Source organism: Scyliorhinus canicula, chromosome 17 (genome assembly GCF_902713615.1).
Source record: "Scyliorhinus canicula chromosome 17, sScyCan1.1, whole genome shotgun sequence".
Lineage (NCBI taxonomy): Eukaryota > Metazoa > Chordata > Chondrichthyes > Carcharhiniformes > Scyliorhinidae > Scyliorhinus > Scyliorhinus canicula.
Window position 1 is genome coordinate 94,108,373 of NC_052162.1, and position 1,153,433 is coordinate 95,261,805.

The window sequence follows — 1,153,433 nt, forward strand, 5'->3', positions numbered from 1 at the left end:
AAGGATAGAGATGGGTTAGGAGTGGACAAATATTTTGCAGATGGAGCCTAGAAGAATAGAAAAGCAGATTCGCAGAGAGATTGCAGAATGCTGCAGCATAAAAGGGGTTTGGGTATCAAAATGTTCACATACAGCAATGAGGAATTATCATTAGCCTTTGTTGCAAAGGGGATGGAGTAAAAATAAAAGTAGAGACATCTTACTCAACTGTACGAGTAATTGGTGAGACTGTAAGTCTCAGTGTACAGTTTTGATCTCCTTACTTAAAGGACAGATTTGCATTGGGAAAAGGTCAGAGAAGGTTCACGTGGCTGAATCCTGGGATTAAGGGGTTGCCTTAAAGTAAAGGCTGAGTAGGTTGCACCTGTACTCATTAGTGTTTAGAAGAATGAGAGGTGAAATACATAAGATTCTGAGGAGCTTGACAAGCCAGATGCTGTTTCCTCACGTGGGGGAATCTAAGGCGAGGCAGCACAGTTGAAAAATAAGGGGGCGCCCACTTAGGATGACCTCCTGCACTGGAGGAGGCATTTCTTCTCAGAGGGTCGTCAGTCTTTGGAACTCTCGTCCCCAAAGAGGCTAATGGGCCATTGACTATATTCTAGGCTGAGTTAGTCAGGTTGTTGGTTGACAAGGGAGTAAAGGGTTATGGGCAACAGGTAAGTAAGTACTGTTAAGTACACGGTCAGATCGATCATTATCTTATTGAATGGAGGAGCATGTTTGATGGGCCAAATAGCCTACTCCTGCTCCTATTTTTAAAAATGATTTTCTGACCTTATGGAACAGCTTGACGAGGGCACAGCTCATTCTGCAGCACCATTTTTCAGCTGGGGTAATGTGGGGGATCTACCAGCCTTTGGTTTATGCCCAGTGAACACATCTGCTCCTCAATTTCTCGTGAAGTGAATTGAATTGGCTGAAGGCTGGCATCTCCGATGCAGTGGATCTTGGGGGAAGGCCAAGATTGATCATCCACTTGGCACCTGTCACTGAAGATGTTCCCTTCGAGCTTCTTCCAAATGATGCTCAAATACAGAGGAGGACTATTTGTTGGGGAAGTGCATTCAGTGGTAAGCAGCACGTTTCCTTGTTCACATTTGACCATCAGACTTCACGGGATCTGGAGTCAATACTAAGAGCTCCCAAATCTACTCACTAACGTGAACCACTGTGTCATCACCTCTGGCTGGTGAGTCCTGCAACAATTTCTTCAGATCTGGTAGAGGACATACGCAGGGGATGGTGATGGAGGAATCTGGGGAATTGATTGAAAGTTATAAAGTCTGTAGCCACACAATATAAGAGGCATATGTGAATCATAGAATTTACAGTCATTTGGCCCATCAAGTCTGCTCCGGCATTTGGAAAGAGAACTCCACTTAAGCCCACGCCTCCACCCTCTCCCATAAACCCTCTTAACCTTTTAGGCACTAAGGGCAATTTAACACGGCCAATCCAGCTAGCCTGCACATCTTTGGACTGTGGGAGCACTCGGAGGAAACCCATGTAGACAAGGGGAGAAAGTGTAAACTCCACTCAGTCACCCGAGGCCAGAATTAAACCCGGGTCCGTGGAGCTGTGAGGCAGCAGTGCGAACCACTGTGCCATCGTGTCGCCCTGTGTGTAGAAAATCGCACACAGGAACATATGGTATTAGAGGAATATGGTGAAATCTATTGAACAGCAGTTTTGCAGCTTTAGTATCGAGAGACTGCCAGTGACTAATATCATTTACAAATCTAATTATCCTCAGTGTGATCTACCAGGCATTGTTTTTCACACTGAGGTTAAGAAGGTTAAATTAGGAGGACAGGTTGATGATGTGTTCCAATGAGAGTAGAATATTGAGCAATGATCTGGTTGAGGAATTCAAAATGTTAAATGGATTTAATGGAATAAACATGGGGAAAGTTCAGGCTCTGGTAGAAGTCAAGAAGGGGACACAATTCCAAATTCTGACTCTCCTCGCCCACGATCTACAAGGCACAAGCCAGGAGCATGATAGACTCCCCACTTGCCTGGATGAGTGCAGCTCCAACACTCCAGAAGCTCAACACGACTCAGGACAAAGCCACGCACTTGACTGGCACCCATTCACAAACATTAATGAAATAAAAAATGAAAATCGCTTATTGTCTCGAGTAGGCTTCAATGAAGTTACTGCGAAAAGCCCCTAGTCGCCACATTCCGGCGCCTGTTCGGGGAGGCTGTTACGGGAACCCCCAACACCACCAATGCTCAGTTTCAGCATTGTGTACCATCTACAAGATGCACTGCAGCAACACGTCAAGTCTTCTGAGACAGAACCGTGTAAACCCACAACCACTACCATCTAGTAGGGCAAGGACAGCAGATGCACGAGAACCCCACCATCTGCAAGTTCCCCTCCAAGCCACACACCATCCTGACTTGGAGATATATTGGCTGTCCCTTCAGTGTTGTGGGATCAAAAGCCTGGAACTCCCGACAGCACTGTGGGTGTACCAATGCCACCTGGACTGGTGGTTTCAGGCGGCAGCTTGCCACCACCTTTCAAGGGCAATTAGGGATGGACAATAAATGTTGGCCTAGCCAATGACCCCACACCCCTTGAATGAATAAAAAGGGTAGGCTATTCAAGCGTAATAGAAACCCGGAAAACAGTTCTGTCAGAAGACTGTGGAAGCTGGGACAATGGATTTTTCATGACCAAGGTCGATAGATTTCTGATGGGTAAGGGTATTGAGGGATATGGAACAAAGTTGGAACAATTGAGTCGAGGTGTAGATCAACCATGATTGAATCAATTGGTAAGGCAAGCTCAAGGGGTTGATTATTCTCGATAGTGTTCCTACATATCCTTTTATCAACAGAGCCCTTCATAATATTGCGACTTCTTCCCCCCTTTCTAGTCCCATATTATTAACAGGAGTTTAAAGTAGATTGGAGGCTCAAGAACAATTGACTGTACATTTATATTTCAATGGGGTAATTTAAAAATGAAATTCTCTAGTTAATCTTGTCAAAACCTAACAATGGACTGATGGGAATTATTGGTACATCATATAGCTCCCCGTCATGATCAATTCTGATAATGGCTCAACATCTGTACCCCTTATATATACCCTCGGTCCCTCTGTATAATATACTGAGACATTTCTTAAGTTGAAGGTGCATGAGAAATATTAATGTGATAAGGACAAAACTCAATCTAAGGGATGAAAGTATTTATTCTAATTCATATTTTTGAGCAGCTCCACAAAATTTTGCAGCAAAGATTGTAAAACTGATTTTCTAATTTTCATTTTCCGCTTGGCTGAAAATATATGGGAATAACTATTATGCTAATGGTATAGCCATGTATAAAGACTGGCTGATCTGATTTGTGGAGCATTTTAATGTCAAAAGTACCTCCAGGATCTGTTGAATTCTTCCGAAGATATCAAGACACGAGAAGGAGCACGATTAAACCTACGGGATGGATTTTCACTAATGCCAGGTAGAATCCGGAAATGTTTTTTTTAAGGTGAGGACCCAGGATGGAAAACTACCCTGTCGACAAAGATTCAGGCAGACATTAAGACAATCACAGAATTCTCTGAAAAAGTCTGAACCACGAAAGTGGACTTCACCATCCAGTGCTTCACATTAAAAAGTGCTAATTGTGGACCCCATCAGGATACACTGTGATATTAATTGCTCCAAGGGAGTGTAGCTATGGTGGGAACCTTTAAGAAAATGAAAAGAGAGCAAGTACCATCAACAGACTGCATCAGAGTGGCCGATAGAGTTGTCAACTTGATTGAATGTATTTCTGGAGGTTTCATCACACTATTTGCCCACACGTTCCAGCTATTCGTCGGCCAACACAACCATCCTTGTGCTGCACTGCCTTCCTGCCCCAATTGGAAAGCAGAAAGACTCTCTGGCCTATTGGATGGTGCTCATCTGTCAGCCAAACAGCCTCTTTCTCGCCCATTTTCAACATTTCCCCATTAAAGAGAAGGGTTCAAAATGACCATAAAAAAACCCAATCATTTTTAACGTCCCAATGATTTTTCTTCAGGTTGGCACACAGCAGTGTCTTTGAGAAATTCCAGGCCAATCCTGGAGGGTTGGCAACTCCAGTAGTCAGCCTCAACATATTCACAGCATAGATTTCCATGCTGCTGCCAGGAGCAAATGGTTGAGTGAGAGAGTATGGGCTGGATTGTCCGTTTGGGATGCAAGATTGTGATGGCGAGGAATTTCTTCACTCAGATGGTGGTGATCTTTGGAATTCTCCACCCCAGAAGGCTGTTGAAGCTCAATAATTGGGCACTTTCAAGACAGAAATCGATAGACATTTGGAGACTAATGACATCAAGTGATATGGCAATAGTGCAGAAAAGTGGCTTTGAGGTAGATGATGGGCCATGATTTAGTTGAATGGCAAAGCAGGCTCAATGGGCTGAATGGCTCCCTCCTGTTCCTATGTGCTAAAAAAGTGATACTCGGATTTTCAGCTGTTAACTGGCTTTATTGAATCCTTAGGAAAAGCAGTTGAATGGCAGATATTTAGTTAAGTCAGGAGTAAGACTGGTACATTCAGTAGAGTATGCGTTGAGAGTAGTAGTGAAATGGAGATTTTGTTCCTGCACTTTGAACAGCAAAATAATAGTACTCAAAGAATCACAGTACAGTACAGAAGAGCTCATAGTGCCTATGCCATCTCTTTGAAAGAGCTATTCCATTAAGCCCTCCGCCGACTCCTTTCCCGTTGTCCTGCAAAGTTTTCCCTTTCAGCGATGGAGTCCCAATTTCCTTTTGAAAGATCCAATTAAATTTGCTTCCAATCAATCACTCTTTCCATTATGCAACTTGCTGCATAACATCCCTGTTCCTCATTATCCCCAACACAAACCCTCTTCGCCTCCCCCCTCCCCATCCCAACTCCCATTCTTTTGGTAATTATCTTAGATTAGGGTCCTTTTAATTACTGACCCCAAAGGAAACGGATTAAATAGCAATATAAAGTTGACACCATTAACACCCCCTCCCCCCCCCCCCACCCCTCATAAACCAATTCTTCCTCAAGGAGAACAATTCTGGTTTCTCTTGTCTCTTCATGTAACTGAAGTTCCTCACCCGAGTCCCGTTCACGAAAATATCCACTGGAACCTCTCCCAAGGCCATGACATTCCTTCTAAAATGTAGTCTCCATAATTGTTTAGAATGTTCCAGCAGATGCCTAACCAATGATACTAGTCGCTTGTTAAACATTGATAAATGCCTCATTTTTTAAAGCCGCGTGCATTATTACCTGCAGCAGCAACTTATTGTGTCATCTTTAAAGATTTGGAGATGGTTGTGAATTTGAGATCCTTTATACACTGATGCTTTCGAGCTAGTTTCTAAAATTGCCACCTTAAATCACCAAGAAGCTTCTAAGTTCTTGCAAAATTTGCAAGGAATGAATCCCATTCTCCAACCAATTCAATTGCCATTCTCAATCTCACAGATGCATAAAGCAGGTTTAAATTTTCAAATGAACACAACGTGGGTCCAATGTTTTATCCTCACTCATTGTTCATAGAATCATAGAATTTACAGTGCAGAAGGAGGCCATTCGGTCCATTGGGCCTGCATCGGCTTTTGGAAAGGGCACCCTACTTAAGCCCACACCTCCACGCCATCCCCGTTAACCTGTAACCCAACCTAACCATTTTGGACACGAAGGGCAATTTATCATGGCCAATCCATCTAACCTGCACGTCTTTGGACTGTGGGAGGAAACCGGAGCACCTGGAGGAAACCCACGCAGACACGGGGAGGACGTGCAGACTCCGCACAGTGACCCAAGCTGAGAATCGAACCTGGGACCCTGGAGCTGTGAAGCAACAGTGCTAACCACTGTGCTACCGTGCCGCCCTATTGTTGAGTGGCAAGAAGAGAGTAAACGGTCTAGGGAGAAAGTGACAATGCAGTCAATCCGGCCAGCATTACTATTATTCACTCAACATGGGCTCCAGTGTGCTATTGATCACGGGCCCAGACAACCTGAATTGAAAAGAGAATGTGTCCTATTTGGAGGCAGCAGTGATAAATTATGAATGTCGTATTGTGGTCCATGACTAAAACAGCCCAACAGCAGCATCAATATATTGATGCTAGTGTGGTGTATTAAAGAAATGCAACAGAGATGCCTGATGATCAGGAAAGCAAATATTTTCACAGCAGGGAAATAGTTCTAGATGGGGCCGGGAGGTGGGAGGAATACTACCAACAGAATTTAATCATGCATGGTCTCCTATTGATATGGTTGGAGTTGATATGGTGCTGTTAGCTCTATGAGTTAACTCTCTCTCAGCCCCATGGACTACAGTGATTCAGTACGTCTGACCACAAGGTTGTGGGTTCAAATCTTACTCTACGAGCACTCAGACTGGGAAATAAGGTAGAAAAAGGGGGTCAATGCAGTGGAAGATAAAGTTGCGAGAGCCTGATGTCAGGTTGAGTTAGCAAAATTAAGTCAGTGGCATTTTTGCAGCAGATCAGACCGCATGCCATCTGAAGGTGAACTTATTTTCCATGAAATTGGCATATCATAGTCATTAAATCAAAAATGATTCAAATTAAATTCTCGTTTTAAATCAGCAAAGCACTCATTCCTCACGTTTTGCAGCTTAAACGTTGCGCGTACTAGCCAATGTTGTTCAATCTTTGGATTTTTAACATTTATTCATGCAAGGAATGCAAGCTTTGCTGTCTGTCCCAGCACTTACTGCCCATCCCTAATAGCCCTTCAGAAGGCGGTGGTGTGCTGCCTTCTTGGACTGCTGCAGACCCTGGGATGTAGGCACACCCACAGTGCTGTTCGGGAGGAAGTTCCAGGATTTTGACCTAGCGACAGTGAAGGAGCGGCGATATATTTCCAAGTCACGATGGTGAGTGACTTGAAGGGGAACTTGTAGGTGGTGGTGTTCCCAGGTACTAGCTGTCCTTGTCCAACGAGATGGCAGAGAGTATGAAAAAGGTGCTGTCGAAGTACCTTTACATGGTACACATTGCTGCTGCTGTGTGTTGGTAGTGCAGGGAATGAATGTTGAAGGTGATGATGGGGTGACAACTCAGCATAACGCTTTGTCCTGGATGGTGTTGAGCTTCTTGAGTGTTGTCAGAGCTGTACTCATCCAAGTAAAGCATTCCATTACACTCCTGACTTGCTCCTTGCAGATGGGCTTTGGGGAGTCAGGCGGTTAGTTACTCGCCATAGGATTCCTAGCCTCTGACCTGCTCCGGCAACCACAGCATTATATGGCTAGTCCAGTTCAGTTTCTGGTCAATGGTAACCTATGGATATTGATAAGTGGGGGATACAGCGATGGTAATGCCATGGGAAGGTAAAGAATAAAGAACAACCCTCCAAGCCTGTCATGATAACAACCTTGGCCAAAATCCTCAGCACTTCCTTGTGCATATCCCTCTATACCCAAAGAACAAAGATGGTTAGATTCAGGTCATTGCTTGGCCCTTGTGTGGCGTGAACGTTACTTGCTACTTTTCAGCCCAAGACTGGGTATTGTCCATGTCTTACTGCATATGGACGTGGACTGCTTCATTATCTGGGGAGTTGTGCCTGGTGCTGAACATGGGGCAGTCATCATCAAACTTAGGGCAGCACGGTAGCATTCTGGATAGCACAATCACTTCACAGCTCCAGGGTCCCAGGTTCAATTCCGGCTTGGGTCACTGTCTGTGCGGAGTCTGCACATCCTCCCAGCGTGCGCGTGGGTTTCTTCCGGGTGCTCCGGTTTCCTCCCACAGTCCAAAGATGTGCGGGTTAGGTGGATTGGCCATGATAAATTGCCCTTAGTGTCCAGAATTGCCCTTAGCGTTGGGTGGGGTTACTGAGTTATTGGGATAGGGTAGAGGTGTTGACCTTGGTTAGGGGGTAGGGTGCTCTTTCCAAGAGCCGGTGCAGACTTGATGGGCCGAATGGCCTCCTTCTGCACTGTAAATTCTATATCTATATAAAACTGTGCAGTCATCAGCGAACATCCTCACTTCTGACTTTATGGTGGAGGGAAGATCACTGATGAAGCCATTTAATGGTTGGGCCGAGGACACTACCCTGAGCAACTCCAGCAGAGATGTCCCAGGGATGAAGTTATTGACCTTTAACAACCAAAACCATTTTCCTTTGTGCCAGGTATAACTCCAACCAGCAGAGAGCTTTCCCCGATTCCCATTGACTCCGGTTTTCCCAGGGCTCCTTAATGTCACATTCGGTCAAAATGCGTCACATTGTAACTGGTACCTGTGGTGAATGTATAAATACTGTTAATTCACCAGTATACTGTGTTGCAATATACCATGCTAGTAACCGTGTGGGCTCCATCTTTGGGCCAGTGTGGCTTCACTCACAGGGGGAGATGAGGAGCAGGCACGGGTTCCGCCCATGGTTCCACCCTTTGGAGGAAGTATAAGAGCAGCAGACTTGCGGGACCGCCTTCAGTAATGTACCGGTCGCAGGCAGGCAAAGTTGGAAGCTGATTAAAACCACTGTTTACTTCGACTCGAGTCTCCGAGTGAATTTATGGTCGCATCAGTACCCAATTGTTTTTGCATGCAAAACTGACTGATCCCAAGTGCCACTTGGTACCGAGGATAACCACACATCCTCTCACCTGGTCCCTCCCCCATTTGAACAGATCTATTGCTAGATGCTCTCAAGAGAGCCACTTTCCTGCAACATCACAGTACTGCTTACCCTGCTGGTGGGAGGAGGATTTGCGACGCTGGACTCAATGCCATTGCTGATCCCCACAGCTGCTCACCATCACTGTGATTTCTGCCTCAGCCTCCTTAGTCAAGCAGAAGGTCTTTTGTTGCTGTTGCATGAGAAGATGGAGAACTTGCTGAGAGGCATTGCTAAACTATGGGGCCATGCTTCATCTTCCAACCAGCATGGTGTGGACCAGTGTGGGTGGGGATGGTGTGATGGGGTCCCAGAAAATGATTCTAATGTAGGGGATTGGGGGTGATGAAGATCCGATGGTTCCTATGCAGTGGAGTGGGAAGGGGGAGTGAAGAGACTTAAAGGCAACAAATGGGCAGAGGGTCCATAAAGAATGCTTCCATTGGCTTGAAGAGAAAGGAGCTTACTCCCCGGTTCCTTCTCATTCTCCCTGGCGGCAGAGCCAAAGTGGGTTTTATAATCCACCATCACCTTCAACTCAGCTGACGGCAGGTTTGAGTACCCTTTCCCCGCCTCCACTGTGTGATGTCACATGATCCAAGTGGCCACCACTTGCAAATCATATAAATTCTGGATGCACTGACTCCCAGCACCCTAGTGAAAGTGACGACCACTTCCTGCTTATTTTCGGGAGCCTCGCACATATCAAATTTCCTGCTGTAGACTTCGGCACTGATTCCAGGTTGGCACTTTTATTCTGCACTGAGGGGATGCTGCATTGTTGGATGTGTGCGCGACCCCCGGATAGGTGCATAAGATCCCCTAACATCATTAAGAAAAAAATGCAGGGGGCATTTTGCATTGTCTGGTGGATATTGCTCTCAAAAAAAATAATTAACCGGTCAATTGATGTTTGTGAAACCATACTGGGTTTCTGATATTACAAAGGTGTCCACGTTTCATTGGCTGAGGTTCTGAATGAAGTTGTATAAATGCAAGGGGCAGCACAGAGACACAGAGATTAGCACTGCTGCCTCACAATGCCAGGGATCCCAATTCCAGCCTTAGTAACTGTGTGTGCAGAGTTTTCACTTTCGCCCCGTGTCTGGTAGGGTTTCCTCCCACTGGAAAAGATGTGCAGGTTAAGTGGATTGGGCTATGCCAAATTGCCCGAGTGTCCAAAAATGTGTCGGTTAGGTTAAGGGGTTATTGGGATAGGGCGGGAGAGGGGGCTTGGGTGGAGTGCTCTTTCAGAGGGTTGGTGCAGACTCGGTGGGCTGAACGGCTTCTTTCTGCACTGTTGGGGTTCTATGATTCGAAGTGTTTCCTTAGCAGTATTAATGATGAATCGTTTACTATTTTGTTAGTGGACTGTAGGTTCACAATACCTTACACCCCGAGACTTCCCTCTGCGAGTCAGTGGTGACTGTTCTCTACAATGGCTAATGTCACCAATCTCATGAAATTATGAGTCACGCTCTGACCAGACTGTTCACAGAATGACAAAGTGCGTACCAGGGCCGAATGTGCACCTTCGCAAGCCTGGGGGAGTAAGAAAAACGTCGGCAGAGCAAAGAACTGGACTAGGCGAGCTTGCAGTTAACAGAATCTGCTGAATTGACATTCAGTGATTGTCTTCATGTTTAATCCTTTATGAACTGGTCGCAGTCCTTCATCCCGAAACCCCTTCCAATTCCGCCGCCCCCCCCCCCCCCCCCCCCCCCCCCCCCCCCCCCGCCCCAGTTACCATTTCTCAGACTCTAGCCTCTTACGAATTCAGTTGGAGGAAAATCCGGTGTAAGGTGTCACCAGAACGTGATCCTTCCGACTGCATTTAGAGGAACAGGGCTATTTTGTTCATCAGTCTGCAAGAAATTGGTAATTGTTCAGTTTTCCAAAAAAATCAAAATACAATGTATTTTAGTTGAATAAATTTTACAAATCCTACTTCAGATTATTTCATTAATTTTGCATCATTATCCTGTACTATTATATCACTGATGTATTGTTATTCAGTGCAGGTTGCCTGTTCTGACCTTACGTTTAGTAGGCTGTCGGCCTTACCTCAGTGATGGCACTTTGGCTCGAGTCAGAAGGTTGTTTATAGGAATCTCACTCCAAAGACATGATCATAGGTTGGCACTTCAGCGAGGGTCTGAGGGAGAGCTGTACTGGTTATCACCCAAGGTCCTGTCTGCATGTTCAACTCGTTCAGATAGGTGCGAGGCATGTCTTGGTGTTGTATAAATGAAATTATATGGTCCTTCAGTGTCCTGGTTACCTTCCCTGACCAACACCATCAAACACGGATCAACTGATGGTTGATTTTTGAGGGGCTCGGCCCACACATTGGCTGCAATGTTTTCCGACTGCAATGTTTTCCGACTCAACAACACTGACCACACATGTGGTGATGTTACTGGTGGTGATTAAAACTTTGTTTAATTGCTATGTAAACAAGTCTATATAACAGGTCGACTGTGGTGAACGTACTGCAGTAACCATTCACCATATGTAACTCTACCATGCTGTTGCCCATGAGGGCTCCACCTATGGACCATTCTAAGGTATTACCTGTGATGTATCATGTTGGTGTCTTTGTGGGCTCCGCCCCTGGCTCCTCCCCTTGAGGGGAGGTATAAAGAGCAGTTGCCGTGTAGGCAGCTCTCAGCAGCAGAGAAATCGCAGGCAGGCACTGTTCTGGTCGATTAAAGCCACAGTTTACATCGACTGCAACACCACTATGGAATCTGCCCTCAAACCTGACCGACTGGAACTCGACCCACAGGCCGGGGAGGGCAAAGGGATTTTTGCGCACTGGCTCCGCTGTTTCGAGGCCTACCTCGCTGCCTCCTCCTCACCTTCCATCTCCGACGATCAGAGGCTGAGCCTCCTCCACTCCCGGGTGAGCCATCGAATCTCTGTACAACTCAAGGAAGCCTCCACTTACACAGACGCTCTCGCGATGCTGAAGCGCCAAAACGCAAGACCCATGAATGAGGTGTACGCGTGGCATCTACTCACTATTCGCTGCCAACGCCACGGGGAATCACTGGAGGAGTACCTACGCGACCTCAAAGTCCTTGCACGAAGTTGCAACTACCAGGCCGTTACGGCCACTCAACATATAGACCTCGCAGTCCGGGACGCTTATGTGGCTGGAGTCAAGTCCAACTACGTGAGACAGCGCCTACTTGAGAAGGGTGCCCTGGACCTGGAAGAGACGGTAAAGCTAGCCTTCTCCCTAGACGTAGCGTTCCAAAGCCTCAACGCATTCCTTTCCGATCACTCGGCCCCCACCCAAGAGTACCCCCAGGTCTGCGCCGCGCGGTTGCCCGCCCAACACGGGGGGGGGGGGGGGGGGGGGGGGGCGACCCTGCTATTTCTGCGGCAAGCACCAGCACCCCAGGCAGCGCTTCCGGCCCGGAACGTGAATTGCAGCAACTGCAAAAAAAAAGGTTTGCCTGTCCAGGTCCAAACCCTCAAAATGGCAGCCCCGACACCCAGACTCACAGGCCCACAGATCCTGCAGTGTAGCAGCTTGCCTGCCGGCTCCACCCACGGACGCGTCATCGGCCTTGTGCTGTCCGTGGGGGCAGCCATCTCCAAGCCCACACAACATGTACGACTCACGGGGGCCACCATCTTGGTAATTCCCGCCCACGCAGCCCGCCACATGCGACTCGTGGGGGCCGCCATCTTGGACGCCATCTTCCTCGCCGCCCGACACGTGCGACTGACGGGGGGCACCATCTTGGCCGCCATCTGCAACGCCGCCCGACATGTGTGACCGATGGGGGCAGCCATCTTGGGACCACCCCAGCGCCTCCGACCACGCTGGCTACCCGCAACGCAGCACGGTCACCCTGGACTAGTCACGACCCAAGCACCTCCGGAGCTCCATGATGACCGTCCGGGTAAATGGACACGAAACAACTTGCCTGTTCGACTCCGGGAGCACGGAGAGCTTTATTCATCCAGACATGGTAAGACGCTGCTCGCTCCTAATCTTCCCGGTGCACCAAACCATCTTACTCGCTTCTGGGTCGCACTCGGTGCAGATCCGGGGGTGTACTACCGCAACCCTAGTAATACAGGGCACCGAGTACGCCGATTTTAAGCTATATGTCTTCCCCGATCTCTGCGCTCCTTTCCTGTTGGGACTGGATTTCCAGTGTAACCTCAAGAGCCTAACTCTGAAATTCGGTGGGCCCCTACCCTCACTCACCGTATGTAGCCTCGCGACATTAAAAGTCAACCCTCCCCCGCTCTTCGCAAATCTCACCGCCGACTGTAAGCCAGTCGTCATCAGAATCAGGCGGTATAGCATTCAGGACAGGACTTTCATCAGGTCCGAGGTCCAGCGACTCTTGCGGGAGGGGATCATCGAGGCCAGTAATAGCCCCTGGAGAACTCAGGTGGTGGTTGTCAGGACCGGGGAAAAGAACCGGATGGTTGTAGATTACAGCCAAACCATAAACCGGTACACGCACCTCGATGCGTACCCCCTCCCCGGATAGCGGACATGGTTAACCAGATCGCTCACTATCGGGTGATCTCCACGGTGGACCACCAGCTCCCAATCTGCCCAGGGGACCGCCACTACACGGCCTTTGAGGCAGACGGCCGCCTCTTCCACTTCCTCCGGGTCCCCTTCGGCATCACAAACGGGGTCTCGGCCTTTCAAAGAACCATGGACCGAATGGTGGAGCAGTACGGGTTGTGGGCCACATTTCCGTACTTGGACAACCTCACCATCTGCAGCCATGATCAGCAGGACAATGATGCCAACCTCCAGAGATTTCTCCAAACCGCCCAAACCCTTAACCTCACTTACAACAAGGAGAAATGCATTTTCCGCACAACCAGACTAGCCATCCTCGGCTACGTCGTAGAAAACGGGGTTCTGGGATACGGCCCTGACCGTATGCGCCCCCCTCTTGCAACTCTCCCTTTCCCACTGCCCCAAGGCCCTGAAAAGGTGCCTCGGGCTCTTTTCCTATTACGCCCAGTGGGTCCCCAACTATGCAAAGCCTGCCCACTAATCAAGGCCACCACCTTCCCACTGGCGGCCGAGGACCGCCAGGCCTTCGGCTGCATCAATGCAGACATCGGCAAAGCCGCAATGCGCGTGGTGGACGAGTCCGTCCCCTTCCAGGTGGAGAGCGACGCCTCAGAGGTCGCCCTCGCTGCTACCTTCAATCAGGCAGGCAGGCCAGTAGCATTTTATTCATGCACCCTCACCGCCTTTGAAATTCGACACTCCTCGGTCGAAAAAGAAGCCCAAGCCATCGTGGAAGCCGTGCGGTACTGGAGGCACTACCTCAGTGGTAGGAGGTTTACCCTCGTCACCGACCAACGATCGGTAGCCTTTATGTTCGATAATACGCAGCGCGGCAAAATCAAGAATAATAACATCTTGAGGTGGAGGATCGAACTCTCCACCTATAATTACGATATAGTATATTGTCCCGAGAAGCTCAACGAGACCCCAGATGCCCTGTCCCGCGGCACGTGAACCAGCGCGCAAGATGACCGACTCCAGGCTATCCACGATGAAATGAAATGAAAATCGCTTATTGTCACGAGTAGGCTTCAATGAAGTTACTGTGAAAAGCCCCTAGTCGCCACATTCCGGTGCCTGTTCGGGGAGGCTGTTACGGGAATCGAACCGTGCTGCTGGCCTGCTTGGTCTGCTTTCAAAGCCAGCGATTTAGCTCTGTGCTAAACAGCCCCTCTGCCACCCGGGGGTCACCCGGCTTCTCCACTACATCAAGGCCCGCAACCTGCCCTATTCCACTGAGGAGGTCAGAGTCATGACCAGGGACTTCCCGATCTGCGCGGAGTGCAAGCCGCACTTCTATCGACCGGATAAGGCCCACCTGGTAAAGGCATCCCGGCCCTTTGAACGCCTCAGTATCGATTTCAAAAGCCATGCTTCTTGGATCCCAACATCACAAAGTGAGTAATTCGCAGTGTGCTAATATTTAATGTAAGAAATAGGAATAGACGGTATGGCCATTGAGCCTGCTCCGCCATACAGTATTATCATAGAGTCATAGAATTTACAGTACAGAAGGAGGCCATTCAGCCCATCGAGTCTGCACCGGCCCTTGGAAAGAGCACCCTAGTCAATCCCATGCCTCCACTCTATCCCTGTTACCCAGTAACCCCACTTAGTCTTTTTGGACACTAAGGGCGATTTAGCATGGCCAATCCATCTAACCCGCACATCTTTGGACTGTGGGAGGAAACCGGAGCACCCGGAGGAAACCCATGCAGATACTGGGAGAACGTACAGACCCAAGCCGGGAATCGAACCTGCGACCCTGGAGCTGTGAAACAAATGTGCTAACTACTGCGCTTCCATGCTCCCCACATCATGGCTGATCCACTGCCCGTGCCCACCCCAAATTGCAGAATCTCCTGAGATACCAAAGATCGATCTCAGCTTTAAATATATTCATAGTGGAGAATTTACAACTCTGAGCTAGAGAATTCCTAAGATTCACAACACTTTTTGAGTGAAGAGATTTTTCACCTCAGTCCTTAAGGATCAGCTCCTTATCCTGAGACTGTGTCACTGTGTTTCAGATTTTCCAGCCAGGCGGAACGATCTTTCAGTATCGACCCTGCCAAGCCATTCGTAATCGTGGAACGTTTCAATTTAGTCATCTCTCATTTTTCTAAACTTTAATAATAATAATCTGCATCAGTGTCACAAGTAGGCTTCTATTAACACAATGAAGTTACTGTGAAAACCCCCTAGTCGCCACACTCCGGCGCCTGTTCGGGTTCACAGAGGGAGAATTCACCAAACAAACACAACTTTCAGGACTTGTAGGAGGAAACCGGAGCACCCGGAGGAAAAAACGCAGACACAGGGAGAACATGCAAACTCTGCACAGACAGTGACCCAAGCTGGGAATCGATCCCGGGTCCCTGGTGCTGTGAAGCAACAGTGCTAACCACTGTGCTACCATGCAGAATATAGATCCAATTTACTCAGCCTCTCATCCCAAGGACCAATCTATTGAACATTCGTTGTACTGCTTTCAATGCAAGTACATCCTTCCAAAATATGTAGACCAAAACTGCATACAGTACTCCAGATGTGGTCTCACCAAAACCCTGTAACAACTGTAGCAAGTCTTCTTTATTCCCATACTCCAATCCCTTTACAATAAAGACCAACATGCCATTTGCCTTCCCAATTGCTTGCTGCACTTGTATACTAACTTTCTGTTCCTCGTAAGCACACCCAAGGCTCTCCGAATATAAACACTGACAAGATTCATGTCTTTTAAAAAGAAAATCTGTTTTCTATTCTTACAAAGTGAATGACCCTCACACGTCCCCACATTATACTCCATCTACCATCTTGTTCCCCACTCACTTAAACTGTCTATATGTCTTTGCAGTTTCTTTTGTGTCCTCCTTGTAGTGATCTGGATATCTGCTGGTATATAAAGGGTTAACACTATGTAGTGCTAGACAACCACTAGACGGCAGCACCAGATCCATGTATATAAACTGCACTCAGAGGAGATTCCAGCCTCTTTGTATCAGGAATGACTAGAGAACAGAGTGCTAGAGATATAGCTTAGGTGACACGTGCCGTTAAACCTTAGAATTCTTCTTAGTTACTTAATCATCAGTTATAGTTGTAGAAGAGTGAATGAACACCAGAATATTTATATTCGTTCTTCAATAAATGTTATTTGCTTAATTTGAAGACTGATAGTTTTACTGAACTACAACCATCAGACCATTCTGGAAGTAAGCAACGTATTAACGACGTATTGCAATCACGTAATATAACATGGTACCAGGGCTTACCGTCGAAAAACTAGCTTGTTAGATTAAGAAAGAAAAGAAAAAGAAGAAATTAGTAACAGCTATTCAACTGGGGAAGGGTTGCAGCCAACTGATCCTTTGAAGAAAACCACCTCGATGGACCACGCACAAACTCCACGTCACCTCAAGACAACTGGTAATTTAAAATCTAATTGGAAACTGTTTAAGCAACAATTTCAAATATACTTAGAAGCTACTGATTTAACTACCGCAACTGATGCTCGAAAAATTGCATTGCTTCAATCAATGGCAGGACAGCATGCAATCGAAATATACAATTCAGTCCAATATTCTGCTGGTCAGGACAAAGCTAAATTCAACGCAATATAAAGTAAATTTTATAACCACTGCAAGATTCAAACAAATGAAACATTTGAATGTTTCATATTCAACAAAAGATTGCAGAAAACAGGGGAATCATTTACTAGCTTTGTTACAGACTTAAAACTCCTAGCTCAATCTTGCAACTTTGCAGCACTGCATGACTCGTTAATCCGTGATTGTCTAAGTCATTAAATAAGATTCTAAATAGTTGAGGGCCCAGCTCTGACTAGTCACAGCTCACTGTTTCATTGTGTGGTCATGTTTAGATGGGGGTTTTGGGGATTGTCTAGTCTCCCAGTGTATGCTGTTCAATTTTGGATCTAAAATCTTTCTCAAGACCATTGTTCTTTGTTGACAGCATTTACACATTTGGACCAGTAAAGGTTGGAGCTGTGCCTCCTTCCAGATTTCACTTACTTCTCACTTATGTCATCTGATATCATAATTACATCAGCATCATATACGTTTCTGATGTTAGCCCTTCACTCTACATCGCCCAAGTTTTTATTCCCATATTTACATCCCCCTACAACTGCCCCCAAAGTCTGAAGGCTCATCGTGTTAGCCTCAGAGGTACCTTGGCCAGTCTCCCTGATCTTGTTCTGATTTCCATTTGTGGTTGAGAATATTCTGTACTCTCCCTTCTGTCAGTGTGAGTGACCAGCTCCTGAATGGCTGTCGAGCTTGTAGTAAAACTTTTTTCTTCATTAGGATCCGAGCAGAAATCCATTGAGCCATAGAATCATACAGCACAGAACGGGCCCTTCGGCCCATCGTGTCTGCGTTGATCAAAAACCACCTAACTATTCTCATCCCATTTTCCAGCACTTGGCTCATAGTCGTGTATGCCTTGGAATTGCAAGTGCACATCTAAATGCTTCTTAAATGTTATGTTTCTTAAATCACCCTTTCAGGCAGAAGTTCCAAACTCCCTCCACCCACTTGGTAAAAACGATTTTCCTCACATCCCCCCTAAACCTCCTGCCTCTTAGCTTAAATCTATGCCCCTGGTCATTGACCCTTCCACCAAGGGGAAACGTTGGTTCCTGCCTACTCTAACCCTACCTACATCCTCCTGCTCCTCACACAAATTACAGCTCTGGTCCTTACTGGACCCTATTCTTTCCCTCATTATAGAACATAGAACAGTACAGCACAGTACAGGCCCTTCAGCCCACGATGTGACGACCATTTATCCTAATCTAAGATCAACCTAACCTACACCCCTTCAATTTACTGCTGTCCATGTGCCAAAGCGTCGCTTAAATGTCCCTATTGACTGACTCCACCATCTCTGCTGGCAGTGCATTCAACACACCCACCACTCTGTGTAAAGAACCTACCTCTCACATTTCCCCTATACCTTCCTCCAATCACAAATTTATGTCCCCTCGTGAAAGCCATTTCCACCCTGGAGAAAAGTCTCTGGCTATCCACGCCTCTTCTCACCTTTTTACACCTCTATCAAGTCACCTCTCTGCCTTCTTCACTCCAGTGAGAAAAGCCCTAGCTCCCTCAAGCTTTCTTCATATGACATGCCCTTCCAGTCCAGGCAGCATCCTGGTAAATCTCCTCTGTACCCTCTCCAAAGCATCCACATCCTTCCCAATAATGAGGCAACCAGAACTGGACAAATGATTCCAAGTGTGGTCTAAGTGTGAGTTTTATAAAGCTGCAGCAAAACCTCGCGGCTCTTAAACTCATTCCCCATGTTAATGAAAGCCAACACACCATACACCTTCTTAACAACCCTATCAACCTGGGTGGCAACTTTGAGGGATCTATGTACGTGGACCCCAAGATCCCTCTGTTCCTCCACACTTCCAAGAATCCTGCCTTTAACCCAGTATTCTGCATTCAAATTCGATCTTCCAAAATGAATCACTGCACATTTATCAAGGTTGAACTCCATCTGCCACTTCTCAGCCCAGCTCTGCATCCTGTCAATGTACTGCTGTAACAGCCTCAATAACCCTCAACACTATCTACAACTCCCCCAACAGTAATGCACATCAGCAACTTCATCCACTTCCTAGATTAAATTCATTTTTAAGCACACCTTTCTGCTTAGTAGAAACACACTTGATTTTGAATGACAGGTTTGGTGATTTCTTTATCTTTAACTTTCAGATTTTCCATGAGTTGACCTTTCACTTTTAAAGTTGCCGACCAGGACCTTGTTATTTGATAGATGATGGTTACAATATAATCTGTTTGAGCAATTTGACTTCATCTGATAAAACATCTGCTCCTTTATCCAGTTTAAACTTTTTAAAAAATTCTCGTTATGGGATGTGGGCTTCGCAGGCTAGGACAGCACGTGTTGCCTATCTGTAATTGTCCTCTAGAAGGTGGTGGTTAGCCTTCTTGAACCGCTGTGTAAGTACGCATACTGTGCTATAAGGGAGGCAGTTCCAGGATTTTGACCCAGGGACAATGAAGGAACAGCGATATATTTCCAAGTCAGGATGGTGAGTGACTTGGAGGGGAACTTCCAGGTGGTGATGTCCCATGGGTCTGTTGCCCTTATCCTTCCAGATGATAGTGGCCTTGGGTTTGAAAGGTGCTGCCTAAGGAGACTTAGTAAGTCGTTGCAGTGCATCTTGTTGATGGAAATACTGCTGCTACTGTGCGTCAGCGGAGGAGGGAGTGAACTTTTGTAGAAGGGGTGCCAATCAAGCGGGTTGCTTTGCCCTAGATTGTGTTGAGCTTTTGGAGTGCTGTTGGAGCTGGCAGTGGCAGTGGGCATGCTTTGAGGGGCGGGAAGAGGGGGTGGCGTCAGGAGGTGAGTTACCCGCCGTAGGATTCCTAGCCTTCGGCTTGCCTTGGTAGCCACAGTATTAATATGGCTAGTTCAGTTCAGTTTCTGATCAATGGTAACCCCCAGAATTTTAATTGTGCAGGATTCAGTGATGGATATTGTACAGGTCTTGCTGCATTTGCACGTGGACTGCTTTAGGTGTCTGAGGAGTCACGAATGGTGAATCTGTGCAACATCCCCACGTGCAATCATAAGGCATTGGAGAAGAATTAGGCCATTTGACCCATCGCGTCTGCTCTGCCATTCAGTCATGGCTGATAAGTTTCTCATCACCGTTCTCCTGCTTTTTCCTCATAACCCCTGATCCCTCAGTGAACATCCATGAACATCCTCACATTTGACCTTATGTTGGAAGGAAGGTTATTGATGAAGCAGCTAAAGATATTTGGGCCGAAGACACTACCCTTAAAGAACTCCTGCAGCGATGTCCTGGAACTGAGATGACTGACCTCAACAACCACAACCATCTTCCTTTGTGCTGGGTATGACACCAACAAGCGAAGAGTTTTCCCACTGATTACCATTTTGCTCGGCCTCCTTGATGCCATCCTTGGTCAAATGCTGCCTTGATGTCAAGGGCAGTCAGTCACTCTCACCTCACTTGTGGAGTTCAGCTCTTTTGTCCATGTTTGAACCAAGGCTGTAATGAGGTCAGGAACCGAGTGACTCTGGCGGAACCCAAACTGAGCATCCATGAGCAGGTTATTACTATGCAAGTGCTGCTACACCTTCCATCACTTTACTGACGATTGTGAGATTGGTAATTCGACAGCTTGGATTGGCCTGCCCTGTGGGATGTCCATTCACAGAGTTGAATACTTTTTTTCAGTCTCATTTACCTCCTCCAGGAAGGTTGAATCCTTTGCTTGTGGTTCTTCCACTTGTTTAACGAGTTGTTTTGAAATTTTCCTCCTTTTTTAAGAACAGGTTGTCAGTGTGTTGGAAATGGCCAATTTTTCCACAGTTGCGGCACTCCCCCCCCCCCCCCAAAAAAACCCTGACATTCCCCTTTTTTGTGTGGTATGTTTCTACCGTACCAAAGCTATTTCAAAACGGTGGTCGGTGAGCTTCACCTCATTTTGGCAGATTTAGAAGTTGGTGCTCTCTCTCTCTTTTATGGCCGACAATAGATCTTCTCCACAGGATCCTTCCCCATGAACCCCCAAAACTATTTCCCAAGTTCAGTTTGGGTTGCAATCCGCAGTTTCACATGAGATCAGGTAAATCTTTGTCTAGCACTCCAACTATTATTCTGACATGCAACTCATCCTTTAAAACTTGGGAACCACAGATCCCTGCCAGCTGATGGATATCTTTGATGAACGACTTCATGCTCTTGCCTGGTCTTAGGCTTTCTTTTATTAAAGTTAGTTTTCTGTATTATTAAATTTTGATGGACCCTGATAAAAGAGTAAGAAGTCTTACAACACCAGGTTAAAGTCCAACAGGTTTGTTTCAAACACGAGCTTTCGGAGCACGGCTCCTTCTTCAGGTGAAGGAGCCGTGCTCCGAAAGCTCGTGTTTGAAACAAACCTGTTGGACTTTAACCTGGTGTTGTAAGACTTCTTACTGTGCTCACCCCAGTCCAACGCCGGCATCTCCACATCCTGATAAAAGAGACAAAGGTTTGCAGAGCCTCTCATGAAGTCTCATCAATTCCTGCCTGCCTGGCATGGCTTTGGTGATAGACCCTACTGCATAAAGTAGTGTACTGACCTAATCTTGTGTAATCCTGAAGCAGTCTGTTCCTTGTGCAGTTGACGCAATTCTGGATCTGTTGCAAGCCCTTTTCACTATGAAGTGATTCGGTTAGTGGTAGTGTGGGTTACATGCTTCTGCTGAGCCCTGGAATTGTTCCTTCTGTGCTGATGCTTCAGGCTAGGTCTTTGTCACAAGATCTGTGTCTCGCCTTGTGTCTGTTGCTCCCAGGATGTTCTGACATCTTTGAGAGTCTGAATTTGTTCTTTTTGTTTTGTCCTTCCTTCGAGGATCTCTTTCTTGGCAGTGCTGCAGGTTTTCTGGGTCTTTTATTTGCTGCCACCATGTTTTATTGCATGGGCAGAGTCCAGACAGGGGTTTGAGGGATTGTCTATTCACCCAAAGTATACTGTTCGGGTCTATCGTTCCTCCAAACCGTGACTCTTTATTTCCAGCATATATTTACACATTCCTTTCTGCATTCCTTCCAGGTCTTACTTCTCCAGTCAGGTGATCTGACAGTGTTATTACATCAGCATCCCATAAGCTTCTGATGTAACTTGACAATTCCCTATTTATCCCTAATTTGCTCCCTGTCCATCAACCAATCCTCTATCATGTTAATATATAATCCCATCTCTTCTGTGTGGCACCATATCAAATGCCTTTCAGAAATCCAAGTGCCCGACTAGTTACATCCTCAAAACTCTAATAATTTTGATACATGAGATTTTCCTTTCATAAAACCATGCTGACATGCCCTGCACCGTACAATAACATGCTCTGTAATTTCTCTTTTCTGTTCCAGTGGAGGAGTTGAACCCTTTAAGCTAAAAAGATAGATGTCTTCATTAAAATAACCAATAGAAAATTCCAGATGAACTTGCTTGTTCAGCTCTATTCCACCCAACTGTATAATTGCCTGTCTACAACTGTATAAATGCCTGCCTTTTGAGTTTGGGAGTGAAATCCTGGCTCCAAATATTTATATTTTGCATGAAGATATCACTGAAGAAACTCTGGAGATTTCTGGAATATTCTGCACAGATGATTTGCACGAGCCCTAGGTAATTAGTAATCATCAGATGGAACAAGAAAGTAGGTATTTCAATACCGGTGGGAGGGATGCACACATCACCGAAGCAAGCAATTTATCAACAGCAGCCGCAAGTGTACAATTGTAAAATGCACACGTCGAGCTCATTTGTTAAGCCCAGAGGCAAGACTCATTCATCAGTAAAAGTTATCTGCAACCAGCAACTCAAAGCAAAGCACTCATACTTACCCAAATGGATTTCGTTAATTTAAAAGGTATTTGCTGCTGGATTTACCAAACAAGAACATTCAATATTTTATGTACCTATTATATAGTTTAAGATTTATAAAATAGAGCAGCTTTTAAAAATCAAACATCAGGCTATAATTTACTTCCCTCTCCTTTTTGGATGGCAAATATACTATATTATCACAGTTCTTTAACACTGATGCAGAAGCCATGATGAAAGAAACACTGAATGAAGTACAGGAAGGCAAAGGATGAGGTAAATTGGTAAAGGTACCGAGATTTGTAGATGACCAGGCCAGCGTGGTCAGCACAGATGATAGCGAAGATCCACAGATACAAATGAATAGAACAAATGAAGCGGTGAAACCTAATAGAATGAAAATTGATATCAAATAATGAGTTTTGGAATTTGGAAAAAATAATAATCAGATCGACCATGAATCTTTCCGAATGGTGGATCAGGCTCGAAGGGCAAAGTGGCCTCCCTTTGCTCCTAATTCATACGGTGGAAATGCAGAAGTCAAGATAAATGGTAAAAGCTAGAACAGGTATCCCAATTCTAGTACCTGGGAAGCATCTTGTCAGAAGATGGTAACTCCATAAAGAAATCAGAGCTAGAATAGCAACGAAGTGTTCATTCAGCAAACTTTAAGAATTGCTCAGCATAGGAATGAACAGGGATCTTAAGAAAATAATTAGCAAGACAGCACTTTGCAAATGTCTTGTTGACATTGCAGATGTTTGAAAAAAAAAAGACAGCCAGAAAGTAGAAAGTTGCAACACGAGGTTCTGGAGAAGGATGGGTCAATTAGAGAGAACACAAGAGCAATGAAGACGTTTGGAGGATGGTGTTTCGCGAATATCAGGAAAAGGCAACATGGTTCAGATAGGTCATATCCTAAAGCATGTGAAATTGAGGAAGATGAGAGAGCAGTACACCAAAGTGGGAGAAAGAGAATGATGTTAGACAAATTGAATATGAAGTGTGGGCAAGACCGCGCGATGTGGGGAACTGAACAGGTCTGATCTTCGGCAGATCATGACCACTACCATACTGCAAGCCCCCAACTTCTCTGCAAGAATCAGCAAAAGGGGTATCTTGGAAAGATTTGCAAGTCAGCACAGCAACTAGAGAGATAATCAGTTAGTGTTTCAAGCGTTAATCCTTCATCAGAAAGTTAAGATGTCAGGAGCAGAGGAACATACACACAAGAGAAACAAAGACATTACAAATCTTTAGCATGACTGTTGTTGGCGGGGGGGGGGGGGGGGGGGGGGGGGGGGGGAATGTCATTGAATTCTATAATTAAGAACAGAATGACTAATCACTAAAGAGGAATTTCGGTTGATTGGGAAGAGAAGACATGATTTTATAAAGGGTAGGAAATTTAATTTTCTGAGAAAGTAATCAAAATGGAAGACAGGGGAATGTCTATGGATGCAGAATATGTGGACTTCCAAAGCCATGTGATGACGTTCTACTATCATGGAATTAAACTGAAATGGTCAGGAGACTGGTTAGGTGGTAGAAGGCAGAGAGGAGGGGATAATGGGTTGCTACTCAAATTGAAACAAAAAAATATAACCAATGGCATACAAGGATTTGATTTGCCTCTTCAATTATATAATATTCATTCTATTGTTAGTGAGTTAGGTAACACAAAAGAGAGCCATGAAGCCAAAATTGCCAATGAGATAGATTGGTGTATGCGTGGAGTGAAAATTTTAAAAGAGAAATAAACGAAGGCATGCATTTATCAAACCAGTTCCCAACCACCAGATATCCCAAAAATGTGGACACAGCTAATGAAGTGATTTCTGTCACTGTTGTAACATAGGAAACGCAACAGCCACTTTACACACAGAAAACCCTCACAAACAGCAATGTGAGAATGACCAAATCATCTGTTTCGGAGGGGCTGATTGAGAGATAAATATTGGCCAGGGGTAACTCCCCTGCTCTTCTCTGAATAGCACCCATGAGATTCCTTACACTGCCCGAAGGAGTAGACGGGGATTCAGTTTAATATTTCATCCAAAGGGAGGCACTGCTGACAGTGGAGGACTCGGTGTGCTGGAGTGGGAGCATTGATTCTGGGACTTGAAAGCACAACCATTTGACACACACACATTGACATATTAATTAAGAGGGTGCAACTTGTCAGATGGATCTCAACGCAGGTACAAGTGGGCAACATTCTAAGTTGGGCAAATGGTAGCCTTGTGTATTCTTTTAACAGTGAAAAGCTAAGAACAGTGAAGATCCATGTAAAAAAACTGTAATCATCAAGTACAGAACAGAAATCAAAAGGCTAATGCAATGTTTGTTGGCTTGATCAACTAGAGTTAGAATATCAGAATATAACAGTGGAAAAAGTGGTGCTATAGCTATACAGACCTCATATCTGGAGTATGGTGTACATTTCCGGGGCAACACACCTTCAAAGGAATACACTGGCCTTGGAACAGTGTAGAGCAGATTCGCCACTGTTAAACACACTCTGAAGGAGAGATTACACAAAACTAATCATGCAGCTTTGACAAAGGGTCACCTGGACTCGAAACGTTAGCTCTTTTCTCTCCCTACATATCTGTTTGAGATTTTCCAGCATTTTCTCTTTGGGTTTCAGATTCCAGCATCCGCAGTAATTTGCTTTAAATTAATCATTTATTCAGTTGAAACAATCAAATACCGGCGCAGGCCGGCAGTTCCTGCGTACTGGCGCAGGCCGGCAACCTCCGTGCACACACCCTGCATGCTGGCAGATTCCGTTTCAAACATTGGCGCCCAGGGATTTCCAGCAAATGCTGGTGGGCCAATCCATCTAACCTGCACATAATTGGACTGTAGGAGGAAACCGGAGCATTCAGAGGAAACCCAATCAGACACGGAGGTGGAATTGAACGCAGATCGCTGGAGCTGTGAGGCAACAGTGCTAACCACTGTGCCATCGTGCCGCCCACCATGACTATGATTGGGGAGTGTGCCTGAAAATGCTGGTACACTCCCCGGGGGACACCCTGCAAACACTGACCCAGGCTCGGAGACACCCCGTAAACACTGCCGCAGGCCCGGAGACACCCTGCAAACACACGCGCAGGCCCGGAGACACTGCAAACACTGGCGCAGGCCCGGAGACACGCTGCAAACACTGGCGCAGGCCCGGAGACACGCTGCAAACACTGGCGCAGGCCCGGAGACACGCTGCAAACACTGGCGCAGGCCCGGAGACACGCTGTAAACACTGGCGCAGGCCCGGAGACACGCTGCAAACACTGGCGCAGGCCCGGAGACACGCTGCAAGCACACGCGCAGGCCCGGAGACACTCTGCAAACACTCGCGCAGGCCCGGAGACACTCTGCAAACACTGGCGCAGGCTCGGAGACACTCTGCAAACACTGGCGCAGGCCCGGAGACACGCTGCAAACACGCGCAGGCCCGGAGACACGCTGCAAACACTCGCGCAGGCCCGGAGACACTCTGCAAACACTGGCGCAGGCCCGGAGACACGCTGCAAACACTCGCGCAGGCCCGGAGACACTGCAAACACTGGCGCAGGCCCGGAGACACGCTGTAAACACTGGCGCAGGCCCGGAGACACGCTGCAAACACTGGCGCAGGCCCGGAGACACGCTGCAAACACTGGCGCAGGCCCGTAGAGACGCTGCAAACACTGGCGCAGGCTCGGAGACGCGCTGCAAACACTGGCGCAGGCCCGGAGACACGCTGCAAACACTGGCGCAAGCCCGGAGACACGCTGCAAACACTGGCGCAGGCCCGGAGACACTCTGCAAACACTGGCGCAGGCCCGGAGACACGCTGCAAACACTGGCGCAGGCTCGGAGACACGCTGCAAACACTGGCGCAGGCCCGGAGACACGCTGCAAACACTGGCGCAGGCCCGGAGACGCTCTGCAAACACTGGCGCAGGCCCGGAGACACGCTGCAAACACTGGCGCAGGCTCGGAGACACGCTGCAAACACTGGCGCATGCCCGGAGACACGCTGCAAACACTGGCGCAGGCCCGGAGACACGCTGCAAACACTGGCGCAGGCCCGGAGACACGCTGCAAACACTGGCGCAGGCCTGGAGACACGCTGCAAACACTGGCGCAGGCCCGGAGACACGCTGCAAACACTGGCGCGGGGTGGAGACACGCTGCAAACACTGGCGCGGGGTGGAGACACTCTGCAAACACACGCGCAGGGCTGGAGACACGCTGCAAACACTGGCGCAGGCCCGGAGACACGCTGCAAACACACGCGCAGGCCCGGAGACACGCTGCAAACACTGGCGCAGGCCCGGAGACACGCTGCAAACCCTGGCGCAGGCCCGGAGACACGCTGCAAACACTGGCGCAGGCCCGGAGACACGCTGCAAACACTGGCGCAGGCCCGGAGACACGCTGCAAACACGCGCAGGCCCGGAGACACTGCAAACACTGGCGCAGGCCCGGAGACACTCTGCAAACACTGGCGCAGGCCCGGAGACACGCTGCAAACACTGGCGCAGGCCCGGAGGCACTGCAAACACTGGCGCAGGCCCGGAGACACGCTGCAAACACTGGCGCAGGCCCGGAGGCACTGCAAACACTGGCGCAGGCCCGGAGACACGCTGCAAACACTGGCGCAGGCCCGGAGACACGCTGCAAACACTGGAGCAGGCCCGGAGACACTCTGCAAACACTGGCGCAGGCCCGGAGACACGCTGCAAACACTGGCGCAGGCCCGGAGACACGCTGCAAACACTGGCGCAGGCCTGGAGACACGCTGCAAACACTGGCGCAGGCCCGGAGACACGCTGCAAACACTGGCGCAGGCCCGGAGGCACTGCAAACACTGGCGCAGGCCCGGAGACACGCTGCAAACACTGGCGCAGGCCCGGAGGCACTGCAAACACTGGCGCAGGCCCGGAGACACTGCAAACACTGGCGCAGGCCCGGAGACACGCTGCAAACACTGGAGCAGGCCCGGAGACACTCTGCAAACACTGGCGCAGGCCCGGAGACACGCTGCAAACACTGGAGCAGGCCCGGAGACACTCTGCAAACACACGCGCAGGCCCGGAGACACACTGCAAACACTGGAGCAGGCCCGGAGACACTCTGCAAACACACGCGCAGGCCCGGAGACACCCTGCAAACACTGGCGCAGGCCCGGAGGCACTGCAAACACTGGTGCAGGCCCGGAGACACGCTGCAAACACTGGCGCAGGCCTGGAGACACTCTGCAAACACTGGCGCAGGCCCGGAGACACTCTGCAAACACACGCGCAGGGCTGGAGACACGCTACAAACACTGGCGCAGGGGTGGAGACACGCTGCAAACACGTGCAGGCCCGGAGACACTCTGCAAACACGCGCAGGCCCGGAGACACTCTGCAAACACTGGCGCAGGGCTGGAGACACGCTGCAAACACTGGCGCAGGGCTGGAGACACGCTGCAAACACTGGCGCAGGCCCGGAGGCATGCTGCAAACCCTGGCGCAGGCCCGGAGACACGCTGCAAACCCTGGCGCAGGCCGTGAGACACACTGCAAACACTGGCGCAGACCCGGAGACACTCTGCAAACACCCGCACAGGCCCGGAGACACTCTGCAAACACCCGCACAGGCCCGGAGACACTCTGCAAACACCCGCACAGGCCCGGAGACACGCTGCAAACACCGGCGCAGGCCCGGAGACACGCTGCAAACACTGGCGCAGGCCCGGAGACACGCTGCAAACACTGGCGCAGGCCCGGAGACACGCTGCAAACACTGGCGCAGGGCTGGAGACACGCTGCAAACACTGGCGCAGGCCCGGAGACACGCTGCAAACACTGGCGCAGACCCGGAGACACGCTGCAAACACTGGCGCAGGCCCGGAGACACGCTGCAAACACACGCGCAGGCCCGGAGACACGCTGCAAACACACGCGCAGGCCCGGAGACACGCTGCAAACACACGCGCAGGCCCGGAGACACGCTGCAAACACTGGCGCAGGCCCGGAGACACGCTGCAAACACTGGCGCAGGCCCGGAGACACGCTGCAAACACTGGCGCAGGCCCGGAGACACGCTGCAAACACTGGCGCAAGCCCGGAGACACCCTGCAATCATTGGCGCAGGCCCGGAGACATGCTGCAAACACTCGCGCAGGCCCGGAGACACTCTGCAAACACTGGCGCAGGCCCGGAGACACGCTGCAAACACTGGCGCAGGGCCGGAGACATGCTGCAAACACTCGCGCAGGCCCGAAGACACTCTGCAAACACTGGCGCAGGCCCGGAGACACACTGCAAACACTGACGCATACTGAAAAAATCTCCGCAAACTCTGCTTCATGATGGCGCTGTGGTGACTCTCTGCAAGCTCTCCACCACAGATCCTCTTCCTCCATCTCTTATAACCGTACTAGTCTTTTAAAACGTAATTCTAACAACAATATTAAGTATAACTATGTTTTTTATATTTACTTACCGTTCTGGAGACGTCAGTGGACCGACCTACATGACCCAGCAGGATTGGTCTAGTGTCTCCACCTTGACCTCGACCTGGAAGCGGAAGAGGCCTGACCCCAACCTTGCCTGCAACTCGTCTCGGCTCCTGGAGTGCCCAACCTGGCCTATGAAACCCCTGAGGCACCCAACCTGGCCCTCGACCACGAGGCCCATCCTGGAGTACCAGATCGATGAATCGACTCAACCAGGCCGAGATCGAGGCCTAACCTTAGGAACGGCCGGACCCAACCACTGACGCTGAAACCGACCACATGATCTGGTCCATCCTGACCCAGGAAGATGCTGCCAGTGACCCGAACCCGGCCTAAACAATCCCAAAACAGTGAAGACGCCACACGAGCACCTGTCCCCGCGGAATCCCGGAGCCCGCCCAGATCGTGAACATGCCCCCTAGGTGACCCACGAAACCAGAGCTCAGGACTCCTCCAGTCGCAACCACTTACCCTTCAGACGGTCAGGCTTCTTCCTATCAGACACCAGGACCATCCAGTGGCAGCTGCTGACCTAGGAAACGAAGAAAACGCACCGGTCTGCAGATCAGACTAAAACAACACGGTTTCAAGTCTCCACTCCACAGCATGCACCTGCCAAACGTCCAAGCAATCTTAACAAACTTAACTCTAGACTTACCTCTCAGAGGGAAGTGAGTGACTGCTGTGTTCTCTGTTTCACAGAGACATGGCTCACCGGACTGTGCCATATAACCTGACAGCTTCTCAATACAGCACATGGACCGCACAGTGTCCTCGGGCAATGCAAAGGATGTAAGGTTTTGCCTCCTCATCAACCCCTCGGGCATGGAAACTCTGGCGAACTACTGCACCCCAGACCTGGAATACCTGACTGAATTGTCACCCTACTACCTTGCACTGCAGTTCACTTCCATCATCACAGCGGTCTACATCCCACCCCTGACAGAAGTGAAGAAGGTGCTTGATGAATTGGGGCTTCTTCTCCCGGCATATAAGCCGAAACTTATGTGGGAGAATCTGGTTAAGAAGGTCGTGCAATGCTGGTCCAAGATAATGGAAGAACTATGCAACTGCTTGGAGTAAGTGGACAGGCCCATATTTAAGAACTCAGCAGCCAACCCAAGACATGTATGCCACCACCGTCACAGACTGCAAAAGTTATGTCAAAGATTGCGCGCCAAAGGTGGTAGTACGTGCGTTCCCCAAAAGGAAACCATCCACTCCCTACTGAGGTTCAGGTCTGAGGCATTCCAAGACGGGTCACACTGACTCCTACAGAAATGTAGGTACTACCTCTGCAAAGCCATCGGGAACAATAGCAGACTAAGTCCCAGACTAACGACATGGACTCTCGTCAGTTGTGGCAAGGCTGAAACAATATAACGGGCTACAAAGCAAAGCCAAGTAGAATCTCTGGCAACAGCGCATCACTCCCTGAAGAACTCAATGCATTCCATGCTCCTTTCAAGCAGGGAACCTTTGTCAAGTGTCCCAACAGCCACGGACACACATACATATCGCCACAGCCTCAGAAGTCAGATTGGCTTTCTTGATATCGAACCCACGGAAAGCAATGGGTCCTGACAAGTTTCTGGTCATGCACGCAGATCCTGCGCGAATAAACTGCTGGTGTGCTCGCAGACATCTTCCACCTCTCCCTACTCCATTCCAAGGTACCCACCTGCTTCAAGAAACCGACTATCATATTGGTGCCAAAGAAGAACCAGGTAACGTGGCCCAGACATTTAGCATTATGAAGTGCTCCGAGAGATTGGTCACGAGACACATCAACTCCATATTATCAGACTTGATCCACTGAAGTTCCCATACCACCACAATCGGTCCACAGCAGATGCTATCTCCCCGGCCCTACACTCATCCCTGGGGCATCTCAACAAGTAGTCCTATTCATTGACTGCAGGTCTGCAGTCAACACCATAATTCCAGCTGAGATCATATCCAAATTCTAAAACCTAGGACTTGGCTCCTCCCGCTACAACTGGATCCTCGACTTCCTGACCCAAGACCACAATCAGTAAGGATAAACGACACGTCGAATACCGGAACCCCGCTATTCTGCATATTTAGCCCCCGACTATACTCCTTATACAGGACTGTGTGCAAAATTTGGCTCCAATTCCAACGACAAGTTTGCTGACGACACGACCATAGTGGGTCAGAACATGAACAACGATGAGTCAGAATGCAGGAGGGAAATAGAGAATCTAGCAGAGCGGTGCAGCGAAAACAATCTCGCCATCAATGTCAGCAAAACTAAGGAGCTGGTCATCAACTTCAGGAAGCAAAGTACTGTACACACCCCTGTTTGCATCAACGGGGCTGAGGTGGAGATGGTGGACAGCTTCAAATTCCTAGGTGTGCACATCACTAACGAGCTGTCCTGGTCCACCCACGCTGATACTACCACAAAGCACAACAGCGCCTGTACTTTATCAGGAAACAAAGACATTTGGCATGTCCACATTGACTCTTAACCAATTTTTACAGATGCACCAAGACAACATCCTACCTGGGTGCTCAGCCCAAGACCATAAGAACGACAAGAGTTGTGAACACAGCCCAGTCCATCACACGAACACTAGTCCCATCCATCAACTCTGACTACACCTCCCGCTGCCTTGGTAAAGCGGGCAGCATAATCAAAGACCCATCCAAATGGGTCATTCTCTTTTCCAACCTCTTCCATCAGGCAGAAGATGCAAAAGTCTGAGAAAACGCACCAACAGATTCAAAACAGCTTCTTCCCCACTGTTACCAGACTCCTGAATTACCCTCTTATGGTCTGATCTCTCCATGCATCTTCTCTAGTGTGTAGCACCATACAGTGTTTGTTTCACCCATTGTCGAGCATTGTGTATATATCATATGCCCTATGTTTTTCATTTATGGAACAATTTGCCTGGATTGTATGCAGAACAATAATTGTCACATGTACCTCGGTACGTGACAATAAATCTAAATATAAAATCTCAATTTAATCCAAAATCTGGCAGACGCCAGGAGACTCACTGCAAACACTGGTGCACTCCGGAGACTCCCTGCAAACACTGGTGCACTCCGGAGACTCCCTGCAAACACTGGTGCACTCCGCAGACTCTCTGCAAACACTGGTGCACTCCGCAGACTCTCTGCAAACACTGGTGCACTCCGCAGACTCTCTGCAAACACTGGTGCACTCCGCAGACTCTCTGCAAACACTGGCGCACTCTGCAGACTCCCTGCAAACACTGGCGCACTCTGGAGACGCCCTGCAAACACTGGCACACTCCACAGACTCCTTGCAAACACTGGCGCACTCCACAGACACCCTGCAAACACTGGCGCACTCCACAGACTCCCTGCAAACACTGGCGCACGCCAGAGACTCCCTGCAAACACTGGCGCACTCCGCAGACTCCCTGCAAACACTGGCGCACGCCAGAGACTCCCTGCAAACACTGGCGCACTCCGCAGACTCCCTGCAAACACTGGCGCACTCCGCAGACTCCCTGCAAACACTGGCGCACTCCGGAGACTCCCTGCAAACACTGGCGCACTCCGCAGACTCCCTGCAAACACTGCTGCACTCCGGAGACTCCCTGCAAATACTGGGGCACTCTGCAGACTTCCTGCAAACTCTGGTGCACACCAGGCATCATTCCCCGTAACTCCTTTGGTACGTGTGTCCTCGTCATTCAAGTTCAAGTTAATTTTCATAGCCACATATGCACTGACCTTTGCTCAGCTGGGAACATTGTTCCAACAATTTCCTCCAAATACTGACACACTTACTTGAACCCACTGAATATTAGCGTACCCCCATCAAATACCTGCAAATACTGACACACTCCGAGGCCTCCCTGTAAATACTGAACCACTCCCGTGCTGTCTTCCGATAATGTAGTGTTTTTCAAACGTTTTAAGCTCGGGACCATTTTTACCAATCAGTCACGCCGGCCAACCTTGGCGACCCACGCGGCTGACCTTGGCTACCCATCACCTTTGCTTTAATCTTTCATTTTCCAGTGCTTCCCTGCATTTAACACATATGAACTTTTTGAGCCCTGATTTGAAATGGCTCAATTAATAACCTGTAGCTCAAGTAATCATCTTTGAGCTGCCTTGTTCCCATTTTCATCTTCTTCATGGGTTGTTCACCAGAGGCCCTGAGTTCACACCAGTATTGCTGGCAGCTTCAGAATGGAGGAATCCCTCGTGCCCAGAACACATGACGTCAGTACACAGGGTGCAAGACCTGCTCTCTGCCACCTCTCCAGGCAGGAGGACTCCATCGATTTAAAATAAAAATCTGCTCCTGGGTCAATGGGCTGATGTCAGTAGGAGGCATTCTGCCCGGTTGGGCTCCGGGCCTGCACATGGCCTCCCTGTAAAGTGCTGACACACTCCCGGAGTTGTCTCCTGTAAATACTGACCCACTCTCGGTGTCTCCCTCTGAAGTACAGACACACTCCCAAAGTCTCTGTGAAGTACTGACCCACTCTTCGGGCCTCCCTGTGAATACCGACCCTCCTGCAAATATTGACCCACTCCCGCAACCTCCATATGAATACTAATCCACTATTGGAAACATCCTGTCAACACAGACATTCTCTGATCCTATCAATCACGACACACATTATGCAAATAGGGATAAAAAGCAGAACCCTCAAGACAGACTAAAAATCTGATAATCTTGCAAACTCCTTTGTTTCTTCTGAGAGAACACTGACAAGATGCTAGACCAGTAATTTCAGTTGGAAGCTACCCTTATTGCCTCCAGATCCCTCGTTTGCCCATTCCTTGACACTGCTTGTCAAAGAAACTTACTCTTCCTCGGTTCCTTATATCTCAATGCCCTTCTTCTCGCAGGAATCCATTATTGTCACGACTTAGCAGATGGTCAAAATAACTCAATTCTTTACGTCTATCATGCCTCTTCTGTATTTCATTCTCCCTGGAACGTTCTCATGTTTACTCTTTCCAGCATAATCCAAGCATTCTTCGATGTGCCCACATGTCAAAACCTTAGTCTTTTGATCATTTTGCTGCTGACATTCCAAGTTCAGAGTATTCCCCACCGAGTTAGAAAACAGTCCTACAGGATCTCTTATTAATGGGTTTACAGTTTCTCTTGCATTGCCCCAGCAGAAAACCTACCAATTCTCAAGGGGGGCTTCTTTCGATCAGTTTCAGTGCTAACGTGGTTTTGCAAAGCCAGAAAAAAATGGAGAAGAGTAAGAAAACAAAATAATTTTCATTAAAATGTACAAATATGAACTTGCTTTGAACAGCAGAATGTCAGAGGGACATACGTGGTATCGCTCTCACAATACTGCAATATAAATACCGGTAGGATCTCAGGCTGAAACAGAAACACAAGCTTTTATATAAAAATTTACACCCAAGCATGAGCATCGTCCTTTTGTTTTACAGCTATTGTCTGCCTTGCTGTGTTAGAATAATTAAAACGGTGGAGCTGTTGGCGTGATCCTTCAAAACCAGGTTTGTGAAACTAAATTCCACTAATCAGCTTAATGGCATAAAAACAGCAAGAGATTAAAGCTGGCAGATACCATAATTTTCATTCAGCATGTTTCGCGAAGGATGCAAGTTAGGAAGTACGAGGCCTGTTGATTTCAGTTAAATCTTTATTCAACAAAAAAAATTGTCTTGAGCGCCATAGTTCACGTTCACTGATCTCAGCAACGCTCCTACTGTCGCCACACGGTGTGCGAAATAATCTCATCAACCAAGATGTGCAGGGGAGAGATATGGCACAGTCATGACCTGTACAACAAATAAAAGGGAAGGCTTTGAAAGCTGATCAGCTCACGATCAAACTGGTCAGCTCTCCAAATTCAGCAGGGGTGAAACGATGGTTGCACAAATACTGCGTACTGGAGTTCAAAACCATCAGCACTGCATTTTAACTTAATACCAAAAGACAAAATGTGTGTCCCATAATTTCAGAGAGATGGGGCAACCAATTAACTGGGGTCAACATTTTCATGGAAACAGCCACTTGACAGGCTGTCCTCCCAAATCTATATGAACCGAATGAAACTATTTTTGAAATCTTGGGGAGCCCATGACAATGAAGATGCACCCATAGTTTAGTTAATAATCTGTTTTAAATTAACTCTAGTGAGCGAACCTCAGCACTGCGCTGTTCAACCCCCCCCACCCAAACCCCGCTGCAGAAAATCACACTGTATAACAGTAAAATCGCTAAACTTTTTCAGAGTTCAATCCTGGACATATTATATATATTGTGTCTCTCTTGTAACAGGCAGACAATCCGATGTCAACAGTACTGCACAAATAACTCAATCCACTGCTTCTGTAATTATACTCGTGTCACTGTCTACCATAGTTACTACCGAGCAAAATAGGCAGAAAATCTTTGATATTAATAATGATGCTGTGCAAATGAGTTCTTTGTAAGAGCTGAAGTTAGAGCAGTCCTGTTGTTTTGCTAAGGTGCAGAGAGAGGTGACTCCCGGGACGGTGATCCAGTATTTTCCTCTGGTGGAAAGACTGTGAGAGTGCATGCTCGAATTCCTCCCAGTGACTCGGGAAGATCAAAGACCTTCTGCCATTCATCCTTTTCTGGGTCATATTTCTGAACGATCTCCACCATGCAGCGATTATTCCAAGAATATCCTCCCACCACGTAGATCTTGTTTTCAAAGACAGCCACGCCGACGTCGCTTTGCCCGCGCAGCATGGCTGCAATTGGGGTCCAGTGGTCCAGGGCCGGTGTGTAGAATTCACAGCTCAAGACATCGTCATAATCACTGGTGCCTCTGAAGTGGTTCCCTCCAATGACATAAAGGCGATCTCCAACTGTGCACATGCAATGGAGGCCCCGAACCGTGGTCATCGGAGCTTTCTGGGTCCATTTGTCTGTGTCAGGGTCAAAGCACATGAGTTCTTTCTGGAAGGTGTCGTGGGTAATCCCACCTGCAGAGCAAGAAAAAAATTCAGGAGAGAGAGTTAGGAAAAAATTATTTATGACGTTTATTTTCTGCAAAAAAATTAAAGTGGCAATGAGTTAAATTCTATTAGCAGAGAGAGGAAGATCTGCAACAATTTAAGAATATGCTTCTTGGAACAAGAGGCATCCACTGAGCTCCTCAAGCCTGTGCTATCAGTCAAATAGATCGTACTTAATCTACATCGTAACTTAATTTACCTACCTTTGTTCTGTAACTCTTAATATAACCGTACAGAAGAAAAAACTATCAAGCTCAGTTTTGATTTTATTAATTTTAAGAGGAAAGAGTTCCAGGATTCCATCGCTGTTTATGTGACATGCTTCCTGACATCACCCTGAATGACTGAACTATTCTTATTTTACACACCACCCCTGTTCTTGACTCACCCACGAGAGGAAACGTCTTTTCATCTACTGTATCAAACAGTCTCAACACCTCAATTATATCAAACCTTAACCTTCTACACGTTACAGGGAATAGAAATCTAATCGATGCAACCTATCCCCATCATTTAAAGCTTTTTGCCCTTGTGTAATTCCTTTGATCTGGAAGCTCAATTTGCAAGAAAACTCTCTGAAATTGCATTGCATACAAGCCTGTTCACCGAGCATTCCTCACATCCTTCCTTTGACACCGGCATTAATTACATTACAAATGAAAACACACACTCTTAAAGAATATAACACAACAGTGACAACAGAATAAATTCCAGTTTAGGTAAGGATGGGACTTGGAACTTACAATTTATGGCCTTTTCAGGACTGGGAAATGAAAGAGGCACCAGCAGTGTTAGCTATCCACATGCATACAGCCTAATTCATGAGAATGAAAATAGAATTACAGGCCACCAACCAAAAAGTGTAGATAAAAGGAGGTGGATATTTGCTGACAGTTCAGATATATTAGAACAGCAATATGAGTTGAATTTAGTGATTCGAAAGATAGACTGGGATTCAGGTAATGGGGTGGACCTCAGTGTGCCAATGGAGTTACCCACGAAGTCCAGACAGGGGTCTCAACCAGGGGGTCTATTTATTTAGGGGGTCTCTGTGGGGGGTTCTTTTTTATTTAGGGGGGGGGGGGGGGGTCTCAGGTCACCCCCACGTTGGGGAGGGTGTGGGGTGACCAAGAAAATCCCGGGAGGGTGGGGTGAATTGGGTTCCAGCCGAGCTTTTTGGGTGGGGGGGGGGGGGGGGGGGGGAAAGAGAGAAGAGATAAGAATCCCGCACAAAGCTGCAGCCTGTTAGCGGGATTCCCTACGGAAGTGCAAATCAGGTGCAATTCAGCTCTGGCGGGAGAATAGTCTCCCAAATGGAGAATATTACCCAATGCATGTGATTAAAGTGGGGAAAGGAGGAACAAAAACGAACAAACTTGCATTCACAAAGCGCCTTTCATAATCTCCCAAAGGGCTTCACGGCTATGATGTACGTTTAAAGTGTCGTCACTGTTGCAATCTAGGCAATGTAGCAGCTGATTTGTGCATACTGAGCTTCCACAATCAGCAAGGTGATGATGATCATTACAAGATAAATACTGGTCAGGACACGAGTGCAGGCAATCAGAAGCAGTAAGTCCAAAAAAAAAACCCTGAGAGATAGGGTAGCATTCCAATTCTTCTTGGCCCAAATGCAATGCTGGAAAAGATACTTGCGTTGAGAAACTACATAGCTCTTGGCTTCCTCTACATGCTGAGTTTTCTGAAACCCACGCCAGCAGTTGATTTTTTTTATTCGTTTACAGGATGTGGGCATTGCTGGCTCGGCGAACATTTATTGCTCATCCCTAATTGTCCTTGAGCAGGTGGTGGTGAGCCACAGCTGTCCATGTGGTGAGTTACACCCACTCTGCTGGCACAAGAAGGGACCTCCAGAATTTTGACTCAGTTACAGGAATGATGATATAGTTCCAAGTCAGGATGACATAAGGCCTGGAAGAAACTCTCCACGAGGTGGTGTTCCCTGTATCTCTTGCCCTTTCCCTTCGAGCTGGTAGAGGTCACAGCTTCGGAAAGTCGAAGGTTGTTGCAGCGCATCGTGTAGAATGGTACACACTGTTGCCACTGTGCATTGGTAGTGGAGGGCATGGATGTTGAAGGTGATGGATGGGGTGCCAGTCAAGTGGGCTGCTTTGTCCTGGATGGTGGTCAAGGATTCCTAGCCTTTGACCTGCTCCAATGGTGAGCCTCTGGAATCAGCCCCAAGAGAAATGTTAGTGATGCAGAGACAGGCAGACATACATCAGACAGAGCTGTCAGGGGCCATCATCAGACTGGAGCAAAGGTTGGAAGAGTGTATCCATGTTCTGCCTTATGTCATGGCTCCAGCGTTCTCGCACATCAATCTCTCCATGGGAAGTGGGTTGGTCACCATGGAGACCCAGGTCCAACAATATGAAGTTTATTCTGTATTTGCGTTCAGACCTGCACTCCAATGCTCCAGCCATAGACGTGTTCCAGAAGTAGCTAGGAGAGAGGGAGATGGGCACCTTGGTCTCCCTCAAGTCAGTGGGGGGACTGAGGACGGTGCCCTCAGGCACCCAATTGGAAGAGGAGGACCACAGTCACCCAGGGGCATCCGCCCAAGAGTCTCCAAGGAGGGCCAGCCACTTCACACCCCCTCTGCTCATGTCCCCAGCAACTCCATCAGGTCACACAGAGCGCACTGCCCTGAAGCAGGCGATCCTTAGCAAGCCAGGGTCATCCATGCTTAATGCCTCCAGAGGACGCCCACCAAAGTCATCTCAGAAAACAGGCCATAGCATTCAACTCGATGCCTCCACCTCTGCTGTGGATGTCGGTGCTACACCTAGATATAGTAATAAGGTAAGAAAAACCAAAAGGCTTAGAGTACATAATGGTGGCACAGGTATTTATTCAGTGTATACAACCTGCACTACTTTAAACATATTTTGTATTTATCCCTCTCTAAGCCCCAGGTATTCATTAGTTAATTGATGTGATGTGATAAGGTATTATTCATTATCACAGACACAGAGACTTTCAAGCCTCCCCAAAGCCTTATTTTGTCTCCACTTTTAAGGCTGGAAATTTCTCCTTTATTAGCTCCCGCTGTCCTCATGCAGGACTCTGGGCGATGCAAGTTGGTTCTATTTGGTGACATTTCTAACGTGTACTGGACGGTAATGAGTATGTGATGTCAGAGTGGCCTCTGAATGGCAGCCGAGTGTTGCTCGACTGAATCCCTCTTTGAGATCACAGAACACCAATCAATATGGAATTCACTACATGATTGCGTGATCAAAAACATAGGGTTCATAGGAAGGATTGACCTTTGTGGGATGGACGATGTCGAGGATTATAATGGTATGAAAGCCATAACCGGCATACCTCTGTGTGCCTATGATGGGAATAAATTATTAACCTCTTGCCTAAATACCAAGGTAATGGAAGACATAAACTTGACAAGCTTCCAATGAATGCAGGGCAATGAGTGTCTGACAATGATTACATAATGGTCCTTCTGAACCATTCCATGAAGACAATACCAACATAACTCGTAACTTTGCATCCATGCTGTTGCGTGACAGATCTATATCCTGATTTCTGATGGCATCCTGGGACTCGTCAAAATGCGGTCTTTGCATTAATCATGCATGGCCTTTGAAGAGATGGTGTTGTCTGGAAGAAGCTCCATCTTCAGGCAGTCAAGTGCTAACTACTGATGTATGTGTTAAATCGACCCAGAGGGACACGGTAGCACAACTGTTAGCACTGTTGCATCACAGCGCCAAGTTCCTGGGTTCGATTCCCGGCTTAGGTCACTGTCTGTGTGGAGTCTGCACGTTTTCCCAGTGTCTGCGTGGGTTTCCTCTGGGTGCTTCGTTTCCTCCCACAAGTCCTTTAAGACGTGCTGTTAGGTGAATTGGACATTCCGAATTCTCCCTCTGTGTACCCGAACAGGCGCCATAGTGTGGCAGCTAGGAGATTTTCACAGTAACTTCGTTGCAGTGTTAATGTAAACCAACTTGTGACTCTAAGAAAGATAATTATGTTTTTCCTCTTAAATTCAGCTTGTTAAGCTGCTGTTACATGATTGCATGTGTGCGTGCAATAGCATTTCTGCCTATTGAAGGATGTCGTAGCCACCAGCATGTTCATGCCTTGCTTGAAAGGACTGCACTAATGTAGTTCCTGAAGGATGCGTGCCAGTGGAGTGCTTATCCCATTCTACAGCATCCACATGGTCCCTAGGCTACTGTGTCTTCCAAGGATGGCCCCAACATTGGGGTTGGAGGTAACTTACGCTTCCTCAGTGATCACTATGAAATAGTTGATCGTTCGTAAAGTGAAGATGATAATGTCAAAGCGCGAACAGAAACAACTTGTCTTCACCTTGTTAGAGAACCCAGACTTGGGGTCTACGCTTAAATATAAGTCGATTTAAAACAGAGACAGCGATATTTTTCTTCCAGAGGGTTGAGTGCCTTTGGACCTCTCTTCCTGAAAAGGCCGTGAGTCTTTGAATATTTTTAAGACACAAGTAGACAGATTCTTGTTAAACAAGAGGGTTATAGGTTATTGGGACAGGTGGGATGAAGATTTGAGGTTTGGCGGAGCGGGCTCATGGGCCAAATGGCCTACTCTGTTCCTTGTCTGTATTCCTCCTGGAGATTATCACAGGTGCATCTGCCACGCCATGCCCATGCAATGGCATCTTTGTGTGGTTCATCCGAATCCTCGCCCTCTTGAGATGCAGCCCCTTCAACATCCTCCTTGTCTGAGGTGATGTGTTGTTCTTGCATGTCTCCCTGTGGTAAAGCATTTCCCCCCTCCCCACCCCCTTTGCAGCACTAGGTTGTGCAGAACGCAGCAAGCAATGATAGTATAGGACATGAAAATAAAAGCAAGATGACACAGGACAGCCGCTTGTGGTGAGTACTGGAAAGCCCTGCCTGATCAGTCCAAACACCTGAAACGTATTGAAGGCCAATAGTCTGTCAATTAATGATCTTGTGGTTGAATGTACAACATTGCTTGTCTACTCAGTTGTATTCTGTGGACAAACGGGCATCATTAGCCATGTCTTTAGGGATACCCCTCATCACCAAGGAGCCAATCCTCTAAACGCTGAGGGTCCTCAAAAAGGGCTCACGATGAATGAGTTGCAAAAGTTCCCGGAATACCGAGCACCAACACGCACAATCACAAAGACTGAACATTGAGCGTGAAATCCGTTTTTATTGATGCAACTCACAAGCTGCTGCAAGGGAACTCTCAAGATTTCAGGCGTGCAGTCATTGGCATTTGCAGAAAGCCTGAGATTGCAGTGAATTCACAGCTAGAACAAAGAACAAAGAAAAATACAGCACAGGAACAGGCCCTTCGGCCCTCCAAGCCCGTGCCGACCATGCTGCCCAACTAAACTACAATCTTCTACACTTCCTGGGTCCGTATCCCTCTATTCCCATCCTATTCATGTATTTGTCAAGATGCCCCTTAAATGTCACTGTCGTCCCTGCTTCTCCCACCTCCTCCGGAATCATGGCTTGCCTCATCCATGTGGAACCACATGTAATGATGAGCTTTATTGAAAAGGGCATTGGTTACCTCCCTTATGCATTTTAGGGTTACTTATTGTGAGATTGAACAAAGGTCTCCAGTGGTGACCAGGAAGGATCCCTGGCAAAAACGGAGTGGTAACATCAAGAACTTACGATATTAGATGCCCTCCAAGCCTGCGCCTCGAGTTCCTCACAATGTGTGTGGGAAAGATAAGCCAGCACATCCCCGGACAAGTGAAGGCATCTGTGCCACTGTCTTTCCCTCATCTCCATGTATAAGCTGCCTCTTCTGTAGACCCCCTTGGTCATGCCAAACGACTTGTGGACTTAGTCCCTGATCGTCAGCATCTAGATACTCCTGGGGCTCCGGTGGCCTTTGTTTCCCGGGATGGCCCAAACAGCGATAGCCCTTCCTTTCCTTATTCATATCAAAGCTATGAAGAAGGCAGCACTGACTTCAGCCTGCATTTCCCACTCCTCTGGCTTTTGTGAACGGGTACAAATGAGCAATCAATGGGAGTTCCCATATATTTGTCTTCCTCCATTTTTGTTTTACGGGATGTGGACATTGATGGCTCAGTCAGCATTTATTGCCTATCCCTAATTGTCCTTCAGAAGGTGGTGGTCAACTGCCTTCCTGAGCCGCTGCAGCTCCCGGGATGCAGGTACACCCACAGTGCTGTTCGGGAGAACATTCCAGGACTATGACTGAGCGACGGTGAAGGATCGGCGATATATTTCCAAGTCAGGCCAGTGAGTGACTTGGAGGGCAAGTGCACCCCGGGTACATACAGCCAGGAAACAGACCATTCTAATTATCCACTGGGGGCACTTCTTTGGGGGGGGATGTAATTCCAGCGAGTTGGCCTTTTAATAAGCATTCGTGAGATGCAAATGTGGTTCCCGACATAGATTAGTGAGAAACAGTCTGGCCTTTTTTACCTGCTATCAAAGTCAGGAGGAAAAGAAATTCCAAACTAATCTCCCGCCAGAGGGAAACTGATTTTTCCATCACGCCAATTTTCAAGTCCCTGCCTGCTATGATTCCTGTTGCTGAAGGGAGCAGAAAATTCCACCCCATGTTTAAGTTAAGCAATTCCAAAGTAACATTAGCTTAATGAATATTACACTATTCTCCAAACAAGATGTTTTGTCAGGGTGAAGGCAGAGGGATTGTTTAATCCTGTGGAAAAATAAAGAACAAAGAGGAATAATTTTAACACTGGAGCCAGGCCATTCAGGAGTGGAAGCAGGTCAGGGCCTTTCACACAAAGGATAGTATAAACTGCAATTCTCTCTTCTAAAAGGCTGTGACTGTGGGGCGAATTGGAGCTGTCAAGACTGAGATCGATAGATACCCTTAGCTAACACAATCTAAGGTAATTAAGTTTAAGGTAAATGGAGTTAAGAGTACATATCGACCGATGTGATTGAACAGCTGGAGTGCCTCGAGGGGCTGAATAGCCTTCTCTTGTCCGGGTAAAAAGCAGAAATACCCAAGTAGGTTGGAAAGATCGAAAAACGGAAAGGAGGAAATCATAACAATATAGCAGTGTGAAATGAATCTGTCCTCATGAATGACAAGTCTGAAATCAGCTTCAATCCACATTTGGCGGAAATCTCGAAAGACAGATGTAAAATAGTCAAAATCAACATCAGGCCCATCCCTAATTATTTTTTCCAATTAAGGGACATTTATGCATGTTAGCATGGATTGAAAGCTGGCTGTCACATAAAAAACAGAGTTGGAAAAAAATGGGTCCTTTTCAGAGTGGAAAGATGTAACTAGTTGAGTACCACAGGGATCAGTTCTGGGCCTGCAATTGTCACTATTTACATTAATAACCTGGAGGAAAGAACAGAACGTAAGGTTTCTAAATTTGCCGATGATACGATAATAGATGAAAGGGCATGTAGTGATGAGGGTATGGCGATTCTGCAATGGGATAGATTGGGAGACTGAGCGAATATCTGGCAAACGGAGTTTAATGTGGGAAAGTGCGAGGTCTTGCACATCAGTCGGAGGAATCAAAAGACAGCTTATTAACTAAATGGAAAGAGACTGCAGGTGAGTGAGGTACAAAGGTATCTAGGTGTTGGGAGTGCATGAATAACAAAAAGCTGACAGGCAGGTCCAACAAGTAGCCAAGAGGGCAAACGGCGTTTTGGCCTTTATTGCAAAGGCATTGGGAGTTTAAAAGTAGGGAGGTTTGGTTGCAATTTCTTTATCAATTTTGAGTACTCGATTTCCCCCCCCCCCCCAATTAACGGGCAATTTAGTGTGGCCAATCCACCTTCACGCAGACATGGGGAGAATGTGCATAATCCACATGGACATTTTGTTACAATTGTGCAGGGTGCTGGTGAGGCCTTACCTGGAATACTGTGTACAGTTTTGGCCCCTCAGCTACTAAAGGATATATATAGTAACATTGGAGGTAGTCCAAAGGTGATTCACCAGGCTAATTCCTGGGATGAGGGTTGTCCTATCAACAGTGACTAAACCGTCTGGGTCTGTATTCCTTGGAGTTTAGAAGAGTGAGGGGTGACCTTATTCAAACACATTAGACCCTGAAGGGGCTCGACAGGGTAGATGGTGAGATGTTTTCACTAGTGGAAGAGTCTCGAACAAGGGAATAGCTACACGATAAAGGGATGGTCATTTAAAACTGAGGTGCATAGAAATTTCTTCTCACAGAGGGCGGTGAATCTCTGGAATTCTCTGGCCCGGCGGGTGGAGGAGGCTGGATCATTAGAAGTATTTAAAGTGGAGGTGGATAAATATTTGACAGGTGGAAGAATAGAGAGAGGGCTATGGTGAATTGGAACAGAAAAGGAGTTGACGACAGCATAGATCAGTCATGATTGTATTGAATCACGCTGCAGGCTTGACGTGCCCAGTGGCCTACTCCTGCTTCTATTTCTTTGTTGTGTTGCAGTGCCTTGACTTGACATTTCACATGCGTTAACAGAGTTCAAAACTATATCAGCCGAGGATAAGAAAGGGAAAAGCTAATGCACAATTGACCTTAGGAGGACCGAAACACCTAATGCATAATGGCACAATGTTTTAATCCAATCATAGTGCTTTTCAGATGGAATAACATTCATTAATTAGAAAATTATTTTAAGAAAGAAATGGTTGGAATCGCTCATGGCAACGGGGAATAAACGTGTAATGTTATACAGCAAGACCCTTATTCCACAAGACACACAAGGAATCCTTAACTAAGGATGTAGATACATCTTCATATATCTTTAATAAATTCAGATGGACCACCTTGAGGAAAGCAAGCTGCTGGAAATGTGCAGCTGTGTTTAAATATGTCTATTTCGAAAAGGAAAGAGACTTGTATTTAAATAGCACATTTTGCAATCTTGGGACATCCCAAAGCACTTTACAGTCAATAAGATTCCTTTGAAATGAAACGTCTTAAAACGCAGGTACCATGGCTGTCCCCTTGCATGCAACTGGTTCCCATAAACAGCAAGAAATAATGACCAGATAATATGTTTTTGATAGCGGTTGAGGATAGGGCGACGTGGTTGGCACTGTTGTCTCACAGCGCCAGGGACCCGGGTTTAATTCCAGTCTTGGGTGACTGTGTGTGCAGCTTGCACTTTCTACCCGTGTCTGTGTGGGTGTCCTCCGGGTGCTCCAGTTTCCTCTCACAGTCGAAAAATATGCAAGTGAGGTGGATTGGCCAAATTGAATTTCCCCTTCGTGTCCAAAAGGTCAGGCGGGGCTACTGGGTTGGTGTGAGGGCCTAGATGAGATGTCCTTTCGGAGGGTCGGCGCAGACTCGATGGGCCGAATGTCTCCTTCTGCACTGTAGGGATTCTATGATAAATAGTGCCCAGGAGGTAGGACTTGGTTCCTATTGAACGATGGTGAGTTTAACACGACAAAACGAACAGTCAAGGTGTTCTGGCAAATATTTTGTCCAAATATCAACATAACTTAAACAGACACCTTACTTAAGAAAGGATACAACTGTATTAAGCAGTTCACTCACAACAGGTTATCTTGTGAGGAAAGATTGAGCTGGTTAGGCCTATACCTATTAGAATTTACCAAATGTTCTTGAAAGATACAAGATCCTGAGGGACTTCATTGGGTGGGTGTGGAAAGGATGTTTTTCCTTGTGGAGGAGACCCGGGACTAGCAGACAATCTAAAAATTAGAAGTCTCCCATTTAAGATGGAGAAGAGGAATTGTTTTCTTCTTTCGGAGGGTCATTAGTTTTTGGAATTCCCTTCCCAGATATCACTGGAGGCTGGGCCAATCACTATACTCAGGGCTGAGTTCGATAGATCTTTGAGGGAGAGATCACAATCGGATCAGCCATGATCCTGTCATGGTAGGTTTTCGATGGGCCAAATGGAACCTTAATTATTTTGTCCTTGTGGTCATTTACCTTACTGCTGTATAGGGGACCTTATTGTGCACAAATTGATATCGACTTTTTCTACACTAGCCTGCAATTCAAATGTACTTAATTGGCTGTGAAATGCTTTTGAGATGTCCTGTATTATATTTAAAAAATTATAAAATACAAGACTTTCTTTCATTAATTAAATAACGCCCCAGCTATCTTGACAAGGAAGTCACTTGGTGCAATACTCTAATAAGCTGGAGTACAGCGGCAAGAGTCCTCGGCTCTGTCCTGAGAGCTTGTTACATTGGGCAGGTATAAGGGTGCTTTTAAATTAGGGAACCCGAGGCTAATTTCCATCAGCACTCAAAATGTTGCACCATCCAAATGTGGTCTCTCATGCCAGAACCCAAAAACATAACTTGTTACACCACAGAGGACAAGCTTGTGTTCAATACCGACTCATTTCAACATTCAAGAAACGTGATCATGTTTTGTTTCAATAGCTTTCAGATTAATTTAATGAAACAATGTTGAAGGGATAGCCAGAGTTGAGAATTACCTGAAATGTACATGAAACCACCATAAACAGTGCCAGCATGTCCGTAATGCGGTTCATTCATTTTAGCCACGTAGTTCCATTCATTGGTTCTCGGGTTGTAGCACTCAACAGTAGCTATTGTAAAGAAATGAGAAATGACGATGAAATACATTAAATGCCACAAAACATGGCAAAAACCCTTTTGTTTTAAAGCATCACTGAGCACTGCCATGCCTATATCAGGACTATGGAGCTATTCTTGGTTTCCAACAGCTAATGACTATACAGAAAACCCTTACCGTTAATATTACGGTGATAAATGTGTCCATTACACTTTGCAAAAGAATACTGTACTGCATCCATTGGGAATTGTCAATGGTTCCCACATGTATTGCATATTTCTCTGGGCCATGAGGGTGCATTGCACTACAGTCATTCACATCAATCACAGCTGTGCCTTCAAATTAGAAAGTGATAAATTAATGTTCAAACACCCATCATGCTCTTGTGAATTTCTAGTAATATGATAATTGCTGTTAAAACAGAAATCAGATGTATGATTTACTCCATTTAAGTTTTTCAAATCTTTCTATTCGATGATTAATTCTGCTCAACAAGCCAAAGAAAAAGTTCACTGCCAAGTTTTCCAGCTAATATTTTATCTGTTCCAATTCAATACGCTACATATTCAATCCTAAACTCCCAAAGTAATAATGGATTCAATGGGTTTGTTTAAAGATTATGATCATTTAGGGAAGTGACAATGGAGGTTAAGAATGATGGAACTTACATTAGCTTGTCGTACAAAATTACGGAACAGAAATTAACTTTGACAATACCAGGGGGTGAATGCTCAATACATTTGCGCCAGATACCAACAGTGGCTAGGATACTGGACAGTAACTCCAATATTTTATTTTAATTTTGTAAGACTGAGGGGAAAGGAGACCTAGCTCCAAGAGTGATTTCACACAAAAAAAGGATATTAAATATTAAAATTTTAATATAAATATTAAAACAAAATTTCAATACTAACAGTACTAAAATATCTTTAATGTCACACCATAAAAAAAGCTTATAATTACACCTCAAACAATGCCAATCAATACAGTGAATACAGTAACACTCCACTCAAACAATAAGGAAATATCTCAGCTCTCAATCCACTGTTAACTGCAGTTAGCCCTCAGGAATACCCGCTTTACAAGGATGTACTTTGAGAAAGAGAGATATTATGCACTGCTTTAAATAAAAGACCTGAATCCTGTCAGAACCATGCAGAAACTCTGGCTGTATTTCTTCAGAAGCTGCTTCAGCTTGTTTCCCCTCACCTTCTAATTCCACTCTTATGAATTGTTTGGAAAGAAACTGCTAATCTAGCTAAATATATCTTTTAACTGAACTGAGATGCTTGACTTCTGCTCCCATCACCAACTAACACTCAACTAACTCTGCTTTTCTGAAAAATGTCTGAAACCTTCGCACACTCGTTACATAACCTTACTAAGCCAAAATCTAATCAACTCCACAGGGAATCCCCTTAATTCAAACAATATTCCATTAGCCCAGGCTTTTACAATGGCCTAGTTACACTTCTGGCTCCCAAAATCTTTCAACTCAGGATTCTTGAAAAACACTAACCTCGGCTTTTAACCCTTATTGCACCAAATATCTATAACAAATCTGAAATTCCTACATTCATCGCATCAAACAAGTTGCGCTCACGTATTCACCCCGAGATGCCCTACAGAAATTTGAGTGGTAAGGTGGATGAAAGGTGGCATGGGGTCGAGGAGCACTTGCACAAAAAAAAATTTTTAAACATGGAAGGGTGATATTGCTGAAATATTCTGGAGTTTAATGTATTTATGAAAAATGTTCACAGCACACTGTCTGTGCGGAGTCTGCACGTCCTCCCCGTGTGTGCGTGGGTTTCCTCCGGGTGCTCCGGTTTCCTCCCACAGTCCAAAGATGTGCGGGTTAGGTGGATTGGCTATGCTAAATTGCCCGTAGTGTCCTAAAAAAAGTAAGGTTAAGGGGGGTGTTCTTGGGTTACGGGTATAGGGTGGATACGTGGGTTTGAGTAGGGTGATCATTGCTCGGCACAACATTGAGGGCCGAAGGGCCTGTTCTGTGCTGTACTGTTCTATGTACATTATTTCAACTCACTTATGTGAAAGCTACAGAAAAGAGAGACAGACTTCTTTTACCCCTTTAAGGATATATTCAATTCCACTTTGAAAGTTACTATGGAACCTGCTTTGAGAGAGAGAGAGAGAGAAAGAAAGAAACTGGAATGCGAAGGGAGGACTGCAAGGTAAGATTGGGGAGATGGCGCAAGGTCGGGGAGGTGCTGTGAGAAGAGGATGGCGCAACAGGAAGAAAATTATAAGTAAGCAGTTTGAGTTAGTTGCTGTCTCTTAACAATTAACTGAGGCGGTTTCCACAAGTTTACAACACTATTTTTGTAAGTCATTAAATTAATTTCAAACTCATTTTCACTTCACGGGTACAGGAAAGACAAACTCTTTGTTTACAAATTTAGCAGGATTTCATGAAGGAAGGTCATTTTCAAAGAATCAATGCTCATAGTTTTCCACTAGGCCAGGCTACAGTGGGGAAAGCAGTACACTGTAAGGGAGAATGATTTATGGGCTCCTACTGCACTTTCAACAGCTTAATAATTTGCGCACTGAGAGTGATATTGTGCTACCCCGCTGCCTTAACAAATATAGAAACGAAACTGCATATCCATTCAGTTACTTGCTGACCCCTTACATTTTACAAGTTCAAGTTATTATGCAATTATGCTGGCAGCATACGTGCACGCGACTTGTGTGCTGGAATATCTCCTGGCTGCAGTATGCCAAGAAGCAATATGGCAAATCACTGCCTGCAATGCCAGCCTCCTGACTCCCCCATTCAATTCCCCCAAAGTACTGAACTTTTTTTTGTATGAATTGTAAAAAGTGAAAATAAAATTGAACGATCTGTCAAAATAACCGATTGGTTTTCACATTTGTGTATACAAATATCAAGAATTTATTTTTAAGGATTATTTCACAAAATATTCTACATCTGAGTATTTCTAGTAAGGCATGCAAAATCCTATTTGAGTTGGGCAAATATTTCCAAGTCTTATTTTCCACTTTTGAATTTAACAAGCTGATGAATAAAAATAATAGTATGCATTTGTAAATATTTCTGCTCGCTGTTTTGTACCGCATAGCAATTCTCCCTCAGAATTGAATTCACCGTGATCTCTTAAATTGTTCTTATAAAACGGCAGACGATAACAGATCCAAACAGGGCTGCTGTGACTGTACCTGAAGGTTTATAATTAATATGCTTAGAATGTAACAAAGTTTAATGTCCATCACAAACTCCGAATGCCAGCTTAAAGATCTCGGTCTCTTGGAATCCATATCTCCTGCATTTTGAAGTATTTGGCAACTTTGCATGAAAATGCTGATCGTATACCCAAGTACCATTCATTATGGTCGGTTTGACTAATTGTTAATCAATAACTAAGTGTCTTTAATTGTTCATGAAAGTCTTGTACAATCCAAGGCTTAATGCACCACTCCTAGCAGGAAGCCGACCTCGGTGGAAGTCAGGGAAGTTAAAATTATAATACTATAGCCTTGCCACACAGTAGCAGTGCCACCACACACAGTCATTTCAGCTCTGAACTACCAATGTACTTCATTAAGAGTCACCCATTAAAGCCAATTAAACTTGTAAACTAAGTTGCTTCTACACAATTTAATAACAAGATGGCTTGTTTCCAAGATTTGCATTGTAGGAAAATAAATCCATTGAAAGCATCTACTGCTGTCAATGCAGTAACTTGTGCTATCTTTGGTACAATGATTAAAAGGTTTTCTTTCAAACTAAGTGATGGAGTTTCTTATGAAATATTGGTCAGTCTTAAAGCCACCTTGGAGCTTCATATGGCATTTAAGTAAAAATACTGAGAGTGTAGTGATTTGAAAAACTCCTCCCATGCTCGGGATATAGGACAATTTTTCTCTTTCCCACTCCCTCTTTCTAATCGTATTTAATGGACTTTGGGGAGCAACTCACCAATTACTGTTTTAAAAAAACAAATTTAAAGTACCCAATTCAATTTTTTCTAATTAAGGGCAATTTAACATGGCCAATCCACCCACCCTGCACATCTTTGGGTTGCGGAGGTGGGACCCATGCAGACATGGGAGAATGTGCAAACTCCACAAGGACAGTGACCCAAAGGCGGGGATCGAACTCGGGTCCTCGGTACCATGAGGCAGCAATGCGAACCACTCGAATTACGAATGTATGTATGCAGGTTTGTTCTCAAAATTTTGACAAGGGACAAATAAAATCATGGTTATTTTGAAAAAATTGGCACAAAATTAAACTACTTCAGTATACAGATATTCACGTCATTTTTTAGGAACACAGGAATTCTAGGTCAAAAACAGATCACAATCTATCTAGTTCACTTTCCACCATCCTGGTGGACATGATACACTGATAATGAGTTATTGACTAATCATAGTGACCAGCTCTTCTTATTAATCGATAATAGAACCAGACATGATTCAAGGACAGCCCCAGTGGTGCATAACTTTAGCAACCAGAGGTACCAAGCCACTCACTCCAAAAATGCTATTTTCTGAAAGCTGTCTATCTAATTTCTATTTGATTGAACCAATACTAGCTGCTTCGACCATCTCCCGAGGGAGGCTGTTCCACACACTCATTCATTGAAATGCTGTTTTACCTAGATTGCATTTGAATTCACCTTCCTGCTAATGCAAGCCATACCCTCTGGGTCTACTGTCCTAGAGAAGGTGAAACAGCTCGTCGTAGTCGACATTACCTGGACGCTTTTGAATCCTTAAAGCAACGTTCACATCGCCTCTTCACTGTACCAGTGTAGATCATGAACAATTTACAACATCAGGTCTTCTCTGACTCCAATCCCTCCATCTCCCCAATCATTCCGGTTTCTCTCCTCGGTATCCTTTCAAGTTGCCTATATTTCCTGCATGGTTCCTCAACTTCTGACAATGGCTGGCCACCCTGCAGAAACCGCACAAGTTGTCCTTAAATTTTCTCTCCTCCCTCTGAAGCAGTGTTGGTTGTTTCCAATAACTTTAGCTGTGGATCACATTTGGAAGAAACGCAGCAAACACTGCAGAGTAGAGACCATCCAACATGGTGAAAAAGAACCTTGGCTACAGTTCATAAACCCATGGAAATAAATCGGTATTTGTTTTTTTTGTGTCCCCAAAATCTGTGGCCTCTATCACAAATCACATATTTTAAAGTGAGCGTGTGGGTGTGCACACGTGTGGTGGTGTGGGGGGGGGGGGCTCAGTTCTTCTGTGCTAAATTGTGGTTGGTTTCTATGAGGTTACTGCACTACAATCAGAGTCGCCAACAGCTGCACAACTGCATGGTAAATGTAACACTGCAGCTTTAGTCCAGGAAATGCATTGGAGGTACTTATCAAGACACCAGCATTCTTGTTAAATTAAAATGTTTCGAAGTATCAATACCAAGCACTTGCAGAGCGATGCCTGCAGGGCGGTTGGGAAATCATCGGCCTTCATCTTGTGTTTATAGCTATTAAAAGTAAATGGGCTGGAATATTATAGTCTGCGCTCCTGCGATTTCCCCGATGAAGCTCCCTGCAATCACCATTCCTCAATGGGACTGCCCGATCAGCCTTTATAGTTCAATTGTGGCTGCACTAATGGCATTTTAAAGATAACATACACGTTATACTCAAAAAGCCCGCATGTAGTACCAGCCCACAAATTCCATGCAGCAGGCAATAGTGATACCGTTAATAATACTGCAATAGCACAAACAGAAAAGTGGACTACGACCGATGAAATTAAAAGTCCCTTGTGTTGGTTTAACTTGCAATCACATAACACGACAACTATCTTGTTGCATACTGTGTGCAAAATCAACGGTAGAGAAAAAGCGTTTGAGTGGGTTTCACAATCTGAATTCAATCACAAAGTGAATGATCTTGCCTTTAAACATTTTTTCTCAATGATTTGCATACAGATTGCTGTCACATTAGAAACACTTATGAGAAAGGCTCCCTTGTCTAAATACAGCAAAGTGCATGCACTAAAATAAAAAAAGTACGTCTAAAATATATGTTTCTTGCAACTGTGTCCACAAGCTAATGGAGACATCAGTATTTTTATCTGAGCTATGGATGGCTGTAATTAAATTCACCAGCAATGCCAAAAATCAGCCAAGAAGGAATGGTACTTTCCAAAACAAAAAGGCAAGAAAAGTAACCGTGGACGGACTTGCACGTATTTAGTTTCAAACCAATATCACATAACATAAGGTGTCAAGATCCAAGATGACTTCAAAACAAAGCACTTCACATGAGTGCCCCAACTGTTACATAGAACAGTACAGCACAGAACAGGCCCTTCGGCCCTCGATGTTGTGCCGAGCAATGATCACCCTACTTAAACCCACATACCCGTAACCCGACAATCCCCCCATTAACATTACACTACGGGCAATTTAGCATGGCCAATCCACCTAACCCGCACATCTTTGGACTGTGGGAGGAAACCGGAGCACCCGGAGGAAACCCACGCACACACGGGGAGGACGTGCAGACTCCACACAGACAGTGACCCAGCCGGGAATCGAACCTGGGACCCTGGAGCTGTGAAGCATTGATGCTAACCACCATGCTACCGTGAGGCCGTAAATAACCGTGAGGTGTAAATAAACGCAAGGGAACAGCAAATATAAAATTATTTTTGTTAAGTTTGATCCATTATCCTGCACTTACTGGAGTAGAATAATTTCCAGTCTCCTAAACATGGGCAGCTGAGGTCAAAACATCGGCCAAAGATGAGCCAGGATTAAATTTCTACACTAACTGCAGCCAGAGAATTAAGGGGTTAAGACGGAACCACCGCATGGGGTTTTCTTTGTGCTTATCCCCACAAGGGGCCTTGGATAAGTGAGATGGCAGCTTTAATAAAGCACATTCTCAATGTTTCTCTGGCTGACATTTCCAAGCAAAGTTAGAGGAAACCAATTAAATGGAGTTTGAAGCTCATGATACATCCTGGACAGTGCTGCAGCAAGGGTGTTTCTACAACAGCCTCCCATCAATGTTAGCAAAAAAACACTGAACTAAACTCTGAAATCAGCATGACTCTTGACTTTCCAGCTAATAACAAACATAGAACGCAACAAAGTCTCTAAGTACACTCCAGGGAGAAACTGTTCAAGCAAAAGTGGATACAAAAATAGCAACTAAAAAGTAGTCTTACTGACTTAAGGTTAACACCAGAGTATGATCCATAGAAACTCTACACAGCAGGAGGCCATTTGGCCCACCGAGTTTGCACCGACCCTCTTGAAAGAAAACCCTTCCGAGGCCCATTCCCCATCCTGTCTTCTTAACCCCACCTAACCTGCACATCTTGAACTGTGGGAGGAAACTGCAGCACCCGGAGAAAACCCATGCAGGCACGGATGAATACGCAAACTCCATACAGACAGGCACCCAAGGCGGAAATTGAACCCGGGTTTCTGGCGCTGTGAGGCGGCAGCAGCGCTAACACAGTGCCATTCATGAACGACAACGGTGGTAAAATGCAACCGAGGAAATAACCAACATGGTACTTAGCGGGGACCAAGGATCTCTCTCTCAGAGTATGGTAAACCTTCTTTATGGTGTTACCCAATTGTAATAAACAGAGCAAAATATCCTCAATGGCATTCAAATTATCACCTTGTCAAAGTATCATTTTATCTTCCAACATTGTGGGGAATGGAACCACAGTACGATCACAGCATTGGAAAAGGCCACGTGGCCTGTTGGGTCCGTGCTGGCACTATGCAAGAGCAAATATAGTTAGTCTCACATCCTTTCCCTGTAGCCCTGCAATGTTTTTCTTACCCCTTCAGGTGCTTATCCAATTCCTTTTTGAAAGCTACGATTGAATCGGCTTCCGTGACAATCTCAGAGATTACATTCCAGATCCTAAGTGCTCACTGCTCAACTCTTTTCCTCCAGTGACCTTTGGCCTTTTTGCCAATCACCTTAAATCAGTGTCTGCTGGTTCTTGACCCTTCGGCAATGGGAACAATTTCCCTTTATGTCTCGGCCCGTAATGATTTTGAACATCATCAAATCTCCTCTAAGCTTTCTCTTCTTTCGGGAGACTGAACCCAGTCCCTCATCCCTACAACCATTCTCGCAAACCTTTACAGTGCACTCTCTAAAGCCTTCACATCCTCCCAAAAGAGCAGCATCCAGAGTTAAGCAAAACACTCCAGTTGAGGTTGAACCAGTGTTTTATAAAGTTTCACCATAATTTCCATGCTTCTGTACTTGATTTTATAAAGCTCTGGATCCCACATGCCTCCATTGCTTTCTCAAACTGCTCCACCACCTTCATTGTTTTGTGTACACTCACCCTCAGGTTCCTCTGCTCCTGCATATCCCTTATTTTATATTACTTCTCCTCATTCTTCTTACTAAAACATATTACTTCACACTTCTCAGCATTAAAGTTCATCTGCTATGTGTTGCCCATTTCGCCAGCCTGTTTGTGTTCTCTTGAAGTCTCGTCACCATCTTCTTTGCTTCTCACAATACTCCGAAGTTTGGTGTCATCCACAAATACTGAAATTGTGCCTTTTCACCCAAGTCTTCCCTACAGATTAGGAAAAGCAGGGACTCATGGAGCCCCACTGTACATTTTCCTCCAATCTGAAAAAACAACCATTCACCGCTACCCTCTGCTTCCCTTCACTTAACCAAATTTGTATCCTTTGCTGCCACTGTCCCTTTTAATCCATATGTTTCAACTTTGCTGGCAAGCCTATCATGTGGCACTTTATTAAATAACTCTTGGAAGTCCATCAACACCAAATTACCCTCATCAACCTTCTCCATTACCTCATGAGAAGATGATTTGCCTGCAAAAAATCCATGCTGGTTTTCTTTAATTAAACCACATTTGTCTAAGCGAATTTTAATGTTGTCCTGAATTATCATTTCTCAAAGCTTTCCCACCACCAAGGTTAAACTGATTGGCTTGTAGTTGCTGAATTTATTCTTTTTTGAACAAGAGTGCAACATTTACATTTCTCCAGTCCATATGGAACCACCATGGTCTACGGAGGTTTGGAAGATGGTGGCCAGTGCCCCCGCAATCTCAGCCTGCACTTCTCGAAGCCAGGTTGGATGTATCCCAGCTGGTCCTGGTGACTCATTAACTTCGAGTACAGGCAGCCTTTCTTAACACCTCCGCTTTATCAGTTTTTATCCCATCCTGTATCTCACCCACCTCCTCATTTAAATGACTTTGGCAGCATCTTCTTCCTTGGTAAAGACAGATGTAAAGTGCTCATTTAAGACCTCAGCCAGATCCTCAATCCCCATGGAAAGATCCCCTTTTTGATCCCAAATCCTGCCCCACCTCTGCTCTTATGAACTTAAATCACAAAATACTTGTGGATAAGGCGACCCTTTGGTCTACCTTACTTAATTTTATCCAGAAAGATCCTACAATACCTAATTACTGCTCAATTGTTTCTTAAATAATTCCATGGTTTTCACCTGCACCATGCTATCTAAAAGCCCACTATGAGTGCCAGACTATTTCTTTCTCCCTATTTTAAAACCCTGACATATTCTTTCCTTCCCACAATACTCGGTTTCCCTTGCCTCATCCGTCAATATTCCTTTCCCATCCCACTGACGTCCCAGGCTTCAAATTCTCTTGGAAAGGTTCACAGTTACTCCTGCGTTCAGTATTTTGCCAAAGGGCCCTTGAGGCAAAATTAGTTGCTTCATTATGAGCAGCAGCTTTAACCGTCCTATTCCATTCGCTCACTAACCTTCCAACTCAATGCATGCATTGAGGACTAATCCTGCCAACATCCTTCTCACCCTACTCATGCTAGCTACCATTATCCCCACCAGTGAATTAACTCCAACTCCCTGCAGAATGCCCATTTACTTCTGAACAAGGTTCTTCTTGCCATGTTTATTCAGATTAGTACTGCCATCATGACTAGGATGGAAACTTGCCTGTGTCCATTAACAAAGCCTCTCCACATATTTAGCATTTTCATTATTTACTTTCGATTAAACATTGTGGTGGTGGTGTCACCTTTATTACCCTCCATGCTGGTAAACTATGACACGTCTCCAAAGTCCTTAAATCCATTACCATGACTCAACCTCCATGCTCATTGTCACCACTACTTTAAAGCTGTCATTTTGTAAACTCCACACCCTCATGCCTGACTCCAAACCTTGCTCGTCCATCTTCTCAAGTTGAACCACCGTTCACATGCTTTGCAAACTATTAGATCCTCAGGTTACCTCCATGCCATATCCTCTCCATTACAGAGAACAACCACATCCACTCATGTCACAATGCCCAGTTCTGCCCTTGCCAGAGCCCATCCACTGTTGAAACTCTCATCCATGTTTTTGTTACCTTTAGACTAGATTAATACATCCAAGCCCTCCTCCAGACAGAAGGTTAACCCACTTCAAACTCTGCTGTCTCCAAAATCTATCCCATACCAAGTTCTTCTTCCCCATCATCTTGTGCATGCTAAATTTACTTACTTAAAGAATACTGGGAGGTACTTTTTCGCAAAGGGTGACGGACGCTTGGGCTTTTGTGATGCCAAATGATCTGGAACAGTTTAAAGTTCTGCCATTTGGAATGAGGAATGCCCCAGCAACATTCCAAAGACTAACCAATAAGGTCATTTCTGGACTAAAGAGTTGTGCTGTGTACATAAATAATGTGGAGGAAAATGTAGCTGGTCTGATTAGCGGATGACACCAAGGTTGGTGGAGTTGCAGATAGTGTTGAGGATTGTCAGAGGATACAGCAGGACATTTAGATAGGTTGGAGACTTGGGCAGAGAAATGGTAAATGCAGTTGAATCTGGACAAATGCGAGGTAATGCATTTTATTAGGTCAAACATAGAGGGGAAATATACAGTAAATGGCAAAACTCTTAGGAATATAGAAAGAGAGAGAGATATGGGCTTGCAGGTCCACAGATCTTTGAGGGTGGCAACACAAGTGGACAAGGTAGTCAAGAAAGCATACAGAATGCTTGCCTTCATTGGTCGGGGCATTCAGTATAAAAACTGGCAAGTCATGCTACAGTTGTACAGAACCTTGGTAAGGCGTACTTGGGAGTATTGCGCACAATACCGACCGCCACACTACCAGAGGGATGTGGGGGCTTTGGGGAGGGTGCAGGGGAGGTTTGCCGGCGAGTTGCCTGGTCTGGAGAGTGTTAGCTATGTGGAGAGACTGAATAGACCTGGACTGTTTTTGTTGGAAAGACAGAGGTTGAGGGTGACCTGATAGAGGTCTACAGGATTATGAGGGGCATGGATAGAGTGGATTTCCAAGGGTGGAGGGGTCAGTCACCAGGGGGCATACGTTTAACGTCTGTGGGGCAAAGTTTAGAGGAGATGTGCGAGGCAGGTTTCTTTACGCAGAGGGTGGCGAGTGCCTGGAACACGTTGCCAGGGGAGGTTGTGGAAGCAGATACATTAACGGTATTCAAAAGGCATCTTGACAAATACATGGGTAGAGAAGGACACGGCACAAGGAAGTGCTGAGGGTTTTGGCCAAGGTTGATATCATGACTGGTACAGGTTTGGAGGGCCGAAGGACCAGTTCCAGTGCTGTACTGTTCTTTGTTCTTGTTCTAATCTACTTTAGTTCTCAGTTCCACAGGTTCCACAGAAGTCTCACCTTTGTGCTTAAAGCTCTACATAGCCTCACAACTCTCTGGTTCTGCAGCCACAGAAACCTTAAAATACCTAAAGCGCAGAAGGAAGCTATTCGGCCCATCGCATCTGCACCAACCCTCCAAAGGAGCACCCTGTCTAGACCCACTCCCCCAACCGATCCCTATAACCCCACCTAACATACACATCTTTGAACTAAGGGCCAATTTCCAAGGGTGGAGGGGTCAGTCACCAGGAGGCATACGTTTAGCTCACCAGGCTAAATCGCTGGCTTTTAACGCAGACCAAGCAGGCCAGCAGCACGGTTCGATTCCCGTACCAGCCTCCCCGGACAGGCGCCGGAATGTGGCGACTAGGGGCTTTTCACAGTAACTTCATTGAAGCCTACTCGTGACAATAAGCGATTTTCATTTTCATTTCATTTACCATGGCCAATCCACCAAACCTGCACCCAGAGGAAACCCACGCAGAAAGAGGAGAGCGGGCAAACTCAAACCAGACGATTAACACTGGTTCCCTTGCGCTGTGAGGCAACATTACTAATCACTGTGCCACCATGCCGGCTTCCTAGAATCCCACGTTCTTCCAATTTTGGCTTATTGCGCACCCGTCACTCTTTTCACCTCAGCATTGATGGCCAAGTCTTTAACTGTTGAGGCTCTACCCCATGGAATTTACTTTCAAACTCTTCTGCTCTCGAGCTCACTGTCCTTTGCTAAAATCCCATTTAAAACACATCCAGCTGACCAACGATTTATAATCACTTTTCCCCAATATCTCCGCCTTTTGTTTGGCATCCATTTCTGTCTGATTACACTTTTGTAAAACACTTTAATCTACCGTTCTATATTAAACGTGCTGTATAAATGCAGGTTCTTTCTGTTATTGTTGGTCAGTTTCTGAATTTTATGCAATCAATCCTAAATTGACTGTTTATCAGCTTGAACCGGTGTTCCTTTTTCTTCAGCACATAGCTTAGTTCGAAGTAGCATCTTGGATTTACTGTTTTTTGTACCACTTACACTCTTCACTGCCTCCAAAGCTCAAATCTTGCAACTCAGTGACTAGAACTGGCCACAGTACCTGAGGAGTGGTCTGACTACAGCATAGTAATTTGATCAGGACTTCCCCCTAACTTTCCTTGTGCGAGTTCAGCAATGTAGTTTACTATTCTATTGTCTTTGTTAGTGATTCATGTGTGCAGGCTGAAATAGAAGATTATGACGTAAAGTTAAAGCGAATGGGTAGTGTCTCAAGATGGATAGAAAGCTGGTTAGCAGACAGGAGACAAAATGTTGGAATAAATGGGTCTTTTTCCGATTGGATGGTAGTGACTTGTGGGGTACCGCAGGGATCTGTGCTCGGACCCCAACTGTTCACATTACATATTAATGATTTGGACGAGGGATCTAAATGTATTATCTCCAAATTTGCAGATGATACAGAATTGGGCGGGAGGGTGAGCTGTGGGGAGGATTCAGAGATGCTTTGGACAAGCTGAGTGGACATGCGCATGGTAGATGCAGTATAATATTGATAAATGTGAGGTTATCCACTTGAAGGCAGATTATTTGAATGGCTGTAATTTGAGGAGTGGATACGCAGCAAGATGTGTTCTTGTGCGTCAGTCGCTGAAATTAAGTGCACAGGTACAGCAGAGAGCAAAGAAGGCAAATGGTATGTTGGCCTTCTTGAGAGTAGGTTTGAGTATAGGAATAGCATTGTTTTACTACAATTGTATAGGGCGTTAGTGAGGTCACACCGGGGGTACTGTGTGCAGTTTTGGTGTCCTTATCAAAGGAATAATGTAATAGGTATGGAGGGAGTGCAGCAAAAGGTTTACTAGGCTAATTCCTGGGATGACAGGACTGACATATGAAGTGAGACTAAATTTGTTAGGATTATATCCAAATAGAGTTTAGAAGAGGGAGAATGGATCTCACAGAAATGTATAAAATTCTAACAGGATTAGAAAGTGTAGATTAAGAAAGAATGTTCCCGATGGTGGAGAGTCCAGAACTAGGGGTCAGAGTTTGAGGATAAGGGGTAAATCTGTGGAATTCACTGCCAAAGAAAGTAATTGAGGCCAAAACGTTATGTGGCTTCAAGAAATAATTAGATATAGCTCTTGGGGCTAAAGGGACAAGGGATCTGGGGAAGGTGGGGGTGGGGATCAGGGTATCAATTTGATGATCAGCCAAGATTATAATGAGTGGTGGGGCAGGCCTGAAGGGATAAATGGTCGACTTCTGCTTCTATTCTCTATGGATTGATGTATGTTTTATCGGCAGTAAGTGGTTCTGGTCTGGAATGCACTGCCTGGAAGTACAGTGGAGGCAGGTTCAAGCGAGGCATTCAAGAGAGCATTGTTTCTATTCAAATAATTATCCAATGTGCAAGGGTATGAGAGAAAAGGCAGGCAATTGGCACCAAGTCCCAATGCTCATTTGGGGAGACATTGGAGACATGATGGGCCGAATGGCCTATCTCTGCACCAAAACAGGGTAGCATGGTAGCACAGTGGTTAGCACTGTTGCTTCACCGCAGCAGGGTCCCAGGTTCAATTCCTGGCTTGGGTCACTGTCTATGCAGAGTTTGCACATTCTCCCCGTGTCTGTGTGGGTTTCCTCCGGGTGCTCCCATTTCCTCCCACAAGTCTCGAAAGATGTGCTTGTTAGGTAATTTGGACATTCTGAATTCCCCCTCTGTATAACCGAACAGGCGCTGGAGTGTGGTAACTAGGGGCTTTTCACAGTAACTTCATTGCAGTGTTAATATAAGCCTACTTGTGACTATAAAGATTATTATTAAAACAATTCTGTGATTCTGGATGGACATAGAACATAGAACAGTACAGCACAGAACAGGCCCTTCGGCCCTCAATGTTGTGCCGAGCAATGATCACCCCACTTAAACCCACGTAACCCGTAACCCAACAATCCCCCCATTAACCTTACACTACGGGCAATTTAGCATGGCCAATCCACCTAACCCGCACATCTTTGGACTGTGGGAGGAAACCGGAGCACCCGGAGGAAACCCACGCACACACGGGGAGGACGTGCAGACTCCACACAGACAGTGACCCAGCCGGGAATCGAACCTGGGACCCTGGAGCTGTGAAGCATTGATGCTAACCACCATGCTACCGTGAGGCCCAAAGTTGAATGCCAAGTCAATTAACTCCATTAAATAAATCTCTACACTGCATTCAGCTAAATGCCTCACTGTGTTTAAGGTCATGGGGACTATTGCAGGATCGTAATGACCTAACTGGTTGTGAGTGGACACAAGTTCAAAAATGGTGCCATTCATGTCACTAAAGGACTGTGTGGTAAGCTAGCTACAGGGTTTATGGTTACACATTGGTTCCATTTTGAACAAGACTTTAGTCATTGCTGTGCAGAACCATTACACTGACACACAATGGAGCATATTTTGCTGTTCCTGGACATACTGGATCAGACTTATGGTCACATGCTACCTAAACTCAATGTAGCCCCCATTTGTTATACATTTGTGTTTTCTAAAGGCGGTCACCAACATTGGGCAAATGGCACCAGCTATTTGACATTAATGTTGAATTCAAATACAAAGGTTTTACAAAGGCATGTCAACTATGTCAGGCAATTCATTGAAGTATTCGCACCTCATTAAAGTATGACGCAGTTAACTATTTGCCCAACCCTTTTAATGGCTTATAATGCTGGAGCAACAGCTGACTGGCTGTCGGAAGTGTCTATTTTCTGGACGCCACAAGGGCGAGCATGTTTCGAACTGCGGATGGAGGCTTCAGCCAGGTGATCACTTATACAAGAAAAATCTGTCCATTTCATTTAAATAAATTATCTAAATTTTAGATCAATTTAGCATTGTGCAATTTAGTTCCCAAGTTTTGTTAACTAGATTAGGAATCCTAGATTTGTATCACATTTGGCAGTCCAATGGGTTTAGTACCCACCCTGTATACTCGGCAAATCACATCAGTAAGAACTCAGTCTCGATATGCGGTGGAAACTGTACCTGCTTTGTCTCGCAGTCTCCTACTTCAAAAGGGCAGGCAAGGATCGTCATAATCAGGCACTTCATATGGAAATTCCTGCCTATTTGGGTGTAACAATCCTGATTAGGATTACCGTTGAGAAAAAAACAATACCTACCCAATTCTCCAGCTGCATTTCTACCACCAACTGCATAAAGGTGACCTTTCAGGGCACTTAAGTGGAAGAAAGTACGTTTTTCATTCAAAGATGCTACTTGCATCCATTTGTTGTACCGAGGGTCGTATCTGAACACGGTGTCAACAGCAGTCTTTCCTTTTGTATCATAATTGCTCTGCCCACCTACAACATAAAGGAAGTTTCCAATCACTGCAATGCCGTGCTGGTACCTCGGTGCGTCCATTGGAGCAAGCGATTTCCACTCGTGGGCCTTTTCATCATATAACCTTAGTTCTTTGCTCACAACCAGCTGCTGCCTTAGCACTCCGCCTAAGGTTACTAAGTGAGTGTTATCTGAACGGATACAGGTTCTTTCAGACTGCATGACAGGCTGCATGTAGGGCATCATCTGATAGTTACTGGCTTCCAGTAATAGATTGACACAAACGTTGTCCGTTCTCATGAAGTCCACCGTTTGAACATGATTAATTAATTCCTGTGGTGACATCAGCGGAAACCTAATGTTCTTCATTATCTTGGAGGCAAAATCCATGCGCGCGTCCTCATATCTCAACCAACGACAGGCGGACTTAAAAAGTTCAAGTTCTGTGCAGTTTTTGAGACTGTTGTTCGAGAGCACAAAGGAAAGTCGCTCAAATGGGAGTTTCACAAATTCCCCAGTACTTAGCAGTGCAGGAAAATTCTTCAGAATGAAGTTATTTACGTATTTATCAACTTCTGTCAAGTTGTAGGTATTAGCAATTCGTCCCACCTCAACACAGTTTTCAAGAGAAACCTAAAAAGCGTCAGAAATAAGAGGTTAAATATTACTCAAAGGTTATTCCTTCAATGTTCATCAGTGTGAGGGATGTTGCCTCTGAGGAATGGAACACATTTCTAATTCAGCCACCCGCTGTCACTCCCAAATAGAGAGAGCAGAGTAATGCTCTTTCTATTTTTAAAGGGGGCATGCCATCTGGAAGTTCCCCTCCAAGCCACAAATCAACCTGACTTGGGAAATATATCGCCTTTCCTTCACTGCCGCTTGGTCAAAATCTTGGACTAAAAAATAAGTTAATCAAACTGCAGGTACTATTAATTAATGTCCACTTTTCCCAGCAAAGGAAGAATATCTAATAATAGAAAAAAATGACGGAAAAGCAAATTACTTTAAAAGAATGATATGTAAAGCCCACTTGGATTCTATATCTAATTTGCCAAAAGAAAACTGTGACAAAGTACTTGTGCTTGCAATATATAAATGCTGATAGCAAAAATATCAGTGTCTATTTTCCGAATTGAACAAAGACAACACAGCTGCCAGAAATATCATGGGAATTAATCTGGTTACAGAATGTTTCAACACTAAACATTGATACATCGGCATACTGGAAGACTCCATATTAAAAAAAGTGCAAAGAAAAATCTTACCCCAGATATAAGAAATACTTTACAGAAGTCCAGGACAGGCAAAATCTGCAGAAAGCTGGCAGCTTCCAAGGTATCCTGAAGGTTGTCCATGTTCAAGGAAAGTTTGGCAGTATAAATGAAATCAATGATTTTCTTAAGTCCTATTCGGTTCACCCCATGAAGTTTAATGCACATTAGATCTTGTTCCTTCATTCCACCTGATCACAAGAAAAGAACTTGCATTGGTATTACTTTTTAAAAAATCAATAAGCATCAATGTCTTAGCTGATCGACGGGCCGGAATTAAATGATCAGCCCATTTTAAAAATTGCACGAAATATAAATATTGAAACATTATCACTCTAAGTTAGATTATGAAGCAAGTTATTAACAATAAAGTTGTTAACAACAAAGTAATAATAATTATGGTCTGCAAGTCCTTAGTACTGTGACCATATTTTGCATTATAGATCAGGAAATAATTTGATACTGCAAGAGATACAGATAAATACAGATTTGCTCCTCCAGTGATTCAGTGGATATAGAGCGCTGCCTAAACAACAATAATTTATATTTACCCAAAGTGCTAGTGTCTCAAGGTACTGTAAAGTAGGCAGGGGTGGTTGGGGTAAAATTAAAGTTGGTACATCGATGAGTTTTAGTGCCGCTTCATGTTCCCACCTGGACCTGGAAAGATGAATTCATTTTGCTTCCAATTTCCATCCCTCTATCACCTTCACATTGTCCATCTCCTACACTTCCCTTTCTTGACCTTTCGGTTTCAATTTCTGGGGATAGACTGTCCACTAATATCGATAACAGCCACCAACTCCCACAGCTACCTCGACGACAGCTCTCCACACCCTACATCCTGCAAGGACTCTATCCCATTCTCCCAGATCCTTCACCTCTATCGTATCTGTTCCGATTATGCCACTTTCCAAAACGCTGCTGCAGACATATCTTCATTCTTCCTTAATCATGGTTTCCCACCCACTGTGGTGACAGAACTCTCAACAGTGTCCGACTCATCTCCTGCACTTCTGCCCTCACCACTTCCCCTCCCTCCCAGAACCATGATAGGGCCCCATATCCTCAATTTTCACCCCACCAGCCTCTGCTGCCAAAAGAATCATCCTCCGCCAGTTCTGGCAACTCCAGCATGATGCCACCACCAAATACATCTTCCTCTCACTCCCCACTCCCCCCGCCCCCCCCCCCCCCCCCATCAGCATTTCGCAGGGACAATTCCCTTCAGGATACCTACTCCACTCCTCCATCACCCCTAACACATCACCCTCTTCCCACGGCACTTCCCATGCAATCGGAGAAGGTGTGACATCTGACCCTTTACCTCCTCCTTGATCACCATCCCAGGCCCGAAACATTCTTTTCAAGTGAGAGTTTCACGTGCACCTCCCAATCTGGTCTCTTGTATTTGCTACTTCCAATGCAGTCTACTCTACATTGGAGAGACAAATGCAGACTGGGTGACCGCTTTGCAGAACACCTTTGGTCTGTCCGCAAGCAGGACCCAGACCTTCCTGTTGCTTTCCATTTCAACTCACCGTCCTGCTCTCATGTCCACGTGTCCATCCTTGGCCTGCTGCAGTGTTCCAGTGAAGCCCAGCGCAAACTGGAGGAACAGCATCTCATCTTCCGATGAGGCATGTTACAGCCTTCCAGCCTTAATTCAAAAACTTCAAACTGAACTCTCTCCTCCACCTTCACACCATTTTTATTTCTATCAATTTATTTTCATATCTGCCATTGATCTGTTTCTCCCTCCCCCCACCCCACTTGGCCAATTGTTCCTAGTTGCCCTTTAACACACTGCTCACCTTTGTTCTGCCATTCACAAATTATAATCTATTTGTGTGCCACTATCAGCATGCTTCTTAGCCTTAATCATCCCCATTTACATTCCCTTCACCTTGAGATAAATCATTTGGTTGCATAGTGTACCGAAAATAACCTCTCTCTAAATGTCAGAAAGACCAAGGAACTGATCATCGACTTCAGGAAGCGTAGCACGACACACACTCCTGTCTGTCTCAATGGCTCCGAAGTGGAAATGGCCGATAGCTTAAAGTTCCTGGGGGTCACCATCACCAACAGTCTGCCCTGGTCCACTCACATTGATGCAGCAGTCAAGAAAGCCCAACAACATCTCTACTTCCTACGGAAGCTAAAGAAATTTGGCATGTCTGCATCGACTCTCACAAACTTCTACAGATGTGCGTTAGAGAGCATCCTATCCAGCTGCATCACAAGCTTGGTATGGCAACTGCTCGGTCCAAGATCGCAAGAAACTGCAGAGTGTGGTGAACTCAGCCCAGTGCATCACACAAGCTTGTCACCCCCACATTGATTCTGTATACACCTCAATGCTGTGGCAGGCAGCATTATCAGAGGCCCCTCCTACCCAGGCATTGCATTCTTCCAGACCCTTCCATCAGGCAGAAGGTACAGAAGTCTGAAGACCCGCACATCCAAACATAGGAACAGATTCTTCCCCACACATACAAGACTCCTCAATTACTCTCCCTCGGACTGGTCTGTTCTGTCAGAACACTATTCACCACGCCCTATGCAGCTCTTGCTCATGTATTTGCTTTGGTTGGCCCATTGTTCTGCACTGTAACCAATCACAGTTTGTCAATGTACCATTTGTCAAATGTTCTCTGTTGATTATTCTCTTTGTCTATGTACATACTGTGTACGTTCTCTCGGCCGCAGAAAAATACTTTTCACTGTACTTCAGTACATGACAATAAATCAAATCAAAATCAAATCTTTCTGTCCATGACATTTGTCAATCTCCACCTAGCGCTGGTCCTCTATTCAGCCCCACTGCTCCATCCCACCCTCCCCCACCCCCCTCTCACCACAGTATAAATCTCACCCTTTTTCCATTTCTCTCCAGCTTTGATCAAGGGTCATCCAGACTCAAAACGTTAGCTTCCTTCTCTCTCCACAGATGCTGTCAGACCTGCTGAGACGGTCCAGTACTTTCTGTTTTTGTCCAGTGTCTGAACTCTATCATGTGATGGGACTGTCCGGTATGTATAAGCTCCCTTTCTCTCTCCACAGATGCTATCAAACCTACTGAGATTGTCTAGTATTTTCTGGTTTTGTGTACAGAACAAATTTTGGGGTTAGAAGAGGCAGATGAAAGCTTGCCCCAAAACATGGATATTAAGTTTTTTTTCAGATGGTTGAAAGAGAGCCAAATGCCTGATTGGGGGTTTGGGCAAAGGGGGTTGATCAATAAGCTGATAATGGGTGAAGGCTTAGGAATCCATTTGCTGTCATCCATGATTTAGATTCAGAATGAGCCATGCTTGTCCTCAGTTTGTTTTGGTTACCAATATCAGATGGAATAACTGTAGCAGTCCTACAGTTGCCAAAAATATCCGCCAAGGACTCCGATACCGACTGTTGTCCAGTAACCACAACCCAATCTAGGCATGTGGGCAAATTTCCCCGATGACCCACTGCAGGCCACGTGTTGAAGGGAATTCTGGGATTTTGACACATCGGTAAAGGAACGGCAATATAGTTCCAAGTTAGGATGGTTGATAACATAGAAAGGAACTTGCAGGTGGTGCTGGTTCCATGCATCTGCCACCCTCGTTCTTCTAGGTGGTAAATCTCACAGGTTTGGGAGGTGCTGTCAAAGAAGCATTGGAGAGTTGTTGCGGTGCATCTTCGGGATGTTACACCATGAAGTTACAGTGTACCCGCGACAGGAGAGTGAATGTTTAAGGTGCCAATTAAAAGGGTTGCTTTATTCTGGATGGTGTTGAGCTTATTAACTGTTGTTGGGAGCTGTACTCATTGCAATCAGTGGCAAGTACTGCATTATACTGCAAACTTGTGCTTTGTAAATGGTTGACAACTTCTGAGAAGTCAGGACATGAGCCACCGGATACAATATACTCAATCTTGAGCTGTTCTTGTAGCCACAATATCAGTGTCAAGTTTCTGGTCAACAGTGACCCCCAAGTGTTGATGGTGGGTGATTTAGGGGATGGCAATGCCATGAATGCCAAGTAAAGGTGTTTAGACTTTCCCTTTCTGGAGTTGCTTATTGCCTGGCACTTGTGTTGTGTGAATCTTCTTGTCACTCATCAACCCATGTCTGAATGTAGCTCAGCTCCTTGGGCATGGACTGCTTCAATATCTGAAGAGTTGCGATTGGAACTGAAGGCTGCAATTATCAGCCTGGATATCAGCCCTGAAGAGCTCCTGCAATACTGTCCTGCGAGCAACATTATTGGCCTCTAACAACCACAAACATCTTCCTTTTCGCTAGGTACATTCAGCTCGTTGAGTGTTTCCCTACTGATTCCCATGGAGTTCAATTTTGTTTGAGTTCTTTGATACCACATACAATCAAATAGTTAAGAGACAAATATTATGAGGTTTAAAAATTAACCACATAAACCATCCATCTGTCCCCACATGGTCATGGAGCAACCAAACTCTGGTTTACCTATCTGCTTGTTAATATCATTATGAAGAAATTGTACAATTATCGTTATGCAAATGCTGCCTTGATGTCAAGCCTCATCTCTCGAGTACAACTTTTGCCCAATTTTGGACCAAAGCTGCAATGAGACCTGGAGTCGAGTGGCCTTTGCAGAACCTAAACTGAGCGTCAGTGAACAGGCGATTTCTGTGCAGGTGCCACTTGATGGCACCCATCAATGACACCTACCATTACTTTGCTGTTTATTGATGGACAGGGCTGAAATTAGCTGGGTTGGATTTGTCCTCTTTGTAAGCAGCCCACACCTAGGTAATTATTCACATTGTTGGGTAGATTCCAGTGTTGTAGTAGTACTGGAACAGCTTGGCTCAGGTTGCAATTGGGTCCAGAAAACAAGACAAGAAAACAAGGTGCCAAAACATTGTCAGGACCTTTAGCCTTTGCTGTAGCCAGCGTACTCAACCATTTATTGATATTAAGTGGAGTGAATTGGATTTTTATTATTTGTTCAGAAGATGTGGGCATCACTAGCTGGGCAAGAATTTGTTTATTTCGAATTGCCATTTAAGAGTCAGCCACAAAAAAGTCAACCACATTGCTGTGGGTCTGGAGTCACATGTCGGCCAGACCAGGTAAGGGTCGGCAGATTTCCTTCCGTAAAATGGCATTAGTGAACCAGATGGGTTTTTCTGGCAATTGACAATGGTTTCATGTTGATCATTAGACTTTTAATTCCAGACTTCATATTGAATTCAAATTCTACCATCTGCCGCAGTGGGATTCAAACCCGGGAGCTTTACCCTGGGTCTCTGGAATACTATTCCAATTACATCACTACGTGACCATCTCCCCCATTGGTTGATGACTGGGTCCTCAGGAGGCAGCTGAGATGGATAATTTACTTGGCATGTCTGGCTGAAGGTGGCTGCAGATGCTTGAGTTTTGTCTTTTGCACTGATGTGCTGGGCTCCCCCAACATAAAGAAAGTTTATATTTGTGGAGTCGCTTCCTCCATCCATCACCACTGACAACTAGATCCGGCAAGACTGCAGAGTCTGGACCATACCAGCTAGTTGTGGGGTTGATGGATGCGCCTAAAGGATGCGTGGGGTTCTGTACTGTAGCTTCACCCAGTTGGCACTTCATTTTTTGGTACAGGCTCTTCTATATCACTTATTAAACCAGGCTCGACGGTAGCGGTAGTGTGAGGCAGACATTGGGCCTCGAGGTTACAGAGTGTGGTGGTGTAAAATTCTGTTGCTGATGCCCTGCAGCCACGCATGGATGCCCAGTTTTCATCAGCTAGACCTGTCTGAACTAATCCCATTCAGCCTACTGGCAGTGCCAGAAAACAGCGGACACCTCAGTGCGAAGGTGGGACTTGGTTTCCCCCTATTAATTCTCTATTGGACAGAGGCACATGCAATACGTAGATTAGAATATAATTCCTACAGTGAAGGCCATTCAGCCCATTAAGACTGCACCAACCCATAGAATTCCTACAGTGAAGGCCATTCAGCCCACTGAGACTGCACCGACCCTCTGAAAGAGCCTCCCAGCTAGGCTCACTCCCCACCCTATCACCCACCTGAGCCCCATAATCCCACCTACCGTGCACATCTTTGGACTGTGGGAGGAAACTGGAGCCCCTGGAGGAAAGCCATGCAGACACAGGGGGAAAGTGCAAACTCCACACAAAACAGACTCCCAAGGTCGGAATTTAACTCGGGTCTCTGGCGCCGAGGCAGCAGTGCTGACCACTGTGCCACCATGCTGCCCATGTTGAGGAGGAGGTCAAGACGGTTTTTCCTCACATTGGTTCTCACACCACTCCACCTATAACAGATCCAGTCAGGCATAGACTCAGCCAACCTGGTCAGTAATGGTGCTATCAAGTTACTCTCAGTGAAGAAGATTGAAGTCACACACCCAGAGAACATGATGTGCCCTTGATATCCGGTTGTATTCAATATGGAGGAGTGTTAAATTATCAGTTGAGGAGGACAGGAGGTGTTAAATTTGCAGACAGTTTTCTTGCCCATGTTTGACCTGATGCCATGAGAGTTTCTGGGGTCCAGAGTCAAAGTAGAAAATTTGTTGGATAACAAAACTCCCGACTATACCATTGTGCTGCCACCTCTGGTGACCTGTCCTGCCATGGAAAAGGACATACACAAGCACATTATTCAATGTGTATAACTATGTCAGACAGTTGCTTGATTATCTGTTGTACAGCTTCCCTCATTTTGGCAGAAGTTCCCAGATTTCAGGAAGGAGGACTTTGCAGAGTTGACCTGCATGGTTTTGCTCTTCTTATAGCTTTTCATGGAGCAGCAACACCGAGCTTTGCTACGCTTTTTTGAGATGCCAGTTAAGAGTCAACCGTAATGCTGTAGGTCTGGATCGGCATGTCAGCAAGAGGGGTAAGGCCAGCACATATTCGTCCCAAAAGGACATTAGTGACTTTAGATGGGTTTTCGTGACACGTGGTAGTTTTGTGATCACCATGTCAGATTAAAATTCCTCCAGCTGCTGTTGTGGGATTTGAACTCATGTCTCTGGGCTATTAATCCATGTCTCCAAAAACCTAGTTATCTCGAGCTAGCTTGCTACTTTTACAGTGAAAGATATCAAGAAAGAGCTATGGTGTCCTATTGCAGAAAATGCAACAGGGTACTTGTGATTCAGCTCAATAACGATGATTTTCAGCAGCTTGTTTAACGATGGTTTTTATTTAAGTGATCAAACAAAAAATCTGAACCTATCTAAACACATCACCATAAAAATTATGCAAGAATCCATGCTCAGTCCCATAACTGATATGTAAATTTTATCCAGTAAAACGTTACAACTTTCTTTTGATGTTTGCATGCGTGAACTGATTTTGGTTTTGTAAATAGGAGCATGAAATACCAACAGTGCCATCATCATCTTGTGCTCTGCCTGAAGGCAAGTCCTTAGCTCACAGTAATCTTTCCATGTCCGTACACAAACAGTTCACAGAAGCAATGCTACCTTTACACATGGGTCACTAAGACAGTAGCAAAATATGGCAAAATTTTGGAAATCTGAAATAAAAACAGGAAGTGCTGGAAAAACTCAGATCTAGCATCATCTGTGGACAGAGTTGATGCTTAGAGTCCCACGTGGCTCTGCTTCAGAACAGTTGGGTCACAGCTGGAGCAATGTGTGGTATTTTGGGGACCCACTTTCATCTGAGTGCAAGTTTCAAGGGTTCACCAGGATGGCATCAGTGATAAGAAAATGAATTTAAAATGAGGCTGGGGACATTATTCCCGCTGAAGCAGGGAAGACCAAAAGTAATTTCCTGAATGTTTTTTGACACGTGCTAAAGAAAGGCCGTTTCCGCTGGCTGGGCAGTCAGTGATGAGTCAACAATGTAAAATCGCCGCTAAGCCAACAGATCAGCTGGCCTCTGAGGCCCAGTTCATGTGTCATCAAACTTGAACCCTGTGGGGTTGTGCAGTAGGTAGTTGTTGCTGTGTTCAGTGCTCCTGGGCCAGGTCCATCCTCGTTGCCCACTGACTGCATAAGCTAATTGGAAAGCTAGCAGGCTCTTCATTATCCAGATTAATTGGTTCTCAGTTTAAGGTAAACAGCCCTTTTGCCATCTCCCAATTATTTTTTATAGCAGTAACTTGAAAAAGTGTTAAAATAAAAGTTTGAAGGACGCTTTTGAAAATATCCCAATAAATTCTCTCCCAGAATTTCTTGTAGCACTGTCCCGGAGATCAATCTTCAATTCCTGGAGACTGCAGAACAATCCTGTTATGTTTGAGGGCTCAACAGGCAAAAGTGCTTGTAGAGAGCAGTGTACACTGCGACATCAGTATCTAGGTCATAATTGTAGTAGAAGGGTATGGTATGTACAGAGTTGATGTGTGACGCAGCACTTGACTGCCCAAAGAGTGATGCAAGAAGACATGACCCAGACCGAGGCTCAGTGTGGTGTTGGTCAGTGACGTGCAAGGATCTAGAGCGGAGATAACTCCTCGTCTGGTCTTTACTGCATATTTGTATATGGTTACAACAGACTTAACACAGACTTGCTGTTAACATACAGATGACTACAAAGAACTCTTTAACATTCATGTTCTGCAACCAACAGCATCCCTAGTGGGCAACAGCTCTCGATCAAAGACCCTCGTCATCAAGTAAACGCTGAAAGGCAAAGAAAAAGGGTATCTTCAATGGATTCTGAACTGAAAGAGGCTCCCAACTAGAGCTACAAACACAGAAAATTTGCCACAAAAAGTTTGAGAGAAGAGCCTGGGAGCCAATGGCAGACGTTTTACTACAGCGGAAGACTCCACACAATTTGCCTTGGAAATCCAGCTTCAGCAGACTTCATAGCCTCGAAGGGTGAGCTAAATCCGTTTCACTTCCAGGCTGCAGCCAGTCCTAAGAATCCCTTTGGTTAATTCAGTCAGAAGAGTAGTTTGAACGAAACCCATCACTAATCCCGAATTCAAGCCTCAACATGTGGTCTCCGAGTTGAACAGAAACTAACAAAAGAAGAATTAACTTGCTTAACTCTCGTCAACCTTGCTTAAACAGCAAGTCTGCGGTGTATTTAAATGCCTCGTACAGCAACACTACATCTCTGATTAAATAAAGTCGGCAGACTGTGGGCCCACACAGGCTGTGTTAAAAATTCTTCTTCACAAAGCGATCGCCGCCATTTTGCGAAGCCTTCCAAAACCAGCAAGTGCAGGAAATTTGCAGTGCTGCAGTGAATGGAGATGTAACCTTGGAAGCCTAAAACTGAACACACTTTTTAAAAAAAAAAAATGATTTTATTAAGTTTTTTTCCCATTTAAAAAAAAATAAATGCAACAGATAATGGAAGAAATGATACAAAATGGGAACAGGAAGAACAGCAGCTATTGCCATCATAAATACAGGCAAAACAGTACTAAATAAATTTGGCACAGATCAGTTGAGGAACCAGAGTCTCCAGCTTAAATGGATCAATCCAACAATGTGATGCCTCAGTGAGCGGGGAAGAGAGGGCAAGATCATGAATACAGAAGAATAATAATAGTAGTTATGCAGCCTGTTATAATATTTTAAATTGAACAGCAATTTTGCTAAATGCTGCTAGGTTGAGCAAAAGTACTGGATCTGCTCTTGAAATGAACTCTCTTCAAAGTCTCTACACAGCTGAGCAAGTAACCTCACCCCACAATCCAGAGATTCTGCTAATCAAAATAAACTACACTCTAACCACGACCTACAACGCCTCCCACAAAGTAGCCACAGAGACCTCCCCCGTCTTATTATGCTCTACATAGTTCCGGATAGCCACAACTATCTTTTCAGGCCCCCCTTTTCAGCCAATACCCCATATCCAACCTCCACTGCAGCGTCTGGGAGCTCACCCCCTCCACCCGCGAGTCCACCCAACATGGCACGTGATCAGACACCATGACCGTCAAATACCCAGTCCCAACCACCCCCGCCAACAGTGCCTTGTCCAGGACAAAAAAAAACAAATCAATCTGACAGTAGCCCCATGAACATGCGAAAAGAACAAAGATTCCTTGGCCCTTGGCCTCTTACACTGCCACGGGTCAACCGTCCCTATTTTCTCCATAAATCCCAACAACTCCTTCGCCATTGCCGACACCCTCATAGATCTGGGGCATGACCCGTCCAGCTAGGATCCAGCACCATATTACAATCCCCCCCCCACCACATGATCAGCCAGTGCATGTCCAGGCCCGGAATCTTTGCCAGGACTCGCCTCTACTCCACAGTCCCAATTTGGGGCATAAGTCAGAGTGTCTTGGAAAAACAATGTCTGCCTTCAGATTCCTCAAATGTGAGAGCATGCGCAACCTCTTACCCAGCCCATTTAATACAAACATTCCATGAAATCAGCTGGGTTAGGGGTCCCCCCCAACCCGGTCATCTACCTCTTTGTTTTAACCAACTCCCACAGGTCCATATTCTGCATAACCCAGGGCCTCCCCAAGATGTCTGTGCCATTATCTCCTAAGCAACTGCGCCACACCAACTCAGTCCACGTTAGCAAACCCACCACCACCAGAGAAAATAAAACAGAAAAAGAACCCCCCCCTGCCCACCCAACAGACTTAACTCCCGTTAACTAGCCTATCCACTAACATCGTAGGCAACTGCCTTCAACCCAATCCCTTGTACCCGCTCCTCCACATTCCCACTTAAACCTACAATCCCAATAACCCACATGATATAAAACATGATACACCATTCAACCCAGCCAAAAAGCAGCAACACTCAGCGTGCTTATGTAGAACTTCTGGCTCTGGTTTGTGACCCACAACTGGGCTAGGTGCAGCACCCCAAACTTCATTCCTTCATTGAACAGGACCACTTTGACCCTGCTGAACCCAACCTGGCGCTTAACCAGCTCCGCACTCAGATCCTGGTAGACCCAAATCATGTTCCCTTCCCAGGTACATTTCCTCTTCCGCTTTGCCCACCGCAATAACCTTCTCCTTGTCTAGATATCTGTGCAATCGTTCCACCCTCGGCTCTCAGTATCTGTGCAATCGCACCATCACCCTCAGCTGGTCCCCTGCCTTTGGCCTCCTCAGTCAAAGGCCCCCTCACTCACCAGCTTCCTCAGCATGCTTGTTACATACTTAGTGGCCTTTGTTCCCTCAATGCATCTGGGCAACCCCACAATCCGGAGATTCTGCATTTTCAACCGATTCTTCAAATCGGCCACTTTCTCCCAAAACTTCCTTTGGCCCTCCTCCACCAGTGTAATGTCCATCGCCAACGAGGTCAGCTGGTTCTCATGTCTGCCACTGATGCCTTCACTTTTTGAAGTGAAGCACTATGTGCCTCCAATCTCTGCTCCACTCTCTCGATGGCTGCCCGAATTGGGCCTGCCACTTCAGTCAGGTCCTCTGAATTGTGGCTGTCCAAAACTCCTCCAACTGTTTTGTGGACCACTGAGCGGATGCCATCTTTCCTTCTGTCACACTTTGCGAAAGCTACTGGCCTGACTGTTGCCCCTTTAGTTGCACTACTTGTTTAATAGGACTGAGACATGCCTCTCCTCAGAAGAGCACAGTACCTGGGCAGCACAAGTGGATAGCACTGTGGCTTCACAGTGCCAGAGTCCCAGGTTCGATTCCCTGCTATGTCACTGTCTTTGTGGAGTCTGCACGTTCTCCCAGTGTCTGTGTGGGTTTACTCCGGGTGCTCCGGTTTCCTCCCACAGTCCAAAGACGTGCAAGTTAGGTGGATTGGCCAGGCTAAATTGCCCTTAGTGTCCAAAAGGATTGGGAGGGGTTATTGGGTTACGGGGATAGGGTGGAAGTGAGGGCTTAAGTGGGTTGGTGCAGACTCGATGGGCCAAATGGCCTCCTTCTGCACTGTTTGTTCTACGTTCTAAGAGAATCCTTAGCTCCACCTGTTGCTGTAATTTAAAACAGCAACAGCCCCATGAATGGGACAAGGACCAAACAATTCCACCTCAAGCAGGAGCCACCAAATGTTCGATTACTCGCTCCATTGCCACCACCAGAAGCTACATATTCCTTCATAACTGTTTCCTGCACGCTTGCTTTCAGTGACTGGAAACAAGGACACCCAGGTCCCTTTGTACATCAACATTTCCTAATCTCTCACTATTTAAATAATACTCCATCACTCTGTTTTTCCACAAAAGTGATAACTTCCATAATATTGCATCTGCCATGCATTTTTCAACTCAATCAACTTGTCCAAATTGCTTATTTACATTCTCCTTTCCACTCCCATGCCCAGCTAGTTTTGGGACAAGCTTTGAAATATTACATTTTGTTCCCTCATCCAAATCATTGATCTATAAATGTGAATAGCCAGGGCCCAAGCACTTATCTCACGGGACTCGACCTCACTAGTAGGACCAGTAGTTGAAGGGCTGGTTTAGCTCAGTGGGCTAGACAGCTGGTTTGTGATGCAAAACAAGGCCAGGAGCACGGGTTCAATTCCCGTACCAGCTTACCCAACAGGCGCGGAACGTGGCGACGAGGGGCTTTTCACAGTAACTTCATACTTGTGACAATAAAAGCTTATTATTATTAGTAGTAGTAACTGTCTGCCACTGCGAAAAAGATCCATTTATTCCTGGTTTCCTGTCTGCTAACCAACTCTCAATTTGTGCCAATATTACCCACAACCCCACATGCTTTAATTTTGCACACCAATCCCTTATGTGGGACTTCATTTAAAAGCTATCTGAAAATCCAAATACATCACATTCACTGGTTCTCCAGTTAGAAGTAGTTAAAATAAAGTCTTACTATAAACATACAGATGGCTACGAAGACCTCTTTAACAGAAACGTTCTGTAATCAACACCAATCCAACATTTGAAGGCAGACAAGAGTAGAGATGCCAACCACAGTCATTAAAGGACAAAATGATCCGAGCACCAGCACGTTGTCATCCCTTTATGCAATTCCTTACACTTTACAAGTGCTGTAGCATCTTACCTGTGAACATAGCCTTAAAATAGTCACTAGCTGAGGCCATCATTGCTCTATGGACTGGAAATGCTTCATCACCGTCTCCTGGCACCAGAGTGACATCACAAAGTAACCCTTCAATTCGGAGCTGGTCAAACCCCTACGAAATTTAGATATTACAAGATCAGGTTATGAGCTGTGAAATGGAAGTGCAAAGACACTTTGTTCATTAACACTTGCAGCATTTACCTACATGCCGCTCTACAATAAGCATTACAGATATACAAACCCACTTGCTCAGCACGCAGCACTCTCACCTCTAGGCAGCAAGTTGTGTGTTTATATCTCACAACAGAACTTTGACACAGAATCCATTCTGACACTTGGGTGTGGCAATTCCAGATGATAAACATAAGCCCCTGCTGTTGTCAGTTCAGATGGACACGAGGCATGACACTATTTGAACAGGAAGTACTTGACATAGACATAGAAATTACAGTGCAGAAGGAGGCCATTCAGCCCATCGAGACTGCACCGGCCCTTGGAAAGAGCACCCTACCCAAGCCCACACTTCTCCTGGTGTGATGGCCTACAATCTCCTCCAACCAGCGGCAGAAAGATTAACCGGGGTTCACAAACGGAGCAGGAGGGAGTGCGAGAGAGTGAATGAGAGTGAGTGAGAGTGCGAGAGTGAGAACGCGTGTGTGTGTGTGACAGAGCAAGAAAGCAAGAATGTGTGAGTGAGTGAGACGGAGATGAGCATGTTCGATATGAACTTTAGATTACCCACTCCTAAACGGAGTATTACTTCCAGCTTTTAATGTTAAAGTGCTATGAGAGGGTGGTTCTTCAATCAGCAACAAGGTGGGAAATCAACCCTGGTTCAATGAGGGCATACCAGAAGCAGCACCAGACGTGCTTTGGATTGAGGTACCAAGCTGATGAGGCTTGGTACCTCAATCCAATGCACAGGTTTAACAGGATTAAGATCAAAAGCAGCAAGCCACAGGAAAAACAAAAGTTATCCCAAAATAGTGAAGACCTACAACCCTCCTAACACATCCAGTTAAGAATTGTCATGGTCAATCAGACATTTAACTAGAAGCATCAGTTCTGTGAATATCACGATCCACAACAATGAAAGCAGCTCAATATAAGAGAGCGCAAGAACAAGACCAAAGTTTGCAACTGCCTTCAGCCAAAGTACTGATGATCTCAATTGCTTTGCTCCCAAAGTCTCCAGGATCATTGATGCCAATAGCCAATAAATCCCCAAGGGATATTATGCAGGGAAAATCTATCACCCCAACAATCTCCTCCCAATCATCAACTCAGTGATGGAAGTAGTCACCAGATGTGCCCTCAAGTGACACCTATTCAACAATCTGCTCAGCTGAGCTCAGAACCAGTTCCACCAGCTCATCTCAGCCTGGATCCAGACATTGACTTATCAGCTGAAGGCACAAGAAAATGAGAGAGCTGTTTCCCGTATCAACACGGTTTTCAATGAGTTGTGGCACCAAGGCATCCGAGCAAAATTGATATCACTGGGGAATGGAGAGCAAGGAAAACCTCTCCAGTGGCTGCAATCGTCTGATGAAAACAAAAATGGTTGCGCCTTTTTGAGGCCAATCAACACTGGTCAAGGACATTGCTGCAGAAGCTCCATCAATCTCCTTCCCGCGCAGAGATTGCAGCAACTTACCAAGCTCACTTCGACAGCCCTCCGAGTACCTTGATACACGTCACACTCGAGCACCTTTTCAAGGCACACCATGTCCAGATCTGAACATAGAGCAATCTTTTCTTCATCCATAACTAATACCATTGAGAGATGACCATCAGCATAAACGGTTCAAGAAAAAGGCTCACCACCGCCTTTCTGGTGCAACTTTGCCAGCAAGCATTGCCATGGTTCTTTGTGAATTACATTGGCCCATAACTTCCTGGTTCCCCAGAGTTGCATTTAGAGGGAAGGCCAGTGAGGCGCTAAAGAATCTCTCTTGGCAGTTCCAAGTAAGGGCTTACTTGGCAATTGTCCAGAAGTGGTGCTAACTTCGGCTGGACAATTGTGTGCGGAACATCCGACAGAAGCAATTTAAATAATTAACGTTGGATGGTTCTGTCAGTTTTGCCCCGATAGAAGGAAAACCACACACACACACACCTTTCCGTCTTTTGACCACCACCCCCTCAGCAGAATTCAGACAAGCTCATGTGCCTCACCCCATCAATATGTCCTTCCAAGTCTATCTTGCTCAGGTACTTATTTAGCTTTTGCATTTATGCTCGTCACGGGCAGAACATTTGCGCTCTTTGACTTCTTGTAATTAGTATGGAAAGAGGTGTGTCTTTTTAAACCTTGGAGAGAATATTCCAATTGAATAATTCAGCAGCAAGCTCCCCTCAGTTGACAAATAAAGGTTACTTATTCTCACACACTTAACAGGGCATCAGACAGGGAGCAGCTCTCCAGAAAGATTTAAGTGTGGCAGCGACCGGGAACTGCCGCAGGCTTCCCGGCATTCGGCCCATCGAGGCCGGCAACGCTATTCAACATTAATTGGTCCACTTAACGAGGCCCCATGGGGTTGTGGCCACAAATCAAGGCTGGCCAGCTGATCGCTGGGGCCATGCTCGCCAGCTCCACTAAGCGTCACTTAACAGCACTTGTACAGCCAGCCCCACTCAGCTCCCAGCCATGGCGCCGAGATGACCGGAGCAATATTTGGGAATTCAGACGGGGGGGGGGGGGCTCCTCGTTGCGGTGGAGACCAGGAAGGTGAACCACAGGGCAGCCAGTACTGCCTGGGATGAAGTGACGGCTGTCAACTCGGGAAATATGATGAGGAGAACTGGCCTCCGGTGTCGTAAAAAGGTTGATGACCTACATCAGGCAACACGGGTGAGTTGACACCAATGCCCGACAACCCGCCACCCCTTTCCAGCCTCGCGCTCCATTCGGCCCCTAACCTGTCTTCATCACCCCCCTTCAACCCTTACTTCATATCCACCCCCCTCCTGCTACCGTGAACCATGCATGTGGCTAATGATGCCCTCTCTGTGTCTCCACAGGAGGAGGTCTCCCACAATCACAGAAGAGAGCCCAAACTGGTGCAGGGGTGCCAGACACAAAAATCCTCACCACTCCGAGAAAGGGGCCCTGGAGGTGTCAGGGGTCTCCAAGGACAGAGCAGTCACCAATGCCGAGATTGGCAGATACCTCAGAGGTGAGGATCCACTGGGTCCCAGAGGACCTGCCACAAATGAGTTGTTATCGCCATTCTGACTAACCCATCCATCCCACTGATGACATGTCCATTCTCCCGCAGAACCTCCAGCTGACGGCACCGTCCCATCCCGGGTGACCCCCTCTCCTGCCTCCCAGGAAAATGTCACGGAGAGCGCTCCGAGGATGCCACGATTGACGCTTCATAGCTGTCACCCCTCACCCTCTACCAGAATAGAGACACGTACCTCGGTGGGAAACGTTAGTGGACATGGTTCTCGGGCACAATTTGGTGAGCAGCATTTAGTTGTTGATGTACATCAGGTGGAGGCAGGAACCCCCAGGCAAGACAGCAGTTGGAGGTCTGCTGGATCCAAGGTCCCAGCTGGGTCCCAGCCTGATGCTCAGCCTCTGGGACAGGGTTACCCGGAGCTGATGAGACTTTAGGGTGCGGCCTGAACATTCAGAGGGAGATGTCAGTGACACTCCAGCAGGCCCATAGCCATTTGGCGTTCCAGAGGCTACGGGCGCAGGACATGCAACCGGCAATGTGTGGCACCAGGGTCAACACTCCTAGGGTTGCGACCGCAGTGGAGAGCCTGGTGTGGGATGTCAGCATGAGTGAAGGTATCCAAGGCGTGGCCAACCGCTTGTATTCTTCTCTACACCATCTGTTCATCTGTCTATCTAGATAAGTCTTAAAAGTCGCCAACGTATCTGCCTCTTCTACCTCACTTGGCAGTGCATTCCAGGCCACCACCACCCTCTTGTGTAAAGAACTTCCCCCGCACATCTCCACTGAACCTATTCCTCCCCCTAACCTTGAACTTGTGCTCCCTTGTAATTGTCATTTCCACCCTGGGAAAAAGCCTCCAACTGTTCACCCGATCTATACCCCTCATAATTTTATAAACTTCTATCAGGTCCCTCCTCAGCCTCTGGCTCTCCAGGGAGAACAATCCCAGTTTATTCAATCTCTCCTCATAGTTAATACTTTCCATATTAGACAACATCCTGGTAAACTTTTTCTGTACTCTCTCTAAAGTCTCCACATCCTTCTGGTAGTGTGGTGTGGTGACCAGAATTGGACCATTTTCCAAATGTGGCCTAATTAACATTCTATATAACTCGAACGTAATTTGCAAGCTTTTATACTCGATACCCTGTCCAACGAAGGCAAGCATGCATGCTTTCCTTACCACCATTTCCACCTGTGCTGTCATTTTTAAGGATCTGTGGACCTGCACGCCCAGATCTGTGGACCTGCACGCCCAGATCTGTGTGTCTCTATGCTGATGGTTCTGCCATTTAGCTCCCACCCGAATTACATCTATCAAAATGCATCACCTCGTATTTGTCTGGGTTAAATTCCATCTGCCATTTCTCCGCCCACTTTTGCAGCCTATCTCCTGCTGTATTCTCTGACAAGTTTCATCACTATCCACAACTGCTACAATCTATCTTCGTAACGTCCGCAAACTTACTAATCAGACCAGCTACGTTTTATTCTGTTATTTATATATATTAAAAAGAGCAGAGGTCCCAGTACTGATCCCTGGAGAACAACACTAATTACAGACCTTCATTTGGAAAAACACGCTTCCACTGCTACCTTCCGTCTTCTATGGCCAAGCCAGTTCAGAATCCATCTAGCTAGCTGACCCCTGACCCCGTATGATTTAATCTTTTTCACCAGCCTGCCATGAAGAACCTTGTCAAATGCTTTTACGAAAGTCCATGTTGAGAACATCCACAGCCTTTCCCTCGTCAATCATTTTTATCACCTCCTCAAAAAATTCAATCAAATTAGTGAGACATGACCTCCCTCCTACAATGCTGCCTGTCACTAATAAGACCATTCTCTTCCAAATGTGCATAGATCCTATCTTGGAGAAACTTTTCCAACAATTTCACTATCATTGACATCAAGCTCAGTGGCCTATCATTATTCGGGTTATCCTTGCAACCCTTCTTAAATAAAAGTACAACATTGGCTACCCTCCAATCGCCGGGACCTCAAGAGGAAACAAAGATTTCTGTTAGAGGCTCAGCGATTTCATCTCGTCTCCCTCAGTAATCTGGGATAGATGCCATCTAGCCCTGGGGATTTATCTACTGTAATGCTTTTTAACACACCTAATACTTCCTCGTAATAATTACTTGTTACACGCAGGTTTGAGGATGTGAGGCCTCATCTCTGCTTGCAGTGCAGCGATGACATTTTCGCCTCTGTGTCAAAGCAGTGTCCGGTATTCTTGGCCTCCAGCTTTGGCCACTAAATATCGCCACCCTAAATATCCTATCCACTGCAAAGAGATCAAGTTTCAATTTCAGATACCACAACTCAAGTGAAGATATTGAAAAAAACCTTTGAATAAAAACAGCACAGCACAGCAGTATCCTGTCTATAAAATACAGGCTTATACCTAATCTAGGCTCTACATATCCATTAGTGGACTCGGTATTAGATTAACACGCATCAAAGTTATTGCATCCTTGTTTATCCGCAAAACTAAAAACTTGAACTTCCAAAGATTGTACTACCTACGTTATGCAGCTGGACAAGAACATGGTGCTGCAATGGGGGGAACAAACAGTTGGTTCAGTCCACGACAGAACTAACGAGGTAGAATGAGATTCTGCTGAGCAAGTTTGTGTTGACAGGATCCAAATTAAAAAGCAGAACCTCAAAGTAATGATCTCTGGATACCACCAGAGCCAAGCACAAACTGACATACAAAGAAAAAAAGTCCTAACTTTGAGAGTGCCTTTCACAACCTGTACATGTCACAAAATGCTTTACAGCCAATGAGTTCAGGTGAAAATTCATTGACCTGAAACGTTAACACCATTTATCTCTAAAGATGCTCGGATCCCGGCCCTGGGTCACTGTCCGTGTGGAGTTTGCACATTCTCCCTGTGTCTGCGTGGGTTTCACCCCCACAACCCAAAAGATGTGCAGGATAGGTAGATTGGCCACTCTAAATTGCCCCTTAATTGGAAAAAATAATTGGGTACTCTAAATTTATAAAAAAAAAAAAAAAAAATCTCTAAAGATGCTGCCTGACCTGCAGAGTATTTCCAGAATGTATTGCTTTTAAATCAGATTTTCAAAATCTGCAGTATTTTTGCTTTTCTAAGTATTTTTGAAAGGGAGTAACTGTGGCAACCAACTCATGCATAGCAAACTCCCACAAATAGCAATGTGATAACGACTGGATAATCTTTTCTTTAGCATTTTAACGATCCTCCTATTTAAACCTGTGTATTCCCTTTATTTTATTCTGATTTGGCTTTTATCATTTTTGCACCTGGACAGTTAATGGAACCATACGTTTAAGATGAACTTCACCTTTAATTTAACAAAACTGCATTGTCTGGTCTCTCATTAGTAATAATACATCTTTTTAAAAAAAATTTGAATTCTCCTTTTTCACATTTTCTCCCGAATTTACACCCACAAACAATAAATAATAATCAGCAACAGATATGTCAATCCCCATAACAATAACAACAATCCCATCCTCTCACCAACCCCCAAACATCAGCCCGCATGTTTACATAAACAAATTACAAAAAAGGAATCAGGGATTACCCATAGTCATCCTTAAGATACACAGCCCCCTCCCCCCAATCTGCCCCCCCCCCCCAATTAATGTTCGATGTTATTCAGTTCTTGAAAGTGCTTAATTAATAATGCCCATGAATTGTAGAACCCCTCCGTCCTTCCCCTCAGTTCAAACTTAACCTTCTCAAGGGTCAAGTATTCCAACAGGTCCCCCAGCCACGCCAGGGAACAGGGTGGAGAGGCTGCTCTCCATCCCAGCAGGATCTGCCTTCGGGTGATCAACGAGGCGAAGGCTACGATATCTGCCTCCACACCCGTTTCCAACCCTGGCTGGTCTGACACCCCGAATATGGCCACCCGGTGACCCGGGTCGTTTCACGTGCACCACCTTGGAAATTACCCTAAAAACCTCCTTCCAGTACTCCTCTAGCTTTGGACAGGACCAATACATAAGTAATGATACATTTTGATGGACTTGGCTGTTGGCCAATGGACTGTTTGAGATTGCTCGGCCTCGTCAATGGATCGTGCTGGCTGGTCAGGCTTTTCTCTGTGAGACTGCGTTTCCAGTTTTGTTTTGAACTAAATACCTGAAGGAGGTTCTTTGGAGTTTCTCTATTCCTGAAAGGCTAAATCTCTCTCAAACACACGGTTGGACACTCTTGTTTTCTCCTCAGTAAAACTGGAGGACATTCTAGTGAGATTGTAAACCAATAGGCGTAAAACCCAAGCTGAGAACTGGGTTTGAGGGGAGACAAAGAAAGTCTTCAGGAAATTCAGACAACACACCAGTTGAAGGCAGGGCCAGTTTAAGAACCTTTTTAAAAATCTCATGTGGGGAACTTTGTTCTGATCTCAGAAAAGCTGTGGGTCATTCTGGTGGAGCTGGTGATTTCCCCAGAGGGAATCCTACAGCTGGGAGTTCCGACTGAATGCTCTAACAGAAGATCCTCGTTAGCAAACATTCATCTTCCATTTCATATTAATCCTCTTATTATTTTACCCCTCCCCCTCCCTCTGGGTGTGTTTAGGTAGAGTGGAATGGTAAAAGGGGGAGTGGTAGATTATTGGCCATTATTCTATTATAAATATTGCACGCTGTAGTTCTATTTTTGTTAGAAATAAGCAGTTGTTGTGTTTCACTTATAAAGCTGGTGCCTATAACCCATTGGAGAAGTCAAGGGCCAAAGATCTCAAACGTTATACAACTTATTGGTTAATTAATTTGCGTTGGGACTCTGGGGTCTGTGGGGCTGGAATCGACTGAACACTAGCACAGTGTGTCGTAACAGCTTTTGATGGAGGTACTGTTGATAAGAGGGATAAATATTGGATTGGACACTAGAGATAACTCTCTAATTTAAGTAATGCCAGAGGATCTTTTATTGCCCATCTCTCGTCACCCTTGGCAAGGTGGTGATGCACCACTTCCTTGAACCTCTGCTGTCCGAGTGGTGGACATATAGTTAGATATAGAGTTCAGCCATATTGACTGATCAAAAATGGAGGAACAGTGATATATTTCCAAGTCAGGATGATGAGAGTCTTGAAGAACTTACAGGTGGTGGTGGTACCTTGGGCTTGCTGTCCTTCCTTCTAGATAGTTGAAGTCATGAGTTTGGGAGGTGCTACCAAATAAGCACAGAGAGATGACAGTGGTTAGCACTGTTGCTTCACAGCATCAGGGTCCCAGGGTTGATTGCCAGCTTGGGTCACTATCTGTGCGGAGTCTGCCCGTGTCTGCATGGGCTTTCTCTGGGTGCTCTGGTTTCCTCCCACAACCCCCAAAAGGTGTGCCGTTAGGTAATTTGGACAATCTGAATTCTCCCTCAGTGCATCCAAACAGGCGGCAGGGTGTGGTGACTAGGGAATTTTCACGGTAACTTCATTGCAGTGTTAATGTAAGCCTACCTGTGACACTAATAAAGATTATGAGATTATTATATGAGAAAAACGATGTTGAAGGTTTGGTGATTCTGTGAGGGAAAAGAGTCACTAATTGTTGTTCTTCAAACATGATGGTGTTTGCGTACGAGTTTCTACAGTCACCACAGTAACTCCTATCCCCAATATTATTCTGTGTTGCGGTGTATAACAAAGTGAGAGCTGTTTACTAAATGTAGAAAATACTGGTTTGAGGGTTAATACAAGACAGGGTAAATACAATATTTGGTTCGATACAACTGGAAACCTATTTGCTTGTATCATTTATACTTTAACAATGAAAAATCCACAACAATATACAGACCGTCAATAAAGAATGCCAAGCGGATGCTTTGTCGAGACTATGTTTAATTTTTTTTAAAACGAGATTGCCCAGTCACGCCAGTAGTTCATGTAATAGAGGTGCCCAGAATTTTGTTTTCAGTGCAGCAACTGTAAAATGCAATTTGGATCCACGACATGCAAAACCAAAAAAAATGTATGTTGCTCCACATTCAAAAAACAATCTCGCTCACACAAGGGGAACTGATTTTGGTCCTGTTGTGGTCTGACACAGGGACTGCACTGGAGTATGATTTTACAAAGACAAAATAATCCTGATTCAAACCAGGAATGTTTGAAGCAGTTTTATGATGCGTGGCAATGATAGTGTTGAACTCCTGAAAATTCATTTTCCAATAAAAAAAGTGTTTTCCATGTGCACAGGTGGCAGTGCCAGTGCTCTTACTGTCTTGCAATATTGTTTATGGCTTCTAATAAACGGACCTAAGCTAGGAGAGAGCTGAGATATTTGTTTCCTTCCCCTAAATTAAAAGTATTCCATAGCGCCCAGTCATCCCACAGTTGTAATTCAGTTATTAAAAAGCACACAATGCATTGAGGGGCACAAACCAATGTGAGCAGACAAGTTTGCTGTCTCAAGTTGCCCCTGACCTCCCAAGAATCAACAAGGCCCAGCAACTTTCAGAGTCTAAACTGACTGTACTCTCGATCATAGAGCAGCGAAAACAGCAAATGACAGCATGAACAACACTTCAAGGAAATTCAAGACCTGACCAGGTTTTCACAAGAACAACTGAGAAGAACAACTTTGTGTTAAATTATGTAATATGTTGCCTTCATTAAAAGTGGCTTTTTTTTTTTGAAAGATCAAATCTGGACTGCATGTAAAATGTACACACACCTTGCTATTCAAATCTGGTTAAGCAGAAGTTGTATTATCTAATGGCACATAATGATTATCAAGTTCAGTATCTGGAAGGCGAGCAAATACTGAACAGCAACCATTGATGTGAACTATGAACAAACGTACCTGTAACACTGCTGAACTGTGGGTGTTGCTGGTGAAGAAGCGAGTGTTGCCCGTCTTTGAAGACTGCAAATGGGTTGCCACACCCATGTCGCCACTTGCCAAGGACACTTTCAGATGAGGATCGTCCTCTTCCACCAACGATCTGCAGAAATAGTAAAGGTTAAATTGATGAAAACAGTGATGTACACCACAGACCATATTATTTAGGAAGTGGCAAAACAGCCTGGCACATTTGTGCAGCTCATAGATGTTACTCCATTTTAATTTTTAACATTAAACATCTGTCACTTCAAATTATTACAGTAAAACTATAAGCTAGCTAGTGTGACTGATTTGAGAATACAAGGTTTGATACAATCAATCAGAAAGAAAACTGTTGAATGGTCAGAATATATTTGAATTAAAGAGTGTGAGAAAAAATATATATATTTTGAAAATTCATTGCATTCGGTCATTGGAAGCTCACTGGGCTTCCATCTGAGAAACTGTAATCTTATAGGGAATGTCTAAACAACGCCCAAGATCTGCTTGCAGCCTGAGACACCTTAGAGCTGATCAAAGTTCTGAAATAAATATTTGCATTGGCTTCTCGTAGGGTTATCCTGTCTCAATTTTGTCATGAGCCATGAGCTTCAAAGGGGTCTGGAGACACTGTCAAGGATTCCCAGGGACACTCCATCCAATGTTACATGAGGAGCGGTTGAAGACACTGGGTCTGTACTCGGAGTTTAGAAGGATGGGGGGGGGGGGATCTTATTGAAACTTAAAGGATACTGAGAAGGCCGAGATATGGAGTGGATGTAGAGAGGATGCTTCCACTTGTAGGAAAAACTAGAACCAGAGGGCACAACCTCAGACTAAAGGGATGATCCTTTAAAACTGAGAGGAGGAGGAATTTCTTCAGAAGAAGGCTGTGGAGGCCAAATCACCGAGTGTCTTTAAGACAAAGATAGATAGGTGCTTGCTCAAAAAAGGGTTCAGGGATAATGGGGAGAAGGCAGCAGAAATGGGATGTGAAACATGTCAGCCATGATTGAAAGGCGGTGAAAACTCGATGGACACAATGGCCTAATTTTGCTCCTATGTCTTATGGTATATCCACTGTACTGCCACCTCTGGTGTGGATCTCCTGCCAGTGGGACAGGACATACGCAGGGATGGTGATGGTGGAATTCTGGGCATGGGCTGGAAGGAAAGCATTTTCAAAGCGGGGGTCTCGAACCGGGTGTCGGGAGGGTCACGGTGCCATCCATCGCAGCGTTCCCGATCGTGGGAATTCAGGCGCAACAGCAGCAGCAACCAGCTTTCAAAAAAGCCGGCTTTGACTGGCCTTAGAAATGCGGACATGCTGCGCATGCTTGCTCGCTCATCAGTGCACATGCCCGAAGCCCAGAGAGAAACACCGCCGCCTCCTGACGTCAGTGCGCTGACCTAGGAGAAGATTTTTTTTTTTTTAATTCAATTCGGTCTTCATGCAACTGCCTTGAATATGTTCAATTGCTAAGCTTGCAGAACTCTTTTTGATAGTGAATTTTAGAGATTAAAAAGATTCACATTACTTTTGAGTTAAGTAATTTCTCCTCTGGGCAGAATAGTGGCGGTGGTTGGCACTGCTGCCTCACGGTGCCGAGGTCCCAGGTTCAATCTTGGCCCTGGGTCACTGTCCGTGGTGGAGTTTGCACATTCTCCCATCTTTGCCTGGGTTTCGCCCCCACAATCCAAAGCTGTGCAGAGTAGGTGGATTGGCCACGCTAAATTGCCTCTGACTTGGAAAAAATTAATTGAGTACTCTAAATTTAAAAAAAAAAGTAATTCCTTCTGATCAATGTCTACAATTGTTGCATTGTAATTTGCCGACTATATCCCCAGGCTGTAAACCACTCTTCGGAGGAAAACTTAAATTCTGCACCTGCTTTGTAGAGTCCGAAGAGAATAATACCTGTTTCAATGAGGTAATTTCTCATTCTTCGCTACTCTAGGCTATAGAACATAAGCCCAGGTTCACTTCTCGCATTAAAGTTAAGAGAAAATGGTGGGTTGCGAATGTCGTCCAGCGTGGGTCGCACGGTCGGAAGCCATGGGTTACGAAGGTCGGCTGACCAGTGTGGGTCGCAAGGTCGGCAGCCGTGGGTTACAAAAGTCGACCAGCCAGCGTGGGTTGCAAAGGGTCCTGAAGGATGGCCGGTTGGTAAAAAAGGGTCCAAAGTAAAAAAAGTTTGAAAAACACTGCTGTAAAGTATTATTCGGTCAGTATGCCTATGTCAGTCTGTTGCTGGACTCATTTGTGGAGTAGTTTTCTAAATTTTGACACAAGTACCGAGGTGTTAGGAAGACTTTTCAAGGTCAATTGGGTTAGATGTGCCTTTGTTGCTGATGGCGCCTCGGTTGACAATGAGTCCAGAATACCTCAAGTCAGCGATATGCTTCAGTCTGTGCTGTCACGATTCTTTGACTCCCAATTCTCACCTTTTGAGCCAGGTCTTCCAGGCTTTACTTTGAACAGTGCCATAGGCTCTTTTACATCCACCTGAACAAGTGGATAGGTTTAAAGTTTGGTCTGTCAGATCACACCATGAGCAATGCAGCACTCCTTCAGTACTGCACTGAAATGTCAATTTAGCATTAAAGTCCTGTAGTAGAACCTAACCCACAGCTAAGGTGGCTCAAAAACCATAAACAGTGTTGGAACAGCATTTTGTTTATGTTCTGTCTGTTTAACTGGCCTAGATGTAACATTTAGCAATGTTCCATTCCCTTCCTCTCGCCATTATTTTGAATTCCTACAGCTTATTAGGCTCGTAATTAGCACCCAGTATCCTCGGGCCTCGGAACGGAAGCAAAAATTACAGCAATGCAACATTAAATCTGCACATGTTCCCAAATTTTCAACTAAAAATATTTAGATTTTAACTGATCATTTCATGACAAAGATATTAAATTAGACTGAAATGTGATCAGCAAGTGAACTATATGTAAGCAAAAGGAACATGCAAGGCATTATGTATGCACATGGAGTCAATGTGACTCAGTTGATGGCGCTGCTGCCTTTCAAACAGAAAGTTTAGAGTTCAAGTTCTGTTCCAGGATGTGAAAACATGAACTAAACCCACACACCAGCGTACACCAGGAAATGCTGCATCGTCAGTCCTTTGAGTTGAGGAAAAGCCCAGCTGCCTATATTGATCGACCGCGAAAGCCTAATGAGCGAAATAGATCTCCACAGCCCCCTTAACCATCTGCATTGATGGGATCTTGGGGGCAAAATGGTGACTTAATTTGCCTTCTGCACATCAAAATAGTCACCAATACAAGCATGTGACACTGTTGTATTGATGCAAATCTTTGCTCTTTTTATACAGCAGGAGATTATGAAGTACAGATAAGGTTCAGCAACTGTTTTGACACATGGCAAAGTTTTGTGTTAACCTAATTGCTGGCATGATGAAAAATCCTCAAATCAGCACAGCTTGAACTTCATTCCATCTTCATGATTTTTTGTGTTACATTTTTCAAAAAAACAAACAAACAAATTAAATAAACCAAAAACGACAGTTGGAACAGCATAAGGAATGAAAGGCGTGAGGCAGGGCCTATTTGAATTACAAATGAACAATCTGATTATACCTTTAGATATTCTGATATCCGCTCACAGCTGTGGCACTGCCTCAGCAGTGAATTGATGGAAATCCGTTTACTCACAAACGGTTTCCAAGTGCTCTGAACCATATGTTCCTTCATGCAATGTGTTCTAGGCGAGATTACATCAGCGGAGTCAGTTTGCCCTCTGTGGCACTTGCCATTCATTGATGGAAAATTTCCAGACAATTTTGGCTTTCAAGTTAAGAGAGATTTTCTTTTCTCATTTTTGTATTTGAAAACACAGCAATATTTAAAAGTTTCTATAATGCTAGTTTTTCCTTTTATATAAAGAGCAAAGTCCATTCACCTTGAGACCATCCTTCCCAGAACGTTCTTCGGGAACAGAAATTAAGATTCCTGATGGGGAAATAATATCCCGAGCTTGAATTTTCCACAGCTCTGAGAACAAGGGCGGGATTTACCACGTCCCTCCTGCATGTTTCCCGGCGATAGGAGGCCTGCCTGTGGCCAGCAGATGGATTTTCTGGTCCCGCCATTGTCAATAGGATTTCCCATTGAATGCACCCTTTGCTGCTGCGAAACCTATGGCAGGGTACACTGTACAGAATGGATGATTCCACCGGCGTGAACGGACGGAAAGTTCCAGCCCACTAAGTGTCTGAAGAACTACATGTCTGAATGGATTACAGACGTTGTTTTTGTAAATATACAGGGCGAAAGTTTGAACGGTAGTTTATACATAAGCAGGCACTGGCCAGGTTCTGTAATTAGCTTTTCATTTGATATGTACATAAGCCTAACTAAGCAGACGCCAGAATCTCCCATATGTTTTTGACATAACTCCCATGAATCACATACAAGCACTCTAAAATACTGATAAATTTGTTGAGGCAGATGAACTCTGCAGTTGGCAAAACGCATGTATTTTTGAGCTTAAACTAAAGTGAAACAAAACTAAGCTACTTTAGGGAAAGTAATTTGGAATTGGAATTTCTGGCTGGGGGTTCATTTCTGAGAAGAACCTGGCGAATTTGCTGTGAAGATGAGAGTTGGGTTGCAAAAAGAAGCTAATGAAGGGCTCGGGTTTCAGTCTGTTGTGTTATTGGAGGACTCACACAGAAGTTCTGATGTTCAGGGACATCAAGCACAGTTTTCGACAAAGGTCTAGACATAGCTAGAGTATGTTGTGCAGTTTTGGATACTGTATTAAATATATCAGAGCGCACATTCACCAGGATGAAATCAGGAGAAACTGGAGAAACTATCAATATTTCCACTGAAGCAAAACAAATTGTTAGCAGCACTGTATCCCATCTCTCAGGAAATCACAAAGTATTTCAAAATATAGTGAAGTAGTTTTGAAGCGGTGGGAGTTGTTAGGCAATAATTTGTGCACAGTGACAATGCTGGTTGAGGGAGGAACGCCGACAAAGACAAGGAAGCATTAATAAATAGTTTTACAGGGAAAACCCTCATCTGATGTTTGGGACCTCCAAAATACAGCAGTCCACCCGGGGAATGGAACCGTAAATGATGTGCTCCAGACCTGAATAAATCTCAGAAAGAAATTCACTGAGATGCTGTGACTAACATTCGCTCCGCCTCTCCAGCGATCCTAACAGCTAATTCATCCAATCACACCACTCTACCTCTATTCACAGAGCACTAACTGGATTGAGTGGCAGATGCTAGGGCCAGGGAGGCTGGGAAGGGGAAGACAATTTTGACCAGCCCATTTAGTTAATTTCTGCCTCGCAAATAATCAGGCAGATAGCTCAAATCATGGTACACCATGATAAAGACCTTGGTACTTTATGCAATGTAGATGAGGATACAAGGCTGGAGGAAAATCATCTTTCACAACTTTGGTGCGTCCCTAAGCATTTTACAGCCTATTAAGTCAATTTGAAGTTTTGAGACACTGTCGTAGTGTTGGAAAGCACAGCAGCTAATGTGCACACAGTGAGATCCTGCAAATGGCAATGACCAGATAACCTGCTTCAGTGAGGAGTATATACTGGCCAAGAGGAGGTCTTAAAATAGATCCTTTTGCATTCACTTGAAAAGACAGATGGGGCCTCAGTTTGACATCCCTTCAGAAAGAGACCTCCGACAATGCAGTATTGCGGGGATGCTGCATTGAAGCATCAGCCTGGGATGACAGATTTGATGCCAGAATGAGACTTGAACACAAAATTCTGACTCAATAGGCAAACCTGCTACCATCTGAGCTACGGCTGATGCAAAGTAGATGTAGCCTATTTTTGTGATCATTGACCTTCGGCAGGACTTGGTGATCCCGGCCAAGTGTGGGTAAGTTCAACTCCTTGACTGTTTATTTTGGCAGCAAATGAAAACTCTGCCATCATGTTTGGCGATGATCAGGAAGTTTCCAAATGTCCTGTCCAAATTTCTGCCATAAGACATAGGAGCAGAATTAGACCACTCTGCCCTTCGAGTCTGTTCCGCCATTCAATCATGGCTGATATTTTTCTCGTCCCCATTCTCCTGCGTTCTTCCCATAACCCCTGATCCCCTTATTAATTAAGAACCTATCTATCTCTGTCTTAACAACACTCAGTGATTTGGTCTCCTGCGGCAAAGGGTTCCACAGATTCACCACCCTCTGGCTGAAGAAATTCCTCCTCATCTCTGTTTTAAAGGATTGTCCCTTTAGTCTGAGATTGTATCCTCTGCTTCTAGTTTTTCCTACAAGTGTAAACATCCTCTCCACGTCCACTCTATCCAGGCCTCGCAGTATCCTCTAAGTTTCAATAAAATCCCCCCTCATCCTTCTGAACTCCAACGAGTACTGATCCAGCATCCTCAACCCTTCCTCATACGACAAGCTCTTCATTCCAGGGATCATTCTTGTGAACTTCCTCTGAACCCTTTCCATGACCAGCACACCCTTCCTTAGATACAGGGCCCAAACTGCTCACAATACTCCAAGTGGGGTCTGACCAGAGCCTGAAACAGCCTCAGAAGTACAAACACTGGTCTTGCATTCTAGCCCTCTCGACATGAATGCTAACAGTGCATTTGCCTTCCTAACTTCTGACTGAACCTGCATGTTAACCCCCAATCAACATCTTCAAAATCAGGCTAGCCTGTAATTTATCTGACTGCAGTTTGGAGGATCCTGAAGTACATTACAGGTACATAATAATTGACTGCACCTCAAAGTAGTTCGCATAAAGTACTAGAGGATAGTTCTGTAAAACTTAATAAAAGCATTGATTCTAAAAAGTATATTCTGGTTTCAAAATTCCTGGATGGTCAGGTTATCCCTATCTTTGTAACCTCCTCTGGCTCTACAACCCTCCAGTTCGAGCCTCTTATGTATCCTCGATTTTACCAATCCACCAGCGGCAGCCATGGCTTCAGCTGCCCCGGCTCTAAGCTCTGGAAGTTCTTGCCAAAACCTCCACACTTTATTCTCGTTTAAGTTGCTCCCAAAAACCTATCTCTGATCAAGCTTCTGGTCACCTATCCCTGTCCTAGTAACCCCTTCCACGGCTCAGCTAGAGATGGGTTTTAAATGGTGTTTCATAATTGTTTCTGTGAAGTGTCTTGAGACATTGAGCAGTGTTAAGTCACTTCATAATTACGAGTTATAATTGTTAAACTAATGCAGGTCTTTTGCAAATGAGGAATATCTGATACTGAAGTCGAGTGCTCTTGCAATATGCTTCAATCAAAATGTTAAAAGGATCTATTACCTTGCACTGTGCACCAAGGGCCAATAATTCCCATTTTGTGTCCGGGTGTTTGGTAGTTTTTATTTGCTGTCGATGGAGTTTGCTGAGTGGTGGCGTTGCCAACATTTCATGCAGATGGTCCAAGTTCAAAAGTTCAAATTACGCAAATCACAATTTACACTAAAAGCATGTACATCTTTAACAAATCCCTGAACATTGGTGTTCATTAATGCCAGGTGCGTGTGTAGTTTTTCCATCACTTCCCAGCCATTTTCACGCACTTCTCCGACCAGGAATCTGCTCTACAATCTGCCAGACTTCCTTTATCCTGTATGCTTACTCCAGGGAACCCCACCCATCCACATAACTGATTCTATCTTTCCCCCTTTGCCATCCTGTTCCCATCATTTATTTCAAACATGGGAACACAACTTCAGTTTTTTTCCCAAGCTTTCATTGGCTGTAAAGTGTCATGTGAGAGTACCTTTAAGAAAGTTCAAGCAATGTACCTTTAAGAAATGGATGTTTAAGCAATGTACATTTAAGAAATGAAGCAGCTCATATTACTGAAGTGATGTCAGAGGGTGGGGGGAGCTGAGCTGAACTGAACTCACTTCTGTTTTGGGTTTCAGTTTTGAGGAAAAGAGCTTGGGTGTTTCTGTGTTTGCAGTGAGCTGGATCTGCTGTGATCTCTGCCATGAAAGACTATCTCTGAATCATTTGGGTGATTTAAACTCATAATGGTAATGTCTTTAACCTGATGTGTTTCTGTTTAAAGGTGTTAAGTCTTTTGGAGGTTTGAAGGAACATTTTGAGGGATTATTTAGTGTTGTATTATTTTCGGGGTTATCTTTGAAGTAAGGGGTGTTAAGTGATCCAATGTTTATTTAAAAGGTTAAGTTGAGTTCATGGAATAAACATTGTTTTGTGTTTAAAAACCCACGTGTCCATAATTGTAATACCACACCTGGAGAACAAGCCGTGTGCTTCAGAGGCAACAATACATTAAGGGGGAGAGGTTGGTTGAACTCCATGATACATTTCGGGGTTCTGAAAACGCCTCTCCCATTACAAAAGCCACCCAACTAAAAACTAGGTTCTGAAAACTAATTTATGCACAAGTATCTGTGATGCTCCAATATCTGTGATGTGTCAAAAACACAATGTTTTTCCAGTGACCCTGGAAATCAGAACTGTCAGTCAGGCAAGGTTTAACACTGCTTACATGAACATTTTTCCAATTATATCAGGTTACAAATAATATAGTGCTAAAGATATATTTATAATGTGAGGTTACCCACTTTGATAGCAAAAACAGGAAGGCAGATTATCTGAATGGCTATATATTGAGAGAGGTGAATGCGCAACGAGACTTGGGTGTACACCAGTTGCTGAAAGCAAGTATGCAGGTGCAGAATGCATTGAAGAAGGTAAATGGTTATATTGGCCTTCATAGCAAGAGGATGAGAGTACAGGAGCAAGGTTGCCTGACTGCAATTGCACAGGGCCTTGATGAGATCACATCAGGAATAGTGTGCAGAGTTTTGGTCTCCTGATCAGAGGAAAGATATTCTTGCTACAGCCTGAGTGTAGCAAAGGTTTACCAGGCTGATTCCTGGGATGGCGGGACTGTTGAGAGATTGAGACAGTTAGGATTATATTCATTGGAGTTTCGAAGAATGAGGGGTATCTCAGAAAGGATGTTCCCGATGGTTGGGGGTCCAGAACCAGGGGTCACAGTCCAAGGATCCAGTCCAAGTGGTAAACCATTTAGGACAGATATAGAACATAGAACAGTACAGCACAGAACAGGCCCTTCGGCCCTCGATGTTGTGCCGAGCAATGATCACCCTACTCAAACCCACGTATCCACCCTATACCCGTAACCCAACAACCCCCCCCCTTAACCTTACTTTTTAGGACACTACGGGCAATTTAGCATGGCCAATCCACCTAACCCGCACATCTTTGGACTGTGGGAGGAAACCGGAGCACCCGGAGGAAACCCACGCACACACGGGGAGGACGTGCAGACTCCACACAGACAGTGACCCAGACGGGAATTGAACCTGGGACCATGGAGCTGTGAAGCATTTATGCTAACCACCATGCTACCGTGCTGCCCAAGGCGGTGAGGAGAAATTTCTTCACCATGAGAGAGTGGCGAGTCTGTGGAATTTGCTACCACAGAATATAGTTGAGGCCAAAACATTGGATGTTTTGAAGAAGTAGTTAGATATAGCTCTTGGGCAAGGGGATCAATGGATATGGGTGGAAAGAGGAAACGGGTTATTGAATTGGATGATCAGCCATGATCATAATGAATGACGGAGGAGGTTCGAAGGGGCAAATGGCCTACTCCTATTTCTTATGTTTATCTGCATTTGGTAATGAATTCAGCACATCTAGAGGACATTTTAATTTGACTGAATGGATAGATGTTTAACCAATTTTATGGTCTCACTATGATAATCTACCATCATTCAGTTGTCCGGTTCTTGGAGGGTCTTCCAATGCATGATTGTAGACATTTAATCCTTTCATGAGGCAAGTCAGCACGGAAGATTGCTGGAAGGCCATATTGGAAGAGGTAGCTGCTTTAGTGAGGAAGATGAAATTTTACACTGCACAGCAATTCCAATTCGCTGTGCGACAGATAAAGCCCCAAGGATACACAAGAGGGAAGCACAGGCCTTTCATAGAATCCCTACAGTGCCGAGGGTAATTTGACCAATCGAGTTTGCACCAACCCTTCAAAAGAGCACTCTACCCATGTCCACTACTCTCATCGACTCTACCCTATCCCCATAACCACACAACCTAACCTGCACATCCTGAAAACCATGGCCAATTTAGAATGGCCAATCCACCTAACCTGCACATCTTTGGACAGTGGGAGGAAACCGGAGCACCCAGAGGAAACCCACGCAGACACGGGGAGAACGTACAAACTGTACAGAGACAGCCACCCAAGGCCAGAATTGAACCCAGGTCCCTGGTGCTGTGATGCAGCAGTGCTATCCATTGTATCAGCCTGCTGCTTTCAAAGGATCCCCCGCATATGACAAGCCTCAGCTACTACATAGTAAAGAAACTTACAAAATTATTTTCAACACAAACTGAAAATTTCCCAAGGATGTTCATTCCCAGTGACATTGTAATCACTCATAACTGCAGGTCGTTCATCCTCAGATCTTCATGGGAGGGGGCTGACAGTACAGAAATGTCTATTTACATACTTCCTTCTACAAAGTGAATGTACTTCTCAAGCACATTTCAAAGTTGCCTTGAATTTTCAACATGCAAGTTTCCATTGCGTTTTTCAAAAATATTCGTTCATGGGACGTGGGCGTTGCTGGCTGGTCTGGCATATATTGTCCATTCCTAATTGGGGGGCAGTGAATTGTTGTTGGATCTGGAGTCATATGTAGGCCAGACCAGGTAAGGATGGCAGATTGCCTTCCCTAAAAAGACAATAATGAATCAGATGGGTTTTTACAACAAAATGGTTTCATGATCATCATTAGACTTGTAATTCCACATTTTTTTTTCATGAATTCAAATTTTACCATCTGCAGTGGCAGGATTTGAACCCAGGTCCCCAGAGCATTTCCCTGGGTTTCTAGTCCAGTGACAATAGCACTACGCCACTGCCTCCCCTCATTAGCAACAAAAAAAACCGCTGAAATCATTGGCTCAAATCTTCCAATCAGGACCAGAGTCCGTTTCTGACCTAGATCAAGCAAAATAACTACTCACTTACCTTTCTCCAATTTCTCGTGGCTAATCATCCCATGGAGGATCCTACAGAACTCAGTCAAGGAAACCTCGGAGGGAGCAGCTGAGGAAATCCATGTAGAAACTATGCCACCTTAAGGTACTAGATGCTATATTCTGGAAGCAAAAATGCGCATTCCCTAATCTTCTCAATGTGTTAAATGTGTACAAGAGGGGCAGCATGGCGGTGCAGTGGTTAGCACTGCTGCCTCACAGCGTCGAGGACCCGGGTTTGATTCCAGACCCGGTTCACTGTCCATGTGGAGTTTGCACATTCTCACCGTGGCTGCATGCGTCTTACCCCCACAACCCAAAGATGTGCAGGGCAGGTAGATTGGTCACACTAAATGGCCCCTTAAAATGGCCCCTTAATTGGAAAAGTTTGAAAAACTTTTATTTTTCTTAAAAGTGTATGAGTAAATGAGTGAAAGGGTGAATGGGTAGATGTGTAAGGGGGTAAGGTGGGTGAACTAAGTGGGTAAGGAGATAGGGTGGGCAATTCCCTACGTATTTATCCAGCTAAGTACTGTGGAGCTGTCCAAAGTGCCTGACTCAAAGTTGGAGTCTTTTTCAGAGGATTGGGAGGGAGCAGGGGAATTTTCCCATTGAAAGTTCAAACTTCCAACATAACTCCCACAGAATCGATGCATTGGGCCTCCTGACGGGTCCTGTAGTGCATCTTGGGGGTACATATATGGTCTCCAATGATCTGGACACCGGAAATTCCAGGCCATTGTTTCAGAAGAGTCAATAACTCACTCCAATCTAGAATAGATTATTTTGGTGCTGTGAGTTTCGATCTCCACTTGCACTGCATTGCACATTCAGGTGGCATCAGTCATGCTTGCGTCAAAAACCTTACTATACACTCTCTGATATGGCTACGTCATAGCTACTGTCACGAAATTGCAGAATATTTTATTCACGCTGCTGGGAAGAGAGAGAAAACTCAGGAATGACATGACCTGCTTCAGGATAATATTACAGCAGAAACTATTATGAAATTGCATTTGCCTACATAGAGATAGGGAGAATCTCAATCAGGTCAGTCCCAGGACGTCAGTGCAGGAGTTCCTCAGGGTAGTGACCTCAGCCCAAACATCTTCAGCCTCTTCGTCAATTGCCTTCCCTCCATCTTAAGTACAGAAGTCAGGGCAGCACGGTGGCGCAGTGGGTTAGCCCTGCTGCCTCACGGCGCCGAGGTCCCAGGTTCGATCCCAGCTCTGGGTCCCTGTCCGTGTAGAGTTTGCCATTCACCCCATGTTTGCGTGGGTTTCGCCCCGACAATCCAAAGATATGCAGGCTAGGTGGACTAGCCACGCTAAATTGCCCCTTAATTGGAAAAAATGAACTGGGTACTCTAAATTTAATTTAAAAAATAAGTACAGATGTCAGGATGTTCTCTGATGACTGCACAATACTCAGAACCATTTGCGACTTATCAGATGCTGAAAAGTCGTGCCCATATGCGGCAGGATATGAATAACGTTTTGGCATGGCAAGTAACATTTGTGCCAGCAAGTGGCAATTACCATTGCCAGCAAGAGAGAATCCAACTAGTTCCCATGACAGAACAGTATTACATGCCCAGAAACCCCCACATCAAACATGCTGGGGGTTATCATTGACCAGAAACTGAATTGGACTAGTCATCTAAATACTGTGGCTGAAAGAGATCAGAGGCTGAAATTCTGGAGCAAGTAACTCAGTTCCTGACTCCCCAAAGTCGGTCCACCAACCACAAGGCACAAGTCAGGAGGGTGATGGAATATTCTATTTGCCTGGATGAGGTGTGCAGCTCCAAAAAGAAGCTTAACACCTCCCAGGACAAAGTAGCCCGCTTGATTGACACATGATCCACTACCTTAAACATTCACTCCTTCCACCAACGATGAAACAATCTCATCCATGTGCAGCATCCACAAGATGCACTGCAGCAACTCACCAAAGCTCCTGTGATAGCACCTTCCAAACCTGCAACCACTACCATCGAGAATGACACGGGTAGCATAGACATGTGGGCATCATCTACAAGTTCCCCTCCTAGCCAGGCATCAACCTGACTTGGAACCATTTTGCTGCTTGTTCACAGTCACTGGGTCCACACTTCCAAACAGCACTGTGGGTGTAAATACACAACATGAACTTTGGCATTTCAGAAGTAAGCTCACGACCAGCTCTAGGTAAATTAGGGATGGGCAATAAATGATGGCCTAGCCCCAGCAAAGCACACTTTCTGTGATTGAAGAAAGAAAAATAAAGTGCATTTATCTGAAAAGCAAGAATACGCAGGGCTACGGGGAATAGTCCAGTGAGTGGCAATATATAAATTGCTCCCTTGGAGAGCCAGCACAGAGAATGGGCTGAAAATGGTCAGAGCACATGGGCAGCACAGTAGCATAGTGGTTAGCATTGTGGCTTCACAGTGCCAGGGTCCCAGGTTTGATTCCCTGCTGGGTCACTGTCTGTGCGGAGTCTGCACTTTCTCCATGTATCTGCGTGGGTTTCTTCCGGGTGCCTCAGTTTCCTCCCACAGTCCAAAGACGTGCAGGTTAGGTGGATTGACCATGCTAAATTTCCCTTGGTGTCTAGGAAGAGTTATTGGGTTGGGGTGGAAGTGACAGCTTAAGTGGGTTGGTGCAGACTCGATGGAAAGAATGGCCACTTTCTGCACTGTATGTTCTATGTTCAGCACATGCGGAGGCTATTGCGTGATTCTGCCCTGTCAGGAAGTCAAAATGCAAACAATGATAGCTTTGTTATTATACAACAGGATATGTAGGAATTCTCTGCGGGTTAACAGTCGGAGGCCTGCAATTGACCACATTCAGATGGCTTTGTACCCAACAGAATCCTAAAATACATTGCTGTCTTGCAGGAAACTATCTACAGTGTTCCATATGGAAGATACATATTTCAATACATCTGACTCACCCATCCAATTAGTCCTGCAGAGAAAAATGCATTTATATTGCACATTATCCTCAATCTGACTCATCTCTCTAATCTGACTAAGGAATCTAAGACAGGACTATGACCGCATGTTAAAGGTACTCTGTCTTGTGCTCCTTTGAGGGGAGACTCCACCGCAAGTGCGTGATGGGTGAATTCACCCTGATGTTTCTAGCTGTAGTGTCGGCGAATTCACCGACCTTTCTGCCTGCAGAGTCGGCAAATTCACCGACTTTTCTGCCTGCAGCGTCGGCAAATTCACCCTGACTTTTCTGCCTGTAGAGTCAGCGAATTCACCCTTGACGTTTCTGCCTGCAGAGTAAGCAAATGCACCCTGACGTTTTTACCTCTGGATTGGCGAATTCACCCTGACTTTACTGCCTGCAGTCAGCGAATTCATCCTGACTTTTCTACCTGTCGGATTGGTGAATTCACCGACATTACTCCCTGCAAAGTTGCATAATTATGAAACTCTCCATCCATGTTTAGATCCACAACGAAAAATACAGAACTATGGAGGTGAAACAGGTAAAGACTGAAGGCAGCACAGTGCCAACACCTATCCCTAAACTCTTGAATACTGATCCCCTAAAAAATCTATTCTCAATGTTAAATCACAAAATACATGTTATTCATTTCTTCATGCAAGTTTCACTTTCAGCAAAATCAGAGACCATCATACAGACACAGACGGGCATACAGAAAGCCTCATGTCATACAAGTATAGCTGCCATCTCAAAATCAACATAACGTTTCCCACACTCTTCTCATTTTTAAAGACACAGAACCCTGACCTCATTTATACAGAAAAGATAGGTGTGCCCTGAGATTTTTCTCTCTTCAGCTTTTACTGCCCCAACTCAGCCCGCACGAAAGAATTATAAATACCATGAATTAAAATATTACGTTAAATTATTACAAACTTCCACACTGTTGATTACCAAATTTGTGATCGCCATCACCCATCCCAACATCTCTATCCCGGGTTCGATCCTGACCCTGGACCACTGTCTGCGTGGAGTTTACACATTCTCCCCATGTCTGTGTGGGTCACTCCTACAACCCAAAGATATGCAGCGCGGGCCAAGCTAAATTGCCCCTGACTTGGAAAAAAAAGAATTGGTTACTCTAAATTTATTTAAAAGAGAGAGAAAAAATAAAAGTAAATAAAAGTAATCTTGTATCAGGTTCAAATTAACAGCAGCAAGTAACATTGGTTGACCTATTTTTACAGGAACTAAAATGTTCATTCTTATGTTTTTCACATGGGTCAAACTTCTCAAGTTGAGGCTGTCTAATGTCTTCCAAAGAAATCTTTATTCGTCATGTGTACATCTATTTCTCAAGCACGGTAACAATGTGGAATATCACAGTGACTATCTTTGTTCACATCTCCTTCAAATAATCAAACACATTCCTTCGTCACTTGTTCACACAAGACTAGCAGCCATGAGTTAATTACTTGTGATGAAAATCGGACAACACACAAATGTACTTATACAAAGGAAAGTGGAGAATAGTGCGATAATATACTACCATATTCTGCTGCATAATGGTACCTGCTGGCTAGATTTTTATTATAGATTGTGATAATTGCTACGTAGGTGTATCCTTTCTGAGAAATGGTGCTTCAGATTCCATAGTAACAGTCCCTGTAAAACTGAAGGACAAATGTGATGAAGTGGCATATAATTTATCTCACTTATGTCAGTGAGCATTGCCAGGGAATAACAAGATGCAGATAATGTGTTAACTTGGTTAAAATGAACTGATCATTAATTCAGGTCACAATCAAGTGAATAGGGAGCTCTAACAATATTCTAGAATACAAGAGCGCGCAGAAGAGAACACAACTTCTTACTTTGAAGGTCTCAAGTCTTCTGATGGGCACTCTCCAAAAAAAAACCCAGCTGGCAGGAACCAATTGCTATCCGTTGCCATGCAGAACACGACCCCCGGCCATCCCATTGGACGGCAGCTAACCAATCGAACCAAATCTCTCCAATCTGCTGGGTGCTATAAAGTTTGGGATTTTGTTTCCCAAATACAAAACTTGAGGACAGAATTTTCCTGTTGTCAAGCTATTTGTAACTTGGAATTCTACACTTCCTCCGCTCAACTTAAAAACTTAAAAAAAAGGTATATCTCAATTAACAATCCTCGGATCAAAAAAACAATAAAAGAAATGGGAACACTGCTGCAATGTCAGAAATGCAGAAACAAATTTGCACACAGCAAGCTCCCAAGAACAGTAATGCGATAACGATCTGTTTTGGTAATTGAGGGATAAATATTGGCACATTCACCAAACTCCCCCGTTCTTCATTGAATGGTGCCAGGAGTCTTTTATGCCCATTTGTGAAGGGAGACACGACCTTGTTTATCACCTCGTCTGAAAGATGGCATCTCCAATAGGACAACATTCCCTCAGTGTGTCACCTTTAATTTTGTTTGTGCCAAGTCCTGGAGTGGGACTTCAGCTTGGAATCTTGCTATTCAGAACCTGAAACAGGTTCTCTAATATTATTTCAGGTTCCTGCATCCGCAGTAATTTGCTTTTAACTCTAAAACTATGGTTCACCTCTGTATTAACCCTAAAATTTGAACACATTGGGGAAAGCAGCTAAATCACAGCTCCTGGGTGGGTTCAGGAAGAATGGAGGACAACAATCTCTTTCTATACAAGAGGGCAACCTCTGATTTCTTTACAGAATGGTAGGAGCACGCTTTTAATTCGGCATTGGCAGGAGTGTCTTTAGCATATCTAGGAAGGTGGGTACAATGCGATCTACCAGAATAAATAAGTACATTTCGATTTTAAAGTGTCTTCGTAATATACCCTCTGCTCAAGATCACACTTAAACAACTGCCAACTCACTCTGGCTCCAATTGAGTTACAAATCTCCCACATTCATCTGTTAATGTGGAGTTTGCTAAAGCCATATCTAGAAGTGTTGCATAAACTTAAAAATAAGCACCTACAAATACTAAATAACAAATCGTTCACTTTTTTTGAAAAGGCAAGGTTCCTCAGCGGAAATATTTGCAGTATATGAGATAACTGGTGTCAGCTTGGGAGGGGAGGGAGTTGCAGGATTTTGACCCAGTGACAGAGAAGGAATGCCAGTATATTCCCATGTCAGGATAGTGAATGGCAGTGGTGTTCCCATGCATCTGCTGCCCTTGTCTTTCTAGCTGGTAGTGGTTTTGAAGGAACTTTTAAGAACTGCTGGCCAACATCCAATTCAGTTTTTTTAAATGTTAGACTTGAAGCATTTGCTGTTTCTACATGTCCCTACAATAAGAGCAAATAATAACCAAGGAATACATCTTCAATAACATTTGCACCACTGAAATGCCAGATAATGACCATCTGTCCAACTATCTCCCTTTGTCTGCTGAATGGGATTTGGTGGCTTGCTACAAGCAGGAACCAAGTCACACACCTCTTTTAAAAATAAATTTATAAATAGACTGGCAACAACAATCCGGGAACAACAGAAAAGGAAAACCCAGAGCTTGAAGATCTGGAAACCGTATGCGGAAGTCCAGAGACCGCAGCAATGGGAGTCGACCCCTGTTAGCACCAGCGTGGCTCGGATCTGACTCACTGATCTCATTTGGGAAGATAAATATCGCTTATTTGGGAAGGATAGTGCTGCAAGATCACATAATAGTTATTTGAGCTTGTCAAATATTGATTGAACAAATTCTGGAGATCTTGTGAGTTTGTCTTCACCAAATAGATCCAGCAGCAGAGCCTCGGTAAACAATATGTACAGTAGAGACTTTATTGCAGAGATGCCAATGAGAATCTTGTCGGCCAGAACAAATAACTTTACACAGGTGTTGGAACCTGCATTTTGGTTATGTATTTCAATATGATCGATTGCTGCTGTGTATTGGATGGAGATGCTGAGCGTCAAATCTATTACAATAGCTGAGTTTCACCCTTAGTTGCTTTAACACCAGTTAAGTGTTAAGTATAAAACATGCCCCTTCTTCTCCTTACACTCTTCCCACCCCTCCTCACACACGCACATCTGCATAAATCTACCATTTTTCTACCCAGGCCTTTGCCCAACTCTGCCTGTAATTTCTCAGGTACTGCTATCTGAATCGACAGCCTCTCATATTTGGTTTCCTCTGCAAATATGTTCAACTTGATGTGTTCAATGTGAGCTTCTGACTCCAAGTCATGAAGGTAAATTAAACAGTTCTGGTTCAGCACTAATCCAGAGGGCACCTTAATTAGAGCTTAACCCACCACCTTGCCCCATCTACCATCCCAACATAGGCCTCTGATTTTGTTTTCTAACCCTTTAGCCAATATTTTATGTATTCCCAAGATTTATTCTGAATCCCCAGTGCTTAGAGTTTAACTGATAGCCCTGTGTGTGGAAATTTCAAAATTGAAACCCATCAAGTCTAGTTCGATTGTGATTTCCTCAAAGTCAAGGGTCCTGTCCAGGCATTTTATTTTTAAATGGCCTCTTTTTCAGTTCTCAAAAGGAAAAAGGGCTGTGATTAAAAGAGACAGAGCAATCAGCAAGCTACGGCAGTGCTCAAACTTATCGGCAAGCATCATTTCTGGTTCACTTACAAAAGCCACTGTGCTAAATATATCCCACTGGCATTTTCAAACCTGTAGATGTTGTGGCCCACTGAAACACATGATGCAGCACTGCAGAGAGCTCTTTGGCATATTGAAGAACTGAAGTGCTGTGTTGCTCAGAAGCTATGTCAAAATTTAAGATGCATTTTTCATCACCTTGCTCATTCTTACTGTGACAAAACACGAGCAGGCTATGGGACTGCAGTTACTGACTACGTTCATGCCTACATTATTGAACCCCCCCATATTTTCTCACTTCCGAGAAGATTGCACAGGTTAAAATACTTCTGGTTGCTGAGAATTCCATTAAATTGTTAGAGTTGCACTCAAACTTGGTAAAGAGAGGAACAGGAATGATAAGTTGCCATTAACTGGTAGTGCTCAACATCATTCGTCAATGAATCATTTCATTTATGCAAAGGTTAAGCCAGTAAACCCAAATGTCCATATACGTGCAACCTTTTGCAGGAAGTACATCTTCTCATCTCATACTGTGAAATTTACTCTGCTCCAAGTTTCGCTCTTCATTTATATTTTTGGATTTATTACATCTTAAAAGGAACAGCAGCTGCATGGGCATGGCCAATCCACCTACCTTGCACATCTTTGGGTTGTGGGGGTGAGACCCACGCAGGCACGGGGAGAATGTGTACATTCCACACGAACGGTGACCCGGGGCTGTGATTGAACCCGGATCCTCAGCGCCTTGAAGCAGTAGTGTTAACCACTGCGCCACCGTGCTGCCCTAGCTACATTTCTTAAAGATATTCCAATTGGCTGCCTCCTTGGCCGAGGATATATTGTCACATGATGCAGAGCACAACTATGACTACATGAGCTAAAAAGGGTCGTATTGAAGATATGTCAAGGCAAGACAGTAAACCATGGAACACCGTTCAAGTGAGATGGTGGTGCATGTTCACAGCTAGCACAAACATCTGAGTTTTATATCAGTCCGCCAACTGTATGTCATGCTCTTGTGGAGTAGGATACTTACCCAAACAGCTCTCTGACATCCATAATTTTCCACATTATTTGACAGTAATAGCACATGTGCATGCAAGATTCCACTCACCTTGCAACATGGTATATAGACAGAGAACACAGGAGGTGGTCAAGAAGCCCATCCTGCCCACTCTGGCTCTTTCAGAAGAGCTACCCAATTATTCCTGCTCCCCTGCTCTTTCCCCACAATCCTGCAAAGCTTTCCTTTTCAAATAGTTATGAAATTTTCTTTTGCAAGCAACTTCCAACATGGTTTCACAGGCAATGCATTTCAGATGACAACTCACCGAGTAAAACATTTCACCTCCACTCATTTCATACCTCATTAACAAAATGCTGGCTCTACTTAAAAGCTTTCAGGTATTTGATTCCAATCAAAATTAATTCTGTCCTTGCATCAAGCAAAAACGAACCACACAATATTGTGAAACCTTATCCTTTGTTCAAACAGTTCTGGTATATCACACGTCGAATATGCACTTAGGAATAGGTACTGGTGAAAATCTATTCAAATTGAAATGCAATCTTTAAAATTTCTGCTTGATTGACTTTCAATTGGAAAGAAATTGCCACAGAGCTAAGATTGCTAGGATGCCAGAGCACAAAACTCCAACATATCAAAGATCGTCATCACACAGCAGTTCAGCACTTACGTTCCCAGCTTCACATGCTAACTTGTGACTCCAAACTGCCATCTATCTGTCTTTCCCACAGATTAGATCCAGGTTATGAACAATAAGCATTTGAATTATCACCTCACTCAAACCTATGGCATAGTACACCAAAATGTTTCACAATACCAACGAGAACTGTCAGAAGTAAAATACTGCAACCAGACATTTCTTTTAGAAATCTGTTACTGGTGGATTTCATGCGGTGTGTTATTCAGGAATGAGAGAAACAAGATTTTGGGCTGGGGGAGCAAGGAGGTAGACTTATTCATTCTCGGACGAGGTCAGGGATCATTCGCTTTTTATTTAAAATCAGAGAATTTTCTAATTAGTCTCATTTAGAGCCAAAGGCACACTGTTCCACTTCCCAAACTCGCTATTTTTGCCTCCCCAGCACCCCTCGGCCCTGGATCCGCCTGGTTCCTCCAAACTGCAGTTCCTGCCACACATTCATTACTGAGCAACAATTCATCAACCCGTGAAATCCCTACATCTGTCACATTGTCAATCAAATCCAATCGGCCATAGGCCCATTATGGATCACTAAACCCACCATAAAACAGCACAAATATTTAAGTCACAGGATCGTGATTAGCCAATGAGATTCCTGTAAAGAAGCAGCAATATTCCAATTATCCAGTGAGATTGCTTCAAATTATCCTGAATATTTGAATGGCCATATGGTCAACTCTTCCAGATACAATCCCTAGGAAGTAGCTGGAACTGTAAAGGCCTACGATGAGCAATGGTCAATGTCACTGCTCAAAAGCAGCACATTGTTATTCTTTAAATTGCAGATAATCAAGACAACTGGAAAGAAAGTGGATTTCTAGAGCAGTGGGTAACACCCTCAGGAGATGTCAAAGCACTTCATATTCAATAATGCATTAATTATGTTAGCATTTAGCTCACTGGGCTAAATCGCTGGCTTTTAAAGCAGACCAAGCAGGCCAGCAGCACGGTTCGATTCCCGTATCAGCCTTCCCGGACAGGCGCTGGAATGTGGCGACTAGGGGCTTTTCACAGTAACTTCATTGAAGCCTACTCGTGACAATAAGCGATTTTCATTTCATTTCATTATGTGGATAGACCGACAAAATCATGCAGAAAGGAGGCATGGCATAGAGGGAAATTTGGCCGAGTGGATCAGTAACTGGCTATCACATAGAAGACAGAGGGTGGTGGCAGATGGTAAATTTTCATCCTGGAGCCCAGTCACCAGCGGTGTACCACAGGGATCAGTGCTGGGTTGTTTATTATTTGTGATTTTTATCAATGACTTGGATGATGGAGTTGTTTGGGTTAGTAAATTTGCTGATGACACCAAGATTGGTGGAGTAGTGGATAATGTGGAGGGCTGTTAGGCTGCAAAGAGACATTGACAGGATGCAGAGCTGGGCTGAAAAGTGGCAGATGGAGTTTAACCCTGATAAGTGTGAGGTGATTCATTTTGGTAGGACAAATTTGAATGTGGATTACAGGGTTAACAGCAGGGTTCTGAAGAATGTGGAGGAGCAGAGAGATCTCGGAGTTCATGTCCATAGATCTCTCAAAGTTGCCACCCACGTGGATAGAGCCATGAAGAAAGCCTATGGTGTGTTAGCATTTATTAACAGGGAGATTGAGTTTAAGAGCTGTGAGGTTATGCTGCAACTGGACAAGATCTTGGTTAGACCACATTTGGAGTATTGTGTGCAGTTCTGGTCACCTCATTATAGGAAGGATGTGGAAGCATTGGAAAAGGGTGCAAAGGAGATTTACCAGGATGCTGCCTGGATTCTTATGAGGAAAGGTTGAAGGAGCTAGGGCTTTTCTCATTGGAGGGAAGGTGGATGAGAAGTGACTTAATTGAGGTGTACAAGATGATGAGAGGGATAGATTGAGTGGACATTCAGCGACTTTTTCCTCGGGTAGATGTAGCTGTTACAAGGGGACATAACTATAAGGTTCATGGTGGAAGATATAGGAGGGATGTCAGAGGTAGGTTCTTTACTCAGAGTGGTTGGGGCGTGGAACGCACTCCCAGCTATGGTCATGGAGTCAGTCACTTTAGGAACTTTCAAGCGGTTATTGGATAGGCATATGGAGTGCAATAGAATGATTGGAAGTAGGGTGATTTGACCTTAGTTTCAGACTAGTTCGGCACAACATAGTGGGCTGAAGGGCCTGTACTGTGCTGTACAGTTCTATGTTCTATTAAGTGTCATCGCTAGTATCACATTGATCAAAGCACTGGCTAATTTCCACACAGCAAGATCCCACATGCAACACATGAATTTGAATGATCAGATCATATACTTTAATGGTAGGAGGTGGAACACTGGGACACATCTGTGCTCTTATACCGCAAGATCTTATGATGTCCACTCGAACACATACAAAGGGTAGAATTTTATAATCCGTGCCGTCAAGAGTCCCTCAAAAATCAATGGAGCTTTGGACGGCTCGCTAGATTTTCCGCCCTTTCCCCCGACGCAATGGGACTGTAAAATTCCATCCATAGTCTCAGTTTAGCATCCCATCCTACATTGCGACAACCAAGGTGCAGTCTTGTGTTGCTCATTAATACGTTGTGATAAATATATTTAAATATTTGTTTTACTGCTCAATTTACCTGGCTTTAACACAAAATGACATGCACCAATTTTGACTTTGCAACAAGAAGAATATTCAGTTAGCGTATAATATATAATAAATACATAACGTATAATAAATATCTTGGCTTCTACTTGTTGCAATGTACTGGAGAGAACAGCCAGCCACTTTAGCCATATTTTAGCTTTGTAATATTAATGACAGATATTCATTTCATAGCACAGTCAAATATGAAGGGCAATAGATTAAATTTCATTTTCTCCAGAAAATGAGTGGGAATAAATATCCGATTCCCTGTCCTGATTCCAATAATCATGTGGCATTAGGATTAATTATAAAGATAGAAAATGTTTGGGCAAGAATTCAACAAAGTTTGCATTTATTTGTATCTTATTACTTCCCGCCAAACATTTCATACACAATTAACTGGTGGTAAAATGGCGAACGGCCTGAATTTTAGGACACTTTAAATTAAACCAGTCAGAACCACAGACAGCTGATGGGAATTCGAACTCGGTGAACAGACTGAAGGGACATGCCTGGACCTGCCCTATCAATAACACATCAAGAGATAATCGGTCCCATTCATATGGATCAATTGATTTGGGTTGACCAGATAAAATTTTACTTTCTGGCACCCAGTTACCAGACATGGAATAAGGTTACATGCGAACAATACACTGAGAGATGGACCCTGAGGGTGGGTTCCTGGTCTCCTGCAGAGCTGCATTGGCAACTCCATTGGGTGTTGCGACCCCTGTCCCGGGACCGATTGGACGATCGACCGGAGACGGAAGGAAGCAGTGTGCAAGACCCACCTTAGCGGATGAAAGCCCAGGGACAACCGAGACTCCGGGAACTCAATCCACAGCTCGACTGAGTTCATTAGCACGGGTAGTACTGAGATTCTTGGGAGCTTTATTGTTTGGGATAATTTAAGGAGGGGGTGACTGTTTACTGTGTTTAATAATAAATATGGTTGAATCATACTTATATTTGTCCTTTGTTCATCTCGCAAAGGACCTGGGTAAAACGTTTGAGTAATAAACTGGTCGAAGTCTCTGAGGTTATACAAACATACAAACTACTAAAACCATGATACCCAATACACACAACCTGCACATCTTCGGCCTGTGTGGAGGAGGAAACCAGAGCACATGAGGAAACCCACGCAGACACAGGGAGAAAGTGCAACTCCACACAGACAGTGCCCCGTGGCCGGAATTGAGACTGGGTCCCTGGCACTGTGAAGCAGCAGTGCTAACCACTGTGCCATCCCTGTGAGTACAGAGCAGCAAGAACTCACTGAAATGAATGGTCACTTGCAATGCTGAGAGGTTAATGTGGAAGGTGAATACAGCTCACTTTGACAGGTTGCCCAGTACATCACTGCTCAATGTTACAGACCACTGCTCAGCGAGGGATTTGTACCAACAATCCTACCTCTATTAAGTATCTTGTATCACATCTGGGGAGGTGCCAAAGACATCTGGACTGCCCAGCCTCTGGCATTCTGGTGAAATTTCATGGGTATTATGTCAAAACCACACAAGTTGGCTGCAATCTACTTGCTTGCCAATTCTGGAGTGTGGGTACCCAGTGCAAGAAGATTATTCCATCCAGTGGTGTAGAAAGTCCTCTCCCCACTTCATTACATTGCTCGTCACCTTTTTCTGTCGGAAATCTGCCTCAATAAGAATTGAGGGTTTAAATGTAGAGATATTTCCTGCTCAATTAAGGCTTTTTTTGCGCTGTGAAATGATAAAATCCTAGAAAGGTTCACCAGTTCCATTCTGCGTAGGCAGTGCTTACTGTCATGCAGAACTCTTGACGCAACCAACAGAAAAATGCTGTCCAATAGAGCATTGCATGGAGGTAATGGGGTAACACTGATTGATAGTATCTTTTAAAGCTCTATACTATTACACATACCAGTGTTAGTGCTTTTTCAATGAACCCAGTCAGCAAAACAATAATAAAACATTATTTTGGCTATTGTTGTTTAGCACCGTTTGTTCCAGTCATTTTATATGTTGAGCATTATGTTGACAGGCTTCGATTTTGAACACTCTGCATTGTTCTAAAGTTTTAGTCATGCATTAGCCTTGGCTTATAGGTAGCACTCTCATCTGAATCTGAAGGTTTTGGGGTCAAGTCCCACTCCAGAGACTTGAGCAGCTAGTTCAGGCTGACACTCCAGTGCAGTGTTGACTTTGCACCATCAAGAGCTGTTCTCTTTCGGATCCAATATTAAACCGAGGCTTTGTCTCTTCTTGCAGGTCGATGCAAGGTTCCAAAACACTACTTCAAAGTTGTGTATGGAAGTACTCTCCAACATCTTGGCTAATATTTATTCCTCAGCAAACATCTGAAACAATTCATCTGTCATTGCTGTGTATGGGAGCTTGCTGTGTGCAAAATGGCTGCTGTATTTCTTACATTGCAACTGCAACAGTGACTTCACTTCAGCAGTGAAGTGCTTGGGGAAATCCTGAGGTCATCCAAGTAGCTAAAGCAATGCAAGTCTTTTTATTCTACTGGGCAGTTTTGATCGATTGAATTCCATTATTCAATTAATTTTTACTTTTGCTTTATGGCTTAAAATGTTGAGCACAAAAATCAGCTCCTATGGGACCCAAGATGAGCTGATTAAATTTTCAATGTAAATGAAGCATGAATTTTGAAGATCAACTTCCCTAAAGTGAAAGGCAGTTTTACGCTACACTAATTGGATTGCTTATGATGTGGAAACAAAGGAGAGAAGACATCAACTTAATTTGAAATGCGGCAGTAAGCTACCAAGAATGCAGGATGCGAGGAACTAGGATATCAGTTTCAAAACAGTCAAATATAGTATTTGCTTCCTTTTTATTATTGTAAATGCGAATGGAATTACTGAAGAAGTGATTCTTGTTATTGTGGTCATATACCAATTTATTACTTGCAGCAGTGCTGTGCAGTTTACGAGCGCCAGCGTGAACGTAGCACAAGAGCACGTCACCACAAGAACATCTCAGGTAGCAACTACATGGCATGGGTTCAGACTAATAATTTAGCGGTCATGAGTTCAAATTATGGTAAATTGCTAAGTCAATAAATTTGATCTCTTAGCTTAGCTGCAAAAAAAAAAGGACTTTAAAAGTTCCCAGATTTAAACCAACTGGCTCATGAATGCGCTTCAGGTAAGGAAACCAGCCACCCCAAGCTGGCCTGGCCAAATGTGCAATCGCTGTGCCACCACTTGAGTAAAGGACTTCAGGTTAAATAGGGAATTGCAATAAATCTTTCCCTACCATTATTGCTCAAGGGCAAATGAAAAAAAAATCCACTGCAAAATCATTCTCTGTCTATCACTTGGCAGGTGATTATGAAACCAACAATCTACACCAAGTTTTTAACCTGGTAAAATGTCCATGGAATGCAAAAAAATGGCCTTATGGCCTTAAAGTGGCACTGTCTGGACCATATTTTCTACTAATTTAGAAAATAAACCTCATGTCTGAAATTCTGCACTCTTGGCTGGAACACACGCCACACCCTATAAACTTATAACAGCCCCACTTCTCAATAGCCCAGTCCCTAGTTAACTTAAAACATCACCAACCGCAACCAGGCAACCCACCCAAGTGGGGAAGTCCCAGATTTCAACCTCCCACAGAAAATCTGTACAATCCTCAATCGATGGAGGGCGGGCCAGGAAGATGCTCAATCTGTGACTGGCCACCCAAGTCAGACCATCACCCATATACTCTCCATAGGTGATCCATCCCTGGTGGAATCACAACCGTTCACAGATGAAGCTGTTGAATGGATTGTTACCCTCGACATTGAATTCTTAACTGCTTCCCTACCTAGACAAATACAAACTGTAATTCAGCAAACTGGTTATTATATATTTGAATGAGCAGAATGCATTCTTGTAAATAAATACGATTTAAGTCATGGCACTCCGAATAAGGAAAATAAATAATTCTGTTCCATTCCTTAGCAGGCGAAACTTACTTTGCAGGCTTGCATTCCCACAAACAAAGTCAGTGAACATATTTTGAAATGAAATGAAATGAAAATCGCTTATTGTCACGAGTAGGCTTCAATGAAGTTACTGTGAAAAGCCCTAGTCGCCACATTCCGGCGCCTGTCCGGGGAGGCTGGTACGGGAATCGAACCGTGCTGCTGCCTGCTTGGTCTGCTTTAAAAGCAAGCGATTTAGCCAAGTGGGCTAACCCAGCCCCTGCCCCTGGAATATTTTCTATTCCATGCTACAATTTGAGTCTTTAACTACCTTCCTCTGGCTACATAGCAAGTGTAGCCTCATTGCCCATTTAAATTCCGACAGTAGTTATGTAGCGAGGCAGAAACAAAAGTTTACATCTAACTATAGGGGCCTCACGGTAGCATGGTGGTTAGCATCAATGCTTCACAGCTCCAGGGTCCCAGGTTCGATTCCCGGCTGGGTCACTGTCTGTGTGGACTCTGCACGTCCTCCCTGTGTGTGCGTGGGTTTCCTCCGGGTGCTCCGGTTTCCTCCCACAGTCCAAAGATGTGCGGGTTAGGTGGATTGGCCATGCTAAATTGCCCGTAGTGTAAGGTTAATGGGGGGATTGTTGGGTTACGGGTATACGGGTTACGTGGGTTTAGGTAGGGTGATCATTGCTCGGCACAACATCGAGGGCCGAAGGGCCTGTTCTGTGCTGTACTGTTCTATGTTCTATGTTCTAACTCGTAGCAAACAATTTTCTTCATTATCTCAAATCTGATAGCCAGCTGTGCTGCCTTATCTAACAAGACACTAAAAGAACTAATTCTTCCTTGAATAGTGACATGGGATCTTTTACATGCACCATCATAGGTAGATGGGGCTTCAGTTTAGCGCTTCCGAAGCCACAATGAAACGTCAGCAGATATTACATACTCAATCCAGATGGGAATCGGGGGAAGGAAGACTCAAATACATACTGAAGGATATTACAAGACAACACTTCCACAACAGTCCTCAACACCGGGGCCCCGCAAGGATGTGTGCTCAGCCTCTACTATACTCCCGAGACACAAACGACTGTGTGGCAAGATTTAACTCTGACTCAAATCTATAAGTTTGCGGATGATACAACTGTCGTGGGTCGTATCTCAAACAAGACAAATCAGACTACAGAAGGGAGATAAATCACTTGGTTGCATGGTGTACCAAAAACAACCTCGCTCTGAATGTCGGAAAGATCAAGAGGCTGATCATCAACGTCAGGAAGCGTAGCACGACACCTCCTCCACCCCCCCCCCCCCCCCCCCCCCCCCCGCATCAATGGCTCCGAAGTGGAGATGGTCGATAGCTTAAAGTTCCTGGGGGTCACCACCACCAACAATCTGTTCTGGTCCACTCACTTTGATGCACCAGTCAAGAAAGCCCAACAGCATCTCTACTTCCTACGGAAGCTAAAGAAATTCGGCGTGTCTGCATCAACTCTCTCAAACATCTACAGATGTGCCATAGAGAGCATCCTATCCAGCTGCACCACAGCTTGGTATGGCAACTGCTCGGCCCAAGATCATAAGAAACTGCAGAGTGTGGTGAACTCAGCCCAACACATCACACAAGCTTGCCACCCGCATATTGACTCAGTCTACAAACTCCTGCTGCCTCAGGAAGGCAGACAGCATTATCAGAGACCCTTCCCACTCAGGCTTTGCCTTCTTCCAGACCCTTCCATCAGGAGATACAGAAGTCTGAAGACCCGCATATCCAGACATAGGAACAGCTTCTTCCCCACATTATTAGACTCCTCAACGACTCTCCCTCGGACTGATCTGTTCCCTGTAAGAACACGATTCACGGCGTCCTGTGCTGCTCTTGCTCATATTTGCTTTGTTCGGCCCCTTGTTCCTCACTGTAACCAATCACTGTTTGTCGATGTACCATTTGTCAATGTACTCTGACAATTATTCTTTTTTTGTCTACTATGTACGTACTGTGTACGTTCCCTTGGCCGCAGAAAAATATTTTTTACTGTACTTCGGTACATGCGGCAATAAATCAAATCAAATCAACAAAAGCCAGTGCTGTGCTTCATGTCCGCATGCCAACAATGGAAATACAAAAGCAAAAATCCTACAAATGCTGGAAACCTGAAATAAAACAGAAAACAGGAAATGCACGGGCCTTGTGGAGGGAGAAAGAGAATTAACAATTCAGGGCTTATGACTGTTCTGAAGAAGAGGCTAAGACCAAGGTGCTGTGTTAAACTTGTGCAAAAAGTCCAACAACCATACCAACAAAATGTACAACTCCATTAATACAGAAACCACAGTTCCACCTCTCTTTGATTGGTTATATTGTGAATTGTTACATTTGACTGTTCATCCATCCTATTTCTTCCTGGCTCAGCAACCGTATTCGATTTGTTAGGACTATATGAAGGGAAGTTTTGTTGAGAAAGCTTTATGCGCTGAAGCGAGGTAGGACTTTTGGGAAATAGATAAATACTTGGAGGAGAGGAAGATAGGAACTAGAGTTGCTCTTTGCAAAGCTTGCAAAAAGCCAAACTTTCTTCCTTGTGCCAAAAACACTGAGGATTCTATTTGTATTCCAAATTTATTTAAAGGTCTTGTCGCATTGGAGTAACCATATTAAGCATTTAAAGATCACTAACTCTAAATGGCACTGTCAGTCAAATTAATATAAATCTACAGGCTACTGAAATCTAACTCCATAGCGACAAATGCTCTTTCCACTTTGATACTCTTCCCCTGAACAATGCTATTCCAACAATTTTAAACAAACTATATAGAGCCAATGTCCAAGATGATGCAGGATTGCAAATGTCCCTGGATTTTGGATTGCCCACTGTGTGCTTCGATAATGGAGAAGGGGTGGGGAAGGTAGATCAGAAAGTGCTGCGACGGACTTGGGTCCCGAGTATGCACATAGAACAGTACAGCACAGAACAGGCCCTTCGGCCCTCAATGTTGTGCCGAGCAATGATCACCCTACTCAAACCCACGTATCCACCCTATACCCGTAACCCAACAACCCCCCCTTAACCTTACTTTTTACTAGGACACTACGGGCAATTTAGCATGGCCAATCCACCTAACCCGCACATCTTTGGACTGTGGGAGGAAACCGGAGCACCAGGAGGAAACCCACGCACACAGGGGGAGGACGTGCAGACTCCACACAGACAGTGACCCAGCCGGGAATTGAACCTGGGACCCTGCTGCCCCAACTTTTGCCCCATCTTTTGCGGATTCTGTCCTCTGGTATCAGCCAAGAATCGATTATTCATTCCTGTGCCTACTGTTGCAGGAGCAGCACCCAGACCTCCAGAGAGAAAAATCTCAGTGTTTAGAACAATTCTGAGGTATTTACGCTGCTGGATTTGGAACATCCGGCCTTATGTGTATAAAGGTTTTAAAATTAAAACACTGCTGTTTGTTCTTCCTTTTATTAAGTTTTATGTTTTATTAAACAGGTCTGCTTCATCAAGACAAAGCAATTTTTGAATAAACAGAAGCTTGAATTCATTCAGATGAGTGTTAACGAGCTCTCCTGTTCTTCAGTGCCTCATGAAATCTCTACCACACCCCGCTAAACACCTTGAACAGAGAATTAAGTCTTTAAGGCAGTCAGAGATTTTTGCTTGATGATTATTGCAGGTGCAAAGCAAATTTATATCATGAAAGAAAATGCAATTTCCAGAACTTTCACATCTGCTCCATGAATGATGCAATTTGATTTCCTTACTTCCCAAATTACCATGCTGTGCAATACCATTAAGCAATCAAGCAATGTTTCAGATTTTACATCTGTGCTCAGTATGATGGCATTTGTGCCTTCAAATCTATCATTTAAATTTCTAACGTTCTTTCGCTTGCTACAGCATTTTTATAAAATATAGCAACTCCTGCCAAGCTTGCCTGCTGGTACAGCAGCAAACAAGCCTATCCTTGCCCGAGGAAGCTGTACTGGGAGGTGATAGAACAAAGGCTCGATACAGTGATTCCTGGGATGAGAAGGTTCATCTATGAGTAGAGCACAAGGAAATTGGCCCCATGCTTTCTGGAGTTCAGAATGAGAGGTGATCTCATTTAAAAGAATAAAATTCTACAGGGTCAATGCTGAAAGATTGGAGAGTCTAGAAATACGTATCGTAACGCCAAGCTTAAGAAGTCAGCCATTCTGGATTCAGATGAGGAGAAACGTCCCCATTCAGAGGGCTGTGAATCTTAATAATTCTCTACCCCAAGAGGGCAATGGATGCGCAGTTGATGAAAACATCCAAGACTCAAACGGATAGGCTTTTGGGCATGAAGAATATCAAAGGATATGGGGAGTGAGGAGGAAAGGGGAGCTGCGGCAGAGGTTCAGCCACAATCTTGTTGAATGGCAGTGCACGCTCGATGGGTCAAAGGACAATACACCACATGAACAGGCCTTTCAGCCCTCTAAGCCTGCACCGATCATGATACCACCCTTGGCCAAAACCCTCAGCACTTCCTAGTACCCATCCTACCCATGCGTTTGTCAAGATGCCTTTTGAACAACGTTAATGTATCTGCTTTCACAACCTCCCCTGGCAGCGTGTTCCAGGCACTCACCACCATCTGTGTAAAAAACCAGCCTTGCACATCTCCTCTAAAACTTTGCCCCACAGACCTTAAACCTATGCCCCCTGGTGACTGACCCCTCCAACCTGGGAAAGAGTGCCTGCCCAGTCACCCCTCAAACTCTGTTGTTCTAATAAAAACAGTCCAAGTCTATTCAGCCTCTCCGCAGAGCTAACACCCTCCAGGCCAGGCAACATCCTGGTAAACCTCCTCTGCAAAGCCTCCACATCCTTCTGGTTGTGTGGCGACCAGTCTTGTGTGCAATATTCCAAGTGTGGCTTACCAAGGATGCATACAACTATAACATGACTTGCCAGTTTTTATACTCGATGCCCCGTCCGATGAATGCAAGCATTCCATAAGCTTTCTTGACTACCTTATCCACTTGCATTGTCATTTTCAAAGATCTGTAAACCTATATGCCCAGATCTCTCTGACTTTCTATATTCCTAAGAGTTTTGTCATTTACTGTATATTCCCCCTCTATGTTAGACCTACCAAAATACATTACCTCACATTTGTCCAGATTAAACTCCATTTGCTATTTTTCTGCCCAAGTCTTCAACCTAAACCCTGTTGGAACCTCTGACAATCCTCAACACAATCTGCCACTCCAACAACCTTGGGTGTCATCGTCAAAGATACTCATCAGACCGGCTACATTTTCCTCCAAATCGTTTATGTATACTACAAACAACAGAGGCCCCTGCACCAGTCCCTGTGGAACACCACTAGTCACAACCTTCCAGAAAAACATCTTTCTACTGCTACCCTCTGCCTTCTGCAACCGAGCCAGTTCTGTCGAATGGCTGACTCAGATTGCAGATTACACACATTAGTCCTGATCAAAAACGGGTTTGGGGAAAAAGGAGTGTGGGGGCAGGTTCCACTCTTCTATCATTTTTCTCCAGAGATGCTTTTCTTCCTCGAGGATCAGCAACCGATAACCACCCCAATAATCATTTACTTCAGGATTTGTCATCCAGCACAGCAAATGCCCTGGCCAAAATATCAATACATAATTTTGTCATGGTTCAAAATTGTCTGGTCATTTCACCACGGAAAGAACTTTGGTTTCAGCCAAATGCTTGTCATGAAAGGGTCAACTGTTTAAGATAGCACATTGCTGGGTTGTGGACCCCAGGCACACCAAGAGGTAGTAAATGAAAACTTCTCATAAGAAAATCCCTCCGTACCTAGGATCAACCTAGCAAACCTTCTCTGGACTGCCTCCAATCCAGCTTGTCTTTTCTCAGATAACGGGAGCCAAACTGTTCAGTATTCCGGATGTGGTCTGGCTCATGGTGCCTTGTATAGTTTTAGCAGGACTTCTCTATTTTTATACTTCATTCGCTTTAAAATAAAGGCCACCATTCCATTTGCCTTGCCAATTGCCTGCTGAACCTGCACGTTAGCTTTTTTAGTGATTTACGCACAAGAGTCCCCCAAATCCTGACAAAAGACAACTAGTTTTATCTGCAGGTTTGGGGGAGGGGTTTTTACAAGTCAGGAAACAAATACAAAAAAAAGGAGCCAGTCATGAATAGGGAGTCAAATGGTCTATTTCTGTCCCATGTACTCAAGCAGTAGTGGCAAACCAAGCAAAGGGCCTTGGCCCTGGACAGTCGGGACAGCATGCAGAGCGTTTGTTCCTCGTTTAGATAATGATATACACAAGTTTCCCTTGCAGGAAATGAAAGTTTGCAGTGTTCAGCGTAAGCTTTACTTACCACTTACTAATTTGGTTACTGTTTGACAGTGACTGATTAGTCAAATTTAATTTGCCTTACATAGCAATTCAAGGTTGTTTAACCGACAATTCTTCAATTCGGTACCTTTATAATTAGATCCACCAGTGGGTGGTGATCAAATAAATTCTATTTTTTTATTCCAATGTAGCACATTGAAGATCATACACCATCTTGAGCTGCTTCACACAAGTGCACTCAGACATTTGACACTGAGCCACAGAGATATTCGGATAGGCGACCAAACATTTGATCAAAGTTATGGGAGCATCTTAAAAATAGAGGGATAGAGAGGCAAAGAGATTCAGGGAAGGGATTCCAGGGCCGAGGTACCAAGACATCAAGACTGCCAATGGTGGGGCAAAGAGCAGAATGCATTTTCCAGGATTTATACTCCTCTTTAAATGCTCATATTCCAGAATTAATTCGGACACAAATCAGCGGTAGCTCATTATTTTTTAAACATCTAACTGTATCTATTTGTAAAGCTATGACTGTGAAGTTGGTGGGTGGGAGAAAGAACAGCTCTCTGTCAATACCAGAAGCAGAAACTCAACTTCAGTCAGCGCAGTGAGAATTTCACATTGCTTACAAACTCCTGTTCAATTCGCTCCAACCAATCGAACAAAATGCTGTCAACATTTCCATGCTGTAAACATCTAGGACTCTGACTGTAAAAATAATTTGAACTTCCAGTTGAGATGAGCAAGATATGAACAGACTCCAAGGCCTGGGGATAGACTGTGACTTTTGGTTGGCTATCCATTCTGGTGGAGAAGAGACATGACTCCATGTGTATTCATCAGGCGAGCAGCATGACGCATTCTAAAACAGCTCACCATACATTAAAAATCAGGTAGAGCTGCAACCAGCAAAACAACTGGAAAGGTCAGGGTCATGATCGGGAGGGAAAAGTGGTCCCCAAAAGCAGCAGCACAGATTTTCCAGTGCCTTGGGATAGGAATTATTTTGGGGCTGTTTCTGTACTCTTCCCGTGCCCCCCACCCCCCAAACGTCAATGAATTCATAGATTTCAAAGAATCCCTACAATGCAGGAGGCCACTTGGACCTGTCGAGTCAGCACCAACCCTCTAAAAAGTACCTTACTTATGCCCACTCCCGCATCCTATCCTCAAACTCCACCTAACCTGCACATCTTGGACTGTGGGAGTAAACCAGAGCACCCAGAGGGAACCCACGCGGACACGGGTAGAATGCGCAAACCCCACACAGACGGTCAGCCGAGGTGGGAATTGAACCCGAGCCCCTGCCACTGTGAGGCAGCAGTGCTAACCACTGTGCCACCTTGCAAAAATCATTCAAGATGATTTGTCAGAGATCTACTGGTTGGAGAACTATGGCAAAATGTGGATTATCAGAGGGACTCCCCAACACTTCAGCGCGTTGGAGCACAAAATCTACAGGAGTAACAAAAGAATCGAGGCGACTGCACAGATGGTTCAAGATATTGCTTTGTCCAATGCACAGACATTGCATTGCTGCAAGACAGAGCAGCAATCCTGGAGAGCGCATATTCAATCTTGACAGGTTGGAAATTGGTTCTGGGTTGCAAAGGGAAAGCCATTATGGTTCCAAGATTGAGTGTACACATCTTAAAAATGTGCAAGCTGCCACTTCATTTCTCAAAAAATGTGCATTATGCAAATGAACAAGAGATACATAAAAGCAACTATCACAACAGTCAAGTGGACATTGTCCTTATAGGATTACAACACTTGATAGTTATCGCATCGAGCTCAAGATGTTGCTGAAACTTAATTATCCGTTCAATAATGCAGGGAATCTTGCTGGAGAAGAATGGAAATTCACAGATAATCCAACATCTTTCCACTTAAATTGGTTTGATAGCTGAAAATAGGCAGGCTGTTGTGTTCACCGACAGAGCAAGTTACTCTATGCGGTATATTTTGGAATCCCAAGAATGTGGAAACGCTCTGTAGAAAAGAAAGTCTCTTTCCGATATTGCCCTACAATTTTGTTCATGGACAGAAGATAAATTGTAACTCACCCCCCAGAATGCCTCCATCTCATCTTTTGGCTCCCTTTACCCTCTGGCCACTCAAACATTCCCTGATTGCCAGCCAGGAATCTCCATGTTTTCCTCTTTCTTCCTTTGTAGGACTTTCTATGATTTGGTTATATTTGCTGTAGCAATGGCTCGGAGCTTTGCTCTGAAGGTCTTTTCAGCAAAGATCAAATGTTGGACCTCATCCTAACACTACCGTATGCTACCATTTGAGCAATCAGAGGAGCTACCATTTTGCTTTGTTTTTCCACAAGAATTTCCCGAGGCAAGCGGCAAGGGGCCAGGTTTGCCTGCCACACCGAGATGGACTGAACCAGCTAGCATCATATATACCAGATAGGAGCACTGACTATTTGAAAAGGAATATAGAAATTACTGATGCCAATATTAATGCACATACACACAAGTCTCACACCTTCGCAGTGTGGTACTATATCAGGCTACTTTTGACATCAAGAAAGCGGGACAGTGAGATGGGTCACCCTGGCAAACTATGCGGCAATTCTGCTTCTAGAGACCTGGAAACAGGGATCTTTCTATGCTGAGAAAATCTGACAAGTGCATATGTTCATGCTAGTTTTACATATAGCTATAAACAAGGTAACACGATGAAACATTCTCTCACGGATATAAGTGGTTTCAACATCATTTATCCTCCATCCAACAGGCCAATGAACTTGGTCAGCAACACTTGCTCTAGATATGGGATTATTTTTAATAACAGTGATGACTGTTCATCTACACGCTGGCAGCCTGGACTCCCAATAGTCCTCACATGAAACATCTGGGCTTTCCACACAAAAGTTAAAAATACTCCAGTGTCATATGTCGCCTTTAGAAGATTAAATAAAGATCCTCAGTCACGAGGTGACTAAATGATTCAGCCCTGATATACCCATGAGGAATATTCAGTCAGTGGGTTTACTTTACTGGTTCGAGTTCACTGGAAGATTGTTTTCTCTGCCTGATCATAACAGAGTTTGTATCCCTTACAATACTGGCTAACATTCATAATTGTTACTGTTCTCCTAACATGATCCCAATTCCTGAAAATCTCTCCATGCAGAATCAGGTACAAAGACAACTGGAGCATGGATGATTTAAGTCATACACCTTCCGTCTCTCCACCTCTACTCCTTGATCATAGTCCATAAATGCCAATTTTAAAAAACATGTTTATGAAAGTCATCCCTCCCAAGATCATCTTCTTTGGGTGGATGTTCATTTTAGTCTGATATTCGTGAACACGGCAGGAAGATTTTTTTCAATCAAAGGCGCTATATAAATGCAAATTATTTTTGCGAAATATATTGTTAGGCAAGGCACATTAATCAAGCATTATTGAGAACAGTACACAGCGAGAGAGAGAAAAAAAAAGTAGTTCATCGCTTTCACTAAATCTTGTAAATCATCATGTTTTGTCAATTTCAAATCAGTTGGTTGTGAAAGTTCCTAGGCACAGACAGACTGTGAAGGTGCAAACTGCAGTAAATCCTGTAAATTTAGGGCCTTGCGCACCTTTACCGCTTTGTAACGCACAGCGGGATTAATTCCGTTGCCGACGTGTTGGTTTCAGGATCCTTTAAACACAAGCTCACAACCATTTCATCCGATTACATTCTACCGCCTTCATTTTTGATTTGTTACACTCGGGCGGTCAGGCAAAGTTGCAAAATATGCTGTAATCATTCCCCTTAAATAATGCAGTGATTTTCAAACATTGTAGAACTGGAGGGTAAAATAACAAGATTGGAAATTTTGAAGAAGGAACCAAAAGCGTAAACAATTTCCTCCCCAAAAAACTAAAACAATGTCTGAGGGGAGGCAGGCCATGATTGAATTAAGAAAATAATAGAAGAATTAGAGAAAGGATACAGCTGGGACAAATATAAAATTAGGTTTTAAATTACGCTGAAAATTTAAAAAATAACATTGCAAGGGAATGTGACTTATCAGAAACAGATGGGGAAAGCTCCACTTATCTAATGAATGAAGATAAAACAATTGCAATGAAATTGGATAATTTGGAAACCAAGGTGAGACAAATCTCAGCAACTTTAGTTCACTGGCTGCTGTAAGCCGTAGACACAAAGACCCTGAGGGCTTGTCACCAACTAAGAGCCGCATGAAACAAATGCATGGCTTTGGAACTAAATTACTGCACTGTCAAGACAAAAAAATTAATGGATGAATTACAAAGATAAGAAAGACTATAATTTAGATAGTGCTTTTAATGACCACTAGATGTCTCCTGGGCTTTACAGCCAATTAAGTACTTCTTGAAGTGTGGTCACTGACGTAATGTAGGAAATGTGGCAACTGATTTGCACACAGCCTCTCACACATATCAATGTCATAGTTTTTTTCAGGGGGCGTGGTGAGGGTGGCAAGGAGTACCGCCGGGATGAAAGGGAGCTCACGTACAGCAGATGAGACACAGGGATTCGGGTCCCTGGCATTGTGATGCAGCAGTGCTAACCACTGTGCTACCATGCCGCCAACGAGAGATTAGCATTGGCCAGGACACCAGGGATAACTCCAGTGCTGTTTTTCTTCAAAATAGCGTCATGGGATATTTTAAATCCTCTTGATTAAGCAGATGGGGACCTGGTTTAATGCCTCCTCTGAAAGGGGGCATCTTGGACTGCAATGGATTGTCAGCATTGATTACACCCCAAGAGGCAGCACATGCAAGTACAGTGATTCTGGCAAGCAAATAGTCATTCTGCACAAAAGGATGGTCATTCCGCACAGAAGGATCTGCTGGGCTTTGTAATGCAATCGAGATGAAGAAACAAAGAGATGATTTCCTCAGGCCTTTGTCATTAGTCCAAATCACTCCTGAAAAATAACACCTATTTGCCACTGCCTTTAGCATTGCTTGAATAGATACTCAGTAGAGAAATCTATGCTATATTAGCAAATTCATTAATAAGGTTATGGAACATTAATCGAGGCAGAGAGTACAGACCCAAGACTTTTGCCGTAATACATCAAGGAGACTACTTTAAATGCATGATTCAAATAGCTAGCATACAGGTGATTTGTTGTCCAACTGTCACATCTCTTACTTGGGAACAGAGGGAAATTCAGTCCCTCGGTTTTGAGCACCATTCAATTAAGTCATGGCTGATCTATAATCAGATTCAATTGCCAGCTTTTTGATCCAGATTTCTTGATATCCTCACACAACAAAGCATTGTTCATCTCTGTCTTGGAAATTTCTATTGATCCAGCATCTACAACAATTTGTGGTAACCAGCTCCGGGTGTGTGTGAAATGGTGCTTCCTTATTTAACTCCTTCCTCGTCTCCTTGTTCTGCAGTTCCTCAGAGGAAACAGAGCAGATGCAGACTGTTTCTCACTTTAAAGGTCTTGATTAGATCACACTTCAACCCTCTAAATTGAAGAGAACAAACCTGTTCAATAACTCAGTCTTGTGAATCTGCCCTACACCCCATTCAAGGCAAGCATAGCTTTCTGGTAAAGGCAAAATTCAAGACCAGCATCACTTTCTCACATTTGTATTCCAACTCTCGTCCAATTGTGTTCGCCTTTTGGATTATCTTCTGTACGTGCCCACTGTGACAAGTGATTTGTTTATGCGGACATATAAATCCTCCAATTATCTTGATCCGCCAGTAATAAAACAAAAATTACACTTAACAAATATCCACACTGAACACCATCTGCAAAAACTTTGCTCACTCAACTCAGCCCATGCCCCCTTTGTAACTTCTTGCTCACAGCTACACAACGTACTGTGCAAATTGCCAATACATAGAACAAAATAAAAATATTACAGACAATTCTTTGCATAATATATCACATTTTTATACTTGTATCTGAGCTGCAACAGCGTTCAGAGTTATTGACTTGTGGCACTATACTGATCGGATGATAGAGAGCCTACAAATGTTAGTCTTGCACGCATTGAACAGTATTGACCAAAATTGGTCTGCATGTTTAACGTAAAGACCTAAGAGAGCAAACTGAATTCATGAGCTGTGAGTTACTGTAACAGAATGCACAATTTTGTTGTAATCAAGTTATCAGTCTGTTAAGATTTTGTTCCACAAGTGTTTCAGTGGATGTCAGAAAAACAGAAAATTGGAACTTGGATAATTAGAGTTCTAATGTGCAAATGGTGAGTTAAAGGATTTCCCTGCAATCTCCTTAGTTACTAATGATGGATACACTCCATAATGTAGTATTGAGACTGACAGACCAGGAGGTTTTCCAAGCTTGAGAAAAATAAGAGTTTCTACTCCCTTCCCATAGCCTGTCAAAGAATATTAGCTCCTACTCTTTGTCTCCTAGCTCACAATCAGATATTGTCAACCCACACCACAACTTTCTCTCTCTCCTCCTCCTTTCAGCCCTTCCTTAAACCTCAACTCTTGTGGATCACTCATCTGGATAACTGCTTGTATGGCTCCTATGAATTACCTGGGACTTCTTTTTATGTTAAAGGAGCTGTATAACTGGAAGTTTAGTTACTGTATGGGATGTTGGACTGAATTTGAGAGGTGGATCAGAGGCAAGGCAGTAGAATTTGTTGAAAAAGTCGAAGAATTTGAATGAAATGCAGTGGGGAAGACAGCCAATGAAATAATCATAATTATGTATCATCGGGTAGGTTAGTGAATCCCGTTAGTCTCATTGGCTAAGGTAGTAAGCATCACTGTGCAATTAAATCAGCATTCCCAGAAGATCAATATGAATAGCTCAATAGTCAGATTACCTCCATTTGATTAAAGCACTTTGAACCAACCTCGTCTTCTAGACTAGCATAACATAAACCAGATGCAGATGTTAGGCCCCAGAAGATTGCTGCAGAGCTAAGAATTTGGCAATTGAAACTGTATTACGTATTTAAGAGGGTGATTGAAATTCATTCCGATTAGAATATATCCATCTTTGAAGGTAGTTTCTTGCACAATTTTGCTGAAAATTGAAGCCCCTCTTAATTTGGTATTCTCTGCCTCCAATGCTGTTACCCCTCAGTTGGGAATGAAGAATGCACAGTTGGTCATAAATTTCTGCACAATTTGGCAAACACAAACCTCCTCCTGGCTCTCAACCTTAAACCCAAATCCTTAAATGTGGCAGCCTGGCAAATCTACTCCTGGGGGCCCTGCCCACACAATCTAGTTAGCTTAGGACTTCCAAAGTGTACAATATATTGAGCTTTTCAATAAAACTAAAACAGCAAAGGCACTTTGGCCCAGACATCAGCATCTTCTGCATCGTGTCAGCCATGGTTCGGTTGGCAGCCTTCTCATCCAAGTCACAGGGTTCTGGTTTAAGTCCCACTTGAGCGCAAGTATCAAGGCTGACCCTTTTCAGTGCAGTACTGAGAGTGCACTGCATTTAGTGCGTACAATTCTGGTCGCCACACTACCAGAAGGATGTGGAGGCTTTGGAGACGGTACAGAAGTGGTATACCAGGATGTTATCTAGTCTGGAAGGTATTAGCTACGAGGAGAGGTTGGATAAACTCAAGATTGTTTTCATTGGAATGACGGAGCTTGAGGGGCGACCTGATAGAAGTATACAAAATTATAAGTGGCATGGACAGAGTAGATAGTCAGGAGCTTTTTCCCCCAAGGTGGAAAAGTCAATTACATGAGGACATAGGTTTAAGGTGCAAGGAGCAAAGGTAAGAGATGTGCAAGGAAAGGCATTTTTTTTTTTTACACAAGAGGGTGGTGAGTGCCTGGAACTCGCTGCCCGGGGAGGTGCTGGAAGCAGGTTGTTTATGCGCCATCGTGACAAATACATGAATAGGGCGGAAATAGGGGGTTACGGACCCAGAAAGTGCAGTAGGTTTTAGTTTCGACGGGCATCATTATCGGCGCAGGCTTGGAGGGCAAAGAGCCTGTTTCTCTGCTGTTCTTTGATGAAAGTGCCACCAAGGCCCACTTTGCCCTCTCACGTGAACACAAGAGGCCCCATGGTACAACAGGAGGATTATCCTTGGAGTCCTGGTTAATATTTATCCCTCACCAACATCACAAAAGCAGATTAGCTGGTCATTATCACATGGCTGTTTGTCAGAGCTTGCAGTGGAGACTTGGTTGTGGTTTTTCCTTCATCACCACAGGAATTACACTTCTGAAGTAAACATATACTGCTTCTTCTGGTATAATGTTTTACAATGTAAAGTATGAAAATTCAATTAATTCCTAAAAATTGTGGAGGAAAATTATGCCAACTTAACAGGGCAAGCATTGATTTCTTTCTCCTACTTGCTGCAGGGTTCTTTGACTCCTTGCTCAAACCATCCAACCTTCACTGCTCCGCATGCTTTGGAATTCCTCATCCATTCACCAATGGCCGCCAGCAATGCCCAAGACTGAGACAGGGTGAAACAGTTAGGAGCTGTCAAAGTACCCTCTGCAAATTCTAGAAACTGCAGTCAGCCATTCACCCACTTCAGTTTGTTGTCGTTCCATTAGCTGAGTGATATTTACCTGCCTAGAAGTCTCAGATTTTCCCAAAGCACTTGCAGCTAATTAAATACAATGGAAGCATAATTGTTGTATTGTCGGAAACGCAATAAGTCAACTTACACGCAATGCCCCATTAACAGCAGCAATTAAATAATGACCAGACCTTACAGCAATATTGGTTACTATAAGTGGGAGACTGAAGGGGAAATTGCAACACAGGAAGAGCAGGCAGGCAAAGGGCATGAGTAAGCTGAAGCTGTCTTCCATCCAAAACAAAGTTACTCTAGCTGATGATTTTCAACATGTACCATATAAAATGTGATGATGGAAATTTATGAATAATCCACTGGACACTTTTGCTCCAGTCCTTCTGATTCTATATCTTGTAGCTTCTGCTATCACTATCCTTTATGGCATAGCAATGTTATTCCAGAGCTGATAGTTAAGAGTTATCAAATATTAATACTGACATGAATGGGTAATTTTGGAGACTTGATAGTACAACCAACTTCTTTTGTGAACTTCTGAATAATGAAGCCGGGCAGAGGACATGGTGTGGATACCACTCAAATATCCTAACTGCGCAGAAACCCATCCAAAACAATTACAGTTCATTAAATGCACCACCCATACAACAGCAGTGTCTTTTTTTTTAATCAATTTTATTCCTTTGAGATAAGGACTTGAACTGTCTCTAAACATACATCCTACTTTGTTTCCAATAGAATCCCTACATGCAGGAGGACGACATTCAGCCCATCGAATCTGCACCGACCCTCTGAAAGAGTACTCCACCGAAGCCCACTCTCCCATCCTATGCCTGTAACCCCCATGCATTGATCCTGTCCAATCCACCTAACCTGCGCATCTTTGGACGGTGGCAGGAAACAAGAGCATCCGGAGGAACCCAGGCAGATGGTAGATATGGTGAGAACGTGTAAACTCCACACAGGCAGTCACCAACGGCCAGAATCGAAGCCAGGTCCCTGGCGCTATGAGGCAGCAGTGCTAATCACCCGATAGATCTCTTAATGGTTCAGTGGTTAGCACTGCTGCCTCACAGCACCAAGGATCCAGGTTTGATGCCGGCCCAGGGTCACTGACCATGTGGAGTTTGCACCGTGTCTGTGTGGGTCTCACCCCGATAACGCAAAAGATTTACAGGGTAGGAGGATTGGCCACATTAAATTGCCCCTAATTGGAAAAGTTATAAGAACTTATAATGGCTTTTCATTGCACCAAAATTTTAATTTCAGCTTCGCTTTCATCATGATAAATTTTTTTTATCAGTGACACTTTGACCCTTAAAATAATATCTCCCGGGTTTCCCGCCTGCCCTCTCAACTATCAACTCTAATGCCTTGTTTCCTGCAATGCTGCTATGGTCATAAAAAACTGGTCAGAGGAAAATCAGGTTCTGCACGTTCCTGTCAACGTGGCCGGAGTAGCCAATAATTGCTGGATGGATGACAACGGCACTCAATTCTTCTTCCTTTCCATAAAGCTGTGGGTCCCAATTGGATCGAAGGAAAAGAAGCAAATGGTAGTGGCGTCAGACACGAAGCAAGTTGCATGGAGCTACACGGTCATGACACCTGGCAGCGGTGAGAAAAATACCAGCCACATAACATTTTATAGCTTCTGATTTTTGCCTTGCAGGGACTTCAACAGTGTGACTGAAATGCACGCAGGTGACAATTTTTATTGCTTTGACCAGGCAACATCAGTCAAATCCCCAAATTCCCCAGCATATTCAGAAATACCCACTGCACTAAAAATTCTAGCTCTGAACTGTCCGAATGAGTCAGTTAGTTCAGCATACAAATTCCTACATAGAAACACAAACATGTCCAAAACAATAAATTCATGCATAAATTACTAGAAAAAATAAGATTTAAGGAAAGGATGTATTGGACAAAATCCTAATCATCAAGGTCAGAGACATTTTCTTAAACATTAAAAAAGAGCTAATAAAGGCAATTTGTTTTAAGTCAATTATGCAGCTGAAGTTAACAAAACCTGACCGGTATCAAACCGTATCCAAGCACAAAAGTTGTAGACAACTAATATTTAGAAAGCCAGCCTCACTATCTCAAACACAATGTCTAAACCAAATTCAGCAAGCGGAGCTTTCATATTAAAAGCCAGAAAAGAAAGCCGTGCCACAACATGACAAAGCATTACCTGACACTCATTAGTGACCCCATGAAACCTTTTAACCCTTAAATATGCAAATAATTTATGGTACTGTTTTTTAAAAATGTATCTAGTTCGATTTTTAAAAAGCCACAGAACCAACCACCTTTACAACAGGGAACATTTTTCAAACTGAAAAAAAAAGTGTTTAATGGAAGCTCACTTCGGGGCTTTAACTCTTGTTTTTTGCGCACGCACGTGCCAAGGCAGCACTGCACAACGTGTCAGAAGATGAGCAAAGGATAAAAGAGAGGATTCAACAATTCAACCAGGACACCTGGTGGCATGCGGCGGTAGAGTGAAAAGAAAAAAAGTAAAAAAAATAGTGCAGGGATTGAGGCGGATAACAATAAGACCGAGGCATCATTGTAATAAACGATCAAGTGTCAAATACTGCACCATGCAGCACGAATCAAATGCAGCTATTTAGTGCACTCAGCCTTAACCTTAAATGGCAAACGGCAGTATAAATCCTTACAAAAAAAGTATTCAGCGCGTGCAGTACACACCATTTAATACATTTTGGCTGTCAGTCCTGAAACATCAGCTCAGTAATTAATGCTAGAAAGTACATCAATGAATATGCTACATTACCAGGGTACTGACATGCAAAAAAAAATCACAGCGTTTTAGCAAACTGGCATCTGCAAACTTACATGTATGCTGGAGTCAGTGTTGCTGTCCTAGATGGCTTCAGCACAGAAACTGGGAATTTCCAGTTAGTGGGGTTGCTGGTTTTCCATTTCAATGGCATGTTGTTATAAAGGTACTATCATACCAGCGACAAGCATTTCCAAAATAGACTTCCAGCTAGGAGCTCCATACCAGATAAGACTATTCACAGTGGCTGCTGCTCGGAACACGTGAATGATTCTGGCACTGCTCTTAAGCTAATGTTTTCCATTGCCGTATTTCGTGGAACAGATCTGAAAGGCATTCTCTGTTCCCCAAATCCTTTGTCTGCCTTAAAGCAGAGAGATGTGGTTTCGCTATCGTGCTAACTCAACAATAGTGCCTGCCACCTTATTTCAGAGCAGCTCCGACTGCAACATGCAGACCGATTCTCAGCAGCAGCACATTAGGGCTTTGTTTACCAGCACACTGCTAGAACACGATAAGGACTGCAAGAGCAGTGCTACCTGTACGGAGCTCTGCAATGAAGCAGTAAATTATTCACAGTTTCCACCCTTCATTTCAGTAAGATTTGAACAGCACTGTAGAAGGAAAAAAAACACACACAAAAGGATCATGTGATATATCTGAGTCATCAACATACCTACTCAAAATACACTTGTCATCCTCTGTAAATTCTTCTTTTGGGCTGCAACAATACAAATGGGATATAAATTTCAGCATAGCCCTGGGCCACTGCTAATAGACATCAGGGAACAAATTCAGCAGCCTGATTTTCTCCTGTAAAAGCTCCAACCAAACATAGCACCAATGCTATTATGATAAAACCCTTTTCCCATTCTAACAGTCCATCACAGCCATAATGCAGAGTCCAAGATGTCAAAAAAAATCAGAAATGATGCAATTTCCTGGATGCCCGTCTACTGTCTGCTGTCAGTGTGCTTTTATTTTCCCCCATACTCCTTCTGAGCACCACACTCAAAGACCCGAGTATTTTGCAACATGCTGTATTGCATGCGTCTCATTCTGTATCTTCTGCGGGGAACCGGGACTTTGCTTGCAGTATGATCCAGCAGTCACAATCAGCCAGTGCTGTTAACGATCCAATTCAACGGCTCTCAAATAGCTCATCAACCACTTGAAGTTGTGTCGGAGCAGTTGGTCAAGCAGGTGGCCACCTGGGACCACTCTGCTGTTCTGCGATGATCCCAGGTGCTGGCAACAGATAAGAATCTCGACACAAGAGCATGTGGTTTCATAAGCAAGAGCTCGGAGAGCAACATATTAATATTTGACTAGCCTCTTTCTTTTAAAGAAAAAATGATTACTGAACGCGTTGCTTTGCAAGAGACTGCAACCTACCTCAGAATATTTTATGCCAAATTTTCAAAACCTTCATAGTCGTTTGATCTTTAAATAGTCAGAATATGTTTATTAATATCTGGTCACATATAACTAATTTGAAACACTACGCTTCCATATCTGCAGTGGAATGAAACCTACAAATAACAGGCACATTTTAATCTGCAACTTACCCCAAGAGAAATGTTTTCTCATCCAGAACAAACACAAGACATACAATTATGTGACAGTTTTAGCAAACCATTACAAAGTTAAAATGTCCATAGCCTTGAACAGGAGGTGCGTTTACACGTTAATTGTGGTATTGGAGAACAGCGTTATTTGCTCTATACAAACACTGCAGCTATCGTGTAAATAGACCTAAAATTTTGACATTGAAGTCAATTCAGGCCTGAACAGGAGATTTACAGTGCATGAGTTCAATGTTGGTGCATGGTTGAAGCCACTTGGTATGGACACTAAATGGGGTGTAAATGCACTCACTCCATCAGCCATGGAAAGCAGCAATAACACATTTCTGCAATAGCTTTTTCTCATCTAAACTGACAGCCTAAAAGACCCCGACAGAGATTACAACTGTAATGATACATCATTACAGTGACTACTCCATGCAATTTTACTTGTGTATTTAATTGAGGTGATGCCAGTTTAAAAGCAGTAGCACGGGGGAAACTAAACAAAATATTCCAGGAGCGAGACACAAATCCCCTAATGGTGACACTCGGTGAATGTGGCTTCATGAATAAAATGGGTTACAATAATCTGGAGAGACTGAAGAAGTGTAGCATTGTTCGACTCACAACAGAGGTTAAGGGGAGATCAAGTAGAGGTGTTCAAAATATATGTTCAGTTTGAGAGAGTCAGCAAAGTTGCCAAGCAGAGGACAGAGCTTCAAACTAATCGGCAATAATGCCAAGGGGAACAGAGGAGAATCTTTTTTTAAAGAAAGGAGCTGTAACATGTCACCTGAAAGGATGATGGAAGCAAAGTAAATACAACTTCTCAAAAGGAATTGGATCTCAACCTACACAGGAAAAATATGGGGTAAAAGCAGGGCTTGGAACTAATTTATAGCTTGTTTAGAGATGCCTAGACAGGCACAATGAGTTGGATGGACTCCGATGCTGCAATTCTAATAGATCTCAGCTGTGGATCTTGTTCCCATGGTTTTCTGAATCAGAGATGAGACTATTGCAATTGATCCAACGCTGGTTCTAATAGAGGCATTGTTACAGTTAATGAAAACAAGACACTGCACATCTGTCAACTAATACACCTAAAGTGATTAAAATTGAGGAAGGGAGGATTAAATCCCAAAATTTGGTAGATTACTTCACTCTAATCTATACAAATTTTATCAAAGTTTAATATATGCTATTGCCTTTCACTTTCTACCAAGCTGTTTTGTAAATTCAATTCCATTTCTGGGTGATTTAGAGATGTGGATCAGAAATTGGCTAGTTGAAAGAAGACAGAGAGTGGTGGTTGATGGGAAATGTTCAGAATGGAGTTCAGTTACGAGTGGCGTACCACAAGGATCTGTTCTGGGGCCGTTGCTGTTTGTCATTTTTATAAATGACCTAGAGGAGGGAGCAGAAGGATGGGTGAGTAAATTTGCAGACGACACTAAAGTCGGTGGAGTTGTAGACATTGCGGAAGGATGTTGCAGGTTACAGAGGGACATAGATAAGCTGCAGAGCTGGGCTGAGAGGTGGCAAATGGAGTTTAATGCGGAGAAGTGCGAGGTGATTCACTTTGGAAAGAATAACAGGAATGCGGAATATTTGGCTAATGGTAAAATTCTTGGTAGTGTGGATGAGCAGAGGGATCTCGGTGTCCATGTATATAGATCCCTGAAAGTTGCCACCCAGGTTGATAGGGTTGTGAAGAAGGCCTATGGTGTGATGGCCTTTATTGGTAGAGGGATTGAGTTCCGGAGCCATGAGGTCATGTTGCAGTTGTACAAAACTCTAGTACGGCCGCATTTGGAGTATTGCGTACAGTTCTGGTCGCCTCATTATAGGAAGGACGTGGAAGCTTTGGAACGGGTGCAGAGGAGATTTACCAGGATGTTGCCTGGTATGGAGGGAAAATCTTATGAGGAAAGGCTGATGGACTTGAGGTTGTTTTCGTTAGAGAGAAGAAGGTTAAGAGGTGACCTAATAGAGGCATACAAAATGATCAGAGGGTTAGATAGGGTGGACAGCGAGAGCCTTCTCCCGCGGATGGAGGTGGCTATCACGAGGGGACATAGCCTTAAATTGAGGGGTAATAGATATAGGACAGAGGTCAGAGGTGGGTTTTTTACGCAAAGAGTGGTGAGGCCGTGGAATGCCCTACCTGCAACAGTAGTGAACTCGCCAACATTGAGGGCATTTAAAAGTTTATTGGATAAGCATATGGATGATAAGGGCATAGTGTAGGTTAGATGGCCTTTAGTTTTTTTCCATGTCGGTGCAACATTGAGGGCCGAAGGGCCTGTACTGCGCTGTATCGTTCTATGTTCTATTCACATTGCAAAATTATGCCAATGTGTTACGGTTCCTGAGACTACAGCCACAGCTCATAGAATCAGAGAATCCCTACAGTGCAGAAGGAGGCCATTCAGCCCATCGAATCTGCACCGAACATTTGACAGACCACCCTACACAATCCCAATCCCCGCCCTATCCCTGAAACCCTACCTAACCTTTGCAAACTTGGGGGCAATTTAGCATGGCCAATCCACCTAACCTACACATCTTTGTAGTGTGGAAGGAAACCGTGCACCCGGAGAAAACCCATGCAGACACTATGAAGTGCCTTCCTCAAAGTACAAAAAAAAGACAAAACAAGTGTGTGCGAATGTAGCACTGTCAACTGAATCATCGTAAACCCATTATATAAGGAACAATTTCACAATTCATATCTCTGCAGTGGAGCTCTGGCCCCCCACATGTAAATAATTGGGAACTCAGATACGAGCCTCCCTCGATTGTGGCCAGAAAATTCCTGATATCTGCTCCCATTGAAGTTCCGCAGTCAGGAGCATAAACCACAACACCACCCTGAAATAAGTCAGTTTAGAATTTTTTAAAATCCCTGAAATCAGAATTATATTTGCAAACAATAGTCTATGTATACGTAAAGCGATATGAAATTGGGGGGGGGGGGGGGGGGGGGGGGGGGGGGGGAGGAGGAATCAAAACTAAGGGGAACTGAGTCTTTTTACATCTAGCGATTCTTATATAGGTTGAGTATCCTTTATCTGTATATCTGAAAATCGAATACATCTGAAAACCGGAATGTTTTTTTGAAGTGCTATGCAATTGATTTGTATGTGAATAAAGCAATGTAAATTATATTACAAGTGTAATAAGTGTCAACAGGTAAGAAGTAGGGTGAGAGAGTTGGGAAATGGAGGAACAACCTAGCATTTGTTGATGTAGCTAACCCAGGTGATTGTAACACAAATAGCCCCCAGCCTACTATATGCATGGTAGATCAGAAAATATCTGAATACTGAAATGCAGTTGGTCCCCAAGGGTTTTGGATGAAGAATATTTGACCTGTACTCCCATCTCCAAAGGAATTGTACACCCTCATTCCAAAACAGCAATGAAATCAATCCAGTTTCACATACTGGTCCTTTGGGGTTGTTTTTAAACCTAAATATAATTTTGAAAGAATCAAATTGCAGTTTATACTCATTTATTAAAACTTAGATTTTAAGAAATTATTTCATGGATCTTAGGACAACCCATTGGAACTTTGAGATAACACGGTGTATAGTTTAAGCTTTAACTACACATTTTGGATGAGGTTGACTGACATTCATAAATCTGATTCTACAATTTTACAGCTAGCTCATTATTTCTTGTCTGAGATTAGTACACCTGCATCAGCCTCCTGCGCTGGCTTCTTTCACCACTTGCTCTAAAACATGGAAAGATACGGTTAAATACCCACTGCAAGGAAAACATGAAGGGGCAACCAAGGGCCAATTCTATAGTCATACTTAGGGCAGACTGGGAAGGTTAGAACGTTCCCTTTCCTGAACGATATTAGTTACCAAATCCGGTTTCTGGAGTAAACACCACTTTATCTGTCTGGTACTGGTCCTTAAATTACAAGCTTTATTGAATTTAACTAAAGAACTTGCAATTCTGGGTTCTGAATCCATGACTTTGGAATTGCTAGCCCAGTATCATAACTACTAGGCTACATAATCGGCATAAAAACTGAAAGGATGTAGCTGCACTAGAATATTTGATGCCAAAGTTAATTCTCTTGAAGAACAAGGGAGTCCCTACTGCAAAAAATTATTTGTCTAAATCTAAAACCTCTTCTCTAAAGGTTCTTTCGTGTTCTTCTAAGTAGTTTGTTAATAAGCTATTCCTGCTCAGATATAATTTGTTGATTGCAACATACTGTTTGAGCAGGAGAGGTTGTTGTCTGCAGCCCAGTTTAAAGTTGGGCCTGTTTCCCTCAGAGAAGGCCGAGAGGAAATTTGATCGAGGCGTTCAAGATCATGGGGAGTCAGGACAGAGTAGATGGGAAAAAATTGTTCACCACTTTGAAAAGATGGACAATAAGAGGGTACAGATTTAAAGTAATTGGCAAAAGAAGCAAAAACAACCCGAGGGAAAACTTATTCATGCAGCGAGTGGTTGAATCGGAAATACGCTGCTTTAGAGAGCGTGGTAGAGGAAGTTTCAGTTGAAGCACTCAATTATTTGGAGAGCTGGTATGATGAGAAGAATGGCCTCCTTCTATGCTGAAACAATTCTGTGATAGGTTTCAACAGTATGATCTATGGGCGCGATCCATGGCTGCATTGTGGTCTTGCTCGAGCGCGGTATGGCCAGGGGACATCAGGCGAGGTTTCCTGGCAGCCTTCATTCCTCGCGGGATCTACCCAACTCACCTAGGATCTACCGGCCTCCCCAACAAGGTCGCAACCGGGTGCTGTTCAGCATGGTCCAGGCAGAACAGCACCCTTGGTGCCCGAGTGGCACTGCCAAGCTGGGAGGAGCACTGCCCGGTTGCCAGTGCAAGGGTGCCAAGCTGACACTGCCAAGGCTCAGGGGCCAAGCCCATGGAAGGAGAGTGGAGGCGGAGGGGTTTGAATGGTAGGGAGGTGCATGGCAAATAGGGGCCTCTGGGAGATTGGGGAGGGTGACGGTGGGGGTCCTGGAGTGGGAGGGGTGCTGTAAGGGGATGTGGGATGAGCCCCCAGGACCCCATAGAGGTGTGTCCTTACCTGGGGGTTGTGGGGGTAATGCCCATGTGTATTGGGGGGGGGGAAGAGGTGAGATTGCCCATAGGTTGGGGGGGGGGGGGGGACACCCAAAAGCTCACTTAGAGATTGGGACACCCTTTCAAAATGGCGGCCCATGGGCGAGTTTAGTTTCCCGGTGCTGAAAAAATTTCCAGTGTGGGCTGAACCGGTGAGAAACTCCCCAGGGCCTAAAAAAGTGAATAAGTGTCACTGGGTAGCGGTGGGGAACTCCCCGGCAGAGCTGACGGAAAACTCCCTGAAAAAAATGCCAAAATTTAATATTTTCCATTAAATTCCACCCTACGAGGTCAAAGACCGAACACGTGAAGAAAACCATGAACACTGCGGCTTCTCCCCACACCAGCTCAACTTTTAACGACTGACCAGCAGCTCAGAGTAGTCAGGGGCCTCGCATAAGCCACCAATTAATATGTAGAGTTCATAATGAAACTAACCTTGCATAATGTTTTACGTAAGAAAATATTTTAATACTACGTGATGTTTGATTTATTACTATTCTGTTTTAATGCTTTTAGATAGTACGAGCCGAGTTATTTGTTCAAACTATGGAGTCTGAGGCATGTGGTGTGTTCAAGGGAACGGGGGGGGGGGGGGGGGGGGGGGGGGGAGTGAGGGGTTTGCATTGTGGCAAGTGTCTGCAGATCAATGTTTCCTATGTTTTGTATATAAATTGAAAATGGCTTGAATAAAAAAAAAATTTTTTAAACGGGGCCCATTCTCCCAAGCAGCAGGCCTCTTTGCTCTTCTGGGCTTTTGGGTTCTGCTTTTGCCAAGCTTGTATCTCGAGAGGAATCGATTCTGCAGGCTCTTCACACCATCTACTTTCCTCTCCCCTCTGCCAAAATAGTTCCCATCCAGATTTTGGTTGGGGCGACAAGCTCTGGGTTTCAATACTCGGAGCTTCCTTCTTCACCAAATGGCTTTATAATTATAATGTAAAACAAAGATAACCCATAACAAATAAGAAAACACTCCCTCTTTCCACCCACCGACGTCAACCACTTCTTAAAGAAGATGATGAACAACCTCCACCACGAGAGGAACCCCTCCTCTGACTCCAAATGGCAAATCTTGGGCGGGATTCTCCTGCAATTGGCAGGATGGCCCAACGCTGGCGCAAACCACTCCGGCATCGGGCCTACCCGAAGTTGCGGAATCCTCCGCATTTCCGGGGACTAGGCCGGCACCGGAGAGGTTGGTGCCGCGCCAACCGACGCTGAAGGGCCAGCGCGAGTTGACGCATGCGCAGAACCGCCGCCGTGGTTCCGTGCACCTGCAGACCGGCCGGCGTATTCCTGCGCATACGCAGGGGGTTCTTCTCTGCGCCGGTCATGGCAGATCCCTACAGAGGCCGGCGTGAAAGGAAGGAGTGCCCTCACGTTACAGGCCCACCCACCCCCCGAGCTAGATCCCCCTGCCCCTCAGGACTCCACTAGATGGCCTACCAGCCAGGTCCCGCCGTGTGGGACCATGTCCATTCCACACCGGCGGGACTGGCCAGGAACTGACGGCCGCTCGGCCCATCGGGGCCAGGAGATCTGCGGGAGGGAGGGGGGGCGCGGGCGCTGCCAACGGCCACCGACCAGCATGGCATAAACCCCGCCCGAAAACCGGCGTCGGAGCGGCAGGGCAGGATTCACACCGCCCCCCGCCGGGGGTTCCCCAACTCACAGGGGGGGTCGGAGAATCCCGCCCCTTATCTTTTCCAGATGTTGGAATTCCTCCATGCCACTCACCCACCCTCCTGCCTTGGGCAGCTCTGGAGCCCACCACCCTAACAGGATCCACCTCTGGGCTCTCAGGGAGGGAAAGGTCAACACCTCAGCCTCTCTCCCCTCCTGCACTCCCAGATCCTGCAACACCTTGGTCCTGTTTTTTTTCAAATAACAAAGCAACAAATTAACTTTAATCTGGGCAGAGGCTCTCCATATCGGTCACGTGCTTCCGGCAGCCTTGTACAATCCGTAGTTAATGATCAAATGTATCCAAGAAGGGACAGCGATGCTATTTTAGTTTATATTTGGAAAAGAACAGAGAAATAATTGGATAATTAGTAACTAGCTGTAGGCTGACTCAGGCAGCCAGGCTTTCCATCATATTTTGTACAGAATGGGTTGACAGGGTCAGTGTTGATTTGCCTGTGCAAGGAGGAGGAAGCAGAAATGGGAAGTAAATGGGGAAGGGTCCTCATTGGAGAAGTTGTTCCATGATTGCGCTTTGCTGGGCGTCTTCTTCGGGGCTGAGATTGACCAGTTCCGTCATGATAGCCGGAGTGTCGTAGTCACCATCCTCTGAGCTCTCATCCCTGGATGGCTTGTCCGGGTGGCAGCCATTTGCCAGGGTCGGCAACGATTTGGCTTTTGAGCCACTGTAGGGACAGGGCTCCAGTTCCTGGAGAACTTCAATCAGGGTCTCCTTGCTGACCCCAGAATCCAACAAGCATTCATCAGCTCCTGCTGCAAGGCTGTCAAACTGAACACCATCTTCCTTTCCCCGCACCCCTCAAAATAAAACAAATGTAACTCATCCATTTTTCCCACCAGATTTCCTTTCAGTTCCAATTTATTTACCCCTCATCACAATAAGCTCCCTGATGATATTGAACTTACCCCCACATGGTCCAACAAGCTAAAATAGAAACTCACTCTTACAAATTGGCAAAACCATTACTTCTGCACAAGAAAGTCGCCCTGGTCCTAAATGTAGCGTCGGCCCATTTATTTACATTTGAACTGGGTACTTTTTCCAGGGTTCACATTAACTGCGTGTGTAGAATAGGTTTGTGACTGGAGTTTCTATAAACGGACAGAAATATGTAAGGGGGTGTGGCAAAAACCGTCCACAGAAATCAGTCGCCCAGAAAAAAGCTGTTCATTTACCTGAACATGGAAAGAGAAGAAACTGAGGCACGAGAAGGTAAATGATGAGCGTTTGCACCAAACCTGTTTGGGGGTTCTGGAGGGAGATAGTGCAGGAGCTGCCTAAACAGCGCTGCTGTAAGCACAGGTATGGAAATCTACAGCTTGTGGCGTTCCAAGTGGCGACAGGTAGCTTAATAGATACTCAGGTGACGGAAACAGATCGAACAGGAGGTTTCAAAAGTGGACTTGATGCATACTCTTCAGGAGAAAAAAAAAATTGGAGGAATGTAGGCGAGGGCGCCAGGCAAAGAGAGATCAAGGCGACGAGTGGCAAGGCAGGCCAGGGCACCGGCTGCGTGTGCACAGATAAATTTAGTGCTGCTTTCCTCAGCATTGAAAATATTGATTCTACTTAGTACCATCTACTTAGAAGAAACTGGGTTTTTTTCAGTAACTACAACAATGAAAACAAAGTACTGAACTGGAATGAACACTGACCATGTCATCCACGTGTGCTAGTCAAAGATTCTTTCAGATCTCGACAATGTCCCAGCAGCAGCAAAATAATTCCACACCAAGTGAAACAAATTATAAACATAGTTAATTGTATAACGTTTATCTTGAAAAGTACTGATGTTCCAGGGACTCGGATTTTTTTGATAATACTGGAGGGGGACCCTGGAAACATAAAAAGGTAGAAAGTCCCTGCTGCAGAGGAGATAGGAAGTTTAATTCTCATACTTTTTAAAAAATAAATTTAGAGTACCCAATAATTTTTTCCAATTAAGGGGCAATTTAGAGTGGCCAATCTACCTATCCTGCACATCTTTGGGTTGTGGGGTGAAACCCACGCAGACACGGAGAGAATGTGCAAATTCCACACGGACAGTGACCCAGGGCCGGGATTCGAACCCGGGTCCTCAGCGCGGCAGCAATGCTAACCACTGCGACACCGTGCTTAATTCTCATACTTGAGGATTAGAATGAGTGACGGTAGAAGAGGATGCTAATTGTCTATCCTACCATATCAAGCTGGAATTGATCTGAAATCTCTGGGTTCTGATAAGGGGATGACAGATATGGAATATTAACCCTGCCTTCCTCTATCTCCAGATCTCTGTTGAATCTTCCAACTTTTGCTGCTTTTATTTCAAATTTTTTTTTAAAATTCTCGATTTATAATAAAAAAATGTATAATTACATCTCCTCACAGTTCAAATTGGGCATTAACGAAATTAATTTCCATATAACATGTGGCACACTGAAATGCCTTGAGACACACAGTTACACATGGTATTTACAATACATGTTCCATGACAAAGATACCGTCTGAAGGTTTTTATAGTTTACAGCCCCTTGCTGTAACATAGTCTGTGGACTATTAGCAGCGTCTTTTCTGCAATAGGGCTGCCTCTGCAACCTATACAGCGTGTCCCCTCAGCTGGACCTTGGAACATGCCAGGGTGCAACACTCAGTCGGGACAACTCTTTTCACTGGAAAGCCAGCAATTTTCTGGCAGACCAAAGAGCTGGTGGCCATGCAGCCACAATTGATGTCTATCTTAGTGTGCGGCCCTGGGAACACCTCGTAGACCACAGTACTGCGTGTCACGGAGCTACTCGTGATGAATCTTGACGAAAAACGACTGCATCTTTTTCCAGATCGGCTTTGCAAAGACGTATTTCAGGAGGTGGGCGACTGTCTCTTCCCCACCGCTGTCACCTCGAGGGCAGTGTGCAGCTGTGCTAAGACCCCAGGTGCATATGAAGGACCAGACACGGGGGGACACTCAGCACCACCAGCCAAGCATCAAATGAATCTCACAGTCGACTCAAGGAACCACCCGAAAGGATCCACCATAATCTTTTTTTCCCCGCAGGCCACTGCTTGATGGTGGACTTGCTTTTACTAGAGATGTACAGCATCTGCAGTATTATGCTTTCTGATATATAATCTACTAGTCACGTAGTATGTATTAAAAGGAACAATACTACACTGCACATTGAAAGTGAACAACTGAACAGAATACTAATGAACCACACAAAATGCTGAATACACAAAGGTCTGTCAGTATTTGCAAAGAGGGCGGCATGGTGGTGTAGTGGCTAGCACTGCTGTCTCACAGCGCCAAGGACCTGGGTTCAATCCCGCCCCAGGTTACTGTCCGTGTGGAATATGCACATTCTCCCCGTGTCTGCATTGATTTCATCCCCCACAACCCAAAGATGTGCAGGGTAGGTAGAACGGCCATGCTAAATTGCCCTGAATTTCTTTTTAAAATTGCATACTTCAAATTTATATATAAAAAATATTTGCTCAGAAAATCAAATTCATGTTTCGCTCAAACATAATTGAGAATGCGTTACATGAAAATAATTGCCACAAAGCATGCAAATTCAAAATTTATTGCCACAGTATGCAACTTTAGGTGGCACACTGTGAGGCAAGGCAGTAGAACGCTAAAAAATAATTGCCTGAAAATTAATTTGTGTTAATTTGTGAACGTAATCATTAATGTTGACTTATGAGTCACAATGTTGCTTTTCAATGCAAAATAGTATAAAAATGAACGAAACATATGGGGATACTATTTCACAGCCTCACTGCAAATTGGCATGAAATAAGCTTATTCAACAGCCCTTCCCAAGCCCTACAGCTTCTATCACCCCGAAGGACAAGTGCAGCAAAATCATGACGACATTATTCAAATCACACACCATCTGGACTTGGGCATATGTCCTGGGACCTTATCACTGGGTCAAAATCCTGCAATTCTCTACCCATCATCTTGCTGGAATCACTACAAGGGTTCAAGAGGAAGGCTTCCCAGGGAAACAAGGGATAGCAATAAATGCTGCTCTGCCCACAATCCCAAGAACAAATAATTAATATATTACCAACACCCCGATTCACATTCCCTCGGAGTATGGCTCTCTACCAGCAGTGCAGGATCAGTGAACTTACTCTTCCGTGATATTCGGGGGAAGCCCTAAGGAGGTGATGTCTGCTTGGAGTTAATTTTTTTTTGGAAGTAAAGGTAATTGGAAGAGTTGAAAGCATTTCAGGACATTTTCAGCACATATTCCTATGGCTGAAGATGTGTTTTATCTGATAATACGGCCGTAACAAAGAGAAAACCTGTGCTTGATTCACAATGGTTTAGTAGGTTAACTCCAAAACCAATCATATTTGCTGACTAAATTTCGTCCCCTTACTATTGTATTCCGGTTGTCATTTTTAACCGACAGGTGGGCCAAATACAGCAGACCCCCCCCCCCCCCCCCCCCCCCCCCCAGCTTCCTGACGTAGCCCCTTCTCTCTTATGTTTACTTTTGTATTCCCGAATTATGTCCCCATTGTTCTCAGGGTTATCCTGCCAATGGACATCTCCACATCCTGTACCAGCCTCCCCGAACAGACGCTGGAATGTGGCGACAAGGGGCTTTTCACTGTAACTTCATTTGAAGCCTACTATTGACAATAAGCGATTTTCATTTCATTTCACATCCTTGGAAGGAAATCAACAAAAAATCATGAGGGACCCTTCCCTAGAAAAACATTTCGCCTTTGGAAATCCCAGCATTATAATCAATTTGTAACGTAATACAGGTATTTGCTGTTGCCCAAATAAACAGAACTCACAATGGGTGTCGACATGGATTTCATTCCTAAATGGGATCGGACTTGCTGCTTCTTAACACCATAAAGCTTCAAGCTGATTTATGAGAACATCTCGACAGCCTTGTGTACTTCAGAATCCAAACTGTTGAAGACCAGGTTAACATTTAACCAGGGTGTAAATGTGAAGTCCCAGCTGTTTGGCATGTCACTTCCAATTTGCCAGTGCAATCTATATTCAAATCACTATCGTGCATTCATGCTTACAGTTTATCTTTAGCATTGCTGCAATGGAAACTCACCTCGATATACAAATTGCATGAGAACAGAAGCTCAGGGCAGTCGGCAGATAGTGTATTAATTTTTAATATATTTCACTTCAAACAGGTGCTGGCAGGCTACAAGTTCTTGAAGGTCAATCTAACCCCTTGAGCACCAAAACCTCTATCAAGCCAATTTCTCCAAGAGTCCTCAAGACTATTCTAGAGGGCGTGGTGTGTTAACATATTTTTCAATCTCTCAGGCAAAGAGAGCAAGTGGGTTTTACTCTGCTTTCTGACACTGCTAATGGTATCACCTCTGACACTCTCCCTCTCCTTTGCAAACCTGCCGTCATTGTATTCTACCCCAAAAACACTCCACCCTCGAGCCCTGTCCATGCTGACGATTGCTTCCACTGCCAACTTCTATTCCCTCGTCAAAGTTCTTGCACATGTTACCACCTCCAATATCTGATCTTACTTTTCCTGCAATTCCACTTTTGAATAATTCAAATGAGGTTTCCGCCCCTGCCACTGTACCAAAATGATCCTCAAAATCAAGATGAAATGCAATGTGGCTGTGACCATGGCAAACTCACCCTCCTTCTCTTTCTTGACCAACCTGCAGTTTTTGGCACAGTGGACAACGCCAACCTCGTCTGATGCCCCTCCTCCATCTTCCAACACTACGGGCCAGCTTCCCATATTCTATCTCCTGCTGATCACAGCTCATTCAAAATTCTGCTGCCCGCATCCTAATTTGCACAAAGACCTTTTCAGCCCTCCTGTGCTCGCTGACCAACATTGGCTTCCAGTCTAGGAATGCTCCGAATTCAAAAGTCTCCATGTGTTTAAAGCCTTGCCTCTCCCTATCTCTGATCTTCTCATGCCCTACAGCCCTTAAAGATCCCTGCACAGGGAGGGGCAGCATGGTGGCGCAGTAGCTAACATTGCTGCCCCACGGCACTGAGGTCCCAGATTCAATCGCGGCCCTGGGTCACTGTCCGTGTAGAGTTTGCACATTCTCCCCACGTTTGCATGGGTTTTGCCCCCACAACCCAAAGATGTGCAGTGTAGGTGGATTGGCCAGGCTAAATTGCCCCTTAATTGGAAAAAATAAATTGGGTACTCTAAATTGTTTTTTAAAAAGATCCCTGCACTTCTCCCGTTTAAGGCCCTTATATATCCTTCGCCACAGAATTGATGATGATGTCTCAGCTATCTTGGCTCCATGCTACAGATTTCCTTCCCTCAACCTCCCTTGCTGCATCTCTGTCTTCCCTTAACACTCTGTTCAATCTATAACTTCGACCAGCTCCACAATTCCCTTGGTCAAGCTAGACTGCTAAGTTTTGCGTGCTGCTAGTTAAGGAGTTTAATCCATGTGGATACTTAAAACTGAAATAAGATTTTCATGGAACCCAAATTAAAATAATAGCAATAAAAAGGCAGGCTTAATTTATTCTTTCATGGGATGAGGGACGAGCCGGCATTTGTTGCCAATTCCGAACTGCTCTTTAACCGAGTGGCTTGCAGGGCAATTTCAGAGAGCAGTTGATTCAACCTCATTGATGAAGGTTTGGAGTCACACGTGGGCCAGACCAGGAGAGGATGGCAGATTTTCTTCTCTGAAGGCCATCAGTGAATCAGATGGAATTTTACAACAATTGTTGACGGTTTCATTATTATTCCCCAGTACCGAGACCAGCATTCATAAATCAGATTTTTTTGTTAATTGAATTTCAATTGCACCAAATTGCGATGGTGGAAATTGAACCTGTGTCCTCAGAGATATTCGCCTGGGTTCTGGGTTGCCACAAGACCATAAGGCATAGGAGAATTAGGCCATTCGGCCCATCAAGACTGCTCCACCATTCAATCATGGCTGATATGTTTCTCATCCCCATTCTCCTGCCTTCTCTCCATAACCGCTGATCCACCTATTAATCAAGAACCTATCTATCTCTGTCTTAAAGACACTCAGCGATCTGGCCTCCACAGCCTTCTGCGGCAAAGAGTTCTACAGATGCACCACCCTCAGCCTGAAGAAATTCCTCCTCATCTGTTTTAAAGGTTCGTCCCTTCAGTCTGAGGCTGTGTTGTCAGATTCTAGTTTTTCCTACTAGTGGAACCATCCTCTCTGCATCCACTTTATCCAGGCCTCTCCGTATCCTGTAGCCCAGGGGTGGGCAAACATTTCCGTGCAAGGGCCACATTCAGAAATTCACAATTTTAAAGGGCCGCATAGTATATTAAGTAAAATAATTACTTCACCCGGTTATGATTCTGGGCGCCTCATATAGAACATAGAACAGTACAGCACAGAACAGGCCCTTCGGCCCTCGACGTTGTGCCGAGCAATAATCACCCTACTCAAGTCAACGTATCCACCCTATACCATAAGTAACCCAACAGCCCCCCCCCATTAACCTTAAAAAAAATAATTAAAAATTATTTTTTTTTAAATTTCTTTTTTTTCATGACTTGGTGGGCCGCATAAAGACCTTTGGCGGGCCGCATGCGGCCCGCGGGCCGTAGTTTGCCCACCCCTGCTGTAGCCAGTCTAGTCACATGTCCTCTACTCTACACCGCCGACTCCCCCTTCAAATCAAATAATGAGTCTCAAAGCAGACCATCTCCATTGACACCTCAGTTCGGTGACTTTTGTGAGGGCCACGAAGAATCCAGCACGAGTTTTCATGATACAAAGAAATAACATTTATTTACAAATTAACATATATATATATATATACAACAGCAGCAACAACTTCTCTTGCTGCCAAACTCCTCTGGTTCCAAACTGGCCAGCTCTATTTATGCAGGGAGTCTGCTAATGATTTCTCCGCCCCCCTCATTGGGGAAGCTCATACTCCCATAGGATTGTGGGATTGTCATTAGTCCCCAGCCAATGGTAAGCAGGCAGGTTATAACAGTGACCCACAGGAAAAATCCTCAATTTGTCTGTATTAGAACTGCGTGGACACAGAGCAACAAGGTAGCTAATTTGTACAAACATCAATCAGATTAATGACTAGTTCATTTGTACTACTGGTATTAATTTAAAAATGAATGTTATCCAGGATATCAAGATAATTCTCCAGTGCAATGGGATTTATTTCTACGCCCACCCAAACAAAAAAAAACAAAGCCTCGGTTTAAAATCTTGGACAAAAGATACGCTTCCATTACGAGACTGAAATGTCAGCCTGGATTAATTGCTCAAAGTCCCTGGAGGGGGGAGTGAACCACTAACCTTCTGACTCAGAGGCAAGAGTGATACCATTGATCCAGGCTTACAGAATGATTACATTGCTCATGATAAATTGCTATTGTTCCAATAAAAAACACTGATATATCTTCATCTGCTCAAATGAAAATTGGCACCGTGTTCAGAGTGTGAGAGAGGGATAAGACCCATGATTGAATGGGTTCCATTTTCATCACAGCGACAATGTCACTCAGAAACCTTTGCACCGTAAAATTAGTTCAGCTCCAGGAATTCCTCTCCTGAAGTCTCGTCTTCCTTTCACGTGCTCACTAAACCCAACTCCGTCTGACCACGCTTTTGCCCACACTTTCGTGCCCCTGCCCAGCCCCCCAGCCAGGCCTGTTTCTTTAGCTCTGTCTTTTTTTAAAATTAAATTAGATCCCTGTGAATCCTGTTTCTTTCTATGTTAAAGGTAATGCATAACTGCATAAATGCAAATTAGTGTTGCTGTAGTGTTAATCCACAATCAGTAACAATCCCCTTCACACTGGAGCCAGGTTAGCAGTTACAACTTCTTTGTGTCGGTGTAAAGTGAATCACACACAGCAGTGACACTGTATATTCCCAATCTTCAGTAAGGTGCACTGAGCCATCTTTCTATCTGAGGTGCACTGCAGAAAATATAGGGTGTGGTTAAGTGAGGTGGAATTTTGCAGTGAGAACCTGAATAATGATCAACTCTTTATTTAATGTGATAGTCGACTTAACTTTACACCCAGGAAGCTGGGATAGCAGGCACATGGTGGAGAGGTTATTTTTTTAAAACAATCATTGCAAGTACTTTTAAGTTATGGTAATTAACCATAAGGGTGGAAAGCTTATGGCTCTATCTCCACCCTCAGGCCGTCAGATGAAATGCATGTGCCAAACACACAAAAAAACTGCACTGTTTGAGCATAAATTGGACTTGTGACAATTTTTAATAAATCGAGGGAATGTTTGTTCATGAATTGAAGTGAACAATTGTTTAGAATTGGGATGAAACAGTTTTTCTACAAACCAGCAGTGACTACACTTCAAAAGCAATTCATTGGCTGTCCGATGTCTTGGCGGATGTGAAATGCAAGTTCTTTATTCTAGGATCTTAATTATGTGATACCGGATGAATTGCAATTTGCCCCCCCCCCCTCCCCCCTCACAGTTCCCCCCCCACACACGACACATTAGAACAAAGAGGCAGAAACAAATAAAAATAAAGTAGTAAAGTCAATACAAGTTGTTTCAATGTAATATTTGCTATTACTTTATTATGAACAGTGTGGCGACATGTAGGTGGACATCGCACATTGGGTAGATCCTGCTCGGGCTATCGTTCTTTTTGTCTCCAGAAAAGTTGTGGTAATTAGAGGTTGTCAAAAACCCAACAGAAGAATACGGGACGAAAAGGCACAAGTGCTTGTCCGCCTAAGAGCACGAGTTCGGTGCCAAGTTCTGCACGAGGAAAGATGGTGGGAGCAAGCTCTCAGGGTGGGGCTGCGCCCATTACAGTGGACATGCTGGCCGAGGTGATGCAGTGGAGTTTGAGCGCCAGTTTTTTTGAGCGGCATGGACAGGAGATGGAAGGGGACTCTTAAACAGTTGGCGGACGATAAGTTAGCCCGATAAAGGAAGCTCTTGACAAAGATGCTTAAACACTTTGTGGACGATAAGCTGGTCCGATAAAGGAAGCTCTTGACAAGATTTTGATGGCGGTACAGGAGCAAGGAGAGGTGTTGATTGGGGTAGAGGAGGCACTGTTTCGGCACAGTGACCAGCTTACCTCGATGGGAGATGTTGAAGGTGGAGGAAAGTAATAAAGGGCCGGGAGCCAAAGTGGAAGACCTGGAGAACAGGTCATGGCCGGAGAATTTGGAGATCGTGGGTCTGCCCAAGGAGCTGGAGGGCCGGGAGCCGCCGGAATACTTTTCGGAGATGTTCACAAATTTGTTCCAGGAGGAGGAGAACACTCCCCTATTGGAGCTGGATAGGGCTCAATTGCTCTGGCCAAAGCCAAAGGCGAATGAGACACTGAAAACTGTGATCGTGTGTTTCCACTGCTATCAGATGAAGGAGACGGTGCTGTGATGGGCCAAGCAGGTGGGAAGGCAGTGGTATTCGAATATACCAGGACGCAACGGTGGACCTGGCAAGAAGGCGGCAGCCTTTAATAGGGCGAAGGCAGCACTTTACAAGAGTAATGTGCAGTTCAGGGTGGTCTACCCGGTGAAGTTGAGAGTTATACATAACTCCAAGGACTTTTACTTTGAGATCATAGAGATCATAGAATTTCCAGTGCAGAAGAAGGCCATTCGGCCCATCAAGTTTGCACCGGCTCTTGGAAAGAGCACCCAACTTAAGGCCACACCTCCACCCTATCCCCGTAAACACCCCTAACCCAAGGACAATTTAATATGGCCAATCCACCTAACCCTGCACATCTTTGGACCGTGGGAGGAAACTGGAGCACCCGGAGGAAACCCACGCAGACACGGGGAGAACGGGCAGACTCTGCACATGACCCAAGCCAGGTATCGAACCTGGGAGCCTGGAGCTGTGAAGCAACTGAGCTAACCACTATGTTACCATGCTGCGCAGGTGGTGGAGGAGGAGGCGGAGGCTTTCGTGAGAGCTGAAGGATTGGGACTGAGTGGAGTTTGGACTTTGTTTTCTTGTGTTATAGTTGGGGGGGATAGTTTGGGGACGTTGGTCCCCCCCCCCCCCCCCTCCTCCTTTTGTTTGGGGTTTATGTTTGGCTGTTTGGAGTGTTTAAACTAATGTGGCAGGGGGCTGGGAACCAATGTAGGAAGTCACAAGGCAGTAAAACAGGGACAGAAACAAAAGGCAGTAAGGGGCAAAGTGTAAGGCAGAGAAGCCATAGTCAAAAATCAACAAGGGTGACAGTACAAGGTACAGTGACTGAGGGGAGCTCAGTGAATTGGCCCAGTAACACTACAAAGGAATAAAACTAGAAGTAAAAACGTAAATGGAAAGCAACGCGGCGAGGTATAAAAGCCAACAACTTTACCTGAATGCTCGTAGTATTCGGAATAAGGTAAATGAGTTGATGGCGCAAATCATCATGAATGACTATGATTGGGCAGCACGGTGGCGCAGTGGGTTAGCCCTGCAGCCTCACAGCGCCGAGGTCTCAGGTTCGATCCCGGCTCTGGGTCACTGTCCGTGTGGAGTTTGCACATTCTCCCTGTGTTCGCGTGGGTTTCACAGCCCAAAGATGTGCAAAATAGGTGGATTGGCCACGCTAAATTTCCCCTTAATTGGAAAAAATGAATTGGGTACTCAAAATTAATTTTTAAAAATTTTTAAATGAATGACTATGATTTAGTGGCCATTACTGAAACATGGTTAAAAGGATGGTCACGACTGGGAGTTAAATATCCACGGGTATCAAATTATTCGGAAGGACAGAGTGGATGGTAAGGGTAAGGGATGGTAAGGTGGAGCTCTGTTATTTAAGGATGATATCCGGGCAATAGTAAGGGATGACATCGGTGCTATGGAGGATAAGGTTGAATCCATTTGGGTGGAAATCAGGAATAGTAAGGTGAAAAAGTCACTGATAGGAGTGGTCTATAGGCCACCAAATGGTAACATTATGGTGGGGCAGGCGATAAACAAAGAAATAACGGATGCATGTAGAAATGGTACAGTAGTTACCATGGGGGATTTTAATCTACATGTCGATTGGTTTAACCAGGTCGATCAAGGCAGCCTTGAGGAGCAGTTTATAGAATGTATCCGCGATAGTTTCCAAGAACAGTATGTAATGGAATCTAGGAGGGAACAAGCGGTCCTACGTCTGGTGATCTCATAGTTAGGGATCCTCTTGGAAGGAGTGATCACAATATGGTGGAATTTAAAATACAGATGGCGGGCGAGAAGATAAAATCAAGCACTTGTGTTTTGTGCTTAAATAAAGGGGATTAAAATGTGATGAGAGAAGAGCTAGCTAAATTAGACTGGGAGCAAAGACTTTATGATGAAACAGTTGAGGAACAGTGGAGAACCTTCCAAGCTATTTTTCACAGTGCTCAGCAAAGGTGTATACCAACAAAAAGGAAGGACGGTAGAAAGAGGGAAAATCGACCGTGGATATCTAAGGAAATAAGGGAGAGTATCAAATTGAAGGAAAAAGCATATAAAGTGGCAAAGATTGCTGGGAGATTAGAGGACTGGGAAAGCTTTAGGGGGCAACAGAAAGCCACTATAAAAGTTATAAAGAAGAGTAAGATAGATTATGAGAGTAAACTTGCTCAGAATATAAAAACAGATAGTAAAAGTTTCTACAAATATACAACACAAAAAAAGAGTGGCTAAGGTAAATATTGGTCCTTTAGAGGATGAGAAGGGATATTTAGTAATGGGAGATGAAATGGCTGAGGAACTGAACAGGTTTTTTGGGTCGGTCTTCACAGTGGAAGATGCAAATAACATGCCAGTGACTGATGGAAATGAGGCAATGACAGGTGAAAACCTTGAGATGTTTGTTATCACTAAGGAGGTAGTCATGGGCAAGCTAATGGGGCTGAAGGTAGACAAGTCTCCTGGCCCTGATAGAATGCATCCCAGTGCCAAAAGAGTTGGCTAGGGAAATTGATAATGCACTAGTGTTAATTTTCTAAGTCACTAGACTCTGGGGTGGTCCAGGCGGATTGGAAATTAGCAAACGTGACACCACTGTTTAAAAAAGGAGGTAGGCAGAAAGTGGGTAATTATAGGACAGTGAGCTTAACTTCAGTAGTAGGGAAGATGCTGGAATCTATCATCAAGGAAGAAATAGCAAGACATCTGGATGGAAATTGTCCCATTCCACAGATGCAGCAGGGGTTCATAAAGGGCACGTCGTGCCTAACTAATTTAGTGGAATTTTTTTTAAGGACATTACCAGTGCGGTAGATAACGGGGAGCCAATGGATATGGTATATCTGGATTTCCAGAAAGCCTTTGACAAGGTGCCACACAAAAGGTTGCTGCATAAGATAAAGATGCATGGCGTTAAAGGTAAAGTAGTAGCATGGATAGAGGATTGGTTAATTAATAGAAAGCAAAGAGTGGGGATCAATGGATGTTTCTCTGGTTGGCAATCAGTAGCTAGTGGTGTCCCTCAGGGATCAGTGTTGGGCCCACAATTGTTCACAATTTACATAATGATTTGGAGTTGGGGACCAAGGGCAATGTGTCCAAGTTTGCAGACGACACTAAGATGAGTGGTGAAGCGAAAAGTGCAGAGGATACCGGAAATCTGCAGAGGGATTTGGATAGGTTAAGTGAATGGGCTAGAGTCTGGCAGATGGAATACAATGTTGACAAATGTGAGGTTATCCATTTTGCCAGGAATAACAGCAAAAGGGATTATTATTTAAATGACAAAATATTAAAACATACTGCTGTGCAGAGAGATCTGGGTGTGCTCATGCATGAGTCGCAACAAGTTGGTTTACAGGTGCAACAGGTGATTAAGAAGACTAATGAAATGTTGTCCTTCATTGCGAGAGGGATGGAGTTTAAGACTAGGGAGGTTATCCTGCAATTGTATAAGGTGTTAGTGAGGCTAGTGAGGCCACACCTGGAGTATTGTATTCAGTTTTGGTCTCCTTACCCGAGAAAGGACGTACTGGCATTGGAGGGTGTGCAGAGGAGATTCACTAGGTTAATCCCAGAGCTGAAGGGGTTGGATTACGAGGAGAGGTTGAATAGACTGGGACTGTACTCGTTGGAATTTAGAAGGATGAGGGTGGGATCTTATAGAAACATATATAATTATGAAAGGAATAGATAGGATAGATGCAGGCAGGTTGTTTCCGCTGGCGGGTGAAAGCAGAACTAGGGGGCATAGCCTCAAAATAAGGGGAAGTAGATTTAGGACTGAGTTTAGGAGGAACTTCTTCAGCCAAAGGGTTGTGAATCTATGGAATTCCTTGCCCAGTGAAGGAGTTGAGGCTCCTTCATTAAAATGTTTTTAAGGTAACGATAGATAGTTTTTTGAAGAATAAAGGGAGAAGCGTTATGGTGTTCGGGCCGGAAAGTGGAACTGAGTCCACAAAGGATCAGCCATGATCTCACTGAATGGCGGAGCAGGCTCAATGACCTACTCCTGCTCCTAGTTCTTATGTTTAGAAGCACTGGGTGTGTGGGAAGGTCTCTGTTGGTTCTTCTACTAGGTAAATGGATGTGTGGGGGGGGGGGGGGGGGGCTCTCTGGCAGGGTGGCCACGTCGCTAGCAGCGGGAGCAACATGGGGAGGGGCCGAAGGGCCTAGACTGTGTGGATAGGTTTCAATGGGCCTGGGAGGAGTGAATGGAGGGGGGGGGGGGGGGGGGGGGGGGGGAATGTGCGTGGGTTGGTTGGATCGGTGAGGCGGGCGAGAGCTTTCTCGGACTTGGGAGAGCTTGGAAGCTTTGCCTACATGAGGGCAAAGGACCAGGTTAGGCTTCGGAAGAGGTGGGTGAGTCAGATGTTCCACTCTGACTTTGAAAGCAGAATACCCGGCAATTGCCATCTCGAGAAGGGACCTGCAGAGGCTGGCATGGATGTGGGATGTAGGCCTGCATCCGGATTAGAGTTGTTATATGAGGATGGGGAAAGGTGATTGATGATTATGTGGGGTCCAAGAGGAATGGAGGTGTCCCCCCTCTTGTTTGCGCCGGCAACATAGAGCCCTTCGCCATTGCACTGAGCTGCTCGGAGGGGGATAGTGAGAGCGGGGTAGAGCATTTCTAACCCGGGTCCCACGGTGAGGGCTTCAATGGGGCTGCTCAAGACGTTTTGGGCTTTTACGGGTTATAAACTGACTTGGAAAAGAGCAAGTGCTTTTTGGCTGCTTCGGGTACGAGCGATAGCTTGGCCGGGGGGGGGGGGGGGGGGGGGGGTAGGATTACCGTTTTGTTTGGCGACTACTCACTTCAGGTACTTGGGGGTGCAAGTGCCTCGAGACAGCACGGTAGCATTGTGGATAGCACAATCGCTTCACAGCTCCAGGGTCCCAGGTTCGATTCCGGATTGGGTCACTGTCTGTGCGGAGTCTGCACTTCCTCCCAGTGTCTGCGTGGGTTTCCTCCGGGAGCTCCGGTTTCCTCCCACAGTTCAAACATGTGCAGGTTAGGTGGATTGGCCATGATAAATTGCCCTTAGTGTCCAAAATTGCCCTTAGTGTTGGGTGGGGTTACTGGGTTATGGGGATATGGTGGAGGTGTTAACCTTGGGTAGGGTGCTCTTTCCAGGAGCTGGTGCAGACTCGATGGGCCGAATGGCCTCCTTCTGCACTGTAAATTCTATGTAAATTCTATGAGACTGGGCCCGGCTCCCCCAGTGGGGATGGAACGGTTGATTTTGTTGTTTGTCTGGGCAGGTAAGGTGGTGAGGATTCGGAAGACGGTGCTTCAGAGTGGGCGACAGTCAGGGGATTTGGCTCTTCCAAATCTATTGTATTACTATTGGGTGGCTAACACCTCCGAGAAGGTGGGGCTGGGGTAGGGAGCTGGAGGATAGAGGCAGGTTCCTGAAGACCACACTGAAGATATGGAGGCAATTTCAGCAGCACTTCAGGTTGGGGGCGGGTTCAAAGTTGATGACGATCCGAGAGAATCACGTGTTTTAAGCCGGCAAGACTGGATGCTAGATTTTGGGGGCGGGAGGAGCAGTAATGATGGAAATGTAGGACCTATTTTTGGAAGAGCGGTTTGCGAATTTGGATGAGTTAACAAAGGAGGTTGGGATTCCACGGGGGGGATGGGGGAATCCTTTAAGTATATGCAGGTGTGGGACTTCGCAAAGGTTTTCCGAACATTTCCGGTGTTACCGCCCTCCTTGTTGTTAGATGGGGTGTGGTCGGTGATGTTCTTTGGGGAGGGGGGGGGATCATCTCGGCAATTTATGGGAAGTTTTTGGAGGAGGGTTATGGCATCGCTGGAGGGCTGGAGGGAGTAAGGCCAAATGGAAGGACGAGCTGGGAGTGACACTGGAGGAGGGGTGTGCTGTGAGGTATTGCAGAGAGTGAATGCCTCAACCTCATGTGCAAAGCTGGGGGTTAATACAGTTACGGGTGGTGCACAAGGCCTACCTGATGAGGTTGAGGATGAGCCGGCTGTTTGAGGGGGTGGAGGACGCGATGAATGTGGGAGGGCCTGACTACACTTGTACATATGTTCTGGTCCTGCCCGATGTTGGAGAAATTTTGGAGGTCGTTTAGGGCCACGTCGGCGATCCTGCACCTGAATTTGGAGCCTTCCCCTGGGGCCATATATGCGGCGTCAGATTTGCCAGAACTGCAGACGTTTTAGCCTTCACCTCGCTGATTGTTAATTGTCCTGTTGGGGTGGAGGTCAGCTTCTCCGCCTATACTTCAGTGTTAAAAAAGCATTACAACTGTGAAATGGCAAATTAATAACAGCAATCGAATACTGACAACTATCTATTGTCCAACTGCAACTAAGTACAAAATGTTTAGCCAACACAAAAGTACTGAACAAAAACATTTTTATGGGCAGGAGTATATTGAAAAGCTTACGTTTTACATTTGAACAGTGCTTTCTTTATTTCCTGCCATGTCAAATATTTTGATGGATTTAAAGCTAAAATGTGCCATACTTAAAACAAACACTTGAATGTCTGATAATTCAGAGGGCAGGGAATAACTACCGTATATGTTTGCATAAAATCAATCTTTGAAACCTCAAAAAATCCATCCAAACAGCAAAAACAACAGAAAGACTTCTACAGTATAAAGAATTGCCAGAAGTGTGGGTGGTCCCCATTTTGAAATGCCATCAGCATTTGACGCAAAGAGTGAGTGTGTCATAAACGCCCGCGCATCTTCACAACACAGCCCGTATCACCTGCTCAATCCCTTGCATCCAGTTAAGAGGTACCGCAAAGTAAAACAGGCACTAATGAGATGACAAATTGAGGCTAATGACTAATGTGAGCATTGCATGTCTTGGCTGAAAGGCAGGGAGGGGGGGGGGGGGGGGGGGGGGGGGAGGTTGACTTCTATGCCACACATGTGCAAAAATGAGATTTCTGGGGTCAGAAAATTGTGGTCGTCTTAAATACTGGATCAACTTGAATGGTGCTGAAGATCTGATCATTCCAAGAGTGTTTCCAAATAAATGCATTATGAAATGAAAATCGCATGTAAGAATTGCCTTCAGCAATCTCAAAAACAAATGCAGGTTTTTTTTCACAACTTTCAATCAGCATTTTCCTTCCTAAACAATCTTCATTCGTGTCACAAGCAGGCTTACATTAACACTGCAATGAAGATACTGTGAAAATCTCCAAGTCGCCACACTTGGCGCATGTTCAGGTTCACAGCACGTCTTTTGGGATTTGTGGGAGGAAACCGGAGCACCCGGAGGAAACCCACACAGACACGGGGAGAACATGCAGACTCTGCAGAGACAGATAGTGACCCAAGCCGCAAATCAATCCAGAGTGCCTGGCTCTGTGAAGCAACAGTGCTAACCACTGTGCTGCCATGCTGCTCATCAGGTTACTGAAGCAGCTGCTGGCTGCTACAGAAACCTGACCAACAGGACTTCTTTGTATGCATCCTGTGAATCCACTAGCTATCTACATAGCCGAGACCTTAGACCCGCTGCCGCTGTCCAACCCTGCCAACTGGAGTACAGGTTTCTCAGCTAGCAGCAGGTTTCCTGGGGTCCAACAGTTCTCGAACAATATTACAAAATTATTTTTCCCTTTTATTTGGATTATCACTAATCATTTTTCAGTAAATTAAGGCAATTCTGCAGCCACCTACTCTATGAAAACTATCAATCTCACTTTCATAGAAACATGGAAAATAGGAGGAGACGGACATTCGGCCCTTTAAGCCTGCTCCGCCATTCATTGTAATCATGGCTGATCACCAAACTCAATGGCCTCTCACCTTTCACCCAAATCCTTTTCACCCATTATCCCCACGAGCTACATCTAATTCCTTCTTGACAACATACAATGTTTTGGCCTTAACTGCTTTCTGTGGTAGCAAATTCCATAGGCTCACTACTCTCTGGGTGAAGACATTTCTACTCATCTCAGTCCAAAATGGATTATCCCAGATTCTTAGACTGTGACCCCTGGTTCTGGACTCTCCCACCATCAGGATCTTCCTTCCTGCGTCTACTCTATCTAGTCCTGTCAGAATGTTATAGGCTTCTATGAGATCTTCCCTCATTAGTCTAAACTCCAGAGAATATCTTAACAGACTCAACCTCTCAATAGGTGTGCCCCGGTCGGCCGGCGTGTGCCCTGAAGGTCAGCCGGCGTGTGCTCCGAAGGTCGGCCGGCGTGTGCTCCGAAGGTCGGCCGGCGTATGCTCCGAAGGTCGGCCGGCGTATGCTCCGAAGGTCGGCCGGCGTGTGCTCCGAAGGTCAGCCGGCGTGTGCTCCGAAGGTCGGCCGGCGTGTGCCTCGAAGGTCAGCTGTTGGTAAAAGTGTGTCCAGGGGAAAAAAGTTTGAAAAACACTGCTCTATCTGGTTCCTCCACATATTGTCCAGAAAGCCATCCGTTATATTCTCCAGGATTTCCTCCTCTACGGTATTATTATTAATTTGATTTGCCCAATGCAAATTAAAATTACCCATTATTAGATGTTCCTTTATCGTATGCGTCTCTAATTTCCTGTTCAATACCATTCCGAACATCACCACTACCATTTCGGGGATCAATATACAACCCCTACAAACGGTTCTTTAAAACATAATTTAGAGTACCCAATTCATTTTTTCCAATTAAGGGGCAATTTAGCGTGGCCAATCCACCTACCCTGCACAACTCTGGGTTGTGGGGGCGAAATCCATGCAGACATGGGGAAAATGTGCAGACTCCACATGGACAGTGACCCAGAGCCGGGATCGAACCTGGGACCTCAGCGCTGTGAGGCAACTGGGCTAACCCACTGCGCCACAGTGCTGCCCCCCCCAACCCCCACTAACGTTTTTGCTCCTCGATGTTTCAGTTCTACCCATACAGATTGCACATCATCGGAGCGAATATCCTTCCTCACTGTTGCGTTAATTTTCTTTCTACCAGCAATGCAACTCCACCACCTTTTGCCTGTCCTTCCTAAATTCTGAAAAGCCTGGATGTTCAATTTCCACCCCGCAGCCGTGCCTCCATAATCTCAACTATATTATATCCATTTATATCTATTTATGCGATTAATTCAACCACTTTATTATGAATGCTCCACGCATTAAGGCACAAAGCTTCTCTTTTTAACATTCCTTGTCCCTTTCCCATTACTTTTCACTGTGGGCCTGTTTGAATCTGGCCTTTTATTTCTCTACCCAACACTTTTCTTATTCACCTTTGTCTTTTGGTCTTACCTTTGCTTCTCTCTCCTCTGGTTCCCATGCCCCTGCCATTTTAATTCAAACCCTCCCCAACCACTCTAGCACAAAGTCCTCCGAGGACATCAGTCCCAGTCCTGCCCAGGTGTAACCCATCCAGTTTATTTTCATCCCACCTCCCCCAGAACCGGTCCCAGGAATTTGAAAACCTTCCCCTTACCATGTCTTCAGCCATGTATTCATCAGATATATCCTGCTATTTTCACTCTGACTAGCACGTGGCACTGGTAGTAATCCGGAGATCACTATCTTCGAGGTCCTACATTCTCGCTCTCTAAATTCTGTTTTTAGGACCTCATCCCTTTTTTTAAACCCATGTCATTTGTACCAATGTGTACCACATTCTTGCATTTTCAAAAAACTGTCTATTCTTGCCTTTCCTTTGAAATGAAATGAAATGAAAATCGCTTATTGTCACAAGTAGGCTGCAAATGAAGTTACTGTGAAAAGCCCCTAGTCGGCACGTTCCGGCGCCTGTTCGGGGAGGCTGGTACGGGAATTGAACCGTGCTGCTGGCCTGCCCTGGTCTGCTTTCAAAGCCAGCGATTTAGCCGTGTGCTTTGGATCCATTCATTTGTTAAATTTTCGTGCTCATCAATCTTCATGTGTTTTATCTCTGGGGACCAGCCAGCTTCTTTTCACATATTGTTGCACACAAGGTGAAGTAACCTCAGTGTCTCTGAATCAAATTCTTTCACCTCAAGTGTTGGTTGGTCAGTCAATCTTGTAACATCATTGTTACCAATTTCTTAACATTCACTTGAAATGTACCATGAGAGAAAATTGGCAGGAAAAAATAAATAAAATTCCGTCTTTCAGTATATTGTCAAGACTTCTGCTTTCCCCTGCAGCACCTGTTCCCCCCTCCCTTCAAAATGAAACTGAATGAGATTGAAGAGGAAGTGGAGATGGAGAAAGGAAGAACGTTATTTTTCAATGCCCTTCTTTCCCAGATTGTCTCCCTCCAATTACGTTTCTGCCCCTGCCACAGCACCAAAAAGCTCTCACCAAAGTCACAAATGGCAAAGGTAAAGCTTCACTCCTCATCTTTCCTGATTTATTCACAGCCTTTGAAATGGTTGATCGCACTATACTCCTCCAACACATCTTCACTGTCACCCAGCCAACTGGACTGCTCTCATCTGGTTCCATTCTTATCTAATCATAGCGAGAGAAAAACATGCAATGGTTTTCTTCTTGTTCCTCCACTGTTACATCAGGTGTCCCCAAAGGATGTATCCTTGGTCCCCCTCCTACTTCTTATACTGCTACATACTACCACTCGACAACATAATCCAAAGACACAGTGTTATTTTCCACATACACGCTGACCACACCCAACTCCACTTCATTGCCACCTCTCTCCACTCTTCCACTTTTGTAAAAATGATCCGACTGCTTAGCCGACATCCAATTCTGGGTGAACAGAAATTCTCTCCAGTGTCTTCAGGCTCCACTCCAAACGCTGTTCCCAAGCTGTCAAATTCATCCCTCTCCCTTGCAAACAGTCTGAGATTAAAACACTCTGTTCACAACCTTATCATCGCCACATTTAATCCCGACGTGAGCTTCCGGAGACTGCTTATTTCTATCTTTTTAATATCCCCCAACTGGGGATGTTTTATTCTGTTAAAGGCGCTATATAAGTTGCTGTTCTTATTCAAACAAATGCCTCCAACCAGAGGACATCAAGAAGCTGCTATTTCCTACGGTTATGGCAGGATTAGAATGTTGTGTGTGTTATATTTGACCCGCTCCAGAAAACAGCAGATTCAGGTACATAGGTTGGATTGGATAGAAGGGCAGATCAGGGATCAGGATCTCAAGTTATTTAAGATATGAACCAGGATCGATGTGCTTATTCCCCAAAGAACACTGGACCTGTGGAAAAAGGGTGAATACTGATTCATTGATTTCCTTTAACCAAGGAAACCCATTTCTGGCTTACCAAAAATGTAGCTTCTGCAAAATATTAATCACGGTCAGAGTGGATCTCTCGGGCTAGATTTGATCAACTCAAAATAGTTAGTGAGGAATGTCCTGGATATTTTCCTCACTTTGGTCTGTTTTTTGGCTCTTCGCCCAGGAGATCATGGCTTTTGGACTTGGTCGGAAATGTCTAAATTGTGCAACATCAAAGTTTTGTAGCTGTGTGGAGAGGATAGTTTCCGATCAGTCATAGTCTGCTTGTTCATTATTCGCAAATTCGTGCAACCGCCAGTTCAAGCTGCTAGGATTTGCTACGATCTATTGCTGTGAATTTGGAACAATGACCACTAACAGTTACCCATCTGTAGATACTCAGAGGAAGAGAGCACAGAATGATACTAAATAATAGTTCATCTCTGAGGCACATCCCCCGTAACTTTCGTGGAGTAGCAACCAGAGTCAGATTGCCACTCGGTTCCTGCTTAGTAGTTACCTGGAAACGAAAGCGCTCCTTTCTTGTCCGACCTTCCAACTGGGTGAGAACGGTGTTGTGCAGCGGGTTCCTGGCGTTAGTGTCTAGGGCTGGTGAATCGGAGGCAAGGAAGCCACAACCTCTTTTTTATGACACCAGTTGTCATAAAGGGGTTACAAGGTTGCGGGGGGGTTTCTAGGTCGGGTGCTCTTTCAGAGGGTCAGTACAAACTCGATGGGCCAAATGGCCTCCTTCTGCACTGTTGGGATTCTATGAAGGCAGCTGTTTAAAGCCTGGTGCAGCTCAGTTGGTTGGACAGCTGGTTTGTGATGCAGAACAGGCCAACAGTGCGGGTTCAATTCACGTACCGGCTTAGGTTATTCATGAAGGCCCTGCCTTCTCAACCTTCCCTCGACTGAGGTGTGGTGATCCCTCAGGTTAAATCACCACCAGTCAGCTTTCCCCCTCAAAGGGGAAAGCAGCCTATGGTCATCTGGGACTATGGAGACTTTACATTATTTACTTAAAGGTCCAGCCACTTTGAGAAGTCAGGAAGAAGGTAATTTTGAAAGATAAATGGGAAGGTAGCCGTGTGTTGGTCAGTGAGGTGGGTGGTGAGGGTAGTCAGTTGGGGGAGGCGGGGGGGGCGGTTGGAATGGGGAGTTAACACTATAGTTACCCAGAGGTTAGAGGTGTTTTTAATTCTTCTAACTTTTTCCACGCAACATTTACTGTCAGGCAGTTGGAACCATCTGAAGTTTGCGACTTATATCATACTTTCAGACGTATCCAATTGCAGGGCAAACGCTCAAAGGAAAATTGAACTTCCAGATAATTGCCATGCAATCCTTAGATGGGGACCTGTGGGGATGGGGGTTCCTCAGTACATCTCTGGGTACCGCCACCCCACCCCAGAGTTCGAAAGGTACAGCCATACCTTTTTTAATTTGATATATTACATTTCAAGAAGCCCTGTGCTCCATTGCTCACCTGCCTGTACTACAGTACATTTATTTCTAACAATTTTAGTTAGGAAATGTTGAAACTCTCATAGTACCTCTTCAACACATCACCCAACTACCTTTTGTTTTTAAATGGTAACATTTTCTGCAAGCCCAAGAAAACTCACATCAAATTTGCTGACAATGTTTTTCCTCGCGATATCATTCACTATTGACACATATGATATACTGGGATCTACAAGCGGTCATCATAAATCAGAAACAATGACCAGTATTGTGGAAGTGCTCTCAATCTGTGCATACCAATCGGTGGGCAGCACGGTAGCACAGTGGTTAACATTGTTGCTTCACAGCGTCAGGGCCCCAGGTTCGATTCCCGCTTGGGTCACTGTCTGTGCGGAGTTTGCACGTTCTCCCCGTGTCTGCGTATGTTTCCTCCGGTTTCTTCCCACAAGTCCCGAAAGACATGCTTGTTAGGTGAATTGGACATTCTGGGTTCTCCCTCTGAACAGGGTGTGGCAACTAGGGGCTTTTAACAGTGGCTTCATTGCTGTGTTAATGTAAGCCTACATGTGACAATAATAAAGATTATTATTTTCCACTCAACTGGTTCACAACATATTGTTTGAGAGCCCTGCCTAACCTTCAGGTCAAACACATGACGACAAGAGAGCAGGAGCATGATTCCACAGGAATTGCAGATTCATTAAATAGAGGAGCACAAGATCTGCCGCCCGCGATAGCTGAAATCTTATGACTCATAGCAGCACCCATTACAATTTTTGTAGAGCAGAAACCATGCACACCCTCCATTCAAGATTTGGAAGTTTAGGTGCAATTTAGTAACCGGCATACTTCAAAATAAGCTATTAATTGCTATGACAGCTAGGCTAAATAAAGATCATTAACAAGTAAAGCTGGTAACGTATGTTTTTTCTGTACCATACAGAAGAGAGACTAGAGTTACACACTGTACAAAAATATATTACAAGTCATCACTGGAATTGAAGAATACCACTGTACTGTGCATTAAACATACCAGTTGCATTAAACTACCATACATAAAGCATTTTTAGGCAATATCTAGTTTACGGGAGAGGCTGACTGGTGGGTGAAAGTACACTAGATTGTGAAATATCGAGTAATCTTGACAGAATTGCTACATCTGATAGATTAAGATTAATGTTTTGTTTGAAAAATGAAAATCGCTTATTGTCACAAGTAGGCTTCAAATGAAGTTACTGTGTAAAGCCCCTAGTTGCCACATTCCGGCGCCTGTTCGGGGAGACTGATACGGGAATTGAACCGTGCTGCTGGTCTGCCTTGGTCTGCTTTAAAAGCCAGTTCTTTAGTCCTGTGCTAAACCAGCCCCTTGTTTATTCTATTACTGGTTCCCAATCTCTTAATTCCCGTAACAGCCTCCCCGAACAGGCGCCGGAATGTGGCGACTAGGGGCTTTTCACAGTAACTTCATCGTGACAATAAGCAATTTTCATTTCATTTCTTATTTGTTAAACTAAACCACTTCTGTTGCTATTTTCCCGTCGGAAATATAATTCCACTGCTTGTAGCCTCACATCATCCATTTTCTTCAGTTTACAACTATTCTGGTTTACAATTAATCTCTTGGGATACATCAGCTTCCAAACCACAATCAATCCCTGAAATTTGTACTGTGGAACAAAGCCAATGCCAAATGACAGTGAAGTTTCCAGATTTAAGTTTTCTTAATGAAAAAGTACGTGATGACTTGAGGAAAAGCACACTATTAGAAAAGACACAAAGATATTTATTGCAACCAAATTGCACAAGAATGAATAAATTCACATTTGAGTGCTGAGCATATTCTTTGAGAGCTCAAACTGAAGACCATTATCCTTTCCACACAAGTCATCTTCAAATAGTTAATATCTCAAACGCAAAGTTGCAATGCCAGGAAAAGACTACAAATAATCAAAAACATCTGCTTTACTTCTTTCATCTCTGCATCTGGCAGACCAGTAAGTTATTCAAGAAAAGCGCGAACTTTAAATTGCACGTCAAACTGGCATTCCAAATGAGTGAATAAAGTCAGTTTTGACTCGATGGTAGCGCACTGGACTCCAGTTCAGAGGGCTGGGTTCAATCCCTGCTCCAGGCCCAAAACTCTCAATAATGGCTGACGTCACAGTGCGGTGCAAAGGCAACACTACACGATTGGGGGTGGCATTGTTCCGATGATTCATTAAACTGCGGTCCTGTCTGCCTCACAGACGTACAAGAAAAAAATCCCATGGCATTGTTCCAAGAATTTTCTCTTCATGTCCTAGCCAATATTTATACCTCAAACAACACGACCAATAAACAGATTAAGTGCGATTGTTTGCTGCTTATTGTTGTGCCAAATCGTCCAACAGTAATTGCACTATTACATTGGGTCATGAAGAGTTTTGGGACATCAGGATAATGTGATGTAAATGGTCATTTTCCTTTATAATAGAAGCTCAACACGAGGTGGAACTTCCATCACAAAAGTCAGAACACATGATGCCCTAAACAGAAGCTTCATAGTGACTCCAAATTAATATTTGTCTGTATGTTGCTGAACTTTTAACCAGATTACTTTCTTCTAACTTATATCATTACTCTTCGCTTCTCCCGCAGTTTTGCTGCATGATTTCTCCGGGCCCTGCAACCTAAAACAAAAAGCGGCAAAACTAGTGTGCGACTTTTCATTGTTTCAGAGAAGTGAATAGAAGCAACAGTGAACAGTCATTTAGTTTAGAACAATGCTATATTATGGTCCAATCTCATTGTTTAACTTCACACTTTAAAATTTAGCCAGTGACTCAAAATTGTTATTCCAGTTCTAAACAGAACACATCCTTGGTGATAAAGAAAATCACCACTCATCAGTATTGATCATATATGTTTGCTTATACTGGTGATTTTTCATTTATGAAGGTCCAACAAAAGCTAGTGCTGAATGCAGATAGGCGAGGAGGCTCATCACTTTGATTTGGTTCACCAGGCCCAGCTCAGGAGAGGACAAAAATCTTCACTCGAGTGCAATACGGGCTGGGGAACAGGTGCAGGAGGATGTGGGGAGTAAAGAGGGCTTTATTGAGCTTAAAATACATGAGCAGCTAAACATCGCAGCCAGTTCCAGACTCCTGGTGAGCAACTCTTAATAAATAATTACACTAGCAGCGAGTATTTTTTCTAATTATTCTGGATGAGGCATATGATAATTAGAAATTTAAACAGTTGGGTTTTTTCAGTAATCGTTCATTTTATTAAAGAAAAACAATGCTTTACTATTTTCAGTCAGCTGCTTTGATCTCAACAAAGCTAGAAAGGCAAAAGAAAACAGTGTTTTAGGAACTATATAACAGCTGCGAAAAGTCCATGATGGATGGCAGTATCATGTCTTAAACTGTAATAGGCCCTCGCTGTTGATTCCCTTATTTCCCATTTCTTTTATTTTTCCGTTATCATTTTTTGCACCCGAGAACTCGGAGGGTCTCGGTTCGGTTGGTTGGCCGTTGGCCAAAGAATTAGCCAAAAGGCCACATTCTGCTCGACGACAGGCAGTGATTGGGTCCTACCCGAGTGGAATGATTTTCAGAGAACCTAGGAAAGGACAGTCGGGTCCTGGATGCTCAGAGAAGAAGCTGTATGAGTCGCTCTCTCTCTCTCTCTTTCTCCAGAAAAGCTGCATAGCTGCTGTATTTCTTTGTTTTTGAAGATGTTTTTATTGAAGGTTTTTATTTTGTCCACTGTACAATAGACAAGGGTATGTGGATCGGGTACAATATACAAAAACTCTCCATTGGCATCGGTCCATCCTCATACCCCCTCCTTGGTCCCCCCCCCCCCGCCCCAACTTTTTGGTGTTTTAGAATACTTTATTAGATCACATATTTGACAATAGGTGATTGTCATCTATTTACATACATGCAGCTCTTCCCCTTTCCCTCCCTTCCTTCCTCTGTTGACCGACTCCGCCCCCTCTCTCCTCCACCTTCCCCATTCCGCCCATCCTCCCATCCCATTTTAGGTGTTTCTTTAAGGTCCTGTTCATTGTGGCCTTGCTCCAGGCCCCTAATATCTTTTCTGGCCATTCTCAAACCACCTCCCCTCCTCTCTCTCTGTCTCCCCCCCCCTCCCCTCCTCCATAACTGTTCCCTACTGTCTTGTAGGCTCCCATGTGCCCCCCCCTCTCGCTCTGTTGGCTGCTGTCATAGAACAGGATCTGGAACAAGTTGGTGAATGGCCTCCACCTTTTGTGGAAGCTCTCCTCTGACCCTCAGATGGCGAATTTGATTTTCTCCAGGTGGAGGAATTCCGACAGTCTGCAGCTGTTGGTGATGCTGCCGATTGCCAACCGAGCAAGATTTTTCTGCGGGCGATTAGGGCAACAAAAGCAAGGGCGTTAGCCCCGTTCCCCATTGATAGTTCTGGGTGGTCCGATACCCCGAATATTACCACTCTTGGGTACGGCTCCACCCTCAACCCCACAACTATCGACATTGCCCCGAAGCCCCGAAGAAGGCTGTCCAGAACCCAACAAGTCTTGGGCATGCCCAGAACTTGTGGGGGGAACTTGCCGGGCCTCCCTGGCACCGTTCACATTTGTCCTTCACCTCTGGGAAGAACCTGTTCATTTGGATCATTGTCAGGTATGCTCTGTGCACCACTTTCAGCTGCATGAGGCTTAGCCTTACACAAGTGGAGGTGGACTTGAGCCCTGTTCAGTGCTTCGCTCCAGAGTCCCCACCCTATTTCCATCCCTAGATCTTCCTCCCATTTTTGCAGTGTTTTGTCCAGTTCAGTGGGGAGCGTGCCCCAGCTGCTGTATTTCTGAACCTACAGAGAACTTGGATGAATCTACAGTGAAAACCATTACAGGCTGAAAGCAGAAACCTCGAGCAGAAAGTTTAAACTAAAGGAAGGTGTGCTGGAAGACAACCATCTGAAACAAAGACTTATCCTTTTTATTTTCAGCATTATGTTTACACCCCTCTTCTCCCTTCTGTGTTTGTTTGTCTGGTGTGTGTGTGTGTGTGTGCGTGAATGAATGAGGGTGGGGGCAAGTTAAAGAGGGGGGGGGGGTTAGGAATTAGATAATAGTTAACCAGTTGTTGTCATTAATAAAACTGTGTTTGAATTTGCAATCCTGGTGATTGTAGTTATTGGGCAGCCAATGGCCAAAGACTTTGGGTGTTTTTCTAAGAATTATTTGTTAATTTCAAGTGTGCAAAATTCCTTGTCAAGTGGGCTGGAATTGACTGCACATCAGCCCAGGGGGTCATAACAACTTGAAGCAAATATCTAGAATTCACTGTGTGCAATATCCAGCCTACATGTGGTTATCGTCATTATGGTATTATACCTCCGTACCAATAATGTATGTAAAGTAACACGATTATTCAATGAGAATTTTGGTGTAAAATTATGACGCCTACAGCATACGCTTACGTTTCCAACCTTGATGGGGTTAGATTTTCAACTTGATTTCAATAGAAATGGAAGGTGGGTAGTTTGTATAAGAGGTGGTCTGCATATGATTCACAATGCCAGTTTTACAGCAGAGCAGCTATCTACCAATTCAGCAGAATCCTGTAAAGAGTCCACGCCCAAAACGCCAGCTCCTCTGCTCTCTCCACAGATTCTGCCTGACCTGCTGCTTCTGGCTGTCTCTGTTTAGTCTCAGATTTATAACATCAAATAGATTTTTTTTAAACTGATCGAAATCTGGAGCTGGTTTCCATCATTCTGAGAGCAAAGATGATCAGACGCAGTGTTTTACAATGCTGTATGGAAATGGGAGGTGGTGGGTGGTTTCGGAATAATTATTAAAATTTTCAGTCAAATTATAGAGACAATCTCATGAAGCTCTAATGCTCAATGAATACAATTATATATAGCTTTCAATGAGTGTAAGAGAGTAAGAGAGAGGTGTAAGAAAAAAAATTACATGGAGACAGTTTACATGGGGAAAAGAAGCACAGGCTATCTTTGTTTTCCAGGGTGATACTGGGAATAGACTGTAAAGGTTTTTTGGGGAACAAGGGCATCAAAGGCAGAGCAGAGAGGGCTTATGGCTTAACAAACAAAGAATCTACTTGTATCACTCAACATAACCGATGCATAAATATTGTGTATTATCTCCAGCAGCTTGTCCAAATATAGATTGAGTTGCTATTTGTGGTTAGTAAGAGGAGGCTTGGAATGGACATGCAGCAACAGAGTTCAGTTAATTCATACAATCCAATTAATAACAAGCAGCCATTTTAAAATATAGTCAAAAAAAATAAGAGTTGCAATGCTGTTACTCAATTTTCAATAATAATAAAGACAGGACATGTTTCAACATTTAAAAAAATATCCAAAATGTTGCTAGTCGAATGATACTTTTTCCTCACAAAAATATGTTAATTAAAGTTTTTTAAAAACCTCAAAACAAGTCATTTAATTACCAGGCTAAGTTTGGTCGATCAAGATTGGTAGCCACAAATGAGTCCAAAACTTGTTTTACTGATTCCTATCACAAGGGACATTTAAAATCTCATTTTTAGTTGTACTGAATATTTGTAAAGCACCAGACTTTTACCTTTAGGCATCCAGTCCTAAGTAACTCAAAATATAGCCTTGGAGCATACCATTATTTTATGCAGCAAGTAATCATTCTGCTGTAGCATTGGTCTCAAGTTGGGTGTATTGGAGGATTCATTAACATACAAAATATAATTAGGTTGTTCATATTTCAGCGAGCTTCAGATGAAGGTTCATTTCACTCAATATCTATGCTATGGATTTCATTTCCTAGTCAATCCCCACCTTGGATCTACGCTGAGTTCGGACTACTGATAAAACTGGGAACTGGCAGTCTCCATTTTGGGAACATCCCTGTCTCAGATGAGGCCTCATGCGAGTTCTCACAAATTCAAAAGTCCAACACAATTCTGTGTGTTTGGCCTTCTAAAATTAGCCTGCAGTTCAAAACTTTATCTGAACTACTAAAGATCAAGAGAGACAGAGAGTGAGATAGAAAGAACACACAAGAGCGAGAGTACACATACTTGAGATGGAGAGTTACCGCTATCAATTAAAGTTTTAAATTGTAGATTTGGGGACTTGGGGCCAAACTATACTTTGGGGAGAAAAGTATTGTGGAAATTTTAGTAATCCGACAATGTGTGATGACCAAACTGTCAAAATTTCCACAATACTTCCCCCCCCCACAGTGTAGCTTGCCCCCAAACAGGTAAAGAATAATTGGAATAATGACGTTATCAGGGTTTTAAATCATTTGGATACTGTGTTTCATAAAATCAGATAGGCTGTACTGGTGATGTTTGAATTAAAGTATTGTAAAACTGCTTGGTGTTTCCCGCCTCAAATTTGCGGGTTAGGAATTGGTATTCTACAGGTGTGTTGTCAAATCAGATACAATCACAATTTTATAAATGCGTTGCGAGTTTTTTTGTGCCACCCAAAGTGCCCTCTAATGGTCGTCCCCTCTAATGGTCGTCCTATCTAATGGTCTGTCATTTCAGTGCATACACAGGATCTGCAGGCATCATAATCACATTTAATAGTAAAACGTTGATACAACTACTTTGCGGTGTGCTTTCATGTCACATTGCGGAAAAAGGTGCCCGCAAATCCATGATTTCAACTCAACCTGATTTGATACAAATAGCAGCACAGTTTTCCCAGGACTGCTCACTGTAATAGACAAAATGATTAAAGATCCAGGGAATGAAGAGGCAGTCTCTGCATATTCCCATGTGAGGATGGCAACAGATGCATGAGTTCTGCAGAGCTGCTGCTTCATGTCAGTATGAAGCTCAGCAGAAAGTGATTTGATGAAAAAGTAGATGCAGTAAGAAGGCGTTCGCCACTGAGACAGCCTGGTTAAGCTGTACCTTTTCACTCCAAAAGTAATGGTCCCTCTAATCTGCTGGAAGTTACCCTGCCTGCCGCCCCTCTCACCAGTCATCACTTTTAAGAAATTGCACTTGTGCAGTCGCCAAAACAAAATGGTAGCATGCACCGAACTGAACAGAGGGGACTTCGACTAGCATTTGTTTTTTAAATCATACGTTTGTAAACTTGTGATGATTGTATCTGATTTTACAACACATCTGCAGAAAGCTTTTTCCTCTATATATATATATATATATGAACTTTAAGGCAAAAAACAACTAGCATGTTTATGTTGATTTAATTCAACAAATATCATTCATACAGCTTACCAGATTTGATGAAACACAAGACAGGATTTTCTAGCCATTCCCGCCAGCTGAATCTTCCAGTGCCGCTGAAAGCAGCCCCCAAGCGATGGGGTCTCCAGCAGTGGGATGTGCAAGCCGCACAAAACACTGCGGACATCGTGCAGGACCGGAAGATACTGCCAGTGACCATTGCCGAGCTGCCTCAGTCGTCGGAAAACACGCCGCATGCGGGAGTTGGGAAATCTTGTCCTCGTGTCCGAACGATTTTAAATCGTTCCAATTATTCATTTTGTGCAAAATTGAAATAAATTAAAAATTAAAAAGCATCACCACTGTCGCTTTAAATTGTAGATTTGAGTGTTTTTGGACAAACTGTACTATGGGGGTGGGAGGAATGTATTGTGGAAATTTCAGTAACCCAGCAATGTGTGACAGCCAAACTGTCAAGAGCTGGTGGCTATTAAAAATTACACAGGCTTTGCATGCATCATAATCACACTTAACAATCAAATGTTGATACTACACATAGGACAGATGTGGCCAATCACATCTTGAAACCGTGATTGGAATTAAAATATTCAATTTTAAAATAATTTGATTTACTCGGATTGCTTCTTTGTGTACCGTTAACATACAGTCAGTTGATAAGGCACAAAATAAGTCACTTCTAACCAACAAGAATGCAGGCTTGTTGAGATCTATATTCTCGAAAGTGACAGCTTTACCCACACACTACCGGGTCAATGAATTATGAGACACACAACTGAGATGTGGTTAGAAGGCCTCATCTGAAGCGGAGAGATCAAGCTTTGAGCTTTTGACTAATTGTGCCCTCTAAATTTAAGCCTTTTTGTGCTGGGACTGAAGATGTCTACTATAAACATCTGTAATAAAGCATGCTGACCTAATAAATACAGAACTGAAGTTTCCCATTTAACTTTTCTGACATGGCAAGTGGTAATTGTCAGGCTGACCCAATCCCAAAGGAAAACTTGATCAGGCGATCAAACAATTTGTAATCTGTATTTTAACAATAATAATAATCTTTATTGCCACCAGTAGGTTTACATTAACACTGCAATTAAGTTACTGTGAAAAGCCCCGAGTTGCCACATTCCGGCACCTGTTCGGGTACACAGAAGGAGAATTCAGATTGTCCCGATTGCCTAACAGCACGTATTTTGAGACTTGTGGGAGGAAACCGGATCACCCGGAGGAAACCCACAGACACAGGGAGAACGTGCAGACACCGCACAGACAGTGACCCAAGCCGGGAACCGAGCCTGGGACCCTGGCGCTGTGAAGCAACAGTGCTAACCACTGTGCTACTATGCCGCCCACGGTAATATCAGAAGGACAGGAGTAAGAAATCAAATATCACTTTCAAGTTTTGAAATTAAAACATGAACCAAAGAAAACTTAAAACATACAAGATTACAATTACAAAGTTAAGGTTTGTCCCACATTTCCCAAAATATCTACTTAACTAGATTCACAAATATACACCATTTTCCAGTCAACAGCTACGCTTACCTTTTTATGGAGTATGTGGAATATTCCTTATTCAAGGCCTATCCGGGCCCCCTGCCACAACTCCTTTACCGATACATTGATGACTATTTTGGTGTCATGCTCTCGCCCGGACCTGGAAAAATTCATCAACTTCGCTTCCAGTTTACACCCCTCCATCACTTTCACCTGGTCCATCTCAGACACTTCCCTTCCTTGATCTGTCTGTCTCCATTTCCGACAACAGACTATCCACTAATATCCACTACTAGCCCACTGACTCCCACAGCTATCTGGACTACAGCTCTTCGCACCCTACACCCTGTAAGGACTCCATCCCTTTTTCTCAACTCCTTCGACTCCATTGCAATTGTTCCGATGATGCCACTTTCCAAAATGGTGCTTCGAAAATGTGTTCGTTCTTCCTCGACCGTGATTTCCCGCCTACAGTTGTGGACAGGGCCCTCAACAGTGTGCGGTCCATCTCCCGCGCCACTACCCTCGCCCCCCTCCAAGAACAAGGATAGTGTCCCCCTCGTTCTCACATTTCATCCCACCAGCCTCCGTATGCAAAGCATAATCCTCCGCCATTTTCGCCAACTCCAGCGTGATGCCACCACCAAACACACCTTCCCTTCATTCCCTCTGTCAGCATTCCGCAGAGACCGTCCACTCCTCCACCATCCCAGTACCTCTCTCATCACCCATGGCATCTTCCCATGCAATCGCAGAAGGTGTAACACCCTTTACCTCTTCCATGCTTAACATCCCAGGTCCAAAACACTTATTCCAGGTTAAGCAGCATTTCACTTGCATCTCTTCCAATTTGGTCTACTGCATTCGCTGCTCCCAATGTGGTCTCCTCTATATCGGAGAGACCAAACACAGACTGGGTGATCGCTTTGCTGAGCATCCTCGGTCTGTGCGCATTCAGGACCCCAACCTTCCTGTTGCTTGCCATTTTAACAAAAGACCGTGCTCCCATGTCCACATGTCTGTTCTTGGCCTGCTGCAATGTTCCAGTGAAGCGCAACACAAACTGGAAGAACAACATCTCATCTTCCGGTTAGGTGCGATATGGTACGAATTAAGTAATGGCATGATGGGAAAACTGGTCAATGGGAAGACCGGTCAAAATGTTTGATACAATGTAAGAAAAGCTGCCCTAACCATTTCAGACTAAGACTGATAAGGCCAACTCTGCATAACTTGAAGTCTGAATAAGATCAGAGAAGGTCAAGCCATTCCAAAATACTGGACCTCGGCAACTCCTGATAAAACTAACTCGTCATAACCCAGGGCCGTAGGAATAAAACAAGATAAGTTCAGGAAGAAATAAATCTCCCTTGACATTTCAATGTTCCCTCCAAGGACAAGATAATGATATGAGTGATGCGACAAAAAAGGTCTGTTTTATGACATTGCTTCCGTTTCTATTTCTGCTCGAATTCCTGACTAAACTGTTGTCACGCAATCTTGATAATGATAATGTATAAATATTGAGCTGATTCTCTGTGAAAGCGCGGACTTGAGTAGGAATCAGCAGAGACATTCTGCTCTCCGACCTCACCTTTCAGCCTGTAGTCTGTTTGGAAATAAAATCTAGTTATGTTTTCTTAATGAGCGTTGTTGAATCTTTCTACCACAGTCCAGAAGCAGGAAAAATATTGACTTCAACATAGGCACGCTACACCCTTCCGGCCTGAACATCGAATTCAACTACTTCAGATGCTCAGCCCCACCTCGACCCATTTGTTTTCATTTCATTTTAACTGTCTTTTACTATTTCTTTCTTTATATACATTTACTTTTTCCCCCCAATCTTATCCACCTTTCCTGCACCTTTCTCCTCTTTGCTTCCCCCTTCCCCTCCCCCACACCTACAGTTCATCCTCTGATGTTAGTTTCCCTGCTGTTTGACCTTTCACATCTTTTGTCCCCTTGGTTTCTGTGGCCATTAGCAGCCGGTTTCCCTAGGTTTCTGTGGCTATGACTCATCTTTCATTCTCACTCCACAGTATAAATATTTCCCACTTTCTCTGTCTGTTAGCTTTGACAAAGAGTCATCAGACTCAAAACGTTATCTCTTTTCTCTCCCTACAGATGCTGCCAGACTTGCTGAGATTTTCCAGCATTTCTCTTTCATTCCAGCCCTTAGATTCTTAATCTATAAAATTCCAGTAATGTTACCACAAGGCACCCAACGTTCCTATAGAGGAGATATTTCGCAGGGCTTCTCTCTCCCTCTTACTTAACAATGAAAGTACAAGGCTTGGGTTAAAACTTTGCTTTCTGGAACAAAGAAACTCATCTGTGGATGGCTAGGGGCTGCTTACGTTACAGGTCACCCACACACTCTTTAGGATATTACATTTCAGGATATAACATGGCCTCTTCTAGTTTTCAAGCTTCCCTTGAATATGTTCTTTTCCTATCATCATGTCGTAACTTTTCTTTGAATGTTGCATTTCCCAGAATATAAAAATTGTTCATAGTGTCTTTCTGGCACTACTTTCGGAGAAAAATGAATGCCTACAGCCTGTGGTATTTAGTTTATGATCTTTACTAGTTTTAACCCTTCCTTTGAAATTCAACAAGCAAACACAAACCTCGTGCAATTTTCAATCCATGTTGTTTATTTATTCCATCCTAGCTTTACTCATCTTCATATCAAAATGCCTGCTTTTACACCTAACCTTTCTATAATTTAAACCCTGCAGTCTAGTCTGACTGTCTTTCATTCAATTAACTTAAGTCATGCACACACAAACATATACACACAACCCCCACAGCCTACTTCACAGTATCCCACATTAATACTGGAACAATACCTCATATTTCTTTACAATATCCCATAATTAAGCAACAGACAGTGACAATGCTGCTGCACACTGCTTAGCCTTGTGCAATTCAGAGTTTCTGGAGCCAATCTTGAAGTGTTTATAATTTATAGTTTTAGTGAAATGAATCCCACTAAGTTGATTAAAAATGCTAGCATCGCTCAGGCCAGAACAATTTAGCTGTTATATATTTTAAATTATTCTTGCATAGATTTGGGTTCATCAGACAGCACCAAACAGCAATAATTATTCATCGAACAGAACCCGACTGCTGCAGAAAAAAATAATTATAGGTTATGCTGACAGACATCACATATTGTGTGTGCACAATGGTTCATGCAGCACTCGGCACTTCAATCAATACAAATGCTAATGTCTAAACACAACTGGATCATGACAATGCTTAGTTCAGAGAGGGAATATTTAATACTGCCTAGACCAAAATTCCAGGAACCCTGAACCAAAATTATTTCATGTTTCTGTTTAAATAACTTGGCCTCAAGTCATGCAACAAAGTCATCGATCACAGAAAGTGATCAAATCCACAATCTGACCCCCATGTGTGTTTGTAGCTATGGCGCTTCCTCTCATCCTGCACGTTTCCGGTTCTGTGCCCACCTATTTCTCTCAGTTTCTCTGTATCCCCATGTCCATTTCCAATTATCTCACTGTATTTCTTTGATTTCCTGTTTGTCCCTCTGTCTTCGGGGTACTCTCTACCTTCCACTGTTTCTGTGTAGCTCCCTGTCCAAGTGTGTATCAAATACGCACCCCCCCAGCCTTTTAACATCTGTGGTTCACTGTCCTTTTATTGGTGTATATTTATTTCTCATCAACTATTTGTATTATTGGTTTAGGCTCTGTACATTTAGGCCTTTGTACATCGATGGTACTCTCTCATGTTGTGGATATGTGTGCCTGTATACATCTGGCAGGTCGGAGTGTCTTACATGAAAGGATGATTTGGAATACCAAAGCCATCTCTCAGAAGGGGGCCTGAAAACAACACAGCATTCCAATTAAAAATCTACCTGGCCAATCTTTCTATTGTTGCCAAAATGTTTAGCAGGAATCAGCTGGAGAAGCAAAAACTGTAACTTTGGCATTATACCTATTTGTGATTCATGTGATACCTGCTGCTCGCTAGCGTGGGTGCACAGTTGGTGGTGCAAGATTATACATCAGCAATCCCACTGATTTGTAACAAATGAATGAACCGAATTCCATGGTTATCACATTGAATTTTTGCTGCTTTATTAGGGATTGCTAAAAACAACTGCCAGTTTTACAACTTGATGCCCAGGGTTAAGTCAAATTTTAAAGTAATGTTTAAGGGGTCTGATTTTGTGTTCCATCTATTTATCACTCCATGGGAAAAGCAAATCACTGGGTTACAAGCTAGGAAACTTCAGGTAACCGGGATAGCACAGGACAGCACCATACCCTGTCCAATATGCTGTGTCTTGCAGAGATTCCAAGACACATTAAATTAACCTGTTACTGGTAAGATACTGTTATATTCAAGATCCTACAAACATAGGCAGCGACACTATTTCACCGGGGAGTAACCAATCATGGAAGACAGCTCATGCAAATTAAATGCTGTGTTTGTCAGTCTCATGTTTAAGTTTTTGCAATCTCTGATCTCAGATATAGGAAGCAGACAACTTGCTCACCGTTAGCTCTTGGCTCTGCTCAAGTGCAGAACTATCTTTCTTTGTTCATTGGATGTGGGGATCGATGGAAAGGCCAATATTGATGACCTATCCCTGATTGCCATAGTGGTGGTGGGGAGGCGCCTTCTTGAACCTCTGCTGTAGATGCTCTGAAGGTTCTCCCACAATGCCATTAGGTGGGAAGTTGAGGATTTTTATAGTGATGATGGAGAAATAATTATATATTTTAATAGGATGGTGATATTCCCTCTCTGCCCTTGCTTTTAGGGCGGTAGACTCTGTCCACACCTCCTACTGCTTGGGGAAAGCAGGACGCATAATCAAAGACTCCTCCCATCCGGCTTGCTCACTCTTTCAACTTCTTCTATCGGGCACGAGATACAAAGTCTGAGAACACGCACTAACAGATTCAAAAACAGCTTATTTCCTGCTGTTACCAGACTCCTAAACCACCCTCTTATGGACTGATGGACTTACGGACTGATCTGATCTCTTCACACATCTTCTCTATTAAGTAGTGCTATATGCCTGTATGTTTCACCCAATGCCTGTGTCTATGCATTTACATTGTGCATTTTATGTTTGCCCCATTATGTATCTTCTTCCATTGTATGGAATGATCTGTTTGAGCGGCATGCAGAACAATATTTTCCTGATAACTGAAAGTAGACTGAAGGGGTAGTAAAGAGTTTGATCGGATTTGGCCTACTTTTTGACGACAAATGAGATCTGGACAATTTCCCACGTTGTTGGATTGATGCCAGCCATAGCTATACTGGAACAGCTTGGTTAGAGACATGGCTAATTCTGCCCAGGTCTTCAGTACCGCAGCTGGGATGTTGCCAGAAGAATAGTTTTTGCTGTCTCCTTTGCTGCCTTCATTGAATTGAATTGGCTGAAGACTGGCACCTATGATGGCTTCAGGAGGGGCCTGAGATGGCTCATGCACTCAACACTTCAGGCTGAAGATGGTTGCAAATGTTTCAGTCGTCTTTTGCTCCGATTCGGGCTCTGCCATCATTGATGGAAAATGGGGATGTTTGGGGGGCCTCCTCCTCCCGTTCGTTTTTAATTGTTCACCACCATACGCACCTGAATTTGACGGGAATGCAGAGCTTTAATCGGATTCATTGTTTGCGAACCATTTAGCTCTGTCTATCGCACGCTGCTTCTGCTGTTCAGCATGATTATCGTCTTGTAATGTAACTTCACCAGGTTAGTTTCTCATTTTCAGGCACATCCGATGTTACTTCAGATACATTCTCCTCCACATTTTGGTTCCCTCACTTGATGGTAATGGAAGAACGAGGGATGCACGAGGCTGTGGCTTTAAGGACTGTGATGGAGTACAATTCAGCTGCTGGTGATGACCCACAGCACTTTGGATAACATGTTCTGAGCTGCTTGATTCGTTCTGAATCTGTACCATTCAGCATAGAGGTCATTTTTTAAAACCTGCATCGATAAAATTTCTTTCACAGCTACTGAGCATTATAAACAGAACAATGAAGTACTTGTGAAGCGTAGTCACTGCTCTGACTTAGGAAACATGGCAACCACTTTACACACAGCAAACACTCACAAACAGCAATGTGATAATAAACCAGATAATCTGTTTTGATTATTTCGATGGAGGGATAAATATTGGGCAGGGCAATTTCCCTCTCTAATTCAAAGTGGTGCCACATAATCTTTTACATCCAGCCAAGAGGGTAGATGGAGCCTTGATGTAACATCTCATCCGAAAGTGCAGCACTCCCTCAGTATTGAAGGAGTAGCTGAATCGCTTGTGTCCGGGGATAGGACTTGAACGCAACACCTTCTGACTCAGAAACAAAGTACACCAACAACTGAGCCATGGCCAGCACAATGCCAAATAACACAATGGTGGGATGATGAATGTCCTCAGTGTAAAGATAGGCTCTCTCTCCATAGAAACCATCTGACGTTCACGCCTATCAATGCTGTCATGGACAGAGGAACCTGTGACCAATGGGGTTGGTGAGGAAAAGCTGTGCTGTTACCAAACCACTCTTGATGCTTTCCCGTTTATTATGTTTTTAAAGAACTGGTCACCAATAGTTGCTAAAGGGCGGTGGCGGGGAAGAGAAGATGGGTTTAAGGGTGTTTGGGGTTCACGGGAGGTGGAGGAGGGGGCTGTGTTGTTTTAGCGTTAGGTATAAAATGGGAAACTTTGGAAAAAAAAAAAAATTTTTTTTTTAAAAGTTAAAAACATTTGTTCCAGGTGAAACACCAGATACACAGGTAGGCATGAACAAATTCCTATCTTCAATACTTGCAGGGTGCAAAAAGGAATTGACAATGATAACAATGTTAACATTACCTAACTCCATCCTGCCTTATCTCCTCTGTTGCTGGATCTCTTATTTATGTCTTTGTTATATCTAGATTTCATTATTTTAACAACAACCTGATCTCGAAAAATCATCCAAAGCTTCACCGACTGAGTTCCAACTTGCATTAAGTCTTCCGCTTCTGTCTTTCTGGTGCTCACCCACAGGTCCATCGTGGCGGCACTCGTACGCCTGTCCAACCCGGGGGCGCTCGCTCACCCTCCCATCCGGCAGCACTCATTCATCTGTCCTTCCAGCGGCACTTGCATGTCCACCTGGTTGGTGCGTCGCTCACCCGTCCACCCCGGCAACATACATACATCCATTCATTCTGGTGGCGATCACTCATCCGGTGCCACTTATTCATCCAACCCAGCTGCGCAGGCTATGCTTTTTAGCACGGCGGCACTTGCTCGCCCATCCATTCCGGCGGCGCTGGCTCAGCCGTCTATCTGGGCGGTGCTTCCTCACCCGTCCACCCCAGTGGCACACTCACCTGCCCATCCAATTGCCACTCACTCACTCGTCCATCCCGGTAGCGTTTGCTCGTCATCACTTACTTATATAAATAATAAATCTGAACTTGTTCCCGAATAAGATTCCATCCAACATATAACTGGTTATGAGCATCACTCCTTTATTTAATGTGGTTCACAATTACCCGAGTACAAAGACTTGCTGAGAAATCCAGTTTGATTACAGTGTTTTTGGAGTGCTTTACAGTATCCGGACCAGACACCAATTTAGATTAGGAAACCAAACGAGACCCCAACAATCTTTCAATTTGTAAGTTGTGAGGGAAGGACACTTGGCTCCAGGAGTGATTCAACTGACAGATAGCGATATATGTGTCTGAACTCACACCAGACCCTGTTCATCCATCAGTTCTTTGCATGCTGACTAACAGTGGCTCCTGGTGAAGCAACATCTCAATTTTAAAAGTTGCATCCTTGATTACAATCCCCCCACCATCCGCCCCCCCCCCCCAATCCACAGCAACCACCCCCCCATTGGTGACACAGATATATTTAAAACAAATGCTTTTATTAACACAGAATTTATCCCATTAACATCCAAGAAAAAAGTTTTTCAATCCAGTTGAACAGTTCTAAAAATAAAAAAGATAATTGAGCTTACTTGTCCATCTGCTTCTAAAATTTCAATTAAGCAATATCCAAACAGACTGGTCAAATGCCCACACACACAGGTCAAATATCCATACACACAGGTCAAATGCCACTTATTAATACAGTTAACACTCAATGGCTTACAGATTTATTCACAAAGTCCTTGGCAGAGAAGCTTTCAGAAGTCAGTCTGAGAAACACACCATATTTCCTCAGAAACCAGAGCAGGACTCAAAAAATGAATCTAAAAACAACAGACACAGGGCAGGGCTGAAAATGATACTAAAACAGACCCAGCCCCTCCTCTGAGTGGCATCACAGCCTGCCGAGTTCTTAACCCCTTAATCATAGCTTTAGCAGACATGTAATCTGTATACCTTGGCCCAAGTTATTTTAATAACATTACAGCAGATACATAATACAATGTATGTAAATAGTTCCTACATTCTTTACAAGTGGGATATTCCAACATTCAATTATAAACTTTGCAGTCGCTCACAAAGTCCTTCATTTTTCATCCAAGTCAGCATTCACAACACAAACGCAGTTACATGGAACCTTTAGCAAAGTAAATGTCTGTACCTACCCTGCACATTTTGGGGCATGCAGACACGGGGAGAATGTGCAAACCCCACACTACAGTGACCGGGGGCCGGTATTGAACCCGGGCCCTCGGCACAGTGATGCAGCAGTGCTAACCACAGCACCAAATTAAATGTCCTAAGGCCGTTCAGAGGATCATTATCAAACAAAATTTAGCACCAAGACAAGCAAGGAGATACTGAAGCAACTGAATCAGAGACAATACAAGGAAAAAAGCTTTTTACCCAAGGAGTGATTAGGATTTGGAATGTCTTACCAAATAGGGAAGATAATACAAAGTAAACTTTAAAAAGGCATTGGAAACTTCTATAAGGAGCAAACAACCGAGAGAAATGGGAAAAGAACAGGGGAACGGGACTAACTAGATTGCTCTTCAAAAGCGCTGTAAAGTACTGGGTGGGCTGGATGGTCTCGTTCATGCTGTATTCTTTGACCAAATGTTAGGTTTCAAGGACTACCAAAGAAGAAAGATTGGTAGAGGGCAGAGAGATTTATGGGAGAGAGCAGCCAGTGCCAATGATCCAGTCGCCAGAAAGCCTGGCCACCAATGGGGGGGTGGTTGCTGTGGATTGGGGGGGGGGGGGGGGGGGGGGCGGATGGTGGGGGGATTGTAATCAAGGATGCAACTTTTAAAATTGAGATGTTGCTTCACCAGGAGCCACTGTTAGTCAGCATGCAAAGAACTGATGGATGAACAGGGTCTGGTGTGAGTTCAGACACAGGCAGCAGAGGTTCAGATGACTTCATGTTTACAAAGGGCAGGATATAGGAGGCCAGCCAGGAATGCATTAGGATAGTCAAATTTGGAAAGCAGTGCACCAACACCGCCAGGCCGGTTCCTTGATGGACTGGACATTCCAGTCGTGGGGGAGGGCAGAAAACGGTGCCTAGAAGCACCACTATCACTGGGAGAGATCATGGACAGCATTAGCTCCATGCAGGTGGGGAAGGCGCCGGGACCGGATGGATTCCCGGCGAACTTCTACAAAATAATTCGTGACAGCTCTGGCCCCGCACCTGCGGGAGATGTTCACAGACTCGCTAGCTAGGGGCACACTGCCACCCACGCTAGCACAGGCCTCAATCTCGCTGATACCTAAGAAAGACAAAGACCCAACGGAATGTGGGTCATACAGACCCATCTCACTGCTGAATGCAGACGTCAAAATACTGGCCAAAATCCTAGCCAAAAGGCTAGAAGACTGTGTACCTGAGGTGGTCACAAAGGATCAGATGGGCTTCGTCAAAGGTAGACAGCTTACCTCTAACATCAGGACGGCAGGGTCGCAACACTGGACGAACTGACAGAGAAATTTCAGCTAGCCAAGGGGAACAAGCTAAGGCATCTGCAGTTTAAAAACTTCCTACGAAAGGAGACAAGGGCGTACCCACAACAGCCGCGACAGACACTACTGGAAGAACTACTGGACGCAAGCATACTAGACAAGGGAAACTGTAGGGACATGTACGACCGACTGACAGAAAGGGCCAACACCGTACTGGACGCAACAAGAAAGAAATGGGAGGAGGACCTGGGGATTGAGATAGGGTGGGGACTCTGGAGCAAAGCACTGCATAGGGTCAACTCCACCGCCACGTGTGCAAGGCTCAGCCTGATGCAGCTAAAAGTGGTACATTGAGCCCACTTAACAAGAACCTGTTATGAGTAGGTTCTTCCCGGAGGTGGAGGATAGATGTGAACGGTGCCAAGGAGGCCCGGCCAACCACGCCCACGTGTTCTGGTCTTGCCCCAGACTTGTGGAGTACTAGACAGCCTTCTTTGAGGCAATGTCCAAAGTGGTGGGGGTGAGGGTGGAGCCATGCCCGAAAGTGCGGTCTTCGGGGTCTCGGACCAGCCAGATCTATTCCTGGGGAGGAGGGCGGATGCCCTTGCCTTTGCCTCCCTGATCACCCGCCTTAGAATCCTGTTTGGCTGGCGGTCATCAGCACCACCCAGAGCTGCAGACTGGCTGTCCGACCTCTCGGAATCTCTCCAAATGGAGAAAATCAAATTCGCCATTCGAGGGTCAGACGACGGCTTCCACAGAACGTGGGAGCCATTTACGCGAATGTTCCAGGACCTGTTTGTGGCCAACGAACAAGAGGAAGAATAGCCAGGTAGCCAAGAATCAGGGGAAATTAGTCAAGAATCGGGGGAAGGTAGCCAAGGCATGAAAGGGAGAGATAGACTGGGAGGGAGGGAGGGGGGGGGGACGGACGGCTAAACCTGAGGAAAGAAAGGTGAACCACAGGGGCAGGTGGGGGGGAAACAAGAGAGGAGAACCAGCTGGGTGGGGCGGGGAAACGGGAGCCGGAAGGAAGGCACGGGATGCCAAAACGTGCATGACATCTCCAGGAGCGGGGAACGAGGAAAATAAAGATGGAGGACTGGAGGAGCAGCAGAAGCGGAGGTGAGCGCGGGACAGCAGCGAGACCCGTCCGGGAGAAGCAGGCGACAACAACACAAAACACAGCCAAGTATCGCACACTGTAATTATCTCCCCGGCACCCAAAAGTATATTTGCCTCCCCAATCCCCCCCCCACCCCACCCCCCCATAAACAGTCGCCTACTTACGTGGTGTAAATAATTTTGCCAGGTGTACAGAGCTGCCGCTGTCAAGCTGGTGCACAATACCCTACCAGTTATTCTATTTCATATTTTATTGTATTTTATGTTGGGGTGTGCCTTTCTCTTCTAAATATGTGTGTATATGTTTCTTATTCTGTGTACAGAACGGTAATTATACCTTGTTCAAAAACCCAATAAAAAAACATTTATAACAGGATAGTCAAATTGAGAAGTCATGAGGAGCTCAGCTGTAAGTTAATCAGGAGGGCCAAAGCACTCTTGTACCCATGGCAACCATGACATTCACTCCCGTTGTGCATCCCCGATACTGCTCCTCACCCCCATCACCTCTCATCACTGCTCAATAACCCCCCCCCCCCCTCCACCATCCCCAGTACGCTGGCACAGCTCACTCTCGCGCCGCTTACCTGGGTTTTGATCAGAAACATGGAAAGGCAACTTTTTATCTAAATGGAGACAAACTTCAGAGTGCTTCAGTGCAGAGGGATCTAGGTGCCTTCATGCATGAACCACGGACAACGAGCATGCAGGTACAACAGGTAATAAGGAAGGCAGATGGAATTTTGGTCTTTATAGCTAAAGGAAGAAAGTATAAAAGTTAAGGACCAAATAAGGGCAAACGTATTTGCGGTTGATTGGCGACAGTTCAGTGGAGGTTCACTGGATTGATTCCAGAGATAAGACTTATAATTATGAAGATAGATTGAGCAGTTTAGGCTTATACTCAAATTTAGAAAAACGAGAGATCTAATAGAGGTGTACAAGATGATAAAGGGTATTGACAAAACTAGACGCAGAGCAGATGATTCCTCTTATGGAGCAATCTAAAATGGGAGATCAGTTTTAGGGAAAGGGCTAGCAGATTTAAAACAGAGAAGAGATGAAATTCCTTCTCTAAAAGGATTGCAAATCTGTGGAATTCACTACTAAAGTGGATGCCAGGCACTAAGTAAATTTAAGGAGGTAGACAGATAATTAGTAATGGGTTGAAGGGCTGTCCTATGTTTTTTATGTATGGAACGATCTGCCTGGATAGTACGCAGAACAATACTTTTCACTGTACCTCGGTACATGTGACAATAAATGTAAATCTATGGAGAACTGACAGGAAAGAGGAGTTGAGGTCTAAAGCAGATCAGCCTGCATCACAGCCTGGTACGGCAACTGCTCCGCCCAAGACCACAAGAAACCTCAGAGTTGTGAACACAGCCCAGTCAATCACGCAAACCTGCCTGCCATTGACTCCATCTACACCTCCCGCTGCCTGTGAAAAGCAGGCAGCATAATCAAAGACCCCCCAACCCGGCTTACTCACTCTTCAAACTTCTTCCATCGGGCAGGGGATACTAAATTCTGAGAGCACGCACGAACAGACTTAAAACCAGCTTCTTTCTTCCCCGTTGTTACCAGACTCCTCAACGATCCTCTTTTTTTAAATATAAATGTAAAAAATTTATACCCAATTATAAATTGTACCCAATTATTTTTTTCCAATTAAGGGGCAATTTAGCGTGTTCAATCCACCTACCCTGCACATTTTTGTGTTGCGGGGGCGAAACCCACGCAAACACGGGGAGAATGTGCAAACTCCACACGGACAGTGACGCAGAGCCGGGATCGAACCTGGGACCTCAGCGTCGTGAGGCTGCAGGGCTAACCCACTGCGCCACCGTGCTGTTCCTTCAACGACCCTCTTATGGACTGACCTCATTAACACTACACCCGTGTTTGCTTCACCCGATGCCCGTGTTATGTTGTTACATTGTGTTGCCCTATTATGTATTTTCTTTTATTTCCTTTTCTTTTCACGTACTTAATAATCTGTTGAGCTGCTCGCAGAAAAATACTTTTCACTGTACCTTGGCACACGTGACAATAAACAAAATCCAAATCCATGATCGTATTGAATCAGGCTTGAGGGGCTGAATTGACTACTCCTACTCCTGCTGCTAGTTCTTATGTTATTGTTTATTTCACGGTACAATGTTCCTGTTTAATCGGTGACATATTAATCTGTTGACAGCAATGCTGCAGTAGAGTCATCAACAAATAATTAACATTCCTAGACAATACAACTACAGAATCTACAGCACAGAATCAGGCATTCAGCCCTACTGATCTCTGCTGACACTCACACTCCACTCAAACCTCCTTGTGCTCAAATTAGCTCTTCCCACTCCAATTCAATTTCCTGTTACCTTCCCACCATATACAAATCAAGCTTCCCAATGAATAGGTCAAAGCTATCTGTTTCAAATACTCCATGCAGCAGCAAGTTCCAAAATTTCACCCTGGTGTATGTCATTCATTATTTGATCTATTTTACATCTGTGCCCTTTGTTCTGGGCGCAGCCACAAAAGGAAACCGTGTCTCCCCCTGCACCTTATTAAATGCCTTCATAACTTTAAAGACATCTACTGTTCTCCTCAGTATCTTCTATTTTCCAATCTTCCCTGATATCTCTTCTGCACTTTCTCCAATGCTTCAATATTTTCTGTCGTTTGGAGACCAGTACAGGAACCGTAATCCTTTTCATTTCACTGACAAGGGCTAATAATAATAGTCACCAGCTGTACTAATAATATAGGTATTAGATCATAGGCCATAAATACAGTGAAAGGGTTACATGATGCAACTTAACACTATTTCTCTTTGCGTCTCTCTGTCCTGTTGTCTGGCATAAATGCTAGGTATCCACTCATGTAACTAGTGATTTGAGCTAACAACTTGCCCACAAAGAACCAGACCATGACTCGAGCACTCCATTAAATACGAACTGGCAGCTGGTAATATGGAACTAAACTCCATGTCCATTTCACACACAAGTGTGGACAGAAATCCCAAGAAAACTAAACGTTCATAGTGTTGAGCAGAAAAGAATTTCTCCCATCCTGTGAGTACTTTTGCTCATTTCACTTGAGGTTGAGACAAGTAACACCGATTTGTTATGTCACTCAAACTAAATATACCCCAGTGAGTTGAAGCATTGTCCGAGACTGAGGTTTGGATGAAGCATAGCAGAGTGGGTTGAAAATCTTTTGTCTTCTATTACGAGAGTTCTATTGTAAATGAGTTCCTTGTGGGCAGATTTTTCAATGTGAAAACCAGCGGTAAATCAACAACAATGGAGTTGGCAAACTGGGGGAGGTTGATTTTGTGTCACAAGAGCCACAAAATGCCAAATGACGAGGGATGAGCAATAGGTGCTGACTTTGCGGAGAATGCTCACGACCCAGGAACAAATATATAAAGCACAAAACCTACACACTTACAAAATGGAGTCAGTAGAGATCAGCTTCTTGAAAGTCGTGTCAATATTCTGCTACACTTCAGTGTTGCTTTTTCTCCTTCATGTTATTTTTAGCATAAACATCAGATACTGTACATTAAATAAGGGTCTTTTCTGAGTGTATTGTGGTCTAATTACTGTAAACAGAAGACTCGGGGGGCCTTCTCGCAGTCAAGTTCATGTTCTATGTGTAGCATTGATTTTCCCAGAAAGCTTAAGGGTTGATGCTATTCTCGTTTGAAAAATCGTTTGATTTAAAAGCTGGGATTAGTAAATTAGATTATTTTATCATCAAAGACACTGTTTTTCTAGTATTTGACTGCATCTCGGAAAATAAAATAAAAACTTGTTGCATTAACCTAAATTATATCTCGCTTCGTTCTGGTTTGAATCAACATGCTTTCCAAAAGTATCCTTTTTATACACTCAACTGCCCCAAGACCTCACTAAAATCTAGATTTCTGAGGTGTCAATTTATGAGGAATATTTCCCACTCATTGCAAATAAAAAATCTCTGCCACATTTCTCAGAGATTTTATTGAATGACAATCAAAGTGGCTGATGTGTGTGATTGAAAAATGACTACCACACACACTTCAACAACAAGAATGATGAATTATTTTGATAGGTGGCCAATCAGATGAGTACCGAGGTACACCGAGGATGGGAAACGCAAGTTGTATTGTTCCAGCAACCTTCGCAGGTAGCTAATAGTGACTTCACAGCTATAAACCCCAGAAGTTTCCATAGCAATGAGACAATGCCGTAATTCCACCAAATGCAGTAAATGCCAGTTTATTCACAAGGTTCAATTGAAGGAGATGCTCTTTACGGAACACAATCGATTGCAACAATTGATTACAGCGGTCCAATTTTATAACTTCAAATCTATAGTAATATTTATAAAAGTCTTTGAAAATGATTAGAAGCAACCAACACAGTTCTGAGAAAGAACGACTACGATTTCTGACAAAAGATCTTTGCAGAGAATGATATAACTGTACAGTAGGGAAACAAGCCCATAAGTGAGAGACATGGAGCGGGATTCTCCATCCCGCCGCACCAGATTTCTAGTTCAGCAGGCTGGCGGGATTCTCCATTTCGCCGGCTAGTCATTAGGTTTCCCATTGTGGGGCAGCCCCAGGCCGTGGGGAAACCCCCGGGCTGCCAGCAAAGCGAAGAATCCCGATGGCAGAGAATTCTGCTCATGGTGGGTGGGTGAAATGCAATGGGTGCGTTGTACATGAACTTTCAGAAAGTCTTTGATAATGTACCACACAGCGAATTATTGGAAAAGGTCAAGATGAGTGGAGTTAAGGTGAGGTTAGCAAATTCTATGAAACTGGATTAGCAGGGAGGAAATACAGCGGATGTAAAGACAGTTTCTCAGAATACATGTAACTGGGCAGCAATGTGTGAACAGCACTCAGACCACTTCAGTTAACAATGTATATCAATGACAGAGCAGACCTTTTCAGGTACAGCTCTGCTCACCCCAAAACTAACGATGTGACACGCATCCTTTCAGCAGATGGCAATCACTTCCTAATAAATAAGCACGAGTACCTCTCTCATTGGGACGAGCACTTCAGCAATCTCATACTCCAACATTTCTTATTGTGCAACAACACTAAATGACTTGCACAGAGCCATATTGGAAGAGTTTGCTCTTGATCCTCTCAAGTCATGAAGGTCATAAGGCCACTTGGGCGGCATAGTGGTACATTAGTTAGCATTGCTGCCTCACTGCACCAGGGACCCAGGTTCAATTCTGGCCTTGGATAACTGTATGTATGAGTTTGACCTTTCTGCCCTATGTGGGTTTCATTCGGGTGCTCCATTTTCCTCTCAGTCCAAACATGTGCAGGTTGGGTTGGCCATGCTGAATTGCCTTAGTGTCCAAATATTGGGTGGGATTACGGGTTGGGGGAGGGTTGGTGCAGACTAGATAGGCCAAATTACCATCTTCTGCAATGAGGATTCTACGATTCTAGGAGCTTTCTAAGGGCACGTCACCTGGAACTGATGGAATCAGATGTGTTTCAGCACAGAGACACTCAAATGTTTAGAAAAGCCACTCATCTCTTCTGCCTAATCTGCAACTAGGGTACTGTGCCCAAGACTACAAGAATGCCTTCCTAACTCATCTCTACAAATGGAAAGGGGGAAGTCTGTCCGTGACAATCACCGTGGAATATCACTTCTTTCAATAGCAGGGAAAAGTCTTGCAAGGGTTATTCTTAATCAAATGTCACCCCCTCCCCCCCCCCCCCCCCCCCCCCCCCCCCTCATTGGCTCTGTGTACCCAGAATCACTGTGTGGTTTCCGTGCGGGATGGGGAACCATGGACATGATCTTTGCACACTTCCAATTCAGCAAAAGTCCCAATGACCTGACTTAAGGTTTTTGCCACAGTAAACTAGAAGGCCTATGGAGGGTTCTATACAAATATAGTTGCCCTGATAAGACAGTCAGTGCCAATCACTCGCTTCATGGTGACATGATGGCCAGTTATGCAAAATTATCTGCTGTTGGACGTCTCTCCTGTCACTAATAGCACCAAGCAGGAAGCTCTGTTCACCATATACTTTTCAGCCATGCTATAGTACTCACTCAAAGATCTTGACACAGAGGTACACATTAAATTTAGGACAGACGGCAACCGTTCCCACTTGCAAAGGCTCTAAACTCAAAGGTTATTGAACAGCTGCTGAGTGAACTATTGTTTGCAGATGACTGCGCTCTTATAACACATACTCCAGAGGACATTAGCTGCGATAGATCACTTTTCCTTAACCTTTAAGCAGCGGCGATTTTATCGTGAAACAAATGGTGCCGTGGCACGGGGCCCCTAACAGCGGGGGCCTCAAAATGCAGGATGTAGCTGACAAATTTGCAGCTCCTTTAACAAAAGGCACAGTGGCTTTTTACTGCAATGGAGGAGAGATAATGCGCCACTTCTTGCTTTAAATTTAAGATAATGATCTCTTCTTTTTAATTTTTCCATATAAGGAGCAACTTAGCATAGCCAATCCTCGTACCCTGCACATCTTTGGATTGTGGGAGGGAAACCCATGCGGACATGGGGAAAATGTGCAAACTCCACATGAAAAGAACAATAACCTGGGGACTGGATCGAACCCGGGTCCTCGGCGCTGTGAGGCAGCAGTGCTAACCACTGCACCACCGTGCCGTGCCGCCCCATAATCTCTTTAGATCAACAAAACCCACAATCGGCTAGTCAGCATGGTTTGAATTGCATCCCTCAAAAACAAATTTTGGCCATTTTAACTTAAAAAGAGGTGCTGCACCATTTCCTCAATAGCTTGCAGTTATAGCAGGGAATGCAGAGCTGAGTGGGACTCTTGCCTCTTGCAGACCGAATATTAATAAAAATCACTCACTGCCATTGTTCCTGGAGGTGTACAGCAACACCGTTTCAGTTGGGGAAAAAATGTGACCATGAAGGACAGGAGACTGCTTATCACATTGGGTGGGAGTCAGTTCAGAAATTAACAGGTTTCCCTTTTTTTTTTTAGCCTATATTCATACTTCACTCCTGTGAACGTTCTGCTCCGGAAACCATCTACTCAGATACGTTAACCTTTTGGACACTGCACCAGCAGCCAGCTTGGAAAATGCTATATGGTCAGTGCACAATCTATCCTACCATTATATACGGGAGTCATTCTTGCTAATTTTCTGAAAATGACAAGACAAGCAGGTTATGGTCTCTCAGTACACGATATGGCCTGGGTAGAAGTAAATGTGAAATCAGACATATACAAGGTTACGGTGATGAGATTTGCAACTGAAGCGAGCAAAAACCTTTGCTTTTTCAAAAAAATTCATTTATTGGAGCAAATGCGAAACAAAATCACCCTTCTATCCTCTACTGAAAGGCATAATTCGGCCTTATTATCCAAACTCTCTCCACCACCACGGAGTTTGTCCTCCTTCTTCCGGAAGGTAGCTTAATAAAAGCAACCAAACTACCTCTGCTATCTCGATTCTCAGGCTCAGTATTTTTGGAACCCAATCAAGTGCATTACATTTCTTATGACTGTTACTGCTTTTTGAATGTTTTGTATTGAATTGCAATTGTTAAGGAATATCTATTTTAAAAATTGCCGATATAATGGGAAATAAGTTATGCTTACTCATAGTTTAAGAATTATGTAATAATGCGTGTTTTAGTTATTTATTTTGTGTATGCCAGATGCAATGACTCAATTTATCGCCCAATAAAATTCACAAATCACCTGCGGATCTCTTCAAAGCACATTCTTTTTAGAAAAAAATCACTGTTGTAAACAAACTCCATCTGCACCTTCACGAGATGCTGCATTGTGCAGCGTAATAACATGATTAGGAACTGGATATTGTTACTCAAATGGCAAACAATATATTTGGGCCATAGTTCCTGAATACAACATGAATCATTTGTGGCTCGGTATGATTGGCTTCTTCCAAGAGATTTAACAAGTTGCCTTTTGTGGTTTCACTGCACGATTAGTGATTATCATTTTAGTTGATTAGATTGTTTCTGATAAATTCTGTAATGAATGTGGAGTTTACATGATGTCTTCGAGTTGGGCTGATGGAAATCCCCTTCTGTCTTAGATTTTGAATTTAAAATCTTTCCTCTAGTCTAATGGAATGAGTTGCACTTTCCCACATAAAATAATAATATTTATTGTCACAAATAGGTTTACATTAACACTGCAATGAAGTTTCTGTGAAAAGCCCCTTGTTGCTACATTCTGGCACCTGTTCAGGTACACAGAGAATTCAGAATGTCTAAATTACCCAACAACACATCTTTCGGGACTTGTGGGAGAAAATCGGAGCGCCCGGAGGAAACCCACGCAGACACAGGGACAATGTGCAGACCCCGTACAGACAATGACCCAAGCCGGGAATCAAACCGGAGACCCTGGAATTGTGAAACAACAGTGCTACCCACTGTGGTACCGTGCCGCCTACCATACCATTCCATCTAATCTGGCTCTGTGGTTTCCTTGGTTACTTGATTTCCCAATTTGTTTTTAATTATTGATACGGATGACTGTTTTGCTTCCCTTTTGTGTTTATTTTCTCTTTTTGTTTAATGAAGTAAAACCTAAAGTGGTCGTTAAGTGAGAGAGCAAAATAACCTCAACGTTCTTTCAGAAATGTCCATTATTTTTAAACAAAAGAAGTGAGACTCTTCTTTTTCTTGGCTGCACTACAAGATGGGGGGTGTAAATGAGGCTGAGCACAGGGCACCATCACTAAATCCATCACTGGTCTCAAGACACATTGGCCTGACAATGAGTCTGAAAAAGAGAGATCTTTTATCAGCCTGCCCCAGGCCACATAAGACCCAACAGTTACAATCAAGGAAACACCTTCCCAGACTTACGGTGACAGCTATGAAGGAGTAAGTCGCACATTTGGTGGATACCACTCATGTCTGACTTTTGGACCTTTTCCCCCAATTTTCTACCGGACTTGAATTGTAAAACTGGTGACAGAGGCAATTGTGTACTGAATTCCCACATCGGTGCATTGGAGAGAAGGACGTGAAGTGCTCGTAAAGGCAGAAACAGAAAGACAGAGAAGGCTTGGGCTGAAGCTGCAGCAGGAGACAGCATGGCGGAGGACCGGACCTCTGGTTTGTCGACCCAGCGGTCAACGGAGTAGCTGATGCAAGTTATCCAGGAACACTTTGCGAAGCAGAAACGGGAATGCTTGGACCCGATAAAAAGAGTCAATTGAGCAGCTGTAGCTTAGATTGTACGGCCAAGATCGGGCGATCCAGAAGGTAGAGAAGGCGCTGGCTGAGCAGGAGGAACATCAAACTGCGGTGGAGTTGGAGGTGGGGATGCTGAGAGACCAACAGAAGAAGCTCCTGGAGAAGGTGGAGGACCTAGAGAATAGGTACCACCGGCAAAACTTGAGAATCGTTGGGCTCCCGGAGGGGTCCGAAGGAGCGGACGCTGGGGCATACATCCCAGCCCTTGGAGGTGGACAGGGCTCACAGAGCACTCGCGAGGAAGCTGCAAATGGGAGACTCCGACCCGACCCCCCCCCCCCCCGAGGACAATGGTGGTGAGATTCCACAGGTACTTGGACAAGGAGCGTATTCTACAGTGGGCGAAGCACACACTGAGCTGGAACCGGGATAACAGTATCCTGCAGGTTTTCTAAGACCAGAGTGTGAAAGGGGGCCAGGAGAAGAGCAGGCTTCAACCAGATTAGGTTGATTCTTTTTAGGAAAAAGGTGAAGTTCGGACTGTTGTATCCAGCCCATCTCTGGGTCACACACGTGGAACAGCACTTTTATTTCGAGTCGCCTGAGGACGTGATGGGGCTGTGTGCACATGTTCGGTTTATTAAAGGGGTTGGGTTACAGAGTGTTGTTACTTGGGGGGGGGGGGGGGGGGGGGGGGTAAATGTTCTGCTGGCAAGGGAGAGACTTGGGCTAAGGGACAGCGAGGAGGTTGGGGGCGGAGGCTGCCTGGGGGCGGGCTGGTGGAGGCGCGGAGCATGGGCTGCAGGCGGGCCCAAACAAGGGGATGGCTCATCGGCAACGGGGGAGGGCAACGAGCCCCCCAACTAGGCTGATCACCTGGAATTTTGAGGATTAAATGGGCCGGTCAAGAGGGCACGTGTGTCGCGCATTTTAGGGGACTGAAGGCAGACGTGGTAATGATGCAGGAGACGCACCTCAGATTAACTGACCAGATTAGATTGAGGAAAGGCTGGGTCAGTCAGGTCTTTCCCTCAGGACTAGACTCAAAGACTAGAGAGGTTGCGATCCTGACCAATAAGCGGGTGGTGTTTCAGGCGGGTAGAATAGTCTTTGATGTGGGAGGTCAGTACATTATGGTCAGTGGGAAACTGGAGGGGGTGCAGGTAGTATTAGTAAATGTGTATGCACCAAATTGGGATGATGTGGAGTTTATAAAGAGGATGCTGGGGAAGATACCGGACCTGGACTCGCACAGGTTGGTCATGGGAGGGGATTTCAACACAGTTATTGACTCTGGCTTGGACCGGTCAAGCTCGAAAAGAGTGGGGGGGGTTAATAAAGGTGGGACCTGTAAGGGAGGGGGACGTCTTTTGCACTATGTTTATACTTTCATGTACATTGTTTATTTGGTTGTTGTTATAACACCAAAGTTACCTCAACAAAATGTTAATTTAAAAAAAAGAACACACCCTCCCCATCCTTGAAGTTTTGCTATCTTCTAAGTAGGAGTCACGGTGGCACAGTGTTTAGCACAGCTGCCTCACAGCGCCAGGGATCCTGGTTCAATTCCAGCCTTGGGCGAGTGCCTGTGTCGAATTTGTACGTTCTCCCCGTGTCGGAGTGTGTTTCCTCCAGGTGCTCCGGTTTCCTCCCACAGTCCATAGATGTGCAGGTTTGGTGGATTGGCCATGCTAAATAAATTGCCTCGAGTGTCCAAAAGGTTAGGTGTGGTTTCTGGGTTACGGTGATCGGGTGAATGAAAATGAAAATCGCTTGTCACGAGTAGGCTTCAATGAAGTTACTGTGAAAAGCCCCTAGTCGCCACATTCCGGCGCCTGTCCGGGGATGCTGGTACGGGAATCGAACCGTGCTGCTGGCCTGCTTGATCTGCTTTAAAAGCCAGCGATTTAGCCTTGTGAGCGCGTGTCTAGATAGGGTGTTCTTTCCAAGGGCCGGTTCAGACTTGATGGGCCAAATGGCCTCCTTCTGCACTGTAGGGATTCTATAATTCTATAAAGTATGCGCTCCAATGACATAATGCTGCATGAAGAAATGAGCCATTTCCTGGCAAAAGTAAGCTCGGTGTTTGGCAGGCTCACTCATACTTTGGAAAAAACATGGCATTCGTCGCATAACAAAAGGTCAAAGTTTACCAGGCAGTAAACTTCTTACATCACTTTGGATTTGGACAACCTACCGGCATCATATAAAGCTACTGGAAGCATTCCATCTCCTCTTTATGGAACAGGAGGTGGCCGGACAAATCCCCCAACACTGTGGTCCTTGCAAAGTGCTGCGTCGCTGGCATTGAGAGCATTCTCATTGGAGGTCAGCTTTGCTGGGTCGGTCATGTAATATGAAGACAATCTGAAAGACAACCTCAGAGGTTGCAAACTGGATTCCACTAAATTGGAGGAAAAAAAAACTTGGACAGACCCAAATGGAGAAGTCTCTGTCATCAACCCATTTCAACATTTGAGGAGAACAGAACCAAGTGCCTTCAGGACAAGCGAGCTTGGTGCAAAGCCAATGTCTCCATCCATCTCTCCAACACGGACTTCAAATCAAAACTTGGCTGAATGTCACATGAGACATCAACCTAGACCATAAAGACTCTCCCCCCCTCCACTGTCTCCTGCCAATGCAAGATGGCCACCATTACCAGACTATGCAAAAACAAATGTCATTTTCAGGAGACACCAGAGTAAACCAGCATTTCAAGCAGTTGTGTTTAAAAAAGCTTCATAAATTAGGAATGAACAACCAAATTTCTCTGCTGTCGGCTGTTATGAATTGTCTGACTTGACCACCAATTTTCCGTCAAATCAAGATGGCCACTGTAACTTGATCAGTTGGAGGTTCTTCGTAGTGAGACTTTAGCCCCACATCTTCGATCACCTCACATTAGCTGTAACCCCACCTTATTCTTTATATTAACGCCACCAGTGCAGTTCTTTCATCTGGAGTAAATCAGGAACCTGTGTCAAAATTGGCCCTGAACTAGGCAGTCATCGATACCACCTGTGTGAGGATTAATTCCGAGCAAAGAGTTGAAAATGTAAACTGCATGGAATGGATTGAGGGAAAGAAAGGAGGAGACGATGAGTTTGTCTTCGTAGCCGAAGAATCATATTAGACTCAAAACGTTAACTCAATTTGTCTCCCTGTAGATGCTGCGAGGCCGGCTGAGTTTTTCCAGCACTTTCTATTTTTATTTCAGGTCTCCAACATCCACAGTATTTTGCTTTCACCGACATGGACTGGGTTAGGCTGAACAAGCTGTTTTCCTTGTTAGAATTTTGCCCAATAGTGGGGAGATCCTAGAGTTGGTATAGAAATGTGATTTCAGGAGAGGCTTGCAAATGGGACAGGCAATTCGCAAATGGGTCAGGCAGTTAACAGCCAGCAAGGGGACACAAACAATTGGTATCAAATTAGTCAATCGGTTTCTGTTAGAACTTCCATGCCCGTTGGGCCCCGCAGGGGCTGGGGTGCATTACTGGCCCCTTTAATCACATTTTTGTTTGATGATTTATGTCTCATTTGTGATTCGCCTTTTGTTTAAGGCAGTTTTCCTTTAAGGGACTGTCCCTTCAATTTGTCCCTCAGTCCATTTGATTTTGTTTACTTTATTATTTACGTTAATCAAAATAGTTGTGGTACTGTGGCTAAGGTTTCAAATGCGCATCCAACAGCGCAACACTCTCAGCTGAGATTGCTTATGGGTTAGGGTGCATCTTGAACAGAATACATGCCCCTTCCCGCCCCAACCACCTACCGACCAGAGAGGAGAGTGAGTGCAGCCAACAAAACGATTTATTGGAGATTAAATATTGCAAGGCAATCAGAATTTTGGCTTTCAAATTTCAAACGAAAATGTGATGAACAAAACCGCGAGCTGTTAATGAAATAGTCAAAGTGAGCAAATCCTCTTTTGTTTTTATATTTGGTTGCTGGTGCTGACCTGTTCTATAGTTTCATCCGAGTTATGATTGAAAAATGCTGATAGCAATGTGCGAGGAAGAGAATGGGTTGGCAGGCAGCACCCTCTGCTGCTGCAGTGTATCTGCCCAGTTGATAGCTTGTGAAACCCCAGTTTTGAGCATCGAAGGCAAGTACGTCCTGATGCGGTTAAAAATATTTACAGCGAAATAAAATTCTCAAGAGTTGAAACACAGTCTTGATGCTGACAGATGGTAGCAGGAAACAGAACTGATTCCACCTGGGCAATCACCAGCGTCTGAGGACAGCATCAAACTGGCACTGTATAAAGTCCTGCAGCCACCTGCTCTTCCATCATATGATCAGATGCCGTACTTATTAATTCACCTCAAAGTATGAAAGCCTTAGTTCAAACACCAGTAGAGCTCAAGACTTCAGCCAAATGAGCTGACAATGTTTAAAAAGAGAATGTGTAAAAATTAAAACAGAAAATGCTGAAAGCATTCTACACGTCAACAGGGTCTTTAGAAAGGGAAACAAGAGTTTCCCCATTAACTTAACAGAAACATGTTTCAGCATTGGTGCAAGACTCAGATAGCAGCAGGAAGGAAAACAGGAAATGACTCTGTTCATGCTATTTCATGCTATTTTCCTTTAATTCTTTCTCTGGGCATGGGCATCATTGGCTAGGACAGCATTTATTGTCCATCCCTAATTGTCCTCAAGAAGGTGGTGGTGGTGGTGGTGAGATAGCTTCTTGAACCACTGCAGTTTATGTGGTGGAGGTACACCTAAAGTGCTGTTGGGAAGGGTGTTCCAGTATTTTGATCCAGTGACAGTGAAGGAACAGCAATATGGTTCCAAGTCAGGATGGTGGATGGCTTGGAGGGGGACTTGTTATTCCCACACTTGTGTTGACCTTGCCCTTCTAGGTGACAGCGGTCAAGGGTTTGGAAGATTCTGTCGAAGGAGCCTTGGTGAGATGATGCAGTGCATCTTACAGATAGTCATGATGTGGAGATGCCGGCGTTGGACTGGGGTAGCACAGTAAGTAGTCTTACAACACCAGGTTAAAGTCCAACATGTTTGTTTCAAACACTAGCTTTCAGAGCACTGCTCCTTCCTCAGATGGTACACACAGATCGTACACACTGTCTCTACACTGAGTCAGTAGGCTGGTTAGCACAGTGGGCTAAGACAGCTGGCTTGTAATGCAGAACAAGACCAGCAGCACAGGTTCAATTCCCGTACCGGCCTCCATGAACAGGCGCCGGAATGTGGCAACTAGGGGCTGTTCACAGTAACTTAATTTAAGCCTAACTTGTGACAATAAGTGATTATTATTATTAGTGGAGGAAGTGAATGTTGAAGGCGATATATAGGGTGCCAATCAGTGGGCCACTTTGTCTTGGACAGTCGAGCTCAGAGTGTTGTTGGAGCTGCACACATCCAGGCAAGTGGAGAGTATTCCATCACACCTCTGACTGGTGCCTTGTAGATGGTTGACAGACTGTGAGGATTCAGGAGTATTGCCTGCCTCAGAGTTCCCAACCTGCTCTTGTAGACACTGCTATATGCCTCGTTGAGTTCAGTTTCTGATCAATGATAAACCCCAGGATCCTGATTTCTTTACCTGTTCACACATTTCATTAACTTGTAAAACTATCAAGAAGAGGAAAGCCACACAACCAATTTGTTAGAGCTCTGATAAACAGAGCAACTCACTGGAGGGGCAGCACGGTGGCACAGTGATTAGCACTGCTGTCTCCCGGGTCCAGGGTTTGATTGCGGGACCGAGTCACTGTCTGTGCGGAGTTTGCATATTCTCCCCATGTCTGCATGGGTATGAGCCTCACAACCCCAAAAGATATGCAGAGCAGGTGGATTGGCCACACTAAATTGCCCCTAAATTGGAAAAAAAGAATTGGGTACTCTAAATTTATAAAAAAAAACAACAGATCAACTCATGAGACAGGCATCAGATAAATAAACATCCTTCAACATAACTACTCTCATGAGTTAGTTTTCTCCCAAATTGGACATTTTATCCTAGCAAAGAATTGCAGCGCAGTGTTCAACAACTTTTTTTTTTAAGGCTCATCCAATTATTTAATTAATTGTTTTTCCACACAATTGCAGGACACCATCCCCTCATTGGAAAATTCTGAAACACCATAGATCACTACTCATAAGTGGGCCGACATACAAGATGACCCATTTTTGCTGTACCAAAATTCTCAAGATTATACTTGGTGTGCAAGTCGACCTCCCTTTCCAGCTATGAAAAGTTACATACACGAGTCGTGCATATTGCACCACAGAAATGCATGTTTTACTTATCTTTGACTGCAAGTCGGCACATGGAACCAAGCAGACGATTTGGGCTTGTTGCGAAGAAGATGCACCTACACAGAACGGACAGTGTATGGACAGTTCCCGTACCAGCCTCCCCGGACAGGCGCCGGAATGTGGCGGCTAAGGGCTTTTCACAGTAACTTCATCGAAGCCTACTCGTGACAATAAGCGATTTTCATTTCATTTCATGAGACAGCGAGTGACAAACAGAAATGGGCCTTCCAACAAAAAAAAAGCATTTGCTAACTCGTCAAATAACTGAGTTGCAGCGAGGGAGTTTAGTGTTTGTGAAAAAATGTTGCAAGAATGAAAGACGAGGCAATCTGTCCTGAAGAAGATGGACAAGATCAAATGTGCCTCAAGAACAGGGACAAAACGTAGGCCTGATCATGAGAAGCATGTATTGGGAGGGGTTCAATGAAGGCCATCAGAATTGTCACCAGATATCTAATAAACTCACTGAAGGGAATTAAACCTTGAATCCAGAAATTATTTCAGAGTCATAGCTCGCTGGTGTAGCTGGTTTTATTGAACAAAACAGTCTAATATTGCGACAGAAGACCAATATCACTCAGGGGTTACAAAGAGTGTTCAATGACAAAATGACCATTTTCCAGAGATTCATCATCAGATGATGACAAAATATATGGGCATCCATCAAGTCACGTCAGTAGCATGGATGAAGTGCCCACCTATTTCAATATGTCCAGCAGCTGAAAAGTGGGGGGCAGGGAGGGGGTGGGGGAGGGCGTTCAAAGACAGTTTAGTGAAAATGACAGGATGTGAGAAGACAAAATTCTGTGGTACTGGTCTGAATGGTCAATGGAACAAAATTAGAGCCAATGATAATTTTCAGACCATGTCAAACATCCTAAGTTCCCTGCAACAGTTTTTGTGAATATCTATGACAATAGTTTGATGAATGAGGATGGGGTGAAATTTTAGACCAATAATGTATGAAATAGGTGCCTCAGTACTGTGCCTACCTAAAGAATGCAGCTTATTAGTTTTGGACATGCTCATATCCAAGAAATCAACGCGACCAAGTGATGCCTCGAAGAAATAACATCCATGTTGCAGTTGTGCCAGGAGTCTAAAGTTCACACATTAGCCTTTGGATCCATTTCTCAACAAGTCATTCAAGGATTGTGTTCACGCTGAATAGAATAGATGGTTAGTTGGAGAAAAAAACTTTCACAACGTGTGGAAATGTGTTTGCTACTCTGCTTGATGTTTTATGTGGTTTCATCACCAAATTGTGGGATGTTATTAGTGCACAGGTCAACAGGTCATTCAACAAATACAGGATAATTAATTATGGAAGAATAATTCAGAGCAGAAGTGCCAAGTCTGATCCTGGGTGGGATCCTTACCATGATACCATAGCCAAAATGTTTCGGACTGAATGAGACAAGGAGTTTTAAAGCATTTTGATTGTAGTTAATGTTGCCTTTGTACAATTAATTCATCCAATACATCATGCCACGTTAAATATACAAGTGTTTTTTGTTCTGATTTTAAAATGACGACCGCTCACACGAGGGGTTCTTTAATATTCAAGCGTGTAACTCAACCCCCATATTTGGAATTATTTCTGAAGGCTTCAAATGCTGACTTTTCTGCTGCAATTAAGGGGACTTCTGAAAACAGACTCTACTCCACCTCTTGAAGAGTGAAATCCAATCATTACCAGTAAATTAAACATGCTCTTTGACACCACACAAAAATGGAAACTGTTTTAAAAAGGGGAAGATGGTTCTGGCAGGCATGGTAACCTTTTTGCAACCTTTCTTTTAATTCTTCCATGGGACAAAAATGTCACTGGCAAGGCCAGTATTTGTTGCTCATCCTCGAGGGACAAAATGATCTTTCAATAGTACTGAACTGTAAGCATCTATGATTTATGATGGGGTATCAAGAGTAAAATATACAATCAGCAACATTAATAGTTGCAAATTATTCTGGCCATTAACTTTAAGCAGATCCAGGCAGCATAGTTGGTGTCACTCAAGAGTGCCTCTGAACAAAATGTCTCCAAATATTAAGCAGAACTTTGTGGTTCAGTGCGAACCTCAGACTTTGGGGCAGATTTGGTTTGTTTGAAGAAGCTGATTTAGTGAGATTCATTGTTCTTGATGAGGTTTGTACAGAAATCAGATGTCCCAGAGGCTTCACTAATCATGTTGAACATAGAGGTTTGCACAATTGTGCTTCACAGCTGTCATTCTGGTCCACTTCTGCTTTCTGTTGCTTCATATCTGTTCCGCAAAGCAACAGAAATCCTGAAGTTCCATTCTCTTGGGCATCAAAGCTAAAAATTCTAAAATGACAATTTTTGATGACATGAAACTTGGGATAAAACAATGTCTAATTTTGTGGAATTTAACAATTGTCATCGTTAATTAAGTTATGGGTTACTCATTTCACTACAACTGTCTTAACTCTTTCTGGTGAGTTTTTATCATAATTATTCTAGATTGGAAATCCTAGATTGATTTTGCTCACCTATGGGGGAAGAGAGTGGAACTTCCTCTCTAATTACATCTCCTCTCTCCCTCACAATCTCAGCCGTGGGCTTGGTGGTGGGGAGAGGTGGAGTGGAAATTGTATTTAGACACGATGGTCCAGCCCTCAGAGTATAATGAAGCCTTGATGGACCAGCTGGACTTTCCTGCCCCTCATTATTGTATGGTCATATCTCAGAAAACTTAAATCTGCAAGAATATGTATTCATCACGACAGTCTTGGCATCATTAGATTACTACGAATCAGTTATCTCTTCATTAAACCATTTGGGAAACTAGATAGATCTGATAAACCCAGAGATCACACTATCTAATATGATCAAGGAAGTTTGGATCACTTGATCCCACTCTCGCTCTGAGGCACAGTACATAACACCGGATTACTTAATTCAGGTAGCACTGAGTGCTATGTTGTCAAATGTACTGCTTTTCAAATAAAATAGTAAACCAAGGCCCATTCTCCCCTGCTTAGCCAAAGATGAAAGGCTATTTCAAGTGGACTGAATTCTCCTGGTGTACTCATCCATGTGTTTCCCTCAAACAAAATTGTCAGAGATATAACTGGTTAAATTTATCATTCACTGCTGGTGAAACTTTGACCACGATGCACAGTGTGAGATGTGGTAAAAGTAGAATTTCATATATAAACCATTATTACTAAATATCTATTCAAATCTGCCAATTTAGTGCCGTTTAATGGCAAGTTTGGGGCAATTTTCCTGCTCTAGATTTATGCGGATTACGAACTAGATTAAGAGTGCCCACATTGAGCCGTCACGGCCACAGACTGAGGAGACTTTAACCCTATTAGTTGGGACTAGATTCAAACACAGGGCCTGGAAGTGAAAAACTAAACAAGCATCTAATGCACTCAGCTCTACCAACCATGAGCTTTTTAGTAACTGCAATTTTGTGCAGCAATATTTCAACAAGTAGGTGTGGGGTTCAGAGCTGCACGGTGGCACAGTGGTTAGCACTGCTGCCTTCGGCACCAAGGTCGCAGGTTCGATCCTGCTCTGAAGCACTGTGTGTGGAGTTTGCACATTCTCCCAGTGTCTGCTTGGATTTCGCCCCCACAAACTAAAGATGTGCAGGGTAGGTGAATTGGCCACGCTAAATTGCCCCTTAATTGGAAATAATTAATTGGGTACTCTAAAATTATAAAATAAAAAGGTGTGAGGTTTGAACTATATGACAAAGGAAATGCAAAACTTTTCTAATTCGCAAGTTTGATATCACTGTACATCCCTCAATATTAATGCAGGTTAACCTGTTATTTCCTCTATTTTGAACAGACCTTTTGATTTACAGTCAGCTGTTAAATATGCAGAACCTAAATGAAGCTTAAAGCAAGACCTGGCACTTCCTCTTTCAAGCTGAGTTTGATTGTTGTCATGCAAAATAGTGGATCACTTCTGCTCCATTTCCTTAATTTGCCTATTCCTACAGTCTCAAAGGAGGATAAACCGGAGGTAGAGGTGGGGGCGAAGGTGGATCAGCACTGGACAGAAATGTGTGAGGTTGGGTGCATTCTCTAACCTGTCTGTCCAACATAGTGGTCTTTGCACGAACAGCACGACTGTTTGAAGCAGCAGGAGCATGAATTTAAGAAAGCAGCTTAAACCTCATTAAACCCAATCTCATTAACATTGCCAGCTCCAGCCGCCCTCCCTCGAATTGCCTATGGATCACCAGAAATAGAAAACAGTAAACAACTCTGGAGGAAAATTTGCAGAGACCCGCGAGCGGACATTCAATTACAGGGTAGCAACATTGGCGAACGGCGAGCAAATGTCATCTGATCAAACCTCCAGCAATGCATCCAAAGAGGAATGGTAACCCAACTTTGCATGTATCAAACAGGACGAGAATGACAAAAGGCACAGATACAAGGGAGGGCCAATTCAACACTAAAGCAGATAAAGCAGCCAAAGTGATGATCAAAACTGTCCAATTCCTTGCTGAAGACAGCAAGGCTGCTGCCCTCCTCTTCATACATTGTATCTCATAACATCTTGCTAGCACGCATTTTACAAAGATGTGAGCAGAGCTGTATCATTAGCAGCATGAGATTAATTAAAATAGTTGCTTGGCCAAAGATTTGAAACGGTGACAATTTCTAAATGGGTCTACAGCCATTCTTGATGGCCATCTGCCTCAGTGTTGAACAAGTCCAAGTGCATCATGTATGTTAAGTTTGCAACTGTTAATTGTGGATTGGGGAGGCCGGTGGGGGGGGGGGGGGGGGGGGGGGGGGGAATCAGTATTTCCACACAAACGTAGACAAACCTTATCATGCATATCTTATTAATTTACGCTGAGATTCATTCAGTGCGCCACACCATTCATTAGGAACCAGACAGCCCAGTCAGAGAATTACATCACATTAAGATGACCAACTTCCTGCAGCTGGATATTCTTCCACTATGGAGAGCCACTGAAAATCTGATGCCAATTTAATAGATTTTGATGCAGTGTGCTACTGCTCTGGGGTGCGGTCAATTCCACCCACCCTTGACCCGGAGTTGCAACACAATCGAATTAGCAAATCATTCTTCGAAAAATACCCCAAGTCTTTGGCTGCCCAATAATTACAGTCACCAGGTTTGTCAATTTAAACACAATTTCCTTTCATTTATAATAAGAATGATAATGAATTATGCAGCAAATACAACTGGTTAACTGTTATCTAATTCCTAATCCCCCACTTTAACTTGCCCCCCATCCTCTACACACACGCACGCACAAGACAGACAAGTGAAAGGAAAAAGAGTACTCGTTTCAGATGGTTATCTTTAATCAGACCTTCCTTCAAAGTAAGCTTTCAGATCCAGGTCTCTGTTTGCAGCCTGTAACGGTTTCACTGTAGATTCATTCAAGTCTCTGCAGTAGGATTGCAACGGCATCTTGGGCCAGAGTGCTGATGAATGGCAGATGGAGTTTAATTTAGATAAATGCGAGATGATGCATTTTGGTAGATCAAATCGGGGCAGGTCCGATTCAATTAATGGTACGGTGTTGGGGAGAGTTACGGAACAAAGAGAGATAGGAGTTCAGTTTCATAGACCCCTGATGGTGGAGTCACACGTGGACAGGGTGGTGAAGAAGCCATTTGGCATGCTTGGTTTCATTGGTCAAAACTTTGAATACAGGAGTTGTGACACCTTTTGAAGTTGTACAAGGCATTAGAAAGGCCACACTTGGAATACTGTATACAGTTCTGGTCATGGTCACCCTATTACAAACAGAATATTATTAAACGAGAGAGAGTGCAAAAAGGATTCATTAAGATGCTACCGGAACTGATGGTTTGAGTTATAAGGATAGAGTGGGCCTGTTTTCCTTGGAGCATAGGAGGTTTAGGGGTGATCTTACAGAGGTCTACAAAATAATGAGAAGCATCGATAAGGTAGATCAGGAATTGTCAAACTCGGGGGCATGACCTGCGGGTGGGTCGTGGGCGGGTGGCGGAGTCGTCCGTCGCGGCACTTCCGATCGCGCAAATCCGCGTGCAACAGCCGGCTTTTAGTAATGCCGGCTGCAAGCGGCCTTCAAAATGGCCCGGAACAGAAAAAAAATTTGGCCGCACTGCGTATGCTTTCCCGATCATCGGTGCAGATACATGCGCACCGATGATCGGGCACGCATGCGCAATGCGGCCACATTTCTTTTTATATGGCCGTAGCCTTTTTTTCCCCAAGTTCGGGGGGCCAAAGGGACCCAAAACTATTTCCTCCCTTTTTGTCAGCAACAAACAAGGTAAGAGAAAATGGTGGGTCGCACAGCCTGGCATTGGTCGCAAAGGTCAGCCGGCCTGGATCGCGAAGGTCGGCCGGCGTAGGTCACGAAGGTTGGCAAAAATGGGTCCCCGGAAGAAAAGTTTGAGAAACATTGAGGTAGATAGTCAACATCTTTTCCCAAAGGTAGGGGAGTCTAAAACTAGAGGGCATAGGTTTATGCTGAGAGGGGAGAGGTACAAAAGGCTCCAGAGGGGCAATATTTTCACACAGAGGATGGTGAGCGTCTGAAACGATCTGCCAGAGACAGTAGTCGAGCCAGTTACAATTTAGTCTTTTAAAAATTATTTAGACAATCATATGGGTAAGATGGGCAGAGAGGGATATGGGCCAAATGCGGGGAATTGGGACTAGCTATGGTTAAAACTGGGCGGCATGGACAAGTTGGGCCGGAGGGCCTGTTTCCATGCTGTAAAACTCTAGGACTCGATCAGAAATAGAGAAAAAAAAGAGCAGGTGCTTCCCCAGAGGGTCCAGGATGCAAACTGAGCTCCTTGGCTCTCTGAAAATCATTCCACTCAAGTAGGACCCAATCAACGCCTGTTACCAGGCAGAACCCAGTCCTCTGGCCAATTCATTGCCCATGAGCCAACCAATTGAGCCGAGTCCAACCCTATCTCTCGGATGCCGAAAAGTCTGCGTTTTTCTATCCAAAGCTGGCAGGGTGTTCTTTGTTGTAACTTTTGAATTCCTCATTCTCTCAGCTGCTTGACTTAAAGATACACGTTCATTAAGCATCCATGGATCAAAAATTATAACTGCAAAAATAAAGAAAGGGGAAATAAGGGAATCAACGGGGAGGACCCTTACTGGCTCATACAAAATACTGATCCAGCTTCCGTTCTCCAATGTCAGCTAACATACTGTGGATTTAATCCAGCCCTTCAATTTGGGCAGGGTTATCTTTGAAACTCCAGAAAGAAATTTGCTCCAAAGTCACTGCATGTCTTTAATCTACAAAGTCTACTTTGCCACATTTCATAATTTGCACTGTCGATGTACAGTCAGTTACCAAGCAGTTCCATTCACAACTTGTCAGTAAATGAAGAAATCCATGCCCACATTCATCAAGATCTGGATAGCATTCTGGCTTGGGCAAGAAACAGTCTCCACACCATTTCCACAAGAAAATACAACTATTTCCATAAAATTTGACAGCATTACAATCACGAAAACCCCCACCCGTGACATCTTGGGAGGTCACCAATGGTCAAAACTTTAACTGGGTAGCCATATAAATACTGTGGCTCCAAGAGCAGGTCAGAGGCTGGGCAGTTGACACCAAGTAACTCGTGTCCTGACTCCCCAAAGCCATCTAGAATGCACAAGTCAGGAGTGGGATGGAATATTCTCTGCTTCGCTGAATAAGTCCAGCTCCAACACTTAATAAGTTCAGCACTGTCAAGGACAAAGCAACCCATTTGATTGGCACCCATCCACGTCATTAATCGTTCGCTCCTTCCACCACCCCTTCCAAGCCTGCAACCTCTACCAGCTAGAAGGAAAAGGGCAGCAGATTCTGGGAAACACCACCACCTGTAAGCATTCCCACAAGCCACACGCCATTCATAATTAATATCGCCATTCCTTCACTGTCGCTGGGTCAAAATCCTAGAACTCCATCCCTAACAGCACTGTGGGTGTACCTACACCACATGGACTGCAGCAGTTCAAGGCGATGGCTCACCACCACTTTTCCAAGCGAAATTAGGGAGGGGTAATAAAATGCTGGCCTTACCAATGATGCACATATCCCATGAGTGAATAAGAAGGGACAAATAAAGTGGTTTGTGCCAGCCTTTCAAACAGTCTGTACAGAAAGAGCAATTCCTGAAAATGAACCACCCCACATGGGATGTTAAATGAGGAGCCTCTGCCTACGACTGAAATTGACCCTTCAGAGCAGGGAATCATTTTCTGATTAAAACATGACTAAACTGTTTGAAAGATCTCAAATTCCTCATCACAATGCACTAAATGACAGTGCCAGGACTCTGGAACGTAGAAGGATTTGATCATTTCATATTCGGCACACACCACTTCATGCACCTGGACAGCCTGAGCTGGACATATCATTTCAAAGTTTGAAAGTTCTGCTTGTATAAATATTTCATGGGAAACTGGGGGCTGGAACAAAGCAAGATGATGCACAAATCCATTTGTTTAGTGATGCTTTCAGTCGCACAACTCGACTTTTGATGCGAGCTATTAATATTTTGGTAGATTACGAATACGTTTTAAGTTAAGGTTCACTTCGAAGAGCTTTCAGCAACACACCAAACCTAAACATGGAGGATAACTCACGTTAACATGAACTAGCTCTAAAGTGAAGTGGAGTCAGATTCACTCCTTCGTCAATTTCAATTCATTTCATTTTGGGGCCAGTTAGCCCCCTGACTCCAGTTTCAGGTTGCAATGGAACTGTCAAACCGCTTTGCACGGATGCTACCTTTCTCTAGGCATACCCTTAAAGGACTTGCGCTACCTAATTAAACTGCACAGATCATACTTCAAATTATGCACACAGAACTCAAGCAGATTCCCTTTATCCAAAGTGACAGATGGGACAGGCAGCCATCTGCTGATAAAGACATGTAACCTTTGAAAGAACAGATTTATCATCAAATTAAATCTGCATGGTTTTCATCCAGCCTTACCAGGGCATGTAAAGCTTGAAGCATTTTTAAAAATATAATCAGCCTGATTCTGAGCCTTCCCTTCCTCAGCCTCCTTTTCCAAAGCTTCTTGCCTCAAACTAAGTACTTCAGGTGGGATGTTACACTGACTCAACTCACAAACTAACCCCCCAACCTCAAAACTTATCTCAGAGGGTAGGCCCGTATTTGAGAAAGGCAGACACAGTCATAATCTCCTATTATCTCCCCCGCGGATGGACATGCCTGGCCTATGATATAGTTCAGAACCTGCCCTGCAACAATTCAGGTAGTGACAAGCTAAATGCTGGTCAATTCTCAACAGAGAACAGTTTCCGGTCTTCAACGACTTGTAACAACACAGCATCTATGTAATCTCATGAAATGTCCCAAGGCGTTTCACACCCGGATGCTGTAAGACCAGTCAATGATCAGGTGTCCAAGCTGTTCAGGAAGTTAGCAAAGGCATGGGCAGACAGATAAGCAGCACTCTGGTAATGGTGCAACGAGTGCAATGAGTTTTGATAAAATGTAGCAAAAGGAGGAAAGGGCAGAGAGAGTGAGGTAGGAGGGTTCGCAGGGTAAGGGGACAGCTAGCAGAGCAGAGAGAGTGGAGGGCGGACAGAGCGGGGAGGTGTGGGGAGCCCAGCAGAGCACTGGGGGGGGGGGGGGGGGGGGAGAAGAGAGAGGTCCAGCAGAGCACGGGGGGGGGGGGGGGGGGGGAGGTCTAGCAGAGTGCGGGGGGGGGGGGGGCTCCAGCAGAGCGCGGGGGGCTCCAGCAGAGCGCGGGGGGTGGGGGGGGGGGGGGGGGAGAGAGAGGTCCAGCAAGGGGGGGGGTGGGGGGGGGGGGAGAGAGCGAGGGCAGGGCCAGCAGAGCGAGGGCAGGGCCAGCAGAGCGAGGGCAGGGCCAGCAGAGGGAGGGGAGAGACAGCGAGCAGAGCGAGAGGATGGCAGAGGTGGTGTCGACAGGATGGGATGGCAAGGGCGGAGGCGAGGGTGCTGGCAGGGGTGATGGCGAGTGAGCTGGGTGCAAGAGTGATGGGGTGGTGGCAAGGGAGCTGGCAGGTGGGACGGCGAGCTGGCAGTGGCAAGAGAACTAACATGGGTGGCGGCAAGAGAGCTGGGAGTAGGTGTGGCATGAGAGCTGGCAAGGTGTGACGGCATGGGAACTGGTGTATGTACAAAGGAGAGCAGAAAAGAGAGGGAGTGGGTCTCCAAACTTCAGAGGAGATGCAGTGTACGTAAAAGAATTACCGCTCTGATTCACAACATCGATACCAAGACTCACATGGTTAGATTATGATGAAAGGTCCCATAAACATGAATTATATCCTCTTGAGTTTCGAATTGGAGTGATGATTTAATTAGTTTGTTGATAATAAAAATGACAGAACATTCTCAAGGGGCCAAATGGCCTCCTCTCCTGGCAGCTTGAGCGGTGGCACGGGCGGCGGTGAGAGTGCTGACAAAATAGCAGTACAAGAGCAAGGTCATTCTTTCATGCAGCCTGCACACTTACATTGTGGGCTTTTTGGAAAAAGCTCACACAAGCACAAATGCTTATGCACACGTACTTCAGAAAAGTTCATCAGTTCTGTTAACACACCAAATAATGTCAGCATTTTTACAAGTAATGGGACCAAGCACTCTTCATTAATGAAACCGTGCTCCGATCAATATCAAATCATGGATCTACAATCCATAATACCACATGTTAAATTTACTGCACCATGGATTTTTGGTTGCCATTCATAATTAGTGTCAGGTTTTTCTTATTGAAACTTTGCAGCATTTCTATTTATAATATAAGATACACAGCAAAGTGTCGCTCAATACTTCCACCCCACGATGCAGACTGAAGTAGTTTATGTACAATATATAAACTGTGACGAAGAGATAAATCATCTGGCTACGGTTACCGAGTCCACTGAGTCAGCATATTGATAAATACTAAATAAGTGTCAATTCACTGACAGTAGAGGAATAAGAGCTGACAGACGTCAGCGCCATGTTGCAACAGGAAATGTGGCAAGTTAAACACATCAGCAAGTGTTCTGGTAGCAGGATAAAGCAGCAAAAAAAGTCAGGGAGATTGCTGGAGGAGACACTTCTCAACCTCCAAAATTGTTGCCCCCAGTGGCAACTCCAGAGCAAAATTATTCTTTGCTCACGCGCTAAGTATGCAAAAACAGATCCAGCACGAAACACAAAGATCTGCAGGCTGCGCCAAGAAAACGAACCAAATGGACATTAGGACAGGTGAGCAAAATGTTAGTGAGCAAAATTAGGCAGATTTTAAAGGAAGGGAAAGATCGAGAGGTTTAATGAGGGAATACCCGCGATGAGGAGCCCAGACAGCCAACGGCTCAGTTGCCAATTGTAGGATGAAGAAAATGGGGAATGGGCAAGAAGCCAGAGTTTCAGCAATGCAAGAGACCTGGTAAATTTGCATGGCTAAAGGTGGGGAAGGTAGTGAGGGATGAGGGATTTGAACAGAAGGGAGGAGAATTTTAAATTTAAGGCTGGACTGGCGGCCAACGCAAGCCATCAAGCACAGGGTGACAGGTGGACAGAGCTCGGCGTGCAAGAGTTTTGGATGAGTTAGCAAAGTTTAGTTCAAGGAATTAATTTTTGCTCATCGACTACACTACCAGCTATGCCTAGTCAAATTCTCCTGCATACTGCTGCAGGTTGAATGATGCAGTACAAAAAACAATTACAGCATAGGAACAGGTCCTTCGGCCCTCTAAGCCTGCGCCGATCCAGATCCTCTATCTAAAACTATTGCCCATTTTCCAAGGATCTGTGTCCCTCTGCTCCCTGCCCATTCATGTGTCTGTCGAGATACATCTTAAATGACACTATCGTGCCCGCCTCTACCACCTTCGCCAGCAATGCGTTCCAGGCACCCGCCATCCTCTGCGTGAAGAACTTTCCATGTATATCTCCCTTAAACTTTTCCCCTCTCACCTTGAACTCATGACCCCTAGTAATCGAGTCCCCCACTCTGGGAAAAAGGTTCTTGCTATCCACCCTGTCTATACCTCTCATGATTTTGTAGACCTTAATGAGGTCCCCCCTCAACCTCCGTCTTTCTAATGAAAATAATCCTAATCTACTCAACCTCTCTTCATAGCTAGCGCCCTCCATACCAGGCAACATCCTGGTGAACCTCCTCTGCACCTTCTCCAAAGCATCCACAAGCTGTTGGTAATGTGGCGACCACAACTGTACGCAGTATTCCAAATGTGGCCAAACCAAAGTCTTATACAACTGTAACATGACCTGCCAACTCTTGTACTCAATACCCCTTCCGATGAAGGAAAGCATGCCATATGCCTTCTTGACCAATCGACCTGCGCAGCAACCTTCAGGGTACAATGGACCTGAACACCCAGATTTCTCTGTACATCAATTTTCCCCAGGGCTTTTTTGATTTACCTTCTAGTTCGCTCTTGAATTGGATCTTCCAAAATGCATCACCTCGCATTTGCTCGATTGAACTCCATCTGCCATTTATCCGCCCAACTCTCCAATCTATCTATATTCTGCTGTATTTTCTGACAGTCCCTTTCACTATCTGCTACTCCACCAATCTTAGTGTCATCGGCAAACTTGCTAAGCAGACCACCTATACCTTCCTCCAGATCATTTATGTATATCACAAACAACAGTGGTCCCAGCACGGATCCGTGGAACACACCACTGGGCACAGTTCTCCATTTTGAGAAACTCCCTTCTACTACTACTCTCTGTCTCCTGTTATCCAGCCTGTTCTTTATCCATCTAGCTAGGACACCCTGGACCCCATGAGACTTCACTTTCTCTATCAGCCTACCATGGGGAACCTTATCAAATGCCTTACTGAAGTCCATGTATATGACATCTACAACCCTTCCCTCATAAATCAACTTTGTCACTTCCTCAAAGAATTCTATTAAGCTGGTAAGACATGACCTTCCCTGCACAAAACCATGTTGCCTATCACTGATAAGCCCATTTTCATCCAAATGAGAATAGATCCTATCCCTCAATATCTTCTCCAGCAGCTTCCCTACCACTGACGTCAGGGTCACCGGTCTATAATTATCTGGATTATCCCTGCTACCCTTCTTAAACAAGGCAACAACATTAGCAATTCTCCAGTCCGCCGGTACCTCACCGTGTTCAAGGATGCTGCAAAGATATCTGTTAAGGCCCCAGCTATTTCCTCTCTCACTTCCCTTAGTAACCTGGGATAGATCCCATTCGGACCTGGGGACTTGTCCACCTTAATGCCTTTTAGAGTACCCAACACATCCTCCCTCCTTATGCCGACTTGACCTAGAGTAATCAAACATCTATCCCTAACCTCAACATCCGTCATATCCCTCTCCTCGGTGAATACCGATGCAAATTACTCATTAAGAATCTCACCCATTTCGGGCAGCACGGTGGCACAGTGGTTAGCATCGCTGCCTACGGCGCTGAGGACCTGGGTTCGAATCCCGGCCCTGGGTCACTGTCTGTGAGGAGTTTCTCCCCGTGTCTGCGTGGGTTTCGCCCCCACAACCGAAAGATGTGCAGGTTAGGTGGATTGGCCACGTTAAATTGCCCATTAATTGGAAAAAATCTCACCCATTCTCTGACTCCACGCATAATTTTCCTCCTCGAGTGGGCCAGCCCTTTCTCTAGTTACCCTCTTGCTCCTTATATAAGAAAAGGCTTTGGGATTTTCCTTCACCCTGTGTGCTAAAGATATTTCATGACCCTTTTAGCCCTCTTGATTCCTCGTTTCAGATTGGTCCTAAATTCCCGATATTCTTCCAAAGCTTTGTCTGTCTTCAGTCGCCTAGACCTTATGTATGCTTCCTTTTTCCCTCTTAGCTAGTCTCACAATTTCACCCGTCATCCATGGTTCCCTAATCTTGCCATTTCTCTCCCTCATTTTCACAGGGACATGTCTGTCCTGCACTCTAATCAACCCCTCTTTAAAAGCCTCCCGCATATCAAATGTGAATTTACCTTCAAACAGCTGCTCCCAATCCACATGCCCCAGCTCCTGCCGAATTTTGGGATAGTTGGCCTTTCCCCAATTTAGCACTCTTCCTTTAGGACCACTCTCGTCTTTGTCCATGAGTATTCTAAACTTACGGAATTGTGATCGCTATTCCCAAAGTAATCCCCAACTGAAACTTCAGCTACCTGGCCGGGCTTATTCCCCAATACCAGGTCCAGTATGGTCCCTTCCCGAGTTGGACTATTTACATACTGCCCTAGAAAACCCTCCTGGATGCTCCTTACAAATTCTGCTCCATCTAGACATCTGACACTAAGTATATCCCAGTCAATGTTGGGAAAATTAAAATCTCCTATCACCACCACCCTGTTGCTCCTGCATCTTTCCATAATCTGTTTACATATTTGTACCTCTATCTCACGCTCGCTGTTGGGAGGCCTGTTGTGCAACCCCAACATTGTTAACGCACCCTTCCTATTTCTGAGCTTTGCCCATATCGCCTCACTGCTAGAATCCTCCATAGTGCCCTCCTTCAGCACAGCTGCGATATCCTCTCTCATCAGTAATGCAACTCCTCCATCCCTTTTACCTCCCTCTCTATCCCGCCTGAAGCATCGATATCCTCGGATATTTAGTTGCCAATCATGCCCTTCCCTCAACCAGTAAGTGGGCACGAGGTCTGAAAACATTAACTCCCCATTTTGAGCCCAAACCATTGGTTACCAACCACAATAACTAGATAGAGATGTTAAAAACATTCTCCCTATGATTCTGGTTGGTGGGGCACTGGCAGCAGTACTGGGGAAAGTGGGAGCTGTATCACTGGGACGGGGTACACCTGAACCATGCTGGGACCAATGTTCTTGTGAATTAGGGAAGCGGAGAGTTTTGCACTAAATAGTGAGGGCAAGGGGTCAAACATCGAAAGATGTGGTAATTGAAAGAGTAGAGACAAGGTTAGAGAGGAAAATAGTAAAATGGCGAATGAAGGTAAGAGAATGGCAGGGAAGGGCAGAGAGAAAACTCTAATCATGCACCAACAATGAAGACCAGCCGATACAAAGAAAAAGAAGGACAAAACAAAGGCTCTGTAACCGAGTGCACGCTGCATTCATAACAAAGTAAATTAATTGATAGAGCGAATTGAATTAAATAAATCTATCTGATAGCCATTACGGAGATGTGGCTGCAGGATGGCAAGGGTTGGGGTCCTGAATATTATGGGGTTCATGACTTTCAGGAAGAACAGTAAGCTAGGCAGAGGTTGGGGGGGAGGAAGGCAGCACGGTGGCGCAGTGGGTTAGCCCTGCAGCCTCACGGCACCGAGGTCCCAGGTTCGATCCCTGCTCTGGGTCACTGTCCGTGTGGAGTTTGCACATTCTCCCCGTGTTTGTGTGGGTTTCGCCCCCACAACCCAAAAATGTGCAGACTGGGTGGATTGGCCACGCCAAATTGCCCCTTAATTGGAAAAAATGAATTATCATTGAATTTACAGTGCAGGAGGCCATTCAGCCCATCAAGTCTGCACTGGCTCTTGGAAAGAGCACCCTACCCAAGGTCAACACCTCCACCCTATCCTCATAACCCAGTAACCCCACCCAACAGTAAGGGCAATTTTAGACACTAAGGGCAATTTATCATGGCCAATCCACCTAACCTGCACATCTTTGGACTGTGGGAAGAAACCGGAGCACCCGGAGGAAACCCACGCACACATGGGGAGGATGTGCAGACTCCGCACAGACAGTGACCCAAGCCGGAATCGAACCTGGGACACTGGAGCTGTGAAGCAATTGTGCTATCCACAATGCTACCGTGCTGCCCTAATTGGGTCCTCTAAATTTATTTTTAAAAAACGTTGAGGGGTAACACTATCAATCAAGGGTGGCATTCGTGCAATAATTAGAGATGACCTTGGTTCAGGAGATCAGGATATAGAGTCAGCTTGGGTGGAGGTGAGGAATAGTAGGGGAAAGAGGTCAGCATGGGGAATGATCTACAGACCCCCATCAGTAACCACAATATAGGAAGAATTTTACGAGAATAAAGATTGAGTGAATGTGATAAAGGAATGGCAATAATATAGTGATTTTAATCTTCATATTCCCTAGATTCTGGAAAGGTTCCATCAAACTGGAAAGTAGCAAATATAACCCTTCTATTCAAGAAGGGAGGGAGACAGAAAACAGGAAACCATAGGCCAATTAGCTTGACGTCAGTTGTGGGGAAGGTGTTACAATCAACTGTGAAAACTATTTCAGCTAGGCAATTGAAAAAACGTAAGGTAGTTGGCAAGAGTCAGGATGGTTTTGTCAATGGGAAATCACATTTAACCAAATTGCCAGAATTCTCTGAAGGAGTAACATTTGCTGTGCATAAAAGAGAGCCAGTGTATGTACTCTACTTGGATTTCCTGAAGGCGCCACATCAGTAAGATGCCACATCAAAGATTACTGTTGAAAATAAATGCTCATGGTGTGTAGGGTGTGTCATATTAGCATGGAGAGATGATTGGCTGTCTGGCTGAAAACAGAGTTTGCATAAATGGGTCTTTTTCTGATTGGCAGGATGTGATAAATGGGAGTCCTGCAGGCATCTGTCCTGGAGCCTCAATGTTTTACAATTTACAGGTCTTGGATCTTAGATGAGAAGAGTGAAGGCATTGTAGTTAAGTCTGCAGATAACACAAAGATAGGTAGGAAAGTATGTTGCAAAGGAGACTTTTCAGACAGATACAGATAGGTTGAGTGAGTGGGCAAACATCTGGCATATGAAGTATAAGGTGGGAAAATGTAAAGCTGTTCACTTTGGCAGGAAGAGCAGAGTATTAATACTTAAACGGAGAACACCTGCAGAATTCGGAGTCGAGGAGGGATCTAGGTGCATGATTCACAAAATGTTGGCAGCAGGTCCAGCAGGCAATCAAGAAGGCTAATGGAATGCTATCTTTTACTGCAGGAGGAATTAAACATAAAAGTAATGAAGTTGTGCTTCATTTATACAAGGCAATGGTGAGATTACTTCTCGAATACTGTGTGCAGTTTTAGTCTCCATATTTAAGCAACGATGCAAATGTATTAGAAGCGGTTCAGAGGAAGTTTACTAGATTGACCATCAGAATGAGCATGTTGTCTTTTGAGGATAGGTTGGACATGCCGGGCTCGTTTCCGCTGAAGTTTAGAAGAGTGACGGGGTGACTTGATTAAAGTATATCAGATCTATTGCCAAGTTGGATGCGGAAGGAACATTTCCTCTTGTGTGTGAGATCATTTGAAAATCTGATGGAAGTCTATTACACTTTGTTGGATTCAGTTTAAAAGGAACAAGCAAGGACCACTGAACCAAATTTGCTTCTGAGACTTGGTTCAGTGAACTATTACCCCTGCCCACTCTCATGAACTTCCAAGTAGCCAGCCAGAGCCGACGGCTCTCCAGTACTTTGGGACAGAGGTGTGTGGCATTGGATCCAGGATTTGGGAATGGGTTTCAGGGATTGACAGGGTGGCAAGCCGGTAAGCCCCAGCAAATGTTGTAGGGGCAGGGATTTGAGAGGTCTTTGAGGGGAGGGAAACCTGGCGAGCTAAACGAGTGGGTGAGGGGGGGGGGGGGGGGGGGGGGTTGCCTGCCTTTTACCCCTCCCATAGCACTGTCAACAACCTACACACCTTCTTGATTTTTCCTGTTGCTGAGAGAGAAATGCGGTTTTACCATACTCCTGTTCCACAATTTCCTACTGCTCGACGCCCTGTTCATGGTACACCACTTTGAAATGAAATGAAAATCGCTTATTGTCACAAGTAGGCCTCAGATGAAGTTACTGCGAAAAGCCCCTAGTCACCACATTCCAGCACCTGTTCAGGGAGTAGGTACAAAATTTAACACTGCATACTAATGCATATTGGATTAATTTGAATCTCTGTCACACATGCAGTGCATTGTTCCCTATTGCCTTACAGGAAACTTAAGGTTATGAGACACAGTTGGAAAACTGAAGGAGCCAACAGGAAATGAGACACTTTTGTAATTCCGGTGGTGGCTCCATCATTTTCTAGTTATCAATTTTCCTGCCTTATCTATTGATAAAATCTTTGATTGATGCAGAATGCTCCGAAGAGGTAACTTCTTAAAGATAAGTATTTCCAAACAAAATGTTAAAAAAAAGTTTTGCTAAATTAGGGTAATTGCAATTAACCATCATCATGCACATGTTTAAGTTCTTGGAACCAAATTGCCATTTCCACCATCACTACTTCCATAACTTTGAGGTGTTCATCTATTTAAAATAAATGGGTTGACTTCACTGATCAAATAGCAGAAAAATTAAGACAAGTAAGTTGCCAGAGTTGTAATGTGAATGCTCAGCTCTTTTTACCCCGTGAGGCCTTAAATAGATCACGCTGAAAGGCACTAAATAAGCATTGCAGTGAAAATGGCACCTGACTTCCCGTGACCTCTCTCTCTCTCTCCGTCCAAGATCTTTGCCCAATCAAAAGTCATTCTAGGAGATGTTGATCTTCATCTCCAGGATTCATTGCAAGTGTCAGAATTATAGATATGTACATTAATATACAGGAGAGACATGAGTTTTGGACCTCTTAAAACTGGTTAGAATATAAATGCAATGTTCTCAGAATACACATATTTGAAGAAAGTTATGCAATTAGTCAATTCCAAGGGGCATAAGGTAGGTCTTGGTACTGGAAGAGGGGTTCTCACCAATTAGACACAGGAGATAATAAAGTGTGACATCCTAATCGTGAGTGTAGCTCAGTCCCTGAAGCCTCGTCTTCACTGCAGATCTTAACGCAAGTCAAAATAACAAAGCCCGTTATGATTCAAACTCAAGGTTCAGTGTCATGCTTTGCTTATTCATTGATCTTTCAATGTCCTTTGGCCGCTTTATTAGTACTTCAGCGATGAACCTCATTTATTCCATAGCTGATAGACTGTGCACCAATATGGACCAGAAGTAGCCACACTTGGATGTTCAACGGAACACAGCAATAAAATGCATCACTGGAGCCCTCAAGTCGACCACGCCACCCTGGCTACCCATGCTGGCACATAACGTAATTCCCACTCACCCCTCACTGATCCAGCGCAACACAAGAGAACCTCCACGAATTGAGGAAAACAAACCCCATTGTGGTGATGTGCATTACTGTAAATACAAAAGGGGTTAATGTAAATACATGTAGACTAGCTCGACACTAGAGGGAGCACCAGAGACATCACACACACACTCAACCAATAGATCAGTTAGATAGGACACGACCAATGGGCATTCACGATACACACAGGTGACACGACCACAGGAGGGCATTACACCAACTCGTATATAAAGGACACCACACACATGATCTGCCTCTTTCCAGTGGTGACAGTCAGTGAGGAGAGACACAGGGTTGATTTGATATCACTCCCACCACGTGGATTGTAGCAGTCTAGTTAGTCAGTCTGAGTAGCTATAGTAGGATTAATAGTAAGTGGCGAACCCAAGTTATAGAAGTGTATATAGTTTAATAAACGTGTTGCAGTTATCTCCACGTCTGATCCTTCCTCTGTCAAGTGCACCACAAGGAACCCGCTTATGCTACACCTAGAGCATAACAATACACCCATGTCCATCAGGACCTCATCCCTCATTTCGGCTTGAAGACATGAAAGCCTTTTAGGAGCCTTGCTCGCAATGCAATTTCAACCCTGACAAAGCTCGAAAAAATGATGGTCCTCACAGGAAGTTACAAACAGACCTCAAAGTCCTAGCACAGAAGCTCACTGATTCTAAAGAGCTCCCAGACATCCTTCATAGAATTTACAGTACAGGAGGCCAATCAGTCCATCGAGACTGCACCAGCCCTTAGAAAGAGCACCCCACTTAAGCCCACACCTCCACCCTGTACAGTAATCCAGGAACCTCGCCTAACCTTTTTGGACACCAAGGTCAATTTAGCATGGCCAATCCACCTAGCCTGCACATCTTTGGACTGTGGGAGGAAACCCACACGGAGACAGGGAGAACGTGCAGACTCTGCAGAGTGACCCAAGCCGGGAATCGAACCTGGGACTGTAGCCACCTGGGGTGGCCACATCCCGATTTCAAAATGGACACTTGCAAAGAGTACAGGGAAAATTGGACAGTGCGAGGAAAACAAGCAGGTGCAAGGTTTGCCTGTGGATTGGAACTTGCAGCTCCCAGACAGAACTGATACTACAAGCCAGCAGCATAGTAATGAGCTATCTCCGGGGACAAAAGAGAAATATTTCAGTAATCGGTACCAGGGCAGACTCCCCGGCGCCAGTGGAAACTAAAACAAAGGCAGGCCAACGGTCACCTCGGGCCCACCCCTTGATCAAGCAACGACCCCTTTATTGGAGAGAATTAATACAAATGATTGGGACATGGTCCAATTAATTGGGGCCAAGTTCAGGAACCGCCCAAAAGGGCGCGAAAACCTTTGGGGTGTAAAGAGGAGTCCCCAAAGACAGATCGCTCTCTTCTTTTTCACCTTCATCTTGGCCTTGGCTCTCAGCGACGAGAGACCTGCCAAGCACCAGCCAAATAAGTCTAAGGTCAACGCACGCTACGAGATAGGCGTTCCTAGCTACTATTCTATACCAGTTCGAAGCCAGCAGCCTCAGAATCGGACAACGGCCATTGTTCCTCTGACTGAGTGGGCACCCAAAGCCAAGTATAGGCTTTTAATAGTAGTTGTAGTTTAGTGAGTAGAGTTTGTGCATGAGTAATAATTGACTGTGTGTAAATAAATGCGCATTTATTTCAAACTTACTAACTGGTGTATCGAGTCTTTGATCAGTATTCGGTTTTGAACCTTGTGGTGGTATCAAAAGATACCTGGTGACTCTTGAGCAAAAGGTAATTAAAACAGAGCAAATTAAGGAAAGCATAACGAGCAACAGGACCCTGGAGCTGTGCAGCAACTGTGCTAACCACTGTGTTACCATGCCACTCCCCAGAAAAGTTAATTTTAAAATCCTTAAACTGCATCTGTACAAACTTGCCGATTGAAAGTACTTGATGCACAAATAGAAATTAAAAACTCTCCCATGTACGATTGTGGTCGCCCAGAACAGGCCACAGTACACAGCATCTCAATGCCTGACTCATAAATACAAAGGAAGTTTTGTAGCCATTCACACCACCAGCCTGACCACCTTGATGTAAAATTATAGCTGCTGCTTTACACAAAATATGGTGATGTACAAATATATGTTGTTGTTTTCATCCGCGGTTAAATAACTGAGCTCCACAAACCCATGAATAGGCAGAAGAACCATGTGCTCAGCTTCTTCCTTGTACTTATCCATATGAAGGTTCAAAGCTAAGGGCAGGCATGCCGATGTGAGGGACAGAATATTAAAATTAGAGCTTGGTTAATTAAGAGGGCAAGTAGGAAATTTTTTTTCACTCAATCAGTAGTTTAAATAGACAAATTTTCTCAGAATTAGCTGTGTAATGCCAAAGGCCGACTGAAATATTCAAGTCTGTTCTGGTCTTCCCCAAGCAGAGGCAGTTATTTTCCTGTATGTACCATATCAAATCTTTTTATTGTTTAACATCGGTAGTAGGGAAGATAAATACTAAGATAATACTCAGGGGGAAAAGAAGAAATAACACATGGAAGTCAAATATATAATATTTTCTTGTTGGGGCAAAAGCGGGTAAGTGGAGTTTTGGTGCAGATCAGCCACGATTTAACTGAATAGTGGGATAGACTGTGGCTGAATGTGCCTCTGCATTTCTCGTAATGCCCCGGTTAGGCGCCGAATGTGGCGACTAGGGGCTTTTCACATTAACTTCATTGAAGCCTACTTGTGACAATAAGCGATTTTCATTTAGGGGCTGGTTTAGCTCACTCGGCTAAATCGCTGGCTTTTAAAGCAGACCAAGCAGGCCAGCAGCACGGTTCAATTCCCGTACCAGCCTCCCTGGACAGGCGCCGGAAAGTGGCGACTAGGGGATTTTCACAGTAACTTAATTGAAGCGTACTCATGACAATAAGCGATTTTCATTTTCAATTATACCTGGATGGTCAGATAAATATCTGAAGGAGCCAGGTGGTATTTGTTGCATCTCACACCTCACCCTCCCCCAACTCTCAAGATAGATAACTTTAAATAGGTGCACAGAAATCTACTCGTTGACATGAATGGCTTTGCCCAGTACCTTGCAAATGCAGTGTCCTGTCCCTCTTGAATGCTGACAGAAGAATTTGATTAACCACAATTAACCCCGATAAGGGCACAGACATTCAAGTCCAGAATTTTAATTTACAAATGCGTGTCTCATAACAGATGTCAGGCAAACAAAAGCCTGTACATCAAAAAAGTGGATGCTATTTCAACCTATGCTGCTCCTTTGTGCGAACCTTTTTAGTTTTCACTTTGGGTGCATGGTAGTCAGCAAGACAAAACCCATGAAATCAATCCATCTTGGGCAGTTCTTTTGCACCAGAATAGGTACGTTGGTATATTTATGCACTTATCAAACTGTAGTGAACATAAACATATTGGTGAAAGGTCTCAACTTGTATGTATTTTTGGGATGATTCTTGAATTTTGTGATAAGTTAATAAAGTCTTAAAGTTGCCATCTTTAAGTTCAAATTCTGTGTTACAGATTGAAGAAAAAACATGCGAGTTATTTGGGAGGTGAAATTAAGTTATAACGAGGACACATTTGCACATTTGGGCTTCAGTGAGTCCAGCCTAGCATTAAAGAAAGCAGTAGCCACAATGCTCTTTGGCCTGAAAGGTTTGGCCTGAGAACTAGATGTTCCAGGAACAGCCAAAGATACAAGTTATACATTGGCAGTTAGGAGGGATTTCAAGTCTACAAAGCTGCCTGGCCAGAGAAATGGTCTTGGGCATAGAATGTTGCAAGAACTTCCAGTTGGGTTAAAAATTAAGGTTAGTTATTGTTGAGACATTAGGAGCCCTCTTCCCAATGGCCAAGAGTCACAAATATTGGGCTCGAAGTCATGAGTTGTGTTGATCTAGGTGCACATATTCGGGCTAATTGTTGCAAAGCTGCCTGTAAAAAGGGGATAAAATAGGGGTGCCTCACTGAGGTCTTTGCACTCGTCACAGGACACTTGCTCGGGGTCAATTATCAAGAGAGAAAATTAGGAGGAGGGCACTTGCGCATTGCCAACCGATGACTATTTGTTGTTGGCTGAAGGGTTGTAATTAGGACAGAGTACAAGGCTTAGTTAATGTCAAACGTAGCTGTTATAGGATTGAGGATTGCTGTAAAAATCCACTATTAAAAATCAGTGGACCCAGTACAGACTGAGTGCCAGAACGAAAGAAATTGCCTCCAGAGAATGTGAATAGGAAGTATAGATGAATCGTTCAGTCAGTTAAACTGTAGCCAGATAATCAGTAGTACATGTGGTCATTTTGGGCAAGCCAAAGTCTTTGTTAATAAGATATAGAGACAGTACGAGGGAGTGAACCCACAAGAGAGAACACCCAGCAAGCAGCTGTAAAGTGTGTAGCTTCAGCGGTTAAGGTGGACTGGAACACCCAGCAGTTAAGATAGACTGAGGTTGTAGGTTAGTAAAGAGACCTCGAAAGTTGAAATCCTAAAGTTGAAGGGATTTGTGTGTCAGAGTTAAGTTAGTTAACAGACCACATTCTCGGAACCAAGAAAAGAACACCTGCGACCCACGGGAAAGGCAAATGGTACTGGTTGAACGTGTGCATTGTGCCATGCCTTTATCGTCCCATAAACCTTGGTTAGTTTGCTTTGTAAATCAGTGATTGTCCCTTTTGCCAATATCGTTATTCCATGACAAGAATTCTCTTACTCTGGGGTTTTGTATGGAGCTCAAAGCCCTACAATTCTGTCACAGTTACTTCACTGCAGCTTCAAAACATGCACATTCTAGGAAAAAGCAGCTGACCGTACAGCCACATTTTATCTGTTCTGCAAATAAATGCATTTGTGTTTTGTTCTCGTCACGCCAACTCCTAGCTCAGTTGTATCACTCTCGCCTGGTCTTGGACTCGAGTCTTAAACCAGGCACTTGAGCACATAATCCACGGAATCACTTCAGCACAGTACTGAGACAGCACTGCACTGCTGGAACAGTCACTTTTGAGATGGGATGTTAAACTCTCAAGTCAATGCACATTCACCCGTGTTTGCTTGGGTCTCACTCCCACAACCCCAACAGCTGAAGGGCAGGGTAATTGGCCACGCTAAATTGCCCCCAAATTGGAAAATAAAAAAGAATTGGGTACTTGAAATTTATTTTTATAAAATCTCAAGTTAAAAATCCCATGGCATTATTTTTGAAGAGAAGCAGGGGGATTCACCCAGTGCACCTTGGACAACATTCATCCCTCAACCAACAAGAGATTAGCTGATTATCACATTTGTTGCACAAATTAGCTATCGCATTTCCTATATTATTAGTGTCAATGCTTCAAAAAGTACTTCACTGGCTGTAAAGTGCTTTGGGACATCCTGAGATCACGAAAGGCACTACAGAAAAGCAGGCTCATTCCTTTCCCTTGATAAAGTTTTGCCAGATTCCATGAGAGAACAAACTGAGGAAAGCTTTATTTAATATTACAAATGGCCATATTCAAGCAGGGGCTGCTGCATTCATCATAAGATTCACTGCTAACAATAATGACTATTTATGTGACACTCCGATTGCAAAACATCTTTTTCAGCCAACAGAGAGACCATACACTGGCAGCAAAGGACACATCCAAGAAATATAGAGGCCCAGCTGTCTTTACCACAAGGGAGTTTTTGTTATTTTAACCCACTGCATTATGGCATGAAGAGATCTTTTGTATCACAAATGCATTTAACTGAAAGACTATTATGCACATTATATATTAGAATGCGTTTTTAAAACTATTTTTATAAAATATATAAAAGCATTTAATATTAAATATATGCATTCATGGAATACTCCAAAGTGGCTCAAGAACTTTTCACCTTATGTATCCCTCCTCATTGTTGTGCACAACTAAACACGGAGGTATTCCAGTCTCTCAGAAGCTTTTGCTTAAGCTGTCAAGGGAAATCAAGTGCAGATGGTAACCTGTGTGGGGTAAATTTAACCTGCTGTATGCTGTAGGTTGAAATTACTGGAGTATTCTACTTCTGCGCGCACGCACACAGGACAAGAAGTGACAGCAAAACTGCCACTGACAGCCGTGGTTTGTGAAGAGCAGCAACTTTCACACTTATACAAAACCAAAGAAACTAGGCCCCATTGCCACCTTCCTTCATGTATACACACAAAATTAATGCAAACTTAGTCATGGATAAAACCTTCTGTCTCAAAAAAGCAAAATCACCTTCAGAACATTTATGTAAATACACATTTAGCAAAAGTAAAGATCAAGGTGCGGTCAGTTCTCAACAGATATTTGCTTGGAGCAAAGAATAAGAGAAGTTGTACTGAGGAACCAACAGCCAAGTTCCCAAAACCTTGCACAATAATTTTAAAGCTGCAATTGATTATTAATTCTATCTTTGAACTTCTGATCAAAATCCTGGCTGGGGATCACTTGATGTGAGCACAGAAACGGTAGCATTTTTGCAAGCTGGGCAGCACGGTAGCCCAGTGGGTAGCAGTGTTGCTTCACAGCTCCAGGGACCCAGGTTCGATTCCTGCCTTGGGTCACTGTCTGTGCAGTGTCTGCACGTTCTCCCAGTGTCTGCATGGGTTTTCATCTGGGTGCTCTGGTTTCCTCCCACAAGTCCCAAAAGACGTGCTGTTAGGCAAATTGGATATTCTGAATTCTCCCTCAGTGTACCCGAACAGGTGCCGGAATGTGATGACTAGGGGCTTTTCACAGTAACTTCACTGCACTGTTAATGTAAGCCTACTTGTGATAATAAAGATTATTATTAAAGCTCTGGTTCTGCTCAGCTTCTAATCCTTTTATTTCATCCTGGTGCACATTTCACATTTGCTTTTTCTTGGGTTATATGGCTTGTACTGTGATCCTTGAGGTTCCTGATTGGTGATTTGTGAAGAAGAGCGGAGATAAATCCTAAAAATCTTCATCTGTAATGGAGATCTGAGTGGGACATGGTGGGGCCCAGCCTGCAGTGGCGCAGTTATTCATGAGCAGGCTCTCGCTTTGGTGTAATGTGTGCATCCAGATGATGGCAGCCATCAAAAGTGATGTTCTGGTTGAAGATCTTGGCTGAGCAGTGCAGGTCGCTGGGCTCACTTTAAAGAATTGCAAGGTATCTTTGGGAGAATGGTGGAGGCGAAGGGTTCTTCCTGTTTGTTTCCTGTTTATTCCCTTTTTTATTTTGCCGTTACATTTTTGACTCATGGATGATTAATGGAGATGTGACTTTAAGGCAAGCAGCCTGTACCTTCAATACAAACAGAATAATCCAGAAGCCAGTGCTGGTTTAAACTGGTGATTGCAAACTGGCCGGCATCAGTAAGGACTTGGTTTGATTTATTAGCTGGTGGCCAATGAATTGGTCCAGAAGGCGTTGCTCTGGCCGGTAACAGGTGATGATTGGATCTGATCCCACTGGAATGTTTTTCAGAGCTTCAAGGGTTGAATTTGGTTTCAATGTCACCCCTGACAGCCCCGAGGAAGGTCTGCTATCCTCGCCTCTCCATTTTTCTCCAGAAAGGCTGTATTTCTGAAACACAGTTTCCTACGCGTCGTGATGTGCTGGGCTAAGCCCAGTGCAGTGGGTAGTATCCTATTCCGCCTAGGGGCATGGGATGTCCCTTCTCGAAGGCACTTATCCATGACATCCTGAGAGGCTGGATTTTGCTTCTTTAGTGCACAGAGGATGAGCCAGTTCTTGCTCGTTGGTGGATATCCTGCTGTCCCACGTGTGTGTGTGTGTGTGTCGGGGGGGGGGGGGGGGGGGGGGGGGGGTACACTTTCTTGGTTGAATGAGCAGCCTGCTCCCTTCCTCACTGGTGGATGCCAGGGAAATATAGAGCCTGGGTTGGGCCCTGAGCCCTTGTTATCCTGTAGGTTAATTCTAGGGCTGGTTTAGCACAGTGGGCTAAACAGCTGACTTGTAATGCAGAACAAGGCCAGCAGAGTGGGTTCAATTCCCGTACCAGCCTCCCCGAACAGGCGACGGAATGTGGTGACTGGGAGCTTTTCACAGTAGCTTCATTGAAGCCTACTTGTGACAAAAAGTGATGATTATTATTAGCTCTTTCTCTCTTTTTTTTCCTTCTTGGCTGGCCTTGAAACTTAAATCATAATCCGAACATGATATTCCTGGTCCTCTCTGCATAACTGTGATGTTGGTTCTGCACTGAGCTTGAGATTGGGGTTAAGTTGCATTGTGTGGTATAAATGTAACTCCCCTTAGAACTGGGGCTTTTGCATATTTTCTTTGTTTCTTGTAAGGATGGATATGAAGAATCCATGCTTGGCTCCTGCATGGGTGCAGATGGGTCTGGTATTCGAGAGGCTGTGATGGGTCTTTGATGCCTTGGTGCTGCTAGAGTGGAGGGCGGGGGGTGTATTTTGGTGCGCGCCTGAACAAGCTGCACCGTGATGTACCGTGGGAGGTTGTGCACCATTTTATCATGTTTTCATGGCCTCATCCTGTTTCTCCCTTGATCTCAGGTGGGGCTGTTTAATTATGTCTAATGATGAAATTGAGCCTGTTGTGATCTTGTTCTCCTGTCCCTCTCTGTACTCACATATGTTGAGCCTTTTTTTCCTTGCTTATGGTGATGTATTATTTTGTTGTATATACACACACACATTTAAACCTGGCTGGTCACTCAGTATAGCTGTATCTAGCTCAGTGGGCTAGACAGCTGTTTATGATGCAGAACAAGGCCAGCAGCGCAGGTTCAATTCGCCTAATGGCTGAGAATTCTGAATTCTCCCTCTGTGGACCAAACAGGCGCCGGAATGTGGCAGAGGCTTTTCACAGTAACTTCATTGCAGTGTTAATGTAAGCCTACTTGTGATAATAAAGATTATTAAAGATTTAAAATATTAATCTTCGACTGAAGCCCACCAAACTGAAACATGGCCACTTTGGTGCTGTCAGAAAATGTCACAGTCACAAGGGGTAGTGTAAATCTGGAACTCCCTGCCTCAAAAGTGAAATTAAAATTTCAACGCTGAAATTGATATATTTTTGTTCGGAAATTGATACAGATCAGCCACAATCTATCTGAATGGTAAAACAGGCTCGAGGGACTGAATGGCTAAACCCTGCTCTGATAAAAAGTCTGAAAATGCTGTAAAAAAGTTTTTATATTCGTACTTGGATCTCTCCATAAATGTTGTTTAAAAATTATTAATCGTGCATGCTAGATCATACCAGGAAACGCATTCCATGGTTTCCTGTCACTGACGGCACAGTGACAAACTTATCAAAATGCGACAAAACGTGCCCAGAAATGTTGTGGGGACTCAGAACTACAGAATTCTAAACTGAATCCTGATTGTATCCCCAAGGATATGAAAGGATTCTGGTTTAGTTCACATGTAGTACTACCCAAGAATACCACCTATCATTAAAAGTACTTATCATTGAATATTTAGTTGCAGACTTCATCGAATTAAAACCTAAAGCCTTGACCAAGCTTTTGGTCATCTGTGCAGTGCTTTATGGCAGTATGGAATTTTGTTTGATAATTGTTTTTGTGAAGCAACTTGGAAATATGACATTTAATGCACAATACAAATGAAATCTAAAATAGTTACAACCCAAACCAGATGTCTCAATTAGATTAAAAAGGGAAATGCAAAAATAGATGGAAAGCTGGCAATTGGTTCAAATTAGATCCAGTTGATGAACTCCTTCTACAAGGTGGTTCTTACGTGATTCTGACTTTACCAAAATCAGGGCAGCACGGTGCCGCAGTGGTTAGCACTGCTGCTTGATGGCACCGACGACCGGGATTCGATCCTGGCCCGGGGTCACTGTCCATGTGGAGTTTTGAACATTCTCCCCATGTCTGTGAGGGTCTCACCCCCACAACCCAAAGATGTGCAGGACACGTGTATTGGCCACGCTAAATAAATTGCCCCTTAATTGGAAAAAAAATGAATCTTAAATCTATTTTGAAAAAGACGTTACCAAAATCTATGTAAAAAGGTCCATCAGTCCATCATGCAAGGCCAAATCAGCCTGAAGTATTTGACACTGATGACCAACACAGCAGACAGGAATTCAAGATGCTGAATAATATGGCAATTAAGGATACTCCCCAGAACTAGGGCCCAAAAATAGCAGTGAAACTTAGCACAGGCAACTAATTACTGCACAAATGAAAATAAAGGCATGAACACTTCATGAATGACATTTAAAATTGTTACAACCCAAACCAGATGTCTCAATTAGATTAAAAAGGAAATGCAAAAAAGGATGGAAAGATGGAAATTGGTTCAAATCAGATCCAGTTGGTGTACAAGGTGGTTCTTACGTGATTCCGACTTTACCAAAATCAGGGCAGCAATAGGTGACATTGCGAGAGATTTGGCTTTTCATAAACTTAACACTCGCGTTTGATATTAAAATGATCAAATAAGCACCGCTCTGGTCACACCAAAGCATGAATATTTTGGGAAGTCTAGAGACAGTTCAGGAAACAACCATAAGCCTTACAACTAACATCAGAGGGACGGAGTTGAAAAGATGGCCTTATGGAAGTGTACAAGATGATAAACGATAGAACATAAATCAGGAACACTACTTCAAACTAAACAGTGAGAATAGGATGTAGGGCACAGGTTCAATCTAGTCAATGGCAAACGGACAAGTGAAGTAGCTCCTCATATAAACAGAGATCAATTCAAGAATGGAATACCAGACATAGTAACAGAGACAAAACACCTAGAACATAGAACAGTACAGCACAGAACAGGCCCTTCGGCCCTCGATGTTGTGCCGAGCAATGATCACCCTACTTAAACCCACATAACCCGTATACCCGTAACCCAACAATCCCCCCATTAACCTTCCTTTTATTAGGACACTACGGGCAATTTAGCATGGCCAATCCACCTAACCTGCACATCTTTGGACTGTGGGAGGAAACCGGAGCACCCGGAGGAAACCCACGCACACACGGGGAGGACGTGCAAACTCCACACAGACAGTGACCCAGCCGGGAATCGAACCTGGGACCCTGGAGCTGTGAAGCATTGATGCTAACCACCATGCTACCATGAGGCCCCATCAGTTGGACCTGACATCAGTTGGATAATGGTAGAGTCTAGGATTTTATGAATGGGTGAGTTAGGATGGGCTGTACTTCCTTAGTAATCTCCCATAATAGGCCAGATGTACCATTGTAGCTGATGTAGAAGCTGTTGTACAATGCTATTCCAAGCCAGATAGGGTTGTAAAACTTTAACTAACAGTGAGAAGCTGTTGTATTTTCTTGGTAGCAACCACGAGTTGTGGAAAAAAATGACACAACTACCTAAGAACCTAGTTCAAAGTTTTTCGAATCTGTTACCCATACCATTTTTATTCAGTGAAGCAATTGGAAGCCTAAGACACCCACAGTGGTAGTGATGATTCTGCATGTTGAAACTTCGAACCAACAACATTCCTCCTTTTGAGAAAATAACAGAGCCCAGCCCAAAATCAGAGAACTATGACATTCACCATTCGATTAAGTAGCATCAAAGCACCAAAATGCAAGAAAATTTCACAAGGCTTTCTACCTGTGCACTCTTGGTCTACTTGCTATTGTATAGGTAGTGCGACTTGGAAGACACATTTAATTCAGATTCTTCTCTGAACCATTAATGAGCTTGGTAAGAAATAATGTTATCAAGTCAGTTAACTGCAATATCCTTCAATGGAGATAATACATCAACCTGATTTTAGCACCAGTCCTTCATCCAGAAATGCAAACTACTATCACAAAGAGTTCATCATGGATGCAGTGTCTCTGACACAGTAATTTGTTTCCATTTCAGTTTAGAGGCACACGAATGAGCCTATTTCGGCAAACAGGAATTTTCAAGTTCATAATTTCTACAGGCGAAACAACAGTAGCTTGGACTGTCGAGCTCTGCTTATCCAATCTCAAGTTTCCAGTGTCAAGTGCCAACCTAGAAAAGCACACTGCATGACTGAAACACTTTGCCCATCAGAAGAACAGAGGAAATATACTCAGAAACACTGAAACTATCAAAAAAGTTGAACCAAATGAGTGTAAATATTTTTAGAACCATTTTAATAACTGGTTCATCCCTTTATGTCATTCTTTTACTGTTAAGACTGCATTGCCAATAAAAAATTTGTTGAAATTTAATGGTGATTAAACATTTTAAGGTTTGAATTGAAGTGATTACGAGTAAGTTTTACTGAAACTGACTGAAGAAAAACAACTTGTCAAGGCTAATGGCAGATAGGATTTTGTTAAGTTTGGAAGGCCTTAGACTATACCTATTCTGGTTTACCATGTTAAATCCATTGCAAGAGTTATTTGCATTGGCACAAATAATCCAAGTCTCATGGCTTGCTTGCACAGTTGATTCCCAAGTGACACTATGCATGTGCGGAGTCTCCAGCAACAGGAACTGCTGCTGCCGCAAGCACAAAAGCATGGCAACAGTCTGCTGCCCATTTTAGATTCTCCAAAGTTTTGAATTGATTGCCCATATTCTACGGTGGCACATTGGTTAGCACTGCTGCCTCAGAGCTCCAGGCTCGATTCCGGCCTCGGGTGACTGCGTAGGTTTCTTCCGGGTGCTCCAGTTTCCTCCCGCAGTCAAAAGATGTGCAGGTTAATCAGGTTGGCCATGCTAAATTTCCCCTTGTGTCCAAAAGGTTAGGTGGGGTTACAGGGATAGCCTCGTGAGTCCAAGTAGGTTGCTTTTTCTGAGGGGATCGCCTCCTTCTGCACTGTAGTGGTTCTATGATTTTAGCACAAAAAGCTCAGAGGTGATTTGTTCTCTGGGAATGCTTTAGCTACAGCAACTGAGCTGGCTGAGGAAGTTTGAGCTCATGCTAACTTCACTCATGGAATATAGTGATCAGAAAATGAAGTAAAAGCCCATCCCACTACCAGTTTTTGGAGATGTGTTGAATGCTTAAATTCAGGTATCCTGTCATCCTCTCATTTGCTGTGGGTATTAGGAGCCAAGTCAATAAAACTGTTAACACCTCAAAAAGTAGAGACAGCCGCCAAAAGTTTACATTTTCACAGATTTGAACTCAATAGCATACTAGTAATATTAGTTAAGCAAGAACAGTATAGACACAGCTTGCATTAGCCTTGACTCAGAAGTATCACTCACCTGAGAATAAGGAGGTTATAGAGTCACAATGGGACCCACTGAATAGATTGCAGATTCAATTCCCATTCCAGGACTTGACACAATATGGGCTGATAGCAATACTGAGGGACGGATGCCAAAGGTGCGTTTTTCCAGATGAAATGCTAAAACTGGTCCTGTCTTCTCTCTTACATCAAGGAATTTTATTTCTCCGATCCACTTCCACAGTAACTGCTCACAGTTATCTATACTGTGCCAATGATGCTCAATGTAAGCTTAAGGAACAACACTGTTCGACCAGCTTTCCAGACTCAAAATTGAGTTCACCAAGTTCAAATCATAACCTCTGCCCCTTTTATTTCTCTGACAGGAGCTGTTGGTAGGATTCTGAAAATTCTCCTTACACCTCAACAAGACCCATATTTTCTTCCTTTCCTTGCCCCATTACCATCCCTTTCATTATTTAATCTTCCCTGAATGCCGTTGTCACAGACTTTCTCTTCTGTTCTCTTCTCCCTTCTCAGCCTCTGAACAGGCTTGAATTCTGGTGCATCTCCAACTTTTTCAGTTCTGACAAAACGTCGTCAATCTGTGACATTAACTCTGTTTCTCTCCACAAGTGCAGCTTGATCGGCTGGGGTATTCCCAGCTCTTTTTTATTGAAGCAAATAGACTAACTTCTCATATTCTTCATTCCTGTTTGTTGGGCCTTGCTATTTGCAAAGGGACAGAATATTTGCCTATAAAAACAAGGCTACTCGAAATGATGTAAAGCATTTTAGGCAAACTTTGTTATGCAAGTTAATAAACACCCTGGAGAACTCCAATTTGTATATTATCTCCAACATCCAAGAAGGTCATCAGTGCCCAACTGTTCCCTACTAAGGCACCTGATTCACTGTGCAGTATTGCATAAAAATATCAATCAAATAGAAACAAAACCTGCAGTCACAAATGAATATTTTTTTTGCAGATAAGATAAGAATCGACAAAATTCTCCAATTGTTTCCTGTTCCTGAATAACCCAGCCTGCATCTCCAGTGACACCTGACAAAGAACTGGTGTGTGGGCTGATGAACCAAAGTGCTCCATTGGCTAGCTATTGCATAACAATGAAAGCATACACTAAATGTGTCATCAGCAAATGGACAATTAATTGTTCTTGTTCCGGGAGGCAACATGAGATGGGTGGGCATCTGAACATTAGGGGAAGGTAAGGAAACGTGTTTGAAGACCACACTGTAAATAAATTACTTTCAAGCGATAACAATTGTTTTCTGAGTTGGTAATTGTGTGAACAGTACCTCTCGTGCAGACCCGCCGCGATGAGATCCCCCCGGAGGAGAGAGTTGTCCATTTTCTCGCCACCAGCACCACCACTGTAAAAATAAGATGGGAAAATGTGTTAGACCTGGAAGTACATTTTCCTTTTCTTTTAGTAAAGTTTGTTTTTTAAATAAACAAGTCCTATTTCTTACGTTACCATTCCTGGAATGAATCGATCTTTCCTCACCGCCTTAAAAATTTAATATTATGGTTCCGGTCCAGTATCTAAGCACTGATGTGTCCAACAGGTTGAGAGAGTTTGTTTTCTGCTAATTTGCTTATTTTCAGTCCACATCGCTGGCTAGCAGGAATGTAAAAAAGTGCTAAATTTGCAATGCTGTCCCTCTCAGTGCACACAACCTCTCCTTTGGTAAGTACTCAGCTATGCTCCCTCATGTCAACACACTAAAACCAGCTCCCTTGCCACCCCAAGCTGAAGCTTCAGATGAACCTGGAGGAGGTTTTGCCACTGAGCATGCAGGGCGGGGGGGGCGGGCCCACGGTCATGTGGTCATGCTCTGCCACTCATGAGCCAAACTCCCAGCTATGGGCAAAGAGCTCCACTGCCTTGTGGGTATCTGAAGAGAGTTGGGCTAAGGAAGTAAATCCTGATGAGGAAATCTGAAGTCGAGCCCAAAGGCAGACTGATGTCTAATTCCTGCAGTGCCAAACATGGTGTTTTGCATTCCTTTAGACTCAACTGAGGTTATTGAGAGGGGTCCATGATGTTTACAGCCCAGGGTCTCCATACATTTTGGTCAAGCTTCCACCCTGGAAAGGACACTCCAGTGCCTCTGCAGAGCATTAGGACAACAGGAGAGATATGAGTTAATACAGATTGATCATCACAGCGCTAATCATTATCTTATGAGGTGAAGACTGCCACTGCACATTTGCTGATATTTGCATTAGAAATTCTGAAATCTGCTCCAATATGGTTTCACATGCAATGTTTCATAAATCATATCATAGAATTTACAGTGAAGGAAGCCATTCGGCCCATCGAGTCTGCACCAGCCCTTTAAAAGAGCACCCTATCCAAGCCAACATCTCCACCCTGTCCCCATAACCCCACCTACCCACCTAGTCACGAAGTTATGCCCATTCAATCACAACTTGTATGTATGAGTGCCACTGATTTCTGTTCAGCATTTAAGCCTTGGCGCACTGGCTTCTAAAATCGATGACTCCCCTGATGTGACTATACTATTCCCGCGCTAGGCATGCAACTATATCCCCTCAGAAAGTTGGAATTGGCATATTGCATGAGAAGAGCGCTCCTAATCCTTGGCTGCGTGCTGAGATGCGTATTGACAAGTGCTCCCCCATAGATCAGATTGATCAAGGTTCCTAAATTTGGATTATACTTCTCTCTTGTTCTCGTTTCTCCAAATTTCCTTTAATTTTTCATTACATCCATTCTCTTTTATTCCCTAACACACATTCTCTGAACCTCTCCCTTACCCATGGTAATTTCCCATATCTTGTATTCACTTTATCACGTTGCCACTCTGACCTTTTCTTTCCAATTTCTCCCCCTCTCCAGCGCACTTTCCTTCTTAGACACACTAGTCACACTTTCTAATTTTCAAACCTGAGATCAGACAGTTAAATCCATGTGAAAAGTGACTGCAAAGAGTGTTTCCCGGTCTCAATATTTATGACCTTTGTGGTTTCAGGCCACTTCAAATTGTTCAGTAACTGAGTATGCTCAGCATAATGCTCAATCACAAATTAATCCACAAAGAGACAAATAAACTTGTCAGGCTGGTCCATACGAGAATGGTTGGTAAAAATCTTCAGAACTTTCCTGTTCATCACAAGACAGATATGGACAAGAAAGTCCATCCAGCCCATCATGGCTGATCATCCAGAAACGCTCTACCCTTTCCCTTCCCCAAATACAGCACTTAAGTAATTTGGTTGATTTTAACCTCTACCACACTTGTGGGAGTCAATTTTGTGTGTTAATCACTCAATGTGAAGAATTTCCTATGTCTACTTCATCACTTCTTTCCACTGTTTAACAGTCTCCATGCTAAGCTTGTCTGACATCAGAAATTGACTATAAACCTCTTTTTTCATCCTCAATTACCTATCCATCTCCCTTTTAAAGCTATTTATAGAATCAGCTTCCACCACCTTTTTTAGGTAGATATTTATTTATTATTTCACGGGTTGAGAGGGTCACTGGCAAGGCCAACATTTGGGCAGCACGGTAGCATAGTGGTTAGCACAATGGCTTCACAGCGCCAGGGTCCCAGGTTCGATTCCCAGCTTGGGTGACTGTGTGGAGTCTGCACGTTCTCCCCGTGTCTGCGTGGGTTTCCTCCGGGTGCTCTGGTTTCCTCCCACAGTCCAAAGATGTGCAGGGGTAGGTGGATTAACTATGCTCAATTGCCCTTGGTGTCCAAAAAAGGTAAGATGGGGTTACGGGGATAGGGTGGAAGTGTGGGGATAGAGTGGAGGTATGGGCTTAGGTAGAGTGCTCTTTCCAAGGGCCGGTGCAGACTTGATGGGCAGAATGGCCTCCTTCTGCACTGTAAATTCTGTGATTCTGTGAATTGCCCTCGAGAAGGTAGAGTGAGCCGTTTTCTTGGCCTGCTGTAGATACACTTACTGTGCTATTAGGAAAGTAGTTCCATGATGTTGGCACAGTGACAGTGAAGGAACAGTGATACAGTTGGCAGCAGTGTGTAATGTGTACAAGAGACACTGCAGCAACTCACTAGTGCTTCTTCCAAACCGGCGGCCTCTCCCTCTTAAAACGGATGAGGCAGCAGATGCATGGGAACACCACTACCTGCAGGCTCTGCTGTAAGTCACACATATCATCCTAACGTGGAACTAACATCTATAAATTAGGCTGTTCATATGTATGTTAGTTCCACGTCAAGATGGCAAGTGGCTTGCAGGAGAACTTGCAGGTGCAGTGTTCCCATACACCTGCTGCCCTTGTACTGCTAGATGATAGAGTTTGAGTGTTTGGATGGTGCTGTCTAAGGAGCCCTCCTAAGTTGCTGCTGTGCATTTTGTAGATGCTACATCCTGTTGCGAACATACAATCAATGCTGGAGGGAATTACTTCTTAATTTGGTGTAAAGGGTGCCAATCGAGCAGACTGCTTCTTCCTGGATGGAGTCAAGCTTTTTGAATGTTGTTGGAGCCTCATTTATCGAGGCAAGTGGAAAGCATTCCATTGTGCTCCTGACTGCCTTGGTAGATGGTAGAGAGGCTTTGGGGAGTCAGGAGGCAAGTTACTTGCCGCGGAACTCCCAACCTCTGGCCTGCTCTTGTAGCTAGAGTATTTATATGGCTAGTTCAGTTCAATTTCTGGTCAATGGTAACCCCTATGATGCTAATAGTACAGGGTTCAGCGATGGTCATGCCATTCAATGTCAAGGGACGATGGTTATATTATCTCTTGTTGGAGATGGTCATTGCCTGGCACTTGCGTGGTGTGAATTTTACTGGCCACTTGTAAACACAAGTCTGAATTTTATCCAGGTCTTGCTACATATGGACATGCTTCACTCTGAGGAGATGAAAATGGTGCTGAATACTGTGCAATCGGCATTGAACATCTCCACTTCTGACCGTATGGTGGGAAGGTCATTGATGAAGCTGCCAAAGATGGTTGGACCTCGGACACTACCCCGAGGAATTCCTGCAATGAAATGAAAATCGCTTGTCACGAGTAGGCTTCAGATGAAGTTACTGTGAAAAGCCCCTAGTCACCACATTCCGGCACCTGTTCAGGGAGGCTGTTACGGGAATCGAACCGTGCTGCTGGCCTGCTTGGTCTGCTTTCAAAGCCAGCGATTTAGCCCTGTGCTAAACAGCCCCTGGACAATGATGTCCTGGGACTAAGGATTTTGGTTCAACAATCACAACCTTATCACTGCTAGGTGCAACTCCAACCAGTAGAGAATTATCTCCCAATTCTTACTGACTTCAATTTGTCAGACCACCTTGATGCCACACTCGCTCAAATGCTCCTTGATATAAAGGGCAGTAATTTTCCTGAGTTCAGATCTTTGTCCATGCCTGGAAAAAGGTTTCAACAAGGTCAGAAGTGGAGAGGCCCTGGCAGAATCCAAACTGAATATCACTGAACTGGTTATTGCAGTCTATGTGCATTGCCAAGTTCACAGAGTTGTGACTGATGTAGTGGTAAATAGCCAGATTGGGTTTATCCTGTTTGCGTTGGACATTCATGAGAAATTTTCCATAGCATCTGGTAGGTGTCAGTTTGTAGCTGTACCAGAATAGCTTGGCAGTTTGTAGCTGTACCAGAATAGCTTGTTTCGGGCGTTGCTTGCTCTAGAAGACAAGTCTTCAGTACTATTGCCACAATGGTGTCAGAGCTCCATAGCCTTTTCAATATCCAGTGCTTTCAGCCAATTATTGATAGCACATGGAGTGACTGCATTGACTGAAGGTGTGCAACTGTGATGCTGGGGACCTCAGGAGGAGACCAACATGGATCAACCACTTGACGCTTCTTGGAGATGGTTGCGAATGCTTCAGGCTCGTCTCTTTGCACTGATGTGCTGTGCTCCCTCCACTATTGAGGATGGAAATCTTTTGAAACCCCCTCTTCTTACTTGTTGAACTGAGCACCACCCTTCATGACTGGATGTGGCAGGACTGCTGAATGAGCAATCCAGAGTGTGAGACTAATAATCAAGAGAATCCGCCCAAATCCCACCATGGTAATTTTAGAATTTAAGTTTTTTAATGAAGTGTTCATGAAGGTATAAGTTTGTCATGGAAATCCATTTTAAGGAAGGACAGCTGCTGTCCTCACCCAGTCTGGCCAACATATGATTTCACTCTCACATGGACACTACTACCTTCTCCTGGCAGCTCAAGATGGGCAATTAATGCCAGTCTGATTGAAAAAAACTGCGCCACTCACTTCGTTCAGGAACAGTAAAGAAGCTCAACATTGCAACAGTTGAAAAAATACTACGCATATAAACACTCCACTCAGCAAAGTGAGGGGACAGGCAATAACTTCTGAGATAAAAGGGCCACATCAAATGGAACAGTAAAATAATCAACTCCATTTTCTTTGTTAAGAACCCTGCTTATGCAAAATTCGAGAGTATCCCAAAACCCAAAAGGTGAACTTGAAACACCGGTTCTTGTGGTGGATACTTTCAATTTGGTATATTGCGAGAAAAAATTGCGAATCTGGGAGGAATAGTCCAGTCGTTGTGTGAACAAAGAATATTTATTAACTTAAAACACTACAAGAAGGACGATAAGATATTACAATACTTAAATACACTAATGGCTAAATATACACACACAGTATTACAGGAAACTACCCCTTGGTCCCAACTATCTATGTTCCCTGAACGAGGAGATGCCCCAAGAACATCCAATATTATATAACTCTACAAGCTAAATCCAGCAAATAATTACCATGCACAGGCTACCTGCCCAAGTTTGGGAAAACGGTCTTCAGCTTCACCGAAGGCAAAATCTGCTTGTTTCAAGTTCTGATCTTAACCAGCTGCCTGTTTAGTAACAACTTGGTTTCAGGAGACTTTCCGTCTCTGTGGCTGGAGGCTGTTGTGTGTGTGTTTGTCTGTCTTACTTTCTCTCCCCCCCCCCCCAGTCATTGTACTATGGATATACCATTTTTCTCTTTGATGTTATCCACCCTGTCAAGTCGGCTTTTTGCACATATGTGTCAAGTTCCTTATCTCTCCACTTCAAAGTTGTCTTTTCTACACCCCCCATTGTTTTCCTATAGTCACCTCAGGACACATCGTTTTTTTCTCACTGATATGCTAATTCGCATTTCATCTCTTCAGACATCTCCCTGGTTTATTTTCTTTTATCACAATTTTGTTTTCTTAAATCTTTATTTTCCCCAATTCTTAGCATCAACTGTCAGTTTCTTCTTGCCAAGTCATCAGGCCACATTTTTTGTTGAAACTCTCATTTTTCCTGTCAATTGACAGCAAAACACTCTTGCTGTAGAACAGTAAAAGTGCCAGAAAACAACCCTCCCCTTTCCGGAAGAGTATATAAGCAAGGTCCAGTCAGTCACTGGGTATATTATGACCTTAGCTTTCTGATAATCACAGATCCAATTTCAGTTCATAATAGTATTGAAAAATCAAAGATAGCTTATCCAGGAAACCCAAAAGGAGCAAGAGACAGGGACAGTGGATTAGAACATCTAACCTGCCAATTATTTTCTATTAGTTAGCCACACAGAAACATCTTTTAAAACATCTGGACCACAAAGGGCTCATAGAATTTACAGTGCAGAAGGAGGCCATTTGGCCAATCGAGTCTGTGCTGGCCCTTGGAAAGAGCACCTTACCTAAGCCCATACCTCCACCCTATCCCCACACCTCTACCCTATCCTCATAGCCCCACCTAACCTTTTTGGACACCACGGGCAATTTAGCATAGCCGATCCACCTAAACCTGCACATCTTTAGACTGCGGGAGGAAACCGGAGCACCCGGACGGAACCCACGCAGACACGGGGAGAACATGCAGACAGTGACCCAAGCTGGGAATTGAACCTGGGACCGCACGGTAGCATTGTGGATAGCACAATCGCTTAACAGCTCCAGGGTCCCAGGTTCGATTCCGGCTTGGGTCACTGTCTGTGCGGAGTCTGCACATCCTCCCCGTGTGTGCGTGGGTTTCCTCCGGGTACTCCGGTTTCCTCCCACAGTCCAAAGATGTGCAGGTTAGGTGGACTGGCCATGATAAATTGCCCGTAGTGTCCAAAATTGCCCTTAGTGTTGGGTGGTGTTACTGGGTTATGGGGATAGGGTGGAGGTGTTGACCTTGGGTAGAGTGCTCTTTCCAAGAGCCGGTACAGACTCGATGGGCTGAATGGCCTCCTTCTGCACTGTAAATTCTATGACTTTGGAGCTGTGAAGCAACTGTGCTGCCCCAGTCTTTGCCTGATGTGGTGTGAATATCTCAGATAACCAAGGAGCGAAGGATAGAATTGGAGCCGCCTTATCCTTACACACCTCTAAAGTTCAGTTCACATAAACACATATTACAGACCTCTAAACTGACTCCTAAACTCATGCAACACAGTTTCTCTCTGCTTCTAGATACAAGTGAATCTCCACTTGATGCCCACCACCTGACTACAATTAAATACTCAATTAATAAATAAATTAATGCACTTAATTTAGATCCGGGGCAATTTGGCCATTGCCAAGGCTGAGGAACCATCAATTATACTGATGGTGTTTGACCAGCTTAAACCCTGGCAATTACCCTCCCACTGCTTTTCCAATTTAAAAGCAGCATGAGCTTTCATGGACACATCACTTAGGGGTTACTGGAGAACTGACATAGGTTAAGTCCATTCAAGGGAAGTAAGTCACTAAAAGATCCTCTTAGTGGCATGCAACTCGGAAAATGCAGAAGCACATTAGCTCCACAATTTATTGTAGATTGTGCACGCAACAAACAATGTAATTCAAATATCGGTCATTTTACTTCTCATGCAGCTCAATTAATGCTTCGTGAATCATTGTCAGCTTGGCTCAGTCTTGAGTGTGCTATCCTGTGCCATGAAGCTAGCAGTTCAAGCACCACCTCAGCACATTGTTCAGAGGCACAGTCGTTTAGATTAGATGCCAACCCGAGGTTAAAAACAGAAATGCTGAAAATATTCAGCAGATCAAGCAGCATTGGTGGAGAGAGAAACAGATTTAATGTTTCAGATCAATGAGCTTTCATCATCAGGACATCAGTTCAAAACACTCACCTCTGTTTCTCCACAGCTGCTGTCAGACTTGCAAAGTACTTCCAAGCAGTCTGTTTTTATTTCCGATTCCCAGCATTAGCAGTATTTTGCTTTTGCACCAATGTTAAAATGAGGCCATCGGTCAATATTAAAGATCTCATGGCACTTTTCAAAGATTAAAAGAGCTCTCCTGGTCTTTGTGGCTAATGTTCCTCTCTAAACTAACACTGGTGCTTGTGGAATCCTGCTGTGTACAAAAAAACGACAAGTTCACCCACGTAAAAACACCCATGGAGTTTGGCAGATGTGCTACATAAATGCAAGTCTTGACCTATCCTGTCGTCTTTCTTCCGTGAAAAGCAAAAATCAACAACCTCAGCCACTTTATACAATAACACAAAATAACCACAGATTTAAACCATGTTGTGTCGGCAACTACAATGGGAACAGATAAAAAACAAATCTGAGCTTGTGCTTATAACTGCATTCTTACAGCTTCATTCTGCAGGGTGTTTATTTAATGAAAGTCACTGTAGCCTTGCAGCAAAGCGAGAAAAATACAAATAATATTACTTGAAAGCAAACTGCTTTGACCATTATAGTAAACAATCAGTGAGGTGGTGTTGAGTTCAATGTGCACTAGAAGCTGGAAGACTGAATGGAAATAGCAATCAATCATAACACAAGATCAGGTCAGTCTATCTATTGTCATAAACACTTGGAATGTGTCTGTCACTGCAGACACGACACTATGTAAAAGAAAAAAATAAACAAATCATAGTTCAGCAACCTTTTAAAAAAAAACACAACTGGAAAAGGAGAATTGAAGAGTCGCGTCCTGCCGATTTTTCTAACCCCGAGATAAGATGCAGAGCCAACCCCGCTGCTAATCTGAAGAAACTGCTATCAGTTTCTGATTAACTTCACTATATATTTAGAACAAATCCCACTGTGACTGTCCGAGGTACAAGTTAGCAGGCAAGCATCGCAACCGTACTCTAGACCAGTGTCAGGTTTGTCACAGACACATTAGTTGGATGTCTTAAAGCTTCAGATATGAACCAACACCCTATGATGCAGTTTGCATCTAAATAGAAATGGGCGGGGGCGGGGGGGGGGGGGGGGGGGGGAAAGAGGAGGAGGAGGCAAGGTTTAATCAAATAGAAGTGCTTGGTTTGCAACCATGGAGTCATCAGCAGGTGTAACAATGCTTGCCAACACGGTTAGAGGTGTTTTTGCTTATTGGGAGCGAGCCTTGCAGGCAAGCCCAGCATCCACTTGTTAAAGTTTTTCCAATTAAGGGGCGATTTAGCGTGGCCAATCCCTGGGGTTGTGGGGGTGAGACCCACACAGACACTGGAAGAATGTGCAAACTCCACACGGGTAGTGACCCGGGCTGGGATCGAACCCAAGTCCTCTGCGCAGTGAGGCAGCTGTGCTGGCCACTGCACCACCATGCTGCCCAAGGGAAGCATCCATTAACCATCCCTTACTTACCTTTGAGGTGGTGGCGAGCTGCCTTTTTGAACCATTTCGGTCCACACAGTGTAGGCACACTGATAAGTGTTTTTATTCTGTGGTGGTTTGATATTGGGAGGCTAGCTCAGCCATTTCAGAGGGCAGTTAAGAGTCAACCACATTGCTGTGGATCTGGAGTGACATGAACGCCAGACCAGCTAAGGATAGCAGCTTTCGTCCTCTGAAGGATATCAGTGAACCAGGTGGGATACTACCACATTTCCAGAGTTTCATGATCATTATGAAACTTGCATTTCATCCGGGATTTTTAAATTCCGGGATTTTTAAATTCTGGAATTTAAATTCTCCCAGCTTCCGTGTGGGGAATTGAACTCTTATCACCAAAGCATTAGTCCAGGCCTATGGATTACTCGCTCAGTAACATTACCACTATGCTACCATCCGATCAGGGCATGCTATCTATTGATTATCCAGACCTCCTTCTACCATGTACCATTTAAAAGCATGAGGAGCATGTTCAGTATGTTAGGCAGGCATTCCGATATCTTAGTAATGTCAACAAATCTGCTGTCCCACCTGCAAGCAAGGTCTGCCCCCCAAATCTTCAACTACAGGTGTCAGTGCCCATGAGCGATCTGACCACCTCTGTGCATTGCTCAATTGGCCCTCCACCACTTCTCAATTGGAACCATTCCCATAGGTAAACCCATTGGTGCCAATAATGAAGCAAGGATAACAATTTTTTTTTAAATGAATAACTGGCACAAAGCATCAAAAATGTCAACAGAATAAATAAAGACATGACTGAAAAATGGCCAAGTTCGTTGACTTGCTCATTCTCTTTCAATCAACTGGGTCTCCAGCAGCTCTGAATGCCCATTTCACATGGACGTGCTTAAAATATCAACATGCTTTAAAGTTGGGAGCAGTGTGCAGAAATTCAAATTGCCCCACTTTAATATCAAAACGAAGCTCCTTCCCAAATGGAGCTTGAAGCGCCACTGGCCCCAAACGGAGAAATTCAGAATCAGCGCACAGAGAGTGAAAGCTCCATTCTTGCCCCCTCAATGAACTCCGAGAACAAAAGGTCAAGTGGAAAATCTACGCTTGTGATCCTGAATAACTGATTTAGCAAAGCCAGCCACGCCCCTCACCTCAAAATATTTTTAATAGTCATGACAAATGTTTTTTTTATAAATTTAGAGTACCCAATTATTTTTTCCAATTAAGGGGCAATTTAGCGTAGCCAATCCACCTACTCTGCACATTTTTGGGTTGTGAGGGAGAAACCCACGCAGATACGGGGAGAATGTGCAAACTCCACACGGACAGTGACCCAGAGCCGGGATCGAACCTGGGCTTCAGCGCCGTGAGGCAGCTGAGCTAACCACTAGGCCACCGTGCTGCCCTGTCATGAGAAATGTTAACTTTAAAGTCATGCAGACTTAATTTGGGAATGGGCAAACCAAAAAAAACCAGGACTGCTCCCCTGGGAGGCCTCACATAAATCTTGCCCATTGTTTCCAAGATTCCCAACCCCGCACTTGCCTCGATGGTGGCCAAGGCAGGCGATATTGGCCTGCATTAAACGGGTGAACTGCATGAAGGTGCCCGTTTGGTGCCCCACAGCCTGCTGATACTCAGGGTAAGTGAAACTGATGTCTACAAATCATGGCTGTCTCTTCTCTGTTGGTACATGCAAGCTCCTGGTGCATATGCCCCGCCTGTTGGTTGCCCAAAAGTCAAACTTGACCTCATTAAATCTAGTCTTTCACACCTTGCCTCAGCTCCTATGCTAACAAGTCTCTCATTGAGCAATTTCCAATCACTGTCCTTCTCCAACTTTCAAATCTTTAAAATATTGCTAATTTTACAATATCCTCAACAATCTGCAAATAAATGACTCATCTTATATGAAATAAAACAGCGGAACTTCAGTGTTTATTCCACATGCAAGAGCAATTTGTACTGTGAATGTGAATTTACTCCAGCTCTACAGCATTACCTGCTCTTTCTTAAGCTCCTTCTTCAGTGATCGAGAATCTCAGTGTTACTGGTCAAGGGTTCTGTGGTTGATGAGCCCGAACCTGGAGCCGCATCTTCAACAGCACACTTAGCAAGTTTTGAGGAGGTGGAATTGGTCTTTGGACTTTAGATCGCAGGTATTCATTTCTCAAGGGCCTTTTCCGGGCCTCCTCTTGCTGTCGGGTGTCTTCGAAGAATGCTATCCCTTCAGTCAGGAGGTTCCTCCAAGTCGCTCTCTTCTGAGAAAAGGTGTCCCTAGGCATTGACATCAAAGTTGCATTTCTCAAGGTAAGCCTTTCAGGGTGTCTTTGAGGTGCTTCTTTTATCCTACTCTTGTTCAGGCCGCCTCCCATGAGATGGGCGAAGATAATTTTCTTTGGCAGTCGGGACTCTGACACCCAAGCACTTGGCCGGTCCAGCGGTGTTGGTTTCAGATGAGCATGGCCTCGATGCTGGTGCTCTTGGCTCCTTCAAGGGTACTGATGTTAGTACACTGTCCTCCCAGCTGGGCCGTCAAAGACTCCCGTCCTTAGGTGTCCACAGGAGGCACACGCGGCTTGAGTACAAATTTTAGATCTCCACATAGATTAGCCTTAGATTAGGAGGTGGCTTCCAAGGTAGGGGAAATGTTTCCCTGTTGATCTTGCTGGAAAGAGTGCCTGGATCTTCCCCTGGGGCATGGAGGTAAAGGACTTGAGTCATCATGAGGTTGAGGCTGAGATCAATTCTTCGGTATGCTCCTGCGAAAGTTGGTATGCTCCTGCAAAAGTGTCAAGCATGGCTTGGAGATTCTCTTCTGAGAGTGGAGATGGCGACGAAGTTCCATGAGTGGTGTCAGTGTCATTTCTTCTTGGATTTCAACCTGTTGCGGTTGAAAGGTTTCCATCCATTCTGTAGATGGTGTCCACTCCACTGGTGCCAAGGACAGAACCCTCTTGAACGACAGAGAAAACAACAGCCTTTGGCAGAAGCAACACTTCAAAGAATTCCTAAACCATAATACAATCATAAATGAAGACAGGCTTGAGGAAATCCCCCAACTACTCCCTATCAAAGCTGATCTTGGACTCCCACCACAGGCCAATGAAGTTGAAGCTACCATTAATCACATGAAGAATGGAAAAGCCATAGGAGTGGGCAGGATTCTAACCGGGAGATTTTCAAACTTGTATAAGAGATCATTCATCATCTCCATCAGCTGTTCTTGAAAATCTTGGTCAGAGACAAAATTCCCGTCGACCTCAGGGATGCTGTCATCACCATCATCTTCAAGAAAGGAAACAAAGCGGATTGTAGGAACGACCGAGGAATCACCCTGCTCTCCATCACCCAGAAGGACATCGCCCGAATCCTCGCTAGCCGCCTTCTCCCAGTCTCTGAAGAAATCTTTCCGGAAAGCCAGTGTGGTTCCGACCAAACCTTGGAATAGCGGACATGATTTTCACTGCTCGGAGAAATGCCAGGGGCAACATCAAACACTCTACATGCCCTTTATCCATTTGGCCAAGGCTTTTGACTCAGTCAATCGGGAAGAGTTATGGAAGAGCCTGTCAAAGACCAGCTGTCCAAAGAAATTCAAGATCATCTGACTCCTCTGTGACAAGATGTTGGCGATACCCTGGAAATAAGATGTAAACTTTTGAGATCAAGACTGGAGTCAAGCAGGGATGTGCCATTGCCCCCATCCTTCTCTTCATCTTCAGTGCCACTATCCTTCACCTTTCTTAAGCTAATGCCATATCTCCAAACCATAAACAAATTAAAAGTAAGTGAATAAGGTTAAGAATTCTATACCAAGTTTTATTTAACATGCTATTTATGGGCTTCGGTGGGGAAAAGGAATAATTCCAATTTAAAACAAAATTGTGTGCTTAGTTTTTGAGATGCTTCATGGGCTGAATGGTGGATTAGTTTGAAACTACTGAGCTAAAAAGCAGGTTTGAATTTCCAAGAAAAAGTGCTTTCATTCAGCTCTACAGTGTGAAGAAATTCAAGGTGCATAGACACTAGAGTTAGCTTTGTTCTTCGAATTGCAAGCTTTTAATTTGTCCACCCGAGTTAAATGGTTTGTTTATTGTTAATCAAAGCCAAGATTATATGAACATCGCTATTACGATCGCAGACCAGACCCGAACAGTGGCTAGGATACTGGACAGAAACCAGAATATTTTATTTTAGTTTGGAAGACTGTGACGAAAGGAAACCTCGCTCCAGGAGTGATTTCATTCAGAAACAACCTTTATTACTAACAAGTGTGAAAAGATCTTTAAAATCATGCAAGGTGGTGAATTGGCTACTGTAAATTGCCCCTGAATTGGAAGAAGTTTATTTTTAAGTAAATGTTGAAGAATTCGCACACACGCACACAGTCGGCTGGGGCCAGAGGGCACCCCGGTGGGGTCACCTTTACGACCCAGGGTACCAGGTTTAAATTGGGCAGTCAGCTGCATATGCAGCCACATGGCTGTCTTACCAGCTGTCTCTCAGACCTGCCAGAAGCCCCCCGGCCAGCGGCACAGCTGTTGGCGAAGTATGGTGATGCTGGGCACTGTCTCCGTGCCCCCCCCCCCCCTCCCTCTCTCTCTCAACAGCCATCGCAGCAGGTTCACTATTTGTGAGAGCATACGTGCACCATACTGTTGGGGACTCGGCCCATTGGAGGTGGAGTATCATGGGTGGGCCCACTAATGACATGCAAACAATGTTGCAACTACACGTGGCATGCGTTGCACTGACGTCGTTTTCGAGGAGGCAGAGCATTACGATTTGGAGTCAAACTAGCGTCTGCCACGATTTCGGCGTCAGGAGGTATTCTCCACCCAATCACACACCCTGATTTCGGTGTCAGCCAACGGAGAATCCTGACCAATGTATCTCATTAACTCCACAGGGAATCCCCTTAATCTAAAAGTAACTCCATTAGTCCAAGCTTTGCTTAATAAACTTGCTTAATACGACTTAAAATAAGATCCGAGTGGCACTGTGTCCCCACTCCTGAAGGTCAGAGTCTGTTCCCAAAGGTCAGAATGAGAGTTTGTGAAGTACGAGACGAGTTTAGTAGTTAAACTCAAAAATCATCTGTGTTTATTTTCCTGGGCACATTACCAAAAGGGTGCCTAGATTTCCTGGCATCAATAGAAATTGGTGGAGAAATGAGTTGAGATATACCCACAAAAGACAGCCAAACAACCTTGGGCAAAGTTAGCAAAGAGCCCAAATTGTAACTTTGCAAGGATCTGTGGCTTGCATGGAGCAGAGGTAAGGCTCTAATTTTCTTCTAATAAATTTAGAGTATACTATTATTTCTTTTCCAATTAAGGGGCAATTTAGGATGGCCAATCCACCTAACCTGCACATCTTTTGGGTTGTGCGGGTGAGACCACCCCCATGCAGACATGGGGAGAATGTGTAACTCCACACGCACAGTGACCCAGGGCTGGGATTGAACCTGGGAGCTCGGCGCCGTGAAGCAGCAGTGCTAATCACTGTGCCAGCATGCCGCCCACACAGAGAGAAGGCTCTAATATTGTAGTCCTGATATCTCAATAAATGCTTTCAGCAAGCAAAGCTCTGCACAATGAATGGAACCTTCAAATTCAGTCCACCATACGTCACACTAATGGCAGAGAGATTTCTGTGAGACAGAAACTGATTTATGATCACGACTGATCAGAGTTTCTCACCCAGCGGGAGAGTTACATTCAGCCTCCATTACTAAGCAACTGATCCTTTTCATCCCTTAGTTGGAGCAGTGTACCAATGTTCACGCACATTAGATGTTGACTGCAGCGGGACCCAACTCAAGCTGCTTAATGAGCCTTGGTGCTGTACCACTAATTCCAGAATGAGTCTTTTCAATTGAGGGTTACAGGAAATTAATTGTGGAGACAAATGGAACAATTTCTGACATGCAGAGCAGTGTGCTGCAGACTCAGAGGGTTAGTAATGGGATGTACAATTAATGTAAAACTCGAAGTTCATTTTGTTGCATGAAGAGAAGTAATGCTGATTTGTCATCACTGTCCTCTTGCTGAATTCATTACTTGTTTCAAGAGGTTCTTGTCCATTGACCTTTCAATTTTGGGAATAAACTACGTATGTATGCTCAAACCAGTAAATATCGGAGAAGGAAAAGGCATAGAACCCAAGTGTCACATGATAGGGGATGCAGATGATCTGCAAATTCCACAAGTCTAGATACCATTAAAAAAAAAGACTCGCATTTCTGCAAGGTCTTTCATGAGTCCAGGGGTGGTCATTGAATCCATCTTTCTGACTCGAGAAACAACAGTGTAAACACTGAGCCAGGGAATCTTGGAATCCACTTTACAGCACAGACGCCGGCCAGGCGGACCATCTGTGTTTCCAATTCGTCCCAGCTCTAGTTTCTGCCCCACCTTCCTGGAAATTTCACCTTTCAACAACATATCGAATTCCCTTTTGAAAGTAGAATTTGCATCCACCATCTTTTCGAGAGGTTCATTCCAAATTGTAACAGCTTGCTATGTCAGGAGATTCCTCCCAAGGCTCCCAATATTTCTGTTCCAATTATCTTAAATCGGTATTCCCCAGTTATCGATCCATCAAAACCCTTCATAATTATGAACACCGATATCAAATCCCTCATCATCTTTCTCTTTCGGAGAACAACCCCATCTTCTCCAGTATCGCCACAGAACTGAACTCCCACATCCTTGATCAGGAAATCTCTTCTGCAACTGCTCCTCGGCCCAGACAGTCACACTAAAGTAAAGAGCATCCACTGACAGTTATCAGCTTTGGCTTAGCTAGCAGCACTCTGAATCAAAAGGTTGTGGGTTTAAGTCCCACTGCAGGACTTGAGCACAAAATCAAGGCTGACACGGAGGGCATGTTCATGCTGTTAGAGATGCCATGTTTCAGACGAAATGGTGAACCGAGGCCCCATCTGCCCTCTTGAGTGAGTGGCATCTTTTCCACTTTTTTTCATCTTTTCCATCAGGCTCACTTGAGGAAAGCTGCGCTCCAAAAGCTCATGATTCCAAACAAACCTGTTGGACTCGAATCTGGTGTTGTAGAACATTTGTGGTCAAGTGTTTGTTGCAAGGGGCTTTTCACAGTAACTTCATTGCAGTGTTAATGCAAGCCTACTTGTGACAATAATAAAGACTATTATTACGTACTTCTTTAAATATAGGATTTCTTGTTATTCTTCCATGAATAAGCTCAACAGCACCTAATCCCACACTGAAAAAAGCTACATAAAACACAAAACAGGACGAGGAATACAAATACAAATTTTGTGAAGAGTCTTGCAATTAATTCCAAAGATTGACCACCATCAGAGTGAAGAAATTCTTTCTCATCTCAGTCTTAAATGTCCTAACACTTGCCTGGATGAGTACAGCTCAAACAACACTCAAGAAGCTCGGCACCATCCAGAACAAAGCAGCCCACTTAATGGGCACCCCTTCCACAAATATTCAATCCCTTCACCACCAAAGCACAGTGGCAGCCGTGTTTACCATCTACAAGATGCACTGCAGGAACTCACCAAAGTTCCTTAGGCAGCACTGACCAAACTCACAACCACTCCCATCTAGAAAGACAGGAGCAGCAGATACCTGGGAACTCCATAACCTGTTTGTTCCTCTCCAAGTCACTCACCACCCTGACTTGGAAATGTATCACCATTCCATCACTGCCACTGGTCAAAATTCTGGAATTAGGGCAACGTGCGGCGCAGTGGTTAGCACTGGGGACCCGGGTTCGAATCCCGGCCCTAGGTCACTGTCCGTGTGGAGTTTGCACATTCTCCCCATATCGGTGTGGGTTTCACTCCTACAACCCAAAGATGTTCAGGTTAGGTCGATTGGCCACGTGCTAAATTGTCCCTTAATTGGAAAAATAATTGCGTACTCTAAATTTGTTAAAAGGAAAAGAAGAAAAATCTTGGAATTGCCTCTCTAACAGCACAGTGGGTGTACCTACACCCCAGAGACTGGAGCGGTTCAAGAAGGCAACTCACCTAACTGTTTTCTCCCGAGTTAAAAAAGGAAACTATATAGGAGCTCAAATTTGAGAAATAAACTCTATTTCCTCAAAATCTAATGTTACAATTTCAGCATCTATCTTTGAAAAAAACAGCTTCCTCACTGAGCAATCTCGTTCTGACAAAGTCACTGTTTTGGATTCAAGTTGCATTAGAACATTCTAACTGCTTCCTTGTGAGGTGACATGTCCATTGGAAATAGGCAATGTAGAAGCTCTGGAGGGGGTATACTATAGATTGTTAAAGTCTTCATCTCAAGAATCAATAATAATTGCATTCGGGTAGAATTCACCCGACAGTTGTTTGGAAAATTTTTCATTCAAATCTAATGAATCTTCATTTTTAGTGCAAAGAATAGCTTTTAAATAACAAGCTGTACCAAATAATTGTTCCTGCCATTTTGACACATTTAACCAATTCCATCATCTCATTCACCCCTCTCCCAAACCATCCCGTCTCTCCTCCCTCCCATGTTATCCCCATGTTATTCCTTCGATCCGAATCTTGCCATTTCATTCCTCATGGGGTAACTGGATGTCTCCCCCCCACTTTTGGTCTCTACAAAGCCCCCTCCACCCACCTCACCCCACCTCTCCCTTTTTCTCGCCGGCACAAACCACTGCCAGTCAAATAACAATCACATATTCCAGTCCTCCAAGTGTAACATGTGCGGCAAGGCATCGCCCAAGTAAACCCACCAACCAATCAATACAGTCCAGACAAACACCGAGCATTATTACAGATTGATGGGAAACTGTGCATATTCACTGGAACGATCTTCTAAAACAAAATCAAGTTAAGTTTGATACTTACTCCCCAGAGTTACCTGCCATTTTTGACAAAAACGGAAAATTCTTGAACACATAAACTGGTATCATACAGTCAGGCACGCATGGTTGCCGAGTGACAGCTCGCAATACATATATATTGACATTGAGATATAAAAAGCCTGCTGCAGTATGAGCTCAGCAAGTCATTTTCTGTTGCTAATCTATGAGGTCACAATGGATGTTACTGGTTTTAAGCTGGTTGTCCTGCTGGCACCATATCTACCACTGCACTGCACGGGTATAGCTCATCCTTGCTGCCCGTTAATTGATACGGCAGTTCACAATTATGGCAGCAGAACACACGATCCATAATAAAACTACGATTCCAATTTGCTGCAAAAACTTGTAAATACATGGATTTTCTTTTTCAGGATTCCTGCACACAAAACAAAGAAATGAACACGGTGATCAATTTCAAAAAGGAGCTTGCATTCATATGGTGCCACACACAACCTCAGCACATCCAAAAGCCCTTCACAGTCTAGATGAAGCAGGAGTACTTTGTTTTAAGTGCAGTTGCTGTTGTGATCCAGTCAAACATTGTAGCCGACTACACAAGCTCCCACATACAATGAGATAACCGAACGGATCATCTGCTTTTTCTCAAGTGATATTTGGCAGTGTTTGTGACCGTATATTTACACTGGAGGAACCTACTGATTTACAGGCCACACCAGTATTGACAATGATGCATCAGCACTATCCTGCTCAACTTAAACCATGCAAATATATGGGGAGTTTGGGGATGCTACCAGTGTCCTAAACGGTGTGGTAAAATGGCCAATGGCCTGAATCTTAGGCCCGATACAGAATTGGACACTTTATATTAAAGCCGCAGTCAAAACCACACACAGGCCTGATAGAAAGTCAAACAGCCACACTCGAAACCACTGGACAGAAACAGGTAGCTAGGGCTGTAAACAGGACATCGGAAGACAACCGGCCCCACTCTAATGGATCAATTTTTGTGGACTGCCCAGATGAAGCCTGACTTTCTGGCACCTAGATTTCCCCTATATGGGATAAGGTTACATGCAGACAATGCACCCAAGGGTAGACCACTGGAGAGGGGTGGTGGGGGGGGGGGGGGGGGGGGGAAAGAGTTCCTGATGCCCTGCAGAGGTGCCAGTCGCGTGTTGCGATCCCCACCCAGCGACGTCATTGGCTGAGGGCCAGAGAAACCTCTAGAAGAACGCAAAGAGGGCAATAAGGACAGCTGGGCACCCTCCCCAGGTAAGACGACGCAGAGGCAGCAGAGAAGACCCGACGGCACACCAGAAAATGAACGGAAATGGCGTGCGAGATACACCTTCGCAGACATGGGCCTCGAGACAACGGAGGTTTAGAGGATTGGACCGGCAGCTCGATCCAGTTCATCGGCACAGGTAGTATTAGAATCTTGAGCGGATTACATTTGGTATAATTTGGGAGAACAACTGTTTTATTGTGTTTGTGAATAAATTTGGGTTGAATCATGGACCTGTGATTTTCCATGGTTCATTTTGCAAATAAGGGCACCTGGGTAAAAGGCTTTAATAATAAACTGGTCGAAGTGTCTGATAATTGACAGAGAACACCGACCAAAGGGACAGTAAGTGTTACCAGTTGCAGAAACTGGAGTTCAAGGTATTGGAGCTCGAGCAGCGGCTGGAGTTAATGTGATGCATCCGCAAAGCTCAGAGCTACGAGGATAGCACATTCAAAGAGTGGCCACACCACAGCTGAAGAGCCCAGAGGCAGCAAACGAATGGCTGATCACCAGGCAGTCCAAGAGAAATAGGCAGGTAGTACAAGAATCCCCTTGGGTCTTGCTCACAATTCAGATTACAGCTTTGGATACTGGTTGGTCCCTTGGAGGAGTGAAGTCAGAGCCCAGTTTATGGCACTACAGGTTAACACCTCCACCCTAACCCCATAACCCAGTAACCCCACCCACAGGAGGGGCAGGAAGAAGAAGAGATAGTGAAAGGATATGAGATTCGGTGGATGTGCGTGTGTGTGTGTGTGTGGGGGTGGGGGGGGGCGGGAAGAGTTAGATCAGACAGATGTCGTGGTCTACCTTGGTACCAGTGCCTTCGGCAGGAAAGGGGAAGAGGCCCTGAAAGCAGATTTTATGAAGCAAGGAAGAAAATTGAAAAGCAGTCAAAGGTTGTAATCTCTGGATTACTTCCAGTGTCATGTGCCAGTGAGCATAGAAATAGTTGAGTGATTGAACAAATGGCTGAAAAGCTGGTGAAAGAGGAGGGCACCAGATTTCTGAAGCATTGGGACTGGTTCTGGGACTGATGTAGGAAGGGAAGCATTAGAATTCTGAGGCTTTGGGACCAGTTCCAAGGACAGTGAGACGAATAATCTTCACCTGAACAGGACTGGGACAAATATCCCAGGGGGGGGACCTCGTGTGGGAACCTGAAGGCAAATTCACAACAGGGAACAGGAGATAGAAAATGAGAGAGTTATTCTGAAAGACAGAAGTAGCACATGTTAAAAAAGGTGTTCAGCACAGAAATTGAAAGTGTTAAAAGGTATACAATGGGGCAGCACGGTGGCACAGTGGTTAGCATTGCTGCCTACAGCACTGAGGACCCGGGTTTGAATCCCGGCCCTGGGTCACTGTCCGTGTGGAGTTTGCACATTCTCCCCATTACTACGTGGGTTCCACCCCCACAACCCAAATGATGTGCAGGATAGTTTTAATAATGGGAAATGAGGAAATGGCTGAGGAACTGAACAGGTTTTTTGGGTCGGTCTTCACAGTGGAAGACACAAATAAAATGCCAGCGACTGATAGAAATGAGGCTATGACAGGTGAGGACCTTGAGAGGATTGTTATCACTAAGGAGGGAGTGATGGGCAAGCTAATGGGGCTAAAGGTAGACAAGTCTCCTGGCCCTGATGGAATGCATCCCAGAGCGCTAAAAGAGACGGCTAGGGAAATTGCAGATGCACTAATGATGATTTACCAAAATTCACTAGACTCTGGGGTGGTCCCGGTGGATTGGAAATTAGCAAACGTGACACCACTGTTTAAAAAAGGATGCAGACAGAGAGCAGGAAATTATAGGCCAGTGAGCTTAACTTCGGTAGTAGGGAAGATGCTGGAATCTATCACCAAGGAAGAAATAGCGAGGCATCTGGAAAGAAATTGTCCCATTGAGCAGACGTAGCATGGGTTCATAAAGGGAAGGTCGTGCCTAACTAATTTAGTGCAATTTTTTGAGGACATTACCAGTGCAGTAGATAACGGAGAGCCAATGGATGTGGTATATCTGGATTTCCAGAAAGCCTTTGACAAGGTGCCACACAAAAGGTTGCTGCATAAGATAAAGATGCATGGCATTAAGGGTAAAGTAGTAGCATGGATAGAGGATTGGCCCACAATTGTTCACAATTTACATAGATGATTTGGAGTTGGGGACCAAGGGCAATGTGTCCAAGTTTGCAGATGGCACTAAGATGAGTGGTAAAGCAAAAAGTGCAGAGGGTACCGGAACTCTACAAAGGGATTTGGATAGGTTAAGTGAATGGGCTAGGGTCTGGCAGATGGAATACAATGTTGACAAATGAGAGGTTATCCATTTCAGTAGGAATAACAGCAAACGGGACTATTATTTAAACGATACAATATTAAAGCATGCCGCTGTGCAGAGAGAACTGGGTGTGTTAGTGCACGAGTCACAGAAAGTTGGTTTACAGGTGATTAAGAAGGCAAATGGAATTGTGTCCTTCATTGCTAGAGGGATGGAGTTTAAGACTAGGGAGGTTATGTTGCAATTGTATAAGGTGTTAGTGAGGCTAGTGAGGCCACACCTGGAGTAGTGTGTTCAGTTTTGGTCTCCTTACTTGAGAAAGGACATACTGGCGCTGGAGGGTGTGCAGAGGAGATTCACTAGGTTAATCCCAGAGCTGAAGAGGTTGGATTATGAGGATAGGTCGAGTAGACTGGGACTGTACTCGTTGGAATTTAGAAGGATGAGGGGGGATCTTTTCGAAACATTTAAAATTATGAAGGGAATAGATAGGATAGATGCCGGCAGGTTGTTTCCACTGGCGGGTGAAAGCAGTACTAGGGGGCATAGCCTCAAAATGAGGGGAAGTAGATTTAGGACTGAGTTTAGGAGGAACTTCTTCACCCAAAGGGTTGTGAATCTATGGAATTCCTTGCCCAGTGAAGCAGTAGAGGCTCCTTCATTAAATGTTTTTAAGATAAAGATAGATAGTTTTTTCAAGAATAAAGGGATTAAGGGTTATGGTGTTCGGGCCGGAAAGTGGAGCTGAGTCCACAAAAGATCAGCCATGATCTCATTGAATGGCGGAGCAGGCTCGAGGGGCCAGATGGCCTACTCCTGCTCCTAGTTCTTATGTTCTTATGTTCTTGTAGGTAGATTGGCCACCCTAAATTGCCCCTTAATTAGAAAAAATAATTGGGTACTCTAAATTTATTTTTTAAAAAGGTATACAAGAAGAAATAAGAAATTTACATATGGATTGCTGAGTGGGCCAAAATTCAGAACTTAACTTCAACTTTGGTTGGAGGAATAAAAAGGCAAATGATCTAAACGGAGAGGAACTTTAAATGCTTTGGTGCACAAAGTTGCAGAAAGTCAGTATGCAGGTGCACCATGGAATAAGGTAGGCAAACAGAATTTTGGCACTCATTGCTAATGGAATAGAGTATAAAAGTAGGGAAGCTGGAATATAGAGGCAAGGGAGGGATGTTTCCATGAACAAAACTTGCTCAGACCCCAGTGAAGCTCTTTGGCCAAGTTTTGGTAACCACTCTACAGAAAAGATACACCTGACTTTGGACGAGGTGTAACACAGATTTACTAAAATGATTTTGGGGTTTAAAGGACAAGGGCAGCAGACTGGGAACACCACCACCTGCAAGTTCTCCTCCATCCTGACTTGGAACTATGCTGCCGTTCCTTCACTGTCACTGGGTCAAAATCCTGGAACTCCCTCCCTAACAGCAACTAAAAGAATTAGGGATGGGCAATGATAATAACCACAATGGCCGAGCCAGTGGCGTGCCACATCCCATGAAAGAAACAAAAACTAAAATCGTGAAAACAGATTATATAAACCTGGCTTATATTTCTGTCAGTGTCACAAGGTTGATAAATGATCCAATCAAGATGTTTAAAACGATAAAAGGATTCAACAGAAAATTCAGGTGATAAAGGGTTATGGAACCATGGTGTGCAAATGAAGCCGGGGTGTATTTCAATCACCATCAAAACGAATGGTCAAACAGACTGCAGATGCTGCTTTTGCAAGGTTCAAGACAATCCCACAATCAGTTCAACAACATCAGCAGCAGAGTAGTAATAGGATCATATCACTGAGGAGCAGACTGTACTTCACTGAATTTTGCAGTCAGTATACTGTCATCTTTTACTGCTGTAACTTAATTATTACCCTCACTCCAAGGAGCCATAAGGTCATCTCAAATAGGGAATGAAAAGAATTTCACACTGGTGGAACTAAAGGGGGGGTGGTTGACAATGAGGAGGAAGAGCAGGTGCAGAAGCTTTGTTCTACAGTTTCACTATTCTGTACACAGAGGTTGGAGGCATTTGATTTTGACAATGGTGGAAACACAAATAAATTGCTCCCCTTTTACCTTCATCTACCAAATGACCCAAGATCGTGCAGTTAAAAATAAAGGTGTTTGCACTCCCAGGCAAGTGACTGGTTTACGTTTTAATAGATAAATATCTGTTGTTCAACACCCAAATATACATTGATAGCCAAGCTCACAATAGAACGATACAGCGCAGTACAGGCCCTTCGGCCCACGATGTTGCACCAACATGGGAAGTCAAAAACTAAAGGCCATCTAACCTACACTATGCTATTATCATCCATATGCTTATCCAATAAACTTTTAAATGCCCTCAATGTTGGCGAGTTCACTACTGTTGCAGGTAGGGCATTCCACGGCCTCACCACTCTTTGCGTAAAAAACCCACCTCTGACCTCTGTCCTATATATATTACCCCTCAATTTAAGGCTATGTCCCCTCGTGCTAGCCACCTCCATCCGCGGGAGACGGCTCTCACTGTCCACCCTATCTAACCCTCTGATCATTTTGTATGCCTCTATTAAGTCACCTCTTAACCTTCTTCTCTCTAACGAAAAAAACCTCAAGTCCATCAGCCTTTCCTCATCCGATTTTCCCTCCATACCAGGCAACATCCTGGTAAATCTCCTCTGCACCCGTTCCAAAGCTTCCACGTCCTTCCCATAATGAGGCGACCAGAACTGTACGCAATACTCCAAATGCGGCCGTACCAGAGTTTTGTACAACTGCAACATGACCTCATGGCTCCGGAACTCAATCCCTCTACCAATAAAGGCCAACACACCATGGGCCTTCTTCACAACCCTATCAACCTGGGTGGCAACTTTCAGGGATCTATGTACATGGACACCGAGATCCCTCTGCTCATCCACACTGCCAAGAATTTTACCATTAGCCAAATATTCCGCATTCCTGTTTTTCTTTCCAAAGTGAATCACCTCACACTTCTCTCCATTAAACTCAATTTGCCACCTCTCAGCCCAGCTCTGCAGCTTATCTATGTCCCTCTGTAACCTGCAACATCCTTCCACACTGTCTACAACCCCACCGACTTTAGTGTCGTCTGCAAATTTACTCACCCAACCTTCTGTGCCCTCCTCTAGGTCATTTATAAAATGACAAACAGCAACGGCCCAGAACAGATCCTTGTGGTACGCCACTCGTAACTGAACTCCATTCTGAACATTTCCCATCAACCACCACTCTGTCTTCTTTCAACTAGCCAATTTCTGATCCACATCTCTAAATCACCCTCAATCCCCAGCCTCCGTATTTTCTGCAATAGCCGACTGTGGGAACCTTATCAAACGCTTTACTGAAATCCATATACACCACATCAACTGCTCTACCCTCGTCTACCTGTTCAGTCACCGTCTCAAAGAACTCGATAAGGTTTGTGAGGCATGACCTGCCCTTCACAAAACCATGCTGACTACCCCTAATCATATTATTCCTATCTCGATGATTATAAATCGTATCTCTTATAATCCTCTCCAAGACTTTACCCACAACAGACGTGAGGCTCACCGGCCTATAGTTACCGGGGTTATCTCTACTCCCCTTCTTGAACAAAGGGTTCAAGAAGTCCTCTGGCACTATTCCTGTAGCCAATGATGACATAAAAATCAAAGCCAAAGGCTCAGTAATCTCTTCCCTGGCTTCCCAGAGAATCCTAGGATAAATCCCATCAGGCCCCGGGGACTTATCTATTTTCACCTTGTCCAGAATTGCCAACACTTCTTCCCTACGCACCTCAATGCCATCTATTCTGATAGCCTGGGTCTCAGCATTCTCCTCCACAACATTATCTTTTTCCTGAGTGAATACTGACGAAAAGTATTCATTTAGTATCTCGCTTATCTCCTCAGCCTCCACACACAACTTCCCACCACTGTCCTTGACTGGCCCTACTCTTACCCTAGTCATTCTTTTATTCCTGACATACCTATAGAAAGCTTTTGGGTTTTCCTTGATCCTACCTGCCAAAGACTTCTCATGTCCCCTCCTTGCTCGTCTCAGCTCTCTCTTTAGATCCTTCCTCGCTTCCTTGTAACTATCAAGCGCCCCAACTGAAACTTCACGCCTCATCTTCACATAGGCCTCCTTCTTCCTCTTAACAAGAGATTCCACTTCTTTGGTAAACCACGGTTCCCTCGCTCTACCCCTTCCTCCCTGCCTGACTGGTACGTACTTATCAAGAACACGCAATAGCTGTTCCTTGAACAAGCTCCACATATCCAGTGTGCCCAACCCTTGCAGCCTACTTCTCCAACCTACACATCCTAAGTCATGTCTAATGGCATCATAATTGCCCTTCCCCCAGCTATAACTCTTGCCCTGCGGGGTATACTTATCCCTTTCCCATCACTAACGTAAAGGTCACCGAATTGTGGTCACTGTTTCCAAAGTGCTCACCTACCTCCAGATCTAACACCTGGCCTGGTTCATTACCCAAAACCAAATCCAATGTGGCCTCGCCTCTTGTTGGCCTGTCAACATATTGTGTCAGGAAACCCTCCTGCACACATTGTACAAAGAACGACCCATCTAATGTACTCGAACTATATCTTTTCCAGTCAATATTTGGAAAGTTAAAAGTCTCCCATAACAACTACCCTGTTACTTTCGCTCTTTTCCAGAATCATCTTCACCATCCTTTCCTCTACACCCCTAGAACTATTAGGTGGCCTATAGAAAACTCCCAACAGGGTGACCTCTCCTTTCCTGTTTCTAACCTCAGCCCATACTACCTCGGAAGAAGAGTCTCCATCTAGCATCCTTTCCGCCACCGTAATACTGTCCTTGACTAGCAGCGCCACACCTCCCCCTCTTTTGCTCCCTTCTCTGACCTTACTAAAACACCTAAACCCCGGAACCTGCAACAACCATTCCTGTCCCTGCTCTATCCATGTCTCTGAAATGGCCACAACATCGAAGTCCCAGGTACCAACCCATGCTGCCAGTTCCCCTACCTTATTTCGTATACTCCTGGCATTGAAGTAGACACACTTCAAACCATCTACCGGAACACTGGCACCCTCCTGCGAAGTCAAATCTGTGCTCCTGACCTCTATACTCTCAATCTCCCGTACCCCAAAACTACAATCCAGGTTCCCATGCCCCTGCTGAATTAGTTTAAACCCCCCCCCAAAGAGCACTAACAAATCTCCCCCCCCAGGATATTGATGCCCCTCAGGTTCAGATGACAATCATACAAATACACACACACACACTAAAGACAAGGGGCAGCACAATAGCACAGTGGTTTGCACTGTTGCTTCACAGGACCAAGGTCCCAGGTTCGATTCCTAGCCTGGGTCACTGTGTGGAGTCTGCACCTTCGCCCCGTGTCTTGCGTGTGTTTCCTCCTGGTGCTCCAGTTTCCTCCCACAAGTTCCGAACGACGTTCTTGTTAGGTGAATTGGACATTTTGAATTCTCCCTCAGTGTAGAGGTCTAGAGGTCTACAAGGTTATGAGTGGCATGGATGGAGAGGATAGTCAGATGCTCTTTCCTAGGGTAGAAGAGTCACATACTAAGGTACATAGGTTTAAAGTGTGTGGGGAAAATTTTAGAACAGATGTGCAAGGCAAGTGTTTTTACACAGAGGGTGGTAAATATATGGAATGCACTGCCTGGGGAGGTGGTGGGAGTAGGTACGATAGCAGCATTTAAAGGGACATTTAGACAAATATATGAATAGGGTGGGAATGGAAGGATACGGACTCCGTAAGTGCAGACAGCTTTACTTTAGGCAGATGCCATGGTCGGCGCAGGCTTGGAGGGCAGGAGGACCTGTTCCTGTGTTGTATTGTTCTTTGTTCCCAAACAGGCACTGGAGTGTGGCGACTAGGGGCTTTTCACAGTGTTAATGCAAGCCTACTTGTGACAATAAAGGTTATTATTATTATTAAGATGCTGATTACAAAAGTAGGATGTGCTTATGTTTTAGGATTACAAGAGTTCTTTGTTCCATTTGCTCTACACCTGGGGTGAAGACTTGCCCATATTCCTTACTGCCTACTGAAGAAAATCTCTGGTAATTTAGAAGGACAGATTTACTGTTGTTTTATATTTGCAGTAGCAGGTTTCTTGTTACACTCCAATTAAGGTGCAATACCAGAGAGCTGGTACAGTTCCTCAGGTAGAGAGTTCAAGGGCAAGTCAAGCCTCTGCCTACAAGTGACTGAAGAACAGATATTTTTAGAAAGGGATTTTTCCCTTTATTGGCATAGATTAGGGTTCTTCAAACTTTTTTTCCCGGGGTCCCATTTTTACCAACCGGCCAACCTTCAGGACTCAATCCAGCCGACCGGAGTGACCCACGCCGGCCGACCGGAGCGACCTACGCCGGCCGACCGGAGCGACCCACCATTTTCTCTTACCTTGTTTGCTGCTGATAAAAATGGAGGAAATGGTTTTGGGTCCCTTTGGCCCTCGTACACGCTCCTCCAATGGAACCTGTTGGATGAAGGTGAAGCCTTCCTGTGTCGGAAAGTATGGAGTCTCCTTCTGTCCAAAGTTCTGCATTTTTCCTGTAAAATTTTATCAAATAAAGCCCCCCCCCCGAACTTGTAAAAAAAAAAATGAATAAAATAAATGAAATAAATAAAAATAAATGAAATAAATAAAAATTAAATGAATAAAATGAATAAACTCCCCCTCAAACGTGAAACAAAAAGCTTCGACAGTTTAAAAAAATAGCGGCAGCACCGCGCATGTGCGCCGATGATTGTGCATGCATGCGCAATGCGACCAAATTTTTTTTACATGTTCTCCGCCATTTTAAAGGCCGTTTGCAGCCGGCGTTATTAAAAGCCACCTGCTGCGCGGGTATCTGCGCGATCAGAAGCGCCGCGAAGGACGGCTCCGCGACCCTCCCACGACCCACCCAAGGGTCGTGCCCCCGACTTTGAAGAACACTGGCATAGATGTTTCTGCCTGTCTGACCAAAACATGCCTTATTAAAATCTTTAGCAGAAACCCTTCCCTGTCATGTGACCAGAGCATTTCTCCTCTTTGTCCTCAGTTTCTAATGGTTAGGTCATTGTCAGACAATACAGTTCAGATATCACCTGTTCACAGACCAACTTTATAAAATAGAGCTTTTTGCAACCATTGTTTCTGGATTTCAAGTTTGGCGTCAAAAAGGCTGCATTGAATATTGTCTTTTAAATTAGTTGGAGAAATGAGCGGCACTGTGGTACAATGGTTAGCACTACTGTCTCACGGCACTGAGGACCCAAGTTCGATCCTGGCTCCGGGTCACTGTCCGTGTGGAGCTTGCATGTTCTACCCATGTTTGCATGGGTCCATCACCGCAACCCAAAAAGGTGTGCAGGGTAGGTAGATTGGCCACGTTAAATTGCCCCTTAATTGGAAAAAGATAATTGGGCACTCTAAATTTATTTTAAATAAGTAAATAAATAAATTAGATGGAGAAACGCAGCTATTACCACAATCGTCTTTGCCATCACTTGCCAGCCATGAAAATTAGCTTAGTGTTCTTACAGTTCCACAAACCTTGGCAATGAAGAAAAGGTCACCTGACCCCTCAACTCCATTTTGGGCGACAGGGAAGTGTCCATTTCAGGATTATACTTCATAAGTTATGTTTATGTTTACTACAATTTACATCGGTGATTTGGAGTTGGGGACCAAATGTAATGTGTCAAGGTTCGCAGACAACACTAAGGTAGGGCAAAAGTGTGCAGAGGACACTGAAAGTCTGCAGAGGGATATAGATAGTTTAAGTGAGTGGGCAAGGGTCTGGCAGATGGAGTACAATGTTGGTAACTGTGAGGTCACACATTTTGGTCGGAACAACAGCAAAATGTACTTTTACTTAAATGGTAAAAAAAGATTGCAGTATGCTGCTGTGCAGAGGGACCTGGCTGTCTTTGTGGATGAATTGGTTGGCAGGTGCAGCAAATAATTGAGAAGGCAAATGGAATTTTCTCCTTCATTGACGGATGGAATTTAAAAAGAGGGAGATTATGTTGCAGCTGTATAGGGTGCTGGTGAGACCACACCTGGGGTACAGTGTACAGTTTTGGTCTCCTTACGTGAGAAAGGATGAGCCGGCACTGGAGGGGATGCAGAGGAGATTCACTAGGTTGATTCCGGAGTTGAGAGGATTGGCTTATGAGAGACCGAGTAGACTGGGACTATATTCATTGGAATTTAGAAGAATAAGAGGGGGGGGGGGGGGATCTTATAGAAATCTATAAAATTATGAAGGGAATAAATAAGATAAAAGCAGGGAGGTTGTTTCCACTGGCGTGTGAAACTAGAACTCGGGGGCATCGCCTCAAAATAAGGGGGAGCAGATTTAAGACTGAGTTCAGGATGAACTTCTTCACTCGAAGGGTTGGAAATCTGTGGAATTCCCTGCCCAGTGAAGCAGTTGAGGCTACCTCGTTGAATATTTTTAATGCAAAGATAGATAGATTTCTGAACAGGAAAGGAATTAAGGGTTATGGTGAGTGGGCAGATAAGTGGAGCTGAGACTTCAAAAAGATCAGCCATGATCTGAGTGAATTGCAGAGCAGGCTCAAGGGGCCAGATGGCCGACTCCTGCTCCTAGTTCTTATGATTCATAAGTTTGTCCTGTGTGACAAATGTGTTTCACCTCTAGCACTGTAAACATGAAAAAGACTCCCTTTAATTCAAATTAAATTACCGACTAAACTTCCTCACCCCCACTTGCCTGGTTTTATTCATAGCCTCCCAGAATTGTTGGCCAGTACCACAGCCTGTTGGGGAGAGATTTCCAGATTTCCACCACCCTTTCTGTAGACCCACCACGCGCATCCCCAAAGGAGTATACCATCTTCCATGCCGAATTTGGCGATCTCCATTGTAAATGTCTTCAGTTCACTGGGAGGGGCGCGACACTGGGCTCCATACAAGATAATATGATGAACTCTGGATAATGGGGGGTTGGTCTGGGTCCACACACGGATCTGGGCTGCCATAACTGGCAACGTGTCCATAAAATGCATCGGAGCGATGGCCTTGTCAGCCCTTTGGGGGGGGCATCGGCAGCATCGGCAAGAGTGGAACCCTGCTCAAAACGCCTGCTATCTGCATCCCCAGTGTTTCAGCAGGTATTCATAAGCCACCAGGATGAGGGCCCACCGTTGAATTCTGGCCAAAGCGATGGGAGGATTGGCTCTCTCCTCCTTGAGCAAGTCTAGCAATGCCTTGTGATCAGTCAACACTGAACTGTGCCTGCCTGTAGGCGTACTGGTGGAATATTTTAATGACAAATACAACGGTGAGACCATCCTTCTCTATTTGGGCATAGCTGCGGCACGGCAAGTGTCCTCGAGGCAAAGCATTGTGCGCACCTGAACGTCATTCACCTGATGAGACAATACGGCGCCAATGCCGTATGTTGAGGCATCACTGGTGAGCAAAAGCAGTTTGCGGGGTAGAAATCAGACAGCAGCTGAGGAGTGATCTGCAGCTTCACCGTTTCACCTCCTGAATCTGTCCCCATGCCCATATTTGGTTCTTGTTGAGGAGGTTGTGCAAAAAAGGGGGGGGGGGGGGGGAGAAAGAGAAGAGAGAGAGAGAGAGAGAGAGAGAGAGAGAGAGAGAGAGAGAGAGAGAGAGAGAGAGAGAGAGAGAGAGAGAGAGAGAGAGAGAGAGAAAACAAAATAGTTGCAAGGCCTTGGATGAACTTGACAATAATAATTATCGAGCCCCAGGAACGAACAGAGTTCCATCGCCCCTTCTAGCACGGGGGCCTGTCAGATGGCCCGCACTTTACCTGAAACCAGGTGGAGGCCTTCCCAGTTCACGCGATACCCCAGATAGGTCACCTTATGGGTGTAAAAAACATATTTTTCTCAGAAGCGAACACTAGACTCAGCGAAGCTACGGAGCACATCGTCCAGACGCCTCTGTGGCCAACACGTCATCTAGATAAACCGCTATGCGCGTCTCGGCCCCACAAAAGATTTTCCATCACACGCTGGAAAATGGCGCAGGCCAACGACACACTGGGTGTGAAAACGCAGTTCAGTTGTAGGCAATCATCCGTGGGCTACTCCACGAATAAGGTGCATCACCATGGTGGGCTTAGCGAGGCAACGGATGGACGGGCCATCTCGCGGATGCTGCTCTTTGCAATCACGCTGACCCACAAAGCAATATTTTGGAGAAGGTGGCGCCATATTCGCAGAATTCTGCAAGCTCGCTGAGACGCACCGAAAACTCTTATGGTTCCCCAGGGGTCCATTCAGCCGTATTGAAATGGTAGCGCTGGATGATGACTGAAGATTTGAGGTTGGAGTAATAAACTACAAGCGCAACCAGGTCTATGAATGACTACAAGTTCTTTATCACACTAAGTTAAGTTCTTTTAACATAGACATGGAACATCCAGTGCAGAAAGAAGTCATTCGGCCCATTGCGTCTGCACCGACCCACTTAAGCCCTCACTTCCACCCTACCCCCGTAACCCAATAACCCCTCCTAACCTTTTTGGTCACCAAGGGCAATTTATCACAGCCAATCCACCTAACCTGCCCGTCTTTGGACTGCGGGAGGAAACCAGAGCACCCGGAGGAAACCCATGCAGACACGGGGAGAACGTGCAGATTCCGCACAGTGACCCAGCGGGGAATCGAACCTGGGACCCTGACACGGTGAAGCCACAGTGCTAACCACTTGTGCTACCGTGCTGCCCATTTCTTTATCACACTAAAGGTGGCCACACCACAAGCCGTTAAGTGAACCGCAGTCTGGCGCTCATCGCCGATAATGACGTTGGCCCAAAACAAAAACGCACCGTTTACAAACTGCGGCTAGTCCTCAATACTTGCGCCAAACATCTCTAGCTTCCCATAATGCGGCATCGCTACAGCAGGATAAATGACCTGCAAAGGCCTGAGAGGCGGCCGGGTACCATGAAAATTAATCTGTCTGCAGCTCTACTAACCCTCATCGCCAGTGTTGAGCTCAAGGAGCGGCCACATAGGAAGCGTGAGGAATGAAAGATTTATGAACAACAGAGCGAAGAGTATGTTCACTGCGACTACCCCACCCAGTCCACACTCTGGGATGGGATTTTTATAGCCTGATTTGCTCTCCCACTGATGAGGGAGCTCCGCCCCCTCAACAGGGTAGCCTGTATTCCATGAGACTCACGGGGAGCCTAATCAGCCCGGAACCATGGGTCTCGTGAAGGTTACAACACAGAGAAGCAGAGACAGACAGATGCACGGGCAGAGGGAGGCCGACAGAGTCCGAAATGGGCAGGCAGGCCGAGACCATGATAGAGTGAGAGAGAGACACGTACACACACACACGCACACACACACACACACACACACACACACACACACAGAGAGACAGAGACACACACAGAGACAGAGACACACACAGAGACAGACACACACACAGAGACAGACACACACACAGAGACAGAGACACACACACAGAGACAGACACACACACAGAGACAGACACACACACAGAGAGAGAGACACACACAGAGAGAGAGACACACACAGAGAGAGAGACACACACAGAGAGAGAGACACACACAGAGAGAGAGACACACACACACAGAGAGAGACACACACACACAGAGAGAGACACACACACACACACAGAGAGACACACACACACAGAGAGAGACACACACACACAGAGAGAGAGACACACACACAGAGAGAGAGACACACACACAGAGAGAGAGACACACACACAGAGAGAGAGACACACACACAGAGAGAGAGACACACAGAGAGAGACACACACAGAGAGAGACACACACAGAGAGAGACACACACAGAGAGAGACACACACAGAGAGAGACACACACAGAGAGAGACACACACAGAGAGAGACACACACAGAGAGAGACACACACAGAGAGAGACACACACAGAGAGAGAGACACACACAGAGAGAGAGACACACAGAGAGAGAGACACACAGAGAGAGAGACACACACAGAGAGAGAGACACACACAGAGAGAGACAGAGAGACAGAGAGACAGAGAGACAGAGAGAGAAAGCGCGAGAGAGAGAGAAAGCGCGAGAGAGAGAGAGAAAGCGCGAGAGAGAGAGAGAGAGAGCGAGAAAGTGCGAGAGAGAGCGAGAAAGCGCGAGAGCGAGAAAGCGCGAGAGAGAGAGAAAGCGCGAGAGAGAGAAAGCGCGAGAGAGAGCAAGAGAGAGAAAGCGCGAGAGAGAGAAAGCGCAAGAGAGAGAAAGCGCGAGAGAGAGAGAGCGCGAGAGAGAGAAAGCGCGAGAGAGAGAAAGCGCGAGAGAGAGAAAGCGCGAGAGAGAGAAAGCGCGAGAGAGAGAGAGAAAGCGCGAGAGAGAGAAAGCGCGAGAGAGAGAGAGAGAAAGCGCGAGAGCGAGAGAGAAAGCGCGAGAGCAAGAGAGAAAGCGCGAGAGCAAGAGAGAAAGCGCGAGAGCGAAAGCGCGAGAAAAGCGCGAGAGAGCGAGAAAGCGCGAGAGAGCGAGAGAGAAAGCGCGAGAGAGCGAGAGAGAAAGCGCGAGAGAGCGAGAGAGAAAGCGCGAGAGAGCGAGAGAGAAAGCGCGAGAGAGCGAGAGAGAAAGCGCGAGAGAGCGAGAGAGAAAGCGCGAGAGAGCGAGAGAGAAAGCGCGAGAGAGCGAGAGAGAAAGCGCGAGAGAGCGAGAGAGAAAGCGCGAGAGAGCGAGAGAGAAAGCGCGAGAGAGCGAGAGAGAAAGCGCGAGAGAGAAAGCGCGAGAGAGCGAGAGAGAAAGCGCGAGAGAGCGAGAGAGAAAGCGCGAGAGAGCGAGAGAGAAAGCGCGAGAGAGCGAGAGAGAAAGCGCGAGAGAGCGAGAGAGAAAGCGCGAGAGAGCGAGAGAGAAAGCGCGAGAGAGCAAGAGAGAAAGCGCGAGAGAGCGAGAGAGAAAGCGCGAGAGAGCGAGAGAGAAAGCGCGAGAGAGCGAAAGCGCGAAAGCGAGAGAGGAGAGAAAGCGAAAGAAAGAGAGAGAGAGAAAGCGAGAGAGAGAAAGCGAGAGAGAGAAAGCGAGAGAGAGAAAGCGAGAGAGAGAAAGCGAGAGAGAGAGAGTGAGAGAGCCACACAGACCGAGAGAAAAAGGAGAGAGAGAGAGAGAGAGAAAGCGAGAGAGAAAGAAAGCGAGAGAGAGAGAAAGCGAGAGAGAGAGAAAGCGAGAGAGAGAGAAAGCGAGAGAGAGAGAAAGCGAGAGAGAGAGAGAAAGCGAGAGAGAGAGAAAGCGAAAGAGAGAGAAAGCGAGAGAGAGAGACACACCGAGAGAGACACCACACCGAGAGAGAGAGAGACACCACACCGAGAGAGAGAGAGAGAGAGACACCACACCGAGAGAGAGAGAGAGACACCACACCGAGAGAGAGAGAGAGAGAGAGAGAGACACCACACCGAGAGAGAGACACCACACCGAGAGAGAGAGACACCGCACAGAGAGAGAGAGAGAGAGAGAGACCACACCGAGAGAGACACCACAACGAGAGAGAGCGAGAGAGAGAGACACCACACCGAGAGAGAGAGAGAGACACCACACCGAGAGAGGGAGAGAGACAGAGACACACACTGAGAGAGAGAGAGAGAGACACACACACTGAGAGAGACACGCCGAGAGAGACACAGACACACCAAGAGAGAGACAGAGAGGTGAGAGTGAGAGTGAGCGAAAGCGACACACACACACACCTAGAGTGAGACACACACACACACCTAGAGTGAGACACACACACACAGACAGAGTGAGACACACACACACACACAGACAGAGTGAGACACACACACACACACAGACAGAGTGAGACACACACACACAGACAGAGTGAGACACACACACACAGACAGAGTGAGACACACACACACAGACAGAGTGAGACACACACACACAGACAGAGTGAGACACACACACACACAGACAGAGTGAGACACACACACACACACACACACACAGAGTGAGACACACACACACACACACACACACCGACAGAGTGAGACACACACACACACACCGACAGAGTGAGAGAGAGCGAGCGAGAGACACACACATCCCGAGAGAATGAGAGAGACACACACATCCCGAGAAAATGAGAGAGACACACACACAGCCCGAGAGAATGAGACACACACATCCCGAGAGAATGAGAGACACACACACATCCTGACAGAGTGAGAGAGACACACACACCGACAGAGTGAGAGAGACACACACCCGAGAGAATGAGAGAGGCACACACTCACACATCAGAGAGAATGAGAGAGGGGCACACACACACACATCCGAGAGAATGAGAGGGGCACACATACACATCCGAGAGAATGCGAGAGGCACACACACACATCCGAGAGAATGAGAGAGACACACACACACCAACAGAGAGAGTGAGTCAGTGTTAGAAAGCGACAGAGAAGCACACACAGAGAGAAGCAACAACTGATAAATCCAGGCCGCAGAGCAGAATTGCAGAAGAGAGAAAAAGGAGCAGAGAGTGTAAAACTGGGCCCTGGAACAGTGAGAGATTCAAAATCAATAAAACAGAAACACGGGTGACATTGCAGAAATACGATTGGCAGGATAGTTTTGCCACTTTACTTTTGCTCCTTACATAGGGTAATTGTGTTAAATTCAGCTAAGAATCTGGAACTGGCTAGCACTTAAATTAGTAAACTAGATAAAGACTTGTTCATAAAAAAAATTTCCATATGTAGTTAATTACTGTTAAGTTTAGTTTGTTAATAAAGGCAATGCAGGCATCTCATTCAACTTGCGGAATCTGGGACACTTCCCATGCCCTGGACAGCCACATGTTCAGATAGTTGCTCCTCAGCTGCCTAAATCATCACAAAGGAGGAAGTAACAGAGATGCTGGATGTGCAAAAAACTAAAAAGAGGTATTAGAAAGTCTAGCTGCAGTTAACGTTGCTAAGTCATCAGGATTGAATCAGGTGCATGCGAGGATGCAGAGGGACACAGGGTCATAAATTTCGCAAGTGAAGGTCACAAAATTCCAATACTCTTTTGCACTGATGTACTGGGCTCTCCCATCATTGAGGATGGGGATATTTGTGGAACCTCCTCCTCCAGCGAGATAGTTAATTGTCCATTACCATTCCTGACTGGATGTGACAGGACTGCAGAGCTTAGATCTTGGCTCTAGTCTACCGCATATTTAACATACAAGTAACTCTGTATAGTAGCTTCACCAGATTGACACCGCATGTTTAGCTGTGCCTGGTGTTACACCTGGCATTCCCTCCTGCACACTTCATCAAGTTGATCTGCTGGCTTTACAGTAATGGTAGAGTAAGGGAAATGCCGGGCCAGGTTAATGATTGTGGTCGACTAGAATTCTGCTGCTGATGGCCCACAGCACCTCTTGGATGCCCAGTTTTGAGTTGGTGGGTTTGTTTGAAATCTATCCCATTTAGCAGAGTGGTAGCTACACACAGCACAATGGAGAGTATCCTCGATCTGAAGATGGGACTTCATCTCCACAAGGATCGTGAAACAGTTACTACTAAAAGTTTTATCATGGACATGCATCTGCAACAGGTAGACTGGTGAGGAAAATGTCAGCTTAGTTTCTCTCTCTTGTTGGTTTCCTCACCACCTACTGCAGACCCAGTCCAATAATGGCAACAATGTGGCATAGTGGTTAGCACTGCTGCCTCACAGCCCCAGGTTCAATTCTGGCCTTGGGTGACTGTCGATGTGGAGTTTGCACTTTCTCCCCTTATCCGCATAGGTTTCCTCGGGGTGCTTCAGTTTCCTCTCAGTCCAGTGAAGGATAGGTGGGTGTATGGGGATAGAGGAGGGGAGTGGGCTTAGGTAGGATGCTCTTTCAGAGGGTCGGTGCAGACTCGATGGACTGAATGGCCTCTCTTTTACTGTAGGAATTCTATGGTTCTAATAGCTACAACCAGCTTGGTCAGTGGTACTGTTACCAAGCCACTCTTGGTGATGGACAATGAAGTCCCTCACCCAGAGTACAATCTTTGCCCTTGCCACCCTCAATGCTTCCTCCAATTCCTGTTTGGCGTGGAAGAGAACTGACTGGTCAGATGAGGGGGAGGTAATCATTTGAAGGTTTACTTGCTCACCTTTGACTTGAAGATGTAGACAAATTTGGATTCTCTTGTTTAAAGCCCGTTTGTTCCGTTTCCCGTCTTTTTTTTTTGCTGTTAATATTTTACATTTTGATCAATGGAGGGTGGATGGCAACTTGTATTTTTAACTCAAGCAGAAGCAGAGGACTATGTCTATAACCAGCTTGGTCAGTAGTGGACTGTGAGCAGTCGACATGAAGCAGCCTTAAATTCAAACAAGCAGATGCCAGAACCATTTGACTGGTGGCCAATGAACTGGCTCGAGTTGCTGGGCTTTGCCGACAGCCGGTTGTGATTGGTTCCGATTTCTATTGAATGTCTCCCACCCCAGTAAGGCTGGGTGGTAGTTTTGCTTTCAGTTCAGAAGCATCTAAGTTTTACTCTCTAATATGATGAGTGTAAGAGCTCTTTTCGTTCCTCAGTTAGGCTCAAGGTCATTTTATTGAAACTGTAAAGGATGGAGATTAAAATCTCAAGTAAATAGTTGGGTTTAATGCAAGACCAAGAGTCTTATGAAAGATATAGTCTCAAAAGGTGGACCTCGAGTGGAAGGTCCAGTTTAATAAAGCCAATGGGTCTCTGCAGAAGTAATCCTACTGCCTGTGAAGATTTAGAATTTAGAACAGTACAGCACAGAACAGGCCCTTCGGCCCTCGATGTTGTGCCGAGCAATGATCAAACTACTCAAGCCCACGTATCCACCCTATACCAGTAACTCTACAACCCCCATTAACCTTTTTTTTTTTTCGGACACGAAGGGCAATTTAGCCTGGCCAATCCACCTAACCCGCACATCTTTGGACTGAGGGAGGAAACCGGAGCACCCGGAGGAAACCCACGCACACACGGGGAGGACGTGCAGATTCCGCACAGACAGTGACCCAACTGGGAATTGAACCTGGGACCCTGGAGCTGTGAAGCATTTATGCTAACCACCATGCTACCGTGCTGCCCTGAGTACTGAATGAATGTTCCTGCGAGAAGACCATCACCAACTGTACACCGGTGGCTTGAATTACTCTGTGCTGGGAGGGCAGCCTGCTGCAAATGATTTAACATTGAAAGCAAGGACTTTTATCTTTCTTTTTATCTTAATCCTTATTATTTTTACTCCTTTCCACCAGTGTTTGTTTGTCTTCTGTGTGTGTGGGTAGAGGGTGGGATGGTTAAAAAGGTTGTAGTAGGTTAGCTTGCTGTTACTCCATAGCAATTATTGCATATTTCATCCTTATTTGTTATAAATAAACAGTAATTATGTTTCACTTACACACTGATGACTGTAATTTATAGGGTAGCCAAGGGCCAAAGACTTCAGGAATTTTATACAAATATTAGTTAATTCATTTGTGTTGGGACTCTGGGTCTGTAGGGCGTGGGGACTGTAGGGCTGGAATTGACTGCACACTAGCAGGGTATCAGAACAGAAATGACACAGTGAGGAAGAATGAGGAGAGACATTGTTTACAAAAATAATCTGCAACGCACGACCTGACAGGGTGATAGATTCAATTGTCCCTTTCAAAAGGGAATTAGATGAGCCCTTTAAGTAATGAAAAATCGTCAGGCATATAGGGAAAGGACAGAGCAAGCGGAACGAGCTGAAGTGCTCTTGCAGAGAGCTGGCACAGATCCGACGGATTGAATGGCTTCCTTCTGTGCTGTAGCCATTCATAGATTAATTCTATGAGTCAAGGCAGCACGGTGGCGCAGTGGGTTAGCACTGCGGCCTCACGGCGCTGAGGTCCCAGGTTCGATCCCGGCTCTGGGTCACTGTCCGTGTGGAGTTTGCACATTCTCCCCGTGTTTGCGTGGGTTTCACCCCCACAACCCAAAAACGTGCCAGCTAGGTGGATTGGCCACTCTAAATTGCCCCTTAATTGGAAAAATGATTGGGTACACTAAATTTTTTATTTTTTTTTAATTCTATGAGTCAATGAGATTCACCATTTTTGGGCCGGAGCACATGAACTAGACAGAAATGCAAGTGGACTACCATTGGAAAAAAGTGCCGGAAATCTCCTGGCTTCCCAGCCAACAATTATCCTTCCACCGGTACAACAAAAAACTGATAGTCTGATCATTAATGTATTGCGGTTTGCGAAACCTTGCAGTGTGCAACTTGGATTCTGCATTCGCCTACAGGCACAACACTTCAAACTCAAGTTACCAGCAATGGAACAAATTTTTAATCTTTCTAAAATCATTAATATCAGTAGAGAACTGGATTTCTGATAGGTTAGTGACACTGGTGCTCTTTACTGACAACCTTTCCACAAATTACAGCCCCTCAGGTTACAGATTTGAGCTCAAATTCCAATGCTGCTTTGATGGGCTGCCAGACAGAAGTGTTGTACAAATAGTGCAGTGTTTGAGGTCAGCAAGAGAAAAGTCTGCTTGGTCTGGTCAGCAGATTATGGAGGGCCTTGGATGTTTGCTGCAATTACAGTCATAAGTTCTTGTCCAAATTCAGTTAATCATGAGCACTGGTTATTGTTCATTCCAAGACACAGAAATCTCAGGACTTTTAACAAGTGTTTTGTCGCCTGCTAAAATGACTGCCATGATTAAAATACAACATGTTGCATGGACAAGACTTTTGCCACCAACTATACTTAGATCAACTGATTTCATTCGCATTACATTCAGTAAATCTGAGAACACAACCACATTTACCTGCCTCAGCTATCTTTGTCTTGCTAACACACTCACCGACTTCTGTCTTTCTCTCTTCTCCCTCACCTCAAATCTTTTTGTCCGTCTGATTTTTCTTTCATTTTAAGTGGGAGGTGATACACAGTATAGCGGGGAAGCACTCGCCGACATCAACAGGCTTAGGGCAGATGTTGCAGAGTAAACTCTTTCCTTTCCTTAGCCTCCCTCATATAATTTGTTCACCGTCAGCTCCAGCACTAGCCTTACATTTTCCCCTTGCTATCACCACACCTCTTCCTACCACCCCCTCATTTCTATCACGAGCCAACCTTCTCCTGAGATACCAGAATTCCAGTGCTCTTACCACCTGCATTCTTCATATTCACTCACCAACACAACTCTTAACCACTCTTCGCCATCCACAATAATGGAGGCTTCCTCACCCTCACCTCTGTGCTCCTTTCTGTTTCCTTTCAAAGCTCGAGTTATTTCTTCCATAAATTTTAAAGAGGGAGAAATATTGGTCTGTTTGCATTCTGTTTGTTCCTCTCTCAAAAACTAGGTATTGGAATCCCTGTCTCACAGGTTAATATTGCCCTTTTCAAAATGTCAAGATGAGATACTCAATTGACTTCAATGTTCAACTTTCTTTTGAAAATAGAATTAAGTTTAAAAGAAGGCACTCGTCATTGAATTATTTTTTTTTTAAATGCCAACACAAACCAACAGCTACATTTGTGGATTTTTTTCCACACTGACAGACTGTCTCTGTCCTTTTACTGTTTACCCAGTAATGTTATCTCAGGAAAAACTCTTGGGATTTGACTTTTTTTTTAAACGGGAAGAGAAGTTATTAAGCATAATGTGCAAACAGATAAATGAAAATAGCCAATTGTTACAGCTGATTGAATGTGAAAGGTGCACCGTGGGAAATTAGGTCCACCACACATGCTCAGTCTGCACAATCTAAATAATTCAACTCGCCGGCTTGGGAGGGGGGGGAGAGAGTGAGAGAGAGAGAGCGAGCGAGCGAGAGAGCGAGAGGGAGGAGGAGAAGAAAAAGGGAATTGTCAAGTCTAAGCCCAGGCTTTTGGGACAGGCTTAGGCCATCAATAAAAAATTTCAATTAGGTCATCAATGGATAAATGCAATCACATTTATTTTGAGATCTTCTTAAATTTAAGCCACCATTTTAGATACGGAGAAAACTGAAAATATTTCAGAAAATATTTTGAGCTCATAGAAACTCAGCAACGTACTCATTGCCAAACAGCACTGCCTCGCAGAACATACCCACTCAGACTTGCATTGTTAAGGAGTGTAGCCCATATGCCAAATTGTATACACAGCAGATGGTGCTGTATCCAGTGCACATCTTGTCACACCTCGAAGAATGACGCTGAGCCTAAATTACTGTCTTATGATATTTCAGCCAACCAATAAGCCATTCTAGGTTGTTCACTTCCAAATTAACTGCAACATTATATACACACACACACACACATTTTTAAATTCTGTTTATTTTATATTACATTGACTTCAATTCATTATTTTACTATTTCCAATGTCAAAATACACTGCAATTGTCCGATAACATATTGGTCCGATAACATATTATTGGAGCACTATTTAGTCTACGTCACTCATTCCACTTGCAGACTTTGTTTCGTGCTACACACAAATTTCAAACCACTAGATAAAGGCTTCAAAAGGACACTTAAAAGTTGGATGTAACTTAAGTGTGACAGACTGAAATGTTATTACATTTGGGCGTAAGAATAAAGCATTTGCAGCAAAGAACTTTATCTGTTCTGGCCAAGGTCAGACAACCAAACAGTCGCTTTCTCTGAGCCAGTACCTACACATCACCCATCTGCAAGCAGTTCTTGCCTCTGTAAAATCAATACATTTGTAATTGCCTACCTTATTACATCGTTGGTACCAGTTACTGATGCAGATGCATTTTCATTCAAGCGGCAAAAAAAGGGCTTGCATCTATCTATACAGCATTTGTCACAAGCACAGGATAGGCAAAACACTTCTCAGCCATTTAACTGCTTTTTAAATGCAGCTAATCTTACAGTGCAGAAAATGTGGCAACAGAAAACTCCCACAGACAGCAATGTGATCATGGCCAGGTAATCTAATTCAGTGATGTTGATTGAGGCATAAATAACTTCCCTGTTCTTTGTAAAGTGGCATGGGGTCTTATACTTTCACCCGAGAAGGTAAAGGCGGCCTTGGTTTAACATTCAGATTGCTCCTCCCCTCCCCCCCAAGTAATTATTGAAGGGGAGTCGAGCATGTCATTTAGCATAGATGCTGGGTCAAAATCCTGGAACTCCCTTCCCATCACATGTGGGTGCATCTCCACCACACGGACTGCGGCAGTTCAAGAAGGAGGCTCATTGCCACCTTCTCCAGGTCAATTAGGGATGGTCATCCCATGACAAAGTAAAAAGATGAGATGAACACTTGAACGAAGGAAACACTAAAGCTCGAGGAGGAAAGAGCAGAGAGGTGAGAGTAGAGCACCTCTGGTGGAAAGGCCAGTGCTCTCTTTGGTTTGGCCGGCCTCCTTCAGCGCTGAAATTTATACGATTTCTATTAAAATAGAGTATTTGTTTTAAAAATGAGGCAAAGCCAGCTGGTTTCTCCTGACCCTATTAACTTGGCCCAACTCCCAGTTGAAGAGCCAGGAATCTGCAAGCAGCTGCCAACCACAAGAACCTCTCAGCAGCAGCAATTAGTCGACAACTGATTTTAGTATAGACCTAATTAGGACACTATCCCACGGGGAATAGAGGGCCAGTGGCCTTAAAGGGCCAGCAAAGCGAAACACAAATTTCAACCAAGCAGTGAAAAACATGACAGCTGTGCCACTTAAAAGTCTGCTGTTATATTGGAAAGTAATGAGGAAAAAAACTCTAGAAATAGATGAATTAAGAATACTGATGCAGCAGGAGTTGTTTCATTCAAATCAAAGGCAGCATTATAAATCAAACGCATCTAGTGGCCAAACACGTCAGCACTACTCTGGAATCACGGTCAGGTGGTTTTTTTTTTGTAGGCAACCTCCTTCCGCTCCGAGGTACAGTTAGGCCTACTCTTGACATTCCTAATGCAGGAGCCCAAGGCAGCGAGTGGCAAGCATTCTCAGTCACTGATAGGAGGGATTTTTCTGGCATGCTGCCATGCTTTGCTGACTGAGGGTGAACCAAATTGCACAAAGCAACATGATAACAGGGACATTTCTTGGTCGGTATGGGCCAGCTAATCACGCTAAATCCAGGGGTGGAGCTCAAACATATAATTATCTGGTCTCAATCGCTTGCATTGATTGACTAGTGTTCCAAAAGCAGGCAAAACACAGCCTGTGCTTGCTGCAAAAGTCTCAATTCTCTTCATTTAGGGTCAATTCTATTTGTATTCTTACTAGCTTAGTTTCTCTTTACCTGTTATCTCCCTGCGTCTCAATTTAAGTATTTTGTGCCCATTCCTCTCTCAACAACTGTCAATCGCTGTCGCTATAGAAACCCCTCTGCAGCAGGAAGCAGTGTGCAGCCAGCCCTCAATAGCATGCTATATTGTCAAGGGTCCTCCAGGCTGTCACTTCGAAGGAATTCTATTCTTCACAGGGACAGAGGTAAACAGCAATCAATGACTTTTAAGCTGTTAATGCTGGAAATGCACACAAGGTCCTTCAACAATCAGTGCATATGATGTGAACACCAATCAATCCCAAATTGGTAAATCCCCCTGTATCTGTTTTAATGTTAGCACCAGAGGGGTGTTCAGAATTCAAATTAAATTGAGGATTAAGCACTGGCTGCTTGTCACCATTTTCACCAGGACTTTCACGCGACCTTGAACTTTAAAGACCAAATGCTCTATTTACAGCTTTGAACAGCCATATGTTCTAATTAAATTGTGCAAATGTCCACATTGTTCTCGTACTAGCAAGGTAAACCACTGTATAAAATGTGTGATGGGTGTGCAAAAGTTTTATGGATCGACAGTAAACGTTCGGCCAGATGCAGCATGACCTGTTATTCCTGCAAGTGTCCTCATATCCACAATAATAAAGGATGCAACTTTATTGCTCGACATCGAGTGAAATAACACAGGAACAGAAACAAACCGGAGCTCCTCAAACCTCTCACCTACAATTCAATTAGATCAACTTTATTTCCCCATCTTTGATCCATATCACCTTATCGAACAAGTGCTTCCAGGCCTTACACTGAAACTGGCTGGCTCTAAATTTTAAATTTGCGTCCCCTTGTTCTTGCCAAAAAAAACTCGACAACAGTAGCGACATTCCTTATATCTGCCAATACAAAATATGAACAGTCAACTCTCAATCTCATGTAACACGAACTGCAGTTCTACAGTAATCGACCAGTTTTAAAATCCTCTGGGTGAATGTAAAAATGCAATTAATATGTTCAGTCAGAAACATTGTTCTGTTATAGCTTAAATTGAGCTGCAAACCACATCCTTGCCATCGCAAACAAATACTAAACCATTACCTCTATTCTAACCAACCTTTCGTAGCTCCATGCCGCTTAATATATGCCTGTAGATTATATCACCAAAGGCAGTGTGTACATCAGGATTAATTGGGAGGATGGGGGTCCTTGGGAGTCTCCAGAGGTAAAAGTGCAGAGGCAGGAAAAAATCCCATTGCTCCGACTACCTCTGAAAAGATGAGAATAAAACCGGGCGGTCAACCGCACAAAGCTGGAAAATGGAGTAGAGGTGTTGCAGGATAGTGTGCTAAATTGTAACAATACTACGCAGACAGATTTAGGTATGATAAAAGGACATTTGTAACTTTGGTTAGGGCTATTTCAGTGCTTTGAACATGCTTTCAACAATAGAATGGAAAGTTACAAACAGAAAATTACAGACTTCTGGTGGCAGTATATGCAAGGGGAAGACGAGGTGGCTCCGGCTAAGGCAGTCAATTTGAAACCCAGGGTCATGACCCACGGGCGGGGGTCGGGAGGGTCGCAGGGCCACGCGTCGTGGCGTTCCCGATCGGGAGACCTAGTGCCCAACCGCGACCGGCTTCTAAAAATGCTGCCCGCAACCAGCTTTCAGAATGCCGGCCATCCCGCGCATGCGTGCCCCCTCAGCAGCGCGCAGGCCCAGAGCCCAGAGGGGCAGAACGTCTCCTCATGACATCAGCGCGCTGACCCAGGAACAGATTTTAATATAAATCAATGAGAGTCTTCCTGCGTGGAGCGGCGGCAGAAAGCAGATCATGCACCCCATACCCGAACGTCACATGCCCTGGGCTGAAGAGAGATTTTTCTATTTTGTTAGCAACAAAGAAGCAACAGGACTGAAGAATTTAAAATTGATTGTTTTGTAATAAGGAAGAGAGGGCCAAAGACACAAACAGGCCAGAAAATCACAACTCAATCTGCTGGAGAGAGCAGCTCAGAAGAATCTACAGCAGGACAAAGCAGTGGTGGTGTGAGCTGTTCAGGAGAATCCACAGCAGGACAAAGCAGTACTGGTGTGAGCTCCAGGGCCTCTGGTGAACAACCCATTAAGAAGAAGCTGCAATCAGGGCCAAAGCAGCATAAAGATGATTTTTTAAAGTATAGCTTTATTAATTGTATCAATGCAAATCAAGATGTGAAGCCCTTGTGTGATATAAGTAGGGAAGTGTGGGCAAATTAAAGTTTAAAACCCTCAAAACTTCAAAGGCAATTGAAGGCAAAGTACGACGAGTTTGAGGATAAACCTCTTGATTTTTTTCAAAGGATGCAGCGAGAGCTTAAATTGTCAGATGAAGTCCTCAGCAGTAATGTTACACTGAATGACAAAGTACAATTAGCCTCTTACATGGTAGCTTACCATGTAACTGAAGAGAAAATGCCCCACACTGTAGCAGAGAGATTAATTCTCCCTGCAGCAATCAACATAGTTCATACAGTCCAAGAGGAGAGGTTAGCTGAAAAAGTGAAATGCACAGTGGCTCGCCAAATTTGTGATATTGCTGAGTATTTAGAAGCCCAGCTTATTTCGAGTTTAAAATCAGCACAGGAGTTCTCAATACAACTGGGTGAAAGTACAGACATTTCAGATTGTGCAACCTTGCTAGTTTACATTAGTATTGATTGGCACAATTAACTTGTTGAGGATTTGCTGTGGTGCCTGACATCACCAACACACATGACCGACGTAGAGAATTATGAAGCATAGAATAGCGCAAGCGTTTTCAAACTCAGGGTCGCGACCCGCAGGGTGCAGGCAGGTTTCGATGGGTCGCGGCCAAGGAGGAATGCCCAAAGTCCACGACCGGCTTTTAAAAATGCCTGCTGTGACAGGCTTTTGAGATTGCCGGCCATCCCCCGCATGCGTGTCGGATCAAGCAGTGTGCAGGTTCAGATGCCAGCGGGGTGGACCGTCTCCTCCTGGCATTAGCACACTGTGCAGGGTCAGTTTTTTTCAGCAAACAACCAACTCCTTCCATCAGAAGCTATGGCAGAGTGCTGGTGTGAACTCCAGAGCCTCTGGTGAACAATCCATGAAGAAAAAGCTGAAAACAGGAACAAAGCAGCATAAAAATGATTACTTGAGGTATGGGTTATTAATTGTGCCACTGAAAATCAGAATTCAAAGTTCATGTGTGTTATGTGCAGGGAAGCACTGGCAAATGAAAGTTTAAAGCCCTCAAAACCTCAGACATTTGAAGACCAAACATGGGTTCGAGGACAAACACGAGGACAAACTAGGGGCTGGTTTAGCTCACAAGGCTAAATCGCTGGCTTTTAAAGCAGACCAAGCAGGCCAGCAGCACGGTTCGATTCCCGTACCAGCCTCTACGGCGCCGGAATGTGGCGACTAGGGGCTTTTCACAGTAACTTCATCGAAGCCTTCTTGTGACAATAAGCGATTTTCATTTTCAACCTCTAGTTTTTTCAACGGATACAGTGAGATCTTAAATCATCAGCTGAAACCATTATCAGAAATGTACCATTGAATAACGAAGCAAGTGAGATCGTAAGGACCAAGCAAGCTCACCAGTCACATTAAAAGGTAGGTGAAATGGTGGGTTGTGAAGGTCGGCCGGCATGGGTCGCGAAAGTCGGCAGTTTGTTAAAAATGGAACCCGGGCAATCAGTTTGAAAAACATTGGAATAGCAGTTAGAAAGTGCGGGCTCAAATGGGTTCATTGCAGAGGAATCACAAGCGATGGAGCAGCCAACATGACTGGTAAAGCAGTGGAGTTATAATAAGGATTGTGGAGGCAGCTGGTCGGGACATTGTTTGGAATCATTGTTTTATTCACAGCAGCAGGGGCAGCAGGGTAGCATGGTGGTTAGCATAAATGCTTCACAGCTCCAGGGTCCCAGGTTCGATTCCCGGCTGGGTCACTGTCTGTGTGGAGTCTGCACGTCCTCCCCCTGTGTGCGTGGGTTTCCTCCGGGTGCTCCGGTTTCCTCCCACAGTCCAAAGATGTGCGGGTTAGGTGGATTGGCCATGCTAAATTGCCCGTAGTGTCCTAATAAAAAGTAAGGTTAAGGGGGGGGTTGTTGGGTTATGGGTATAGGGTGGATACGTGGGTTTGAGTAGGGTGATCATGGCTCGGCACAACATTGAGGGCCGAAGGGCCTGTTCTGTGCTGTACTGTTCTATGTTCTATGTTCACCATGAGGCATTCCATCTGAACTTGAAGTGGTGTTGAAAGGAATTGTGAAAGTTGTGAATTAAACACAATGCACTCAATAACCAGGGTTTTTGAGACTTTGTGTCCCAATATTGGGGCCGAGCACGCACACCTCAGAGTTTATGAACTGAGGTTCCAAATCCACACTTTCCTCCTTGAGAAATAGTTGCCTCTGTCTGATTCGTTTGTTGATGAAACTTGGATGCTAACTAGGTCTTATCTTGCAGGCTTCTTTTCAATTCTAGATGAACTCAAATTGCAAGGGAAGGATGATTATTGTTTCCAGAAGTCATTGAAAGTTTAGCAAGTGCAGGTACAAAGCCAAAGCTACTACATGTTCCCCACGCTGCAAAGAAAATTTGTGTTAGTAAGGGAACTGTCAATAGACTGGCAAGCCTTATTCAGTGGCATCTGGGTACATTGAAGAACAGTTTTTGCCGCTACTTTTCAGAGGAGAAGTTTGAGAGAGAAGAGGTGGGTAAAAAATCCCTTGGGAGTGTCAGACCCCAAGAGTCAATTATTAACTTGCAGCTGACTTTCTGAAGTTCTGCACCTCTCCTGTGACAGCACATTAAAAACATGCCACAAGTCAATTAGGTTGTCAGCACTCGGGAGTCGAGTCTCCGAGGAGTATCCGTGGTGCTGAGTAAAGCATTTTGTTGCCTTTGCCCTTCAGAAAGATCTACATGTGCGAAGTTGGATTTTCCACCCTCACAAAGCTGAAGACAGCACAATGGAACCGGCTTAACTCTGTGCCCAACATATGCATAGCCCTCTCCTCCTTTGGACCTGACTGGAGTGAGAGCGTGAGGACGAAGCAGTCTCATTTGTCACATTAAAGTTAAGAGAAAATGGTGGTGACACGAAGGGTGGCCAGTTAGAAAAAATGGATCCCGGGCAAAAAAAGTTTGAAAAACACTGCGCTAGAGTGTGGTGTTCTTTAGCCCTTTTCAGCCAGTCACTGGGAGTATTTCTGTTTAAAAACCCAATGGGGGGGGGGGATATGTCCAGCAAGACCAGGGTGAAGAACCCGGATAGCGATAATTCACCGACTGAATCAGAGGCTTCTCGGAGCTTGTCTGTGGAGAAAATGGCAGCCGCAGCTTGTGACTCCGGCCACTCTCTTAACAGCCAAGATGTTGACCGGCATCTTGGCAGTGGAATTTGCAAAGCAAAGATGGGCAGTGTTGGGGAACCTCCACAAGTCGATAGAAATGGCCCTGGCTCCCATTTGGTTGGCGTCAAGAAGACCAATGAGACGATACAAGACATGGAGGTGGTCCTTTTGAGGCACAGCGACCAGGTTGCCTCTCAGGAAGCCAAGGTGTCACTGATGGCTTAAGCGAATAATGTGCTGAAGGCCAAGTTGAATGATCCGAAGAATCGTTCCAGGAGGCAAAATATCTGTGCTGTGGGGTTGCCAGTGGGAATGGAAGGCCCAACACTCAACAAGTATTTTGTCAAGATGCTTGGAAATATGGTGGGGGAGGGTGGGATCATATCCCCTCCCGTGCTGAATGTGCCCACCGGACATTGACAGAGGTCCCGTCTTAAAGAAACCAACGCGAGCAGTTAGGAACGTGCCCACCCCATTGGAGTGTATATTAAGTTTAATGAAAGTGAGTTTTCTTGCCTTCTACACTGTGGGAAGCCCTTAAAGGTAGTTATTCGGAGTAAGATAGTTTCCTACAATTCCCATAAAGGAAAGGACTATGAAGGTGGAATGGCAGAGACAGGTGGACTCTATCCTTGAAGTCAACCATCAATGCTTACTTACCCCTACTCTGGAGTTCGTGAGCATGAAAAATTTGCAGGCACAGGATGATGTACTATCGATGGATAAGGTGGTGAGCCAGCTGCGATGATCGAGGGGGGTATTTTATTAACACGGGGAGAAAGCTTTAGCTCATCAGTTAAGACGGCAGGCAGCTTCCCAGGAGATTGAGCGCATAAAGGACTAAGTAGCAGCCTGGTTCCCACCCCGCTTAAGGTTAATTTGGCTTTTTGGGATCTTTATAGATCGGAGTCCCCGGTGGAGAGGTCGGCCATCACGGACATTTTGGGTGGGATAGCCATCCCAGTGGGGAGAGGGAAAGGCAGGCAGAGTTTGAGTTCCCATTGGGCCCAGAGACGATGAGGAAATGTACTGAGTTGATGCTGTTGGGTAAAGCCCCTGATATCTTCTCCATTGAAGAGAAACAATTGATCTTTCTAATTTTAGATGTGTTTAATGACTCCTTGTACCAGGGTTCTCACTTGTGGTTGCACAGGCCTCCATGTTCCTGATCCTGAAGGACAAGGACCAAATGGAATGTGGGTCATATCAATCCATTTCATTTTTAAATGCACATGCCAAGTTACTTGCAACGGTGCTGGCACTGCAATTTGATTCTTGCCTCCCAGTCCTCTCTTCTTCAAAAATAGTCAGCCAACACACATCGGCAGATAAAGGTCATCCTCTTCAGTACATGAACCGGAGGCAATTGTTTCCCTGCACGCAGAGAAGGCATTTAACGGGGTGGAGTGAGGATATCTCAGATTCATTTGGACAAATGTTTGTATCCTGAGTTCATTTACTGTATAGACCACACTGCAAGTGTTCACACCAATGTGGTGAACTCGGGCTACTTTCTGCTGAATAGAGGCATGAGGCAGGTTGTCCGTTGTCTCTGCTCCTATTTGTTTTTGCAATAGAATGGCTAGCCCTGGCACAGAGTTCTTCCAATGGGTTGAGGGGGTGAAATCGGGCTACTTCCCACTGAATATAAGCATGAGGCAAGGTTGTCCGTTGTCTCTGCTCCGAACCGCTAGCCCAGGCACTGAGGTCTTCTAGTGGGTTGAGGGGGTTACATCGGGTGGGGGGGCAACACAGAGTGTCCTTGTACAGACAATTTGATTCTTTATATTGCAGATCCAGTATCCACATTGGATGAGATAAGAAGCGATTTAGGAGTTTGGGCTCCTTCCCTGGGAAATTTGGTTGTGTGAATGCTTTCCAGTCCCCGCACCCCCTTCCCCCATGAGGAGGGGAGCCCATCTGGGGATATTATCTTGTTGCCTTGCCAGATTCTGCTTTCGTTACCTGGGTGCCCCATGAGTGGGCCCCACTTCATAAACTAAATTATACTAGTCTGGTTGATGAGGTCAAAGTGACAAAGATGGTGGGATACAGGAGGACTGGGAAATCTTTAGGGGACAACAGAAAGCTACTAAAAAAAGCTATAAAGAAGAGCAAGATAGATTAGGAGTGTAAACTTGCTCTGAATATAAAAACAGATAGTAAAAGTTTCTACAAATATATAACACAAAAAAAGAGTGGCTAAGGTAAATATTGGTCCTTTAGAGGATGAGAAGGGAGTTTTAATAATGGGAGATGAGGAAATGGCTGAGGAACTGAACAGGTTTTTTGGGCTGGTCTTCACAGTGGAAGACATAAATAACATGCCAGTGACAGTTGAAATGAGACAATGACACGTGAGGACCTCGAGATGATTGTTATCACTGAGGAGGTAGTGATGGGCCAGCTAATGGGGTTAAAGGTAGACAAGTCTCCTGGCCCTGATGGAATGCATCCCAGAGTGCCAAAAGAGACGGCTAGGGAAATTGCAAATGCACTAGTGATAATTTACCAAAATTCACTAGACTCTGAGGTGGTCCCGGCGGATTGGAAATGAGCAAATGTGACACCACTGTTTAAAAAAGGAGGTAGGCAGAAAGCGGGTAATTATAGGCCAGTGAGCTTAACTTCGTTAGTAGGGAAGATGCTGGAATCTATCATCAAAGAAGAAATAGCGAGGCATCTAGATGGAAATTGTCCCATTGGGGAGACGCAGCATGGGTTCATAAAGGGCAGGTCGTGCCTAACTAATTTAGTGCAATTTTTTGAGGACATTACCAGAGCGGTAGATAACGGGGAGCCAACGGATGTGGTATATCTGGATTTCCAGAAAGCCTTTGACAAGGTGCCACACAAAAGGTTGCTGCATAAGATAAAAATGCAAGGCGTTAAAGGTAAAGTTGTACCGTGGATAGAGGATTGGTTAATTAATAGAAAGCAAAGAGCGGGGATTAATGGATGTTTCTCTGGTTGGCAATCAGTAGCTAGTGATGTCCCTCAGGGATCCGTGTTGGGCCCACAATTGTTCACAATTTACATAGATGATTTGGAGTTGGGGACCAAAGGCAATGTGTCCAAGTTTGCAGACGACACTAAGATGAGTGGCAAAGCAAAAAGTGCAGAGGATACCGGAACTCTACAAAGGGATTTGGATAGGTTAAGTGAATGGGCTAGGGTCTGGCAGATGGAATACAATGTTGACAAATGAGAGGTTATCCATTTTGGTAGGAATAACAGCAAAAGGGATTATTATTTAAATGATAATATTAAAACATGCTGCTGTGCAGAGACACCTGGGTGTGCTCGTGCACGAGTTGTAAAAAGTTGGTTTACCGTTGCAACAGGTGATTAAGAGAGCGAATGGAATTTTGTCCTTCATTGCTAGTGGGATGGAGTTTAAGACTAGGGAGGTTATGTTGTAATTGTATAAGGTGTTAGTGAGGTCACACCTGGAGTAGTGTGTTCAGTTTTGGTCTCCTTACCGGAAAAAGGGCGTACTGGCGCTCGGGGCTGTGCTGAGGAGATTCACTAGGTTAATCCCAGAGCTGAAGGGGTTGGATTACGAGGAGAGGTTGAGTAGACTGGGACTGTACTCATTGGAATTTAGAAGGATGAGGGGGGATCTTATAGAAACATTTAAATTATGAAGGGAATAGATAGGATAGATGCGGGCAGGTTGTTTCCACTGGTGGGTGAAAGCAGAACTAGGGGGCATAGCCTCAAAATAAGGGGAAGTAGATTTAGGACTGAGTTTAGGAGGAACATCTTCACCCAAAGTGTTGTGAATCTATGGAATTCCTTGCCCAGTGAAGCAGTTGAGGCTCCTTCATTACATGTTTTTAAGGTAAAGATAGATAGTTTTTTGAAGAATAAAGGGATTAAGGGTTATGGTGTTCGGGCCGGAAAGTGGAGCTGAGTCCACAAAAGATCAGCCATGATCTCATTGAATGGCGGAGCAGGCTCGAGGGGCCATATGGCCTAATCCTGCTGCTAGTTCTTATGTTCTAAATCTGACTTACAGAAGTGGGATAACCTCCCTCTGTCTTTGGCAGACAGGGTCTAGACTATTGAGAGGCATGTGCTCCGAGATTTTTATTTCTTTTTCAATTTCTCCCCATTTATCTCAAGTCTTCCTTCATCAGAATTAACAAATTTGGGTCATTTTTCATTTGGGTGACAAGACCCCAAATATCCACTGGGCGTTCCTTCAGATGGATAGACAGTTAGGAGGTTAAGCTTTACCCAATTTATTATTGGACAGCTAATAGAGAAAATATTGGGGTGGTTTAGCGATCCGGGTCCCATATGGGGCAAATGGAGATGAGCTCTTGTAAGTGTTCAAGCCTCAGTGCCTTAGTAATTCCATTATTGCCATTTTCTTTGTCAAGATATTCTTCAAACCTGGTGGTGGTATACACCCAGAGAGTTTGTAAGCAGTTTAGACAGCATTTTAAACTTAGCTCCTTCACTTTGCTCACCCCTATCCTCAGTAATCACTCTTTTTGCCAGCAGGTTTAGATTCAACGTTTATGTCATGAGACATTTGGGACTAGTTCATGGAGGGAAGGTTTGCCAGCTTTAAAAGGAGCTGCCGGAAAAATTTCAATTTCTGGTTCCAATCGGTTATCAGTCGAGACCTTTCCCTCAGCACCACGTACCACAGAATCTAGTCCTCGGCCTGATTGGGAGGGGGGAAAAGCATCTCAGGTATTTACAATCAGATCCTGTCAGTGGAGTCCGCTCCATTGAATAAGGTAAAGGTGAAATTGGGTCCTATTCTGGGTGATGAGGTGTGGAGTGAGGCTTTTCGCAGGGTCAATTCCATGTTCTCTTGCACTTGGCTTAGTCTGATCCAGTTCAAGGTGGTGCAAGGGCTAATTTGATGAAGGCAAGGATGAGCGTTTTTATTCCTTTGGTGTGGAGGACAGGTGTGAGCGTTGATCTCACGGGCTGGCTAACCACATGCATATGTTGTGGTCTTAGTCGCAAGTTGGTGAGCTTCTGGGTCTCTTTCTTCAGCACCATGTCAGAGATTCTTAATGTTGATCTGAGGCCATGTCCGTTGGTGGCCATTTTCTGGTTTTCAGACCTGCCTTGGCTTGGTTGGGTGACCCTTATGTCATTCTTGCATTTGGAGAAGTACACCATTCAGGGGTCAGGGAAAGAATTTTACCTAAGATTGCAGCCATTCATTTCCTTTTAGTTTTTAAGGGATTTGGTTTAATGTTGGGGAGTTAAGTTAGTGTGGGTTCTTGTTGCATTGTAAATTGTTTTAACTGTTTCATATTATTGTTTATAATAAAAATATTTTTTTGAAGCAGAAAATTGCAGTACGGTTGGGCACAAAATGAAATTTGAACTAACTATAATTTTTCTATGCATGGTGTATAATTTCTCAGAAACCTCGCCACCCATAAAAGATCCTTCAGTGGATTTTGTTGGTTCCTCCTTCAGCTGGGACAACTTTTCATGGTACTGCAGCGCTTCTATATATTTGTCTCTGTTCAAGGATATTCCTTGTTGCATTCAAATTGGCTCCTATGTCTTTCCCAGTTATCACTGAGCTTGCGCACATGCACATTCCATTATTGAACACTTCTACTAAGCAGGCAATTTGCTGGCATAAACAAAGCACCTTTTTTGTTATTTCATGGGATGTGGGCTTCGCTGGCTAGGCCAGCATTTGTTGTCCATCCTTAATTGTCCTTGAAGCGAATGGTGAGCAGCCTTTTTGAACCGTCACATTCCATATAGTGTCAGAACACAAGGGAGTTCCAAGATTTTCACCCAACGGCAGTGAAAGAACAGCAAAACAATTTGAAGTCAGGCTGTTACATGGCTTGGAGGGAACAGTATATTAATAAGACTAGTCCAGTTCAATTTCTGGTTAATGATAAGCCCCAGAATGTTGATAGTTGGGTTGTCAGTGATGATAATCTCATTGAATATTAAAGAAAGATGGGATTCTCTCTTCTTGGGAGATGGCCATTGCCCGGCATTTGTGAGGCACAATTGTCACTTGCCACTTATCAGCCCAAGCCCGAATGCTGTCCAGGTCTTGCAGCACATAAGCATGGACTGCTTCAGTATTTGATGTCTGTCACAAACAGTGCTGAACGTTGTGCAATCAGCGAACATCCCCGCTTCTGAGAAGAGAACATTGGTAAAGCAGTTGAAGATAGCCGTGCTTAGGACTCTATACCGAGGAGCTTATGCAGTGATGTTCTGGGGCTGAAATTACAGACCTTCAACAACCACAGAATCCCTAGTGTAGAAGGAGGCCATTTGGCCCATTTAGTCTGTACCAACCCTATCAAGAGCACTATAACTAGGTCCATTGCCACCTGTACCCCATACGCTCACCTAACCTGTACATATTTGGACAGTGGGAGGAAACTGGAGCATCTGGAGAAAACCCACATAGACACAGGTAGAAAGTGCAAACTCCACACACTAGGCCAGATTTGAACTCTGGTCACTGGCGCTGTGAGGCAGTAGTGCTAACTACTGTGCCATCCCATCTTCCTTTGTACTAGGTATGCCTCCAACCAATGGAGTCTTCCCCCCCTCCTTTGACGATTCCCATTGACTTCAGTTTCTATTAGGTCAAAGAACATGCAAGACAAGAAACTTATTTGACCAATGGAATTGATAATGGCTACTTTATCAGCTAACACTCAGTGTACTGAAAAAGTATATTGTTATCAATTTATACAAACTTGTTTTTCTCTTAGAGACAGCACAATAGCATACTGGTTAGCACAATTGCTTCACAGCTCCAGGGTCCCAGGTTCGATTCCCGGCTTAGGTCACTGTCTGTACGGAGTCTGCACATTCTCCCCGCGTGTGCGTGGGTTTCCTCCGGGTGCTCCGGTTTCCTCCCACAATCCAAAGATGTGCATGTTAGGTGGATTGGCCATGCTAAATTGCCCTCAGTGTCCAAAATTGCCCTTAGTGGTGGGTGGGGTTACTGGGTTATGGGGATAGGGCGGGGGTGTGGGCTTGGGTAGGGTGCTCTTTCCAAGAGTCGGTGCAGATGTGATGGGCCGAATGGCCTCCTTCTGCACTGTAAATTCTATGATTCTTTGAAACAGCAGAATTCTGCAAAACTACAGAGTATTGTAAGAAGAATAGTCCATAATAGGTGTTTGCAAGCAGTGGACTAGATTGCTCCATGAAATCGTACAAAGGTTAATGCCTGGGTGGTCATCCCAAGTTAATTTATTTTGTTGTGATCGTGAAGATCCACCTGCCTCTCAATGAAGGTTTAGGAAATTCATTGTGTATGGTTGGCAGAGTTTCTTAACAATGTGAAATGGGAACCGGAGACCAAGATGTTATCGGGTAAACTACAGTGTGGAAACCGACCACTCAAAAGCATGCAAAAATCTGTTTAAAACAAAACTTGTGCAGTGTAAATGCAAATATTCTAGTTTCTGCCTACCACAGCAAGATTTCCTCCAAGTTACGTCAAAGCCCAGAATCACTGGATACAGGTTTATTGCCTGTGAACCCTGCAGCTATTGGAGATTCAATTTGCTGCTGTACAATTAAAAAATGATGAAAAGATAGAGTTGACTCTAATAAGCGGCAAATTTGGGACTGCCCACATTGAATGAAGAATGAACACTGGAATCACAATGCAGAAACAGGCCATTCAGCCCAACCAGTTGATGTGGTGTTTAACCACATGGGGAGTACCTAAATCCTATGCGTCCACTCTGTTACTCAAGCACTTGCATAAAAACACCTGCAATTCTTCATCATACAAAGAGTGATCAGCATGGAGATGGACATCTGGGTACAAACATTAAAAAAAACAGAATTGTTTCATTAAGGTGTTAGATGGTATCTCAGGGACAGTAGAGCCTTTCCAGATGGATAAGTCAGGCTAATGGTCTTCATCATCTGCCTCTATCTTGTGAAGTGCAATTTCCAGTCTGTGTTAAAAGAGCCCTAATCCTATGCGGTTTAATTTTACACGCTAATCTCTTATGTAGGACCGTCTTGAAATTCTTCTGAAAGTCCAAATAAACCATATCCACTGGCTCCCCCTCGTCAACTCTATTAGTTATATGCTCGAAGAATTCAGGTCGATTTGTCAAGCACAATTTCCCTTTCGTAAACCCATGTTGACTCTGTCCGAACCTGCTGCTGTTAGTGCTCTGCTATTAAATCTTATTCATAGAATTCATAGAGTATATAGTGCAGGAAACCATTCGGCCCATCGGGTCTGCACCAGCCCTTGGAAAGAGCATCCAACTGACACCCACACATGCACCCTATCCCCGTAACCCAGTAACCCCACCTAACCTTTATGGGCACTGAGGGCAATTTAGCATGGTCAATCCACCTAACCAGCACATCTTTGGACTGTGGGAGGAAACCAGAACACCCGGAGGAAACCCATGCTGATATAGGGAGAACACGCAGACTCTGCATAGACAGTGACCCAAGCCAGGAATTAAAACTGGGACCCTGGAGCTGTGAAGCAACAGTGCTAACCACTGTCAGCTATTGTGCCACCCATTAAAATAGAATCTAGCAATTTTCCCACTAGCGACAACAGGTTGGCTGATCTATCATTCCCTGTATTCTCTCTACCCCCCCTTATCAAATAGTGGGGTTACATTAGCGACCCTCCAATCTGTGAGAACTGTTCCAGAGTCTATAGAATCTTGGAAGATGACCACCAATGCATCCACTATTTCTCAAGTCACTTCTGGGATGTAGATAATCAGGCCCTGGGGCTTATCAACCTTCAATCCCATCAATTTCCCCAACACCATTTATCTATTAATACTGATTCTTGATGAATACTGATTTCCTTCAGTTCCTCCCTCTCACTAAGCCGTGTGTTCCAACAATATTGTGTTCTCCTCAGTAAAAACAGAAAGTATGCATTTAGCTGGTCAGCCATTTATTTTTTCCCCATTAATATCAACTGTTTCTGACTTTTTTTCCCACATATCCATAGAAGCTTTTACATACAGTTTTTATGTTCCCCGCAGGTTTATTCTCATACTCTATTTTCCTTTGTCAATTGATCCCTTTGCCCCACTTTGCTTAATTCCAAACTGTCCCCAATCCTGTTTGTTTTTTTCTGGCCAATTTGTACACCTCTTCCTTGGATCTAATACTATCTCTACTTTCTCTTGTAAGTGATGGGGTGGCCACCTTTCCCATCTTATTTTTGTGCCAGATAGAACTTGTTGCAGAACCATGCGCTCTTTTAATTGTTTGCATTACCCATTCAATGTCATCCCTTCATGTAACGTTCCCCAATCCATCAGAGCCTACTCGCACCTCATACTATCGTAGTTTCTTTTATTTAGATTCAGGACCCTAGAATATAATGCTCCCATGCGTTCATCGACACCCTCAGTTCATCTGCTTTACCCCAAGATTCTGTGTGTTAAAATGCCATCCAGCTTTGCAATATTACCTTGTGCCTTAACATGTCTATCTTTACTCTGCCTTCCAGACATCGGCTGGAAATAGGTGTGTAGGTAGGATCCCAAGGGAATTAGCCAATGAACATTTTCCATCCATCAAGGATCATTTAAATATTCTAGATTTCTCCAGCATGTAAACAGTCTTGCATTGAAAACAGTCGCCTGCGTTGAGATTAATCCTAATGAGTTAACGTTGATGGCAGCTCTCTTGAAAGTTATATGTTTCAATCTGGGGAATAAACATTTATTGAAACCTAAAATATTTATGGCAACAGCTTTTTTTTTAAAAAAGGTAGATCATCCTCACTCAAGTACAAAAGGAAGATAACTCAGCCTACCCTACAGGTAGCACTGTCAAACGTCTGCTTGTTTCCACTGCTGGAATCACCAGCAGTGAGCAGAACAGCCAGTGAGGGTGAACGTCAATACAAGGACAATGTGGGTTCAACAGGTCCTCCCTCCAACTCCAGGCAATACACGGATTGTAACTTTAGTGGTCTAACAAATGGAGGGGAAAAAAAAAATCATAAACTATTCCCATCCATGGTTGCACAGTCTATGAGCCAAAACGGGAGGAGCCCAAGACTAATTTATCAAGACCTGGTCATTTTAATAAGTGCAAAACACCAAACAATTCAATAGGTTGTAGAACTTCGTATTTAACACACCTACAGCCCAAAAAATTTAAAACTTAATTTATGGCGGGTTTTTCAGGGAGTTTCCCGCTGGCTCAACCAGCATGTTCCCCACCGCTATTCAAATGACACTTGGGCCCTGGGGAGTTTCTCACTGGTTTGACCCCACTTAAATTTTTTTTAGCACTGGGATGCTGAACTCCAAGCCATTTTGAAAGGGTGCCCCGATCCCCAATAAGCTTGTGGGTACCCCCACCCCACCCACCCCCCACCCACTCATAGGCAATGCCACCTCCTACACACAAGATACTCCTCCACATCCCGCTAAGGGCTCTCCAAGTCCCCTTTCAGCACCCCCTTCTTTCTAGGACCCCCAACCATTACCCACCTTACCTGCCCTGCACTCCCCCACCCTTAAAGCCCCAACTCAACCCTCATTTTATTGGCATGGCCCCTCGCGCCCCCCCCCCCCCCCCCCCCCAGGACTTTGGCAATATCACCCTGGCATTCAGGCACCCTTGCACTGCTCCTACTGGCTTGACAGTGCCATCCAGGCACCTTTGTAGTGCCAGTGGAGCAGTGCCAAGGTGCCAACTGGTAGTGCCAAGGTGCCCACATTGCAGGGGACAGGCCAGGAAGCCATACTGCACTTACCCTGACTACCCAGGGGTCTCCAATGGCCGGGGAGACCCCGCCCCACCCCCGGATTGCCGTTCCGCCTGGTCCACGTTTGTGTGGACCAGCACTGATCGATGCGTGGCTGCAGCCTCCCAGGTTAGGCCGGAGAATCGAGAGACGCCAGTGGATCCTGCGCAGGTAGGTTGTAAGTTCCGCACGCATCATTCGGTCCCCTCAACGTGGGGCATGGTTCCAACTCCGATGTCTTGCGGGACTTCAAAGAATTTAGTGCGGCGCTGAGCCTGTCGGAGGCTTGCTGGAGGCCTCTCCCGCCATTCTCCGGCCACATTGCGCTCAAGCAAGAGCCTTGCGTGGCCGGAGATTCGCCCCCCCCCCCCTAATTTTTAAAAAAGCAGAATTTAATGGGTCATTGGAGGGGCCCTCAAGTATTGAACTGAACTGCACAGATCAAACAGCTGGCATCTTCTTCTCCTGATCGGAATTAGTGCCATGTTAGCTAGAGATTGGGCAACAACATAACTGGCCTCAGCAGCAGCAGTCCCGGGAGTGGGTAAATGGAGTCAGCTGGGGTCATAATCTGTGGTGCATTATTAGACATCTCAGTGCCAACGAGGGTGCAGCCACTTACATAAAAGCCCCTGAGCATAGATCAATGTCCTCTGGAGAGGAGTAAAGAAACAAAACTAACAAACTACGTGTTAATGGCAAGATAAGAGACAGACATGCACAGGGACAACGCAAGGACAGAACTGATGAAAGCTTTCTTGTTCTAAATTTTCCACAATGAGTACAGCCCCAGCAGAGAAATAAATTGCCATTTCTGTAAACTGTGGCCGTCACAGATCTCTCAGCAAATCACAATCAAGGAGAATAATGCCCTCGAGCATTAATTCATTTCAAGGGGAGAACCAACAAAATTTGTTACAAACATCCTCTGCTCAGGATTGTCTTTTCATTGAAATGTTACAATCCGAAGAAATACAAATTTCCCAGCGTTCGACGCAGAATTGCACAAGCAAGTTTCACAATTTAAAACTTTTGGGATAGGAAGTGAACCAAAATCAATATAGATGAATTATCACATAATAAGCAATACACCTAAAAAGCTTTGTACATTACGCCATTCTCCCAGTGGAAACCCCTCCAAACCTCTCATGGCATTTCAGCACACCCCTCTCTCCCTGCCACATCGGAGTGAGCCTTCCAGTGTTTGGGAAAGTTGCTTCACTCAGGCTTTTGAGTGTCCCTGAAGTGACTTTCAGCAGCAAGGCCCAATCCAGCAATTCCCTGGACCTTGACTTCTTCCCGAGTCACACCAGAAGTTTAGTCCCCTCAGCATCCTGCTCGTGACTAACACCAAAAAAAATCTTCCCCTCCACTTTGCACAGCAGCAATCATTTTGATCTCTCTCTGCAGCTTTTGGAGTCTGAGGCTTTGTGTCCTGAAAGATCCCGGTGTCAAGGCGTGAAAACTGGCCACTGAATTGCTCCAGATTTCAGCCTAGGTCTTTCCCAAACAAAATCACTTGTGCCTTGCTTTTCTCCAGCCAGAATTTACCGGTAGTATGATTTCACCATTCTTTTTCTCTCCTCTCCTCTCCTCCCCTCCCCCCCCCCCCTCCCCCAACCCCACCCCACACCCCCAAATCCTCAAGACATTCTACTTTTACCTTAAGTCAAATGAAAGTTTTTGAAACAACCACCATGTAAAAACCTCAGTAATGATGTGTTTGATGATGTTTTGTTGTACGGATGCAAGATCTGCAGAGGCTCAACATAGGTTGCTAAAGTCAGATATCCAAATACATTTGAGTTAGAATGTCTGACCAAATATCACAAATGCAAAAATTGTAAAAACCATACCAACATGTATTTATATGCGGTAAATCATCCCAAGCTGCTTACTCAGAGAATTATCAACCAAAATTTGACACAGTTGCTTAAGCTGTTGAGGAGAGCTGGCCAAACGCTTGGTCCGGATAGGTTTAGAAAGTGCTTCAGAAGGAAAAGAGAGAGGTGGACTGGCTGAGGTGCACCAATGGAGGAATTCCAGAGCGCAAATCCTAGATAAGTGAAGGTACAGTTGACGATGGTTGGGTAAGAAAATGGCATATGGAGTATATCTAGGGTAGGCAGTGGCATATTCATATTGTCACTGGTCTAGTAAGTCAGAGACCCAGCACAAATTCAGGGATACGGGTTCAAATCCTACCATGGCAGATAAAAATCTGGAATTGAAAGTCTAATGTTTATTATTGGAAAAAACCCTAACTGGTTCACTAATGTTCTTAGGGATATTAGTTTCTTTAGACTCAAGCAGTGGCGTAACAAGGGGATGGAATCAGTGGTGAGGGAACATCATTTTCAGTGAGCGGATATGGCTTCAATATTTGAAAAAAAATAGTGCTCATCCAATATTGTAATCAGGTACGAGGTAGAGCTCTATTATGTTGATGAATGTTATAAACAATGACATCATGCATATGAGATATAGGAAGGGGCCAAGGGTCAGAGTTTGGAGGACATCAGAAGTAACAGTGTGTAAGCGGGAAGAGAAACAGGATTTGAAGTAATTTCCCTTCAGCCGCATTGCTAAGTTTCACAATGACTGCCATGATCCCAACCGGTGACAGCCTCAGGAATGCTGCACCACAAATGATGAGACATGGGTAGGTACCAGTTAGTCTTCAGGCAAACAGTCCCTGGTTTGAATCAGGACACTCTGGACAGTTACCAAATGGAGTTGGTAGTACCCCATCGTGGGGGGAAAATAAATTGAAAGATATATTTTCTACTGTTTCAATTGGCCACTTCCGCTTTGATTCCTGATACCAGTCCCAATGATTCCCAATTGATTCCAGTCCCTTGGACTGGACAGCAAGCGAAGAACTGAATTTCATTCTGGTGAATATCGCCTAGCTACTGGAAAAGCCTACCTGGAGCAGCAAGCAGACCACAGATGAAGACAAAAAGGCAGGCTGATTGTAAATATCTCATGGTCGTTACAGGTATTTTTGAGCCTATACAGTGAAATTTCCAATATCTGCTCCAAGAGAGGGAACGTCCCTTCCTCTCATAGATAATGGAAGTTGGCAAGTAACAGAGAATAACAAAATAACAGCATAGGATTGAAGACTGCAGCATAACAAATAATAAAAGCAGCATTATGTCACGTTATGCAACTAAAAAAGATTAAATACAAACAATAGGAAGGGGTGGGGAGCTGCGCTATGGGGCAATAGCTCACAAAAACCTTTTCCCAGAAAGATTGTGACAATGAATCAAGACAATGGCAATCGGACTGCTGATAATAGAAGTTCTATTGTAGCTCTAATATTTAACAATATTTCTATTTCTGCCATGTTGTGGCATTTTCCTGTCAAATGTCACACTCTAAACGTAGCAAAAGTGATGCTCTGTGTTTCTGGTGGGGTTGAAGTGTGATTTGTATTTAACTTTTGTGAAAGCAAGGTCACAAAGCAAACAGCAGAATGTAGAAACAAATAGGAGCTGTCAAAAATAAAAACACATTCGGTGCCACAATCCTGCTCTACATCAGATGCGTTCAGTGTGATGCTTGGTCGCAAGGGGAGCTCAAGGTTGTTGTCTGTCAGTAATCAGATTTCGGCACATTCTTTCTACTGGAGCACACCAATAGAATAGGTTTTCTATGAGGACGACTATACGGTTTTTCTTTAGACGGCCAGCACCTGCTTTTGGAAAATAGGATGGGGTCCCCAAAAGTTGATCAATATTTTCAGAGGGATTTCTTACCGCAAGTCAAATGCCTTTTACTTAAAGCAAAGCACCTTGAGCAAGAGCAAAAACAGCCTACCCTAAGGAACAAAATCAAGTTGGAACAATGGGATTGCAACCAATGCAATAAATACCAGCCATCAAAGTGTTCAGTTCATCTCATGATCATGGACGACAACAATTTGTATTCACAGTATCTTTAACATTGGGAAACAAAGTGTTATCAAAAATAGAAAAATTGTTGAAAATAGTCAGCATCTGTGGAGAAACTAAACTTCAGACAATGACTTTCCTTAAGAACACGGATGCTGTGCTTACAGATGATGTCGCTTCAGGGCAGCATGTTGATGAGAAACAGGAGGGGACCTCGGATTGATCTTTGGGGGACATCAGGGACAACCATCAAGGAGTGGGAAGAGAAGCCATTGCAAATGATCCTCTAACTGCAATAAAATAGATAAGAATGAAGCTGGTAGATGCAGTCCCACTCTGCACAATGGTGGAGCGGCATTATTGAAGGCGGACGGTACAGTCAACCGTATCAAAGGATGCAGACAGATCAGAAAGTGTGAGAAGCGTTACTTTTGTCACTTGGGGTATCATTTTAAGCTTTGAGAGCCATTTCAACACCGTGGCAAGGATTGCAGCATTCAAGCAGAGTTACTGGAAAGTAGCGACAGATTTAAGAGGTGCCAATGATTTAAAAGATGCTTGGAAACAAACACGAGAGAGGATATGGATGGTTATTTGCAAGGGCAGAGGGGTAAAGGGTTGGTTTTTTGAAGAAAGGTATCGAAGATGGCTGATTTGAAAAAGAGGACAGAGTGTCATTAACACCATCAGCTAACATGTGGACCAAGATACGATTCGTACAGGGATTAATGAAGATCCTCATATTGTTACATAACTGCTGGATGAGTGAATTAATTCGTCATTTGAGTTTTCAGATATCTTGACCTGATCTGGCCTTTTTCAGTTTGATGAGTCACACAGAAAACAAAGTATGACATGGAGTTCGACAGAGAAATGTACATTCTCTATCACCAAACCAAATACATCTTGGGCTCATTTGATTATTCGTTCATCAAGGATCAAATCATAAAGGCAAAACAAAACCCCAAACAGATTGTCAATCTTTATACTATTTTTTTTTAAATTTAGCGTACGCAATTAATTTTTCCAATTGAGGGACAATTTAGCGTGGCCAATTCACCTACCCTGCACATCCATGAAAGGAGGAAAAAAATGGTGACTAATCATGGCAATCAATCTTTTTAGCCCACAATAGACCCAGACATATGGCGAGGAAATCAGAGAGGGGGAGAGCTTTGGGAATATGGGTTCAAATCACCAGCCCCTTCCCAGCCTGCTACACCCAGCACACGTCATGTCTCAAATCATGCTTACTGTGCTCAAAATGCTACTTTTCAAAATAAATGCATCTAATTTATATTTGATAAAATTAATATCAACATGCTTCCACAGGCTGACCATTCATTCACTGAAGTACTGTTTCCACAGATTAGCGGAGCACATTGCTTTCTCCCATTCTACCATCCTGCAGAGGGCAAAACAGTTTGTTGTGGTCGGTGTAACCTAATCCCTTTTGAAAAATAGCATTCACATCACCTCTGCTTTTCCAGTGAGATCAAGACCAACTTACATCATCGCTTCTCATAATCCAATCCCACCTCGTCCCCTCAATTATTCTTAGCTCGCCTTTCTATCATCTCAATAACTAATATCCCTTGTTGCACTAAAGTGCAGAACTCTACACATTATTTAAAAAGTGTGGTTGCAACAATGATTTATAATCGCACATCACTATTTCAGCTCAATGTTTCAACATTTTAGTGCATAGCAACCTCAGCTTTGCTTTATCTTAATTGACACAATTCATCTGATCTGCAATTGAAATTGAGATTCATGCCTGAAAGGGACTGGGCTGATATTTCTGGTCTCAGGTTAACTTAACCCCTGCACCCTAACTGTGATTCAATTATTATAAAAAGCCACGTTCACTGGGCTTTTGCGCCTCTGTTGTTGTCCCTAACCTCACATGCTGCCAACTTTGTTTTTGCCTCAACCTCTTCCACATAGCCCCTCGTTTTGGGGACACTCCCATGCCCTTGCTCCTTTCTATATACTAGCAGGAAAAAGAACCCTCGAATTACAATTATCGTGCACTCATACAACACACTGGCTTTAGTTGGACCGGACTATATGGGAGAACTGAAGCACCGTGACGTGCCCTCAAAGCTGCTCTGAGTGCTGTTTATAACTGCCACACATTTTACTGCAGCCTACAAAAATCAAGTCAGTCTCTTCTCCAGTTATTAACATTTGGAATCTGACTAAAAGAATAGGCTTTGAAATTTGAATAGGCTTTGAAATTGCATCTTTACACTAGCAAACTCAGACTGAATCAGACCTTGCTTATTAATGTAAACAAGGTTATTTTGCACTCAGCATTATTCCTGTCATACACACTGCCCCATCCAGTGCCGTATCTGCATTAACTGGCATAAAGTTCAGCAAAAGAAGATTGATACACCCAAAATTACTCTACCTGGGTCTAACAAGGCAACTGTTAGACACGCCACCACTGTGCCACTGCACTGGCAGTCATGCTGCAACAACTTTTAAAAGGCACACGTCCCTCGATCTCCAGGCTTTCATTGGCAAGTACACATTTCTAACACTTGCAGCTTAACAGGAAGTCTTAACATTATCCAATAAAAGTTGCAGCTGTTGAGAATATTTCATTCTGCCTGATTATTACAAAGCTCAGAGGTTACAGACAACATCGCAAGTACGTTTCAGGAAATGCAATCTGAGCTAAGGAAGGATGTAAATTGCCCCTAACTTATGGTGATGCTGACATGCAAGCAAAGATAAAGCAAAACCTTTATTTTCTCTTGGAAGAGTCTCAACTAAAACAGAACTGGAAAAACGAAGCACAATTAAAATCTGTAGTGAACGTTGTGCTATTTAGCAGGTAGCAAGCAGGCTGCTCCAATTGCTGAACCGAGGCCGGTTCATGTCAATGAATGTTTTAAATTGCCGTGTTGGACTCAAGTCGCCAAGCTAACGTAAGCCCGTACCAGCATTAGAATTTAAAATACTGTTGCATTGTAGCGTTTTGAAGCAGGATAATCATGTTGAATCTCCAATCAGTCTACATAGAAGGTTAAGCGGCGAACCTACTTTACTCGATGAAGGGTAAAGAGATATGTAGCCACCTGGGGTGGCCACGTCCCGATTCCAAAATGGACACTCGCAAAGAGTACAGGGAAAATTGGACAGTACTAGGAAAACATGCAAGGTTGCCTGTGGATTGGAACTTGCAGATCCCAGACAGAACTGATACTACAAGCCATTAGCATAGTAATGAGCTATCTCCGGGGACAAAAGAAAAACATTTAAACAATCGGTACCGGGGCAGACTCCCCGGCGCCACTGGAGACGAAAACAAAGGCAGGCCAATGGTTGCCCAGCGATCGAGAAACGACCCCTTTACTGGAGAGAATCGATACAAATGATTGGGACATGGTCCAATTAATTGGGACCAAGTTTGGAACTGCCCAGAAGGGCGCTAAACCCTTTGGGGTATAAAGAAGAGTCCCCAAGGTCAGCTCTTCCTCTTCTTCTTCATCTTGGCTTTTAGCTCTCAGCGACAAGAGGCCCGCCAAGCACCAGCCAAATAAGTCAAAGATCAACACACGCTACGAGATAGACGCTCCTAGCTACTATTCGGTACTCGTTCGAAGCCAGCAGTATCAGAAACAGACAACGGCCATTATTCCTCTGACTGAGTGGGCGCCCGAAGCCAAGTATAGGCTTTTAGTAGTAGTTGTAGTTTAGTGAGTAGAGTTTGTGCATGAGTAATAATTGACTGTGTGTGTAAATAAATGTGCATTGATTTCAAACTTACTAACTGGTGTATCGAGTCATTGATCAGTATTCGGTTTTGAACCTTGTGGTGGTATCAGAAAGATACCTGGCGACTCTTGAGCAAAGGTAATTAAAGCAGAGCAAATTAAGGAAAAGCATAACGAGCAACAGATATATTTTCACTAGCCATTCCGATTGTAAGCATGCAATGCCAAAGGCATTATTAAACCTTCGATACGTTTTTAATGTCACTGACAATCTCTGAAACTTAATTGCTCATCACTTCAACACGTAATTATCTTGGAATTTACCAAATAGTTGCAACCTCCAAGCGGTTCCATTTTCTCTACAACTTCTGCTTTACTTACACTGTCAGAACCCCATGACACTTATTCCGTTCTAATTTAAAACAAGAACTGACTGAAAACACTTCTCATGTTGCTGCAGATAGTAATGGGTTGAGTCCACAACAGGCAAAACACAGAGTCCACACCACAACTCCAGCAAATGCCTTGAAATGCCTTGGTGTTATATTTTTTAAATATTTCGTACTTTGAACTAAATAAAACCGGGAGGACTTTTGTTCACACAAAAAAAATCCACCTTAAATTACTTCACCAACTTGGAAACTCTTATTTAGAATTTGGAAATTCTTATTTAGTGAAAATAAACACCCAAGATGGGGGGGGCAAGAACAAAGAGTAAAGGACGGTAGGAAGGAGGGTGCCTTCATGTATGTCTTCAAAGTCACGCAGCAGGTTCACGACCGACGCCATATATCTCCTCCCGATGCGCAAGGCATCGTGAGTTTGCAAATATCGTTCACAAAAGGAGCTCGAAAACGTGAAATTTCCTGTCTGGCTCATTGCAACAAGAGCTCGACCACCAACTCCCAAAGAGACAGACCTAAACCCACTGCGGTTCGAGAGTTCAAGTGTACTCTGGGAAGGAAGGCTGTGACCAGGTACCCCAGCTCGAAACTAATGTACACAGTTCTACTGAAAAGTAAACAGGAGACTACTTCAGAAGCCTCCAAGTCACTGACTACTTCAAAAGGTGTCTAACTCGTGTATGTTTTGGAGGTTGTGAATTCCTGACACTTAACCTCCTTCTGCAATATCTCTAATGTCAAGCGAATCTGGGAACTCAGTTGTAGGACAAAGTTCTGACAATCAGTTAACTGTCATTTCAGTAGCTGTTGAAACTTGCACCTCACTTGACTGGGACTTTGTTCAACCCCAACAAGATGGATATACTTCAGAAATGAGAGGAAACATTACACACAGTATCAAATTTGTTGCTGAAAACAAATTAATAAGATTAAATAATACACGTCATCAGTGTATTTCATGCAAGAGTGATAGGCTAATCCGTAACATTGGAATTGGTACTGTGGTTCAAAAGTGCGTAAACAGCAAAATCTGTTGATTGCAAAGAAAAGAAACAATATTCAACAATTATATCATTGTCCTAACTGATTAAGCAATAAAGAATAACAACCACACACTATCCCAGGAGAACTCAATAATTCAAGATACAAGCGCTGCATATAAAAATCATCAAAGTAAAATATTTTCTTACATTCTGCCATATACTTTCTTCATAAGCTGCATCAAGTCCCACTCACCCACCCTTAGTAGCATTAAAAAACTTGGCTCTTTTCACAGCCTCAGGATTCCAAATGTTAAATGTTTTTGAAGTTTTATCACAATAGTAATGTAGAAAATGCAGAAGCCCATTTCTACACGCTAAGCTCCCTAATCTATTTTAGGTGTTGGTTAAGGCATAGATGTCAGCCAGGACATCAGGGAGAACGCATCTTCAAACAGTGCTGCACGGTCTTCTACAGGCAGACAGGCTCCAGTTTACTGTCTCACTTGAACCATGGAACCCCTGATGGTACAGCACTCCCCTCAGTTCTTTGTTCTCTGGAGTGGTGACTGCGCTATCACTGAGCCAGTGGTGACACTGACATTGATACTAACATTCCCCAATGTCTTAAATTTAAAATTTGCACCCTCATGGCCTATCTCCTCCCTTGCTCTAATCATCCCTTACCACTAACCCACACCCAAACTCAGTTTCTCTGAGTCTGGCCTCGAGTACATCACCGCCATCCTTCCTTGGTAGCTAAATCTATTCTCTATAAATGACTCCCTACATCTCCACTTCCCTTCTTAGATCCACCTTAAAATCCACGTCTTTGACCAAACCTTTGTTCACCCTTCTTAATATCGAATTGCTCCTTAAGCTCAACATTTTCTTTTTAAATTTACTTCTGGCAAGAGACATTTTCCTATATTGAAGGTTCTGTATAAATGAAAGTCGTTCAGGCTCACTGGAAACTTATATCAATACCTGAAATAAATTAGCCCAACTTGTGATTGGGCATATTTTTCTTTTGCCATGGGGTGTTGGGGAGGGCTCGGGAGTCTGAGCATGTTTGACATTCCCCCAAATCTCCTTCAATTTTTGATTCTCTAAACCAGAGATACAGGAAATAAATTATTTCACAACTGGAACTACTACAGATTTCAGAACAATGCTGAAACTGAAGACATCTGCTGCTTCTGCTAACACAATGCGAGTCACACTTCAAATTTTTAAACCGCAAGAAAGGTATTAATCCGGTAAGTGCCTCAGCAGTTGTGCTTTAAGGCACAAAACCAAAAATTAGATGCATACAATCAAAGGGATAAACCTGTCATTAATTCACTGAGAACTGACAATTATTGAGGCAGACTCCTGATTACAGCCCTTTTTTTTAAAAAAGGTAAAAAGACTGCAAAATAATAGTTTGGCTTAAAACGGATATAAAAAGATGCAAGTCTGATGACTGTACAAAAACTGCCTTTCCTGGTTTGATAGGTTTGAGGAACGAGAGACACCAGAATATCACGGAAATTGTTTCTACAAAAGAAGTTCAAATTGTCTGTATAAAGTTATCAACCCTGAATTATTCAATTTTGGTTGTTCAGAGTCACCGTTGTCACAGAGGACAATAGCCTGCTCTCTTTTTAGAGAGAAAATTGACTTGCTGGTGATTTAACCTCGAGAGGCACCACACCTCAGACAAGGTTAAGGAGGGCCCTCGCGAATAACATTAGCTGGTACAGGAATTGAACCCGCAATGTTGGCATTGCTCCACATCACAAATCAGCCATTCAACCAACTGAGCTAACCGACCCCCTGTTCAAACTATATATTTCACTTACATGGTACAATTTTTAAACAAAGATCCCAGTATGTAGGACTTCCAGTGACAGCGGGCAGGACGCAGCTGCAAACTGGAGGGCTCCCGCTCAGGAATAGGAATTTCAGAGTTTTAACGCCCGGTTCCAGGGGCAACGGAGGCTGAAAAAGCCGTAAGAAGGCACAGGGAGGAGAAATGTCCAAGTTTGGGAGAAAAACGGGCGTGAAAAAGGCGGTTAACGGAAGTCCGCTGGGGATTGAAAAAGTTAGCGCAGGAACTGTAAGGAAAGCGGAGGCTGGAGCACCAGGGGAGGCCGCATCGCTTACAGCAGAAGAAATAACCAAGGTGATGGCTGTGGAACTTAAAAGAGTTCACAAAACACATGGAAGCGATGAAGGAGGAAATGGGGGTGGCATTGAAAGTGCTGCTGGAGGAGGCGATTGCCCCGGTGAGGGCGGCAGTATCAAGCGTAGCGGCGGAGGTGCGGGAGCAAGGTGGGACATTGAAGGAAGTGGAAGAGGCATTATCGCAGCACAGTGATCAACTCGCCTCGATGGGGAAGGTGTTGCGGAGGCTGATAGAGACCAACGAGGGTCTGCTAGCCAAATTGGAAGACCTGGAAAACAGATCTGAGGATTGTAGGTCTGCCCGAAGGGGTGGAAGGCCCGAGGCCAACGGAGTATTTTGCCACGATTTTGGCGAAGCTATTGGGGTAGGGGGACGATCCCTCCCGATGTGAACTGGATTGGGCACCGGTCGTGGAGGCCAATACCAAAGGTGAGTGAGCTGCCAAGAGTAGTAACTCTGTGTTTCCATAGGTATAGCGTGAGGGAGAAAGTCCTGGGCTGGGCAAAGCAGAAGCAGGTGGTGCAGTAGGCTGGAGCTCGCATACGCATATACCAGGACTTTACGATAGAGCTGGCGTGAAGGCAGGTTGCCTTCAGCTGGGTGAAGAAGGCACTGTACATCAGTAAGGTGCAGTGCAGCATAGTATATCCAGCTAAATTGAGGGTGACCTACAAATCCAAGGACTTTTATTTTGGGATGGTGGAAGCAGCAGAGGAGTTTGCAAAGGCAGAAGGACTGTGGCAGAATTGAGAAATGGTCGTGTACCGATGTAGCCTCATGTAACTTTATTTTTTCACTGCGTGTTGATGTATGTACTAAATGAGTCAACGCTGTATATATTTGGACAAGGGAAGAGATGGGACTTTCATTTGCAATGATGGTTCTTTGGGGCTTGGGTATGTATGCGGGGGTTGTGGTGCTCAAGGGGATTTCTTGGTTTTCCTGGGACCGTGCAAGGGGGAAGGAGACCCGGGCAAGGGCCTCCACGCTGGCCAGTTTAAGCTGGCCAGTGAACAGGAGTGAGGTGGGGTGAGGGGCTGCAGCCATCGGAGCCTGGTAGAACAGGTTTCGGTGAGTCCAGCCGGGATGAAAAGTTGGGGGAAGAAACCGAGGTTCGGGGGAGGAGTTTACAAGAGGAAGTGGAGGGGAGGAAGGGGGGGCGGTGCCTACAATTCATGGGTGTCATTCACGGTACTCTTTCAGGGATTGGATGGTATTGAATATTGGGGGGTTGGGGTGGACTGTATATGTCAATGGTGATTCCTTTTCTGATTCCTTTTTCTTTTTTCCTTTTTTATCCACCTTGGGACGGTTTGTTTCATTTGCTGCTTATATTGTCAGGTGGGTCTTTGTTTGGGGGGGTGGTGGGAGGATGGGATCGTTGTTGTTGATACGGGGATTGACATTGTATTTGTTACCGTTTACGGTTTGTTGTTGGGGTGTAAATTCTGAAGAAAATGTGGAGAATAAAAATATTTATTAAAAATAAATCCCAGTACGTGTTTAGCTGGTTCCACCAGGGCGTTGCACCTAATCAGTGCCTCCAGGCTGCCGAGGACAAACGACACAAATTCCAGCTCCCTGTTCCAACTTATAGAACCATAAAATTCCTACAATGCAGATGTAGGCCATTCGGCCCATCAAGTCAGCCATTCCCCCCACCAAGTCAGCCATTCGCCCCACCAACCCTCTGAAAGAGCAACCTACCTTCACCCACTCCCTCACCCTGCAACCTAATCTGCACATCTTTACAAATTAAGGGACAATTTAGCATGTCCAATTACCTAATCTGCACATCTTTGGACTGTGAGAAGAAACCGGATCACCTGGAGGAAACGCACACAGCCACAGGGTGAACAAGCAAACTCCACAAAGACAGTCATCCAAGGACGGAAATGAACCAGAGTTCTTGTGAGGTACACTGTACCGCTGTGACATTTTATTCTCTGACCTGCGGTTTTCCCTCAATACGGGGAAAAGTTTCATAGGCACCAGCTACCCTGTAGGTGGGAGAAATCAGGTAGAGTTTCCAATCTCTGGTCCCGCTCCACTGACCCCTGGTGCAGAGTGCATGTATGCAGAGTCCTGGTGAGCACATGGGCAGATACCAAGGATGCAGAGGGAAGCTAGGATATAAATTGGGGAGGCACAGTCATTACCTTCCAATCATCCTTAGATATGATGGGGGGGTGGGGGCGGGAGGGCAAAGGACTAGTGAATTACCACTGTTAGACCTTCATTCACAATAAGGAGTGAAGATAAACCCAGCAAATACAGATCAGTAAGTTTAACCTCAATGCTGGGAAAGCTTTCAGAAATGATAATCTGAAAGTTTGGAGAAAACGTGTACATCTATAGATCTATAGCGCCTTTCCTGTAACAAGGCACTTCATGAAAGCATTATAAAACAAGACTTGATCACCAAACCATTTAGAGTCAAATGTCCAAAAGCTTGGTTAAAGCAGTAGGTTTTACTGAGTATCATAGAGGAAAGTGGGGTAGAGAGGAGAGGTTTCAGAGAATTCCTGGAGGTCTCAGCACTGGCATGAATTAGGGGCTAGTTTAGCACACGGCTAAATCACTGGCTTTGAAAGCAGACCAGGGCAGGCCAGCAGCATGGTTCAATTCCCGTACCAGCCTCCCCGAGCAGGCGCCGGAATGTGGCGACTAGGGGCTTTTCACAGTAACTTTATTTGAAGCCTACTTGTGACAATAAACTATTTTCAATTCAAGATAGGTCAGAAGCTCCTCACGGGAGCAAATATGAGACCACATTTGTGAACAGTCTGGTTTAGTCTCAGACAGCTACAAGAGCGAAAAATTGAGTCAGTAGCTAGGGAACAGATTTTGGGGTAAGAAAACAGCAGCATCTGTTTTCCCAACATGGAACAACAGGAATTTTTCTGCTTGTTGGGGATTAAGTATAGATTAATTAAGAAAAGCCAGGCAAATTGTTTTTAACTAACTGGACTGAATTTTTTGACGAAGTTACAGTGAGGATTGTTGAGGGTAATGTGGTAGATATTCAAATAAGTGTTTGATTAAGTGCCACATAATGGGCATGGGAGCAAAGCTGAAGTCCATAGTATAAAAAGGGAGTACAGTGGCAGCATGGATATCAGGCTGGCTAAGTGGTAGGAAACAGCATTGGCAATAGATGTTATTCAGGCTAAAGGAAGGCATACAGTGGTGTTCCCCAAGGGCTAGTACTAGAACCACTGCTTGTCTTGACATATTTTGACTACTCAGACTTGGGTGTACAGGACACAATTTTAAAATTTGCAGATGACACACAACACAGCATCTTGAACAGCAGTTGACTTCAAGATGATATAAACAGGCAGGCGGAACGAGTAGTCACTTGCAGTTGAAATTTAACACAGAGGTATGAAACAATTCATTTTGATAGCAAGAACAAGGAGAGGCAATGTGGATATAATTCAGAAGGGGATGCAACAACAAAGTAAGGAACCTATGGGGGTCTAGGCACACAAATCTTTGATGGTGCCAAGTCAGTTGAGAAAGTTCTTCAAAAGAAATGCAGGATTATTGGCTTTATTAATGGAGACATTGCTGTTTTTATTTATTAATGGGGGATTGCTGACTGATCTCCCCGTGGGCTTCATAGAGTATCAGCTCCCGCGTTGAGCAGGCGGAGGCCCGCCCAATGGGGGCTCACCAGCGGGGCCTTAAATATCAACTCCCAGACAAGGGCCAGGGGTTCCCACCAATCCCGAGCTGGGACATTTATTTTGTACACCATGGCTGCGGCTTTATTTGTGCTGGAGAATAAACCTGCTTTTCCTTTTAGCCTGCGCCTTCTGGAATTGTTTGAGAAAGGTGCAGAAATAGAATTTACACAGATAGATAGAATTTACAGTGCAGAAGGAGGCCATTTGGCCCATCGAGTCAGCACTGGCTCTTGGAAAGAGCACCCTACCCAAGGTCAACACCTCTACCCTATCCCCATAACCCAGAGACCCCACCCAACACTAAGGGCAATTTTGGACACTAAGGGCAATTTATCATGGCCAATGCACCTAACCTGCACATCTTTGGACTGTGGGAGGAAACCGGAGCACCCGGAGGAAACCCACGCACACACGGGGAGGATGCGCAGACTCCGCACAGACAGTGACCCAAGCCAGAATCGAACCTGGGACCCTGGAGCTGTGAAGCAATTATGCTATCCACAATGCTACCATGCTGCCCTTAATAATTCACGAAAATGATTCCAGGATGAGGGACTTCAGGAGATTTAATAGAGATGTTCAAAATCATGAGCAGTCTGGACAAAGTAGATGGAGAGATACTATTCCTGTTGGAAGGGCCGAGAGCCAGAGGGCACTGATCTATGGTGACTGGCAAAAGACGAATAGCAACATTAAAAAACTTTTTTGCGCAGCGAGTGGTTAGAATCTGCAATGCACTGCTTGAGAGTGTGGTGGAGGCAAGTTCAATCAAAGCTTTTTTTAAAAAGCAAGTGAATACACACCCAAAGAGAAAAGCTTTGCAGGCGACAGGGAAAGGGCAGGTTAGTGGAACATGTTAAATTGCTCTGACTCCGTGTCAGCACAGCCTCAATGGGCCAAATGGACTCTGTCTGTGCTGTAATCATTCTATAATTCAATAAAGGGGGAAAAAAATCATTCCAGAAATTATTTAGGGTGAAACAACACCAATTAAAATGGTTCCATAACAATGCAATGCGTGGTGTAAATCTCTTGAAAAAATGCATTTGTGAAAGCTTTGAATGGAGAGCTTTTTGGACAGGCTGCAATTTCCAAGGGTGCAGGAGGAGCAGGTGGAGGGACTGGGGGCGCCGATCGAGTTGGAGGAGCTGGTCAGAGGGATTGGCCACATGCAGTCGGGGAAGGCGTCGGGACCGGATGGGTTCCCGGTTGAATTTTATAAGAAATACACGGACCTGTTGGGCCCCTGTTGGTTAGGACCCTTAACGAGGCATGGGAGGGGGGTGTTTTGCCCCCGACGATGTCTCGGGCGCTGATTTCCCTGATCCTGAAGCATGATAAGGACCCCTTGCAGTGCGGATCATACAGGCCAATTTCACTGCTGAATGTGGACGCCAAGTTGCTGGCGAAGATCTTGGCCACTAGAATAGAGGACTGGGTGCCGGGGATCAGACGGGTTTTGTGAAGGGGAGGCAGCTGAACACTAACGTGCTAAGGCTGCTAAATGTGATAATGATGCCGGCAGCAGAAGGAGAGGCGGAGATTGTGGTGGCATTGGATGCAGAGAAGGCCTTTGATAGGGTTGAGTGGGGGTACTTGTGGGAGGTGTTGGAGAGGTTCGGGTTTGGGGTGGGGTTTATTAAATGGGTGAGGTTGCTGTACGAGGCCCCGTTGGAGAGTGTAGCGACAAATGGGAGGAGGTCCGAGTACTTCAGGCTCCACCGTGGGACGAGGCAGGGGTGCCCCCTGTCCCCCTTGCTTTTTGCGTTGGCAATTGAACCTCTTGCCATGGCTCTCAGGGAGTCGAGGAGGTGGAGGGGTTTGGTGCGAGGTGGGGATGAGCACTGAATGTCGCTGTATGCAGACGACTTGCTGCTGTATGTAGCAGACCCGGTGGGTGGAATGCCGGAGGTGATGGAGATTCTTGCTGAGTTCAGGAGTTTCTCGGGCTATAAATTGAACCTGGGCAAGAGTGAGCTGTTTGTCGTACACCCGGGAGATCAGGAGGAGGGGATTGGTCGGCTCCCACTAAAGAGGGCAGTGAGGAGTTTTAGGTACCTGGGGGTTCAGGTGGCTAGGAGCTGGGGGACTCTGCACAAGCTCAATTTTACTAGGTTGGTGGAGCAGATGGAGGAGGAATTTAAAAGGTGGGACATGCTGCCGTTGTCGTTGGCGGGTAGAGTACAGTCCGTAAAAATGACGGTGCTCCCGAGGTTTTTGTTTTTGTTTCAGTGCCTCCCCATTTTCGTTCCAAAGGCCTTTTTTAGGAGGGTGAACAGCCAAATTCTGGGATTTGTTTGGGCGCACGGGACTCCGAGGGTAAGGAGGGTGTTTTTGGAGCAGGGCAGGGATAGAGAGGGGCTGGCGCTGCCCAACCTCTCTGGGTACTATTGGGCGGCTAACGTCTCGATGGTATGCAAGTGGGTAATGGATGGGGAGGGGCCAGCATGGAAACGGATGGAGATGGCATCCTGTGGAGGCACGAGCCTGAAGGCACTGGTAACGGCGCCGCTGCCGCTCCCTCCAACGAGGTACACTACGAGCCCGGTGGTGGCGGCTACCCTCAAAATTTGGGGGCAGTGGAGGCGACACAGGGGGGAAGTGGGGGGCTCGGTGGAGGCCCCGCTGCGGGGGAACCACCGGTTTGTCCCAGGGAACATGGATGGCGGGTCCCTGGGGTGGCACAGGGCAGGCATTAGGAAGTTGGGAGACCTGTTCATTGACGGGAGGTTCACGAGCCTTGGTGAACTGGAGGAGAAGTTTGAGCTCCCCTCGGGGAATATGTTCAGGTACCTTCAGGCCAAGGCGTTTGCTAGGCGGCAGGTGGAGGGGTTCCCTCTGTTGCCCCCACGGGAGGTAAGGGATAGGGTGCTTTCGGGGGTGTGGGTCGGAGATGGGAAGGTGTCTGACATCTACCAGGTGATGCAGGAGGTGGGGGAGGCGTCGGTAGAGGAGCTGAAGGCTAAGTGGGAGGTGGAGCTGGGGGAGCAGATTGAGGAGGGGACATGGGCGGACGCCCTGGAGAGGGTGAACTCCTCCTCTTCATGTGCGGGGCTTAGTCTCATCCAGTTCAAGGTGCTGCACCGGGCCCACATGTCCGGGTCTAGGATGTGTAGGTTCTTTGGGGGCGAAGACAGGTCTGTCAGGTGTTCGGGGAGTCCAGCGAACCATGCCCATATGTTCTGGGCATGCCCGGCACTGGAGGAGTTCTGGAAGGGGGTTGCGAGGACGGTGTCGAGGGTGGTGGGATCCAGGGTCAAGCCAGGCTGGGGACACGCGATATTTGGGGTTGGGGTGGAGCCGGGAGCGCAAGAGACGAAAGAGGCCGATGTTTTGGCCTTTGCGTCCCCAGTAGCCCGGCGGAGGATCTTGCTGCAGTGGAAAGATGCGAGACATCCGAGCGTGGAGACCTGGATTAATGACATGGCGGGATTCATTCAGCTGGAGAGGGTCAAATTTGCCCTGAGGGGGTCGGTACAAGGGTTCTTTAGGAGGTGGCAGCCTTTCCTCGACTTTCTGGCTCAACGATAAGGAACTAGGTCAGCAGCAGCAGCAACCCGGGGGGGGACGGGGGGAAAGTGGGAGGGGTTAAGGGGGATAGTGTTTAAGTTAATTTGCTTATTGTTAATTTATTTTGTTGTTTATTGGGTTTGGGGGGGGGGGGGGGTTGTTATATGCGTTGTTATGGGTGCCGGGGAGTGTTTATTATTGTTATTGTTATTATTGTTCTGTTGATATATATTTTTCAAAAAATTCCAATAAAGATTTTTTTTTTTTTAAAAGATAGTAGTGGGAACTTGTGCATGGAGTCAGAAGAAATAGGAGAGGCGTTGAATGAATACTTTTCTTCGGGGTTCACCAAGGAGAGGGGCCATGTTTTTGAGGAGGAGAGTGTGATACAGGCATGTAGGCTGGAGGAGGTAGATGTTCTGAGGAAGGGTATATCAGCAATTTTGAAAAACCCGAGGGTCAACATGTCCCCTGGGCCAGATGGGATATATCCAAGTATTCTTTGGGAGACAAGGGATGAGATTGCAGAGCCTTTGGCGTTGATCTTTGGGTCCTCACTGTCCACGGGGATAGTGCCAGGGGACTGGAGAGTGGTGAATGTTGTTTATCTGTTCAAGAAAGGGAATAGGAATGACCCTGGTAATTATAGGCCAGTTAGTCTTACTTCGGTGGTCGGTAAGTTAATGGAAAAGGTCCTGAAGGATAGGATTAATGACCATTTGGAAAGATGCAGCTTAATCCAGGATAGTCAACACGGATTCGTGAAGGGCAAGTCTTGCCTCACAAACTTGATTGAATTCTTTGAGGAGGTAACTAAGTGTGTAGATGAAGGTAGAGCAGTTGATGTCGTATAGATGGATTTTAGTAAGGCGTTTAATAAGGTTCTCTATGGTCGGCTCATGAAGAAAGTAAGGAGGTGTGGGATAGAGGGAAATGTGGCCAATTGGATAAGTAACTGGCTATCACATAGAAAACAGAGGGTGGTGGTGGATGGAAAATTTTCAGACGAGACCAGTTACCAGCGGTGTACCACAGGGATCAGTGCTGGGTCCTCTGCTATTTGTGATTTTTATCAATGACTTGGAGGAGGGGGCTGAAGGATGGGTCAGTAAATTTGCTGATGACACCAAGATTGGTGGAGTAGTGGATGAGGTGGAGGGCTGTTGTAGGCTGCAAAGAGACATTGATAGGATGCAGAGCTGGGCCGAAAAATGGCAGATGGAGTTTAACCCTGATAAGCGCAAGTGCTTCATTTTGGTAGAAAAAATTTGAATGCGGATTACAGGGTCAACGACAGGGTTCTGAGGAATGTGGAGGAACAGAGAGATCTTGGGGTTCATGTCCACAGATCTCTGAAGGTTGCCACTCAAGTGGATAGAGCCGTGAAGAAGGCTTATCGTGTGTTAGCGTTTATTAACGGAGGCTTGGGTTTAAGAGCCGCGGGGTTATGCTTCAACTATACATGACCCTGGTGAGACCACATTTGGAGTATTGTGTGCAGTTCTGGTCACCTCGTTATAGGAAGGATGTGGAAGCATTGGAAAGGGTGCAAAGGAGATTTACCAGGATGCTGCCTGGTTTGCAGGATAGGTCTTATGAGGAAAGGCTGAGGGAGCTAGGGCTTTTCTCGTTGGAGCGGAGGAGGATGAGAGGCGACTTAATAGAGGATTATAAGATGATGAGGGGGATAGATAGAATGGATGTTCAGAGACTATTTCCTCGGGTGGATGTAGCTGTTACAAGGGGGCATAACTAAGATTCAGAGTGGGAGATATAGGAGGGATGTCAGAGGTACGTTCTTTACTCAGAGAGTGGTTAGGATGTGGAATGGACTGCCTGCTGTGATAGTGGAGTCGGGCACTTTAGGAACTTTCAAGCGGTTATTGGATAGGCACATGGAGCACACCAAAACGACAGGGAGTGGGATAGCTTCATCTTGGTTTCGGACAATGCTCGGCACAACATCGAGGGCCTGTTCTGTGCTGTACTGTTCTATGTTCTATTAACTTCAGATATTAAGTTTGTATCACACTTAATCCTAGGATATTACACAAAAAAAACAAAGTATTGTCAGGGTTTACAATAATTTATCCCCGTACAAAATAATAGAATCAAAATTCAATAGGCTGATGTTAAATAAAACTATTGCTTCTGTAAACAGCAATTTAGCCACCAACTGGGGAAAACCTTGAACTTTAACACCCAGATTCTCAAGCAATAAACTATCTGATACCATCATTGACAGGAAGTGGCAGACGTGTATGTAAAGTGCTTGGCCCTGAAAATTGCCCTCATCAAGATGTCTTTTGGAGTTTAGATGGAGGCATAAAAACAAGATCCTGTTCATCCTCTTTAAAGAGAAAGGTTGGATTAGATAACAACTTTTACACCCTCAGGATAACACAAAGCAGTTTATGTGTGTTATAATGTAGGAAGGGCAGGCAGTAGTGGTTCAGTGCTTAGCACTGCTGCCTCATAGTGCCGCAGACCCAGGTTCAATCCCAGCCCCGGGTCACTGTCCGTGTGGAGTTTGCACGTTCTCCCCATGTCTGCATGGGTCCAACCCCCACAACCCAAAAAGATGTGAGTAGGTGAACTGGCCACGTTAAATTGACCCTTAATTGGAAAAAAAGAATTGGGTAACCTGAATTGGGGCTGGTTTAGCTCAGTAGGCTAGACAGATGGTTTGTGATGCAGAACAAGGCCAGCAGCGCAGGTTCAATTCCCATATACCAGCTGTGATTTCTGAATTCTCCCTCCATGTACACAAACAGGCGCTGGAATGTGGCTTTTGACAGTAACTTCATTGCAGTGTTAATGTAAGTCTACTTGTGACAATAAAAGATGATTATTATTATATTTTTTTTAAATTTAAATTATGTAGTAAGAGATCACTTATCAGTGTACGCCATCACAATTTACCACAAACACAAGTGCTCCAAGATCACATATATTTCAACAAGAATCACTGAATAGACATCAGCAACAGAAACCCTTGCTAACCAAATTAAATCTACTCTTGGAGATCAATTTATTACTGACTGGAAATACAGACCTTCGTAATCTGTATGCTTCAGTGGAGGAGGCACATAATGTCTACTTGTCTGCACCTCTTCTAAAAATCATATATTCCCTGAAGTCCATCCTAGCTTAAAATAATTTGCATTACGATCCACACTAAACTTGACGAGATGCTACATAACATGCACTAGAAATCGATCAAGTTAGAGACTTTGAAATGCCTTCAACTATTCCACACAAATATATTATTCTTGAAACTACAGGACAAATTGGGTCCATAGTTTTTTATTTCTCGTTTGCATCACAGTGCTGACTGACCACTTCACGTACAAAATATTACCAGGTTCCAGAATGTAAACAGAGGCTGTCACAGAAACAACTCACTGGGATCCCTTACACAGCAGTTGCTCTATCACTAAATTTGACAGGGTAATGAAATCCACTCACTTAAAATCAGTTTGTTGTGAATTATAGACCGTGTGTGTTAACTTTACACTTGTAGTTGAGGTGGCCCTGTCACGCCTCTGCTGGAAGGATGGTGTAACTACAGCGTGACATGTTTACACAGGGAATCTCCGTTATAAATGCCTTGAGTAAAAAGCATCATTGAAATAAACGGTAGAATCATGGTAAGTGAAGCCTGGGCCCCAAGAACTTCCTCAGGGCCACAGCGGGAAAGACAAGTGAGAGATTAAGTGATCCCCGGGGAGGCCCTGAGGGCAATCCCAGCCGGAGTTCCGCTCGCGCTCTCACCCGCTCCCTGTCAAACTCCCGCTTGTGAAGAACGAGGAAGCCCGGATCCCTCCCGGGCCAAACGCTCATTCCCTCCCTTCCTTCCACAACCCGCCCAGTCCAATCCAATCCCGGCCTGGCCGCTCCTTTACCTCACCGAGACCCGGCCGTCCTGCCGACGCCTCCCTCTCCTTCCCTCGCCGCCTGCCTGGAGCCTCCACCCGCCCGCCCACCGACCACCTTATTGGTCCGCCTGCCTCAAGCCCCCGCCCACGCGCACTGCCGTTGGCCCCCTGGCTGAACCGCCCGCCCACTCATATTCGCATTGGTCCACTCGCCGCGGGGGCCGCGCCCACCGTCGCTTCCATTGGTCTATCCACCGAGCAGCCGCGCCTCCCACGTCCAATCGCTGCGCGGCCACGCCCATCACGATTCCTATTGGTTTACTCCCCACCGCCGCCCCGCCCACCTTCTCTCATTGGTTCATCCAACCCAGAGGACCCGCCCACCCCGGTTCACATTGGTCTAACCTGCGCGAGGCCCCGCCCATCCCGATTATCATTGGGTGGCCGCCGCGCCCACGTGCGATGTATGGTGATGTCACTTCCACCTTTTCGGGCGTTCTTTCTGTCGACAATCCCGGGAATCTCGAACTGGGGCTTTTAAAGGTGTGGCGGGGGAGGGGGCTTGGGTGCTTGGGTGGGTAAAGGGTTATGGTGTACAGGGATAGGGGTGAGCTGTAGGGTGGGATAGGTATACAGGGTGTTGATGTACAAGGGTTTGGGTACATGGGTAGAGTAGCACAGGGGTTGGGACTAGGTGGGTAATTGGGATGAATATGGGGATATGGTATACAGGGATAGGAATATTGGGGTCGGATAGGTGTTCAAGGCTTCGGAAGGGCTACAGGATGGGATAGGTGTACAGGGGTGTTGGTATACGGGGTGGGGTTGATGTACAGAGGTAGGATAGCACGGGGGTTGGGGTATTGGTGGATAATAGGGATGGGTAAGGGGGTATGGTGAAAAAGGATAGGAGTGTAGGGGTGGGATATGTGTTCAAGGGTTGGGAAGGGCTACAGGATGGGATAGGTGTACAGGGGTGTTGTGGGTGTATGGGGTGGGGTTGATGTCCAGGGATTTGGGTACAGGGGTGGGGTTGGGGTTTAGGGGTGTGGGAAGGGGTATAGGGATGGAGTGGGGATGTTGATACTGTCTTGCTGCACTTATCTAGGACACCATTAGCTGGATTCTTTGCCGGTGGGATGCCCCATTTTGCTGGCAGCCCGGAGGTTTCTGGATGGCGTGGGGCTGCTCGATAATGGAAAACCCCATTGACCAGCTAGCGTAACGGAGCATACTGCCGGCGGGGTGAAACAGAAATGCAGCGGGGCAGACAATCCAGCCCCATGGTAATCTGAATAAGCAACATATCTCTGGGTAAACACTTGGTAATATTATCTCTCAGTCATAACATCATTGTCTTCACTCACTTAAAAAGTTTAGTAGGGCAAATTGTGACGGGCCATCTTCATTGTTCTGGGGTAAACAACTGTAGTGGGTCGTATCTCCAACAACGATGAATCAGACTACAAAAGGGAGATAGATCACTTGGTTGCATGGCGTACCATAAACAACTTCTCTCTATATGTCAGAAAGACCAAGGAACTGATCATTGACTTCAGGAAGCGTAGCACGACACACACTCCCGTCTGCATCAATGGCTCCGAAGTGGAGATGGTCGATAGCTTTAAGTTCCTGGGGGTCATCATCACCAACAGTCTGTCCTGGCCCATTCACATTGATGCAACAGTCAAGAAAGCCCAACAACGTCTCTACTTCCTACAGAAGCTAAAGAAATTCGGCGTGTCTGCATCGACTCTCACAAACATCTACAGATGTGCCATCAAGAGCATCCTATCCGGCTGCATCACAGCCTGGTATGGCAACTGCTCGGTCCAAGACCGCAAGAAACTGCAGAGTGTGGTGAACTCAGCCCAATGCATCACACAGGTTGCCACCCTCTACACCTCCCACTGCCTCAGGAAAGCAGACAGCATTGTCAGAGACCCCTCCCACATCCAGACATAGGAACAGCTTCTTCCCCACAGCTACTACACTCCTTAACGACTTTCCCTCGGACTGATCTGTTCCCTGTAAGAACACTATTCATGACGCCATATGCTGCTCATGTTCAAATTGTTTAATTCAGGCCCTGGTGATGTAGTTCAGATTTCATTGGGAAAGAGTTCAAAGACCGTTTTAAAATTTATTCTTTCATCAGATGTATGTGTTGCTGGCAAGGCCAATATTAATTGCTGTTCCCTAATTGCCCTTGAACTGAGTGATTTGCTTGACCATTTCAGAGAGAAGTTAAGAGTCAACCACTTGTTCTGGATATGGAGTCACATGTAGGCCAGACTAGGTAAGCCCAGTAAGAAGTCTTACAACACCAGGTTAAAGTCCAACAGGTTTGTTTCAAACACGAGCTTTTGGAGCACGGCTCCTTCCTCAGGTGAATCCAGGTAAGTACGGTAGATTTCCTTCCCTGAATGACATGAGTGAACAAGGTGGATTTTTATGACAGTTACTGGTAGTTTTATAGCCGTCATTATCAGCTTGATATTGTTACTTAATTAGTTGAAATCCTGCATCACATGAAATGCACCCTGGTGCAGTCTTGGGCCACCTGAGGAATCTTGTATTTGAAGATTGCGACATCAAAATTGAATCCAAGCTCGTGGTCTTACTGTATGTGGCTGAAATATGGACAATGTTCAGGAACTATTTCAAAGCACTGAGTCACACAATCAATGCTGCCTGCAATTAAACTTACATATTATTTGGGAGGACAGATGCACCAACGTCAGTGTTCTCTCACAAGCAGGCACCACAAATATTAAAATCATGATCGTCTGTTCTCAGCTCCTTTGGGCAGGTCATGATTTGGATGTCAGATACCAATTTCCAAAAGCAGGTCTTCTCCCAGCTCAGTCAGGGTAGATGCACCAAGAAAGACCGAAGAAGCACATAAAGTATGTTTGAAACCCAACATTAAGGACTGTTGGAAGACCATTGCCTTGGACCAAACCAGATGGTGGTCGGGTCTGACTCGGATCCCAGCATTTTGAGACCGAACAGTAACAAAATGAAGACCAAAAGCAAAAGTGGTAAAAAGAACACTTCGTAATGTGAATTGTTAATATACAACCAAACATCCCATGTGCTGACAAATCCTTGCATGCCACAAGTTCTACAGATCCACAATTGACCTCATTCCCCCATCTTCAGACTCATGGAATACAATCATCCTCCCTAGCGAGGGATAGAGAATAATAATAATACCTCATACTTGATTATTCCAACACACTCCTGGCTGGTCTTCCACATTCTACCCTTTGTAAACTTGAGGTTATCCAAAGTTCTGCTGCCTATGCTTTAACTTGCATCAAGTTCCCCTATCAGTGGGAGATCTGAACAGGAACAAGAATGAATCAACTCCATGCTATTATAAAGCTAAACTGACCATCGTGGACACGTACATGATCTATGGTTTGCTGATGACTGCAGTGACATTGCCCACTCTGCACCAGATTTGTGAGCCACTTTAGATTTCTTACGTTCTGCATACAAGAAACTTGGTCTGACCTTGAATGTTGTCAGCCAAATATTTCACCTCGCATTTGTGCGTTTTTATACTCTTTCATGGAGTGTGGGTGTTGCTAGCTAGGCCAACATTTATTGCTCATCCCTTATTGCATGTGTGAAAGTGGCCGTGAGTCACCTTCTTGAACGTTTGCAGTCCATGTGGTGTTGATCTACCCAGTGCTGTTAGGAAGGGAGTTACAGGATTCTGACCCAGTGACAGTGAAGGAACAGTGATATAGTTTAAATCAGGATGGAGTGCGTGACTTGGAGGCAAACCTCCAGGTGATGGTGTTTCCATGTATCTGTTGCCTTGGTCCTAGATGGAGGAGGTGATGCTGAAGGAGAGACTGGAATATGTTGAAAACTTCTCATACCTTGGCAGCCAGCTCTTTCAAAAGGCCTCCATTGACAAGGAGATCCAACAGTGGATCAATTGTGTCAGCACAACCTCTACAAACTATTGTAGCAAATGATTGACAATAAAAACCTCCACAAGTCAACAAAAGTCTCCAGTGTGCAGAGCAGTTGTTACGACCACATGCAGCGAAACCTAGACTGTGTATCAATGACACATAACACCAGAGAGATTCCATCAGCAGTGCATCCACCGTATCCTCCAGATTCAATCGGAGGATTATCGCACAGCATCCTTGAAACTAGCTCCACAAGCATTCCGACAAAACTCTTGTAAAATTAACTGTGATACCCTGGACACTGACCTGATGGCTGCAAAGTGTCAGCCAGGTCCTGTTTTCTCAAGTCAAATGGCCAGCATTCTGGGAATGGCAAAGGAAATGCTTCATAGACACTCTGAAGCTCTCCTTGAAGCACTTCAGCATTTCCATTATTGACTTGGGAGGAGGTTGCTATCACCAAAAGAGAAAATGCTGGAAAATCTCAGCAGGCCTGGCAGCATCTGTTGGGAGAGAAAAGAACTAATGTTTCGAGTCCAGGTGACACTTTGTCAAAGCTTTGGGATGAATCAAGGGATAGCTGTTGCCTTTTCTGTGGCTCTGCTGTAACTATGGCAATCAGTGAGGTTGCCCTCCTTTCTTTTGATATGTATATTCTAATGCTCAGAGTCACCAGGTATCAAATGATACCACCACAAGGTTCAACCGGCTATCGATCAAAGAGCCAAACACCAGTTAGTTAGTTCAAGGTCACGGGTACTTTATTTATGCACACAATTAGTCATGCAACATACACTACTAGTTAACTACACCTATCGACTAAGACAAGCTGTACTTGACTTCAGGTACTCGGCTTAGGTCAGAGGAACAGTGGCCGTTGTTCAATTCTGGATCTATCGAGTCTGGAGAAGTAACTGCTGCTCAGCTAGGCTTGTCTGTCTGATAGTCGGCGTTGAACTTGGACTTGCTTCTGGTGTTGCTGCGGTTGGAGATTGCCGGGGCGCCAGGTCCAAAAGAGGACGAACGCATGGTGGACTCTGTTCTTATGCTTGGGGGTTTTCATGCTCTTTTGGGCGGTCCTTCAGTTTGGACCCCACTAATTGGGTGATCCCTGATCACTCTGTTCGATTTCGAACCAATAAATGGGTGGGTGCCTGGATGGCTGGGCGTGTCCCAAGCGGTCACTAACCCTGTTGTTTACGCTTCCCTAGTACAGGGAGTGGCGCCGAAATGTCTGGGACTGTACCGGTTGCTCAAGTACCAGTCCTTTGTCTTGGTGGAGATGGGCCATCAAATGCTAATCGGTCCATCAAAATGCTAATTGGTCAGGGTTTCGATACTGCGTGGATTCCTCACTTGCAAATATACATTTCAGGCTCTGAGCCAGCCTGAAACTTGCTTTGTCCATTTTGCCCGCTATGCTTTGCGAGTTTCTCTGTCCCTGGTTGTAAGTGGCCATCCCAGATGGCTACACTCCGTCCTCTTGATCCTCTTGAAGTAACTTTATTAAAGAAACAACAACCGCGGAATTTATTAGGGAGGAAGGTTCAGAAAGAGTGTGGGGTTTGCTGGAGGCCGAGGAAAGGGGCTCTAAGTGTGTGTACTGGAGGGTGGGAAGTCTGATTGGTTGGATGACACTGCACAATATATCTATCACCAGTAAGGCTTCTACTGGGTATGACGGGGAGTACCATTTAATGAGATTCTCTCACCATGTGGGGGTATCAGTGGCTGTGTCTATGTGTGGTGTATTTTCCGGGCTGGGGGTGTTGTGTTGGGTAGTCGTGTTCGGGGCCGGCGTGGTGAGGAAGGTAGAGGTGGGTAACGTGCACAACTGTATTGTTCCAGCGACGATCATGATGCAGATCATCAGGTTTGTGTTCATCTTGTTCGTGCTTTTCTCCGTCTTTAGATATCTTCGGATCATCCTAGGGGTACAAGCATAATATCTGTTATTATCTTGTTGCTTAATATCTTGTTTGTCTGTCTGTTTCTCCTTATCATCAGTTTCCCATTTAGAATCGTCACCATATGTGACTCCCTCAATTTTTTTTAAAACAACCATTTGGGAGACAATACATCCGAGAAAAAGAATTCTGTCACAGTGCGAGCACTCTCGCAGCCAGTGTCTGATGGGCTGAGTGGGTGGACAATTTCTCCGTCCTCTGCAAACTCGTGTTTCAACCAAGTGATTCGAACCATGTAAATAGCAGGTGGGGGAATAGCAACGGAAGGGTCGCCGGAAAGGGGCAAAGGTTGTGGCAAAAGTGCATTCTTTAAACCACAGACGTGAAAAAGAACAGCAAAAGAGTTTCGAAAACATTCTCCGAATGGGGTGCGTATGATCGCGGCAGGACAAAAATGGGTGGAATCTCCAGGTAGGGCGGTGACCAGTGCTGTTGCTCCACTACCCGAGCTTGGCTGACCAAATGTATAGGGGTCCTCAGGCAGGGCGGGGATAAGTGCCGTTACTCCACTGCCTGAGTGACCTTCCAAGAGTGGTAAGAATTTGGGGATACATGGGCTCCAACAAACTTTAACTGCCATGTGGCGTCAGAAGAGTAGTTATTACTGTATCAAGAAATTATTCGTGAGGCCGACACACAAAATCGTACAAGAGAGAACGTACAACATTTAAAAACAGACTAAAGAAGAAAAGCTGGCAAGTTCCATCAGAATATAGGACACCGTAAATCTCAATCGGTTCCTTTCATCATCTGGGCACCTCAAGGTTCCATTCCAAAAAGGGTCTCAAAGGGGTTACCATGGTGGGAGTCAGACTCAAAGTCATCACCATCTCCCGGGTGCCAAACTTGTGCCTGGAGTTTTAGTGCCAATGTGACGTGTGCCCTGTTATTTACGCTTCCCTAGTACAGGGAGTGGCGGCGAAATGTCTGGGACTGTACCGGTCGCTCAATTACCAGTCCTTTGTCTTGGTGGAGATCATAGAATTTACAATGCAGAAGGAGGCCATTCGGCCCATCGAGTCTGCACCAGCTCTTGGAAAGAGCACCCTACCCAAGGTCAACACCTCCACCCTATCCCCATAACCCAGTAACCCCACCCAACACTAAGGGTAATTTTGGACACTAAGGGCAATTTAGCACGGCCAATCCACCTAACCTGCACATCTTTGGACTGTGGAAGGAAACCGGAGCACCCGGAGGAAATCCACGCACACACGGGGAGGATGTGCAGACTCCGCACAGACAGTGACCCAAGCCGGGTTCGAACCTGGGACCCTGGAGCTGTGAAGCAATTGTGCTATCCACAATGCGACCGTGCTGCCCCGAGATGGGCCATCAAATGCCAGTGGGTCCACCAAAATGTTAATTGTTCGGGGTTTCGATACCGTCTGGATTCCTCACTTGCAAATATACGTTTCAGGCTCTGAGCCTGCCTGAATCTTGCTTTGTCCATTTTACCCCCTATGCTTTGCGAGTTTCTCTGTCCCTGGTTGTGTGGCCATCACAGATGGCTACACAGCCAACGATGACACCGACTGCCAATCAAGCAATTTTCACATTTTCAGTCTTGTTTTTAAATCTCTCCGTAGCCTCACAGCCCTCCCTATGTAATCCTCTCCAGTCCCACAGCCCTCCAAGATATCTACACTCATCCAACTCTGGCCTTTGGCGCGATCCCAATTTTAATTACTCTACTGCTGGTAACCCTGTTCCAAAACTCAAATTGCCTCCCAGAACCTCTCCACCTCACTTTCTTCCTTAGAGGTTTTAAAAACAAAATGTTTGTTAATTTGCCTGAATATCTCCTGATTTGGGGTCATATATGCATTATAATGCTCCCACAAGCACCTTGGAATGTTCTTCTACATTCAAGGTGGTGTCTGCGTGCATTTCCTCCGGGTGCTCTGGTTTCCTCCCACAAGTCCCGAAAGACATGCTTGTTCTGTGAATTGGACGTTCTGAATTCTCCCTCAGTGTAGCCGAATAGGTGCCGAAATATGGCGATGATGGAATTTTCACAGTAACTTCATTACAGTGTTAATGTAAGCCTACTTGTGACACTAAGAAAGATTATACCAATGCAAGTTGTTGCACAGTTTATTTTGGAATACTGTCTGGTCTCAGCTTTGTGGGAACATTGCTCCAATTGCTCATGTTTCGAAGGGCCCTCTGAGATAAGGCATTTGCCTTGTATACCTTCCTTGGTTTTCTCTGCAGTTACAGGAATATCTCACAATGTCCTGCACCCTTCTCAGCACAGTCCATGCTGCAGGGGGAATCCATTGGGATTCCCAAATACAGATGTGAAGATTCAATAACACATGAAAAAAAAATAACCAATCTAAATTTCTTTCACAGATGGATGGATCAACAGAACTAATAAATAGTTCAATTTTGGTACCAGTTATAGCCAAATTATTACACCCTAGTTTTCCCTGGAAATTGACTGAAGAAACTGATTCGGCGTGTTCAAACACTGAGTTTGTAAATTTTGCCAATGTATTACTGAGATTGCAATCAATAAACCTGAGCCATGACTTTCTGCCTCTCATTGCCCAATTCCAACAGCTTGCACAAAATTGGGTGCTGCACTTTGAGTTGACGGCAAGACTGGTGCACATTGACTGCATTACGTATATAAAAAACAAATTTGCATTTATCTAAGCACTTTTTGCAAACTCAGGTTACCCAGAAGTATTTCGCAGCCAATTAAGTACTTTTAACCTGCAGCCTCTGTTGAAATGTAGGGAAAAACAACCAAATTGTGCAAAGCAGGATCCCCAAAACAGCAGTGGTACATAATGGACTGTGTGCCACAATACTGGAAAGATGTGAACCAGTGGAGAAAGTGCAGAAGAGGTTTACAAGAATGGTTGGAGGGATAAAAAACTTCAGTTATGAGGGTAGATTGGAGAGGTTGGGTCTGTTCTCCTTCGAGAGAAGGCCTGAAAGGAGATTTGTTGAGATGTTCAAAATCATGAGGGAGCTGGACAAAGTAAATAGGACAGTAAGATGTCTTACAACACCAGGTTAAAGTCCAACAGGTTTGATTCAAACACAAGCTTTCGGAGCGCAGCTCCTTCCTCAAGTAAATAGGGACATACTTCCCGCTCGTAAAAGGATCAAAAACAAGAGGGCACAGATTTAAAATGACTTGCAAAAGAGAGAAATGTGATGTGAGGAAAAGCTTTTGCAAGTGCTTGGGGACTGGAATGCACTGGAAATGTGGTGGAGATAGGTTCAACTGAGGCATTCAAGAATTATTTGAAGAGTAACAATGTGCAGAGCAGTACGGGGAAAAGGCAGAGGAATGGCACTCAGTTATGATGCTTATTTGGAGAGCTGGTGCAGACATATTGGGCGGAATCGCCTCCTTCAGCATCGTAATAATTCGGTGATATAAACCAGGCAAATATGGGTAGGGTTCTCCCATCGGCTGACACCGAAAATGCGATTGGGCAGAGAATCGGTTGTGCCGCCAAAATCATGAAAGGCACCGGGTTCATGGCAAATCGCAATTCTCCGGTGCCTTGACAACGAGGTCAATGCGTTCCACTCCACACGTACAGTAAACACCATTGGCATGTCATTAGCGGGCCTGACCCGGTATTCTCCGGGTCCTCTGTCTCCACCAGTGGAAATTCCCGATGGCGAGGTACATTGTGAAACAGGCTGATGGGTGGGATGGAAGGGGTCCGGAAAGTGTCTAACATCGCCATAGTGTTCTGACAGTTGTGCCACTAACCAGGGGGAGTGCCGGGGGGTGGCCAGGAGGTGGGCCGTGAGGTCGGGGTGGATCGGCACGGAAAATCAATGCCATAGCCTGCAAGACAGCCATGCTGACTGCCCACTGTGAACTTAGTTCCACGGGTTGTATGGTTGTCCCCCCAGGTCACTCCTCCTAGATTCCCTCTGGCCCCAGCCAAACCATCAACGGGATGGGCGTGCTCCAGCTCAACTGGTGCCATCTTGTTGGCTGGGATGACTGCGTGTTGGGAGCAGAGTGCTCATATGAGGCTGCAGCATGTCAGCCTCTTGAGTGCCAATCCCGACCCTGGCGAATCCAACACCGTTTTTCATTGGAATCAGTCGTGTTCTACGTGGCACCAGTGCTAACCCCTTAACAGCCCAGGTGAATTGGTCCAGGTGCGCCGCTAGTTTTGCTGTCATAGAACTCCAGTAATCCTGCCCCAGCGTCAACACTTCATCTCAGGAACAGAGAATTCTGCCCCATGTCTCAATTGGCCCTCCAAAGTAAGAACATGCATCTTGCTTTCAGCTCCTTGAGCCTGCACTGACATTCAATTATATCAAGGCTCACCTGAACCTCAATCCCATGTGTCAGCCTTGCTTCCATATCCATTGATAACATTACCTGACAAGAACCTATTGACCTCATTCTTGAAGACTCCGATTGTTTTCCAGCATCCACAGCTTTTCTTTGTGCTGAGGTTTTGTGGGGGAGGATTTCAGATTCCTGTTACCCTTCAGGGGGGAAAAAACTTCCCTAATTTTGCTCCTCAACGGCCGAGCTCTCATTTGACGATCATGTCCCCTTATTCCTGAATCCACTGTCAGGAAGGAACCGTAAATCTGTCTACTCCATCAAGTCTTTTCAACATTTTCAGGACCTCAATCAGATCATCTTTCAAAGGTAATAAGAACAATAGTCATTTTGTGCTGGGTTCCTCTGAAATGGAGAAATGAATTTTATACACAGCTTCAACTGTCCTTTGTGTGACCTTGAGTTCAAGGGAAATAATTATCTGCCAGCAGAACAGGGCAGTGCTGCTAGATCAGGAAATGTTGATCTCTATCTAGTCTGAGGCTTAATCTCAAGCACTCCAAGAGGGAACCTGCCAGGAAATAGCTGATTTTGTGACAAGACTATTTTGATATCAATCATGTTGAGTGTTTTGTAAACAAAATATTTGACACAGACCCTTCAAAGAGGACTGCTCTGTAAAGTCTGGATTGCAGGTGAAAACTGAATCGCTCATTGGTGACATCTGTACCGGCAACTCTTAATATTTGCACATGCTCATTTGGGTTCTGACATATTGCCTTTAAAACCATATTTTAGATATATTCCTGGCACCTTAACTCTTCTTATCAAAGAACAAAACTATTTCTGCGAAGTGTGACCGTTCTGCTGTTGCAGAAGCAAATTGATAAGTTGGTGCTCCATCTAACTACTGCAGATTCACTCTTATGTGCCTTTTTTTTTAACCGTTCGTGTCCATGCTCGAGTTTAACTTCAAGTTTTAAGAAATAGCAGATGCTAATCTTGCATGATAGCAAACAGAACATTAAAATCACCAGGTAGACATGCCTTGATACTTCCGAGGACAATCACTGACTGGGTATAGGCATCAGCACAAGCCCAAGGTGGGTGGAGAATTGAATCACTTTGGGCATTATAAACCATGGCCAGTTTATTCTTCAAAGGATCTCCCTATTGACCACTACATTCAGTTCAAGGTGAAGTAGATAGAATCCTCCTGAGTTTAATGGTAAAGATAAGATTTAAGGCACTTGCAGATTGATAAGCCACATACCTAAGGCTAACGGAGAAGAAAGTTAAAATGAATGTCGAACAGAACCAAAAACATTTGAACAGCTCAACAGAGGCCATGATTAAACCTCAAATTTTAAAGAAAGGAAAAAGCCATTTGGGAGCCTTGTGGTGCAGTGAGTAGTGTCCTGACTCTGAACCAGAAGCTCTGCGGATATGCCCCACTGCCATGACTTGATAGCCAAGGAAGGTGTGTGCATAATGCAACTAACAGATTCAGTATCAACTTGTAAATCTTTCCAACATATGCGAGAGATAAGAGTGATTTCTGGTCAGCCTTGTGATGGAAATAAATTGCATTATCCATAGCTCCAGGCTACAACAGGCATATAAAGGTGTTTGCTGCCACAGTAACTCAGACTCCTCGGTGTGTGTGTGTGTGGGGGGGGGGGGGGGGGGGGGTCCATTAAGTACAGCCAACTAGGACTTGCTAATATCAGGTTGTGTTTGACAATAGACTTCTCTGAAACAACAGGAGTGCATTGATAAAGGATGGGCAGAGCTTGACTAAATGCTTGGTACGCAGTCGGAGAATGTTTCCCCCAGCTGGTGAGTTTAAAATGAGGGGTCACCATTTCAGAATATGGGTCAGCCACTTAGAACCGAGATGTTCAGAAAGCCTTTTCACTTACAGGGTTGTGGATTTTGGAATTGTTCGCCCCAGTGAGCTGTGGATGCCAAATCATTATATTCACAACAGAGAACAAGGGAATTAAGGGATATGGAGATGGAGGCAGAAGATCAGCCATGATCATATTGAATGGCACAACAGGCTCAAAAGAGTGACTGACTCCACTTCCATCTCTTACATTCTTATATGCTCCAATGCAGAAAGTATGTCAATAATATTAAGATAAAAAGGGACTGACTGAATGATTAGGAGGTTGATTAAAGGGCAGCTTTTGGACAATAGTGGATGTTTCTCAATCTGGAGGTATGTAAAGGGATCAGTGTTTGGAGCATTGCTGTCCTATATATATTTAAACCACCTAGATTTGGGTAGAAAGCACGGTTGCACAGTGGCTAGCGCTGTTGCCTCACAGCGCCAGGGTCCCAGGTTCGATCCTGACCTCGGGTGACTGTTCTTCCTGTATCTGCGTGGGTTTCCACGTCCCATGCGTATTAAGACTGTGCAATGGTGCAACCCCTTTTTGACTATCTAAAGGGGCTGCACAGCGTTCTCATGCTCCTGATCTTTGGCCACTCTGGTGGGTAGAACAAAGGACCTCCTTGTGGATCTCCATCTGGGCCAGGCCAAGGTGACCATTATGGGTCCAGACAGCAGGCAGTTGAAGGGGTTGTTCGACCTGACTGCTCCCTCTTCCACGATTATGTTCAGGCTCAGGTGTCCACCAGGATGCTTGAGGTTCTCCATGACTGGTAGGCAATGCAGGAGCAAGAGTGCGTGGTCAGGCCTGGGAACACCACTTGAATTTAATTAGCTAAGGTTCCCATGGCTTTTTCCCAGAGCGGAATTGAAAATTACAAGGGGGCACAAGTTCAAGGTGAGGGGGGAAAGGTTCAGTGGAAATGTGCGGGAGAAGTTTATTACACACAGGGTGGTGGTGGCTGGAATGCACTGCCAAGTGAGGTGGTTGAGGTAGATACGTTAGATAGATAGATAGATAGAGAAATACAGCACAGAACAGGCCGTTCGGCCCATGATGTTGTGCCGAACTTTTGTCCTCGATTAATCATAGATCATAGAATTTTGGACACTAAGGGCAATTTAGCACGGCCAATCCACCTAACCTGCACATCTTTGGACTGTGGAAGGAAACCGGAGCACCCGGAGGAAATCCACGCACACACGGGGAGGATGTGCAGACTCCGCACAGACAGTGACCCAAGCCGGGATCGAACCTGGGACCCTGGAGCTGTGAAGCAATTGTGCTACCCACAATGCTACCGTGCTGCCCTTAAGAACAAATTAATCAACACTCCATTACTCTACCATAATCCATGTACCTATCCAATAGCCGCTTGAAGGTCCCTAACGTTTCCGACTCAACTACTTCCACAGGCAGTGCATTTCATGCCCCCAGTACTCTCTGGGTAAAGAACTTACCTCTGACATCCCACCTGTATCTTCCACCATTTACCTTAAATTTATGTCCCCTTGTAATGGTTTGTTCCACCCGGGGAAAAAGTCTCTGACTGTCTACTCTATCTATTCCCCTGATCATCTTATAAACCTCTATCAAGCCACCCCTCACCCTTCTCCGTTCTAATGAGAAAAGGCCTAGCACCCTCAACCTTTCCTCATAAGACCTACTCTCCATTCCAGGCAACATCCTGGTAAATCCCCTTTGCACCTTTTCCAAAGCTTCCACATCCTTCCTAAAATGAGGTGACCAGAACTGCACACAGTATACCAAATGTGACCTTACCAAGGTTTTGTACAGCTGCATCATCCCCTCACGGCTCTTAAATTCAATCCCTTTGCTAATGAACGCTAGCACACCATAGGCCTTCTTCACAGCTCTATCCACTTGAGTGGCAACTTTCAAAGATCTATGGACCCCAAGATCTCTCTGCTCCTCTACATTGCCAATAACCCTACCGTTAACCCTGTATTCCGCATTTATATTTGCCCTTCCAAAATGGACAACCTCACACTTGTCAGGGTTAAACTCCATCTGCCACTTCTCAGCCCAGTTCTGCATCCTATCTATGTCTCTTTGCAGCTGACAACAGCCCTCCTCACTATCCACAACTCCACCAATCTTCGTGTCATCTGCAAATTTACTGACCCACCCTTTAACTCCCTCATCCAAGTCATTAATGAAAATCACAAACAGCAGAGGACCCAGAACTGATCCCTGCGGTCCGCTACTGGTAACTGGGCTCCAAGCTGAATATTTGCCATCCACCACCACTCTGACTTCTACCAGTTAGCCAGTTCGTTATCCAACTAGCCAAATTTCCCACTATCCCATGCCTCCTTAATTTCTGCATAAGCCTACCATGGGGAACCTTATCAAATGCCTTACTAAAATCCATGTACACTACATCCACTGCTTTACCTTCATCCACATGCTTGGTCACCTCCTCAAAGAAGTCAATAAGACTTGTAAGGCAAGACCTACCCCTCACAAATCCGTGCTGACTATCCTTAATCAAGCAGTGTCTTTCCAGATGCTCAGAAATCCTATCCCTCAGTACCCTTTCCATTACTTTGCCTATCACCGAAGTAAGACTAACTGGCCTGTAATTCCCAGGGTTGTCCCTATTCCCTTTCTTGAACAGGGGCACGACATTCGCCCCTCTCCAATCCCCTGGTACCACCCCTATCGACAGTGAGGACGAAAAGATCATTGCCAACGGCTCTGCAATTTCATTTCTTGCTTCCCATAAAATCCTTGGATATATCCCGTCAGGCCCAGGGAATTTGTCTATCCTCAAGTTTTTCAAAACGCCCAACACATCTTCCTTCCAAACAAATATCTCCTCGAGCTTACCAGTCTGTTTCACACTGTCCTCTTCAACAATATGGCCCCTCTCATTTGTAAACACTGAAGAAAAGTACTCGTTCAAGACCTCTCTGATCTCTTCAGACTCAATACATAATCTCCCGCTACTGTCCTTGTTTGGACCTACCCTCGCTCGAGTCATTCTCATATTTCTCACATATGTGTAAAAGTCCTTGGGGTTTTCCTTGATCCTACCCGCCAAAGATTTTTCATGCCCTCTCTTAGCTCTCCTAATCCCTTTCTTCAGTTCCCTCCTGGCTATCTTGTATCCCTCCGGCGCCCTGTCTGAACCTTGTTTCCTCAGCCTTACATAAGTCTCCTTCTTCCTCTTAAGACATTCAACCTCTCTTGTCAACCATGGTTCTCTCACTCGACCTTCTCTTCCCTGCCTGACATGGACATACTTATCAAAGTCACGCAGTACCTGTTCCTTGAACAAGTTCCACATTTCACTTGTGTCCTTCCCTGACAGCCTATGTTCCCAACTTATGCACTTCAATTCTTGTCTGACAGCATTGTATTTACCCTTCCCCCAATTGTAAACCTTGCCCTGTTGCACGCACCTATCCCTCTCCATTACTAAAGTGAAAGTCACAGAATTGTGATCACTACCTCCAAAATGCTCCCCCACTAACAAATCTATCACGTGCCCTGGTTCATTACCAAGTACCAAATCCAATATGGCCTCCCCCCTGGTCGGACAATCTACATACTGTGTTAGAAAAGCTTCCTCGACACACTGCACAAACACCACCCCATCCAAGCTATTTGATCGAAAGAGTTTCCACTCAATGTTTGGGAAGTTGGAGTCACCCATGACTACTACCCTGTGACTTCTGCACCTTTCCAAAATCTGTTTCCCAATCTGCTCCTCCACATCACTGCTGCTATTGGGGGGCCTATAGAAAATTTCCAAGAAGGTGACTGCTCCATTCCTATTTCTGACTTCAATCCATACTACCTCAGTAGGCAGATCCTCCTCAAACTGCCTTTCTGCAGCTGTTATACTATCTCTAATTAACAATGCCACCCCCCCCCCCCCCACCTCTTTTGCCATCCTCCCTAATCTTGTTGAAACATCTATAAACCAGGGACCTCCAACAACCATTTCTGCCCCTCTTCTATCCAAGTTTGCGTGATGGCCACCACATCGTAGTCCCAAGTACCGATCCATGCCTTAAGTTCACCCACCTTATTCCTGATGCTTCTTGCATTGAAGTATACACACCAGCCCATCTCCTTGCCTGCAAGTACTCTCCTTTGTCAGTGTTACCTTCCCCACTGCGTCACTACACGTTAGCGACCTTTAAGACTTATCTGGATAGCCACATGAACAGACGGGGTATAGAAGGATACAGGAGGTGTTTTTGTTCTTTAAGGGGCTGTCACCCCTTTTGTTAATTTGTTCACTTTTATTTGTTCAAAAGTGTAAATCAAAGTTTGTTTTTTTAATGTACATAATGCAGTCAATGTGTATCAGTTTTTCCGTCATTTCAAAGTGCAGCACAATGTTGTGCAAGCGGTTGGATCTGGGCTATGAAAAGTACTCGAAAGTCAGAAACACATGGCTCAGTTTTACTGACTGCAATCTCAGTAATAGGTTGGCAACATTTGCAAATCCAGTGTTTGAGTACTGCTGATCAGCTTCTTCAGTCTATATTTAGGAAAACTGGAGTGCGATAATATGACCATATTGGTACCAAATTGAACTATTTGTTAGCTCCATTGATCCATGCGTATGTGAAGGAAAACCATAGGTCAGATTAGTCACTTTTTGTTCATGTTAATTAATCTTCACATCTGTACTCAGGAATCCCAGTGGATTCCACCTGCCTAATTAACTGGGCTGGGTTGGGAAGGATGCAGGACACAATGGGATGCAGTGATATCGGATGACCTGTGCAACAACTTCCATTTATGTTGCACCTTTAATGTAATAAAACATTCCAAAGTGCTTCACATGAGTTATAAAGTACATATGACAACTTGTTTGGTCACGTTATGAACAAACATTGGATTGCCACTAATAATTCCAGGAGGCCGGAGTGAAAGGCCAAACTGGTTTATTTTACACTAAAAATAAAGCTGCTACTGCGGCACACAAAACAAACTTCCCAGCCCAGGACCATCAGGAACTGCCGGTCCAGGTCCGGGAGCTACATTTAAAGGTCCCACGACCGAGCGTCAGCCCGCTTACCATGGAAACTCAGAATCTACAAAGCCCCCAGGGAGATCCGGCAGCGGGACCAAGTTGTGGGCAGCGGGAGTCGACTCAGGACATTCGCATTGGCAATGTGTGTTCCTGGACAGTGCTCGAGAGAGAGTAGGCCGCTAACAAATGTTGGATTCGAGCTGCGGCAATGGGGAAATCGCTTTATCCTCTTTGAAAAGGCCCATCAGGGGTTTATGGACTGTAGAATTGTGAAATGTCGGCCGTAGATATGTGGGTGGAATTGCTACAACATAAAAATAACAGCTCATCCTTCCTTTCTGATCTGAGAATGGCATCTTTCCACATCTTGTCATGTGAGAGTGCCTTTAAGAATTGGATGTTTCAGAAATGTATCTTTCAGAAATGAAACTGATCATATTACTAAAGTGATGTCACGGGGGGGGGGAGCTGAGCTCACTTCTGCTTTTTGGGAGTTTTAGTTTCAGTTTGAAGAAAGCTTGGGTGTGGCTGTGAGCTGCATTGCTGGTGATCTCTGCTATGAAGGACTATCTCTTAATCTTTTGGTGAAATCGGAATTGTAAAAAGGTCTCAGTGTTGAATATAAATCTAATGTGCTTCTGTTTGAAGGATCTGTTAAGTCTTTTAGATGTGTAAAGGAACAGTGTGCAGGATTGGGTAGTGTTGTATTATTTTTGGGGTTATCTTTGAAGTAAGGGGTGTTAAGAGATCCAATGTTTATTTAAAAGGTTAATTTGAGTTCATGGAATAAACATTGTTTTGTTTTAAAAACCACGTGCCCATAATTGTAATACTACACCTGGACCTGGCTATCTTATTGCAAACTTACAGGATACTGCGAGGCCTGGAAGTAACAAGGAGGATTGATGAGGGCAGTGCAGTGGACGCTGTCTACCTGGATCTTAGTAAGGTATTTGACAAGGTTCCACAGGGCAGACTGTCAAATAAGTAAAAGCCCTGGAGAGTGTGGCAAGTTGGATGGAAAGACACCGAGTGATTCTGGTGGAACCCACAAACATGCACAAAATAAGATGAGTGAAGGTTTCCCCTTCTGGAGATGGGAATGTCTTCAGAAAGTATTGAGCATTACCTTTTCCAGGTGACAAATCAGGTACCTTTTTTTACAAATACATGCCTGAAGGCAAAGTGAAATGAAATGCTTTGATCTCTTTACATTCCATTTGAAGATGATATACAGTCCTGAAAATTCATGATATGAGGCACAATCGAGCTATGTTTCCACATTAAGCATTCTTTGAAGTTTTTTTTTGCCGCACTACTTATTTGAAAAGATGCAAAACATTGAGCTCCGCCTAAACCTATTATGGAATGAACAATGCATACTGAGAGTCTAAACAGAATTGACACGGCAATGTTCAAACTAACATAAGCAACCAAAGAAACAAAGGGAATATTTTGTCATATAAAGATGTTTTGAAGTACTCCTACGTTTACAGTATTGTTATGGTGCAGAAAGAGGCCATTCAGCCCATTGTGACTGCACCGGCTCGCCAAGTGAGCATTCTGACTTTGTGCCATTCTCCTGCCTTTGCCCCGTACCCTTGCATACTGCAGTTATGTAGGTACACAGGGTGGACATGTGTACAAGTTCTAAAAACAGGAAGGAAATATGACCAGTTCAATTTTTTTTAAACGATTTTGATTGAAAGAATACTAACGGGATCTCTAAATCTGCTGTAGCCGCTGAAGTGGGGAGATAGGGTTTCAGTTTAATATCTGTCTAAAAGGATGCACCTGCAACAACACAGCATTATTTCAGTACTCTCAGCCTAGATTGCTCAAGTCTATGAGTGGGGCTTGAATCCACAACCTTCTGACTTAGAGGCTTAAGTGCTATTGACTGAGTTAACTGGATATCAGGGTAGTTCCTCGGCACATGACAGGGAGCAACATTGATCCTGAACTGAAAGGTGGTACAGTGCAACAGAATGAACACTCAAAGTAATCCTTTAACTGCATGACAGTCGCAGTTGCCCATTTTTGTAGCCTGCACTGATACAGTTTGATTTTTCAAATGCACCTGGAAATGGAATCAAACTAGTGTGTGCAAAATAGGGGCAGTGCTGCACACAGTGTGCCTGTCTCTCATGAAAGCACCACCTCCCGAACCTACAGTTCTAATACTGGGCGGTCACCGCAGAAAGAGTTTGGGGATGTGTTAAGGAACCGGGAGCAGTGTGGGTGAAGATGGAAGATCCTGCATAGGAACATTGCTCTGAGCCTTAGCCACAACCGCTCTCCCTTTGCATTCTACCCCCCCCCCCCCCACTCCCCCCAGCCAAATACTCAAGCCCAGTGGTAGTAGCCACACTCCAGATGTGGTACCAAATGAGGCAGCAATTCGACCTAACCAAAATGTCCACCATGGCCCCCATCCGCAACAATCACAGGTTCAATCCCGCTACAATGGAAGCCACCTTAAAAAGGTGGAGACAGAACAAAGGGACTCTGACGGTTAGGGACATGTACACGGATGATAGAATAGCGACCCTGGAGGAATTTCCAGAGAGGTTCCAGTTAGGAAGAGGAAACAACCTGAGATACATTCAGGTCAAAAACTTCCTCCGCAAAGAAACAATGACGTGAATCCAGATACAGGATGCTGGCAACCTAAGGAAGGGAAATTGTGTGGACATGTACGGGCGACTGTTGGAGGAGGTAAGCTCCCCATTGGACGAGATGAGGAAAAAAATGGGAGGAGGAACTAGGCTTAGCGATAGGGGGAGGACTCAGGGTCGAAAGGATGCAAACTTCATGCCCCCATGTACATGGTTGAGCCTAACTGAGCTATTGGTGGTGCACAGAGTGCACCTAACCAAAACTCGAATAAGTGGTTTCTTTCCGTAGGTGGAGGACAAATGTGAATGGTGCTAGGGTGGCCCGGCCAACCACACCCACATGTCCCCATCTTGAGGCCATCCCCAGGGTTGTGGGAGTGAGGGTGCAGTCATACCCAAAAGTGACGGTCTTTGGGGTATCAGAGCAGCCAGAATCTTCACGGTGAGGGGAGCCAATGCCCTACCCTTTTGTTAGACATTTAGCCGCTGTTGTATAAAGAGTCAAAGGTTCTGCTCCTTTCACAAATACTTTTATTTTACTTTAACAGACTCTGCACAAAACTCTAGCATCACATCACCTGACACAAAGGCCACCTGAAGCCTCTTTACATAAGCAGTGTCAATTATTGGATACTTAACATAAATGAGACAACTAATTGGAATATCTCTTAACACCTTTGACTCCCTGATCGCCTGCCGGAGAATCCTGCTTGGTTGGCGACCGGCAGCACCACCCGATGCTGAAGACTGCCTGTCCGACCTGCCGTAATTTCTCAGGCCGGAGAAAATACAATTCATCATCCATGGGTCGAAAGGAGGCTCCCACAGGAAGCAGTTCACCAACTTGTTTCAAAACCTGTTCGTAACCAGCAGCCAGTAGAGTAAGCCGGGAAGAAGGGGTGGGGTGACACAGATGAGCCATGGGACAGAGAGGAAAAGGAAGGAATGGGGAGGGAAGCGCACAAAAAGAACATGAGGGATAAGGGACGAAGCTGCAGGGGAATGGTCCGAGGGCAAGTAAAGGTCCAAACCAAACTAAATAGACACTTGTTAATACGTGCTTTGGTCATACTCGGGAATATAAAATATATATGTCGACAAAAGGGGGATCACAGTTGCAGTGAAGACACTTGATTGTAAATATATGTGTTGGGTTTTATTTGCTGCGGTGTTATAATTTATGAATTATTGGAGATAAATTCTGAAAATTCAATAAAAATATTTACAAAAAAATCAAAGCCACTTTGAGCCAGTGTGACAGAGATAGAAATTTCCGTCTTAACTGATCATTTAAAAATAGCTAAGTTACAAAATGAAACACAGATACTCAGTCAGCAGGAACACAGATAGCTGGTAAAAGCATTGCCACCTGAGAAAACACTTCCAATAAGTCAATGAACACAGCTTTCCTGACAAATTTCCGTAATCGCAAGCATTTGTACAATGACTACCGGAGTCGGAGGACTGTCTCTCTCAAAAAATAGATGTCAACCTTGTTTCATAATCATTATTGTTATCAAGAGGTGAAGTGTCACCGCTATATTGAATCAAAGCTGTTGGAAAATGCCATTGGCACAGTTGTGCATCTACATAAAAGAGAAAGGGACTTTCATAATTCAGGACCTTCTTCAGCTTTTGATTTATTATGGGGCTGTGAACTATAGGCATTCCATTAAAATTATTTTCATGTCATCACTAGCCAGCTGCTTACACAAATTTTAGAGGGAGGGACTAAAGATTTTGACAGCCTTTTAGCTTTCTATGATCAAATGAGTTAATCATAGAATGTGTTGGAATTAATCATAGAATCCTTCTAATGCAGAAAGAGGCCATTCAGCCCATCAAGTCTGCACTAGTCCATGAATCCAGATTCTCAAATGGTGAAACACCAGGTATCATTGAGGAGCATCAGTGAAGCAGGGAGGGATAATTGAAACAGCTCGCACTGATAATCTTCCTCATTGAACAGAACAGACAGGGCGATCCTCTCACCACCTTGTGCCCTTCCCAGATTCCACTATGTCAGAGGAATTCTGGGAGAGGCTCAAAACAGGATGTGCGCCAGACGTCAAAGAGTGCGTGATGCACCCATCTTGCTCCAGCTGACGTCATCTGGTTCACACCTTCATTGGGAATGAAACAGATTAGCACATTAAAAGTAGAATTTAAATATTCAAAACCTATTTGAAGCCTCATTCTCCCGGCTCCTACTGCTCTCCCACCTGCTGGCAGGAGGTAAAGCCGGCACAAATCACTACTGGGGAGGGATTCTCTGATAATGGGGCTAAGTGTTGACGCCGTTGTCATCTTGCCCCTAGGAGCAGCGATCCTGCGCCGCACAGGGGGTCAGCATGGTACTGGAGCGCTTCACGCAGCTCCAGCTGCCGATATGGGTGCAGGCACGGGTGGCGCAGGTCCGCACATGCGTACCACGGCCAGCGCGCGTCCACTCATGTGCGTGAGTTGCCTTCTTCGCGCCGGCATCCGGGCAACAGGGCCCGGTGCGGAGGAACATAGCCCCCCCCCCCCCCCCCCCCCGGTTTAACCTGCCTGCTGATAGGTAGGCCCCGACCGCCGGCCAGGCCACCGTGGAGGCCCCCCACTGAGTCAGATCCCCCCCCTTCCCCTACACCAGGATGGCCCCCGCAGTATGAACGCGAGGTCCCGCTGGGAAGGAGCACACGCGACAGCACCATTGGCACCAATTCTCCAGTCGCCGGAGAATCGGCGGCCCGGCATCGGAGCGGCATTGTGGGATTCACGCCCCCCCCCCCCCCCCCCCCCCCGCCCCGGCAATTCTCTGTTTTTGGGACTATGTCCCCACACCATTATCAGACTGAGTCCTCAGCCGCCACGCTGGTATCCAAGCCGGCCGGACCATATTAGATCCACACTGTCGGGACTTCCGGCCGGTCGGGGGATGGAGAATGAGGGGGCGAGCCTCCAGCAATGGCTGCAGGTGGGTGCTTTGCGGCGCCCGGAGAATCGGTGAGCTGGCACTGGCCTCAATTTTGTGCACCATATTGGATTCTCCGCCCCGGAGGGGGCCGCGATTTTGGAGTGCGGAGAATCCAGCCCCAGGTGCGATGACCATGCCAGGTTGTTGGAGACCATTGTAGCCCCCAAGTGGTCTTGGACATGGCAGGGAAGTGCCCTGGCAATTCTCCATAGTACCCAGTGCCGTTGGCACTGCCAATGGGTGGGTGAACCTGAACCGCACAGGGCCTGAATAGGGGCGGGACTTGTACGGGGGGGAGTCCAGAAGTGGGTATGAAGTGGGGCCATAAAGGCAGGTCATGAATTGAGGGGGTCATCTGGTGAATCCATAATGGGGTGTCACTCACCTGGGTTTCACCTGATTTCTTGTGATGTCACATTTTGATTTCAGTCAGAAAGGTGGTTGATCCGTGGACAGACCAGTCAGTTCGTCGAACTAATTTTACCCATCTCCCTGCAAGGATATTCGTCCCAGTCCTGTTCAGGTGTAGGTCATCCAGCTTGTACAGATCCCACCTTCCCCATAACCAGGCCCAATGCCTCAGAAACCCGATGCTTTCCTGCCCAGTCCAGCTTTTCAGCCATTATTCAATCACCCAATTCTCCTATTTCTCTGCTCACGGGCACAGGGGATTGGGTGTAATCAAGAGATTGCAGCTTTAGAAATCTTGCTTTTCAATCTGCTTCCTAGTTCTCTAAAATCTGCTTTCAGGACCCCTTCCCCTTACCTGCCTAAGTTGTTCCTCCAATATGGACCATGAGCTCTGGTTGTTCACCAGATGTCCTGCAGCCGTTCTGTGATATCCTTGAACCTGGCATCAGTTAGGCAACATAACATCAGAGTCAGGTCGATGGGCACATAAAACCTTTCTGTTCCTATAACTAACAAGTCCCTTTTCACTACCGCTCTTCCTTTCCTCTTCCTCCTTTCCTGTACAGCTGAACCACCCGTGGTACCACAAATCTGGCTCTGACTGCATCCTTCAAGGAACTAATATCCTCACCATTATCCAAAATGGAAAACCAATTAGTGAGTAGGACCCTCTGTGATTCCTGCACTACCTGTCTGATTCCCTCTGCTTGGAAATCACCCATTCTCTTTTTTCCTTCATGCTCCCAAACTTCAGTGTGACCGCCTCTCTGACTGTGCAATCCAAATAGCTCTCAACTGCACAGAGGTGCCACAGTGATTCTCGCTGTTGCTCAAGCTCTGAAAGCCAGAGCTGGTTTCGTTTCCTGCACATGTGGCCGTCTATGTCAACAGTCGTGCCCATTTCTTCCCACATACTACAGGACGTGCATTCCACATGTCCTACCATGCCTAAACCTTCCTTCACTTACATTAACTTTATTTTACTTTTGTTTAGTTATATTACTTGTTTTACTTGGCCTTGACTTAACTTCACTTCCCTCTTGCTTGTGATTCTTATTTAAACCTAGGATTAAAATTTAAGACTTAAATCTTAATTTTCAAAATTTTCAAATTTTCAGCGATTTAAAGATAAACCCTAGCAGCCATTTCTCATCAATCAATAAACTTATGGTTCTCATATGACGCCCCTCTGATTTGTTTTTAAACTCAGCCAGCTCCAGAGTAGGGCAAGTCTGGTTCTATCTGCAGGCAAACCTATGTTAAAGCCCAAGCCTCATCCTTTCTTTCATTTGTTCCTGAGTAGGTGCGACACCCGCAAGTCCCATTCTCTCTGCTCCCTGAAAGATGTGTTTTAAAGATAATTGAGCAAAATATCTAACTGACCAACTGCCTTTCTGAGTTCCCATTAAATGTATTCCTGCTTAAGGATTATCAGTTAATTAATGCTTAGAAATCTTGTCTGAACACTACATTGCTCGATTGTATAATTCAGGCTAAAACTATTAACTGAATTTATTTGCACAATTTTACATTGCAGTTTACTCCCATTAATTCAAAGTCCTTCATGCTTGAACAAAATTCAAATGATTCAGTTTTTCAAATTAAGCAACTTAATTAAAATGTCATAAAAAGTCCGTTCTTTGCTCAAAATATTGAATTGACAATTAATTCAAATGAAGTAATTTAAAATTCAGAGGAGCAAGAATACAGCATAAAACAGCAGTCTTTGCACTTTCACAGTTTGGATTGAACTACAAGACTAAAGTTGCCATAGTCCCAGGCGACCATAGGCTGCTCTCTGCTTTGAGGGGGAGTGCTGACTGGTGGTGATTTAACTTGAGGTTTACCACACCTCAGGCGACAGGCAAGGCTTAGAATATGGGGCCTGCATGAATAGCCTCAGCCGGTACGGGAATTGAGTCCGTGCTGTTGGCCTTGCTATCCGGTCTAGCTGTCTGGTCAACCGAGCTGAGTAATTTATTGTAGACAAGCCAATGTGTTTGCAATGGCTGACTTACACTTTGTGGGACCCCATGCTCACATTCATTTCTGCTCCACTCAGTGACATCACAACCTTCCCACAATTATGTCCCACACCTTCCTCCGTGTAGTTGTGTTTTCTCTTTTACGTTCATTTTGATAGCAGAAGGAGAAGACTCACAGCTCTGATCTCTCGCTCCGCGAATTGATTATTTCTTTTTTTTAATATAATTTTTATTGGAATTTTTTACAGAAAATATAAAACATAACGACAAACAATGAAATGCAACAAAATAACCCATAATAACTGTGACACCCCCAGACCGTATCGGCGCATGTATCACATCCCCCCACCCCCCCCAACCCTAATGAACAGCAAAAGAACTTTAAAAATATTAAAATTAAATAAACAAACATAGTCATTGTCGGCCCCCCCCCCTTTTCCCCCCTTCCCCCTTTTCCCTCCCCGGGTTGCTGCTGCTGCTGTCCCCGTACCCTATCGTTGAGCCAGAAAGTCGAGAAAAGGCTGCCACCGCCTAAAGAACCCTTGTACCGACCCTCTCAGGGCGAATTTGACCTTCTCTAGCTTAATGAAACCCGCCATGTCATTGATCCAGGTCTCCACGCTTGGGGGCCTCGCATCCTTCCATTGTAGCAAGATCCTTCGCCGGGCTACTAGGGACGCAAAGGCCAGCACACCGGCCTCTTTCGCCTCCTGCACTCCCGGCTCCACCCCAACCCCAAAAATCGCGAGTCCCCATCCTGGCTTGACCCGAATTGATTATTTCTAAAGATCCAAAGTAAAACCCTCTCTGCACAGCCAGTCCAGCCACCAGCTGCAGGCAGAGTTCAGATGATTAAAACTTTTCTAAAAATCTTGTGTGTGTAACTGTGTTTATACCTCAGGAAGGCTGTTGGCCATTCTGGCGGAGTTGGAAATGAGTAAGAATTTTTTTTTTAATAAATGTTTTTTATTGGATTTTTGAACAAAGTATATTTGCCTTTATGTACACAGGATATGATATCTATATATATATATATATATATAAGTAGGCATCTGTTTGTGCTGGAGAGACAATTCCTGAGGGCAATCCTCGAATGGTTCTGGTGCCGGTGTTGCCCCTTGCTTCTCCCGGATGGATTTTGCTGCCGTTGTCTTCTCGTGCACACTACTGCTTCAGCCGGCCCTCCCGTCTTCCACCTGTATTCTCCTTTTTCTCTGTTCCTGTGGATGTCGTTAGTTAACGTTTCCCTGCCTCCCTGGCTCTCCTCCATTGTTCCCTGTCTCTTCCCTCCCCCCCCCCCTCCCTCCCCCATGGTTCGCCGTTACTCCTTGGCACCGTTCTCATCTATCCTCCACCTCAGGGAAGAATCTACTCATACGAGGTCTTGTTAAGTGGGCTCTATGTACCACTTTTAGTTGCGTCAGGCTGAGCCTTGCGCACGTGGCATGTGGAATTGACCCTATGCAGTGCTTCGCTCCAGAGTCCCCACCCTATTTCGATCCCCAGGTCCTCCTCCCATTTCATTCTTGTTGCATCCAGTAGGGAGTCGGCCCCTTCTACCAGTCGGTCATACATGTCGCTCCAGTTTCCTTTATCTAATATGCTTGCATCCAGTAGCTCTTCCAGTAATGTCTGTCATGGCAGTTGTGGGTAAGTCCTTGTCTTGAAATGAGTAAGAATTAAACAGACTTGAGGCTGGTCCTTTGAATGAAGGCCCGGGTTGATAAAAATTAAATTGCCTCTCAAGAGGAATTCCTAATCTCTGGGAGCACTGACTGAATGCTACTGCCAGAAGAACATCACTCACCATGCACTGGTGGCTTTGATCTCTGAGTATCCCACAAGGACAGCCTGCTGCAACAATTTCAAAACCGGAAGCAAGGACACTCCTCTTTCAGTTCATATTAATCCCCATTTTTTTCCACAATTTTCCCTCCCTCTGTGTATGTCCGTCTTATGTGTGTTTGGGTAGCAGGTGGGATGGTAAAAAGGGGAAGTAATAAATTAGCTGGCCATTATAATTACTGCATATTTCAACTTTATTTCAGTTTAAAAAAAAGTTATGTTCAACTTACAAACTTGGTGACTGCAACTTATTGAGCATTCAAAGGGCCAAGGATTATGTGAATTATATACAGGGATCTGTGCGGCTGGAATCCACTGCATAGTAGCCCAGAGTGTTATAACAACAACAGTCTCAATGATGAACTTCTCATTCCCCTTTAAAGTAATTTCATTGTCTCTCGTTTATTGAAAACTAACTTCCTGCATCTTGTATGCTTTTCAACATTAGAGGGACTTGTATTTTTTGCGAATGTTAGTGACTCTGCTACCATCAAGCTATAGTCATTTTGAACTTCCATGAGTTATGGACGCCTGGTCAGATCCCAACAGTGGTCAGATACTGGACCAGAATGCCAATGTTTTTTTAGATTTGTAAGACTGCAGAAAGATTGATTCATTCCAGGAGTGATTGTCTAAGAAATAGGGCTCGGTTATTTTTACAAACAAAACTTTATTGAAATAAAAGAAAAACAATATTTAAACTTTTCAACTTCAAACTTCACAAGAATAGCTCACATGTATCTTTTAACCCTAACACACGATTTCCCAATATAAGACATGTAAAATGAACATACAGCTCTCATCTCCACTTAGGCAGCAGGCAACAATGATACTTGCATTTATCAAATATATTCAGATCCCTTTTTGAAAGCCAATCTCTGTGTCAGATTTTCATGACCTCTCTTGTGGCTCTGTCCCCACCTGTTCAAACAGCATTCTTTTCTCTCTGAGCTCTGCCAAGCCCCATAAACAATGGTTCTGTCCCGGGTTGTGCAGAGTTGAACTCATTAATGGTGTCTAGGCTTTTGATTGCCGCTTACATTTACAGTGTGCCATTCAGACGTAAACATGGGTGGCACGGTTTCTTCCCACAAGTCCCGAAAGACATGCTGTTAGGTAATTTGGACATTCTGAATTCTCCCTCAGTGTACCTGAACAGGTGCCGGAGTGTGATGATTAGGGGCTGTTCAAGGTAACTTCATTGCAGTGTAAGCAATCTAGGTAGGCAATCTCTACTGGACCGACGAAGGATTTCAGGTTTTCAGACATTTACTGTTACAAACAAATTAACAGCAACACTGACTGAACATTTGTCAGTCGGAAACTAATACTCTAAGCGACAGAGAAGATATCCTCCCCTTCAGCTTTTTGACACAAGCAAAAACTCTGAGCCACAGTTTTACTTCATGGCCAGCTCTCTGCAGAACTGTGTTTTTTTGGAGGAACCAGTCCAATATTACTCCAGCTTCCAACAGATTTGTTTCACCCTGCTTCGCTGACTTGTACCATCGCGAGACCGTCAAGGTGCTTTTTCCTGAAAATGTCCAACAATTTCCATTCATTTGCCAAGGTGGATTTGCGTTGAAGTCCTGTGTGGGAGTGAGTTTCCACATCTGTCTTCTGGATGGGAGTTATACTTTGGGCAAGCTGAATAGATCATCATGAAGTGGCAGATGACGGGGGGGAGGGGCATTGCAAACTTTTTAAAATCATTTTGTTGGTAGTTGCAAGTTGACGGATTCAGGAAGATGACTTCACATGGAAACTCGAAATGGGAAATAAATATCAGCCTTACCAGTGACACACTTATTCCGAGAATTTATATATATATATATATCTTATACCCCCCCCCCGCTGCCGTTGCTCCATGTGCCGGGAGTCGGGCGCTGTTGGCCGGGAAGATGCTGGCGGCGGTAGGGAGAGGGGCCAGGCCCACCCGGGGCCTGCTCAGGTAGCTGTCCCCGCCCGGACCGCGTGGTGATGTAGGTTGGCCGAGTCAGGAACCTGGGACTCGGGTGTGGACCAGACCCCCTCCCCCGGGGAAGCTGCCCAGCCTCCTGACTCTCCCTCAGCTTCTATTAACGGTTTGTGATCTGAGTATCCCGCCCCCCCCCCCTCCCTCACCCAGGCTCAGAGCTGGGTGCTAGTCCGGTGGGTGCCTGTCTGGTGCCTGGTGGGTGCTGGTCCGGTGCCCGGTGGGTGCTGGTCCGGTGGCGGGGGTTGCCTGTCCCGGTGCCCGGGGGGTACAGGTCCAGTGCCCGGGGGCGGTGCCTGTCCTGATGCCCGGTGGGTGCCTGTCCCAGTGCCCAGGGGTGCTGGTCGGGTGGGTGCCTGTCCCAGTGACCAGGGGTGCTGGTCTGGTGGGTGCCTGTCTCGGTGCCCGGTGGGTACTGGTCCGGTGCCCGGGAGTGCCTGTCCTGGTGCCCGGTGGGTGCTGGTCTGGTGGGTGCCTGTCCCAGTGGTGGCCTAGCCCGGTTCCCGGGGGGGGGGGGGGGTGCCTGTCTTTCTGATCTGGTTTTCTGCGCAGGTTTCTTGCTGCCTCTTGGGCAGGGTGCCATGCCCGCGCGCTCCAGTCACCCGGAGTGAAGACGGTGGCTGAGACCCAGCAATGAGGGGGCATCACCACCCGTGCTTGATTCCAGCGCGGTTCATGGGAATGGTGACCTGCAGGATAGAAGCATTTAGATGAACATTTGAAATGCCACAGCAAATAAGGCTACGGACCAAGTGCTAACAAATGGGATTAGAATAGATAGGTGCTTGATGGCTGGTGCAGACATGAAGGACTGAAGGGCCTCTTTTGTGCTGTATGATGCTATGACAGGAGAAGCTGCCCCGTCACATCTGCCCCATCGCCCCTGTGCTCTGACCTGCATTGATTAAGCATCTTCTCGACTGTAAAATTCTCATCCTTGTTTTCAAATCCTGCCCCCCCCCCCCCAAACCCCCTGTGACCTTGCACTCCCTATCTCTGCAATCTCTTCCAGCCCTAATCTGCAGCCGTGTGTTTGTTACCTCTCAGGATGTGCAGACTCCAAACTGGGAAGTAAACTGACAGGTTGAATAAACGTGGTTTGTTCTCACCGGAACGACGGAGGTTGAGGGACGACCTGATAGAGGTCTACAAAATTATGAGGGGCATAGAAAGAGTGGATAGTCAGAGACTTTTTCCCAGGGTAGAGGGGTCAACTACGAGGGGGCATAGGTTCAAGGTGCTAAGGGCAAGGTTGAGAGGAGATGTACGAGGCAAGTTTTTTACACAGAGGGTAGTGGGTGCCTGGAACTCGCTGCCGGAGGAGGTGGTGGAAGCAGGGACGATAGTGACGTTTAAGCGGCATCTTGACAAATACATGAATAGGATGGGAATAGAGAGATACGGACCCCAGAAGTGTAGAAGATTTTAGTTTAGACGGGCAGCATGGTCGGCGCCGGCTTGGAGGCCCGAAGGGCCTGTCCCTGTGCTGTACTTTTCTTTGTTCTTTGTTCTGCCTCTGTGCAACAAACCAATGAAAAAGTGTCTTTTTTTGGAGATTTTTTCAATCGTATTTTAAATTGAATTTAATTTGTTAATGAAGAATGTTTCGTTAATGCAAAAATGAATTAAAAAACGACGTGACTTGGTAAAATATCGGAGGGATCTTCTGGTCCTGCCGACGCTGCACACCGCTGCGGACTTCCCAGCAGTGAGGGGTGCATTCAACAGAAGGTCCCGCCACTGGCCAATGACAGGACGCCTTGCAGCAGGAAAATCCCACCCATGGACCAACACCTAGACCGATAATGAACAGAACCCATCTTAAAGAAAACATTTTAACAAGACCCTGGTTGAAAATCAGGTAAACGAGGGAGGGAGGTGCATTTGTGCACTAAGCACCGATTTGGACTTGGATTTGGATTCGGGTTTATTGTCACGTGTACCGAGGTACAGTGAGAAGTATTTTTCTGCGTCCAGTCCAGACAGATCGTTCCATGCATGAAACAAACATAGAACATACGATAAATACACAATTTAAATACACAGACAGATACATTGGGTGAAGCATACAGGAGTGCAGTACTACTGAGTAGAGAAGATATGTGGAGAGATCAGTCCAGTCCATAAGAGTGTCATTTAGCACTCTGGCAACAGCGGGGTAAAGCTGTTTTTGAATCTGTTTGTGCGTGTTCTCAGACTTTTGTATCTACTGCCTGATGGAAGAGGTTGGAAGAGAGAATAACCCGGGAAGGAGGGGCCTTTGGTTATGCTGCCCACTTTCCGAAGGTAGAGGGAGGTGCAAACAGAATCAATGGATGGGAGGCAGGTTTGCGTGATGGACTGGGCAGTGTTCATGACTGTCTGTAGTCTCTTACGGTCTTCGGCCGAGCAGTTGCCATACCAGGCTGTGATGCAGCCAGATAGGATGCTTTCTATGGTACATCTGTAAAAGCTGTTGAGTCAATGTGCACATGCCGAACTTCCTTTTTTCCTCGGCGTTATTGTACTTTCTTGGTTGTAGTGTTAACGTGTGTGGACCAGGACAGATTGTTGATGATGTTTACACCTAGGAATTTGAAGCTGTCAACCATCTCCACCTCGGCACCATTGATGTTGACAGGTGTGTGTACGATACTTTGCTTCTTGAAGTCAATAATAATAATCTTTACTAGTGTCACAAATTTCTAATTTCTTCCCACAAGTCCCGAAAGACGTGCTGTTCGGTGAATTGGATATTTTGAATTCTCCCTCTGTGTACCTGATGTGCCATCAATTGCACGAGAGACGAGTTGCTTTACAAAAGTTAGGCTTTAATAAACTAGAACTTAGCCCTGCGGTTGTCTACAATAAAATGGACGACCGCCGGGCGTTTGACTATTTATACCTTGGCAAGGAGGCGTGGTTAACTCAGCCTCTCGACCAATCGGTCGAGAGGCACATGACCGACCAGGGCCAATGGTAAGCCGGCGTTCTGCCCCAATGGCAGACAGGTATGCAAATCATATCACCACAGTACCCAAAGAGGCGTCGGAATGTGGCGACTAGGGGCTTTTCACAGTAACTTAATTGCAGTGTTAATGTAAGCCTACTTGTGACAATAAAGATTATTATTATGAAGTTACTGTGAAAATCCCCAACTCCTTAGTTTTGCTGACGTTGAGGGAGAGATTGCTGTTGTTGCACCATGCTACTAGGGTCTCTATCACCTTCCTGTACTCTGACTCATCATTGTTCGCGATCCAACCACTACAGACATGTCATCAGCAAACTTGTAAATGGAGTTGGAGACAAATTTTGCCACACTGTCGTGTGTGAATAGGGAGTATAGTAGGGGGCTAAGTACGGAGCCTTGCTAGGTCCTGGTATTGAGGGCTATTGTGGAGGACATGTTGTTTATTCTGACTGATTATGGGTCAGGAAGTCAGGGTTCCAGTTGCAGAGGGAGGAGCCAAGTCCTAGGTTTTTGAGTTTGTCGTTTAACACTCGGGTGGTGAATCAATTATATCCAAAACGTGCCTAACCTTGAAATCACATTAAGGTCCTTAGTTCCTCTTCACTATTCACAACCTGTTCTGTGTTGGCGCCGGGAGTAATGGACTTCTACGATAACGCAGGTGGAACAATACATTGACCATTAATGTGCTAGCACCAGCACCAGCAGCAGGTCCGGAGATGTGGAGTGGTAAAGAGATTTTTTTCTTCTTCATGGAACACGATCAATTCCCATGAAAAATGGAGTTGGATTCGTCGGGGTCAGGCTTGCTACTTGAGAGGCGAACAAACTGCAACTGTATATGAGCATTCCACGCCCCACACACACTCATCCCAGCAAACAAGATGGCACTGGTTGCGTTGAAGCACGCCCATCCTGTTGATGGGTACCTAGGGGTGGGTGGGCTGGGGGGACACTCAAACGACCTGTGGCGCTAGGTTCACAGTGGGCAGTCAGCGGCATGCACAGCCATGAGGCTGACTTGCAGGCTGTGGCATTGGTGTTCCATGTCCGTCCACCCCAACCTCACAGCCCACCTCCTGGCCACCCTCCACTACTCCCCAACCCTAGCAGAAGCCTCCCGGCCAGCAGCACAACTGCCAGCACACTATGGCCCCCGCTCTCTCCTGTTTGCCGATCTTTAAAAGCACAAGTGAACCTCGCCGGCAGGGATTCCCCCCGGCGGAGGCGGAGGATCGCGGAGGCCCTGGAGAATACCCGCTAATGATATGCGAACGGCGTTTACTGTACGTGCGAAGTGGGACGCATTGATGCCGCTGTCAAGGTACCGGAGAATTACAATTTGGTGTGAACCTGGCACTGGTCACAATTTCAGCGTCAGGACTGATTCTCCGCCCAATCACCTTTTCCGATTTTGGTGTCGGCCGACGGAGAATCCTGACAAAAACGGAGGAAATGGTTTTGGGTTCCTTTGGCCCTCGTACACGCTCCTCCAATGGAACCTGTTGGATGAAGGTGAAGCCTTCCGGTGTCGGAAAGTATGGAGTCTCCATCTATCCAACGTTCTGCATTTTTTCCTGTAATATTTTATCAAATAAACCCCCCTCCCCACCGAACTTGTAAATCAATAAAAATAAAATGAATAAAATAAATAAAAAAATAAAAATAAAATGAATAAAATAAATGAATAAAACCCCCCATGAACTTGTAAAACAAAAAGCTGCGACCGTTTTTTTAAAAAGCGGCCGCACTGCACATGTGTGCCCGATCATCGGCACGCATGCGCATAGTTTTGCACATGTGCGCCAATGATCTGGCAAGCATGCACAGTGCGACCGCATTTTTTTTACATGTTCGTGGCCATTTTGAAGGCCGCTTGCAGCCGGCGTTATTAACAGCCGGCTGCTGCGGCTGTTGCGCGATCAGGAGCGCCGCGACGGACAGCTCCTCGATCCTCCTGACACCCATCCACGAGTCACGCCCCCAAGTTTGACAATGCCTGCCCTATCACCTAGTTAAATGATTATGATGTTGTTTTTCTTTCAAATAACATTGAAACAAATAGATAGGAAATCTGAACATTTTCGTGATATCAGTGCCTGGAAAACATTCTAAATGTCCTTTTGAACCACAGGGAGAAGTGAAGCGAATTCATCGGCTCAATATTCTTTTTGATCTAAACTTAAAATCCATTTTAGCTTAAAGGTTGGGGGAAACAATAAGGATGCCTTAGTGTCGGAAGTGAAGCATCATCAGAGTCTCAAACCATGAGTGATATTTGACTCTTGAAAGTCTTCAGCAGAGTGATCCACAATCAGGCAAGTAAGCCACAATTCCTGCACTTTGTTGGCAGGTTTTAGATCAGCTTCAGATATCAGGTGAAGAAAATAGAATTCTTGTGTCTGAGGAGTCATCAGAAGATATGGTGGTCAGCTTTCTGACTCTGAGACACCAGGATCCAACAACAGAGACAACATAAGGACATGAGGAGGAAGGAAAGTCAAACAGAAGTGATCCACTCTTCATTTCCTGGTAGTTGGAGAAACAAAGTGACAATGTTCATCTTTTCTAACCAATTTACCCAGGTCATCCTCTCAAATGGGGCAGAGTGTGCATTGCAGAGACTTATTGGATGTCAGGCTAGATTTAGTGGTTGTGCCCTCATCTCCAAGGCAGTAGATTTTTAAAACATTCACCTTTATGGCACATGGGCTTTGCTGGCTAGGCCCGCATTTGTTGCTCACCCCTAATTTCCATTGAGAAGGTGGTGGTAAGCTGCCTTCTTGAACCCCTGCAATCCCGACGTATAGGTACAGCCACAGTGCTGTTCGACAAGGAGTTCCAGGATTTTGACCCAGCGACAGTGAAGGAACAGCGATATATTTCCAAGTCAGGATGGTGAGTGACTTGGCGGGAACTTGCCATGAATGCTGGTGTTTCCAGGTATCTGCTGCCTTGTCCTTCTAGATGGTAGTGGTGGTGGGTTTGGAAGTTCCTATCTCGGGAGTCTTGGTGAGTTCCTGCTGAGAGATGCTGCAATAAATTCAGCCAAGCCCAGATTCCATGAACAGATGAAAAACAAATCAGTGCAGACCAAAACCCCAGTGATCAACTCTGACACTGATTTTGCCAGTTAAGTCCCAGAATTATCCTAGCACACACTGGAAGCAGATGGGTCTCATAGCCTCAGCTCTGATGCCTTGATCAGAAGTACTTACATAAATGGGATTACGTTGCTATGGAGAGAGGAAGAATTCTGTGGCAGAAAAGCTGAGGACTTGACCTGTTTCTGATTGCTGCAAACCCATAAAATAGCTCATTTAAAACACTCAACTACACTCAACAAAGGATATTTCCTAAAATTACCAACCTGACTTTTAAACAACACTGATATGAGCCTTAGGCCATTACTTTACCTATGTAAAAAAAACATCTGCAGTTTGGCTTGTGAGAGAAGTACATTTTTTAGTTAACTATAATAGTTAAAAAATTATTAATGTGACCTGCCATCCATCAATTACATGTTCTCAATTTTATTAAGTTAAGACTTGGGTTTTTTTTGAGGAAAATCTATTTTCTAATTAACTCAACAGTTGCATGTAAAATACATCTCCTCGACAAAATTTACGCATATATTATTCCTCTCCCTTTAATCAGCATTTCATTAAGGTGGACCATTATATATAAATCAGAACCCAAAATCGTTATTTTTAATTGAATTGATCTGCATGTAGAAGGCACATCATAAATTAATTAATTAATACTTCACCCTCTCCCATAATTAATGCATTTCAGCATCTTGTAGTTAGTATTTTAAATCTTAATGGATGGAAAGACTTAAATCACCTGCTTCTGTCTTGCAAGGTTGTAATGTTTGATGACATGCTCTATCTTTATCAGCATAAATCATTACATCTTCTCCTTCTAACCACACTGTCAACACATCCCTCATTTCTGTCGCAGGTTCTCCATATCTAATATCTTGAGTTGTCTGTGACAATTTAAATTTAGATCTATGTGTTTCTGAAATGAGATACGAGGCAGAAAGAATGGCTTTTCATGGCAATCTGCGCAGCACGTCAGAAATTCACAGAAGGGATCAAGCCCTCAAAGATCACTTTGAGACCAAAGTGACTGAGAGTGAGAAAGTGCTGGTGGTGCTGAATAAACATTTTGCATCCATTTTTAAGGCCAAGTGCATGTGAAAGTATGGGGGAACCCAGAGAGGGAGGATGACTGTGAAGAGAAATACTCAAGCAAGTTGTATAAAAATGTTTAAGATAGACAATTAAAGATTTTCAGTCAAGCTCATGATATGTCTCATTTATGACTGCATGAAGTGATCTACGTTCATACACAGGTACTCATTCTCTGCAAACAAAAGGAACATGTTCAAGTCTTGCACCTTTTTTGAATTACCCGGGACTTTGGGGAACCTGTAGTTCGCCATTGCTTTATTCATGTCAACGCCTTGGCCAGAGTCTTGCCATCCAGTCTTTTCTCCTGCAGTATAAATTGTGATCATTTCAAATTTTGTATTCATGTATTTGTCCTGATGAGTGCGAGGTGAAAAGCTTCAACAACATTTCTCTTTTTTCAGCAAATTCAAGCTTTGTACCAATAAGCAAGTGTTTATTAAAAAAAAGTTTTTGCAACTGAAAATAGTGAGTTACTAGCTTACAATTGTTTACATTGCAGATTACTGAGGGTGATTGGGGAGTATACAGTGAGACTTCCTCTCATGAAAAAGAGAGAACTTTGGATGTAAAATATTCCCTTTAGGCTTCCGTTATCCTTTGCATCTGTTTCATGTCAGTCTAAAGTGCGACCTTTTTAAAGTAATCGAGTTCCTAATGTGCATGAATATTGTGAGGTCACACTGATAATCCAGTAACTAGAGATATAATAATGATGTCAAATTTACATATTTAAAATAAAGTTGGAAATATCCAGTATTTAAAATACAAACCAGTACTTACTCAATATTTGCAGCTGCAAATAAAAGCAAACTCCGGTAGCTGATTCTGTGGCATTGATGGGTCCATTTGTTCTACAGATCATTGTTTCACTGTTGATGTTTTGAGGAAGAAAGCGCTCTGCAACCAATAAAGGACTTTTGAAATTCAGTCACAGATGTGATGTGTAACGCCGATCATTCATCTTTGTCCTTTTCCACTGAGATTGTTCAGTTGTTTGCTTCCCTCCCTTTCCATAGAACCATAGAAAAGTTACAGCACAGAAGGAGACCATGTGGCCCATTTTGTCCATACTAGCCCAAGGACACCCAGGTGCCCTTTCTAATCCCACCTTCCTGCACCTGGTCCATTGCCCTGTAGGTTACAGCACTTAAGGTGCAGACCAGGTACTAGATCTTCCCCTGTATTCTTCTAGATAAACGGGTGGGGGAGGGGGGGTCTAGATTTGGCAGTACCACTCATAGTTTTGATGGGGACATGTTTACTTTGTTCATTTAGGATCTCGCTTTTTAGTGCTTCTCACTGGTTTCCCATTGATTTATCCTCTAGCAGTGTTGGCAAGTCTACTTCATCCAAGTCCCTTCTCATTTCTGCAAAATTTGCCTTCCCTTCCCCCAGTTCAAATTTTTTTACTCCTGCTTTATCCCTGTCCTTTTCCATGATAACACTGAATCTAACTGATTTGCAATCGCTATACCCAAAATGGTCGCCAACTGTCACTTCACCCACTTGCCTTCTTAGTTCCCCAAGAATAGGTCTAAAATTGTATCTCCTCTTGTTGGGTTTGTCACTAATAATAATATTCTTTCTTATTGTCACAAGTAGACTTACATTAACACTGCAATGAAGTTACAGTGAAAATCCCCCAGATTGCCACACTTCAGTGCCTGTTTGAGCACACAGAGGGAGAATTCAGAATGTCCAAATTACTTGACAAGCACATCTTTCGGGACTTATGGGAGGAAACTGGAGCACCCGGAGGAAACGCACGCCGACACAGGGAGAACGTGCACACTCCACACAGACAGTGACCGAAGCAGGAATCGAACCTGCGCAGTGAAGCAACAATGCTAACCACTGTGCTACCATGCCACCTCTGCCACCGTGCCACCTATAAGTGGTTGAAAAGGTTTTCCTGGACAAACTGCATGAATTTTTCTCCCTCAGTTCCCCTTATATTGTTTGAATCCCAGTTGATGTTGGGATAGTTAAAGTCTCCTACTTTTATTGCCTTCCTGTTCTTAAAGGTAGAATTTTGCCTGCATATTTGATCTTCTATCTCCCTTTCACTATTAGGGAGTCTGGAGTATACTCCCAATAGTGTGACTGCCCCTTTTTCTATTTCTAAGTTAAACCCACAATGCCCCGTTTGTTGACCCATTTGGTATACATCCCTCCTCACAACTGGAATTGATTCTTTCGCCATTAATGCTACCTCTCCTCCTTTTTCATCTTTCATTCTGAAGATTCTAAAACCGGGATATTGAGCTGCCAATTTTGTGCCTCCTCTAGCCAGGTTTCCGTTACAGCCATGATATCCTGCTGCCATGTGTCCACCTGTGATCTTAACTCATCTACCTTGGTCTTTTTCAATACCCTGCATCAAAACCAGCTCGGAGGACTGGGTTATGGGGACAGGGTGGAGCCATGGGCTTACGTAGGGTGCTCTTTCCAAGGGCTGGTGCAGACTTGATGGGCCAAATGGCCTCCTTCTGCACTGTAAATTCTATGATGATAAATTGCAGGGAGGGTGAACACCAGGTCAGAGCTCACTCACAGCTTCGGAGAAAGGGAAAATCAAAACATCACAAACTAATACAACCAATTTTATTGAAGGAGCCAGCCAAAGGGAGATTGCATTCAGGGGACAGGTTTTCTTTATTCTTTCACAGGTCATGAATGTCACTGGCTAAGTCAGCACTTATTGCCCATCCCTAGTTGTCCTTGAGAAGGTGGTGGTGAGCTGCCTTCTTGAACTGCTGCAGTCACTGAGGTCTAAGTACACCCACAGTGCTGTTAGGGAGGGAGTGCCAGGATTTTGGCCCAGTGACAGTGAAAGAACGATGGTCTCTGATTGATTGATTGAGATTCAATGTCACATGTACCGAAGTACAGTGAAAAGTATTTTTCTGCGGCCAACAGAACATACACAGTACGTACATAGTAGACAAAAGGATAATCGAGAGTACATTGACAAATGGTACATCGACAAATATTGATTGGTTACAGTGTGGAACAAGGGCCAAACAAGCAATATATGAGTAAGCTCATATTTCCAAGTCAGGAAGTCGAGAGGCTTGGATGGGAACCTCCAGGTGGTGGGGTTCCCAGATATCTGCTACTCTTGACTTTCTAGATGGTAGTAGGTTTGGAAGGTGCTGTCTCAGGAACCTTGGTGAATTGCTGCAGTGCATCTTGTCGATGGTACACAAGGCTGCTACTATTCGTCAGTGGTGGAGGGATTGAATGTTTGTCAAAGGGGTGCCAATCATCAGACTGCTTTTTCCTAAATGTTGTCAAGTTTCTGTTGGAGTGCTGTTGGAGCTGCACTCATCCAAGCAAATCTGGTGAATCCCATCACACTCTTGACTTGTGCCTTGTAGGTTTTGGAGAGTCAGGAGGTAAATTACTCACCACATGATTCCGCGCCTCTGACCTCTTTTAGCCATGAATGCCATTGAATGTCAATAGGTGATCATTCGATTCTCTCTTATTGCAGATGGTCATTGCCTGGCATTGTGTGGCACGAATATTATTTGTCACTTGTGAACCCACTTCTGACCTTATGATGAAGCGGCTGAAGATGGTTGGGTCTGGGACAATACCCAGAGGTACTCCAGCAGTGATGTCCTGGAACAGAGATGTCTACTTCCGACAACCACAACTATCTTCTTTTGTGCCAGGTATGAAAAATAGAGGTGGGCGAGGGATAAACTATCAGTAAACAAGCTGTCTTCTATCTCATCCATGAGTATGAAGGAGGTGTTGGGAGAAGTGCCGATTGTAGCTCAGTAGGTAGTACTCTCGCCTGTGAATCAAAGGTCCAAATCTCATTCCAGGACTGTAACCATGTGCCAGCGATGAGCTGGTATTAGGTGCCAATCAGGCAGTTGACAAGCCTATCCCCAGGATCAGGGCCCTGGAGGAGAATGTCCTGGCGAGAGATGCCGTCCAATCAATCTGGCAGCTTTTTTCAATGGTAGCACCACCAGGGAATCTGTGGCTGTTGCCTTAGCGAGGACCTCCCAAGGCCCAGGCTTCAGGTGAGTTTGGCAGGAGGGGTTTTGTAGGGTGGGAGCTGCTGGAAAAGGAGTGTAGATGAGGTGGCATCATTCAGTGGGCAACCCTACCTGATACCAGGCCCCTCGATCTCGCAGTGAGTGCCTTTGAAAGGGCGGCCCCTCCCATACTCGCCATCCTGCCACCCCACCCAGGAATTTGTCACCAATCGCCACCCTTCCTCCTGATTAAATGCCCCACTATCACCACACCCGTCAAGGCAGAGGGCACAAGATTTAATCCCACCACTCTCTAGACCTCCTGCCTTTCACCGTAAAATTATGCCCCCCTCATTATTGCCCCTTCTACTGAGGGGAACACCTGCTTCCTATCCACCCTGTCCATACCCCTCATAATATTATACACCTACATCCAGTCCCCCCTCCCTCAGTCTTCTCTGCTCTAAAGGAAACAACCTGAGCCTATCTAGCCTCTCTTCATAGCTCAAATGCTCCATCCCAGGTAACACCTGGTGAATCTCCCCTGCACCCTTCCAGCGCAATCACATCCTCCCGATAGTGAGACGACCAGAGCTGTGCACAATACTCCAGCCCTGGCCTAACCAAAGTCCTGTGCAGCTCCAACGTAACCTCCCTACTCTAGAAGTGTCCCATATGCTTTCTTAACAAACTTATTAACCTGTCCTGCCACCTTCAGGGATCTGTGGGCAAGCACCCCGAGATTCTTCTGTTCCTCTGAGCTTCCTTGTGTCCTGCCATTCATTGAGTACTTCCTAGTCATGTTACTACTTTCAAAGTGCATCACCTTGTGCTTTTCAGGGTTAAATTTCATCTGCCACTGATCTGCCCATCTGTCTATATCTTCCTGCAGCCTGAGGTCTTCTTCCTCACTATTAACCACTCTACACAAATTTTGTGTCATCTGCAAACATACTTTACCATCTGCCCGCCGCCCCCCCAAACCAGCCCCCCCCCCCACACATTCTCACCTCTATCGTTAACATATATCATGAACAACAAAGGATCTCGCACTGAAACCTATGGTAGGCCACTGGGCACCGGCCTCCAGTCACAAAAACATCTTCTACCACCACCCTCTGTCTCCAAACACTAAGCCAGTTTTGGATCCAACTTGCCAAGTTACCCTGGATCCCATGTGCAATTAACTTTTTTATCAGTCTCGCATGTGGGACCTAGTCAAAGGCCTTGATGAAATCCACATATAAACTACATTAACTGAACTACTCTCAAAGAACAAAGAAAAGTACAGCACAGGAACAGGACCTTCGGCCCTCCAAGCCTGTGCCGACCATGCTGCCCGTCAAAACTAAAATCTTCTGCACTTCCGGGGTCCATATCCCTCTATTCCCATCCTATTCATGTATTTGTCAAGATGCCCCTTAAACGTCACTATCGTCCCTGCTTCCACCACCTCCTCCGGCAGCAAGTTCCAGGCACCCATTACCCTCTGTGTAAAAAAACTTGCATCGACAAGAAGGGTTGATGTAAATAGTGCAATGGATGTTGTGTACATGGGATACAGGGTAATGTGGCGAACTGGATATAAAAGTTGGCTTAGCAACGGGAAACAAAGGATAATGTCGATGATGCCCTTGTGAATGGAGAGTTGTTTCAAGTGGTGTTAAATCCTTACAGAGCGACACAGGAAGTGATGAAGGAGGCAAAACAAAAAGGTTTAACTTCACACACAACATAGCGGTAAAGAGGGTCGCCTTTCCACTCCAAGGGTGGAGGGGCGCCGCCAGCGGAAATCGCTCGTGTTCCTGGCACTGCCCGTACCACTGAGGTAGCTTCTCGATGTCGGTATCAATGCCAGGCCACTGTACATAGCTGCGGGCCAGCATTTTCATTTTCGAGACCACTGGTTGGCCATCAATGAGATCCTTCAAAATGGTGCTACAACCTTTCGTTGGGACCATGACATGCGTCCCACAGAGGAGGATTCCGTCCTCAGACCTGAGCTCTGCTATCTTCATTGTGAAGACCCTCAAGTCATCTGGCAAAGCGTGGTGCTGAGCCCGGATAAGATGATGTGCCGGACACGGGCTAACTAGGGATTCGTCTGGGTCCAGGACCTGATGGGATGCCATGATGGACAACATATCCATAAAGTGGCGATGACTTTGCTGGTGCAAGTGGGCATCGGCAATCTAGTCAAGAGGGGAGGACAAATCAAGATGTTTGCATGAGGGATGGCGTTCTAATATGTACTCATCAATCACCAATGGCAAGGCCCATCGCTGAATCCATGTGATCGCGACGCGGGAAACTGCCCTGTCCTCTTTGAAAAATCCCTGCAAGGGTTTGGGGCGGCATGGCGGCATAGCGGTTAGCACTGCTGCCTCACAGCGCCAGGGACCTGGGTTCAATTCCGGCCTTGGGTCACTGTCTGTGTGGAGTTTGTACATTCTTCCCATGTCTGCATGGGGTTCCTCCAGGTCCTCCGGTTTCCTCCCACACTTCGAAGATTTATGGAGTAGCTGGATTGACCATGATAAATTGTCCCTTAGTGTCCAGGGATGTGCAGGTTAGGTTATGTGGTTGTAGGGATAGGGCAGGGAAGGGTGGGTAGGCGTGAGTAGAGTGCCTATTTGAAGGGTCACAGTAAGAAGTCTTACAACACCAGGTTAAAGTCCAACAGGTTTGTTTCAAACACGAGCTTTCGGAGCACGGCTCCTTCTTCAGGTGAATGGAAAGGCTTGTTCCAGAAATGTTTATATAGACACAGTCAGAGATGCCCCGGAATGCGAGCACCTGCAGGCAATCAAATCATCAAAGATGCAGAGAGAGAGGTAACTCCAGGTTAAAGAGGTGTGAATTGTCCCAAGCCAGTTCAGTCGGTAGGCCTCTGCAAGTCCAGGCTTGTTGGTGGGGGCCGAATGTAATGCGACATGAATCCCAGATCCCGGTTGAGTCCGCATTCATGCGTGCGGAACTTAGCTATAAGTTTTTGCTCAGCAATTTTGCGTTGTCGCGTCTCCTGAAGGCCTCCTTGTAGAATGCTGACCCGGAGATCAGAGGCTGAATGTCCTTGACTGCTGGTATTTGAAGGGTCAGTGAGACTTAATGGGGCCGATTGACCTCCTTCTATACTGTAGGAATTATATGATTCTATAATCCGTCAGCACCGCAAAATCGTGGACAGAGATGTTTTGATGGAATTTCTTTACTGCGAATACGGCCAATCCTTCCTTTTCAATCTGTGCATAATTTGGCTTGGCTGCGGCGAGAGTCCAAGAAGTGAATGCGATGGGCCTTCGTCCATTCAATGGGCCAAAGCCACCCTGACGCCTTAAGGTAAGGGGTTGCAGGTGAGTATCAGTGGCTTGGCGGCGTGGAAGTGGGTAAGCAGCCGCGAGGACGAGAGCTACCTTTTGTACCTCGGCAAAGGCTGCCCACTGCGGTTGACCCCATGTCCATGCCCTTTTTCAGCAACTGATGCAACGGGGCCAGCAGGGTTGCGCCGTTTGGAGTGAGCATCCCATAATAGTTGACCCGCTGGAGAAAAGAACGGAGCTCCGTTGGTCCATCTGGAACAGGGGCCTGCTGGATCGCCGGCACCTTGCCTTCAATCAGGTGAAGGCCATTATGGTCCACATGGTAACCAAGGTACGTAACGTCCTGGGCGTGGAGCTCGCGCTTCTCCCTGCAAAGCCCAACACCAGCAGCCACAAAACTTTGGAGCACCTCGTCGAGATTTCTTAAATCCTCCTGGTCCGATGTAAGCAGCGTGCCGTCAAGGTAAACCACGACGCACGGTAACCCCTCATCTAGTATGTTCTCTATGAACCGCTGGAATATAGCACAAGCTGATGACACCCCAAAAAGCAACCAGGTATATTCATACAACCTGCGGTGCATACTCACCGTCAGGAATTCCGGGATAATGGGTCCAAAATCAGCCGAAGGTACGCATAGCTCAGGTCGAGCTTCATGAAGGTGCGACCTCCGTTGATTTTTGGCAGGAAGGTCCTCGATCCAAAGTGTGGGGGTAGCAGTCCAAACGGGAAACTTGGTTGACCGTCACATTGTAGTTTCCGCAAAGGCACACGGTGCCACTGGGTTTCAGCATGGGTATGACTGGTGCCGTCAAGGCACACGGTGCCATTGGGTTTCAGCATGGGTATGGCTGGTGCCGTCAAGGCACACGGTGCCATTGGGTTTCAGCATGGGTATGACTGGTGCCGTCAAGGCACACGGTGCCACTGGGTTTCAGCATGGGTATGACTGGTGCCGTCAAGGCACACGGTGCCACTGGGTTTCAGCATGGGTATGACTGGTGTCGTCAAGTCTGCGAATTGCAGGGGTGGATGATATCAAAGTTGTCCAAACAGTTGAGCTCAGCATCTAGCTTTGGCTGTAGGGCATATGGACTGGCCGGGCACAGAAATAACATAGCTGCGCCGGTGGGTCAATGTGTAGCTTGACTGTTCCCCCCCCCCCCCCCCCCCCCCCCCCCCCACCCCGGATCGCGCCCAAACTTTTCTGGAAGATCTCTTGGACTTCGGCCAGGAAGGCGCCTGGCCCATCCTGGCATTTTGGCAAACCTGCTGCCAGTCAAGGCAGAGGGGCTTCAACCAGTCTTGTCCTTGCAACCCATGGCCACCTCCACTTACCACCACCAGTGCTAAACAAGCAGATTGCTTGTCCGTATTCGACAGGAACCACTGAGGTACCAGCAATTGCTAACGGCTCTCCTGTATTTGTGGCCAAACGAGCGTCTGTATCCTGTAACCCCAAAACTTGGATCCCGGAACTGATGCAGTCGAAAGTGCGCTGGCTGATGACAGAGACGACAGCCCCAGGATCTAACTCCATCAGGATTGGGCGGCCATTTATACAGAGCATGATGTGCATCGGCTCCACCTTCGGCACATGAATTTAGTTGGTAGTGGTCGTCAACATCTTCGCCTAAAAAATGCGTCTGTTCCCGGGACGGAGGGTGTTGGGTGGGTGGGGTCGTGCTTGGCTGAATGGAGGGTGGGCCCACTCTCGGGTTCAGTTCAGCCATATGTGTACCAGTTCCTGTGATCCAGGTTGGGGTAAAATGCCTATCAGGGCTCCTGATCCCACCGACGTCAGCCTGGCTCTTGTCAGTAGTGCCCCAAGGGTCGGGGGCCATAATCATCAGGTCTAGAGAGGGATGTGCAGTGGGTGGTCAGGTGTCTCCGGCTGAGGACCTCCATGCCTTGCAGCTCCTGCACCCCTTGTTCCGCTCTCCCATGGGATATGGCTATTTCGTCGGCTCTTTGGAGGTCAAAACACGGTTTGACTAACAGTTTTCTCTGCATTGCCGCATCGCGGATACTGCAAACCAGCCTGTCTCGCAATGTTTCAGACAACGATGCCCCGAATTCACAGAACTGCGCGAGTTTCCCATGGCAAACCAAAAATTCAGTCACGGACTCCCCTTGTATTTGGGTGGCGGTACCGCCTAACTATGATAAGCGGTTTGAGATTGAAATGTTCGCCGACCAGTGCGACCAAGTCAGCCAAGGGCCGCGTATCAGATGTGTATGCTCTTGGTTATGCTGTATGTAGCGACTTGCAAACCCTGAGAAAGATGACCGTCTGGCACTCGTCCTGATAATGGCATTAGAATGAGAAAAATACTGCATTTGTTCCACGTATTGGGACCTTGTCAACGGTACCTGCAGCAAAGATTCTTAGCTTCCCTACGTGCGGCATGTGTGTCAGTAAAACGGCCTCCTGAGGCCTTTGAAAAGTGGCCCGTGTTTGCATAGAGCGACACCGGCTGTATGGGTTCACCCACACCACCTCCCCACTCCCAACCCCTGCCTCCACCACCTCCATTACTCCAGCAACACGACCCCCACCACAGACCACAGGACGCCACCCACCAGCAGGACGTCATGCAGCCCACCCATGGGAATGCCCACTGTAGCCCCTACAGGAGGGCGCCAGACTTGGGCCGCGGAGTGTACCCTTGGCATGGGTAGCGCAAGCCACCAGTAATACTTCCGCAGGGGCTAGTGCCAGGGCCAGAGGCCCTCCTGTGCCGGGTACCAACAGGGCCAGGAGTGCAGTCCGGAGGGCAGAGTTGCAGAGGGAACGGCCGGATGTGGGAATGGGGGAGGAGGGAAGGGGGTTGGGGACTTACGGAGGTAGGGGCTGCAGTACAGGCCGGGGCCACCATGTAGCCCGTTGAAATTGGTTGGGAATGGGGGTACGCAAGTCTGCCTTTCACCCCTGCAGACATGTCTGCATTTCACCCCCAGCAGGAATGGTCTCCCTAGCCGCCGCAGCCCTGGGGGATGCAGTGAGGTTGCACGAGCAGGATCTGCGCGAGGAGGTCCCTGCAGCAGCGGAGCCTGCCCCAAAGGAACAGGAGCCAGCCTGAGGGTGGAGAACCGGCCTCCCAACAGGCCGGGGAGGAGGTGGGAAGGAGACGCCACATCAGGCCTTGTGTATTGTGGTAGTATGACTGGAGGTACTACGGTACCTGGGAGTGTGAGCTACCAATGGTGGAGAAGGCTCGCTGCTCATTGGCCCAAGTGTTTGCATTTCATTGGTCGGAACGTAAGGTAGCTCCGCCCAGTGAGGCAGGGTATAAGAATCCGTGTTTCCCAGCAGCCGGTCTCTTTCTGTACTTGAGCTGCTGGGGAAACATCTTGTTGATTAAAGCCTTCAATTCGGACTACATCCTCGTTTCAGTAGTTATTGGACCTGCCGGACTGGGCACGCCGCTGACGACTCTGGCTAAGCAGGGGAACTGTATGGCATATCTGGCGGATCATGGCACACATGGCAGTGCGGGGGTATGGGGGAGGACACCCCCCCCCCCCCCCCCCCCCCAGGGTGTCTAATCTCAGAACACCCACATCAGGTTGACGGCCACCCTGAACATTTTCGCCATGGGGTCCTTCCAGGCACCAAGTTGGGACCTGTCTGGGATCTCGCAGACCTATGTCCGGTTGGCACAATATATCAGCTTCAACGTAGACCGAGCCCACCAGGATGCCCGGGCAGCGGGGTTCACCGCTATCGCCAGGATGCACCAGGTTCAGGGGGTGATCAAAAGGGACGCAGTCCTCCTATGGGCACTGGTGCATGAGGGGATGGCCTTCAAAAATTGAAAGGGATTCCACTCGATGAACGTGCAGCTGGTGTGTAACAACGAGATGCACGCATGCATGCAGGGGCTGATTTAGCTCACTGGGCTAAATCGCTGGCTTTTAAAGCAGGCCAGCAGCACGGTTCGATTCCCGTATCAGCCTCCCCGGACAGGCGCCGGAATGTGGCGACTAGGGGCTTTTCACAGTAACTTCATTGAAGCCTACTCGTGACAATAAGCGATTTTCATTTCATTTCATTTTCATGTCTGCAGCTGATACGCGGCAGTGTGCATGACGTTTCCACCCTGTCATACTTGACGGTTCCCTGTACATTCGAGGCACTGCGGTTGTGGCTGATGACGCCTATTCGGAGGCCACAGACCAACACAGTTACAACAACGCCTATGCCGCGATCACGGCCATGGTCTAGTGGTGCATGTGGGAGGTGGGGGATGGGTTAGAGTGGAGAGGGATAGGGGTGATGCCATGTACCGGGGTGGTGAGCGATGGCTGACCTGGGGATCCAGGCCTGTTTCCACCTCCGACAGCCGCACATCCCCGCCCGCCCAGCCCCTCTCTCACAGAGCACCGGGGCAGGTTGGAACTTTTGTGAACAGGTGTTTATTGTGAACAGGTAAACATGTTTCTATCGGTTTGTGCCCAGTCCCTAATGCTATCCTGTGTGCTGCACTCATGCCAACTCAACGGGTGTCTTAGTTTCTGGCCTTATGAGCCCTAAAACTACATGTAGGTGGATCCCCAGGCGGTACGTCAGGGTGGAGGCGGTCTGCTCCGATTTCCACCCTGTGACCCTCTGTCCCCTTTGGCGGCTGTCCTTTGGAGTGACCAGGCCTGGATGGGCCAGCAGTCTCTCGGGTGTCCCAGGCGGCATGGTGCCACCCTGTTTTGCCTGCTTCCCATTGGAGGCGCCAGGATATTACCAGGTTCTCCCTGTGTCTGTGTGGGTTTCCTCCGGTGCTCCGGTTTCCTCCACAAGTCTCTAAAGATGTGCTATTAGGAAAGATGGAAATTCCGAATTCTCCCTCCGTGTACCCGAACAGGAGGGGAGGGAGCCTGAGGTGCTGTGGTGTTCCGGTGGAGCCATCTGGGATTGCCACTTCCAGAATACAAAATGGATGCTCGCAATGACTGTAGGGAAATATGGACAATGTTAAGAAAGCAAGCAGGCACAGAGCCTGCATGCGTATTGAGAAGGCAACTCCCAGACGAGACTGAAACTGTAGGTCAATTAACATATTGATGACCCATCTCAGGGAAAAAAGGAAAGACACTCAAGCAACTGATCTAACTCCAGACACCCCGGCACCAGTTCCCCAAACCAAAAGCATAAACAAAGCAAGACCAACGACCACCTAGGACACGCCCAGCCATCAGGGCACCCACCCCTTTATTGGTCAAGATCAATACGAGTGATCAAGATACGGCCCAATTAATTGGGGCCAAGTTCAAGACCTGCCCAAAAGCGGGCGAAGCCCCTTTGGGTATAAGAAGAAGGTCCCGAGAGAGAATCGCTCTCTTGGACTCGGCTCTCAAAGCGGAGAGACCCGTCCACCAGCTGCACCAGAAGCAAGTAAGTCCAAGGTCAACGCTCGCTATCAGACAGTCGACCTTAGCTGTTCTCCTGTACCTCTTCGAACCCAACAACCTCAGATCCAAACAACGGCCATTGTTCCTCTGACTGGGTGGGCACCCGAAGTTAAGTATGGGCGTTAACGTTAGAAATAGTTTAGTTTCCCGGCTCTGGGTCACTGTCCGTGTGGAGTTTGCACATTCTCCCCGTGTTTGCGTGGGTTTCGCCCCCACAACCCAAAGATGTGCAGGTAGGTGGATTGACCACACTAAATTGCCCCTTAATTGGAAAAAATGAATTGGGTACTCTAAATTTATAAAAAAAAAAAAATAGTTTAGTTTGTGGTATTTTGTGCATGAGTAGATATTACTGTGCGTAAATAAATAATATTGACTTTGAACTAACTAACTGGTGCATTGGTTCTTTGATCAGTATTCGGGTTTGAACCTTGTGGCGGTACAGAAAGATACCTGGTGACTCTAGAGCAAACATAATTAGGATTAAGGAAGGCGACCGTATTGACTGCCATATTTATAACCAGATAAATATAGCAACACCGGCACCTCCCCTGGGGAAGTCACCGGCATGGGCCCTACCACCACCTCCTCTCGGAGATAGGTCCCGATTGCCCCCATCCTTGGGACATGGGTGTATCCGATTGCAGCAAGACTTTCACAAAAGTCATTGATTGGGACTGAGGCTTGGATTTGGACGCTGGGAAAATGTTGGTCTAGTGGTAATATCATTGGACCAGTAATCCAGAGGCCTCGGCTAATGGTCTGGGGACCATGGCAGCTGGTGGAAATTAAATTCAATGAATATAATCTAATCTTTGCAATGGCAACCATGAAAGTATCATTGATTGTTCTAAAAACCCTATTTGACACACTCATGTTCTTTCGGAAAGGAAATGTGCCATCCTTACTGAACTCCCCTCTGAAACGGCTGAGCAAGTCACTCAGTTCAAGGGAAATTAGGATGGGCAACAAATGCTGGCTTTGCAAGTAATGCGCACACCCCATCAATGAATAGGAAAAATTGGCGCTGGCTTCTCTTGGCGAGGGAGGATGTTGCTGCGTGGGCATGTCACAGTGGTTAGCACTCTTGCTTCACAGCGCCAGGGTCCCAGGTTCGATTCCCAGCAGGGTGACTGTCTGCGTGGAGTCTGCACGTTCTCCCCGTGTCTGCGTGGGGTTCTTCCGGTGCTCGGGAACTGGGAACAGGAAATTGGATCAGGGAACCCGACAATTTTAATTTAACAATTTTAATTTTAACAATTTTAACCCAACCTGCGGATTGCCTCACATTGCATAAAAAGTATCTGGATGAGCACTTGACAGGTCAGAACATTCAAGGCTATATAGGCCAAGTGCTGGCAAATGGAATTAGGTAGGCAGGCTAGGTGTTTTTGATGCGTCGGTGCAGACTCGATGGGCTGAAGGGCTTCTGCACTGCATTATTCTGTGATTCTGTGGCCCACATCTATTCACACATGGCAAGTAGGGGAGGAGTGGTCAATGGTGAGCCTGGCAGTGCTAATGAACCTTGGGATTACCCCAAAGTGCTTTACAGCATTGTGGCCTTTAGTGATGGTGGTCGAGGAATAGTTTTTTTATTATTGATTTACGGGATGTGGGCATCACTGGTTAGGCCAGCATTTATTGCCCATCCCTAATTGCCCTTCAGAAGATGCCCTTCTTGAACTGCTGCAGTCCTTCAGGTACAGGTACACCCACTGTGCTGTTAGGGAGGGAGTTCCAGGATTTTGCCTAAGCGATAGTGAAAGAACCCTGGTGAATTGCTGCAGTGCATCCTGTAGATGGTACACATGGCTGCCACTGTTCGTTGGTGGTGGAGGGTTTGAATGTTTGTCGAAGGAGGAGCAATCAAGAGGGCTGCTTTGTCCTGGATGGCGTCGAGCTTCTTGAGTGTTGTTGGAGCTGGACTCATCCAGGCAAGTGGAGAGTATTTTATTACACTCCAGACTTCTGCCTTGTAGATGATGGACAGGCTTTGAGGGGTCAGGAGGTGAGTGACCAGAATACCAGGGTCAACTGCCGTTCTCTAATGTTTCCAAGAAGGCGCCGGAGCGAGGCGACTCTCTGCGAGCTTTCCCCAACAGATCCACTTTTTGCTCAACTTATACTCGTTCTAATCTTTTAAAAATTAATTCTAAAACTAACATTATTACTAACCTCTCTTTTATCTTCTCGTGCAGGCTTGAACGTTCTCCGAGGCCCTTGGAGACCTTTTGACCCGACCCGACCTGATCTCCGCGATCTGGAAGAAGATCGGGCCCAAACCGGAAGTGAAGCCCCGACCTCGATTTGGAGCCGACCCGGACCTCGGAACTCCCAACCCGGCCTAACTACTGATGCCAGCTCCCGGATCACCTGGCCCAGTCCCCGGAGTCCCGACCCGACCCCCGATGGCAAGACCCGGCCCAACGCGACACCAAGAGACCCGCCCAGCGTCCCGACCCGGAGAGGCCTGACCAACAACCCGACCTGCCTGGTGATGGAAGAAAGGAAAATCCACGTAGAGGTCCGACCGGGCCTACTTCAAGATCCGACCCCAGGAACGCCCAGGGAGGGAACAGACCACGGGATCCAGCCCAACTTGCCTCAGAAAGCCCCTGCACACATCTCAGGACCCCAGAAACAGCGGAGAACCTGCGCGAGGACCCGAACGCAATGCAAGGTATCCCCACACCCGCAGAATGCCGGGACCCATCCTCATCGCAAACATGCCCCCCTAGCAACCCTCTACCTCAACTAGCGCTCGGGACCCTGCCAGACGCAACCCCAGATATGTAAACAGTGCCCTGGGCCCGCCAGCGCCCTGGATCCTGCGAGACACAACCACCTACCTTCCACAAGGGCTGACATATCCCATGGTATCCCAGGATCATCTAGCAGCAGCCGCTGACCAAGGAAGTGAGGGAAACGCGGAGGTCTGCAGGTTAGACTGAAGCAACGTGGTTTCTGTGGTGAATGTGATTCACACCGGATTATAATCTGTATATACATGTGTCTATATTGTAAGGGCAATTGCACTACCTGACCACCAGGGGGAGTAGCTCTGGGAATGCTCGAGAATTGTACTGGGCTTCTCCCTTGGTTCCGCCCAGGACTCCTCCCCCTGGAGCTGCTGTATAAAGATCAGTGCCACATGGTCAGCCGGCCAGTTCACCGAAAGTTCAATGGCTAATAGGCTGGCTCTGTTGTGAGTATATTAAAAATGCTATTCTAATCCTATAAGCACGTGTCCGTAGAATTGTTGGTTCCAACAGTTTCAAGACCCCCCTCCCCAGCATACTCCTGGCAAACGTCCAAGCGATCGAAAATAAGCTGGATGAATTTAACACCAGACTTACCTCTCAGAGGGATGTAAGAGACTACTGTGTACTCTGTTTCACAGAGACATGGCTCACCCCTGCCTCACCGGACTGTGCCATACAACCTGAAGGCTTCTTAATTCACCGGGCGGACCGCACGGCATCATCAGGCAAAGCAAAGGGTGGAGGGGTGTGCCTCCTCATCAACTCCGCCTGGTGCTTGGATGTGGCTACCCTGACAACCTACTGCTCCCCAGACCTGGAATACCTGACCTTGAAGTGCCGCCCATATTATCTTCCACGTGGGTTCACTTCAGCCATTATCACAGCGGTCTACATCCCACCCCAGGCAGAAGTGAGGAAGGCGCTGGACGAACTATACACAGTTAGAAACAACTACAAAATAGAACACCCGGAGGCCTTGTTCATCGTGGCCGGAGACTTCAACAAGGCCAACCTCAAGAGTGTACTGCCTAAATTCCACCAACACATCTCCTGTCCCACCAGGGGCGACAACACTCTTGACCACTGCTACTCAAAAATCAAGGGCGCCTACCGTTCCATCCCCCGACCGCACTTTGGGAAATCAGACCATAAGACTGTGCTCCTTCTCCCGGCATACAAGCAGAAACTCAAGCGGGAGAATCCAGCTAAGAAGGTTGTGCAGTGCTGGTCCGAGGAGACAGAAGAGCTCTTACGTGACTGCTTAGAGACGGTGGACTGTTCCATATTTAAGAACTCAGCGACCAACTTAAGTGAGTATGCCACCACCGTCACAGACTTCATCAACAAATGTGTGGACGACTGCGTGCCAAAGAAAGCAGTACGTACGTTCCCCAACTGGAAATCATGGCTCAATCGCGAGATTGACTCTCTACTGAAGGACAGATTTGAGGCTTTCAAGGCAGACGACCCTGATCTATACAAGAAATCCAGGTACGTCCTCCGCAAAGCCATCTGAGATGCCAAGAGAGAATATCAAACCAAGCTAGAGTCACAGACAGACTCTCGGCGGTTGTGGCAAGGACTAAACAACATAACGGGCCACAAAGCGAAGCCGAGCAGTATCTCTGGCAGCAGCACACCCCTCCCCGATGAACTCAATGCATTCTATGTTCGGTTCGAGCAGGTAACCAACAATCCGCTGTTGAGTGCCCCAGCAGCCCATAATTCACCCATAATCACCATCACAGCTTACGAAGTCAGATCGGCCTTCCTGAAAGTGAACCCTCGGAAGGCGACGGGCCAGGACGGGATCCCTGGCCGTGCACTCAGAGCCTGCGCGGACCAGCTGGCAGAGATATTCACGGACATCTTTAACATGCCCCTACTCCACTCCATGGTCCCCACCTGCTTCAAGAAGAACCAGGCAACATGCCTCAATGACTACCGTCTGTGGCCCTGACTTCAGTCGTAATAAAGTACTTTGAGAGGTTGATCATGAGGCGCATCATCTCCATACTCCCAGAACGCCTTGATCTACTGCAATTCGCATACAGTTGCAACTGGTCCACATCAGATGCCATTTCCCTGGCCCTACACTCATCGCTAGAGCATCTCGAAAACAAGGACTCCTACATCAGACTCCTATTTATTGACTACAGCTCCGCCTTCAACACCATAATCCCAGCCAAGCTCATATCAAAGCTCCAAAACCGAGGACTTAGCTCCCCACTCTGCAACTGGATCCTCGATTTTCTGACCAACAGACCACAATCAGTAAGAATGAACAGCAACACCTCCTCCACAATAGTCCTCAGCACCGGGGCCCCGCAAGGCTGCGTATTTACCCCCTACTCTACTCCCTGTACACACATGACTGCGTGGCAAAACTTGGTTCCAACTCCATCTACAAGTTTGCTGACGATACGATCATAGTGGGCCAGATCTCGAATAACGATGAGTCAGAATACAGGAGGGAGTTAGAGAACCTAGTGGAGTGGTGTAAGGACAACAATCTCTCCCTCAATGCCAGCAAAACTAAAGAGCTGGTCATTGACTTCAGGAAGCAAAGTACTGTACACACCCCTGTCAGCATCAACGGGGCCAAGGTGGAGATGGTTAGCAGTTTCAAATTCCTAGGGGTGCACATCTCTAAAAATCTGTCCTGGTCCACCCACGTCGACGCTACCACCAAGAAAGCACAACAGCGCCTGTACTTCCTCAGGAAACTAAGGAAATTTGGCATGTCCACATTAACCCTTACCAACTTTTACAGATGCACCATAGAAAGCATCCTATTGGGCTGCATCACAGCCTGGTATGGCAACTGCTCGGCCCAGGACCGCAAGAAACTTCAGAGAGTCGTGAACACAGTCCATCACATGAACCTGCCTCCCATCCATTGACTCCATCTACAACTCCTGCTGCCTGGGGAAAGCGGGCAGCATAATCAAAGATCCCTCCCACCCGGCTTACTCACTCTTCCAACTTCTTCCATTGGGCAGGAGAAACAGAAGTCTGAGAACACGCACGAACAGACTCAAAAAACAGCTTCTTCCCCACTGTCACCAGACTCCTAAATGACCCTCTTATGTACTGACCTCATTAACACTGCACCCTGTATGCTTCATCCGATGCCAGTGCTTTCCCGTACCAGCCTCGCCGAACAGGCGCCGGAATGTGGCGACTAGGGGCTTTTCACAGTAACTTCATTTGAAGCCTACTTGTGACAATAAGCGATTTGCATTTCATTTCATTATGTAGTTACATTGTATATCTTGTGTTGCCCTATTATGTATTTTCTTTTATTCCCTTTTCTTCCCATGTACTAAATGATCTGTTGAGCTGCTCGCAGAAAAATACTTTTCACCGTACCTCGGTACACGTGACAATAAACAAATCCAAATCCAATCCAATCCAATCTTCTTGCAGTAGTACCAGGGTTTTGTTTTACATCTGCCTGATGGAAGAGAGGACTTTGGTTTCCTCTGAAAGAAGGCACCTCCGACAGTTCATCGCACAGTACTGCACTGAAGTGTCAGCCTGGATTATGTGCTCAAGTCTCTGAAGCCAGACCCGCAGTCCATGACCTTGAAGTAAAGCTGAGAGCTCAGCCACTGAGCAATGCTGACACCAGGAAACACAGGGTCAGCGCTAAAGCTGAGACAGACCACATCCCCTGCATTACAAATACTGAAGTGCTGTTTCCCTTCATGGGGGAGTCCAGAGCTAGAGGGCACTGATTCAAAATAAGAGGTCCCCCAGTTTAGAGGGAGGTAAGGAAGAATTTATTCTCTTAGAAGATCATGTATGTTTGAAATTCTCATCTGCTGTGAGCAGTGAAGGCTGTATGAGACAGATTTTTGATCGACAAGCATGTTGATGGTTATGGGCAAATGGGCAAAAATGTAGAGTTGAGGCCACAGTCAAATCAGCCATGGTCTTGCTGAATGGCGCAGCAGGCATGAGGGATCAAATTGCCTACTCATGCCCCCATTTTATAATGCTCCTCTGTTTCTGGAGGAGTTTCCCGTGCCACCATAGATTGTGTTCAATTCCCAAATAAACATGTTTCTGTAAACCAATAGAATGTAGACATAAATGTGATCTGTGTGATATCAACATACAGTGCCAAGGGCAGCACGGTGGTGCAGTGGTTAGCGTTGATGCCTCACGACGCTGAGGTCCCAGGTTCGATCCCTGCTCTGGTGCACTATCCGTGTGGAGTTTGCACACTCTCCTCAAGTTTGCGTGGGTTTCGCCCCCACAACCCAAAGATGTGCAGGTTAGGTGGATTGGCCAGACTAAATTGCCCCTTAATTGGAAAAAATGAATTGGGTACTCTAAATTTATAAAAAAAAACAAAAAAGAACATACAATGCCGAACAAAATGTTCCAGCTCGCGAGAAGAGCAATTTGTCAATAGAATTCGCCCTCTGTCATCCACTTCAGTTCCAAACATAATTTAACACAATGCTTCTCTGGGGCAGTCACTGTTTCCTGTCATGTGACATGTTTAAAAATAGCTGCACCAGAGGCGGTTATTTATGGTGACAACATCTTGTGGTAACATTACAGCAAGGAGTATTGCAAGAAGAGTAAACTGAACTACATTGTAAAAGTATCCACATTAACAGAGTGTGTTCAATGCACAGAATGTTTCAAAAAGGTGCGACGGAGGAACTCTACTGACTTGCTGGACCGTCTGAGAAAAAGTGTTTTTTATTTGTTCACAGAATGCGGTCATCACTTGCAATGCTACCATCCCTAATTGCCCATCAAGGTGGTGGTGAGGTGCCTTATTCAACCACTGCAGTCCCTGTGATGTAGGTGCAGCCACAGTGCTGTTAGGGAGGGAGTTCCAGGATTGTGACCTAGAAACGGTGAAAGAACGACAATATATTTACAAGTCAGGGTAGTGAGTGAATTGGAGTGCTTCCATACATTTGCTACCCTTGTTCTTCGAGGTGGTCACAGATTTGGAAGGTGATGTCACTACTCACTACTCTGTGTGTCGGTGGTGGAGGGATAGAATGTTGAAGATTTTGGACGGGTGCCAATAACGTGGCCTACTTTGCCTTGGATGGTATATTATTCTCTAAGTCTGAATGAAGATTAGACTTCCAGTTAACACAAATACTTTATTCAGGAGGTTTTTTCTGTCTCCACAGCTCAATCAGGCGTGCACATCTCTAAAAATCTGTCCTGGTCCATGCACGTCGACGCTACCATCAAGAAAACACAACACGCCTATACTTCCTCAGGAAACAAAGTAAATTCGGTTTATCCACATTAACCCTTACCAACTTTTACAGATGCACCATAGAAAGCATCCTATCTGGCTGCATCACAGCCTGGTATGGCAACTGCTCGGCCCAGGACCGCAAGAAACTTCAGAGAGTCACCGCCCAGTCCATCACACGTACCTGCCTCCCATCCATGGACTCCATCTACACCTCCCGCTGCGTGGGGAAAGCGGGCAGCATAATCAAAGACCCCTCCTACCCAGCTTACTCACTCTTCCAACTTCTTCCATCGGGCAGGAGATACAAAAGTCTGAGAACACGCACGAATAGACTCAAAAACAAGCTTCTTCCCCACTGTCACCAGACTCCTAAATGACCCTCTTATTGACTGACCTCATTAACACTACACCCTGTATGCTTCATCCGATTCCAATGCTTATGTAGTTACATTGTATATCTTGTGTTGCCCTATTATGTATTTTCTTTTATTCCCTTTTCTTCCTATGTACTTAATGATCTGTTGAGCTGCTTGCAGAAAAATACTTTTAACTGTACCTCGGTACAAGTAACAATAAACAAATCCAATCCAACCAGATGTTATACAGTCAAGAGGCAAAACAAGACAAGCTAAGGTAAGCTGCCTGTACTGAGCTGTCTCTGTGTGCTGCTGCTTACTAGCCCTGTACTTCTAAAAGAGGCAGATCCTCCCTTGGGTCGGACCCTTTATATCCGCCTCTCATGTTGCCCTCTAGTGATGCTGTGGCTGTTACATCTGTGCTGTAGTCCCTGATGTATGTGCAGATGTACAGATCATTACATCACCCCTTTTTGTTTTACAATTTTTCTGTGCTGGTCTCAAGAAAACTGTACATAGAACATACAATGCAGGAGGTCATTCAACTCATTGAGTCTGCACCGACCCACTTCCATCTATCCCCATAACCCAAAAACCCCTCCTAACCTTTTTTGGTGACTAAGGGCAATTTAGCATGGCCAATCCACCTCACCTGCATGTCTTTGGACTGTGGGAGGAAACCGAAGCACCCGGAGGAAACCCACGCAGACACGGTGAGAACGTGCAGACTCCGCACAGACAGTGACCGCGTGGGGAATCAAACCTGGGACCCACAGTGCTCATCACTTGTTCTACCGTGCTGCCACGTAACAGGTGGTTGAATGGAAATATGCATATTTGTACATTTTGTGAAAATAATAATGCTTGTACAGAGCCAATTAACTGTTTTATGAGTCCATCGTGAGAAATATCCTTTGTTGTCTTGTTTTTGTTTTGCATTTTCTTTATAAATCGAGTCGGTTGGGTGGCTTTCGGCTTCTGTTGGAGCGTCTTAACGGTTGGAGTGGTGATGATGGTTTGATGTCATCGAGAGTGTTATCTGGCGTTGTGTGGTGAGGGACGTCCTGTTGATGAATGGACTCGTTCAGGTCCAGTGTAGGAAACACCGGTGTTTGGGGTCGCATCTTTAATAGATCCGGGCAGTTGCGTCAAAAGAGTATTCCCGCTGCCGACATGACAATGTAGAACCGCAGTGCCGCCTGTTTGATCACCGTGGCTGGATCAGACCATTCTCCTTCTGGGTCCCCGACACCAATAGGTGTCACCTATTGTCAGTGGCTTGAGTGGGACCGCGTGTTGATCGTAGTATTGTTTTTGTTTGGAGCGTAGTTCCCGCCTTTTGTCGAGAACCGGTGCATTGTCAGGGTCTTGCAATTGCTTTGCCGGTAGGGTTGTCCGGATGTCTCTGCCGAAGAGCATTTGCACTGGCGACAGTTCTGAGCTCAATGGTGCGACCGCAAAGCTAGGTTGATGTCGGAGCGTGACTCGGCTGCCTTGCTGATGAGTCGTTTAATGATGTGGACACCTTTTTCCACTTTCCCATTTGATTGTGGGTAGCGTGGACTGGATGTCACATGCCGAAAGTTGTAGCTGTCTGAGAACTCGTTCCGTTCCCAGCTCGTGAAGCAGGGACCATTATCGGACATCATCGTGTGTAGGATTCCATGTTGCAAGAACGTCTCCTTGCACACTTTGATTACAGATGAGGACGTGAGATCACCTGCAGATAGTTTGAGTAATAATCCATGATCAGAACGTAATCACGACCTGTGGCATGAAATAGATCGATGCCCACTTTTGTATATGGCGCCATTGTGAGTACGTGTTGCTGCAGTGGTTCTTTGCACTGCGCAGATTGATGCCGTTGATAGGTGTCACATGTCATGACCATGTCAGTGATGTCTTGGTTCATGCCGGGCCAGTACACAGCCTGTCATGCTCGCCGTTTGCATTTTTTGATCCCGAGATGGCCTTCATGAAACTTGCGTAGTGTCTCGGAGCGTAGAATGGACGGAATGACAATCTGCGCATTGCGTAGCAGGAGGCCATATACCTCAGTCAGTTCTGACTTGACATTTTGATATTGTGGACCTTGTCCAACCATGCTGGATTAGGTGCAGCACTCTCCGTAAGGTTGTGTCTTTCTGGGTCTCCTGTCGAATTTGTCGGAGCTTCTCATCAGAAGAGGGAAGATTTTCCATGCAGAGCTGTGTTTGGGCCTTGATTTCTCCGATGAATGCTGGTGGTGAGCTGTCCGCGTCGATTGATCAGGACAGTGTGTCGGCAATGGCGAGGTCTTTTACCGGGGTGTATACGAGGGTGAAGTCATACCTTCGCAGCTTCATCATAATGCTTCAGATCCTTGTCTATGATGTGGACTAATGGTCTGTGATCTGTTTCCACTATGAATGTGGGAAGGCCGTATACATAGTCATGGAACATTAGAATCCCCGTGAGGAGTCCAAAACATTCTTTCTCGATTTGTGCGTATCTGCACTCTGTTGCAGTCATGGCCCTGGATGCGTATGCCACCGGGACCCAGTCAGATTGGTCGTTCTGTTGGAGAAGAACGGCGCCAATCCCGTCCTGGCTGGCGTCAGTCGAGATCTTGGTGGGCCTGGTTGTATCGAAGAAGGCAAGGGCCGGTGCCTTTGTCAGTTGCTATTTGAGATCCACCCATTCATTCTGGTGATGTTGCGTCCACTCAAAATCAGTGGTCTTTCGTATTAGGTTGCACAAGGCTGCTGTCCTTGTGGACAGATTTGGGATGAACTTGTCCAGGAAACTGACCAAGCCCAGAATTGGTAGCATCGCCTTTTTGTCGTGTGGCGTCTTCATGTTCTGTGCCGCAGTGATCTTCCCCTCATCTGGTCAGCCACCCTGAGGTGATATGGTGTCGCCCAAGAAGGTTACAGCCTTAGAACATAGAACATAGAACAGTACAGCACAGAACAGGCCCTTCGGCCCTCGATGTTGTGCCGAGCAATGATCACCCTACTTAAACCCACGTAACCCGTATACCCGTAACCCAACAATCCCCCCATTAACCTTACACTACGGGAAATTTAGCATAGCCAATCCACCTAACCCGCACATCTTTGGACTGTGGGAGGAAACCGGAGCACCCGGAGGAAACCCACGCACACACGGGGAGGACATGCAGACTCCACACAGACAATGACCCAGCCGGGAATCGAACCTGGGACACTGGAGCTGTGAAGCATTGATGCTAACCACCATGCTACCGTGAGGCCCCTTCTGTGCAAATGTGCTCTTTGTTCGGTTCAGTTTCAGACCGTATTGATTAATCCTTTGAAACAGCTTCTTCAGGCGACAGATGAGGTCTTCTGTGGTGGACCATATGATTACGTCGTCCACATAGACTCTGACACCATCACCCTCTGCCATTTGCTCCATTATCCTGTGGAATATTTCTGACGCAGAGATTATGCCAAAGTGCATGTGATTGAAGCAGAAACGTCCAAATGGCGTGTTGAATGTGCACAGCAATCTGCTCGAGTCATCTAGCTGTATCTGCCAAAATCCCTGTGAGGCTTCGATTTTGGTGAAGATGCGAGCATTCGCCATCTCGGACGTGATCGCTTCACGCTTCGGTGGCCGAAAGTAGTGGTCAGGCCTCTGGGGCATGTTCTGGTGACAGTACACAGCTGCTGATGCACATCAGGTGAAGGCAGGAACGTCCAAGAGAGACCACACTCAGAGGTCTGCTGGATTCCAGGACCCAGGTGAGTCCCAGTCAGACACTGAATCTCTGGACCAGGCTATCCCAGAGCTGATGCAGTCGATAAGGTGCAACCGTGAGATTCAGAGAGGGCTATCAACGACACTCCAGTGGGTCGATTGGAGGCGTCCCAAAGGCTACAGACGCAGGAGATTGCACTGGCAATATGTGGCGCTGAGGCCAACACTGATGGGGTGGCAACTAGAATGAAGAGCCCGGAGCCCGGTGGAGCGGTGGGTGGCACTATCAGGAGCTAGGGATAGTTAGCTTCATGATTGTACACCACTAAACATACCACTAAACCTGAGACATGTCACATTATTCCACATTGCCGGCCAGTCTGTCTTCCCATCCCCAATTTGCTCCCCGCCCTCCCCCGGACCCCAGGACTTGGCTCTTCCCCTCAAAGGCATACCAACTGTAGGTGATGGGTGTGAGCATGCACTCAGCAGACTGACAGGAGTTAGATTACGGCATAGATTGAGAAGCATCAGAGCTCAGCTCTCAGCAGGTTATCATCAACGCCGCGCGCTTCCCACGAGCATACCCATGCGTCCGCACTTCCGGGTTGTTGCGCCGTGCATGTGCGGTGGTTCAGCAACTGAAGTTGAGACCCAAAAGGAAGTTACAGGCTAATGCTTTCACTTGGACATCTTAAACAAGGATCCACCTCCTGGGTTTCAACCTCCCCTTCTGATGTTCCTTCCCCATGGATCTCTACATGCATTCAGACTTCACCTCTCCCATATCCTCTCAGGTATTCAGCTGTGCAAAGCAGGATATCACTGCTCTAAAGACCCGTCGTAAGCCTTGGCTGGCTCTTCAAACCTGACTTCTTCCGAGCCCACTTTCTTTTACGATCCATGCAGATCTGTCTTTTAATTTGGAGCCTTTTCCTCTGCTCCTCACTCTTTATTTCACATAACAGGATCTTTCCTTAACTCCTGCTCTACCCTTTTGACTAAAGGACCTTCCTGCCTTTGGCCCATTCCCTAGTTTTGGGCCCTTTTTGTTCTAATGAGAACTCTGCTTCCTGCAGACCCTTAACCTGTGTCCAGCTTCTCCTTAAAACTCTCTCTAGTTCCTAATATTAATGACCAGTTAACCTGTTTTGATGGGGAGATCTTGTGGTGCAGTGAGTACTGTCCTAACTCTGGGTCAGAAGCTCGGAGGTCAACTGGAAGTATGGGACTTGATGGTCAGCTATGCTCATAATATGGCCAACAAACAGATTTTATTATCAGCCTATTCCAATTCACTTGATAGCAGGGCCTCAGAGTCTTTTTAAGGTACTTTAAGGAGAAGGAACCTGTGCTGAAACTATTCATTAAAGGATATATTTTGACCAGGAAACTGAAGAGAATGCTCTTGCTTTTCTTCAAAATGGTATTATAGGGTTGTTTATATCCATGTGAGAGGACAGCCATGGCCTTGTTTTGCCAGTGTAATGCATTAGAGTGCCAGTCTGGATTTCAAGCTCAAATTGCTGAATATTGAGGTAATGTTGAACAGAAGAGTAAGGCAGAGAAGCCATAGTCAAAAATCAAAAAGGGCGACAGTACAAGGTACAGTGACTGAGGGGAGCTCAGTGAATAGGCCCAGTAATACTAAAAGGAATAATAATAATGTTAAGATTCAAAACAGAGTTTAAAAACCAACATAAGTGTACTTTACCTGAATGCTCGTAGTATTCAGAGTAAAGTAAATGAGTTGATGGCGCAAATCATCGTGAATGACTATGATTTCGTGGCCATTACTGAAACATGGTTAAAGGATGGTCACGACTGGGAGTTAAATATCCGAGGGTATCAAACTATTCGGAAGGATAGAGTGGATGGTAAGGGAGGTGCTGTAGCTCTGTTATTTAAGGATGACATCCGGGCAATAGTAAGGGATGACATCGGTGCTATGGAGGATAAGGTTCAATCCATTTGGGTGGAAATCAGGAATAGTAAGGTGAAAAAGTCACTGATAGGAGTAGTCTATAGGTCACCAAATAGTAACAATATGGTGGGGCAGGCAATAAACAAAGAAATAACTGATGCATGTAGAAATGGTACAGCAGTTATCATGGGGGATTTTAATCTACATGTCGATTGGTTTAACCAGGTCGGTCAAGGCAGCCTTGAGGAGGAGTTTATAGAATGTATCCACGACAGTTTCCTAGAACAGTATGTAATGGAACCTACGAGGGAACAAGTGGTCCTAGATTTTGTCTTGTGTAATGAGACAGGATTGATTCATGATCTCATAGTTAGGGATCATCTCGGAAGGAGCGATATGGTGGAATTTAAAATACAGATGGAGGGTGAGAAGGTAAAATCAAATACTAGTGTTTTGTGCTTAAACAAAGGAGATTACAATGGGATGAGAGAAGAACTAGCGAAGGTAGACTGGAAGCAAAGACTTTATGATGGAACAGTGGAGAACCTTCCAAGCGATTTTTCACAGTGCTCAGCAAAGGTTTATACCAACAAAAAGGAAGGACGGTAGAAAGAGGGATAATCGACCGTGGATATCTAGGAAATAAGGGAGAGTATCAAATTGAAGGTAAAAGCATACAAAGTAGCAAAGATTGGTGGGAGACTAGAGGACTGGGAAATCTTTAGGGGGCAACAGAAAGCTACTAAAAATGCTATAAAGAAGAGTAAGATAGATTATGAGTAAACTTGCTCAGAATATAAAAACAGACAGTAAAAGTTTCTACAAATATATAAAACATAAAAGAGTGGCTAAGGTAAATATTGGTCCTTTAGAGGATGAGAAGGGAGTTTTAATAATGGGAGATGAGGAAATGGCTGAGGAACTGAACAGGTTTTTTGGGTCGATCTTTACAGTGGAAGATACAAATAACATGCCAGTGACTGATAGGAATGAGGCGATGACAGGTGAGGACCTTGAGAGGATTGTTGTCACGAAGGAGGTAGTGATGGGCAAGCTAATCGGGCTAAAGGTAGATAAATCTCCTGGCCCTGATGGAATGCATCCCAGAGTGCTAAAAGAGATGGCTAGGGAAATTGCAAATTCACTAGTGATAATTTACCAAAATTCACTAGACTCTGGGGTGGTCCCAGTGGATTGGAAATTAGCTAACGTGACACCACTGTTTAAAAAAGGAGGTAGGCAGAGAGCGGGTAATTATAGGCCAGTGAGCTTAACTTCGTTAGTAGGGAAGATGCTGGAATCTATTATCAAGGAAGAAATAGCGAGGCATCTGGATAGAAATTGTCCCATTGGGCAGACACAGCATAAAGGGCAGGTTGTGCCTAACTAATTTAGTGGAATTTTTTGAGGACATTACCAGTGCAGTAGATAACGGGGAGCCAATGGATGTGGTATATCTGGATTTCCAGAAAGCCTTTGACAAGTTGCCACACAAAAGGTTGCTGCATAAGATAAAGATGCATGGCATTAAGGGTAAAGTAGTAGCATGGATAGAGGATTGGTTAATTAATAGAAAGCAAAGAGTGGGGCTTAATGGGTGTTTCTATGGTTGGCAATCAGTAGCTAGTGGTGTCCCTCAGGGATCCGTGTTGGGCCCACAATTGTTCACAATTTACATAGATAATTTGGAGTTGGGGACCAAGGGTCATGTGTCCAAGTCAGCAGACGACACTAAGATGAGTGGTAAAGCGAAAAGTGCAAAGGATATTGGAAGTCTGCAGAGGCATTTGGATAGGTTAAGTGAATTGGCTAGGGTCTGGCAGATGGAATACAATGTTGACAAATGTGAGGTTATCCATTTTGGTAGGAATAACAGCAAACGGGATTATTATTTAAACGATAAAATATTAAAGCAGCTGTTGTGCAGAGAGACCTGGGTGTGCTAGTGCATGAGTCACAGAAAGTTGGTTTACAGGTGGAACAGGTGATTAAGAAGGCAAATGGAATTTTGTCCTTCATTGCTAGAGGGATGGAGTTTAAGACTAGGGAGGTTATGCTGCAATTGTATAAGGTGTTAGTGAGGCCACAACTGGAGTATTGTGTTCAGTTTTGGTCTCCTTACTTGAGAAAGGACATACTGGCACTGGAGGGTGTGCAGAGGAGATTTACTAGGTTAATCCCAGAGTTGAAGGGGTTGGATTACGAGGAGAGGTTGAGTAGACTGGGACTGTACTTGTTGGAATTTAGAAGGATGAAGGGGGATCTTATAGAAACATATAAAATTATGAAGGGAATAGATAGGATAGATGCGGGCAGGTTGTTTCCACTGGTGGGTGAAAGCAGAACTAGGGGGCATAGCCTCAAAATAAGGGGAAGTAGATTTAGGACTGAGTTTAGGAGGAGCTTCTTCACCCAAAGGGTTGTGAATCTATGGAATTCCTTGCCCAGTGAAGCAGTTGAGACTCCTTCATTAAATGTTTTTAAGGTAAAGATAGATAGTTTTTTGAAGAATAAAGGGATTAAGGGTTATGGGCTGGAAAGTGGAGCTGAGTCCACAAAAGATCAGCCATGATCTCATTGAATGGCGGAGCAGGCTCGAGGGGCCAGATGGCCTACTCCTGCTCCTAGTTCTTATGTTCTAATTGCTTAGAGGCAATTGAGCTCAATTTTCTCCTCCCATATGTCTCCCTTCTTCATCTCCTATCGTGTGCCTATGAACTTACCCCATTTATGCTGGGTTGGATTCCCCGGTTCCTCTGCTGCGTGTTACTCGGCGGCATGCTGTTCATTGATGGCGGGATTTTATACTCCTGCCGCTTGTCAATGGGGATTTCCCATTGACGCCATCCCGCGCCGCAGTGGGGCAGGGATGCGCCAGCAGCGATAAGAATGAATCCCAATGGCCGGAGAATTCCGTCCGCTGTTTCCAGCTGCTTTACTCCATGGTTATAGCCCACTCTGGGTCGCAGTCGCTCATAAAATGTCCCTGGCTGGCTGAAAATTATATTGCCAAATGGGTTAGCAAAGCATGAGAAGAGAATAAAGTCACCAGCTGTGCTGATAAAGGGAATCTAGATGTAAACAATCTGTGACCAGGTCCAGAAGCAGGCTGCATTTTTAGGTAAAATCATCAAATCCCACAGAACAGAAGGATACCATTTATCCCATCTTGCTCGTGTCAGCTATCCAATTCATTCTTCGCTCCTGTTCTTCCCTCACAGCTCTGGCAATCGTCCTCTTCAACAATATAGCCAAATTTATTGAGGTGCTTCGAGGAAATCAGCCTTCATTTGTTTTTGACGGGGAAAGAGGGTTTTGGCTCCAAAACGTACTGCAGAAAAAATATTGTGAGCAGCTTGATAGATAACGAGATCAAGTCAGCCTAATCTGGACCTTGAACTGATGAAAAACAAAACAAACTATTTACCAGCTCTGAATCATTTGCATTCCATTTGGAGATGGAATATTTATTCATGATGGGAACTGCTGATCTGCCATCTGATATTGAATAAAATGCAAGCCATTATGCCTCAAACACTTCATTAATACCTCTCCCTCCCCTCTTTATCATGACAGTATAAATTAAACATGCCAAGGCTGATGTGGGTGAAATAAAGTTCACTGTGAAATGAGCAGCAAGCCCACTCATGCTACTGCACAAACTGAATGAAATTCAGGATAATAAGAGGCACGCTCACATGATAAAGACTAGCACCATTTGTGTACTGAAATTGTGCCAGTATTGTGACTAAATATCCTGGTCAACTGGGAATTATATATGTGTCCCCCGACCCCGCGCCAAGGTTAGTAACATAGAAACATAGATGGGATGAGGGCAGTGGCGAATGTCTCAAAGATAAATCTGTCAATAACAAGTGAACTTCTGACACAAGTGTTACATGGGCCATATGTACCTATTCAGATGCAGTAGGGGAAAAGACAATGAAGATGTTTCATACACCTTGACATAAAAGAGGTGAAAAAAATGGTGGATGCCAGACAGAAACAAAAATGGAGATGATTGGAGGCAGGAATTTGAAGGAGGTAACAGAACCTAATGAGGGAATTCTGAAGACAGGATGCAAAAGCAATGGGGAAGCGGGATAAACAAAGACTAGCTCAGTGTCAGAGGTATTTTTAGGTGGAAAAGATTGGTAAGAATGGCTGTGGTGGGTTAGGAGCCAAGAGCTGAGGGAGAGGGTCAGTGGAATGATGCCGCAGAGAGATTTCATGGTGGGAATCAGGGAATCTTCAAATGAAGTCATTGGATGCAGAAGGATGGAAACACTGGTGAATGAACAATGACTTACCATGAGGCTAGACAAGGAGGTCAGCAATTGTTGAGGAAGTTGACTGAGCCTTGTGAGGTTATAGGCATGGAGGAGAGTTTTGTTGGCAGTGGGGAGATTTGGAATCATGACAGACAATGTTGCGATGATGGGAAGGGGCACGCAACTGCCGGCAGGAGAATTACATTTTGGGGAAAGCTGGAGAAAATAGGACAAAAGTCATAGGAGTAGGCCGGCCAGCCATTTTGAACCTGGAACTTGACTTCTTTCTGTCCATGTGGATTCCATATCACAATTCGCTTCTCTCACTGTCAATCTCAGTTTTGACGTTTTCCATTCAGCTGGTTCTACATCCGTTTCGGCGGAAGAGTTCTACATTTCTGCTTCTCTTTTTACACAGAAGCACTTCCTGACACGACCCCTAAACAGCCTGGATCTAATGCCTCTTTCTTCTGGACTACTCCAGGGGAAATAATTTCTACCCTATCAGACCCTTGAATGTCTGCTTATCCATGTTAGATTTCCAGGTGCAGCAACAGCGTTTAAGTTGATGGAGTTGTACAGCAGGTGTTCTGTGAACACGATCGTGCAAATGCTATTGATGAGCCAATGATCGTGGTGTACAAATGACAAATGAAATGCGACTATGGGTCAAGCCTCGGGACACATAGGAAGGCCTGAGACAGGTTTGCAGGACATGTATGTAAAGTGTAGTCAACGAGGTCAATGAGTTGTAAGAGCAAATAGCCATGTGAGAACATGACGTCACGATGATAACTGGGATCGGGTATTACATTTTCCTGGATGTTCCTGGGTGGACATTTTAACTCATTCAAAACTCATCCATTGCACAAAGTTAAAATCAGGCCCAAATGTTCTAGAAAAATAGGGGATGAAAGAAAGGAAGTTTGGGGGTGGTAGATTTGATTAATAAGAATATTATAATACTGGAGATAGAGAGAGAGAGGAGATCCTAAAATGGGACAGCATCTATTTTGTTGGAACTCAGTAACAATAGAGGTACTATTCCACCACAGGGTGTTTTCTCTCAGCCATCAACTGATCAGAAAGATTTTGAAGAGCAAAAATGCAGGAACATGAATAGAGAAGTGTAAATAATAATAATCTTTATTATTGTCACAAGTAGGCTGACATTAACACTGCAAGGAAGTTATTGTGAAAATCCCCTCGTCGCCACATGCCGGCGCCTATTCAGGTACACAGAGGGAGAATTCAGAATGTCCAAAATACCTGACAGCACGTCTTTCTGGACTTGGGGTGGGAAACCGGAGCGCCTGAAGCCCCAAAGCCAAAGAACCATCATTGCAAGTGAAAGTCCCATCTCTTCCCTTATCCAGATATATACAAGCATATTGAGCACATACACCAGCACGCAGTGAAAAAATACAGTTACATGAGGCTACATCGGTACATGAACATTTCTCAATTCAGCCACAGTCCTTCTGCATTCGCAAACTTCGTTGCCTCCGCCGTCCCAAAATAAAAGTCCTTGGATTTGTAGATCACCCTCAACTTAGCTGGATATACTATGCCGCACTGCACCTTACGATGTACAGTGCCTTCTTCACCCGGCTGAAGGCAGCCCGCCTCCTCGCCAGCTCCACCGTAAAGTCCTGATATATGCGTATACCAGCTCCACCAGCGTGCACCACCCGTGTCTGCTTTGCCCAGCGCAGGACCTTCTCCTTCACCCTGTACCTACGAAATCACAGAGTCACTTCCATTAGCGGCTCACTGTCCTCAGGCCTCCACGACTGATGTGCCCAATCCAGTTCATATTGGGAGGGATCATCCCCCTCCCCCAATAGTTTCGCCAACATCGTGGCAAAATACTCAGTCGGCCTCGGGCTAGATATACTATGCCGCTCCTTCGGGCAGACCCACAATCCTCAGATTCTGTCGCCTGGATCTGTTTTCCAAGTCATCCATTTTGGCTCGTAGACCCTTGTTGATCTCTATCACCTTCTGCATCTCCTTGCCCATCGAGGTAAGTTGATCACTGTCCATAATAATGTCTCTTCCACTTCCTTCAGCGCCTCACCCTGCTCCCACAGCTCCGCCACTGCGCTCAATACCGCCGCCCTCACCGGGGCAATTGCCTCCTCCACCAGCACTTTCAATACCGTCCCCATCTCTTTCTTCATCGCCGCCACGTGTTTTGTGAACTGCCTTTCGAGTTCCACGGCCATCACCTTAGTCATTTCTTCAGCCGTAGGCAATGCAGCCTCCCCTGGTGCCCCAGCCTCCACTTTTCTTGCCATCCCCATGATGACCTTTCCCCTCCCCGACAGACTTGCAGCCGCTTTTTTCACGGCGGTTTTTAAACTTATTTTTGACATTTCCCTTCACTGTGCCTTCTCCCTGCTTTTGCCGCCTCCCTTGCCCCTGGGACCGGGCGTTAAACCCCGAAAATGCCGTTCCCGAACGGGAGCCCTCCAATGTGTGGCTGCCTCCCGCCTGCTGTCACTGGAAGTTGGTAGTCCCATTTCTATGGTAACAGCTAGAATAGGGTGATAATGCCTTAATGAATACTGTGTTTTTCTAATCAATATTAGATGCAGGTGTGGAAACTTTGGAAAATTGGCAAGCGATGGAATGGGAAACTTGTACTAATACATTTAAATACTCTTAATATATCTTAAATTGGTAGATAGACATTTTGGTCGCATTGAGTAAATTATAAATTAGTAGGGCAGCACAGTGGTGCAGTGGGTTAGCCCTGCTGCCTCACGGCGCCGAGGTTCCAGGTTCGATCCCGGCTCTGGGTCTCTGTCCGTGTGGAGTTTGCACATCCTCCCCGTGTTTGCGTGGGTTTCACCCCCACAACCCAAAGATGTGCAGGATAGCTGGATTGAACACGCTAAATTGCCCCTTAATTGGAAAAAAAATGAATTGAGTACTCTAAATTTAAAAAAAAAACACAAAAGAAATTATAAATTAGTTAAAGCAAATCAGAAGTAAAAAGTAGGCTGGACCTTAAGATAATAATCTCCTTAAGAATCACTTACCGGGATGTAAAAACTCGCCCCAGGATCAACCCATCTATATTTCTGAAATGTATTTCCTTTGCTGCTTGCTTTTGCTAATCAACATCTTTCTTTTGTTTAAATTACTTACTGATTTTATCCTGTGTATTATGATTTGAAGAATTACTACGATCTATAATTGAATGAAAACTCAACTACTGTATTCGCTCAAGACAATCAATCTGACTAGCTTGCTGCTAGAAAGTTGCAACTTTCTAAATTTTGTATAGAAAATAAGTTTACCAGTGGCACAGCTGACAAATAAAGTACAAGTGGACTTTGCCAAAAAGCACAGACTTGACCTCTGTTATTTAGGAACCGAGAAGGGATAACGGATATCCAGGGTTCCGAATAGACACAGAGATCCTTCAGTATATTAAAACAAACTTTATTACTAATACAGTATTAAAATATCTTTAATATTACAAAAGAAAATAGCTTGCAATTACCCCTTAAACAATGCTGATCAATACAGCGACACAGTAACTCTTAACTCAAACAGCAAAATTACCTCAGATCCCAATCCACTTTTAAATGCAGTTAGCACTCAGCATACTTGCTGTACAGACAGTTTTTTTGAGACTGTTTGAAAAGATAAACCTGAAGCCTGTAGAATAATGCAGAATCTCTGGCTGTATTTCTTCAGAATACCTTCTCAGCTTGCCTTCCAGCCATAAACTGAAACGAAACCTCAACACCAGACTGCTCAAACTCCCTGGCTCCTTCCATTATGTACATCATCATGCTAAGATTAACACGATTGGTGCGATTTAATGGCCACGCTGCACCTGAAAAGCAGCTCGATGTGTTGTAGTGTAGCTAATAGAAGCTGGGAGACCTTGCTCCCGGGATCGACCCGGCTTGCAACGCCTTGCGAGATCTAAAGAGATCTCACAAGACTTTGCAAAGTCAACCCTGCCCATTGTAGGTGGGATCATGTTTTCTCAAATCTGCATATTAAAGCAAGATGGCTAGTCTCACTTTAATGTGCAGATTCCCAAGTTACTGGAGCGTGGGATCAATCTCCCTCACCTCGGAGACTTTGGCCAAGGTGCCAAGCTGGCAATTTTTTCGGGGGTGTGATTGGGTTGGTGATGTCCTCTGCGGGTGTTGGGTGTGGTGCGGGGCAGGCCGGGGAACCTCTCACAGTGTGCTGGGCTTGGGACGTTGGGGGATATTTTGTTGCTTCAATGATCAATACGCTACTTAAAAATGACATTTCAATCTCTCGCTACACTGAGCAGTTCCGGTGAGCGAAGCTCCTCAGTGTGCAAAAGGGGCAGTGTACAAAATGGGGCTATGTGTGGCCTGAGCCGTGCGTTCCCCTTTGAGGCCCGTTATCAGACAATAGTCTCATTTTATAGCCTTGCGAGCGCCAGAAACGCAAGGTTAAACTTGCTCACATGGGACGTCTTTCCATTTAGTTAAATTGTGCCCAATATCTCTCATTAACTACTTCACAGGAAACCCTCTTGATGTAAGCAAAAAGCCATTAACGCAAACCTTTACGATGCTTTAATTGCACATCTGCCTCCAAAAAGCTAAGCTGTCGTGCAAACCAGGATTTTAAAATCACTACTGCAGAGGTCATACACACACTAACCCAGGCTTTTAACACTTACTGCACTAAAAACCTATAATACAATATATCTGAAATTCCTATATTCATCACACCTCCTCCCTTAAAAATAAAGAACCAGCAATATAACAAGATGGCTTCATTTTTCAAAGCCTTTCAACTCTACACATTTCTCATTACCAAATACAAGAATAATCTTAAAAATACATATATTACATTTGAGCTGCAAATTTAAACAAAAGTATAAAGCATTTAGCCTTTATTCTCCACCTTCAAACGTTCCAGTCATCTCATATTTCGAAGTTGTGATAAAGCATTGGCAATCACTTTTTCAATCCTGCTACAAGTATAAGTTTTAAGATAAACGGCTGTAGACATAAACTTCATCTAAAGAGTGAGCATTTTGATCATTAGTCTTATCCAAAAACTTTAATGGATTATGATCGGAACAAACAATTGTCTCCGATGAATAGTTAGCAAAATAAATGTCAAAATACTGTAACACCAATGCCAAACCCAATGTTTCCTTCTCCATGGTTGAATATTTATTTTGTTGAATGTTTAGTTTCCAAGAACAATAACCAACAGGCCATTCAATTCTTTTGTCATCTTCCTGCAACAGTACAGCACCAATGCCCACGTCACTCGCATCAATTGCCACCTTAAATTGCTTGGCATAATTCGGTGTTGCTAACACTGGTGTAGTGGTCAATGCAGTTTTCCGATTGTCGGATACCTCTTGACATTCAGATGCCCACTGAAATTTCCTGTGCTTTTTCAAAAGTTCAGTCAGTGGAGCACCCATTTTGGCAATTGAAAATCTTAGAACTTCTCTCCTCATTAATGGTATTAATAACTCCCTGATACATTTTGTTTTCACATCCTGTGGGACCATTTGGCCATGCCCAATTATATGGCCTAAGAATGTGACTTGAGCTTTTGTAAATTCACTTGCAGCCAAGTTTACCACCAATCCAGCCTCCTGTATCGATCAAATAATTTATTTAAATGTTCCAAATGCGCCTTCCACATTTGACCGAATACCATCAAATTGTCAATGTAAACGGAACAATTCTTTAGCCCAGAAATGACCTTGTTAGTTAATCTTTTGAATATTTTGGTGCATTCTTCATTCCAAATATCATGGGCCGATTCTCCTACCGGGCAGCTAAGTGCCGACGCCGGCGTAAAAACGGGAGTGTTTTACTCCGGCATGGTGCCCGTTCTGAGACCCGATTCACCAGGCCACAGTGGGATAGCACGGCGCTGGAGTGGCCCACGCCGCTCCAGCTGCCGATCCTGGTGTGAACCCGCCGCCGCGGGGTCCATGCATGCTCAGTTGGGCCGGCGCCAAATTTTAGTGCCTCAGTCGACATACACACGCCCCCTGTAACTAATGTGAATTATCTCCTAAATTACCCTCTTCTGGACTGACCTCATTAACACTGCACCCCTGTATGTTTCATCCGATGCCGGTGCTTATGTAGTTACATTGTATAACTTGTGTTGCCCTATTATGTATTTTCTTTTATTCCCTTTCCTTTCCATGTACTTAATGATCTGTTGAGCTGCTCGCAGAAAAATACTTTTCACCAAACCTCGGTACACGTGACAATAAACAAATCCAATCCAATCCAAGTCCAATCTCTGACAGGTATTGCAGAATCCACTGCAAGTTCAAAATCTGGAGTCAGGCTATATGTCTGGCTGGTGAGGAAGTGAATCAATTACCCACTCCTTGGAGTGTACAGGCAATCGACATCATATCAAATTATGTCAGAGGAGATGTGCGCCATGAGACTTGGCCTCAGCAAGGAAGCAATGGGATGTCTTTGTGAAATGTTGAAGGAAGACCGGAAGCCGAACTCTAACAGACTCAATGCCTTAGCAGTGAAGGTGAAACTCACGACAATTTCATCTCGAATTCACCGAGAAGATGACTTGCCACCAAAAGTGGAGGAGCTGGGGGAGGGCAATATGGAGCCTGATGCAGACAAATCTCCTGATGCAGGTGTGAAAGCCCAGATGCTAGGTGATGTAAGAGCAGTTGAGTTCACCTGGCAGCTGCTACATTTGGACATTGAACCTCCCATCTTCCCCCCTCATCTCCCCCTACTCCCTCCTTCCTCCACTCCCTTCCCTCCCCTACTTACAGAAGGACAAAAGAACCGTTATGTTCAAGTTTTAAAAAAAAATTTCATTGGTTGTGTTAAAGTGAAAAAATAAATTTTATAACAAGGAATTTGGAAACATTGTGGTAGTTATTAAATGAAAGGTCAGGCAGCAGCTGCTAATGTTAAACTATAAGTTACATGTTAACATGGCATCAACATTTTGTATTTATAACATTATTCTTATTAATAAATTTTTTCCATTAAAGTTTACAAACTTTCACAAATGTCTTTTTGAAACATTCAACACACATTTAGTTATGAGATGATTAGAAATGAATAAGATAATTGAAGCAAACAAGATAGAAATATAATAATGATAAGCACAAATCAAAACAAAATCAGATATTACAAAGACAGTGACAAAATAAAAAGTCTGGGGTGGCACAGTGGCACAGTGGTTAGCACTGCTGCCACACAGCGGCAAGAACCAAGGTCACTGTCCATGTGGAGTTTGCACATTCTCCCCATGTCTCCGTGGATCTCACCCCAACAACCAAAAGATGGTGGATTGGGTAGGTGGATTGGCCACACTAAATTAATTATTTTTAAAAATAATCTTCATTGTCACAAGTAGGCTTACATTACAATGAAGTTATTGTGAAATCCCCTAATTGCCACATTCCAGCGCCTGTTCGGGTACACAGCGGGAGAATTCAGAATGTCCAATTCACCTAACAGCACTTCTTTCGGAACTTGTGGGAGGAAACCGGAGCACCTGGAGGAAACCCACGCAGACACGGGTAGAACATGCAAATTAATTGGGGGAAAAATAAATTGGGTACTTTAAATTTTTAAAAAACCCAAAATGCCTGGATGGCACTTTTAAATATTATGACTAGATCAGAACCATGCTGCAACAACATATTATGACTCCTTCTGCAGATCTGTAAGGAGATGGTGTTATTTACATATTTTCTTGCTTCAAGAATCTCCACTATTAATGGTCTGAGATGTTCTGACTTCTCGGGCTGATCCTCCGATTTTGAGGCTATGTCCCCATGCCGGCGTGGGAATGGTGGTGTTTTACGACCGAACATTCGATGTAAAATGGTCACTGATCCTCCGCGTGGCTGGGGGCTAGCAGCCGATCAGCATAGAGCACCCGGCTCTAGCTGCCAATACAGCTCAGTCTGCGAAATAAGTCCCCACTTTGGCCGGCCCGCGGGCTCTGGAACACCCCCAGTCCCTGACAAAGTTCCCCTGGCTGTGGATCGGCCCTCCCCCGATTGTGGCGGCATTGGACTGAGCCTGCAATGCCACGCCGAGTTCCCGACAGATGATACTACACGCGACCAACACCGTCGGGAACTCAGCCAGTCGGTGGCGGAACATTGGGAGGTGGGCCTCAGGCAACATCCTGCGCCGTCGATACGGCATGCTCCATACTCTCCGAGTACGCCTCTTTGCAGGGGTCGGAGCATCGCGAAAGCAGCACCGCCCCCGATTTGGTTGTAAACGGGTATTCTCCAGCTGATCACCGAACACGATTTCGGCGTCGGCGACTGGAGAATCCCGTCCCTCACCTTCCCAACTAGATTTTCAGTTTCCATATTCTAAATTAAAACATATGAACACTTTTAAGCATGCCATGCCTAAAGGTATATAATAACATAGTGCAGATTTAAATAGTAGTTTCACAGATTTAATACTTATGTTTTAACTTATGATAGCAAAACTTATGTTCACTTAGAAATATCAAATAATCACCATAAATCATAAAAATAAAATTACCTTAAAGGAACCAATAACAATAACATTACCTATCTAAAAGAAAGAACAAACTAATAACTGTTTAAAAAAACTTCAACATACCTTGTAAAACCTGTTGCTTGTTGTCTTCAATACAAACCTGGGACTGGATTCGCCGCAGCCCCACGCCAAGATCACGATTTCGACGCGGGTGCGGAGAATCCAATTTCACACTGAAATCGGGCTCAGCGCCGGTCTGGTGTTTCTCCGGGACCCGAGAATCGGCGTGTTCGCGGAGTACGCCGTGTGACTGGGGGCCCATTGATAGAGGCCAGCCCAGCAATCCTCCATGCCCGACTGGCCGAGTTCCCGACGGCGTGGAACTAACCTCCTATTGCCGGTCGGGATGCTCGCATGGCGACTGCGGACTTAGTCCGCAGCCGTCCTGGTGGGGGGGAGGGGGGCGGCGGATCGGACACCGGGGGGGGTCCCGGGGTTAATATCCGCGCGGTCAGATCCTCGGGCGCCCGGCTGATCGGGGGTCTCTGATTTCCACGTCTGCCTCCGCGGTCCGGGTCCGCATTGACGCTCGTTGTGGCCGCTGGAGGCCGCCGCCGTGCGCATGCGCAGACTGAAAACCGGAAGTGCGGGGGCCCGTATCCGCAGCTAAAGCTGCGTGAATTACTCTAGGTCCCTGCTAGCCCCCTGCAGGTGAGTGAATTGGCTGATCTTTTTTATGAGAAACTCCATAGTAAAAAGCCAGCGTTTTTACTCCAGCGTGGGGACATAGTCCCATTTTGGGAGAATCCAGCCCATGCAGTTTAAATCCCTGTCACCGGAATGGGTGTTCCCTTAGTTTCTCTGTCACAAGCGGGCATGGCTACATTCAAACTGCGCTGCGCTGGGGCCTGGGCAGAGTGTCCTGTTGCAGACCCACGGCTGCGGCTGGAACCGGAAAGTTTGCGTGATTTTTGAACCCAGGTAGGTGCGCACTTTTCTCTCTCCCATTAGCTGTTGTTGATATTTGTTTGTATAGTGGCTGTTGCCGGGACAATCAGCTTTGATGGTCTCCCAGTCTCTTTAATTGGATTGTCTGGTGGTCACTATTTTGGCTTTGAGATGATAATGTCTTGGTTTTGGTATTGACGTATTTGGAAGATTAATCCCTGACAGTATAGGTGAGGTCCAGCCTGTTTGTTTCCAGTGTCTCTGTCTATGAAGCTGTCATAATATCCACTCATGTATATCATGAGATGCAGACAGGCAGTGATCGACACACAGGATAACGAATGAATACACACGACACAGAACAACCAATCACCAGACAGGACACCACCACTATAAAGCCCACAGGGCATTAAGGCTCTCCCTCTCTCACAGGACACGGCTAGGGAGATAGTCACAGAGCACAGGCCAATGAACATCATCACCATGTGGTAGAGAGCTAGTCTGGTCAAGCCAGTAGGAGGTTATCAGTTAGGTTAATAGAGTGTCAACCCACAGAAGATTAGGTACAGCAATCAACAGGTTCAATAAAACAGTGTTGGACCATCTCCTGTGTCGGAAGCCTGTTTCTCGTTTTACTGCATCCAGTTGCAGTCGATGTTAGACCAACACAGATAACACATCAGAAGTAATTGGGGTTTTATGTTTGGAGGAGATTTCAATCCGACAAAAAGGAGATAGTTTGATTGATTGATTGATATTAATTGTCACATGTACCGAAGTACAGTGAAAAGTATTTTTCTGCGGCCAAGGGAACGTACACAGTATGTACATAGTAGACAAAAGAATAATCGACAGAGTACATTGACAGTGGTGCATCAACAAATAGTGATTGGTTACAGTGCGGAACAAGGCCAGACAAGAGCAGCATTCGGGCATTGTGAATAGTGTTCTTACAGGGAACAGATCAGTCCGAGGGAGAGTCGTTGAGGAGTCTCGTAGCTGTGGGGAAGCTGTTCCTATGTCTGCATGTGCGGGTTTTCAGACTTCTGTACCTTCTGCCTGATGGAAGGGTCTGGAAGAGGGCAAAGCCTGGCTGAGTGGGGTCTCTGACAATGCTGTCTGCCTTCCTGAGGCAGCGGGAGGTGTATAGAGAATCAGTGGGAGGATGACAAGCTTGTGTGATGTGTTGTGGTGAGTTCACCACACTCTGCAGTTTCTTGCGATCTTGAGATACTTGATGGACTAAATATTGCTCAAGAGGGGTAACAGAAATGATGGCTGTACGTGGAGATGATAGGTCACCAGGTCCAGTGGAGTAGACTCTAACTTGAGGGAAGTTAGGGTGGGAAGTATGGAGTTACTGGCTGCAATCTTCCAAATCTTTCTTCGATATTGTAGTGGTGCCCGAGGAATGAGAACCGCCAGTGCTCAAAAAAGGGTGAAAGGATAGACCCAGCAAAAGGTTAATAACAATAATATTAATATTTTTATTGTCATAAGTATGAAGTTACTGTGAAAAGCCCCAAGTCGCCAAATTCATGGCGCCTGTCTGGGTAAACTGGGACGGGAATTGAACCCGCGCTGCTGGCCTTGTTCTGCATAGCCCACTGAGCTAAACCAGCTTTAGGTGGGGTTACTGGGTGACGGGGATAGAGATTAAGTGGGGTTCTCTTTCCAAGGGCCGGTGCAGACTCGATGGGCGGAATGGCCTCCTTCTGCACTGTAAATTCTATGATTCTCTCGGAGGGGCTTGGCCTTTTTCTTGGAAAGCATCGTATGCTTGGTGATGATGCCCACCCGGAATGGGGATGTGAGATCCTCGGCGTCAGGGTCTGGAACCATGTCTGAGTCGGAATCTGTAACTGGTTGTTGCACGGACCGGACATTCCTGCGCTGCTGCTGGGAGCGATGTGAGGTGGGTAGTTGAGCAGATCTGCACGGGGCTGCGTAGTGTCCAAGCTTGCCTCACTGGAGAGAGCCACGGTTGTTGCATGTCGTGGTGCCAACGTCAGGACGCTCAGTGTGCCACTGCGCATGCGCGGTGCGGTCGAACGTTGTGCGCACCTGCGCAGTTCCGTCCTTGGCCTCGCCGTCCTCTCGGTCGTTGTGCGTATGCGCAGGAGCCCGGGAAAAACGCGAGAAATGGCTGCCCTCATCCAGACTGAGGCCCTGGAGCTGCTTTACGGCCTGCACCCGCTCCGCATCATGGGGCCTTGCCGCGCCGTCTCTGCCTCTTTAATGTGTGAGTACCGTATAGTAGAGTGCTCATGCAGGACGCAGGTTTTGAGGCTATAGCGAGGGTGACGCTGCTTCAAGGTCGGTGGCTTCGAGCTACAGCTGAAACTTCTGCTTAAAAATCTTCCAGTTGGCACCGAGGTTGCCGGCGACGCGGAGCGGCGGGGGAGGGCGGACGCTGTCCATATTACCGGATGGCTGATCGCTGGTCAAAGGCAGACTATCTCAGGGTAGGTCCGTCAAACTCTAACATACGCACTGGTACCATGATGTGTTGTGTATGCTGGATCTGCGAGGACTGCGTTTACCATAGCAGTGAGAGAGACAGGCTGCCAACACTTGTAGAAATGCAACTCTATTTTATTGAACTATGAACTGTTAAACATACTTGAACTGTGGGTTGACACTGTGCTGAGTTAACTGGAGACCTGAGGCTAACCTGACCAGACCGTCCTGCTACCACATGGTGGATGTTCATGTTGCTGCTCACAGGCTCTGGCTGTCTCAGAGGCTGCATCCCCCGAGAGAGCGGGAAAACGAGGGCCCTCTGGCTTTATAGGGCTGTGTCCTGTCTGGTGATTGGCTGCTGTGTTCTGTGTGTCAATTGGTCATTCAGTGTGTCAGTCAGTGTCTGTCTGTGCACCATCATATACTTGTGTGTATATTATGACAGCGCGGAGTAAAGTAGGCCCCACCGAATACGGCAGCCGTTCTACGCATGTGCAAAAATACGCTGGTCATTCTGCGCATGCGCAAACTCGCGCAGGCCGTTCCGCGCTGGCTGGAGCTGAGGGGACGACTCCGGCTGCAACCTAGCCCGCTAGAACTCACTTTCGGGGGACATTGACGCCGGAGTCATTGGCGCCGGTTTTCATGCTGGCGTGGGGGCATCGCCCCATTATTAGAGAATCCCGGCCACTGTATCTGCTGGAAATTCGAAATGCAAAACAAATGCTGGAAAAACTCAATGGGCGGATTCTCCATCAGCCGACACCAAAATCGGGAAAGGCAATTGGGCGGAGAATTGGTCGTGAGGCCAAAATTGTGGCTAGAACGGGGTGCCCGTCAGAATCTCATGCTCCGGTGCCTCGACATTGCGTCAATGCGTTCTACTCCGCCATATCGTAACGCTGTTCGCATATCATTAGCAGGCCTGACCCAGTATTCCCCAGGCCTCCGCGATGCTCCGCCTCCACCAGCAGGAATTACCGATGGCAAGTTTCAGTTGTAGTTTCAGAAATCGGGAAACAGGTGCCATGGCTGCTGAGGGGGGAGAGAGTGGGTATAGCAAGTATCCAACATTGCCAGAGCATGCTGACAGTTGTGCTGCTTGCCAGGGAGCTTCAGCCAGGGCCAGGGGGACAGTGGGGGGAGGTCAGGAGGTGAGCCATGTTGTCAGGATGGACGGGCACAGAACACCATTACAGCAGCCTGCAAGGCATGCGCACGCCGCTGACTTCCCACAGTGAACTTAATGCCATGGGTCGTATGGGTGTCCCCCCAGGCCACCCCGCCAGGTGCCCTCTGGCCCCAGCCGACCCATCAATGGGATGGGCCTGCTCCACTGCAACCAGTGCCATTTTGTTCACTGGGATGAGCGTGTGCGGGGAGTGGAGTGCAAACATGTGGCTGTAGCTTGTCAGCCTCTCGAGTGTCAATCCTCACTCTGGCATATCTGACACCGTTTTTCATTGGAATCAATCATGTTCCACGTGGCACCAGTGCTAACCCATTAACGGTTGATGAATTGCTATGGGACTGGGGCTAGTATTACTGTTGTAGACGTTCACCGATTCTGTCCTGGTGTCAATACACAGGGGTGGATTCTCCGCTCCCTGACACCAAAATCGTGCTCGGCGATGGGGCGGAGAATCCGTTTTGACGGCCATATCAGGAGTGGCGTGGGTTTTTGTATTCTCCGCCCCCTGAAATGCGGCGTACTCTAGGACTATGCCATGCCGATTATCCACGGCCTCAGGCCATTGCCTGAGGCCCGCCCCGCGATGCTCCTTCGCCGACCGGCTGAGTTCCCGACAGCTCAGACCATCTGCAGCCCCTGGACCCCCCCCCCCCCCCCCCCCCCCCCCCCCCCCCCCCCACCCACCCAAAATCCCAAGTTAACTATAATTTGGGTCCTCAGGTCCCCTGCACTCCACCTCACACTGGCAGGGCATGGCAGCCCCAGGCACGATTCTCAGTGTGGGCAAAAAGCCAGCCTGGCACCTTGGCACTGCCATCTTGGCACCCTGGCAGTGCCCTTGCCAGCATGGCGGTGCTACCTGGGCATCCTGGCAGTGCCAGGCTGGTTGTGTTAAGATTGCCATCGTTTCAATAGGCCAACCAGCCAGGGCCTCCAATTGCCTGGGAGAACCCCATCCAGTGCCATTCCACCTGGCCCCCGTTTGTGAGGATTAGTGCTAAATGGCACCTGGCTGGGGTGACCGCAGCAAGGTTGATAGATGCCAGGTGGCTGTTCGATTCGGCGGCAGCGGAGTTATGTGGATTTCCAAACTCACTTTACTCTGCGAGACTGGGTACCGCCCACAATGGGTGGGACACAGATCATGACGTCTTGCGAGATCTGCATAGACCTCACGAGAGGTAACGACCGTCAGGAATATGGAATTATTGGGGAGAAGGCAGGAGAATGGGGATGAGCAAAATATCAGCCATGATTGAATGGCAGAGCAGACTCGATGGGCCAAGTGGCCTAATTCTGCTCCTATGTCTTATGGTCTTATGGTCTTTTGGAGAGGCCAGAGAAGGTGCGGAAGAGATTTATTAGAACGGTTCCAGGAAGGAGGTATTTCAGAAATGTGGAGATTAGAGAAGCTGATGTTCTTCTCCTCACAGCAGAGAAGGTTGAGGGGAAATTTGATCGAGGTGCACAACATCTTGAGTGGTTTAAATAGAGTCGATAGAGAGATGGCAGAAGGTTGAGAAATAAAAGAGACTGACTTAAAGTTATTAGCGAGAAAAATGCAAAGGCAACATCAGAAAAAATATTTTCACACGGTGCATGGTTAGGATCTGAAATGCATTGCCTGGTAGTGTGATGGAGTGTGGTTTGACAAATCTATTAGAATTCTTTAAATATGTAACAAGCAGGGTGGATAAAGGGGAACAGGTAAATGAAGTGTATTAAGATTTTAAAAAGACATTCGACATGTTGTGATATAAAAGGTTACTCCACAAGATTAGAGTTCATTCGTTGCAATATTAACATGGATAGAAGATTAGCTAGCTGACAGGAAACAAGCCCGGATAAACAAGTCACTTTCAGGTTGTCGAACTGTAACTAAGAGAATGCTGCAGGGATCAGTGCTGGGGCCTCAAATATTTATAATCAATATTGGATGAAGAGATCAAATGTGTTGTGATCAAATTTACTGGCAAAATAAAGATAGGTAGGAAAGTAAGTTGTGAGAAGGATACAAATCTGCAAAGGGATATAGATAGGTTAAATGAGCGAGCAGAGGGAGTGTAATGTGGGAAAATATGAGGTTGTTCACTTTGATAGATAGAATAGAAATATTATTTCAATGTGGAGAGACAACAGAATGCTGAGATACAGAGGGATCTGGGTATCCGTGTACATGAATGACAAAAGGTTAACAAATAATTAAATGAAAAGTTATCCTTTATTGCCAGGCAAATTAAGTGTAAAAGAAGGGAAGTCTTGCTGTGACTGTACAGGGCATTGGTAAGACTGCACCTGGAGCATTGTGTACAGTTTTGGTCTCTCATGCTAAAGGATAGATATACTTGCATTGGTGCTGTAAAGAAAAGGTTCCGAGATTGATTCATGGATAAAGAGGTGGTGTTGATGTGACCATCAATTCACACGACACGTGGTTAGAAGTGAATAGTGGTTTTAATAGTCTTACAACAGAGCCTGCCTGCGACGAGATGAACTGGCAGGCAGGCTCCCGACTGCCAAGCTTTATACTTCTGGTTAGTGGGAGGAGCCATGGCCGGAGCCATGGGCGGAGCCAAGCGTGGAGCCCAGTACAAACTCCTCATCTCCCCCTATGGACAGAGCTGCGCAACTGCTTGTATACCGAGCTTACATAGACACAGTACATCATATATAATAACAGTGTGAATTACACGGACTGTGATTCACCACAGGTATCATGAGGAAACTTGAGCAGGTTGGGCCTACAGTCATCGGAGTTTAGAAGAATGATAGGTGATCTTATTGAATTGAAGATTCTGAAGAGGTTTAACAGGATAAGACACTGAAAGGTTTCTCCTCATGGGGAATCCAGAACTTGATACAGTTTGAAAATAATGAACTGGGGCCACTTAAGGGCCTCAATGATGAGTAGGCCTCCAACGCAGTCTCCACCATTGGAAAAATCACAGTAGGGTTATTTTAGTATTATTATTCGTTCGGAGGATGTGGGCATCGCTGGCTGGCCAGCATTTATTGCCCATCCCTAATTGCCCTTCAACTGAGTTTGCTGGGTCATTTCAGAGGGCATTTAAAAGTCAACCACATCGCTATGGGTCTGGAGTCACATGTAGGGTAGACCAGGTAAGGACGGCAGATTGCCTGCCCTCAAGAGACATGAACGAAGCAGATGGGTTTTTACAGAAATCAACAATGGTTTCATGATCATCATTCGACTTTTAATTCCAGATTTGTATTGAATTCAAAAGTCAACATCTGCCGTGGCAGGATTCAAACCCAGAGCATTACCCTGGGTCTCTGCGTAACTAGTCCAGTAACATTAGCACTGCAACATTTCCTTCCCATTGGGTAGGTGGTGGGCACCATGCCCCTACTGTGGCACCCAACTTTACATCCCCCCCCCCACCCAACCTGCTATTCTGCCCCTGGGGCCGAGGGGGAGGGCAAATAATTGTAGCTATTGATTCTACAGCCAACCTTTTGGCATATTTCCTATCATGCCTCCACCATTCCACCCCACAAACCATAAGAACTAGAAGCAGGAGTAGGCCATCTGGCCCCTCGAGCCTGCTCCGCCATTCAATGAGATCATGGCTGACCTTTTGTTGATACATTTTCATTATTGTTACATTTTCATTTTTGCTTTTCTCTGACAAATTCCAAAACCCATTGACATAAAAGTAAACTGCAAAACCCACGTCAATGTTGCTCTCAAGTTGCAATGAACATATTTCAATAGACTTCCTACCTCTTTTGAGGGGGTTGTGCAAACACCGCCCAACATGCTGAAACGGCCAAGTTGGCATTTTTCCAGGACTACCACCCCACCCCCGCCACACCTACGCACAAACCCACAGAATCGCTCGTGTTAAAACCCATCTGTCCAACAGTGGCTCCTGCTAGATGAATTATGCAGTCATTAAATTCTGTTGAATTGCAGTTAGGATGTAAATTTACACTGAGAAAAACTGCGTTTGGTACATCAGTTTGAATTACTCCTGAGTTAATAAAATGCTTCACAGGCAGAGAGCCCAAAGTGTTTAAACAAAATTGATGCTTGAATACAAGACATAAAAGTTATCTTGCCTTTTAATTTATATCAGTAACCAATTCATTGAGTGAATTCATTTCTTTTTCATTTCATTATGTTAACACCACTGCAAACATTTCTCTGTCAGCTCACTTGCTCGATATTTATGATATAGCTTCAGGATTCTGTAGGTTTGCACAACTTGTATTGCAGCATTTTGTTTGCAACCAGCTATCACATTCAGCATTTTAAGAGCTGTTAAAGAACACTGCATTGTGCTCACATTAGCTTCATAGAGCAAGGCCGAAGACCACATGTTACAAGAGCAAATTTGTGCAATGACTGCAGACTGCTGCACGATGATGAAAACCAAGATCCCTGATCAGAGCTAAACCTTCTTTGGTGATCAAGATTTGAGGAGTGAGAAGCAGTGTGTGCAAAGATTGCCAATTGCATGTACCCTGGTTTCATTGGGAAAAGACAGGCGAAGAAGGAGTTTTCAGCAGGGTTCCTTCCATCCAATCAATTTCCCACTTGCTACCGAGGTTTCACCTTTGATTCATTGGTAGCCTTCTTGTTCCTGCATCAGAAAATTGTGGGTTCGTCTTTCAGGATCTATGGGCATCGGCATCAGGGTCCCTCTGTCCCAACAGACACTTTAGGAACTGGCCCATTTAGTCCATGGGGAAAATGTCCGCCGCCTGCCTCTGGTAACAGAGGCCGTGATTCTCCAATAATGGGGCTATGTCCCCACGCCCGCAAAAAAAACGTGCGCGAGTCACTCTGGACTTACCTGGAGAAAGTCCAGGTCGATTCTCCAATTTGCAGGGCCCCGGAGTAGTCCTCGCAGCTTTAGTTGCTGATACGGGGCCCTGCAGGTCCGGTCGGGGTCCGCGCACGCCCAAGGCGGCGGCCTGCGTCGGAAGAGACCCCTGTCAAGAGGCCCCCCAGAAATGAGACTCCTATCAGGAAGCCCCCATAAAAGCGACGCCTGTAGGGAAGGCCTCCCCCAGAAAAGAGACACCAAACGGAATCCCCCAGAAACGAGCCTCCTGTCTGGAAACCCCCCAGAAAAGATAAACTTGTCAGGTCCAGCCCCCCCCCCCCCAGAAAAGAGACCCCTATCCGGAAGCCCCCCCTCCCCCCCCCAGAAAAGAGACCCCTATCCGGAAGCCCCCCCCCCCCCAGAAAAGAGACCCCTATCAGGAAGCTCCCCAGAAATGAGAAACCTGTCAGGAAGACCTCAGAAAAGGAACCCCTGTTTGGAAGCCCTTTAGAACAGAGACCCCTGTTTGGAAATCCCCCAGTAAGCTGGAGAGCAGTCCAGGCAGAGGCAGTGAATAAAAATACAGGCATACACCTGCTAGCTTAGACGCAGGAAGCACAACATGTCAATTCCTGGAAAGAGAAAACAGTGACCTGTGTTTAAACCCCTCAGATTCTTGAGCTGCAAACCATTCATTAATTTCCCTCACTTGGCTGTGATTGATAGCTTACACACAGACACACACAGCTCTGCTTCACTCATCTTCTTTCATGGTTCAGTAACTGTCAAGTGCTCTGACCACAATGTTTACAAACATCAACCACTTCAAATAGAGTTTTGCAATCACTCCCCCCCCCCCCCCACCCCCCTTGATGCTTGAGTGACTTTGAAGTGCTCAGCTGGAAATTGACAATTGAGGGAACTTCCATAAATACTCAAGAAGCCTGACAGCATCTAGGAAACAGCAGCCTGCTCAATTGCCACTCCTTCCACAAACATTCACTCCCTCCACCACCGATGTACAGTGATAGCGTGTGCACCATCTACAAGATGTACTGAAGGAACTTACCAAGGTTCCTTAGGCAGCACCTTCCAAACCCATGGCCACTATCATCTAGAAAGCCAAGAGCAGATATCTGGGAACACTACCACCTGGACGTTCCCCTCCAAGTCATTAACCATCATGACTGGGAAATATATCATGCGCCATTCCTTCACTGTCGCTGAGTCCAAATTCTGGAATGACCTCCCTTACGCACCAGTGGGTGTAGCCACACCGCAGGGACTGCCTCGATTCAAGAGGTAGCTCACCACCACCTTCTGAAGGGCAACTAGAGATAGGCAACAAATGCTGACAAAGGTGGCTACATCCCGTAAATTAATTAAAATAATCGTAATTGGAAGACTTTGAAATGGAGTTGAAAACATTTGCATTTCCAACAATCTAATAGAACTGGCACTCAAGCAAATTTCATAATGGAAGAAAATCTTCGACCCAATGAAAAAATTAACCCCCTTCAATTTTGTTGAAAAAAACAGTTAACTATTCAGCAACTACATCAAAGCCAGTTAATCGTTTAATAACCTGTCATGCAATATGTATAAATAACCGCTGCTGAGATAAGTGATATATTTGTTTTGAAATGCAGCCAAGCACTCATAGTGGGTTTAGCTGTTAAGACAAACCACCATAGCTGCAATGAAGTTGACTGAAACTGAAGGAACATATTCTTTTTCTACTTCAAAGGAAATGGCCTCCGAAGCAAAGAATTCCAGGAGGAGGTGGCTATATTTTGTTTCATTCCCAACTGACGATCACCCCTGGTTAATAACTCCTCTGAGGTGCCATAGACTTGCCTACTTATGGAAGGAGCCCAACTCCACAAAAATTGCCGGGAGCAAGGGGGTTGTTGAACGGCACATCCCAGAAATGGAACCAGGAAGGGCAGAAATTCTGAGCGAGATTCTCTTGCCGTATTGCACTCAAGCGAGAGCACAATGCCGCTGGAGAATCCCGGGAGAGGCCTCCAGTGGATCGCCCGACAGGCTCCGCACCTCACGAGGTTCACCGACGTCTCGGGAGACGTCGGATTCGGAGCTCTGCCCAAAATGGGCGGGACCAAATAGACACTCGTGGAAGTAGTTCGTAAACCTACTTACAATCTACCTGCCCGGGATCCAAGGGGCTCCCTCAATTCTCTGGCCTCCCCATGGAGGTTGCAGCCAAGCGGCAATCAGCGATGGTCCCACAAACATGGACCAGGCAGAACGGCACCTGGGGGTCTTCCAGGCCATTGGAGACCCCTGGGTGGTCAGGGTTAGAGCAGGGTGGTTCTCTGGCCTTCCCCCTGGAATGTGGACACCATGGCACTGCCCAGCTGGCACCTTGGCACTGCCACCCTGGCACGCTGTCAGGGGCATTGTCTGGGTGCCAGGGTGGCATTGCCAAGGGTCAGGACCTGAGATGGGTCATGTCCATGAAATGAGGGTGAAACCCCCCGATGTATGGGGGGTTTGAAGGATGGGGGAGTGCTGGGCAGGTAAGTAGGGGCCTCCGGGAGGTTGGGGGGGGGGGGGTGATGGGTGGGTCTTCTGGAAGGGAGGGGGTGCTGTAAGGAGGCTTGAGGGTGGGCACAGGAAACCCATTGTGGGTGTCCTCACTTGGAGAGTGTGAGCTAGTGTCCATGTGTGTGGGGGGTGACTGCCCATGGGTGGGGGGTGCGCGGGACCCACAAGCTTATTTAGCGATTGGGGCACCCTTTCAAAATGGTGGCCCGATCTCTCAGTTCAGGTCCCCAGTGTTAAAAAAAATTCTAATTGTGGGTGAAACCGGTGAGAAACTCCCCAGGATCCAAAAAAGGGACTAAGTGTCATGGAATAGCGGTGGGGAATGTGCCGGGCCGGCGGAAGCTCCGTGAAAAACTCACCAAAAATAACTTGTAATATTTTTTGGGAGAATCGCACCCATCAAGTGTGGGCTTGCTATCTGTGGTATTAAGCGTCGCCTGCAAAAATTGCCATCGTTTAAGGTTATCCCACTTCCAACCCTGACCTTATTAGGTAAAAATATGCCACTCGTTGAGCAGCAATTACTTTAGCTCTGCTTATCAGCTTCTCAATCAGATGACTCTATTATCTTGCATTTAAAATCTCAGTTCCCAAGCTGAAGTTATACTCTTAAAACGTATGAGCTGAGGAATTATTTTTTGTAACAATTTAATTGAACATTGTTAAGGTGGGCAATTTGGCTAAAATAAATTGGAAAATTAGATTAAAATGTAAACAGCAGGTAAGCAATGGAATATTTGAAATATTTTATAATTCTCCCCAAATCTATATTCCATTGAGAAATAAAAACTCGGTGGGAAAATGTATCCATCCATGGCTCACCAGGAACATTGGAGCAGGAGTAGGCTATTTAGCCTCTCATGCCTGTTTCACGAGAGTGAGAGTGGCTTATCTGTGACATAATTCCACAGACCTCTTTGTCCCTTCATCCAGTCATAATATACATCCATGTATATGATGGAGTGCAGACAGGCAGTGATTGACACACAGGATGACCAGTGAGCACACAGAATGCAGCAGCCAATCACCAGACAGGACACGACCACTATAAAGCCAGAGGGCACCAGTTTTCCCGCTCTCTTGCGATCCAGCCTCTGAGACAGTCAGAGCTTGTGAGCAGCAGCTAGTACAAACACCATGTGGTAGTCAGTTAGTCTGGTCAGGCCAGCCTCAGGTCTCCAATCAAGTCAGCATAGTGTCAACCCACAGTTGACATGCATTATTGTTAGATATTAAATAAAATCTTGTTGCACCTCATCAAGTGTTGGAAGCCTGTCTCTCTCTACACTGCTTCAAACGCCGTCCACATAGACCCAGCTTACCCAACATATCACATCCCTCAACAGAAATCTATCAAATCCAGTTTTAAAATTAACAATTAATCTCATGTCAATTGTTGCTTGTGGAAAAGAATTCCAAACTTCTATCACACTTTGCCCGAACAAAAGTTTCCTAATTTCACTCCTGAAGGGTCTGGCATAATCTTTTTTCACTGTGCTGGCGCTATTTTTTTTCACTACGTTCCCAACCCCCCTCCCCTCCCCTACCCACCCACCCCATAAACTTGCCAATGAGCAGAAATAGTTTCTACCAATATGCCTTAACCTGTAATATCTCAAAAACGTTAATCAAATGACTCCTTAAACTTCTAAATTCCAGGCAACATAATGAAACCTTGGGAGTCCAGGCATCATTCTAGTAAAGGCTATCCCCTGCACACGACTGCCCTTTATAATACACACTTACCTGTGCAACTCTATTCCTATCAAATCCATGGGTTAGTCCTCATTGAGCACACCACTCGAATCCTCAAGCAACAGGGGTCTTCACAGGTCCAGTGACTTCTTGCAGCACACAAGTGTGTCCTATATGGTTGTAGCTTGTTGCATGCTGCCTAATCTTGCTCTGTAGCCGAGGCAACACATAAAGCCACAATTGAAGGGAGGCTTTTAGTAGAAGACTGGTGATATCGAGGGTTTTGAAGAAACAGGAAGGGTCCAATAATTTGCCTGCTGCTCGTGTTGTTGGGTGGCAGTTTAATGATCAGCATTTCAGTGGGATGATAACCTGAATGAACTGTCAGATTCCAGTCCTTCCACCATAAAGTATCTGCCCAGACATGAAATGAAAAAATGAAATGAAATGAAAATCGCTTATTGTTAAGAGTAGGCTTCAATGAAGTTACTGTGAAAAGCCCCTAGTCGCCACATTCCGGCGCCTGCCGGGGGAGGCTGGTACGGGAATCGAACCGTGCTGCTGGCCTGCTTGGTCTGCTTTAAAAGCCAGCGATTTAGCTCAGTGAGCTAAACCAGCCCCTAATTCAGCTCTTTTACTGGTGGGAAGGGCGAACAACTGGCAGACAAAATTGAATACAGAGCAGTGCAAAGTGATACATTTTGGGAGAAAGAATGAGGATAGGCATGTAAAACTAAGGTGCAATTCTAAAGGAGGAGTGGGAACTCTCAGGGAGGTTGGACGGGCATATGTATATACAATTGTTATAGGAGGCAGGGCAGGTTGAGAAAATGGTTCAAAAGGCATATGGGATCCTGGGTTTTATAAATAGAGCCACAGAGTACAAAAGGAAGGGTGGACGGCACAGTAGCACAGTGGTTAGCACTGTTGCTTCACAGCGCCAGGGTCCCATGGTCGATTCCCAGCTTTTGTCACTGAATGTGTTCTGCATGTTCTCCCTGTGTCTGCGTGGGTTTCCTCTGGGTGCTCCGGTTTCCTCCCACAAGTCCCAAAAGACGTGCTGTTTTATAATTTGGCCATTCTGAATTCTCCCTCAGTGTACCCGCACAGGCGCCGGAATATGGCGGCTGGGGACTTTTCACAGTAACTCCATGCCAGTGTTAATGTAAGCCTACTTGTGACAATAAAGATTATTATCATGATAGACTTGTATAAAACATTATTTTGGCCTCAACTGGAGAATGCTGTCCAATTCTGGGCACCATACTTTAGAAAAGATGTGAAGGTTTTAGAGAGAGTGCAGTTAAGATTTATGAGAATGATTGAAGGAGAAGTTAATATTGGCAGGCTGTAAAATTGGGTGGTTCTTCTCAGAAAAGGGAACTTTGAGAGGCATTCAAAATCATGAGGGGTGCAGAATGAGTAGATAGAGAGAAATGATTCCCATTGGCAGAAGGGTCAAGAACCAGAAAACACAGATTCCAGGTGGGTTAAAGAACCAAGGGCAATATGAGGAAAAACATTTTGACGCAGCAAGTAGTTAGCATTGGGAATGGTGGCTCGAGGGTGTGGTGAAGGCAGATTCAACTGTGGCTTCCAAAGGTAACCACCTGAAGACTACGAGGAAAGTGCGAGGGTGTGGGACTCGCTGAATTACTTTTGCAGAGGACTGGCATGGACATAACTGACCAAGTGTCGCTCTTCTGCGTTGGAACCATTCTTAGATTTTGAATCTATGCGAGATGCCCTCAAAGGTCTATGTATCCTTCCTGTGGTGTTGTTTCCAGAACTGTTCACAGAGCTCCAGCTGTGGTCGAGTCAAGAGTTTGTACAGTTTTTTTGTATCCTTTTCCTCTTGGAGGCTAATCATCTCAGCTTTCAGACATTGAAGTTCCTCAAAGTATTGTCCTCAGCCCAAACATTTTCAGCTGCTTCAGCAATAATTTTTCCTCCTTCATAAGGTCAGAGGGAGGGAAGTTCGCACACGATTACAATGTTCAGTACCATTCTCAGTTGCTTTGGTGCTGAAGTAGTCCATGTCCACATGCAGCAAGACTTGTACAACTACTATTATTATTATTAATAATGACAAGTAACATTTGCACGACACAAGCGTCAAACAATGACCATTCCAACAAAAGAGATTCTAACCATCTTCTCTTCCTTTTCAATGGCAGTACCATTGCCAAATCCCTAGGGATTACCATTGACCAGAAACTTAACTGGACCAGCTATACAAATAATGTGGCTACAAGAGCAGGTCAGAGATGGGAAATTCTGGGGTTCCCCAAAACCTATCCACCATCTACAAGGCACGAGTGAGGAGTGCGATGGACTACTTTCCACTTGCCTGGATGCAAGTGTTGCTCGTTCTGGGTGAGTGTGCTTAACACTCAATTTGGCTCTGTTTCGTTACTTAGCTCTGGAGTCGCCAGGTACCGTTAAGATACCGCCACAAGCTTCAAGGTCAAGTTCAAAGCAATAAAACCATGCACCAATTTATAAGTTCAAACAAATGAGTTTATTATAATACAATTATAAACTACTCGTGCACACGCTAAGATGATTAAACCATTCCTACCACTAAATAAACCGATACTTATCTTAAAGGAACTGCCGGATCAGGGGACAAGGCCTCTTGCTCTGCGCTGGGTCCGCAGACTTCAGGTTGGTACGGGTTAAAAAGGGGTCAGGAGTGTCTATCTCTGGTAGCGATCGTTATGAGACACTTACTTGCTGGCGGCTGCTGTCCCAAACCTCTCCTCTCTCTCGGTCAAGGTCTTCTTCGGTAAAAGGCTGGTCGAGAGGGCTGGTCAAGAGAGGAGGGCTGGTCAAGAAGAACAAACTAAGTTTGGGACCTGTCTTTTATAGGTCCTAGGGCTTCGCGCCCTTTTGGGCGGACCCGCTATCTGCTGGGGATCGATTGGGTCTCTTCCCAATCGATTTGTTTGAATCTCCCCAATACTGAGGCTGTCCCTCGGCTACTGGGCGGGCCTTCAGGTGCTTTGTCTTCGAACCCCGCTGGTGCCTGGGTGTCTGGTATCCTATACAATGTTGCAATCACTTCCCTATTTGTGTCCATTGGCCCTGGGATCGTTCCATTACCATGTTAACTGTCCCGGAGATTGCCTCATTAGTATGCGGAATGTTTGTTTCGGTGCTGTCTGCTTAGCAGACCGAATACACAGTGGCTTGGTGCAGCCTGCTTGTGCTGCAAACTTTGTCCATTTTAACCTGCAAGCTTTGCGTTCCTCCATTTTGTATTGAGGGAAATGGCCAACTTCGGTGGGGACACAAGTAACACCCAAGAAGCTCAACACCATCCAGGTCAAAACGCTATGCCATATTGGGACCCAATTCACCACCTTAAACACTCACTCCTTCCACCACCGGTGCACAGTAGTGGTAGTGTGGCCTGTACAAGATGCATTGCAGCAACTTACCAATGCCCCTTCAACAGCAAATTCTAAAACCTCCACCACCTAGAAGATCAGGGTAACAGACGCATGCAAACGGCACCACGTCAAAGTTCCCTTCCAGACAACATACCACCTTGCCATGGAACTATCTTGCCACTCCTTCACTGTTTGGTCAAAAATATGGAACTCAGTCCCTAACATCACAATGACTGCTGCAGTCCAAAGAGGCAGCGAGCTCACTGCTGTCTTCTCAAGGGCAATTGGTGATGCGCAGTCCTTGCCAGTGACATTCATTCCTTCCAGCTTTTCACCAGTTGGAAAATGCCCTGTTCTATTCTTTTAGGTTCAAAGTAGATGATCTCACATTTGCCTACACTGAAATCCATTTTTCACAACTTCCGCAGTCACTTAATCTATAAATATCACTTTGTAATCTTGGGCTGGATTCTCTATTGTGCCCATGGCCAGGGGTGGCCACAATGGGAAATCTTATTGGGAGGTGGCGGGAGTGGAGAATCCTGCTGCAGGCGAGGGCAAGCCACCCAGGAATACATGGCTGCCGGACTAGGGAATTCAGCCCCTTATGTTTTCATCTACATGACTTACAATGCCTATCTTTGTGTTTTCAGAAAACTTGGATGTGTGGCTTTCTAACCATTCATCTAAGTCGTTAATGAATGTAGGAATAGTTAATTTAATTAATAATCTTTATTGTCACAAGTAGGCTTACATTAACACTGCAATATTCAGGCGCATGCTTGGGTACACGGAGGGAGAATTTAGAATGTCCGAATTACCTAACAAGCACGTCTTTCGTGACTTGTGGGAGGAAACTGGAGCGCCCGGAGGAAACCCATGCAGACACGGAGAGAATGTGCAGACTCCGCAAATAAATTGATCCAAGCCGGGAATCGAACCTGGGTCTCTGGAGCTGTGAAGTAACACTGCTAACCACTGTGCTACTGTGCCAATACTGAGGTCCCAATAAAGTTCCGTGCAGCACACCACAAGTTACATTCTGCCAATTAAAGTACTTCCCCATTATCCCAACTTTCTGTCTCCTTCCATTCAGCCAATTCCCTCACCATGTCAATAATTTGCCTTCAACAATGTGAGCTTCAACTTTATCAAAAAGCCTCCTATGCGGGATTTTATCAAATGCTTCCTGGAAGTCTATTTAAAGAATGGCTGCAGCTAAAGAAATTAAGGATAATATTAGATGACAAGAAATCTTGTTAAGTCTGAGTATTGGTGGAGTTTTATGTATCAGCGAAGGTTGGCCAAAAGTTGGAGGGAAAATAACAGATTCCAAGAGTTGCGACAAGTACCAAGAAAGGGTGTAGTGAAAGCTACCATTGGTTCCCCAAAGGCTGAGACAGGCAAAGTTACAATGAGTAATCAGGAAATGGCAGAGAAGTTAAACAAATGGTTTGCATCTATCTGGAACAAAACACACAGTAGATACAGTAACACACCAAGTTCCTCATCAGAATGAGGAACCTAAAGTAATTAATATAAATAGTAAAGAAAAAGTAGCTTCAGAAATTAATATGAGTAAATAAACTGCACTGGAGAAATTAATGGATCTGGAACCTCAAACCTGACAGCCTACATGCTTTGGCCCAAATGAAATGCTGAAGCAAAAGTGGATGCACTGGTTGCGATGTTCCAAAATCCATTCGAATGGCCCATGTGGATTGGTAGGTGACAAATAAAACTCTGCTATTCAAGGAAGGAAGGAGGGAAAAAAACAGACCAGTTAACCTGACAACAGTTGTTGGGAAAATATAGTACTCAGAAAATCACAATATAGAGTCGATGTGTTTTTAATAAAAGGGAAATTCTGTTTGGTAAATCTTTGATTTTTGAGCATGCACTCAGTAGAGATAAAGGGGAACCAGTGGATGTGGTAAATTTTTATTTTAAAAAGGCATTCATTGAGGCTTCACAGGAAAGGTTGTTGCTCAAGGTGAGGTGTTCATGGGGTTAAGAGTTGTGGTGTTCTCTGCTATGCTACACCCTCATGGCTTGATCCGTAGTGTGGATCAAAAAACAAGTCTTGTTGACAAACAAAATTACTTTATTTAACACTGCTTAACTACGTTCAACCCTTATCCCTAAGAAACAAACATTGATTAATAACACATACACTATTCTTCTCCACATCTAACTCACTGTCAGATTAAACTATCATTTATCTCGCTGTCTTCAGTTTCTCTCGCTAATTCCTCACTCCTGCTGCTACCACCTTCTCCAACCTTCTGTACCACAAGGCTCAGCGCGATCCCTTATATACTTATGGGTCTAGCTCCCTCTAGTGGCTGTCTGGATTCATTTCATTAACTCTCGCATTATCTTCTCGGATGATAATACAACAAGAGTGTGTACATTAACAATGAAAGAGGATTATTTGAATGACAGAAAACCAGGTAGGAATAAGTGAGTCATTTTTAAGTTCACAGGCTGTTACTGAGGGGGTGCCGTGAGAATCTGTGCTTGTGTTTCAACTAATTACAATCTATATGAATGACTTGGATCAAGGCACCGAGAGTAATATATCACATTGCACTCTTTGCCTTTATCCAAGTCTGCTGGTGATACCAATATAGGTGGGAAGGCTGGGAGGGGAACACAGAGATGGGATATACATAGTTTGAGCGATTGGGCAAGAAGGTGCCAATTGGAGTATAATGTGGGGAAATGTGAGGTGATTCACTTTGGTAGAATATAAAAACCAAATTATTTTAAATGGTAAGAAATATGAAATCTTGGTGTTCAGAGAGACTTGAGTGTTCTTTTACACGAAACACAAAAAGTTAATATGCCATTATGAAGGCAACAGGCATGTTGACCTTCATTGCATGGGGATTTTCGGACAAGAATAGGGGGCGAGATTCTCCGAAATCATGTTTGGCATGGGGTGGAGAATCAACTTTCCTACCGGAATCAGGTCTGGCGTCATTCCAGCGATTCCACGGGCCCTGAATATCAGCGCGTCAGTGAATTACCCTGCGCGACTGGGGGGCCATTGCCAGAGGCCCGTCCAGCGATACTCCAATCCCGACTGGCCGAGTTCCCGACGGCATGGAACTAACATGGTATGGCCGGTCGGGACTCTTGCATGGCGGCTGCAGTCTCAGTCCGCGGGCGCCCTGGTGGGAGCAGGGGGATCGGGCACCGGGTTGGGGCCTTATGGGCAGCCGGGGCACAGATCGGGCCGGTCTGATGCAGTGGCGCGGCCGATCAGGGGGGCCTACATTACGGCGCTGCCCCCACGGTCGGTGTCCGCCATGATATTCACGCGGCTGCTAGAGGCTGGCGTCGTATGCATGCGCGGACTCGAAACTGGAAGTGGGGGTCCTATCCACAGCTAAAGCTACGTGAATTACTCCGGGTCCCTGCATGCCCCCTGAAAATAAGTGAATCGTTCTATCTTTTCTTGAGGAAACTCGGGAGTTCAACGGCAGCGTTTTTACCCCAGCATGGGGATATAGTCCCATTTCGGGAGAATCCAGCCAAGGAAGTCTTCCTGCAATCATGAAGGGCTTTGGTGAGACCACATTTGGAGTACTGTGCACAATTTTGACCTCTATACGTAAAGAAGGATATACTTGTCTTGCAGTGAGGGTGATAAGATGGCTCACTGGATTTATCCCTGGGTTGTCCCATGAAGAGAGACTGAGCAGAAGAGTCCTGTAACCTTTGGAGTTTAGAAGAATGAAAGGTGATCACATTGAATTGTAAGACTCGGATTGAGCTGAGAGGCTGTTTTGCCTGACTGAAGAGTCTATTAGGTGGGGACAGTGTCAGGATAAGGGGTCGATCATCTCGCACTGAGATGAGAAGAAATTTCTTAACTCAAGAGGTTGTGAATCTTTGGAATTCTATACCCCAGATCATTATGGATGCTCTATTGTTGTATATATATGCAAGTTTGTGTGGAGAGAATTTGCTCTCTCGGCCCATCAAGGGAAATGGGGCAAGGGCGGGAAAATGGACATGAGGCAGATGGCCAGCCATAACCATATTGAATGGTGAAGCAGGTTTCAAAGGCCAACTCCTAAGCTGAATTAACATCTCCCTGTGAACTCGCCGGACTCCCCTAATCCCTACTATAGAATGGTTCTGTTTATTTTTATTAAAAATATTTGAGATAGGGAAAAAGGCTGTTTCACTGGGTGGGCAATTCAAGGTGAGTGGTCTTGTGATGAATCCTTCAGGACTATGTTCAAGCAGAATATGTTATCAACTTTTTTTGAAACACATGCTGCAGTTGAAAGTGTCTGGACGCCATTGAACTTTGATGCGCTGCACCTGCTGACTGGCATCACTTATAACTGGACAGGCCGGGGTTCCATTTTGTTAGGTATCTGGGAATACATTCCTGTTGGTTCTGTGTCACGTGAAGTGTAGTGATGGCAGCTGAATGTTTGCATGGGCTTCGAGCAGATCGCCACCTTGATTGTATTGAGCAACTCCCTCATCGTATTTGGTGAGTGGTGTTATGGGCCAGGGTTTAGAGAACCCCAAAGTGTATCATGGAGTTCACCTGACCCACAACTTTGAATAGGTTGTGGTATGGGGAGCACACGGCCCACTCTGCAGTGGTGGTGCAGCAGAAATGGAAAAGTATTTTTTAAAGCAAAACAATGTTTATTCTCTGAACTCAAGTTAAACTTTTAAAAACATACAGTGAACATCTTAGCAACCATTAATTCAAATATAACCCCCAAAGACTACAACACTAAGAAAACCTTTAAGCTTTCCTTTTTAACATCCATACAACTTAAAAACACAACCTTTATCAGAAGCACATCAGGCTTAAAGTCACTACAGAAAACATTTATAATTCTGAATACACCAAATGATCAAAAGATAGTCTTTTGATGGCAGAAAGAACAAGAAGTACACCTGATTGGTCTGGCTTCAGCTACAACACTGAAAATGAAACTAAAACACACCCTGCAATAAAAAGCTGACAGACAGCCCTGCTCCACCCACTCTCTGACATCACTGCAGTAATAAACACCCATTTCTTAAAGGTACTCTCACTACAGATACTTATATACACACCCATTTACAAACACTTATACAAACACCCATTTTCCCTCTGTGGCAACAAAGAAATATAAATCTGGCAACAAGGATGGAGGCAGAAAAATCGCTGAAAAGAAGATTTTGCTGGACTAACTGTGGGACGGCATCAGGAGCAACAGAAGATTGTCAGGAGCAGATTTGCACACATACACACACACACACACAGACGTCGGGCAAAGCACTACCGCCCATGTGAAGATTTAACAAAATCTTTGACAGCAACTGTAAGAAGACTGACAATTGGGGAAGACTTTTTTGTGTTGATCTGAGTGGGGTCTGAGCTGCAGGGACCACAGACCTAGTGAAGCTACACAGGTTATGGGGAACGGGGATTTTGAAGTCTGTTGGCTCTACATGGGTCATGATTCGGGTGTAAAGTCAAAATATACTCAGGCAAAAAGGGGAAAGAATTCCTACTTGCTTGTTCAAGGGATTGTTTGTACTTTGCTTTCCAACACACTCAGAAGGGAAGGTGTGTAGACTCTAGGAAAAGGATCCAAAAATTGCAGGAAAAATGGGCAACATGGTCACGTTTGATGAGATTATGAAACATAGAGCTCAGACGTGGAAAGATTCCAATTACTTTTAAAAGCTAATCATACACCGGAGGACGTAATGATCACAACATTCCTCAGCAGAGTTGGCCATAAAATGTTTATGCTGTTACAAGATCTTGTTCACCCAGCAAAACCAGGAGACAAGTCCTGTCATAATATACACCAGTATATCATGGTGCAGACACACACACGACACACACACTGATGGAATACACTAGGACCAATCAACATGCACAAACACCGCAGCCAATCACCAGTTAGAACACACACACTATAAAGGCAGAGGACATCACTTTTCCTGCTCATTCTGGATGCTGCCTCTCAGATGTACAAGAGCTAATCAAGTACAGTACAGACTCTCACCACGTGCTGAGAGATTCAACTGGTTCGGACAGGCACAGGTCTCTAGTTAATCTAGCATCATGTAAACCCACAGTTATAGTATGTCTAGCATTTTATAAGAGTTAATAAAATAGTGTTGAACCATCTTCAGTGTTGGTGGCATATGTCTGCTTCACGAATCCACAGTGCCCAACACTTCATGGTACCAGTAGTTGAGGGATGTGAGAACTTCTGAGATCTACCTTCCAGTGATCAGCCTTCCACCAGTCTTCAGCCATCCTGCAGTATGGACAGCGTTCGCCTGCCACCCCCCCTCCGCATTGCCGGCAACCTGGGCTCCAATTGGAAGATTTTTAAACACGCTTCCAGCTATACCTCGAGGCCGTGGACCTGGAAGCTGCCTCGGACGCACGGAAGATTGCTCTCTTCCTCTCCACAGCCGGGGACCATGCCCTCCACATCTTTAACTCGCTCACCTTCGCCGACGGGGAGGATAAATCAAAGTTCAAGACGGTCCTCCTAAAGTTCGACAGCCACTGCGAGGTCGAGGTAAACGAGAGCTTTGAGCACTACATCTTTCAGCAGCGCTTACAGGGTAAGGACGAACCTTTCCAGTCCTTTATCACCCACCTCTGTGTCCTTGCGCATTCCTGAAACAACGGGTCCACCTCTGACTCCATGATACGCAACCAGATAGTTTTCGGTGTACAGTCGGAGCCCCTTTGCCAGCAGCTCCTTAAGGTCAAGCAGCTCACCCTGTCAACTGACATTGAGACCTGCGTGTTCCACGAGCACGCCTCCACGCGATATTCCCGCATCCAGGCCGCTGAAATGGCGCGGCAAGCTCCCCTCGAAGCAGAACGGGTCCAGGTCAACAAATCGCTCCAGGGCCTAAGCCTGGATGAAGGCGGCCATTATGCGCGCTTTTCGCGGGCTCCCGCGTATGGACGCAACGAATGTGGCGACGTCGAAGAACGTACTGCGGAGGCACGCACTACGCTGCATCACACCGCGCATGTGCAGTGGCGTAACAAATACACTGACGCAACTGCGTGCGGCAACTGTGGCTCCGTCCACTTAAAGCAGCAATGTCCTGCTAAGTCCCGATGATGTTTTCAGTGTGGCAAACTTGGCCACGATGCTGCCTTATGCAGGTCGACTCAGCCTGCTAGCTTCCGACGATCCAGCCAGTCTCGTAGGGATGTCCGGGCTATTCAGCCCACAATCAACGAGCCTGTCCCAGACCTGTCCCCCGACTTTGACTGCGATGACCTGCAAGCCCCTTTTTAAGTTGGCATCATAACAAAGCACAGGATGTCTCCAAAGCGCAGCACCGAGCCCATTCCGATACACATCATTGATCCGGATGATGAGTGGTGTGCCACCCTTCCGGTCAACCAGAATTCGTCGCCCACCTCAGAGACTGAATTTATGAATTTTGCAAATTTATGGACTCTCTGAGATGTTTCCTTCCTTGTTCAATCGTTTTCTATTGGTTTGTGTATAGCACTGTTCTTGTTCAATTTGTTGCATACTAATCATCTGCACCAGGCACCTTCCCTTGTATATAGCTTTGTTTTCCTGTATATAGCTCTGTACATCTGTCTTTGTACCTCACATGTAGTTCGGAACATTATTCACACACCCACTATTTATTGTCACACATTCACATCAATTTTTTTTTTTAAAAAAGGGGGGATGTCATAATATACACAAGTATATCATGGTGCAAACACACACACTGATGGACATACACTAGGACCAATCAACATGCACAAACATCGCATCCAATCACCAGTTAGAACCCACGCACTATAAAGGCAGAGGGCATCACTTTTCCTGCTCATTCTGGATGCTGCCTCTCAGAAGCACAAGAGCTCATCAAGTACAGTACAGACTCTCACCACGTGCTGAGTGATTCAACTAGTTCGGACAGGCACAGGTCTCTAGTTAATCTAGCATCGTGCAAACCCACAGTTATAGTATGTCTAGCATTTTATAGGAGTTAATAAAATAGTGTTGAACCATCTTCAGTGTTAGTGGCATATGTCTGCTTCACGAATCCACAGTGCCCAACACTTCAAGTCCGTCAGTGAATTAATGAAAATCTTCGAGGGACATTTCTCTTCATTATTGATTGCAGAAGAGTTTCGGTTCCACCACCATAGAAGATGAAAGCATTTTATAATCTTTTTTATAACCTTTATTAGTGTCACAAGTATGCTTACATTAACACTGCAATGAAGTTATTGTGAAAAGCCCCTTGTCGCCACACTCCGCGCCTATTCGGGGACACAGAGTGAGAATTCAGAATGTCCAATTCACCTAACAATACGTCTTTCAGGACTTGTGGAAGGAAACCTGAGTGCCCAGAGGAAACCCATGCAGACACGGGGAGAACGTTCAGACTCCGTGACCCAAGTCGGGAATCGAACCCAGGTCCCTGGCGCTGTGAAGCAACAGTGCTAACCACTGTTCTACCATGCTGCCTATAGTTTGTAATGTCTTTCAGAAGGTTAGCTAGATATTGTGAATTTGATACAACACTTAATGATATTCTTCGAGACAGGCTGGTTTGCGGGTTATGCAGCGAAGCTATTCAGAGCCATCTGCTTACTGTAAGAGATTAAACTCTAAAAGCTGCTGCGGAATCTGCCACATCTATGGAGCATAGATTCATAAAATGATACCTTAAGGAACAAGGCTGCAAAGGTGCAACCAACACCGTTGGACACTCAATGGAGGAATGCTGGAGTAAATCAAATATATGCAAGAAGTGTGGCAAGAAGGGCCACATTGCCAAAATGTGTTGGGCTCAGAAAACTTCTCCAACACCAAGAGGGTGTAAGATGGACAATGCAGTCAAACATCAAGCAACCTAGTTGTGTCGACAAATTTGTGGAAGAAGCTTAACGTCACTCAAAAGACAGTGAAACTGAACTACTGCAAGAGGTCAAGCTAAGTGTTTTGTCAATGCAGGATGATGAACAACATTTTTGCGTATATATCCAATACTTGAAGGTCATGAAATTAAGATGGAAGTTGATATTGGCACAGCAGTATCACTAATACTTGAGACAATTTATTATCAAAAGCTGAAACATCTACCTTTAGAACCATCCTAAGGACGCATACTGAAGAGGTCGTCCCATGAAAAGGATGCATTAAAGTGAAAGTTGAAGCAAATGGACAGACAGAGAAGTTGTCTCTTCACATTGTCCATGGAAATATTCCTGCTCTATTTGACAAAGCATGGTTGGCTAAGATTAGGCTTAACCTAATCCCCCCCCCCCCCCAACCCAAAGACGTGCAAGGTAGGTGGATTGAACACGCTAAATTGCCACTGAGTTGGAAAAAATGAATTGGGTACTCTAAATTTAATTTTAAAAAAGGAAGGGATGGGTCGGGCAGGTTTTCCGCTCAGGGTTTAATTCAAAATCGAGAGGAGTGGCAATTTTAGTGAGCAAAGAAATGGGATTTGTGAGTACAAAGGAGGTGAAGGATCCTGGTGGGAGATATGTGATTGTGAGTGGGGTATTGGAAGGGAACCAGTGGTGTTGGTAAATGTGTATGCCCCAAGTTGGGATGATGTGGGTTTCATGAAGGGGATGCTGGCACTGGTTTTGCATTGACAAAACACCTGGCTTTAGCTCTGGAAATAGCTCAGTTTCATTATCTTACAGATGACCTTGAGCTTCAACCACAATTTGTCGACATGACAAGGCTGTTTGACTGCATTGTCCATCTTGCACCCTCTTGGTGTAGGAGAAGTTTTATGAGCCCAACACATTTTGGGAATACGTCCCAGATTTGGCCACACACCAGTTGATCATGGGAGAAGATTTTAACTGTGTCATAAAGCCGAGGGTAGATAGATCGAGCCTCAGATTGATGGGTAGAGTATGAATGGCAAGGGAGCTGGGGGGGCGTATGAAGAAGATTGTGGTAGTCACCACTGTTTGTATATATCACGTATATGAGATGTAATACGGTAAGGTAATACAGGTACGGGGGTGGATCCCTGCCTGCTGGCTCCACCCAGTAGGTGGAGTATAAATGTGTGTGCTCACCGAGCTGCAGCCGTTTCGGCAGCAGCTGCAGGAGGCGACACATCTCTGCCTCGATTACTCTCTACTCTCGTCTCGTCGTAATGGATAGTGCCTCAATTTATTAAGCAGAGATTTTACAGCGATGGACCTACGCATCAAGCCAGATCGCCTGCAGCTGCACCCTCAAGCAGACAACGCCACGTTGGCCTTCGCCCATTGGCTAGCTTGCTTTGAAGCCTACATCGGATCTGCAACGGAACAACCCTCGGAAGCACAGAAACTCCAGATCCTGTACACAGGGCTGAGCTCCAATATCTTTCCCCTTATCCGGGACGCGCCCACCTACGCTGAGGCCATGGCGCTTCTGAAAGAGAACTACACCCGGCCGACCAACAAAATCTACGCCAGGCACCTCCTGTCCAAACGGGAACAAGTCCCCGATAAGTGATTGAAAGATTTCTGGCGTGCCCTGCACGCCCTCGCAAGGGACTGCGATTACCAGGCAGTTTTGGCCGTTGAACATTCCAAACTCCTAATCAGGGACGCTTTTGTTACGGGCATAGGGTCGGTGTACATCCACCAGCGCCTTAGAAGGGGCTACACGCCACCTCGCGGCGACCAAGAATCTCGCGACCTCACTAACGGTAGCCTCCCGTAATGTACAAGCGCATGCCCCCGACCGGATGGCGCCCACTCCTGGACCAGCAACTGCCCCTAGCCAACCCAAGCCTGGACATCATGGACCCTACCAGTGACCGCCCCCAGCTGTCTTATTATGCTCTTGACTTAGCATAGGCTGCTTCCTTGATGTTTACTCTGACAATGGAAGGTTCAGATGTGGAAATAACATTTATTAAACTATTTACAATTCTCCTACTTTGATTTGCCTCTACTGTTATTCCTTCGATAGCTACTCAGACTGACCAGTCTGCTGCAATCCACGTGAAGGTGTGATGTTGAATCAACCCTGTGTCTGTACTCACTGAGTGTCTCCACTGGAAGGAGGAAGATAATGTGTGCTGTGTCCTTTATATATGGGTTTGTGTGATGCCCTTCTGTGATAGTGTCACCTCTGTGTGTATTGTGAATGCCCATTGGTCGTGTCCTATCTTACTGACCTATTGGTTGAGTGTCTGTGTGTCATGTCTCTGGTGCTCCCTCTAGTGTCTAGCTAATCTAGGTGTACTTACATTAACCCCTTGTGTATCTACAGTGATGCATATCACCACATCCCCCTTTTTTCGTGTTACATATTTTCTGTACACTTAAAGAAAATTGAACCAAAAAAAACAGGTAGATAAGCGGTGCTCTGTACAAATTATGATAACAGTCATTAAACAATAAGTCCAACTCATATGTATGAGTCCAAAACCCATCAATTATCATCGTTGAATGTCTTTCTTGATGGCTTGGTGAGTTGGTGATGTTGATGGTGGCATGTCCTTGTGAACGCCATCAGTGTCTCTGTGCATAAGGAACCAAGAAGTGGTCAAATCACTTAGTTGTCTGATTTGGAGTCTTTTTTTCTTCCGTTGCTTGTGACAGCGACGTTGGATGGCATCTGTCCGAAAGCCGGGTTGCCTGTTGGTAGTGCAGCTCACGTGAATTGGGAAGATGCATCGTCCTGCCATGGTATGTCATTGTACTGAGCTGACCAGTAACCGTGTCCCTCATGGGCAGAGTTGTACCATGTTGTACCAGTCGTAGTTCCACTGGTGTAGTCTTTGTCGTGGCTTGCTATCGATGATGTTGTCTTTGGTACGCATCGTGTCGTTGTCTTTGATATGGTTTTCATAGGTTGTGTTGTGTTGGTTGGTTTTGTTGCCGTGTTTGCTGCGCTCAAGGACCACACTCTGGATAATACGAGTCCTTCACACAGTTACTCGTGTCAGCGTGCTTTGCGGCATCTTCTGTCTCCTTGTGCATGCCGTTACTGAGTTCGTTGGGCTCCACGTCTGGAGTCATGTCCGGCTTACTTGAATCAGCTTTGGCTTGTGGTTTCTCCCCACTTGGAGTCTGGTCTGTTTCACCTGAGTCAGTTTTGATTTGCTAATGCTCCCCGTCTGGAGTCTGGTCTGTGTCATCTGAGTCAGTTTCGGTTTGTTGATGCTCCCCGTCTGGAGTCAAAACACTCAGGAATGCATTTGCTTGTGGAGAGGCTCGAGCGAATGAGGTTTGAAGTAATGTGGTGTCACCGGATCACCAGTGGTCTCACTGTGATCATTGAGTGCCTCTGTACATTCTAGCTGAGATGTGTCACATTGCACATCTTGCATGGGAAGTGGGATGCTGTCGTCACTTGTCTCACATACAGTGGATAGAGCCCCAGTAGCTTCTTGTTGTTCACTTGAGCTGGGTAGACTGTCAGGGTCTTGTTCTTGTGGCTCAAACAATGTGGGTGGACTGTAATAGTCGCTTTGTTGTTCACTGGAGCGTGGTAGACTGTCATAGTCGTCTTGCTGTTCACTGGAGCGTGGTAGACTGTCATTGTCTTCTTGCTGTGCACTTGAGCATGGCAGATTGTCATAATCTTTCTGTTGTTCACCTGAGTGTGGCAGACTTGCATCGTCTCCTGCTGGTTGCTCAGAGGAGTTTGCTAGACCTTCATGGTCTTGTTCATGCAAGGACTGCGCTTTGGAGTCTTGCGTTGCTTTTATTGTGGAGGCTGTCCACGAACTCGCTGTGGAGACTTGTGTCACGCGAGTCACTTCTTGTTCATGCAAGGACTGCGCTCTGGAGTCTTGCATTGCTTCTATCATGGAGTCTGTTCACGAGCTCGCTGTGGAGTCTTTCATCGCTTTTTGTGTGGAGGCAGGGACTCTTCGTGGTGCGTGGACCACTCTCTGTGCGGAGTCGGGAACCCTTAGCAGTGAGTGGACCACTCTCTGTGTGGCAGCAGGCCGCTCTCTGTGGGCTTGTACCGCTATCTGTCTCTTGGCATCAGGCCGCAACATAATCTTGCACTTACGAGTCGGCATGTCATATATGCTGGGCTGAAGATTCTCAAATCCGAAGAACACATCCGCATCTGTGTCGGATTCTTCACTGTAGAACACATCTCGTTGTGGTTCGGATTTGGTACTGGGGTCGCCATCTTGAATGATGAAACCTTCGTCTGAGTCGTTGTCTTCCAAGACCATATCATCACGTTTTGTGTCGGAGCTGGCACTGGGATCGCGATGTCCAAAGAAGAATTCAAGGTCTGAGTCATAGTCTTCAAGGACTGTATCATCTCTTTGGGTGGTGCTAACTGCTTGTTGCAGGGTTCTACAGAGGTTACTTTCAGCTACTGGTTGAATTTCAGGCATTGTGCTGTCATTCCAGGTGAAAGAATCAGGTTTTACGGCTTTAAATATTTTTTTTTGTGTTTTGGGACATTTCCCCTTTAAGTGGGCATAGTCTGGGGCCTCTAATGTCACGAAGCGTGTGACGTAAGGCGAAGGAAGCGACTGGACATGCTCAGATCGCTGTTCCTTTACTTGGGGCCTTTTTCTCAACTGGGCATGTGCAGCACCTTTACCAAGATGGCTGCAATTCAAAATTGCAGATTTCTGCTGCAAGCCTACCTCGTGTGAGTTTTGGTCCTTCTTTTACCGTTTCTTCGTGTATTCTCCTCGCAGAATTCTTGGAATTTGTCCAGGACTGCCTGGAAATCGCTCTTGTTTTGCCCCTTGGAGTTTTTGAAGGTCTGGAAGATTTCAGCTGCTTCTGGACCCACGATGGTGAGGAGAAGCTTTATTTTCTCTGCATCCGCCAAGCCATCTAGGTCGGATGCTACCAGGTAGATCTCGAATCTCTGCCTGAACCAACGCCAGTTTTCACTGAGATTGCCTTGGTACCTGAGCTGTTGTGAAACCGGAATCCCGAACATAGTCTTGCCTGGCTGTTGTTGCTGGTTGTCACTGTTTGCTGAGTTGTAACTATATGGATTGAAACAGTCACTCAACTGGTACCATGTCTTGTTATGCTCTTGACTTAGCACACGCTGCTTCCTTGATGTTCACTCTGAAAAAGGGAGGTTCAGACGTGAAGATAACTTCAACACGTTTATTAAACTATTTACAATTCTCCTACTTGGATTCAACACTACTGTTAATCCTTCTATAGCTACTCAGACTGACGAACCAGTCTGCTACAATCCACGTGGTGGATGTGATGTTGAATCAACCCTGTGCCTGTACTCACTGAGTGTCTCCACTGGAAGGAGGAAGGTCATGTGTTCTGTGTCCTTTATATATGGGTTGGTGTAATGCCCTCCTGTGGTAGTGTCACCTCGGTGTGTATCGTGAATGCCCGTTGGTCGTGTCCTATCTTTCTGCCCAATTGGTTGAGGCATGTGTGCCATGTCTCTGGTGCTCCCTCCAGTGTCTAGCTAGTCTACGTGTACTGACATTAACCCCTCGTGTATCTACAGTGATGCATATCACCACACCAGCCAGCCGCAAGCCTGCATCGCGCGGCAGCGAGCCAATCCCCAGGGGGCCCCAAGTGCTATTTCTGCGGGCAGACAAAGCACCCCACGGCACCGCTGCCTGGCGCAGAGCGCAATCTGCAAGTCCTGCGGGAAGAAAGGACATTTCGCTGCGGTGTACCAGGCCTGGTCGATCGCCACTGTAACCAGGCCCATTGTTCCTCCACCCTCCACGTGCGACCCGTGGGCACCGCCATTTTAGTCCCCGCAACCCACATGCGGCCCATGGGTGCCGCCACCTTCCTCGCATCTGAACACGTGCGGCCTGTGGGCGCCGACATCTTAAACGCCGTGCGCCCCGTAGATGCCGCCATCTTCCTCGCCTCAGGACCCCTGCTCGTCGGGCACCTCATCAGGCTGCTCATCGCTCGCAACCGCCGCCGACCAGCCCAGGGCCTACCAACACCAGCCGCAGCTCGCCTCCATCACGCTCGACCAGTCCTGGCCGCACAACCTCGCAACCGCGTCGATGACGGTAAGGGCGATGGGCAGAACACATCCTGCCTTCTTGACTCCGTGAGTACGGAGAACTTCAACCACCCCGATATGGTAAGGTGCTGCTTCCTCGTGGCACACCCCATTACCCAACGAATCTCCCTGGCCTCCGGAGAGGTCCGGGGGTACTGCACCGCCACACTCACCATCCAGGGCGTGGTGTTCAGCAACTTCCGGCTCTATGTCCTCCCCAACCTCTGCGCTGCTTTGCTACTCGGCCTGGACTTCCAGTGCAACCACCAAGTCTAAGTCTGAAATTCGACAGGCCCTACCACCCCTGACCGTATGCGGCCTCACGACCCTTAAGGTCGACCCACCTTCCCTGTTTGCAAACCTCACTCCGGATTGCAAACCCGTCAGCCACCAGGAGCAGACAGTACAGTGGCCAGGACAGGACCTTCATCAGGTCTGAGGTCCAGCGGCTTCTGCGGGAAGGCATCATTGAGGCCAGCAACAGCCCCTGGAGAGCCCAAGTGGTTGTTGTAAAGACTGGGGAGAAACACAGGATGATCGGGGACGCCAGTCAGACCATCAATCGGTATACGCAGCTCGATGCGTACCCACTCCCATGCATAGCTGATATGGTCACTCATATTGCACAGTACCGGGTCTTCTGGACCTGAAATCTGACTACCACCAGGTCCCCATCTGCAAGGCGGACCGCCCATACGCTGTGTTCGAAGCTGACGGCTGCTTTTACCACTTCCTTAGGGTTCTCTTCGGCGTTACTTTTTTGTTTTTTAAATAATTTTTATTCAAGATTTTCAACAACAAATTTTCTCCCCATGGTTAAAGTAAACAAGATGTAAATTTGCACAGAAACAGAAAAAGAAATGCCCCCCGATACAAAGTAATAAATTAATAACGAACTACAATGCAAGGAAGAAAAACATAACAAGCACACCGTCGCAAAAACAAACCCTCTTAACAAGCCCCGAACCCACCCACCCGTACCACCCCCCCCCCCCCCCCCCCCCCCAAGGTTGCTGCAGAGACTGACCACCCTCTAATCTTTCGCCAGGAAGTCGAGAAAAGGTTGCCATCGCCAGAAGAACCCTTGTACCGACCCCCTCAGGGCAAACTTGACCTTTTCCAGCTTGATGAACCCGGCCATATCGTTAATCCAGGCCTCCGAGCTCGGGGGCTTTGCGTCACTCCACTGTAAAAGAATCCTGCGCCGGGCTACTAGAGACGCAAAGGCCAGGATGCCGGCCTCTTTCGCCTCCTGCACTCCCAACTCCGATGCTACCCCAAAAATCTCGAGCCCCCAGCCCGGCTCCACCCTGGAACTGACCACCTTGGACAGAGTCCCTGCCACCTCCTTCCAAAACCCCTCCAACGCCGGACATGCCCAAAACATGTGGGTGTGGTTCACCGGGCCTCCCGAGCACCTCTCGCACCTGTCCTCCCCTCCCAAAGTACCGGCTCATCCTGGCCCCTGTCGTGTGCGCCCTATGCAGCACCTTCAGCTGAATTAAGCTGAGCCGTGCGCAAGAAGAGGACGAGTTCACCCTTTCCAGAGCATCCGCCCACGTCCCATCCTCAATCACTTCCCCTAGCTCCTCCTTCCACTTCGCTTTTAGTTCCTCCACCGAGGCCTCCTCCTCTTCCTGCATCAACTGATAAATTGCCGAGATCTTCCCATCACCGATCCACGTCCCCGAGAGCACCCTATCCTGCACCCCCTAGGCGGCAGTAGCGGAAACTCCGCCACCTGCCGCTTAACAAACGCCCTGATAGGAGACTTCTGGGTGTGCATTATGGAGTGAGTGTGCACACAGAGGCAGCTCCTGCCTAATATTGCAGAAAAGAGCTCTTTTTTGGGCAGCACGGGTTGGAATTTCGATGAAAAGGCGTGGGTGAAAGTTCAAAGAGTATTTTCCCCCAGGAATAGGATGTTTCTTGGTTATCAGACCCTTAGAAACAGTGCAGGATTTGTCTGAACAGTAACAAACAAAAGCAAGCATGCTAGCGGGGGAAGGGCCAGCTTATAGGTCTCAAGCTGACCTGAGGGCCTTTATGAAAGCTGAATTCCAGCAGCAGAGGGAAGAACTGTGAAAAGGTCTCACCAAGGCCATTGAAGAAGCGGAGACGGACTTCCGGTAGTGGTGATGCGGAGCTAAGCCGCACGTTCAGTGGCTCCCACTATTTTCGGACTTTGGGGCTCTTTTAAGGGCTCGCAGTGGTGCTGTTTGGGCTTTTCCCCGTGTGGGAACACTCCTTCTCAGATTCTCCACCGGTGGATGGCCTGGACTAGGAGTGGAGCGGTCAGAAAATCGGCTTTGTAGGTGCGGCACCGCAGCTCCCGCTACTTAAGGACTTTTGGGCCGATTTGAGGGCCTCAAACGGCGCTGTCTCAACGAATCCCGGTGGGGGAAGGTGTCTAGAGGCGCATTCCCCATAATTTATGGTGCTCACCCGGAGTGGGGCAAAGGAAAAAGCTGCAGCAGCTCCCCAAGAAAAGCGGAGGAAACAGGACAAAATGGCGGCCGGCGGAACACCCGAGGACTGGTGGAAGTGGGCGCAGGAGCAGCAGGCCTCTCTTCTGCGCTGTTTTGCGGAGCTGAAGACTGAGTTGCTGGACTCCCTGAATGCGACTACCAACAAGCTGCTTGGGACCCAGGCGGCCCAGGAGGCGTCTATTCGGGAATTGCAGCAGCAGGCCGCTGAGCGGGAGGAGGAGGCCGTGGTCCTCGTGGGGAAAGTGGAGTTGCACGAGGCACTTCACAAAAAGTGGCAAGACCGCTTGGAGGAGCTGGACGTTCGCACGAGGCGAAAGAATTTGAGGATCCTGGGCCTGGCGGAGGGGCTGGAAGGGTCGGATCTCCCGTCGTACGTGACCACGATGTTGAGCTCGTTGATGGGAGCGGGGTCCTTCCATTTGCCCCTGGAGCTGGAGGGAGCTCACAGAGTGCTGGCCAGGAGGCCTAAGGCAAATGAACCCCGGCGGGCGGTGCTGGTGCGGTTCCATCGATTTAGTGACCGGGAGTGTGTGCTGCGCTGGGCCAAGAAAGAGAGGAGCAGCAAGTGGGAGAATTTGATAGTGCGAATCTACCAGGACTGGAGTGCGGAGGTGGCAAAGCGGCGGGCCAGGTTCAACCGGATGAAGGCGGTGCTGCATGCCAAGCAGGTCAGATTTGGAATGCTGCAGCCTGCGCGTCTGTGGGTGACATATAAGGACCGGCACCACTACTTCGAGTCCCCGGAGGAGGCGTGGGCCTTTGTACAGGCGGAGAAGCTGGACTCGAACTAGGGTCTGGGGACACGCTATGGCCGTTGCTGTTTTTGCTGTTGCTGTTCTTCAATTTTGACACGTGTTTTTTTTATGCTGGTTTTCTTTTTGCTCTGTTTCCGGGTGGGTTTGTCTGTTGGGTATGGGTGTGGGGTATGTGGGGAACGTTGGGGGTATGTGCTTTATATGTTCTCTTCGGTACGGGGCTGGGGGTTGGGGTGAAACTGGATTTTGAGGAGCTGCGTCAGAAGGGTGGGGTGTGGCAGTGTGAAAGCGCGGGCTTTCCTCTGGTTTCCCGCGCTGCGGGGCAGGGGGGGCGGAGCTGGAGGTGGGGGCGTGGCCTCTACTGGTTTTCTTTCCCACGCTGAAGCGGGGCCAAGGAGGTGTGGCAAGAGGGGGATGACCCCATGCTGGGCGGAGATGGGTTTTGGCAGGAGCAGCCGGGTCAGCAGAAGTCAGCTGACTCACGGAAGTACCATGGAGGGTGCGTCGCGGCTAGGAGGGGTCCTAGCCTGGGGGGGTGGGGGGGGGATACCGGGTTGCTGCTGGAATGGCCAGGAAGGAGCTGGCATGGGAGGAGAGGAGAGGCGTTATCGCCATGGGAAACGGGTCAGGCGGGGCGAGCTGGCCTGGGGCGAGCAGTCGATAAGCTATGGCTAGCCGGCGGGGGAGAGGGGCGGGTTGCCCTCTGATCCGTCTGATTACCTGGAACGTGAGGGGGCTGAATGGGCCGGTTAAGAGAACTAGGGTAATTTCTCATCTGAAGGGGCTGAAGGCGGACGTGGCTATGCTCCAGGAGACCCACTTGAAGGTGGCGGACCAGGTTCGTCTGAGGAAGGGGTGGGTGGGGCAGGTTTTTCACTCAGGATTGGACGCGAAGAACCGGGGGGGTGGCGATTCTGGTGGGGAAGAGGGTGGCGTTCGAGGCAGCTGAGGTGGTGTCGGACAAGGAGGGCAGATATATTATGGTGAAGGGTAGGCTGCAGGGAGAGAAGGTGGTGCTGATTAATGTATATGCCCCGAATTGGGATGATGCCGGCTTCATGAGGCGCTTGTTGGGCCGCATTCCGGACCTAGAGGCAGGGGGCCTGATCATGGGGGGAGACTTTAACACAGTGCTGGATCCCCCACTGGACCGGTCCAGTTCAAGGACGGGTAGGAGACCGGCGGCGGCCAAAGTACTGAGGGGGTTTATGGACCAGATGGGAGGAGTGGATCCCTGGAGGTTTGGGAGGCCGAGAGCGCGGGAGTATTCCTTTTTCTCCCATGTCCATAGGGTCTATTCCCGAATAGATTTCTTCATCCTGAGCAGGGGATTGATCCCGAAGGTGCAGGATGCAGAGTATTCGGCCATAGCAATTTCAGACCATGCTCCGCACTGGGTTGATCTGGAGATGGGGGAGGCGCGGGACCAGCGCCCGCTCTGGCGACTGGATGTGGGGCTGCTGGCTGATGAAGAGGTGTGTAGGAGGGTCCGGGGAAGTATTGAGGGGTATCTTGATACCAACGACACGGGGGAGGTCCGGGTGGGGATGGTCTGGGAGGCTCTGAAAGCAGTGATCCGGGGGGAGCTGATCTCCATACGGACCCATAGGGAAAGGAGGGAGAGGAAGGAGAGGGAGAGACTGGTGGGGGAGCTCCTGGATGTGGACAGGAGATACGCGGAGGCACCGGAGGAGGGGTTGCTGGGGGAACGGCGTAGTTTGCAGGCCAAATTTGACTTGTTGACCACCAGAAAGGCAGAGACACAGTGGAGGAGGTCGCAGGGCGCGGTATATGAGTATGGGGAGAAGGCGAGCAGGATGTTGGCGCATCAGCTCCGCAGGCGGGATGCGGCTAGGGAAATTGGTGGAGTGACGGATAGGGGTGGGAATGTAATGCAGAAGGGGACAGAAGTAAATGGGGTCTTTAGGGACTTCTACGAGGAACTGTACCGGTCAGAACCTCCGATGGGGAGAGGGGGGATGGAGAGCTTCATGAACAGGCTATGCTTCCCAAGGGTTCAAGAGGAGCTGGTAGAGGGGCTGGGGGCGCCAGAGTTGGAGGAGCTAGTCAGGGGGATCGGGCAAATGCAGTCAGGTAAGGCGCCGGGGCCGGACGGGTTCCCGGTGGAATTTTATAAAAAGTATGCGGATCTGGTGGGCCCCCTGTTGGTGCGAGCCTTCAATGAGGCATGGGAGGGGGGGGCTTTGCCCCCAACGATGTCGCGGGCACTGATCTCTCTGATCCTGAAGCCGGATAAGGACCCCTTGCAGTGTGGATCATACAGGCCTATCTCGCTCCTCAATGTTGACGCTAAGTTGCTGGCGAAGATCCTGGCCACCAGGATAGAGGACTGTGTGCCAGGGGTGATACATGAGGATCAGACAGGATTTGTCAAGGGACGGCAGCTCAACACGAATGTGCGGAGACTACTAAATGTTATTATGATGCCGGCAGTGGAGGGGGAGGCTGAGATAGTGGTGGCGCTGGATGCGGAGAAAGCATTTGATAGAGTTGAGTGGGGGTACCTGTGGGAGGTGCTGGAGCGGTTCGGATTCGGGGAGGGATTCATCAAATGGGTGAGGCTGCTCTACGCGGCTCCGATGGCGAGTGTAGTTACCAATGGAAGGAGATCGGAGTACTTTAGGCTCTACCGTGGGACCAGGCAGGGGTGCCCCCTGTCCCCCTTGCTCTTTGCACTGGCGATTGAACCTTTGGCTATGGCGTTGAGGGAGTCAGGGAGATGGCGGGGTCTGGTGCGGGGTGGGGAGGAACATCGTGTATCGCTGTATGCGGACGACCTGCTGTTGTATGTGGCGGATCCAGAGGGGGAATGCCGGGGGTGATGGAGCTGTTAGCGGAATTTGGGGGCTTCTCGGGCTATAAGTTAAATTTAGGCAAGAGTGAGGTATTTGTAGTACACCCGGGTGATCAGGAGGAGGGAATCGGGAGACTCCCATTTAAGAGGGCAGTGAAGAGTTTCAGATACCTGGGGGTGCAGGTGGCCAGGAGTTGGGGGACTCTCCATAAGCTTAATTTTACCAGGCTGGTGGAGCAGATGGAAGAGGAATTTAAAAGGTGGGACATGGTGCCGCTATCGTTGGCGGGTAGAGTGCAGTCCGTCAAAATGACGGTTCTCCCAAGGTTCTTGTTCCTTTTCCAGTGTTTGCCCATCTTTATCCCTAGGGCCTTTTTTAGAAGGGTGACTAGCAGCATCATGAGCTTTGTTTGGGCGCATGGGACCCCGAGGGTGAAGAGGGTCTTCTTGGAGCGGGGTAGAGATGGTGGGGGGCTGGCGTTACCCAATATCTCGGGGTATTATTGGGCGGGCAATGTGTCGATGGTGCGCAAGTGGGTAATGGAGGGGGAGGGGGCAGCATGGAAACGGATGGAGAGGGCGTCCTGTGGCGATACAAACCTGGGGGCCCTGGTAACGGCGCCGTGGCCGTTCCCTCCAACGAGGTACACCACGAGTACGGTGGTGGCGGCTACCCTCAAGATTTGGGGGCAGTGGAGGCGACATAGGGGAGAAGTGGGGGGCTCGATGGAGGCTCCGTTAAGGGGGAACCATAGGTTCGTCCCGGGGAACATTGATGGGGGATTTCAGGGTTGGCACAGAGCGGGCATCAGACAGCTGAGGGACCTGTTTATTGATGGGAGGTTTGCGAGCCTGGGGGAGTTGGAGGAGAAATTTGGGCTCCCCCCGGGGAACATGTTCAGGTATCTGCAGGTAAAGGCATTTGCTAGGCGGCAGGTGGAGGGATTCCCTTTGCTTCCCGCGAGGGGGGTGAGCGACAGGGTGCTTTCGGGGGTCTGGGTCGGAGAGGGGAAGATATCTGATATCTACAAGGTTATGCAGGAGGCGGAGGAGGCGTCAGTAGAGGAGCTGAAAACGAAGTGGGAGGGGGAACTGGGGGAACAGATCGAAGACGGGACATGGGCTGATGCCCTGGAGAGGGTTAATTCTTCCTCCTCGTGTGCGCGGCTTAGCCTCATCCAATTCAAGGTGCTGCACCGGGCCCACATGACTGGGACGAGGATGAGTAGGTTCTTTGGGGGTGAGGACAGGTGTGTCAGGTGCTCGGGGAGTCCAGCGAACCATGCCCATATGTTCTGGGCATGCCCGGCACTGGAGGAGTTCTGGAAGGGGGTGGAGAGGACGGTGTCGAGGGTGGTGGGATCCAGGGTCAAGCCAGGATGGGGACTCGCGATTTTTGGGGTTGGGGTGGAGCCGGGAGTGCAGGAGGCGAAAGAGGCCGGTGTGCTGGCCTTTGCGTCCCTAGTAGCCCGGCGAAGGATCTTGCTACAATGGAAGGATGCGAGGCCCCCAAGCGTGGAGACCTGGATCAATGACATGGCGGGTTTCATTAAGCTAGAGAAGGTCAAATTCGCCCTGAGAGGGTCGGTACAAGGGTTCTTTAGGCGGTGGCAGCCTTTTCTCGACTTTCTGGCTCAACGATAGGGTACGGGGACAGCAGCAGCAGCAACCCGGGGAGGGAAAAGGGGAGGGAAAAGGGGAGGGAAAGGGGGGGGCCGACAATGACTATGTTTGTTTATTTAATTTTAATATTTTTAAAGTTCTTTTGTTGTTCATTAGGGTTGGGGGGGTGGGGGGATGTGATACATGCGCCGATACGGTCTGGGGGTGTCACAGTTATTATGGGTTATTTTGTTGCATTTCATTGTTTGTCGTTATGTTTTATATTTTCTGTAAAAAATTCCAATAAAAATTATATAAAAAAAAAACAAACGCCCTGATCTACATATACCTGAAAGCATTCCCGGGAGGGGAGGCCCCACTTCCCTTCCAACTCCTCTAAAGTCGCAAACTTCCCATCGAGGAAAAGGTCCCCCATCCATCTGATGCCTGCCCTGTGTCCCAAACCCACCATCCGTTCTCCCCGGTGCAAACCGGTGATTGCCCCGTATCGGGGCCCACACTGAGGCCTTCACTTCCCCCCTGTGCCTCCTCCACTGCCCCCAAATTTTGAGGAACGCCACCACTACCGGACTCGTGGAATATCTTGCCAGGGGAGTGGAAGTGGGGCCGTCACCAAAGCCTCCAAACTCATATCTACACAGGACGCCACCTCCAACCTCTTCCATGCGGCACCCTCCCCGTCCATCACCCACCTGCGAATCATTGCCACATTCGCAGCCCAGTAATACCCACACAGGTTGGGCAATGCCAAACCGCATGCGTCCCTTCTTCGCTCCAGGAATACCCTCCTTACTCTCGGGGCCTTCCGCGCCCACACAAATCCCAGAATACTCTTGTTCACCCTTTTGAAAAAAGCCTTTAGAATCAATATGGGGAGGTACTGGAAAAGAAACAAAAACCTCGGGAGCACCGTCATCTTAACCGACTGGACCCTGCCTGCCAAAGAAAGCGGCAGCGCGTCCCACCTCCTGAACTCTTCCTCCATCTGTTCCACCAGCCTCGAAAAGTTAAGCCTATGCAGGGCTCCCCAGCTCCTAGCTATCTGGACCCCAAGATATCTAAAGCTCCTCTCCGCCCTCTTCAACGGGAGCTCACCTATCTCCCTGTCCTGGTCCCCCAGGTGCAGCACAAACAGCTCACTTTTCCCCACATTGAGCTTGTAGCCCGAAAAGTCCCCAAACTCCCCAAGTGTCTTCAACACCCCTGGCATCTCCCCAGCCGGATCCACGACGTACAACAGTAAATTATCTCCGTACAACGACAACCGGAGCTCCTCTCCCCCCCCCCGCACAATCCCCCTCCAGTTCTTCGAATCCCTCAGCGCCATGGCCAAGGGCTCAATCGCTAACGCGAAGAGCAGGGGAGACAAGGGGCACCCCTGCCTCGTCCCCCGGGAAAGCCGGATGTCCTCCGACCTCCTCCCATTCGTCACCACACTCGCCACGGGGGAGCTGTACAGCAACCTCACCCAGCTGATGAATCCCTCACCAAACCCAAACCTCCTCAGCACTTCCCACAGGTAACTCCACTCCACCCTGTCAAAAGCTTTCTCTGCATCCATCAATGCTACTATTTCCGGCTCCCCAGCCACCGGCGCCATCATCATAACATTAAGAAGCCGCCGTACGTTGACATTCAGCTGCCTCCCCTTCACAAACCCCGTTTGGTCCTCATGGATAACCATCGGGACCACATCTTCCACCCTTCTGGACAGTACCTTTGCCAACAACTTTGCGTCCACGTTAAGGAGCGAGATCAGCCTATAGGACCCACACTGGAGGGGGTCCTTGTCTCACTTCAGGATCAAAGTGATGATTGCCCTGGACATCGTCGGGGGCAGAGAGCCCCCCCCCCCGGCCTCGGTCAGGGTCCTCACAAGCAGCGGGCCCAGCAGATCTGAAAACTTCTTGTAAAATTCCACCGGGAACCCGTCAGGTCCCGGCGCTTTCCCTGTCTGCATGCTCCCCAACACCTCCATCAGCTCCTCCAACCTGATTGGGGGCCCCAGACCCTCCAGCCGCTCATCCTCTACTCTTGGGAACTCCAGCCTATCCAGAAAGCGGTCCATTTCGCTCGCCTCCCAAGGGGGCACCGCCCGGTATAGCCCCTCGTAAAAGGATCTGAACACCCCATTGATGTCCCTGACACCCTGCACCAAGTTCCCTCCTGCATCTGTGACTCCCCCATCTCCCCTTCGCCGTTACTAATGGGTCTCGGTCTTCCAACGGGAGATGGACCGAATGGTTGACCGGTACGGACTGCGGGCCACCTTCTGCGGGAACTTCACCGCAGCCCCCACCCCGGCAGGATCCGTCCTCCCACTCCTTCCACTCAGGGGTGACGAAGACGAGGACAACACGCTCCCGGAGTCACAGGTGACCAAGTCGGCACCCACATCACCACCAGGACTGAGGCGATTGCAGAGGAGGGTCAAGGCCCCCGACAGACTTAAATTGTAATATTTTCCACCACCCCCACCGGACACTTTTTTTTAACAGGGAGTGAATGTGGTAGTCACCACTAGTAGTATATTACATGTATTACAGCACTGCCCGTATATTAGAGGTATAAGGGTAAATCCCTGCTGCTGGCTCCGCCCAGTAGGCGGCGTATAAACGTGTGTGCTCTCCTGTGCTGCAGCCATTCTGGTTCCAGCTACAGGAGGCACAACATCTCGTTCAATAAAGCCTCGATTGTTCCACTATTCTCGACTTTGTGGTAATTGATAGTGCATCAGTGGGTTCTTTCAGGGGGCAGCAGATGAATGTGAGAGGTGTGGGCAGGGGCCAGCGAATCACGCACACATATTTTGGGGTTGTGAAAAATGGGGAAGATTCTGGGCGGGAGTGTTCGTGGTCTTAGCCAGGATAGTTGAGGAGGAGGTGGACCCGGACCCATTGGTGGCGATCTTTGGGGTTTCAGGGAAGCCGGAGCTCATGGAGAGGAGGAGGGCCGATGTCATGGCCTTGGCCTCTCTGATTGTATTGGAGTGGCGGTCTGCATCGCCACCGAGGGTACCAGCTTGGTTGGGTGATCTGTACGACTTCCTGCGGTTGGAGAAGATAAAATATGAGTTAAAAGACTCTGCAGAGGGGTTTGAGAATCGGTGGCGGATGTTTGTGACCGAGTTTGAGGAGCTGTTAGTCGCGGCGGGGGGGGGGGGGGGGGGGGGTAGAGTGAAAAAGGGGAAGAAATTTATACGGGCTGTACAGTTGATTGCTGGAAGTATGTTTCCCGGTTTATGTGTTGTAACCTGTCTGATGTTGGGAATAAAATACATTATCCACTGCCGCTGATTGAAGACTTGTTTACTAGACATTCTGGAGGATAGAAATTTAGTAGAATTGATCTTCCACAGGCATAACTGCTGATGAATGTGGCTGTCGAATCATAGCCAGTACTTCATATTGTAATTCACAAAGTCTGTTTGGTTGCAGAAGACTTCCTTTCGGAACAAAAACATTTGTGTCTGCTCTTTTTCAAAGATTCATGGATCGAATTCTAAGTGGGTTGAATGGAGCGCAATGTTATTTAAATGGCATGCTCGTCACCGGTTCAAGTGAACAGGAGCAGTAGAGAATTTGGGAGCAGCACTGAAGTGGTTACAGAGTCACAACCTGAGAGTTAACAAGGAACGGTGTGGCTTTTCCAAGTCATCCATAAATTAACTTGGCCATCTCATCGACAAATTTGGTTTACACAAAGAGCTGAAGAAAAAGTCAGCAATGTTAGAAACACCCTGGGCAGGATTCTCCATTTCTGAGACTAAGTGTTGATGCCGGGGCAGGATCCGTGAACTTCCACAAGTGCAAAATGGGTGCCGCACCTGGGCCGGTTCTGCGACTGTTGAGGGGCTACCACCGGTGCCACGTGGAACACAATCTATTCCAATGAGAAATGGTGCCGGATTCGCTGGTTTCGTGATTGGTGCTCAGGAGGCTGGCAAGCTGCAGCCGCATATACATACTTCACTCCCCGCACACACACCATCCCAACCAATAAGATGGCAGCAAGGAGAGAGGCCCTGAGATTTACGAATGCCGAGCTCAAGACCCTCCTGGACATCGTGGAGGGGAGGCAGGCCACCCTGTACCCCAGCCGCTGCCGTTCACATGCCTGGGTGCAGGTAGAAGGTAGCAATGCCACTAGCAACACTGTCCGCACCGGTCTGCAGTGCTGTAAGAAACTGGCCGACTTCCTCAGGGTGACCAGGGTGGGTAGGCAGCACTGTGCCTCTGGCACCAACCCCCGTCCCACACACTCGTTACCCCACCCCGTCAACCCGGAGGGTGGCCAAACCCCCTCCCCGTGCACCACATGCCGGCACCAATACCATCAGCCATGGCGGGTGCCCTGGCCACTGAAGCCACCAGCTACCCGACTCCTGGGTTACATGCGTCGGACTGCTAACACTGCGGGTTTTCTGCTTCTCCCCCCAGGAGAAGGCCACTCATAACCCCAGGGAGCAGGAAAAGACTGGAGGGGGACAACCAGATTTGCAGCACCATGGCAGAGCAGCGGGCCCTGTTGTGTTATGTACTCTGGGATAACACAGGCTGCAACTGAATGCAGCTTTAACCAAAAGGTACTCCAGACCTTGAAGTTAGTTCAATCTGATTTATTGAGCCAGCAGCAAAGTTCTCTATGAGTTCGACTCTCTGTTAACCTAAGTGTGGTTACTCTGTCTGACTGAAACAGACTTGCTCTTAGCCATGTGCTGGAGGTGTGATGCTGTAAATACACCCTGACTCACTCTGTAGACGTTCATCAGTAGAAATACTTTTATAGTCAGATACCACCCTTGAGTGTCCTGCCTGCTCATTGGCCATGTCCTGTTCTCTGTGTTCATTAGCTGCCTGTCTGTGCCTGTCTGTACATCATTTTCTGCACGTCTGCATATCATGACAGGTCCTGATCGTAGTCGGCAGATCTGAAGAAAGGGAAGTCGCCAGGGTGGAGATCGGCCTCGGGCGAGGAAGTGAGACCCCGTTTAGTTGCGGTTTCCCATGACATATGTGTTAACATACACCCCCAACACCCCCGCACCAGCCACACCACCATCCCCACACCATTCCCACACCACCTTCACCCCCACACAAAGTGGGAGGTCAGTTGGGTGTGCAGCAAACAGGCCGCAGCAATGGCGGTCCATGCCTGAACCCCACCCCAGTCCAATGGGGCAGTCACCAGGGCAACACAGCCTGTTCTCCCCCCCCCCCCCCCCCACCCCCGATCCTAGCAGGGCCCCCAGCCAGTGTCCAGCCTGGCAGCCTCTCCGTGTCCTACCTCCTTTCTCTCCCAGCAGCCACGGCGCCAGTTTCATGATTTTCAAAAGTGTGAACCTCGCAGCTGGGAATTCACCCCAGTGGAGGCGGAGAATCGCGGAGGCCCGCTAATGATATGCCAACTACGTTTACTGTACATGCGTTCTGGAAAGCATTGACGCCGCATTGTCGAGGCGACGGAGAATTGCGATTTGGCATGAACCCGGCTCCACAATTTTGATGTTGGAACCAATTCTCTGCCCAATCGCGTTTCCCGATTCCAGCGTCGGAATGTCCTGAAAATGTGACGCAATTTAGGTCATTTTTAGGATTAATCGGGCCAAATTTAGCAACAGCATTGAAGCCTTTCATCACTTTGCTATTTGTTAAACAGCCATGGTACTGGTTAGAAGAATGTGAGAGTATATGCAATGAAGCGAAAGAAGCCTTACTGAAGTCAGAGCTGTTGGTTTATTACAACCACAAAATAAAGTTGCAACTTGCTTGCAATGCCTCACTCTATGGGGTTGATGCAGTCATGTCACACATTATGTCTTTAGGAGAGGAATGTGCTTCACGCACTCTTACTGGCACAAGAATGACTTGCGCTCAGCTAGAAAAAGAAGTTTTGAGCATCATTTCCGGTGTAAGAAGTATCTACCATTACATTTATGGGCGTTATTTTATCCTTTTGACGGATCATCAACCCTTGAATACAATCTTTGGGCCATATAAAGGTGTAATTTCTTTGGCAGCTAATGGGTTGCAAAGATGGTCATTGATATTCTCGACACACACTTACGATACCCAATATGGCAAGGCAGGGCAGCATGCGAATGCTGATGGTTTATCATGATTGCCAATACAAGTCAAGCATGTCCCAGAAGAGCATTTTGTCGATATTTTGTATTTCTCACTCATGGGGCGGCATTCTCCCCTACCCGGCGTGACGGAGGGTGCCGGAGTAGGGGAGTGGCGCCAACCACTCAGGGGTCGCGTTCTCCCCACGTTTGGAGGCCAGCCCCGCGCCGGAGCGGTTTGCACCAGAAGACTGGCGCCAACACCCGGCGCCTCCGGCAGCGGGGTTGGCCGAAAGGCTTTCGCCGGTCGGCGCATGCACTGGCAGTGACGTCAGCGGCAGCTGGCCGCTGACGTCACTGCCGGCGCATGCGCGATGTGATGTTCCCTTCCGCTTCCGCCATGGTGGAGGCCGTGGCGGTCGCGGAGGAACATAGCGCCCCGATCGCGGGCCATCCCACCGTGGGGGCCCCCCCCCGGGGTCCGATCGCCCCTCCCAGGACCCCGGGGGGCCTGCTCGCGCCGCTGTGCCTGCCGTTCCAGAGGTGGTTTAAACCTCGATGGCGGGAGAGGCCTCCCAGCGGCGGAACCTCGGCCCATCCGGGCCAGAGAATTGCCGCAGGGGCCTCTCCGATCGGCGGGGCGAGATTCCTGCCCCCGCCACTTCCCGGGTGGCGGAGAATCTCTGCCACGGCGGGGGCGGGATTTTAGGCGCCCCCAGGCGATTCTCCGACCCTGCTGGGGGTCGGAGAATTTCACCCGTGGATAGTATACCTGTGACTTCATCAAGTGAAACGGTATACACTATATCAAGTTAGCTCCAAATCATCCAGCAATGAATGGATCGGCCGAACGTTTTGTGTAATTATTGAAGCATTCTATCGAAGCATCGAGGGACTAGGGGACATTATCAAGAAGAGCAAACCTATTTTTAATATCTTATCAGAACACTGTACATGCTATCATGCAAAGTTCACTGGCAAAGCTGTTGTTTGAAAGGAAACTACAAACACAGTTTGATTTGTTAGCTCCACCTGATATTTCAGAGATTGTCAAACAACAACAAGCACAAATTGCTGGGAGGGAGAAAATCTCTTAAAAAATGAACCAAGGAGAGAGTGCTAAAAGGAGTTGCACCACCAACGAGAAATGGATACCTGCTTTGACCCTACCAAAGACAGGTCCAATATCATACACCGTACAGAAGGATGAGGAAAGAGTTTGGTGACGTCATGCTGATCAGTTGCTTGCTGCATGAAGTGAGTTTGCAGAAACGTCTCAAGAGGTTCTACCTTCAGAAGATCTAGAAAGCTATACTTTGGAACATAGACCAGAGACAGTGACAAGTTCAGATTCAGTTTCTGAGGACATTTCAATGCCAACGCCAGATACTGAAATAGTTATTCAAGAAGTACCATCCCATGCATTGGCACCAGTACTGGGGAAGAGGGGACCTGTTCGGATGGAACGGTCTTCATCTGAATCATGCTGGGGCCAGAGTCCTGGCGAATTGTATAACTACACTGTAGAGAGGGCTTTAAACTAAAAAGTGGGCCGGGGGGGGGGGGGTCAGTTGTGTGGAGAATTAGAAAATCAAAGTTAAAGGAGAGGGTTAAGTGCAGGTTATTGACGAGGATTTTCAACTGGCTAAAGTAGCCAAAGCCTCAGGAGAGGTTGAAACTACGCAGAGAGTATAGAAGGTGGCAAAAATCTAACCTCAGCTGGAGCAAAAAAGGTGACAAGTATGAGAGGGGAGATGGTCAATGCAGGACGGAGGGTGTTGTACCTAAATGCGCGCAGTATACTGAACAAGGTAAACAACCTTGTTGCGCGCATTGAAATTGGCCGGTACGATGTTGTGGGCATCACAGAGACGTGGCTGCAAGATGATCAGAGCTGGGATCTAAATATCCATGGATAGGTGTCCTTTCGAAAGGACAGGCAGATGGGATAGAGGGGGGGGGGTTGCATTTTTCGTAAAGAATGAATTTAAATCGATAGCTAGGAGCAATATAGGATCAGAAGGCATAGAATCTCTGTGGGTCGAGTTGAGGAATCACAAAGGAAAAAGACCCTGATGGGAGTTATGAACAGGCCCCCTGGCAGTAGTCATGATGTGGTGTAGAAAATAAATTAGGAGGTAGAAAAGGCATATAAAAAATGGCAATATTACAATAATCATGGGGGACTTCAATGTGCAGGTGGACTGGGAAAATCAGTTTGGTAATGGATCACAAGAAAAGGAATTTGTGGAATGTCGAAGAGATATTTTTTGGAGCAGCTTATGAAAGAGCCCACAAGGGAACAGGCAATTCTGAATTTGGTGATGTATAATGAGGCAGACTTGATTAGGGGACTTAAGGTGAAGGAACCCTGAGGGAGCAGTGACCACACAATATGATAGAATTTACCCTGCAGTTTGAGAGTGAGAAGCTGCAATCAGATGTAACAGTATTACAATTAAATAAGGTAACTATAAAGACATGAGGGAGGAGCTGATTGGAAAGGGAGTCCAACAGGGAAGACGTGGAACAGAAATGGCAGGAGCTTTGGGGGGTTATTCGGGAGGCACAACAGAAATTCATCCCAAGGAGGAGGAAACATGCTATATAGGATCATATATATAGGGAGGACGAGGCATCCATGGCTGACGAGGAATGTCAAGGACAGCATAAAAGCAAAAGAAAAAGCATACAAAGTGGTGAACATTAGTGGGAAGCCAGAGGATTGGGAAGTCTTTAAAAGCAAGCAGAGGACAACTAAAAAAACAATCCGGGGGGGCGGGCGGGTGTCAGGGTGTGCTTCTCAGTATTGTGTTGGGGGTGGGCCGTTGGAGGGTGAGGGGGGGATGCCAGTGCCAGGCACAGGGGAGTCAGGGGGTGCATCCGGGGATGGCAGGCAGGATTGGTGTCAGTGGGCCGATACCAACTCACCTGTGTGGCCCGGTGGAGGTCATTCATCTTCTTGCAGCACTGGGTGACGGTCCTCCTGGTCGCACTCCCAGCACTGACGGCTGCTCCCACCGCTTCCCAGGCGGCACAGGCTGACCTGTGGTTGACCCTTCGACACCCTTTGGGAAACAGGATATCCATCCTGGACTCAACCGCGTCCATGAGCTTGGCCAGGTCAGCATTCCCGAATCGTGGAGCTGGTCTGCGCGGCGGCATGGCTGCGTGCTGCCTGGCGTTGGCTCTGCAAGATCGGTTTAAGTGCTGCTCCCCTCGTTAGTGGGGAGCTGCAGGGTGCTGTCAGGCGAATCAGACGGCAGGACAGTCATTTGAGGCGTAACGCCCCTGGAGCATCATTGTGCCCTAATTAATATTAGATACCGGTGACGGACCCGCCGGATTGGCCGCTGGGAGACACCTGGCAGATCCCACTCGCTACCACACTTAGAACAAATTCGGCTGGATCACGCCCTTCGTCTCAAATTGGGACAATTCCCCCAAAATGTTTAGTAAAATAATATTGATCTATAACTGAGAGGGAATCAATGGGGATCAGCTTTTTCCCAAATTAAGTGCTGTTTTCCTGTTGCAGACTTCGGACTGACCCATTAATGAATGGAATCAGCACAAGCCCACGTCAGTTTTGGGAATATTTTTGAAGCCAGCATTGCAGCCTCCCCTCTGAAATGTTAACATGTCTGTACTAGCTATGAAGTTGATGTCAAGCTAATGAATTTGAAATGTGAAAACTAAGAGAGGGCGGATTAAGGCGGACGTAGGGGTTTGGGTGGGGTGGGGGTGGGGTGGAGTAAATTTAACCTAACCTGCCAAGCAGAAACAGGTTTGAGTTTGGGTCAGATGTGTTGTGTTGAAACGGGCGATATTTGATTATAAATGCCTGCTGACTGCTCGCTTTGCTGTGTGTTATTAGTCAAGCCTGTGGTTGCGGTTACAGAGAAAAAAACAACCAGTTAGCATGAGAAAGCAGACATTTTAAAAGCATTGATATGAAGACCTTATAGAGCATGGAGAATGCCATCTCTGCAGATCTCCATGGCACAAATCACAATAAGACGCTCATGACAAACACCAGCTAATTTTGCTTTTCTTCAACTTAAAATGGCAATCAAGCAATGCATAAAATAGAAATCTGACCCAGGTCCATCTCTTTTCCATCTGAAGGGCTCGGTTAAATTTGCCCAATCTACATTCCTTGCTGCGATAATGTTGAGGAACCTGCCTCCTCGTTGCTCCATGCTTCCTCCTCTATCTGGTAACTCTGGGTCCTGGATCTTCTACCTGAGAGGACAAAAGGCAAATCAATCCAGGGCTTATCAGATAAAAACACTCACACCAGGACAATGTACAGATTTATTTTCCTTTACATTACTGTTTAGCATATCTAGCAATACAATTCGACATTTCATCATGCACTGGGGATCAAATTGCAGTGTCATTTCCTTTTCAAAACAATATATTTTTATGAAAGTTTTACATTTTTATGCTGTATGTTAAAGATAGAAGAGACAGTTACAGTTTACACGTTCTTTTTGGGTATCACCCCGTTCCTTGTTCCCCCGCTTCCCCACCCCCGCTAACCTTCCCCCTCCCCACCTCTCTTCTTTCGCTGTTGCCGGGTCTTTTCCTTGGCCCTATCCTTCACCATGGGTGGTTGTTCGGTGTTTATCTGTGAGCAGTGCCCTCGTTTTCCCTTCCCTCTCCCTGTTGCTTCGCCACCCATCCCTTCTTCTCCCCTCTTCCCCTCCTGTTGTCGTCCTGCTTTTGAGTGTTATCTTTCGTGTGCCTTTTTGTTGGGCCCTCTGGTCCCTGTGTCAATACCAACATAAAACTTCAAGTATTTTTGCTTTTAACTACAAAGCTGTTATGTAAATACAAAGTTCTGACGACTTGCAAAGTGCTACTTCAAGTAGAACAACTGTACAAGAGTGTTATTGTCCAACAGTGATTTGCGGGAATATATTTAATTTGGGAAAAACTGATTGAAAGATGAGTCAACGGACATGACCATAGCCAAAAAGCTTAACTATGAATCAACTATTGTCAATTTTGTTCAATATTACATGTGCAATTTTATTGTTCTGTCTGACCAGTGACTGGTGCTGAGGGGACACTTCAGCACACTGTATTTGGCAGAAATTATAAGCCAGCAGATCGTCCGTCCCATACTCTTTTGTGTTCCAGAGCTTTTGCTGTTTTGAAACAATAGGTGTATTATCGCTGAAGTGTGACAGAAAGTATTACAGTGAAGGGCGTTCTATAAGAAAGACATTTAACTTATCACCAGTCAATCTCTTGTCGTCTTCAAGTAGAATAATCGCACAAAATTATTCTTCTCTATCTGTGTCTTGCATATGGCATGTGGGGTCAAGTCAAGCACAGTCTTCAGTTGAAAGGAGGTTAAAAGGCAGGGGATAATTGGAACAAGTGCACAGACGCAATCCAGCCCCCCTTTTAACGTCATATTTTCTGCTCTTATTTTTCTAATGCCATCATTAAATCTGACATCTACACTTAATGGAAAATTGCTCATGGAGACTTGTCACACTGTAATTATACTCTGATCGTGCCATCATGCCTCTACAGGCTGAGATACGTAGTTACAGTGTGACAAGTTTCCAAATGCAGCTTTTCCAAAGAAGGTTGGTCGGAAGTACGCACAGATTATAAATAAATTCTTAATATGATGCATTGATGCAATGCTGAATAATGGGAAGCAGCTCTCAGCGGCATGAATGGTAGGGATTGGAAGAGAAAATTCAATGACTCTGCTTCTGTGTTTGCATAACTGATCAGGATTTCGAAATCACACATTCGAAAAACCTGCTCCAATTCAGAGAATTCTAATTTTCTCCTTCCTCTCACAAGTGAAAGTAAAAAGATAATGACTAGCGCTCAAAGGGAAACCCCATTGGCTGGCTGGTATCTTCCTTCGTCAATGTGACAACACCCCCTAACCCAGGCAGTAAGCACCTCAGCCACCTTTCCTCTCGCTTTCTTTTTTTCCTGTCCTCCAAGTGAAGAGTTTACAGTTCACCAGTCATTGACAACCAGGACACACATTTAATCCCTTGGCCATTTTCTGCATGTGACTCTAAAAACATAGAAAAACCGACAATCCTGATGCCGTGGGGAGGAGCAGGGGCGAAGACCGGGAATTGGAGCACAGACAGGGTCTCCTGTAATCTAAACAGAGCACGCACCGATGTAAAAGTCCCTTCAGGGAGAACATGGACCGAAGATTAAACAATGGTAAAAGCATTCTGGCTGCAATTTACAGTCACGTTATTTCCACAATTTCATATCATTGAACACATTCGAAAAACCTGCTCCAATTCAGAGAATTCTAATTTTCTCCTTCCTCTCACAAGTGAAAGTAAAAAGATAATGACTAGCGCTCAAAGGGAAACCCCATTGGCTGGCTGGCAGGACGGAAAATTCCGCTGCCGGCAGGATGGAGAATCCTTTCATTAACTATCCCACAGAGAACCCTCTTAATATAAACAAATGTCCATGAGCCCAAGATTTTTGATGCTTTACTTGCAACTCTGGCTTCCAAAAGATGACGACGGCACAGTACAGTGGTTAGCACTGCTGCCTCACAGCACCAGGGACCCAGGTTCAACTCCAGCCTCGGGTGACTGACTGTGTGGAGTTTGCACCTTCTCCTCGCATCTGCGTGGGTTTCCTCCAGTGTTCCAGTTTCCTGCCACAATCAAAAGATGTACAGGTTCGGTGGATTGCCCATACTAAATTGACCCTTCGTGTCCAAAAGTTTAGGTGCGATTACTGGGTTATGGGCATTGGGTCGCGGCATGAGCCCAGGGAGGGTACTATTTCCAAGGGTTAGTGAAGATTCAATGGGCTGAATGGCCTCCATCTGCACTATAGAGATTTTATAATTCTATTCTAAAAAGCCTTGCTGTCTTGCAAACAGGCATTAAAAAAACATGACTGCAGCAATCATACACACACTAACCCAGGTTTTTAACCCTTACTGCATCAAATACCTATAATACAATATATCTGAAATTCCTACATTCATCACCTGAGGCCGTGTTGGATCATCCTCAGTCTATCCAGCTAACCTGGTGATGTGAGAAATGAAACCGGGAAATGCAGGTGGCACACAATACATCAAACAATGTCTGATGAGAGAGAAACTGTTTCAGTTCTCTGATCTTTCATGTTCAAGTTGAAAGTCAACTTGCTGAGCAACATGTGTGTCTCTCATGAACCAAGATTAACTGCACTGCAATATCATATCATAAATGAATCCCAAAATCCGTTCCTGACCAAATGGGAAAAAGTCTTTAAAATGTGACAACCAGTTTTCTCTATTTGGGCTGTGGGTCGATGTGAGGAATATTTTGGTTCTGTGCTGCTCAGTGTATCTATCTGAAACCTCATGGGCGCAGTGGAGAAGATCAGAAAGCTCCCGCCATTGATGTCACTTTAAGTTTTGAAATGCCCTTCAAATAACACTTTTCTCTAGTTGATCTTTGATATCATTTTCTGCAACATCCATTCACCATGACGACTAATTAGAGCTATTATTCTCTTTGAAACCTCATTGCCAGGGAAGCGATCAATCAATATAGCTCACGTGGCCATGTGCTCATTCAAAGTTCCTTTCCCAAGACCCTGTTCAGCAACCCTTTTCCGATATTCCTGGTACCGAACAGACGGCATAAATCCAAATTGTGTTGTTAAAACTTGCTATGCAAGGTCTAACCATCTGACCATATTTTTTCGAAGGTCATTTCCAGTAGTTGATTGATTTTCACTGTCTCTCTGTGCCCATTATGTGTAACTGGGAGAAGCATTTTGCTTGAAATAAATAAAGAGAGCATCATGTTGTAATTTGACACGAGAATCAATATTTCTGGGAGCCAAATAAAACAACTTTGCAATATTATGGTGGGTAACGTGCAAACATCCAGCAGAGCTATTTACAAGTCATGTAGGCTCCAGCTTGTCGAGGAGTAATCATTAAAACCCGAGAATTCTCAATCAACATCATTATACAGTTTATCCATCACTATCTCATAGCTGTTCATGAGATCTTGCTCTGCATCAATTGGTTTATGAGTTTCTTACATTACAATATGTTTAGATGAGGTTACCAAGTGGGCTAAGGATTGGGGGGTGTAGGGGTACTATGTATGTCGGTGGGTGGCAAAAGGTCCCAGAGATGCACTGATTACATTTGACATCAGGAGCTGGCAGCCCCATCCAACGAAGGCGTTGGAAATGGATGCTGTGACCCACTGTGCCAAAGATTGCAGAAAGTTCCTGAAGGATGAGCTCTTTGGTCACCGCCACGCAGGATGTCATTTGTGGCTTTGAATAGGGATGTTTCAGTGCTGAGATAGGGGAGCAAACCAATTGGAGACATCCAAATATGGAGTTGCAGGAAGCATGGGCAAGATCTGGGAGGCAAACTGTAGCTAAGGACTTTGAAGTGAAAGGGAAGGTATACTTGGGATGGTATATTCAAGAATAGTGGAGGAAACAGCAGAGTTTTTGAGAAGCGGTAATGATGACAGCAATTTTGAAAGGGCATTGCGATCATTCAGGTGGCACAAGCAGGAAGACTAAGTATTCTTTTTACAATACAAGAGTAAACTTGCTACCATAGTGTACAGCAATAAAGTCCCAACCCAGGACTACCAGCACTGCCAGTCACGTTTAGGGCCTGCATTTAAAGGCCTCGGTTTACAACTCCGCTTGCTACCAGGGAAACTCATACTCCACGAGCATATGAGGAGAATAGGTCGGGAATTCGGCCCATTGGGGGCGGAGCATCATGAGTGGACCGACCGATGAGACACCATTGGCATTGCGACTGCGCGGATTGGAATCGATTCTCCGCCTGTTCACCAATTGCGATTTCGGCGGCGGGCAACCGAGAATCCTGTCCCCTGTCTGGTCTCCGGCTGGCGAGGTATTTCTACTGGGCCTCTTTCTTCGACTCTACCTTTCTGCTTAAGATGGGGAACATTAAACTGAGTCTGGTCTGGAAGTGCTGACCCATTAATAGTTCCGCAGGCACCACTCCTGATGTTGTATGTGACATGGTCCTCTAATTAAAGAGGAACCATGCTAGTTTGTCTTGAGCGAACCTGTGGTTTGCTTTTCATGCCGCTCTTAAATGTTCGGCTGGATGTTTGAGGAAGGGTGAAATGGTGCCGTATTATGTGCTTCACTCTATTATGTGGAGATGCCGGCGTTGCACTGGGGTGAGCACAGTAAGACGTCTTACAACACCAGGTTAAAGTCCAACATGTTTGTTTCAAACACTAACTTTCAGAGCACTGCTCCTTCCTCAGGTGAATTCACCTAAGGAAGGAGCAGTGCTCCGAAAGCTAGTGTTTGAAACAAACATGTTGGACTTTAACCTGGTGTTGTAAGGCTTCCTGCTGTGCTCACTCTATTAGTCTTCATAAATGCCTAGAGTTCCCTACTCGTCCAATTGTCCATTACGAGGACCACTGGTATCCCGTGGGTGCTGAATGACTGTTGGAGTCTCTCTATGGTGGCGCTGGAAGGATTGGAGGCCATCCCATGCACGTCCATCAATTTGGAATGGACGTCAATTAAGATTAAAAACATAGATCCCATGAATAGTCTTGCGAAATCTGCATGCACCCGTACCCAGGATCTCCCTGGCCATTTCCACGGGTCCAGCAAGGCTGACAGCTGGAATGTCTGATTCTCTTGGCAGGACGGGCACTGTTGCACCGTGTTCTGAATGTTCGCATCACGTTCGAGCCACCAGACGTAGCTCCTTGTGAGCATCTTCATTTTCGTGACTCCTGGGTGGCTATTATTGAGCTCCTCAAATATTGGCCGCTGATCTGGGTGCGGGACGATCACTCGGGCTCCCCACAGGACAATTCCGTCTTCCACACTTGGTTCTTGGTGTTTTGCAAGGAAGAGATTTAAGTCCACTGTGTGGTGTCATTGTAGTCCGCCACTTAGGATGGCGTGGCATAGCTTTGCCAGTATAGTGTCCTTTTGGGTCCAAGTTTGGATCTGTGTGGCGAAAACTGTCAGGGTGCCCATGGAATTTAGAGTCATAGTGACTTCGTCCATCACTGGTGGGGGGCAGGCTACCGGCAGCAGTAGGAGCCCCTGGGCGCCGGTAAAACAGAGAATCCTGCCGGCGGAGAATCCCGCCCAGGATATCTGCATTTGCTATTGCGTTCCTGGCCGATGCCAATAATAGTGCCCAGCTATGGATCCCGGCAGAAGTGATGGGCAGGATCACCTTGTCCTCTTGAAAGAAGCCAAATAGAGGTTTATGATCTGTGACGATGGTAAAGTGTCATCTGCAGACGTATTGATGAAACTTCTTTACTGCCAACATCATGGCCAATCACTCTTTTTAAATCTGTGCATATCTCCTCATTGCATCTGCTAGGGTCTTGAGTGCATACATGATTGGTCGCTCTGTGCCATTGTACAGATGGTACCATTCCTACTCCATAAGGAGGTATTTGCATTAATATGAATGGTCTTGAGGGGTCATAATGTTCCAATATTTTAGATGACAGCAGTTTCTTCTTCACTCTCATCTTGTGGTGTTTGACACAACCATTTCTTATTATTTTTTGACTGTGTGCAGGCATGCCAGCAAGGTGATTTGATAGGGCATAGATTTCCCATAAAGGTCAAACATGGGTAAGGAAACCTCTTGCTGATTATCATGCACCACCCTCAGCTGATGAATCAGTACCCCTCCATGTTGAACACCACTTGGAGGAAGCAGTGAGGGTGGCAAGGGCACAGGATGTACTCTGGGTAGGTGACTTTAACGTCCACCACCATGAGTGGCTACCAGCACCACTACTGACCGAGCTGGCCGAGTCCCAAATGAACATTGTGCAATCATCAGCCAACGTCCCCAGGACATACCTGGGTAATTTTCCACATTGCCAGGTGGATGTTTGTGTTGTGGCTGTTCTGGAACAGCCTCATTCAGGGCACAGCTGATTCTGGAGCACAAGTCTTCAGTACTATTGCCAGAACATTGTCAAGACTCCATACCCTTTGCCGTGCTCAGTGCCATTTCTTGATTTCACATGGAGTGAATTGAATTCGCTGAATATGAACAGTTCCTAAGTGCTTCAGATGTGACTCAAAGTATCATTATAATAATAATAATAATAATCTTTACTGGTGAACTGCCCAAATTGGAGAGGGAGGGTCCTCGAAATAACACTTGACAAAGGGAATTCTGAAGAAGAGGATGAAGATAGTGATGATTATGAATTAATTATCCTGGGCACAAGAAATTTTAGTGTTCTGATGAATATGTTAGTCATGGACCACTTTAACTGTGCAGTACTAAACAGTGCATGTCATACAACTGTATGTGAGACAGACAGGTTAAAATGTTATCTTGATTCACTATGTAGTGAGGATCGACAAAAGGTTAAAGAACATGAAAGTACTGTTCACTTTCAGCTTGGCGGTGTTTAGCATATTGAGATCAGAAAAGAGAGTAATAATTACTTGTAAAATAGCTGGAGTAAGGCATTTAACAAGTACTAATTTCACCGTTACAGAGTAATCCTTCTATGAAAAAGGCACAAATTTAACTTAACATGGAGCTTTATAAAAGAATTGTGTCTGGAAAGCCAGTTGATCTGCAGTAGACCCAATCAGGATATTATTGTATGTCCTAAGCAAACCCTGATATTTTTTTCATCAGTGTTAGACAGGTACCAATGCATCTGGTGACAAGAATCAGACTGAAAAGAAATAAATTATCCTAACATTACACAATTTGATCACCGTGCTTGTCAAAAGATTAAAAACCCTGCTAAAAGATGGATGTGATCTTAACGAGGTAGTTCCCATGGATCTTAAAGTATAGGACCAAGATAGAAAATATTTTAATTTGACAATTTTTAGACATGGCAACCAGATATAGGGCTGGATTCTCCGATCCTCAGCCCCATTTTTCTTAGTGGTGCACTGTTTGCACAACAGCATGATTATGCACAAGCAACCTCTCTCTTCCAGCTCTCCAGTCAGTTTGCGGTCACCAAGATTCTCTCTTCCCACCAATTGTCAATGAGATTTCCCACTGAAACCACCCCACACCGCCAGGTAACCCATGTGCGGGGGTGCACTGCCAGCAGGAAAAGAAAGTCCCAATGGTCAGAGAATTCCGGTGTAATAATACAGCATTATCTATAAAATTGGCAGAATGGTAGCATAGTGGTTAGCACTATGGCTTCACAGCGCCAAGGTCCTAAGTTCGACTCCCAGCTTAGGTCACTATCTGTAAGGAGTCTGCACGTTCTCCGTGTCTGCGTGCGTTTCCTCCGGGTGCTCCGGTTTCCTCCCAAAAGTCCCAAAAGACGTGCTTGTAGGTGAATTGGGCACTCTGAATTCTCCCTCAGTGTACCCGAACAGGCGGCAGAATGTGGCGACTAGGGGCTTTTCACAGTAACTTCATTGCATTGTAAGTCTACTTGTGACAATAAAGATTATTATTAAAATTGCTTACTCCAGCTATTTTACCTGGAACTACAAGAAATTTGATTGGTCATTTGAACTGGTTGTGCACTCAGACGAGACCAGATGCCAGTTTTGGCATTAAGTACTCCCATGAAATGCCCTAAAGTTGAGAATGTTTCACGGCCAAATAAAATATTGAAGAAAATTACATCTGGGGTAATGAGTTCTTAAGTTCTTATCCTTAAGTGACCCTCAGAACATGACATTCGTCATTTTTAGAGATGCTGCACGTGATCACATTTCTGATGGATATTGTAGTGTAGCTACGTTCAGAATATTTCTGACGGGTGCAAACTGGAAATGTTGTTCTTTAGCTTAGGAAACTAAGGAAACAAAAAGGTTTGTAAAAGCACTTTAGCTGCTGAAACATTGTCTCTAACTTTGCTAGATTGAAGCAAATGCTAGAGAGGAAGGAAATCTTTAATTAAATGAGTGGGTGCGGTGGGGGAGCTGTTGAGTGTAGATAGAAGGTATGCGGAGGCCCCGGAGGAGGAATTGCTGGGGGAGCGGCGTAGCCTGCAGGCCAAGTTTGATTTATTGACCACCAGAAAGGCGGAGACACAGTGGAGGAAGGCGCAGGGAGCGGTCTACGAGTATGGAGAGAAGGCGAGCAGGATGCTGGCGCATCAGCTTCGCAAGCGGGACGCGGCTAGGGAGATTGGTGGAGTGAAGGATAGGGGTTGGAATGTGGTGCAGCAGGGGGCAGAGGTCAATGGGGTCATTAGGGAATTCTGGGGGCAAAACTTTTCAGGGAACTGTACCGGTCGGAGCCGCCGGTGGTGGTGGGGGGGGGGGGAGGGAAATGGAGAGCTTCTTGGCCAGGCTGCGATTTCCAAGGGTGCAGGAGGAGCAGGTGGAGGGACTGGGGGCGCCGATCGAGTTGGAGGAGCTGGTCAGAGGGATTGGCCACATGCAGTCGGGGAAGGCGCCGGGACCGGATGGGTTCCCGGTTGAATTTTATAAAAAATACGCGGACCTGTCCCTGTTGGTTCGGACCTTTAACGAGGCATGGGAGGGGGGTGTTTTTGTCCATGACGATGTCATGGGCGCTGATTTCCCTGATCCTGAAGCAAGATAAGGACCCCTTGCAGTGTGGATCATATAGGCCAATTTCACTGCTGAATGTGGACGCCAAGTTGCTGGCGAAGATCTTGGCTACTAGTATAGAGGACTGTGTGCCGGGGGTGATACATGAAGATCAGACGGGTTTTGTGAAGGGGAGGCAGCTGAACACTAACGTGCGAAGGCTGCTAAATGTGATAATGATGCCGGCGGCAGAAGGAGGCGGAGATTGTGGTGGCATTGGATGCGGAGAAGGCCTTTGATAGGGTTCAGTGGGGGTACTTTTGGGAGGTGTTAGAGAGGTTCGGGTTTGGGGAGGGGATTATTAAATGGGTGAGGTTGCTGTACGAGGCCCCGATGGCGAGTGTAGCGACAAATGGGAGGAGGTCCGAGTACTTCAGGCTCTACCGTGGGACAAGGCAGGGGTGCCCCCTGTCCCCCTTGCTTTTTGCTTTGGCAATTGAGCCTCTGGCCATGGCGCTCAGGGAGTCGGGGAGGTGGAGGGGTCTGGTGCGCGGTGGGGAGGAGCACCGAGTGTTGCTTTATGCAGATGACTTGCTGCTGTATGTAGCAGACCCGGTGGGGGGAATGCCAGAGGTGATGGAGATTCTTGCTGAGTTTGAGAGTTTCTCGGGCTATAAATTGAACCTGGGCAAGAGTGAGCTGTTTGTTGTACACCCGGGAGATCAGGAGGAGGGGATTGGTAGGCTCCCGCTAAAAAGGGCAGTGAGGATTTTTAGGTACCTGGGGGTTCAGGTGGCTAGGAGTTGGGGGACTTTGCATAAGCTTAATTTTACTAGGTTGGTGGAGCAGATGGAGGAGGAGTTTAAAAGGTGGGACATGCTGCCGCTGTCGTTGGCGGGTAGAGTACAGTCCGTAAAAATGACGGTACTCCCGAGGTTTTTGTTTCAGTGCCTCCCCATTTTCATTCCGATGGCCTTTTTTAGGAGGGTGAACAGCAGCATTCTGGGATTTGTTTGGGCGCACGGGACTCCGAGGGTGAGGAGGGTCTTTTTGGAGCGGGGCAGGGATAGAGGAGGGCTGGCACTGCCCAACCTCTCTGGGTACTATTGGGCGGCTAATGTCTCGATTGTAGGCAAGTGGGTAATGGATGGGGAGAGGGCAGCATGGAAACGGATGGAGATGGCGTCCTGTGGAGGTACGAGCCTGAAGGCACTGGTAACGGCGCCGTTGCCGCTCCCTCCAACGAGGTGCACCACGAGCCCGGTGGTGGCGGCCACCCTCAAGATTTGGGGGCAGTGGAGGCGACACAGGGGGGGAAGTGGGGCGCTCGGTGGAGGCCCCGCTGCGGGGGAACTACCGGTTTGTCCCAGGGAACATTGATGGCGGGTTCCTGGCGTGGCACAGGGCGGGCATAAGGAAGTTGGGAGACCTGTTCATTGACGGGAGGTTTGCGAGCCTGGTTGAGCTGGAGGAGAAGTTTGAGCTCCCCCCGGTGAATATGTTCAAGTACCTTCAGGTCAAGGCGTTTGCTAGGCGGCAGGTGGAGGGGTTCCCTTCACTGCCCCCGTGGGGGGTAAGGGATAGGGTGCTTTCGGGGGTGTGGGTCGGAGATGGGAATGTGTCTGACATCTACCAGGTGATGCAGGAGGTGGAGGAGGCGTCGGTAGAGGAGCTGAAGGCTAAGTGGGAAGTGGAGCTGGGGGAGCAGATTGAGGAGGGGACATGGGCGGATGCCCTGGAGAGCGTGAACTCCTCCTCTTCATGTGCGAGGCTTAGCCTCATCCAGTTCAAGGTACTGCACAGGGCTCATATGTCCGGAACGAGGATGAGCGGGTTTTTTGGGGTTGAGGACAGGTGCATTAGGTGTTCGGGGAGCCCAGCAAACCATGCCCATATGTTATGGGCATGCCCGGCACTGGGGGAATTCTGGCAGGGGGTGGCGAGGACGGTGTCGAGGGTGGTAGGGTCCAGGGTCAAGCCAGGCTGGGGACTCACGATATTTGGGGTTGGGGTGGAGCCGGGAGTGCAGGAGGCGAAAGAGGCCGGTGTTTTGGCCTTTGCGTCCCTAGTAGCCCGGTGGAGGATCTTGTTGCAATGGAAAAATGCGAGACCCCCAAGCGTGGAGACCTGGATCAATGACATGGCGAGATTCATTAAGCTGGAGAAGGTCAAATTCACCCTGAGGAGGTCGGTACAAGGGTTCTTTAGGCGGTGGCAGCCTTTCCTCGACTTTCTGGCTCAACGATAAGGAACTAGGTCAGCAGCAGCAGCAAACCGGGGTTGGGGGGGGGGGTTTCAGGGGTTATTGTTTAAGTTAATTTGTTAATTGTTAATTTATTTTGTTGTTTATTGGGTTTGGGGGGTGGGGGGGGGGGGGGGGGGGGGGGGTTCGTTACATGCGTTGTTACGGGTGCCGGGGGTTGTTTATTATTGTTATTATTATTATTGTTCTGTTGCCATACATTTTTCAAAAAATTTCAATAAAAATTATAAAAAATAAAAAAAATGAGTGGGTGCGATTGTAGTGATATCATGGTTGCGTTGTAATTCATTGACTAACCACTAGGAGTCTCATTAATATATAAGGAATGTTAGAGTTAGGTGACTGCAAACTGACTGGAGAGCTGGAAGAGAGAGGTTGCTTGTGCATGATAATGCTGTTGTTCATCTGTTGTTTTGTACATAGTTGACCCAGAATTAATGTTAGTAAATTGTTCATAGCTTTAGTTACAAGTGTTCTTGTAATATACATCGGGCCATCCAACAAGAACATTACATGGTACCAGGCTAAGATGGTATTAAACATTGCAAAAACACTATCAACCTGCACAACGTCCACAGCGATTTGAAGATTTTGCAGAATGCCAGATTAACAACATGGAGTTGTTGAAGCCACCAATGAGTCACAGATTTCATGGGAATGTGGACAGTAACTGGCATGTGTTAAACAACAATTTAATCTGTTTCTTACTGCATTAAATTTAGGAGAGCAATCACATTTGCGTAAGATAGCAATGCTCCTGACAGCAGCAGGGCCGAAAGCAATTGTGTTTAATACGCTTAAATTTGCAACGATGATAGTAAAAATTTTAATGAAGTATTTTGAAGATTTGATGAACATTGCACTCCCAGAAAGAATTAAATTTATGAACGCTGTGTGTTTAGATCATGTTTACAGAAGACAGAATGGTCCATAGAGCATTGTCACTGATTTAATGCTAAAAGCAAAAACCTGTAATTTATCCATTAAAAAAAAAATGTTTTTATTCGGTTTACTGAGACATGGTGTAAGGTCCATAGAGCATTTTGTCACTGATTTCATGTTAAAAGCAAAAACCTGTAATTTATCCTTTTTAAAAAAAATGTTTTTATTAGGTTTTCTGAGACATCGTATAAATACAAATATACACTGAATGGGAAAGGTTTTTTTTGACAACATTTTTACTAATGCTATTTACGTTTCAATCAGTTTCTTATTATTTATTTGCATGAGCTTTGACTTTGGACCGTTTCTTCTCCTCGTTCTTTTCCCGCCTTTTGTCTTGCTGTGTTCATTGTGGCCGTTGTCTTCTCCTGCGTTTTCTACCCCATTTGTGTTCCTCTCTACTTTCTCTCTTCTGGTTCCCCTCCCCATTGTTTTTTCCCCACCCCTTCCCCTCCCACTCTTCTTCCCTACTTCCCCCCTTTTCTCTCGCTGGGTTTGGCTACACTTTCTTGTTTCCCGGGTCTTCCCTCTCCCCTCTCTCCTACTGTGGCTTGGCTACCTCTTCCTAGCTCTTGGCTACTTAGTTGCTGGCCACAAACAGGTCCCATGTTTGGTGGAAGCCATCTTCTGACCCACGGATGGCAATTTTGATTTTCTCTATTTGGAGAAACTCTGATAGGTCGGACAGCCAGTCTGCAATTTTAGGTGGTGCTGCTGACCGCCAGCTGAGCAGGATTCTCTGGCGAGCGATCAGGGAAGTAAAGGCAAGAGCGTTCGCCCTTCTCCCCATGAACAGATCTGGCTGGCCAGATAAACCGAAGACTACCACTTTCAGGCATGGCTCAACCCTAATCCCCACCACTTTGGACATTGCCTCAAAGAAGGCTGCCCAGTACCCAGCAAGTCTGGGGCAATACTGGAACATATGGTCATGGTTGGCCGGGCCTCCTTGGCACAGTTCACAGCTGTCCTCCAACTCTGGGAAGAACCTAATCATTCAGGTTCTGGTCAAGTGGGCTCTATGTACCACACCTGTAATTTTTCTGTGGTGGAATCTGCCATGATTTGGGACCACATTGTGTTTGGTCTGAATGAAAATTAGCTGAGGGAATGGTTGCTGAGGGAAATGGAGCTGTCTTTGGAACAAACAGTTAAGATTTGTCAGGCTTACAAGCTCGCAGCACAGCATTCTCAAATGTTTCTCAGAATGGCGGTGTCTTCTTCAAAAGGAGGGAAACTTCCCTCAAAAGGAGGGAAACTTCCAAAAAAAGGTGGGAAAGTTCCGGCAGCTCCTCGCACACCAACAAACAAGTTAAAGATCAGAATAAAGTATTCCTGTCTAGAAGATGTGGTCAAAGGCACAAATTAAGGCAGTGTCCAGCGTTTGGCAAGTTTTGTTCCAGATGCAAAGGAAAAAAAATCACTTTGCTCAGAATTGTTACTCTATGCTCGGTATAGAGAAGGTGGGCATGAACTGGGGATCCATTCGGTATGGAACAATTGGGCGCGGCCGTTTTGGCGCGGCCGTTTGGACGTAGCCGTTTGGGCGCCATGGGACAATGGGGCGCAGCCAATTTGGCGCGGCCGTTTGGGCGCAGACGACAGAAATTTTTTTAGTTTTTGTGGCTAGTAAATTTTTTGTCAATGTTTTGTCAAAGACGTAAAGGAATCCGTTATGAACAAATTTTTCTTTACCACGTTTCGTTGATACTTCCTCAGCCATCATATGGGTATGCGAATTGGTTTAGTTAAAAAATATATAAAAAGATGGTGATAGAACGAAACACTTGTGACAGCGGACCCGCACCAGCAGCCAACTCAACTGAGGCTAATTTACAAATAAAGAAATGTTATTATGGCCAAAACGTCCGGCGCCAAAACAGCCGGTGCCAAAATGGCTGGCGCCAAAACGGCCGCGCCCAAATGGCTGCGCCAAAACGTACCTAACCCGGATCCATTTGTCCCAATATAAGAAAAGAACAGACTGAAACCGCCATTGTTGGGTGAGGAGGTATATGTTTGTAACATGTATCTCTGCAAATAAATGCTCAGAAAAGCTTTGACAAAGTGTCATCCAGACTCAAAACGTTCAGTCCCTTTTCTTTCCACAGATGTGGTCAGACTTTCTGAGATTGTCCAGATTTTCCTGTTTATGTTTCAGATTCCAGCATCCGCAGAATTTGCTTTTAGCTTAGAAAAGTGTCTCATTATTGCAGTATTTTGCTTTTTTTCTAAAGATGGCTCTCATTCTATCTTTCAGTACCTGGCTTTCTGGCAAGGAACAGATAAGAGATAATCTGGAGGAAGAAGCGTGTCTAATTTGTACTCATTGCTGTTGAGCTATTCTATGTTTCATTTATTCACTGTTCTTCAATCTCCCCAGCTAACCATTATTTGTCATGTCCAGGCTTGCTATCACACAGGTAATAACTGCTATCCTGGGTACATAAATTTTTACCAACTTTCACAGTGAATCCTAATTTAAGAATTTGCTTGGCTCGGTCATTTAAATCACAAGGCTGTGGGTTCATTCCTCATTTTAAGGCTGTGCCAAATAAAATCTATGCTGACATTTCAGTAAATTTAATTCTTTCAAGCGTCAGTGATATATGATTTGTCACACGCTGGCATTTTGGCTTGCAGTTTTAAAATTCCAACAATCATTACACGGTCATCTGGATGCATCGTCCTGTGGAGGTGGGGGAGGGAGGCATTCTCACTGTAAACTTCATCCTTAAATAGACCAGATGTTCGAACTACTTGTGAAGAAATTCTCAATTTGGCCTCCTTACAGATTGGACAAAGCATTGTGTTAATTTCCAATTCCACAAGTATGTTTTCATTGAAATTGGTCAATTTTTTACTGACTTAGTAAATACTAGTTAGTTTTCAGCTGTGCCTCGACCCATACATGCTTCAACCTCATCTGACGACATCAAAATTGATTGAGCAAGGTTGATCTGGTTTATTACAAGAGTAGATTTTTTGCTATATGCACGTCATTATTTTTCAACACAAGACCCATCACCAAAAATCACTTGTAACTCACTGAAGCAGCCAATTGTTGGATTGAGTTCAGCAAACCGTGGAAAGTGAAATATCTGCGGTCCACATATAATAGCCATTGATAAAGTGAGAAAGACACAACATCAAAGCTGTAGTAAGCTGGTGACATTGAATTTATTAATGTTGTCATTTGAAAGATATTGTTTGCCTCAGATTCCTTAAATTTATATTTTTCTTTCAGAAATTCAGAGCTTTTGTTAATTCCCAGAATTGAATTCCAACATGGTCATGGTTCACAAATCATAGTAATCATCCAGAATGGAAGAATAAGTGGATAGGTCTGAGAAAGTCTATTATTCCTTCCCCATTAATGTTGGAAAGATCAAAACCATTATCCAGAATTCTTCAGCCATTCACTGATGGCGGGTTTCCCTAATCCAGCCGGCAGTGCACCCCTTCAAGGTGTTTCAAGGTGTCAATGGAATTCCCATCGACAGCGATAGGAGCAGAGAATCCTGGCACCATCAAACAGTGCGCCAAATTCTCCGTCCTCGCTAGCAGCGATAGCGAGGCGGACTCGCAAGGGAGAATCCCGGTCACTATCTCTGGTCCCTGCCACAGACTCCATTCCCCAAACACTGACTCCATCTCACTCCTCGCCCACTGTCTGAGGCTCAACCAAATCATTTTGCACCCGCCATAAACTCGAGCTCATCCAAATATCCGCTGCCCATTTCCTAACTCTCCAAGTCCATCCATCTGCCCCGAGTTCACTGATCTACATTGGCTCCTGGTCTGGCGGTGTCTTGATTTCAAAATTCTCACCCGTGCTTTCAAATCCCTCCATAGACTTGTCCCTCCCTATGTTGTAATCTTCTCCAGCCCTATAGAGCACTGTGCTCCTCTAAATCCGGCCCCTTGAGCACCCTCAATTTTAGTCATTCCACCACTGATAGAAGTTCGGGAATTTCCTCCTTAAACCTCTCTACTATACTCTCCTCCATTATAATAATAATGATAAGTTTGGGTGGCACGGTGGCAAAGTGGTTACCACTGCTGCCTCACAGCGTCAGGGTTCCGGGTTTGATTCCGACCTTGAAGTTCGCAGTTTCTCCTTGTGTCTGTGTGGGTTTCCTCTGGGTGCTCCGGTTTCCTCCCACAATCCAAATATGTGCAGGTTAGGTGAGGTTACTGGGATAGGGAGGGGGACTGGATCTAAAAGTGCTCTTTTAGAAGGTCGGTATAGACTCGATGGGCCGAATTGCCTCCTTCTGCACTGTTGGAATTCTATGGACTTTCATTCAAGTAACACATTTGTACCACAAAGTCTGTGAATTTGCACTATGAATAACATCAAAAATTCTTACATGGACTCCGTAATCAGGTTTAAAATTGTGCAAAAATGTGACAATCAGGCAGTACGATAAAAAGGAAACAAATTCAGCAGGTGACAGGGAGTTAGTGGATGGGCTATTAAAGAAAGGATAATGTTGAATTAAAATTGTATTCGAATTATAAATCAAAATATCATTCCTACATCCCTGGAATGAAGACTTGTCATATGAGGAGCGTTTGAGGACTCTGGGTCTGTACTCTGAGTTTGGAAGGATGAGGGGGATCTTATTGAAACTTGCAGGATACTGTGAGGCCTGGATAGAATGGATATGGAGAGGAGGTTTCCACTTGGGGGAAAAACTAGAACCGGAGGCCATAGCCTCAGACTAAAGAGACAATCTTTTAAAACAGAGATGAGGAGGAATTTCTTCAGGTTGAGGGTGGTGAATCTGTGAAACTCTGCTGCAGAAGGCTGTGGAGGCCAAATCACTGAGTGTCTTTAAGACAGAGATAGATAGGTTTTTCGTTAATAAGGAGATCAGGGGAGAAGGCAGAAGAATGGGGATGAGAAAAATATCAGTCATGATTGAATGGCGGAGCAGACTCATTGGGCCAAGTGGCCTAATTCTGCTCCTATGTCTTCTGGTTTCGTGGTCTAAAAACACTTAAGTACTTAAACATTTCATTGTGGACCTGAACCAGATAAGGAATAGAGAGCCATATCAGTAGCTTTCCATCCTGCAGGGCTGAATTTAGTCCAACATCTTCGTTACTATGATTGGTCTGGGCATGGTGGGGATAATCAGTTTTGAAATTGGGTAGAAAGAACAGGAAATGCTGGACAATCTCAGCAGGTCTGACAGCATCAATGGAGAGAGAACCAAAGCTAACTTTTGGAGTCTGGATCACTCTTTGTGAAAGCTCGTCAAAGACTCAAAACCTTCGCTCCGTTCCTCTCTCCCCAGATGCTGTCAGACCTGCAGAGATTGTCCAGCAATTTTTGTTTTCGTTTCAGCATCCGCAGTAATTTGCTTTTGTATTGAAATTGGGGTAGGTTGCACATGTGATTTTCCAAACTTAGAACCACCCCTTAAAACCGACATCTTGTCACCTATCCCAATATCTGATTATGTGGCTTGCTAATAAAACTTGTTTGATAGAGCTCCTGAAAAATGCCTTGGGATGTTTCACCATGTTAAAGGCACTATATAAATGCAACTGTTGTTGAGAAATACCTGTTCATTTTTTATGCATTACATTTAGATGTTTTTTTCATTACTGAACCAGTTCCATTCTAGTTCATCTAACCAAATGAAATTAAACTTAGTCTTCCTATCACAGGATCTGACCACGTGTAAAAGATTTCAGGGCTTTCCATTATCCAATCCTGAAATCCATCCCATATGCTGACCACTCTCAAGTGAACATCCACATAGAGTCCGGAATGCATTGCTTGAGAGTGTGGCAGAGGTGGGTTCAATCATGGCTTTCAGAAGGGAATTGGGTAATTAAATTAAAAACAAAAACGTGCGTGGCTGCAGGGGAAAGGAAGGGGAGCTGGATGAGCTGAGTGCTCTTGAAGAGAGATAGCATGGACATGATGGGCCAACTTGCCTCCTGCTCTGCTGCCACCATTATCACTCCCAAATTTATCTTACAGTTTAGAACCCATGTCCCCTTTTCCAACCCTTGGGATAATCACATCTCTGGAGAGAGGGGTAATCACATCAATGTACCACATGGTACATTGGCGAGACCAAGCAGACATTGCAACAACAGACATTGCACGACAATCGCCAGGCAGGAATGTTCTCTTCCAGTCGGGGAACACTTCAGCAGTCAAGGGCATTCAGTCTCTGATCTTTGGGTAAGCGTTCTCCAAGTCAATCTACAGGACGCACGACAACGCAGGATTGCCGAGCACAAACTGATAGCCAATTTCCGCACGCATAAGTACAGCCTCAACCGGGATCTTGGATTCATGTCTCACTATATTCACCCCTCACCATCTGGCTGGGCGTGCAAAATCCTACCAACTGTCCTGGCTTGAGACAATTCACACCTCTTTAACCTGTGATTTTTCCTCTCTCCAGTCGCACCATCTGGACCTGTAAAGACTTAATTACCTGCAAGACTCACATTCAAAGTATAATCTAATAAAAACAGCTTAGAACTTGTGATTTTATTTTCAAAGCAAGAGAGCGAATGCTGAATGCTAGATTCATGCCACGAGTTTTTGGACTGGCAAATCTTTTAAACCTTAGCAGAGAACTGAAATAAACGGCAATAAGTGGAACGGAATGTCTCAAATTCACCCCTGCCCCCTCCCCCAACCCTGAGAATTTCAGATTTCACACGTTCACTCTTTTTTAATCTCTTCTATCGTAGATGTTTTTGAATTTCATACTGGTAGCATCCCCTGGCCTGTCAGAACAGAAATCCACACATTCTTATAGAAGATTATACATCCGACAAAATTTGATGCAACACTATCGGCAAATGTTCTTTGCCAGGAGTAGAAATATTGTCCCCTGTAAAATCATTGTACACTTAAAACCAATTTCTAAAATTCAGAAGGATTTTGATGAGGAAAGATGATTTTGTTTGTTCGGAGGGGAATCAGTGATCAGGAGTCATTATTTTATAACTGCTTCCTTTTTCTTATAAATTTATGTCCCCAATTAATTTTTTCCAATTAAGGGGCAATTTAATGTGGCCAATCCACCTAGCCTGCACATCGTTGGGTTGTGGGGGTGAAACCCACGCAAACACGGGGAGAATGTGCAAACTGCACACGGACAGTGACACAGAGCCGGGATTGAACCTGGGACCTCGGCGCCGTGAGGCTGCAGAGCTAACCCACTGCGCCACCGTGCTGCCCGGCCATTCCACTTCTTAAAGAGGAAGTGATTAAATATTTGAAGCCGAGGAAGATACAGAGTTACAGGGTAAGTGCAAGACAGGGGAATTGGTTTTAAAATTCTTTTGCACAGACCTGACACAGACATGATGGGTCAAATGGTTGCTTGTGTGCTCGACCTTTCTGGTTCAATGCAGAAGTAGAATTTATTTGTTAAACACCTCCATTTTAAAAATATCAAACAACAATATTTTACTACCGCAACAGGGTGTAAATTATGGCCAGAGATGTTACCATGTGAATGCTTCATGTGTTGGTATCAAACTCCCCTCTCGTAGAAGTGCGAACCAATTAATTTTAAACAGGTTGATGATTGAGTTAATGAGGCATTTGCTACAAACATATTGGGCTCGATTCTCCGCAGCCCCGCGCCAAAACCGCGTTTGGCGCGGGGGCGGGAATCCAATTTCACGCCGAAATCGGGCTTGCCGCCGATCCGGCGATTCTCCGGGCCCGAAAATCGGCGTGTTCGCGGATGGGGGGGGGGGGGGGGGGGGGGGGGGGCATTGCCAGAAGCCCGCCCAGCGATCCCCCGCTCCAGACTGGCCGAGTTCCCGGCGGCATGGTTATAACCTAGCGTCGGTCAGGAAGCTCGCGTGGCGGCTGCGGACTCAGTCTACGGTGGCCTGGTGGGGAGCAGGGGGATCGGACACCGGGGGGGGGGGGGGGGGGGGGGGGGGGGGGGGACCTTATTTAGCTCAGTGGCCTAGACAGCTGGTTTGTGATGCAGAACAAGGCAAGCAGTGCGGGTTTGATTCCCATACCAGTTTACCTGAACAGGTGCCGGAATGTGGTGACAAGGGGCTTTTCACAGTAACTTCATACTTGTGACAATAAAAAGTTATTATAGGCGGCTGGGGGACAGATCGCGGTGGTCGGATCTACGGGCGCGCGGCCGATTGGGGGTCCTACATTTTACAGCTGCCTCCGCGGTCCGAGTCCGCCATGGCGCTCGGAGCAGCCGCTGGAAGCCGCCGCTTTGCACATGCACGGACTGCAAACTGGAAGTGCGGGGGCCCGTATCCACAGCTGAAGCTGCATGAATCACTCTGGGTCTCGGCTAGCCCACTGCGGGTGAGTGAATCGACTGATCTATTTTATAGGAAACTCCGGATTGAAACGCCAGCGTAAACGTAGTCCCATTTTTGGAGAATCCAGCCCATTATCTCATACTGCAGTGCTCACAGTAATTTTCATGCTAATGTTCCGAAATGTAGGATTTTGAAGGAGCCATATTTCCTGCTTTAAAGTTCAGTTTCCCTATACATTTTCAAATACATAATTGTTCTCTTCAAACAGCGCATTTCGTGAATAAAACCGGAGGTCTGCATTATTTTTAATTCAAATGTCAATTGAATTTGTTTGTCTGTGTTACTTTAACCAGTTTAAATTGAACAGAATTAAAATGAACAGGGCAGGCAATTCACATTTGCAAAGTACCCATAATGCAGAAAAACATGCCTTGGTTCCTCACAGAGGCATAGTTGGAAACAAAATGGACACTGAGTCAAAGGATGAGATCAGGATAGGTGATTTGGTCATGGAGGTAGGTTTTATAAACTGTTGAATAAGGAAAAGAGATAAAATAGGAGCAGAATTCAGAGGATGGGGCCAAAGCAGCTTGCAATATAGAATCCCAACAGTGCAGAAAGAGGTCACTCGGCCCATTGAGTTTGCAACAACCCTCTGTTGGAGCAGCCCACCCAGGCGCCCCCCCCCCCCCAACCGCACCCTTGCAATCCCACCCCCGCAACCCCCCTAACCTGCACATCGTTGGACCCTGAGGAGCAATTTTGGCGTGGCCAATCCACCTAACCTGCAGATCATTGGACTATGGGGGGAAACCAGAGCACCCGGAGGAAACCCACGCGGACATGGGGAGGACGTGCAAACTCCACACCCGACATGTCCTATAGTCATTACAATATAGAAGGAAGTCAATTAGTCTATCAAATCCATGCTGGTTTATTGTACAACAAATCAGGCAATTCCATTCCCTGTAGCCCTGAGGTCTATTTCCCTCAAACGACTACACAATTTCATCTTGAAATCATTCAATCATTTCTGCTTCCACCCTCTTCATTGGTAATAGGTTCCACGTTATTATCGCTCGTCACCCAAAAAACGTTCTTCCTCACATACGCCCTCACATATTTCTTGCCCAAAACCTTAAATCTGGGTCTCCTAGTCCTTGTACCATGAGCTAATGGGAACAGCTTTTCTTTGTTTATCTTGTCACTTTTTTGTATATCTCTATGAAATCTCCCTTCAGCCGCCTTTCCTCAAAGGAGAAAAATCCCAGTTTCTTCAATCTAACCTTGTCGCTAAAATCCCACATCCCAGGAAACATTCTGGTAAATCTCCTCTGCACCCTTTCTAGGGCCTTCACATCTTTCATGAGGCACGGCGACTAAACAGGGCACATTACTTTAGTTGTAGCCTAGGTGAGTTAAGCATTCATACCAAAGAAGCACAGAATATACTCTTTCTGTACCTAAATAATATTTTAACTTCCTTTACTTTTCTCTCTCTAATCATTGACAGTTTCTCTCCGCTGAAGTGCATCTTCCCTTTTATTTTGCTTCACCAATTTCAGTTCTTACATTTTGATTTCACTGCTCACAAGCCTTGCCTCCTGTCTTGCTCCAACAGACGGAGTCGATGCACATTCTCTGTACATCTATCAAGAGTATAAAAGTGATCTCATCCTTATTTCCCTTCAATTTTATTTGAAGTGGTTACACGAATATCAAGTTATTCACTAATTCCAAAGTAAATGTAAGGAAAAGTCACAAAAAGAAAATTTGAATAATCGATTTCACCACTTGTTGATTTTATATGTGTGCGTATTTAAATGTGGAGCCAACAACCAACAGGTTTGTTCAATCTGCAGGTTTGTTCACCTAATGCCAGACTAAACACGATCACACAAGACCCAGGAGACTGACAAACCTTTCTGTCCGTCAAAGCAAATTTCCTGTGATACAGCTTGCAGTGGACCAGGCAGTGTAATATGTTAGATTCACTTGTGGATTGTTACGGACTAGGAGGGGGTCAAACAGCTCTGATATTTCCTCTCAGCACCCACCCGTAAACAGAAAGGTGTTTGATCTGTTTCATTTTTAATAAGCGATGGTGTATTCCCCAACCCCTCACATTATGCGTGACCCACTTCTTACTAACAACCGCATGGCAAACTCGAGGCAGGATAAATTTAGTTTGCTACACATTCAAAAGACTCGAAAATGAGGGGCCGCAACATACCTCTCCATGCACATAAAGAGAGAGAGAGTTAGAGAAAATAATGTTTTACAGTAGGGAGACCACCGGGAAAATAAATAACGGCCACATGAGGTCCAGAATCAAAGTGTCATGAGGATCGGACATGATCAATGTATGGGGTAACGGGGACAGGGTGGGGGAGTGGCCCCAGTTAGAGTGCTCTTTCAGAGCGTCGGTGTAGGCTCAATGGGTCGACTGGCCTCCTTCTGCACTGTCGGGATTCTATACCTCTTCCTTGTAGTTTGGAGGGCTGAAAATTGATGGTGTAAGATTTACTTTTCCTGTGGTGTAGACTTCACAATGTTAACAGGTCTGCAGGGATGAATCATTTCGCAGGCGATAGTACAGAAGATTCAGCAAAGGCTGGGTAGATCGGTTCAGTTGTCCACCCTGGCCAGAGTTCCTTCAATGTGGCCTGCTAGTCAGAAGTTAAAGCAGCAGGCTGGCATGCAGCTCAGGAAGGCACTACTAATTGTTCAACAAGCTGGTTATGTGACCTTACGCCCTCTGCAAAGTCTCCAACAAAGGAAATGGAAAAGTGTCATTTTGGGCACGATTGGCAGGGCATTTCCCGACGGCCGCATTGGCGAGATTGCGGTCCGTATTTAACGGTGCTTAGTGCCGGAATATTAGCCCCCATGAGCTTCTCACCATTACTGGCAGTCTCGCCATCTGATTCGCTGGACTCGAAGGGCACTCCCTGATGCCCCAGTGCACGCAAGGCATCATACGTGCCATCAATTAACCCTTGGTTGTCCATCTCCTTGAAAGACCAACGATGCCTGTACACCTTGGGCTGTCGCAAGCGTCCTGCTCTGGGTTCCTCCTCAGCTTGATGGGTGTCAGGGTCTTCCGGGTGTGTGTTGTGCACCTCCAGCCTGCATCAATGCTGCTGCCGCCCTCTCCAGAGTCTGGCCGCTTGGGCTGCTACCAGCACTGCGTGAACAGCCTCTGCAGGACCAAAGCACCATCCATTTTGATATCTGCAAAGAATTGGAGAAGGACAGAGCCTGACAATCAGTTAGGGCTTCTACCAAATTACCAAGTTAGGGCTTCTATCAAATTCCCCCATGCTGGAACCCAGCTCTTGAGTGTTTGATTGTTGGTTGCTGTGTCTATGGTGCTGACACCTCTAGAGGTCAGGCAAACTGTTCAGGTCTCAAAGTTTGATTGAAATGTGATGCAATACTCATCATCTGAGACTTGGTATATGTACCCACAAGCATCCACTTGAGAATATTTTGCTTATGAAACGGTCAACAGTAACAAAGCTTTGACAATCAACTATGCAGCGTTCCACATATCACAGTGACCATTAAGCAACAAGGAAATATCAGCTAATTTTCACAAATAAAAACACATGGTATTGTCATGTGAGTGTCTCTTTAAGAAAGGTTTTGGTTACCACATGGCTTATCGCACGGCTTCAGTGATGTCATTCTTGGGTGCAGCAGGGCTGTGGCTGTCAGGTGAGAGAGGTTTAGTGTTTTGGTTTCATTTTCAGTTTGTTGGTTTTGGACTGCAGAAGAAAGAAGCAGTGTTTCCCTGTTTTCTCTGTTTTTATTTTCAAGCTGTTCCAGTGAACTGAAAGCACATCGGGTGTGGCAAACTGCCTTGGTAACTTTAAAGATAGAGTTGCTTTCCAGGAGTTTTGAATCTGCTGTTTGGAGGCTGGAGCTTAGGGAAAGGACCAGTCCCATTCGAGTGAGATTTCAGTGTGCTGGGCCACGCCCTTGAAAGAGGTTTCGGTTTTATTGAATTTTGTATTGAATTGGAACAGCTAAGGGGGATTCACTAAAATAGTATAATCTATATACATAGATTACTGTTGCTGTGGTGTGTTTCAACATGTTTGCAATTGAAAACAAATTCTTGCTTAAGTGTTTTATAGATGTTAACTACATTCTTATAATAAACTTTGTATTGATAAAAGCACGGAGGAAGTCTGATGAATTACACTTGATCTTGTGCTCATCCTAGCCAAATTCAACATAAAAGTTAGAGGTGAGGTGAGCTTCATAATACACTTTGGAGTTTCTAACCCTGGCCCATAACAGTATCACCCCTCTCAAGTTCCTCAACAGAAATAAAGGATAAGCCTGAGAATGTGTTATCATGTCCAGACCCTTGTTGTAGAAATGATCTGTCCATCAAGGCATTACTTGTTCCACATATCAATGCTATTCTCCATCCAGGAGCTGCAGCTGTGCGTGTCGAATCTCACCACAGCCACATTCTGGCATCCACATATTCCACTGGCGTTCAAGGTGCAGTTGAACATCCTTGGCCTCCAGCATGTTTAACCCGTGGTGCGTGCCTGTTACACGCAGAACTCACCACAGCAGCAACAAAAGCTTCAGCAATTTGTGAAAGCGTTTCTTCAATGTCATCATTGGGCGATTCATTTGGATCAAAGTCGTACACCAGGTCCCGCAGCGACTTTTTGTTTCAAACTGGATTGCCTTCTGGACTCATGTTTCCCTGAGTTCAATGTTCCAGGACACAGGTATCTCAGAAAAAATAGTCCCTCTTACCGGCTACAGAAAAGGAAGGAAACAGCAACAACAGCCGACAGACATTTGCAGCGACAGGCAGGAGCAAGCAGCAAACACAACTTGCAGCTGTGACGTGTTCTCACAACTATTAGCAATTCCTTATTAGCAATAGCTTTCAGTTGTGAAGCTAGAGGCTGCTCACAGTCAAAGGGAGCTGAAGTAATCTTCAACATATAACCAAGAACAGGGCAGTCCTGGAGGGTTTTGGTAGGATGGAAAGGCAGCAGCTGTAGCTGCCCCTGCCATTTGTATCCACAGTATTTAAAGATGGCTTGAAGGGAAGACTTCCGGTTGCGGCTATGACCAGCTAAGTCGCACGTTTGGCTGCTCCTGCGAGGAAGGTGTTTTTGGGCCGATTGGAGGGCCCCTAACGGCGCTGGAACGACGATTCCCGGTGGGGGAAGGTCCCCAGAGGAGAACCCTGCAAAATTTATGGTCGTCACCCGAAGTGGGGCAGAAAAAAAAGCGGCAGCAGCGCCCCGAAAAAAGCGGGGGAAGAAACCCAAAATGGCGGCCGGCGGCGCACCCGAGGACTGGAGGAAATGGGCGGAGGAGCAGCAGGCCGTTCTCCTGCGCTTCTTCACGGAGCTGAAAGTGGAGCTGCTGGAGTCGATGAACGCGACGACCACCAGGCTGATGGGAGCCCAGGCGACCCAAGAGGCGTCAATTCGGGAGCTGCAGCAGGAGATGGCTGTGAGGGAGGAGGAGGCCACGGTGGTCGTGGGAAAGGTGGAGGTGCAGGAGGCACTCCACCTGAAATGGCAAAACCGACTGGAGGAGATGGATACCCGCATGAGGCGGAAAAACCTGAGGATCCTGGGCCTGGCAGAAGGGCTGGAGGGGTCGGACCTCCCGAGGTATGTGGCAGAAATGCTGGGCTCACTGATGGGGGCAGGGGCCGTCCCTTCGCCCCTGGAACTGGAGGAGGCCTACAGAGTAATGGCCAGGAAGCCAAGAGCAAACGAACCCCCGAGGGCGGTGCTGGTTCGGTTCCAGCGATTCAGTGACCGGGAGAGGGTGCTGAGGTGGGCCAAGAGAGAGAGGAGCAGCAAATGGGAGAACTCGACGGTGAGGATCTACCAGGACTGGAGTGCGGAGGTGGCAAAGCGGCGGGCCCGGTTCAACCGGACGAAGGCGGTGCTGCATGCCAAGAGAATTAGATTCGGGATGCTGCAGCCAGCGCGCTTGTGGGTGACCTATAAGGACCAGCACCACTATTTCGAGTCCCCGGAGGAGGCGTGGGCCTTTGTCCAGGAAGAAAAGCTGGACTCGAACTAGAACCAGGGGATACTTGGCGGTCGTTGCCGCTCTGGTACTTTAAGCTGGACACGTGGCTTTCTTTTGGTTGGATTTTCACTTGGCTGTATTTTTGGACCCTTTTTTTCTCTCTACCAGGTTTTTTTTCTTTTTTCTGTTATTTATAATGTTATGTTGGGGGGGCGGGGTGGGGGGGGAGTGCCGGGGGTATGTGTTTCTTGTGGGGTTTTTCTTTTTATCGGGGTGGGATCGGGGACGGGGGTGGAACTGAAGATGGAGGGGTGGGGAGTGGCAGGGCGAAAGCGCGGGCTTTCCTCTGGTTTCCCGCGCGCGGGGCAGAGGAGGGAGGAGGGTGGGAGGAAGGGGCGTGGTCAGCAATGGCTCCCTTTCCCGCGCTGGAGCGGGGTCGAGGAGGGGTGGTAAGGGGGGGGGATGTCCCCCATGCCGGGAGGAGTCGGATTGTGGCAGGGGCAGCCGGGTCAGCGTAAACCAGCTGACTTACGGAAGTACTATGGAGGGTGCATCGCGGCTAGGAAGGGTCCTAGCCTGGGGGGGGAGGGGGGTGGGGGGGGGGGGGGAGGGGGAGGGGGGAAGGGGGGGGCTACCGGGTTGCTGCTGAAAAGGCCAGGGAGGAGAAGTTGAGGACCGGAGGGGTGGGGGGAGGGTGCCATCGCCATGGGGAGCGGGTCAGAAGGGGAGGGCTGACTCGGGGCGAGCAGGTGACAGGATATGGCTAGTCGGCAGGGGAGAGGGGCGGGCTGCCCTTCGACCCGGCTGATCACTTGGAATGTGAGGGGGCTGAATGGGCCGGTCAAGAGAACGAGAGTAATCTTGCATTTGAAGGGACTGAAGGCGGATGTAGCAATGCTACAAGAGACCCATTTGAAGGTGGCGGACCAGGTCCGCCTGAGAAGGGGGTGGGTGGGACAGGTGTTCCACTCAGGACTGGACGCAAAGAACCGGGGGGTGGCGATCCTGGTAGGGAAGAGGGTGTCGTTCGTGGCGGCGGAGGTGGTGGCGGAAAAAGAGGGTAGATATGTCATGGTGAAGGGTAGGCTACAGGGGGAGAAAGCAGTGATGGTTAATGTGTATGCCCCGAATTGGGACGACGCTGGCTTCATGAGGCGCCTACTGGGCCTCATTCCGGACCTGGAGGCAGGGGGCCTGATCATGGGGGGGGACTTCAACACAGTGCTGGACCCCGTGCTGGACAGATCGAGTTCAAGGACGAGTTGGAGGCCGGCAGCGGCAGAAGTGTTAAAGGGGTTTATGGAGCAGATGGGAGGGGTAGATCCCTGGAGGTTTGGGAGGCCGAGGGCGAGGGAGTATTCCTTTTTCTCCCATGTCCACAGAGTCTATTCTAGAATTGACTTTTTTGTATTGAGCAGGGGACTGATCCCGAAAGTACGGGAAGTGGAGTACTCGGCCATAGCGGTCTCAGACCATGCGCCACACTGGGTAGATTTGGAAATGGGGGAGGCGCGAGACCAGCGTCCGCTGTGGCGCCTGGATGTGGGGTTGCTGGCGGATGAGGAGGTGTGTAAGAGGGTCCGGAAGAGCATTGAAAGATATCTGGCCACTAATGACACGGGGGAGGTGCAGGTGGGGATGGTCTGGGAGGCCCTGAAGGCGGTGATCCGGGGGGAGCTGATCTCCATACGGGCACATAGGGAAAGGAGGGAGAGACAGGAGAGGGAGAGGCTGGTGGGGGAGCTTTTGGACGTGGATAGGAGATATGCGGAGGCACCAGAGGAGGGGCTGTTGGGGGAACGGCGCAGTTTGCAGGCTAAGTTCGACCTGTTGACCACCAGAAAGGCAGAGACACAGTGGAGAAGGGCGCAGGGCGCGATTTATGAGTATGGGGAGAAGGCGAGTAGGATGTTGGCGCATCAGCTCCGCAAGCGGGATGCGGCTAGAGAAATTGGGGGAGTGAGGGAGAGGGGTGGGAACGTAGTGCAGAAGGGGCCAGAAGTAAATGGGGTCTTCAGAGACTTCTATAAGGAGCTGTATCGGTCAGAGCCGCCGACGAGGGGAGGGGGGATGGAGGGCTTCTTGAACAAATTGAGGTTCCCCAAGGTCCAAGAGGAGCTGGTAGAGGGGCTGGGGGCGCCGATAGGGTTAGAGGAGCTAGTCAAGGGGATTGGGCATATGCAGACGGGGAAGGCGCCGGGGCCAGACGGGTTCCCGGTGGAATTTTACAAAAAATATGCGGATTTGGTGGGCCCTGTGCTGGTACGAGCCTTCAACGAGGCATGGGAGGGGGGGGCTCTGCCCCCGACAATGTCGCAGGCACTGATCTCTCTGATCTTGAAGCGGGACAAGGACCCCGTGCAGTGTGGGTCATATAGGCCTATCTCGCTCCTGAATGTGGACGCCAAGTTGCTGGCAAAGATCCTGGCTACCAGGATAGAGGATTGTGTGCCAGGGGTGATACACGAGGACCAGACGGGTTTTGTGAAAGGGCGGCAGCTTAATACGAACGTGCGGAGACTGCTAAACGTCATCATGATGCCGGCAGTGGAGGGTGAGGCGGAGATAGTGGTGGCATTGGACGCGGAGAAAGCATTTGATAGGGTGGAGTGGAAGTACCTGTGGGAGACGCTGGAACGGTTTGGATTTGGGGAGGGATTTATTAAATGGGTGAAGCTGCTCTATTCGGCCCCGATGGCAAGTGTAGTGACGAATGGTAGGAGATCGGAATATTTTGGGCTCCACCGGGGGACCAGACAGGGGTGCCCCTTGTCCCCCCTGCTCTTCGCACTGGCAATTGAACCGTTGGCGATGGCACTGAGGGGCTCAGGGGGGTGGAGAGGGCTGACAAGGGGCGGGGAGGAGCACCGGGTATCGCTATACGCGGACGACCTGCTGCTATACGTGGCAGACCCAGAAGGGGGAATGCCGGAGGTGATGGAACTGCTAGCAGAATTTGGGGACTTTTCGGGGTACAAGCTAAACTTGGGCAAGAGTGAGGTATTTGTGATACACCCAGGGGACCAGGAAGAGGGAATCGGGAGACTCCCGTTGAAGAGAGCAGGAAAGAGTTTTAGATATTTAGGGGTGCAGGTGGCAAGGAACTGGGGGACTCTCCACAAGCTGAACTTCTCCAGGCTGGTGGAACAGATGGAGGAGGAATTTAAAAGGTGGGACATGGTGCCGCTGTCGCTGGCGGGCAGAGTGCAGTCCGTTAAAATGACGGTCCTCCCGAGGTTTTTGTTTTTATTTCAGTGCTTGCCCATCTTCCTCCCTAGGGCCTTCTTCAAAAAGGTGACGAGTAGCATCATGAGCTACGTGTGGACGCACGGCACCCCAAGGGTGAGGAGGGTCTTCTTGGAGCGGAGTAGGGATAGTGGAGGGCTGGCATTACCCAATCTTTCGGGGTATTACTGGGCGGCAAATGTATCGATGGTGCGCAAGTGGATGATGGAAGGGGAGGGGGCAGCTTGGAAACGAATGGAGAGGGCGTCCTGTGGCAACATAAGCCTGGGGGCCCTAGTAACGGCGCCATGGCCGCTCCCTCCCACGAGGTACACCACGAGCCCGGTGGTGGCGGCCACCCTCAAGATCTGGGGGCAGTGGAGGCGACACAGGGGGGAAGTGGGAGGTCTGATGGAGGCACCGTTAAGAGGGAACCATAGATTCATCCCGGGGAACATGGACGGGGGATTTCAGAGCTGGCACAGGGTGGGCATCAGGCAGCTGAAGGATCTGTTTGTAGATGGGAGGTTTGCGAGCCTGAGAGAGCTGGAGGAGAAATTCGGGCTCCCCCCGGGAAACATGTTTAGACATTTGCAGGTGAAGACATTTGCTAGACGCCAGGTGGAAGGGTTTCCCTTGCTCCCCAGTAGGGGGGCGAGTGATAGGGTGCTCTCGGGGGTCTGGGTCGGAGGGGGGAGGATATCGGACATCTACAAAGTAATGCAGGAGGCGGAGGAGGCATCAGTAGGGGAGCTGAAAGCCAAGTGGGAGGGGGAGCTGGGAGAACAGATAGAGGATGGGACATGGGCTGATGCCCTGGAGAGGGTTAATTCTTCCTCCTCGTGTGCGAGGCTTAGCCTCATTCAATTTAAGGTACTACATAGAGCCCATATGACGGGGACAAGGATGAGTCGGTTCTTTGGGGGTGAGGACAGATGTGTCAGGTGTTCGGGAAGTCCAGCGAACCATGTCCATATGTTTTGGGCATGTCCGGCACTGGAGGAGTTCTGGAAGGGGGTGGCAAGGACGGTGTCGAGGGTGGTGGGATCCAGGGTCAAACCAGGATGGGGGCTTGCGATCTTTGGGGTTGGGGTGGAGCCGGGGGTACAGGAGGCGAGAGAGGCCGGAGTACTGGCCTTTGCGTCCCTAGTTGCTCGAAGAAGGATACTAATACAGTGGAAGGACGCGAGGCCTCCAAGCGTGGAAACTTGGATTAATGACATGGCAAGCTTTATTCAGTTGGAAAGGGTCAAATTCGCCCTGAGAGGGTCGGTACAAGGGTTCTTCAGGCGGTGGCAGCCTTTCCTCGACTTTTTGGCTCAGAGATAGGGTACAGAGGTCGTAGCAGCAGCAACCAGGGGGGGAGGGGAGGGGGGGGTGGCAACAACAGTTGTGGTGGGTTATTTACGGCTGAAACGCGGGCAAATCTGCTCGCAGTTCATGTCTGATGTTGATTGTTGCTTTGTTTGTTTTTGGGGGAGGGGGGAGGGGGGGAGGGACAACGCGCGCGAGTTCGGGCGGGGGGGGATATTTGTTAAGAGGGAATATTTTGTAATATTTTATAGTTAGTTGGGGTAAATATCTTCATGTAAAAAATTCTTTCAATAAAAATTATTTAAAAAAAAAAGATGGCTTGAAGGCGTCATAAACTAAACGTCACTCACTTCTCCCCCTCCCCCCAGCCCAGGGGCGATTCCAACAGCAAGTATCAGCCCCCACTCTGTTCAACCCCCAGAGAAGTGCTCTTGAGATGCATGCCCAAAATGAAACTAGCTACTCACCTTCTCAGGTCCCCTCAGCAGCCATTGTGCATTGCATCAACTTCAAATTGTTTAAAACGCAGTACTAAACGACGCCCGCATGATTTCTCGCTGGGGGGGCGTGGTTAACTCAATCTCGTCAATGAGACAGAAATCGGTACAAATTGGGTCAATGATATGCACACCATATCTGTGCATGATCCAGAACTCGCCGCTGGTTGTCGCAGGACGGTTGGATAGCCTTTCAGCGCCAGGGACCCAGGTTGATCGTGTGGAGTTTGTACTTTCTCCCCGTCTGCGTGGGATTCCTCCGGGTGCTCCGATTTTCTCCCACAGTCCAAAGATGTGCAAGTTAAGTGGATTGGCCATGCTAAATTGCCCCTACACTGGGTAGGATTAAGGGGATAGAGTGGGAATTGGGACCTAGGTAGGGTGCCCTTTCGAGGGGTCGGTGCAGACTCGATGGATTGAATGGCCTCCTTCCATACTGTAGGGATTCTATGATTCCCGCTATTTAACTGGCCCGCCCAGATCCACGGTGGGTAAAACGCGATGGTTATATCGCGCCAAATGTCTAGAATTTGACTTGGTCTTCCAGACTGCTAATGTTGCTGCCATTTTATGAATGTTTGCGAGACCATTGCCTCAGTAGACTCCCTGACCCCATTGGCAAACCTGGTCCATCAAAAGCAAATGGCCATTGTGTCGCTCACTTTGAAGTTGAGCAGTGGAGTCCCGAGGTGGTCTGTTAGTAGCTCCACAGAAATAACGAGGTGTGACATTATTGACACTGCAACACTCTGGTGAGTCACAGAGAGAGGCCAGGAGTTTTCATGCCTCCCCCTCCCCCACACACTGCGGCACACATTTTTTGATGGCAGACGTGGCTCGCCATTGACCGCCGGCAGCATCTTCCAGTCCTGCACTGTCGGGAACCTGCCACGGGGGAGGGGGGGGGGGGGGGGTGGTTGCCTTTGACGGGACCGGAAGATCGTGCTGGCGGGAAGGGCCTGAAAATCCCGCCATCTCAATAGTCATTGTCAGCCGAAAGATCCAGTTTAAAATTAAGAAATAGCTATGAGGATATATTTTAGAAACAATGCACAGTGTTAAGTTCTGGTTCCATCAATCAAAACAATCAAATTTACCATGAAATTACCAGCAAGATTGCACTACTTGTACCAATAACTTCAACAAAAATCAGAATCAACAGATATTGAATGTGGATTAACGGTCAAATCATGGTCAGTTGGAGCTATTAATTACACATGTAATAGCAGATACAATGAAGACGATCTTACAGATTTTCTAGGCAACCTATTCTGCCGATACAGTGTCAGTTTCAGTTGTACAGTTCTTCCAAGCTGAAATCTATTCCCTTTTCTTCAAGTACTTAGCTTATTCTCTGCAGGCAGCAGTTTCTGTCATAATATACATCTATGTATATAATGGAGTGCAGACAGGCAGTGATTGACACACAGGATGACCAGTGAGCACACAGAACAGAACAGCCAATCATCAGACAGGACACGACCACTATAAAGCCAGAGGGCACCAGTTTTCCCGCTCTCTCGGACCCAGCCTCTGAGACAGTCAGAGTTCGTGAGCTAGCCAGTGCAAACACCATGAGGTAGCTAGTAAGTCTGGTCAGGCTAGTACCAGGTCTCCAGTCAAGTTAGCATAGTGTCAACCCACAGTTGAACATGTATAATAGTTTAGATGTTAAATAAAATCATGTTGCATCTCATCAAGTGTCGGAAGTCTGTCACTCGCTACGCTGCATCAAATGCAGTCTACATCGACCCAGCCGGCCCAACACATCAGTTTCCACATAAACAGAGATTCCATCTGTGCAATCTTCATGACACGACACAATTCTTCCCGTTCTTCTTTCTGTCTCTGTCTGCTTTCTCTTTGCTTGCCGCACAGTCCATGTGTTTCAACTTCTTTCCTGTTGGTACTGCTTCCAAGTCAAGGGTCATCACGTCACATGGACTAGAATCTTTTATTAGCCAAAGATTATAACTGATCCCTTTACAAGTGATTCAGACTCTTAGGCCTGAACTTTCGTTATGATGGAGAGCCTCTTCATTGTTGCGAAAATGGTGGAAGAGCTCGTAAATCCTAACGACCGCTCCTGAAGCACTGCTTATTTTCATGAGTATGGGTCAGGATTCAGGCCTGCATGGTTTATGGAGACATGTGGTAATTTAAATAATCAGTTGCCCCCACGAAAGTGGTAGGCTAAGGTGCAAGACCCAGTGTGTGCCGATTAGATCAGGTAAGAGCTGGCCTGAATTTGGTGGATTTGTTGGGATAGCAAGGCTTTGAAGAGGTAAGGCACCCATTTGGATATGGTCCTGGGGAACCTTTGAGGTCGGTAAGGGATTGTGATTGTTAAAGAAGACATCATTATACGAAAAAAATGCATAAACTCATTGGAACTGACTTCTGATGGCGTTTGCGAGCGGGTTGGCCGCATTGAGAGGAGTTCCCGCTGGTGGCCACTGTCTACGGCGCGTTCGAGGGTTTCCCCGATTTTTCACTCTCCCTTCCGATTGTTGTCGGCGTTTGGGGCCATCCCGGGTGTCAAGCCGGGCCAGTTTAATAACTGGTGAGGAACGCAAGTATCGGGCGGCTGGAGCTGAGACGTTGGGCCCAGGGCACGCGGCAGCGGGAGCGGAGCCAAACTCAGGACGAGTAGGGTTTGGTGGAGTGGAGATGTTCCACATCGGTGGCTCCCGCCTAGAATGTGTTTGTTTTAAAGAAGTCTGGAGTGCGGTCCCAGCAGAATTTTTGAGGAATATAAAAAACAGAAAGAATTTTTAAAAGAAAGTTTTTGAAAATTTTTTTTTTGAAAGAAGGATTTTTTTGATTGAAGAAGGAAAGGGGAAAAAAAAAGGAAAAATAATAAGTCGTTAAAGGATGTGAAAAGCAGCGTCAAAGAAGGTAGGAAACGTGGGCTCACCGTTGAATGAGAGGACCAGCAGAAACGCTGACAAGATGGCGGATGCCGGACTGCATGGTGGGGCCGCACTGCTTACGGTGGAGAAGATGACCGAGGTGATGGCTGTGGTGCTGGAAAAACAGTTTGCGAGGCACATGGAGGCTTTGAGGAAGGAGATGACGGTCGCATTGAAGTCATTGGTGGAGGAGGCAATCGCCCCGGTGAGGGTAGCTGTGGCAAAGACATCGGGTGAGGTGAGACAGCCGAGCGAGAAGATGAAGGGAGTGGAGGAGGCCGTGTCGCAGCACAGCGACCAGCTCACCTCGATGGGGGAAACGAGCGGCGGAGGGTGGCGGAGGTCAAAAGGGGACTCCGAGCAAAGGTCGAGGACTTGGAGAACCGCTCGAGGCGGCACAATCTGAGAATTGTGGGCTTGCCCGAAGGGACAGAGGGCCTAAGGCCAACAGAATACTTCGCGAAGAGGTTGGTGGGGTTGATGGGGGAGGGTGAGAACCCCTCCCGGTATGAGCTGGACCGAGCTCATCAGTCATTAAGGTCGAAGCCCAAAATAAATGAGCTGCCAAGAGCAGTAATTATCTGCTCCCATTCATACTGCATGACGGAGAAGGTGTTAAGTTGGGCGAAGCAGAAACACGAGGTGCAGTGGGATGGTGCTAGAGTTCAGATTTACCAGGATTGGACGGTGGAGTTGGAAAAAGATGAGCGCTGTTCGGCCGAGTGAAGACTGCACTGTACAACAAGGGGGTGAGATTTGGTATGGTATACCCGGCAAAGCTATGGGTGACGTAAAACATCAAAGACTTTTATTTCGAAACAGTGGAGGTGGCCGAGGTGCTCCTGAAGGCAGAAGGCTTGGGACAGACGTGAGGAGTGGAGCTGGAAGAGAGACTGTGGACTGTGATTGGGGAGCTAGAAAATATATTAATGCTATAACTTTCTTTTCATTGACGTGTACTGTAATTTACTTCACTTCACATTGTTACAGAGTTCAAGTTATTGGTTGGGTTGATTGGCATTCTGTGTTGCGACGGTTATATCTTATTTTAGTGAATTGTATGGGCTGCATTGTTGTTTTTTTTTCTCTTGGACTGGGTGGGAGGGGATGGTATACCTTGTGGGGGAGCCACCCGCGCTAGCTAACTAAACTCGGCTAGTGAACGGAGGTGAGATGAATGGAGGGCTGCGGACATTGGAGCCTGGTTAGCAGGTTTCGATGGGCCTACGAGGCGCGCGGGAGGGGGGGGGGGGGGGAAGGGATCGATGCTCGGAGATGTTTTTTCGAGAAGAAATGTAGGGGGGATTCTGGGAGGAGGGGGGGGAAGGGGTACGATGTTAATAATGGATAGGGGCAGGTCAGGCTCATGGGGCTGGGCCCTGTGGTATGATGATGGTGGATAAGAAGGGTGGGGGGGGGGGGGGGGGTGAGACACCCCCAGTTAGGATAGTCACCTGGAACATGAGGGGGTTAAGAGATCCGGTCAAGAGGTAAGGGTGCTTGCGCATCTTAAAAGTTTGAAAGCCAATGTAGCAATGCTGCAGGAGACTCACTGGAGGGTGAAGGACCAGGTGAGACTTAAAAAGGGCTGTGTTAGTCAGGTGTTTAACTCTGGATTTGACGGAAGGGCTCGAGGGGTAGCGGTAATGATCAGCAAAAGAGTACGGTTCCAGATGGAGAATGTGGTTGCAGATCAGGGAGGTAGATATGCGATTGTGACAGGGGCGCTGGAGGGGAGGTTAGTGGCACTGGTAAGTGTATACGGTCCCAATTGGGACAATGTGGGATTCGCGAAGGTGGTGTTTGGGGCCATCCCCGACTTGGACACACACGAACAGATAGTGGGGGGGGGGGGGGGGGGGGGGGGGATGCACGATCAATAACTCCTGAAGCGATATTGTAGGACAATTGAAGGCTTTATTGAACTAGACGTTTCCCCCAGCAGTGCAGGTACAGAATGCAGCAGCTAGGGAAACACAGACTCTTATACTCCGCCTTACTGGGCGGACCCAGCAGGCAGGCTTCACCAATGATCTTGTAGTATCAGGTACCTCCAACACCAATGATCTTACAGCACCAGGTACCTCCAACCTAGGTACCGTAATACCCCTAATACATACCACCACATTCACCCCGTTAAAAAAAAAAGTCCGGCGGGGGTGGTGGTCTCGCCTTCTCCAGTGGTGGAGGTTATGGCGGTATCCGATGGTGATACAGTGTTTTGCTTTTTTACATGTCACACAAATTATTTACAGGCATTTATTTACAGGTACATTTCATAACAAAGCTATTAGTCGATTGGGGGCCCTGGTCGTCCTCTGTGATCGTCGCAGTTTCGCCAGTGATGCAGGCGCCGGCTCGGGCATCCGTGACTCCGGGAGCGTGGCATCTTCAGCTTCATCACCCCTGGGTGGGACCAGTGGAAGGACCCATCCCCCTGGGACGGGGGCAGCCGTGGGGTGCGCCGGTGGGAGGGTGGGTGGGGATCCAGCGGGCGCCGGGTCCCGGAGGGAGACCGTATCCTGCTGGCCATCGGCCGTACATCGTACTGAGGGTTAGCATGAAGGAGGTGTACCCTCTCGACCAGCGGGTCTGACTTGTGTGCCCGCACGCGTTTGCGGAGCAGAATGGGTCCAGGAGCTGCCAGCCAGGTTGGGAGTGAGGTCCCGGAGGAGGACTTCCTAGTGAAGACAAGGAGACGTTCATGAGGTGTTTGGTTGGTCGTGGTACACAGTAGTGATCGAATGGAGTGGAGTGCATCGGGGAGGACCTCCTGCCAGCGGGAGACTGGGAGATTCCTGGACCGTAGGGCCTGTAGGACGGTTTTCCAGACCGTTCCGTTCTCCCTCTCCACCTGCCTGTTTCCCAGGGGGTTATAACTGGTCGTCCTGCTTGAGGCAATGCCCTTGCTGAGCAGGAATTGACGCAGTTCGTCGCTCAAGAAGGAGGACACCCTATCGCTGTGGATGTAGGTGGGGAAACCAAACATGGTAAAGATGCTGCGGAGGGCTGTAATGACAGTGGCAGCGGTCATGTCAGGTCAGGGGATGGCGAATGGGAACCGGAAGTACTCGTCAATCATGTTCAGGAAGTACGTGTTGCAGTCGGTGAAGGGAAGGAGCCCTTTGAAGTCCATGCTGAGGCGTTCAAAGGGGCGGGAAGCCTTCACCAGATGCGCTCTCTCTGGCCGGTAGAAGTGCGGCTTGCACTCCGCGCAGATTTGGCAGTTCCTGGTGACGGTCCTGACCTCCTCGATGGAGTAGAGCAGGTTGCGTCTTTTGATGAAATGGAAGAAACGAGTGATCCCCGGGTGGCATAGGTCATCGTGGAGGTCCGGAGTCGGTCCACTTGTGCGTTGGCACATGTGCCGCAGGATAGGGCATCAGGAGGCTCGTTTAGCTTCCCGGATGATACAAGATCTCGTAGTTGTAGGTGGAGAGCTTGATCCTCCACCGTAAGATCTTATCATTTTTTTATCTTGCCCCGCTGTGCATTATCGAACATGAAAGCTACAGACCGTTGGTCAGTGAGGAGTGTGAATCTCCTGCCGGACAGGTAATGCCTCCAATGCCGCACAGCTTCTACTATGGCTTGGGCCTCCTTATCAACGGAGGAATGGCGGATTTTGGAGGCATGGAGGGTGTGTGAGAAGAAGGCCACGGGCCTGCCCGCTTGGTTGAGTGTGGCCGCCAGAGCTATATCGGATGCGTCGCTCTCGATTTGGAAGGGAAGGGATTCATCGATTGTGTGCATCATGGCCTTTGCGATGTCTGCCTTTATGCGACTGAAGGCCTGGCGGGTCTCTGCCGACAGGGGGATAACCGTGGAATGGATTAGTGGGCGGGCCTTGTCCGCATAATTGGGGACCCACTGGGAGTAATATGAAAAAGACCCAGGCAACGTTTCAGGGCCTTGGAGCAATGTGGGAGGGGAAACTCCATGAGCGGGCCCATGCGTTCGGGGTCTGGGCCTGTGACTCCATCATGCACTACGTAGCCGAGGATGGCTAGGTGATCAGTGCTGAATACGCATTTCTCCTTATTATAGGTCAGGTTAAGGAGATTGGCGGTATGGAGAAATTTGCGGATGTTGGTGTCGTGGTCCTGCTGGTTGTGGCCGCAGATGGTGACGTTGTCGAGGTAAGGAAATGTGGCCCGCAAACCGTACCGGTCAACCATTTGGTCCATCTCCCATTGGAAGACCGAGACCCCATTTGTGACACCGAAGGGAACCCTTAGGAAGTGGTAGGGCCGCCCATCTGCTTTGAATGCAGTGTACTTGCGGTTGTCCGGGCGAATAGGGAGCTGGTGGTAGGTGGATTTGAGGTCCACCGTGGAAAAGACCTTGTATTGTGCAATCTGATTGACCAAATCTGGTTTGGAGGGGCTGGTTTAGCTCACTCGGCTAAATCGCTGGTTTTTAAAGCAGACCAAGCAGGCCAGCAGCATGGTTCGATTCCCGTACCAGCCTCCCTGGACAGGCGCCGGAATGTGGCGACTAGGGGCTTTTCACAGTAACTTCATTGAAGCCTACTCGTGACAATAAGCAATTTTCAATTTTAAATCAGATATGCTGGGGAGAGGGTACGCGTTGAGCTGCGTATACCTGTTGATGGTCTGACTATAATCGATGACCATCGTGTGCTTCTCCCCGGTCTTTACAACCACCACTTGAGCTCTCCAGGGGCTGTTACTAGCCTCGATAATACCTTCCTTCAGTAACCGCTGGACTTCCGACCTAATGAAGGTCCGGTCCTGGGCACTGTACCGTCTGCTCCTGGTGGCGACGGGTTTGCAATCAGGGGTGAGGTTTGCAAAAAGGGAAGGCGGGTCGGCCTTGAGGGTCGCGAGACTGCAGAAATTGAGGGGGGTATAGGGCCACCGAATTTAAAGGTTGAGCTCTGGAGGTTACATTGGACATCCAATCCCAGGAGTGTGGCAGCGCAGAGGTGAGGGAGGGCGTTGAGTCGGAAATTCTTAAACTCACTTCCCTGGACTGTGAGGTTAGCTATGCAGTACCCCTTGATCTCTGCAGAGTGAGACCCGGAGATTCTCTGGTTAACTGGGTGTATAGGGACAGCAGCGCCTTACCATGTTGGGGTGTATAAAGCTCTCTGTGCTCCCGAGTCGATCAGGCAGGATGTCTTGTGTCTGTTGATGAGAACAGTCGTCGGAGCGGTCGAAAGAGTTCGGGTCCGAGACTGGTCCAGAGTCACCGAGGCGAGTCGTGGCAGAAGCTGATGGAATTCCTCGGGCAGTGTGCGGTCATCCGAATCGGGGTCTTGAGACTCCAGCCAAGATGGCGGCACCCACAGGTCGCACATGGCCGGGGGTGGGCAAAATGGCGGCGCCCATGAATTGCACGTGGTCTCTGGGGAACAAGATGGCGGCGTCCGGGGTCTGCACGTGGCTCGCGGGGTCAAAGATGGCTGCGCCCACAGGCCGCACGTGGCCTGCCATGACAGTAATGGCGGCAGCCCCGGTTCGCCCTCGGAGACAGCAGCGACCGCCCGGGCCTGGCATACCGCCACAAAATGCCCCTTTTTTCCACAGCCCTAGCAAGTTGTGGAGCGGGCCGGGCAGCGTTGCCGGGGGTGATTGGCTTGCCCGCAAAAATAACATCAGGGCCCCCCCGGGGTTGCCTGGTAGCAGCGCGGCACAAGCTTGTGGGGGGTTGGCGGATGCGTCGGAATCGGCTGCGGGTGGGGTCCACGCTGTCCATGGAACTGCCGCGCGGTCGGGGACATACGCTCGGGCGTTGCGGGAGGCTACGTCGAAGGAGCTTGTGAGGGCCCGTGCATCCTTGGACTTAGCATCTCTTTTTCCAGCAGCCGCTGGCGGATCCGAGAGGACAGCATATCTGCAACGAAGGCGTCCCGGATTAAAGGTTCGGTGTGGTCGTTGGCTGAAACTTGCGGACAGTCACAGTTCCTACCTAGTATCAGCAGTGCGCGGTAGAATTTGTCGTCCAGTAGCTAGAAGATGTCGGGCGTAATCCTGATTTACTGGGCCGATGTAGTGTCCTTTCAACAGGGTCATCGCGGCCTCGAAACCGTCCGCGTCTTCGATGAGCGTGTAGATTTCTGGGCTCACCCTTGAGTGGAGAACTTGCAATTTCTGGTCCTCCATGGGTGTAGTTGTGGCCGTCCAGATGTATCCGTTGAAACACGCCAGCCAGTGTTTAAAGGTCGCCGCTGAGTTTGCCACGTGGGGGCTAAGTTGCGGAGCTCCATTCTTCAAATCTAGTTCAACAAACTGATGCACGATCAATAACTCCCGAAGCGAGATTGTCGGATAATTGAAGGCTTTATTGAACTAGACGTTTCCCCCAGCAGCGCAGGTACAGAATGCAGCAGCTAGGGAAACACAGACTCTTATACTCCGCCTTACTGGGCGGACCCAGCAGGCCAGCTTCACCAATGATCTTACAGTATCAGGTACCTCCAACACCAATGATCTTACAGCATCAGGAACTTTCAACCTAGGTACCGTAATACCCCTAATACCGACTACCATAGAGGGGGGACTGGAACTTGGTGCAGGAGCCAAAGTTGGACAGTTCACGGCCGCACTCGCTGGTCACATGGAGGGGGCCAGGGGGCGAATGGTTGGCTGGGCTAATGGTGGAAATGGGAGGGGTGGACCTTTGGAGGTTTCTGCACCCAAGGGAGCAGAAGTACTCATTTTTCTCAGCAGTCCATAAAGTATACTCGCGGATCGACTTTTTCGTGGTGGGGAAGCCTTTGCTGGCTGGGGTTAAGGGGTCGGAATACTCGGCAATTGCAGTGTCAGATCATGCTCCGCATTGGGTGGATATGGTACTGGAGACGGGGGTAGCGCAGAGGCCGGGGTGGAAATTAGATGTGGGACTGTTGGGGGACCGAGCGTTCTGTGATAAAATTGAAAAAGTAATTGAGGAATATGTAAGTTCCAACTGTACGGGTGAGGTGTCGAAGGCAGTTGTCTGAGAGGCTCTACCGGCGATGGTGAGGGATGAGGCGATCTCCTTTAAGGCCAGGGTGGACAAAGAGGAGAGGTTGGAGCAGTAAAGGGCAATAGACGAGTGTTGGAGGTAGATAGGAGTTATGTAGAAGATGGGGACCCAGCGAAGTTGGAAAAGAGGAAGGAACTACAGGCGAGCTTTGACCGACTATCTACCTGAAGACGGTGCGCCAACTGAGACGAGCAAGGGGCGCAGTTTACGAGCATGGAGATAAGGTAGGTTAGCAGGTCAGCTTCGGAGGGAGGCATCGGTAAGGGAAATTGTTCAGGTGAGGGACAGGGCAGGGAAGTTGGTGGTGGCCCTGGATCTGATTAATAAGGTCTTTGAGGAATTCTATGAGAGGTTGTACAAGTCAGAGCCACCTGGGGGAGACCGGGAGATGCAGGAATTTCTAGATGGGCTGGAATACGTGAGGTTAGGGGAGGGGGACAGGGCTACATTAGAAGGAGCAATAGTGGAGCAGGAGATAAAAGATGTGATTGGGAAGATGCAGTCAGGGAAGGTGGCAGGGCCGGATGGGTTTCTGGTGGAATATTATAAAAACTTCAAGGATAAGCTGGCACCCCTGATGGTGGGGATGTTTGAAGAGGCGATAGAGAAGAGGGTATTGTCACAAACTTTGGGGCAGGCATTGATTTCCCTGTTGCTTAAAAAAGATAAGGATCCGACGGAGTGTGGATCGTACTGGCCCATATCACATTTAAATGTGGACGCAAAAGTATTGGCAAAGATATTGGCGGGTAGGCTTGAGGAGTGCCTCCCGAAGGTGATAGGTGAAGAACAGATGGGGTTCGTGAGAGGGAGGCGGCTCTTTTCAAACGTTAGAAGGGTATTGCACGTGGTTATGGCATTGGATGCTGAGAAGGCGTTTGACCGGGTGGAATGGGGGTACTTGATGGCAGTTCTGGAGCGGTTTGGGATTGGACCAAGATTTGTGGACTACAGAAAGCTACTATATAGGAGCTGAGGGCGAGTGTCGGTACAAACAACTTCAGTTCGAGATATTTTTCTCTCCACCGTGGGACTAGGCAGGGATGTCCTTTGTCCCCCCTGTTGTTTGCACTCGCGATTGAGCCATTGGCCATCGCATTAAGAGGTTCGAGGGTATGGAAAGGAATAGTGCGGGGGGGGGGGGGGGGGGGGGGGGCAGAGCATGCCGATGACTTGCTGTTATACGTGTTAGAACCGTGTGTGTCAATAGGGGGAGTATTGGAGCTGCTTCGGGTCTTTCACAGGATACAATCTAAATTCAGACAAGAGTGAGTATTTTGCGGTGTCTCGGCTGGGGGTGGGGGCAGGGGTGGTGGTGCTGCCATTCTGTAGGGCAGGGACTCACTTTCGATACCTGGGGGTGCAGGTTGCCTGGGAGTGGGGGGGCTCCGCAGGTACAACATTTCTAGTTTGATGGGGAGAGTGAAATCTGATCTGGCAAAGTGGGATGTTCTCCCTCTGTCACTGGCGGGTCGGGTACAGGCGGTTAAAATGAACGTGTTGCCGCAATTTGTTTATTTTCCAATGCCTGCTGATTTTCCTTCCAAAGGCATTTTTCAGAGAGACTGAGGGAAGGATTACGTTGTTCATATGGGGAAGGAAGGTGGTTATAAAGGTGCTACTTCAGAGGGGAAGGCAGGCAGGGGGTTTGGGTTTTCCGAACCTGATGCATTGTTACTGTGTGGCGAATGTGGAGAAGGTGCGGAGGGTCAGAGGGCTTGATTCCCAGTGGGTCAGAATGGAGGAGAGTTGTGCAGGGGGTCGGGATTGAAGGCACTAGCAACAGCGCCGTTCTCGATGGCCCCAGGGAAATACTCAGGGAGCAGGGGGAAATATTTAGCTACATGCAGGTTCGAGATTTTGCCAGAAAGGAGATACAGAGCTTCCCGGTGGAGCCGGCCTCCACATTGCTGGAAGAGGTGCTGACGACAGGGAAACTGGAGAAGGGGGTAGTGTCGGCAGTTTACGGAGCTATTTTGGAAGAGGAGAAGGCACCACTGGAAGGGATCAAAACAAAGTGGGAGGAAGAGTTGGGAGAGGATACGGAGGAGGGGTTCTGGTGTGAGGTGCTCCGGAGAGTGAATGCCTCCACCTCATGCGCGAGGTTGGGGCTGATCCAGCTGAAGCTGGTATACAGAGCACACCTCACAAAGGCGAGGATGAGCCGGCTCTTTGAAGGGATAGAAGGTATGTGTGAACGATGACGAGGAAGGGGGGGGGGGGGGAGAAAATCACATTCGTATGTTTTGGTCCTGTCCAAAGCTGGAGGATTACTGGAAGGAGGTTTTTAGGGTAATCTCTGAAGTGGTGCACATGAAATGGACCCGGGCCCTCGGGAGGCCATATTCGGAGTGCTGGACCAGCCGCGGTTGAAAACGCATGCAGAGGCAGATGTTGTAGCCTTTGCCTCGTTGATGACCCAAAGGCAGATCCTGATGAGCGGGAGAGCAACCTCTCCATCCTGTGCCCTGGTGGGGAGGGGGGGGGAGAACCTGTTGGAATACTTGACTCTTGAGAAGGTTAAGTTTGAACTGAGGGGAACGATGGTGGGGTTCTACACATCCTCAAAGAATTCAATGAGGCTTGTGAGGCATGACCTGCCCCTCACAAAGCCATGCTTATTTGCCTCCCTCCAATCATCCGGTACTACTCCAGTGGAGAGAGTGAGGACGCAAAGATCATCGTCAAAATATATTGTATCCTGTGAGGCTCCTCCTCAATTACCGGGGGAGTTCATATTCCATGGTGTCAGAGGGGAATCAGATACAACACAATGCTTGGCCCCTGAGGGCCATATAATGAAAATTAACCTTGAAAGAGGCATTATTTGTGAGTCACAAGAAAAAGTAAAACACAACACTGAAATGCCAAAGCGCACACACGGCAGTGTTGAACAAGTAAATATGAAGCTTAAATCACTGCCTATTTCATTTTACTTCTTAGTATTTGCGCATGTTGAAATGTTACTCCAGTTGATGGGCCAAATGGCCTCCTTCTGCACTGTAGGGATTCTATGATTCTAAATAACACATTTGTTAATAAGCGATGGAGCAGCTTTCAGGAGCTAGAACTAACTTATGGAAATGAAAATGAATGAAATGAAAATCGCTTATTGTCACGAGTAGGCTTCAATGAAGTTACTGTGAAAAGCCCCTAGTCGCCACATTCCGGCGCCTGTCCGGTGAGGCTAGTACGGGAATCGAACCGTGCTACTGGCCTGCTTGGTCTGCTTTAAAAGCCAGCGCTTTAGCCTGGTGAGCTAAACCAGCCCCTCAGGGAGCAACAGAATTTACAAATTCCAAATAAGTTCCAACAAAATCATTAACGTGTTACTGACCTCATTGCTGGTGACTGGAATGCGTTGCCTGAAAGGGTGGCGGAAGCAGATCCTAGATTACTAAAAGGAATTAGGCAGAGACTCCTAGAATCCATAGTGCAGAAGGAGGCCATTCGGCCCATCGAGTCTAAACCGACCCTCTGAAAGGGGGCTGAAGGGGCTGGTTTAGCACAGGGCTAAAGAACTGGCTTTTAAAGCAGAACAAGGCAGGCCAGCAGCAAGGTTCAATTCCCGTACCAGCCTCCCCGAACAGGCGCCGGAATGTGGCAACTGGGGGCTTTTCACAGTAACTTCATTTGAAGCCTACTTGTGACAATAAGCGATTTTAATTTCATTTCATTCATGAAAGAGCAACGTACCCCACCCTATCCCTGTAATCCCATAATTCCACCAAAGATTTGAACACTAAGGGGCAATTTAGCGTGGCCAAGCCACCTAGCCTTTGGACTGTGGGAGGAAACCGGAGCACACGCAGACACAGAGAATATGTAAACCTCAAAAAAGACACTCCAGCAAGCTTGAAATTGAACCCAGGTCCCGAGCAATGTGAGGCAGCAGTGCTAACCAATGTGTCACCGTGCTGTCCATACTGCATGTACTTGAAAAAGTAAAAATCTGCCATACTATGAGCTAAGAGTAGGAGGTCAGTGCTTTCAAAGGGTCAATGCTAGCATGATAGGCTGAGTGGCCTCCATCCATACTGTATAATTTTATGCATTCCCACAGGGAATATACAGATTGAAACCACTGCGCAGGTTTCTGTAAAAATAAACTGTGGATGTGGCCAAAATATTGTGTAATTTCAAGAAGGAATTAGATATAGCTCTTGGGGCGAATGGGGTCAAAAAGTTATGGGGGGGAAAGGCAGGGTCAGGGTATTGAACTTGATGATCAGCCACGATCATAATTAATGGGGAAGCAGGCTCGAAGGGCCGAATGGCACCTTACTGCTTCTAATTACTGTGTAAGTTTCTATGTATGAATACACACATCAAAGTGATTAGGGCAGCGCGGTAGCATTGTGGATAGCACAATCGCTTCACAGCTCCAGGGTCCCAGGTTCGATTCCGGCTTGGGTCATTGTCTGTGCGGAGTCTGCACATCCTCCCCGTGTGTGCGTGGGTTTCCTCCGGGTGCTCCAGTTTCCTCCCACAATCCAAAGATGAGCAGGTTAGGTGGATTGGCCATGATAAATTGACCTTACTGTCCAAAATTGCCCTTAGTGTTGGGTGGGGTTGTGGGGTTATGGTTATGGGGATGGGGTGGAGATGTTGACCTTGGGTAGGATGCTCTTTCCAAGAGCCGGTGCAGACTCGATGGGTTGAATGGCCTCCTTCTGCACTGTAAATTCTATGATCTGTGATCTATGAAAAGCAGGGAACAAAAGCACCAAGGCGGGGTGGGCTGGGTGCAAATAATCAAGGCAGAATGTCCAGAGATAGAAACTTCCAGAAACATTGGCTCAGAAACAACAACTAATTAATTTCAATATTAACAATCACAAAGTAATGAGCTTGGGGAAGAAGGACCACAAACAACAGGCAAAACAGGATGAAGCATCAGAAACAGCAGGAGGGCAATTAACCCCATGAGTTTGTTACAAGGAGATTACGGCTGATTTGTGACCTAAATCCATATACCTGTCATTCCTAATATTCCAAACCTTTGCAGCCACAGAACTTCCAAGAGGACTGAAAAAATATTGCAATAGGTATAAATATACAAAAAATGATTTTAAAGATGTCTTTTCCAATTTTTATATGCATTTGTTTACTATAAACGATCTCTTATTGAAAAGAATGCTCCGATCTTACCTTTATTTCATTTTATTTAGTTACTGCTCCTTTGGTTCAAGTGGGAAGAGTGCTGCAGGATTGGCAGTGATGGAACCATCAATTCACCAGACACGTGTTTCCGATATGAATCTAGGCTTTAATCGACTTATTTCAGAGCCAGCCTGTTACCCGTTGATGAACTCTTAGTGAACTCAGGCTGACTCTGGACAAGGGTATTTATATAGCTGCACTAGAGGGAGGAGTCGTGGGCGGAGCCAAGGGTGGAGCCCAGTACAAGTTCCTGAGTACTCCCAGATCTACTCCCCCTAGTGGTAGGATAGCGCTACTACGCTTACAAAGACAGTGTGAATTATCATATATATACACCTATATATATTATATTCACCACATTCACCCCCCGCAAAAAAATCAAGTCCGGCGGGGGTGGTGGCCTACAACGTCAGTCTGTCCGGTGGTCGAATTGTCCACTGTGACCTGCGGAGCACCGGGGTTGCAGCCTCTTTCGGTGGCTGGATGGGTGTTGTGTGCTGGGGTACGATGGCGGACTCCAGGGAGGGTTGTATCCGAGCTTCATACTTTCCTGGTTCGACCGGGGACTTGGGGCTGGCTGGCGCGGGTGCGCGGAACTGGTGGAGCGAGCTCGTGGGCTCGGGAGCGCGAGGGGGCGGCAGCATGGGGTGTAGGGTGAGAGGTCCTTCTGTGAGGGTAGAGGGGGCGCTGGATCCGGCGGGTGCCAGATCCCGGAGGGATACCGTGTCCTGACGGCCGTCAGGGAACTCGACGAATGCGTACTGGGGGTTGGAGTGGAGCAGGCACACCTTTTCAACAAGGGGGTCGGTTTTGTGTTCCCTGACGTGTTTCCTCAGAAGTACGGGGCCCGGCGTCCTCAGCCATGCTGGAAGTGAGACCCCCGTGGTAGTGCTCCTGGAAAAATTGAAGAGCCTCTCGTGAGGGGTCTGGTTGGTCGCCGTGCACAAAAGGGACCTAATAGTGTGAAGCGCGTCTGGGAGGACTCTCTGCCACTGGGAGGCTTGGAGCTTTCTAGACCGGAGGGTCAGTAGGACGGTCTTCCAGACCATCGCGTTCTCCCTTTCCACCTGCCCGTTCCCCCTGGGGTTGTAGCTGGTAGTCCTGCTCGAGGCAATGCCCTTGTCGAGCAGGTACTGACGCAGCTCGTCGCTCATGAAAGACGAACCCCGGTCGCTGTGTACGTAGCTGGGGAAACCAAACAGGGTGAAGATGCTATGCAGGGCCCTAATGACTGTGTGGGAGGTCATGTAGGGGCACGGGATAGCGAATGGGAAACGGGAGAACTCGTCTACGACGTTTAAAAAGTAAACGTTCTTGTTAGTTGAGGGGAGTGGCCCTTTGAAATCAATCGCGAGGCGTTCAAAGGGCCTAGAAGCCTTGACCAGGTGGACCCTGTCTGGTCTATAGAAGTGCGGTTTGCACTCCGCACAGATCAGGCAGTCCCTGGTGACCGCTTTTACCTCCTCGTTGGAGAAAGGCAGGTTTCGGGCCCTGATGTAGTGGGCGAGCCGGGTGACCCCCGGGTGGCAGAGGTCATTGTGGATAACTTTCAATCGGTCGATCTGCGCGCTGGCGCATGTCCCGCGGGATAGGGCATCCGGAGGCTCGTTGAGCTTCCCGGGTCGATATTTAATATCGTAATTGTAGATGGAGAGTTCGATCCTCCACCTCAGAATTTTATCGTTTTTAATTTTGCCCCTTTGCGAGTTGTCGAACATGAAGGCAACCGATCTTTGGTCGGTGATGAGGGTGAACCTCCTATCTGCGAGGTAGTGTCTCCAGTGACAGATAGAAGCACAAGCCATTGTGGAGGCTTTCTCGACTGAAGAGTGTCAGAGTTCTGAAGCGGAGAGGGTACGGGAGAAAAATGCAACTGGTCTCCCTGCCTGATTTAACGTGACTGCAAGAGCTACCTCTGAGGCGTCGCTCTCTACCTGAAATGGAGTGGATTCATCCATCGCCCGCATGACCGCTTTGGCGATGTCCTCCTTGATGCCGTCGAAGGCCTGGCGTGCCTCGGCTGACAGGGGAAATCGTGTGGCCCTAAAGAGTGGGCGGGCTTTGTCCGCATATTGAGGGACCCACTGGGCGTAGTAGGAAAAGAAGCCCAAGCACCGTTTGAGGGCCTTGGGGGAGGGGGAGTTCTAAGTTCTATTGGCGCATACGGTCCGGGTCTGGGCCCAGGACTCCGTTTTCCACGACATAGCCGAGGATGGCTAGTCTGGTTGTGCGGAAAACAAATTTCTCCTTGTTGTACATGAGATTCAGTTTCTGTGCCGTCTGGAGAAAACGGTGGAGGTTTGAGTCGTGGTCCTGCTGGTCATAGCCGCAGATGGTGACATTGTCCAAGTACGGAAACTTGGCCCGCAGCCCGTACTGGTCCACCATTTGGTCCATTGCTCGTTGGAGCACCGAGACCCCATTAGTGACGCTGAAAGGGACCCGGAGGAAATGGAAGAGGTGGCCATCGGCCTCAAATGCCGTGTAGTGGCGGTCCTCCGGGCGGATTGGGAGCTGGTGGTATGCAGACTTCAGATCCACCGTGGAAAAGAGCCGGTACTGGGCGATCTGGTTTACCATGTCTGCAATCCTGGGGAGGGGATACGCGTCGAGGAGCGTAAATCTATTTATAGTCTGACTGTAGTTGACCACCATACGGAATTTTTCCCCGGTCCTAACGACCACCACCTGAGCTCTCCAGGGACTATTGCTGGCCTCTATAACCCCCTCACTGATAAATACCCTATCCTGCAGGCTATACCGCCTGCTACGAGTGGCTACGGGTTTACAGTCCTTTGTGAGATTGGCGAAGAGAGGAGGAGGGGGGAATTTGCAGCGTAGTGAGGCTGCAGATCGTGAGTGGGGGCAGGGGCCCTCCGAAGCTGAGGGTGAGGCTCTTGAGGTTGCATTGGAAGTCTAGGCCTAATAAGAGTGGCGCGCAGAGTTCGGGCAAAACGTAGAGTTTGAATTTCCAGTAGCTAGCGCCTCGGATTGTGAGGGTCGCGGCGGTGCGCCCCTGGATCTGGACCGAATGGGAGCCTGAAGCAAGCGAGATAGTTTGCTGCACGGGGAAAACGGGGAGCGAACAACGTCTTACCAGGTCTGGATGTATGAAGCTCTCCGTGCTCCCGGAGTCGAAGAGGCATGGCATTTTGTAACGTTGATATGGACCTCTGCCATCGAGTTTCGTAGATTCTTTGGTCGTGATTGGTCCAGGGTGACCGCGCTGAGTTGCGGGTAGTCGGCGGCTCGATCAGCTGTGCTGGAGTGGCCCCATGATGACTGCCCTCTGAGTTCATAGTCGAATTCGAATTCTTCCGCAGAGTTGTCCGAGCGCGGAGATGCCGATTGGGCCCGTGGATCGCATGTGGCGGGCGGCGAGGAAGATGGCATCCAAGATGGCGGCCCCCATAAGTTGCACGTGGCCGGCCATGTGGTGGAGGTTTTCCAAGATGGCGGCCCCCATGGATCGCACGTGGCTGGAGGGGGCGGAGTCGGGGCATAGGCCGCAGCGTTTCGGGCCCTGCGAGTGAGGGGAGCAATTACTTAGAGTCGCTGGGGAGTTGGAAGCTGGGGCCCTTTTAGCGAGGCACACTCTTGCGTAATGGCCTTTCGCCCGCAGCTGCTGCAGGTCGCGTTGCAGGCCGGGCAGTGCTGCCGCGGGTGCTGGTTATGGCCGCAGAAATGGCACGCTGGAGCAGCATAGTAGCTGGCTGGAGCAGCATGGTGGCTGGCTGGGGCAGCATGGTGGCTGGCTGGGGCAGCATGGTGGCTGGGCGGCCGCGTAGCACAGGCCTGGGAGAGTCGCTGGTCGGGGGCCCATGATTGGGTCGCGGAGTCCGCGGGGAACGAGTTAAGGCTGCGGAAGGAGACCTCCATCGTGGTAGCAGCTTCCACAGTCATTTCTAAGTCCTGGGCCCCCTTTTCCAGCAGTCGTTGGCGCATATAGTTAGACCTGAGGCCCGCTACAAAAACATCGCGTACAGCAAGTTCCCTGTGTTCAGCAGCGGTAACCGCTTGATAATTACAGTCATTGGACAAATTATTGAGTTCCTTAAAGAAATTCGGCGAGTGATTCTGTAGGCCGCTGGCGGCGAGTCGTGAACACATGGCGAGCGTAAACTTCATTAATAAGCCTTACATAAATTTTATCGAGAACTGCTAGCGTCGCAGTATATGAACTGGCCGAGTTTAGTTGCGTAGAGATTCTGTGGCTCACCCTCGCGTGCAGTAGACTTAGCTTCTGATCCTCTGTCGTTTCGGCTGTGCTCGCTTCTGCTAGGTAGGCCTTGAAGCACCACATCCAGTGGGAGAAGATTTCTTTAGCCTCTGCATCCTGCGGGTCGAGTTCCAGGCGTCCAGGCTTGAGGGCTGATTCCATAATCGATCTTTACTGTTCTTAAGTCGATTAAATTGATGGAACCATCAATTCACCAGACACGTGGTTCCGATATGAATCTAGGCTTTAATCGACTTACTTCAGAGCCAGCCTGTTACCCGTTGATGAACTCTTAGTGAACTCAGGCTGACTCTGGACAAGGGTATTTATACAGCTGCACTAGGGGGAGGAGTCATGGGTCGAGCCAAGGGTGGAGCCCAGTACAAGTTCCTGAGTACTCCCAGAGCTACTCCCCCTAGTGGTAGGATAGCGCTACTGCTCTTACAAAGACTGTGTGAAATATCATATATGTATATATATTACATTCACCACAGGCAGATTCTCATATTGGACACACACACACTCTCACCTCTCTCTGACACACACTCTCACCTCTCTCAGGCATTTACACTTACCTCTCTCTCAGACATACACACACTGACCTCCCTCAGACAGACACTGACCTCCCTCAGACACACACAATCACCTCTCTCTCAGACACACACACACATTTACCTCTTTCTCAGACAAACTCACCTCTCTCTTCAACGCACATGCGCACAACCGTTGAAGCACTGAAACATTCCAGTGCAATCAGATCCAATCTCCACTGGTTACCCGGCAAAGCACCACCCTTTGGCCGAGTCATTGACTACCAGCTAAATCAATCAAACCACATCAGCACTGACATTGGCCAATCAGTAATCACCAGTCTAAGTCAGCACAGCCTTCTGCTGTTTGAATTAAAGGTACAGGCTGCATCCCCTAGAAATTACAGCTCCAATAAATATCCATCGATCAAAATTCTAATGGCAAAACTAAAAGGGGAATTAAGGTCATAAACAAGAAATAAACAGGAACAAATAGGAATAAATAGGAAGGACGCTTGTGACAACAGACACACACTCTTACGGAGACACACAAACCCACTCTCACCTCTCCCTCAGACACACACACACTCCCTCAGACACACACACACTCTCTCACACTCCCTCAGACACACTCACCTCTCTCAGACACACTCTCACTTCTCTCAGGCACACTCTCACTTCCCTCAGGCACACAGTCTCAAATGTCTCTCAGACGCGCACACACACTCACACCTCTCACCAAGAAATGCTGAGACACACGCTCACATCTCTCTCTCTGACACACTCTCACCTCTCTCTCAGACACATCTCTCTCAGACACACTCTCTCCTCTCAGGCACAGCCACTCTCACCTCTCTCAGATACATACACTCTCACCTCTCTCAGACACACACTTACCTCTCTCTCAAACGCACACACACACACACAGACACACACTCGAGGAATTCCAGCACAGAATTGATGAGCTGTAGTCTGAGCTTCCGACACTGCAGCACATTCGGAAGGGGGAAGAGTTACCTGGACGCTTTCTTTCAGGAGGCAGTCACACCTCATAGATTAAGTACCTCAAATTCGGCCAGTGGTAAGAGACAGTAGGATGTGACTGCAAGTGAGGCAGGCAGTCAGAGGGATCCTGAATTCAGAAATTGCGGAGCCTCAGCTCGTGACCTTGTCCAGCAGGTACAGATACTTGCTGCCTGTGTGGATCAGATCCATCCTCTCCAATCTGTCCTCATGACTAAAGTTTCTCATTCCTGGAACCATTCTTGTAAAACTCTTCTGCACTTTCTCCATTGTGTTCACATCCTTCCGATAATGTGGCGCCCAGAACTGTACACAACATTCCAGTTGCGGTCTAACTACTTACTTGTATAAGTTCAGCGTAACCTCCTTGCTCTTGTATTCTATGCCCCTATTAATACAGTCCAATATGCTATATTCTTCAGTAGCGTCTCTCTCCACCTGTCTTTCTGCCTTCAATGATACACACCCAGGTCTCTCTGCTGCTGAACCCCATTAAGAGTTTTAGCCCTTATTTTGTATTGTCTCTCCATATTCTTCACACCAAAATGCATCACCTCACACTTCTTCGCACTGAACTTCATCTGCCACCTCTCTGCCCACTCCACCAACTGGTCTATGCCTTTTAAAGTTCCACACTCTCTGCTTCGCAGATTAAAATACTTCCAAGTTTTGTGTCATCTGTAAACTTTGACATTGTCCCCTGCACTGCAAGATCCAGATCACTGCCATATATTTCCAGCATTTTGAATAAATGTTGTTTGAATTCAGCAGCTACCCTCCCAGGACTCAGGGTGATAATTGGCCCTTGCCCCAGGGGGCGGTCTTCCTGTGGATGTTCAGTGCGCAGGCTCGGCTCCCGGACCTGGGGCGAGCGATGCGCAGGCTCGGTTCCGAGTGCCGTCGGCGCATGCCCAGCCCCGGGTCCGGCGGCGCGCAGCCGTGCATTCTCCAGGCCTCACCTCGCGCCCTCTCCCCCCGCCCCCGGGACTCAGCTCCGGTGTCTCTCTCCCCGGTCAGCGGCTCGGGCCGGTAGAGCAGCGGCGCACGTCAATGGCGTCCGATACCAGTGATGCCGAGGAGTTTTATGATGCGGCGGAGGATGTCCACTTGGCCTCGTCACCGGTCGCGTAAGTGCAGAGTGGATTTTGGGAGTGACTGGGGGGCTGGGGTGAGGGAGTGACTGGGGGCTGGGGTGAGGGAGTGACTGGGGGCTGGGGTGAGGGAGGGACTGGGGGCTGGGGTGAGGGAGGGACTGGGGGCTGGGGTGAGGGAGGGACTGGGGGCTGGGGTGAGGGAGGGACTGGGGGCTGGGGTGAGGGAGGGGCTGGGGGCTGGGGTGAGGGAGGGACTGGGGGCTGGGGTGAGGGAGGGACTGGGGGCTGGGGTGAGGGAGGGACTGGGGGCTGGGGTGAGGGAGGGACTGGGGGCTGGGGTGAGGGAGGGATTGGGGGCTGGGGTGAGGGAGGGACTGGGGGCTGGGGTGAGGGAGGGACTGGGGGCTGGGGTGAGGGAGGGACTGGGGGCTGGGGTGAGGGAGGGAGGGACTGGGAGCTGGGGTGAGGGAGGGAGGGGCTGGGGTGAGGGAGGGAGGGACTGGGGTGAGGGAGGGAGGGATTGGGGGCTGGGGTGAGGGAGGGAGGGAGGGACTGGGGGCTGGGGTGAGGGAGGGAGGGACTGGGGGCTGGGGTGAGGGAGGGAGGGACTGGGGGCTGGGGTGAGGGAGGGAGGGACTGGGGGCTGGGGTGAGGGAGGGAGGGACTGGGAGCTGGGGTGAGGGAGGGAGGGGTTGGGGTGAGGGAGGGAGGGGCTGGGGTGAGGGAGGGAGGGACTGGGGGCTGGGGTGAGGGAGGGAGGGACTGGGGGCTGGGGTGAGGGAGGGGCTGGGGTGAGGGAGGGACTGGGGGCTGGGGTGAGGGAGGGACTGGGGGCTGGGGTGAGGGAGGGACTGGGGGCTGGGGTGAGGGAGGGACTGGGGGCTGGGGTGAGGGAGGGACTGGGGGCTGGGGTGAGGGAGGGACTGGGGGCTGGGGTGAGGGAGGGACTGGGGGCTGGGGTGAGGGAGGGAGGGACTGGGGGCTGGGGTGAGGGAGGGAGGGACTGGGGGCTGGGGTGAGGGAGGGAGGGACTGGGGGCTGGGGTGAGGGAGGGAGGGGCTGGGGGCTGGGGTGAGGGAGGGGCTGGGGTGAGGGAGGGACTGGGGGCTGGGGTGAGGGAGGGACTGGGGGCTGGGGTGAGGGAGGGACTGGGGGCTGGGGTGAGGGAGGGACTGGGGGCTGGGGTGAGGGAGGGGCTGGGGTGAGGAGGGAGGGGCTGGGGTGAGGGGGACTGGGGGCTGGGTGAGGGAGGGGCTGGGGTGAGGGAGGGACTGGGGGCTGGGGTGAGGGAGGGACTGGGGGCTGGGGTGAGGGAGGGACTGGGGGCTGGGGTGAGGGAGGGACTGGGGGCTGGGGTGAGGGAGGGACTGGGGGTGAGGGAGGGACTGGGGGTGAGGGAGGGACTGGGGGTGAGGGAGGGGCTGGGGGTGAGGGAGGGGCTGGGGGTGAGGGAGGGGCTGGGGGTGAGGGAGGGGCTGGGGGTGAGGGAGGGGCTGGGGGTGAGGGAGGGCTGGGGGTGAGGGAGGGGCTGGGGGTGAGGGAGGGGCTGGGCGTGAGGGAGGGGCTGGGCGTGAGGGAGGGGCTGGGGGCGAGGGAGGGGCTGGGGGCGAGGGAGGGGCTGGGGGCGAGGGAGGGGCTGGGGGCGAGGGAGGGGCGAGGGAGGGGCGAGGGGCGAGGGAGGGGCGAGGGGCGAGGGGCTGGGGGTGAGGGAGGGGCGGGGGGTGAGGGAGGGGCGGGGGGTGAGGGAGGGGCGGGGGGCGAGGGAGGGGCGGGGGGCTGGGGAGGAGGGAGGGGCGAGGGAGGCTGGGGAGAGGGAGGGGCGGGGGGCTGGGGAGAGGGAGAGGGAGGGGCGGGGGGCTGGGGAGAGGGAGGGGCGGGGGGCTGGGGAGAGGGAGGGGCGGGGGGCTGGGGAGAGGGAGTGGCGGGGGCTGGGGAGAGGGAGAGGGAGGTGCGGGGGCTGGGTTGAGGGAGGGGCTGGGGTGAGGGACTGGATGGGTGCTGGGGCGAGGGAGGGGGGGGCTGGGGGGTGAGGGGGGCTGGGGCGAGGGGGGACTGGGGGGTGAGGGAGGGACTGGGGGCTGGGTGAGGGAGAGGCTGGGGGCTGGTGTTTTGAGGGAGGGGCTGGTGTTTTGAGGGAGGGGCTGGGGGCCTCCTTCTGCACTGTATGTTCTGTGTTCATGGTCTGTCCAAGTTGATCTGTAAGCTCAGACGTTTACTGCTGAATCATGTACTGACTCTGCTGGATGACTCCAGTTGTCCTGGAACGGAGCCATGCAAACCAGAAGGTTCCAGACTCATCAGTGCTCTTAGATGACCCTTGGCCTGGGTAAGCATAGGAGCTCTGCAGTTGGCTTCATATTGCTGAGTTTAAAGGTGATGGTTTGGGGGGTCGGAAGGGTTTGGTCTGATGAACCGGGGGGGGGGGGGGTTGGGGTAAGTAAGGGGTTGGGTTTGAGTGGAGTGGAGTGGGGTTGGTTGCGTTGGACTCGAGGTAGGGTGGGTGAGGGTGAGTGGATGGTGGAGGACCTGGCAGTCTGGAGGAGGGATTTTGAGGTCACTCCTCTTCTGCAACCATCCCCTTCCTCTTTGACAGTTCCCATCCCCTTCCTCTTTGACAGTTCCCATCCCCTTCCTCTTTGACAGTTCCCATCCCCTTCCTCTTTGACAGTTCCCATCCCCTTCCTCTTTGACAGTTCCCATCCCCTTCCTCTTTGACAGTTCCCATCCCCTTCCTCTTTGACAGTTCCCATCCCCTTCCTCTTTGACAGTTCCCATCCCCTTCCTCTTTGACAGTTCCCATCCCCTTCCTCTTTGACAGTTCCCATCCCCTTCCTCTTTGACAGTTCCCATCCCCTTCCTCTTTGACAGTTCCCATCCCCTTCCTCTTTTGACAGTTCCCATCCCCTTCCTCTTTGACAGTTCCCATCCCCTTCCTCTTTGACAGTTCCCATCCCCTTCCTCTTTGACAGTTCCCATCCCCTTCCTCTTTGACAGTTCCCATCCCCTTCCTCTTTGACAGTTCCCATCCCCTTCCTCTTTGACAGTTCCCATCCCCTTCCTCTTTGACAGTTCCCATCCCCTTCCTCTTTGACAGTTCCCATCCCCTTCCTCTTTGACAGTTCCCACCCCTTTCCTCTTTGTCAGTTCCCCACCCCCTTCCTCTTTGACAGTTCCCACCCCCTTCCTCTTTGACAGTTCCCACCCCCTTCCTCTTTGACAGTTCCCACCCCCTTCCTCTTTGACAGTTCCCACCCCCTTCCTCTTTGACAGTTCCCACCCCCTTCCTCTTTGACAGTTCCCACCCCCTTCCTCTTTGACAGTTCCCACCCCCTTCCTCTTTGACAGTTCCCATCCCCTTCCTCTTTGACAGTTCCCATCCCCTTCCTCTTTGACAGTTCCCATCCCCTTCCTCTTTGACAGTTCCCATCCCCTTCCTCTTTGACAGTTCCCATCCCCTTCCTCTTTGACAGTTCCCATCCCCAGTTTTCTGTTCTGGGCAGCTTATGAAGAAGGTTGCACACAGAGAGAACAGTTGAGATTTTTCTTCCCTTTTTCAAAAACAACATAATTTTAAAATATTTGTTACCTGGCATTCTTGGGGTATGGGTGATGCCAGTTCGTTAAAAATGCCAGTTAACGTGGTGTTCCATTATTCCTGGACACAGGATGAAGGCACAATCAACCAAACTGACCCAATAATTTCAATCTAAACCCCAAGAACAACTGCAGATCTGCAATCTATTGGTATTGTTAGATATTTTAAAGAATAGGTCATATAAACATAGTGATTGGCTTTTTAAACAAATTGAACTGTCAGAACTTCTCGTTACCAGAGAATTCTGCTTGGTAGAGTGCCAGATAACACAGTTTACTGTCATTTGCCCTTAATCAGGGAGCTTTTGTTCCAGGATGGTGATGTGAGGAAAGGGCCATATTTTGGCTATGCTGTCCAGACAATTTTCTTTCCATTTAAGTAAATTAACATCAACACAAATTGTTCAAGCTTCACTTTCTTCGGCCTACGACCTCAGAATTGTGTTGGGGGAGCGAGAGCTCTGCTGAAGATGCACGTTTTGTAGCTATGGCACAGGTATAAATAGAACTTTCTCAAACTTTCCCCAAGGTTTGAATTAGTATCTTCAGTCATAGCCTTCTCATCTGTATTGTTACCTTTCGATCATGTGGATTACTTCAAATTTGACTTCAGTGGTGAAAGGATTGAGCAAACATTGTGATATTTGTCACTGTGCTAAACATTGTAGTTACAAATTAGATCTGCTTGGCTCAGTGGATATAAAATAGCAGATGAATTCTCCAATTCCTCACTGGTACTTATTATTTAGATCATCTGGTCACTTATTTCATTGGCGTTTTATAAGGTTGCAAATTGGCTGCTCTTTGACATCCGGGGGTTGTGAAAGACACTCTTTTAAGTTATAGAACATACAGTGCAGAAGGAGGCCATTCGGCCCATCAAGTCTGCACCGACCCACTTAAACCCTCACTTCCACCCTATCCCCGTAACCCAATAACCCCTCCTCACAGTCTGTTCAATTAATGAGTCGTTCAGGCTGGGGGCCATGGAGTTTGAAGATGATTTTGCATTTACCCCTGGTGGAAGTTGCGGCTTTTCAAAAATTGGATGCTGGACAAGCGAGCTGCTTTTTATTGGTCAGGACTTCTGTGTTGTTGTTGTGTCTAAATGGCTGTGCTATTCCAGTAGGCATAAAGCATATTGTTTGCTGTCTTTGAAATAAGACATTGATTTTATCAATGGGGGGGAAATCAACTGGAAAGCACTCTAGGATAAGGATTACAATGATAAGTTTAGCAAACATTCAGGGAATTATAAAGGTCATTTAAAATTTGCAAGTAGTCACTCCCTTTTTTAGGTTCGCAAGCTTAAACGTGGAATAGATGCGTAAGTCAATGCTCTGTCCATTGAGTAATTGGGGTGGGTGAACCACCCTTCCAGGAAAACTACCTCAATCTCCTATCACCGCAGAATCCAAAGACGTTGATTGACCCAGCATTGATTTTGTGTGTTGCTCTGTTTGGAAAGTACCAACTGCAAGTTTGGAAGCTCTAATTAAAACTTACCAAATGTTTGTTAAAACAGCAAAGACATCATCATGTCTGAGATAGTCAGAAACTCCCAGAAATACACAGCCCCGTTGGCACCTGAAATGTAAACCGTTAATGTTTTGGATAGAGATTTGATTTTTCATTTGTTTTGAGCTTCAGCAGTTTCGACTTCAATACCATCTGAAGTAATTGATCGGTATTGATATGTGGCTTGCTCCTGATATCTGTTAGTTGTATATCTCTCCACCGATGCCGTCATTTCTGCTGAGTGTTTTTCCTCATCGAAGTCCGTATTTTCATGCTTCCCTCCATGTAGGAATGGAGGCAGGCGGGTGGGACCTGAGCCAAGTGAGAACAATTATAGCTGACATATTGGTCCACCTCACCAGGTTCCATTGATAAGACATACTGACAGGACATCATTGCACTGCAGTCCTTGGCAGCTGCGATATTGTGTAACATTTTACGACAGGAATTCAATTTGGTGCCCATCTATCATCAAGTGCGCCATTGTGGTTCCAACTCCACACCATAAAAAAACATTCTACTTAACCCCCTTTCTTATTTCCATCCCCAAAGGTCAATTAATATCAATTTTACCAACCCTTCGAGCTGCCGCTAACAAAAATATGGCAGTCAACGTGGACCTTTTGAAAACTATTTTTTACAGCATTATTCAAAACCTTAAAGACATCATTAAGATTTTAAAATCCATATGGGAAGGGTTTCTTCTGTTTAAGGATTCAAACAAGGTTTTTTCTGATAAAAGCACAACTGTGGTGCTCAGCTATATTACAAAGCTGAACTGAGTAATCATAGAATTAACGGTGCAGAAGAAGGCCATTCGGCTCATCGAGTCTGCACCAGTCTTTGGAAAGAACACCCTAATTAAGCCCACACCTCCACCCCATCCCTGCAACCCCACCCAACCTTTTAACACGAAGGGCAATTTAGCATGACTGGTGGTGATTTAACCTCAAGCGAGCGCCAAAATTGAGAAGGCAGGGAATTGCTAGTCTTGATTTGCATCATGAACAAGCTGTCTAGCCAAGTGAGCTAAACCGGCTCAGTATAGTATGAGAGAACAATAATAATAATCTTTACATTAACACTGCAATGAAATTATTGTGAAAATCCCCTAGTCGCCACACTCTGGTGCCTGTTCGGGTTCACAGAGGAAGAATTCAGAATGTCTAATTCACCTATCAAGAACGTCTTTTGGGACTTATGGGAGGAAACCGGGGCACCCGGAGGAAACCCACGCAGACACGGGGAGAATGTGCAGACTCCGCACAGACAGTGACCCAGGCCGGTAATTGAACCTGGGTCCCTAGTGCTATCCACTGTGCTACCGTGCCGCCCAGTAGTGGGTCCCGGGAAAATAAAGTTTGAAAAGCACTGAACTGATTTCATGCCTCTTGGTTTATTCTTATTTGTTTTTCGCCTTCATCACCAATTATTTGGTCATCGCTTGCTGAATTTTAAAATCCTCCTGATCTTTGGTCTTCGTACTATTTTTGAGAACATTATAAGCCTCTTCCTTCAACCGAGCATTAATAATACACTGGATAATCTTGAACAAGCTCTTTTATAGGAACAGATAGATTTGCGTTTCTTTAATCCCTTCTCTTGCTTTCTAACAATTTACATTTCACGTAGAAAAATTCACTTTGCAGTCTAGGATCAGACCTGAGCAGTTTAATAAATGGGGTTGCAAGTTAATTTTATTTTTAAAATAGTCTGTATGCCTTGTTATTTTCAACACAAAGATAGTTAATTGAAGCCAAAAATACATATTGAAGCCAGTATTGCAGACAATTGTTTTGCAAGCTGTTCCATTGCTAGCTCATGGAGATGACTGATGGCAAGTAAAACAGGATGACAAAATCTAGTCTTCTGCACCTGCGGATAAAAAAGGAAAAAAATAGAAAATATGAATTGTATTATGTTTGCCATATGAAGTTGCTAGAACAAGTAGCAAGCTTGAGGATTTGGAGCAGTTCAATATTCATTAAAGGAGGACCCAAAGATTGATTCACAGTGGAAAAAATAAGAGTCCGAGAGTAAACTGGCAAGGGACATGGGCCCCAGCTATTCACAATGTACATCAATGATTTTGAAGAAGGAACCAAATGTAATATTCCCAAGTTTGCTGTCTACATGAAACTTGGGAATGTGAGTGGTGAAGAGGATGTTAAGAGTCTTCAAGCTGGAACGGCATGGTGACGCAGTGGTTAGCACTGCTTCCTCACGGGATCGAACCCGGGTCACTGTCCGTGTGGAGTTTGCACATTCTCCCATGTCTGCGTGGGTCTCACCCCCACAACCCATAGATGTGCAGAGTAGGTGGATTGGCCACGCAAAATTGCCCCTTAATTGGAAAAAAAATAATTGGGTACTCCAATTTAAAAAAAACAAAGAAGTCTTCAACTTGATTTGGACAAGTTGAGTGACTGCACAAATACATGGCAGAGGCAGTATTACATGGAAAAGTGTGATGCTATCCAATTTGTTAGGAAAAACAGAATGGCAGCGTATTATTTAAATTGTGATAAGTTGGCAAATGTTGACATACAAAGGGACCTGTGTGTCCTTGTGCACCAGTCCCTGAAAGCAAGCATGCAGTTACAGCAAACAGTTAAGGCAAGTGATGGTTGACCTTCATTGCAAGAGGACTAAGTACAAGAGAGAGGATGTTTTTCTGCAGCTGTCAGGGCCTTGGTGAGGCCACACCTGGAGTTATTGTGTTCAGTTTAGGGCTCCTTATCAAAGAAAGCATACACTTGTCATGGAGGGAATGCAGCAAAAGTTAAGCAGACTGATTCCTGGGATATCAGGATTGTCATATGAGGAAAGATTGGGTCGTCGAGGCCTGTGTTCACTGGAGTTCAGAAGAATGAAAGGAGGGTCTAATTGAAATTTATAAAATTCTGACAAGGCTGGACAGACTGGATGCAGAGATTATGTTTGGCCTGCAAAGCGGGGAGGTGTTCTAGAATAAGGGGTTGCTGTCTCAGGATATCGGGCTCAGCGATTTAGGACTGATTTAGGAGGTGAACCTGTGGAATTCTCTACCACAGAAGGCTGTGGGGGCCAAGTCACTTAAGATATTTAAGAAGGAAATAGATTTTTAGATGAAAAAGTCAAGGTATGGGGATAGAGTGGTAGTATGGCGTTGAAGTAGAAGATCAGCTATGCTCGTATTGAATGGCGTCGGGCAGGCTCAGAGGGCTGACTGGACTACTCCGATTTTCTATGTTTCTATCTGTTATCAGTGGGGAGAGATGGTGGGATAATCTTTCCCCCTCAGCTCTCAGTTGTCTGTAATAAGATGTGAATTTAGAGCGATTTTTTTTGCCTTTTTATCGTTGTGATCTTTAGTAATAAACATAAAGCGGGCTTTCGGGTAAGATTAAATCAGAAGAAAATATAAAGTTTTTTTCCCACAGCATCCTAAAATGTAAACACAAATGACAAACGCTCACTCCTTCATGCACAGGCAAATACACAAGTAAAGATGGATTCCAGAGAATGAAAGATGCAGCTCGAATATTAACAGAATACACTAAGAAAATCACACTCGGATCAAGTCTTTTAAGGTATACGCGGTGTAGGCCTGGATGGGTTCTCTCGTGGCACTTTGGAGATTAATGAAATTTGGAAGTCTCAGGAAATCCAGATGTGGAGGCAGGTAGAAATCAATTAGTCCCCCCTCGTAATGCATTAGCTGTCTGATTGTTAGTCATGGTTCTGGTTCTGGTTCTCTTAGCTGGAGAAATTGGCTCTTGTCCTGTTGGTTTTGATCTGATCTCTCCCTCGGGCTTGGAGTAAGTACTGTTGGTCATCTGAAGACACTTTTGGCTCTTGGTCAGTCCTTCCATTGTCAAGTAATTCAAAATTGGAAGCTGTGGAGACACAATGAGGTTTTAATGGTGGCTGGACCATGATGAACTGATTTCTGCATAAATATTTGTTGAACTTGGAGATATGAAGTTTGGACTCAGCTGATTTCACATTGTGAGTGTCTAAGCAAGGGAGGCATTCCACCCACTGTCATTTGCATGTTCAGAACCTGCCAGAGGCACATTCAGACATGAGTTCAGCCTTCACCTGTCTGGGAATTACAAAACGTCCTCTGACCCTCAGCAAAAATCTTGAGCAGCATTATAACCACTTTTTCAATTATTTTTTTTAAATTCCATATCTTGAAAGTTGGGAATGTAATATTAAAATTTGTGTTGGCAGAAATTTGTTTCATAGTGATGTCAATGTCTCGCTCTGTGAAATCGTGCCCTGCGCCATTGATTGCATTTCACAAATATCGTTTTTTAATTCATTCATTGGCTGTGGACCAGGGTTTCTGCATTACTCATCCAGTCACAATATCACTATGCCACAGCTTCTTCCAAACACCACTCTAGGTAACCACTAATTAGTCACTTTTAACTTGCCCAAGGACTTAAAAGACAGATGGAAAATTTCTTGTATTGGAATAATACATTTCTTTTAGTAAATCCAGTTTCTTCAGCCATGCACCACCTCCCACTCCAAAATTCCATTAATTTTAACTTTATCTCAGCAGATATTCCGTTTCTATTGTTGTGAATATATAGTTCATGTGGTCCAAAATATTTAACTTTTGAAAATAAAGTATCTGCAGGGCAGACAGTGGTATTATGGTATTGTCACTAATAATCCAGTAACCGAGGGCAATACTCTGCGACACTGGTTTTAATTCCACCAGGGCAGACGGTGCAATTTGAATTCAATACAAAATCTGGAATTAGAAGTCTAATGATGACCATGAAACCATTGTCTATTGTCATAAAAACCCATCTGGTTCACAAATGCCGTTTGAGGAGAGAAATCTGCCATCCTCGCCCTGTCTGGCCCAAATGTGACTCCAGACCCACAGCAAAGTCTTTGACCCTGAACCTCCATCTGAAATGGCCTTCAAAGCCCACCCAGTTCAAAGGCATTTTGGGGTGGGCAATAAATGCTGGCCCAGCCAATGGCACCCACATCCTGAAATGAATGAACAAGCTTGGAGTCTATCATATACAAATGGTTTGTTTAAGAGATTAAGGGGAGGTGATAGTGTCGAGGTATTGTCACTGGACCATTAATCCAGAGTCCCAGGTAATGCCTGGGAACCTGGGTTCGAATCCTGCCATGGCAGATAGTGAAATTTGAATTCCATAAAAATCTGGAACTCAATTAACTGAATGCAAGATATCCATCTAACCCTTTGTTCCAATAGATTCCAGTAGCTGAGCCACAAGAAATTGCAAATATTCAAAATAAAAATAAAAACACAGTTTTGGATAAATACAGCTTCAGCATCTGAAAAGTTCACACTCCATCTAAATCTTGCGGTTATCAGTCCAGTGTGTGTGTCTTTTTGCAGATTTCTTTTCTCTTTTTCTTTCTCTGTCAAACACCATCAGGATCAAGTGATAGAGCTAAGTGATTCCATAGCCAACAGATCAGATCTAAGCTTTATAGTCATGCCACATCCAACCGCGAATGGTGCTGGACAATTAAGCAGTGCACTGGAGGATATAGTAATATCCCCATCCTCAATGTGAGTCACCTGATGAAACAGCTGTGCTCCGAAAGCTCGTGATTCGAAACAAACCTGTTGGACTTTTAACCTGGTGTTGTAAGACTTCTTACTGTGCCCACCCCAGTCTAACGCCGGCATCACCACATCATACAAATGCCAGGCAAAGATTATTTTCCCGGTTAAAGTCCAACAGGTTTGTTTCAAACACGAGCTTTCGGAGCGCAGCTCCTTCTTCAGGTGACTGGAGAGGTATCACCTGAAGAAGGAGCTGTGCTCCGAAAGCTCGTGTTTGAAACAAACCTGTCGGACTTTAACCTGGTGTTGTAAGACTTCTTACTGTGCTCACCCCAGTCCAACGCCGGCATCTCCACATCAAGATTATTTTCAACAAGGGAGGATCTAACTATCGTCCCTTGACATTCAATGGCATTATCGCCGCTGAATCCCCCAAAATAAACACCCTGGGCTTGTCATTAACCAGAAACTAAACTGGACGAGACATATAAATACTGTGGATCAAGAGTAGGTCAGAGACAAGGAATCCTGGGGTGAGTAACTTGCTTATGACTCCCCAAAGCCTGCCTCCTATTAACAAGGTGCAAGTCACACTCATTTAGCTGAGTGCAATTCCAACAACACTCAAGAAGTTCTGCACCATCCAGGTCGAAGCAACCAGCTTGATTGGGATGACCATAAACATTCACTTCCTCCACTGATGCAGAACAGCAGCAGTCTGTACCATCTACAAGATTCACTGCAGCAAATCACCAAGGCTCCTTCGGCAGCACCTTCCGAGCCCACGACCACTACCATCCAAAGGACAAGGGCAGCAAACACATAAGAACCACCACCTGGAGGTTCCCCTCCAAGTCACTCATTGGAAATATATTGCCGTTCCTTCAGTGTTGCTGGGTCAAAGTGCTGGTACACTCTCCCTAACAGCACTGTGTACCTATACCGCATGCACTGCAACCGTGCAGGTCTAGCCGGTGATGCCTACATCCCATGAATGAATTTAAAAAGCCACAAAAATTAGAAAATTTGCAAATAGATAAATCCAAGCATGATGAAATTGAAGGCATTGCATATTAGGAGGAAACTAGAAATATACTTACTAATATGGAGCTTGTTTGATGAAGGGCTTAAATATCTGGGGGCAGTAGATTTGAAACTGATCAGGTGGAACTATTGCTCTGTAAATGTTGAACGACAAAGATTTCATTGCGCTTTATTGTGGGAGTCTGCTGAAAAACTATCACTCCACCTGGCCTGGTCATTAAAAAGTGCATTTACCTATTTTTTACATTTTTTTTTTTCCAATTAAGGGGCAACGTAGCGTGATCAATCCACCTACCCTGTACATCTTTGGGTTGTGGGGGCGACACCCAGGCAGCCACAGGGCGAATGTGCAACCTCCACACAGACAGTGACCCGGGGCTGGGATCGTCCTCGGTGCCATGAGGCAGCCAGAGCTACCCACTGCACCGCTGTGGCGTCCTTAGTGCATTTAATTCTGACGAAGGCACAAACATCCCTGTCCAGAATCAACATCGAGAGCCCCATGGCTAATTTCTAGAATCAGATGATTGGATCAGGAATGAAAAACGAAACCCTCAGATTTTCGGCTTTGATATTGGCGCTATATTACGAAACCCTTGAGACAAAGATACCGAGAACAAAAGCATAATTTCAAGTTAAAACTGCAATTGTAAGGAAAGTGGACTTGGCTGGATGACTGGTTCATGATGTGGAGTGAAGGCAACAGTGCAGCTTCAATTCCCATACCAGCTGAGGTTACCCTGAGTACTTTGCTTGAGGTGTGGTGTGACCCTCTGGTTAAATCACCACCAGTCAGCGCTCTCTCTCTCTCAAAGAAGAGCAGCCTATGGTCCTCTGAGTCTGTGGTGACTTTCATTTCATGCTTTTTAGTGCTCGCACATATACTAAAATTGGAGCGATACAGAGGGGATGAGCATGGCCCCTGCGCAAGGATGGCACGCAAATTCGTGAAGTGTTCCATATTTCTTTCTTTGGGGTCGGTGAACTCAGTTGGCTGGCCGGCTGAATCGACGCCGACAGCACAGGTTCAATTCCTATATCAGCCAAGGTTATTCATGAAGGCCCCACCTTCTCGACCTCGCATGCGGTGCAGTGACCCTCAGGTTAAATCGCCACCAGTCAGCTCTCTCTCCAAGGGGAAAGCAGCCCGTGGAACTCGGGGACTATGGGAATTGCAAGTTCAGGCTGACTGTCAGGAGGTGTCAAAAACCGAAGACCAAAAATTTAAACCCTTAAAAAAAAAAATCAGTTGAATGCTCTGGTGGCAAATGTCAGTTAAATGGACTGACCTACCTCATTCTTCAGGTGACCTTGTCTGAAGTGGATCATTTTCTCTGTGAACAAGGCTGACATGAATGGTCTGTTGTAAGTAATCACTGAAGATCCTGTCAATTTCACTACATGTGACTTGTGTACCTTCTACTCACCGGAACTGAACTGAAGCACAATTTGAGTCCGCGTATTGATTGATGTTCATCCTGAAATCATTTTGCAGGTCCTACTTTGTAAACTTTCAATAATTCCACTGTTGTTTAATTTGTGAAATTAATGGGCTATTTGCGAACCATTCTCCTCAACTTCACAAGTAACAGCTTCAATTTCACTTGACATGCGTGATTCAACTGATCTGGCTATAGCTCTTCCAATGCTGCGCGAAGTCAAAAAATTATTTCTTTACCAAAAATATTCTGCCTGCTTTGTAGTTTCTGAGTGATATAATGGTGCTAGTTGCCATGGGCTATTATGTTAAAATATCTCTTGCCAATTACCCTGAAAGAATAACATGTGTCTCTTTTACCTTCTAGATCACCAACAAAGATCATTACCTCCTCAAAGGTAGGCACTGTAGATCTACAAAATACAGCAATGTTGGTGGGAGGATTATAGTTCCAGTACCCATCCATGTTCTACTAATCTGGGTGTTGGGGGGTGGAGGGAAAAGAAAATCTAATCCATATCAGAGTTAACGTGTAGTTCTACATTGCTGCCAAATTCAGCTTTGTCCCAAGTGCAGTGTCTGTTGGTGTCTGATGGGGAAAACTACTTGCTGACAGCAAATTGTAGTTTAAGCAGACAGAAAATTGTAGTTTAAGCACAGAGGCTTGGTAATGTAGATGATCCTACACATGAAACCTGACCTGAGATTAATAGTACAGTTTCGCTGAAAACGTGCTGGATTGGTTTGCTTTATTGGATTCCTGCCTTGTATGTGCGTGCTGCAGACCAGGAGCTGAGCAAATAATCAATGCTAACAGTTAATTGTCATGCTGAGGGAGCGCTGCATTGTTAGTTGTGCTATTCTTGCAGTGTTGTACTTGTGTTCACCTTTGGTCTCCTTACTTGAGAAAGGACGTACTGGCACTGGAGGGTGTGCAGAGGAGATTCACGAGGTTAATCCCAGAGCTGAATGGGTTGGATTACGAGGAGAGGTTGAGTAGACTGGGACTGTACTCGTTGGAATTTAGAAGGATGAGTGCTGATCTTATAGAAACATTTAAAATTATGAAGGGAATAGATAGGATAGATGCAGGCAGGTTGTTTCCACTGGCTGGTGAAAGCAGAACTAGGGGGCATAGCCTCAAAATAAGGAGAAGTAGATTTAGGACTGAGTTTAGGAGGAACTTCTTCACCCAAAGGGTTGTGAATCTATGGAATTCCTTGCCCAGTGATGCAGTAGAGGTTCTTTCATTAAATGTTTTGAAGATAAAGATAGACAGTTCAGACCTTTCAGTTTCCACTATACTCACCTCTGCCCCCTGATTCTCCTGGAGTTTTGGTATCTCACTCGTATCTTCAACCGTGAAGATTCATGCAAAGGAACTATTCAGTTCCTCTGCCATTTCTTTGTTTCCTATTACTACTCCAGCCACGTTTCCAGTGGTCGCAATGGCTATTCTTGCCTCTTTCTTACCTTTTTATGTATTGAAAAAAACTCTTGCTATCCTCTTTTATGTTACTAGCTAGCTCACACTCCTGTTTCATCTACCCGCCCCCCCCCCCCCTTGCTTTTTTAGTTGTCCTCTGCTCGCTTTTAAAGACATCCCAATCCCAACACAAAATACTAGTGTTTTGTGTTTAAACAAAGGAGATTACAATGGGATGAGAGAAGAACTAGCTAAGGTAGACTGGGAGCCAAGACTTTATGGTGGAACAGTGGGGAACCTTCCAAGCGATTTTTCACAGTGCTCAGCAAAGGTTTATACCAACAAAAAGGAAGGACGGTAGAAAGAGGGAAAATCGACCGTGGATATCTAAGGAAATAAGGGAGAGTATCAAATTGAAGGAAAAAGCATATAAAGTGGCAAAGATTGGTGGGAGACTAGAGGACTGGGAAATCTTTAGGGGGCAACAGAAAGCTACTAAAAAAGCTATAAAGAAGAGTAAGATAGAGTATGAGAGTAAACTTGCTCAGAATATAAAAACAGACAGTAAAAGTTTTTACAAATATATAAAACAAAAAAGAGTGGCTAAGGTAAATATTGGTCCTTTAGAGGATGAGAAGGGAGTTTTAATAATGGGAGATGAGGAAATGGCTGAGGAACTGAACAGGTTTTTGGGTCGGTCTTCACAGTGGAAGACACAAATAAAATGCCAGCGACTGATAGAAATGAGGCTATGGCAGGTGAGGACCTTGAGAGGATTTTTATCACTAAGGAGGTAGTGATGGGCAAGATAATGGGGCTAAAGATAGACAAGTCTCCTGGCCCTGATGGAATGCATCCCAGAGTGCTAAAAGAAATGGCTAGGGAAATTGCAGATGCACTAATGATGATTTATCAAAATTCGCGAGACTCTGGGGTGGTCCCAGTGGATTGGAAATTAGCAAACGTGACACCACTGTTTAAAAAAGGAGGTAGGCAGAGAGCAGGAAATTATAGGCCAGTGAGCTTAACTTGGGTAGTAGGGAAGATGCCGGAATCTACAATCAAGGAAGAAATAACGAGACATCTGGATAGAAATTGTCCCATTGGACAGACGCAGCATGGGTTCATAAAGGGCAGGTCATGCCTAGCTAATTTAGTGGAATTTTTTGAGGACATTACCAGTGCAGTAGATAATGGGGAGCCAATGGATGTGGTATATCTGGATTTCCAGAAAGCCTTTGACAAGGTGCCACACAAAAGGTTGCTGCATAAGATAAAGATGCATGGCATTAAGGGTAAAGTAGTAGCATGGAGAGAGAATTGGTTAATTAATAGAAAGCAAAGAGTGGGGATTAATGGGTGTTTCTCTGGTTGGCAATCAGTAGCTAGTGGTGTCCCTCAGGGATCTGTGTTGGGCCCACAATTGTTCACAATTTACATAGATGATTTGGAATTGGGGACCAAGGGCAATGTGTCCAAGTTTGCAGACGACACTAAGATGAGTGGTAAAGCGAAAAGTGCAGAGGATACTGGAAGTCTGCGGAGGGATTTGGATAGGTTAAGTGAATGGGCTAGGGTCTGGCAGATGGAATACAATGTTGACAAATGTGAGGTTATCCATTTTGGTAGGAATAACAGCAAACGGGATTATTATTTAAACGATAAAATATTAAAGCATGCCGCTGTGCAGAGACCTGGGTGTGCTAGTGCATGAGTCACAGAAAGTTGATTTACAGGTGCAACAGGTGATTAAGAAGGCAAATGGAATTTTGTCCTTCATTGCTAGAGGGATGGAGTTTAAGACTAGGAAGGTTATATTGCAATTGTATACGGTGTTAGAGAGGCCACACCTGGAGTATTGTATTCAGTTTTGGTCTCCTTACTTGAGAAAGGACGTACTGGCACTGGAGGGTGTGCAGAGGAGATTCACTAGGTTAATCCCAGAGCTGAAGGGTTTAGATTATGAGGAGAGTTTGAGTAGACTGGGACTGTACTCGTTGGAATTTAGAAGGATGAGGGGGGATCTTATAGAAACATTTAAAATTATGAAGGGAATAGATAGGATAGACGCGGGCAGGTTGTTTCCACTGGCGGGTGAAAGCAGAACTAGGGGACAGAGCCTCAAAATAAGGGGAAGTAGATTTAGGACTGAGTTTAGGAGGAACTTCTTCACACAAAGAGTTGTGAATCTATGGAAGTCCAAGCCCAGTAAAGCAGTTGAGGCTCCTTCATTACATGTTTTTAAGGTAAAGATAGATAGTTTTTTGAAGAATAAAGGGATTAAGGGTTATGGTGTTCGGGCCGGAAAGTGGAGCTGAGTCCACAAAAGATCAGCCATGATCTCATTGAATGGCGGAGCAGGCTCGAGGTGCCAGGTGGCCTAATCCTGCTCCTAGTTCTATGTTCTATGTAATCCTTGACTTCCCACTAATCCTCGCCACTTTTCTGCTTTTTCTTTTGCTTTTATTCTGTCCTTGACTTCCCTCGTCAGCCATGGATGCACTGCTCTGAGCATGTTTCCTCTTTCTTGGGATGAATTTCTGTTGCGCCTCCCGAGTAACCCCCAAAAACTCCTGCCATTGCTGTTCCACTGTCTTCCCTGCTGGGTACCCTTTCCGATCAAGTCTGGCCAGCTCCTCCCTCATGTCTTTGTAGTTATCTTTATTCAATTGTAATGTATCTGATTCCAGCTTTTCCCCATCAAACTGCAGGGTAAAATCTATCATATTGTGGTCACTGCCACTTAAGGGTTCCTGCACCTTAAGTTCCCTAAACAAGTCTGTCTCATTACACATCACCAAATCCAGAATTACCTGTTCCCTGGGGGGTGGTCTCTGTCACAGGCTGCTCCAAAAAACATCTCTTAGATCTTCCGCAAATTCCTTTTCTTGGGATCCACCACCAACCTGATTTTCCTAGTCCACCTGCATTTTGAAGTCCCCCATGATTATTGTAATATTGCCTTTATGTGCCCTTTCTGTCTCCTGATTTATTTTCTTTCCCACATCTTGACTACTGCGAGGGGGTCAGTACATAACTCCCATCAGCTCTTCTCCTTTACGATTCCTCAACTCTGCCCACACAGATTCTGTGCCTATACCACTTCTTGCTAGCGAATTTATTAATAATAATCTTTATCATTGTCACAGGTAGGCTTAAATTAATACTGCAATGAAGTTAATGTGAAAAGCCCCTTGTCACCACATTCCGGTGCTTGTTCGGGCACACACAGGGGGAATTCAGAATGTCAAAATTCTCTAATATCACTCCTTTCTGGACTTGTGGGAAGAAACTGGAGCACCCGGAGGAAACCCACGCAGACACTGGTAGAACGTGCAGACTACATACAGACAGTGACCCAAGCCGGAAATTGAACCTGAGACCCTGGTGTTGTGAAGCCATAGTGCTAACCACTATGCTACATTCCTTATTAATAATACAACCCCGTCCTCTGCCCATCTGTCTGCCCTTTCGATAGGACATATATCCTTGGATATTTAGATCCCAACTCTGATCCACTTGCAGCCACATCTGAGTTGCTGACAACATTGTACTGGCCAATTTCATTGTGCGCAACAAGCTCATTTACCTTGTTCTGTGTACTGTGCACATTTAGGTATAATACCCTCATTCCTGCATTGACTACTTCCCTTCTCATACTTGTCACCTTTTTTGATCTGCCTGAAGTTAGATTTCTTCCACCTTCTATGCTCTCTGGTCTATTACATGTTCTGGAAACTTTACTAACCTTTCCTGAGCCCTTGGCTCCTTTAACTAGTTTAAAGTCCTTGTCATTAACCTGCAATTCTACCTCCTCCTTTAAGTTTGATTTTCTAATTCTCCATGCAACTGAACTCTCTCCCCACCCCCCTCCCTTCCACTATTTAGTTTAAAGCCCTATCTACAGCCCTAGTTATGCGATTCGCCAGGACTCTGTTCCCAGCATGATTCAGTAGAAGGCTGTCCCATTGGAACAGGTCCCCTCTTTCCCTGTACTGGTGCGAATGTCCCATGAATTCAAACCCATTACTCCCACACCAATCTTTGAGCCACACATTTACCTTCTTACTCTTGTACTCGTGATCCTGTGCCAATTAGCTTGTGACTCAGGTAGAAATCTGGGGATTAAATACCTTTTTAAATCCTAGCTGTTCAAACTCCCTTCGCAGAACCTCTGTCCTTGTTCTACCTGTGTCGTTGGTACCTACGTGGATCACGACAACTGGCCTTTCCTGTTCATAATGTTAAAGATCCCATTATGCTGTTGAAACAGGAGGCAGTTTTATTGGTGTCCTAACCAACACTCGTACTTCAACGAGTACCAAGAACATGGTTATATCTTTGTTTATGGTTTGATGGTGTTGCACAACAGCTATTACATTTGCCAACATGAAGCTTGCATTCAAAAAGACAATTCATTCTCTGAAGCACTTTGCAACATTTTTAATTTTGTCACTGGGAATTTTGAAATTACTGTTTCTCTTTTCGTTCTGCCATGGACCTTAACAATGGAAAAAGGATGTGAGCTGTTGTGTTGAGTTGACCAAATTTAGCAGTTCTTGGTATGCAGATCTGTTACGATCGAAATATTGTGCTTGTGAGAGAAATGTCACAGTCACAGATGACTGGTTCCTAAAGTGTTAAATCTACCATTTAGTACAAGGTGAAGGAGGGAAAAAGAATGTGAAATTAACTATTTTAGCATGTTGAAATTAACTATTTTAGGATGTTGATTGTTGGAATTTCAATGGCAAACTGGGGTTTCAGGGAAATATTTTTCATAAGTTTTCATCATGCACTTATTAACAAAGTGTGATGTGCGCATTAAAAGGCACACAAGCTTAATGATGACAGACCTTGCTGCATACAGTGAGGGAAAACTTGGTACTTATTTGCAATTTCATGAAGGCTGAATTAACAATCGAGCTGATGCAGCCCAACATGTTTCGACCTGCTCTTTGAAAGAATTAGCCAATTAAGCCCACTCCTCTGCAATTTCCTCTTAGCTCTGCCAGCCTCTTTTTATTCAAATATTCGTCTGATTTGCTTTTTAAAAGTTGTCATAGAATTTCCTTCCACTCGCCTTCCAGATTCCCAAACAAAAACTCGCTGAATAAATATCAACTGCAATGTTTAACCTTTTGAGAAATGTGCAAATAGATGCACGACTTGGTGCTATAATTTTTCACAGTTCTTTGACTTCTGAGTTGAATGGACTGTGAAGCCCGAGTATTTAAAATCGATTTTTGATCCGAAAGGAGAGATGATTTTTTATTTTCATGAGTTTATCTTAAATTGTTAAGATGCTAAATAAATTTCCTTTCCACCAATCCTGGATTATGTCTGAAGGATTCAGTGTCAGGATCTGAATTGGGTTGGAAGCAAAGTGGAGTGTTAATTCTAAGAATTTTTACGACAATATTGCAGCATTGCTGTGAAGCAAAGCTGTTTCACATCATTTGATGTTGTAAGTGCACTGCAATGTGTTGTATTCTGCAATGATCTGAAGCAGAGCAACCTTGAAAAAAGTTAATCTCACTATCAAAGCTAGAGCCGTCGACATTTCATTCAAAATATGATGATTGAATAATATTTGCTTGAATCTATTTAAATCAACAATATATCCATGTTACCATGAACCTCTTCAAAATAGTTTGCCTCGCAGCCATGAAAAGTCCCCTTAAGATTGAATAATGTTGGCTAATAAGTTTAATTTGCATATCACCTCATTGATTTATGGCGTAACAAACATATTCTGCTGGCTAAATGCATTTATTGACTACAACTTAGAATTCCATCATCCTGTCCCCAAAATGTGATTTTCCATGCATCACGTTTATCTTATTGCAGTAATCTTACACTCAGCCAATGCAGTTCAGGTTCCACATGCAAGAATGTTTCATTTTGAATGTATTCTTGCTCCCTCCTTTCCCATTCCCCAGAGTACGCAACATTCATAACAGTCCTAGCAATCCCAGCTTGCATGGATGATTGAAACCATTACCGGAGGTGCCGTTGCCATATGTCTTGAATGAGTTGTTTTTCTCCCTTACTGCTAAAGTGAATGTTTTGTGTCTTGCTGCGTCCATTCTATCTGTGTTTAGGAGGTGAAAATAGAACACAGTGCAGAAGGAGGCCATTCGGCCCATCGAGTCTGCACCGACCCACTTAAGCCCTCACTTCCACCCTATCCCCGTAACCCAATAACCCTTCCTAACCTTTTTTGGTCACTTCGGGCAATTTATCATGGCCAATCCACCTAACCTGCACGTCTTTGGACTGTGGGAGGAAACCGGAGCACCCGGAGGAAACCCACGCAGACACGGGGAGAACGTGCAAAGTCCGCACAGACAGTGACCCAGCGGGGAATCGAACCTGGGACCCTGGCGCTGTGAAGCCACAGTGCTATCCACTTGAGCTACCGTGCTGCCTATGTCACTAACTGTTACTCAACTTGGTGATGACCGTGGAAACAAAGTTCTTTTAAAACAAAAACAAATAATATTTCAGCTTTGGGTGGAAATTGCGCATAGAATTGTTCCCATTTCAAGGAAGGTAGTTGTTGGCGAGTCTCTGGACAAAGACAATTTGTATGTTGCTGAATGCAAAATCTGCCGCAGACCAGCATAATGGGACAGCTTTTTGAAAGAAAACTACTTGTAAAAGGATTCATTGACCAGTTGTGTTGGTGGGGCCTGCTTCTGGCGCAATATTCTTTTAACGAGGGCCTAAGATTGCAGAAAATTAAGTTACACGTTTAAAGTTGTGGAGAGGGATGGGGTAGATAGAGGTTGTGCTGGTGAGTGAAATATAGGGTGAATTACACTGGGGCGAAAGACACAATCAGACCTTCTTCATGGGCTAAAGACTAATGAGATAGACTGCTGGTGACGTTGCTAAGTGTGTCAACAGGAAGCCAGGTTGTTGTGCTTTACTTTAAAGAGTTGAGCTAAGCTAAGGTTCAAATTTTAAGTTTCCTCATATTGTATTAACTGTTAAACATGGTTTTGCTGGGGTAATTTTATTCGTATGACTTCCTGTAGTCCAACAACATTTCCTCACTGTGCAGCGTGGAGTTATCAGTCCCATAAACCTACAACTGCAATAATCACAGTTGCTCTCCAGTATGCACAGTCAGCTCCAACTTCAATCCTAGTGCTTCATCCCAGGATCCTACAAGCCTCCCCCAACAATACACAAATTATCCTTTGAGTCATGACAAGTGTGCCCTCGAGGAGGCACTTGAGAGTTGAGGAGCGGAGGTGCTCTCACAACTAACAAGGCTGATTCCTCAGTTGAAATAGCCTTCAGCAGAGGCTGCTGACAGTCAAAGGGAGTGAAATTGAATTTCACGATAGAAGCTGAAACATAGAACATTACAGCGCAGTACAGGCCCTTCGGCCCTCGATGTTGCGCCAACCTGTGAAACCACTCTACACTATTCCCTTATCACCCGCATGCTTATCCAATGACCATTTAAATACCCTTAATGTTGGCGAGTCCACCACTGTTGCAGGCAGGGCATTCCACACCCTTACTACTCTCTGAGTAAAGAACCTACCTCTGACATCTGTCCTACATCTATCTCCCCTCAATTTAAAGCTATGTCCCCTCGTGCTAGACATCGCCATCCGAGGAAAAAGGCTCTCACTGTTCACCCTATCTAATCCTCTGATCATCTTGTATGCCTTAATTAAGTCACCTCTTAACCTTCTTCTCTCTAACAAAAACAGCCTTAAGTCCCTCAGCCTTTCCTCATATGATCTTCCCTCCATACCAGGCAACATCCTGGTAAATCTCCTCTGTACCCTTTCCAATGCTTCCACGTCCTTCCTATAATGTGGCGACCAGAACTGCATGCAATACTCCAAATGCGGCTGCACCAGAGTTTTGTACTGCTGCAACATGACCTCATGGCTCTGAAACTCAATCCCTCTACCAATAAAAGCTAACACACCGTACGCCTTCTTAACAACCTTCTCAGCCTGGGTGGCAACTTTCAGGGATCTATGTACATGGACACCGAGATCTCTCTGCTCATCCACATTACCAAGAATCTTATCATTAGCCCAGTACTCTGTATTCCTGATACTCCTTCCAAAATTAATCACCTCACACTTTTCTGCATTAAACTCCATTTGCCACCTCTCAGCCCAGATCTGCAGCTTATCAATGTCCCTCTGTAAATTGCAACATCCTTCCGCACTGACCACAACTCCACCGACTTTAGTGTCATATGCAAATTTACTCACCCATCCTCCTACGCCATCCTCCAGGTCATTTATAAAAATGACAAACACCAGTGGCCCCAAAACAGATCCTTGTGGTACACCACTAGTAACTGAACTCCAGGCTGAACGTTTCCCATCAACCACCACCTTCTAACTGCGAGCCAATTTCTGATCCAAACTGCTAAATCACCCTGAATCCAATGCCTCCGTATTTTCTGCAATAGTCTACCGTGGGGAACCTTATCAAACACTTTACTGAAATACATATTTTACCCTCATCTACCTGTTTGGTCACCTTCTCAAAGAACTCTGTGAGGCACGACCTACCCTTCACAAAACCGTGTTGACTATCCCTAATCAAATTATTCCTTTCTAGATGATTATAAATCCTATCTCTTCTAAACCTTTCCAAGACTTTGCTCACTGGTCTATCGTTACCAGGGTTTCTCTACTCCCCTCTTGAACAAGGGGACAATATTTGCTATCCTCCAGTCTTCCGGCACTATTCCTGTAGACGATGACGATCAAAGCCAAAGGCTCAGCAATCTCCTCCCTAACTTCCCAGAGAATCCTAAGATAAATCCCATCCGGCCCAGGGGACTTATCTATTTTTACACTTTCCAGAATTGCTAACACCTCCTCCTTATGAACCTCAAACCCTTCTAGTCTAGTAGCCTGTATCTCAGTATTCTCCTGGACAGCAGTGTCTTTTTCCTGTGTGAATACTGACAAAAAATATTCATTTAGCACCTCTCCTATCTCCTCAGTCCACGCACAACTTCCCACTACTGTCCTTGACTGGCCCTACTCTTACCCGAGTCATTCTTTTATTCCTGACATACCGAAAGAAAGCTTTAGGGTTATCCTTGATCCTACCTGCCAAAGACTTCTCCTCGCTCTTCTTAGCTCTCTCTTTAGGTCCTTCCTCGCTAACTTGTAACTCTCGAGCGCCCTAACTGAACTTTCACATCTCATCTTTACATAAGCCTCCTTCTTCCTCTTGACAATTTATTCAACTACTTTAGTAAACCACGGTTCCCGTGCTCGACCACTTCCTCCCTGCCTGACAGGTCCATACTTATCAAGGACACGCAGTAGCTGTTCCTTGAATGAGCTCCACATTTCAATTGTGCCTATCCCCTGCAGTTTTCTTCTCCAGCCGATGCCTCCTAAGTCTTGCCTCATCGCATCATAATTGTCTTTCCCCCAGCTATAACTCGTGCCCTGCGGTATATACCTATCCCTTTCTATCGCTAAAGTAAACTTAACTGAATTGTGGTCACTATCACCAAAGTGCTCACCTACCTCCAAATCTAACACCTGTCCTGGTTCATTACCCAGTACCAAATCCAATATGGCCTCGCCTCTCGTTGGCCTATCTACATACTGTGTCAGGAAACCCTCCTGAACACATTGAACAAAAACGGACCCATCTAAAGTACTCGAACTAGAGCGTTTCCAATCAATATTTGGAAAGTTAAAGTACCCCATAACAACTACCCTGTTACTTTCGCTCCTATCCAGAATTATCTTTGCAATCCGTTCCTCTACATCTCTGGAACTTTTCGGAGGCCTATCGAAAACTCCCAACGGGGTGACCTCTCCTTTCCTGTTTCTAACCTCAGCCCATACTACCTCAGTAGACGGGTCCTCATCAATGCCCCCCCCCCCCCCCCCCCCCCCCCTCTCTTTTACCACCTTCCCTGAGCTTATTGAAATATCTAAACCCCGGAACCTGCAACAACCATTCCTGTCCCTGCTCTATCCATGTCTCCGAAATGGCCACAATATCGAAGTCCCAGGTACCAACCCATGCTGCAAGTTCCAGTTACCAACCCATGCTGCAACCCACCTTATTCCGGATGCTCCTGCCGTTGAAGTAGACACACTTTAAACCACCTTCCTGCCTGCAACCTTGAAACCTTACTCATGACCCCACTACTCTCAACCGCCTGTATACTGGAGCTACAGTTCAGGTTCCCAAACCCCTGCTGAATTAGTTTAAACCCTCCCGAAGAGCAATAGCAAATTTCCCCCCCAGGATATTGGTACCCTTCAGGCAGGGCTCTGTTCTGGAAGAGACTGATAGGACAGAGAGGCTGCAGCTGTGGTTGCTCCTGTTATGGGTCCCCACAATATTTAAAGATGACTTGAAGGCCCCTAACCCACGTGGACCAGGGGCGATCCCTGACCTCCCTGCTGGGGTGCCGGGTAATTCCCAGGAGGCCACTGCATTCGACTGTAATCTCATTAATGAGATTAAAATTAACGCAAATGAGGGTGAATGATATTCTCCCCATTTTTGGGCGTTATTATGAACTTTCCATCGGGAGTGGGCTGAGTGAATCACAATATTTGACCCTCTGCTATTCACCAGGAGAGTCCAGATCCGCGCTGGGCTCAGCATGGTAGTTGAATCACGCCCAATGTGTCATTATGTTGTAGGATGAGCAGGAAGAATTGGTATCTATTTTATAGATAAATCTCTGGAGACAGAATGGTACTTTAATTTTTTTTGTTATTCCTTAACAGGATAAAACTGACAACCGAGCACAGAAACTTGATCAAGATTTTCAATTTGATCAGAGTAATGAAGAGAAAAATGAGGTTTGTTATTTTGTCTGTAAATCATTATGGCATTTTTCCTAATTTTACAATAACCTATATGGTGTAAACTTGTATGATGAGAAGTGAACAAATATTTTACTGCATTGATGGACACAATGTATTAACCATTTGTGCTGCAGGATTTATGCGCAGGGGTTTATAAATCTTTTTGGCACTGGTCTATATTTTTTTCTTTTGCTACATTTCACAGTCTTAGTCATAGCTTGCCTGAGTGAGTGCAGCTTCAACAACACTCACCATCCAGGAGAAAGCAGCCCGCTTGATTGGCACCCCATCCACAGACATTCACTTCCTCCATCACCGACCAACAGTGGCAGCGGTGTGTACCATCTGCAAGGTGAATGGTAGGAACTGACCAAGGCTCCTTCAGCAAAACCTTCCAAACCCATGATGGCTACCATCTAGAAAGATAAGGGCAGCAGATACATGGGAACAACACCATCTGGAGGTTCGCCTCCAAGCCACTCACCATCCTGACTTTGAAATATATCGCCGTTCCTTCACTGTCCTTGGGTCAAAATTCTGGCGCTCCCACATGAACAGCACTGCAGATGCACCAACTGCAGCGGTTCAGGAAGGCAGCTTACTACAGCCTTCTCAAAGGCAAGTAGGGGTGGGCAATTAAATGCTGGCCAAGCCAGCGATTGATACATCCTATGAATGAATTCTAAAAAACCTTTTAATGCACGATTCTGTTGTGCTGAATATGTCTATAAGCAGGATCACTTAGAAAGTAAGGATTTCACGGGGATCTTGTGTGGGCCACATGTTTAAAAAATGAAGAAATTATCTTGCTTGTGTTTCACCTTGTCTCATTTACTGAGGCATGTGTCTTCAAATAGTTTTGAAAGCAAAAATAGGTAATTCATCCAATCATTGCTGCAAACCATTACAAAATGCATTCCCTCGGCAGTAGCAAGAAAGTGTAGACTTGGAATTGTCATCAGAAGGAACTAATGTGGGAAATAAATGTGGCAGCACGGTAGCATTGTGGATAGCACAATTCCTTCACGGCTCCAGGGTCCCAGGTTCGATTCCGGCTTGGGTCACTGTCTGCACATCCTCCCCGTGTGTGCATGGGTTTCCTCCGGGTGCTCCGGTTTCCTCCCACAGTCCAAAGATGTGCAGGTTAGGTGGATTGGCCATGATAAATTGCCCTTAGTGTCCAAAATTGCCCTTAGTGTTGGGTGGGGTTACTGGGTTATGGGGATAGGGTGGAGGTGTTGATCTTGGGTAGGGTGCTCTTTCTGCATTTATAAAATTACCCATGTTGTATTATCATAATGATGTAATGCTCCATAAGTTCGCCCAGAAATTAGGATATTTTCTTTTCTGTCAAATGCTGCAGTTTCTGGCACTGTATCTGTGCAATTATTGTTATGATCCCCATGGAGACGGAAACTTTTAAAAAGAGAAGAATTTCGCAGCTGATGAACAGAAAAACCTGTAGGACAAAATTTCACATTTTAAGATGCTTATTGTTAGAAAAAAAATTAAAATCACCACAAAACAAACAATACTTAACGGGTAACTAATCGATCAAACCAAAGCAAAATTTATATTCAATTTAACTAGCTGATGCACTTGAGATACCCCTTTCACTGTGTGTACGCAAGTCTTTAAGTTATTCATGGTTCTCCAACAGGCACGTTTCTCCCAGCCACGCTAGGTTGAAACTTTGGTTGTCCTTTGAAAGTCATTCCCCTCAGCCCACGTCTTCTAGATTTGACTGCCATCAGCATGGTAGCTCCTTGTTCCTTAAATCTCCAAAAGTCTCATCTGTTCTGTTCCTTTGCTTTTGAACAGAAAATGAACTCTTGGAAGCAGCTGCTTTGTTCCTCCATGCATGTACCTGCCTTTGCTCTCTCTCAAAAAGGAGCTGACCTCGTTCTGCGAGTACTATGCACATTTGAAAATGGCCATTTGATTTCAAAAAGTTTCTGTTGGGGTTTCTCAACCCTATAACAACCAGACGTCATTGCTGCGACTCAGGTTGGGGTACTTCTAGATTTCCCAATTTTGTCTCCAGTTAAAGGAGACATTTTAAACCTAATTTTCTCTAAGTCCAGTGTCCGTAGCATTATTCAAGTCATTACTCGTCGTCAAAGCAAAAATTGGCGACCTTTTGTTTTAAAAATAGAAACCAGTTCATGTTTGTGAATGTGCTTTTGAACTTGCAATAAATTCTGCCTTGGTTTTTACTCTTCTCAGGTTCTTGGGAAAGCAGAGGAGTGGCACCAGCAAAAGAACCAGCTGAAAGCTGAATCCCCAGACACAGGTGAAGAGGAGAATGTTTTAAAAGCAGATCAGGTTGCATTTCCTGCATTAGCTGAAGCTGATCTGTTCACCAATATCTCTGGACTTTTAACCATTGAGCAGCCATTGCATGCAAAGCCAAAGGACATGATGGAGCAAAGCAGCTCCGATGTAAGGATTGAGCAGGCAAACCTCCTGTCAGACACTCTGACAACTCTGCCATCTTTCGAAGCTTTCTCAGTAGTGTCACTGAATGATGGCGATACAACACCAACTGAGTTTGTTAGTGGTTTGTGTCTGGGCAAATGCAGTGCAGACTCTTTTACGCTTTCACAACTGTCTTCAGATAGAGCTGAGGAGGTCAAAGAGGTCAAGAAAGCAGACATTTTAGAACATGTTTCTGCAGACTGCTTCCCTCTGCACGACGTGCTATCACCTGAAGAGCCGCAGCCTTCAAAACTAACAAAGCAGATTAACGTAGAACCTGATATAGTAGCTAGCACCAAGAAACCCACACCACTACGACCTCCACCACCAGGATCATGTGTTCCTCCTCCACGGCCACCACCACCTGCACGGCCTGCTCCTCCTCCTCGAAAGAAGAAGATCGAAACTACTTTGGAGCTGCAAGGTTCTTTAGGTCTGGATGGTAAGTGAACTGCTATTAACATACATACAAATTAGGAGCAGGAGTAGGCCACTCAGCCTCTCGAGCCTGCTCCGCCATTCAGTAAGATCATGGCTGACCTGATTGTAACTTCAGCCCAACATTCCTGCCTACCCCCGATAACCTGTTTACCACCCTGTTAATCAGGAATCTTATCTGGCTCTACCTCAAAAATATTCAAAGATTCTGATACGAACAGTGCCAGTTTTACACCATGCCTTGATGTGTGTACATTGTTCTCTGCCTGGAAAGAGTTTTGAAATTGCTTTACAAGGAATGTCCAAAGATATAGTTTCCATTTATTTTAGAGCTGCATCACTGACATCATTACAATGCAGATTTTATCAGCCTTGACTTTATTAAAAAAAAAAAAATTTAGAGTACCCAATTATTTTTTTCCAATTACGGGGGAATTTAGCGCGTCCAATCCACCTCACCTGCACATCTTTGGGTTGTAGGGGTGAAACCCAGGCAGCCACTGGGAGAATGTGCAAACTCCACACGGACAATGACCCAAGGCCGGGATCGAAACCGGGGTCCTCAGTGCCACAGGCAGCAGTGCTCACCACTGCGCCACCGTGCTGCCCCAGCCTTGACTCACTTAGTTCACAGCTCTCCCAAGTGCTTTTAAAAATGTTTTCACGAGGTGTGCCTGTCACTCGCTGGGCCAGCATTTGTCACCCATCCTTAATTGCCCTTGAGATGGTGGTGGTGAGCCACTCTCTTGAACTGCTGCAGTCTATGTGGTATGGACACATCCATCGTGCTGTAGGGGAGAGTTTTACAATTTTGGCTCAGTGGCAGTGCAGGACCGGTGACATAGTTCCAAGTCGGGATGGAATGCAGTATGGAGGGAGGCCTAATGGGGGTGGTGTTCCGATGCATCTGCTGCTACCCTTGTCCTTCTAGATGGTAGAGGTAAGGGCAGCACGGTGGCCTAGTGGTTAGCACAACCGCCTCACGGCGCTGAGGTCCCAGGTTCGATCCCGGCTCTGGGTCACTGTCCGTGTGGAGTTTGCACATTCTCCCCGTGTCTGCGTGGGTTTCGCCCCCACACCCCAAAAATGTGCAGAGTAGGTGGATTGGCCACGCTAAATTGCCCCTTAATTAGAAAAAAATAATTGGCTAATCTAAATTTTTTAAAAAACAAATAGATGGTAGAGGTTGTTAGTTTGGAAGGTGATGTTGCAGGATCCTTAGTGAGTTGCTGTTTGTGACGTTTGATTTCTGTAAAATGGATGCGTGACATCCTGATTAACTATTGAGTAGCTCAGTACAGTTCTGCTGACTCTGAGGCCTTTGAGTCACTGTCTTAGACATTACATGTAGATGAGATCCATCTCCTGTTTCCAAGATGTATGTTTACGCTTCAGGAGCTTTGGCGAGTGTTGTTCTTCGCTCCTCTTGAACTAATTTCTCAAATGGTTTGCACGTCAGTTCTGAGTGAAGAATTGAATTCTTTCCAAAACTGTTATGCTTCAGTATTGTATATAGCAGAAGCAGCTTACTTTACTAACACTTGATTAATAGGCAACATTTTGCTTCTGTGTTCAAAGGAATAAATAAGTAGTAGAATTATTTGCTCAAATCTGCTTTGAAGGTGTTTCTTATTCTGTGTAGAAAATGGCTCAATCTGATAGCTCAGTCGTTGGTTTTTGCAATTATGGTGAATGGGGTCAGATGTTCACAACTACGCATATGGATGAGAGAATTACAGGGCATATATTGAACAGCAATACAGAAGACTTGATGTATATTCAGAACATTGCTGCATCTGTTTTTGGCATGGTTGTTTTGCTAAATCACTCTTGATTCGGTCAACTCTTGCTCGCTTTCTTGTGGTAGGACATATCCCAAAATATCCTAAAGAATTGTATATTCAAATTCCCTGATGACCAGTGAACGTTGTCATGTATTCTATTGTGAAATAAAATAATTTTATAACATGGCTTGCATTGCTTGAAAGTTGAAAATAGTCCTGAATGTGTTCCTTGCAATTCGTAAATATTTTTATTTGTCTCTGTTTTTGCACCAAAGTCTGTCACTGCTTTATCACTGTTTTTCTGGTAAATTTTGTGCTTATTGATGAGAATCTTACCACTAAGAGATAGAATAGGCACTTTCTGTCATAGCTATAGAATGTTAGGTGGCTGGTTACTACTCGAATAAGGTTAGCTTTCAACTTCGACAATCTTTAATTCTCCAAACCAGCATCTCACTCAGCCATCCGCATTCTGAGTGCCTCGGTGTGCTCGATATGTAGAGCTTTATGCTGTTGGCCTTCATTCATTGGAACCATTTTAAGACTAACCAGATCTAAGCTCCCCAATTAGAATCAAACAAAAAAAACTAGATAACTTGGTTGGTGATCTAATGGGTGTAACTGATGCAAAACTTGGTTGGTGACCTAATGGGTTTAACTGATGCAAATCAACCAAAGCAGATGTCTTAAACTTGATCTATGCAGGAACCAAAAATAACTTCTGCTTAGGTATAATTGGCGAGCAGAATTTCCTCTTTAAATGCTGCACTTGCAATTTGATGGTTAACTCTGCTGTGACCTGCTTTAAAAACAATAGACAGCCATCCAGGAAGTGATGTGGTCTGAAGTGAAAGGTTCTCCAGGTCTAAGAAACACGTTCAGTTAAACTACTTGGATAACCAAACTTAGGATTTCTTTTTATACTAATTGAAGGTTGATTGTATTTAATCAAGTGATGGTCAGGGCATCTTGATTTATCATTGAACAATAAAAATAAATCTAAGCAGTCATTGGCTCTCTAAATATTGGCTGCTCTATATCTATGCTTGGGGGAATAGCCATGGCAATGTTACTTCTTGACTAAGTCTCACAAATGAAGTTGTCAATCGAAATTGGATAATTAAGGAACCTTTGTTTGATCGTTTATGTAGAATCAACAGATATGGAGAACATGGCAGCCAAGTAAGCTTTCTTCTAAAATGTATTTGTCCTGAAGACTTTTAGGTACGTTTGCAAATGTTACTTGTGGAATATCACAGTACATGAACTGTTACCGTGGAAGTCTGGAAAAATTGGAGCCTGGAATGTTAAGCCTTGTTTATTGCGGTAAAGACTGAACCAGGTTCGGAGTGTTTCAATGTTATCAGACGTTGAAATGTCAATCTTGAATACCATAACTGAGTTCAAAATATTTTCTGAATAACTGGAACTTGTACATTTACACGCCACATATGGTTAGGTAATTGTTAATTTGCTAATTCTAATTACTGCCTTTGGCCAGATCCCATATTAGACGGAGCGCAAAGGTTTGGACCCTTACGAAACATTCACTTTGTCATGTTAAAATCTGAAATGTTGCTTTTTTTCAATATAGCTTCTTTTGCAGTCTCCTTTGTCTTTATTGTGCACTCCGCCCTAAATTTGCCTCCATGTTCCAGAGGTGTGATAACTTGGCAAATTCTGCCAAATAGTCCTCGCCAACTTTGTGTACAAGGAACTACTTTTATCTGTAATATTTTGGACGATTTAACTTCGGCGAGACATTGAATTTGTTGATTGATGCATAATTATTAAACTGCTCTAAAAAGCCATCTGATATAACGGGTTTGAGTGAAGAATTCTAGTTTAGAAGTGCTGTAATTTTTTCAATGCAATTCCAGCAGATCCTGTTGCATCCAGTGGTCTTGTGAGTCCCAACACAGCTGTGGAGAATCTAGCCAAAGAACTTCAGCATTCATTAGATCTGGCAAGTGCAACCAGTGGCGACAAAATTGTTACTGCACAGGTATGTGGAAAGCAATCATTTTAGCTTGTTGCAACAATTTGTTAAATGAGATGTGTCTAAAGTACCCGTATTTGGTTTAGGTTTACTTTAGCAACACAGATACAGACTTTTATTGAACCCCGTACTCATTACTAAAGGTCTTCAACCCAGTGATTCTGTTTACAATCAGGAGTCAAAATCAGTTTTCTTTCCAAGAGTAATTATCGAGATTGTCTCGAGGGCTTCTCTTCTGGTTATTGGGAGCTATGTTTTGTTCTCAAAGTAGAAATATGTAAGCTCACTTTATGCCTTCATTAAAAGATATTAAAGGAACAAGACCCTCCATGTTGGGCAGCTGGGGATTATTCCCCCCCCCCCCCACCACCACGCACACACACACAAACAAACCTTGTCGTTGTCCTCCAATGACTGGTATTAATGCAAAATAGAACTCTTCAGGGTTGACTGAACTCCCAACGGTTTCTGCAAATTGCAACCCCTTTTGGGGGGTGGGAAAGAAAGCACTCGCTCAGCAGCTGCCAAAGTCTTTTGCACTGACACTTTTATAGTGGAAACATTTAAAGAAAAACCTCAGGGGAACAAAGAAAACTGGATTTCCGTGACGGTAAGTTTTCTCCCTGGAACGCCCTACTTTAAAATTTACACTCTCAAAATAATTTATTGAACTGAGTTATTAGAAAGATTTTAACTTTTTTATTTGGTCACTTGTTCCAGCAGTAGTCTGGAGTGGCAAGCCCAGGAGGATGGTTTTAGAAGGAAAAATAAAGTTTATTAAAAAATTGTTAATTATTTACCTAATTAAAATAAATTCCTATGTTAAAGATGAGCAAAGCTGCCTATTGCCTAACACCCCCTTCATCTCTTGCTTAAGAGCTGTCCTCCATCCCCCAATCTGCCCCCTCCTTTCTCGCACTCTCTTGCGCTCTCGCTCTCACTCTCGCGCTCGCATTCTCTCTCGTGCTCACTCTCGTGCTCTCTCTCCCGGGCGCTCTCTCTCCCGCACGCTGTCCCATGCTCTCTCTCTCTCCCGCCCGCTCTCTCTCCCGCCCCTGCGCTCTCCCGCCCTCCTTCCCTGCCCCGCCCTCCTTCCCTGCCCCGCCCTCCTTCCCTGCCCCGCGCTGGTTCCCTTGCGCCCTCCCTCCCCACCCACTCCCTCCCCACGCTCGAAACATTTAAAGAAAAACCTCAGGGGAACAAAGAAAACTGGATTTCCGTGACAGTAAGTTTTCTCCCTGGAACGCCCTACTTTAAAATTTACACACTCAAAATAATTTATTGAACTGAGTTATTAGAAAGGTTTTAACTTTTTTATTTGGTCACTTGTTCCAGCAGTAGTCTGGAGTGGCAAGCCCAGGAGGAGGGTTTTAGAAGGAAAAATAAAGTTTATTAAAAAATTGTTAATTATTTACCTAATTAAAATAAATTCCTATGTTAAAGATGAGCAAAGCTGCCTGTTGCCTAGCACCCCCTTCATCTCTTGCTTAAGAGCTGTCCTCCATCCCCCAATCTCCCCCCTCCTTTCTCGCACTCTCGCTCTCACTCTCGCGCTCTCTCTCTCTCGCGCTCGCACTCTCTCTCATGCTCACTCTTGCGCTCTCTCTCCCGCCCGCCCCCGCACTCTCCCGCCCCCGCGCTCTCCCGCCCTCCTTCCCTGCCCCGCCCTCCTTCCCTGCCCCGCCCTCCTTCCCTGCCCTGCGCTGGTTCTCTGTCGCCCTCCCTCCCCACCCACTCCCTCCCCCGCGCTCGTTCTCTGCCGCCCTCCCTCCTTCCCAGTGGAAGACGCAAATAGCATGCCAGTGACTGATAGAAATGAGGCTATGTCAGGTGAGGACCTCGAGATGATTGTTATCACTAAGGAGGTAGTGATGTTGCAAGCTAATGGGGCTAAAGGTAGACAAGTTTCCTGGCCCTGATGGAATGTATCCCAGAGTGCTAAAAGAGTTGGCTAGAGAAATTGCAAATGCACTAGTGATAATTTACCAAAATTCACTAGTCTCTGGGGTTGTCCCAGCGGATTGGAAATAAGCAAACGTGACACCACTGTTTAAAACGGAGGTAGGCAGAAAGCGGGTAATTATAGGCCAGTGAGCTTAACTTCGGTAGTAAGGAAGATGCTGGAATCTATCATCAAGGAAGAAAAAGCGAGGCATCTGGATGGAAATTGTCCCATTGGGCAGACGCTGCATGGGTTCATAAAGGGCAGGTCGTGCCTAACTAATTTAGTGGAATTTTGTGAGGACATTACTTGTGCGGTAGATAACGGGGAGCCAATGGATGTGGTATATCTGGATTTCCAGCAAGCCTTTGACAAGGTGCCACAAAAAAGGTTGCTGCATAAGATAAAGATGCATGGCATTACGGGTAAAGTAGTAGCATGGATAGAGGATTGGTTAATTAATAGAAAGCAAAGAGTGGGGATTAATGGGTGTTTCTCTGGTTAACAATCAGTAGCTAGTGGTGTCCCTCAGGGATCAGTGTTGGGCCCACAATTGTTCACAATTTACATAGATGATTTGGTGTTGGGGACCAAGGGCAATGTGTCCAAGTTTGCAGACGACACTAAGATGAGTGGTAAAGCAAAAAGTGCAGAGAATACTGGCAGTCTGCAGAGGGATTTGGATTGGTTAAGTGAATGGGCTGGGGTCTGGCAGATGGAATACAATGTTGACAAATGTGAGGTTATCCATTTTGGTAGGAATAACAGCAAAAGGAATTATTATTTAAATGATAAAATATTAAAACATGCTGGTGTGCAGAGAAACCTGGGTGTGCTCATGCATGAGTCGCAAAAAGTTGGTTTACAGGTGCAACAGGTGATTAAGAAGACTAATGAAATGTTGTCCTTCATTGCGTGAGGGATGGAGTTTAAGACTAGGGAGGTTAAGCTGCAATTGTATAAGGTGTTAGTGAGGCCACACCTGGAATATTGTATTCAGTTTTGGTCTCCTTACCTGAGAAAGGACGTACTGGCACTGGAGGGTGTGCAGAGAGATTCACTAGGTTAATCCCAGAACTGAAGGGGTTGGATTACGAGGAGAAGTTGAGTAGACTGGGACTGCACTCGTTGGAATTTAGAAGGATGAGGGGGGATCTTATAGAAAGATATAAAATTATGAAGGGAATAGATAGGATAAACGCGGGGAGGTTGTTTCCACTGACGGGTGAAAGCAGAACTAGGGGGCATAGCTTCAAAATAAGGGGAAGTAGATTTAGGACTGAGTTTAGGAGGAACTTTTTCACCCAAAGGGTTGTGAATCTATGGAAGTCCAAGCCCAGTGAAGCAGTAGAGGCTCCTTCATTAAATGTTTTTAAGATAACAATAGATAGTTTTTTGAAGAATAAAGGGATTAAGGGTTATGGTGTTCGGGCCGGAAAGTGGAGCTGAGTCCACAAAAGATCAGCCATGATCTCATTGAATGGCGGAGCAGGCACGAGGGGCCAGATGGCCTACTGCTGATCCTAGTTCTTATGCCCTTAATGCCCTGCAAGCACCAAGATTGGGTGGGAAGACAACCTGTGATTGGAGGAGGAGCTCCTCAGATTGTCTCGTTCACGCTCGCTACTCCTCCAGCAAAACTTTACACATTTTCCTGCTCTCAGTAAGATGCCTGCGCCTATAATTGTTGAGCCCCAGACCATGTGGTAGGCGTAATGTAAGCTAATGTTGTACAGGCCCAGCCTTGAATTTTTCACAGACGATTTTGTGATGTTTCAGTTGCTGTCCCTGCATTTTTTTGAATCATGTTTAAAAGTAAGCAAAAGTGTTTAATTTCAATGTTTTTCATAACTTGGAGGGGTGCTATGAATAGAGGTTCTTGGTCATTGTATTCTTCACAATCTTCCTTTACCAGAGCTCAGCACCTCTCCTCACAATAATCAATAGAAATTTATGTTTTTACTTGTCTCTGCAAAGACTCCAATATATCTTCTGTTCTTACCAGTGAAGGGAGATGATCCTTATAGCTGTGACTGCTTAACAAGGAAATTGAGTTGCTTGTACTTTTTAAAATAGTTTTGCAAAACCTCCGGAAAGGTGATTGTCGGTTTTTGTTTCCAGAACCTTAAAGTTGTACATTTCTGTCATGTCACCTTGATTGTTGTGCTACATGCACTCCTTAGAATCTATTCTAACTCCAGGTCAAATTTTCAAATGTTGGCTTGTAGTTCTGAAAGGTTATTTGGTGGTTGCAAGTTTTAACGGCTTGCTCACAGTCCAAACGTGTGCAAGTTAGGTGGGGTTACGGGTATAGGATGGGGGACTGGGTCTTGATTGGATGTTCTTTCAAAGTGTCGGTGCAGATTCGATGGACTGAATGGCCTCCTGCAATGTCAGGATTCTATGATTGGTAGTCAGTTCTTGGAGATAAATTAATCGGTAGGCCTGGTAATGATTTTAATGCTTTACCTTTTATTAAACTAATTTCATTGGGTTTGTTTTGGAAAGAAAGCAATTTGAAACTTTTGAAAGGGGCTTGGGTTATGAGTTGTGTCAGTTCAAAGTGCTAAACTTAGAAATGATTGAATGGAATTGTTGGATCTGTCAATTGGAAGTTAATTATTGTAAACAGTCAGATATACAGAAACCATTCGAATCTAACACAAAGTTGTAAATTTCAGAACAAAGACAGCATGTCACATTAAATGTCCTATCCGCTTAAGTAAAATATAAATCCAATTCAAGATTGGGGGGTGAGATTAACATCGCATTTGAACAGATAAAGAGAATATTTAATTCATCAATGCTGCGGTACTTCAGATAATTGAATCTGTGGGATTAGATATGGCTGTATGAGTGAAACTCGGCTGTTTCTGTTCTAGATTTAAAATCTCAACTGAATGCAGTTTGAGAAATGATCTGTGCATTATAATTGTTTGTACATGTCTCAGGTTTCGCACTTAAAGTTGTTCGTGGCTCCCTCCTGATGTCCACTGACCATGTCACCACCTTAACTTAAAACACGGTGAAAAAGAAATGAAAATAAGAATATGTTTGAGTTCTATACTAAACTATTGTCAAAAAAAAGTGTCAAAGGTTGCAAGAAATTATAGACCTGTTAGTCTAATATCTCTTGTAATTAAGGACAAAGAAACCGAGCACTTCGAGCAATGTTAGCTCATTGGGCAGATCTCATGTAAATTTGTAAAGGTTGGCCATGCGTGGCATACCTAATTGAGTTTTTTGAGAAAGTAACTGAAGTAGTAGACAAAGAAATGTCTCTGGATGTGGGTAATATGGACTTCCAGAAAGCATTAAATGAGGTTCCAAATAAGGTACTGTTTAAATAAAATTAAAACTTGAAATTAAAAGCACTGAATATGATTAAGACTGATTAGTTGTTGGGAGACGAGAGTGGAGTAAATGCCTTGGGTGACTTGATAGAGAGCCATATATCCAAGTTTACCAATAACAAAGATTGGTGTTACAGTAAGTAGTGTAGACGGGACCATAACCTTATCAAAGAGAGAGAGAGAGATTAATTGAGTGGGTGAAACTGAGGTTTCAATGCAGTCAGTGTGTGGTCATCAATTTGGAACTGAAAAGGGGTGGAGCATTTCAATGGTGAAAAGCGAGGAATAGTAGAGGTTTAGGGGTCCGTGTACATAGGTCAGTAAAGTGTAGGGGTCAGGTACAAAAAAAATCAAAAAGCTAGAATATAAAGGGCAGAAAGTTGGTTTGGAAGGTGTGCAGTAGAGAGATACCAGGGCACAAGTGTTAGATTATAAACAGAGATAATATAAACTTGGTGTGTTTCCTTGGAGTATTAAAGGTTACGTTGTGATTGAAATTAGATTTTTTACATTTTGGAAGGAATTAATAGGGTAGATAGAAACATTTTCTTGGGATTAGAGGACACGGAGGGAAATCTTGAAATTAAAACCAGGCCATGTAGCAGGGAAGTTCTGAAACACTTTTTCACACAAGTTGTTAGCACTGCTGCCTCACCTTGCCAGGGACCCGGGTTCGATTCTGGCTTTGGGTGACTGTGTGGCATTTTCACATTCTCCCCGTGTCGCTTGGGTGTCCTCCAGATGCCCCGGTTTCCTCCCACAGTCCAAAGATGCCCAGGTTAGTTTAATTGGCCACGCTAAATTTCGTCCTAGTGGGCAAAGGTTAGGGAGGATTACGGGGATAGGTAGATAGTGGGCCTGGGTGGGGTGCTCTTTTGGAGACTTGATGGGCTGAATGGCCTCCTTCTGCACTGTAGGGATTCTTTGAAAAGATGAAGTATTAAATTCCTACCCATGAAGCTGTAGTTGCTCAAGTAACAATTTTAGATCTTTTCTTTTGCTAAAAGATATAAAAGTATATGGAGTTAGGATGCAGATCAGAAATGATCTCATCAATTGCAGAACAAGCTTGAGGGACTGAATGGCCTACTTTATTTCTATCTAGTCCTATCTATCATCACTAATATCCTAGTTTTTAAGACTTTATTTTCTATTAATTTTGGAGGTAGGGCAACTAATGTAATCACTTGTTTTATGCTTCTCGAGTCTGAAATCTGTTCTGGGAAATGTGCAGAATCTTCCTTCCAAATATAAATTACTTGACAGAGCTCCATTTCACTTTGAAATGCACGAGAAATTGGATCTTGTTCGTTTGAGATCATTGGCATAATGACCTCCCAAGAACATTTGAATTATTCAGTGTCCATTAGGTGAAAACAATGCTTAACAACCCAGACGATTTTATGTTACCATGTACCTCGTTGCCAACTTTTCACCTGATGAGTGAGCTTTTTCCAATCCAATTTTCAGGAAAATGGGAAAGAGGCTGGAGATTCAACATCTGATACTCGTGAAGCTGAAGTAATAGGACCACAAAGACCACGATCAAACTCTGGAAGAGAGCTTACAGATGAGGTGAGAAAAATTGAAGTAATTTGTCGAGCAAAATTAAGTGAAAAGTAATGTTTATTCTCTGTTCGAAGTGTGGCAATCGTTGTGGATATTCAGATTGATGTTCTGAATAAAAATATTAACTCTAGAATTTAATTTGTAATCCATTTCAAAACTGTTACAATCATCATCTCCAGATCAGATGTTATCCGACTGAGTTATTTAATATTCCATTTGTTTTTAAGAACTGACGCCCTAGCATACACATGTTGGGACCTCCAAAGATATGTTGAGATGTGGAGCAAATGCTCTGTATTTAGTTACCTGCTTTGCAAACCGAAAACTGTGGCCATTTTCATAGTTACAAATTGTGATATTCAGTGCATATTAATTAGATTGATCGCCGAAGATGGAAACAGAACACTGAAGGATAGTGGTTAAAAGGACTCCCTTGACAGCATATCTGTGTGAAATATATTGATTCTGAAAATGTACGACAACACTGGCACTGTTTTAAACAAGTACCCCTCCAAGTTTTTAGTCTTTGCCATGGGTACCTAGTTCTTGACACCAATTAATATTCAGTACCTCAACCGTGTGGCCGCTCCTCTTAATTTAAGATTTAATGATGAGTATCTTGGTGGTGTTCAACCCTGTGGGAGCATCAGCACAAAAACTTTTGCTGCTTAACTTTCACACTCTCACATTTACCCTTCAGTAGGACTTGACAGGAATCGAGCATTTTGGCTGCACAGAAATTGAATTTTCATGTTTCTCCTCTTTTTGCACAAAGGATATTTTTTATAGCAAATTCATTGAGCTATGTAGTTCTGAACATGAAAGGAGTTGATTTACTTAAATAAAATAATTCTATCTCGCTCTGCTATTTCTCCCCCCTCAGTGCACGTACTGTGAAATGTTGTCTGCAGGGTCAGTGAATTGAATTGCATTCACAATTTGTTGGTCCACATGTGCACAATGATCTCACTGCTGTTGCGACCTAATGCAGAGGGATAAAATTTCACTATTGGTAGATAGATAAATTGAGTCGGGTCTATTGATTCACTTTTTATTTTCTAGATTATCTGTCACTAAGGCAATGAAACATGTGGCAGTAAATGGCTTCTACCCTTAGAAGTGCGCAATCGCATCTTTAATATGATGCTCCTTAAATTGTCTCCTCTTATTTTCTTTTGTTATGATGTCCCTGTGTGGGACGGCATGGTGGCACAGTGGTTAGCACTGCTGCCTCATGGCGCCGAGGACCTGGTTTCGATCCCGGCCCCGGGTCACTGTCAGCATGGCGTTTGCACATAACCCCCATGTCTGTGTGGGTCCCACCCCCACAACCACAAGTTTGTTTGTTTTTTTCAAATTTTACAGAGGGGCAGCAGGGTAGCATGCTGGTTAGCATAAATGCTTCACAGCTCCAGGGTCCCAGGTTCGATTCCCGGCTGGGTCACTGTCTGTGTGGAGTCTGCACGTCCTCCCCCTGTGTGCGTGGGTTTCCTCCGGGTGCTCCGGTTTCCTCCCACAGTCCAAAGATGTGCGGGTTAGGTGGATTGGCCATGCTAAATTGCCCGTAGTGTCCTAAAAAAAGTAAGGTTAATGGGGGGGGGGGGTTGTTGGGTTATGGGTATAGGGTGGATACGTGGGTTTGAGTAGGGTGAAGCAGGGTACCCTCCCCTCAGTACCAATGTATGGGAAGTGGGGGTGGGGGTGTGTGGATACTCTGATTGTTAAAACACTTCACAACACATTTCTACAAAAAACAAATGGTACAAGCACTAAACTTTGCGCTGGAGAGACCAGATACCCTCGCCTCTGTACCAACAGAAGGGAAAGGAACACACTAAATTGACCCTTAATTGGGAAAAAAAATTATGGCTCTGTGTTTGGAATGGGATGGGAGGAAACAAAATCTAGTGGGAGCACTTTGAATTTGGTTTGTTGGCACAGGCTATATGATGTTTCATCTTTAGGTTCAACACTGATCAGTCACTGGTATAGTATTTTTTAAAACTTCAAGTATCCAATTCTTTTTTTCCAATTAAGAGGCAATTTAGCCCTGCGATTACTGGTATTGTTACACTGGTTAACCTACCCACCCAGAACCTATCCACCCAGAGACAATCAGTAGACAGTACTTATGTTCAGCAGCTGTGGATTGGATTCCAGAAGGGTCCAAGGAAGTCAATCCTTGGGGAAATGTACCAGTTTTTTTGGTTAACAAATAACTGGCAATCTGACGTTGCTTCCGCCCTATATTACAATAACACTCAAGGTGGCATCAGTGCATGCAGTAAAACCTTTCATCTATTCTTGGGTCCATTTTCATTTGTGAGGATAGATTCACCCTTAAGCAGGCACCTTATCTAACTTAACGATTTGACCTTCACATGTCCTGCCTGTACAGACCAAACATGTGGAAAAACCCTTGGTGTAAATTCTTATTCATTTACGGAAGCTGCAAGTAGTTGAGTGATGCAATTATTGCAGTGCAGAGGTAAATTAGCACACTCCTCCCAGTGGCCTTTTCCTCAATGATGTCATAATGTCTATTAAATAATAACAGCAATAACATTGTTTTTTTGCATTACAACAACTTTGTGGATCTTGCTGCACATTGTGCTCTACGTTAGTCTTTTCATATCAGAAACTTCATTGTGGGCATTTGTGAGATTTATCAGACTTTCTTTCGAAGCGTTTTAACCAGTTTCTTGCTTTACAAAAGGAAATTCTCGCAAGCGTGATGGTAAAGAACCTCGACACTGGGGAAGAAATCCCTCTCAATATGGCAGAGGAAAAGCTTCCCAAAGGTCTTAACCCACTGACGTTACACATCATGCGCCGAACCAAGGAGTATGTGAGGTATGTGGCCAGTATCTGCCCCCACCACATCTCTAATGATTATACCTTTTGTCCAAACAATCATAAAACTTATTTTATACCAAGTCAGGCAGACTCGTTTTCTAATTTCTAGCAAAGTTGCTTCTAGATTAAACCAACTAATGATGAATTTGTAATACGCCATCACTTCAGTCAACTGTTCTTTTGGCTGAAGTGCCAAACCATAAAAGTTTCTGTATATCCATGAAAGAATTGGCAAAGATATTGCACGTAACACAATTGGTGAGGTTTTGTGCTTGTTACAAATTCTGAGTTAAGTTTTAGCAGAATTAAAGTGACAGTGTACAATGTTTTCCCAAATATACCAGCTAAGAAAGACATTTCTCTTCAAAGTCAGAAAGAGCACAAGGCAAGTTTCACTTTCTTATACATGAATGGTCTGTTTAGTCAATAAAGCGAGCAAATTATATTCCTAATTGTGTTTAATGTCTATTCAGATGTAATTGCCTCTGTACCTCGTTTGCACACTTCAGAGTCACAGTGGCTCATTACTTCAGTTGATGCCTAACATCAGTTAACAGGAGAAATGTGTATGAACCTAGTATAAGGAATCAACTTGGATCTGATTTTAAACTGAGTTGGTGTATTAATTTGTGAGGAATGTAGACTGATAACTGCATGTAAAATATCCATATGTTAACAAGTCAATGGTAAGCTTTAATCAGAGTGGTTTCTGCCATTGTAGTAATGATGCTGCACAGTCAGATGATGAAGAAAAAAGCCAGACATCTCAAAGTGAGCTAGATGGCCACAAAATCAAACAGAAAACGTAAGTTAATTTCTTTTTACTGTGGTGAAAGTTTCAAGTAGACTTGCTCAATCGGAAATGCTTGCCAATACTTTGAGGAAGTGTTATTGTTGATACATAATTTGTATTTGCAATATAAATTAGAGCATGTTTTTTAAAATAAATTTAGAGTACCCAATTATTTTTTTCCCAATTAAGGAGTAATTTAGTGTGGCCCATCCATCTACCCCCCTGGGTTGTGGAGGTGAGACCCACACGGACACGGGGAGAATGTGCAAACTCCACACCGACAGTGATCCAGTGGCTGGGATTGAACCCGGGTCCTCAGTGCTGTGAGGCAGCAGTGCTAACCACTGTGCCACCCTAATTAGGTCATGTTTTTAAGTGGCATAGGATGAGATTGGCTATTCGGCCCAGTCAGTTCATGACCATGTTTCTGGTCCACTTGAGCTGCCCACCCAATCTTTCCTCATTTAAATTTACCAGCGTCAGCCTCTATTGTCTTCTCCCTCATAATCTTACCTACCATCCCTTTAAATGCATCAATACTATTCATTTTAATTTCAACCACTCCCTAGGATAGTGAGTTCCACATTCATATCACTCTTTGTGTTTTAAAAAAAAAAGTCTTCTGAATTCCCTATTGGGTTTCTTGGTGACATCATCTATTGGTGACCTCTAGTTATGCTTTTTCCCCACTCATTGAAACATTCTCTGCATTCGTTCTATCAAAACCAGTCATAATTTGAAGGGCACACTGCAGCCTTCTTTTTTCAAGGAAAGTGAGAATAGCCTTTCCTCGTCTGCGTATATATGACCGTGCATTTCTGCTATTGTCTTTATACTTCGTGAGTGTTTCCCACCCTACCTCCTCCTCTAACCAACCCCCCCACCCCACGGTGGTTGGGAAGCAGGAGTAGGGGCCTGTACAGGGGCTGGTTTAGCTCACAGGGGCTGGTTTAGCTCACTCAGCTAAATCGCTGGCTTTTAAAGCAGACCAAGCAGGCCAGCAGCATGGTTCGATTCCCATACCAGCCTCCCCGGATAGGCGCCGGAAAGTGGCGACTAGGGGCTTTTCACAGTAACTTCATTGAAGCCTACTCGTGACAATAAGCGATTTTCATTTTTCATTTCATATAAATCTTCTCCGCACCTTCTCGAGTGCCTCTAAATCCTTTTTGTACTAAGCCACTTCAGACCAAATTAGGTAGCACCATACAATATCTTCCACCACGACTCCTCTAGATATTCCATATACCTTGGGGAATCCTTAAATTGCAATATGTTTATAAGATGGTAATAGATGGGGCAGCACGGTAGCATGGTGGTTAGCATAAATGCTTCACAGCTCCAGGGTCCCAGGTTCGATTCCCGGCTGGGTCACTGTCTGTGCGGAGTCTGCACGTCCTCCCCGTGTGTGCGTGGGTTTCCTCCGGGTGCTCCGGTTTCCTCCCACAGTCCAAAGATGTGCGGGTTAGGTGGATTGGCCATGCTAAATTGCCCGTAGTGTCCTAAAAGTAAGGTTAAGGGGGGGTTGTTGGGTTACGGGTATAGCATGGGTTTGAGTAGGGTGATCATGGCTCGGCACAACATCGAGGGCCGAAGGGCCTGTTCTGTGCTGTACTGTTCTATGTTCTATGATGAGCATAAACGACACATTCATGTAAAAGATAAGTCTGTGGAACATGTACATTTTATTAAAAAGACTTCCCTATTTTTATGGAAGGAATTAAATCAATTTTGGAGACCCCAGTGCAGGAGCCGAAAACCTACCTTTTCATGAAGAACCCTTTTCTAAAAGATTAATTCTATTCAGAACCACAGTATGAAAATTCTGCATTTCCAAGCCAAATAAAGGTGGCTTTCCATGTGTCTCGTAGAATACATAATTTGCATCTATAATAAATGAAATGAAATACACGTGGTCGGTAAGTTAATGGAAAAGGTCCTAAAGGATAGGATTTATGACCATTTGGAAAGATGCAGCTTAACCCGGGATAGTCAACACGGATTCGTGAAGGGTAAGTCTTGCCTGTCAAATTTGATAGAATTCTTTGAGGAGGTAACTAAGTATGTAGATGAAGGTAGAGCAGTTGATGTCGTATACATGGATTTTAGTAAGGCGTTTGATAAGATTCCCCATGGTCGGCTCATGAAGAAAGTAAGGAGGTGTGGGATCGAGGGAAATTTGGCCAATTGGATAAGTAACTGGCTATCACATAGAAGATGTGGTGATGGATGGAAAATTTTCAGACTGGAGACCAGTTACCAGCGTTGTACCACAGGGATTAGTGCTGGGTCCTCTGCTATTTGTGATTTTTATCAGTGACTTGGAGGAGGGGGCTGAAGGGTGGGTCAGTAAATTTGCTGATGACACCAAGATTGGTGGAGTAGTGGATGAGGTGGAGGACTGTTGTAGGCTGCAAAGAGACATTGATAGGATGCAGAGCTGGGCCGAAAAATGGCAGATGGCGTTTAACCCTGATAAGTGAGAGGTGATTCATTTTGGTAGAAAAAATTTGAATGCGGATTACAGTCAATGGCAGGGTTCTGAGGAATGTGGAGGAACAGAGATTTTGGGGTTCATGTCCACAGATCTCTGAAGGTTGCCACTCAAGTGGATAAAGCCATGAAGAAGGCTTATAGTGTGTTAGTGTTTATTAACAGGGGGCTTGAGTTTAAGAGCCGTGGGGTTATGCTGCAACTTTACATGACCCTGGTGAGACCACATTTGGAGTATTGTGTGCAGTTCTGGTCACCTCCTAGGAAGGATGTGGAAGCATTGGAAAGGGTGCAAAGGAGATTTACCAGGACGCTGCCTGGTTTGCAGGATAGGTCTTATGAGGAAAGGTTGAGGGAGCTAGGGCTTTTCTCTTTGGAGCGGAGGAGGAAGAGAGGCGACTTAATAGAGGTTTATAAGATGATGAGGGGGATAGATAGAGGGGATGTTCAGAGACTATTTCCTCGGGTGGATGTAGCTGTTACAAGGGGGCATAACTATAAGATTCAGGATGGGAGTTATAGGAGGGATGTCTGAGGTAGGTTCTTTACTCCGAGAATGGGTGTGGAATGGACTGCCTGCTGTGATAGTGGAGTTGGGCACTTTAGGAACTTTCAAGCGGTTATTGGATAGGCACATGGAGCACACCAGAATGACAGGGAGTGGGATAGCTTGATCTTGGTTTTGGACAATGCTCGGCACAACGTCGAGGGCTGAAGGGCCTGTTCTGTGCTGTTCTGTTCTATGTTAAGAGAGAAAAAAAATCAAAATTAAAATAGACTCAATACTGAATTATTGTGTTTTTAACCGCCTTTTTTTTCCCTTCGTATTTCCAGTGTATGCATGCTCGCATGCTTATTTTTAACCTTTTATCTTCACAATAAAGACCCACCTCTTACTTTTCTTGACTTCATTTTCTTCAGGCTTTTTTCATATAATACTAATAACTGGAAATTTGGGAGCCACAAATGAGATGTTAAAAAACTGCATGTGATCTTGAGAATATTATGGAGCAACTTTGTTGCAAACTCTTCAGGGCAAAACGTCGAACCGGGTCACTTCAAAAATCTAAACTTTTGATGCTTGTCTCTCAATCTTGAGTTGGAGACCTCGGGTTGGTTGGAACTCCTTGTGTTTTTTACATTGGCACCGCTCCAAGACTTCAGGAAATGTTTACTGTAATTCACTATGGTGGTTGCATAAGAAGGTAAATCCAACTAGAGAAATTTCCTGGTGACAGTCAAAAGCCACTTTCTTTCACCAAGAGTATTGTTCTAATTAATTTATTCTAGAAAATAGAATACTACTTTAGACTTTCCTTCTTATCAATTATACATGAACCTTATTCTTCCCCGGGGAGCAGTTAAACAGATGCTTCATTGTTGACTCTTCAGGGTGTCCTATGACACAAGCGTGACTATAACGCCCGACACAGGCATGACTATAACTCCGTATTAAAGTTGTGTGTTGAGATGCTGTCTTGCATCAATTTGAGTAATTTGTTTTGACCAAGCTTTCAGTCAACTTTTGTATGACATGCTTCTGTAAATCTCTTGATGCTGCTAAAGATACTGTATAACAAGCTACTGCATTCCAGCACTTTTAATGGGAAGCTTCGTATAAACATGAGAGAGCAGAAATTTCAGGGGTATAGTGGTAAGAGGCAAGTGCAGTTTGAGGTGTGTTGCTCTTTTTAATGACTGGAATACTATCCCACCAGCGTCACCAATAATGTTGCCAATCGGCACCAATAATGTTGCCAAATTAACTAGATATCGCAGTTATTAATAATATTGCTTTTCAGAGTCGCCAGGTATCAAATGATACCGCCACAAGGCTTTACCGGATATCGATCGAAGGACCAAACAACCAGTTAGTCAATTCAACTTCAAAGATAGCTTATTTACACACAAGGATTACTTCGATATGCAACATAAAACACTACAAGTTAAACTACACCTAACAACTACAATAACCTATACTTAACTTCAGGGCAACCGGCTGTTTGCAGATGAAGAAGGCCTTTGTTCGGATATTGCGTGGCTGGGTAGAAGAAGTGGCTTCGTTTCTGCTGGGCTCATCCGTCTGGTAGCGATCGTTGGTCTTGAACTTGTTTTCTGGTCGTAATGCTACACTTGGTTTTAGGTGTAGGCCAGGGCCAAGAGAGACCGAACACCTGGCTGTGTCCCTTTTTATCCCTCTGGGATTTCACGCTCTTCGGGGCAGTCCTTGGCTTTGGACCCAATAATTCGACAGGATTCAATCACTGCCTTCGATTTTGGCCAATAAAGGGGCGGGTGCCTTGATGGATGGGCGTGTCCTGAGCGGTAATTGACCTTGGCTGTTTGGGCTTTCTTAGCAAAGGGAGTGGCGCCGGTTAGTCTGCATCTATATCGGTTCCCCGAGTACAGTCCTTTTGTTCTGGGGAAATGGGCCATTAGAATGCAAATGAACGGGGGTTTCGATCGCACCTAGCTATCTGGGTTGCAAAGACACACACAAGCTCTTGAGTCCTGGGTTTGCCATAATTCCCATGGTTCTTTGCAGGTGGGCATCTGAGATGGCTACATCCCATCCTCTTGATCCTGAACGCAAAGCGTGGTGGATCACACTGTTGATCCCTCATCCGTCCTTGGTGTGCTGGTTACCCTTGGTCAAGGACAGGTTCTACACTACTCTGTCCTATATTTTGGAGCATTTACCTAAGTTTTCTTAACACATCATTCATTCATAATCTCTAAGAAGTCACTACAAAACATTCAACTATTACACATTTAACTTATTCGCACAAGGGAATATCTGACTATCACTATCTAAGCTACTCTCATGATGCTGGCATAAAAAGGAACATGAAATGAAAATGAAAATCGCTTATTGTCACGAGTAGGCTTCCGTGAAGTTACTGTGAAAAGCCCCTAGTCGCCACATTCCGGCGCCTGTCCGGGGAGGCTGGTACGGGAATCGAACCGTGCTGCTGGCCTGCTTGGTCTGCTTTAAAAGCCAGCGATTTAGCCGAGTGAGCTAAACCAGCCCCTTATGTACCAGAACTTATGTACAATACAACATTTTTAGACCAACGGCAGCATCACATTTCTACTTAACTTACCAATGTTACAGATGTGTACAATCTCTATTTTTATCGGTAGGTACATTGTTTGTTGGGTTGGGTGAATTCCGAAGAAGGGAGTGTATATATCGGGTAGCGGGAGGCTCTTTTTCGCCATTTGGGGAGTCTAAGTGTTTGCATGACACTGCAGATTATAGTTATCACCAGAAGGGCCTCTACTGTGTAGGAAAGGGAATACCATTTAACAATGTTCTCGCACCAAGTGGGGGTATCAGTGTTTATCTCTGTGTGGTGTGGTGTCCGGGCTAGGGGTATCATGTTGTGTGGTCATGTTCGGGGCTGGTGTGGTGTAGGGTACAGAGGCTTGTAACGCGCGCTGTTGTAGGAGTCCCAGCAATGATCACAATGTAGGTCATCAGTTCTCTCTTCATCTTGTCTTCTGTCTTCCGTTTTCCATATATTCCTGGGGGTGCAAGCATAATATCTGTTATTATCTTAGGTTAACATCTCATTTTGTTTGTCTTTCTCTCCTTAACTTCAATTACCCATGAGAATTGTCACCATGTGTGACTCCCTCATATTTTTTAAAATAACCTTTTTGGAAAGACAAGAAATGCAAATTTTTAAAGTACAGAGACTCTCGCATCTTGTGGTCGATGCGGGGAGTGGGCAGACAATTTTGCAGTCCAGTCTTTATTAAATCACAGCCATGGGAGGTTGAGGCTTATCTTAACCAGCCGAATTTTAGGGCGGCCAGTTTTATAAAGTTTCTTCGTCCCAGGGTCCAGAGGTAGTTCGCGTATAGCAGCATATGTGGCAACCAAGTATGTCAAACGTGTAAATGGCAGGTGGAGAAGCGACCAAGGAGTCGTGGAAGGTAAAGAGTTGAGTGTAACTGTGGCAAAGGGCATTCTTTAATCCACAATAAGAGCAGAGAAGGGAAAACTAAGACCTGCCAAAGACCGTGAAAAGTGTAAAGCACCATTCCGGAGTACTCAAAGTGACGGGAACATGAGGTGCGTGTGGGCCGCGGCAGGGCAAGAATGGGTGGGAATCCCAGGTAGGGCGGTGATCAGTGTCGTTGCTCCACTACCCAAGCTTAGCTGACCGGATGCATTTGGCGTCCTCAAGCAGGGCGGGAATTAGTGCCGTTACTCCACTACCTCGGTGACCGAAACGAGCGGAAAGAATTTGTAACACATGAGAGCCAACAGTTGTTCCTTGAACGGCCATTGGTCAGTAAATGGCATCGGAAAAGTACCTATGACTGTATCAAGAAATTGTGTGTCAGGCCAACATTAATTAAAACCATGTAGCAATAAGAAAGAAAGAAGGAAAGAAGGCAGGCAGGCTCCATCAGTAAGTAGGACAGTGTAATTCTTATGCGGCTCCTTTTTCACATCATCTGGACACCTCGGGGTTCTGTATCGAAAAGCGTTGTAAAAGGGTTACCGTAACGGGAGTCCGACTCTGAATCGTCACCATCTCCCGGTTGCCAGGCTCGTGTCTGCCATTTTTGTGCCGTGGCCACGTGGGCCGTCGTGGAATCTGAATCGTCATGTCTTGCCAATCTACAAGAGTTATAGCGGTGCCTAAAAGGGGATCGTTTTTCATGAGGCGTAGGGGCGGTGGCAGTGAAGGGCAAATTACTGTTGTCGGGCGGTGGCGGTGGCTCTGCCTGTGGAAGGGGATATTGGGGGCCAAACCTGTCCTGTTCGTGGTTCCAGGGGCTGGAGTGACTGGGGCCAGGGAGGTTGTACCAGTGGTCAGTTCGGGGAGGCTGGCGTTATCGTCTGAATCAAACTCAAGGTGGAAAGTCGTACTTGTGGGCGGAGACGAGGTCGGTTCTGTGGGCGTGGACGTGCTGTCATGGCTGGGGGAGGGTTGGACTAGGTTATCGATGAGCGGGGTGGAATCGTCTGCTATTGCCAGGGAGATCTGGTGGGAGTAGCTACATTGGGTTCCATTGACTTTGAGCAGGTTGATGTGGAACCAACCAGTTTTACCATTGGGGTACATTATCTTGTACACAGAGGGGCTCACTTTGTCCAAAATGGAGTAGGGTCCTGAAAATTTAGGGGAGAGGAACGAACTGGGATTGTACAGGGAAACCATTACTTGCTGACCGACTGTATACTCTACGGGGTGGACTGTATTATCAAAGCAGGCCGTACTCTGCTTTTTCCTAGCGCCTAGTCGGACAGCTGCACTGAGCTCTGCTGCTTTAATATTTTCCGTGACTTGTTGGACTGCTTTTTCGTGGGTGAGTGCGGTGACTGTGGGGCTTGCCAAATCGAGACCTAATAAATACAGTTCCTTTCATGGGCTGTCCGGTCATGAGAGTGTGGGGGGTGAAACCTGTGGAACTGGACACTGTGTTACTAATAAACATAAGGGCGAATGGGAGGACTGTGTCTCATGTGGTGTTATGCTGTTGCCCCATTTTTCTAATGGTTGCTTTCAAGGTGCGATTCATTCATTCAACAATGCCGCTGGATTGGGAATGATACGCTCTGTGAAATTTTTGCTTGATTCCAAAAATTGTTCGGACATTTTGCATGACTCTGCCGGTGAAATGGGAACCTTTGTCTGACTCAATGCTGCGGGGAAGACCCCAGCATGTAAATATCTGTTGGGTCAAAATCTTAGCTGTGGCTTTCGCTGTGTTCGTCAGGGAGGGAAATGCTTCTACCCATTTTGTGAAGGTGTCGATTACTACTGATCCATATTTAAAACCATTTCTGCAGGGTGGGGAGTGGATCAATGTAGTTGAGATGTAAATTTGTCCATGGGCCATTAACAGGTCGGGTGTGTCTCAATTTCTTGGAGTCCCTTTCAGGATTGTTCTGTGCACAGATTAAACAGTTCTCCACATAATTCGTGACGTCTGCTTTTAAATCGGGCCACCAGCACAAAGGTCAAATTTGGGCAATGGTATTGTCTATCCCCTGATATCAGCGTCCGTATTATCTGGTTTCTGTCCTGGGTGGGGACCACATCAATTCCATTTTTCAAAACTACCGTCCTGTACCGTCAGTGAGTCCTTGGATTTGTCGTAGGGGGTTGGGAAGTTACCGTCTAAAACGTGGGAAGAGTGTCGGCTGCCTTTTGGGCCTGGGCTAAATCTTCGATATTGGTCTGTGAAACCTGGACTGCGTGTATCGGTTCACTTTCGGGGGGGGTTGCCAAAAGTGTCCGTGGTGTGATCCTGACTTGGCTAAGGCGTCTGCCTATACGTTACCTGTTGGGGAGGAACGATGATGGCTTCTCACTTTGATTATGTCGTATGTGCGGTCTTTTGCTGTCTTAAGGATATGCTTCAACAATGGGGCTGAGGGTGGGGGTTTACCTTCAGCGGATACGGATCCTCGAGATTCCCACGGGCAAAAATTCTGTCAAACTATTGCACACATATAAACTGTCTGAATGTATGTCCGATGGGGTCGGAAAGGAATCTGGGTGCTGCACTACATATGCTATAGCTGCTAATTCAGCAGCTTGTGATCCTAGGTGGCTGGGCAATTTTAAAGATATTTCCTCTAATGCGCTTCTTCCACATAAATTCCACAACCAGTTATTCTCTTCGCATTTTCCATGGTGGAGGAACCGTCTACATAAATCTTTAAAGCGTTGTCTGTGGTCTTGGGGATTCTGTGTTCTCATGCCTGCTTGTGCGTGTAGTGACTTCGGAATAAAGGGTCCTGTATGGTGTTTGGCTGTAATGATCTGGCACTCGTGGGGTTCCTGCATACGGAAGGTTATCTGCTAAAAATGTGTGGATCTTTGTACGTTTATCTGTAATGTCCCTTCCTTGTAACAACAGTGTCCAGCGAGCTACTCTAATCTGTCTGACTGAACTGTCCTTTAACCTACCATCTAACAATAGCTGCGTTGGGGTATGCTCGGTTAGAATCGTTACTGAGGGGCAGCACGGTGGCACAGTGGGTTAGCCCTGATGCCTCACGGCGCCGAGGTCCCAGGTTCGATCCTGGCTCTGGGTCTCTGTGTGGAGTTTGCACATTCTTCCCGTGCTTGCGTGGGTTTCAACCCCACAACCCAAAGATGTGCAGGGTAGGTGGATTGGCCACACTAAATTACCCCTTAATTGGAAAAAATGAATTGGGTGCTCTAAATTTATATAAAAATAGATCATTACTGGGTTAAGGCCTGTGATATATGCAAAATACTGCACTGCCCAAAAGACTGCGAGCAAGTGCCGTTTGCAGGCTGAAAATCCTTGCTCTACGGGATCCAAAATTCGTGAGGCATCGGCTACAGGTTCTAATCAGTCATGTCTTTCCTGTAGGAGTACTGCTGATAGGGTTCGGTCGGTGGTCGCTACTTCTATGGCGTAGGGAGAGTGTGGGTCTGGGACTTGCAAAGCGGGGGCTGTGCCTAGGGCGCGTTTTAGTTCATCGATGGTGTCTGTGTGCTGAGGAAGCCATTCCCATGGGGTGTTCTTTTTTGGAGCTTGTGGGGTTGCGCTTGTGGCAAAACCATCTATATGGTTCTTATAATATCCAACTAATCCTAAGAATGACTGGAGTGCAGTGACATTGTGGGGCAGGGGCAATTTAACTATTGACTCAATCTGTTTGTGTTCAATCTCTCTCTTCCTGTGGGTGATAATGGTGCCTAAATAAAGGACCTTCTCTGTTAGGATCTGGGCTTTTTTCGGGTTAACCTTACATCCAATTGATTGTAAGTGACCTAGCAATTCTGAAAGAAGCTTAACATGCTCTTCCTTTGTGTCCATCTGTAGGAGTAAGTCGTCCATATACTGAATAAGGCATTTGGGGTGGGAAAATTTGCAAAGTCCGTTGGCCAATTGTCGGTGAAAAATGGAGGGGGAGTTGTGGAAACCTTGCGGGAGGCATGTCCACATGTACTGCTGCCCTTGAAATGTGAACGCGAACTTGTATTGACAGGCCTTACCTAAGGGTATGGACCAGAAGCCATTGCTAATGTTCAGCACTGTAAAGTACTTTACTTGTACTCCCTGTTTGAACATGGTTTCGGGACTCGTGGCAACGGTGGGGGCTGCTAATGGGGTGACCTTGTTGAGCTCGAGGTAGTCAATGGTTAATCTCCATGAACCGTCGGGTTTCTTTACAGGCCAAATTGGGGCATTGTTTATTGAGGCTACGGGCCAAATTACTCCTTGATCTAGTAAGCTCGGCTTGCTTTGAGAAACCGTATTGTTTCTGGGGCTTGGGATCGGGACCTGAAATTGTGACCATGCCAGGGATCTTACCACAATTGTGTTTGTGTTGGACAAAGGCTGTTTTATGTTTTCTGAGGACCTCTCTAATTGTCTGGTCTGTACTAATTGTTTGCGGATTAAACCAATCGTCTCCTACTGGGCAAATCCTATGTTTGTAGTCCTTTACTGTGAGCGTAGCGGGGGACCTCGCTGTTTTAGCCATTTTCCATATACACCTATTCACGGGGTCAAAGGAAAGGTTGTGGGAACTCATAAAGTCGATTCCTAGAATGTGCTCGGCTGTTTGGGGCAAATCGACGAAAACAACGGGGTGCCTGGTGTTTATGGTTCCTATCTGACTATCTACAGGGGCTGTAATGTGTCCCTGATGTACATGTCCTGTAAATCCACTAAGGGTGTTGGTGTCTGTGGTGGGCCATTTGTCGCGCTGAAACATTGTGGAGGAGTTTAAAGTGTTGCGGGACCCTCCTGTGTCCCAAAGGAACTCTACTGGATGTCCCCAGACTGTGCCTGTGACTACTGGTCTGCCTGATTTGTCCCAGAGTGTGTCGCAACCCAAGTTGAGGAGTCCGAACACCGTCAATCTGTGGTGTTGATCACTGCATTATCTGTTCGGGCGCTAATGCTATGTATGGGCCTAACATTGTTCCTCGGTGGGGGGTTCGATTGCTGGTGCCGTTGCTGGTTAAGGGGGTTTTGTCTACATTCGCGGGCGTAATGTTCCATGTGTTCACAATTATAGCAACCTGTGCTCTGGAGTGCTGTCCTTCATGTCTGCCCTCATTTAACCATTCTGGGTCCTGATTAGTCCTGACTGGGTGCATATTCGCCTCTGACTTTTCCTGATCTGCCTTCCTATGTAGGGATTGTTCCCAAGCTCTGAAGAGTCGCTTTAAAACCCAAACTTCATTATGTGTGGCGTCTACGGGGTCGTAATTTACACAAGCCTTTTAACCCATTTCTGTGGCGTGGGAGACTTTTTAGTTATGTTTGTCGTTATCTCAGTGTGCGGGGTTCAAATCCCCAAATACTGCTTTAAAATGGATCCAAAGATGACCTGCAAATGCGGTCGGATGCTCTCCCTTCTTTTGCCCACCACGGTTTAAACCTTTACTGGGTCTCCCTTGTTGGACCCGATTGCATCTAAATTAGCCGTTGTCATTTCTTGTAGACTTCCTCCTCCTACATTCTGGGGTTCTGGTAAAGCTGAGCTAATGGGCGGGTCAAGGCTCATGACTAGAAGCTTAACTTCCTCCCTTTCGTGTAGACCATACGTAACCGTTTGCTTTCGTACTCTCTCAAATAAATTATGTGAGTCTGCGGTGGGTTCAAATGGTTCAATTTTAGTGCAGGCATCTCTCAATTGGGTGATGGTTAGTGGGGTGGTGTAAACAAAATCAAGATCATCCAGGTCCAATGAGTTGCGCTGTGTGGTGACTGGATTCATGGGGGTGTGTGCTGCCTGTGCAGTTGGTGGTACGGGTGCTTTCCTTTTCAGGACCTGGGGTGCTCTATTGTGATTTTCGGTATTCTCCACATATCTATAGGCGGTTTCATTTAGTTGTTGCCAATTGGGGCCATTCTCCTCACCTAAATCTTGTCCAAAGGTATCTCTGAATCCGTTTTACACTGACAGCAGTGACTGCGACTTCTCTATTTGTCGTCTCCATTTCGCGTGGTCTACTGTGCTCTGTCTTTGTTCTGTAGTGGAGCTATGGAGCACTCGTAAAGCTGCCTTTAAATCTGCGCATTGTCTTGTTAACTGTGATACCTGCTGTTCTGTCTCTTCTTGTACCAACATTGTGTATCTTGGTAGGCTTTATCGTACTGGGTCTGAAAGCTGCTAAGGTGAACGAAACAAGATTGGTGTGCCCGTTTGACATCAGCCATCTCTTTATCTTTAGCTGCCAACTGTTCCCGGAGTTGCTCATTAATCTTTTCACATTCACTATAGTTTCCCTCATTCTCCACTTTCTCAATTAGCTGTCTGCGGAGCGTCCTCACGACCTCCTCTGTGCCTCTCAACTGTGCCAAGCAGGACACTATTGCCATCGGCTTACGAACTTTCGCTGCGTTCTTATGTACCTCGGTTAGGTTGTCGCACTAGGTTTGTCCTATGCGTACTGGACCTGACTCATCATTTGAACAAAACTCGGACCAAAGGGGCCATCCTTTCCCCTTCAAGTACTTCCTCAATCCCTCTTCCCATATGGGGCAGTGCTCTGCTCTGTTGGTCGCTGTGACCTTGGGTTCCTGCGGGTTACATTAGGAGTTCCATCGCTTTTGTGGCCATTGCTACGATTATCTCTTTTCCCTACTGTGATCTCTGTTTTCCTACCGTTAATTTGGGACAAGGGGAATAAGGCGGTGATTCGAACAACGGGTATGGCCTAAGCTATTTTCCGGTTCACAATACTCCCGATAGTTTTACGCCAAATTGAACGAGTTTACCTTGTATCCCTGTTAGTACACATGCAAGTTAAAACATACTTCCGAATCTTGGTGATTTGATCGATACGGGCCTTACACTTGTGGTTTCTTTCACTTTTCCTCAATTGGATTTCTAATGCAAAGTTTTGTGGGTTCTCAGAGTGACAAAATCACTTCGAATTCAAATCCCACCATTCACCAATAATGTTGCTGTTTCTCATGAATGGATACTGTCTCACCAGCGTCACCAATAATGTTACCAATCGGCACCAATAATGTTGCCAAATTAACTAGATATGGCAGTTATTAATGATATTGCTTTTCAGAGTCGCCAGGTATCAAATGATACCACCACAAGGCTTTACCGGATATTGATCAAATGACCAACAACTAGTTAGTCAGTTCAAGTTCAAAGATAGTTTATTTACACACAAGGATTACTTCGAGATGCAAAATAAAACACTGCAAGTTAAACTACACCTAACAACTACAATAACCTATACTTAACTTCATAAGAACTAGGAGTAGGCCATCTGGCCCCTCGAGCCTGCTCCGCCATTCAATGAGATCATGGCTGATCTTTTGTGGACTCGGCTCCACTTTCCGGCCCGAGCACCATAACCCTTGATCACTTATTCTTCAATAAACTATCAATCTTTATCTTAAAAACATTTAATGAAGGAGCCTCAACTGCTTCACTGGGCAAAGGAATTCCATAGATTCACAACCCTTTGGGTGAAGAGGTTCCTCCGAAACTCAGTCCTAAATCTATTTCCCCTTATTTTGAGGCTATCCCCCGTATTTCTGCTTTCACCCGCCATTTGAAACAACCTGCCCGCATCTATCCTATCTATTCCCTTCATAATTTTATATCTTTCTATAAGATTCCCCCCTCATCCTTCTAAATTCCAAAGAGTATAGTCCCAGTGTACTCAACCCCTCCTCGTAATCCAACTCCTTCAGTTCTGGGATTAACCTAGTGAATCTCTTCTGCACACCCTCCAGTGCCAGTACATCCTTTCTCAGGTAAGGACACCAAAACTGAACACAATACTCCAGGTGTGGCCTCACTAACACCTTATACAATTGCAGCATAACCTCCCTAGTCTTAAACTCCATCCCTCTAGCAATGAAGGACAAAATTCCATTTGCCGCCTTAATCATCTGTTGCACCTGTAAACCAACTTTTTGCGACTCATGCACTGGCACACCCAGGTCTCTCTGCACAGCAGCATGTTTTAATATTTTATCATTTAAATAATAATCCCTTTTGCTGTTATTCCTCTAGTTAGGTACGACCTGCCCTTTATGAACCCATGCTGCGTCTGCCCAGTGGTACAATTTCTATCCAGATGCCTCGCTATTTCTTCCTTCATGATAGATTCCAGCATCTTCCCTACTACTGAAGGGAAGTAGGCTCACTGGCCTATAATTACCCGCTTTCTGCCTACCTCTTTTTTTAAACAGTGGTGTCACGTTTGCTCATTTCCCATCCGCCAGGACCACCCCAGAGTCTCATGAATTTTGGTAAATTATCACTAGTGCTTTTGCAATTTCCCTGGCCATCTCTTTTAGCACTCTGGGATGCATTCCATCAGAGCCAGGAGACTTGTCTACCTTTAGCCCCATTAGCTTGCCCATCACTACCTCCTTAGTGATAACAATCATCTCAAGGTCCTCACCTGTCATAGCCTCATTTCCATCAGTCACTGGCATGTTATTTGTGTCTTCCACTATGAAGACCGACCTAAAAAACCTGTTCAGTTCCTCAGTCATATCCTCATCTCCCATTATTAAATCTCCCTTCTCTTCCTCTAAAGGACCAATATTTACCTGAGCCACTCTTTTTGTTTTATATATTTATAGAAACTTTTACTATCTGTTTTTATATTCTGAACAAGTTTACTCTCATAATCTATCTTACTCTTCTTTATAGCTTTTTTAGTAGCTTTCTATTGTGCCCCCTAAAGATTTCCCAGTCCGCCAGTCTCCCACTAATCTTCGCCACAGTGTGTCTGAGTCCCGGGTTGGCCATAATTTCCGTGGTCCTTTGCAGGTGATTCATATGGAACGTGTACATTGTCATAGAATAGGTGCATTACACAGCCTGCTCTGTATATGGCATGTAATACATGCGAGACCTACTTTTGGCAGGCAGGGTTATCTGCTGTGAAGCATGGTTGATGCTAACTTCTGACCATTTGCATAACTGAGACTTTGGCTATTGTATGACTGCAACCTTAAATATGATGCTATGCAGGGCATCTTTGAATTCACTTGTCCTGTATGTACACTGTTTTGCAATCAGAACAAATCTATGCAGTTGTTTACAGTTGTTGAACCCTTTCAATGTTCCACTAGAAACCAGAGGCACAAATGCAGTGTTCTTGGACTACTTTCACTGGAAATAGTTTATTTTGGTTAGAGAAATCATACTTTCTCTGATAAAATGAAAATGTCCTCACAGTACACATGGTTCCAGAAAAATATTGTTCAGCCATCTGTCCCAGCAGCTCCCAGAGAATTTTACTGGAGAGAAAATTATTTTAAATTGCCAAACCAGCAGATGAAAGCAAACTCAAAATTATTTCACAGAATTATGGTGCACAAGGAGGCCATTCAGCCCATCGTGTCTGTACCAGCTCTCCAAATGAGCATCATGACTTTGTTCCATCCCCCTGCCTTTTCCAAGTACCCTTGCACATTGTTTCTATTCAAGTAATCATCAAATGCCCTCTTGAATGCCTTGATTGAACCTCTGCATTCTAGATCCGAGCCACTCGCTGTGTGAAACTTTTTTTTCTCATATCATAATTGTTTATTTTCCAAATCAATTTAAATTGGTGACCGTGTTCTTGATCCTTTAAAAAAGTTTTTCATATCTACTCTGTCCAGCCCCCTCATGGTTTTGAATGCCTCTTTCAAATCTCCTGTTATTCTTCCCTCCAAGGAGAACAGTCCCAACATCCCCAATCTATCTTAATGATAGATGTTTCTCATCACTGGAACTATTCTTGTAAACCTCTTCCCTCCCTTCCTGTTTTTCTTCTCTTAACCACGTTCTCCCATAACACTCCTCTCCCAAAACAACTAGAATTTGGAAGGTCTATCCAATGACACTCTCTGTAAACTTGTCATCTTTCATTGCACCCATTAAGGTGTTAAACCGGCCACAAAGCTCTGTAACCATGGACTATCTTGACCTTTATTCATACTTGCAATTCAGTATCAATGATAATATTCAGTATCAATGTTAAAGCATTACCTATTACTTTAGCTGCTACTTTCACTCTGGGTTACTTGTCCCTGAACAGCGTGGGGAGATCTGGAAGGTATAGTTTTGTCTGATAAATGTTATTTCCTTTCCAGAAATCAACTGAAGAAATTTTTGGGTAAATCAGTGAAGAGAGCCAAGCATCTCGCTGAAGAGTATGGTGAAAAAGCTGTAAATAAAGTTAAGAGTGTCCGAGATGAAGGTAAGTTTAAAGTGTGAATGCCTTAATGTTTGAAAAGAACTCCTGATCAGGTTTGTTTTATCATAATGCTTTTGGAGAGGGGTAAGTTGCTGTAGCAATTATATAATAATTTGGACTACCCGTGTGATTGTGAAAGGAGGTATTGAAGAAGCCGATAAGGGGATTTGGGAAGAGACAATAAATTTCCAATGCTTTTTCATGCCAATTAACACTTAGCCTCTCATGTTGAAAGTGGAGTGTTGTACTATGGTACAACACCTGGACTACTGCACGATCAATTCTAGCCCCACTTGACCCGGAATCGCAACACAATTGAAATTAACAATTAATTCTTAGAAAAGACCCCAAGACTTCGGTCTCTGGCTGCCCAATAACTACAGTCACCAGGTTTGTAAATATAAACTCAATTTTTGTTAACAACTACAATTAAATATGCAGCAAATACAACTGGTTAACTATTATCTAATTCCTAACCCCCCCCCCCCCCCCCCCCCCCCTTAACTCACCCCTCTAAACACACTAGGCAGAAAAATACAGAGGGGAAAGAGGAATGTTAATAAAAATAAAGAGGATCAAAGTCTCTGTTTCACCCTTCTTCAGTCTCGGCCTTCAGTTGGAGGTTTTTGCTTTCAGACTGTAGTGGTGTTCACTGTGGATTCAACAACGCCTCAAAATCCTCTCTGCAGGTTCAGTAAACAGCAGTTGGGCAGCATTTCTGGAGAAAGAAAGAGAGACAGCAGCTCACAGCTCCCCTCAGTATCCAGGACCCAAATGTCCTTTGCTGGGTTCTCTGCAAACCATCCCACACAGGTTGGACCTAATCACCACCCATTGCCGGACACTATTATACGGCCGTTGACCAATTCATTGGCCACCGGCCAACCAATCAAATCGAATCCCTCCGATCTTTTGGGTGCCAGAACGTCTGAGTTCTGCTGTTCAAAAACTAAATCTCCAAGAGCACAGTAAGTTCCTCACTTCCTCTACTCGACTTAAAGGACTTAAATATTCACGAATCAAAATTATGACAACAAAGTAAAATAAATGAAAATAAGGGATTCGACGGGAAGGTTCTTTACAAACATCACAGTTCTAAGCAGTGCAATGTCATACCTGTTGAATTTGTGTCACTGTTGTAAAATTGTCAGTTGTTGCTGTCCTTAGTGTTCCATATGGATCAAGATGATGCTTCTTCCAGTGATGATGAGGGGATGCCTTACACAAGACCTGCTAAGTTTAAAGCAGCCCACGGCTTCAAAGGGCCCTACGACTTTGATCAGATTAAAATGGTTCAAGATCTAAGTGGAGAACACATGGTAAGTCCTTTAATTCTTTTTTAAAAATTTGTTCATGAGGCGTGGGCGTCGTAGGCCCATCCCTAATTGCATTTGAGGGGGTAGTTAAGAGTCAACCACATTGCTGTGGGTCTGGAGTCACATGTCGGGCAGACCAGGTAAGGGATTTTAGTGAACCAGAAATTCAAATTTCACCATCTGCAGTGGCGGGATTTGTACTTGGGTCCCCAGAGCATTACTCTGCGTCTCTGGTTTATTCTGTTTTATTAGTCCAGTGACAATACCATGACGCCACCGCCTCCTCTTGTAAACGTTGTTCCTTTGCTAGATGCTAATATTGAGTGGCTTCAGCTATTAACGTATATATTTTCTGTTTTGCTATTTGCACCATTCCACAAGAAAATGGGCAGATCGTCAGGAAACTCAGGCTTGTGTCTGTATTATTTCAAATCCAAGACCAGGAATTGCATGAGCACAGCCAGAGACTATTTGTTTATGAGCCTTTGCTTTCTGTACAAGCTGCTTACGAACTAGATCAAATTAGGATTTTGAGCATGTGAAAATGTTTGTCACTACTGCAGTTTAAGACAAGCCAATGCCAGGTTGCCTGCACAATTTAACTGTCTACAAATAGGATACCTTGCACTGAACAGCAATATAATGATTGCCAATTATTATGTAAGACATGCTGAGACATCCTAATTAATATTCAACTAATGTTTGGTCCCACGTGCTGGAAATAGGCTGCAAAATTTGATTAAATTGAGCACTGATCAAAACCATGTGATGGCAAAGCTGCACATCGTGGGATATTTTTATGTTCTAAATTGGGGCCTTGTAACTTGCAATCCGCCTCCTCTCCTTCCTCGCCGTAGTAAACGTGGTTTGCAGATTTGTAAAAACTTTTTGAATTTGAAGGTGTTGTCACAAATTTGCCAACTTTTAATTTTTCAGTATTTTATGCATCAAATACTTTTGCTTCCTTATTTTCCATGTTTCTAGAGACTGATCTTTGTTTCCTACTATGCTCCACTATGTTTGCTGCCAAATCCTGGGATCTCAGTGCTGATTTTAAGAAATTTACCACTCGTGTTACTGTGTATGCCAGTGATGCCGTTAGATCTCCCTGCAGAGATGGCTCTCTGGTGACTCATCAGTGTGAACCTAGAGCAAAGAAAGCCTTGGATTTGAGACCAAGTCCTGACTTGAACATACAGGTTTCGGGAAATTTGTCTTGGTGCTTTATTGGGTCAGGATTGCAGTCCTTCTACCCTATGCCAGACTTCTGAACATTTTAGGCTCTGATGATTGCAACAATGTTTACATTACAGTGCCTGATGGTGAGAACAGCATCATATTTCTGCTGTTGAAGCCACTGTAGAAAGGTGCCTCAAGATGCTCTAAGCTATGTTTTGTTGATTGTTCTATAACATTACAAACAATGCTGTCCCTCTGAACAATGATATGCATAAGTTAACCATATCCTGGATTTTTCAAAACCTGAAGTGATTGACGTTGCCTATGCCTTTGTGTTTGGGGAATAAATGCTGTAGGTATTGCTTACTCAAAAAATAATGACTTAAGATATTTAGAAGATTTCTGGGCTTAATTCAAAACCTTCAGATGACCCAATTATTAGTTTGATGCTAATTTAGCTTTTACAAACATTTTCTTCCGTTTTTCCTCTCTGTGGTTTGTCTTTTCTTTACTTTGTCACTGCTTTCTCGACTTGGGGTTCTGCTCCCCTACCCGTGAGCAAGATTAACTCTTTCAGACCTTGTTTTTCATTCATTCATGGCATGTGGGTGACACTGGCTTTTATCATCCATCCATCATTGACCTTGAGAAGATGCTGCCGCACAGCACCAAGGACACTGGTTCAATTCTGGCCTTGGGTGACTGTCTGAAGTTTGCATGATCTCCCCGTGTCTGGATGGGTTTCCTCCGGGTGCTCCAGATGATCCCATCATACAAAGATGTGCAGGTTAGGTGGGATTATAGGGAGAGGGCGGGGAGTGGGCCAAGGTTACGGTGCTCTTAGAGGGTTAGTGCAGACTTGATGGGTTGAATGGCCTCCTTCTGCATTGTAGGGATTCTATGGATTCTTGGTGGTATGCTGCCTTCTTGAAATGCTGCAATCCAAGTGGTGTGGGAAGGCCCACAGTGCCTTTTTAAACAAAATATTTCATGGGATCTGAGCATCGCTAGCGAGGCCATCATTTGTTGCCCATCCCTATCTGCCCTTGAACTGAATGGTTTGCTAGGCCATTTCAGAGGGCGTATGAGTCAACCACTTTGCTGTGGATCTGGAATTACATGTAGGCCAGACCAGATAAGGACAACAGATTTACCTCCCTAATGAACGTTTGTGAACCAGATGGTTTTTTACAACAATCATAGAATATGCAGTGCAGAAAAAGGCCATTCGGCCCATCGAGTCTGCACCGGCCCTTGGAAAGAGCACCCTACTTAAGCCTACACCTTACCCGCGTAACCTAATAACCCCACCTAACCTTTAGGACGCTAAGCGGCAATTTAACATGGGCAATCCACCTAACCTGCACACCTTTGGACTGTGGGAGAAAACCAGAGGCTGGAATTGAACCCGAGACCCTGAAACTGTGAGGCAGCAGTGCCAACCGCTGTGCCATGGTTTCATGGTCATCCCAGATTTTTATTGAATTTAAATTCCATCTGCTCAATCCCGTACTACTAGAGAAAGCTTGGTCTCTGGATTACTAGTGCAGTGACAATACCACTATGCCACCACCTCTCTCTCTCTCTCTCTCTCTCTCTCTCTCTCTCTCTCTCCCTCTTCTCTCTCTCTCTCCCTCTTCGCTCTCTCTCTCCCTCTTCGCTCTCTCTCTCCCTCTTCGCTCTCTCTCCCCTTCCTCTTCTCTCTCTCTCTCTCTCTCTCTCTCTCTCTCTCTCTCTCTCTCTCTCTCTCTCTCTCTCTCTCTCTCTCTCTCTCTCTCTTCTCCTCTTCCCCCCCCCCACCCCCCACACAACCACCCAATCCCAGGAGGGGAGTTCTCGGATTTTTACCCAATGACATGAAGCAACGGAATCAAGAAGTCAAGACATGGGAACATAGGAATTAGGAGCAGGAATATCCTCCACCATTGAATAAGGGCATAGCTGATCTGATTGTAACCTCCTGCTTACCCCGATGGTGTTCCCTCGCCCCCTTTTTTTTAACCATCTACCTCTTCCTTAAAAATATTCAAAAACTCTACTTCCACTGGCTTTTGAGGGAGTTCAATAGACTCTCTACCTCAGAGAAAACAATTCTCCTTATCTCTGTCTTAAATGAGTGACCACTTATTTTTAAACAGGGTCACCAGTTCTAGAATCTAGATTAGATAAGAGCCACTGCTTCCTCCTCCTGCCCATGCTCCCTAATGACCCAACTCCCAACACTCAAGTCACTCTCTGTGCTACGTTGCACTGAAATATCTATTTATTGATCCTTTTCAGACTAAGGAATTAGCTGACCCCAGTTGAACCTGCTGCCCCTAATTTGTTAACTTCAGGTGCTTTTGCAGTAGAGCTCTGAAAATCTGCTTGAGGCTGGGAAATTTAGAATGCAGGCAGTAAATTTCAGTTAAATGCAAAGTACAAACAAAAATTAGATTTTGCAAAGAGAGTAACATTCCCTTCTACCCCCAAACGGCAGAAAGACCATGTTAATAGTTTCAGAGAGCTTTATAGTTGAGCATGACCTTGTTCCGTTTGATTACAGCTTCCAGTAGCAATTTCTGAATAATGCTTGGGATCACAATGAAAATGAAAAAAATGAAAATCGCTTATTGTCACTAGTAGGCTTCAATGAAGTTACTGTGAAAAGCCCCTAGTCGCCACATTCCGGCACCTGTCCGGGGAGGCTGGTACGGGAATCGAACCGTGCTGCTGGCCTGCTTGGTCTGCTTTAAAAGCCAGCGATTTAGCCGAGAGAGCTAAACCAGCCCCCACAAACTTAAGATGACTGTCAAAAGATGTACAGGGTGAAAATGAAAATGTTGATGAATGCACTGAAAAAGTAGTGGAAGCAGATTTGACAGTGACTTTAAAAATGGAACTCGATATTTTCTTGAAACACAAAATAAATGGAGCGCTGTGCAGAAAGAGCAGGAGATGGGACTAATTTGATAGTTCTTTTGAAAATTCGGTGCAGGCATGATGGGCTGAATCGCCTCTTCCTGTACTGTGATCCTATTGTTACTTTGAATGATCTAGGAATGGGTCTTTTTAGTTTCTAAAAGTTACATTAATTATTTTTTTTTTTTTTTTTTTAAATTTTTTTATTGGAATTTTTTGCAGAAAATATAACAAAAAGTATAGCAAAAAGCAGTAATATGCAACTAACAGCCCCATAACACCCACAATTCCCCCCATACCGTAACATCACATGTATCACATTCCCCCCCCCCCCCCCCCCCCAAACAAGAGAACTTAACCATAAATTAAAATTAGATAAATCAAATTTAAATAAAATAAGCTAACATAATCAACGCCCCCCCCCCCCCCCCCCCCCCCCCCCCCACCCACCCACCCACCCCCCCCCCCCCCCCCGGGTTGCTGCTGCTACTGTCCCAGTACCCTATCGTTGAGCCAGAAAGTCGAGGAAAGGTTGCCACCGTTTAAAGAACCCTTGCACCGATCCTCTCAGGGCGAATTTAACCTTCTCAAGCTTAATAAAGCCCGCCATGTCATTGATCCAGGTCTCCACGCTTGGGGGCCTCGCGTCCTTCCACTGTAGCAAAATCCTTCGCCGGGCTACTAGGGACGCAAAGGCCAGCACACCGGCCTCTTTCGCCTCCTGCACTCCCGGCTCTACCCCAACCCCAAAGATCGCGAGTCCCCATCCTGGCTTGACCCTGGATCCCACCACCCTTGACACCGTCCTCGCCACCCCCTTCCAGAACTCCTCCAATGCCGGGCATGCCCCGAACATATGGGCATGGTTCGCTGGACTCCCCGAGCACCTGGCACACCTATCTTCACCCCCAAAGAACCTATTCATCCTCGTCCCAGTCATGTGGGCCCTATGCAGCACCTTGAATTGGATGAGGCTAAGCCGCGCACACGAGGAGGAAGAATTTACCCTCTCCAGGGCATCAGCCCATGTACCGTCTTCGATCTGTTCCCCCAGTTCCCCCTCCCACTTCGTTTTCAGCTCCTCTACTGACGCCTCTTCCTTCTCCTGCATAAGCTTGTAGATATCGGATATCTTCCCCTCCCCGACCCAGACCCCCGAGAGCACCCTGTCACTCACCCCCTTCGCGGGGAGCGCAGGGAATCCCTCCACCTGCCGTCTAGCAAATGCCTTTACCTGCAGATATCTAAACATGTTTCCCGGCGGGAGCCCAAATTTCTCTTCCAACTCCCCCAGGCTCGCAAACCTTCCGTCGATAAACAGGTCCTTCAGCTGTCTAATGCCCGCTCTATACCATCCCCGAAATCCCCCATCCATGTTCCCCGGGACGAACCTATGGTTCCCCCTTAACGGAGCCTCCATCGAGCCCCCCACTTCTCCCCTATGTCGCCTCCACTGCCCCCAAATCTTGAGGGTAGCCGCCACCACCGGACTCGTGGTATACCTCGTGGGAGGGAGCGGCCACGGCGCCGTTACCAGGGCCCCCAGGCTTGTATCCCCACAGGACGCTCTCTCCATCCGTTTCCATGCTGCCCCCTCCCCCTCCATCACCCACTTACGCACCATCGACACGTTGGCCGCCCAGTAATACCCCGAGAGGTTGGGCAACGCCAGCCCCCCCCCATCCCTACTCCGCTCCAAGAAGACCCTCTTCACCCTTGGGGTGCCATGCGCCCAAACAAATCCCATGATGCTGCTGGTCACTCTTTTAAAAAAGGCCCTAGGGATAAAGATGGGCAAGCACTGGAAGAGGAACAAGAACCTCGGGAGAACCGTCATTTTGACGGATTGCACTCTGCCCGCCAGCGATAGCGGCACCATGTCCCACCTTTTAAATTCCTCCTCCATCTGTTCCACTAGTCTGGTGAAGTTAAGCTTATGAAGAGCCCCCCAACTCCTGGCCACCTGCACCCCCAGGTACCTGAAACTCTTCACTGCCCTCCTGAAGGGGAGCCTCCCAATTCCCTCCTCCTGATCTCCCGGGTGCACTACAAATACCTCGCTCTTTCCTAAGTTCAGCTTATAGCCCGAGAAGCCCCCAAATTCCGCTAACAGTTCCATCACCCCCGGCATTCCCCCCTCTGGGTCCGCCACATATAACAGCAGGTCGTCTGCATACAGCGATACCCGGTGCTCCTCCCCCCCCCGCACCAGACCCCTCCACTTCCCTGACTCCCTCAACGCCATGGCCAGCGGTTCAATCGCCAGTGCAAAGAGCAGGGGGGACAGGGGACACCCCTGCCTGGTCCCACGATAAAGCCTAAAATACTCCGATCTCCTTCCATTTGTGACTACACTCGCCATCGGCGCCGCGTAAAGCAGCCTCACCCATTTGATGAATCCCTCCCCAAATCCAAACCTCTCCAGCACCTCCCATAGGTACCCCCATTCAACTCTATCAAACGCCTTCTCTGCATCCAGCGCCACCACTATCTCCGCCTCCCCCTCCACTGCCGGCATCATGATAACATTGAGCAGTCTCCGCACATTCGTGTTGAGCTGCCGCCCCTTGACAAACCCTGTCTGATCTTCATGAATTACCTCTGGCACACAATCCTCTATCCTGGTAGCCAGGATCTTCGCCAGCAACTTAGCGTCTACGTTAAGGAGTGAAATAGGCCTATATGATCCGCACTGCAAGGGGTCCTTATCCCGTTTTAGGATCAAAGAGATCAGTGCCCGCGACATCGTCGGGGGCAAAGCCCCCCCCTCCCACGCCTCATTGAAAGTTCGCACCAGCAGGGGACCCACCAGGTCCGCATATTTTTTGTAAAATTCTGCCGGGAACCCGTCCGGCCCCGGGGCCTTACCTGACTGCATTTGCCCGATCCCCCTGACTAGCTCCTCCAACTCTATCGGCGCCCCCAGCCCCTCAACCAGCCTCTCTTGAACCCTTGGGAAACATAGCCTGTTCATGAAGCTCTCCATCCCCTCTCTCCCCCTCGGAGGTTCCGACCGGTACAATCCCTTGTAAAAGTCCCTAAAGACCCCGTTTACTTCTGTCCCCTTCTGCACTACATTTCCACCCCCATCCTTCACTCCCCCAATTTCCCTAGCCGCATCTCGCCTACGGAGCTGATGCGCCAACATCCTGCTCGCCTTCTCTCCATACTCATATACCGCACCCTGCGCCCTCCTCCACTGTGTCTCCGCCTTTCTGGTGGTCAGCAAGTCAAAATTGGCCTGCAACCTGCGCCGTTCTCCCAGCAACCCTTCCTCCGGTGCCTCCGCATATCTCCTGTCCACCTCCAGAAGCTCTCCCACCAGTCTCTCCCTCTCCTTCCTCTCCTTCCTTTCCCTGTGGGCCCGGATGGAGATCAGCTCCCCCCGGATCACTGCTTTCAGAGCCTCCCAGACCATCCCCACCTGGACCTCCCCCGTATCATTGGTAACCAGATACCCCTCAATGCTTCTCCGAACCCTCTTACACACCTCCTCCTCCGCCAGCATCCCCACATCCAGGCGCCAGAGCGGGCGCTGGTCCCGCGCCTCCCCCATCTCCAGATCAATCCAGTGCGGGGCATGGTCCGAAATCGCTATGGCCGAATACTCGGCATCCTGCACCCTCGGGATCAACCCCCTGCTCAGGACAAAAAAGTCTATCCGGGAATAAACCCTATGGACGTGAGAGAAAAAGGAATACTCCCGCGCTCTCGGTCTCCCAAACCTCCAGGGATCCACCCCTCCCATCTGGTCCATGTATCCCCTCAGCACTTTGGCCGCCGCCGGTCTCCTACCCGTCCTTGAACTGGACCGGTCCAGTGTGGGATCCAGCACTGTGTTAAAATCTCCCCCCATGATCAGGCCCCCTGCCTCCAGGTCCGGGACGCGGCCCAACAAGCGCCTCATGAAGCCAGCATCATCCCAATTCGGGGCATATACGTTCACCAGCACCACCTTCTCTCCCTGCAGCCTACCCCTCACCATGATATATCTGCCCTCCTTGTCCGACACCACCTCAGCCGCCTCAAACGCCACCCTCTTCCCCACTAGAATCGCCACCCCCCGGTTCTTTGCGTCCAATCCTGAATGATAAACCTGCCCCACCCACCCCTTCCTCAGACGGACCTGGTCCGCCACCTTCAGGTGGGTAGTTACATTAATTATTAATGATGCAAGGCTGAACTAGTCCCAGCATTAACCATTTGGTAGAATGGAGATTGGGCTTTGAATATGTGTGATTTTGGCAGTGTTTCAGGAGAGGAAAGTAGATACTGGGGGCCAGTTTGTTTATTTATTTATTTATTTATTTACAGGATGTGGACAGCACTGGCTAGGCCAGCATTTATTGCCCATCCCTAGTTGTCCTTCAGAAGGTGGTGGTGAAGTGCCTTCGTGAATAGCTGCAGTCACTGAGGTGTAGGTACACCCACAGTGCTGTTAGGGTGAGGGAGGGTTCAAGGACTGATCCAGGATTTTGACCCAGAGACAGTGAAGGAACACCGATATATTTCCAAGTCTTGGAGGGGAACCTCCAAGTGGTGGGGTTCTCGGGTATCTGCTGCTCTTGTCCTTCGAGATGGTAGTGGTTGTTGGGTTTGGAAGTGAAGGGTAGATAAGGAAATGTAGCTCAAAGACCATATTTCCCTGTCGTGCATGAATTTTGAAGTGTTCTTGGACATAAACTACTTGGTTGAGGAAAATTATGATTTGATTAAATTATGTTGAGAAATGTAGCAAATAAGCCTGTATTATATTTGGCAATGTTCATCATTAATTTTTGGAGAAGCACTAAAGTCAAAATGTATACTTCATGCAGATTAAATAGTACCACGCTTTTGTGCATCTCTCTGATGGGGTTAACATCAAAGAGCAAGAAGATTTAATTTCGACAAAGAGTCATTCAGACTCGAAATGTTAGCTCCCTTCTCTCTTCAGAGATGCTTTCAGACCTGCTGAGATTATCCAGCATTTTGTGCTTTTGTTTCAGATTCCAGCATCTGCAGAAATTTGCTTTTATATAAGAGGATACAAACCCTTATTTGCTTTTGTAACAAGCAGTCAGAGGAAAACCTACTGCATTAATCTGAAAGGACCTCTTCTATTTAGGAGAACTGGCAAGACCATGTTCTATGAGCTGTTTCCTGATCTGCTGAACTGCAAACGTATCATGTCATTGGAGATATGTTTGATACTTTATTAATTACCTTTTTAGTGAGTACTGCACATGAGGGTGCTGTTTTTCTGCAGCCCCCACATCATTTGTTTGGCACATTTGTTTTGAAACTCTGTTATGTAGACAACATGTAGTCATGGCAATGGAAGTTTCATTATTTGGTTAGAATATATGCATGTTGGCCTGATTGATGAATCCTCCAGTCTCGTCACTCCCACATACCACAGTGGAAACATGTCATATCTGCATGTTCCATAACATTAAACATTTCAAGGGAGGAGATCAGAAGTAAGGGGGATGAAGCCAATCTAATCACAAATTTCTCCCTGTAATTCTAATTTGTTCCATTGTTGCTTTTGAAGATGCAAATACTCCTGTAAATGTGCTGTGCAAGTCACAATCTTGTTGAGACTTTTAAGAGCACTGTACTTGTACACTATTCTCAGTAGAACATAGAACAGTACAGCACAGAACAGGCCCTTCGGGCCCTCAATGTTGTGCCGAGCCATGATCACCCTACTCAAACCCACGAATCCACCCTATACCCGTAACCGAACAACCCCACCCCCCCTTAACCTTACTTTTATTAGGACACTAAGGGCAATTTAGCATGGCCAATCCACCTAACCCGCACATCTTTGGACTGTGGGAGGAAACCGGAGCACCCGGAGGAAACCCACGCACACAGGGGGAGGACGTGCAGACTCCACACAGACAGTGACCCAGCCGGGAATCGAACCTGGGACCCTGGAGCTGTGAAGCATTTATGCTAACCACCATGCTACCCTGCTACCCCAAATACTTTGGTCAATTTCTGCAAGGATCAAACTAACATGTGGTGTGTAATTTTTATAACTATATTTTAAAAGTAGTACAACTTGCTGCTGTTAAAACGATCTCCATCCTTTATGCTGTGGTTAATATCAGTGGTGACCTGGTAACTTTTAATAAATCTGAAATTCCAGCTATTTACTAAAAGAATTTCAAGATTCCATGGTCAAAAACAGGAGACATTTTACTGTACAGGTGTTAAAGAAAACAAACACTACATATTATCTTGGGTAACTTCTCAGATTCCAACATCCAGAATCAACATAAATTGAACATGAATTAACAGGTAAATTATAGTTGATCATAAGACATAAATTGCACATTAAATGACGGAGACAACCAGGACAGATCTTACCAATAGGCCCGGCAGATGGGTCATCACACTCTGCCACAAAAGTCCTTCAATAGTCTGCCTTCCTCATGAAGAATTTCAGCTTCTGTTCTTCTAGGAGCTAGACTGATCCCTTGCTGATAGCAGTACAGAACCAACCTGAGTTCCGCGGGTCTTCACCAAAAATGACATTTGTCTGCAAAACACCCTCAACTTGTTCTGGATGATGGCACAATTCAAGTAATGGTTACACCTGCAGTTAAGTATCAAAGCTTGTAATCAGCTTCTGGATCTAACCTCTATCATATTCAGCCTGCCTGTACTCCTCCACTGGACCCATCAACTGCAACTGAGCTCAGATGTTCTCAGTCCCTTTATAACAGTTTCAACGAGTTCCATTTTGGCCCACGGTTTTTGTTTCCGTTTGGATTTCTTTCGAAGCTGACAGGATTGGTTTCCCTTTCATTTAGGGTCCATCTCAAAATGCACAAGCTTTGAAACCACACTGAGAAATATAATTTTCTGAGCTCTCTGAAAGCATTATTTATGGGGGTAACTAACTTGCCAAACAAAATGGTTTAATTTGTAAAAGCGTTGCCTTAATCGTAACAATAATTTTCTGCTGGTTATTGAATTGCTAGCCATATGTTAGTGATGGTGGTATCACAGGTTTGTTCCTTAACAGAAAGCGGGCTAGTCACCACCATCTGTTTATGATCTAAAATGTGAGAAGATTTTTATTATGCATGAAAGGAGATGTGGTGAAACAATGTATTTTTGCTTTTAGGGTGCTGTGTGGACAATGAAGTTTTCCCACTGTGGCCGTTTACTTGCAACAGCTGGCCAAGACAATGTTGTACGAATATGGGTTTTAAAAAATGCTTGGGACTACTTCAACAATATGAGAATGAAATACAACACTGAAGGTAATCTTTTCTCGAAATGTGGCCACTCCTGCCGTGTGTTTGCATTAGTGGGCTGTCAGTAAAACTGGTTATTGAGGGAGGGGGTTCCTGTCTGAAATGGTGGCATTCAAATCCATTTATGTACTCATTCCTAAACGATGATAATTTATTCTCTGTTGTCGACCAAATTATCAGGGTTCTATGTCCAGAATAATTCCCTAATCATGACTGTCCACAGCCCTTCAAAAAGATTAATATTAGCAGTAAAGAAATAAGGGTCAAATGGATAATCAGGATTTAATAGTGAAACCTGGCATCCACTTTGAATTTTAGAAAGAACAAACTTACACTTACAGCCTTTATGTCCTCTGGATGCTTCTTGTCCAGTGAGTTGCTGTAGTAATGTAGAGAAATACGCCAGCCAATTTGCCCATAAACTGCAGAGTTAAATGACAGGTAATTTCAAATTGTAAACTCTATCCTGAACATGTTAGCTATGGAAGGTGTCCCTTGTACGAAAGTTGTTGCTCTATTAATGCCACTAAAACAGCATTTAGTTTTGGAAAAGGACATTAAATTTGCCATTAAATTAACTATATTCGTGGCTGTTCACTTTGAGGAAGATAACTTGTTGAAATCAGCAGTTTAAGGGCCGACTATCAGGTCATATTAAATTCATTGACTAATCCACGCAACAGGCAAAGAAGGTGTGGGGTAACCTTTGCGCTAGAGTGCAAGTTGGCTGAAAGGTTAGGCAAGGTCTTGGCCATCAAGCCAAATTGTTTTTTGTTTGGCTTAGGTGGATCTTTGCTGTTGCGCTATTTTGGATGCCATGTGGATTAATTTGAGTTAAGTTTAGTTTGCGGGTGGGCGGGTGAAGGGGTTGGGGAGGAGGAGGGGGGAGAGAAAACAGAATTTGTGGCTTACTAGTCTCTTTTGAAGCTACTGGAGTAATAAGCTGACATTATGTTCTTCAGCCACTGCTGGTAACAATATTTTAACTTCATGTAGGTCGTGTGTCACCATCCCCATCACAAGAAAGCTTGAGTTCGTCAAAGTCTGACACTGACACGGTATGTAAATAGATAAAAATTGTACACTTTGAAGGCACAGAATTGAACTTTGGTGGCCGTGGAATACAGACAATAATACATGGGTAGATCCAATAAGGTCTTTTCCATTGACTTCAGTCAATAAAATCAGGCCGGGATGTCCAACTGACTGGCATTTCCTATTATCCATTTTGCACAAACACCAAAACTTAACTTCACTCTCATTTTGTGTTGAAGCAAAGAGCCAATAATCGACAATAATTCTGGATTATTTTTCAGCATTGTGGAAGTAAACAAGCTTGGAGTGTGTGCCAAAACTAGCTCTATTAGAACACTGCTGATTAAACAGAAAGCATGTTATCATGCTTATTGTTTGTGGACGGACAGCAGCTCTATGATTTTTACAAAGATGCCATCAATTTTTCCCCCCTCAGTCAGTGCTCTAGACTCAATGTTGCATCTGCTACTCCATCTAATTTTATAGAAGCCCTGCAGTGCAGAAGGAGGCCATTCGGCCCATCGGGTCTGCACTGACCCTTTGAAAGAGCACTCTATCAAGGCCCAATCCCCCACCCTATTCTTGCAACACCACCCTAAGAGGCAATTTAGCGTGACCAATCCACCTAATCTGCACATCTTTAGACTGTGGGAGGAAACCAGAGCACCCGGAGGAAATCCACGCAAACATGGGGAGAATGTGCAAACTCCACACAGCCAGTCACCCGAGCTCAGAAGCGAACCCGGGTCCCTGGCGCTGAGAGATAGCTGTACCACCGTACCACCCTGTCTAATTTAATATTTTATTCATTTTTTTTTTTAAATTTAGATTACCCAATTATTTTTTCTATTAAGGGGCAATTTAGAGTGGCCAATCCACCTATTCTGCACATTTTTGGGTTGTGGGGGCGAAACCCACGCAGACACGGGGAGAATGTGCAAACTCCACACGGACAGTGACCCAGAGCCGGGATCGAACCTGGGACCTCAGCGCCGTGAGGCGGTTGTGCTAACCACTAGGCCACCATGCTGCCCTTTATTTTATTCATTTTAATGAATTTAGGACTTCTAGACAGTGAATCGTTGTTGAGAGAAATGTTAATTTGTCAGTGATATTATAATTCTATATGCATGAATATTACTAAATATTCTTTTAGTCCATTCAATAAAATCTGAATATGTAGAATTTAGAAGAGCTTGCTTTCTAAAAAATCAGAATAGCTTACATATTCTCTGCTGTGGTTTCTTAGGCATACAGTGGAACTGAAGATTCTGATTCCGAAGACAAAAATGCACCATTTAGGCAGCACCCATTTTGTAAATACAAGGGACATACTGCTGATCTTCTGGACCTCTCATGGTCAAAGGTAGAAGAATAATCTATGTCGACAGTACTTATATATAATAAATTTCTGTGCGTAATAGTCTCCATGGGATTGTAAATCTTGAGTGTCGGATGTCATCGAAGGCACTACATCTAAAAAGTTCACACTGCAACATTTATTTATACAGTGCCTTTAACATAGAAAACAATAAAGGCCGTACTAAGAGGGGAAATCATCGCTTTCAAAGTGCGAAGAGACAGAGAGGAATGGGCGGCTAGGCAGCAGCTGGTCGACTCCATACTGGAGGTAGACCGTAAATACTCCCGAGGCCCCGACTGTAGAGCTCCTGGCGGAGAGGAAAGAGCTACAAAGGAACTTTGATCTGCTCTCCACCAGGAAAGCAGTGCACCAACTCCGCCAGGCACGTAGGTCCCGACATGAACATGGAGACAAAGCCAGCCGCCTGTTGGCACACCAGCTGAGAAAGCAGGCAGCCACCAGAGAAATTGCACAAATCAGGGACATCAGAGGCACATTAGAAACAGAACCAGAAAAGATCAACAAAACCTTCAAGGCCTTCTACCAAGAGCTGTACACCTCAGAGCCCCCAATGAGGGAGTCCAGGATGAAACGGTTCCTTGATGGACTGACATACCAGTCGTGGGGGAGGGCAGAAAACAGGGCCTGGAAGCACCACTAGCACTGGGAGAGATCATGGACAGCATTGCTCCATGCAGGCGGGGAAGGCGCCGGGACCAGACAGGTTCCCGGCAGACTTCTACAAAACAATCTGCGACAGCTCTGGCCCCACACCTGCGGGAGATGTTCACAGACTCGCTAGCTAGGGCACACTGCCACCCACGCTAGCTCAGGCCTCAATCTCATTGATACCTAAGAAAGACAAAGACCCAATGGAATGTTGGTCATACAGACCCATCTCACTGCTAAGCAGATGCCAAAATCCTAGCCAAAAGGCTAGAAGACTGCGTACCAGAGGTGGTCGCAGAGGGCTGATGAGCTTTGTCAAAGGTAGACAGCTTACCTCAAACATCAGGTGCCTGCTGAATGTGATAATGATCTCCTCTGGGGGGACAATACCAGAGGTGATTGTCTCCCTAAACGCAGAAAAGGCCTTCGACAGGGTTGAATGGAAATACCTCGTAGAGGTACTGGAGAGGTTCGGACATGGAACAGGGTTCACCTCCTGGGTAAAACTCCTATGCAATGCTCCCATGGCAAGTGTACGGACCAACAACTCCTGATACTTCCAGCTTCACAGGGCACCAGACAAGGATGCCCACTTTACCCACTGCTGTTCACTCTAGCGATTGAGCCACTAGCAATTGCGCTCAGAGCAGCAAAAAGCTGGAGGGGGATCCGAAGGGGCGGCAGAGAGCACAGAGTCTCACTCTATGCAGATGGCCTGCTCCTCTACATTTCAAACTCAAAGCAGCATGGATGGAATCATCGCGCTCCTGAAAGAGTTTGGCGCCTTCGCGGGCTACAAACTCAACATGAGCAAAAGCGAGATCTTCCTGGTAACCCACAAAGAGGGGGGGGCAGCACTAACGGGACTGCTGTTTAAACAAATTCCACTACCTGGGGATTTAAATAGCCCATGACTGGAAAGGGATCCACAAATGGAACCTCACCAGTCTGATGGAGGAAGTAAAAAAGGACCTGCAAAGATGGAATACACTCTCCCACTCCCTTGCGGGGAGAATCCAGATGATCAAAATGAACGTACTGCCCAGGTACCTCTTCCTGCTTAGATCCATTTCGATCTACACCCCCAATGCCTTTTTCAAAGCATTAGACAAACTAATCAAGGCGTTCATGTGGGAGGGGGAAGAATGCTAGGATCCCAAAGAAGGTCCTACGGAAAACAAAATCCACAGGGGGCTAGCCTCCCAAACCTACAATTCTATCACTGGGCGGTGGCCGAGTGAATAAGGGGATGGATCAAGGAGCCAGAAGCCGAGTGGGTGCACGTGGAAGAGGCCCCCTGCATGGGAACCTCCCTCTGTGCCCTTGCCACGGGCGGCACTCCCATCCCCACCCAAAAAACACTCCAGCAGCCCGATGGTGACAGCCATCCTCCAGTCCTGGAACCAACTTCGGCAGCAATTTGGCCTGTCCAAAATGTCGGACAAAGCTCCCATCTGCAACAACCATAGGTTCACACCAGCGCTGACTGACACCACCTTCATAAAAGTGGGGACAGGACTGAGGGACACTGACAGTCGGGGGCCTATACATGGATGGCAGGATTGCAACATTGGACGAACTGTCAGAGAAATTCCAGCTAGCCAGGGGGAACAAGCTAAGGTACCTGCAACACAAAAACTTCCTACGAAAGGAGACAAGGACGTACCCACAACCGCCACGACAGACGTTACTGGAAGAGTTACTGGACGCAAGCATACTAGATAAAGGAAACTGTAGCGACATGTATGACTGACTGGTAGAAAGGGCTGACATCGTACTGGACGGAACAAGACAGAAATGGGAGAAGGACTTGGGGATTGAAATAGGGTGGGGACTCTGGAGCGAAGCACTGCATAGGGTCAACTCCACCTCCACATGCGCAAGGCTCAGCCTGATGCAACTAAAAGTGGTACATAGAACCCACTTAACAAGAACCCGTAAGAGTAGCTTCTTCCTGGAGGTGGAGGATAGATGTGAAGGGTGCCAAGGAGGCCCGGCCAACCACGCCCACATGTTCTGGTCTTGCCGCAGACTTGCGGGGTACTGGACAGCATTCTTTGAGGCAATGTCCAAAGTGGTGGGGATGAGGGTGGAGCCATGCCCAAAAGTGACGGTCTTTGGGTTATCAGACCAGCCAGATCTATTCCTGGGGAAGAGGACGGACGCCCTTGCCTTTGCCTCCCTGATCGCCCGCCGTAGAATCCTGTTTGGCTGGCGGTCAGCAGCACCACCCAAAGCTGCAGACTGGCTGTCCAACCTCTCAATCTCTCCAAATGGAGAAAATCAAATTCGTCATCCGAGGGTCAGACGATGGCTTCCACAGAACATGAGAGCCATTCACCCAATTGTTCCGGGACCTGTTTGTGGCCACCGAACAAACAGAAGAATAGCCAGGTAGCCAAGAATCAGGGGAAAGTAGCCAAGGCATGAGAGGGAGAGATAGACCGGGGGGGGGGGGAGACAGCTAAGCCTAAGAGGAAAGAAAGGTGAACCACAGGAGGGGGGAGGGGAAGAGTGAAGAGACGGGGAATAATAGAGGAGAAACAGGGGCGTGGGGGAAGGGCAGGGAAATAATAGCCGAAAGGAGGGCACGGGAAAGGTACAGAGAGCAAGGAGAATCCAGACGAAAGATGGGACGAACGGCTGAAGCGGAAGTGAGTGCGAGACGACAACGGCAGGGAAACCCGTCCGGGAGAAGCAAGTGACAACACCAACACCAGACCCATTCGAGTATTGCCATCTGTAATTGTTTCTCCGGCACCCGAATGTATATCTGCCTCTCCAGTCTCCCCCCACAAACAGATGGCTATTTGTGTGTTGTAAATAATATTGCCAATTGTACAGAGTCACTGCTGTTGAGATGGTGCATAATACCTTACCAGCTACTTTATTTTATTTTTATTTATTTTTTATTATTACCGTATATACTCGCGTATCATGCGATCTCGCGTATCATGCGACCCCTAAATTTTCGTCCCCAAAACATGATTTTATGCTATATCTCATGTATCATGCGAGTCACTTTTTTGGAAATTAATGCCCAAACTAAAACTTCCAAATGGTATCATTGTCTGTGGATTCTGCAGAGTGGATTCTGTTGTGATTCTGCAGAGTGGATTCAGCTGGCTTTACTAGCGTCGTTCTGCCACTTGACGTTTCCATTCATAAAAACGGCAAGTAAAACACCCGCGAATTCTGTATCGGAAAAAGAAGGCCATGTATTGAATAAACTACCCATATGATCAGGAATACTACTCTTCAGATTTTGACCACAGCTTTCTGATGGGAAGATGTTCAGCCACTTGACGTTTCCATTCATGTTTTTATGAATGGAAACGTCAAGTGGCTGAACATCTTACCATCATAAAAAACAGCAAGTAAAACACCCGCGAATTTTGTATCTCGCGTATCATGCGACCCCCCAAATTTAGGTTACAATTTAGGTCTTCAAAAGTCGCATGATACGCGAGTATATACGGTACCTTTTTTTGGTACGTTTGTGTGTGCCCTTCTCTTTTAGATATATTTTATATATATATATATATATCTTATTCTGTGTACATGATGGTAAATATACTTTGTTCAAAAACCCAATAAAAGACCTTTATAAAAAAACCATAGAAAACAATGCCCCAAAGCACTTAGAATTTACAGTGCAGAGTCTGCACTGGCTCTTGGAAAGAGCACCCTACCCGAGGTCGTGTTGACCTCCAACCTATCCCCATAACCCAGTAACCCCACCCAACACTAAGGGCAATTTTAGATACTAATGGCAATTTATCATGGCCAATCCACCTAACCTGTACATCTTTGGACTGTGGGAGGAAACCCACGCACACACTTGGAGGATGTGCAGACTCTGCACAGACAGTGACCCAAGCCGGAATCGAACCTGGGACCCTGGAGCTGTGAAGCAATTATGCTATCCACAATGCTACCGTGCTGCCCAGAGAGGCATGAAGAAAAATTGGACATGGAAAATCGAAAGAATAGAGGGGTGACATTGGTTGAAGATGGAGGGCCTTCAAGGAGGGGAAAGAGAGATGGCTGTTTTGGGGAAGGAATTTGAGGGCATATATGGTGAAGGTATAGCTGCTAATAGTGAGGCAAAGGGAGGGGAATTAGATGGGCAAATGCTGGAGTAGGAGAAGCAAAGACCCATGTAGGACTAGGAAAAGTGCCAAGAGAAGTGTGATCATGAAGGGATTAAACACATGGATGGATGAGAATTTTAAATAAGAGACCTTGGAGAGGACAGGGAACCAGTCTAGGTCAGCAAGGACTAGATGTACGATAGCATGCGGCTATCAAACATTTGGTTCAGCACGGTAGCATTGTGGATAGCACAATCGCTTCACAGCCCCAGGGTCCCAGGTTCGATTCCGGCTTCGGTCACTGTCTGTGCGGAGTCTGCACATCCTCCCCGTGTGTGCGTGGGTTTCCTCCGGGTGCTCCGGTTTCCTCCCACAGTCCAAAGATGTGCAGGTTAGGTGGATTGGCCATGCTAAATTGCCCTTAGTGTCCAAAATTGCCCTTAGTGTTGGGTGTGGTTACTGGGGATAGGGGGAGGTGTTAACCTTGGGTAGGGTGCTCTTTCCAAGAGCCGGTGCAGACTCGATGGGCCGAATGGCCTCCTTCTGCACTGTAAATTCTCTGTAAAATTACTGAGGGAAATTGGAATAGTGAATCTGGAGGCAATAAAGACATGGATGACAACTTCAGCAACAACTAGGTTAAAAAGGGACGGAGGTAAACAATGATATGGAGTTTGAATTAGCTGATCTTTGTGGTGGAAAAGGCTGGACACTCAGCTCCACAAGTTGCAAACAGTCTGAGTCAGTGGGATGGCAGGAGATGAGATTCGTGACAAAGCTGAACAGTTTTGGTGAGGGGCTTAAGATAGCAGTTTCCCACGTTCGTAACTCTTCCTAGATGTCTGATCAGAAGTCTGACAACATGGAAGCAGTAGAGAGAGCTGGTAACATGGTATCATCAGCTTACTCGATGAAGCTGATGCAGTGTCTGCAGAAGAAAGCAGTATGGGAGAGCATGCAGATGAGCAAAAAGTTGATTTGAGAGACTCGAGAGTGAGTTCGGGGCATAGTTGGGAGATACTGTGGCTTTGGTTGATTAGATAAGATTAGAACCAAGCAAAGGAAATCCTAGTTTTCTGGATAAAGATGAAAAGCAGTTGGAGAAAGATGGGTTGGTTGAGCATGTCAAGGGCCACTTGGAGATGGAGTGGCTAGAATTGTTCACAGTCGGAGATATAGTTTCTTTTTTGTTAAGGATTGCAGAGGGGTGGTAACATAATTGGAAGTTGGGGTAGATGGATACAGATTTTGGGTGTGACAAGATATTCAAAGGAATAGAAAGGAAGGTAAGAGATGTGGTGGTGGTTGGCAAGGCACAAGTGCAAGGTGAGATTTTAGAGGTGTGTGTTTCCAGAGTGAGGGTAGCGGGAATGTTTGGCTTAGTGGGAAAGGGGAAAACTGCTGAACGTATTGTCTCTACCTTGTTGACAAAGTGGATGACAAACTTGCATTTGTTAAAAGTCAGAAGGGAGTTAGTTGGGTTTAAGAATATTGCTGACCTTTCTGATGGGCTCAAAACAAAACCCTGACTTGTCAAGTAAACCATGTCTATTTGTTAAATATGGACAGAGAAAATAACTACAATGAGGAACTAGCAAATTCACATTTAATAAGGATTTCCTTGGAACCCTTGTGAATGTGTCTCTAATTCACTTGTCTCTCAGTCCGGAAGAAACGGTCTCGAGCACGTTCGTACTTTAGAATATTCTTTATTGCGATCGGGGCAGCCCTCTAGGTATTCCAAAGAAACACCTCTAAGTGTGCCAAAGTTTTGCTCAAAACATCCAGTCTTTATATGTTTTTTTAAGGGGCTGTCCCTTACATTCACTTGAGCTTGCCCCCATTACAAAATATAGCTTGTTTTTACCAAAGATCTAATACATGATTAACTTGTTATTGCCATATTTTCAATACATGATTTTACAGACATTGAGGTTATCTTTTGGCACATAAGTATATAGCAATTTTAGCAAAACAACAGGTGCTTAGCCACTGTGTCAATGGCTCCCACATTTCATATTCCGTCATCCAGCCATCTTCCTTGTTTCTCAAGGCTATTTGGCTTACAGTCATGAGTCGGCTCACAAATTCAATAATGACTCCCTTATTAGTAACTTTCCACTAATGTGTGCCATTAATTCTGGATTGTTCTAGCTATTAACCCTTGCTTCACATTCTCACCCTTTGCATGATGGACAATGCTAAGTTCTGTGAAGAATTGAAATATCTTAAAGCGTAAGACAGACCATAACAAAATTGTGTAATGCCTTTTGATATGTAAAGACCAGCTGTGACTCCTTATTGTGCATTTCAGTTACTTTCCTCTCCCCTTACCTTGACACTCAACCATGTTTGCTGATGCTTTTTGAAATGCTGATTCCTAGTTTGATAAAATAAGTGTGCATTTACTGCTGGAGGTGACAGGTGACCCATTGAAGAGTTTCTGTTGTATACTTGTATCCCTCATGTTTAGCAGCTGTTTAATCCCTCCCATTTTACTGCCGACATGGAACTGTTCTCAACATCTTCATGCTTTGAACTCCACAGAACTACTTTTTGCTGTCGTCATCGATGGACAAAACTGTTCGCTTGTGGCATATATCGAGGAGGGAATGCCTGTGCTGCTTTCAGCATATTGATTTTGTCACTGCTATAGCGTTTCACCCAAGAGTAAGTAACAAATGCTAACTATTTGCTTTTATTATGGAAAGGCTAAAAACAAGAACAGAGGACCAAGTAACAGTTGAAAATGTTGGCACTTAACATAACAAGAATAGGAGCAATGGTAGTCCATTCAGCCCCCAGAGTGTACACCGCTACTCAATATGATGACTAATCTTCTGCTTCAACTCCACTTTCCTACCCATTTGCCATGTCCCTTGATTTCTCCTAGATCAAAAATCTATAATAATCTTTGTTGCCACAAGTAGGCTTACATTAACACTGCAATGAAGTTACTGTGAAAAGCCCCTCGTTGCCACATTCCGGCACCTGTTCAGGTACACAGCGGGAGAGTTTAGAATATCCAATTCACCTGGCAGTCTTTCGGGACTTGTGGGAGGAAACCGGAGCACCCGGAGGAAACCCACTCAGACACGGGGAGAGACGTGCAGACTCCGCACAGACAGTGACCCAAGCTGGGAAGCGAACCTGGGACCCTGGAGCTGTGAAGCAATAGTGCTGCCCACTGTGCTACCGTGTCACCCAATTAATTACTAATCTCAGCATTGAGTATACTCAATGGTTAAGCAATACAGCCTTCTAACATTCACAATCCTAAAAGGGAAAACATTTCTCTTCATCTCGGTTTGAAATGATCGACCCCTTATCCTGAGACTGTGCCCCCATGTTCTTGACACCCCCACCAGGGGGAGCAACCGCTTGTATCCACCCTATCAAGCCCCTCCAAAATCTTTCATGTTTCAATTAGATTACCTCGTATTCTTCAAAACTCCAGAGCGTAGAAGCCGAAGTTACCTAGCATTTCATCATTGGATTACCTTCTCACCTCGGGAATCAAGTGAAGCTTGCTGTATCGCCTCCAAGTCAGATATATCCTTTATATGTAAGGAGACCAAAACTATGCACATTGATCCAGGTGTCATCTCACAAAAGCTCTATAGAATTGTAACAAGATTTCCTTATTCTTAAACCCCAAATGTATGATTGTTGAATGAATACATCCATGTCCTTCTGAGCATCGCAATTTGAAAGGATTAACATCTTGCAAAATAAATTCTGCTTTTCTAAGTTTGGGCCGGAAAATGGAGCTGAGTCCACAAAAGATCAGCCACAGTCTCATTGAATGGCGGAGCAGGCTCGAGGGGCCAGATGGCCTCCTCCTACTGCTAGTTCTTATGTTCTAATCATCAAAATTAATAGTTTCACTCCATCTGCTGCTTTGCTGGCCCTCGCTTAACCTGCCTCTGTCTCTTTGCAGCCTCTGTTCTTCCTCACTACTAACATTCATGCCTAGCTTTGTATTGGCTTAACCTTGTATCTGTTGACCAAAGTTCATCTGTATTACTGCTAACGGCTGTGCCAAAGACTGATATTTAACAGGATATGTCAGCTTGTACTGAGACAGGAGGGAAGTAATTTTGTCACTGTTTTATTTTTAAACTAATTTTGCAAGGCATTTGAGTCATGTTTCATGAAAGTACACCTGCACTGCAAGTTTCACGTTCTTCTTCAAAACACAAGGCCAACCAGGCCAGGTGGCCTCTGCTAATTCAGTACACAGTTCGCATAGAACATTTTTTGTATATACCACACCATTTAGCAGGCATACTATCAGATTTGGGCACCTGCAATTATTGTCTAACTTTAAATACTTTTTTTTCTAAGAAAGACCATGAGTCATTATGACACCTTATGACGTCTCAAACATCTAGAAGCTAGAAGAATGTCCAGTTAGTCTATTATAGAGAGTTCTAATGCCGGCAGGGCATGGGTATGAGGACAGAGGTTGAGAACTCCCTGCTTCTCTTCAGGTGGAAACGTCGGGACTGACAGACTAGCTCTGAAGTTTCATAGATTTCATAGAACTTACAGTGCAGAAGGAGGCTAATCGGACCATCAAGTCTGCACCGGCCCTTAGAAAGAGCATCCTACTTAAGCCCATGCCTCCACCCTATTCCCATAACCCAGTAACCCCACCTTACCATTGGACACAAAAGGGAAATTTAGCATGGCCTATCTACCTAACCTGCACATCTTTCCATTGTGGGAAGGTACCAGCGCACCCGGAGGAAATCCACGCAGACACGGAGAACGTGCAAACTTCACACAAGACAGTTACCCGAGGCTGGAATTGAATCTGGGTCGCTGGAGCTGTGAGGCAGCAGTGCTAATCATTGTGCCACCATGCCGCCCAGAAGTTGACATCCTCCTGTAGGTCAACACACCCTGTACTGCACAGGGGCTTGATTATATTATGTACTTCAGCCTTGTTATGCAGCTTGTTGCTTTACAGCGGCAGGGTCCTAGGTTCGATTCCCAGCTTGGGTCACTGTCTGTGCGTAGTCTGCAGGTTCTCCCCGTGCCTGCGTGGGTCTCCTCCGGGAGGTGCTCCGGTTTCCTCCCACAGTCCAAAGGTGTGCTTGTTAGGTGAATTTAATATTCTGAATTCTCCTTCTTGCTTGTTAGGTGAATTTAATATTCTGAATTCTCCCTCGGTGTACCCTAACAGGCACTGGAGTGTGGCGACTAGAGGATTTTCACATTAACTTCATTGCAGTGTTAATGTAAGCCTGCAGCAATAAAGATTATTATTATTGATCCCACAAGTGTACACAAAGTACAAATATGTTAAATCCAGACAATTAGTTCTCCTTCCTGGAAGAGTCTCCCTACACATACAATGTTACACAAATCAGAGCTATAACTCATCTGGAGATTGTTCATTTGTATTTGCTGAAATAATGCAGTGAGCAGGCCAGTATGGTTACAGTGACTAGTTTTCTCTGACTTGCTCAACTCGTTTCTGTTGCTAATCAGGAGCAGAACTTTAACTCAGAGTAAAATAGAGTCTTGCAGGTGCCAACGAGATTGTTCCATCTTCTTTTCTCTCCAGGACGATAGATATTTTTTAAGTGGATCGCTTGATGGGAAACTCCGTTTGTGGAACATTCCTGACAAGAAGGTAGCATTGTGGAACGAAATTGATGGACAAACAAAACTAATAACAGCAGCAAACTTTTGCCAAAATGGAAAATATGCAGTAATTGGCACCTATGATGGCAGGTGCATCTTCTATGACACAGAGGTAATCATAGTTTGGTAGACGAGTTGGATTTAGTTTCAGTACTTGATGTGGGTTCTCTCTACATTTTGCAATATTACTGCAATGTGGGTCTTCAGGAAAACTTGACTTTGCTATGGTTTGTGTGCTATATGGATTTTGAAATGGTGTACTTGCCAAATACATTCACAATCAATTTATTGTACAAAATTGTTTCAAGGATATAAGCGATGTAACTCTGGCTATTTGTTGAACCATTCCCACCTCAGCATTTGAAGTACCATACACAGATACATGTCCGCTCCACCAGGGGGAGAAACAGAGTTGGGAGAAAAATCACGGGCATTGAGCCATTGCCTGGTGAAAATAAGGTGGGTACGTCTGTGGGGGAGCAGGGTGCAATGATTTGTGTTTCAGTGACGGTGTACGTCTTCACATTTTGAACTCTTGAATTTAGATCCTTGTGACCTCCAATGATTCAAGAATTCGCCTGTACGACCTTAGAGATTTGTCCATTTCTATGAAATATAAAGGCTATGTTAACAGCAGTAGCCAAATCAAAGCAAGCTTTAGGTAAGTGTGCATTTCCCCTTGGTTTAACCTCAGAGCTACTTTCTGCTTCCATCTTTGGACAAAACAGTCTGATTTTTGCACAGACAATTGCTGCTTTCTCATGGTTAAATTTTTACAAATTCTTATGTACCTATTCAGTTTTCTTTTAATAGCGTTTGCTAATATTGTACATTGAAACGAAACCTGGATTCTGTGGGAATTTTGTGTAGATTTAGGGTCTGATTCTTGCTGGCTTTGGGCAAACTTAGTTTCGACCAAAAATGAGAGCCAGCAGATAAAAATATGTGACTGTTGCCTCTGAGGATTTATACACCTTTCCCAGAGTGAATGATTTCTCCAATTGCATCTCGCCACACATTGATAAGGTGAGTTCAATGAAATACTACGCCACAGGGGGGCTGGCAGCCATGGTTTTTAAGCAAGTTTCATTCAGGGGTGAAGCATGTACATGCAAGCAACGAACACCCAGGACACTCAACTAAATTGAGGATTTTGGCCAATTCAAGGAGCAAGTGAAGTTCAGGAAAGTTGTAATTTTCTTGTTGTTAAATGAATCTCCGTTTCAGAAGAAGCTAAAATCTGCATTGAAAGTTCAAGGCAGTGGTCGTTTTGGAAAACTATAGGCGGTGAACCAGCCAGTTTCTAATAGTCAGCTGTGCGCTCTCTGATCTGATCCAGCAGTTGGAAAAGGACTTGCATTTATATCGTGATTTCAGCAAAGTCTTATGGCTTCACTAATTTGGCATTATTGTAGATTGTTATGATTGTGACATAGGAAAATGACAGCTGTTTTTTGCAAAGCATATGTTGCAAACAGCAACAACATCAGTTTACTGTTTTTGGTTATGTTGACTGAGGAGGAAGATTAAACAGGGTATTAACAGAACTCATTGCCCTTCCTGTTGGATTTTTAATGTGGAATTGAACCACTGGAACAAGCAACGGCACTAACATCACACCTGAAGGACGATACCGTCAGCAGCCCAGCTCTCCCTCAGTGCTGCACTCGAGTGCCTGGTTCTATCAACTACTTCCAATTCTTTGACTCTGTTTGCTTCCACTGACGCCTATCTCATTTGCTACTGAAACTTTGCTGAATGTATTTGATGCTTCTGATCTCAATTGCTGCAGCAATCTGCTTACCGACCTCTCCTCTTCAGTTTCCAAGAGTACTAACTTGTTCAAAATCCATAACCTACACCAGAACCTTGACTGTCACAGCTGCCTTTTTTGATCAGTGGAGCTCCCAGTCTCTTAGAATCTCAGATTTTAAATTCTTGATGCTCTCAAATTCCTTCATCGTCTGGCTCTACTCCACATCTACAATACCACCTGAAATCCAACGACATCCACCAAACGTGGTCTCTTCACTCCTCTGACATTATAGTCTCTTGTGCATTTCTGTGCTTTCAATTGTCTATTTCGCACTTTATGAAAATCTTCTGCTGAAACCATTTCATTAACTCTCCTTGAAACCCCTTTTTTATGACCCACCTTTTGTGACAAAGATTGTAGTCGCCATTCATGCCACCTTTGTCTTGACATAGTTTCCTTTGCCTTCGTGAAGTGCTTTGGATGTCTTTCCATATTAAAGACAGTAGCTTAAGTGTAAACATTTGGTTAATTTCTGGTCAAGTCCTGAATTGGATTTCTGATGTTTGTTCCAACAAAGTATTGGCAATCTAGTCTATTGGTTGGAGAATAATGCATCGATAGGAGAGAAAGTTAGGAAGTGGCAAAATAGTCTCGTGGAAAATGAAGATTGTTAAATCTGCTTCAAATGATCTTGTTGAAACATGCAAGAGTCTGAGGGGGTTTAACAAGTTCAAACCCGAGAGGGTGTGTGGGAATCTGGAGTTGGGGACACAGTTTCAAACTAAGCGGCCTCCCATTTAAGACTGTAAGGACAGAAAAATGGAGTTACGGCTACAATCAGATCAACCATGATCTTCTCAAATGGCAATGAAATTAAAATGGCTTATTGTCACAATTAGGCTACAAATGAAGTTACTGTGAAAAGCCCCTAGTCGCCACATTCCGGCGACTGTTCGGGGAGGCTGGTACGGGAATTGAATCGTGCTGCTGGCCTGCCTGGGTCTGCTTTAAAAGCCAGCTCTTTAGCCCTGTGCTAAACCTGCCCCTGCAGAGCAGGCTTGTGGGGCCAAATGGCCCACCACTGCTCCTGTTTCTAATATTCTGATGAGTATTTGGCAATTTAACCATGGCTCACACAAGGATAGCTGTACTTGTACCTAGCCAGTAATCTTGATGAAATGTTTGCCCTAGACTTGACCTACCAATTGGTGCTTTGGCCAGTGAAGGCTTTTGTGCTCCCCTATTATCTGGTGAACAGGGCAATATCACAATTCCAGCTTTCCTACAAGATTGCGTTTATGGTACAGCTTTCAAACAATGCCCAAGAATTTGTCAGAGATCCGTTCTCTGGATCTCTAGCCATCATCTTCTTACCAGACTTTAGCAAATTAAACTAACCTCTGTTGTAGGTCTGAATAGAGTGGCCAATCTGTCCTATTTAAGGATTTCTATGGCATCTTTTTATTTCATACAGTGTAGGAGCTGGTTTAGCTCAGTGGGCTAGACAGCTGGTTTGTGATGCAGATCAAGGCCAGCAGCACGGGTTCAATTCCTGTACCAGCTGAGAATCCCGAACAGGCGCTGGAATGTGGCGCCTGGGGGCTTTTCACAGTAACTTCATTGCAGTAAGCCTACTTGTGACAATAAACTTTATTTATTTATTTATTTATTTAAAGGTTTTTACTAAGTGATGCTGACTTACACTTGGCAGGGACTTTGCAACACTGAAATGTTATGGCAAAGGGAGAGATTCCCTTGTGGGTAAGCTCTTCCCTCTGGTGCTTTTAATTCTCATTCATTTTCTCACCTGTATGACAAGTGAGCCAGTAGTGCAAGAAAATTGGGATCAGCCCACATGGCAGTGGGATACTTTGTTTTTGTGTAGCCCAGCAGCAAATGAAGCTCAGCCTCAGATTAGAAATATTCCTTGAACAGCCATTGTCTGTACTGCGTTGATTAAAGTGAGATAGATGGACGTTGCTTTTGACCAGAAATCATTCTTACCGGAGTTTTTAATTGTTTTAAATTGTTCTTCCATTCGCACCTGTAACTATGCATTTTTATGTCCTTTTAATTTTTGTTTTTTAGCCATGATTTCACTTATATAATCAGTGGATCTGAAGATAGATACTTTTACATTTGGAGCACTTACCATGATGTCAGCAAGTTTACTTCGGTGCGAAGAGATCGTAATGACTTTTGGGAAGGGATTAAAGGTAACTTGTAATCTGCTAAAACTGTGATCTCCTAAAGATGCATCTTACAAAATTGTTTTCAATTTTTCCAGTTAAGCCTTTTAAGCGTCAGTCTATCATTCTCTTTCAAAGAATGTTGATGCTTTTTAAGATCACTTCAATCAAGCAGGTACTTTAAATTTGGGGATGTGGTGGCATAGTGGTATTGTTAATGGATTAGTCATCCAGGGACGCAGGGTAGTGCTCTGGAGACCAGGGTTCGAATCCCACCATGGCAGATGGTGAAATTTGAATTCAGTAGAAATCTGGAATTAAAAGTCTAATGATGACCATAAAACCATTGTCGTAAAACTGCATCTGGTTCACAAATGTCCTTTAGGGAAGGAAATCTGCTGTCCTTGCCTGGTCTGGCCAGTATGTGACTCCAGACCCACAGCAATGTGGTTGACTCATGGCCGAACACTCAGTTCAAGGGCAGTTTTTGGATATGCAATAAATGCTGGCCCAGCTAGTGATGCCCACATCCCCTAAATGCATTTTTGAAAAAAGAAACCGTTGAAAATTTCCCTGCGAGCCAGTTTATTGAAACCTCCTTCAATTAGCTCAAAGCCAAGTGATCACAAAGAATTGTGGTTATCATCTCGGATCTGTAACTTTTGGTTTAAAACCTTTCATTTCAAACAATGAGTGGAGTTTGTATGTAAATATGCTCCCTCCTCCTGGAAGAGGATCCGTATACCTTTCATATCCTAACCCTCCAAATAAAAATAAGTCAAGGTGGCGGATACTGATCATTCACCAGGTTTAGTTTTGTTCCGTCAAAGCACTGGGTGTGGGTGGATCATGTCCAGAGCTTTAGCAATATGCATTTCTGAAGATATTTTGACAGGTTTTAGACCTCTGACCCTCTCTCCAATTTACCTTCCTTTGAAACATTTTTTTATAATGTAACTGGGCTTTCCTACTGAATCCACACAATTTCTGCAGATGGACAGATCAATGAAGGGCAGTCATGTGAAAATTTACCTTTGACCAGGCAACCACAGCTGATGGACCTGAGTTCAGTGGCTGTGGAACTGTCTCGTTCTGTTGAAAATGTTCTTGGAAATCCTGTCCCTTTCCTTCATTCTTTTGAGTGTCTTGAGTAGATTTTGGTTAATTATGTGGGATCAAATGGAATGAGTCAAAAGCTTGGCTTGTTAACCAAGTGGCCTGATTCTGGGTGCACATTTGTAAGGGTATAGATTCTGCCACCTCAGTTAATGTTTTGACCTTCACATACCCTGCCAGGTATATTGGCCAGGTCATGATAGATAGAGAAATACAGCTCAGAACAGGCCCTTCGGCCCACGATGTTGCGCCGAACTTTTGTTTATGTTAATCATAGAATTTTGGACAGTTTTTCATGGCCAATCCACCCAACCTGCACATCTTTGGACTGTGGGAGGAAACCGGAGTACCCGGAGGAAACCCACGCAGTCACGGGGAGGATGTGCAGACTCCACACAGACAGCGACCCAAGTCTAAATCGAACTTGGGACCCTGGAGCTGTGAAGCAATTGTGCTATCCACAATGCTACCGTGCTGCCCTTAAGAAGTTAACCTACACTCCATTATTCTACCCTAATCCATGGACCTATCCAATAGCCGCTTGAAGGTCCCTAACTTTTCCGACTCAACTACTTCCACAGGCAGTGCATTCCATGCCCCCACTACTCTCTGGGTAAAGAACCTACCTCTGACATCCCCCCTATAGCTTCCACCATTTACCTTAAATTTATGCCCCCTTGTAATGGTATGTTCCACCCGGGGAAAAAGTCTCTGACTGTCTACTCTATCTATTCCCCTAATCACCTTATAAACCTCTATCAAGTCGCCCCTCATCCTTCTCCGTTCTAATGAGAAAAGGCCTAGCACCCTCAACCTTTCCTCGTATGACCTACTCTCCATTCCAGGCAACATCCTAGTAAATCTCCTTTGCACCTTTTCCAAAGCTTCCACATCCTTCCTAAAATGAGGTGACCAGAACTGCACACAGTACTCCAAATGTGGCCTGACCAAGGTTTTGTACAGCTGCATCATCACCTCACAGCTCTTAAATTCAATCCCTCTGCTAATGAACGCTAGCACACCATAGGCCTGCTTCACAGCTCTATCCACTTGAGTGGCAACTTTCAAAGATCTATGAACATAGACCCCCAAGATCTCTCTGCTCCTCCACATTGCCAAGAACCCTACCATTAACCCTGTATTCCGCATTCATATTTGTCCTTCCAAAATGGACCACCTCACACTTGTCAGGGTTAAACTCCATCTGCCACTCTCTGTCATGTACACGGGGGAAGAAAAATGGAAATTCTGCCTTGCTTACTAGTGGCCTATTGGCTCTCAATCCAGGTATTATTACTCGAGGGTTTCATTCCCCTCTCATTAACTTCATGCATATTATAAATAATGTAGCGTCCTTTCATTCAGTGGGACTGATTCTCATTTCAGGAAGTTAGAAATGGTTTGAGGAGTGATGAAATTGCTGCACTGTAGAATGAAACTTGTATTCAGCCACACCTTTGGCACCTCTGCTCACTGTTAAATCACTTATTTAGTGCCATAGAGTTATTACAGCACTGAAAGAGAACAATGGGTCCATCCATGCCAGCTCTCTCTAGAGCAATATAATCAATCCCATTCTCCTCTCTATCCCCATCGGACTGCCCCTCTCTCTGCTGAGATCTGTAACTGTACTCAGTTGCACCTTTATTTCTCTGTGCTGGTAACTCTGTATTACTCATTGTACTTAGTCACACCTTATTCTCTGAGCTCAACGTGCTTCTCCAGGAACAGTGCCATTTGAAAACATTGCAGTACAATAACTGTTCCTTTCTCCGACTTCATCTGAGATTAAGCTGCTATATTTGGCTCAACTATGTTTTGAACATTGCTGAATATGAAACCTTTTTCATATGGGTAATATGTCTTAACAAATCTGTGAACGCCTGAAAATACCAACATTATTTCTATAGTTAATCATCTCTTTTTCTCTTGTGTAGCACATAATGCAGTTGTCACTTCAGCGATTTTTGCGCCAAATCCAAGCTTGATGCTATCTGATGTCCCACAGTCCGAGAAAGCAGAGGATGATGGTGTCGGTATTGATACAGATCATATACCTTCTGGTATGTTATCAATATTTGCATGGATTGTTACAGACTGGTAAATAGTGATGGTGCATTCTTGTCTTAGCTTGGAGAGTTTAGTAGTGATATTGTCACATTACCCAAAATGGAGAAAATAGGAACAATTGAGTAATCAACAATTCAGGTTAATTTAGGAGTTTATAGGAGCTTGGTTTCTATTTAGAGACCCCAGTCCTTTTCATTCAGAGCTGGGTGTCCTGAATAGATGTGTTTTTGTTGGTATTTGGGCAGAGTTGAGTGTGTTTTGTCCCAATTCTTTGAATGGGAGTGTCTGTATGTTTGCAGAACAGGGGAAGTAACACTAGTGAGACCAACTCCACAGAAGGCAACATAACCAATCTTGATAGAGACAACAGTTCAAAGGCCTTGGGAAGTACTGCCCTTGAGAAAAGTGGAGTGGTGTGAAAGGTGGCAGGGAAGCTGTAAGGAGAGCTCAATTGTGTTTCAAATAACTTTATTTTTCTCTGTAGTGCAGTGATCTTTGGTGGAGGAGCAGCAGCTGTTGCATTCTGTTGAGATGTGCATATGGTAAAGACTGAGATCTGTCACTAACCTCTCTTTCATTTCAGGTGCATTGAAAGCAGATATAACCGAAGTACTCCTGTCGGCCGATTTCACTGGAGCGATCAAAGTTTTCATCAGTAAAAAGAAGAACTAATTGCTTTCTGGCATTGTATCGAAACTGAATTCTGATGTGGCACATTATGATCTGCTACAAACAACTGGGCTTTTAATTACCAATGGATTGAAGCAGAAATCAAAGCGTTGCAATGGCCAACAACTTTATTATGACCCTCAGTATTTAACATGGAAATTGATTTGGATGTTAGAGAACAGCTTTGTTGGCAAACCGTGTGTTTATTTAGATGGCTACAGAAATTATTGTAAATATCCTTATGTGTGGGTCTTAAAGGGCAGAAGACTAGTCCATTAAGTTCCTCTGTGTCCAAGTACAGTATAGTATTGTTTATGTATTGAAATTGTTTGTGTGCAAGTTCCAGCCTGGGAATCAATTATTAGATTTTCTGCTTCAAAGAATGCAAATTTATTCCATAGATCATAGTGTGCCTTGTAAGGGAGCTGATTTTAAAAAAGGTTCTGGTAGAATTGTGCTAAACATATTGATGGCAATCTTAATTATACTAATAGGGAATGCTGTATAATAAAGTTCTGCTATGTTGTGGCTGAACTGGTTTAACAGAAAAGTACCATATACATTCAGTCACTAAAATTAAGTGTTGCATTTTTAAAAAAAAACTGGTGCCAAGTCAAACTAATCACTGGGAAATACAACTTTAATTCTGTTTGCTGCAGCCATGGAAACTGGGAGTGTTTGGGGGGTGGGGGGGCGGCGGGGTTGGTGTTAACGAGCTGTTGTAAAACTCAAAGTGCATTCTTTTAAGAGTGCAAGGACACTGATAATCCAGCCACATGCTTTCCTTCGTTTTGTCTGTTCAATTCTTGTGCTTTCCCTTTTTCTTACTCAATGTACCACTTTACAGGTGTCAAATTTCCTTTTTGTTTTCGCCAAATGTTACTTTACTAGAACTGGGCAGAACGGATGACCTTTTACTATATTGGGTTGTATTAAGACCATTTGATGTTCAAACAGTGTGTATAAAAAAAGTATTGCATTAGACTTTTTGTGGTAAATAGCGAAAATGTGTACTATTGCAGCACAGGGCTCTCAAATAGGAGAGCCTGTGTAAATAAGACTATTCAATACCAATGAAATAACATTTCTGGATCTGCGGTGCTAGAAAATGTTATTGACGGTTTTAAACGTCTGAAATAAGCAAAATGTATAAATAAAGGTTGCTCCAAAAATATTCTGGATTCTTTAACTCTTTTAATGGCCATACCTGTCTGATGAGGAACAGAGTGGAGGTATAATTGCCTTCCTCCTGAAAATCCTGGGTCAAGTGTATTTAATTGTGCCAATGCCTCTGCAGAATATGGCGGTGAAAGATTTGCTGTGTATTGGGATATTTCAGGTTCCTGAGATCCACTTGCTGGGAAAGCATTGGCACAGACCCCTTGGCAAAATGGTAAAGGAGAGCTGCTCAAGCGAAGAGATATCTAGCAACTCTACTGAGATGCCTGGCAAAATAGTGATTGCTGTATTTCTTTTTCCTGAGGACTCTTTGTTCCATGCTGCCCTTCTGCTTTATACAGATGGCCATTATTCATCCGTGTGTCCAAAGTGATGTCAATTATCTATTTGACCATCAAGCTGATACAGGCCCTGTCCTTGCTCCATGCCCTCATCTGCACACTGCCCGAGGCTTTTTACCTCTCTCGTCCTTCTTTGCACGTGCTCAGCCTCCCTTTTCTGTGTGCTCTCACTCGCACTCATTTCCTGTTGGACACTAGGATATTTGTTGGGTTCGATAGGCAATACGACTGATACTAGCATAGTGGAAATCAGCGGTCCCACCACAACAACAGCTTGCAGTTTATGGTGTGCTTAATGTAATACATTCTAAAGGCATGTTACAGGACCATCATGAAAGGAAATTTGACACATGAGATATTAAGACTTGGCTACATGAGATATCAAAAGTCTGGTCAAAGGGGTGGTACGTTTTAAGATAAATCTTGATGGGAGTGAGAGCGGCTTCAAGAAGGGAATTCAACAGGTTAGGCCCCAGGCAGTTGGAAGTAAGCCGCTAATGGTGGGACAATTAAAAGTTGGATTGCTCGAGGAAATCAGAATGTAAGGAGTCCTGCAAATGCAGTGGGCTTTAGGACTGGAGGAGGTTGGAGACAGGGAGGAGCGAGGCAAGGCAGGGATTTGAAAAGGATGAAAAAAATCGAGGCATTGCTTGACCAAGATCCATTGTTGGCCAGTGAGCATGGGTGACCGGTAAATGGAGCTGGTGAGCTCGGAACCAGGCAAAAGGTTAGAGGGTGAAGTTGGGAGGCCACCCAGGAGAGCAGCAGAGTAGTCAAAGCTAGGGCTAACAGGCCTGCATGAGAGTTTCAGCAAATGAGCTGAAGTAAGGCTGGAAAGGAACAATTTCACAGAAATTAGCGTGTGCAGTATTGGTGCTGGTGTTCATCTGATTGAAAGTTTGTTATGTTAAGTAGGATGGTACAGTTCTGACCTGTTTAGTTTCGACAGTGTTTAAAGAGCGGGCTGTGTTTGATGATTGTTGAATGTAGTTTGTGGCAGAAAATAGCTTCAGCATTGCCAATATTTAAATGAAATTGTTGCACCTTCAGGACTGGATGTCAAATATGTTGGGTGGAGCTGGGCGTTGTCAAAATACATGTGGAACCTGATGTGTTTTTGGATGATGTTGCCAGGGGCCATAGTGTAGATGAGAAATAGAAGAGGTCCCAGGATTGATCCTTGAAGGTCTCCAGGAATTGCTGTGGTCTTCTTCACAGCTCGATCCACTTGAGTGGCAACTTTCAAAGATCTATGAATATAGACCCCAAGATTTCTCTGCTCCTCTACATTGCCAGGAACCCTACGATTAACCCTACCATTCATATTTGTCCTTCCAAAATGGACAACCTCACACTTGTCAGGGTTAAACTCCATCTGCCACTTCTCAGCCCAGCTCTGCATCCTATCTATGTCTCTTTGCAACCGACAACAGCCCTCCTCACTATCCACAACTCCACCAATCTTCGTATCATCTGCAAATTTACTGACCCACCCTTCAACTCTCTCACCCAAGTCATTAATGAAAATCACAAACAGCAGAGGACCCAGAACTGATCCCTGCGGTACGCCATTGTAACTGGGCTCCAGGCTGAATATTTGCCATCCACCACCACTCTCTGACTTCTATCGGTTGGCCAGTTCGTTATCCAACTGGTCAAATTTCCCACTATCCCATGCCTCCTTACTTTCTGCATAAGCCTACCATGGGGAACCTTATCAAATGCCTTACTAAAATCCATGTACACAACATCCACTGCTTTACCTTCATCCACATGCTTGGTCACCTCCTCAAAGAAGTCAATAAGATTTGTAAGGCAAGACCTACCCCTCACAAATCCGTGCTGATTATCCCTAATCAAGCAGTGTCTTTCCAGATGCTCAGAAATCCTATCCCTCAGTACCCTTTCCATTACTTTGCCCACCACCGAAGTAAGACTAACTGGCTTGTAATTCCCAGGGTTATCACTATTCCCTTTTTTGAACAGGGGCACGACATTCGCCACTCTGCAATCCCCTGGTACCACCCCTGTTGACAGCGAGGACGAAAAGATCATTGCCAACGGCTCTGCAATTTCATTTCTTGCTTCCCTTAGAATCTTTGGATATATCCCGTCAGGCCCAGGGGCCTTGTCTATCCTCAAGTTTTTCAAAACGCCCAATACATCTTCCTAACAAGTATCTCCTCGAGCTTACCAGTCTGTTTCATACTATCCTCTCCAATAATATGGCCCCTCTCGTTTGTAAATACTGAAGAAACGTACTTGTTCAAGACCTCTCCTATCTCTTCAGACTCCATACACAATCTCCCGCTACTGTCCTTGATCGGACCTATCCTCGCTCTAGTCATTCTCATATTTCTCACGTGTGTAAAAGGCCTTGGGGTTTTCCTTGATCCTATCCGCCAAAGATTTTTCATGCCCTCTCTTAGCTCTCCCAACCCCTTTCTTCAGTTCCCTCCTGGCTATCTTGTATCCCTCCAGTGCCCTGTCTGAACCTTGTTTCCTCAGCCTTACATAAGTCTCCTTCTTCCTCTTAACAAGACATTCAACCTCTCTTGTCAACCATGGTTCCCTCACTCGACCATCTCTTCCCTGCCTGACAGGGACATACATATCAAAGACACGCAGTACCTGTTCTTTGAACAAGTTCCACATTTCACTTGTGTCCTTCCCTGACAGCCTATGTTCCCAACCTATGCACTTCAATTCTTGTCTGACAGCATTGTATTTACCCTTCCCCCAATTGTAAACCTTGCCCTGTTGCACGCACCTATCCCTCTCCATGACTAAAGTGAAAGTTACAGAATTGTGGTCACTACCTCCAAAATGCTCCCCCACTGACAAATCTATCACTTGCCCTGGTTCATTACCAAGTACCAAATCCAATATGGCCTCCCCTCTGGTCGGACAATCTACATACTGTGTTAGAAAAGCTTCCTGGACACTGCACAAACGCCACTCCATCCAAACTATTTGATCTAAAGAGTTTCCACTCAATGTTTGGGAAGTTGAAGTCACCCATGACTATTACCCTGTGTCTTTTGCACCTTTCCAAAATCTGTTTCCCAATCTGTTCCTCCACATCTCTGCTGCTATTGGGGGGCCAATAGAAAACTCCCAACAAGGTGACTGCTCCTTTCCTATTTCTGACTTCAACCCATACTACCTCAGTAGGCAGATCCTCCTCGAACTGCCTTTCTGCAGCTGTTATACTATCTCTAATTAACAATGCCACCCCCCCCCCCCTCTTTTACCATCCTCCCTAATCTTGTTGAAACATCTATAACCAGGGACCTCCAGCAACCATTTCTGCCCCTCTTCTGTCCAAGTTTCTGTGATGGCCACCACATCGTAGTCCCAAGTACCAATCCATGCCTTAAGTTCACCCATCTTATTCCTGATGCTTCTTGCGTTGAAGTATACACACTTTAACCCATCTCCTTGCCTGCAAGTACTCTCCTTTGTCAGTGTTACCTTTCCCACTGCGTCACTACACGCTTTGGCGTCCTGAATATCGGCTTCCTTAGTTGATGGACTACAAATCCGGTTCCCATTCCCCTGCCAAATTAGTTTAAACCCTCCCGAAGAGTACTAGAAAACCTCCCTCCCAGGATATTGCTGCTCCTCTGGTTCAGATGCAACCCGTCCTACTTGTACAGGTCCCACCTTCCCCAGAATGCGCTCCAGTTATCCAAATACCTGAAGCCCTCCCTCCTACACCATTCCTGCAGCCACATGTTCAACTGCACTCTCTCCCTATTCCTAGCCTCGCTACCACGTGGCACCGGCAACAAACCAGAGATGACAACTCTGTCTGTCCTGACCTTTAACTTCCAGCCTAACTCCCTAAACTTGTTTATTACCTCCACACCCCTTTTCCTACCTACGCCGTTGGTACCAATGTGCACCACGACTTCTGGCTGCTCACCCTCCCCCTTCAGGATCCTGAAAATATGATCCGAGACATCCCTGGCACCCGGGAGGCAACATACCTTCCGGGAGTCTCGCTCGCGACCACATAATCTCCTATCTAATCCCCTAACCATTGAATCTCCTATTACTATTGCTTTTCTATTCTCCCCCCTTCCCTTCTGAGCCCCAGAGCCAGACAGTGCCCGAGACCTGGCCGCTAGGGCCTTCCCCCGGTAGTAAAAGCAGCAAGCAAAATGAAAGGGATGTGTGGGAGCAAACACCAACAAAACTAAGAAAGGCTAGAGAGAAGAAAAGCCATGGGGAAAATCTTACCTTTACCAGAGTGCTTTGTACAGCTGGCATGTTTGGAACAAGCTGAGAAGTGGCAGAACGAGCATAGGTTTACCAGGTACAGAATCGCTTCAGGATGAGCAGAAGAAAACTAGCAAAAAACTGATCAGTACGCTTCGCTATGCTATAGGCAGTAGTGCAGATGACATATTGATCAGACAGGGATGTAAATGTAGAAATGGTGACCTACAAAGATGTTAGTAAAGCTTGATGCAGATTTCAGCCTTAGAAGGAAGATAATCAGAAAAATTATGAAGTTCAAATCAACATACTCGACTTGAATAGAGAGTAGATTCCTTCATTAACTATTTATACTACTAGCTGGGAATTGCAAATATAAAACACTGAAAGACAAATTAGCCCAGAATCACATTCCAGCCATAGAAATTGTTTCTCTAACTACCCTATCTTAAAAACTTTGATAAAATCACTCCTTAACCATCTAAATTCTAGGGAATATAACCAATGTTCCTCAATTGCCAAAACTCAAAGATTTCTCTGCAGGCCAAGCCAGTCCCTTTAAATTACTACGCTGGTGTAACCATGCAAAACTATTTAAAGGGCTCACACATTTGCTGCACACAACAAAAAAAAGTTTGAGAATACATTGAAAACAACCCTAGCTTCTCTAACTTCTGTTTGTAATTGAACCATTGAAACCTAGATATCATTCTGAGGAACCTATGCTTTACTCCCTCCAAGACCACTATATCCTTCCTAAGGTGTGGTGCCCAGAACAGATCACAACACTTGAGGTCCAGGTATAACCAAAGTTTTGTACAGCTATGGAATAACATCTACCCCTTGCATTCTCACTCTCTTCATAGGACCTTATTCCACTCGCTTTTTTGATCCCTTTGTGTAACTTCTCCTGAAATTTTAATCATTTATGCATCTGGACCATCTACCACTCCACCCCCCTCCACCCCAATCTCTTTGAACTTCCACAATTTTTAGCTGTTCACCATTTCAAAATTAATGTTAGCTTAAATATATACGCCCTGCACGACTGGTGCACAGTGGCTAAAGTGTGTACTATGCACAGGATGCCCTGTAGGAATTAGTCAAGGCATCTTTTTCAGCAACCAGAGGAACAAAGGACATCAAACACATTGGAACAGAATACACATACTACTCTGACTTAAACATATGTCACCATTCTTTTGTCATCACCAGGTTTCAATGCTGAAACTTCCAACCTAACTGTTGTTGGAAACCATCACTGGCACAGGACAACAATGGTTAAAGGAGAAGGCTCAAGATTACCTTCTCAAACATGACTATGGATTCGCCAATGATGGTGGCTGTTGAGGATTCTATGGCAGGTTTTCTCCAGGTGTCAATGTTAATATTTCATCATTAAACCAGCCATATTTAATTATTCATGGCCTGCAAGATGCCCGAGGAACCTTTCTCTATTTCGGGCAAGTGGTTATAACTTGAGAGACAACACTCTGCATCAAACATATCTGACAAGGAATCTTTCCTGTTCTTATCACGTGCCCTGGACGTTTTGAAAGGATTCAAATTCTGTTTTCAACATGTTTGGCTGTATCGTAATATCACTAATTACTGAATCAGAGGCAAGGGTTCCACTCGCGGAGCCACAAGACCTCTCCCTAAAGGCATTAGTTTCAATAAAAATCTTCATTTGATCATTGATTTCATTGAGGTTCCTGGGACTTTGCTGTATGCATGATGACATTTCCCAATGTTCCAACATAACAATATTGAAAAATTTGTCACGAGCTGTAAAGTGTTAACGTGATGTCCTGAGTTAGATTATTATTTGTTTCTTCCACACCTTTTTTATGCTCTATCTTTCACTCACTGATATGATCTTTCACTCTTTCCTTCTCTCACAATTACTTTTCATTGATGAAATAGGATGAAGATGTTGATGGTCAAAATGACACATAGAATCATAGAATCCCTACAGTGCAGAAGGAGGCCATTTGGCCCATCGCATCTGCGCCAATCTCTAAAAGAGCACTCCACCTCGGTCCACTCATCCGACATCCCACCCTGTCCCCATAACCCTGGAACCTAACCTGCACATCCCTGGACACCAAGGGACAATTTGAATGAATGAATGAAAATGAAAATCGCTTATTGTCACAAGTAGGCTTCAAATGAAGTTACTGTGAAAAGCCCCTAGTCACCACATTCCGGCGCCTGTTCGGCGAGGCTGGTACGGGAATTGAACCCACGCTGCTGGCCTTGTTCTGCTTTACAAACCAGCTGTTTAGCCCACTGTGTTAAACCAGCCCCTATTAGCATAGCCAATCCACCTAACCTGCACATCTCTGGACTGTGGGAGTAAACTGTTGCACTCAGAGGAAACCCTCGCAGACATGGGAAGAATGTGCAAACTCCATGCAGTCACCCAAGGCCAGAATTGAACCTGGGTCCCTGGCAGTGTGAGGCAACAGTGCTAACCACATGTTAGAATGAGTAAGTTTTTAATGCCTACCAATCAATGTATTGAAGTAGAAGATGTTTTGAGCAGTCCTCAAATTCATCCCAGGAAAAATTATCAAAATGAGATGTTGCAAGATGTGTGCTCTGGTTTCTTCCCACAGTCTAAGATGTGCAAGTTAAGTGGATTGGCTATGATAAATTGCCCCTGAGTGTCCAACGTTTTTTGAAAAGGTGTGTAGGTTAGGTTAAGGAATTCTTCGTATCGGACGGGGGAGTAAGCTCAGCTGGAGTGCTATTTCAGAGGGCCGGTGCAGACTCGATGGGCCAAATGGCCTCCTGCACCGTAGGGTTTCTATGTTCTGTAGGAAGGTAAGAAATTATGGAAATGGAGAATAAAAGAACGGGATCAGCCTTTGTTTTATGAGTGATTTAGCACAATTGAACTTTAATGCTTTTGTTGGGATGAGAGAGTTGTTGATGAGATGATGGATCCAACCATCTTCAGCTCCTTAACAAATGACCAGCCTTCCATCATAAGGTCAGAAATGGCAAAGTTCACTGATGATTGCGCAATATTCACAATTCATGACTCCTCAGATACTGAAGCAGCCCATGTCCAAATGCGTCAAGACCTGAACATATATATATATATATATATATTACAGTACGAAGTCTTACAACACCAGGTTAAAGTTCACCAGGTTTGTTTCAAATCACTAGCTTTCGGAGCACTGCTCCTTCCTCAGGTGAATGAAGAGGTAGGTTCCAGAAACATATATACAGACAAAGTCAAGGATGCAAGATGATACTTTGAAAGCGAGCCTTTGCAGGTAATTAAGTCTTTACAGATCCAGAGAGAGGGATAATCGCAGGTTAAAGAGGTGTGAATTGTCTCAAGCCAGGACAGTTGGTAGGACTTCGTAAGCCCATGCCAGATGGTGGGGGGTGAATGTAATGTGACATGAATCCAAGGTCCCGGTTGAGGCCGTACCCGTGTGCGGAACTCGGCTATAAGTTTCTGCTCAGCGATTCTGCGTTGTCATGTGTCCTGAAGGCTGCTTACATGAAGATCAGAGGCTGAATGCCCTTGACTGCTCCCTGTGTTCCCTGACCGGAAGGGAACATTCCTGCCTGGCGATTGTCGCGCGATGTGTGTTCATCCATTGTTGCAGCATCGGCATGGTCTCGACAATGTACCACGCTTCGGGACATCTTTTCCTGCAGCGTATGAGGTACACAATATTGGCCAAGTCGCACGAGTATCTACCACGTACCTGGTGGGTGGTGTTCTCACGTGTGCGCTGTTGAAAATGAAATGAAATGAAAATCGCTTATTGTCACGAGTAGGCTTCAATGAAGTTACTGTGAAAAGCCCCTAGTCGCCACATTCCGGCCCCTGTCCGGGGAGGCTGGTACGGGAATCGAACCGTACTGCTGGCCTGCTTGGTCTGCTTTAAAAGCCAGCGATTTAACCCAGTGAGCTAAACCAGCCCCTGAAGGCTGGGTAGTTTGCTGCACACACTGGTTTGTTTGAGGTTGCACGGTTGAAGGCAAGTAGTGGGAGTGTGGGGATGACCTTGGCAAGATGTTCGTCTTCATTAATGACATGTTGAAGGCTGCAAAGAAGATGTTGTAGTTTCTCTGCTCTGGGGAAGTACTGAACGACGAAGGGTACTCTGTCGATTGTGTCCCGTGTTTGTCTTCTGAGGAAGTCGGTGCGGTTTTTTGCTGGGGCGCGTTGGAACTGTCGATCGATGAGTCGAATGCCATATCCCGTTCGTCCGAGGGCATCTTTCAGTGTCTGTAGATGTCTGTTACGCTCCTCCTCGTCTGAGCAGACCCTGTGTATCCGGAGGGCTTGTCCATAGGGGATGGCTTCTTTAACATGTTCAGGGTGGAAGCTGGAGAAGTGGAGCATCGTGAGGTTATCCGTGGGCTTGCAGTAAAACGAAGTCCTGAAGTGAACGTCCTTGATGGGAAGGAGTGTGTCCAAGAATGCAACCGATTCTGGAGAGTAGTCCATGGTGAGTCTGATGGTGTGATGGAACTTATTGATGTCATTATTTAGTTGTTTCAGTGATTCTTCGCTGTGGGTCCAAAGGAAAAAGATGTCATCGATGTATCTGGTGTATCACGTCGGTTGAAGGTCCTGTGCGGTGAGGAGGTTTTGTTCAAACTTGTGCATGAAGATGTTGGCATATTGAGGAGCGGAGTTGGTCCCCACGGTTGTTCCGTATGTCTGGATGAAGAACTTGTTGTCGAAGGTGAAAACATTGTGATCCAGAATGAAGCGGATGAGTTGCAGAATTGTGTCTGTAGATTGGCAGTTGTCGGTGCTAAGTACTGAGGCTGTTGCAGCAATGCTGTCATCATGGGGGATGCTGGTGTAGAGTGCTGAGATGTCCATTGTGCCGAGGACTGTTCCTGGTTCAACTGGTCCATGGGTGCTGAGTTTCTGTAAGAAGTCCGTCATATCGCGACAGAAGCTGAGTATTCCTTGTACAATGGGTTTCAAGATGCCCTTGATGTAGCCAGAGAGGTTCTCACACAGGGTCCCATTGCCTGATATGAAAGGACGGCCTGGTGTGTTGGTCTTGAGTATTTTCAGGAGGCAATAGAGATCTCCAACACGTGGAGTATGTGGGATGAGAGCACGCAGGGTTCTCTGAAGGTCTGGATCCAAGGTTTTGATCAGTCTGTTGAGTTGGCGGATGTGTTCCTTGGTCGGATCTGCGGGTAACTGTTTGTACTGTTCCTGGTTGTTGAGTTGTCAGTACACTTCTTTTCAGTGGCCTACAACCGGGACCTTGGATTGATGTTGCATTACATTCACCCTCCACCATCTGGCCTGGGCTTGCGAAATCTTACCAACTGTCCTGGTTTGAGACAATTCACACCTCTTTAACCTGTGATTATCCCTCTCTCTGGATCTGTAAAGACTTAATTACCTGCAAAGGCTCGCATTCAAAGTATCGTCTTGCATCTTTGACTTTGTCTATATGTATGTTTCTGGAACCTACCTCTTCATTCACCTGAGGATGGAGCAGTTCTCCGAAAGCTAGATTCAAAACAAACCTGTTGGGCTTTAACCTGGTGTTGTAAGACTTCTTACTGTGCTCACCTCAGTCCAACGCCGGCATCTCCACATCATATATATATATATATATATATGTATTGCTCTCGCTGCGGTTCAGAAGAATGAAGGGGGATCTCATAGAGACTTAAACAATTCTAACAGGACGAGACAGGGTAGTCGCAGGGAAGATGTTACCAATGATGGGTTTGTCCAGAACCAGGGGTCATAGCCTGAGGATTCAGGGTAAACCATTTTGGACAGATATAAGGAGACATTTCTTCACCCAAAGAGTGATGGGCCTGTGGAATTCATTACCACAGAAAGTAGTTGATGCTAAAACATTGAATATACTCAAGAGGCGGCTAGATATAGCACTTGGGGAGAATGGGATCAAAGGCTGTGGAGAGAAAGCAGGATTAGGCTATTGAGTTGGATGATCAGCCATGATTATGATGAATGGGAGAGCAGGCTCGAAGGACCAAAAGGCCTCCTCCTACTCCTATCTTCTATGTATCTATGTATGTATCTATCCAGGCTTGGGCTGGCAAGTTACATTCTCACCACACATGCGGCAGGCAATGACAATCTCCAACAAGTGAGGACCTAACCATCGCAAAAATGTGCAGCACTGCTGCCTCACAGCCCCAGGGACCTGGGTTCAGTTCCAGCCTCGGATGATTGTCTCTGTGGAGTTTGCACTTTCTTCCCATGTCTGTGTGGGTTTCTCCCCACAGTCCAAAGATGTGCAGATTTACTGGATTGGCCATGGTAAAATTGTCCCTTCATGCTCAAACGTTATGTGGAGTTATGGGTATACGGAGAGCGAGGGGGAGATTTGGCCTGGGTAGGTGCAGACTCAATGGGCTGAATGGCCTCCATCTGCACTGTAGAGATTCTGTAATTGATATTCAGTGGCATAGCTGAATTCCCCACATACATCATCCTGGTGGTTACCATTGATCAAAAACTGAACTGGATAAGCCATATAAATTCTGTGCCTGCATGGGTAGGTCAGAGGCTAGGAATAATGCGGTAGGTAACACCCATCCTCACTCCCCAAAGCCTGTCCATCATCGATAAGACACAAGTCAGAAGAGTGATGGAATACTCTCCACTTGCCTGGATGAATGCAAGTACAACAACACTCAATAAACAACACCATCCAGGACAAAGAAGCCTGCTTGATTGACAGCATGCCCACTACTGGCAAGCAGTGGCAGTAATGCGTCTCCTCTCCGGCAATCACTTGCTAATGAGTATGATTGTCCACCTAAGTAACTCCATGTACTGGTCATGGGTTCTGTGGGTTCTTGCATGTCTGATGAACCTGACCCTAGAGACACAAATTCAGCCGTAAGATGGCAGGTGTTTCCCATGAGGTGGGATCGGCCCATGGAATCTACATTACTGTTTCCTTTCTCGGGCACCATTTTCAGGCCTCTTCTCACCGTCGGGTGTCATAGAACATAGAGAAATACAGCACAGAACAGGCCCTTCGGCCCACGATGTTGTGCCGAACTTTTGTCCTAGAATTTTGGACACTAAGGGCAATTTATTATGGCCAGTCCTCCCAACCTGGACATCTTTGGACTGTGGGAGGAAACCGGAGCACCCGGAGGAAACCCACGTACACACGGGAGGATGTGCAGACTCCACGCAGACAGTGACCCAAGCCAAAACCGAACCTCGGACCCTGGAGCTGTGAAGCAATTGTACTATCCACAAGGCTACCGTGCTGCCCTTAGAACAAATTAGTCTACACTCCATTATTCTACCATAATCCATGTACCTATCCAATAGCCGCTTGAAGGTCCCTAACGTTTCCGACTCAACTACTTCCACAGGCAGTGCATTCCATGCCCCCACTACTCTCTGGGTAAAGAACCTACCTCTGACATCCCCCCTATAGCTTCCACCATTTACCTTAAATTTATGCCCCCTTGTAATGGTTTGTTCCACGTGGGGAAAACGTCTCTGACTCTCTATCTATTTCCCTGATCATCTTATAAACCTCTATGAAGTCGCCCCTCAACTTTCTCCGTTCTAATGAAAAAGGTCCTAGCACCCTCAACCTTTCCTCGTAAGACCTGCTCTCCATTCCATCAACATCCTGGTAAATCTCCTTTGCACCTTTTCCAAAGCGTCCACATCCTTCCTAAAATGAGGCGACCAGAACTTCACACAGTACTCCAAATGTGGCCTGACCAAGGTTTTGTACAGCTGCATCATCACCTCACAGCTCTTAAATTCAATCCCTCTGCTAATGAACGCTAGCACACCATAGGCCTTCTTCACAGCTCTATCCACTTGAGTGGCAACTTTCAAAGATCTATGAACATAGACCCCAAGATTTCTCTGCTCATCTACATTGCCAGGAACCCTACCGTTAACCCTGTATTCTGCATTCATATTTGTCCTTCCTAAATGGACAACCTCACACTTGTCAGGGTTAAACTCTATCTGCCACTTCTCAGCCCAGCTCTGCATCCTGTCTATGTCTCTTTGCAGCCGGCAACAGCCCTCCTCACTGTCCACAACTCCACCAATCTTCGTATCATCTGCAAATTTACTGACCCACCCTTCAACTCTCTCATCCAAGTCATTAATGAAAATCACAAACAGCAGAGGACCCAGAACTGATCCCTGCGGTACACCATTGGTAACTGGGCTCCAGGCTGAATATTTGCCATCCACCACCACTCTCTGACTTCTATCGGTTGGCCAGTTCGTTATCCAACTGGTCAAATTTCCCACTATCCCATGCCTCCTTACTTTCTGCATAAGCCTACCATGGGGAACCTTATCAAATGCCTTACTAAAATCCATGTACACAACATCCACTGCTTTACCTTCATCCACATGCTTGGTCACCTCCTCAAAGAAGTCAATAAGACTTGTAAGGCAAGACCTACCCCTCACAAATCCGTGCTGACTATCCCTAATCAAGCAGTGTCTTTCCAGATGCTCAGAAATCCTATCCCTCAGTACCCTTTCCATTACTTTGCCCACCACCGAAGTAAGACTAACTGGCTTGTAATTCCCAGGGTTATCACTATTCCCTTTTTTGAACAGGGGCACGACATTCGCCACTCTGCAATCCCCTGGTACCACCCCTGTTGACAGCGAGGACAAAAAGATCATTGCCAACGGCTCTGCAATTTCATTTCTTGCTTCCCTTAGAATCTTTGGATATATCCCGTCAGGCCCAGGGGCCTTGTCTATCCTCAAGTTTTTCAAAACGCCCAATACATCTTCCTAACAAGTATCTCCTCGAGCTTACCAGTCTGTTTCATACTGTCCTCTCCAATAATATGGCCCATCTCGTTTGTAAATACTGAAGAAACGTACTTGTTCAAGACCTCTCCTATCTCTTCAGACTCCATACACAATCTCCCGCTACTGTCCTTGATCAGACCTACCCTCGCTCTAGTCATTCTCATAATTCTCACATATGTGTAAAATGCCTTGGGGTTTTCCTTGATCCTACCCGCCACAGATTTTTCATGCCCTCTCTTATCTCTCTTATCCCCTTCTTCAGTTCCCTCCTGGCTATCTTGTATCCCTCCAGCGCCCTGTCTGAACCTTGTTTCCTCAGCCTTACATAAGTCTCCTTCTTCCTCTTAACAAGACATTCAACCTCTCTTGTCAACCATGGTTCCCTCACTCGACCATCTCTTCCCTGCCTGACAGGGACATACATATCAAAGACAAGCAGTACCTGTTCCTTGAACAAGTTCCACATTTCACTTGTGTCCTTCCCTGACAGCCTATGTTCCCAACTTATGCACTTCAATTCTTGTCTGACAGCATTGTATTTACCCTTCCCCCAATTGTAAACCTTGCCCTGTTGCATGCACCTATCCCTCTCCATTACTAAAGTGAAAGTCACAGAATTGTGGTCACTACCTCCAAAATGCTCCCCCACTAACAAATCTATCACCTGCCCTGGTTCATTACCAAGTACCAAATCCATTATGGCCTCCCCTCTGGTCGGACAATCTACATACTGTGTTAGAAAACCTTCCTGGACACACTGCCCAAACACCACCCCATCCAAACTATTTGATCTAAAGAGTTTCCACTCAATGTTTGGGAAGTTGAAGTCACCCATGACTACTACCCAGTGACTTCTGCACCTTTCCAAAATCTGTTTTCCAATCTGTTCCTCCACATCTCTGCTGCTATTGGGGGGCCTATAGAAAACTCCCAAAAAAGGTCCTTTCCTATTTATGACTTCAACCCATACTACCTCAGTCGGCAGATCCTCCTGAAACTGCCTTTCTGCAGCTGTTCTACTATCTCTAATTTACAATGCCACCCCCTCCCCCCCTCATTTACCATCCTCCTTAATCTTGCTGAAACATCTATAACCAGTGACCTCCAACAACCATTTCTGCCCCTCTTCTATCCAAGTTTCTGTGATGGCCACCACATCGTAGTCCCAAGTACTGATCCATGCCTTAAGTTCACCCAGGGAGAAGTGTCCTCGAAGAATTATGTCCCTCCAATGGGGAGGTTCTTTCCAACCACCTACAAGATGCACTGCAGGAACTCACCAGAGTTCCTTAGTCCACCCTTCCACACCCATAACCACGACCATCTCAAAGGACAAGGGCATTAGATACCTGGGAAAACCACCACCTGGAAGTTCCTCTCCAACCACTCATCATCCTGACTTGGAAATATATCACCGTTCCTTTACTGTCAGTGGGTCAAAATCCTGGAATTCCGTCCCTATCGGCTGTGTGGGTGTACCTTCACCTCATGGACTGCCGCAGTTTGAGAAGGCAGCTCGCTACCACCGTCTGAAGGGAAAGTATCGATGGAGAATAACTGCTGGCCTAGCCAGTGAAACCTTCCTCCCAGGAATGAATTAAAATCAGTTACCGACAGTGGTCTAAGGTTTGGTTTAGGCACATACTGAGTAGTGCCATCGTTTCTGAAAATAAACATTTACTCATTTTTTTCGCATTATTCAAATGTTCATCCAGTTATACTTTCTTTCTTCCTATACACTTGGAGGGAGGTGATTCCGGTGGAGTTCAATCAGAGGGGTGATTTCAGGGTCCATGGAGGGAGCTGCCACCCAGAGGGCCCTGCGCGCCGGAAAGCTGTCAACCGCAGAGCGAAACAATCCCACAATGCAGCGGGTGGCGCCTGCGCGGCTTCTCCAGATGGTGGGACTGAAGGCGGAGTAGGTTCAGAGAAGAGAGGTGAGAGTCAGGAGGGGTGGGAGGTGAGAGTCAGGAGGGGTGGGAGGTGAGAGTCAGGAGGGGTGGGAGGTGAGAGTATTGGTGGGGGGATAGGAGGGAAGAGCATTTGGGGGGGGGGATAGGAGGGAAGAGCATTTGGGGGGGGGGTAGGAGGGAAGAGCATTGGGGGGGGGGATAGGAGGGAAGAGTATGGGGGGGATAGGAGGGAAGAGTATGGGGGGGGGATAGGAGGGAAGAGTATGGGGGGGGATAGGAGGGAAGAGTATGGGATGGGGGGATAGGAGGGAAGAGTATGGGGGGGTAGGAGGGAAGAGTATGGGGGGGGTAGGAGGGAAGAGTATGGGGGGTAGGAGGGAAGAGTATGGGGGGGTAGGAGGGAAGAGTATGGGGGGATAGGAGGGAAGTGTATTGGGGGGGGGTAGGAGGGAAGAGTATTGGGGGATAGGAGGGAAGAGTATTGGGGGTAGGAGGGAAGAGTATTGGGGGGTAGGAGGGAAGAGTATTGGGGGGGATAGGAGGGAAGTGTATGGGGTGGGATAGGAGGGAAGAGTATGGGGGATAGGAGGGAAGAGTATGGGGTGGGATAGGAGGAAAGAGTATGGGGGGTAGGAGGGAAGAGTATGGGGTGGGATAGGAGGGAAGAGTATGGGGGGGATAGGAGGGAAGAGTATGGGGGGGTAGGAGGGAAGAGTATGGGGGGTAGGAGGGAAGAGTATGGGGGGGTAGGAGGGAAGAGTATGGGGGGATAGGAGGGAAGTGTATTGGGGGGGTAGGAGGGAAGAGTATTGGGGGATAGGAGGGAAGAGTATTGGGGGTAGGAGGGAAGAGTATTGGGGGGTAGGAGGGAAGAGTATTGGGGGGGATAGGAGGGAAGTGTATGGGGTGGGATAGGAGGGAAGAGTATGGGGGATAGGAGGGAAGAGTATGGGGTGGGATAGGAGGGAAGAGTATGGGGGGTAGGAGGGAAGAGTATGGGGTGGGATAGGAGGGAAGAGTATGGGGGGTAGGAGGGAAGAGTATTGAGGGGTAGGAGGGAAGAGTATTAGGGGGAATAGGAGGGAAGAGTATTGGGGGGGGGGGGAATAGGATGGAAGAGTATTGGGGGAGGGGGTAGGAGGGAAGAGTATTGGGGGAGGGGGTAGGAGGAAAGAGTATTCGGGGGTAGGAGGGAAGAGTATTGGGGGGTAGGAGGGAAGAGTATTGGGGGGATAGGAGGAAGAGTATTGGTGGGGGGGATAGGAGGGAAGAGTATTGGGGATAGGAGGGAAGAGTATTTTGGGGGGATAGAGGGGAAGAGTATTGGGGAGGGGGTAGGAGGGAAGAGTATTGGGGGAGGGGGTAGGAGGAAAGAGTATTGGGGGAGGGGGTAGGAGGAAAGAGTATTGGGGGGGTAGGAGGGAAGAGTATTGGGGGGGTAGGAGGGAAGAGTATTGGGGAGGGGGTAGGAGGAAAGAGTTTTGGGGGGGATAGGAGGGAAGAGTATTGGGGGGGTAGGAGGGAAGAGTATTGGGGATAGGAGGGAAGAGTATTTTGGGGGGATAGAGGGGAAGAGTATTGGGGGGATAGGAGGGAAGAGTTGGGGGATAGAAGAGAAGAGTATTGGGGACAGGAGGGAAGAGTATGGGGGATAGGAGGGAGGAGTTGGGGGGGTTGGAGGGGGGAGTTGGGGGGGTTGGAGGGAGGAGTTGGGGGGATAGGAGGGAGGAGTTGGGGGGATAGGAGGGAGGAGTTGGGGGGAGAGGAGGGAGGAGTTGGGGGGAGAGGAGGGAGGAGTTGGGGGGAGAGGAGGGAGGAGTTGGGGGGAGAGGAGGGAGGAGTTGGGGGGAGAGGAGGGAGGAGTTGGGGGGAGAGGAGGGAGGAGTTGGGGGGAGAGGAGGGAGGAGTGGTGGGGGAATAAGAGGGAGGAGTGGTGGGGGAATAAGAGGGAGGAGTGGTGGGGAATAAGAGGGAGGAGTGGTGGGGGAATAAGAGGGAGGAGTGGTGGGGGAATAAGAGGGAGGAGTGGTGGGGGAATAAGAGGGAGGAGTGGTGGGGGAATAAGAGGGAGGAGTGGTGGGGGAATAAGAGGGAGGAGTGGTGGGGGAATAAGAGGGAGGAGTGGTGGGGGAATAAGAGGGAGGAGTGGTGGGGAAAAAGAGGGAGGAGTGGTGGGGAAAAAGAGGGAGGAGTGGTGGGGGAATAAGAGGGAGGAGTGTGGGGGGGAATAAGAGGGAGGAGTGGGGGGGAATAAGAGGGAGGAGTGGGGGGGAATAAGAGGGAGGAGTGGGGGGGAATAAGGGAGGAGTGGGGGGGAATAAGAGGGAGGAGTGGGGGGGAATAAGAGGGAGGAGTGGGGGGGGAATAAGAGGGAGGAGTGGGGGGGGGGAATAAGAGGGAGGAGTGGGGTGGGAATAAGATGGAGGAGTGGGGGGGAATAAGAGGGAGGAGTGGGGGGGAATAAGAGGGAGGAGTGGGGGGGGGAATAAGAGGGAGGAGTGGGGGGGGAATAAGAGGGAGGAGTGGGGGGGGAATAAGAGGGAGGAGTGGGGGGGGAATAAGAGGGAGGAGTGGGGGGGGGAATAAGAGGGAGGAGTGGGGGGGAATAAGAGGGAGGAGTGGGGGGAATAAGAGGGAGGCGTGGGGGGGAATAAGAGGGAGGAGTGGGGGGGAATAAGAGGGAGGAGGAGAGGGCGTGGATGGGAGAGATGTTGGGGGGGAAAGAGGGGTGGGGGGAAGAGGAGAGAGGAGTGTTGGGGGGAAGAGGAGAGAGGAGTGTTGGGGGGAAGAGGAGAGAGGAGTGTTGGGGGGAAGAGGAGAGAGGAGAGTTGGGGGAAGAGGAGAGTTGGAGGGATAGGAGGGAGGAGAATTGGGGGGGATAGGAGGGAGGATTGCGGAGGGGAAGGAAATAGGAGGGAGGATTGCGGAGGGCGAGGAGTAGGAGGGAGGATTGCGGAGGAGGGGGAATGGGAGGGAGTGGAGGAAAAGTGTTCTGTTCATTAAGCTAAAAGTTTCAGTTGACAATGTGGGCCCAAAGTCCAGGTCACGATCGTGCTTGTAAGCTGCAGGAGCCAGAATACGATAATTCAGGAAATGATGTTTGGATGACACCAAGCTTGTGTTTAGGCAGTGGGTTGACTATGGGAGAAAAGAACCTGTGCCAAATTTTATGCATTATCATAAAGTGTGTCACGTTCTTATTCTGTAATGCTGAAATGTAGAAAACAACAGCAAATATTGAATTTTCCCCTTCGCCTGATGTTGATACCTAGCTGGCCACATGGATGCATAAGCCTTTAATATTGCATGTTTGTAAAAATAAAAGGAAACTCTGAATGTTTGTGAAAGCTCAGTGATACGCAAGTTGTGAATGATCGCTAAGCCAGCAATCCCCCACCACTGAAATGAACCAATTTAACTCCAACCAAAATTTAAGACTGGGGTTTTCCTGCTACTGTCCTCACTGTTGGCTGAGTATACTCACTTAGCCATTCAGAAGTGCAAGGATTGATTCTGATTGTGTAGCGAAGTAGCTTAATAATTTGGGAATGTTCGATCAAGGAAACTTTCTTCTGATATATAAAGGGGAGGCATATTGGTTAGCACTGCTGTCTCACAGGGACCTGGGTTCAATCCGGCCTTGAGTGACTGTCTATGTGGAGTTTGCACTTTCTCCCCGTGTCTGCGTGCGTTTCCTCCCACAGTTCAAAGATGTGCAGGTTAGGTGCATTGGCCATGCTAAATTGTCCCATTGTGTTCAGAGATGTGCAGGTTAGGTCACGGCGATGAAGTGGGCAGGGAAGTCAACCTGGATAGGGTGTTCTTTCAGAGGGTCGGTGCAGAATTGATGGGCCGAATGGCCTCCTCCTGCACTGTCGGGATTCTATGACCCTTCTGTCTCATTGATCATCTGTCTCTTCCTCGATAGGGTTATGTCAGCTGCTTCTCTAAGTCGCCTGTTAGGGATTGGACCCCAGCTGATCAGTCGCCAGCTCTTTTGTTTCCACACCTCCCAGAGATGCTGTACAAATGTGACCTTTGGACAAAGCCTTGGCCCAACCACTGCAGCAAAACAGGAAAATGTGAGGAAGCACCCGCCAAAAATACGAAAATCTGGCAAAACTGCAAAGTTTCCCAGCACTAACGTAACATGGGAAGAAAGGTGATGCTCTTTACCTATTTCTAATTTAAAAACTTAATATTTTCGTCTCTCAGGTCATGTCCTCCCCTCCTTCATCCCTCCTCGTTGTTGGGTCGTTGTCATCTGCCCTCTCTGGTGCGGCCTTTTTTATGCTGACAGGATTGATTTGCCCCGCGTCTTGATGGGAATGTAAAAAGCACCTCCTTAAGATGATTCACCCAGGATTGGAAATTCCTTTTTGGAATCTCATCACCACCTGATTTTTATTTTCCCCAAGAGTTTTGGAGTCAGCGTTAACAGGACTTTAGATTCCAGATTTATTCATTGAATTTAAATTCCACCAGCTGCGGTAGTGGAATTTGATCTGATAGTCTCCAGCCATTAGCCTGGGCCTCTTGATTATTGACATTGCTACTGTGTCACTGTCGGGTGGATGTACCTTTAAGAAATGCGTGTTTATCGAATAGGTGCAGTGATGTCAGTGTGTGGGTGGAGCTGGGCTGTCTGTCGTTTACTTTTGTTTTGAGCTGAAAAGCTGCTTTATGGCTCAAAGGCAGGGACGCTACCCACTAAGGTACAAGACCTTAAAAAGGACGGAAAGGCCTTGGGGTATCTAGTAAAGTGAGGGAATTCCGACGAGCTTCTTAAAAGTCTTTTTATTCAGCAGCAACATCATTACCGGTACACCTCACCGGGTCGTCTTTCCTTTCTGATAGACCCTACAGTGGCGACCATTTATGCCAGTTCTGGGTAGGCCACCTCACCCACAGCAGGGGAGCACACCGTTCCAATGAGCATGGGGAAACGAGCTTGATGAGTCCCGTGTAGGTTATTTCAGGGTGTGACATTTTGCCAATTGCAACAAACCCCTATGGCTTTGATGTTATCAGCGTCATGCCCTGACCATCTTAACTAACTGGCTGTTGCTCAAACAGAAGATGTAACAGCTGGGCTCAGGAAGATAACTCGGTGCAAACCGCTTCACAACAGCTGAACATATTGAGCTGCTTGCGACAGCGGAGGAGGACCTTGAAGCCTGCATCCTCAGATTAGAAGTCTGAGACTCCCATTGTTCGGCTGGTAGGGAGCCACACCACATCAGCTGTGTTTATCAGGAAAGTGTGCTCAATGGTGTGAACAATGGCCTCTTGGTAAACAATGAAACACTTGCTTAATTTAATCGCCAGGGAACACACAAAGTATTTTAACCGTAGCAAAAGAAACAAAGCTTGGTCTAGCCTTCATTATCTGCAGTGAAACACGTACGGTGTTCAACTGTACATCTGATTCACTCCAGTTGCGTAGAATTTTGATGGACCAAAGGTCCTCTTAATCATTTCATGATGTGGAGATACCGGCGTTGGACTGGGGTGAGCACAGTAAGAAGACTTACAACACCAGGTTTGTTAAAGTCCAACAGGTTTGTTTCATATCACTAGCTTTCGGAGCACTCCTACTTTCTCGGGTGAATGAAGAGGTAGGTTCCAGAAACATATATACAGACAATGTCAAAGATACAAGACAGTGCTTTGAATGCGAGCATTTGCAGGTAATTAAGTCTTTACAGATCCAGAGAGAGGGGTAATCCCAGGTTAAAGAGGTGTGCATTGTCTCAAGTCAGGACAGTTGGTAGGATTTCACAAACCCAGGCTAGATGATGGGGGGTGATCCCAGGTTAAAGAGGTGTGCATTGTCTCAAGTCAGGACAGTTGGTAGGATTTCACAAGCCCAGGCTAGATGGTGGGGGGTGAATGTAATGCGACATGAATCCAAGGTCCCGGTTGAGGCCGTACTCGTGTGCGGAACTTGGCTTTAAGTTTCTGTTCGGCGATTCTGCGTTGTCGCGTGTCCTGAAGGCCGCCTTGGAGAACGCTTGCCCGGAGATCAGAGGCTGAATGCCCTTGACTGCCGAAGTGTTCCCCAACTGGAAAGGAACATTCCTGCTTGGCGATTGTCGCGCGATGTGCATTCATCAATTGTCGTAGCGTCTGCATGGTCTCGCCAATGTACCACGCTTCGGGACATCCTTTCCTGCAGCGTATGAGGTAGACAACGTTGGCTGAGTCGCACGAGTATGTACCATGTACGTGGTGGGTAGTGTTCTCACGTGTAATGGTGGTGCCCATGTCGATGATCTGGCACGTCTTGCAGAGATTGCCATGGCATGGTTGTGTGGTGTCGTGGTCGCTGTTCTGAAGGCTGCGTAGTTTGCTGCAAATAATGGTTTGTTTGAGGTTGCGCGGTTGTTTGAAGGCAAGTGGTGGGGGTTTGGGGATGACCTTGGCAAGATGTTCATCTTCATCGATGACGTGTCTGGAACCTGCCTCTTCATTCACCTGAGGAAGGAGCAGTGCTCCGAAAGCTAGTGATTTGAAACAAACCTGTTGGACTTTAATCTGGTATTTTCAGACTTCTTACTGTTAATCATTTCAATTAGACGAAATTCCAGGGCATCGAGCCTCTTTCCATTTAATTATTAGTCAGAAATCCATTGGACTGGATTTCCCATCTTCTCATTCTCCCCATTGTATCACAATCCTCCTAACAATGTAACATTGCCTATTAACTCCTTAAATTTATCATTCATTTGTAATCCTCAGCTGTAAATACATTCCACAGCTAAGTATCACTGAGATCCTAAATAGATTTCTTTCAGACAATAATGTTTTGGGACGCAGTCCGGTTGCTTTGCGACCTGTGTAGCAGCCGTGTGGTGTGGATGGTGAGAACTTGACTGAGTAAATGGAGCGAAGTACTGCAAGAAAGGGTTATAAGATCAATAGAACAAATGGCCCAATATGTGGACTGTCAGTTTGAGCCTAAAGAGGATCAGAGTAAAGGTGTAAAGATTATGTGCGAAAACTTGGAGAAAAAGTGGTGACAGAAGAGGGAGGTATGGAAATGAATCAGCGGAATAGCTCTGGATGGATTAATCGGAAGAAGTGCCGTGGAGTTTTATGTGATAGAAAAGCATTACTGAAAGGGAGAATCTATGAGAGTGCTATGAGACCTCCTCGCTATATAGTGCAGAAACTTGGGCAACATCGAGAAGAGAGGAACAATGACTGGATACTGATGAGATCTGGATCCTGAGATGGATGTGTGGAGTTTCAAGAAAGGATGAAATTAGGAACCAGCACATCAAACAGTCAGGGAAGATTGTGGGAACATCGAACAGAGTAGTTGAGAAGTGATTTTGTAGCGAGAGGGGGAAAATGTGGTGAGACGCCTGATGAACATGGGACAGTCGGGAAGAAGGAGAAAAAGGTGAGATGGCGAGAGACTTGAACGCAGCGATTATTGGAAGAGGAGTGGGTGACACAGGAGGAGATGGAAAAAGGTGATCAACCAGAATTGTGGTGACCCCAAGTAAAATAGGAGAAGCAGAAAGAAGTGTAAGTTAAGAGGACAGGGAATTGTATCTATTGTTCCCAAAGCTCTCCACCACAGAACATGTTCTCATGTCTGGGTCTATTGTTGAATAATTGATCGAGATTAATGAACTTATTTTATTATTTTTTGTTCTATAAATTTGGACTACCCAATTCTTTTATTTTCAATTAAGGGGCAATTTAGGATGGCCAATTCACTTACCCTGCACATCTTTGGGTTGTGGGGGTAAGGCCCACGCAGACACGGAGAGAATGTGTAAACTCCACAGTGACCCAGGGCTGGAATCGTACCCAGGCCCTCGGGGCCATGAGACAGCTAAGCTACCCACTGCGCCACCTTGCCGCCCTATTGATCGAGATTAATGAGTAAACAACTCCATTGTCATTGAACTATGCAGCTACCAATATGGTAGAACACCAAATTTGTTTATGCCTAGCAATTCCTATTTAGCAGAATCGCAGAAAGATGTAATGGTATCTGTGTGAAAGTGATTCTACTGAGCAATAAATTACTGCCATAAGACAGCAGTAAATGGTGCACATTCACAGGATTGCATAGAATCATAGAATTTACAGTGCAGAAGGAGGCCATTCGGCCCATCGAGTCTGCACCAGCCTTTACAAAGCGCACCCTACTGAAGCCCACGTATCTACCCTATCCCCGTAACCCCCACTTAACATTTTCTGGATACTAAGGGCAATTTAACATGGCAATCTATCTAACCTGCACATCTTTGGACTGTGGAAGGAAACCAGAGCACCCGTTAGAAACCCACGCAGACACAGGGAGAATGTGCAGACTCCGCACAGACAGTGACCCAGCTGGGAATCGAACCTGGGACCCTGGAGCTGTGAAGCGACTGTGCTAACCACTGTGCTACTGTGCTGCATGAATGAGGCAGTTACTTAAATTTAATCTTAATTTGTAATTCCCTCTATGAAATGAAATGAAAATCGCTTATTGTCACAAGTAGGCTTCAATGAAGTTACTGTGAAAAGCCCCTAGTCACCACATTCCGGCGCCTGTTCGGGGAGGCTGGTACGGGAATTGAACCGTGCTGCTGGCCTGCTTTGGTCTGCTTTAAAAGCCCAGTGTGCTAAACCAGCCCCTCTAGACGTGATTGTGCTTTTCATTTGGGTGCTGTTGGGAGTTATTCTGAAGATAACTAGCTTCCCAGTGTGTTGGGTTGTTGTACTGTCTTCTATGCAGATTATTTGTTTTTTTTTGCCCAAAAGACTTTTGGATGTAATGGCAACTAAACTCGCCAGGTGGGAAATTGACTGGATTGTGTGGGAAACTGAATTTGCACTTAGCCCAGTATTGTTGTCTGGTCGCTTCAGTGGACCAAACAACCGCATGGGGTGTAAAGCCAGCTTTATACGAGATCCTGTCCGGTTTCTGATGAGCAGCCGAGGTTCGAATTGACCCTGTTTTGGCCTTTCCTTTTCTTTCTCACTACCTTTACTCTTTCTGTCTCAGGCTGGCTGATGCCGTGACCCCACTCTGGCGAATGAACTATGAGGAGCAGCTGCAGGTTTGTGAAGGGGCTGAAACGTCCACATAATCACATTTGTAAGATCGGTACCGGTAAGGCCACCAATGTTGAATTAGCAGGCTGAAAATTGTACCAGATCCTGAAGAATGTCAGCTATCCCTCTGACACCTACTCCTTGCAACAATCTCCCTTCATGTGACTGGCAAATTTGCACATCTTCCATTTAATGGTACATGCAGGGAAGGTAGAAGATCACAGTCCACTTGCTCAAGACTGTAAAATTTAGTACAGTTTTATTTTATATCATTAAATTATTTCAATGCAAACCGATAATGCTCATGTGCACAGCCATTGCAGAATCTCTTCACCACCTGGCTGGGACCTTCCCTGATATTAGAATCATAGAAAGGCCATAAACACAAGACCTTTCGTATCTGTGCTGGGTCTCTCTCAGAGCAACTTGGCTTGTCTCGCTCCCCTGCCATTTCCCCGAAGGTCGACAAATATATTTTCTTCAGATAAAGATTGAATTCTGTTTTGAAAGCTATGATTTAATGGGTCTCCACCACACTCAGGCCAGTGCATTCCAGATTACTCACAATGTAAAATGGATTTTCCCCATGCCATGGTCCTTTTACCGTTCAGCTTAAATCTATGTCCTATCATTCTCCACCATTCTGCCAATGGGGACAGCTTCACCCTACCGACTCAACCCAGATCCATCGTGATTTTGAACACCTCTACCAAATCTCTTAACCTGTTCTAAGGAGAACAGCCTCACATTTGTCAACCTGACCATGTAACTGAAATGCCTCTTCCTGGAACCATTCCTATAAATCTTTTCTGCTTTTCTCCCGTATTCTCGTTCTTCCTGCTGGGAGGTACCACTTCACACGTTTCTGAATGAAATTTCATCTGCCCCGTACTGCCCGTTGCACCAGCCTGCATGTGTCCTCTTGAAGTCTATCGCTATCATAGAACATAGAACATACAGTGCAGAAGGAGGCCATTTAGCCCATCGAGTCTGCACCGATCCACTTAAGCTCTCACTTCCATCCTATCCCAATAACCCCTCCTAACCTTTTTGGACACTAAGGGCAATTTATCATGGCCAATCCACCCTAACCTGCACGTCTTTGGACTGTGGGAGGAAACCGGAGCACCCGGAGAAAACCCACGCAGACACGTGCAGACTCCGCACAGACAGTGACCCAGTGGGGAATCGAACCTGGGACCCTGCCGCTGTGAAGCCACAGTGCTATCCACTTGTGGTGCCCACGCAGTTCTGAGATTTGTGTCATCCCCAAATTTAGACTTGTGTCCTGAACATCCAAATCTTGCTGTGGGCCACCTTTTAACTATAGGATAAAAAAACTGAACAGATTGGGACGTTTTTATCTTAAAAAGAGAAGGCTAGGGGGATGACTTGAATGTCTTTAAAATATTGAAAGGGCCTAATAGTGCTGAGATGGAAAAGATTTTTCCATCTCCAGGTAAGACTAAAACTAGAGGCTATCAATATAATGCAGTTACTAATAAAACCTTTAGGAAATTCAGGAGAAATCTCTTTACCTCCTTACAAATGTAAGAATTTGCAACCACGTGGTATAGTTAAGATGAGTAGCATTGATGCATTCAAGGGAAAGCTATAAAGGTACACTTGCTGTGTAGGTTTCTAGAAGAATGGTGCATCCAATGTGCCATTCGCAGGATTTTGAGTAGACCTTGATGTTGCCATTGCTTCAGGTCGAATTACTCCGCCAGGAGGCTTTGGCCACCTCTGAGAACAAGATCAAATGGAGCATTGACTGCCTAGTAGGGGACCTCACATATAGTTTGATAATGCACTGAAATTAGTCCTTTTTTAAAAATAGAATTCATAGTGCAGAAAGAGGCCATTGGGTCTGCGCCGACCCTCTGAAAGAGCACCCTACCTAGCCCCATTCCCCCACCCTATCCCTGTAACCCCATCTAACCTTTTGGCACTAAGGGGTAATTTAGTATGGCCAATCCACCTAACATGCACATCTTTGGACTGTAGAAGGAAACCGGAGCAGCTGGAGGAAACCCACGCAGATATGGGTAGAACATTCAAATTACACACACAGACAACCAAGGTCGGAATTGATCCCTGGCACTGTGAGGCAGCAGTGCTAGGCGCTGTGATGCAGCAGTGCTAACCACTGTGCCACCTGCTCTGTTTATACCGTTTAGAGGTTTGGCTACTGTCTTTGATTCTATTGTATTCATTGGAATTGAAAGAGTCTCAACTCCAATCTGGTCATGTGATTTTGCAATGTGGCTGCCATGTTTCTTCGAACTTCTATAGACTGTCCTGAGTGCTTGAAAGTTACTGTATCAACATGAGCATTCTCCTTCCTTCTAGGTTAAATATGAAGCTCAGAAGAGGACCCTCCAGCTTCTCAATACCAGAATCACCAATTGCTCTGGGACTGATGGCCTCTGTTGCCCTCTGCATTCAACTCTCCCCTCGGTCAGTATCCAGCAGCTTGGACAGAGCTGGAGATGAGAGAGGGTTTTCCTTCGGCTGCCATGCCATAAGAGGGCATTAGTAAGCATAGACTTCCAGTGGATTGGTCCATGATCATGATGGGCAAAATACTGGAGTCACTTGCCTTTGCCTTGCGCAATATGGCTGACCAGGAAACACTCCCACTCTTACTGCCTGCCATCAGTCATATTGGAAGGATTGACAGGCTGGTTGTCAACCTGATTGGCCACATTATGAACACACCTTCCTTGGCCATCAAGTCCTGAAGTAGACGTGAGTAAGGATGCTAACACTGCACCACAAAACTCCCTATATTTCTTTCACAAGGAATGGAATGTACCTAATATATTTTAAAGGGATGTTTGATAGTATTTGAAGATTGCAGAATAAGACATGCCAAGGCCTTTCGCCTTCCACTCATCAAGACGTTACTCCAAAATACCAATATAAGGGGGAAACAAAATTTATCCTGTCAAGAAGAGAGTGTGTTGACTGGTTGGCAAGTGGGCTCTGACTGGTAGAGGTGTTGCCATGGAGAATGCACCAGTTGATGGTGACTGGCAGGTAACTGCCAAGTATTGTTTAAAATTTAAACCGGTTAGCTTAAGCAATAAATGGGTTTGTTTATTCTACTTTTTGTCCAATGATCCTAGAGCCTACAAACTGTTCCCCAGAAGAGTCACTGCTTTGCTGCAGAGAAAGCAAAAATACTTTTGGGTGACTTGTTAGTTCTCATTGCTCCTTGTGGAGGGGCTGTTAGTCTCTTCTCAACTGGCCCTGTGCCACAGCTAGATAAGAGATCAAAGCCAATGAGCAACTCTTTGAAGTGGAGTCACTGTGCTGGAGGGGCACGAGGATGCCAATTTGTACACCGCAGTCTCACAGACAAGAGTTGGTTGAGAGAAATATTGGCTAGGATAATTATTCCAGCTCCATTGTGAATAGTGAGTGTGATTTTTTTTGTTTTAATGGCCACCTGAATGGGTTTGACATCTCATGCATGATATGGTGCTGTAAGCAATGCGGCACTCCCTCAGGATTGCACTGAAATTCAGCCTAGACAATTTGTTCAAGCTTGGGTGGGGCTTAAGAGCAAATGGGAGAGATGTGAATGCAGGGAATTTTAACCTCATAGTTGTAGTGGAAGCAGCCTGCACCCGGATAATGGGATTCCAACCTCGCATCTCTACAAGTAAAACAAGGGTATAAAGTCCTCTTTCTAAATGTACAGGCATGGTGACTTTCTAGCAGCAAGCTATGAGAATAGCCACAAAGTCTAAAATGTCTACAGTTCACAGATTGAAAACACAATTCCTCATACCAATCAGTTGTGTTTGTAGTGGATTATTACAGAAGCTGTACATATATATGAGTGAACAGGAAATTAAAAGTGTTATCAGGAATGATCTTTGGGAGCTAGGCATTGGAGGGATAGTCTTTAATCAATAAAATAGCCCATCCATGTGTTTTATACTCCTGTTTTACGGTAGTTTTGAATGCTTGGATACTCACCATTGTGAAAGTGGTGACTGCTGCAGGTAGAAATCTCCTGGGCACCTGAATTCTGTCCACTGAGCCAACCTTCCTCTTTGCAGCCGGTTACTGTTGGATATCGCAACAAGTCAACTTTCTCCGTGAACAGAGGGCCTGATGGCAATCCCAAAACTGTTGGGCATTACATTGGAACTGGTAAAGGTGAGCAGTGATTGGGCTGTGCTGTGTTTGGCAGTTTTATTACCTTTTGACTGTGAATGTGCTCGAAGTTACGTTACGTATATAATTTAGTGCATTATTGCCTTGACACCTCAGTGCTTAAAGCTAATGGCTGGTGCAGTACTGAGTTTTATATATATATATATATACCAGGATGGCCAATTTTGGATCCAATTCGCCACTTCCCTTGTTCCCTTATTTTTCTGACCAGTTGGCCTTATAGGACCTTGTTAAATGCCTTACTAAAATCTATGTAGACCACACCACTGCACTATCCTCACAAATCTTCCTTGTTACTCAAAAAAAATCAATTCAGTTAGTAAGACGGGTCTTCCCCTTAACTAATCCATGCTGATTATCCCTGATTAATCCTTGCCTTTATCCTGGCACTCGGTATTGATTCTAGTTGTTTGTCCACCACTGAAGTCAGACTGATTGGCTTAGAATTATTTGAAATACCCTTTGCAACATTTTTAACCAACAGTGCAATGTTCGCAGAACTTCTATACTCTAGTATGTTGACTATATCTTGTCTTCGAGGTGAAGATGACTTATCATCTGTTTCATACGGTTCTGGTGAGTAGAGCTGCTAAGGCCGATCTGCACCTGGATAGTTATACTGCGAATAAGATAGGATAGCCCAGATGATTGCATTTTGGATGAGTTGTTAGCTTGGAATTTCCTTTCTTTGAATTCCTCCCCCCCCACTCTCACATCTGATATGCACTTGCTTTTGAAGGAGGCTGCTTTTTATTATTTGGTTGCGGCAGGTGCAGTGATCCTGGCTGAGCTTCTTCCAGGACACGGAAGTCAATATCAAAACTCCTAAGTAAAGCCTTCAGAGTGTCCTTGTAGCATTTCCTTTGACCATCATGCGAGTGCACCCCAGACTCAAACTCTCCGTAGAAAATGTATTTTGGTAAGCGAGTGATGGCATTCTGGCCACACGACCAGCCTTAATCAGTTGAGTGTCTCAATATAGAACTAGAGCCCGAGGGCACAGCTTTCATTTATTAATGTTAATTTTGCCCTGGATTATTGTTTCTGAAAATTTTCCCTGTCACTGATGTTAAACTGGGTGGCCTTATAATCGCTGGTGTTATTCCACTCCTCATTTTTAAACAGTGTTTAATATTTTCAAAACTACAGTCCTCTTGACACCACCCCCATATCCAAAAAGAGCTAGAAGATTGTGGTCAGGGTCTCTGCAATTTCCACTCTCCCCTCATGAACCTGGACCAGGTGACCTTTTCTACATTGTGTACTGCCAGTCTTTTAAATGCTTCTAGTTTCATCTGATCCAATATCGCCACTGCCTGCAGTCCGGCAAAGGTGGAACTAAGTGCTCATTTACTTCCTGAGCCATGTCCTCTGCTTCCACAAGAAAACCTTTGGGTTTATTTACAGAGATACAGGGCTATAGTGAGAAAGCAGATCAGTTAGGTAGTTTAGATAGATAAAGAGCTTTGTGGCGAGAGTAAATTTTGGAGATCTGAAGGGATTTCTAATTAATACATTTTATCAATAATTTAGAGAAAGGGAGTATACAATGATCTGTTTGAGAATGGGACATTGATGTGCTCCTGCCCACAGTAGTCACTCTGCTAATGGAGTTAGTTCCCTGGCAGGAAGCTGTCAGATCCACAGCTCATTCTCAGTAGTTTCATGATGGAGGTAGGAAAGGATTGCCATTCATTTCACTTTTTTGTTTTTAAAATATCGCTATTATGCCCCTCTCCCTGCCCAACAAACTCGCAGACATTTTATATCGGCTGAGCGAGTGGGCAGAGACCTACATAACCAGACTTGTAAGAGTTTGAATACTTGTTCACCAGTTTATTTTCTCTTTTTCGCCTCTTGACTGACCTCTGCTGTGCTTCCCCGAAAACGAGAGCACAAATGGGGAACAGTGTGAATGCCCACACCAGACAGACCACTCCCATGTTGAACTGAAATAGCGCTGCATCGCATTTTCTCCACACTGTTTAGCTGATTCTCAGCGCAATGTATAAATGCCACTTGAGAACGGGATTGGGTTGAGCTGGGATGCCTTCGACGTTCAAATGGTCCACTGACATTCTTTAACTTGTAGGGAGAGATAACTAGACCCATAGAATCTACCGAAGCTTGGAGCCTTCAGGAGAAGGTGGCAGCGGAGATGAGCTGATTGCGAATGTGATCACAGTCAATCCATGGGACATGTGGTTTCACAGTCATGGGGCTTGATTCCTTTTGGCCCACTATTGTAATATGTTTGTGCTTGAGGAAAACTAAAAAAGAAGAAATGGTTGCTGACTCACGCAGTTTAATTAGATAAATGTTTTAGTTTATGCATAGTATTACGGCACAGAAGGATCCAGTTTGGCCCACCTATCTCTGCCACCTCTGCAGAGAATCCAGTCAGTCCCATTCCCCTGTACTAATGTCCTTTAGGAAAGGAAATCTGCCATCCTTATCTGGTCTGGCCTGTGATTCCAGACCCACAGCAATGTGGTTGACTCTTAACTACACTCTGAAATGGCCTAGCAAGCTTCTCAGTTCATTAGGGATGGATGATGAATGTTGGCCCAGCCAGCGACACCCACACCCCATGAACGATTTTTAAAAAATCTCCCTGCAAGTTTATTCCATATCTAATCCCTTTTTGAAAATGTTCATCATCTCTACTCCCACCACCCTCATGATGCAGCAGGTTCCAGTCATTACCATTTGGTGCTCAAAAAAAGATACACACAAACATATTATTTAGGAGCAGCTATAGGCCATTCAGCCCCTCGAGCCATTCCACCATCCAATAAGTTAATGGAAGATTTGATTGTGGCCTCGGCTCCACTTTCCTGCCTATCCTCCAATTCTCTTTTACTCTCTTGTTAGTCAATAATCTATGTACCACTGTCTTAAAAATATTCAACCACTCTACCTCCACCACTCTCCAAGGAAGAGAGAGTTCCATGGACTCATGACACTCTCTAAGCAAAACAAATCTAATTTGCGTGTTAAATGGGAGACCCCTTATTTTTAAACTGGTCCCTAGTTCTAGTCCCTCTCATAAAGGGAAACATCCTTTCACCTTCCATTTTGTCAAGTCCCCTCAGGATCTTGTATGTTTCAATTAGATTACCGTGGATATAGTCTAACCTGTTCAACCTTCCTCATAAGAATATCCTCTCATCAGAATCAGTCAAATGCTCTTTCTTGGTTCTTCATATCTCCTCTGCAACTCTTGGCCAAAAATCTGTGTCCTCTAGTCCTTGTACCATTATCCACTGGGAAAAGATTTTCTTTGCCTTCTTTATCTACACCTATCATAATCTTGTGCATCTCGATCAGATCTCCCTTGCTCCAATGAGACAAACCTAGCTTCTCCAGTCTATTCTTTTAGCTAAATTCCCTCACATCCTTTATAAAGCGTAGCAACCAGAATAGGAGATAGTACAGTAGTTGTGATCAAGGCAGAACTTCAAAAAGATTCAGAATAACTTTCTTGAGGGGCTGGTTTAGCACACTGGGCTAAACAACTGACTTTTAATGCAGAACAAGGCAGTAGCGCGGGTTCAATTCCGGTACCAGCCTCCCTGAACAGGCGCCGGAATGTGGCGGCTAGGGGCTTTCCACAGTAACCTCATTGAAGCCTACTTGTGACAATAAGTTTATTATTACTTTGGTACTCAATTCCTATATTTATGATCCCATATGCTTTGCTAACTTCTGTCTCCAATATGTCCTGCTGCCTCCACATACCTATACACACAAGCCTGCAGATTACTCTGTCTCTGCTCATTCTTTAGAATTCTTACATTAAGGCCTGAAGTTTCATGCAGAGGTGTCATGGATACTCAGTAACAGGCTGTAGTCCATGATCAGGTTGATGAGGAACTCCATGCTTCGCCTCAGCTTCTTCATGAAGAGCTTTTTTTGTTCCCTGTTCATGTAGATTGTCTGACCCATGTCCAGGAAGTCCATGTCCTTCAGATTCGGCAACTCCTTCACCTTTCCCAAATTCGGTTGTCCTGGCCTCCGAAGGTTTTGTGGGGCGAGGCTGATGTGAGGACGCTTCTAAACTGCACGTCCCAGGTTCATGGAAGATAGTTGCCCATATAAATCAGCATTTGCCTCCACTATGTGAAGTTGGTGAGGTTGTCTGAAACTTGAGGTGTGCAAATTAATTACCTGGTAAGAACAGGTCTGAACCTTGTGGATTCATTTGGGTGGCCAGGGTACCCTTTTGGAGAGGTAAGGCTTTTTGTATATGGCCCCAACATCTTTAGGTAAGGTACCCTTTGGGATAAATTAGATGCCCTTTTGAGATTGTCAAAAGTAGACATGATTGTGTGTAAAGTGCATAAACGCATTGAAACTGTTAAAGCTGTCGAGCAATTTCATTGGGCTAGGCTTTAAGTGTGGAATTCTTTTTAAAAAGTGCTTCAAATTTCATTTTGTGGTGGTAAAAACCTGAGAGCTATCATGATGCGAATTGTGCTGCATGACTGGTTTTACAATCTGACATTATCATAGAGCGGTGCCTGTAAATTGAATAGTTTGATTGACAGTGCCACGTGATTGCAGAATAGAAATCCTTGTTTCCTGAGAGATTAGTTGAAGTGGTTTCAATTCACTGAATTTTTTTGTCAATGAGAATATTTTCTTTTACACAGCAACAACATCAGTGGACAGGCACTATGGTTGATGAGGTTTGACCATGGTGGCTGCTAAGTGAATTAGTTTGGGGAAATAAGGGGAAAGGGTGTTGGTTGGGGGAAATGAGTTGGCATTGGGTGTAAAAAGAGCCATGGGGATGTGGGGGGCACTGGTTAGTATAGTGGGTATGAGGATCCTTGGGGTTGGGCAGAGGAAATGGATGGGATAGGGGCTATGAGGGGACATGCGAATTGGATAGAGGGGCATGATGTGGCGTAGGGGGTATGAGGATTTTTGGGGTGATACGGATTGGCATGGATGGGGGATGTGAGGGCTGTATTTCATTTAAAAAACATCTGCAATTAAGTACCAGAGCACAGACGCAAGCCTGCTGCGCAGCCAAGCTCTGGACTTCGACCGCCTCGCACTCATTCTGTGGGGTTTCTAAACCCATTTCTGTAACCTTTTGCAGCCTTACAGCCTTCCAAGTTTTCTGCATTGCTACAATTCTAATCTCTTGCACATCCCTGATTTCCTTTGCTTCACCATTGGCGGCTCTAAATCTCATACTTTCAACCTCTTATTTATCCTTTAAGAGATTTTGGTCATCTGATTTCACATCTCCATATGTAGCCCAGGGTCAGATTTTGTCTGATAATTGTGTGAAGTGTCTTGGAATGTTTTACTATGTTAAAGACGCTAAATAAATGCAAGTCGTTATTTTTATTCTTCCCTGTAGGGAGAAATATTGTTTGTACCCATTCCGATCACCTGGTGAACATGCCTGAGAAACACAAGCAAGTAGCCAGAGTAAGTTAAGTTCGTATGGAAACTCTGGTTTCCTTGATCGGAAAACCACTACTGAGAAGAATTTCTAAACTTAGAACTGGTCATTTCTCATTGGCAGCAGAAGTTTCCGGCATAGTGGCAATGCCATGGGCAGCACAGTGGATAGCATCTCTGCTGCACAGTGCCAGGGACCCGGGTTCGATTCCGGGCTTGGGCAGAGTTTTCGTGTTCTCCCCGTGTCTGTATGGTCTTCCTCCGGGTGCTCTGGTTTCCTCCCACAGCCCAAAGATGTGCAGGTTAGGTGGATTGGCCATGATCAATGCGCGCCAGGTAGCGGGAAGAGTGCTCTTTCAGATGGTCAGGGCAGACTCAATGGGTCGAATGGCCTCCTGCACTGTAGGGAATCTATGGATCTTATGGTCATTGGGCGAATAATCCAGAGGCCCAGGCCTCTGAACATGGGTTTAAATCTCACCATGACAGCTTTTAGAATTTAAATTCAATTGATGAATAAAAATTTCAAATTTAAAAGCTAGACTCAGTAATGATAACCATGAATCTATCAGTAATAGTAAAAACCCAGATGTCTTTTAGAGAAGGGAATCTGCTGACCTTGCCCACAGTATTGTGATTATCTCTGAAATGGACTTGCAAGCCATTCAGTTGTGCCACATCGCTACAAACATAAAAGAAGGTGGCTCGCCATCACCTTAAGGGAAATTAGTGATGCCCACTTCCCATGAAAGGATTTTTTAAAAAAATCAGTTCAATAGCCAAGCCAAATCAGAAGGATCTTCTCTCCAGTCCCTTCGCTGCCATCTTCGGTAAAACCCCTCAGTTGTTCCCCTCACGGTGACTACAGCCAGTGTGGCAGCGTAATTCACTAATTTGCTACCAAATGCCTCTTGATCGGAAATGAAAGTACAGATGTCACGGGGATGCCTAATGCAATCAAAGGTTTCAGTGAGGTTTACTGACACATGAGTTCAGCCTTGACACCAGAGATCACTGCACCTGGGAAACTGTGAGCCAACAAGGAGGTGACTCCTTCAGGAAGAGGGGAAGGTTAGGGAGGCTTTGCTGTTTTAATATCTTTGTACTCTTTTGCCCCACCCAATAGGATTATGAGCAGTTTATCCGGCATTCTCCACTGGACCCCTGCATCTTGTTTCATGAAGGAGGGCACTGGAGGGAAATCACAGTCCGCACCAACAGGAAGGGGGATACTATGGCCATTGTCTACTTCCATCCTCAGGACCTGGGGAAGGTACTGCTCAGCCATGTTTGTTTTTGTTCAGAGAGCAAGACCGGTTGAGTTGGTGGAATCATGCATGTCACACATTACAGACTCTCTCATGCAGCGGAATGAAATTTCTCAGGTGTAGTTTTGCACCATCGGATACACTTGTAGGAGATCATCTTCTAACACCCTGTGGCTACCAGAGCCAACTTTCCATTCCTTCTCTTAAGAGAGACTTAAGAAAATAAAAGTAGACTTTGCATTATATAGCACCTTTTATCACAAGCTATCTTAAAATCCTCTACAACCAGCCAAGAACATTTTGAAGGATGACATGGTAGCACAGTGGTTAGCACTGTTGCTTCCCAGCTCCAGGGTCCCAGTTTGATTCCCGGTTTAGGTCACTGTCTGTGCGGAGTCTGCACGTTCTCCCCGTGTCTGTGTGGGTTTCCTCCGGGTGCTCCGGTTTCCTCCCACCGTCCAAAGATGTGCAGGTTAGGTGGCTTGGCCAAGCTAAATTGCCCTTGGTGTCCAGGGGGGTTGGGTGGGGTTACTGGGTTGCGGGGATAGGATGGAGGTATGGGCTTGGGTCGGGTGCTCTTTCCAAGGGCCGATGCAGACTCGATGGGCCGAATGTAGATTCTATGATTCTACAAAGTGTAGCCATTTGTTTTTGCTGGAAACTCAGCAGCTGTTTTGGACGGATTATAACAGCAATGTGCTCTTCTTATGAAGTTGGTTGGGGGATAAATGCCAGGCAGGTAAAGAGGAAAATTTTCTTTGAATAGTGCAGGAGATCTTTTACACCCACATGATAGGGCAGACCACCATCAGCTCTTAAAGACCATGTGAAAAACTCCTTCAGCACTGCATTGGAGTGTCAGCCTGTGCTCCAGTCTCTGAAGGTGGGGCTTGAATCTAGATGTTCTCACTAAGAGGCATGAGTGATACCACTGATCGATGCTGACCAGTGTGTGTCTCTGCCTCAAGCATTTCCAACTATACGGTAACATATTATAGAACATACAGTGCAGAAGGAGGCCATTCGGCCCATCGAGTCTGCACCGACCCATTTAAGACCTCACTTCCACCCTATTCCCGTAACCCAATAATCCCATCTAAACTAAGGGCAATTTATCATGGCCAATCCACCTAACCTGCACATCTTTGGACTGTGGGATGAAACCGGAGCACTCGGAGGAATACCTCGCAGACACGGGGAGAACGTGCAGACTCCATTCGGACAGTGACCCGGCGGGGAATCAAACCTGGGACTCTGGTGCTGTGAAGCCATAGTGCTATCCACTTGTGCTACCGTGCTGCCCAACTATTTCTGGAGTTGGGGTTGTTTGTACCATTTCTGATTGGATTGGATTTGTTTATTGTCACGTGTACCGAGGTACAGTGAAAAGTTTTTTTCTGCGAGCAGCTCAACAGATCATTTAGTACATGGGGAGAAAAGGGAATAAAAGAAAATACATAATAGGGCAACACAAGATATACAATGTAACTACAGAAGCACTAGCATCGGATGAAGCATACAGGGTGGAGTGTTAATGAGGTCAGTCCATCAGAGGGTAATTTAGGTTCAAATAGCCCCAGCACAACTTGTGAACTGATGGTGAATCAGGAAGGGGCATGTATTCCTCAAAGCATATTCTTGATTATATATAAAACTGTCAAAGGAGCAGCAAGCACATGGAAAGACGTCTTTTTTGCTCCTCTGCTATCTGGCGTACACTTGATCCAAACCCCTCTGAAATTGGTCATGATTTTCTTTTCTTTTAATGTGTCTGTATCCATGTGACCGACCAATTGAAAACAAAAGGATGAGCTAATGCCCTCTTTAGCTTATTTATGGAGCAGGTTTAGTCAAATTCAGTGAATGTGATGAACACAATACTTAGTTGTTCCATTGGGGAGGGAGTCGTAGATCAATGAGGATGATTTGTTCTTGTAGAATTTTATTTGTTTGATTTTTACAGGAGGAAATTCGCAAACATCAGAAATCACTGGTGGAGTACTTTACCACTGGACCGGGAGCTGCTTGTGAATTGACCTCCCTATACTTTCAAGAGAGGTACCTGTTCTTCTCCCTCAACCTTGCTGATGCTGATAAGCAACTTGTTCTCAGGTTTGACTTACGACTGGAGTTCCAACCCATCAGTGAGCAGTTTTTCTTGGTTCCTCATTCCATTTTGACGGCTGGCTGCAGTCATGTCACGAGTGCTGTCAGCCCCGCTCTGAGCAGACACCGGTCTATGAAACAGAGCAACCCGATGACTCGGAACAAATCTTGCTAGAATTGGTCACCAGAACAGCTGGTGTGGGAGATGGTGTCGTACTGAGCTAAAAGGGGTCACCCAACCATCCTAGCAAAATGATCGTGTAGTCAGAAGTTGGCTAAATATCTGTTTACGAATTAAACTGAAGTTTCCAAGGATAATAATAATAAGCTTTTATTGTCACAAGAATGAAGTTACTGTGTAAAGCCTCTAGTCGCCACATTCCGGTGCCTGTTCGGATAAGCTGGTACGGGAATTGAACCCGCGCTGCTGGCCATGTTCTGCATCACAAACCAGCTGCCTCGCCCACTGAACTAAACCAGCCCTTATGAGGGCAGATAGAACTGATCACACACTAAGAAGTTTGTAGTCAATGTCTTACTGACATGTAGATTACACTGGGCTGATCTGTAAATGTGGGTGTAAACTTAATTCTCTGCAGTTTGGCTCAATTGCCACTGGAGAGTGGGGAAAAGACTTCATTGAGTTTTATCGTCTGCAAGGTTCATCGATGGTAGCTGCCACCTCAGCGAACTAAGGTACAGTCAAGGATGGGATATCTTTTAAGTGCAGACCCTTTTAATGTGACAGTACAGACAACAGAAGGTGCTGCAGGCAACCTCCGGTCACTGTTGCTGCTCAGTAGCAGTGTGCCCAACCCTTAATATTCTTAACTTTCTGTACATTATTCACTTTTTTATCCCTTGGCTAAAAGATTGTTACATCAGTTATCATCCATACATGTACCCTATTAGTATTCTATTAGTCACCATTAGCCCAGCATTCCAAACAGTTGCAGTTTTGTGGTACCAGGGAGTGGAGGGGAGATGGTGAAGAGGCAGCAGTGGAGCCCAGGACAAAACATAAACTGCCTTGCATGTACAGAATAGGTAAACATACAGTTGCCAAACACATAGATGTATCTATAAATGGGCCAGGCCTACACTTTAATCTGCAAACTATGACGTTGGTACCAAGGCGATGTAACAACTATTTTGCAAATAGTAAAGCCCTGTAAACACCAGTGAGATAAGTGGCTTTTAGCGGTGTTAGATTGAAGAGAGATATTGACCTGGACACTGAATAGCACCATGGGACGATTCGAACCATCTGAGATGGCAGACAAGGCCTCAGTTTAATGCCTCATCTGAAAGACAGCATTGACGATAAACTGTTATCCCTGATCGGTAGAGAAATTAGTCTTGATCAGCTCCATACCTTTCTTAGCCCTGACCTTGCTTTTCTCTAATGTGGCGATTCTGTTTGTAATGGTGTGTGTTTTCACTGATAGCGCAATGACACGCTGCCTCCATGAGGAGTCACCCTATCAGCTCCTCTATGGCATTCCCTATATCTTCGAGGAAGTATTGGGCCTGACCTTTCGAATCTCTCCAGATGCCTTTTTCCAGGTGAATACTGAAGGAGCAGAGGTCCTTTATCAAACCGTTCGTGACCTGATCAGAGCAAGTGGTGACTATATAGTGCTCGATGTCTGTTGTGGTACAGGTATGTGAAATTATGCTGTGTCAAAAGTTTGAGATTTGGGGAAATGGATAGAACATAGAACATTACAGCGCTGTACAGGCCCTTCGGCCCTCGATGTTGCGCCGTCCTGTGAAACCCCTCTAAAGTCCCTCTACACTATTCCCTTATCGTCCATGTGCCTATCCAATGACCATTTGAATGCGTTTAGTGTTGGCGAGTCCACTACTGTTGCAGGCAGGGCATTCCACGCTCTTACTACTCTCTGTGTAAAGAACCTACCTCTGACACCTGTCCTATATCTATCTCCCCTCAATTTAAAGCTATGTCCCCTCGTGCTGGACATCACCATCCGAGGAAAAAGACTCTCAATGTCCACCCTGTCTAATCCTCTGATCATCTTGTATGCCTCAATTAAGTCACCTCTTAACCACCTTCTCTCTAACGAAAACAGCCTCAAGTCCTTCAGCCTTTCCTCATATGATCTTCCCTCCATACCAGGCAACATCCTTGTAAATCTCCTCTGTATCCTTTCCAATGCTTCCACACCCTTCCTATAATGTGGCGACCAGAACTGCATGCAATACTCCAAATGCGGCCGCACCAGAGTTTTGTACAACTGCTGTTTAGCACAGGGCTAAATTGCTGGCTTTGAAAGCAGACCAAGCAAGCCAGCAGCACAGTTCAATTCCCGTAACAGCCTCCCCGGACAGGCGCCCAAATGTGGCGACTAGGGGCTTTTCACAGTAACTTAATTTGAAGCCTACTCGTGACAATAAGCGATTTTCATTTTTCATTTCACATGACCTCATGGCTCTGAAACTCAATCCCTCTACCAATAAAAGCTAACACACCGTACGCCTTCTTAACAACCCTCTCAACCTGGGTGGCAACTTTCAGGGATCTATGTACATGGACACCGAGATCTCTCTGCTCATCCACACTACCAAAAATCTTACCATTAGCCCAGTACTCTGTCTTCCTGTTATTCCTTCCAAAATGAATCACCTCACACTTCTCTGCATTAAACTCCATTTGCCACCTGTCAGACCAGCTCTGCAGCTTATCTATGTCCCTCTGTAACTTGTAACATCCTTCTGCACTGCCCACAACTCCACTGACTTTAGTGTCATCTGCAGATTTACTTACCCATCCTTCTACAATAGTCATTGTGACATCCAGATCATTTATAAAAATGACAAACAGCAGCGGCCCCAAAACAGATCCTTGTGGTACACCATTAGTAACTGGACTCCAGTCTGAACATTTCCCATCAACCACCACCCTTTGTCTTCTTCCAGCTAGCTAATTTTTGATCCAAACTGCTAAATCACCCTGAATCCCATGCCTCTGTATTTTATGCAATAGCCTACCATGAGGAATCTTATCAAACGCTTTACTGAAATCCATATACACCACATCAACTGCTTTACCCTCATCCACCTGTTTGGTCACCTTCTCGAAGAATTCAATGAGGTTTGTGAGGCACGACCTACCCTTCACAAAACCATGTTGACTATCTCTAATCAAATTATTCCTTTCCAGATGATTATACATCCTATCTCTTATAAACCTTTCCAAGACTTTTCCCACAACAGGAGTAAGGATGGGAAGAGGCATTCAAGCTTTGTACGTGGCCCCAAGGCTGCATAGTTTGCAGAAAGACAAGGGACGAATTGAGTTATCAGGGTACAAATTATCGAGCAGAGCATTGATTTGTTTACTCAGCCTTCCGTCTAACTTGGTTTGAATCAGGTGTCTCAGGCAAAACTGCCAAAGCATTATCTTAACCTGGCATTGAGTGTTGTGCTGGAGGAGAAAATTAGTTATAAGATATTGAACATAGCTGGATCAATAATATCTGAATGCCTGGTTGTATTTTTCAGGAGCAGTTGGTTTGACAGTGTGCCAAGGAGCCGCCAGAGTGATCGGGATCGAGCTGATTGATCAGGCTGTGGAGGATGCCCAGTGCAATGCTGTGCTTAATGGTATGTTGCTGATGGGGCAGTGTCACCAAGCAGTACATGCAGTTCCTGTCATCTTGTATTGTCAATGATTTCAACACAAATGTGCTGAAATATGGGCTCTTCCAGTTGACTCCACCCAAAGTGCCATTCTTGATGCAGTAGTGCAGACAGTGGATATTGTCTGGCTGATCAAACATGGAGGGTGCAAACATTAAAACCAATCCTCACTTTCTCCTAACAGCTGTATGCGTGTGCTTTGTGACTTTGGATAATAATCAGGATTGCGGATAGCAAAGAACTTTCGCCCGACTGGGAGCGTGACGTGGGCGGTAAATGTTGGTTGAGGTCTCCCAGCAACCACTGCACCATGTGGGATCTACCCAAGTCCAGCGAGGCGGCATGACCAGAATCCCGCCAAAATGGCCGGGACCATGCTGCGCAGAAACCGACTTGAGTATACTAACCTGGATCTACCAGCCTCTCAGCATCTAATGGACTCCCAAGGGAGTCCCCAGCCGGGCACCATTCAGTACTATTCCACACAAAAGTAGACGAGGCGGAACAGCAGCCGGGTGTCTGCTGGGCCAATAGAGGCCTATAGGTGGCCAACGATAATGCTCCCCTGTCCCTCCCTCGAACGTGGGCACCTTGGCACTGCCCAAGTATCTCTAAGCCGACAGAAGCACTGCCACCATGGCAGTGCAAAGGGTCAGGGCCTGAGGGGGACCATGCCCATGAAAGGAGGGTGAAGGGGGGTTATGAAGAATGGAGGCGCAGGGTGGGTATGAAGGGGCCTCTGGAAGATTGGGGGCTGATGGGTGGGAGTTTTGCAAGGGGCATGGGAAGATCTGAAAAAGGGCAGCGGCACTTAGCGACCCTATAGCGGGGTGTCCTCATGCGGGGGTGTGGGGTACTGTGCATATGTGTGGGGGTGACATTAGTCAAGTTGGGGAGTGGGTGTACAAGCTCACTTAGTTCGAGGCACCCTTTCAAAATGGCGGCCCGATCTCTGAGGAGCCGGTCTGGCCAGTGAGTTCAGCTCCCCAGTGATAAATATAATTCTAAGTGTGGGCTAAACCGGTGTGAAACTCCCCAGGGCCTAAAAAGTGACTTGTGTGGTTAGATCGTGGTGGGGAGCTTGCCGACAAGAGCCGGCGGGAAGCTCCCAGCAGAACCCACCACAAATGACACTTAGAAACTTTACCGTTAGATCGCACCGACATGTTATCCAGTAAGCTGCCACCCTCCTGGGGATTTTAACCAGCTTTGTCCCTTTAAGAGCCTATTGTATTATATTACAACCCACCCCCTCCCGCCATATACTATATCTTCCCCTGAACACTATCCTTCTCTGATTTTCTCCTTTATGGTTCACTTTTCTATGTTTTTAAAATTCAAACTCCATTTAACTTCTGATCTTATCCAAACACCAGCAGAGAAACTGGGATTAGGTACTTTGCCTTCGGAAGGCAAAACTTTCGGAGGACAGCAGTCTCGGGCATTGTTTTGTAGACCACATTATCAGTCAACTGCTGGCAGGAGTGTTGGGTCTGATCCCTGCCCATCTTTGGCTGAAGTCAGCAAATGACTGAAGAGGGAATAGATGGGCTGAACAGCCCCTACAAATGTACAGTGGCCACTCTGAATCTATGCAGTGAGTTTGAAAGGCACGCTTCATCAGCCCTGACAGATTTGCCACTGTTCAACACTGGAGTCAGACATTACCCATAGCTGCAGTGAATGTTTATCTAAGTATTGTATGCTTTCCCTCTTGCAGGTATTGATAACTGTGAGTTCCTCAAGGGTAAAGCAGAGATTGTTTTACCAGAGTTGCTGCCGTCTTTGGAGGGTGCCAAGTTCCTTGTTGCTGTTGTGAACCCATCCCGGGCTGGACTGCGTAAGTGTCGGAACATTTTTGTTACAATGTCTGTTTCATTTATCGCCTCATTCGTGAAGCAAGCCAAAATTCAAGGTTGTTCCATTCCTGCTCTTTGGCAAGTGTTGTTAGTGCCATATGATAGCACAGTATGTCAGAGAGCTAGGTTCTAGCTCTGTGTGACACAGTGTTTCAAAGATCTTGTGCTGTGCACCAACACCTGTTTGGTAATAAAGATAAACTGGATTTGTGCAGAGGTACTACAATATCAGTACATGGACTTCAGCTTATTACATTTTTTATATCAATAACTTGGATGAGGGAACTGAATGTAACATATCCAAGTTTGCTGGCAATGCAAAGTTAGGTGGAAAAATATGTGGCAAACAGGATGCGAAAAGCTTTTATTTTCTTTAATAACCTTTGACGAGACACCTCACCAAATGCATTCCGAAGATCTAAGTATAGTACATCTACAGTGCACCTTTATCCACAGCACCTGTTACTTATTCTCCAAAGAACTCCCAATAAGTTGGTTGAACATGATTTCCCTTTCACAAAACCTTGTTCTCTCCACCTCGTTACCTTGAATTTATCTGTGGATGTTATAACATCTTTAATAGCTTCTCGAATTTTCCCAATTTGCTAATGAGCCTATATTTTCCTGATTTCTGTCCCCCTCTCTTTTTAAATAAAGGCGTCACATTAATTATTTTCCAATCTACTGGAACCTTCCCCAAATCTAGTGAATTTTGGAAAATTAAAAGTAGCATCACAAGCTACTTTTAGGACCTGTCAGAACCCAGGAATTTGTTGGCCCGCAATTCCAACAATTTGCTAAGTGCCACTTCCCTGGTGATTGTAATTTTCTTGTTCTGCCTTCCCTTCCAATTCCTGATTTACAGTTATTTCTGGGATGTCATTTGTATCCTCTATAGTGTAGACCAATGCAAAATATCTGTTCAGTTCATTGTCATCTCCTTATTTTAATTATGAACTCCCAGACTCACTTTCTACAGGGCCAACACAATTTGTTAACTCTTTTCTTTTTACCCATACTATCTGTCTTTGTTTCTAGCCAGCCTTTTTTTGCATTCTAATTTTTCCACCTTATCATCTTTTTGGATCATTTTTTGCTGTTTTTTTATATTCTGTCCAAACCTCTGGCCTGCCATCCATCTTTGCGCAATTATATGTTTTTTCTTTAAGTTTAATACTATCATGAACTTCGTAGTGAACTACGAATGGTGGATCCTCCCTTGGAATTTTTCTTGTTGTTTGGAATGTATCTATTCTGTGTATTCTGAAATATACCATTGAATCCCTACAGTGCAAAAGGAGGCCTTGTGGCCCATCGAGTTTGCACCAACCCTCCGAAAGAGCACCCTACCCAGGTCCACTCCCCATCCATCCCACCGCATCCCCGTGACACTACCTTATCCCTGTAACTCCACCTGGTGTATCTTTGGACACCAAGGAGCAATTTAGCATGACCATTTCTATTTGTACTATTAGTTCATCTATTTTGATTTGAATGTCACATGCATTGAGACACATGCTCTTACGTTTTGCCCTTTTATTATTTTTGTAACCTTTAACCTTATCTGTTGATTTACTTTAGATTTGTACTCACTGTTCCTTCCTGTCTTGGTCTGTTTATCATTTCCCATATTAATGCCTTTCTCTCTCCTGTCTTTATCTCCATATTTCGCTCCTCTTTGAAAACCATAGCTGCCCACGTTTGATCCTTTGCGAACATAAGAAATAAGAGCAGAAAGAGACCATTCGTTGCCATTCAATAAGAGCATGGCTGATCTGTCTGTGCTTCTAATTCCACATTCCCATTTATCAAGTCTAATATAACTTGGTCTCTGGTTGCTTCCAGAATGTGGTGCTCTAAGAAACAATCTCAAAACATTCTATGAACTCCTCATCAAATCTACTACTGCCAATCTGATTTTTGCAATTTATACATAGATTAAAATCACCTTATCACAAAAGCATTCCACGATCTCCTCATCCAAACTACTATACCAAATCACCTATGATTATTTCCATCCCTTTATTGCAAGCCCCCAATACTACTTCTGGTATACTTTGACCTGCTTTGTGGTTACTGTTGTGGGGTCTGTAGACCACGCCCACTAATGACTTCTTTCCCCTACTGCTCCTTATCTCCACCCAGATCAATTCTACATCCTGAACCAAGGTGAACTCTTGACTATTGCACCAATGCCATATTTGATTAACAGTGCGAACCGTTCACCTTTACCTAGCGTTCTGTTCTTCTTGAATATTGCTTGTCCCTCAATATTCAAGACCCAACCCTTGTTGCCCTGTGGCCACGTCTCTGTAATTTTTATCAGATCATATTTAATTACTTCCAAGTGCGCTATCAATTCATTAATTTTGTTATGAATGCCACACGCGTTCAGATGGACAGCTTTTCATTTGATTCTTTATTACATCTAGTCTTGACTGTTGGTGGTATTCTTGCCTCCATTATTTAGTTTAAAACCATCTCTACTTGTCCAGTTATAATTCACACCTCTTTAACCTGGAGTTACCTCTCTCTCTGCATCTTTGATGATTTGATTGCCTGCAGGTGCTCGCATTCCGGGGCATCTCTGACTGTGTCTATATAAACATTTCTGGAACAAGCCTTTCCATTCACCTGAAGAAGGAGCCGTGCTCCGAAAGCTCGTGTTTGAAACAAACCTGTTGGACTTTAACCTGGTGTTGTAAGACTTCTTACGAGGTTCATGAGAACACTGGTCGCGGTATGGTCCAGGTGTGGACTGTCTCAACGGTGTATTCCGCACTTTAGTATTGGTGCTAATGCCCTAAAACCCAGAAGCCACAAGTCTTTGAGTCACCTATTCATCTCTAACTTAATGCACCCTAGCCAATTTGCATGAGGCTTTGGTGATACTCCAGAGATTATAACCTCAGGTTCTGCTTTTTATTTAAATGCCTTGCGCCTCAACTCTCTATGTGGAACCTCTTTCCTAGTTTTACCTATGTTATTGATACCTACATGGACCATGGCAACTGGATCCCCCCCCCCCCCCCCCCCCCCCCCCTCTCCCATTGCAGCCATGAGCAGATGTTGAATCTGAACAGGTGCCACAGCTGTCTGCACTCTCGCTCTTTTCTACAGCTAAGTATCAATACTGTTCCCTTGCTATCATTACGTTGCTCACCCATCTTGCTGATCCCACACTCATCCAAACAAGCTGAGGGAACCTCGAGCCTATTGGACAATTGCAGAGGTTGACACTCCTGTCTTCTGGGTCCACTTGCCTGCCTCACTCACAGTCATCATCCTGTCCTCTTAGCACTGACTAAATGAGAAGACCTTAGCCTGAGTGATGTGACCACCTCCTGGTACAAACACCAGGTAACCCCTCACACCTCCAGAGTCACCACTGCATACCTAATTACAGCCTTGGCCCAAGCATAGAAAAAAGAGCCTCCAGAGCAGAAGGAAGGGTCAAGGCAGTATTTGACCTAGTGTGCCACTAATAAAAATTAAAGTAGGTGGGAATCGGTTGGAGTCATACCTAGCGCACAGGTTGTTGGAGACCAATCCTCTCCGCCCTGGAACATCACCACAGGAGTTCCTCAGGATAGTGTCCTCGGTCTAAACATCTTCAGCTACTTCATCAAGGACTTTTCCTCCAACATAACTTCTAGAAGTAGTTGGTTTTGCGTTGTTCAATATCATCCACAACTCATCAGATACTGAAGTAGTCTGTGTCCATATGCAGCAAGATCTGAATAATATACAGGCTTGAACTAGTAAGTGACAAGTAACACTTGTGCCACATAAGTGCCAGGCAATGACTATCTCCAACTAAAGAGAATCAAACCACCCGCCTTGAAATTCAGTGTCATTAATATTGCTGTATCCCTCACTGTCAACATCCTGGGAGTTACTATTGACCAGTAACTTCACTGGATCAGCCATATAAATACTGTGGCTACAGGAGCAAGTTAGAGGTTGGAAATTCTGCAGCTTTTAACACGCCTTCTGACTCCCCAAAGCCGGTCTATCATGTATGAGGTACATGTCAGAAGTGTGAAGGATACATCCCACTTGCCTGGATGCTCCAACAACACAAGAAGCTTGTCACCATTCAAGTCAAAGCAATATTTATCAGTATTTACTCCCTCCACCACCGATGCAAGTTACACTGCGGTAGTTCGACAAGGCTCCTTTAAAAGTAGCTTCCAAACCTGCTATCTTCCAATATCTTGAAGGACAATATGGGAACATTCTCCATGCCACACACAGCATCCTGACTTGGACCTATATTGCCATTCTTTCACTGTCGCTGGATCAAAATCCTGGACACTCTCCCTAATAGCACTGTAAATGTACCTACACCACTTGGAATGCAACGGTTCAATAAGGTAGGTAGGCACTGTTATGGCATAGTAGATGGTAAGTGCCAGGCTGCCCAAATCCCAAAGGGAAACTTGAATAAGCCACCACAACAATTTTGCAATTTGTGTATTATGAGGAGTTTCCTGAAACAAGTAACCTCAGACCAATTGTGATGATTTTATATATTAAAAACAGAAAAAATAGGAGCAGGAGGAGGCCATTCAAGCCCGCTCCGCCATTCATTATGATCCTGGCTGATTATCCAACTCAATAGCCTGATCCCGCTTTTCCCCATACCCTTTGATCTCCTTGTCTTTGATCCCCCAGTGCTATATCTAATTGCTTCTTGAAACCATACATCTTTTGGATTCATGTTGTCCTGCGGTAAAGAATTCCACAGGCTTACCACTCTCTGGGTGAAGAAATTTCTCCTCATCTCACTCTCCTAATTTATAGCTGTTCAAATCATAGTTTGCCACCTTGTGATATCAAGTGAAGTGGGAGTCTCCTTTCAATACGGAACTCTCATTTAAGGGATGGAGTGTGAAGAATGACCAGCTTAACAGGAAAGTGACTGAATAGTTTTAGGCTTCCTGAATGAGCAGGTGAATGCGTTAAATTATTAAACTCTGCGTGATGGAGCACATATTTTTTTTTTCCAGATTACAGGGTAGTGCGAGCAATTCGTAACTGTGAGCAGATCCGGAGGCTTGTGTACATCTCCTGCAAGCCGGAGGGTGAAGCAATGAGAAACTTTGTTGAGTAAGTAAACTTCGAAAATACTCAGGAAGCTATTTTACTGCTGGTCATCCCCACAAATTCCCATTATGTTCAGTACACTTGGAAAATGGTCAGAGTACCTCATCATCTGGACCAAGTGAGCTTAAAATGATAGAGCTCCTTAGTTACTGTACCTTAGCTAGCACTGGTATATGGACAACAGAAATCAGGTTACAGTACATGATTGGAGAACTTTAACTTAGTTAACGTTTACTACTGGGGAATTGTGCCCCAGATAAAGTTCACTGTCGGAGAACTGTGTCCAGATAGAGTTCGCTGTCGGGGAACTGTACCCCAGCGAGAGTTCACTGTCGGAGAGCTGTGCCCCAGTGAGAGTTCACTGTCGGGGAACTGTACTCCAGTGAGAGTTCACTGTCGGAGAGCTGTGCCCCAGTGAGAATTCACTGTCGGAGAACTGTGTCCCGATAGAGTTCACTGTCGGAGAGCTGTGCCCCAGTGAGAATTCACTGTCGGAGAACTGTGTCCCGATAGAGTTCACTGTCGGAGAGCTGTGCCCCAGTGAGAATTCACTGTCGGAGAACTGTGTCCCGATAGAGTTCGCTGTCGGAGAGCTGTACCCCAGCGAGAGTTCACTGTCGGAGAGCTGTGCCCCAGTGAGAGTTCACTGTCGGAGAGCTGTACACCAGTAAGAGTTCTCTTTCGGAGGACTGTGCCCCAGCGAGAGTTCACTGTCGGGGAACTGTGCCCCAGTGAGACTTCACTGTCGGAGAGCTGTGCACCAGTGAGAGTTCACTGTCGGAGAACTGTACCCCAGTGAGACTTCACTGTCGGAGAACTGTGCCCCAATGAGAGTTCACTGTCGGAGAACTGTGCCCCAGTGAGAGTTCACTGTCGGAGAGCTGTGCCCCAGTGAGAATTCACTGTCGGAGAACTGTGCCCCAGTGAGAGTTCAAAGTCGCTGAACTGTGCCCCAGTGAGAGTTCAAAGTCGCTGAACTGTGCCCCAGTGAGAGTTCAAAGTCGGAGAACTGTACCGCTTTGAGAGTTCACTGTCGGAGAACTGTGCCGCAGATAGAGTTCGCTGACTGAGAACTGTACCCCAGTGAGAGTTCACTGTCAGAGAACTGAAATGAATGAAAATGAAAATCGCTTATTGTCACAAGTAGGCTTCAAATGAAGTTACTGTGAAAAGCCCCTAGTCGCCACATTCCGGAGCCTGTTCAGGCAGGCTGGTACGGGAATTGAACCGTGCTGCTGTCCTGCCTTGGTCTGCTTTAAAAGCCAGCTCTTTAGCCCTGTGCTAAACCAGCCCCTCACTGTGCCCCAGTGAGAGTTCATTGACGGAGAAGTGTATCCCAGATAGAGTTCACTGTTGGAGAACTGTACCCCAGATAGAGTTCACTGTCGGAGAACTGTACCCCAATGAGAGTTCACTGTCGGAGAACTGTGCCCCAGTTAAAGTCTACACCTTCAGATATGATGCAGAGGAAATGAGGGGGAAATAATCAGCCAATTTGAGTGAATGAGTAGAATCCTGGGTTAGTATTAGTGTCGTTCAGCTGAATGAATCAGCTTTCTCACACTAAGCTGAAGAATAAAAATTCTCTGAACCCATAACCTAGCTCTGCTGATAATCTCAGCCTTGGCAGCAACTATAAGGGGCTTGCTGTCCTTGTTTAATTGTCCTCCAGCAGCCTTTGCTGTAAAGTGCTTATACAGAGTAAACTGGGCTCCTGTTGGCTGTGATTACATTTAACCCCCTGACCTCAGGCCATCATAGATTATCATAGAATTTACAGTGCAGAAGGAGGCCATTCGGCCCATTGCGCCTGCACCGGCTCCCGGAAAGAGCACCCGACCCAAGGTCAACACCTCCACCCTATCCCCATAACCCAGTAACCCCACCCAACACTAAGGGCAATTTTGAACACTAAGGGCAATTCATCATGGCCAATCCATCTAACCTGCACATCTTTGGACTGTGGGAGGAAACCGGAGCACCCGGAGGGAACCCACGCACATATGGGGAGGATGTGCAGACTCCGCACAGTGACCCAAGTTGGAATTAAACCTGGGACCCTGGAGCTGTGAAGCAATTGTGCTATTCACAATGCTACCGTGCTGCCCACTTGTGCACATGTTGAACTTCAAACTCTTGGGATAAAAATGAATGAATAGGAGGTACTAGGAAGGCTGTCAGCGCTTAAAATGGGTAAGCTGCCTGGTTCAGATGGCAAGTATTCAAGGTTCCTGAGAGATGTGAGGATAGAAGTTGCAGAGGTACTGGCCACAATCCTCTGATATAGGATAGATGCCAGAGGACCAGAAAATTGCAAATGTAAACAAGCTTGTTCAAAAAAGAAAGTTGGGTTAAACCTGGCAATTACAGGCCAGTTAGTTTAATATGCGTTGGTAGGGAATTGTAACAATAATCCAGGCTAAAATTACAGCCATTTGGGGGGGGGGGGGGGGGGGGGGGGGGGGGGGATGACCGGTAAAGGAAAACCATCATGAATTTATTAGGGGCAAATTGTGTTTGATTAACTTGATTCCATTTTTTTGATGAGTTGAGAGAGGACGAATGAAGGTAGTGCAGTTGATGTTGCATATATGGACTTCCCAAAAGAATTTGAACAAGTACCACATATTAAACTTGTTAGCAAGATTGAAGCTCACATGGTAAAAGTAGCCATAAGGGGAAAAGAGAACCGAGAGCGACAGTGATGGGCAGGAGGGAAGCATGCAGTGGTATTTCCCAGGGTTCCCGTCAACTGCTGTTTTTGATATATGTTAATGATTTGGATTTGGGGATAAAGAACTCTGTTTTGGAGTTTACAGATGGCACATAATTTGGAAGCGAAGTAAGCAGTGAGGGAGATAGCAGTAGTTTTCAAGAGGATATGGACTGACTGGTTGGTTGAGTGGACACTTAGTAGCAGGTGGAATTCAATGCAGCAAAGTGTGACTTGATGCAACTTGTTAAGAACGAGGAGAGATGGTACATGTTTAATGGTACAATTTTAAAGTGGCGGTAAGAAGAGAGATTTTTGGGCGGGGAGGTGGGGGGGGGGGGTTGTGGACAGATCCATGAAGGTGACGGGACAGATTAACAAAGCAGCCCATTAAGCTGATGGGATCCTGAGTTTTATTAATAGACCCACAAGAGTTAAGAAACCAGCAGGTTTCAATAAACCCACATAAATGCTAGTCCAGCCCCAGTTAAGAGTATTCAATTCTGGGCCAGACACTTTAGGAAATATGTGAAGAGAGGGTACAGAAGAAATCACTATAATGATTTCGGGGATGAGGAATTGCAGTTACCTGGATAAACTGGAAAAGCCTGAGTTATTCTGTTTTGTCAAGACCAGAAAAGATTAAAAGGAGATTTGCGAGCTGAGTAAAAAAAAGTCTTGAAGGAATTAAATAGAATAAATAATGAAAATCTGTTTCCAGAGGCTAAATGGTCAGTAACTTTAGGGCACAGCTCTAAAGTGATTAGCAAATAATGTAAACCTATAAGCCTACTTGTGACACTAATAAAGATTAATATTATTATTATAAAAGAATTGAGATATTGAGACAAAATTGTTTTATGCAACTTGTGGATAGGATTTGAAATACATTGCCTGATTAGGGTAATGAATACAGATTCGACGTTCGCCAGGAAAATATAATAGATAAATTGGAGAGAAATTTGTGGGGAATGTGCAGGGGCTGTGGCTACTCAATGGCTCTTCAAAAGAGCTTCCCCAGACTCAAGGCTGAATGGATTATTTCTGTGCTGTGCTGCTCTGTGATTGCACAAGAATTCTGCGGCTCAGGAGGAGCAGGGAAGGTGAGAAAAATTATTAAATGTACCAGTGGGAAACAAATTTGTTCATCAATTGAAATCATAAACTGCCCTCAAACAAACCTAGCCTATTTGAATGATTCCATATTTTGTGTCAGCAGAAGTGGTCATACGCAAAACAGTCACGCTATTTCAGAGATACAGTCGTCAAAATTCAGCCGATAAGAACATAGTCACAGTCAAACGCCCGCCCTCTTGAGTTCTAACAGTTTTTGTTTCTTTCAGATTGTGCTGCCTGCCTGATCAGCAGAAGAAGCTGTTTGGTGACCCCTTCACTCCAACGCTAGCTGTGCCCGTCGACATGTTCCCGCACACCCCTCACTGCGAACTAGTGCTGCTATTTGAGAGATAGGTCAGCAATCGTCCCTTGAGTGGAGAGATTGTTTGCAGCAACCATTACTATCCACAACGCAGCATTGTTACTGAAGTTAAATTGCTGATCACACATAACTGCACACAGAATCTACTGTGTCAGATGTGAGAAATGTTCATATTTTAAAGTTTGTATTTTGTAATTTTGCTGTGATTACAAAGGGAGAGAATCACTGATTTTTGCAGGGGCAGTGTAACTTTTTGTAACAGGACACAAGAATGGTCGGCTTTAGGATTGCAGGTGGCAGAGTTAATGTGAGGGGCCAGGTTTGGAAATTGCTTCTGGAACACCATGCTGGACAGACAGGGTTCAATTTGCTCTTAAATGACCCTCTCTCTAAAAGACTTTGTATCAAAATAAGCAAGTGGAAACCCTTGTTAACATTATTCACTGGTGGTATTTTATATATATATGAGTTTGATTAATTGGAATATATATATATATATATATATCTACATCTTATAGCGACGCAGGGTTAGAAAACAAGTAAAATGTTAAAACTATTAAATGTAAGCTATTCCTTTGTTGCTATTGTGTTTAATCCTGTGTTGAAATTAAAGTTTATTTTCCTATAAACGCTGTCCACTGGTCAGTGTTATCACTCCGTAGGTGATATGCCTACGGGCTATATCGCAGGTGGATCACATCAACAACTGAAAGCATCTCCCTGTCATAATATCGACTCATGTATATAATGAGATGCAGACAGGCAGTGATTGACACGCAGGATGACCAATGAACACACAACTCAGAACAAACAATCACCAGACAGGACACCACCACTATAAAGCCCACAGGGCATTAAGACTCTCCCTCTCTCAGGACCCAGCTACTGAGACAGCCAGAATGCACAAGTTAGTGGGCACTATGACCATGCGGTAGCTAGTAAGTCTGGTCAAGCCAGTAAGAGGTCATCAGTTGGATTAGAAGAGTGTCAACCCACAGCTGAACATGTACAGCAGTCCATAGTTAAATAAAACAGTGTTGAATCATCTCCTGTGTCAGACGTTTGTTTCTAGCTTCCCTGCATCCAGTTGCAGTCAACGTTGAAGCAACCTGCCTAACACATCACTCCCCACACTCACTGACTTTAGGTAGCGGGACAGACAAACCATGCGGTCTCCAGACCAAGGTCATGTGACCTGTGACTCCCATATAAGGGGAGGCACATCCAGCCATCTTGAGAAGAAGATTGGGAGGGTAATAAATCATACATGAGAATGGTCAGTGCTAGGTGCGAGTTCCAGAGTAGTAGTTAGCAGACTCCATGATGACGTGCTCTGTATCAGATTGCTATCTTACCGCACGAGACTCGATAAAAGATTCTGGTTTGGACAAGTCACAGTGTTTGGTGGATTCCTTCGTAAAGTACAAAGGACCAAACACAACAGTTGTCTGTCAGTTTATAGGGAATGACTCCGAAAACGGCTCTTTCAGAGGCTGAGTTTCCTGGGCTGTGGTAGAAATAACCTGGGGTGATTTATAAAAGATGGTTAAAACAAAACATTTGGAATTGGCAGGCAAGTTGCAGTCAAATTTATCTGCAGGAGCGAGGAAGGTAGAGATAATTGAAGCAATTACTCAGCATTTAAAGAGGTGCCAGAAACACAGCCTGGGCCGTGGCAAGAATCAGTGGAATTAGCTAAAAGTCAATTACAAATAAAACGGTCAGAAACGCAGCAAAAAGAAAAAGAGCTTTTCAAAAGGACATAAAAATGTGGAAACTTGATGTGGAAGTAGAAAGATTAGCAAGGGAAGGGAGAGAGAAAATATAAACCGAAAAGTTGGAGTTAAAGAGAAGTTGAGGAAAGTCAAGAGGAAGGAATAACTGTTGCCGCTCCAAATTCTAGTGGGGATATGTTTAAATGTGTTCAAGTACTGCCAAGGTTTGACGAGAAACATGCAGAAGCCTTTTTTAAAAATCTCTTTTGAGAAAGTAACTAAACAATTGAATTGACCAAAAAGCCGTGTGGATATTGAACAAAAAACAGTACAAAACAGGCCCTTTGGCCCTCCAAGCTTGCGCCAATGATGTGTCCTATCTAGACCAACCGCCTGTATCCTTCTATACCCTGTCTGTTCATGTGCCTATCCAGATAGGTCTTAAAGGTCGCTAACAATTGCCTCAACTACCTCACTTGGCAGTGCATTCCAGCCAACCACCACCCTCGGTGTAAAAAACTTACCCCGCACATCTCCACTGAACCTTTCCCCCCCCTCACCTTGAACTTGTGCCCCATTGTAATTTCCACCCTAGGAAAAATCCTCCACTGTTCACCCTATCTATACCCCTAATATAATTTTATAAACTACTATCGGGTCACCCCTCAACCTCCATCTCTCTAGGGAGAGCAAACCCAGTTTATTCAATGTCTCCTCATAGGTAACACCCTCCATACCAGGCAACATCCTGGTAAACCTTTTCTGTAAACCTCTTCAAAGCCTCCACGCCCTTCTGGTCGTGTGGTGACCAGAATTGGACAGATGTTCCAAATGTGGCCGAACCAACGTTCTATATAATTGTAACATAATTTTTGAAACCCTGTCCTATGAAGGAAAGCATGCCATATGCTTTCTTTACCACCATTTCCACCCGTGCTGCCATTTTTAAGGATCTGTGGACCTGCACGCCCAGATGTCTGTGTCTCTATGCTCCTGATGGTTCTGCCATTTATTTTATAGCTCCCACCTGAATTGGATCTACCAAAATGCATCACCTCGCATTTGTCTGGGTTAAATTTCATCTGCCATTTCTCTGCCCAATTTTGCAGCCTATCTATATCCTATTGTATTCTCTGACAATCTTCATCACTATCCACAACTCGTGCAATCTTAGTATCCCTGTTGGTTCATCAAACGTAGCAGGTAGAGCGAGTGAAGTGTTTGCATCATTGTCAGAGGAGTTGTCTAGGGATTATGATGAGGTGAGAAAAGTCATGTTAGGTGCATACGAACTAGTGCCAAAAGCCTATAGACAAAAGTTTAGAAATATGAGGAAAGAGCCAGGTCAGACATCTATAGAACTTGAAAGAATCAAACAAAATAATTTTGGTAGGTGGATCATAACATTAAGAATAGACCAAATGTATGAAACTCTTAGGGAAATGATTATTCAAGAGGAATTTAAAGATTCACTTCCCATAGTAGTGAGAACTCATGGAAGAGCAAAGGACAGCACGATGGCACAGTAGTATGCACTGCTGCCTCACAAAGCCAGGAACACGAGTTCAATTCCCGCCTTAGGTGACTGTGTGGGGTTTGCACGTTCTCCCCGTGTCTGCGTGGATTTCCTCTGGGTGCTCACGTTTAATCCCAATGTCCAAAGATGTGCAGGTTAGGTGGATTGGGCATGAACTTTTGGCAGTAACATTTCCTCACAATTTTCCAAAGTTAGATGTTGGTTCTGATGTGGACCCATAACAGTCTGCAAAATGGAGCATGGTCTGCAATGGACTGCAGCGATCCACCTCAACCTTCTCAAGGGCAATTAGGGAAGGCATCAAGGAGCTCTAGCAAAACTGGAGTCAATGGGAATTAGCGGGAAATCTCCCCACTGGTTGGTGCCATACCTGGCACAAAGGAAGGTTGAGGTGGCTGGAGTGCAATCATTTCAGCTCCAGGATATCACTGCAGGTGTTCCTCAGGATAGTGTCCTAGGCACAAGCATCTTCAGCTGCTTCATCAATGGCCTGCCTTCCATCATGTCAGAAGTGGGGATGTTGGCGGATAACTACACAATGGTCAGCAGCATTCTCAGATAATAGACAGTCCATGTCCAAATGGAGCAAGACCTAGACAATATCCAGGCTGGGCTGACAAGTGGCAAGTTACATTTGTGCCACACAGATGCCAGGCAATGAGCATCTCCTACAATGGCATTACCATCACTGAGTCCCCCACAATCTACATCCTGGGGGTTACCATTGATCAGAAGAAAGTGAACTGGACTAGCCATATTAATACCAGAGCAAGTCAAAGGCTAGGAATCCTAAGTACCAGCGAGTAACTTATCTCCTGACGCTGCTGCCCCCCCCCCCCCCCCCCCCCCCCCCCCACCAAAGCCTGTCCATCATCTACAGGGCACAAGTCGGTAGTGTAATGGAATACTCTCCACTTGCCTGGCTGAGTACAGCTCCAAAAACACTCGAAGCTTGACACCATCCAGGTCAAAGCAGCCCGCTTGATTGGTCCCCCTTCACAAACATTCAATTCCTCCACCACTGATGAACAGTGGCAGGCGTGTGTACCATCTACAAGGTGCACTGCAGTAACTCACCAAAGTTCCTGAAAAGCACCTTCCCAACCCACCACCACTACCATTTAGAAGGACAGGAGCAGCAAATACCTGGAAGTTCCCCTCCGAGTCACTCACCACCCAACTTGGAAATATATCACTGTTCCTTCACTGTTGCTGGGGCAAAATCCTGGAATTGCCTCCCTAACAACACAGTGCTTGTACCTACACCTCAGGGACTGCAGCGTTTGAAGAGTTGTTAGAAATACCTCTGAGCTGACGTGGGGGCGAGTACAAGAAATGTATGATGCTGCATTTGCAAAAGACGACATTTCATCCACCCTCTCTATGTAAAGGAGGCAACAGGATGCTCGGCCTCCACAGGGTGATGGACTTCCCCAAGACAGTGTGTAGACAGCATCCATGTGGGATTTGGGCTCCTCATCCTACATTCACAGGGACAATTTGAAGTCTTAACATAGAGTGGTGCCTGACCACAGTCATTTCGTTTTGGATGTGAATGGCTGTGATTCACAAAGCAGCCAGAGTGACTCCAATAAGGAAATTAAAGGGGAGAGACAGTTGGTGGGGTGGGGGGAAGAAAGAGGAATAGCAATGGGAAATAGTTGCTGGGCTAGACCGGCACTCGTGGAGCAGAGCACACAAGACTTTTGGTTAGGCCTGCTCTCTATGAATAGGGCCCATGACCTGGAACATTAGGTTCGTCAATCATATTTTCCCCATTATCAGAACATTGAAGCCAGCAGTTTTTGATTTCTTTGATTAATTCCATTCAAGGTTCATAAGAGGAGATCTCAGCCTCTTCCAAATAGCCTGGGCTTGTAGTTGGTGTTTTGACCCAGCGCTAGCACTGGGTTAGCATCAGCGTGATGCCGCAGTCTGAGCAGAGGATTTGGCTGGTGTGGGTGGTAACCACCTCGCCAATGGAACTGTATGCGCCTCAGGGTGCAAAGAGGTCCGCGAGTTTTTCCCAGGTAATTTGATAGTGAGCCGCAGGATGAATATTGAAGTGAACGTTTCACATTATTGACTGTTCCATTTTGATGTTTCGAGAGAGCATCGGCAGCATGGATTAAGCAGAGGCAGAGCTGGATGCTGTCAGCAGACGGACAGCAGTATTCCTCATCTCTCCAGTTAATGTCACTGTGAACCAGCATGCAGATGAGGAAGGGGGAAGGAATCGAAAGCTGGATCCTTGGAGAAGTCAACAGTAAATGGAGGAGGAGTCATTATTAGATTATTATTATGAAATTAAAAGTAGGGACTGAAAGTCGCACAAATGGGGAAGAAAATGGGGCCTATGTAAAATGGTGGACCAGTTCACCACCATTCGCATTGTCTAACCAGCCAAGAGCAACTTCATTCCCTATCATGCTTCCAAATCACATGGGAAAGGTTGAATCCAATTTCAGAGAGAGCTGGAAAACTAATGGCTGTGGCAGTTTGGGGGCTAGTGTGATGCGGCAGATTCCAAGGCTTCGGTGTAAAGGTGGCTTTGAATTTAACAGAGGCAGAATTGGCAAAATGGTTACTTGTTATCCCAAGATGGTTCATGTTCTGGACTTTCTACTTATACTAATTTCTCAGTAATGTTAGTTTGTGCACTACCCTCGGTAACCACCGTGGGTCAGAAGAGCCTATGCACTACTTTTTGTGAGATGGTGAAGACTCTGCAATCTGATGCAGACAGCAACCCAGACACACGCACAGCAATATGGAGATACAAGTATGGGTATTGGTGCAAACACCAAACCAGATAAGGATATCAATTTAAGTACATAGACACCAGCCCAGACACACAGACGTGGGCAGTAGCTTGGAGGTATTGACAGGGGCAGCAATCTAGATGTATTGTTTAAGGCGGTGTATTTATGTTGACGGGTGACAGGTTCTAGCCCCTCCACGGTCGCTAAATGTGCGGTACCAGTTTTGCTGTCATGGAAGTCCATGAATCCTGCCCCGGTGCCAACACTAAGTCTCAGGAACGGAAAATCCAACCAAATATCTTGTGGAACATATACTTGCCATTTAAAGTCTGTTAGCTTGTCACTCACTTTTGTGATCCTCAGTAGCTTTACTGCTACAATCCTGAAATGCAGGTTGTATTTATTTTTAGGTTTGTTAAGTACTTTTCAGAATTCAAAGAGAATTTGGTCTGCACCAGGAACAATAACACTTCAGTATATTTTAAAATTCTATATTAGTGTTGCCATCTCCCAAGTAGCTTTTCAAATATGGTCTGGTACAATACGTTATATGTTGCAACAGAATATCAATTATTACTGAACAGTCGCAGCACTCAAAGAGTATTGTCTCCAGCTGTTTCCTCACTGATCTCTATGCCGTCCACTTGGTATTCCTCTCCACACTGTCACTCAAAGCTGTCACCCGTCAACATAAATACACCGCCTTAAACAATACATCTAGATTGCCACATAGAACACAATCGATACAAATGAGAAACGGTCTGGGGTTCGCCGAGTTCGTGATTGACACTCAGGAGGGTGACAAGTTGCAGCCGCATTTACACACCTCACTCCCCACACACACCATCCCAGCCAACAAGGTGGCACTGGTGGCACTGGAGCACGCCCAGCCCGCTGATGGGTCGGCTGGGGCCAGAGGGCAACTAGGGGCGTGCACTGGGGGGAAACACATAGGACTTTGCAATCTTGGAAGAAATTAGTCACTAAATACACAGTGGGCAGTCAGCGTCGTGCACAGCTGAATGACTGCCTTTCAGGCCGCAACAATGATGTTCCATGCCATTCCACCCTGACCCCACAGCCCACCTCCTGGCCACTCACCACTCCTCCCCTGGCAGAAGCCCCCCCCCCCCCCCCCCCCCCCCCCCCCAGCCAGCGGCACGACGGTCAGCAAACTATGGTGATGTTGGACACTTTCCGTACCCCTTTTTCCCCTCAGCAGACACGGCACCTGTTTCACGATTTTTAAAAGCACAAGTGAACCTCGCCGACAGGAATTCGCCAGTGCAGGCGGAGAATCATGGAGGCCCCGGGGAATACCGGGTCGGGTCCACTAATGACATGTCACGGGTGTTTACTGTACGTGCATTCCAGAATGCATTGACGACGAATGCTGTTGAGGCGACGGAGAATTGCGATTTGGCGTGGAACGGCACCCACCATGATTTCAACGTCGGAACTGATTCTCCGCCCAATCGTGTTTCCTGATTACGGTGTCGGCCAATGGAGAATCCCGCTTATAGTCTGTGGATTGTGACACTAGGAAGAAATGAGTCACTAAGTTCCTTCAATATCTCTGCTCCGTCACCCCTTGCTTGGTTCAACTCGTAAACTCTCCAGGCAGAGCCAGAGAAACTCTTTCAATGGTTTATTTTCTGGATCCAGCACCATTCTCTCTGGAGTCCAAGTATCCATCCTTGCCTCCTATTCCTCATCTATATGCTGCCCTTCAGCAACATCATCCAAAGATGTGGGACCAGATTCTCCGTCGTCGGGATCTTCCATTTCGCCGACAGCGCACTGATGTCGGTGGATTTCCCGATAGCGTGGGGGTGCCCATAATGGGAAGCCCCATTGGCCGGCTGCCGGGACAGAGAATCATGCTGCTAGCGACGACACGGCGCACCAGAAAACGGGAATCCCGCCCGTGATATCAGCGCTCCCTTTTGCTTTTGATTCATTCATGGAATGTGGCTGTCATTGAAATGGTCACTATTTATTGCGCTTCCCTAACTACCCTTGGAAGGCTGATGATAACCCGCTATCTTGAATCATTGAATCGACCTATACATGACGTATTGGTACACCCACAATAGTGGGCCTTATAGCCTGCAATCTGAATGGAGCCATGTCCTAAGATCAAAAGAGCCTCTTGTCAACAGAATTCGACTTAAAAAAGGAAAAATTATATAACATGATTAGATCATCATGGACCTTAGTAATTACTCAGAATTGCATAGAATATACAGCACAGGAACAAGCCATTCAGCCCAATCAATCCATGTTGGTGTTTATGCTCCACCCAATCCTCATCCTGTCTTTCCCCATCCATTTCTCAGATTAACCCTTTTTTCCTTTGCCCTGGTATTGCTTATCTTCTCCCTGAGTGCATCCATGATATTCACCTCAACCACTCCCTATAGTAATGAGTTTCATATTCAGCCCCTGGGCAAAGAAGTTCCTTCTGAATTCCTTTGGAATTTCTTGGTGACTGTCTTGAATTCATGTCCTCACCCACTTCATCAAAACCCTTCATAGTTTTAAGGACTTCTATTCGGTTGCTCTTCAGCAGTCACCCAAAGGTTCATGTATTCTCGTACTCCTATACCCTTACAGTGACTAGACCTGTACATAGAACTCTACATAATACGAACAAGTGTGGCCTAATAAACGTTTGAGACATGTTTAACATGATTTCCTTACTTTTCAATCCTACCCCTCTCAAAGTAAACTCAAGAGCTTTGGGCGCGATTCTCCGCTCCCCATGCCGGGTGGGAGAATCGCGGGAGGTCCCCCTGACTAATTTCACGACCCCCTGGCGCCCCCCCCGTGATTCTCCCACCCCCCGCTCGGAAGAATCAATGAGCCAAGCGGCCTGCCGTTCACGACCGTTTCACGACGGCGGCAACCACACCTGGTCGCTGCCGTTGTGAAATCACCGTGCGATGCCCGTTTTGGGGTTTGTAGGGGGCCTGGTGGGGAATGAGCACCACGACTGTGCTCGGGAGGGGACAGGCCCGCGATCGGTGCCCACCGGTCATCGGGCCGGCGTCTCAATCGGACGCACTATTTCCCCTCCGCCACCCCGCAAGATCAAGCCGCCACGCCTTGCGGGGCGGCTGAGGGGAAAGACGGCCACTGCGCATGCGCAGGTTCGAGCTGTCAGCCGTCGTGATGTCAGCCGCGCATGCGCGGGTTGGAGCCAGCCAACCTTCTCATGCGCGTCTGACATCACATAGGCGCCGCCGTCGCGTCACTCTTGGCACGCCGCCTGGCGGCCGAGTGTTACGGAGCGTCGCTCCTAGCCCCGCCGGGAGGGGAGAATCGGGGGCGAGGAGCGGCCTCCGAGGCCGTCGTGAAACTCAGCCGAGTTCACGACGGCCCTCCCGATTTTTCCCGGGAGCGGAGAATTCCGCCCTTTGTTTTAATAGCCTTGTTAATCTGCAGCACAACTTTAAGTAACTTGTGTGTTTGTTATCCCAATCCCTCTGCTTCTCTACGAATTTAAGATTCTTATTTTCCAAGTCATATCTGACCACCTACCAAGTTACCACCAACACGTCACCTGTTCCACCAGAGGCCCAAACATCCTGGACCACTGCTACACAAATACCAAACATGCCTACCGCTCTATCGCCCGCCCACACTTTGGCAAATCTGACCAGAAGGCTGTGCTCCTGCTCTCGGCTTATAAACAAAAACTGAAGCGGGAGAATCCGTCAAAGAAAGTCGTGCATTGTTGGTCTGAGGAATCGGATGATCTCCTACAGGACTGCGTAGAGTCAGTGGACTGGTCAGTATTTAAAAACTTTGCAACCAGCCCGAATGAGTGCGCCACTACAGTAACTGACTTCATTAGTAAGTGTGTAGAAGACTGTGTGCCAAAGAAGCAAATCCACGTGTTTCCCAACTGGAAACCCTGGATGAACAGGAATATCCACTGCTTGCTGTAGTCTAGGTCTGAGGCGTTCAAGTCAGGTGACCCTGACCTCTACAAGAAAGCCAGATATGATCTAAAGAAATCCATCAAATATGCCAAAAGACAGTACCGGACCAGTCTCAAGTTCCAGGCTAGCCACACGGATCCCCGCCGTCTATGGCAAGGTCTGCAAGACATAACGGGCTACAAAATGAAAGCATGTAAAATTGTCGGCTCCAACGCACCCCTCCCTGATGAGCTCAACGCATTCTATGCCCTCTTTGAGCAAGAACATAGAACATAGAACAGTACAGCACAGAACAAGCCCTTCGGCCCTCGATGTTGTGCCGAGCAATGATCACCCTACTTAAACCCACGTAACCCGTATACCCGTAACCCAACAATCCCCCCATTAACCTTACACTACGGGCAATTTATCATGGCCAATCCACCTAACCCGCACATCTTTGGACTGTGGGAGGAAACCGGAGCACCCGGAGGAAACCCACGCACACACGGGGAGGACGTGCAGACTCCACACAGACAGTGACCCAGCCGGGAATCGAACCTGGGACCCTGGAGCTGTGAAGCATTGATGCTAACCACCATGCTACCGTGAGGCCCTCCATCCCAGAGGTCAGCGAGTGCGAGCCCTCCATCCCAGAAGCCGCGGATGAACTTGTATCTGAGATCACCACTGCAGACGTCAGAGCAGCCTTCTCGAAGGTCAACCCACGGAAAGCCACTGGCCCGGAAGGGGTACCCGGATGAGCACTCAGGTCATATCATAGAATTTACAGTGCAGAAGGAGGCCATTCGGCCCATCGAGTCTGCACCGGCTCTTGCACGGATCAGCTGGCGGGGGTATTTGCAGACATCTTCAACCTCTCTTTACAACAAACTGAGGTCCCTATCTGCTTCAAGAAGACGACCATCATCCATATACCAAAAAAAAGTCAAGCAGCATGCCTGAATGACTATCGTCTAGTGGCTCTGACATCCATCATCATGAAGTGCTTCGAAAGGTTAGTCATGGCACAAATCAACTCCAGCCTCCCGGATTGCCTTGATCCACTAAAGTTCTCCTACCGCTGCAACAGGTCCACAGCAGACGCCATCTCCATGGCCCTGCACTCTACCCTGGAACACTTAGATAACAAAGACACCTATGTTAGACTCCTATTTATCGACTACACTCAGCCTTCAACACCATCATTCCTACGAAACTCATCTCCAAACTCCGTGGCCTTGGCCTCGGCTCCTCCCTCTGTCACTGGATCCTGAACTTTCTAACCCACAGGCCACAATCAGTAAAGATAGGCAACAACACCTCCTCTACGATCATCCTCAACACCGGTGCCCCACAAGGCTGTGTCCTCAGACCCCTCCTATACTCCTTATCCACCTGTGACTGTGTGGCCAAATTCCCCTCCAACTCAATTTTCAAATTTGCTGATGACACCACCGTAGTGGGTCGGATTTCAAACAATGACGAGACAGAGTATAGGAACAAGACAGAGAATCTGGTAAACTGGTGCGACATCAATGTCAACAAAACGAAGGAGATTGTCATCGACTTCAGGAAGTGTAGTGGAGAACATGAAATGAAATGAAAAATGAAAATTGCTTATTGTCACGAGTAGGCTTCAATTAAGTTACTGTGAAAAGCCCCTAGTCGCCATATTCCGGCGCCTGTTCGGGGAGGCTGGTACGAGAATTGAACCGTGCTGCTGGCCTGCCTTGGTCTGCTTTAAAAGCCAGCGCTTTAGCCCAGTATGCTAAACCAGCCCCAACATGCCCCTGTCTACATCAATGGGAATTAAGTAGAAAGGGTCGACAGCTTCAAGTTTTTAGGTGTACAGATCACCAACAGCCTGTCCTGGTCCCCCCATGCTGACACTATAGTTAAGAAAGCCCACTCTACTTTCTCAGAAGACTAAGGACATTTGGCATGTCAGCTGCAACCCTCACCAACATCTACAGATGCACCATAGAAAGCATTCTTTCTGGTTGTATCACAGCTTGGTATGGAGCCTGCTCTGCCCAAGACCGCAGGAAACTACAAAAGGTCGTGAATGTAGCCCAGTCCATCACGCAATGCCAACCAGCCTCCCATCCATTGACTCTATCTATAATTCCCGCTGCCTCAGAAAGGCAGCCAGCATAATTAAGGACCCCACGCACCCCGGACATACCCTCCTCCGTCAGGAAAAATATACCAAAGTTTGAGGTCACGTACCAACCGACTCAAGAACAGCTTCTTCCCTACTGCCATCAGACTTTGAATGGACCTACCTCGTATTAAGTTGATTTTTTCTCTACACCTTGCTATAACGATAACATTATATTCTGCAGTCTCTCCTTCCTTCCTTATGTACGATATGCATTGTTTGTACAGCATGCAAGAAACAATACTTTTCACTGTAAACTAATACATGTAATAATAATAAATCAAATCATCAAATCACGTAAAATCAAATCATGACCTTATTGTTACCAAATGGTAATACCTCATACTTGTCTAGTTGAAAATCTTTTGTCAATCATATGTCCATTCTTCAAGTTTACTGATCTTTTGTAATTCTGTTATAGGCCTCCTCAGAACTGAGAAACATTCTTATTATGTTGAAGGTTCAAACCACCATAAATTGATTGCTTTTGCACAATATGTACAAACATGCAAAAGCAAATTTATAAAGGTCTTCTATTTCTTATGTATACTGTATTATAATTAAAAACTTTTGTTATTCAACAAAGTACTTAAGTCTTACCTTTTTCTTATGTTTAAAGGAGAGTGATGCTGCTTTTGGCCACAGATTAGTTTAATATTAGGAGTGTTGTCGGAGAGCAGACACATCACAGACTCACACTCTTACCTCTTTCTCACACACACAGACACAGACACACACACTCTCTCTAAAAGACACATGCATTCTCTCTCTCTCACACACACACTATCTCTCACACATGCACCTCTCTTTTAGGCACACACAGCTCTCTCATGTCGACACTCCTCTTTCCCAGTGACACCCACATTCTTACCTCTTTCACACACCTCTCAAATACAGTCTTTTTCTCACAAACACACATCTGACACGCACACACACTGTCTCTCAAAGACACATACTCACATGCATACACTCACCACTCCCCCTCGCACATCCACATTCAGACCTCTCACACTCTGAGCCCTATCTCTCACACACTTCAACTTCCAGCATTCTCACACATTCACCTCTCTCCCTCTCTCACACACATACACCTCTTTCACACACATGCACACACACACACACTCACCTCTCTCAAACACACACACCCTGACCTCTCACAAACACATTCACCCCTCACTCTCTCACACACACACCCACCTCTCTCAAATCTCTCTCCCTCTCACCGCTCCCAAACATACATGACCTCTCATACGCAAACACACAGTTCCGTCTCGCACACAGCTCCCTCATACACACACACATGCAACCATCTTCCCGCACTCCCTGATTCTCACCTCCCTCTCTCACCTCCCCCCCCCCCCCCCCCACCTCAAGCATGCACACACTCGGGTCTCTCTCCCTCACTCCATGGCCGCTTCCCCTCCCGTCCCATGGCCACTGCCTAGCTTGCTGTGTTGTCCATTCTCATTTTAGGCTGGACCTTTGAAGATTTACTTCCCGCTGATGCCAGCTTATTCAATCAGAGGCTGGCGTCTCATTGCATTGGCTGTTCGTAGGTTCACTAGTGAACCTATCAGCAGCCAATGTGGGGAGAAGCCAGCCCCTGATTTAGAAAAGCAGCTTCAAAGCAGTTCTCAAATTCTCTACATCAGCCTGGCCTAACATGGTACCATGATGTGTTGGGTACTCTGGATCCGTGGAGACTGCGTTTCCCTCAGCAGTAACACATACAGGCTACCAACACTTGAAATAGTACAACACTATTGTATTAAGCTAGAAACTGTTGAACATACTTTCACTGTGGGTCGACACTATGTTCGATTAAACTAAAGACCTATGCCTATCCTAACCAGTCTATGCACTAAGCACCTGGTGAAGATCTGTGCTGCAAGCTGTGAGCTCTGTCCTTCTAAGAGGCTGCATCCCGAATGAGCGGGAAAACTGATGCCCTCTTCCTTTATAGTCAGTGTGCTCTAACTGGTGATTGGCTGCAGTGTTGTGTGTGTTGATTGGTCTTGCTGTGTGTCAATCAGTGTGTGTCTGCACCATGATATACTGGTGCGTATATTATCCATCCTCGGATATATTGAACGGAACACCAGGGTTCCAGGGAGCCCAGTTTGGGAAAGCCTGAGGTGAGTGATCAGGAGCATCTTAATGGAGGAGCGAGATGGAGAGGGCATTCTAGGGCTTAGGGCCAAGACGACTGAAGGCACGTCCACCAGTGGTTAGGGGAAGGAAATGGAGCAGGTTGCAGAGATAGGGTGAGGCCATGCAGGAATTTAAACTGGAGGTGAGAATTTTAAAAATGAAGTATTAGTAGACCGGGACCAATGTACTTCAGTTAGTGCAGGGGTAATGGATAAATGGGGGTTGATGCAAGTGAGGGTGCAGGCAGTGAAGTACTCTTATACTGGACATAGAATATTTTTATTTAATTTATCCTTTCATCAGGTGAACTCAGAGGGTCCGACAAAATCAGAGGGAAGAGGGATCACAATGATAATTTTTTGTAGGAAGAGTCGAGAAGCAGAATGTTATTTTAAATGGAGAGAGGTAACAAAGCAATGTGCTGAGAAGGGATCTGGAAGTCCTTGTACAAGAATCACAAAAAGTCAGGCTCCAGGAACAGCAAGTAATTAAGGAGGAAAATTGAATGTTTGACTTAATTACGAGGGGAATGAGGTGTAAAAGTAGGGAAGTCTGGCTACAACGGCACCCAGCCTTGGCAAGACCACGCATAGGGTACTGTGCACATCTTTTGTCACCTTACTTAAAGAGGAACACAATTGCTTTGGAAAGAGCTTAGAGAAGGTTCCCGAGGATGAATCCTGGGCTGAGGGATTGTCTTATGAGGAAAGGTTGAGCAGGTTAGGCCGATAGTCATTGGAGTTTAGAAGAATAAAAGGTCATGTTAATGAAACATATAGGATTCTGGGTTGGGCGGGGGGGGCTTGACATGGTAGATGCTGAGAGGATGTTACCCCTTGTGGTGGAATCCAGAATGAGGGGGTCCAATTTCAAAAGAAAGGGGGCAGGATTCTCCGTTCTGCCAGCCCCGTTTTGCGGCCTGAGCGGGATTCTCCGTTTCCGCAGCCAGCCAATGGGGTTTTCTATTGTGGCCACACCACACCGGTGAGAAATCCCTGGGTGTGGGTGCGCTGCCGGCGAAGCGGAGGATCCCGCTGATGGAGATTCCCGCAGAGGATCTACCATTTAAAATGGGAATAAGGAGGAGTTTCTTCTCTCAGATGTTGGTTGGAAATATCATCCCCAGTGTACCGTGAAGGCTGGGTCATTGGATAGCTGAGTTAGACAGATTTGTGATTGACAAGGGGGCAGACAGGAAAGTGGAGCTTTAAAAAAATTATTTCATTGGATGTGGACATCACTGGCAAAGCCAGTCACTGATGCCTATCTCTTGAGCTGAGCGGCTTGCTGGGCCATTTCAGAGCACAGTTAAGACCCACTCACATGGCTGTGAGCCTAGAGTCACATGTAGGCCCATTTGCTTGCTTGAAAGGGCATTAATAAACCAGATGGGTTTTTACAACTGCTGCTAGTTTCATGGTCACCATTACTGAGACCAGCTTTCATTTCAATTTACTAATTGAATTTAAATTCCACCAGCTGTGGCACAGTGGTTAGCACTGCTGTCTCACAGCGCCAAGGGCCCGGGTTCAATTCCGGCCTTGAGTGACTGTATGGAGTTTGCACGTTCTCCCCGTGTGTGCGTGGGTTTCCTCCGGGTGCTCCAATTTCCTCCTAATGTCCAAAGATGTGCAGGTTAGGTGGATTGGACATGATCAATGCATGAGGTTATGGAGATAGGGTGGTGGAGGAGGCCTAGATAGAGTGCTCTTTCAGAGGTTCAATGCAGGCTCGACAGGCCACATCGCCTCCTACTGCACTGTCGGGATTCTATGGAGAATGAGTGAGATTTGAACCAATGTCCCCAGACCATTAGCCTGGGTCTCTGGATAACTAACCCAGTGACAATACCACAACACATCTCCCCGAAGTTAAGGCCACAATCGGATCAACCATGATATTATTGAATGGTGGACCAGGCTTGAGGGACCAAATGGCCTACTTGTGCTCCTAATTCTTATGACCTTATGCTCCTCTGTAATTTATATTAATTTAATAGTCCCGATGCTGGAATATCCTAGTCCAATGGTGGACAACCTGTGGCCTGGGGGTCACATGCGGCCTATCAGGCTTCTGAGTGAAGTCCACGAGACATTTTGTTGACCATTGTCCACACGCAGGGTTGCCACATTCTGTTGGTTTCTATCCGCATATTTCTTTTCCCCAGTGTATGACTGAAGTAAAGCCAGGGCAAGTGAACTAAGATGCGTGCTGATTGCACGCAACATGGATTGTGAAAGCTGTGCAATCCCTCTGCAACCAATCAAAGCATAAATACTTATTTTGTTTATACCATTTGAAGTTGATAGTTCTATTAATATACGAATGATTAAGCATTTTCCATAACCCATTTCAAAATATTCGGCGCGTATTAAATGTATTTAATCTTATTCATGGCGCCAGCATTAGTGAACTTGTCTGGTTTCAATCTTGCAGCTCACTGAGATGAAGGAGGGCCACTCATGCTGCCCACTCACTAGCCCAGGTTGCCTATCACCAGGTTGTGATTTAAAAAATTTATTTCTCTCCCCCCCACCCCCACATCTAGTGTGGTTTTTCATATCACCTCTCAGTTATTTTTTATTTATTTATTTAAAATTTAGAGTACCCATTTCATTTTTTTCAATTAAGGGGCAATTCATCTACCCTGCACATCTTTGGGTTGTGGGGGCGAAACGCACGCAGACACGGGGAGAATGTGCAAACTCCACACAGGCAGTGACCCAGGTTCGGGATCGAAGCTGGGTCCTCAGCGCAATGAGGCAGCAGTGCTAACCACTGTGCCACCATGCCGCCCCAAACAAATGAAATGAAAATGAAATGAAAATTGCTTATTGTCACGAGTAGGCTTCAATGAAGTTACTGTGAAAAGCCCCTAGTCGCCACATTCCGGCACCTGTCTGGGAGGCTGATGCGGGAAATGATTTATTGCCAAAGTAAAGTATTTACAAGTAACCGTCCCAGTCTCAGTCTCGGGACCACTCTGCAGTTCGGCTCCTATCTTTTAAGGTCCTGAATTAACTATCCCGCTGATGGCCTCCGCCCTTCAGGGGGGAAGTACGCACTCCACGAGGCTCATGGGGAGATTAATCGGGTTCGTCCCCCGGGGGTGAAGAACAGCAAGATTAAGTCATCAATCATCAAAGGAGGGTGTTTAAAAAAAATCGTTCCTGGCAAAATGCTTGATCTAAGATCAGGATATCAAATACAATCTGAGCGTGATTGTAGTCCAGTCAATCTCTGTGAAATTCATGCGTTTGAAGTTACAGTGTGACTGTGAAGCAATGTTTTAGTGCAACTGGGTTCTGTGCTCTCGGCTTGATGAGCTCTCTCTCTACTTGTAGTCTGAAATGTGAAGCGTGTTCGCTGGCAGGAAGAAAGTAAACTAATCATTCTAGTGTCCAGTTGTGCCAGTTACTTTCCCTGTACAGGAGTTGCACGGTACTTATGTTGCGGTCACATCGTTCTGGACCTGATCTACAGTTAGAAAACAGATGGTTTGTTCTGCTGCTTTGATATCAATGTGGAAACTGTACTCAAGAGTTGCTGATAGCTTTTGCTGTGTAACTAATGTTCCACAGCTTTGAAAGACAAAAAGACTTGGATTTAATACAGTGCCCCTTTCACCTCGACCTCAAGACATCCCAAACCACTTTACAGCCAATTCAGAACTTTTTGAAGTTTTTACAATCCCTGGGGGGGGACACTAAGAACTAAAAGAACCAAATGACCCCAAATGTTTCTGCCGCGCCCTCTGGAGTGGGGCACAGGCCTATCATCATCGGCTAACAAAAGGCCCTTCCGTCTAAATTCTGTCTATATTTTGGTCAGTAGAAAACTATCCATTGTTGAACAATTTTACTATATTTTTAACACCCCAAACAGAAAGCCACTGAGTTTTGATGAAGTGACTACCAAGTAGACTGTCAGTGGAGACCATCTCTTGTTGATCCATGAAATCCCGAGTGTGCAGAAGGAGGCCGTTCGGCCCATCGAGTCTGCACTGACCCTCCACAAGAGCACCCTGCCTAGATCCACTCCCCTGCCCAAACCCTGTAACCCCATAACCTCATCCACCAATTATTTGGACACTGAGGTGCAATTCAGCATGGCCAATCCACCTAAACTACACATCTTTGAGGAGGAAACTGGAGCACCCGGAGGAAACCTTGGCAGACACAGGGAGGACGTGCAAACTCCACACAGATAGTTACTCAAGGCCGGAATTGAATCTGCGTCTCTGACTCTGTGAGGCAGCAGTGCTAACTAGTGTACCACCCAAGGAGGTAAGTGTGCATCTTGTCTGCATACTGAGCAGGTAACCACTGTGGCTTTGCTGCCAGTTAACTTGCTTATTGAAAACAAGAACTACTTTCAATATATTCACCCTGCGACTTTGCATGGCCATTGCATGGCCAGAGACCATAAAATAATAGCAGTCATTAAAGCATTAAAGACGCATCATGATCACAAAGTGTTAATAACATCCACACATTTGAATGGGATGACATGGTCAAGTCTGTAAACACTTAGCCATCAATGTGGCATCTGCAATCAATCAGATTTTCCTGTTGAATGAAAACTCTCGATGCAGGCAAGGGTCAGTTGTTAGAGACACAACTCTAACTTTAAATCAAATCACATCTTTGTTGAACACAATATAAAATTCCAATGCTTATCACTATTACAAGAGAGGTTCCACCATAAATCGCATTGATAGCCCATAAATTATCCTAGCTTCCTTTGCTACCACTACAAGTTCACAAGCATAGGGCAAACTATTAAGATTGATCTAACTTCTAGTAGTGGACTTGTGGAGAGTGCCGCTACTCAATCACAGTTGGCCAGGCACAAGTGGAGATCAGACTCCATCTACTCACACTGTTTTCATTAGAAAGGTGGAGGTTGAGGGGTGACCTGATAGAGGTCTACAAGATTATGAAGGGCATGGATAGAGTAGATGGGCTGGAACTCTTTCCCACGGTGGAGGGGCAGTCACCAGGGAGCATAGGTTTAAGGTCCATGTGGCAAAGTGTAGAGGAGATGTGCAAGGCACATTTTTTACGCAGAGGGTGGTGAGTGTCTGGAATGCGTTGCCAGGAGAGGTTGTGGAAGCAGATACATTAAAGGCATTTAAAAGGCACCTTGACAAATACATGGGTATAGAGGTATACGGCACAAGGCAGTGCTGAGGGTTTTGGCAAAGGTTGGTATCATGACCGGTACAGGCTTGGAGGGCGGAAGGGCCTGTTCCTGTGCTGTATTGTTCTTTGTTCTTTGTTGTTCAAACTGGAGACTTGAAGCTTACTTCTTCAGCGATGTTGTTCCTTGAAGCTAATGAAATCTCTTTGTCTCTCCTTCTTATCCAAATCTCGCTGGCACTGATGTCATGTTTCCATTCATGAGCTCAAAGTTCAACACGAATCAATCACTGTCCTTGAGTTACAAATGTTCAAAGAGTTGTGACTCACTCAGGGGTCTTAATTCTCTCAGGAGCTTGACATACAGAGTCCTGTGTTTAATCACTGTCTGCCCAAAGTTTAGCCACAGCCATTGTCCAATTAGCTCCTGTGTTCACGAGGTTAATCCCAGAGCTGAAGGGGTTGGATTACGAGGAGAGGTTGAGTAGACTGGGACTGTGCTCGTTGGAATTTAGAAGGATGAGGGGGGGATCTTATAGAAACATATAAAATTATGAAGCGAATAGATAGGATAGATGCGGGGAAGTTGTTTCTACTGGCGGGTGAAAGCAGAACTAGGAGGCATAGCCTCAAAATAAGGGGAAGTAGATTTAGGACTGAGTTTAGGAGGAACTTCTTCACCCAAAGGGTTGTGAATCTATGGAATTTCCTGCCCAGTGAAGCAGTTGAGGCTCCTTTTTAAATGTTTTCAAGATAAAGATAGATAGTTATTTGAAGAATAAATGAATAAAGGGTTATGGTGTTCGGGCGGGAAAGTGGAGCTGAGGCCACAAAAGATCAGCCATGATCTCATTGAATGGCAGAGTAGGCTCGAAGGGCCAGATGGCCTAGTCCTGCTCCTAGTTCTTATGTTATGCTCACTCACTGACTGCACATCCTGTTCTTCACTGCAGACATCCATTGTTTATGTTGCTAATGCTGATAACCATTAACCTTTTTAACCATCAAGCTTTGCTGGTGTCTTCACTTTGCTGGTGTCTTTCCGAATGCTCATCAGGCTTTAGTGTCTCTTTTAACTTGGTCATATTTCCTAGTAGGCTTAGGGCCCGAGCTACAGATGAGAGGGCCACACCTTAAATCATTAAAGATATATTCAGGTTACATTATATTTTGAACACCAAACAATTGCGTTGGGTTTTGTAGGAGTCTGCATGATAAATGTTGATTGTGCACCACCAAGGTGTGATAATAAGCAGAGATTTAGTAATGGTCCAAACACATCCTGATGGGGAAACATGGTTCAGCAACTCCGATCATCTGTGCTTTTGGCCTGATTATTTCTCATGAAAAAAACTACGCTGTGTTGCTAATGTTTGTCAAATGTTCAAATCAATATGCGTTATTCACATTGATAACTGACAATGTAAAAAAATGTTAAGAACATAAGAATTAGGGCAGGAGTGGGCCATTTGCCCCCTCGAGCCTGCCCCACTATTCAATAAGATCATGGCTGATCTGATTGTGGCCTTAAATCCACTTTCCTGCCTGCTCCCCCATAATCCTCGACTCCCTTGTTGACCAAAAATCTGTCTAACTCAGTCTTGAATATATTAAATGACCAGTTCTATCAAGAGTAATGAATTCCAAATTTTAATGATCCTCTGAGACAGGAAAACCCTCCCATCTCCATCTTAAATGTGAGATACCGTATTCTGAAACTGTGCCCCTTAGTTCTAGATTCCCGCACAAGAGGAGACACCAGGTGAAATTCGCTGTTTGGGAGACAATGGGCTGGATTCTCTGATTTTGAGAATATGTCCGGAGACAGTGTCTAGTTTTACAATGAAAATGTTGGCGGTGTCCCTGCACCGATGCGCCACCTGGTGGCAGGCTAGCAGCTGCGCCATGTAAAACCCCTGGCGTTCCCGACAGAAACGGCCAGAGAACTGCCGGGTCCATGGCTGCGCATGCGCACGGCGACGGCTGCACGGGGACCAGATAGTGCTCCCCTGTAACCCCCTCACCACCCCCCACCAGTCCCCCGCAGCCCCCGCTGAAGCCCCCTGACCAGCAGAATGGCTCCCCCTCTGAATGTGGCAGCCGCTACACGAGGCTAATGAAAACACAGAGCATACGTGTCCCACGCCGTCGGGAGGTCGGCCCATCGGGGGTTCAGGTGACGTCCTGAGGCCGTCCCAACGGTATGCGGCATACTCAGCGATGACGCCGTTTTGGAAGGTGCGGAGCATCTGAAAAAAGGAGCTGCCCCCAATTTCGCAGTCAAAAGTGATTCTCCGCCAAATACGATTTCGCTGTCAGCAAGTGGAGAATCCCACCCAATGTTCTCCCACCGGTGCTGAATTGCACCTGATTCACCCTTACACTGGGAGCACAAATGACGAGGATCGCAAGGGATACCCTCGGCACGTCTTGCATTGTGGGGAGGGCGAGAGTGGCCTTTGGATGGACTTTGGGGGCAACTCCCTTCAAGAATTATCCCCCTGGTCCACCGTAAGGTTCATCAATTCAGGGCCACGCTTGCCAGGACCAGTAATGATTCTCACCCACATGTTTCCTGGCCCGGAGAGCCACGCGGGCCCGGAGGACCACGCGGGCATGGTGCCCTGCCCGCCAAGTGGATGCAGATGGGTCTTAATTACCCATTTGCATTCTCTCGCTGGTGTGGGGTGTGAATCTGAACCCCGACGCTAGTGGGCCGAAGCATCGGAACGGACGGCCCCAACTGCTGGATTCTCGACCTCATTGGGAACTCCGCTGCCGGTGGCACGAGGTGGAGAGTTTTGCACATCCTCTCAGAACCCACCCTGGAAACCCTGCTCAGAATCTTATATGTTTCAATGCGTCTTCTAAAATTTTGGCTATAATGCACTTGGTCCCTTCCAGGCAGCCTGATGGTGGCGTCAATGGGAAATCCCATTGACAAGCAGCAGGAGTACAGAATCCCGCTGCCAGCAAAGACCAGCGCCAGAAACACACACTGGGGGACCAGGAAATCCAGCTCCCTTTCTTCAGGCCCCTTGTCAGAGCTATGAATTGAGTCAACTTTCTCCGCACTGCTTATGATGAAATTATATGTATATTTTTTCAAATAAGGAGATCATAACTGTACACAACATTCCAAATGTGGTTTCATCAAGGTCCTGTACAGCACCGAAAAATTCCCTAATTTTTTTTATTCGATTCCACTTGCAAGAAATGCCAATGTTCCATTTGTTCCATTTACTTTCCTAATCACTTGCACACTAGCTTTTAGTGATTCATGTACCAAGGCACCAAGATGCCTCTGTGCCACCGGGTTTTGCACACTTTCTGCCTCTTCCTACTCTGCCAAAACGCCAGCCAATGGTCACCAATGGCGACTGTTTACTATTCTCTTGCACCCTTTGAAAATGAAATGAAAATCGCTTATTATCACGAGTAGGCTTCAATGAAGTTACTGTGAAAAGCCCCTAGTCGCCACATTCCGGCGCCTGTCCGGGGAGGCTGGTACGGGAATCGAACCGTGCTGCTGGCCTGCCTTGGTCTGCTTTAAAAGCCAGCGATTTAGCCTGGTGAGCTAAACCAGCCCCTATGTGGCTGTGGGAGTAACAATGTGCTGAAAGAGAAAGTTTTTCTTGGAATTTCACACAAGGGGAATGCAATGGATACCCTGAGCTCATGGTCGAGCAGCTGGTGATGCTTCCCATACATGTGATTACCCGGGATACATCCTACAGTTCCCGCACGCCATGGACCTTGTGGGCAATGGGTCTCAGCCATCCCATTATTGTGTTTTTAAAAATCCTTTTGATCTGATTAATTCCTCCATTTATTTCAGAGGTGTGGCTGTATTATGATTCGATTACTGTACTAATGATCTGGAGATATATGTTCAAATCTCGCCTCGGTAGCTCGGGAATTTAAATCCAGTTCAATTTTTAAGAAATTTGTAATTAAAAATTAGTATTCGGAGCGGTGATGATAAAATTACTGTCCCCAGAATCAAACAGGGCCTCAGTGAAAAATAATGGGATGGGAGAAGGAATGTTAAAAAGACAAGCCTTAAGGCTCTGTGCCTTAATATGCGGAGTATTCGCAATAAAGTGGATGAATTAATCACGCAAATAGATCTAAATGGATATAATCAGGATTATGGAGACAAGGCTGCACGCGGTCAGTGGTGGGAATTGAACATCATCCAGGATTATTCAGTATTTAGGAAGGAGAGACCCAAAGTAAAAAGGCAGTGAGGTTACATTGCTGGTTAAAGAGGAAATTAATGCAATAGTGAGGAAGGATATTAGCTCTGACAATGTGGAATTTGTATGGGTTGAGCTGAGAAACAACCAAGGGGCAAAAAATGTTAGTGAGGGGCCCAAATAGATCCCTAAACTATCGTGGTGATGTTGGGAATAGCATCAAACAAGAAATTAGAGGCACATGCAATAAAGGAACATCTGTAATTAGGGGTGACTTTAATCTGCATATAGATTTGACAAATCAAATTAGTAACAATACATAGAGGAGAATTCCTGGAGTGTGTACGGATGGTTTTCTGGACCAATCAACTAGAGGAGAGATCATCCTAGGCTGGCTATTTTTTAATGAGAAAGGAATAATTGGCAATCAAATTGTGCAAGACCCCTTGGGGATGAGCAATCATTATATGATGTAATTCTTTATCAAGGTGGAGAGTGACGTAGTTGATTCTGAGACCAGGATCCTGAATCTAAATAAAGGAAACTATGATGGTGTAAGGTGTGGGCTGGCTATGATAGATTGGAGAACGTTACTTCACAGGAAACCTCATCTCACTCACCCAGCATGGACCTGCTCGCGTGTGATGGCCACCTTCCAAGCTGTCTTGTGGAAGGTTCACCTTTGCGCTCTGCTGGCCTGACAGCTGTGGTCTGGAGCATTTTTTCACTATTTCTGAACAATGCAGGGAGATTGTCCATGCCCTCACATTCTACTCTCTGCCTCAGAAGTGCCTATCTCAGTTGGAGCTGACAGTCAGACAACACTCACTTTCCTTAATTGGATGGGGTGCATGCAGGCAGCTTTTTCTTGGCCACCTCCAGAGGGCGCAACTGATGTCTGACCATGGCCACTCCCAGATTCCCAACCCGGAACTGAAGCTGGGGTTGGAATTGTGACCTATTAGGGCGGCATGGTGATGCAGTGGTTAGCACTGCTGCCTCATGGCACCGAGGACCCGGGTTTGATCCCGGCCCCAGGTCACTGTCCAAGTGGAGTTTGCACATTCTACCCGTGTCTGCGTGGGTCTCACGCCCGCAGCCCAAAGATGTGCAGGGTAAGTGGATTGGACATCCTAAATTTCCCCTTAATTGGAAAAAGATCATTGGGTTCTCTAAATTAAAAAAAAGGAATTGTGAACCATCCGGGAAAATTCACTGACCCTCACTGATGTTGAGTTCGGAGAATTGCTCTCTCGAGAAACCAGAGCAAACATGGCCTCCTGCAGACAGACCTGCTCCCACTGTAGCAGGGAGGGTTGGGGGGGGGGGGGCTCCATCCTGCCATTTAATTGATGTTCTGCTGTGTAAGGCTAAGAAAGAACGTGAGCCAGAGTATTGAGCTCTAAAATGGTAGCAGTGGCATCAGATCAGCCTTGGCATATGTCCAGCCTCACCATCCGGTTTGGCTGGCCCCCATAGAGTGTCTGTGTGCCACAGATTCAAAATGGAGGCGGTTTAGCTCAGTTGGCTAGACAGCTGGTTTGGGATGCAGAGCAAGGCCAGGTTCAATTCCCATACCGGTTGAGGTTATTCATGAAGGCCTGCCTTCTCAAACTTGCCCCACGCCTGTGGTGATCCTCAGGTTAAATCGCCAACAGTCAGCAGGCCGCTCAATATGGGTCTATTGGGAATTTACCTTTTACCTTTACAAAATGGCACCCATAGCACCAAGGAAGTGAGTGCTAAGGAGTAAAATTTCAGAGCGTGGGATTTTTTTTTCTCTGTTTTGAAAAAGCACAGGCGCCTGAATGTGGCGACTAGGGGCTTTTCACAGTAACTTCATTGAAGCCGTGACAATAAGCGATTTTAATTTTTCATTTTCATTTCATTTCAAATGTGTGCAATAATTGAGTGCCCCAAATAACCACAAGAGGGGGTATGTGACTCAAAAATGCAGGAATGGAGCCAATTTGAAACCTAAAACTACTCCTGAGCATCTCATGGAATCATAGAATTCCTACACTGCAGAAGGAGGCCATTCAGTCCATCGAGTCTGCACCGACTCTCTGATAGAACACCCTACCCAAGGTCACTCCCCCGTAAATCCGCAACCCCACCTAACATTTGAGCACTAAGGGACAATTTAGCAAGGCCAATCCACCTAACCTGCACATATTTGGACTGTGGGAGGAAACGTGAGCACCCGGAGGAAACCCATGCAGACACAGGGAGAACTTGCAAACTCCACACAGACAGTTGCCCGAGGCAGGAATTGAACCCGGGTCCCTGGCGCTATGAGGCAGTAGTGCTAACCACCGTGCCGTCCCTTTTTTTCATAAATCTCTTCGAGCAGTGGTCCTCAAACTACTCAAACAGCACAAATGAAGCAGTAATGACGATATCCAATCTAAATTATAATATTATATGCCTATTATAATAGTGGTGCAGGTAAATAGTGAGTTTCTTAATGCTTTTTTAAAAAACAGATAATTACTCAGAGTAGCAGGTCGAGGGCAATTTCACTGATGCAGACAGTGATGTAGACAACCCAGTGATAATGAATGTGTGGCTCCAATAAGATTCTAGTGTGTGGCTAGAGCTTTTAATGTGGTTAAAGATTGTCTCTTAATGGACAACAAACCCACTCATTTCACAGATCACATCCAATACAGCAGCTCTTGGTTCAATCAATATTAACAGTGGTTGCGTCATACTTTGATGTTTAACAGGCTCAAAGAAGGTTACAAATTTAATTTGTATATTATTGTTTTTACTGTTTATATGGATTATATTGCCGTGTAATTCCTGTTCCAGTGTTAGCCTCGTGGTCGAGACTTATTATAAATGAGAATTGGTTCTCAATTGACTTACCTGACTGCATAAAGGTTAAGTGAAATAAATACTATTTTCATTTCAAATAAGCTCGCCCGTTTATGGGACGTTTCTTCCATCCATTTCTGTTCCAGGGTACTTACTTAACCGTGATATTCTTGTCAATATTTTACAGATCAGTCCATTTTTTCGTCATTATTTAACCATGCAAGGAATTGCAGCAATGTGGAAGATTCGAATCAGACTGGCGCGCTTCCAGGAGTGAACAATCGATTTAAACTGACTGGTATTAGAGGGGAGATGAGGAAATATTTTTTTTCTCCCAGAGATCTCTGGGGTTCTGGAACTCACTGCCTGAAGGGGGAGTAGAGTAAGAAACCCTCAATTCAGTTGAAAGGTGCCTAGATATGCACCTCAGGTGCAGTAACCTACAGGGCAGCGGACCAAATGCTGGAAAGTGGGATCAGACTGGCTGGTTTATCATTCAGCTCGCGCAGACATGATGGGCCAAATAGCCTCTCCCTATGCGATAAGGTGAACATGATTATTAAAAAAAAAATTTAGAGTACCCAATTATTTTTGTTTTCCAATTAAGGGCCAATTTAGCGTGGCCAATAAACCTTACCTGCACATCTTTGAGGTGTGGGGGTGGGACCCACGCTGACACGGAGAGAATGTGCAAACTCCACAAAGACAGTGACCTGGAGCCAGGCTCGAACCCTGGTCCTCGGCGGCGTGAGGCAGCAGTGCTAACCACTGCACCACCATGCCGCCCCGGTTAATATGATTCTAAGAAGTTAATATAAACAGAAAATCCTGGAGCTATTCAGCAGGTCAGGCAACCTTATATTTGCATTTGCTCACCTCGAATTGAATACACCGAGGTGTTACAACAATAGTTGGCCTCTCCCACCTCCCCTCCCTTCCTCCCTTCTATAAAGTAATGGATAGACCACATCGATGTACAAAGTGAGGAAGTGGCCTGTTTTCTGTTATATCCCTTACCCTCGTATGTTTTTCTCTCTCCCTCGCTGGTGAGATTAATCTGCGGACCCCGGTTTGAGAACTGTCGTTTTATAGGGGATGTGGAAGGAAGGTTTAATTTCATTGAAGGCAGAAGCAATGGGCGGGAAAAGACCTCTTTTCCTGAAGAAAGGAAAGTTGGACCCATTTGAGGAGGGAAATGGGGATGTACCTTTTCACATACAGGATATTGGAAATCTGGTGGTATCCCTCCAAAGAGCTGTGGAATTTTGAAGAGTGGGATTGTTAGACTTCAGTTCCAATTTCAATTCTCTTCCCACACTTAGTGGCGCATTAAGGCAGACTGTCGACTATTTCCATTGATAGTTATCCCTGGAACAACTCCCTGTTGCCATGTGCTTTGTGGATCTCTTGTGAGAAAAGAATGATGGGGAGATTGACGAATATATAAGAACATTAAATTAAAAAAAGGTTTGGGTTCTCGCAAACCTGCCAAAGGCTCAGAGGCTTCCATATCCCCATTCCCAGCTGCCAGGCTCAGGTTGAAATCAATGGTGAGCATTTTCTCCTCTGCATGTTGGCATGTCTGCCCCAAAGAGACTGCTATTCCATGACAATGTCTGTCTTTACAGGAGAAATGCATAGAGGTCACTGGTTGCAGATATCCCCAGATCCTGCTGTCACAATCAATCCAAATTCACATGATGAATCTTTCAGTTGTGAGGGAGCCTGGAGCTAGGTTGTCCAACTTCAATGTGCTAGCACGAGTGATCTAGTTTCTGGGCTATAAACACATTGCACCCTAAAGAGCAATGCTTGACTATTGTTCTAGGTATGCTGCTCTGTATTTGATTATCTTCCCTGTTACTAACAAAGAACAAAGAACAATACAGCGCAGGAACAGGATCGTCGGCCCTCCAAGCCTGCGCCGATCATGTGTCCTATCCAGACCAACCGCCTGTTTCCTTCTATACCCCGTCTGTTCACGTGCCTATCCAGATAACTCTTAAAAGTCGCTAACACATCTGCCTCAACCACCTCACTTGGCAGTGCATTCCAGGCCACCACCACCCTCTGTGTAAAAAACTTACCCACAGAGGGTTGTGGTGGCCACTAAAACTTTCCCCCCTCACCTTGAACTTGTAATTAGCATTTCCACCCTGGGAAAAAGCCTCCAACTGTTCACCATATCTCTATCCCTAATATAATTTTATAAACTTCTATCAGGTTGCCCCTCATCCTCCGTCTCTCTCGGGAGAACAATCCCAGTTTATTCAAACTCTCCTCATACCTAATATCCTCCATACCAGGCAACATCCTGGTAAACCTTTACTGTGCTCTCTCCAAAGCCTCCACGTCCTTCTGGTAGTGTGGTGACCAGAATTGGAAATGTGGCCTAACCAACATAATTCTTGAGCTTTTATACTTGATACCCCATCCTATGAAGGCAAGTATGCCACAGGCATAATCATAGAATTTAAGTATCATAGAATCCCCACACTGCAGAAGTAGGCTATTTGGCCTATCGAGTTCTGGGGCAGGAGGAACCCGGGCAAATTGCACCTCAGTAGGGGCTGGGGCCAAATGTCCTCACAGGGTGTCTAATACATACGGAGTGGGAGAAATGGAGGCTTAATCATTTGACAGGGTTTGTGCACCAAGATGATGCATTAGGGAGAAGACCTGGAGAACTCAAGCGCATTGGAATAAAGAATATTTCAGAACAAGGAGGACTCAGACAGGGGAAATCAAGATGGGTTGGTGTCTATGGGTGAATTGTTAAATAAGGACTGACAGTCATGGAGACGTAACTCAAAGGTGGATATGGATACTTAATATTTCTGGCAGCTGAGGGGCTCCTAGCCCTCCTGGCATTGCATTGGCATCACTTCACTGATCAAGGCATCAGAAAAGCTGTAGTTGGAAATAGGCTCGGGACCCTGAGATATAAAGGCCATTGCCGAAGACGAACTGCAGCGGCACAGGAAGGGCAGAGCGCTGGGTTTCAGGAGGCTAATGGAGAGGGGCAAGGGGCATGAAAAAAGATGAGACATTACCCTGAGCCCAGGGTCTAGAGGCAGAGACAAAGATACCTGAGTCACACAGACGGCAAATGCCCTCTTCACCAAAGCTGGACACCACACCAGGTTCATAACTAATGAGGCATCATAGGCTCGGAGGGCACTGGGCCTGGTTTTTTGACTGGTCTCCATCATTGTAGTAGCCGGCTATGCTCTCCGTACATGGCCCTCCTGACAGGGGTGGATCTTATGGATGATGAGGCCCTTGAAGGAACAGCTCATTGCGAAGCAGGTGGAAGTACAACATGAAGAGGATTGGAGGCAGGAGAGATGATGTTGACCTGCCCTTTAGATTTTTGAAAATAATGCTTTCAGTGTTAAAACAAACTACTTATTATGGGCATAGTAGGTTGATAAATAGGTTGATAAGGAGTATTGCGGGGGGGGGGGGGGGGGGGGGGGCTTTGGTAGAGGGGCGCAGATTAATTTGGAGGGTTTGGATGATGGATGAATACAGGCGAAGAAGTGCCATGGGCTGGCATGATGGTCGATGGAGAGTATGTGGGTGTGAGGAGTGTGAGTAGGAGGGCTGTTTTTTGTTTGATCTGTTTTTCAATTACAGACAGTGCTGGTGTACAGAGACAGACCGTCAGTATCTAACAGCTTCAATACCCAGCAGCCTCCAGACCCAGCAGCCTCCAGACCCAGCAAACTCCAGGCCTAGAAGCCTCTAAACCCAGCAGCCTCCAGACCCAGCAGCCTCCAGACCCAGCAACCTCCGGGCCCAGCAACCGCTAGGCCCAGCAGCCTTCACACCCAGCAGCTTCCAGACCCAGAAGCCTCCACACACAGCAGCCTCCAGACCCAGCAACCTCCAGGCCCAGCAGCCTCTACACCCAGTAGCCTTCACACCCAGCACCCTCCACACCCAGCAGCCTCCACACCCAGCAGCCTCCAGGCCCAGCAGCCTCCACACCCAGCAGCCTCCACACCCAGCAGCCTCCACACCCAACAGCCTCCACACCCAGCAGCCTCTACACCCAGCACCCTCCACACCCAGCAGCTTCCACACACAGCAGCCTCCACACCCAGCAGCCTCCACACCCAGCAGCCTCCATGCCTAGCAGCCTCCAGACCCAGCAGCCTCCAGACCCAGCAGCCTCCAGACCCAGATGCCCCTGCACCCAACAGCCTCAGACCGAGCAGCCTCCAGACCCAGCAGCCTCCACACCCAACAGCCTCCAGGCCCAGCAGCCTCCAGGCCCAGCAGCCTCCAGACCCAGCAGCCTCTACACCCAACAGCCACCACACCCAGCAGCCTCCAGACCCAGCAGCCTCCAACCCAGCAGTCTCCAACCCAGCAGTCTCCAGACCCAGCAGTCTCCAGACCCAGCAGCCTCCAGACCCAGCAGCCTCCAGACCCAGCAGCCTCCAGACCCAGCAGCCTCCACACCCAGCAGCCTCCAGACCCAGCAGCCCCTGCACCCAACAGCCTCTGCACCCAGCAGCCACTGCACCCAGCAGCTCCCAGACCCAGCAGCCTCTGCACCCAACAGCCTCTGCATCCAGCAGCCACTGCACCCAGCAGCTCCCAGACCCAGCAGCCTCTGCACGCAGCAGCCTCCTGACCCAGCAGCCTCCAGACCTAGCAGCCTCTGCACCCAGCAGCCTCCAGACCCAGCAGCCTCCAGACCCAGCAGCCTCTGCACCCAGCAGCCTCTGCACCCACCAGCCTCCACACCCAGCAGCCTTGAGACCCAGCAGCCTCTGCACCCAGCAGCTTCTGCATCCACCAGCCTCTGCACCCACCAGCCTCTGCACCCACCAACCTCTGCACCCAGCAGCCTTGAGACCCAGCAGCCTCCGCACCCAGAAGCTTCCACATTTGTTCCAGGGACAGAATCCAGCCAGCCCCATCTGCCAGAAGAAATATCCCACTCCTGGGCCTCTTTTCCCTAGGCCGGGTTCACTGAAGCGGAAAATGTCCTGACTTTTCTCACCCGACACAGGAACAAAATTCCAGGCCAGAAATAGACCCCACTCTTCTTTCCTGTCTCGGGTGTGAAAATCTAGTGTTAAATATTTTAAGCTCCTTAGACGATGTTGTTCTGTGGGGATAAGAACTAGACATCAGTGGGCCACAGGTTGGTTGCTTCATAATTGAGGTGTCAACATAGCGCACAGCACCCACTGCAGCCTAAACCGGGGCATGGACAGCACAGGCTCGGCTATGAGTTTGTTGCCAGGGTTCAAATGACACCCCAACATCATCCAGCCCACTACATTGAGATGTTTCTGCATTGCCTTTACTCATGGACAGGAAGCACTAGGTTACAAGGGCTGACACCGCAACTGTACCGAGCTTCCAAGGAAGATTCCAGAGCTTTCAGCAGAGGTGCCACCAAGGTGGGCATCCATGTTGTTTCCATGGCATTGTCCTGTCTTCAAGCCTCTTCCTTCAGGAAGTTGTGTGCTGTTCGGATCTAGAATGTGGGAAAAGGAGATGTAAGCACCCTCACTAGTTTGCTGCGCCTGAGGAGGTAATGGTCGTGTTATTCACCCTGGGGTAACACGGCCTGCAACTGGATGCAGTCGTACTTGAAAGTAGACTCCAAACTGTGATGTTGGTTCAATATGCTTTATTGAACTTGTTAAGCAGTGCACGCAGTTCACTGTGAGTTTGACAGTCTACTAATCTAAGCGTGCTTGTTATAACTAACTGGACCAGACTAGCTCTGAGCCACGTGTGGAAGGTGCTAACTGATATATACACCCTGACTGTCACTACAGTTGTCACCAGTGGAAAGGGCAGAGTTTTGATGCCTCGTGTGTTTTATAGTGGGAGACCACCCTCTAGTGTTCTGCCTGGTGATTGCTTGTGTTCTCTACTGTGTGTTGAGTGGCCGTACTGGGTGTCTGTCACTGTCTGTCTGTATCTCATTATATGTATGAGTGCACATCATGATAAAACTATCAGAGTCTAACATTATTGTACGGGCTTGTTGTGAGGTGGATAGAATTTGAATCTGATTTGAATGAACATTAATTAGTCATAATCTCTCTGTCAGACAAGCAGTTGCATAGCAATGTAAGAGAAGGTGCTTCCAGGTAAGAGTACTTTTAAGGCATTTTTCCCTATCTGGCATCAAGCAATCCCCCATTTCTAAGCATTGTCTCCTGCAACTTTCTATTATTCAGGACAGCACGTGAATATATTTCTCTCTCCATAACTGCAGCACCAGCAGAAAGTAAATCAAAAAGGTGCAGCTGAGATCCAGTGTCCTCAGCACAGTTGATCTAATGTGTACATCTTTCATGGTGAAGATGTTATTTATTGCCGCAGCGTCTCTAAATATTCTTGTTCCCTTTTAAAAAAATATATTTGTTCCTGGGATGTGGGCCGCTGGCTGGGCCAGCATTTGTTGCCCATCCCTAATTGCCATTGTGTGGCTTCCTTGGCCAGTTCGCCCTTCCTTACTTGGAGCCGGAATAGAGAGAAAAGATCATTAGTGACTGACTAGACAGGCTCCAATATTGCAGGTCATTCACAGTTATTTTCCGTGCCTGGCCAATGTACTCTCACTGGCTTATTGTGGGGAGGCCAATCTCACCTACTGCACAGGAACGACCTCTACCCTCTTCAGCGAGTTCTGCCACCTGCTGGTAGAGGGGGGAGAATGTCCTCAGCTCAGGGATCCTTCCTCCAGCCTTCGTTCTCTCTCTTCAGTAGTGGGAAATCTGGCCCTGCGTAAAGTTAGTGCCATGGATGAAAGAGCTGTTCAGAAGCTGTTGTGTGCGCTGAGCACCCCCCAGTAAAGGATTAAGATGCCATTTGTACAGGATCTTATGTGAGATGGTGATCTTAAAGTGGCTGGCAGGCTTTCGGTGCTTGTGCCCCATCTGCTGCTTGCAAATGACAGGCCTCTGGGCTCTAACCTGAAGACTGCCTGCTGCTTTTATGAGATTATGAGTTTGGAGTGAGGAGAAGTTTCACTTACCCTGGCTGAGTGCATCAGATCATTCATTCTTTCCCTGCACTGCAAGGAGGTCCTTCTTTATTGCCCACGGGTGCTGACCTCTCTGATGACCTCCTCCCAGGCTGCCGTGGTCAGGGATCAGGACCTCCTTCTCTCATCCCGAGGAAAGAGGACTTCCCGCCTTTCTGGAATGGCCTGGAGGAGAATTTCCAGAGAGGCCTCGACGAGCTGTGGAGCAGAGGGTTTTGTTCCTTTTAGTCGCCATGCAGAACTCAACCCCACAACTGCCCCGCACTGAGTCAATGTCTGCGTGGGTGCCATTTAAATATGATGCTAGGACCTTTGACCCCATAACGGCATGGTGGACAAATACCTGCCCATTCCGCAATGACATTCAATGAGCTCCTCGGTGGGCTGGTTTGGCACAGTGGGCTAAACAGCTGGCTTGTAAAGCAGAACAAGGCCAGCAGCGCGGGTTCAATTCCCGTACCAACCTCCCCGAACAGGTGCCGGAATGTGGCGACTAGGGACTTTTCACAGTAACTTCATTGAAGCCTACTTGTGACAATAAGTGATTTTCATTTCATGAGCTGAAATGTGGAAAATTGGGCGTTAAAACCTGCCCCGCTGCCCAGTGCGGCAGCCGCCACTCCTGCCCGCCACCCCACATAGTTTCCAGAATAGAACATTCTGCCTAATGCAAATTAATTGAACGCTTCAACACTGAGAAAATATGCTGGGTTTACACAGGCATAAAATATTCTCCTGAATATTACCCCCAAGTGTGTATTCTGGTAGAATTGGAGGGAAGGAAGTTTGTCTGCTTATGGAATTTTTTTTTTAAGCAATTACTGTAAATTTGTAACCTGCTTTGAGCCTGTTGAACATTTCAATATGATGCAACCGCTGTTTATATTGATCGGACCAAGGGTAGCACAGTGGCACAGTGGTTAGCATTGCTGCCTACTGCGCTGAGGACCCGGGTTTGAATCCTGGCCCTGGGTCACTGTCCATGCAGAGTTTGCACATTCTCCCTCTGTCTGTGTAGGTTTCACCCCCACAACCCAAAAGATATGCAGGATAGGTGGATCGGCCACGTTAAATTGTCCCTTAATTGGAAAAAATAATTGGGTACTCTAAATTTAAAAAAATATATTGATTGGACCAATAGCTGCTGTACTGGAAGTGATATGTGAACTGAGTGGGTTTGGAGGCCATTAAGAGACCATCTTTAACCACATTAAAAGACTGCTCTAGCCGCACACTAGAATCTTACTGGAGCAACACTGGGTTGTCTGGTCTGTCTACATCAGTGAAAGAGATCTGAGATTGCTGCTCTAAGTCATCACCTGTCTTCTTAAAAGCATTATTAAAGCACACTGTACATACAGCACTCCATATTGTGAACATTAAACAGTATTATAATTTAGATTGAAAGACCTTGATCTCAAATCCATTTGGAAAAGCACTTGAGAGCTATTGTATAATCATTGAATGCTTACAACACAGAAGAAGGCCATTTGGCCCATTGTGTCTATGTCAGCTCTCTGCATGAGCCACTCAACTAGTCTCATTCCTGTCAGGTACCCGTTGCCCTGTGAACTTTTTTACTCTTCAGCTAATTATCTAATTCCTTTTTGAAAGTCTCAGGTGGTCCATCCCAAGTCCTAACCACTTGTATGTAAAAAATGTACTGCCTCATTGTAAAGTTGCTGGGTTATATGGAAATGTTCATAGAATCATGGAAATCCTACTGTCTGCACAGACCCTTCGTAAGACCAGCCTACCAAAGCCCAATCCTACACCCTATACCTGCAACCCACCTTAAGGGGCAATTTAGCATGGCCAATCCATCTAACTTGTACATCTTTGGACTGTGGGAGGAAACCAGAGCACCCGGAGGAAACCCACGCAGACACGGGGAGAAAGTGCAAACTCCACACAGACAGTCACCCGAGGTCAGAATCGAACCCAGCGAGGCAGCGGTGCTAACCACTGTGCTGCCCCAAAATGCATATTTGCCATTCTACGCAAGATCTCATAGAATCATAGAATCCCTACAGTGTAGAAGGAGGTCATTTGGTCCTTGAGTCTGCACCGAACCTCTGAAAGAGCACCCAACTGAGGTCTAATCCCTCACCCTATCCCCGTTATCCCGCCTAGGGGCAATTTAGCATGGCCAAACCACCTAACCTGCACATCCTTGGACTGTGTGAGCTTAACAAAGGACTAACAGCTTAATCCGTTTACTGAGAGTTGTCAGCAAGTCGTACATGCTGTGTGTCTGGGGGAGACCTCCCAAGTGACAGACGCATCACTTCCTGTGTACAAATCATCATGATGTACACATGATCACTCAGTCTACATCTTCCCCATTTTAGTTGGGATAACTGGTACTGCAGACACATGACAGAGTTGGATGGCAGTGACAGGTCATTAACTATTTACAATGTACAGAGCACAGACTTAGGCTGCTGCACCTGGCACAAACTCCATCGTGTCTCTTGCCCCCTCTCCCCGGCCCCATTTATAAAAAATACAGCCCATATACACTAAGTCAGTACATAGTTCTTGAGTTTGGAATTCGATCTGCTCAGACGCCCAAACATGTAATTGTAGCAGTTGGCTGTTCTTGGGTGCAGTCGAGTAGTTGTCCATTGGGTGGATGTCCTCGGGCATTCCTGGGGTGTGCACAGTGGCTGCATGGCTTCCTGTGTTGGTATTTGAAGGGGCCCCCATCGGTGCAGGAGACACAGATTGCAGACTGGTTGTGTTGAACCCTGCAGCAGTTGGTGATGCTGCTTTGGGTATCTGTAACAAATGACGCCAGTTTATGATGTAGAGAGCACCATCTAAGGCAACCACACAGCTGTTCGGTTGGGGGACATGGATGTGCACTACTGCAAGTTCATTGTGGCCGTGTATGGTCTGCATTCTAACTGTCTGGCCCGGCTCCAGATTACAGAGTCTGCAGGTGTTGTGGTCATCGTATCTTTTCCCCTCTTTGTCACCGTTTCACAAGAACTCCACCAACATTTGTTTTCACTTTGGGTTGCAGAAGGGCCTTGGTGCACACAGTGTGCAGGCAGCACAGTAGCACAGTGGTTAGCACTGTTGTTTCACAGCTCCAGGGTCACAGGTTCGATTCCCGGCTTGGGTCACTGACTGTGCGGAGTTTGCACATTCTCCCCATGTCTGCGTGGGTATCCTCCGGGTCCTCCCGTTTCCTCCCACAGCCCAAAGATGTTCAGGTTAGGTGGATTGGCCATGCTAAATTGCCCTTAGTGTCTGAATAGGTTCTGTGGGGCCACTGGATTACAGGAATTGGGTGGAGGTGTGGGCTTAAGTGGTGTGCTCTTTCCAAGGGCCAGTGCAGACCCCTTCTGCACTGTAAATTCTATGATCTATACGATCTATGAGGATGGGGATCACAACTCTGGTATGTCTGGTGAACATTTTCTGTGCTGACGCGGGCAGGCCCTGTCTCAGCCAATTTCACAGGCTCACCTCAGAACCCCCAACGGGGAAGGCTGGGATGAACCGGTTCCTTGATGGACTGGACATACCAGTCGTGGGAGAGGGCAGGAAACGGGACCTGGAAGCACCACTAGCACTGGGAGAGATCATGGACAGCATTAGCTCCATGCAGACGTGGAAGGCGCCGGGACCAGACGGATTCCCGGCGGACTTCTACAAAACATTCGCGACAGCGCTGGCCCCGCACCTGCGGGAGATGTTCACAGACTCGCTAGCTAGGGGCACACTGCCACCCATGCTAGCACAGGCCTCAATCTCGCTGATACCTAATAAAGACAAAGACCCAACAGAATGTGGGTCATACAGACCCATATCTCTGCTGAACGCAGACGCCAAAATACTGGCCAAAATCCTAGCCAAAAGGCTAGAAGACTGTGTACCTGAGGTGGTCACAGAGGACCAGACGGGCTTCGTCAAAGGTAGACAGCTTACCGCGAACATCAGGCGCCTGCTGAACGTGATAATGACCCCCTCCGGGGAGAGAACACAAGAGGTAATCATCTCCCTGGCCGCAGAAAAGGCCTTCAACAGAGTCGAATGGAAATACCTCATAGAGGTACTGGAGCGGTTCGGGCTTGGAACAGGGTTCACCGCTTGGGTAAAGCTCCTATACAACGCTCCCATGGCGAGTGTACGGACCAACGATACCAACTCCCAATACTTCCAGCTGCACAGGGACACCAGACAAGGATGCCCACTGTCCCCGCTGCTGTTCGCACTAGCAACCGAACCGCTAGCAATCGCGCTCAGGGCAGCATAAAATTGGAAGGGGATCCGAAGGGGAGGTAGAGAGCACAGAGTCTCACTCAATGCGGATGATCTGCTCCTCTATATCTCGGACCCACAAAGCAGCATGGACGGAATCATCGCGCTCCTGAAAGAGTTTGGAGCCTTCTCGGGCTACAAACTCAACATGAGCAAAAGTGAGATCTTCCCAGTGCACCCGCAAGGTGGGGGGGGGGGGGGGGGGGGGGCAGCACTAAAGGGGCTGCCGTTCAAACAATCCCGACACAAATTCCGCTACCTGGGGATCCAAATAGCCCATGACTGGAAAGGGATCCACAAATGAAACCTCACCAGCCTGACGGAGGAAGTTAAAAAGGACCTGCAAAGATGGAACACACTCCCGCTCTCCCTCGCGGGGAGAGTCCAGACGATCAAAATGAATGTACTGCCCAGGTTCCTTTTCCTGTTTAGATCCATTCCGATCTACATCCCCAAGGCCTTTTTCAAAGCGCTGGACAAACTTATCATGGCGTTCGTATGGGGGGGGTAAAAATGCTAGGATCCCAAAGAAGGTCCTACAAAAAACAAAATCCAGGGGGGGGCTAGCCCTCCCGAATCTACAATTCTACCACTGGGCGGCAACAGCCGAGCGAGTAAGGGGATGGATCCAGGAGCCAGAAGCCGAGTGGGTGCGTGCAGAGGAGGCCTCCTGCATGGGGACCTCCCTCCGGGCCCTCGCCACGGCAGCACTCCCATCCCCACCCAAAAAACACTCCAGCAGCTCAGTGGTGACAGCCACCCTCCAATCCTGGAACCAACCTCGGCAGCAATTTGGCCTGACCAAAATGTCGGACAAGGCTCCCATCTGCAACAACCATAGGTTCACACCAGCACTGACTGACGCCACCTTCAAAAGGTGGAGGCAGGACGGGGGGACACTGACAGTCAGGGACCTATACACGGACGACAGGATCGCAACACTGGACGAACTGACAGAGAAATTTCAGCTAGCTGGGGGGAACGAGCTACGGTACCTGCAGCTCAAAAACTTCCTATGAAAGGAGACAAGGACGTACCCACAACCGCCACGACAGACACTACTAGAAGACCTACTGGACGCAAGTATCCTAGAGAAAGGGAACTGTAGCGACATGTATGACCGACTGGTAGAAAGGGACGACACCGTACTGGACACAACAAGAAAGAAATGGGAGGACGACCTGGGGATGGAGATAGGGTGGGGACTCTGGAGCGAAGCACTGCATAGGGTCAACTCCACTTCCACGTGCGCAAGGCTCAGCCTGACGCAACTAAAAGTGGTACATAGAGTCCACTTAACGAGAAACCGTATGAGTAGGTTCTTCCCGGAGGTGGAGGACAGATGTGAACGGTGCCAAAGAGGCCCGGCCAACCACGCCCACATGTTCTGGTCTTGCCCCAGACTTGTGGAGTACTGGACAGCCTTCTTCGAGGCAATATCCAAAGTGGTGGGGGTGAGGGTGGAGCCATGCCCGATTGTGGCAGTCTTCGGGGTTTCAGACCAGCCAGATCTATTCCTGGGGAGGAGGGCGGACGCCCTTGCCTTTGCCTCCCTGATCGCCCGGCGTAGAATCCTGTTTGGCTGGCGGTCAGCAGCACCGCCCAGAGCTGCAGACTGGCTGTCCGACCTCTCGGAATCTCTCCAAATGGAGAAAACCAAATTCGCCATCCGAGGGTCGGACGACGGCTTCCACAGAACGTGGGAGCCATTCATGCAATTGTTCCGGGACCTGTTTGTGGCCAACGAACAAGAGGAAGAATAGTCGGGCGGCCAAGAATCAGGGGAAAATGGATGGGAATAGGGGGAAGGTTGCCGGGGGGGGGGGGGGGGGGGGGGCTACGGGTTCGTTATGGGGGTTTGATGGCTAGCTAAGGCCCAAAACCAAACTGTAAATAAATGCCAATAAACATGTGCCTCGGCCATATTGGGGAATGTAAAATAAGTATGCCGTCTAAAGGGGGGAGGCCACAGTTATTATTACAAAGATGCTTACCTGTAAATATATATGTTAATTTTTGCGTGTTCTTTTTCTTTTCTCTCTCTCTCTAACAATTTGTAATTTGTTCAATATAAAACATGAAAACTGAATAAAAAACATTTATAAAAAGAAAATTTCACAGGCTGAGTATTGGAGCAGAGAGGTCCGTGTTGCTAGGGGGCATTTTTTGAGGGGATGTTTTGCTGAGCATACTGCCCGCTCTGTCAAACTATTCTACTGTGAGGAGATGGGCATGCTTGTGATGTGGTCAAAGTCCTGAGTGTACGCAAAGTCCTTGAACTCCCCGGAGACAAATTGCTCAGCGTTGTCTGTCATTATCCTCTGGGGAATGCCTTGTGCTGCAAAGTGTCTCTTCAGCTTTCCAATCACTGTTGCTCTTCATGTCAGGCAGATAGTTTCAGGAGGCGAAAGAGGCCGACGTCTTGGCCTTTGCCTCCCTAGTAGCCCTGAGACGGATTTGATTAATATGGAGGGACTCGAAGCCCCCCGAGTGTAGAGACTTGAGTTAACGAGAAAATAAAGTTTGCCTTAAGAGGGTCCACACTAGGGTTCTCTCGGAGGTGGCAGCCGTTCGTCGACTTTCTCGGGGAAAATTAGAATGTCAGCAGCAGCAGCAATTCGTAGGGGGTGGGGAAGTGGGGGGTTGGTGGGGGGAGGGGGGGGGGGGTGAATGCTTCATTGGGATGGTGTGGGAAGACTGGGTCGCGTGGGGTAATGTCTATTTAATTGTTATTGTATATTCTCTTTTTGCACTATGTTAATGTTCACTCTAGTTTGTTTTGTTATTATTGTTACTACTGTTTTATTGTGAAAAATTCTGCAAAACCTTAATAAAAATACTTTTTTAAAAAATTCAGGCAGATAGTTGACTTCATACCAGTCTGAGAATTAATCAGCAAGATCCTCATGTTGTCTCCCATTCCATTTGAATATATCTGCCGCCGTGAGTGACCATGGAAGACCTGGGACATCATGGAGGTGCAGTGGTTCGTTGTTTGATAAGGTACGTTGCATGGCGAACATCTGAACATTTCCCTCTCTATATCCCCGGACATTGAGGGCAAGTATATGGGGCTGGATTCTCCGACCCGCTGTGCCATATTTCTGACCCAAAGCAGCATCACCAACTGCTGCAAAGTTCAACATAACCAGTCTGCAATCCCCGGTGGGATTCTCCGTTATGCCGGCCGGTCAATGGGGTTTCATAGAACATAGAACATAGAACAGTACAGCACAGAACAGGCCCTTCAGCCCTCGATGTTGTGCCGAGCAATGATCACCCTACTCAAACCCACGTATCCACCCTATACCCGTAACCCAACGACCCCCCCTTAACCTTACTTTTTAGGACACTACGGGCAATTTGGCATGGCCAATCCACCTAACCCGCACATCTTTGGACTGTGGGAGGAAACCGGAGCACCCGGAGGAAACCCACGCACACACGGGGAGGACGTGCAGACTCCACACAGACAGTGACCCAGCCGGGAATCGAACCTAGGACCCTGGAGCTGTGAAGCATTTATGCTAACCACCATGCTACCGTGTTTCCCATTGTGGGGCAGCCTCACGCCGTCGGGAAACCCCCAGGTGCAAAACGGAGAATCACGTCAGTGGAGAATCCCAACCATGGTTTCCTTTGTCCTATACTTAGCATGTCAAATCCATCCAACCTGCACATCTTTGGATGTGGGAGGAAACTGGAGCACCCGGAGGAAACCTATGGTGGCTGTGAAACCCAGTCTTGTCATTCGATTTAATTTGTCGACTACCTGCTGTTTCATAGCAAGGGACATTCTTCTTGGAGCACAGAGAGAGGGCGTTACTGAGTTATCCAGCCTCATGTGATATATGATGGGCAACTTCCCAATAATATCACAGTCAAACAGGTCTTTGTATTCTAGCATCTCTGGGCCTTAGTGCTATAGGGTGTGTATGTCCGGCCCAAGGTGGTTTAGCCCCAGTACAATGCTGTCCTGGGGACCCAGCGGCGGTTTGGCACCTTAGTCAACTACGCCTTGCTTTCTTTTTTTATTTATTGACGGGATGTGGGCGTTGCTGGCTAGGCCAGAAATTATATTGTCTATCCCTAGTCGCCCCTGAGAAGGTGGTGATCTGCCTTCTTAAACCGCTCCAGCTCCTGAGGTGTAGGTACACCCACGGTGCTGTTAAGGAGAGAGTTTCAGGATTTTTCCCTAGCAACAGTGAAGGAACAGCGATATATTTCCAAGTCAGGGTGGTGAGTGACTTGGAGAGAAATCTCGAGGGGATGATGTACCGAGATATCTGCCGTTTTTGTCCTTCTAGATGGTAGTGGTCATGGGTTTGGAAGTTGCTGTCGAAGGAACCTTAGTGAGTTCCTGCAGTGCATCTTGTAGATGGTTCACACGGCTGCCACTGTTTGTTGGTAGTGGAAGGATTGAATGTTTGTAGAAGGGGGAGCAATCAAACGGCCTGCTTTGGTCTGGATGCTATTGAGTTTCTTGAGTGTTGTTGGAGCTGCACTTATCCAGGAAAGTTGGAGTGTTCAGGCAGGGAGGAAGTGGTCGAGCGAGGGAACCATGGTTTACTAAAGTAGTTGAAACACTTGTCAAGAGGAAGAAGGAGGCTTATGTAATGATGAGACGTGAAGGTTCAGTTAGAGTTACCAGTTAGCTAGGAAGGACCTAAAGAGAGAGCCAGGAGGGGTCATGAGAAGTCTTTGGCAGGTCGGATCAAGGATAACCCTAAAGTTTTCTATAGATATGTCAGGAATAAAAGAATGACTAGGGTAAGAGTAGGGCCAGTCAAGGACAGTAGTGGGAAGTTGTGCGTGGAGTCCGAGGAGATAGGAGAGGTGTTAAATGAATATTTTTTGTCAGTATTCACACAAGAAAAAGATAATGTTGTCGAGTAGAACACTGAGATTCAGGCTACTGGACTAGAAGGGCTTGAGGTTCATGAGGAGGAGGTGTTAGCAATTCTGGAAAGTGTGAAAATAGATATGTCCCCTGGGCCGGATGGGATTTATCATAGGATTCTCTGGGAAGATAGGGAGGAGATTGCTGAGCCTTTGGCTTTGATCTTTAAGTCATCTTTGTCTACAGGAATAGTGCCAGAGGACTGGAGGATAGCAAATGCTGTTCCCTTGTTCAAGAAGGGGAATAGAGACAACCCCGGTAACTATAGACCAGTGAGCCTTACTTCTGTTGTGGGCAACGTCTTGGAAAGGTTTATAAGAGATAGTATGTATAATCATCTGGAAAGGAATAATTTGATTAGAGATAGTCAACACGGTTTTGTGAAGGGTAGGTCGTGCCTCACAAACCTTATTGAGTTCTCTGAGAAGGTGACCAAACAGATGGATGAGGGTAAAGCAGTTGATGTGGTGTATATGGATTTCAGTAAAGTGTTTGATAAGGTTCCCCACGGTAGGCTATTGCAGAAAATACAGAGGCATGGGTTTCATGGTGATTTAGCAGTTTGGATCAGAAATTGGCTAGCTGGAAGAAGACAAATGATGGTGGTTGATGGGAAATGTTCAGACTGGAGTCCAGTTACTAGTGGTGTACCACAAGGATCTGTTTTGGGGTCACTGCTGTTTGTCATTTTTATAAATGACCTGGAGGAGGGCGTAGAAGCATGGGTGAGTAAATTTGCAGATGACACTAAAGTCGGTGGAATTGTGGACAGTGAGGAAGGATGTTACAAGTTACAGAGGAACATAGATAAGCTGCAGCGCTGGGCTGAGAGATAGCAAATGGAGTTCAATGCAGAAAAGTGTAAGGTGATTCATTTTGGAAGGAATAACAAGAAGACAGAGTACTGGGCTAATGGGAAGATTCTTGGTAGTGTGGGTGAGCAGAGAGATCTCGGTGTCCATGTACATAGATCCCTGAAAGTTGCCACCCAGGTTGAGAGGGTTGTTAAGAAGATGGTGTATTAGCTTTTATTGGTAGAGGGATTGAGCTTCGGAGCCATGAGGTCATGTTGCAGCTGTACAAAACTCTGGTGCGGCCGCATTTGGAGTAGTGCATGCAATTCTGGTCGCCGCATTATAGGAAGGATGTGGAAGCATTGGAAAGGGTGCAGAGGAGATTTACCAGAATGTTGCCTGGTATGGAGGGAAGATCTTATGAGGGAGGGCTGAGGGACTTGAGGCTGTTTTCGTTAGAGAGAAGAAGGTTAAGAGGTGACTTAATTGAGGCATACAAGATGATCAGAGGATTAGATAGGATGGACAGTGAGAGCTTTTTTCCTCGGATGGTGATGTCTAGCACAAGGGTTTAAATTGAGGGGAGATAGATATAGGACAGATGTCAGAGGGAGGTTCTTTACTCAGAGAGTAGTAAGGGCGTGGAATGCCCTGCCTGCAACAGTAGTGGACTCGCCAACACTAAACGCATTCAAATGGTCATTGGATAGACATATGGACAATAAGGGAATAGTCTAGATGGGCTTTAGAGTGGTTTCACAGGTCAGTGCAACATCGAGGACTGAAGTGCCTGTACTGCGCTGTAATGTTCTATGTTCTATGTGTTGCATCATATTCCTGACTTGCACCTTGCAGACTGGGGGGGGAGAGATTAAGGGGAGTCCGGAAGTTATTTACTTGCTGCAGGACTCCTAGCCTTTGACTTGTAGGTGCCGCCATAGTATTAATATGGCTAGTCCAGTTCAGTTTCTGGTCAATGATAACCCCCAGGATGTTGATTGTGGCCGATTCAGTGATGGTAATGCCATTGAATGTCAAGAGGTGGTGGTTAGATCCTCTCTTGTAGGAGATGGTTACTGTCTGGAACTTACATGGCTTGAATGTAACTTGCCACTTGTCAGCCCAAGCCTGGATATTGTCCATGTCTTGCTGCATTTGGACAAGGACTCCTTAAGTATCTGAAGAGTCGCGAATGGTAATGAACATTGTGCAGTCATCTGCAAACATTCCCACTTCTGACTTTAAGATGGAAGGAAGGTCATTGACAAAGCAACTGAAGGTGGTTGGCCCTAGGACACTACCCTGAGGAACTCCTGCAGTAATGTCCTGGAGATGAGATGTTTGATCTCTAACCACCACAACCATCTTCCTTTGTGTCAGGTATGACTCCAATCAGCAAAGGGTTTCCCCCCTGATTCCCATTGACTCCAGTTTTGCCAAGGCTCCTTGATGCCATACTCAGTCAAGTGCTGCCTTGATGTCTAGGGCAGTCACCTCACCTCACCTCTGGAGTTTAGCTCTTTTGTCCAGATTCGAAGCCAGGCTGTAATGAAGTCAGAAGCTAAGTGACCCTGGTGGAACCTAAAATGGACGTCAGTGAGCAGGTTATTGCTGAGTAAGTGCCGCTTGATAGCTCTGTTGTTGACTTTTTCCATCCCTTTATTGATGCTTCAGAGGAGATTGAAGGGGTGGTAAATGGCCGGGTTGGATTTATCCTGTTTCTTGCATAAAAGACATACCTGGGAAAACTTCCACATTGCTGGGTAGATGCCAATATTTTACTTGTACTGGAACAGCTACGCTCGGGGCTCAGAAAACTCTGGAGCACAAGTCTTCAGTGCTATTGCCAGAATATTGTCAGAGACCATAGCTGATGTGTTGGATAAGCTGGGTCTATGTGGACTGCGTTTGATGCAGTGTAGAGAGAGACAGGCTTCCAACACTTGATGAGATGCAACACAATTTTATTTAACATCTAACTATGTTACATGCTTAACTGTGGGTTGACAATATGCTGACTTGACTGGAGACCTGAGGCTAGCCTGACCAGACTAACTGACTACCACATGGTGTTTGCACTGGCTTCTGCTCACGAGCTCTGACTGTCTCAGAGGCTGGATCCCGAGAGAGCGGGAAAACTGGTGCCCTCTGGCTTTATAGTGGCCGTGTCCTGTCTGGCAATTGGCTGCTGTGTTCTGTGTGCTCACTGGTCATCCTGTGTGTCAATCACTGCCTGTCTGCACTCCATCATATATATGGATGTATATTATGACAATAGCCTTTGCAGTATCCAGTGCCTTCGACTGTTTCATAGAATCATAAAATTTACAGTGCAGAAGGGGCCATACGGCCCATCGGGTATGCACAGGCCCTTGGAAAGAGCACCATAGCCAAGCTCACATCTCCACCCTATTCCCATAACCCAGTAACCCCATCCCACCTTTTTGGCAAAGGGCAATTTAGCATGGCCAATCCACCTAACCTGCACATCTTTGGACTGTGGGAGGAAACCGGAGCACCCGGACAAAACCCACGCAGACACGGGGAGAACGTGCATACCCCGCACAGACAGTGACCCAAGTCGGGAATCGAACCTGGGGGACCCTGGAGCTGTGAAGCAACTGTGCTAACCACTGTGCTACCGTGCTGCCTACCCCCCCCCCCCCCCCCCCCCCCCCACATTTCTTGATATCACGTGGGGTGAATGAAATTGGCTGAAGACTGGCATCTGTAATGTTGGGGACCTCCTGAGGAGCAAGGTGGATCACCCACTTGCCATTTCTGGCTGAAAATTGTTGCAAACACTTCAGCCTTATTTTTTACACTGATGTGCTGGGCTCCTCCATCATTGAGGATGGGGATATTTGTGGAGCCTCCTCCTTCAGTGAGTTCTTTTAAGTTCATCACCATTCACGGATAGGTGTGTCAGGACTGCAGAGCTTAGATCAGATCCATTGGCTATGGAATTGCTCAGCTCTGTCTATCACTCTCTGCTTACGATGTTTGGTACTGAAGTAGTCCTGCATTGTAGTTTCACCCGGCTGTCAGTTAATTTTTATGTATGTCTGGTGCTGCTCCTGGTGCCCTCCTGTACTCTTCATTGAACCAGAGTTGATCACCTGGCTTAGTGGCTGTGGTGGAGTGGGGGATTTGCCAGGCCACGATGTGAGAGGTTGATATGCTGGGCCACGAGGTTACAGATTGACCTGGTTTACCTATGGTTTGTCCGCCATATGCAATGAGATTTACCTTGTTTCTGGAATCTATTGCAGCATTGGGATCGATTTCCTGCAGAAGCGACTTCAGCAAACAATTTCTCTGGTGTTGATTTTGAGATTAAGTTTTGTATTGCGGTGAGAAATGTTTAACGTAGCATGCCTCCACCCTATCCCTGTAACCCAGTAACCCCACCTAACCGTTTGACACAAAAGAGCAATTTAGCATGGCCAATCCACCTAACCTGCACATCTTTGGACTGTGGGAGGAAACCGGAGCACCCGGGGGAAACCACGCAGACACGGAGAGAAGATGCAAACTCCACACAGACAGTGACCCAAGGCCACTTTCCCCATGGCACAATTGACTCTCTTGCAGTAGAATATTTTGAGAGGCTCAGTGCTCTAGCTATTTGGATTTACTTCCAGCTCATTCACTCTGTTCGTGATCCGAACCTTGGAGGAGTAGCAGGCGGCAATGTGGTTATTTAGTATCGGGTTTCTGTGACTTGGACCTGTAAAAATTCGTAAAGTGGATCCACTTGCCACAGTTGTTGCAACGTTTATTAAATGTAAACCACGCACTTCTGGATAGTGGTTGCCCAGTTCGGGTAGGGTCCGTTCTGCACCTTGAAAACATCTGATTCCTGCCTTAGTTCCTTGGTGCTCCTCTCTGACTGCTTATTTAGCATGCAGATACTGAAGGTGGACTCTAGCGTGTGATAGCTTTACTCAGAGCAACTGTTTATGCACAACATTGCTGTTTATTCCACAGACCATGTGATCCTTCACATGTTCACCGGTGAGGGAACCGAACGTGTACCTTTTCACCAGGATTTTCAAAGTTGTGGCACAGTGGTTAACACTGCTGCCTCACAGCACCAGGGACCTGGGTTCAATTCTGGCCTTGGGTCACTGTCTGTGTGGAGTTTGCATGTTCTCTCCGTGTGGGCGTGGTTTCCCCCGGGTGCTCCGGTTTCCTCCCACAGTCCAAAGATGTGAAGGTTAGCTGGATTGGCCATGCCAAATTGCCCTTTTGTGTCAAACGGTTAGGTGGGGTTACTGGGTTACAGGGATAGGGTGGAGGCATGAGCATAAGTAGAGTGCTCTTTCCAAGGGCCAGTGCAGACTCAATGGGACAAATGGCCTCCTTCTGCACTGTAAATTCTATGAATCTATGAGAGACAAGCGCGTCACCGACTGATTCACAACTAAATTAGCCAATGTTTGGGATGGAGAAAATGTGAACTGGGGCGGCGGGGGGAGGGGGGTGGGGGGGGGGGGGGGGGGGTGGGGGGCTCAACCCGCGGATAATTGGGACATCATGGGTTGAGCAGTCTGGTTTCTGCTAAGGCAGTGAGCAGAGATGGAACAGGTGGCAATTGAAGGAGTTTGGCACAATAACACATGGCCTTCAGTCCCTGCCTTGGCCCGTTATCAACGTTTACACTTGTGGGTCTTCATCTTAATTAATAACCAGGATATAATTTATTTCTGCGGTGTACATCATGCAGGACTAAACTAGGGTACAAATATGTTTTCCAATGCTTGCTGTTTTGAGTTGCATTCCGATGTTTGCAACATTAAAATCTTTCAGGCATTAATTGCAAGACTGTCATTATGCGGGAGGTTGATAATACGATGTTCAGAGCCAAGTGATCTCATCAGGTTTGTCCTCGTGTTATGCAAAGTAGGTAGAGCAAAACAGTGAGTTATTCATCACCTATTTCATGCAGTTTCGAAACAGCTACATTGAAAAATGAAGTGGCCTTTCGTGAGCAAAAAATACGAAATAAATGTAAGTTTGAGGTAAATTGTCCATGGGATTTGAACATGTCGAATGGCTGGAAATTAGTCAGGATATGAGGCTTTGCTGTCACCTCCAATTACATTGTACATCATCAAGGGATTAACGGATCCTTGAGAATCAGACAACATGTGAGTCCTTGCATTAATTTGTACCAATAATCATAAATGACTGATCTGTCTTCAGATGCTTAAATGTTGTAGAATTCCCCACTGGCTCTTGTTCTGGCTGGAGATTCAAGCTCCATGGCTGAAATGAGATTTGCATTCTCCACTCACAACATTGCATCATGAAAGTCTGTCAAAGACTGTTTCATCCAGGAGCCTTGGCACATATCAGTTCTAAAAAGGACACTTTAACACTTACTAGACTAATCCAAGTTTATTTTTCATATTATGCTGGATACATATCTTGCTGTGTCTTACTGCTTGTGTATTATTTAATTAGCAAATTAATCTATCCAAACACTGGTCTATTGGTATGGTATTTTCAGCATTTTGGTAGTGACAGTAGGGTGCACGGGGTATCCTATAGACGTACAGTCAACACTGTGTGCTGTATAGGGAGCCATTGTTGATACAGGACATGGTGTTCCATACAGTGTTTGGTGATACAGGAGACATAGGGCAGGATTCTCATTTGCCTGACACCGATATCATAATCGTCAATCAGGCGGAGAATCGACTCCGACGCCGGTTTCACTCTGGTCAGCCATGCTCTGCCACCTCGGAAATGGCGTCATCCGTCGTGCGCCATTGCAACGGCATTGGCACATCACCGGCTGGCCCTCACGCGATGCTCCGCCTCCGATGGACCGAGTTCCCGATGGTGTGAGACACGTGTGGTCTCAGCCGTATGGGAACCCGGCGTGGCAGCTGCGGACTGTGTCCAGTGCCGCCACACTCGGCCGGAATCCGTGCCGCCAGGGGGGGAGGCTTCCACGAGGGCTGGCGGGAACTGGTGGGGGGTGGCCAAGGGATGGCCACAGGGCAGGCTGTGGGGTCGATGGCAGGTCGGGTCCGTGCACAGCCGGCACCATGTTGTACGGCACGACCGCTGCAGGTCATCAGCCGTGCACATGTGTGGCCAGGTACCCGGCCACTCTCCGGCCATTTTCGGCGCGGGAGCCGGAAGTTTCACCCGGCGCTGCTAGTCCCTCACTGGTGCCGGAATCGGTGAGGGCTTCACGCAGATTTTTTGGTCGCAAAAGACCACACATGCTCCACTTAGTCACTGAAACGGAGAATCCAGCCCATGGTCTGTTTATGGAAACCAGCTGATCATCATGAAGGCTGGAGATCCGAAGGGAAAACAGAAAAGGCGGGAAAAATTCAGCAAATCAGGCAACATCTATGCTGAGAAAAACAGAGTTAACGTTTCGATTTGATGACCTTCAATCAGAAGGGAAAAAAGTTAGAGACATAACAGATCTTATGAAAGTACAGAGGCAGGGAAAATGAAGGTGGGATGAGGGAAGGTTTGTTATAGGTTAGAATGCACTAAAAATAAAGTGATGATGGCACAGGCAAAAGGGCATGGTAGTAAGGCAAGTCAAAAAAAACAAAAGATATTTCAAGAGGAGGTGGAAATGGCAACAGCAGAATCATTATCACCAACTGCTGTTTGAAAAAAAATAGAGGCAAAGAGTACGATCTGAAATTGTTGAATTCAAAGGTTGACTTCAAAGGGTTGCAATGTGCTGGGTCAAAATATGAGGTACAGTTTCTCGAGTTTATGTTGAGATTCACTGGAAGAGTTGAGGAGGCTGAGGACAGAGAGATCAGAGCGGGAGTTGGGCGTGAATTATAATGTTAGGTAACCAGGAGTTCGGAGTCGCACTTGTGGATTGAACTGAGGTGTTCCACAAAGTAAGAAGTCTTACAACACCAGGTTAAAGTCCAACAGGTTTGTTTTGAATCACTAGCTTTCGGAGCACCTCTCCTACCTCAGGTAAATCTCCAAGTATCTCAGGATCTCCAAGAAGATCGCGCATATAGAAACCTGTTGGACTTTAACCTGGTGTTGTAAGACTTCTTACCTCAGTCCAACGACAGCATCATGGTTCCACAAAATGATCAGTCAGTCTGCGGTGAATCTTCCCAATGCAGAGGAGACTGCATTGTGAGCTGTGAATACAGCATAGTAAACTGAAAGAAGTAGAAACAAATTATTGCTTCCCCTGGAAGGAGTGTTGGAATGTTTTAAAAAAAATCATTGGCAGAGAAATCAAGGGCCAGAATCAGATAAGGACACAGTGCAAAATAGTAGGGCCAGGACAAGGAACGTTAAAAGGATTAGCCTTAAGGTTTTGTACCTGAACACGCGGAGCGTTCAAAATAAGATCGATGAATTAGTTGCGCAGATAGATGGAAAGGGGTGTGATATATTGGTATCACGGAGACATGACTCCAAGGTGACCAAGGATGGGAGCTAAACATTGAGGGCTAGTCAGTGCTTAGAATGGCCAGACAGAAAGGAAAAGGTCACGGAGTTGCATTGTTGATTGAAGATTCTTTGATCAATTCTTTGATCATTCAAACTCCTCTTTCTGCTTCTCCATTCGAGTGGGGATATCTCGGTGAGCTAGTCACATACAAGGGGTGGTTTAGCTCAGTGGGCTAGACAGCTGGTTTGTGATGCAGAACAAGGCCAGCAGCACGGGTTCAATTCCCGTCCCAACTTACCTGAACAGGTGCCGGAATTTGGCGACTAGGAGCTTTTCACAGTAATACCACACTTGTGACAATAAAAAGATTATTATTACTTCTTGGGCAAAGTTGATGAACAGTCCGTTAGCAAATTGAGGACGATTATCTCATACCTAAAACATTTGGGATGCCACGTGTTGTTAAGATTCTCTTCAGTGATGCAACAACAGCCTCTGCCATGATGCTGTGCAGTCAATCCATGTGGTGTAGTAATCAATTATAATCATAAAAGCTTTGGGTTGAATTCTCCGCCATTGAGATTCTCCATTTTTCCGGCAGCCCCCGAGAATCCCGATGGCGTGCAGCACCATAAATCTGGTGCGGCGGGACAGAGAAAATAGCGGTAAAGAATAGATTCAGGTAAATTACATTTGGCTGCAAGCCCGCTAAAGCTTGCAAAGTTCCCATCCCCAAACAGGTCAGTAAAATGTTTGAGTCCCTTCTTCCTCCACAAGGCAGGTGCTGAGTCAAGCATGGAGGGCAAGAATAAACAGTTATTACACATGGGACAAGGGGCAAAAGGGTAGCGGGGCACAAATGAAGGCAGGAAGAGAGGATGAACAGCAGGGGTGCGCTTCCGTAAGACACCAGTTTAAACTTGGATCATGACACAATGTTAAAATCTATTGAATATTGGCCGCCCAATGACAGTAAAATAGATTAGCAAGCCCACCAACCCGGAACCCTCTTTGAAGTATTGCTCTGTGGACTCTGCGAGTTCTGCCTGCCCAGATAAATGTTGATATCAGCTTGTTAACCATAACAAAATATGATTTTGGTAAAATAAAGTAGGGAGATATTGGAAAAGAAATTAAAATCTGGGGCAGAATGTTCATTTTTGTGGATTGAATTCTGCCACCTTAGGAAAGAGGCAAAATATCCGAGCGCTGCAAATCCGCTTTACTTTTGGTGACCACACTCCTAAGATTTGTTCTATGAAAAGCCGGCAGAGAGTGTGTTATGTTCACACCTAAGTAGCAAAAAACAGCACCAGATATATGAAACGGAAAAGCTCCTGGGGGATTTGTTTGGCACTAAAGTTAATTGGGAAACATCCACTTTTGTTGATATTCAATTTATTGCCAGAGAACAAGCCAAAGGCGCTCAAAAAATTCCTAATGTCATCAACATAGCCACAGGGTTGGTGATGTATAGTAGGAGGTCATCAGCATATAAGTCACCCAATGCTCCACACCAGCTCAATGGATTCCCTTTAGCAGTGTGAAAGACTTCAAAGCTATTGATAGGGGTTCTATCGCCAGGGCAACGAGCAGTGGGGTTCCCCTGGAGATGGGGAAGTACTCTGAGTGTAGTGAGTTAGTGTACACGCTTGTGGTAGGGAATGTATAAAGAAGGCAAATCCATGAAGTAAGTTTTGGACTAGGCCCAAATTTTCCCAAAATGACAAACAGGTAATCCCACTTGACCCGTTCAAAAGTCTTCTCCGCATCCAGAGAGACAACAACAGTCAAGTCAGTTGGGGAAAGTATAATGTCAAGTACGTGACATACATTTGAGTATATTTGCCATCCCTATACAAAGCCAGTTTGGTCATTAGGTATTATATGAGGGAGACATGGCTCCAGGCAGCAAACCAGTACCTTGGATAACAGCTTCACGTCTGTGTTTATAAGACTTTAAGACATGGGAGCAGAGTTAGGCCATTCGGCTCATCGAGCCTGCTCCGCCATTCAATCATGGCTGATATGTTTAAAAGAAAACTAGACCGATATGAGTCACATTCTTCAGGGTCCTTGTCTCTTCTGAGTATAAGTGAAATGAAAGCTTGAGTCAATGTAGGGGCAGAGAACCATGGGATAACAAATTGTTAATAATATCTCGCAACAAGGGCGTAAATTGAGTGGAGAACCTTTTACAAAAGTCAGTAGGGATGCCCTCAGGGCCTGGAGCTTTACCACTTTGCATCAACTTGATGCACTTTTTTAAAATCTCATCCAGGCGCAATGAGTCATCCAACTCTCTGCTCTTGTCCCCATCTACAGATGGGATATCTAAATTATTTAGAAAGTCAGCCATAACCATGCTGTCTGACAAGAGATCAGATTTATAGAGGTTACGATAAAAGAAGGTCAACTTAATATCAGAGGGATCAGTGGTAAGATTATGGGAAGAGTCATACACCCGGTAGATAATGCAAGAAGCAGACAGGCACCTGAGGTGGTGGGCTGGTAGGCAGCCAGGTTTGTCCCATATTCATAAAAAGTCTCCCTTAAACGTTGGAACATGTGCTCAGCTCTATTTGTGGAAAGTAAGTCAAATTGAGCCTGGAGGTTTAGCTAGTCTGCAATATAACTCAGGGGTCCGGGTAATGAAATATTGACTATCTGTTTCTAAAATTGAATCCACCAATTCTTGTTGTTTTAATTTTCTTTATTTGATAATATATGCATTGTAAAAAATTATGTTTGCCTTCAGAGTCTCCCATAATACTGATGGGGTGGTGGATTTGTTATAATAAAAACATCTATGCTGGTGGGTATAGATTTACACAAATCCTTGTCAGATAGTCGGTTGTACCAAATCTCCGTGGAGGCTGACCATTAGTTTTGGACCTAAGATCTAGACCAAGGGAATTGTTCTAGCTATAGAAGGAGTGCAGCGAAGGTTTACCAGATTGATTCCTGGGATGGAACTTGCGTACGAGGGGGGGATTGAATCGGTTAGGATTGTATTCGCTGGAGTTCATAAGAATGAGGGGAATCTCATAGAAACCTATAAAATCCTATAAAAAGAGATGAGGAGAAATTTCTTGACCCAGAGAGGTGAACCTATGGAATTCGTTACCACAGGAAGTAGAGTCCAAAACATTGTATGATTTCAAGAAGCAATTAGATTTGGCACTTAGGGCAAAGGGGATAAAAGGATATGGGGAATGCGGATTAGGATATTGAGTTGGTTGCTCAGCCATGATCATAATGAATAGCAGAGTGGGCTTGAAGGGCTCAATGGCCTCGTCCTGCTCCTATTTTTTCTATGTTTCTAATAGGGTACGTAGTGTGACATAACTATGGACAAATACTCGGCAGTTTTAACTGTGGGGAGAAGGGCGATGTCCAAAACAATGTTGATGTGTGAGTACACGCAGTGGACATGAGACAAGTAGGAAAAGTCGCTTGTGACCAGATGAAAGGGTCAAGGGTCCACACAGCCCATTTGAGTCATAAAGGTGGAAAGAGCCTTGGAAATGCCGGAGAGGGCGAAAGCCTTTGGACTTGAACGATCCAGCTTTGGACCTGTAACACATTTTAGATCCCCTCCAAAAATAAGGTGATGGGTGTCAAGATTAGGAAGGGAAGATAGAAGCGATGTGATAAATTTAGTATCTCTCAGTTAGGGGCAGAGACATTCACCAAAACGACAGTGGTTTGAAAAGGTGTGCCACTAACTATTGCGAAACGTCGACCAGGGTCTGAGATTACATTTAAGGGGGAGAATTGCCTTCTTTTGTTAATCAAAATTGCTGTCCACTAGCTATGCCGTTAAAGCTAGAATGAAACACTTGGCCAATCCTTGCTTTACGTAATCTGGTATGAGCTCCAAGACAAAGATTGCTTCTTGAAGGAAAGCAACATCAGGCTCTTGAGATGTTAAAAACACTTTGGAACATTTTACTGGGCCATTCAACTCCCTAACATTCTATGTGACTAATCTGATCGAAAGCCCCATACCACTCTGACCACCTGAGCTAGTCATACGTTATAAAAGTGTCAGTAAATTGAATGGAAAAGAAGGAAAATCCAAGAGGATCCATTACATAATGAAACTGACCAAATACAGAAAGGTTTTCGGTTACAGTCAGTGCAGGAAATTCCTCCCACTCCACTCCATCCTCAGAACAATCATCACACTCCTAAAACACTAGAACAAGAAACAAATAGTGTGATAATAAACTTATAATTAAATAAAACCATGAATCAAATCCTAAACTTGCCATTATAAACAAGATGAGCAGTAGGTATTTGGTCTTTAGAACTATAGAATCCCTACCGTGCAGGAGGAAGCCATTCAGCCCATCAAGTCTGCACTGCCTCTGAAAGAGCACCCTACTTAGGGCCTCTCCACCACCATATCTCCAAAACCCCATCTAACTTGCACATTTTTGGACACTAAATGGTAATTTTATTTAGCATGGCCGATTACCTAACTTGCAAGTCTTTGGACTGTGGGAGGAAACCGGAGCAAACCCACACAGACATGGGGAGAATGTACAAACTCGGAGCTGCACGTGGCGCAGTGGTTAGCATTGGGACTACAACGCTGAGGACCCAGGTTCGAATGCCGGCCCTGGGTCACTGTCCATGCAGAGTTTGCACATTCTCCCTGTGTCTGCGTGGGTTTCACCCCCACAATCAAAAGATGTGCAGGTTGGGTGGATTGGCCACGCTGAATTGTCCCTTAATTGGAAAAAAAAAAATTGGGTACTCTCAATTTAAAAAAAAAAGAGAATGTGCAAACTCCACACACACAGTCACCCAAGGTCCGAATTGAACCTGGGTCCCTGACGCTGTGAGACAGCAGTGCTAACCACTGTTCCTCCGTGCTGCCCCAATGATGTCTTAAATGACATCCATTGCTTAACCAACCTTGTTAATGGGGCAAACCCCCAACATATGGGCCATGTTATACAATACACCATTGGAAAGTTGCTTGTTCTAACTGCATACTAAGAGCTCTAGTGTAAACAAACAATCCAATATGCCCTTAATTTTGAGCATATTAAATGACCTGTTCAGGTATGCAAACATCATCAAAAATTAAACATGTGCCACCGAAGACAAGAGTCTGCCTGTGTCAAAGAAGCGATCTTTTCCACCAAATGTGATGCAGAGATGGGCAGGGTGAATCAGCCCAAAGCTAATTCCTTTCTTGCGCAGAGTGGACTAGATATTGTTGAATGCAGCACGCCTCCTTGCCAGGTCTGCACTCATGTCTCAGTAGATTCAGTTGCCATGCTAAGTAACATCGCGGAGCTCCTTTGACCACTTAAAATCAAGCCCCCTATTATTGTAGCAATGGTACTGGGCTACCATGGCAGGGGGTCACCAAGGCGAGGTTCTGGCCGAAGGGAAATGTGGGTTCAGAATAGCTCTAGGGGTTTAGGGAGTGTACCTTCACCCACCACCTTCTTGAATAACCCTGACTGTGTTGGAGTTTGACCTTCAGTCACTTCTAGTACACCAAAAATGTGTAGGTTTTGTCGTCTTGACCGGTTTTCCAGGTCATTGACATTGCCCCACAATGACATGCTCGCCTCAATCACTGCGGTAGGCCTAGACTCCAGTGAACTGATCCTGTCGCTCTGGTCAGAAAGGGCCATCTTGATGTTGGTAAGGGTGCTGGCGTGAGTGTTGACAGCTGAATGAATAGTGTTAAGGGAGGGCCGAATAGGACCCAATGACTCTTCCAATGAAGAGCCAAACTTCGTCGGGATTTGTCGACCAGAATTCTGCTTCGAGGTTCGGCTATTAGAGGCGTGGGTAGTCGGCCATCATCTTAACTGTTGCCATCTCAGCAGGGGTATCTTTATCATTTTCTACCGGCCTGTATGCTTTCAATTCTTGGGAATATTTTAAAAAGCTTATTCCTTGAGGATATTTTCCGGTGGCAAACAATAGGCCGGTGCATTAAGAAAGAACTAGTAAAAAAGATCGTCAGGAGAAACACAGTGTGCATTTCCCCTACAATGCACAACTCAAATATCACTCTTATTGAATGGCTTCACCCAAGTTTTCTCAAAGAACTTCCCTTTCCCACAACCGTTCTGTTTAGCTTCCTAAGCGCTTTTTGTTATGCTATCTGTACTGCCTTTGTGAGAGTTAAATCTTCCCTCATTTGTAAGGACTCTCTGATAGGGCTCCATCTAAGACTCCAACTACTATTTGATCGTATATTAATTCATCACTGAGGATCCCGTAGTTGCAATTCTCTGCAAATCAGTATAGGTCATTTATGAATGAATCCAAGCATTTAACCCAATTTTTGGTTTATCTTCTTACATTTTGTTTGCTCAATGATCATTTTTTAAAAAACATTTCAACAGAAATGGAATGCCAGATGGATGTCATCATACGAGGTTAAAGCCTCATCAACTCCCTGTCTCGCTGTCTGCAATAGCTCCAACTGCACAAAGTGCTGACCTTATTCTTTTGGACCTTCTTATGCAAACCTGAAACTGTTCTGTGCCTGGAGCCTCTCTTCCCCCATTTTTCATAGAATTTACAGTGCAGAAGTAGGCCATTCGGCCCATCGAGTCTGCACCGGCTCTTGGAAAGAGCACCCTACCCAACCCCATACCTCCACCCTATCCCCATAACCCAGTAACCCCACCTAACACTAAGGGCAATTTGGACCTTAAGGGCAATTTAGCCTGGCCAATTCACCTAACCTGCACATTTTTGGACTGTGGGAGGAAACCGGAGCACCCGGAGGAAACCCACGCACACACGGGGAGAACATGCAGACTCCACACGCAGTGACCCAAGCCGGGAATTGAACCTGGGACCCTGGAGCTGTGAAGCATTTATGCTAACCACTATGCTACCGTGCTGCCCCCAATTTGTCCCAGTGTTCAGCCTGTTACGAGCCTTCTGTGTGTTGCAAAGGTTCTGCGGGTGGCAATGTAGACTCCATGCTTGTCCTGAGCTCTGGTTCTCTTTGGCTTGTGGATAGTGATCTGTGCTCACTGCTGGCTGGACTCCACATTGGTGAGTCTGCTTGCATCTGCTGCAGCCACTGTGCTCCGTTCTCCGATGAGTGCACAATCTTCTTTCTACTTGTCCTCTTTCCAAGGATTTCAAGCTCTTTCAGGTCTGCAGTGTTCACTTAGAGTTTTTATGGCTATTTTACTCTATTTACTACCACCATATTTCATCTTGAGTTCGGGGTCTTTAGGATTTTCCTGTTTTCCCAAGAAAGCTATTTTAGTTTATAAGTCGCAAAAACATTCTTGTTCATTTATCGATCTCTCTATAACTCAGTAATTCTACATGAGTGTGTGTTTCTGTTTCTCTCCATATCGCAGTTGCTTAAGTTGACATGTATCATAGTTACATTGGTAGTTACATACAGCATCAGGTGCTCCTGATGTTAACCCTTTACTTTCTACATTCTGACTTGGAAATATCAGTGTCAGTGGGTCAAAAGCCTAGAACTCTTCGAACAGCACTGTGGGTGTACTTATTAATGTATGGTGGTTCAAGAAGACTGCACCTTCTCCAGTGCAATTAGGGAAGAACAATAAATGCTGACCTTGTCAGCAATTCTCACGTCACATGAACACATTAAAAAAAGAGAACAAATTGGCAAAGTGTGTAATGTTCCACCATTAGAAATATTACTTCACTATAGTTGGCATTGAATTCTTAGCCAGATGATTTGCTGTGATTTACACTCCTAGTATTTAACAGCACTTATTTCTTCCTCGTCATGCAAACTAATGTAAGCTTTCTCTGCTCATCACGCAGTGGGTTTCTCTCACGCAGTAGCCTCCAGTAAAGCTGTCACTAAATGGATTATTTGCTCTTCTGTAATTGCCTCTCAGGAAGTTGAGAGTCGCAATTAGAGCTGATCGCCGTGGTCTCTCCTTGTGCCTGGTGATGGCAGCGACGTGAATAAAGGTCACGAAAGCTGGCTTTCTGCCATGTGCCTGCCTACTCTATCACAAGGCAGCCCAGAGGAATTTTTTTGTTTGTTTGCGTGCTTCACTTGTGAAGGGAATTCTTTTAGTTTTGCTTTCAATTTGGCAACAAACCTTTTTTGTGAGCTTTCAAGGAGTATTTTGTACAAAAAGGATTGGCAACATAGCAGAATCCCACAGTCATTCGACATCAATAATGTCTATAATTTTCTGTACATAATATCCACATTAAATAAACAGAAGAGGACTGTGTTCTGGAGAGCTTGGGAGGGGAGGAGAGAGACAGAGCGTGACAGAAGGCTGGCAAACCAATAGCCAAGCTCCACATCTGATTTGCTCATGCATGGTCAAGTGACGGACTTGCTGGCAGTGGCACCAGAGATAGGAGTAGTAGGTAATGTAGAAATACTATTTTGTTTCATTGTAACAGCTTTAAAATTGCATTAGCAATGATACAATGCTGGCAGGAATGCATCAACTCTTCCATATATGCTGCCTTATCAGCAGATGAACAGGGAAGTGGCAATCACATCAGGCACGACTCTTTATTTACTGCCAAGTTTTTAAAAAATGTTTTCCCATGCTATTTCCTGCAATTGTTTTATACAGTGAGGGATGTCCTATGGGCTGTGTATAAGTTCTGTTACGGATTTTTTTTGTTTAGACTTGTATCTGACCGAGTGCAGCTACTGCTGTTAGAAGCTGCACACAGCAGCTACCACTGTTGGTTGAACACCAGAGGGTGGGCGTGTGCCATCTTTGCTGACTGCCTACAGCACACTGCCCAGGGATTCCTCTCCCTGTGCTCGGCACCATTTGTTGAAAGCGTTTTGTTTGATTGCCTTGAGACTGCGGTACAATTTCCATAGACATATGACGGAAGAGCTCACAGTCCCGATGAGCTGCTTCAGAGATGAGGAAAAACAGCATTCCCATTAACTGATCTGGAGAGGGAAGAGAATAATAGTCATGTCTCTTCCGGAGACTTGAGGGAGCTACCTCCAGCTTTTCTCCCCACAGGGGTTGTGTCCGATTTCACATTAACAATACCCTTTATAATTGGAAGTGGCCAGTCAGCTGCCTGATTGTCTGAGGGAGAAAAGATTGTGTTTTTTTTTGTTGAAATCATAGAATCCCCACAGTGCAGAAGGAGGTCATTCGGCCCATCGAGTCTGCACCGACCCTACCGAGGTCCACTCCCCCACCTAATCCTTTGGACACTAAAATGTGCCAGACGTGCATCTATCTGTCGCCCCTTATGAAGGGCAAGCAATAACCACTGGAAAACACGTTACACAAGGATTGTCTGTAATCTGACCTTAACTGTGAGAAAATGAACCATTCCAACATGCTGAACACACAAGTAGACATTTGAATGTGAATGTAACCAGGTTTTCTGGTCAATATGGTCAAGGGGTGCAAGAAGGAGAAAGCTATCCACATCATGTAATTTGCACTACACCAACTAAATTGGTTCTCCGGAGAGAGGCAGCATCGTCTGGTGCTACCTGAGCAGACCATGCAACATTTTTTGATGATTGCATCAGGGTAGCTCGTGGGTCACACAGTTAGCAGCTCATGGCAATGCTGCATGAACAAGGTTGTCCCCTATAGTCGATTTAAATCATTATTCTTACTTAATGTGTTTCTGACCCTTGCTTTTAGTGTATGTGTCATAACCGATTGAATTGCGTCCAAGATAGAATTGTCTGTTTTGCATTTATGCCCTGGGAGAAGTGGAGGGTAGGTGATGAAATAATCATTACATAATTCCCTTAGTGACACTTTGATAGGTTTTTGCATCAAAAGTTGATTTTCAGCAGCTAGGATAGTGAAAGAATGTTTTCCCTTTTTTTCCCAATTAAGGGGGAATTTAACATGGCACATTTTTGGGTTGTGGGGGTGAGGCCCACGCAGACGCAGGGAGAATGTGAAAACTCGAAATGGACAGTGACCCAGGGCCAGGATCGAACCCGGGTCCTCGGCGCTGTGAGGCAGCAATGCTAACCACTGCGCCGCTGTGCCGCCCAAAAGGGTTTGATAGAGTAATTACAGAAGAACTGTTTTCTCTGACTGGAGAGTCTGGAAAAGAAAGAAATAACCTGAGGGGTTAGAGCTGATTTGCTGAGCACTAATCTCAGGAACCACTTCAACGAAAAAAATGGCCGCGAAAATTAGGTACTCTTCCCCAGCAAGATGTTGAGCCTGGGGGCCAACTGAAAATGTCAGAACTGAAATTAATAGATTTTTGTTAGCAACATAAGAATATAGAACTTTGGGGCAGCAGTCTGCCATTCAGCCCTGTGCGTCTGCTCCGCTATTCAATAAGATCATGGCTAATCAGGTTGTGATCTCTGCTTTATTTTCTTGTCTACCCCCCCCCCCCCCCTCCGTAACCCTCACCCCTCCCCTTGCCTATTAAACATCTATCTAACTCAATATGAATAGATTCATTGACCCATCTCTACTGTTCTCTCGACTAACGACCCACTGAGAAAAATATTATCCTCATCGCCACCTGAGAAGGGAGGCCTCTTATTCTTAAATAGTGTCCTCCGATTCTAGTCTCTCCAGCAAGAGGAGGTAAGCCAGGTGGGTCGGTAAGGTTGAAATACAAATCAACCATCATAGAACATAGAACAGTACAGCACAGAACAGGCCCTTCGGCCCTCAATGTTGTGCCGAGCCATGATCACCCTACTCAAACCCACGTATCCACCCTATACCCGTAACCCAACAACCCCCCCCCCTTAACCTTACTTTTATTAGGACACTACGGGCAATTTAGCATGGCCAATCCACCTAACCCGCACATCTTTGGACTGTGGGAGGAAACCGGAGCACCCGGAGGAAACCCACGCACACAGGGGGAGGACGTGCAGACTCCACACAGACAGTGACCCAGCCGGGAATTGAACCTGGGACCCTGGAGCTGTGAAGCATTTATGCTAACCACCATGCTACCCTGCTCATCTATTGAATGGCACAACAGGCTTGAGGGGCTGAATGTCTCCCTCCAGTTCCTCAGTGGGTGAGTTATTGCACGGGTTTGTCATTACAGCGATGGAACCAGTACCCCACACCATGTTTAACCCCGCCGCTCTTGCCACCATCATCCAAATGTCTTCCTCAGCCACGTGGATCTTACCATCATTTCACTGCAATAGAAAGACTAACAGCAAATCCAGAACAAAAAAGACTAATTTATTCATACTCAATCCCATTTCTGTTTAAATAAAAGCATATATTTTGTGTAGATGCAGCAAATCTGAAATAAGACCAGAAAGTGCTGGACAATCTCTCCAGAGCTCAGGCATATTTCCACCATTTTCTGTTTTTATCCCTTTTGCATGTAACAGAAATAATTACGAATTGCCCTAGGGTGAGCACTAAGTGCCTGGCTTCTTTGTTCCTTTATCTATTTGTGGTTCTCCGATGAAGTTTTCCCCCAGTGGCTCCAGTTTGGCAGGTGGCAGGTTCCTCGATTTCCATTGTGGACACTGCACTTGGCCTGGGTGAGTGACCTCACCTCTATGCACCTTGAGGGCCCGGCTGCAGAGGTGAAATTAGTGAGTGCTGGGGCAGTCTGAGCCAGCTAGCAGGTGGTCCGACACTAAAAAGTGAAATGGGTGGCGAGGGAATAAGCATGCGGTCATCCTGAGACAAGACAGCAGGTACCACAGAGCTAAGGCCACTCGCCTGGTGTGGTTCCTTCACTTCCCTTCGTCCTCACTGTTTCCATTCCTTCCTCTTTTTGCTCTCCATCTGCTCTCACGGCTTCACTCCTCCATCCCATTTCTTCACTTTTTCCTTCCGCTTCACCCCCTCCCCCCCCCTCAACAGGAGCTTTCCCTAAATTAGTTCCTAGTTCAAGCCTCTTTGACCTGTGTAACTCTGTACTGATGAAAGGTTTTAGCCTCTAACAGTTCTCTTTGAAACCATCAGCACCCCTCTGGGATGGTTACTGTTGACTTTTACTCTTGGCTTTTCCACAGGCCTGGGCTGACGTGTAATTCTCAGGTTGGTTGCAGTCTGTTTACTGTACTTATGTCACAGGGCAAAAAAATTATTGCTCATGGGACTCACTTCATTATTATCATTAGACATTGGATCAAGGCACCAGGATAACACTTGATCCAAGCTGTCGTGAAATTGGGTTGACCATTTCTGGAAAAGTCCAGATGCTTCAGCGCTGATAATCTCCACCTACATAGACATCTGGGCTGGGATTCTCTGACCCCGCGCTGGGTCGGAGAATCGCCTGGGAGGGGCACAGAAATGCGCCACGCCGCCCGACGCCGGCTCGCCGATTCTCCTCTGACGATTCTCCGGTGCCCGCAGGATTGCCGCCGCACCGGTGGGGGGCCATTAAAAATGCCCCCCCGGCGATTCTGCGGGCCTCGACGGGCCGAGTGCCCGCTGGGACGCTGTAGGGCCGACGCGGAGATGGGAACCCACGCTCATGCGTAAACCCGCGCCGGCCGTAGTTCACATGCGTGGACTCGCGCCCGGCTGTGGTGTGCCGGCTTTCGGGCACCACTAGCCCCCTAGGAAGGGGGGATACCTGCCACTTGAGGCCTGTTGATGCCAGAGTGGCTCGTGCCGCTTTTCAAGCCAGTGACAGAACTTGGCCGCAGGATTAGAGAATCCCAGCCCTGATTTTCCTACTGTCCCATCTTTAGTGATGTTAAAAAGGAAGACCTGTGTTAGAAAGCACCTTTCAAAGCCTCAATATGTTCCAAAGAGCATCATGGCAAATTAAACACTTCTACTCTGTGGATTGCAGGCAAACATTCAAGCCAATTCTTTGCACAGCACAAGCATCTCAGCACGGTAGCACAGTGGTTAGCACTGTTGTGTCACAGCGCCTGGGTCCCAAGTTTGTTTCCTGGTTTGGGTCACTGTCTGTGCGGAGTCTTTACCTTCGCCCCGTGTCTGCATGAGTTTCCTCCGGGTGCTGTGGTTTCCTCCCACAAGTCGTGAAAGACGTGCTGTTAGGTAATTTGGGCATTCTGAATTCTCCCTCCGTGTACCCGAACAGGCGCCGGAATGTGGCGACTCGGAGCTTTTCACAGTAACTTCATTGCAGTGTTAATGTAAGCCTACTTGTGACAATAATAAAGATTATTATTATTCAGATGAATTAAAGTCACATTTGTCTTTACTGATGTTAGCTGATGGTAACATATTGGCCTGGGTGCCTTGGGGAGAACTCCCCTCCTCCTCCTCTTTGAAATAGCTCCACGGAATCTTTTATGAGGAAGTGGGGCCTTCGCTGGATGCCTCATCTGAAAGCCAGCACTCCCTCAGTAGTGCATCCACGTGTTAGTTGACCTTGTGTGCTTACGGGCGCAATCTAACGGAAACATTTCTGGCCATGATTTTAATCAAAAAGCTTTTAAGTGTTGTAGCGAGCAGGAAGTGCCGTGAGCTTCCCGGCTCTCTGACCCGGTGAGGCCTTTACTGCCAGAAAACATTAATTGGTCCACTGAAAGAGGCCCCATGGCTTCACGCCACACATGATGGTCCGCCAGCTGATTCTCCGGGACTGCGTCCGGCAGCCCCGTGCTAACAAGGGAGAGTTAAACCGCTACTGCACTGCCAAGTCTACAAAGCTCCCAGCCAGGCCTCCCAGGAGACCAGCCCCATGATTTGGGAATGCCAACCTGGGCCGCTTGTTGGATGCGGTAGAGAGGGTCTTGGACGGTTAGCCACTGGGCAGCCAGTGCTGCCCAGAAAGAAACGGCAGCAGCCATCAGCTTGGGAGAATATGCAGGAGGACCGGAACCCTGTGCCGCAAAAAGATTAACAACCAGGGCAGCACGGTGGCGCAGTGGTTAGCACAGCTGCCTTACAGCGCCGAGGTCCCAGGTTCGATCCGTGTGGAGTTTGCATATTTTCCCCTTGTTTGTATGGGTTTCGCTCCCACAGCCCAAAGATGATGTGGAGATGCCGGCGTTGGACTGGGGTGAGCACAGTAAGAAGTCTTACAACACCAGGTTAAAGTCCAACAGGTTTGTTTCAAATCACTATTTTTCGGAGCAGAAACTTATAGCCAAGTTCTGCACACATGAGTACGGCCTCAACCGGGACCTTGGATTCATGTCGCATTACATTCACCCCCCACCATCTGGCCTGGGCTTCATGTTGCATGACAGTCACCTCCCACCATCCTGCCTGGGCTTGCAAAATCCTATCAACTGTCCTGGCTTGAGACAATTCACACCTCTTTAACCTGCTCCACCTGGATCTGTAAAGATTTAATTACCTGCCAAGACTCGCATTCAAAGTATCATCTTGCATTTTTGACTTCGTCAATATATATATGTTTCTGGAACCTATCTCTTCATTCACCTGAGGAAGGAGCAGTGCTCCGAAAGCTAATGATTCGAAACAAACCTGTTGGACTTTAACATGGTGTTGTAAGAACCCAAAGATGGGCAGGGTAGGTGAATTGGCCACGCTAAATTGCCTCTTAATTGGAAAAAATGAATTGGGTACTCTAAATTTAAAAAAATGATCAACAACCTCCATTGGGCCTCCCAGGTGGGTTGGCACTGGACCCCCCCCTGCACCGCTCCCACACAGCACCGTTCCATGCCACGGCCCAGCCATGTCCAGCAGTATCGCCCACGTCGCCCCACCCCATACCTCCCACATCCCCCCATACTCCCTGCCCACCCTTCTCCCCATCCCCTTTACAACCCCACCCACACCATCCCTCCATTTCCCTATCCCCCTGCATATGCTCCATCGCCCCTCACACCCACCACCACCCCAACACCACCGCGAAGAACGCGCGTTCAGCTCGCGATGCCCCATCTGTGTCCCCGCAGGGGAAATTGGCCCACAACAGACGGGACGGCCCGGATGGGTGGTGGCTATCAGAGTCCTCACCCCATACGATGGACAGCTGGAGGTGACAGAGGTGGCCGAGGACAGATCTGTCACCGATGTAGAGGTGGTCACACGGTGCAGAAGTGAGGATCCACCGGCCCCACCCAGATGACTTGTCACACGTGAGTTGTTAATGCCATGCAGACCGACCCATCCCTCCCACTGACCTCATGTCCATTCCCCTGTAGGATCCTCCTCCGACTGTGCCGGCCCACCAAAGGGCAGTCGCCTCCCTGCCACCCATGAGAACAGATCAGAGGGGAGATCCGAGGACACCACCCTATTCGCGGAGCAGCTGTCATCCCGTCCCTCCACCAGGACAGAGACGCACAGCATGTCCCAGTCACTGGGGATGTGCTCCAGTCCCAGGTGGACATACAGAAGGCACGGCAGGGCATATCCCAGTCGACGGTGGGCATTGCCGAGGCCCTTCAGTGCACGTCTCGGTCGTTGGGGGAGGTCTCGCAGTCTCATGTGGGCATAGCCAAGGCGCTGCAGAGTTTGTTCCAGTCGCAGGTGGGCATTGCCAGGGCACTCCAGAGCATGTCCCAGTCACCGAGGAGCATTGCCGAGGGCATCAACACTGTGCTGCAGACATTTGGGGGCTGCCAGGACTGTGGAAGTTGAAGGCTTCTTTCCCGGTCATTAGGATGGCTCACCTTGCAGCTTGGCATTTGTCGCAACACTGTGCTTTTTCATGTGCCTCCATGCCTCACTGAGGTGTTCTCTGGTACATTGATGGTCTCTAGCTCCTTGCTCCAGCATCAGCTTGCAGCCTTGCGCGTTGGCTGAAGGTTGCAGTGTCAGTGTGTAATGTTTACAGGTAGTGTGACAGACAATTCTGGAGCCTGGGACTGGGGGTTCATTCTTCTATTGTTGACCATTTTCCCGTATGTCTTCCACTTAAGGTACAGTTGTAATCATCTCCAGGATTGGCTGGTCTAACCAAAGAGGAACTTCTGCCGCTCCTATGCAAAGAAATTGGAAAAACAGACATTGCACTGAGCTTGCTGGACATTGCTCTTACCTGTGAGGTTGTTTTGCTTTACAGCACTAACATGATTACCCACCCTCGTCTGTTCGATTTGGGTATTTCTTCCCTTGGAGCCTATTTGCTTTACTAGCGAGACAGTTGGAGTTGTTATGTAGCTTGGTTTCCTTTCCACATGTAAAATAGATTGGTACTGATTTCAGACTGTCTCATTATTTTGCTGGCCTTTTCTAGAGTCAGATATTCCATGGTTGCAGTATGTCCGAAAGGGCGTTGTTAACCATTCCCATAACAACTCTGTCCCTTATCGGTTCTGACATAAGGTTACCACAGTCATATCCTTCAATCTATATATTCATTTATAAAAGAATCAATTGGCTCACCAGGCTGTTGGACACATTTGTTGGCTTTCACTCGCTCTAAAATGCTGCTGCTTCTTAGATGAAAGTATGTGTAGAATGATCTTAGAAAATCATCAAATTTATCTGAGGATTTGTTTATTCCCTGCCTCACAGTAATAACATCGGCTATCAGACCTATTGAATAAAAAGGGTTTGGTACGTTTCGGCGTGGCCAGTTCGGCATGGCCGATTCGGCGTGGCCAGTTCGGCATGGCCGATTCAGCGTGGCCAGTTCGGCGTGGCCGATTCGGCGTGGCCAGTTCGGCGTAGCCGATTCGATGAGGAATTTTTCGGCGGAGGGACGTTTCGGCGTCAAATTAGTTATAGTCGCAAAATGTTTGTGCAGCCCATTTCTTGTATTTTTCCTTCCAGCCGCCTCAGATATCGTGTTTGTGCACCAAACCGGGTCTCTTAAAGAAAGGCACCAACATTAAACCAGTTCGCCAGTGATCTACACTGCTGTCTGACTTTACACAGCCGGTGTTACTGAAGATATCGTGTTTGTGCACCAAGCCGGGTCTCTTAAAGAAAGCCGGTGTTACTGAAAGTATTGAAGCAGCTGCCCAGTGATCTACACTGCTGTCTGACTTAACACATTGTGAAAAGTCACAATATCTTCAGTAACACCGGCTGTGTAAAGTCAGACCCGGTTTGGTGCACAAACACGATATCTGAGGCGGCTGGAAGGAAAAGATACAAGAAATGGGCTACACAAACATTTTGCGACTATAACTAATTTGACGTCCCTCCGCCGAAAAACTCCTCCGCCAAATCGGCCACGCCGAAACGTCCCATTCCAATTGGCTACGCCGAACTGGCCCCGCCGAATCGGCCACGCCGAACTGGCCACACCGAAACGTCCCATCCCCGAATAAAAAGTAGCGCATTCACAGAAGGAGATCAGCTGACAGAAGAAGAATTGGAAGCACAGTAACCATTTTTTCAAAGAGTCTTCCCATCCTTATCATGCTTTGGTGGGTTCCCATGACGATGGCGGTTCTGACCTCTTTGTCTTTAGCTTTATGGAGCGATTTACTCAATCACTTAGTCTGGACCTCAATGTACCGTCAATTACCACGAGACGAGAATGGTGAAACAATCGAGGCTTTATTGCATAAGACGTTGTGCCTCCTGCAGCTGGAACCAGAATGGAAGCAGCGCAGGAGTGCACACACTTTTATACACCACCTGCTGGGAGGGGCCAGCAGGCAGGGATTTACTGTAGTACCTGTAATATATGGGCAGTGCCGTAATACATACAATATATCGCTAGTGGTGTTTACCGCAGACCTTTCGTACAATAGTGGAGGATTTTCGAGGGATAATCAATTTCCAGCATTGCTTCAGGATTTTAAACCTTCCACTGCTTCTATTTTGTTTCTCACAACAAGCTTGGTTGCCATGTGGTTTGGCACTGAATCTGAACCCAGGCTGGCCACGGTGATTTTGGGAATGGGCTGCTCTGATTTTTGTACAGCATTGGAGCGTTTTAAACTCTTTCTGGCCTAAATTTGAACATTTTGTTCACGCCTGCTAGGCCATTTCACACTACATTCTGGAGGCATTCACAATGGACCCTCCATGAGATCTTGTGGAGTCGTCCGTTGCACAATGGATGCTTTTTATTCTGCCATTTTGCTTCCAGTTCTTCTTCAGTCAGCTGATCTCCTTCTGTGTCTTCACTTCAGATGTTTTCAGTCAGGACAGAATGTTGCTCCTTTAATTTTACAGTTTTTGAATTTCTGCTCCAGCTTCTCCTGAGGTTTTGGGTTTCCCCATGAGCTGCCACCATATTGTATGTTCAGTAGACCTCACAGAGTTTCTGAGTCTTGTGTGGTTGAAAATTCCGGTGGGATTTTCCAGCCCCCCCACCCCACCCCCCTCGATGTGTGTTCTGGATACAGCAGAGGCGGCTTGCAATGTCTGCGGTGTTTTATGTGGTAGTTCATCCTGCCACGGGGGGGGGGGGGGGGGGGGGGGGGGGGAAACCGCTGCAAGACTGGAAGATCCCACCAGTGGGAAGCCATAACACCCCACCCTTAAGTGTCGATTGAAAACACATAACGATTTACATGTATACAGAATAGGTCCAAGTCTGGTGCCAATTCCACACTTGCTTCTACACAAGTCTCTGTCCAGTCTACAACTGACTCTCATTTTAGGACGTGTGTGTTGTTACATCACATTTTGCACTGGAGTGCTGAGCTTGTGGCATTTGAGTGCTACAGTGAGAGTTTGGTGACTGAGGGAATGCTGAGCTTGTGGCATTTGAGTGCTACAGTGAGAGTTTGGTGACTGAGGGAGTTAGGTGAGGAGGGAGTAAGGTGCTCCTTACATTTCATTTCCTATATTTATCAAAGAGCGTGAAGGGAGCCAGGAGTTTAGAGTACAGCTGACTGGGAGCAGAGTCGGAGGGCGGAGGTCCAGTTGGTCCACGGGGCAGCTAATTCTGTAAAGTAAGAGGGGATGGAGGCTAGGGCAGTTGCATGCTCCTCCTGTAGGATGTGGGTGGTGAGGGAAACCACTGGTGTCCCCGCTGACTATACCTGCGGGAAGTCCACCCAACTCCAGCTCCTCAGAGATCGTGTTAAGGTACTGGAGCTGGAGCTGGATGAACTTCGGATCATCCGGGAGGCAGAGGGGGTTATAGAGAAGAGTTACAGGGAGGTAGCCACACCAAAGGTACTGGACAAGAGTAGCTGGGTTACAGTCAGGGGAAAGAAAACTAACAGGCAGACAGTGCAGGGATCCCTCGTGGCCGTTCCCCTTCAAAACAAGTATACCGTTTTGGATGCTATTGGGGGGGGATGACCTACCGGGGGAAGGCCCCAGCGGCCAGGTCTCTGGCACTGAGTCTGGCTCTGGGGCTCAGAAGGGAAGTGGGGAGCATAGAATAGCAATAGTAATAGGAGATTCAATGGTTAGGGGACTAGATAGGAGATTCTGTGGTCACGAGCGAGACTCCCGAAAGGTATGTTGCCTCCCGGGTGCCAGGGCCAGGGATGTCTCGGATCGTGTCTTCAGGATCCTGAAGGGGGAGGGTGAGCAGCCAGAAGTCGTGGTGCACATTGGTACCAACGATGTGGGTAGGAAAAAGGGTGTGGAGGTAATAAACAAGTTTAGGGAGTTAGGCTGGAAGTTAAAGGCCAGGACAGACAGAGTTGTCATCTCTGGTTTGTTGCCGGTGCCACGTGATAGCGAGGCTAGGAATAGGGAGAGAGTGCAGTTGAACACGTGGCTGCAGGAATGGTGTAGGAGGGAGGGCTTCAGGTATTTGGATAATTGGAGCGCATTCTGGGGAAGGTGGGACCTGTACAAGCAGGACGGGTTGCATCTGAACCAGAGGGGCACCAATATCCTGGGGGGGAGGTTTTCTAGTACTCTTCGGGAGGGTTTAAACTAATTTGGCAGGGGAATGGGAACCGGATCTGTAGTCCAGCAACTAAGGAAGACGATAGTCAGGATGCCAAAGCACGTAGTGATGCAGTGGGGAAGGTAACAATGACAAAGGAGAGTACTTGTAGGCAAGGAGATGGGTTGAAGTGTGTATACTTTAATGCAAGAAGCATCAGGAATAAGGTGGGTGAACTTAAGGCATGGATCTGTACTTGGGACTACGATGTGGTGGCCATCACGGAAACTTGGATAGAAGAGGGGCAGAAATGGTTGTTGGAGGTCCCTGGTTATAGATGCTTCAACAAGAGAGGATGGTAAAAGAGGTGGGGGGTGGCATTGTTAATTAGAGATAGTATAACAGCTGCAGAAAGGCAGTTCGAGGGGGATCTGCCTACTGAGGTAATATGGGTTGAAGTCAGAAATAGGAAAGGAGCAGTCACCTTGTTGGGAGTTTTCTATAGGCCCCCCAATACCCCAATAGCAGCAGAGATGTGGAGGAACAGATTGGGAAACAGATTTTGGAAAGGTGCAGAAGTCACAGGGTAGTAGTCATGGGTGACTTCAACTTCCCAAACATTGAGTGGAAACTCTTTAGATCAAATAGTTTGGATGGGGTAGTGTTTGTGCAGTGTGTCCAGGAAGCTTTTCTAACACAGTATGTAGATTGTCCGACCAGAGGGGAGGCCATATTGGATTTAGTACTTGGTAATGAACCAGGGCAGGTGATAGATTTGTTAGTGGGGGAGCATTTTGGAGGTAGTGACCACAATTCTGTGACTTTAACTTTAGTTATGGAGAGGGATAGGTGCGTGCGACAGGGCAAGGTTTATAATTGGGGGAAGGGTAAATACAATACTGTCAGACAAGAATTGAAGTGCAGAAGTTGGGAACATAGGCTGTCAGGGAAGGACACAAGTGAAATGTGGAACTTGTTCAAGGAACAGGTACTGCGTGTCTTTGATATGTATGTCCCTGTCAGGCAGGGAAGAGATGGTCGAGTGAGGAAACCATGGTTGACAAGAGAGGTTGAATGTCTTGTTAAGAGGAAGAAGGAGACTTATATAAGGCTGAGGAAACAAGGTTCAGACAGGGCGCTGGAGGGATACAAGATAGCCAGGAGGGAACTGAAGAAAGGGATTAGGAGAGCTAAGAGAGGGCATGAAAAATCTTTGGCGGGTAGGATCAAGGAAAACCCCAAGGCCTTTTACACATAGAACATAGAACATAGAACAGTACAGCACAGAACAGGCCCTTCGGCCCTCAATGTTGTGCCGAGCCATGATCACCCTACTCAAACCCACGTATCCACCCTATACCCGTAACCCAACAACCCCCCCCTTAACCTTACTTTTATTAGGACACTACGGGCAATTTAGCATGGCCAATCCACCTAACCCGCACATCTTTGGACTGTGGGAGGAAACCGGAGCACCCGGAGGAAACCCACGCACACAGGGGGAGGACGTGCAGACTCCACACAGACATATGTGAGAAATATGAGAATGACTAGAGCGAGGGTAGGTCTGATTAAGGACAGTAGCGGGAGATTGTGTATTGAGTTTGAAGAGATAGGAGAGGTCTTGAACAAGTATTTTTCTTCAGTATTTACAAACGAGAGGGGCCATATTGTTGGAGAGGACAGCGTGAAGCAGACTGATAAGCTTGAGGAGATACTTGTCAGGAAGGAAGATGTGTTGCGCGTTTTGAAAAACTTGAGGATAGACAAGTCCCCCGGGCCTGACGGGATATATCCAAGGATTCTATGGGAAGCAAGAAATGAAATTTCAGAGCCGTTGGCAATGATCTTTTCGTCCTCGCTGTCAACAGGGGTGGTACCAGAGGATTGGAGAATGGCGAATGTCGTGCCCCTGTTCAAAAAAGGGAATAGGGATAACCCTGGGAATTACAGGCCAGTTAGTCTTACTTCGGTGGTAGGCAAAGTAATGGAAAGGGTACTGAGGGATAGGATTTCTGAGCATCTGGAAAGGCATTGCTTGATTAGGGATAGTCAGCACTGATTTGTGAGGGGTAGGTCTTGCCTTACAAGTCTTATTGACTTCTTTGAGGAGGTGACCAAGCATGTGGATAAAGGTAAAGCAGTGGAAGTAGTGTACATGGATTTTAGTAAGGCATTTGATAAGGTTCCCCATGGTAGGCTTATGCAGAAAGTAAGGAGGCATGGGATAGTGGGAAATTTGGCCAGTTGGATAACAAACTGGCTAACCGATAGAAGACAGAGAGTGGTGGTGTATGGCAAATATTCAGCCTGGAGCCCAGTTATCAGTGGCGTACCGCAGGGATCAGTTCTGGGTCCTCTGCTGTTTGTGATTTTCATCAACGACTTGGATGAGGGAGTTGAAGGGTGGGTCAATAAATTTGCAGATGATACGAAGATTGGTGGAGTTGTGGATAGTGAGGAGGGCTGTTGTCGGCTTCAAAGAGACATAGATAGAATGCAGAGCTGGGCTGAGAAGTGGCAGATGGAGTTTAACCCTGACAAGTGTGAGGTTGTCCATTTTGGAAGGACAAATATGAATGCGGAATACAGGGTTAACGGTAGGGTTCTTGGCAATGTGGAGGAGCAGAGAGATCTTGAGGTCTATGTTCATAGATCTTTGAAAGTTGCCACTCAAGTGGATAACGCTGTGAAGAAGGCCTATGGTGTGCTAGCGTTCATTAGCAGAGGGATTGAATTTAAGAGCCATGAGGTGATGATGCAGCTGTACAAAACCTTGGTCAGGCCACATTTGGAGTACTGTGTGCAGTTCTGGTCACCTCATTTTAGGAAGGATGTGGAAGCTTTGGAAAAGGTGCAAAGGAGATTTACCAGGATGTTGCCTGGAATGGAGAGTAGGTCATATGAGGAAAGGTTGAGGGTGCTAGGCCTTTTCTCATTAGAACGGAGAAGGATGAGGGGCGACTTGATAGAGGTTTATAAGATGATTAGGGGAATAGATAGAGTAGATAATCAGAGACTTTTTCCCCGGGTGGAACATACCATTACAAGGGGACATAAATTTAAGATAAATGGTGGAAGATATAGAGGGGATGTCAGAGGTAGGTTCTTTACCCAGAGAGTAGTAGGGGCATGGAATGCACTGCCTGTGGAAGTAGTTGAGTCGGAAACGTTAGGGACCTTCAAGCGGCTATTGGATAGGTACATGGATTAGGGTAGAATAATGGAGTGTAGGTTAACTTCTTAAGGGCAGCACGGTAGCATTGTGGATAGCACAATTGCTTCACAGCTCCAGGGTCCCAAGTTCGATTTCGACTTGGGTCGCTGTCTGTGTGGAGTCTGCACATTCTCCCCGTGACTGCGTGGGTTTCCTCCGGGTACTCCGGTTTCCTCCCACAGTCCAAAGATGTGCAGGTTGGGTGGATTGGCCATGAAAAATTGTCCAAAATTCTATGATTAACCTAGGACAAAAGTTTGGCGCAACATCGTGGGCCGAAGGGCCTGTTCTGTGCTGTATTTCTCTATCACACTGTGGTTGGCACTGTTCCACAGTCTCACATTAACACTTACTATTCCAGATACCCTTATCCTACACTCAGATCATGGGGTAGAAATCAGGATGTGTTCACCTGTGTTCAAATGCAAAAGGATGCTACAATGACAAAATTGACAATGCGTCTGATCTTCCCCTTCTCTTGGCCCACTGCTAAATTCATCAGGTCCATTTTTCAGATGACTTTGGTGGCAGCCGAAAACTAGGCCTTCAGCCATTCACCTATATACCTAACGCCTATTCTCTGGCCAATGCGGGTTGTTGATAAGCGAGAGTTGGGTCTGTTCTGCTCATCATTCCCTCAGCAGTCCCTGCAGCAGCCAGTCAAAGGCAGTTTGTTCAAAAAACTCAGGAAACATTACCATGGGGCCGGGGGAAGCAGGCATGCATAACACATCAAAGCTAGGCTTCTGTAGCTGAATGGAAAGTGTTGCTAGTAAAGAAAGCCCTCAGCCAAGCTGTTTTCCTGGCATACAAGTCAGTGTCTGTGAACAGTGGGCTATTGTTGTCAGAAGAAAGCCTAGTTAGTGATTGAGCTCATTGTTATCATTGGCAGTTTTGAAGGCAGGTGTGCATAGTGTTAGGAGGAGATTGGCCTTGTGCATTGTCCATACCGAGGACACTACAGGTTTACCATCCTCTCATACCCCACACTAAACTGAAGAGACACACAGCGATCCCCCGATCTCCAGCTATGTGAGGCTCTTTCAGGAGCATAATCACAACTGTAAATGGGTTCAATCTGTTCTAAAGCATGTGAGTAATCCAGGTTCAAATCTTTGGCTCGTGTGATTTATGATATTGTCAGGCTCCCTTGATTGCAGGGCAGCCTTTTAATACACTGTCCACCATCTGTTATTGTTAAACCATTAATGTCAACTTTGTTCTGTAATTGGAGCAGCCAGTAACAGTCTGATAAATGGGGTTTTCAGCGTATATGTTCTTACACCTTTAAGGTGAATTTATCTTATGGATAGTCTTGACTTGATGAGACTGTAGGATTTTGTGATGCCAGTTTGAGGTGGTGCACGTTCTGAGTTCAATGGCAGTTAAAGTATTTAATTGGGATGTGGGCATCGCTGGCTGGGCCACCATTTATTGCCCATCCCTCATTCTCCGTGAATTGAGAGGCTTGCTAGACCATTTTAGAAAGCACTGAAGAGTCAACCATGCTGCTGGGGGTCTGGAACCACATGTAGGCCAGACCAGGTAACGATTTCCTTCCTTAAAAGAACGTTAGTGAACCAGAAGGGTTTTTACACTTCTAATTCCAGGTTTTTAACGATCTGCCGCAGTTGGGAATCGAACCCCTGATGCCAGAACATCACCCTGGGCTTCAGGATTACTAGTCCAGTGACAATGCCACTACACTATTGCCTCCCCATTATTAAGAATGTACACCTGCACATCTGTAAACAGATATGGTACAGGCAGCATCTGCGTTTCCCAATCTTCACAATGGAACGTGGAAGCTTTAAATAAATCTGCGGAGGAACAGGAAGAGGCCATTCAGCCTCTCTATCCTGTTATGCCATTCAGTTAGATCAGGGCTGATCTCTATACCTCAACTCCTTTTTATCTGCCTTTGATCCATATCCCCTGATTTACCAGATGTAAATCTATCTCTCTCAGCCTTAAAAATATGAATTCACACCCAGTATCCACACCTTTTGGGATGAATCCCAGATACTGAAACCCTATTTCTGGTCAAAGGGGCTTCTTGTCCAGTTTCAAACACATCAAAAGCCCTTCAAAAGCTTGCCAATGCAGCTGTTCGCAACAACGCCAAACAATAACATGCATTTTTATAGCAGCATTAAAGCATCCTAAGGCACTTCATGAAATGTAATCAAACAAAATTTGACATGGAGGGATGTAGAGAGATATTAGTGGAGACGGATAAAGGCTATTAAAGAGTTAAGTTTTAAGGATAGTCTTAAAGGAGGATAGAGAGGCAGAGAGTTTTAGGAAGGGAATTTCAGAGCTGGACACCCAGACAGCTGAAGGCACGGTTGTCAACGGTGGGATGAATGAATTGGAGAAACGCAGGTTACTCGAAGGGCTCACCCTGTCTTGCATAAATTCAGGCTGTACTGTGATGATTTTGAATTCTTGTCATGGTCTCTTGTGGCTAATGGTGTTTGTAATTTCTGTTCGAAGTAATTGTGGACAGACATTCAATGGCTGCATATGACTGTCACCAGTCTGATTGAATGTGGTTTGTTCAATGGTAACTGCTGCAGAAACATGTTGAGCTTTTGCCCACTGCAATATCACTCCATGGTGGCAGCTACTCTGCTGCTACATAGCTCAAATATTTTTGGGAATCACAGTGATTTATCAGGTAAATGGTTCGAGGTGATTGGAAAATGTTTTTTGCGTGTCATTTAATTTCTGTGCACTAAGTCCAGATGGGATTTTTCGGTCCTGCCGTACATTAGTGGGGATTTGAATAGATCACCACATCCACTGCAGGAAAACTGGAAAGTCTCAGCTTACGTATAATGTGCTAAAATAGATAGTATAATCGTTTTGGGTTGTTGCAGTATTTCTAAGGTGCTCAATTCAGAACTAATCTGATTAAAGCTTCTCTAGCCTGTTGTTTGAACAATCTAATAAACCAATTGATATTTGGCCAATAGATCTGGGAAATAATTTGGTTTATTCCAGAATTCCAGTGGTTAGCACTGCTGCCTCACAGCGCTAGGGACCCCGGTTCAAATCTGGCCTTGGGTGACTGTGTGGAGTTTGCACATTCTCCCCGTGTCTGCGTGGGTTTCCTCCGGGTGCTCAGGTTTTGTCCCATAGTCCAAAGATGTGCGGGTTAGGAGGATTGACATGCTAAATTGCCCCTTAGTGTCCAAAGGTGAGGTGGGGTTACGGAGGGGTGGGCCTAAGTAGGGTGCTCTTTCAGAGGGTCGGTCCAGACTCGATGGGCCAAATGGCCATCTTCTGTACTGAAGGAATTCTATGATTTTAATCTTCTACTGCTACGCATTTCTTGATTTAAACAAGAGATAGTTTGCGTGTGTGGATATATAAGCACCACACTATCAGTCGTTGTGCTCTTAGCTCCTTTACATCTTTGCATTGTCAGAATCTGCCGAGAATCCTCCTAGTGCTGGGTTGTTTTTGCGAGGATTCCTTGTATGGTGTGATTCGACATTAGCAACACTGTTGTTAAGGAAACAATTCCTCAGTTGCACCTCAAATATGTGTGCCATGCAATTAAAATGAAAATTATAATAAATCTGCTGCATGGTTTTCTAAAGAAAATGTGAAAATTAGAATGCATTGAAACAGTTACGAGTTTAGGTTGAAAAAGGATAGCGTGTTATTTAGAATAACCAATAAGGTACATAGATATTTATTCACTGGGGGATATACTAATAATGCATGCATGTAGAAGACATAGCCTTGTTATAATATCAGGTCTACTGTTGAATGAATATTACCCGGGGACCTTTCCTGGCAGGCTTTCTGTTTATCCCATCGATATGTAAATCTAACAGCCTAGATACTCCAATTGGTGTTATTATATCACCTTAGCTCAATGTTGGCACTCTCACCTCTGTCGCAGAAGGTTGTGGGTTCAAGTCTTACTCGGGAGACCTACGCACAGAATTGATGCTTACATTCCCTGTGCCATCTTTAAGGTGAGATGTTGAACTGAGACCCTGGGTGGATATAAAAGATCTAACGGAGAAGGAACAAGGAACATCTGCCTGCTGTCCTGGCCAATATTTTTTCTATCACTATTAATAGTAAGAGAAGCCCAACAATGAGGGCGAGTGGGGTGGGGCAAGAGGGCACACATTTAATACGATCACAAACCGTATTAAAGAGTTTGAAAAAGAGGATTAGTAAAGGCTGAAATTCGGCTGGATAGCTCATGTGGAGAAAAATACCAGCACAGACCCGATGGGCTGACAATTTCTAAAGGTGTATGATTTAATAAACCTCTTTTTCGTACTACTCAATATCCATTCAATATGTGACCCTTCATGGATCAATGTGGTTTCTATGAAACCCTTTGCTGTGTACCTCTTAGAAACCAGTTAGGGTCAAGCACTCAATCACTCAGCCTTTCAGCCGCCTGTCTTCAGAAGGAAGATTTAAATTTGTCAAATAAAATTGACTCGTACCAGAGAGGAATGCTCCGGTAATCTTATGACATATGTCAGTAGCATTAAGTGAAAGGAGATTATGAAAGAAATTAAATTACTTTCCATGTTAAAGACTCCATGGGCAAGATGATACGTGTATGAGTAGATTGTCCGAATGTTATCTTACTTTACAGGGTGTACTGGATGTATTAGTACAGAATGTGCAAACCGATTTTGTTGCTTGCTGTAAGCTCTGTGTGCTTTCTCTGAAATTGGATCCAGATGTTCATAGAAGCTGGTTACGGAGTCGGTAAGGGAACTTTCAGATGAAAAACCTGAAAGCTAGGGCTTCCCAGTATGTTGTGGAAGGGGAGGAAAGGCCTAATTCCTCAATGCAGAGCTGGGGAGGAGGGATGGGTGTGGAAGGTGGTGCTCAATCCCCAACTCAATGGCTGTTGTCCAATCCCTGAAGCTGAAGTGGGTCTCCAATCCCCAACCCCGAGACAGGCTATCCAATTGCTGACTCCAAGCGATGTCCAATCCACAATCCTGGAGGTCTTTACACAATGAGTGTGCCTGATTTGGGTCTCATCCGAAAAGCGGTGCATTCAACAGTGCAGCACTGAAGTGCCCATCTAGATTAGGCGCTCAAGTGTCGGGTGTCGACTTGTACACATGACCTGAGCTCTACCACTTGAGCCAAGACTCATTAATATTCTATCACCAGACTAGTTTAAATCTATGGGTTGATGAACCAATGCAGTCGTGTCACAAGTAAAAGTGGCCCAAACTACTCTTCAGTTCATAATAGGCAGCCTTGTTCCAAACTCTGAAATGAAGGAATAAAGCACGAGAATCTTTCACTGTTATTGATACTTTTAAAAAACTTTTTATTATGGATTTTTTATGTTATACTGAACAAAGGCAGCCATGAACGTACATCAAAAACAAAAATAAAATATATATACATATATATACATTGGTCACCTTTCGTTATTTACGTCGGTCGTCTTTAGTTTTTTACAACGGTTGCAGCTTTTTATTTTACATTCTCCAGTAGGCTTACTTCTAGCCGGGTCCACAGCCTTCCTCTTCCCCCCTTTCTTCCTGACTCCCCTCCCCTTCTAGCAATCTGCCGTGCCCTCTTCCCTCTTCAGCTCTTATATCTTGTTCCTGTTTGGTTGGTGTGATGCCATGTATTTTGCTATTTGTTGGGCATTGTTGGGCTCCCTGCTTCCTTGTTTCCCCCCACCCCCCTCCCCCACTCCACCTTTCATTTGCATTCATTGTTGTGCCATGGCTTTCAACTCCCTCAGGTTTACTGGCTGCAGACAGGTCTTGGAACAACTGGGTGAATGGTTCCCACGTTTTGTGAAAGTCTTCTTCTGATCCTCGGATGGCGAATTTAATTTTCTCCATCTGGAGAAATTCCAATAGGTTGGACAGCCAGTCTGTAGCTTTGAGTGGTGCTGCTGATCACCAGCCGAGCAGGATTCTCTAGCGGGCAAAGGCAAGGGTGTCAGCCCTCCTCCCCATGAAGAGATTTGGTTGTTCTAATACTCCCGAAGACTGCCACTCTCGGGCAAGGCACCAGCCTCACCTTTGACATTGCCACAAAGAAGGCTGTCCAGAACCTGACAAGTCTGCAACAAGACATGTGGGCGTAGTTGGCCGGGCCTCCTTGGCACTGTTCGCATTTCTCCTCCACCTCCGGAAAGAACCTGCTCCGTCGGGTTCTGGTTAAGTGAGCTTTGTGTACCGCTTTTGGCTGCATTAGTCTTAGCCTTGCGCAAGTGGAGGTGGAGTTGAGCCTGCATGGTGCTGCACTGCAGAATCCCCACCCAATTTCAAACTCTAGGTCATCCTCCCATTTTTATCTTGTCTCATCCAGTGGTGTGTGCCCTTCCCAATAGTTGCCCATAGTCGCCGCAGTTCCCCTTCTCTAAGGTCCAGTAGGTCCAGTAGGTCCTCTAACAGCGATTGTTGCGATGGTTGTGGGTATGCCCTTCTTTTGACCTACATATATCTTAGCTCATTTCCCCCTGTCAGCAGGAACGTCTCTGTTATTTCCTCGTGTTGTCAGTCTGTTATCTGTGCAGAAGTCCCTAACTGTCACCCATCGTGTCTCCACCTATTGAAGGTGGCATCCTTTGTAGCGGGAATGAACCTGTGGTTATTGCAGATGGACTATAATGGACATTTTGGTTAATCCAAAGTGCTATTGCAGTTGGTTCCACAACCGGAGTGTTGCTATCACCACTGGGCTTATTGAGTGTTTGTTCGACGGGGATGGGAGTGCAGCCATGGCTAGGGCTCGGAGGGAGGTCCCCATGCAGGAGCCCTCCTCCATTCGCGCCTCCTCAGCTTCTGGCTCTTTTATCCATCCCTTTACCCTCTCCGCAGTTACAGCCCAGTTGTCGTATTGCAGGTTTGGAAGTGCTAGTCCCCCCAGGCTCCTGTTCTCTGCAGCACCTTTTGGGGATCCTAAGGGTCCTCCCTCCGCCCCACACACAAACGCCATGATCAGTTTATCTGATGAGTTGAAAAAGGTCTTGGGGATGTAGATCGGTCTGGTCCTGAAGAGGAACCTCGGCAGTACGTTCATCCTGATCATCTGCGCTCCCCTGCCAGGGAAATTGGGAGTGTGTACAACCTCTGCAGGTCCCTTTTTACTTCCTCCATCAGACTGGTCAAGTTCCACTTGTGGATCTGTGTCCAGTCATGGGCGATCTGTATCCCCAAGTAGCGGAACTAGTTTGGTGCCTGTTTAAATGGTAGTCCCTCCAGCTCTGCCCCTCCCCTTGTGGGTTGAGCAGGAAGATCTCACTTTTGCATAGGTTGGGTTTGTAGCCCGTGAAGGCTCCAAACTCTTTCAAGAGCGCCATGATTCCTTCTATGCTGCTTTGTGGGTCCGAGATGTAGAGAAACAGGTCATCCGCATAGAGCAAGACTCTGTGCTCTCTGTATCCTCTCCAGAACCCCTTCCAATTCTTTGCTACCCTGAGCATGATCACTAGTGGTTCGATCACCAGGGTGAAGAGCAACGGGGACAATGGGCATCCCTGCCTTCTGCCCCTTTTCCAGTGGAAGTGCATAGAGCTGGTAGTATTTGTCCGTATGCTCCATGTGGGAGTACTGTACCAGGAGTTTAACCCAGGCGGTGAACCCTGCTCCAAGCCCGAACCGCTCTAGTACTTCCCCTTACGGTACTCTCTACGCCCCCCACCGCCCTCCTACCCATCCCCCGCTCCCTTCCCATGTTATCTTCTCTCTGTTTCTTCCCCCTCATCATCGCCCTATTACTGATGCATACCCCCAACCCTTTGCCAGGCACCCCCTAACTTGGGTGAGATGAGCTGCGGCTCCTCTTTCTCTCATGCTTCCCCGTGCTAACTTCCCTGCTGATGTGGTGGACCCCCTCCCGGGATTGGTTATGTGTCCATCCATTGCCCACTATCTGTTCTCCCTACCTGCTGTTCTCCTCACTCTTTCCTGCACTCTGCCTGTTATTGCTACATACTGAAAAAGGCAAGGCTATCATTTATTTATTTACAATCTAGCTAGTTATAGAAAACGTTTGTGACCAGCATACTTCTGGAGATTCCAAATTATTTGAAGAAGGCGAAAGAATGGAATCTATTTCCTGACAATTCTTTCCAACCAGTTACTCCAAAAGCACCTGCTAATCTGCAAACTATCAACAGTACAAAGAAGGAAAAGATCCATCCAGTTTGTGCCATACACTTGCAATGTCATAATACATATGCTCAAGGTCTCACTCCTGGGTCAGGTAAGCAGAGACAAGTCAATTCACGGCTCTCCAAATACAACCTTCAAAACTGGCTGCCCGGACATTGGATTTTCAGACCAGGGGTGAGGGGAAGGGAGGTAATGGTTGTGGGGTGAACTAGAAGTCGGAGTGGGCAACCCCAAAAGAACTGAGGAGGCTTCTAGGTGCAGAGGTGAGCTGGATAACGAATTACCTCACGGATCTAGCACTGTGCCCCACATTTAAAAATAAAGACTAAAACATGAAATATCCCTCCAGCCCTTATCCTCCCATAAACTCCTCATGCTCATCCATGTCAACCCACGCCACCTTAGGCCAGCTACCTACTCCAATGGCCCGTCATGCCACCCATGCAAAGGCATGCCCCTCAAAACCCCTATGGCCCCTTTATATACCCAATACCAATTATGCCCATGTACCCACCTCTCATAGCCACACATACCCTGGACTGGATTCTCCGAGCCTCCATGCCAAAATCGTGCTCGGCACGGGGGCGGAGAATGGGCGTTCGCGCGGTCCCCGGAGAATCGCTCGCGCATTGTGCACGCGCTGTCTACTCGGCGCGGGTGGGGCACCATTGACAGAGGCCCCCTCCCATGATTCACCAAAGGTAACTGGCCAAGTTCCCGCGGCGTGGTTCTAACCACTTGTCGGCTGTCGGGAACCTCGGGTGTCCGCAGCCGCCCTGGTGGGGGGATCCTTCACCGGGGGAGGGGGGGCCTCACGGACGGCCAGGCAAGTGATCGGGCAGCACCGATCTGCGCGCATGCTCGATATCGCAGGGACCTACTTCTTCCATCACGGTCTGCGGTGCGAGTCCGCCATGTTGCCTGGGGCGGCTGCCGCAGGCCACTGCCGTGCACGTGCGCGGACTGCCGACTGGAAGTGCAGGGCCCCATATCCACAGCCAGAGCTGCAAGAAGCACTCCGGCACCCTGCAAGCTCCCATCAGGTAGGAGAATCACTCTGGACCTTCTTCAGGAAAGTCCAGAGCGATTCGCCTGCATTTTGATGCTGGCATGGGGACATAGCCACGTTTTTGGAGAATCCAGCCCCCTTTGTGACACACAATGCCCATCCACTACATGGCCCTTTATAGCCCCTATGCCAACTAAGCACCAAATCGCGCCAATCCACTGCCCTTTGCCCTAACACGCCAACAACTAATATCCAGTATGTGAAAAATCTCAGGACCCATGCTGAAATGAGATAAAGTTCGATAAAATTAAGTTCTAAGGTCTGGATCCTCCCTTCTGAGCATGCCGCACTGCGGCTGCTGCGAGGACGGAGAATATGACATGCCGTTTGCCAGTGGCGTGACTCTCTACTCCAGCCACTGTCAATGGGATTTCCCATTGAAACCACCCCATGTCACAAGGAAACCCATGGGCTTGGGTGCACTGCTGGCGGGACCAGAAAATCCCGCCACGAGCGAACAATTGGAGAATTACGGCCTAAGTGGGCAACACGGTGGCACAGTGGTTAGCACTGCTGCTTCACAGTGCCAGGGACCCAGGTTCAATTCCAGTCTTGGGTCACTGTCTGTGTGGAGTTTGTACCTTTTTCCCTTGTCTGTGTGAGTTTCCTCGGGTGCTCCGGTTTCCTCCTACAGTCCAAAGATGTTCGGAGTAGGTGGATTGGTCATGCTAAATTGCCCCTTAGTGTCCAGAGATGTGAAGGTTAGGTTATGGGATTGCAGGGATAGGGTGGGATATGGATCTGTGCAGACTCGATGGATCGAATGGCCTCATTCTGCACTGTAGGGATTCTGTGATGTGTCTATTACAGATTTCGCCACATTAAAAGAAACATTTCATTCATTAAAAAAATTAACTATATTTATAATCCTTCACCTAATTGAAACAACAAACATCTTGTTCAAGTCTCAACCCCTTATAACAGCAAACTTTGAAATTTGTACACCCACAACAAATAATCTATAACCACTTGTAGCTGTCAATCACACTTAAATGGCAGGCACCCCATTTTGATGATGGATGGTTGTGAAATCACACATGCAATACTAATCTAGTAATGGAAGTCCTCAGGCTAAATCAGCAGAGAGAGTGAAATAGCAAGAAATCTTTTTTTTAACACTTTGGACAGTTTTTTCAAAGATTTAAACAGCAGGACTTTTAAATGTTTTTCAGCTTGACACTTTGCCATGTGTTTTTGAGAAGATCTCTAGACATTTCTGACAGCTCCCTTTGATAAGTCTTCTTGATGGCTACAGAACTGGCTTGGTCACAGAAGGCAAAGGGTAGCACTAGAAGGGTATTTTTCTGAAAGGACGGTTGTGACTAGTGGTGTTCCACAGGGATATGTGCTCAGGCCTCTGTTGTTTGTAGTGCACATAAACGATTTGGAGGAAAATGTAGCTGGTCTGATTAATAAGTTTGCAGATGACACCAAGGTTGGTAGAGTGGCAGATAGTGTTCAGGATTGTCAAAGAATACAGCAGGACATAGAGAGGTTGGAGACCTGGGCAGAGAAATGGAGTTTAATCCAGACAAATCTGAGGTAATGCATTTAGGTAGGTCTAACACAGAGGGGAAATATGCCGTAAATGGCAAAACTCTTTGGAATATAGAAAATCAGAGTGGTCAGGGTGTGCATGTCCACAGATCTTTGAAAGTGGCAACACAAGTGGAAAGGTAGTCAAGAAAGCATACGGAATGCTTCCTTGATTGGACGGGGCATCAAGTATAAAAACTGGCAAGTCATGCCACAGTTGTACTGAACCTTGGTAAGGCTGCACTTGGAATATTGCGCACAATTCTGGTTGCCACACTACCAGAAGGATGTGGAGGCTTTGGAGAAGGTCTGGAGGGTGTTAGCTATGCGGAAAGGCTGAATAGACTCAGACTGTTTTCATTAGAACAACAGAGGTTGAGGGGTGACCTTATCGAGGTCTAAAAGATTATGAGGGCCATGTATGGAGTGGATGGGCAGGCATTCTTTCCTAGATTTTCCAAGAACTTACTCTTTCTCGCCGTCATGTGTGCCCAATGTACCACCTTAAACTGAATTAAGCTGAGCCTGGCACATGATGAGGAGGAATTTACCCTGCCTAGGGCATCAGCCCACAGGCCCTCATCTAGCTCCTCACCCAGCTCCTCCTCGAACTTGCCCTCCAGTTCCTCCACTGGGGCTTCCTCGGCTTCCTGCAGTTCTTGGTAGATGTCCGACACCTTCCCCTCTCCTACCCAGATGCCAGACACCACCCTGTCGGGCTTGTAGTGTATCGTGTCGGTGAGAACGGCAGCGGTGCCGTTACTAGTGCCCCTAGGCTGGTGTCTTTGCATGGCGCCGCCTCCAGCCACCCCCATGTCGACCCCACCTCCATTCCCCATTTCCTAATCATGGCTACATTAGCCACCCAGTAGTAGCTACAGAAGTTCGGAAGCACCAACCCTCCCACCCCTCCCCCCCGACTGCGCTCCAAAAAACAGCCTTTTCACTCACGGAGTCTTGTTTGCCCACACAAATCTCGTGTGTGGTGAATTATAAACCTAGTAATTCTATGTACTATATGTATTGTGTCCTTGTGGGCTCTGTATACGAGCCGTTGCGTGGCTCTGCCCATAGGAGGAGATGAGGAGTTTGTACTGGGCTCCACCCTTGGCTCTGCCCATGGCTCCTCCCACTAACCAGAAGTATAAAGCTCTGCAGTCATGAGCCTGCTGCCAGTTCATCTCGTCGCAGGCAGGCTCTGTTGTAAGACTATTAAAACCACTGTTCACTTCCAATCACGTGTCTTGTGAATTGATGGTCTCATCAATTTAAAGTCTTAGGAAACTTGAAGAAAACTACTATGGAATCAGCCCTCAAACCTGACCGACTAGAACCCGACCCGCAGGCTGCAGAGGTGAAAGAAATCTTTCTACACTGGCTCAGATGTTTCAAGGCCTACCTGGCTGAATCAAGCACTTCTGAAACTACGGAGGAGCAGAAACTCAGCCTACTGCACGCAAGGGTGAGCCACCGTATCTCTACTCAACTTAACAGTACTACCTCGTATACGGAGGCCCTGGCCATGCTCGATCGAATGTACGTGAGGCCCATCAATGAGGTCTACGCGGGCTACATTTTTAAGACCTGCCGCCAGTGCCCCGCGGAGTCGCTAGAAGAATTCCTGCGCGATTTAAAAGCTTTAGCTCGGGACTGCAATTATCAAGCTGTATCAGCCGCTCAACATATGGAGCTCGCTGTCTGAGATGTATACGTGGCAGGGCTCAGGTTCAACTATGTGCGCCAGCGGTTGCTTGAGAAAGGGGCCCAGAACTTGGAGGACACTGTAGAGTTAGCTACAACCATGGAGGTCTGGTTCCGCAGCCTCACCTCGTTCCCCGCGGACCAAGCGACCCCATCATGGGCCCCCGACCAGCGACTGCCCCAGGCCTGCGCCGCGCGGCCACCCACCCACTACGCAGCTCCAGCGTGCCATTTTTATGGCAGCCCCAACACCCACGGCAGCACTGCCCGGCCCGCAACGTGACCTGCAGCAGCTGCGGTCGCAAAGGACACTATGCCTGGATCTGCCTGACGAAGAAAACTCCTACTCCAAACTCTCCCCCAGCCCAGAGCACTCGCTTCCCAAACTCGCAGGCCCGCAGGCCCCGAAATGCTGCAGCCTGTATACCGACTCCGCCCCACCTCACACGTGCGACTCATGGGGGCCACCATCTTGGCAACCCTCCTCCACGCGGCCGGCCACGTGCGACTCATGGGGGCCGCCATCTTGGACGCCATCTTCCTCGCCGCCCGCCACGTGCGATCCACGGGGCGGCCATCTTGGGATCCATCCTCTTCAACCTCTGAAACTCACCTCGAAGACTACAAACTCAGCGGACAGTCATCACGGGGCAACTCCAGCACAGCTGATCGAGCCGCCGACTACCCGCAACTCAGCGAGGTCACGTTGGACCAGTCGCGTCTGAAACACCTCCGCAACTCTATGATGACCGTTAAAATCAACGGGTACAGGACACCGTGCCTCTTCGACTCCGGGAGCACCGAGAGCTTCGTACACCCTGATCTGGTAAGACGCTGTTCGCTCCCTATTTTCCCTGCACGGCAAACTATCTCCCTCGCTTCGGGCTCACACTCTGTTCACCTCCAAGGGCGCACTGTTGCGACCCCAACGATTCAGGGCGCCAGCTACTCGAACTTCCAGCTGTACGTACTCGCCAAACTCTGCGCCCCACTCTGGACTCGACTTCCAGTGTAACCTCAAAAGCCTCACACTCAGCTTCGGCGGGCCCCTACCTCCACGCACTATCTGCAGTCTAGCGGCGCTATAAATCGACCCCCCCTCCACTCTTTGCTAACCTCACTCCGGACTGCAAACCCGTAGCCACTCGCAGCAGGCGGTATAGCCTGCAGGACAGGGTGTTTATCAGAACCGAGGTCCATAGGCTCCTACGTGAGGGGGTCATAGAGGCCAGTAACAGCCCCTGGAGAGCTCAGGTGGTGGTCGTCAAGATCGGGGAAAAATTCCGAATGGTAGTGGACTATAGCCAGACCATTAATCGGTTCACATTTCTCAATGCGTATCCCCTTCCCAGGATGGCAGACATAGCGAATCAGATCGCCCAGTACCGCGTCTTCTCCACGGTGGATCTGAAGTCTGCATACCACCAGCTCCCAATTCGCCTGGACGATCGCCAATACACGGCATTCGAGGCAGATGGCCGCCTCTTCCATTTCCTCCGGGTTCCCTTTGGCATCACGAATGGGGTCTCGGTGTTCCAACGAGCAATGGACCGAATGGTGGACCAGTACGGGCTGCGGGCCACGTATCCGTACTTAGATAATGTCACCATCTGCGGCCATGATCAGCAGGACCACGACGCTAACATCCATCGATTTCTCCAAACTGCCCAGAAACTTAACCTCACGTATAACGCGGAGCAATGCGTTTTCCGCACGACCAGGCTAGCCATCCTCAGCTATGTCGTGGAGTCCTGGGCCCCGACCCGGTCCGTATGCGCCCCCTCTTAGAACTCCCTCTTCCTCAGTGTCCCAGGGCCCTCAAAAGGTGCCTGGGATTCTTCTCGTATTATGCCCAGTGGGTCCCTCAGTATGCGGACAAAGCCCGCCCAGTATTTAAGGCCAAACTCTTTCCTCTGTCAGATGAGGCTCGCCAGGCCTTCACCTGCATCAAGGAGGACATCGCCAAAGCGGCCATGCGGGCGGTGGATGAATCTGTCCCCTTCCAGGTGGCGTTTCGGGGTTTCGCTCCCAGCATGGTTGAAGACACCGGGCCCGGTTCTCCTCCGGAAGCACGTCCGGGCATACAAAACTGACCCACTCGTAGAAAGAGTGCTCCTACTCCACTCGAACCCCCAATACGCTTTCATCGAATACCCTGATGGCCATCAGGACACTGTTTCCCTCCGGGACCTGGCGCCTGCAGGTTCCAACTCCACCACCACTACCGCCGAGGTACCCCTCACACTACACCCCACCCAACCCTCTGCACCCTGCGCCCCCGCACCTACAGGTTCACTGACGTGCTCTGCGCCCCCGCGCCTATAGGTTTCCGGCGCTCCCCGTCGCCCATCCAACCAGTCGGGTACGAAGCTCGGACCGAATCACCCCCGGAGTCCACTATCGTACACTCGCCGACTGCCCCCACCCAGCCACCCGAAGAGGCTGCAACCCCGGTGCTCCGCCGATCCCAAAGGACGACTCGGCCGCCGGACCGGCTCAATTTGTAGACCCATCAGCCCCGCTGGACTTGATTTTTTTTACAGGGGGTGAATGTGGTGAATTATAAACCTAGTAATTCACACTGTGTTGTATTATATGTATTGTGTCCTTGTGGGCTCTGTATACGAGCCGTTGTGCGGCTCTGCCAATAGGGGGAGATGAGGAGTTTGTACTGGGCTCCACCCTTGGCTCCGCCCATGGCTCCTCCCACTAACCGGAAGTATAAAGCTCTGCAGTCGTGAGCCTGCTGCCAGTTCATCTCGTCGCAGGCAGGCTCTGTTGTAAGACTATTAAAACCACTGTTCACTTCCAATCACGTGTCTTGTGAATTGATGGTCTCATCACCGTGATAATCCTGTTTACCCACTTGAAGAAGTATTTGGGGATGAAGATGGGAAGGCACTGGAAAACGAACAGGAATCTGGGGAGGACCGTCATTTTCACGGTCTGCACCCTACCCGCCAGGGAAAGCGGGAGCATGTCCCACTTTTAAAGTCTTCCTCCATCTGCTTTACAAGCCGAGACAAATTGAGCCTGTGTAGGGCATAATGCACCACACATTCTTGTCATTATAAAAGGAGTGTGAACGAGAGGGACTGAATTAAAGTGATTTCCAAAAGAAGAAAATGCGATGTAAAAGAAAGCCTTCTCACACAGCGAGTGGTTCGGTCTGGAATGCACTGCCTGGAAGTGTGGTGGAGGCAGGTTCAGTCGAGGCATCCAAGAGGGCTTTGAGTAGAAACAATGTGCAGGGTTACGGGGAAAAGGCAGGGTGCCAAGTCATAGTGTTCATTTGGAGTGCCGGTCAGACACGATGAACCGAATGGCCTTGTTCTGTACTGTAACAACTCTGCGGTTTTGATTCTGTCAGGTCAGGTTCAGAACAGATTCTGGTGAAAGGTCATCTTGACCAGATGTGTTCAGTTTGGATCCTCCCACAGATGCTGCTTGACCTGTTCAGCAATTTTTTTATTTTTTATTGTTCACTACTATCAGTTCTGTGCCAAAAATTAAAAACTGCCTTTGAAATCTTGAGCATTTTGATATCACTACAGTCAGATAGATAGCTAGATGGATAGCTAGATAGATAGATATCGCCTATCTCAATTTATGAGGGAGTTTTCCTCAATCCTTTGCCAGTTGATTTACAGTCGAAATCAGCGATCAGACTCACAGCCTTGCATGTCATCTGACATTCAAACATACCTGCAGAATTAACGATTGACAACATTGCAGATTGCTCATGAAATAATCTGTAGCCAATTACTGGGCACATTAGGTCACTGGGTAAGGATTTCTGCTCTGGCTTGCTTTTCGTGCTATTTGTTCATGCAAAGCAAAAGGCATCGGAGTGCAATCTTGGTGTACGTGGTGAGGCGTGGAAAGCTGAAATTATTCGGGTGAGTCTGGATAGTCGCTTCTGTTTGAACCCTTTGTATTTCAGCTTGCGGCTGCATTCTGTTTGCCTAATTATATCTGTCAGAACCTGACAAGATCTGCACAGCGTCTTGCTGTGACCTCAGTAAGATCTTTAGTCTTAGAACCACAAGGAGCGTAGCGTACAGATTCTGCAGATATCAATGACAGCTGGAAGGCTATTACCAAACTTAATGGTGACAGGATTTTAAATGGTTTTTAGTCCTGACACACATGTGTGATTAATACAAACACTTGAAAATAATTTCCCGATTTCAATACCTTTACCTCAGGATTGCTATTTTGAAGAAATTCCAGAATGAAGAGACACTTTGTTGGTGACAAGAAGGTCACTCACATGCCTGGTTTAGTTTATATAGAAACAAACGTGAAACGGAAAACAAACTGCCACACAATCCACTCGGATATGTTACAGCAGTGCAGTTGTTCAGGCCTTAGGCCTAGCGTGATGTGATTAATCTGGGTTGAAAATGGGAGTTCTACGTTTTTGCAGTTTCCCTCAATAAGATCAAAGTAAGAGGATGGGACTGTTGGAATGACAAAAGACAATTGCAAATTATACAGCAACCTGAAATAAAATGCTGGAAATGCAGAGTATCTGAGGAGAGAACACGTGAGGTGTTTTGGGTCATAGACACCTGATTGTGAATTTATTTTAGGTGTTACAAATTTCTTCAGTATGTCCTGGGTCATGTCTTGGTCTGACAATGTGTGTATGCCAGAAATATTGAGGGTGATTTTACACGGGTGAGTGCATGAGTCTGGATGAGTGTGGGATGAAGTCTGGGAAAAATTGAAGTGCGTTATAAAGCCATCTCCAATTCATCAATTTCTACATTTAACTACGGCACATTCGGCGGCATGAGAATAACCCCTTGGGGAGAAACAATTAATGTGGATTAATCACTCAAAGAGAATGATGTTGACGCAAGTTTTCCAGTTAAATTTTTGCTCCACGTGTTTTTCGAGCCATCGGGGCTCACCAGTGAAAGCAAGGTGGGAAGAAAGGGCAATTGAGGGGTTAAAGCTGTAACGGGAAAATGCCAATGAATGCTCAGCACTGATAACCGCTTCCACAGCTGCTGGTGTGAAAAGGTTTGCTTGCAGTTTCCTTTTTCTCAGAGCTCACCATACTCACTTTGGAGGTGTCATCTGCACATTGGAGGTCCGATGGGCATTTTGGAGTGTGAGTCCATCAGATCAGTGTGTATACCTCATCAGCTGTGTTACTTTGGATCTCAGGTGAGGACTGGCATGGCCATTGGTAGAACCAGAAACAGGACAATTAAAACCAGCCGCAATGTTCAGTTGTTTAATTGTCCTGTGTTTGATTATCTGAGTATGGTAACTGATCTATGTTCTCGATGGGTTAACCCTGATTGTGGAACCTGGGCCAACTAAACAGACGCCACAGAAGCTACTGTAAGCATGAGTGCAGGCATTTTGTAATTGCAGAGATCTTTTAAAACATTTGTAAATAAACCTGTTGCATGCTTAGTAACTCGTGTCATCTCCGCAGTGCTCTGAGATATATTAAGTATATGTAATATCCTGACTGATGGGGGTGGCGCAGTGGTTAGCACTGCTGCCTCACGGGGCTGAGGAACCAGATTCAATCCTGGCCCTGGGTCACTGTCCGTCTGGAGTTTGCACATTGTCCCTGTGTCTGCATGGGTCTCACCCCCACAGAACCTAAAAGATGTTCAGGGTAGGTAGATTGGTCACGCTAAATTGCCTCTTAATTGGGAAAAATAAGAATTGCGTATTCTAAATTTTAAAATATATATATATCCTGACTGATGGGGTTGATTAACGAATAGGTGTTTATTAAAGTAATAACTGGGTACAGAGAATGAAATTAAAGGTTACTATGTTCTCTTGCCTAACCCATCCTGGAAACATTCTTTATTTCTTTTAAGATGTCCTGAAGAACCATTTTGTTAATTTGGAAGATTTTTTCCAATTAAATCTAATTTTTCAAAGCTAATCCCAGCCCATCAGACATGGCCCTTGGCCCCCAAGGCAGTGGAACTGACTATTCCCGGTAGCTTATGAGTATTGTCGTTGTTCCTAAGATTCTTAAAGCTTCCTCGTATATGTGGATGGCCTGGCCATCATGCTTTTTAACTTCAAGGCCTGGACCCCGCCTTGCAAATAACAAAACATTTGTTCACCTACAGTTGTAGAGGAGACGCCCATGTCTACCTCCATTCTAATTTGCTGACTATTTAACATCAGCACAATCGGTATTGGGTGTGCCTTGCGCACCTTGTTTAAACTGTGTACTTCAGATCTGTTTCCAGGGTTATTCTCAACACTGTGTCCTGAGGTCTGAATTTTTTTTTCTGCAGACCAAATTTCCCATATTTCTGCACTTCTGTTCCGATCCTCTTTGCTCATTATTTTCTGCACCTTCATTTTTGATGCCGCGACTGCCAACAGCCTCCCACCAAACATGGTGGACCTTGCCTGCTTGCACACTCTAACACCATCACTCCCTCTCGACACTTTCCATAGCCTGGGAAATCACTAACACCTTCTTTAAGCTAATTTCTGCCTCTGCTAACAATTTGTTTTGTATGGCCATGTCATTAATATCACAGACCAGCCTGTCACTCAACATGTCATTGAGTGCAGACCCGAACTCGCAACCTTGAGCCACTTAGTTTAGGCGCACTACAAATGCCACAGTCATCTTCCCTGAGGCCCTTGTCATCGGATTGAACTTGTATCGTTGCATTATCGAGGGCTTCGGGTGATAATGTCCCTTGGCTAATTTCACAATCTTCTCGAAGATTTTTGAATTGGGGGATCTGGGGTAGTCAGACTCCTAATGAGGTCATATGTGGGAGCCATGCAGGTCCTCAATAGGATTACCCGCTGCTTCTCTTTCCCCCTGATTTTGTTGGTCTTGAAGAATTCGCGGAGCTGTTCAACATATAGTCCCCATTTCTCCATATTGGGTTGAATAGTTCTACTTTGCCAAAAGAGGCATTTTGACACTCTTGGAATGCTGAACGCGTTTGCTTCATATGAGGTCTGATCTCCTGTTTCCTGTAGCAGTAGGAAGGCTCTGTGATTGATCCTTGTCGCCAATGTAATAACCCGACAGACCTACAACCATCACTTAAAATAAAAACTATATACAGAGAGTGAGATCAAAAGCTACCATGTTCCAAGACTCCAAACTCCTAACAAACTGGGAAACACGCACTCAGCCCCCAAGGTTCGCATACACCAATCTCATTGGTTGATCGGGTCACATGACACTCGGGGAACTCGTCCTCTTAAAGGGACACATTCACCACAGTATACAATAGTCACTAACTACAAGGTCTTCCATATACCAAGGTGCAGCTTGTGTGAATCGTAAATAAGATTTTTTATGCATGATTTCCAGACAAATGCCAAGATACTTTTGTCATGTGGCAGCACTTTTTAAAACTTCTTTACATCTAGAAGTAGAATTACTGGCTGGCTGCTTGGCGGTGAGAGACCATGGCAAACACAGCTGAGGAGATCTCAAAAACTCGAGACAAGAGGCCTGGGAACAATGCGATGAATACCACATGACAACCATAGTCTCAGCGAGCATGCATAGACGTACACAAAATGCGCTTCAGGTCGCTGGGCAGTTCAGGAGGTTCCCTTTAATAGACACAGAGGGCCCGATTCTCCGGCCTCGCTGCACTCTTGCCGTGTGAAATGAGGTCGGTGAATAGAGGGTGAGGCCGGAAGCCAAACAGTTTGCGATCGGCCCGCTCCCTTGGGCAAAATCGGGATCTTGCCGTAGCCTGGCGAGAAACCAATTATCACCACTTGAGCCCTATTTCCATACAATTAACGGGAGCAACCTCATATCTACCGGCTTCCCATGGTTCATCGCCATCCCCAGCAAGTGATCACGCTGCCGCTGATTAGTGCTCCTTTTGAAAAATGTGAACCTGGCGGAAGGGTTTCTGTGAGGAGCTGAGAAGGTGAGTAGCCATCTTTGCTCACAGGCAAAGAGCCCGGGCGCACTGGGCTTGCCACCCCAGTGCTCAACGGGGAGGTGGGGGATCTTCTGCTGAGTGGGGGAAGGGTGCCCTCTAGAAGAGGGGCCGGCACGGGAAGGGGGGAGAGGGGAGAGGGGGAAGGTGCTGGGAGGCAACCATGTGTGGCACCACTAGGCCAACCCCTAGATCATGTGTGCCCATTCCAGGGGCAATCCTAGCTCCTGCCCATCTGCCATACTGACCACCCATAACCCCCACCGGCTGCTGAGGCCTCTGGCCGTGTGGCTGAAGGCGATCACTAATAGGAAATTGGCAATCGTGGTTAAGTGAGCACTTCACAAATCCCAAGTGGATTCCCATGGATAGGCGGGCCATTTGGCATGTGGGAATCATTGTCTAGCATCCCAATCACAGCTTGATGCATGGACACTGTGCTTGAACGCTGCGGGAGGCAATACCCCAGGAATGGGACACAGCTCCAGGGACATTTCCACGGCCGGAGTGTGGGTCAGTGCTACAGGGAGGGAGAGATGCCTGGAGAGATGGGCCAAGGGTTCGCAGGTCAGCTCACATAGCGCAAAAAAGTGACAGAGGCATCATACTGGTTATGTTCATGTGTAACACAATGTGACAGAGGCATCATACTGGTTATTTTTCATGTGTAACACAATTCCCTACTCTCCCGTTGGTGCCTCCCCACCACTTCCTCACCCCCTCACCATCCCGTACTTACCCTCCCCCACCCTCTTCCACCCTCCCCGTTGCCCTCAGTGATCCTCAACATGCTTCGCCTTCCTTGCTCTGCCACTACGTCTAAGTGTGACCCCAGGATGCACATCAGAGGTGGAGGCTGCTTACCGCGTTCCATGGCCTTCGATGCCACTAGTGGCCGTTCTCTGTGGGCTCTGTCTATGGCACATGCACAGCTGTGCCGCCCTGTCCTGTGTGCTGACAGCAAGATGCATCTTCATCAGAGGGGTGGAACTTGGGGATGCGGGTGATCTCCATCCCCACTCCATGGGACAGGTCCAGGTTGGCACCCAGTGCCCCCTCCTCCCTCTCAGTGCCCATAAGGCCCTGGAGTTCACCTTAGGACGGAAGGCAGCTGGTTCAAGCCCCGGCTGCCCCTGGATCATCTGGCTCTGCCAGCTCTGGCGTTTCCCCATGGTCTGCAACATCGTGTAGATGCCCTCAGCGATGCTCCTCAATGATTGGACCATGCTCTGCAGTGTCCCAGCAATGCTCACTGTGATTGAGACAAGCTCCGCAGCGCCTTGGTCATTACCATCTGAGAGCGAGACATGTCCTGCAGCACTTCACGAAGGTCAGCCTGGTACTGGGCCACATACCCCAACGAGTAGGATATTCTGACAAGACCCTCAGCAATGGTCGTCACTGACTGTCCGATGCCTTGAACACCCTCACTAGTGGTGTCTCTTCACTGCGGGCCGCCACCTTAACAGATTTTGCCTCAGGGCCACGCATTGATGGCGACATCTTCTGCGGCCGTAGCCTCTGGGACTCGTCAAAGCAGCTATGGACCTGATGGATTGACCCTGACATCTCCCTCTGAATGTCCTGGCTGCACCCTATCGTCTCCATCTGCTCCAGGTAAACCTGTACCAGAGGTTCATCATCTGGCTGGGACCTGGGACCTGGGATCCAGCAGTCCTCCAACTGCTGTCTCGCCTGGGGGGGGGGGGGGGGTTCCTGCCTCCACTGGTGTGCATCAGCAGCTGTGTGGTGCTCACCAAATTGTGCCTCAGAAGCCTGTCCACTAACGTTTCCCACCGAGGTGTGTGTATCTGCGTTAATGGAGGGTGGGGATGACAGCTGTGACGCATCGATTATGTCTTCCTCCGAGATATTCTCCAGGGAGGCTGGATAGGGGGCCACCCGGGATGGGCTGGCGCCAGCAGCTGGAGGACCTGCTGGAGAATGGACATGTGATTAGTGGGAGGGACGATCAGTCAGTCAGTTTGAGAGGTCCGCCGAGTGAGCCTGGTCAATCCTCACCTCTGTCTCTCCCACCAACCTCTATGTTGGTGACCGCTCTGTCCTTGGCCCCCCCCGTCACCTCCAGGGCCCGTTCTGCCAAGGTAGTGAGGATTCTTAAGTCTGGCATGCCACCACCAGTCTGAGCCCTCTTCCAACATTGTGGGAGAAATTCTCCTACGGAGACATAGTGAGGCCATCATTAGCCACACGCGTGGTTCACAATGGTGGGAGGGGGTGTGAAGGAAGGGTTGGGGGCTGTTGAAGGGTGAGGGGGGTAAAGGGAGGGTTGGGGACTGCATGGAGAGTTGTGGGGTGGATGTTTGCTTGATTATGATGGCAGAACAGTCTTCGGGGATGGTGAGGTTGATATGAACACACCAGTGCTGTGCGGTGTAGGTTGTTGACCTTTTTTCTGCACTGGAGGCCAAACTGTCCTCCTGGTCACACTCCCAAAGCTTACAGCCACCGCCACCTTGCCCCAGGCAGCACTGGCTGCCCTGTGACTCACCCTCGGGGACCCTCGGGGGGACAGGACATCCCTCCTGCCCGCCACTGCGTCTAGGAGCCTGGACAGGTCTGCATGGCCGAATCTTGGGACCGGTCGTCTCGGCTCCATAATTGCAAACTGGCTGGGGTTGGCTATGCAAGAGCAGTTTAAGTGCTGCTCTACCTTGTTAGCGGGGGTGGGGAGGGGGGCTGGCGAGCGCGGTCCCGGTGAATCGGCTGCCAGGCCTTCATTTGCGGCGGGAAGCCCATGGGCCGCGTTAAGTGGGCCAATTAACACGGAATAGCATTGCTGGCTCGCTGGGACGAGCGCTGGGAAGCTCATAGCAGTTCCCACTCGCTATTGCACTGAGAAATCTTTCCAGAGAATCGCATCGAGGGCCTCCAGAATGGTTGTGGTGTGCAGTTCACCATTGCACAACAGACAGGTTCGGACCTGCAGCAGGGACAAGGCCAAGGCAAAGAGCACAAAGCCTCTTCAGATGATTCCGAGGAGGATGAAGAAGACGCGAAAGCGGAGGAGAAACAAGGGTGACTATGAGGGAGAGGCATGACATTGCTTCAGGATGCAGATGAGTGTCAGAGGTGGATGGACAGCTGAGACTGGAAGGAAACACATAGCCATAGAGGCATGTGCAAGGTAAGTTGTTTGAGGAATGATTTGTTTGAAAAGGCCTGAGAAGGCGGAGTCAGGGGTTGGAGTGATCGGCAAATCAGGATATCGGACAATGTACCACTGCTCTCATCTTTCCTGCCCTGCTTAGACTATTAGAGCTCTTCTTGCATTGTACCCAGGTGCTACTTACCTGTTCCAGATCTTCTCCGCTCCCCCAATAAAGCCTTCTTGCTGCTCCCAGCCTGCTTCTTCCTTCTGTCACTTGGGGACAGTATCTCCCTCTGGGTCCTCGCGGAACCCAGTAGTATATTCAGCGACCCGCCACAGAACCATGGTACATCCTTTGACCATCTTGACTCCGTTCCCCCACTTTCTTCCCTTGGCTTCCAAGTCACAGGGCACCATGGAAGCACAGTGGTTAGCACGGGTGTTTCACAGCTCCAGGGTCCCAGGTTCGATTCCCAGCTTAGGTCACTGTCTGTGCGGAGTCTGCACGTTCTCCCAGTGTCTGCATGGGTTTCCTCCGGGTGCTCCGCTTTTCTCCCACAGTCCAAACATGTGCAGGTTAGGTGGATTGGCCATGCTAAACTGCCCTTAGTGTCCAAAAGGGTTGGGCGGGGTTACTGGTTGCGGGGGATAGGGTGGAGGTGTGTCCTTGGGTAGGGTGCTCTTGCCAAGGGCCAGTGCAGATTTGATGGGCCGAATGGCCTCCTTCTACACCGTAAATTCTATGATTCTATGAAAACTCCTGAAAATTGCTTGTTTGGAGTTGAAATCATGTGATGTAGGTCACCATCATTCTTGTTATTACTGATTGCTTAGGAAACCCATAGGTGATGAAGAAATTCAGTGGTTGCATTGAAAAGCCATTGACAGACAGAATCGCAGAGTCATAGAATTATCATGGCGCAGAAGGAGGCCATTTGGTCCATCATGCTGCTGAACTGATTTATAGGCTTTCCTTGTTCTATCGGAACCTCCTCACTCTGTTCTCACCACATCGTGATCATAAATGTTGTGTGTTGAATTTCATCTTCCAGCAAACTGATGGACCTGCAGCCCATTTTTCAACACTTTGGCCATGATTCATTGGCCGTCAAGCCGCAGGCACAGATCCCGTAATGACCACTAAATCGCACGAGAGGCAGAAAACTGAATTGGCACCGGTGAGATTTCCAAACTCGATCTTCCCAGCCCTCCTCCGATGACATAATCAGGTTCAAGCCCGGGAAGGGTGCAAGCCTAATTAGCATTATAATACATTTGAATATCATTATCGGGCTTATCCCCGATACTTCTGCCCTCAACTTACCACTCACCCAGCAGGAATGTTGTCATGCCAGCGCGACTTGCTACTGGTTTTTAAAAAGGAAAAACAGTTCTTATGACCATTCTGGGCTGAGGTATACCTTTCGGGTGGCGAATGACATGACCGCCAGGCAGTGCCAACCTAGGGCGGGCCCTCTGGGAGTCCCATCGGGGCTGGTCCCCTTATGTGTGCTGGGGGGCATGCCCCGATGCCTATGGGGAGGAGGGGGTGTTGCCTGTGGCGTAATACTGTGAGAGATAGATGAGTGATGCAATGGGGGTGGCTATGCTGTGAGGGGTGTAGGGTGGGGGCAATACTGAGGAGAGTGGGGGGGGGGGTAGCGATGCCTTTTCCCCTGTGTTTTCCCCATACCCCTGCATGTTTTTTTAATTCAAGTCAGACTTGTCAGATTTTATTAAAAGACCTGGATAAGATATTGATGAGAAGAATTCAAAAGTATGGAATGCAAGTGGAATGAACTTAATTATCCAATAAAGTTGTTTAAATTCAGGAGACGTCTGGGCAGAGAAGATAGGGAGTAATTATTCCCATTGGTGGAAGGGACCCCAAAGACAGCAATTTAAAGTGAATGATGAAAGAAGCAATGGCGGTGTGAGGAAAAAGATTTTTACACAGGCAGTGGTTAGGATCTGGAATGCACTGACTGAGAGTGTGGTGGACTGAGGTTCAACTGAGGCTTTCAAAAGTATAATTGAAGAGAAAATATTTGAAGGATGTTATAACCTGCGAGTATCTTACTGGTTGGGAACAATTAACTTCCCGTAAACCTTACAGAATACAAGCTCCTTCACTGTGGGGGTGGGGCACATCTCGACAATATATAGTTGTCTGGTATATAAGCTGGCCAGTTAGGCACTGGCAAGGCAGACCCAGTTGGGAGCGACTGTGTGATGTATATAATAGTTAGTGTAAATAAACTAAGTTTCTATGAACTACTCCATGAGGACTTCTTCGTGGCTTTATAAAAATTGGTTCCATGGAAGACTGGTGAGTGGGACTAGGGGTGGTTACTCCTACAGAGAGCAGGCAGGGACATGTTGGGCAGATTGGCCATATGTGCTATGATTTTACAATAGATTTTATGATAATACATATAATTTACAGTTTTAGCATTACAGAAACGCCAAACAGTGTTAGATTAACAGCGTTAGATTAACAGAGATGATTGATTCTAAATCTGCATCTGAATGAAAAAAACCATTGAGGGAGCCTTCAGTGTAGAAGATGCAGATGGAGGCAAAGGGCGAGATTTTCTGTCCGTTCCTGCTGGCTGGATCTCCTGCTCTGGCCAATTGTGACCCCCGTCCCCCAGACAGAGGGTGCGAACAACAAGAAAATCCTGTTGACAGTGGCAGGACCAGAAGATCCTGCCACTGACAATGCCGAGCTACCCCCACTGCCACAAAACACAACAGGTGAGGAGAGGGGACAGAAAATCCCACCCAAAGTCGAAGAAGTGGAAATTGGTGGCTCGTAAGCAGGGTCATATACGAATAGAGAGAAAAAGAGAGGCGGTGGAGCTTATAGGGCGAATTCCAAAGCATGGGGCCTAGCTGGCTGAAGTCACAGCTGTCATTGGTGGACCATAGGATTGTCAGATGCACAAGATGCAAAAAGCTGAAGGAATGAAAATCTCTGGGGAGAATTTAGGACTAGAAGAGGTTACAGAGAGAGGGAGGGGCAAATCTCAGCCTATCCATAGGTACAAGTGGAGGCTGTGTTACTGAGCTGAACAATGGTGCAGTCAACCAGCTAAAAGGTTGCTCGCAGGGCAAGGGGCGTGAGAAGCAAAACTGTACGACGGGGAGACAGGCATCAAAATTGTCAGTGGTAACAGTGATCGGGAGCATTTCAGTTCAATGGGACAGAAGGGAATACTGTAGAACTAGATTTTCAAACATTCAGTTACAAAAAGAATGAGCATTGTCGGAGGTGACAACCCATTCAATGACTTTTGAGGTGAAAGGGAAGTTAGAGATTGGACAGTAGCTAGGAGAGAGGGTTCAAAGATTGCATTTTTTTTGAGACTGGAGGATGTGCCACGGTTTTTAATGTGAACTATTTCCATTGATGGCTAGAATGATGGTCAGGAAGGAATGGAGAGTGTTCAACAGTGTATTGTGAATGTGGTTAAAGCAGGAGGAGATGGGTTCAGAGAAGGTTATGCTGCAACTATACATGACCCTGGTGAGACCACATTTGGAGTATTGTGTGCAGTTCTGGTCACCTCATTATAGGAAGGATGTGGAAGCATTGGAAAGGGTGCAAAGGAGATTTACCAGGATGCTGCCTGGTTGGCAAGATAGGTCTTATGAGGAAAGGTTGAGGGAGCTAGGGCTTTTTTTGGAGCGGAGGAGGATGAGAGGCGACTTAATAGAGGTTTCTAAGATGATGAGGGGGATAGATAGAGTGGACGTTCAGAGACTATTTCCTCGGATGGATGTAGCTATTTCCTGGGGTGGATGAAGGGGGCATAACTATAAGGTTCAGGGTGGGAGATATAGGAGGGATGTCCGAGGTAGGTTCTTTACTCAGAGAGTGGTTAGGGTGTGGAATGGACTGCCTGCTGTGATAGTGGAGTCGGACACTTTAGGAACTTTCAAGCGGTTATTGGATAGGCACATGGAGCACACCAGAATGACAGGGAGTGGGATAGCTTGATCTTGGTTTCTGACAGGGCTCGGCACAACATAGAGGGCCGAAGGGCCTGTTCTGTGCTGTACTGTTCTATGTTCTATGTTGTGATGGAAGATGCAAGAGAAACTAAGGAAGATTAGATAAAGAATACAATAGGCTTTTTGGTATCCATCGCTCACTCTTCTGAGAAAGATCATTCAAATTGTCATAATAATAGGTGATTGTGGTTGTGGACTCCAGTATTAGATACAATATGGTACGCTCTGGACTTCATGGAGTCACCTGACCTGGGGGGCTGCTAAGATCAGATAGCACATATTAAAATAGGCAGTATCAAGGCTGCAGATGTCTTGCAGTTGTGTGTCCATGTTCTGAAAGTGTTAGTTTACAACAAAGATGCCGGTTGTCCTGCCTCATAAAAACAAGATAAATATGTGGAGGGATTTTAGTGAAAATTGAGAGAGGCTGTATGAATCATCTGCCTGTTTATCTCATCTTGCTGTGTGTAGTGTGACAACTGCATATCCTTTACTACAGCAGTGTATATAAGTCAAAATCATTGCATTGCCTTGGGGTAACCTGAAGTTAGGAATGGCGTAAGATTAATGCAAGTTCTTATCACCTTTCAAAATTGTAAACATGGCGGATGCGATCCAAACAATAATCATGCATTTTTCTGTCTAAAACATAAGGAGAACACATGAATCTGGGATATTTATTGAGCAACAACACTTCACAGGAAGGTCATGTTTTCACTTGGCTCGATGATCATTTGAGTTTTAATTGACGGTCAACAGCCTTGTTGACAGATGGATCCAAATAATACACCATAGGCAGTGGAGCCTGCAGAGCCAACAGGAGTTACAACACTTACGCCCCGGGAGCTTGTGCTCATTTTAGATATTTGTAGAGAAACCGGGCAGCCATTTTGCAGAACATGGCTGTTATTTGATTAAGCCTTTTTGTTGTCTAGTCCAAATGGATTAAATGACTGTTTTCAGTAGAACGGTAAAATTATGAAACAGCCTCCTGAATTTGGACAAATAATTCAAATAGTACGATTGGCGTCTGCAGAAATTTTAGTCTGATCCTGCTTGAGCAATAAAGTATCCAAATTTCCCTTGGGCGGTATTATTTTACAACTGGAGTCGTGTTCAGAATAACAGTCAATGTGAAAAGTCTTCGACTAAAATCGCAAATTTTGAATGAGTTCTGTAATTGGCAGGCCCAGATTACAGCCAAGTCTTAGAAAATATAATTTTAAAAAGGAGTGCAAATCATGAAAATCTATTAATGTCTTAAATAACAGCAACGTGCATTAATCAAAGTGTAAAATTTCCAAGGGAGTGTTATCCAATCAGAATTTGGGCAAAAGAAGATGATATCTGGGCAGTTGGCCAAAGGTTGGATCAAAGACATTGGGCAAGATCCTTCGGCTGTTCTCACCGACGGGATCATCCCATCCTGCCAACAGCTCACCCTCGCCACGGGTTTCCTGGCAGCATGTGGTGGATTCAATGGGAAATACTGTTGACAGCAGTGGGATCACCTGCCACTGAGAAACAGTCCGCGAGAGAATCTCACACGTAGATTTTAGAGGAGGGGAGGGATATTGAGAGGTTGAATTATTTAGGTCAGGAATGCCAGAGCCTTGGGGCAGCACAGTGGCGCAGCGGTTGGTGCTGCTGCCTCCCGGCGCCGAGGTCCCAGGTTCGATCCCGGCTCTGGGTCACTGTCCGTGTGGACTTTGCACATTATAGAACTTAGAACATACAGTGCAGAAGGAGGCCATTCGCCCACCTAGTCTGCACCGACCCACTTAAGCCCTCACTTCCACCCTATCCCCATAACCCAATAACATCTCCTAACCTTTTTGGAAAGTAAGGGCAATTTAGCATGGCCAATCGACCTAACCTGCACATCTTTGGACTGTGGGAGGAAACCGGAGCACCCGGAGGAAACCCACACAGACACGGGGAGAACGTGTGGACTCCGCACAGACAGTGACCTAGTGGAGAATCGAACCTGGGACCCTAGCGCTGTGAAGCCACAGTGCTAGCCACTTGTGCTACCGTGCTGCACATTGTCCTCGTGTTTGTGTGGGTTTCGCTCCCACAACCCAAAAGATGTGCAGGGTAGGTGACTTGGCCACACTAAATTGCCCCTTAATTGGTAAAACTGAATTGGGTACTCTGAGTTTATACTAAAAGGAATGCCAGAGCTGGGCAGCACGGTGGCGCAGTGGCTAGCACTGCTGCCAAACGGCATGAGGTCACAGGTTCGATCCCAGCTCTGGGTCACTGTCTGTTTGGAGTCTGCACACTCTCCCCGTGTTTGCGTGGGTTTCGCCCCCACAACCCAAAGATGTGCAGGGTAAGTGGATCGGCCACGCTAAATTGCCCCTTAATTGGAAAAAAATGAATTGGGTACTCTAAACCTATTAAAAAAAGGAATGCCAGAGCCTAGAGCCTAGGGCACGACCACCAAATGCAGCCATTAAAATTGCGGAGGCTCGTGGTGTCAAAATTAGAGGTTACAATTATGAGGCTTATAAGATTGTTATGTTTTGGGAATGTGTTCAATGGTCATGTGACCTGTTCTGAAATCTGCTTGGCAACAGTACTTTTCAGTCAAGACGAAGACGAGTCTGTAGGAAGTTTTGCCTCAGAGGGTGAAATAAGTGTGGGCCGAAGTATTCTTATAGTAAAGCAATCTCATAAGCTTTCTGGTCTAGGGGCTGCCTTCATTGGTTGAAGGGATTTGATTTCTGTTTTCAAAGACTCTCTATGAAGTCCCTATGCAAGCAGAGCATGAAGTGAAACATCTTTCAAAGGCAAGGGGCACAATCTAACCAAAAAAAAATAGAGTCCATTTTGGGAGGGAACTGAGGGGTCTTTCACAGCGTTACGACCCTGCTGCCTAACGCACTCTGTTTTTTTTCGAGCCTCAACGGGGAAAGCCCACTGAAGCCACATTTCATGCACGGAGCTCCGACGAGTGGAGCTTCTCGGCGCAGAGAGATCCGGGCGCCATTTGTAAATGGATTTCCAATCTCTCGATCCCCAACACGAACCCTGAACCCCACAATGCTCCAAGTCCTGGAGCCCCTGCACCCCACCTCACATGAGCAGGGCACTCCCAGGCCCAAGCCCTGGCATGGGAAAAATGCCACCTGGGTGTTTTGGCACTGCCAGGCTGGCACCTGGGTGACCCTGCTAGGGTGCCCAGGTGACACTGCCACGGTACCTGGGTGGCATCAGCAGTGCCAGGGTGTCACCCTGCCCAAATACCAGCAACCCAAGGGCCTTTGATTGCCTGGGCACCCCCCCACAAGTGCCATTCAGCCTGGTCCCCGTTTGTGGGGACCAGTGGTGAACGGTGCCTCGTTGGGGACTACTTGGCGGAGCCGGTAGACCCCAGGAGCCGGTTCAATTTCGGCAGAGTTAAGTGACTCATTTAACTCGACAAGATGGGTCCCGTCCATTAGATCTTGCGAGGCGTAACAACATCGGGAATCTCAGGAGAGGCCTTTCGCGGGATCTGCCGGCCGCGTCCCATACCGATTCTGAAGGGATGAGTCCCGTAAATTTCACCTCATGATGTGCATGGGTACATATTATGACAGAGACTGGGACTGTTACTTGTAAATACTTTACTTCTGGCAATAAACCATTCTTTTGGCTCTCCTTTATGGACTCCTCTGTGTCTACTAAATTGGCAATGAGGATAAAGCAGAATTATAGTCAGCTCTGCTAACCATTTGGAGCACAGCCACTTCTCTTCTAGAAAGAGTAATGTTTGTACCATTTTGAAAATGCCGCTGTTTGGCAGACTCGATGCATTCGATGTGGGTGTAGAGGACTGGACTCAGTAAGCAGAGCATATGCATTATTTTCTTAAGGCGATAGTTATCATTGGGGAGGATCACCTGACAGTAATTCTTGTGACCTCTTGTGGGGTGCCCACTTTCAGCATCATTAACAGCCTGATGTACCACACCGGCCCCAGACTCCAAGACTTTCGAAGAACTGGTGGCACTGATGGCAAACCACATACTTCCGAAATTTTAATGATGATGCTCAATGGATTCCAGGGACAGTGGTACAGCAGACTGGATGGGTTTCGTACCAGATGAATAAGCGGGAACAAACGATGCAGAAGCACCGTGACCACCTCCGGGACAGGAGGCCAGTGTTAGGCCACACCCCACCAGACGCCTTCCAGCCACATCGCCTCGACACATGGGGACATCGCCCCCTGGAGGCCCCGACACCGAAATGCGGGAGATGATAGAGTCCACCTCTGAGATGGAGACCCAGGCATCCAAGGCTTCTGACGGTGACCTGGCCAGGGATCAGTCGCCAGTGGTAACCCCCACACAGTCATCGAGGAAACTATGTTCCCCGACATGCCCAGGCAAACACTGGAAGTGCAGCTGTGGGCCAAGAGGAGCAAACATCCTCCTCCTCTACCTTCTCTGGAGGGACTTACGGACTTTGGGGGAGTGGAGGGATGTTATAACCCCCGCATGACCCATGGGGATGACCCGATTACTCTCTCTTTGAGCCTTGTGGAATACGTGCACCCCAGCAGAGGAGCAGAGGCCCATCAGCGGGATAGTTAACTCGGGACATTAAAAGCTGGCCCAGGTAGGAGAGGAGCTGCGGAGTAGTGCCGGGTTGGACTGGGACTGTTTTTAAAAAATATATTTGATTACAAACATGTATCAAAACAGGTTACAGCAAATAAACTCTCTGGGAAGCATACTTCCCAATCAACTATACAGTCTGTACAGATTTTTTCACTTTTTCACCCTCCCCCTGGGGGGACTGGGATTTTTACTTGTAAATGCTTTACTTTTGGTAATCAATCAACCATTGTTTTGTCCCTCCTTTCTGGACACCTCCATAACTACTAAACCAATTATCTGCCACTTGGTTTCGCTAGTCGCCTGATCATGCTGCTTGCGCTTCTGCTGAGAAAGAAAGAAAAAGAAATGCTTGCATTTATATAGCACCTTTCAAGGCCTCAGGGCATCCCAAATTGCTCATGAAGTAGTATTGAGGTATATTCACTGCTGTAAAATAGATATGACCCACAAAACAGAAATCAGGTTTCAGTGTTGCTTGCTAAAGTGCGACCACGTCAGTCAAGGCTGACATCAAAAAACAATGAAGGTGGAGCAAAGTCAGCCTCAGGGCCTGTGTAACCCAGCATTTTCCCCAGTTTTGCTCCGGGCGTTGATTCCCTCAAGCCGATAAAATATACATAAAAACGTCTCTATACTGGAGGCCAACTCCAAATATTAACTTGTCTAATGCAGAATAGCTTTGTGCTTCCAGACTTGGTTCTCTGTGTAGCTTTAAAAAGAATCAATCACCGATGTAATTGCAAAATACTGCGGATGCTGGAGAGAGGAGATCTGAAATCTGTGGAGAGAGAGAGAAAAACAGAAGCCTATAACATCTGGGCTCCAGGCCAAGGGTCGGGGTATCCCAAAGAGGCTCTGGGGAACCCCGCTCCCCCCACCTCATCGATGTTTCCTGGTATGGATCGCACTGCAATTGTCCAGGATGTTCCAACTTCTGTTGGGAAATTGCCCTGCAATGTGAGCCACCTGAAAATACAGTTTTAAGTCACAAGTTTCAGTTTGGTCCGAATGCCTTACTAATAGTTACTCAGAAGAAGTTAGAAGAATTAAAACCACTTCTAACTATAGCACTGCACTCCCCGTCCGCAGCCACTGAGCACATTTCTGCCTCTCTTCGGAGATCTGATGAAGAGTCTGATTGGAGACAAAACGCTAACTCTGTTTGTCTTTCCACAGATGCTGCCAGACTGGCTGAGTTTTCCAGCACTTCTGTTTTTATATCAATCTTCAATGGTGGTCTCAAATCCCAGAATCCCTTGTGCCTAAGAAACCACTCCATCTATTCCACTAATTTGCCAGTGTGACCATGCGTCTAGGCCTGCTGTGTCCGTCTGAGGGAATGAGGTAGGCTGGGACTTTTCCAGGACAGACTATTTTACAAGTATTAGGGTGCCTATTGGCACAAACACAGGGCGTTAGGCTGCACTCTGTGAGTGTGGTTCACCAAAATGGGAACAAAGTCCCATAGAGAGCATGTTCAATTCCGACCTTGTCTGTGTGGAGTTTGCATGTTCTCCCTGTGTCTGCGTGGGTTTCCAGATTCCTACCACAATCCAAAGAAGTGCAGGTTAGGTAGATTGGCCATGTTAAAGTGCCCCTTATAATAATAATCTTTGTTTTTGTCACAAGTAGGCTTACATGAACACTGCAATGACATTACTGTGAAAATAGCGTCGAAAGATGTGCAGGATAGGGCACTGGAGTGAGGCCGAGGTAGACTGTTCTTTCGGAGGGTCAGTGCAGACTTGATAGGCTGAATAGCCTCCTTTTGCATTGTAAGGATTCTTTTTTTTCCAATTAAGGGGCAACTTAAAGTAGCCAATCCACCTACCCAGCATACCTTTGGGTTGTGGGGGTGATACCCATGCAGACACAGGGAGAATAGATAGATAGAGATAGAGAAATACAGCACAGAACAGGCCCTTCGGCCCACGATGTTGCGCCAAACTTTTGTCCTAGGTTAATCATAGAATTTTGGACAATTTTTCATGGCCAATCCACCCAACCTGCACATCTTTGGACTGTGGGAGGAAACCGGAGTACCCGGAGGAAACCCACGTAGTCACGGGGAGGATGTGCAGACTCCACACAGACAGTGACCCAAGTCGAAATCGAACTTGGGACCCTGGAGCTGTGAAGCAATTTTGCTATCCACAATGCTACCGTGCTGCCCTTAAGAAGTTAACCTACACTCCATTATTCTACCCTAATCCATGTACCTATCTAATAGCCGCTTCAAGGTCCCTAACGTTTCCGACTCAACTACGTCCACAGGCAGTGCATTCCATGCCCCCACTACTCTCTGGGTAAAGAACCTACCTCTGACATCCCCTCTATATCTTCCACCATTTATCTTAAATTTATGTCCCCTTGTAATGGTGTGTTCCATCCGGGGAAAAAGTCTCTGACTGTCTACTCTATCTATTCCCCTAATCATCTTATAAACCTCTATCAAGTCGCCCCTCATCCTTCTCCGTTCTAATGAGAAAAGGCCTAGCACTCTCAACCTTTCCTCGTATGACCTACTCTCCATTCCAGGCAACATCCTGGTAAATCTCCTTTGCACCTTTTCCAAAGCTTCCACATTTTTCCTAAAATGAGGTGACCAGAACTGCACACAGGACTCCAAATGTGGCCTGACCAAGGTTTTGTTCAGATGCATCATCACCTCACGGCTCTTAAATTCAATCCCTCTGCTAATGAACGCTAGCACACCATAGGCCTTCTTCACAGCTCTATCCACTTGAGTGGCAACTTTCAAAGATCTATGAACATAGACCCCAAGATCTCTCTGCTCCTCCACATTGCCAAGAACCCTACCGTTAACCCTGTATTCCGCATTCATATTTGTCCTTCCAAAATGGACAACCTCACACTTGTCAGGGTTAAACTCCATCTGCCACTTCTCAGCCCAGCTCTGCATTCTATCTATGTCTCTTTGAAGCCGACAACAGCCCTCCTCACTATCCACAACTCCACCAATCTTCGTATCATCTGCAAATTTACTGACCCACCCTTCAACTCCCTCATCCAAGTCGTTAATGAAAATCACAAACAGCAGAGAATGTGCAAACTCCTCATGAACAATGACCAGGAGCTGGGATCAAGCCCGAATCCATGGTGCCGTGAGGCAGCAGTGCTAACCCCTGTGCCACTCAGCATGGTAAGGATTCTAAGTTCCACACTCCAACAGGAGTCACTAGATGGCAATCAAGAGCTTTAACCATGGCTTTTGAATCCCCCGACCTAATCTAAGGGGGTTAATAAGGCATATTTGTAGCACATGTGCAGAGTTCGAACCTAGAATGTGGTTCTCTGTTACAAACCGGCTCTCCCATTCAAGCTATCTAGTTATTGATGGTAATGAGGAGTTTAATTTTTCCTCTACTCTCAGTAATATTAATAAAATTAGCATAATTCTGTAAGTGCAGTTCAGGATGTCCAAAAGCACTTTATGGCAAATCATGTAATTCTTGAATTGTAATCGCTGCTGTAATGTAGGAAAACATATAATTCTTGCTGTCTCTTTGTAAGTAACACTTCTTATAAGATGGGAATAATGGGAACAATGATATAATGCAGCTCTTCACAACCTCATGACATTCCATCATGCTCTAAGATCCAATGCATAGTTGGAAGTATGGCCTCTGCTGCTATGATGGGTGTGGCAGGCATTTTGTACACAGCAAGATCCCACATCCTGAAGCCATATGAATGACCAGTTATTCTCTCTTTTCATGGTGTTAGTTGAAGAAAGAATGTTGGCCAGGTCACAGGATCATAGAATTGTAAGCCATTCAGCCCTTCAGGCCTGTTCTACCACTTACTTGCCTTCATTTCATATTCTTGTGATAAGGTACAAAATTTCATGTTGCCTTGCTTCTCTCTCCAGAAAGAATTACTGTTTTACCGAAACTTAGGAGGCCTGAACACAAACCACAAACTGAGAGCAATGTGAACTAAGGTGCCTCTCCAGAAAAGTATGAGTTCTGCATTTCTAAACTACAGAAAACCTGAATGAATGAATCTCCTGAGACCATGACAGGCTGTAAACCTATAAGCTTGCTGTGAAGAAATGTGCACTGAAAACTATCATCTGAAACAAAGACTCTTACTTCCTTTCACCTATAATGTTTACCCCTTTACACCCTCTGTGTTTGTCTGTCTTGTGTGTTTGTGTGTGTGTGTGTAGAGGGTGAAGCAGGTTAAAGTGGAGAATGGGAATTAGCTTATAGTAAACCAGTTATACCTGCTGATTATTTCATTAAAGGTTTTTAAAAAATATTTTATTGAGGCATTTATATTTTAAATTTTTAACACAACAAATAGCAACATAACCCCAAACCAGCCTACATGGCTGTACTTAACCAGCACACCAGAAAAAAATAATTCCCCACCGACATGCCCTCACCATGCCCAATTCCCCCCGCCCCCACTGCTGACAGCTTAATTTTTCCCAAATAAGTCGATAAACGGTTGCCACCTCCGGGCAAACCCTTCCACCGAGCCCCTCAAGGCGAAAATTATTTTCTCTAGCCAGGTCGCTCACCCACACCCCAGCTTGGGGGAATCTGAGTCCCTACCAGGGAGGCTAAGGCCTCTCTCGCCCCCTGGACTCCCTGGTCTTCTGACACACCACAAATCACCACCTCTGGACCCGGGACCACCCTCACTTTCAGAACCTCCGACATAACGTTGGCAAACTCCTGCCAGAATCCCCAAAATTTCATTATAGTTTTGTTACATTTACAAACCTGGTGACTGTAATTATTGGGCAACCAAGGGCAAAAGACTTCGGGTGTTTTTAAAAGAAGTATTGGCTAATTCACATGTGTTGTGACGGGGCACATGAGGCTGGAATTAACGGCGCACTATTGTAACAGAATGGAACACATTATCGGATCTCATTGAAAGGCACGTTTCAGGAACTCGCTAACATTGATTCAAACTTTGCCGTTCACTAGATACAAGACAATAATGGATGATGAAGATCCTTCAGCCCAACTTTGAGATCTGAATGACCCCCTTCCCATTGTAGTATCTCAATGGGCGGAATTTTCAAAGTGTTGTCCTGAAATGGAAAAGCAGAGGGCAGCCCACCAGCTGCCTTACTGGAGGGCTGCGAGAAAGCTGTTTTGGTATTCCACCTTGATTCTCTGCCCCCGCCGTCATTCTCGCCTGTTGAAAATAGGGGTGGCAAGTACCCCCATTATTTCTTAAATGAGATCGGGTGTTTTATCTCCCTTATACCTTGGAAGGGTGGAACTTCCAATAATTTGTTAGTCAGCTTCAGTGAGAAAACTGATGTGTATCTCCCCAGCTGCATTTTACTCTCCAGATGTCCTGGCACTCTGTGCACAGAAAATCTGCGGGTGCGGTTTCTGCTATCACTCTGCTGGGGTGGGGCTTGATAGAGCTGACAATGCTGGCTCAATAAAGATTGAGGCGCCACCTTTAAAGGGCACCCCAATCAGTGTTTGAAATAAACTCCACCGCCTCTAAATGGATACAGGGAACCTCCCCCCGAAGCATTGGGGTGATTCACCGCCCCTCCAAGCATTGGGGCAACCCACTCCACTCCACAGGCATGAGGGAAATCCCCCTTACCACAAGCATTGGGGGACCCTTCCCAAGCATTTGGGTGATCTCCCCCACTCATAAGGGGAGTGCTACCCATAGGTCACACTCCCGGCACAATCCTCTGACGTTGCCACTTAGCAGTGCCATCGCAGGGTGCCAGGGGGCACTGCTCAGCATGCCAGGGGCACTGCTCAGTCATGTTCTTCTCCCCTATACTTACCTTTGCACCCTCAACAGGTTCGCCTTGACTGCCTCCCGCTTTTAAATGGCTGTTGTAAATGTCGGCAAGGTATGAATATTCAGTGAAGGGACATATGGCGGGGAAGCTCTTTAATTATATTTAAAATTATTGCAATTTATTAAAAGGGCGGAAACCTCGCTACGTCACTGGCGAGGGGCATAGAAAATCGGAAAAGGGGATCTCACTGGCGAGAATCACATTTTCTGATTCTTGCGAGAGTTTGCGCCTGTCACCTTTTGCGTTCACGGTGAACACGTGCAAAATCGTGCTCTAAATATTTAATCCACATATTGATGTAAAGACAGTCTTTTTCGCCTCACTAACTGAAAACAATAAGCTAAGTTCTGTATGATATTATCCGTAGTGATGTGACGGGGGTGTCTGGTTCCAATTCTCTGACTAACCTCCCATTGAACAAGGCTTTCTGCCTGACAATACCTTAACCTAACACAGGACACTCCTGTGGCATTGTTCTCAGTCAGTCAGAGCAAAGCAACTTGCCCTCAGTGTGTATGTTGCAGGTGTTTAGGGATCTGTAGCCACTGGAACTTACAGAGCCCTATTATGTGGCCAAAGCATGTAATGGGTCACAGATAACATGAAAGAAGACAATGTACGTGGCAGATTTAATATATTATGGGCTTGATCAGAGTTCAAAATGTAGCCGGGAAACAGCAGAATCAACTACAGCCTGCTCTGGCCATCCTCCATCACTGGAATATGTTCATGTTGGTGTCTCATACCTGCCCTTCACCCTTCATACCCCCTCCCCCTCCTTTTGCATGGCGCCCCTCTTGGCAGTGCCATCCTGGCACCTGGGCACTGTCACGCTAGCAGTGTTCCTGCAGCCAGGGTGGCAGTGCCAAGGTGCCCGGCGAGAGCCTGGATGCCACCCTGCCCTGACCACCCAGGGATCTACAATGGCCTGGGAGATCCCCAGGTGCAGTGGTGGCTGTGTGGACTAGTACTAATCGGCACCTGTGTGGCAGCTTGCTGGGGTGCTGGTTAGATCATGGTAAGCTGTTCAATAAGGGGTACTTCCCGCTAATGTGATGGAGATTAGCTTTAATTGGTGATTATTGGTTTTTCACTGCGTTGCGGTGGGATCTGCATCTCGCCAACGGGAGCGGGACGGTTAGACCAGAAACCGATCGGTGCCCGGCACAGTTCCCGCTTTCGGATTCTCCTGCGATCTAACCACCTTGCTCGGATTCACACCTGACGCGATGCAGCCATTAGATCGCAACCAAAGTCTTTAATACAGCCCGAGTGAAAGTAGATGAGTTTCAATCTCTGAACACTACGAGGCTGACCTTCAGTCGGACCTGAGTCATGACTGCTTGCAGCATCCCCATCATGTCTAGATGGTTTTCCCTGGAAGGGAGAAGGTTGATGTTAGTAGACTGAAGACCTGTCCTTGTAAAACGGGTCTTTGTTATGGAAGTGGCGCAGAGCGCGATCTGCTAGATCTGTATAGCAACGGATGTGCTGCTGGACATTGAGGGGATGAAGAAGAGAATGGTTTAATATTGAATGGCTTGTCTGTGTTGCAATGAATTGTTCACTGTAGCTCAGGTATTGATCTCATATAGACATAGCGTGAGGGCACTACTGTGGAGAATTTAACACTCCAATTGGGATTTTATTGGCAGCTTTTTCTGCATCAGTGGGTTCAGGCTGGCCTTTTCTTTTGGTTCAGCATTATCAGAACAGCTCTGTATAGAGAATCGAAAAGCAAGATATAGCTTTACGTTAGCTTTGTACGAATTCAATTCCTGCCAAGTTTTGCAGCCCTTGGTTGGTGCCCGGATGGGAGATGTGTTATTGCAGCTGGTCAAGTCCGAGGGGGATATATGTTGAGTCTTGTTCAGCGTTGAACAGATCACATTTGGAATGAAATCTGTTTCTTCTCACTGATGAGATTACTCTGTAAATGGAATGTGATCCAAGAGCATACAGTGCAAAGGTGAAACAAGTCTGGATGAGAGTGGCATGTCCTTTGAACGAGAATTTTGATAGCATCTTTCACAACCTCAAGACATCCAGTGAAGTGTTTCTGAATTGTAATAATATAGAAAACGTAGCAGCCTATTTACAAACAAGCTCCCATGAACAGACAATCTGGGGGAATCCTCCTGCTTTTTTTCAGTGCAATGGGATCGTTCCATCCACCTGAGACAGCAGACAGGACTTTGATTTAACATCTCATCTCATTTAGCACCTCCTGCACTGCCGTACCTCCTGGAGGCGGTGGTGTAGTGGTATCATTGCTCGACTAGCAATCCAGAGACCATGGGTAATGCTCTGGGGATACAATCTGAATATGGCAGATGGTGACACTTGAATCCAATAAAATCTGGAATTAAAAGTCTCAATGATGGTCGTAAAGCTATTGTCCATTGTCATAAAAACACATTTGGTTCACTAATGTCCTTCTGGGAAGGAAATCTGCCATCCTTACCCGGTCTGGCCTACATATGACTCCAGATCCACAGCAATGTGGTTGACTCAAGTGCTGTCTGAAATGGACCAGCAAGCCACTCGGTTTAAGGGCAATTGGGGAAGGGCAATAAATGCTGGTCCAGCCAGTGATGCCCACGTCCCATGAATGGATTAAGAAAAACCTCCTGGAGTGTCAGTCTGCATGATTTGCACAAATCTCTGCGCTATAGACTCAGCAGGATAGTTCCCCCTTCAGACTCCTAACGTCCCAGCGAAGCTAGTCATGGTCGACGTAGCCTAGTCCCTTTCGAATCCTAAAAGTAACGATCATATTCGCCTCTTAGCCAGTGAGATGTATTGCCCCCCTTAAGGAATCAGAGTGAAAATGGGGTAGGTTTGTAACTCTGCTGGCTGGCTGTGAAACTGAAAGACTCATTGTGGAAAAGGGCTGGCTTTCTTTTGCATTCTAGTCACAATCATTTCATTAACATAAAGGAAGATGAAATTTGGGGTAGAATCTTGTTGCAGCAGTGGGACTGGAAGTTCCGCTCACAGGCATTCATGTGCAGTCACACTGCAGCCAGCCAATTAGGTATACATCTAAGGAAGGGTATACTGGCCTTAGAAAGGGTCCAGAGGAGGTTCACAAGAATGATCCCTGGAAGGAAGAGCTTGTTGTATGAGGAACAGTTGAGGACTCTGGGTCTGTAGTCGTTGGAGTTTTGTAGGATGCGGGGGGATCTTATTGAAACTTACAGGATACTGCAAGGCCTGGATAGAGTGGACGTGGAGAGGATGTTTCCACTTGTAGGAAAAACTAGAAGCAGAGGACACAATCTCAGACTAAAGGGACGATCCTTTAAAACAGATGAGGAGAAATTTCTTCAGCAGAAGGCTGTGGAGGCCAAATCACTGAGTGTCTTTAAGACAGAGATAGATAGGTTTTTGATCAATAAGGGGATCAGAGGTTATGGGGAGAAGGCAGGAGAATGGGGATGAGAAAATATCAGCCATGATTGAATGGCGGAGCAGACTCGATGGGCTGAGTGGCTTAATTCTGCTCCTATGTCTTATGGTCTTATACATGGTTGACGGTCCTGGGCAATTGTGTGGTGGGCAGACAGGAGGTCGCCGACAGAGCCCTTACCCTCTGGGATCAAAGGTCCAAACACCATATTTAATTGGGACACGGACAGGCATACCCCTCCACCCTACCTTCCCCGCAAACCAGCAACACTATTTTTACTAAGAAGATATTGAACTTGAACTATTGTCACCCTTCCCCAACTGCCACCTTGAGATCCCTGGAGCAGCAAGCCAGCACCCTGCATCCTCCCTCAGACATCTTGACCTGCCCTTCATCACTCCAGCTCTACTTTTGATGATCCTCAATCCGCTTGCCGTCATCCATTGGCCAACTAGAGCTACCCCTGCCTCATCAGCATCAAACTGCTCTCTGGAACCCTGGATTTGCAGCCCCTGCCACCGTCATCCTCAACCTGCCAACCTTCATTTTTAGCCCTTCATCTGTAACCCTTGATCCGCCTGAGTTACCCTCCACTCTCCCATCTCACTATAACCAGCCCTCAGGTTTGCGCTCCATTCTATCATGCTTGCGCTGGGTTCAATAGAGATTGATTTCCCCCCGACTCTTCTTAGTGCTGCCACGATCCAAAATCCCTTCCTCCGACAGCCATGCCCTGACCTTTCTGAACGACCACCACACGAGCTTAAGGCAGCAGCTCAGCCTCTTCTACCCAGTTAAGTATCCCATGCAAGAAAAGCAGTTTCTACTCCCTCCAAAACCCACCAGAAAGACCACCTGGCCTGCTGAAGGCCACCTTTAAACAGCCGTGAACCTGAACGCACCTGTTTGCTGCTGATTTAATCACAAAGGTACACGTTAATCTGGTGACATGTGCTTTAATGAGTATGCATTACCTAATGCTTTAAAAATAGGTTAGTGCCGCTTGCCATCGGGAACCATGATCTGCCTTTAATCTGCCGCCTACTTACTTCCCAACTTCCATCCTGCCATCAGAAAGTTCGCATTTTGCCCCCTGCACAATTTCCCCGCCTCATTTCCTGCTCCCAGTCGCTTCGCTCGATTCTGCCCCAAGTACAATCTGTTGAAGACATCTTACCTACTTAAGAAGTAAAGCAGTGTCCTCCCAGTATTTGCTGGAATGCACCTCATGAAACGACCTCAAAGGTTTTGGGCTTCATCCAGAAATGACAGAAGCAGGGAACTGGAAACCTTTGTTCAGGCAAGAGTTGTATGGAATTCCTGAGTACAAGTTGAACTTCCCCTCGCAATGGGGATGTGGTATATATCAGCTGTGATCCAAATGAAAGGCAATGCAGGCTCGAAGGGCTGAACGGTCTCTTGTTAATGTGCACCATTGATTTGGGGTTGAACCCCTACCAAAGGCACAGAAAAGAGGCCACTTGGCCCATCATGTCTGCACCAGGGACGGGCTCCAGCTGAACCGGGCTGGGACCAATGTCCTAGCAGAAAGGCTAAATAGGGTGGTGAAAAAGATTTTAAATATTAAATAGGGGAGGGGGAGGGGGCGGGGAGGCCTCGGGGAAGTCAATACAAGTCACGAGTCAGAGGGTAAAGAAGCAGCCAGGAATCCTACTTCAGGTACAGCAGGTTATGACAAAATAAGAAATATATTGATTCAACCAGAAGAGAGAAATGCTAAACGGGTGAATAAAGCGTCAGTGCTGAGCGACAGGTTAGAGTCTTTGGCCCACATAAGAATTCTATAAACAAATACACGGAGTGTAAGGAATAATTAAATGAACTGCAGGCACAAATTCAAATTGGAGATTTTATATGGGAGCCATTACTGAGACATGGCTGCGGGATGGCCATGACTGTAAACTTAATATATATAAAGTTTACAGGGCGGGTATAGAAACAGAATCAATTTATTGGTGAGTGAGGACGTAATGAGGGGAAAGCATCCAGTGGAGCTGAGGAGCAGTAAAGGATCTAAAACTGTAATAGGTGTTGTGTATAGACCCCCTGGTAGCAACTCGGAAGTGTTAGATTGTAGAAATGTGGAAATTAAACAAGTGGTGTCCCATAGGGATCTGTGTTAGGTCCTTAATTATTCACATTAGTCATTAATGATTTAGATAATGGCACAGAAAATCATATATTAAAGTTTGCTGGTGACGCAAAGTTGGGTGGCATTGTAGAGTGTAGATGTCATCATAAAATGACAAAGGGATATGGATAGACTGGGTGAATGGGCAAAACTGACAGATGGATTTCAATGTAAGCAAGTGAGGTTATCCATTTTGCACCAGAAAAGGATAGATGAGGGTACTTTCTAGATCGTATGAAACTAAACTCAGTGGATGTTAAAAAAAAATCTGAGGGTTCAGGTGCATAGATCTTTAAAATGCCACAAATAATGCAGGAAATAATCAAGGTTAATGAGTTCTGGCTTTTATATACAGGGAAATATAAAGATGCAGCATTACAAAATCCTGGTGTATTTGTAATACCCACTTGGAGTACTGTGAGCAGATCTAGGCACCACACCTTAGGAAGGATAGGTTAGCCTTGGAGGGAGTGTAACATAGGTGTACAAGAATGATACCTGGACTTCAGGGGTTAAGTTATGAGGAGAGAGGGCAGCATGGTGGCACAGTGGGTTAGCCCTGCTGCCTCACGGCACCGAGGTCCCAGGTTCGATCCCGGCTCTGGGTCACTGTCCGTGTAGAATTTGCACACTCTCCCCGTGTTTGCGTAGGCTTCGCCCCCACAACCCAAAATATGTGCAGGTTAGGTGGATTGCCCAAGCTAAATTGCCCCTTAATTGGAAAAAATTAATTGGGTATTCTAAATTTATTTTTAAAAAGTTATGAGAGGTCTATGGAGTTAGGCCACAGATCAGTATGATCTCATTGAATTATGGAGCAGGCTTGAGGGGCTGAATGGTCTATTCCTGTTCCAAGAATCCAACTTTCCGGCATTTGGCCTTAGCCCTGCCTGCTACAGCACTTGAGGTGTACATCCAGGCACCTTTTAAATGAATTGAGGGTTTTTGCTTCTACTTTCAGACAGGGAGTTCCAGACCGCAACAACTCACCTAGTGAAAGAAAGTTTATTCACCTTCCCTTTAATATTTTTACAAATCACTTTAAATCTTTTCCCCCTAGTTATTGACCTGCTAAAGTAGATAAGCCCTTCCTATCCACTCTATCCAGGTCCAAACAACAAACATCCCAGATATCCAACCAAAATATATTTGAAATTATATACATTGAACAATAGCATTCATTGTATTGCGTAATTAGAATGGCACTTTCACACAGTCAAGGGGATCCAGGATGATTTGTACTTGGCATGCTCCAATTTGGAAAATAGGAACAACTTCACTTATTCACATACCTGGCAGTAGCCAAATATCTTTGAAAAATATCTTTGAGCGAAAGCAAGAAAGAACTTGCTTGTCGACAACTTTTTTATAAGTTCAGGAAATTCCAAAGATCTTCAAAGAAGTACTTTTGGAGTGCGTTCACTGTTATTATCTAGGAAATGTGGCAACCAATTTGTCCACAGCAAACTCCCACACCCAGCAATGAGCAGAGAATGGATGTGATTTTCCCACTGCTTTGCGTCTGGCGCCAATCTGGGCATACCGGTTACATCACGGTGGAGGCCCAGATTGAGTTTGCACCAGGCACGAAACCTCACGCGAGTCATATGACCTGGTCTAGTTGTGGTCACATTCTACCAGCGCCCGGGAGTCACCGCCCGCACCAGCGAGTCATGACCAGGCATGATGGCCATTCTGGGGGCCTCAGAGACCATTCACCAGGACAGTACATGGACACTCCCACTGGCACCTGGAAGGCACTGTCTGGGTGCCAGGCTGGCATTGCCAAGGCTTAGGGCCTGGGGGGGGGGGGGGGGGGCGCTATACCCATGAAAGGGGGGATGAAGGAGGGAGGCTACAGAAATGTTGGAGGGGGTGAATGGGTGGGAGAATGAGTGGGCCTCGGCACGCTGCTCTTTTAGAGGGTTGGTGCAGACTCGATGGATCGAGTGACCTCCTTCAGCACTGTAGGTTTCTCTGAATGAATAAAAAAACAAAGGGAAGAAGGAATCAACTCTGTAAAGTGCTGGTGACCAGACCACTGACAGGAGTTGTTGGCAACTCTTCTCCTTAAGTTCTCTGACCAAAGACAAGAATGACCCATAGGACTGTGATCTCTACCACAGATAGGTAAAGGGGGCAGGTCCCGATTCCAGCCCAGCTGGAATTGATTCCACTGCCAGGCCTGCCCCAAGAATTCTGAGTTGCTGTGGCATCATCCACTTCTATACACATGTTGTAGTCTGGAGCTTTGGGTGGTGTTGGTAAAGACTTCAATCTCTTGCCATCAAGTGCCTGACCTGAAATTTCACCAGCTCTTAGCGCCTGTCATTGGTGTGTGTTAGAAGGATTTGCAGGTTGATATTTAACCTGGTTGGTTGTGTCCTGTGTTGGGACTTGAACTCGGACCTTCCGGCTCATACTACCCACTGTGCCCCAAGACCTGCCCAGACATCACTAAACCCGAGAAGGTACCAGGGACAGTTGTAACAACTGTCAAAGAGAAAAAAAAATACAATTCTCATGAGACATTGACTGTACATACCTCGATCTGATGGCATCTTCAGGTGTATTTCAGGTGTTGCTTAATTTATGAGTCGGAGCTGCTCTTTTTGTGGAGAACATCTCGATTTTATTTAATTGATATTTGGACCCTGGCAATGGGTTTGTCACTTTATAAATACATTTTGTCAATCTATGTAACCAATCCATTTACTTGTTTAAAAAAATGTATTTTATGACAAACTTGTATCAAAACAGGTTACAGCAAATAAACATCCTGGGAATCATACTTCCCAACAATCAATTATACAATCTGTACAGATTTGTCCCCTTTTCCCCAATTGATCTAACAAATACATTTACTAATTACTAACAATGTTCTGCCTCTTGTTAGGGACAGGGGAGAGAGGCAAATCTGAGCTCCATTATTTTCTCACTCTACACATGCAGATGTTTTGATTTTTGAAATAGGCTTTGGCGTGTTTCTCCAAACCCTGTTTGAGAGGATAATTTTTAAAGTGGCTCAGAGCAAACACTCTACAGGGCTAAATCAGAAGTATAGTTGATTCATACTTCAAACCCAGGGGATGGTCACAACTTCACACACACATACAAAAGCACACAATTAAAATAGGAAAGAGGAGTTTTTTTTACAACTATGAATAGCTTAACAAAAGAACTGATATCATAGATTTCATAGAATTTACAGTGCAGAAGGAGGCCATTCGGCCCATCGAGTCTGCACCAGCTCTTGGAAAGAGCACCCTACTCAAGCCCATACCTCCACCCTATCCCCATAACCCAGTAACCCCACCTAACACTAAGGGCAATTTGGACCCTGAGGGCAATTTAGCCTGGCCAATTCACCTAACCTGCACATCTTTGGACTGTGGGAGGAAACCGGAGCACCCGGAGGAAACCCACGCACACAAGGGGAGAACGTGCAGACTCCACACAGACAGTGACCCAAGCCGGGATTTGAACCTGGAGCTGTGAAGCATTTGTGCTAACCACTATGCTACCGTGCTGCCCAATGTAAATTCACATGATTGTCACAATCCTGAAAGTCAAACCCAGTGAGGGTTCCTGCTGGAGTTACGGTACAGGTGGGTTATGCTAACTGAAGCAGGAGTTCATAATTCCTTTAAAGCTGATTGTGGTGTAGCAAGGTGAGGTTGGTATACAGTGACTTGGTTTGTTCAGCATGCAATGGCAGGAATTTTCCAGAGAAACAGGCTTTGTGGAGGCATAGACTTGTGGAGGCAGGCTGTTAGTCAGCCTCGAGTCCTGCTGTGGTGTTCGAACATTGGAGGCTAAACAGAAAACTGAGCTACGAGTTTAGAAATGTAATATTAAAATTTCCAAAGGCCAAAAGCTTAGATCAGTTTCAGGCTAACTTAACAGTTTTGGATTTCTCTGGTCAAGATCCATTGTTCACCTTAGAACATAGAACAGTACAGCACAGAACAGGCCCTTCGGCCCCCGATGTTGTGCCGAGCAATGATCACCCCACTCAAACCCACGTATCCACCCTATACCCGTAACCCAACAACCCCCCCCCCCCCTTAACCTTACTTTTTAGGACACTACGGGCAATTTTAGCATGGCCAATCCACCTAACCCGCACATCTTTGGACCTTATGAGATAAATGGTGGCTTTTTGCATTTGGCACATGAGCTGTGGACCAAAAGAGATTGGTGGAGGGGGGAGCTACAACAGGTTTTTATGGCTCTCCCTTTGGTATAGAAACAGGCTTGGGAAACAGATTGCCTGCTGGTGTCTGGTTTTATTGATTGGGCAGCAGGGTAGCATGGTGGTTAGCATAAATGCTTCACAGCTCCAGGGTCCCAGGTTCGATTCCCGGCTGGGTCACTGTCTGTGTGGAGTCTGCACGTCCTCCCCCTGTGTGCGTGGGTTTCCTCCGGGTGCTCCGGTTTCCTCCCACAGTCCAAAGATGTGTGGGTTAGGTGGATTGGCCATGCTAAATTGCCCGTAGTGTCCTAATAAAAAAGTAAGGTTAAGGGGAGGAGGGGTTGTTGGGTTGCAGGTGTAGGGTGGATATGTGGGTTTGAGTAGGGTGATCATGGCTCGGCACAACATTGAGGGCCGAAGGGCCTGTTCTGTGCTGTACTGTTCTATGTTCTATTGATTATAATGTGTCTCCACAATGAGAGGTGTGATATTTCATAAGGGTGAGGATTCAACTCATTCCTGTAACTGTTGCTGGAAATTTCCAGGTCAACTTATGAATCATGCGACCTGTAGCAGCCATTTTTTGGTTCAGCAAAGTCCTTTTTTCAAATAAGCAAAAAAGTACATTTGATTTAAAGTTTATGATCTCTTTCATGTTTTAGGGCATGGTACAACTAAGAAATTAGAATTCTTCCTTTCAGATTGCTCAGAGCTGTTCCTAATGGGTGTCCGTTCAGTTTATGTAATGCCATCCCTTCTGTACAGCCTTCCCTGACCCCAAAAGTGGTCCCAATCCCAAGGAATCTGAAACCTTGTGCAACATCCTTGCAATCACATGATGACAATTCCAATATTTCTCACTGTCTGGTCTAGCTTTCAGCAATGGGTGTCATTCAGAGACAGAATCAAATGATGTGGAATATTCAACACATTTAATGAATATTCAAGCCATTTAGCCTACCCTGTCCATAGTGGTGTTTATACTCTACTCTGATCTACTTCCATTCTTTCTAATGTAACTCTATCAGCCACGGCTGGATAGTGCTCTCACCTCTGAGCTAGAGGGTTGTGGGTTGAAGCCTTGCTCCACAGCCTAAGCACAAAATCTAGTCTGACACTCTGGTGCAGTACTGAGGGAGTGCTGCACTGTTTGAGATAGTATCTTTCAAATGCAGCATTGAACGGAGTCCCCTTCTGCCTTCTTGGGTGGATGCAAGTGACCTTTGATGTTATTTTGAAAAAGAGCAGGAGGGTTATCCCTGGTTTCCTGACCAATATTTATTTCTGGGTCAACATTATAAAAAAGTCAGATGATCATATTGCTGTTTGTGGGACTTGATGTGTGCAAATATGGTTGCCAGGTTTCCACACTAGCTGTAAAGCACTGAGCTGTCCAATGGTCATGAAAGATGCTGCTTAAATGTAATTCCCCCCTCCCCTTTTTATACTATTCAACTCAATCACTCTATATCAGTGAGTTCCACATTCTCACCATTCTTTGGATGAAGAGGTTCTTTTTCTGAATCCCCGATTGGCTTTATGGTGACTATCCTAGATTGATGGCCTCTAACTTTGCTCTACTCGACTTTACCATATGACTATGCCAGAGGTTCTGTTCCTCAATTTAGAACTTAACTCTTTGAATTCCTTTTGTAAAACCTTGAATCAATCCTGTCTATGTTTTGGTTTCCAGTCGTAAACTCTTACCTCCTCGCCCATTCATATTTCAGCACATTTTCTATTGGCTCAGTGATGTTTAGGGTCCTATAACCTGGGAAACAACATATCGTCCAGGCCTTTCGATCATGTTTATCTCGCCCAATGATAGAATCTCCCACAATACCACTCACCCATTCTCCGCAACGGTACTGTTCCCCCACCCAGTCTTCAACGCCCTGTAGTCATGGTTTCCCTTCTCAGTGCTTCCCCCTCCACAGCTCGTGCCAAAACAAGTAAACATTAGGCCAATCCAGCTCCACATACATTATTCTTTCGATCCTCATTTGCTGCTTGCAGCTCACAAGGTAGCCTTAAATTTAAGGAAAATCGTAGCCAGGCCTCTAGCCTCCCAGCTGTGCGACAGGTACTGACTACCACTGACGTGCTGATTGGCAGCTCAAATAATAGCATTATAAATAATAACATAACAGTCATCAAATTAAATTAAGGGGAGTGAGGCAGCAGCATATTCATGGTATCACAATTGCACAGTTGGATTGAACGCTGCCAATTCGGGGCATTATTTATATTCTTCGGACACATAGAATGCTGATGAGTCATCAACCTGGCAGTGTAAATTTGCCCCATGACAGGTTTTTGACATTTATCTTCCCACAGTTACCTGGTTTAGTTCCTTGTGAGAGATCTCGTCCCTATTAGAAATAATCTGCTTAGAAACAGCTTTCATGACAGCCCAAATTAAGAGGGTACTGTTGAGGGCAGTGAATCTGAACACTAAGATCCCTAAAACACTAGTGGGAGAAGATAATCTATTGCACTGGTGTTGATTGAGGGATAATTGTTGGCCAGGACACCAGGGAGACCTCCTCTGCTCTTTGCTGAATATGTGCTACAAGGGGCAGATCGTTGGCAGTGGTTAGCATTGCTGCCTCACGGTGCCGAGGTCCCAGGTTCGATCCCGGCTCTGGGCCACTGTCCGTGTGGAGTTTGCACATTCTCATGTTTGCGTGGGTTTCGCCCCTACAACCCAAAGATGTGCTGGGTAGGTGGATTGGTCATGCTAAATTGCCCCTTAATTGGAAAAAAATTAATTGGGTACTTTAAATTTATTTTAAAAATATATGTGCTGTAAGATATTTTACATCCACTCAAAAGGGCAGACAGGGCCTCAGGGTAATGTCTCATCTGAAAGACAGCACCTCTGACAGTGCAGCTAGTATTACACTTGAACCAGCCTAGGTTATATGCTGTAGTCTTTGTTATAATCCTTGGTCAGACCCCAGATTGTTTGTGTGGGGGGGGGGGGGGGGGGGGGGAGGTGACATTCAGTTGGGGACACATAATGCCTTGTTTAAAGTAGATTAAGTTTTAGAGTGTCAAGATGCTTACTAAGTGAATAAAGCCACAATATTCCACAGATATTGAATCGAAAAATAAACGTTACAAGTTCAGAAAGATAAAACAATTTACAATGTATCCTATACTCTAACATTCAGAGTACGTATGGGTTCATGTGAATTAACAGGTGGACTGTGGTTGGACACGCCATACTACACAACTGATGACAAATGTGACCAAAACAGATTCCATGGATTTGTCAACAACTCACACAGCTGTTTGCCACATTGTGAGCCTGAAAATTTGCCTTTCTCACAGGGGTTTAAAATCGGCACATCTGAAAATCACGTCTTAAAACTCTCTCCAAACATTGCCATCACTCGGACGGCTTCAACAACGACCCACCTCCTAGGTTTTAATCTCGCTTCCCAAGATTCCTTTCCCTCTGGATTTCTGAGAACACTCAATTGTCACCTTACAATCACAATTTCAAATCCTTTGCAGTGCCAAGCCAAACAGCACTGTTCCAAAGGAGTACCTTTGCGCCAACAGCCTGACCCTGGAGTCAACAACCTTCAGCTGCCTTTGTGAATCTTCAGGGCTTCTCTCATGCCTGCTTCACTTAACAGCTACTCCCTGCAGCACTTTCTTTCATTTGGAACCTATTTCTCTGCTCCTTTCTTTTAACTCAACGGGACCTATGTCTGTCCATTCTATAATCCCTTACCTGGAACTTCCTTTTGGGACCTCACCCTGTCCGTGTACCTGACCTGGATTTTCCCACCGCCCTTCTTTCCCTTTTCTGCAGTCCTCGGCCTAAAGAATATGAAATGACTGGCGTGCACATCTGCCAATTCCCGGTAGGCCCGTGCGCAAAAGGCCCGAGGATCGTCGGACTTGGAATTCCCAACCTCCAAACTTCAAAAAAGGTAAGTATAGGTTTCACCAATAGGCTTCATCACAAGTGGGTCTCTAACCCATAATCGTTTGGAAAGTGCCATACCCGGGAGCACAGCTGAGGTCTATTTATTCCAAGGGACCAAATCTACTTTCAATGTACAGCATCTTTGACACACCACTATCCCTGTGGATCGATAATCAAATGGTTAAACATGTATCTGGTGTCAAACCCAACCCAACCCAATAGCTTTCTGGTTCCAGCCTTGCAAGGAAAGAGTGGTCCACCCTTAACAAGTTCAGGACCGTCCACAGCACCTGCTTGCCCACCATCCACAGATGTAGCTTGGCCATGCTAAATTGCCCCATAATGTCCCGCTGTGTGCCTGTGGGAGAGAGAAAACTATCCACCACATCATAGAAGAATGTTCAATCCCCAGATTCGGTGGAGGCCTATCCATATTCAATATAGCAGCAATGGAAGAACGGCTTTGCATTTGCAAAATAAATAAAATGTTATTTTTATTTCCAACAATTCTATTATGAGATTGATTCGGGGTCTACAATGCAGGCTTCTTAGAGTATTCAGAATTATAATTGTGTGTTGGACAGATTGTTGGTCTGGAGGGGGTGGTGCATGGGTGGCACAGAGGTTAGCACAGCTGCCTAAAAGCGCCACGGACCCGGGTTCAGTTCCAGACAGGGGTGACTGTCTGGTGTGGAGAGTGCACATTCTCTCCGTTTCCTCCCCACAGTCCAAAGATGTGCACGTTAGATGGACTGGTCACTCTAAATCGCCCCTTAATGTCCAAGGGCGTGCAGAATAGGTGGATTGGCCATGATCAACGTGCAGAGCTTATGGGGACAGGCTGGGTAGAGTGCTCTGTGGGAGGTCGGTGCAGGCCCGATGAGCCAACTGGCCTCCTCCTGCACTGTCGGGATTGGTTTAGTTCTGTAGGGTGTCTGATTTAGCTCCGTTGGCTAGACAACTGGTTTGTGATACAGAGAGAAGCCAACAGCGCGGGTTCAATTAGTGTAACCGGCCTGCACTGTAGGGATTGGGGGTCCGGTTGAGCTCAGTTGGCTGGACAGCTGGTTTGTGATACAGATAGAGGCCAACATTGCGGGTTTAATTAATGTATCGGCTGAGGTTATTCTTGAAGGCGTCCCCCCCCCCCCCCCCTTCTCAACGTTGCCTCTCGCCCGAGCTGTGGTGGTGATCCTCAGGTTAAATCACCAGCAGTCAGCTCTCCCACTCTATGATTAAAAAATAAATAAACTTAGGAGAGTACCCAATTTGTTTCTTCCAATTAAGGGGCAATTTAGCATGCCCAATACACCTAGCCTGCACATTTTTGGGTTGAGGGCGAAATCCACGCAAACACAGGGAGAATGTACAAACTCCACACGGACAGTGACCCAGAGCTGGGATCGAACCTGGGACCTCAGCGCCGTGAGGCAGCAGGGCTAACCCACTGTATCACCGTGCTGCCCGTTCCACTCATGGGGCTGGTTTAGCACACTGGGCTAAATTGCTGGCTTTTAAAGCAGACTAAGCAGGCCAGCAGCAGGGTTCGATTCCTGTACCAGCCTCCCCGAACAGGCGCCGGAATGTGGCGACTAGGGGCTTTTCACAGTAACTTCACGGAAGCTTTTGACAACAAGTGATTTTCATTTCATTTCTTATGATGACAACATCCTTCACACTGAATGCCAGTCACCTCCAGTGGGCAGCATGGCAGTTAGTACAGCTGCCTCACAGCTCCTGGAACCCAGTTCAAATCTGACCTCGGGTGACGGTTTGCACTTTCTCTCCGTGTGGGCTGCGTGGGTTTCCTCTGGCCGTTTCCACCCACAGTCCAAAGATGTAGCTTGGCCATGCTAAATTGCCCCATAATGTCCAGAGGTTTAAGTGGGGTAACCCGGATAGGGTGGAGGCAGGTGCTCTTTACAAGGGCCTGCGCAGACTGAACGGGTCGAATGGCCTCCTTCTGCACTGTCGGGATTCTAAGAGCGGAGACGACCGCAAGCGTGAACCTGGGGGTTGCCAGGGCGACAGTCGGGGCTGAACCCCGGGCAGGGTGACAGTCGGGGCTGAACCCCGGGCAGGGCGACAGTCGGGGCTGAACCCCGGGCAGGGCGACAGTCGGGGCTGAACCCCGGGCAGGGCGACAGTCGGGGCTGAACCCCGGGCAGGGTGACAGTCGGGGCTGAACCCCGGGCAGGGTGACAGTCGGGGCTGAACCCCGGGCAGGGTGACAGTCGGGGCTGAACCCCGGGCAGGGTGACAGTCGGGGCTGAACCCCGGGGCGATGCAGCGAGCGGGCTTCGAAGGCCCGTTCGGCGCTAGTTGTTTTTCGCAAACGGACCATCTCAGCCCCACACCCGGGGTGGCCGGGCGGGTTATCGGGATGGTGTCACCGGGGAAGGGGACGGGACCGTTCCGCTTCCTTTTCCGTCGGCTCTCACACACGCAAAAGCAAAACAACAACAAAAAATCTCCCGGGGAGTAGCTGCTGGGCCGGGCGGTTTGTGCGCGGCGCAGCCATGAAGTGGCGCACACGAGAGGCGCGTGAATTTAAGCTTCATCTTTCAGGAAAAGGCTTGTCAGTGTTTAAAATGGCGCCGGTCGTCGCACGCCCGTGCTGAGAGAGAGGGAGGGTGGGGGGCAGTTATCCCGCATGGGGGGTGGGGGTTTATTTCCTCGCTCCGTGCCATTCGCAGCGTCCTCCTCCTCCAGTTTCACTTTGAATGTCTCTCTGCTTGTTGCTGACTGGCAATCAGGTAAGGAAGCTGCTGGCCAGGCTCCCTATAATCGGTCTCTCTCTGTCGGACTCGCAGCGTCAGCCCTCTTGCAGGCTTTGGCCAGAGGAACTTACTTGGGAACATATTTGCAGGGTTTGGGCTTTTTCTATTTGTCCGCAGTTTGAGCGAGTTTGCTGTTTCATATCGCGGCTGGAAGCAGGTCCCTGCCTGGATTGTTATCCTTTTTAAAGGGGAGATTTAAATCAATTGTATTGCTTTCAAATATATAATTATCGGTAGCTTGAAGCACCTTTTCTTTATTCATGTTTTGTTCAGGTGGGGTTAGGCTCGTTATTTTGGCATTTGCACCACTTTACGCGCGCAACTTGACAGGTTCACATGTTGGAAAGATCCATTGATCAGTCTTGCATGTTGAATCGCCTTTAACACACGGGCGTCCCCATCTCCCAGCTACTTGCCGTCAACCCACCTCTATGCACTGCTGACACGCAGTTAACTCACCTCTATCTACCTAATGCACCAATACCTGTCAGTGACACCCCCTCTCTCTGCGGTGACTTACAAATAAAGTAGCTCTATCTATCTATTGGTGTTTCATGGTTAATGTAGCTTTGTCTACCAGCGACTTGCAGGTTTACAGCAGTTAATGCGGATCCCTGTTCTCTGTTAACTAGTATGTCATATTCATTAAATGCAGCTCGATTGACTGGCGACTCTTTTTTAAAATAGTTCAAGCAATGTTCTGCCCACTGTCCAGTGGTGACTCACATTTAAATTAGTTAATGCGATTTGCTGCCCACCAGTGACTTGCATATTAAATGTACGTAACTCCGCTCTGGCAGAGCTGAGGATTCAGAAGGCATCAAGTAGCACTAATTAATCTTGTGATCGAGTGCAACTGGCAACATGTATTCGGATGATAGAAAATGTATTCAGATGATCGACTAAAAACACGATCACTTCATTGAATGCAGGCAGGAAAATTAAGTTGAAGCCACAATCCGATCAACCATGATCTTATTGAATAGCATGAGCAGACGCGAGAGGCTGAATGGCCATCTCTTATTTCTTGTGTTGTGTTTCAAAAGAGTTCTATCTTTAGGGCAATGTCTAAAAATAAATCAGTAAGGGATTATATGTTGTGACCAAGAAGGTTTTGAAGTTAAAGTTGCTTAAATGTCAATAGTGAAATGGTGGTTGAGGCTAAATCATTTACAGTCTGTACTGCATTGAATATTGTTGGTGAGGGTTAACAGTTCTTTGCCATGGCACAGTAGTGACGGGTGCCTTAAGCTGGTAAACAGTGTGCCTGGGATGGAAACTCCCCAACGCAGCTGTGCAGAGCATGCTGCCAGCAACAACAAGGCATTTATTAAATTATTTAGATTGAGCAGGGAAGTAAACAAATTTATAAACAGTGCTTATTGGGAAGGAGTTTTTTGGGGGTGGAGAGGGTCAATTGGTCTGAAATGAAACAACGTTGGCCCAGTTTGATCTAATTTGTGAGCTCTGTTTAGAGCTGAACTTCCAGCTTATAATATTGCACTGGTCAAATAGTAGTTTGGAATCCCTCTGGGCAGCAGTGCAATGGGGGAGATACCATATCGGCAACCTCTTTTGCCCCATTTCCCAATTGAAAAGAAAAGCAGGCCATGTGTAAACTGGGTTGCTGATTCACTACGACCTATTTAGTGTTCCCACCCAAGTCGACTTTCACCCTGACGTTCATTCCGCTCTTCTGAGTTGCTTAATTCCCATCATCTGATAACTGAGTTTTTTTAAAAAGCATGCATTTTGCATGGAGTTGTGTGCTTTACATTACTTAATTCAAATTACTGGATCATTCAAATTTGCTGAGCACAAAACAGGACTGAATTATCAAGATTAAAAGAAGGAAGTTGCTTGCAGGTATATCGCGCCTTTCATGACTACAGGCCATCCAAAAATGCTGCACTGCCAATTAAGTATTTTTGAGGTTTAGTCATTACTATAATGAGGCACAGTAAGCTCCCACAAACAGTATTATGATATCAACCAGACAAACTCCTCCTATGACACTATTTAAATAGTACGATGCAATTTTTTACGTTGGCCTCAGTTTAACATTGCATCCACAAAGCAGCGCTTCTGACAGAGCATCAAACACATAGTACTATAAGGTGTGTCAGCCTAGATCGTGTGCTTAGGTCTATAGAGTGGGGCTTCAACCCGCAACCTTCCAATTGAGTGGCAAGAGCGCTACCCCTGGTACACTACTCCAGACAATTATGTATTTGTATTAAGCAAACATTTTAATTGAAATTAAGCTGCAAATATAGTGATTCACTTAAAAGTGAATTGCGAACCTTGGTTTGTGTTTCTTTCATAAAGCAACATATCCCTATCTTGTTTAATCAGAGACTTTGGAACTGGAGACACATTTCAGTTGTGATTACAATATAAGCCTGAGATCCGATCCTGTAATTAGAGGAAGGCAATGATCTAAGCCATGTAACACTATTAAATATCAGAGCCCAGAGAGGACTGCATTTGTGCTCTATCAGCTCTTCTGCGAGAGGTTACACTTGTCATTGGGCTAGGTACAACAATTGCACTGCAAATGGAGGGGTGTAAGTGTGGCTGAGAGTCAGGTTAGGCTAATATTTCACTCCTAGAGCGCTCCCTTGTTTTAAAAAGTGACCACAAATTACTCCAGCTCTTCCTTTTATTTGCTATTTCCATCCCCATGTGTCCTGTCAAGTATTATTCTAGGGGAGCTTTGCACTGGAACAACATCATCTTAGGCAAACTATATTATTTTTAAAATGTATTCTTTCATGGGACATGGCCGTCGTTGGTGAGGACAAAATTTGTTGCCCATCCCTAATTGCCCTTGGACTGAGGGCTGTTAAGAGTCAGCCACATTGCTGGGGATTTGGAGTCACATGGAAGGCATTCAGAACATTAATGCTGATAAAAGGCATCCGTGATCCTGGTGGGTTTTTATAGACTGGCTTTCAAATCCAAATTTCATGAATTGACTTTTCATTCCACCAACTGCCATGGAGAGATTTGAACTCGTCCCCAGAGCATTAGCATGGACCTGCTGGATTATTAATCCACCACACCCCTGTCTCCCCCTTCAAATAGGCAATTCTCAACGTGTGTAATGGAAAAAAAGACTTATTTTAAAAAAGAACTCGTCCTTCCTCAAAAGGCATGTTGTTTTAGTCTGGATAGTTTAATATTGTGACCTGTGGGTACAATGTATTTCCCTCATTACAACATTGACTACACTTCGAAGGTATTTCATTGGCTGTAAATTACTTGGAGTCGCTGAGCTCATGAAGGGCACTACAGAAGTGCACGTCATTCTTTTTCTCAAGCAAATATTTATAGAAAATAAATCTGCTCACTAGGAGAGTATTAAACAAACACAAATTTTGACAACTGAGGCCATTAGTTGCACATCTAAAGGAAACCTTTATCTTCTAAATATAAGATGTTTAGATCTATCAATTGCCCAGGTGAAACCTTCCTCTTCGGTAAGAGTATTTTAATCATCCACAGTTCATTCAGTAGGCAGGCCATCCTAATAACTAATTTCTTGTGGTTTTTCGCAATGTTAAATGAGAGTACAGGCAGTCAGGAAATCTTGACGCAGTGTAACGAATGTCTCCCATAAGTTGGGTGTTCTTGCTTCTGTTGCTCACTCTAAACGCTAATTGCAGCAGGAGGCCATGGCGGGGTAACTTTATTTTACTTCCTGGCCAGGTCACAAAAGGCAATGTTTTTCTCCAATCCAGCTCTTGTTAGCAGCTGCTCAATTTGAAATGGGTTATAAAGCTGTCAGTGTTTGAGTTGCCTTGATACAGAACCCCAAAAAATCAGGGCATTTTATAATTCAAAGAAATAATTTAATGGATTTGGCATTCTTGCACAGCGATTACAGGCGAGGCTGTGATGCTGTTGAGCATCAGCTAATTAAATGTACGAGGATTTTAAATACACAACGGCTTGACTATATTCGAGAGGTTGCTGGATGTAGGTGCAGGGCTGCGGTCACACCACTGATACAGAAATATCTTGCAGTCCAATAAATTGGCGCACTCGGTTTTCATTTGAACACAAAATGGTGATGGAGTTGCGAGAGAGACTTCACAAATTCGCTTCACAAAGCCACCTCGTGGCCAGAGCCTGAAACTATACAGTGACGCTTTATATAGCAGTATTTGAATGGGACATGTTGACATAGCAAAATGTTGATGGAAGTATGACTAAAAATTGTGACAACAAGAAGTATAGTGGACATGAAGTTTATGTCCTAACTAGGATCTTTAACATATGGATGACATAATCACAGTTTCTAACAATGTTCAAATTCAAAGTTTATATTACTACTCAATGTTTAGTTGCAGATAAAATATCCTCACCCACAATCCCCAACATGGCGTCTGACCTTCCCTAGCTCTCAGTAATCTTCTTTGCCTCTGTCTCTGTATCTCTGAACCTCCAATGCCCACATTGCATTGCCTGCTAGCTTCTGCAGTTCCCCGTAAGAATGTATCAAGGCTGTGTCAGAATCTAGTAGTGCAATGTTTGGGAGAGAGGCAGACTGACCTAATAGAAGGAAAATAATCTTTGGGAATATGTGTCCGGAAAATGGAAGAGTGTAATTTAACTGTATGAAACAGCGGTGTCTCTGTGCACTGTAATGTTGGCGCGCACTCAATTTTGAAATAAATCACTTGTGTTTGTGTGCAGAAAGAGAATCTCCGATATTCAGGAATGGCTGTGGCTTTTGCAAGTCTGATCCGGAGTTACCCTGTGACCAACGTGTGCCCTTGGGCAGGTAGAATAAGCAGATTGGAGCAGGGAGGGAGAATGACAAACAGGCAGACAGATCTGTCCAAGACGATACAGACCAGTAGACAGCGTGGAGAGAGTGTGATCAGGCCAAAGCCAGGACCTCAGCCAGAAATGGAAATAAAGTTTTTGTTTAAAATTCCACACGGAATCACTGACGTGGCAATTCTGCCGCATTAGCTAAAGTGAAGCTGACATCTGTAGGTCAGGCCTGATTAGCTGCCCTCCACCCTGTCTGGTATTGTGCAGAGTAAAGCCGGTTGAAGATTGAGCATGTGGACGAGAATATTGCTACCTCACTAGAAAAGCCCAGTACATTTCTTCTGCCTTCTGGGTGATATCTTTCTGTTAAATGTGAGGGAGCCAGAATAATTTCCCTTTGAGTTCACAGCATCTAATCAGAATGGAGGTTTTGCTTGGAATTGAGATAATTGTAAGGTCTTTCCTCTAAATTCTTCCGCCTGTCAAAATAGAAGCAGCTGGAATAAATCTTTTACAATCCATAAACTCCGATTGTATCAGTCAGTGAAAACTGAAATTCTGTTGGTGTACTGACAGCATGAAAGAACAGAAAAATGAAGACTTGCATTTACATAGTGCCTCTCATCATTCAAAACATCCCAAAGCAATGAAGTGTAGTCACTGCTTTAATGTAGGAAACAGAGCACCCAATTTGCGTACAGCAAACTCCCACAAATAACAATTCGATAAATACCAGGTCATCTGCTTTTGTGAAATTAATTTAAGGTATGACTATTGGCCTGCACCCCATGTCTTTGAAATATCTTTTGTGACTTCCGGTGGCGGCCATGGAGGAGTAGGTCGCATATTTGATAGCTCCCGCCTGTAACGGACTTTTGGACCTATTTCCCCTGTTTTGTTTTCGGATTTTATGGGATAAATCAGTGAAGAGTAAGACAGTAAAGAGAAATCCCCCTCCGGTGTATGGAGAATTATACCAGAAGTGGCCGTGTGAGAAGACAAAGTCCTATCAGGGAGATGCAAGCATAGCTGGTAACACGGGGCAGCATAGCGGAGAGCAAGGACCGTGGGGACACGGCACGGTGGTCGACGGAGCAGCTGGTGAAGTTTTTCGAGGATTGCTTCGCCAAGCTGAAGACGGACATGCTGGACCCGATTTAAGGCTTCGATTGGTCAAGTGATTCAGAATCAGGAAATCCACGGGAGAGTGATCCAGGAGGTCGAACAAAAGTTTTCCGAGCACGAGGAGTATATAACCTTGCTGGAAAGAAAGGTGGGGATGATGAACGACCGCCAGAAAAGAATGCAGGAGAAGCTGGAGTACCTGGAGAATAGGTCGAGGAGGGAGAATCTCAGAATTGTTGGCCTCTCTGAAGGCAGTGAGGGATCGGATGCGAGGGCCTATGTGACGGACATGTTGGGAGAAGTTGATGGGGGCTGGGGCATTCACTCGGTCCCTGGAATTGGACAGAGCGCACAGAGCCTTCATGAGGAAGCCTAGAGTGAACGAACCGCTGAGGGCCATGGTGGTACGTTTTCACCGTTTAATGGACAAGGAACACACTTTGTGGTGGGCCAAGAAAGAACGGAGCAGCAAGTGGGAGAACTATGAGTTGCGCATCTATCAGGACCTGGGAGCGGATTTGGCCAAGAGGCGAGCTAGGTTCAGTCGGGCAAAAACAACCCTCTTTTAAGAAACGGGTGAAGTTCGGGATACTGTACCCAGCCCATCTGTGGGTCACACATGAGTAATGGGACTTCTACTTTGAAACGCCAGACGAAGTATGGACCTTATATTAAAGAAATGAAGCTGGAGGCGAATTAAAAGACACTTAAGCCTTGGAGAGGTTCTGTGGCAGCGATTTGTGGTGCTGGATTACACAAATTTAAGTAGCTCTATGTGAAATAATGGGATGTGTGGATGGTTAAAGGTTGATCTGTCTTGCAGGAACCTTGTTTGAGGGAGGATGGGCTTTGAATTTCGTTCTGCTTTTTGGGTGACTATTTTTCTGAAGTGACTGTTTCGTCATTGTTTTCTGTTTTTGTTACTGGGGATGTGGAATGCCTTTAAAATGTTTATTCATGTGGGGTGGGGGGGGGGGGGGGGGGGGGGGGGGGGGGGGGAGAGTGCAATAGGGACGGGAGCTATCGAGTCAGCATGGGTCAGCTGACTCTCGGAAGCGCGGTTAGGGGTGAGCAGGTGTTAAACTGGGCTTGACTTGGAGGATTGGATTTCTAGTGCTGCTGCTGGGGAGGGGGAAGCTGCTTTGCTGACAGGGAGAACTGTTACTAGGGACGAAACGTGGAGGTCGGGAATGGCGACAGCCCGTGTGGGGACTCGAGGAAGGCAGACGAATTCGAGGCTGGCCTAAAAAGGGTGATGGCTAGTTGGCAGGGGGTGGGGGATGGTTGGAAGCCCCCCCCGGTCCAGGCTGATCACATGGAACGTGAGAGGACTGAATGGGCCGGTCAGAGGGCTCTCGTGTTCGCGCATTTGAGGGAACTGAAGGCGGACGTGGCAATGCTACAAGAGACATACCTAAAGGTTACAGACCAGACGAGATTGAGGAAAGGGTGGGTTAGCCAAGTGTTCCACTCAGGACTGGACGTGAAGACCAGGGTGGGTAGCGATCTTTATCAGCAAACGAGTGGCATTCGATGCAAGGAGAATCGTGTCAGACAAGGGAGGTAGGTATATAATGGTGACTGGGAAGCTGGATGGGGTGCGAGTGGTACTTGTGAACATATATGCTCCGAATTGGGACGACGTGGAATTTATGAGGTGGGTGTCAGGTAAAATCCCAGACTTAGAGTCACATAACTTGATCATGGGAGCAGACTTCAACACAGTCATTGATCTGGAATTGGACCGGTCAAAATCCAGGACAGGGAGGAGGCCGGCTGTACAAAGGAATTGAAGGGTTTTATGGAACAGATGGGGGGAGTACAGATGGCGCTTTGCACGGCCAAGGGCGAAGGAGTTTTCCTTTTTTTTCACATGTCCACAAGGTATACTCTCGCATCAACTTTTTTATTCAGAGCAAGGTGCTAATACCGAAGGTGGTGGATATGAGTGTTCGGCAATTGCAGTGTTGGATCATGTACGGGTTAATGTGAAAGAGGGCAACGCCTGCTGTGGAGACTGGATGTGGGGTTGCTAGCGGACAAAGCGATCTGTGGGCGGGTTAACAAGTGCATCCAGAACTACCTGGAAACAAATGATACGGGGAGCTCTGCAGCTACGGTCTGGAAAGCTTTGATGGCACTAGTCTGTGGGGAATTAATCTCGATACGGGGCAACAGAGAAAAGGTGGAACTGGCTGAGAGAGATAGATTAGTAGAGGAGATACTGCAGGTGGACAGGAGATACTCGGAGGCCCCGGATGCGGGGCTACTGAGAGAACGGCGGAGGCTACAGGTGGAGTTTGGGCTGTTGACCATAGGGAAAGCAGTGGAACAGTTGAAGAAGGCAAAGGGGGCGATCTACGAGTACAGGGAAAAGGCAGGCAGAATGTTGGCGCACCAGCTCAGGAAAAGAGAGTCGGCCAGGAAAATGGGTAAAGTAAAGAGTAGAGATGGGAATACTGCCCTGGACCCAGCAGGGTTGAACGAAGTGTTTAAGGACTTTTACTGTGAATTATATGAGTCGGAACCCCCGGCTGGAGTGGAGGGGATGAGGCAATTTCTGGATCAGTTGAGATTCCCGAGGGTGGAGGAAGACCTGGTGGAGGAGGACCTGGTGGAGGAGGACCAGGTGGAGGAGGACCAGGTGAAGGGGCTGGGTCCCCGTTTGAGATTGAGGAAATAATCAAGGGAGCGATGGATGCGGAGAAGGCGTTTTTAAAATAAACATTTTATTGAGGTATTTCTTTGGCTTTATAACAGAAACAAAATCAACAATATACATAACAAGGAAAATATAAACAGAGTGCAAATTCCAACTCCCTCTCCCACAGGTCTTGGCATTACTTAACCCCCCCCCCTAACCTACGCTAACCTAACCCCCTCCCCCTTTCTGCTGACGATTAGTTCTCTGCGAGGAAGTCGACAAATGGTTGCCACCTCCGGGCGAACCCCAACAGAGACCCTCTCATGGTGAACTTAATTTTCTCCAGGCAGAAGAAGCCAGCCATGTGTGAAAGCCAGGTTTCTGATTTCTAGGGCTTTGAGTCCCTCCATGCCAGCAGTATGTGCCTCCGGGCTACCAGGGAAGCAAAGACCAGAATGTCCGCCTCTTTCTCCTCCTGGATTCCCGGGTCCTGCGATACCCTAAAAATCGCCACCTCCGGACTCATTGCCCCCCACCCCCCCCCCCCCCCGCCCACTTCGCACACCTGTCCTCCACCCCAAAGAATCTGCTCATCTGGGTCACTGTCATGTGAGCCCGGTGAACAACCTTAAATTGGATCAGGTTGAGCCTGGCACATGCTGTGGTCGCATTAACCCATCCTAACGCGCCCGCTCAGAGGCCTTCCTCTATCACTTCCCACCCAGCTCCTCCTCCCACTTTTGCTTCAGCTCCTCGGTCGCCTCCATGCACACCCACGCCGGCTCACCCCCCACCAGCCACCACCTCACCTGGGCAGCCAATAGCCGCCCAGTAATAATTGCTGAAATTCGGCAGCGCCAGCCCTCCATCCCCCCCTGACTCCGCTCGAGCATTGCCCTCTTCACCCGTGGGGGCTTGGCGCCCCCCCCCCCCCCCAAAACAAAGCCCACGATAGTCTTGTTGATCCACTTTTAAAAAAGGGCCGCGGGATGAAGATGGGGAGGCATTGGAAGACAAATAAGAACCTTGGGAGGACCATAATTTTTACCGACTGCACTCTACCCGCCAGATACAACGGGAGTGCATCCCATCTCTAGAAATCCTCCTTCATCTGGTCCTCCAACCGGGCCAAATTCAATTTACGTAGCCTGTCCCAATCCCTCGCCACTTGGATACCCAGGTACCTGAAACTGTCCGCTACCACTCTGAAAGGCAGTTCCCTATCCTGACCTCTCGCCTGAACCACAAACAGCTCGCTCTTCCCCATATTGAGCTTATACCCCAAAAACCGGCCGAATTCCCCTAAGATTCCCACAATTTCTTCCATCCCCTCCATTGGGTCTGAGTCATACATCAGTAAGTCATCTGCATGCAGCGAGACGCTGTGCCCCCCCCTACCCCCGGACAAGCCCCTTTAGGCCCTCAGAGCAATTGCCAGCGGCTCTATCACCAGTGCAAACAGCAGTGGGGAGAGAGGGCATCCCTGTCTCGTCCCCTGGTGTAGCCTGAAATAGTCCGAAGTCATCCTGTTTGTCTACACTAGCAACCAGAGCCCGGTACAGCAACCTAACCCAGTCAACAAAGCCCCTTCAAACCCGAACTGCTCCAGCACCTCCCGTAAGCAATCCCACTCGACCCAAAGGTTTTTACCGCGTCCATCACGACTACCACTTCAATTTCCCTACCTTCCGGGGTATTATGATCACGTTTAGCAATCTTCTTACATTGGCCACCTGCTGCCTACCCTTAACGAACAAAGTCCTCAATCCTAGAGGACAGAATTTTGGCCTGAAGTATGGCATCTACGTTCAGCAAGGAAATCAGCCTGTAAGAACCACACAGTTCCGGGTCCTTGTCCCCTTTTCAGAATGAGCGAAATCATGGCCTGTGACATCGTCTGGGGCAGAACCCCTCTTTCCTTGGTCTCGTTAAAGACCTTCATCAGCATCGCCCCCAATATTCCAGACAACTTTTTATAGAACTCGACTGGGTACCCATCCGACCCCAGGCCTTACCCGACTGCATTGCCTTCAAACCCTCCACTATCTCCTCCAGCCCAATTGGGGCCCCCGGCCCCCTCAGTGACCTTCCATCAAAGCCCCTCCCACATCAGCAGAACCCATCTCCCCCCCCCCCCCTCCCAACAACACTACTCTAAATACCAACCCATCTAATGAACTAAGCATATACACACACCCCCTACTGTTCTTCCGTGAGCTAGCTCACCCAGCTAGCTTGGTGACCCCGGTGCCAAATCGTCTCCCACCCATTGTTCCCTCGCTCCCCTCCCCCTGCTCCTGTAAACAAGTTTCCTCATCCAACAATCCCCAAACAAACACCAGCAGCAAGAAAACACAAAAAACAAAAGCACCACCCACCGAAACCCAGACTGGCACGTCTCCATCCCACAAAAGTGCACACCAATAAAAACACATAAGATAAAACACAAAAGGAACATTGCCAACATCTACCCAGAAAAAGAACCAAAAACAAAATGGTATATCGACGACTCCCCCCCCCCCCCCCCCCCCCCCCCTCATTTCAACTAAGCAGAGCTCCAAAAAAGATTGACAAAAAACAATACAAGAAGGCATAGCCAATTTAACAGCAGAAAAAACAAACCCCAAGGGGGAGAAAAGAAAAAAAAACAAATACTCCCACAGAAAAGGAGGAAGGGCCCAATATAGGTCAACATATTGTCACTAAGTCCGAAAGTTCTCAAACTCCCACCAGTCCTTTTCTTTTTGCAAAGTCCAGTGCCTCATCGGGCGACTCAAAATGGTGATGTTGGTCCTCATGAGTACCCAACGCCGCACCGGATACAGCAGCCCGAACTTCACCTGCTTCTTAAAGAAAATAGCCTTGCCTTGGTTGAAACCTGCCCTCTTCCTCGCCACCTCCACGCTCAGGTCCTACTACACCCGCAGGATGCTGTTATCTCACTTGCAACTCCGCGCGTGCTTGGCCCACCGAAGAATACATTCCTTGCCCAGGAACCTGTGGAATCTCACCAACATTGCCCTCGGAGGGTCCTCCGCCCGCGGCTTCCTAGCCCGGTACGCCCTGTCCATCTTCAATGGTCGGGGGAATGCCCCCTCCCCCAGCAGCTTTTCGAACATACTTGCCACGTATGCTCCAGCATCTGCTCCCCCCGCCCCCTCCGGGAGCCCGACAATTCTTAGGTTCTGCCGGCGGGACCAGTTCTCAAGGTCTTCCACCATCTCCAGGAGCCTTTTCTGCCGTTCCCGAAGCATCCCACCTCCAGCTCCAGTGCTGTTTGGTGCTCCTCTTGTTCAAGCAGCGCCTTCTCCACCTTCTGAATCGTCCAGTCTGCTCTCTAGACGATCAATTGATTCTTTGATCGGGTCCAAGCATTCCCGCGTCTGCCTGGCGAAACCATCCTGAATGGCCTGCATCACTGGGTCCGTTTGTGACTGTGCTGCCACCGCAGGGGTCCGTCCCTCGGCCATACTGTCTCCCGTTGCAGCTTCAACACAGCTCGTTACTGACTTCTTGTTTCTGCCCTTTCGTGCACCTCTGGTCCTTTTCTCCATAAACTGATGCGAGGAAACAATGCCCAATTGCCTCAGCCTACAAATTTTCCGTTGAATCCTGGAAAAAAAGTCCGGGGGAAAGGTCCAAAAGTCCGACCAGAGCGGGAGCCACCAAATGTGCGACTTACTCTTCCATAGCCGCCACCGGAAGTCCTGCGGAGAAGGCTTTTGATCGGGTGGAGTGGAATTACCTGTGGGAGGCGTTTGGAAGGTTTGGATTTGGTGAGGGCATTATTGACTAGGGTGCGGTTGCTGTATCAGGCACCAATAGTGAGTGTGCGTACGAACCGGCTGAGGTCGGGGTATTTTGAACTACACCGAGGAACGAGGCAAGGGTGCCCCCTCTTCCCGTTACTGTTTACTCTGGCCACAGAGCCATTGGCCATGGTGTTAAGAGTCTCTAGGAACTGGAAAGGGCTGGTGGTGGAGCATTGGGTCTCGCTCTACGCAGATGACCTGCTCCTGAACATTTTGGACCCGTTGGAGGAGATGGGGGAAGTAATGCGAATCTTGGGGCAATTTGGCAATTTTTCGGAGTATAAATTGAACATGGGAAAAAGTGAGATGTTTGCGATCCACGCAAGAGGACAGGAGAAGAGACTTGGAGCGCTGTTGCTTGGAATGGTAGGGAAGAGCTTTCGATATCTGGGAATCCAGGTGGCCCGGAAATTGGAGGTACTACACAAGTTAAACCTATCCCGGTTGGTAGAACAAATGGAAGGGGACTTTTAGAGATGGGACACGCTCCCGCTATCACTGGCGGGGAGGGTACAGACCGCGAAAATGACGGTCCTCCTCAGATTTCTATTTGTCTTTCAATGCCTCCACATCTTCATCCCTATGGCCTTTCTCAAGTGGGTGAATAAGATTATTTCGGGCTTTGTGTGGGCGAGTAAAACCTCGCGAGTGAACAAAGTGTTGCCGGAGGGCAGTCGGGGGGAGGGTGGGTTGGCGCTGCTGAACTTTTGCAATTACTAATGTAGCCATGATTAGGTAGTGGGTGAGGGGTCGGCATGGGAGCGGATTGAGGCAGCGTCATGTAAAGACACCAGTCTGGGAGCATTGGTAACGGCATCTCTGCCGTTCTCGCCGGCCCGATACTCCACAAGTCCGATAGTAGTGGCGGCTCTGAGGATCTGTGGGCATTGGAGGAGATATAAGAGAGTGGAGGGAGCATTGATTTGGACCCCGATTTATAATAACCACAGGTTTGTACCAGGTAGGCTAGATGGCCGGTTCTGGAGTTGGCAGAGGGCAGGAATTGGAAGAATGGGGGATCTATTTATAGACGGGAGCTTTCCCAGCTTGAAAGCTTTGGAGGATAAATTTAAATTGCCAGCAGGAAATGGTTTTAGGTATTTGCAGGTGCGAGACTTCCTGGGAAAACAGGTGCTGGCCTTTCTGCTGCTGTTGCCATGGGAGATACAGGATAGAGTAGTTTCCAGTACCTGGGTGGGAGAGGGGAGGTATTGGATATTTACCAGGAGCTTTCGGAGGCGGAGGAAACTCCGGTGGAGGAGCTTAAGGGCAATTGGGAGGACGAGTTATGAGGAGATATAGAGGCGGGGCTTGGGCGGATGCCCCAAGCAGGGTTAATACCACCTCATCATGCGCCAGGCTTAGCCTGATACAATTTAAGGTAGTCCACCGGGCACACATGACAGCGGCTACGATCAGTAAGTTCTTCGGGGTTGAGGATAGGTGTGCAAGGTGCGCGGGAAGCCCAGCAAATTATGTCCACATGTTTTGGGCATGCCCGAAGCTCCGAGGGTTTTGGCAGGATTTTGCTGAGGCAATGTCTACGGTACTAAAAACACGGGTGGTGCCGAGTCCAGAGGTAGTGATCTTTGGAGTGTCGGAAGATCCGGGAGTGCAGGGGGCGAAAGAGGACGACGTCTTGGCCTTTGCCTCCCTGGTAGACCGGAGACAGATCTTGTTAATGTGGAAGGACTCAAAGCCCCCGAGTGTAGAGACCTGGGTTAGTAACATGGCTGGGTTTCTCAGTCTCGAGAAAATAAAGTTTGCCGTAAGAGGGTCAATGTTAGGGTTCTCCCGGAGGTGACAGCCATTCGTCGACTTTCTCGGGGAAAATTAAAATGTCAGCGGATGCAGTATTCCAAAGGGAGCGGGGCAGATTGTTGTTGCATGGTTGAGGTGTGTGAAGATTGGGCTGGGGGGTGGAAATGTTTATTTTACCACGTTGATGTCATTGTTTATGTAACTGTTATAAAAATTTGCAAATACCTTAATAAAATATTATTTAAAAAAAAAGAAATATCTTTTGCATTCCTCTCAAAGGCCAAACAGAACCACAGTTTTAAATGCAGCGCTCCCTCAGTACTGCACTGGAGCGTCGTCCGAGATTATGCGTTCAAGTCTCAAGATGAAGCCATGATCTTCTGAATTTAAGATGAGAGTGATGGCGAATGCATTGTGTGTCTGTGCCCTATTGCGTCACAGCCTGTATGTAGATTTTTGGGTTTCTGCTTTGGACAAACATGACCTGTAGATTATGTTTAATATTTTAATCCACTTTGTGCCTGGATTGTGCACGGTCTGTTTTGCAGCTGTTCTTTTCAGGCAGTGACTGATCAGTGCGCATTGCCAAAGAAGCTATTGCAATGTTCAGATACCTTTTATTATACTCGAGCTGTTGACCTCAATTATTCATTGCAGCACCATTAGAGGCTGCAGCCTTGTCAGCTTCAGCTGAAATAATTGGCATACAAAGATGATAAAAACATGTAGTTGTATACGCTTTATAGGAATATATAGACATTTTATTTTCCTTTTTATGACATCTTTCAATCATTATATGGTTTAAACATACCCTACCTGTACCACCAACATGAGAATAAGAGAAGGTGATTCAGCCCTTTGAGTCTGTTCCACCATTCGATTAGATCACGGCACATCTATATTTCAATTCCATTTATCCACCTTTTCTTACATCACCAACAAGAATCAACGAATCACAACAATAATACATAGAACCTTTTAATCACCCAAGGTGCTCCACAGGAATGTGATCAGACAGCATTACACACTGAGTCGCAGAGAGATGCGAGAGCAACTAGTACCCAACAGTTTGGTCAAAGAGGTAGGTTTTGAAAAATGAAATGAAATGAAAATCACTTATTGTCATAAGTAGCCTTCAAATGAAGTTACTGTGAAAAGCCCCTAGTCGCCACATTCCGGCGCCTGTTCGGTGAGGCTGGTACGGGAATTGAACTGCTGGCCTTGTTCTGCTTTACAAACCAGCTGTTTAGCCCTGTGCTAAACCAGCCCCTTGGTTTTAAGGAGTAGATAAAGGTGGAGAGGCTTAGCGAGGGATTTCAAGTCTAGGGTCTAGATAGCTGGAGGCACAGCCACAATCGTAGGTACGAATCTTGAAATCTTCAATTGGCCACAATGTACACAGTGTTTCCGGGGAGCAAGTTTCACATTTCCGCTGCTGTGTGGTGTGCGTGTGTGGAAGGTTATATCATCGTTCACAATGCTCTCGATGCTTTCACCAGGAAAATAAGTTCCTCTATTGGGAATTATAGTCAAAAGATAATCTTAAATTCCTTCACTGCCCCAAATCTAAATCATTGATCTTATGAAAAGTGGTTGAGATTTGTCGATTTGTGCTTGGGCATTGAAGGCATTTTTATAAATGTTGGCACAGAATCTCTGAATCACTTGAGAGAATGGAGGGTAACACATCAGCCCAATGAATTGGTTACATGCAGTTTCCATGATGATTCTCTCGGGCAGAGAGATTTACAATGCAGTTTGTCGCAATTTGACCTGCTGCTTGCAATGCACACATCACAGAAACAAGAGCCAGAGTTACCATGGTATTATTGTCATTGGAAACATTGTGTTTTGTTGGTATGATGCAGGCCAGACCCTCTGACCCATAGCGCAGTCCAAAATGCACGCTCCAATTTTCAGCACGGACGATTTAATCTATTTAGCGCTGGAGTCAAGCATCAGAAGAATACAGCCAGTGTGTGATCTCACTCAGAATCAAGCTTCTGCCTGCAATCTGAACTCCGAGATTGTTCTGTTAAAGTTATTCTCTCTTGGGCGGGCTGTGTACAGGAGGTACCAGTAGACAAATTAGATAGGTATTTGTGAAAGTCCAGCAGTGTGGGGGACATGGGATATGGCAGGATTGAAATTGGTGTTGAATCAGCAGCCTGTTTTACACCAGCCTGATAGTCTTTTCTGTTGACAGGAGTGGTGGAAAGTAGGTGGCCAATTTGAGATGATCACTAGCTTTGCCCTCATAATCTGTGACCAGCTCAAGTGGACAGTGGGTGGCCTGGACCTGGATCGGGGGGAATGTAGTCCGATAGCGGAGGGAGGACACGGAAGGGGAGGATGAGATGGAAAAATAAATTTGAGATAGGAGGAAATGCCTTAAAAGCAGATCAACTATCTATTTAATTGCAATCATACTCATGGCCAGTTAAGCCTTTCATTCCTAACCAAGATTTTTTAAAAAGGAAGCAAGAACTTAAATTTCCATGGTGCATTTTATAATTTCAGAACATTTTACGGCCAGTGAAGTATTTCTGAATGGCAGAGACTATTGTAATGTAAGGAAACCAGCAACCAATGTGAGAACAGCAAAATCCAACAAACCGAAATATGATCATGAGCAGATCAACATTTTAGTGACTGAGGAAATAAACATTGGGTGCGGTATCAGGAAGAATTGCTTGGTTGTTCTTTAAAATGCTGTCTACGGAACATGGACATCTACCTGAAAGGCCGGACTGGTTTAATGTCTCATCCGAAAGACGGATTCTATTCTCTTTGATTGTTGGTCCCGATAATTAAACATTTTGTTTATAACTACCAGGCAGACTGTGGCAACATCCCCATAAGGGGAACAAAGGATGTACTCCCTGGTGGAATGGCTGAACGGTCTCAATTTTTTAATTAATTCAAAGAATGTGAGCGTTACTGACTAGTTCTGTATTTAGTGCCCATCCCTAATTGACCTTGAAAGGTGGTGGTGAGCTGCGTTGACCTGCTGCAGTCTCTGTAGGTGCACCCATAGTGCTGTCAGGGAGGGTTCCAGGACTTTGCCCCAGTGACAGCAGTGAAAGAATGGTGATATATTTCCAAGTCAGCATGGTGAGTGGCTTTGGGGGGGGGGGGGGGGGGGGGGACTTGTAGATGGTGATGTTCCTGTGTATCTGCTGCCCTTTTCCTTCTAGATGGTAATGGTCATGGGTTTGGAAGGTGCTTTCTGAGGAGGCTTAGTAAGCTCCATTGCATTCTGTCGATGGTACACACTGCTACCTCTGTATGCTGGTGGTAGAGGAAGGGAATGTCGTGGATGGGATGCCGCCATTGTATGTCGGTGGTGGAAGGAGGGACTGTTTGTGGATGGGGTACCAATCAAATGGGCTGCTTTGTCCTGGATGGTATCAAACTTCTCGAGTATTGTTGGTGCTGCACTCATCCAGGCAAGTGGAGAGCATTCCATTACACTCCTGATTTGTACCTCGTGGATAGTGGGCAGGCTTTGGTGTATCAAGGGGTGCGGTACCGGATTCCTAGCCTCTGACCTGCTCTTGTAGCCACGGTATTTATATGGCTAGTCCAGTTCAGTTTCTGGTTGATGGTAAGCTCAAGGATGTTGGTAGTGGGGAATTCAGCAATGGTAAGGCCATTGAATGTTAAAGGGCGATGGTTAGATTGTCTATTGTTGGTGATCATCATTGCCTGGCATTCGTATGCGCTACTTGCTGGTTGTCAGCCCAAGCCTGCATATTGTCTAGGTTTTGCTGCATTTCAACATGGACTGCTTCAGTATCTGAAAAGTCATGAATGGTGCTGAACATTCCTGATCAGCGAAGATCCCCACTTCTGACCTTATGACTGATGGAAAGTCATTGATGAAGCAGCTAAAGATGCTAGTGTAGTGTAGAACACTACCCTGAGGAACTCCTGCAGTGATGTCCTGTAACTGAGTTGTTTGCCCTCCAACAATCACAACCATCTTCCACTGTGCCAGGTATGACACCAATCATGGGAGAGTTTCCCCCCTGATTCCCATTGACTCCAGTTTTGCTGGGACTCCTTGATGCCATTCTTGGTCAATTGCAGCCTTGATGACAGGTGCAGTCACACTCACCTCTGGAGTTTAGCTCTTTTGTCCATGTTTGAATGGAGGTTGTAATGGGGTCAGCATTTGAGTGACCCTGGTGGAACCCACACAGCGTTAGTGAGCGCTATTAGTAAGCAAGTGCTGCTTGATTGCACTGTTGGTAACCCTGTTGATGGGGTAGTAATTGATTGGGTAGGATTTGTACTACATTTTGTGTACAGGACATACCTGGGCAATTTTACACATTGTTGGGTAGCTGCCAGTGTTGTAGCAATACTGGAACATCTTGGCTAGGGGTGTGGCAGCTTCTGGAGCACAAGTATTCTGTACTATTGTTGGAATATTGTCAGGGCTCATAGACGTTGTAGTATCCAGGGATTTAGCTGTTTCTTGATGTCGAGTGGAGTGATTTGCATCGGCTGAAGATTGACATTGTGATGCTGGGGATCTCTGGAGGATGCCGAGATGGATCATTCACTCGGCACCTCTGGCTGAAGATTGTTGCGAATACTTCAGCCTTGTCTTTTGCACTATTTGTTGGGCTCCTCCATCATTGAGGATAGGGATATTTGTGGAGATGGCTCCACAATGTGTGAGTTGTTTAATTGTCCACCATTCATGGCTGGATGTGGCATGACTGCAGAGCTTAGGTCTGATCTGCTGGTTTATAAATTTCTGAGCTCTGTCTAAGACTTGGCGCTTCTGCTATTTGGCATGCAAGTAGTCCTGTGTTGTAGCTTCACCAGATTGATACCTTATTTTTCAGTATGCCTGGTACTGCTCCTGGCATGCCCTCCTGCACTCTTCATTGAACCATGGTCATTACCTTTCGTGAGGTAATGGCAGAGAGTGGGCTATGCCAAACCATGAGGTGTCTGCCTCTGATGGCTCCACAATGTCTCGTCGTTGCCCAGTCTTCAGCTGTTTTAAATGAATACCATTTAGCATGGTGGTAGTTCCACACAACATGATGGGGGGTATCGTCAATATGAAGATGGGACTTTGTCTCCACAAGGACTGTGTGATGGTCATTCTTAGTGACACTGTCATTGACAGAAGTATCTGTGGCAGGCAGGTTTGTGAAGATGAGGTCTCGTTGGTTCCCTCACCACCTGCTACAGACCCAGCTTATATCCTTTAGGACCCAACCAGCCCCATCAGTAGTGGGGCTATCAAGGCATTCTTGATGATGAACATTGAAGTCCCCCACTCTGAGTAAATTCTTGCCATCGTCAGTGCTTCCTTTAGTTGATGTTCTGAGTACTGTAGGCGGGATGGTATGTGGCAATCAGCAGGAGGCTTCCTCGTGCACGCTTAACTTGATGCCAGGAGACTGGAGTTGATGTTGAGGACTCCCAGAGCAAATCCCTCCTGACTGTATCCTACTGTGCCATCACCTCTGACATACAAGACATACCCATGAATGTGAATGATGGTTTCTGAGACGTTGTAAGGTATGATTCTATGAGTATGACATGATTCAGTGATGTTGCTTGTCTAATCTGTGAGACAGCTCTCCAAATTTTGGCACAAGCACCCAGGTGCTCCTGAGGAGGTCTTTGCAAGTTGCCATGGTGGAGATTGCCGTTATTGTTTCTGTTTCCAGAGATTACGTCAATTCTGGGTGGTCCATCTGGTTTCATTCCTTATGACTTGTTTTTAGCGGTTGGTACAACGGAGTGGCTTGCTAGGCCAATTCAGAGCACGTTTAAGATTTAACCACATCTCTGGGTCTGGAGTCACATGTAGACCAGGTGAGGATGGCATATTTCCTTCCCGAAAGGGCACTATGATAATCGATAATGGCTTCAAGGTCATCATTCGACTTCTAATTGCATATTTTTATTGAATTTTAATTCCACCATCTGCTGTGGTGGGATTAGAACCTGGGTCCCCAGAGCATTACCCTGCATCTCTGAATTACGGTCCAGTGATAACACCACTGCGCCGTCTCCAACACTCCAGCCATGGAGAGTTTGCTAATACTCTGTAGGGAAAGGATTGACACACTTTTTAACGGGTATTGGTCAGAAATCTCAAGGTAGGAATGGGAAAAACAAGGCAACACAATTTGATTGCAAGATGAAAGCAGCTGCTGTATGCACTCCCCTGAGGCCTATCAAAATCTTTTTTTACTCTTGCCTTGAAGCCGTCTCGTTACATCAGGAACTTTGCAAATACCATCAGTTTACAAAAAAACGAGAAAGGAACAAGAGGAGGCCATTCAGCCCATCGGTCCTGTCCTACCATTTAACTGGATCATGGCTGATCTATTCACCGTGGTCCCATAATCCTGAAAACTCTTGCTAAATAAGTGGGAACATTCTCTCAGTTTAACAGCGAAATAGTTCCTTAAGTACATTTTCCAGGTTTACTGATCAATTTTCAGATTACTTCTTTCTGTATTTTAAAAAAAAATAGAGAGAGAGAGTCACCATTAACAAATCTTTGTGTGGTTAGTAATGTCTGAAAGTGGTTTTCTTTGTTGAAAGGAACGGTGGAATTGGGCAGAGCCTACCTGCCCCCTCGACGCTCCACCTGCCCCCTCGACGCTCCTCATGCCCCCTCGACGCTCCTTTTTCCACCCCCCCCCCCCCTCCCACCACCACATAGATAGCCAAGGGCAGTAGATGCGTTCGAGTCATCATCAGCTGCAAGTGCTTTCTGAGTTCCGCATCATTGTGAGTTGCAAATTTATCATTGCCTGGTCAGAACCATGGATCCTTCTACCCAATGACACTTTGCGGGAACATTGGTCACACAGACCGCGTAAAAAGTAGTAGCCATTGAATGTATCCGACCGTTCAGTAAGGTTATGATTGACCTTCTACTTCAGTTCCATCTTCCTGTCCTATTGCCGAATCCCTTAGTGCCCAAAAGTCTAATGATCTCTGTCTTGAAGACATTCATTGATGGAACTTCTACAACCCTCTGAAGTGGAGATTCTCAACCCTGTGAGTGCAGAAATTTAAATAATTGGCCTCTTATCCTGGATCTATGTCCCATATTTCTTGACTTGAGCCAGAGGAAGCAGCCTCTCATTGTCTACGCTGTCAGCCCTCAAGTATGTCTCAGTGAGATATGTCATTCCTCTAAACTCCAGAGAATATAGTTCTATTCTGCAAAACTGCAGCAGTTCAAGAAGCAAGCCTATCACCACCTTTCCATGGGTAATTGGGCAGTGACAGTAAATGCCAACTTTAGTGGTGATGCCCGGTTCCCAAGAACAAGTGAATATTAAAGAGAAAACCCTGGGTCAATTAGAGAGTAGGCTTTCTGTCAACTGTAAATTGCTTTTATTATACCAACAACCTCCTGAGGTCATGGCAAGGTGAGAAACAACAGTTTGAAATGACTGGCCTTGTTTCTATTGTACATAGAGGCAGTGTATATAGTACACAACTTTTGACATATTATAGAGGTATTTATAGGTGATCCCTCTTTACCTGTTCAATGCTTCTGTTCCCTGTTGGTGCTAGGATGTGTTGGATTAACATTATGATAGGACCTTGTGTCCTTCCCCCATGGCGAGTTTGGTGGTTGGGGTCATTTAATCAGGCAGGACGACGGCCAGGGCGATCCCGACCACCTATCCTCCCCCGCCCCAATTAAATCTGTAGTTTGAAGGCCTATATATGGCTTTCCAGCCCTCTCATTAATTGAGTTCCTGAAGTGGGAAATTAAAGGCTTCATCCCATCGCTGCTGTTATTAACCCAGTGGCGGGTGGGATCTTGCCATGCAGTGAGAACAACAAGCTAACCCTGGTGTGTTTGCTTGTGGGCTTCCTGCAAAAGGGTTTGGGGAGGGGTAGAAGCTCTTTGTGTGAAGACATTCCATGCCTAATCAAGGGACGTGGCATCAGGGACGGGTGGAGGCCCTTGAAAGTCACCCATTGCCCCTGCTGCTGATATCCATCTCCACAACCCCTACTCTGACACCCTCGCTGCCATCGCTCACCTGTGCCTGGCTTCATAGTGACCCTAGGCCTCAGGCTCATAGAGAACCAGCAGCAGCTGTCGCCTTCCCACTGGCGCTGTTGAGTTCAGAGAGCTGCCGGCCTCTGGCTGGATGCTCTTTGCAAATGGGACTTGGGGTCCTTGATCGTGGGGGAAGACAGGCCGCTGGCCTGCCAAGTGCCTGAGTAGCGCAGGATACAGTGAGTCTTCCCTAAAGGCGGCAACATGGGGGTCTCGCCACTGCTAGTGGCCGTGATCCTCGTCACCACCACCAGATTCCCATCCTATGTGTGTGTAAGTGTTAACGTCGGAAGTATACATGATGCTGATGTAATAATGATGTCAGATCACATGACTGAGCAGTAAGAGAGTTCTGGAAGGAGGAATACTTACTGTAAATAAATAGTAATGGTTTGAGAAGTAGCGGCCATGTCCGAATAGGTCGCGCACCCGGCAGCTCCCGGCGAGATCGGACATTTGGGCCCTTTAACGGAGCTGCAGCAGCACTTTGGTGATTCTCGGCATGGCAAGAGATGCTGGAAAGATTCCCCTCACTGCTGCATGGAGGGAACCAGGAGTTGAGCCGTTAAGAGAGCGATTGCGGGGGAGGGGGCGGATCGGGTCTGGGAAGACAAAATGGCGGCTGGCGCGGACCAAGCAGCATGGGCCCAGTGGTCGAGAGAGCAGCAAGAGTTCCTGAGAAGCTGCTTCGCAGAGCTGGTACGGAGATGCTGGCCCCTATGAAGGCCTCCATGGAAAGGATGGTGGAGGCTCAGAAGGTGCAGGAGCAGGCAATCAGAAAGGTGGAGTGAAAGGTATCGGACAACGAGGATGAGATCCTGGGTATGGCGGTCAGGGTGGAGGCGCATGAGGCCCTGCACAAGAGATGGCAGGAAAGACTGGATGACCTCGAATGTAGGTCTAGGAGTCAAAACCTGCGGATTCTGGGCCTCCCTGAAGGTGCGGAGGGGGCGGACTCGAGCATGTATGTGACTACAATGCTGGTGACGCTGATGGGCGCGGGGGCCTTCCCGTGGCCCTTGGAATGGGACAGGACGCACAATGTCCTCGCGATGAAGCCTCGGGCGAACGAACCACCGAAGGTGATGGTGATAAGGTTCCACCGCTTCACAGACAGGGAGCGTGTCTTGCGTTGGGCAAAGAAGTAGAGGAGCAGTAAGTGGGAGAACTGCGAGATTAGTATATACCAGGACCTGGGAGCTGAATTGGCTAAGAGGCATGCGGGATTCAACCGGGCTAAGGCGGTCCTCCACAGCAAAAGGGTGAAGTTCGGGCTGCTGCATCCGGCGAGGCTTTGGGTAACGTACCAGGACAGGCACCACTACTTCGAATAGCCGAATGAGGCGTGGACATTTATTAAGCACGAAAAGCTGGACTCGAACTCAAGGACAGCTGCACGTGGGTGGAACACCCTGGTGGGGTGTGTAACCGGGTGTTGGCTTGATGTAAGATTGGTAGTAGAATTTAAGCTGTTCGCTTTTCTTTTTTGCTTTTTCAGGGGGCGGGGTAACGCCCGGGTTGTGTTTCTCGTTTCATGGGAAGAATGTGGATGGCTCTGGCTCTCTTACCCTGTGGGGGAGGGGAGGTTGGGGGCCCGAAGAAGGAGACAACTGTAAGATTGGGGATAGAGGCGGGAACGGACGGGGTCAGCTGACTTACGGAAGCATAATGGGGGGAAATCAGTGCTAAGCGGATTATCACAGGATTTGTGTGGGCAAACAAAACTCCACGAGTGAAAAGGCTGTTTTTTGGAGTGCAATCGGGGTGGGGGGTGGTGGGGGCGGGGGGGGGGGGGGGGGGGGGGGGTTGGCGCTTCTGAAATTCTGTAGCTACTACTCGGCGGCTAATGTGGCCATGATTAGGAAATGGGTAATGGAGGAGGGGGCGGCTAGAGGCGGCGCCATGCAAAGGCACCAGCCTAGGGGCACTAGTAACGGCACCGCTGCCGTTCTCACCGACACGATACACCACAAGCCCGGTGGTGGCGGCAGCGCTGAGGGTCTGGGGTCAGTGGAGGAGGCACAGGAAGGAGGAGGGGGCCTCAGTTTGGACCCTGATATGGAATAATCATAGATTTGTTCTGGGCAAGATAGATGGGTTGTTTCAAAGCTGGCACAGGGCAGGCATTAGAAGGATAGGAGACCTGTTCGCAGATGGGACTCTCCCTAGACTTGAAGGCGCTGGAGGAGAAATTCAGCCTGCCCCCTGGAAACGCCTTCAGATATAACTCCGCGACTTACTCAAAACACAGGTGGGGACATTTCCGTTGCTACCCCCTCGTAGAATACAGGACAGGGTGGTTTCTGGCATCTGCGTAGGAGAGGGGAAGGTGTTGGACATCTACCAAGAACTGTAGCGGGCGGAGGAAGCCCCAGAGGAGGAGCTGAAGGGCAAGTGGGAGGAGGAGCTAGATGAGGGCCTGTGGACTTATGGCCTAGGCAGGGTAAATTCCTCCTCATCATGTGCCAGGCTCAGCTTAATTCAGTTTAAGGTGGTACATTGGGCACACATGATGACGGCGAGAATGTGCAAGTTCTTTGGGGTGGAGGACAGCTGTGCAAGATGTTCAGGGAGTCCAGCGAATCATGTCCATATGTTCTGGGCATGCCCAGCGCTTAAGGAATTCCGGCAGGGCTTTGCAAGGGCTGTGTCCAGGATTTTGAACACACGGGTGAAGCCGTATCCAGAAATATCTATCTTTGGGATGTCAGGGGATCCGGGAGTGCAGGGGGCAAAGAGGATAACATTTTGGCCTTTGCCTCCCTGGTAGCCCGGAGGACAGATCTTGTTAATGTGGAGAGACTCGAAACCCCCAAGTGTGGAGACCTGGGGTAGTGACATGGCTGGATTTCTCAGCCTGGACTGAATAAAGTTTGCCTTGAGAGGGTCTTTGCTGGGGTTCTCCTGGCGGTGGCAACCGTTTCTTGACTTTCTAGGAGAGCGTTAAAATGTCAGCAGCAGCAGCAATCTGGGTGGGTGGGGGGGAGGGGGGGGGGGGGCTTAGGTGGGGAACTGCTCATTTAATGTATATTTTCTGTTTGTATAATGATAACAGCCACCTAGTTTTGTTAAATATTTTCCTTTCATTTTTCTGTTATTGGTTATGTAAAAATTCTGTTTGAAAAAAGCTTTAATAAAAACAAATAAAAAAAAAAAAAGTAATGGTTTGAGAAACTACATAATTGAGCAGCTTACTTTGAAAGAATAGATAATTCTCAAACCTTCCATTTAAACTCCCAACCATATAATCAACCAGTATGGAGAAGGGTTGGAAGTGGTGCACATCAAGGGTCATTACTGGGTCCACTTTTGTTTTACAATGTACATAGGTAGTTTGGACTTGTGCCATCCCATTATGAGCCCAAAGGTTTGTCAAACGGTGAAAAGACTTCAGGAGACATTAAGATGTTATTGAATAGGCCGAGAGGTGATAGAAGTGGAAGAGCACACTCAATAGATGACGTATGTGTGCGCATAAAGGGCTGAGGGGAATGCATCATTTCCTCAAAGTCGAAGTGTAGGCACATGGAGCATTTACAGCAATCAAGCAGCATTTTTGGACTTTATAAATAGTAGAATAAAGTAGCAGGGTTAATGATAAATTCTACAAGACAAATTGGTGGCCACAATGGGAGAACTGGTGTGCAGTTTTGGCGGCCTTCTGTAGTAAGGATAGTAACACCATAAGATGTAGGAGCAGAGGTGGGTCATTTGGCTCATCGATTCTGCTCTGCCATTCAATGATTTAAAAAAAATAAAAAAAATTTAGTTTGTCCAATTCATTTTTTCCAATTTAAGGGGCAATTGAGCGTGGTCAATCCACCTACCTGGCACATCTTTGGATTGTGGGGGGGGCAAAACCCACGCAAACACGGGGCGAATGTGCAAACTCCACACGGACAGTGACCCAGAGCTGGGATCGAACCTGGGACCTCAGCGCCATGAGGCAGCAGTGCTACTCACTGCGCCACCGTGCTGTCCACTGCCTTTCAATGATAAGGCTGTTGGAGTATGCACTGTTTCGCTGGGATGATGCCAGGAACAGATATCTATAGTTACGAGGAGAGGTTTGTGATACTGCAATGGTTTCGAACAGAGTTTTGAAGGAGAGTCATAGTGGACTTAAAATATTAACTCTTGTGCTTCTCTCCGTAGATGCCGCCAGACCTGCTGAGTTTTTCCAACACTTTGATTTTATTTGCTGCAAAAATGTCAGAGCATAGAATGTGAAGTGAGGGTTAATAGGGTTTCTTTTCAATTTGGAACGATATAGAAAGACTGTTTCCTCTGATTGGAGAGTTAGTGAAGAAACATCATTTAAAAGTTCTCACGGAGATTGTGGAAACGTTTTCTTCGCGAGGGAGGTTGGAGCAAAGAATGTTTTGTTATAGGGAGTGGGGACCATTACATCTCCAGGGCAAAACTATATACATATGTGAAACCGATCTGAAGGGAGAGAATGGGATGGTGGCATCAGCTCCAGCAAAGAAAAGTAACAAATGGCCTGCTTCAACACTGTGGATTTCCGTGTTTCCATGTTTTACAGGTTTTACTGTCCTTCGAAGAGATACATAGGGCCACAATCTAACCTGTTTGACAGGATTTTGTTTACACCCTGCCCAATTTATATTTTCCGGGCTAGATAAAAAAAGGTATTGTATTTATCAAATCCCTCAGAAATACCTCAACGTTCTTCATAGACTATCAATTGCTGTGAATTGCAGTAATACTTCCTCGGCAATCGCAGCAGCCATTTTGTTGTACAGTGGAATGACATAGCCAACAAAGGTAGAGCACAGGAATAGGAAGGGTGCAGTCACAATGTTGACGGTTTACTACAGGCCCCCCAACAGCCAGTGGGAGATAGAGGAGCAGATAGGTAGGCAGATTTTGGAATGATGTAAAAGCAACAGAGTTGTTGTGGTGGGGGATTTTAACTTTCCCAATATTGACTTGGACTCACTTAGTGCTAAGGCTTGGATGGGCAGAGTGTGCAAGGAGCATCCAAGAGTGCTTCTTGAAACAGTATGTAGATAGTCCAACTAGGGAAGGGGCTGTACTGGACCTGGTATTGGGAAATGAGCCTGGCCAGGTGGTCGAAATTTCAATAGGGGGACATTCTGGGAACAGTCACCATAATTCAGTAAGTTTTAAGGTACTGTTGGATAAAGACAAGAATAGTCCTTGGGTGAAGGTGCCAAATTGGGGGAAGGCAAATTGTAACAATATTAGGCAGGAACTGAAGAATCTAGATTGAGGCCGGATGTTTGAGGGTAAATCAACATCTGGTATGTGGGAGGCTTTCAAATGTCAGTTGATAGGAATTCAGGACCGGCATGTTCTTGTGAGGAAGAAGGATAAATATGGCAAGTTTTGGGAACCTTGGATAATGAGGAATATTGTCAAAAAGTAAAAGGAAGCATTTGTAAGGTCTAGAAGGTTGGGAACAGATGAAGCCCGTGAGGAATATAGGGATTATAGGAATGAACTTAAAGAAGGAGTCAGGAGGGCTAAAAGGGTCACAAAAAGTCATTGGCAAACAGGATTAAGGAAAATACCAAGGCTTTTCATATGTATATTAAGTAGCAAGAGGGTAACCAGGGAAAAGGTTGGCCCACTCAAGGACACAGGGGAGGGAATCTATGCGTGGAGTCAGAGGAAATGGGCGAGGTACTAAATGAGGACTTTGCATCAGTATTCACCAAAGAGAAGTACTTGGTAGATGATGAGTTTGGAGAAGGATGTGCAGATAATCTGCGTCACAGTGAGATCAAAAAGGACAAGGTGTTGGGTGTCTTGAAAAATATTAAGGTAGATAATTCCCCAGGGCCTGATGGATACCACCCCAGAATACTGAGGAACGCAAGTGAGGAAATTGCTCGGGCCTTGACAGGAATCTTTGTATCCTCATAGGCTACATGTGAGGTCCCAGAGGACTGGAGAATAACAAATGTTGTTTCTTTGTTTAAAAAGGGTAGCAAGGATAATCCAGGAAATTTCAGGCCAAGTGAGCCTTGCGTCAGTCGTAGGGAAATCATTGGAAAGGATTCTTCGGCATTCTCCCATATGGAAGCAAGTGGAAGTATTAGCGAGAGGCAGCATGGCTTTGTGACGGGGGGGGGGGGGGGGGGGGGGGGGGGGGGGGTCATGTCTCGCTAGATTTGTTTTTCGAGTAACTGACAAAGGTGATTGATGAAGGTAGGGCAGTGGATGTTGTCTGCATGGACTTCAGTAAGGGCTTTGACAGGGTCCCTCATGGCAGACTGGTACAGAAGGTGAAGTCACATGGGATCAAAGGTAAGCTGGCAAGATGGATGCAGAACTCGGTCAGAGAAGAAAGAGGGTAGCAGTGCAAGGGTACTTTTATGAATGGAGGGCTGTGACTAGTGGTGTTCCACAGGGATCAGTGCTGGGACCTTTTTCTGTATGCAGAATATATCAGTAATTTGGAGGAAAATGTAACTGGTCTCATTAGTAAGTTTGCGGACGACACATAGGTTGGTGGAATTGCGAATAGCGATGAGGATTGCCAGAGGATACAGCAGGATATAAATCAGTTAGAGACGGGTGGAGAGATGACAGATGGAGTTTTATCCAGACAAATGTGAGGTAATGCATTTTGGAAGGTCTAATACAGGTGGGAAATATACTGTAAATGGCAAGAAGCAGAGGGATCTGGGTGTACAGGTCCACAGGTCACTGAAAGTGGCAATTCAGGTGGAGAAGGTATTCAAGAAGGCATACGGCATGCTTGCCTTCATCGGACAGGGCATCGAGTATAAAAATTGGCAAGTCATGCTGCAGCTGTATAGAACCTTAATTAGGCCATACTTGGAATATAGTGTTCAATTCTGATCGCGATACTAGGCTGTGGAGAGGATACAGAAGAGGTTTACCAGAATGTTGCCTGGTATGGAGGGCATCAGCTATGAGGAGAGATTGGACAAACCAGGATTGTTCTCACTGGAATGACGGAGGTGAGGGGTGACCTGATAGAAGTCTACAAAATTATGAGCATGGTAAGAGTGGGTAGTCAGAAGCTTTTTCCCAGGGTGGAAGAGTCAATTACTAGGGGACGTATGTTTTAACGTGCGGGGGCAAAGTTCAGAGATGTGTGAGCGAAGTAGTTTTACACAGAGGGTGCCTGGAACTTGCTGCTGGAGGAGTAAAAGATTTTGGGTTAGACGGGCAGCATGGTTGGAGCAGGATTGGAGGGTTGAAGGGCCTGTTCCTGTGCTGTACTTTGCTTTGTTCTTTGATTTGGATTTGATTTATTGTCACGTGTCCCAAGGTACTGTGAAAAGTATTTATTGTTCTGCGTACAATCCAGGCAGATCGTTCCATACATGAAAAAACATAGGACAGAAAATAAATACATAATGTAAATACATAGACACCGACATTGGCTGAAGCATACAGAGTGTAATACTTCTCAAAAGGAAAAGGGAAGATGTGTGGAAAGATCGGTTCAATCCATATCATTCAAGAGTCTCGTATCAAAGGCTGTTTTTGAACCTGTTGGTGTGCGTTCTCAGACTTTTGTCTACCTCCTGCCCAATAGAAGAGGTTGGGAAGAGAGAATAACCCCGGTGGGAGGAGTCTTTGATTATGTTGCCCGCTTTCTCAAGGCAGCGGGAACTGTAGACAGAGTCAATGGATGGGAGGCAGGCTTGCGTGATGGACTGGACTATGTTCACGACTGTAGTTTCTTATGGTCTTGAGCCAATGCGTTTCCATACCAGGCTGTGATGCAGCCAGATAGGATGCTTTCCATGGTGCATCTGTAATGAGAAGTGAAAGTCTGGGACGTTTAGCAACTTTCAACTTACACAATAGTGTTGCATGTTTTATTCATGCCCCACTGAATCACCAGCAGATGGGTCGGGACTCATTTTCCACACACCTCTGACGAGATAACACTCCCTCACTATTGTAATCTCAGTGTAGTTGATGTGTTTAATGCAGTAGACTGGTGCTTGCATCCACAATATAAAGCCCGAGTTACTCACCAACTGTGGGTGTATCGTTTCCATGGAGATCTCGGGCACTTTCTAACCTCATCTAGCCCACCTTCTCTACAAAAAGTTTCTTATTATTCCCTTTGGCTTCTTTACCAAGGGGTTCAATACAATATATAATTTTTAATTGTTAACTCCCTCTCCCTTTATGGGAGCAAGCCAGCTTACCTCACCTGGCCACATTTGCAGCTTTGTGCAGGTTGGTGTGTGTCCTCCAGGATTGGCCTGGACTCTCCAGGAATTGAAGATCAATCTTCAGGACACTGCTTTGTTCAACCCTGGAGAAAAACCATCTGGAACATTATAAAAGATTGTTTTCTTTTGTTAATTTCTTTAAACATTTCTCTTTAGCAGATATAGAATGGAAATGGGGGGAGAAAAGGGTTGTAAACCTGACCGTCTAACCTCTTCCAATTGGGTGATGAGTCTTTTTGCTTTCCAGTTGGTGCAAGTGCGTAACAAGAATGAATGTGTTGGCCAACTAATGGCTGGAAGGTGGGGGGGGGGGGGAGTCATGTGATGAAACCCCCAGGAAGCCATTCAATTACTGTTAGCAACCCTAGAGTGTGCCTCATCCGACTGGGTATATCCGATTCATACATTCACCAGGTCTCATGTAGGTCAAGGAACGATCAACATGGGGTGATCCAAACTCAGACCCTGTTCCAGTGTCTCAGTGATCCTGTAATGAATGGGCAGTGGCTCTGAACTGTACAAGGTCAAGAAATATGTCACAGCTTATGGTCATGGTCCAACATATCCAGGTCCTGGCCTGTTCTGCTGTCATTCTCATTCTGCTGGACTCTCACTAAAGTTATTGTGCGTGTTTAGCCGCATGTTTCACGGTGTTCGCAGCGACATGAAACACAACTTTATCGAACGGCACTCGGGTTGGATAAGGAGCCTCAGCGGGGAATCAGTGGCCACGGCCGCACATAGCCCTGTTTTCTGCACTAATGAGCTCCATTCGCAGGGGTCTGCGGCCCCCCGCATGCCCCAACACGCGCGCAGGACACCCTGGCCCAATCAGCACCGAGCGAAAAATGCCAGCTTGGCACCCTGGCTAAGGGGCATGCACCTGGGGGCTTCCGCTCCCCTGGGAGAACCCCCATGAGTGCCGTTCCATGTTGCACCATTTGTGGAGCCAGCATTGAATGGCCCTCGTCCAAGACTCCGAGGTGAAGGGGATAGATCCCAACGCCTTTGGTGCCTAAGGAAGCTGCATATTGCAGTGAGACTTGCTGTATAGTGCAGATTTGTCAAAATGTGATCCAGCCAACAATGGGCGGGATTTACATCCAACGTCGTGCGAGATCACATTAGATCTCATGAGGGGTTGTGAGCCATAAGAACATAAGACACAGGAGCAAAATTAGGCCACGAGGCCCATCAGGCCTGCTCCGCCATTCAATCATGGCTGATCTTTTTCTCATCCCCATTCTCCTGCCTTCTCCCCATAACTCCAGATCCCCTTATTAATCAAGAACCTATGTATCTCTGTCTTAAAGGCGCTCTGTGATTTGGTCTACATGGCCTTCTGTGGCAAAGAGTTCCACAGACTCACCACCGTCTGGCTGAAGAAATTCCTCCTCATATCTGTTTTAAAGGATCGTCCCTTCAGTCAGAGGTTGAGTCCCCTGGTTCTAGTCTTTCCTACCAGTGGACACATCCTCACGTTTCAATAAGAACACCACCCTCATCCTTCTAAACTCCAATGAGTACAGACCCAGGGTCCTCAACTGCTCCTCATTCGAGGGATCATTCCTGTGAACCTCCTCTGGACCCTTTCCAAGGTCAGCACATCCTTCCTTGCGCACAAGGCCCAACACTGCTCACATAAACTCAAAGTGAGCTCTGACCAGAGCCTTATGCAGCCTCAGAAGTACATACCTGCTCTTGTATTCTAGCCCTCTCGACATGAATGCTAGCATTGCATTTGCCGTCCTAACTGCCGACTGAATCTGCACGTGAACATTAAGAGAATCTTGAACAAGGATACCCAAGACCCTTTGGGCTTCTGATTTCCATAGCATTTAGAAAATAGAAAATTCTTCCTTCCAAAGTGCATAACCTCCGATGTTTCCACATTGTATTCCATCTGCCATTTCTTTGTCTAATCTCTTAGCCTGTCTTTCTGCAACCCCCTGCTTTCTCAATACTATCTTCTGTCCTTCTGCATATCTTTGTATCATCTACAAACTTAGCAACAGTGTCCCCAATTCCTCTTTCCAGATCGTTAATGTATATTGTGAAATGTTGTCCCAGCACCGACTCCAGAGTCTGCCATCCTGAAAAAGACCCCTTTTTAAAAATTATTCATTTATGGAAATTGGGCATCTCTGGTTAGGCCAGCATTTATTGCCCATCCCTAGTTGCTCTTCAGAAGGTGGTGGTGAGTTGCTTTCTTGAACCGCTGCAATCCGTGAGGTGTCGGGAGGGAGCCCCAGTGACAGTGAAAGGATGCTGATATATTTCCAAGTCAGGGTGGTGAGTGACTTGGAGGGGAACCTCCAGATGGTGGGGTTCCCAAGTATCTGCTGCTCTTGTCCTTCTAGATGGTAGTGGTCGTAGGTTTGGAAGATGCTGTCTAAGGAATCTTAGTGAGTTACTGCAGTGCATCTTTTAGATGGTCCACACGGCTGCCACTGTTAGTCAGTGGTGGAGGGTTTGAATGTTTGTGGAAGGGGGGAGCAATCAAGCGGGCTGCTTTGCCCTGGATGGCGTCAACCTTCTCCAGTGTTATTGGAACTGCACCCATTCAGGCAAGTGGATTATATTCCATTACACTCCTGACTTGTGCCTTGTAGATGGTGGACAGGCTTTGGGGGGGTTAGGAGATGAGTTACTCGTTGTAGGGTTCCCAGCCTTCGACCTGCCCTGGTAGCCACAGCATTAATATGGCTAGTCCAGTTCAGTTTCAGAACAGTGGTAACCACCAGGATGTTTATGTGGGGTTTTTAGCGATGGTAATGCTATTGAATGTAATAATAATCTTTATTGCCACAAGTAGGTTTACATTAACTGCAGTGAAGTTACTGTGAAAAGGGACTGGTTTAGCTCACTGGGCTAAATCGCTGGCTTTTAAAAAGCAGGCCAGCAGCACGGTTCGATTCCCGTACCAGCCTCTCCGGACAGGTGCCGGAATGTGGCGACTGGGGCTTTTCACAGTAACTTCATTGAAGCCTACTCGTGACAATAAGCGATTTTCATTTTTTCATTTTCATTTTCAAAAGCCCCATGTTCAGGTACACAGAGGGAGAATTCAGAATGTCCAAATTACCTAATAGCACGTCTTTTGGGACTTGTGGGAGGAAACTGGAGCACCCGGAGGAAACCTACGCAGACACTGGGAGAACATGCAGATTCCACACAGACCGAGACCCAAGCCGGGAATCGAAGCTGGGACTGTGAAGCCATAGTGCTAACCACTGTGTTACTGCGCTACCCATAATGGGCAGTGGTTAGATCCTCTCTTGTAGGAGATGGTCATTGCCTGACACTTGTGTGCCGCGAATGTAACTTGCCACTTGCCAGCCCAAGCCTGGATATTGTCCAGATCGTGCTGCATTTGGACATGGACTGCTTTATTCCCACTCTCTGCTTTCTGCCTGTCAGTCAATCCTTTATCCATGCCAGTATCTTACTCTTAACACCATGGGCTCTTAACTTATTTAACAGCCTCCTATGTGGTACCTAGTCAAAGGCCTTCTGGAAATCTAAATAAATTACGTCCACTGGTTCTCCTTTGTCTAACTTCCTTGTTACATCCTCAAAGAACTCTTAACAGATGTCAGACATGATCCCCCCCCCTTGACGAAGCCGTGCTGACTCAGTCCGATTTTATCATGAACTCCCAAGTACTCAGAAATCTCATCTTTAATAATGGACTCTAACATCTTACCAATGACCGAAGTCAGGCTAACCAATCTATAATTTATCCATCTTCTGCCTCCCTCCTTTGTTAAACAGTAGTGTTACATTAGCCACTTTCCAGTTCTCTGGGACCCTTGCTGCCTCCAGTGATTCCTGAAAGATCACCACCAATGCTTCCACAATCTCCTCAGCTATTTACTTTAGAATCCTGGGGTGTAGTCCATCCAGTCTAGTGATTTATCCACCTTCAGACCTCTCAGTTTCCCCAGAACCTTCTCCTTAGTAATGGTCACTACATTCAACTCTGCTCCCTGATTCTCCTGGAGCTCTGGCATCCCTCTGGTATCTTGGACGGTATTCTGTGATTCTGAGGCTAAGTGTTGACGCCGTCGGAAACGCCGCCAACACTGCCTCAGGATCAGCAATTCTGGCCCCTACAGGGGACCAGCATGGCACTGGAGCGGTTCAGAACCGCTCCAGCTGCTGATCCCGGCATCAAATGGGCACCATGGGATCCACACATGCGCAGTGGCACCGGCGCCAACGCGCGCATGCGCAGTGGCTTCCTTCAATGCGCCGGCCCGGACGCAACGTGGCGCAGGACTACTGGGGCTGGCGCGGAAGAAAGGAGGCCGCCAGCCAAAGAGGCTGGCCCCGCCGATTGGTGGGCTGATTGCGGGCCAGGCCACATCAGAGGCCCCCCACAGGCCGCCCCCCCCCCCCCAGACCCTTCCACGGCAAGTTCCCGCCGGCTGAGAGTAGGTATGGATGGCGTCGGCAGGACTCGGCTTTTTTACGACGGGTGCTCGGCCCTTCCCGGGCCGAGAATCGGAGGGCCGACCACGTAGAGCGCCCCCCGACCGGCGCCTCGCCAACCACGCCGGCGCATATTCTCCGCTCTGCGGAGAATCGGGTGTCAGCGTTGGTGCAATGTGGTGCGATTGGCGCCGGTCACAGGGATTCTCCAACCTGGCCCCGGGCTGAGAGAGTTCAGCCCCTTGTACTGTGAAGACTGATGCAAAGTAACTATTTGGTTCATCTGCTATTTCTTTGTTTCCTATTGCTATTTTTCCAGCCTCATTTTCCAATGGTCCAAAATCTATTCTTGCCTCTCTCTTACCTTTTTATAGATTGAAAAAAACTTCCGATCTTTTTTTTTATATTACGACCTAGTTTACACTCATATTTCATCTTCTCCCCCCTTATTGCTTTTTTAGTTGTCCTCTGCTTGCTTTTAAAGGCTTCCCAATCCTCTGACTTCTCACTAATCCTCACCACTTTTCTGCTTTTCCTTTCCCTCGTCAGCCATGATTGCATCATCCTCCCCTTAGCATGTTTCCTCCTCCTTTGGTTGAATTTCTGTTGTGCCTCCCAAATAACCCACCAAAATTCCTGCCATTGCTGTTCTACTGTCCTCCCTGCTCGGCTCCCTTTCCAATCAACTCTGGCCAGCTCCTCCCTCATGCCTTTATAATTACTCTTATTTAATTGTAATACCGTTGCATCTGATTGCAGCTTCTCCCTATCAAATTGCAGGGTAAATTCTATCATATTGTGGTCACCGCTCCCTCTGGGCTCCTTCACCTTAAGTTCCCTAATCAAGTCTGTCTCATTAGACATCACCAAATCCAGAATTGCCTGCTCCTTAGTAGGCTCTGTCACAAGCTGCTCCAAAAAATCATCTTAGACAGTGCACAAATTCCTTTTCTTGGGATCCACTATCAACCTAATTTTTCCCAGTAAACCTACAAATTGAAGACCCCCATGATTACCCTAATGTTGCTTTTCTTATATACCTTTTCTATCTCCTGATTTAGTTTCTGTCTCACATCCTGACTACTGCTCGGGGGCCTGTACATAACTCCCAATCAAGATCTTTTTAACCTTGTGATTCCTCAACTTTACCCACACAGATTCTATGCCTTCTGACCCTATATCGCTCCTTGCTATCGATTTAACTCTGTTCCTTACTAACAATGCAACCACGCCCCCTTTGCCCATCTGCTTGACCTTTCGATAGTACACAGATCCTTGGATATTTAGATCCCAGCCCTGATCCCCTTGCAGCCACGTCTCTGTGATGCCCATAACATCGTACCAGCCAATTTCAATGTGCGCAACAAGGTCATTTACCTTGTTCCTTATACTGCGTGCATTTAGGTACAACAGCCTCAGTCCTGCATTGACGGTCTCCCTTCTCATTCTTGTCACCTTTTTTGCTCTGCCTCTAGTTAGATTCCTGCCACCTTCTATGCTCTCTGTTTTATTACATAGGTTGCAACGTTTACTAATCTCTCCTGAGCCCTCGGCTCCTTTAACTAGTTTGAAGTCCTCGTGCTATAAAGTTGATTTCATTTAATTTAGATTCACTTCTGACGCAGCATCACTTAGCATGTTCCCCCCTCCTTTGGATAAATTTCTGTAAGGCTCGACACAACATCGAGGGACGAAGGGCCTGTTCTGTACTGTTCTATGTTCATTAATCTGCACTGCTACCTTCTACTTTAATTTTGATTTTCTAATTCGCCGTACAACTGAACCCTCCCCCTCCACTATTTAGTTTAAAGCCCTATCTACAGCTGGGTATAGCGTGCCTGTTCGATTGCGCCCATGGTGTGAATCGGCATGAAATGCGCTGAGGAAATTTGGCACCAGTTATGTTGGGCAGGCTGTTAATTTGCAATATGGAATTAAAGAATGTGACAAACACGGCAGTGTAAAGGAGCAGAGTTTTAAAAAAATATTAGAATTTGCATTTCTTCAGCACCCTTCGTGATCCCAAAATGCACCAGAGCCAATTCATCTTCTTTCCGGTCCCTACGATTCCCCATTACTCCTTTTGATCAAGCTTTCAGTCATGCCTTCTAATGTTTCCACTCCTCCACCCCCCCACCCCCCAATGTTGCTGTCAATCTTTGTCTGATTGCATTCCTGAAGTTTCTTAAGACAAATTTTCTATTTAAAGGCACAATGTGAGTTGATACTGTGATGTGAAGTGCAGTCCCAGTTGTTTTTTTAATATAAATTTTGAGTACACAATTATTTTTTCCAATTAAGGGGCAATTTAGCATGACCAATCCATCTAACCTGCACACCTTGGGTTGTGGGGGTGAAACCCACGCAGACACAAGGAGAATGTGCAAACTCCACACAGACAGTGACGCAGGGCCGGGATCGAACCCGGGACCTCAGTGCAGTATGCAGCAGTGCTAACCACTGCGCCACCGTGCTACCCATCAGTCCATGTTGTTATGTAGGCAAATGCAGCTCCTATAGAGATACACACTAATGCAATTAGTGAGGTGACAAAATAATTGGCCACTGATCAATTCTACTGGAACTAATGCCTCTACCGGCGAAGAAAATCTCCAGAGCCCAATTTTATTCCTCTTGTAACATTGATTTTGAATTTGACGGTTTTGAAGGCAGGTTATGTGGGGACTTTCTACTCAGTTCAGTTGCTGTGTGTAATACTGAGTCCCCTGGCAGTTTACAGATGTTGCTCTGTGTTATGACGCTGATGCACAGATTTGTAAATTGATTATTCAAACCTGTAAGATTATATCTAACAGTGACTGTACATATTGACATTAACTACGGAGGAATACAAAGAAGTCACTCTACCTGCTCACACTAGTCTCCCTCCCCTTGTGCACTCCTCCCATTCCTAGCCAATCCCCCTCTCTTTGACATGTGCTCTTCTTTTACTAGGCTCCTTTAACTAGGTTGGTCAATCATCCCAGTCCTCGGACAGCACTGATGGGACATCACTATCTCAGGGTAGTGACTTCAGCCCAACCATCTTCAGCTGCTTCATCAATGACGTTCCCTACATCATAAGATCAGAAGTGGAGATCTTTGCTCATACTTACACAATGCTCAGCACTATTCGTGATTCCTTGGGTACTGAAGCAATCCATGCCTGTATGCTCCAAGATCTGGACAACATTCAGGCTTTGGCTGACAAGTAGAAAGTGATATTCACACCAGACAAGTGCCAGGCAATTACCATCTCCCGCAAGAGAGAATTGAACCATCACCCCTTAACATTCAATGACATTACATTGCTGAACCCCCACTATCAGCATCCTGGGATTACCATTGACAAGACACTGAACTAGACCAGCGATATAAATACTGTGGCTACCAAAGCAGGTTGAGGGCGAGAAATCCTGCAGCAGGTCATTCACCTCCTGAATTCCCAAAGTCTGTCCACCATCTCACGTCAAGAATGTGATGAATAGTCTCCACTTGCCTGAATGAGTGCAGCTCCTACAGCACTGAAGAGATTCTGCACCATCCTGGAGAAAGCAGGCTGTTTGATTTGTACTTCATTCATTACCTTTAATATTCACTGACTTCTACCACCTAGAAGGCCAAGGACAGCAAATGCATGGGAACAGCTAACCTACCTAACCAGTACAACTTTGGACTGAGAGGGAGAACGTTAAAAAGTCCACCCCGGCAGTCACCCAAGGTCAGAATCTAGCCCAAGTCCTTGGCGTTGCGAGGCAGTAGTGCTAACCACTGTACCACCATGCCATGCATAACAGCACTATACCGATGCCACATAGACTGCAGTGGTTCAGAATAAAGGCAGTTCCCCACCACCTTTTCAAGAACAATTTGAGATCGGCAATAAATGTTGGCCTAGCCAATGATGGCCACATCCAGTCAACAAATAAAATGAAGGGCGGGATTCTCCGTAGCCTGACGGCAAAATCGAGAACGGTGCTGGATGAACGCCAGTTGGCGATTCTCCACCTCCTTCAACTTGGCGTCATCGGGTCGTGCACCGCGCACAGTTGCAACCCCATTGGAGGGCCATCAGCCAGCCCACCCGCGATGCTCCACCTCTGATGGGCTGAGTTCCCGACAGCGCGGGCCACGTGTGGTCCCAGTGGTCGGGGGTCTGGTGTGCTGGCTGCAAACAGTGTCCAGCGCCGCCACACTCGGCCGAGATACTTGTCGCTGGCTGGGGGGGCTTCTGCTAGGGCTGGGGGTAGTGGTAGGGGGTAGCCAGGAAATGGGCTGTGGGGTCAGGGTGGCCAGGAGGTGGGATGTGGGATTAGGGTGGCCGGGTACATGTCCAGCACTGATGGCGCCATGTTTTCTGGCGTGAACGGTGCATGTCTAGACGTGCGCAGCTGCAGCTTGTCAGCCCTGTGCATGTGCAGTCCGGGACCCACCGATTCTCCGGCTGTTTTCTGCGTGTTCCGCGGGTGTTTCATGCGGCATTGGTGGTAGCTGTCATCGGTACCAGAATCGGTGAGGGTTTCGCACCAATTTTCCCATCATGAATCACCATGGATTCTCTGTTGATGCCGGCACCTAGCCTCAGAAATGGAGAATCCAGCCAGAAGTCTGTTCCCACACCACCTGTTTTATTTTGACAGCAGTGTGTGAAGAGACCAATTTTGACACCATGTCAAGTTGTACACAGTGGTATAATTAGTATTATATTGGAATATTGAAGGGTGAGCAGCAGCATGGTATGGAGTCTAATATATCCTGCAGGGAAAATAAACTTGCTCCGCCGAGCTTATTTCTGGTCTCCTAAATTTCATAGATTCTTAGACCAAATGTTTTATTAGAAAGTAAAATGTAACCACCTATCTACAAATTGTGAATTGGATAATGGTGTAACTGTTAGCATTTAATAAGGCCAAGAAAATTAATTAAAATCGTATTGGGAATGGCCACATTGTAAGAAGAGCAAAAACCAAAGGAGAGGTGAATGGTTTGACATGTGATAATTGTAACTTCACATTAATTAATCAGCTGTAAATGTAGCTGAGGCAAAGCAAAAAGAGGATTTGCCAGCCATGGCTCAAGGGGGTAGCACTGACACCTTTGAATCTGAAGGTCGCGAGGTTCATTTTCTAATTGTTGGGGCTCTTATTTTACCTTCTAATAAGAGTCGATAGTCCAGTTGATTGGAGGTATCAAAATATGATTTTATTGCTAATTATTCACTTGAATACACTTGGTTAAGAACTGAATCAAAACTTAGAAATAAATATCAGACAATACTTGAAAAGGTTCAAACTCATTGCAAAAAGCATAAAACATAAAAGCATAAAGAAATCACACAAACAAACAGATGATTCAGGAATGCAGGAATTCAGGAACAAGACCTCGACCACGAGGTCCTACTTTTAAGGGAATTCTTATCTCTGGTTTAATCCCTCATTTACTCTCATTGGTTTCTAATTCTTAGCTGAGACCTCCTGATTTGTTCAAATGGATGTCTGTTACTTAGAGGATGATTTATTAATCAAACATTGGACATCACTTAAGATTGAATGGTGAAGACTAACTCAGCATCTGTGTGCGCAGTCTTAGGAAAATTACTGGACATGTTTCTCACTCCACAGCTCATCCCTTGCTGTAACTGATCGGTTGATACATTCTTATTGCTGAATACAATGGCTGATTCATCATGTAAAAAATTGACTGAGACAATATATAGATTCCCACCGTCTAATTCATTATGTAAAACAATGACTGGATTCTCAGTCAAGACACTTTTAATAATTTTTACACCTACATGCATTCAATTAGCACCTGAAACTATGAATAAATCAATACTCTTATCACCACTCCAGAGACCTGCAAACACTAGCGGGGCTGACATTCCCAGAACAGTTCTGAGGCAGTGCTGCACTGTTGGAGGTGTTGCCATTTCAGGTGAAATATTAAATCAAGGCCCTAACGTTCCTCTCAGCAGGATTTAAAGGATTCAAAGAAAGGCAGAAGAAATGCCCCCACTAATCAAAAACCAAAAGGCAGATTTATGTTTATGTTGTGCCTTTTAAGACACAAGAGCAAAAGACATAGGAGCTGGAGTGGACCGCATGGCCTGCTCCGCAATTGAATCCGATCATGACTGATCTTGGACTTCAGCCCCATTTTCCTTCATTTTTCCGGAGACACCAAAAATCTGCCTATCCAGCCTTCCATGTATTCATCGATGGGAGCATTCACAACGCTCCGGGGTAGGGAATGTCAAAGATTCACTCCCCTCCGAGTGAATTATTTTCTCCTTCTCTTACCCCTGCAGACAATGTAGTTTAGAATTGTAGTTGCTGTCGTAATGTAGGGAACGCCGATTTGCACTCACCAAGCTGCCATCAATAGCAATGAAAAGGAAGCTTTCGCTGTGAGTTAGCTCGACAATTCTTACAAAATCTGGACAGTTATATCCTCAGGTGACCTAAAAAAGTGATTGAAAGGAGGCCCCAGTACGTAACATTCGAGAAGTCGACAGCTGCCTGCTCTGCAAGACAAAAATGATCACTTGGGGTATTTCGATAGGGTTACTCACTCTCCTGGAATGGCCGGGGATCTCCTTGGATTGGCGTCAACCTCCCAGTGGCTGCTGAAAACAATCCAGGAGATCTTAAAATGTTATTTTTAAGCAAATAAATTAACATATACAATCATTTTATGCACAGAAGCTCGTGATTTGGAGGAAAGAACAACTTGAGGCCAAATTTGTGGACAATAGAAAGGGGGGAGGGAAGGCAAGTGAGTGGGCAGAACAGTGGCAAATGGATTTCAAATGTGGGAAAATGTGCAACTTGTTCATTTTGGAAGAAAGAATGAGAAGACGGATTATTATTTAAATGGGGAGAGACTGCAGAAAGCTGTAGCATAAAGGAACATTGGTGGTGGGGTGGGGGCAGGCCTCCTTGTTCCTGAAACCCAGAAAGCTAGCAGACAGGTCCATCAGGGAACTGGGAAGGAAAATGGAATCATAGAATTTACAGTGCAGAAGGAGGCCATTTGGGCCATCGAGTCTCCACCGGTCCTTTGAAAGAGCACCTACTTAAACCCATGCCTCCCTAGTCCCATAACACAGTAACTCCACCGAACCTTTCGGCCACTAAGAGGCAATTTAGCATGACCAATCCACCTAACCTGCACATCTTTGGACTGTGAGAACAAACCGGATCACCCGGAGAAAACCCATGCAGACATGGAGAGAAAGAGCAAACTTCATACACAGTCACCCGAGGTCGGAATTGAACCCGGATCCCTGGAGCTGTGAGGCAGTAGTGCTAAGCACTGTGCCACCGTGAGAGGTGATATTGTTGAAGCATATAATATTCTTACGGGGTTGCACAGGGTAAATGTTGGGAGGATGTTTCCACTCATGGGAGAGTGTGGGACCAGAGGGCAGCAGAATCACAGTAAGGAGGTGCTCATTTGAGACGGATTTGAGGAAGAATTTCTTCTCTCAAAAGAGTGGTGAATCTTTGGTATTCTATACCAAGGAAGCTGTGGAGGCCAAACCCTTGAACATCAAAGCGCATCAACGCTGAGATCGATAGGTTTTTGATCAGCTGGGGAATTAAGGGTTACAGAGAGAGGTCCCCCCCTGGGCAGTGGCCAAGAGGCTGCCCCACCGTTGCTGTACTGTAACTGATGATTCCAGCGCACCAGAGGTAGGAAGGAGTCAGTATCTGGAACCCCCTGGCTCCAGCTTAGAATCTGGGACTGGATCATTGGGCAGTTAAATAAGGCAAAATCCTGTCTCCGTGATGATCTGCTAAATTCTTGCTTTAACATAGTTCCAATTTCAATGTGAAATTCTTCAGTGAATCTTAAGCAAACTGCATGGCGCAGTTAAGTTGATTGTCTCTGTCCAATTCTTTTTTTTTTAATAAACAATTTTATTGAGATAGTTTTTGGCTTTATAAACAGTTACAGACATCATCAGAAAGGAAGCAAAAAAGGCAAAAATGTGCAAACATCCACGTACTTTCAATACTTCCACCGTAACATATTGCACAAGCCCGCTCCCCTCCCACCGGTACTACCCGCCATATTTTCCCTCCTACTCTACTCTAACCCCCCCCCCCCCCCCCCCTGCTGACGCTCACTCTCCCGCAAAGAAGTCAATAAATGGTTGCCACCTCCGGGTGAACCCCATGCACAGAACCCCTCAAGGCGAACTTGATTTTTTCCATCCCCAGGAAACTCGACATGTCCGCAAGCCACCACTCCGTCTTCGGGGGCTTTGAGTCCCTCCACGCCAATAATATTCGTCGCCGGGCTATCAGGGAAGCAAAGGCCAGCACATCGGCCTCTTTCTCCCCCTGGACGCCCGGGTCTTCCGAAACCACAAAAATTGCCACCCCTGGGCTCATCACCACCCTTGTTTTTAGCACCTGGGACATGACCCCCGCAAATCCCTCCCAGTACCCACTCAGCTCAGGGCATGCCCAAAACATGTGAACATGGTTCGCTGGTCCTCCCGCGCACCTAGCGCATTTGTCCTCTATCCCGAAAAATTTGCTCATCCGAGCCACCGTCATATGGGCCCGGTGAACGACCTTAAATTGGATCAGCCCGAGCCTAGCACATGTCGCGGTCGAGTTTACCCTACTCAGGGCCTCTGCCCACAGCCCATCCTCCATTTCCCCGCCTAGCTCCTCCTCCCATTTAAGTTTCAGTTCCTCTGTCTGGGACCCTTCCTCCCTCATGAGCACCTTATAAATACCCGAGACTCTACCCTCCCCTTCATCCCTCCCAGAGACTATTCTGTCTAGGATCCCCATTGGCGGGAGGCGCGGGAAAGATGGGACCTGTCTACGAACAAAGTCCCGCAACTGTAGGTATCTAAAATCATTTCCCCTTACCACCCCAAATTTCTCCTCCAAGCTCCTCAAACTCGCGAAGCTCCCTTCCAGGAACATATCACCCACCCTTCCCGCCCCTGCTCGCCGCCATACTCGGAACCCCCCATCCATACTGCCGGGGGCAAACCGATGGTTGTCGCAGATTGGCGCCCAGACAGACGCCCCCATCTCCCCCACATGCCTCCTCCACTGGCCCCATATCCGCAGGGTCGCCACCACTACCGGGCTGGTGGTGTACTTGGCCGGCGGCAGCGGTAGAGGAGCCGTGACCAGGGCTTCCAAACTGGAGCCCCTGCACGAAGCCGCCTCCACCCGCTCCCAAATAGACCCCGTACCCACCATCCACTTCCTTATCATAGCGATGTTGGCCGCCCAGTAATAATTGACCAGACTCGGCAAAGCCAGCCCTCCCTCGCTGCGGTTCCTCTCCAACATCGCCTTCTTTACCCGCGGAGACTTTCCCGCCCAGACAAAGCTCATGATCAGCCCGTTAACTCTTTTGAAGAAGGACTGTGGAATAAAGATCGGGAGGCACTGAAAAATAAACAAAAATCGAGGGAGGATTGTCATCTTTACAGTTGGCACCCTCCCTGCCAGCGACAGCGGGAGTGCATCCCATCTCCGAAACTCTCCCTTCATTTGCTCCACCACCCTGGCCAAATTTAACTTATGCAGCCTGCCCCAGTCTCGTGCCACCTAGATTCCCAAATACCGGAAATTTTCCTCAACCAGCCTAAACGGTAGCCCTCTCAATCTGTTCTCCTGGCCCCTTGCCTGGACCACAAACATTTCACTCTTGACCGTATTTAATTTGTATCCTGAGAACTGGCCGAACTCCCTCAGCATTCCCAGTATAGTTCCCATCCCGGCCACTGGGTCTAACACGTACAGGAGCAGGTCGTCTGCATAAAGAGAAACCCTGTGTTCAACCCCGCCCCTCACCATCCCCTTCCAACCCTCTGCGGCTCTCAGCGCCATCGCCAGCGGCTCTATGGCCAGCGCAAACAGCAGCGGGGAGAGCGGGCAGCCCTGCCTGGTCCCTCGGTACAACCTAAAGTACTCCGACACTTCTCTGTTGGTCCTGACGCTGGCCCTCGGGGCCTGATATAATAATTTGATCCAATCCACCAATCCCTCCCCGAACCCAAACCGTCCGAGCACCTCCCATAGATAGTCCCACTCTACCCGGTCAAAGGCCTTCTCGGCGTCCATTGCCACCACTACCTCCACCTCTCTACCCGCCGGGGGCATCATTATCACGTTGAGCAATCTCCTCAGATTGGCCGCCAGCTGCCGACCTTTCACGAACCCAGTTTGATCCTCCCCAATCACCTCCGGTACATAGTCCTCCATTCTCCCCGCCAGTACCTTTGCCAGGAGCTTGGCGTCTACATTAATCAGGGAGATTGGCCTGTAGGACCCGCACACCTCCGGGTCTTTACCCCGCTTCAATATCAGAGATATGGTGGCTTGTGACATTGTCGGCGGCAGGGTCCCTCTGTCCCTTGCCTCATTGAAAACCCTCGCCAAGACCGGGCCCACCAGCTCAGAGAACTTCCTATAAAACTCTACTGGGTATCCATCCGGCCCCGGGGACTTCCCCGACTGCATGGCCTTTAGGCCCCCCAATACCTCCTCTACTCTAATCGGGGCGCCCAGCTCTTCCACTTGCCCCCCCCCAACTGTTGGGAATGTTAACCCGTCCAGAAACCTTTTCATTCCCTCCGGTTCTTCCGGCGGCTCCGAAGTATACAGCTTACGATAGAAGTCCCGGAATACCCTATTCAATTCTGCCGGATCCTCCACTTTGCGCCCCCCCCTCGTCCCTCACTCTACCTATTTCCCTGGCCGCCTCCCTCCTCCTGAGTTGCTGCGCTAACAGTCTGCTAGCCTTTTCCCCATACTCGTACACCACTCCCCTCGCCTTCCTAAGCTGTTCCACGGCCCTGCTCGTGGATAGTGCCCCCAGTTCCGCCTGTAGCCTCCGCCTTTCCCTGAGTAAAACCTCCTCCGGGGACTCCGCGTGCTCTTCATCTATCCGGCCCATTTCCCTGACCAATCTATCCATCTCTGCCCGGTCTGCCTTGGCTTTGTGGGCCCCAATTGAAATCAGCTCCCCCCGAACTACTGCCTTTAGCGCCTCCCACACGGTCGCCGCTGAGACCTCCCCAGTGTCATTCACCTGCAGGTAATTTTTTATACATTTCCGAAGCCTCTCGCAGATCCCCTCCTCCGACAGCAGTCCCACATCTAGCCTCCATTGCGGGCGTTGATAACTCGCTCCCCCGAACTGCAGGTCCACCCAATGCGGGGCATGGTCTGAAATGGTAATTGCTGAGTATTCCGTGTTCTTTACCTCCCCCATACAGTCCCTGCTTATTACAAAGAAATCTATCCTGGAATATACTTTATGGACGTGCGAGTAAAACGAGTAGCCCCTTCCTGTTGGCTGTCCCTCTCTCCAGGGGTCCACTGCCCCCATTTGCCCCATAAGCCCTTTCAGCTCCCTTGCCATTGCTGAGAGTCTACCCGTTCTGGGACACGACCGATCCAAAGTCGGGTCAAGGACCATGTTAAAGTCCCCTCCCATTATTAGCTTGCGAGAATCCAAGTCCGGGACCTTCCCCAGCACTCTTTTAATAAAGTCCACGTCATCCCAGTTCGGGGCATATATATTCACCAGCACCACCCTTCTCCCCTCCAATCTGCCCCGTACCATCAGGTATCTGCCCCCCCTGTCTGCAGATATGCCCTCTGCCTCAAATTGCACGCGCTTGTTGATCATGATTGCCACCCCTCTGGACTTCGAGTCCAAGTCCGAGTGGAAGACCTGGCTAATCCAGCCCTTCCTTAGCCTGGTCTGGTCTGACACTTTCAGATGTGTCTCCTGCAACATAATTACGTCCGCCCTCAGGGCCCGCAAGTGCGCGAACACCCGCGCCCTCTTAACCGGCCCATTCAGTCCCTTGACGTTCCAGGTGATCAGCCTGGTCGGGGGGCACATCCCACCCCCCCCACCCCGCCGGTCAGCCATAGCCTTTCTCGGGCCGGCCCCTGACCCGTGCGTCGCACCATTCCTGGCCCGCCCTTTGGCTGCCTCCACCCTCGACCTCCTTTCCAGTGCCTATTTCAAGTCCCTCTCCCGTCAGCAGAACAACCCCCCCCTCCCCTAACCCCATCCCCCGATACCCCCACCCCCGCCATCTACTGGCTGTTACTTCCCCCCCCATCTGACTTCCTTGACTAGCCAATCTGCTAGCCCGGTGACTCAACACTCCGGCGCCTTCCTGTCCCATTCCCCTTGTTCCCCCGTCCTCCTCCCCCCCCCACTGGGGCAAGCCGGTTCCAGTGTCTTCCACGAGCTGCACAAAAAGCCCAAACAGGAAAAAAAAAACATAAAAAGGGAAAAAACCACAGAAAAAAGAGAAAAAGCACATAAATGCCCATGAACAAAGGAAAGAGTCTCAAATGTTCCGCTTGGCCCCTTTGGCCCAGCAAACCGCTGAGCAGCGGTCCAGGCACATTCGGCGTTCCTTCCCACAAAAATCCTCGGGCCCTAACTCGCGTCCTTGGGGCCTCCTTTCGGGACCAGCCCCAGGTCCCTCACAAAATCCATCGCTTCTTCGGGCTCGGAGAAGTAGTGGTGTTGACCCTGGTGCGTGACCCATAGCCGGGCTGGGAACAGCAGACCAAACTTCACGTGCTTCTTGAACAGCACCTCCTTGACATTCTTAAAGGCTGCTCGCCGCCGAGCCACCTCCTGGCTTAGATCCTGATAAATGCGGAGAACACTGTTGTTCCACGTGCTGCTCCTGGCGCTCTTTGCCCACTGCAGCACCCGCTCCTTGTCCACGAACCTGTGGAACCTAATCACCATCGGGCGGGGGGGGTCCGCCCGGCCGCCCCTGCCTTGCCTGCACTCTGTGTGCCCCCTCCAGCTCCAACGGTCGTGGAAAGGCTTCGGCTCCCATCAGCTGCTTCAGCAGGTCTGCTACAAACGCTGCAGCATCAGCTCCCTCCGCCCCCTCCGGGAGGCCGACCATCCTCAGATTGTTCCTGCGGATTCTATTCTCCAGCTCCTCCACTCTGTCCAGCAGTCTTCTCTGCCGCTCTTTCAGGCCGTCCACTTCTACCGCTGCAACCGTTTGCGCATCCGCCTGCTCCTCCACCACCTCTCCCAGCTCCTTAACTTTAACATCCTGGGCGTCCATCCTCTGGTTCAGCTGATCCACCGCTTTCTGGATTGGGTCCAAGCTGTCCCGCTTCAGCGCTTCAAAACTGGACTTCATTACCTGGAGCATGTTATCCAGCGCCAACTGGATTGCTGAGTCCGGGGTCCGTGTGTCCGCCATCTTAGGTCCCAGGTAATTTTCTTCAGGTCCTTGTCTCTGTCCCTTTTTCTCCTTCTTCTTCTGCCTTCTGGAATCCCGCTGTTCCATATGCCGCAGCCCGCTCCTCAGCGCCTTCGCTGCCGCTTTCCTTTGCCCAGCACCTTAAATTTTTACCCCCTCCTGGGCATCTTAAGTGGGTCCAAGCTGTCCCTCCTCAGCAACTCCAAACTTTTTTTTCCCTTTGTCCTGGAGGAAGGAAGGTCCTTGGGTCCGCCATCTTACCCTTCAGGTCAGCTTCCTCCTTGCCTCCGTCTCTCTCTCTTTCTTCCTCACCTGCTGGCCTCCCACACTTTCATTTTCTGCAGCCCGCTCTCCTCTTCTATTCCCGGCAGCCTTTCTGCCGCCTCCGTGGTCCCGCTATCGCGGGGAAACAGCTGTTCAGACCCGCCGGAGTGAGAGCCCACCGAATGTGCGGCTCACTCGGACATCGCCGCCACCGGAAGTCCTCTGTCCAATTCTTAAGGAAAACTGGTCCCTGCATCGAGAAATGGACCCACTTTTCTCAACTTTGTTTTTCCATGATGCCACTTCTGCCGGAATATGACCAGCTTTATTGGCAACCCTCTATTTTGATGTTCCTCATTCCCTAATGCTGTTTATTGTAAACAACTGTAATTGTAAAGACAAATAAATGCCACAACAGTGAATCTGCATCAAAATTACAATTGCAAATTTTAAAATATTGTTTGTCTAGCCTGAATAGTCCATCTTGGATCTCCTGGATTGTCCCTCGAGTACTTGATTTTTTGCCTCGCAACCTGTGACATTTTTTCTGCTGGAATTTGATCAGTTGTTCTTCTATTGGTACAACGTTGTGGTGATGTTCTATGTAATAATAGCACACAGATAACCTCATGACCAACAAAACCTGTAGCTTCTGTCCTCTCAGAAATCACTCTCTGCCAGGTCGCTTTCCTACAGAACTTGTCCCTTTCCCCACGTGGCCAAGGTTAATTTTTGATTCCGTGTAAAGAGATAGTCTTCCCGTTATAATTTAGGGAATATTTTTGAATTTCTAGATTGTAATAAGAGATTTATAAAACTTAACCGCTTGCCGAATTCCAAAAGTGTTGGAACCAGGGCTCTTGGAGACTTGAAACATTCCATCATCCGTATCTTCTCTCTGCTCCCAGCCCCTGCCCCTTTGATCCTCCCTCCCTTCAAAGCTTGACCATTGAATTATCTGTCTGGGTTGCCTTGCTCATTCACATTCCAGTTGCTGAAAGTCAGTTCATTCTTCTGAATCCCTCTTCTGATCCACGCTGTTCATCTTTAAAAAAAAAAACTTTTCAAAATCACTCTTGTATTCTTTTGGTTAATCTCCCTATCACAGTGGTTAGCACTGCTGCCTCACCGTGCCAGGGACCTGGGTTCGATTCAGGCCGTGGGTGCATTGTGAGGAGTTTGCACTCTGATCTGTGTGGGTTTCCTCTGGGTGCTCCAGTTTCCAAGCAAAGTCCAGAGATGCGCAGGTTAGGTGGGGCTACGGGGACAGGACAGGGGAGTGGGCCAAGGTAGGGTGTTCTTTCGGAGGATTGGTGCAGCCTCAATGGGCCGAATGGTTGCCTTCTGCACTGTTGGGATTCTATGGATTCTATTTCTTTTCGCTCTCCATTTTCCTCCATAGGGATGTTTATTTTTAAGTGAAGGTGCTATTTAAATGCATGTTGCCAGTGGGATAGGATGGGAAAGAAAGCAAAGGCAAATCCGAGATCGCTGTATCAATAAGCGGAATTTGGTGTGTATATCAGGCATACAGTAGGAAGGAATCTAATGCTGCAGTTTGATACAAATATCTCACTGGAATTCTTAAATGTGGTCCCAGTAGCCAACACAGGCCATTGCTGAGTATACACTGAATTCCAAGGGTAATAACTGGGATCATTGTACTGAATCGGCTTAGAATTGCATTAACTTCACTAAATGACATCATAGGAGAATAAGCTGAAATTGGCTCCTCGTTCGGTATCAACACTCTAACATATTTAATTGAAGTAGGATAGTACTTGCCTTAAGGACCAAGGAGGATGTGAAGCAGGACGGAGAGACGGAATCAGCCAGTGAATGACATCAAGCACCCAAAATGGCAGTGGTACAAAACTACCTCAATAGGTGGGTCTGCTTTACACCAGCATTGACTTCAGGTCCAGCCCAGCCAAGTAGCAAGTGAAAGGGCCAGTGAGTCGGGAGAGGTGGCAAGTAGGAGGGAAACAGGAGGGCTGGGGTGTCACAGAGTTTGCTAGCTAAACAATGACTGCTTCCTGCCTCTGCCAAATGCAGGATCTTCGTTTTACCGTTCCACACACAATCCTCACCAGCCAATGTGAGCAGCCACGTCAGTCAAATGTAAAATGGTGCCTCAGAAACAAATATTTGCACCCAGACAGCTCACGGTCCATTAGAAATTATTCGCCAGTTTGCAGTGAGTCAGCCAAACAACTCGAAGTCCTCAAATGATAGCTTCCTTTCTCCTCCATCTCCCGCTTCCATAGCTCTCTCTTGGTTCCCACACTTGTCTTTTGATGAATAGTTAGCCAATTAGCATGGCTGGTGCTCATTGAGTGGGATGAGGCACCAGTGGAATTCCAGCCTTCAGTAGCATTATAGTTTCTCAAAGCATCTTTGGTGGAGTAGTAGAATATTCTCCATATGTCATGTGGATGGTATTAATAATCCTGGGTCATTATATGTTGTGACTGGGTGTCCAGTCCCATGTGGGCATGGCCATTTTGTATTACTTATTGTACTTTTCATTTTCATGGCTGCATTAAATCTCAATGTTTTTGGGGCGGCACGGTGGTGCAGTGGTTAGCACTGCTGCCCATGGCGCTGAGGATCCGGGTTCGATCTCTGCTCTGGGTTACTGTCTGTGTGGAATTTGCATATTCTCCTCGTATCTGCGTGAGTTTCACCCCCCACAACCCAAAGATGTGCAGGGTAAGTGGATTGGCCACGCTAAATTGCCCCTTAATTGGAAAAAAATAATTGGTACTCTAAATTTATTTTTAAAAAAGAAAACAAAAACTCAACTTTTTTATCCAAACACTGTTGATATTGTGATACAATTTATGTACCGATCTGAAGGTATGGTGGTAGTGTGAGATGTTTTCATGCCTCTCGTGAAAGCAAATTAGTGATTCTAGGCAGCACATTCACACAAATATTGACCTCTATTTAGGCCACAGTATTATGGTACAGTAACAATGGAAAATATGACAGTCAGACATTTGGACACTGCTCCCTCTGTCACTGGCGGGTTGGGTACAGGCGGTTAAAATGAATGTGCTGCGGCGATTTCTGTTTATTTCCCAATGCCTGCCGATTTTTCTGCCAAAGGCATTTTTTAGAGAGATTGAAGGGATGATTACCTCGTTCATATGGGGAGGGAAGATGGCCAGCATTAGAAAGGTGCTACTACAGAGGGGAAGGCAGGCAGGGGATCTGGGTCTTCCCAACCTGATGTATTATTACTGGGCGGCAAATGTGGAGAAGGTGTGGAGCTGGGTCAGAGGAGTTGACTCCCAGTGGGTCAGAATGGAGGAGAGTTTGTGTAGGGTCGGGTTTAAAGGCGCTAGCAACAGCACTGCTCCCGACGGCCCTGGGTAAATACTCGGAGTCCGGTAGTAATAGCTTTGTTGAGAATTTGGAGGCAGTTTTGCCAGCACTTTGGGTTGGGGGCAGGGTCAAGGGAATGCTGATTCGGGGGATTTGAGCCAGGGAAGTGGGATGGAAATTTTCAGAGATGGGAAGAGAAAGGAATTAGGACACTTAAAAGATTTGTTTCTTGGGGGTTGGTTTTCAGGATTAAAGGAGCTGGGAGCGTCGGTTTGCAGGATTGAAAGTGCTGGGAGCAAAGTATTGGCTGGAGCAGGGGGAAATATTTAGATACATGCAGCTTCGAGACTTTATCAGAAAGGAGATAGATACAGAGCTTCAGTTGGAGTCTGCCTCCACATTGCTGGAGGAGGTGCTGATGATAGGAGGCTGGAGAAGGAAGGGGTAGTGTTGGCGGTTTACGGGGCTATTTTGGAAGAAGCGAAGGCACCGCTGGAAGGGATCAAGGCAAAGTGGGAGGAAGAGTTGGGAGAGGGTATGGAGGAGGGATTCTGGTGTGAGGTGCTCCGGAGGGTGAATGCCTCCTCCTCGTGTGTGAGGTTGGGGCTGATACATCTAGAGGGTAGAAGATGTGTGTGAACGTTGGGGGGGGGGGGGGGCGCAAACCACGTTCATATGATTTGGTCCTGTACAAAGCTGGAGGATTACTGGAAGGAGGTTTTTAGGGTAATCTCTAAAGTGGTGCACGTGAAACTGGACCCAGGCCCTTGGGAGGCCATATTCGGGGTGTCGGACTAGCCAGGGTTGGAAACGGTTGTGGAGGCAGATGTTGTAGCCTTCGCCTCATTTATGTCCCGAAGGCGGATCCTGTTGGGATGGAGATCAACCTCTCCACCCTGTGCCCTGGCCTGTTGGAATACTTGACTGTTGAGAAGGTCAAGTTTGAACTGAGGAGAAGGAGGGAGGGGTTCTACAATTTATGGGCATTATTCATTATGCACTTTCGAGAATTGGATTACATCGAACATTGGAGGGGGGGGGAGCTGGTTGGGGGAATTTGGGGGGGGAAACTGTATGTGTTAATGGTGACGATGGCTGATTCCCGATTCTTTTTTGTTACTTGTTTAAGTTAACATGCGGGTGAAAGTTTTGGGTTTGGTGGGTGGATGGGATTGTTGTTATTGATATGTGGATTGACATTGCATTTGTTACTGATTATTGTTTATTGTTGGGTTTAAAGTTGGGAGAAAATGTGAAAAAGGAGGAGAATAAAAATATTTTATATAAAAAAAAAATGCATTGGACACTGAAGCGGCAGTGCTTTGAGAAGATCGGGAAAGTTGATTCTTTTGATCCTGAGGAAGGAGCAGTGCTCTGAAAGCTAGTGTTTGGAACAAACATGTTGGACTTTAACCTGGTGTTGTAGGACTTCTTACTCTTGATCCTTGGCATCAGAACCTAATCTACCCTTTGACACTTAATTTGTCCCCTTCCTCATTGATGATTTCACTTGGGAGAAGAGAACCAAAAATAATCCCTTTGGTGGATTCAGAGAGAGACAAAGTGATGGAACTTCTCCAGGACCTGATGCTAGGGCAGGTAGCAAATTACTGCCCCGTTATATCATGCAGCTCTCTTTAAGTTTCTAGTTTCCAGACCTTGGGCACCCACCTCTTAGACCTGGCTGATTTCAGAATGAAGCCAGATAACAGGCATGAGGCTCTGCTTTAACGTTTGATGGCCTTATTTGAGAAGTCTCTTGCTGAAATCTGAGCTCCGTCATCATGGTCTGCCTCTTGTCAAGTATGAGGAGGTGTCACCTTCACTGGAGAATATACTGGCCCTATATTGGCTGCAACTCATTCATCCTACCATGTCTTGTGAAACAAAGGTATGGTATTGAGACCACAACATGCAACCTGGCATCCATCAAGTCAAAGATCTCCCAAGCCATGGTTTCAGAGATGAGAGTCACCCCTCAATGCACCCTCTTTCCCCCCCCCCCCCCCCCGCCCCAATGCACACTCCATTCCTTATTACGCACATACCCCCTCACTCAAGTGTCCTCTCAGTGATCCCCAACGTGTTTGGCCTTCCTTGCTCTACTGCCACATCTAGATGTAACCCCAGGATGCACATCAGAGGTGGAGGCAGCCAGCTGCTAACCTTGTCCCATGGCCTTCGATGCCCCTGGTGGGCGTCTGGGGCAGGAGGGCGCAGGCACACTTGGCGTCACTTGTCGTGCCGCCCTGTCCCGGGTGCTGGCTGCGAGATGTGGCCTCATTAGATGGGTGGAACTCTGGGAAGCTGGTGGCCACCGTCGCCAGTCCATAGGGAGGGTCTGGGTTGCCACCCCCTCCTCCTGCTCGGTACGCATGGGGCTTGCATCGGGATTGAGGGGCAATTGGATTGCGCCCTTACTGCCCCTGCATCATCTGGCTCTGCCAGCCCTGCCTCTCCCCATTGTCTGCCCATGGTGTTGACACCCTCGGCGATGCTTTTCAGTGATAGGGCCATGCTCCGCAGCGCCTCGGCCATTACCATCTGAGACTGAGACACGTTCGTCAGCGCCTCATCAAGATCAGCCTGGTACTGGGTCATATCCCCCAGCGAGTCAGACATTTGTGCCCAGGCCCTCTGCCATATCCGTCACGGACTGAGCCACACCTTGGACACCTCCACTATTGCTGCTGATGTAGTTCACCAGGCTCTCCACTGCGGTCGCCACTCTAGCAGTGTTGGCTCAGTGCCATGTACCAGCGACATCTCTTGTGCCCGTAAGCTCTGGAACTCCTCCAATCGGCTTTGTACGTGCTGGAGTTTTGCTGACATCATCCTCTGAATGTCCCGGCCGCTCCCTAATCTCTCCATTAGCTCCGGGCTCCATTAGTTCCATAGGCTCAGCATCTGGCTGGGACCCAGCTGGGACCTGTGACGCAGCAGCCCTCCGACTGCTGGCTCGTCTGGGGGTCCCTGCCTCCATCTGATGTGCATGAGCAACTGTGCGGTGCTCACCAGATTGTGCCCCAGAAACCTGACAACCAATGTTGCCCACCTAAGTGTGTGTCTCTGCACTCGTGGAAGGTGGGAATGACAGCTGTGACGCATCTCCTCCGAGGTGGTCGCCTGGGAGGCGGGGAGGAGGCCACCCCCGATGGCACAGCGTTGTCGGCTGGAGGACCTGCGGCAGAATTAACAAGTGATTGGGGGAGGGATGGGTCACGTTTGACAGATCCTCCGGGTGGGGCCTGGTGTATCCTCATCTCTGTGGTGTGTGCAGTTCTCTGCATTGGTGATTGCTCTGATCTCGGCCACTCCCGTAACCTCCAGGGTCCGTTCCTCGAAGGTCGTGGGGATCCTTATGTCCGGAACTCCTCTGCCAGTCTGGGCCTTCTCCTGGTGATTGTTGGACAGCTTCTCCTGTGGAGACAGGGAGGTCATCATTAGCCGCACGTGCGGTTGACAGTGGTGGTGGTAGTGGGGTGGTGTATGCTGTGAAGGAAGATTTTGAGGGGGTGAAGGGAGGATTGCGGGGGGCAAAAGTGAGGGGAAAGGTGGGTTGGGGACAAATGGAGGGTTGGGGGGGCTGGTCATGAGCGGACGAGAAGGTTCTGGGGAGGGGTGTCTACTCACCATGCGGTCCGGTGTAGGTCATTAACTTTCCTGCGGCACTAGAGGCCAGTCCTGGTCACGCTTCCCGAATTGATGGCCACTGCCACTTCATCCCAGGCGGTACTGCCCTCTGGCTCAACCCTACGGACCCTCTGGGGAACAGGAGATCCCCAGGTCCGCGTCTCCAAATCTTGGGGCTGGTCATCTCGACGCCATGGCTGCGAGTCGAGTGGGTCGACGAGTGGGTTTAAGTGCTTCTCAAATTTGTTATCGGAGGGCTGGTGAACGCGTTTGTGGTGAATCGGCTGGCGAGCCTTCATTTGCAGTGTGAAGCCCGTGGGGTCTCGTTAGGTGGGCTAATTACCATGGTTTTGCATTGCTGGCCTCGCCGTGAAGCTCGCAGCAGTTCCCGCCTCGCTACCACACTTGGATCCGCAGAATCGCTCCCAAAGTGTCATTGGACAGCTGTGGGGAACTCGCTGGCAGAACCGGCAGGAAACTCCTTTTTAAAAAAAAATGCCACCACAGATTAAATTAGAAATCTTTCCATTGAATTCCGCCCTGTCTCTCCCAATTCTGGATTAGAAGGGGCATTAGTGAACCAGATGGGTTTTGCGATAATGGCTTCATGGACAACATGAGACTTTTAAGTCCACATTTTTATTGAATTCAAATTTCACTATCTGCCACGGCGGCATTTGAACCCAAGTCCCCATTATCCTGAGTCTCTGTATTATTGGTCCAGTGACAACATTGCGCCACTGCCTCTCGTTCTAATGGAGGGCACCATGGTCAGTATTGTAGATGACATTCATTGTGCTGGTAGCATTCCTGTAAACCTTCAGAACTGGCAAAGTGCACTACTCTTGTCTGTCATAGAACATAGAACATAGAACAGTACAGCACAGAACAGGCCCTTCGGCCCTCAATGTTGTGCCGAGCCATGATCACCCTACTCAAACCCACGTATCCACCCTATACCCGTAACCCAACAACACCCCCCTTAACCTTACTTTCATTAGGACACTACGGGCAATTTAGCATGGCCAATCCACCTAACCCGCACATCTTTGGACTGTGGGAGGAAACCAGAGCACCCGGAGGAAACCCACGCACACAGGGGGAGGACGTGCAGACTCCACACAGACAGTGACCCAACCGGGAATCGAACCTGGGACCCTGGAGCTGTGAAGCATTTATGCTAACCACCATGCTACCCTGCTGCCCCTAAATGATGTGAGCTGTGCCCGTCTTCTCCTAAGACTGTCATCCGCTCTAAGACCATGATTATTCTGGGATGGATTTGGTCTCGGGCACACTGAGGTGAGCCCACATCACATGACCAATCACCTATTCTTCATTGGAGGGGGTTTCTGATGTGAGGTCCTTCATCCAAGCCTACAAGATGCTTTTGAGACGCTTTCCTCCATATGCCTCATACAGGACCCTCTTGGATGCTGTTACTGCTGGGCATCAATCCAATAAAAGGGCCAAGTGAAGGGATGCTCTCCCCACAAGCTTCCAAATGGCTCAATCTGCTCTTTAATCCACTGATAACCTTCCCTCTGCTGTCCAGATGATCTACTCAGTGTTGTCACAGACAGTGCAGCTAAGAAGCCTGGCGTCACATCCAACCTGTATGTAACCCATGGCAACAGACTTAAACTTGCTGCTTTTTTTAGTGCCTTTTTGCGTGGTCATCCATTTTGAGATGCTCTGCAAATTCCTTTCAACAACGCAGTACAGATATGTGCCATGGCAACTGCTTGAGCTTCTATTGCAGCAGATTGCTGTTGCATACAAGCTGCCACGCTGCGTTGGAAGTTGCGCCATCAGCAATTGGTTCCCTGATGGAGATGGCCAGCTACTTCATCTCGGAGACTGTTCGTTCCAGGTTCCACCTCAAGCCAAAGACCAAGGTTGGAGCCAGACTCCTCCCTCCCTTTTTCCACAAGCTGTAGCCAGGTTGTCCAGTGCACCGAGCATTTAGTTTGTTGGCTCTGAAGTGTGGCCCTGTGAGGTCCTCGTTTTATTCCTCTACAGCTGAACTAGTAATACCACCTTCTCCATTCAGCGCCCTGACAAAGTGGTACCTGTAGCGTACCTTCAACCCAGTCTGGCTGCTGCCCATGGTTTATGGTGCCTCCAACTTGTGTTTTTCCCCAGCTTCTAAGTTACAGGTGGTGCTCCTCTCTGATGTTCGCCTGCGACAGTGGTGCTGATTAATACAGTACACTCTTCCTCACCTTCCTCCCCCAGGGTGCGAAATGGCTCTTCCTTCTTTTTCCCTTGCTTGGCCTGTTGGCGGTGTGGGTGGGGCGGGCTGGATCTGGCTCCTGTGAGCTTGCAGTGTTAAAGCCACAGGAATGAGGGATACAGCATGTGTGCTCACTATTGAGACCATATACAATTTGGGAGTGAGGATAGGGTTTGGGCAGTTCATGATCAAAACAGTTGTAGTTGTTGCCTACGCTCACTAGGCAATAGGTCCTTGCTCTACCTGGGGCCATGGTGTCAGTTACACCCCTCGTATTCACTGCCTACTGTATGCCTGACTATTCTAAAGCATTCTCGGAATCTTCCACATGTAAAATAACTTAATTGCAGTGTTGATGTCAGCCTACTTGTGACACCAATAAACTCGTAATAAATCTCATTCACCCATCATCCCTATGCTCACTGATTCATATTGGCTCCCAGTTAAGCAACGTTTTGATTTTAAATTATTATCCTTGTTTTCAAATTTCTCCATGGCCTTGGCTTTCCTGGTCCAAAGTCCTCCAGACTCGCAAGCTCTCTTCCAATTCTGGTCCTCTGTGTACTCCTGAATTCAGTCGCTCTACCATTGATAGCCGCACCTAGGCCCTAAACACTGGAATTCCCACCCTCAAACTTCCCTGTCTCGTGGTCACTCTCTCCTCTTCCCAACTTTTGTCATCTGCCATGGTATCTCCTTATGTGATACAGTATCATTTGTTTGATTTGAAAGTGCCTTGGGATGCCGCAATATAAATGTTTGTTGTTCAGTGATCTAATGCAGTCATGTTTCACCTCTTGTTGCTTGTTAATGTGCTATCTTGATCTGGAAGAGAAAGCTTGGTAATTGTAAATGAGTGAATTGACAGTTATCCTTTCGGGCTGTGAGGCCTTATGAGGTTGAAGAGCGGTGCAGTCTGTCTGAAGTGTGAGCGGTGCCTGTGAATTGGACATTCTGAATTCTCCCTCCGTGTACCCGAACAGGAGCCCGAGTGTGGCGACTAGGGGATTTTCACAATAACTTCATTGCAGTGATAATGTAAACCTACTTGTGACACCAACAAAGGTTATTGTTATTGGTGATTGAAGGATGGAATAGTGTGGGATGCATGCATGTCTGTGAATGCCGATGCAGTTATTGAGAAGGTTGTTTGAGAGATGGGATCTTAATCTGGAACCATTCTGGTAGATCTCCTCCACATCCTCACGCCCTTCTAGAGGGCAGTGACCTGAGCTGGATGCAATAATGTTGGGGCTTAACCAGAGCCACAGGTTCAGCATAACTTCCTTGTGTCATCTGTAACAAGTAAATTGGTGAGGACTGTGTTGTTCCTCGTGTCTTAATAAAGCTCGCAGTCTCAAGTGTGGAGAAGATGCTTTATTGTGAGTTCGTTCAGTTTCCAGAGCTCGACCTAGAACTACCTTCCAGTGCTAACTACCAGCTTTGCTTGCTGTGTGTCCTGCTTACCAGCCCGCCTGCTGTGAAGTGTGTCCTCACTTCCTGTCCTGATCTATTTATATGGCTCTCCCGTGCTCCCTCTAGTGGTCGCTCAGTTGTGTTGCATCTGGTTAACTTGTGATCACCACATCCCCCTTTTTCTCTTAACATATTTTCTGAACATCGTTAAAGAAAATTGTACATCCTGTCCCAGTGTATTTATAGCTTTCCCTCTGGTGTTTGCTCTGTTGTTTTTGTATCTAGTCAATCTACGATCACCACATCCCCCTTTTTCTCTTTACATATTTGCTGTACATCGTTAAAGAAAATTATAGAAAACAGTTACTTATGATATGCGTATCTACACAGGTGATGGTGCTATTGCATATTTTACAAAGCCAATGTAGTTATATGTCCAATCTCAATAAAAACATTTATGAGTCCAAACTTGATGAATTTGTTCAGAGCTTTTTTTCTTTTTGTTGTTGATGACGTGGTGATATTGATATTGCAAGTCCGCTGTGAATGTTGTTGGTGTTCCTTGTTATTTTAAGTACCCAATGCGTCATCCCGAGGTGTTTGCATGGTCACATCACTGATGTTGACTGGCATGGACTTTTTTTTTTGTGCTTGTGGTGTTGATTTATTGTCTCATCCGCCTTGGATGCTGGTGTGCTTGCTTGTTCTGGAGCAGACGTGAGTTTGTGCGATTCGTTGTCATCCCATGACATGTTTGTAGTCTTGTTATCGTTTTGCAGTGTGCTGTGGCATCGTCCATCATGTGCCAAGTAGTGCCATTGTGTACAAGTCGTTGTTTCATTGCTGTTGTTTCTGTCGTTCCTGTTTTTGTTGTTTCCGTTGCCGTACTTGTCGCTGTTTTTGTCGTTTCCGTCTTTGTTGTTGTCGCTATCTTTGCTCCTGACTTTGTTGTGTTTGTTGCCATTCTTGTTGTTTCTGCCTCTGTCGTTGTCGCTATCTTTGTGCCTGACGTTGTTGTTTGTCTTGTTGCGCTTCATGTTGCTTTTATTCTTGCTGTTGTCGTTCTCGTTTCTGCTGTGCTTCTTGCTATTGTTGTTTGTCTTGTCGCGCTTCATGTTGCTTTTCTTCTTGCTGTTGTCGTTCTCGTTTCTGCTGTGCTTCTTGCTATTGTTGTTGGTCTTGTCGCGCTTCATGTTGTTTTTGTTCTTGCTGTGTTTCTTTTGACTTTTGTTTTTCTTGTTATACTCTGAGTGTCCCGAGTGGATAATTTGAGTCATTGAGCATTCCGTCTCGCGAGTGGTGCGAATGATCTGATGTTGCATCGGTGCAGGTGACATCAATCAGTTGTGGAGAATTGGATTCCGCATCTTTGCTTTCTTGGTGCTCGTCTTCTCGCGAGTGGTGCGAATGATCTGATGTTGCATCGGTGCAGGTGACATCAATCAGTTGTGGAGAATTGGATTCCGCATCTTTGCTTTCTTGGTGCTCGTCTTCCGGAGTCAAAGTCTTCTTGATTACATTTGACGCGGTGTCTGTGGACTCTCGGCGCTCCTCTTCTGGAGTCCAAATCTGCATGATTTCAGTTGACGTGGTTTCTCTAGACTCTTGGTGCTCCGCTTCTGGAGTTAAAATCTTCATGATTTCTGTTGATGTTATCTCACTGGACTCCAGGTGCTCCTCTTCTGGAGTCAAAATCTGCATGGTTTCTTTTTGTTTGATGTCTCTGGACTCCAGGTGCTCCTCTTCTGGAGTCAGAATCTGCATGGTTTCTTTCGGCATTGTCTCTGTGGACTCCAGGTGCTCCTCTTCTGGAGTCAAAATCTGCATGTTTTCTTTTGGCGTTGTCTCTCTGGGCTCCAGGTGCTCCTCTTCTGGAGTCAAAATCTGCATGTTTTCTTTCGGCATCGTCTCTCTGGACTGTTGGGTGGCCCGACTCTGTGCTTCTGTACAGACAAGCTGAGAACTGTCAGTCTCACTGTGATCCTGTACGTCGAGTGCGAGCACCTTGTCACTGTTTTCGCTCTGTGCTTCGGTACAGACAAGCTGAGAACTGTCAGTCTCACTGTGATCCTGTACGTCGAGTGTGATCACCTTGTCACTGTCTTCACATGCAGTGGGCAGAGGTGCATTGTCTTCTTCTTGTTCCTGTGAGCGTGTTGGACTTTCATAGTCCGCTCTTTCTTCTTGTTCCTGTGAGCGTGTTGGACTTTCATAGTCTGCTCTTTCTTCTTGTTCCTGTGAGCGTGTTGGACTTTCATAGTCTGCTTGCGGTTGCTCAGGTACAGCGGGTTTACCTTCATGGTCTTGTTCATGCTTGGTGTCCGCCCGGGAGTGTTTGCTTGCATCCCTGTTGGCGTCTTTCATCACTCGCACTGTGGAGCCTGTCATCGCTCGCTCCGTGGAGTCTTCCTGTGCTCTCTGTGTGGCGTCGTCTTCGTCTTGGGTATTGCTGTCATCCAATGTATCGACGAGCTGCCATGGCACCATGGTGTTGGATTCATCCACCATGAGTAGAGTCGTGTTGAGCTTTGCAACGGTGTCGCTGATGCTGTGATCAGCATGTCCAAATAACTCCTCCATGTCTGAGTAGTATTCTTTGAAACCCATTTCATCTTCGTTGGCTTCTTCTACCACGAGTTGATTCGTGTTGAACTTTGCGACCGTGTCGCTGATGCTGTGATAAGCATATCCGACTGACTCAGCCATGTCTGAGTAGTATTCTTTGAAAACCAAATCATCTTGGTTGGATTCATCTACCACGAGTTGGTTCGTGTTGTGCTTTGCGACCGTGTCGCTGATGCTGTGATAAGCATATCCGACTGACCCAGTCAGGTCTGAGAGGTAATCGTCGAAAAACAAATCATCTTTTGTTGTTTCGGAATTCATTTTGTTCGCTTCACTGTGTGTGGTGAAGGCAGCTTTTTCCAAGGTTTTGTGCAAGTTGTTTTTCACTGTTGGTTTAAGTTCAGGCGTTTTTCTGTGTTCTGAGGCAAGAAAATTTGGTTTTACCACTTTAAGTGTCTTGTTTTCAATTTTCGGGCATTTCCCTTTTAAGTGGGCGTGGTCAGGATTCTCAGACGTCATGACGTCACGCGTAGGAACGACTTGCACATGCGCAAATCGGCTTTCTTTCCTTGTGCGCTTCGGTGTCCATTGCGCATGCGCGGCTTGCGCATGCGCATGACGGTCCGCGACGAAGACTTTTTTTGACTGCGCATGCGCGGCTTGCGCATGCGCATAACGATCGGCGCCGCGATCTTTTGTAAACTGCGCATGCGCGACTTCCGGTTCCGGCGCATGCGCAGACGCGATTTGTAGTTCTTTGCTTACCATAGACTGCAAAATGTGCTCCGACGCCATTTTATCGCGGATTTCAGCGTTTTTTTCTTTCTAAAAGTTGTAAATTACCTTTTCTTTCCGATCTGGACTGGATTTCAGCGTTTTGGCTTTGTGAAAAATTCATGTTATTTCTTCTTTTTGATCTGTACTGTGCATTCGCGATTTCCTGATCTTTTTGTGATTTTTTTAAGTCTTGCATCACTCAGTCTCTGTGCAGGTTGGACTGTGAGCATGCCTTGCTGTTCAAATTTCTCACAGTACTCTTCAAATTTGTTTAGTAACGTTTGTAAGCTGTTCCTGTCTTCACCTTTTGAGTGTTTAAATCCATTATACACTTTCCTATTGACAGGCCCTTCGATGAGAATTGCTATTTTAATTTTGTCTGAGGCTTCTGCTACATCATTAGCTATGAGATAAAAATCGAACATTTGTTTAAACCTTTTCCAGACATTTCTTACATTACCAGTCGTGTCCAGCTGAGGTGGGTATCCATGCCACATCCTCGAATTAGCGATGTCTTCCCCAGTCAAATGTCCAGTAGGAGATTTCCATGCCATTTTGTGCTTTCTGTATCTGCAGCTGAGTTGTCCTGTCGTAAGCGTCCTGAAATCACTGCTGGTACCATGTGTTGTTCCTCGTGTCTTAATAAAGCTCGCAGTCTCAAGTGTGGAGAAGATGCTTTATTGTGAGTTCGTTCAGTTTCCAGAGCTCGACCTAGAACTACCTTCCAGTGCTAACTACCAGCTTTGCTTGCTGTGTGTCCTGCTTACCAGCCCGCCTGCTGTGAAGTGTGTCCTCACTTCCTGTCCTGATCTATTTATATGGCTCTCCCGTGCTCCCTCTAGTGGTCGCTCAGTTGTGTTGCATCTGGTTAACTTGTGATCACCACAAGGACAAGTAGGCTTTTCCCTGGTCTTGATTATTTCGCCACCTGGTACAGGCCTAAGTCTGGTAGATATGTCCTCAGCCAGTAATGGTGCTACCAAGCTATTCTTGGTGATGGGTATTAAGTTCCCCACCCATGGATTGAAAGTGGGTTTGTGTAGAGCGCGGGAGACAAAGGGAACTCCGAACGAGAGAGAAGGAGCGAGGGATCTGTTCACATTTGGATAGTATTCGACATCTGAAAGTAGCAACCTGTCTTGTTACATAATGGCATCGGCATCAGCTGATATCCAGGTGAAAGAATTGGACAAGCGATCTTCTGGCCAGGCTTTTGAGTTGATCCTCAGCCCACCTGCAGCTGAAGCTATTCCAGAGTTTCCCCTCTCTCCTCCAAAGAAAAAGGACCTTTCGTTGGAAGAAATCCAGTGCAAACATGAAGCTGCAGAAATCAGGCGAAAGTCACATGAAGCTGAAGTACTAAAGCAGTTGGCTGAAAAACGAGAGCATGAAAAGGAAGTGCTTCAGAAAGCTATTGAAGAAAACAATAATTTCAAAAAAATGGCAGAGGAAAAACTGACCACCAAAATGGAAGCTAATAAAGAGAACCGTGAAGCTCGACTAGCAGCCAAATTGGAGCGCCTACGTGAGAAGGAAAAGAGGATGGAATAAGTCCGAAAGAGCAAAGAGATCAAAGAAAATGAAGTCTAACACATCCTCCCTTTTTTGTTTGGAATTTGACGGTTTTCAAACATCCAAAGATGTTTTTTTTTTTAAATGGCCAGTGTGTTAATGGGAACTCCAATTTGTAATACTGTGTACAATTACAAGCCAAAAGCTGACTAGAGGGAAACTTGTATTTTGTATGCTTTCTACCTTTTTTTGTAAGCATCCTTCGTGGGTCCCCCATCCCATGCAGATATATGGAGCTCCTGCATTTTTTTCTACAAAGTAGTGACTTCAATGGGATTGCTGGTTTGGTTATTCCTTTTTGTGAAATGTATAATTTCCAGCATGCTTTACTGATGTTATATGTCTTGTAACTGTGTAAACCTGCCTAACTTGTTGCATCTGACTTCATTTCAATAAAACTTCAATAAAGCTGTTTTTTAAAAAAAAAAGTTCCCCCACCCGTACTACATTATGTGCCCTTGCCACCCTTCTTGCTTCTTCCAGCTGGTGTTCAACATGGAGGAGCACTGAGAGAGGGGGGTCGGTGATTTCCTTGCCTATGTTTGATCTGATGCAATTAGACTTCATGGGGTCTGAAGTCAATGCTGAAGGCTCCCAGATTCCCTCCGGACCATCTGCCACTGAACTGCCACCTCTGATGATTTTTATTCCTCTGGTGGGACAGGATGCACTGCCCAGGTGATGGTGATGGTGGTGGTGTCTGGGACATTGCCTGTAAGCTATGATTTAATGAGTATAACTATGTTAGTCTCCTGTTTGACAGGTCTGTGGGACAGCTCTCCCGATTGTAACACAAGTTTCTTGATAATGAGGAAGATTTTGCAGTCCCAACCAGGCAGGGTACACCACTGTCATTCCTGCTGCTCAGGTCAATGCCTCGTGAATTTTAATTTAAATGTTTGTACCGGTTTGATACAACCAAATGGGGCTTGCTCGTCCATGTTTTGGGGGCAGCCACGCTGCTGTGGTTCTGAAGCCACATGTAGGCCAGACCAGGTAATGATGGCAGATTTCCTTCCCTAAAGGACATTGAAGGACTGGCTGGGTTTTTATGACAATTCAGCACTTTCATGGTCACCATTACTAAGATTCAATTTTTATTTAATGAACTGGACTTAAATTCCCCCAGTTGTTGGTGGATTTGAACTCCTGATCCGATATCATTAGTCCAAGCCCAAGGAAAATGAACTTGTTTAACAACATTATCACTATACTATTGCACCATGTAAACAGATGGACCAATGCCCAGACCCTAACATCTAAAGCCTATACCTCACTGCCACCTGTGGCCCATGTCACCCATGCTCCCTCAGATTTCCCGTACCGCATTAACTCTTTTAAAAATTAATTTTTAAGGGTTGTGGGCTTCACCGGCAAGGCCAGAATTTGCTGCCCATTCCTAATTGCCCTTACGATGTGAAAGTCACCAGAAGACAACCCTCCCTCATTCTTAATTATCCCTCGGACGGTGGCGATGAGCTGCCTTCTTGAACTGATGCATCCATGTGGTGTAGGTACACCCACAGTGCTGCTAGAGAGGGAGTTCCAGGATTTTGACCCAGTGACAGTGATGGAACGGTGATATATTTCCAAGACAGAATGGCGAATGATTTAGAAGGGAACTTCCAGGTGGTGGTATTCCCAGATAGCTGCTGCCCTTGTCCTTCTAGATGTCAGCGATAGTAGAAGGTGCTGCCTAAGGAACCTTGGTGAGTTCCTGCAGTGCATCTTGTAGATGTTACACACTGCTAATACTGTGCGTCTGTGGTGGAGGGAGTGTATGTTTGTGGAAGGGGTGGCAATCAGGTAGGCTGCTTTGTCCTGGATAGTGTTGAGCTACTTGACTCTTGTTGGAGCTGCACTCATCCAGGCAAGTGGGGAGTATTTCATTACACTCCCGCCTTGTAGGTGGTGGACAGGCTTTGGGGAGTCAGGAGGTTAGTTACTCAACGTAGGTTTCCTAGCCTCTGACCTGCTCTTGTAACCACGGTATTTATATGGTTAGTCCAGTTCTGTTCCCGGTCAATGGAAGCCTTAGGATGTTTATAGTGGGGGATTCAGTGATGGCAATGCCCAATGAATGTCAAGGGCCGATGGTTTGATTCTCTGTTTTTGGAGATGGTCATTGCCTGATACTTGTGTGGCACGAATGTTATCTGCTACCTGTCAGCCCAAGCCTCGATGTTGTCCAGGTCTTGCTGCCTTTGCAGGTGGACTGCCTGAGTGTCTGAGGAGCCATGAATGGAGCTGAACATTGTGCAATCATTAGCAAACATCCCCACATCTGACCTTATGTTGGAAAGGATGTGATTGATTAAGCAGCTGAAGGTGGTTGGGTCTAGGTCACTATCTGCTGGAACTCCTGCAATGATGCCCCGGAACTGACTGACTCCAACAACCACAACCATTTTCCTTCCTTTGTGCCAGGTACGATTCCAACCAGTGGAGAGTTTTTCCCCTGATTCTCACTGACTCCAGTTTTGCTAGGGCTCCTTGATGCCAGACTCGGGTCAATTGGTGCCAAGGGCAGTCACTCTGACCTCAGTTGAATCAAGGCTGTAATGAGGTCTGGAGCTGAGTGACTCTGGTGGAACCAAAACTAAGCGTCTGTGAGCAGCTTATTGCTAAGTGCCGCTTAATAGCTAGGTGACTCCTTCCATCACTTTGCTGATGATTGAGAGTAGACTGATAGGGCGGGAATTGGTCAGGTTGGATTTGTCTTGCTTTTTGTTGCCGGGTACATTCCAGTGTTGTATGTACTGGAACAGCTTGGCTGGGAGCGGGGCAAGTTCTGGAGCACAAATCATTAGTACTATTGCCGGAATATAGCGATGGCCCATAGCCGTACCTCGTGCCTTTAGCCATTTCTTGATATCACATGGGGCAAATTAACTTGGCTGACCACTGGCATCTGTGCTGTTGGGCATCTCTGGAGGAGACCATGACATCTCCATGCCCACTCACTCTCCTATCGAACCTCCATACCACCCCATGCCCAAATATCCTCCATGGCCACTCACCCTGTCTGCACCATGTGCAGTCCTCAAAAGTCATGCAATGGGAATTATTTCCAAATCAATGGAAATATTAAATGAAGTAAAACCACATTTCCCACGGCATTTTCCTCACCTGATGAAGGAGCTGTGCTCCGAAAGCTAGTGATTCCAAACAAACCTGATGAACTTTAACCTTGTGTTGTAAGACTTCTTACTGTGCCCACCCGAGTCCAAAGCCGGCATCTCCACATCAAGTAGTATTAAAGTCTATTAAAATGTTGTGGTATATGGATCTTGTAGATTGATGTTAATCAAAATAGAAAATGCTGGAAAAACTCAACAGCTCTGGCAGCATCTGTGGAGAGAGAAACGGAGTTTTATTTATTTATTTAGTTTTTAGATTACCCAATTATTTTTTTTCAATTAAAGGGCAATTTTTAACGTGGCCAATCCACCTCCTCTGCACATTTTTGGGTTGTGGGGGGCGAAACCCATGCAGACACGGGGAGAATGTGCAAACTCCAGAGAGAAACAGAGTTAACGTTTCGAGTCCACATGACTCTCTTCCTCCGAGCATTGCTGGGGCTGTTTCAGCTCTGAAGAAGAGTCATGCAAACTCAAAACATCTGTTTTTCTCTCCACAGATGCTGGCAGACCTGCTGTGTTTTTATTTTGGGCTTCCAGCATCTGCAGTATTTTGCTTTTCTTATAGATTGATGACTTGAATGATTTCAGATTGGGCTATGTGGCCTTTGAACTTGCGTCGAGACATTTTGAAGATATTGATAGTCATTTTATCTTCAGGAGACAGCAGCTGCTGGGTTGATTTTAAAACACTGCCTGCAGCGTGTGCATGATCAAACAACAGGCAGGTTTGAACTTTCCGGCTATGTGGAGAAAGGGAGGGCGCGATTTTCCCAAAAATGTCTGTCAGGTTTTCCAGCGAGTTTCCCGCCGGCTGTGCTGGTGAGTTCCCCACCGCTATTCATTGACACTTTTTTGGGTCCTGGGGAGTTTCTCACTGGTTTAGCGCACACTGAGAATTTATTTTAGCACTGGGGAGCTGAGCTCTGAGATCGGGATGCCATTTTGAAAGTTTTCTCCGATCTCTAAGTGAGCTTGTGCGTCCTCCATATCCCCTACCCATGGACAATGTCACCCTCAAACACATGGGAATTACCTCCCCCCCCCCCCCCCCCCCCCCCCCCCAGTGGAGACACCCCGCTATGGGGTCCCTGGGGGTCCCCCCATTTCAGGCCCCCCCCCCCCAAGTGGAGACACCCCGCTATGGGGTCCCTGGGGGTCCCCCCATTTCAGGCCCCCCCCAAGTGGAGACACCCCGCTATGGGGTCCCTGGGGGTCCCCCCATTTCAGGCCCCCCCCTACCCCCCCCCCACGCCTACTTACAGGCCTCTCCCCCCCAAAAACCCCCCTTGTCCCCCCCCCCCCCCCCCACCTTCCAAAGGCCCCTACTTAGCTGCCCTGTACACCCCTACCCTTCAAACCCCCATCACCCTCCTTTCATGTGCATGGCCCCCCTTGGGTCCTAAATCTTGGCAGTGCCACCATGGCACCCTTGGAAATGCTCCTGTCAGCTTGGCAGTGCCACCCAAGAATCTTGGCAGTGCCAGGGTGATGGTGCCAAGGTGTCCACATTCCAGGGGGAGGGTCAGAGAGCTGCCCTGCACTGACCCTGACCACCCAGGGATCTCCAATTACTGGGCGACCCCCTGGGTGCCTTCCTGCCTGGTCCACGTTTGTGTGGACCACGACTGAACGGCGCCTCACTGGGGAGGCTGGTGCATCTCTGGAAGATGGTGGATCCCGGGTGAGTTCGCCGAAGTTGGTTTAAAACTGACTTCAACAGGCGGCGTTTGGTCACGTCCCTTGTGGGTGTATTTCTGACTCGGACGTCTGGGTGGATCCTGGGTGACTCCGAGTTTGGGTGAATCCCGCGAGGCGTGAATACGTCCGGGAAGTCTGCGAGAGGCCTCTCCTGGCATTCACCAGCCGCACCGTGCTTGAGTGAGAGCGCAACGTGACCGGTGGATCATGCCAGTGTGCACCCACTCAGGGATCCTTCCTCGCCTGTTTCTCTCCTTCTTCGCCTGTTTCTCTCCTCCTTCCTCGCCTGTTTCTCTCCTCCTTCTGATGTCTGGCCTGGAGGAAAGCAGTTTCTTAAACCCAAAAGAGGATAAGTTGGCTCATCACATGATCTAGGCTCCCCACCTGACTAGTTAGCCAAACATAGTAATTGTAAGTTGATTCAAGATTTGTGGTTGAAACATGATTAGATTATGGATCGGAAGAGTTATTTTCTCAGCCAGAGATAATTGTCCAAAGTTATTGCGTCTAATCCAGTTGAATGCACAGGTTGTCAGGATGTTTTGTGAATTAGTCAGGCGATGGGCCGTTTACATTCCTCAAAGGTGATTGCTTCTGATAGTTTCTAGACAATCTCACTCCTTTACAATGGCTTCAGAAATTCAGCCATCTTAGAAGTTGCTGTTTGAAGTCACTGAAATGCTTTTAAAATCTTTTAAAACTCAACCAATGGTTTCAGCCCCAAAAACTTTCAATATAAAGCATGGCTTCATTCAGTGTCAAATATTTTAATTTTACCTTTCGGAAGGTTCTGGATTCCACAGTAGGCTCCTCCAGTTGTCACTAACTTTCCAATGAGATGTATGTTTTCTCTGACCACGGAAGGTGTACATTTTTCACTGAAGGCCGCCTTGACCTGGTAAAAGGTTGAACAAAAATTATGTAGGGAAGGTGCAGGAAAATTGTGTTTCCAGTTCATCACCTCGTGACCCGATTCATACCTCCATTAGAAGACAAAATACAACCCACAGTATCCTGTACATTAGTTTAAGCTAGGATTTGACCCATAGGCTGTGACCTATCTGTTAGATTAAGCTAGGGCCTGTCCCACAGGCTGTGTCCTGTACATTAATTTATATTAGGGTCAGTTCCATAGGCTTTGTCCTGTACATTAGTTTATGCTGGGGCCTGTCCCATAGGCTGTGATGTGTACATTAGTTTATGCTGGAGCCTGTCCTGTAGGCTGTGTTGTGTACATTGGTTTATGCTGGGGCCTGTCCCATAGGCTGTGTCCTGTACATTCGTTTGTGCTAGGGCCTCACCGATAGTCTGTGTCCTGTACTATAGTTTATGCTGGGCCTGTCCCATGGGCTTGTCCTGCACATCAATTTATATTCCGTTTGTCCCATTGGCTGTATCCTGTAAGTTAGTTTATATTGGGCCTTTTCTACATGGTGTGTCCTGTACGTTAGTTTAACTGGGCCCTGTCCCACAGGCAAATGTTTCATTTATAACAAACACAATGTCAACAGTAAACAGCCCACAAAGCGGATAATACATAGTACGATATATCCTGTACGTTAGTTAACATTCGGCCTGTTCCACAGGCTGTGTCCTGTACGTTAGTTTATATTGGGCCCTGTTTCATAGGCTGCGTCCTGTACATTAGTTTATATGGAGACAGTTTCTCTGGCTATGTCCTGAGCATTAGTTTATGGGGCCTGTCCCACAGGCTCTGTCCTGTTAATCCAGGGCCTTTTGCACAATATGTTAGTTTATGTTGTGGCCTGTCTCACAGGCTGCGTCCTATACATTAGTTTTATACTGGGCAATGCTCTCCCCAATGAGTATATATTGCTGACTGTCACACGGACGTCTTGCACGTTAGCTTATATTGTGCGCTATCACAATCACAATATGTGTGTTATTAGTGTGGCCTGTCCACAGACTTGTGTCATGTATTATCTCCCAGAAGCAGCGCCTCTTATGATCTGAGTTTGAGCATTCAATGACACTGACCTTTCGACTGTGGTGTGGCCACCGGCCAGCACAGGCCCATCCTCTCCCGGCAACCACCACGTTTTTGCCGCACCCTCACTTTACCTCTCTGGAGGAGGGCTTCTAGAATTTATTTATTCTGTGCCATATCCCTAACCCAGGAGATATTCAGTTCCCCAATTCTGCTGCAGTGACGTAGCGAACTTAACACAAGTCAGTAATCAAATGTGGGTCTGAAATTCTTCATTTTTCCTGAGTTTTACCAATGAACACGAAGTGAGCAATTGAGCAATCTCACTGGAGAGTTGATCTTCATAACTCAGTGAGCTCACTTGTAGAATATCATGGACCTCGTCCATTATTCATTATCTTTTCTCTGTATCTAGCTCCATTTTTGCTCATTTGCTTCCCTTACACAGAGGACAGAATCATTCCAGACGTAGCATTTAACCCTCCGAGGTCTGTTCTTTCCCTTAGTCAGCCTCTAATGGCTGTGTATCAAATTTTCCTCATGTTTGTTCTTGTGTATTGCCCCCCCTTCACCCGAAATAAATGTTTCTTGTATCGCAGGATTTCTCTGATCAAGCTGAGTTGCTGTGATATGTGCTCTTCTATCTCACTGGCCTAGCCTATTGCTGGCTGATTGTGTATTTGCCTGCACGGGGTGCATCGTAACACAGAAATCAACATCAAACCTTGTGAATTTGATACAGCTTTATTTCTTTAATTACGAGTCGACCAAGGGTGACAATTAATCAATGCTTTTTTTGATCTCTCTCTCCTTGCAGTAAGGACTGCATTGTTTGCTCACCACACCCTGCTAGATTTTTTTTCTCTCCCTTGCATCTCAAGACTATGTCTGGCTGCAACCGGATGTGGCACACAGCCATAAACCATTACAGGCATTTCACTGAGCTACGCCGAGCTCACTCTCTTACTGCTGCAGCTGGTATGGCGTTTTATTTTGTTGTGACCTGACATTTTCATAAGCGTATAAGCCACGTAACAGGAGGCTCAAAGTGACTGGTGCCACCCAGCTGAATATATACACAGAGCATGTAGCCAGGGAGGGTTCCTTTTTAAAACGTCCTACTGTACGTATCGTTAGTGCAGCAGAGGCAAGCACATCAGGACTGAGGGATTTTTCTGTGCAGTGGGCATAGCAATGAACGTCTGCCAGAATGGATCAATATGAGACGGCCCTTCTCATTGGTCAGTCGCCCAAGCTTTAACTGCAACGCCGGTCCCAATTGGCTCTCCGCCTTACCATGTGCAGCTTTATGAAGGGAAATGGCCCTTTTTTTTAAATCTCCAATGGCTGACTGCAAAATGCTGCACTGTTAGTGTCTGAACGTTTTATGGCATGTCGGTAGGACTGTCGTATGGAAATCAGTGTTATAAAGGGGAGCTTGTATATTTTCAGCCTGATTTCCCTGACATTTTATTTCTTTCCTCGCAGGTTGCTGAAAAGTGCCTTTTCTGAAGATTCTGCTGCTTGGATTTCTATCTCCGGCTTTTTGTTTTCCCTTTTGGCTTTGCTTAAAGAGGCTCTTGGAGACGACAAATCACCCATCCTTTTCGTTTTGCTGAACGTCCCATTTTTTTTTTTCTCCCGGCCTTTTTCACAATCAACAGCAAGTATTCCCTCTCTCTTTTTTTTTATTTTTCTCTCTTCATTCCATCTTCATCTTCCACTGTCTCATGATCAGTTAATGCGTGATCTGGGGAATGAGATAGAGAGAGAGATCTTCACCTCCTTCTCCCCAAGAGAAGTGAAGCTTAACTGTAAAAGGAAGCACCGACAGCAACATATGCTACAAGAGAATTAATCAAAACCAGTTACTGGAGAGCACGGAATTCCATTGACAGGCTGCTGCTACCTTTGGACAACTTCTTTACTTGGCACAAAAGGCGATATATTTTTCTGCCAACGCACATCTAAAGGGGCTAACCCGTTAACAGATGCCCACCCGTTTGTGTGATGAATTCTTTTTAATTTAAGATTGGCTCTTTGACCGATGTCATGTTTCTGCACAGCGATCTGACTAACTGAAAACCTAAGTGCTGAGAAGAAAAAAAAGAGAAATATATTTTTTAACCAAAGGAACGACTTTATTTGTTAAGTTATAATTTTAACTTACTTTTATACACTTTTTTTCTAAAACTGTACTGTTCTTGGGGGGGGGGTGGGGTTGGGGGGGGGTGGGGGTGGGGCAGAAAAATAATAACGTGAGGGTGCTTGGTTACCCACATACCCTTTCAGTTTCCTAATATGGCTGTGAATGTTTCAATGATCCGTGACACAAAATGGCTGACGTTGGAAGTGTGTCGAGAATTCCAGAGAGGGACTTGTTCCCGGTCCGATGCGGAATGCAAGTTTGCCCATCCTTCACGAAGTTGCCATGTTGAAAATGGTCGCGTCATTGCCTGCTTTGATTCATTGAAGGTAAGAACTTACTTAAATATATTTTTATTAACTCGACCATTTCAATTTTATTGCACGTCCTGATGCTTCCTTGGATATTTGTTTTACTTGTTTTCAATAAGATAGAATGTTCCTAAAGCTGATTTTTGAGTTGCAGTGTGCTGCTTTCTCCTGCCTCAATGTTGGCCAAATATAACATTACGGGGGCGGGGCAGGGTCTAGTTTTCCCTTAACAACTCTGAACCAGTGCTCTCCATTATATTGCTGTTTTGGTGTGTTAGATTTGCTTTGGAAGATTGGCCTTGACCTCTAGGGGACTGGAATTCCAAAGCGAGAAAGTGATGCATCATTTGTCTGGAGCATTGGTCTGACCCAATTTGAAGTACTGCAGTTCAGGAAGGCTAGATTAACCTTAGTCAGCGTGCACCAGCAGAATCAAGCTGGGAATAAAAGGGTTGGATCCCGAGAGCCCATGAACTATGCTTGGTTTGCATTCCCTTGAGTTTAGATGTTGAGGGGAGGATCTAATTCTCTTACTTGAAATGACAATAGGCTTCAATCGGGTAGATGGAGAGAAACTATTTTCTCTGATGGGGGATGCACTTGGGGAAGGAGTGTAAATCTGGAACATTCTTCCCCATGCTGAGGCGGTCAGAACTTTGATTTAGATTGCACTGATTGATTTTTGTTAAATAAGGAAGATAAAGCAAAAAACTTACATTTTGGCAGTGTGTGTTTCATGATCCCTGATGTCCCAAAACGCTTTACAACCAATGGAGTATTTTTGTCAATCTGCTGGATCTTTTGGTCCCGCCAAAGTCTAACCCGGCCCTGGGCTCCCCGACTGTGGCCCGGGTGAGGATTGTGGCCCGGGCAAGTATCGGGAACAATTAGAGGTAAAGAATTAGATGTAGCTCTTGGGGCTAAAGGGATATGGGAGGCGGGGGGGGGGGGGGGGGGGGGGGGAAGGCAGAATCAGGGTATTGAACTTGATGATCAGCCATAATCATAATGAATTGCAGAGCAGGCTCGAAGGGCCGAATGGCCTCCTCCTGCTTCTATTTTTAATGTATGTCTCTTTCTATGTAAAGGCCTCAAACTAAGATGATTGATATTTAGGCTCAGAGAGAAAGGATTTAGCACAGAATTTCCTGAAAGCCATATGCTTAATGTGGATTTAAGAAAAAAAACGTCATGGACAAAAAATGTGTTCAGTTTGAGAAATGTTCTCTATTATGTGATCACTCGCTAATGAGTATGATTGTCCACCTAAGAAACTCCGTGTCACTGGTCATGGTTTCTGTGGGTCCTTGCATTTCTGAATGGCCCGATCCCGGAGCTGCACCTTCGATGCTTACTTGGCAGGTGTTCCGGGAGGTGGGATTGCTCCCTGGACTGGTATTCCTTTTTCAGGCTCCTTTTCCGGGTCTGCTCTTGCCGTCGGGTGTTCTCAATGAATTGTGTCTCTTCAGTCAGGAGGTTCTAAGTAGATCTCTTCTGAGCAAGGGTCTCCCAGGAGTTCAGTGAGAAGTCTTACAACACCATGTTAAAGTCCAACAGGTTTGTTTCGAATCACTAGCTTTTGGAGCACAGCTCCTTCCTCCTTCAACTGAGGAAGGAGCCATGATTCGAAACAAACCTGTTGGGTTTTAACCTGGTGTTGTAAGACTTCCTACTGTGCTCACCCCAGCCCAAAGCCGGCATCTCCACATCATGGCTCCCAGGAGTTGGCATCTATGTTGCATTTCTGGAGGTAAGCCTTCAGGGTGTCTTGGAAGTGCTCCCTTTGCCCTGCTCTTGGGCAGGATCTACCGGTTGTGTTGCGCCTGTAAAACAGTGCGGCGCAATTGAACCGGTAGATGCCATGAGATCCCACTTCTGGGATCTACCCAACTCACCGCCCCTTGCGAAATCTAATGTGATCCTGCAAGGCGCCGTAATGTGAATCCCACCCATTGTGGGCAGGATCACTCTCTGGCAAATCTGCAAATAAGAGGGAGGCTGTCTCACTCTAATATGCGTTCCCGAAACTTCTGTTGCCAACCTGGCATCCTGGTACTGGCAGTGCCACCTGGGCACCACCCTGGCACTGCCAAGCTGGCATTTCTTTGTGCAGTGGTTATCATGCTGGATGTAGGGAGGTGCGAGGAGGTGGGGTGCCTGGGGACCTCCTTTCTTGTGAGTTAGGGCTTGAGGGGACTTCGGCGGTCGCGTCTTGGGCTTGAGAAATCCATTTTCAAATGGCTGATCTCTCAGTTCTGGTGAGCGGAGCTATTCAGCTCAGAACATGGGGCTAAGTGCGGCCTTGTCGGGGATTTCACCGCTGAGGCCCCCAATTTACCCGGATAGGCATTAGATAGTGGGGTGTTTCCCAGCTCTCCCATTGCCGGGAAAGACCCGTCTAATCTCGCACTATGGGACTCTAACCCCATTCAGGTAGATCACGCTTCTTGATCGGTAGTCTTCCACTGAACAGAATGCTGCTTGTAATGAAGTGGAAGCATGACAGTCAATTGTCTTCACTTTTTGAAAGCTAAAATCTTATTTGATTTCCTTTTTTTTCATTGATCGTTTATTTCGGTTTTTCTGTTCTTTTCGTCTTTTTGTTTTAAGATTACTGCTTCCTGTTTTACCTTTTGAAATGAAATGAATGAAAATCGTTTATTGTCACGAGTAGGCTTCAATGAAGTTACTGTGAAAAGCCCCTAGTCGCCACATTCCGGCGCCTGTTCGGGGAGGCTGGTACGGGAATTGAACCGTGCTGCTGGCCTGCTTGGTCTGCTTTAAAAGCCAGCGATTTAGCCCAGTGTGCTTTGTTGAGTGTGCCCACCTTTCCCATATCTTCCCATGTTTGAATCTCTCCAAGTTGCATTTCCAACTCAATCATTGAAATGAAATGGCCTTCATATTAATCACAAACCATGCTCTTTGTGACTGTAATTATGGAAAATCATACTTGTGACCTATCTTCAGCCTTTTATATGGTTCATCGCACCATACTTATCCAAAGGCCCTCCTTAGTTTCCTATGTCTAGTCCTATTTTTACCTATCGAGTCATAGCTAGAGAATTAGCTGGAATGGGCTCTCTTTCCACTCTCACCTGATTCCTGTTGTAGTTCCCAAGGATCTATCCTTAACCCCTTCTTGTTTCTTGTTTGAAGGTAGTAAAACAGGGACAGAAGCAAAAGGAAGTAAGGGGAAAAGTGCAAGGCAGAGAAGACATAGTCAAAAATCAAAAAGGCACTACAAGGTACAGTGACTGAGGGGAGCTCAGTGAATAGGCCCAGTAATACTAAAAGGAATAAAACTGGAGATAGAACATAGAACATAGAACAGTACAGCACAGAACAGGCCCTTCGGCCCTCGATGTTGTGCCGAGCCATGATCACCCTACTTAAACCCACGTAACCCGTATACCCGTAACCCAACAATCCCCCCATTAACCTTACACTACGGGCAATTTAGCATGGCCAATCCACCTAACCCGCACATCTTTGGACTGTGGGAGGAAACCGGAGCACCCGGAGGAAACCCACGCACACACGGGGAGGACGTGCAGACTCCACACAGACAGTGACCCAGCCGGGAATCGAACCTGGGACCCTGGAGCTGTGAAGCATTGATGCTAACCACCATGCTACCGTGAGGCCCCTGATGTTAAGATGTTAAGATTCAAAACTGAGGGAAAAAAACCAACATAAGTGTACTTTACCTGAATGCTCGTAGTATTCGGAATAAAGTAAATGAGTTGATGGCACAAATCATCGTAAATGACTATGATTTAGTGGCCATTACTGAAACATGGTTAAAGGATGGTCACGACTGGGAGTTAAATATCCGAGGGTATCAAACTATTCGGAAGGACAGAGTGGATGGTAAGGGAGGTGGTGTTGCTCTATTATTTAAGGATGACATCCGGGCATAGTAAGGGATGACATCGGTGCTATGCAGGATAAGGTTGAATCCATTTGGGTGGAAATCAGGAATAGTAAGGCGAAAAAGTCACTGATAGGAGTAGTCTATCGGTCACCAAATAGTAACGTTATGGTGGGGCAGGCAATAAACAAAGAAATAACTGATGCATGTAGAAATAGTACAGCAGTTATCATGGGGGATTTTAATCTACATGTCGATTGGTTTAACCAGGTCGGTCAAGGCAACCTTGAGGAGGAGTTTATAGAATGTATGCGCGATAGTTTCCTAGAACAGTATGTAATGGAACCTATGAGGGAACAAGCGGTCCTAGATCTTGTCCTGTGTAATGAGACAGGATTGATTCATGCTCTCATAGTTAGGGATCCTCTCGGAAGGAGCGATCACAATATGGTGGAATTTAAAATACAGATGGAGGGTGAGAAAGTAAAATCAAATACTAGTGTTTTGTGTTTAAACAAAGGAGATTACAATGGGATGAGAGAAGAACTAGCTAAGGTAGACTGGGAGCAAAGACTTTATGGTGGAACAGTGGAGAACCTTCCAAGCGATTTTTCACAGTGCTCAGCAAAGGTTTATACCAACAAAAAGGAAGGACGGTAGAAAGAGGGAAAATCGACCGTGGATATCTAAGGAAATAAGGGAGAGTATCAAATTGAAGGAAAAAGCATATAAAATGGCAAAGATTGATGGGAGACTAGAGGACCTAGAAATCTTTAGGGGGCAACAGAAAGCTACTAAAAAAGCTATAAAGAAGAGTAAGATAGAGTATGAGAGTAAACTTGCTCAGAATATAAAAACAGACAGTAAAAGTTTTTACAAATATATAAAACAAAAAAGAGTGGCTAAGGTAAATATTGGTCCTTTAGAGGATGAGAAGGGAGTTTTAATAATGGGAGATGAGGAAATGGCTGAGGAACTGAACAGGTTTTTGGGTCGGTCTTCATAGTGGAAGACACAAATAAAATGCCAGCGACTGATAGAAATGAGGCTATGGCAGGTGAGGACCTTGTGAGGATTGTTATAACTAAGGAGGTAGTGATGGGCAAACTAATGGGGCTAAAGATAGACAAGTCTCCTGGCCCTGATGGAATGCATCCCAGAGTGCTAAAAGAAATGGCTAGGGAAATTGCAGATGCACTAGTGATGATTTACCAAAATTCACTAGACTCTGGGGTGGTCCCGGTGGATTGGAAATTAGCAAACGTGACACCACTGTTTAAAAAAGGAGGTAGGCAGAGAGCAGGAAATTATAGGCCAGTGAGCTTAACTTCGGTAGTAGGGAAGATGCTGGAATCTATCATCAAGGAAGAAATAGCGAGGCATCTGGATAGAAATTGTCCCATTGGGCAGACGCAGCATGGGTTCATAAAGGGCAGGTCATGCCTAACTAATTTAGTGGAAGTTTTTGAGGACATTACCAGTGCAGTAGATAACGGGACGCCAATGGATGTGGTATATCTGGATTTCCAGCAAGCCTTTGACAAGGTGCCACACAAAAGGTTGCTGCATAAGATAAAGATGCATGGCATTAAGGGTAAAGTAGTAGCATGGATAGAGGGTTGGTTAATTAATAGAAAGCAAAGAGTGGGGATTAATGGGTGTTTCTCTGGTTGGCAATCAGTAGCTAGTGGTGTCCCTCAGGGATCCGTGTTGGGCCCACAATTGTTCACAATTTACATAGATGATTTGGAGTTGGGGACCAAGGGCAATGTGTCCAAGTTTGCAGATGACACTAAGATGAGTGGTAAAGCGAAAAGTGCAGAGGATACTGGAAGTCTGCAGAGGGATTTGGATAGGTTATGGGACAGTGAATGGGCTAGGGTCTGGCAGATGGAATACAATGTTGACAAATGTGAGGTTATCCATTTTGGTAGGAATAACAGCAAACGGGATTATTATTTAAACAATAAAATATTAAAGCATGCCGCTGTGCAGAGAGACCTGGGTGTGCTAGTGCATGAGTCACAGAAAGTTGGTTTACAGGTGCAACAGGTGATTAAGAAGGCAAATGGAATTTTGTCCTTCATTGCTAGAGGGATGGAGTTTAAGACTAGGGAGGTTATGTTGCAATTGTATAAAGTGTTAGTGAGGCCACACCTGGAGTATTGTGTTCAGTTTCGGTCTCCTTACTTGAGAAAGGACATACTGGTACTGGAGGGTGTGCAGAGGAGATTCACTAGGTTAATCCCAGAGCTGAAGGGGTTGGATTATGAGGAGAGGTTGAGTAGACTGGGACTGTACTCATTGGAATTTAGAAGGATGAGGGGGGATCTTATAGAAACATTTAAAATTATGAAGGGAATAGATAGGATAGATGCGGGCGGGTTGTTTCCACTGGCGGGTGAAAGCAGAACTAGGGGACATAGCCTCAAAATAAGGGGAAGTAGATTTAGGACTGAGTTTAGGAGGAACTTCTTCACCCAAAGGGTTGTGAATCTATGGAATTCCTTGCCCAGTGAAGCAGTTGAGGCTCCTTCATTACATGTTTCTAAGGTAAAGATAGATAGTTTTTTGAAGAATAAAGGGATTAAGGGTTATGGTGTTCGGGCCGGAAAGTGGAGCTGAGTCCACAAAAGATCAGCCATGATCTCATTGAATGGCGGAGCAGGCTCGAGGGGCCAGATGGCCTACTCCTGCTCCTAGTTCTTATGTTCTTATGTTCTCATCTACAGGCTGTCCCTTGGTAACATTATCTGAAACATGTCAAATTCCACACACTGACAGCGCCCAACTCTACCTTACCACCACCTCTCTCAGTCCCTCTATTGTTCTTGCGTTGTCACATTACTTCTCTGACATCCAGGAGAAACCTTGTGCAGTTATACATTGAGAGGTCCAAAGCCATCCATCACATATTCAATTCCCTAGCCATCAACTCCATCGCTCTCTCCTAGCTGCTATAGCAGGCTGAAACAGACTGTTCGTAATCTTACTGTCTCATTTGCCCTCGAGCTGAGCTTCTGACCATATAGCTCTCCCTCAATCAGACTACCTACTCCTTCCATCCCCATAAACATCATATACATTTGCCCCTCCTGAGCCCACTTTAAGGTGATGCTCTCACCCGTGCTTCCAATTATCGCTAGATTAAACTATTCCAGTGCTCTCTTGGCCAGCCTCTCGTCATCTTTCCTCCATTAATTTGACGTAATCCAAAACTCTGCTAACTCATACTTGAACCTAGCTCCTACCAAATCCTCTTCATTCATTGCCCCCGTGCCCACTGACTTTCTTGGCTATCTAGCCTTGCGTACCCTACTTTGGCTCAGTACTAGATTTTTTTAATTGACTACATTCCTGCAAAGCATTTGGGATGTTTTCCAATGTTAAAGTTGCTTTAAATTTGCAAGTTATTGTTGTTGCTAACTTGAATGAGCCTGCTTTATGAATGAGAAAGTGCTTTTGAAGGACCTAGCTCATATGAGCTACATAGGGGCTGGTGTAGCTCACTGGGCTAAATCGCTGGCTTTTAAAGCAGACCAAGCAGGCCAGCAGCACAGTTCGATTCCCGTACCAGCCTCCCCGGACAGGCGCCGGAATGTGGCGACTAGGGGCTTTTCACAGTAACTTCATTGAAGCCTACTCGTGACAATAAAGCGATTTTCATTTTCATGAGTGCGTGTATAGTGGGTCCCATGGTAGTTTGAATTCTATACATTGATGTATAGTTGCGAAGTTGCTAATAACCTGTTTTGAAGGGCGCTCAAGTGTCAACAAGTAGGTGATCGTTCCAAATGAAGCATATTGTGGGTTTTTAAAAAATCACATCTCTTAACAATTCAGACTTGTGCCTATAATTGTGGAGGAACTGGCTTCCAATTATTGATGGTGATACAACATAAGCCTAACTTTTCCACTAGGGATGGAGCTAACGGCAGAGTAGCTGGAGATTAACTTTGGACAACTGGAATTGGTCTGTTTGTGCCATGTATGTTGACGGTTGATGCCAGTGGTGTAGCTTGGAATGGGTATTTCGGTGGGCCCCAACTTAAGGCAGATGTATAAAGGTCAAGGATACGACACCACAACAAATGTTTTATTTGTTCTAGATATGTGGACATTACTCATAATTGCAGCATTTATTGCCCATCCCTAAGTGCCCTTGAGAAGGTGGTGGTGAGCCACCTTCTTGTTCCATATGGTGTAGGTGTACCCATAGCGCTGTTAGAAGGGAGTTCCAGGATTTCCACCCAGCAATAGTGGAGGAACGACTATCTCGTTCCAAGTTTGTGTTGCTTTGGGGGAGAACTTGCAGGTGGTGGTGTTCCCATGGACTTGCTGGCCTTGTCCTTCTCGATGGTAGAGGTCACTGATTTGCTATCGAAGGAGGTTTGAACAATTGCTGCAGGACATCTTGTAGATGCTTCAGACTGCTCCTAATGCGTGTCAATGATAAAAGAGGGAACGAATGATTAAGATTGTTGACAGGGTCATGATCAAGCAGGGGGCAAGGCAGGCCTTGTGGTGCAATGGTAGCACCCCTAAGCTGAACCAGATGCTCCAGGGCTGGGTCCAACGCCAGGCCTTGTTGGCCACGGAAGGCGCGTTCATGATGCAGTTCAGTGGGTTGATAATCAGCTTGGAGATCCTTCCTCCACTTCCTCATGCTAAAAAAAGAGCTGGGTGCATGTCCTGAATGGTGTTGAGCTAGTGTTTATACAGCTCATTAATAGTGCAAGTTATTTCAAACAATTAAACCCTCGGATATATTAAATATCTAACCTTCACAACCAACTAACATTTTTAAAGTAGACAAAAGATATAGGGCACAATGTGAATGTAGTGATGTGAATCCTGCCAATTGTGGGAAGATCACATTGCTGCAAATCTGCATATTAGAGCACGATAGTTAGTCTCACTCTAATATGCACTCCCATGATCTAACCAAGGCATTGGGATCTAATCCTTGGTGATCTCATGCCGGCGGTGTTCAGTGCTAGTCCCCACCAACGGGTCCAGACGGAACAGCACTCGTGGGAGTCTCCCAGGTGATTGGAAGACCCCAGGTACTTGCCCTCTGGGTGGGATGGCATCCTGGCACTGCTGGCGTCACATGACAGGCAGGCACTGCTGGTGCCACCTGGCACACTGGCAGTACCACCTGGGTGCCAGGCTAGTATTTTTCCTGTGACGGGGTTTGGGCCCAGAGTTGCAGCAGGATGTTTGGGGGGCGGGGGGAGGGGCAGCTGAGGACTCCCTTATAGGTGAGTTGGCGCTTTGTGGGGGGGAGGGCGTTCGGGGGTCGCCTCAGGAGGAGGAGGGGGGGGGGCGTCGAGAGATTGGCCCGATCACTTCTGCACCGAGGAGTTCCGGTAAGTGAAGTTCCTCAGCGCAGAAAAAGGGACTAAGTGCGGCCTTGCCGGGGAGTTCCCCGCTGAGGCCCTGAATGGAAACCGAGTCCCGTTCAATCGGGTGGGGTTTCTCGGCGCTCCGTAAGCTGGGAAACACCTGGCTAAAAACACTCGTTATGGGACTCTGTTCCCATTCGGGTTGATCGCACCCAGAATCTCCATAAACACGGTAAATGTACTTGCAGGCGCAAATTCGGCAGTGTGACAGTTGAATAATAATATAGTAATCTTAATCCTCAACCAATTTACAAATAAATTGAAGTTCAGTAATTTGTTTGCATTGCTTTGATGTCCTCTTGTGTCTACATTTAAAATAGGGATGGTGTATGGAAAACTGTTAATCAATCGCTGCTTGCACATTATTTATTGTGTGGGATGAACTGGAAGCTGCCCTTGAACACTGCATTGCAGCTAAGTCTGCTAAACATTTTACAAATGACCTATTTGTCAGCTTCTGTCTTCATGGTTCGTTGCGGTGGGGGGAGATGGATGTGAAAAATCAGACAAGAAATTTGCTTAAATTTAATGTTGATGTGGTCTCTGATTTGAGTGTTGCTCGGATGGGTCCTGGTCCACCAGTGGTTATACTCAGCAAGTGTATTTGGATGGATTCAGCCACTGATTTGGCCAGGTGGAGCTGGCAAGCTTATGGTGGTTGGAAGGAGAAGCTTAAGAGGGGAGGGAAACATCGATGTTGTGAGGCAGAAACCCGAAAAGCTTTTGGAACGTTCAGGAGGCTGCCTAACAGATTACTAACCAGGCTGTGGAGGCGGTAAGGCGGAGGCAGGGATTATGACATGATGGGAAAAGTTACAAGAAATTAAACCCAAAGTTCTGGAAAGAATGTAACAATTGCTAGGTGAAAAAAGACCAATGTTCATCTTAGAACATAGAACATAGAACATAGAACATAGAACAGTACAGCACAGAACAGGCCCTTCGGCCCTCAATGTTGTGCCGAGCCATGATCACCCTACTCAAACCCACGTATCCACCCTATACCCGTAACCCAACAACCCCCCCCTTAACCTTACTTTCATTAGGACACTACGGGCAATTTAGCATGGCCAATCCACCTAACCCGCACATCTTTGGACTGTGGGAGGAAACCGGAGCACCCGGAGGAAACCCACGCACACAGGGGGAGGACGTGCAGACTCCACACAGACAGTGACCCAGCCGGGAATCGAACCTGGGACCCTGGAGCTGTGAAGCATTTATGCTAACCACCATGCTACCCTGCTGCCCTTGTTTGACTTCAACTATCCTGGTAGTTGAATAATACACTAATATTGGACTTGGCATGGTAGCACAGTGTTTAGCACTGTTGCTTCACAGTGCAAGGGTCCCAGGTTCGATTCCCGGCTTGGGTCACGGTCTGTGCAGAGTCTGCACGTTCTCCCTGTGTCTGCATGGGTTTCCTCCGGGTGCTCCGGTTTCCTCCCACAAGTCCTGAAAGACGTGCTGTTAGGTGAATTGGACATTCTCAATTCTCCCTCTGTGTACCCGAACAGACGCAGAGTGTGGCGACTAGGGGCTTTTCGCAGTAACTTCATTGCAGTGTTAATGTAAGCCTGCTTGTGACGATAAAGATTATTAAAAAATAATCAACTCCCACTTAGTCTGCAACACACCCTGACACGAGGTCAATGGAATGCTTTGGGAACCATAGGTTCAACATCCCATCCTCCTCCTGAGCAACATTCCGCACATGTCTTCCCTCAAATTAATCATGAACTCTATCCCAAAATATATTTTTGGGAAAAAAAAACAATGTACAGAGTGTGCAGCTACGAAATGGCCTTCCAATCCTCTGTTTGCTTGTTTTTGAATGCAAGGTGTTGCCACGTGAGATGGCTGTGAGGAAGATGACCTTCCGTGCCACTCCCTGGCATTCTACCGAGTTTGCAGCACACTTGCAAAGATACAAAGCCATGCTTTAGGCCATGGCTGATTCTCTCTCTCACTGATTATGTCAGTCTGTTGCTTCCGGGCGGTTGCATCTGTCCTTGCAGCCGATGACACAGATCTCTACAGCCACCTCACTATTGATCCGGACCATGTAACACTCCATGGTTGTTTTTTTATTTTTTTCACGGGTGTCGAGCTTCTTATAGAGTGTTGTTGCAGCAGGTAGATGTACCACAGCCTGTAGATAACATTGGAGGCACCTTCTGGATCTCGATCCAAACAATCCCCATTAGAGGACAATCTATTGTGATGGAGGAAGCTTCCAACATTACATTTCTTCAGATCTTTGTCTATAATTATGGTCTTGTTGGGCGTAGTTTAGATAAAGTCACCATAGTCCCAGGTAACCATAGGTGGCTTTCCCCTTTTGTGGGGGAGAACTGATTGGTGGTGATTTAATCTGAGGTCCACCGCACCTCAAGCAAGGGGCAAGGTTGAGAAGGCGGGCCTTCATGAATAACCTCAGCCGGCAGGGGAATTGAATCAGCGCTGCTCCCCTTGCTCTGCATCACGAATCAGCTGTCCATCCAAGTGAGCTACACCGGGCTCCGTGTAGTTTCAGGCTGTCCTTACTATCCCATCGCCACCCCTCCCAACCTGCCATGCGATATTTGGTGTATCTTTCTTCAGTCCCCTTTCCTTGTGCTACACTGAGGCACAGTTCAGTGTTTTTTTATTATCTAGCTCACACGTCATTTTTGTTTACGTTGTTTAGCCAGCCTTTCTTACGTGCCAGACAGCACCGAGTGTTTTTTATAGATGACATGGACCTCAGCCCACCTTAAGACCACCTGACCCTATTTAGAATGTTGTAGTTGTTTGGTAGTACAGAACTTGTGTATTACTGAAAAAAGAGACATGTTGAAGGTTTTTGTTTGGCACTCATCAGGACATTTTGCAAGAATACCAGCATAAGGGGAAAACACCAATTTATACTACATGAGAAGAGGATGCTGATTGGTTGGCAAGTGGACTCTGGTCAAGGTGTTATGGAGAATGCACCAGTTGATGGTGACTGTTAACTGCCAAGCATTGTTTGAAATTTAAACCAGGTAGTTTGACTCTGATTGGTCAAGACATTGCTCTGGGAAATAAATGAGTGGATGGTTGAGACTTATTTTGTTTAGCTGAAACAGACGCAATGTGTGTACATGTTCTTTCTGTCTGTAAAGAACAGGGCCTTGTGTACTAATATACGTAGCTTCCAGTACATGCCAATGTGCTGCACTGTAAGCTTGACTGACCATCTTAAATTTAAAGAGTTTATGGAATCTAATGTCTTCAATAGTAACGGGGGTGATGCTGTACCAGCTGTTCCCATCAGATTGATGGTGCCACCGTTGCATCCCTCCTGTTTCTGCTACATTCCCCTTCACAGCACTCCACTGCAGATACAGTGAGGGCAGCCAGCTGCCTTCGCATTGAAGCCCACTGAATTGAACTCCCCTCCTCCTCAGGCTACAAGCCATCCACACCATCCCTAATGGACAATGATCTCCGAGACAGGTTGTTAATTCATCTTCCAGATTATTGAACTGAAGGCATGCTGCTGCTGTAAAAGAGGTTGGGACACGAAAATGGACCAGATAGCTGAAAAGCTTTAAAATCTGGAAATTGCTGCTCCCTTTTTCCTTTAAGTAAGGAATAAAAAAACAACAGGACACAAATTCTTGTGTAAAAGACTAATGTCAAACATGTAAATATATAGGACTGAATTCTCCGAGCTTCCGCGCCAAAATTGCGACCGGTGGGGGCGGAGAATGGGCGTTTACGCCAAAATCCGGTCCGAGGCCCCCCCCCCCCCCCCACCCATGATTCCCCGAGGGAAAACTGGCCGAATTCCCGACGGCGTGGTTCAAACCACCTATCGGCGGTTGGGAACGACCGGTGGCGGGGGGGAATTGATCACCAGGGGGGCCCTCATGGACGGTCAGGGGAGCAATCGGGCGTCACGGACCCGTGGGCGCGTGCGATCATGGAAGGGGGCCTACATTTCTGGTGCCGCTCCGCGGATTGAGTCTGCCATGTCCCACGGGGTGGCCGCTGCAGGCCGCCACCATGCGCATGTGCCGACTCCTGACCGGAAGTGCAGGGCCCCGTATCCGCAGCCAGAGCTGCGAGGAGCACTCCAGGGCCCTGCTACCCCCCTGCAGGTAGGAGAATCGCTTTAGGAACGTCCAGAGTGATTTGCCAGTGGTTTTACGCTGGCGTGGGGACATAGCCCCATTATTGGAGAATCCCGCCATAATCTACATCATCAGTGATGTAAGATCACATGACGGTAGAGCATGGGAGACATAGTTCTATGCAGAGCCTCGAGCTGAATCTGTATTGTACAAAGCTAGTATAATTTCTATAAAAGGTAGAGTTTACCAACCTTCTTACCTCCCATATTATATGCAAGTCCACATCATGATCAACCCATCTAAGACCCACAGTTGAAAACCGACAAATTTGAAAGCACTTCTTCACAAAAAGGGGTAGTAACGATCTGAAACGTGCTTGTGGATGGTGAGAGTGTTGGATCATTCAACATGCTCGAGTGGAATGATGGAACAGGTTTGGGGGCTGAATGGCCTCCTTTGGCTCTGATAATCCTAAAGTAATTTATCTGCTGATTTCAAGGTAGTATGAATAGAATTTCAGTGTGCTTAAATCGTAAAGATGGAATTTAACTTAATCAGTCCACGGTGACCATGGTTCTAAAAATAAAAATAAATAGAATTACAGGAGGGGATGACCAAGTACTCAATTGAAACCTACGAAATTCCTGGAAATGAGAACAATAGAATGTGAATGACCCTGTCCTCAAGACCCTTTTTGACTTGTATGAGAGCTGGCTCACAGTTTAATTAATTCTTGGGGTGTAAGTGGTAACGGCAGGGCATTGCCCATTCCTAGTCACCCCAAGGACATGAGGACAAAACCACACTGTACCCCCCCCCCCCCCCCCCCTCCCTTCCAGCCTGGCTGTCTTGTATATAATAATTGGCAGAAGCTCAGGTAATTAAATCAGAACTAACTGTTCTATTTCTTTATTTGTTCAGTATGCTGTATGTAAAAAGAAAGTCTTGTGTTATAGCGCCTTTTCGTATCTCTGAGAACTATTTGAAATCACTCCACACAAAGTACAAGCAAAATGCAGCCAGTCACTGTTATGACGTGTGCCAACAGGCCAGCCAATTTTTACTTCAGCTGTTGACCTTTGAATGGGGGCATTAATTGCTCTTAAGTGGAGGACGGACTTTCTGCCTGATCCACAGTTTTCATATAACAGATGAGCTTACTTGTCCCCTTCATAGAGCAGTTATTAATAATCATTATTAGTGTCACAAGTCAGCTTATATTAACACTGCAATGAAGTGACTGTGAAAATCCCCCCAGTCGCCACACTCCGGACGCCTGTTCGGGTAGACAGAGGGAGAATTCAGAATGTCCAATTCACCTAACAGCACGTCTTTCGGGACTTGTGGGAGGAAACCGGAACTCCCGGAGGAAACCCACGCAGACACGGGGAGAACGTGCACACTCCATACAGACGGTGACCAAGCTGGGAATATAACCTGGGTCTCTGGTGCAGTGAAGCAACGGTGCTAACCACTGTGCTACTGTACCACCCATAAGAGTCCTGTTCAGACAATTAGACTGCTTCCTGAAAGAGTATTTACGAACCATTTGTTTTTTTTATGACAACCCAATTGCTTTGAGGGGATATTTATTAATTCCAATTTTTTTAAATTCCCAAATTTATTTGTGACTGAATTCAGAATACTGCCAGGATACATTTTTAACTAATTTGCTCGGCTATTACTCCAGTGACATAACCAAGACACTACTGTTCCCTTTCACATAGTAAAATCCCACAAACAGCATTGAGAGCGATGGCCTGTTGATCTGTTTTTGATGGTGTTGGGTGTGCGAAAATTGTTTGCGGGCATAGTGGTTAGCATTGTGGCTTCACAGCGCCATGTTAAATTGGCCATGCGAAATTGCCCTTAGTATCCAAAAAGGTCAGGAGGGGTTATTGGATTAAGGGAATCGGGTTGAAGTGAGGGCTTAAGTGAGTCGGTGCAGACTTGATGGGCCAAATGGCCTCCTTCTGCACTGTATGTTCTACGTTCTAATGGCGGCCAGGACACCAGAATGAAGAACTCTCTTCTGCTTCAAAATAGTGGCATGGGATCTTTTACATCCACCAGAGGCAGGTAGATGTATGGTCTCGGTTTAGCATCTCACCTGCGTGATAATGCTCTGGCAGCGCACACCTTCAGTGATGCACTGGAATGTGAACCACGGTTACAGGCTCAAGCCAGTGGACTTGAACCTAGAGACCGAGAGGTGAGAGTGCTACCCACTGAACCACAGCTGGCAATGCACTGCAGTGTAACCTGCACCTCTTATTCTCAATTAGTTGACTTTGACAACGGATGCGGGAACTTGCTTCCCATTTTCTTTGTCGGTTGCCCACTATGGGCAATGATCAAACGTTAATGTGGTATTTGCAGTAAATTGCACCAGCCCTCAGCCGGGGCGTTATTAACGAGGCGTGTCACTTTGTAAATGTAGATAAAATACATTCATAATTGATTTCAAAGTAGGGAAAGGAAACCACCCGTTTTACATTGACCTCCTTGAGCTTAAGGGTTACAGGCAGCTGAAACTGGCCTCTAATTAACCTCGGGAGGTAATTATCTGGACTTGCGTACTGAGACTGCTTCCCGACGCATGATGGAGCAGTGATTCTGAAAGGGGCATTAAGCATAGCTCCACTGTGGACACTGAACATTGCCCATATGATGCAGCATCGCGGCAAATCTGCTCAGCGTTTACATCTGACGGTTTGAGAGCGTGCACCAATTTTCAGGAGTCACAGTTTGAAGTGTCAAAGATATATAAAAAGGAGCAAGAATGTGTAAATGACTACATGGATATGTGAGCATGCATGTACAAGTGTCTGAGTGCATCAGCATGTGTCTGCGTGCGTGTATGTGCAAATGTATCTGTGAGTCTGCAGTTTCTTTTTTGGCGTCAGAACTTTATTAAAATTGAAGAACTGTGGTAGCTCAGAAAAGTGATGCACTTTGCCCGTGCCCTTTCGGGACACCACAACAGGAAGGTCCCCCAGCCTCTCCTCAGTTATCTAGTTTGAGACAAGCTGATAGTGGGGTGTGACGGTTGGTCTGGCTAGTGAAATGGAACTCAACAAGTGGCTCTGATGTTGCTCACAGTCCAGTGATTGCTGTTGGAAGATCTGAGGATAAGATAAAATCCACCTGTGATTTTAGCCCTAACCTCTGCCAAGGTTTGCACACGATAACTATCATTGCATGAATTGCTAAAGGGCAGCCATATTCCAGCATAGAGCCACGTCCCCAGCATGGGGCCACGTGCCCAGCATGGAGTCCAAAAGCCTGACAACAGCATGATTTACATATTGGACGAAATGTACCTATGCATTATTTATAATATGTCACACATTTCTATGTATTACATGTGTATTAAACCTTCAAAAAATTTTCCTTAGGGAGATTGGCTTGTCCAAAATTGGCAAGAATCCGACAGTCCACCTGGTCAGTTTCAGTGTAAAAAATATATGTGCCGAGAATCTCACCCGGGGGCTGCATTCTCCTAAAATGGGGCTATTTCCCCATGCCAGCATAAAAACGGTGGAGCTTTACACTGGAGATTCCTTAAAATTATTAACAGCTATTCACCTACCTGCAGAGGGCTGGCAGGGCCCCGGAGTGCTTCAAGCAGCTTCAGCTGCGGATACCGGCCCCTGAACTACCGGTTCTCAGTCCGAGCATGCGCAGGGCGGCGGCCTCCAACGGCCGTGTCGAATGTGATGACGGACACAGCTGGCGGACCTGGACGAAGAAAGAAGGTCCCAACGATCGGCCCCGTGCCGCTACATCTCACACACCCGATCGCCGCCCCAGCCGCTCATAAGGCCCGCCCCAGTACTTGAGCACACTGTCCCCCACCAGGGCGGCCGCGGACTGAGTCCCGACCGGCCAGATGTGGTTAGAACCACACCGTCAGGAATTTGGCCGGTCGGGATCGGAGCATCGCTGGGAGGGCCTCTGGCAATGGCCCCCCCAGCTGCACCGCGGGAGCAGCACCGACCCGATCAGGTCGTAAAAATTGATTCTCTGCTACTGAGCCAAACGCATTTTCGGCCTAGAGTTGTGGAGAATCCAGCCCCTGATGTTTTATCCCCATCATATTTTTTAAAGTTTAAGAGTACCCAAATATTTTTTTCCACTTAAGGGGCAATTTAGCGTGGCCAATCAGCCTAACTTGCACATCTTTGGGTTGTGGGGGTGAAGCCCACGCAGACACTGGGAGAATGTGCAAACTCGACACGGACAGTGACCCAAGGCCAGGATTTGAACCTGGGTCCTCATTGCCGTAGGCAGCAGTGCTAACCACTGTGCCACGTGCTGCTCCGTTTTCTCCCCATCATAATGATGTTCACATTACTGGCCAGGCCATTATTTATTGCCCATCTGTAGTTGCCCTTGAGAAGATAGGGCTTTTCTTGATGTGTTGTAGCTCATCTTGTGAATATGCTCAGTGCTGTCAGGTCTGGAATTTGACCCAGTGACAACAAGGGAACAGCGATATTATGTCCAGACCAGGATTGTGTGTTATCTGGAGTGGAACATAGGAGATGATGGTGTGATCATACACTTCCGGTCCATGTTCTTTAGTGAGAGGTACTGCCTGGATAGTAGTGTAATCAGGATTTCCTTTAACTGAAGTTGTAGCAATTGTCTGGTGATCATGTACCTCCATACCTTTCTCACAGCCTGTCTTATCAAATGTTCCTCCAGGTACTTAACCATTTGTGCTCTTGAACCTGCTTCCCTGGGCTGTCCATTCCATACCTACCACCTTCTATGGACATGAGTTACATCAAACCTGTTCTTCTTCATCTCTCTTGGGAGTGAGCCACTACCTTGGGCTGCTGCAGTCTATATTTGTGTGCAGTTCTGGTCACCTCACTAAAGGGCTGCTGCAGTCTATATTTGTGTGCAGTTCTGGTCACCTCACTATAGGAAGGATGTGGAAGCATTGGAAAGGGTGCAAAGGAGATTTACCAGGATGCTGCCTGGTTTGCAGGATAGGTCTTATGAGGAAAGGATGAGGGAGCTAGGACACTTCTCTTTGGAGTGGAGGAGGATGAGAGGCGACTTAATAGAGATTTATAAGATGATGAGGGGGATAGATAGAGTGGACGTTCAGAGACTATTTCCTTGGGTAGATGTTCGGGGTGGGAGATATAGGAGGGATGTCCGAGGTAGGTTCTTTACTCAGAGAGTGGTTAGGGTGTGGAATGGACTGCCTGCTGTGATAGTGGAGTCGGACACTTTAGGAACTTTCAAGCGGTTATTGGATAGGCACATGGAGCACACCAGAATGACAGGGAGTGGGACAGCTTGATCTTGGTTTTGGATAATGGTCGGCACAACATCGAGGGCCGAAGGGCCTGTTCTGTGCTGAACTGTTCTATGTTCTATGTTCTGACTTTTTATTCCATAGATCCCACATTGCAGGATTTATGGGGTGAAAACTGATTAGAGCAATTTGCGAGTGATGAACCATATTTGCATTTTCTCTTGTGCCATTCATATTCTCAGCTCATCCCAAATTGGTTCACATCCAAATGTAGTACCCCTTCACTATTGTATTGTAGGAATTAGGGAATGGTTAAAACAGGGAAGAAGGCATTTGGCCCATTGAGCCTGTGCCAGTTCTCTGAGAGCAATTTAGGTGGCCCCATTCCCCAACATGCTCCATAACCCATGCTGATATTTTCTCTCCATGGACTTATCCATTCCCCTTTGAAAGCCACATTTGAATCTGCCTCCACCACCCTCTCAAGCAGTATATTCCAGATCCTTGTTGCTTGCTGCGCAAAAATAGATTTTCCTTATGTCGCCTTTGGTTCTTTGCCAATCACCTCTTACATCGATGTCCTCTAGTTCTCGACCCTCCATAAATAGGAACAATTTCTCGCTATCTGCTCTGTCCAGATCCCTCATGATTCTGGACAACTCTATCACCATCCCATATACCGTTCTCCAGTCCAAATTACAACTGTTTACCACTACTCTCTGTTTCCTGGCACTCAGCTAACTTTGTCGTCATTCCATGGGCTTCAACATTACTGGCAACCTATTATGTGGCACATTTGGAAGTCATAGAATCATAGAATTTACAGTGCAGAAGGAGGCTATTCGGCCCATCGAGTCTGCACCAGCCCTTGTAAAGAGAACCCTACATATGCCCACATCTCCATCCTAACTCCTTAACCCAGTAACCCCACTCAACCTATTTGGACAATAAGGGCAATTTAGCATGACCAATCCACTAACCTGCACATTTTTGGACTGTGGGAGGAAACTGGAGCACCCGGAGTAAACCCACGCAGACACGGGGAGAACATGCAGTCTCCGCACAGATAGTGACCCAAGCCGGGAATCGAACCTGGGACCCTGGAGCTGTGAAGCAACAGTGCTAACCACTGTGCTACCGTGCTGCCCATATACAATTTTATTTCCCTCATTAAGCTAGTTAAACACTATTTTCCCTGCCTGTCCTTAATTAATCCATATTTTATCCAGACGATCCTTAACTTTGTCTTTGATTATGCTTTTTTAATGTTTTTCCTTCACTAAAGGGCTTGCAGTTCCTTTTTTGAACAAGAGGGTAACATTTGTAATCATCCAGTCCTCTGGCACCACACGTGTACCTAAGGAGGATTGGCAGATTATGGCAAGTGTTTGCAGTTTCCCTTTTCCTCAGATGCATCCCAACCAGTCCTGGTAACTTAGCAATTTAGCAGCAGTCAATTTTTCCACAGCAAGGCTCTGCATACAGCAATAGATTAGGTGATAGATAATCTGGTTTAGTGATGTTGGTTGAGAATAAAGTATTAGACATCATCAGGGTGAATACTGTGTGTGTGTAAAATCCTGCCTTGGGAATCCTTTCTGTCCAATTGAGAGGGCATACTGAAATTCTGTTTATCGTCTTGTCTGAAAGACAGAATTGTCACACTGGGTTTATGTTAACACAGTAACAGGAGATCGTTAGACTTCATTAGATGAGTAAAAGAAGCCTGTGGCATCTCACAAGACACTACTTGGGGCCAGGAATTAAAGGCTGTAATCAGGAAGAGAAGCTTGACTGTTTACACTGGGACAAAGAAGGCCAATAGTCTCGAGGTTTTCAAAATTAGGAAATGTTTTGAGAGGCTAATTAGCGAAATTTTGCTTGGGAGTGCTCGGTAACAATGGAGCACAGACTCTGAATGAACAACAGAAGAGGAGTTTCCGCAAAAGCAATAGGAAAATTGCTCCAAAAATGCTCTTGAATTTCCACTGGCTGGGTCACACTTTTAACTTTCTTCCACAATTCATTTGTTCAATCATTAATTTTGAATCTTCCATGTGCCAGCGCAATCAGGTAGCCCAATAGTATATGATCATTTCCATTTCTTTCCTTCCATTACAAAGTATACCTTGATGTATTTGAGAGTGGAAGCCTGGAGCTGTTTTATATACACGGCTGAAAATGAGTTCAGCAAAAGGCACATTTAGCTTCAAAAATCACAGAATTTATGAGGAATTGACAGGTTTTATTCATCGTGGTAAGGTTTACTAGTAGTAGCAAAGGTTGGTCGGCGTATAGTGTTTATTAATTATAAAAGATAAATTAATTACCACACTAAAGTCGGTCGGTGATGTGCTGTAGCCGCAAAATTGGGTGTTTCTGGCCGCCAGTGTGATCCAGTGTAAACACGCTAACATTAAATGTTTGTGCTTTGAGGAGCTTTGGCTCGCAATTATTGAGCTGGAGGCTGAGCTGTAGACACTACCACACATCAGGGAGGAGAAAAACACCTACTATTCCTACTAGGAGGCAGTCACAGGAGGCAATCTTCTGATTTGGTCAGTGATCAGGGATAAGAGGGTATGAGTGCGAGCGGGCAGGTATGGGCACCCAGAACGTAGAAGTGCAGGAAAATCAGCCTTGTCGTCTAACAGGTTTGAAAGTGCTTGCAACCCGTATGGATGAAAGTGGGATTGCAGGATGGATGAGCAAACTGACCATGACACCATGGTAGAGGAAGCCATTCAAACAGGGAGAGTTAATAAAAATATTGTAGCAGTTTGAGACAGCATGGTCAAGGGACAGACACAGTTCTCTGTAGCCGAGAGTGAGAATACTGATGGTTGTGTTGCCAACTTTCGGGACATTTGCTCTGGGCTGGAGAGGAACTTGCAGTAGGAGCAGGATGACCCAGTGGCTGTTGTCCATGTAGGCACCAACACCATAGTTAAGATTAGGGAAGAGTGGACTTCCGGTTGCGGCTATGACTAGCTAAGCCGCACATTTGGAAGCTCCTGCAACAAAGGTGTTTTTGGGCCAATTGGAGGGCCCCAACGGCGCTGAAAAAACGAATCCCGGTGGGGGAAGGTCCCCTGAGGAGAACTAGACCGATTTTATGGTCGGTACCCGGAGTGGAGCGGCAAGAAAAACGGCAGCAGCTCCCCAAAAAAAGCGGGGGAAGAAAATCAAAATGGCGGCCGGCGGTGCACCGGAGGAGTGGAAGAAATGGGCGGAGGAGCAGCAGGCCGCTCTCCTCCGTTTTTTCACGGAGATGAAAGTGGAGCTCTTAGAGTCCATGAACGCGACGGCCACCAGGTTGGTGGGAGCCCAGGCGATCCAAGAGGCGTCGATTAAAGATCTGCAGCAGGAGATGACCTCGAGGGAGGAGGAGGCCACAGTCATCGGGGCAAAGGTGGAGGTGCACGAGGCACTCCACATGAAGTGGCAGAGCCGCTTCGAGGAGCTGGACACTCGGATGAGGAGGAAAAATTTGAGGATCCTGGGCCTGGAAGAAGGCCTGGAGGGGTCGGATCTCCCGGGATATGTGGCGGAGATGTTGAGCTCCCTGATGGGGGAAGGGGCCGGTCCGGCGCCCCTGGAATTGGAAGAGGCATACCGGGTCATGGCCAGGAGGCCTAGGGCAAACGAGCCCCCGAGGGCGGTGCTGGTGCGGTTCCAGCGGCTAAGTGATCGAGAGAAAGTCCTGAGGTGGGCAAAGAGGGAGAAAAGCAGCAAGTGGCAGAACTCGACGGTAAGGGTGTACCAGGACTGGAGTGCGGAGGTGGCAAAGCGGCGGGCCCGGTACAACCGGACAAAGGCGGTGCTACACGCGAAAAAGATCAAATTTGGAATGCTGCAACCGGCGCGCTTGTGGGTCACCTACAAGGACCAACATCATTATTTCGAGTCCCCAGAGGAGGCCTGGACCTTTGTACAAGAGGAAAAGTTGGACACGAACTAAAACCTGGGAGCACCGGCGGTCGTAGCCGCCGGGGGACTCTTGATTGAGCAAGTGGCCCTTTTCTTTTTCAGGCCAGGTCGGAACTGGGTAACAGTTTTGTGGATTGTTTGGGGTGTTTTTTCTCGAACGGTTGACTTTTCTGAATATTTTGAAGGCTTCGAGTTGTTGGGTGTTTCTGTATATTTGTACTGTTGAAATCTCTATTGTGGGTCGTTGGCTTCTTATGGGGTGTTTTTTCCCGTTTCCAATTTCCCTTAGTTATTTACCCCTCTTACCCTTTTTCTCTGGGTGCTTGGGGGGGTTTTTTTTGTTCTTTTTTTCTTTTCGGGTTATGGTTATCTGCGGTTATTTATACTGTTTGATGGAGGGTGATGGTGGGGCACACTGTTAGTTGATAGTTAGTTAATTATTTTGTTATTTAAGTATGTAGTTAAGTATTTATGTATTTAGTTGCCATTGGGTATTTATATCGTTAAGTTGGGGAGACGGGACGGGGGGGAGCGGGTTGATTATGCGGGTCTTTCTCGGGGGTTTTAAGGGGATCTTTCACGGGTGCAGATGGGGTGAACCGGGAGGAGTCGGAATGTGGCAGGAGCAGCCGGGTCAGCGGAGACCAGCTGACTCTCGGGAGTACGATGTGGGGTACATCGCGGCTAGGAGGGGTCCTAGCCAGGGGGGGGGGGGGGGGGGGGGAAGGGGGGGGGGGGCTGGGGGGGGACACCGGGTTGCTGCTGGAAAGACCAGGGACGAGAAGGGGAGAGCCGGGGGGGTGGGGGGGGGGGGGGGGGGCATCGCTATGGGAAGCGGGTCAGAAAAGAAGGGATGACCCGGGGCGAGCAAGGGACAAGACATGGCTAATCGACAGGGAGTAGGGACGGGTCGCTCTGCGACCCGATTGATCACGTGGAACGTAAGGGGGCTGAATGGGCCGGTCAAAAGATCAAGGGTCTTCTCACACCTGAAGGGACTGAAGGCTGATGTAGCAATGCTGCAGGAGACTCATTTGAGGGTAGCAGATCAGGTCCGCCTGAGAAGGGGGTGGGTGGGACAGGTGTTCCACTCAGGCTTGGATATCAAGAACCGGGGGGTGGCGATTTTGGTGGGAAAGAGGGTGTCGTTTGTGGCGGCAGAGGTGGTGGCAGACAAGGAGGGCAAGTACGTGATGGTGAGGGGTAGGCTGCAGGGAGAGAATGTGGTACTGGTAAATGTGTATGCCCCGAACTGGGACGACGCGGGTTTTATGAGGCGCCTGCTGGGCCTCATCCCGGGACTGGAGGCAGGGGGCCTGATCATGGGAGGGGACTTTAATACGGTGTTAGACCCTGGGCTGGATAGATCGAGTTCCAGGACAAATAGGAGGCCGGCAGCGGCAGAGGTGTTAAGGGGGTTCATGGAGCAGATGGGAGGGGTAGACCCATGGAGATTTGGTAGGCCTAGGGCGAGGGAGTATTCTTTTTTCTCCCACGTCCACAGAGTGTACTCTAGGATCGATTTTTTCGTATTGAACAGGGGGCTGATACCGAGAGTGCAGGACACGGAGTACTCGGCCATTGCGATATCGGACCATGCACCACATTGGGTGGACGTGGACATGGGGGAGGCGCGGGACCAACGCCCGTTGTGGCGCCTGGATGTAGGGCTGTTGGCGGACGAAGAGGTGTGCAGAAGGGTGAGAACGGGCATTGAGAACTATCTGGGTACGAATGACACAGGTGAGGTGCAGGTGGGGACGGTCTGGGAGGCCTTGAAAGCAGTGATTAGAGGAGAGCTGATCTCCATAAGGGCACACAGAGAGAGGAAGGAGAGGCAGGAAAGGGAGAGGCTGGTGGGGGAGCTCCTAGAAGTAGATAGGAAATATGCGGCGGCACCAGAGGAGGGGCTATTAAGGGAGCGGCGTAGCTTGCAGGCCAGGTTCGACCTACTGACCACTAGGAAGGCGGAAATGCAGTGGAGAAGGGCGCAGGGTGCGGCGTATGAGTACGGGGAAAAGGCGAGCAGGATGCTGGCACACCAGCTTCGTAAGCGAGATGCAGCCAGAGAGATTGGGGGAGTGAGAGAGAGGGGTGGGGATGTAGTGCAGAAGGGGCAAGAGGTGAATAGGGTCTTTAGGGACTTCTATAGGGAATTGTATAGGTCTGAACCGCCGAAGAGGAGAGGGGGAATGAAGAACTTTCTCGACAAATTGGGGTTCCCAAAGGTACAGGAGGAGCTGGTGGAAGGGCTGGGGGCGCCGATAGAGCTGCAGGAGCTAATTAAAGGGATAGGCCAGATGCAGGCGGGGACGGCGCCGGGGCCGGATGGGTTCCCGGTGGAGTTTTACAGGAAATTTGTGGACTTGGTGGGTCCAGTGCTGGTGCGAGCCTTTAATGAGGCGCGCGAGGGGGGGGTTCTGCCCCCAACAATGTCGCAGGCCCTGATCTCCTTGATTTTGAAGCGGGACAAGGACCCGGTCCAGTGCGGGTCCTACAGGCCCATCTCCCTCCTGAATGTTGACGCCAAGCTGTTAGCAAAGGTCCTGGCAACCAGGATAGAGGACTGTGTGCCAGGGGTAGTCCATGAAGACCAGACCGGGTTCGTGAAGGGACGCCAACTTAACACAAATGTCCGGAGATTGTTAAATGTGATTATGATGCCAGCAGTGGAAGGGGAGGCGGAGATAGTGGTAGCGCTGGACGCGGAGAAGGCATTTGACAGGGTGGAGTGGGAATACTTGTGGGAGACGTTGGAAAGGTTTGGGTTTGGGGAGGGATTTATCAAGTGGGTAAAACTGCTCTATTCAGCTCCGATGGCAAGTGTGGTAACAAACGGGAGGAGGTCAGAATATTTTGGGCTCCATCGAGGTACTAGGCAGGGATGTCCCCTATCTCCCTTACTCTTTGCATTAGCGATTGAGCCGTTGGCGATGGCACTGAGGGGTTCAGGGGGGTGGAGAGGACTGACAAGGGGAGGGGAGGAACATCGGGTCTCGCTCTATGCGGATGATTTGTTGTTGTATGTGGCAGACCCGGAGGGGGGAATGCCGGAGGTAATGGGGATACTAGCGGAGTTCGGGGACTTTTCGGGATATAAATTAAATCTGGGGAAAAGTGAGGTCTTTGTAATACACCCGGGAGACCAAGGGGAAGGAATTGGGAGGCTCCCCTTCAAAAGAGCAGTTAAAAGTTTCAGGTATTTGGGGGTGCAGGTGGCAAAGAACTGGGGGACCCTCCACAAGTTGAACTTTTCCAGACTGGTGGAACAGATGGAGGAGGAGTTTAAGAGGTGGGACATGGTGCCGCTGTCGCTGGCAGGGAGGGTGCAGTCAGTTAAAATGACGGTCCTCCCGAGGTTCTTGTTTTTGTTCCAGTGTCTGCCCATCTTCCTCCCCAGGGCCTTTTTCAAGAAGGTAACGAGTAGTATCATGGGGTATGTGTGGGCACATGGCACCCCGAGAGTTAGAAGAGTCTTTTTGGAGCGGAGTAGGGATAGTGGAGGGCTGGCGTTACCCAACCTTTCAGGATATTACTGGGCGGCAAATACATCGATGGTACGAAAGTGGATGATGGAAGGGGAGGGGGCAGCCTGGAAGCGCATGGAGAGGGCGTCCTGCGGCAACATAAGCTTAGGGGCACTGGTAACGGCACCATGGCCGTTCCCTCCCACGAGGTATACCACGAGCCCGGTGGTGGCGGCCACCCTCAAGATCTGGGGGCAGTGGAGGCGACACAGGGGGGAAGTGGGAGGTCTGATAGGGGCACCACTAAGAGGGAACCACAGATTTGCGCCGGGAAACACAGGAGGGGGATTCCAGAGCTGGCAGAGGGCGGGTATTAGACAACTGAGGGACCTGTTTATAGAGGGGAGGTTTGCGAGCCTGGGAGAGCTGGAGGAGAAATTTGGGCTCCCCCCGGGGAACACGTTCAGGTACCTCCAAGTGAAGGCATTTGCCAGACGACAGGTAGCGGGGTTCCCCGCGCTCCCCGACAGGGGGGTGAGTGATAGGGTGCTATCAGGGGTCTGGGTCGGGGAGGGGAAGATCTCGGACATCTATAAGATTATGCAGGAGGTGGAGGAGGTACCAGTAGAGGAGCTGAAAGATAAGTGGGAGTTAGAGCTGGGGGAACAGATAGAGGACGGGACATGGGCAGACGCCCTGGAGAGGGTCAACTCGTCGTCGTCATGTGCGAGACTAAGTCTCATTCAATTTAAGGTACTGCATAGAGCCCACATGACGGGGACAAGGATGAGTCGGTTTTTTCGGGGGTGAAGACAGGTGTATTAGATGTTCGGGAAGCCCTGCGAATCATGCACATATGTTTGGGCATGTCCGGCACTGGAGGAGTTCTGGAAGGGGGTGGCAGGGACGGTGTCGAGAGTGGTGGGGTCCAGGGTCAAGCCAGGATGGGGACTTGCGATCTTCGGGGTTGGGGTGGAACCGGGGGTACAGGAGGCGAGGGAGGCTGGAATATTAGCCTTTGCGTCCTTGGTGGCTCGGAGGAGGATCCTGATTCAGTGGAGGGACGAAAGGCCTCCGAGTGTTAACACCTGGTTAAACGACATGGCAAACTTCATCCAATTGGAAAGGATCAAATTCGCCCTGAGAGGGTCGGTGCAGGGGTTTTTCAGGCGATGGCAACCCTTCCTAGACCTCTTGGATCAGAGATAGAAACTGAGGCCGTGACAGCAGCAACCCGGGAGGGGAGGGGAGGGCGGGCGGGAGGGAGGGGGGGGGGGGAGGGGGGACAAAGACGAAGGAAGTACGGTAGCGGTGGTGGCACAGGCAAGGCCTGCCCGAGGACGCTGCTAGAAATGATAAGTTGGTCTGACTGTCGGTTCGCCGGCGGGGGGGGGGGGGGGGACGCGCGAGTAGTGGGGGGGGGGACTTTTTTCTTTTTCTTGTTAAGTAGGGGGGTTTGACTTTGTTTTGTTATGATTTAAATGTAAATGTAGGGGGGGTTAAAATGTTTGTATTTTGAAAAACTTCTTCAATAAAATTATTTAAAAAAAAAAAAAAAAAAAAGATTAGGGAAGAGTTTCTGCTTGAGGAATACGAGCAGATATGGGTTAAAATGAAAATCCGAACCTCGATGATGTTTGGATGAATACCTGAGCAATGAACAAATTAGTGGTCGGGTAAATAAGACTGGAGAGTTGAATGTGTGGCTCCAAGATTGGAGGGGGAAAAATGTGTTTTGATTCATGGGGCATTGGTGCCAGTGAGGAAAATATAGGTCCTTACATTCAGAAACAGGTGAAGTAATAATAGGGAATAAGGAAATGACAGAGCAATTAAATAACTGTTTTAGTTCTGTTATTATAAAGGAAGACCCAAATAACTTCCTAGATATACTAGGGGAACAAGGGGCTCGTGAGAAGGAGGAATTGAAAGAAATTAGTATTTGTAAAAAAAATAGTGCTGGAGAAATTAAGGGACTGAAAGTTAATAATCCCCAGGACCTGATAATCTATATCCCAGGATGCTAAAGGAGATGGCCACGGAAATAGTAGATGCGTTGGTCATCATCTTGAAAATGCTGCAGATTCTGGAACAGCCCCAGCAGATTGCAAGGGTGGCAAATGTAACCCCACTATTTACATAAAGGAGGGAGGGAGAAAACATGGAATTATAGTCCGGTTAGCTTAACGTTAGTTGTCGGGAAAACGCTAGAATAGGATACGATTACAGGACACTTGAAGTATCAACAGGATTAGACAAAGTCAACATAGATTTATGCAAGGGAAATCATGTTTGACAATCCTTTTGAGGTCATAATTAGTAGCGTAGATAAGGGTGAACCAATGGATGTGGTATATTTGAATTTTCAGAGAGCTCTTGATCAAGTCCCACATAAGAGGTTATTGTGCAAAATTAGAGTGCATGGGATTGAGGGTAATATACTGACATGTATTGAGAATTGGTTAGCAGATAGGAAGCGGGGACTAGGAATAAATAGATCCTTTTTGGAGTGGAAGGTGGTGACTAGTGGGGTACCACAGGTAGCAGTACTTGGGCCCCAGCTATTCACCATATATATCAATGATTTGGATGAGGGAATAAAATGCAATGTATCCAATTGTGCTGACAACACAAAACTAGGTGGAATTGAGTGTGAGGAGGAAGTAACGCAATTTAGTCAAGTTGAGTGAGTGGGCAAAAAATGCCTGGCAGGTGCAGTGTTACATGGATAAGTGTGAAGTTATCCACTTCGATAGGAAAACAGAATGGCAGAGTATTATTTAGTGGCGATAGATTTGGATATATTGATATATTGATGTACAAAGGGACCTGCGTGTCCTTGTACATCAGTTAATGAAAGCAAGCATGCAGTTGCAGCAAGCAGTTAAGAAGGCAAATGGTATGTTGACCTTCATTGCAAGAAGATTTGAGTACAGGAGCAAGGATGTCTTGCTGCAGCTGTACAGGGCCTTGGCGAGACCACACCTGGAGTATTATGGTGGCAGTTTTAGTCTCCTTACACTTGACATAGAGGGAGTTCAGCAAAGGTTCTCCAGATTATTCCTGGGATGACAGGATTTTTGTAGGAGGAAAGATTGGGTCGACGAGACCTGTATTCACTGGAGTTTAAAGAACGAGAGGGAATCTTATTAAAATGTGTAAAATTCTGACAGTGTTGGACAAACTGGGTTCAGGGATGGTGTTCCCCCTGCCATTGTTGGGGGGTGTGGGGAGGTACCTGGAACAAAGAGTCCTGGTCTCAGGGTATGGGGTAGGCCATTTAGTATTGGGATGAGGAGAAATGTCTTCTCACAGAGGTGAACCTGTGGAATTCTCTCTACCACAAGGCCAAGTGGGCCAAGTTACCGATTGAAGATATGAAATAAATGGGTAGATTTCTAGACAATAAAGGCTTCAAGAGGTATGGAGAGAGCGGAAGTATAGCATTGAGATGGAGGATCAGCCATGATCACATTGAATGGTGGAGCAGGCTCGACCAGGTTACTATTGAAATGATGATCCGGAGGGTACTTGACGAAGTGGGTGATTAAAGGATCTTTCTCCTTGTGGGAGAGATTAGAACTAGGGGCCAGAGTTACAAATAAGGAGTCTCCCATGTAAGATGGAGAGGAGATTTTTTTTCTCAGAGGATTGTGTGTCTGTGGAACCAAGGGAGTGGTGAAGGTAGGGTCATTGGATATTTTTAAGGCAGAGTTGGATAGATTCTTGATTGACAGGGAAGTCAAAGGGCATAAAGGATAGGAAGGAAAGCCACAATCAGCCATGACCCCTACTGAATGGCGGAGAAGGCCCGAGGGGCTAAATGGCTGTTTGTAATTTGTATGTTCATATTTTCATAACCATTTTTTTATTTTCTTTTTATAAATTTAGAGTTCCCAATTATTTTTTCCAATTAAGGGGTAATTTAGCATGGCCAATCCACCTACCCTGCACATCTTTGGGTTGTGGGGACGAAACTCACGCAGACACGGGGAGAATGTGCAAAGTCCACACGGACAGTGACCCAGGGCCGAGATTCGAACCCGGGTCCTCAGCACCGTAGGCAGCAATGCTAACTACCGTGCTGCCCCCTTCATAACCATTTTTAATAAGTGTCCAGTCCTGTAATTGCGAGTAAGCTGATTACTAAAAATTATTTTAAATAATTGGACTGAATCTTTTCCTTGTTTAATTAGTATATCCCAGTCAGCTGCTTAAGAGAATTAAATACTTTTACAAGTGAAAAGACTTTTCAGACCTGACTATTCGTACCTGTGTGCTGAAGAAAATGTGCGCGAGTTAAAGAGCCTTCCCGAATCTATGGCACCTCTCAATTTTGACTGGGAGCCAGGGCTACTTTTGGGGCCAGGTCCTGATCCAGCAAATTGATTATTGAACCACTGTGAAAGATTGCAGAAATCTCTTCATGTTCAAAAATCCCTGAGCTTTTGCTGACTCAGCTGATGTGGTGATAATATTAGCATAAACAGTGCAAAATCCTTTGTATCCCTGTTCCTGATTGTCTACTGTGAAATGCCGGAACGCTATCTCCGTTATTAAGAATGGTTCCTCTTAAAAATATGTGAAATATAGTGGTAATAATTTCCTATTTTGGATTTTAAAATAATATATTCTATTTTGTATATACTGATTTTCTGGTATGGGCGGCACGGTGGCATTGTGGTCAGCACTGCTGCTTCACCGCGTCAGGGACCTGGGTTCAATCCGGCCTTGGGTGACTGTTGGAGTTTGCACTTTCTCCCTGTGACTGCGTGAGTTTCTTCCGGGTGTCCCGGTTTACTCCCACAGTCCGAAGATGTGCATGTTAGGTGGATTGGCCATGCTAAATTGCCTCTTGGTATGCAACGTCTTGCGGATTAGGTGGGGTTCGGAGTTACAGGGATGGAGGAGGGGCATGTGCCTAGTTTTGGTGCTCTTTCAGTGCAGACTCGATTGGCCAAATAGCCTCCTTCTACATTGTAGGAACTCTTATGATTCTATTTTATAATGTCTTCTGTTTTCAAATGTATTCTGCAAATGTTTGTTAATAGTGTGTGCTGCTGTAGATTTTATATCAGTACACGCTGTAATATGTTTAATATTGTGCATGCTATGTTGTTTGTTCGAATGTAGACGGCACTGTTTTATCTGGGGTATGTTTTATAATATATGCTGTAATATTGTTATATGAGGGAAATTCTTTTATTATGATCTGAGCTTAATAATTATTGTTGGTGATGTCTTCATTCAAATTCGCCAAATTTCTCTCCTAGCTGTTTTGCTAAGTCATCAACTTGGCGCAGTCAATGAACTATTGGCACTTTTAGATGTGATCACATCACCAGCAGCAATTTTTGGCCCTCATCAAATATTTCTGTATCCTTATTTATATCGCCACATTCAACCTTTCAAATTGTTTTCCCTTTAATGAACTCCTGTTGTTTTAAGCAAAATAAGATCCATTTTGCTTACAGTAGGATTCCACAAAAGTCAATGAGATGAAAGACTAATAGGAGATGTTGGATGAGTGATCCAGCTTGGGCAGGACATCACGTCCTCCCAAGATCTCCTCTAAGTCACACACACACACCAACCCATACCTTGTTTCTGCACCGTCACTGGATCACAATCCTGGAACTCCCCATCTGCTTTGCATGAGTAATTTCACCGCATGGAATGCAGCATGAGGGAATGCTCACCATTGTCTCAAGGGAAGCTAGGGATGGGCAATAAATGATCTTGTCAAAAGTACCTACATCCCGGGAGTAATTAAAATTATGGTACCATGGATCTTTAATTTCTATTTGAACGTTCAAGAGTTGATTTTATTCAAAACAAAAAAGGAACCATTGACAGTGGAGTATTTCTGAGCGTCTTGCATCGAGGTGCCAGCCAGATCAGGTATTGGAGTCCTCAAGTTGGGCTTACATCCACAACCTTATGATTCAGCCAAGAGTACATTGAGACAAGTGGTACCCTGTCTATGTTAATCACGTGAAGTGATTTAACTATTCTTGTTGTTTTCTTTAGCCTTGTTTTAATTTGGGAAGTTTGTGGAGAATTCGCCATGAGATGAATAAACCAGTAAAAGCCAAGACAATTGGTGAGAGAGGTTTTGCAGTGTTGCTCCTTAATTGCAACATGTCCATCTTTCGGAAAGAAAATAAGCTAAACGGCTATTGTTGATTATAGGCTTATGAGGATTAAGAATAGAATGTAATAGGAACAAAGGAGTAGGCTATTTGGCCGCTCGAGTCTGTGCCGCCATTCGGCTAGATCATGACTCAACACTAATTTCCTGCACTATCCTTGATCCCTTAATGTCCTTCACTATCCGGAACAATCTCTCTCTGTCTTGAATATACTCAATGACTGAGCCTCCACAGCCCTCTGAGGTAGAGAATTACAAAGATTTAGCGCACTCTAAGTGAAGAAATTCGTTCTCATCTCAGTCCTAAAAAGACTACCCCTTATTCTGAGACTGTGTCTTCAGGTTCTAGCAGCCCTAAAATAAAGGTTTCAATAAAATTGCCTCTCGTTCTTTCAAACTATAGAGAATACAGGCCCAGTGCCTTCAGTCTCTCCTCCTAGGATAATCCCACCGTCCCAGGAGTCGGACAGTGTAACTTCATTGTGCTCCTTCTATGGCAAGTATTTCCTTCCTCAGGTAATCAGACTGAAACTGTACGCAATATTCCAGATGCGGTCTCACCAACGTGCTATACAATTGAAGCAATTCACCTTTATTCCTGTACTCAAATCTTCAAACAATAAAGGCCAACATACAATTTCCGTTCCTAATTGCTTGCCGCACCGTCATGATAGCTTTTAGTGACTCAGGAACAAGGATGTCCATCTCCCTTTGGACATCAACATTTCCTAATCTCTCAACATTTAAAGAATACTCTGCATTTCTGTTTTTCCTACCAACGTGTATAACTTCACATCTTTTCACATTATAATTCATCTGTCAGGTTCTTGTCCTGTCTAATTAGCTCGTACAAATTTCCTTGAAGACACTTTGCATCCTCCTCACAACTCACATTCCCATTGATATCGTGGAAAGTATATTTATGATTATTAAGTATAGTTTAGCGGATTTATTGAGACATAGGATTCTCAGGGGGCTTGACAGGGTTATTGCTAGAGGTTGTTTCCCCTTGTGGGAGAGTCGAGGAGAAGAGGGCATAATCTCAGAGTAAGGGGTCACCCATTTAAGACAGTAATGAGGAAGAATTTGTTCTCTCAGAGGGTAGAGAATGTGTAGAATTCTTTACTGCAGAGAGCTGTAAAGGCTGAGTCGGACAGGTTTGTAATCAGTTAAGGAATCTAGAGTTATGGGTTTTAAGGCGGAAAGGTGGAGTTGAGGATTATATCAGATTAGTCATGATCTCATTGAATGGCAGAGCATATTCGATGGGCCGAGTGGCCTACTTCTGCTCCTACATTTTATGGTCTTAAGGCCTTATAATCTCGAATGTTTTTGTAAATTTTCGAGTACCCAATTATTATTTTTCAATTAAGGGCAATTTAGCATAGCCAATTCATCTAGCCTGCACATCTTTGGGTTGTGGGGGTGATACCCACACAGACATGGAGAAAATGTGCAAACCTCATGTGGGCTGTGAATTGCCTCGAATGTTATGGTATTGTGGAATATAGATTTAATGAAGATTAAACGTAGTAAGTGGAATGAGGAAAGACTATTCTGAAGATTATGCAAAATGTGGAATATTAAGGAATGTAGGTTATGTCATTAATGGAGGCACTGCAGTGGCACAAGGTGGCAGGTGTGCCCTCTGCAGCCATGGTATCACCAAATGCAGCCTTCATGTGAGATGTTTAACTGCCTTCCCATTGAGGTGGAGGTAAAAAGAGTCTATGGACTTTTTCTAAATCGGAGCCAGAAATTCTGCTCTGGGGTTTGCCTGATATAAATCCTGTCATAAAAATCACTGGAAGGAAAATTGCCAGACCATTATCACATTCTGTGTGGGATATTGCTGTATGCAAATTGGCTGTCACATTTTCTATTGTAACAGTGTGCTTCACTTTGGCTGTAAAGCACACTGGAATGTTGTGAAAAATGCTGTAGAAATTAGGGTTTTTCGTTTACAGAACTACTCGTGCTTTGCATTAACTGAGTAAGAGCTGACAACAGTCATTTGCCAACAACAAACTGCTGTTTAGAAAGACATTAGAAAGATACCAAGGAATCTTTGCACCCTCAAAGTAATAAATTATTTCTAGCTAAGGAAAAGCTGTGCACTAATAATCAACTCCATTGCCGAAGCAAGGTTACATCTGAAAAAACAAAAGCAGAGGAAGCAGCAATGAGTAGCTATTAATTCATCAATATAATAATTTCAGTGACACACCAAAAATATGGCACGGATTCAGCCAATTTAAAGGGCGGCATAGTGGTTGTCACTGTTGCCTCGCAGCACAAGGGACCGGGATCAATTCCAACCTTGGGTGACTGTCTGTATGGAGTCTACACGTTCTCCCCGTTCTGCCAGTGGCTATGGGTTTCCTCCAGGCGCTTTGATTTCCTCCCACAGTCCAAAGGTGCAGGTTAGGTGGATTGGCCATGCTAAATTGCTTCTTGGGGTTCAAAGATGCATAGGTTGGGTGGGGTTTTGGGTACAGGGTGGGGATTGCACCAAGGTAGAGTGCCCTTTCAGAGGGTCATGCAGACTTGATTGGCCGAGGGGATTCTACGGTTTTTGACCAAATGGATACTTTGCTAATTTGCTATTGGTAATCTCATTGCCGGGCTGTTGTTTTTGACAGTGCCTGATAGAAAGACAGATCTGTCGAAAGATGGTGATTAGTAAAATACACAGTGCCTTCAGTCTCATTGCACATTTTCTCAGCTTCGAGACAGCTGCTTGCTTCATTCTGTTTATATTGTAGGTTACAGCTTCAGGCTATTACTGTGGCTTTAGTATGCAGAACCTCCTGTTCTATTGGTCACATTTAACAGAACCTAAAGTCAAAAACTTTAGGTCTCTGATTACTTGGGGTGGCACGGTGGCGCAGTGGTTAACACTGCTGTCTCACAGCACCAAGGACCCAAGTTCAATTTGGGCTTTGTGTGACTGTCTGTGTGGAGTTTGCACTTTCTCCCCATGTCTGCTTGGGTTTCCTCCGGCTGCTCCGATTTACTCCCACAGTCCAAAGATGTGCAGATTAGGTGGATGGGCCATGCTAAATTGCCCTTAGTATCCATGGACGTGTAGGTTAAGTGATTATGGGGGTAACAATTACTGAGTGGCCAGCTGCCTCCGTCAAAGGGAGGAGAACCTTATCTAAAACAAAAAAATCAATATGCGAATATGCATTTTGGACATGTGAAAAAAACAAGAAGTCTCTTATCATTCGTGTGAGGTGCCCCACCCGAGATGGGGAAAGTTTTCAATGTCACTTTCCCACCCTCGCTTGCACCTGCTCGCACCTGCCTAAAGATTGAGACTGAGCGGGGTAAGGCTTTTAAGTGGCCACTTAGGGGCCTGGATAGGTGAAAGGGTTTCCTGCCTGAGACCATGCCCGCCCAAGCGTGAAATTGCTACTGGGTTTGGGTTGGCAGGGTCCCAGGGGGAATCCCGTCCATTCAATCCCATGCTGCCCCTCCCCACGCCTCCGAACCCAATGGCCAAGGGAATCGATTAAAGAGTAGAGATTGATTAGTTTTTACACTGGAAACAGAAAATGCTGAAAATACTCAGAAGATCAGAGAGCACGTGCAGGGAGAGAATTGTCATCAGGATATTATCAAACACGAGAAGCGAAATAGAAAGCAAAAAAGGTAAACAAAGTAAGACAGAAAAATGGAAACCTGTTCAGAGGGAAAAACAGAACTGCTTCCAAGGTAAAATTCCTGGAAGAGAAGTAGTAGCCAATTGGCACCTAATAAACAAAATACTGTTTTTATTTTGGATTTCCAGCAACCAAAGTATTTTCTTGGGCAAGGGTATTGAGGTTTACTGAACCAAGGCAGGTGGATGGAATTAAGAGCCAAATCAGCACAATCTTCCTGAGTGAACCATGAATGTGAACCTTGGATGTATTTTTCTTGATGATTTTTTTAGTGAAATGTATTGTTGTTGAACATTTTGAATTGTATTTTTTAAATGTTTGCTCTTTATTTAGTACTACACCATTGAGTTTATCTACCAAATCAACCTTAGTCAGTTCTATCTTTATACCCAGGTCATTGGAGGTTAAAAGTATTGTTCGTAATTGGAGCATGTAATTTTCAAACTTAAAACGTGGAATTCAATGGTATTATGATCACTATTTCCCAGTGGATCTTTTGCCATGAAATTACTAATGACGTTGTTTAATTATACACTCCTGAGTCTAAGGTAGGTTGATCCCAGTCGGTTCAACAATTCTCCAGGAAACTGTCACAAAAATAAAATTATCTTCCAAATCATTCTTACCAATTTGATTGTTCCAGTCGATATGAAGATTAAAGCCCCCCACAATTAGTAGGTTGCCTTTGTTACCTGCTCCAATAATTTCTTGTTTAATGCTTTGACCGTCTGTTAGGGGGTCAATAAAATATTTCCACCATTTTTGTTCTGACCATGCTGTTCCTAATTTTCATCCATTCTGCTTCTACTTCAAGACCTTCTGTTGCCAGGGGTGTGATCAAACTGAATTGCAACAGAGTCCTGTGTTGAGCAGGTTTAGTTGGTGTTTCTCGGCACTCATTGCTGAGAAAGACCATTCTACCAAACGGGACTTTGTTGCAATCCGGGGCCTTGGTGGGGAATATCATGTCGAGGCCGCACTTAGTTCTGTTTGCATTGAGGAGCTCCACTCGCCAGCCTCATCAGTGCAGTAGGAGAACGGGAGGCCTCCATCGCGTCTGTGCTAGCCCATCAAGCACCTAACTATCCTTATCCTATTTTCCAGCGCTTGGACTGTAGCCTTGTAAGCTATGGTGTTCCAAATGCTCATCTATTGAGGGTTCTTGTCTCCCCCACTCTTTCAGGCAGCGAGCTTCAGATTCCCGCCACTCCCTGAGTGCTTATCCAATTCTCCTTCGAAAGCCATCATTGAAACTGCTTCCAGCACACTCTCAGGCATGCACACCAGCTACAAAGAGATAAAGAGCCAGATCGGATTGACAGCAGCTATTGTTTATAATTAGGAATGTGAAACCAAGTTTCAGTGGAAAAGCTGATTTGTAATGTTTGTTGGTTCCTTCCCTTTATTAAAGACTGGGCGATGATATTGAATTATTGGATTTGGATTTGCTGACTTTCATCCTCAAAAGTCAATCAGAGAAAATCCCTCTGTACGCTTCACTGTGGGGGCCTTATTTGAGCTATCACAGGGAGCGATCATTTTACCACAGTTGAATACTGAGTTGGTAGTTTCTGTACATGGAAGTTGCTGCCAGCAGTGCTGTAAGTGCTGTCTGTTGCGATTCCTTTGTACTCCACAACATTCATGCATCTCTTCAAAAGGAAACAGCATTAGCACGATTTTTCTTGTGAAGTAATGTTTCAAACAATGTAAGTAATGGTTTAATTGATATAATTAACACAGCCATATGTTTATTACCAAGTCTAGGAAGGGCGAGATAGAAAACCAGATGGGGAACTCTTCATTTGTCTCCCATTAATCTACCCTCAACATACTGTCAAACCCTTTGTCCTTTTTGCTGCCGAAGCCTTGGGAATCCTTCAGCGAGCCAACTCTACATTCCACCCTAACTAGGTTTTTTTCCCCAACCTCAGGCCTCCAAATGCTCATCTGCACACCTTGGAGTGCTCACTGCTAAATACCAAGTAATGCTATCACACAGATATTAAAATTTTCAAGGGAAATTGCAAACTTTGATCATGTAACTATGAGTAAAAATGCCACAATTTAATTTCCCAGTGCATATAAGTTGGTTGTCCTGATAACACGTCATATGTTACATGGGGTGACCTCTGTTGTTCTAAACTAGCATAGCCTCCAATATGGCGATGTACAGTATATGACAGGCATTGAAAGTGCTAGGAACAATATGTCTAGCAGGCATGAAATACTGTGCTCAACTGTGTCACACATCAGAACAACAATGGCAATCACTTGGCACAGAAGCCAGAGCACTATGAATCATACTTTGACAACAAGAATACTAGGATGTTGACGGGAAGTGTCGTGAAAAATTAATCTCTAACCTCACTTTGTTTATTTAACAGTAACATGGCCTTAGAGGAATAACTTTCACCTTAGCAGCAGAATATTGTACTCTGCATTATACTCTCCTTGTCAAGCAAAGCGCCATTAATGTGCCATGGGATTTGGCAGAAATAAATGAAAATCAGTGCATCGACATGATTGAACTTCTAATCCAAACATATTTTGTTACAGGTACAAAATATTCTTAAAATCTCTTTTTACCCTGACTTGTACTGCCAACCAGTAGCTCAGAACTGACCAGCACATTTCAATCTCCAACCTGGTTAAGCAAACGATAATTAAACTGTGAATGGTCTCACCCTGTGTTTACTTAACAGCATTTAACCATAAAGGAACTTGAGCTCCATGTTCGCAGAATGATGTGCATTGGGGTAGATGGCTCTGAGAGACACTACTGGCGCCATGTCGAGGCTTTGGATCCCCTACACCTCATTTTAAGCTGCTAAAAATATATTTTAACAAGAGACAGGAAGGCATTCATTTCACGTGGGTTTCTTCCTTCACGGGGTTGGAATTTAACAAGTTGAAGCCCACTGCAACTTTGCTCAGCATCTGTGAATCTGCTCTCATATTTTATGGGGTTCTGCTTTACAAAGAGCAGTTAGAAATGCAGTCTTGGGTCAATAAACAGAGCTACACTTCCAGAGCAGGAAGATCAAAACACCTATTTATAGAATGCATTTCACAACACACAAGATATCCCAGGGGTTGTTCACAACCAATTGCATCTGTCGGGCAGTCACGAAACAACCAATCTGCATGCAAGATTCCACAAACAACAAACTGAATGAAAGGCTTGTCAACTTGAGTTTCTTTTGGCGGCGTTGGTATAAGCAAGAATACCGAGGCATGCAACAGGAAACCATCTTGCTCTGCTCTGTAGTGACATGGGATCCCTTATGGCCATCGCAATGCCTTGCCTGAAGACCTTCAGCAATGCTATCGGCGATGCAATGAAATGTCAGTCTACGTTATTCACTCAAGTGCCTTGGGTGACCTTGACTTTCCAACTCAGGTGATAGTGCTGCTGAGCAAAGTTGACAAGGTAGAACCGTCCTGTCATTTTAAACTCATTGGTCAAGAACATGAAGGGAGGAAGGACTGGTTATGATAAAAGAGTAATGTTCAGTCTGAGATACATTGGAAAGTTGTAACCTCCAGCCTGTTTAATGCTGAGATCGGATAGCGATAATAATGGCGAGTAGATTAGGTGTTAAAATCGGGAACACTTCTTTCTTCTTACTTGTTCTGAAGGTGGCCACATCAGTCATGTTCAGTCCGTATTCTGTTGAGGGTTGTCCACATGCGAGATTGAAGCCTTGCTGCTGAAATGTTGGATCAGAGACATTGGGAAGGATTTTCTGGCCGTTTCTGCTGACAGGATCTACCAGTTCCATTGATGGTGACTCTTCCCCCCCCCCCCCCCCCCCCCCCCCCTCCCCCCCCCCCCCCCCCCCTCCCCATCACTGCCGTAAGTTCCCCAGCGCGGAGGGTGCGAACAATGGGAAACCTAGTCAGCAGTGGGACTGGAAGAGTGACAGGTCGCCTCCACCGCAACACACTCCTCATGGGGTGGGGGGAATCCCACCCTTTATTTTGGAGTGTGTTTTCTGCCTAACCTTTCCTCCAGCTTTCATCAGTGTTATGGAATTGGAAATATTTGAGTTGTGTCCAGAGGGGTAGAGCCACGTGTGGGGTTGGGAGATCTGCATGGTCTCTGAATGGGGAGATTCAATTTGCTGCTGATAAGAGTTATTTCTCTGTGTGTTGCTATGCCCTGTCAAATAGAAGGAGGGATGATATTTGAGAGGATTGTTGATCCACTGTGTCACTGCCTTCTGTTATTTCTCTTCCCGTTACCCAGAGCACACTGGGCTTTTGCTCCCAGATCTGATACTGAGCTCAGTTAATGCACTAGATAAATTGTGTCAAACCTATAATCAGCTACATGTCATAAAATATCATGCAAACCTGCAGAGTAAGTTCGTAGCTCAGGTCGTGAGGAGAATGAGAACAATGAAAGTAGGAACAAGACACGGGGGAAAAAAGAGAGATGGGAGAAAAGGAACACGAGGCATGGAGAGAGGAGTAAAAAGGAAGTAGTAGGGAATGAGAGATGGAGTGAAATATGGAAGGAAGTCAGGCCTAACCTGACTCTGGTCATCAGTGGAGTAAATTAAATCCAGAGAGTCTGTGATCTTCTGTAGAATCAGCTCCTGATACAATTTTGGATTTATGTTACAAGCAGTATCAGGTCGAAGCGAAACCACTTTGTTCTGAACCTGCCCAGTGCAGATAGACTATGCTAATTGCTAATTTTTCTCCACTCCCTGTAATGATGGATGGTTTAACCTTTCCACAGGTCAGGCTGACAGCTGATGTACAAGCAGTCAGAAATACACCAACACACTGGGAAGAAAAGTTGTTTTTTGTGACAGGATTGACTGGTGAACAAAAATGAAGTTGATCGGGTAGTGATCAGTTTGGACAAACTCAACAATGAAAATATGTAAGGCCTAAGAGCAGCCGATCCACATTCTGGGTAGCAAGGTGGCACAGTGGTTAGCACAGTTGCTTCACAGCTCCAGGGTCCTAGGTTTGATTCCCAGCTTGGGTCACTGTGTGGAGTTCTGCATGTTCTTCCCGTGTCTGCGTGGGTGTCCAGTTTCCTCCCACAGTGTAAAGATGTGCGGGTTAGGTGGATTGCCCGTGATAAATTGCTTTGTGTCCAAAAAAGGTTAGCTGGGGTTACTGGACTCTGGGGATAGAGTGGAAGTGTTGGCTTAATTAGGGTGCCCTTTCCAAGAGCCGGTACAGAATCGATGGGCCGAATGGCCTCCTGCACTGTAAATTCAATGATTCTATACAACCAAACCATTTTAAATGGTGCAGTTAATAAGTAGATGTAACTGTAGATGTGATTCCAAGTCTCTAACACTTAGATTTGGTTACACTGCAATGTGACTAGACATGATAAGCTTACTGAGAATTAATACTGCTTACTCTGCAAAACATTTGGAACAGTAAAAGCACTGGGAAGAGTAGGCTCGACTTCAAAGAAGTTCACAGCCTGGGGGTGACAGTTTTGTCATTTAGTAAGACACGGGCCAGAAGGAAGTGGGGAAGCAGGAACTTTATCACCAGGAAGGAGGGATTTTCCTGGGATTTCTCCTGATCGCCCACCCTGGAAATCTGGGAGACATTGCCTTTTACTCCTGGAAGTCAATGTCGCAGCGGGTCATTGCGAGTTCCCCTGTGGGAATTCCAGGCTAATCCAGCCTGGGAGCATGGTCAGATATTGAAGAGATTAAGAGGAGTGCAGAAAAAAAAGCTGGAAATGTTGGAAATCTGAAAAAAATTAGAGAGAATTCTGGAAGTTAACCTGGGTAGGTTAAGATACCTAAACTCGGCCCTTCATCCCCATACCATTTAGAAAGTCTCCCATCTTAATGGTCACCTGTCCTTTTGCCTTTTGTGGCATTAGTCCAAGTATATGAAAGGCTCCAAGAGATGTAGAGGTTTTTTTAAATAAAAAGAGAAGACTTGCATTTCTGAGGCGCCTTTCCAAAGCAGTTTACAGCCAATGCAGTACATTTTTTTTTGTGAAGAGTGATCATTCTTGTCGCAGCCAAGTCTCGCATAGCAAGCACCCACATGCAGCAATGTGGCAATGACCAGATAATCTGTTTTTTGTGATGTTGATTGAGGAATAAATATTGGTCAAGACGCTGGGGATAACTCCCCCGATCTTCTTCAATATAGTGCTGTGGGGTCTTTTGCATCCAGCTGAGAGAGCAGACTGGGGCCTTGTCTTAACGTCTCATGTGAAAGGCAGCACCCCTGACAGGTCTCCCTCTGTACTGAACTGGAGTCTCAGCCTAGATTGATTGCGTGGAATGAGAGGTGATATTACCATGAACAGATTCACTAATTTGAGTGCGACAAGAATTAGATCGATTTTTTTTCTGATTTATCTGGCTGTACCCAACAAGATCTTCTGGTCCTGCCAACAGTAACCCCCTGCCATGGGTTCCCCGGCAGCCGAAGCTACAAACAACAGGAAATCCCATTGACAGTGATGGGAATGGAAGATCCCACCGATAGCCAGTGACGGGCCGGCTCTGGCACTGCAAAACACGCAGCGGGAGATACAGAAAATGCCACCCAGTGGCCAGCTAATCAGTTTTACTTTAGTGATGTTGGTTGAAATGTTGAGAGATTTAAGTCCTCTGATTTTCTTTGAATGAGGGCATGGCATCTTTTACATCTATCTTAGGATTTTACATCCATCTTAAGAGACAGGTGGGCCTTATTTCAACATTTCATCAGAAAGATGACACCTCTAGCAGTGCAGCACTCCCCCAGTGCTGGGCTAAATGTCAGCCGTACTTGTATGCTGGAGAAGAAATCTAACTCGGTGGTGAAGGAGCTGCCATTGAATCAAGCCTGACCCCTTTTAAACACTGAATTGGCTGATGTATTCTGTATGTGGAGTGATTCTGCATGTTAGAAGTTATTTTAGGTGACATAATTAGAATGAAGGTTACACAGAATGCAAGGTAGTTGCTGTGATCCATTTCCTTTGTACCAAACCCAAATAATATTATTATTTGACAAATTATTAGGAGTAGGAACAGAATTGAGAGAATGGTTACAAGAATGAGAGGACTTGTAAAGAACTGTTTTTCATCAGAGGATTATTGGAAGATAGCTTTAATTATGAAGGAGATTATAAGCCAGACTTCTTTCAACTCTGAGAGAAGCCCCTTTATTTTGGGTCCAACAGCTGCTCCGTCTTTCAGTCACTTATCCAAAAGGAGAAGACAGCCTTGGGAACAAGGGGTGGAATCTTGTGCGCTCGCTGGTGGAAAGCTTGGAAGTGGGAAGGACTTGTACTTCGGCGGGAAGGTGGGATACCTGCATACCCACATCCCGCCTACTTCCCGCCTGCTCCAGAATTATGTTCTGCATGAGAAGGCCCATGGTGGACCTTCCCATGCTATCACCAATTAAGGACAACTTTAAGGCCTCATCCCACTGCCTCTGTGTTTAACATGGCAGCCGGCAGAACTGTTGCCATGCCCCTTTCATGGCAACTGGGTGAGGGCCCTTTCCGACTCCTGCTTCCAACACTCCAGCCTGCTTTCCCAACGCCCCAGTCCCCTTGTATCACTTGCGCTTTGGGATGCCTTGTGATCCGTGGACTCCGGGAGGTGTTCTTCTGGCAGCAGCCATGGAATCCTCTGTGGCACTGAGCACAAGAGCTCAGGCCAGCAGCTCTCATAAGGCAAGTCTTCTGTCACCAGGCACCAAATTGCTGTGGAACACCGCCGTTGACCTCGCCTTATTAGCACATGGTTCGGCAGGTCTTCCAGGAAAGAGGCAGTGTGGGTTTCTCACTGGCTCGCCAGCTGGTAGCTTAGGCCTTTGGTATCTCAAGAAAACTCTGCCGAAGCTGTCTGAAACAGTTGTGCCTGTCATCTCGGACACCATGTGGCTGTTAACGGAGCATTAGTAGAAACAAGCTAGTGTGGATAATGAAATAAAGAACTTTAGATAGCACCTCTCAAAACCATGGGATATCTTAAAGCATCTCATTGTTCTTTGGAAGTGCAGTCACTGTTGCAATGCAGGGAAGTGCGCAGCAAGAACCCATGAACAACAGATTCATAAATGACTGTAAATCTGTCTTGGTTATCGGGCAAATATTGAGCAGGACACTGGGGAAAAAATGGGGGCAGTTATTATCTGAATTTGCTGAACTGTACTTGAGCTGCGAAAGATTTTTAAAGTGCCTAATTGAAAATGAGGTACTATTAAGTGATCAAGCTGCCCCTTCCCTGTCTCTGGAATCTCCTCCAGTTCCATATCCCTCTGAAATAACTGCACTGTTGGGTGTTTCTTGAACATTCTCGATTTTAATTGCTCCATATTTCCATGCCTTCAGTCACTTAGGCTCTACACCTCCCGCTGCCTCAAGAAGGCAGACAGCATTGTCAGAGACCCCTCGCACCCAGGCTTTGCCCTCTTCCAGACCCTTCCATCAGGCAGAAGATACAGTAGTCTGAAGTCCTGTACATCCAGACATAGGAGCAGCTTCTTTTCCACAGCTACTAGACTCCTCAACGGCTCTCCCTCGGACTGATCTATTCCCTGTAAGAACACTATTCACGACGCCCTATGTTGTTCTTGCTCTTGTGTTGCTTCATTTGGCCCTTGTTCCACACTGTAACCAATCACTATTTGTTGATGTACCATTTATCAATGTACTCTGTCAATTTTTCTTTTGTTTACTATGTACGTACTGTACATAAATGTACTTTTGTACATGTGACAATAAAAATCAATCAATCAGTAAATTCTCTCCATAGAATCCCTGCAATCGAGAAGGTTGCCATTCGGCCCATCGAATCTGCAGCGATCCTCCGAAAGAGCCTCTACGAAACCTAGTCCCCTGCCCTATCCCCGTGACCCCGTGCATTGATCATGGCCAATACACCTAACCCACACATGTTTGGACTGTGGGAGGACATCGAAACGCCCGGAGGAAACCCACGTAGACATTGGGAGAAAGTGCAAACTCCACGAAGACTGTTGTGCTACCGTGCCCCCCCCCCCCCCCCCCCCCAAACCTTTCAACCTCTGTACCTCTCTTTATTCCTTTAAAACGCACCTTTCACCAACCTTTTTAGACAACTACCCGATGTGGCGTAATGTCTAATTTTACTTTTCAGAACTGCTGTGAAGCACCGTGGGGCATTTTATTACATTAAAGACTATATAAATTCAAATTGTTGTTGCTCACCGAGCTTGATTGAAAACCTAAGATCAGCCATGATCGTGTTGAATGGCAGAACAGGCTCGATGGACCATGTGGTCTACTCTTATTTTTTTTGTTCTTGTTTTCTTCATTGGAACAGGTCAGATGGCTAGGTACTCCGAGATTGGAGTGGGAGTGGGGTGCCCAATTAGAATGCAAAATTATGACCTTGGAGATTATGTTCTTTCGAGGGAATTTCCGAACTGCTGGTCTTGACACGGATTCACAGTGACTGAGTAAATCAAATTACTACTTCTTTCATGGGATTCCAGGGTTTTTCATGATGTTTTCTGCACAGACTGGCACAATACCATCCCATTTAAGGGCAGCACGGTAGCATTATGGATAGCACAATTGCTTCACAGCTCCAGGGTCCCAGGTTCGATTCCGGCTTAGGTCACTGTCTGTGCGGAGTCTGCACATCCTGCCCATGTGTGCGTGGGTTTCCTCCGGGTGCTCCGGTTTCATCCCACAGTCCAAAGATGTGGAGGTGTTAGGTGGATTGGCTATGATAAAATTGCCCTTGGCGTCCAAAATTTCCCTCAGTGTTGAGTGGGGTTACTGGGTTATGGGGATAGGGTGGAGGTGTTGACCTTGGGTAGGGTGCTCTTTCCAAGAGCCGGTGCGAACTTGATGGGCCGAATGGCCTCCTTCAGCACTGTAAATCCTATGATAATCTATGATTTCCATTAGATCCATTGGGTGGGATTTTCCCATCGCGTCCGACCTAAAACTGGAAACTCCTGCCGAGGTGAACGTACTTTTAAATGGGCCGACAAATTTTCCGTTGGTTGCGATGATTCCCGCGGTGAATTGGACTGGAGAATTTACCTCATTGCCTCGCAACAGTCAAGGCACCTTCTGTCCTTTTGTATGTTTTTTTTTTAAGGGGGAGGGTGTTGGTGGCAGGGGAGGAGTGAGTTCTTGTTCTTCCCATTTTAAATCTATGCCTTACTAAAGCAATGTCAAATTGGTTGGAGGCTTTCACTAAAACTGCTCGGTGGCACTGCACAGTTAACACTGCTGCCTCACTGTGTCAGGAACCTAGGTTCAATTTTGACCTTGCTGAGACCACCTCTCATTCTTCTAAATGCCAGAGAATATAAACCCAATTTATTCAGCCACTCATCATCGGGCAACCCCCTTATCCCAGGGACCAAGCTAGTGAACCTTCGCTGTGCCACCTCCAATGCAAGTATATATTTTCTTAAATGTGGAGGCCAGAACTGCAGACAGTGCTCTGGATGTGGTCTCACCAGAACCTTGTACAACTGTAACAAGACTTCTTTATTCCTGTACTCCAATCCTCTTACAATAAAGGTCAACAATACATTTCTTTTCTTAATTGTTTGCTGCACCTGCATGCTAATTTTTTGCGTTCCTGATACAGACACACCTAAGTCTCTTGAACATCAATACCTACAAGTTTCACATCTGTTTTTTTTAAAAATTCCAATTTTTTAATTCTTAACCATCAAAGTGAATAACTTCACCTTTCACTGCTTTGTACTTTATCTGCCATCCTGTTGCCCACTCACTTAATCAGTCTCCATTTGCAGCCGCTGTGGCCTCCCTACAGCTTACCTACCTGCCTATCTTGGTATCATCGGCAAACATGGATACATGATTTTCTGTCTCTTCATTTATGTCATTAATATAGATTGTAGATAACTGAGTACCTAGTACTGACCCTTTCAGCACTCCACTGTTCACTGTCCACCAACTTGAAAATGCTCGGTTTGTGCCCACTCTTTTCCTTCTGCCCGTTAACCAATCCTCGGCCCATGCTAAAATACAACCTCAACTCCATGAATCATTATTTTGCCTATTAAACTTTTGTATGACATCTTATTGATGCCTTTTACCTCCGGTTCTGGTTCCCCTTTATCTACCCAGCTAGTTACATTCTCAATAAACTCTAATTTGTTCACTAAGATGTCTCTTCTATAACGTTGACTGGTGCAGGGTGTTGGTGCCCGAGTTGTTTGATCTGCTGTGCTCTTTCTGCCCATCATGGGTTTTATGCTTTATTGTTGGTTTCGGATGCCTGTAGGTCTGCTGCTTCCCACTTGAGATGTGGTGAAGATTTTGAGCGTGCAAAAGCTTTATACTTGTGCTAGATTTGTTCCTGCATTTTTGTCAAATCCCTTTATGATGTTTCCTGGTCACAAGTTCCAGGATCGTTTTGCAGGTATTTGTTATGGTGAACTTTCAGTATTATCGGATACTATGGGCACACTGTGGTTCGTGGTTACTGAAAATTGAGAGGTTGGCAGTGGGGCACTGGCTGCGAAGGGTTTTGATGGGATTTTTGAGGCCTTTGATGTTGATATTCTTGCGCCTCGCTTCCGTTGCCTCTGTTGTTTGAGGCCAGGCTGATGGAGATATTAGATTGGATAAGGCGGTAATTGGCCCAGCAGTCATGAGTACCTGTAATGTCATGGTGATGTGGACATCACAGTCCCTTGCTTAAATGATCACATAGTCGAGCAGGTGTTAGTGTTTGGACCGTGGGTGCTGTTATGAGGTCTTGTGTTTAAACCTTTAAGTGGCATCGAGTTTTGGTCACGACAGGGTTATATTCTAGATGTTTTGTCAGAAAAAACGACTCCATTGGAGTTTGCTTTCTCTTGCCTATCACACCATTTCAGAGATTGACATTCTTCCCGATTCTGGTTTTGAAATCAGTTTGTCATATGCTGGGACTCTGGCTAGGAATGCCTGGCTAGGAATGGCTCAAGATAGGTGTGGAGTCAATCCCTCCTTAGTCTCATCTGTTGCCCCAAGTGTGGGAGCATATACGCTGATGACCGTGTCATGCTGATTCCTCATAGGGTGAGCTAGCAGTCATGAGGCACTCTCTTGTCCCATAGGAGGAGTTGCTGAGATGCCAGACACAACTCAGTGGCTAAGACCATAAGACATAGGAGCAGAATTAGGCCAGTCGGCCCATCGAGTCTGCTCTGCCATTCAATCATGGCTGATATTTTTCTCATCTCCATTCTCCTGACTTCTCCGCTTAACCCATTATTAATCAAGAACCTATCTATCTCTGTCTTAAAGACATCAGAGATTTGGCCTCCACAGCCTTCTGTAGCAAAGAGTTCCACAGATTCTCCACCACTTTTCCACATTGTATTTCATTTGCCACTTCATTGCCCACTCTCCTAGCTTGTCCAAATCCTTCTGCAGCCTCCTTGCTTCCTCAATACTACCTGTCCCTCTACAGATCTTTGTATCATCTGCAAACTCAGCAACAGTGCCTTCAGTTCCTTCTTCCAGATCATTAATGTATATTGCAAAAAGTTGTGGTCCCAGCACAGACCCCTGAGGCACACCACTGCCATCCTGAAAAAAAACCCTTTATCCCCACTCTCTGCCTTCTGCCAGTCAGCCAATCCTCTATCCATGCCAGGATCTTACCGTTAACATCATGGGCTTTTAACTTATTTACCAGTTTCCTGTGCGGCACCTTGTCAAAGGCCTTCTGGAAATCCAAATAAATCACGTCCACTGGTTCTCCTTTGTACGGCTTCCTTGTTACCTCCTCCAAGAACTCTAACAGATTTGTCAGACACGACCTCCCTTTGACAAAGCTGTGCTGACTCAGTCCTATTTTACCATGCACTTCCAAGTACTTTGCGATCTCATTTTTAATAACAGACTCTAAAATCTTACCAATGACCAAAGTCATGCTAACCGGCCTATATTTTCCCGTCTTCTGCCTCCCTCCCTTCTTAAACAGTGGTGTTACATTGGCCATTTTCCAGTCCTCTGGGACCCTTCCTGCCTCCAGTGATTCCTGAAAGATCATCACCAATGCCTCCACAATTTCCTCAGCTATCTCTTTTAGGACCCTGGCGTGTAGTCCATCCGGTCCGGGTGACGTATCCACCTTCAGACCTTTTAGTTTCCCCAGAACCTTCTTCTTAGTAATGGTCACTGCACTCACCTCTGCCCCCTGGTTCTCCTGGAGCTCTGGCATCCCACTGTTGTCTTCCACCGTGAAGACTGATGCAAAGTAATCCCCCTGGATCACCCCCTGGAAGTGTTCGTCCTCTTCTGGAAGATCCTTCCAGAAAAAGGTGCGCCTGCCACCTTGCTCCTTCTGTTGGTCTTTTGCACATCATGTGTCACTTTGGGCAGCAATGTTGATTTAGATGCACATCTTTGGACTGTGGGAGGAAACCAGAGCACCCGGAGGAAACCCACGAAGACACGGGGAGAAAGTGCAAGCTCCATACAGACAGTCATCGTAGGTTGGAATCGAACCCAGGTCCCTGGTGGTGTGAGGCAGCAGTGCTAACCATTGTGCCCCCATTCTGCCCCTAGCGGCACTAATCCCTGACTGGGAATGCGCTGCCAAGGCTGCAATTAGCTGCAGATCCAACACTGAGGAACTCCGACAAGTGGAGTTCTTAAGTGCAGGAAGAGCGGCGCCCCGATCGTTCGACCCTCTGACTCGATGCCCAGACCCTCCTAACAGCCCAACTCACCTGTTGGGAGTTTCTTGAGCCCACCACCCCACCTCATACCGACAGGGCATACCCGGGCCCGATCCCCAGCATGGACAAAATGTCAACTTGGCACCTTTGTACTAGCACCCAGGCACCCTGCCAACCTGGCAGTGCCTGGGTGGCACTGCCAGGATGCCAGGTGGTATACCAAAGTGCCCAGATGGCACCAGCAGTGTCAGGCCATCCTGGCCAGAGGCTGACACTCAGGGCCTCCGGTCTCCGGGGGACCCTCCCAAGTGACGTTTCACCTGGTCCCCGTTTGTGCGGACGAGTGCTGAACAGCTCCCGGGTTGGGTCACCTCAGTGACGCTGATAGATTCAGGGTGGCCGTTCAATCTGGAGGCAGCATAGCTAAAGTGAGCTTTTAAGCTCTTTTAGCTATGCGAGCCTGGGTCCTGGTCATTGTGGGTAGGATCCAAATCTCAACATCTCAAGACGTTGGGATCTACCAGCCGAGTCCTGTCCCATTTCCAGTGGGAAGCGACCAGTAAATCTCGCCCAATATCTCCAATTAACTACTACTCAGGGAACCCTCTCAATATAAATAAAAATCCATTTGCCCAAATTTTTCAATGCTTTAATTGCAGCTCTGGCTCCAAAAAGCCTAGCTGTCTTTCAAACCAGGTTCTTTAAAAACACTGCTGCAGCAATGCGTACACTAACCCAGGCGTTCAACCTTTACTGCACCAAATACTTATAGTATAATATATCTGAAATTCCTCCATTCATCACATTTTCCTCCCGCTCTCCAGAGGGTCCTGCCGCTCCCCCATCGTGATCGTTCTCCCCCTCTGGCGGCGAAGGCTTGCCACTATTGTTGGTCACCTGGAGACCGAGAGCACATTACCTGCCCCTGAGGCTATGGCACTCATTACTTGACCCCTGTTCCCTGATTGTTTGGGAGCAGCACCAGACTTTGGTCAGTCACCCCACTCTCTTACCAATGTCAGTTTTCTCGTTGCCTCCGAAGCCACAGCCCGCAGCCCAAAAACATACCACCTTCAGAATAAAAACCCTCAATAAAGCTTCCAACACAACATTAAATCTCTCCAATAAGAACCTTGACCTCAACAAATTGACCCCTTTAATAACTTGACCCCCCCCCTTTTGCACTTTAAGAACTTGTCCCTTCCCCCCTCGTCCAGCTCTCCGATTTTCCCTCATAGAAAAAGGCATAAATACAGGATGTTAGTCTCCATTCTGCAGTGTCAAATATCAGCCTATCAAATTTTCAGGCTGTTAGCTTTAATGATTTGAATCAGTGTCGTTAATATTTCGGGTATTTCCAAAACCGCGCAGGAGGAGGTGTGTTGACTTGTTACGCGAATATAAAAATGAACTGCCAGTTTGAAATATAATCAGCATCCAACGCAAAGACTTAAACTCCCACGCGCAGCCCATATCACCTATTTTATCTCTGCACTCAGTTTTTTTTCGTCTTTACTCCTTCATGGGATGTGGGTGTTACTGGCAAGGGCAGCATTTTTAACCCATCACCAATGAACTGAGTGGCTTGTCAGACTATTTCAGAGGGCATTTAAGGATGATCCACATTACTGTGGGTTTGGAGTCAGAGCCGCAGATTTCCTTCCCTAAAGGACATCAGTGAACCAGATAGTTCCATTGATAGTGTCGTGGTTCAAATTTAAACACCATGGCGGGATTTGAACTCATGTCCTCAGTACATTACCTTGGGTCTCTGGATTACTAGTCCAGTGACATTACCATCATCTCCCGTAAGGGTAATAAGGTACTAGTAAGTAACAACCTTCAGCAGCTGCGCCTTTGCTGATGTTCAGTTTATTCTACTCCTAGTTCAAAATCATCCTTTATCTTAAACATAATTACCTAGGAGAGTATAAAATAAGCAACTTTTGGCAAAACAGCACTTCTTCAAACATTGTTGTGCTGGGATGCAGTGTCTAACAATTAGCTATTTGTATTTGGGTATTTCAATATTTTTGATTTGAATATGTACGGAAATGTTATAGCAATGTATTGGCTGTTCAGTGCAGATTAATTATTAATAAAACAGTTTCTATCAGGCCTTGATTGTAAACTGAGAGTATGCATAGCTTATTGCATCATTATAACCCAAATGTCTGACTACTATTTTGAGGTAAAGGAGAGGTATTATGTCATTGCATGTTTCTTAGATATTTATGGTCCCCCATAAATTTCCTGCTCTGTTTTACACTCACGTGGTTCTTCATTCCCGGGGCAAAATTTTTAAAGACAAGGAGAGAAGGGTTTGAGTACATGGTGGGGAGTTGGCTTGCGATGCCAACATCGTCATATCCACTTCTCGGTTTCATTTGGGTGGGTTTGAAGGTGAGGGAGGAAGCCCTGTCCAGCCATCGGGTAAGGCATATTATAACGAGCAATTTAATAAACAGAAAACTTATTCCAAGAGCTGTGTGGAATTCGCCAGGATCTGAGGAGAGTGCACAGTGGGAAAACTGGGAAGCCTTTGAACAGCAAAACTAAAGAGCTTCAGCATGGCCAGGCGAAAGGCAGCTGCTCGCAGTGCTTCTTCTCAAAGTGCAATCAGAGCCGAATAGGTTCCCTGGAGAAGGTGATGGTGAGCTGCCTTCTTGAACAGCTGCAGTGCAAGTCCATCATCCACAGTGCTGTTCGGGGGAGCTCCAGGATTTTTGCCCAGAAAGGGAATTGAGAAGGTGACCAAACAGGTGGATGAGGGTAAAGCAGTTGATGTGGTGTATATGGATTTCAGTAAAGTATTTGATGAGGTTCCCCACGGTAGGCTATTGCAGAAAGTACGGAGGCATGGGATTCAGGGTGATTTAGCAGTTTGCATCAGAAATTGTCTACCTGGAAGAAGACAAAGGGTGGTGGTTGATGGGAAATGTTCAGACTGGAGTCCAGTTACTAGTGGTGTACCACAAGGATCTGTTTTGGGGCCACTGCTGTTTGTCATTTTTATATATGACTTGGAGGAGGGCGTAGAAGGATGGGTGAGTAAATTTGCAGATGACACTAAAGTCGGTGGAGTTGTGGACAGTGCAGAAGGATGTTACAAGTTACAGAGGGACATAGATAAGCTGCAGAGCTGGGCTGACAGGTGGCAAATGGAGTCTAATGCAGAAAAGTGTGAGGTGATTCATTTTGGAAGGAATAACAGGAAGACAGAGATTGGTAAGATTCTTGGTAGTGTGGATGAGCAGAGAGATCTCGGTGTCCCTGTACATAGATCCCTGAAAGTTGCCACCCAGGTTGAGAGGGTTGTTAAGAAGGCGTACGGTGTGATAGCTTTTATTGGTAGAGGAATTGAGTTTCGGAGCCATGAGGTCATGTTGCAGTTGTACAAAACTCTGGTGTGGCCGCATTTGGAGTATTGCGTGCAGTTCTGGTCGCCGCATTATAGGAAGGATCTGGAAGCATTGGAAAGGGTGCAGAGGAGGTTTACCAGGATGTTGCTTGGTATGGAGGAAGATCTTATGAGGAAAGGCTGAGGGACTTGAGGCTGTTTTTGTTAGAGAGAAGGTTAAGAGGTGACTTAATTGAGGCATACAAGATGATCAGAGGATTAGATAGGGTGGACAGTGAGAGCCTTTTTCCTCGGATGGTGATGTCTAGCACGAGGGGACATAGCTTTAAATTGCGGGGAGATAGATATAGGACAGATGTCAGAGGTAGATTCTTTACTCAGAGAATAGTAAGGGTGTGGAATGCCCTGCCTGCAACAGTAGTGGACTCGCCAACACTAAACGCATTCAAATGGTCATTGGATAGACATATGGATGATAAGGGAATAGTGTAGATCGGCTTTAGAGGGGTTTCACGGTCGGCGCAACATCGAGGGCCGAAGGGCCTATACTGCGCTGTTATGTTCTATGTTCTATGTGATGTATCTCCAGGTCAGAATGGAGGGGAATCTACCTGAAGGGAGTAGGTGTCAGAAGAAAGATTTCAATACCATTATTCCAATTGCCTCCTGCACCTGAAAAAGAGAAGCTAAAGATCACAAAGTGAGCTGTGGACTTGGTGGGGTTAAGAAGTATTTGGTCCGAGGTGAACAAAATGAACAGGTGCAGGTTAATCTCAGAAGATAATTTAAAACTTCTGAATGTGACAACAACATTGTGTTGACTATCATAACGAATTAAAAGAGGGGTGGCACAGTAGCACAGTGGTGAGCACTGCTGCCTCACAGCGCTGAGGACCTGGGTTCGATCCTGGTCCCGGGTCACTGTCCGTGTGGAGTTTGTACATTCTCCCCATGTTTGCGTGGATCTCAGCCCCACAATCCAAAAATGTGCAGGTGAGGTGGATTGGCCACGCTAAATTGCCCCTTAATTGGAAAAAAATAATTGGGTACTCTAAACTTATTTAAAAGAAAAGAAAATCTTTCCTGCCAGTTCATTCATAAATTAATTACTGGAGAAGGAAAGCCCAAAATCGGTTTATCTTTCTGGTTCTCTCATGATACACTGATGATGACATTGTTGATTAATCACAGCAATCAATCCCTTATCAATTAGTCTGAACAGATCCAAACATCAGGTGAAGAAAAACTCCAGTAGCCAAGAGGGTTGGAAACCATTGATCCAAAATAATGTGTTCCTCCCACATTGTGCTTGTCAGGTGGCATGTCTCAATTTACTCTTAGACAGTATCCCAAATATTATTTTCTAGAAGAAATCTACTTTGATTTTGTACGTGACCCCTCTGTGCCCTTACCACTCACTAGCTGATGGTTCACAGTGTTCCCGAGCAGGGTTGCTCTGTAATTTGCTGCTGGGAGATGCAAGAGAGCTGGTCATAGTCATGGAGTCATACAGCACAGAAAAGGCCCATCGAGTCTGTGCCGGTGAAAAACAACCACCTAACTATTCTAATCCCATTATCCAGCACTTGGCCCATAGCCTTGTATGCCCTGGGATCGCAAATGCATATCTAAATGCTTCTCAAATGTTATGAGGGTCTCTGCCTCCACCACCTCTTCAGGTAGTGAGGTCTAAACTCCCACCACACTGTGGGTTAAAAAAAATTTTCCACACATTCCCTCTAAACCTCCCGTCCCTTACTTTAAATCTATTGTCATTGATCCCTCCACCAAGGGGAAAGTTTTTTCCTGTCTATTCTATAATAATTTTATACATCTGAATCATATCTCTCCTCCGTCTCCTCTGCTCCAAGGAAAACAATCCAAGTCTATCCAATCTCTCTTGATAACTCAAACTCTCCAGCCGAGGCAACACCCTGGCAAATCTCCTCTGGACCCTTTCCAGTACTATCCCATCCCTCCTGTAATGTGGATTCCAGAACTGCAGACCATACTCTAGCTGTGGCCTAACCAACGTTTTATACAGTTCCAGCATAACCTCCCTGTCCTTAAACTCTCTGCCTCAGCTAATAAAGGCAAATATACCATCTGTCTTCTCAACCACTGTATCCTGATAAATACTGATATACGCTGCCAGTTTATTTACTCTTTTAATGGGAAGCATCTGATTTTGTTTGAATTACATCTTATTACAGTTTTGTCAAGTTCATGAAATCATGGCGTTGGAAGCCCACAATCCACATGAAATAAATTGCTGCCAAGCTGGAAAACCAGTCCAACAAGCTGGGAATAAAAAATTCAGCTCTCTCTCTCACTCTCTCTCTCTCATGCCAACATTGAATTTAAGATCCCCCCCCCCCACCCCCCCCCCCCCCCCCCCCCCCCCCCAAGTTTATCCGCTGTATATTTTATGGTACGGTGGTAACAGGAGAAAGTATAATTTTCTCTGTGGAAGACTTTCAGGAAGTCACCTTTACAATTTTAGGTGGAAAGGTGATTACATAATTTTCCCTTTTACAATAATAATAATCTTTATTAGTGTCACAAGTAGGTTTACATTAACACTGGTTGGTATGACAACTGCTCGGTCCAAGATCGCAAGAAACTGCAGAGTGTGGTGAACTCAGCCCAATGCATCACACAGGTTTGCCACCCTCACATTGATTCTGTTTACACCTTCCGCTGCCTCAGGAAGGCAGACAGAATTATCAGAAACTCCACCCACTCAGGAATTGCCTTCTTCCAGACCCTTCCATCAGGCAGAAGGTACAGAAGTCTGAAGACCCGCACATCCAGACATAGGAATAGCTTCTTCCCCACAGCTACAAGACTCCTCAACGACTCCCCCTCAGACTGATCTGTTACCTGTAAGAACATTATTCATGACGCCCTATGCTGCTCTTGCTCATGTATTTGCTTTGTTTGGCCCCTTGATCCGCACTGTAATCAATCACTGTTTGTCGATGTACTCTGTTGATTATTCTTTTTCTCTTCTATGTACGTACTGTGTATGTTCCGTTGGCCGCAGAAAAATACTTTTCACTGTACTTTGTACATGTGACAATAAAATCAAATCAAAAATAAAATAAAATCAATGAAGTTACTGTGGAAAATTCCCTAGTCGCCACACTCCGGCGCCTATTTGGGTACAGTGAGGGAGAATTCAGAATGTCCAATTCACCTAACCTGCACGTCTTTCGGGACTTGTGGGAGGAAACCGGAGCATCCGGAGGAAACCCACGCAAACATGGGGAGACGTGCAGACTCTGCGCAGACAGTGACCCAAGCTGGAAATCGTACCTGGGTCCCTGGCGCTGTGAAGCGACAGTGCTAACTACTGTGCTACCGTGCCCTTGTAGTCACTATTTCTTGTATTTTTACATTCGTCTCTTTGAGGGAGCAGCAGATTATAATGAAACGATTGACAGGCTGATTACCAGTCTGACAGGGGGTGGCACTTTGGTTATTTTTGTATCTTCAGATTCTTCCCATGGAGAATAGTTGTGAAGAAATGGAAGGATTGACAGGCTGATTTTGACAGTCTGACAGCTTGGGATGTGAACATTCCATCCATGGCCATCATTGTCTTGGCACCAACACCTATTTCCATTTGTCTGAACTATCTGGAATGAGCAACAGGAATATTTCCTGGTTCAGCGATGGGAATGCTACACTGAACCAAAAGCTAGCTTCTGGTAAAGAAAGAGTTTTATTTCTATACACCTTTCAGAACCTCAGGATGCCCCCAAAGCACACCCCTTCCAATTTAGCTTTTCTGAAGCGTACTCACTGTTGTAGGAAACGCAGTGGACAGTTTGCATCCAGCAAGATCCCACAAAACAGCAATTAAATGATTGACCAGTTAATCTGGTTCTATGGTTTTGCTTGAAGGATAAATGTTGACCAGGATACCAGATCGCTCTCCCCTGCTTTTCATGGGATCTTTCTCATTCACCCAAGAGGGTAGAAGGAGACTCCTTCTTGGCTGACAAAAGACATCTCCATTTGTGTTATCTCTGATGATGCTCTGGAGAGGGGTTTGAGCCCTTGACCCTTTGACACAAGATGTCAAAATGCCGCACCCGAGCTATTGTCGACACATGTAAATCTGCTTACTGTTCAGTTGCAGTTTGCCACAGTCGGCAACACTTCCATCTCTGCATCATAAGTCCAAGCCCTACTCCTGGACATCAGCAGGACAGAGTGGGCTGCCACTTTAGTACTGAGGGGGCGCTGTCTTTTGGATGAGGCTTTAAGCTGAGGCTGCGGTTGTAAAAGGTTCCATTCAACTGTTCGAAGAAAAGCAGGCACGTTCTCCAAAGGCATTTGATAAACATTTGTCTATCATCCAAAAAAGCGTTTAAATGGTCCTTCACCTAATTTGCTGACTTTGGGATCTTGCTGTGCACAAATTGCTTGTTGCACGTGAAAGAGTTATTTTTTTTAATATAATTTTTATTGGAATTTTTTACAGAAAATATAAAACGTAACGACAAACAATGAAATGCAACAAAATAACCCATAATAACTGTAACACCCCCAGACTGTATTGACGCATGTATCCCATCCCCCACCCCCCCCAACCCCAATGAACAACAGAAGAACTTAAAAATAAATTTAAATTAAATAAACAAACATAGTCATCGTTCCCCCCCCCCCCCCCCCCACACACCTTTTCCCTCCCCCTTCCCCCTTCCCCCCCAGCCCCCCCGGGTTGCTGCTGCTACTGTCCCCGTACCCTATCGTTGAGCCAGAAAGTCGAGAAAAGGTTGCCACCGCCTAAAGAACCCTTGTACCGACCCTCTCATGGCGAATTTGATCTTCTCTAGCTTAATGAAACCCGCCATGTCATTGATCCAGGTCTCCACCGTGAAAGAGTTATTGGCTGAGAAATGCCCTGCGATATTCTGAGGATGTGAAGCAAGTTCAAGTAAGTGGAAAGAAATTAAGGAAAAAGCTGTAGACCTGGAATGAAACCAGAGAGTGCCTGACGTGAAAGGAATGTTCATATGAGGATAAGATGAGGTGAGATGAAGTAGCTTACAGCAACAGGATGTCCTCCTTTTCTCTCGGTACTCTTGCGAGCTTACTTCATCTCCTCTTTTGTCATTCCGCTGCCTGAGATGGACATTGCGTATCGTAAGGACGTAGGAAATGGGAGCAAGAGGAGGCCATTTGGTGCTTTGTGCCTGCTCCAGCATTCAGTAACATCATGGCCAATCTGAATGTTCCATTTTTCTCTTTGCACCTCTATAACCCTCAACTTCCTTGTCAAGAAAAAAAATCAGTCTAACTCGGCCTCGGATATATTCTATGACCCAGCCTCCACTGCTTTCTGGGGTAGAAAATTCCAAAGCATAACCACCCTCTGAGAGAAGAAATTTCTCCTTATCTGCAACCTTATTTTTAAACTGTGCCCCCTCATTCTCGATTTGGATTCCATCTTCTCAGCTTCTACCCTGTCAAGCCCCCTCAGAACCGTACATGTTTCAGTAAAATTACCACTCACTCTTCTAAACTCCAACCATTGTAGGCCCAACCTGCTCAACCTTTCCTCATAAGAAAGCCCCTTCATCCTGGGAATCACTGTAGTGAACCTTCTATGAATCATTCTGCAGTTTTTCTTGTCTTTTAAAACCTTTTAAATAACTAGTTCACGAGCTGTTAAACCCATTGAATGTTTTATGGTCTCGCATTCCCCACTCCTCAGCACATCATTTGGTTAAATTCTTTAAAGTTAATGTCACTTTGTTTTCATATTCATAACATCTGAAAAATATAAACGGCAGGAAAAGCCTGTTTGCTCCATTCAACCTGTTCATTATGACTGTGTATCACTCAATGTGATGTAAAAAAACAGATGAATAAAATAGGAGAAATTCCTCTCCAACCATTTTGAGGTGATCAAACTTAGTCCAAGAGATCACTCTGACCCTGATTAATATCGTGCTGAACCCTACCTTTTTTTATAGGACGGTTTCTGCAGCCAGAAACCAGATCTGCTCTCAGTTCGAGGACTGTAATGAATCAACGTTAAACACATGAGCCCACTACTTGTTCCAAAGGTCCAGTATTCTCTTGTGAAAAAACACATCTAGCACAGTTCATGCCTGAGATTTTGACCCTGACTTCACGTTCACAGTTCTAATGATGATGAATGAGTACACACTGACTCATTAACCCTTTCCACTTTTCTCAATCTGATGGGCATGATACATGGTTTGAACATTTTCTATGAATTAATGAAGGATTTATGTATTCCAAACCTTCCACTTACAACTCGGATTAGAATGAACCGACTTAAATCGGACGCAAACAAGAGACTGAAATGAAATCCAAAACGGGAATTAGACTGGGATATCACTCAGTTTGGGTCAATTGATGTTGGACTGAGCAATCACTCAGGTCCTTTCCTTGGAGAATTTGCAATGGGTTTTTACCTACTCTGGAATATTGTCTGGACAATATTCAAGCACAGTGTATCATGCACCCCTTATCAAACCTGCCTGGTTTACATTCTCTTCAGTTGAGTAGTGACAGTAAAAAAAAACTATCCTCTATCTTCACATTGTCAGTAACTGCTATTGGTTTGTTTTCACCAGATGTGACACAGAAATATGTATTAGGCCAGTGGAAGATCTGGGGCGGGATTCTATGATCCTGAGGCTAAGTGTTGACGCCGTCGGAAACGCCGTCGTGTTTTTCGACGGCGTCACCATGGCCTCAGGATCAGCAATTCTGGCCCCTACAGGGGCCAGCACGGCACTGGAGCGGTTCACGCCGCTCCAGCTGCTGATCCTGGCGTCAACTGGGTGCCGCGGGGTCTGCGGAATCGCAATAGCACCGGCGCCAATGCGCGCATGCGCAGTGGCTTCCTTCAACGCGCCGGCCGTGACGCAGGACTACAGGGGCCGGTGCGGAAGAAAGGGGGCTCCCAGCCAGAGAGGCCGGCCTGCCGATCGGAGGGCCCCGATTGCAGGCCAGGCCACATAGGAGGCCCCCCCCTCCCCCACCCCACAGAATCGCGTGCCGGCGTCGGGTCGGGGCCGCGTGGCACGATTAGTGCCGGTTGCGGGATTCTCCGGCCCGGCCCCGGGCTGAGAGAATCCCGACCCCGCTGCTACATCTTGCTGACTTACATAGGCTGTGATTTCAGCCGGCGAGCAGCGCAAATGACCATTGACTTTAGCAGGACCGGAAAATCCCACCAATGGCCAATGGCAAGCCACTTCCAGTGCTGGGAAAACAGTCCTTGGCCCGGTGGGTGCTGGAAAATCCTGGCCACAGACTCCTGGTTTAACAATGACGTGAATTTAAAATGATCATCCTTGTTTTCAAATTTTCCCCCTTATTTCCCCCTTAGGGCAGCGCGATAGCACAACTGGATAGCACTGTGGCTTCACAGCGCCAGGGTCCCAGGTTCGATTCGCCGCTGGGTCTCTGTCTGTGCAGAGTCTGCACATTCTCCCAGTGTCTGCGTGGGTTTCCTCCGGGTGCTCTGGTTTCCTCCCACAGTCTAAAGACGTGTAGGTTAGGTGGATTAATCATGAGAAATTGCCCTGTGACCAAAAAGGTTAGGAGGGCTTACTGGGGTTACGTGGATAGGGTGGAAGTGAGGGTTTAAGTGGGTCAGTGCAGACTCGATGGGCCGAATGGCCTCTTTCTGCACCATATGTTCTATGTAACTGTCACCAGCCATGCCACTCACTGAGATATCTGTGCGCCTTGGCCATTCATAATTTGAACTGCTCTACCAATTGGCAATGCCTTCAACCCCAATCTCTGGAAGCTTCTCCAATCCATTTTTCGTTTAAGGCAGTCCTTTAAAACCTACCTCTTTTACTAAGATCACCCATCTCCTTATGTGGTTGCCTCTATGTCAGATTTTGACTGAGAATGCTTCTTTGAAGTGCCTCGGGATGTTTCATGTGTTTAAAGGGTAAATGTGGGTTGATGCAGTTGTCTGATGGCTTAGGTGTATGAGGCGTGTGCATATGTATGGTTATTGTGTTGCCATGTTCATGGGGAGTTGGAGGGTATGTTGTTAAGCCATCCCTGTGACTACGTTACTTACCTAGCCCCAGTCGACAGGTTTAGTTGGATCGCGCTCAATGAAGTGAAAGGTAAGTTTCCAAACGAAAGCCAGATCTTATTTAAATACTTGAGTTTAAATCAAACTGCTCGCTTCTTAAGGCACTCAAGTGGTTAATACGATATATTTGTTATGATATATAATGACTTTGAGTGTGCCATTATGGTTGATTTCCTTGCATTTTTATATATATATATATATATAAATGCAGTCTTTGATTGACTGCAGCATCTTTTCACTCAAATATTTGTCCTCTTTTCTGTGATTGACAAGCTGCTGCATATTTCCGTGGGCATTAACATTCCAGAATTGGTGGCATTTCTCTCGGATTAAGCCCTCGGCCATGGGTTCAGATCAGCAACTGTAAAATCCTTTTTTTATTAGTGAGCTTGTTGCACTCATCTGCTAATTTGTTACAGTTTGCCATTATATCCCCTTCGGTATTTTCTTCGCGCTGTTGAAGTGTTCTATATCTCCACGGAGACTGCATCAATGTCCAATTAAACAGATCAATGGCTGCTGCTTTAATGACAAAGTCAACATATCCTCCATCTTTACAACAAAACCTGGATAATGCTTCAACAAATCTGAAGAAAGACCATTTTTAATGCCCCGATTATTTTCCCTGCTGGGTTACTCAGTGCAGTGTCCCAACACTAATCTTTAATTCTTGTAGATTCCCGACCAATTCCTGGAGGATTGGAAACTTTATTTGCATAACTTAGATTGGCAGTTCAGTGCAGTATTGAAGGAATTCTCTCTCAGCACATATGCCATCTTTAACCATTATCTGTCTGCTCAGGCAGTTGGTAAGACTCCCAGAGTACAGCATGCAGAAGAGCAGGAGCATTGTCCTCTCTAATGATTGTCTCTCAACTGACACCACCAATGCAAATGACATGGTCATTTATCTAACCACTGTCTGTGGTATGGTGTAGTTAGAGCAAAATTCGGCCACTCGGCCCATCGAGCCAGCTCCGCCAAAATATCATGGCTGATATTTTTCTCATCTCCATTCTCCTGACTTCTCCGCATAACCCCTTATTAATCAAGAACCTATCTATCTCTGCCTTAAAGACACTCAGTGATTTGGCCTCAACAGCCTTCTGCAGCAGAGTTCCACAGATTCACCACCCTCTGGCTGAAGAAATTCCTCCTCATCTCTGGGGAGATTTGAAGGATCATCCCTTTATTCTGAGATTGAGTCCTCTGATTCTAGTTTTTCCTCCCAAGTGGAAACATCGTCTCCACATCCACTCTATCCAGGCGTTGCCGTAGCCTGTAAGTTTCAATAAGATCTACCCTCATCCTTCTCAACTCCAAAGCACAGACCCAGAGTTGTCAACCGTTCCTCATACGACAAGCTCTTCCGCCCAGGGATCATTCTTGTGATCCTCCTCTGGACCCTTTCCAAGGCCTGCACATCCTTTCGTCGATACGGGGCACACAGCTGCTCACAACACTCCCAAATGGAGTCTAACCAGAGCCTAATACAGCCGCAGAAGTACATCCAGTAGTTTGCAGGATGACTGCCATGTTATGTATTGTATCAGCGTCGTATCACTTCCATATGCGTCACAGGATTATGGGTGCCGACCCCATTCCCGAACACCAAATCTAGGCTAAGGCTCCAGTACAGTACTGAGTGAGTGCTGCTCTGTTGGTGGTGCTGTCTTTCATGTGAAATATTAAACCAAGACTTTGCTCTCTTGGCGGGGAGGGGGGGGGGGGGGGGGGGGGGCTGTAAAATACTCTATTTTAAAGAAGAGCCGGAATGTTCTCCCTGGAATCCTGGTCTGATAATTATCATTCAAAAATATTGCGGATGCTGGAAATCTGAAATGAAAATAGGAAATGCTGGAAAAGCTCCGCAGGTCCGGCAGCCTCTGTGACGAGAGAGACCGAGGAGGAATTTTGCTTCCATGTCATGGCTGGGCCGGAAAATGCAGCGAGCCGTTCAAAAGTCCACTGACTTCAGTGGGTCTGGGAAATCCCACTGGCAGGACTGTCTGTAGAATATTGCCCAGAGTTAATGTTTTGAATCCAATATGTCTCTCCTTCAAAGAAGAATGTTTCATTTAGAACATTCAAAGATACTTCATATTGGACTCGCAACATTATCTCTCTTTCTCTCTCCACAGATTCTGCCAGACCTGCGGAGATTTTCCAGCCCTTGCTGTGTTATATGTCATGGAAACAAATTATCCGGTAATTATCATATTGCTGTTTACGGGAGCTTGCTGTGCATTTTGGCTGCCGTGTTCTATGAAATTACAAGTGACTGCACTTCAAAAGTGTTTCAATAATTGTAAAATGCTTCGGGATGTCCTGAGGTCATAGAAGCTTTCTAGAAATACAAGACCTTTTCATTCTTCACTCTTCCTCAGATCTCTTCTAGTTTAATTGATAGTCTACGTTTGCATCTAAAATACATCACAACAGCAAGAGATTACCACAGAACAAAGCCTGAATGAACTTTACTTTGCTCTCAATCCCCTTTGCCCCGCCCCATGACCCTTTAGGCTCAAGCCCCAGTATTGTGAATACAGAGGTTGTTTCAGCTGCCCACGTGTCATGTAACTGCAGCCTGTGGCCTTTTGACTGGGAGCAATCCAAAGCACAATTGCCCATTTGATTGGTCTGTAAATTGACCAGTTGCCAAAAGGCGGCCAATCCTTGTTTTGCCGTGCGTAAAACAAATGAGGTAAATCTATGTATTCCAAGTGTTTGAAAAAATTCAGAAGGACATTGTTTAAAAATAGGATTTTAACTCGGGGGTTTTGAGTCCTGACGCTCTGCAGATGAGCACAGGGCATCCTGGAAAAGGTAAGAATTCTGCAAGTGAGAGACTGGGCTTTTAAAAATTTTAATTTGGAATATTTGCAGACACTAAGAATCAGCAGGAGGGTGGTGTAAGTTAGAAGACTTTTTTCACACAGTGAATAAGTCAAAGATGGAATCCACAACAAGGTACACTAGAGGCAGAGACTATTAAAGGATATTAAAACGTGATGGGTAAATGAAATTAATATGCAGATCAGCCATGATCGAATTAAATGGCAGAACAAGCTTAAGGGGCTCAACCGCGTACTTGTGCTATGATGATGAAAATTTTAAAGAGACTCCATGCAGCTGGTAGCAAAGACAAATTCAGATAGCTTATAAATATTTTATACCACATATATAGATTAACTATTAAGGTTCATACCTAGTTAGTTTCTAAAACTGGCGTTTTGCTAAACCTGGAGTATTGTGTACAGGTTCGGTCTCCTTACCCAAGAAAGGATATACTTGCCAGAGCTGCAGCAAAGGTTCACCAGACTGATTCTGGGGTGGCGGGATTGTCCTATGGGGCGAGATTGAGGAAACTGGGCCTATGAGTTTAGAAGAATGAGAGGTGATCTAATTAAAACATACTAAATTTATACAGGGCCTTACAGGATAGATGCAAGAAGGACGTTTCCGCTGGCTGGGGAACCAGGAGACACGGTCTCAGAATAAGCGGCAAGCCATTTGGGACTGAGGTGAGGAGGAATTTATTCACGCAAGAGGGTGGTAGATCTGTCTACCCCAAAGGGGTGTGGAGGCTCAATCATTGAGTATGTACCAGTCAGAGCTCAATAGATTTCTCGAGTTTAAAGATACAAAGATATAGGGATAGCAAGTGAAAATGGCATTGAAGTAGCTACGATCTAGTTGAATGGTGGAGCAGGCTCGAGGAACCAAATAGCCCACTCCTGTTTCTATGGTCCCATGTTCTATTGCCTTTTAATATTCTTCCATGCTTTAAGAAATGTATGTGTTTTCTTTACTTTCCCAGTTCCAGTGTTCCTGTTATTTACAGGACTTTGTAGGTTTATTTATACAAGCTCCTCTGTTTCCAGTAACTTCTGAAAAGCTACTCTGATATGGTCGCTGAAGACAAGTCGGATGTGAGCAGTTGAGGGACTCCTATCCCTCTCGGTATCTGCCTACCTCTGTTCGAAATGAAGCCATCGAGTGATGGGCACTGCCTCCCTGTTACAGCATGGCTGGGCTAGGGCGCTCAACCTCAGTAGTACCTCTTCTTCAGCTTCTCTGTCTGCCCCGATGATGGGATGCTTATCGCTGCCAACTTCATGCCTTGAATGCTGGCCGAACGATTGGTCAATGGTGTCGACACTTAACTGGCTCCTGAAAATACTCTGTTGCATCACCACCTTGTTCAGAGCAACCTGGTGGGCCAGAATTTTATGTTGTTTCAGCGGGCAAGCGTCCGATCTGAAATCACGTTAGAAGGCATCGGGCAAGTGTCACGATATCATCCCGCTCACATGCAACATTATGGTTGGTGGGCAGACATGCGCAGGAGCCGGAAGCTTGCCCACCAACAATTAATTGGGCAATTAAACCCTTCAACCACCAAATAGAGTGGAATTTTATGTTGCCTATGTGATTTAGCCCTCGTCTCATGTGCAACACAGGCAGACAGCCAATCTGATATTTTGTCATTTTTAATCCAAGGGGACAGGAACGTTTTGCTGCGTGAGTTGTTGCTGCTACTTTATTTCATCCCTTTTCCCCTGGTTTCTGATGAAGTATTTAGAATAGAATAGAACAGTACAGCACAGAACAGGCCCTTCGGCCCTCGATGTTGTGCCGAGCAATGATCACCCTACTTAAACCCACGTAACCACCCTATACCCGTAACCCAACAACCCCCCCCATTAACCTTACACTACGGGCAATTTAGCACGGCCAATCCACCTAACCCGCACATCTTTGGACTGTGGGAGGAAACCGGAGCACCCGGAGGAAACCCACGCACACACGGGGAGGACGTGCAGACTCCACACAGACAGTAACCCAGCCGGGAATCGAACCTGGGACCCTGGAGCTGTGAAGCATTGATGCTAACCACCATGCTACCGTGAGGCCCATTTGCATTGTTAGTTTTGTTTTGAGGACTCATTTTGTTTTGCCAACTCTCTTCGAGCATTTCTGCTATTTGCAGTCTTCGGTGTTTGGGCTTTTCCATCTGCATTTCAGCAGCTGGGATTGTGTACTCCATTGGGGAGGGGGGCTCCTTTGAAGAGGAATAGAACATAGAACATAGAACGATACAGCGCAGTACAGGCCCTTCGTCCCTCGATGTTGCACCGACATGGAAAAAATCTAAAGGGCATCTAATCTACACTATGCCCTTATCATCCATATGCTTATCCAATAAATTTTTAAATGCCCTCAATGTTGGCGTGTTCACTATTGTTGCAGGTAGGGCATTCCACGGCCTCACCACTCTTTGCGTAAAAAACCCACCTCTGACCTCTGTCCTATATCTATTACCCCTCAATTTAAGGCTATGTCCCCTCGTGCTAGCCACCTCCATCCGCGGGAGAAGGCTCTCGCTGTCCACCCTATCTAACCCTCTGATCATTTTGTATGCCTCTATTAAGTCACCTTCTTCTCTCTAACGAAAACAACCTCAAGTCCATCAGCCTTTCCTCATAAGGTTTTCCCTCCATACCAGGCAACATCCTGGTAAATCTCCTCTGCACCCGTTCCAAAGCTTCCACGTCCTTCCTATAATGAGGCGACCAGAACTGTACGCAATACTCCAAATGCGGCCGTACTAGAGTTTTGTACAACTGCAACATGACCTCATGGCTCCGGAACTCAATCCCACTACCAATAAAGGCCAACACACCATAGGCCTTCTTCACAACCCTATCAACCTGGGTGGCAACTTTCAGGGATCTATGTACATGGACACCGAGATCCCTCTGCTCATCCACACTACCAAGAATTTTACCATTAGCCAAATATTCCGCATTTCTGTTATTCTTTCCAAAGTGAATCACCTCACACTTCTCCACATTAAACTCCATTTGCCACCTCTCAGCCCAGCTCTGCAGCTTATCTATGTCCCTCTGTAACCTGCAACATCCTTCCGCACTGTCTACAACTCCACCGACTTTAGTGTCGTCTGCAAATTTACTCACCCATCCTTCTGCGCCCTCCTCTAGGTCATTTATAAAAATGACAAACAGCAACGGCCCCAGAACAGATCCTTGTGGTACGCCACTCGTAACTGAACTCCATTCTGAACATTTCCCATCAACTACCACTCTCTGTCTTCTTTCAACTAGCCAATTTCTGATCCACATCTCTAAATCACCCTCAATCCCCAGCCTCCGTATTTTCTGCAATAGCCGACCATGGGGAACCTTATCAAACGCTTTACTGAAATCCATATACACCACATCAACTGCTCTACCCTCGTCTACCTGTTCAGTCACCTTCTCAAAGAACTCGATAAGGTTTGTGAGGCATGACCTACCCTTCACAAAACCATGCTGACTGTCCCTAATCATATTATTCCTATCTAGATGATTATAAATCGTATCTTTTATAATCCTCTCCAAGACTTTACCCACCACAGACGTTAGGCTCACCGGCCTATAGTTACCAGGGTTATCTCTACTCCCCTTCTTGAACAAAGGGACCACATTTGCTATCCTCCAGTCCTCTGGCACTATTCCTGTAGCCAATGATGACCTAAAAATCAAAGCCAAAGGCTCAGCAATCTCTTCCCTGGCTTCCCAGAGAATCCTAGGATAAATCCCATCCGGCCCCGGGGACTTATCTATTTTCACCTTGTCCAGAATTGCCAACACTTCTTCCCTACGCACCTCAATGCCATCTATTCTAATAGCCTGGGTCTCAGCATTCTCCTCCACAATATTATCTTTTTCTTGAGTGAATACTGACGAAAAGTATTCATTTAGTATCTCGCTTATCTCCTCAGCCTCCACACACAACTTCCCACCACTGTCCTTGATTGGCCCTACTCTTACCCTAGTCATTCTTTTATTCCTGACATACCTATAGAAAGCTTTTGGGTTTTCCTTGATCCTACCTGCCAAAGACTTCTCGTGTCCCCTCCTTGCTCGTCTCAGCTCTCTCTTTAGATCCTTCCTCGCTTCCTTGTAACTATCAAGCGCCCCAACTGAAACTTCACGCCTCATCTTCACATAGGCCTCCTTCTTCCTCTTAACAAGAGATTCCACTTCTTTGGTAAACCACGGTTCCCTCGCTCGACCCCTTCCTCCTTGCCTGACTGGTACGTACTTATCAAGAACATGCAATAGCTGTTCCTTGAACAAGCTCCACATATCCAGTGTGCCCAACCCTTGCAGCCTACTTCTCCAACCAACACATCCTAAGTCATGTCTAATGGCATCATAATTGCCCTTCCCCCAGCTATAACTCTTGCCCTGCGGGGTATACTTATCCCTTTCCATCACTAACGTAAAGGTCACCGAATTGTGGTCACTGTTTCCAAAGTGCTCACCTACCTCCAGATCTAACACCTGGCCTGGTTCATTACCCAAAACCAAATCCAATGTGGCCTCGCCTCTTGTTGGCCTGTCAACATATTGTGTCAGGAAACCCTCCTGCACACATTGTACAAAGAATGACCCATCTAATGTACTCGAACTATATCTTTTCCAGTCAATATTTGGAAAGTTAAAGTCTCCCATAACAACTACCCTGTTACTTTCGCTCTTTTCCAGAATCATCTTCGCCATCCTTTCCTCTACATCCCTAGAACTATTAGGTGGCCTATAGAAAACTCCCAACAGGGTGACCTCTCCTTTCCTGTTTCTAACCTCAGCCCATACTACCTCAGAAGAAGAGTCCCCATCTAGCATCCTTTCCGCCACCGTAATACTGTCCTTGACTAGCAGCGCCACACCTCCCCCTCTTTTGCCCCCTTCTCTGAGCTTACTAAAACACCTAAACCCCAGAACCTGCAACAACCATTCCTGTCCCTGCTCTATCCATGTCTCTGAAATGTCCACAACATCGAAGTCCCAGGTACCAACCCATGCTGCCAGTTCCCCTACCTTATTTCGTATACTCCTGGCATTGAAGTAGACACACTTCAAACCACCTACCTGAACACTGGCACCCTCCTGCGAAGTCAAATCTGTGCTCCTGACCTCTATACTCTCAATCTCCCGTACCCCAAAACTACAATCCAGGTTCCCATGCCCCTGCTGAATTAGTTTAAACCCCCCCAAAGAGCACTTACAAATCTCCCCCCCAGGATATTGGTGCCCCTCAGGTTCAGATGTAGACCATCCTGTCTATAGAGGTCCCACCTTCCCCAGAAAGAGCCCCAGTTATCCAGAAATCTGAATCCCTCCCACCTGCACCATCCCTGTAGCCACGTGTTTAATTGCTCTCTCTCCCTATTCCTCATCTCACTATCACGTGGCACGGGCAAACAACTCTGTTTGTTCTCGCTCTGAGCTTCCATCCTAGCTCCCTAAAGGCGTGCCTGACATCCTTGTCCCCTTTCCTACCTATGTCGTTAGTGCCAATGTGGACTACGACTTGGGGCTGAATAGAGGGGCAGAAAGGAGAGAAGGCCAGATATTCATAGGCAGTTTTGCGGAAAAAGGCAGAGGCACGGAGTGCATAGCAGGGAGAGCGAGGCGGAAGGGCACTTGCCAAGCAAGGGCACTGGATTCAGGTGCAATGCACATCACCATGCACACTAATCTTGGCTGCCACCTCTGATCAGGCCTTCTTTGTTTGGTGTGGTGACCTCCTCTTGCCATCCCATGGTTCGAGGATGTTCCGCCTGGCACACACTGCCTCCACAAAAGTGCACAGCCACATGTCTGGAAAGTGTTGGGACAGAGTCCCCACCGATATCGCCCTCGCTGGAAACTAAACTGTTGCTACTTTTTACCGTCTCTCCTGGACAGCTCCCTGAGGCTCCTCAACAACTCCCAGCAGCCTTCGGGCTGAATTAAAATCCCATGGCAGGTCCCCATTGGACCCAGTGTCCACCAGGACCCCGGTGCGCCAGTGCCATGTTGTGTTTCACGTTGGCCAGCCCTTAATTGGCCAGCCATCGTGAAATTGCGTTTGTGTTCCGATCGCAGCCAGAAGCAGAAATTGCAACTGTTTACGGGCCCACCAACCGTGCGCACACGTGTGTGTGTAAAATTCAGGCCAAAATCCCCCACATATGTCAGCCTCTCTGAGCACCAATGTTAACTCGCATATAGCCAGCGAGCAAGTCTAGCACTTGAATGAGCGGTGGGGAAGGAGGAATCCGAGGCCCAGATTGTCCCCAGATGAAGGATTGATACAGAGGCTGGCAGGAATTGCAGCACATAGACTGTCCTCGCATCTCAAGCATATGTGGATGGTCAGAAGCTGGCAGGGAAGAGTTATCAGGTTTTGATGTAAAGGTGGGTGTAATGAATGAATATTATTCATGGCTTCCCATTTGCTAACTTTGTGCCTGCCATTGTCCGTATGCCCTCATGCTGCTCAGTGACTGCGATTTATTGCCACCCTGACACTGGTCTCAATTCCAGTTAACCTCAGTTTACTGGCGCCTGGTTCCTGTCCAGTTTCGATGGGTTAATTGATGGATGCAATCTGATGGGACAGAACTCGCTGTGACCCAAAAAAATATAGAGTATGGGAATGTTTGCTGGGAAAGCAATGGAACTGAAGACACAGTTTAACCACACTCTCCGATTATCGCAGGCTCATTTTGCTATTCTGTTAAGATTCTTCCCCCTCGTGTGTGTTTGTGTGTGCCAACATTCTCCACCTGAAAAAACAAGCAATTGGCCTATTTCCCTGGGTCCTGATGAGTCAGGTTGTTAAGAGATATGTGAGAAAGTGACTTTGGATTTCTCTTTCCTTACTGTGTGAAGATGTTAACCAGCTCTGTACCTTACTGAGAATGCTGCAACTTTGAATATTATTTATTCAATCTAGTAAAGCAACAAGAGCTTACAGCCTGGAAGAAAATTATGGCTTGAAAACTGCCCTATATAGCCCATGACATTTAAAAACAATTGGTTACGCTGTAAGTGCAGTAAAATATTTTTTATTAAAACGTTTATTATAACTCAAGTGCCAGCTTGACTGGATTGGCAGAACTCTCAGCTCTGAATCATAGGTTCAAGGCTTGTGCACATAAGCTATGGCCTAAATTTTACCATCCCGCCTGTTGCGGGAATCGAAGGACATGCAAAAGATCCGGTGACCTCGGCAGATATTTCCGGTCTTAGGGCGGACAGGACTGGAAAATCATGCCCGATGTCTGGAATTTCGGGCAGGGTTTTCCTGTGAACTTTGGGTCCTTGACATGGGGACAAATGCAAGTCCAGAGCCCACACGTGCTGGTAGTGAAACCGACAGAGGAGTCTTCCTGGAGGAATCCCAGAATTGGCTTCCTCTGCCCTCGTTGACAGGTTAAGGCTGGCGTGCTGGCTCGTGATGCTGCAGGCCCACACAGAGAAGCAGCAGTTCTGGGCAACGCCACCTGGGAGAGGTGGGAGGTGTTGAAGGAGTAGGGAGGTTTGAGGGCTACACCATTCTCGGTCACTTAGCCACAAAGAGGAAATGTAAGGAGAGCCAAAAGGATTAGTGTTGTCGGACTGAGGAGAAAAGACCCTCCTGCAGTGAAGGGCTCTGCTGTCTACCTCATTGAAAAGAGCTTCTGGCTCCAGTGCCTCCCTGGATTGTGGTAGGGTGACTGCCCCTACTGAGCTGACTGTCTTTGCATGGGGGGAGTGGGGGCGTGTTCTGCCATCAGCCAACAATTGGTGAGGCTCATAGAATTGCCTCTAATTGGGAATTTAACTATGTTAACCATATTTGTGAAATGGGCAGCCGATCCAGATCTCTGGCTTACCCTGAGGAATCATAGAATCTCTATACTGCTGAAGCAGGCCATTCAGCCTACTGAGTCTGCACTGACTCTGAAAGAACACCTAGGCACACTCACCCGACTATTACCCTAACCCCACCTCACCATTGAACACTAAAGTTTTGGACACTAAGGGGCAATTTAGCATGGCCAATCCACCTAACCTGCACATCTTTGAACTGTGGGAGGAAACCCACACAGTCACGAGGAGACTGTGCAAACGCCTCATAGTCACCCAAGCCCGGATTTGAACCCAGGTCCCTGGCGCTGTGCGGCAGCAGTGCTAATGACTGCACCATCTTGCCGGCAATGGAAGTGCCCTGGTTGCAGGAATGCATCAGAGAGCCAATCCCAATGCACTTCCCTGGTATTTTCCCCCCTCCACCCCCTTGCCTCTGAGCATGTGAGCACAAGGCCAGGAAAAAACAGCCCTTTATTGAGAGACTGCTACACTGTTTCAAGTACAGTTGTTTTGATAATCTTTATTGTTACAAGTAGCCTTACATGAACACTGCAAAGAAGTTACTGTGAATAGCCCCTAGTCGCCACATTCCGGCGCCAGTTCAGCTACACAGAGGGAGAATTCAGAATGTCCAAATTACCTAACAGCACGTCTTTCGGGACTTGTGGGAGGAAACCGGAACACCCGGAGGAAACCCACACAGACACTGGGAGAATATGCAGACTCCACACAGACAGTGACCCAGCCGGGAATCGAACCTGGGACCTTGGATCTGTGATACAACAGTACTACCCACTGTGCTACCGTGCTGCCCGAAGTGAAGTGTTGAACTTAGGCCCTGTCTCCCAGTTCAAAAGTGCCATGGACAGAATTTTAAATTCTTCGTCTGACAAGTCTGCAAGCGAGATGGACAAGGGGCTTTTACAATTCCCCCATTCCCCCAGATGAGGATGGCATAGTGGTTAGCCTCTGCAGGAGACCTGTCCCACCCCCTCACTTCCCACTGGCCTCTTCATAAAGAGCTGCTCTCCCCCCCACCCCCCCACCCCCCCCCCCCCCCCCCCGCCCCCCCCCCCCCCCCCCCCCCCCCCCCAACCCGATTGTCCCATCCTGAGATCACCGTACTGATCTGGTTGTGCATTCCGGGATAGCTTGTAGTCCTGGTCACTGCCTGCTGAGACTACAGTTAGCCGGCAATTCTTGAGGTGGGATTTCCCCCCGAGCGAGGGGTCGAAGTCCCATCTCCAGCCAAATGAACACTCTTTGACCTTAAAATGGCTTTAATTAAGAAAATAACATACAGTGCAGAAGGAGGCCATTTGGCCCATCGAGTCTACACCGACCCACTTAAGCCCACACATCTACCCTATCCCCGTAACCCAATAACCCCTCCTGACCTTTGTTTTGGTCACTCAGGGAAATGTATCATGGCCAATCCACCTAACCTGCAAGTCTTTGGGCTGTGGGAGGAAACCGGAGCACCCGGAGGAAACCCACGCAGACATGGGGAGGACGTGCAGACTCCGCGCGGACAGTGACCCAGCAGGGAATCGAACCTGGGACCCTGGCGCTGTGAAGCCACAGTGCTAATCACTTGTGCTGCCCAAACTTTGGGGCAGTTAGTATGTCATGGCATGTGGGGGGTGGGGATTGGCACTATTCGAAGACGAGTAAGAATATTCCTTGCAGAAATAAATGAAATGCAGGAGATGCTCAGCAGGTCAAGAAACAGCGGCTGGATTTTCAGTCCAGGGTTTGGACCTGTACCTAATTTCCCTTTGAAAATAGCACATCATGAGGTGTCAGAAGACCAACACGTCATCCGGGAACGCTATTTCCAAACTGTGCCTGCACCTCACCTCTCCCAGGGGCACAAAACTGCCAATGCTGTTGATGTGAAATAAAAGAATAAAGCGCTGGAATCACTCAGCGAATTCAGTAGCATATTTCGAGAGGGAAATGTAGTTAGCACACTTTGAGGATGGTCAAACTGAGCTGCCTATACAGTGGCAGTTTTCAGTGCTTAATCAGAGCTGATTGGGCATTTGGTCTTGTTTAGACCATAAGGCTGTGGCCCTAAACTCTCCGGCCTACTTGGAGAGAGAAACGGAGTTTTGTTTTGTGTCTAATATGATTATTTTTCGGAACTATTTCTCTTCTGAAGAAGGGTCAATTTGGACTCGATGTTAACTTTGTTTTTCTCTGTGCAGATGCTGCCAGATTTGCTTAGTTTTTCCAGCAATTTCTGTTTTTGCTTCACTCTCAGGGCTGATTAAAAATCCAGCCCCATCTGTGGAGATAGAAAGAGTTAACATTTCAGGTCAATGACTTTTCTTCCACTTCTCTCTCCCGGAGTCCTGAGGAACATTTGCCCCTCAATGAATACCAGACCTAAAAAAACAGATTAATGTCATTGCCATTTGGTGGGAGCTTGCTGTTTACAATATGGCTGCTTGTTTGCTTACTTAGCTATAGTGACTTCACTCGACAAGTAACTCACTGGCTGTGAAATGTTATGGGATGTCCTGAGACGTTATAAGTTTCGCAGAAATAAAAGATTTTTTCTCCCCCCCCCCTGCAGTTGTCGTGATCGCTGCTGCTGAAACCTGTTTGGGCCTCGACCAAAGCGCTGACGCGCCCACACAGAGCAAAGAGCGTTTCAGTTTGTGGCTCTCGATGTTTGTGTTGGCTGAAGGCGGCTCTGCAGCTCCCAGTAAGCACGGCCTTCACTGCGCTGACTGGTCCCATTCAGTGCCAGTGGACACAATTAATAAGTGTCCAAGCTTTTAAACTGCACTGAACAAAGATGAGTGTGTCAGCCAGAACCTCAGATTGGCACTACTCCCTCTCACGCCTGAAAGCTGGGCTTTGTCAAGCGGCATTTAATTGAATTATATGAAGTCATATTCTTTGAATAATATATTTTTTAAAAACGTTTTGCACAATGTCTTCTATTTATTTTGAGGTATGCATGGGCAGAATTGTATGCTCCCCTGCTGGTGTGTTTGTAGGTAGGACAGGCCCGAAAAATTCCTCTGGTGGTCTTCCCGCCATGATCCTGTCCGCCCGGTTCTCTCCCCAATTTTAAGATGGGATGTCTGAGGCTTAGGCTAACTGGCCTGGCCTTGCCCCAATTATGTCCCTTAAGTGAACAATTAATGACCACCAAAAAACTGCTTCCTGTCAAGTGTCAATTTCCAGGCTGGCAGGAGTTCAGGAGTATGGGCAAGCCCAGACAGTGTCCGTGGTCAGACTTCGAGCGGGAGGTGTGGGGGTGAGAGAGGTGCCCCCCCCTCCCCCAACCATCTCCAACATTTACCAGGTTCTGGACTCCGGGACTGCTTGAGGTCCAAGTCCTAGCCACCGCCTCTTCAGGTACTCCAGGAGCTGGAGACCAGGCAGCTCTCTGAAGTAGGACTTGCTCCTGAGTCAGGGCGGAAGCCCCATCTTCAGCTAAATGGCTGCAGGGAAGCCAGTATTGGTGGCGATGCATTGGCCACTGACTTTGGATGATCTTACTTACTGAAGCGTGGTGAATCTACTGCCTAAAAGGGTAGTGGAAGCAAATTCAATCGTAACTTGCAAAAGCGAATTGGATAAATACTTGAAAATGAAAGATGGGGAAAGAGCGGAGTGGGGGTGGGGGGAATGGAATTAATTAGATGGCTATTTTAAAACAGACAGGGCCACATTGGGTCAAATTGCTTGTCTCTGTGATGTGTGATTCAATGTTAGAGGGTGTGACCTGAGTAACGTGCAACATAATTTCAGTGCGACCCTATGTATGTTTTTTACTCAATGCTCTAGTTCTATCTCTCACATCCTTACTTCTCCTCTGTATTTCCCTGCAATTCACTTGCTCCTAACTTTACCTGGAAAGGCATTAGTAACTGATCTAATTTCCATGGGACTAGTTCAGATCTCAGCCCCACGAATTTTGACAGGCTGTAGAATGCACTCTGCATCTTACATCAGTAGTTCATGAAGATGGTGTCTGATCTGATCATGGCCTCAACTCCGCTTTTCAGCCCTCCCCACCCTCCCTCCTCTCCCATTACCCTTAATTCCCCTTTGATTCAAGAATTTGTCTAACTCAGCCTCAAATACATTCTGTGTCCCAGCTTCCACTGCTCCCCGGGGTGGAGAATTCCAGAGATGAACCATCCTCCTAGAGAAGGAATTTTTTTCTCTACTACACTTAAAATAGGTGACTCCTTATTCTGAAACTGTGCCACCTAGTTCCCCCCAACATATGGAAACGTCCTCTCAGGCTCTATCCTGTTAAGCCCCCTTGGAATGCTATATGTTTCAGGATCACCTTTCCTTCTTCTAAACTCAAATGAGTACAGATGTAACCTGCTTAACCATTCCCCATGAGGCAACCACTTCAACCCACGAGTCAGCCGAGTAAACTGAACTGCTTCCAATACAAGTGCATCCTTCCCTAAATAAGGAGACCAAAACTGCACACGCTAATCTAGTCTAATGCCTTGACCAATCTTATTGGGATGAGGAAAGCTCTTTCCACCGATAGCAACAGAGACTCCCCTATCCTGACCCTGATTGCCTTGGATCATCAGAGGTGTCATGGGAATGCCACTTTAAGAAATGTTTGTCTTCTCAAATGGCTGCAGTGATGTCAGTATGTGGGTGGAGCTGGGCTCTGGCTTTGCCTTTTACTTTTGTTTTGAGCTGCATTCAAACCAAGGAGGTGTATTTTGGCCTCTCTGCCTGCTAAAGAATGTTTCCAGATCACTTGATGATTTCAAAGTAATACCTGTTTCTGTAAGGAATGGAAACCTACTGTCTTTGTTAAAAAGGGTCTTTGACTCATGGATGTTGTTAGGAAAGTTACTCAGGGTTGCCTATAGAGTACTGTATCTTGGGGGGGGGGGGGGTATTGTTGTTGGTACTTGATAAGATGTTTACTGTGTGTTTGTAAAATGTTAACTGGATTCATAAAATAAACATTATTTTTGTTTTAAAATACTTTAGATCTCTGTTGCATCACACCAATAAAGTGGGCCCTTGTGCTCCTCATAACCAAAATCTATTAAAAGTTGTGGGTCAGGTGAACGCCAAGGTATACTTCCGTGTTCTCTAAACCGTGGCCCATAATAGAGGGGATTGGTTCTCCTCTCTGAATGTGAAAATAATGTGATTTTTTACATGTGCAAAACTTGCTGGAATGTCCAGAAATTAATTTGGACAAATGCAGAGATCTAATGAACTTGCAAATTCTTTGGATTCTTTTTCAGGATCCAATTTTGTGGCCTGGGTGTGATTCACACCTATTCAAAGTTTGGCTCGAGTTTAACATGCAACATTCATCACGTTTCGACATACATTTTTGGGCGGCACGGTAGCACAGGTATTGCACTGTTGCTTCACAGCATCAGAGTCCCGGGTTCGATTCCCGGCCTGGGTCACTGTCTGTGTGGAGTCTGTATGTTCTCCCTATGTCTGTGGGTTTCCTCGGTTGCTCCGGTTTCCTCCCACAAGTCCCGAAAGACGTGATGGTAGGTGAATTGGACATTCTGAATTCTCCCTCCGTTTACCTGGACAGGCACCGGAATGTGGCTTTTCACAGTAACTTCATTGCAGTGTTAATGTAAGTCTACTTGTGACAATAAAGATTATTATTATCCAGTTACATACCTTTGTTCAGTTTGGCGTTACAGTATAATTTGGCCTCTGCCTTGGCTCAGTGATTAGCTTGATTCTAAATTGGAAATTCATGCATTCAAACCCCACTCAAAATACTTGAATGTGTAATCCAGATAGATGCTCTAGTGCAGGAGGGAGCATTACACTGTTGGAGGTGCTGTTCATCAGATGAGGTGTTAGACCATAGTCTTGTCTGCCTTCTCAGTTGAAGAAATCCCGTGATACAATTTGGAGAAGAGCAGATCGGGCTTCTCTGTGTTCTGGCCAATATTTCTCCCTCAATCCGCATCGCAAAAACAGATTATCTGGCCATTATTGCTTTGCAGTTTGTGCACACATTGATCGCCTACATTACAACATTGACTATATTTCAAATCTATTTCACTGGCTATAAAACACTTTGGGCTGCGGTTGCAAAAAGTACCATATAAATGCAAGTTCATTTTTTATTTATCAAATGGAAACGTAATAAGTAAGTCTGATTAGTAAATTCGCGAATGACACCAAGGTTGATGGAGTGCAGATAGTGTTGAGAATTGTCAGAAGATATAGCAGGGCAGAGATAGGTTGGAGACTTGGGCAGAGAAATGGCAATGGAGTTTAATCTGGACAAATGTGAGGTAATACATTTTGGTAGGTCTAAATAGAGGGGAAATATACCGTAAATGGCAAAATGCTTAGGAATATCGAAAGTCAGAGTGAACTGGGCGCACGTCCACAGATCTTTGAAGGTGGCAACACAAGTGGTCAAAGTAGTCAAGAAAGCATATGGAATGCTTGCATTCATTGGACGGGACATTGAGTATAAAAAGTGGCAAGTCATGCTGCAGTTGTATAGAACCTTGGTCAGGCCGCAATTGGAATATTGTGCACTATTCTGGTCGCCACACTACCAGAAGGATGTGGAGGCTTTGAAGAGGGTGCAGAGCAGGTTTACCAGGATGTTGCCTGGTCTGGAGGGTGTTAGCTATGTGGAGAGGCTGAATAGACGCGGACTGTTTTCTTTAGAAAGACGGAGGTTGAGGGGTGACCTGATAAAGGTCTACAAGATTATGAGGGGCATTGTTAGAGTGGTTGGACAGGCACTCTTTCCCAGGATGCCACCAGGGGTCATAGGTTGAAGGTCCATGGGGCAAATTTTAGAGGAGATGTGCGAGGCAGACTTTTTATGCAGAGGGTAGTGAGTGCCCGGAACACGTTGCCAGGGGTGGTTGTGGAATCATATATGAAATTAAATGAAAAAATGAAAATCGCTTATTGTCACGAATAGGCTTCAATGAAGTTACTGTGAAAAGCCCCTAGTCGCCACATTCCGGCGCCTGTCCAGGGAGGCTGGTACGGGAATCGAAACGTGCTGCAGGCCTGCTTGGTCTGCTTTAAAAGCTAGCGATTTAGCTCAGTTAACGCCGTTCAAAATGCATCTTGACAAACACATGGATAGGATCGGTATAGAGGGATATGGCACAAGGAAATGCTGAGGGTTTTTGGCAAAGGTTGGTATCATGACCGGTACAGGCTTGGAGGGACGAAGTACCTGTTCCTGTGCTGTATTGTTCTTTGTTCTTTGTAATCATTGGACGCAATTGGGTGAATCTTGGGAGAACTCCAAATTAGGCTCCGCGCCGGGAGCGAACCTGGTGAATCACTTGGCTCGTGGTGCTCGGCATGATCTGGATTACGCCCAGTAATGATATTTAAATGAGCTAATTTAAATAACCCGATGCTGTATTAACAGCCGCATGTGCGGCACATCAGCGATCATTGTGCAGACAGCGCGCTGTGTTCGTAAAATATTCAAGAGTGATGCCACAGGAAAGCGGTAAGCTGATTGGTTGGCGAATAACTGGTATTTGGAACTGTGCCTAAATAGCTGAAGCTTTTTTAAAAAAAAGTGTTACTTGTTGAGAGAAGTATTACTTCTAGATTTGTTCCGGTCAGAGATGTAAATCTTTACTTTTATGAAATGTCAGGTGAGTAGAGTCGAGTGGAATGTGTGGCCTGTCACATGTGGGAGTTTTGGATCCTACCAGTGTTCTAGATGACCACATGTGGGAAGTGCTCCTAGCTGCAGAAAATGGAGCTCTGGGTTTCGAAGCTTGAGCAGTGGCTGAAAACACTGTGGCGCATCAACGAGGCTGAGTGTTACGTGGATAGCACCAAGAGTCGAGAGGAAAATAGGAAATGGATGTCCAGGAAGAACAGGCAGGTCGTGCAGGTGTCCCCTGGGGTCCCGCTCACAAATCGGTATTCCATTTTGGAAGTGCTGGTACCCCAGAGGAGTGCAGTCAGAGCCAAGCTTCTGTCATCACAAGTGGCTTGCCTGTATGGAAGAGACGAAGAGTAAGAAGAAAGGAAGAACATTAGTAATAGGGGATTCATTGGTGAATAACTGGTATTAGAGACGTTTAGAGATGTAGTCACACCTGTACACCCTTTTAGTCAGGGAAGCAGACAGGCATTTTTGTGGCCAAAAATGTGACTCCAGGATGGTGTGTTGCCTTGCTGGTGCCAGGGTCAGGAATGTCACTAGACGGCTGCAGGGCATCCTAAAGGGGGAGGTTGGAAAGTCAGTGGTCATGGTAAAAGTAAAGTCACCATTGTCCCAGATGAACATGGGCTGCTTTCCATTTTAAGGGGGAGAAACGACTGGTGGTGATTTAACCTGAGCATCACCACACCCCAGGTGAGGGGCAAGGTTGAGAAGACAGGCCTTCATGTAGGTTATGGTACCTATGATGCCAATGGTATAGGTAGAATTCAGGGAGCTAGGCAGTAGAGAAAGAAGCAGGACCTCTCAGCTTGTAATCTCTGGAATACTCCCGGTGCCACGTGCTAACTAGTATAGAAATAGGAAAATAGGTAAGATGAATGCATGGCTCAAGAGTTGGTGCAGGGGGGTGGATTTTGGATCTCTGGGACCATTTCTGGGTAAGTTGGGACATGTACAAGAGGAACGGTCTGCACCTCAACCACATTAAAACCAACATCCTCGTAGGTATGTTTGAACTAGTTTGGCAAGGGGAGGGCGCACAGAGTATTAGTAAATCAGAGACACATCATGCTATAGTAAAGGAAGTAAGTCAGAATGAGCTCCGCTATGTTGAATGTCAAGAAAGTAAGGCAAGGCTAGATGGTTTTTACTTTAATGCTAGGAGTGTAATAGGTAAAACTAATGAGTTAAGGGTGTGGATTGAAACATGGAATTGTGACATTGCTGCCTTCACAGAGACATGGTTAAGGGAAGGCCAGGACTGGCAACTTAACATTCCAGGCTTTAGGATCTTAAGCAAGACAGAGTAGGGTGTAAAAAAGGGAGGTGGTGTTGCACAATTAATTAAGGAATTATTTACAGCAATGTACAAAGATGATTATCTTGGGAGGGTATCTTGGAAGGGTCTGCAAATGAAGCTTTATGAATAGAGTTTAGGAATACAAAGGAGACAGGCACATTACTGGGAGTGTATTAAAGGCTCCCAAAGAGTCAGTGGGAAATAGAGAAGCAGATAGGTAGACAATTTACTGAGGTATGTAAGAATAATAATCGGGTAATTTCGCTAGGGGATTTCAACTTCCCCAACATAAATTGGGATAGTCAGATTATATTGTAAAGGGTTTAGAGGGGGAGAATTTATTTTCGGGGAAGTTTTTTGTATCAGTACGTAGAAGGTCCAACAAGAGATGGAGCAGTGCTGGATCTGCTTCTAGGGAATAAAGTAAGACAAGTGTTCAATGTGGCAGTGGGGGAGCATTTTAGTGATAGCGACCATGACACAGTACGATTCAGGTTTATTGACGAGAGAAAAGATGACCTGCAAAAGAAGGTTTGGGTTGGGGAAGGGCAGATTTTTACTAAAATAAGACGGGATCTAGCCAAAGTTGACGGGGAACAGCTTCTTGCGGGAAAATCTACAGCGGAGCAGTGAAGGGCTTTCAAAAAGGAAATGGGGGAAATGTAGGAGCAATAAGTTCAGGGAACCCTGGATGTCTAGGACAATCTAGGACTGGTCAAGGAGGAAGAGAAATGCTTTCAGCAAGTCCAAAGGGAGAAATTCAACTGCAGCCCTAGAGGAATATAGGAAGTGCAAGAGGGAACTTAATAAAGCCATTTGAAGACCAAAAAGGGGCCATGAACAAGGACTTGTGGCTAAGATTATGGAGAACCTCAAGATAATCGATAAATATATAAAGGGGAAGAGGTTAACCAGGGAGAGAGTAGAGTCCATTAGAGACCAATGGGTAATTTGTGTGTGAAGCCGCAGGACAATGCTAGGGTGTTAAATTAATATTTCTCATCAGTCTTAACTCAGGAGAAGGAGGACATAGGTACAGAATTCAAGAAATGGGTCTGTGAGGACCTTGAGCACTTTGACATAATAAATAAGGAGGTTTTGGAGGCTTTGACAGGCTTAAAAATTGACAAATTCCCAGGCCCGGATGAATTGCATTGCAGGGTGCTGTGGGAGACCAGGCAGGAAATTGCAGTGGCCCTGATCCAAGTTTTAATTCCTTTCAGGCCACGTGGAAAGTGCCAGAGGACTGGAGAACAGCTTAGGCTGTTCCACTTTTCAGATAGTGAGTATAGAAATACGAGGCTAGTCCAGATGAATGTGTGGCTGGAAGATGGTGCAGAAGGGAGTTTTCTGGGATATTGGGACCGCTTTTGGGGATGGTGGGGCCTGCACAAGGCGGACAGTTTGCACCTGAATCGAAATGGGACCAGTGTCCTTGCGGGGACGTTTGCTATTGCTTTTGGGGAGGGTTCAAACTAACTTGGCAGGGGCTTGGGATCCTGAGAGAAGGTTCATCAGGGACAGATGCACAGCCAAAATTAGCAGAGACATCGGGCTACTGAGATCTACTGGATGCGTTGTGCCCGAAAGGCGGCGCTGCCGGGAAATGCCTCTTCCGGGATCTACCTGGCTTGCCACGTCTCGCGAGACATCGCAATCTGAATCCTGCCCATTGTGGGTGAGGTCACTCTTTAGCAAATCTGCATATTTGAGTGAGACAGCTAGTCTCACTCTAATATGCTCTACCATGACCTATGCAAGGCGTTGGGATCTAACCCCTTCAGCTCAGAGATCTTGGGCGAGAGCCGTTTAGTGCTGGTCTCCACAAATGGGGATTCTCCCAGGGGATCAGATGCCCCCAGGTGCCTGTGCTCTGGGAAGGATTCCACCCTGGAGTGGCACCTGGATGTCAGCCTGACATTGCTATGATGCCCAATTGGCACTGCCAGCTCGTGGGGCTCTGCCAGGGTGTCAGGTTGGTAGTGCCACGCTGGCATTTTCCTGTGGCGGGGATCTGACCAGGGGGTGCATTGCGTGGGTGCAGTGAGGTGCGGGGAGACCCCGAGGACCCCCTTATAGGGGAGTTGGGGCTTTGGGGCTGTTTGGGGGTTGTGTTTGGGGGGTGGAGAGATGGGGACATCAGTTAGAAAATGACGTTCCGATCTCTTCCTGCACTGAGGAGTAAGGCGAGTGGAGCTTCTCTGTGCAGGAAACAGGACTAACTGCGGCCTCGGAGGGGCGTTCCCTGCTGAGGCCCCAAATAGAACCAGACTCCTGGTAGATAGCGTGGTGTTTCTCGGCGTTGCAAGGCCCAGGTAACCCCCAGCTAAATGCGCTAGTTATAGGACTCTGACCTGATTCGGTACATTGCGTCCATCAAGTGAGTCATGAAGGCATAGAATGTCTTGACCAGTTAAGTCACACGGAAATTTGGAAAGGTGGTTGGTATTTATTTTAATACAAGGAGCCTGACGAACAAGGCAGATGCGTTGAGGGCACAAATTGAAGCATGGGGTATGATATTGCTGTCACAGAGACATGGTTAACAGAGGGCAGTTTGGCAGCTCAATATTCCAGGATACAGGATCTTCATGTGAGATAAGCAAGGAGGCATAAGAGGAGGGGGTGTCCCAATTTTGATTAGTGAATAAATTACAGCAGTAAGGAGGGACAACATCTTAGAAAGCTCTTCAATCAAAGTTGTATGGGTAGAACTTAAAAACCAAATAGGAGTGTTCACATTTCCTGCAGTGTTCTATAGGCCCCCTAACTGCCCGAGAGAAATAGAAGAGCAGATATGTACAAACAAATTCAGAGAAGTGTAAAAGTAATTGGGTAGGGATAGTGGGGGACCCAGGTTTGATTTGGGCTTCGGTCGTTGTCTGTGCGGAGTCTGTACGTCCTCCCCATGTCTGCGTGGGTTTCCTCCCACAAGTCCCGCAAGACACACTTGTTAGGTGAATTGGACATTCTGAATTCTCCCTCGGTGTACCCGAACAGGTGACGGAGTGTGGCGACTAGGGGCTTTTCACAGTAACTTCATTGCAGTGTTAATGTAAGCCTACATGTGACAATAAAGATTATTATTATTAATTGGGGTAGCTGTTGTGTACATGGTTTAGAGGGAATGGAATTCTTAAAATGCATCCAGGAGACCTTTGTAAGCCAGTACGTAGAAGGTCCTGAAGTATAAGTATATATTTTGGAGACAGTGATCATAACTGCGTTTGTTACGGAAAAGGACAAGGATGGGCCTAAGATCAAAGTTTTAAACTGAGGAAGGCCGATTTTAATTAGATCAGATATGATTTGGCCAGAGTAGACTGAGAGCAGATATTTTTAGGTAATTCTGTGACAGAACAGTGGGATGCATTCAAGACGTAAATAAGGAGAATACAGGGCCAGAGTGTTCCAAAAAAGAAAAAAGGTGGGTCCAACAAATCCAGTGAATCCTATATATCTAGGGATAACCAGCATTGGATAAGGAGAAAAAGGCAGGCTTATGGCAGATATCAAGGGCCCAAAACAGCAGGGGCCTTAGAGACGTATTGAATGTGCAAAAAAGAACTTAAAAAGGAATATAGGAGAGCAAAAAGGGGGCATGAAAGGTTTCTGGCAAATAAAGTAAAGGAAAATCTGAAGTTGTTTTATAAATGCATTAAGCGTAAAAGGAAAGAGTAGGGCCATTTAGGGCCACAGTGGTAATTTGTGTGTGGGCTAGAGGACTCCACACTAGGACTAGAGTTCTCAGTGAATATTTGTCATTGAGGGGTCAAACACAAGTGGGCATAGTTTTAGAGTGAGGGGCAGGAGATTCCGAGGGAATTTGGGAAAGCAAAATTCACTCGGAGGGTGGTGAGAATCTGGAATGCACTGCCTGGGAAGGTAGTGGAGGCTGAACATCTCAGAACCTTTAAAAAGCCATTTGGATGAGCAATTGAAACACCATCAAATTCAAGGATATGGGACAAATGCTGGTAAGTGGGACTAGCCCGTGATTAGGGGTAGTTATTTGTGGTGCAGACTTGATGGGCCAAAGGGCCTTTCCTGCGCTGTACGAATCTATGCCTCGACGTGGAGAAACTCCCTGAGGCCCAAAGAAACAGCTAATTGCCGTTGAGTAGTAATGTCAATCTAGGCACTGCAGCCATCAAGAAACCCCCAGGCAAATGTGCTTGAAACCAGACTTTGACATTTTTCTGGTGAATCGTGCCCATTATTTCAACAAAAATGACTAAAGAGAGCCACTACACAATGCATCTCTTTGTGTGCAGGTATAGCACATAATTTGTTGTGACACCTATCTGAATTTTATCTAATGACGCATTTTATATTGTAATTGAAGCGATTATGCCCTCAAGTGTTGCACATTGGGATTTACCTGGCGATACTGTGTTATCAAGCATTTCCTCTACCTGTGCTATTTATGAATTATCTCCATTGCTTTCATAATTTTATTAACCTAGTTCCCTTTTCAATTCATGAACTCCAACTCCCCTTGAATGATGAGGCCCACTGTCAATGGTTAATATCGCAGACAAGGATTGAAGTTTGTTATAATCGGAAATGTGCCTCACGGTGCTGAGGACCCGGGTTCAATCCCGGCCCCGGGTCACTGTCCATGTGGAGACTGCACATGCTCCCCGTGTCTGCGTGGGTCTCATCCCCACAACCCAAAGATGTGCAGGGTAAGTGGATTTGCCAAGCTAAGTTGCCCCTTCAATAGGGAAAAAAGAATTGGGTACTTTTATATAGAGGAAATGTGAGGACGATGCTCGAGGTGGAAAACTACAATAATTGTGAGAGATTTGAAACACTGTGACTTTTGACTGGAGCAGCGACCATTGCACATGAAGGAAAATGAAAATCGCTTATTGTCACAGGTCGGCTTCAAATGAAGTTACTGTGAAAAGCCCCTAGTTGGCACATTCTGGCGCCTGTTCGGATAGGCTGGTACGGGAATTGAACCCGTGCTGCTAGCCTGTCATGGTCTGCCTTAAAAGTCAGTTATTTAGCCCTGTGCTAAACCAGCCCCTGTATGTACATGAGTATTGACGCAGGGGAAGATTTGGAGCTTTAAGGGGAGAGTGGTGTGGTGTAAATAATTTTTAATTGTGAAGAAAGGTACTGATAAAATGGGTTTAAATACCTCCCTCTCAGCCCCAGTTATACAAGGCCTTTTTCCAAAGCAGTCAGGGACGAACCAAAATGACTGCATCCTCAATGAATGGTAAAATAAAATTAAAAGATTGCTTAATATTGAATTTTCTCCATACCTAGTAAACTCCATGATGGATCGGTGAGTCTGCCTGCTTTCATCCATCAATAAAGTCTGAAAGCTTCGCGCATTCAGCGCATTAGGCAGACGTGACAGATTACAGCGTGAGTTCTGCAGGTTTTCTCTCGCAGTCTAAACAGTCTGAATTCTGTTAAAAGTGGCAATCATTGTGGTGTCATGTGCTTTAAATGACATTTTCCTCAGACTGTGAAGGGTATATATGCACCTAATCCCTTTAATCAACCATACATCCTGCCTGGTGAGGTAAGGTCAGCAGATCTGATCACTACTCCATTTGTGAGTCTCGCGGGGCATTAATGCACTGACTTGATTGTGAGTGCCTTTTCTTTCCTACCCTCCATTATCATATTCACCAGACTGCAGACAGAGGAAGGTCAGCATCACCACTTTATTTGATGACCTTGGTGGGAACGGAACCAGCCAGGGAAAGTCAAGGAGCGGGCGATGAAGGGAAATTATGAGCAGATTGGAAGTTAAAAAGCCAATCTGATGCCAGGTGGCTGCTTTTGGGTCCTTTTATCGGAATGGCCAGTGTGGAACATTAGGACGTAGATTTCTACCTTCATCATTCTCAAAGCACAGCAAGTAAACAAGACATGCTGCACGTGCACAGCAATGACTCGCACACAAACTAACCAGTTAATCTATTTTTAACTGACAAAGAAATGTTATATGGGATATTTTATGGCAACCTGAAGCCATCTAAAATATGGCCTCCCCAACAATGCATGTAGTTCATGTTCATGTTTTAGATGGAATTTTAAATTCTGGGAAGATTAAAGTTGTGAAGGTGAAGTGATTAAAATGCTAGGCTTTGGAGATTTCCAGAACACCTAAAAGGAAATGGCAGTTTAGAAAGTTTGTTCGATAGAGGCAAAATAGATGAGGGAGCAATAAAACAGCAGGTGGGCGCACTTAGCCGGAGAATTGGAGACATGGGATGCGATCTTGCGAAAATACCAGGAATGACCCTGCTATCGAACGGTAACTCTATAATTTTTCTGTGCCCCAGCGAGGAGCGCTATGCTGAGGCCATACTCAGTCGCATTTCCTGCACTGAGGAGCTCTGCTCGCCAGTGCAGGAAGAGATCTGGGCACCGTTTAAATATGGCGCCCAATCTCGACCCCCGGAGCCCCCAACATCCCAATTCACCTATTGGGGAGCCCCTCGAGCCCCACCGCACCCCACCTCATATGGGCAGGGCACTCCGGACCCGATCCTAGACATGGCAAAAATGTAATCCGAGCACCATGGCGCTGGCACCCTGGCAGTGCTCCCGCCAGATTGGCAGTGACACCTGGACATCAGTAGTGCTGGGGCTGGTTTAGCACAGGGCTAAAGAGCTGGCTTTTAAAGCAGACCCAGGCAGGCCAGCAGCATGATTCAATTCCCGTACCAGCCTCCCCGAACAGGCGCTGGAATGTGGCGACTAGGGGCTTTTCATAGTAACTTCATTTGAAGCCTACTTGTGACATTAAGCGATTTTCATTTCATGCCAGGGTGCCACCTGAGGGTGCTGAGAGGCAAACCACCCGGGAGGCCTTCGATCGCCGGGGAGAACCATTTGTGCTAATTGACACCTGGCTATGGTCTCCTTGGTGAAGCCGGTAGATCCCGGGGGATGATTAGGCCTGAAGTTGGCATAGTTAAGTGAACAGTTAAGCTCATTTAACTATGCAAACCTGAGTAGAATGCGACTTCTCGTGCAAATTCGTTGGATCTTGCGGGACATAATAACCACCAGGATCTACTGCCGGCGGCCCATCCTGATTCCGGCAGGATGCAGCCAGCAAATTGCACCAACAATGTCAACATTGTTTATAAAGAAGTTCAGTCCAAAGAGATGTTTCATTTTGGGAGTTAGAGCTAAATTTGTTGAAAGGCATTTCATGATTCCTGAAAAGTTACTTCGTCATGGAGATGGGTGGAGCTTAAAAAAGGTTCCCTGGTTTCAGTGTATATGTGTGTTTACTGGGAGAGGGGTTAGTTGGAGATTTTGAGCTGGTTTGCAGCTCACCAAGAAGCCCTGGGGGCCAATAGCAAGCTCCAAGCAGTTAGGGTTCAGCAAAGCTTTGTGGCAAAGGTTTACCACTTCCATGCTGGAGGGGTTTAGGAATCGGAAGAGGCCCTGGAAGCTATTTATAGCCAGGAGACTGGAATCTGGAGAAGTCCGGTTTCAGGAGAAGAGATTGAACCATTGGGATATGGGCAATTGTTGAGACAGTCTGAGTTAGAATGATTTCAAGGAAATTCAGAGGCTAGATCTTTGATAATAATTGAAATTTCTCATGAGGGAGGCAGAGGTTCAACAAAATTTTGTGACTCGCAGTGGCCACTGAAACCTGGGTGGATTTCTGAGAAATCCATGGGACCTATCTTCGTTATATTTGCCATTTAATGTGCAGTATAGTGTGTTTGACTACAGTTTGCCTGTTAATTCATATTTACTTGATATTAATTCTGAATGTTAGAGTATAAGATAGATATTGTAGATTGTTTTAGTTTTCTGACTTTGTATGGTAAATCTTATTTTGTTTGTTTAAAACCATAGTGAAATCCAGGTTTTTGGATGCAGAAGGAGAAAAGTCCAGGACTAATGTATGCTGTAGATTTTATGTTGGGTGTACAGATGCTTATCACATGTAGAAGCTGAAGAGTTCCTAAAGCAGACAACTGAGCTAGCTGCATGAGGAATGCTGCCTCTTTGCTTGGCATACACCAGGGGCTGGATTCTCCGCCCCAACATGCCACATTTCTGCCTCGACCCGCCTGCGGGATTCTCCGTTATGCCGGCTGGTCAATGGGGTTTCCCATTGTGGGGCAGCCCCACGCCGTCGGGAAACCCCCAGGCTGCCGGCAAAACGGAGAATCCCGATGGCGGAGAATCCCGCCCCACATATTCTCAACCTGTAGGGTCATCACACTTAACCAAGCTCACAAGCCTAAGGGCAAGTTGGACAGGCGTTGGAAACTTCAATTTTTTTTTTCTTTATTCTTTCATGGGATGTGGGCACCGCTGACCAGGCCAACGTTTCTTACCCATTCCCTAATTGCCCTTAAACTGAATCATTTTCTAGGCCATCGTAGAAGGCAGCTAAGAGTCAACCACATTGCAATGGGTTTGGAGTCACATGTAGGCCAAACCAGGTTTGGGTGGCAGATTTGCTTGCCTAAAAGGTATCACTGAACCAGAGTGGTTTTTACAACTTCTTTTTAAAATTTAGAGTATCCAATTTTTTTTCTATCAATTAAGGGGCAATTTAGCACGGCCAATTCCCTCCCTTGGGTTGTGCGGGTGTGAGACCCACCCAGACAGGGAGAGAATGTGCAAAGTCCACTCGAACAGTGACCCGGAGCTGGGATCGAACCTGGGTCTAAGTGCCATGAGACAGCAGTGCTAACCACTGCGCCACCATGCCACCCTTGGTTTTACAACAATTGATGATAGTTGCCATGGTCACCATTATTAATGCTAGCTTTATATTCCACATTTATTAATTAAATTTAAATTCCACCCGCTGCAGTGGTGGGATGTGACCCATTTGCCAGGGCCTCTAAATTATTAGTTCATTGACATTGTCACTGCGCCACCATCTCCCCTAATTACTGAAGTTTAACAAGCTGAAACCATACAGGCATCCAATTCATTGACTTGAGGGTTTCCTGCAGCCAATGACAAGAATTTCATGTCCCAGAGACAGAAACCAATAATGAACCAGGCTCACTATTCTATTGTCGACTGCAGATGCTGCTTCTAGAGTTAAACTACTAGATCTTATACAAAATATTAAACTGGTTCCAATCTCGATCATCAGGTGTTTTAATTGGATCATTCTCAAGTCCCTCTTAATTTCCCACTTCCCCTAGTTGGTGAGTGGATGTTTGCCAAGACTTTATAACCTTGTTGATGGCAAGAGTTAGGGAGGGGTGAGGTTATTGAGGGATGGCATTGAGGAACCAAGAGTCAGTGAAGGTTCGCAATGATGAGCGTTAATGTGATGTGGTGTGGGATAGAATCTATAGATTTCCTACAGTGCAGAAGGAGGCCATTTGGCCCATCAAGTCTGCAGCAACCCTCCTAAAGAGCAATCCACCTAGGCCCACTCCCCTGCCCTATCCCTGCAACCCCGGCATTTGGTCTTGGCCAATCCACCTAACCTGCACATTTCTGGACTGTGGGACGAAACTGGAGTACCTGGAGGAAACTCGCACAGGCATGGGGAGAAAGTGCAAACCTCTGCATAGACAGTCACCCAATGCCTTAATCGAACCCGGGTCCCTGCCGCTGTGAGGTAACGGTGCTTGCCACTGTGCCGCAACCGATCCTGCAATGCAATGTTCATTCATTCATTCATTTCATTTCAAAATCCCCTCGTCGCCACATTCCGGCGCAAGTTCGGGTACACTGAAGGAGAATTCATAATTCCCAATTCACCGAACAAGCATGTCTTTTGGGACTTGCGGGAGGAAACGCAGAGGAAACCCACGCAGACATGGGGAGAACATGCAGACTCGGCACAGACTGACCCAGCTGGGAATCAAGCCTGGGCGCTGTGAAGCGCAGGGACTCGCAGTGGTGAGCTATCATTGCCAGCAGGTCCAAAGCAGGGGTAGAGGCAGGAAAGAGTCACAGAGGTGGGTCTTTGTAATGGGGAGAACGTGTATTTGGAAGCCCAGGTTGAATATGATGGCAAAAGTTGTGAGCAGTCCACTACAGTCCAAGGTAAACTGTTGGGTTGGAAAATGGAGTAGAGGTGAGGGAGGCAGGGAATTCCTGCGTGCTTATATAATTAACTTGAAAATCATACCTTCCTGCACAAGTTATCCCATGTGCATCAAAGCTTCAGCATTTCCCATCAGCTATATGACAAACATGAAGCTGCTTCAGCAAGGTGTAATGATTTATGCAGGACAGCTGGTGATGTGCCACCCACCTTGATGTTTAGATATCCAAATCTAATGACTGGATTTGTGCTGAGAGTACTAGCTAACTTTAAAAAATATATATTCAGGGTAGTTGCGAAATTCTTGGTTTTGCTAAAATTGCATCTTACAATTTGTTCCTGGATCTTGACAGTGGGAGAGAAATATGGAACCTTCCTGAAACCATTTGGAATCTATTAATGAGCTATGTTTCCAATGCCGTAATTGTTTTTTTTTTCCTCTTGCTTTTGCAGGGACGTTGCACTCGGGAAAACTGCAAATATCTCCACCCACCCCCACACTTGAAAACGCAGCTGGAAATCAATGGACGGAACAACCTAATCCAGCAGAAGACTGCAGCGGCCATGCTTGCACAGCAGATGCAGTTCATGCTGCCAGGCACTCAGCTGCAGCCAATGGTAAGCACTCGCTCCATCATGGAACCTCTCCCATCACCGTGACTGCCCACTTGCACCTTTGCAGTATCACCCATCTATACCCCAGCCACAGCACATCTGCTGCTGAAAACCCTCAACCATGGTGTTGCTCCCTAGTGACAAGCCTATTTCAATACTCGCTTGGTTGCCTTCCATTCGTCTACTCTCCATAAATTTGAGCTCATCCAAACCCGTATCCTAACTTGCACCATTGTGATTGCTGGCCTGTCCGGCAATGCCTTTATTTTAAAACTCTCATCCTCATTTTCAAATCCCTCCATCATCCCTATCCCTGTTAACTTCCAACAACCTTCTGAAATGTCTGCATTCCTCCAATTCTGGCATCTTGCCCATTCATTACTGCCTTCCTTCAGTGCCTTTAGCTCCCACGGCCCAAGCCCTGAAATTCCCTCCCTAAACTTCGCCACCTCTCTCTCCTTCTTTCAATTTCTGTGAAACGCACGTCCAACCAAGCGCTTGCTCACACGGCCTAATCTGGCAAGCAGCTAAAATGATTCTTATATTGAAAAAGGATGATAGCACAAGTCCCGGGAACTATAAACCAATTAGGTGAATGTTAACCATAGGAAAGATAATTCAATCTTTACTCACAAATGTAATTGTAGAACATCCAGAAATCAAAATGTAATAAAGAATTGTCAGTACAGACTTCAAATAGGAATTCTATAACGTATCAGAAAGAGTAGACAAGGGATATGTAGATGCAGTATATTTAGATTTTCAAAAACCTGTGATAAGGCAACACATATAATAGACTAAGGAATAAGGTGAGAGTTAGGGACAGGTCTCAGAATGATTTGCTAGCTGGCTACAAAACAAAAAAGGAGGTTAAGAACAACAAAGAACAAAGAAAATTACAGCACAGGAACAGGCCCTTACTGCCCTCCCAGCCTGTGCCGATCCAGATCCTTTATCTAAGGGTTAAATGTATCTTCTTGGACTGACAAAAGGTAGATAGTGATGTTTCACAGGGATCTATACTCTGGCCACTTGGCAGGATTTTCCAGTCCTGCCGTGACTTTGCCCACTACGTGTGGGCACGGAAAATCCCCAGTCACTGGTTCACAATTCACGTAAACAATCTGGACTTGGAAGTACAATTTCCAAATTGATAGATGACACTAAATTGGAAGTATACGCAATACTGAGGAAGCATACAACAAAACACAAGAAGCCATTAATAAACTTGCAGAATGGGAGAATACGTGACAAATTTAATTCAGTATAAATAAGTGTGAGGCGGTGTATTTTGGTAGGAAGAATAAGAAGGTCACATATCGCATGGAAAACAAGAATTTAAATGGGGCAAAGGAGGAAAGGTGTCTGGGAGTACAAATAGACAAATCACTAAAAATAGTGATGTAGATTATTAAGGTCATATAAATAAAATCAAAGGAATTCTAGGGTTTATTTCTGTAAAGCAAAATGCTATCTTAAGCATATATTGAATCCTGATGGGACCACAATTGGAATATTATGCATAGTTCTGGTCTTCTTATTACAAAATGATATAGAGGCACTGGAGAAGAGGCAAAAGAGATTGACAACTTTGAGTGCAATTGGTTGTGGTTCAGCATTGTAGGTTTCCCATGTGCCCGTTAATATTCTCAACACTACTATTTGCATATTCTGAATATCAGTCACAAGGCTTATACCTTTGGCTAACTATCATTCGTATTTTTATGTTTTTATTGTACTCCGACATTTTTACTATTTTAGATTGTTTGCCTCATCACATGATGACGGCACCTCAAAAGTACTTAATTGACTGCTAAGCACTTTGGAATGTCCTGAGAGTGTAAAAAGCATTACATAATTGCCGGTTTTCCCTCCTTTCTTTCTGATTGTAAATCGGGGATTTCCCACCAATCTTTATTGAAGAGCATTACAACAAATTTCCTACCAGGCAGATTAGTTTTTGATAAAATGTGGATTTTCATGATCAGTGTGACTTGAGGCCCATTGGATGATCTGGGCAATCTAGAGTTGCTCTGGAGGTGAGGGAATTGCAGGCCCAGATTATCACTCCTGGGTCGGGGGCGCAGAGACGGATGAATTCACAGCTCCGTGAAGCAAACCTTCAAAACTGGATGGTCGGATGTTGGACTTTCAGTCTGGGGATCTGTGGGCTGCATCAGAAGTCAGGGTGGGTGACCCAAGAAGAACTGAGCAGGATGCTGGTTGCGAAGGCAGGCTGGGTGGAAGGTTTGCCTTGGGGGTCTAGCACTGCGTCCAAAGTTTAAAAGTAAAAGATTGGAACAAGAAATATACCTTAAGCCCTCACCCTCCATCCAACTGCTCTCCCAGGCTCCACCCATGCCAACCCATGCAACCACCCACCCCCATATCTCACTATATCCTTCATGCCAATCTATGCCCCTCTACCCAGCACCATGACCCCTCATGCCCTCCATGGCTGCATACACCGCTGTACCCACCACCATGGTCTTTCAACCTCCATACCAACCCCTGTACTCACTCAAATGGCTACTCATACCCCATGCCAATTTATGCCCCTGCATCCATTGCCATGGTCCTTTACAGCCCGTATGCCAACTTAGTGCCAACTCATGCCCACCCATTCCCCCACTTCCAAATTTTGCCCTTACACTTACCATGCCAACTCATTGGCAGGATTCTGGACCATAGAGGTGAGATAAATTACACAAAGTAAAGCTTTAGTTGGCTATTGCAGACCATTATATTGAAAAAAACACTCTCATTCATAAAAAAACATTTATTTTCTTTCAACCAAATAAGCAACAAGCATTTAATTCAAGTGCACAATTCCTCATAACAATGAACTTTAGAATTCATAGAATCCCTACAGTCAGAAGGAGGCCATTCAGCCCATTGAGTCAACACTGACCCTGTGAAAAAACATCCTACCTAACCCACTCCCCCGCCTTATTCCTGTAACCCATACAGACATGGGGAGAATGCAGAGAAATTCACCCGAGGCTGGAATTGAACCCGCGTCCCTGTAGCTGTGAGACAGCATTACTAATCACAGTGTCACCTTACCACCCATTCCACATCACTTGTAACTGTTAACCAATTGTGAAATAACAGGCTCCCTACAATGATGATGGATGGCTGTGAAAACAGTCATGCAGCTTTAATCCAGTAATGGAAGCCCTCAGACTTATGTCAACATCTAAGGTGAAATAACAATCTTTTTTTTAACACTCAACATTTTTTTCACAGATTTAAAGGGCAGAACTTTTAAATGCCTTCTCAGCTTGACAGCTCTCTTTCACAGCTCCCTTTAGAAGGTGCTTTCGACAGTTTTGACTGTTTGTTTTTACAGATTGTGTTAACAGTTCCAATGAACTTGACAGTAATGGGTTTATGCAGTTTTTACACACATCTTTGCCTATTTTTAACAATCCCAAAGGACACCTTTGACCTGAATGGACTCTTTCTGTGCTGTATGACCTGACTAATCCTAAAGTGCATTCGCTGTACTCTAAAGATGCCCCAGTGCTGGATCCATAGGGGTATGTTACCCACTCAAAGGGATACACTGGCTATCCAGATTATTTGAGAAGGTTTAGACCTGTTCATACCTGGTGATGGTATTTTTCACTTACCTGGATGAGTGCAGTTCCAACAACACTAAGGAAGCTTGACACCATCTGGCACAAAGCAGTCCACTTGATTGGTTCCACTTCCACAAACATTCCCTCCCTCCACCACCGACAACCAATGGCAGCCATGTGTAGAATTATTGATTCACTACAGTGCAAAAGGAAGCCATTCAGCCCACCAATTCTGAACTGACCCTGCAAAAGAGCACCTCATTTAGGCCCGTGCCCCGCCCTATCCCCATAACCCCACCTAACCTTTTGTTATACTGGGGGGCAATCCACCTAACATCTTTGGACTGTGTGAGGAAGCATTCAGAGGAAACCTATGCGAACACTGGGAGAACGTGCAAACCCCACACAGACAAGGTCAGAATTGAACCCGGGGCAATGTCACTGTGACGTAGCAGTGCTAACCACTGTGCCACCATGCCGTCTTTACTCCAGAGTACTTCGTACTCCAGAGAGAAATGGCATACATCTATGGAATGGAAAGATGTAACTCCTGCCTGGCACTATGAGTTCACCACTTCGGTCACTGTTGCAGGACTAACCCAACGATAAAAAGATAGGACTCCCACCCCCAACCTCCCCTGAAGCAAATTGTCAGGCAAAGTCAGAGACGCTGAGAAGTGACTGGCTTCTCTGATCTTTGCTCAGCACAGCTCGCATCGGGAACTGGGTGGAGAACAAGCAGGGACTGAATCCTACAGTTAATCCCCCCACTGCCTCCCGCCTCACACTTTGTAGCTCCAAATGTGAGCGCTCACCAACTCCGTTCCCTACCCAGGCTCTCTGCTGCACATCCCGCATTTCTAGTGATGCAGAAGGAGAGAATGTGGGTACACAGACACTGCCCAAGAATGGCCCATGCACGTGCACACCTGGGGTCAGACAGAGAATCAATAAGTGCAGACTAAACGAGAATAATAAAACAGTAATTTACTTTGATTGCAGTATGGGTAACATCTACAAGGTGCACTGCAGGAACTCACCAGGGCTCCATAATAAGCACCTACCAAACTCATGTCCACGACTATCTGGAAGGACCAGGACAGCAGATACCTGGGAACACTGGGGCAGCATGGTAGCACAGTGGTTAGCACAGTTGCTTCACTGCTCCAGGGTCCCAGGTTCGATTCCCGGCTTGGGTCACTGTCTGTGCAGAGTCGGCACGTTCTCCCCGTGTCTGCTTGGATTTTTCCGGGTGCTCCGGTTTCCTCCCACAGTCCAAAAATGTGCAGGTTAGGTGGATTGGGCATGCTAAATTGCCCAGAGTGTCCAAAAAGATGAGACTGGGTTACGGGGATAGGGTAGAGGTGTGGACTTGGGTAGGGTGCTTTTTCTAAGAGCTGGTGCAGACTTGATGGGCTGAATGGCCTCTTTCTGCACTGTAAGTTCTATGAATCTATGAACACCATCGCCTTAAAGTTCCCTTCCAAGCACTCACCATCCTGACTTGGAACTATGTCCCCGTTCCTTCGCTGCTGCTGGGCCAAAGTCCTGGAATTCTATCAGTACCGTGGGTGTACCTACACCTCATGGACTGCAGCAATTGAAGAAGGCAGCTCAGCACCACCTTTTCCAAGAGCGACTGGGGATGGGCAATAATCCCTGGCCTAGCCAGCAACGGCTACATCCCGGAAAATTACTTCTTAAAAAAAAAATTTGGCCTGTTTGTGGCTGGGCCACAGATTGACAGATAGGTACCGTATAACATTAATCAGGTCAAGATGGTCTCGTTTTGATTACCTAATAGGCATTGGGAGGGGAATCTTTCAGAGTTTTGTCCCTCATTGGTCTGGAGTTTTAGCTGCATTTTCTTTCTCTCGCTTAAGATCCCACAGATCTGTATTCTGATACGTAAAACATCAAACTGTATGAGACGGGCAGCAATGTCCAATTGGTCTTCTCATTTCTGTCATGGTTTATATATCCATATGTAAAACAACTTAATTTCTGATGTGCTATGAATATGTTTTCTTTTCCCCTTTTATCCACAGGCTACATTTCCTGTAACTCCACCTTTAGCAACAAATCATACAATGAGTCTTAATCCCTACCTGAGTCACATGACCCATGGGATGGGATTGGTTCCGACAGAACTCCTACCAAACACACCTGTCCTGGTGTCAGGGAATCCCACGGTTACAGTCCAAGGAAACACAGCTTCACAGAAACTAATACGAACAGACAAATTGGAGGTACCAGTGTTATATACATGTGTCTATGTTTCATGTATAAATGCAATGGAGGGAAGGTTTCCTTTTATACACTTGTTATTACTATTTCTGTAAAATATATTAATATTTTATGTCTCTGTGCACGCTCTTCCATTATACTTTCCACTATCAATATTGATAATGGAAATTATTTTAAAAGTATATAAGTATGCTAGTATCAGTAATGGTGACAATGGGCGGGATTTTCTGGCCCCATCTCACTTGATCCCATTGCCGCCGCCGACTCTGCAGGTCTTGCTGTTATAGTGCTGGAAAATCCCGGCCCATGAAACCATTGTCGATTGTTGTAAAAAACAAAACCATCTCGTTCACCAATGTCTTTTTGGAGAAAAAAAATCAGCCAGTCTCACCTGGTCTCGTCTCCATGTGACTCCAAACCCACAACAATGTGTTTGGCTTTTAACTGCCCTCTGAAATGCTGTAGCAAGCCACTCAGAGTTGGCTCAAGGGCAATTAGGGAGGATCAGTAAATGCTGACCTTGTGAATTAAGAATTAAAAATTGCCAATGTTAAATTAATTGCACCCTCCTGCCATCAGAGGCCACTCTGGACCAAGAATTTGCCAGAGAGGCATCTGTTCCACTACCATTATGGACATTATGTGTGAAATCCCAATTATACCTAGTTAGCGCAATATTTCCAATGCAGATACCGGAGCAGCCCTGAGGAAAATGCTGGCCATGGTGTGACATTTTTGCATATCCAGTTCCCATGGGTAAAGGAATCAGTTACATCATTGTTATAATAAAGACATTATACATAACTTTATTATTATATGAATGATGTCAGCAGGCCCTGGTCCAATTATATCCTAATCTCTATCCCTAATTCACCCTAATTATGACCCCAAGCCAGACCGCAATAGTGGCCAGGATACTGGACTGAAACCCTAATATTTTATTTTATGTTATAAGACAGTGCGGAAAGAATACTTTGCCCTTGGAGTGATTGCACGAAAAAATAGGGATATGGGGCGGGATTCTCCGACCCCCGCCGGGTTGGAGAATCGCCGGGGGGCGGCGTGAATCCCGCCCCCGCCGAGGTCCGAATTCTCCGACGCCAGACATTTGGCAGGGCGGGAATCACGCCGCGCCGATCGGCGGCCGCTTATAGCGGCCCACCCCGGTGATTCTCCGATCTGCGATGGGCCGATGTCCTACTCGTTCTATGCAGGTTCCGTCGGCGTAAATTGGACTAGGTCCCTTACCGGCGGGACCTGGCGGCGTGGTCGGGCTCCGGGGTCCTGGGGGGGGCATGGTGCGATCTGGCCCCAGGGGGTGCCCCCACGGTGGCCTGGCCCGCGATCGGGGCCCACCTATCCGCGGACGGGCCTGTGCGTGGGGGCACTCTTTCCCTCCGTGCCGGCCGTGTCAGCCTCCGTGATGGCCGGCACGAATGTGAAATCCCCCCCGCTCGTGCGGGGATGACGTCAGCAGCCGCTGACGCTCCCGCGCATGCGCGGACCCGTGTCGGCCGGCGGTGTCCCTTCGGTCCCGGCTGGTGTGGCACCAAAGGCCTTCCACGCCGGCCGGCGCAAACCACTCCGGCGCCGGCCTAGCCCCTGAAGGTGCAGAGGATTCCGCACCTTTAGGGCGGCCAGACGCCGGAGTGGTTTATGCCACTCCATCCCGCCGAGTCCCCCCCGCCCCGCCGGGTACGAGAGAATCCTGCCCATGGTATTTTTAAAACAAAACTTTATTGTTAACACAATATTAAGCTCTTTAACATCATATCTAAAAATAGCTTACAATTAACCCACTTAAACAATACTAATACATATGGTAAATACAATACCCTTAATTGCTATCTCCATTCCCAATAAAACAACAAGAAAGAAAAAAGAAATATAAAGCTCTCGATCCATCCTACACTCCAATGGCACAGAGTGATTCCGAAACAGATTTGGCTCTTGTTAGAACCCCTGCAGACTCTGGCTGGATGTCTTCAAAAAGCTGTTTCAACTGGTTTGTTTCAGCTTCTTCCTTGTCCTCCAACGCAGCTTTAAAGTCTATTGATCTTTTTGGTTTACTATCCTACTGTGAGAGGAGAGTACTTTGTCGTCTAAAGAGTAGCCAGATCAAAACTCAACGCAAAAGCTTTCTCAAAATGTCAGAATGCCTTGGCTCCACCCAGCAATGACATTCTAAACATGGGTAAAGGAATCCCCAAGCTGAAGACAAATTAACTCCCCAGGCTGAAAACACATTAACTCCCAAGGGACTGCCCCTCGTCAAACAAGAGTGCATTAGCCCAGGCATTTTAATTTGGTCAATTCCACCTCTGGCTCTTAAAAGCTTTCTGGTCTTGCCAAACAAGATTATTTTTAAAATTATGACCATCACAGAATCACAGAATATTACAGCGCAGAAGAGGCCCTTCGGCCCATCGAATCTGCACCGAGGCATGAAAAGCCCTGACCCGCCCACCAAATCCCACTTGCCAGAACTTGGCCCACAGCCTTGAATACTCCAGGTGTGGCCGCACTAACACCTTATCCAATATGTTGCAATTGTATAAGGTGTTAGTGCGGCCACACCTGGAGTATTGTGTTCAGTTTTGGTCTCCTTACTTGAGAAAGGACGTACTGGCGCTGGAGGGTGTGCAGAGGAGATTCACTAGGTTAATCCCAGAGCTGAAGGGGTTGAATTATGAGGAGAGGTTGAGTAGACTGGGACTGTACTCATTGGAATTTAGAAGGATGAGGGGGGATCTTATAGAAACATTTAAAATTATGAAGGGAATAGATAGGATAGATGCGGGCAGGTTGTTTCCACTGGCGGGTGACAGCAGAACTAGGGGACATAGCCTCAAAATAAGGGGAAGTAGATTTAGGACTGAGTTTAGGAGGAACTTCTTCACCCAAAGGGTTGTGAATCTATGGAATTCCTTGCGCAGTGAAGCAGTTGAGGCTCCTTCATTACATGTTTTTAAGGTAAAGATAGATAGTTTTTTGAAGAATAAAGGGATTAAGGGTTATGGTGTTCGGGCCGGAAAGTGGATCTGAGTCCACAAAAGATCAGCCATGATCTAATTGAATGGCGGAGCAGGCTCGAGGGGCCAGATGGCCTACTCCTGCTCCTAGTTCTTATGTTCTTATGTTAATGTTATGGTATGCCAAGACAGAATCACAGACTACTGCAACGAAACACACTTTAACCCAGACTTTTAATCTTTAAATTTCCAATTGTTTATAATCCAATATATCTAAAATCCTACACTTGCCACAATTCCGTGTGCAATCCCACAGGTGATTGACGAGGATGATAAATACTTACTCAGGCTAGGTACTTGAGAAAACTGCTAAAATACATCAAGGTGACAGGGATAGGTTGATACCAGCAAGTGTCCTCATGGCAAATGTCCAATCTCTCCCTGGGCAAATAGAGCTGGGCTCTCACACATGGAACAGAGAGGTCCCTCACTGAGCAGCATTGGGACAAAAAGCCTCCTGTCTATCCTGGTGGGAAGGGTTGGTGCTAGAAACATTAAAATGCAGAGAATTTTACTCCAATTGTCCGAGAAGGTGTTACGCCACCCTGGGCTAGTGCACAGTCAATTCTAGCCCCAGAGTCACAACACAAGTGAATTAACCAATAATTCTTATAGAATTTCCCATGTCTTGCGCCCTTAGCTGTCCAATGATTACAGTCACCAGGTTTGTAAGTTGAAAAACAATTACTGTTTATTTATACCAAGAACTATCATGAAATATGCGGTAAATACAGCTGGTTAACGGCAAGCTAATGACTACTACCCACTTTAACTCCCCACTCTCTACCCACACACGATAAACACAGGGGAGAAAGGGGTAAAAATAATAAGGATGAAGGTCAAAAGATAGGAGTCTTTGCTTCACATGGTGGTTCTTTAGCACACTTGCTGATTAAAGTCTCTGGTTTACAGCTGGTAGTGGTCTTCGTTGCAAAGCCATTCATTCGGGGGCTAGAAAATTTAAAACCGACAGGCAGCAGGCCTTCTGGAGAGTCACTTTAGTTCTTATCAAACTGGGCCTTCAGTTCTCGGTTCAGGCCTATATCTTTCTTGAGACACTTTGGGCCCGATTCTCCCAAAACATTTCAAAGTTAATTTGTGGCTTTTTTTTCAGGGAGTTCCCCACCGCTATTCAATGATTCTTAGTCACTTTTTTTGACGCTAGGGAGTTTCTCACTGGTTAGGCTCACACTTTGAATTTTTTTTTAAGCACCGAGGAGTTGAACGTCGAGATTCAGCCGCCACTTTGAAAGGGCGCCCTGATCTCTAAGTGAGCTTGTGGATCCCCTACACCCTCCCACCCATGGGCAATATCACCTCCCACACACGCGGACACCCAAGCCCTCTTATAGAACCCCCTTCCTTCTAGGACCCCCACCCAACCTCCCCGAGACTCCTACTTACATGCCCTGCACTTCCCAGGCATTCAAACCCCCCTCCACCCTGATTTTATGGGCATGGCTCCCCTCACCCTCTGGTCCTTTGCAGTGCCACCCTAGCACTTGGGCACCCTTGCGCTACCACCAAGGCAGTGCTCTTGCTGACTTGGCAGTGTCATCTGGGCACCTTGGCACTGCCAGGGTGGCAGTGCCAAAGTGCCAGCTTGGGCAATGCCAAGTTTTGGGCAGCACGGTAGCACAAGTGGATAGCACTGTGGCTTCATAGCGCCAGGGTCCCAGGTTCGATTCCCCGCTGGTTCACTGTCTGTGCGGAGTCTGCACGTTCTCCCGTGTCTGCGTGGGTTTCCTCTGGGGGCTCTGGTTTCCTCCCACAGGCCAAAGACATGCAGGTTAGGTGGATTGGCCACGATAAATTGCCCTTAGTGACCAAAAAAGGTTAGATGGGGTTATTGGGTTACGGGGATAGGGTGGAAGTGAGGGCTTAAGTAGGTTGGTGCAGACTTGATGGGCCGAATGGCCTCCTTCTGCACTATATGTTCTATGTTTCCACATTCCAGCGGGAGGGCCAGATAGCTACACTGACTCTTCTGGGGTCTCCGGTGGCACTGGAGACCCCCCTAGGAGCCGATCCGCCTGGTCCACGTTTGTTTGATCGGTGCCTGACTGCCCCCTCCCTGGGAAGGCCGAGGAATTGAGGGAGGCCGCTGGATCCCGCGCAGGTAGGTTGTATGTAGGTTTACGACCTACGTTCGCAAATGCCATTCCATTTTGGGGCAGGGATCTGCCTCCGACATCTCACGGGCCTTCGGAGAATCCCAGGAAGTGCGGAGCCTGTTAGGAGGCTTGCTGGAGGCCTTTCCCGACATTCTCCGACCGCATTGCGCTCAAGTGAGAGTACCACACCCTGGAGATTCGTACCCTTTATTTCGTATCAAACCCTGCTTCCTGCTTGGGGTTTGACTTCAGGCCTCTGCAGGCTGCAGAGAACGGCACCTAGACTTGCTGGACAGAGAGTCAGACCTCACAGAGGCCTTCTAAAGAGAGTTTAGCTTGATCTTTTAGGAGACAGTAAGTCAGATCCATCAGGTTGCAAAATCAAAAGTGAATCCAAATTTGAACCTTGTGACTCGAAAAACATTCCATATCTCGTGGGATAATATCCAATCACCACCTGTTATTGGACATTGTAAGCCTTTTGGACCAATTCCTTGGCCACCAGCCAAATCAATCAAACCGAGTCATCACATGTTGACCAGTCTGCAACCAACAGCCTAAAATAGCACAGACTTCTGGAACCTTCTGTTTGAATTAAAGGCACAGGCTGCCTTAAAAACACATGTCCATATATAATCCATGGATCAAAAAATGTAATGGCAAAAATTAAAGAAAGGGAAAATAAGTGAATAAGCAAGACGTAACACGAAGGACTCTTACAATGAGTCGTTCAGTGGAGCTGAAATTGATGAGTCTGCTGATTTTTCCCGAAAGGTGAACACCTTGACGAATATTGTCAACTGAAGCTGGGTGATTCAGCATGCTTGCAGCTTCAGCTAATGCCGGAGCAGGAACTCAATTTACGCTTTGTATTGAAGCCACAAGGCACTCCTGAAGATTTGTTCAACATGCAGGTGGATACAGGCTGAAGGATCTGGCGATGGATCCCCAATCAATGTTAGGTGTACTGATCTTGACCAACTCAGCGCTGGGGGGGGGGGGGGGGGGGGGGGGGGGTGGGGGTGGGGGGGGGGGGGGGGGGGTGGGTGCCTGAATATCTGCCTCTGTGCATGTGGTTGGGGGTATCAATCCGATTCTTCTGCTCCTGTTAGTGAACCAGTTTGCTTTGTGAAAGGTTGTGTCAGGATGGACACTGCGCACCAACAGTGACCATGGTGGATCAGCCAGCTGCCTGTCCAGTGATGAGAAGCTCAGTAAATTGGAGCTACACTCTCCGGAGTTTAGAAGAATAAGAGAGGCTCTCATTGGAACGTACATTGGAACGTACAAGACTCTGAAGGGACTTAACAATGCAGATGCTGAGAGGATGTTTCCCCTGTCTAGTTTAAAACCTCAGATACTTCGACCAGTATTTTAATCAAAAGCTGTACCCAGAGGTCTTTATTAACCAGGAGAACGATGACTCTATTAATCAGGAGGACAAAGAACACAAGTATAAAGTCAAACCAACTTTATTCAACACAACAATATTTACCCTTCAATTAACCCAAAATCATACGCAAAATATTCTCAAGTTTGTTATACTACCGTATTGATGGACTTGGTTGAGCCGCGGGTCCGATTCTGAGCCTCCATTTCCTCAGGGTCTTTCTTCATTGCGAAGTTAGGTCTCACGCGCTGCTTCCTTCCGCCTATGGTCAGACGTCTCAATTGACTCTGCATGGAGTCCTCGCTGCTGAAAGGTCCAGGTGTCTGATTCTTTTAGCCCTCCACGTGCCTTTCCTCTGACTTTCGGCCAGTGAGGCTTCGGGAGGGGGGTCCCAAAACCCAATGGATGAGATGATGACTGCATGACAGGACACTGAGGCCCGCCTCCAAGTGCCCATCTCTGGTGGTGTTGCTTGCACGTAACCTGTTGCCATATTAGGTATTGGCAGGATCTCTGGGTGCCAAAACGTCTGGCTTGATCTCGACAATCGGAACCAAATCAGTGCATATCAGTAGAATTGATGATCTCCTGATGAGTGAGTGACAGGATAGGTCTGGACATGCCCTGGCAGCTTGTCTTGAGTTTCAGTGTATTCAAACTTGGCCAAGTTTGAATTCCCATCAGGCTGTCTGGCTTGATTTAAAATGTCCAATTTTTAAATTTAAAGTGTCTGATTTTATCGGGCCTAAAATCCAGGCCGTTTCAGATTCCCACACTGGGAAGCCTTAAACACATGGACACAATCTCAGGATAGGAGGTTGATTATTTAGGACTGAGATAAGGTGAAATTTCTAAACTCGGAGTATTGTGAATTTTTGGAATTCTCTAGCCCAAAGGCTGCTCCAACACTGAATATATTTACAGCTGAGATATACACATTTTAGTCTCAGGGAATCACGGTTAATGGGGAGTGGGCTGGAAAGTGAAATTGGGGCAGAAGATCACCTGTGATTGTACTGAATGCTGGGGCAGATTCACCCATTGTACAGTCTCCATTTTCCTATGTTCTTATAATCGAGTAGCTGAGTGTTTCTGCTGACTAGGTGGAATAATACCCCAGTAAGAGCCAAAACCTGAAAAAAGAGATGAAAAGAAAGTTGATCTACAGACAAAAGCTGCAGTGCGCCACAACTGTTAATTTTAGAAGATATTTCTACCCTCTTAATTGTGTTTCTGCACCATCATTATTTGAGGAAGTGGACAGTCAACCTTCTCCCTGGAATTGACAAAGGTCAGTCTGTGACCTGTGGCCAGTGAGAACTGCCCAAGATGAATCACTGTCCACTACTTACTTGGTCTCATTTTGCAAGCATAGCATGACTCCGATCCGACGCCCCTCACTATGGGAATTGCAGGTTATCCCAAACTCCTAGTCTGGGGCACAACATTTCACAAAGTTGATAATTAAGTTTTTTTTTGCAGAATGCAGGTTCAAGGTGAATAATAGTCCTTGAAAACAAAATGTGTCATGCAGAGATTGATCTCTGCAGCATGTGTTTGAATATTCTGAGCTAAACTTAATGAAAAGGCCTGTGTGCACTTGCTGTCTACATCACCTTACTTCCTGTTGTCACATTTCTGTCACATTTTGCCATTATAAATTCCAATATCCATATTTATAAATGACCTCGCCTATCTGAACTTGCTTTCTATCAAAATCTAGACTGTGCATGTTAGCTTCATTTGGTCTTGCTCTCTCACTCCATCAGACCATGGTTCATCTGTACTTCTGTATCCCCCCCCCAACTCCTCTATTCCCTGACACCTTTATTTGAAAGAAGTTTATTGATCTGAGTCCTGAAAGATTCAATTGTCTCCTGGCATCTCTAGCCTTTTGAGGGAGAGAATTCCAAATTTCCAGTGGCCCCATTTTTTGGAAGGAAAAGCTTCCCAATTTCACACCAGCATGGCCGAGGACTAATTTTGAGCTTCTGCCTCCTTGCCTTTGATTTCCCCCACCAGGAGTTTCTCCTTATCGACTCTTATCAAACCCTAAACTTTTTAAGATTAATGCTGTAACCTATTGATAAAATATGTTTGGGAAAAAATTAAGTAGGCAAGTATTTCAAACGTAGGCGAGTTCCCAGTTATTTATAGCTGGTAAGGGTAGTTTGAAAATTGACCTGCTGTCAGAAATTTTACAATTCATGGGGCTGGTTTAGCACAGGGCTAAATTGCTGGCTTTGAAAGATGACCAAGGCAGGCCAGCAGCACGGTTCAAATCCCGACCAGCCTCCCCGAACAGGTGCCGGAATGTGGCGACTAGGGGCTTTTCACAGTAACTTCGTTTGAAGCCTACTTGTGACAATAAGCGATTTTCATTTTTCATTTAATTTCAACTGCCAACTTCCCAAAGAAGCTAGCTTCTATCTATTTACAGCAACAAACCTTGTGCTAAAAAGATGCAGCAGCATAACAAATAGTTCCACAGTCACAGCAGAACCCAATGCCAGACCACATTCGAGGAGACTGAAGCACAGAACTCAAGCCGATGGTCTAGTGTAGTGCTGAGGGGGATGTCCTTCCTAACTTTCAGACAAGACATTAATTAACCCAATGTCCTCTCTGCTGTAATACATTAAGTGATAGCCTTTAAGTGATAGCAACATGCCGTCACTGGAAGGGAAGAGCGTAATGTAATCCAGTCTCCGTTTCACTTTGGCCTGTGAGCACAAAGCAGCACACACGGCACTGCCACTGCTGGCTTCAAAGCTTTTCTGTGCAGTCACCACACAACGAGTTCAACATTCTCCAATGCTGCAGCTTTGTTGCGGTCTCCCCAGAAGATTGGGCATCGTCTTGGAGCATGATCTAAGGCTGTTCACCATGTTATACCTGTATTTAATCTGGCTACCAGGCCATTTTACCACCACTCAACACCATGGGGTGTTTTTTTAATGATATAAAAGCACCAATCACTCACAAGGGATTGTGTAAACCTGCTATGGGGTCACTTATTTAGACGAGGAACATAAGAATAGATATACAAAGGCTTGAGGAAATCAGCAGCAGAGCTGTGTGTGCTGTTTTCTGCTCACAGGCCAAAGTGAAACCAAGACTGGAACACGTGACACATTTGCCTTTTAGTGATGTCACGCTGCTAACTCTTAAATACATATTACAGCACACTGTACCCTCTCGCATGTAAAAGATCCCATGGCACTATTTTGAAGAGCACTGATGTATATTTGTCCCTCAACTGCCACCTCTATAATGGATTATCTGGTTATTATCACATTGCTGTGTGTAAATTGGTTGCTGTGTTTCCCATATTACAACAGTGACCAAAGGTACCAAATTACCTGAAAATATCCATTGTGAAAGGCACTATAAAAATGCAAGCCTTTCTTTTACTTTCTGTTACATTGCATAATGTTATAATTATGAAAGAGCGCCTCACTCGACACATCAGGAGAATGTCACAGGATAAATCCAAAAGTGAAATTAAACTTGATTCCGCCTTGGGTTACTGTGTGGAGTTTACACGTTCGTCTCATGTGTACATGGGTTTCCTCTGGGTGCTCCAGTTTCCTGCCACAGTCCAAAAATGTGTAGCTTAGGTGGATTGGTCATGCCAAATTGCCCTTAGCGTCCAAAAGGTGAGGTGGGGTTATGAGGACCTGGCATGGGTCTAGGTAGGATGCTCTTTAGGGGGGTGGGAGGTTCGGTGCAGTTACAATGGACCGAATGGCCTCCTTCTGCACTGTAAGGAGTTAATGAATCATTCAAACTTCTTTTAGCCTCTGTATGCAATGGATTACGTAACAAGTGTGTAACAATCCAGTTTTAATTGTAATGCAATGCCCTGTTTCAGTCGTGCCTTTCATTTTTAATTTGTTAAACGTGAAAGAAAGCTGGTGGACCCAAGAAACCGGCTGCTAATGACTTCTTCCATTAGGTTTGCAGGGAGTTTCAGCGTGGAAATTGCACTCGGGGTGAAAACGATTGTCGCTATGCGCACCCCGTTGAAATGACACTGATTGATTCGAATGAAAACACGGTCACAGTTTGCATGGATTATATCAAGGGTCGCTGCTCACGGGAGAAATGCAAGTACTTTCACCCGCCCGCACATCTGCAAGCCAAAATAAAGGCCGCTCAGCACCAGGTGAATCAGACTGCAGCCGCCGCCATGGTAGGTAAACTGGAGAGAGAGGGCCCAGAGTTCCTTACTGTTTTGATCTCGGGATGATGTCTGTACTGAAAGTTCCACAGATAATTTGCGATGTATCCAGCTAATTAAAGCGACTAATAACCTACGATCGCCCCAGTGCTCAGTGCACTGATTGTGTCTAAAATGTGTGCGAAAGGTGGATCTTTTTGAAGTGTAGCAAAGCAGCCAGGTGGCCAGTAATGTACAGCTGGCAGTGTTAGGTGAGGCACGGCTGGCGTGTGAATATGTGCTATCAGCCACCAATAAAATGTGGAACAATGTTTTGTTTTGTCTGCTGCCCCATTACAGAGATCTTAGCCGAGAGGGTTCTGTCAATCTGCAAAGTCTAACAGCCTCTTTAGCTAACCATCCCAGCTCCCCTCCCCTGCCCACCATCACCATGCCAGAGCAGAAAGGACACGAGCCTGTTCTGGCTGAATACCTGGAATTTTGTTTGACGCTATTGATCCACCAGTTCAGCAGGGAGGGAGGGAGTGTTGCTATATCACTATGTTATCTATAGGCATGAGAAACAGGTCTTTGGTAAGGAAGTGGGCCTCATGTCAGTTATGCTCAGCCTCCTGTTAGAATAGCAGGCCCCTCTTTGAGGAGAAAGCCTTTAATCTATTTGTGATACCCCTGTGAAAGGTGACCAGATGGTAGAACCAATTCCTCCTTCCCCCGCATTCTCCTGGGCCTTTAGATTGATAAATTGTGCACGTCACTCCGCTATGTAAGAGAGGAAAACCAGGGAATTATGGAGCAGTTAGCCTAACATCTATTGTTGAAAAATCATGTAAGAGTTAAAAATGGGCATGATTGAACACCACGGAAATTTTCAAATGATCAAGGGAGGGCTAAATTGTTCTTCTAGGGGAGGGTGTAGACTGCAGGTTTTTAATGGAGAGAATTTAGGCCTTTTACAGTGGTGGAGAAGCTTTTTGAATTGGGATTCTGGGAAGAACACTGTTAAAATGGCAACCCAAGGAGGTGCTCCCATTCATTCAGATTAGAAGTTGATAAAACTCTTTCAGGACCTGTACTTTTTTTATTCGCCTTGATGGTGAAGTGCATTAATCGTATAGCTACCCTGCACCCAGAGTGATTATGCTTACGTATTGCATTTTAGCATTCTTTTTACAAAATAATTAGTTTTTCATCTAGTGATTACAAACGTTGATGTGACCCTCACTTGCTTAATGAGCAAGGGTGTCTGTTTGTAATTGTGTAGCTGAACAATAACAGTAGTAAAACACCTTTTGTTATGCATGCTTGTTCTTTTGTAATATGTTGTATAATGCATTCAGTTTGTTTTTTCTCCTCCCCTCTTCACCTACCCATAATGCATTGCTGCCCCTATGACACACCTCTGCTTGCTGTTTATGTTAATGCGCTTGAACCCCATTGGCCCATTGCCATCCATGTGCTCGCTGCCTGCTAATTAAGACTCAGCCGGCTGTCAGATCAATGAAGCGACCCCTCGAGGCAACCTTTGACCTGGTACTTGCACCTTTCACCTTCTTGCTTTGCATGTAGCTTTTTTTTATTTTGTAAGTGTGACGTTTGTTAGACTGCATGAGTGCTTTTCATTTGTTTGGTACCTTAATTAACCCTTGGGACACTGCCATTGCATATTGACCTGTTTGGAATGTACTTTGGTGGTGCCAATTAGTGCTTTGCCATCTCCTAAGGGTTTGGCATAGCAAAACGAGATACAGCCACAGTGAAACCTGTTTCTACAGCCTTATGGACCCAGTAAAACATATCTGTAAACATTTATGGGGAGCTATTGCCCTCCGTAGTGCTCAGAGGGTACTGTTACATTTATTGCCCTTTGAGTTGGTGCAGCACAAAACAAACATCTTCCGAGATTCAGGTTGAAGTGGTCTCCAGGTGATTGAAAGAGAGCACAGATTGAAAGAGGAAGGACAATTCTAATTGGGGAGTTAGTGCTGCATTTAAAACAGGTTTGACTGTATTGAAGTGATTTTGGCAACAAAGAGTGGAATCCTTTTACTTATATTCATTCAGGCAACAGCCCAGCCACTGACTTAATAAACAAAATTGACAAAAAACAAACATTAAAATTTCAGTTTTGCAAGATAATGCATTCGCACTACTGCACTGTCTGATAGGGTAGTGGAAGCAGATTCAATTGTAACTTTCAAAAGGGAATTGGATGAGTACTTGAAAAGGAGGAAGTAAATGCAGAGAGATATGGGGAAAGAGCCAGGGGAACGGCGAAAGGGCCGGGGAGCAAGACTCATTAGATAACTCTTTTTAAGAGTTGGTATGGATTTGAGGGGGCCCTTCTGTAGTGCGTGATTCTACTGAGCAGCCTTCTGAAATGCCAAACAAGCCCCAGTAACAAGGAATGTTCAAACGCTCATTAAAGGGTGAAATCGTAGAATTCCACAGGCTGTGCATCATAAATCACACAAAATAACAGCTAGCCGGACGAAGGAGGGACCTTTACCAATCTGAATTCCATAACTCGAACCACCAGGTATCCATTATGCCACATGGCGAGTTAAATACAGACGCCTCTTTCTTCATGTACCTCAGCAGCCACTGTGCCATAATCACTTATGCTATTTAAGCAAGCCAGCTGCAGTTTCTCACTCTCTGGACGCTGCAGTTTACAGCAAACATTTCTGTTGTCGCTTTACTTGCTTCTTTCTGCTTGTAGTCACGTGCAGGGTTCCCGTTAAAGTGAAATTAGAATTCGATTTAATTTCATTTGACTTTGAGGGTGTTAACATTTACAAAGGTTTCAATCATTGATAGCTATAATAAAGCAATGTCAGTATGTTGGGGCGGCTGGAGGGGGTAACAGTGGAAATACACTTACAATTTACAAACAATGTTTTGTATTGAATTGAAACCTGAATACAAGCACATAGTACATAAATATTTAATTCAGGACAATCTAGTGTGAAGTGAAGAGTTTTAAAAAAAAAACTTATGAGCCTTGTGACTTTTGAAGTCCCCAGGATTTTCTAAAACCTGAGCGAGAACCCTGGCTATGCAATCTGTATTTATTATATTGCGTGTGTTTTAGATCTCCAGTCACTACGCTGCAAATGCATTGTTTTTCTTCTCATTCCATCGCTGTCACTGTGCAGCCTGTCTGAACTCTCTCACTTTCAGCTTGATATTCGATGTCCTGCATTTAAAGTCAAACACTGTTAAGTGATCATGCAGCTCCACTTATGACTCTCAAAAGCTTTTTGTTATGCCTCTCATGCTTCTCGCAGTTGTATATTGTTCACAATGCCTTGCAGCTATAGTCTGCTTCCGCTGCTGCCTTGCTTAAGCTATTACTAGAGAACGGCAGTCTTTGGTGTGTGTGCGTGTGCGGGTGTGTGTATGTATGCATATTGTTTGGTGCAAGCATCATTTATTTTCTACTTGTCTTAATGAATCCCTCATCCATAGGCCCTCCAGCCTGGTGCCCTCCAACCTTTACCAAAGAGGCCAGCACTTGAAAAAACCAATGGTGCCACCACAGTGTTTAATCCCAGTGTTTTCCACTACCAACAGGCTCTAGCTAATATGCAGCTGCAACAACCAACATTCATCCCAACAGGTTAGTCCATTATCACTCGTGCTCCTCCTGCACTCTTTCACTTTGGTATTGGAAGTAACCAGGCTTTACTGCTGGAGTCACTCCCAAGAATGGGCAAGCGTCCATTCCCTGCATGTCAGAATGGTTTTCACCTTTTAACGGAGCTGCTTGTGTTTCCGATTTAAAGTTTCAAAATATTGCGAGTGCACAGTTCCAAACAGACAGCTGGGGTAGGGGATGGGAGAGGAGATCTGCTGTCAGAAATAATGGGATGGCTCCATTAAAATTCACATGGATGCACGGATGTTATTGTGTAACTTTCAGTAAATAAGAACAAAGAAAAATTACAGTACAGTACAGGCCCTCCAGGCCTGCGCCGATCCAGATCCTCTATCTAAAACTGTCGCCTATTTTCTAAGGATCTGTATCCCTCTGCTCCCTGCCCATTCATGTATCTGTCTGGATACATCTTAAATGATGCTATTGTGCCCGCCTCTACCACCTTCGCCGGCAATGCGTTCCAGGAACCCACCACCCTCTGCGTAAAGAACTTTCCACGCATATCTCCCTGAAACATTTCCCCTCTCACCCTGAACTCGTGACCCTTAGTAATTGAGTCCCCCACTCTGGGAAAAAGCATCTTGCTATCCACCCTGTCTATACCTCTCATGATTTTATAGACCTCAATGAGGTCCCCCCTAAATCTCCGTCTTTCTAATGAAAATAATCCTAATCTACTCAACCTCTCTTCGTAGCTAGCGCCCTCCATACCAGGCAACATCCTGGTGAACCTCCTCTGCACATTCTCCAAAACATCCTCATCCTTTTGGTTATGTGGCGACCAAAACTGTACGCAGTATTCCAAATGTAGCCGAACCAAAGTCTTATACAACTTTAACATGACCTGTTAACTCTTGTACTCAATACGCCTTCCGATGAAGAAAAGCATGCCGTATGCTTTCTTAACCACTCTATCGACCTGCGCAGCCACCTTCAGGGTGCAGTGGACCTGAATACGCAGATCTCTCTGTACATCAATTTTCCCCAGGGCTTTTTTGATTTACCGTATAGTTCGCTCTTGAATTGGATCTTTCAAAATGCATCACCTCGCATTTGCCCAGATTGAACTCCATCTGCCTTTTCTCCGCCCAACTCTCCAATCTATCTATATTTTGCTGTATTCTCTGACAGTCCCCTTCACTATCTGCTACTCCACCAATCTTAGTGTCATCGGCAAACTTGCTAATCAGACCACCTATAGCTTCCTCCACATCATTTATGTATATCACAAACAATAGTGGCCCCAGCACGGTCCCTGTGGAACACCACTGGTCACAGTTCTCCATTTTGAGAAACTCCCTTCCACTACTACTCTCTGTCTCCTGTTGCCCAGCCAGTTCTTTATCTATCTAGCTAGTACAGCCTGGACCCCATGAGACTTCACTTTCTCCATCAGCCTACCATGGGGAAGCTTATCAAACACCTTACTAAAGTCCATGTACATGACATCTACAGCCCTTCCCTCATCAATCAACTTTGTCACTTCCTCAAAGAATTCTATTAAGTTGGTAAGACATGACCTTCCCTGCATAAAACCATGTTGCCTATAAGCCCATTTTCTTCCAAATGGGAATAGATTCTATCCCACCATATCTTCTCCAGCAGCTTCCCTATCACTGAAGTCAGGCACACTGGTCTAAATTACATGGATTATCCCTGCTACCTTTCTTAAACAAGGGGACAACATTAGCAATTCTCCAGTCCTCCGGTACCTCACCCGAGTTCAATGATGCTGCAAAGATATCTGTTAAGGCCCCAGCTATTTTCTCTCTCACTTCCCTCAGTAACCTAGGATAGATCCCATCCGGACTTGGGCACTTGTCCACCTTAATGCCTTTTAGAATACCCAACACATCCTCCCTCCTTATGCCGACTTGACCTAGAGTAATCAAACATCTATCCCTCACCTCAACATCCGTCATGTCCCTCTCCTCGGTGAATACCAATGCAAAGTACTCATTAAGAATCTCACCCATTTTCTCTGACTCCACGCATAACTTTCCTCCTTTGTCCTTGAGTGGGCCAACCCTTTCTCTAGTTACCCTCTTGCTCCTTATATATGAATAAAAGTCTTTGGGATTTTCCTTAACCCTGTTTGCTAAAGATATTTCATGACCCCTTTTAGCCTCTTGATTCCTCGTTTCAGATTGGTACCACATTCCCAATATACTTCCAAAGCTTCGTCTGTCTTTTACCTCCCTCTCTATCCCGCCTGAAGCATCGATATCCTGGGATATTTAGTTGCCAATCATGGCCTTCCCTCAACCAAGTCTCAGTAATAGCAATAACATCATACTCCCCGGTACTAATCCAAACCCTAAGTTCATCTGCCTTACCTACTACAGTTGTTGCATTAAAACAAATGCACCTCAGACCACCAGTCCCTTTACATTCATCATCTGCTCCCTCCCTACTCTTCCCCTTAGTCAGGCTGACTTCATGATCTAGTTCCTTACAGCCTTTAGTTACTACCTCCTTACTGTCCACTAACCTCCGTATTTGGTTCCCACCCCCCTGCCACATTTGTTTAAACCCTCCCCAACAGCGTTAGCAAAAGCACCCCCAAGGACATTGGTTCCAGTTCGGCCCAGGTGTAGACCGTCCAATTTTTTTTTTTTTTTTTTTTAATTTTTTTATTGGAATTATTTGCAGAAAATATAACAAAAAGTATAGCAAAAAGCAGTAATATGCAACTAACAGCCCCATAACACCCACAATTCCCCCCATACCGTAACATCACATGTATCACATTCCCCCACCCCCCCCCCCAAACAAGAGAACTTAACCATAAATTAAAATTAGATAAATCACATTTAAATAAAATAAGCTAACATAATCAACGTCCCCCCCCCCCACCCCTCCCCCCCGGGTTGCTGCTGCTACTGTCCCAGTACCCTATCGTTGAGCCAGAAAGTCGAGGAAAGGTTGCCACCGTTTAAAGAACCCTTGCACCGATCCTCTCAGGGCGAATTTAACCTTCTCAAGCTTAATAAAGCCCGCCATGTCATTGATCCAGGTCTCCACGCTTGGGGGCCTCGCGTCCTTCCACTGTAGCAAAATCCTTCGCCGGGCTACTAGGGACGCAAAGGCCAGCACACCGGCCTCTTTCGCCTCCTGCACTCCCGGCTCTACCCCAACCCCAAAGATCGCGAGTCCCCATCCTGGCTTGACCCTGGATCCCACCACCCTTGACACCGTCCTCGCCACCCCCTTCCAGAACTCCTCCAATGCCGGGCATGCCCAGAACATATGGGCATGGTTCGCTGGACTCCCCGAGCACCTGGCACACCTATCTTCACCCCCAAAGAACCTACTCATCCTCGTCCCAGTCATGTGGGCCCTATGCAGCACCTTGAATTGGATGAGGCTAAGCCGCGCACACGAGGAGGAAGAATTTACCCTCTCCAGGGCATCAGCCCATGTCCCGTCTTCGATCTGTTCCCCCAGTTCCCCCTCCCACTTCGTTTTCAGCTCCTCTACTGACGCCTCTTCCTTCTCCTGCATAAGCTTGAAGATATCGGATATCTTCCCCTCCCCGACCCAGACCCCCGAGAGCACCCTGTCACTCACCCCCTTCGCGGGGAGCGCAGGGAATCCCTCCACCTGCCGTCTAGCAAATGCCTTTACCTGCAGATATCTAAACATGTTTCCCGGCGGGAGCCCAAATTTCTCTTCCAACTCCCCCAGGCTCGCAAACCTTCCGTCGATAAATAGGTCCTTCAGCTGTCTAATGCCCGCTCTATACCATCCCCGAAATCCCCCATCCATGTTCCCCGGGACGACCGTCCAATTTTTAGTAGTCCCATCTCCCCCAGAACCGGTCTCAATGTCCCAAAAATCTGAACCCCTGCCTCCTAGAACATAGAACAGTACAGCACAGAACAGGCCCTTCGGCCCTCAATGTTGTGCCGAGCCATGATCACCCCACTCAAACCCACGTATCCACCCTATACCCGTAACCCAACAACCCCCCCCCCCTTAACCTTACTTTTATTAGGACACTACGGGCACTTTAGCATGGCCAATCCACCTAACCCGCACATCTTTGGACTGTGGGAGGAAACCGGAGCACCCGGAGGAAACCCACGCACACAGGGGGAGGACGTGCAGACTCCACACAGACAGTGACCCAGCCGGGAATCGAACCTGGGACCCTGGAGCTGTGAAGCATTTATGCTAACCACCATGCTACCCTGCTGCCCCTGCACCATCTCTCAAAGCCACGCATTCATCCTGCCTATTCTTTCATTTCTACTCTGACTACCACGTGGCACTGGCAGCAATCCTGAGATTACTACCTCTGAGGTCCGACTTCTTAACTTGGCTCCTAACTCCCTAAATTCTACTTGTAGGACCTCATCCTGTTTTTTTACCTATATCATTGGTGCCTATATGCACCACAACAACTGGCTGTTCACCCTCCCCGTTCAGAATGTTCTGCAGCTTATCTGAGACATCCTGGGAGACAACATACCATTCAGGAGTCTCGTTTTCGACTACAGAATTGCCTATCTACTCCCCTTACAATTGAATCCCCTATGACTATAGTCCTGCCAGTCTTTTTCCTGCCCTTCTTCGCAGCAGAGCCAGCCACGGTGCCATGAGTCTGGCTACTACTGCCTTCCCCTGGTGAGCCATCTCCCCCAACAGTATCCAAAATGGTATACCTGTTTTAGAGGGAGATGACCACAGGGGTCACCTGCACTGCCTTCCTGCTTTTTCTCTGCCTTTTGGTCACCCATTCCCTTTCTCACTCAGCAATCCTAATGTGCGGTGTGACCAATTCGCTAAACGTGCTATCCACGACCTCTTCAGCATCGTGGATGCTCCAAAGTGAGTCCATCCGCAGCTCCAGAGCCGTCATGCGGTCTAACAAGAGCTGCAGCTGGATACACTTCCCGCACGTGAAGGAGTCAGAGACATCAGCCACGTTCCTGAGCTCCCATATTCAGCAAGAGGAACATAACACGGGTCTGAGATCTCCTGCCATTTTTAATCTTAACCTTAACTTAGTCCAACTATAATATCAAATAATAGATAAATGAAAAAGGAAAAAATAAGAAATATTGTTACCAATCACACGATAAATAGAAACAAAAGGGAAAATGCTGGAAAATTTCAGCAAGTCTGGCAGCATCGGTAGGGAGAGAAAAGAGCTAACGTTTTGAGTCCGATGATTCTTTGTCAAATAGAAATAGAAAAACTTTACCTTATCAACACACCACAGTGTGAGAGAGGAGGAGAGCGGGTGGGAAATGTGCAGGATCAGAGAAAGAAAGCTGTGTTTGGAACATATTGTGTGAAACTCGCCTTCCAAGTACGATTTGTGCTTGTTTGAATCCTCTAAGGGCGGGGAAGGGGGGGGGGGGGGGGGGTGAAATTGAACTTGGCTTGGAAAGCATATCAGATGGTAATACATCAGTCACCTCCATACTCTGTGCGGAGTCTGCACGTCCTCCCCGTGTGTGCGTGGGTTTCCTCCGGGTGCTCCGGTTTCCTCCCACTGTCCAAAGATGTGCGGGTTAGGTGGATTGGCCATGCTAAATTGCCCGTAGTGTCCTAAAAAGTAAGGTTGAATTGACTAACTGGTTGTTTGGTCCTTTGATCGATATCCGGTAAAGCCTTGTGGCAGTATCATTTGATACCTGGCGACTCTGAAAAGCAATATTATCATTAATAACTGCCATATCTAGTTAATTTGGCAACATTATTAGGTGGTTAGGTGGATTGGCCATGCTAAATTGCCCGTAGTGTCCTAATAAAGTAAGGTTAAGGGGGGGTTGTTGGGTTACGGGTATAGGGTGGATACGTGGGTTTGAGTAGGGTGGTCATGGCTCGGCACAACATCGAGGGCCGAAGGGCCTGTTCTGTGCTGTAATGTTCTATGTTCCTGCCTGATATTCAATTTCCTTGTTTTTGCAGCTCAGCCAAGTCCAATGCCACCCCTAAATGTTCTCAATGAATGTTGTAGATGTGAATTAAGATGCATTTTGTAAATACAGAGAAGTAGCCGATGTTTACTTCAGGCTGGGAGGCATTGCATTTTATCTCTGCATTTACTGTTGTGTCGGGTCACCCTTCTCATCATTTCCCAGAGAATTATTATGATTGCATAGTTTTAGCTCCACATATTAAAAAAAAAACCCAAAACTTTCACCTTGCATGTGCTGAGGTAATCACTATAATCTGTTTCATACAGAATGTATGTGAACACTAACTGTTTCTAACCAATGTTTCTTTCTTTTTTGTTTATCCTTTCAACGCTTCACTGCATGATCTGCAGGCTCAGTGTTGTGCATGACTCCCACTGCAGGTGTTGGTAAGGTTGCAGCTTTATCTCTCTTAAATGTTTTGACCTTTCTTTAACTCGCTCACGTTTTCAAAACCTCACTGTGTGTTTGTGTTAGGAAACATCGGCGTCAGCTAATATTGGGTGGGGTTACTGGGTTACAGGGATAGGGTGGAGGTGTGGACTTAATTGGGGTGCTCTTTCCAGGGGCTAGTGCACATGTAATGGACTGATAGGCCTCCTTCTGCACTGTAAATTCTATGATTTAATTCCCGGTTTTCTCACACGGCTAGCCAGCTCTGTAAGCTGTCAGGGGATTGTAACAGGAGTGAAAATAGTGATAAGTATTTAGCAAATTCTAACTAGGTTCTTTCTGACACCTGGCACCAAAAGGCATGACTGACCCGAGGAAGGAGCTGTGCTCTGAAAACTAATGATTCCAAACAAACCTGTTGGACTTTAACCTGGTGTTGTAAGACTTCTCACTGTGTGTGGTGAATGTAATATAGATATGTCTATATGATAATTCACACTGTCTTTGTAAGCGCAGTAGCGCTATCTAACCACTAGGGGGAGTAGCTCTGGGAGTACTCAGGAACTTGTACTGGGCTCCACCCTTGGCTCCGCCCATGACTCCTCCCCCTAGTGCAGCTGTATAAATACCCTTGTCCAGAGTCAGCCTGAGTTCACTAAGAGTTCATCAACGGGTAACAGGCTGGCTCTGAAGTAAGTCGATTAAAGTCTCGATTCATATCGGAAACACGAGTCTGGTGAATTGATGGTTTAATCAATTTAATCGACTTAACATAGAACAGTACAGCACAGAACAGGCCCTTCAGCCCTTGATGTTGTGCCGAGCAATGATCACCCTACTCAAACCCACGTATCCACCCTATACCCGTAACCCAACAACCCCCCCTTAACCTTACTTTTTAGGACACTACGGGCAATTTAGCATGGCCAATCCACCTAACCCGCACATCTTTGGACTGTGGGAGGAAACCGGAGCACCCGGAGGAAACCCACGCGCACACGGGGAGGACGTGCAGACTGCACACAGACAGTGACCCAGCCGGGAATCGAACCTGGGACCCTGGAGCTGTGAAGCATTTATGCTAACCACCATGCTACCGTGCTGCCCCCACAGGGAGAGTGGGGTGAACAGTGAACAGTAAAGATCGATTATGGAATCGGCCCTCAAGGCTGGACGCCTGGAACTCGACCCGCAGGATGCAGAGGCTAAATAAATCTTCTCCCACTGGATCCGGTGCTTCAAGGCCTACCTGGCAGAAGCGAACACAGCCGAAACGACAGCGGATCAGAAGCTAAGTCTACTGCACGCGAGGGTGAGCCACAGAATCTCTACGCAACTAAACTCGGCCAGTTCATATACTGCGGCGCTAGCAGTTCTTGATAAAATTTATTTAAGGCCTATTAATGAAGTTTACGCTCGCCATGTGTTCACGACTCGCCGCCAGCGGCCTACAGAATCACTCGCTGAATTTCTAAGGGAACTCAATAATTTGTCCAATGACTGTAATTACCAAGTGGTTACCGCGGCCGAACACAGAGAACTTGCTGTACGCTATGTTTTTGTAGCGGACCTCAGGTCTAACTATGTACACCAAAGACTGCTGGAAAAGGGGGCCCAGGACTTAGAAACGACTGTGGAAGCTGCTACCACGATGGAGGTCTCCTTCCGCAGCCTTAACTCGTTCCCCGTGGACCCCGCGACCCAATCATGGGCCCCCGACCAGCGACTCCCCCAGGCCTGTGCTACGCGGCCGCCCAGCCACCATGCTGCCTCAGCCAGCCACTATGCTGCTCCAGCCAGCCACTACGCTGTTCCAGCCTGCCATTTCTGCGGCCAGAACCAGCACCCACGGCAGCACTGCCCGGCCCGCAACGCGACCTGCAGCAGCTGCGGACGAAAAGGCCATTACGCAAGAGTGTGCCTCGCTAAAAGGGCCCCTGCTTCCAACTCCCCAGCGACTCGAAGTAATCGCTCCCCTCACTCGCAGGCCCGCGGGGCCCGAAACGCTGCGGCCTATGCCCCGACTCCGCCCCCTCCAGCCACGTGCGATCCATGGGGGCCGCCATCTTGGAAAACCTCCACCACGCGGCCGGCCACGTGCGACTCATGGGCGTCGCCATCTTGGACGCCATCTTCCTCGCCGCCCGCCACATGCGATCCACGGGCCCGATCGGCATCTCCACGCTCGGACAGCTCTGCGGAAGAATTCGAGTTCGACTATGAACTCAGAGGGCAGTCATCACGGGGCCACTCCAGCACAGCTGATCGAGCCGCCGACTACCCGTAACTCAGCGCGGTCACCCTGGACCAATCACGACCAAAGAATCTACGAAACTCGATTGCAGAGGTCCATATCAACGGGTGCAAAACGCCATGCCTCTTCGACTCCGGGAGCACGGAGAGCTTCATACATCCAGACCTGGTAAGACGCTGTTCGCTCCCCGTTTTCCCCGTGCAGCAAACTATCTCGCTCGCTTCGGGCTCCCATTCGGTCCAGATCCAGGGGCGTACCGCCGCGACACTCATAATCCGAGGCGCTAGCTACTCGAAATTCAAACTCTACATTTTGCCCGAACTCTGCGCGCCACTCTTATTAGGCCTAGACTTCCAATGCAACCTCAAGAGCCTCACCCTCAGCTTCGGAGGGCCCCTGCCCCCACTCACGATCTGCAGCCTCGCTATGCTGCGAATTCCCCCCCCTCCTCTCTTCGCCAATCTCACAAAGGACTGTAAACCCAGAGCCACTCGTAGCAGGCGGTATAGCCTGCAGGATAGGGTATTTGTCAGAGCAGAGGTCCGAACGCTACTCAGTGAGGGGGTTATAGAGGCCAGAAATAGTCCCTGGAGAGCTCAGGTGGTGGTCGTTAAGACCGGGGAAAAATTCCGTATGGTGGTCGACTACAGTCAGACCATAAATAGATTTACGCTCCACGACGCGTATCCCCTCCCCAGGATTGCAGACATGGTAAACCAGATCGCCCAGTACCAGCTCTTTTCCACGGTGAATCTGAAGTCTGCACACCACCAGCTCTCAATCCGCCCGGAGGACCGGCATTCGAGGCCGATGGCCGCCTCTTCTATTTCCTCCGGGTCCCTTTCAGCGTCACTAATGGGGTCTCGGTGTTCCAACGAGCAATGGACTGAATGGTGGACCAGTACGGGCTGCGGGCCACATTTCCGTACTTGGACAATGTCACCATCTGCGGCTATGACCAGCAGGACCATGACGCAAACCTCCACCGTTTTCTCCAGACGGCACAGAAACTGAATCTCACGTACAGCAAGGAGAAATGCGTTTTCCGCACAACCAGACTAGCCATCCTCGGCTATGTCGTGGAAAACGGAGTCCTAGGCCCAGACCTGGACCGTATGCGCCCCCTCTTAGAACTCCCCCTCCCCCATTGCCCCAAGGCCCTCAAACGGTGCTTGGGCTTCTTTTCCTACTACGCCCAGTGGGTCCCTCAATATGCGGACAAAGCCCGCCCACTCTTTAGGGCCACACGATTTCCCCTGTCAGCCGAGGCACGCCAGGCCTTCGACGGCATCAAGGAGGACATCGCCAAAGTGGTCATGCGGGCGGTGGATGACCAGTGATGAATCCACCCCATTTCAGGTAGAGATCGACGCCTCAGAGGTAGCTCTTGCAGCCACGTTAAACCAGGCAGGGAGACCAGTTGCATTTTTCTCCCGTACCCGCTCCGCTTCAGAACTCCGACACTCTTCAGTCAAGAAAGAAGCACAAGCCATTGTGGAGGCTATCCATCACTGGAGGCACTACCTCACAGGTAGGAGGTTCACCCTCATCACCGACCAAAGATCGGTTGCTTTAATGTTCGACAACTCACAAAGGGGCAAAATAAAAAACGACAAAATTCTGAGGTGGAGGATCGAACTCTCCACCTACAATTACGATATCAAATATATACCCGGGAAGCTCAACGAGCTTCCGGATGCCCTATCCCGCGGGACATGCGCCAGAGCGCAGATCGACTGATTAAAAGTCATCCACAATGACCTCTGCCATCCGGGGGTCACCCGGCTCGCCCACTACATCAGGGCCCGAAACCTGCCTTTCTCCACTGAGGAGGTAAAAGCGGTCACCAGGGACTGCCCGATCTATAGGCCAGACAGGGCCCACCTGGTCAAGGCTTCTAGGCCCTTTGAACGCCTTGTGATTGATTTCAAAGGGCCACTCCCCTCAACTAATAAGAACGTTTACTTTTTAAACGACGTAGACGAGTTCTGCTGTTTCCTATTCGCTATCCCGTGCCCCGACATGACCTCCCACACAGTCATTAGGGCCCTGCATAGCATCTTCATCCTGTTTGGTTTCCCCAGCTACGTACACAGCGACCGGGGTTCGTCCTTCATGAACGACGAGCTGCGTCAGTACCTGCTCGACAAGGGCATTGTCACGAGCAGGACTACCAGCTACAACCCCAGGGGGAATGGGCAGGTGGAAAGGGAGAACGCGACGGTCTGGAAGACCATCCTACTGACCCTCCGGTCTAGAAAGCTCCAAGTCTCCCAGTGGCAGGAAGTCCTTCCAGACGCGCTCCACGCTATTAGGTCCCTTTTGTGCACGGCGACCAACCAGACCCCTCACGAGAGGCTCTTTATTTTTTCCAGGGGCACTACCACGGGGGTCTCACTTCCGGCATGGCTGAGGACGCCGGGCCCCGTACTTCTGAGGAAACACGTCAGGGCGCACAAAACCGACCCCCTTGTTGAAAAAGTGCGCCTGCTCCACTCCAACCCCCAGTATGCATTCGTCGAGTTCCCTGACGGCCATCAGGACACGGTATCCCTCCGGGATCTGGCACCCGCCGGATCCAGCGCCCCCTCTACCCCCACAGAAGGACCTCTCACCCTACACCCCATGCTGCCGCCCCTTTGCGCTCCCGAGCCCACGAGCTCGCTCCACCAGTTCCGCGCCCCCACGCCGGCCAGCCCCCATCGCCCCCAGTCCTTGGTCGAACCAGGAAAGTATGAAGCTCAGATACAACCCTCCCTGGAGTCCGCCATCGTACCCCAGCACACAACACCCATCCAGCCACCGAAAGAGGCTGCAACCCCGGTGCTCCGCAGATCACAACGGACAATTCGACCACCGGACAGACTGACGTTGTAGGGCACCATCCCGCCGGACTTGTTTTTTTTTTTTGCTGGGGGTGAATGTGGTGAATGTAATATAGATATGTATATATGATAATTCACACTGTCTTTGTATGCGCAGTAGCGCTATCCTACCACTAGGGGGAGTAGCTCTGGGAGTACTCAGGAACTTGTACTGGGCTCCACCCTTGGCTCCGCCCACTACACCTCCCCCTAGTGCAGCTGTATAAATACCCTTGTCCAGAGGCAGCCTGAGTTCACTAAGAGTTCATCAACGGGTAACAGGCTGGCTCTGAAGTAAGTCGATTAAAGCCTCGATTCATATCGGAAACACGTGTCTGGTGAATTGATGGTTCCATCAATGTGCTCACCCCAGTCCAACGCCGGCATCTCCACATCATGACCAAAAGGCATGACAAAGGAACACTTTCTTGAAATCTGTTTGATCCATCTATTTAAAAACCCTTGAGCTCATTTGTAATTCTGGGTAAACAGAAACTAACAGCTGATCTTGGATACACAGTCCTTGCTGCTCCTTTCTAATGCTAGCACGGACATTTAAAGATGCTGTCACTGCTGTAACTGTCACAGTCCCCAGTTCAAGAGAGAGAGGGCCTTCCTGCAGCACAGTTTTGGCTCTGTATATGGCCATTGTATTTTGTCCCTCGCGCAGGTCAAACTGAAGTCCGACATGTGAGACTCTTGAGCCACTCACTAGTAGCGGAGTCGTTTCCTATTGCCTTCCTCACAGATTGTACCTTTTCCTAAATGCCTTACCTACATTTTGCAGTGGGAGAGGAATTAGCTGGTGGAAGTAAGTATCCCTTGATGGGACTCCCTTATACCTGGAGTGGCTCAAACCTTTCACCTTAAGACTCAGAGGCAGGAATACTGGTAAAGAGAAGGTGAAGTCTCCATAGTCCCAGATGACAGGCTACTTTCCTCTTTGAGGGGGGAGAGCTGACTGGTGGTGGTTTAGCCTGAGGATACCACACCTCAAGCGAGGGGCGAGGTTGAGAACGCGGGCCTTTGACAAATAACCTCAACCGGTACGGGAATTGAACCCATGCTGCTGGCCTTGTTCTGCATCATAAACCAACTGTCGAGCCCACTGAGCTAAACCGGCCCCACCCGGGAATACTACCGCTAAACTAAAGGCTTGTTCTGGCAGGTGGGGGTACAATGTTCTATTTTACCTTCTCCAGTGCCCTCTTTGAGTATCATTCGGTTACGGTGACTTAGTGGCCATTTACAGTTTGAGCAGTAACTAAGTATATTCCCAGAATTGGTGGTGAATCATTAGCAGTGACTGCTGTCTGTATATTTAACATCTGTAAGAGCAGGGAGAATGGTGCTTTAACCTTGGGCGGCAACATCAAATTTAAGCCTTCCTCCTGCCCAAGAAATAAATCTTTATTGCCAGCCCAAGGGTGAATGCTGCACAGAAGTCACATTAGTCAGGTGCCTCGCCTTTCTGGCCTTACATCAGCAGTTTGCAGATGCAAGTTCGACAATGGGAAACCACAGAGGAGAAACAGCTCAAAGTGTGGGATTGTGTCCTATTCTTTATATGTATCCAGCTGATGTGCTTTTTAAAATTCATTCTCGGTACTTAGTGAGTTCTAAGCCTAGTTTCCCTTGGGAGGGTGGTGCTGGGCCTTCTTTTTGAACCGCTGCAATCCCTACGGAGAGGGTTTGCACCCAGTGCTGTTAGCTAGGGATTCTGACCCAGTGGAGGTGAAGGAACAGAGATATGTTTCCAAGACAGGATGGTGTGTAACACTTGAGGGGAATGTAGTGAATGTGATTCACACTATATATAGTTGCCAATATCACTCCATGTATATATGTTTGTTATCTACCCGTTGTAAGATCAATGCTCTATATAGTTGCCAATATAACTCCGTGTATATATGTTCACTATCCACCATTGTAAGTGCAGTTGATCCCGGCTCTGGGTCACTGTCCGTGTGGAGTTTGCACATTCTCCCCGTGTCTGCGTGGGTTTCGCCCCCACAACCCAAAAATGTGCAGAGTAGGTGGATTAGCCATGCTAAATTGCCCCTGAATTGGAAAAAATAATTGGGTAATCTAAATTTATATTAAAAAAAAAGAAAAAAAAGAAGTAAGTGCAGTTACACTATCCGACCACCAGGGGGAGTCGCTCTGGGAGTACGCGAGAGTTTGTACTGGGTTCCTCCCTTGGCTCCGCCCAGGACTCCTCCCCCTGGGACCGATGTATAAAGATCAGTGCCTTAGAGCCAGCCTGCAGTCATCTGGAGTTCAACGACGAATAGGCTGGCTCTGTTGTAAGTGTATTAAAGCCTCTGTTCAGATCCAACTACACGTGTTTGCTGAATTGATGGTTCCATCAGGGAACTTACAGGAGGCAGAGGTGTCCATATGCATCTGTTGCCCTTGTCCTCCTCGGTGCTGTTGAAAAGTTGCCTGATTCTGCCCTGCAAAGTAGGCTGATGCTGCTCTATTTGGGGGTGAAAACAAATTTATGAAATAACCATATTTCAGTCGAAAGGGGCAATTGTCTCAGGCCTGCTAATGGGAGTTACAGACCGAAGGAGTGGGTAGGGAAATGTGACCCATAGGAAGGGGGAGAAGAGAGGACCTCAAAACTGAGGAGAGGTGGTATGAAAAATGGAAGCAGGTTGTGGTAGAGGAGAAAATATAGCAATTAAAGGAGAGTACGGAGGAATCCAGTGCTGTCTGTGTGAAGCATTTTCCTTGAGCAGCAATATCAGGGGAAAAGCAGTGCTTCCTTACGAGGCAGAGAAAGGAAGGGACAAGCGGAGGCCAGGTCATTGCACACCGTTCTCACATACTTCCTAGTCGGAACTGAAACAGTGTGAATATATGCAACCATTTGGTGAACCAGAGACCAGGTGAGCTCCAGGCTACACCTCTTCAACTCTTTGGACACAACTGATGTATACATTCGAGCTCCCAATTTTAATAACTAGTTGCTCTGTTGCTCAGACATCAGTCTGGGTAGATGCTGTTTATCTGGCTTATTATCAGACCCTTCCATGGCTGAGGGATTTGTGTGGACATTAGTTACCAATACATCTAATTTCCAAAGTAGCACTTGAAAATTGTTCATGTTTTCGGCACCACCAAGACAGCAATTTTAACCTAAACTGCTCATTGACAAACTGACCCGATCAACTGCAATGCTGCCCATCTTACCTTCCGTTGAATTAATATGAGCTGTCTGTAAAAGCACCGTCATCCCATTTCACCTGGCAAATTGTTTAAAGGAGGGTCTTAATAGAGGAGGGAGACAATTTGGGAAGAAAACTCAAAATCTCAAAACCTAGGAATCTGAAGGCACCATCCAGTGGTCGGGTGAAGAGCAATTTATATTTCTGAGTCCCAAACACAGCACCGGCTGTGAGAGCGGGTGGGTGCTGACGGAAATCAGTGTGTGCACATGCAAATGAGTTAATGTGCGATTTTGACTGTATGCGAGTGTGAGTCTGTGATTTTCTTCGAATAAATGCATGATTTTATGGGCGGATGATGCATTTTGGGTTGGGATTCTGACAAAATGAGAGTCAGGAATTGGCCAATTAATGCAGTCAGGCTCGCTGTCCAGTTAATGATGTCGCGAGGTTGCTTGACGCTGGAAGGCCAGTAGGAGGTGCCATACAGCTCCAAACTGCCATCTACCCAACTCTGAAAAATTGCCGAGGCATGTCTTGAGCACAGAGAAAGCATGACAATCCAATCCTATCAGTCTCCTCTCCATCATCTGCAGAGCAATGCAAGATACCATCAACAGTGTTATCTAGAGATGCTTACTCAACAAAAACCTGTTCACTGTGCGCAGTTTGGGTTCAAGGACCACTCAGCACCTGAGCTTATTAGAGCCTTGCACAAAGGAAGATGGCTGCTGTTGCTGGAAGCCAATCGTCTAATTTCCAGGACATCAACACAGGGGAGTTCATAAGGGTCGTGTCCAACCATCCACCAACCATCTTTGGTTGCTTCATCAATAACCTTCCCTCCGCCATAAGGTCAGAAGTGGAAGTTTGTGGAATGTTCACCATTCACGACGACTCGGATATTAAAGCATCAAGACCTGGACAATATTAAGGCTTCGGCTAGTAAATGGCAAGCAATGTTTGAGCCACACAAGTGCAAGGCAATGACCATCTCCAATAAGAGAGAATCTAACCATCTTCCTTTGAAATTCAATGGTATTACCATCGCTGAATCGGCCATTGTCAACCTGCACCTTACCATTGACCAGAAACTGAACTGGACTAGCGATATAAATACTGTGGCTACAGGAGCAGGTCAAAAGCTAGGAACCCTCTGGTGAGAAATTCACCTCCCGACTCCCCAAAGCCTGTCCATCATCTACAAGACATAAGTCAGAAGTGTGATGGAATACTCTCCACTTGCCTGGATGAGTGCAGCCATAACAGCACGGTAGCCTTGTGAATAGCACAATTGCTTCACAGCTCCAGGGTCCCAGGTTCGATTCCGGCTTGGGTCACTGTCTGTGTTGAGTCTGCACATCCTCCCTGTGTGTGCGTGGGTTTCCTCCGGGTGCTCCGGTTTCCTCTCTCAGTCCAAAGATGTGCAGGTTAGGTGGATTGGCCATGATAAATTGCCCTTAGTGTCCAAAATTGCCCTTAGTGTTGGGTGGGGTTACTAGGTTATGGGGATAGGGTGGAGGTGTTGACCTTGGGTAGGGTGCTCTTTCCAGGAGCCAGTGCAGACTCGATGGGCCGAATGGCCTCCTTCTGCACTGTATATGATAGCAACACTCAACACCATCCACGACAAAGCAACCTGCTTGATTGCCACCCCTTCCATCAGCGATGCACAATAGCAGCAGTATGTGCCATCTACACGATGCACGAGGAACTCACTAAGGCTCCTTCACCAGCACCTTCCAAACCTGCGACCTCTAGAAGGACAAGACCAGCAGATGCGTGGTACAGCACCACCAACAATCTCTCCTCCCAAGATGCACCCCATCCTGACTTGGAAGTATATAAATGTTCCTTCACTGTTGCGGGATCAAAATCCAGGAACACCCTTCCTAACAGCACTGTGGGTGTACCTGCACCTCGTGGGCTGCTGCAGATGTTCAAGAAGGCGGTTCACCATCACCTTCTCCAGGGCAATTAGGGATGGGCAACAAATATTGGCCTACCCAGTGATTCCCACATCCCATGAACTCATGAAAAAGAATAGTAGAAACCAGGGGCGGTATTCTCCCCTACCCGGCGTGACGGGGGGTCCCGGCGTAGGGGAGTGGCGCCAACCGCTCTGGGGTCGTGCCTCCCCAAAGGTGGGGAATTCTCCCCACCTTTGGGGGCCAGCCCCGCGCCGTAGCGGTTGGCACCAGAAGACTGGCGCAAAAAACCGGCGCCCCCGGCAGCGGGGCTGGCCGAAAGGCTTTCGCCGGTTGGCGCATGCGCCGGCGGTGATGTCAGCGGCGCATGCGCGATGTGGGTTTCTCTTCCGCTTCCGCCATGGCGGAGGCCGTGGCGGTCGTGGAAGAGAAAGAGTGCACCCAGGGCATTGGCCCGGAGTCTGAGCGGGGGGCCCCAATCGCGGGCCTGGCCACCGTGGGGGCACCCCCCGGGGTCCGATTGCCCCCCATGACTCCGGGGGCCCGTTCGCACCGCCGATCCCGCTGCCACCAGAGGTGGTTCAAACCTCGGCGGCAGGAGAGGCCTCCCAGCGGCGGTACTTTGGCCCATCGCGGGCTGGAGAATCGCTGCAGGGGCCTCGCAGATCGAAGTGGCGCGATTCCCGCCGCCGTCACTTACCGGGTGGCGGAGAATCTCTGCCACGGCGGGGGCTGGATTTTCGGCGGCCCCAGGTGATTCTCCGACCCTGCTGGGGGTCGGAGAATTTCGCCCCTGTTGTCCAGATAAGAGAGAGAGAGCCTGAATATGGAGTTGTCCTCCCTGCTACTTTTTTTAACTTTACAATTTCAAAATGGAATCAGTAGATGGGCAGCATTTTAGAAGAAGAACCCCACAACAGGCAACCTGCAACCCCAGTTGTGGCCAATCAGGTGGACAGAGCCTCCAAACCTGGGAGGAGCTCCTGCTCCCCAGTCTGCCACTAAGGCACCGCCTATGGGCAAATGGCCTGTTCTTGACTCCACAGGGCACGTGTGCACTAACTTAAACATTCCAGTCAGCCACTGATAATTTGCCTAAATACTCATTAGCCCTCCCCCCTCAATTGATAAATCCCTGCTTTCAGGCAATTAACCCTTCTGCCGCAGGTCCTTTCTCCATGAATGTGGCTAGCTGTGGATGGTGCGGCCAAACTGACACACTGGCTTGCAATCCAAATTTCCATGCCAACTCATGTCTGCAAAATTCCCTTCTTGTACCTTTAAAACCTCTGATGCGTTCGACCAGTTTACTTACTCAAACGTTTTACCCAGGTGCCCTTATTTGTGAGATGAACAGAGGACAAGACAGGTACACAGTTTAACACCATTTTCTTCGCAATTCCCTTACTCAACAAAATATGACTCCGACTCACAGCTGAGCTTTGGGTTTTACCCGTACGTAGTAAAGGAGGTTGACAGGCTTCAATCACTCAATGTGGATGTCTTCCCTGGGTTCAAAACCCAGGGCCCTTTCTTCTTGCAATGGTTGAGCTTAAGATCTGTTCAATGCTGCTTTCTTATACTGGGAAGTTTGGATTGAGTCACATGTACATGTCCACTACTGTCCTAGCCAGACCCCAACTGGTTAATGGAAACGACAGGATACCCCTGTTTATCCATGGTGGTTCAATCAAGACCCATTGTTCTCTGAAACTCCCAGGGCGGGATTCTCCGCTCCTGGGACTAAGTGCCGGCGCGAAAGCTGTCGCGTTTCACGACAGCGCGAACAGTGCCCGGGCACGACCTAATCTGGCACTGGAGTGGTTCACGCCGCTCTAGCCTCCTTACGCGGCGCCAAGGGGGCGCCGCTCCAACCCGCGCATGTGCAATTGGGGCCGCTCATTCCTGCGCATGCGCAGTTGGGGCCGTTCATTCCTGCGCAAGCGCGGTTGGGCCGCGCCATCCTGTGCATACGCGGGAAACTTCTTACACGCGCCGGCCCCTCACCAACATGGTGCTCGGGTTCTGCGGCCAGCTGCGGAAGGAGGTAGGCCAGGTGGGGGAGAGGCTGGCCCGCCTATTGGTGGGCACCGATCGTGTGCCAGATCCCATCAGAGTCTCCCACCCCCCCCCCCCCCCTGCCCACAGGCTGCTGCCCCAGCGTTCCCACACGGTTCCCGCCGGCAGCGACCAGGGGTGAACAGCGGCAGCGGGACTGTCATTTTTTTCGTCTGCCGCTCGGCCCATCCGGTCTGGAGAATCGCCGTTTGTTGCGATTCTCTGTGCGGCCAGGCGCAATTCTCGTGGCGCTGGTTTTGGGGGGGCGGGAGAATCGCGTGCAGGTGTCAGGGTGGCGTGGCGCGACACGCGCGGCGTCCCGGCAGTTTTCCCACCCGGCGTGGGGGGGAGAATATCGCCCCCATTGTCTGACCACCCAGCGGCTCGTTATGGAGTCTGATGGCTTCTTTTGTCTGTTCTTCGTCCTGCTGCAAAGTTGATCACCTGTGTCTGGAAGTTTGTTACATATTCATAGACTTGGGGCGAAATTCTCCGCAACGGCTGACGCCGGCGTGAAACCCGGAGTGTTTCACGCTGGCGTCGGAGGCCGCTCCTCGCCCGCTAGGAGCGGCGTTGGGAGAAACTCGGTAGCCGAGAATGACGCGGCCAGCGGCACTTAAGTGACGTCAGCCGCGCATGTGCGGTTGCCGCCTTCCCCTCCGCTGCCCTGCAAGACGTGGCAGCTTGATCTTGCTGGGCGGCGGAGAGGAAAGAGTGCGTCTCTTAGAGACGCCGGCCCGACGATCGGTGGGCACCGATCGCGGGCCAGTCCCCTCACAAGCACGCCCGTGGTCTTCGTTCTTCTCTCCCCCCCCCCCCACAGGCCCCACACTTACCTGTCGCGCGCTGTTCACGCCGGCAGCGACCAGGTGTGGTTGCCGCCGGCGTGAACAGGTCGAGATCGTCGGGCTGCTCGGCCCATTCTCCGAGCGGCGTGTCGCAAAACGCGACACGCCATTTTGGGGGGTGGGTCGGAGAATCGCGGGGGGGGTGCTAGAGCGGCCCTCCCGCGATTCTCCCACCCGGCCTGGGGAGCGGAGAATCGCGCCCTTGGAGTGGGTAATCAAAGTCCATATTGCAATAACAGATTTATGCTTTGACGAGGGTGCTTTTGCAGATGGCCTGTATCGATTTCAGCCAGGGATTTATGAGACTGTTTCTGGCCTATGTGTAACTTTTCAGCCTGTTCTCACTACTACACCCTCCTCAGAGTTCTAGATTTGGCCAGTCCTCTGGAGATGGACCAGGAGGCAGGGGAGCCTGGAAAATGGTGAGGGCCTGCATGCTGGTCTCTTTCCTGTCACCATGCTATCTTGCCAGAAGCAGGGACTTACTGGTGGACCATCCCATCCAGATCCCAAATGAATCATTTAAGTGGCCAGTTAAAGGTCTCTTCACTCCTCTGCTGGTATTTAGCCAGTGGCTGGAATTGGGTCCCTCCACCACATGGAGAGACTGCCAGATAAGTCCTCCTGGCCCCCTGGTCCCAGTAGCGGGGATGGAGGGGGGGTGCAGTTAGACAGACCCTGGCATCCCCAGACCCTATTTCTTGGGTTGTCATAGAATTTACAGTGCAGAAGAAGGCCATTTGGCCCATCGAGTCTGCACCGGCCCTTGGAAAGAGCACCTGACCTAAGCCCACACCTCCATCCTATCCCCGTAACCCAGTAAACTTTTTGGACACTAAAGGGCAATTTGGCATGGCCAATCCATCTAACCTGCACATCTTTGGACTGTGGGAGGAATCCGCAGCACCCGGAGGAAACCCACGCAAACACCGGGAGAAAGCGTAAACTGCACACAGGGTCGCCCGAGACCAGAATTGAACCCGGGATTCTGGAGCTTTGAAGCAGCAGTGATAACCACAGTGCCACCGTGCCGCCCCCATGTGAGGGTGCATGCCCATTGCTGCGGCCTCTTCCTCTTCTAGGTGCAGTCCCAGCAGTGGCCATTGCTCCTGGTGAAGCTGGTGTGATGGTGGCCCTCTGGTTGGCCAAAGGTTTCTGGGAGCAATCTGATGTCCTTGAGGGGTAGCCATCCATGTGGCTGTTAATTAACCTCCTATAAGATGCAGCCCTGCCCTGCAGATCACTGAAATTGAGCATCCCATGTTCATCGGCCCTTGGTAGGACGTCTCCCACCAGTAAAAGCCAGAGTGTGAGTGTGTGTGACTGCCGGCAGAATTTTCGGGATCCACAGGTTCGGAACAGAGACGATAGGGGGAAAAAAATATGAAGGAGCAAGTTAACTGAATGGAGGTGTGCACAGAACAGCAGAAAAACCTACAGCCCGTTCCAGCCTGCCTGGGTGTGTGGGCAGCCATAGGCCATCCTATCGAGGTCCTCCCCACTTGGCGATCCACAGTTTTTTTTGTGTGTGTGTGCGCGAACAAGCTTGCGAGAGTGATTTTGAGTGGGTGGCTGATAAATGTTTGTGTAATTTTGTGTGTGTAAATAAATGAGCATGTACGAGTGGCAGTGTAAACAAAACCCCGTTTCTGTGACCTTTCATTTTAGATGTTGCAAAAATGCAACTAATATTGGGACATTAACTGTCTCCCTTATTTTTAATCCAACCTGGTTTTCTCCATACATGCCTCAAAGGTAGTTACTGTTATGTTCCCATTAATTAATTTTAACAATGAACTGCAATATTTTATTTTTCATGCTTTTTAAATAATTCCAAACAGAATTTTGTTCAGAATACCTGTTAAACACATTGCTTCAAAGTCTGTGTTTTATTTTATATAATTACACAAATACATCATTATGTGCCTGATAATGTACAAAGTCTTTTTAGAGTGTTTTAAGTTCTCCTTAATTCTGATTGTAATAAGCTTTCTCCTTTTTTTCTCTTTTGTTTTTTTTAATTTCTTTCAATGCTGTCTTGCTTTTTGCACTATGATTGCATGCTGATGTCACCCTTCATGATGATGTCACATGGCTTGTTGCTGTGATACCTGCCACGCCCGCAATCCACACCACACGCTGCCATGGTTACCATAACGCTGCACCCATCCTGTTTGTCGCTTCCATGGTGTCCCCTACTGAAAGTACCCATGATGCACGGCGCTACGCCCACCACTGTGTCCGCAACAACACCTACCAACGCTCCCTTCGCAGCAACAGCCAATCAGGTTTGGCTCTTTAAATAGCTTTTATTTGACATTTCCTGCTCCAAATGAGCTGTTGCTTTAAAAAATCAGCACAGATTTCAAAGTCTTTCTGCTTGCTAAATGTAAATCGAGGAAAATTGTTTTTAAGATGAGTATTCTTCAGTCATGACGTCGGTGTGTGTTACGATCTATGCATAATGTTAGTGCCACTTTTTTCCCTTTAAAAATTGTCAGTTAATTCATTCACTGCACACACTGTTTAATGTAATGTCAGCGCTAGGATGCGAGTGTTAATATCGAGGATAAGTTCATCTTTTAAAAGTCACGTTTTAATTTGAAATCTTTTCTACTGTAGATGCCCATTTTATCAATAGATGAACTCAGTAGCAGCATGTTTGTTACACAGATGTAGACGTTACGAAAAGAACAGTAAGTTTATTTTAAATACTCTTGCAAACTAATGAGAACTTACCCAAGCAACAGAAGATTATTTTTATTCCTATTCTGTATCTCTGGTGAAAGCAAAACATTTAATAGAAGTGATGGTGGTGATGAATGTTCATGTTGCAATGCATTAAAAGGAAGAGTCATTCATTATCAGACTAATTCTTCAATTGTTATACAAGCATGCTTTTAAACTTGGAATTTGGGATATTAGCCAAACGCGTGCACAGTCTGTATTTTTAATTGGCTGACGTTCAATTAAAAATGTGGATTATATTGATATGATCTGGGTTGTCTTGACGTGTTTGATTGTACATGTGGATATTCTGCTTTGGGCACACATCTGTTGTATCTTCAGGTGTAGCATTGCTACTGGAAAAATTAGATACCAATGTTAGGAACGTCTGTGGCAAGACAGGACAACAAATTTGTTAAAACAAACTCACCCCAAAATTCCTCTCTATCCTGTTTTAACACAGTCAATGTCAGACTTAAAATAACACAGAGTAGGTTTTAATGCAACACCACTATGAGATGAGCATTGGCCACTCTACCCGTTGATCTGGTGAAAAGTGCAGTTTGCATTGCTGCACATTTAATGTTAGTGAACTCATGCTAGCAAATTAAGCTGGCACAATTTGATATAAAACAACCATAAGAGCAAGCAAAAAAAATGAAAACCAGGCTGTTTCTATAACAGGCAGTCGGCCAGTGTATGCCCGAGCGGCAACCTGAAAATCGGTCCCATCTTGCAATGAGATTGGATTCACATTTACAACTCCTGTCAATGTCCGCCGCTCCTACATTCTGTCATTTGTATCTGTTTCATCCTCTGTTGCCCGACAGATTAAATTATATTAAAAGGAGGAGAGTAGCTAAAGTAAATGTTGGTCTCTTAGAGGCAGAAACAGGAGAATTTTTTGTAGGGAATGATAGAGACATTGAATAAATATTTTGTGTCTAACAAGTCCTCACAGTCGAAGACACTCATTATATAACAGGAATTGAGGGGATTAATAAGAGTGAGGAACTTCAAGTATTTCCTGTCAGCAGAAAAAAAGTATCAGAAAAGGATTAGGTACTAGAATCCCTAAAATTACGAGGACCTGATGTCCAATGTCCCAGTGTTGTTTTAAAAAAAGAAAGCTGCAGAAAGTATAGTTTCACTGGCTACAATTTTCCTAGATTTTGAAATAGTTCCATTGGATTGGAAATTATCAAATGTAACTCTGCTACTCAAGACGAGAGGGAGAGAGAAAGCAGAGAACTACAGGCTAATTAGCCTGACATCAGTTGTTGGTAACATGCTTATTAAGGAAGTCTTGACAATGCATTTAGAAATCTGCTCAGATTAAGTCAACACAGAAATCATGTTTGTCAAATGTCTTATTATAATTGGAGGATAAATCTAGCAGGGTTGATAAAGGGGAATTGGAGGATAAATCTAGCAGGGTTGATAAAGGGGAATTGGAGGATAAATCTAGCAGGGTTGATAAAGGGGAATCAGTAGATGTCATATACTTAGATTTTCAAAAGGGATTCGATAAGATACCACACAAAAAGATAATGGGCAGAATTTAATGGAAACATTTTTAAGTTCAGTGAGTTTCCCACCACTATCAAACATCACTTAGTCACTTTTTTGGGTCATGAGGGGTTTCTCACTGGTTTAGCTCAGACCATTTTCATTATTGGACAGCTGAACTCAGAGATTGGGCCGTCATTTTGAAAGGGTGCCCTGCTCTTTAATGAGATTACCGGTCCCCCACATCTCCCACCCATGGGCATGTCACCCCCCCCAAACACACTCAGGCACTACCCTGCAACCCCCCGCTCCCCCAAAGTGAGGACACTTCGCTGTGTGGTCCCTTGGGGCTCTCCCCTCTTCAGGCACCCCACTGTTCCCTTACAGCACCCCAATTCCAGGTCACCCACCTGTCACCACACTCAACCGCCCAGAGACCTCTACTTACCTGCCCGGCACCTTCCACACCCTTCAAAATTCCCTCCACCATCCTTTCATGCACATGGCCCCCCTGAACCTTGGCAGTGCCACCTAGGCACCCTTGCAATGCCACTATGGCAGTGTTCCTGCTAGCTTGGCAGTGCAAAGACACCAGCTGGGCAGTGCCATGGTGTCGCGTTCCAAGGGGAGAGCCATGGGGCCACCCTGCGCTATCCTTGACCACCCAGGGGCTTCCAGTGGCCTGGGAGACCCCCCGGGGTGCCAGTCCATGTTTCTTTGGGCCTCCCTGGGGAGGCTGGGAGATCTCAGGAGGCGGTAGATCCTGGGTAAGTGTGCCGAAGAGGGTCTAAACCTGACTTGGGCACATGCCATTTGGTTGCACCCCTTTTGGGTGGAATTCTGATTCCGATGCCTTGTGGGACTTGGGTATATCCTGCGAGGCGTAAAGACTGCCGGGAAGCCCGCAAGGGGCTTCTCCCAGCATTTACCAGCCACGTTGCGCTTGAGCGAAGGTGCAACGCCGCCGGTAGATCGCGGCCAATATTTAAGGGCTCATGGAATGGGGGATAATATATTAACGATGATAGAGGATTGCTTAATGCATAGAAAACAAGTAAATCGGTAGCATGGTGGTTAGCATAAATGCTTCACAGCTCCAGGGTCCCAGGTTCAATTCCCGGCTGGGTCACTGTCTGTGCGGAGTCTGCACGTCCTCCCCGTGTGTACGTGGGTTTCCTCCGGGTGCTCCGGTTTCCCCCCACAGTCCAAAGATGTGCGGGTTAGGTGGATTGGCCATGCTAGGCCCTTAGTGTCCTAAAACGTAAGGTTAATTGGGGGAGGGGTTACTGGTTTAGGGTGGATACGTTAGGCTTGAGTAGGGTGATCGTTGCTCGGCACAACATCGAGGGCCGAAGGGCCTGTTCTGTGCTGTACTGTTCTATGTTCTATGTTCTAAATCGACAATTTTCAGATTGGCAACATGTAATAAGTGGAGTTCTGGAAGCATCAGTGCTGGGGTGTCCACTATTTACAGTTTATATCAATGGCTTAGACAAAAGAGACAGAGAGTAATGCATCAAAGTTTGCTGAAAATACAAAGTTTGGTGAGAATGCAAGCTGGCAGGAAGAAACAAAGAAGCTGCAAAGAGATATGGACAGGTAAAGTGAGTGAGCAACAAAGTTGCAAATGGTGTATAATGTGGGAAAATGTGAGGTTAATCACTTGGTCGTAAGAAGAGAAAAAGCAGGATATTTTTTGCAAAGTTTTTAAACTTGTAAATGTTGATGTTCAGATGCTCTGAGAGTACTGGTAAAAGGAACACAAGAAATTAACAAGTAAGTGTAGTAAGCAATTAATAAGGCAAATAGCATTTTGCCCTTTAATGGAGGACAAGACTGAAGAAATGTTATTACAATTGTACGGGACTTTGCTGATACCAAACCTGGAGTAATTTGTGCAATTTGATCTCCATTTAAAAGGGAGGATATATTTGCATTGGAGGTGGCATAGCAAGCATTTATTAGATTGGTTTCAGGTGTGAGAGGATTATTCTATGATGGGTAGGTTGAGTAAATTGGGCCTATATTTCCTGAATCTTATAAGAATCCGTGTTGGTCTCATTGAACCATACAAGATTGTGAAGGGGCTTTGCAGGGTAGGTACAGAGAGATTATTTCCACTGGCCGGGGAATGGTAAGCATGGGCACAGTCTCAGGATAAGGATATTTAGGATCATTTAGAACTGTGATGATGAATTTCTTCACTCAACGAGTACGAATCTTTAGAATTCGATACAGTGGCGCAGTGGTTAGCACTACTGCCTCACAGTGCCAGGGACCTGGGTTCAATTTCGATTGGGTGACTGTCTGCAAGGATTTTGCACCTTCTCCTATTGCCTGTGTGGGTTTCCTCCAATTTCCTCCCACAGTCTAAAGATGTGCTTGTTAAGTTTAATGGGTTTACGGGGATAGGGCCAGTGAGTGGGTCTGGGTAGGGTGTTCTTTCAGACGGTCGGTGCAGATTTGATAGGCCGGATGGCCTCCTTCTGCACTGTAGGGATTCTGTGGGATTCTATGATAACACAGGATAGTGGGTACTGCATCATTGAATATATTTAAGGTTGACACAGACAGATTTTTGTTCTCTCTGGGAATTGAGGGATATGAGGAGCGGGCAGGAAAATGGAGTTGAAGCAGAAGATCATCCATGATCATATTGAATGGCTGAACAGGCTCGAGGGTCAGAATGGTCTACCCCGTTCCTATTTATTAAGTTCTTTACTGTGGTCACATTAGCATGCATGCCTTGTGCATCAGTGCACAATGGATGAAGACCTGCTTCGTGACGAGATGTGCGGCAGAGGTCACGGAAATTGCTTGTGAACACTTGGGTTTTCAGTGAAGGGTTTGGAGAGAGTACAGAACACATTTAATAGAATAGTTGCAAACATGAGTGACTGCAGTTGCTCAAATAGACTGAAGAAAATGGGGTTCTCTTCCTTCGAGCAGAGAAAGCGAAGAGGATATTTGGTGGAGGTGTTTGAAAGGTTTAGATGGAGTGCCACTACAACAATGGGTTTTACTTGTACACTGTCTAATTTAATAGAGACTCCAAAGGTGCTCCACAGGCATGTTATCAATAAAATTTGACACTGAACCACTGTAGGAGATATTAGAGTAGAGGGTCAAAGAGATAGGTTTCATGGATTGTTTTGGAAAGATGAAAGAGAGGTAGAGATGACGTGAGGTTTTAGAAGGGAATTCCAGAGCTAACGGCCTGGGCAGTTAAAGACACAGCCGCCAATGGTTGCGTGATTATAATTGGGGATACTCAAGAGGCCGGGGTTAGAAGAGGGCAGATATCTCAGGGGGTTGGAGGATGTTCGGGAGAAGAGAGGCTCTTGGAGGAATTTGGAAAACAAGCACAAGAGTTTTAATATTGAGGGGTTGCTTAACTGGGAGCCAATGTATGTCAAGGAGCACAGGCGTGATTGGCAAACGGCATTTGATGCCAGTTAGGACATGGGCAGCAGAGCTTTCAATGACCTCAAGATTATGAATGGTAGAATGTGGGAGGCTGACCAGAAGTCTATTAGAATAAAGTCAGGAGCTAACAAAAGGTTTCAGCAGCAGAAGAGCTGAGGAAGGGCAGTGAGAGGGGGAAATGTTATGGAAACATCAAAACATAAAAAAATAGGAGCAGGAGGAGGCCATTCAACTTTCAAGCCTGCCCCACCATTCATTATAATCATGGCTGATCATCTAACTCAGAAACCTGAGGCGGGGTGGGGGGCACGTCCTGCTGGCCGAGGGGGCTTTGGCTGGGGCGGGGGGAGGCGATTGGGGGGGATACAGGGGAGAATTCACTCCAATGCTTTGGGCTCAACTACTTTCTGTGGTAGTGAATTCCACAGGCTCACCAGTCTCTCGGCGCAGAAATATCTCCTTATCTCAGCCCTAAATGGTCCACCCCATATCCTCAAAGAGTGTGACCCCTCGTTCTGGACTCCCCCACTATCATAGAATTTACAGTGCAGAAGGAGGCCATTCGGCCCATCGAGTCTGCACCGGCTCTTGGAAAGAGCACCCTATCCAAGGTCAACACCTCCACCCTATCCCCATAACCCAGTAACCCCACCCAACACTAAGGGCAATTTTGGACACTAAGGGCAATTTATCATGGCCAATCCACCTAACCTGCACATCTTTGTGACTGTGGGAGGAAACCGGAGCACCCGGAGGAAACCCACGCACACACGGGGCGGATGTGCAGACTCCGCACAGACAGTGACCCAAGCCGGAATCGAACCTGGGACCCTGGAGCTGTGAAGCGATTGTGCTATCCACAATGCTACCGTGCTGCCCCTACAATGCTACCGTGCTGCCCCTACAATGCTACCGTGCTGCCCCTATCGGGAACATCCTTCCTGAATCTATCCTGACTACTCCCTTTAGAACTTTATAAGTTTCCATGCGATCTCCCCTCATTCTTCTGAACTCCAGCGACTCAATGCCTCCTCATATGTCAGTCCCAATATCCCAGGAATTAGTCTGGCAAACCTTCGCTGCACTTCCTCTATCGCAAGAACATCCTTCCTCAGATAAGGGCACAATATTCCAGATGTGGTCTCACCAAGGCCTTGAATAATTACATAATGACATCCCTCCTCCCGTACTCGAATCCTCTCGCTATAAAGGCCAATATACCATTTGCCTTCTTTACTGCCTTTCGGCTGCACCTGAATGCTTACCTTCAGCGACTGGTGTACAAAGATACCCAGATCTCATTGCACGTTCTTCTCCTCTCATTTTATAGCCATTCAGATAACAATCTGCCTTTCGTTTTTGCAGCCAAAGTGGTTAACTCCACACTATGCTGTATCTGCCATGCATTTGCCCACTCGGTAGCATAGTGGTTAGCACAGTTGCTTCACAGCTCCAGGGTCCCAGGTTCGATTCCCGGCTTGGGTCACTGTCTGTGCGGAGTCTGTACGTTCTCCCCGTGTGTGCGTGGGTTTCCTCCAGGTGCTCAGGTTTCCTCCCATAGTCCAAATATGTGCCGGTTAGGTGGATTGGCCATGCTGAATTGCCCTTAGTGTCCAAAAAAGGGTTGGGTGGGGTTGCTGGGTTGCGGGGTGGGGTGGAGGTGTGGGCTTGGGTGGGGTGCTCTTTCCGGGGGCCGGTGCGGACTCGATGAGCCGAGTGGTCTCTTTCAGCACTGTAAAGTCAATCATTCACTCAGCTTGTCCAAGTCACACTGGAACACCTCTTGAAGAAACATCCTCAAAATGTTTCACTAGATTTGTCAAGCATGATTTCTCGTTCATAAATCCATGCTCACTGTCTGATCCTGCCACTGTTTTCCAAGTGCTCTGCTATTAAATCTTTTATGATGGAGTCTAGAATTTTCCGCACTACCGACATCAGGCCGACTGGTCTACAACTCCCTATCTTCCTTTTTAAATAGTGGGGTTACATTAGCTACCTCCGATCTGTAGGTATGGTTCCAGAGTCTATTAAATTTTGGAAGATTGCCACCAATGCATCCACTATTTCTATGGCCACTTCCTTAAGTACTCTGGATGTAGATTATCAGGCCCTGGGCATTTATTGGCCTTCAATCCTATCAATTTCCCGAACACATTTCCATTCTAATGCTGATTTCCTTCAGTTTGGAAGTAGAAAAATGTGATCTTATTGATGGCACAACTATGTAGTTAAAAGCTCAACTTGGAACCAATTATGATACCAGACATGTTCAGAAATGTCCAGAAAATCCAAGTCAAATTTGAGAAAAAATAACCAGAGCTCTGTGAGGAAAGCAGACAGCAAGTATGGATTGGGGAGTGGGAGATATAAGTTTAAATTAACATTAACTCATTGTTGAGGCTAAAATGCACTCACTGTTAGAAGCAGGAAAACTCAAATAGTGGGGCAGGAAAAAGATCAAAGGGAGAGAAGACAAAGGATGTGTTCCAGAGTAGCGTTGCACCAGAAGGAGCTATCTGGAGAGCTAATCACCCAGGAGCCTTATGCAGATCCAGGGATAGGAGGAGCCTAGAGACAGAACAATAGATACGGAGAAAATATTTCCAGGGTCTCATTGGGCAATAAATAAAGGGCACTGGATAAAGGGGATGGGCAAAAGTCTCCAAGATGGCACTGGGATAAACTTTATGATGCAACCAATGGTTAGGATGTGGAAAATGCTGACTGATAGAGGGGGAATACAGATTTATAGTAGCCTTTAATAGGGAATGGGATAAATACTTGAAAGAGGGAGCAAAATGTAGGGAAATGGGGAAAGGGTGGATTACTGAGAATAACTGGATTGTTGTTTGAAAGAGCTAGCACATACATGATGGGCCCAATGCTTCTGTTCTGTAAAACAATTCTATGATATGTAAATACGCATTATACTTCAAGCAGCCAATCTAAGTCGCATCGGAAACCGAATGCTTGAGGTATTATCATTCATGTTCTGTAGGGGGGATTCTATGTTCTATACAGGGATAGAGTGGGGAAGTGGGTTTGGTAGAGTGGTCTTTCTGAGGGCTGGTGCAGACCTTCTGCACTGCAGGGGAAATTCTATGTTCTACATCACAAATTTGCTCGTTAATATAGTGTCACAAATTCCCTAATCATTGAACATCATGAATTCACTACTACTGTATTTTTCACTGTTTTTTCTCTAGAAACTGATCTGGAAGTTAGGGTGTATTTTATATGCGGCAACAAATCAACATTTTTTTTAGTCGTTAAGTAGGTCCCAGAGAGAATGTATTGATCATGTTTCTGTCACAAAGGTTTAAGTCCTTTTACCAGCCAAAACCTTTATGGGATGACTATTTTAGTTTTTATGGTCCAGGTATGTGTATTATATACTGAAACATATAATAGGCAGGAAGTGCAGGAATCCTCCATGATTGTGGCATCCTCAAAATGGACCCCCAGCCTTGTGCAGCAGATGTCCATAGCTCGAACCCAGATTATCATCTCCCCAGAATAATGACACGTTGATTACAGTCTTGCAAAATCCTAGTTATGTATTATTCATAGCGATCAGGCAGTTTTGATTCTTCATTCATGAAAATCACAGGGTATATTATTCAGAAAATGACAGTACATACATTTGCCTGGAATCTAACATCACAAATTTACTATCCCTTGCAATGTTCAAGATACATGATAGCATAAGGAGAAATAGTGATTGCAAAAGAACAGAAATAACTTTAGTGCAATTCATAAAGAACTGGGAGGCCTTTCAGAATCCAAAATCTCCCTGTGGATACAAACGATCCAATGGCATTATGTTGAGAAAGTGCAAGGAAGTTCTCCCCAGCTAATAATTCCCCGAACCAACAACACTAAAACCGATAATCTGTTGTTTTGGGATCTTACTGTGCACAATTTGGCTGTCATATTGCCTGCATTGCAACTGCAATCCACTTCAAAAGCACTTCATTGGTTGTAAAATGTTTCGGGACTACTTGACGTCATGAAAGGCACTATAGTAATGCAAGTTCTTCTCGCAACTGTTGGCTTACCAAACTTTTCCTTCACTTCTTACACTTGCTATCTGTATGCATTTGCCCAATGTACTCACAAGACTTTCAATTAAAACAGGATATCTAACTGTCTGGTTATCTCAATGATAGCAATGTACCTTTATCTCGACCCTTGAATATTGTAAAGTGTCCCGAGGCACGTCATAGGAGTGTCATCAGACAAAATGTGACACCGAGCCACATGCGACCATATTAAGACTGTTCAAAAAGGAGTGCAAGGCTAAAGTCAGACTGGTCAGTTTGACGTCAGTGGTCAGGAAACTTCTGGAAACTATGGCCGCGATTTCACGGCCGCCTTGTGCCCAGGACGGATCCGGGTGCGCCGGTTAAATCGCATGAGAGGCCAAAATCGGGATCTGCGCTGGGAGTATTTCAGTTCGCGATCTAACCTGGCTGCTCCCGTTGGTAAATCCCATCCAGACATGGTGAGATGCCAGTTGACACCAATTAAGATCCATCTCCATCCCGTTAATGAGATGGAAGCTCAATCTAACAGCCTCCCAGAAACTAACTTGCTCCTCAGTGAGAGGTCGCGCAGGCGTCATTTAGCACTCCTATTTAAAAAGGTGAAGCTAGCGCAATGGCTGCTCAGAGGAGCGGAGGAGGTGAGTAGCTATTTCCAACCCTCGGCATGCAGCCCAGGAGCACGGGGTGGGTGGGGGGGGAGAGGTTTGGGCGGGCGCTGGGCATCATAGATCGGAGATCACCCCTTGCCATCTGTGGGGTCTACAAGCCATCCTCCAATATTGTGCATACCTGTAACTGGAGCAACTACTGCTGTTTGTCTGTCCTGCCAAACATTTCCAAGGCTCTATTTGTGGTGATGTGTTGAAGGTCACTTTAATTTCCTTTGGCTGTGAGCAGGCTGCACAGCTAATAATCATCATAATAATAATAATCGCTTCTGGTCACAAGTAGCCTTCAGTGAAGTTACTGTGAAAAGCCCTAAGTCGCCACATTCTGGCGCCTGTTCGGGGAGGCCGGTACTGGAATTAAACCCACGCTGCTGGCCTTGTTCCGCATTAGAAGCCAGCTGTTTAGCCCACTGTGCTAAACCAGCCCAATAGCTGAAGGCTATTGCGAATAAGAAATTGTTAGTTGTGGCTGCAGATGCCTGGAGGCTGCTGTTGCTGTTTCCTTCCTTTTCTGTAGCAGGAAAGAAGGACAATCTTTCTAAAATACCTGGGTCCTGGAACACCACGCTCAGGGGGACGTATGGGTCCAGAAGGCAATCCAGTTTGAGGCAAGAAGACGCTGCGGGATATGATGCACGACATTGATCCGAATGAGCCACCTGATGACCCTGTTGGAGAAATGCTTTTGCAGATTGCCGATACTCTTGTTGCTGGTCTGGTGAGTGCTGCAAGTAACTGACACGCTGGAGGTCAAGGATGTTCAACAGCACCTTGAGCATCGGTGGACTATGTGGATGCAAGGATTTGGTTCCAGTGAGATTGGGCCGGGTGGGAGGGCCTGCACAGCTGTGACCCCTGGCCGGAGAATGGCACTGATACGTGGAATAAGTAATGCATTGATGGACAGATCATTTCGATGGCAAAGTCCTGGACACAATAACACATTCTCAAGCTTATCCTCCATTTCTGTTGAGGAACCTGCGAGATGATACTGTATGTTTATTTTTGTTGTGAAAATGTGCTGATAGAGCTTTGTATTGGAACCAATATGGAGCGATGATGTCTCCTTGTTTAATGTTCAGTGTGATACGTGGAATGTTACGGAGTTGATTTTCAAATCTTTATAACTGTTAACCGTTTAATAAACAAAATATTTTCAAGTGCATTCTTGTGGGTACTTGTGCCATGTCTCAGACGAGTGTTACTGTCCAGTATTCCAATCAAACTGTGTGGCCTGGAAACTTTGCCTGAACCCATCAGCTCCACATAGGCAGAAGCCAACAATCAAACACGCTAGAGCTGGGCTTCAGCCGTGGGGACATCTCCGCAACCAGATGGGAGTGTGTGAATCAGAGGAGGGCACCTGAGCATAGTCTCCCTAATGTGCCTGGCAGGGGTGTGGTATCAGGGGTCTAGGGGCTCCTGCTGTGACCAGGGGTGAATATGCAGAGCGGGGCCCTCGAGTACAACTGGCTCGGTGGATGGTACTCTGAGAGAAGGGGGGACACGTAAGGGTCGGGGGAGACATGGGGTCCCGGGGCGCAGCCCTAACTGATCGTCAGTCTTTCTCCTCCAATTCCTTATAGCAACTAAGGTGAATGACGTTGTTGACTCCGCAGTGACCGCCCTCGCGGTGCTGGTGGCAGCCCAGATGGCCAAACGCCAGAGAAGGTGGCAGTGCCGATGCAGGCTGGAGGCAGCACCCCATGAGCAGGGGGCCGCCCCACATCCTGCAGACCTGACTGCCCATCAGGCCGAGGAGGAACCCAGAGAGGGACGCCAGCAACGGCCCAAGGTGATCAGGTGGTGGTCATTCGAGGAGATGACGGGCTGCAGGAGGCTCCATCCCAACAAGAAGACAGTGCGGAACCTGGGTGCCATGTTCTTGCGGACTTGGCAGTCCGTGGAGGAGGACATCTGCTCCCGGTGGCTATGAAGGTCACCTGATCCTTGAACATTTATGCAACGGGTTTATTCCAGGGCTTGAGCAGAGTCTAGTGCGGCATTTCCCAAGCCACAGCCTATAGTTCATCCGTGAAGTCATGGATGCCCAGTCTGCCTGGGCAGCTCACTATATTACCTTTGAGCTGGACCAGGCCCATCAAGATGCCTGGCCAGTAGGCTTCTCCGCCATTGCTGGGTGCCCCAGGTCCAGGAGGGTAATAGATTGCCCGCATACCACCTTGTGCATATGGGGCATCAGGGAGTGCCATTCTTAAACAGGAAGAACTTCCACTCCCTGAATGTTCAATTCCCATGTGATCACCACTGTCGGATCATGCACGTGTGTGCCCACTGCATATTGCCTCGGCAATGCCCACCTGCATTCTGGGACACGTCCCATGATGTTGAAGCCCTCAGCCATGAGTGACACTGACTGAGCCGCACCTTGGACACCACTACTCATGATGCTAACATCGTTCTCTAGGCTTTCCACTGCGGTCGCTACCCTAGCCGTGTTGGCCTCCTTGCTGCCCGTAAGCCGAACCATCTCCTGCGCCCATAGCCTTTGTAACTCCTCCAATCGGTTATGCACTCGCTAGAATCTCACTGACATCCCCTCCTGAATCTCATGACCGTGTCCTCGCGCCTGCATCAGCTCTGGGGTAACCTTGGCCCAGAGGCTCAGCATCTGACTGGCACCCAGCTGAGTCCTGCTCTCCAGCAGACCTCCGAATGCTGACTCCCTTGGATGTTGCTGCCTCCAACTGATGTGCATCAGCGACTGTGGTGCTCACCAGATTGTGCCCCAGAATCCTAGAATCCTGTCCCCACTGAAGCATGTGTTTCTGCGCTGGTGGAAGGCCTGTGACACGTGGTTGGGGGTCCCCTCGGAGCTGTTCTCCGGGGGCGGGGTGACTGTGGATGGCCCGGCCCCATCAGGTGGCGATGCTGCGAGAGAATGGACATGTGGTCAGTGAGAGGAAAGGATCATTTTGTCATCTGGGTGAAGTAGTCGTGGAATCTCACCTCTGCGGTACAGCCCAACCTCGCTGTCAGTGACCGCTCTGTCTCCTCAGCCAACGGCACGATCTTCGAGAGCTGCTCTTCATTGGGTATGAGGAGTCGGAACCCTGCTGTCCGCCTGGGTCTTTTCCAGTCCATTACGATTGCCCAACATGTCTGTGTCCTTTTGAAATTCAAGTCTATGCTCATCACAGGTGACAACATTACTAATCTCTTATCTGCAATAAGAGATATTCCTATATCTCTTCTCCTGCTGAGCCGCGTGCTTGAGGCATCCTGGGAGGAGGGTGGGGGGAGTCTATGGCAGGTGTCATGTGTGGGCACCACTCCTGGGCATGGTGCGGTTGTGCTGGTAGGTGCCAGGTTGTGCTGGGGGTGTGCACGTTGCCAGCTTGGTGGGAGGGGGATGGCAGGCGGGAGTGATGCCGGGGGCCAGTGTTAACTTACCCTTGCAGGCCGGTGGTGATCATTTGTCTTCTTCCAACATGGACAGTGGTCCTTCTGGTCACGCTGTCCGAACTGACTGCCGTTGCCACTGCCTCCCAGGCGGCATTTGCAGCCCTGTTGCTGGTCCTCCTACTCCCTTGGGGGAGCAGGGTTTCAAGTCTTGCGTCCATGATGTCCAGCAGCCTGGCCAGGTCGGCATCCCAGTAGCATGGAGCAGGTCTACGTGCCATGGTCTTGTGCTGCCTGGGAGTGAGTCCGGAGCGCGGTGCTGCCGGCGAATCACCTGTCGGAACAGTCAGTTCCACGGTGAAGCTTGTGGTGGATCATTTTCCGCACTAAGTTCCATTAAATACAGGTCGCGGTCTTGCAGGCACGGCCGTCGGGAAGCATTCAGGAAGACTCGGCCGATATGGCACTTGGAACTTTTCCCGTTAAATCACGCCCATGAGTTCAGGAAAAAATCACGAGTCACTTAGACAAGTGCAGGATCATAAAGGAAAGTAAGCATGAATTCATCAAGGGAAAATCATGTTTAACTAACTTTGATGAGGCAACAGAGAAGGTTGATGAGGGCATTCTTGTTGATGTGGTGTATATGGTTTTAAAAATGGCATTTGATACAGTGCCACACAACTTGTGTGCAAAATTCATGCTCATGGAATAAAATAGAAATTAGGCATTTGGATAAGAAATTGACTGAGAGACAGGAAACAGTGTAGTGATAAGTTGTTGTTTTTCATATTGGAGGAATGTTTGTAGTGGAGTTCCCCAGGGGTCAGTGTTGGGACCCTTGTTCTTCCTATTGTACGTTAATGACCTGCACTGTGGTGTTCAGGGCAGGATTTCAAGATTTGCCGATAAGAGATTAGTAATGTTTTCACCTGTGATAAGCATAGACTTGAATTTCAAAAGGACACAGACATGTTGGTGGATTAAGCACACAAAGTGGCAGGTGAAGTTCAGTCAGGTGTGAGGTGATTCATTTCGGCAGGAAAAATATGGAGAGACAATATAAAATAAATGGAGAAACTCTAAAGTAGGTGCAGGAACAGAAGGACCTCAGTATATATCTACGTTTATCATTGAAGGTGTCAGGGCAGGTTGAGAGAGCAATTAATAAAGCATAGAGGATCTTCGGCCTTATTAATAGGGTCATTTGAGTACATGAGCATGGAGGCCATGTTGAACCTGCAACATCCACTGGTTAGGCCTCATCTGGCGCACTGTGTCCAAAATTGAGGAAGGATGTGAGGATATTGGAGAGGAGACATAGGAGATTCACAAGAATGTTTCCAGGGATAAAGAACTGGAGCTGTGAAGAGGGATCGAAAAGGTTGGGACTGTTTTCCTTGGCGAAAAGAAGACTTAGAGGAGACTTTTTTTTTTAAAGTATTTTTATTAAGGTTTTGCAGAATTTCTCATAATAAAACAGTAGTAACCATAATAACAAAACAAACTAGAGTGAACATTAACATAGTGCAAAAAGAGAATATACAATACCAATTAAATAGACATTACCCCACGCGACCCAGTCTCCCCACACCATCCCAATGAAACACTTCCCCCACGCCCCCCCCTAGGGATTGCTGCTGCTGCTGTTTAAATTTTCCCCGAGAAAGTCGACGAATGGCTGCCGCGTCCGAGAAAACCCTAGCGTAGACCCTCTTAAGGCAAACTTTATTTTCTCGAGGCTGAGAAACCCAGCCAAGTCGGTAACCCAAGTCTCTGCACTCGGGGGGCTTCGAGTCCCTCCACATTAATAAAATCCGTCTCCGGGCTATTAGGGAGGCAAGACGTCAGCCTCTTTCGCCCCGTGAACTCCCAGGTCTTCTGACACTCCAAAGATCGCTATCTCTGGACTCGGCACCACCCGTGTGTTAAGCACCTTGGACATTGCACTCGTGAACCCTTGCCAGAACACTCTAAGCTCCGGCCATGCCCAAAACATGTGGACATGGTTTTCAGGGCTGCCCTTGCACCTCATACAACTGTCTTCTACCTCAAAAAACTTGCTCATTCTCGCTGCCATCATGTGTGCCCGGTGGACCATCTTAAATTGAATTAGACTGAGCCTGGCACATGATGAGGAGGAATTAACCCTGCCCAGGACCTCTGCCCACAGACCCGCTTCCAACTCCTCACCTAGCTCCTCCTCCTACTTGCCCTTGAGCTCCTCCACCGGGGTTTCCTCCGCCTCCTGTAGTTCCTGGTAGATATCCGACACCCTCCCCTCCCCCACCCAGGTGGCTTAGAGGCGACTTGATAGAGGCATTCCAGGTCATGATGGGTATGGTCAGGGTAAATAGTGAGAAACTGCTCCTTCTCAGAAGAGCATTAAGAACTAGATGGCACAGATCTCAAAATCATTGGCAGAAAAGGAGTAACAGTGATGTGATGCATTTTCACCCAAAAGTTGGTTGTAGTCTGGACCAAACTTCCTTTGGGACTACTTGAGGTCTCACTTGAGGGGGGTGGAAGCAGGCTCAACAGAGGTATTCAAAAGAAAATTGGGTTGATATCGGAAAAGAAGGAATGTGCATGGTTACGGGGATAAGGTAGGGTATGGGATTAGGTAGAATGCTCACACAAGGAGCCAGTGCAGAATCGGTGAGCTGAATGGCCTCCTTGCTGTAACGATTCAGGGTGGAATTTTCTCTCATTTTTCCTAAGTGTCAGCTCGGGCAGGAAAAGAGGAGCACAGCCTGCTGGCCATACTGCCAACTTTCCTGCCATATTTTTAAACATTGAGACAAAACAAAATCAAGGAGACAGGTCCCTTGGCATCACAATGGCTCTGAGTGAGCCCGCCTTGCCAACAAGCGATTAAAAATAGATAAAAGAAATACCCCCTCCCCCAAACACAGATGAGGGGGTGTTACAGCGGGGAGGCCCACTAATTATATTGAAATGTGTTGTAATGAGGTATCCAACATTGCATGGTGGAAATCACGTCACTGACGGGGTCAGGGACAATCGAGCAGGGAAATCCCACCGGCATTAAAACCATTTTGGATCTACCACTTGATCCTCCACTCCCTCTGCCATTCCTGCCTGCTGAAAATGGGACATGGAAAATTCCCGCCCCGGGGGCCCCTCTGTGATTCAGTGAACCAAAAGCTTGATCAAAGAGGTAGGTTTTAATGAGCATCTTAATGGAGGGGAAGAGGTAAGGATTATTGAAAGAGAGGTGATATTATTGAAACATATAAGATCCCAAAGAGATCTGATGGGGTAGGATGGTTCCACTTGTCAGGGTGACTAGAACTAGCTTTAAGAATAGAAGATCAGGAGAAATGTTTCTCTGAGGGTCATTAGTATGTGGAATCCTCTTCCTCAGGCAGGACTGAAGAGAGGAAATTATTCAAGACCGAGTTAGACAGGATTTTGATGGACATGGAAATCAAGGGTAATGGTGGGGAGAAAGGTAAGAGGAGTTGAGACGAGAACAACAGCCATGATCTTGAATGGTGGAGCAGGCTCGAAAGGCCGAATGGCCTACTCCTGCTACGAAGTATTGTGTTTGCATGCTGTATAAATATGTCAGATTCTACTTGTACGCTGATGACACCATCACCTTTCTCAACCCCACAACTATCTTTGATTGCTTGTCTAACATCCAGTACTAGGTGAGCTCAGTGACGCATTTTGTCTGATTCTCATTCCTGTAAAGTGTCATTTACTACATCGAAGACGCTGTCTAAATGCGAGTCATTGTTATGTAGCTGCTTACTTAGGTACTTACTGATCAGGGCCTTTAGTCAAAAAGGTTGTGGATCCGAGCCCCATTCCACAGATTTGAACACATTTCAGGTTGGAAGTCCAGCTCGGAGAAGGTGCTGCACTGCCAAAGGTACTGGGCATGATTTAACGGCCTCATCAGGCCTGGCGAGAATCCGTGCGAGCCGGGTAGGTCGCAGGAGAAGCCTCGCCAGGCGCCAAATGATTTGCAATCGAACCAGCTCGCTCCTGTTGATGGATTTTGGAACTCACCTGGCCCGATGAGAAACCAATAATCACCACTTGAGGTCAATCTTTAATGAGATGGTCGCCCAATCAAATAGCCTCCTGGGATCTAGCCGCATCTAACACAAACGAGGACTGGACAGAACAGCAACTGGGGGGTGGGAGAGGGGGTCTCCAGGCATTTGGAGGACCCTAGGTGGTCAAAAATAGGGCAGGGTGGCACCCTAGCTCTCCCCCTAGCACCTGGGCACCTTGGCACTACCAAGGTGTCAGGATGGCACTGTGAGGCTGGCAGGAGAACTGCCAGGGTGGGTGACACAGCCATAGGTTAGGGCCTGAGGGGAGCAATGTCCGTGAAAGGAGGGATGAGGGGGTATCGAGGATGGGGCAGTGATGGCCCAGTATGAATGGACCTTAGGAATGTTGGGGGGGGGGGGTGAAGGGTGGGGTCATAGAATAGAATTTACAGTGCAGAAGGAGGCCATTAGGCTCATCGAGTCTGCATCGGCCCTTGGAAAGAGCACCCTACCCAAGCCCACACCTCCACCCTATCCCGTAACCCCAACTAACCTTTTTTGGACACTAAGGGCAATTTAGCATGGCCAATCCACTTAACCTGCACATCTTTGGACTGTGGGAGGAAAACGGAGCACCCGGAGGAAATCAACGCAAACAGGGGGAGAACGTGCAGACTCCGCACAGACAGTGACCCAAGCCGGGAATCAAACCTGGGACCCTGGAGCAACTGTGCTAACCACTGTGCTACCTTGCTGCCTCATGGAAAGTGGGGGGGCACCGGAAAGGGGTTTTGGAATGGCCTGGAAAGGCGGAGGCCTCAGCAACCCCATAACCGGGTGTCCTCACTTGGGTAGTGCCTGGGGTAGTGCCTATGTGTGTGTGTGTGTGTGTGTGTGTGGGGAGGGGGGGGGGGGTATTATCCATGGGTCAGGGGTGTGGGGGGACGCCCAAGCTCACTTTGAAGATCGGGGCACCCTTTCAAAATTGCGGCCCGATCTCTGAGGAGCTGGTATGGACAGCGAGCTCAGCTCCCCAGTGATGAAAATAATTCTAAGTGTGGCTCCCTGGAGAGTCAACAGCTCCAAAAAATGATTAAGTGCCTTTTGATAGCGGTCAGGAGCTCTCCGCTGCCAAGGATCTCACGGGAAACCTCGCTCACCAGGGCACTTAGAGTGTGTCCCGTTAAATCACACCCACTGTCCAACAGATAGAAGTGTTAAACCAAAGGCCTGTCTTCCCTCTAGGATATAAGTTGTAGAAGATACTTCATACTAATTTGAAGATGAAAAGTGTTGTTCTTTCTGGCTTCCTGTCCAACGTTTATCCCTCAACTGACACCAACAAAAGCAAATTATCTGGCTATTATCTCATTGCTGTTTGTGAGACTATCCTGTGCGCAAATTGGTATCTGTGTTTCCTACATTACAACAGTGATTACAAAAGTGTTTCTTTGGTTAAAAAATGCTTTGAGATACCTTAATGTCATGAAAGATGTTGTAGAATTGCAAATCATTTTTTAAATTAATTTTATAAAGATGTGAAGATTAGGTTGATTGGTCATGATCAAGGCACAGAATTATATCATAGAATTTACAGTGCAGAAGGAGGCCACTCGGCCCATCGAGTCTGCACCGGCTCTTGGAAAGAGCACCCTACCCAAGGTCAACACCTCCACCCTATCCCCATAACCCAGTAACCCCACCCAACACTAAGGGCAATTTTGGACACTAAGGGCAATTTATCATGGCCAATCCACCTAACCTGCACATCTTTGGGCTGTGGGAGGAAACCGGAGCACCTGGAGGAAACCCACGCACACACGGGGAGGATGTGCAGACTCCGCAAAGACAGTGACCCAAGCCGGAATCGAACCTGGTACCCTGGAGCTGTTAAATAATTGTGCCATCCACAATGCTACCGTGCTGCCCTGGGATAGGGCAGTTGAGTGAGGCTAGGTAGGGTGCTCTTTAGGAGGATTGATGCAGACCTGAATAGCCTCTGGAAAATTCCCCTCATTCCCCTCATCAACCATGATTGAATGGTGGAGTGGACTCGATGGGCCGAATGGCCTTACTTCCGCTCCTATGTCTTATGGTCTTATGGTCTTATAACTTTATTTTCTACCCCTCCCTCTTTCTCTCCAGGACTGACCCCCCTCCTTCCTGGACTAACATCCTCTCTCCCTGGACTGACTCCCCTCCTCGGCCACCCACCCTCAAATCATCAACCCTCGTTCCTTAAACCTTATAACTTAGCTGCTCCCTTTAAATCTCCCCTTTACGCCATCTGCTTACCACTCTGCACCCCCGGCTACTCCAAGACAATGCTGCGGGGGCGCGCTCATTGCTCCTGTCTCACCCAGCCCAAGTGAGGAAGGTTGAGCGAGACAGAGGCTTCGCAATCCAGCGCAGATAAATCTCTTTGCTGTTATTATATAGTTACCTGTATATAGGTAACCTCATGTAATCACCCCATGCAAAGGTGGCGTTGTGTAATTAACCCCTATACAGGCTGTATCTTGTCATCCCCCACATTCAGACAGCATTATGTGGATGAACAATATAAAGGTGCTATTGTAGCTACCGATATACAGCAACAATGTGTGGTTGCCTAATATACAGGTTGTAATATGTAGTGATCCCTATATACAGGCAGCATAGCTGCAGTTACTATGTTTCGGGAGTTATTCAGAGTCAATCATGTGAGATTGAAGTTATGTGTAAGGAGACTGGTTCGGGGTTGCGCCTGAAGGGTGCCTGGGGGTTTTTCTTGACAACAGTTTAATTTTCACAGTTGTTTAGCCTCCAGTGCACAAACTGCCAGCTATTTGGAGCTCAGTTTCCCAATGTGCCATTATGAGAATTGATGCCCTAAACTCTGTGACTAGTCCAGCACTAGACCCAGAAGAGTGCCACTGCAGGAAAATGTTGTCTGCCCAGAAGAGATTACAAGGGATCTCCAGATAATTCATGATAATAGACTGTTTGTAATGGATGCTCTTAGAGCAGGTTGACTTAGGATCATCATGAGGAACCAGAGAAGAAACCTTTCAGTGCATTATTAGAACATGGAATGCTTTACCAGAAGGTGCATTTCAGGAGATTATTTAAAGGGGAACTGGATAAAGGTTGGTGTGGGCTTCCTTGGAGCAGTGGGGACTGAGGGGGGACATGATTGAGATGTATAAAATTAAGAAGGGCTTAGATAGAGTAGACAGGAAAAAACCTTTCCCCTTGATGGAGGGATCAATGGTCAATGTAATCAATGGTTACATTAGATTTAATGTAAGGGGTAGGATGTGAGGTGAAACCTTTTCACCCAGAGGTGGTGGGAGTCTGGAACTCACTGTCTGAAAGGGCGGTGGGAGGCAGAGATCTTCATAACAGATGTGCACTTGCGATGCCAAATCAATCATACAAGGTCAAGTGCTGGAAAATGGGATTAGAATACCTGGGTGGTTTCTTCTGACCGGCGCAGATGCAATTGACTGAAGGGTCTTTTCTGTGCTGCAGCCCTCTGTGAGGCTATGTCTAAAGAGACGGGCAAATAGTTCCAATTGAACAATTGGCAATGGCACAGATATGATGGACTGAATTGCCTCCTTCTCTGCTGTAATGATTCTGTAACGATTATAACAAAAAGTAATCAGCAATGAAGAATTTTTTCACTGCTCAAGGGCCTCCCTTTCATTACCTCACACTCAACTGGGAGACTGGGAAGGATAGGACACAGACGTACTCTGTGCTGACAGGCCTTTTATGAGCGTTGGGAGAAGATGAGCAACTTCAGTCACCCTGTCAGCCTGATGGAGAGCTTCAGCTTGGTAAAGCAATCCACCTGGCGGATCTATAATGAAACCCATCTGAGGCCCCAACCTGACGTTCATCTGGCTGGTGGGAAATCTAGTTCAGTAACTAACAAGTAACCAGAGCTGCTTTTATACATATGGAAATAATTATACATGTGTTAATATTTTGTGGCATTGGCCTTATGGTCAAAGTAGTCTTTAGGTGAAATAGGATTAGACGGTAGAAGATAATCAGATCTGCACAGGCTGATGTAAAGTTTTCTATATTTTCATTACAATTTCTTATGCTGACATTTATGATGGAAAATGCTAACGTAAAGTTGCCGCACTGTACTGACACACTCCCAGCAAAAGTGGCACTGCAGCACCAAAGAACAAAGAAAGAACAAAGAAAAGTACAGCACAGGACCAGGCCCTTCAGCCCTCCAAGCTTGCGCCGACCATGCTGCCCTTCTAAACTAAAATCTTCTACACTTCCAGGGTCCGTATCCCTCTATTCCCATCCTATTCATGTATTTGTCAAGATGCCCCTTAAATGTCACTATCGTCCCTGCTTCCACCACCTCCTCCGGCAGCGAGTTCCAGGCACCCCCTAACCTCTGTGTAAAAAAATCTTGCCTCGTACATCTCCTCTAAACCTTGCTCCTCGCACCTTAAAGCTATACCCCTAGCAATTGACCCCTCTGCCCTGGGAAAAAGCCTCTGACTATCCACTCTGTCTCTACCCCTCATAATTTTGTAGACCTCTATCAGGTCGCCACTCAACCTCCGTCGTTCCGGTGGGAACAAACCGAGTTTATTCAACCTCTCCTCATAGCTAAACAAACTGAGTTGATTTAACCTCTCCTCATAGCTAATGGAATTGCAGCATGAGCAGCTTACACAGAATGTTGCTATTATAAATGCAATGGAATATGTTGTCAGAAAGTGCACATAAACATTGGGGTTTTAATATAGCTTAAAAAAGCTAAAACGTGCTGAGTTACTAAAGTTGAATGATTTCTGCTGCCAGTGATGTTTACATTGATATGTCATAGGCAGCTCTACAGTCACGTTGGTGACCGGGTCAAAAAGGCGTTTCTTGCCGCAGTACAATCAATTGTAAGTTATTTGTGGCTTACTGATAGCATTGCCTTATGAAGCCTGAAAAGTGTTTGGAGTGTGAATCATCAAGTTTGAATCTTAATGTTTGGGGGAGAGAGCTGAACGCGGACAGTGTGGCCAGCATGTAAACAGGGCAGAGCCCCAGGTGCCTGTCCTGTGTTCTCTAACTTCTGTCTTCTTGCTCTGTAGGACATCGTGTTGACGTAATGAACAGCACACTGGTGGAAAACCAGAACATGTCCTTGGGAAGCTGCACATGGCCTTTGTGTATATACTCCCATCATCCCCATGCTACCACCTCCACAGTAAGCCTACCACAGCCTACATGCTAACTAAAACCAAAATGATGGGAATGTCAAGAAGAAAAACAAAAAGCACTATAAAAACGTCAAGTAAATTTACATACTCCTGTTAGACACTATTTATATGTAGTAATTAAATGAGATATACTACTGCTTTATATCTCATTGCTGTAACACATTTATAATCAATTCATGGTAATAGTGATAAGCATTTTCGACGTATGAAGACTGTTGGTTTAATGTATATTATCAATAGAAATTGTTTATCCGTCTCGATTTTTATGTAAGAGTGTTATCTTAACTGAATGTTAAGTTTACATTGGAATTTAAAAAAAAGTTTTGTTTTTAAGGAAATGTCTTTCGTGGAACAGGCTCCCCAATAGCCTCCTATTTGGTCACCATGTTTCCCATTTAGTCCTTATTACAAACAGAAAATGAATGTTAATGAGAAACAGGACAAAAACAATTGAAATAGAGAGTGGCAATGAACTCCAGTCCTTACCATGTATCCAATTTTCGATTACGCCTTGTCTATGTAACATCAAATTTTATAAACTTAGAATATATCCAGAATTAACAGACATGTTTTGTACAGCAATATTTTCTGTGTAAATATTGATGCATGCTTCACAAATACAACTATACCTGTGATATTAGCTGGTTATGAGCAGGAGAGTACTCGACTATATAAACACTTCTAGTAGAAAATTCAAGATCGTACAAAAAGACTATATATGCATCACTATCTGTGTAGACATATGAGACTTATATAATTGACAGATACGTGCCAGAGTCAAACTATCACATTGGCAAATTACTGAATAATAGTACCTGAGGACTTCAAAGCAGTTTAATGTAGAGGCAAGAAGACTGATTTTCTGTTAATGTCCTGCTTTCTACTGCAAATGTTTTTAGTCCTGTTTTCCTTCCGAACTGTCGTGATGAAATAGGTCTGGCTATTGGGGAATAACCTTGCACGTGTTTTGTGTGTTCTCTCATTTCTATTGCTGGTCAGAACCTCTTTCCTTCATACTGTGTTCCAGTGCCTCAGAGAAAGCAGGGGAAGTGTCACTAAGCTTGAATGAATGTCGTGTATTGAGGGTGTTAAAGGGACCCTGGTTCATTGAAGCTAAATCAAATGCCTCGTGCTGTCACCCTCTGCACTTCACTGTCAAGGTACAGGAGCTGCTTTCTGGCCATGGTAGACCCTATCCGAGAGCTGTGTCACATTGATAGTGGGCCGTTGTAACCCTGCACTGTGTTTGTTGGCATCGGCTAGGAATAGACAGCCTCAGGTTACAGATCAGCATTGATCTGTAAAGCAGCGGGAGAATTCTAATTCAAAGATGCTAATATTCATTCCTTTAAATTGACTGGGCTGAGTGTCGGAGAGCTGTTTGAAATTGACCATGTTAGTAAACCTCAGAGCAGTGGGATTCCTAACTGATCCCACTCAGTTAAAGAGTGGATTGAAAATGACACTGTGTGAGGGAGGCATCTCATGTTCCCTTCATTCATTATCCGTGCTTGTGATCCAAGGGTCGAGTTTAATTTGCTTTAGGGTTTTTACACTGGGCAACATCCAAGGCGATGCCATTAAACACAGTGCTTGCTCAGAAATCCACTTCAGAGCTGAACTTGCGTCATAAGTTGCAGAGCATCACTGCGAATCTTGACTACAGTGAATATAGGGGTGAGGTGGGTGTTGCCTCTGAACATTAAGAGATGCAACTGGAAAGGTTCATTAGTTCCAGTGGGGTAATCCTTTGAACTGGCTCAGTACTTCAAACCATAACACTTTTAACCTCCCAAATCACTCACGCTACCATTCCCCAGCCTACAATGCAGGGTTTGTCAAATGTAAGTCTGGAATTTAAAAGAAACTTCCCATTTCAAGAAAGGTCAGGGGTTCCTGCTGATGAAAGGATGGACATGGAGGATGTTTAGGGTAGTTTAATGAGGTGCCTCAGATGCTTCAGCATCTCTGGCAAATTAAACATTAAAAAGGGTTAAAAGCATCGAAAGCTTAAAGCACTAGTTTCGCCAAATGCAATTTAAAAACACAGGCAAAAAAAAAAAACGCCATTTGTGAAGCTGCACGCACTAAGAGAAACAATACTAAAATGTGCAATGAATTATTCCAAATGATTTGTTAATTGAAAAATGGAAGTCGTCAGACTATAAACGTCATTAGCTCGTGTGCATTCTTCATCATAGTCACGTTGACTGAAAGTGACTCTAAATAAGAATTTTCAACATCACAAGACTCATTTCTTTGTATCACACCGCGGGGATGGCTAGAATTTGGTGCCCGCCCGCACTTGTTTTTGCTGGTTCCTCTTATCGCACACCGTCTCGTCATCCAACATCTCTGTTTACATCGTCCGCGGTTCTGTTTCCTTCCTTTTGTTCTTTTTGTTTCGTTTTCTCAGCCTTATGCAAATGATATGCAAGAAATCCTGAACCTTGGATAAAACGGGTCGCACCGAGGGAAAGTGGAAAGAAGAGGGTAGAAGACAGATACAGGGATTTGTTTTTTCCAGTCGGGCTGGACAAATTTAAAATTAAAGCCTAGTGTTTTCCATCACAGCAAAAAAAAAAGTGCAACACATAGCTAGGGGAAGGGTAGGTAGGAATCAAACACACGGATTCTGAAATGATTAAATGGCAGTCATTACAGACCAGCCACATGTTTCATTAACTATATGAGAATTTGAGTTAATGTAGATTGCAGACTCTGTTAGCACAGCTGACAGAATTATATAATACTACATTTCTTCACCCTTGCGTGTTTCACAGTACTGTACTCTGAGAACGGAAAAATCTTTGGGGAACCAAGTTCCATTCCTCTGAGAAGGATCCGCGAGATATTGACTTGATTAACTGTGTGCCTGTAGATGTGCTGTAATGGTTTATAACAATGTAATCTATAGGCATTTGAACCGATAACCTAATCTAAATGTCAGTACATTACAGCACACAATGTACTATCAGTGACGAGACTCGAGTCTAAAATTTTCATTTTCTAACACTGATCGCTGTCGTCTCTCTACTCTACATTGATTGCTTAGTTTTAATTACAGTCAATTAGGAACTAACGATTTAAATCTGAGGGAGTGTTAATAAAAAAGTTTGGTTTTAACATTTGTATTTGAAACCATTTATTAATTCATTAAAAGTCATTTATTTTATGCTAACCTTCACTGGGATATGGTAAAAAGTTTAATACAATACATACCTAGTTTGTGTAGTTTACATTTTAGAATAAAATTAACTTTGTATGTAACTCTTACAATGATAGATTCATTGTTAACTAATTATGATATTGAGTTGTTGCTATGGCAACAAAACTACAACATGGCTACCTTTGTATAAATTATTTGTGAATTTTCACTTGTAATTTAAAAAAAAAAATGTACATCGGCATGAACTTTAAAAAAAAAAGGTACAGTTAGACACACTCAGGCCAAGGGAAATTATATCCTTTGACTATTTTGAATACCCAAAGTTCCACTCAAAACATACTTGAGACCTGAATCTGTGTCTGTATGTCCCTTTCTCAAAGAGGTTTACAACACATGGATTTAGAACCGGGTTTTTTAACAAGTTGGGAGCGTGGTACAGTGTTGTAAAAACAAACTCTGAAAAATCTGAGAATGCTGCAGTTTAACTGATTTGACCTGTTAGTGTACGATTGTGTGTGACACATCTTTTTTTTTGCACTTATGTACATAGTTAAAAGAAATATTCAGATCTTATTTTGAATAAAAAAAAGGAACTGTGTTAAATACAGAAAAGTTTGTTAAGGTAAATAAGGTCAGCATTGCTAAAGGCTTTGGAAAAAAAAGAAACGAAGAACGGTTTTTGCTATAAAACTTATCTGGAAGCATGATAGCGCTTTGCTGTTGAGAAAAGCTTTGTAGTTTGCCATAGCTTTACTGTACAATGAATGAAAACAACACACACTGAGTTCTAGAGTTTAGAATCAAGCCTTCAGCAGGCAGATACAGTCCTACTGTTGAAACGGTCTAAACAGTAAAAGAAAATTCAGATAAATTAACCATCAACACACAATGAACAGATAAATTGAAAGATTTTTAAAAAACAATCATGTTACACTGATCTCAAAAGGTTCAAGTTCTATAATACTGTACACAGATGCAATCTGATGGTGGAAGCCTACTGATTTTGTTGCCATGGCTGCTGTATCCTAGCAACTGAGGGAATGAGTATCCCTGCTCACAGGTTGCGTTGGAAACCTGTAAGCAAGGTCCCCTGTGCATTTATTTGTTCACCCAACGAGCATCTCGTTGTCAACTTTAGAGGCTTGTCCTGCAGAAAGAGGCAGATTTCTGCATCGCGGACGGTGATTTGAAATCTCTGCCTTAATTCCAGGGAGCAGATATTTACCTGCTTGTGACGGGTCAGAATGTGAGTTCAACAACCTTGCACTCACTCGCACTTAACCTGAGACTGACCGCCCCCCTCCCCACAAGACATCTCGCAAATGGGCAAAAAAACTAAATTACATTGAAGCGAATAGGAGCTTTTACCCTTTAAGGCCAGGTCCCAAAATCGCACCGATGTTAACGCTGTTCATTCCCTCAGCTGTTACAAGCAAGATAGTAGCTTTGAAATTCTTTTCTCTTTTAGATTTCTGCCAATTTAGCTCGCTGTAGTGCTTGTATGTGCTTTAGATAAGATGTGCTGTATGCTACATATTTCAGTATTTTACTTATATTGCCATTGTTTAATTTCTGACCTTTTCAAAAGAAATAAAGTGCTTAAAATGGTTAGCTGTCTGTGCATTTATTTTACGCCCACTGACAGAGTGAAACAAAAGGCCAAGTGTTTCTGTTGTCTGTTTCCGTGAAGGAATCAACTGCAAACTTCTTCAGGTGAAAATCCAAATGTGCTTCCTGGGTTTAAATAACGTTGCACCATTTTGGTGTCCAGTGGTGGGAGGGGAAGTCTTGTAGCGCATGGCCTTACCTCTGGGCTTGGAGCTCCAAGTTGGGCTTCAAATCCTACTTATTGATGGCCATAATGTCTCAGCCTATAAATCCTTCCAATATGCCGACTGGCAGGTACTAAAGTGGGAAGGGAATGGAAAATTCACTGCAGTAATTTGTCAAAATAATCATGGACCAATATGATTGCTAGGCACAGTGGCATCGTGGTTAGTATTGCTGCCTCACTGCACCAGGGACCCGGGTTCAATTCTTGCCTTGGGTGACTCTGCCTGTGTGTAGTTTGCAACTTCTCCCCATGTCTGCGAGGGGTGCTCCGGTCTTCTCCCACAGTCCAAAGATGTGCCGGTTAGGTGGATTGGCCATGCTAAATTACCCCTTCGCGACCAAAGATGTACAGGTTAGATAAGGTTACAGGGATAGGGCAAGGGAGTGGGCCTAGGTAGGGTGCTCTTTCAGAGAATTGCTGTAGACTGAATGGGCCTAATGGCCTCCTTCTGCACTGTAGGGATTCTAAGCAAATCCAAGGTCACTAATGGTACCTGAAGGAGGAGTACTCAAATGGAATCAAGGACAGGAATCTTAAGATCTGTGCATGTGGCTAATGATCCGCCTTCAAAGTTGTGCTAACACCATGAATAATGGGGTGGTGTGGGTTACAAAACACCATTTAAAAGATATCGGCTGGGATTTTCTAGACCCACCATGAGGGGACCCCGCTGCGGCGGGAAGGGGGGGGAGTGAGGGGGAAAGTCCATCGATCGATTTTGGCCGAGCGAGACCGGATGATCCCGGCCATTGTTCTAAACCATCCTGATTGTCCTGAAGATCAATCTCACAGACGATACTGCGAGCAACCCCAGGAGAAGAACCATGAGGGCAGGAAAAAATAGTTATTTTTTATTTTCTTTGTCGGGGGGGGGGGATTTTGAAAATTGCCTGTTGCGATGATTTTAGATGTCGAGCCCGTTCACTATCCAGTCCCAGACCAGACTCCACTGGCTTTTCCACCACAGAGGGCTGCATTCCCACTTGTGATCCAGCGATAACATTACCCGGGATAAATTGTACCCCTGAAGAAAGTAATTTTTCTTTTACTCCTACTACCACTTTTCACCTGACCGTCTAACTTTACCTTACCTAGTGGCACACTGCTCTTCTTCCCACTAGTTGCCTGGAAATACTCCTTCCAAACTACATATCTCTTCATCTCTCATCATTGGAGATTAACTGTATCCCTCAAGATCATAATCCCTTTACTTACCCCACCTTGTACACACAAGTAAGCCTGACTCTCTCAACTAAAATTCTTATGTTTTTGTACCTGCTTATCCACCAACCTCTGAGCAGGCTGTATACCCTGTTGCAGCTCTTCCACTGGGGCAATGTTTTTTCTTCCCACTTAATTCAACCCCACTAGTTTATCTTGTCTTACCAAGTTTGGCTTCCCAGTACTTTTCTTAAGCCACCAACACTCAACTTCAGGTGCTCAACTTTATTACAATGAAAACACTTGTTTTCTAATCTCTCCTCTAATCGCTGAGCAGAGACTGATAGCCTAGTTCCGCAAGCATGAGTACGGTCTCAACCGGGACTTTGGATTCATGTCGCATTGCATTCACCCACCACCATCTGGCCTGGGCTTGCGAAATCATACCAACTGTCCTGGCTTGCGACAATTCACACCTCTTTAACCTGTGATTATCCCTCTCTCCAGTCGCACCGTCTGAACTGTAAAGACCTAATTACCTGCAAAGACTCGCATTCAAAATATCATCTTGCATCATTGACTTTGTCTATATATGTGTTTGTGGAACCCGCCTCTTCACTTACCTGATGAAGGAGCTGCGCTTAAAAGCTAGTGATTCCAAACAAACCTGTTGGACTTTAATCTGGTGTTGTAAGACTTCATACTGTGCCTACTATTATAGGTTTCTTTTTTACCTGAGGCAAACTCTCCTTAACATCACCAACCAAACCTCCTTTGCCTTGCCCACCTATGAATTTTTCTTCCCCAGTTTCCATCTTTCACAGATTGAACTTGATGTCAAAAACCAAACTTTGCTTTGAGAATTAATTCAAAATCATCTCCCATCTCTGCTACCAGTCTCCGAAGTTCAAATTCTCTCTCCTTTTCCTTTGCTCCTGCCATTGTCAATCTCTTTTTCTCCTTATCCCTTTCTTCCTTTGCTAATCTTTCCATTTCTACCTCAAGCTTCCTCCTTCCATTTCCTTTTGAAAATCCCTTTGTTTTTCTTTCCTGTCCTCTCTCTCCTTTTCTGCCCTCTCTCTTTCCTTTTCTTCTCCTTCCAATTTTTACAGGTCTATTTCTTTATGTTTATCTTTTTCCTGCATTTCAAATTGTTTCATTTGTAATTTAATTTTAGCTAATTCTAATGATGGGCAGCACGGTAGCATTGTGGATAGCACAATCGCTTCACAGCTCCAGGGTCCCAGGTTCGATTCCGGCTTGGGTCACTGTCTGTGCGGAGTCTGCACATCCTCCCCGTGTGTGCGTGGGTTTCCTCCGGGTGCTCCGGTTTCCTCCCACAGTCCAAAGATGTACAGGTTAGGTGGATTGGCCATGATAAATTGCCCTTAGTGTCCAAAATTTTCCTTAGTGTTGGGTGGGGTTACTGGGTTATGGGGATAGGGTGGAGGTGTTGACCTTGGGTAGGGTGCTCTTTCCAAGAGCCGGTGCAGACTCGATGGGCCGAATGGCCTCCTTCTGCACTGTAAATTCTATGATCCTATGATTCAGGTTGTGTCTCTGGCAAATTTGAATGCTGAGCTATGGCTTGTATTATCTCTACCTTCCTCACTCTTTTAGGTAAGGTTAACTGCAACTTTTCCACCAAACCCAAAAGTTTTGTTTTGGGCACCCTTTGTAAACCATTCCGAGTAACCTTTTCCACACCCAGGAAAACAATTGCAACTGAAAGATCCATCTCCTGTTGCTCCCTATTTAAACTTCAAAACCTGAAAGAAAGCAATCGTTCCACTCACAATCACTGTCTTTAAATTGAATAATCTTAAGCCAAAGAAGAAATTATACTTTGAAATCCCAGGTGAGCCCCCACTTTAATTATGATCCTAGACCCAACCCCAACAGTGGCGAGGATACTGGACAGAAGCCCCAAATTTAATTTTAATTTTGTAAGACTGTGAGGAAAGGACACCTTGCTCCAGGAATTATTGCACAAAGAATTAGGGATATGGTATATGAAAACAAACTTTATTAATAACACAGTATTAAAATCTTTAACATCACACCAGGAAATAGTTTGCAATTACCCCTTAAACAATACTACTCAATGCATTGAATTCAATACCCTTAATTGCTATCTTTATTTCCACTTAAACAACAAAAAACATCCATCTCCGCTTTCAATCCACCTTAAATACCAATGGCACTGAGGAATACTTGCTTTACAGAGTAATTATTTGAGAAAGAGATCTCTTGGTGTTGCCTTAGAGAAAAGACCTGCCTCCTGTCAGAAATTCCGACTGTATGCCTTCAAAAGCTGTTTCAGCTCCCCTTGTCCTCAGACAAGTCTGCACCACTTTAAATACTGTTCATTAACCTACAGTGAGAGCAGAACTGTCTCACTTGTGCACACAGCTTCATTCAGCTGAGAACTGAACTGCAGAGAGCAAAACCTGACTTGCAGTCCGAGCTTCATCCAGAATAGAACTTATCTGAAAATGCTTTCTCAAAAAGCCTGATGCCTTATCATCTCGCCAAACTAAAAACCAATGAACTTCCCAAAAAATCCCCTGAATCAAAACAAAATTGGAATAGCTAAAGCTTTTTATGATGGTTAATTGCACTTCTGGCTGCTAAAAGCTTTGTTGCCTTTCAAACCAAGAATCTTTTGAAACATGACTTCAGCAGTCAAACACAATCTAACCCTTGCGTAACCCTCAGTACACCTGGCAATAAACCCAAAACCCAGGCTTTTAACTATTATTTAACCAAATACTTATAATACAATATAGCTGAAATTCCTACATTGATTACACTTGTGAGTAAGAGACCTCCAGGAATTTATCAACAAGAGATGGCAACATTATGTTAAGGCTGTTACAGTTTTAGTGATGTGATAGTGTAATGGCCATGCCATTATCTAGAGGCTCAGGCTAATGCTTTGGGTCCAAGTGTTCAAATCCACCCACGGCAGCTGGTGAGGTGTAAATTCCTTTAATAAATCTGAAATTATAAAGCTAGCTTCAGTAATGGGTTGTCATGACAACAATCGTTAATTGTTGTAAAAACCCATCTTAATAATCCTTTAAGGAAGGAAATCTGCTATTGTTACCTGAAGGACTGACCTCCTGACCCACAGCAACTTCCCTCTAAAATGGCTCAGCAAGTCATTCCGATCAAGGACAATTAGGGATGTGCTTGCCAACATCAACCACACCTCAGGAAAGACCACGGGTGAGAGCTGCCCAGTTTGGGCCTCTTGCTGTCCAGATGTGTAGTGCTTTGGCTCATGGCATATATAGGAGCAGAATCAAGCCAGTTCACCCATCGAATCTGCTCTGCCATCCGATCATGGCAGATCTCATCTTGGCCTTTACTCCATCATCCTGCATGTTCTCCATAACCCTTCAAAGCATTACCAATTAAAAATCTGTCTAACTCCTCCTTAAATTTACTCCCTGTCCCAGCATCCACCGCACTCTGGGGTAGCGAATTCCACAGATTCACAACCCTTTGGGAGAAGTAGTTTCTCCTCAGCTCCGTTTTAAATCTGCCACCTCTTATCATAAGATTATGACCTCTCGTTCTCGAATGCCTCACAAGAGGAAGCATCTGCTTCACGTGTATTCTATCCTTATCATACACATCTTGCTGTCAAGCTGTTTTTATCTGGGAAGGAAACACAATGATCAAAACCGCACGTGTGTTAAAAAGTAATCAAACACCTATCAGTTGAGTGATAGAATGAGTGTCATGGAGATGCTTGAGCTCTCTTTCTCTCTGCATCGCAAATATTTCAGCATATTATCACATGGGAAAACTGTCATTTTTCCAACCGTTTCCCACCTTGAGTGCTCTTTGTGTGCACAAGATCGATATGATTGGACAAGGTGCATCTTTTGAGGAAGATCCAACCTTCTCCATCTGCCTCTACAAACACAATGGGTGCGACTTAACCAGAAGAAACCGAGTCTGGTTTGAGGCGCATTGGGCGTGTGTTTCTCGGAGACTGAAGCGCCCTGCAGAGTCTGCTATTCAATGACAGCGAACCGATTTTTTGGCCTTTGCAGGGAACTTACATCATTTCCTGCACTGACAAGCTCAGCTTGCGGATCGTGGCCCCGTTTTAAAGACAGCCCCAATCTTTCAAACCCCCTCAATGACACCATGGCAGCTTCCGGATTCCGCCACCCCCCCCCCCCCCCCCCCCCCCCCCCACTGCACCCAACATACCCCTTCCGGTGTCCTTGAGCTCCCCTCCCCCACCTCCTCTTATGGGCAAGCCCCCCCCCCCCCCCTGGCCTGACCCCTGGTACAGGCAACCTCGAAAGTGGGTACCTTGGCACTGGCATCCTGGCAGTCGGGATGCCATTGGTGGCTGTGCCAGTCTGCCCAGATCCCGACCACCCGGGGGTCAATAATGGCCTGGAAGCCCCCCCCCCCCCCCCCCCCCCGCCCCAGTTATGCCTGGCCCACATTTGTGTGGACAAGTACTAAACGGCGCCCTGGCACCCAGGTCGCTGAATGGGGTGGCAAGATCAGGGCTACTTTTAAAAATGGGGCCCCGATCCGAAAATACTCTTTCTGCCCTGGCAAGGTCTCCTAGGCGCAACCATTAGGTCCTGGGCGGCAGGCAAATCCAGCACAGCCTGGCTGCTCATTTAAACACGATTATTACACGAGGGTCCAGCTGAATGTCGTGAGACGTCTCGAACATCGCGAGTGTCACCAGTGGCCCCTCGTGAGATTCAGCGGCCTCGTCACGTCACCAAGCCGCATGCGGTGAGGGTGGTAAATTGCACCCAGCATTGGTTCTTTATTAAACAATTTCAGATGTTTTGCTTTGACTAACCACCGAAAAGTCCATCCCAAATGCTGGTCACTCTCTTGCATGCCAAACCTCATGATGCCAGTACTGAACATGGAGAGCATTGAGAAACCATCGTCTTTGGCCCCTGCCATAAACTCCACTTCTTAGCTACTGATTCTCCCTGGCAGCTGTTCAAGATCGAACCTGACTGCTCGCAACATATCTAACTCCAATTTGAGCTTCTGGACAAATCTGCATTACCATTATGTTTGCCTATTTCCATCTCTGTAATATCATCCAACTCCACCCATATCCCAGTTCATCTGCTGCTGAAGCCCTCATCCATGTTTTTGTCCTCTCTCAACTTGACTATTCCAATACACCCCTGCCAACTCTCCCACATTCTACTGGAGGCATCCTCAACTCTGCTGTCTGTGTCCTAATGTATACTAAAGCCAGGGTTTTCCAGATTGCCCTTAGCCAGGATTTTCCAGTCCTGCAATGGACTTTTGGCCTCTCCCCGAACATCCCCCTCCCACCCCCAATGTTTACCGTCAAGGGTGGGACCGAGAAATCCTGGCCTAAAGCTTGTTCCCCTATCAGCCCTGTGATTGCTGATCTGTAATGTCTCCTCTCAAATAGTGCCTCGATTTTTAAAAAAATGTCATCCTAGGTTTCAAGCGCCTCCATGGCCTCGCCCCTCCCTATTTCTGGAATCTCCACCAAGCTTCATAACCTCAAAGGTATTTGCATATATCTAATTCTGGCACCCTGAACATATGTGTTTTTCTGCTTCACATTTGGCGGGCCTTCTCTTCAGCTACCCAGGCCACAAGCTCTGGAAATCCCTCCTAAATCTCTCCATCTGCCAAACTTTTCCTTATTTACGATGCTCCTCAAAACCTACATCCTTGACCACACTTTTAGCCATCTGCCCTCACATCTCCTCCGTGGAACCTTTTACCTCAAGTACTCCTATGAAGCACCTTCGGATTTTTGATCATTTTAAAGGCACTATATAAATGCACATTTGTTTGAGCCTGTACTCCTTATCCTGTTGACACACTTGAATTTGGAGTCATTATAGAACCCCTACAGTGCCGAAGGAGTCCATTCGGCCCATCAAGTCCACATCGACCCTTTGAAAGAGCAATCTACCCAGGTCCACTCTCCCTAGCCCCATGACCCCACCTAACCTTTGGACACGAGGGGCGATTTGGAATGGCCAATCCACCTAACCTACACATCTTTGGACTGTGGGAGGAAACCAGAGTATCGGGAGGAAATCCATGCAGACACGGAGAGAAAGTGAAAACTCTACGCAGACAGCCACTCAAGGGCGGAATTGAACCCTGGATGCTTGCGCTGTGAGGCAGCAGTGCTAATCACTGTGCCATCGTGCCGCTCTGGACTTGCCTTTCCAATGCCAATTGTTAAACTTTGGAACACTCTCCAACTGATCGAAGAGAAATTGGTGAGTCAGCGGTCGGAGACTGCAAAAATGGACTATGTGTCAAACTCTAGGGAGAGATTAACTGGGGTTGGTGAGTTGGCTGGGAAATATTTAAAATTGTCCTGACTGGTGGTGAAAAAGGTGGCGGATAAGAAATAAAAAATTCATAATATTGTTAGTGGGGAGAAAGTATTAGTATTATTACTAACGGTAGGTGGACCATTAAAGGCACGTTTTAGTGGGCCTTATCAGATTGATTGAAAATTGAGTGAGGTGAATTATTTGATAAGAACACCAGATAGAAGGAAAACTCACAGCTCAATTTAAGTAGTCCTCTCGCCTCATGACCAAAAATCAATTCGAATGGACTAAATTTAGTAGATTCATCAGGTGCATCCCTAATTGCAAATAGTACAAATGGAATTCCTTTATCCCAACCCTCTGGATAATCCTGACTATAGGCCCTCAACATGATCTTTAGAGTTTGCTGGCATCTGTCTTAATGCCTCTTGTGATTCCGGATACGGAATGGTAACATCATGTTAATATGCTCAAAAGGTATTTTGATAGAGAAAAAACAAAGGAGGAGGTGTTAGTTGTTGTACCCTCAGCGAGAAGAGATAAACCCAGATGATTCTGAATTTGACATTCCTCAAATGAAATTGAATAACGAGGAAATATTTAAAAATTGGAATAAATTATTGAGTTACCTTCTGATGAAAAATCAAAATGACCTAAAGGAATTATTACAGTCATGTAGAGCTGTATGTGGGAAAAAATTGAGAAGTTTGAAAGTAATTATGCATGATGTAAATATAGGAAATGCTATTCTCATTAAACAACATCTATACAGGCTCAAGCCACTAATGTTAGAACAGGTACAAAAGGAGATTGACAACATGCTTAAGGATTATATCATCAAAGTAAGTTGCAGCGATTTGAGAGCTTTGAACGAACACCGATTGTCATGGTACCAAAACTGGATGGAACACAACGATTGTGTGTGGACTATAGAAAGGTTATAGAAAGTTTAATAGAAAGTTATTAAGTCAGATACGTACACTGTTCGTCATTTTGAAGACTGTTGAAAAGGTGGGACATTTTATTACCAAATATGACTTCCTTAAAGGATATTGGCAAGTACCTATATCAGACAGGGTGTAGGAAGTTTTGGCTTTAGTGATGCTAAATGATCTGTATCAAAGTAAAACCATGCCATTCGGAATTAAAAATGTGGCAGCTACATTCCAAAGATTAACCAGTAAGATCATTTCTGGACTGAACAATTTTGCAGTGTACATTGGCGATTTGGTGGTGTTCAGTGAAACATGGAAGAAGCATTTGGAACATTAAAAAAGATTATTGGTTCAATTAAAGGAAGCTGGTTACATGGTAAATTTGGCTAGAAGTGAATTTGAGAAAGCTCAAGTCACATTCTTAGGCCATACAATTGGACATGGTTAGACGGCCCCACGGAATGAGAAAATGAAAGCTATTGGGGAGTTTCCAATGCCATCAACTAGGAGAGAAGCACTGAGATTGCTGAGCATGAGTGGTCTTGGCCAGAAATTCATACCAACCTTCTGCAGCGTGGTTGCTCCACTGGCGTTCCGCACAAAACATTTCAGTGGACGTTGGGATGTCAGGAGACATTTGATAATCTGAAAACTGTATTAGCCACCGCACCAGTGTTGATGACACCTAATTATGTCAAGCCATTTAGGGTGGCAATTGATGCAAGTAATGTGGGTGTTGTGCTGTATTGCTGCAGGAAGACGATGAAAGAATCAAAAGAACAATCGGGTATTTTTCTAGGCAACTCAACATTCACCAAACAAAATATTTGACCTTCGAGAAGGAGATATTGAGTTTGATCTTGACGTTACAACATTTTAACATTTATATTAGTAACAATTTATCTGAGACAATTGTATACCCAGACCATAATCCATTAAAATTCTTAGACAAATTTAAAAGTCAAAATCAGATGGAGTTTATTGTTACAACCATTTCATTTATGAATTCTACATGAAGCATGAGGAGAACATGTGATTGCTGATATTTCATCACGACTGTGACATGTGGGAAGACTAAAATGGATTATACTCATACTTATGTTTGCCTATTTAAAAATGTGAAATGATATATCTTTATAGTATAAGTTGTAAGTAATCTGAAGAAATGTTTAAAGTTAAAAGGTTTTGGAAAAATTAAGCCATCTGTTTATTAAGCTGGTTCGTTTTTTTTAAGGGGAAGGTGTGATGGATGGAGGATTTTAGAAATATTGGAATCTAAATATTGGGGCAAATTAAGGGATAAAAGCTCGGGGTTATAATGTGTTTGACTGCAGTGCTCATGTTTTTTAAAATGATTTTCTTTTGCAGGACCTGAGAGCTTTTTGAGGCAGAAGATGAAATTCCAGAGGAAAGTGTTTTTCAGTCTGGGCTAATGAACCGTGGTTTGACTGGGAAAAGTCCCTAGGGAGATAATGTGCTTTCAGCCTGGAAAGTTAATTTGTTTTTCAGCTTGGGGAGATGATGTCATTGCTAGTTGGAGCTAAGGGAATCAGAGAAATATTTTGAAATACCTTTAAAGAAAAATTGACGTCGATCTGTCTAACACTGATTCCACAATTTTCTCCCAATAGGATAGTTACAAAAAGAGTAATAATATTTAAAGCAGAGCACTCTTGTCTGAGGAAAAGGAAGAAGCTGAAGCACGGCAGGTTTTTGATGATATACAGCCAGAGTCCATAGGGGTTTGAATAGGAGTTCAAACATGTTCTGTAAAGCAAATATTGTTCAATGCCATGCTGATTTTAAGATGGTTTGAGAGCTGTATGTTTCTTTTCTTGTTGTTTAATGGGGAATTGAGTAATGTATTAAGGGTAATAGTAAGCTGTTCTTTTTGGGTGTGAAGTTAAAGAGTTTTAATATTGCATTCATGATAAAATATTGTTTTAAAAATACCAAATCCCTATTTCTTCATGCAATCAATCCTCGAGTGAATCATTTGTTCCACGCAGTCTTACAAAATTCAGTCCAGTATCATAGTCACTGTTGGATTCTGATCTGGGATCGTAATAGAATTCTGAATAGCTTTGAGCGCTCAGGAAATCTTTGATCATGCAGGAAATCTTTGAGTGTGCAGGAAAGCCTTGATCAGCAGGAAAGCTTTGAGCATGCAAGAAAGCTTTGAGCATGCAAGAAAGCTTTGAGCGTGCAAGAAAGCATTGAGCATGCAAGAAAGCTTTGAGCGTGCAAGAAAGCTTTGAATGTGCAAGAAAGCTTTGAGCGTGAAAGAAAGCTTTGAGCATGCAAGGAAGCTTTGAGCGTGCAAAAAGCTTTGAGCATGCATGAAAGCTTTGAGCACGGCAGAAAGTTCTGCATGTGCAAAAAAAGCATTGAGTACGCAGGAAAGCTTTGAACGTGAAGGAAAGCTTTGAGCGTACAGGAACGTTTTGAGTGTACATGAAAGCTTTGAATGAGAAGGAAAGCTTTGAACAAGAAGGAAAGCTTTGAGCGTACAGGAAAGCTTTGAGCGTACAGGAAAGTTCTGAGTGTGCAGAAAAACTTTGAGCATGCAGGAAAGCTTTGGGCATGCTGGAAAGCTTTGAGCGCAGGAAAGCTCTGAGCGTGCAGGAAAGCTTTGAGCGTACAGGAAAGCTTTGAGCGTGCAGGAAAGCTTTGAGTGGGCAAGAAAGCTTTGAGTGAGAAGGAAAGCTTTGAGCATACAGGAAAGCTCTGAGCATGTAGAAAAGCTTTGAGCATGCAGGAAACCTTTGAGCGTGCAGGAAAGCTTTGAGCGTACAGGAAAGCTTTGAGCGTGCAGGAAAGCATTGTGCATACAGGAAAGCTTTGAGCGCGAAGGAAAGATTTGAGCATACAGGAAATCTTTGAGCTTACAGGAAAGCTTTGAGCGTACAGGAAATCTTTGATCGTACAGGAAGGCTTTGAGCGCAGCAAAGCTTTGAGTGCAGGAAAGCTTTAAGCATACAGGAAAGCTTTGAGCGCAGCAAAGTTTTGAGTGCAGGAAAGCTTTGAGCATACAGGAAAACTTTGAGCGCAGTAAAGCTTTGAGTGCAGGAAAGCGTTGAGTGCAGGAAAGCTTTGAGCGTACAAGAAAGCTTTGAGCGTACAAGAAAGCTCTGAGCGTACAGCAAAGCTTTGAGCATACAACAAAGCTTTGAGCGTACAAGAAAGCTTTGAGCATAATGGAAAGCTTTGAGTGTAAAGGAAAACTTTGAGCGCAGGTAAGCTTTGAGCGCTCAGGATAGCTTTGAACATCGGAAAGCTGTTACAGTACAGGAGAGCTTTGAGCGGACAAGAAAACTTTGAGTGCACAATAAAGCTTTGAGCGTACAGGAAAGCTTTGAACGTACAGGAAAGCTTTGAGCGTGCAGGAAAGCTTTGAGCATGCAGGAACGCTTTAAGCATACAGGAAAGCTTTGAGCGTTCAAGTCAGCTTTGAGCATGTAGGAAATTTGAGCGTCCAGGAAAGCTTTGAGCGCAGGAAAGCTTTGAGTGCAGGAAAGCTTTGAGCGTACAGGAGAGCTTTGAGCATACAACAAAGCTTTGAGCATACAACAAAGCTTTGAGCATACAAGAAAGCTTTGAGCGTAATGGAAAGCTTTGTGTGTAAAGGAAAACTTTGAGCGCAGCTAAGCTTTGAGCGCACAGGATAGCTTTGAACATCGGAAAGCTTTTAGAGTACAGGAAAGCTTTGAGCGGACAAAAAAACTTTGAGTGCTTTTCTTTCTGCAGTTACTGGCGGGGGGGGGGGGGGGGGGGGGTTGGTTTTGGGGGTTATCGTGTTTTTCTTTTTGTTGTTGATAATACTTGTTGTTATTTTCTGTTTTTGATATTTTTTTGAAAATCTCAATAAAGATTATTTTTTTAAAAAAAGCTTTGAGCGTACAGGAAAGCTTTGAGCGGACAAGAAAACTTTGAGCATACACGATAGCTTTGAACATACCGGAAAGCTTTGAGTGTAAAGGAAAACTTTGAGCGCAGGTAAGCTTTGAGCGCACAGGATACCTTTGAACATCGCAAAGCTTTTCGAGTACAAGAAAACTTTGAGCGCACAATAAAGCTTTGAGCGCACAATATAGCTTTGAGCGTACAGGAAAGCTTTGAGCATACAGGAAAGCTTTGAGCGTTCAAGAAATCTTTGAGTGTACAAGAAAACTTTGAGCATACAAGATAGCTTTGAACGTACCGGAAAGCTTTGAGCTTGCAGGAAAGCTTTGAGCATGCAGGAAAGCTTTGAGTGCAGGAAAGCTTTGAGCGCAAGAAAGCTTTGAGCTAGCAGGGAAGCTTTGAGCGCAGGAAAGTTCTGAGTGAGCAGGAGAGCTTTGAGCGTAGAAGAAAGTTTTGAGCGTACAAGAAAGTTTGAGCGTACAAGAAAGCTTTGAGTGTGCAGGAAAGCTTTGAGTGGGAAGGAATGCTTTGAGTGAGAAGGAAAGCTTTGAGCGTACAAGAAAGCTTGGAGCATGCAGGAGAGCTTGGAGCGTGCAGGAGAGATTTGAGTGTACAAGAAAGCTTTGAGCGAGAAGGAAAGATTGGAGCGCAGGAAAGCTTTGAGCGTACAGGAAAGCTTTGAGCGTACAGGAAAGCTTTGATTGTACAGGACAGCTTTGAGCGTACAAGAAAGCTTTGAACGAGAAGGAAAGCTTTGAGCATACAGGAAAGCTTTGAGCATACAGGAAAGCTTTGAGCGTACAGGAAAGCTTTGAACGAGAAGGAAAGCTTTGAGCGTACAGGAATGTTTTGAGCGTACGGGAAAGCTTTGAGTGTACAGGAAAGCTTTGAGCGTACGTGAAGGCTTTGAGCGTACAGGAAAGCTTTGAACGAGAAGAAAAGCTTTGAGCGTACAGGAAAGCTTTGAACGAGAAGGAAAGCTTTGAACGAGAAAGAAAGCTTTGAGCGTACAGGAAAGCTTTGAGCGTACAACAAAGCTTTGAACAAGAAGGAAAGCTTTGACCATACAGGAAAGCTTTGAGCGTGCAGGAAAGCTTTGAGCTACAGGTAAGCTTTGAGCGTACAGGAAAGCTTTCATCGTACAGGAAAACTTTGAGCATACAAAATAGCTTTGAACGTACCGGAAAGCTTTGAGCTTGCAGGAAAGCTTTGAGCGTGCAGGAAGCTTTGAGTGCAGGAAAGCTTTGAGCGCAAGAAAGCTTTGAGCGAGCAAGGAAGCTTTGAGCGCAGGAAAGTTCTGAATGAGCAGGAGTGCTTTGAGCGTACAAGACAGCTTTGAGCATACTGGAGAGCTTTGAGCGTACAGGAGAGCTTTGAGCGTACAAGAACACTTTGAGCGTACAAGAAAGCTTTGAGCATGCAGGAGAGCTTTGAGTGAGAAGGAGAGCTTTGAGTGAGAAGGAAAGCTTTGAACGTACAAGAAAGCTCTGAGTGTGCAGGAGAGCTTTGAGCATACAACAAAGCTTTGAAAGAGTAGGAAAGCTTTGAGCGTACAAGAAAGCGTTGAGCGAGAAGGAAAGATTTGAGCGCAGGAAAGCTTTGAGCGTACAGGAAAACTTTGAACGAGAAGGAAAGCTTTAAACGAGAAGGAAAGCTTTGAGCGAACAGGAAAGCTTTGAACGAGAAGAAAAGCTTTGAGCGTACAGGAAAGCTTTGAGTGTCCAGGAAAGCTTTGAGCTCCAGGAAAGCTTTGAGCGTGCAGGAAAGCTTTGAGCATGCAGGAATGCTTTGAGCATACAGGAAAGCTTTGATCATGCAGGAAAGCTTTGAGCGTACAGGAAAGCTTTGAGTGTACAGGAAAGCTTTGAGCATACAGGAAAGCTTTGAACGAGAAGGAAAACTTTGAGCGTACAGGAAAGCTTTGAGCGTACAGGAAAGCTTTGAATGAGAAGGAAAGCTTTGAACGAGAAGGAAAGCTTTGAGCGTACAGGAAAGCTTTGAGCGTACAGGAAAGCTTTGAGTGTACAAGAAAGCTTTGAGCGTGAAGGAAAGCTTTGAGCGTACAGGAACGTTTTGAGTGTACATGAAAGCTTTGAATGAGAAGGAAAGCTTTGAACAAGAAGGAAAGCTTTGAGCGTACAGGAAAGCTTTGAGCGTACAGGAAAGCTTTGAGTGTGCAACAAAGCTTTGAACGAGAAGGAAAGCTTTGAGCGTTCAGGAAAACTTTGAGCTACAGGAAAGTTTTGAGCGTTTATGAAAGCTTTGAGCATACAGGAAAGCTTTGAGCGTACAACAAAGCTTTGAACGAGAAGGAAAGCTTTGAGCGTTCAGGAACGCTTTGAGCTACAGGAAAGTTTTGAGCGTACAGGAAAGCTTTGAGCGTACAGGAAAACTTTGAGCGTACAGGAAAGTTTTGAACGTACAGGAAAGCTTTGAGCGTACAGGAAAGCTTTGAGCGTACAGGATTGCTGTGAACAAGCAACAAAGCTTTGAACAAGCAGGAAAGGTGTTTGTGTGTGTGATTCTGACATTCTCCACTAGAGAGTAGATTGGTAAAGTGGTGTGTGTGTGTGTTTCTGACATTCTCCACTAGTGGGTAGAGTGATAAAGGAGGGTGTAAAAAAATAAGGGTGGCACGGTAGCATAGCGAGCTGGTAAGCTTTGAGCACACAGCAAATCTTTGAATGTGCAGGAAACCTTTGAGCACGCCAGAAAACTTTGAGCATACATGATAGCTTTGAGCACAAAGGATAGATTTGAATGTGCAGGAAAGCTTTGAACATGCAGAAAAGCTTTGCATGCGCAGGAAAGCTTTAAGCACAGGAAAGCTTTGCATGTGCAGGAATGCTTTAAGCGCAGGAAAGCTTTGCATGTGCAGTAAAGCATTAAGCGCAGGAAAGCTTTGCATGTGCAGTAAAGCATTAAGCGCAGGAAAGCTTTGCATGTGCAGGAATGCTTTAAACGCAGGAATGCTTTGAATGTGCAGGAAAGCTGTGAACATTCAGGAAAACTGTGCGCATTCTGGATAGCTTTGAACACACAGTAACATTTATGAGTGTGCAGGAAAGCTTTGAATGTGCTGGGATGATTTGAGTGCAGGAATGCTTTGAATGGGCAGAAAAGCTTTTAATATGTAGGAAAGCTTTGTGCATGCAGGAATCTTTGAATATGCAGGAAGGCTTTGAGTTCGCAAGAAAGCTTTGAATGAGCAGGAAGGCTTTGCGTACGAAAGAAAGCTTGTTTTTTTAGAAAACATTTTATTGAGGCATTTATAAATTTTAACATTCTAAACAACAGAGCGGTCCGACACACGCAAAAAAAACCTCTGTAACATACCAAACTTCCCCCCGCCCTAACTCCTAGCTACGCATATATTAGATTCCCTACCCTTATTCTCCACTGCCATGCATCCCCTTCGCCCCACCCACCATTCCTCCCCTCCCTTCTGGCTGACGGTCAGATTTCCTTAAAGCAGTCGATGAACGGCTGCCACCTCCGAGCGAACCCTTGTAGTGAACCCCTTAAAACGAACTTAATCCCTTACCGGCCTCCCCGAACAGGCGCCGGAATGTGGCGACTAGGGGATTTTCACAGTAACTTCATTGAAGCATACTTGTGACAGTAAGCAATTATTATTAATAATCTTCTCTAGCCTGAGAAACCATAAGACCATAAGACCATAAGACATAGGAGTGGAAGTAAGGCCATTCGGCCCATCGAGTCCACTCCACCATTCAATCATGGTTGATTTCAACTCCATTTACCCGCTCTCTCCCCATAGCCCTTAATTCCTCGAGAAATCAAGAATTTATCAATTTCTGTCTTAAAGACACTCAATGTCCCGGCCTCCACCGCCCTCTGTGGCAATGAATTCCACAGACCTAACACTCTCTGGCTGAAGAAATTTCTCCTCATCTCTGTTCTAAAGTGACTCCCTTTTATTCTAAGGCTGTGCCCCCGCGTCCTAGTCTCCCCTGCTAATGGAAACAACTTCCCTACGTCCATCCTATCCAAGCCATTCATTATCTTGTACGTTTCTATTAGATCTCCCCTCAACCTCCTAAACTCCAACGAATACAATCCCACGATCCTCAGACGTTCATCGTATGTTAGGCCTACCATTCCTGGGATCATCCGTGTGAATCTTCGCTGGACCCGCTCCAGTGCCAGTATGTCCTTCCTGAGGTATGGGGCCCAAAATTGCTCACAGTATTCTAAATGGGGCCTAACTAGTGCTTTATAAAGCCTCAGAAGTACATCCCTGCTTTTATATTCCAAGCCTCTTGAGATAAATGACAACATTACATTTGCTTTTTTAATTACGGACTCAACCTGCAAGTTTACCTTTAGAGAATCCTGGACTAGGACTCCCAAGTCCCTTTGCACTTTAGCATTATGAATTTTGTCACCGTTTAGAAAATAGTCCATGCCTCTATTCTTTTTTCCAAAGTGCAAGACCTCGCACTTGCCCACGTTGAATTTCATCAGCCACTTCTTGGACCATTCTCCTAAACTGTCTAAATCTTTCTGCAGCCTCCCCACCTCCTCAATACTACCTGCCCCTCCACCTATCTTTGTATCATCGGCAAACTTGGCCAGAATGCCCCCAGTCCCGTCATCTAGATCGTTAATATATAAAGAGAACAGCTGTGGCCCCAACACTGAACCCTGCGGGACACCACTTGTCACCGGTTGCCATTCCGAAAAAGAACCTTTTATCCCAACTCTCTGCCTTCTGTCTGACAGCCAATCGTCAATCCATGTTAGTACCTTGCCTCGAATACCATGGGCCCTTATTTTACTCAGCAGTCTCCCGTGAGGCACCTTGTCAAAGGCCTTTTGGAAGTCAAGATAGATAACATCCATTGGCTCTCCTTGGTCTAACCTATTTGTTATCTCTTCAAAGAACTCTAACAGGTTTGTCAGGCACGACCTCCCCTTACTAAATCCATGCTGACTTGTCCTAATCCGACCCTGCACTTCCAAGAATTTAGAAATCTCATCCTTAACGATGGATTCTAGAATTTTGCCAACAACCGAGGTTAGGCTAATTGGCCTATAATTTTCCATCTTTTTTCTTGTTCCCTTCTTGAACAGGGGGGTTACAACAGCGATTTTCCAATCCTCTGGGACTTTCCCTGATTCCAGTGACTTTTGAAAGATCATAACTAACGCCTCCACTATTTCTTCAGCTATCTCCTTTAGAACTCGAGGATGTAGCCCATCTGGGCCCGGAGATTTATCAATTTTCAGACCTTTTAGTTTCTCTAGCACCTTCTCCTTTGTGATGGCAACCATATTCAACTCTGCCCCCTGACTTTCCTGAATTGTTGGGATATTACTCATGTCTTCTACTGTGAAGACTGACGCAAAGTACTTATTAAGTTCCTCAGCTATTTCCTTGTCTCCCATCACTAGATTACCAGCGTCATTTTGGAGCGGCCCAATGTCTACTTTTGCCTCCCGTTTGTTTTTAATGTATTTAAAGAAACTTTTACTATCATTCCTAATGTTACTGGCTAGCCTACCTTCATATTTGATCCTCTCCTTCCTTATTTCTCTCTTTGTTATCCTCTGTTTGTTTTTGTAGCCTTCCCAATCTTCTGACTTCCCACTACTCTTTGCCACATTATAGGCTCTCTCTTTTGCCTTGATGCATTCCCTGACTTCCTTTGTCAGCCATGGCTGCCTAATCCTCCCTCTGATAACCTTTCTTTTCTTTGGGATGAACCTCTGCACTGTGTCCTCAATTACTCCCAGAAACTCCTGCCATTGCTGTTCTACTGTCTTTCCCACTAGGCTCTGCTTCCAGTCGATTTTCATCAGTTCCTCCCTCATGCGCCTGTAATTACCTTTATTTAACTGTAAAACCTTTACATCTGATTCTACCTTCTTTCTTTCAAATTGCAGACTGAATTCTACCATATTATGATCACTGCTTCCTAAGTGTTCCCTTACTTTAAGGTCTTTTATCAATTCTGGCTCATTACATAACACTAAGTCCAGAATAGCCTGTTCCCTCGTGGGCTCCATCACAAGCTGCTCCAAAAAGCCATCCTGTAAACATTCAATTAATTCCCTTTCTTTGGGTCCACTGGCAACATTATTTACCCAGTCCACCTGCATATTGAAGTCCCCCATGATCACTGTGACCTTGCCTTTCTGACATGCCCTTTCTATTTCGTGGTGCATTTTGTGCCCCTGGTCCTGACCACTGTCAGGAGGCCTGTACATAACTCCCATTATGGTTTTTTTGCCTTTGTGGTTCCTCAACTCTACCCACACAGACTCCACATCGTCTGACCCTATGTCGTTTAGTGCTATTGATTTAATTTCATTTCTAATTAACAAGGCAACCCCGCCCCCTCTACCCACCTCTCTGTCTTTTCGATAGGTTGTAAATCCCTGGATGTTTAACTGCCAGTCCTGAACCCCCTGCAACCACGTCTCTGTGATGCCTACCACATCATACCTGCCAGTCACAATCTGGGCCACAAGCTCATCTACCTTGTTCCGTACACTGCGGGCATTTAAATATAGCACCTTTAATTCCCTATTGACTGTCCCTTTTTGTTTTCTTAGTGTGGTGGACCTTGGTTTACTGAGCCTTTCCATACACTGTGTCATATTTTGTGAGATGGGGACTATCGTAACCTCTCCTGAGCTCTGTCTTTTCGTGATTTTTTGTAATCCTAAGCAGCTACGCTTCCCACTGATTCCTTCACCTCTTGGTTCCCTGACTTTCCCTTCCCCCCCAATCTCTAGTTTAAAGTCCTATTGACCACCCTATTTACTCTTTTCGCCAGAACACTGGTCCCAGCTCGGTTCAGGTGGAGACCATCCCAACGGTATAGGTCCCCCCTGTCCCAAAACTGATGCCAGTGTCCCATGAAAAGGAACCCCTCTTTCCCACACCACTCTTTCAGCCACGTGTTAACTTCCCTTATTCTTGCCTCCCTATGCCAATTTGTACGTGGCTCGGGCAGTAATCCGGAGATTATGACCCTTGAGGACCTGTTTTTTAATTTGAATCCTAACTCTTTATAATCTCTAAACAGGTCCTCTTTCCTAGACTTGCCTAAGTTGTTGGTACCGACATGGACCACAACAACTGGATCCTCCCCCTCCCTCTCCAATATCCTTTCAAACCCTGCCATGTCACTGACCCACACCCCAAATTTGGAGGCTCCGAGTTCCTCCACCCAGCAAATTCCGTCTCCGGGCCACCAGGGAGGCAAAGGTCAAAACGTCGGCCTTTCTCCCCCCCTTGGCTCCCCGATCTTCCGACACTCCAAATATTGCCACCTCTGGGCTCGGAGTAACCCTCACTTCCAGTACCTCTGACATGACATCCGAGAATCCTTGCCAAAATCCCCTCAGCTCCGGAAACGCCCAAAACATATGTACATTATTCGTCAGACTTCCCCCACACCGCCCACATCTGTCCTCCACCTCCTCAAAAAACATACTCATCAGAGCCACAGTCATATGAGCCCCGTGGACCACCTTGAACTGGATCAGGCTAAGCCTGGCACATGGCGAGGATGCGTTGACTCTCCTCAGGGCCTTCTCCCATAGCCCTACTTCCAACTCCCCTTCCAACTCGTCCTCCCACTTCCTCTTCATCTTCCCTTTCCACTCCATCAATTCCTTATATATTTCCGAGACCTTCTGCTCCCCAGCCCCTTATCCTATAGTCCCCTTAGAGGGAGGCGAGGGAAGCTTCTGGACAAAGTCCCGCATCTGCAGGCACCGAAATCCGTTCCCACCCGACAACTCAAACTCCTCCTCTAGCTCCTACAGGCTCGGGAAACCCTCCTCAATGAAGAGATCTCCAAACCTCTCAATCCCTGCCCTCTGCCACCTCGCGGGGGGCGCCGGGGGGGGCGTGTCGTGAGTCGTCCAGGCCCTCCCGGAGCGAACCGGGGATTGTAAACGATCGGTGACCACACCGAGGCATCCTCCAGTCTCTTGTGCTGCCTCCATTGCCCCCACACACTCAGGGCTGCCAGTTCCACTGGGCTATTGAAGTACCGAGCCAGCGAGAACGGCAGAGGTGCCGTTAACAGAGCCTCCAGACTCGTGCCCTTGCAAGATGCCGCCTCCACTCACTCCCACACCTACCCCTGCCCACTACCCATTTCCTAACCATCGAAATATTGGCCGCCCAGTAGCAGTTAATAAAGTTCAGAAGGGCCAAGCCCCCCTCCCCACCGCCCCTGCTCAAGAAGGACCGTCTTCAGCCTTGGGGCTTTCCCAGCCCGTATAAAACTCACGTTCATCTTCCTAAAAAATGCCTTTGGGGTGAAGATTGGAAGATACTGAAACATGAACAGCAATCTCGGAAGGACTGCCATTTTCACAGTCTGTACCTTCCCCACCAATGTCAGTGGAGCACGTCCCACCTACGGACATCCCCTTTCATTTGCTTAATCACCTGCCCAAACTTAATTGATGAAGCTGACCCAAGTCCCTTACCACTTGAATCCCCGATACCTAAAACTCCCTCCCACCACTTTGAATGGCATCTCCCTCAGCCTCCTCTCCTTGCCTGGATTTCGAAGACTTTGCTCTTGCTCATGTTCAACTTGTACCCTGAGAACCGACCAACTTCCTCCGGTATTCCCATAATTCCTTCAATCCCCCAATGGGTCTATAAAGGTTATATAAAGGAGCAAATTGTCAGATGCTCCACACCCCGACCCCCTCACTATCGCATGCCAAATATTTGGTGCCCTCAGCGCCATTGCCAAAGTCTCTATGGCCAGGGCAAACAGTAGTGGGGAGAGTGGGCACCCCTGCCTTGTCCCCCTGCACAGACTAAAATACTCTGATTGAACCCGGTTTGTCCTTGGTGCCTGATTAATCATCAGGACCTAATCCACAAATCCCTGCCGAACCCAAACCGTCCCAGGACATCCCACAGGTACCTCCACTCCACCTGATCAAAGGCCTTTTCCGCATCCATGGCCACTGCCACCTCGACCTCGCTCCCCTCCGCAGGCATCATTATCACATTCAGGAGCCATCTAATATTGGACATCAGGTGTCATCCCTTCACAAATCCCGCCTGGTCCTCCTCTATTACCCCCGGAACACAATCCTCTATACGTGTGGCCAAGATTCGCAGGAAGATTGGCCAATATGACCCACAGCTCTGTGGATCCTTAGCCTGCTTCAAAATAAGGGAGATCGATGCCTGCGATATTGTTGGGGGAGCACTCCCAGCTCCTTGGACTCATTAAAAGACTTTACCAGGAGCGGTCCCAGCAGCCCGGATAATGTTTTATAAAACTCAATTGGGTATCCGTCAGGTCCCGGGGCCTTACCCGATTGCATCACTCTCAATCCGTCTATAACCTCCCCCAGCCCAATTGGGGTTCCCAGACCCTCCACCAACTCCTGATCTATCCTCAGGAACTCCAGCCCTCCCTCGAATCGCTTCATTCTCCGGCTGGGAGTTCTGATTTATACAATCTACTGTAAAATTCCCGAAACACATCATTCGCCCCTGCCGTTCCAAAACCAACTTCCCCCCTGTATCCTTTACTTTCCCAATCTCTCTCGTCGCCTCCTGTTTCCTTAGCTGCCGTCTTTTCCCCCACATTCATGGGCTGCGCCCTTTACCCTCCTTAGCCATCCCTCCGCCTTACCTGTGGACAGGAGCCCAATTTCCAACTGCAGTCTCTGATGCTCCTTCAAAAGCCCGTCATCCGGAGACTCTGCATACAAGTGCAGGTACCTTTACGAAATGGGTGTTTCTCAGTGATGTCAGAGTGTGGGTGGAGCTGGGCTGTCTGTCTGCTTTTACTTTTGCTTTGGGCTGCCTGCTGCAGGGTACATTTTAGTTTCATTTTGAGAGCTGGATAGCTGCAGTCACAGCAAGAAGGTTTATTAGTCTCTCTCTCTGCAATCTAAAGACTGTCTCCAGATCCTTTGGTGATTTAACAGTAATACCTGTTTCTGTAGAGAAGTTCAACCTGATGTCTTTCTGTAAAAAGGTTTTTTTTTATCTTATGGATGTTGCAAGGAAAGATTGTTACTTATAGAGTACTGCATTCTTTGGCCGATCAACCATAATCTCTCCTAGGCCATCCTTCGGCCCATGTCCCGCACCTCCCCTGGCCTGCCCTCGGGCAACTAACGTCTCAACCCTCCTCCTCCCCCACCTTGAAAGTCCCCTCCCCATCAGCAGTGTAGTTCCCCCCCACCCAACACCCGCTCCCGCTCCCCCGCCCATACCCCAAACAGAACCGAAAAAACGGAAAGAAACAAGCAAAACCCCTAAAATAAGTCTGACCAAGGTGAACCCAAAGTTTTACAAAACATGGTACAGTTCTCCTCAGTCAAAGTTCAAGGTCCTCCTTCTCCTGTCAGTCTATTCCCCTTCATAAAGTCCGTTGCCTCATCCGACAAGCCAAAGTACAACTCCCGGCCCCCATAGGTCACCCATAGGCGGGCCGGGTACAGTAGTCCGAACTTTATGCCTTTCTTGTTCAGGGCCGCCTTAACCTCGCCCTCCACTTCATCAGCTCTACTCCCAGGTCTTGGTACACCCGAATCTCGACATCCTCCCACTTACATCACCTCGTCTGCCTGGCCCACCTCATAATGCGTTCCTTGTCTAGGAACCAATGTAATCGTACCACCATCGCCCTCGGCGGCTCACCCCTCTGTGGCTTGTGCTTCAGTACCCTGTAAGCCCTATCCACCTCCAGCGGTCGATCCCCAAGCAGCTTCTCCAGCATCTTCCCCACATATGCACCAGCATCTGATTCTTTCGATTCCCTCCTGCAGACCTACGATCCGAATGTTCTGCCTCCGAGAACGATTTTCCAGGTCCTCCACTTTCTCCAGCCTCTTCTGCTGGTCACGCAGCATCCCAATCTCTGCTGCCATTAAGATGGACTGGTCCTTATGCTCCCCCATCAGCTCCTCCAACCTTTGGATCGCCTGTCCCTGGGCTGCCAGTCTCGTCTCCACGCGGTCAACCAACAACTTGATCGAGTCCACCGCCCGGGCGAGGTCCTCTGCACTCTCCTTCCACTGTTGCGTGAACTTCTCATTTAAGAAGCTCACTAAGTGGTCCATCGACCACTGAGCTGACGGGGGTCATAGAATTTCATAGAATTTACAGTGCAGAAGGAGGCCATTCGGCCCATCAAGTCTGGAAAGAGCACCCTAGCCAAGGTCAACACCTCCACCCTATCCCCATAACCCAGTAACCCCACCCAACACTAAGGGCAATTTTGGACACTAAGGGCAATTTATCATGGTCAATCCACCTAACCTGCACGTCTTTGGACTGTGGGAGGAAACCGGAGCACCCGGAGGAAACCCACGCACATACGGGGAGGATGTGTAGACTCTGCACAGACAGTGACCCAAGCCAGAATCGAACCTGGGACCCTGGGGCTGTGAAGCAATTGTGCTGTCCACAATGCTACCGTGTGGCCCTGTTTGTCTGCCATCTCCATGCACATTGTCCGCTCCTCGCTCCCCATCAACATCTGGTTTGTACTTTTCCGATTACTTCTGTGCCGCAGCTGTTGCACGTTTTACTTGAGTGTAATACGCGTTTATTGGAGTGTATTAACACGCCTCCGTTTAAAGGCCGTGTGCTTAACACTGCTAGGCTCTGTATGTGTATTTTCAGCTCGGGAGTCGCCAGGTGTCGTATATAAACACCTCACAAATATTCCAAGGTCAGGTTCAAAGTAATAAAACTATACACCGATCAGTAAGTTCCAATGATCAATATTTATTATACAAATATAATAAATACGCATGCACACGCTAAAGACTAATACCTATTTCTACTATTAAACGACTAAATACTTATCTAAGTGGGAACCAGCAAGGTCAGGGGACAAGGCCTTTGGTCCTTTATGGGCTGCACCCTCTGTTCGTTATTAGAAGAGTACTGTATAAGTTCACGTAGCGAGCGTCGTTTTGGGACTTACTGAACGATGGCTGGTGCTCAACGGCTGGTGATGGAAGACAGGATCAACGGCTGGAGTCGGAGTCAGGATACAACAGCAGATCTGGGTCGAAGTCAAAACAGCAGTCAAAGCCGGAGCACGAAAACAGACAGGACCATGTGCGGGGTCTATCTTTATAGTGGTCCCCAATGTCCGTGCCTTTTCGGGGCGGGCTTTACCTTCCATGCATTGATTGGATCAATTCCCAATCGATGTCTCACTAATCCCCCAATCTGAGGGTCCCTTCTCGATGTGTGGGGCGGTCTCTAGGGTCTTTTGAGATGGATACTTCTGGTGCCGTTTTGTCTGGGCCTTCACTTAAAGTATCTATTCAAAACCAAATGTTGCTATTGTGTGTGCCCAGATCTGGATTGCCTCATTAATATGCAAAGCGTTTTGCTATTAACACCTTTGGTTGAGATCTTCCACCTGGCCAGAAACTAGTTTTGCTGCGTGCAAATGCTAATCAGTCTTTGCAGACTGCTTGTCTTGGCTAAACTGCTTTCTCCCTGCAGTCTTAGCAGTTCTCCATTTTGTTAGCCCAGTGTCCATCTTAGGTGGCTACACAGCTCCATAAACTAGGAGATCTTTCCTCTGTTCTTGCTTCTATACCTTTCCTCCATAAAATTCCTGCAACAATCCGGCGTAAAGGCCACAAAAAGACCATCATGAGCGGAAGCTGCTAAATATGCAACCACTCACTCCATGGTTGCCACCGGAAATCCTGGAAGAAAGCGTTGAGCATGCAGGAATGCTTTGAACATGCAGGAAAGTTATGATCATGCAGGAAATCTGTGAGCATGTGGATTGCTTTGAACACGCAGCAAAGTTTATGAGTATGCAGGAAAGCTTTGAGTGTGTGGAATAGCTTTGAGTGCGCAGGAAAGCTTTGAGTGCCAGAATGCTTTGAATGTGCAGGAAAGCCTTAAACACGTGGGAAACCTTTGAGTGCTTAGGATAGCTTTGAATGGGGAGGCAAGATTTGAGCAGGCAGGGAATCGTTGAGTGTGTGGGAAAACCTTGAACATGCAGGAAAGTGTTGAGCATACTGGATAGCTTTGAGCGTGCAGGAAAGCTTTGAGCACGCAGGAAAAATTTGAGCATGCAGTATAACATTGAGCATGCAAGAAAGCCTTGAGTGCACAGAAAAGCTTTGAGCGCATAGGAAAACTTTGAGCATGCAGGGAAGTTTTGAGCGTGCACTTGACATTCAATGTCACAGAATTGCTGAATCATACATCATCAACATCCTGAAGCATTGACTAAAAACTGAACTGGACTAGGCTTATAAAGTTCAATTACAGTTCAAAGACGCGCAGGTTAGGTGGATTTGCCATGCTAAATTGCCCTTTCATGTTCGAAGATGTGAAGGTTAGACGGATTGGCTGTGATCAATGCACGGGTTACGGGGAAAGGGTGAGGGAATGGATCTAGGTAGGGTGTTCTTTCGGTGGGTCAGTGCAGACTCGATGGGCCGAATGGTCTCCTTCTGCACTGTAGGGATTCAAAGGCTAGCAATTCTGCATTGAGTAACTCCCCTCCTGACTCCCTAAAACCTCTCCACCATCTACAAGGCACAAGTTAGGTGTGTTGGAACAGTCTCCACTTGTTCGGAAGAACACTGCTCCAACCACACTCAAGAAGATCAACACCATCCAGGATAAAGCTTGACTGGCACCCCACACACTCCCTCGACTATCAACACACAGTGGCAGCAGAATAGGTCACCCACAACATGCACCACAGCAACTTTCCAAGGACAGCATCATCCAAACCTGTGACCTCTGCAACCCAGAAGAACAAGGGCAGCAGATAGATGCATGGGGACACTACTGCTTCCAAATTGCCCCGAGTCACACACCGTTCTGACTTCTTAGAATTTACAGTGCAGAAGGAGGCCATTCAGCCCATTGAGCCTGCACCGGCTCTTAGAAAGAGCACCCGACCCAAGGTCAACACCTCCACCCTATCCCCATAACCCAGTAACCCCACCCAACACTAAGGGCAATTTTGGACACTAAGGGCAATTTATCATGGTCAATCCACCTAACCTGCACATCTTTGGACCGTGGGAGGAAACCGGAGTACCCGGAGGAAACCCACGCACACACGGGGAGGATGTGCAGACTCCGCACAGACAGTGACCCAAGCCGGAATCGAACCTGGGACCCTGGAGCTGTGAAGCGATTGTGCTATCCACAATGCTACCGTGCTGCCTTTTTTTTCTTTTTTTTTTTAAACCCACGATCCACCCTATACCCGTAACCCAACAACCCCCCCCTTAACCTTACTTTTTTTTTAGGACACTACGGGCAATTTAGCATGGCCAATCCACCTAACCTGCATATCTTTGGACTGTGGGAGGAAACCGGAGCACCCGGAGAAAACCCACGCACACACGGGGAGGATGTGCAGACTCCGCACAGGCAGTGACCCAGCCGGGAATCGAACCTGGGACCCTGGAGCTGTGAAGCATTTATGCTAACCACCATGCTACCGTGCTGCCCCGGATATACTTGGCAGTATATCCCTGTTCTTTCACTGTTGCTGGGTCCAAATTTACCTTACTCCTCTCATTAGAACTCTGTGGGTGTATGTACATTACTAACGCTGGTTTGATTCACAGATAGCTTCTCAAGTGTAATCAGTGACATGTAATAAAAGTTGGCCATGCCCATTGGGATTGAATACATTAAAAATACCAAACAGTTTTATCATCAAACTCATTTGTTATTCTGCGAAACTAAATCCAAATCATTGATATGTCCAAAATGAAACCAATTTAATGTTTGAACATTAAGGGAGCTTCATTTTACAAATGGCTTCAACTAATTTAAACAAACGATGGCAATTTAATTTTACCCGTAATGAAATGCCTGTACTGGGAGGTAAACAATGCTAATGAAACGTTCTGTAATGTAATGGAAAGGAAGATTTTGCATTTCAAATGCTCCAGATGCAACAAAATGCTTTATAACCAAGTGAATACTTTGCACAGATGATCATGAGAATGGAGGGACTGCCATATGAGGAACGATTAAACAGGTTGGGTCTGTAATCCTTACAGTTCAGAAGAATGAGAGTGGATATGATTGAAACTGATGTGTTGGGTAAGCTGGGTCCACGAGGACTGCGTTTACTGCAGTGGTGAAAGAGACAGGCTTCCAACACTTGAAGAAATGCAACTCGATTTTATTGAAGACTTAACTATAATACATGCTTTAACTGTGGGTTGACACTATACTGACTTGACTGGAGACCTGAGGCTAACCTGACCAGACTAACTGACTACCACATGGTGTTTGTTCTAGTTGCTGCTCACGAGCTCTGACTGTCTCAGAGGCTGGATCCCGAGAGAGAGGGAAAACTAGTGGCTTTATAGTGGTTGTGTCCTGTCTGGTGATTGGCTGCTGTGTTCTGTGTGTTCACTGGTCATCCTGTGTGTCAATCACTGGCTGTCTGCACACCATCATACACCTGGATGTATAGTATGACATCTCCCTTTTTTTTCAAATTTGTTTTGTGTTAATAAAATGTGTTCTGGTCAATAAATAGTGAGTGTGTGTGTACAGGAGCCTGACGATATACAAAATATGCTAACGTATTTACATGGGAAGGTGTCTAGTGCAGATAGAGGGCAATAACACATGAGAAAAAAAACAATATGTACAGATGTGTAAACGATGAGATAACAAGGTAATGCAACATTCAGTCTATAAATTCAGTCTCTGTGGCAGGCAGCAAATTCTGGTTGACCGCCTCAAGGGTGGGTTAGGGGCCGCCTGCACTTGAACGGGCAGAACTGCCTCCAATGCAGAGATCGGTAGAATAACTGGCAGATCGGTGGCCTCGTGGAAGGGTGCGTCCTGAGGAACCTGCGTGTGAGGTGGGACATCACGGTTAGGTAGCGGGCGTGGAAGTCGACGCAGTGCCCGCCTATTACGCCGAAGAAAGGAGCCATAGTTGCATGAATGACTGTGCGAGGAAGCGGAGATGGGTTAAAAAGGACTAAAAAGGTTCATCCTTACCCTGAAGCCTCTGCTGGAACACATAGCGTTCAAAGCTCTCGTTGACTTTGATGTCACAGGAGCTGTCGAACTTCAGCAGGACTGTTTTAAACTTCGTCTTGTCCTCACCTTCAGCAAAGGTGAGGGAGTTGAAGATGTGGATAGCGTGGTCCCCGGCTGTAGAAAGGAAGAGAGCGATCTTCCTGGCATCCGATGTGGCCTCAAGGTCGGTGGCTTCAAGATATAGCTGGAACTTCTGCTTGAAAATCTTCCAGTTTGCACTGAGGTTGCCGGCGATGCGGAGCTGCGGGGGAGGGCGGACGTTTTCCATGTTACCGGATGTCTGATCGCTGGTCAAAGGCAGATTATCTCAAGGTAGGTCCGTCAAACGCGAGCATAACTCACTGGTACCATGATGTGTTGGGTAAGCTGGGTCTACATGGACTGCGTTTGCTGCCTGCAGCAGTGAGAGAGACAGGCTTCCAACACTTGAAGAAATGCAACTCGATTTTATTGAACACTTAACTATAACACATGCTTTAACTGTGGGTTGACACTATGCTGACTTGACTGGAGACCTGAGAATAACCTGACCAGACTATCTTACTACCACATGGTGTTTGTTCTAGTTGCTGCTCACGAGCTCTGACTGCCTCAGAGGCTGGATCCCCAGAGAGCGAGAAAACTAGTGCCCTCTGGCTTTATAGTGGTCGTGTCCTGTCTGGTGATTGGCTGCTGTGTTCTGTGTGTTCACTGGTCATCCTGTGTGACAATCACTGCCTGTCTGCACACCATCATATACCTGGATGTATATTATGACAGAAACATGTAGGATTCTGGGTAAATGTTGAGAGGATGTTTCCACTCATGAGAGTGTAAGACCAAAGGGCACAGTCACCAAATAAGGAGGTACTCATTTAAGATGGATATGATGAAGAATTTATTTCCTCAAAGAGTGGTGAATCTTTAGAATTCTTTACCTCAGGAAGCTGTGGAGGCCAAACCCTTGAACATTTTTAGGGCTCAATAGGTTTTTAATCTGTAAAGGAATTAAGCATTAAGGCAGGAAAGTGTGTTAGATCAGCCATGGTCTTATTAAATGGTGGAGCAGGTTTGAAGGGCTGAACGCCCTACTCCCAATCCTATTTCTTATGGTCTTATAAAGCCTTATAAACCCTTTGTATAGCCTACCTCTTCACTCACCCGATGAAGGAGCTACCACTCCGAAAGCTAGTGATTCCAAACAAACCTGTTGGACTTTAACCTGGAGTTGTAAGACTTCTTATTATGTTAAAGAATGTTGTCCCTGGTTTGCTGGCCAACATCACAGAAACAAATGATCAGGTCATTATCACATTGCTGTTAGTTTCCTGTGTGCAAATTGATTGCCACGTTTCCTACTTCAAAAGTACTTCATTAGCTGTAAATCATACTTAGACATCCTGTGGCCATGAAGGCACTATATAAATGCAAATCTCGCTTTAAAGGACAAACTAGCCTAAGCCACTTTTATGAATTCAGTCACTTCAGTTTCCTGTAGGACTTAAGTTAAAAGATATTCTGCAATTGTAGGTGAATAACTCACTGCTGGAACCTTGCGTCACCAGTTAGTTGAGATGAGAAATCTTCTGTGAAAATTCATCCGTCTAGAGTTTGGGATTCATCAGCTTAGACTGTTTGACAGCATAGGTTACTACATAAAATGGGTTTTATCTCCCATTCTCCTGTATCTGCTTAGCATTGGCCCACATCACAAAACTATCGTGACCTCCTTGCTAAGTGGAGCAAAATTGAAAATCTCATTTTGAATAAGATTCACAGTGTCTGATGTGGGAAGCAGGATGAATCACATTGTTGACTGTAACTATTCTAAGGTTGAGGCAATAAGAGGGAGATTTATTTTTCACCTGCCAGGGATTCATTTTGTCCGGGATACCGGCTTCGAAGAATAGAGAGTGTTACAATGCAAATGGGGGCCATTCAGTCCGTCGTACCTCGACTAACCCTTTGAGCGTGCTACTCAGTTAGTCCCACCTCCACCCAATCCTGTTCTTTCCCTATAGCCCTGCTGGTTTTTCATTTAGTGCTTTTTCAATTCTCTTTTCAAAGTTACTATTGAATCTGCATCCACTACCCTTCCATTGCTATTCATTGTGTTAAATATTTCTGTTCACCTCCCCTGATCCTGATTCTCCTGGCAATTAAAACTGTGCCCTCCGGTCACCAACTCTGCTGACAATGGAAACATTTTCCCCCTCTGTAACTCTATCAATACCTTTTCCAGTTTTGGATTTCCATATTAAATCACCCCTTAATCATCGCGGCTCAAAGCAAAACAATCCCAGCTTCACTTGATTGTGGATTAATATCGAATTGGAGACACTGAGCAGCCACGGCAGGTGGCAGACCTGACCTGACAGAATAGAATTAAACTGAACGGAGGTAGGAAGATGAGCTGCTGAACCTTTTATCCGGATCAAGTCCGGGTGCAGCGATATTGCAAAGCGAGAAGGTCTCCACCTCCTTGGCGTGAATGTTAACAATTTGTAGTCAGCGTATTTACACTCTGCATAGGGGGCTGATGATGACAATTTCTGTTCAGATTGGAAAAATAAAGCTGCAACGAATGGAGCCTGAATGCTATCTGCTGTATTGTTTGGCCATCTAATCTAAACACACACATAGAGGGCTGAATTTTACCCTGGGTTTCGGGACGTCAATGTTGGTTCCTGAGCCCCCACGTGTTTGTGTGGGTCCAGGGAGGTTTAAGCACAGGTAGCTCCTAACGGGCTGGCTGTAGGCCAGGGAGATTAATGGATAAAGACCTTGGGCAGGTACGCAGTTATAAAAGTTAAAGGGCTGTGGGCGGAAGTTGCCAACTAGAGTGGACAATAAATACTGACCCATAAATAATGGGATGGAGAGGAAAATGTACCTGAGTAACCATAAGCATCAATTCATACACCGCCTCATCCCATTCACTTTGCATTCTGTCCAATTCCACTCACATTTACATTCTATCCCATCTCTCTCAAATGTGCACCTCGAAACCATCTCACTCACATATACACCCTACCCCATCACTAACATACGTACACCCTATAACCATCTCTCTCACGTATATTCCTTATCTCAAAACACTCACATGTACACCTGGCCCCCATCTACTCACCTATACATCCTGTCCCACCTCACTCATATATAGACCTTGTCCCATTTCTCCCACATATACACCCATCACAAACCACTCACACATACGCCCTGTCCGACCTCACTCACGTATGTGCCCTGACCCATCCCACTCATATGTACACCTTGTTCCATCTCACTCACATATGCACCCTGTCCCATCGCTTTTATATGTACACCGTGTCCCACCTCTCCGACATATGCACCCCATCACAAACCACTCACATATACACCCTGTCCCATCTTACTCACATAAATACCCTACCTCACCTCACACACATGTACACCCTACCCCATCAGTCCCACATGTACACCTTGTCCCACCTCAGACACATATACACCCTGTCCCACCTCACACATTAGTACAGCCTTTCCCATTGCTCTTACATGTACACCTTGTTAAAGCTCTCCCACATATTCTTCTTACCCCAAATCATTCATATATATATATACCCTGTTCCATCTCACTCACATATACACCCTCTTCCACCTCACTCACATATACACCCTCTGCCATCTCACACATATATACACCCTCTTCCATCTCACACATATATACACTCTCGCCCATCTCAGTCATGGAAAAATGGTGTTGACGCCTTCCTTCAGATGAGATTTTTCCGACACAATACTGTCAACGTTCAGATCCCAATGCAACTCATCAGGTTACTTATCACAGCCTATGTTAATGTGATTCATTTTCCTGTTTGATGAATGAGGGTTTCAGTGTAGCAGGGATCATGACTGTAAAAGCATTACCCTTTCATTGTCATATACAATGTTGGTTTTCCATAATTCACTGAGTCATACAATGGTATCAGGTCTTTGTAAGAGGTCTGAAACCAGTTGGTTTCTTCTTATTTGCAGACAAGTCATGGGGGAAGCAGTAACCTAGAAGATAATAACTCTTTCTTCAGTAGAATAGTTGTCACAGACATACCTTGTTTAAAGTTGTAAAACACATGCCTTAATGTATATAAATCATCAAAAATCAATGAAACATGAGACAGTCACATCAATGAGTCAAGAACCTCTGAGGGAGAACTGGTCTTTTGCAGTTTTACCCTCATACCTTGCCTTGCAATGAGTTGTTGCATAAATAAGACCGTGGAATTCCATCTCTGTAATCTCACCCAACTCCACCATAACTTTGGGCAGCATGGTAGCACAAGTGGATAGCACTGTGGCTTCACAGCGTCAAGTCCCAAGTTCAATTCCCCTCTGGGTCACAGTTTGTGCAGAATCTGCACGTTCTCCCCATGTCTGCGTGGGTTTCCTCCGGGTGCTCCGGTTTCCTCCCACAGTCCAAAGGCGTGCAGGTTAGGTGGATTGGCCATGATGAATTGCCCTTAGTGACCAAAAAGGTTAGGCGGGGTTATTGGGTTGCGGGGATTGGGTGGAAGTGAGGGATTAAGTGGGTCGGTGCAGACTCGATGGCCCTAATGGCCTCCTTCTGCACTGTATGTTCTATGTTCTATGCTCTAACACTGCCTCAGGTCACCCATTGCTGAAATCCATCATCCATGCTTTTGTTACATCTAAATGAATGCACTCATCATACATTGCCCTCTCTAAACTGGAGATTATCCCCTTTTGTGATGAATTCAGATATATTGTATTATAGGTATTTGATGCAGTAAGGGTTAAAAGCCTGGGTTAGTGTATGACTGCTGCAGTCACACTTTTACAAGAAATCCGAGTTTGAAAGACAGCTATGTTTCTTTTTTGGGAGCAAGAGGTGCAACTAAAGCATTGTAAAAGCTAAATCTAATTGATTATGTTTGTATTAAGAGAGTTCCCTGGAGAGTAGATAGTTGGAGACATTGTTCAACTTGGTAAGATAAGGGAGGAGCTATAGCACCAGGTGTTTTAGCAGAGAAGCAGAGACTGTTCAATTGGAAATCAAACCATGAAGACAGTTTCTGAAGAATTCAGCTTGCTCTGACAGGACTCAGGTCTATCTCTTAAAACAGTCTCAAAGAGCATCTCTTAAGAAAATATATCTGAGTGCTAACTGTATTGAAAGGTGGATTGGGACCTGTGATGGTTTTATTGTTTGAGTGAAAATAAAGATAGCAGTTAAGGGTTATTGTGTCACTGTATTGATTGACATTATTTAAGGGGTAATTGTAAATTATTTTCTCATGTTATGTTAAAGATATGTTAATACTGTGATAGTAATAAAGTTTCTTTTAGTATCCCATGTCCTAATTTTGTGTGAACTCACTCCTGGAGTGAGGTATCCTTTTTCACAGTCTTACAAATTAAAATAAAATATTGGGGTTTTGGTCCAGTATCCGAACCACTGTTGGGATCTGATCCGGGGTCGTAGTACTTCCAAATTCCACTCCTCTATCACCCCTGTGCTCTCCAACTTGTATTAGCTCCTTCTCGAGGAATGCTCAAATCCTGTTTTTCACATTCCTCCATGGCCATTCACCTTTGTCTTTCTCTGTAACTACTCCAGTTTTCAAACCCTCAGAGATACCTGCACTCCTCTATCATTGGCCTCTTGTGTATCCCCCATTTTTAATAACCCCAGCAATGGTGGGCCCTGCAGCTACCTGAGCCCCAAGCTCTGGAACTCCCTTCCTAAACCTCTCCGTTGTTCTACCTTGCATTCCTCCTTTAAGACATTCCTTAAAACATAAACATTTGACTAAGCCAAGTCATGTGTCCTAATATCTCCTTATGTTTGATTCTGCTCCTGTGTAATGCCTTGGGATACTCTATTACATTAAAGGCACTATATAAATGCAAGTTGCTGCTGTACTTGTCTTTCAAATTGAAAGTGAAATGACACATATTGCAGACAAATTTCTGCTGAAGACTCACTCCCCATTACTGAATACGCTGTTAATAATTGTCCGCCGGATCTATCAGTGTTCTGTTGTGTTTCTCAGCAATGCATTCCATGTAATTTTGAAGCACTATATTTTCCAATTAAGTATTCTGGAAGAAGATCTGGAATGACATTCGTGACAGTGATGGGCCTTTTTATAGCACGATGATTACTTTCCAGGTAAGTATTTCCAGCGTTCCTATTTACGAGCTCCATCTCCAGCTTTAATTGACTGACAGGGAACATGTGTAGAATGCATTACCCCTTCGTTCCAATCAAACCTTTCCATTTAAGTCCACTCCAAAGATGAGCAGATTTCTTCTCTAGCTTGCGGAAATTACACAATTACTATTTTGGTATTGTTTTCTTCAACCACTGCAGGGAGGAACATTGCACAGCTATGAGGATGGGGCAAGGTGAGGATTTGTTTTAGGGCCCCTATGCTGTTATCAAACATAGGTTTCGACCACCCACTGTGTTGGAAATAGTGATCCGATGCGGTTTTCCAAGGAATAGACCGCCATCCAATTAAAGGTGATGGATGAGCTTCCATTGCTGAAGGGCCAACAGGAGGTCAATGAGCACTGAGGCAGTGTCACTCTGCCGATGCAGGTAAGGGATAGAGAGAGGGATTCTCAAGATGGAACCAGCCCTGCAACACTTTTAAAAGGTCAAGATGGGGCGACACGGTGGCACTGTGTTCAACACTGCTTGCTCACAGCATCAAGGACCGGGGTTCATTCCAACCTTGGGTGACTGACTGTGTGGCATTTGTATGTTCTCCCCATGTCTATGCGGGTTTCCTCCAGGTTCTGCCACAATCTAAAGATGTGCAGGTTCGGTAGATTGGCCATGCTAAATTACCACTTAGTGTCCAGCATTGGGTGGGGCTACAGGGTTATGGGGCTAGGGTGGGGAGTGGGTCTAGGTGGTGTACTCTTTCAGAGGATCAGTGCAGACGTGATGGACCGAATGGCCTCCTACTGCCCTGTAGTGATTCTATGAAATTCTATGAAATTGACATTTGAAAATGGCTCCACCTGCCAGACTAAGAGAACCTTCTCCGGCTACAACTGGGGCCACCTTTCTGAAATGGCAGTGGGGAGGACCTTTAGATTACCCTGGAGCTCTGGCCTCCCACGTCTACCTGCAGTCTTCACTGGCTGTGTTTTAGATACCACGGAGCGGTGCCAACCAGCAGACTGAAAAATCCAAGTCAACACGGGTGAGGGGGTCTTCATTAAGCCCTTGACTTTCTTCAGTTAGTTAGCTGGCACCTGGGGCGAGCCACCATTCCGAGATTTAGATTTGGATTTGTTGTCACGTGCACCGAGGTACAGTGAAAATAAATTATTCTGCGACCAGTCCAGACAGATCGTTCCATATATGAAAATCATAGGACATACGATAAATACGCAATGTAAAGACATAGACATTGTGTGAAGTATACTGAGTGTAATACTACTCAGTAGAGAAGATGTGAAGAAAGATCAGTTCAGTCCAGAGAAGAGACAATAACCCAGGTGGGAGAGCACTTTGCCCCTCCCGCTTTTATGCTACCCACTTTCCCAGGCAGCGGGAGGTGTAGACAGAGTCAATGGATGCGAGGAGGTTTTGCATGATGGACTGGGCTGTGTTCACGTCGCTCTGTAGTTTCTTACGGTCTTGGGCCGAGCAGCTGCCATACCAGGCTGTGAAGCAGCCAGATAGGATACTTTCTATGGTCCATCTGTAAAAGTTGCTAAGAACCAAAGCGGAGATGCCAAATTTCCTTAGTTTCTTGAGTAAGTATAGGCGTTGTTGTGCTTTCTTGGTGGTAGCATCTACGTGGGTGGACAGTTTGTTGATGATGTGCACACCTAGGAATTAAAAGCTGTCAACCATCTCCACCTCGGTCCCATTGATGCAGACAGGGGAATGTACAATACTTTTTTTCCTGAAATCGGTGACCAGCTCCTTAGTTTCGCTGACGTTGAGGGAGAGATTGTTGTCGGTGCACCACTCAAGTAGGTTCTCGATCTCCCTCCTGTACTCTGACTCATTGCTGTTCGAGATCCAACCCACTCTGGTCGTGTCATCAGCAAACTTGTGAATGGAGTTGGAGCCAAATTTTGCCACACAGTTGTGGATGTATAAGGAGCATAGTAGGGGGCTTCAGGCCCCGGTATTGAGGACTATTCTGGAGGAGATGTCATTGTTTGTCCTTACTGATGTGGTCTATGCGTCAGGAAAGCGAGGATCCAGTTGAAGAGGGAGGAGCCAAGTCCTAGGTTTTGGAATTTTGATATGAGCTTGGCTGGGATTATGGTGTTGAAGGCGTTGCTGCAGTCAATGAATGGGAGTCTGACGTAGTAGTCCTTGTTATTGAGATCTTCCAGGGATGACTGTCGGGCCAGGGAGATAGCATCTGGGTGTGGGTCAGCTATGGCAGTATGCAAATTGCAGTGGATCAAGGCAGTCTGGAACTATGGAGTTGATGTGTCTCATGACTAATCTCTCAAAGCACTTCATAATGATAAATGTCAAGGCCACTGGATGGTAGTCGTTGCCTGGTTCTTCTTTGGCACTGGTATTATGGTGGTCTTCAGGCGGGAACCTCGGAACCTAATAGGGAGAGGTTCACGATGTCTGCAAACAAATCCAATCTCATCCAAGCAGCCTCCTTTGTCCTAGTGCTCGCAATATCGCCGGACATCGACTGAAATCTTGACTATTTGGTCAGTGTAGTGATCTTTACGTGGGTATGTACAGAAGGGGCTGATGGGTAATGGAAAAACCACCAGGGGGCAGCACTGGCGTGTATAAAAGCGGGACGCAAGCAGCCCTCTGTTCTCTGGCTGATTTGACTATGAGGAGAACAGAGGCAGAGATTTAGCTGAGGGCTGCTAGTGTGGTCAGGCCTAGTTGTAGAGCATAGAAAAGTTGTAACTTTTCTACTAGTACAGTTCTTAAAGTAAGAACTCACGCAGTTATTTATGTTGTGTTGCTCAATAAACCTTCTGTAAAACATCTGGAGGACTTTGAGCCTTCTTCCAAAGCCTCTACTGTAACTGAGTTGAGGAGCACAGATTACCTGCTTTAGAGGTAACAAAACAGTCAGGAAGCTGCTTCCATCCTTCTCTACATCATTAAGGCAGGAAGATCAAACTGCAGACTGGTGCCAACCTGGGCAGCTACGTCTAAGGCCCAATAATTGGGTTCTTGGGGAGTTTACCATCTGGCTTTTATTTGATTCTTTGGTGGGATGTAGGCATTGCTGGCAAGGCCAGTACTTGTCACCAGTTATGTCTCTGAGTTAGTTTCAAAGATAAGAGGCTTACACTGGATTCTTTCAAACACCATGAGAGGTTTCATTAAGAGGCGTTGCTCATACAATATAAGCTGGAGAACTGAATGCCCACGCAAACACTCTGCTGGGACATCATTACACATCATATGATGCTTCACCAACAGAGCCTTTGTGCTTCTGATTTCCTAAGCATTTCCCCATTTAGAAAATAGTCTATGCCTCCATTCCTCCTTCCGAAGTGCATAACGTCACACTTTTCCACATTGTATTACATCTGGCACTTCTTTGCCCACTCTCCTAGCCTGTCCAAGATCCCCTGCTTCCTCAATACTATCTGTCCCTCTGCATGTCCTTGTATCATCTGCAAACGTAGCAACAGTGCCTTCAGTACCTTCCCAGATCATTAATGTATATTGTGAAGCATTGTGGTCCCCGCACCGATGGTGGAGGGTGAGGAACATGTGACCACCTCTGAAGAGGAGGAGGGTAACAAGGATGATGCAGAGGCACTGGGCCAGCCGAGACTGGAGGACGATGTTGGGGAGGAACCGGAGGTTGCAGGACAGGTGACTGTGGTGAGGGTCTGGCAAGCCTTGAGGGCCTGGAAAGCCCCCTTCACTTGGGTCATGGCCTGGTCCATTATCACAACCTTCCCCATCCCCCATTTTCCACCCACCCAGGGCCTGTGTTATACCACTGGGACTGTAACGGCACTGTCAGCAGGCCGTTGTCGAGAGCAGGGGGGATGATGATAACTCGCAGTGAGTTGAGAGCCTGTGCTCCACAGTATATGCCATAGTCTGACCCCTGCCTGTCTGCTGAGTGCTCGCTCACACCCATCACCTGCATGCGGAGTGTCTGTCCCCCATCGAGTCAGACAGTCTACTGAGGCCCTCAGCCATGGCTGTCATCGGCCGCACAATGCCTTGGACACCTTCACTCATGTTACTGACCTCATGCACTGCGGTCGCCACCCAAGCAGTGTTGGCCTTGGTGCAATGCATTGCCGGCGCCATCACCTGCGCCCGTAGCCTCTGGGACTGCCGCAGTTGGCAATGGAACTGCTGACATCCCATGTTGAATCTCACGGCCGCACCCTAGAGTCTCCATCAGCTCCCGGAAGGTTCCAGAGGTTCAGCATCTGACTGGGACTCAGCAGACTCCGACTGCTGTCTCACCTGGACTTTCCTGCCTCCACCTGATGTACATCAGCAACTGTGTAGTGCTCACTAGAATATACCCAAGAAGCCTATCCACTTCCGTTGCCCACCGAGGTGCGTGTCTCTGCGCTGGTGGAGGGTGGGCATGACAGCTGTGATTTACCTGTGGTGGCATTCTCAGAGCTCTCCTGCGAGGTATTCTCCTGGGAGGCAGGGGGCTGAAAACCCCGGATGGGTCGGTGATGTTGGCTGGAGGTCCTGCAGGCGAACGGGTCAGTCTGCATTTAGTCTGTGGGAGGGATGGGTCAGTCTGTATGGCAATCGCAACTCAGGTTTGACAGGTCATCCGGGTGGGATGGATCCTCACCTCTGCAGTGTTTGCAGACCTTCACGTTGGTGACCGCTCTGCCTTCGGCGAGCTCCGTCACCTCCAGGTCCCGTTCCTTGAATGTGGTGAGGATCCTGATATCCGGCACCCCGCCACCAGTTTGGGCCCTCTCTCGACGGTTGTGGAACCGTTTCTGCTGCTGGGGTACAGAGAGGGTACCGTTAGCCGTACGTGTGGTTCAGCGGGGGATGGATGGAGGGGGCCTGGGGTGAGGGGCAGAATTTTTTGGGGATGGGTTTGGGGAAGGGGTGGCGTGGGCAGTATTGGTGGGCCAGGGCAAGTTAAGGTGCTGGGCGGGAGCGGTGCCAGGTGCAGTGTCGATGGGGAGATGGGGGGGGGGGGGGGTGCTGCCAACTCACCCATGTTGTTTGGTGTAGGTCATTGACCTTCTTGACGCACTGGGTGCCAGTCCTCCTGGTCATGCTGCCCTAGCTGATGGTCGCTGCCCCTTCCTCCCAGGCGGCAGTGGCTGCCCTGCGGCTTACCCTCCAGGCCCTTCAGTGGAACAGGATATCTCCTGGCCTCGACCCCCTCTAGGAGCCTCCCCAGGTCTACATCCCTGGATCGTGGGGCCAGTTGCGTCGGTGCCATGGCTTTGAGCTGAATGGGGTTGGTTGTGCAAACGCTGCTCTACCTTGTTAGCAGGGGTGCTGGCAAGCGCGGTCCCGGTGAATTGGCTGGCGAGGCTTCAATTGCGGCGTGAAGCCGGTGGGGCAGAAGCAGAGGAACAAGAGAAGGCTTTTCAAAAGGAAATGTAAATAAGGAAACGTGATGTGGAAATGGAAAGTTTAGCAAGGGAAGAAAGAGTTAAGGAGAAACTGGGAGAAGCAAAGGAAAATGGCAGATCGCGGGATTCTCCGTTGGCCAACGCCGAAATCAGGAAAGGCGATTGGGCAGAGAATAGGTTCCGACGCCAAAACTGCGGCGGGTGCCGATTTGACACCAAGTTGTAATTCTCCATCACCTCGACAGCAGCGTCAATGCGTTCCGGAATCAACGCACAGTAAACACCGTTTGCATGTCATTGGCAGGCCCGACCCAGTATTCTCCGGAGCCTCCAGGATCCTCCGATGGCCGAGTTCCCGGCGGCGCGGTTCACTTTCGCTTTTTAAAATGGTGGAACTGGTGTTGTGGCTGCTGAGGGAGAATGTGTGTGTGTGTGGGGGGAGGGGGTGCCGCTGGCCGGGGGTCTTCTGCCAGGGCCGGGGGGAGGGGGGGGGGGAGTGGGGGTTGTGGCCAGGAGGTAGGCTGTGGGCTCGGGGTCGACAGGGACCATTGCCTCAGCTCAGCCGGCAAGGCTGCTATGCAGCTGCACACACCGTTAACAGCCCAGTGTGAACTTAGTGCCATTTTAGGGGGGGGTCGTATAAGTGTTCCCCCCCCCTCCCCAGGCCACCCCCCCCAGGTGCCCTCTGGCCCCAGCTGACCCATCAGCTGTATGGACGTGCCCCAGCACAACCAGTGCCATCTTGTTGGCTGGGATGAGTGTGCGTGGGGATTGTAATGTGTTTCTGCGGCTGCAGCTTGTCAGCCTCCTGAGTATCAACCATGGACCCGGCGAATGCCGCACCGTTTTTCATTGGAATGGATTGTGTTCCACGCGAGCCCCTTAACAGTAACGGAATCAGTCCCGTTGAACTTCAGAAACTTGAACTGCAAAGAACACATCAACTTAAAATATGCAAGATAATGGTAGAAAATCAGAAAAGTCTAGAGGAAGGAGAAACCTATTTAGAGGGGATATGCTTAAATATATTCAAGCTCTGCTAAGGTTTGATGAGAAAGACGCAGAAGCCTTTTTTTAGTCTCATTTGAGGAAGTGGTTAAGCAATTGAATTGACCAAAGACCATGTGGGTATTGTTGGTTCAAACAAAGTTAGTAGGTAGAGCTCGTGATGTATTTGCATCATAATTAGAGGAGGTATCCAGGGATAATGATCAATTGCAAAAAGCCATATTAAGTGCAACATTTTGACATTTATGTTGTTAAAAATTCATCGGCGACAATTGCATATGCAGACCACAATCTGTTAAAGATTTTGGAGAAGTTTAAGGATCGAAATGCAAAACGATGGAGTGTTTTACATGGCTGTTTTCAGAGTCTTCCCCCTCAGTCCATTACCATGTGACTCAATACATCATACCATGGGTGGTGCTGATCTCCAGTCCGATGCTAACTCTTGCTCTATCAAGCACCTTTACATCACAGCGGTATGTACACAGATCACAAAGCATGGGGACAAGCAGGGGAGTGGACTAATTGATAGGACTTTCAGAAAGCTAGCACAGGCAGATAGGGTTGAATGGACTCTTTCAGTGCTGTACAATTCCATTATATTCATTTTTATTGACTGTAAATTTAAATTTGTAAGTTTCGATGATGGACAGCTAATCCTTCACACCTGTCTTACACCTCAGGAACACATTGAAAAGTTACGACATTGAGTCATCAGCAAGCAAGCAACAAAATAATGACTAGCTAATAAAGTGTTTCCTTTGACGAAAGTTTATTCATATTTATTTGGGCTGTGCAATAGTTGTTTTTGGGAAGTATTTTCCTGGTTTTTATTCTAAGTGCCCTTTCAGTGGTTGGTGTTAGATACGAATCATTGATTTGCAGATTTTATGGAAAACGGAAGAAAATCATCGAAGAACATCTTCAAATCTTAACAAAGATCTTGGAATATTCCCTAAATGCAATATAACAGTGGAATTTGACTTAGCCAGTCACGGTATAGTCAATGGGTCTACTTATAATGAGCAAAAGGCAGAGGACATTCTATGAAACAACAATACAAATTCCAGATACCAATCTAATTAAATCCATGAATTTGACTTATGTAACTGTAAAAGTGTGAGCCTGATGGCTTATGCCTGACTTATTTGATGCTGTTGATATAATCAGAGGTTCTAATAATCATTAAGCTTAACTTTACACTCTTAATCTACGGTTGCTATAACAACAAAATGACAATCATAAAAGGTATTGCAGATGACATTCAGGATGGTTGATCTTCTAAATTTACTCATTTGGCCTTTATTTCCCAGCAGATGCAGTCTGAACTCATTGGGCTGGATTCTCCGCCGCGGGATGCCCCATTTTTCCGGCTCCCGACGGCGTGGGCCTGCCCCACAGTGGGAAATCCATTCAGCAGCCAGAGAAACGGAGCATCCCGCCGGCCTGCTGAACCAGAAATCTGGCGGGCTGGGACAGAGAATCCACCCCACAGTGTTTTTGTGTACCAGCTTCGAGCTAACTCTGAGATAAATTTGACATCAGGATGAAACCGAGGAGGTGCAGGCACAATTCAAACTGTGTTTCAAATGCGGGATTTTACAACGTGGTTACCAAAGGAATTGGCTCCTCCCTCTGCAATTGGATGCTTGACTTCCTAGCCCATAGACCACTATCAGGGAGGATAAACAATACTGGGGTCCTGTAAGCTACATACTTAGCTCCCTATTATACACCCTATACACACAACTGCATGGTAAAATCTGGCTCCAACTCCATCTACGTCTTTGCTGATGATACAACCTTTGTGGGTCTGTCCAAAGATGTGCAAGTTAGGTGGATTGGACATGATAAATTGCCCTTAGTGTCCTAAATTGCCCTTGGTGTTGGGTGGGGTTACTGGGTTATGGGGATAGGGTGGAGCTGTTAACCTTGGGTAGGGTGCTCTTTCCAGGAGCCGGTGCAGACTCGATGGGCCGAATAGCCTCCTTCTGCACTGTAAATTCTATGTAACTTCTATGATCTATGATCTCAAACAACGATGAGTACAGGCCAGAGATAGAGAACCTAGTGGAGTGGTGCAGTGACAACAATCTCTCCCTTAACATCAGCAAAACCAAAGAGCTGGTTATTGACTTAAGGAAGCAGAGTAACGTACACACCCCTGTCTGCATCAACGTACCGAGGTGGAAATGGTTGACAGCTTCAAATTCCTCGGTGTGCACATCACCAACAGTCTGTCCTGGTCCACCCACGTCGATGCTACGGCCAAGAAAGCATAATAGCACCTATACTTCCTCAGGAAACTAAGGACCTTTGGCATGTCCACGTTGACTCTTACCAATATTTACAGATGCACCATAAAAAGCATCCTATCTGGCTGCATCACAGCCTGGTATGGCAACTGCTCGGCCCAAGACTGTAAGAAACTACAGAGTTATGAACACAGCCCCGTCCATCACATGAACCCGCCTCGCATCCATTTACTCTGTCTACACCTCCCGCTGCCTGGGGAAAGCGGGCAGAATAATCAAAGACCCCTCCCACTCGGGTTATTCACTCTTCCAACTTCTTCCATCGGGCAGAAAATACAAAAGTCTGAGAACACGTACAAACAGACTCAAAAACAATTCCCTGCTATTACCAGACTCCTAAATGACCCTCTTAAGGACTGAACTGATCTCTCTGCACATCTTCTCTACTGAGTAGTACTGCACTCCGTATGCTTCACCGCTGTTTATGTCTATGTATTTACTTTGTGTATATATCGTATGTCCTATGTTTTTCGAGTATGGAACGATCTGCCTAGTCAGTTGGCAGAACAATATATTCCACTGTACCTCGGTACACATGACAATAAATCCAAATCCAAGAATCACAGAATAGTTACAGCACAGAAGGGGACCATGTGATGTTTTGTGTCTCCACTGACTCTCCGAAGGAACAATTCACTTAGGGCTACTGCCCTGCCTTCTTCTTGCAATCCTGCACATTCTTCCTTTTAAGATAATAATCTAATTGCCTCTTGATCCCGATTTTGGCGTCGGGCTACGGAGAATCCCGCCCATGATATTTTAAAACAAACTTTATTAACTATTTTAAAACTTTATTACTAACACAGCATTAAAATCTTCAACATCACACCATAAAATAGTTTACAATTATCCCTTAAACAATGCTCCTTAATACAGTGAATACTGTACCTTTATTCTGCTACCTTTATTCCCACTTAAACAATAAGACAAAATCCATTCCAGCTCTGAGTCCACCTTAAATAGCTAGCACATAGGAATACGTGCTGTACCGAGATGTCCTCTGAGACTGTTTTGAAGACAAGACCTGAATCCTGTCAGAACCATGCAGAAACTCTGGCTGTATTTCTTCAGAAGCTGTCCCCATTGGTTTGTTCACCTTTCCTACCACACAACATATCTTTTAACTGAACTGCAGAGAGAAAATTGCTTGATTTCTGTTTACAGCTTCATTGAACTCACAACGGAACCTGCTTTCTCTGCAAAATACCTGATGCTCCACCCAGTAATGACTCTTACCAAGCTGAAATCCGATTAACTCCACAATTTACTTCAAACAAAACTGCATTAGCTTAATCCTTTATGATGGTTTAATTGCACTCCTGTCTCCAAAACCTTTGTTGTCTTTCAAACTAAGACTATTTTAAAACATGACGGCAGCAGTCAAATACTAACTCAGGATTTTAACCCTTACTGCACTAAATAACTATAACACAATACAACTGAAATTCCTACATTCATTACAAATTATTTATAAACATATTCACCTGCCCCGGCACCCCTTTAAGAATTGTACTCTTTATTTTATTATTGTCTCTCAATATCCTTTCTACAAAAATGAATCAGTTCGCAGACATGCATCCTGTTGACCATCTCCTGGACCTGGGGCATCTCGGCGTGATGCCGAATCCCGCTGCCTGGTGGGCACGGTCCACATTGAATTTAATGTATTGTGCTGACTGGGCATATAGGCCTTCCGTGACAGTGTGGATGCAACTGTGCACCGAGGTCTGTGAGATTCCCGACAAGCCCCCACTCGGTGCCTGGAAGGACCACATGGTGTAAAGGTTCAGGGCGGCCATCACCTTTTAGGTCACCAGGAGCAGATGTCCTCCCACATACACTCGCTGTCCCAGGTACACATTATCTGGCAGATAAGGTGCACGATCCCCTTCTTAGCCGGATTGTTCAATAGCAGGCCCCATCCGGCAGGTCCTCAAATGGCAGGCGCTGCCAGTTCACACGAGGCCTCAAGTGGCACCTCCCTCCCACTTCCTTCTCGGCCTGTTAGGCAGCTGGCTCTGCATCCTCACCAGCTGCCTCCTGTTCCTCTGGGCTGCAGGGTCCTCCTCCTTGAGCAACTCCAGCTTGTACAGTCTCACTGCATCCCTCAGGGCTACAGCGGCTAGAATGGTCATCTTTCCTGGTTGAATTCTAAAGTTGATTGTCTGACGTCAGACACGTTATCATGGTGTGTATCCCCATGCTCAAGCTGGTCCACCAGGCTACACAATGTCCCAGGCCTACACTGCAACCCTGCCCCTGCATCTCCTCCTCCCTCCACCTCCCCATCCCACCCCCACCCCCAGGTGTTCCACCTGGCACTCCGCCCTCCACACCCTGGGGCTCATGTGGGCCTCTCACCCTGGTGCCCATCCCTGCCGGGTACCGGTGGCTACGGTATGCCAACGGTACACTCCGCGGTCCCATCCTGCGCCCTCCTGTATGGCGTTGCACTTGGATGGGCCCTGGGCTGCTCCGCCGGCGGCTGGCACCTGGTTGGGTGGGTGGGTGTTGGTGGGGTGGGGGGAGGAGGGGGGGGCACCCATGCAGCTGGTGTCACTCTGCACAACTACGGGCCACGGTTGGTGGTCAGTGGGGTGCGCGGAGGCCCCGGAGAATACCCGGTCAGGCACACTAATGATATGCTAATGGCGCTTACTGCACGTGTGGAGTAGAACACATTGACTCTGCTGTCGAGGCACCGAAGTGTGGCATTCTGGCATTCGCCCATACCCGCTGCGACTTTGGCTTCATGACCGATTCTCCGCCCAATCGCCTTTCCCGTCGGCCGACGGAGAATCCCGCCCTGTATGTTTTCAAGAAGCAGTTAGATATAGCACTTGGGGCAGGGGAACCAAAGGATTTAGGGGGGGGAAGGTGGGATCAGGCTATTGGTTTGGATGGTCACCCTTGACTGTAATGAATGATGGAGCAGGGTTGAAGGCCAAACAGCCTCCTCCTGCTCCTATTTTCTATGTTTCTATGCCCTGGATGGTGTTCAGCTTCTTGGGTGTTGTTGGGGCTGCACACATCCAGGCAAGCGGAGAGTATTCCATTACACTCCCGACTTGTGCCTTGTAAATGGTGGACTGGCTTTGGCGAATCAGGAGGTGAGTTACTCGCCGCAGGATTCCTGGCCTTTGACCTGTGGGTTACCACAGTAGTTATATGGCTAGTCCATATTCATGTTCTGGTCAATGGTAACCCCAGAATGCTGGTAGTGGGGGATTTAGTGGTGGTAATGCAATTGAATGTCATGAGGCAATGGTTAGATCCTCTCTTGTTGGCACTTGCGTGGTGTGAATGTTACTTGCGACTTGTCAGCCCAAGCCTGCATATTGTTCCGGTCTTGCTGCATTTGGACTTGCGCGGCTTCATTATCTGAGGAGTCACGAATGATGTTGCACATTGTGCAGTCATCCGCAAACATCCCCCACCTTATGGCAGAAGATAGGTCATTGATGAAGCATAGAAGATAGGTCATTGATGAAGCATAGAAGATAGGTGATTGATGAAGCATAGAAGATAGGTCATTGATGAAGCATAGAAGATAGGTGATTGATGAAGCATAGAAGATAGGTCATTGATGAAGCATAGAAGATAGGTGATTGATGAAGCATAGAAGATAGGTCATTGATGAAGCATAGAAGATAGGTGATTGATGAAGCATAGAAGATAGGTCATTGATGAAGCATAGAAGATAGGTCATTGATGAAGCATAGAAGATAGGTCATTGATGAAGCATAGAAGATAGGTCATTGATGAAGCATAGAAGATAGGTCATTGATGAAGCATAGAAGATAGGTCATTGATGAAGCATAGAAGATAGGTCATTGATGAAGCATAGAAGATAGGTCATTGATGAAGCATAGAAGATAGGTCATTGATGAAGCATAGAAGATAGGTCATTGATGAAGCAGTTGAAGATGGTTGGATTAGGACGCTACCCTAAGGAACACTTGCAGTGATGTCCTGGAGTTGAGATGATTGACCTCCTTTGTGCCAGGTATGACTCCAACCAGCGATGATAAACTTCCTCTTGATTCCCATTGACTCCAAACGACCAAAGTCAAGCGAATGATCCGACAGTCACCCAGGTCTGCCATATCTGCTGTTGTAAAAATTGCAACTACATTATGCTGCCCTGAGGGGGCAGGCTTGACACCGGCGAGTTTTTAATTATATGGTGAAATTGACTCTCAGTAACCACAGAGGCGAGATGGTGATGGTAAATTCACTGGGCTTGTCATGCAGAGACCCAGGCTAATGCTCTGGGAGAATGGGTTCAAACCCCATCGTAGCAGATGGCGAATTTTGAATTAAGAAAAGATTAAATCTGGAATTGAAAGCTAGTCACTGTAATGGTGGCCATGATATTATAAAGAAAAAACCATTGCGTTCACTTGTCCCCTTATCTGTGACTCTAGATCCACAGCAATGTGTCTGTCTGGCTCTTATCTGCCCTTGGACAAAGCCCCTCAATTCAAGGGCAATGAGGAATGAGCTACAAATGCTGCTCCTGCCAGTGACACCCACGTTGCCTGAAAGAATCATCTTTAAAGTCCTTGCTTTTGATGAGTCATGTAAGTTGCATCCACGAGTTTTCGTTTGCTATTAAACGCTGTCAATTGTATTTCACATCAGTTTTGTAGGTTCGATTTAATGATCTGACCCAGAAGATTAGCTGTCTCGAAATCTGGAATCAATTGTAGATGCTCAGTACCTTAGATTCTATCAGCCAAGCTGAATCTTATAATGTTGTGGATACAGTTTCAGAATAAGGGGAAGAAAATGAGGAGGGACTTTTCTCCCTAAGGTTGGATAGTCTGTGGAATTCACTGCCCCAAAGGGCAAAGGGGACTAGTTCATTGAATATATTTGAGGCTGAGTTTTAATCTATAAGCGAGTCAATCCAAATAATCCCGGCATAGAAGCTCCGCAATTCCGTCCCATGCTCCTGATCTTTGGACGCCTGGCGAGGAGGGCGGGTAACTCAGGGAACCTGCTCATGGGCCACCTCCCTGACCTTGGCCAATGTGTTTGCCATCAGGTGCAGGTTGAGTGTGGCATGCCTGGGTATAATGTCTCTGACTGCCCGCCTCTCTTTCATCATAGAATCCTTACAGTGCAGGAGGAGGCCATTCGGCCCACTGAGCCTCTGAACGAGCACTCGACCTAGGCCCACGACCCTTCCCCACCTCCGTAACCCCACCTGACACATCTTTGGACAATGGGACAAACGTGAGCTGCTGGAGGAAACCCATGCAGACAGGGAGAGAACGTGCAAACTCCACACAGACACTCGAGGTCGGAATGGAACCCGGGTCCCTGGCGCTGTAAGGCAGCAGTGCTAACCACTGTGCCGCTCGGTCCCGTTCTCTTGGTTAAGCCGGATGAAGGATCCGCCAATGACACCAGTACAGCTGAGATTTTCCACACACAGTGGACGCAACCAGGACCAGGAGGCACAAGGTGCGATATCATTAATTAGTTTGTCGACTTACTTTGTTTTTATGTATAATTTGACGTTGCGTATTTGTGCATCTTTAGAAAGGGGGTCACTTTTGTTAATTTGATTTTAATTGGTGCCACCTGTGTCATCCAAACCAACCAACCAGAAGAGTAAAAATGTGTTGCCATAGCAACTCACCATGTTTAGGTGCCTGACCTGGAGGGGGGAGGGGAAATCCTAAGACAATTACTATTAATTAGTGCAGCCCCTGCAGGATAATCTTCATTAGCACATTAGCACATGCTAACAGGCCAACATTTGAAATGACAGAATCAGTTCTGGTGTTTTATCCAAGAGGAACGCCGTGTGTCGAATATTTCCTGTCTTCAGTCGGCAGCACTGAGGCAATCACCAGCTTCATGATCAATTAACAGGAGCAATGCTTTGTGCGGCAGACCTTCCCAGACGATGCCTGCACACCATTAGTGGGCACACTGAAGGCTGCTCAACTCACCGTGCGGAGACAGGAGAGTCTGAATGACGGTCCAGTTCCACTTCGGATGTCAGCCTCAGCTCAGTTGTTAAAACTCTCACCTGAGATGAGAGGTCATGGATTAAAGACCCACACCAGAGACTTGAGCACCAAGTGCGGCATGGCGGCACAGTGGTTGGCACTGCTGCCTCACAGCGCCAGGGACTCAGGTTCGTTTCCGGCCTCGGGTGACTGTGTGGAGTTTGCACGTTCCCCCCGTGTCTGTGTGGATTTCGTCCGGGTGCTCCGGTTTACACCCACAGTCCAAAGATGTGCAGGATAGATGGTGTGGCCAAGCTAAATCGCTCCCAAGAATCCAAAAGGTTAGCTGAGGTTACTGGGTTACGGGGATACTGTTGGGGCGTGGCCTTAGGGTCAGTGTGGACTCGATTGGCTGAATGGCTTCCTTCAGCACTGAGGGAGTGCTGCAGTGTCAGCGCCGCCAATTTTCCAAAGCAACCGAGATGGTGCAGGTGAATGTAAAAGGTCAGAGGTTAACAGTGATGTTCTCCCCGGTGCTCTGGCTAATAGCTATCTCTGCACCAATATTACCAAAGCAGAATGTCTGGCCATTACCTCATTGCTGTTATGTAGGAGCTTTCTGTGTGTAAATTGGCTACAACACTCCCGACATAAAGTATTCAACTGTGTTGTAAAGCACTTTGGATTGTCCAAAAGGTCTTTGAAGGTTAGTCTATTTTTCTCTATCCAAACACCCCACATATAATTGACATTTTAATTTCAAACGTGATGAAGGGATTTTTCAATTGCCATTGAATTTTCAGGGTAGCACTATTTCCTCTACTTCTGTGTTCCCCTTTTAGCTAATAAGGAGATGGAGCATGATATTGCAACCCTTCATTAACAACTTTACTTGTTAAGGGCTGGGGAAAGTTGATGCAAATACACTGATGAACACCACCATCTAGTGGCCAGAGCAAGAACTGCTGAACTGCACATCGAGTTTCGTGTGCAGCTCAGAGGCCCGCCTTTCTCAATGGGGGTCAATATTCTCCAGCCACCCCGTCGCATATGAAGCCTGGATTAGTTACAGTGAATAAGCAATTCAGTGCCACAAACACAAGGCGGGTTTGTATTTGCCTGCAGAAAATGTGCTGACACATGAAAATAGGAACAGGAAGTGGCCCCGTAGTCTGTTGAGCCTGTTCACCATTCACTGAGATCATGATTGAGCTGTAATCTAACAGCATATACATATGTTTGTCCCATTATCTCTTAATCATAGAATTTACAGTGCAGAAGGAGGCCATTCGGCCCATCGAGTCTGCACAGGCTCTTGGAAAGAGCACCCTACCCAAGGTCAACACCTCCACCCTATCCCCATAACCCAGTAACCCCACCTAACACTAAGAGCAATTTTGGACACTAAGGGCAATTTATCACAGCCAATCCACCTAACCTGCACATCTTTGGGCTGTGGGAGGAAACCGGAGCACCCGGAGGAAACCCACGCACACACAGGGAGGATGCGCAGACTCCGCACAGACAGCGACCCAAGCCAGAATCGAACCTGGGACCCTGGAGCTGTGAAGCAATTGTGCTATCCACAAGGCTACCGTGCTGCCCTGGTTGACAGGAATTGACGGGAGGGAATAAGTTTAGGTAGCTACAGGTGCTGGACTTCCTATGCAGGCAGATCTCAACCTTCCCGCTCCTATCACCAAGGGGGATACAGGACAGGGTAGTTTCCAGAATGTGGGTGGGAGAAGGGAGGGTTTCGGACATTTACAAGGAACTCATGGGGTCAGAGGAGGCGCAGACTGAGGAGCTGAAGTGCAAGTGAGAAGAGGAGTTAGGAGGAGAGATAGAGGATGGTCTCTGGGCAGATGCGTTGAGTAGAGTCAACGCGTCCACAACATGTGCCAGGCTTAGCCAGTTTAAGGTCATTAACCGGGCCCACATGACAGTGGCCTGGATGAGCACGTTCTTTGGGGTAGAAAATAGCGCCGGGATTCTCCCCTACCCGGCGGGGCGGGGGGTCCTGGCATAGCGGAGTGGCGCCAACCACTCCGGAGTCGGGCCACCCCAAAGTTGCGGAATTCTCCACAACTTTAGGGGCTAGGCCCGCGCCGGAGTGGTTGGCGCCACGCCGACTGGCGCCCAAACCGGCGCCAACGGCCTTTGACGCCCACCGGCCGGAGTCGGGGCTGGCCGAAAGGCCTTCGCCAGTTCGCGCATGCGCCGGTGCGTCAGCGGCCGCTGATGTCACCACCGGCGCATGCGCGGTAGGGGGGGTCTCTTCCACCTCCGCCATGGTGGAAGCCGTGGCGGCGGGGGAATAAAAAGAGTGCCCCCACGGCACTGGCCCGCCCGCCGATCGGTGGGCCCCAAACGTGGGCCAGGCCACCGTGGGGGCACCCCCCGGGGTCCAATCGCCCCGCGCCCCCCCCAGGACCTCGGGGGCCCACTCGTGCCGCCAATCCCGCCGCCACCAGAGGTGGTTGAAACCACGTCGGCGGGATTGGCCTGTCAGCGGCGGGACTTCGGTCCATCGTGGGCCGGAGAATCGCCGTGGAGGGCACGCCGATCGGCGCGGCGCGATTCCCACCCCTGCCAATTTCCGGGTACCGGAGAATTCCGGCCACGGGGGGGGGGCGGGATTTACCCCGGCCTCGGGCGATTCTCCGACCCTGTGGGGGGGGGGGGGGTCGGAGAATTCCGCCCTAGGTGTGTAATATGTGCGGGAGGGCCAGCACATGGCCATATGTTCTGGCATGCCCGAAGCTTCGGGGATTCTGGCAGGGGTGTGCGGATGTCATGTCCAAGATGTTAAAAACAAGGGCGGCACCGATTCCAGAGATGGCAATTTTCGGAGTGTTGGAAGACCCGGGAATCCAGGAGGAGAAAGAGGCAGGCGTTCTGGCCTTTGCTTCCCTGGTAGCCCGGGGACGGATACTAATAGCTTGGAGGGAGTCAAAGCCCCCGAAGTCGGAGACCTGGCTAACTGACATGGCAAGCTTTCTCTGAAAGGAGAAAATCAAGTTCGCCCTGAGAGGGTTCGTCCGGAGGTGGCAGCCGTTCGTCGACTTCTTTGGGGAAAACGAACCATCAGCAGAAAGGGGAGGGGGAGGGGGTGGGGGGCTGGGAGTAGGGTGGGAGCTAAGAGTAGCTTAGAGTAGGGTGTTTGAAAAGGTGGAACCTGTGAGGGAGGAAGACGGCTTTTGCATTATGTTTATATTTGTATGTACATTGTTTCATCTGTTGTTATAAAACCATAAATACCTTAATAAAATATTTATTAAAATAAAGGTCTACATTTTAACCCCATTTGTCCTCTGATAATCTCTTTAGAGTTAATGTACCAAGGGATAATTTTCCCTTCTTAGTTAGCTGTGATCTATTCTTGACCTCATGTTTCCTCTGTATTCTTCCTTCGTACTATCAGGCTGGCATCTGTCATCCATCACCAGTTCCTGCTTCATCCTACACTGCAAACTCCTCGATAATATAGAACATAGAACATGCAGTGCAGAAGGAGGCCATTCGGCCCATCGAGTCTGCACCGACCCACTTAAGCCCTCACTTCCACCCTATCCCCGTAACCCAATAACCCGTCCTAACCGTTTTGGACACTAAGGGCAATTTATCATGGCCATTCCACCTAACCTGCACATCTTTGTGACTGTGGGAGGAAACCGGAGCACCCGGAGGAAACCCACGCAGACACTGGGAGAACGTGCAGACTCCGCACAGACAGTGACCCAGCAGGGAATCGAACCTGGGACCCAGGTGCTGTAAAGCCATAGTGCTATCCACTTGTGCTACTGTGCTGCCCACTCAATCCAAGGAACTCTCTAGGGAACATTGTTTGGTTTCTCCCACATTATAAACAATGCGGGGTGAATTCTCCGCACTGCCAGCAGTGGACGCCCGCTGCGGGTTTCCTGGTAACGTGGGGTAGCTGTCAACGATGACGCACCAGCGAGAAACATGCGATTGTTGATTTAGAGAATTCACCCTGTGATTTCTCGGTTATTTTCTGCCAGAGTTATTTTGACACAGCTCGACTTGTGCTGAACATAGAAATCAATCCATTGATAGTGTGGCCGAGGCCATGTTGGTTAAGGAGATTAATTATTCACTGATTATTATAGTTTGACAAGAAACAATGCGGATTGGGAGCAACAAGGCCATGTGTATCAAGGGATATGGATCAAAGGAAAGTACATAGACAGGTATATATCAGCCATCATCATGTTACATCATGGGCTGATTGGCTTCCTCACATTCCGTGTGCCCTCATGTCAATATATTCAGCATTGTTTGTTTGTTGATTTGTTATTTACAGCACAAAATGAGGCTATTCGGCCCATCGTGTCTGATCCCGGCTCCCAAAAGAGCAACCTAACGAGTCCCATTCCCCAGCCCTATCTCCGTAGCCTTCTAAATTAATCACTTTCAAATATATATCCAGCTCTCTTTTGAAACTGCCTGTGGAATCCACCTCTACCACACTCCCAGGCTATGCATTCCAAACCCCAACAACACTCTGAGTAAAGATTTTGTGAGATTACATCTCACTCCTAGTTCTCTTGTTGACCATCTTGATATTCTGACCCCTAGTCACTGACATACCAACGAGTGGAAACAGATTATTCTTCTTTACCCTGTTAAAATTGTTCAGAATTTTGAACACCTCAATAAGGTCGCCTCTTAATCTTCTCTGCTCCAAGGAGAACAAGCCCAATTTCCCCAATCTTTCCTTGTATCTACAATTCCTCATTCCTGGTATACTTCTGGTAAATCTCCTCTGCACTCTCTCCAGGGCTTTAACATCCTTCCTTAAATAATGTACCCAGAACGGAACACAATACTCCAAATGTGGCCTGGTCAATTATTTGTATAACTGTCGAGCTGTTCCTGGAAATTAGGAATTGTAATTCATGTCAGATGAAGTACAGATGTGTTGTCGCTCTGTGCATCAGGAATGTTGGGATGTTTAGAATGTCGGCTAGTTATGAAGCCCAATTGGGAAAATTGATTTTGAATTTGTAAATGTTACCATCGGCCTCCTGAGCTTTATCCACAGTGGAAACAAGAACAGACAACACTGCGAGCACTCAAGCTGATTCCAGCAGGGGAATCTGACAAGGTAAACTTCAGCTGTAAGCTTCCATATGGACTCGTACCTGCAATGTCGGCCATCGGGGTGTTCAATGAACGCGTAGTGGGGGCTCGAGTGCAGGAGTTGGACCCTCTCTACCAGGGGATCGATCTTATGTGTCCGAACGTGTTTCCGAAGGAGGGCAGGGCCCGGTGTCCTCAACCAGGGCGGAAGCGAGACCCCCGTAGTAGTTCCCCTAAGGAAGGCAAATAGGCGATCATGAGGAGTCTGCTTCATGGCCGTACTAAGGAGGGACCTAATAGCATGGAGTGAATCGGGGAGGACCTCCTGCCAGTGGGAGGTCGGGAGATTCCGGGACCGTAGGGTCAGTAGGACGGTCTTCCAGACCATCGCGTTCTCTCTCTCCACCTGCCCGTTCCGCCTGGGGTTGTAGCTGGTAGTCCTGCTCGAGGCGATGCCCTTACTGAGCAGGTACTGACGCAGCTCGTCGCTCATGAAGGACAAACCCCTGTCGCTGTGGACATAGTTAGGGAAACCGAACAGGGTGAAGGCACTGTGCAAGGCTCGGATGACTGTATGGGAGGTCATATCGGGGCATGGGATGGCAAACGGGAAACGGGAGAATTCATCTATAACGTTGAGGAAATAAATATTGTGATTAGTTGAAGGGAGGGGCCCTTTGAAATCAATGTTCAGGCGTTCAAAGAGCCGGGATGCCTTTACCAGGTGTGCCTTGTCTGGTCTATAGAAGTGCGGTTTACACTCTGCGCAGATCGAGCAATTCCTGGTGACGGCTTTAACCTCCTCAATGGAGACGGGCGGTTTGCGGGCCTTGATGTAGTGGGCGAGCTGGGTGAGCCCCGGATGGCAGAGGCCATTGTGGATTGCCTGAAGAAGGTCGTCTTGCGCGTTGGTGCAATTTGCCGTGGGACAGGGCATCTGGGGGCTCATTGATCGTCCCAGGACGATATGCAATATCGTAATTGTAGGTGGAGAGTTCGATCCTCCACCTCAAGATCTTGTCATTTTTGATCTTGCCTCGCTGCGAATTGTCAAACATGAAGGCAACCGATCTTTGGTCGATGATGAGGGTAAACCTACCTGCGAGGTAGTGCCTCCAGTTCCGCACGGCTTCCACAATGTTTTGGGCTTCTTTTTCGACTGAGGAGTGTCAAAGTTCGGAAGAGGAGAGGGTTCGGGAAAAACATGCTACTGGCCTGTCTGCCTGGTTGTGAGTGGCAGCGAGAGCGACCTCTGAGGCGTCGCTCTCCACCTGGAACGGGACAGACTCATCTATTGCACTCATGGCAGCCTTAGCAAAGGCCTGGCTGACAGTGGGAAGAGGGTGGCCTTAAATAGTGGGCGGGCTTTGTCCACATACTGGGGGACCCACTGGGCATAGTACGAAAAAAATCCGAGGCACCTCTTGAAGGCCTTGGGACAGTGAGGGAGAGGGTGTAAGAGGGGGCGCCGATGGTCAGGGTCAGGTCCTAGGACTCCGTTTTCCACAGGATGGCTAGCCTGGTGGTGTGGAAAACGCATTTCTCCTTATTATAGGTGAGGTTGAGCTTTTGGGTGGTCTGGAGAAATCGGTGGAGATTGGCGTCGTGGTCCTGCTGATCATGGCCGCAGATGGTGACATTATCCAAGTACGGGAAAGTGGCCCGCAGCCCGTACTGGCCCACCATTCGGTCCATTGCTCGTTGGAACACCGAAACCCCGTTTGTGACGCCAAAGGGGACCCGGAGGAAATGGAAGAGGCGGCCGTCTGCCTCGAATGCCGTGTAGTGGCGGTCCTCTGGGCGAATTGGGAGCTGGTGGTATGCGGACTTCAGATCCACCGTGGAGAACACGCGGTACTGTGCGATCTGGTTTACCATGTCCGCAATCCGGGGGAGGGGGTACGCATCGAGGTGCGTGAACCGGTTAATGGTTTGGCTGTAATCAACCACCATCCGGAGCTTTTCCCCGGATTTGACGACCACCACCTGAGCTCTCCAGGGGCTGTTACTGGCCTCTATGACTCCTTCACGCAACAGGCGCCGGACTTCAGATCTGATGAACATTGTAGCCATGCTGGCCACGCAAAATGGACACTGAGCCAAACTAAAATGGAAGACTGCTGGGAAACAGACAGTTCAGCCAGAACAGCAGTCTGCAAAGAGCAGTTTGCATTCTGCAGCAGCAGAAACCAGTTTGGGCTCAGGTGAAAAGACCTTAGCTAGGTGCAAATGGCAAAACGCTTTGCATGCTAATGAGGCCATCAGACTTGAACACCCACACAATAGATACATTTGGTTCTGAATGGACACATTCTAATCAAGACCCAGACATCGAGGCACCAGAAACCTCCAAACAAAAGGACATAAGAAACGCCCCCTCCATCACGGAGACCCCCTCGCATTGGGGAATTAATCCAGTATCGATAAGAAATTGATCCAATAGGTAGAGCCCGCCCGAGAAGAGGGAAGGACAATGGAACCCCTATAAAAGATAGGGACCTCGTGTTGTCCGGTCTGTTAAACCCGTGCTCCGGCTCTGACTGACATCTCGCATCCTGACTCCAGCCGTTGAGCACCAGCCGCCGAAACCGTAAGTTCAACGCTCGCTACGCGATCCAAGCCCACTAGACTCCCAAGTACCAGAACGCTTGCTGAAGGCTGCAGACAAAACCAGGACGAAGGCCTCGTTCTCTGACCTTGCCTGTCCCTGTTAGATAAGTATTCTGTTTGCTTAAGTTTAGTTGTAGCTTAGTCTCTTAGTGTGTGCATGAGTATTTATTATAACTGTATAATAAATATTGATCGTTTGAACTTTACTAATCGGTGTATCGTCTTTATTACTTTGAACTTGACCTTGGAATACTTGTGACGTTGCCTATACGGCAACTGGCGACTCCAGAGCTAAATAATTACATAGAACGGCCACGCAAAATGGACACTGAGCCAAACTAAAATGGAAGACTGCTGGGAAACACAGTTCAGCCAGAACAGCAGTCTGCAAAGAGCAGTTTGCATTCTGCAGCAGCAGAAACCAGTTTGGGCTCAGGTGAAAAGACCTTAGCTAGGTGCAAATGGCAAAACGCTTTGCATGCTAATGAGGCCATCAGACTTGAACACCCACACAATAGATACATTTGGTTCTGAATGGACACATTCTAATCAAGACCCAGACATCGAGGCACCAGAAACCTCCAAACAAAAGGACATAAGAAACGCCCCCTCCATCACGGAGACCCCCTCGCATTGGGGAATTAATCCAGTATCGATAAGAAATTGATCCAATAGGTAGAGCCCGCCCGAGAAGAGGGAAGGACAATGGAACCCCTATAAAAGATAGGGACCTCGTGTTGTCCGGTCTGTTAAACCCGTGCTCCGGCTCTGACTGACATCTCGCATCCTGACTCCAGCCGTTGAGCACCAGCCGCCGAAACCGTAAGTTCAACGCTCGCTACGCGATCCAAGCCCACTAGACTCCCAAGTACCAGAACGCTTGCTGAAGGCTGCAGACAAAACCAGGACGAAGGCCTCGTTCTCTGACCTTGCCTGTTCCTGTTAGATAAGTATTCTGTTTGCTTAAGTTTAGTTGTAGCTTAGTCTCTTAGTGTGTGCATGAGTATTTATTATAACTGTATAATAAATATTGATCGTTTGAACTTTACTAATCGGTGTATCGTCTTTATTACTTTGAACTTGACCTTGGAATACTTGTGACGTTGCCTATACGGCAACTGGCGACTCCAGAGCTAAATAATTACATAGAACAGAGCCTAGCAGTGTTAAGCACACGTCGAACTCGGAGGCGTGTTAATACACTCCAATAAACGCGTTTTACGCCCATAGTAAAACGTGCAACATTTAGTGGCGACATCCGCCGGGACCCTGTTGTAAGTGGAAACACCACAGTGTCCAGGACCCTGAAATTTGAATTAGAACTCCAAATTGCAGAGAAAGAAAGAGATCACAAGTATTCAAGGTGTTCAAAATAATAAGCGAAATTCGGAAGTGTGTTTAGTGCATGCGTACTAACAGGGCTGTAAGGTAAAACTGAAAGCTTTTTGTTGCGACAAACTTTCGGTAGTTTTGTGATCGGAAAATAGCGTAAGCCGTACCCTTTTTACGAAACACCACCCCAGCAACCCCCTGTTCCAAATTATAAAAAGAGAGTCAGAGGAAATGGCCATGCAGGCAATGGAACGTCTGATGGATCCAGCAAAGTTTGTGGTCGCAGCGACCAGCAGCAGTAGCAGAGTAGGCCAGTGTCCCACGTGGGAGCTGGAACTCCGCAAATATTTACAAGGAAAGGGATGGCCCCTTTGGAAAGAGTTTTGTGCAAATGAGGAGACAGGTCCCGGAAGTATAGGTCATACTTGGTGGGAGAACCTCTCTCAAATACACAAAAAGAGTTTAGGTAAAGCACGCAAGCCGATGGCGATTGTGTCCTGCTTGGCACAGTTGCGAGGCGCAGAGGAGGTCATCAGGACGCTCCGGGCAGATTTAGAGGAAAGGAACCGAATGAGTAAGGTCGATGTCAGGGACATCGAGAAAGAAAACCTGGAATTAAAAGGGAAGTTGGCAGAGAAGGATAGAGAGGTGGATGATGCCAAGAGGGCTCACCAGTCTTGTCTAGCTCATCTGAGCAGTTCCCAGACCCAGTATGAGAAAGCCTATCAGGACGTGCAACGTGCCGTTCTGATAAGACAGGAATCGGAAAAGCAGGTGGAGGCATTGCAGAGGCAATGTTCCGATCTCAAAGCAGCTTTGAGAGCACTCCATGCTGCAACGACCGAACAAAGACAAAGCACAGTTGACCACGCAAAATGCAGGAAACAGATTGCGGAACTGCAATCTCTGCTTTCGGTGCAGAATGGCTTCCAAAGCACCTTTGGAGCTCAGTTAGATGGGGAAAACGCCCCAGATTGGCAGGAATTAAGCGAGACAGCGCAGCGTTATGTTCAGGGAACATGTGCGCCCGCAGCTCAGCAGAAACGACAGGCACCCCAACCCCCCACAGCTCAGATCATAACCGCACCCATGAATCCCGTAACCACACAGAGGAAAGCCGAATCAGAAGGCGCCCCAGACATAACTTACACCACCCCTTTAACAGTAACCCAGCTAAGGGACGCTTGTGAAAAGATCACTCCGTTCCTCCCCACCGCAGACCCCCACCAGTTCTTTGCTAAAGTAAAACAGCAGGCTACCATGTACGGCCTGGATGAGAGAGAGCAGGTTAAGCTCACCGTGCTGAGCTTAGACCAGAGTGTAGTGGCAGCCCTCCCCGACCCACAGAACGTGGCAGGAGGCAGCCTAGAGGAGATGCACACTGCCATTTTAGATGCCATCGGGTACAATAGAGGTGACCCCGTAGAAGGATTGAATAAGTGCAGGCAGAAGAGATCCGAACACTCCACAGCATTCGCAGGAAGGCTGTGGATTCATTTCAGCGCAGTTTTCGGACAGCTAGATAGAGCGCATTTAACCCGCGAAAACATGGTTAAGTGGACGCGCACAATTATCTCACACGCAACAGAAGCAGGACAGAGCGCTTGTAATAGTTACGACCCCTCAGAAGAGGCCCATAACGAAAAATGGGTCCTGAAAAGATTGTCCCGCGCTTGGGAGCAATCGCTTCAGGCAAAAGGAAAAGTTAGATCCCCAGAAGAGGCTCAGGCTGCTGCAGATATCCAAGCAGTCAGAGAGCACCAGAAGCCCGCATGGGTAAATGAAGGCAAGAGCAGCCCTCAACAGAAAGGACAGGAATGCTACAACTGTGGACAGTTAGGGCATTGGGCTAAAGAGTGCCAAGCACCCCAGCGATCTCAGAGAGGCCAGCAGACAGGCACTCTGAACCGCAACAAAACAAAACCCATCCACAATGTAGCAGTACAGTCAGGACCCACCAATGTGGACGAGACGAACTGACGGTGTTCGGGCTCCCCCACTTGGGTCTGTGACACACTATGGGACTCATCAGGGAGGCCCGTAGTCACGGCAAAAGTCAAAGGGAAGCCCATAGAGTTACTGTGGGACACAGGAGGATCCCGCACCACCATTAACTCCACAACCACGGCACACTCAGACACGTGGCCGACCACCTCCACCATCACACTTAGCGGGTTCACCGGACACTCGCAGCAGGGACATATCACAGCACCCGTAGCGATCCAGCTAGGGAACATTTCCACAAGACACCCCGTAGTTTTAGTAAATCTTCCCCGGACAGCAGAGCACATCCTGGGGATAGATTTTATGAACGCTCATAGCTTGTCGTTCGACCCAGTGAACCAGTGTGTCTGGCGAATGGCTAGATCAGACAGAGCCCCAGCCACCCTCACAGTAGGAGACTACGCTAATCGGATTAGCGCAGTGGGAGAGTACTCATTCGACCTGACTACACTCCACACCGACAGACAAATTAAGGCCCTACTAAACAAACACAGGACAGCATTTGCAAGTCACCGTCATGACTGTGGCAGAATGACTGGACCAGTTCATGTTACCGGACAGGACCCCCGACCGCAAAAGCAATATAGATTTCCCCCCGAGGCAGAGGTGGAAATAGAAAAGGTTATAGGCAGCTTGTTGGACCAAGGTGTACTGAGAACGGTAGCCTCCACCAACAATGCCCCTATTTGGCCAGTGAGGAAGCCCGATGGATCATGGCGTCTGACCATCGATTATCGGGAACTCAACAAAGTAACCCCCGCAGTAGCCCCAACGGTAGCTACTAGTCCCGAGACCATGCTCAAGCAGGGTCTCAACGCCAAGTACTTCACGGTATTGGACATCAGTAATGGATTCTGGTCAATACCATTGGCAAAAGCGTGCCAATACAAATTCGCATTCACTTTTAAAACGCAGCAGTACACGTGGACATGCCTCCCACAAGGATTCCACAATTCCCCCTCCATTTTCCACCGACAGCTGGCAAGTGGATTAGAAAAATTTTCCCGACCCGAATGTCTGGTACAGTATGTAGACGACCTACTACTGCAGACAGACACAAAGGCAGAGCACATTTCGCTTCTGGCCGAACTCCTAGAACTCTTAACTGAAATTGGCTGTAAAGTTAACCCGAAAAAGGCCCAAATATTGGAAAGTAAAGTGATGTATTTGGGATCAGTCATCACGCACGGCAAACGCGAGATCGAATTCAAAAGAATTGATTCGATTGTCAAATTGCCCCTTCCCCAGAATGTATCAGCCCTCCGGTCGTTTTTAGGACTGGTTGGCTATTGTCGGAACCACATAGACGGATTCGCGACAAAAGCCGCCCCACTTTCAGACCTCCTTAAGAAAGGAGCCCCCTGGGAATGGCTTCCGCAGCATACAGGCGCTGTGGAAGAGTTGAAACGAGCCCTTAGTGCAGCACCCGCGCTGCTAGTCCCCGACCAACTTTCACCGTACGCAATAGAGGTAGCGAGCACCGATCTGACCCTCTCGGCCGTGTTGCTTCAGGAACGGCACGAGCAGCTAAGACCAGTGGCTTATGCCTCCCGACTGTTAGACCCGGTAGAACAAGGATTCTCAGCCTGTGAGAGGCACCTCCTTGCTGTCTTCTGGGCAGTGCAGTATTTCTCATACATCACCGGACTAAACCCCATCACCATTCTAACCGAACATACACCCACACAGCTACTACTAGACGGTCGACTGAAGGACGGTTCAGTTAGCCAGATTAGGGCAGCTAGGTGGACCCTACTTTTACAAGGACGGGACATTACAGTAAAACGGACACGCACACACACATACTTAGCAGACAACCTCCAATACCCCGGACAGCCCCATGACTGTGAAATTGTAGCTCCCCTGCATAACACAGGACCCTTTTTAGCAAAAACACCCCCCAGGAAGATAGGGAACCCAAAACAAAGCCCCCAGCCCACAGACACGTGTGGACCCTTGAGGATTTATGTAGACGGTTCCTCCACAGTTTTAAATGGTGAGCGTATCACAGGATGCGGCATCTATGTAGAGGACGCGCAGGGGCGCGCTCTCGAAGAGATAGCTCTTAAGTTACCAGGTCACTTAGGCGCGCAGGCAGCAGAGCTAGCAGCCATAGCGTACATAGTGGACCACCCCGATTCTTTCCCCAGCCCAGCAGACATATATTCAGACAGCTTATATGTATGCAATAGCCTAACAGATTTTCTGCCCCTGTGGAGGACACGAGGTTTTGTCTCCGCAGACGGAAAACCCCTTCCATCAGCCCCCTTACTCCAGCATATCCTAGAGAAAGCGAAGGACAGGACCTTCGGCATTATAAAAGTTCGAAGCCACCATAGGTCATCACCCCCTGGGAATGTAAAAGCCGACGCGTTGGCTAAGGCAGGTTCCAGGAGAGGACACTTATGGACCCCCCCAGCTAGCGCACCAGCTAGCGCCCCTGTGAGCGCAGTCCAAGTCTCACAGACTGATATTAAAGATCTCGTGGCAGCACAGAAACAGGACGGAGACCTCAGGGAGGTTTTCAAGGGAAACTTTGTGCCTGCTTACGAGCACTTTAAACACGCACTGACCACACATGAGGGTGTGATCATTAAGGACCAATTTTATGTGGTCCCGAAGCAGGACAGGAATCAGATGATTGCCTTGTTCCATGACGGACACGGGCATCAGGGAATTGATGCAACAACGAGGCACCTCAGGCAACTCTGTTGGTGGCCTAATCTCAGGAATGATGTAACGCACTACATAGAGAATTGCCTGATTTGTGCTCAGAATAACCCGGAGCGGTATTCTAAGAAAGCACAACTTCGACATACTCGCCCAGTTAACGGCCCTTGGACAAACCTCCAGATCGACTTTATAGGTCCATTGCCCCCTTGTCGGAATGGCTACAAATACGTTCTGGTGGTGATAGATACCTTTACCAAGTGGGTAGAGGCATTTCCCTCACGAACAAATACAGCAAAAACAGCTGCAAAGATCCTGACCCACCACATCTTCACGAGATGGGGTTTACCCCGAAGTATCGATTCGGACCAGGGATCTCACTTTACAGGACGGGTCATGAGGAACGTCCTGACAATATTCGGAATCAAACAGAACTTCCACATTGCGTATCATCCACAGTCCAGCGGGATTGTGGAGCGCATGAATCGGACCCTAAAAACTACCCTCAGAAAAATGGTACAAGAGAACAATTCCACATGGGATTCAGTGCTCCCATTTGCACTTATGTTCATAAGGAACACTGTCTCCACATCTACAGGATACACACCACATACACTCATGACCGGACGCCCTATGAAAGGTACAGAATTCCTTTTAGGACTGGACATGACAAGCCCCGAAGTGACGGCCCTCACACATGAAAAGGCAGTTAAAGATCTAGTTGAGACTGTGAGGTCTGCACAGCTCGCAGCCGCAGTCCAGCTAGGGAAACGCCGACAGCAACGGACTGCCTGTTTCAATAAGACCGTACACACCACAGAATTCCAGGTTGGGCAACAGGTAATGTTATCTGTTTATAACCCCAGCAGTTTTTTGGCTCCAAAATATTCCGGTCCCTACTCAATTTCGGACAAAATTAGCCCCTCCGTTTACAGGATAAAGTATCCTAATGGGAAGACCGCGTGGTTCCATATCAACCAGTTAAAGGCATATGGAACACAGGCCAACCATGCTCACCATGTCCTGCTAGACGCGGCAGAACACTTCACCCCGCCCACCAGAGACACTTTTCCACCATCCCCCTCACAGACCAGTTCATCAACGGACTCGCCCACGACTCCGCCCACAGACCACTACAGACCACGCCCCGACACGCCCACAAGCTGCCACAGCAGAGACAGTAGGACAGACACTGCCTCTGAAGACAGCGACAGCACACAGCCATACAGCCCACACTGCACCAACTACGACCCCGACTCCAGTGACCCCATGGAAGTCACCTACCTCAAACATCCAGAACCACCACCCGACCCCGACTACCCCGACAACACACTCGACACTACACAATGGCACAGGGACAATTCCTACAGACTTGTCCGCAATGACGAGAGTGACCCCCGGTCACACAACTCCAAAATAGCATGCCTGATCCACACAAGGGTGTGGGATCCGGGAGAGCAGGACGACACGGTGTCTGACTCCCGACACGGCAACCCCTTTGTGACCCTGTTCACAGAGGCAGAATCAAAGTGAGGTGTCCAGATGATGTAAAATAGGAATCGTTTGAGGGAAACGATGTCCTTTCTGATGGAACCTGCACGTATGTTTGTCTTCGTTTTATGTTTCTTTGTCTCAGGATTGTAAATGGTTCAGCTGGAGGATGGACACCTTCTTTTCAGCTGAAAAGATTGTGACCACCTCACATACACGTTACTTTGTCCGCAGATACTTTTGAGAACTTCGGTTTGATTGGAGATCTTTTCCAAAGTTGTAAGGCCACCCGCCAAATAGCTTGTCCGCAGATATCTCTGAGAACTTCAGTGATGTCCTCAGTTGGAGCATCTTGGCTCCCTTGGTTTTTTAGGTGCCCCTCTATTCGGCGAAATAGAGGCTGCAAGTCATGGTAAACACATTCGTACCCGTTTTTCCAGGTTACTCAGGCAGTGGACAAACGGCACTGAGGACCCGCCCTGTCTGAGAACCAACCCTTGGTCAGCCAAGCTCGGGTATGGCACAGCACGCCCTACCCGGGGATTCCATCCAACTCGTACCCGTCGCGGCCCATACGCAACTCATTCGGATGTTTGTTTCCAAGTTTGTTTTCATTTTACGTTAGGTAGCCCTTCGGCCACCATCCCACATGCTATTTACATCCGGGAACATTCGGATGGTAAATCAGCAAAGCCTGCGAGACGGCTCGCAGAAGGAAGGATTGTTAGGTGTATGCTGGTCTTTAAAATTCGCTTTTTGAAAAAAAATGAGGGGAGTCACAGGGTGTGACTTAGCCAGTCATTTTAAAGGGTCAATTGGGATTTGAAAGACAGATGCACTAACAAGTAAAGGTCTTAAACTGTGTATTGACAGATACTGTGCTTGATCCCAAAGGTTTCAAAGGACGAGACAGAGGTCGAAGCCAGGATTGTCAATACCGGAGGAAGAAGGAAGAGAAAGCAGTAGAACAGCAAAATGATGGAAGCCCACTTATTACTGTTTAATGTCATATGTATATGTGTGGAAACAAGACACGTTTCCCCCACAACCCCCACCGTAAATGTTTCCATTACAGCAAACCCCCAGTGCTCAGCTCTGATCAGCGAGGTTCAGACCTGGTGTACTAAATTCATGACGTGGTACTCCATGTCCTACATAATCGAATCACTGTTGGTGATCGCGATCCTCATCATCCTAGTGCAGACCCTCAGGTTGAGGAAATGGAAGAGGAGAGCCTCTCGTTCCAGCACCTCACCCATCTATAGAGTGCAATCCCCCATCTTCGGATTCCACCAAACCCCTCAACCCCTCACTGATTACAACACTCTGTAAATAAAATTCAGCCATGTATTATATTGTTCCATACTCGACTGCCGAGTTGGGAAGTGTGATGTTGTGGTGTGAATGGTTAAGGTCTTAGAGTGATTAAATGTTTAAGTTAAGGTTAAGGTTAATAGTGATAGGTAGAGGTTCCCAATTGTAGTAATGCATGTCCCTTTTGACATAGGGCCAAGTAGAGATGTTAGTTAAAAAAAATTTTCTTCTTCCCATAGTTTAGAACAGAGTAGAACAGGAACTGGCAAGAGGTCAGAACACAAGGAGGCAAAGTACATAGGTGATCCTTCACAATAGTATGATTGTGAGGATCACAAGGAGGGAATGTAGCCATGCTGGCCACGCAAAATGGACACTGAGCCAAACTAAAATGGAAGACTGCTGGGAAACAGACAGTTCAGCCAGAACAGCAGTCTGCAAAGAGCAGTTTGCATTCTGCAGCAGCAGAAACCAGTTTGGGCTCAGGTGAAAAGACCTTAGCTAGGTGCAAATGGCAAAACGCTTTGCATGCTAATGAGGCCATCAGACTTGAACACCCACACAATAGATACATTTGGTTCTGAATGGACACATTCTAATCAAGACCCAGACATCGAGGCACCAGAAACCTCCAAACAAAAGGACATAAGAAACGCCCCCTCCATCACGGAGACCCCCTCGCATTGGGGAATTAATCCAGTATCGATAAGAAATTGATCCAATAGGTAGAGCCCGCCCGAGAAGAGGGAAGGACAATGGAACCCCTATAAAAGATAGGGACCTCGTGTTGTCCGGTCTGTTAAACCCGTGCTCCGGCTCTGACTGACATCTCGCATCCTGACTCCAGCCGTTGAGCACCAGCCGCCGAAACCGTAAGTTCAACGCTCGCTACGCGATCCAAGCCCACTAGACTCCCAAGTACCAGAACGCTTGCTGAAGGCTGCAGACAAAACCAGGACGAAGGCCTCGTTCTCTGACCTTGCCTGTTCCTGTTAGATAAGTATTCTGTTTGCTTAAGTTTAGTTGTAGCTTAGTCTCTTAGTGTGTGCATGAGTATTTATTATAACTGTATAATAAATATTGATCGTTTGAACTTTACTAATCGGTGTATCGTCTTTATTACTTTGAACTTGACCTTGGAATACTTGTGACGTTGCCTATACGGCAACTGGCGACTCCAGAGCTAAATAATTACATAGAACAGAGCCTAGCAGTGTTAAGCACACGTCGAACTCGGAGGCGTGTTAATACACTCCAATAAACGCGTTTTACGCCCATAGTAAAACGTGCAACAACATCCTGTCCTGCTACTATACCTCCTGCTACGAGTGGTCACTGGCTTGCAGTTGGCGGTGAGGTTAGCGAAGAGTGAGGGAGGGGTCGACTCTCAGGGTTGCTAGGCTGCATATAGTGAGTGGGGGCAGGGGCCCGCCGAAGCTGAGTGTTAGGCTCCTGAGGTTACACTGGAAATCCAGTCCTAGGAGGAGCGGGGCGCAGAGGTCTGGGAGCATGTACAATTTGAAATTTGTGTAACTGGCGTCTTGTATCATTAGAGTCACTGAGGTGCGCCCTTATATTTGGACTGAGTGCGTCCCCGAGGCGAGAGCGATTGTTTGCCGCATTGGGAATACCGGGAGTGAACAGCGCCTTACCAGGTCCGGGTGAACGAAGCTCTCGGTGCTCCCAGAGTCAAAGAGGCACGGTGTCTCGTGGCCGTTGATCCGGACGGCCATCATGGAGCTGTTGAGGTGCTTGGGCCGCGACTGGTCCAAGGTGACGCCGTTGAGTTGAGGGTAGACGGCGGCATGTTTGGCGGTGCTGGAGTGACCCGCGGTGACTGTTCGAGTTGGGTAGCGGGTGATGGTCAAGATGATGGCCCCCGTTGATCACACGAGGCGGGTGGCGAGGACGATGGCGTCCAAGATGGCCGCCCCCATGGATCGCACATGGGCGGTGAGGAAGATGGCGTCCAAGATGGCGGACACCATGGATCGCACGTGGCCGGCCGCGTGGGGGAAGATGGCCAAAATGGCGGCCCACGTGAGTCGCACATGTTGTGCAGCTGCTGCAGGTCGCATTGCGGGCCGGGCATTGCTGTCGGGGGTGTTGGGGCAGGCCGCAAAAATGGCACGATAGTCCTCCGTGGTGGGCGGGTGGCCGCACGGCGCAGGTCTCGGGCAGTCTTTGGTCGGGGGTCCACGATGGGGTCGCGTGATCGCCAGGAACGCAGTTAGGCTTTGGAAAACGACCTCCAGTAAGGTCGCCAGTTTTACCGTGTCCTCCAGGTCTTGGGCCCCTTTCTCGAGAAGACGCTGCCGCACATAATTTGATCGGACCCCACAACGTACACATCTCAGACAATGGGTTCCATGTGCTGAGAGGCTGTCACGGCCTGGAAGTTACAGTCACGTGCTAGGGCTTTGAGGTCACGTAGATAGTCCTCTAGCAACTCCCCAGGGCGCTGGCGACGAGTCGTGAAGACGTGTCGCGCGTAGACTTCGTTCACGGGCCGCACGTACAGGCGGTCGAGCATCGCGAGGGCCTCAGTATAAGAGTCAGCTTCATTAAGTTGAGTAGAAATACGATGTCTCATCCGTGCATGGAGGAGACTGAGTTTCTGTTCATCTGTAACAGAGGAGGTCATCGCGCAGCCAGGTAGGCCTTGAAACACTGAAGCCAATGCAAAAAAATTTCCTTTGCTTCTGTGGCCCGTGGATCAAGTTCCAGTTGGTCAGGTTTGAGGGCTGATTCCATAGTAGTTCACTAAGCCGATTAAATTGATGCGACCATCAATTCAACCAGAGACACGAGTTGGAGTAAACTGCGGCTTTAATCGGCTTATAACTGAGCCTGCCTGCGACTGTGCTGAACTGAGGGCGGACTCGCAGGACCGCAGCACTTATACTTCCTGAAGGGGGCGGAGCCGAGGGTGGAGCCCTGTACATGCTCCTCATCTCCCCCTGTGGGCAGAGCCGCGCAACGGCTCACAGATGGAGCCCACAGGGACACAGTAATGTACAGTGTGAATTATAGTGGTTACACATTCACCACAGGGGGGATGGCCAGTAAATATTCGAGCAGCTCACAGGAGACCACTATGTTTGATATGACAGTAAATGCTCTCAAAAAAGAGAAAAATGTAATGATTAATCGGTAAATGTTTCACCAGAGATGCCCGGGAGCCCATCAAGGCCAGATAACCTTACATCTGCACCAATATTGCAGAGGTCCTCATCAGTTCCAAATGCCATGTCCAGTTTGAGGGGAAAGCATGGCTCATGCTTCAACTGGAATCACTGTGCAAAGGTGTCCACATCATCGAAGAAGACTTCATCAGTTTGACATGCCGAGGAGGTGGACTTCCGATGGGAACATGTAGGTGGAGGTCCCATGTTGGGTGGCTCCTGCTGGAATTCTCAATTTTTGGTCCTTTTCGCACAGTTTTGGTGGGGGGGGGAACTTTTATATGAGCTTTCCTCAGTAAAGTTGGGGGAATTAGATGATGTTGAAATTCCAATGGAAGAATATGGCCCGAAGAGGAACGAATACTAGTCCGCCTGAGGGCCCGTGCTCGGTGTGGCGTTCTGTGGGAGGAAAGATGGCAGGAGCAAGCTCACCGGGCGGGGCTGAGACCATTATGGTGGACACTCTGGCCGAGGTTATGGCGGTGGTGTTCGACCGACAGTTTGACAAGCATTTCGAGCGGCATGAGAGGGAGATGATGGGAAGGCTGGAGGAAGATACGCTGGCCCAATAAAGGAGGCTCTTAGAAAGGCATCAGAGATGGTGCAGGAGCATGGAGCAGTGTTGAAAGGGGTGGAGGAGGTGTGGTTGTGGCACAGCGACCAGGTGAGGTGGTATTCATATATACCAGGATGTCACGGTGGAACTGGCAAGAAGGTGGGCGGCCTTTAATCGGGCAAAGGCAGGGTTTTACAAGGATGATGTACGGTTTGGGGTGGTCTATCCAGTGAAACTGAGAGTTACACACAACTCCAAGGACCATTCTTTGAGACAGAGGAGGAGGCGGAAGCGTTCGTGAAGGCTGAAGGACTGGGACTGGACTGAATTTGGACTTTGATTTATTATCTTATGGTAGTGAGGGGATGATTTGGGGATAATGAGATAATGTGTCGGGGTTTCCCCACTTTGCTTGGGGTTTAATATGTGTGGTTGTTTCAAAGGGTTGGGTGTGGGCGGGTTTTCCTGTTGGTTGTTGGGTTAGGTATGTGGGGCGGGGGGTGCTCTGGTGGGGGCCACCTCGCAGTAAACCTAAGTTAGCTAGCGAATGGGAGCGAGGTGGGAGAGGGGCAACGGCTGGCCTACCCTGTTCGGACAGGGTTTGACTGGCCAAGGAGGTGTAAATGATGGTGGTGGGGGGAGGGGTGTTGCATGCAGAGAGGAGCGGTTTCCAGAGGAAGTAGTTGGGGGTGTTCCTGGGGTGAGGGAGGTAATAACTGATATTCAGGGGGGGGGGGGGTGTTGAGAGGCCTCCAGTCCAAATAGTAACATGGAATATGTGGGGGTCGAGGACCGTTGAAGCGGATGATAATCTAATTTGGGGCAGCACGGTAGCACAAGTGGCTAGCACTCTGGCTTCACAGCACCAGAGTCCTAGGTTCGATTCCCCGCTGGGTCACTGTCTGTGAGGGATCTGTACGTTCTCCCCATGTCTGCCTGGGTTTCCTCTGGGTGCTCCGGTTTCCTCCCACAGTCCAAAGACGTGCAGGTTAGGTGGATTGGCCATGCTAAATTGCCCTTCGTGTCCAAAACAGTTAGGAGGGGTTATTGGGTTACAGACATATAGGGTACCTTAACCTCAGTTCTTTTAATAACATTACTGAAACAGCTACATAATACAATACCTGTAAAAATTTTCTACATAGCCTTTTGGCTAAGAACAAGTGTAAAGATTTTCTACATTCAGCTCAGCAGGGTATATAAAATAATAACAGAAAATGTTAGAAATCCCGACAGATGTCAGGAGGCATCTGTCGGGAGAGAAGGATAGAAAGAAAGATTTAAATTCACATCACACCTTTTCTGAGAACAAAAGATCCCATTGTGCTTTATGAAGTAGTGTGCCCACTATCATAATGTTCAGGAAGTGGTGGGCAATTCACACACAGCAAGCTCCCACAGTGTGATGAACGGTATTAATAATTGTTGTAAACGGTACGTGACCATTAATACCTTGCCTCTTTAAGATGCTTGGAACCCTGGGGGACTCCGCCTCTGGCTACGCCCCCAGGAAACGGTATACAGGATAAGGCTCCATGTGGTGAGCACACTTCTCTCGGATGCTGTTCAGTTCTCTGTAGATTAAAGCCTTTTGATTACCGACCTCGCTCTCGCGTCGTAATTGAGGGTGCTTCACACAGTTAGGTGACAATAGCCAGATCTGATTGTTGTATTGTTGATTGAGGGATAAATATTGGCCAGGGTACCTCTCCTGCCTCTTTGTAAAGGCAGTGCCTCCAAAAGGGGAACAGTCATGCTCAGTGCTGCATAGGAATATTAGCCTGGCTTTTTTGTTTAAATCCCAGAGCAGGAATCGAACCTGCAACCTTGTTGATTCAGAGACAAGAACCCTGCTCCTAAGCCGCAGCTCAAAGTTCCAGCGTGGCTGTTTCAGAAATTATTCTATTGAAAGGCCATTGACTTCAAATATCTGACCCGGAATTGCTGATCTTCAGATGGTCATATCTAAAGGTACCCCCAAAGATACACAAGGGGACCCTTTGGAAGTCCCTTGCACTGACTACACAGGTAAGGTGGACTTTCAATGGGCAATTCCATTGCACCTCCGAGACAAGTTTGTGGGGAGATTTCTTCTCCCACCATTCACTGACTGTCCCACATCTCTCTGCCACTGACCATCGCAGCATCTGCTGAGCCACAGTGCAAAAATAAAACATGAAATCATGCCATGTACAATACATAACTAATCATATTTGTTCCTTCTCTTAGTGGCTGTTTTCGCATGTGCCTTTAACCAGGGCCATTGGCAGCTACAGTCTGAGCTGGTTGATGGGGAGGCAGTGGCATAGTGGTATTGTAACTGGGCTAGAAACGTAAAGCCCCAGAACAAGATCTGGGGACCCAGGTTCGAATCCCACCGTGGCAGATGGTGAAATTTGAATTCAATAAATATCTGGAAGTAAATGATGACCATGAAACCATTGTCAATTGTCATAAAAACCTATCTGGTTCACGAATGTCCTTTAGGGACGGAAATCTGCCGTCCTTACTTGGTCTGGCCTACATGTGACTCTGGGGTTCAGTCTGAAACGACGAGCATTAAATGCTGAACCAGCCAGCGATGCTCATGTCCCATAAAATGAATTATTAAAAAACAGCAAGGGTACTGGCCAAGTCACAGGGATCAGAGGTCATGCTGCTAACCATCCCCCCAGTGCAGGAGCTCAGCAATCCTGTTGAGGACGGATTGCTGGACTGTTTGTGAGATCAGTTCACACTGTAATCCACAGCCGTGATGATAGCAGTGTCAGTGTGCATGGTTGTAAACTGACCATGCCTCAGTGGAATCTGAGGTACGGCGTCACAGCAGTGTCTTCAAGTGTGCAAATGGAATTTGCCACCCATTGCCACACTAGAAAGGGTGAGCTCCGTGCTTGGCACAAAGCCCCATGCCAAATTCAGACAGGACTATTTCAAGCTCCTCCACTTTGAACACAGGCTGTGAGATTCTCTGTTCCAGAAACTAAGTGTTAACGCTGGGACTGAAATGGTGGTTCGGCAGAAGACTGTGATGCGGTTGTAATGTTATTGCACTGGCAATCTGAGAGCTGTTACTTCCCCAGCCCCATCTGTCTCCCACGGTGGCACAGTGGTTAGCACTGCTGTTTCAGCGCGCCAGGGACCCGTGTTCAATTGCGACCTTGGGCGACTGTCTGTGTGGAGTTTGCATGTTCTCCCTGTCTGCTTGGGTTTCCCCCGGGTGTTCCCACGTCCCAAAGATGTGCAGGTTAGGTGCTTTGGCCATGCTAAATTGCCCCTTAGTGTCTCAATATATGCAGGTTAGATTACGGGGTTAGGTCAGGGGAGTGTGCCTGGGTAGGGTCTTCTTTCAGAGGGTCAGCAGAGACTCGATGGGCCCACTGACCTCCTTCTGCACTGTACTGATTCTATATTGTGTGGCAGCCTTAACCCAATGCAGTGCCTCATAATCCCATTGAGAATGTTACCTTCCCCAATTGATCTAATACTTCAAGAGGAAGAGGAATAGGGAGGCGGTAGTATTAGAACTGCTATGGCAGTGAAGGATGATACATTAATTCATAACCTTAAATATTGACTGAATCAAGTAGAATGTGTACAAAGGAACTTGACATGAATTGAATAGAACACAGCAAGCCACAGCAATGTCCATTGTGCAGCATGCAAATTAAAAGAGGTCCATGCTCAAACTAAAAATTTTATATCAAGCAACCCAGAAAAAACAGCAGGGAGATCAAACTGAAAACCTTCCAGCTCCACATCAAAAAGCAGCTCACTCTGTGTATATAATCATTCTTATCTTGCATTACACAGACCTGGGTCCCAGAGTACTGGCTGGGAATACTGCTACACCTTTTGCAGTTAACGTATGTTCAATTCTCAGCCATGAGAAGGGGGCATTGGACCAGTACAAAAGATCATTTGAGAAAGGACTCAGAGTTACTCCCACAATGTTCCATCCAATGTTTTTCCAATCCGAGCAGGGAAATGAGAGGCCAACATATCCCACAGTTAGTCAAGGAAGATTGAATTGGAAGGAGCGACACACAAACAACCTCCGATAATATAACTTTTCTAACCTGGAAAAATGCCCCAGTTAATCAGACAGGATTTGACACCAAGAAGGAGGTATGAGCATATATTGCTCAAAGAGAAGTTTCTTAAAGGAGACTAGAGGGTTGGAGAGGATGAAATCCTTAGAGGGCGAATTCCAGGGCTTCATGCATCTGAAGCATGGCAGGGGGATGGGAACCCAACAGTCCTTAGCTGGGTCAGACTCGGATCAGGAAACTGGAAGTAGAACAGTAGTTAGTGATGTAGTCAGCGACTCAGAAGGACAAAAGAAACGAGGCTTAAAAAGCGTCCAGCAAAGGAAATTGACGGGGTTGAACTGTTCATACTTCAATGCAAGGAGCATTACAAACAAGGCTAAGGTTAGAGATAACGGGATGTTGTTACTATAAATGAAACCTGGCTAAAGGAGGAACAAAATTGGCAGCTGGATATAGAGTTTTCAGGCAGGCTGGAATGGTTGACAAAAAAGGAGGGGGGTAGCATTATTAGTTAAAGAATCACTTACAGTTGTGGGAAGAGATGATATAATAAACGGATTAACAAATGAGGATTTATGGGTTGAGATTAGAAATACAAAAACGACAGTCACACGACGAGCAGTAAACCACAGACCCCCAAATAGTGAGAGGGGGATAGAAGATATATGTGGACATATTTCTGCCTGTAGGAATAAGAGGGCAATGACGGCACGAGATGTTTTATTTTTAGAAAATATTTTATTGAGGCATTTATAATTTTAACATTTTAAACAGAGAACTCCAACACACCGCAAAAACCCCACAATAATACACCCAACTCCCCCCATCCCTCAACCCCAACTACCCATACATTAAATTCCTTGCCCTTATTCGTCACTTGCATGCCTCCCCTTCCCTCCTCCTCCACCCCGCTGACGGTCAATTTTCTTTGAAGAAGTCGATGAACGGCTGCTACCTCCGAGCGAACCCCTGCAGTGAACCCCTTAAGGCGAACTTGATTTTCTCTAGCTTCAGAAACCCTGCCATGTCACTAACCGTGGAGCCTCCGAGTCCCTCCATTCCAACAGAATCTGCCTCCAGGCCACCAGGGAGGCAAAGGCCAAAACGTCGGCTTCTCTCTCCCCCCCCCCCCCCCGCGCTCCCAGATCTTCCGACACTCCAAATATTGCCATCTCTGTGCTCGGAGTCAACCTCCCTTCCTGGACCTGACATGACATCTGAAAATCCCTGATAGAACCCCCTCAGCCTTGGACACGCCCAGAACATATGTACGTGATTCACAGAACTTCCCCCACTCCGACCACCTATCCTCCACCTCCTCAAAAGTCCATCATCCAGAGACTCCGCGTATGTCCTGTCACCTGTAACATTTTGCCTACCAGCCTGTCCAACTCCGCCCGCTCAGCCTTCGCCTTATGGGCCAGAATCGAGATGAATTCCCCCTAAGAACTGCCTTCAGTGCCTCCCAAACTACCCCCACCGAAACCTCACCCTTGTTATTGATCCCTATACATCCCCAAATGGCCTCCCTCACCCGCTCACATACCTCCTCCTCTGCTAACAGCCCACATCCAACTTCCATTGCTGGGCCTTTCCCTTGCTAACTTGCAAGTCCTCCCAGTGCAAGGTGTGGTCTGACATAACAATTGCTGAATATTCAGCATCTACCACCTCAGCCAGCAGCGTTTTGTCCATCACAAAGGCGTCTATCTGGGAATACACCTCATGCACGTGAGAGTAGAATGAAAACTCCTTACTCCTCGGCCTCCCAAATCTCCACGGATCGACAACCCCCATGCGCTCCATGAACCCCCAAAGCTCCTTTGCCATAGCTGATACCTTCCTGGACCTAGAACTCGACCGGTCCAACCTTGAATCCAGGACCACATTGACATCTCCCTCCATAATCAGTCGATGTGAATCTTGGTCTGGCACTGTCCCCAGTACCTGTCTAACAAACTCGACGTCATCCCAGTTCGGGGCATATATATTTACCAATACCACGGCCATTCCCTCCAGCTTCCCACTAACCATAACACGGCAGCACGGTAGCATTGTGAATAGCACAATTGCTTCACAGCTCCAGGGTCCCAGGTTCGATTCCGGCTTGGGTCACTATCTGTGCGGAGTCTGCACATCCTCCCCGTGTGTGCGTGGGTTTCCTCCGGGTGCTCCGGTTTCCTCCCACAGTCCAAAGATGTGCAGGTTAGGTGGATTGGCCATGATAAATTGCCCTTAGTGTCCAAAATTGCCCTTAGTGTTGGGTGGGGTTACTGGGTTATGGGGATAGGGTGGAGGTGTTAACCTTGGGTGGGATGCTCTTTCCAAGAGCCGGTGAAGACTCGATGGGCCGAATGGCCTCCTTCTGCACTGTAGATTCTATGATAACATATCAACCTTCCCCACCTCGAACGTCACCCGCTTATTAACCAAGATCGCCACCCCCCTGGTTTTAAAATCTCACCCTGAATGGAACACCTGTCCAACCCATCCCTTCCTTAACCTAATCTGGTCCCCCACCTTCAAATATGTCTCCTGCAACATAGCCACGTCCGCCTTTATTTGCCTCAGGTGCGCAAACACATGGGTCTTTTTGACTGGCCCATTCAGTCCCCGAACGTTCCACATGGTCGGGGGGCACCCCCCCGTCTTCCCCTGCCGATCAACTATAACCTCTCCTTGGTCAGTCTTCGGCCCATGTCCTGCACCTCCCCAGGCCCGTCATCAAACTTTCTACTCCTCCGCTTTGAAAGTCCTCTCCCCGTCAGCAGTATAACCCACTCCACCACCCAACCCCTCCACTCCCATTCCCCCTCCCATCCCCGCTCTCACATTGATCTTCAGCTCACCTCCCACTTAGCTTCCGTGAACTAGTCCACCCAGTTAGCCGGGCAGCCCCTGCTCATGGCGCCTAGCATCCTTTGCCCCCATTGATTCCACTCCCCCAGTTCTTAGTGCAAACGGTCAAAACAAAGGCAAGTAGTAAAAACAAACAAACAGTCCCTCCCAAAATCCGAACACAATGGCCCACCCTTCATTGCTTAACAAAGCACCGTATATCGGCCTACCCCCAAGCAGAAACGAAAACGGAAAGAAAAACAAAAGTAATCCAAACAACATAAACCCAAAGTTTTTCACAATATAGTTCAGTTCTCCTCAATCAAAGTTCAACGTCCTCCTTCTCCTGCCAGTCCATTCTCCTTCATAAAGTCCGCTGCCTCCTCCGGCGAGCCAAAATACAGCTCCCGGCCCCCATAGATCACCATAGGCGGGCCGGGTACAGTAGATGAACTTTATGCCCTTCTTTTACAGGGCCGACTTGACCTTATTAAAGCTCATCCTCCTCTTCACCAGCTGTGCCCCCAGATCTGTACACCTGAATCTCGACATCTTCCCAAGTGCATCGCCTTGTCTGCCTAGCCCACCACCAGGACCCGATGCAATCGCTTCACTATCGCCCTCAGCGGCTTGCCCCACTGGGGTTTGTGCATCAGTGCCCTGTGGGCCTGATCCACCTCCAGAGACCATTCGAATGCACCTTCCCCAGCTTCTCTAGCATCTTCCCAACGTATGCACCCACATCCGATCCTTCAATTCCCTCCGGCAAACCCACGATCCGGATGTTCTGCCTCCGACAACGGTTCTCCAGGTCCTCCACTTTCTCCATCAGCCCAATCTCTGCTGCCATCTCCCTACTGCTCCCTTGCCTGCTCCTCCAGCCTTTGGATCGCATGTCCCTGGGCTCCAGTCTCGTCTCCACCCAGTCAACCACCACCTTGATCGAGTCCAATGCCCGGGCCAGGACCTCGGCACTCTCCTCTCTTATGTTCGGTGAACGTCTCATTCAGGAAGCTCACTGGGCCGGTAGGGACAGACCATATGCATCCGCCATCTCTGTGTGCGTAGTCTACTCCTCGCTCACCTCAACCAACTGGTTCGCATTTTTCTGGACACTTCTGGACCGCAGCTCCATAAACTAGGGATCACTCTCTTCTGCTCTCACCCCTGCACCTTTTTATTGCAAAATTCCTGCGACAAACCGGCTTAAAGGCCACAAATGTGTCAAATATACGACCACTCACTCCATGGCCACCACCGGAAGTTAACAGTAGGAGATGTTAACTATCCCAGTAGCATTGAGGGTGAAAAATCCATGTACTGTATTCAGGAATTTAAAAAAAACAATATGTGATAAACCCAACAAGAGGAGACGCAATTCTGGATTTAGCCAGAGGGCCACATTTGAAGAAGACTGGCACCGACAGAGGCCACAATCACAGCAGGGATGAGTCATCACAAACCTGTTCCTTCAATCCCCATTGTTTTGCTTCTTCCCCTTCTCCAAAGTGCCAATTATTTATTTTGTGTGTTCATCTTTTACTCTTGTTATAAATAAACAATTTGTTAATGTTTTACTTAGAAATCTGGGGCGGGATTCTCCCGCAACTGGCCGGATGGCCCGACGCCGGTGCCAAGAGTGACGTGAACCACTCTGGCGTCGGGCCGCCCGGAAGTTGCGGAACTCCGCATTTCCGGGGGCTAGGACGGCGGCGGAGGGGTTGGCGCGTGCCAACCACTGCCTAAGGGCCGGCGCGAGTTGGCACGCCGCTCCAGCCTCCTTTCGCGGCGCCAAATGGGCGCGGTGCCAAGCCACGCATGCGCAGTTGGCGCTACGCCAACCCGCGCATGCGCAGTCAGGCTGCGCCATGCGCGGGGGTCTTCTTTAGTGTGCCGACCCGACTCAACATGGCGTCGATGTTCAGGAGCCAGCAGTGCCAGAAAGTAGGCCCGGGGAGGGGGGGGAGGGTGGGGGGAGAGGCCGGCCGGCCCGCCGATTGGTGGGCCCCGATCGTGGACCAGACCCCATCGGAGGCCCCCCCCCGGTGAAGGAGCCCTCCTCTCCCCCCACAGGCCGCCTCCCCGACCGGTCGTGCAGAGTTCCTGCCGGCAGCGACCAGGGGTGAACTGTGCCAGCGGGAACCTATCATATCGGGGCGGCTGCTCGACCCAACCGGGCCGGAGAATTGGCCCTGATTCTCCGCACCTCAGAGAATCGAGCGCCGGCGTTGGGGCGTCGTGGCGCGGTTGTGGCGATTCTCCGGCCCAGCACGGGGCTTGGAAAATCGCCCCCCACATGTCTCTTTTAGGCTGTCACCTTGAGTCAAATTTGTGGGTGGAAGTCCCACACCAACTTGAACCCATAATGCAGGCTGCCACTCCAGTGCAGCACAGCAAAAATACTGCACTGTCAGAGGGACTTTGAATAAAATGTCAAACTGTCTCAGATGGATGTAAACATCCCACGGTTTCAAAGAACGGGGGAGATCTCCTTGTGCACTAGTCAAATTTCCTCCATCAACCAATAAAACGGAAAAACAGATTAAGTTGCCAGAATCAGATTTGTCTATCGAACAACTAGGCGGGATTTTCGACCACATGTTTCCCAGCAGCGGAGGTGTGGAGTGCAGCCCCTTCAAGGGGCAAGTCATCGTGGCCTACCTGACTGGCTCGGGGCCTATCGCGTGGGAGCACGTACACCCTGACCAATGGGGAAAAGGGGGAGGGCCGTGGGAGCTGGGTCCTGGGCAGGGTGGACCCTGGAGCCAGAGAGTGAAGATCTGTTTAGTGACTCGGTGGCTATGTATAGTTTACCTTTATTTGTTACCAAAAATCCCTTGTTCTGTTATACTGGAAGTCTCCCTAATATTGCCTCGTGCCACCACATTGGCGACGAGTGTAAATCTGATCAATCGCAAGTCTTCATTAGTTCAGAATTTGAGGGGGAAGGGAGAAGCCTCCAAAATGAACAGAGAAATTGCAAAGTGTCAATGGCGTCATAAACCAGTGAGTGAAAAATGCCCATGATTGGCGCGGTCGTTTGAACATAGATAGAAGACTACAGCGCAGTACGGGCCCTTCGGCCCTCGATGTTGCGCCGACCTGTGAAACCATCTGAAGCCTATCTGACATACACTATTCCATTTTCATCCATATGTCTATCCAGTGACCACTTAAATGCCCTTAAAGTTGGCGAGTCTACTACTGTTGCACGCAGGGCGTTCCACACCCCTACTACTCTCTGAGTAAAGAAACTGCCTCTGGCATCTGTCCTATATCTATCACCCCTCAATTTAAAGCTATGTCCCCTCGTGTTGGTCATCACCATCCGAGGAAAAAGACTCTCACTGTCCACCCTATCTAACCCTCTGACTATCTTATATGTCTCTATTAAGTCACCTCTCAGCCTTCTCCTCTCTAACGAAAACAACCTCAATTCCCTGAGCCTTTCCTCGTAAGATCTTCCCTCCATACCAGGCAACATCCTAGTAAATCTCCTCTGAACCCTTTCCAAAGCTTCCACATCCTTCCTATAATGTGGTGACCAGAACTGCACGCAGTACCCCAGGAGCGGCTGCACCAGAGTTATGTACAGCTGCAGCATGACCTTGTGGCTCCGAAACTCAATCCCCCTGCTTATAAAGGCGAGCACACCATATGCCTTCTTAACAGCCCTATTAACCTGGGTGGCAACTTTCAGGGATTTATGTACCTGGATGCCGAGATCTCTCTGTTCATCTACACTACCAAGAATCTTGCCATTAGCCCAGTACTCTGCATTCCTGTTACTCCTTCCAAAGTGAACCACCTCACACTTTTCCGCAATAAACTCCATCTGCCACCTCTCAGCCCAGCTCTGCAGCTTATCTATGTCCCTCTGTATCCTATAACATCCTTCAGCACTATCCACAACTCCACCGACCTTCGTGTCATCTGCAAATTTACTAACCCATCCTTCTACACCCTCTTCCAGGTCATTTATAAAAATGACATACAGCAGTGGCCCCAAAACAGATCCTTGCGGTACACCACTAGTAACTGAACTCCAGGATGAACATTTGCCATCAACCACCACCCTCTGTCTTCTTTCAGCTAGCCAATTACTGATCCAAACCGCTAAATCACCTTCAATTCCATACTTCCTTATTTTCTGCAATAGCCTACCGTGGGGAACCTTATCAAACGCCTTACTGAAATCCATATACACCACATCAACAGCTTTACCCTGATCCACCTGTTTGGTCACCTTCTCAAAAAACTCAATAATGTTGTGAACAAACATTTAAATATCTTCGAGGACCTAAGTAGCACAACGGCGAAGTTGGCGACATATATGGTGTCGCCATCTGGGATGGCCACTTCCAGAATACAAAATGGATGATCGCAATGACTGTAGGAAAATATGGACAATGTTAAGAAAGCAAGCAGGCACAGAGCCTGCATGCATATTGGAGAAGGCAGCTCCCAGACGAGACTGAAACTATAGGTCAATTAACATATTGATGGCCCATCTCCGGGAACAAAGGAAAGACACTCGAGCAACCGATCCAGCTCCAGACATCCCGGCGCCAGTTCCCCAAACCGAAAGCGTAAACGAAGCAAGGCCAACGACCACCTAGGACACGCCCAGCGATCAGGGCACCCACCCCTTTATTGGTCAAGATCAATACGAGTGATCAAGATGTGGCCCAATTAAGTGGGGCAAAGTTCAAGGCCCGCCCACTAACTAACTGGTGCATTGGTTCTTTGAGCAGTGTTCGGGTTTGAACCTTGTGGCGGTATCGAAAGATACCTGGAGACTCTAAAGCAAACGTAATCAGGATTACGGAAGCCGACCATATTGACCGCCATATTTATAACCAAATAAATATAGCAACAACGGGGGAACCTTTGAAAATCATGGGGACAACTGTGACGCCAGTGTCATATCTGTAACCGGATGCCCAGCTACCCTTGACCATTGTCGAGGGACATTGACCAAGTCTCATGCGATGACATTGGGTGCGCCAAATCAAGTTGAACTGGTTGGAAAACTTCAAAAAAGTGTTTTCCCGTGTTGGAGGGAATTAAAGCTGAGTTCTGGAGACTGTGTTGAGCTTCAAAGAAAAGCCTTTAGAACATAGAACACACCGTGCAGAAGGAGACCATTCAGTCTATCAAGTCTGCACCGACCCACTTAAGCCCCCACCTCCACCCTATCCCCGCAACCCAATAACCCCTCCTAACCTTTTTGGTCACTAAGGGCAATTTAGCATGGCCAATCCACCTAACCTGCACATCGTTGGACTGTGGGAGGAAACCGGAGCACCCGGAAGAAACCCACGCAGACACGGGGAGAACGTGCAAACTCCGCACAGACAGTGAGCCAGCGGGGAATCGAACCTGGGACCCTGGCGCTGTGAAGACACAGTGCTGTCCACTTGTGCTACCGTGCTGCCCTGCTGTATTTGTGCTACCGTATTGTGCTACCGTGCAGCCCTTTATTGTATCACATGCATGTGGGAGACACAGATAGATCGGCTCTGAACGATGCAGGTTCCCCCGAGTCCGTGTTTCTCCCAGATTGTACATTGCAATGGTCAGTTATACTGTTCGATCTTGTAAGGCTCCATATTGATATGGTAATTGTTTACTGAATACAGATAGTTTGAAAAACGTAACAAAACTTAATATTAGCATATTGATTTGTTTTACTGAATGCAGGATGGTACACATTCATTGTTTGAATCAGTCCTGATAATTGCATCTCAGGGCGAATTCTGGCCCACATTTCTCATGTCAAAAGGAAGTTTCAGTTATGAGGAGGTGTTAACAGCCTTCCCTGCCTGGATGTCCAGGGATAATGATCTTTCTTGGAGTCTGGCTGTCTCCATGTGGTATCCCTGATTGTGTTGCTAATGAAAGCAGGTTTCTCAGACCTTTGCCGTTCTGGGTGCTAATGCCTGTTGATTGCTGCCTGCCTGATGTCTGACTTAACACTTCCCTGTTTTCTTGTGAGGTCTGACCTGGTTTTGTGCATTTGTGCCTTTATTGTGTGATTTAGACAGAATATGAACAGACATGGGACTAAAAATATATATATATAAGCATGGTCCCCAATATTCCTACAACATCCCGGAATTCTTATGTGAACATAAAGATGCATTCCAGAATGAATCGGGTCGTATAAAGGGAGTAACCCGAAGATTTACATCAACCCTAACTCAGAGTGAGGCCGGTCTGTTACGCCTTACACCAAAAGGTGGAAGCCAAACTTAAGCGCCTGGAAGAATTTGGGATTATCAAACCCGTGAGTTTTCTGAATGGGCAGCCCCCATTGTCCCATTAAAACTGAACAGCTGAGGTAGAATATGCAGAGGTTACAAGTTTACGATAAACCAGGCAGCCCAAATAGACAAATACTCAATTCCATAAATCGAAGAATTATGTGGATTTGGCGGGGGGTCCTTACATACACCGAACTCAACCGCAGTCATGCCTATTTGCAGTTGGAACTGGATGAAGATTCTTGAAAATTTGCGACCAATAACCCACATAAAGGTCTGTTTCAATACAATCTGGCAGCTCCTCGGCCTGTGCGATATTCCAGCGCACAATGAAGGATCTGCTCCAGGGCATCCCAAACACATGAAGAGCACCTAACGAGCATAGAAGAGGTATTGAGAATACTTAGAGGTGCGGGAATCCGTCACTTACTGAGGGTTCAAAGTGGACTCAGAAGACTTGCACTTAAGGATATGGTGAGAGCCTTAAGAGAAGTTCTGACATCTAAGAACGGGGTAGAAGTCCTTCCTCGGGTTGGTCTGCTACTATGGTCGGTTAGTCCCCAACCTAGCAATGACGTTGGTGCCACTAAAACTGCTCTTAAGAAAACACCAGCGTTGGCATTGGAAGGATCCAGAACAGCAGGCCTTCCACAGCATGTCAAGTAGGTCTTACAGTCATCGAATCTTTTGGTTCACTTTGACCCGGGTAAGCCAATCATTAACTTGCGAAGCATCACCATATGGAATAGGGGTGGGCCTATCCCATAAATTGGAAAGTGGCTCAGAGAGGCAAATTGTCTTCGCCTCCAGAACTCTTTCCGAAGCCGAGCGGAAATAGGAACAGATCAAGAAGGAAGGCCTTGCTGTAATCTACGTTGTTAAGAAATTTTACCAGTATGTTTATAGGCGATGCTTCACAATAATAACTGACCTGTTCTGTTGGGGCTCCTCCATGAAGACTCGCCAATACTTCCAATTGCCTACACCAGGGTGCCAGGTGTGCCTTGTTGCTGGCAGACTACAATTACACCTTTCAGCATAGGCCAGGCACACAAATTTCAAACGCTGATGGTACTGAGTCAGCTCCCACTACCAAAAATCTTGGCACCACCAATGGTGCCTCAAATCATCCAGGCACTAAACTTTCTTGTCATTTTGCCAGCATCATCAGGTCACATAAAGAACTGGATACAATGCGACCCAGTCCTGCTCAAAGTGAAGCGCATGATCTTAACCAGATGGCACCATAATAAATCCGATTAGTTAAGCCCTTGTCTCACTCATAAGGATGAACTCAGTTGTGAGGATGGAGTCATACTCTGGGGTTCCCGAGAGGTGGTACCACCCCTAGCCAGGGAGCCACTGTTTCAGGAAATGCACAGTGCCCATCCAGGCCAAATGGAAATGAAAATGCTAGCTCGAAGCTACATTTGGTGGCCCGGCATAGTTAAGGATATTGAACACACGGTGCGCCGGTGTGAACATTGCCAGAGGCAGTCAACCTCCACCCATGGGAATGGCCTGATCATCCATGGACGAGGGTACGTGTGGACTTTGCTGGCCCTTTCTGGGGCAGAATGCTCCTCATCTTGGTTGATGCCCACTCAAAGTGGATGTCCAAGAGATGGGGACGACGACCTTGTGGTGGACCTCCCTGAAGTAATAGTGTCTGACAATGGCACTGTATTCACTGGGAAGAGTTTCAGCATTTTGGCCAAACAAATGAATTTCACCACACTAGAACAAACCTCTTATCAAGCAGCATAGCAGAGAGAGCTGTGTAGGTTCTCAAAGTAGCCATGAAGAAGCAGTCCAGCAGACCACAACGCCATAGATTGCCAAACTTTCTTCTACCGTATAACACTACCCCCAATGCCACCATGGGCGTCACACCGGCGGACGTACTTATGGGCTGTCGTCTCCAGACCCAATTGGACTTAGTTTTCCCAAATTTGGCTGGGAGGGTGGGGGCACAGTAGGGCTCCCAGAGGAAACATCACGTTTTGCGCAAAAGAGAAAGGTCAGTTCATGTGGGAGACCTGGTCCGAGTCAGGAACTTTGCCTCAGGCTTACTATGGCAACCAGACAGGATTGTGTCCAAGTCAAGGCCAGCCTTGTACACAGTGGATTTGAACGACAGGACAGGGCAGAAACACGGCGACCACGTAAGAAGCCACGGGACCACCATCCCAAACTCGGAACAGTTAGAGCCAGCAGTCAGTACCAATACCAGTGCTCCTGTGGTGGAGCCAGAACAGAGGGAATCTAGGAACTCTAAAGAGGCCTGTTGACACCCTAGAAGGGAGCTGGAGAAGGGAATGCCCCTGCTGTCGTGTTCAAATCTCAGAGATAATCTTCCACGGAAGACAATTTGCTAGCTCAGAGTTGGGGGCATTGGTAGGGGGACTAAAACTGTCTACAAAGCCCAGGAAATCCCCGGGCAGATTAACTTTGTGATCAACATTCTCCCCTTGTGTTCCTCAACTTTTCTATTATATATAGTTACAGTACATAACCGGTTCTGTAAACATGTTATTGAGGACTTAACTGGCGGGGGATGTGGTAGCACTGGCCCTTTAAGGGGTGAGCTCTCACGGCCCACGTGAATGGCCCACATGACCAGCCTATCGTGCGGGAGCACGCAAATCTTGACCAATGGGAAAAAAAAAACACAGGGCCCTGGGAGTGGGGTCCCTGGCAGATTGAATCCTGGAGCCAAAGAGTGAAGACAAGTTTAATGACTCTGTGCCTTGTATAGTTTACCTTTATTTGTTACCAATAAACCCAGGATCCGCTGTACTGGAAATCTCCCTAATATTGCCTCGAGCCACCACAGGAGGCAGTTTGCCATTGATCTCTGGACACCCATCCTGCCGCCGAGGAAATTAAATTTAAATAAATTAAGAATTAGCAGAGACGCAGCTGGTCATCATGTTATCAGGAAAATGGTGAAAGATTTCTCTGGTAATTTAGGGAAAATGAATTCTCCCAATGGCCTGTGACTGAAATTGTTTCATCAGTGTAGGAGCGGTTTCAAGACCTGTGTATTGAGTCAGCTTCCACGTGAGGTTATTCCCTGTGGCTCAACTCAGTACAGAGAGAAAAAGACACATCGACAATCTGGACAAGATGGCTATTTAATCAAGCTTGTTACGTGTACACGGAGAACAGACCAGGATAGCTGCCAAGATCTGTTCTGCTGAACAAAAACCAGAAGATAGTACTTATACAATTTTCAAATAGCCCACCCCAGTTGGACGCCATCCAATCCCTGAAGCTGCCATGTTTAAACTTATCTAAATGGTGGTGGGTAATTAAACAACTCATTGTAGGAGGAGACCCCACAAATATCCACGTCCTCAATGATGGGGGAGCCAGCACAGCTGTGCAAAAGATAACACTGAAGCATTCGCAACCATCTACAACCAGAAGTGCCGAGTGGATCATACATCTCGGTCTCCTCCAGAGGTCCCTAGAATCACAGATGTCAGTCCACATGATATCAAGAAATGGCTGAATGGCTGAAGGTTCTGGATCCTGCAAAGACCATGGATCCTGACAATATTCCAGCAATAGAACTGAAGACTTGTATTGCAGAACTTGCCACACCCCTAGTAATGCTGTTCCAGTAGAGCTACGACACTGGCAACTACCCAGCAATGTGGAATATTATCCAGGTGTGCCTGTACACAAGAAACAGGTCAAATCCAACCCAGCCAATTACCGCCCGATGATTACTCTCCATTATCAGCAAAGTGATGGAAGGAGTCATCAACAGTGCTATCAAGCAGCACTTACTCAGCAATAAGGTCAGCACAGTAGCACAAGGGATAGCACTGTGGCTTCAAAGTGCCTGGTTCGATTCCCCGCTGGGTCACTGTCTGTGCGGAGACTACACATTCTCCCCGTGTCTGCGTGGGTTTCCTCCGGGTGCTCCGGTTTCCTCCCACAATCCAAAGACGTGCAGGTTAGGTGGATTGGCTAAATTGCCCTTAGTGTCAAAAAATGTTAGGAGGGGTTATTGGGTTACCGGGATAGGGTGGAAGTGAGGGCTTAAGTGGGTCGGTGCAGACTCGATGGGCCGAATGGCCTCCTTCTGCACTGTATGTTCCATATTCTACGACCTGCTCACGGACATTCAGTTTGGGTTCTGCCAGGGTCACGCAGCTTCTGACCTCATTACAGCCTTGGTTCAAACTTGGACAAAGGAGCTGAATGTCAGAGGTGAGGTGAGAGTGACATCAAGAGTGTACCTACATCTCAGGGATGGCAGCAGTTCAAGAAGGCACCTCACCACCTGCTTCTGAAGGCAACTAGGGATGGGTAATAAATGCTGGCCCATAAATTTAAAAAAAAGAATGTCAGAGAGAGATGATTGTATTATGCCTTGTTGGATGGCCAATGACTGATGCCTGCTACTTATGTGGTGCGAATGTAGTTTGCCATTTATCTCCCATGCCTGGATATTGTTTCGGTCTTGCTGCATAAGGGCATGAACTGCTTTAGTATCTAAGGAATCACGAATGGTGCTGATCATCCCCTCTTCAGGCTTTATGGTGGAAGGAATTCATTGGTGAAGCAGCTGGCCGAGGACACTACCCTGAGTAACTCCTGCAGTGATGTCCTGGGACTGAGATGACTGACAACCAACAACCACAACCACCTTCCTTGGTGCTAGGGATGACTCCAACCAGCGGAGAACATTCCCCTTGATCCCCATTGACTCTAGTTTTGCTAGGGCTCCTCGATGCCATACTCAATCAAATGCTGCCTTGATGTCAAGGGCTGCCTTGATCTCAGTCATCGAGTTCCGCTCAAATTGCAACAAGGTCCCAATAGATAGCGTAGTGATTCTGGGCGCTGCGAGCAACGGGAAACACCTAACTAAACATGTTTGTCACAGGACTCTGTTGCTATTTGGTTAGTTCACGCCCATGTTTGAGGGAAGGACAGGAATGGCAGCTCAATATTCTGGGGTATAGAATCTTCAGGCAAGACGGTGGTGGAAGGGGGGGAGGTGGTGTAAAAGAGGAGGTGGTGTGGCAGCATTGATCAATAAGTCAATTACTTCAGTAAGGATGGATGCTTAGAAAGTTCCTCAAATTAGGTCATATGGGTAGAAAATAAAAACAAAAAGGGGCATTCACATTGCTGGGAATGTGCTTTAGCCCCCCCCCCCCCCCCCCCCCCCCCCGTCCCCCCCGTCCCCGTCCCCCCGTCCCCCGCCCAAAACTGTCAGGGAGAGATAGAAGGCCATATATGCAGGCAAATCTCTGAGAAATGTAAAAATAATAGGGTAATAATAGTCGGGGATTTCCCCAACGTTAACTGGGATGGTCAAATTGTGAAAGGCTTTGTGGGTGCGACATTCTTAAAATGCACACAGGAGAACCTTTTATGGTACGTAGAAAGTCAAACAAGAGAGCGGGTGGTGCTGAACCTAGTTTTAGCGAATGAAGACAGGCAAGTGGTAGAGGTTTCAGTGGGAGAGCATTTTGGCGAGAGTGACCTTGGGCGGGATTCTCCCGTACCCGATGGGACGGGGGGTCCCGGCGGGATGGAGTGGCGTGAGCCACTCCGGCGTCGGCCCGCCTCAAAGGTGCGGAATCCTCCGCACCTTCAGGGGTTAGGCCGGTGCCGGAGTGGTTTGCGTCCCGCCGGCCGGCATGAAAGGCCTTTGGTGCCACGCCAACCGGGGCCGAAGGGACTCCGTCGGTCAGCACGGGTCCGCGCATGCGCAGGAGCATCAGCGGCTGCTGACGTCATCCCCGCACATGCGCGGGGGGGTTCACCTACACGTTGGCCATTGCGGAGGATCACAGCGGCCGGCGTATAGGAAAAGAGTGCCCCCACGGCACAGGTCCGCCAGCGGATCGCTGGGCCCCGATCGCGGGCCAGGCCACCGTGGGGGCATCCTGTGGGGCCAGATCGCCCCGCCCCCCCCCCCCCCCCCCCCCCCCCCCCCCCCCCACCGAGGATCCCGGAGCCCGCCCGCGCCATCAGGTCCCGCCGGTAAGGGACCTAGTCTAATTTCCGCCAGCGGGACTGGCCGGGAATTGCCGGGGGTTCTGCTGTGAGCGGCTGCTGACCGGCACGGCGCGATTCCAGCCCACGCCGAATCTCTAGTGCCGGATAATTCAATGGCCGGCGGGGGCGGGGTTCATGCCGCCCCCCGGCGATTCCCCGACCCGGCGGGGGGTTGGAGAATCCCGCCCCATAACGCAGTAGAATTTAAAAGTTATGAAAAAGGACAAAGATGGACTGGAATGAAAGCTTCTGCATTGGGGTAAGGCCAATTTTAATAGGATAAGCAGCTAGTCATAGGAAAATCTACATCAGAGCCGTTAGATTCATTCTAAAGAAAATTGAGCACAAGGCCAACATGTTCTCGAAAGGTGATGAGTGGGAGCAACAAGTCCAGAGAACCCTGAAGTTCAAGAGATGTTGAGGGTTGGATAAGGAAAAAAAGGGAGGTTTAAGGCAGATACCAAGGGCTCAAAATAGTGGAAGCCCTAGAGGGGTATAAAAAGTGTAGGGGGTACTAAAAAAAGAAATTAGAAGAGCAAAGAGGGAGCATGAAAGAAAAGTGGTTGGTAAAATAAAGCAAAATCCAAAGGTGTCTTGAGAACATTTTATGGGCAAGGGGCAGAGCCAGGCTCATTAGGGACCAATGTGACAATCTGTATGTGGAGCAGGAAGACATGGGAAGGTTTTAAATGAGTGTTTGCATCTGTTCACTATGGAGAAGGTGGATGTAGGTACAGAAATCAGGGAGGGGGACTGTGATGTACTTGAACAAATTAACATTGAGGAGATATTAACAGTTTTAGCGGCCTTAAAATTGACTAAATCCCCAGGCCCAGATGAGATGTTTCCCAGCCTGCTGTGGGAGGCAAGGGAGGAGGTTGCAGAGGTTGACAATAATTTTCAAACTTTCTCTGTATTCAGAGTGGTGCAGGGGACTCGGGGACAGCCAGTGACTTTAAATCATAGAATCCTGTATGCAGAAGGAAGCCATTCGTCCCATAGAGTCCGTACCAGCCCTTTGAATAAGCACCCTACCCCAGGCCCACTTCCCCACCCTGTCCCCGTAACCCCACCTAACATTTGGACACTAAGGGGTAATTTGACGTGGCCATACCACCTAACCTGCATACCGTTGGAATATGGGCGAAAACCGGAGCATCCGAAGGAAACCCTCACAGACGTGGGGAGAATGTTCAATTTCCCGAGGTTGAAAAAGTGTCCAGATCCCTGGTGCTGTGAGGCAGCAGTGCTAACCACCGTGCCATTGTGCCAGCCATAGTACCCTTATTCAGCAAGGGAAGGAAGGGACAACCAGGGAATTGCAGGCCAGTGAGTCTAACTCCAGTGATAGGGAAACTACTTGAAAAAATGCTGAGGGACAGAATTAATCTCCACTTGTCGAGGCAAGAATTAATCAAGGATAGTCAGCATCGCTTTGTCAAAGGGAGATCATGGGCTGGATTCTCCCCTACCCGGCGGGGTGGGGGCTCCCGGCGGGATGGAGTAGTGTGAACCATTCTGGCGTCGGGCCGCCCCAAAGGTGCAGATTTCTCCGCACCTTTAGAGGCCAAGCCCCCACCTTTAGGGGCTAGGCCCACGCCGGAGTGGTTCCCGTGTCGCCAGGTGGCGTGCAAGGCCTTTGGCATCACGCCAGCCGGGGCTGAAGGGACTTCGCCGGCCGTCGGAGGTCCGCGCATGCGCCGGAGCGTCAGCGGCTGCTGACGTTATCCTGCGCATGTGCAGGGGAGGGGGGTCACATCCGCATTGGCCATCGCGAAGGCTATGGCTGATGCGGAAGGAAAAGAGTGCCGCCATGGCACAGGCCTGCCCACGGATCGGTGGGCCCCGATCGCGGGCCAGGCCACCGTGGGGGCACCCCCCGGGGCCAGATCGCCCCCCCAGTAAGTTTGCAGTTGACACAAAAATTGGTGGCATGGTAAATAGTGAGGAGGAAAGTCTTACATTACAGGACAATATAGACAGGCTGGTCAGATGGGCAGAACGGTGGCAAATGGAATTTAACTCTGAAAAGTGTGAGGAAATGCATTTTGGGGACTAACAATTCCAGGGAATACACAATAAATGGTAGAATGGTAGGAAATGCAGAGGCCAAGAGGGACCTTGGGGTGCATGTGCATATATCCCTGAAGACAGCAGGAAAGGTTGGTAAGGTGGTTAAGAAGGCATATGGGATACTTGTCTTTATTAACCGAGGCATAGAATATAAGAGCAGGAGGTTATGATGGAGCTGTTTAAAACGCTGGTTAGGCCACAGTTGGAGTATTGTGTGCAGTTCTGGTCACCACACTACAGGAAGGATGTGATCGATCTAAAAAGGTTGCAGAGGAGATTCACCAGGATGTTGCCTGGGCTGGAATGTTTCAGCTATCAAGATGGATTGGATAGACAGGGATTATTCTCCTTGGAGCAGAGAAGGCTGAGGGGGACCTGAATTAGACGTATAAAGTTATGAGGGGTATAGATAGGGTGGATAAAAGGAACTTTTACTCTGAGCGGGGTCATTAACCAGGGGCATAGATTTATGGTAATGGACAGGAGATTTATAGGAGATGAAAAGAATTGGAACTCACTGCCTGAAAGGGTGTTAGAGGTGGGAACGCTCACAATATTTAAGATCAGTGTTCTTCAAACTTTTTTTCCAGGGACCGATTTTTACCAACCAGCCAACCTTCGGGACCCAACCCGGCCGACCTTCGCGACCCACGCCGGCCGACCTTTTCGGTCCACGCCAGCCGACCTGCGCGACCGACCATTTTCTCTTACCTTGTTTGCTGCTGACAAAAATGGAGGAAATGGCTTTGGGTCCCTTTGGCCCTCTTACAAGCTCCTCCAATGAAACCTGTTGGATGAAGGTGAAGCCATCCGGTGTTGGAAGGTATGGAGTCTCCATCTGTCCAAAGTTCTGCATTTTTTTCCTGTAAAGTTTTATCAAATAATACCTCTCTGAACTTGTAATAAAAAATAAAAACAAAATGAATAAAATAAAGAAAATAATAAAAATTAAATGAATTAAATAAATGAATAAAACCCTCCCCAAACTTGTAAAACAAAAAACTGCGACCATTTAAAAAAAAAAGCGGCCGCACTGCGCATGCATGCCCGATCATCGGCGCGCTTGCGCATAGTTTTGTGCATGCGCGCCGATGATCTGGCACGCATGCGCAATGCGGCTGCATTTTTTTTTACATGTTCGTGGACATTTTGAAGGCCGCTTGTAGCTGGTGTTATTAACAGCCGGCTGCTGCGCGCAGATTTGCGCGGTCGGGAGCGCCGCAACGCACGGCTCCGCTACCCTCCTGACACCCGCCCGTGACCCACCCGCGGGTCGCGCCCCCCGGGTTTGACAATGCCTGGTTTAGATGAGCACTTGAAACGCCATAGCTTACAAGGCTACGGCCAAGAAAGGGCTGGAAAATTGGATTAGAGTAGATCGATGCCTGATGGCTTTTGCAGACAAGATGGGCCGAAGGGCCTCATTCTGTGCTGTAAAAATTCTATGACTCTGTATGACACTAAGTCGGGACTCTGTCTCCATAGGGACTGTTCATTGGTCACTCCTAACAATACCGTCACAGACAGGGGCATTTGCAACAGGCAGATTGGTGACAACATGGTCAAATAGTTTTTTTTCTCTTGTTGGTTTCCTGAATACCTGCTGCACACCCAGTCTAACAGCTATGACCTTCAAGATTCATTCAGCTCAGTCAGCAGTGGTGCTACCAAACCACTCTTGGTGATGAATATTGAAGTCCACTTTACCCAGAGTACATTCTGTGTGTGCCCTTTCCACCCTCATGGCTTCCTCCTTCAACATGGAGGAGTAGTGATTCAGCAGGTGGGGAGGGTGGGGGGAATCAGCAGCAGGTTTCCTTGCTCATCTTTCACCTGGTGCCATGAAACTTCAGGAATGGAGACTTGCATTTATATAGCACCTTTCTCAACCTCAGGTTGTCCGAAGCACTTTCCAGTCAATTAAAAGTATATTGGAAGCATCATCGCTGTCGTAAACAATTGCTTACGGATCACTCGATAATGTTTTATTGATAATCATTGGCCAGGACACGCAGGTTAACTTGTCCTCTCGGGTGATAGAGGAGCAGCAAGCCCAGAGAACCATGGATGACCAGAGCTATTCGTGATACGATAGGAAGGAAAAGAGAGGCTTTTAGCAAGTACAAGAGGAGCAAATAAGTGGAGACATTAGTGGAGTACAGAAAGTGCAGGGTGGAGCTTAAGAAAGCAATTAGGACAGCAAAGGGGATATGAGAAAGCTCTGGGGCGAACTTCTCCCCTACCCGGCGGGGCGGGGGGGTCCCGGCGTAGCGGAGTGGCGCCAACCACTCCGGCGTCGGGCCTCCCCAAAAGGTGCGGAATTCTCCGCACCTTTAGGGGCTAGGCCCGCGCCGGAGTGGCTCCCGTTCCGCCGACGGCGCAAATGGCCTTTGGCATTATGCCGGCCGGCGTCGGGGCTGGCCGAAAGGCCTTCGCCAGTCGGCGTGAATCCGCCCATGCGCCGGAGCGTCAGCGGCCGCTGACGTCACCACCGGCCGCTGACGTCACCACCGGCTGCTGACGTCACCACCGGAGCATGCGCGGTGGAGGGGGTCTCTTCCGCCTCCGCCATGGTGGAGGCCGTGGCGGCGGCGGAAGAAAAAGAGTGCCCCCACGGCACTGGCCCGCCCGCCGATCGGTGGGCCTCGATTGCGGGCCAGCCCACCGTGGGGGCACCCCCCGCAGTCCGATCGCCCCGCGCCCCCCCCCCCCCCCAGGACCCCGGGAGCCCGCTCGCACCGCCAATCCCGCCGGCTCAGAGGTGGTTTAAACCATGTCGGCGGGAGAGGCCTGACAGCAGCGGGATTTGGCCCATCGCTGGCCGGAGAATTGCCGTGGGGGGCCCACCAATCGGCGCGGCGTGATTACTGTTCCTGCCGATTCCCAGGTGGCGGAGAATTTCGGCCACAGCGGGGGCGGCATTTACGCCGGCCCCGGGCGATTCCCCAACCCTTCGGGGGTCGGAGAATTCCGCCCCTGGTTGGTAAAAGTAGAGAAAATCCTGAGATTTTCTGTAAGCATATCAATGGGACGAGGATAACCAGGGAAAAAGTAGGGCCATTCGGGACCTATCTGTGGGTGGCGCGAAGGGACATTGGAAGGGTGTTGAACAAGTACTTTACTACTGTCTTCACCCAATAAAATGAAGATGTAGATGTGGAACTGAGGGAGCGAGACTGTGAGGTTCTTGAGCAAATTGACATAGTGAGTGACAGGGAATTGACAGCCTTTAAGGTGGACAAATCTCCAGTTGTGGATGAATTGTGTCCCAGGTTGCTGCGGGAGGTGAGGGAGGAGATTGCAAGGGCTCTGACCCAAATTTTTAATTCCTCTTTGGCTATGGGGGAGGTGCCAGGGGACTGGAGAAGAGCTAATCACGTTCCACTATTTAAAAGGAATGTAGAGATGAGCCGGGGAACTGCAGAGCAGTGATCGCACGCCAGTGGTAAGGGAACTATTGGAGACATTTTGGAAGCAGAGAATCTATGTCCACTTGGAGAGGCAAGGTTTGATCAGGAATGGCTTTGTCAGAGGGAGATCAAGCCGAACAAATTTGATTACATTTTTTGAGGAGGTGACTAGGTGTGTAGTTGAGGGTAATGCAGTTGATGTAGTTTATATGGATTTCAGCAAACCATTTGACAAGGTCCCACATGAGAGGCATATAAAGATGGCAAATGCACATGGGACAGGGTAATTTGATAAGGTGGATACAAAATTGCCTTAGTTGTAGGAGACAGAAGGTGATGACAAAAGACTGCTTTAGTGACTGAAAGCCACTGTCCAGTGGCGTACCACAGGGATCTGTCCTGGAGCCCCTGTTATTCCTCATTGATATAAACAACATAGACGACTATGTGAGGTGGGGGGTTGGGGGGGTAAGATCAGTAAGTTTGCGGATGACACAAAGATATTGGCTGGGTGGTTAACAATGAGGTTGGATGTTTTGGGTTACAGGAAGATATAGGGTAGGATTCTCCGACACCCCCCCTCCCCCCCGTTGGGTCAGAGAATCACCGGGGGGGGGGGGGGGGGGGGGGGGCGTGAATCCCGCTCCGCCACCGGCTGCTGAGTTCTCCAGCGCCGGTTTTTGGGGGGGGGGGGGATCACGCCGTGCTGGTTGGGCAGCTTTGGCAGCGGCCCTTCCGGCAATTCTCCGGGCCCCGATGGGCCGAGCGGCCACCCGTTTTCAGCTAGTCCCGCCAGCGTGAAATAGACATGGTCCATCCTGCGGGACCTGGCTCGGAGGGCGGCTTGCAGAGTCCTCGGGGGGAGGGAGGGGGGCGTGGGGGGGATCCGGCCCCAGGAGGGCACCCACGGCCCCACGGTGGCCTGGCCCACGATCGGTGGGTGGGCCTGTGCCGTGGGGGCACCCTTTCCCTCTGTGCCGGCTTCTGTAAGGCTTCGCCCCACCAATTGCGGGAGAATTCCGCCCATAGTTGGGATGGCCAAATGAGCAGAAAAGTGGCAGATGGAATTTAACCCTGAAAAGTGTAGGGTGGTGCACTTTGGAAGGGGTAATTTAACAAGGAAATATTCAATGAATGGCATGACACTGGGAAGTTCTGAAGAACAAAGGCACCTTGACGTGTTTGTCCATAGATCTCTGAAGGTGAAAGGGCAAGTTAATAGTGTGGTGAAAAACGCATATGGATCGCTTGCCTTTATCAATTGAGGTATGGATTACAAAACAGGGAGGTCATGTTGTAGTTGTATACAACCCAAAGCATGTGCTGGTTATATGGATTGGCCACATTCACTTGCCCCTTAATTGGAAAAAAAAATAGGGTACTCTAAATTTTTTTTAAAAAAAATAATGTTGTAGTTGTATAGAACTTTGGTGCGGCTGCAGCTGGAGTACTGTGTGCAATTCTGGTCGCCACATTATAGGAAGGATGTAATAGCACTGGAGTGGGTGCAGAGGGATTCACCAGGATGTTTCCTGGGATGGAACATTTAAGGTTTGAAGAGAGATCTGATAAGCTTGGGCTGTTTTCATTGGAGAAGACAAGACTGAGGGGTGACCTGATCGAGGAGTACAAAATTATGAGAGGCATGGACAGGGTAGATAGGAATCCTTAGCTGAAGGGTCAGTCACGAGGGGACACAAGTTCAAAGTGAGGGGCAGGAGATTTAGGGGTGGATATGAAAAAAAGTGTATTGCCGAGAGGGTGTGACGGTCTGGATGCACTGGGAGGATGGTAGAGGCGGGTTGCCTCACATCCTTTAAAAAGTACCCGGATGAGCACCTGGCATGTCATAACATTCAACACTAACTGCCAAGAGCTGGAAAATGGGATCAGGTAGGTAGGTCAGATGTTTTTCATGTGTCGGTACAGACTCGATGGGCTGAAGGGCCTCTTCTGCACAATGTATTGCTGTGATTCTGTGAACTCCCCTGCTCCCTGTGAGATCTTTTTCATCTATTTGAAAGGACAGATGGTACAATATCTCATTTGAAATACAGAACCACTGACAGTGCAGCACTCCCTCAGCACTACAATAGAGTGTCAACCTGGACTACGGACTTAAATCTATTAAGACGACTGTGGACCCACAGCCTTCTGAAATGAAAGTGCTACTCACCTAACATTCATGCCTAATTACAGCAATTAGTGTCTCATAATGTAACAGTTACACTCAATTGCACACCGCTCCTCAGCAACAGTATAATACATCTCCTGTTAAGTACAACCCCAGCCCCTTAAAACAGGGTATAATTCTATCTGTGACAGTGCCACAGGAGATTCACTCACTGGTCTGTACACAGTTGGGTAAAAATACAGATGTCCGTACCAGCCTCCCCGGACAGGCGCATATGGCGACTAGGGGCTTTTCACAGTAACTTCATTGAAGCCTACTCATGACAATAAGCGATTTTCATTTCATTTTCATGTCACAAAATGGATTGTGAGCCAAGGATGGAGGTTATACCACCATCCCTAAGTAGGACAATGAAATAAAATCCCATCACTACAGCAATCGAGGGATCAAAAATATCACCAAGATTGAAACTGGTACTCAAGGGCTAAGATAAGGAGCAGGAGGGCTGTCTCTGATTACTGTGTTCATTGGTAAAGAGCTGTGACATGTTATAACCTGGAGCATGAGCAGGCTGCACTGAGAGCACCATGACTAATTACCCTCCGTTTCAGTGTGCACATTGCCGTGCTCTTGATGAAGATCACATCCGACTGGAATACCAGGCAGTGTCTGAGGAACATCACCAGCTTCACTATAAATTCCCTCTTCCATGCTGAGCAAAATCGGTAAGTTTCCCAGGAATTATTCCTCTGATTTGATGCAGGTAGTTTTTTTTTCTGATGATGTGGTTGCTTATGTTTATTGTCTAACTTAATGAAGCTGTAAGATAGAACCAGAAAGAGAAATTAATGTACATCTCTTTAAAGGACAACATATTGAGAAGTGTTGCATGTTCAAAAATAAATTTGCTATAATAATAAGTTATGGAAAAGACTCAGAGAGATTGAAAGATTATCTGCATTTTAAAGCAGCAATATGCTTCCTTGTCAGTGATCGTTTTCCATACACAATCTTTCTCTTGAGTACTATAGTTTTCAATCTTTTATAATCAATTGCAATCAATTATTGGGACACATTAGATGGTGCAAAAAAGTTTTCCTTACCTGTCTTAACTGCTAAAAAGTGTAAATTTTAACAAGAGGCTCCCAAATTTCAGTGCGGCATTTTGGTCAGCAATGATCTTCTTGAGTGAGGGGGCAGGCTTGAGGGGTCGAGTGGCCTACTCCTTTTCTTAATTCATATGTTTGGATGTTCGTATGTTCATCAAGCTTCATTATAACTTGTGGATTGTTCAAGAAAAATATCAAAAAGAAAGTCTTGCATTTATGCATCACAGTTGTCAGGAAGGCAGAGGTAGTTTAAATAAGCTATTATTAAATATTAGAAATAAGATATTTAAGTGGCATTAATTTAATGATTTTGTGTAGGAAACTGTAAGATTCTAGTTAGATTCATGTGAAACAATGGTGTTTACATATGTTGATGTTGAGGTTTCAGTTAAAACTGTGTTCCTATTGTGCTGAGACTGTTAGAGTGTGAAAAGTAACTACAAGTTTGGAGAAGGAAAGAGACATTGCTTAGTCAGCAGGGGCACCTTTAGGGAAAAGAACATAGTTTATTTTTCAACTGGAAGACAGAAGACTAGAAGCTTTGCAGCTAGAGACGGAATATCTCTCTCAGCTCTCCTAGAAGAAAAAACATACCATGGAGTAAGGTACAAAGAAAGCTAATGCCAGAAACTTAAAGAACAGTTAGTTAAGGAAACTAGAGAAATGAAGAGAAGTTTCAAAGAAATCTGAAGTTAAAGGAACAGAGGAAACTGGAACGAGAACAGGATAATGTTTAGTGACAGTGCTGAGAAGGAGTTGGCTGGCGAGAATGCAGTAGACATCTGAACTGTTCTAAGTTTTGTGATATCTTACTACAGTTTTTGAGCTGTTAGTTGAAGTAATTGTGGAACAATCGGTGGCAGTTTTTTGGAATTTGAGTAAAAGCATTCAAGACAAAGGGAATTCTGAAATGAGAGTTGGAAAACCTGGAGGCAGCATACCTTTGATAAAATAATGGAAAGAAGGCTTTGCTTGAAAGGATTGTTGGGGGTGGCATGGTTGCGCAGTGGTTAGCACTGCTGCCTATGATGCTGAGGACCCGGGTTTGATCCCGTCACCCGGTCACTGTCTGTGTACAGTTTGCGCATCCTCCCCATGTCTGCATGAGTTTCACCCCCACAAACCAACGATGTGCAGGTTAGGTGGATTGGTCAGGCTAAATAGCCCCTTAATTGGAAAAAAGTTTGGGTCCTCTAAATTTATATAAAAATAGAAAGGATAGTTGGAAAACCTGGAGGCAGATTCTTGACAACAGTTGATGGAAAGCATTGAAAAAATATTTTAAACATGTCTTTTTGAGAGCGAAGTTGAAACACTCATGTGACAATTACGTGGAGAGAGTTTGAGGAGAAATCCACAGAAGATTGATTGATTGGCATGTGCTATTTGCTTGCAGAATGTCTGGTCACAGTCCATCTGTAGGTTTAAGGGGACTGTGTGTTTACTGAAAAAATTGTAGCATAAAATATATTGTTTAACCTGTGTTATCCTTAAAATCTGCATACCTTTGTGAAGATAAATGAGTAAAGTTACCAAGGGATTTGGAGCAAGGACGTGAGAATTGAGTTGAGGTATTGTTGAGCCGTGATCTGATTGAATAATGAAAGAGGCTCGAGGGGTTGCAGGGCCTTCTCCTGTTCCTGCATTTCCATTCTCTGCAGACATAGACCCTGATTACTTGACTGTCTTGAGTCTGTTTTTTATATCAGTGCTATTATATTTTATTTTTACAATGATTTATAATGCCTTGACAGGAATTTGGTAAATATATGTGAAGGTGAAAGGAAGTCCACGCATGAAAAGTCGCTAAGGTTCTTCAGCACTATACTAGAAGCTTACGAACCAAGGCTTACGAACCAAGATGCTGCATCTGAGAGTCCAGCTGTTGGATGACACCTATGAAGTATTTGAGGTGGAGGTAAGAATAAAGACATCAATATGATATTTGACTGCTGGGGGGGAACAGTTCTTAACATGGTGGCTTAGAATCATCGATTAGATGTCAGAGTTTTTAAGTGAATTACAGCCGTGGTGACACACTGAGAAGGTAATTTTAGATAGTGGTTCAAAACCTTTTCTGAATAGGAGCCACTTTAATTATCTAGGGCCCCCTTTAAATACCGACACACACTAGGAACCCCCTGAAAGTACTGTTACATTGCCAGGGACCCTCATAACAGTGTATTCCAACCTTTTTTTCCAGGGACCCATTTTTACTAACCGGCTGACTTTCACGATCCACGCCAGCCGACCTTCGCGGCCAATGCCAGCCGACCTTCGCGGCCCATGCTGGCCGACCTTCGCGACCCACCATTTTCTTTTACCTTGTTTGCTGCTGACAAGATGGAGGAATTGCAATCGCGCCAAAAGCACGTGATATCGATGTTAAGCAGGCGTGACCTGCTCTCTGCCTCCCTTCAGGCAGGAAGCTAACATAGAATTTTAAAAAAACTTTCTGCGTCTCTCCGACCCTCCCAACACCCACCTGCACCCCACCTGTGGGTTGCGACCCCTACTTTGAAAATGCCTGCTCTATGAACACCGTTACCCTCCTGAGAACCCCTGGATGTACTGACATACTCCCAGGGATTCCGTGTAAATACTGACACCCTCCTGGGGACCCCCTAAATACTGACATCCTCCTGGTAAACTCCTGTAAATACAGACAGGGACCCCTTGTAAATACTGACACCCTCCCGGGAACCCTATGTAATTACTAACACACTCCAGATACCCCCTGTAAATACTAACGCACTCCCAGGAACCCCCTGTAAATACTGACACACTCCCAGGAACCCTCCCTAATCAACCCTCACTAGGGTCCCCCCCACTAACGTCTAGGGACTTGTGTCATTATTGGAAGAATTGTCCCATAGACCAATCAAGCAACATCCTGATGTAGTCAAACTCACTGAATTAAACTTACAATAAACATCCCGGACTTCTCGATCACCATCCCTGTATGTTCTGTACTTGTGTGTGTGTGAGGGTTTGGTGAGTGGGAGTGTTTATGTGAATGAGCGTGTGTTTGTGTGTGTGAGTGTTTGGTGAGGGAAGGTGCGTTTGTATGTGTGAGTGTTTAATGATTACGTGTTTCTGAATATCATTGTTTGGTGAGTGAGTATTTGTGTGTGATTGCTTGTTGAGGGATTTGTATTTGTGTGTGTGAATGTTTGGGGAGTATATGTTTGTTTGTGTGTATGTTTGGTGAGCATGTGTTTATATGTGAATGTTTGGTGAATGGGTGTGTGTGTCAATTGTTTGTTGAATGTATGGGTGTTTTAGTGTGTATATTTGTATGTATGTGTATTTTGTATATGTGTGTGTATATTCTGTTGGCCTGCATTGGTTCCCAGGTCAACAACCTAAGTGTTTAAAATTTTCATCTGTTTTTAAATTGCTCAATGTGTACCCTCCTTATCTCTGCAACCTCCTCCAGCCATAAAGAAAAACATCCTAGAACTCACTAATTTTCAGAATCTGGCCTCTCTTTCACCCAACCATTAGCTACCATGCTGCCTTGCGCCTCATCTGCACACTCAGGAATTGCTGGCAGCATTATTCTTGCACTCCATTTGGATGATGGTAGACTGTCCTCTCTCTGAGTGGAGACAGTTAAACCCAATTAAAATAACTAGTTTAACGCCTGGATTAAACCACAGGCAGACAATAGTTGCACAAACACCTTCTGTTCTAGGCTTTAATGTTTGATATTGTCACAAAATATCCTGGGATGGAACATTTAAGTTATGAAGAGAGGTTGGATAGGCTTGGGCAGTTTTCACTGGAGCAGAGAAAACTGAGGGGGTGACATGATCGAGGAGTACAAGATTATGAGAGGCATGGACAGGGAACAGCTGTTCCCCTTATTTGAAGGGTTAGTTACGCGGGGTCACAAGTTCAAGGTCAGGGGCAGGAGGTTTAGGGGGGATTTGGGGAAAAACATTTTTACCCAGAGGGCGGTGACGGTCTGGAACGCACTGCCTGGGAGGGTGTTAGAGGCAGGTTACCTCACATCCTTTAAAAAGTACCTGGATGAGAACTTGGTACCTCATAACATTCAACGCTCTGGGCCAAATGCTGACAAATGGGATTAGGTAGGCAGGTCAGGTGTTTTTCATGTGTCGATGGGCCAAAGGGCCTCTTCTGCACTGTATTATTCTGTGATCAACAATTTCACTGAGTATTTTCCGCTGGATTCTTGCTTGTGAAATCTTTGATCATATTAATAAACAAAAATAGCACAGACTTGAGTGAATCCACATTTATGGTGGGTTACACAATAGAGCTTTCTGGATGAAGACCCTTAGGGCAATAAGACCGGTCATGCCTTTTGTTAAGAGGCTGTCATTGTGGACTGAGCAGTGGGCACTAGTTGGAGCTGCTAAGTGTGTTATTTTGGTAAATGGAGCACCACTAATGATAGCAGCATGTCTCCATCAACAATGGACCCCACTCTCCTGAAGACAAATGCTCTGCACATCAACAATAAATGTATCCACTAATTAATTCATTTTATGTAATGCTTTTCTTTACCACAAGCAGTTTTCTGGGTCTTAGAAATCATAGAAAATGTTCCAGACAGGGGGCCATTTTACCCATCATATCTGTACTGGCTGAAAAAAGAGCTGTCCAGTCTACTCCCACTTTCCAGCTCTTCATTTGTAGCCCTGTAGGTTACAGTCCTTCAAGTACATTTCCGTGTTTTATTCAAATTTTGAGAGGACTTCTGCCTCTTCCAGCCTTAAGGCATTGAGTTTTAGACCCCTTCCACTACCTAAGTGATAAATATTCTCCTCAGTTACCCAATATTATTCCGACCTACCACTTTAAATCTACTCTCTGCATAGGGAAATAGACCCCTCATAATTTTTAATCCTCAATTAAATCTACTCTCAACCTCCTTTGTTCCGAGGAAATGAAATGAAATGAAAATCGCTTATTGTCACGAGTAGGCTTCAAATGAAGTTACTGTGAAAAGCCCCTAGTCGCCACATTCCGGTGCCTGTCCGGGGAGGCTGTTACGGGAATCGAACCGTGCTGCTGGCCTGCTTGGTCTGCTTTCAAAGCCGACCAAGCCAGCGATTTAGCCCTGTGCTAAACAGCCCCATGCACGCTTATCTAACATTTCCTCATAGCTGAAATTTTTCAGTCCAAGAATCATCTTCAGACATCTCCTCTTTACCTTCTCTCATGCAATCACATCTTTCCTGCAATGTGCTGGCCAGAACTGTACTGAGTACTCTAGCTGTGGTCTAACAAGTGTTTTATACAGTTTTAACATGACATCCCAGCTCTTGTATTCTATACCTCAGTTAATAAAGGAAAATGGTCCTTATGCCATTTTAACCACCTTTTCAACTGGTAGTTAGATACCGCATTTATCTCAGAGTAATGTAAAGATCCCTGCAATTCTAAATCAACAGCAGATTTATTAACAGAGCTCTAAAATATCCTAGAACTCACTGGATCACAAATACACGGTCTCAGCCCAGAGACTTAGTTATCTCTGGAATATTCTCAATTTTCCTATCCCTCTGGCTCCAATCACAGGTTTAAGCAATCAAGTATAGAGGCACAGATCAGAAAACCGAATAACATAATCAAACAAAGATCAATCAAACCATTGAACACTGCATCTGTATGTTTTGTTACATTCAGTACTTTGTGGACAACCATTCTAAGGTCCCTCTGTATCTCTATATTTCCCAGTATCCCATTTATTTTGTATCGTCCCTTGCCTTGTTTGTCCTCCCCAACTGCATTACCTCAAACTTCTCCAGACAGAATCCCATTTGTCGCATGTCCATCCACCTGACCAGTTTATTGATAACTTCTGCAGTCTGTAGCTTTCTTCCTCACACTCATTCAGTTTTGTATCATCTGAAAACCCCTGAATCGCGCCTCTTACAATTAAGTCTAAATCACTAATATATGCCAGGAAAAACAAGGGTCCTCTTGCTCACCTATATAGATCCCCATTAAAACAGCCTTCCAGTAACAAAAACACTGTTACCATTTGCTTTACTGAGTGAATTGTAGATTCAACTTGCTACTTGGCTCCCATGAGCTTTTAGTTCACTGGTTAGTGTTCCATGTGACACCTGGTCAAAAATCTTGATCAAATCCACATTGACGACCCTTTTTAACCGTCCTTCTTACCACCTTAAAAAATTCAATCAATTTGACCAAAAATGGACTTCCCTGAACAAATCCCTACTGATTATCCTTGATTAATCTGCGCCTTTCTGCCTGATGATTTATACTGAATTTTCCAATTAGTTGTCTACTAACGAGGTTAGACTGACTGGCCTGTAATTACTCAAACTATCCTTTCCTCCGATTGTAAAGAATGGCCTAACATTGGCATCCTCTGGCACCATGCCTGCAGCCAGAGAAGATTGGAAAATGATTGGAGCATTTTCAAATTTTCATTGTCATGTTCAAGTGGCCTCGCCCTGGCCTTTAATTGTACCCACCTCTCGACCTACAATTCTCCAAGTATTCTGTGTTCCTTCAACTCTGTCCTCTTGTACGTCTCCTGCATCGTTCACCCCATCATTGGCGGCTGTGTCATCAGCCGCCTAAGCTCTGGATAACACACCGTAAACTTGTCCTCCTCACCCTCCTACTTCAAGATAATCCATAAAACCACTGCCTTTTTTCACCAGGCTTTTGATCATCTGTCATAATATTGCCTCATGAAACGTTGTGGTCAAAATTTGTTTGGTTGTGGTACGTAAAGAGCACTTTTTAGATGAAAGTTGTTCCCTGGGGAATAACTCCTGGTTCCCAGGAATCCAACAACCCTGGACTAATGAACCAACCACACATTGGATCAATAGACAATTTACAGGCAATAGTGGCATGTCGATAAATACTTATGTTTGACTCTCTGACACTGTCGGCTAGATGCTGTGGCGTAATGGGCCTTTAAAAATGGTGGCTGGCACTCGATTCTGATTTTGGAACTCTGCCTCAGAAAGTGATGGAACAGGGGTCACTGAGCACTTTTAAGGTGGAGGTCGATCGATTCTTGTGCCAATTGCAATTCTTGCCTCGCACCTAGTGGCACACTAAGGCAGATGTTTGACTGTTTGCTTCGCTAGTAATTCCTGGAACAGGTCACTGGTCTGTCGCCAGGAGCTTATAGCTTGAAGGGTGCGATTCCACATCAAACGTGGCTAACCAGGAGTCTCTTCCACTCTTGCCACCAGACACTGGCATGTTTGGAAGGATTTGCTGGTTGACTAGTCGTGGCCAAATTCACCTTCCTTGGCCATCAAGTCCTGGGGTGGGATTTGAATCTGGCTCAGAGGCGGGGACAGTACCCATTGCATCTCAAAACCTCCAATAGATCATTGTTAGGCAAGGGAATCAAAGGCTATCGCGCGGGGGGGGGGGGGGGGGGGGGGGGGGGGGGAGACATGGGAATGTGAAATTCGAAACACATACGGATCAACCATGATCTTATTGTATGGCGGAGCAATCTCGAGGTACCGACTTGTGCTCTTCTTTCATATGTTCATATGATTCCTGGATTGCCAGTCACATTCCCAGCTCACCCCTGGTTTTCAGCAACATGAGATAAGGATGCAGGTTAGTGCAGGTCACAACCTGGGCCAGTCCCCACTCCCAATCTGGTCAGCTCCATTGTAGAGTTAGGCATCTCCAGGCCCCCCACAAAATTCATGGTGTCAGACCAGTTTTTTCAAGACGTGGTGGTTCACACCCCCTCAGAGGGGGAGCGAACCATAGTCTGGATGAGGAAATGTTTTGATAGGTAAGTTCAAAAGGTCTTGCCTGTGCCCCACATGCCAATCTTTGCACCTCACCAAACCCCCTGGCCCCTCATGCTATCCATGTCAACCACACCCTTCACACTTTTCATGCCAACTTATGACACTTTCATGCCCATTCAATTGCAGTGAGCTATAGGTGTCTAAATGATTGACACTTTCATTCAAAGTTCTCTTTTTTTAAATGCCTTTACTACAGCCCTAATCACCTAGACCTGCAGAGCATCCATAGTAGAAACTGCAAGCACTTGACACTTTTGTATTGTCTCTAAACAAAAGTTGAGCAATTGACAGAATAGATTGCAGAGAAATAGCTGCCAATCAAGGATTGTTTTCCCTTGGGTACAGCTTTTTCAACACACTAATGGATGTCTGGGCCCTGGCTCAAGAATGCTGGCAACAACAGGACCTTGCTGGGGATCAGAGGTAACCTGCATTTATATAGTATCTTTAATGCAGCAAGTCTCAAGGTACTTTGCAGAAGCATTTCAAACTATGTCAAACTACATTTGACATCAGGTGAATGAGAAGATTTGATCAAGCAAAATAAGGAGAAACTGTTTCAACTGGCAGGACAGTCAGTAGCCAAGGGCTTAATTACATGTTGGCGGACAGGATCCTTTAACCCCCCCCACCCCCCATCGTCCCAACCTACTCCCCACCCTTCCCCAGTGCAAATGTCAGGTTGAGCTAGCCCCTGCTTTGGCAGATCACCATGGTATAATGGTCATGGGGGCCATTACGTGGCTTTAGGGGAACCACAGATTGCCAGCAGGTCTCTGCCCCCAGAAGTGCCAGGGGTAGCGGTCCCCACTCCACTGCTGTGACTGCAGGAAGGCGGTCAGTGATGGGGGTAGAGCTTAATGGAGGGTGGGGGGGGGGGGGTCTCTGATGGGCACAGGGAGCCCATTAGGGTGGCCTTGATCAGACACCGGCTTGACCAGTGAAACTTGCCAGGCTGCACACTTTGTGCCAGCTTCACGGCAGGGGTAAAGCTCCAGAGCGGCCACTTCAGGGCCCAAATTGACCTGTGCGCTGGCATACCTCCAAATGCCTCCCTCGCTGCAGGTGAAATGGCAGGGGGCAGGGTGGGGCAAGCAGTTTGATGTTGGGAAAGGTGCTCATGGCATGGCACTCAAATTGACAGCCCACCTGTCAACTTGCCCACAGTAGGGTCTAAACTCCAGCTCCACAGAAGATGACCCCGAAAGGAAATAAGAATTTTCTTTTAATTACATGTGGGCAGCAGGGTAGCATGGTGGTTAGCATCAATGCTTCACAGCTCCAGGGTCCCAGGTTCGATTCCCGGCTGGGTCACTGTCTGTGTGGAGTCTGCACATGTCCTCCCCCTGTGTGCGTGGGTTTCCTCCGGGTGCTCCGGTTTCCTCCCACAGTCCAAAGATGTGCGGGTTAGGTGGATTGGCCATGCTAAATTGCCCGTAGTGTCCTAATAAAAGTAAGGTTAAGGGGGGGGGATTGTTGGGTTACGGGTATAGGGTGGATACGTGGGTTTGAGTAGGGTGATCATGGCTCGGCACAACATTGGGGGCCGAAGGGCCTGTTCTGTGCTGTACTGTTCTATGTTCTATGTTTTTACACGATGAATCCTTCTGATCAGGAAATTTTTACCTGGAAGGTGGTAAATAGCTTCCTATAAGGATTTGGGGAATGAAATGTTGCGAGTCTAGGACATAAGAGCAGGGGATAGGAATGATTTCAAAGAGAATTTCACAGATACAATGGGCGCGATTCTCCGCTGCCCACGACGGGTCGGAGAATAGCGGGAGGGCCTTCCCGACATTTTTCCCGACCTCCCGCTATTCTTCCCCCCCCCCCCCACGGCCGCCCCACGACACGAATTGCTGCTCGCCGTTTTTTACGGCGAACAGCGATTCTCCCCAGGCCGGTGGGCCGATTTCCCAGGCCTTTACGACCGTTTTCACGAACGCAAACACACCTGCTCTCACCGTTCGTGAAAACGGCCGCAAAGTGCCGTCTCGGACAACCATGGCACCGATTGGCACGGCCGCACCACGGCCGTGCCAAGGGTGGCATGGGCCTGCAATCGGTGGGCACCGATCGTGGGCAGCGGGTCCGATACCCGCGCACTCTTTGTTCCTCCGCCGCCCCGCAGGATCAGTCCGCGGGGCGGCTGAGGGGCATGACGGCCCGCGCATGCGCGCGTTTGACGCATATGCGTGATGATGTCATTGTGCGCGTCAGCCGCCATGACGCTTGGCGCGCAGGCTTAGCGACGGTCGCCCCGCTAGCCCCGCCCGGGGGGGAGAATCGGGTCCCAGGAGGGGGCGCGGAGGCTGCCGTGAAACACGGCCAGTTTCACGGCAGCCTTTACGACTCTCCGCATTTGCGGAGAATCGCGGCCAATGGACTGAAAGACCTCCTTCTGCAATAATGTCTTCTGGTGTGTGTTTGAAAAAAATAGAAATCACATTGAAACTCCTTCAGATGGATTTGCCACCTTCAAAAGCTGCAGTGCATTAAAATTAGATCCGTTTGTTTATATTGTCATTGTGGGAAATTTCTTTTAGTAATGGGGAGTGTACACATCCAAGAGACACAGACAGCTCCTTGAAAATGCTAAGTCACAACTTCAGCAACAGCAGTGGGTTGATTGCTGATAAACAGCTGCTGTTTTGTTTAAGCTTGCTAAAATGTTCTGTCTTGGTCTGCGCAAAATTATAGTTATTATTCATTTAGACACATTAATGGTTAGTTGGATTACCAACTGACACAAATGGGCTCGCTAAGCACGACCACAGTGCCTTTAAGAGCAGCCAGTTCTGACACGATCACTGATTGGATTAATCACAGTGATTAGCAAAAAACAAAAATAACAAGAATTGTAATGATAGATTCAGAATTGTACCTCCCACTAATTCTTTGCTGCCATCTGACAAGAACACACTCCTGGGACATCCCCTGTAAAAGCAAAATAGAACTTCCACTATCTCTAATGCCATCTGCTTGGGGCAGGGGCAGTCTTCAGTCAAAGTACAGCAATTATGCTGTCTGTTGAAAGTCAATGGCCTGAGGATGGAAAGTATTTTCAGGGAAAGAAAATAAATAGATGTTGGATGAGTTTCTTTGAGAAACAGTGGTGGAATGGCTGAATGTACAAAGTATATTAGCTTAAGATCTGTGGAGTCATTTATTTTTATATATCTGGTTCCTGGAAATGCCTCCTGTTTGGGTGAATTTATTTATGTATACGGTGAAAAACATTGTTAACTTCAGGTCAATTACATTGTTAAAGTTTGTTCATGTCATGTCAACTGTATCGATAAACTTAAGAGAAATAGGCGATGCCATTTATTGCCTTTGTGCACACGTAAATGGGGGATACCTGGGACACTGGGTTTGGTGGGAGGAGAACTGGACTCAAAAAGTCAATAAACACTCTTGATCAAGAAAAGCTCTGTGTTTTGGTTTCAGCTTCACCAACTAATTTGGATGCTATTCACAACCATCAGCTGTGTTTATGCACTTCACAGCATTGCAAGTATTTTAAAAGAAGGCATTGATTTTTTCCTTAAAGCCAGGCCACAGTATTAGCTTTGGAGCAATGAGAGCAAGTGAATATTATCAAGATGCCCTCCAGACTTTCACCGTGACTATTTTTCCAATTGTGTGCTTTTCCCTTGGTGGACAGTGTGAATATATTGGGAGGAGATGCAGGATGATAGTCCCTGTTGGGAATGTTCCCACAGTAACTGGAACAACCCTTATACCAGCCCAGAGTGCTGAGTGGCATGGTGGCACAGTGGTTAGCACAGTTGCTTCACAGTTCTAGGGTCCCAGAGGTGGGGTTAGGGTGGAGGTGTGGGCTTAGTTATGGTGCTCTTTCCAAGGGCCAGTGCAGACTCGATGGGCCAAATGGCCTCCTTCTACACTGTAAATTCTACGATTCAGAGAGGAGTATTATAGTCCTATCTGGCTGGAAGCATTTTGAGGGTTCCCCTAACAATATTATACGGAGGGAGGAGAGCAGCACAGTGGGCTAAACAGCTGGCTTGTAATGCAGAACAGTGCCAGCAGCGCAGGTTCAATTCCCGTACCGGCCTCGCCAAACAGGCGCCGGAATGTGGTGACTAGGGGCTTTTCACAGTATATTCATTGCAGCCTACTTGTGACAATAAACTATTATTATTATTATCTACCCTCATGCCCACCAGGTGGGATTGTCATAGGTGGATGTCCATTTAGGACAATGCGCTGGTTTCCACTTGCTGAATCTGACTGGAATGCGGTTCGATCACTGCATCTCCTATCCCAGAAGTCACTGAACCAACTAGTGACCAATTACTGAGCCACTGATATTCTGGGATGTAGTGTGCCACGCATTTTGGTGGGGCTTTGCTGCTCCTGCTCTGCTCAGCCTCTGTTCAAAGACAACGAGTGAAAATCCCGCACTGGTGAGTCTAGAAGAGAAAACCCTGGAATGCATTCTCTATTGCATTGAGATTTCTGATTGGGTGGAAAAGGGAGCGCGAGGGAAAGACAGGATTGGCGCTTGCCCGTTGCGATGCGCCAATCCCATGCTGGTGACCTCCGTGCACGACCTGTCCCATGTCAAATTTCAATTTGATTGATTGATCGATTGATGGGCTCTAAGCCCGGATCTCCACCCCCTCATTATGCACCAACCACCACAACACAGAAATCCATTGCGCGGTCTTTGGTGCACGATGCCGAAGCGTGGTCCTGATGTGGTGGATGAAGGGGGTCATTGCATAACTGAGGTGTCCTGAAAGCCCTCCTCCCCCACACAGTGCAAATCCTGCCCTCCCCACTGACAAATGGGAATAACAGGTCACCTTCCCCTGACAGCATGGACTTATGAGAGTGACCTGATCCCCCCATCAGAGACCCTCATCAGAGACCCCCATTAGAGACCCCCATCAGTCACCCCTGCCTGAAAGCTGGAGCAGAAAAATCATTGCATTTTCATTTACCCTTTCCTAACATCTGCCTCAGTCAAAAGTGTTTAAAGCTGCAGCTTTTACAAGTGTCAGAGACCAACAATTGAAAGGGCTTCAAATCCCCTTGACAGTCTTTTGAAATACAAATGTTCCATTCAATTTCACACAGCAATATATTGTACTCGCCAGTGATTGACAGTTTTATTGGTCCAGACACAGCTGCTGAGGAGGTTTGTTTATTTATTTTCCCTTCATGCTTGAATGCATCTCAGTTGCCATGCTTTGATCCTAACCACAATATTTACAAACACTCATGCTATTGACAGCTCCTCACCATATCAAAAGGAGTTAAGTGCTTTCACTTTCTCTTAGAAAAAGCACTTAGCTCCTTTTGATGAGGTGAAGAGCATTCAATCACAGTGTTCAAAGGTGAACAGAAAAATAAATAAACACCCTCAGCCACTTTCGCTGGAGTAATAAAACTATCAGGTCAAAATTGTACCTGTTTTCCAGGCATAAGACAGGAGCAAAGCAGATCAATTTAGCAGTGGGATGGTGTATGCTCAATCTGTACAGGTATTGATCCATGGGTTTTTGTTTCGGCGCCCCAGGCAGACTTTCTTGAAATGCTGTGAAGTTTGCCAGTGGCCTCACTGGCAATGAATTCTTACATCTCCCTTTGCAATATCGGACAATGCTACAGAATCACAGGTTAACGTTCATTAATCTAACTTTTCCTCAGCAAAAAGCCATTGGGAAGACTCTGTTTGATTGCGTCTGCAATCACCTGCACCTCGTTGAGGAGGACTACTTCGGAATGGAATTCAACAATCGCTATGGGAATATGGTAAGCGCCAGCAATCCCTGCCTTAGCAACCATAGCAAACTCTGCAGCGTTTGTTAATTTAGCGGCCCAGGCACAATGGGCTGACTGGCTCCTTCCCTGCTGTAATGTTTTGTGATTAGAAAGATATGAAATGGGAAATCGTAGATTCATTGAATGGATATAGTAAAGATGGAGGCCATTCTGGCCATTGTGCCCGTGTTGACCCACTGTAAGACCCTTCTCCCCGGGACCCTGTTTTCTGATAACAATTCAATTTACTTTTGAAGACCTCAATTAAATCAGACTCTACCTCAGTGTCAGGCAGTGCACTCCAGACCTTGCCCACTCTCTGTGTGTTAAAACATGTTCTCCTCCTGTCACCATTGCTTCTTTCGTTAATGCCCTTAAACCTGTGTCCTCTGGTTCTCTATCTATCCACCAATCGATCACCCTCGCCCTCTCTAATCTCCAGACCCTTCATGATTTTTGAAAGCCTCGATCAAATCTCCTCTCCAGTCTCGTCATCTCCAAGGAGAACAGTCACAGCTGGTCCAATCCATCCATGTAACTCAAGTTCCTCTACACCTTTCTTGAAGAGTGGTGCCCAGAGCTGGACGCCATACTTCAGTTGAGACTGAACCAGTTCTACATACAGGTTTAATATAACATTTTTATTTTTGTACTCTCTGCCCCTATTAATAAAGCCCAGGATAAAGCTGTACGTTTTAGTAACTGCTCTCTGAACCTACCTTGCCACCTACAAAGATTTATGCACATACCCAGGCCCCTCTGCTCCTGTACCCCTTTTAGAATTGTTACCTTTATTTCATATCACCTCTGTGCTTCTTTGGAGAAAATGTATCACTTCACGTTTCTCTGCATGAAATTTAATCTGCCACTTGCCCTCCTAATCCACCAACCTGCCTCTGTCCCTTTGAAGTAACACACTGCCCTCCCCACAGTCTGCATTCTGAAATTGTGTCCCGCACACCAAAGTCTGCGTCATTAATATTTATCAGGAAGAGCAGAGATCCATACACTAAACCCTGTGGAAATCCACCATGAACCTTCCTCCAGACTGCAAAATAACTGTTCATCACTAATCTGTTTCCTTGCACCCAGGCAAGTTTATACCCATGTTGCTACTGCCCCTTTTATTCCATGAGCTCTAATAGCACAAAATGATTCAATATTTTAAAGAGCCAGTTTTTTAGCTGTTGATATCAAGATGATAAATGGTCTATAACTACAATGTATGAATACTGGGCGGGATTCTCTGATCCTGAGGCTAAGCGTTGTGACCGTCGTAAACGCCGTCGTGTATCCCGATGGCGTCAACTTGCCCTCTGAATCAGCGATTCTGACCCCACAAGAGGCCAGCACGGCACTGGAGCGACCCATGCCGCTCCAGCTGCCGATCCAGGCGTCAGATGGGCGCCACGGATCCGCACATGCGCAGTGGGGTAGGCGCGATTTCCGCGCATGCGCGGTGTCTCCCTTCTCCGCGCCGGCCCTGACACAACATGGCCTAGGGCTACAGGGGCTGGCGCGGAACAAAGGAGGCCCCCAACCCGAGAGGCTGGCCCATCGATTGGTAGGCCCTGATTGCGGGCCAGGCCACAGCAGAGGGCCCCCCGGAGTCGGAGTCGGACCCGGACCCTCCCCCTCCCCCCCCCCCCCCCCCCCCCCTCACAGGCCGCCCCCGGATCTTTCCACGCCAAGGTCCCGCCGGGTAAGACCAGGTTAGAACGGCGCCAGCAGGAATCTGGTTTTTTGGTATGGCCGCTCAGCCCATCCTGGGTGGGGAATTGCCGGGGGAGCTCCGTACACCGGCCCCCGACCAGCGTCGCGCCGACTGCACCGGCTCTCCGGCATCGGGGCGGTGTGGCGCAATTCGCACCGGTTGTGGCGATTCTCCAGTCCGGCTCCGGGCTCAGAGAATCCCACCCACTATTTCTCAACTAAGAAATATTGAAAGGATATAAAATATTTTAAGAAGCAGCTTATAGATTATGTTAGGCAAGTGGCAATGTCTTTCACAAACATTGGACTAGTTTGGAGCACAATGACTGCTGTTATGAAGATGTTAGTCACTTGGCACACAGCAAGATCCCCCAAAGTCATAAACTGTATAGTCGGTTAACCTTTTTCTTTGTTGTTTTTGGTTGCTGGGGAAATGTCTAACAGGAGGACAGCCTGTACGTTTCCAGAACCTTCCCTCCTCGAATCAATCCTCATTGTGAATCATGCTCAAATATGATATGAGTGTTGTCTGTCCTCCAAAGCTCCTCTTTGACTGTGGTAGACCTAATAGCTGAGCCCAATCATGTCCAACCCCTGGAAGCACATCACCCACTTATTACTAGGTTTAGTAAAACATGATGGAACAATATTTTAGCATCACTACAAAACACTGACAGACTGTTCACCCGTGTTCAACATTAATCTGTTACCATTGCAAATATGAATAAACCAACATTGGCAAAAATTGAAATAGATTCCTTTTATATGGGGCCTCACGGTAGCATGGTGGTTAGCATCAATGCTTCACAGCTCCAGGGTCCCAGGTTCGATTCCCGGCTGGGTCACTGTCTGTGTGGAGTCTGCACGTCCTCCCCGTGTGTGCGTGGGTTTCCTCCGGGTGCTCCGGTTTCCCCCCACAGTCCAAAGATGTGCGGGTTAGGTGGATTGGCCATGCTAAATTGCCCGTAGTGTGAGGTTAATGGCGGGATTGTTGGGTTACGGGTTACGTGGGTTTAAGTAGGGTGATCATTGCTCGGCACAACATCGAGGGCCGAAGGGCCTGTTCTGTGCTGTACTGTTCTATGTTCTATGTTCTATACGTTAGTCATTTGTGATAAGCTAGTTCATCATTAGTGATAAGCTCATGGTATTCCACAGCTCGAGAGGTTACTCAAGGACCAAGTACTTTCCTGGAATGAGGGGGTTTCCCGCAGGAGAATGTTCCGAAGTTTTCACCTGGACAAGGTGGATCAGAGATCAGCCTGGGAGCACAATGAGCATCACAGTTACGGGAAGGGACCCAGCAATTCCTGCCCAATCTACAGAAAGTCCATTACAAGGGCCAGAAACTGAGCTATGCACCAATTCTTTTAAGTTGATTAGCTTTGGGGAATGGGATCTGAGGCACCATCAGAAGGCAAATGGACTTCATTTTTTCAGGCCTGAAAGAAAATGATCAGTTTTTCAAACTAAGTAATTATGATCCAAATTCCACCCTGTGCCATCTTTCAGCGCGTTGGTTAACGGCCCCTGTCAAACCCCTGCTCAAGCCTTCTGCTTATGATGCCTCCGGTTCTGTCACCGCTATGAAAATTCTCAGAAACTGTTATGCCTGAAGATCTGCAGTTTTAATGAAAACAGATTGTCCCTTTCTCAAAATGGCTACCAATCATTCAACGTTCCACTGGAGGATGGTCAGAAAGAGATGCTGCAACTGATTTCCTGCCTTTCCCGAACATGGTGACTCCCTCCCAGTTGAATCTCCTTTGCTCCCTCCCTTCTCTCACCCTCCCCCCTCAGCCAACTCAACACAGATGAGGAACCCAATGCCAGTCCTTCACCCAGTGCCACGCCACATAGGCCTTTGCTCATTTGAGTTGGGGGTAGTTTTTATTTTAGTTGAAGTGACTCAGCTATGTTGTGTATGAATGTATCCATTCTATGCTGCCACACACTGACCTGGATTTCTGTACTAATTTCAGGTTTGGTTGGATCTCTTAAAACCTGTTTTAAGACAAATCAAAGGTGAGTAATGTCCACATTTCTAAAACTTCTAACCAAACGCAAAAGGGTTTCTTGCTTTAAATAAGAGATTATGTGGAGCCTAACACACAGCCGTGAATGGAGTTTAGGAAGTAGAACTTACAGCTGTATAGGACTGGAGTAAGAAATTGTGCTTCAAGTGGGCAACAGAATTTCAAAGCTTAATCCACCATTACATAACTGCAAATTGGGATTCTCCCATCCTGCCAGACCTGTTTTCCAGTACCGCGTGCCGCCGCCGGCAGCAGTATTCTCCCTTCCCACAACCGGCCAATGGGGCTTCCCATTGTGGTCACCCCACGCCATCCGGAAACCCACCTACCCATTTTTGCGCTTCCCTGCATCCTCTTCATCAGACGATGACTGGCGTTCATCCTCCTCCTCCAGCATGTCACCCCTCTGCGGCGCAATGTTGTGTTGGGCGCAGCAGGCCACCACGATGTGGGAGACCCTCTTAGCATTTTACTGGAGGGCGTCTCCAGAGCGGTCCAGGCACCTGAACTGCATTGTCAGGATGCCAAAGTACTGCTTCATCATGCCCATGATGCAGGATGAGCGTCGTTGTAGCAGGTCGCCGCGTCGGTTTGTGGCCTCTAAACAGGTGTCATCAGCCACGGCGGCAGTGGATAATCTCTGACACCCAAGAGCCAAACCCCAGCCGGGGTGGGGGGGGGGGGATGCCACAAAGATGTCAGGAACTATTGAGTATGCTAGAATGAAGGCGTCGTGCACACCGCCCAGGTATCGGGCATAGACATGGGCAATGTGCAGCTCGTGGTCACACACCAGCTGCACGTTCAGCGAGTGGATCCCCTTTCAGTTTGTGAAGCCCGTCCCAATGCTCATAGGGTGACACGCATCCCATCGACCACCCCTTGGACCTGGGGTACCTTGGTGATGGCGGCGAACACTACCGCCCAGGCATTCTGGTGGGCTCGGTCACATTGAAGCTGACATATTGTGCCGACCGGGCATATAGGGCCTCCGTGATGGCACGGAAGCACCTGTGAACCGAGGTCTGTGAGATTCCAGATAGCCCCCACTCGGGGCCAGGAAGGACCCCATGGCATAAAGGTTCAGGGCACTGTCACCTGGATGGCAACTGGAAGCGGGTGTCTCCCCCATGTGCTCACAATGCCACCCCTACCACCCTAGCTAGCCCTCGTCAGGCACCTGCATGTCTTACACCCTCTCTTTCCTTCATCAGCCACGACATCTGTTTCTCGATTTTTAAAACCATAATTGAAACTCGCCATCAGCAGAACATCGTGGAAGCCAAGGAGAATACCAGGTTAGGCCCACTAATGATATCCAATCAGCGTTTACTGTACATGCAGAGTAGAATGCAATGACGCCGCTGTCGACGCCCCGGAGCATGGCTTTCTGTTGACCCAGCGCCAGCCACGATTTTCGCCTCATGCAAGATTCTCCACCCAATCGCTTTTCCCGATTCCGGCGTTGCCCAACGGAGATTCATGCCCTACGTTCTCCTACTGGAGATGCATCGCCTATGATTTGCACTGGCGCTTGGATTGCAAATCAGAGGCGATTCACTGTCCTTACCATGCAGATATATGCATGGCGGGATTGTGAGGGGTTCTGTCGCAAATCCTACCCCCCTCCTCCAATTGGGTTGCCATTTTGAGCGGGTGCTCCAAGAGTGAGTTCTGGTGGCTCGGCCCCCTCCCCATACAATTCCGCCCCCCACCACAGGATTTTCTGGGTCACCCTCCACAACAGTATAAGAGTGACCCGAGCCCCCCCATCCCCGTGATTTCTCCCACCAGAGACCCTCCCATTACAGAGATCCCCACCAGAGACCCCCATGAGAGAGCCCCCCCAACCAAAGACCCCCCCAATAAGAGACACCCCCACCAGAAGCCCCCCCCCCCCCCATTACAGAAGCCCCCACATGAAAACCCCCATTAGCGTGACCCCAAGCCACCAGAAACCCACCGCCATAAGTGATACCCCCTGACTGGAACCCCCTCCATTAAGAGAGACCCCTGCCTGGAAAACTCCCGTAGGAGAGACCCCTGCCTGGAAAACTCTCATAGGACAGACCCCTGCCTGGAAAACTCCCATAGGAGAGATCACTGCCTGGAAGCACCCGCACTGAGAGAGACCCCTGCCTGGAAGCCCCATTACAGAGACCCCTGCCTGAAGCCCCACATTACAGAGCCCCCTGCCTGGAAGCCCCCATTACAGAGACCCCTGCCTGGAACCCCCCCCATTACATAGACCCCTGCCTGGAAGCCCCACATTTCAGAGCCCCCTGCCTGGAAGCTCCCATTACAGAGACGCCTGCCTGGAACCCCCCCCATTACAGAGACCCCTGCCTGGAAGCCCCCATTACAGAGACCCCTGCCTGGAACCCCCCCCATTACATAGACCCCTGCCTGGAAGCCCCACATTTCAGAGCCCCCTGCCTGGAAGCCCCCATTACAGAGACCCCTGCCTGGAACCCCCCCCATTACATAGACCCCTGCCTGAAGCCCCACATTACAGACCCCTGCCTGGAAGCCCCCATTACAGAGACCCCTGCCTGGAACCCCCCATTACAGAGACCCCTGCTTGGAAGCCCCCATTACAGAGACCCCTGCCTGGAAGCCCCCATTACAGAGACCCGTGCCTGGAAACCCCCATTACAGAGACCCCTGCATGGAACCCCCTCCCCCCTCCCCCATTACATAGACCCCTGCCTGGAAGCCCCAATTACAGAGACCCCTGCCTGGAACCTCCCATTGCAGAGACCTCTGCCTGGAACCCCCCCCCCCCCATTACATAGACCCCTGCCTGGAACCCCCCATTACATAGACCCCTGCCTGGAAGCCCCCAATACAGAGGCGCCTGCCTGAAAGCCCCCATTACATAGACCCCTGCCTGGAACCCCCCATTACAGACCCCTGCCTGGAAGCCCCCAATACAGAGGCGCCTGCCTGAAAGCCCCCATTACATAGACCCCTGCCTGAAAGCCCCCATTACTTAGACACCTGCCTGGAACCCCCCATTACAGACCCCTGCCTGGAACCCCCCATTACAGACCCCTGCCTGGAAGCCCCCATTACAGACCCCTGCCTGAAAGCCCCCATTACAGAGACCCCTGCCTGAAAGCCCCCATTACAGAGACGCCTGCTTGGAAGCCCCCATTACAGAGACCCCTGCTTGGAAGCCCCCATTACAGAGACCCCTGCTTGGAAGCCCCCATTACAGAGACCCGTGCCTGAAAGCCCCCATTACAGAGACGCCTGCTTGGAAGCCCCCATTACAGAGGCCCCTGCCTGGAACCCCCCATTACAGACCCCTGCCTGGAAGCCCCCATTACAGACCCCTGCCTGAAAGCCCCCATTACAGAGACCCCTGCCTGAAAGCCCCCATTACAGAGACGCCTGCTTGGAAGCCCCCATTACAGAGACCCCTGCTTGGAAGCCCCCATTACAGAGACCCCTGCTTGGAAGCCCCCATTACAGAGACCCGTGCCTGGAAACCCCCATTACAGAGACCCCTGCCTGAAAGCCCCCATTACAGACCCCTGCCTAGAAGCCCCCATTACAGACCCCTGCTTGGAAGCCCCCATTACAGAGACCCCTGCTTGGAAGCCCCCATTACAGAGACCCCTGCCTGAAAGCCCCCATTACAGAGACCCCTGCCTGGAAGCCCCCATTACAGAGACCCCTGCTTGGAAGCCCCCATTACAGAGACCCCTGCTTGGAAGCCCCCATTACAGAGGCCCCTGCCTGGAAGCCCCCATTACAGAGATCCCTGCCTGAAAGCCCCCATTACAGACCCCTGCCTAGAAGCCCCCATTACAGACCCCTGCTTGGAAGCCCCCATTACAGAGACCCCTGCCTGGAAGCCCCCATTACAGAGACCCCTGCCTGAAAGCCCCCATTACAGAGACCCCTGCCTGGAAGCCCCCATTACAGAGACCCCTGCTTGGAAGCCCCCATTACAGAGATCCCTGCTTGGAAGCCCCCATTACAGAGACGCCTGCTTGGAAGCCCCCATTACAGAGGCCCCTGCCTGGAAGCCCCCATTACAGAGATCCCTGCTTGGAAGCCCCCATTACAGAGACCCCTGCCTGAAAGCCCCCATTACAGAGACCCCTGCCTAGAAGCCCCCATTACAGACCCCTGCTTGGAAGCCCCCATTACAGAGACCCTTGCTTGGAAGCCCCCATTACAGAGACCCCTGCTTGGAAGCCCCCATTACAGAGACCCCTGCTTGGAACCCCCCATTACAGAGACCCCTGCTTGGAAGCCCCCATTACAGAGACCCCTGCTTGGAACCCCCATTACAGAGACCCCTGCCTGGAAGCCCCCATTACAGAGACTCCTGCTTGGAAGCCCCCATTACAGAAACTCCTGCCTAGAAGCTGGAGAACTGACTAGATAGATCAATGGAAAAAAAAAATTGCTTTAAAACTCACCTGTGCCCTACACCTGCTGGCGCAAGCAGAAAGAAATAGCATGTGTACATTCCTAGAAAGGAAAAAGTACATCAGCTGGATTTAAAGCCCCTAGATCTTTCACCTGCAAGGCTTTCATTCATATCATTGCGAAATTGATTTTACTGGACTGTGATTGACAGCTTGCACACAGAGCCAATTGTCTGGATTGCTTAATCCCATTCCCCTTCACGCTTGAGTGGACTTTAAGTAGTCTGCTGTGAAACTAACGATAATGTTTATAAACATTTAGTTATGATTGACAGCTCTTGTATCACATCAAAGGCAGTTTAGTGTTCTCACTCCAGCCAGCAGGACATCAAGAGGAGGTGGTGGCACTGTTACTGGGCTAGAGACACAGGGCAATGCTCAGGTTAAAATCCCAATACTGCATGTGGTGAAATTCAAGTTCAATACAACAAAAACTTGAATTAACCAACTCTTGTAAAAGCCTATCAGATCCATTACTACCATTTATTGAAGGAACGTTGTCACTCCAGATCTACAGCAATGTGATTGACTATTGACTGCCCCCAAGAGCAATTAGGGATGGGCGATAAATTATTTATTTATTTTAAACCCACATCCCACCACCCTATTCCCCAGTGAAAATAGAAAATGGGACTTCCGCATCCAGGTTCTGCTTTTGGAAGGTCCCAGAGTCTTCACAACTCTAAGAAAATCCAAGCTTTTGTGTCATCCTGACTGTAATGTCCTTGTCAGATGGCCTGATTTATATTAAAAGAACACTTGTAGCTAAAGGTATAAACAATTTATTAACATTAACTGTAAGTCAAATATATACAAAACAATAGATGAATAATAGTATGACCATGGACAAGCAATCTCCCAGCTCTTTGAGGTCAGTCTGAGGTGACCTGACTCTGGGCAGCACAGTAGCATGGTGGTTAGCATAAATGCTTCACAGCTCCAGGGTCCCAGGTTCGATTCCCGGCTGGGTCACTGTCTGTGCGGAGTCTGCACGTCCTCCCCGTGTGTGCGTGGGTTTCCTCCGGGTGCTCCGGTTTCCTCCCACAGTCCAAAGATGTGCGGGTTAGGTGGATTGGCCATGCTAAATTGCCCGTAGTGTCCTAAAAAGTAAGGTTAAGGGGGGGGTTGTTGGGTTACGGGTATAGGGTGGATACGTGGGTTTGAGTAGGGTGATCATGGCTCGGCACAACATCGAGGGCCGAAGGGCCTGTTTTGTGCTGTACTGTTCTATGTTCTATGTTCTAACATTCACTTATGTATTAATGGGACTCCTAGTGGTCAGTCGGTGAATCACAACACAACCAGATATCACTCCACTCACAATCTGCTTTCCCACTTATCTTTGTACAGCAGCAAATTTACAATTATGCACTCAATCTCTTCATCCAAGTCATTGATATTGATTGTAAAAAGCTGGGTTCCCTGCTCAGTTCCCTGGGTTCAGTGATCCCTGTGGCACTTCGCAAGATCAAATTCACGATTGGACTGGCTAGTTGAATGCAGAATGGATGTTGATGGATACAGGGACAGTGTGGGTAAATGTAAATGAAACTATTTGTTTGAATGGTGGATAAATACTAGCTCTGACTGGGATGGCTAAAGGGCATCTTCCTGCATTTAGCATGCATTTTTGCGTGGTTTCCTGCCCAGTGATTGGAGAAAAATTCCATCTTTTATTGACTTTGCCTCATTTGTGAAGCCTTCCTGATCTTCAATGCCCAACTGGTAAAGCTCATTTTCTTTTGACAGGGCAGAAGACGGTTCTATTCCAATTCGTAGTGAAGTTCTTTCCCCCTGATCCAGGGCAGCTACAAGATGAATTGACAAGGTGGGTATAAATCTCTCCCATGCTGAGGAAACCACTCAATTCAGTTGCCATTAGAACTCTAGATAGTCTGTTTATAAATTCTGAATTGGCCCCACATGTTGCCAATACATTGGGAAATCCATTAAGATCATGTGCTGTGGGGTGAAGCTTGAACCCACAACCTTGGAAAGTTGGGCAACCTCTGGCCTCTTGATTGTACTGAAATGGGGAGGGGGTTATAGAGATTCAAAGAGGTTCTTACAGTGGGAAAGCGGGAAGATAAGGGCAGGGCAGGGAAGCCTGCACTATCCAGAGAAATATCCCTACACTGTGTCACAAGAATGCAAGAAAGAGGAGTAGTCATCGACCTTAGGCTTTTCAAGTCTGCTCCGCCATTCAACAAGATCATGGCTGACCTTGGGCTTCAAGTCCATTTTTCCCCCATATCCCTTAACTCCCTGAGAGACCAAAAATGTGTTCATCACAGCCTTAATGCCCAACAGCACGGTGCCACAGTGGTTAGCCCGAGGACAAGGGTTCAATTCCAACCTTGGGTCACTGTCTATGTGGAGTTGGTACATTCTCCCCATGTCTGTGTGGGCTTCTTCCAGGTGCTCCGGTTTTCTCCCACAGATGTACAGGTTAGGTGGATGTTAGGTAGACTGGCATCGCTAAATTACCCCTTAGTGTCAAAAAGCTTAGGTAAGGTTACTAGTTTAGGAAGATGGGGTGGGGGTGGGGGAGTGGGCCGAGGTAGAGTGCTCTTTCAGAGGGTAGCCTCGATGGGCCAAATGGGCTCCTTCCACATTGTAGTGATTATAAATATATTCAACGATGGAGTAACTACAACCTTCTGGGGTCGAGAATTTCAAAGATTCACAATCCTTTGAGTGAAGTAATATGAGTCCGAAATGACCACCCCCATCTGTTTTCTATTCTTGTACTTATACATTAAGTCATGAATTCACCTTTCCAAATGGCTGTGCTTTTGCAAAAGTACAAAGTAACTGATTAAAATATGAGGTAGGTCCCCTATTAGTGATTGCTGTAACAATGCTTATAACAGTACTAGTCTTAATCTACATTCCGCTGTAATTAACAGGAACAAAGTACTTCCTATTTTTGAAAAATACTATTTGAGTACACAATTCTTTTTTATTCCAATTAAGGGGCAATTTAGTGTGACCAATTCACCTACCCTGCACATCTTTTTGGGTTGTGGGGGTGGCAAGAATGTGCAAACTCCACACGGACAGTGACCCGGGCCGGGATCGAACCCCAGTTCTCAACAATGTGAGGCAGCAGTGCTAACCACTGCACCACCATGCTGCTCCCAGGAACAAAGTACAATTAACCTACACCTTCTACAGACAGTGCAGCCTTCCCTAATACCTCTGAAAGGTCTGAGTGTTTTCATTCCAATTATCCAAAGCACTTTGATGACCTCATCATTCATTGAGAATGCTCAAATTCTAATTTTCTCTTAATGATTCCAGTATGACATCATTATTAATGAGCAAAAAGGCAATTAACGTGATTTTTTAAAATCAGTTATGTTCCAGACATTAGTTTCCAAGTTTGTAAGTGCCAAGAATTTAATCCTATTTATAGGAATGAAGGAGTTATTCGTGCCAGTGCTCTATATTGTAGCCTGCATACACTCTCATGGGCGGCACGGTAACCCAGTGGTTAGCACTGTTGCTTCACAGTGCCAGAGTCCCAGATTCGATTCCCGGCTTGGATCACTGTCTGTGCGGAGTCTGCACGTTCTCCCATGTCTGTGTGGGTTGCCTCTGGCTGCTCCAGTTTTCTCCCACTAGTCCCGAAAGACATGGGGCGCAATTCCCTCATCGGGAGACTAAGGGCGCAATTCTCCGCTCCCCACGCTGGGTGGGAGAATCGCGGGAGGGCCACTCTGGCACCCCCCGCGATTCTCCCACCCCCGATCGGAGAATCGACGCTCGCCGTTTTTCCCGGCGACCGGCGATGCTCTGGCCCAGATGGGCCGAGCGGCCTGACGACCCCGACGGGTTCACGCCAGCGGCAACCACACCTGTTCAATTTGAAAATAAAAGTAGCAGTGCTTGTGTTTACAGTTGTTAGACCGCTGATCTCTAAAATCCCTGGAAGGTCCTGAGAATGCCAAGTTGCAAACTGTTATGCTTTAAACTGTCCATTTGCTTCCAAGTTAAAAGAGAATTTGGTCCCAAGGACGTCTCATTAGCATTTCTATCTCTATAAATCTCGGTTGGTTAGAGTCATACCTGGAGCAAAGGAAGATGATTGTGGTTGTTGGAGGTCAATCATCTCAGCTCCATGATATCATTACAGGAGTTCCTCAGGGTAGTGTCCTAGGCCCAAACATCTTCAGCTGCTTCATCAATGACCTCCCAGGGCAGCACGGTGGCTCAGTGGGTTAGCACTGCAGTCTCACGGCGCTGAGGTCCCAGGTTCGATCCCGGCTCTGGGTCACTGTCCGTGTGGAGTTTGCACATTCTCCTCGTGTTTGCGTGGGTTTTGCCCCCACAACCCAAAGATGTGCAAGGTAGGTGGATTGAACACGCTAAATTGCCCCTTAATTGGAAAAAATTAATTGGGTACTCTAAATTTAAAAAAAAAAAAATCAATGACCTCCCTTCCATCATGTTAGATGTGGGGATGATCACAGATGACTCCTCAGATAATGAAGCAGTTCATGTCCAAATGCAGCAAGGCCTGGACAATATCTACTCGGGTTGACAAGTGGCAAGTTACATTTGTGCCACACAAGTGTCAGGCAATGACCATCTCCTACAAGAGAGGATCTGACCATCACCCCTTGACATTCAATGGCATTATCATTGCTAGATCCCCTAGAATGATTCTGGGGGTTATCATTGATCAGAAACTGAACTGGATTATCTATATTATTACTGTGGCTACCAGGGAAGGTCATAGGTTAGGAATCCTACTGCGGGTAACTCACCTCCTGACCCCCCCCCCCCCCCCCCCCCCCCCCCCCCCCGAGCCTGTCCACCATATCCAAGGCACAAGTCAGGAGTGTAATGGAATATTCTCCACTTACCTGTATGAGTGAAACTCCAACAACACTCAAGAGACTTGACACCATCCAGGACAAAGCAGCCCGCCTAATTGCTCCCCTTCCACAAACATTCAATCCTTTCATCACCGATGAACAGTGGCAGCTATGTGTACCATCTACAAGATGCTCTGCAGGAACTCACCAAGGTTCATCAGGCAGCATCTCCAAACCCACAGCAGCAGATATCTGGGAATCCCACCATCTTGGAGGTTCTCCTTTACATCACTCACCACTCTGACGATAAAATATATTGCACTTCCTTCACTGTCGCTGGGTCAAAGTCCTGGAACTCCCTCCTTAACAGGATTGTTGGTGTACCTACATCTCAAGTACTGCCGCGGTATAAGAAGGCAACTCACCACCACCTTCTAAAAGGCATTGGCAATGAATGCTGGCCTAACCAGCGACATCCATTTCTGTAAATTAATCAAATTAATTACAGGACCCATGTGATTCATGTTGCTGTGAAGATGGGCTTTGAGAGAGGAAGAGTTTTCAGGAACTAAAGTTCCTATACATAGTTATTCTCCCTGGATTGGGCAGCAGAGATAGAACAGGTAAAAGGCTAAAGGTCTTTATGGTCTATCACGCAGGAGTGTGGGTAGGGGCTTGAACTCAGATTCAAAAGACAATAATTGTGAGGGTTTATAATGTGGCTTGTATATTTGCCTAGCTTGCATTAGAAGGATGATCACCAGGAAAAAGTTTCTCTGGAAAAGACAGGTCTGGACTTCAATGTTACCAAGCTCGGCAATCTCGATATGGAATTAAATTAAATCACTTTAGGCTGGGTTATCATAAAATAGTAGAATTTACAGTGCAGAAGTAAGACATTTGGCCCAACAAGTCTGCACCAATCTTGGAAATAGCACCCTACTTAGGCCCATGCCTCCATCCTATCCCCGTAACCCAGAAACCCAACCTAAGCTTTTCACGGTTCACGAAAATTGAATGACTACTTATGGGACAGAGTATCATATACAAGTTGGTTTTTCAGTTTTGTTGAAGGTAAATGGGAAAAATTCTGACCTGTAGTTTAAAGTATAAGTTACCTATAAAAATAGTGTTATGCAAATTGTGCTTTTAGTCTGTTTTGTTACAGTAAAAGTCTTAAAACATGAAACCTTATCGTGTCATGTTTTCAGCTATTAACTGGGCGTTCAAATTTATTTTTAAGTTATTCATCGCTATGGGACTATAACAAATTACACAATTTTGCATTGATTACTTATTCCTTAAAATACTAGCTTTTAACCTTTTAACCTGTTCATGTTCAATGAATAAGTCAGCTCACAATGAGGTACCTAGAAATTAGCATTTGGACAGCAACTTAATAGTCTATTGGATATCAACCCTCATTACTTTGTCCTTCAGACTTGGGACCCTTTGGAGATGTGTCACTTGTCATGGACAGTTTTGGGGTGTTTCCTCAAAATTGGCCATGATCAATAAATATGTATGTGGATGTGTGTTTCTTACCCTTGGAGTGAGTGAGTCAATTTAAACCAAACCAGCAGCAAAATCTTCCATAATGTAAAAGAAATGGTTGGTTTATTTCTACACTCTTGCTCTGGTGGTTACTGATGAAAACTATGCCACCCACATGCACACACGAAGATTAATTACCGATGAAGATAAAAATAATGCTTGTAAAACTTGAACCGAGTTCAGTCTCTATTGCTTGACACATCCCTGTTCTTGTTTCATAGTCTAATTGTTGTGTTGTCTGAGGTGAAAGCTTTGAAATTACAGCATTGGCTCAGCTGCTGTGAAGGCTTCCACAGTTGATATTCCAGAGGTTGCTTTCACAGGTAGTTTAGGGGATGGATCAGGATGCAAGGAGGAGAGAGAGGGCGCTTGTTTCTCTGATTCTGCAGGCACAGCACTTTCAAAACTGTCCAGTTACTTACAGCAGCACCATGGTCTGTTTCCGGATGCCTTCCTCCATCTCTCCCTGTTGACGAGTAGTTTCTTCACAAGATGGCTCCTCATGTTGTACCACAATTGTTTCTGCAGGCAGATTCTTGCCTTTTCAGTAGCTTTGGCAGGAAAGCCAAGATGGCCACTGTCTCAAAATTGTCAAATGATGCTCCCAAATAAGGAAATTGGTTCCCCATGTCTAGGGCTTATGTGAGCCATTGTCTTTTAGCCGAAGTAATTACATTTTAAATATCCCAGCTATTAGCTTGAAATGGCCTAATTCTCCCATCTCTAATGGATTGGAAGGACCTGTTGACAGCTTAATGTCCCTCAACTGTCAAGGACTTTGTTCTTTGAGGAAAACCGTCAGTCAATTAATCTTATTTACAGTGGCCAACTACTCATTGAATTTTTAAATTATTTTCACATCTGGCCTGAGTGTCCCAGTTTGAAGATCCAAACCAACCGACGTTTTTTATCACCTCGCATTCTGAAGAGATTACCACCTACAAAGACCACAAACTCAGCCACAACGATCTATCAAACCTTTTAATTCCTGTTATTTTTTAACCTTTCCTTGCCTCTCCACTGTGCGACTGTCTTGTGTGCGTCTGGCTGCAGGGTGGGATGGGATTTGGGGAATAGTTAGATTAGCAGATTGTCCCATTCTGACCATTATATGTTCATCATTTTCCTTGTTATAAATAAAGTGTTTTAATGTTTTACTGACAAACTGGTGCCTGTAACTCATTGGAGAAATCAAGGATCAGAAATCTCAGATAAATACACAAATTATTGGTTAATTCACTTATGTTGGGACTCCGGGGTCTGTGGAGCTGGAATTGACTGCACACTCGCCTAGGGTGTCATAACAAATGCTTTACTACAAAACACTTACGAATTAAAAGCGAGAACGTCATTCAAAGATAGTTGGATAAGTATTGGAAAATAAGGAATATGAACGGATGTAAGGAAATGGAGTTCTGAGATAAACGTTTATTTGAAGTGTTGGCAGGTACAAAAAAATAAAGATTTGCATTTTTATATGATTACAGAAAGTCCCATATGTTTTACCGTTAATTATATACTTTTGACACCCACAAAATGCAGATCTAATCCAATTCAATCGATCCCACCCATCGATCTAGGCTCAAACATCAACAAACCGATGGAAGGTTTGAAGGTTATGTTTGTTGAAAACAATCTTCTCAGTCCCAGGATATTGCTGCAGGAGTTCACAAGGGCAGTCTCCTACATGCTACCATCTTCAGCTACACCATGCACAGTCTTGCTCCATTATAATATCAGAAGTGGGGTTGTTAACTGATGATAGCGCCACGTTCAGTTCCATTTGTAACTGCTCAGATCGATTCCTGAATGCAGCAAACCAGGAAAACATTCCGGCTTGGGCTGATAAGTGGCAAACAACATTTGTATCACCCATTACTATTTCCAACAAGAAGGAAATCTCACTATCTCTCCTTGACATTTAATGGCAGAACCATAACTGAATCACCCACCATCAACATCTTGGGATTACCCTTGACGAAAAGTTGAACTCAACTAGCAATGCCTACATTGTGCCTAGAGGAGGTCAGATGCTGTGACAAGTAACGCACTTCCTAATTCCCCCAATGCCCGTCCACCATCTACATTGGCACAAGTCAGGAGTAGGATGGAATGAGTGCAGCTCCAACAGCAAGGTTGAACCAGCCAGGGTAAATTAGTCTGCTTGATTAGCACCCTTTCCACCACCTTAAACATTCACGCCCACCATCAACAGCACACAGTAGCAGCAGTATGCCTGATATTCAAGATGCATTGCTGCAACTCACCAAACCGCCTTTGACAACATCTTCAAACTTGTGCGTCATACCAAAAAGACAAAGGCAGCAGGACATGCAAACACCACCCCCTACAGAATATAGACATAGAACATACAGGGCAGAAGGAAGCCATTCAGCCCAACGAGTATGCACCGAACAACTTTAAGCCCTCACTTCCATCCTATCCCCATAACCCAATACCCCCTCCTAACCTTTTTGAACACTAAGGGAAACGTAGCCAGTCCAATCCACCTAACCTGCACGCCTTTGGAATGTGGGAGGAAACTGGAGCACCCAGAGGAAACCCATGCAGACACGGGGAGAACATGTAGACTCCGCAAAGACAGTGACCGCAGCGGGGAATTGAACCTGGGACCCTGGCGCTGTGAAGCCACAGTGCTAACCACTGCTCTACCGTGCTGCTCACAGGTTCTCACTTGCTGTGAGATGCCCCAAGGGGGAGCTCTGATTTTGGCCTTGCCTATTTGGCATTGACTATTCTGCCTGTCTGTCTGTCTGACGATTGGCTGACGATATTCTAACTGAACTTGCTACTTCCGCAGGTATCTGTTTGCTCAGCAAATCAAACGGGACCTGGTTGCTGGGAGACTTCATTGCAATGATAACAGTGTTGCACTGTTACTTTCTCACATCATCCAGGGTGAGTAATGTCTAAACTATCCATCCAATGGAGTCCTAAAGAGGCTTAAATGTCTCACTGAGCATTGATGAAATCTGGGATCCCTGCCTGACACAGAAGTTACATTATTTGTTTTTTTTAAATATCAAAATTACAGATTTGTGCCCAGGGCAGAATGTACATACGTTTATGCTGATTTACTGGGGCTGGTAGTTGTGGTCCATGGCGGGAGCGGGGCGGTTGAGGGATGGGGGGAGCTTTTATTTAGCTAACTCGGAGTGAATGAAGCAAGAGGTCCTACTCCAGATTGGTCAGGAAACTATGGGCTTGGGCCTTCCATCGCTCCACCCCCAGTATCCCAGGAGGAAAAAAACAGTAACCTTGGGAAGTGACTGGTACAAATCTGATCTAGTCCACTAGAATCCCTACAGGTCTTTTGGCCCATCGCATCTGCATCGTCCCTTGGAAAGAGCACCCTACTTAGGCCCACTCTTCCACCCTATCCCCATAACCCCACCGAAGACTATGGGGTAATTTAACATGGTCAATCCACCTAACCTGCATATCTTTGGGCTGGGGGAGGAAAGCGGAACACCTGGAGGAAACCCACACAGACACAGGGAGAAAGTGCAAACTCCACACAGTCACCCGAGGCCGGAATTGAACCCAGGTCCCTGGATCTGTGAGGCACCAGTGCTAACCAATGCGTCACCGTGGTGTTGTCTACCTTAAAATGTAACTCCAATTTGGACCTGCACCAGCTATTTACAAGTATTGCTAGGTTTTCCTTCTGATTGGACAGGAGCTGTGGGCCAAGGCTTCAAGTGCTCCTCGCCCACTCCTCTCGGACTCCCTAATGTGGTCTACTCGAACTAGGCCTAACTTTTTGTCTGGTCGCCACCCCGGCCGGTCCCATCTGGCTTGGGAGCCAGCCTTGTGTGTTCCACTCCCCACCTCGGCAACGAACAAGCCCATGCTCTGACTCCACACTCAGCCAATTACTTTGCATCAATGCCAAGATTTCAAGCACGATCACAGGAGAAAATTGAGTGATCAAACCTCAACGCCAAAAGGAATGCTTGCAAAAAAAAAAAAAAGGTTGATCCTTCATCAGCTCCTTTGGTCTCTGTTTGACATCCTGAGGGGTAAAGCACAAACTCCAGCATAACTCATTCAACACAGATAACATGCGGATATGCATGACATACCAATAAGAAAATGAGCACATGTCGACCTAACTGTTTAAGAAAAAACTGTAAGTAAGGCTCCACCTTCCCCGTCGACAGCAATATTCATGGGATTCTTCCAAGTTCCCCTCCAAACCGCACAACATCCTGACTTGGAAATATATCGCCGTTCCTTCACTGTCATTGGGTCAAAATCCTAGACCTCCCTCCCTAGCAGCACTGTGGGTGTACCTACACTTCATGACCAACACCTCCTTAATGGCAATTAGGGTTGGGCAACATACAATGGCCTTTCCTTTGATGATCATATACTGAGGTAATAACCAAAACAAAACCTCCCCCCCCCTGCAGCATAATGTTAATGGTTCCACCCCATTAGAGAGATTAATTTGGCTGGGTGTTTGCTGGACAATATGGAATTAGCTGCTCAATGTGCACCCAATCAGGCAGCATACATAATGACCAGATTGCCCATATATCCTGCCGTGGACTTTCACCCCAAATTAAAATCCACCCTTGTATCTCGTTCATTTATTTCCTACTCTGGTTGGTTACGCAAGTCTTTATTTACCTTTTCTCTCTTTGTGTATTTGTCCTCCTATCTTGAAGCTGAGGTTGGTGATTTTAATGAAGAACAGGACAGAACACATTTACAATCTAAGATATATATCCCAAACCAGGAACGTCTGATTCACAAAATAATGAATTTTCACCAGAAACTTGCGTAAGTACAAAGTAAGATAAGCGAGGCTCCACAGAATTCAACATGAAGAAAGACATGTCAGTATTTTTGATTCAGGTGGTGGCGCTTGACTTTGAGTTAGAGTGAGTCCGACTGGAAAGTGTTGTTCTGTCAGAGAGGCTTTTGGACGAGACTTTAAACCTGCTCTTTCAGGTGGGTGTCAAAGATGCAATGGGACTATTTTGAAAAGTGCTAGAATGTTCTCCTCTGAGTCCTGGCGAACAGACGTTCTTCAAATAACATCAATAGAAAAATAGATTAATACGTCACTCATCGATCAAATTGCTGTTTGTGGGGCATTGCTGTGTGCAACGTCGATATTGTGTTTGTCCACATCATCAAAAATAATTCTGGGAGATAATGGACGGCATTCTCTCAGCCTGGGGCAGCGCCGGAGGATCTCTGCAACCGGCAAGGATCGCGCCACGCTGCCCCGATGCCGGCACTTGATTGGCGCCATTGGCACCGGTGTGGTTGGCGCGGCGCCGGTCGCGGGCCCCTCTATGCGGCCGGCCCACCGATTCTCAGCCCGGGATGGGCCGAACGGCCGTCATGAAAACGCCGAGTCCCGCCGGCGGCATCCACACCGGCTTTCAGCCGGCGGGACCTCGACATGGAAGGGTCGGGGGGTGGCCTGTGGGGGGGAAAGGGGGGTCCGACCCCGGGGGGGGCCTCCGATGTGGCCTGGCCCGCGATCGGGGCCCACCGATCGGCGGGCCAGTCTCTCTGGCTGGGGGCCTCCTTTCCTATGCACCGGCCCTTGTAGTACTGTGTCATGTTACGTCGGGGCAGGCACTTTGAAGGACGCCACTGCGCATGTGCGCGTTGGCGCCGGTGCCACTGCGCATGCGCGTTCCTGCGGCGCCCAGTTCGAGCCGGGATCAGCAGCTGGAGCGGCGTTAATCGCTCCAGTGCTGTGCTGGCCTCCTGTAGGGGCCAGAATTAGTCGTGGAGTCGGCCCGTTCACGCCTTCGTAAAACGCGAAGCTGTTTACGACAACGTGGACACTCTGCCGCGGGATTAGAGAATCCTGGTCCTGATATATTCAATTTGATGATGCGTAAAGAATACCTGGCAAAGTCATTGATCATTAGAAGGTGCTAAACAATCAGAAAAGATTGTCGTTAACTACTTACTTTTCTACATTTAAGACTAACGCAAGGAGAAATTTCTTCACTCAAAGTCTTTGGAATTCTCTACCTCAGAGAGCTGTGTATGCTCAGTCATTGAGTTGTTCAAGATTCAGATCGATCGGTTTTCAGGCACTAAGTTAATCAAAGGACATGGGGAGAGGACAGAAGTTGGAATGAGGGTGAAATTTCGTTGTGATCCTATTGCAAAGCAGAGCAGGTTCAAGGGACTGTATGCCCTAAATTTGGACCTGTTTGGGGTGTTCTTTTCAGATTTATATTTGGTTGGAAAGAATGCAGGGGTTAGTTTATGTTTCTCTGTTACTTGCAAAGGAAAGAAAGTCAAGCTTACCTACAAGATGTAGAAAGTGGGGCGTGAAAATATCACCAAGTCCAACCAATGTCGTCTTGTTTATTAAATGGGGCAACCTGGGACATCCCCTCCTCAGCACTGGCAATGGCCACTAGCAGCAAAGGCAGAATCCAAACTGGAAGGCATATGAACCATTTTAGGCCAACACAAAGGAAGATGGTTGTGGTTGTTGGAAATCAATCATCACAGTCCCAGTGTTACTTACAGGAGTCCATCAGGTTAGTGCCCTTGGTCCAACTGTAGTGGTATTGTTGCTGGACTAATAGTTCAGAGACCCAGGGTAATGCTCTAGGGACCCTCGTTCGAATCTCACCACAGTAGACAGTGGTGCACTGGTTAGTATTGCTGCCTCACGGCGCCGAGGTCCCAGGTTCGATTTCAGCTCTGGGTCACTGTCCGTGTAGCGTTTGCATATTCTCCCCGTGTTTGCGTGGGTTTCGCTCCCACAACCCAAAAGATGTGCAGGGTCGGTGGATTGGCCACGTTAAATTGCCCCTTAATTGGAAAAAATGAATTGGGTACTCTAAATTTTATAAAAATAAATAAATAATCTTAAAAACCCTCTGGGATTGGCGATAAATGTTGGTTTAGCCAGCGACGCCCACATCCCATGAACATGGGCGGCACGGCAGCACAATGGTTAGCACTGTTGCTACACAGCGTCAGGGACCCGGGTTCAATTCCCGGCTTGGGTCACTGACCGTGCGGAGTCTGCACGTTCTCCCCGTGTCTGTATGGGCTTCCTCCGGGTGTTCCAGTTTCCTCCCGCAGTCCAAAGATGTGCTGGTTATGTGGTTTTACCACGTTAAATAGCCCCTTAGTGTCCAAAGGTTAGGTGGGAATACTGGTGTAGGGTGGAGGTGTGGCCTTAATTAATTAAGCTGATTGGAGCTGATTAATAAGGGGTTATGGGGAGAAGGCAGGAGAATAAGGATGATAAAATATCAGCCATGATTGAATGGCGGAGCAGACTCGATGGGCCAAATGGCCTAATTCTGCTCCTATGTCTTATGGTTTTATGGTCTTAAGTAGGGTGCTCTTTCAAGGGCATGATGGGCCGGAGGGCCTCCTTCTGCACTGTAGATTCCATGAAGTTAAAAGAAAAAAATCTAAAGCTGTGTCATCAATAACTTTCCCTCCATCATAGGTTCAGAAGGGTTGCTTGCTGAAAGCAGAACTAGGGGGCATAGCCTGATAATAAGGGGAAGTAGATTTAGGACTGAGCTTAGGAGGAACTTCTTCACCCAAAGGGTTATGAATCGATGGAATTCCCTTCCCAGTGAAGCAGTTGAGGGTCCTTCATTAAATGTTTTCAAGATAATGATAGATAGTTTTTTGGAGAATAAAGGGTTTTGGTGTTCGGGCCGGAAAGTGGAGCTGAGTCCACAAAAGATCAGCCATGATCTCATTGAATGGCAGAGCAGGCTCGAAGGGCCAGATGGCCTACTCCTGCTCCTAGTTCTTATGTTCTAAATTGCAATCATCTTCAGCCAGAAGTGCCAAGTGGATGATTAATTTTGAACCCTTTGTGAGGGTCCAGCATCACAGATGTCAGGCATTTCACTCCCCCTGAAATAGCTGAAGACACTGAATACTGTGAAAGCTTTGGACCCTGGTAACATTCTGGCAATAATACTAAAGACATACTGCGCTCCTAGCCAATCTGTTCCAGTGCAGCTACAACACTGGCATCTATCCATCAATGTGGAAAATTGCCTTGGTATGACCTGTACACAAAAAGCAGAACAAATGAAACCCGACCAATTACTGGTCTATTCTCAGTGCTATTAAGTGGCACTTACACAGCAATAATCTATTTACTGATGCTCAGTTTGTGTTCCGCCAGGACCATTGAGCTCCTGACTTCATTACAGCCTTGGTCCAAACATGGACAAAAGGGCTGAGTGACTTTCCTTGACATCAAGGCAGCATTTGACCCAGTCTCATCTTTCATATGAGACTTTACATCCAAGGTCCCATCTGCCTGCTTGGTTGGAGGTAAAAAATTCCAAGATACAATTTGGAAGGAGAGGAGGGGGGTTCTCCCAGGTATTCTGGCCAATATTTATTTCTCAATCATCATCACATAAATCAGGCTATCTGGTGATTATCATATTGCTGCTTGTGTGTAAATTGGCTTTCATGTTTCCTACATTACAACAGTGACTACACTTCAGAAGTATGTCATTGGTTTTAAACTGCTTTGAGGCATCCAGTTGCCATGAAAAGTGTGATATTAATGCAAGCCTTTCTCAGCTTTCTTTTTAAACATTAACTCCCTCCACCATCAATGCACAGTGTCAGCAATGTGACATGCAAGGTACAATGCAGCAACTCGCCAAACCTCTTTGAGAGCACCTCCCAAAACTGTGACCTCCACCATGTAGAGGAACAAAGGTAACAGATGCATGGCAGCTCTAAAACCTTCATGTTCCCCACCAAGTGGGTGACACAGAGGTTATCACTGCTGCTTCACAGCGGCAGGGACCCGGGTTCAATTCTGACCTTGAGTGACTATCTGTGTGGAGTTTACACATTCTCCCTGTGTCTGTGTGGGTTTCCTCCGTGTGCTCTGATTTCATCCCACAGTGCGAAGATGTGCAGGTTAGGTGGATTGGCTGTGCTAAATTGCTCCTTGGTGTCCAAAGGTTAGCTGGGGTTGCAGGGATGGGACGGGGGAGTGGGCCAAAGTAGGGCGCTCTTTCGGACGGTCGGTGCAGACTCAATGGGCCGAATGGTCTCTTGCACTGTATGGATTGTATGATTCCATGATTCAAATCACAGACCATCCATCCTCGGAACTATATTGCCATTCCTTCAGTGTAACGGGGTCAAAATGCCAGAACTCCTTGCCAAACAGCAATGTGCATCCATCTACAGCAGATGGACTGCGGCCATTCATGAAGGCAGCTCGCCACCAACACCTTCTCAAGGGTGATGAGGGATGGGCAGGAAATTCTGGCCTTGCCGGTGATACTCACATCTCAGGAGCAAACAACAGCTGGATGCCACCTTCACATAGATTCAGTGGTTCAGGAAGAAATCCCAGACACACATTCTGGAGGACAACTACAAACGGATAATAAATGACGGCCTTGCTAATCACAGCTACGCCTAAGGATAAACTTATAAAAATCCTACCTGCCTCACTAAAATGGGCTTTTCTTGAAGGTCATTAGATGTCGAACACACATAATGGACTTAGTCTGAAATTGAATGTGAAACAGTCTTAACTTTCAAACCAATTATTTTGAGCTTAATATCCCATTTGTTACAAGCCTCATGTGAGCCCATGAGGAAAGGATTCTTGTAGGTTGTAGTGAGCTGCTTTGCTCATAGTCAATGAATAAACCTTTGATCTTTGCACAGTGGGTTGACTTCAGCTCAATCTGAATCACGCCTCCTGGACACAGCTCGGACGTTGGAGATGTTTGGCATCAGACTTCATCCAGCCAATGATGGAGAAGGAACACAAATCGATCTGGCGGTTTTACATATGGGAATATTGGTTTTCCAGGTGGGTTCAACCTCGTGAATGGTGTAACTGTTGTGACGAGGTATCACATCACTGGCTGCATCACGTGCAGTGGTGGTGTAGTGGTATTGTCACTAGATGAGTAATCCAGGGTCATGCTCTGGGGACCTGGGTTCGAATCCCACCATGGCAGCTGGTGAAATTTAAATTCAATAAAAATCTGTGACGATGACTCGATTATCATAAAAACCCATCTGGTTCACATAATGCCCTCTGGGGATAGAAATCTGCCGTTCTTGCCTGGTCTGGCCTACATGTGATTGACTGCAACATGGTTGACTCTTAATAGCCTTCTGAAATGGCCCAGCAACCCAGTCAGGGCAATTAGGGTTGGGCAACAAATAATGGCCCTGCCCCGGAATTTTTTTTTTAAAAAGCTGCATTTATTTGTTGCAGAATTACAATAACATCTTTCATAATAATACTCAGTTTTTGTCTTTCTGGACTAGTCTGATTCTATTGATGGGACCTGTCTGTTTGTGGATTTATTCAGTGGGTAGGGCCTGGCACACACTGAGGCAAGTGCATGCATGGAGGACTGGAGCACATAACATGGGAGCAGCAGCCAATGGTTAGAAGTGGTGGGTGTGGGGGAGGCATTGGTAAAGAACAAAAACAGTGGAAGGTAAGGAGAGCTCAACCAGTTACTCTGGTTGGAGAGATTGTTTCTCTGAGGGATGGAATACAATTTCTGGGAGGGATGGGGATGCATTGGGAGGGATTGAATGGCATGGGGGAAGGATGGCATGGGAGGCATGGATGACCTGATGGAAATGGGTAAGTATAGCAAAATAGCAGCGGCAATTATGGGACACAAATATTACTCGAAATTTATTACAATAACAATCTTTATTGTCATAAGTAGGCTTACATTAACACTGCAATGAAGTTACTGTGAAAAGCCCCTAGTCGCCACATTCTGGCACCTGTTAGGGTACAAGGAGGGAGAATTCTTGTTGGAGGGAACCAGAGTACCCGGAGGAAACCCACGGAGACACAGGGCGAATGTGCAGACTCCGCACAGACAGTGACCCAAGCCGGGAATTGAACCTGGGACCCTGTCGCTGTGAAGCAACAGTGCTACCCACTGTGCTACCGTGCCACCCATGTTTCTTATATTAAAAATGAAGATTCACTAAATTTGAATGAAAAAGGTTTGGAAAATATGTCAGGTGATTTAAATAAATTCATATGAGTTGACTCTCTCGGTGAAGAACATGATACCCTTCAGAATTTCAGTGTACAAACAATTGGCGGAATTTAACGTAACAATTTCTAAGTTCATTTGTGACGGGTTTTTCAGTGAGTTGCCCATCGGCTTTGCCGCCAAGTTCCCAATCGCTATCAAACGACCCTTAGTCACTTTTTGGGCCCTGGGGAGTTTCTCACAAGTTTACCCCAGACTTAGAATTTTATTCAGCACTTGGGAGCTGTACTCAGAGGTCTGGTCACCATTTTGAAAGGTTGCCCTGATCTCTAAGTGAGCTTGTGCATAGCTCCTACACCCCCCCCCCCCCCCCCCCCCCCCCCCACCCATGGGCAATGTCATCCCCCTGCACATATGAGCACTGCCACATGCCCCTCCCCCCCAAATGAGGATACCCCGCTATGGAGTTGCTGGGGCTCCCTGCTTCAGGCCGCCCCACACCCCCCTCCAGGAACCCCATCCGTCACACCTCTAACCTCCCAGAGGCCCCTATTTACCTGTCCTCCACCCTCCTTTCATGGGCCTGGCCCTCCTCAGGCTCTGACCCTTGGCAGTGCCACCCAGGCACCTTGGCAGTGCCAGAGTGGAAGTGTCAAGGTGCCTGCATTCCAAGGGGAGAGTCAGGGAAGCACCCTGCACTATCCCTGGCTACCCAGGAGCCCCCAATGACTGGGAGATCTCCGCAGGTGCTATTCCGCCTGGTCGACATTTGTGTGGACTAGTACTGAACACCGCCCAACTGTGGCTTCTCTGGGGAGGCCTGTAGATCCCGCGTAAACTAGCTTAAGGAGGCTTTAAACCTACCTAGGCACCCACTGTTTGGTCATGCTACCTTTGGATGGGATTCTGATTCTGACACCTCGCAGGACTTGGGTATATTCCACGAGGCATAAAGACTGTTGGGAACCAATGGGAGGCCGCTCCCGGATATGTTGAGTCTAGCTCAGTGCAATGCGGCCGATAGATCGCACCCTAAGAATCAAGAATACAATTATAATATTGCTATGAAACCTGCATCCTAAACAACGTCTTTGTCATGGAATAAGATTGGTAGTTAGGAAGCGATTTTTTTTGAAGATAGATGAGAGATGCCGAAATTTGGACAGCAGGTTTTGAGGAAATAGAATTTATTCCTTACAATTTGAGCCCATCATTTGTAAAGCTGCCCTTTTCAACTCAGGTGAAAACTGTTCCCAATTTAGACTTTCATATCCCATGACTATAAATAAAACCCAGACTCCTGTCAAAATCTGTATTCATATTCCTAGTCCTGTTTTTATCAGCAGACAGTGTTATATAGCTTTTTCCAGAGTGTGAAGTTTAGATTTTATTAAAGTTTTTGATGAAAGAATAACTAGAAATCCTACATTTAAAAAAGCACTATTTCAAAACGATTAGGTTGCAAATGATATGCGGGTCTTTGTCATGCAGGTACCGTACCGATACATTAACCATGTTGTAGGTTAGGTGGATTGGTCATGCAAAATTGTCCTTCAGTGTCCAAAGATAGGCAGGCTAGCTTAGCAGAGAAATGATTAACAGACTCCCTGCATAAATAGAGCTGGCCAGTTTGGAACCAGCAGAGAGAGAGAGAGGAGTGAGCAGCAAGGGAAGCTGCTCCTGCTCCCGCTCCTGCATATATATGTTATTGTAAATAAATGTTATTTCTTTGCATCCTGAAAACTCGTGCTGGATTCTTCGTGGCCCTCACAAAAGAACCCCATCAAAAGAAAATGTAATGTGGCTCCCAGTAAATTTAGGGGACTGATTGTAAATGTAAGATTGAGATCACCAAATCAGCACTCGAACCGTAGGTAATAAATAATACCCGAGGTATTATTTCACCAATCTGTCATCCTTACCTGGTCTGGCCTACAACTGATCCCAGATGCCACACAGTTCAAGAGCAATTAGGGATGGGCAACAAATGTTGGTCTTGCCAGTGATGCCCACATCCCCTGAAAGGATAAAAGGGGGAAAACCTATTCAGCTACTGTGACCAGTAGAGCTGCTGACTTCACATTCCTGCTCTACAACCCACGGAGAATGCTCCTATTCCAGCTCCACTTTTTACATCCCTCCATTAGTGACTGTGCCTTCAGCTGTTTAGGCCCTAGATGTTAGAAGTCTTTCCCCCCCGTAAAGTTTCCCCTTCTTCTAAGACCACTTAAAATCTTGGACCGAGTATTTGGTCACCTTTATATATGATGTCGCTCCTTGTGATAACCCTCATGGGACACGTAGGGATGATTCTATTGATCTTCCCTTGGGATTCATGGAATACGAGCTTCCCCGCTGATTGGTGGAGGCCCATCAGCTGCGGCTCTTAGAATAAATCCTTAAAAGCCGGCCTGCATTGGTATCGGCATTATTGGTAGTCCCAGTGGGGACCTATATGCCACATTGTGGCTTTTTATTTTGGTTGGAAATAAACCTCCGTTTAACCTCAGAATAAATCACCATCAGTCAGCTCTCACCCCTCAAAGGGAAAAGCAGCCTATGGCAACTTTACTTTTTTTTAACTCACAAATATAAGCTGTTGTGGACGTGGCAGGATTGATACAAGACTATTCCTCTCATTACAGGGCAAAACAAAGATCAATACATTCAACTGGGCCAAAATACGCAAGCTGAGTTTTAAGAAGAGGCATTTCTTTATCAAGCTGCATTCCAACATTTTCGTAAGGATTATTTCCTACTTTCAACAATATACGAGATTAACATGCATCAAGTGATTCTTTGTCCAATAATGTGTCCTGTCTCCAAAAATGACAGACCGCCTCATGCAAGGATTCCTTGGAATTCCTGATGGCAAGTCGTAATACGTGCAAGCACTTTTGGAAGACATGTGTTGAGTGTCATGCCTTCTTTAGGCTCCCTGAGGAACCCAGATCGAAGCCCAAGCCCATCCTTTACAGTAAAGGATCTTGCTTCCGGTACAGGTATTGTGGAGAATTCTCCTTTGGGCTATTGCACTTCATTGCACCAAAATATTGTTTTAATTATTCGGGCTAAATACAACTTATTCAGGAACAAGTAACATTTTATGGTGTCAGACACATTTCAATGAGTGGTAGACTTGCCCCTGAGTTAGAAGGGAGTCAATTCAAGCCCTACTCCTGAGAATTGGACACTTAATGTTGTATATTTTATATCTGGGATCTCTGCAGAGATGACACTGGTCTCTATATATGCAGCTGGCTTTATTCACAGTGCTCTAAAAAGTACACCCCCTACTTAATCTCTGTCTTCCAGGTCTCTTTACAATTTATTTTCTTTTCTAGACTGAGTCTAGGCCCAACTAATCAAACAGAGTGAGTAGCAATAGTAAACACACTCACATAATCAAGCACGTAATAATGGAACAATTGAACATATTCTGGGTTGAAACTCCAGTGCATATTCTGGGTTGAAACTACCAGGGGAAGGCCTTAGCGGCCAGGTCTCTGGCACTGAGTCTGGCTCTGTGGCTCAGAAGGGAAGGGGGAGAATAGAAAAGCAATAGTGATAGGAGATTCAATGGTGAGGGGAAAGGATAGGAGATTCTGTGGTCATGATCGAGACTCCCGGAAGGTATGTTGTCTCCTGGGTTCCAGGGCCAGGGATGTCTCGGATCGAGTCTACAGGATTCTTAAGGGGGTGGGTGAGCAACCAAAAGTCGTGGTGCACATAGGTACCAACGACATAGCTAAGAAAAGGGATGAGGATCTAAAAAGTGATTTTAGGGAGTTAGGTTGGAAGCTAAATAGCAGGACAAGCAGAGTAGTGATCTCAGGATTGCTACCGGTGCCACGTGCAAGTGAGGCAAGGAACAGAGAGCGAGTGCAGCTGAAAGTGTGGCTGCAGGGCTGGTGCAGGAGGGAAGGTTTCAGATATGTGGATCATTGGAATATCTTTTGGGTAAGGTGGGACCTGTACATGAAGGACGGATTGCACCTAAACTGGAGGGGCACCAATATCCTGGGTGGGAGGTTTGCTAGAGCTCTTCGGGAGGGTTTAAACTAGTTTGGCAGGAGGATGGGAACCAGAGCTATGGATCAGAGGATAGGGTAGCTGTTGAACAGGCAGAAATAGTATGCAGCATATCTGTGAGGAAGGATAGACAGTGATAGGGCAAAGCTGTACTCAGTGGAATGGGTTAAAGTGTGTCAGTTTCAATGCAAGGAGTGTCAGGAATAAGGGAGATGAACTTAGAGCATGGATCAGTACTTGGAACTACGATGTGCAGCACGGTAGCATTGTGGATAGCACAATCGCTTCACAGCTCTAGGGTCCCAGGTTCGATTCCGGCTTGAGTCACTGTCTGTGCGGAGTCTGGACATCCTCCCCGTGTGTGCGTGGGTTTCCTCCGGGTGCTCCGGTTTCCTCCCACAGTCCAAAGATGTGCAGGTTAGGTGGATTGGCCATGATAAATTGCCCTTAGTGTCCAAAATTGCCCTTAGTGTTGGGTGGGGTTACTGGGTTATGGAGATAAGGTGGAGGTGTTGACCTTGGGTAGGGTACTCTTTCCAAGAGCCGGTGCAGACTCGATGGGCCGAATGGCCTCCTTCTGCACTGTAAATTCTATGATCAAATTCTATGATTACGGAGGCATGGATTTCACAGGGAGAGGAATGGTTGTTAGATGTTCTGGGGTTTAGATGTTTTCAGAAGAATAGGGAGGGAGGTAAACGAGGAGGGGGAGTGGCACTGTTAATTAGGGAGTGCACCACAGCTGCAGGAAAGGAAGTAGTTGAGGAGGGTTTGTCTACTGAGTCAGTATGGGTGGAATTCAGAAACAAGAAAGGAGCAGTAACTTTATTGGGAGTTTTCTACAGACCCCTCAATAGCAGCAGAGAGATAGAGGAACAGATTGGGTGGCAGATCTTGGAAAAGTGCAGAAGTAACAGAGCTGTTGACATGGGTGACTTCAACTTCCCTAATATTCCCTTAATGCAAATGGTTTGGATGGAGCAGATTTTTTCAGGTGTGCACAGGAAGGATTCCTGACTCAATATGTAGATAGGCCGACTGCGGGGAGGCCGTATTGGACTCGGTGCTCGGCAACGAACCAGGCCAGGTGTCAGATGTCTCGGTGGGAGAGCATTTCGGTGACAGTGACCACAACTCCTTGAGCTTTACCACAGTCATAGAGAGGGATAGGAACACACAGTATGGGAAGGTATTTAATTGGAGGAGGTGAAATTATACTGCTATTAGACAGGAGCTGAGAAGCATAAAGTGGGAACAATTGTTCTTGGGAAAATGCTCTTGGGGATTGTTTAAGGAGCACTTGCTGCGAGTGCTGAATAGTTTTGCCCCGCTGAGACAAGGAAGGAATGGTAAGGTGAAGGAACCTTGGATGGCAAGAGAAGTGGAGCTTCTAGTCAAGAGGAAGAAGGAAGCTTACGTAAGGTTGAGGAAGCAAGGATCTGACTCGGCTCTAGAGGGTTACAAGGTAGCCAGGAAGGAACTCAAACACGGACAGAGGAGAGCTAGAAGGGGACATGAAAAAGCCCTGGCTGGGAGGATTAGGGAAAACCCCAAGGCATTCTACACTTATGTGAGAAATAAGAGGATGATCAGAGTGAGGGGAAGGCCGATCAGGGATAGTGGAGGGAACTTAAACCTAGAGTCCGCGGAGATGGGGGAGGCCCTAAATGAATACTTTGCTTCAGCATTCACTAGAGCGAGGGACCTTTTTGCCCATGAGAACAGTGTGAACCAGGTTAATAGACTCGGACAGGTTGATATTAAGAAGGAGGATGTGCTGGAAATTTTGAAAAGCATCATGATTGATAAGTCCCCTGGGCCTGACGGGATATACCCAAGGTTACTACGAGAAGCAAGGGAGGAGATTGCTGTGCCATTGGCGCTGATCTTTGCATCCTCACTCTCCACTGGAGTACCGGATGATTGGAGGGAGGTGAATGTTCCCCTGTTCAAGAAAGGGAATAGGGAAATCCCTTGGAATTGCAGACCCATCAGTCTTACGTCTGTGGCGAGCAAAATATTGGAAAGGGTTCTGAGAGATAGGATTTATGATTATTTAGAATAACATCGTTTGATTAAAGATATTCAGCATGGCTTTGTGAGGGGCAGATCATGCCTCACAAGCCCATTGAATTCTTTGAGGATGTGACGAGACACATTGATGAATGCCGGGCAGTGAATGTGGTGTATGTGGATTTCAGTAAGGCATTTGATAAGGTTCCCCATGGTAGGCTCATTCAGAAAGTTAGGGGGCATGGGCTACAGGGAAATTTGGCTGTCTGGATACAGAATTGGCTGGCCGAAAGAAGACAGTGAGTGGTAGTGGATGGAAAGTATTCCGCCTGGTGTTCGGTGACCAGTGGTGTCCCGCAAGGATCTGTTCTGGGACCTCTGCTCTTTGTGGTTTTTATAAATGACTTGGATAACGTAGTGGAAGGGTGGGTTAGTAAGTTTGCTGATGACAGGAATGTTGGGGAGTTGTAGATAGTGTTGAGGGTTGTTGCAGGTTACAACAGGACATTGACAGGATGCAGAGCTGGGCTGAGAAGTGGCACATGAAGTTGAACCTTGATAAATGTGAAGTGATTCATTTTGGAAGGTTGAATTTGAATGCAGAATACAGGGTGAAAGGCAGGATTCTTGGAAGTATGGAGGAACAAAGGGATTTTGGGGTCCACGTACATAGATCCCTCAAAGTTGCCACCCAGGTTGAGAGGGTTGTTAAGAAGGTGTATGGTGTGTTGGCTTTCATTAACAGGGGGATTGAGTTTAAGAGCCGCGATGTTTTGCTGCAACTTTATAAAACTCTAGTTAGACCACACTTGGAATATTGTGTCCAGTTCTGGTCGCCTCATTATAGGATGTATCTAGATGTTTTGGAAAGGGTTCAGAGGAGATTTACCAGGATGCTGCCTGGACTGGAGGGCATGTCTTATGAAGAAAGGTTGAGGGAGCTAGGACTTTTCTCACTGGAGCGAAGAAGGCGGAGAGGTGACTTGATAGAGGTGTACAAGGTGATGAGAGGCATGGATAGAGTGGATAGCCAGAGACTTTTCCCCAGGGTGGAAATGGCTGTCACGAGGGGACATAATTTTAAGTTGATTGGAGGAAGGTATAGGGGAGATGTCAGTGGTAGGTTCTTTACACAGAGAGTGGTGGGTGTGTGGAATGCACTGTCAGCAGAGGTGGTGGCGTCAGAGTCATTAGGGACATTTAAGTGACTCTTAGACAGGCACATGGACAGCAGTAAATTGAAGGGGTGTAGGTTAGGTTGATCTTAGATTAGGATAAATGGTCGGCACAACATCGTGGGCTGAAGGGCCTGTACTGTGCTGTACTGTTCTATGTTCTATGCAGTATTGAGGGATTGGTGCACTGTTGGAGATGACATTTTTCAGATGAGACAGAATCCCTGCCTAGCCTCTCAAAGTGAATGTAACAGATCCCTTGGCACGATTTGGAAGAAGAGTAGAGGGACTCTCTCCCGTATCCAGGCCAATATTTTTCCCTCAAGCAGCATCGCTTAAACAGATGATTTATTAACACATTCTCTCCCGTATCCAGGCCAATATTTTTCCCTCAAGCAGCATCGCTTAAACAGATGATTTATTAACACATTTCTGTGGCGTCTTGCTGTATACAAATTTGCTCCTGCGGTTGCTACATTGCAACGGTAGCCACACTTCAAAAGTACTGAAAGGGGTTTTGAAGTGTCCAGAGGTCACCAAAGGTGTCATTATCAATGCAAGTTCTTTCTTTCTTTAACTTTTAACTCTGGTTTCAGCGGAAGAACTCAGAAACAACTGGCTGAGTACATGAGCAAAGGAGATTACAAGAAGGTGCCATTTGAAAGGTAATATTCACCAGCATGCCAATGATAAAACTTAAGACAATTTACAATTCCACTTTCTTACATAAAATTACAGCACCTAGCTTTTCCTGGCTAGCTTCTTAAAGCCATCTATACTATTCAACTGGTTTTACTACTCCACATGATAATGAGTTCAACTTCTCACCAGTTCCAGATTGCTACCCGGTTCTCTCCAGGTTATTTTAGTGCATAGCTGCTGATCTATTACAATTGCCAGTTCACACAAAGTCAGAAGTTCAGGGATCAAGTATCTGATCTAACCTGACAGTGCTGGGCTGAGAAGCACCTGCTCTCTGATTAACTGCAAAATTAAGGCATGCTTGCCTGCTCGGAACAGGGTAGAGGATCTATCTGCAAGCTCCCTGACCAACATTCATCCCTTAACCAAAAACAGACCAGTTAGCCACTTACCTCAACTTCTCACCTCCGAGTCAGGCAGCTTTGCATTTGTGGGGAGGCAGTGTCTCTGTTCCAGAAATCAAGAGACTCTGGGTAATGCTCTGAGGACCCAGGTTCAAATCCCACCATGGCAGATGGTAAAATGATGACTATGAACCTATTGTCGATTGTTGTAAAAACCCATCTGGTTCACTAATGTCCTTCAGGGAAGGAAATCTGGGGTCCTTATCTGGTCTGGCCTACATGTGACTCTAGACATACAGCAATGTGGTTGAGACTTAAATTCCCTCAGGGATGGACAATAAATGCTGGCCCAGCCAGCGACACCCACATCCCATGAACGAATAAAGAAAAAGCAATATTCCAAAACCTGAGCACTGGCTGACACAGCGCAGTGTAGTATTGAAGGGGTGCTGCACTGTCAAAGGTGCATCTTTCAGATCAGATTATAAACAGAAACTCTGTCTGTCCTCTCAGATGGACATAGAATATCCCATGGTACAATTTTGAACAGGGGAGTGATATTCAAACAAGCCTTCATGATGATGGATTGTTCCTTCATTGGTGCTTTTCAGGAGGTCGTGTACTGTTCAGTCTGAGGAAGATTCATCAGTTACGGATCTTGAGCTGGGGAGACAGGTTAGTGAAGGAAACATTCTTAAGATAACTGTGTTTTCAGTTACCTGTTGTAATTCATAAAGACCACTTCAAAAATCATGACACAAAATCAAATAAGACACCGATGATCTGAGTTTCTGCTTGTATGAGGCGGACATTATCTCCCAAACGTGTTTTGTAGTTTCAGCACAGGATTGCTGAATACCTCAAAGAGGATCTGGAGTTTTTTCCTCTGGCATAATTCAGAAATAGACCCAAAAATACAATATTGTCCTGATTTTTCCAAAGATAAATGACACTCAAGAGCCTCTCATTCTCATCAGAATGCACCCAACCTTATGAAGTGAGCATAATGCAACTTAAACAAGGGGAACAATAAAACCAGGTGGATATTCCTTCTTAGAGTCTGTGCAGGCATAGGGCTGTCTAAGAAACTGCAATTGGATTCCATTTTTCAAAGTGAATTATAATGGTGTCAGATACAGAAAATATAGAGGGGAGCTACCTTTCCAATAAAAATCAACATTTCCAATTATAAGACGAGATATACGAGTTATTTTTCTTCCCTGCTGTGCCAAGAAATCAGGTGGCAATGTCGGGGAATGGTATTGGAGGATGCTTGTGTTTAGGGGCTGGAGGCATGACCAGTTTTAGAGGCCGGGATTTCATTCAGCCGGGAGGTTTGATAGATGGATGTATAATATCAATAAGACTTGGGCGGATTGTAGTTGTAAGTGCACCTCACCTCTGCCCAAAACTCACCCAATTTTTAAACAATGTTATTGGTTCATGTCCGTTGTACAGATGTCTCTGGGTGCAAACGTGGACAATGCCCCAGCCCTGTGTAATCTCGAGATCCCTAACTTGAGTATTAAGGTGCTGTCGACTTCTTGGGGCAGTCATGGTTACCAGGCTAGATTGTGACACTGCAGTATTGCAAAATGGCTGATAGTGAGTCAGCAGCTCACTTTGCATCGCACCCCATTTGTCCTGTCCAATGTACAAGCTGCCAACTCACTGTTTACCATTCACACTAACACACAAAGGCAATGTCTACCCAACTGTAGCATGAGTCTCCAATCATCCTGCTTCATTGAATTTCTCGGAGGAATTGAATGATGTCTTCTCTCTGTTCAGGTCAAAGGATTGCCACCTGATCTCGTGGACACTGGACAATCAGGAGATACCCTGGGTAAGGTGTGGCAGAGGCCAGCAGAGAAGGGGAGGAAGGAGTCAGCAGTGGACATTGTTTTTACCTCTGAACTAGAGCGGTCCAGACCCGAGGCTGACCCTGTCTTAGAACCCTCCTCCAGCAGCGTCTCCAATTCCTATGCCATTGACAGTGGTACTGAGGCCAAGAAGGATCCAGTCCAACTGCAAAAAAGCAAGCAATCTTTCCAAAGCAACAGGACCAGGAGGGATACTGATACAAATGAGTTAACATGTGGGAACTCACCTGAATTCATAATTAGGAGCCAATGTCTCAGCGATAATTTCCCGGTGTTGGACGTTTTTATGAGCCAATCTCGTCGGGTGCCGAGACACATATCAATGGATGAGGAAATAGTTCGGCCTTCAGGCATGGCTCGGCCAATTAGCCTGCCTGCTCGCAGTTTCTTAGCCAATCATGGGCTTTACCAACGGGCTGTGATGAGGGGTAGCTATGGCAACACACTGAATGCAGTGAAGGAGGAGGAGAGCCAGCAGGACGACAGCCTGCAGCCTTCAAAGAGATCACACAGCCAGTCAGATATGAAGACACTTGGCCTACTACATGTGCCAGAGTTAACGCCCATGGCCAATTACCTGCCCCTGAGTTGGAGGCCGAATCCCAATAAACTGAGGCCAGCACACATGCTACAGCGCAAGGATGCTCTTCAGACAACAGAAAGATACATCAGCAGTGGCACTGAGTCCAGTGATTCAGACTCAGAAATAATTAGCCCCTACTTTCATCCTCGACTATTTGGTAAAGCTCTTCGATCGTCGGCACTGAAGAGAGGCCGGATTTCCTCAGTCAGCCTCCAGTCAGGTGAAGGTGATTCATCCGATCGGAATGCTGCTGAAGGGATGAGTCATTTGACAATATACACTGACTTCATTTAGTCTGGGATTGATTTAGGCTGAGAGTCTCCGTGTCCTGGACCAACCATTGCCGTCACCATCATCATCACCAGGGAGTTCAATGAAAGTCCTCCAAACCTCTCCATAAGGCCGGGACATGAATCCTGGGGTTGTTTGTTGGATGGTCTTCAATCATTAGACTGCTCTGTACAGTGGTCGTGGACAATGTTGGTTGTTCAAAGAGTTAACTCCTCTATCTTTCATCGGTGATTCCATCATCAGGAGCTTTACTGTCCTACGTGACTGAGTTAATTAACTCCTACCCAACGTGGGTAGCTCTTTCTATTGTTATGGTAACCAGTGTAACACCATTTATGGCATTTACTTTTAAAATATATTCAATTCCTTCTCTTGTGCAATCACAAATCAGGTTATGGGGAAACGTCAAACGCTACGGTTAGTGTACAGAAAGGGGTTTTGAAACGTACTGTCTGGCAGATGTCAGTTATACTGCCAGGGCTACCCAGTGCAGGTTTCAGTGAGGTATGGGGACTGAATGCATTAGTGCGCAGCCTTGTGCCTGGCCCACTATAATGACCAATTGGTTCCATTGACATGCTGCATCATTGGACCAGAGTTATACTACACTCACTGAAAACCTGAAACATTGCAAGATCCACCCTTCCCCCTCCCCCAAGGAGGGAGTGTCACCTTTCTTGCTATGGTGTTCTGAGATAAACACATTCATAATAAGAACATAAGAACTAGGAGCAGGAGTAGGCCATCTGGCCCCTCGAGCCTGCTCCACCATTCAATGAGATCATAGCTGATCTTTTGTGGACTCAGCTCCACTTTCCGGCCTGAACACCGTAACCCTTTATTCCTTTATCCTTCAAAAAACGATCTATCTTTATTTTGAAAACATTTAACGAAGGAGCCTCAACTGCTTCACTGGGCAGGGAATTCCATAGATTCACAACCCTTTGGGTGAAGAAGTTCCTCCTAAGCTCAGTCCTAAATCTACTTCCCCTTATAACCTTCAAATAACTGTATCAATGTGAAGACTGTGGTTTAACTGCAACAGTCCAGTTGGACTCTAGGAGGCTGTAACAGTATAAGTCAGAGAGCACTGTAATGACGCTTTAGATTTACCCCAAGAATTGGCGAAAACACTTTAAAAATCATTGTGGCACAGAAGGTCACTTGACTCATCTTGTCTATGTCAGTTCCCATTTGAGCCAATCCAGTCAAGAAGAGAGTCAAAGAAAAGGATAGAGAGTCAGATTAAAGAAAAATGGAGTGAAAGATTATGTTTTTCTTCCCTCAGGGAATGTGCTTCATGGAATCCATTAATAAGTTTACTTAAACAATTAATAACCCTGCCTGCACAACATGGCAGAGCAAGTTCAACTTGTTTCTTAACACAGCTTTACTTGAAGTGCAGGAGAACGTTTCAGCATCACAAAATTGTCCTTAAATTGTCTTGAGGTTTATTTTCTAAGCCATATTATAGAAACTTTAAGGCTCAGCCATCGTTAGTTAGCCAAGTAGCTGCCTCCAATATCTCCTTGCAATTATTTAAAACTGTTACTTCAGGGAGATTGCGGCATAGTGGTATTGTCACTGATTAATAAACAAGAGAGCCAGAAGTAGGGGCCTCAGGGGCCTCATGGTAGCATGGTGGTTAGCATCAATGCTTCACAGCTCCAGGGTCCCAGGTTCGATTCCCGGCTGGGTCACTGTCTGTGTGGAGTCTGCATGTCCTCCCCGTGTGTGCGTGGGTTTTCTCCGTGTGCTCCGGTTTCCTCCCACAGTCTAAAGATGTGCGGGTTAGGTGGATTGGCAATGCTAAATTGCCCGTAGTGTAAGGTTAATGGGGGGATTGTTGGGTTATGGGTATACGGGTTACGTGGGTTAAGTAGGGTGATCATTGCTCGGCACAACATCGAGGGCCGAAGGGCCTGTTCTGTGCTGTACTGTTCTATGTTCTATGTTCTAAGTAATACCCGGGGGAACCCAGGTTCAAATCTCACCACGGCAAGTGGTGATATTTGAATTCAATACAAAATCTGGAGTTAAAAGTCTAATGATGACCATAAAACCATTGTCGATTGTCGTTAAAAATCCATCTGGTTCACTAAAGGAAATCTGCCACCCTTACCCAGTCTCCTACATGTGACTCCAGATCTACAGCAACTGCCCCCTCAAGGGGTAATTAGGGACGAGCAATAAATGCTGGCCCAGTCTGCAATGCCTGTGTCCCATGAACGAATAAAAATAACTTTTCTTGCCTTCAGGTGTTGTGGTTTTTACATTCCTGAGATTCTAGAGTCAGTAATCCATAGAGTATGAGCTCAGGTTTTCAAATTTGCTGATGACACCACCTTAGTGGGTTGGATTTCAAACAATGACGAGACAGAGTATAGGAATGAGATAGAGAATCTGGTGAACTGGTGCGACGACAATAATCTCTCCCTCAATGTCAACAAAATGAAGGAGATTATCATCGACTTCAGGAAGCATAGTGGAGAACATGCCCCTGTCTACATCAATGGGAACAAAGTAGAAAGGTTCGAGAGCTTCAAGTTTTTAGGTGTACAGATCACCAGCAGCCTATCTTGGTCTCCCCCCCTCCCCCCATACCAACACTGTAGTTAAGAAAGCCGACCAGCCACTCTATTTTCTCAAATCAAATCAGGTTGCTTCCAGAATGAAATTTCAACTGGCTTTAATAAACAGCTGGGTTTAATAAATGTGGCCATGAAGCCATTAGATTATCCTACAAAACCCAACTGGATCATCAAAATCTTCTGTTGCAAGAGATTTTCATTTGATGCTACTTAAATTACTGCATAACTTTTCAAATAAAACAATTTTGACCTCAGGATGTCCCCAGGTGTTTTACTGCCAATGTTGAAACGTAGGAAAAGTGCGAACCAAACTTTGCACAGCAAGTTACCACCCAGTCAAGTGTTCATTTTTTTAACATTCTTTGAGGAATATTGTGTTTTTAAATATAAATTTAGAGTGCCCAGTTATTTTTTTCCAATTAGAGGCAATTTAGCGTGGCCAATCCACCTACCGTGCACATCTTCGGGTTGTGGGGGTGAGACCCACGCAGACATAAGGAGAATGTGAAAACTCCACATGGACAGTGACCTGGGGCTGGGGTCAAACACATGTCCTCGGCACGTGAGGCAGCCATGCTAACCACTAAGCCGCTATGAAGCCTCCTTTGAGGGATATTGGCCAGGACACTGGGGAGAAATCCCCGAATTTTCTTTTGAAAAAGTGCCATGGAGTGCAGATGTGACCTCTCTCCCAAAAGAACACACTTCTGACCATGCAGCACTCCCTCAGTATGGCACTGGTGAGTAAATCTAGATTATATACTCAAGTCTCTGGAGTGGCACTTGGTCCCATCGCAACAGGCACAGGGATATTTGCCTTTATTAGCTAGAAGCATTGAATATAAAAGCAGGGCAGTGATGATGGAGTTGTATAAAACACTCGTTAGGCCATAGCTTGAGTACTATGCGCAGTTCTGGT

The 1,153,433-nt window shown here is 46.4% G+C and overlaps 5 protein-coding genes, 4 long non-coding RNA genes and 2 pseudogenes across 29 annotated transcripts; 9 read left to right on the forward strand and 2 right to left on the reverse strand.

The window, feature by feature from the left end:
* Positions 1–34,753: 34,753 nt before the first annotated feature.
* Positions 34,754–315,040, reverse strand: klhl13 (kelch-like family member 13). 6 transcript variants are annotated; one of them, XM_038774152.1, is made up of 8 exons: positions 250,792–250,887; positions 232,675–232,749; positions 86,939–87,080; positions 76,913–77,045; positions 63,944–64,140; positions 62,513–63,308; positions 46,583–46,696; positions 34,754–36,086 (listed from the first exon to the last, which is right to left on the reverse strand). In XM_038774152.1, exons 1-8 carry the CDS (start codon positions 250,854–250,856, stop codon positions 35,599–35,601), a joined length of 2,010 nt encoding a protein of 669 aa, XP_038630080.1. In that variant the 5' UTR covers positions 250,857–250,887; the 3' UTR covers positions 34,754–35,598. The 6 variants fall into 6 exon arrangements, with proteins under 6 accessions (XP_038630080.1, XP_038630083.1, XP_038630084.1 ...); XM_038774155.1 differs by lacking the exon at positions 250,792–250,887 and adding an exon at positions 314,973–315,040 and having other exon boundaries at positions 35,599–36,086; XM_038774156.1 differs by lacking the exon at positions 250,792–250,887 and adding an exon at positions 314,978–315,030 and having other exon boundaries at positions 35,599–36,086.
* Positions 315,041–315,449: 409 nt separating this feature from the next.
* On the forward strand, positions 315,450–317,223 carry LOC119951409. The gene is made up of 3 exons (XR_005457612.1): positions 315,450–315,488; positions 316,054–316,259; positions 317,186–317,223. It is a non-coding gene; the product is annotated as an uncharacterized LOC119951409 (long non-coding RNA).
* A 2,947-nt stretch (positions 317,224–320,170) lies between these two features.
* LOC119951408 lies at positions 320,171–494,302 on the reverse strand. The gene is made up of 3 exons (XR_005457611.1): positions 494,178–494,302; positions 440,390–440,533; positions 320,171–320,808 (listed from the first exon to the last, which is right to left on the reverse strand). It is a non-coding gene; the product is annotated as an uncharacterized LOC119951408 (long non-coding RNA).
* On the forward strand, positions 494,103–588,069 carry wdr44 (WD repeat domain 44). Of its 2 annotated transcripts, none has more exons than XM_038774570.1 (20): positions 494,103–494,345; positions 507,828–507,858; positions 519,650–519,724; positions 521,957–522,650; positions 526,314–526,435; positions 533,195–533,299; positions 536,010–536,146; positions 536,871–536,954; positions 553,524–553,630; positions 554,795–554,946; positions 566,147–566,285; positions 567,276–567,337; positions 568,564–568,680; positions 575,988–576,110; positions 579,016–579,207; positions 579,453–579,554; positions 579,641–579,756; positions 582,940–583,067; positions 586,094–586,219; positions 586,810–588,069. In XM_038774570.1, exons 1-20 carry the CDS (start codon positions 494,269–494,271, stop codon positions 586,896–586,898), a joined length of 2,778 nt encoding a protein of 925 aa, XP_038630498.1. In that variant the 5' UTR covers positions 494,103–494,268; the 3' UTR covers positions 586,899–588,069. The 2 variants fall into 2 exon arrangements, with proteins under 2 accessions (XP_038630498.1, XP_038630497.1); XM_038774569.1 differs by having other exon boundaries at positions 494,104–494,345; positions 526,311–526,435.
* On the forward strand, positions 506,892–506,989 carry LOC119952516 (annotated as a pseudogene).
* Positions 588,070–603,327: 15,258 nt separating the features above from the next.
* trmt2b (tRNA methyltransferase 2 homolog B) lies at positions 603,328–640,824 on the forward strand. 4 transcript variants are annotated; one of them, XM_038775428.1, is made up of 13 exons: positions 603,329–603,388; positions 607,293–607,526; positions 612,378–612,432; positions 614,780–614,887; positions 616,501–616,600; positions 621,996–622,066; positions 623,166–623,312; positions 625,271–625,365; positions 626,862–627,076; positions 628,939–629,040; positions 630,797–630,916; positions 635,948–636,047; positions 640,101–640,824. In XM_038775428.1, exons 2-13 carry the CDS (start codon positions 607,297–607,299, stop codon positions 640,225–640,227), a joined length of 1,470 nt encoding a protein of 489 aa, XP_038631356.1. In that variant the 5' UTR covers positions 603,329–603,388; positions 607,293–607,296; the 3' UTR covers positions 640,228–640,824. The 4 variants fall into 4 exon arrangements, with proteins under 4 accessions (XP_038631359.1, XP_038631356.1, XP_038631357.1 ...); XM_038775431.1 differs by lacking the exon at positions 607,293–607,526 and having other exon boundaries at positions 603,328–603,388; XM_038775429.1 differs by lacking the exon at positions 623,166–623,312.
* A 106,317-nt stretch (positions 640,825–747,141) lies between these two features.
* On the forward strand, positions 747,142–750,243 carry LOC119951895. The gene is made up of 3 exons (XR_005457708.1): positions 747,142–747,303; positions 749,707–749,747; positions 749,852–750,243. It is a non-coding gene; the product is annotated as an uncharacterized LOC119951895 (long non-coding RNA).
* Positions 750,244–768,117: 17,874 nt separating this feature from the next.
* Positions 768,118–841,038, forward strand: LOC119951894. Its single transcript, XR_005457707.1, has 2 exons — positions 768,118–768,235; positions 840,418–841,038. It is a non-coding gene; the product is annotated as an uncharacterized LOC119951894 (long non-coding RNA).
* Positions 831,585–832,554, forward strand: LOC119951893 (annotated as a pseudogene).
* Positions 841,039–841,164: 126 nt separating the features above from the next.
* On the forward strand, positions 841,165–1,002,108 carry LOC119951896 (muscleblind-like protein 3). Of its 10 annotated transcripts, none has more exons than XM_038775260.1 (11): positions 841,319–841,404; positions 904,525–904,591; positions 932,509–932,673; positions 938,303–938,503; positions 948,996–949,232; positions 950,697–950,750; positions 952,689–952,839; positions 959,162–959,197; positions 974,532–974,614; positions 974,949–975,022; positions 997,202–1,002,108. In XM_038775260.1, exons 2-10 carry the CDS (start codon positions 904,574–904,576, stop codon positions 975,003–975,005), a joined length of 1,002 nt encoding a protein of 333 aa, XP_038631188.1. In that variant the 5' UTR covers positions 841,319–841,404; positions 904,525–904,573; the 3' UTR covers positions 975,006–975,022; positions 997,202–1,002,108. The 10 variants fall into 10 exon arrangements, 9 of the variants coding, with proteins under 9 accessions (XP_038631183.1, XP_038631184.1, XP_038631185.1 ...); XM_038775258.1 differs by lacking the exon at positions 841,319–841,404 and adding an exon at positions 905,814–905,907 and having other exon boundaries at positions 904,554–904,591; XM_038775255.1 differs by lacking the exon at positions 904,525–904,591 and having other exon boundaries at positions 841,165–841,404.
* A 47,959-nt stretch (positions 1,002,109–1,050,067) lies between these two features.
* LOC119952442 (FERM domain-containing protein 7) lies at positions 1,050,068–1,150,752 on the forward strand. Of its 3 annotated transcripts, XM_038776198.1 has the most exons (14): positions 1,050,069–1,050,162; positions 1,099,225–1,099,338; positions 1,101,477–1,101,640; positions 1,113,204–1,113,308; positions 1,117,013–1,117,055; positions 1,123,261–1,123,339; positions 1,130,710–1,130,807; positions 1,132,583–1,132,697; positions 1,137,588–1,137,735; positions 1,141,546–1,141,641; positions 1,141,736–1,141,902; positions 1,146,717–1,146,785; positions 1,147,778–1,147,841; positions 1,148,958–1,150,752. In XM_038776198.1, the coding sequence occupies exons 3-14, from the start codon at positions 1,101,584–1,101,586 to the stop codon at positions 1,149,924–1,149,926; spliced, it is 2,010 nt and encodes a 669-aa protein (XP_038632126.1). In that variant the 5' UTR covers positions 1,050,069–1,050,162; positions 1,099,225–1,099,338; positions 1,101,477–1,101,583; the 3' UTR covers positions 1,149,927–1,150,752. The 3 variants fall into 3 exon arrangements, with proteins under 3 accessions (XP_038632128.1, XP_038632126.1, XP_038632127.1); XM_038776199.1 differs by lacking the exons at positions 1,050,069–1,050,162; positions 1,099,225–1,099,338 and adding an exon at positions 1,099,351–1,099,376; XM_038776200.1 differs by lacking the exons at positions 1,130,710–1,130,807; positions 1,132,583–1,132,697 and having other exon boundaries at positions 1,050,068–1,050,162.
* The last annotated feature ends 2,681 nt before the right edge of the window (positions 1,150,753–1,153,433 follow it).

Bases quoted from the DNA above. Each gene is read 5' to 3' on its own strand.
- klhl13 (XM_038774152.1), bottom strand. From the start codon at position 250,856: ATGATACCAGTTTATGTGTTCAAGAATTTTCCGTTTTTGTCAAAAATG. The intron at 64,141-76,912 runs GTAAGATGCTAC...TCTTGTGATCAG, and splicing joins TTTTAAGGCTATGTTCACAG to GTGGAATGAAGGAACAAGAT. The intron at 63,309-63,943 runs GTAAGATTTTTC...GACGCTTTTTAG, and splicing joins AAGTATTTCTTATATCTGGG to GTTTCTCTTGAAAACTGTGT.
- wdr44 (XM_038774569.1), top strand. From the start codon at position 494,269: ATGGCGTCCGATACCAGTGATGCCGAGGAGTTTTATGATGCGGCGGAG. The intron at 507,859-519,649 runs GTAGGCACTGTA...ATTCCTTAACAG, and splicing joins AGATCATTACCTCCTCAAAG to GATAAAACTGACAACCGAGC. The intron at 536,147-536,870 runs GTATGTGGCCAG...CTGCCATTGTAG, and splicing joins CGAACCAAGGAGTATGTGAG to TAATGATGCTGCACAGTCAG.
- trmt2b (XM_038775428.1), top strand. From the start codon at position 607,297: ATGTCAGCTGCTTCTCTAAGTCGCCTGTTAGGGATTGGACCCCAGCTG. The intron at 612,433-614,779 runs GTTTGTGAAGGG...CCTTCCTTCTAG, and splicing joins ACTATGAGGAGCAGCTGCAG to GTTAAATATGAAGCTCAGAA. The intron at 629,041-630,796 runs GTATGTTGCTGA...TCCCTCTTGCAG, and splicing joins GTGCAATGCTGTGCTTAATG to GTATTGATAACTGTGAGTTC.
- LOC119951896 (XM_038775255.1), top strand. From the start codon at position 841,231: ATGGCTGTGAATGTTTCAATGATCCGTGACACAAAATGGCTGACGTTG. The intron at 938,504-948,995 runs GTACCAGTGTTA...TTCTTCCATTAG, and splicing joins TACGAACAGACAAATTGGAG to GTTTGCAGGGAGTTTCAGCG. The intron at 974,615-974,948 runs GTTTGGCTCTTT...TTTCTACTGTAG, and splicing joins TCGCAGCAACAGCCAATCAG to ATGCCCATTTTATCAATAGA.
- LOC119952442 (XM_038776198.1), top strand. From the start codon at position 1,101,584: ATGCTGCATCTGAGAGTCCAGCTGTTGGATGACACCTATGAAGTATTT. The intron at 1,130,808-1,132,582 runs GTGAGTAATGTC...CCTATCTTGAAG, and splicing joins ACTTTCTCACATCATCCAGG to CTGAGGTTGGTGATTTTAAT. The intron at 1,146,786-1,147,777 runs GTAATATTCACC...GGTGCTTTTCAG, and splicing joins AAGAAGGTGCCATTTGAAAG to GAGGTCGTGTACTGTTCAGT.